The sequence below is a fragment of the Nycticebus coucang genome, chromosome 4, assembly GCF_027406575.1.
Source record: "Nycticebus coucang isolate mNycCou1 chromosome 4, mNycCou1.pri, whole genome shotgun sequence".
Classification (NCBI taxonomy): Eukaryota; Metazoa; Chordata; class Mammalia; order Primates; family Lorisidae; genus Nycticebus; species Nycticebus coucang.
This window is the reverse complement of record NC_069783.1, coordinates 25,615,866-26,626,488: the sequence shown is the minus strand read 5'-3', so window position 1 is coordinate 26,626,488 and position 1,010,623 is coordinate 25,615,866. Positions and strand designations below refer to the sequence as shown.

Sequence of the window (1,010,623 nt, the reverse complement as noted above, 5' to 3'; positions counted from 1 at the left end):
CCAGTACACTGTGCTGGTCTAAGTTCTCTTCCTTCTTCCTAGCACTGGTTTCCTGTCTGATTTTCTTCCAAAACAGGGAATCGCCTCTGCTCACATCCTGGGCTCAAAGCCCTAGTGACACAGATTATTCAGTTGGGGCACTGATGTCCGGTCAGACTTCCCATTCAGGCCCTAGGTCTAAGTGAAGCCAGGCAGTGAGATTGTAATATTTCAATGATCACTGCCACAGAACATCAGCAAAAGGAACAGAGGAAAAATCAAAACATCCCTTTCTGACATCCCTTTCTGACCCAGGGAGAAGGAAACAGGCATTTTAGGGTTTGCTGAATTGGACAGTGGGCATGAACGACTCCAGCCCATTGCCTAATGATGTCTGGATTTAATACAAACCACCAACAGGCTGGGAAGCAAACATAATCAACTCTTCGGATAAGATTTTAAACTCATCCCCTTCTTGCTCATTATGAAGGGTATACTGACTGCACCCACAATGAACAGACTAGGCTCTCTACAGTGGGTGCTTATGGGGCATCAGGGGAGGTAGAGGGAAGACACAGAAGAGCCATTTGGGGCATTCACCAGGTATAGAGAATCACTTTGGAATAAGGTGTGTTTCTCTTGTTTTGTTTTCTCCAAAAGAGCTATGTTTCCATTATATTTTGAAGCTTGGTCTACTCCTCCCTGGAAGGCCACCCCAGCCCTTGCTACAGGTCAAGGCCATTGCTTTAAGGAGCATCTCTTGCTGCAGCCAACTTTGCTAGAGACTCTACAGATGCTGACCAAGGTGGGCTTCATGTTGTTAAGGGAGCCTTGTGCATTAACCCAGCTTCTTCACAAGATGGGGTGGAGGAGCTACTGCAGAGGGCAGGCACCCTACCAGAGCCTTTCTGGTATTTATAAACACAGAGATTGGTGCGTGCACAATCCCTCCACTGCAAACCAGTCTGGCTGCTTTGAAAGCAAGTTGTTTTCTGCTTCCAGAACCACCCAGGAGCTTAAATGATCTCTTGCCCCCACTCTTGTCTGCCAGCCTCCTTGCCCCAGGTACCCCAGACCCTCAGGATGCTCCTTCCCTCTTTGGGGGAAGAGGGAAGCGCAGCAGGCTCCTGCTCCCCTCTCACCCTTACAGGAGTGGGGGCATGAGCCACACAGGCGGCGGCAGGAGCCAATCAAGGCTAGCCTCTTCCTTCTGACCTTCGCACCTGATTCCCAGAGCAGCAACCCTCGTCCTCACTCGGGATTACTTGAAGTATCCTAACGATTTTTCTGAGTCCCCAACCTCTTCGGAAAGGAGCAAAGACTGATGGAGAAGGGGGAATGATTGGGGGAGGGCTTTCGCGCAAGAATAGGATCCCAGGGTGTCAGGACGAGCCAGTGGGTGCAAACGGGAGGAGGGGGCGAGTATTCCTGGAAGGAGGTAAGAGTCTCCCGGTAGGGGTCCTGCACTTCCCTGAGCTTGTCTGGGGATGTAGTGTAAGAAAGGGATATGTTCGCTCTTCAAGCCCACCCACCCCCCTCCAGTTTAAAAAGGGGAGGGAGGAAAGCAGGACAAAAATCCAGAACTTACAACGGTGGCCCCGTAGATATTTTTTCGCCAAACCAAGAAAGGGAAAAGAAAGCAAAAGAAACAGTGGCGGTGAGAGGGCGGGTCCGCCCGTTCTGCCAGGTGCACCCGGGGCCCGCACCTACCTGCTGGCCGCCACCGCCGCTGGAGTAGGACTCGGCGTGCGCAGGAGAGCCGCTGCTGCCCCGGGACGAGGTGTCAAAGTTCCCGGGATAATCCTGGTACATGATCCGCGATGGGGGCCGGAGAGGAAACAGGGTGTTTTTCTGCCCCCGCCCTCGCCGCGGCCGCGCACCGGCTGCTGCGCGCTCGCTGGTCCGCCGGCCGCGCTGCGGGCTCTAGTCTTCACTCTTGTGTTTCTACCCCACCGCAGCGGGCAAGGACAGGGAGACGGCGACACTCCAGGAACTGTCCCCCGAGCGTCTCGCACTGCGCTTCTTTCCTGCTCTGTGAGCGCCGCGGGACCAGTTGTCCACCCAGTCCCTCCCTCTAAAAGTCGGCGCTTCCCTCTGTCCCTCCCCTGCGCGCGCCCTCCCGCCCCCGCGCGCAGCCGGAGCCCAGCAGGGACTGACGGCCCAATCAAAAATTGGAAATTAAAAAATAGGAGCCGGGCGAACCTTGCTTGCCAGCTATAGGCACCTCCGATTTCAGACAGGGCCAAAAAGGAGAAAAGAAAAGCTGCCCGCTTGGAGAAACTTCTATTTCCTCCTTTTAGATAAGGAGCCCGAGAGTAAACTTCCTGTGGCCGACTAGCTGCCGGAGTTTCGGAACGGCTCGGACACTTGACTAGAAGGAGGCAGCGTGCGCCAGTGCCGCGGCCGAGAGCGCCCCAGCGGGACAGCAGCCGGTGGAGTACACGCCGAGACCACGCTGAGGGGAACGCGGCCCCGCTCCCCGCGCCCCTGCTCCGGTGCCCAGACCTGCACCCCTTCCCCTACTCCCGCTCCCGGACTGGCCCGCCTCGCCCTCTCTCTTTCTGTCCCCGCCGAGCGCCGCTCGCTGGCTCGCTCGCTGGATCGCTCGGAGCCCCTGCGCTCTGCCCGAGATGAGTCACTACAATGGCACGAGTTCAACTCCACACTCTTTATTCTCCAGCCCCTGTACCATGTGGATTCACTCACGTCAACCCCAGACTCCACCTTGCAGGGAGGGGCGCGCGAGGAGGCGGGGGGGGAGGAGGAGGAGGAGGAAGAGGCGCGGGAGGGGAGGAGGGCGGCGCAGCGATTCTCTCCCAGCTCTGGCCGCCGGCCGCGCTGACGCCAGCCGCACACCTCGCGCGAGGAAGGCAGCCGGTGGCCCGAGTGGGAGCGCGCGGTCCGCGCAGTCTGGGACAGCCAAGGCAGCCCTGGCCCTCCCTCAACCCCGCTCACCCCCGCGCCCGGCGCCCTTGGTCTGCTCCATTGGCGCACGTTGCCAAAGATGGTCATTTGCGTTAGAGGACGCGAGTGCGGGTTTCCTCGCTTTCGGGTGACGTGGAGGGAGAGGGATTCCCTCGCCCGCTCCCAAGCGCTCCGCGGCCTCTCCCCAGCCCCGGGAAGGGGCGCGGGGCGGGGCCCTAACCGCGTGGGTCTCGGCTCCGAATTCTAGAAAATAATCACAGTCCCGAGGACTAGACGGGCGGTTCAGTGCGGCGCCACCGCGAGGCCAGAAGCCGGGCGAATAGAGCCGCTCGCAGGGAGGGCGCGGCCGTGCGCGGTTGTCTGCGCCCTTCGCGGCGCCGCCGGGTGCAGCGGGCGCCCTGGACGCGCAGGGTACCCGCGCCTCCCTGCGGCCCGGCCTTGGTGGGGCGCGGCGCCGCCGGGCTGGGCTGGCCTGCCTATTTTTCCCTCCGTGTCCGTCTGCCTACTGCTGCCTTTTGAGGGGGGGTTGTTTTAACTTTTTCGGTTCTACAATTAATTTGTAAGGAATAGCCTGGAAGATGAAATTAACCAGTCAAGACATTCCGGCCGCCCTCTATGCGGGGCAATTAGGTTGCGTCTAATGGGAGTAATCAGGTGTTATAAGCAAACGCGACTGTTAAGGAATTAAAAATAAAAGGGGTGGGAGGGAAAGAGGCCAGCGAGAGGGTGTGCCCCAACATTGCCTTCAGCTGTTTTGGAGCGAAGTTCAGGGCGCGGGTAGCCGGACTCTTGAGTCTTCCCGCCTAACTGGGTGGGGTGCGGCGCAGAGTACAAAGCACAGACCTTGGAATAGGAACGCCAGGCTATGCTATTTACAAACTGAGATCTTGGCAATTCCCTTAATCTCTGTGGGCTTCAGTTTACTCCTATACAATGAAGGAGTTGGGACAGATGACCCAAGGCTCTTCTCTGTTTTGGAATTCCGCAGACATGATGTGGTGTGGCTGGCGGAGCACTATACTAAGAAGGAGCTTAGGTTCTGGTCCAGGGGCTGTATGAGCCTCAGTTTACCCAACCCTTCTCCCGGGTTAGAGTGCAGTGGCTTAATCGTAGTTCAATGCAAACTCAAACTCCTGGGGGTCAAGCGATCCTCCTGCCTTAGCCTCCCCAGTAGCTGGGACTACAGGCGCCCACCACAATGTCCAGCTAATTTTTCTATTTTTAGTAGAGAACGGAGTCTCACTCTTGCTCAAGCTCGTCTCCAACTCCTGAGCTCAAGGGATGCTCCCCCTGGGCCTCCCAGAGTAGTAGGATTACAGGCGTGAGCCACCTCTCCTTACCCAACTCTTAAGCAGCGCCATGAGGACCAAATGAGAATGTTTGTTAAGAGGCTATTGCGGACTTTGAGTCCATGTTCACCTTAACACATCACAATTCCAGTCCTCAGTTTCCTTATCTGTAAAGTGGGGGTGCTGCTAGGAAAGAAAAATAGAGCCGGGAACTCGAACCTTTCCTGGGGCTCTATATAAAGCGCTGGCGTTTCCGGAACGGCTGGCGGCATCTGGCCGCCCCAAGGGCCCCAAGATACGGTAATCCCAAACAATACTCGGGGTTATTGTTTACAGTTATAAAACACATTCTGTCCTGAGCTCTATCCCCAAGGACGCACGCGCTCGGGGGCGGCCAAGCCAGGCGGGCCGGACTCCTCACACCTCCGCGGCTGCCCGCCGGGCAGAGTACCCAGCTCCGCGGGCTGGGGCAGGCGGACGCGCACACCAGCCATGGGTGCCTTGCATTTTTTCCCCCCATTCCTGCGTCCTGGCCTGCCTGGGTGTTTACGTGCCTCTCCCAGCAGGACTGAGTAAATGCAGTCCTTTGACGCAAAACCAATCGGTTCTTCCCCAGCGGCAGCAGCAAAACCCAGAAAACCGGAGGTGGAGACGCGAGCGGGGGGGGGGGGGGGGCGTGTGGCGTAGAAGAAATCGTGACACTTTCTCACTCGCCTCCCAGCACCTCCCCGCGCCACGCGGGCCTTGGACCGCCCTAGTGAAGTCTTGTGGGGGCTCTAAAGAGAGGCGCGGCCGGGGCACCCGGGGCCCTCCCAGGAGCAACCGCGTGTCAGAGCAGTGCGAGCAGACGCACTTTTGGTTTTCCTTTGAGCCCCAGACGCTGCCCGGCCCTCCTCCACCCTGCTCTCGAAAATCCGGGTGCTTCTGGGTCTCTCCCACACAGTCCTTCCAGTAACAAGGGGGGAGAAAAGGAGGGGGAAGGGAGCGGGAGCGGCCTCCGCTGTCCCGGGCGCGCCCAGCTCCGGGTAGGCGCCGCTGGGAGCGCGCGGGCGGGCGACTGGGCCCTCGTGCCCTCGCCTGTCCCCCCGCCTTGCCAGCTCCCCCGGTCCTTTCCTTTCTTGTGGGTTCCCGTAAAGCCCAGCAGCCCCGAGACGTCTACAGAGCATCACGGAATCTGTGCTGATGCAACTCACTAGCCTCCCTTTGGTGCGCCCTGGCCTGCCTCAGAGCGCTTTGATCCCGGCCTTCCCCTGCTCCAGAACTTGTGGTGGCTCCCTCTGCCCGCCGGGAGGCCAGCGTTCCGCAGCCTGCCCGCAGCTTTCAGTCCTCCGAGCTCCAGACACAGCTGCGCCCTGGTCCTGCCACGGGACTGACCTCCCCTGGTTTAGTTGTTGCCACGGTGGAACTGTGTCAGCCCGACCAAGAGTTCGGCTTCCCGGTCCGGTTAGTGCCTCCTCCGTGGGAAAGCATTCCAAGGTCACCCAGTGAGAAAGGGTCCTCTGGCTCTCTGGAATGCTAAGAATAGAAGCAAACCTGTATTGAGCACTAAACCAGAGTCAGGCACTACACAGAATACAGGGATTGTCTCATGTAATGCTAACAACAAACGTTTGAGGTTGGGTATTGTTCCCTGGTTGCAGATAAAGAAAGTGAGATTAAGTCACTTGTCCGGGAGAATGTGTTAGTGAGTTAGTGACTAGTTCCCAACAGCTGGGCCTGGGGCCCAGGCTCTTCCTCTCACGCAGGACATGACATTACATGCCTTCTGCTGGAAGGTCTTTCTCTTTTGCCCCCCTCGGGAAAGCACGGGCTTCCTGTGGTGCACAGCTTTATCCTGCACTTAGGGGTGCTTCTTAATTCTCCGCTGTATAAACCGCAGCATCAATCAGATTAGGGAAGAGGCCATGACAAGAGAGGGAAGAAAAGGGACAGTAAAGAGGGGTGGGGAGAAAACGGTAGTGTCTTCTCACTGCCTGTGTGGGTCTCTGGGAGCTCTCCACCTGCCTTTGCCAGTTTCTTTGCTTGTCTCTCTTGCCCAGTGTTTGGCCCCTGAGAAATGGTCTGAATCCCAGAAGGGCTGGGCTGAAGCACTTCCCCATGCATGGCCTCACTCAGCCTTCCACACCTCCCTGCGGAGATGTGAACAGTAATCAGGGTGACTCTGTCCTGCTAAGGAGGACGCTGAGGAACAGAGTGGTAGAGCAGCCTAGGGTATCAGCAACCTCAAAACCATCTCGCCTGACCCAGGGATCTGCCATTTCCCAGGTTTTCAGTCTTGAGAGGTTAGGAGCAAACTCCATTCTTTTTTTTTTTTTTTCGCAAACTCCATTCTTAATAAACTGGCCTCTGTCCACCATGTCTGAATGAATCTTCCATCATTTCTTTAGGGTAAACCATACATTTTGATGATGTTTTAACATTTCTGAAAGCCAGATGCATCTTATAATTGATGACTATTGAATATGGAAGTGTTTCTGCTTGTCTAAAGACCCATGAATCAGTCAGGGGTCCATTAGAAAATAGACTTCAACCCCGTTGGTTCAAACGACGAGGATTTAATGGAGAAGCTCCTTACACAGGTGTGGGCAGGCTTAAGAGAACAACAGGGGAACTTGAGGCACCTAAACTTAGCAATGGCAGGAAATTATGACCACCCGTACAGTTGAAAAGAAGAAATTGTGTTATTAGAGCCTGATGAGCCCTGGGTCTGTGAAAGAGAGGCCATCCAGCAGGCAGGAAGAAGCAGCCCTGCCAGAGATGGTGTGCTGGAATGGGGTGGGAGGGGGTTCCAGACCCATCTCTCCCACCTCCCATCTCTGGTCAAAGGACGGGGTCCTCATCAATGCTGTCCACTGGAGTTGGCCTCCCAGGACACAGACAGTACGAAGAAGGGTAAAGAGGGCAGAGCCTGTGGCTCAGTTGGTAAGGCGCCGGCCCCATATACCGAGGGTGGCGGGTTCAAACCCGGCCCCGGCCAAACTGCAACCAAAAAATAGCCGGGCGTTGTGGCGGGCGCCTGTAGTCCCAGCTACTCGGGAGGCTGAGGCAAGAGAATCGCGTAAGCCCAGGAGTTGGAGGTTGCTGTGAGCTGTGTGAGGCCACGGCAGTCAACTGAGGGCCATAAAGTGAGACTCTGTCTCTACAAAAAAAAAGAAAGAAGGGTAAAGAGTGGGTCTGGTTAGGGGATGGGAGAGGAGCATTCCACAAATGAGGAGTGACCAGTGTCGGTGCTAGCAAAGCCATGAGGTATCTAGCATTTCAGAATGGGGAAATACAGCAAATGGGTCTCACTCCCCATGCAGAGTTGGATGAACATTCAAATGACCTGCACAGCTTTTCACACCACATCTCCCCCCCCTTTAAACTTAATTGATACCCTGAGCCACTAATGCTGAAGGAATGTGTTGGAACCCTCAGGTGTGGAGAACAGCTGACCAGAAGGGGAAAGAGCTGAAATGAGCAAGGATGTCCTTCTCTTCTGTGCCTTACACAACCTTGAAACTCCAAGGGGGGAATCCTCCCAGTTTAAGTGTTTTGAGATGTGGCACATAAATCTTTACCCAACATGATTCCAATTTCATGTGCGGGATCAACAACAATGGAAAAGAAATGAAGACAAGGGAGTCAAGAAATGATCGCTTTAAAAGCAATCATAATAGCAATACTAAAACCGAATGTTCTCCGTATGGGTGGGGTTACACATGTCTGCACATATGTAAAAAATTCATCAATCTCTGGGTGGCGCCTGTGGCTCAGTGGGTAGGGCGCTGGCCCCATATACCAAGGGTGGCAGGTTCAAACCCGGCCCCAGCCAAACTGCAACAATAACAAAAATGACCGGCATTTTGGCGGGCGCCTGTAGTCCCAGCTACTCAGGAGGCCGAGGCAAGAGAATCACTTGGAGGTTGCTGTGAGCTGTGACGTCATAGCACTCAACCGAGGACGATAAAATGAGACTCTATCTCTAAAAAAAAAAAAAAAATCACCAATCTCTTGCCCTAAGATTACAGTATTTTATTCACTCTGCTGAATATATGTTACCCTCAATTTAACCAAAAAATAAAAAATTTTTTTGGCTCAGACCACATTTAGAGTTATAGTGACTTTTCAGAAAGCCTATGCAAATGAGGTCATTCTGGCCCCACCACACAGCCCTGAGAGACTCTGACTAGAGTCTCTGCCCTGGAAGACAGGAAGAGGGTACTTCCCCTATCACCAGTTTTTGTGTTTTTTGTTTTTTTAAAGCCGGACACATTCCAGAGATAAAGTGACCGATGCTTTTATTCAGAAATATTTTTATGAGTCAGGACAGAAGTTACCCTGGGTAGGAATGTGTGTCAAGTTTAGAGTGGAGAAACAGCACAACCTCCCTTGGCTTCTCCTCTCCTTCTGAGACATGCAGGAGGACCTGGGCCAAGCCCCTTGACATCTCCAGATCTCTGCTTCCTCATCTGCCACCAGGTCACTGGACTGAATGTAGAGTCTGTTGTCAAGGAAGCAGGCGCTGAGATCCCGAAGGAAGCAAAGCTTCTCTCCTGTGCTCCTGCATCTGAAAAAGTCCCACTTTGAAACACATCCCAGCCACCCACTCCTTCTCAGGATCTGGGAAATCAAGGGGATGGAGCTATTCAGGCCCCAGGCCAGGAGCCCAGGCAGAGCCTCTCTCTCCTAATGTGGTTGGGGGCCCAGGACCCTACCAGGGTCTCACAGCTGCTATCAGCCTGGCCCCATGGATTTGCTGAGCACTTACTGGGAAAGAGGGCATAAGAGAAACCAAAGCCTACAGACAGGCCCTGCCCTCAGGCAGCTTATAATCTAGCTGAGAAGAATAAAGAGTAATGCAAAAGGGGGGGACGGTAACAATGGTGACACCCATAAAAGCATTTTGTAGGGCTTACCCAGTACCAGGCATGATTTTATTTATTATTATAATTATTATTATCTTGAGACAGAGTTTCAAACTATAGCTCTAAGTAGAGTGCTGTGGCATCACAGCTCACAGCAACCTCAAACTCTTGGGCTTAAGTGATTCTCTTGCCTTAGCCTCCCAAGTAGCTTGGACTACAGGTGCCCGCCACAATGCCTGTCTATTTTTGTTGTTGTTGCTGTTGTCATTGTTTTTTGTTTGTTTGTTTGTTTGTTTGTTTTTAGTTTTTGGCCAGGGCCAGATTTGAACCCACTATCTCTGGTATATGGGGCAGGACCCTACTCCTTTGAGCCACAGGCACCGCCCAGTTGTCATTGCTGTTTTAGCTGGCCCAGGCCGGGTTCAAACCCTCCAGCCTTGGTGTATGTGGCTGGCGCCCTACCCACAGAGCTATGGGCACTGCCCCAGGCATTATTTTAATTGGGTCTTACATACTACATTAACTCAATCAATATTCACAACACCCCTATGATGTAATTACAATTATTATCCCCATCCAACAGTGGGGAAAACTGAAGTCAGAAGAGGTAAACTCGCCCAAGTTTCTGGAGCTAAAAAGCAATAGAGCTGGGATTTCAATGCAAGCATTCTGGCTCCAGAGTCTTGGTACAATGGTATGAATGTACCCTTTTGCTGAGAGCTCCCTGCTTTTTCTTTGGGGTACCTCTATTTCCTCATGCTATGTACCATGGGTTGACCCTGCCCTCAAGCTCTAAAAGTGAACACATGGACACATGATCCAGTCCTGGCCAACCAGAGCATCCTACTCCGCCCCTGCCTACAGTTCCTGATCAGGTCAGGATTGTACAGATGTCCCAAGACTGGCTTCTGAGAGTCAGACATGAGGCTTTAGAAAAGTGGACTCTCAGGCAGTGCCTGTGGCTCAAGGAGTAGGGCGCCAGTCCCATATGCCAGAGGTGGCGGGTTCAAACCCAGCCCTGGCCAAAAAAAAAGAAAAGCGGACTCTCTTTTCAACTGGGAGACTGTACGAGACTGTACTCTTTGCTACTTCTTAGGGACAGACTACCAGGAATAAAGCCAGCACAGAGGGAAGGAGAGCCAAGCTATAGAGAATAAGTTCCTGATGACATCTTTGGTCTCCTGAACTCCTCTGTGCCTCCAGTGGTTGCCCTCCTGGACTTTCCAGGTATACAGCCACAAATCCCCTTTTTTGTTCAAGCCAACTCGAGTTGGGTGTCTGTCATTTGCAGCAAAAGGGTCCTGACCAATGTACCAGTGAATATATAAAGAACACCCACCATGAGTACCTATATTGTCTGCTAGTATTTCCAGAAAAACAAAGATGGGCAAGAAAGTGTCAGTCTTCAAAGAATTTGGAATCTGATGAGGGATAAGAAAGATTCTCAAATAACTTTAGAACAAGTCAGAACACAATTGACACCAGTGCTCTCTAGTTAATGCAGAGGGTGGAAGTATCAGGTGGAACACATCTGAAAAGCCTCATGAAAGTAGTCGCAGTGAAATTGGCCTCAGGAATCTGCCAGGATGTTGACAGGTCACAGGGCAGACAGCATTAGGAGGTGTCCAGGTTCGGGGAAGCTGGGCATGCAGGGGCAAGAGTAATTGGTGCGATTGACCAAGACTAGAAATGGTCTAACATGATAGTCTGGGCTGGGCTGGGCTGGGCTGGGGAATATCTGGAGATATTCCCTATAGAAAAAGATCTGGGCTTATTTGGAATGAGCCTAGAGGATAAGCCTGGGACTGAGAATGGATGCTGGTGTTGGGGGAAGTACATCTGGCCTCAGTGTGAGGAAGACAGCACTGCCTGAAAATGTTGCAGAAAGTCTGGGCCACATGGACAAAAGAGGCTGGGGCTGTACAGTGATGCTGCAAAGGGCGTTCAGAAACCAGATGTGAGTCTGAGCCAGCTGACCCCTACAATCCGGTGTGCTGTGTGCCAGACCTGGGCATCTACTTGGGGAGATTTGGATTGAATTCCAACGGCAATGCTAACATGTGCCCCCTTGAGATGTGAGGAGAGGAGGCAGGAGCAGTGGCAGGTGCTCAGAGCTTCCCTGATATCATGCATTTCTTTCACAAATGTACAATTTTGGAATTGTTAATATGGACTAGATATTAGAGAAGGCCCAGGAATCATTTTTTAGTTCTGTTAGGTGGGATAATGACATTTCAGTTTGTAAAAATAATATCTGTATTGTTTAGAGATGGATACTGGAGGTCTTAGGATGAAATGACATAATGTTCAGGTTTGTTTGTTTTTTTTATTTATTTATTTTTGTGGTTTTTGGCCGGGGCTGGGTTTGAACCCACCACCTCCGGCATATGGGACCGGTGCCCTAGTCCTTGAGCCACAGGCACCACCCAATGTTCAGGTTTTTAAGTTAAACTATTTTGGCAAAAAGGGAGGACAGAAGATATAAACACATACATATATGCATATACATGCGTGTGTGTGTACACACCTGTGTGTATACACGGGCTTATGGTGTGTATATATATATTCTACATGCACACACATAGCTAGTTAGGGAATCGCATGTTAAACACAAAAGAAGCCATATATAAAATAATACATATTGTTCCTGTCTATAATTTTTTTTTATTGTTGGGGATTCATTGAGGGTATAAGACACCAAGTTACACTGATTGCATTTGTTAGGTAAAATCCCTCTTATAATTGTGTTTTGCCTCCAAAAGATGTGTCACACACTGAAACCCCAGCCCCCTCCCTCTTTCTCTCTCTCTCTGCTCTCCTCTTCCCCCACCCCTCACCGTGCACTAGGTCATTATTTGTACTCATACCAAAATTAAGTACATAGGATTCATGTTTCTCCATTCTTGTGATGCTTTAGTAAGAATAATGTGTTCCACTTCCACCCAGGTTAACACAAAGGATGTAAAATCTCCATCTTTGTTAATGGCTAAATAGTATTCCATGGTGTACATATACCACAGCTTGTTAATCCATTCCTGGGGTGGTGGGCATTTAGGCTGTTTCTACGTCTATAATTTTTTTAAAAAAGAGAAAACGAATCTGTGATGATGGAAGTCAGGCCTTGTAGGGTCAAGGTTGAGCAGAGACTGGAGGGGGTCTGAGGGCAACTTTTGCTGGCCAAGATCAGTTCCTTCACTAAGTGATGCTTGCACGGGCATGCTCACTCTGTGAAAACTCATCGAGCTGTGGACATGATTTGTGCACTTTATGTGTGTTTTATACTTCAATACATTTACCCCCCTAAGGCACTCACTCCCGTACACACAGACACACACACACAGAAGCAAGTGGGATATCCCCATCGATACTTTCTTGAGAAAGGGGGAGAAGACATGATCTGGACTGTGCTTTAAGCTTGAGTTTTGAGTGCTACCTCCTGAGTTTTTTTTTTTCTCCATCACCCAAGGGACATATATAATGGGCTGCATCCTGAAGTTAAAAAAATCTAGCTTTAAGCTGGTCACTCTGGTGGCAGGATAGAGAACAGAAGGGAACAGGAAGAACCCAGAGATGACACCGAGAGATTGAGGCTGCTACCACAGCTCAGGAGAGAGGTGAGGAGGGACTGAAGTGGGGTCAGGGGATGGGAAAAGTCCAAGTTCAGCGCCCCACCTGGACAGGTCCCCCACTCCAACTGTCTGGGTTGTGCTCAGATGGACAGAGCAGACCTGCACAGACTCAGTCAGACCTCCAGAATAGCACACAGGCTGGGGCCACGTGCTGCCAGAATCTCTGAGTGGCCCTGTGGGTGTCAGCATACCCTAGCCTGCACCCCATGGATCAGCTGCAATGGGGGCGCTGGACACATGTGCTGCCCCATGGGGCCCACACCCCCTATGCCTCTGAAGACATACAGAGCCTGGGGAGCGGTGGCTCTGTTATCTGCACGAATGAGCACATCATGCGATTTCCTGCCCAGAACATGTAAGCTCTTGAAAGTGGAGAGAATGTTCCTGGAAAGAAGGAAACAAGGGAGGGAGGGAGGAAGGAAGGAAGGAAGGGACTCCACTGGTTATTTTTCTTTTGAGGCAGTTGTGGTGTTTCTAGAAACAGCCCTAGGTTTGCAAGCAAAAAACGTGGGTTGGATTCCTGACTTTTCTACTTGAAGCTGTATAACCTTGACCAAGTGACTTCTTTATACACTCAGTTCACTCATTTGCAAAGTGGAACAAAGGATGTTGCTTCTGTCCTTAGCTTGAAGCAGAAAAAAAGACCATGATCTTACACCAGAGGCCTGGGTTCAAACACTGGTTTTGCTGCCTGTTGACCAAGGGATGCTTGGTAGTTAACACCCAGATCACAGGGCCGTGGTGAGGAGTATGCAATTATGTACTTATTTAAATACCCATCTACCACCTACTTTTTTGTACTCCACCTTATTCCCAAGAGGATTTCTGTTAGCTATGGGAAGACTCCCCAGACAGCACAGGAAGGTCATGGCACACGGCTGATAGAGTGCTGCCTTCCTCTCTCTGCCTACCCCATTATCTTCAAATGGGATAATGTTCCTGAAAATGTCTCACAAACTGGAACTTCCATACACACAAAAATGGGAAAGAAAGGAAGGGTCTGGGGAAGTTGAGGCAGGAGGGACACCCAGCACTTCACAGATAAGGAGGCTGGGTTCTTGGCACTCTGAGCTCTTCCACCCACTAGCCAGGGACCCCTACACTGTGGCACTAGGAGCATAAAGCAGCTCTGGGAGGAGCTGTGTCTATAGGGCCACTGACGTCAGAGCTAGAAGGAAGCAAGTTTGTTTGGTGCAACTCCCCACCATTATACAAAGTAGAAACTGAGGCTCAGAGAAGGAAACAGCTTGCCTCAGGTCACCCTGGGCGGCAGAAGCAGAACTGGGACCAGACTCGTTTGCTGATGCCAAGAGCAGGGCACCATCTCCACTGCCCTGCGGAGACCTCCTTCTCTCTGATGGGGGGCACCAAGAAGCAGGTCTGCAGGAACTTCATTTCCCAGGATGAATTCTGGAAGATTCAAGAAGAAAGGGCTCAGTGCCCTCCCCTGCAAGTGTGCTTGGGCCCTGCCCTCATTGATGTACCCAGGGGCTCCCGAGCAGTGACTTTAGTCAATGAATGTAACCCACAGCCAAGAGCAAACACAGAGCCTTATTGTTAGGAACACCAATTACTGTGCTGGGTTGGGCATTTATTTATTATCACATTTTTTTCTTTTCATTAACAGAAGGCAAACATTCCCCACCCCAGAAACTGGAAGGCTGCTACCAGTACCAGAGGACAGGTGATGCCTCTCAGAGACTTTTGGGAGCAGACCCAACTGCTTCCATGTGCCTTCCATCAGGTCCAACTGCAGCGAGGCTGGGAGAGATTCAGGCCGGACCTAGGGACAACTTCTGCCTCAGCGGGGTGCTGGGGCTGTGTTACTAAATAACATCAAAAGCTCCAGCACGTGACCAGGAGCCAGAGAGATCTAGTACTACTCCTCGCTTTGCCTCTTGACTTTTGGCAAGATACTAAACCTTCCTGAGCCTTGGTGTCTTCACCTGTAAAATGTTGGAGGTTGCGAGGACTGAATAATATGTGTGTGAAAACAGCTAGCAACCCTTCTGTGGGTGAAACTGTGGGATGACAGGCACTCCATAAAAGTTGCTCTGAGGCTACTCGGCCCCTTCTGGAAGTCTTAAACATAGGAGAGGGTAACACCTGAGACTCGGGGGCAGGTGAAGAAACCGTGGGGACCTTTTCAGGACATCCCATCCTCCTAGTTCAGCTTTCCTGTCACGGTCTCCGTGTCTCTGCAGCCCCACCCATCCCCTCCTCACAGGCTCGGTTTCTTCCCTCAGGATGCAGCACTCAGGCCCTTCTCCTCTCCCACCAGCAACGCTCTGGGATCCAGGTATTCTTCGTGCTCCTATTTCACAAGCTGCAACTCCTTCCAGACTTTTTTCCCCTTAGCATAGGGAAGAGGATTTAGTTGAGACCTTCCAAAAAAGCTCCCAGAAGACTGATTCTGAAGCAGCGTTCCCTAGTGAGGAAAGGCTGAGAGGACTTTTTTTTTTTTTTTTTTTGTAGAGACAGAGTCTCACTGTACCGCCCTCGGGTAGAGTGCCATGACGTCACACGGCTCACAGCAACCTCTAACTCTTGGGCTACGCGATTCTCTTGCCTCAGCCTCCCGAGCAGCTGGGACTACAGGCGCCCGCCACAACGCCCGGCTATTTTTTGGTTGCAGTTTGGCCGGAGCTGGGTTTGAACCCGCCACCCTCGGCATATGGGGCTGGCGCCCTACTCACTGAGCCACAGGCGCCGCCCCTAAGAGGACTTTTTTTTGAGACGGAGTCTTACTTTGTCCTCCTCAGTAGAGTGCCGTGGCGTCACACGGCTCACAGCAACCTCTAACTCTTGGGCTACGCGATTCTCTTGCCTCAGCCTCCCGAGCAGCTGGGACTACAGGCGCCCGCCACAACGCCCGGCTATTTTTTGGTTGCAGTTTGGCCGGAGCTGGGTTTGAACCCGCCACCCTCGGCATATGGGGCTGGCGCCCTACTCACTGAGCCACAGGCGCCGCCCCTAAGAGGACTTTTTTTTGAGACGGAGTCTCACTTTGTCCTCCTCAGTAGAGTGCTGTGGCGTCACAGCTCACAGCAACCTCAAACTCTTGGGCTTAAGTGATTCTCTTGCCTCAGCCTCCCAAGTAGCCGGGACTACAGGCGCCCGCCACAACGCCTGGCTGAGGAAAGGCTGAGGGTGAGGTGAGAACTGGTTCTCCAGGGGGCAGGGTGGAGAAAATGTGCAGCTCCCCCCTTTCTTCCTGCAGCCCCTCATCCTCCCCGGAGATCTGCAGTGCCAGCCAGGAGCCAGCGAGGCCCAGGGCCGCTAGGAGAAGGCCGTCACATACGACCTCACCCTGGATGTCTGCGGTTTGGGGGAGGGACAACTAATTCTCTAAACTCTTTTTTTTTTTTTTTTTTTTGGTAGAGATAAGGTCTTGCCCACTCTCAGGCTGGTCTGAAACTCCTGGCCTCAAGCGATCCCCCCACCTCAGCCTCCCAATTTTCCAGATTCTTGACTCTCATTTTCTTTTTTTCTTTTTTTTTTTTTTTGTAGAGACAGAGTCTCACTTTATGGCCCTCGGTAGAGTGCCGTGGCCTCACACAGCTCACAGCAACCTCCAGCTCCTGGGCTTAAGCGATTCTCTTGCCTCAGCCTCCCGGGTAGCTTAACTCTCATTTTCTAATGGAGAAGTTGTTACCTCCAGCAAAATGTTTAGCAACCATGCTGGAGATGGGAACTTAAGACAACAAATTCAACTACTTGGTGGGACCTAAAAAGATTGTGGAAGCTGGAAAAGACCCCTAGGCATCCCTGAGAGAATCATTTCCCAAAGTAGTGAGGACATTTTGCAAAGTGATAAAAGATGATAGTCCATAGAAAACTTTATTTTCAAAGAAGTTTGGGAAATACTGGGTCAGATGGGTTGCTTTGCTCAGGACTTCTCAGCGCCTTTAACATACTGTCGAAGGTGCAAATTGTGAATCTCCAGGATGCATTTCCCCCAGAAGCCTCCTATGGAACTGATTCAGCTGCCCTAGGGCATTAAGGTGAGGAGAATGAGGCACAGGTTCTAGGGACAGAGACGCCAGGGAGACCAGGCTCTGACACCAAAACAAAGCCAGTTCATCCTTTCTCTGATTTTGTGTTTGCCCCTACAACAGCCATAGGAAACCAATCAAGGCGGAAGGAGTGGGATTGGAGAGTTTAGTTATTTAGATGTATTTTATGTGCTCTGAAGGCCAAAACCAGGGCCAAAGGGGGAAGGTTCCTATTGAGTAGAATTTCACCTCCACCCAAGTGGGAACTTTAAAATAATTAGACTTGTTTGGCTGTGGATGGAGTTAACTTATGAAGTAATGAGCTCCTCATCACTGGAGGAGTGTAAGCCACAGCAGACTGACCATAGGGTGGTGAAGCAGCTTAAGTAGATACGTCTACATTCAAATGCCTGGAACCTACAAAATATGACCTTGTTTAGAAAAAGGCCTTTTGCAGATGTAACCAAGCTAAGGATTGTAAGTTGAGGAGATCATCTTGGATTATCCAAATGGGCCTTACATTCAATGGCAAGTGTCCTGGTGAGAGCGGGCCACAGGGGGACAACGCACGCAGAGGAGAAGGCAGAGTGATGACAGCAGAGACCGGAGAGTGCCAACAACCCCCCAGGCGCTGGGGAGATGAGGAACGGCTCCGACACCCCAGAGGGAATATGGCCCTGCCAACACCCGAGTTCAAACTTCTGGTTTCCAGAACTGTCAAAGAGTCAATTGGTGTTGTTTAAACCATTGAGTTTCTGAGCATCTGTTATAGCCTCCACAGTGAATTGATGGAGTGAGGGTGCTGCCCCTGGTCGTCACGCTTGGTGACACCTCAACTCAGTAGTGGGGGACGGTACCAGGAAGTCCCATCTGTCCCAGGAATGGGAAGCTGTGTGGGTACCAGACCCAATAAGGACAAGCAAGTGGCCAGACTCTGTTTTCCATAATTGTGCCATGGCCACCAGCAAAGGTGCCCGCTTTGGACTCTTGAAAAAAAGTCTTCTTTAAAATTGAAGAACCACCAACCAGCTTCCACCTGCCATGGGGTCAAAGCATCTCACTGAGTGATCAATGGGCTGCCAGGCAGGGGCCATCAATGCTGGCTGAGGAGTTAGGACCAGGCAGCTTCCCATCGGTCTGCCAGCACAAGGAGACTCAGCTACAGAGGCCTTGCCGGCACTCCTCTCTGTCCTGGGGCTCCCTGTCTCGGTGGCCCCCCATACCCACACAGACACAGGGGAGGAAGGCTGGGCACCTCCTCTCCCCCACCCCACACTGCCTGCTCCCTATTCCCTCACTGCGCTCCTTGCGTGCACTTTTACACGCACCAGGAGCTCTGTCGCAACAGCCTCTCTGCCTGGAGACAAGCGATAACATGCCTGCCTGCCCGGCTCTTCTTGCCTTTAGTCCCTGGCAAATTAAGACCAAACCCAAGTTGCAGGGCAAAAGAAGATCAATCACCAGGTAAAGGAGGCAGCTATGGTTTCAATGTCTCAGCAGCAGCTTGGGCAGCCACAGGAAACTAACAGGAGATGGGGGGCGAAGCCTGTGCCCCTTCAAAGCTGCCGAGTGCCCAGTTGCCTGCAGCTGTCGGGCCAGCAAGTCTCACTTGCTTTGTCCCTAAATCCAAGAGCCCAGCTAGTTGTGCTGATCAGGGGCTGGCTGCTCCCTTCTTCCTTGGGGGTGGTGGTGATGCAGAATGAGCTTTGCCCGCCTGGGAGAGCCACGCTGGGTGTCCTGGGGAGCAGTCCCAGCCCTGGCCCTTCCGTGTGTGCAGTCTGACTGGCTCGCCTGGAGACCGGCATCCTTGTCCTCCTCTGTCCCTCCCTCTCCGGGTGGGGAGGGCTCCCCCTGCCCAGCTTCCACCCCAGCACACGCCACCCCCAACCTGAGCCTGGGCATCTATCTTCAGAGGTGTCCTCTCTTTACCTCCTGGTTTCCCTCTTTCACTTCAAATTCTTCACAAACCCCAATACCTGTCCCCAGACACAAACTTAGGGGAGAAGGGAACTTGGCGCTCTCTCCTTTCTGGGTCAGAAATGTTTTGTAACCCAGCCCTCGGGCTCTGTAAATGTTTGCTTGCAGGGTTGTTTTGCTTGGCTGGGGCAGGGCTGGGCTGAAGCCCCCCTGTCCTCAACTGCCTTCTCCCCCTCCCTCCACCACCCTAATTTCAGGCTCAACTGTGTGCGTTTAGGGCTTAATTAAACTCTTGTCTTGCTTTCAGAAGAGACACTTTCTGCCCCAGGGAGTTGCTACTGCGCTTTGTGGGGAGGGCAGGTCTGAGCAGGCTCCAGGTGAGGGCCTGCTGGGAGGAGAAAGAACATCCCAGCTGGAAGCTATGAGCAGAGGTGGAGTGGAGCCAGCAGGGAGAGAAGAGTGAAGGCCCTCTGGGGAGCATCCCCCAGGCACAAGGGACCTCCTAACTTCCCCTGCCACCACTGCATGCAGCATCCAATTATCATTATCACAGGTCACCCTGTCCAGGTCACCCTGTTCCCGGTGCCTGCCCCACCCTGCCCTGCCCTGCCAGCCATCAGCCTCCCGCCCACTGCTGGCCACACCCGGGCCTCACCACCCAAGTCCTCCTGCCTGGCCAGGCCCCCCACCCCAAGCGACCTCGCCTACTTCCCAGGGCCCTCAAAAGGAGGAAAACAGCCCAGCAAGTGGGCTCTGTGACCCAGACCCTCCACCCAGGCCTGTGGAGACTACATTCCCAACCCTGGGGACAGACCAGCCACATACTGGTCCTAGGAAGGACTCTGATGCAGGAGTGTCTAGAGAAGCACATCTGAAGGGGATATTCAGCTTGGGGGCCTGGGTTTGCCACTTACCACCTATATGTCCTCCACCAGATTATTTCATCTTCCTGAGCCTCAGTTTCTTTGTCTGTAAATTGGGGGTATTATCCCTCCCTGCCAGGTGTTGGGGTGGGGATTGAAAGATAAAAGAGAAAACATTTTGCCAACTTGAATAAAAGGCCACACAAGTATTAGATATTATTTTTATCAAGACTAAGCAGGCTATAAGCAAAACTGATACTAGAGCATACAGCATTTTCCCCACAAGATCTGCACGTATGCCCCGCACCCCGCCCATTTCGTTCTGTTGTCACTGTGTTCTCTGCACACGCTCCCTGTGGCCAAGGGAAGCTGATTTTACCGCCCCCTGCATTTCTTTCCTAGTGCTTGAAAATCCTCCTCAGAAGTTACTCTATTGGTCTTCCCCACTGCTGTTTTTATAAACAGGGAAACTGAGGCAAGGAACAAGAAGGCCCTTGTCCAGATCACACAGCATGCTTTCAAGATGGCCAGGGGCTAGAGATAGGTCTCCTGAAACCCTTCTCAGTCCCCAAAGTCCTGCCATGGTTCCTGAGATGAATCTGCTTTCTGACATCCTTTAAGCTCATGCATGAACAATCATTAAAAACAGATAATATTTTAAAGAGTGTGGCTCTAAGTTAGGATTGGGGGAGGTCAGTACTGGATCGACCTCGGAGGTCTCCTAGGTCAACCCCCTTGGACCATTGAGCCTAGGAAAGGGGGGTAGCTTCCCAGTGACACGACCCTGACCTCAGACCTCCCCCCTTGCCCACTAGAGGGTTCCAGGGTACATCACTCACCCCTCTGTCCCAGGAAGCATGGTCTTCCCTAGAGCAGCCCACAGGCAGGACATGAGAGGTTGCCCACAGGGCCATTGTCCCCAGGTGATCTGCAGCCTGGGTGACCCTGCTGTTCCCATTCTTCTGAGCACTTCCCTGTGGGATGACACTCAGCCCAGGACACCAGGCTTTTCATCTTCCCCTGGGAAGACCTAGGGGTGCGCCCTCCCCACTTCAAAGCCCTCCCTGACATGATCTAATTTGGCCTCACCTGCCCACTCAAAGTTGGGAGGGAGTCCAGGGCTTGGGGAAGAGTGAGGTCATTGAAGAACAGGGACTTGTCCTCAGTCACACCCTGGAGCCCATCTCTAAAATGATGGCTAATAGCACCCAAAGCCACCTTGATGGCTTGTGGTCTGCACTAGTCACAATGAAGGCAAAAGCAAGTTGCTTGGCCCAAACTAGGTGAGAACAAATGGTGACTTCTTCAATGAGCCAGTTTCGTCATCTGCAAGATGGGAATAATGTGTCTCTCCTCACAGGTGGGATGAGACCAAATAACACAGAGTGGCCCTGACAGGGTCTAGCAGACATTGGAGGCTGAAGGTTATCAGCCCTCACACAAAATGGGACAGCAGGGGGCAGGCTGCGGGCACCATCAAGGGCTTGATGGACAAGGGAATCCCTGGCCTACCTTTTTGTGGGGAGGCCCATTTGCTTCCTGAAGAGACTCAGGAACAAGCCCAGAAGCTCAGTGACTGCCCACCAGCTCCCCGCCCACTGCTGGCCGGGCGGAAGCTCGTGCTGTCTGGGTTTCTCCCAGGGGCCGGGAATTGTGACTTTTAACCCTCATAGGGATGACAGTGTATTGTGTGGCCTCAAGCCAGTCTCCTGGATTCTCTCCGTTTCCCCACCAGTAAAACTGGGCTAATAACTACCAGCCTCCTGCACTGGGGTGTTGTGAGAATTAATTAAAGTTTGTCAAAAGCTTTGAGATCCATGGATGAAAGGGCGTGGAGAAAGACAGAGTGTTATTATCCATTATTAGTACTGTTATATTCCATCCAAAGATCTCAAAGCCTCTTACAGACAGTAATTAGTACCTTGCAGGGATATTTTGAGGGTGATTAGTTCCATTGCACATATGGGAAAACCAAGGCATGGAGAAAAGTTAAGTCACAACAGGGCAGAAGGGGTAATGCTGACCCAGTGTTCCTAGAAGTTATTACTGCCCAGAACCTGTACGCCGACCCCCAGGGTATACTTGAGGCATCTTTGTTTTGACTAGAGTCCACTAGTTGCTGGTGAGAGGCTCACAGCAGGCACCTCACCACCTGGTTTCCTGGTTCTCCCCCAGCACTGCGCTGCCCCCAGGGTGTGTGCACAGGGCAGCCCATTTCCAGTCCTCTGGGCAGGAGAAGCTGGCGCTCAGGGCACTGGAAGGAGGGTAACCACAGTTGACAGAAGCACAGGGCACGAGGGACAGAGAGAGTCAAGACTCAGGGCAACCCCATTACTCTGCAGCTCTGGGCATAGACTCTTCTTCTCTTCACCAAAATTTCTCTGGTCACCTTGTATGTGGGATCACACTGAGCCTTGGATAAACTAAGACCAGACCAGCCTTCTAAGCTGTCTTGACAGGGGGACCCTAGAACAGGAAAATCTTGAGGTTACAAGGTTGACAAGGAGGGGAGCAGGCTGCCAGCCCTACTGAGGGCTCGGTGGACAAGAGAATCCCTACTTCACCTTTTCTAGAGGAGGCCTGTCTGGTTCTGGAGATAGCCAGGAGCCTCTGGTGCTTGGTTCCATGTGCTTTGCCTGGTAGATACTGTGACTATTTAAATAAATTTGTTTCAAAGTGTCCTAGAGCTAGTAATGTGAAGATAGGCTGCACGTTTTTACATAATAAGCCACAGTTCCAACCACATAAAGTAAAATCAAATCTTTAAAGTAGCAAGTTGCAGAAGTATTCAACAGCTAACAGTTAACCCAGTGTCAGAGCATAAACCTCCACCAGGGCTGCCATGTTATACAATTCCAAGCGTTTGTCCTGCTGCTCAACCCCATTCCCTAGGAACCAGAGCACTGGGTAAAGGACACTGGTATTCAAGTGGTGATCTGGTAAATGTTTAATAATCAGCTCTTAAATCAACAACAACAAAACCAAAACAAACAAACAAAACCCCCAAACACACAAAACAACAGCAACCTAAGGTATAGCATTTGTTAGTTTCCATGGTGTAAATAAATACTTCCCCCATGGTTGATTTCAAGATCTGACATTAGCCAGCTCTCCAAACTTTCCCCAAACTTTGACAGTTGGCCCCCTTTGTGTAGGTTATCAAAGAAATAGGCCTAAGATAGGTTCCTCTTGATGAAGGGAAGGGAATATCAGGGGCACAGGTAGTTGGTTAAAGTGCGAGGCCTCAGGATAGAGTCTGCAGCGTAGCAGGCTGCTTCTCCCTCTGACTAATAAGAATGAAAACAAACTATTAAGGAAACACAAGAAACCTTTTAAAAAATGACCCACTATTTGGAAAAATAAGAGATGCTACTGTATCCATGAAATAAGAACAAGATGTTATTAAAAAAGGGGCTGCCATGCGGAAGGATCGCTTGAGTCCAGGAAGGCAAGACCAACCTAGACAACACAGCAAGCTCCATCTCAAAAAAAAACTAAAACCAAAAGGGGTGGGGCATGGAAAATAAGGAAGAGCTCTTTGAAATGAATGTGATCAAAAAACGAAAAAAATTCTATAGAAAAGCTGAAAGATAAAGTTGTCCCTAAAAATTAAATAAAGAGGCAAAAACTTAGAAAAGAGGAAAACATCAAAAGAAAATTACAGAATTAATGAAAGAATTCCAACATCTGATTATGTACTAATAATTCCAGAAAAAGAGAATGGGATAAATTAGAAAAGAGAAAGTAACCCATGAAATAATGTAAGAAAACTTTCATGGGACTGATGACATGGGTGACCTACATGAAAGCACCCACCAAGTGACTTTCAATAATACAATTGCCAAGTGCTAATACAACATATGAAAAAGACATATTCCAAGGAACATCACTGTGTATTTTCAGAATGGGGAGAGAGAGAAGAACCTAAGAACTTTCAGAGTTGAAAGAAAACAGGTCACGCACACAAAGTGTACAGACTTAGAATGAAAAATCAGACTTCTCAACAGCAACCCTGAAAGAAAGACTACGGGGCTATGTTTTTAAAATTATGAGGAAAACTATCTTCAACCTATCCTTAGTCAAAATGATAACTTAGTGAGAATAGAAATCATATATATATATATATAATCTGCAGACACAAAAATCTCAAAAAAAGTTAACCTCCTCTGGACTCTTTCGCTGGACACTGTTATTTGATATACTTCCCCCAAACAAGAAAGAACAAGGGTGATCTAAGAAACCAGGAATCTAAACAGGTGAAGTCTCAGATGACAGCTGGGTAGCAGCCCCAGAGAGCGACCAACCTATCCAGACTGAAACCAGAGGATGGCGGTCTCCACAAGGAACGTCTCTAAGGGTGAAAAAGTCACAGACCAGACCCATGGCCCAGCCTGCCACACTGAGGGGAGTTTTACACTCTATCAGAAGGTTTGGGCTAGAGAGATAAGTTAGGGAAATTCAGGGAGACTCCTCATGAGGACTTACATTTTCTCTGAAAAATAGGAGTCAGGTTGTCTGACCAAAAGGATGGAGAGATAGACAGATGGGGGGCCTGAAGACAGAAGTATTCTGTCTCTGGAATGAAAGGACTCCTAAACATGGGGCATCACGCATGTGCACTGGCACCTGTGGGCAGAGCTGTGCCAAAGCCATTTGCACAGTAATCTGAGGTGTTAGGTTTATTCACTAGTAATTTATTTTGAAATAATTTCAAACCTAAAGAAACATTCAGAGAATAGTACAAAGACCTTCTGCATGTGTATCCTTCATCCAGCTTCTCTGATGGTTAACATTTCACTACATTTGTGCCGTCTCTCTCTCGGTGTCTCTCTGTTGCTCTTTTTCTATAGAAAGAGATGTAGATTATCTTTTTTTTCTACACCATTTGAGAATTTGAGAATAAGTTATAGTCTTGGTGTCCCATGACCTCTAAACACACCAAATTATATTTACTCAACACATCCTTGGAAATCCAAATTCATTTAACCCCATCCTCCAATCCATGGACTCCGGCCGACTTCTCCACTGTCCTGACCGTGCCTCATTTGTCTGTCTTTGTGGTTCTGGATCCAAGTCAGGATTCTGAGTTGACTTTAGTTGTCACGCCTCATTAGTTTCCTTGAATCTAGAACAGATCTTTGATCTGTTCCTGTCTTTCATGACCTTGACAGTTTTAAATAGTAGAGGCCATTCATTCTTCCAAGTGTACCCCAAGTGGGTCTGTAGAGTGCTGCTCTCGGATTGTGTGTTCTTCCGAGGGCACCACGGCAAAGGTGCCATGCTTTTGTCAGGACATCACTTTGGACGTATGATTCCACCCTGTCCCACCCTTAGTGATGTCAATCTTGATATCTGATCAGCTGGTGCCTGCCAGGTTTCTCCACCTTACACTCACCGTCTTTCCGTTTCTATTTGATGAGTATGTGATGAGAAGATACTCCCAGACTACACCGGGGTCTGTTTCTCATCAAATCTCCACCCGCCAGCCTTAATTCCTTTGATGGCTCCAGTCTTGATCAGCCTCCACTACGATGGTTGCCAAACAGTGGCTGTTTACTTCTTTCATTCATTCTACATTTATTAGCTGGCATTCTATAGGAAGAAAGAGTTTTTCTTTCTTTCTCATTTATTTATTCATTTATATCAATATGGATTCATGGATTCTTTCTATTTTAATCACAGGGTTGTGATCTGTTGTTATAATTATTTATTTTGATGTCTACATTGTCCCAGCGTTAGCCAGCAGGAGTCCCTTCAGGCAGACCCCTGTGTCATTTTGCCTCTGTTAATTCTTTGAACATTTCCTTACTTTCTGTTTCAGTGTCATCTTGTACTTTCTCTGTTCCAACCCTGGGATTAGTCCTTTCTCCAAGGAGCTCTGGTTCCTTTTAGTGGAAAATGGCATTTAAACAGTAGGATCTGGGGACTTGATAGTTTACTGCTAATGGAGTATCATTGCCTCTGCAATCGATAGCATTGGTTGTTAGTTCCAGAATAAGGTTAAGTAACAGTGACAATTCTTGGCATCTCTTCTGCTGCCTGACTTACCAGCAATATCTGCGGGGTTTCAGTATCACACATGATGATGCACAATGGTTTGACATAAATACTTTCTACTCACAATTAAGAAGCATCCTCCTATTTCAGTTTACCAAGAGTTTTCTTTTAAGCAGGTATATTTGTTAGATCTTAAAAAATACATTTTCTGGCATTTACCTAAACAATCAAATTGTTTTCCCTTTTTGACCTATTAATGCGAATTATAGTACAAAGTTCAATAGTGTTAAAGCATACTTGCTTTTCCTGAATAAACTCTGTTTGAGCAGGATGTATTTTTTATGATATAATGCTTGATTCGATGTGTTAATATTTCATTTATATGTTATGCACTGACATTCCTAAGTGGAAAGAACTTGACATTCCCTGTTGGATTGTCTTGGTCGGATGCTGAAGTTGTAGGTGCAAGTGAATATATAACAGGAGTGAGGGATCCTGGGCCCCTGAAGGAGGGAAGAAGGAAAGTTGGGGGACAGGTGGGGCTCCCTGTAAGGGGACTTCACAGGGAGTGCAGTCTGAAATGGGGTTTTAAGAACAGATCTCTTCCAGGCGGGGTCAAGGCTCAGAGTTCAACAAGGGGAGAGGCTTGCTCATGGAAAGCTGAAAGTTGCAGGGTTGCGAAGGTCAAGGAACTGTCGGCAAGGTTCTGGGGGGACCACCCACCTGGGTGTTGAAATTTCCCCAGGGAAAGGCAAAGAAGCGGCCAAGTCAGTGCAAAGGTCAGTGCCATGACCTGGCGGCTAGTGCGGGCTGGCAACTTGGAGGGGAGAAGGTAAGCCGACTGGCCTAGGAGACTCCAAAGGGCATGGGGGCTTGTTTTTCTTTAGCCTGACATAGAGCAGTGCGGGGCAGGGAGAAAGCTGCCTATCCTCTCCTCAGCTTAGATGAGGACACGAGAGCTGGGGAAGCTGAAGGCACTGCTACTGGAGGCCAGGGATGGGGGAATGAGGTGACAGGGCTGAGGGAGGGGAGGCTGCTCCAGTCCCAACCTTGGAACCATTCATTAAAGGAGTTCACAGATGTAAAGCACGTGGCACCTGACAGGGGCACATCCAGCACAAGCAGTATTATTGTTATGATTATTTGCATGAAGTAATTAAATGTTTTTCAAATGATGCTAAAAGGCAGTTACAGACACTGCCCAAGAAATGCGATCAACACATTCTTCTTTGGGGCAGAAGAGGTTGTCTGTTCCCCTTTCTTCCCTCTCCCTTTCTTATTTCTGGATCCTTCAGGCAGCTTTTGGTGTCAGCCAGATCCTGGCTCCAATCTCAGTGGCCTCACTGACAAACCACACGGATGTGGGCAAACTCGGGCCTCATCTGTGAAATGAGGAACGACAGACACCTCCCGGAGCTGGAAAAGGGCATCAGGGTTGTGGCCACCAGCCCCCTAAATTCTGCCAGCACCCCGAGCCCAGGGCCACCTGGTACCACAGGGATGATGGCTGCTCAGAGCTGAACAGATCCCAGGGGCAGAAAGGAGAAGACACAGGCCCCGGTCAGGTTGTAGGTTCCCATAGCCCCGACAGCAGAGCAGGAAGGAAAGGAGATGCGGAGGGTTTTTTCGCACACAGAGGCAATAATATGTCGCTTTAAGGTCCAGGAACATAATCCAGACACTGGGAAATCCAGGGCAGAGGCGCACAGAGAGGCTAAGTTCCTGCCTACAGTTAGGTGGGTGGTCTCTGCAGTTCCCCATTTAAACTGGAAACTAAGCAACCAGTCACTACCACAGGCCTCCATCTGGCTCATTTCCACCCATGGTCCTGGTCCAAAGGCCCGTCTCAGGACCCTGTGTGGTCACTGGCCCTTCCCAGGGTCCCTGCTGGGGTTCTCCCTCCCCTGGGTAGAACCCTCACTCCTTAAGGGACAGGGCCTATAGGAAAAGCCAGGGTGAACTTGGAGGCTTGTTCTAAAATTACCTTATCACAGAGCCCGTGAAGGACCGGAAAGGCTGACACGGCTCCCCCAGGAGGACTTCCAGCCCTGGCTCTGGTTAGCAAGTGATAATGATGATGACAATCACATTCCTTCAGCATCTGTCGGTCCTCACTTTACAGATGAGGAAACCGAAGCTCCTAGAGTTTAACTTACCTAATGTCACTGAGTAGTGAGTGTCAGAGGAGGATCAAACCCAAATCTAGGGAGCCCCAGTGCCTGGGCTTTGGTCCCCTCTGCATGAAGCACACAGGATTTAGTGAGCGTCTGGGGTTTGCCCAGCGCTCAGCGGGGAAGGGCAGGCCAGGAAGAGGCAGAGGGGACAAGGCACAATTCAAAGGAGCTGGGTTTGCAGAGCACAGATGGGCCCCTCTAGCCCAGCTCCATCTTGACTGGTTGGGGGCATTATGTGAGTTACTTGCCCTATCTGGCTCAGGCGCCTCCTGGAGAAAGTGGGGATAATAGTAGTTCCCACAAAGAGATGTGTAAGTAGAGAAATCAGAAAATAGAAGGTAACTCAGATGTCAGCTGGGGCCTCCCAGCCCCCAGAGGTTGAGGCAAGATCAATGTGAACCCCCACACAGTGTGAACCCCCGGGGCAGAGGTATCAGGGCCTCCCTTGGGATTTCTGCCAGTTCCCCAGACTAGGGGTGAGGTCGGGGCTCAGTTTCTGGGGGGTCCTCAGCCTCTGGGCCCTGCTTCTGCATTTCTCTGGGCCACCCTGTGATAATACAGGCATGGCCCTTTCTCGGTCTCCACTCTTGGGGTGGGAACACGTGGAGGCCTTTACTGCACAGTCAGTGGAGAAGACAGGCCTAAATAGCACATCCCTCCTCTCCAAATGCCCTTGGTTGCTTCACCGTTGGGGACTTTGCATCTGCCCCACACCTTGCACAGGCAGCCCCAAAGTCCCAGCCGCAGCCTCTCTACCCTCTCCCTCCTCACCCCGTGGGCTATTATGTCCTCTCCAGACTCTTCTGCCCTGTCAGGCACTGGGCTTCCCGTCTTCTCCCGCTGATTCCTTGAGACTCACTTCTGTACATCCAACTGAGTCAGATGCTCACGGAGCAAAGCCGCCTTCATGGAAGCCACTTTCTTAGACAGAGTCCTGTTTGTAGAAAACAGAGGGGAGGGCACAGTGCAGGGATTTGTCCTGGTGCCACCAGCATCCTTCCTCAAAGGCCACCCCCAAAACATTTATGGTCTTGTTGATGTAATAAAACCAATTCTGTATTCTGCTGTAAGATAATTTGGAGATAAGAAAACAAAATAGTTCTGTGAGGCTCTATGTAAACTCAGAGGTGGGAGCAATTTTAGGGAAAACAGGACAATCAACCCGGGTTCTATTCCCATTGACAACTCACCACGTGACCTTCTTGCCTCAAGACCTCGACTTTCCTTTCACCTGTGATCTGGGGAAAGGGGACAGGACAGGACCAGGTGGCCTCTGAGGGCCCTCTGACTGCTCCCTTACTTCCTGCAGAAGCCTTGGGAGGGGTGACAAACCCCATGTCACCAGCTCCAACTCATTGCCCTAAGCCCTGTGGGTCGTGGCAGCTCCTGCCCTTGGGACACTGAGTGAAGGTCAGCCAGGTGCAGGCAAAGCAGCTGGGACTCTTGTCAGACAGCAGGGCATGGCCTGAGCTGCAGGCTTGCACTGCACGCGAGGAAGGCTGAGGAGGGAGGGTTTCCTGGCTCAACCACCAACAGTTTCTCTGCACAGCCAGCTTCCTCTCTGAGTCCCGTTTCTCATCTGATAAGGAGGAGGGCCTGGTTGGGCTAGAGTAAGAGCCAGCACAGATCACTGGGTAGGAGTCCCCTGTTTGGGGCTAGGACTTGGAGGCATCATAGCTTTAGGAAGAGCTGCCTGGGGAGCCAGGAAGACTGAGAAAAGGACCTTGGAAGGGCTGGCCAGCCTCTATACTCCGCCCCACAAAGAAATCAACATTAGAAAGGAAGAGAAGCAGTTGAAATTTCCCGTGCCTCTCCCCACCCCACCCCCATTGCCAGCAGCCCTATTCATTTAGCAACACTCCCTTGGACCCCAGGGCCAGTCACTGGGCAAGACCACACCACCAACCCTGATGTCACCCACCCCAGCCACATCCCCTCCAGCCTTATCCTGGCATTTCCCTCATTCTCTGATTGTTCTCCTAACCTCCTCCAGGACACTACCCTTGAAGGGCTCCATCAACTCAGCCCCCCTGGGCCACCTGAATTTGCCCCTTTGGGTTTTGATAAATGAATGAATGTTTTCAACAGTGAATATGTGTTGGGTTCCAGATCATGAGTTTTACATTGTATGGGGGGAGCACTATGATGCCCCTCCCAGGTTACCCTTTGATGAAGGACCTATTGCATCAGCTGCTGGGACTGTGTCTGTTCAAACTGTTCCTGCAGGCGTGGCCTCAGTGGCACGGGTCCCCTCTCCCAGGATCTTACCTCCTCCCAGGGCAGCCAGGTTCAATGACTGAAGGTATGAGACCAGAAAGGCCTGACACCCTTGGCCCGACGTGCCAGGGCTCTGCAGAGCAGCTCTCGCTCCAGAACTCCCCCAGGGCAGGCTGAGGCTGCCATTGAGCCCATGTCCCAGCTTGGCTTCCCTCTGCACACCCCTGCTTCCTATCGCCTTGTGTCCACAGGAGGCTCCTCCCTGTCACAGCCAGCCTCCTGAGGACCCCAGCCTGAGAGGCACTACCTTTTATGGAGGGCTTTCTGTTGGGCAGACGGGCAGCCCATCACAGTCACTATCTCTGTGACAATCAGGCCTCTCACAGGTGAAAGAGACAGAAACCCAGTTCAAACAGCTTAAGCAAAATAGAGAATGTATGGGTTCAAGTGACTGAAACGTTTGGCTTCAGCTGCTGAAGGATCCAAGTGTTGTCGCAGTGTCAAGAATCCCCGTCTGTGGCGGCTCTGCCAGTGCCGGCTTCAGTCCCAGTACCTCCCAGTGGGGGCGCTATTTGTTCCCAGTGCCGGCTTCAGTCCCAGTACCTCCCAGAGGGGCGCTATTTGTTCCCAGTGCCGGCTTCAGTCCCAGTACCTCCCAGTGGGGGCGCTATTTGTTCCCAGTGCCGGCTTCAGTCCCAGTACCTCCCAGTGGGGGCGCTATTTGTTCCCAGTGCCGGCTTCAGTCCCAGTACCTCCCAGTGGGGCGCTATTTGTTCCCAGTGCCGGCTTCAGTCCCAGTACCTCCCAGTGGGGGCGCTATTTGTTCCCAGTGCCGGCTTCAGTCCCAGTACCTCCCAGAGGGGGCGCTATTTGTTCCCAGTGCCAGCTTCAGTCCCAGTACCTCCCAGAGGGGCGCTATTTGTTCCCAGTGCCGGCTTCAGTCTCAGTACCTCCCAGTGGGGGCGCTATTTGTTCCCAGTGCCGGCTTCAGTCCCAGTACCTCCCAGAGGGGCGCTATTTGTTCCCAGTGCCGGCTTCAGTCCCAGTACCTCCCAGTGGGGCGCTATTTGTTCCCAGTGCCGGCTTCAGTCTCAGTACCTCCCAGTGGGGGCGCTATTTGTTCCCAGTGCCGGCTTCAGTCTCAGTACCTCCCAGTGGGGGCGTTATTTGTTCCCAGTGCCGGCTTCAGTCTCAGTACCTCCCAGTGGGGGCGTTATTTGTTCCCAGTGCCGGCTTCAGTCCCAGTACCTCCCAGTGGGGCGCTATTTGTTCCCAGTGCCGGCTTCAGTCCCAGTACCTCCCAGTGGGGGCGCTATTTGTTCCCAGTGCCGGCTTCAGTCCCAGTACCTCCCAGAGGGGCGCTATTTGTTCCCAGTGTCGGCTTCAGTCTCAGTACCTCCCAGTGGGGGCGCTATTTGTTCCCAGTGCCGGCTTCAGTCCCAGTACCTCCCAGTGGGGGCGCTATTTGTTCCCAGTGCCGGCTTCAGTCCCAGTACCTCCCAGAGGGGGCGCTATTTGTTCCCAGTGCCGGCTTCAGTCCCAGTACCTCCCAGAGGGGGCGCTATTTGTTCCCAGTGCCGGCTTCAGTCCCAGTACCTCCCAGAGGGGCGCTATTTGTTCCCAGTGCCGGCTTCAGTCCCAGTACCTTTCAGTGGGGCGCTATTTGTTCCCAGTGCCGGCTTCAGTCCCAGTACCTCCCAGAGGGGCGCTATTTGTTTCCTCTGATTGCCGTAACAAACTTGGGGGCTTAACACAACAGAAAGTTGTTCTCTCCTGGTTGCTGAGGCTAGAAGTCTAAAGTCAGGGTGTAGGCAGCCTGCTGAGGCTCTGAGAAGGAAACTGTCTGAGGCCTCTGTCCGGGCGTGTGGTGGCTGTCAGCAGTCCTCGGCACTCTTGACTTGCAGATGCGTGGTTCCACTCTCTGCCTCTGTCACCACCTGGCCTATTCCCTGTGAATCTCTGTGTCTAAACTTCTCTTCTTATAAAGACACCAGGCATTGGATTAGAACCCACTCTAACCCAGTATGGCTTCATCTTAACTGATCTATATCTGCAAAGATTCTTTTTCCAAATAAAGTCACATTCCAAGGTCCTGGGGTTAGGACTTGAATGTATCTTTTGGGGGAGACTGTTCATCCCACGACAGTGGCTAAAGGTTCCAGCTTTCCTTCTATCAGTCTAGTGACTTCAGGGCAAAGAAAGTTTTAGTCCCAAATATGCTTCCCACTGGCCTGATTTGAGTCACATGTCCATCTCTAGAAACTTAGAATATTCTCATTGGCCAGGCCTGGGCCATGTGCTCACTCTGGAACCAGGTAGTGAGGACAGCCCCACCTGGACCACATATCCAACAGAAAATCCAGGGGATATCACCAAAAGAAAGGGGCAAGGACAATGGGAAGGCCAAAATAACAGATACCACTCAGCCATCAGTACCCTCAGACACCCGGCAAGGTGGGCCTTATTTCCATTTACTGAAGTTCAGAAAAGTTTGGTGACTTGAAACTAGTTAATGGGATTAGAACTGAGCTGAGGCTCTAGCCCAGGCCTATCCAGCTCCAAAACTGGGCATTTTTCCCAGCAAGAGTTTGGAGAATGCTGTCCCTTGCAACAGGAAAATCAGGCAAAGCCTCATGGAGGAGATGGGACTTGGGCTATGTCTTGAGGGAGAAGGACTGGGGAGACTTCCCCAAAAGGGGATGGGGCCTAGAGCCTACAGAGTACAAGGCCTTTGGCTTGAGCAAAGCGTTCTCTTCAAGGAGGGGTGAGAGCGGGGCTGACTGTGCAGGGCCACAGGTATCTTCCGAGTCCCATGGGCAATGGGGAGTCACTGAAGGTTTAGGAGCCAGGGAGAGATTCTGCCAATGACCAGCTGGGAGGTACAGCCTAATGGTCCTGTAGGAAGCCACACAGCAGGTGTGGAGGACAGATTAGAGGGTGAGATACTGGCAGGGAAGAGGCTGTTCCCTCACTCAGCTAGAGGTGATGAGGCTTGAGTGGGGAAGGAGAGCAGGGCGCAGGCAGCTCCACCCACACCCACCCCATGAGCCCTGACCCCCAATTAATCCCTGCCTCACTCAGTCCCACCCCGCACCCCTGTGATAGCACTTTATAGGACAGGTCCAAGACTAGCTGGGACTTCCCTCACATGTCCAGTATTGCCGCTCAAAAACCCCTCTCAGCACTCTGTTCCTATGACCGCTGCATGAGCCAGCCTTGTGCAGCGAATCATCATGTCCTAGAGGCTCACATTCCGCCACTGCCCCCCTGCAAAGTCATTTCCCCGACCCAGAGGAAGAGCAAGGCCCGCTTCTCTGCTGCCTGTGGCAGAGTCAGGGACTGAGGAAGGGGGACTGGACAGGGTCCCAGTGGATGGTGGCCACAGGGGTTTCTTCCACCACCTGAAGGCCCAGGGCTAGGAAGGAAGCCCAGGGGCTTTGGGGGGACAAGCTGGGAGCCTGGATTAGGTCATGGAGGGGTTGGGGTTGCAGTCTCTGACCTAACAGGTGGGTAAGAACTGGGGGCTCCACAGGTCTTGCAGATGAGGCAGAGCCTCCCAGGACAGGAATGAGATTCCCACTGGGGTGTCCTTGTGAAGTGAGTGTGTATGCACACAGCTGTCGAGGAGGGCTTTGAAGGCTCCCATTTTTTGGTGATACTTATGTCTGTGCAGATGGTCTCAGGCCACACTTAGAACCATGCCCTTCTCCCTATGTCCCCTAACCTTTTGAGTGACTCAATGTGGAGGGCCTTGCTCACCTTTCCTGGCGCCTGCTGTCGCGGAGAAAAGGGGAAACCTGAGGGGAAGTGTGCAGGCAGCCCTGGGATTTCTCAGGGACCATTCCCAGCCCCCCAGGGGACCTTGCTGCCTTAACTGCTGGGAAGTGAAGGGGCTTGCTCTGCCTCACAGGGAAGGTCCTCCCTGTCGCAGTGGCTTGGCTTTTCCCAGAATTTCCACTGGTGAGGAAAGCTGCCAACTCTGGCCCATCTGAGTGTCTTTCTCCTGGGACAAATGAAGGTTCTGTCCTCCATAACTGCTGTGTGGCTTCCTACACGCCAGGGGTCCTCAAACTGCGGCCCACGGGCCACATGAGGCGGTGTGATTGTATTTGTTCCCATTTTGTTTTTTTACTTCAAAATAAGATATGTGCAGTGTGCATAGGAATTTGTTCATAGTTTGTTTTTTTTTTAAACTATAGTCTGGCCCTCCAACAGTCTGAGGGACAGTGAACTGGCTCCCTGTTTAAAAAGTTTGAGGACCCCTGATTTAGGTTGTAAATCTCCAGCTGGTTAGTGGCAGAGTCTCTCCCTGGCTCCTAAACCTTCAGTGACTCCCCACTGCCCATGGGACTCCAAAGATACCCAGGACCCTGCACAGTCAGCCCCGCTCTCACCCCTCCCTGAAGAGAATGCTTTGCTCAAGCCAGAGGGTTCTGCCTAGTGAACAGCAGTTCTCAGGGGCCCCAGTCCTCCAGGCCTCCTCAGGGTCTAGATGTGGGGGTGAAAAGGGATGAAGAGGAGACCCCGCTTCTCAGGAATTGATTAAAAAATGTAGAGAGGGCGAGGGGAGGGGGAGTCTTTAATGCCATCCATGAAGTTTGAACCAGAAAAACCTTCTATCCTCCTGAAAAGCTGATATGCTTCATTTTTTTGGAGAAAAGGAACCCAATACCAGCACCCTTTACCTTTTGGAGGAGACTGCCAGGAAGTTGTGTTCAGGTGCAATAGCTTGCTTGGCTATTGGCGAGGTTCTGGGACAGGTGTCTCCTCTCCCATCCTGGGCTCGTGTACCTTACATGCCTATTATATTGTGTTTCTACTGTGAGTCACCTCAAATCTTTTTGAAAACAGATGGGATAGAATCAATGGGTGAATGATAGCATCTACTGAGTGCTGACTGTGTGGCAGGTCCTGCTCGAAGCGCTTTACAGTATTGGCTTATTTAAGCCTCCCAACAACCTTATGAGGTATTATTAGTGTCCCGTTTTATAGCCAAGGAATAGAACAGAGCAAGAATGAAAGCTTGCCCAAGGTCATGCAGCTGGTGGAGCCAGGCAGTCTGGCTCCCATGTCCTCCCACCCACTGGCCAGTCTATACCACCCTGAGAATGAATGAATGAGAAAAGCCCCTAAGCCTGGAGGAGGAGGATGGGTGAGGGGCAGAGGTGGGGCAGGGTGCTGGTACTGGAGGGTCACAGTTGTGCTGGCAGTGATGAGGCCAGGGCGATGGTGATGGGTCAGTGAGGATCCTGAGAGAAGGTTACTTCAGCGTGGATATGAAGCAGGGGCACAGCAGGAAGGGTCCTGTCCCTGGCTTGCCCTGTGGACTTGGAAGGGCCCCTTCCTTCTCTTGGCCTCACTCTGCTCACTTGGTTACTGGGCTTCTGGGATTTGGGAGGCCTTGCAGGTTAGACACCTACAGCTCTTCTTTCTGTTCAGGGCAAAAGCAAAGGGTGGGTCCTGAGGGCTGGACAACCAGGCCCCAGCAAGACCCAATGGGGTGAGAAGTCAGGGTGGGAGGACTCCATGGTCAGGAACTCTTGGGCTGGGTGGAAAGCACAGGCCTCAAGCCCATGCCCAGCCCAAATCACCCTGTCCTCCACTAGGAAGGACAACTGGGGCCAAACATGATTCTCAGAGCTGGGAAGGGAGCCACACCTGGCCTTCCATCAAACAGACAAGGACACTGAGGCTTAGGGAAGTGAGCAGAGGCTCCCAGTGCCCCAGGACTAACCCAGCCCCTCAGCAGCCCTTCCACTGCCCACTGCTCTTCTCTGAATGCTCAGCAACTGGTCCAGAGGGTGGGTCAGCTCTGGGCTGTGGGGAGGAGGAACCTGCTACATCTGGCTGGCCCAACAGGATCTCCGGCCAGTCCCCCAGGGCTTTGTGTCATGCTGGGCCACGAGTCAGAAAGGGATCATTGAGACACCAACACAATGAACTACAACTTTTGGGGTCACTCACTCACTTATGACTAATCCTCATGAGTGAGGTGCTGAGTCAGCCCTGGGAGATGGCAGAAGTGGCCGTCTTTTTCTGGCAGCCTCCCCTCCCTCCTCGGCCCTCCCCCAGTACCACCCTCTCTCACAAGTGCTCCTGCACCCCATGCTTGCCCTCTACTTGCAGCTGGTGGAATTTTGGAAAGGATCCGATGGGTAAGTTGTGTTAGGACAGTGACAGCAGTGATGGGGAGGAAAACCACACAGCAAGGAAGAGAAGAGCAGGGTCCTTTCTGCACTCACCTTTCTCTCCTGCTGGTGTCTAGATGTCCCTCAGTGCCTCTCCCAGGTGGTCTTTGCATTACAAAGGAAAAGAACTGAAAAGGATGAGCCTTAGCCCAAAAAGCAGTGACTCCAATGAAGAGACGCCAGGTGTCGGAGGCCCATGTAAGGAGGAAAAGGATCTGGGGTATTTCTGTGGGGCAGCCCCCTGTGTTGAGTCCTCCAGTCACCTACCTGGGACAGCAGTCCCTGTAGGCCCTTGGGGGTTGGGGGTGCTGAGGCAGAGGGCCTGGGGCTGGGGGCTGGTCAGGGCATATGGGCAGTCCCAGCTGTAGGATCCCCTGCTCCTACGCTTCCATCCACACACACCCAGACAGGGTAGAACGTCCTGAAGGAACTGCCCCTCTCAATTCATGTAGCCCTGGAGTGGGAGTATAGAAACCCTGAGATTCTTGAGAAAAATGAGGCCCCACCTGTTCTCCCCAGGCAGCTCTCTTTGCTTTCATTCAAGCTGCCCACTGGCCCCCAACGTGCAGAGGGTGGCCCACCCCACCCACCACTTCCATCAGGTGTACTCCTGCCCCCCCTAGCCCACCAAGACCAGTGTTCAGACCTACTCTGCGGACCCAATTTCTCCAGAGAAACCTACTCAAATTGTTACCAAGAGTCATGAAATGCCATTGAAGAACACCGTTCATTGCGTGAAAGCTCCTACCTTTGAGGCAGGGCAGATGAAGAAACCGAGGCTTGCAGAGGGCAGGGGGCTCCCCCGGGGTCGCAGGGAGTAGCTGGGAGTTGGGGCTTGGAACGGGGAGCCACTCACACAGGCCTTGGGCCAGACAGATGGACATCTAGCATGTTGGTGGAGAAGCTTGGTAGTTTGGACTTAAGAGCCGAGGCTGGAGTCCCACCAGCCTGCTCTCTCATCTGATCGGGGAGATTGTACCTACCTTGCAGGGTCCTAGCTCAGGCGGTCGCGCTGAGGAGATAACAGGCGACAGAGCTACATGAAGAGTATCCATTATTCACATTTTTATTACTCTTGTCACTATTATTGTGGCTGCCACAGTCAATGGGAGCAGCCAGCAGCAGTGCCCTGCCCAGCAGGTGACATCCCACCCAGGCTCCCACAGCCCCCCCGGAGGCTGCCCTGCCTGGCCTCTGACGTCTGTCCTCTCCTCCCTTGTGGTTCCATGCTCAAAATCTTCCTCTGCCTTTCCTGCCACCCTGTGACCAGAATGGCCCAAGCTCGCTGTCCCTCTGTGCACATGAGTGAGTTTTACCCAAAAACAAACATCACTGGGGTACCCAGCCTCGTGGTTTCAGTCCGTGCGGTTTACCTCATGACGTCATTTTCCTTCCTCCAGATAAACCAGAAGAGACTTTACTGCTCGAAGTTTCAGCTGGTCCTGGAGGAAACGGTGCCTGCACTGACGGGTTGAAGGTTCAGGGAGGGTATCTGGGACATGGCCAGGCCCAGGAAGAGATCTGCAGGCTGAGCTGGGGCCCAGGGTGACCTGGGGTGGCTGAAGGGGCTTTTCTGGCCGCTGCTTTATTAGCACAGACTCAAGGTTCACTAGATATACAAATCAGGCACAGGCTCAGGGCCAGAAGGGCAGGGAGATAGAGTAGGCTGAGCCCTCTCCTGAGATCCCCAACTGCTACCTATACATACCAGCAAGTGCCTCTGGGCCCTGGTGACAGAGCACCAGGACCTGAGCCATCATTGATACAGGACAGGAAGATAGCAGTAGCCCCTCCCAGGGAGACCACCCCATTCCCAGACCAGGCTCCCCTTCTCCAAGTCTCCTTTGCTGCTGGCCAGGTGAGGGGTGGGGATTGTGGGGTGGGGCAGAGGCAGCACGGCTGCTGAGTGGCTGCCTCTCCAGGCTCTGTGCTTTGCTATCTATCTCCTTTACTGTTCTGATGGCCCTTTGCAACAGGTTTTTTATGGAGAGCTCAGTTTCCAGATGACAGGCCCAGGGCTCAGAGAGGCTTGGGACTTGCCCAAGGTTGCAGTTAGCAATGGACCTGGCATGCAGTTGGTATTCAGGAATGTTTGTTTCCTAGAAAGGAAGCAAGATGCTATCTTCTGTTTGAGATGCAGTCAGGAGTCTCCAGGGCTCACAAGACAAAGTCACTCTGAGTATAAGTGAAGTAATACCAGGCCTCCTCTCTGAGGACACCCTCAAGAGTATGGATGTCAGACTGGGGTCTCCGTTGGCCAAAGCACCACAGTCATCTCAATTCATATCTGCCAACTTCTGGGGAAAGTGACAATCCTCTCACCCTCCCTGTAGGGCCCCCTTCCTTCCATCTGAACCAAATTCTTATGGGGCCTCTGGCTGTGCCAGGCCTGCTCACTCTGCAGGGGGCAGGAGGGCAGAGAATACAGAGACAAAAGACACATTCCTGTCCTCAGGGAACCTATGCTCTTTTCAGGGCTAATGCTGGGGTCAGTGACCACTGCCACCACAGTGGTGAGTAATCGCTGCATTTACTGAGTGTTTTAAGTGCCAAGCCCCAAACAGCATGTCACACCCATGTTTCATTTAATCCTTGTTAAAAAAACAACCTGTGAAGTGGCCATTGTTATTCCCATTTTATGGAGGAAGCTCAGTTTCTTGCCCAAGATCACCTAGTTAGGAAATGGTGGAGCTGGGACTGGAATCTGGGCCAGTCAGGCTGCAGGACCTGTAGTCCATCGTGTGCTAATGACTTGGACACATGTTCCAGAAAGATGTGCTGTGTGTGCAGAGGATGGGATACAGGGAGGCTGGGGGACAGGGGAGGGGCAGGGCCTTGAGGGCAGCAGGATTTAGACTGGCAAGGAGGAGGTGCAGAGCACGCCCAAGAGAGGGGACCAGCCTGGGTCAAGGTTCAGAGGAAGGAATTACAGTGCTTGTGGAGGGCAGCAAATGTTCCATGGGGCCAGAGTCCAGGACCTGGAAGGGAATCGAGGCCAGACCAGGGCAAGGCAGGTGCTGGGTGACAGTCCCCCATCCTTCCTCCCCTGTTCAGGCCTGGGCTCCTCTCAGAGGCCTGTGTCTTCAAGGTCAAAGGGCAGTCTAGATGGGCATTGCCCTAGGACAGTGCCACCCCTCCTATGTCCCAAGAGGTGCTCCTGCGTCTCTCCCTGTGGCCCAGATGTCTGCCAGGGTCAGCTGTTGGGGCTTAGCAGTCCCAGAGCAGAAGGCCTGAGCTCAGAGACAGTGGGTTTGTGGGCTAAACTGGAGATCTGGAGGATAATCCAAGCTGATAGAGTCCGCGTGGGTGGTCTCTGGGAGGACCTGGGAAGGAACCAGGCAGGGCTGGCTCTGTCCTTGGCTGACGCTCCCAAACTTGCTGGAAACAGGCTCATCCCTGCTGTGGGCTGGGCTGGCTGCAGGACCCCCAGGCTCCCCTCGGCCCCCCGACACTGTCTTCAAGTCATCACTCATTATCAGAAGTCACTCCTAGGTGGCCACAGCTGCCTGCACAGAGCCCCAGGCAGCTCTCTCTGTCCTTGGCTGCCCTCTCCTCTCCTCAGCCTGCCTCCATCATCAGGAGTTAGGCCTCAGTTAAATGGCTCTTCAGGACTGCAGAACAGAGACAAGGCCCTGAGCCAGACTGCCAGGCACAAAGGTGACTTGGAGGTGGAGGAGAGGCAGAGCCAAAGGTGTGAGCCTTGAGCCAGAAGCTCTGGGGGCTCGCCTGAGCCCAGCTCCCTCTTCCTCACGCCCCTGGCAGGAGGCCCAGGCCTCACAGGCTGATCATGACTGCAAAGTTGCCTCCTGGGCCCTGCTCCGTGTGGGAGGAATCTGGGAAAATCAAGTTGCTGGGTCTTGTCAGCCTGTGGGGCCTGCCGGGCTGTGTGTAGCTGCTCAGGAGACATGGAAAAGCCGCTTTCTTCATTTAGCATCAGGATGGAGACTGAAGGAATCAATAGGAATGCCTTTCCAATTATCCCAACCGGGGCCAGCAACTGGGCTCCCAGGGAAGCTGGTTTGCCCCATGGTCCTTCAGAATGCTCCTTGCTCTCCTTCTCCGTGGTGCTTAATCTGGAATGCTCTGGATGGGGTAGGGTGGTGTCTTTCCTGCTGTCCAGCTATTTTCCTGGCTCTAGAATGCTAGAGAAACTGAGGCCCTTGGGACACTGTTGCCATCTCTGCAGTAGGCTGGGGCAGGCCTGCTCTGGGCCTACTCCTAGGCCAACCTTGGGTGACACAGGGGCCAGAGATAGCAGCTCCTAGGCAACCTTATCTGTAGTGTCAGCTGTGGCCACAATGGCTGCTCCAGGTGGCCAGGCTGGTGAGGGTCAGCCCCCAGCACCCAGCCTTAACTTCTCTGGCAGTCATCCAGCCAACTCCTGCATCAGGGAGGACCCACCCCTGAGTGTGGCACCGCCTCAACAGCCCAGGCAGGGCATCCAGGGGCATCATCCCTGCTGTGGTCCTCTCACCAGCCTCTGAGTGTCCATTTCTAAGTGTTGCTGTCTGCTAAGTGAGGGCCTTGGATAGACTAGAGCATAGTGGGCCGTGCAAGGAGGACTGCTGGGGACCAGAGGTGGCCTATACCCAGCTGGGAGCTGCCTGGGATAGGCACAGTGAGAGTTTAAACAAGGAGTGGGCAGAGAGGAGGGGAGCAGTGACTGGCTGGATGTGGGGATTAGGGGAAGTGGGGCACTCTCTCTGGGACAGGCCTGAGGCTGCTGACCCTCAGTATGACTGGCCACAGGCTGAGGCCCCTGGGCCTGTGCTATCACCACCCAACTCCTGGGGATCCGTGCTCTAGAAACTCACATCCTCCTGTCTCTGCCATGGAAAAGTGAAAACACACACAAAAGGAGCAAGAGGGAGTCTCGCAGTGCTGTCGGCCAGCACTCAGCTCCAGGCTCATCAACATTCCCTGATCGTTTTCACTGCTTATCCTGGTTTCTTGTTGGGATTTTAAAACAGTGCCAGACATCACATACTATTTTATCTATAAATACTTTAGTTTTTATTTCCAATAGAGTCAGTGTTTTTAAAAAAGAAATACAACTACAATGCCGAGTCTTACCAATTTTTCGTGAAGTTAACAATGATTTCTTAGTATGTAAAACCCAGGTCAGGCTCAAATTTCCCTTTTCGGGCTCAAATTTGCCTGGGGGTCTCGTTCTTCTAGGAGCATCAGGGACTTGATTTCTAGGTCAGGGGAGATTGTCATAGTGAGTCCCTGTGTAGCCCTCAGGTCAGTCCAGCTCAGCAATCTCTTCTGACAGCGCTCAGCCCTATGTCAGAGGCTGGGCGGAATGGGCAGCAGGATAGGACCTGCCCGAGAGAAGACCAACATAGAGTTGCTCAGGTCACCATCACTGGCAACAGCAAGGACAGGAGCCAGCCTCCACCAGCCCAGGAGCCAGGATACAACCCTGTCCTGCCTCCCCAGCTTCCGTACGGGCACCTCCGTGGGGCTAGGAGGCTCTTTAATGGCCTCCTTTTGGCCACTTTCTCATGGTTTGCACCTCTCGATGCACCGTGTACCAGCCAGCCAGAGTGATCAGGCCTGTCCGTCTGCTGGCCCAGCATGCCCCTTCTTCTCCCACCCTCCTGGGTCCTGCTCAAACTCTGTGCAGCCCCCAGGCTACTAGCCAGGGTCACACGTGCATCCCCCATGTCCCTCCACCCCTGTGCTGCTGCGATGACCACGTGGTGTGTCTGGGAGTGTGCCTGCTCACGCACAGCCTCCATGTGGAGGATGTGCTGGGTGCTCGCTGTGATGGTGCGGATAAAGAAGAGCTTGCTCATGAGGGCAAACGACTGGAAAGATGTGAGGACAAATGAGTCCTGTTCCAAAGTTCTCGTCCATCTTCAGAAATTGGACAACAGATAAAGCCAGTGAAAGCATTGGGGACCTATTCTGCTGCAGAGAGAGTGTCTCCTGCCACTTCCTATCAGCAGAGGCCTGCCCCGGTGTCCCCTGTCCTGGGGCTCCCTCCCACTGCCGGCCTCTCAGCACCTCCAGGACAGTTTTCCTCCCTGGGGTAGGCTGGGAACAGACGTGCGGAGCATGGCTCACACCCAGGCCCCACGCCTGCTGGCGGGATCTGTTTGCATAGGGTCATCTGGTTTCAATCCAGTGAAATCTTAAAACTTTCCATGGGAATGTCTTCTGCTTTAAGCTCCTCCTGGATGGGCAGGGTGCACTCAGCTGAGCTGGCTGTGAGCTTCTGGCCTGCTACTGGTGCACTTGCCACCCCAGCAGGCTAGCGCAGCAGCAGAGGGGCACCTAGGACCTCGGCCCAGCTGTGCCTGGGACTTGCCCGAGGATGTTAAACAATCTCTTCTATCTGGGCCTCAGTCTCCCGCTCTGTACAGCCTGGGGTTGTTAGAGGGAGCCTGGGTTCCGATCTGGCACCACCCCTTAGTTAAGTATGTGACTTCAGAAAGGTTCCTCAGCGTGCTGGGCTTTAGTTCCTTCATAGGCAACATGGAATAAGTTGGATTGTTGGCATCACATGAGCTGCTGGCTGGGAAGTGTCTAGCACAGTGTTTGGGATATGGCAAAGGCTGTACTTGGGGCTCGGTTTTACAGATCCATAATTTCTTCTTGGAAATCCATGGTCATATGTATTTTAGAAAGTTAACATCACACACATTCTAATACCATACACAATCCAGTCAGGACTGGGGCAGCCACCCTCATGATCAAACACACTAATATTTCCTCATTGAAAATATGTGAATATTTACCCTAAGTGGGAAAAGTAGGTTACAAATAATCTCATGTGATTAGACAAGGTTTTGCTAAATAAATTATGGGGGAAAAAAACACACTGGATTTTCAGAGCTTTGGAGAGCTAGGAATTGTGGGCAAGAGTCTGGGGACCTGTATTGTTATTATAAATGTGTGTTTAGGAAGGACTGGTGCTCCCCTCTGCCAGAGGGAGCAGGGTAGGCACGCTGCGGAGAGGGGTAGCCTCTCCCTCTAGGCTCAGCACCCATGGGGGTTGGGCTTGGCAAATAGACAGCATCCCTGGGTGAAAAAAAAAAAAAAGGCATCCCTTCCTTTGGGAAGGCAGAGCCACACCAGCAAGCCTCACATCCTAACAGGGTGGCCCTGCAGGTTGACAGGCACTGGTGGGCTGGAATCACCCTCACCCCATGTGGACGCTCTGAAAGCCCGCCTGCATCTAAAGGGTCACAAGGACAGTAGGGTGTCCATAGCGTGGAGCTCTGGAAGGAGCTCCTTCAGGCCAGGCATCTAGCGAGAGTCACTTGAGGCTGAGCAGCTCCCTGGGCCACGATTTCTGAGCTGCTTCCTCCCCTGCCCTCCCCTCTGCTCACTTGAGCCAAGGGGCTCAGGCTCAGGGCTGTGTGGGGAGGATAGAATGAGCTCCTTTCATCTTAGAGTCAGAATCAGAGTGAGAAGTCTGGGCTGGTTGTCCCCTGGGGTCATTTTGTCCTCCCCTGACCCTATAGAGGGGGTGCAGTGCCCCAGACATCACAGCAGAGCTTTAGCATTTACAAAGCACTCCCACAGACTCCCATCTGATGTTCACCTTCACCCTCCGTTGTGATAAAACCAGGGCTCAAAGGTGAAGCCACTTGCTGAGGTGCTCGGCAGAGCCCACCTTCCCGACCGCCTGTTCAGTGCCCTCCTCCCTGCACCTTTCTGCTCTGGGGCAACCACATCTCCCTGGTGGCCTCCTAGGGACACATTCCCTGCTGGCTGCTGACAGTGCTGGGAGCAAACATCTAGCAAAGGCGGGTCCAGAGAAGACGAGAAGGTCCATGAGCCTGGGTGGGACCAGCTGCTGCTGGGGACTGTGTCCTCTGCCTCCTCCACATGTGGCTTGGGGAAGTCCCCCTCTAGGGTGCCTGAGGATTAAATACACCTCAGCTAATAATAAAATACAAAGAGAGACACGAAGACAGCCAGGTGGATGAAGGAGGTTAATGCTTATAAAGTGCTTTGAGCCCCTGGAAGAAAGGAGACGCCAAACAGAGAGCCCCATTCCCGCTCTCAGTCAGCCGTTGGCTGAGCCTCGGCGTGGAAGAAGAGGAGGAGGAGGAGGCGGCCCAGGCCCAGACGGGTGTTGGGATCAGCCATGGATGACGGTCTGGCGGCCTGCACAGACCTGGGAGGCTAGCAGGGATAGCTGCTGCCCACCCGAGCTGCTTGGAAAAACATTCCCATTCTTCAGGGGGCTTGCTGGGCTGGCTGAGGCGGTGCACGGGGTGGGGTATCTCTGGAGGCAGGTCAGTCTTCCTCAAGAGCTACCCTTGGCAGAGGGCAGTCACCTCCACATGTCCATAGCCCATGGCATCAGTGCAGAAGCTGGGCTGGACACTGGCATGGAGTTCAGGTGGGGGGTCTTGCCCTAGAACACACAGCCCACGTGACAAACTGGGGTTCTGGCTTGTGTGTGGTGTAACCTCTCTGGCTTCAGGCACACAGCAGGGTGGGGAAGCCACCAGGCCCACCAGGACTCAGAGCCGGGGCCAGGTACTCTGAGGAGCTGAGTGCTGGACCATTCAGAGGCCCCACGTGGGGCAAGGGCAGGCTCAGGGGACTCAACAGGGCTGGGGACCAAGATTAGGGGTAAGTGGCCATTATAGGAACAAGTACCATGTAAGCAAATAGCCTTGGGAGCTGGACCAGTCTCTGGAAACCAAAGCAGAATCTCCAGCAGCTCCCAGGCCGGTGGGAGGAGAGGAAGTGAGCCCCAGGCCATGCCAACGTGCCCTCCTGCCCCTGAGCTTAGAGTGGCTCTGTGACCCTCCCAGCTGCAGCCACTCTGAGTCAGCCAGGGGTTCTTTCCAGGACAAGGCAAGGAATGCAAGTCAGCCCAGCAGGTAACCTCTGTGGGCTTGTGGGCAAATTGGAAAGGGGGCGCAGGCTGCCGTCCCAGGCCCAGGTTTGCTGAGCTGATGGGTGGCTATGTTTTCACCCCCTTCTGCCTGTCCCATGTACAAGGGTGCCCATGTCCAACTCACCTTCCTCACTGTGCAGGGTGGCCCTGACCTGCCCTCCTCCTAACCCTGACCCCCTGTCCCATGAGGCAAGCCATCCTGCTTGGGTCCTGCCTCACTGAGGTCACAAGGCAGATCGGGTTTCAGTCTCAGTTCTGAGTCCCTGACCCTCTCTGGGCCTCAGTTTATGTACCAGTTTTGCATTGGACTAGACAGTCTTGGTGGCCCTAGATGCTTGGACATTGGGTGATCACTGATAAATGCCAGTGTGAAGGTTACCCACCACCCTGAAGGGCCCCACCTGCCTTTTGCCCAGAGAAGCAGGAACAGAGCCCCAAGGATGGAGCCACAGCCAGGAGGAAGGCAGAGATGGTGTTGAGGGCATGGGGTAAAGAAGGGCCAGACTCGGGGCCCTTCCCCATGGCCTGGGCCTGCTGGGTCCCCAGAGATGCCTCAGGAAGGACAACAGCCCTGGCTGGAATGGGTGTGGCCCCCTCTCATCCACTCGGCCCTACACCCACACATTCCCGTCTTGGGGCCTGCTGAGGTGGCCTGGCCCACGAGGACTGCTGTTAGTCCTAGCAATGCCTGTCAGGAGCCATGGGGCTGCACTATTGAACCTCATTTTCCTCGTCTGGAAAATGGGGACACAGAATTTTACCTTTTAGGGTGGTCACAAGAGCAAGAGATGATGTGGATAAGGATCTTGACCACTTGCTAACACAGTGGACACTCAAGAGTCATTGACATTGTCATCATCTGACTGATGGGCCCAGTTACCCTCCTGGCCCAGCTTACCCCCTGCACTGGGTCAGTCTCTCCCTGTTTCTGCTTGACAGAGCCCATGGTCCTTGGAGAGTTGCCTCTACAGTTTACATGCTCTTATCCCCTAACTGGGGTCTTCTCCAGAGCCCTTTTCACAACATTGCCAGAGGCTCTCCCTCTTCTGGAACTTCCCTGCAACTTAGTTGCTTCTCTCTGTGGGTCCTTGAGTGGCCAGGTCTGATGCCCCTTAGGGGTGGTTTCTCCATGCCCCACATGGTGTCAGGCACAGTAGGAATTCCAGAACAGGGCGGAATGCCCAGGTGGCCCCGTTCAAAGCAGCAGCCCACTGAGGCTGGTGGCTGGAGCCTTCCCAGGAAGGCTCAGAAGCACCTCAGGGACATACCGGGCCCTTGGCTAATGTCTTGGTCCAGAGTGAGCCTGGCTAGTCACTGAGGCTGTGGGCTGCCTCTCGCAGCCTGCCGTACTGGCCAGGTTTGCCTGGGCTAGAGTTAGCGGTAAGCTGAGGGCCCCTTTGTAGCAGTAAGGGTAGTAAGAGCAGCTCCCAGCCTCCGGATATTTACTATATCCCAGGCACGCTATAGCCATTATCTCCCCATCAGCACAACCTGCCTGTGAGGTGGGAGTTATTATCATTCCCATTTTAAAGACAAACTAAGTTCTGAGAGGTGATGGTCAGGTAGTCAGTAAATGGCTTAGCAAGGATTTTATTTCTCTTGTGCTCCAGACCTGGGCTTACAACTTTGACTGTTTGCTGCTTCCCCTCCAGCCCCACGGGTCTGGGCTGTGTTTGGGCCAAGTCCCCAGCCTCCCAGCTGCCCTGGCAGGCAAGAGGCAGGCGAGGAGGGCGGGCGTCCCACCTTCCCTGAGGCTCTGACACTGAAGGCAGCTCCTCCCCACCTCACCCAAGCGTCTGTACTCCCAGAGCCCTGCGTGTCCTCCTAGTTGTGCGGGCTGGCATCCATACTGTGGCTTCCTTGGCACTCCGTGCCTGCTGCTCTCAAGCACGAGGGGCTGCTTCCCAGATGTTTCTTGTTTTCAACTCTTGCCATTCATCCCTTCCTGGTGCCAACTGCCCCCTTCCCAAGGTGCGATTCTTCAAAAGTTGTGAGCCTAAGCCCTCTCTACCCTCTGCTGGCAGACTCTCCACCACCACACTGATGAGCTTCCCTTAACTGCCACCACTATCCCCTGCTCACAGGCCTTCAGGGGCTCCCTATTTCCCCTGCAGCAGATGGCCCTCTCATGGGACAACAGCTGATGGCCTCCCTTCTCATGCCCACCCTCAGCTCAGCCTGGAGGCTCAGCGCCCTCCTCACTGCAGGCACCTACCTCCGTGCTCCTTCCACCACCCCGCGGAATATTCCAGCATGCTCGCTCATTTCCCCGATCTGTAGTCTTTGAGGCATGTGTGAGCTGACAGCCATCATCACACTGGTTTCTTGCTGTTGTTTGCTCACTGAACACCTTATTTTTAGTTTGGTCCATGTGCCTTTCCTACAGAAAATTATAAGTAATTGTTTATAGGCTATTTTTCTAATAGGGAAAATCAAGAAATAATAGCCAAAGCCGAAGGAGGTGGTATTTGAACTATGGAAAAATAGCAGGTAGAGTCCCTAAAGATGGGTGTGAAGACTAGCAAGGTGCCGAACACTAGGAAATAAAGTTGGACAAAGCACCCAACAGGATCCAGAATTGTTTTATATTGTTTTCAAACATGAATAGGAAAGACCGGAAGGAAACCCCTTTATTCCTCAGACTTTGGTGGGGATATAATTTCCTGCCCCAGAATAGGTACAAAATATTTGCTGGACGCTGTTAAACACCTACACACTGGTCATGGTCGGGGGATTGAGGCGGGAGGGGAGTCTGCTCTGCTTGTTCCATGGAAGAAAGGTCCTGTACTAACCATTTGCTGGAAGTGACGTGGGCAGGTTGGAGGCCTGCTGCTGGCTATGACACCTGCTAGGAGCCCACCTTCCAGGAGGTGTCTACCTCTGCTGACCTAGTGCCCAGGTGGCAAAGCTTTCAGGAGGGCTCACTGTGGGCCTTCCCAGGCACCTGGGGGCTCTGCTCGCCTGCCTCAGGCAGATCTGTCCTGAGAGCTGAGTGGGGGGGGACGGTGGCCCCCTGCGTGCACCTCTCCACTGTTCTCCCTTCCACCTCACAGGCCGGAGCCGGGGCAGCTTCCAAGGGCCTGCTGAGGCTGGGAGCGCAGGCAGGATGGGCGTCAGAACCCATTTCCTTTGCAGTTCGTGGTTATTTTCACCATGTCCGCAGGGCACCTGCAATAGGCCGTCACCCTGGTCTGGCAGCAGCGGAGACTCGGTGTTACTCGGTGGCAGTAGCAAACTGCTTACGTTTCTACATGCTGTAACCTTTCAGGTCCCCAGGTATCCCCGAACCTTATCTGCCTTGTTCTCAGCACAGCTCAGAGGCAGGCCCAGCCCTCTGCAGATGAGGAGCTTGGGCTCAGGGAAGGTCCCCTGGGCTAGAGAGCGGCCAGCCGTGACTCAGGCCCAGTCTCCTTGCTTCTCGGTGCTCTCCCTGCCATCTCCTCTGCACGTTCTGGATGCAGGGACACTGTTGAGTGGGTTTTTGAAGGGCCAGCCAGGCCCACAGCCTGGGGGGCGGGGAGGGGGCGGGCTGGGAAGGGGCAGGCGCGGCCCTTCCACTGGCCTCCAAGTCTTGGTTCCGATACCACCCCTCACAGGCCTTCCCTGCCCAGCCTGGCCACCGTGTGTGCCCGGCCTGCCTGCGGTGCTCTCTTCCCTCCTAGGTAGCGTCCAGTGCGGTGTGTATCCTGCCTGTGCTGTCTCCACACGGGAACAGAAGCCCCACGAAAGCAGGGGTTACTGCATTTTATTTGCTATCTCCAGTGTCCAGAGCAGTGCCTGCCCTCCAGTAGGTGCTCAGTATATCACTGGGTGCATAAGAGCTGGGTCCTCAGTGTTCCACAGCCCTGAGGGACGTCACCAGGAAGCTGAACCTCTGCAATGAAGCAAGGGGGCCAAGAGGCAGAAACTATGCCCAGCAGCCCCGCCTCCAGGAAGCCCTCCGATTCGCTTGAGCTGGACGTGACCAGTGGGGTCTGATGCTCTCTAAGGTGGCAGGGCTGTGTACTTGCCTTCTCTTCCTGGCCCTTCAGGGCAGGGCTGGGTTTATGCTCCATACAACCCCAGTGCCAGGATTGGAGTTGGGTGCTTAACACATGGGTCAAGTACATTGATCCCTGCTGCTCCTGGAAGCAACTCCCACCAGCAGCACTTAGCAAAGTCCGTGTGAACGTGTGTGGAATGGAGGACCTGCTGCCTGCTAAGCGCTGCTTTGCTCTTCAACTTCACATTGGTGCCCTGTCCTTTCGGACTTGTCAGAGCCCAGCCTTGGAGGCTCACCTGTGTCTGCTCACACTAGGCCCACCTTACTCAAGGCCTTTTGGCTCCAGGATGCCTTGACTCTTCCTCTTACAGCCTCTGAAGGCCTGGCTGCTCTTCCATGAGTGTGGGACACTCAGCAATGTCTCCAGACCACAGAGACAATACCCTCTCCAGCCCTGGAAACCCTGCTTCTCACTCTGAGCTGCCTGATGGGGCGGTGAGTGGGCCCTGCCTGGGAAAGATGGGCTGCTAGAGGCAGCTGCACCTCTTCCTAGCTGTGGGTGGTCACACTGTGCTCACCCTGCTTCTCCAGACAGCAGGGACGGCCCTAGCCCTGGGCCTGGCCCGAAGCAGGTCAGTAAAGCTGCAGTTTAGGGCCTGTGGCCGACGTCAGGTTTTAAAGAAGCCTGCTGTTTATCGTGTTTACCATAGAGGAAGGCCTGCTGCCCGCTGTCGTACCTCCGGCCTCACTAGGCTCCTGCCCGAGGCTGTTGATCTGTGCACCCCTCCTCTCCTCCTGAGCACCACCCCAGCCAGCATGTCCTGAGCATCTTGACCTGGCGTCCCTAACATCTAACTTCTATTAAGTGCCCAGGACTCCTTATTTCCGAAGGTTTTGTTTATTAGGCCACATTTACTACATAATCACTCCTTTCTTCCTTTTAACCGATGACTCCTATACCTGCCGACTTCATCTCAGTGTCCCCCTCCTTGACCCTTTCTTACTCCTTTCCTTCCATTCCCTGCCCTGAGTGTCAACTGATCTCCCTCCCCCAACCCCTTTTTGCCTCTCATGCTCTGGTACTCTTGTCGGGGTCACTCTCTCCTCCAGGGTCAAGGAGCAACTTGTGTAAAATCTACTAGGCGAGGTGGGGATTTTTGAGCACACACTGTGCTCCGGGCCAGGCCCTGCTGTCAGCACTGCAGGTCTTGTCACTCAATGCCCTAGCTCGCCCCAGCCCTTCTGCCTGCCTGGGAGGCTGTGGGTGCCCCCCGTTGCGGAGGACACTGAGATGAGGTTTCTTGCTCAAGTTCAACACACCTAGGAATGGTGAGCAAGAATTTGACTCAGACAGGCTAGCTCTGGATCCCATGGGGCCCAACTCTGCCAACAAGCCAATTAGCTACGCATTTACCCTTGCAGAAGCAGGGCTCTGGTCTGTTCGGTGAAGGTGTGGAGCCCTGCTGGCCACAGGCTGCTGGCAATAGGAGTGGGTGAGGTTGGGGGTCACTGAACCCGGGTGATTGGGGTAGGAGTGGGCACGGCAGAGAAGCTCCCCAGATGGCAACTGGGGTGTCCCAGGGCTGGCAGAGTGGCGAGAGAACAGACAGAGGCAGCTGTCTGGGCTGTGCTGTCTGCAGCCCACGCACGCGAGAGCCACTGGTGGAGTCAGGATGAATCCTCCTCCCACCTGGTGTGTGTTGGAGCCCAGGTTGGGGGGGCATAGTCAGATTGGGGGATCAGAGTCATGTGCGGCTCTGACTGTGTGTACGTGTGCATGGCAAAGGAATGAACCCTTGTGGAGTCTCCCCTGGGGCGACCTGGCAGTGTGAGACTGACTGACCCTTGCCTCAGACCTCGTGTCCTCAGGCATGACATCAGTGCATGGTTATGCTGCTAAATGAGTCCAAGTCAAATTACTCCAGACGCCTACTTGAACTTCTGGACCCTGTTGACCCCGTCAAAGTTGACCCTGGGTTGGTGGCACTCTTACTCGGCAGACATTGCCTTACTCCAATGGTTCTTGGCCTTCCCAGGAAACGCGCTTATGCCTGCCTTTGGCTCCCTGCAGGAGTGGCCTGTCCTCATGCCCTGAAGGCTCAGAGGATCAAGGAGGCAACATGTGGGAACCATCACCCATAGCGCTTGAGAGGGGAGAGGGTGCTATCACTTGTGACACCCACCCACCACTTTATTTCTAGTTGGCACCTGGAATCCTCCTAACTTCTACCCTCTTGACACCTGTACAAACAGACAAAGGCAGCCAGGAGCTGGAGACTTCTGTTCCAGGGCACACGTGATATCACGGAGTGGAAAGGGACCAATTTTCTTGGGTGGCTGCTAAGCTGGCTCAAAGGACGCTTTCTAAAAAAGACATTTTTGTAATGAGGAGGCTTCTGTGGAGGGACTCTGCTCCATGGGGACTTGAAGAAGGGGTTGTTTCGGAGGAACATGAGTGTCTACCACACCGTCCATACCTGACTGGGCTCATCCTAAGCTGATGAGAAGACAGCTGGCCCAGAGAAGGGAGAGTCACTCCAGTCGCTCCTAGGTTGCTTGCGGGGCCATTTTATTGCCATGATTTATCACGACCCCAAGCAAGCATGACCTCTCAGACCTGTAAAGTGTGGTTCTTCCAAAGGGATCAGAATAGTGAAGGAGTAAATTCCACAACCCCCGTGGAAGGAGTTTTTTTCTTATTTAACCTGGAATCAGTTCACGGACCCTGGTGTCTTTGGTAATACTCTGGTAATTTTCCTTAATTGTAACAACTATTTTCATCTTGTTTTCCTCAGATTTTAGGCTGTTATTTCAACTAAGTGTGTTTTGGACTTTAACCTGAGACTATGAAGTCAGACTTCTTTCTCCAACTGTGGGCTGGCCCTGGTTCACCCATCTGAAAAGTTGTTATTTATATATATTTATATAATCATTTAGATATACCTAATCTTTGCAGCGTCCCTTGATTGGGTACCTGTAGATGCACAGAATTCCCTGGGCCATGTATGGCCTCGGACCCAGCTGACCAGTGCTGACTCCCTCTTCACGTGCTCTCGCCAGGCCCCACCACTCCAAGGAAAATGGCAAAATCAAGTGTACAAATACCTTACACGGGCCTTGTACACAGTAGATGCTCAATAAATCCCTTTTCTCTGGGGAAGCTGGATATCACAATGGAAAAAAAACAAAAAACAAAGGCACCTGGCTCATTGGTTTGTGAAACAAAACAGAGGAAGGGAGAGAAGGCAGGAAAGGAGGGGGAAGGGAATGAAAGTAGGATGTGTGAATGAGTAAGGAAACATGCCAGCTTCCTGTCCGGGTAAGTTATTTAATCTTCGGGGCTCAGTGTTTTTATCTGTAAAACAGACAATAACACTTACCTTTTTAGTTGTTGTGAGGATTGACTAAGGCAATGCACGCACCCAGCACCCTCTCCCACCCTGCTCTTCTAACGTGGACTCTGTCGGCACTGCACTTAAGCACCAGAGATGCACAAACAAAAGGGACTTCGTGTTTTTATTTTTAAAAGCATCCATGAATCAATGACGATGCTATTAATAGAATCAGCCAGATGTCTTATTACCAGTATGTGATGTTCTTAACACTCACGTTAAGAACTGTGGGACGGCCTGGTCCCCATGATGTGGGGCAGGTTCTGGGCTAGTTTTATTTATAGGCCTAGGCAAGAGGCAAACGGAATGAGGCTGTTTCACCGGCAAAGCTGACTCCAAAACAAGAGTCTGTAGCTGTCAGGAACCGAAACCGAGGGGAAGGCAAACGTGAACTCGCTGCTCTGATTTCCTTGACTGTGGGAAGGCAGCGGCCAGGGCGAATAAAGAGGTCACTGGGTTGTTTCTTCTCCTGCCCTGCCTAGAGTCCTGCTGAGAGCTGAAGCAAGACCAGCGTTGGGGGTGGGGATGGGAACTCCCACAAATACCTCTCCTCTCTCATTCGCTAAAACTCAGGATGACTAATCATTTTGTCTTCCTGGCAATCCAGACAGAGTCATTCTTCCAAAGGCCACATTCATTTGTAGGACTTTTTAACAGGAGCATTCTGACGTTTTAGAAAAAGGTCAAAGTCAACATCAGAAAATCCTTCTTCTGGTCTGTAATATAATAACGATGGCCATTATTCATCAGATGGTATCGTATGCCAAAGCACTATGGTATGGTACCATATGCCAAGCACTATTGGTGCCTATGTACTTTTCTTATTTAATTCTCACAATCCTGAGAGGCAGGTATTTATTCCCACTTTATAGATGAGGATCTCAAAACTCAGATCAAGTAAAGACACACAGTGGAGCCAGCTCCACCCAGCAAAAGCTCCCAGGGTGAGCCTCCCTGCTCCTCCCAACTCTGTGTTCAGTGACCTCATTTGGTGTCTTGGAATTGGTCATGGTGAGAGTTTTTACCCCATGGAAATTGGCAAAAAATACAATTCAGGGTTCCTCCCACGTATTTTTAAATTCACAGGGTACCTGGTTGTTAAATATTTACCAGCTACTAAGTGGGCAGTGCCAGGATTCAAATATGTCTTTCTTGTCCTTAAGCCCACACTTTTTCCAGTTCAAGTCTCCAAAAGAAAATGGGCTTTCACAGGGCACCACCTGGCTGTAGAAAGTGGGTGCTCAGGAAGCAGGTGACCACTGACCGATCAGGTCCTCTTGTCTCTCCTCCCTGGGGCCTCACAGGAGAGGCCCAATCATATCCAAGTATTACTAGTAAACACATTTAAGTCCTTTCCTTGTCAGTGCTAAGCTAAAGATTGAACTTAAATTACAAGGGCTGAGTAAGCTGGAGACAGGATTTACGAGGTAATAATAATGTGCTCTCATATACAGCACTTTTCATCTTCAAAGCACTTTATAGCCATTTACTAATTATTCCTGGGCTGCACTCTGTGTGCTATGACAATGCTTGATGATGGACTGAACTAGCAAGAAGTATTTAAAAATACACAGGTGCCTGCCACCATTTTTAAGTGCCACTTGCCCCTGTTGCTGTCAGGGAGTTAAGAGATAAAGCCGCACAAACTCTGGTGTTTGAATCCCTGGCGCTTGAAATATGAAGTGGTTATTGTTACGCTGTGTTGCTGAGTTCCTCCTAAGAAAATCAACCCAAATCCTCCCCCTGAGGCAAGGGAGCTGAAAGCCTTTTAAAAAATTATATAATCTCCATCCTCACAAACCTATACTTAGTACTTCATCCTTTGCTGGGAAAGAAAACCTAAGTTTCAGTCTGTTTACTAGACTGCGGCCTTACATGAGAAGTAGCCCTGGATCAGGAGCCAGGCCCTGGGTTGAGCCCTGGCTCTGGCTCTGGCTGGCTGGTGACCAGGGGTAACTCACTCAGCCTCTCTTGTTCTCTGTGTCCTCATCTGTGGAGCAGGAGCACATCACACCACTTGCTCATGTCACAGCTCTGCTGTAAAGGTGTGACAGTACTTCTGAGTTAGGCTGTGCCTGCTTCACGGATTATCTGGCCTAGGGGAGGACTGGGGGACCCCAAAGGTCAGCAGTGCAGGAGGCAGCATTCCCAGGTCCCATTGCCCACTGCTGTCATCACAGATGAATGGCTATTTGAAATGCTGAGGTCCAGTCCATGTGACCTCACCCCACCCCACAATACCAACCACCCTCTGCTGGGACTGGGGCTGGGAACCCCTGAAGCCAGCCTGGGCTCAATGAACTCCTGGCACTGTAGGCAGCAGAGCCCAACCTGTGCCCTGCTATGGGGGAGGTGGCCACAGTGATCCTAAGTGACTGAGCCATGAACCCTTGGAGAGAGATGGAGCATGGTGCCCAGGGGCCCTGAGCACAGGGCACCTTCCTAGACCGGCGGGGTCAGAGGAGACTCTGGAGTAGTCAGTTGGCTTAGTGGGTCATGATCATTCGCTCAGAGATCACCTGGGAGAGTTTTATCAAAATCCAGATGGTTAAGCCCTAGCTAGTGAAATTCAGATTCAACAGGCCCACAGTTGGGGGGTGGGGGGGAGAGGCCAAAGAAGCAGTTCCTAAAAACAGCTCCCACGGTGATTTTGATGAGCTGACTCCATAATCTAGTCCACCTCCTCTGAGTATTACAGACAGGAAAGGACTTACTCAAGGTCACACAGCTGGTTAATGGCAGGGCCGGGCTGGGCTGTGGACACAGATACTAGACTGTTCTCTGTCCTGGGAATTCCCAAGGTTTCAGGGCAGAGGCAAAGTACTCACTCAATGAAAGAACCCACATTGGGCAGCCCTCTGGCTGGTAACCAAGCAGGGAGGTCTGGCCGAGCTGTTCCCAGCCTCTGAGAACATCTCTGGGTGCCAGAGAATATAGACAGGAGTGGTGCTCCTTTCTGGTCCTCACAAGGGCCAATAGTAAAACTAGGATCCCAGAGCCACAGGGGGGAACTGAGGAACAAGTGAGAGACCCAATTACATGGTGTGTGTGCCCTGCAGGAGGGGCTGAGGTGAGGCCCTCACAATGTGGAGGCTGGCTGGCGACAGAGCCAGCACAGGTTGGCTGTGGCTTCTCTTACCTGTGGGGCCTATTTCCCATAGCTGAAAGCCTTCCAAGTGGGACCATGCTAAACCAAACTGTAAATCTTGTGAAGTGGTCAGGTTGACTGCAGCCAACTTGTGTTTCAGCTAAGGGAAGCTGTGTGTTGGTGGAAAGAGGCCTAGCTCCAATTCCCAGTTTTGCTCCTAACTTGAGAGCTTCTTTAGCTCTTGGGCCTAATTCTGTCCTCTGTGCAGTGAAGGGAGGATAGGGGATGGTGGAGGAAACACGGTAACTTCTGAGGCCCCTTCTGGCTCTGATAATCTTTACATCTAGAAAAGACAGAGCTTCCTCAGTATATCTTCCCCAGCTTTGCTCCAGGCTGGCTACCAAGAACCCCTAACCCCACCCTCACCCTAAGCCCCCGCCGCCAGGCTTGAGCCCGGTTAGCAGATATGCATACCAGTGACAACCCATGATACCCACCTTTGTCTTTCAGGTGTAATTCACACAGGGCTGTACAAACCCAAAGAGCTCTCCTATCAGCCTAGGGACTGGGGGATGGAGAGAGGGAAGAAGAGAACAGTGGCGCATTCGCCAAACTTTAATAACTGCCTACTGTATACAGATGTGCTGGACACATGGTGCCCATATAGGAGCTAAAGGGTAGGGGTGAAGGAGTAAGGATGGTGGTTGTTGGTGGTGAAGGGGCAAGAGTGGTGAAGGGGTAGGAGGTGGGTGGTGGGTGGTATGGTGGTGGTAGTGAAGGGGCAAGGGTGGTGGGTGGTGGTGGGGGTGAGGGTGGTGGATGATGGTGGTGAAGGGGTAAGGGTGGGGGGCTGGGGTGGTGCTAGAACCCATTTGTTCCTAAGCTCCAGCCTTGGGCCAGGCTGGGTAATTGGCTGAAACCCTGCAGATGGTCAGACTCATTCAGGAAACTCCTCTTTTTAATGATGAATGGCTCCAAATGGGAAGATATTGGGGCATAACACACATACACACACACACACACACACACACACACACACACACTCTCTCTCTCTCTCTCTACTAGTTTCAGGGGGAAAAACAAAGCCAAGGGGTATTAAATCTTAAAACTTGGAGTCTCCGAGACAAAGGCGTTGGAAGAAGGGTGTGTACATTTCTGACGTCTTACTTTCCCTGGAAAATTACTGCATCATGATTTATGAGTTTATTTATTTCAATTAGGAAATATAATAAAGGAAAGAAAAAAAGTGAGGGGCTCTAGGATTTTGGTGCTGTCAGCCAGCTCAAGGAGGGGCTCCGGCAGTCGGGGCTGTCTGGGCCATGCAAAGCTGCTGTGTGAATGAAGCGCTGCCAGGAGGACATTCCCAGGGGCTTCCAGGAAGCAGCGTGTGTGCTGACACGCAAGTGGACAGAGCAGTCTGGCTGGCCACCTCTCAAGACTGGTGTTTCCTAGAGCTTTCCATTGGCAAAAGCTGCCTCCTGGAACTGAGGGACAAAGGTTTTGAAATAAGCCCTGGTGGGAAAGAGAGGGAGAAAAAAATTGTGGTTAGCACAAACAACTTGAAAAAGTGCAACTCAGAGCTTTCAACCTAACTCAGAACAGTTGTTATTTATTGTTCATGTATCTTGGGTTGCATTTTCCTTCTCTGCCAATGCAAAAGCCCTCTGGATTTTTCCAAGGGTGGTGCATGCAGCTCACTACCCTGGTGTCTCGTGGATATTTAAAGGGCCTTTACACAGCCCTTCTTGGCTGCCAACTCCTATCAGACTTCAGTACCTAGGTCCTGCTGCCCTTGCCCAGGACAGAGACAAGGGCCTGGTCCAAGCTACAAGACAGAGCATTTCCAAGTCAACCACCTCGTGGTTTTAGTGATCTGAAAAGCCAGGACGGTTGTATTTTCTACTCCACTGGACCTTTGATGTCAAAGACAAAGAGGGTCTAATAAGGATTTCTAAATGATCTATGGTCTCCATTTATTTCCAAACACATATGCAGTCTGGCCTCTTGGAAAGAAAGCCAGGCTGGGTATGAAGAGAGCCTTCCCCGGTCAGCTGAAGACCAGGAGTAGGATCTGCGGAAGACCATTAGCCTTTCCTGCCCCCAGGTTTCTAATCTGTAGAAACAGGGCACATTTTACATCAGGCGATGTGCATTCACTAAGCTTACACTGAGCCTGGCATTCTCTGAGGTGTCCCAGATGTGGGCCCTGCCACACGAGATCAGTTTAGAGGATGAGACAGATGCATGAGTGACACCCAGCTGGGTGGTAAGGGCACCTATGTAGGAACTGCAGGCATCAGTCTGGGCAGCCAGGGAAGGGGCGGTGGCGTGGGCATCACAGGCAGAGGCAGAGGTGTATTGTAAGCTTGGAATCAAAGCCCTGTTGGAACAAAAGGCGAGGTGGAGGGTGGGGATCGGGCTGGAGAAGCAGGGCAAGGCAATTGTGTGCCCTGGTCACTAGGCCCATTCACTACCCAGGTCCCACTCCCAAATAACCAAAGACACACCCTACATATTCAGCAATCTTATCTTCCTAGAATGGTGACAAGAACCAGGACAGGCCACCAAGAAGACCTCTCCTCCTCCACAAAGGCCCCATGTATCTCACCCTAAGGGAGCCTCCTAGCTGGTTTTGTTTAGAACGTGGCTCTTAAGAGCCTGACTCTCCAGGCTCCCAGTAGATCAGCAGCACCAGTTAGGTGTGGAAGAACTAACTCAAAGGCAGGAGGCAGATGTGCCGGTTTAGTGGGAAGCAGCAGTGCAGAACTACCAGCAAGAGGGGACAGAAAAGGGCTCAGGGGTCAGGGTGACATGACCAGGGGCCCTGCAGTATAGGGCAACGAGCCCCACACAACTAAGCAGGCTTTGGAGTCATCTCTGGTCAGAGCAAAGGCAGTGACTAATGACACCCAACTGCCCTTATACCCACCAAGTCAACTGTCACCCTCTTTCCAATTTGGCCATTTTGAAGGCTCTGGCTCTTTCTCAGTCCTAGCCTCTACCTGCCTCACTGCAGCATTTAAATGTCGGCTCCTCTCTCTGGAAGCTCTTTCCCTATAACTTCTGTGACATGCCATGTCATACCTTTCTCTTCCTCTCCTTCCCTCTCCTTCCACACTCCCAGGTGCCACTTTCCTTGGGCTCCTCCCTCTCTACTCTCCACTCCACTCTAGCAGAGCAAGGTCACAGTTACTCTCAGGCCTGCAGCAGAGCACTCCCCAGTCTGGTTGTCCAGCACTCCTTTCCCTCCCAAACTTCTAGCGTCACATTTCCAACCACCTGCAGGACAATCTGACCTGGATGTCATTCTGTAATTCAAACTAGTGTGTTCCAAGTGGATGTCTTCATCACTACTGGGTCTTTGAAAACGCTCTGGCCAGTCTGTGTGTCTATTACAAAACTCTCAGTTTCCCTCTCAACCAGTTTCCACTTCTTCCTAACCCCCTCCAGCTTCTCTGCCCCCTCTCCGTGTCCACCAAACCTCAGGGACACCTCCTGGCTTTCTGTCTTGTTATGTTTCAACAACTGCCACAGGAGTCTGCTTCTACCCTGGACACACGGGCACCTTTGTCTTTCTGTCATATCTATACTGATTTTCATAGAGTGCGAGTCGCTGTCCCTACCCTGACCAAGGTCTTCACATCCCCCAACATCTCAGCCTGGCATTGGATGACTCTCAATATCTGAGAGAAGCTAAAACAGCAAAGGATACTCTCCCCAGAAAAACTGCAGCTAAGACACCCCTCTGCACATGTCACATGCAACTGGGGATGTCACATATCCCCTAAGTCCATCCCTGGTTCAGTGTCTGCCTGCCTCTCCTCCCCCCCATCCACTCTGACCTCCCGCTCCTCCTGGCATGTGCTCGTGTTTAGGTCAAATGCCCTTGCTCCCCTCAGGTCTTCCCTGGTCACCAGGTTCTCTTCCTGCACACACCCCCTCTTTGTGCTTCTTCTGGGGCACCGGTCCCATGAGCATATATCTGGCCTGCTGGGCCACAGTGCTGTCCCCTGAAATGTGGGAGCACGCCCTGCTCTCAGCAACCTCCGCAGCTCAGGACGCTGTCCATACCTAGTGCTCAGCATGAAGCTCTGTGGCTTTAATGAATGTAACCCGACTGTAAGAACCAGTTACAGCATGTCTATTACAGGCTATTTAAGAGAAAAGTAACCCCAGATAGGTAACTAGTGTGATATTTAGGTACGGATGGAAATTTCAAACTATGCCATAATTAGTGAGAAAGAAAGAAAAAGCACTCCCTTGCATCCACTCCTGATCGACCCAGCCCTAAGCGAGCAGAACTGTCACCTTCTCTGGTTCTTAGGACCTTACACCTGTGCCACAATCGTCCTTAAGGGGGACTGTGATGAGGTAGAAAGAGCTATAGACTGAGGGGAGGCCAGGCAGGGCAATAAGCAGGTAAGCAGGGGCAATAAGCCCACCCTGATACGTTGCTTGTGTGGGACAATGTATGGGAAGGGACACTGTCATCTGTTGGCTGGCCCCCGGATGTGAGGGCCATTCATTCATCACATGTTTCAGCTGCTGCTACTTCCCCAGCAGTATGGAGGTGCTTCAGGGGGTCAGAGACAGACAGGCTGCTGCCAGCCTCCACCGCACAGGCCCTGCTGCACAAGGTGTGCTTGGAGCGTGACCCACCCAGTGCCACTTTGGAGGAGGGCAGAGTGGTGCCCCCTTCCCTAAGTTACAGGTTAGAGCATACTGTGGAGAGGCCGCAGTTAATCTGTACACTGCAGGCTCCCCGACTGCCTGATGGGCACGTGGTACAGCTGCTGCACTGACCTGGGGCTAGAATAGGTCCTGGGTGCTCTCCACACCCCCAAACCCCACCAGCCCCCAGCCCCAGAGTCACACTGGTCCTGAAACAAATCTCATTAGCTCAGTTTTTCCTTGGAAACTTCTAGGGGAAGGGGTTGCAATACTGCAAACTCCTTGCACAAAAAGGAGCAAGAGGGAACATGCTTTAAAGGCAAGCTCTTTTCTTTTCAGAAAGTTCTAAAGTTTCCTGTTCTGTCCTGGGCTTTCCCTGCCAGGGCAAGCTGCATGCTGCCAAAGGGAAGCGTGGAGAGGGCTATTTAAAGGCACGAAGATGCTAGCAGCTGTTTCCAGTGAGTGCTTCTCAACTTGGAGCCTCATTAAGTCAGTTAGGGGAGGAGGTGGGGGGAAGGGGGGAAATGACAACTGGCTCCCACCCATTTATAGATTTTTTTAAAGCACTATCTTCATTTATTTCACTTTTTATCAGAGAAAATGAAAAGCTGCCCAGAATACAGATTGCTAATGGCACAAGATATCTGTCATCTTTTAGAAAATCTTTGACCCAAAGACAAAGTATGTGGTAAGCTTTAAAAATGTGTGTTATGGCGGTAGTGAGGTCTCCTCACCTCCCCATTAGCTGGGCAAGTGGGCCCTGCAGTCAAGCTCCTCGTTGCACTCACACTGGAAGGGAGTTTATTTTTAGACCAAATTAGAGCTCAGCATGCCTTCGGACAAAATGAAGTTCTGACCCTCTTCACTCATCTTGGCCCCTTTGCTCAGGGTTTCATAAAGTCATACCTCAGTCCAATCCCAGTATCAGGAGAACGAAACTTAAAGATTGGTAGGTTTTCTATGAATTCAGAGCAGAAGACAACCCTCAGCTCATAGGCATGGCAGGGGAAGGGCTAGACTGTCCTTGGACCAGGAGTCAGGGAACTGGAGTGCACAGTGGGTCTACTTTTCTGGGTTTTGGGCTAGGAATAAATCTCTTCCCTTTTTCTTGGCTTTGGAGCTGGGCTGATGATCCCAAGGCCTGCAGGCAGCAGGACGTGAAGGATGGGTAGTGTAGTACAGGCCAGGCTGGGCTCAGGGCCTGGCCATGCCTCTTTGTAGCTGGATCACTTGGGCAAGTGACTTCAGCTTTCATTTCTTCATCTATAAAGTGGGAATAACTGTGCCGACCTTAAAGGGTTCTTGTGAGGATTAAATGAGATGGTCCACGTAAGCAGGTGGCCTGGTACCTGGCACAGTAGAAGATCAACAGATATCAACTCTTACCATGCGTACCAAGGTGGGCCCCGGGGGGGAGTCTCTGAGTCTGTGGAAATAGCCAGAAGCACATGTGAGTACAGAAGAGGGAAACCCCACGTGGAAGGAGAGGTCCGAGGGTCCTTGTTCAGTTCATCCTTTGCTCTGTGGTGTCCTGGATCAGGCCCTTCTCTCTTATCAGATTGAACTGGCAGTTGGAGGCACAGATATGGCCACTCTCAGGATTGAGCACTTCACCGAGGTTATGATGACACTCTGCATCTTTTGAGACTCAGTTGAGATGTGCTTGTGGGGCACCTGTGGTACTGGGCCTCATTTGTCTTTGCCCAAGCCTGGAGGAATGCTCCTTGGGTGCAGTTTTGGTCAAAGGCTTAATCGTGAATAAGGTCATAGCTGTTGACCAGAGGGGTGTTTAAGAATCACGTGGCTCCGGCTACCACGACAAGGGTGTTAGCTGGCCCAGTTCTCAACCAAATCCCTGTCTGTCCAGGACAACATGGATGGTGAAGGGGAGGCAGTGGGGGGAGTGGAGAGAGCACTGAACCAAGAGGCAGAAGACTCACAGCTCTAATCCAGACTTTGGCTCGTTTTGTCATCTTGAACTGGGACTCAGTTTCCTCACCTATAGCAGGAAGATTTACACTTGATGACCTCTAAGTGTCACCCAGTTAAGGTCTGAGACATCTATGTGACCTTGAGGAAGACACTTAATCTTTTTTGTGTCTTGATTCTTCATCTGAGAGATTCAGACACTAGCGCCTATATTCAAGGAGGCTGTGAGTAGCACAGAAGTGTGTATACGGCAACGAGTCCAGGGCCCAACACATCACAGGTTTTAGTAGGTGGCAGCAGTGCCATAAAGCTGGTGGCAGTAGTAGTTACTATTTGGAAAATTTTCACAAACGGGGCAGGGTTAGTGAACACTGCAGAGCTCCAAGCAGAGGACTGTTCCTCTTGGCCATCCCTCTGCCATCTGCCCTAGGGCTTGGGGAGCTAGAGAGCTCATAACAAGATGACAGGGGCAACAATGCCTGGGACATTATGTAATTGCTGGGTTCTAGGGAAGGGGCTCTAGGGAGGCTGAAGATAGTGGAGAGAAGGAGCCATAGGGGGAATGCTCAGAGGCCTTGGGGTGGAGACTGGGAGGAATCTTTGCTCAACAGGTCTCATCAAAAGGGTTTCAGTCTACTGGAATTTATTAAACAGATCTTTTCAAAAGAATACAAATCCATAGAATTGGTATCTGAGAATATGAATCAATATTGCTTAAAAAAAATGAAAAACAAAAACAGAACATATAGCCCAAAGAGGTTGGGGACTCTGGAGAAACAGAGGGGACCACCTATAGGAGGTTAAGCTTTGCAAACTTGCCACCTGCCACACTGTGGAGTGTGGCGAGGATCGTGCTTCCCATTTTATAGGCCAGAAAACAGAAAACAGAAGCTTAAGTTAAAATACCTGTCCCATGTCACCCCACCCCTGGAGCGACTGGAGCCCAGTCATGTGGCTGAGACCTTGTGGTCCTACCGTCTTTAGTCTTCTTTACTTGGGACTTTTCATTTTGCAAGAGCCTAACACTCGTCTTCTTCCAAAACAGAACTTCAATTATGGAACTTAAAAATCCTTTTTTTTTTTTTTGACAATCATAAGATGAGCCTTACAATGTTTGCTAGAGTCAGGCCAATGTGGTGGTGGGGTGGGACAGGGCGAGAGAAGTGGTTCAGGGCATGACTCTAACTGTCAAGATCAAGGACATAAATCAAGTCAGAGGTCATTTTTGCAAAAAGAGGCAAGTTCCAAACATCTAAGGCTCATTGCTTTTTCTAGTTTTCTTCTGCAGCTGTGACTTCAACTAGCACATGTTTTTAATCAGTCATATGAAAACCGATTGTGGTCTGCAAATCAAAGCCATCCTGTAAATAGTGTAAGACAAGTCCCGCTAATCATGCCTCGTGGTCTTGCCTTGCCCTCACTGTCCTGAACTGCCGCTGTAAATACTGACTCACTCGGGGTTACTCTCCTCATGTCAAGGGTCATCCCTATAATGGGATCTCCACAAAATGACCTGGTCCTATTTCAATGCCCCCCACCCCAAGCTCTCCAGAGGTCCCATCATCTAACTGTGGGTGCCTCCATGGGCAAGCGACTGGCACGCTGGGAGCATGCTTTGTGGTTGTGCCTCAGGCATTGGCAGTCTGGCTCTCGGGTGTGGGCTTTAGGAACAAACAAGCGGTTGTAACTGGCTCACAGACACAGTCTTGCTGAATGTGCCAACCCTGCGCAGGACTGGTTTGTTTTCAGGGGTCCAAGCTTGCAAAACAAGGAAATGAACAGACCTGGGATGTGAGGGCTCGATGTCACACTGAGAACGTATCACATGTTCACAGCTTCAGGCTGAGGCCTTTCCCCCAGCTGGAACTCATCTTGTCTCTGCCCAACTTCACAGCATGCTGGGCCTCCAACCTCGGACCCAGCTAGGGTCTGCCTCGCATTTGAGATGTTTAGATTGGTGTCTAGACTATGTCTCACACACCTTGGCCTCCTCACCTGTGACAAAGCTGAGAACCGGTCTCAGTACATGTTAAATTAAATCAAATGCCATTTTAGGAGGACTTCAACAATGACCAACTGAGATCCATTTCTAGACATCAGAGTATTGGGATAAAATCTGGTTCCTGCTAAATTATAGGGTATTTTTAAATACTTACTAAAGCAATCAAAATTACGGGGTAGTCCTCTCTCCCTCTGAGGCCCTCTGAAACTTGGCCAGTTGCTTTGTGGTGAGAGCAGTCAGTCCCTGCAACTGCAGAAGCATCTCTGCTCTCCTGGCATCCCCTGGAGCAGCACTGGGAGAGGGCAAGGCCAGCTGGTTGGATGATAGGCAGGGACACGGTAGTCCCGGGGGCTCCTGAGCCTCCTCCGTCACAGGCCTGGCTTCCTCTTCTGGGGTCCAACCCAAGTACCGACTATTCTCCTCCACGTGCTGTAAACTCCCCGAGAGCAAGGCCCACTGGCCACATTCATCTGTCTTTGCAAGGCGGCCTTGAGTATAGTGCCCAACACACAGCAGCTCAGTAAACATTCCTCTAACAAATGTAAACGTTTGGCTCATTTAAAGATGTACTTTACAGTGACAGAATTTTGTAACAGAGAGAAACCTTGGAGGTCATACAGCCCAAATATTACAAGGGAGGGAAAACTGAGGGCCTGAAAAATTAAGATGGTCCTTCTGATACATCCATCAATTTCATGCATAAATAAATTAATACCTGCCCCCAAAGGGCTGACCTGAGGCCCTAGAGCTAATAGGTGGAGTTCGAACCAGTCTCTCCTGCCCCCAATCTCCTTCCTCTCAGGCTGATCCTGTTTCCTTCATAACTTCTCATCGGGGAGCAGAGATGCCTGATGAGAGGCAGGCATGGCACTGTGGCCATGAGGCTGCTGAGAAAGGCTGGGCCAGCTAGTGGGCTGGGGGCTAAGGGATGTGGTGTTGCCCCAGGCCTGTGTTCACTTGGTCTCCCCACCTGTGCCTGCCTGGTGTGCGTGGAGGGCAAGTCCTCTGCTTACTCTGCCCAGGTCTGCACAAGCAGGAGCTCAGCACAGGTCATGATGTGACAATGGGTGTCCGCAGAGGGTCCAGGGGTCTTGCCATAGTCTTGGTCAGGAAAAGGATGACTCCTGAAGCTCACCTGCTGGGGAGAAGCAGGTGGCCTGTCTGACTGAAGCCACTGAGTCACCATGAAGACCACAGATTACTCTCCACTTCTTAGTCAGCAAAAGGGGAAAAACCAGGGATGACCAGGCCTCAAGTGACACCCTAGCAGGGTGGCCAGGCCCCAAGAGACACCACAGCTGAGATGGTGCCTCAAGGTTTCCACTTAGTGTTGCTAGGCATCAGCGTTCACAGGAAAGTGCCAGATCCCCAGAGGACTGAGAACACTTAGAAAACCAACTCTTTGGGGACATACAATAATCTCTTCTCCAGAGAATCTGTCTAAGGCTTTGAACAGTCTCTCCCTGTAGATCTCAGCATCTAGAGGTTGCACATTGCTGCTCAGGCCCCTGCCTGCTGGCTTTTCAACACAGCCTTTGGTCACCCTGGAGCTCCAGGTATTCCCTCTCCTGGAGGGATGTTTACAGACAGCTCTTGACAATCTGGGGGGAGGGGCAGCAAGACCGCTATGGCCCCTCCTCTTTCACCCTAATCCCCCTCCCAGCTGAAAGAATGCCCCAGACACCTGGTTCCCAAAGAAGACACCTTTCTAATGCCGATGTCTTTTTATTGTTACAAAGGTTGAGAACCCCTGGCTTAACGGGAGAGGATGTTGAGGTGCAGTGGCCATCTGTAGACAATGGCCTTCAGTGGAGAAAGGAATTCTCACAGGGGAACTCCAGGCTCTGCTGGGGTTGGGATGTGGAAGTTCCATGCAGGCTGGCAGAGGGCAGACCTTGTGCCAGGTAGAGAGCCTGGTGGGTTCTCTGGAAAGTCCAGGGAGGAAACACAGGCACAAGAGACCCACCTGCTCTGTGGTCTGCAGGGTTCACTCCACGCTGGCTTAGGGCCATGCACATGCTGGCAGGAGGTCGTTCTGTAGCCCCAGCTGCCACTTACGGGGATTGGGGAGGAGGAAGAAAAGAAAGGAAGGGCACATACACAACATGGACAAATGACATCCACACACGGTGTAAAGCAAACTTGTTCAACTAGTGGGTTGGGTCCTGACCAGCATTAAAATAAAGTGAAATAAAATCGGAGGGCATCACCTGTGGCACTTTTGTTTTAATTATATACAGCAGATTAAGGAGTAAAATAAATGTATTGCTGTGGATTGTGGTAAACAAAAAAACAAGCAAACAAAAACAACTAAAACTGGTCTGGGAGGCACGGGGTACCAGGAAGGGAGGTGCCTACTTCATGCTGGCCATCATGCTATTTGTTTTCATCTGTAGTACTTTACATTTACTCCTCCTAACAGGCCTACTACTCGGTGAAGAGCTTCTATTTTTGTCAAAGAGAAACCTATGATTCAGAGGTGCCAAGTAACTTTTCTAAGATCACGCAGCTAACAGGTGACAACGCTATGTATGAATCCAAAGCTACTTAAATCTAAAGAGAACATTCTCTCCACGCTACCAGTGGAAAGAGTGATGGCAATTGATTTGGGAGACTTGGGCTCCACCTCCAGCTCCGCTGTATAACACTGAATCATTTTTGTTTTCTCTCCTACAAGACGAGGAAGTAAGATAGATGATTTCTAAAGTGTTTTCATTTGGTGATCTTCCACCCCCCCCAACCCTGTTTTAACTGTATTTTAGTCTCCTTCATTAAACCTTTCCTGGAATTGCCAACATCCCAGTGATGAACTTCAAGAGCTACTTACTGCCAACCCCCATTACCCCTACATTTGTTCTTACAAAACCCCAAATGGCCCACCCTCTGGTAAGTTTGTGTGTCTAGAGTTGTGGACTGGTACCATTAGCCCTCATCTAGGGACCCGCATTGGGTGGCTTTTCAGCAGAATTGTACTGTGATAATAACAGACAAAAGGGATGAACTTGACTTCCTTATTTCCCCATGTGGTTCCTGAAAGTACTAGGGCTACCCCGAGTGCCTGGGAGGAGGAAAAGGAATGTAAGAAGGGCGTGCACAACTCACCCAGGAGACACGAGAGGCACCATCAATGTTCTCTAAACAAAGAGCCCCGGAAGAGCAAAAGGGTACTCAGAAGGTTCCCTTAACGCAAAGGTCATGTGGCATCTTCAAATTCCCTGGGGAAGTTGAGAAGTAATACCTCTGTAAAGTGCTGCGGCACTTCTAAAATGGGTGGCATTAGAATCCTGACATAATGCAACTGTGGACTTGGGATGGGAGTCGAGGGCTGAGATTACTGCCTGCTTCTCACTTGTGATGCCACCTTGGGTAAATTACTTCACCTCTGTGGGCCCCAGATGCCACATTTGTAAAGTGAAGGGATGGTTTCTGAGTTTACTACTAGGTGTGATACACTATTATCCATCATTATTATTATTGCCTTGGTATTAATCCAACCACTTTAGCCAGAGACAGTTTCTTAAGTGGAAGTGGTAATTTAATAAATGACCTGTGCTTTGCTAGAGGGTCCCCTTCAAGAGCCTTAATAAGCATGATCAGAGGTATTGCACGCAGCTGGGGTTTCTATCTATATCCCCTTTGTTTCCAGATCTGACTTGGGACTCTAAGAATGATAGCCAGTATCTATTTGAACATGACCCTTCTGTTCTTCAAACCCGCAGACAACCAAACATGTCCAGATTCATGGATAGCTCCTGTGCAGTAACAGGGTGGTTCCTGCATCTGAACAGGGCCCTGGCCTCAGGCACATATAGACACTTGACTCCTAGAATGGCATGTTAACCCTGAATGGCAGCCGTGGGCTTTTACTTTCAGGATTATGGGCCAACTCCTTCTTACTACTACTGCTCTGGAACAACTGAAGCAGAATTTCTGCCTCAAGTTTGCTTTCTCGTCTACTTAGAACTATGTGGGGGCATCACCCAGCAGGCCAGACGTCTAGCCCCTTTAATGATAATAATAACAATTTACATTTATACAAGGCCTTTCATCGGGGATCTTAAAGTGTATCACAAACAATAATTAATTCCCTTTTGCAAGTCTGGGAGCCAAAATAGTAGGAGCCCCTTTACTTTGCAGGTAAAGGGTACTTTCCTGGGCCACGCAACATGCTGGGGGCCTCCCCACCTTCCCCAAACCTACCCACATTCAGGGCCTGGCCTAAGCCTCTGGCCCTCCAAGGAGCCTGCCGCCACCAAGCCCAGGCTACACCCATTTGTCCCACCTCTGAAGCTCTGTAACACAAGTTGCTGAGCCACTCATCTGTGCTGATCAGACACTCACAAGAAGAGGAGACCATAGGCTCCTGTCAGGGTACTTCCGGGGTGATCCTCAGCGGGAGCACGCTGCCTGCATACTTCTTGTGATAGAAAGGCATCTCTGAGAGTTGTAATGTTCTTCCTGCTCCTAAACTGAAATCTGGGCCCTCTTTCTGCCCTCTGGAGCAAAGCACTCATACATTAACTAAGGTTGCCGGTTGGTGTCTCTGGTATTCAAGTTTTCTACTTCTGTGGTCACCCCTCGGCAGATCCTGGTGGCTCACACCTTACCAAGGTTCAGAGACCTTGTGAACCAAGTGGTAGGGGCAGTGAAGGCGCCACCATTCACTGTGTGCCCCGAGGCTGGCCTGCCTTTCTGAGCACTGCAGGCAGGAGTTGCCTGAGTGTTGCTGGCTCTGGTGTCCTGCCTCTGCCAGTTTTCAATGCAGCTCTTTAGACCCCACCTCTGGGGTATAAACACTGAATTTCATTGATTCATCTCACTGACACAGAAACATGCTGATTTTCTGTTGAGTGACTGACTGAATGAGTATCCTTCCTTCCTAAGGATCTATTCTGAAGTTTATGTAACAACTGTCAACTGCCATCATCTATCTAGCTTTTTCGTTTTTAAACTAGAGAAAAGGATGCATCAATGTTGAGCTGGGAACTGACACAAGGACAAGAACTAAATGGCCATCCCATCCCCAAGGAGTTAGAGGCCAGGGAGACATCAAGACCGGGGTTGAGGGGGGTGAGCAATGAAATCCTTTGTTGAGTTTATTTTTAAAAGCTAGAACTTCTGGGGAAACCAGCAACTCCCTATTATGATTTCTGGGTCCCTGCTGGTTTGCTTTATGCCTAAAAAGATACCAGCCCTCCCTTTGCTAAGAGCACATTGTTTGGGTGAGACTTTTCTCACAGTGGCTTAGCATGGAAGGAATTTGGAGCATGCATTAAAAGCTGTTGTTTTCCTAAAACCTGCACCATACGAACATGAGGTTTGGTTTGTGATGATACAGCCTTACTCTGCTTTGATTTCACATGATTCTTATTCTCTGGCCTCGAATCAGGGGTGATCATTTTGGGGTGGGATTTGGCCTGGGTTATTAATCTAGGGAATGCTTGGGAAAAGAAAAACGGGTTAGAGGTAAAACTTTAAATGTCATTTTGTGACAGAGAGTAATCATTCTGTACCAGATTAAGAGGGAAGAACGTGGATTTTGGAGTCTGAGAGAACTGAATTCAAACATGGATCTATCACTTGTTAGCTGTATGTGTAGAAAAGTCCTTCAGTCTCTGCTTATTTCTCTCCCGTGGGGCCGTGGCGGTGGCTCTGAGGCAACAGTGCCAGGCACATGGTCAGAACCCAAGTTATGTCAGTTTCCTTTCCTCCCCTCCCTAACGCCGTCACGGAGCTATGTAAACACACACTGAAGAGCTCTTGTTTCACTTCAACTCAGCAAACGTTTACTGAATAGCTTCTATTTAGAAGGGTCTGCACCTCCTGCGGCCACTGTCTAATTCAGTGATGTTCAATAGGTGTGCCTCGTGGCACACTGGTGTACTCTGAGAGGATCTTAGGTGTGCCGTGAAAATTTTTAAAGATTATTAATTATTTTTGAAAGATGTTCAAAGCACAGTAAGTATGTTACTTTTTTAACTCTTTTTTTCTTTTGGATCAACATGATTTAAGCGTGCCACAGAATTTTAACTATAGGCTCAAGTGTGCCATGAGATAAAAAATGTGGAAAAACACTGGTCTAACTCGTAGCTGGCACCAAGAGGTTACCAGTATGTGCTGAATAGGTGAATGAACTAACTCTATGCTCAGTGTTTCAGTTTCTAAGATGCTTTTAAAACAGCCTTATTTTAACCCAAGCAACACTCACAGGTATGAAATAGATCCCACGAGTCTCCTCCCGCTGTGTACATGAAGAAGCAGGCTTGGAGAGAGGAAGTAACTTGTCCTACGTCGGGCATGTGGTGAAGGCAGAGTGGGAGCTGAATGCAGGCCAGCACCCTGCCAACAGCCCGCTGCCAGCCCTGCAGGGTCTTCTGTGCCTTCTGAGGCCACTGGCTCAGGCTCGAGCAACAAAATTAACCATAAAAATATAGCAAAAGAAGCCCCCAGCCTTTGTAGAGTTCAAGAATCTCAACCCACACTTGGTGTTGCTAACTACTACAGGGGAAAAAGAGGCCCTTTCAGGGTGCAACCACGTTCCACTAGAAGGGCCCTGCTGAGTGCGGGCCCCCAAGCCCACATCTGGCGTAGCACACTGCAGCTCTACGTGAGCGGCAGCACGACACACCTGGTGACCTGGAGAAGGAAGTTTTGGGGACTGGAGACATTTGCCAGCAGGCAGTCTTCTTCTTCTTAGGCCCTGGGCCTTGGGTCCTGTGCTGATGTACCCAGCTGTCCCTGTGTCGACTTCAGGGGCTCCCCCAGCAGCCCCAGAGAGTGCGACAGCAGTGACGTGTGTGTGCTGCCCTTTGCCTTTCTGATTGCATCTTTCCAGGTGGCGGGGAGAGAAGTGCTATGGCCAGAGGACTCCACCATTCCTTAACATGGCGCTCTGCACATTTTAGGGGCTCAGAGCAGTAACAGTACATTCCCTCGGCTCCCAGTGCTCTTTTAGAACCAAGAAAAAGGGACAGGAAGCAGATGTTAAAAGTCCCCTGCTTCTGTGGGCTGCAGCCTCTTTCTTCCCACTCCTCTTGCCTCTGAGCGGCTGGGAACCCCTGAGTGATGCAGAATGAAGCAGGTAGTTCAGGAACTTTCAAGATCTCCTCACATGGCTGGCCCAAATACAGTTTCCAGCATGAATTGTGGGGTGGAAGTCAGATCTGCCCACAGGGCTCTTTCACCCACAGAGAGCTCATCACAGCCTTCTCAAAACCACTCTGACAACACGCTCTGAGGATGGGTGTCCTGGAGTAATGTCGTCACTGCACACACCTCACAGCATGTAATCCAATGCCTTGAGAGTGAGGTCAGTTGTCCCCACCATGAGCCTGTCTCTTCTGGACCTCTGAGCACATTTCTTTGTATTGCCTTTGAGATTTAACTATGTGGAAAATTATGTACATTCCTTAAGTTGAGCCAGTTTTAGGTCAGCAGTTGGCAAGGAAAAGCCAGGGCCAGGGCGCTCCAAAGTAAGCACCTGAACCAGAGTAGGGCCTGCACTGCTGCCAGAGGACTGTCTCTGCTCCCAGCATGGGTGTCCATCCTCAGGCCTGAGATGGAAGCCACCCTGGCCCTGCGGCACTGCTGAAGAGGACAGGAGCGACGGGGTGTGCCGAGGGCCACAGAGGGCTGTAAGCTTGCCTGGCTGCTTCCTAAGCTGTGTGCTTGCCCAGGGATAGATGCCCAAGAGAAAGGAATGGCTTTCTCCTTATCTAAAGCTATTAGTCAAACTCTGAACCAACCCCAAAGAGGGGGACCTTTCTCTAGTTCACACAAAGGTTCTTTGCAGGCCAAGGTGACCCCACGAAGAGGACCATTGATCTTGTGTTTGGGGTTCCCTGTTATGCATCTGGTGCACTAACATGCATGTGAGGAACTCACTGGGATGTAAATTCTGTAAATTAAAACTTTATTTGAATTGGCTTTGGGGAAGAGAGTGAGAAGGAGTACTTCCTTCCTAGTCTGTATCATTAGAACCCATTTCTGTTTTTCTTACCCACAACCCAGTGAACTGCCCCATGGTGTGGCTATCCCCCATCCCACCGCTCAGACAGATGGGGATTGGGGTGGGCTTTGGGCAGCCAGACAGGTTCTGGAGGGCAGCATCTGGCTCCCTTTCCTGCCATGTTTATCAAGTGGATGAATCAGTACGCTCTTCCAGGTGGATACAGATGAACTGTCCCACTTTGACCCATGCCAGTGAATACAAGTCAGACCTACACAGCTGGGGTAGCTTTTTTTCCAAAACTGGTAGACAGTGCGGGTGCCAGAGTCACCAGACCAATAAACAAATACAGATATATAGCAAAATACACTCTGTAAAAATATAGCAAAATAAACACCTGCCTTTTGTGGAATTCAACAATCTTAAAGCATGCTTTGAAATGCTAGCCTCTATAGGGGAGAAAGAGGCCCTTTCTACTTAGCCACTTGCTAGTTACTTCAGGAGCTCTTTCTGTAAAAGAACTGTCACAAGTTCAAAAGCCTGACTTTAAAAACTCTAGAGATTATCTAGTCCAGGGATCAGCAAATTTTTCCCCTAAAGGCCAAATAATAAATATTTTCAGCTTTGCAAGCCAGATACTCTGTTGCAACAATTCAACTATAGATGATATGTAAACCAATGAGTGTGGCTGTTTTCTGATAAAACTTTATTTATAAAAACAGGCTAGCTGGCTTTGCCCTTTGCGCTGTTGTTTGCCTAGCCTTTATCTAGTCCAACCTTTCTTTAAGCAGAGTAGGAGAGACAAGTGACTCCCTTATAGTCACAGGACCATCTGGCTGTATACCCAAGGCCATGGCCTGAATTCTGTGGCTTGGTGGGAGGAACAGGGTCACTGCTGTGGGCCTGAGGGCCACCAACCCAGAGGCCAAATGGCCTGTTGGATAATAGAAATTTTAACTAACACTTTTAACTTTATCAGAGAGGACTAAAAACCAAGTGTAAATCATGGGTTAAAATCTCTCTGTAGACTAAATCTAAGGTTAAAACCCAAAGGGATTGGGAAAGACAACCTACGCATCAAGTTGGCCTTGCAGAGATGTAACTATCGGTTACGTCCTTCTAAGTATTTGGTGCTAACGTTCATTCATCTTTCAGACTTGGGCACACTCTAAAATGTCTCTGGTGAAGGAAAGGCTGGGAAAAAGGGGAACAGGAGCTAGAAAGCCACTGCACTTGTCAGTGAACAATATGAGAAGAAAACAGCAAATTCATTTTTTCCAGTCAGCAGCTAGTCAAACGTCTAACAGTACATAAGTGGTCAGAGAGGACAAACCCTCTTGTCCAGGGCTGAGAACAGGTTGTTTTGGCTGTCAAAGCATTTTCAAAACAAGTTTTCTTGGTCTCATGACAGGTTGTGGCAAGAACAAGAAAATAAAAAGAGTGGAAGATCCCATGATCGGCTGCTCTCGGCTTCCACGTGGGCTGCCCTGCCTGTACGGTCAGGTTTGCTGTCAGTGTTCAGATAAAGCTGGTCTTAGGGTTAATACCACCCTGCCAGCGACACCATTTAATAAAATGATTCCTCTAAGAACTCTCTGGCAGCCAGATAATTATTCTAGTCTGGGAGTAATAGGTCAAAGTCACTCTTAAACCCAAGGGTGCTATTCTGCTCGACTACGCCCTGCTTTGTTTTAGTTTTCACCTCATGTTACATGGACAAGTTATTCCCCTGAAACTGCGGTAAAAGCTATCTGCTCTGAGGTGGATTTTTCCATCTCAACCACAGAACACTTGGTGGTGAGGGGAGGGCAAAGAAAGCAGCAAGGAGGCACTAACGGGGAGGGAGGTCACAGAAAGTGCCCGTAGCTCTCCACAACGCTGGTGCTGCTCTCAGGGGCTTAGCGGACTCTGCATGAGGACAGGAGGAGTCGGGGCATACAGCTGGGTGCGGCAGTGCTGAAGGACACGCAGCCAGCGGAGGGCTGCAGGGCTACTTAGCAGGTAATCCAGAGAAAAGATACAGACGCCATCCAAACAGGCACACGAAGATGTCTCAGATCCCCTGAACTATTACTGAAGATTCCAAGGTAGAAGACAGAGACCAAGACTTAAGTTCAGACTCCAATTCTGAAGGGCCGTGTGACCTTGGGCATAGCATGTCCCTCTGGGGCCCTCCTTCATTTCATTTCTAAAGTGAGGCAGCTGGATTGTCCTCCCAGCTCTGATTCTGTGGTCCTCAGATGACACGAGCACAGTGTGCTTAGTCCACCACCACCGTGCTCGATGGCTGTCTCAAGTCACTCACACCAAGCATCTCTCCACAGGACAATTAAAGGTCCCACTGTTGGCAACGTTCCTGGAAAAAGCTCTGCAAGAGGGCACTCTACCCAGAGGCTTCTCTTATTCTATGAAACACGTTATCAGATCACAAAGGCTGTCTTCATTCTGCCAACTGTCTGGGAGAATGTTCTGAAGGAAGACAAAAAAAATCTTCCATGGGACCATGTCCGTACCCAGAGGCTGGGAGGGCTGGATACGTGAAGGTTGGTATCAGACCATTCTTCCCTCATTCACCCCTACTTCCTCCAAAACATACACAGTGGGGCCCACTGTATGATCTATCATCTCCAGCCAGGAAGTGATTTGAAGGCACTGCCCAAAGCAGGCAGCGTGGAGCCTTCATTACCCAAGAGAGAGAGAATACCTGAGAGAAAAGACTAGAAGGCGGGTGACCCCTTCCCCAAATGCACACAGAACGATCTGGCTGATTCCTCAGCACAGGATGTTCATCTAAATTTAAATTTCAGACAAAAGTCAGACAAGTGACTTTTTAGTAGAAGTATGTCTTAAATACTGCATGGGGCATGCTTGTACTAAAGTCTCTGTTATTTATTTGATATTTAAATTTAACTGGGTGTCTTCATTTTTAATTCCTAAGCCTGGCAACCCTAACTTGGAAGAACCAGAGTGAGTTTCTGAAAGCTCTGGGCATTGGGATGGCAACAAAGGGGTGGAAGGACGTAAGACAAACATTTCTTCATAGTGTTTCGTGAACATGGCCCTGAGTTTTTGCCACCTTTATTAAAATTTCCAAGGTCAAGAAGACTCTATTATGATTTACGTATTGATACCAAGGCAGATCATTGTGCCAATATGTAATCTGTTAACTAAAGAAAAACTTTACAGAAGAAAAAGATCAAAGTCTTATCATGGCAGTTAACAACCACGGCTATTTTTACTTTTTTTATTTTTTTATGTTTTATTTTTATTTATTTATTTATTTTTTTATTAAATCATAGCTGTGTACATTGATATATTCATGGGGCATCATTCACTAGCTTCATAGACCGTTTACCAAGTTTCACATATACCCTTGTAAGATGCACTGCTGGTGTAATCCCACCAATCCCCTTCCCTCTACCCACCTCCCTCCTCCCCCTTTCCCCCTTCCCCCTATTCTTAGGTTGTAACTGGGTTATAGCTTTCATGTGAAAACCCTAAATTAGTTTCATAGTAGGGCTGAGTACATTGGGTACTTTTTCTTCCATTCTTGAGATACTTTACTAAGAAGAATATGTCCCAGATATGTACACCATGGAATATTATGCAGCCTTAAAGAAAGATGGAGACTTTACCATGGCTATTTTTAAATGAATACCAAGAACATGGCAGGCATTTTACAATCAGACCCCCAACTCTGCAATTATGAATTGAGCTGCAATAAACATTCTGGTGCAAATGTCTTTGTGTTAAAATGATTTTTGTTCTTCTGGGTAGATACCTAGTGATGGGATTGTGGGATCTAAACAGTAAACTTTTTTAGTTCTTTGAGAATTCTTCATACTTCTTTCCATAAAGGTTGCATTAGTTTGCGATCCCACCAGCAGTGTAGAAGTGTTTCCTTTTCTCCACATCCATGTCAGCATCTGCAGTTTTGGGAATTTGTGATGTGGGCTAATGTTACTGGAGTATATCATGGAATCCTATTCATCTTTTATGTCTATCCGGATGGAGGTGAAACACATTCTTCTTAGTAAAGTAACTCAAGAATGAAAAAAAAGTATCCAATGTACTCAGTACTAATATGAAACCAATATATAAACACTTACACACTCATACACATGATAAAACACAAGTAATAGTCTAGCAAGTGAGGAGGGAGAGGAGAGGGAGAGGGGAAAGGGTGACTGGTGGGAGGAGAGAGGACATTTGGTGGGATTTCACCTAATGTGCACAATGTGAGGATATTCAGCATGCTCCCCTGGGTGAGGGGCTCTCCTACAACTTGAACTTTACCGTGGAAGTGAGAACAGTATAACCTAAAAATTTGTTCCCTCATATTTATTTGAGAAAAAAAAAAAGTTAACAATCAGACCCACACTTAACATTCACAATCCCCTGTGAGGGAGAATTGTTACTCTCATGTACAGAAAAGAAAACCAAGGAGGTAAAAACTAACATTTAGACACTAGAAAGTGGTAGGACAAGGATGTGAATTCTAGTTGGTCTGAGTCCAGAGCGCATGTTCTCTCCATCCTGTAAAATGCTGCTGGGCCTCCTTTCCTGTCTCCTCCCTTCCACGGACACTGGTCTACATGGAACCCCCAAGCTCCCCTTCCTCTGAGCCTCTGGGTACTCTGTTCCCTCTGGCGTGAGCGTCCTCTCTCCATCTTCGGACCATCCATCTGAAGAGGCAGAGGGGACAAGAGCAGAGTGCCAGTCTAACAGAAGGGAAACCAGGGGTATGTTCTCAGTTCCTAAGCTAAGTCACCGTGTGACGTCGGACAAATCATTTCACTTTGCACAACCTGAACATCATGATCCATAAAACGGTTGTAACAGCAGTACCTATCACATAGGGTTGTTATGAAAATACAGATGTTAAAATATATAAAGCTTTTAAGAGCTGTGCTGGTACGCTGTGAGTGCTTACTACATATTTACAATTGTTACCTTCTGTAAGATGAGCAGGAAGGAATGGGTGACCCATTATCATTCACTCTGAGAGAAACAGTGTAGTCTTGTCTTTACATATATATTCCCCTAAATTCCACTTCTCTGGACAGCTGGGAGACAGTTTAAGGATTATCCAATCCCTCAAATGATCAATAATGGAAAATTTTGGTTTTCTAAATTTTGATTTTGATTTTTAGAAAAAAGAATATAGCTTCTTGCTTTGCAATTCTAACTTGTTACTCAGTATGCTGAGTAATTAATGCCATAGATGGCCCTGTTGTCATAATGGAATCTCAAGCACTGATGGAGCATTCCAGAAATCAATCAGCAAGCTTTGTGGATGGGGCTCTTCAAAATATGGGTGGATGAGTTTCAGCACCTGCAGAGCAGCAACTCTGCGTGTGTGTGTGTGTACCTGCACGTGTGTATGTGTGTGTTGTAGTCCCCAGTGTTTTGGACATATTTTGTATATAGTGAGCCTTTTTGTGTTTATTGGATGGTTTTAGCAGTAACTGCAGCTACACACAGTGTTGGCACACTGGATGCTTTTTGGATCAACCTTAGGAAAGGGCTGTTCTGCTTTGATTCTTCTAATCACAGCTGCTCTAAAGCCTGTGGCCCGAGCCACCTATGGCACACGAGGAGGCAAACTACCCTTTTTCCCTCAAAAATGACTTCGGATTAAGGACTAACCTAGATGACCCCACCTCACTTCTGCTTTCTTGGCTTCTATTTTCCATTAGGCATGACTAAGTGCCAGAGGGTATGTCAGTCTGGGAAGATAGGAGTCACTGGAATTTTCTGTCTTCTTACTGTGCAGCCTCCCTGCTGGTTTGAAGGCAGCTGTGAAACCATGTCTTTCCTTTGACCTGCCCCATTACAATTCCTTTCTTCTCTTTTGCCCGTTGACCCTAGCACTAAGTTTGGTCACAGGAACATTTTATCTTCTCTTACAGGTACTGAGAGCCAAGTCTTTAGACTCTTGAACTATTTTTGCTTAAGAACACTCTGGGCATAGAGGCTTCAGCCTTTTGCTGAGCCACTGGAAAGAAGGTTCCCAGACTGGGCCATTCCATGGCCATGTGGGTGGGTGTGTGATGCCCGGACACTAACCTCTAGCCCTGACTGCACTGTGCTCTTGTGTAAGCAAGGAGCAGGAAAGGCCAGGAGGTCAGAGGTGGCTTGGGCTGGGCTCTGGACCAATAATCAGAACGCAGGGTTCTAATCTTGGTTCTGTATGTCTTGAACAAGTTCTTCCAGTAAATCAAAATGACTTGAAAGTCAACTCTCGATCAATCACTGTGCTAAGGGTTTTATAGCAAATAGTTTGTTTAATTTCTACCACAGTAACAAAATGCTTATTATACTTAGGTCTGGCTATGCTAGATGATCTCTAATGTTCCTTCCCTATTCCATGTGACTGGCCCAGTGTCATGCTTACCTCCAGAGGATGCATTCCTGCTTGGTCAACAAACTTAGCTCTGTTGTTGGCTATGGATTTGTAGGTCACCGGAGTAGGGGTAACTGCTTCAGTATCTGCTTCCAATTTCTTTTGCTCACCTGTATAAATCCTCTCCTTTCATAAGGCATTAATCTGGTTCATTTTCACAGGTGGCCCTTGTCTGAATGATCTCACAAGAGATAAGACAAAATCTTGTTTCTGCAGAAGCAAGGCCTCTGTTTGTCATTATGACATGCACAGAATGGACAGTCCTTATTGTTCTTTGATGCTTCCCTTTTTTCTAGAATTCAAGCCTTAATGAGAAGTGATAGAAACAAGCAGCGTGGCCTTCCTGCCTTGGCTGGACTCCACATCACACATGACAGCCCTGAGCAGCCCTGGCGGCACCTGTCAGAAACTCACACGCACATCTGAACAGTCAAGCCTAATTCCCAAGAAGCTGTTTTAACTTGACATCTGAAAATGTATTACATCTAGAATTATTTTTCTGGGTGTGTGTTCAGGGCATATGTGTGCACGTTCTGCAAGTGAAGTGTTCTATAAATATCAGATACAGGCTGTACAAAAAAGCATCACGTACATGGTGTACTTAATTCCATTTAGCAATGTTTTCAATTTGTGTCTGACCTCTGGCAATTGAGATGGAAAATTTTTAACATGAATAAAAAGGTATGCGAAGCTACCTTAAACATAATTCTCACTTAAAATTCCAAAAATATATTAGAACTTAGTGATCATCAGGTGGGTTCCAGCCCAGAACTTTCAGATGAGGGTACCAAAGCCCAGAAAGATGATGTGTCTTTTCTGCAATCACACAGGAAATTAATCCTGGTACCTAGATGATACCCAGGTCACCTAACTCCCAGGTGCATTATTTTCACTAACTGGATGTTTCTTCCTTTAACATTTCAAGGAAATTCTAATTCCATTAATAAGCATATGTTCCCACTTTGGCATATTCTAAAACTCCAAAACCAGCTTCTCTAACCTTTCTTTTCTGACTCTACAAGTCATCTACATATTCTTCTAGGAAAGAGAATATGTGATCACAACTCACAAACAAGGCCATAGCTGTAGCTGGTGATCATAACATTCTCCCAATGGCTGGCTGGCTGGGTAACTGGAACCTAAGCCTAAGCATTCAGTAGTTCTCCTAAGAGTACAAGTAAGCTAATTTCTCTGACAAAGATGTGCTGACCTTCCAGTTATTCTTTCCATGTGACTCTCCTGATAAGCCAAGCTCAGTGCAGCTTCTTCTGGCTTCTGTGACTGAGGCCAGAGCTAAGCCTCAACCCTGTTTTCCGCTGAGAAATTAGGATAAACAGGTGGTTCAGTCCTTAAAACAGAGAAGCCCTGAGGGGGATCAAAGAGATGGAGAGCCTGGGACAAGATGGCCTGAGGGGAGCTGAGGAAGGGATTTCCCTGCCCCATTCCCCCTAGAGGAGTGAGGAGGCTGAGCTGGGCTGTAAACACTTCGTGCCTGGTGCAGCCTGGTCCGTGTAGGCTGAAAGGAGGGTGAGCAGCTTGCTCTGGGATGAGGGCTGTGTTAGCAGTAACTGATGGCCAGGCTTTTTAATGCAGCTTATCATTTTACAGCAACAGATGTCAGGTTCTAATAAATAACACGTTCTCTCTGACCTATGCAATTTCAAGAGGATGCCTGGATGTCAGGCAGATTTGGATTGCTCCCATCTCTGTTGCTCTCTCCTGTCAAAGGAAAAACAAACCAAATCCCTTGAAGATACTTTTAAGAATCATTCTCTTTGAGAGTTCAAGGATCCAAAAATTCCATGTTATTTATTTGGTTTACTTTTCTCTTCACAGCTTCTATATTTCTAAATCCTATGAGGAAAAAGCCCAGGAGGGATGGGTGAGCTGGTTTATACAGGAACCCAGTTCATGCAGCCTTGGCCACTCAGCCAGCTGCAATTCCTCTGCCACTCACCAGCACTAGTTCCTTTACTGTCCTCTCAGGGGGCTATGACTGTCCAAGCTATGCTGGCCTGAGCCTGGAAAATTCCCTCCTCCCTCCCAAGGGGAGTTCAGCTATGAGACTGGGATTTTTTTAAAGGGCAAAACAGAAGAAAAAAGAAAACTCATGAATCACAGCAATAGTTGGGTTTCCAGGTTCTGTCATTAAGGTCTGCCCCCAGATGAGCCCCTGGGGCTTGGTCCTCACCTGCCCCAGTGATGTGCCTTCTGCCAATCACCCTTCCTGTCCAGAGTTGCTCAGGTCTGCAGCTGCTCCCCACCCCAGAGGGGACACGGAGAGTGAGCATTTGCAGCTGGCTTGTCATCCCAGGAACATAGACATGAAGGGAAGGGACAGGTTGGGGTGAATAGAGATCCAGGGAAAGGGAAGAGTGTTGAAAAGGTTTCTCCTTAACAGTGAGCAATGTTGGATGAGGAGTAACGAGGAGTGCAGCCCAGGCTCTCTCTGGCTAGCTCCTTAAACCGGGGGAATGCACAGAGAGGCCTGATTCTGGAACAGGAAATCTCAGCAGAAACAAAGCATCATGTGAGCTGCCCCAGGGAGCTACCAACAGGGAGAAAAGTGGCCAGTGATTAATTCCTGGAGAAACAAACACACAAATAAGCACTTTATGAACACCTCTGCCTTAGCCCTGTCTAGTTCCGAAAGAGCCACCAAGCTGTGAGGAGGCACACTGTTAGAACTGGGATGTCTATCCTGTGCTCCATGGGGTTCCAGGGGGCCAGAGGGGCCTCGGAGACCATGTAGGGGGTGGAGATGGAAGGCAAATAGGGTGGGGGCATCTACCTCCTCTTGTGTGGAAGGGAGGAGATCTATTTTTTCTGTTTTCTTTAGAGGATTGAAGCATTTGGCAGCTAATGAGAAGTCAGAAGAAAACTGTCTTTGGGAATACTAGTATATTAACAACAAAAATTAACTGAAACAGCCCAGAATATACAAGTTTTAAAAACATTATTGAAAAAGAAAGTTATTCTGCAAAGACAACTAAATGACAAATAAAAAGAGTACGCATGGTGAAGAGGAACATATGGGCAATATAGATGGTGTTGGGTTTGGATAGGTTTCTAGATAAGAAAATAACATCTCTTTTGACCTTGAGGCAAGAGGGGAAACAGCAAATGGTTTTAGGAGGCTTGTTAAGAATTATTCCTATGTGTTGAATGAGAAACTATTTTTAAAAATATTCTTTAGTGAATCCATTTATATAATGGCTTTAATGTGTGACAAACCACTGCAGTAGGTGGTTTTGGGGTTAAAATTCTAGTCTAAGAACCTACTCAGACCTATAAGATCAACTCGATGCTTTATACAATGAAATTTATGCAAAAATCATCTGTTCAGTTTTTCTGGATAGGTCTAAAGTCATGTACAAGATAGCAAAGTAACTAGTAGGTTTAGCTTTTTAAAAAAATGTGAGGGTTGGTTTTATATAGATGAAGCAACTGAAGGATGGCATTTTCTCACTTTTCAAATTGATTGTGCTGGCACAAAGAAGATGCAACTACAAGTGATAGCAGCCATTAATGGGGCAGCTTTGAACGTCACAATCTCTGGCTGATCCACTGTGGTTGCTGAGGGACTGTTTACTAGGGCACATGTAAAACTATCAATGTTAACTCTGCTATCTTTTAATTAAAAATATCCCTTTTTCCTTCAGGGATGATAATACTGATAGTTAACATTTATTGAATTGTCACCACATGCCAGACCCTGTGCTGGAAATGTCACCTAAATTACCCCATGTGGAATTTTAACATGACCTTCTACCCATTATGAATATGATAGACTTCATTCTGGTAAGTAGATTTAGTTATATGGCACAAATGACTTTCAGGAAGGAAAATTAACTGACATTATCAAATGGGCTAAATGTGAGAAACACAGAAATCAGGTTTGAAACAGAAGGATTTGATGTACAACTGGTGTGTTGAAAATGGAGGAGACCACGTTTTAGGGAATGTGGGCAGCCTCTAGTTGCTGAGAGTGGTCTCCAGTTAACAACCAATAAGGAAACAGGGACCTCACTCCTGCAACCACAAGGAATTGAACTCTGCTACCATGCTAAATGGGTCTGGAAGAGGACCCTGAGCCTCAGGTGAGATTGCAACTCCAGCCAACACTTGACTTTTAGTTGTCTAGCACCTGAATAGAGAACACAGGTATCTTATATGAGATTCTGTATCCCCCCCCCAAACAGTGATTAATAATTTTTGGTATTTTAAGACAGTACATTTGTGAACTTGACCAAAGTCACATAAGCTACTGGGTGGGTGTTAGAGACAAGTTTAAATCTAGCTAGTTATTTCTTCTAGCTAGTCACTTCAGGGTCAGTGCTCTTAATTGCCACATGCATTTCCTCTCTACAGACATTACTCAAGTGCTAGGGAGGCAGACTTAGACAAATGGTAAAGAGAGTGGGGAGCTGTATCTGTCTGGGTATGGGTGTGCAGAAAGGTCAGAGGATCTATGTTGAATCTGACTCCAAAAGAAGCCAGCTGTGTGCCCTTGGGAAGGTCAGTTAATCCCTCTGAGCCTCAGTTTTTTTTTCCTAATCTGTATAAAGTGCAATAAGAATTTCTACATTGCATCCCTCACAGGGCTGCAGTAATGATCACATGAAAGTGTAAAAGTGGGTTATACTCACTCTTGTAATGACAGCACACTATCAATGAAGTCCAAAGGCCGGGATATCATGGAGGTGTAGTTTTTCTTTTTTTTTTTTCTTGATGACTGTGAGTCTCAATGTTCTCTGCATATATGTTAGATGTGATCTCCCTGATGGCTTGTTTTGAGGAAGACATTTGAACATAAGGTTTTTTGTTCTTGAGAGGAAATTATTCTTTACCATCTTTTTTGGAAACTACAGAATAAGATGTAATACATCTTTTTCTTTCTTTTCTTAATTTTTTAAAAGTGAATTGACTTACAAGGAAAGGAAAACATAGGAATATAATAGCGCAAAGGCTAACAGAAGATAGCAAGAGAATTACACTATTTTAGGACTTTACATTACATGTGAAGCAGTACAGTATTAACTCATGGTAGTCTGTATAAGTTAAGCATGTATTTTTTGTGTATAAATGACAAAATATGATACAAAGGCATAATAGCTAAAAAGCCAGTGGAAGAAATAGTATACTAAAAATACCGAATCAATTGAAAGAACAAAGGAAGAAAAGACAAAATAAACAAGAAGATTGTTAAGACTTAAACCCAATGAGCATATTTAATTATAAATAAACCAACAGTCTAATTAAAAGGTAAAGATTATTGGGCTGGATTAAAAAAAAAGATCTATATAAGGTTTCCTTGAAATATAAAGATACAGATTTTTTTTTGTTTTATGAAAGTGAAAAATATATACCATGCAAATAATATACAGGTATGAAGGAAAGCAGATACAACTATTTTAATAACAAGCAAAGCAGACTTCAAGTGAAAGATTACTACCAGAAATAGTCATATTATAATTATAGAAGGGAAAATCTGTCAAGAAGATACAACAATTTGAAATATGTATATATCTAAAACACAAAACTTCAGGATATAAAAAGCAAAAATTTACAGAATTAAAGAGAGAAATAGAAGATCCAAAATTCTAAATGGAAAGTTAATATATCCTTTCAGTAATTGATAAAATAGACACAGAAAAATAACAGTAAGGAGACAGAAGATTTGAATAATTCTAATAAGTAATTTGACTTCATGTGTATATAGAATTATTGTGCTCCTCAACTGCTGGACACACATTCTTTTTAGATTCACATGAAATATTTACCAAGATAGGCCACATGCTAGCCTATAAAATAAGTCTCAAAAAATTTTAAAGATCTGAAATCATATAGATTGTGATTTCTGGCTGAAACAGAATTAAACTAGAAATCAGTAACAACAAGAGATCTAGAAAAATCTTGCAATTCAAGTACTACAATTATAAATAACTCATGGTTAAAAAAGAAATCACAATGGAAACTAGGAAATATTTTCAACAATATAATGAAAAACAAGATAGAAAAATTTGCAGGATGTAGCTAAACCAATCCTTAGAGAGTACTTTTATATTAAAAAAGAAGAAAAGATTAAAATCAATGACAATCAATGACTTAAGCTCCTACTCTAAGAAGTCTGAAAAGGAAGAAAACATTAAGCTAAAAATTAGTAGATAAATGGAAGAAAATAAAAAGTATAAATTAATAAAATAGAAAACAAACCATGGATAAAATCAATAATGTCCAAAGTCACTTCTTTGAAAAGATTAGTAAAATCAGGTGGCACCTGTGGCTCAGTGAGTAGGGCACCAGCCCCATATAATGAGGGTGGCAGGTTCGAACCTGGTCCTGGCCAAACTGCAACAAAAAAAAATAGTCGGGTGTTGTGGTGGGCACCTGTAGTCCCAGCTACTTGGGAAGCTGAGACAAGAGAATCGCTTAAGCCCAAAAGCTGGAGGTTGCTGTGAGCTGTGATGCCACAGCACTCTACCAAGGGCAATAAAGTGAGACTCTGTCTCTACAAAAAAAAAAAAAAGAAAGAAAAGAGTATTTAGATATTCATCATGAGTTTGACAACTTAGACATGACAGATAAATTCCTTATGAAAAAACACAACTTCCTAAAACTAACACAAGAAGAAATTTAAAAATCTGAATATCCCTATAATTAGTAAAGACATTGAATTTCTTCCCAAAAGGAATACTCTTTCAAACATTTGAAAGAAATAATACAAAACCTATATAAACTTTCAGAAAACCAGGGAGGAAGGAATACTTCCTGATTCATTTTATGAAGCCAGCATGTGCTGATACCAAAAACCCAACAAAGGCAACACAAGAAAAAGTTCAGACCAGTATTGCTCATAAACACCGATGTAGTAGGGCTGAGTACATTGGATACTATGAAACTAATTTATAGCTTTTATATGAAAGCTATAACCCAATTATAGCCCAAAAATATGAGGAAAGGGGAAAAGGAGGGAAGGGAAGGGAGGAGGATGGGCGGAGGGAGGGTGATTGGTGGGACCACACCTATGGTGCATCTTACAAGGGTACATGTGAAACTTACTAAATGTAGAATATAAATGTCTTAACACAATAAATAAGAAAATGCCATGAAGGCTATGTTAACCAGTTTGATGAGAATATTTCAAATTGTATATAAAACCAGCACATTGTACCCCATGACTACATTAATGTACACAGCTATGATTTAATAAAAAGAAAAAAACACCAATGTAAAAATCTTAACAGAAGTTTAGCAAATCAAATCTAATTTTGTAAAAAAGAATAAATATCATAATTGAAAATGATTTATCTTTGAAATACAAGGTTGGCTCAACATTCAAAAACTAAAGAAAAAGTATATGATCTTGTCAAAAGATGCAGAAAAAGAAAAAGCTATCTATAGAATTCACATCCATTCATAAGAAAACAATAGCACAATAGAAATATAAAGAAATTTCTTCAATCTGATAAAGACATCTATGTAAAACCTATTGCTAAATCAACCTTAATGGGGAAATACATGACTAGCGGTTTGCTCTCACAACTTGTCTACGTGTACAACATCGTACTGGAGTTCTTAGTCAGTGCAAGTAGTAGGAAAAAGAAAAAACATGATTAAAGATCTATGAAACAAGCTACTAGACCTAAGTAGTAATAAGTGATTTTAGTACTGTCGCAGGACACTGTGTGTCATTATAGAAAAGTCATCTGTATTCTTATACACTAACAACAACTGGAAAATTAAATTTAAAAATATATAATTAATAACAGAAACAAAAACACTAAGAAATATTTAAGATTCCATACTAAAATCTTTAAAAATTTTCTGAGATAAATTAAAAACCTAAATAAAACCATGGTTCATTGATTACAAGATACAATATTGCAAAAATGTCACTTCTTCCCTTGTTGATCAGCAGATTCAATGCCATTCCAATCAAAATCCCCGGAAGGCTGTTTTGGAGGGCTGCGGTTGGAATTGCCAAACTGATTTCATAATATATATGGAAATGCAAATAACCTAAAATAGCTAAAACTATCTTTAAAAAGAACAAAGTTGGAGAATTACCCTTCCTGATTTCAAGAAATATTGGCACTGGTGTATACAAATAGACAAACAGATCAATGAAATAGGATAAAGTATCCAAAAATAGACCCACTCATATGTAGTCAATTAATTTTTGACAAAGAAATGAAGGCAATTTAATGGGTAAAGAAAAATCTTTTCAGCAAAGATTTGAAATGTGCTGCAAAGGTGCTGAAATATCTGGATATATAGTAGAACTTCTGTAAGTTTCCTACCCAAAAGACTATAGTGAACTGGTCAATATACAGAGGTGGTCAACATGAGGAACTAGGCCAACTGTACTGATACGTACACGTGGTGCATGTCCAGTCTATGAAAATTAGGTCAACTCAAGGAGGCAGTCAAAGTAGGGAGGTGGTCAACTATGAAGGTTCCACTCTCTATATAAAAATAACTTCAGCCTCTACCTCATACCATACACAGAAATTATTTGAGAAGGATCATAGACCTAAAAGTCAAAGCAAAAACTAAAGATTCTAGAAGAAAACATAGGATAATTCTTCATGACTTTGTGGTAGGCAAATAATTCTGAGAATAAAAGAGCATTAATATAAAAAGAGAACACTGATAAAATAGATTTCACAATAAATAAAAAGTTTTGGCTCATCAAAGATACCATTAAGAAAATGAAAAGGCAAGCTGCAGACTGGGAGACAATACTCATTACACACGTATCTGACAAATATATTAAAAGCTCAGATATCAATCTCCTTAATAAAAAATTAAAAACGAAATTCAAAATAGGCAAGATTTGAACAAGCTCTTCACAAAAGTACATAAACCATTAAGTACACGAAAGGGTGCTCAACATCATTAGCCCCGAGGAAATGCAAATTAAAAATGTGAGCTATCACTTCATCCCCTCTAGAATGGCTGAAATCACAACGACTGAAAATACCACATGGTGAGAATGCGGAACAGCTAGAACCCTAGCAGACTGCTGGGGGGAGCAGAAACCAATGCAACGACTTTAGGAAAAGTTTGTCACTTTCTTATAAAGTTAAAACATATACATATTCCTACTCCCAGGTATTTACCCAAAGAAAGGAAAACACATCTCTATAAAAAGGCTTGGTCAGAGTAGTTCTTTTCATAAAATCTCTGAACTAGAAACAACCTAAATATATCCATATACAGGTAAATGGGTTAATAAATTATACTATATTCACACACTGGAATATTACTCAGCAGTGAGAAAGGAATGCCATAATAGACAAATCTTCAAAAATCATGTTAAATGAAAGCAGGACACAAAAAGTTTGGAAGTACCTAAAAAGGAAAGACTAAGAAATGATAGAAATCACAACAATAGTTGCGTTGGGAGTGAAAAGACTTATTTGGAAAGGGGTTTAAGCTAACTTTGTTAAAACTCTTCAAAAGGTATATACTTAAAATATGTCCACTCCACTGTTGGTAAATTACACTGCAATAATAAAAAAGATATATATGCAAAGCCTTTGCCTTCAGAGAACTTACAATTTAGTTAAGGAAATAAGATATATATGGAGATGTGAAAAACCAAAAAATAAAAAAAATAAGAGCTCCTAAAGCAGGATGTGCCCACAGTCAGGTGAGACTGACAAGAAGAGGGACACCACCTGTCTGTGAGTGAGAGCAGATGGGAAACCCACAGGGAGGGGGCAGGAAGAGGGAGCGGAGAAAGGCGCTGAGGTTCACAGCTAGTCCATCCAACCAGGAGTCCAGTCCTGTTATGAAGTTCAAAGAGGCTAAGAGCTCTGCCCAAGGCTACACAGCTACAGGATTAGACTTTGTGATAGGAGCTGGGGCACGCTCATAGGCTTGAACCCCAAGCCTATGCTCCCTCAGTAAAGGGTATTTCACTTTATAAGGGACAAAATGTGCCAGACAGCTGTGAGCAAGAAGCACATGTGGCAGGAAAAGCCCTGGCTAGTGCCAGGAAGTATCTTTTCTGAGTTCACATGTTTAGAATTTTGCTCTATAGGAGGGAATAAACAGCTGATTCTACTCAAAGGGCTCTACTGCTGTTCATAAGTCGTGAGAGTGTTTATGTCAGGGGCAGAGCTCCCCAAGTGAATTATAGCCTTTTACACACTGTGTACATATAGCATTTTCACAGAACAAAGAGACAGGGCGTGTAAGGAATGCTACAGTTGACCTTTCTCTCCAAACTTTTCCAACAATCTCAAGCTATATGATGTAGGACAGTTTTTGGGGGGTGGAGTGTGGGGGGGCTGTGTTTATCCATACTGGCCTTCTGACACAGCCCAGAGTACTCAGTTCAATTTAAGAATGGAGGCTTTAAACTATTTCTTCTTGCTAGATTGAGCTGCTGGCTTTCTCTTTTATTACATTTAAAATGGATCCATTTTCACTACAGTAGAAAGCAGATTTTTTAACGTTACTTCAGATGTTTTCTTTAGACTGGTGTTAACATAAAGCAAATGTCTCTTGAAGCTCTGAACCAATCTGTTAAGATAAACAGGCTTCACTTACGATATTCCTATACTGAAATCATGGGCTTGCGGTCTGTAACTTCTTAAAGACTCAATTCATACATGCTAAAATGTCTACTTACGAAAAACGCGCGCACACACACACACACAAACATATCAAGATAACTTTGCCATGGAAACCACAAAGACATGTCTGGTTCAGACTCCATAGCACATACCACAAATCATGGCCTATCTTCAAAGGGCAAATGCTGTATATACACAGGCAAAGTCCAGAAAATTAAACAACTGCAAAACTTCACATATAAAACTTACTTTATAAATCCTTTTTTCCAGTTGCATTTCAAGATATGTAAGTCCTTAATAATTGTTACCAGTTACATTTGCATATGCTTGTTTTTTCCTTAAACAGAATTTCAGACTTGGGTATCATGGATCAAAAGGGAAATCACAGGGAAAGATGGCACCCTAAAGTTTCACAGAACAAATCTCGATTTCCACATATGAATCTGGTACAGTCGGCATTTCTAGGAAAAGCCACTCTCACTGTTTAAAGGAGTCCTGACCCTTCTGTAAATGAAGGTCTAATATTATAGAAAAGTATAGGAGAGGCTAGGGGACACCCTGGAAAGGAATGGGGCCTTGGGGAGGGGGAGGCAAGAGTAAGAAGTCCTACCAATGAAGAACATTCCAGGTATAGACGGTCAGGCTGTTAGCAGGTACTTTAAAACTGTCAGAAGTTTGATATGATAAGGACTCTATCTCCCCTGTTTGGCCCCCAGTCCCATGAAAACATGGACACTTTCCAATTTGTTTATCATCATATCCCTAACATAGAGCACAATGCCTGGAACATAGTAGATGTTTACGAAATATTGGATGAGCAAATGAAGAGGATGCTTAATAGTCTTCATTTGTGGGATTCTTTGGAGCTGATCATCCTTCAGCTGGGATCACAGGTGTGAAGCATATGGCTGTTCCGAGTGATAAAGTAATAACCACATGCCACTCTGTAATTTATTTTTGGAAACAATAATTCTGATAACCTGCTACTTCAATCTAGGAGTCCATGGTTCATGAAGATTGATGCTCCAGACACTAAAGTCTTACCTAAAAAAAAACTTGGCCTATTTCTGAATTTATCTATTCCATATGACTGGGGTGAGAACTTCCCACACTGAGAGGTTTGTAAACAACAGTTGTACCCCTCATCTCTTAACTCTACCTGAGAATGACAGCTTTCCACACTGAGAGGTTTGTGAGTAATACTGGACCTCTAATCTCCAAATTCTCACTAGCTTCGACCTCTATGAAATCTCAAGCTTACTTCCATAGTCACTTTAACAGATCTCAGTTGTTTGCATAGCCATTTATTTAATGGGCAATGGCTGTGGCATATGCAGAGATGCAATGAGGGGCATAATTCAAAGAGACTCAATCCCATATAAAAAAGTAGATACTGGATACATCTAAGGAGTATTAAGCAACAATTCTCTTTGTTTACTGCCGCCTGAAATTTTTCATTTTTTAAAAAAAAATAAAAGTAGTCATTACACCATTTACACCATTTACATACAACTCTAATTCCTATTTAGTACTTCTCCACTGTAAATAGAGATATATATTTCTGATAAATCCTACATTTAATTTTATAAACAAGTAAGCAGTTATGGCCAACTTTAGAGACCAAAAGAAATAGTAAGGAAAGGAAATCCTTTCAGATACAGGTCAGGTTCTTCCTGATTAGAATACAAAGGCCCAAACAGTAAATACTTTCGGCTTTGAAGGCCATATGGTCTTTGTTCTAACTACTCACTCTGCTATTGTAGTGTGAAAATATCCATAGATAAGTAAAGAAATGGCCATTGCTTTATTTCAATAAAACTTTATTTTAAAAAATAGGCATAGGGCAAGATTTAACCTGTGGGTAGTAGCTTGCCACCCCCTGGACTAGATTTAAAAAAAAAACATTCCTATCTGTAAGAAATAATGGATTCACTTACTTTGCTCTTTTGGCCATTTCATTTCCATCCCATCTGGGGCTGTATGGATAATTTTTTTGGGCCTGGGAGTAAAGTTGTCCGCTGTTGGTAAAGTGATAGACGGATTGAAATGTGAGAGTTGGCTGATCTCGAGGAAAAAACAGGGGCAGGTCAACTGCAAAGACAGAAAAAAAAGAAAAGAGTATAAATACATCTTAAGACACTTTTTGGTTAAATCAGAATGTTTGGTACAAAACCACAAAGGCTGGTTGAGTTTTGGAAAAAGGTACAGTATGGTGAGAAAGGCCAAGTAGTACAGGGTATCGTCCCTGCCTTTAAGGAGTATACAATCTAGTTAGAGAGGTAAATCACAAGTGAGAGAAAATGTAATCAATATAAGGCATGATGCTAAAAGGGTGCTAAAAGAACTCTATGAAATGGTCACAAAAACTTAGGGCAGAAGTGTGGCTGGGCACTGGCAGCCGTCTGCCTGTCTCCTCCAGCATCTCTCTCGTACAACGTTCCACAGCAGAGTTAGCAGTTTGTCTATCTGTTTTAAGTGTCTATCGTAGTACAACTCTTCAACGGTTGGATAGTGGCTTCCTCATCTACAAAAGAAGTCAGAGGAAGGCTGTTTTCAAGAATGGATTTGGAAAAGGGATAAAGAAGGCAAGTGAGCATCTTTCTACTTTACAGAATATGGCAACAGGACCACCAGAAAAAAAAAATCACTCTATTTCCAATCAAGCAGTCAATTCTGATACTCAGCAGTTTCAATTTCCATATGTATTACCACATATATTTATATCTCTGAAATCAGTGGGAGTTCCTTAATGGAATGTAACAGGGACTGATCTGTTACACCAAATATGAGCACCAAATATGTCTACTGTGATAGTACGGGCTGATTCTAATCCTATTAACATGTGTTATATGCTTTCTCTTTGCATTTTGGGGTTCTTTGAACTTAATTTTGAAAAATAAAATGACTTGCTATTTTTAGTTGAGACAAAACATCATTAAAAACCCAGATTGTTTCAACAGCACATTCTATAAGGTATATAATGTTTGTTTGAATGTTATCCCTTTCTAGGACAAAGAACAGGGACAGTATAAAAAAATTAACAGGAAAAATGTGTATAGAACTTTCTAGCTTTTAAGAATACTTTCTCTAGGGCGGCGCCTGTGGCTCAGTCGGTAAGGCGCTGGCCCCATATACCGAGGGTGGCGGGTTCAAACCTGGCCCCGGCCAAACTGCAACCAAAAAATAGCCGGGCGTTGTGGCGGGCGCCTGTAGTCCCAGCTGCTCGGGAGGCTGAGGCAAGAGAATCACTTAAGCCCAGGAGTTGGAGGTTGCTGTGAGCTGTGTGAGGCCACGGCACTCTACCGAGGGCCATAAAGTGAGACTCTGTCTCTACAAAAAAAAAGAATACTTTCTCTAATTTGTTACTTATAACTGTGAAAGAGACACTACTTTTTAACATTTGCATTTAACAGGTGAGAGAACCTGAGATTCCAAGGTTAATAACCTGCTCACGTCAAAGCTAGGCAGGGGCAAGACTCAAATCTAGTCCCATGACTCAAATCCTGGACTCCTAGTATGCCACACTGCCTCGTCCTGCTCCAATGGAGGCTGGTACAATCTGCTTAGAACTCACTCACTATGTCATAATGACATAGGCTAAAGTTTTCATTGGGAAGCATGAATGAGGTTCATTTTTTTGTGAAATGAGGCAGGTATATTAAAAATATTTATACACTAAATAGTTATACATCTATCAATATCCCAATCTAGGGTGACATTCAACTTGGATGAGAACCTCTAAGCACCCCATATGATTTCTTGAAGGAAAACTTGTGTTCCTAGCAAATTTTAAAAAGGAAAAAACAACAAAAAACCCTAAGAAATAAAAACCTGTCCAGTTGGTAGGGCCTCTTAGACCTCTGAGAGCACTTGACTCTGATGATATCTGACTCAGTGCTGTGGGGGGATTCTATAGATGAATCACCCTATAACCAAAGGGCAAGATTTTGAATGTCCACTCTTCAGTCATATTTTTCAAGCACACAATAAGGCAGTCTCAATACATGGTTATTTGTGCCAAAGCAGAAATTTCATAACAAACTTCATATAGGAACCATACAAAATGTGAAAAAGACTAATTCAAATTATAAATAATTCAATTCAGGAAACCCTTTTGAATCTATTAATATTACAAACGGTATGATCTATAACATCTTTAGTCACTTTGACAAAATATTGCTTTTTAAAATTAAGTTTATATATTTTCTGATTACTCATTTCATTTCCTGTGATTAATTTTAGAAAAAATTCCTATTCACATACACTTTAATCTGACTTTAATTATTTTCTTTTCGTATTATATACAGGTTTCCAAATAGAAAACAGATTGATTAACCAGCAAAAGAGTATTTAACATACAAGCTCCCACAGCTATGATTTAATAAAAACAAAAAACCCCAAAAATACTCCTCCAAAAACCATGCAAGCTCCTCTACAAAAAAGCAACAATTTTAAATAATAAAACCCAATGGCAATCATTTATAAATGCAAAGTAAGTAAGTCATGGCTTACTTCAAAAGGAATGCAGATAATACCACAGGCCATGTGATGCTCAAGCTACTGGCTTTTTTTGGGCTTTGGAATGCATTATGTTTTCTTTCCTTGTTATTTAGTTTTATAGAAAATGACTTGCTGGTATCAGTATTTTGCTAAGCTGAAAAATGATTTTCCTGTCTATTTTTTAATCATCTTCTTTAACCCCCCTAACTGCCCAATTATCACATGAAACAATTCAAAATGTGAATGCAATTTATTTAGTTAGGCAAATGAGTTGTTCTAATTAAAAAAAAAATGGCAACAAGCAAGCTACACACTGATATGTACCATGATCCCCTCCCCCCAAAGCACTGGTGACATGATTATTTCTCCATGGAGATTTGTCTAACAAACTGGCTTTGAAGCCAATACTAAAATTTGAATACTTTCTCTGTGCACATAATAACTGGATTATCAGGAGAACAGGAATGGTGAAAGTACAGAGACAAAATTGGTAATTCACATGTTGAGTCACACATGAGAAAGTACAATTTAAAAGATACAACGGTCTTACTCAACTAAGTTGTATGATGCCTTGAGCAGTCAACAGTTGACAAAAGGATGGCTTCTTTAAAAATGTCCTACACTTAAGAATGAGTTAATAACTAAAATATTTATAAGAAATACTTTGCACTTTTCTTATAATAATTTGAACGGTACAAATTAGTTAAGATTAAAAAAAAACAAAAACTTGTTTTCCTTATCCCCAAGTGTTACTGTCAGTTAACTTTTGCCTATGGGTTAACTCATGATTTTCTGAGGCATAGTTAAGTAATTGCTTTTAGCTTTCAAACAGCTAGCTTGCTCTGAAGGAACCTCTTGGGTTCTAAAGAATTTGGGTTCATAATTTAAGTTATATTAAAATCAATTTATTTTCTTAGAACCCACTGGCTCAGGATTGATTCCTGGAACAAAATCATTCCATTTGGTTCCCTTATGTATTGTCAGTATTGTTTTGACAACTGCTTCCTATTTCCTTCTTCCTATATACAGAGACTAAATTTTGGTCAGCTTTCTACCCACAGAATGGATGGTCCTCACTTATTAGTGGAACTTCAATAATCATTTCTTTTTTTTTTTTAGCATTTTTTTTATTAAATCATAACTGTATACATTGATATGATCATGGGGCATCATACACTCGCTTCATAGACCATTTAACACATTTTCATCACAATGGTTAACATAGCCTTCCTGGCATTATCTCAGTTACTGTGCCAAAACATTTACATTCTACATTTACCAAGTTTCACAAATACCCTTGTAAGATGCACCACAGGTATGATCCCACCGATCCCCCTCCCTCTACCCACCACCCCTGTCCCTCCCCTCCCTTTCCCACTTCCCCCTATTGTTAGGTTGTAACTGGGTTATAGCTTTCATGTGAGAGCCCCAAATTAGTTTCATAGTAGGGCTGAGTACATTGGGTACTTTTTCTTCCATTCTTGAGATACTTTACTAAGAAGAATATGTTCCAGCTCCATCCATGTAAACATGAAAGAGGTAAAGTCTCCATCTTTCTTTAAGGCTGCATAATATTCCACGGTGTACATATACCACAATTTATAAATCCATTCGTGGATCAATGGGCACTTGGGCTTTTTCCATGACTTAGCAATTATGAATTGGGCTGCAATAAACATTCTGGTACAAATATCTTTGTTATGTTATGATTTTTGGTCTCAATAATCATTTCTGAAGCATTACTTTCTTCACAAACTTGTTGAGGCCGACAATGGTGGCTCATGCTTATAATTGCAACACTTTTGGAGGCTGAGGCCGGAGGATTGAGGCCAGCATTTTGAGACTAGATGGGTAGCACAGAAAGACCCTAACTTTAAAAACAAGTTTATTTATTTATTTATTTTTTAAATTACTTGATGTCGGGCACATGCCTATAGTCCCAGCTACTCAGTAGGCTGAGGTGGGAGGATTACTTGAGTCTAAAGAGTTTGTTTGAGGTTGCAGTGAATTATGATGACACCACTATGCTCTGGCTTGGGTGACAGAGCAAGACCCTGTCTGTTAAAAAACAAACAAACAAACACCCAACTTGTTGAAATAAGTTACATCAAACACTTCCAAAACAGAAAGTGTAAAACTGTCCTATAAAAACCAGACAGTTCACAGGACTCTTTCACAGGGTTCTGAACCTGTGGGAGAAGGCAGGAATAATTAAGTTCCACACTAGTTTGCCTCATTCTAAGACAGTCATTGCAGAGAGGAGTTCTCCTGGGCACAGGCCCAGAGCCAGTGGTATTCTCCATGCAATAGCCAAGCATGCAGCTTTGAGAGGAAGCTAAACATTGGCCCATGCTGCCTCTCTCTAATCCACGCTGAGGTTCCACTGGACGGCCACAGTTTTACTCTCCCTCATAAACAAGCTTACCTATTCCAAATGCTCACCTTTCACCACAAGAAGACTCCAGTAAAGTAGTCTCTAAATTCATAAGATTCTAAAAACCTCAACAATGGAAAAATAACATTGACACAGCCAAAAGGAATACCCCACTGTCTATCCAATTCACAGGATAGCTTATCAGATACTCGGTACATTTCAGGCAGAGTTCTAGGAAATTTAAGGGTATGAATTTTCTAGAAAAAATAAAACATATCTAATTATGGTAAGATGAAGACAAGGCAGATTAACAGCAAGCAGTGCTAAGTGAAGGCAGGAAGGGGAGAGTGTAATAAATAAGAGCAGAATTAAGAGGGCTGAAAGAATCCCACTCTGGGCCTGTTCACTGTAAGAACAAATAGCTCTATGCGTCTGAATCATCCATCCCTCAAGCTATCACCATGTAGTAAGTGATGTTCACCCTGATCTTGCTAGCTGGGGCAGCATTCTTGGTTATGCCTATCTAGCAGCCATTTTCCTCCATTTTGTATTATGGGCAGAACCCTCCACCCATTCTAGAGTTTGAAAGTGCTGGATATTCACTTTCTTAGCCTTCTATAAAACTAAGACATGGAAATGTGACTCAGTCCTGCCATTGGGACCTACCAGAGAGGAAGTTGGCTAGGGGTCTTCTGAGAATTATTTTCCTTTCTGATTAAAGACATGTGTGAGGAGAAGCCCCCATTTCATTCTTGCCTTAGATCTTTTGCATGTATCATGTGAGGCTTGAGGCTTGGAGTGGCAGCACCCATCTTGTGACCATGAGGGAGGGTCAGCCTGACATCACTGAGTTGTACCAATTAACACCTGGAACTTAACAGCTCTGGTTTTCTTTCTTTCTTTCTTTTTTTTTTTTTTGAGACAGAGTCTCACTACGTTACCCTCAGTAGAGTGCCATGGCATCACAGCTCAAGCAATCTCAAACTCTTGGGCTTAAGCAATTCTCTTGCCTCAGCCTCCCAAGTAGCTGGGACTACAGGTGCCCACGACAATGTCTGGCTATTTTTTTGTTTAGCTGGCCAGGGCTGGGTTCGAACCTGCCACCCTCAGTGTGTGTGGCTGGCGCCACAACCACTGTGCTTCAGGTGCCGAGCCATCATCTCTGGTTTTCTTATAGTGTGAGATGATTACGAGTCTCTACTAATTACAAGTCTTTACTATTTAAACTTCTTCTAATCAGGTCTTCTCATACCTGCAGTCAAAGGCATCTAAGGATATGTTATTTTTTAAAGCTTCTGTTCAAGAAGGCAGGATAATTGTATAATCTATTTCAGAATATTTCCATTAAGCATGGTTTAAAAACATTCAAGGCACATAAATAGGAATTTTGGTCGTCTGGAAAATTCAGTTTTGTGGGACAATTCAAGCCTTGAAAATGCCAAACAAATGAGGGGTTAACCATAATTGCTTTCCTAGGAATCACGTCATCAAATATTTTCATCATTATTCACAAGTCGGCCATTATTTCATTCCTCAAACCTTCCAGACTATATACGCGTATTTCTGTGCCTTTCCCCTTGTGCCTTTCGGCTAGCAGGGAAGATAATCATGGATTCACTTTGTGGTGGTTATGGTGAAATTCCCATTTCCAGTCTCTTCAGGCCTTTCCAGTTCCTCAAACCTCATTATGGGATAGTTTTAACCCCTTGTTGACTTGCTGTAAACTTACCCTCCAATTATAATTCCATTTGAGGTTGATTATTCCCAAGAGCCCTGTGTACACATCTCATTCCCAGGCTACCCCCACAACCAATGCAAGGAGACTGCCATTTATTTACTGAGCAATCTACGTCTTACTTACTCTACACTAAACCTTTGAGACATGTGGATTCCAACCACTAGAAAATTAACATCACATATCCAGAATACTCATCTACAAGAAATATAAAAGTCATGTTTTCCAGTTCAGAAGTATCCTATTTAAGGCATTGAAAATCAGATACTATCACCTTTTATCATCACTGCTTTCATTTAAGTGACAGGGGAGACTAAATATTAATCAGATTTTGTTAAATTGGTTTTACTTTTCACTGGATTAAACTGGTTTCAAATTTTCACTATATTTTGTGTGATCTGATGTAAATAGGTTACCTTTGGGGTCTTAACCCAGAAACAGAAGTCTGAAGTTTCTCGACTTTTACTGTATATGCTAAAAAACCTATTATGGAAGGAGATAGCATGTTATGCCATTAAAGTCAGATAAAAATGGGTTCAGGCCAGGTACAGTGGCTCATGCCTATAATCCTAGCACTCTGGGAGGCCATGGCTGGTGGACTGCCTGAGCTCACGAGCTTGAGACCAGCCTGAGCCAGAGCGCGGCCTTGTCTCTAAAAATAGCCAGGCCTGTGGTAAGCACCTGTAGTCCCAGCTACTTGGGAGGCTGAGGGAAGAGAACTGCTTGACCTCAAGAGTTGGAGGTTGCCGTGAGCTATGACACCATGAACTGTGTCTCCAACAACAACAAAAAAAGGTTTGAATCCGGCCCTACCATTAATTAGTGGTGACATCACAGCAGAACAGTTCATTCTTTGAATCTGATTTTCTCATCTACAAAAAGAGAATAATAATTCCTACCTCATAGCATTTGTTGAAATGGTTAAACAAAAAACTGAGCAGGTACTTAGCAAATGCTTATTGCTTTCCTCTACTCCACCTTTTCCTTAGTTTTTCTCTACCTAGCTTTATACACTGCTCCATAGAAAATGTAAAATAACTATAGTATAGGCCAGTGATTTTCAAATGGTGTGCCGTGAGAGGATGTTAAGTGTGCCACAAAAAATTTTAAAGATTATTAATTAAGTTATTTTTGGAAGAAGTTCAAAGCACAGTCAGTATATCCCTTTTCTTACTCTATTTTTTATTAACATAATTTAAGTGTGCTGTGAAAGTTTAACTATAGGCTCAAGTGTGCCATGAGACAAAAAAACTGAAAAAACACTGGCATGGTCTTTCAGGTACTTACATCTTTCTAAACTCTGTACATACCTTCATATCTCAGCAAACAGGACATACTAAATGTAAATTAGCCCTTTCTTGATGTCAGCACATTAAAATCACACATGAAGGCCTCAGGTGTTGAGGAAGACTTCCAGGCTATTTCACAAATGCCTCCTACTTCAGAGCCTCCATTCCCCAAACCTCTGATTTCTAACAATGTACCTCAAAAACTGTATTAAAATTATAATATTCAACATATATGAATAACAAAAGATGACTATAAGTCATGTCGAGAATCTCTTGTAATTGCAGAAGTCAATGTAACTTGACTATTACAAATTTAATACAGTATTTTCCTTTTTTAAAGTTTGTATACTTTTTCTGGACCTTCTATATTCACATAAAGTTCAAACCCATGCATATATTATTACATATCATTCATGAATGTCTGTGGACTGGAACTATAAAAACATGGGAAAGATACCAAATGAAGGCCAGTGGTCACTTCGGCAGGTTAGGGAGAAGGAGAAAAGGTGAGAATGCACCAGTGAGGGGGGCACTCGGAAGGTTTCAACTGACAGTGTGCTCATTCTTTAAAAAAAAAAAAATCAGAAGCAATTGGGTAGGTCCATGAGTACTTGTTTTTGTACTCTTCATATACTGTGTAAGCTTTAAATAGTCATAATTTCAAAAAGTTTTAAAATGCAAGGACATTAATATTCATAGCATCAGAAAACAATCATGTATGATTCCATTTATATAAAGTTAAAAAGTAGAAAAAATAAATGAAATATTGTTTATGAATAATATCGTAGGTGGTAAAGCTATTAAGAAAATCAAGGGGGTGGTTAACATAAAGTTCAAGGTACTTCTGGGAGAGACGCTCAGAGAGTTTCTAAGATACTGGCACTATTCCTATTGCTTAAGTTGGGTGGTGTTTTATTAACCTTTAGAGTATGTGGGTATGTTTTACATGATCTTTTTGTGTGTGTATATATTCAAGCCTTCCTTGCTTGACCCACCCTTGCTTCACTCACCTCTCATGCATCACACATTTAGGGGGCATACTCCCCATTCCAGGCCCCATGCTAGAACCGAGGGCCAACTTTCCTGGGGAGGGACGTCTCTGCACCTCCTGTCTATTTCACTGTCTGGGTTCTGCAGCCCCTGGGTATTCCTGTGTTCCTGTGTGGCTCCTGGCCCCTTGCTGTTCTGACACTCTCATTTTGTCAGGCCTGGCTCCACGTCTAATTCCTCCACCTTGTTATTGCTTCCAATTCCGTGATGCAGTCCCAGCCCCAGTCTCTTCCAGGAAGCCTCCCTTGTGTGCTCTGTCACTTAGTGATTTCTCCATCCTCTCTGTCCACAGAATCCACTTTCCAGCTGGACTGCTACCTATTTGAGTATACTTATGGCGGTGTTATATCCTTCACGTGTGTACCCCTGGGCTAGACACACAGTAGACAGTTAACGCAGATGTAGTGACTGACTGCCAGAGATCATAAGGGCGAGGAAATGGTGACTACACTGGACATTATAAAAAGGAACATAATTTCATGAGATGCAGAAATAAATCTAGTTAAAAAGAACACCATTAATAGAACTTAGAGCTTTTTTAACTTCTATTTTTAAAATCATTTAGTCACAATAAGTAAACTCCTGGCCTGAGAGGATTAAAAAAAGAAATCTGGCTAAATTAGGGAAGAATTTGATTAAAGGATCCTTAAATAAACTAAAAATATTCAAATGTAAAATCCTTGATACTTAAAAACTGGGCAGAGTCTTTAACAAGTCATAAGCTTTTAATTTTAAAAAATTTATGGACAATGTACCAAAACCAGATAATTAGAAGGAAAAGGACAAATGCGGTGTCTTTGGATAAAGCAGAGGGATTGATATTGGTCAGTTTAAATTCTAATCTTGAAAAAGTAGAGCAAACCAGCTAGGTACAAATTTGGAAATCCTGTGACTACTCCAAAGTGAAGGATGACTAATGTGGCTTTATGAAGAAAGAAAACTTCCTCAAACTAATCTAGTTTCTTTCTTTCTTTCTTTTAAAGGAACTGGTTATGACCTTTATATTCCAATTTGACAAATATTCCCTGAGCATCTACCATGTGCTGGCTCTCAGGAAGCCATGCTAAGGCCAGGCCGCAGCACTAGCGCGTGCTTAACCTTCACTGTCTCGGGAAGGGAGAGGGTGGAGAGGGTTTTAATAGAAGTGCTCACCACCACGGAGTACGGGTGGGAGGTCTCTCATCTAGGGCCTCCCGAAGACTGATTAGATGAGACGGCTCGGAACAGAATCTAGCAAGACAAATAAGACTATGACAGGTAGTTGCAGTGGGAAGAGCTGACTGATGAGGGAGGGGAAAAGGGAAGCAAAACCAGGCAGAGAGAATAGTATGGAGCAGTCACAGCAGAGGAAGATAGAGAGGGCGCGGGGGGACGGGGTAGATGGAATACAGGTTGGAGGATAGCATCCTGGTGCAGAAGATGTCCCACTGTTAAGTGTTCTGAACACAAAGCAAAGGAGTGTGGACATTTTTCTATGAACGGTGGCACCCTTGCACATTTCTAGGGAAAATATCCTGTACCACTCATTCCAGTGGGTTAGACGTCTTCCTATGATTTAAACACCCCCAGTACAGAGTACAACCTCTAGACTAAAGAATGCTTTGCAAAGTATAATACACAAATGAAAGAAGTTGTATTTATTAATAGATAGGGATACTCATTTACTTCTCAGAATAGGAACCAGTTCCTCTTTGCAATCTCTTAAGGCTTGCTTATGTGTCCCTTATGTTTAGGGGAGGCTCTGAGTGAACAATTTGATATTGGGCTATTGACAACTCCATTTTCTTTTTTTTGTAGAGACAGAGTCTCACTTTATGGCCCTCGGTAGAGTGCTGTGGCCTCACACAGCTCACAGCAACCTCCAACTCCTGGGCTTAAGCAATTCTCTTGCCTCAGCCTCCCAAGTAGCTGGGACTACAGGCGCCCGCCACAACGCCCGGCTATTTTTTGGTTGCAGTTCAGCCAGGGCCGGGTTTGAACCCGTCACCCTCGGTATATGGGGCCGGCGCCTTACCGACTGAGCCACAGGCGCTGCTCGACAACTCCATTTTCTTTACAACAACTCTGACTGGCTATGTCAACAATTCACGCAGGCAAGCCAGAGGTTTGGTATTGGATGCAAAACTGGGCTGGGACACAGTCTGAGCCAAGTATCTGGCAGATGGTTGTGTTTCCTCATAAGACAGGGTTAGAAGCCCTGGCCCCCACGTCATTCCCCTAGGCAGAAACCTTCATTAGCCTGTTTTTAAGTTGTGCATTATACTCTCCAAGCACTCTCTATTCTCAATATACACTGTGCTGGGGTATTAAAACTATAGAAACATGTCCAACGCACTAAACAGGTGGCATGGAAAACTTGTAGAAATGTTCAAAAGTAAGCCACTCCATCCTCTGGTGGCTTTCGGTTCAGATCCGTCTGTGAAATGGATGGGAACAGCTTGTCCAGGTGTTCTGGCAGGTTAACTGACGTCTGTGCACCTCTTCTCCCATTCCTAAACCTGAAAAAACTCTAACCTCAGGGTTGACCCTGAGCCATGTACAGTGTTTGCCATAGAGACTGTGTTGGATAAAAGTTGCAACCTAAAGGAATGTAAGAATATGATGGTATCCTGGAAAGAATATGGTTTTTGGAATTTGACAGACCTGGGCTTGATTCTATTCTGCTAGGTGCTAGGTTTTCTCATCTCTAAAATGGGATAATATCTACCTTGCAAGGCTGCTGGATGGTTACGTGATATAATGAGCACATGTGGAGAACACTTGGCACATAGCAGGAATTTCTAAGTAATACCTGTTATTACTCACTTTCCTCTTAGAAGCAATTAAAACAAACAAACCTGAGTGTGTATACTTCCTTTTTCCAACTTGACTTTCCACTGAGAATATACAACCCATAGATCAAAAATAACCATGTCCTTTCAATTAAGTTTTCAACTTAGTTTGTTCAGCTTTTTATTTGAGACAAATTCGGGTGTCCTTAGAAACTCTTTTAATTCTACAATTTTCTTTCTTCAAATAAAAAAAAAAATCATGGCTCTAGAGCTGTGGTTCTCAACCTTCCCAATCCTCCTAATGCCACGACCCTTTAATATAGTTCCTCATATTGTGGTGACCCCCAACCATAACATTATTTTCGTTGCTTCTTCACAACTGTAATTTTGCTACTGTTATGAATCGTAATGTAAATATCTGATATGCAGGATGTATTTTCATTGTTACAAAGGGGTTGCAACCCACAGGTTGAGAACTGCTGCTCTAGAGACTATATGGTCAAACTGGGTCCTGCAGCAAAAGCTGACCACAAACCAGAAAACCTGTACACAGGGAGCATGTTGAAATGTGGTCATTCTTTTGTGCTCTGATAATACAGTCTTCTCCCCATCCTCAGAAGAGCTTCCTTTAAGGTAAAGGCTTTTTCTTTTTTTCTAAACTAGTTATTTGTGAGTGGTTTTGTCCTTTGAAATAAGATCAGCAATCTAACTGATCTTTGTCTATTTAAGGATTACCTACTACTTGGCCTGTGAATTACCCAGGTTTTTGTTTTGTCATTATTTTTGGCCAGCTCCATAGTCATTATTTCTTCTATAAAAATGATGGGAGGAGGCCATAGGGGAATGGAAATTAATTAGTGTTCTTCTCTATAGAAATTCCAATTAGAAATTTCATTTGAGATAGAAGCATCATTGCTGTCTAAAACGATGTTTTTACATTGGCACTTTTTTTTTTCACTTCTAACTCAAATGAAAAAGAAAAAACTGCATAAATGTAAGGTGATCACATTGAGGCAAGCCCCTGACCTACACGAGCTGCCAACTCCCACATCCAAATGTAAAGGAGAACGATGATTTTCAATTGAGGGTACTGAACAGTGCTATCCTTAGAAAAGCTTGTTCATTCCCCTCAGTAAACCAGTCCAGATGGTTGTACTTTCCAGATAACTAAGGGTTTATTCATGAAACTCAAAAACTTTTTTCATTTTTACTGTTTTTGAGAAAAACTTTTATGAAACAGACATTCACATTTACTTTTCCCTTATCCTTTTCTAAATGACTCCAAGTCAAAATTATGATTATCTATTCTTATTGTGGGCCATCCAGTCTCATGACACCAAGAGCTAGCGACACATGCCAGTTCCTAAACGGAGTATCTAGCATCTACTGTTTGTAGTTTCTTGGTTCCCCCACCCCGACCCTCCTAGGCCCAGGCTGTGAGGTTATCCTAATGGAATCCTCACAATGGTTAGTGTACACGTGCACCACACACCTTCTCTGGGTGGTCAAGCTGCTGGGAACCTGAAGCAAACAAAACACAGAATGTTCCAAGGGACTTGGGAATGGGTGCCCCAAGCTTATTATTAGATGTAGGGTAAGGCCTGGGGGGCTCCTGGTGAGGACAGCACACAGACTTTGTGACCCTTGAGTCTACTTCTTTCCAGCTGCGTCTGAACAAGTGTGCTCCCAAGCTGCACTGTGGAGAGGTGAGACATTTGCTTAAGAATCTCCATGTTGCATCACAACAGAGAATATACTCAATAATGCACTTCGGCATAGGCCTTGGAAACTGTTTCTCCATTTGACAAATGAGAATATTTGGCACAGAATGGTGGACTGCCTCAACTGCTTCATCAGCCGCAGAGCGATCCCCAGGGACCTGACCCACGTGCAGCCAGCAACGTACACCAGGCCACTTCTATGTAACAGTACATCTCCCTGCAGGAACAAAATGACCGCCCCAACAGCTGTGTGACTTGGGGTTCTTAACCCACATTTGAAAAGTCTCAGCAGAAATAATAGTTGGGCATGATGGTTGTTTTGTTTTTTATTCCAATTAAACATTTTTTTTTTTTTTAATGCTAAGAAAAAGGAAGAAGATCAATCTTTACAGAATACCTACCGTGCGCTCAGTGCTTTCTGCCAAGGACTCCCTCTCGCTCATTTCTATGAGGGAGTGTACCCTCCCGGGGGCAAGCCAGAGAACTTACGGGCGTTCTCTACCACAAATGCTCCAAATTTGATTTATTGCTTGTCTCTGACATTCTGGAAGGAGCTTCTACTTGGGCATTTTGGCTTGTTTACCATCTCAGTCAGTGGTTGCTACAGGCAAGAAAATTGGCTGTTGATCAAAACAGCACAAGTCTGAGAGACTGACATACACAGTCACAACGGACTGGGAGGAGCAGTGGGATGTGCTTGTTTTTCAGCCAAGCTAAGCTCAAGGGTACAATGGTCTCAGCCTTTAAAGAATTTTTATTTTTGATATTTTAGTTTCCGTATTGTCTTTCTTTTGGTTGGGAAAACATTTTATGGGCATTATCTATGGGGTTTTAAGGGCATTTGACACTGTGGCTGACTTCTGTTCTTCTCCACAGTTTCTATAACACTGTATCGATCTGCCACTTCCCTTTTCAAATTTTTACTGCTTCCTTGTCTCCATCTGCTTAACATCCCCTCACTGCCAAAGCTCAGTTGAGGGACTGAATAACCCTGAAGGCCTGGTCAACCCTGAAGGCCTGGTCATTTAGCCTTCTTCCTTCAGAAACTCACAGACACAGTCATAATGGAAAGGGAGGGAGGGAGGAAGAGGATGTGTTTGTCATTCAGTGCCAGTTAACCTCAAGGGTACAATGGTCTCAGACTTGCCAAATCTCCATACCATTCCCTAGCTGCTCACCTGTGCTCCAGTCTGGTTACTTTAGAGGCATGGTGAATGTATAATGTAAATGTTATGATTTAAATGTTTTCACATGTCTTATTTGTAACCTTCAAGGTGGGCATTCTACCCCATTTACAGACAAAAATGCCGAAACTTAAGAACACAAAGTAGCTTGTTTAAAATTGTTATGTGACAGAGTTGGCCTTGAATTCAGGTCTTCGGGTTTTAAGTTCAGTGGTTCTGATGCCACTAGAATATTCTGTTGTCAACTACGAGAGAATAACTGTTTGAAATTAAAGCTATAGCCTGCTCCCCATTCACACTCATCAGACTGGTCTAATATCTGCCAAGGGCAAAAGACTTTTGAGTCACCTGGGACACCCTTCATTTTGTTGTTCCCATCCCTGGAAAGGCACACATCCTGGAGAGGTCACCCACAGGGCACTGCCCTGCTGGGAGTGAACTGGTGGGGCTGCAGGGTCACAGTCACTTCCATCGTGGTTAAACAGAAGGGGTACTATATGTTTTTAAAAATACTAATTTACTTCATATGGCTTCATATACTTTTGATTAAACCACAGAACAACTGGTGAGCCCTCCTACACCCACCATTTTAAGTCAGCTCCAAATACAAATCGGTTTTGCACCGAAGTAGTTCAATTAGCTTTCTTTGCCTCCAGGAACTGCCTTTCTATCTGTCCACACAATGAGGCCAACTTAATTACCTTACTTCCACCCCTTGGTCTAGTCCATAGGGACTAGGCCAAGGTCTCACAGATAAAAATACAATCCTTTTTGAACACTGGAGGGGTAGCTCAGGGAGGCCTAGCTAGTTCTTTCTTTTAAAGAAGGCAAGGTACCACCCATCAAGCTCAGGTTAAAAGACTAAAGCTTGAATACAGATGCTGAAGTTCATGTACACAGCGCATTTAAGGACAGATGAAAAGAATCAGATTAGAAATGAAAAAGAAAGGCAAGTTCCAAGGGGCTTTAAAACAAAGTACTTTAACTTGTTTTCTAGGTACCTTAACCTTGGTTACACCTCAGCAGAGCCTGCTGTGGAGTTAACAGCTAACCCCTTCTCATTCAGCCTGACCTGCTGCTCTTAGAACAAAACAGCTATTCTCAATGCCCCACCTTGCTCCTGACCCCTTACCTATACTCTCCGTGATGGAAATCTCTTTGTTTCTAGAGCCCAAAGGTTCATTTTAGATATATTATTAATTGGTTTCATGGAAAAACAGGTTTGGTTCCTTAAGTGTTCAACTGGCTAAGTCAGCCTTAGCTCATAGAAGAATTAAACTGAAATCTGCAAAGTAGTGCCTGAGCAGGCAGGAACCTGGATCAAGAGGAGAGGTGAATGGGCCCTGAGGCTAGAGGGATGCTTTATTAAAGGGTGCCATATTTTATGCACAGACATCTGTATCCAAATGGGGGGTGTGTGTGCATTCTGTTTTAGGGGCAGAACAGTTTAAGACTTGTACACAAAAAGAAAGTTGTCTGTCTGAATTTCAAAGAAGGTATCCATGAGCATTCTGGGTAGTGGGAATTAAAGCAACTTTTAACACAGTAAAGAATAACCTAAGGCAGTGGTTCTCAACCTTCCTAATGCCACAACCCTTTAATACAGTTCCTCATGTTGTGGTGACCCCCAACCATAAAATTATTTTCATTGCTACTTCATAACTGTAATTTTGCTACTATTATGAATCGTAATGTAAACATCTGATATGCAGGATGGTCTTAGGTGACCCTGTGAAAGGGTCGTTTGACCACCAAAGGGGTTGCGACCCACAGATCGAGAACCTCTGACTTAAGGGATTTTAACTACTTGAAAATCAGTTATGATCTGGCATGACAGTAGGGTCAAATGCAAGTCAAATGAGAAAAAAGTATGTAAGTTTGTACATTCATTTAAAAAGCCTTAGATTGCCCTGTCTGTACCAACCCCTGTGCTAAAGATAGGAGATTTCATAATGAAGCAAAAAAGAACTTTGTCTTGAAGGGCTCATCATTGGGGAAAGTGAGCAGACAAAATGATCTCCAGAAAGTGTGAGAAGTACTAAAGCAGAAGGCTGAATTAAATGCTGCTGGGGTTCTAGGAAGAGACTGACCAGCCACCCCCTCAGGCTAGCTTTCCTTTCCTTTTGTTTCATAGCATACCATCTTTGTTTTCTAGCTAATCGAACTGGAGAGAAGAAAAAAAGAGTGAAGTAACAGCTTTGCTCTCCCGGAGGTTTCCGGCTAACTAAAGCTCAGCTCCAGGGCCACCTCTTCCCTCCTCCTTCCAAGTTGCCTATTCACCTGGTGGTGGCAGAGAAAGCAAAATGCAAACACCTCAGTGGCTCTGAGGGGCCACTAAGGGCAGACCAGGCAGTGGCACCAGCTGTGTGTTCACTCTATTTCATGTTCTTTGCTTAGGGGGTACTGAACTCTATGCCAAGAAATTTTAACCTGTCCTCCACGGGTTCCTTCTCATTGTACTGGAGGTTCTCACCCCAAAGCACCCCTCTTCACATCACCTTGCTATCTACTGCCCATTCCCCAAACTCTTGAAAGAGGATCTGTTCAACATCTTCACTATCAATTAATTCCATAACCCACTGCTACCCACCTTCCACCTATACTGATGCATGGAAGTTTCTTTTATTACTCCATCAACGAGTACCACAACCACCACGAAGCCAATGCCTTCACTCTCCTGTTCCCTGCCGTTTGTGCCTCCGCCAGTCCTGTCCTCTCCTGCCTTCCTGGTGCCCTCTCTCCCAGCTCTCATCTTATCACTCTGCAGTTTCTTGGTCTCCATCAGGAATCTTCTGCCCACCACCAGCTGTCCACCTTCCCCAGAGTTTTCAGTCCCCTCCATCACAGATTCATCCTACGAGAATTCCACCAGCTCTGTGGCTTCAAATGCCACCACCAGGTGGGTCACGAAGCTTCAGTCTCACACTTTTGGCTACTTACTATCTCCACCTGCTTAACCATGTAAACCCCTCAAACTCAATACAGTTTTACTCATTTGCTTTCTTGCAAATTCTGCTACTCGTCTTTAATTCTCAGTCTCTCCTTAGATACTCGAGCTAAGAATTACACAGTAATCTGCAATTCCTCCCTCTCCCTCACTCCCCAAATCTGAGTGTTCAAAGTCCTTTTGATTCTACTCTGAAGTATTTCTAGAATAAGTCCTTCCCTCTCCCTCTCTACTCCCACTGTTTCAGTCCCTCATATTCTCTTGCCTGAACTAGTTTCCCCAAGCAGCTTATCTACCCCTGGGTCCTTCCTACTTGAATTCATCCTCCCCTCTTCCATCCTTATAGTAGAGTTGAGAAAATGCTATACCCTCTTCAAAATCCTTCCAAGCCTCTCCATCAGGAATCAGGTATTATTGTGAACACTGGACATACAAGGCACTTCGTCACTGCCAGGCACATTTCATTCTGGCCTCATCTCCCCATTACTCCTTTAACTCACGTACCCTCAAAAGTCAATTTTATACATGATTCCCAATCTTCAGAATGTATTACACATCAGCCCACAAGTATCTGGTCTTTCTGTCTGGGACATTCTTTCCTCTTTACCTAGAAAACGTCTGTTTGTACTTAAAAGACAAAGCTCTAGGACATTTCTGTACAATCCCTGAGAAGGGGATTTACATGTGTGTATTACAGCATTTTCCACACAGTACTTGTATTTCTGTGCTTGCACGTCTGTCTACCTTACCAAAGTGCAAACTCCTTAGTGAACCTATCCGTTTCTGTGACCACGGGGCCTGATACAGGGCTTGGTCCACAGTAGATACTCAAATGTTTGCTGAGTTGACTTGAAGGTACACAAGACTTTTCTCCTAAACAATAGAACCCAACTTTAACCTCTGCCTGCCCTAATGTTTGTTCTTAGTAATAGTGCTGCAGACATAGCAGGTAAGGAACGAAACTTATTGTCAGCTGGTTACAGAGGCAGCCACCAAGCAAAAGAAGTGGTTAAAAGTGGCTGTCAATGAGCCGCAGGGCAGGGTACTCTCACTTTTCATTATATGTCTTCTGGAGTACCTGCTTTCATAACTATCTTCCTGTTTTTTTGATAAATATAATAAACAATTTTTTTTTTTTTTTGCTGGTTATGAGTAATCTTTTGAAATATCTGCCAACTGCAAGGGACCACTTTCTGTATATTTCAAAGAACAGGTTATGTTGCAAGAGCTCAACTGTGAATAGGCTGTGTAATCAGTGTGTGCCAATGACAAGGGGGCGATCCTAGCGTGAGGCTGCACAGTGAGGGTCACAGAGCCCTGTGTCTGAGAACAGAGCAACAACAGCCCTGCACAAACAACATGTGTTTGCTCTGCCACGCCTGTGTATGTACTACTATGATCGCCATCATCCATATGTGTACTTGGTGTATGTTTTCTAAAAAACCTAAGAAAATATGATTTTACTTGTATTTTTTTTTTTTCCAGTTTTTGGCAGGGGCTAGGTTTGAACCTGCCACCTACGGTATATGGGGCCGGTGCCGTATTCCTTGAGCCACAGGCGCTGCCCTGATTTTACTTCTAATCTCTGACACAGGTCAGAAAGGGAGGATGCCTCTGAAAGCTATTTCCGCCAGCTTATGGAAACCAGAATTGTAACACTATAGGCTGAAGATTTTCATACATACAGACACATACGTGCACATGCATTTGGTTAAAGTACTTTATTAATGCTGGATGTGCTAACACAGGGTGAGGCTGAGATTTCTACTGAAGATGATAGAGCACGTGGGTCATGAGCTGAGCATGGAAAGGTGACACTGCAGCGTGCACCAGCAGACTGAGCGAGCATATGACCAGGCACGACCACAGAGACAGGCTTTCAAAGGCCAGAGATGAAAATAATTCAGCCCTTGCTAAAAACATCTGATGGCTGCGTCGTACAAAGGCATATTTTGGTTTGGTATGTAATTTCCTCACTACTTAAGTGCAAAAAGTATATCAGAATTGAATTCTAGTGCTCTTTCTAAATGGGAGCTGAGTCACAGGTACCTCGATGCTGTGTCTGCAGACTAAAGTGGATGACTCACATCTGTAAAATTCTGAGAGAAAGTACCAACCGACCCTTGCTTAGTCATCTTTTGCGTGGATGCTGGGTTGGTTCATGAGCTCTGTAAACTATAATGAGCGATCTAGCCTTTTACCATCTCTTTATTCTTTTCTAAACAGTACAAATTACATCTCTAAAAATAACTTCATCTACGCAAGTGAGTCACTTTAACCTAACAAGCTTCTACAAGTTACCCAGCTAAATTGTAATATTTACTCATGAAGGTACAAATCATGTTGTCATATTAGCCCCCCCCTTTTTGAGATCAAGATTTGTTAGACATGAGAAAGAGAATTTCATACAATGTTTTAAAGAAAATATGGCTTACTTCTAACCTTTGACATGGGCAGAGGTTGGAATGTGGGTGGAGGAAGGAATTCTTTGAAAACTATTTCTAATAGTTTATGAAAAGTAGAATTTAAATATTTTAGGCTAAAGATTAATCAAAGACTCTGAAGTTTTCTTTTAGTGAGGGGCACTTATGGGTATTGAAAGAGAAGTATCAGTAATTCTTTTTACTTTAAAATCCTGAGCTGTGAATTTATGACAAAAGACTCAGCCATGCTATGTATTACATATATAGTATATATTAAATATTAATCTTTGCTCTCCCAGGGGCTGATCATTCACCACACCCTGAATTCTCTAGACACACAACTAAGCTTTGGTACTCCACCCGTTTACTGTGTAGCTTTCCAAACCTCAGGCCTGCCCGCTGGTCTTTAACTTGCCTTTCTGGGCCTGGCGTTACAGCTCTCACCAGCCCCACCCCAGGCCTGTTCCAGTTAGGCAATAAGTACAATGAACCCAATGGAGGGAAGAGCAGGTTACCTGCACGGGGCTTATACATTCATAAATTAGGCAATATTGAAATATCAAAGCACTGTTAATCTACACTCTGGCTTTAGCTAGAAGAGAAGGATTCCTCATCTGTGTTTGGCCAAGAATGGAATTACTAATACCAGTAGGCCTAGAAAGTTTCCACTGCTGTTTCAGCTTCTCCTTTGAGATCAGACTCCTTGGCTTCATCCAGATGGCCATGTGAACGATCTCTCCCAGTGCATGGGGAGAGAAAGATGAAATCACTGATCCATCTGAAAATTCCCCAGGAAAGGGGCTGCATAGTCTACTTCCTGGCTTCAACCAGGGACAGAGGCTGAGTCACCCAAATCCCTCAAGTGACTCCTGCTCACTTGACTTCTACCAAGTAGGTCAGCTGGAGTCACCTGAGTTCTGCTCTCCGTCCTCGTGGGCAGCTCCTCCTCTAGCGGCACCTACTGCAGCAGCCTGCTGTGTCTGGTCTCTTCTCTGAAGTCTCCACTAACTCAGCCTCAGTCCCAAGCCCCAGCCATGGCCTGGGTACTACCTGCAGCTCTCCTTGATGTCGACATGCCACTGAGGGCTCTGCCACACTCCAGCTCTGCTCTGGGACACACAGTTCCCTTGTTGCTCTTTCATTCTACAAGCTGGACATTATGCCCTCATTTGCAAAATGGTAACACTATCTCTCAAGGTTTATGAGGAAAAGAAACTCTGCTGTCCCACTTCAGTAAGTGGTTGCTGAGCCCCGCTAAGTACCCAACACTGTGCCAGGAACTAGAAAAAATCATTTAAAACATGGGCCAGGCATGGTAATAGTAACATGGGCTCATACTTATAATTCTAGCACTTTGGGAATTCAAGGTAGGAGGATCACTTGAGCCCAGGGGTTGAAATCAAGCTGAGCAACATAGCTAGACCCCTGTCTCTACAAAAACAAACAAACAAACAAACAAAAAAACTAAAAAATTTAGCTGGGTATGGTGGTGTGCACCTGTAGTCCCAGCTACTCAGGAGGCTGAGGTTTGAGGATCACTGGAGCCCAGGAGTTTGAGGTTACAGTGATTTGTGATCATGCTAATGTACCCTAGCCTGGGTTATAGATCATGACCCTGTCTCTCTAAAAAGAAAAAGAAACCCCCAAATTTAGACTTAGCCTTGGACCTTGATTACATGGTAATTAAAGAACCATCCAAGATGATTTATACTAAAGTCCTGCAGTTCATTATTCAGACCAAGTGTTACTGGGGTGGGATTGCTCAGGTTAGAGAGCAAGCAGAGAGGGAGACAGGTTTGGAGAAATAGTGCAAGGACAAGAAGGTTGAGGAGACAGCAAAGAGGGCCAACAAAGAGGCTAAAGCTGAGTGGGAGAAGCCAGACTGGATCCCATCTCATGGACTCAGTCTGCGGTAAGGCTGAACCCAGTTTTCCAGCTGAGTGCTGACTCTGGGTTCTTGACTTCAGTGTGGGTTCTTCTGACTCTAGGTAGTGCTCCAGGCTCACTGTGCTGCTGTGTGTCAGACCTATCTATGGGGCTGTTTTTAAAACACACAAGTTCAGCAATCAAACCTCCCTCTACCCCTTTTTGGTTCACAACGGAGGGTGGGGAGAGGAGAAAGCCTGCGTCAGGATTTTTCAAGGCTCGACAGCTTCTGATGCACAGTCCTGGCAGGAACCTCTGCCCTGCCCTGCTCTGCACAATGTGGGGCTGAAGTGGACGGAGGGCAGAAGAGAGGAAAAATGACCCAGCGTTCCCAGGTGTGGAGCCTCACTTCGCAGGGCCTGGTCCTGCTCCTGCTCCTAAAATCTGGGTGGAGAGATGCTCAGTCCAGTGACTGGGGGAGAACTGCCTCCCCGCAGGGATGTCGTTACCAGCTCCATGAGCCTGTGGTAGCTCTTATCTTCTATCCTTAGTAGCCGCAGAAATAAGTTCCCTGGCCTGCCAGAAGACTGGCTGCGAGCAGTGTGGCCACGGACAACTCCAAGTGAGGACAGGCACTGCTGGGTGACAGAGCACGACCCTGCAGCTCCGTCTCTCCACCTGATGCCCTGGCCTTGTCGGTCCAAAGGTTAGTGACGTCCCGTGAATCCCTCCCCAGCTCTCTCAGGCAGCGAGAGGTGCTTCCTTCCGACTCCCACAAACCTGGATGCCCCCATCCCACTCTGGCTTTCTTGGCCTCACGGACGTTCCTCCCGAGGCCAGCAGGCACCATCTTGCATCACCTTGTACCTCCGACCTGGGAGAGGCTCAATAACTGTTTGTTTACTCTGTGTGGAGCTCCCGAGTCTGCAAACTCTGTTCAATACCTTTCTGTAACATTCCCATGGCCCTCCGAAGCAAAAATACAAACTTCCACCAAACCACACCTTCATTTGGCTGCAAGTTTGAATCCCTGCATTAAGCCAAGTTTGCCTTCCTCTTATCTTTGAGTCTTTACCTAATCAATAGGTTGTCCCTTTTGTTACATGGGGTTACACCCTCACCCCCACTTTCCTCTCCAAAGCTACAAGTTTTAAAGGATTTTTGCCTTAATGTCCATATCTAAATTAACTAAACATAGCTGATACATTTCTAAACCTAAAACAAAAAAACTTGATATTTCATTGAACTTTTATAACTGTATCATGGATAAGTGCTTAATTTCTATTAGTCTTTTGAATTTCAGTTCTGAACACTGTATGGTCACAGACCTCCACTGCTGCTTTTGTGAACAGTAAACTGGTCTAAATACTAGAAAGAATCTGTTGTCTCCTGTTCATGTACGATATCTCACTTCAAAGTTCAACCTTAAGACTGCCCCCTCTTGGATGCTTTGGATGCTTTTCCAAGGGAATTGTCCCAATTCTCAAGCAGCGAATGCAACTCTCTTCCTCAAAATGTAATTGTATCTATCCCATTTGTACTCTCTTCCCCTCTCACACACACCAACTGAAAGTTAATGCCCTTGAAAGTAGGAACCACCTCTGAATCCCACCATGCACCTTGTGCTGACTGAGTGATCATCAGGGATAATACTGATCAGTATAAATGCCATAAGCTCAGGCATAAATACATACATACAATGAAACTTAAAACCCATTAGGGGAGGTGAGAGGGGGCCAGGGGTAATGGTATATGGCACACCTCTCGGGGGGTGGGACACAGGTAGAAGGACTTTAAAAGGCAAAAGATTGTTTCTTGTACCCTCAATGAATTCCCAAAAATAAAACAATTAATTAAAAAAAATTTAAGAAAACTCTCCAATAAAATAAAAAAGCAAAAGATTTGGATGATCTGAAGAGAAACCAGGGTATAAGAGGGATTTTAGCTAACAAACGCAATCAGTGTAACCTAATTCTTTGTACCCTCAATGAATGCCAAACAATAATAAAAAAAAAAGAACCCATTTTAAAGCTACCATTTTGAAATTAATATGCAGTCTTGCAGTATTACATCATACAGTAAACCTGCCTGGTTTGCTGTTTCCCTTTTAATGAATGACTCCATAAAACATGGATTTGAGGTAATATAGGCCTTCTGTATTAATTTAAAGTCCTTTTCAAAACCATGGGATTGCTTCTGGTTGGATATGTCAAGAGAATACTCACTGTAAAGGGCATGGATAGTTAAGAGGCTTGTGTTCTTCACAATTCGCTGACAATTTGATCTCTCAAAATTTCTTTCTTAGAAAACTATTTGAAGTTTCTTAGAAATTATTTGAAGATTGTGACCGAGTCACATCACTGCAGTTGGAAGCATGGCTGTCACTGTGAAGGCCCAGGGAATGAGAAGAGAGCATGTTGGTTCACTGCCTGGGTGGGGAAACTTTGAAGGAACAATCCCTAACGTGGCAGGAAGTTGGCCTGGTGGCAGGTGGTGGCTCTGGTGCAGCTAGAGGCCTAACCAAATCAAACACACTCAACTATCACACATCCATGAAAATCTCTATTTGGAACGATATGTGAAAAATCCTAAGACCTTGAGCCCCTGTTCTTCTGAAGAAGCTCACATATGTGGGCCAGTTGCCTCTTTTTATCTCAATGTAGTGTCAGACAACTTTAGCATTCCCCTGAGCTCTAGCTGTGTTTATGGATAGCCATCTCGGAAACTGGGAGAACCAAGCAAGATACTCCATCTCTCTTTCGCCCCCCCAAGGCTCTGAAACACAATCTGTACATGTCAACTCAGTGTGTCTGCATCCCCTGCAGGCCTGCCTCCAGGGAGAGGTAAGATCTTACCACGGTAATGATAGAGAAATAAGAGCATTACATCACTGTGTAAGATAAAGCAAGGCGAACAGTTTAAATCTAGTTTAAACCAGAGAGTTTAAATCTAGACATTTGAGATCTGGTTTAACTTTAGTTTTGCATTTACCACCTGCTAGATCTTAGGCAAGTTACTAAATTTCTCTGCTTTCTACCTTTGCAGTTGTAGAATGGCACTCCTGATTTTTATCTTGCAGTGTTTCACAAACAAGAGCTATTAGTGGGATTTGGACTGAGGACTTACACTCTTTCTCTTCTGCAGAAACAGCAGAACATAAACAGAATGAAGGAATAGTCATGCCACCTGGGTGAACACCAGGTTGACTCTTGGTTCAGGAAAGACAATATTGGTATCTGGTTTAGGTACAATTAAATATATGAGCAATAGTAGCAGCAGCCAAAGCAGGTCTCTTCAAAGCATAAAGAGCACACAGAGGGTGAACATAGGTGCCAGATACCACCACTTAAAGAGCTCATTCCTAGATCTGGATTCCTAGATTTTAAGAGATAATTTAGATATTACTTTTCTTGTATGATATGATCATTTTCTGATTTTAAGTTTTATGAGGGAGGAATCATATCTTACTCATGTACCGGATACAGTGCCTGGCCCAAGCTAGGTGGATTATTTTATTTCAAGAAAGTAATTTCTAATTAAATTCTAATAGTGAACTTAACAGTTTCCTAGCATACAGTAATGGAAAACAGAACTCATGCTATAAATAATACCAATGCAATATCTCTTCCAGCATTTTCCTAACACGGGTATATAACCAAGCACTACTAGTCCAATATTATTCGAGCCACTGATGTGATTTTTAATGTAAAAAAAAAATACAAGAAAAAAAATCTCAAAATATCTCAAGATTATTTTTACTGAACAGCCTACGTTTGTTTTTAATCTTTCCACAGCCCATGTTCACATCTGTGGCCTCCCTTTTATGGGCTCTGGAGCTATAAATCTGAAAGAAGATAGATAAGGCAGGAACCTTGTTAAACAAGATCCCCACCAAAATGACAAACATTCAAACAGGAGTGGCCTGCCTTTATCTCGTCACCACCCAGTTTTGACAGAGTCTGTTTCCCTTTTACAAAGGGTTTGCTGTCTGAGAAGTGACCATTTCACCCAGGAGACCAAAAGTCACTCCTAAGCTAGGTATTTCCCAAAGGAGTTGTACTGTATGTTCCAGAGTGTGGCTGCTAAGCTATCTGGGTTGCAATAAAATGCCTTGATTTTTATCTCTGGCTGGACAGACTGGACAGATTGTGTTTTTTAATAACCTCAGTCCATTTCCCTGGAAATATGGGTATGTGGCCATATGATGACTCATTCTGGGTGCAGAGAGCACAGAATCCCCTGCAGAAGCAAAGGCTAAAACTTCTGAGATGGAGAAGAGAAGGTGGAAGGGAGAGAGTGAGAGAAAAGAACAACCCAGAGGACTATTCTGGGTTGATTATTTACAGACAGTGTGACAGCAACAGATAAGGGATAGACCACTGTGGCTGGCAACTATTACTGTGGCGATTTTCTTTTTTTGGGGGGCTTTCATTTTAAGATAAAAGAGACTGGACATATTTATTAAGTAACGGGTTACCCTGGAAGTTGTGCATGAACTTCTGGTAATAAATGCATAACAATTATTTGTTTGTTGGAAGTCTCAGGTTTTGTTTGAGGAAATGCTGGATTTTGTTACATTTTTGTAGGCAGAAGGTACTCTCAAAGGGATGGTATTCAGTAGATTTAGATATGTACAACTTGCCATTCCTGGAGAAGGATCACAATATAGCTTTGCAGGATTTCTCTGTAGGGAAATAATCTCCACGGCAGCCATCAAGACACACTGCACACTAAGATTCTGAAGATGATTGAGTCCATGGATGAACACAACTGACTTATATAAACTGCAGAGAAATTTAAGGCAATTGCAGGAGAAGCAGAAAAAATTATGACCAGAGCACTGGGGTTGATCCAAACCAATGGGGGCCAGTATCTGTGATCTTAGGTAGACCTAGCCCCAAAGTGGGTCACTCTCACAGTGTTAGGAAAACCAGTTAATAAAAATTACCTTTGAAAATGATGGGTCTGTTCCTTGTTACGTTCTTATCACTAACAAAGATTCATTTCTATTACTATTAAGTTTCAGTTCATTCTTTGAAAAATGATTAGGCAATGTTTGACACGTGCCAAATAATACTGGTAACACATATTTACATTCAAAAGAAAGGGAACGTGCCTGAATATACACTCCCTCTCTCCCTCCTCTCTCAGCCATACCCACTGTCCTGAAATGCCTATTTACCACTCCGCCTTTTAAAAAAACATGGCTTTAATGCAGATTTCTGCATCTCTACATGATAATTATCTGGTTTTGTTTACTTCTGAGCTTTCTATGTAAAAATTCTATCATATGGTATGTCTCTTGTAACTACCTTTTTTTCAGTCAACATTAGATTTCATCTGTATTGCGGGTATAGTTTGTCATTTTCACAGTTGTATAATAATGTGAATTTAACACTCTTTATCCATTCCCCTGCCAAGGAACATTTGGGTGTACCATGCCACCATGACTACACTTTACATGTGCTCATCAACGGTTCTTCCTTTTCCTCCTCAGCCTAGCCAAACACAGTTCCCAGCCTTCCTGCAGTGAGGTGGAGACAAATGACGGACTTCTGACCAGTGCACTGAGTGCGGGAGGGATAAATGCCACTTCCTGACCTGACCCTTACCACCCTGCCATGCTGCCCTGAAGCAGAGGTATGGGGGAGGATGCCAAGGCCACAGGAAATGGTGGAGCCACTAGACAGAAGGTGGTCCCAGAATGCCCACCTGAAGCACAGTCCTCCTTCACCCCTCATGACCACCAATGAACTGATACCACTGGAAATAAACCTTGGCTGAGTTAGCTGCAGAGATTGCGGTGACCTAGTATAGCCGGTAATCAGCCTTTCCTGATTAATACGAACTCCACTTCACAATACAGTAAGGGTGTATTGTGTTTGTGTGTCTACGTGTGCATGAGACCGGGTTAGGGTTGGGATGGGGAAAGCCTCTACCTCTCACATTTATAAGGGAGGATGAGAGAGTCGTGGTGATAAAATGGCACCACAAGGGATCCTTGCAGTGATGTAGTTGTTCTGCTTTTTGACTGTGGCAGTGTCAATACCCTGGTTGTAGATATGTGACCATCTTGGAGGAAGTGGGTAAAGGGTGCACAGAATCTCTCTACATTATTTCTTACACTTACATGTGAATCTACAACCATCTCAAAATAAAAAGTTTTTAAAAACCACAAAAGACTGTATGGTAAGTATGGAGAAGTGTTAACAAAACCAAGGAAGGCATTTTTCCCCTTGTGTTTGGAAGACAGAGAAATGAAGTACGATCAAGTACAAAGCACAGCTCTTAGACCCAGATGTGAGACTCGGCATCAACCCTTGGTTTCCTCTCCTTAAAAACAAGGACAATTATTGTCCTACCGCTAACTTCATAGAGTTCTGGGAGGTTCAAATTAAATGAGATGGCAAATGGGAAAGTACTTTGAAATAAAAGAAGGGAGGGGTTGGGGAGGGTGAGTGGAGGGAGGGTATTTGGCGGGATCTCACCTAATGTACACAATGCAAGGGTACGTTTCAAATCAAGTAAGAGTATATTATAAATGCTGTACCACAAAAATAAGTAAACGAGGTGATGGTTATGTTAATTAATTCAAGCATTCCACATTACATATCAAATCATCACATCATACCCCATAAAGGTATACAGTTGTGATTCATAACAATTAAGTTCTAAAAAAATTGGGAGATACTAAAAAAACAAAAAGAGACAATTGTAATAATAACTGGGGAGTAACAGGAACATAATCAAATCCCACTTAAATGAATTAATGAAGAGCTGCCAAGCTGCAAGTGCTGCACCTTCATCGTAACTCAGTGGCCAAGACTGAGGGGTGGTTAGGAATTGCACACTTTTGATAAGAAGACATCAAAAGTACTTGCTCCTGGTGCAGACAGGGTGTGCAATATGCTACTTTTCATGTAAGAAAGAAGAAAATTAAGAATATATACTTGTATTTATTTTATTTACATAAAGAAACTGAAAGGCTGCGTTTAAAAAACTAACAAAAGTGACAAAGAGAAAGAATAGGGTGGATTGAGCAGGGGTAAGGAACTTTTCATCTTGTGAATTTAAAAAAATTAGGTGAATATATTGCCTATTCACACAATAAAACAATAGAAATTTAAAAAGAACATTTTTTAGGGAGGGTCCTTATATTTTGCATGTGGGTTGGAGAGGGGAAGCCATTTTTTGTTTTTCTCAAAACTTTAGTTCCAAGATTATGAAGTTAGCTGAGAGCCATCACTAGGGCGTATGCCAACACGCATGTATGTCTGCGTGTGTATGAATGAGCCCGCACATGCCAGAGAATTGTGGCCAAGCCCTACTTCCTTCCTGTCCCCCAAAGCTGGAGATGCCGAGGAGTCATGAACAAAGAGAGACCACTGCAGCAGCCACCCTTGCTTCTCAGTTTTCTGTCCCTTAGGTCACTTATTAAAGAATACCCAACTGATTTAACTGTATTATTACCTTATATGGGGAAGCTGCCGCTGGCCTACTACACTTTACAGGACAAAATAGGCGAAATAGGAGAAATAGGAGCTGCAGTCCTTACTCCCTCTCGTCACTATACCTACTTGTCAGTACAAGTCACATGTAGCTTCACTATCTCTCCAAGTACCAAAGTAAAATCCAGGTTGTGTCAAAAGACTTTCTAGTTTTTACAAGTATTAAACTTTAAAAAGCTGAACTCAAAAAGCAATTCTTTCTGGTTGTATTAGTTTTCTGTAGTCCCATATTCTCCAGAATAATGGAAACAATGAACAATGTTGGAGAAAACTGGCTGTGAACACTGGAGTTCAGAGTCTTTCTGTTTACTCTGTAGAGCCAGTGTTTGATCTTGGGCTATTCATCTTCCAGAAGAGTGATTTTCAAGTGGTGTGCCACAGCACACTAGTGTGTTGTAAGAGGATCTTAGGTGTGCCGTGAACAATTTTAAAGGTCATTAATTAAATTATTTTCAAAAGAACTTCAAAACTCGGTAAGTATATTCATTTTTTTTCTCTTTACTTTTTGGTCAACATAATTTAAGTGTGCCAGGGAAATTAAACTATAGGTTCAAGTGTGCTGTGAGATAAAAAAAAAAAGGTTGAAAAACACTGTTTCAGAAGAATGGGTCTTTTGAAGTATTCTATCCCCTTGGTTAGAGGCAGACTGAGTATGTTTTCAACAGTGTTCAAGTAATATCCCATTGGAATGGGTTCTACCTTCTCACAGATGGTTTGTGGTGGAACAGTTTGAACTGAAGGCTTTGGTCCACTCCATTCTTTCAACATAATACAAAAGCTATGCCATTTGCAGATGGTTTTGTTGAGACCACAATTCATTTCTGAGGTCTCAATCAAACAAGAGCTTAAGAATAAACTACCCAAATTCTTTTAATTTGTTTGACATAAGAGACAGTTTACAATACATATGAGGTTTATGAGCATGCGGCCAAATAAAAAATGAGAAACATTAGCATAGCCAATGAGATTAAAAAAAAAATAAAAGATATCCTAGCACTCTCGGAGGCCGAGGCAGGTAAATTGTCTAAGCTTAGGACTTTGACACCATCCTGAGCCAAAGTGAGACCTCATCTCTAAAATAGCCGGGCATTGTCGCCAGTGCCTGTAGTCCCAGCTACTCAGGAGGCTGAGGCAAGAGAATCACTTGAGCCCAAGAGTTTGAGGTTGCTGTGAGCTATGTTGCCACGGCACTCTACCTAGGGTAACAAAGTGAGACTGTCCCGCCGCCCCCCCCCCCCAAAAAAAAATTCATTGGGAAAAGCCTCAGGTAATGTAAGTACAAAAGCTTTACGAGTTACTCTAGAAAAACTGCTCTATTCATCTCTAGATCTTTGGTATTCAATATGGTAGCTGGCATAAAGGATATGCTCAAATTTTCTTCTCACCTGGGAGTACAAAAAAGATAAACCCTGTCTCCACAAATATCAAGGCCTGTAAAGCTAAGTAAGATTCCTTGTCTAACTTGAAAGACTAGCTGAAAAGATGCACAGAACTAAATTTGTATCTTTACCGGGAAACAAAGCTGAACAGAGACAATGGTTTAGATCAGAGATTGCTGGGTAGATAGCATTTAAAATGTGAATGCAATTGCTAGTGCTCTGCCTTCAATCACATGGACAGATTCCTTTATGTCATTATCCTCACTAGGTTCACCTGTATGCAAAGTTTGCTGATTACTGGAAGATACTATGGTTTCCCTGGAGATGGGGAATCCTTAATCCATCTTTTCAACACAAGGGAGAGTTCAAAAGACTCACAGTACAAAGAGGCAGCTTCATAGCTGGGAGTATCACAGGTAACACTGGGGAACCTGTGCACATTGGCAGAAAGGAAGTAGAAATTTGAGTCCCTACCCATCAAGGGCAGGGAGGGTGGAATCTTCCTGACCATAAACATAGCTAGGGTCCTCTAACTGTTCTAGAAGAGGCAGTATAGTAGTACTGTGCTCCCCAACCCCCTTCAAATCATCACACTTTCTGGAAAATGGTGCTGTTTTATGGTGTACTGGAAAAGGTGGAATTATGAATTATGAATGAATTCATAATGTGAATTCCATATGTGAATGAATTCCATAAATGAATTATGGAATATTATGCAGCCTTAAAGAAAGATGGAGACTTTACCTCTTTCATGTTTACATGGATGGAGCTGGAACATATTCTTCTTAGTAAAGTATCTCAAGAATGAAAGAAAAAGTATCCAATGTACTCAGACCTACTATGAAACTAATTTAGGACTTTCATATGAAAGCTATAACCCAATTATAACCTAAGAATATGGGGAAGGGGGAGAGGGAGGAGAGGGGAGGGGGGAGAATGGGCAGAGGGAGGGTGACTGGTGGGATCACACCTATGGTGCATCTTACAAGGGTACATGTGAAACTTACTGGATGTAGAGTGTAAATGTCTCAACACAATAACTAAGAAAATGCCAAGGAAGGTTATGTTAACCAGTGTGATGAAAATACGTCAAATCGTCTATAAAACCAGTGTATGGTGCCCCCTGATTGCATTAATGTACACAGCTATGATTTAATAATAAATAAATAAAAAATATATATAGAAAAAAAAGTGGGTGAATCTGGCTGAGGTCATTGACTGTGGGCTCTGGCTCCCCTAGGGACAGAGGAGGTCAGTCAGTAGCCTACCTGTAGCCTATCCCTAATCCAGCAGTGTGGATTTGGAAGATTTAGTAAAGTTTCAAGAAGAATAGATCTGAAATCAGAAGGTCTTGGTTCAAATGTGTCACTCAACGACTGGCTACCAGAATCTGGCAAGTTACTTTATCTCTAGGCGTTTTCCTCTTCTATGAAATGAGATAGTAATAGTAAGTAGCCAGACCTCATAAGAGAGCTGTTGATTACATAGAATTATGAATGTAAAGCATTTAGCACAGTATTTTGCACATAGTGAATATTCAATAAATTATATTATTATTATTATTACTACATATATTTGAGGTCACCTCTTACCTCAGCAACATCTGGTAGAGAATGAATTAAATGGAGAAAAAAACATCAGGTTTATTGAGACCGAACAAAACTTGCCAATATGATGCCTGCCTAACAATGAAGTATATATACTTTTTACCTTTCTCATTCTTTTAATTGTGGCAAAATGTATAATATGAATTTTGCCATTTTAACCATTTCTACAGTGTACAGTTCAGTGGCATTAAGTGCATTCACACTGCTCTCCAACTATCACCACCATTCATCTCCAGAAATTATCCATCACCCCAAACTGAAATGCTATATCCATTAAACACAATTTCACATTCTCCCTCCCCACCAGCCCCTGATAACCACCATTCTGCTTTCTATCGCTATGAATTTGACAGTTCTGGTTACCTCAGATAAGTGCAATCATACAGTGTTTCTCCTTTTATGAGATGAATTGTGTTTTGATATCCCTTTCAGTTTGGAATTTAATCCCCAAAGCCTCTTTAAGTATATCCTAGGTCAGACCATCTCAAGAATATGGACCAAATCAGATCCCTTCCAGGGTGAAGTATGACTGGACAAAAGGGACGGGCAGGCCAAAAAGGCCAAATAGTTCAGAATCACCTGGCCTGAGATGGCCCAGGTTGCAGCAGACTCCAGGATAAGCTGCGGAAAGCCTTAAGCACACATCTGTTCTGTGTGAATGTTCACTTGTTCATTCTTCACCTGGATGTCTACAGGCTCCTAAAACTCAACACCCCCAAAGTGGGCTCCACATTTCTAAATCTGCTCCTCCTAATACAATCCTTGCTTCAGCTGATGGCATCATCGGCTACCTTGATGTCTAAACAAGAAACCTGGAAATGACCCTAATCCTTCTTAGTCCCTCATCTTCTGCTCGGGATCCATCACTAAGTTTTGCTAGTTTTACTTCCAAAATATTTCTTGAAACATTTTTCTTCCCCTCCCTCCCTATTATGACTCTTCTAGTTCAAGTCTAATTATCTTTGGTCTGGACTAAGTTTTTGGGTTTCTGGTCCCCATTCCAAATCATCTTTTACGTAATACCAGAAACCCTATTTTTAAAAAGAAGTATATACGGGTGGTGCCTGTGGCTCAAAGGAGTAGGGCGCTGGCCCCATATACCGGAGTTGGTGGGTTCAAACCCGGCCCCCGCCAAAAAGTGCAAAAAAAAAGAGAAAGTATATGCCACTTCTCTACCAATCATTTTTCAAAAATTTCCTATTATTCATAGGATAAAGTCAAATTTGTCAGTGTGCTATGCAACGCTATATGCGTTTTGGCCTCTGTCTCTTTAGCTTAATCTCTCACTGCTCCTTTAAATCCACTAGATATTTGAGGAATCCTAAACCACTTACAGTTCCTCAAATATAGTCTATGGATTTCTTCTCTTCATGCCTTTGTTTATGCTACTCGTTTGTAGCATAAAGGAGCAGTGAGAGATTAAGCTAAAGAGACAGATTTCAAGACTTACTATAAAATGAAAGCACAGAAATATAGATCAATGGAACAGAATAGAGAATACAGAAATAGATCTTCCCAAGGTGTCAGAAATCAACTAACTTTTAACGGGAAAGGACATTTGCTTTTCAACAAATGATGCTGGAACATTTGGATTTTAGTAAGAAAACCAAAAAAAGGAACCATATCTTTCACCTCATACCACACACAAAAATTATCCTGAAATGAAACACAGACCTACATTTAAGACTGAAAATTAGAAACCTTCTAAAAGAAAACAATTTAGAAATTATTTGCAAACCTGATTAGGTAAGAAATTAAAAAGTGATAAAATAGACTTTATAGACTTTATCAAAATTAAAATTTTTGCTCTTTGAAAGGCACATTTGGGTGGCACCTGTGGCTCAGTGCGTAGGGCGCCGGCCCCATATACTGAGGGTGGTTAGTTCAAACCCAGTTCTGGCCAAACTGCAACAAAAAAATAGTTGGGCGTTGTGGTGGGCACCTGTAGTCCCAGCTACTCAGGAGGCTGAGGCAAGAGAATTGCCTGGGCCCAGGAGTTGGTGGTCGCTGTGAGCTGTGTGATGCCACGGCACTCTACCAAGGGCCATAAAGTGAGACTCTGTCTCCTCAAAATAAATAAATAAATAAAAAGAAAGAAAGGCACATTTAAGAAAATGAAAACGCTCTGCAAATATCTGCAGAATATGTGACTGACAAATGGCTTGTATCCAGATGTGTATAAAGTGCTCTTAACTCAAAAATATGATAACCCAATTAAAAATAGGGAAAATACATGAACAGACACTTCAGAAATTAACATATTAGGGAACTGTACATTAAAATAAGATTCTAACGTATTTCCTACAATGGCTAAAATTAAAAAGACTAACAATAGCAAGAGTTAGAAAGGATGTGGAAGACCTGAAAGCCATAGTTAGTAAGAAGTAAAAAGTCACAGCCTTTTGGGAAATAGTTGGGCAGCGTGTAACTGAGTTAAACCTACTTTTACTACATTTCCCACTCCCAGATTCTTACTCAAAAGAAATAAAAACGTATGTCCATATAAAGACTTGCACTTGAATTGTGTTCGAGGAGCATTATTCACTGTTTTTTTTTTTTTTTTTTTGATATAGTCTCACTCAATTGTTCTGTGTAGAGTACCATGGTATCATAGCTCATAGCTACCTCAAACTCTTGGGGTCAAGAGTTCCTCTTGTCTCAGCCTCCCCAGTAGCTGGGACTACAGGCACCCATCACCATGCCTGGTTAGTTTTTTTATTTTTAGTAGAGACGGGATCTTGTTTTGCTCAGGCTGGTATCAAACTCCTGAGATCAAGCAATCCAACCACCCCAGTCTCCCAGAGTACGCCCGACCCTAAGCATTATTCTTAATAGCCCCAAACTGCAAATAAAACAAATGTTCATCATCTATTAAAAGGATAAAACAATGGAATGGAAAAATGGAATACAGGTAGTCCCTGAGTTATAAACATCTGACTTATGTACAACTCACACTTACAAAAGGAGCTGTCATAGGTAGTAAATATATGTATCTGTTTTGATTTACATACAAATTTTACTTAAGAACAAACCTATAGAACCTGTCTGGTTCATAACCCAGGAACTGTGTGTACTACTCAGCAATAAATAAGAAGGAAACATCGACACTCATAGTAACATGGACAGATCTCAAAAACATCACTACGCTAAGTGAAGACTAAATACTGTGTGAGTCCACCTTTAAGAAATTCTATAAATTCTAAAACAGAATAAACTATAGTAACAGAAAGTGGTGTAAGTGCTTACCTAGGGTTGGAAGTCAGGAAGAGGGATTAACTGCAAAGGCACAGGAGTACTCTTTTTAAGGTAATAGAAATGTTGCCTTGACTGTAGTACTGATTCTATGACTGTGTGTGGTTGCCAAAATTGATTAATGTAGCACTTAAAATGGGCAAATTTTACTATATGTAAATTATACCTCAAAGAAGATGGGAAAAGCTGAGTGGGGTGGCTCATGCCTATGATCCTAGCACTCTGGAATCCTACCACTCTAGGGGGTGGATTGCCTGAGCTCAGGAGTTCAAGACCAGCCTGAGTAAAAGTGAGATCCTATCTCTACTAAAAACAGAAAAACTAGCTGGGCATTGCAGCAGGCACCTGTAGTCCCCGCTACTTGGGAGGGTGAGGCAAGAGAATCACTTGAGCCCAAGAGTTTAAGGTTGCTGTGAGCTATGATGCCACAGTACTCTAATGAGGATGACAAAATAAGACTCTGTCTCAAAAAAAAAAGAAAAAAAAAGACAGGAAAAAAATACTCCTCACAGATGCATGAAAGTCGAATTTGTACATTAGGAGGCATAGATATGCAAATGGAAAAGTTATTAAACTTTAAATTTGAGCATTATTTTCTAAAATTTTCTTTATGCTGAACATCAGTCAATACTGTAGGCCGGTATTGAGATGATGACAGTACAATACCGAACACATATTAACAATAATGTGTATAATGACTTAGAATCTTAGAATTGAGTCATGCAAACACAGACAATATTTAATAGGATTTTAAGAAACCTACTTCTTCTTTTTTTTTTTTTTGTGGCAGTTTTTGGCTGGGGCTAGGTTTGAACCCACCACCTCCAGCATATGGGGCCAGTGCCCCACTCCTTTAAGCCACAGGCGCCGCCTGAAACCTACTTTCTTTTAAGAGACCTATTTTGGTCTCTAACTCCTGGCCTCAAGCAGTATTTCCTAAATCAGCCTCCCAAAGTGCTAGGATTACAGGAGTGAGCTACTGCACTTAGCCTAAAAGAGTTTTCAAGATCTTTCTTTGATTAGAAAAACCCACTTTAGCAATCAGTTAACTCAATAATTTCAACTGAAAAGGAAGAAGCATACAACATGTATCACAGGGTACAGGGGGAAAAGAATCATTGTGTGATTGTACATCTGATTTTACAACCTTCCTTACCAGAAATCCTTTAAGGTCATGGAAATCCAAGGTATTCCAACAAAGAGGATATTCCCAATGAAGATTAAATTCGCAAAGTAGTGTTAGAAATTACAAACTGACTTTCTGAAAGTAAACTCTAAAGATAAAACAGAAGTTTCAATTTGAGTCAAAATAGTGACGGTGGTTGGTAAAGGACCAGAGCTCTCTGAGATGTAAATTGTGAGAAGGGTGTGCTGCATATGTAATCAAAAGATGAAAACCACTCTGCCTAGCAGACAGAGCTAACTACTTTCAAAGAAGTCCCAGGATAAAATGTTTAAAGTATCTAAAGGACCCAATAGTTCTCATAATTAAAATAAAAAGACATTTGGAAAGACTTTCCATTTTTTTTTTATCATATTGAACAATATACAGAGAGCAGAGACTGGTTTCACTTTTTATTTAAAAACAATTTTACCCGTTGCTTTGGCAGTTAAGACTAGAAATGGTAAATAAAACCGAGAATCTTTGTATTTGCCTGGCATGAGGTAAAGATGGTAATTCTAAAATAATATTATACTTTTATAGATTGGGTTTGAAACAAGTTATTATAACCATTATGATTTCTGCTTTAAATCACTTTCCTTGATTCTGATTTGTTCTTCAAATACATTCATTTACATAAAATGTGATTTGTATACAAAAAAGCAAGCAAGATTTGAGAAACATCACCGTTTCAGTTTTATAATTCTACAGCTAAATTTGTTTTTTAAAAATGCATACCTGACCTCTTTTCTCATCAACCAAACCAGAGGTTGACAAACTTCCTGTGTAAATGATCAAACAGTAAGTATTTTAGGCTGTATAAGCCCTATACTGTCTCTGTTGCATATTCTTCTGCTTTGTTTTTTTCTAACTTTTCTAATTTTTTTCTTAAAAAATGTAAAAACTATTTTTAGCTTGAGGGCCATACAAAAACAGGTTGAGGGTGGGATCTGGCCCACAGGCTGTAGTTTTCCAGCTTTTGTGGTATACTATTTTAAATGTCTTAAGGTCAAGCCTGAGTTATTTACTTATATTCCCTAATACCTAGCACAGTACTGAGAATGTACTAGGTTCTCAGTAAACTCAGATCTCAGTTAAACTGAATTAAATTAATTGGGGGTGGAGGCAAAGAAGAGAAAAAATGGTCAGGTTCAGTCTGGTAGGCACTGTACCAGGGAGACAAGGCTGACTTAGGGTCTGGGCTGGATGGCTCAAGGGGCCACTTACCAAGGATTATAGGTAATGAGAAGACAGCTTCTCATGTAGTCACAGATTATCTCACATGGCCTTGAAAATCACAGATCTCAGTACTCTCCTCTTCTAAGCAGCAACCCTGCTGCCATAGGCAGCTGCCTCTTGTGTTTACTTACAGTGCAGCTGACTGGGGCCCATGAAATAAGAGCGTATCTTCCCCCAGTGGTTGCTTTGGTCCTGCGTTGATGTGCCTTGCTAACAGGTTCTACTGCCAGCCAAGATTCTGAAAAGCGGCTGACTCAAAACATCTACCCCCAGAGGAAGAACAACTTGGCAAATGTAGAACTACCTACATAACTGCTATGAATAATTCTTCATGATGGACAGGAAGCATTTCCTGAAAACAGTTGCTGGATGGGAGCAAGTTTTGGATCCTATTGTGGTTCCAAGTCCTGAGACATGTTGATGATGAATGAATGAAGGAAGGAATAAATGGATGAAAAAGCTCCATGGGGAAATTTATAGTCATAGTCCCTACCCCAAAACTTTCAGAATGCCAGTATGTTGTAGTATCTCCTGAGAGATCCTAGTGTATGTGCAAGGCTTTCCCCTAAGGCAGCAGTTCTCAACCCACAGGAACTATATTAAAGGGCCACAGCATTAGGAAGGTTGAGAACCACTGCCTAAGGCATTCTTGCTTCTGGACATTCTGGCAAAATCTGAGGCCAGAGCTGTTTGTCTCAAGAGGGAAGTGGCTCTTTTTCCTAGCATCCAAAATGCTGTACTGATAGCTGTCTTCCTATTCCTGGGGAGAACAGAGAGGGAGGGGAGAGCACAGATGCTATTTTATGTCCTGCTAGGCTTCAACCTCCGTGAAGTAGTGGAGCCAGCCACAGGAGACTGGATCTATCTCCAGGCACTTCCTTCCTCCTTTTTCATGACTTGAGATTTCAGAATAATTCACTGCAATGTTCTTTTGTTCAGTCTCTGCAACCCCATATTTACCTCCTCATGATTGTGGAAGGAAAAAAGGGAACAAGTGGTCTCTTGGGCGTTGTAACCAAACAAGCAGATGCTTCCAAAGGAAGGTAAGTGTCAGCTGCTTAACTGCATGACTAAGTAAAACACATTATCTAACCAAGCTTCATTCAGAAGTAGCAAGTCCTACATTTTAGATAAGAAAGAAGCAAAAGGGTGGAAATAATTTATTTAAAGACAGGCTGTGAGTTAGTGACGGAGCAGGAAACAGCATCAAAGTCCCCTGATTCACAGACAAGGTCTTATCTGCCAGAAGAGCCAAGAGTGTGAGCAGTGATGCTAAGACAAGGAGCAAACAGCCTGGAGAAGAAAGGAATATGAGCCTTAGGAAATATTTTGAAAAAAGTAAATTAAGCAAATCCCAAGGTCCTTAGTAGCTGTTCTAATGTGTGCCTGGGGTGTGGTGGGGGTCTGTGTTTCTGAGGAAGGTACTTCAAAATGAAGTGAAAATTTACCTCTGGTACTCAGTTTTCAATGTCTGATGACTGGAGCCATAGAAGAGAGAAAGCAAAGAGGAGACTGTGGGAGGCCCTGACTGGGGTGCTTCCCTCCTCCACCTGCCCTATGCTACATGTCATGATGGTGACACGGTGCGTGACACCTTCACAAGGTGGTGACTGTTGGTCAATACCTAAAGGGCAGAATTTCTTTGCCTCTGGCTTGAAGACTACATTTTGCATACCAAATTACTATAGAATGAAGGTCTCATTTGGCTTGTAACTTAAATCTGAGACCACAGCTCCTTGGTTTTTATATAACCAGGAAATAAACAAAAGAGACTCTAAATTATCCATCAAGAAAAAGCGGGGCCAATGTTTACTGACTGAGTGACATAACACAACCACCATTTACGTGTGCCTGCTCTGTGGGAGAACCTCGAGAAGTGATGTTGTGGGTTCACTGAGGCACCGCCCCACCTTTGAGTTACATATTATGTATTATCAAAGCTGTATACCTTTCACTTAATAAGGATGATAACCAAATGATTGTAGCAGGAATGTTTTGAGTAATTCTGCAAGTTTTGAGGCTTGATAATGTGGGAGATACTTTGAAACAGAAATCTCTTTAGGGTTTCTCTAGCCTGGAAACACTGACATTTTGGATTCAATAATTTTTTTGTGAGGGGCTGTCTTGTGCATTGCAGGATGTTTACCTACGTCACTGACCTCTACTTGCTAGATGTAAGTAGCAACCTCCATGCCTACGGCCGATTGTGACAATCAAAATGTCTCTAGACATTGCCAAACCTCCCCTAAGGGGTAAAAATCACTCCATATACATATGTTAAAGTAAAAGATAATAAGTCAGGACAGTAAAAGTTCTTGGACTGATTATTACATGTGGTTCAGAACATTTTAAAATGTATGCTGACATGCTGATAGCAAAAATATACTCACTGTGTACAAGAAAACAAAAATCTTTCCACATCAGCAGCAGAGTGAGTTTTGTAAAGCCTTCTGCATCATATTCCACGACACCTCTAAGTAACAAAAACATACACACACAAACAAAAAACCCTCATAAAAATAAGGTATAAAAGAGATGACACCAACTAAAGAATATATTCATGAAGTCAAGGTCATTGAATCTCAGATGTTACTGTAGGAAGGGCTGGAGATTTGGAATGAGAGTATCTAGGGTCAAGTCCCAGCTCTGCCATTTACTATCATTATGGTCCCAAGCAAATCACTTAACCTTTGCAGCCTCAGTTTCCTCATCTGCAAAACAAGTATAATAATATTTGCAAACTTCATTACAGGGTTGTGAAAAACAAGTAAGATAAATCATCAAATGCTATACAAACATTAGCTATTAATTGTTAGTAAAAGAACAAATTAAGAAATCAGATCAGCAATGGCACTATAACGTCAAACATCAGCATACGGTCTGTACAGGGACTGCTAAGCCTCACCTTCACTGGCCACTAAACAGTAACAAGCAATGGCAGTATTATTCAATTCAGGATTATAGATTACTTTTCTTCCAGAGTACATGGAATCCTTTCACTTGTGTTGCCTTGTCCTCCCCACTGGGCTCAAGATAAAAGTAGCAACATGAGATAGGTGGATGCTGGCCTCAGATGGAAGATGCATACCTCATGTATCAAGGGGGAACCCTCCTGACCACTGAAGGGGCTGGTAGGATTCATCTCATCCATTTCCCTCAAGAGCTGAGTGTGTAGAGCAGGGGTCCTCAAACTGCGGCCCACGGGCCACATGAGGCTGTGTGATTGTATTTGTTCCCGTTTTGTTTTTTTACTTCAAAATAAGATACGTACAGTGTGCACAGGAATTTGTTTGTAGTTTTTTTTTAAACTATAGTCCGGCCCTCCAACGGTCTCAGGGACAGTGAACTGGCCCGCTGTTTAAAAAGTTTGAGGATACCTGGCCTAGAGGAATGCTGCCAAGATGTGACAACACCAACCACATAATGAGGACAGAAATGATTTTCTTTCTCAATCATACAAGGGGGATTTTGATATCCTTAGACGCCTTTTCCTTGGCTAAACCAGGTCACTGATACTGATGACCTTCCAGATTAAGCAAGGAGCAGTTGTCCTCCTTGTAAAGGCAAAGGAACTAAGATACTAAAGGCTAAGTGATCTGCTCAAAGATGGTTGGTACAGCACACAGATTTTAAGTCAACAATTCTAGTTAACAATATATGTTTCTATGAAATTTATAATTAATCGAATATGTTATAACACTGATATCTAAACTTTTTAGATTCTGTGTCCTATAGGCCAAAACAACCACATAATTGTCTACATACAGTATACATACAGTACGGTAGGATCTGTATACTTAAGTGCTACTGTATTACTATATTATAGACAAAATAAAACACACACAAATGTACATTAAAAATTAGATTGAAAAACAAATGTAAATATAAATTTCATTATTTTTCTTGTATTCCAATGGGATGAGTTGTATAACTCTCTGGAGGTCACTGTGCTAGACTCTTCATTTTTAATTATATAAGACAATCTTACTTGAAGATCAAGACCAGTGGTATCATTGATTGACTACTGTTTGTATCAAAAGTATTTTTAAGTGTTCATAAATAAAACTGAAAAAAATCTTAAGTATTTTTAGTTTTATTGTTTGGATATTAATACTTCTATTTTAGAGGAATGAAAATTCTACTATGGATAATGAGCAAATTTCTTAAAATTGTTTCTTAATGGGGCCTTAGTGTGTGTCACATTTTATGGGGGCAAGACATGATTGCAAGAGGGACTTTACCTAACAATTGCAATCAGTGTAACTGGCTTATTGTACCCTCAATGAATCCCCAACAATAAAAAAAAAAAATAAAAAAAAAAAATTGTTTCTTAAAATAACTGCCAAACTTTGAAGATTATATCCTAGAGAATGGCCAACTTTATTCTGGGTTTCATTTTCTCTTCCTATTCCTAATTTTCTTTTGTCCTAATTTCATTTATTTATTAAAATTTTAATTTTGTATTACTGTATAAATGTTTATATATTTATAAACCTTCTTTGGAATAAGATAGAGTATAACCAAACCATTAAAATCCTTAGTGCCTAGTTTCCCCCATGGATGGCATACCCCTACCTCCTTAAGATCATGAGGAAAACAAACGCGTTCCCTGGGGCTTAGCCCCGTAGACGCTCAGTACAGCTTCTGACGTCATTAAGGAACGGGCTGCAGCGTGGCAGAGGCACTGGCAGCCAGAAGGAAAGGGGAAGTGCACAGGGCCAGAGCAGGAGGAGATGCCCACTCAGTGCCTGCAGTCACATGCTTCCCTTTCCTCTCCTGGTGCCATCTTCCAATTCTGAATTTCAAGTGTGAGTCACTGCTTTGCATCTAATACTAGACTTCCTTCCCAAATCTGGGTGGCACTGTTGTCAGTGGAGTCCCATCAGGAGACCGGCTTCCTGGAGACGTGGGGCTCCAGCCCTGGCTCCAACATTCTAGGTATGTGACCACCACCGGGTTACTGAGCTTGCCACAGTTCCAAGGCTTCTTCATTATAATGTGTCAGTAATGCCTGCCTGGTTTACCTGGGGGCTACCGTGGGGCAGTGAAAGTGCTCTGTAAACTGCAAAGAGCTACAACCAGCAGGAATCGCCACTATTATTAATGCTGTGTCTGGGCAGCCATGCTGCTACTCCAGATAGCTGAGTCTACTGGCTGCCAGAGAATACTAAAAAAAAGTCTTCCCGGGAGCATTCATATAAACAGCAAAAAGAAAGGCATTGAAAAGTTACCTATCTAAGAACCAAGGGCTGTTTTTGTTATCAAGCACTGGTCACCAGCCAGTGAAGGCATAGTTGGTAAATAGTTTGAATAGAGCAGAACTTACGTGCCAAAATGACTGAGGAAAGCAGCAATATACTCTCTTCTTTTGTGATATCCCTGAATCACATACTGCACCTAGAACAGGAACCCACAGCTGCTGAGTAGAGTAGAACATTTAAAAAAAAATTTTTTTTTTTTTTAAAAACAGAGACAGAGTCTCACTTTATCACCCTTGGTAGAGTGCCGTGGCGTCACACAGCTCACAGCAACCTCCAACTCCTGGGCTTAGGCAATTCCCTTGCCTCAGCCCAAGTAGCTGGGACTACAGGCGCCAGCCACAATGCCCGGCTATTTTTTTTGTTGTTGTTGTTGTTGGAGTTTGGCTGGGGCTGAGTTTGAAACACCACCCTCGGCATATGGGACCAGCACCCTATCACTGAGCCACAAGCGCCGCCCAGAAAATTTTAAAATGTTTTTCTTTTTAAATTTGCAGATTCAGAGAAGTAGAAAGATTAATAATAAAATCAACAGCCATATTCCCACCATGTATATTCACCAATTGTGACTATTTTGCCTCGTTGTTTGCTCCAGCCAGCCATCTACCTACCTAATCCAGCAGCATTTCAGAAGAAATTAGAGACATCGTGAGAAGTTTGCCCCTACATACTTTACTGCACAACTCTAGAACATATGACATTATCTTATACAATGACAAGACCATTAACATACCCAACAAATGTAGCAATTAGTCTCTGAATTCTAGTACCCTGTCCATTTTCAAAATTTCCCAGTTCTTCCCAAAATGTTTTTTAAAAAGCAGTATACAATTAAGGATCAGATGTTTTGCTTTTTGTGCCTTTTAAGTCTTTTAATTTACAATAATAGCATCTCCTTGAGTATATATGTGTGTGTGTCTGCACATGCATGTGTGACAGTGACTTTTAGACATTGGGATAACTGTCTTATAGAATGCCTCAAGTCTCTGATTGTTTCTTTTCTTTTTTTCCCTTATCCTCTGTATTTCTTATAAATTGGAAGTTGGCGCAAAAGGTGTGATTGGGCTCAAGTTAAACATTTTTGGTAAGAAAACTTGCCAAAAGTTTTGTATCAACAATAGGTGATACTAGGCTTGATTACTTGGTGAGGGTGATGACAGGCAGACCACTTCACTGTAAAGACATTTTCCTTTGCGACAGTGAGTAATATATGGGGATACCTCTTGAAGTATGTGAAAACCTAGTTCCTCATCAACCCTTCAACTAATGGTTTTATATTTGTTGGATATCCTGGTCTGAATCAATTTTTTGATTAGGGGATGCAAAATGGTGATTTCTGAATTCTTTTTTTTTTTTAGACTATCTCACTTTGTCATTCCCGGTAGAGTGCTGTGGTGTCACAGCTCAGAGCAACCTCAGACTCTTGGGCTCAAGCCATCCTCTTGCCTCAGCCTCTTGAGTAGGTGGGACACAGGCACCCACCACAACGCCTGGCTATTGTTTTTTAGAAATGGGGTCTCGTTCTAGCTTAGGCTGGTCTCGAACTTGTAAGTTTAGGCAATCCCCCCACTTTGGCCTCCCAGAGTGCTGGGATTATAGGCGTGAGGATTACACGGCTCACTACGGCCTGTGATTTCTAAATTCTATCATTCCTTTTGCATATATCAGCTCACATTATCTATAAAGAAAAGTTTTCTCTCACCAAAAGGAGTTATTGAGTTATCCTGAACTCCTTAATTCTTTCTTTTTAAGGTCCTAACATTCAGAATAAAGAGTGTTACAATGGGAGATTTTATTTTGCCTTTTTATATTTCCTCATTACCCAAATAACAGTTTCTGTTAAAAAAAAGGTGAACTCATTAAGCTAGGCATCTGAAAGTTATTCGTTTGCCCATCAACTTCTAACACAAAAACACATTCCTTATAACATCCTCATAATGGTTAAAAGAAACAGTGCGAAGGAGAAACCTCCAAAATTATTTATGTTGGCTACGACCATACTGAGTTTCCATGGCTAACAAAAGCTCAAGATAAAGTGCTTGAAATAACCTTGACACAATTGGTACTGATAGTCATGTTGTACCCTTTCAATGTAAAACAATTCTATTCTTATAGGGGTTTATGTCAATTTATAAAAACAGTGCCTACTTTGCAGGCTTAATGTAGGATCAGAAATGTTATTTTGGGAAAAGAAAAACAGATGATAAGTTTGCTTAAGTGGCTTTGTTTAAACAAGGGATGAAAACAGTTCTGTGTACTTGATTTTAAAAACAGAAAACCATTTTAACAGAAACCCACAACAAAACTGGCTATAAAGATAGATTCCAATGTAATTATGGAAATTCATTTGAAGAGATTGTTTCTAAAAGCAGCCCATACTGTCCTCATTTGTAGCAAACAGAAGAACACCAATTTTAAAAGACAAGTAAAATTAATGAAAGGGAACCAAATAAGAAAAATTGACTGATTCTTATATTTCTGGGAAAACGGTATTATAATTTTTTTGAGGGAAATGTATGACTGAAATTAATCTCAATTGGTGAGCTTTAAAAAGACTTTTCTTCTCAGTTCTGGAAGACCAAATTTGCATTTTTTTTTCTATAATTCTGGGACACAGATTTGAAGGCACTGCAAAGCCCCAGAATGTAAATAAGAATTCTGTCCTCCGATCAGGTCTGTTAGGAGAGCAGAGGCTGGAGGGATTTGGTTTGAAGTGAAATGACCATTCCATGAGAGCTAAGTGCCTGGGAATCTGTGCCAGGCCCATAGACCGCAGTGTTGCCAGATTTTAGTTTCTCTGACAATTGATAAATAATAATGAAGGCTTTGAAATATTATTGCACTTTTAATATATTTTCTATATAGAGATGAGTTATCTTTTGAATGAAAGAGACAAACAAAAGATCTATTTTCCAGCCCAATGTGAGTAAGTCAAAAGGAGCAAAGAAAAGTGAACTTAGGCGATTAAGCAAACTGAGTCACAGTCCACGTGGGAGAGGAAAAGAGAGTCAGTGTGGCTTGTGCATTAATATCTCTAGTTTTTGGCTAAATAAAGTGGCTGGACACTAACAAGTATATTCTTACACTTTTCAGAAATATCCAATGACAATCATTAGAGTAAACTCAGCTACTTGCCAATGTCATAATGGTTTGTCAATGTAGCTAAGAGCCAGTGATCATCTGACATGATCAGCTGACTTGCAAATCTCGCCTCTAGGAGCAGGACTCTAGCAAACTGCTCCCAGAAGTGACAGGAAGAATCAAAAGCTGACTATTAAAAAGTGAGGTATAGAAAAGCAGAAAGAGATAAAGATAGTTTTAACGAATTACCCTGATATCAACTAGTGGCAAACCATGCACGCACACATTAGATTACTGAGAAATAAAGGGGTTTGAAAATTTAAAACTCCTTTAATTAACCTACGACAATAAAAAATAAAAAAAATAAAAATAAAAATGAAAAACTGGTTGGGAGTTGTGGCAGGCGCCTGTAGTCTCAGCTACTAGGAAAGGTGAGGCAAGAGGATTGCTTGAACCTATGAATTTAAGGTTGCTGTGAGCTACAACGGCATAGCAGTCTATTTAGGGCAAGAGAGTGAGACTCTGTCTCCAAAAAATAATAAATATATAAATACCGAGAGATTTTCAAATAACTCAGAAAAAAATTAAAACTATTAAGAAGGTATAAGATCTAGCAAAAACTTAGGGGAAAAGGTAATTCAAGAATGTTTCTTCAAGAAAGACTTAAATTACCTTAGGGTGACTTAGGGTGGCGCCTGTGGCTCAAGGAGTAGGGCGCTGGCCCCATATACCAGAGGTGGTGGGTTCAAACCTGGCCCCGGCCAAAAAAAAAAAAAAAGAAAGAAAGAAAGAGGTGACTTAAAACCACAGATATAAAGTTAAGATATGAAGATAAGAATTGAACAGGAGATCAGAATCCTCAGAAAGGGAAGAAGGAAGGCAAAGAAATGAAAAGAGAAACAGATGAAGTGTGATTCAAAGTAGGAAAGGCAGATGTCAGGTGTAGGCTGGAGCTAAGAAGATAGTCTGAGGAGGACAGTGCAGTGTACCAGAGAAAGGGGTCTTCCAAGATGGAGTCGGGAACTTGCTTTACCTTGTTAGTGAGCAGGTGGCACACTTGAGGAACATAATCAATGAGACATCCTCCGCCTGGAAAAGCTGGGATATGAAGAGCTGAGGAGCCGCCAAGTGCACTGAAAGGATAAGAGTACAACGGACACTTCTCTTAGGTCTCAAGCAACTGAAGAAGTGATACCCTCACACAGACTTGGCTTCTCTTGTCAAAGTCTGGCACCAACTGCCTGGATTAACGATGATGGGAATAGGGCTTTGCTTTATAATTAAATTTCTATATTTTATTTGGTTAAATTAGCCTCATATGTTATTAACAACTAAGGATCTTATCATGTAACAGTACAAATTAGCAGATCTCGATGGGTATGGATAATGTCTTACCAACAGTGGTAGGCTGTGTGTATTATTGAAACATACACTTTTATACTCTTCATTATACTTAAGTCATTGCTGGGCAAAGATAACTTATTCATTAAATACCTGAACAACACTGCAACAGACAACATTATATCTTACTGGCTCTGTTACCTTGAATTTTAAGAGGTATACAAGAAGAAGGTACAGTCTTAATAAGAAGGTATGGTTAATAATCATTGATTCAAGCATTAGTTCAATGTTGGTTCAGAAGTAGTTTTCAGAACTTTTACAGATTCCCTTTTCAGTTGAAATTAACCAGCACACAATTATTAAAAGAAATTGTTTAGAACTTCACAATATGCATTTTATTTATCTGCCTTTTTTTAGTTTTTTTTTTTTTTTTGCTGCTTTTGGCTGGGGGTGGGTTTGAACCTGCCACCTCCAGTATATGGGGCCGGCATCCTACCCCTTTGAGCCACAGGCACCACCCTATTTATCAGTCTTAATCTTGACTTTATCTTTTCTCCAAGTCTCACTTTCCTCTTGCCCTATTTGTTTTTCTTAATTTAGTTTTAATGTATGTTTCGATATGACCCTTAAACCCTCTTTGTAATATGATAGGATATTTTTAAAACCCCTAAAATCCTTAATGTGATGATTATTCATTATCTAAGTCCCCACAGTTACAAGGTTCTAAGTGGAAGACAAAGGTGTCACAATAACTGCGTAGAAAATCATTCCTAAGAAGTTTAGGGCAGACTGACTCACTGTTGGGTTTGTGACACAGGGTGCACATATGCCTTCTAAAAGGACTTCAGCCCCATCCTGCACTCTGTATTGACTATAATTTCTGAAATTAACTTTTTTGGTAAAAAATTTTATATTTGTTTCCTGTGGGAATAAAAAATCTCAATGAACAAAATCCCTGGTCATGTGAGGAAGTCAATGTGGAGTGGACATAACAACTGTGACAACTGAGATCATTTTAAGAGCATTAGGCTAAGCATGGCATTAATGGATCATCTGCACTCTGCAACAGAATCAGCAAGACCATCATTTCCTTTTGCTACTCTTAAGGATAGACATTGGATTAGATTTGGTCTAAACTCTGAAGAAGGCGAGGAAAATTTCTAAGACTTCCTGTGAACTGGAGGAAGGCTTTTTGTGAAGGCATACATATAACAAAATTCTAATAATTTCACTAGGTGGAAAACTGATTAAGAGGAAAATTCTATAGTACATAAAAAAATAAATCCAATATTTATATCCTGTTGTTATTGGTCAAATGTCTGTATAACACAGAGAATGCCAAGATCCAAGTTACTCCTAACTTACTTAGAGGAATAATCCATGGCATGATAAAATACAAAAGAAAATAATTTAGATAGTTCCCTGGAATTGATTTTAGTGGGCTTTGAATTATATAAAATATTACAGAACAGGTTCTTAATCATTCACTAAACTGCATACAAGGAAGGAAAGTAGTTTGTGTGTAATCCTTTAAACTTCAACCTATTTCTCTCTGTTTTAATTGTGTCATTTGAAAGTACAACCATTAAGCAAAAATTACCTATAATGATGTAAAGAAGCAGAGCTGTGAAAAAGTCCAAAGGCCAGCTATTCTGCTGCCAGGCCCATGTCTCTCTACACCGTGTCTGTCATTATCAAGAACTAACACTTGTTGCTAGGTGCTTTATCACAGTATCTAGGTTAATTCTCCCAACAATGCAACAGGTAGGAATTATCATTCTAATTTTACACATGTAGAAATAGAGGCCCAGAGAGTAAAACCTGCCTCAGATTCATACAAATAGATGGAGGTAAAACCAAGATCTGAACGGAGGTCTGCCTGTCACCAGAGTCCAGGCTGTTTCTCCTGAAATATGCTGACTCCCCAAGTAGTCGGGTTTTAATCACGAAGGCTACAGGGATGGGAAGAAAGAGTGGGTCTGGCTACAAGTTAGCTAGGTGAGGTGCCAGTGATGACAAAGGGCTTCTGAAGACACCCAGACCACCACTGAGGCTCAGCTTCCTTTACAATTTTTCACACAGCAACCAGGCAAGCATTCCTCTTCATTATGTTCAAACCTCAGTTGCTCCCCCACTCCAAACATCAAACAATCAGATTCACTTGATCTTGAATGTGATAAACCAACCACTTTGGCATGTCTAATTCTACATGACTCAGTTGCCTGTGTGGGGCAAACCTTCATGTGTGAAATGCTTCAGGTACTATGAAGGATAGTATTAACTAAGAGTTAATTTTTTAAAGGAAGATTATTTCACTCTTTATTTAACACAGTAGTTTCTTAGCTTGTAATACAGGTACAAAACCTAACATCCAGAGTCACACACTGATAAATGTTGCTGATTCATGTATAAAGATCTACCTCACCAGTAAATATTTAACAGGCTGGCTATAGCCTGAATGCTCCCCTGATCACGATTAATAAACAAAGTCAAGTGCCATGAAATAAAAGAGCTATTGTGTTTTTAAAGGGTGCAGGATGGAGGTGAGGTCTTGTGATCTCTAATTATTTAATATTCATGAACCAAAAACTATCAGGCTGAGCATGTACAACAGAAACTCACCCTGTGCAGAAATTCCAGGGCTCTCCTAGATATTCTCAGGAATGCAGGGCTGGCTGAAGAGAAGGCAGGGCCTGACTAACCCACTAAATGGCTGAGGACTGAGTGAGAAGGAGATGAAAGGGATTCCTCGGTGCTGATTCTGATCTCTAGAGCAGCACAGTGAGGAAGCAGGGGTAAAAAGGTGAGTAAAAGTAAATCACTGTGGCAGGGGCTCAGGCTGAACTTGGGAAGAAAAAAGGATGAAAAGGATTTTTCTGGGGATCACACCTATGGTGCATATTGCAAGGGTACATGTCGGATCTATTAAGTATAGAGTATAAATGTCTCAACACAATAATTAAGTTAAGGAGGTGAGGGATATATTAATCACTACAATGTAAGCATTCCAAATTACATATGAAATCGGCACATTGTACCCCATAAATGCATTAATGTACACATGATCTACCTCTTTATGATTTAATAAAAAAAAATAAAGAAAAGGATTTTTCTGATGGAAAGTACCTTCTTATCTCTTCATGGACTAAAAAAGAAACATGAAATTAGCTGATTTAAAATTGAAATTGAATCTGAAGATACAAATTAGAAGGACGAGACCAGAGTTTGAAAAACCTTTCCAGCAATGGAGATAAATAGACCAAAAGGTATCCAGAAAAGCATTCCCGGGTCTCTTTTGTTGGTTCTAACAGTCAAATGTAAGAACTGTTTATACTGAATGTATTAATACTATTTTTTTGCCTACAAATGGAACTAATAGAGCCCTTTGTGAACTCTGCCTGCAAATACTGAGAGTGTCTCTAATACACAGTCATGTGTCACATATAATGTTTTGGTCAATGGTGGTCTCCTAAGATTATAGAATAGTATTTTTATTGTACCTTTCTGTGTTTAGATAAACATAGATACACAAATACTTGCAATTGTGTCACAGATGCCTCCATTATTCAATATAGGTACATGCAGTACTGTTGTGTAACCTGGGAGCAGTAGGCTATACCAGGAAGCCTAGGTGTGTAGTAGGCTATGATATCTAGGTTTGCATAAGTACACTATGACATTTGCACAACAATGAAATCGCATAACAACACATTTCTTGGAAGGGGTCCCTGCAGTTAAGCAGCACCTGACTTCATTGAAGATTTAACCTGGCTTCAGTGTGATAGCATAACGAAATTATTTTTAAGTATTTTGACACAGAAAAATTCAGGGAATTAGCTTAAGTGAAAGCTTGACTTGGGACACTATGTCGCCCTCTGTAGAGTGCAGTGGCGTTACAGCTCACAGCAACCTCAAACTCCTAGGGCTTAAGTGATTCTCTTGCCTCAGCCTCCTGAGTAGCTAGGACTACAGGCGCCCACCACAATGTCCGTCTATTTTTTTGTTGCAGTTGTCATTGCTGATTTTAGCTGGTCCAGGCTGGGTTCAAACCCACCAGCCTTGGTGTACATGGCCAAGGCCCTACCCACTGAGCTACGGAAGCCACCTGGGACAATGAGTTTTTTATTTTGACCTACTATGGAACAGCAACTCCCTTCCCCCCATGTGGAGTTTTACCTGAGTTGTCAACTGAAATGAGCAAAACATAATTTAGCACTGGAGAAAACCAGAAGGTCCAGTGATTCTCAATTACAATTCTCGCTTCTGTCAATTATTTTTCTCTTGGGTTTTACCCAACTTCCTCATCGGTGCAGTGGGGATAACACTACTGTCAAAAAGACCCATCTCTCTTAAAGCATCAAAAGAGTTAAGCTAATCTTAAATTTGCACCAAGCATTTGAAGAGAGATTTCATTCTAAAATGCCTCTAATTTGAGTGTTTTCTGTTCAATGGTCATGACAAGGAACTGTCAAAGACACTAGGTTAGCCTTAGTGTCCTGCTGCTCTGTGCCCTTGAGAGGGATTCTAAGGGAGGGGAAGGTGTCTTGGCTGCCTCCTCCACACTCTGCTTCAGGGGAGTATAAAAGCTGAAGCATGGAAATGGAGAACTAGGACAAAAGATGGAGACAAGCTGCCTTTAGCCCCTAAGCTAAGAGCAATCCTAAGAAAAGGTATGCCCCCTTGAATGCACTTCAACAAGCACTAGTATTGCTAACTTTATAGCTATACTATAAAACAGCAGTTCTCAACCTGTGGGTCGCGACCCACAGGAACTGTATTAAAGGTTGAGAACCACTGCTATAGAACTTGCGGTTTAAGAACTTGTGGTTCCCACTATGAATGTGTGATTAGAGCACCACTGATAAGTCCCTTCAAGACAGAGGAATGCCAGGGACCTCAAGAATCTGGAGCACTTTATTATACCAGATTATGTTTCCTAGTGGCCCACCAGGAGAGCAATTACAATAAAACAAGTCACTGTTCTTTACTGAGTACCCACTTTTGCCAGATCCTCTGCTAGGTACTTACGATCTCTAAACCTCACAGCAACCCTGCCATGTAGACCTAATTGCCCAATTCATAGGTGAGAAAACTAGGGGTGTTTGAATATTAAGTATTTTGTCCAAGATGACCCAGTAAGTAATTTACAGACATGGGCTTACACCAGGTCTTTGTGGTCTCAAAGCCTATGTCCTTTTTCACTAGGAATTCTTTTTTTTTTTTTGGGGGGGTTTTTTTTTTTTTTTTTTTGTAGAGACAAGAGTCTCAATTTATGGGCCTTGGTAGAGTGCCGTGGCCTCACACAGCTCACAGCAACCTCCAACTCCCGGGCTTAAGCGATTCTCCTGCCTCAGCCTCCCGAGTAGCTGGGACTACAGGCGCCCGCCACAACGCCCGGCCATTTTTGGTTGCAGTTTGGCCGGGGAGGGGCTCGAACCCACCACCCTCGGCACATGGGGCTGGCGCCCCACTGACTGAGCCACAGGCGCCGCCCGGAATTCTTTCATTAGGAATTTTAAAAGTCTAATCCTTACCTATATATTGAAACAGTGGTGTAAGTATTGAAATTGTTCTCAAAGCTTTTGTCTATAAAATTCATCACATTGTCATCTCACTTTTTCTCAATTTAAGATATTGCATGGGGCGGCACCTGTGGCTCGGTGGGTAGGGCACCGGCCCCTTATACGGAGGGTGGCGGGTTCAAACCTGGCCCCGACCAAACTGCAACAACAACAAAAAAATAGCCGGGCTTTGTGGCAGGTGCCTGTAGTCCCAGCTACTCGGGAGGCTGAGGCAAGAGAATTGCCTAAGCCTAGGAGTTGGAGGTTGCTGTGAGCTGTGACACCATGGTACTCCACCGAGGACAATAAAATGAGACTCTGTCTCTTCAAAAAAAAAAGACATTGCATGTCACAAATTGACCTGATGGGATTAAAAAATCATTCATAGATTCTGAAAAGTCAGAAGAACATATATATTATTTTGTTGTTTTCTAACTGAAATATTTTTTTTTCCTAGTAAAACATTTTCTACATCTGCTATTATCCCTCATCTCATGTCATATAAGGTTGGACAATTAAGTTCACGAATTCATCCTGGAAAAATTGCTACATCCCTCATTGCTGAATATCACTGCGATCACCTTCAATGTCCTCCTCTGAGGAAGCGATGCACCAAGACCAGTGGTCCCTCCGTCAAAGCAATTTTGGAACTCTTTTTTCTGGAATGGCCATCAAAGCTGTCACCATCTGAGGTCTGACCATCAAGTTAGTGAACTCATCCTAGAAAAAGTGCTACATACCTCATTGCTGAATATCACTATGGTCACCTTCAAAGTACTCCCCTTGGCCATCTGGTGACTTTACTGATATTTAGCAATGAGGTATGTGGCACTTTTTCTAGGGTGAGTTTGCTAACTTAATTGTCCAACCTCGTATTCAATTGAGTTGATTCGATTCAACTCTGAGTCATCTCAAGAGTTTCCCAATCCTCAGTTAAACCAAATCAGGGTGTAATTCAATATGGAAGAATCTAAATGAATACAACAGAACAAGAACATCAAAGATGAGACCAGAAAGATGAGTTAAGTATAGAGATAGAAGAAAATCCGGGGACTCTCACTGAATGAGAGGCCTACTGAGGCCTATAACACATTAGAGAATAATCTAGTATTTCCACTGAACACACTTCGCAGCTTCCTGGGTTCCATTTCTTCTTTCTTATTTTTAGAGCAACAAATAAAAATGGAAATGTTCTGCGACTATGACAGTATGATTAAACTTTAAGAAAAAATTCCTCCTTGGAGAAAAGTCTAAACAAGTTAAAATTGCTAAGTTAAATTACCTAGAAGATTATAAAATTATTAAAGAGTAATTTAAAAATATGAAGGTATTCTTGGCTGTGTAGAAGCTTTTTAGTTTGGGTAATTCAGGTCCCAGTAATGTATTTCTGGTGTTGCTTCAATTGTGTGTGTGGGGGGGATCCTCCTCTCTTCTTAGCAAAGTATCTCAAGAATGGAAGAAAAAGTATCCAATGCACTCAGCCCTACTATTATAGCCCAAGAATATGGGGAAAGGGGATAGGGAGGGGAAGGGGGGGAGGATGGGTAGAGAGAGGGTGATTGGTGGGACCACACCTATGGTTTATCTTACAAGGGTACATGTGAAATTTACTAAATGTAGAATACAAATGTCTTAACACAATAACTAAGAAAACGCAGTGAAGGCTATGTTAATCCGTTTGATGAAAATATTTCAAATTGTATATAAAACTGGCACATCGTACCCCACAATTGCATTAATGTACACAGCTATGATTTAATAAAAAAAATAAAAATATGAAGGTGTACTACTATAAGGGATAATTTTGATCAGCTGATCTCTGCTTAGGGACAGTATAAAAAAAGAGTTTAAAAATTAAAAGATATTTGCTTGGTAAATGAATTCTCCACAGAACAAAGCAGGGAGTAATAACTCCATTTACTAACACTAACTATGCATCAGGTGCTACACCAAGTGCTTTTCCTGTATGATATCTACTCTTCACCCCACCTACAAGAGAAGTGTTATTATCATCCTCTGTTAAAGGTGAGCACACAGGAGCTTCAGGGATGCTAATTAGCCTCCCTAAGGTCACACGGGTGGGGGTGGGGGTGGGGGTGGGGGATCAATAGCAAAGAGGCATCTAATTCCAGGTCTCTGCACTCCAACCTAAATCTACCCCACTCTGGGTCTTCAGTTATCACTTTTGCGACTTCTAAGTCCTTATTTGCTGACTTGACATCGGGTTCCACACATGGCTTGGGTGTTTGAGCCCATGCCTGGGCTGAACAAACTCTTGAGGCTATTTCCAGGAACATTTATGAAACTTATTTAGGTACCTGAACTAAAGTGATTAGCCCTTTGTCATTCTAGGAAAGGAACTCCTGGAAATTTGGATGAAGTCTGACAGCCAGAGGACTTGACAGAAAGAAGGTGGAATGCAAGCAAGAAACTTTACATTTAAAGAAATGCAAAAGACAGGACTAATGTAATTGCAAACAGAATGTCTAATGACATGGACACTAACCAAGTCTTTGTTCAGAAATGTATTTAGGTTTGTTAACATTGCTAAAAAGCCTTTAAGGGGCAGTAATCTTAACAGATGTCCACCATCAGGATTTTGTTAACATGTAGGAAAGCATTTTAAGTAAGCCCTGCAAACAATGATGGACTTAGCAGATGTTTTCCTAGTAAGATTTGGCATGAACTATTTATAACGATACCCAGTCACTCAATACACAAATAGGCTAAGAGAGAGAAAGGCTTTTTTTTCTTTTGTTGTGTCTTAATCCCAGGGCTATTACCTGCAGTTGACACCCTCACAGTTTCTCTAAGAAGTGAAACTATTTTCAAATAACCAGTGGTCAGGAAGGAGTGACTTTAATGTGAACTTGTTATAAATTTACAACTTGGAAACTCCAGTGAAAGGCTTTACTGCTCTGCTATCATGGGTTCAGGTTACTTTTCCTAGCAACTACCTTTATGACATTTTTACTGGGGGTGGGGGGAAATCAATGCATACAATAGCTACCCTAAAACTACAAACATTTTTCTAACTCCCTCTCATTGCACACAGGTTTTTTAAAGTAATTTTTATTTCCAAATATTAGGGGGTATAAGTGTTTTTGTTGTATGAATGAACTGTATCCTGATGAAGTCAGAGCACACAGTTATTGCACACAGGTTTTAATGATGGTCACAGGAAGATGAAGAGAATAAGAAGAAAATCCTTTTGCCTTACCCGGGCATAGGAGGAGTATCCACCTGATTCCTGTTAACTGGTATTTACTAAAGGCTTAGACACATAAACAGGACTAGGTAACTTCGTGTATACATCACTGGTCTCCATCCTCAAAGCGTTAATCTGTACGTAGCTAGAACCTGACATGTGCACAAAAATAAAAAAGATACTACAAGATGGTATTAGCCACCACACTGCTGCATATAGCACTTCACAATTTGTTTCTTAAGTGTTTCTCACTTGAGGTTTTACAACAGCCTTACAAAGTAGGTAGCAGGCGTTAATACGCTCACTGTGGAGAGGTAAAAGAAAACTGAAGCCTAAGACGAACGATTTGCCCAAACTGAAAGCAGTGAAACTGGGACCGTAATCTTTCTCTGTGCCTGGACTTCTCACGTTTGCTTAAGAATATTCTTTGGAACTTGTTAAAAACTCAGATACCCAGGCCATACCCCAGAGAAGCTAATTTATTAGGTTCAGCAGGTCTGAGATGGTGCCAGGGATTATACGTGTTAGCCTGTTCCCTAGTGGCTGCAGAGGCAGGCACAACACATTTTGAAGCATTACTGCTCCACATCATCTCTGATGATACACAGCTGGGATGGGGAATGGCAGGAGACTGGTAAACGCATTTCTGACTCCCATCCCTGAGGCATCATCACTGACAATGTGAAAAGTGTTGTGGACAACAGGAAGGTAGAGAAAACAAGCATGCTTTTAAGGTTTAGTACAGGAGGTAATACATCTATAGGAAAAGCTAGAAAGAAAGAAGGTGATTTTGGTTGAGTGTATACATGGGCAAAATTGTTATCAAAAGCTTGGAGCTCATCCCCAAGGCTGCATCAAAGAACAAGGACAAGTGGTTTGAGGAGGAAAAGAAGTTTATTAATTTGCAGGCAAATGAGAAGGTTGTCAGACTCCCATCTTAAAGTACCAACGTCCTGCTTCTGAGCAGGAGTACAATTAATGCCATCTTCAGCTAAGACAATCTCTTGACCTCTGCCCTAGGATAATTCACTCGAACCATCTTCTGTGGCACAAAGAATAAAGGACACTTGCCTACTCCTCCCAACCACTGGCTGGAAGTAGGGATATTGGTTTTAAAGTCTCCATCTTCTTTAAAAATTTATTTTATTTGCTTTATTGTTTTGAGACAGAGTCTCACTATGTCACCCTTGGTACAGTGCCATGGCATCACAGCTCAACCTCCAATTCTTGGGCATAAGCAATTCTCTTGCCTCAGCCTCCTAAGTAGCTAGGACTATAGGCGCCCACCACAACGTCTGGCTATTTTCTTGTTACAGTTGTCATTGTTGTTTAGCTGCCCAGGCTGGGCTCGAATCCGTCAGCCTTGGTGCATGTAGCTGGTGCCATAACCACTGTGCTATGGGCACTGAGCTGAGATATTGGTTTTAGTTCTCAAAAAGGGTAAGGGGGTTTTGAAAAGACAGAAAACATGTTTTACCCCCTTTCAGGACAATTTCTCTCTTATAAAATGAAGCATGGCTATATTCAAGTAAACAGAAGGCAAGGCAAGGGAGCAAAGAGGACAGAGACCCTACTTAACAAAGCAGGGCTGTGGATCAAAGGCCAGGATCTCCATGTGGACAGAAAAACATGGGTCCAGAAAAACATTGGGAAAAGCCTATTTAGTGCCCAGGCTGCCTGCTGTAAAAGGGCATCTGCCCAGAGAGGGAGGAAGAAGAATGTTGGTAGATGCAGATGCAATGCCTACAGTGAACTAAAAAGAAAATTTGAGATTAAAAAATTTTTGTTTAGTCATCGAGCAAGAGACGTCCTGGAGATAAAAAAAAAAAAAAAAAAAAAAAGTCTGGGCTTTGGAACTGAACCTCAGCCAGTCTCGCTGCTTAAAATTTCTCCGTTACACTGACAACTGCCAAATTTACATCTGTCTCAGACCTTTCCTCAACAACTCAGGACTTGTATGGCCAAATGTCTACTCAACACCACCACTTGGATTTTTGAAACACCTCAAACTTGACCTGCTCATAAGGAAATCTCCCACAAAACTACTGTTCCCACAGTCATCCCATCTCAGCAAATGGCAGCTTCCATCTTTTGGTCCCCAGACCAAAAACTTCAGTCGTCCTTGACTCCTCGGTCTCATGCCCCTGCTCAACCTACTGGGACTTCTTCATTGGATAAGCTGTGGCTGTTCCTGCATAAGGCCACTGGCCCACTTCTCTTGGTGATCCCCCTACATGGAACTCTCTCCCCAGCCACTGGCGGGGCTGCCTTTCTCCCCTGCTTCAGGACTACTCAGTAGTGACCTGTCAGTGAGGCTTCCTGAACAACGCCCTCCATCTCTGCTACCCAGTCGTCTTGGTTGTACTCCCCCCACCCCCGCAAAAGACATTCCCCATATTGTGTCGCTTATCCTCTCCCCCTACGACTCTTCACGAGTGTGTAAACTCCTCCAGAATGAGGATCTCTGTCATTTGTTCACTTTTAAAACCTCATTATTCTTGGCAAGATTAAGGCCAAACATTATGCATTCAACAAACATTTATAGTATTAAAGTCCAGTGAATATAGGAAGAAATATAGAAGTCAAATTTCCAAACTGACATTAAAAGCCAATACATGTATATGTCTTTTCTGAAATAGACACTGTGGAAAGGATGGTTTCAGGGTCTTGGACAGGGATCAGCAAACTTTTTTGATAAAAGGCCAGTTGGTAAATATTGTCCATTTTGCAGCCAGAATGTCTCTGTCACAATACTCACTCAACTCTGTTGTTGTCACACAAAAGCAGCCACAGACCATATGTAAAGGAATGTGCATGCCTGTGTTCCAATAAAGTTTTATTTATGGATGCTGAAATTTGAATTTCATATAATTTTTACGGGTAACAAAACGTTATTCTTTAAATGTTTTTCTAACCATTTAAAAAATGAAAAATCATTCATAATTTGAGGGCCATACAAAACAGGGTGGGGGCTGGATTTAGCCAGTGGCCTTTGTTTGTTGACTGTTGATTTAGGATTATAGGATCACTTAACAGTTCTATAGATGCTGATAATAAGAAAAATATCCTGGAAGAAATACAGGCAAAAAGATCTAGACCAGGTTATTAACAAAAATGAAAAGAGGCCCTTTGGTCAAACCTCTTTAGAGATTGTATTTGAACAGTGGGTAGACCACAAGCATTAGCCTTTTTCAAGCAAGGGAGGGGGAACATTAGGCAGCTCATGGGCCGTGGGAGTTCTCACAATGATACTGGATTGTAACTGTGCAAGAGAGAGCTATTTATATGATTCCAAACGAAGCTTGAGGCATATTCTGGTGCTTTTTACTTCTATGTTAGGTGAAAAAGCTGCCTACAAAAGCCTTCCTCCCACCCAAAATACTAGCTGTTAGTTGGTGACTGATCCTCAGAAATATTAAGATGAATCATATATGCTCTTTTCACAGTGCAAAGAGAGATAATTTTAAAACTCAGAAAATGTCACAAACCACACAATGGAAGAGCTATCCAGCCTTAAAGTTGTAAATAAATAAGATCCTGTTCCTATGTGAAAACCTTTTTCTCCATTTGGATTCCAGTGCTTTCTTAGGACATGTCTCCAAGGCTGGCGGGTGTTTAAGTGTGTTCAGTTTGATGCTGGCCGGCAGCTCTGCTCTGCACCCCTCTTTCCCACGGCCCACCCCTGTTAACCATACTGCCCTTGGTAAGCCACAGCACCAAGGCTTGCCCTTTCTCAAATCCTTGCTCTTCTCACCTACAGACAGCTCGTGGCCTTCCTGTCTCTACTGTGCTGGGTCTGGGTTAGCCCGAGAGGCGCCAGCTGACACAGGGCTCAGCTTTTACCTAAGCATGGAAAAAGGACTCCCATGTTAACTTTCTTTTTCTTGCTTGGAGAAACAGGTATTTTTGTCTTTGATCCTTAAGCTCTGTTTTCTTTCTCTTATTACTTAACAGTTCACTCCCTATCTTCCCCCTCCCTTTTTTTGCAACTTCATCATTTTTCCACATGCACCGTTTGGCACAGGAGGAGGAGGAACCACATCAAATAAAGGAATGCAACCACAAAAGCTGCCTTGAGAAGCAAAGCCCCAGATTTTTTTTTTTTTTTTTGTCAATTTACTGTTTTGGGACTTGTTCTCCCATAATCAAATCCTCCCTATCATGTTAACAATGTGGTGGTGTGTCAAAACATTGGAATTTTGCTATAATCAGCAGCCCAGAGCTTCATAGGAAAATGAAGCAACAAAACGTTGCTCTTACTGTCAACCTTAGGCTAGGGCTGTCCTTATGGTAGGAAGGTTTGCTTCTTTATGGTAAATAGCCCAAACCTTCAAAGTTTTGTCAGCAGAGGCCTATAGTGGTATTTTGAGCATTATTTAGGCACAGTTCTAAAGCAAGGACAGTCACTCTAAGTACCACAAACTGAAGCACAAAGCATCCCAAAATTTAGTTAGCCAGAGAAGTGTTTGGACTGAATTTGCTTGCAAAAACTTTAAAGACACCATCATCTCACTGGCAGCAATTCTGGGGTCTGGCTCTGTGACGCTCATGTCTGCAGTTATCGCTAAAGAGCTTGTGTAAAGTTAAAGCGCTTTTTTTTTTTTTTAAAATTAAAAACATGTGTCCAACAGATAAACCATTTAGGGACAACAATACAATGCTGCAATTCCAAACCAGAAGGTTTCCAAGTCACCATTCTATGTTCTCAGGATATACGTGTTATGGTTAATGGTTAACAACAGTTGGCTAATATTCATCATCAGTGAAAACACCAGGGAGAGGTGGAGCACTTTTGATTTAATGATTTTATCTTTTGTGATTAACTTGGTAAATTAAACTTCATAACAGGAAGGTAAGCATTTTTGTTGTTTTGATTTGGTTTACATGGAATTGCCACATGCCATTTTGGTTAACATTGGAATTGGCTTGTTCTCGACATCACCTATAGCACAAACAAGCACTCACCAGAACTTTATCTGCCTGCACACACCCAGGTATGTGATCTCCCTGTGAGACTTTCTTGGGGAGAGAGAGGGGCAGGAGGAAGATCTCTCTTCTCTCACTCCTCTATGGCATAGCATATTAGAACCTTGGGGGTGGAGAAATGTGTTATTTGAAAGGGAAAAAAACCCTATAACTGGTTCTGTTATGGACTAATAGGACAGATTTTCCTATTAGTGGTGGACATCTCTCCCCTCCCCCCCACATGAGAAACACAGCTTTAAATATACGGAAGGAGGAGTTAAAGACCTGCTCAGCTAATAGTGAATTTAAAGACCTTTAAAGAAGTTAAAGACCTTCTCAGCTAATAGTGAATTTGCTTCTCTTTCAATTTTGGCAACATTCAGCCTGGTCCCTGGCTCACCTTTGAGAGCCAAATCACCCATTATTCCAGCTGCCCACTGATCTCCTGCCTCTTCTTTGGCCCCCACTCTGAGCCCCATAAACACCACAGCTGTCCAAAACGCAAGAGAGTATGACAAAGTCAAAGTGGTAGATACTGCAGGGAAGACGGATGGGCAGAACCAGGGTGAAGACCGCAGGTGGGTCCCTGCTTAGAAGGACCTCCTCTCCTCCACACTCTGCAGTGTGGCTGAGGTGCCGAGGCCAGGTATCTGGCCCCGGTGCCAGCTACTGCCCCAGGCAATGTCCACAAAGGTGAGCACAGGATGTCATCATTCCACAAAGCAGGATACAGATAGGGGATGAGGGTACTGTTCCCCTTTGTTGAGGGCTCCAAAAACCATTTGGATAGCAGGAGGAGCCACTTTTTGAAGAAGACTGGTAAGAAAAGAATTGAGGGGAAAGATAATGAAAAAGGAAATCTGGGAATAGGGAGAGGTGAGGGATTGAGGAGGCTACAAGTGTAGTCAGTAATTTAACAAAAAGAAGATACATATATTCAGCAGATTCCTGTCATTTGGAAAACACTTTATCTTACTAAATAGCTTACTTACTAATGGAGAAAGTGGGAGTTCAGTTCTGTTAATATCCATCTGTGCAAAACTGGGAGACTGTTTCTGAATATCGTAATTCATTTACCTGTATCTTTTTTTTTAAAAATCCATCAGTTTAAATGCTATTTTTATCAATTCAAAACAGCCCCACCAGTAAACAAGGGCCCACGCTCTCCCAAACAGAGGACAGGGTAGCCGGGGAGCAGCAGTGGGGCGGGAGTGATGCACCGAGTGGGCTGCTTAGAGCTCACGGGAACCTACGCTTATGGGGCCCTGATAACTCCAGAAGGTGGACGTATTTGCTTTCTTTTAACCTGTGGCACAAGATGTAACAGAAGGGAAAAGGTTTAGGCAGGAAGGAAATGGGGTCTGGTAAATGAAGACAAGGACAATGCCAATTTAATTGGCCAAATATAATTTAGGTTGGCCTAATCACTGTTTTAGAAACCACTTTCTTAGTTGCTTTACAATTTTTTGTTTGTTTTTGTTTTAAGTTTTACAATTTTGATTACTATTTTCTTTACCCTTCGAAAATAAAACACTAAAAATGTACTAACAGAACAATATTAACAGCAAATGGGAATGTGAACATGGCTTATTAAAAAGGCATATGGCTGACCCGCTGCTATAATATCCTGCCTCTGCAGTATGTGAATGGATCGACAGTGCATCAGTGAGACCAACAGACCTGAAGTAATTTTACCCATATTTGCATGGAAGAAGAATATGTCGAATGGATGTCCTGTGGAAGGATTCTGTTCAGGACACTCTAAACTCTCAGAAGTCCAGATATTCTCCAAAACTAATACTCCTAGACCTCTGTGTGGGCACTTATAGTCTTATAGGAAAAAGACTGGAAGGGATCTACAACTTCTGGACCACCTGGTGACTCCTGAACATCACAGTAGGCAGAGTCTAGCACAGAGCTCCCCGCCATTCAGGAGGGGCCCAGCCTCATGTCAGTACCTCCCTTTCTCAATCAGATGGAGGCTGCTTCTTAAGACAGGCTGAGGTAACTCAGGACAACTCGCTTTTCTGGATGTTTCTTCATTGCACTAGGAATTAACTTGGGCTCAGGTCACTCTGGAGCAAGGGGAGCAAGCTCAAGCTCATCACATCCTGGAACTATCAAGCTGCAGGCACACTCATCACCTGAGCTGCCAACACACCAACATGACTCGACATGCAGACTGGGCATATTCTGAGTGACTCGTTCCTCCTAGGAAGGTGGAAGACTGAAGCCAGAAATTGGAGAGAATAAACGACAAGTTCATATGGGTTGGATCAAATCACAAATGTAAACAACAAATTTCAGACAACTAAGTATCAGTGAGCTGAGGGGCTGAACACAGTGCAGTGATACCTTCCCAGTGGAGAACTGGGTTGTACCAGGAAGAGCAAGGGTGACCCTCAGGCTCTGACTTAGAAAAACGGCCATGATGTACGGTTAAAGGGAAAGAAAAGCAAGTTGTAGAATAATGTGTTATATATCAGACATTTATTTCTGTGGCTCAATGAAAGCAATAACAAAAAGAAATAAACACCCCAAACTGGTTAAACACGAACAGTCTTGTACAAAACACCAAATCTGTGTGTTTTCCCTCTGCCCCTTCACTGAGGCTAAGGCTCGAGGCCCAAGGAGGATGGTACCACCTGAGTCAGAGAGTGCCAGCATGGTGAGCAGGAGCACACAGCACTGGATGAGCAGAACCCAGACAGCAGTGGACAGAAGCAAAGGCCTCAGTGGAGAGGGCTGGGGACGGGGCAAGGGGAGGGGAGGCAGGAGAAGGAGGTTTCATTCTTCTTCCCACTTGGGAATGGAGGAGATCCTCTTGCAGAGTAAGGGAGGGCTACGGTTAAGACACAGCACATTTTGCCTTGTATGCTTGTTCTTTGGTAATGTTGCAAAGTTACAATTGGCACATATTACCTTTGTAATATTCCTTTAAAAGAGGGAAGAGGACGGGGGAGAAGGAGGAAAGGCGGGAAAGACAGACACATAGAGGTATAGAAATAATACAATTTGGTTCTGGAATTGAGCTTTTTTATTCCTAGGACCATGGAAGTCTGTATTATTGATCTGAAATCTACTATTTAGAAGAACAGCAATAGACAGTAATAACAGCTAACATATATTGAGCATTTTCCACGAGCCAGGCATTGCATTCAGAGTTTTCATTTATTATCTTTATTTGATTCTTACAAAAGCCATGTACGGTTGATATTTTTCCCAAATAGCAGTAAGGCTTGGCAAGTTAACTGACTCAACAGAACTCACCCAGTATATGTTGGCCACTGGACTGAACCTGGCCATCCAAGGCTGAACCCACACATTTCCCTGCTGCTCCCACTGACCAGGTGGACTTTGACAATCACTTAGCTTTTCTGATGTCCAGTTTTCTCATCTGCCCAACGAAGATGAGACAACTGACTGTCAAATCTCTTGTACTTCTATCATTTGACTCTGGTCCAGTGGGGTGGATGGGCGGGTAGATATTTGGATGAAGAAAGCTAAGAGTATGTCTTCAGGAAATGAAAAAGAAATTCCATAACAACAAAAGATCCGATTTTAATGTGCAAACTTTCCTGGCACAAATGAAGAAGCTGATGAAAGCACATTGTCAGATGCAGGACCAAGGGCTGTGACAAGTAAGGGACTAAATTCAGGGATCAGGCGCACTGAGCCACAGCTCCTTTGGTATGAGTTTTCTCACTGGCCCTGATTTTCCTCACTGAAGTCCCTGTAGTGGGTAGCTCTGCAGTTTCATTTTTCATCAGGTACACCTGAGCATTAAGCCCTCCTTGCTTGCTTGGCTATGCAACGGTGTGCCCAACCCTCTGTTTTTGAGGCTCTATTACTACTACAGATTCTTCTCAGCCCCCATTTTTGACACAAGCCTATTGCTTTTAACTAAACAGAAAACAATCTGTTAATTGTTTCTTTGCTTGTAATCCTGTGCCTGACATTTCCTCTGATTAAATAGAAAGAAGTAGGTTCCTAGCACAAGCCTTAAACAAAGGTAGACATTTGTGGTAAGAAGAATAATGGCTCCCAAAGCTGTCCAAGCCCTAATCTCTGGGACCTATGAATATGCTATCTTACATGGCAAAAGGGACTATGGTGAGACGTGAGACAGATTAAGAATCTTGACATGAAGAAATTATCCTTGATTATTGGTTGGTGGTCTCAATCTAGACAAATATCATTAAAAATAGAAGGGGAAAACAGTTAAGAGACGTGATGATGGAAGAGGGAGGACAGATCTGAAGCCTGAGAGGGACTAGACCTGCCACAGCTGGCTGTGAACGAAGAGGAAGGGGCCATGAGCCAAGGAAGGTTGGCAGTCTCTAGAGCTCTGCTAACCTCCAGCACGCAACCACAATTGGAGGGGACCAAAATTCTTCCAAAAACCTGAATGAGTAAGGGAGAAGATTCTTCTAGAAAGCATTCCACTAACACCTTGATTGTGGCCCAGTGAGATCTGAATTTGACATGTGACCTACAGAACTGCAAGATAATCAATTTGTGCTGTTTTATGCTTCTAAATTTGTGATAATTTGTTATAGCAACAACAGAAATCTAATGTAGCCTTCAAAATACAACTATTTCTTAAAGGAAACATCAGGGCTATTTAAATTGGTGAGTGAAAGTCTCATAGGCGTATCTGCAGAGTCTCAATGCATCACCCTACAGTTGTCTTATTAATTACAAAGAGAAAATTACTAACATTAAAATAAAGGAACCTCAGGGCCACCACCCTAACTGAGTGATCAAAGTTAATATTACGAATTCTAGGATAAGCTGACATCATGTGCCTATTGATATAGTATACTCAGGACACAACAACATGTCTGTGGGATTGCTGCCAAAAGTTCATAGCAAGAATTTAATCATAAGGAAGCATCGAATGAACTCAAATAGAGGAACAAAATAACTCATCTGTACTCTTCAAAAGCATCAAGGTCAAGACAGATAAAGACTGAAAAATTGTTTCAGATTAAAAAAGTAAAGACACATGACAACTAATGGCAATGTGTGATCCTGGATTGGATTCTGGACCGCGGTAAAAAATAGCTGAAAAGGATATTATTGGAAGAATTGACAAAATTAGGATATGGATTATGGACTGGATAATAGTAGAATGTCAATGATACATTTCCTGATGTAGTAACTGCACCATGGTTATATAAGAGAAGGACTATATTCTTAGGAAAGACATTTTGAAACATTTAAGGGTGAAATGCACTGTGTCCCCAACTTACTTTCAAATAGTTCAATTAAAAAAGCATATATCTAAATATAAATACATATAGAGAGAGAATGACAAGGCAAACGGGGCAAAATCCAAACAATTGGTGAATCTAGGTGAAAGGTACATGGCAGTTCCTCTTTCTAAAATTCTTGCAACTGTTTCTCTTACATTTAAATATCAATATAAAAAGTTATCCAGCAAAACCTTGTAAATTATCCCTTCAATCCTTATGTTTATACTAGATCTACTATTACATGACAAACACAGAGAATTTTAGGGAAAGAAAATATGAGTTCAATGAGCTTAATTTTCTTTAATGCAATGCAATATGTAAATACTGCATTAAGTAGGTGTTTTATCAATTAACGTTAACATGTTATAATACCTTGCAGTATTATACCTGTAGATTAAACACGAAACAATTTGCTTTTAATAGAGAAGTCAAGCATCCCAAATGAAAGTATGAAGATATATAACACAGTATGAATAAAAACTTTCAAAAAATTTGAGTGTGAATGAGTGAGACAAATGAGGTAGGTAAGTACTCTTGGTCTGAAATCAGACCGGCCAAGTGGATCTGAAATCCAATTTGATCACTTAGTACATTGACCTTGGAGCAAGTTGTTTTAAACTTCCTGGGAAGCCAAGGCAGGTGGACTGCTTGAGCTCAGGAGTTCAAGACCAGCCTGAGCAAGACCCTCATCTCACTAAAAATAGAAAAACTAGCTGGGTGTTTGGTCAGGTGCCTGTAGTCCCAGCTACTCAGGAGACTGTGGCAAGAGGATCACTTAGCCCAAGAGTTTGAGGTTGCTGTGAGCTGTGATGATGCCACAGCACTCTACCGGGGCAACAGAATGAGAGTCTCTCTCTCTTTCTCTCAAAAAATCAAACAAACATATCAAAAACCACTTCCTTAAGCCTCAGTTTGCTAATCCATGTAACAGGGATAATAAGGCTCACCGAGGGTTACAAGGAAAATTGAAGAATGATGTAAGGCATTTACCAAGTGCCTCATACATAGTTTTTAATGTTATTTATTACTGTCATTAAATGTTAATACTTCTGTACTTGTATAATTGTTTCTTTTGTAAGAAAGAGAACCAACATTCAAGCCAAATGAAAAACAAATTTATTTTGTGGGTATCTACTGCCAAATGCTTGAAAAATCACACTTTTAATCAACTTTAAAAACCAAACTGCCCTGGAGGAAACTGAAATTAAAAGATTCTTTTAGAATTTTCTAGGTCATTGGTCTCATTGGCAACCCCCAACTACACACCCTGCCGGCTTCCCCCGCCCCAGCCATCCTAAGACTCAACAACTTTAGACATGTTTCTTCACACAGTGAATTGCTTACACATGTTAGACGTTTCTGCTCTTCTACTTTAGGCCCACTGTTTACTTTCTTCAGGCTATGAAGGCTCCCTACATCTCTCTGGTCAAACCTGACCTGCATCCTTATTCTGAATTCCACCTACCCAGAGTCTTTCTTTATTATTATTATTATTATTAAATCATAGCTGTGTACATTAATGCAATCATGGGGTACCATGTGCTGGTTTTATATACAATTTGAAATATTTTCATCACACTGGTTAACATAGCTTTTCTGGCTTTTTCTTAGTTATTGTGTTAAAACATTTATATTCTACATTTAGTAAGTTTCACATGTGCCCTTGTAACATGTGAAGGGTATAAGGGTACATGTGAAACTTAGTAAATGTAGAATATAAATGTTTTAACACAATACCCAGAGTCCTTCTTGTCACTCTCCCTGCCATTCAGCCAGACACTCAAAAATATTCCTGTTCAGCAAAGTGACCTCCACATAGTACTCTATTAGTATAGATCATTCCTCATACATAAAATGCCTTCTGGCCATTATTTCTGCCCAACCATATCAATCGTCTTGTTCAAAACACTTAAATAAGTGCCAATCCATGAAGCCTTCTTGACCATCATGATACTTGATCACTCTACTCCTCATTTATTTATTATGTAAATATTAATAACTATGGCAGTGAAGAAGACACTTCCACATCTTACACTCATAGAAATAATAAAACAATAAAATCAGAAGGAAACAAAGTATTATAATGTTCAAGAGCATGACCACATAGGTGGGAAAGTGGCAAGCATTAGAGTAATCAGGGACAATTACTCTAAAGCTTCTCTGAAGAAATAAATTTCAAATAAGATTCTAATGATAAAGTAGAGCCCAGAAAACCCTCTGGCAGAGGGGCAATTGCCCTAAACCTTCTCGGAAGAAATAAATTAAAACTGAGACCCCAATGACAAAGTAGAGTCCAAAAGACCCTCTGGCAGAGGGGTTACTAAGTACAAAAGCCTTGAAGTGCTAATGAGCACGGAGTGCTTGAAGCTCAGAACAGGCCAATGTGGCCAAAATAGAGGGCCCAGGGGAGGTGGGAGAGCGGTCAAAAGTGCAGGCAGAGGCCAGATTATGAAAGTGAATTTTATTCTATGCCCATGAGAGGGTTTTGTATTGTTTCTTTCTTTCTTTTTTTTTTTGGTGGATATTTCATGGATTCATATTGCTCCATACAAGCAGGTGCTTAATAAATGCTTGTGAAGCACATAAGTTAGAAAAGAAGATAGGAGAGACAAAGAGCCAATATGCTCTCAGATACTGGGTGATGGCTTCTGTCACTAACATGTGCATGTGTTCCATCAATCTTAACTTCAGATCAATAGGTCTGTTACACGGCATGAAAACACAGTTGTCATGGAAACTCTAATTAGATGGTTTTCTATCCAAGGAAGATGAAACAAATACTGCACTCAGAGGCTGCTTTGGTTCTCTAAAATACCTGCAAGGATTGCAATCCTTTACAAGTACAGGGAGTGCCCAATTTACCAATAAAATGGGTCCACAAAGTTAGCTTGTTCATGAGGAATTTGGAAAATATATTTTCTTTTAAAAATAGTGTTGTAAAGAAGGTTAGACTCCTAGGACAGCCCACAGAAGCTTTTTAAAAATTCATAAAGTGGCAGAAATACTGTATATTTGCATTGAGAAATAGAAATGAATTCTTTTGAAATGTAGCAATTAAACAAAAGTTAAGTCAGAGCTTTTAATTTATCTTGAACTTCTTATTTGGAGAAAAGAAAGTTTAATTAGAAGAAAATTAGGGAAGAAGTAGAAAATTTAGTGAAGATGCTATTAAAAAATTCTGCACACCATCAAGTCTTTTAGAGGTTAATGTCACTAATTTTATTATTATTATTACTCTGGGTTCAGGTGTCTTGCAGATGTCTTAGTCATGATTATGGTTATTTTTGGCTCAGAAACAGGAGAGTAAAACATAAGAAAGGGCTGTCCTGTGGTTCCTTCAGGAAGTGGAAAAGATTAAAGAGAAAGCTGGCCTAAAATATAATTAGGGTAACTATGAAATATTGAAAAAGTAAAATGAGGGAGCAAGGGAAAGAGGAAATTCCCACAAGAGTAGGCAAGAGTGCAGAGTTCGAAAATGGTTCACCCAGGAGACCTTGATCATTACAGAAAACAGGAAATAAGAAGGAGAGAGGGAAAGGGAAGATGGAGAGAAAGAGAAGATAAAGGACAAAGGGAAGGCGTGGATGGGTATGCACCAAAGACTGGTCTCAGATGGGTGTAAGAGAAGAAGGTTTTCATTCATTTGTTTAGACATAAGGGATGTTTGAAAATTAAATGGCACATTCTTCTTCTTTTTTTTTTTTTGTAGAGACAGAGTCTCATGGTACCGCCCTTGGGTAGAGTGCCGTGGCGTCACACGGCTCACAGCAACCTCTAACTCTTGGGCTTACACGACTCTTTTGCCTCAGCCTCCCGAACAGCTGGGACTACAGGCGCCCGCCACAACGCCCGGCTATTTTTTTTCGTTGTTGCAGTTTGGCAGGGGCTGGGTTTGAACTCACCACCCTCGGCACATGGGGCTGGCGCCCTACTTACTGAGCCACAGGCGCCGCCCGGCACATTCTTCTTCTAAAACTGAATCTATACTTCAGTTTTATATACTTCTCTGTGTTATCCCAAATACCCAGCACGGTGTTTTGACTGTAAGATGGTTTAATAAATTATAGATAAATCTATGAATGCTACATTAACAACAGCTAACACATTAAATACCCATTATGAATATACATTATTATTATGTAATTACGTGATCACATTTAATAATAATTATATTATCTCATTTAATCCTCACAACATGAGATAGCTGCTAGCCCCATTTTCAGATGAGGAAACTGAGGATTAGACAACTTAAAGAGTTTGTTTAAGGTCCTGCACAGCTAGCTAGTAAATGATGAAGACTGCATTAGACTTTGTTCTGATTCCAAAGGGCATGCTTCTAACACTTAATATGCACTTCAATAAATATCATAGAAATGCTAAGCAAGTGAGGAACTGCCAAAGCCAAATCTTCAACAAGTATCTAATCAATTTCTCTTGACATTCATCAATGTAGACTTAATACTGTGTTCCATCTTAATACTAACATGAATTCATATCATAAACTGCTTTCTCTGTAATCTTCCTCTTTTTATCGGGTTTGAGTACTGGCAATATGGGGTCTGCAATGTGTGCTTGGGAAAGGCAGCAGTTACAGGATAGATTTTAGTTGCCAAATCACATGGGAATTATCAACAGATGCAGAAAAAGCACGCCACAAAATCCAACCATCATTCAATGATTAAAAAAAAAAAAATCCAGCAAGCTAGAAGTAGAGGGGAACTGCCTCAACTTGGTATCAGCAAAAGTCTTACAACAAACATACTTAATGCCAAAAGACTGACTACTTAGCATCAGGAACCGGGGCAAGACTGTACTCTCACCACTCTTACTCAACATACTACCAGAAGGCCTCGCCAATGCAATAAAGCAAGAAAAAAGGTGCGCAGATCAGAAAGGGAAAAATAAAACTGTCCTTATTTGTGTATAATATGACTGTCTATGTAGAAAATCCTAAGGAATCTATAAAAAAAATCCTATGGAACTATTCTCATGAACATGATTTCAGCAAAGTTGTAGGGTACAAGAGTAACATACAAAAATTAATTGTATTATTATATACTAGCAGTAAATAGATAGAAATCAAAATTTAAAATACAATACTACTTTTAATTGTTCTCAAAAAAAAAAAAAAAGAAAGAAATACCTGAACATAAGGAGCATGTGCATTCTATCACGGACTCGCTTACTCTGACTCTGTCTCCTCTTCTGTCTGCAGAATGCCAGCATGGCGTCTCTCTGCTGAAGATTACCAAGCTCAGCTAAAGACTAAGATCTATCTATTCTAAAACTGTTTTACTCTCTCTAAGACACTCTCTCTCTCCAGCTAAAGTAGATAGCCCTCAGGCACCTAACAGACCTGAGCAAGGTAACTTAGTGGTCCACGTCCGGAACCTAGTTAAGCCGGGCCCAAGACCTGGCCAGTCATGGGCCCTGACAAGTGGTGTCAGGAATGAGATGTGACAGTCCTTAATCATCAGAGAAATGCAAATCAAAACTACTTGAGATAACATCTAACTCCAGTAAGATTAGCCCATATCACAAAATCCCAAAACCAGAGATGTTGGCGTGGATGTGGAGAAAAGGGAACAATTCTACATTGCTAGTGGGAATGCAAACTAATATGTTCCTTTTGGAAAGATGTTTGGAGAACACTTAGGGATCTAAAAATAGACCTGCCAATTCCTCTACTATGTATATATCCAGAAGATCAAAAATCACATTATAACAAAGATATTTGTACCAGAATGTTTACTGCAGCCCAATTCATAATTGCTAAGTCATGAAAGGAGCCCAGTTGCCCATCGACCCACAAATGTATCAATAAATTGTGGTATATGTACACCATGGAATATTATGCAGCCTTAAAGAAAGATGGAACCTTTACCTCTTTCATGTTTACATGGATGGAGCTGGAACTTATTCTTCTTAGCAAAGTATCTCAAGAATGGAAGAAAAAGTGTCCAATGTACTCAGCTCTACTATGAAACCAATTTATAGCTTTCGTATGAAAGCTATACCCAATTATAGCCCAAGAAGGAGGGGAATGGGTAGGGGGAGGGTAATTAGTGGGACCACATCTACGGACCATCTTACAAGGGTACATGTGAAATTTACTAAGTGTAGAATATAAATGTCTTAACACAACAACTAAGAAAATGCCGTGAAGGCTATGTTAACCAGTTTGATGAAAATATTTCAAATTGTATATAAAACCAGCACATTGTACCCCATGATTGCATTAATGTACACAGCTATGATTTAATAAAAAATAAATATAACAAGATATTAAAAAGCAAAAAAAAAAAAGAAATACCTGAACATAATGCAAATACAAAGTGGTAGCACCAGAGAGTTCTTTTGTGGTGAAAGACAGTTCTGTATCATTACTGTGATAGTGTTTACATGAATCTATACATTGGATAAAATTGCACAGAGCTGAGCTACACACACACATGTACATACACACAAATGAATGTGGGTTAAAAATATAGCGACAACTGAATAAAGCCTGAATGAAGTCTGATTATTGTACTATACCTAAATAAGATGTCACTGTTGAGAGAAGCCAGGTGTAGGGCACTTGGGATTCTTCCCACTATTTTTGCTAACTTCCTGTGAGTCGTTATTTCAAAATAAAAAGTAGGTTTTTTTAAAAAGCAAATTAAAGTTCTAGCAATGGATATTCTCCATTTCTAGAGTGCTTTTTAAAACTATGGTAAACCAAAAAAATCTCTTCTCCCTGTGTTTCCCTTTGCTTACAGATAAAGAAAGAGGGTCTACACTTAAGTAATCAATGAACCAAACATGAGTTCTGATAAAGGAAGAAACAAAATAACAAAAACTTTATGAAAGTGCTTACATTAGAAATGCAAATAACTAAAAAATGTATTTTAATTCTGCTGGCCCTCGTCTATGGCTATTTTTCTTAATTCTGTAATATGCATCTTATTTAAGTCACTTCAAATCTTTTTTTGGGCGGGGAAGAGATGGGCTATAAAAATAATTTAATGAAGTAAAAAATTAAATTAAGTTAATTAGGTCTGCTTTGGCATGAAATTAGTTATTTATTAATTCTTTATTAATATTAGTTCTTTATTAATATTATGTACTCCCCCTTTCTCAAAACATATAGCCTTTTTCTTGATCTCATTAAATCCTCTATGTTATTAATATATCAAGTCACTGAAATTCCATTTTTTCTGACAATGTTCATATATTTCTCAAAAATAGCAAGCAAACACCTCTATTTCTTATGTAAACTACCTCTGTAGAACAAGAAAATCTCCTAAATACTATCCAGTGAGTCCTTAGTAGTTTCTTTTCTTTTTTTTCAGAGATGAGGTCTCACTATGTTGTCCAGGCTGGACTTATATTCCTGGGCTCAAGTGATCATCCTGCCTCAACCTCCCAAGTAGCTAGAACTATGGTTGCTCTAGTAAATTAAAAGAAGCCTCTTTTTATTTTTTTAAAATTTTTAATTATTATGGACACATGATAGTTGTATATAGAGTACATATGATTTTTTAAAGATACCTTTTTCTAAAATTTCAGATTAATATGAGGGTACAAATGTTTAGGTTACATTGTTTTCATTTCCAAGGTAAAGTTCAATTAAGGGTATGTGAGCAAGGTATCTAATTACACCTAAACCTGTGCTTTCTTTTAGATTTCTCTCTACTCTCTATATCAATTATTTTAAAACACAGATAGCCAGCCTTAGAGATTTAATTCAACGATTTGATTTCCAAAAAGGAAAATGATACTAGAATTTCTGTCCCAGGCGAAACATGTCTTATCTCAATCCCTAGGTATGGATTATGGAGCACGATCAACAAAATCACTGCTTCCTAACAACAGGAAACCCTAAGTGTAGGCCAAACCTCTAATAAAAAATACCTACAGTCCTCAGTACTAGCCCTGAGGAATAAGGAACCCTTAGTGGCTGCACAAGTGACACATGGGTGTTCAGTGAATGCACACTGAATGAGTAACATGACAACACAACAGTATAATTATGGCACATAACATCATAGTTTACTAAACTAGCAGGCCTTCCCTTCTTTCTCTCAGCTGGTACAATGCTTATAATTCAGAGTCTAGAATTTTTAAAATTATTACTGTTCCTTATCAAGGTAACCCTTCTTCCACAGGCCACACCTTCCACAGGGAATCTGAAGATCAGGCTAAAGTCCAAAGTCTCTGTTATTGTCAAAGTCCCCACCTCCAATTTGTGGGGTGCCAATCCTAGCAGATTGCTAGTAGGTAATCACAGCCTTCTCCACCCAGTGCAGCTACTATAGAAAACAACCTTACCTCAGAGATAAACAAAGTAATCATCACCCCAACTCCACCTCCACTCTAGGGAAGAATCAGGAGACTGACAGAGATATGGACTTCTGCTATGGACACACACACCCAGCTTGCCCACAATGTGGCCATAAAACATCTCTGATCCAACGGTAAACAAGCAAGCTGGTCGTGAATATGAAAAGTTTTATTGCAAATCACCCGTCAGAACCCTCAGACCTAACTTAGCCTCATTGTACATTTCAGCATGTAAGGTTCAAACATACTAAAAGACTTGCTTGAGAACAGAGACTGCATGAAGACACTAAAACTTAACCGTGCTTCCAGTTTTCCAGGAGAAATGGTACCAAGGAGCAAAGAAGAAAGAGGGGTAAAACCTACAATCAGCTCATCAGGACCTGATGCAAGTAGACACATTATGTTAAGTAGCTACCCATCTGTCAACTCCAGAGCCCCTGCTCACCTGAGTAGATTGGCTAAACATTATGCTTATACTTAGAGACTAAAACTGTTAGTGGGATATAATTGTTCAGGAACTTCCCTAGTGGTCGGGAGAACAGGAAGAGACTGAGCACTCAAAGTGGAGAGAGAAGGAAGGAAGGAAGAGAGGGAGGAAGGGAGGGTGGAAGGAAGGAAAGTAAGATTGTAGGAAATGTACAATAAAGGAAAACTGTCTACAAGACAGTGCCTCAAGGGGCCTCTTCTGGGCATAGAAAGACTGGGTAAGCAGGCAGTACCACCAGGCTGGGTTCTGATTAAAAAATTTTTTGAAGTTTTTTGAGACCTCAAAACCACTGTCCTACAGTACTTAAAAATTCTTAAAAATTAAACTCAATAATACAGCTTTAAAAAAATTTTATAGCCAATTTTATTTCCTACATCCAAATAGGAGATAAATGCCCTATTATAGACACAATATCTTAAGCTAGGGTCCTCTTTCCTACCCCAGCTATGTTCTGATGGCAGCCAGGCTGTTCTGGATCAGCTTTAACTTTACAAAGCAGTACCAGGAGATAACTACCTGTCCCAAAGTATCTTCTTATTACAGTAGCTCAGTAAAATCTACTGCAGGTGAGCAACCTCATTCTCACAGATGTGTACACACACACACACAGAGTCTTTACCACCTTCCCCCCTCATAACTCTTGAAATGATGACACACTCAGGAAAAATGTATTCCCTCTCTTCCATTTGTGAAGGAAAGAAACAAAACACCACAGGCATGAAAATAATTAACAGCAGAAACCAGAGTCCTAAATCACAAAGAAGCACCCCAATAATTGGCAATGAACTAGACATACTTGTACTGAGGGAAGAGAAGTGAAATTAGAACAATTTAACAGTTAGCCTAATCCATCAAACTTAAAACCAGAAGTATCCAGAAATAACCATCAGAATTTTCACAAAAATCTCTATTTACTTTAACAATGTCCTCTGATTTCACCTTATTTTTCTTTCCCTTAAGCACCAGCATTCAAAATGCTTGTATGCACAAATCAAGTTAAACATTTATCAAGCACCCACCATGACAGGGTTCCAGACTAATGCTATCCCTTGCCCATGACGGCTGCTTTAAACAATTTTTTTTTGTTGTTGTTTTTGTTTCCTAAGATGTTTCATCTGTAAGTATTCAGGGAAATTAGTATAGTTATGTGCTCAGATTTGGAGTCTGTAAGATTTGCTACAATCCCTATTTGTAACTTAGCAATATAGTAACAGTAACTACCTCATAGGGAGATGGTGCAGATTATAGGAAATAATGTGTGTAAATCACAATCCTGTACAATGCCATTCTTTCCCGTTCCTCCTTCATAGTAGTAGTGGGAGTGCTTGTTGTAATAGCATAACAGTGACAAAGAGTATCGTAAGAGTAGTGGCAAATCGTGTTGTATGAGTAGTAAATAGTGACAAAACCACACAGGGTTTGTAATTAGAAAGGACTGCTGTCAAATTCTAGCACTGCCACTTAGTGCAGGCACATAAGGAATCTTTATGCAAACTGTAAAAAGATGCCACCTCTGGAAAAATCAATGACAAGCAGATGCACCTTCCTCTGGATTGAGGAATGTGCCAAAGGAGGGACACCTGGCTTGGCAAGAAAAGCAACCGGGCGAGTAGAGCACAGGTGGGGTTTCAGCCTCCACTCCCCACCTCACCAGTCAGCATCCTCATCATTACCATTAGGAACCTTGAAGAAAAACAAGGCTCCAATTTTTATCCTTCCTTCAACATCTGTCCTATATGAAAACCCTCCTGAGTCCTACTGGTATTTCCATGGAATAATCTGAAACAACTACCCAAGCTGAAAGGAACGTCAACAATAGAATTTTTAATATTTTTTAAATGTTGGTAAAAATATTTATTCCTCCAGAACTAGCCAAACTATTCTAGTGCCCTTTAGGAGGAATACATTTATATTCGTCCATTATCACTGTAAGTCAGATACATATAAACATCATAAATTGAAACAAGCAAAGTTACTTACCTTCACTGCATACTCTATAAAAGGTTTGGAGCCTAGCCAGCTTAAACTCAATAACACATTAATTTCACAGGAAGAAGTGCATGGAAGCTAAGATGGTGGGCTCTGGTATTAACATACATTGTGAAGAACGTGGGCAAATTAATTTCTGTGCCATCATCTGTAAAGTAGGGATAATGACAGTACCTAGTATATTAGTATAGGTTAGGCAATGCTGCAGTAACAAGTGCCCCCCCCCCCAATATCAGTGTTGTATTACAGCAAAAGCTCATGGAAAGTCTGTGCATCCAAGTATGAATGACTATCCTATGCAGCTTGACCGAATGAATTAGGTTGGTTGGAAAAAAAGAGGGACAGTAGAATCTGATTTTAAAAAGAGGCTTTTTACCAGCACAACCTGAAAGGACAATGTCAACTCTGCCTGTGTATCATTGACAAGAACACCAGTGATATACATGATCCAGGCCAACTAATGGGGGGATAGGAAATACAGTTTTCTATGTGCCCAGAATGGAGAAATGTGGCTTTTGGTGAATTCAAAATGCAATGGTCATATCTTCCTTATCAGGTTGATGCACAAACTAAATGAAATAAATATACAGCTCTTGGAACATATCTGATAAATAATAAACACTCAACGAACATAAGGTATGTATATTAAAAAATTTCCCACTGAGTGAAATTTCAGACTGAGAATATAATGACTGATCTCTCTGCACTTACTCTGAGTATTTGAAATGACCCTCTGCCTAGTATGGTGAAAAAGATATTCTAAGAAATGACTCCAGTCTTAGTGAATGCTGTGGGCTAATTATTAAGCCCCCCAAGTTTACACTTCCCCTGAAGATTCTTAGGAAATGCATTCTGCCAACTCTGTTTCAGATACCAGGATGGTTCTGAAATTCTATAAGGGTATGGCCTAAACATCACATTTTCATATCATCTACTGCCAGCCTCTAGCTTAATGAAAATTCTAAATTAATTTTTTTAAAGAAAGCTACACAAATTTAAGTAAAATAAATAATAAGGATTTCTGTTCAAAGATGAACATACTAGATAAAATGAACAGATAAGTAATTTACAGGGAGAAGATAATGACAAAGACTCAAATAAAACACTAGTATCAGAATATACAAGGACCTCTATCAAATAAGAAACAAATGTAAAAGTAGGTGAAAAAGGGACTTTACCTAACAATTGCAATCAGTGTAACCTGGCTTATTGTACCCTCAATGAATCCCCAACAATAAAAAAAAAAAAAAAGTAGGTGAAAAACATGAACAGGCAATTTACAGAAGGGAAAGCAAATGGGTAAAAGCAAATAAAGTGATGATTATCCAACTAGTAACCAGAGAAATATAAATTAAAGCAAGATACTTTCTGGAGAGGCGGCTTATGCCTGAAATCCAAGCACTTTGGGAGGCTGAGACAAGAGGATTGCTTGAGGCCAGGAGTTTGAGACCAGCCTGGGCAACACAGAGACAGACCCCATTTCTAAAAAAATTTAAAAATTAGCTGGGCATGGTAGTGTATCCCAGCTGCTCAGGAGGCTGAGGCAAGAGGACCGATCACTTGAGCTCAGGAGTTTGTGGTTGCAGTGAGCTATGATGATGCCACTGCACACTACCCTAGGTGACAGAGTGAGACTGTCTCAAATTTTACAAAAAGATACCATAATGATTGGCAAAATTAAAAACCTTCCAAGGATGTGGGCTAATGAGCATTTTCAAGTGCTGCTGGTGGGATAAGAACCTGATGCAGCCCTCCCAGGAAATCAATTCGGCAGTGCTGTAAGGATGTTCACACAGCAAACTGAAGCAATTTAGCTGTTTATCACCATGGGAATGAAAAGACAAATGCGGTGGATGCCCGCTATGGAACTCCACATGGCAATCAGGTTCAATAACCACATATAAAAAGGAAAGATCTTAAAAACTTAAAAGTAAGAAACAGAATATCACCTATGTAAGTGGAAAATAGCTCTTATATAAAGTCCACAAAACAACATACTATATCTTAAAGGGCATGTAAATAACAAATAACATAATGGGAACAGGAATAGAGTGGAGATGGGGGGGGATAAAGAAGTAAAAAGACATAAACAAAAGAAGGCCTTGCACAGATTAGTAGTGATGATAATTGCTGTCAACTAACTAGTATGATGAATTCAACTCTCTACCCCAGGTGCCAGAGACATCCACATCCACATCAAAAAGTTGCAAATCATTTGCAGGAATTAGTTAACACTCATCCATGAAGTTCTTTGTAAAATTCCGGACTGATGTAAATGGAATAAAATAGGCTGTGAGATAATGGTGATCTGAACTGAGTTTTTTAACTGCTAGAGATTATCAACACTATTTCTCAGAAGTGAGCCATTTTCTTATGGAATTAAATGATACATGTTTTGAAGTAAGAAACCCAGATCCTAAAATAGAAGGCATCCCAAGCAGAACATATTCACAGAGACTTAAACAAAGTAAATGAGATGAATTCATCATAAATGTTGAGGTATCACCTGTCACCTTAGGTCCCCCAATACTTCATTTTGGTTTTCTTAATTCTAGTACATGTTAATTTTGGCACACCATTACCCTATACATGAGCCGGGCTGTGTCCACAGTAAGAAGGCATTCTTTCTGTGGAGGTGTGTGAGGACACAGGTGAGGTTAAGGTACAAAGTACCTACCAGTGCTTTGCCATAACTAACTGCAGTAAACAAGGGAAGAATCTTTTCCCGTGACGGAAGCACTTACGGCATATATTTGTGTGGTGGCAATCTTTTGCAGGCTTTGTATTACCTGTTGAAAATTATTATATTTGTCTCTTTTTCTTTCATTTCATTCCTTTTTTTTTTGTAAGTCTAAAGAAAAGATGAGGGTTCTGATTATTTCTGTTCATAGTACACTTTTTTTCATATTTAAAGATACATTATGGACCAGTTAAATAGAAAATGCCATTTCCTCCTACAGATCTGTGTAATTAACAAAAGCTGCAACTAAAATGTTCCTGCCACACAAACAAGAGCAACATTACCAAGCCCACTGTTGGTCCAATTTGCCCAGCTGTTCCTGGAGCAACTAGATGCTGGAATTAGAGCAGAATTTTCTATTCTTTGGGGGAGCTTCTTTTTCAACCTTATAAGGATGTAAGTCGCCCTTGAAAAAGCCACTGAGAAAGTTACATTTTAAATGAGAGGAGAGGGGACAGTGGAGGAACAAGAAGGAAGGGGAGACAGCAGTAAAGAGGGACACAGGCGGACATGGGAGGACACAGAGAAGGAGAGAGGTGGGGTCAAGGACTATACATAGAGCAGGGCTGAAATACTCCAGTATTAGGAACATATAAGTACCCCTATTTACATTTTATGCCACTAAGTGGTACTTAACCAAATCTTTCTGGTATTTTCTCTAGGGTTTATTTTCATACTCTGACCCAGTAGTGCTTTTCCATCTGGTCTCACACTCCTTATCAGAGTGGAGGTGTGAATTGCATCCAGAGATTGTTCTGAGCACTCCCAGTTCTTTCAACTTCCTCTGGCAAAGGATAGCCCTGGCCTGTTGCTCCTAATTGCTCCCCTGGCCAGCTGGGCCCAGTGGCTCACCCTACATGACTCCCCAAACAGAGGAACACCTCGCCTCTGCATCTGTACTGTGACCACAGTGATCTTTCACCATTCGGGGCTTCATCTACATTTTATGACCTGGCCTCTATTAATTCTCTCCTGTCTTGCCAGAGAATTTGTTTTCATTTTGCAACCTGTTCCTGCTGATGCACTGCAGTTTCTTGCCAGCATCTTTGTAAGTCTCAAGACTTAAGAAATCTCTGGCAAGAAGCTGTGGAAGATTAGTTGAGGCAACAAAATGAAGAGCCAAATATTAAAGAGTTTCGCCAAACTTGTTCTTGATTTTTTTTCCTTCCCCTCATATTAAAAATCCACCTAAACACAACAGAAGAGCTTTATGCAAAATTAACAACGGTCTCCTGGTGACAACTAGGGCCACATACAAAAGGCTTCTCCTTATGTCTACAGAGTTTTAGAGCACCATTAACACCTAGGCCAACTTCATATCCTCTCTGAGTGGGCACCAGCTTCCTCAAAAATATCATCTCTCTTGGCATCCCACTTGAAACTCCGTATATAAAAAAAGAAATATAAATGAAAATGTGTGCATAAGGCAGCAAACAAATGTTAAGGAGATTGGGTCCACATTAGCCATATGGGATTTTTGTGTAAAAACAATCATTATGTGATATTAGGACCAAAGAATATGAAATTCATATTCATCTCCAAAATCTGACAACTTGTTTATTTCTGCTATCATGTTGCTTACAAGAATCTTTCTTAATAGTTAAATCTTATTTTTTTTTAAAATAAGACATTTTAATCTAAAACAATAGCATACTACTGTTTTAGCATACTACTGAACGGAGTATAGGACACAGATTCTGGGTTATTACTGAAATTTCCTCCTTTCTTCCTCCCTATAACAAACGAACAAACATAAAAACCTGGTAAACTTATAAACAGACTAGAGTTTTTAGTAACAAAAAGACAAACAGTAGTGTTAAGGCTATTTTTGGAAAGGTGAATGATCCTATCTATTGTTTGAATTTGATTGGTTATTTCAGTCAAGTGAGCAATAAGAGGAAGTTATTTAAACTATTATTTATAGATGATGAAGCCGATTAATTGCTCCAGCAAACTCCCAGGCTGCCTACTAACATGCACTTTACCCCTCTGGCTAATTGAGTGTGTGCACAGTATGATTACAAATGGAATGCTCCCAATCTTTTCTTTCCTTTGAAATGATACATTGCTTCTCTTAACAGAAGTGGGGAACAGTGTTGGTATCCGTAGGTAACATTATAATTCATTTGTTTCTTTAAAAGTTAGCCTTTTTAGCCTTCCATTAGTAGAGGGCATGTAAGGGACAAACGTACACGGAGAGACACTTGGACTCAGTGAGATGCAAATGGGGAATGATGATCCGTGAAAAATGAATAAAGCAGACTCAGCCATGACTGATGAGGTAAAGGAATTTAATGGAAAGATCCAATGCCCTGTCCTGCCTTCTTCTTTCAGTGTTGCTCTCTGTCAGTTGCCTAGGAGATGACAGGTTGTTTTGGAAAGTTGACTCTCAATCAACTATGAATGAAGAAGGTGAACAAGAATAAAAATTTGTCCTGTGTTTCCCTAAAAGGCATATTTTACACATTTTAGTAGAAAAGATACAGCATGAACTGTGGTTAGCAGTTCTCTTTCATTAACATACACAAAATGAATAGGGTTTCCTAATATTTACTTTACAAAATAATAGGGTGTTAAGGACTGTCCAGCTCCACCCATACTCTTGCCTTAGTGCTAATCCTAGACAAGGAACACTTCATTTAGGTCTCTTGGTGAAGGGTATTTTGTTCCATACCTGCTGACAATGGCTCCCAAATTTTAGGCAGAAACTCATCAGTCTGTTGGCTCGTCAAACTCCCAACTGCTTCCCACTGTTGCCTTCCTAGAATTCAGTCTATTGGCCTTGACCCAACACATGAGTTGGTATTTGTTTTTCACTTGCTTTCCTGCCAACTAAAGGGAAAACACAACTCCTGAACTCTTCTTAAACCTTAGCTTGTAGGACACTAGTGCCTAGCTAACCTTATCTCTTTAGCTCATATCCAGTCTTGATATCATCTCCTGGGATCTCACTCAGTCCATGCAACATCATAATTTGTTCAAAAAACTTACTGAGTGGTTAGCATTTGCCAAGCACAATTCTAGGACTGGGTGCATAGTACTGAACAAAATCATTTGTCAATTTTTGAAATTTAGGAAAAAAAAACAAAACAAAAAACAACTGTCATCTGCTAGAAAAGCCCATAGCTGCCCCAAACAGCAAATAAAAACTGGGAACAGGAAGAGCTGGGTGACACTTACCTGTGCCACCCCAGCCAAGAAAATGCATGTGAAATATGCAACTTGCTACAAGCACATAATGAAAGAGCAAAGGATGTGTGTTAGCCAAGATGTCAACTCAGCATGTAATGTAACACACACCACCTTGCTTCTGGGATTACACCAACTGGCACAGTGCTTCCAAAATCAATTGTATGCCCTCAATGCTGACCTAGCAAAGGGATTAGCACCGAATTATGTTATAGAAAGGACTCCAAGAAGTACAAAAACAAGGCATTTAAAGATATGCTGGGATAGAACCATGGTAACAAGTATACAAATTGAAGCCAGCAAACCAAAAATTCTACATTTTAATAATCTTACATAAACAATGGGTATTCCTGAGCCTGCATTTCCAGAGCTGTTAGAGGGAGTGACTATTTGGGAATCCTAAAGCCCAGTCACCTACCTTCTCCTCTGGCTGCCCTAGGGTTCACACTGTCCTGGTCAGACTGCTCCCCTTTCCAACCTGCTGCCAAAATTACCATACTCCTAATCCACACCACCTAGCTTCTCTCCCTAAAGTCCACAGTGGGCTGCTTTAGGTTTTTGTGTGCATGTATATTTTGGGTGGGGGTGGGGGGGTGTTATCATTAGAATATATTCTTAAATATAGGCGGGCATTAAAAAGCTCTCTTCTTTTCTCCCTTTCTCCCCCCCCCCCCACTTGTATCCTGCAGGTCTAGGCCTAAGATCATTGATGCCACAGTGAGTCTCTGCTTACTTAGTAGACTGAGGTAAAACTAGTATTAATGAAAAATATTTCAGCCAACTGTAAAATTTAAAATCTGAAGGTCAATGGAGATCTAGTCTTAGGCTTCCCTGGTATTTAGTTACTGGAGCTAAAGGCAAAGAGGGGAAGGAGGGGTCAGGTACTTCAGATGTGAAGCCTGAAGTCACCTTTGGTACCAGTATTCCAAGACTATGTTAAAGAAAATTCTTTGGTTGATGGTTTTCGTAACATTTTGATAGCATAAATGCAGGCTGCCAAACTTGCTTTAACGCTGCCTTGTAGTGATGCACTCTCAGGAGAGACTTTTCCTCCCTTCTACGCAAAGCCAAGGTCAAGGTTAAGTATGTTTCATAGCAGTCCCCTTCTGTAGTACAGATTCCTTTTTTCACGGAGGGTACTGCAATTTCGGGGTCCCAATTCTACATGAATGTTTTGGACTCCCTGCCTTGGACAAAGCCTTGAATTTGGCTCCTATCCTTTATACCTAATAAGTTTCACAACTTAAGTTCAAGGATATCAAGGTTAGGTAGAAGACTTTGGGTTTTCTGAAAACTGCCTGTTAACTCACTCTTCCAAATCCTTAAACATTATTTCTGCCTCTGAGGTATTACTTTCAGTTTTTATTTCATTTCCAGGATTTTTCATCAGAGGATTGTTTAGGTAGTAGTTAATTGTACACAGTGGGAGAAGAGAAGTTGAAACATATATTTTTCAAAAAGTTTCCCAAATACTCTACACAAAGTGAGATTTGGATACTAGTGTGTTCTAGTATGCCCATAGTAGACACAATTCCTTAATTCCTTCTAACAAAAATAGCAATTTATCTATTTCATCCCTTTTACCTCATTTTCACTGCTCATCTAGATTTAAGGGTAGGGCATCTAGACAACTGTAAAGAGAAAATGTTCTAACTTAATGTGCCATACCCATTTTTTTTAGCAAGTATTTTTAGTACTTGTAAAAGGGAGAGAAGCTGACATTTCTGAGCACCTGCAAGGCACAAAGTCCTCCTTTTTATCATTTCACAGATATTATTTCTTCTACTTCTTATATAAACTTAAGTATATAAAGTTAAGTATAATTAGCTGTGTATTTACAAAGAAAAAAGCTCAGAAGCTAAATAGTTGGTCAAAGACATAGATCCACAAGCACTAAAGCTATGCTTTGAATCAAGAGTCATAAAGTGACTCAAAAGAATGTCTTCTCTCTATAGGTAATATTGTTTCTCAGAAGTATAGAACAGCCTTCTGTCCTCTTAGAGATGACATTTTCATTGGTAAAATCTGATGTGCCAGTTCAGAGATGAAGAAACTGAGTGAGGTAGAAAAAAAAGTCAGCGACAAGCTCACAGACACATGTCACGTTAATGGCAGAGTGTGCACTTTAACCAGAGTCCCTGGTTCCATACGTCATGCTTCAGCTGGACCATACAAGCGCAAGCATACATACATGCACAATCTTTTTGGTGAAGAAGTCTTAACTTTGGATTCATTATACAATATAAGAAAAACAAAATGCTCACTATGGATTGCCCATACTTCTTTTCAAAGAGGCTGTTTTGGTTTTGAATCCCACCAACAGTGTGTAAGTGTTCGCTTCTCTCCACATCTCTGCCAGCATCTGCAGCTTTGGAACTTCAAAAGGCTCACTGCGGTGGGAACTGACGCTCGCATGCCTGTCAGTGTACCTTCTCCTACCTGTTGGTGGGAGTGAAAGGTACCAACAGTGTCTCTGGTGTACCGCATGGGGTAATGTGTTTTGCTGAACTAATATTTTATGTGTTAGTTTTGGCCAAAGCTACTTCCAAATAAGGCAGACTTGAATTTTTCACTATTTTATGGAGAAATTGTACTATATTCAACCTAGCACTATCATGCCTGCTGATGGCCTGACTGATAGCTTGTGCCAAATGCACATACTGTCCTATAACAATCGACTTTATACAGACAGGCTGTTCATGTCTGAATGGTGATGTACATATACCGTAACAGACACTGATATTTTGTTCAAAAATGATTCACTGGTGCACCTGAAGACCCTGGCTCTCTTCATAGACTCCTGCACTTCAAAGGATGGAAACTATGCACTCTCTTAGTACAAATCTGCGAGTTTCACACTGGGCCCACACCCTTTACCTCTTGGAACTCTCGTGTCACAGGAATTTCTCTCCCAGATAGAAATATGAATATGAAAACAAACCAACACCTGGGGAAAATTCTGTAAAGACTTTATGTTATTATTATCCATAAGAGACCAAGGAATCTGAAAAATATAGTAAGAGACTTTTTCCAAAAAAACTTAAAGCTGTAAAATAGAAAGATAAAGGATAAGCAAAAATTGCAGAATCATTCTTAATAGTATCCTTGTGGCCTGTGAAAGTTAACACATCTCCCCCAAGGTTTTTGTTTTTTTTAATGTCAAAGTAGCATTAGGACAAATGAAATTAATTATTCTACTGCTAATTTTTTTTTTCATTGCGTTTGACCTCAGAGAGTTTTCTCTGTATTTAAGGCTTTCGATTTTTTTCTGTAAGAGCACGGTTTTCTCTCTAGTATTCCCTTGAATTTCCCAAGGTCTATGTTTCAACCATACAACAAATTGTGAGAGAAATGCTGAGAATTTGTTTCACTAACCAGTACCAAGTAACAGCCACTGTTTATTTGGAGAGGTTTCTATTTTCTTGGCAGAAAACAATGTGAACAAAGTCAGTTTGGTCACCCTAAGCTAAGTTCTATCTAAGAAAACCTTGCCTAGAAAGAGGTCAGCAATCTTCTCAGTTTTGAGGACTACCAACAGGGCTTCGTGTGGAATGTAGAAGCTGATAGGAAGCATCACTGCAGAGACAGTGACTGGCAGGTCAATCATGTCTATTCCCTGATTAAAACTCCCACATGGCAGCCAGGCACTATGGCTCACGCCTATAACCCCAGCACTCTGGGAGGTCAAAGAGGGTTGGAGCGCACGTGTTCCAGACCAGCCTGAGCAAGAGCAAGACCCTGTCTCTAAAAATAGCTGAGTGTTGTGGCAGCTGCCCGTAGTCCCAGCTACTAGGGAGGCTGAAATAAGAGAATCACTTGAGCCCAAGAATTTGAGGTTGCTGTGAGCTATGATGCCATGCCACTGTACCAAGAGTGACAAAGTAAGACTCTATCTTCAAAAATAAATCAAAAAACCTCCCACATGGCTCCCTGCCACTCTTACCATGGTCTACAAGGCCCCACACTATCTGTTGTTGAAAAGCTCCCCACTCTTCTCCGGCTGACCTGCCTTCATACTCTTGTCTCCAGCCACACTGAGCTCTCTGCCATTCTTTTTGCACATGCTGTTCCCTGTGACGGAACACTCCATTCTCCGCTAAACCGTACATATCCTCTTATGTCCTTCCTCCAACTCTCCAAATCTAGGTCGGGGTCCTCACAGGTGCTCCAGAGACTTTCACACTTTTCCTCTCTTAGCACTTATTAAATTGCACCACAACCCCCACTGGACTGTCAGCTTCTCAGAGGTGCTGACTCATCTGTCTTCTTCCTTGTTTTATTTCTATTGCCTACAGGACCTGACACCTGGCAGGTGCTTAGCAAGTATCTGTGGACTAAATGAATGAAGCAAAATGAAAACACAAAGAAGGGAAAAGAAAAGAGAAGGAGAGAGAAAACTGTTTTTGAAAGAGCAGAGTGGTGTGTGTTCGTGGCAATAGTAAGTTTTAGTGACATCATTTGTTTCTACACAGAAGTTACGTTATAACTTCTTTTCTTTCTTGTAAATTGCAAAGATTATGTACCTTTGGTTTTCTTGAGCAATAGATAAGCGGACTCTGAGATCCCAGTTAGGATAACAACAAAATCAGCAACTCCTTAGGTTTTTATGGGTTTACAGCTTTCAAGGAAAAGCTATATGACTCTTGTATCAATTCTGAGAGGCAGGCAAGACAGATATTACTATTATTACTCTCATTTTAGACAAGAGGAAAGTGAGGCTCATTGACGCATGACTTGCCAAGGTCCCACGTGTATTAACTGGCTGAGCCAGAGCCCCAGACCATGCTTTTCAGACCTTTTGGTGAGAGTTGAGTTGGGCCCACTTACCATAGTGTATAAATCCAGCACCTGAGTAACAGGGGCTTGAGAGTGCAAAGGTATTAGCTCTATCCCAAACAAACTGAAATCTAATTACAGTATAATTTATAATATGCCCAACTAGTCTCCATAGGTACCACACACAGAACTACTGCTCAAGAGCAGTTTTCTTTAAACAAATGCAAACACAGGATAAAAACAGGAGCTATAAACCCAGTCAAATTAACAAAGACTGTGTGAGCTTCTCTACCGGGCCCAACAATCTCCTGCCAACATCAATAGGACACTGAGTTCCTATTGAAAACAGCTCTTTGATTTCTGTCATCATGCAAATGAAAATTACCATTTAGGCAATCAGTTATTTTTTCTTTTCTTTATACTTCTGGGAAATAATTTATATGGAGTAAAACGCACGTTTTCAAACAAACAATTTTAATGACTTTTGACATTACGTGTACACCCAAGAAACCTCACCACAATCAGGATAATGAACACATCCAGCATCTCCAAAAGTTTCCTCTTACTCTTCATAATCTCTCTCCAAGTGCATAGCTCCTGTCCCCAGGCAACCAGCGATCTGCTCTCTGTCATTACAGATTAGTTTGCATTCTCTGGAATTTTGTATAAATGGCATCATGCAGCATGCATTCTTTGTCTAGTTTCTTTCACCTGACATAATTAGTTTCAGATTCATCCATTTGGTTATGTATATCAATAGTATATTCATTTTTATTGTTGAGTAGTAGTCCATTGTATGGATATGCCACACTTTATTTATCTATGCCTTTTTGATGGGCATTTGGGCCATTTGGCTATTATAAATAAAGCTGTTATGAGCATTCATATGCAAATTTTTGTATGGACAGATGCTTTCATTTCTCTTGACTAAGCACCTGGAACAGAATGGCTGGGTCACATGACCAGTGTATGCTTAATTTTGTAAGAAACTGTTTTTTAAGGTAGATGTACCATTTTACATTTTCATAAATGTTCTAGTTCTTCTGTAGCCTTATCAACACCTGTTTTGGTCTGTCTTTTTCATTTTAGCCATGCTAGTGGGTATGTAGCATTATTAAAATCTGTGTAGTTTCAGTTTGTATTTCCTTTATGATTAAGTATCTTTTGCCTATATTTTATTGCGCTCTTTGTCTTGTTCATCAGTTGTAAGATGGGGGACTAAGGGGTTTTAAGGTACTACAGATTTGCTTTGTTGTCTGTAGGGAGCTCACGAGGAAGGAAAGCACGGAAGAAACCGTCTCCTGCAAATCTACACAGCACAGCCCAAAGGGCCTTAGGGCCTGTTGTTGGGGAAGCCTCATTCCAAAATGGCTTATATCCACTTTCCATATCAGTCTCTGGCATGTGCAATTCTGACAAATATCTGTCAGCATCTGATTGAGCATGTTTATAACACACGGGCAGCTATTTACAAGACACAAGCCAAATTCTACCCTTCGATAGACAAGAATTATTTTCAGTGATTTTAGGTCCATTATTATTGGATTCTGGCCCTATCCAATTCTCAGTATAGTTTAAGAATATAACCAACTTGTTTTCAAGCCCTTAAAGTGTAGTTTTTATTTTCTCCATCATACATCAGTTTCAAACTTATTCATACCAAAGAATATAAGACAGTTTCCGGAGTCACCAACAGGGCTTTTTACATGATGAGCCAGGTCGAGTGTTGGGATTTTATGCCACAGACATATAGATGAACATGTAGGTAGAATGGAGAAAGTGAAACATGCCCAGAAATGACAGCACGGAGGCATCGGGAGCAAATCTTGGAGGCAGGCAGGAGGTGGCATGGATCACACAGTGGTACACAACTTGGACACTAAAACTTCAAACTTGAGTTCAACCCAGAAGAATTCATACATATCTACTGCTGTCCGGGCTGTGACCAAAAAAGAAAAAAAAGTCATATCCTTTTAAACTACAAAAGTAGTAAAGAAACATCTTAAAGTCATATCCCAAGCGGGGAGGATCAGGGACTGGCCCCACCCATGTTTTGTTTTGTGTATTTGTTTATGAGGGACAACAGGACATACAAAAATGAAACACCAGTGGGGATCAGTCCTGGACTCTCTTTCCCTCATTGGTATGGGACTGTTTAAAAACAATCCCAAAAGTTCTGCTATAGAAGAATAGTCCCAACTATATTGGGTGTGCGAGTGGGCTTCAGTTTGGGTGGTAAAAGCCAGAGGCCAGTACCAAATAGTTTTTGAAGATTTCAGATAGATACATAAATTTTATACTAAAAGACTCAAAGTACAAAGAATCCCATGAACTGTTTCTGTGACTCGGCTTTGTCATTAAAGCATTCTGGTGGCGGCTTGTGAAAAGAGTTCTACAACTAACTCCTACACTTACTCAAGGGAGAGTTTTACAGCTGGAAGAATCCACTCATTAAACAAGATAGGTGCTAGGCACTGCACGCCATCACATTGCCACCCAAAACATTCCTGGCCCCTGCCCTCAACATCCTCAGTAGCTGTTCTCGAATAGTTTCCTAGTGCTTAATACCTTCGCCTCTCCACTGTCATAGAGAAGATTCAGGCCGAGTTGCAGATGTGCTCGTGAGAGACTGGTAAGTACCAGATATGGCAGAAAACAAATCAAGGCTCACGCCGTAGCTGCAGTGACAAGCATAATCAGAAACCTACTCCCTATTATCAAAAGTGTTGAATTCCTTATGGTCCATGAAGTTACAGTAGATAGTCCAGGATAATGGGAAGGGCACACTCTTCCTCAGTGCAGTTTCAATGCCTCTTGTTTGCTTCTCTTCCCCTCCATTTACTCCTTCCTTAGGATATACTTCTTATCTCCCTCAGGCTGTCTATGTGTGGGACCGTAATATCCACTGAAATGTCCCCATAGGACCTGGAAGTGAGTAGGTACAGGACTGACCACAAATAAAAGAAGTGGGGTGATGGGTACCTGAAGTTCATTACACTGCTCTATTTTTATATATTTTTAAAATTACCCATAAAAGGGGAAAGAGAGAGAGAAAGTGAGAGAATACTTTAATGGAAGGAGGGCAGTAACAGCTCTATAAAACAAAAAGGAATAAATGATACTAGCAGAGAAACCTACGTGTTGTCTTGTCTATGATAAAATTTAGTGTGATTGTATCATCAATAACCTGAATAAATAGGTAAAGGTCATAATAAAAAAAATTACCCAGCCAGGCACTGGGGCTCACACTGTAATCCTAGCACTTTGGCTGAGGCAGGTGCATTACTTGAGCTAAAGAGTTCGAGACCAGCCTGAGGAAGAGCAAGACTCAATCTCTAAAAAAAATAGCCAGGCATTGTAGTGGCACCTACAGTCCCAGCTACTTGGGAGGCTGAGGCAAGAGGATCTCTTGAGCCCAAGTGTTTGAGGTTGCTATAAGCTATGATGCCATGGGCGACAAAGTGAGACTGTCTCAAAAAAAAAAAAAAAAAAGATTACCCATAAAAAAGTTAAAATAAAAATAATACATTAGGAAAAAACATTTACCCTGAAAAAAATTTTACCCTGAAAATACAGAGGTAGGAATTAACCATGAATCTGCAATCATGACACAACAGCATTAATTTGCATTCATGAGTCACTGTCTTTTAAAATAAGGAAGCCACATCTTCAACTCTCTTTTAGTCCTTTTACCCTCTCCTAACTAAATCCTACCTAGAAAATTTACAAGTTGGGTATTTATCAGCTTTTCAATAAAACAATCAGTGATATTACACATAAGACCAACTCTAAAGTAAGTTATCACATTTTAAAATAACTTTTATGAAAAAGTGTTTTATTAAATAAATGGGTGAATATTTGTGCAATAAAATAAATGTGATGATCTGTGTAATTTGAACTACTTTTTATAAGTAGTTCTTCCCATTCTCCTTAAAAAATAACTAGGAAGACTTCATGCACTGACTCTTGACCAGGGTATTACTTCTACACCAAAATGCATTCAGATAAAAGTCTCAGGAAAAGAAAACAAACAAACAAACAAACAACAACAACAACAAAAAAAAAAAAAACAAAGAAAAAGACTAGAACCTGAGACCAAATATGTTTTCAATACTAGTAAAGTTTACCATAGTTTATCTAAGTCAGCCTCAAAACTGTGCCCAACAATGTTTTTGGCAGACGTGCATTCTGGATCATCCATAAAGCTATTTAAAATTACTTGGTATGTTGCTGCGACAGATTTTAAAGATCAAAACACAGGTGTGTATCGGTGTTGCACAATTCTGTGGTAAGAGAGATCATGAGATCATTCCACCTAGAAACAAACCCAAACACAAACATCCACCTGAGGTTCAGGTGTATGGCTGTCTGCAGGGAGACGAATTTATAGCTGGAGTTTTGTTCTGATACAAATATGCTCTGATAAGAAACAGAATTTTATAATAATATCTCATATTAACATTCTTCTAACCTGGGTGGGTCTTTTTAGCTGACAAGCATCTTTTACACTTGCCTTTATGCTATTTTTAACCTCTTCAGAGACTTACTTCTCATTATAAACGGGTTACAGTCACCCATAATTTAAATACCCTTATATATTCTTTTTAGCTTTAACAAAGATGGGAGAGTAGCACAGAAGTTTCAGGACAGTAAAGGCACAAATCTTTTCCATTTTGTTATGAACCAAGAAAAAATATTATCAAGATAAAGTCTTAAGAAAATACAGGACTTAATTAAAGTTATCTCACAAAGTAGCATGTGCACTTTACCCAATGATTCATTTAACATTAGAGAGTTCCTATGTATTACACACCAATCATTTCATGAGTTTCAGACCTACGTGGGGAAAAGGTAGGAGAATGAGAGAGAGAGAAACAGATACTCAGAGACAGACACACCTGGAAAATTGAACAATAGAAGGCAATCTTGGTTCCTGATGCCACAATGGCCTGGATCTTTGCTCAAAGTTTTCACAATAAGCCAGAGATTTATTTCACTTACAAAAGCCCAGTAACAAGAGTAAAGGTGTTACTGATCCACCTGAGCAAGTGTACACTTACCTCCTATGCCTAAACATTAGCTCTCCTTGCTCAACAAACTAGGAGTTAGTTCTGTGTGCGTCTCTGTGAGCAGCAACTACACTGTGACTTTCTGGTATCAGGCCTTCCCAAAAGAAACAAAACAATGATGAAAAGGAAAACACATACAAACATAAACAGGAGACACGTTTTGTACACCACCAGCATTTGCTTAACAGATGTTAGTGTCTGCTCTCGGCTCTCACAAACAAATCAAAGTACTTTATTTTTGTGCTATCTTTTTTCCAAAAGTGACATGAAATTCAGCGTGGCTGGCTTAACAGTGTGACTACAGAATTTGTGTAAGAGTTGTAACGGGGTGAGAACCTGTCAGGCCTGTTTAAAAGCCGCCCCTGTGACCCAGTGATTGGCTTTGCGATAAGGTGGCTGCTAGGCTGGGGAAGGGTTCAGTCTTCTGTAAAGTAAACTCGGGCACCACCATTTGTCACACCGTGCAGCTGCTGTTGCTTACTTACTTCATACCACATTATTATATAACCTTCACTTACACTTAGGGAAAAATACATTTTGTAAATTTTCCTAATTCATAGAGGTATTTTAGAATGATTAATGAAAATCGATAATATGACACCTCAAAAAAAAGAGAGAGAACTACTTACTTCTGGATCCAAAAGAATCAGGATCTACTCCCTACTTTATTACTGATGATCTTTACAACCAAAGGTGGTAAGGGAACTTCTCTGGACTTTAGCCTCCTATCCTGCAAAGTGAGAGGGAGGGCTGGACTAGAGCTGCACTTCCCAATCTTTCCAAGCATGAGGGACACTTTGACACACCAAAACCTCTCTTAGACTAATCCAAAAAACAGCAGATATACTTTATGAATCTGGACAATGAGAAAGTATAATGACAAAAAGATAACTTTGGATGCAATGACAGTTGAAAATTAAATTCCAATTTATTAATCTCAGTGGAGTCCAAGTTCATTTTTAGAGTAATGGTACACAGATGTTAGACATTATTTAGTCTACAAACAACAGTTGGTGTACATATGAATTTGCAGACTCCTTGCAATAACCCTGTAGCAGGTCCTCTATGCAAAGGCTGGGAACCCTGAACTACACACAGACTCTTTAAATCTTCTCTGGCACTGACTCTCCAGAGTTCTAGTCCTATTGCCACCATTTACTAGGCCATGTGATTCCGAACACAAGAAAAATGCCTCTGTTCCACAGTTTTTGACCTAAGGGTGGGGTTCCCTAGGGTTATTTCATCATAGCGCTTTGAAGCTCTGATTCTGTTGTGGACACATTTTAGCAGAAACTTTGAGATCCACAGGACAGCACCCGTACTAAAATGCAACACAATCACCCAACTCTTCTCAGTGCCCGGGAAATGCTTCCACACAGACCCTGTCCCTGAGTGGGAAGACATTTCTACACATGCCATCTTCCCTCAAAAGACCGAGATTCCCAAGACAATCTCCTTGAACCTGAGATAACATCTGGGGATACTCATAATTGGCTTTTTCCAGAAAACCTGTAAATGTGTGTGTGAGGGAAAGCTGAATAGAGGAAAAGGGAGGCTGATACACAATCTAAAGCAACTTTACAATGGTTCTTTCTCTAAAAGTGCGGAACAGTGTCTAAGGTTCTAAACACCATTGAATGGTGTTTGAGGTACTAAAACAAGAAGGCCCCAGGTAGAAGCCCGTATTGACACTGTTGGTCTTTACAGTCACTGAGAACTTTAATATTGGCATTAGTGTACCTAGACGCTATCCATTGATAAGATATTTAATTGCCTAGACAATACATGGTAATAAACTCAATTATATTAGAGTCATCTTCAAGGACTAATTTATCACAAATGACATGACGCAAGGCTGCAAAATAGACTTTTTTTTGAAGGATAAAAATCTTGATTTTTAAAAAAATTTTCCCTTAAGTAAACTTTTACTACTCCCCATCTGTAACTATCACTCCACATTTTTAAGACAGTTCTAAGGATCTTCCATGTGTCAGTGACAAGTCTTTGGAAGTACTACTAATCCTGCCCCCTAACCCAACCAAGAGAAAAAGACCTATCAACGATCATTATAATCAAAGGTCAAAAAGAAACTCAGTGCCATATTTTAATGACTTTGTTCTATAAAATGCACATAAATTCCTCCCAAATTATATACATTACCTTTAAAAAGAAAACTAACATATGTTAATACAATTATCCCACGAACTACCTTGGGTAAGTTATTTAACAATCTTTACCATGAAAAAATTATTACTTATATGCAACCCAAATCTCTCCTGCTACTAACTGCTTCTTTTTCTGTAACTGCTTTTGATTATTTATCTTCATATCTTCAGTAATTTTTATGTAATTCTCTTTACACTAGTGAATTAAAAAATATAAGCCACAGAACTTAAAGTAAAATCTTGAAGTTAAGAACTTTTCTCACCAGCCAACCTAGTAGTAAAGTAGAACATTACAGCAATTCTCTATTGCATGCTATGGCTATATAAATAAAAGGGAGTCATGGAATGAAAGTCCTACAGTCTCAGAAAGAAAGAAGGAAGAGTGGCATAAAAACAAGTGGTGGGATGTACCAAAGGTTGATAAATTATGTTGCATGGGCCAAATCTAGTCTGCTCCACCTGCTTTTGTAAGGTTTTATTAGGCACAATCATATTCATTAATTTATGTAACATCAGTTGTTGCTTTTACACTACACTGGCAGAGCTGAACAGGCCCATAAAGAATAAATTATTTACTATCTGGGCCTTTACAGAGAAAGTTTGCTGACCACTGACTGAGACATTCGTTATCACTTCTACTGCCATCACTCTGCTCAATGCTACCACCACCTCACACCTGGATTCTTGTAGAAGCCTCCTAACAGGTCTCCTGGTTCCACACTTGCCCCTCTCATCTTTTTTCTTGACAGCAGTCAGAGTGCTCTTGTTAAAACAATAGTCAGATCACATCACTCCTTTGCTTAAGACACACTCTAATGGCTCCCATAACCATTAGACAAAAAGCCAATGTTCTTAGAGTCTGTAAGGCCCTCCATGGTCACCACTATGGCTGTCTCACCTTCCTCCCTGCCCCCAACTTCCCACACTTTTTGCCACAAACACACTGTTCTGTGATCACGCTCAATATAACCTCCCATCCCAGGCCTTTGGACTTACTGATTCTCCTCCCTGGAGAACAACTCCTCCAGAAATGCTCATGATTTACTCTCACACTTTCTTCTGCTCAAATGTAACTGTCTCAGTGAAGCTTTCTCCTGACCACCCTATCCAAAACAGCAACCTGCACCCCTACCCACCCATTTCTTAACCCTCTTCCCTGTTTTATTTTTCTCCCTGTTTCTTGTTTGTTTTATTGTCTGTCTCCATGAGCTAGAATGGAATCTCCATAAGGACAGACATTTTTGTCTGTTCTATTCACTGCTGTATCCTTTTTGTTTGATGAATGAATGAACAGCCTTACCAAAGGGTTAAAACACAGTCCTATAGAAAACCACATTTCTGATTTTATTATGAAGACTAATGGGAAAATGAAAACTCCCTCGAGAAATGTGTTTCACAGATTTCAATCATTTAAATTGGCCAGAGGTCCCAATTCTAGTCTAAAGCAAAGAATTCTGTCCCTCAATAATTTTTTTTTTGTTATTTTTTTACTTGAATATCTAATCCTAATATCTAGAGGATTTATGGTTAATCTTTATCTTTCACTTCTATCTTTCTAACTCCCTTAACCTCGATAAATTCTACTCAATCTTGTCTTCATTTTTTTGTTTCCATCTGGATTATAGCCAAAGCTTACAAAACCCAAAGGTCATGTACCAACCTGTACTACAGAACACTTTAAGCTGTCAGGTATTTTAGTTGGCAACACAGAGCTGTCCTTGATTTCTTGGCAGTATGTAGTCAAATGATACATTGATAAATCAAACAGAAAGAACAGTATCACGTCAATCCAACATCTAGACCTAGACTGATTAAAAGACCAAAAACAGCCAGGAAAGATCAGGGATGCTGTGGTCCCAGCATGAAGTCAGTCTGTGCACATTAAGGCCACGCTCAGTGTGATCCAGAAGTCATGCTCCTTGCTGCTCGTGAAGTCCTGGGAGCCAGATCGCTGCATTGTGCTGGGTCACCACAGTTGCTTTCAATGACTGTAAGTACCTTCCAGTGCTCTGAACCCTAACATATCCCAGGTACCTAATTAAAAAAAAATTCATTCCCTTCTCCCTCCCCATGCTGGTTGGATCTTGGAGATCTGGCAACCTACCTGATGCTGAGCTCAAGGCCTAAAGGCTTTGACTACACAGTGATAATATGTATCAAAGGGAGGAAAGGTAAACAGAGTCACTTATTTACATGCCATTGGTCAGTTTTTGCTAACTAGCCTCTTGTCAAAAGCAAATGGTAACTGTAACAGGGCAACCCCCAGGAGGTTAACTCAAGGGAGGTATTATATTTATAAAATGACTCTTTGAGGTTCCCTTCACATATACCAAATTTAAATGTTGAAGTCTTAACCTTCAATTACCCTCAATGTGATGATGTTTGGAGGTGGGGTTTTAGGCAGATAATTAGGGTTAGATGAAATTGTGAAGGTAAGTCTCCCATCTAATGGGATTAGTGTCCTTACGAGAATAGATGCAAGACAGCTCCCTCATTCTCTCTCTGCCATGAGAGGACACAGCAAGAAGGTAGCCGTCTGTAAGCCAGGAAGGAAGCCCTCCCCAGAAACTAACCAGGCTGGCACTTAGGACTTCCCAGCCTCCAGAGCTGTGCCAAATAAATTTCTGCTGTTTAAACCACCTAGTCTATGGTACCTTTTATGGTAGCCCAAAACAACTAATATACAAGATTACAGATTTTTAAAGTTGCTTTAAATTTTCAAGTCCCAGAAAGCATATTTGGAATGCTCTATTGATGACACTTTTGACTTGATTTTTACATTATTTTCCTCTACCCAACAGGAGGGAGGATAAGAACACCTGTCTCCATTATGTGTACACATGCACATATACACAGCTACAAGGTGCACAGGTACTCCTACAACAGCCACGCCTTGCTGAGACAAGGTTTTCTTTACAGGCAAGTGTAAGTTGATAGAAAAGGCAGTTTTCTATCAAGGAAAACATAAATGCCTAAGCAAAGTCTCATAGCCCTGGACTTCTAGCCCAGTCACAATGCAGTGCCCTTCTTTTTTTTTTTTTTGTTGAAATTATTATATAAGGTTTTTTAAATTTTTATTATTGTTTTTTATTGTTGGGGATTCATTGAGGGTACAATAAGCCAGGTTACACTGATTGCAATTGTTAGGTAAAGTCCCTCTTGCAATCATGTCTTGCCCCCATAAAGTGTGACACACACCAAGGCCCCACCCCCCTCCCTCCGTCCCTCTTTCTGCTCCCCCCCATAACCTTAATTGTCATTAATTGTCCTCATATCAAAATTGAGTACATAGGATTCATGCTTCTCCATTCTTGTGATGCTTTACTAAGAATAATGTCTTCCACTTCCTATTCAGCCATTAAAAAAAAATGGAGACTTTACATCCTTTGTATTAACCTGGATGGAAGTGCAGTGCTCTTCTTGTCTGAAGGAGCCACACAGGCAGAAGGGAAGCAGGTGCCTGAGGGTGGGAATGCTGCATGTGGGTGGGTGGAGAGTCAGGAAGCCTATGTGTTTATTCCCTGCTCTGTAACCCTTCAGGAAAGACCCTTCAAACCTCCTGAAGAAAATGTTCTTATCTTTTTTGATGAGAAAAATTAACACAGTGAATATGACACAATTAAAAACAGAAAAACAAACCAGGTAGATCACTGTAGTTGCTCTTCAAAACTCTGGATAAATGTGTTCAAGTGATCATACTATAGATCCAGAAAAAAAAGAATAATCAAGTAATAATCAAATAATCAATAATCTACTAAGGATAGTAGCTGCATAAAACACACACACACACACACGCACACACACACACTCTTACCTGAGAACAAAACAAAATAAAACAAAACACAGAAGAGGTAGGCAAAGTTTAGCAGGATTACATTTCCCGATTTCCTTCAACTTCTATTCCCTTTTAATCACATCCCTCAACTACACTCTGATAGTGGTATCTCTGCAATGAGGTACGGTGGTTTTCCAGGATGAGTTCATGAACTTAATTGTTAGACTCCATACATGTATATTCATGGAAGGACGCACAGACATGTAACTGGCTGCCTTTGTGGAAGGAAACTGAAAGATGAGGGGTTTGAGGTTGAAGAAAATGTACTTTGCATTGTATACCCTTTTACAGCATGTTCTTTTACTTAAAAATATATATTTTTAATAAGTATATCCTTTTATCCAATTTGCTTATTTTTACTTTAAAAAAATGCTTTAAGATGTGAGGAAGAATACATTTTTTTTCAAAGTTAAGTTCTTTTCCTTTATAGCTTCTACTCATGAGTCTTTGTTTAATCTCTTAGAATGATAAAATACAAAACAGTAACAACAAAAGCCTTCTAATTCCCCTTTAAAATTCCCAGGAATTCACTTTAGATGAATTCTGTTGTAGTTCATGAACATCTGAAAATAACTTTAAAAAAATCTGATAATATTAATCAAACATAAAGAAATAGAGGATAGCTTTTAGCTATTTTAGGAAGAAATATTTCTTATATTTGAATTGTGCATTAAGAGCTAAATAAATTATTTCAATGACAATTAGTGAATGGGGGTAAGATTCTTAGTTTTTTATATGTACTAGTTGTGATATTCTGGGTATCAGAGTACGTCAAAATATTGGCTCTATTCCTTAAATAACATTTTTCTGAACAGAAAGTAGTACACGTTCATTGTAGAAAATGTGAAAAATAGAGATAAGCAAAGAGGAAAATTAAAACAATTCATAATCCCACCATCCCAGAGAAAACCACTATTAACTCTGATGTATAGCCTTTCTTTTTAATTTCTGAAGCATGTACGTATATGTTATTTACATAATTGGTATCAAGCTATACACACTGTTTTAAAAGTCTGCTTTAATAAATTGCCACTGTGTTATAAATATTGTGTTTAAGATTATAAAATATGGGGAGGCGCCTGTGGCTCAGTGAGTAGGGCACCGACCCCATGTACAGAAGGTGGTGGGTTCAAACCCAGCCTTGGCCAAACTGCAACAAAAAAATAGCCAGGCACTGTGCCAGGCGCCTGCAGTCCCAGCTACTCGGGAGGCTGAGGCAAGAGAATCGCCTAAACCCAGGAGTTGGAGGTTGCTGTGAGCTGTGACGCTACAGCACTCTACTGAGGGTGATAAAATGAGACTCTGTCTCAAAAAAAAAAAAAAAAGATTATAAAATATGGCTCAGCGCCCGTAGCACAGTGGTTCTGGCCTGGCCACATGCATCGAGGCTGGTGGGTTTGAACCTGGCCGGGGCCAACTAAGCTACAATGACAACTGCAACAAAAAATAGCCGGGCGTTGTGGCGGGTGCCTGTAGTCCCAGCTACTTAGGAAGCTGAGGCAAGAGAATCGCTTAAGCCCAAGAGTTTGAGGTTGCTGTGAGCTGTGACACGAGAGCACTCTACCAAGGGCGATAAAGTGAAACTGTCTCAAAAAAAAAAAAAAAAAAAAAAGATTATAAAATATATATTATTTATAAAATTGTCTTATTCTGTTATTCCAGCTAGAGTATAATGGCATCATCATAGCTCACTGCAACCTCAAACTCCTGGGCTCAAGCAATCCTCCTGCTTCAGTCATGCTGAGAAGTTGGGACTATAATCACACACCCCCACACCTCACTAATGTTTTCTACCTTTAATAGAGACAGGTCTCACTCTTGCTCAGACTGGTCTCAAACTCTTGACCTCAACTACCTTCCCATGTCAGCTTCCAGAATGTAGGATTACAGGCATAAACCACCATGCCCAGCTCAAACAGATATTTTTAATTTTAACTTTTTGTGTGTCTCTCTGAAAAATGTTAACTGACAAAAGAATTAAATTTATTGCTCAAAATGGAATAAGCATTAAAAGAATTAAAATAAACTTTCAAATAATGTTTTCTATTTGAATGTTTAAATAAAGCATTTATTCTTCTGCAGTTATTAATGCTTACAACTGCATTAAGTCTTTTTGGAATGCCATATATTATAAACATGTTCCCAGGCCATTGAGTTTTGGTTTTTTTTTTTAAAGCTTTTTTTTTTTTTTATGACTAACAGGATTCTGTTAGGCTGCTATAGAATAATATACTTATCAAACCATCTTATTAATGAAATTTAGATTATTTCTTTTAAGAGATCATAAAGAACATAAAAATAGGCGAATAAATGATTGTCAAGTAAAAACACTCCACCCAGGTTAGAATTACATTAATATACTGAAATCCTGGAACAATAGGTACATACTTTAAAAAAGATTTTAATTCATATTATCAAATTATCTTTCAGAATGGCTAACAAGGAACAATACCATCAAAACTGGCTATAATTAGAATAACATGAAAATTTCTTTAAAAATAAAAGTGATTTTGTTGCTCTTAACCAAAGACATCTACAAGGATAATTAAAGTAATATGCTTCAGGCTTATTTTGTTACTACCACTTGAAATAAATCCCCATTATGTGGTTCAGAAGAGTTCTTTAAAAAACTGGCCTACAATCCTTCCTGGAGTTTGAAAGAAGTTTTGAATAAGCCCCACAGTAAAATACAGCTAGCCAGACAAGAAGTTCTCACGTGTGAGCTGATCTACATCTTTCATTAGATTGCTCAGAAGTCCTCTACAGAAGGAAAAAATGAGACTACAGGCAGCCAATCAATGCATGGCTAACTACTACATATTAAGACTAAGGCCCAACCTATAGTGTTGCTGTTTTTCTGAAGGTTGGGTTGAATTAATGGATATAGGGAGCAGAGGTGAAACTATCCCGGCCTTGGAGGAAATTGCTAGATCTGTGCCCAGATGAAACACAAAGGGGAAAAAACTGTGAAGATATGAATATCTGCTTAACTTTTTCAGGTATGGCTTGAAATCTTTCAGCTTTGAGGCAGGTCCTTCAAATCCATTTAAAATACAAGTTTCAGGAATTAGAAACTTGGACCATAAACCACTTCAGTTTTGCATGCCTCTCGCCTTTCAAAACCTCAAAAGGAAAGAGAATTTAGAATAAATGAAAGGAAAAAATTCATAGCCACAAGGAGTGATCGTTATCCATGCAAAGCAGACTGTGCAAATAATTCTCATGATAACCACAACAAGCTACACGCAGACTTGCAGAAGGACTCAGCCATGGCTTATAAAAATACCAAATGTACTCTAATTACACTACTAGGGCCTGTGAGAGACAAGTCTTCCAAGAAAATCATATTCCAGTGAAATTATTTAATTTGTTCAGAGGATACAATTTTTATACTAGCCAAAGAATAGAAAGGATATACTTTATGCATCTAAACAGGCAATTCTGGCCCTTTATAATAAAATGGTTCAACTATGTGCTGGACTGTCTTTAAAAGTATCTTTTAAGCCTAAACCCAAGAAGACCTTTTAAGTCACAGTGCTTTCCACTAGGCTCCTTAAGCTCTTCTGCAACAAAAAACGTGAGATGGGGTCCAAGAAAGTCTTTCCCAGTATTAGCAAAAACCTCACTTATTCGGATAAATAGAAGAATTTGGCTCTGATGTTTACTAGCTGTGTGGTCTTGAGAAAGTTATTAACATCTCTAAGCCTGCTTCACCATCAGTAACTAGGTACACACTTATTATTAATGGTACCCACCTCATGGGGGTAGAAATGCAGATTAAGTGAGACAATATACAAAAAATAGTTAGCATCTGAACATTATTATTTTCTCAATTTTATAGGTAATATAGGTTAACTACTTCAGAATACACAGACTAAGTCTCAGCCAACAAAGTATTGCTTACCAAAGGGATTTAGCAAATTGCTTTAGTTAAAAATAACCTGTCATTAAATACATAGGTTATTTATAAATAAATACATTTATGAAATCCTTAAGAACTATTAAAAATGTTTTCCTTGGTTAGGCTACTTAAATATTCTGTCTGAAATTGTTCCACTATTCACTGGCTATCAAGTCCCTTCTTGAAGACAAAGGCATACTTCAGTGCCTACATGTACAAAACCAGTGACTAGTACAAATACAGTCAGTCTGAATTACTTATTTGGAATTATTTACACAATCAAAATGAAGATCTGCAAAAATGAGATTCTATTTGCTACAAAAATTGGTCAATTCCTGAAAAGCTTATTTTCTCAGCAGTTTTTTTCTTTTCTCCCTATAATATGGGCAACTCATGGCCTTCACTCCCACCAACATATTAATACTGAATCTGCATCCAGTCTCAACCTCTTTCCAAGCCCCTAATCCTAAATTTCCAACTATCTCCCAGAGATCTCTACTGGATATCTTTAAATTCATCCTTTCTACAAAGATCAGGGTTATGGCAAGAAATAGATGGCATACTCAAAGGGAGACTGAAGAGAGTCTTTCGAAGGCATTCGTCATGAAGTAAACATGTAAACAGGATGGGTAAAACCCAAAATGGCTAGACAAAGAACACCTGCAATAGCAGTAAGACACTGTATCTTACTGGGCTTGAACCCAAGAGAAGAATTACAGCTGCAGGACAGGAGAGGGTCTCCAAATGGAGATGTGGCCATAGGAAGAAGAATGTGACCATGGCCACACCAGCACATAGAAGGGAGGAAACCAGGGGGAAAAATATCCCTCCTTGCTCTCCTTCCACACTCTAATTTCCTGCTATTGAACTCAACCAAAAGCATGAAGGCAAGAAAGCTCATTTTGATGCAGCTAATATATAATAGATCAGCTGGCCAGTGTACAAATTAAAGTGAAGTGGTCCAAAACCAAATTTATTATTTTGGCACCTGTCCCATGCCTCTACTCACTAAAATGTGTCCTTCCTCTGGTATTCACTGCTTTGGTTAACAGGATAATTTACTAGAGTAGTTGGTTGCTCAACTCTTCTATCATTACCTGAGCCTCTGCAGCCTCCTATTACTGTTCCTCCCACCTCAAATTACTCTTCTCTCCTAGCCAGTACCCTCCATGTACTCCAGCTACCATTATAAAATTTAAACCTGAGGCCATGCATGATGGCTCATGCTTGTAATCCTACACTCTCAAAGAAGCCGAGACAGGAAGATTGCTTGAGTCCAGGAGTTTTGGGATCAGCCTGAGCAACTTAGTGAAACTTCATTTCTATAAAAAATTTTTAAATTTTTACATTTTAAAATTAGGTAGGCATGGTGATATGCACCTGTAGTCCTGGCTGTTAGGTAGAGCAGTGTAATTGTTGCAGTGAGCTACGGTTATGCCATTGTACTTTAACTTGGGCAAAAGAGCAAGACCCTGTCTCAAAATAAATAAATGCATAAAACAAAACAAAATTAAATTAAAACCCGAGTATATTTATTTGCTAGGGCTACCATAACAAAGTATCACAGACTGGTGACTGAACCAACAGAAATTTATTTTCTCACATTTCTGGAGGCTGGAAGTCTAGGACCAAGGTATTGACAGAGTTGGTTTCTCTTGTCCTTTTGTCTTCACAGTCTTCTCTCTGTGTGGAGCTGTATCCTAATTTCTTCTTATCACAAGGACAGAGTCATACTGGAGTAGGGCTACCCTAATAATCTCATTCTAACTTAATTACTTCCTAAAGGTCATATCTCCAAATATAGTCTCATTCTGAGGTCCTGCAGATTAGGACTTCAACATATACAGTTTAAGCAAACACATTTCAGCCCATAACACTAAGAAGGCTTACAAGTCTTCAGGACCCAAGTTTTCTATAAGACTGTTATAAGACATACTCCAGATTTTTAAACCCGGCATGCAACATGACCTTATCATATTGCTTGCTGCAGGCTACCCAACCTACTTTTTCAGCTTCATCTTCTGCATCTCCTGTTTTTGCACCCTAGATACTGACCATACTGAAGCAATTACCATTTTCCAAAGATATTCTTCCATACCTCCTTGTCTCTGCATATGCTGGTCCCTCTGTCTGGAATACTCGCGCATGTCCAATGCCCTGTGAATTTATTTTTGATGCCTGAGGCAGAACCTATTGCACCCCCCATTCCTCAAAAAACCCTGAACACCCTGCTATTATAGCATGTCTCACCCTGAATTGTAATTAATTTTTTACATGTCTGTCTCCCTCAGTTTACTGGGAATTCCTTGAAGGCAAAGACCCCATCTGTTTTTGCTTATCACTGATTCCTCTGCACCCAGAGCAGTACCTGGTGCACAGGAGGAGCTAAAAAAAAAAAAAAAAAAAAAAGTTTCTTGAATGAAGGAAATGAAAAAATAAGTGAAAACATGAACAAACCTATGAAAGAGAAAAGGCCTTAATTTCTCTTTTGATACCTAGTTCAGGGGTAGGGTAATAAATGATTGCTTAATAAATGATTGCTGAATAAAATACGGACTGAACCATATGGCAAAATTTGAAACAATGAAAGGATCTGGAGCTATTTACTTTAAGAAAAGTTATGGAAGCTGATTATCTTTGGGGTAAAAAGGAAATGGACTTTAAAAAGCCTATAAACTTCAGGGAAGAAGCGCCAAGATCCATGTGACAAGGCAATCTGAGCTCCACTCAGATCCAAGAACAAAGGGTTCCTGGTTTAAGCTATGGAAATGCCTGTTCCAGAAAGCAGCTGGGCAGAATTTCCTCACAAGAATAGTTTCTAATGTATGGGAAAAGAAGAGAGCAAAACAAAACAAGCAAAGGCAGCAAAAGGGAATAATTAGTGTAAACAGTTTAGTTTTTTTTTTTTTTAATGCATTGGATAACCTCCAAGAATAAAAAAAAATGTTGTGGGATAAACATCTGTTTGTTCGGAACATGACAGAGCCCTTGACAGGCTCTGTGGCCTGTGTGTGTCCTTATGTGCCCGAGGTTTATATTTGTGCTTCCACTGCTCAGACAGCCCAGAAAGTGGCCCAGAAAGAGGCCTATTCCAGCCACAATGCACTCCACTAACTCCAGCTGGGGTGTAGGGGCAACCCTCCCTCAGTTGTTTGACGCAACAAAAACCACACAGAAGGAATGAGCAAATACCAACAGCATGTACAGAAGGGCCTTGCTCTACTTGCACAGGTTTCCACCAATTCTGTATTTTGCTGCTTGCCATGGAAATGACCACACATCACATATTGAAAAGGATTAGAGTTTGCTTTCCACCCCTGTGATCTTTGGCATCAAGATACTAAGTTCAACAGGTTGAAGGCGTCTGTTTTCTTGTGTGAGATATGCCCCTCATGATCACTGAGTCTAGGAGTTTCCCTTTTAAAAGAGATCTCCATGGGTAAACTGGTCTCCAATTTCCAGTATCACTTGTTAGTTTCTGTCTCCCCAACCAGGTAGAGGAGCGTAGGTGTACGCCTAGAGATGAAGCTCAGTGGGCAGTGTCCTGGAGAAACACCCCCCCAGGCATGGGTGGCCTCAATTCCCATGTCACCTTGGAGACTTGGGTGTTGTGAGTCCAGTTCTGAGGCCTCTGACCTCGCTCTCTTGGCCCCAACCAGCTTACACAAGCCTCATTCTTAGGAGTACACCATGTCAAGACGGAGAAAGACTGTCTGCCCCTTATCTTCCTTTCTAGCTGGTTTCACAACTACCATTTAATTCATCTCTTTTCTCTTTCTAAGGCCTGGGTGCTCAGCTTTTCATTATTCGCATGGTGTTCATGTCTAACTCTGGCATTTTATTAAATACCAGGCAGAGGTGACTGCCTTGTGCTTCTTTCCTAGACCTTTGTCCCCAGCACTATGTGATCCACACAGTTTAAGCTTTATGATACCTGTGGTGCCTTAGTTATCTAAGTATTACATGATTTTTTTCAGATAGGCATTTTCCATGATTTGCTTCAAGTCCAAAAAAATGCACCCTTTCCCCCCATAGGCATGTAGCTTTTCTGAGTCTTTAAAGCCCCCCAGACAGCCAGCTATTGATTTATTCTACGTAACACAGGAGCCACATTTAACAAAATTATTTGAGAATGGCCAGTTGGGGCTATTAAGAAAACTAATTCTAAAACTTATCCAGGCCCAACTGCTGAGCTGGTTATCAGAAGCACTTGAACTCTGAGCCTCACACTCAGAAGGCCAAGAAGAAAGCTGAGTAGCTGTAGCTGGGGAAGAACCGGGGAGAGCAAGGACTTCACCAGTTTGACCAAAAAAGACCATTCCCATGTCCTTTCTTTGGAATACTCCATTCTCTCTGTCCATATACCCACAATAAAAAAATGTGGTGGTCTGTTTTTAATTATTCGAACTAATCTTGATTTAATTTTTTCTTTCAAAATATTACATATTTCTTTCAAAATATTACAAATGTTAATATTTTGGATATTATAAATGTTTTTGGTTACATGGATTGCTTTTGTGCTTTTGTAATGCTTGAGTCACGGCTATCATCATGTGCCCATCACCCAAATAGTGTTCACTGTACCCATCAGGTAGGTGTCTGCCCATCCCCTGCTCCTCTTTCTCTCTTGCTTGATTTCCACTGAGTTTCACTTCCCTCTGTGCACATGTGTCCTCACTGGTTAGTTCCAATTTAATAGCAAGTACATATGGCGTTTGTTTTTCTATTCTTTAGATCTCCAATTCCATCCAAATTGTTGTGAATAGAACTGGAGACCATTTATGGGTGAGTAGTACTCCATGGTATACACACACCATATTTCGTTGATCCAGTCATGAATTGATGGGCACTTGGGTTGATTCCATATCTTTGCAATTGTGAATTGTGCTGAAATAAACATTTGAGTGCAGGTGTCTTTTTGATAAAATGACTTCTTTTCCTTTGGGTGGATACCCAATAGTGGGAGTGCTGGATTGAACGGTACGTCTACTGTTAGTTCTTTCAGGAATCTCTATATTGTTTTCCAGAGAGGAGGTCATACTATCAACAGTTTGCAGTCCCAGAACAGCATAAAGGCATTCCTTTCTCTCTGTATCCACACCAGCCTCTATTGTTTTTGGACTTTATAATAAAAGCCCTTCTAACAAGGGTAGGAAGGTGGTGGTTTTAATTTGCATTTCCATGATGATTAGGGATGTTGAGCATTTTTCATGTTTATTGGTCATTTGTTTATCTTCTTTTGAAAAGCTTCTGTTCATGTCTTTTGCCCACTTTTTAATGGGGTTCTTGGCAATTACAGAAACAACACAAACAAATAGGAGGGGCGTCGCCTATGGCTCAAAGGAGTAGGGCGTCGGCCCCATATACGGGAGGTGGCAGGTTCAAACCTTGTCCTGGCCAAAAACTGCAAAAAAAAAAAAAAAAAAAGAAAGAAAGAAATAGGACTTGATCAAATTGAAAAAGCTTCTGCACAGATAAAGAAATATTGACAAGCTATACATCTAATAAAAGGCTAACAACCAGAATCTATAAAGAACTCAAGCAAAGCAAATAAGCAAGAAAAAACTTTTGTAAATAAAGATATTTGGTACCAGTTTTTATTTTCTACAGAATTGTGACTGAAAACCAATTTATTCTTACATTTATGGATTGAATGGTTTCTCCATAGTTTAATTTTATCTGAAGGGGAAAAAAAGCTGACATCTAGCAGTTAAACATGTCTTTGTCACCAGAGGCCTATGACACAAATCTCGATGATATTTTATGAGAACATGTATAGCTTTTCTTCACTTGTGGCTATAATTGCTGTTGGAGAAGCCCCAACATGTAAAGGTTGATGCTTCTGAATGTGCTGAAAGATGCTGGAACTAAACCATGCAATGACAGCTATCAAAATGTCACCAATGCAGTGTCATATTCAGTCAAGATGCTTAAAAATTCGAATGTTCAACTAACAATGTTCTAGCTGAGCAAGGAAGAGGATTACCTGGCTGGCTGGTAGGTAAAATGAAATGAAGTAATGCGCATAAGCGCACTTAGTAAGAAGCCTGGTGCAGAGGCAGCCGAGCCAGGAAGACCTATCATTCACGGGGGCACCTACTCATGCTAACCAGCATTCTAAGGTATATATATTTTAACTCAATTAATCCTCACAACTGTGAAGTAGGTCTATCCTCATGCTGGTTTACAGGTGAACTAGAGGCTAAGAGAGTTTAGGGAACATTCTCACTAACATGCACTGCTAAGTATTAGAGGTGGGATTCAAACCTCGGTCTACCTGACCTTGGAGTCTCTACTTCAACTGTCATGCATGTTCTAGCTTCTCACAAGTGTTCTGCAGAAAGCTGAGTGTAGTTCTTTACGTTTATTGCCCAGGTATGAGGCATGTACTTCAGAGCCCAAACTGTATCTCTCTTCACTGTATCTAAACACCCACTGGCGAGAGCACGAAAAGAGCCCAACTATGACACTTCAAGTTTCTAAATAACTTCTATTTAAACAATTACAAGTCCTACTCACTTGACCATAAATTCAAATGATTGCACTAGAAATAACAAGTATTCGTTCTAGGAATTAATAACTGATTTGAAGAGATGGGTGTAGTTACTGAAATTTAAGTCTACACAAATAAATTAAGGCATAGGAAGCACTATAATATAGTGGATAATGTTTGAAATTAAAAGCAAATAAAAAAATGCCCAAATGGTTTAGTCCTAGATCTATGAGAGTCCATCTCTGGCTCTACATCAAATAATTTAAGATCTCCTCCCTTCATTTACCCCAACTGTTTCACCTAACAGATGAGTGGTTACATTAGCTGCAGCTGTGCCAGCAAGGCAATCACTAACTGCTGTGCAAGACTCTCTGACCACAGAAGAGCAAAGTGGAAGGGGACAGGCACCCCAAAAGACACACTGACCTGCTCATGCTCCTTTCTGTCCCAGGAATTCAGGGCCTTAGCACTCCTCAAGGAGTTTCCAGGTAAGATCCTGGACAGGACCGCCAGAGGACTCTGGCTAACCACCCTTGCTTGAAAAGTGGAAGGAGAATTTGGGCCCTAAGTTGTTCCAGAATAACAGGAAGAAGGATTCTTGAGATAACTTGAGAAGTTGGACCAAACAAGAGACTCTGAAAATGGGGAAAATAAACTAGAATTTCCGTGAGGTCCTAGTTTTAATTTCTGCTTTTCATTTACTCCCAGTCCAACTCTTGCCTCTATCCCACTCCCAAGCAACGGGATCATTTGGATTGAAAATTGGCTCAATCCCTGAGTAAAACATTGGCTTCCTCAGGAACTAGGTCCCTGGACCCTCCCCACCAGAAACTCCTGATGCCATAGAGCAGCCCTGCGGTTCAGGCAACTCAAAACAAGAATGTGCCAACTCCCCCCAAAAAGGGTAATGGTTGGGCATGTGCTCTCTGCTCCACAACAGCATTCTTCAAATGCTTTATAAGGCACTTAAAAAGAAAACTGCCTCCCTTAATTCCCTGAAGATGTCTGGCTGGTTTAAACAACTTCTTAGTTATCTACCTTTCCTCTAAGGTGAATCTGTTGGAAAGCTAGCCCTGCAGAACTGAAAAACCTGGGACCATCACCATTAATCATTAATGAAGTCACAGAGAACCTCACCTTATATATATAAAGCATAGATAGCAGAAATCTTTCGTATACCAGAAAGATTTTGACAACCCTTAAATAGACCACAAGTTTCTGTAGTTTCCAAACTCTCCCATTCATCCATTATCTCTAACACCCACCAAATCACATCCTTTTCTCATTTGCTCACATGATTCTATTACTAAGTCCCACTTACTTATAACTCTTGTTTTTTTTTTTTTTTTGAAAAACAACTTCAGTGTCCCCTTTCCATGTTCACTTACTTTGATTCTCTGGATAATTGTGTATGTAATATTTGTACGTTTTGGACGCTACTGCTTGAACAAAAAAACAAAAGCTCCCCCCAATATTTAGAAAGTACCTCCCATGGGTTCAACTTTTTATTAGGAATAATGGAAGGGAATATATTATTTAAAAAAAAGCATATTTGCATGACTGTGTGCACTGCACAAGTAGAATATGTGGGTGGTGATTATGTACAGGTACGTGTGTGTGGGATCTCTTAAATTATTGCCTCAGTAGTCCAACACTGTGGCTGAATGAATAGGAGAAAATGCTCTCAACACAATGTGTGATGACAGACATTAACACAGCTGGATTGGTGTCTAAGGGATCCAGGCGCTGATCCGAGGGCATCAGCTATTGCCTAAATATATGCTAAGTCCAGCAAAAGAGAACATACTAAAACCCAAACATTTCCTGCATTTCTTTATGTAAAACCATTTTATACATTACTTTTTTTTTTTTTTTTTGTAGAGACAGAGTCTCACTGTACTGCACTCGGGTAGAGTGCCGTGGCGTCACACGGCTCACAGCAACCTCTAACTCTTGGGCTTACGCGATTCTCTTGCCTCAGCCTCCCGAGCAGCTGGGACTACAGGCGCCCACCACAACGCCCGGCTATTTTTTTTTTGTTGTTGTTGTGGTTGTTGCAGTTTGGCCGGGGCTGGGTATGAACCCGCCACCCTCGGCATATGGGGCCGGCGCCCTACTCACTGAGCCACTACATTACTTTTTATACCTAACTAAATTCTGGTAATTGAGTGGCAGCCAGGATTACACATGATTAAACGTCCACTTTGGTCTACTCACAGTGCCCTGAAAATGCTAGGCACACTCTTGCCGCTGTCTAGTTTACATGTTCCTTTTGCCTGGAAGGCCCATCCTCTCCTTCACCTCCTGAAAAACTTACAGTCTTCCTACAAGGTCCTATTCACATACCACCCTTTCTCTTGTCCTTCCTGGACTCTCTGGCAGACAGAGCTTCCAGCTGTCTCTGCTGGGCTCCTATAGTTCCATTACAGAGTTCATCACACTATCCTAGTTAGTTACTTCTGCACATGTCTTTCCCAGTAGACTCAAAGACTGGACATCATTATCCTTATTCCTTAACCTCCCAATGTGGCCCAAACAGTGTTAGCAGAGTGCTTGGTAGGTTAGAGCCACTCAATAAATGTTGGTTAAACTATACATATATACATATTTTTTAAAATGCACACAGAGACCCTTAAAATGCCTTAACATAAATGAAGTCCCTCAAAATATAGGTATTTGAGATCAAATGTTTTTTCCTTTAGCCATTCAAGTGAAAATAGAATTTTGTTGATAATGTTAAAGCTCCAAAAAATGCTTTCCATACCAGTAAAATTTCCAGGCATGAACTAAAGCAGAACTGAGGCTGCCAGACAGCTTAAATCACTGGCGATAACTTCAGAGAAAGGACAAAGGCATTAATGAGAATGAACAAAAATTTCCTACTCTGCCAACTTAAAATCTTTTTCTGATTTAAAAAACCTCCCATAATTCCTGTGTAAAAATTCAAAGTGTAAATCACGAAATAATAAACAATAATGCAGACCAAAGCTGTGTTAGGCAAGTAGAATCAGTAAGTTGAGTAGAAGTCTCAAGCTATATTATTTTATGATGTTGAAAAACTGAGAATTTTTTTTATATTTAATGAGATAGTTTACTTTTTATTTATTTATTTATTTTTTGGGACAGAATCTTACTTTGTCACCCTCAGTAGAGTGCCATGGCATCATAGCTCATAGCAACCTCAAACTCCTGGGCTCAAATGATTTTCTTGCCTCAGTCTTCCATATAGCTGGGACTACAGACTCCGCCACAACACACGGCTATTTTTAGAGATGGTGGTCTCACTCTTGCTCAGGCTGGTCTCAAATCTGTGAGCTCAGGGCTATCCACCCACCTCAGCCTCCCAGAGTGCTAGAATTACAGGCGTGACCCATCAATGCTCAGCCGAGACTAAGAATTTAACTGCCAAATGATGAAGAAGACAGAAAACAGAATGGTCCAAATTTAAACAAGGATATTGCCAATCCTAGGAGATGAACACGCCTAGGAACCCATATATTAGGAAAAAAGCACAGAGACCCAGAAAGATGACAGATAGTTCTACTCTAAAACCACCTTTGCTGCTGGTAGTTTTAGGGCCACTGTGCTATGAAGCATAAAGCGGGGAGCTGCCTTATATTAAGAGATCAGTGTGCACATCACTTTTGAAGTTTCCTATTATTGTGAATGTTAGACAAATGGGCATTTTTGTTTTTTCTTTGAAGCACTCTTCTCCCTATATTAACATCTTTGTCTGGAGTTTATCTGTACAGTTCTACCATCTTGCTGAGTTCCACTTTCATTTGCTGTTTTATTTCTTCTTTTGTAAACTGAATGACATTATTCTTTGTTCTTTTACCCATTGGGATTTTAAGTGTTCTTCTGATAATTTGTACGGAAAGGATGTTAACTGTCTATTTGTGATAGCTTTTTTAACAATTGTTTTCATGTTATTTCTGACACATAAAAGCTGAAGCTTAAATGGATAGATAAATTAATCACAATTATATCATTAGTAAGTGGTATGTTAGGGGTTAGAACCCAACTCTGATCCCATGGCTTGTGTCCTTAAATAATTTCGCCAAACAGAATTAATGAATTTGGGTACAAACTTAATTGATGATATTGGACCATCACTGGGAATTATCAGTTAATACATTTTATTTTTGGTTTTGTTGTAGCTGTCCTTTTTGCTGCTGTCAAAGCACATCTATCCATAGCAGCCTGCCGGCCTTTTATTTGTTGTTTCACATACACTAAGGCTATAAAAATAAGCTAACTAAGTTTGCCACGGAAATATACAACAAAATAGCAGGCTGCATTTTCAGAATATGGTCTTTAGCTATTCAGATTTTTTTTCTCTGAGTCTAAGAAGTAAGGCTCTTTTCCAGGGGGTTGCCAGGAGTTTTACCTCTGGATAAGTGGGTTTTTTCCAAAGGACTGGTAATTTGACCTTCCATAGTAGGCACTTGATAAATGTTTGCTGAAAATGAAGCATTTTTCTTTAGTTTTCTCAACTGCCCAGGACAAACTTTTCCAGTCAAGATTACAGAGATGAAAATTTTCCATACACAGGGAAATACGTGGGATATTACTTTTACAAGGAAAAAAATTCTTACAATTTTCTTTAAGTAAAAGAGCATGCTATTTTCCTTCTCACGGAAGTCTAAAAATTACAGACCAATACATTTGTTTTCTAAAGAGAAATACCCACTTTACTTTAAAGAAAATCTGGCTATGAAACAAATTTCTATCAATTGAATTAAATGGAGTGAATCATATTTTCCCATTAAGCTTCACTGAAACATTTGTAATATAGAATCAAAGTTGGCCTAATGCTCAAAGGATGTCCCTAGACTACCTATACTCGTGTAAGAAAAAGGTCTATTTCTTCAATTTTAACAAAAAAATTGTATTCTAAATAAATCATAACATTAAAATTCCAAACAAGTCTTACAATTCTGCTTCACTGAGAGTAGACCTACAATAAGGAAAGTCTTATATGGTTCCTGTGATTGATCCTATAATCCTTTCCTTTTTAAGGTAAATATTCCTTTCAAAAAGTTTTCTAAGATCCATTATTTTGTAGTACAATTCCTGATAGCTTATTTATAATGCTGAAGAAGAGACTGCTCAGGAACTATTTATAACATATTATTTTTTAAATAGTCTATGAAAAACTATAACTCACAAACACTTATAACTTGATTATTCTGTGACTAATACCTGTCAGGTTTTATAGTCAAAAGAGGATACAGAAATGTAAATAATATATAAATAATACACAGTCTTAAGAATTTCCAGTTAGTGGCAGAGATAGACAGGTGGAAAAATAATTCTAATTCAATATCATGAAAACTATTATTGAGTACATGTAGGAGTACAAAAAAGGAATTATTAATTCTGTCTGGTAGAAGGGTGCTAAGAAATACTTGACAGAGGAGGTGATATTGAGATTAATCTTGAAGGAGGAAGAGAAATTAATTAGGAAGACAAGATTACAGATAGAGAAAATACAAAATAACCTTTCTCACACTAAATCTCTTAACTCTTGGTACACATATTCATAAACATGTATCTGTATTAACTGCCAAAATAATTTTCAAGCATCAGCAAAAGAAGCATTACTAATAACTAGCATTGTATTATTAACACATCTGATTAATTTACTCCAATTTTCTTTTCACATAGAGGGGATAAGTCTAAAATACTAAAATGACCTAGTGAATAGAGGTAAATATTTTTCCTAAAATACAGGTACCCTGTGTTAGGAATTGCACAACAACTAATTTCACACTTCCTACTCATTTCCACCTCCAAAATGGGAAGCCCTCTGGAACAGCAACTCAGCTGCCTATGGCTGGCAGCCCCATCTGGTGGTTAGTATGGGGAACTTTGCAATATTGTAGTGTTTTTGCCCCTCTACTTTTCTTCTTCCCAGGAGTAAAGAAAGTACAGGCTTTTTTTTTTTCTCAACTGTCTATACTTTTCTCCTTATAGCTCAGTACGCAAATATTTTATTTAAGATCTCAATAAAATATTGAGAAAGCTGAGCCATTTTGAGTTAAGAAATTGTTAACCTGGGGCTTTTAGATGGCCCTTTCCAATTTTTCCCAAGAACTTTTTCATTTATTATCTCAGAACCTTTAGCTCAATCATTTTAATATGAAGATGAAGAACAAATCCTGCATCACCAGGATTCACACCTGCTTGCGTTAAAATACAGTATATAAGGAGATGACCCTTTCTATCAATCAATTACTTATTGAATAAATGAATGTATTTCCTATCCCTTTCTCTTCAAATTCCTAATCTGTTATCTTAAGAACTGTTCATTTTATTTGTAAAGCAAAAGCCACTATAAATCACCCATAAGAGCTGAGCTAGTTAAACATATACTAGCAGCTGAACAAATGGAGGGCAAAGATTGTGATAATAAAGAACTATCTACTTCTATAGCTTTTGACATGGAAAAAAAAACCCTCAAACATATCACTAGTCTCCAAGTTTTTTTTACTTTATATTTTAATTTAGCCTGCTTTTTCATTTTAACCTTCATGATTTTTACGACTTCTTCAATTTTTCCTGGAATGCTTAATTGCTTAGGGTGCAACAGTATTGATTTATAAAGGCAAAGAGAGAGAAAGAAGGGAGATGATAGAAGAATACAGATCAAGTGAGGGGGAGAAAATTGAAAAGGAGGAATAGAGGGCGGCACCTGTGGCTCAAAGGAGTAGGGCGCCACCCCCATATGCCAGAGGTAGCAGGTTCAAACCCAGCCCCAGCCAAAAAAAAAAGAAGAAGAAAAAAAGAAAAGAAAAGGAGGAATAGCAACGAAATTCTATAGGATCAAAAGTTGAAGTTAAAAAAAGAATATAAAAGAAAAATAGGAAGATAAAAAGGCATTAACTAACACAGGGACCTCTACGATTTTCAGCTCTATGTTCATTTAATATAAACTTAAGAAAAGACATAAAGCACATAAATATAAAAACTGTTAATAGTTCCATTTTTAATATCTGTCTCATATCATAGATATGGCCCACTTTCTGGGCCATTCTGAGTAAATCTTTTATTTAATGTTTTCTATTCTCAGGTATCCTGTCCTATAAAAGGAAGGGGCCTGATTATATGATTTTTAATGTGCCTTATATGAAGCTAGAAGTTTGTTGTTGATGGTGCTTTGAACATTGTGTGAATCTATAAATTAAAAATAAATAAAGGTGGGCAAAGAGAGGCAAATGAAGGAGCCGAAAGAACATGGGATTTAATATACAGAAATGCTAGTAAGAAAAATGATGGTGTTTTTCAGCCACACACCTCTGGTTATTAAAGGCATTAATTCAAGTAACCCAAAATAGTTGTTTTCACTCAGGATATACCCTGCAACACCAAAATTGCTACCACTATACCACCACTAAAATCATAAGTATTTCTTTTACAATATTCCCATTTCTCCAAGTTGAATGTGTCATCATCCAAGACAGCAGCGGTTCTCAACCCGTGGGTCGCAACCCACAGGAACGATATTAAAGGGCCGCAGCATTAGGAAGGTTGAGAACCACTGGTCTAAACTAAATTTTCCTATTCAGCTTCAGGTTCTGAATCTATACAATGAGGAACTTGACACTGACTTCTCTTGCCAAAGTGTTGCATACTTTAATATGGCCCTTTAAGGCCTTTAGTTTAAAGACACTTACGGAGTACAAAGTATCATTATGTTAATTACTATTATTATAAGGCTCCAGAGCTTAGATGAGCTACATGCTAATGTCTAATGTACTAAATAGTGGATTATGACCCAGGAAGGTGATTTCCAAGCATCACGTGTAGGTCAGTTGCCCTGCTATACTTCCAAAGAGACAAACACAATACAAAGAAGAAGATACAAAGATTTAGGCTTTGATAATATTGCTGAAGTATGTCTCTGTAACTCTGCTGAAAACCAGGGAAAATATGACCCTACTCTTTCCTAGGAACATTTTTTACAGAATTCAAATCAAAGATAGACTGCAGAAAGGCCAAAACTCAATCACGTATGTCCTAGAGAAAACCATATAGTCATAATTTCCCCAAACCACTGAGCCAACTTCATTGCAGAGTTTTTTGTTTCTTTTTTTTTTGAGACAGAGCCTTAAGCTATTGCCCTGGGTAGAGTGCGGTGGCATCACACTCCAACTCCTGGGCTCAAGTGATTGTCTTGCCTCAGCCTCCCAAGTAGCTGGGACTACAGGCGCCCGCCACAATGCCTGGCTATCTTTTGGTTGCAGCCATCATTGTTGTTTAGCAGGCGCGGGCTGGATTCCAACCCACCAGCTCAGGTGTATGTGGCTGGCGCCTTAGCCACTTGAGCCACAGGCACTGAGCCCATTGCAGAATTTTTAAGTTTAGTGTGCATTCAGTTATCTATGAAGCCTATGAATAATGTAGATTTCTGGGCCCCCTGAATTTTGATTTAATAGGTCTGGGACGGTTTCCAGGGACCTAACTATTATTAATCAGTTCCTAAGGCTAACACAGATAGTCTACTAACCACACTTTTGAGAAACTTTGCTTTGAGGTTCCAGAAAGCCATCTAATAAAACAGCAAAATTCTGATTCAATGAATTCAATAAAGATTTAGAGGTCTCAAAGACAGCAATACCAAGTTACATGTATTAGTTTCAACTCACTGGCAACTTAAGAGGCTAAAATTTGGACTACTGATCGAAATCTTGACCAGAAAACAAGTTGAACTGAGAAAGAACTAAGAACTCCACATTTATATGAAAAAAAAATAATGCAGAAGAAAAGCCTTTTAGATAGCAACAGTGTAATTATACATTTTATATTTTCAAATACACCAACTAGCAGCTCAGAAAACAGATGTCGCAAACAATGGACCAATTTAATGCCTATTACAGAGAATGTATGAGGAAAAAAAAAAGCCATTTATGAATAAGTCTCTGTAAGCAGGAGCATCCAAGGAACAGGATCCCAAATCCTAATGTGTCTTTGCATTCGTAAATGCTAAAGTCACAGTGGAAGAAAAAAAAAAACAACTCCAAGTGAAATGTTCAGAGGTGTTAATGTATCAAAGCGTTAACCACTAAGAATACACACAAAACTGCTCAAGTGATTACTGCAAGGTTTTATTCTGAAGACAAACAGAGATACAAGAGATGCAGCTGAATGGAGCAGAGGATGGCTTTGCAGAACAGAACTACCCACCCATTCCCACCCCCGCTAATGTAAAGACTGCACTACTGGCAAGGAAAAGCACATAAACTTTATATAAAACTCCTGGTATAATCAAACACCAGCCAAATGAACTGGATCTGCACTTAGGGCTTGATGTCTAGCAGCTGATGACTGTCCCGTACAACTCAGCTCAAATCAGACCTCTTCTGCAAAGCCTTCTCTTCCATAACTCAGCAGGAGAAATTTACTAGTGACTACTAGTGTTGGTATTCTGGTATCACACTATTTTTACAAACCAAAATATCAATATTTCCACTGGTATAATAGCATGACTTCAGAGTGAGCAAGCAGCTGCATTCATCCTTGGCTCTCACCAGTTCTTCCCCTGTGCCCATTCCTGTCTTCCTAGGCACTCACCCCAGACACCTTCACAGTAAACCCCCATGAAGCCTACTGCTGTTCCTTACTGAAAGAACCAGACCAGCACCATCTTAGGAGTTAAGTTTTGCTCCCCCTCACCATTTCACTCAGTAAGCTTAACTTTCCAGGCAAGCCTAGGCAAGCCCAGGCAATTCCCTGAAATCATGAGACAATTGCCCACCAATCAGGGACCCACCCTACCTGACCAATCCAGAAGCGCCCCCTTTGTTTCAAGCTGTGCAGGACCACCCGCTGCACAGGACCATAAGAAGCCCCTGCTCCAGAGCTCGGGGCTCCTGGCTCAGATCCCTTGTAGCAGAGACCCCAGGAGCCCAAGCTCGAACTTGCAATAAAACAGCTCTTTTGCTTTTGCATCGGACGTGGCTCCTTGGTGGTCTTTGTGGGGGATTTCAAGATCTGGGCACAACATTACCATTGGCTCCTGCAATTTCCCCTTCCTGTACCAAACCAGAAAAGGCGAAGGCTTCCCCTTCCCCTGGGGCAAGGGGAAGATCCCTTGGAATTGAGGGAATGATCCTGGGAAGAGTTGACCTAAAGAGCAATCAAAACTGGTAGGTATTAAGGCCACTGGCCTGAGCTGAGAAGCTGCCCAGAATATGGTAGTGGTCCTGAAAGCTCTAGTCAGGAAAATGTTTTAAATGTGGCAAGAAAGTTTCAAAGTCCTGGTGTATATGCAGGCTCAGGGCACAGAGGCTGTGGTTAAAGCCTTCACAGGTACATGGCCCTTTCATTCTAAAATTGTAAAGCAAGAGTGTGAAACCTTCAAGGGGTGGGTTGCTAAACTTCAAGTGTGGATCTTTTGAGCCCAGTCCACCGGTGCTGTAGACAGACTGCCATAGCTTAAAGTCCTCAGGAAAGCATCCCTACTCAGAAAGTGTGCTCTTATATATTCTAACATGATAGATTTAGGTTACTCCTTTTAAAATAATACTTTTAAAATGAAAACAGCCCTGGGAGGATTGGGTTTATCAGTTATTCACAGTGCTGTGTTAATAATCTGGTCATCACACCAGGCAAACCTGCCCAATCTCTGGTAAAGTGTCAGTGCTTGTGCCAAGTGGGAAAATCTGTGTGTGAAGACCACAGATAGCAAAAGGGGGCTGATGTCCCAAGAAGAGCTGGAAACACTCATCTCCAGGAAAAGATTTACACTGAATTTTCTAAGGAAATCAGAGGTAGATTAAGTTGCAAATGCTAAAAATTTTTATTAAGATATGGACCAAATTTTATCAGTGTTTTTAACTATTCTAATTTATAGTTGTTCTCATGTTTGCTATATAAACATTATTTACTAGTTTCACTATTTCAGAATTACTATAGAAAAAGCTTGAATGTAGAGTGAAAAAAAGATGCCATTATCCTTTTTGTTCACTCAATACTTGACAGTTCTGGAGCAAGGCACTATGTGTTGTCTTGAGTCAGCAAAAAGAGCTGCAGGCACAGTGTTCCAGAGGAATTTTAAAACTTTATATATGTTTACCTACAGCATGAAGCCCCGAATCATAGGTATCATTACAGACCCTCAACTCTCTTCTCCAGTCATTAGCTACTGCCAATAACCACCCTACACACAGATTCTGATCAATCCTTAAATGAGTTAGACCCCTGAGAACTACTTAACTCTAGGATCCCTATCAGAAATCATCATTGACAAGGACATTGAGAAGTGAGAGGTTTTCATCATTCTTGTGTTGTTTCTAAAAGATTCTTTAAAAATATTTAATGCACTGTTTAAAGATAAAGAATGAAACCGTAGTTGCTAGGCTGGTCATCCAGTTCAATTCTCATGTTTTACAGATGAAGGTGACTTAATACCATATGGTCACATGCTTAGAGTGAGAAACCAGGGCCACAGCACAGCAGTCCTGACTTGAGCAGCTGGTGCTCTCTCTCTAGGCCTCAATGCCTTTGCAAGAGAGCAGCACAGCTCTTTCCAAGCCGCCTCTTAACTCTTCGGCAGTGGTTGATGTCCATTAACCTCTCCCTTTAACAGTCACTAAAACACAGATTGCTCTCAACTTACCTTAGTTCAATTTGGTAAATTCAACTTATATCAGAACATTTGTCAACAGTTCCAAGATCTTTAGAGGAAAGAGAAAGGAGTAGGTTCGCTCCTTCCAGGCTGTTGTCAGAAAAAAGAACTCTTTGTATGGCCACGTGGCCAAGGCATTCTTTTATTTGTTACTATAAAATACACTGGAAAGGGCAAGAGGAAGCCACGTGAGAGTCGACAGAACACCACCCTTGGAATCAGAGGAGGCTAGATTTTTATTTCTTCTCTACTTTTCACTTGCAGTATTAGTTACTTACCTTGTCTGACTATAGTTTTTTTTTTTTTTTTTTGCAGTTTTTGGCCGGGGCTGGGCTTGAACCTGCCACCTCTGGCATATGGGGCTGGTGCCCTACTCCTTTGAGCCACAGGCACTGCCCCCTGAACTATAGTTTCTTCACTTGTAAAATATAAAACATTACCTACTGCATAGGGCTTGTGCTAGGATGAAATGAGATCATATATGTAAAGTACCTAGTACCTAGTTAACATGAGCTCTTCAAAGAAATTAGTTCCCTACTCCTTTCCTTGCTGTTATAGTTGACATTTTAGACAAGTAATTTAACAGTTAGCCTCCTCCATAAAATGGAAGATAATTAGTGCTTCTGATGAAAATATTCTACGTAAAACAAAATGTCATTATTAAACATCAAGAAGAATACCTAGTGGCATTTATTCACTTTAATAAGCAAAGGTACCAATTCACTGATAAATATGCTTTGCCAGAAACTTGTGCTATGATGCCAGTTTGCTGATAAGAGGTATGCTAGGGCCAAAGTGCCAAGAACATTCACTAACGCAACCAGAGAGAGAAGGCTAGTTCTTTACTAGAAATGTTCAGCATTGACGAGAATGAACAATCACCAATCAAAGAATAAACAGAAGTAAAGGAAGCAGCCCCAGCACCAGTGTGCAGTATGACGCAGTGGAAAGAGCACGAGCACACTGAGCCCTGGAAGCCCTGTGCTCCAGCGCCAGATCTGCCAGCAGTGGATTTGAGAGGTGGGCAAGTCCTCTAAGTATCTGAGTGTTAATTTTAACTCTGGCAAATGGAGATGATGATACCTTCCCTATCCAGCTTGCAAAGATAATAGCTGAGAATGCACCTTGTAAAGCAGGAAGCACAATATAAATGTAAAGTTAAATTATTGATATTAAAGCAAGCATAAAGATAGGAAATAAAAGACTAAAATAAGGAAGCCCAAGGGGTGATGACAAGACAAGAGAATGGAAGCCGTCACTCTGAGTAGAAGGACACCAAGGAGCTGAGTACTGTGTACCCAGTGCTCAGCATGTTAATTAAAAAAAAAAAAATTCAAGAAAAACACTATAATAATGCTGTTACCATTTCCATTCATTCTCCTTAAAATAGTACAATGGCCTAGAATTCTCTCAATTCCTGTATTTACCCCGATGAGTGTCACATAACAGGGAAATGCCTTGCTATTAATATTCAATAACTTAGATTATTAGGTCATAGGCTTTTATGAATGGGCTCCATGTCCAGTTGAGCTGGCTGGCTTTCTATGGATGATACTCGATTCACACAGACTAATTAGAGAAATGATCAATTATTGCAAAGACACTTAAAAACCTGAGGAAGAAAGGAAAGCAGTTTATCTGCACTGTGCTCACCCTGGCTCCAGTCTTCCCGGCTCTGGAGTTGTGGATTGGATTTCATAGGCAATAAGGTTAAGTTGCTTAGCACTGTTCCAGGTAATGACCCCCATGTGTGTGACAGCACAGCTGCTGTTTGCCCTGCACTTCCCCTTTATAGAGAAAAGATCTGACTGGGCTTTTGGAGCCTCCTACTATGTGGACTTGGATTGGGTGAACTGAGCTGGTCTAATCTACTGTGGCTGGATCAGCACTGGCTCCTGGCCCATCCCCCAATAAGGCAAGCTGTCCAACTGACAGCCACCAAAGAGAAAGAAAAGGGGTTGAGTTCTGTCCTTCAAAATGTGATTATGTATGTGGAAGACACTATGGCTTGATGGACTTCTTCAATACAGCCAGTTTCCCTGGTAACTCAACTATGTACTAAATGGTTTCCATGACAAAACATGTTCCAGAGTCCAAATAACCAACCTACACATGCAATTTGGAACGTAACTTATTAGCGTGTGTGCCTGCCCACACTTGAAAGAATTTGTAAGCTTAAAAAACAGTTCTAGTAACCTTAGTGCTGCACCAAAGCAGCCTCTGGGGAGCCTATTTGGGGGCATGGTACCAGGGAAGGGGCCAGAGAATAGGACAGCCAAATCCAAATGTGCCAGACTAAGCTCTATGACACTGTTTCTGCAGTATTATGCAATATTCCAAGAGATGAGCTCTTGATCTGAAAGGAATGGGCTGGACAACCACAGAGTAAGAGTAAAGTATTTCTGGGATTCCTAGAAGTCTCTTCAAAGAACAGAAATAAGATTCTCAAGTAATCTAACAAGGTGTTCCATTTACAATCTGGAACTCAAAGGAAATAAAGTGATTCTCTTCTTTCTCAACTGGAGTGATAACCCTTCCTTAGGGGGCATATAGAATTGTATGGAGACATATTAGGTGGTCTCAATTACTGAGGGGTTATTTATTCATCTAATAGGCAAGGGCCACAGGACATTATCACAAAATAAGCATAACATCCACATTGAGATGGTGTGTCACATTGCTGAAAGCAATTTCCAATGGGAAAAACTATAAATTTGTCATTTATTTTTGCCACTTGTCCTTTTTTCATCAAAAACAAAAAAATAAAAAGAGGGGGTGATTTTGGAAGAATAGAATGGTCTCAGAGAGGCAACTCTTATGATTCTACAGAAACCACTGGCCTTCTGACAGGGGACCAAGTCTAGGTCAAAGACTGGAACCTTGTCCCCACTCAAACAAAAGTGGAAGGGACCCTATACCTTTTTATCCAAACCATACCCACAGCAGCAAAAGTAGAGGGAATTCCTGCCTGGATATACCACAGCAGACTGAACAAAGTTAAAATATTTTATCAGGTCTCTTCCTGGTGCTCAACGGATATCCGCTCTTTAACTCTTGCAACTCCCGGACAATCCAGATGACTGTGCAACAACCTCTTGTCACCCTGTGAGCTGCAGGTACTTGGAGATCTGTAGGGATGACACCTGGCCCGCCCAGAAGCTGGGAAATGAGGCTCCCATCCAGAAGGAGAGTTAAAGGACAGAAATTGAGCAAGTAACCCGGTGGATTAGAGCTGCACCAAGAGAGGAGGTTGAAGAACACACATCAACCCCGCTAAGGTGAGCTGTGACCCCAAGGATACAAACAAAAGGTACAAAATCCATCACCAAGCGGACGGGAGTCCCCTCCCACATGAGAACGGCTTGGAGTGCCCCACAAACAAACGAGCAGGTCCTCCCACTATACTCCATGGGAGAGATCCTCTAAAAACTGGACCTACCTCCACTACTAGGGTGCCACAGTGTTCTCCTGCCAAGCATAAAACTGTATAAAACTATACATTCTCTACCAGCAATTCTGAGCTCCCAGCACTCCCCTCCACTCTCACTCTGAGGTCTGGAGGCCTGCCCCAGATTCTTGGGTGTTTTCTCAAGAGGTGTGGACAGGGCCTGAACCGCTGCTGGTCAGTGCTGATTCTGCGGCACGAGAGTGAGGAAGAGGATGGTTGGCTGACAGGGAAGCACACTGGAGCGGCGGTGCCCTGAGGTACAGAGCAGCAGCCGTTTTTGGCAACAAAAGGGCTCACCCCCGGATATTTCGAAGCCACACCCCCTGTCTCCCTGGGCAACCAGAGGAGGCTGGGCATCATCTCAGGTGGCAACCACCATGGAACAGATCTGGGACTGAAAGGCAGGCCCCGTGAGTAAAGGGTTTGCCTGAGGTGGTATCGGCCTGGGTGGAGCGAGGAGACTAGAAAATGCATCCGCAGAGCAGGGCAATTCCCAGGGCAGGGCTGACCCAGAGGACCGCTTTACTGAGCATAAGATGCACCTGGCCCTCGGGATCATCAGCCTATAGGCAAAGGAAAGCAGGAGGCTAGAACTGACAGCTAACCCTGCTGCAAATACGAACCTGCAGGAGCAAAGACAGGGCCTGAGGCGCAGGTTCTGGGAACTCAAAACAGCTTCTCTTCTGCAGGGGAATTTAGTAGGGACAGAAACAAATTCCTGCAAAGTTGTTCTGTTCTGTCAGTAACATCAATCAGGGGCGGAGCTGGAACTGAATAAACACCCCCCAGCCTCCATCAAGCGCCCGAGGTTGTCAGGCCTTACCTCCCCCTGCTGGATAGAGACAAAGATCAGTGGCCTGGCCGAGCAGATATAGATTTCCTTGTGATTCAGGCAGGTGTAAACCCCTGGAGTATCCACTCATTGGAGGCAAATGGGTCACACCCCTGCAGGGCTATCAGTGACTGGGTGTGATAGAGGTGCAAGGTGGGGAAGGAGGCATCAACCTTCTCAGACTAATCTATTTGCTCACGAAGCACTGGAGCAAGTCATATTTGAGTTGTCATCAGACCCCTGCAATCCAGTTGCCAGAGACCTTTTAAACTCTCCCACCTGAGACAGGTGCTGACTGAGACAATTGATTTGGACCTTTTGAACTGAGCCAATCGCCTAAGGACTATCCAAGTGGTGCCCTGGGTATGTGGTTGTAGGAAGGTTTGATTTTCCTTTTCCAATTGTTCACTGTGGGGGGCGGGGTGACTTAATTGCTGGTATTTCTCTACAGCTGAGACTTCAACCCAGAGTAACTGTTTCACCAGGGTCCGACAGAGACCAGCTGAAAACAAGACAGAACCACTTAGCCCCACCACACCAAACAGGTCGTCAGTTTCTCAGGCCATAGCACTGTATGGGTCCGTGACAAAGCTCCAGGGGAAAAGTCAAACAGCATAAAATAATCATGGGGCGGAATCAGGGGAAAAACTCTGTTAACAGGGATAACCAGAATAGATCAACCCCCCCCAAGGAAAGATATGGCAGATGCAGCTGAAGATCCCATTCATAAATAGCTGGCCGAGATGTCAGAAATCGAATTCAGAATTTGGATTGCAAACAAGATTAATAGAATGGAGGAAAATTTGGAATTAGACATTCGAGAAGCAATTCAAAAGTCGGAATTAGAAATTCGAGGAGAAATTCAAAAGTTGTCTCAAGAATGTAACGAATTTAAAGACAAAACCACCAAAGATTCTGACGCACTGAAGCAAGAATTTGCAGCCCTCAAAGATCTGAAAAATACAGTAGAATCCCTCAGTAACAGAGTGGAGCAAGCAGAAGAAAGGATTTCTGACATTGAAGACAAAGCTTTTGAACGCTCCCAAACTCTCAAAGAGGAAGAGAAATGGAGAGCAAAAACGGATCACTCTCTCAGAGAGCTCTGGGATAATAATAAGAAGGCTAATATTCACCTCATTGGAATCCCTGAAAGTGATGAAGTGGCCTCGCAAGGCACAGAGGCCCTTCTCCATGAAATTATGAAAGAGAATTTTGCAGAAATGCCTAGAGATTCTGAAATTCAGATAGCAGACAGTTTCAGAACCCCAGCATGACTCAATCCGAATAAGACACCCCCCAGGCATATCATAATTAACTTCACTACACTTAATATAAAGGAGAAAATTCTGAAAGCAGCCAGACGTAAGAAATCCATTACCTACAAAGGGAAGAATATTACCCCGTTTTCCCGAAAATAAGACATCCTCCGAAAATAAGACCTACTTACAGGAAAGAGAAGATTCCCCTGAAAATAAGACCTAGCGCATCTTTGGGAGCATTTGGGGAAACAGGGTAGAATGACTGCAGGTCTCTCTGCTGAAACTTTTCAAGCCAGAAGAGGGTAGTCATCGACTTTTAATCTCCTAAAACAAAATTAACTTTCAACCCCAGATCCTGTATTTAGCTAAACTGATTTTCATTTATGATGGAGAAATTACATACTTTAATGACATTCATATGTTAAAAGAAATTTGCCATATCCAAACGAGCTCTTCAGGATATTCTCAGACCTATTCTCCATAATGACCAGCCCAATCCTCTACCACAAATATAAACTCACTCAGAAACTTTTGATCAAACTCCAACTTCCACAGTGCCAAAAGGATTAAAAACTCGATACCTAAAATTTTACCAGACTTATCAATATTCTCCATTAAAGTGAACCGTTTAAACTGTCCCCTAAAGAGGCACAGGTTAGCTGACTGGGTACAAAAACTCAGGCCAGATATTTGCTGCATACAACAGTCATATCTTACCTTAAAAGATAAATACAGACTCAGGGTGAAAGGATGATCGTCCATATTTCAGGCAAATGGTAATCAGAAAAAAAGCAGGTGTTGAAATTCTATTTGCAGACACAATAGGCTTTAAACCAACAAAAGTAAGCAAGAATAAGAATGGTCACTTCATATTTGTTAAGGGTAATACTCAATATGATGAAATTTCAATTATTAATATTTATGCACCCAACCAGAATGCACCTCAATTTATAAGAGAAACTCTAACAGACATGAGCAACTTGATTTTCTCCAGCTCCATAATAGTCAGAGATTTCAACACTCCTTTGGCAGTGTTGGATAGATCCTCCAATAAGAAGCTGAGCAAAGAAATTTTAGATTTAAACCTAAACATCCAACATTTGGACTTAGCAGACATCTATAGAACATTTCATCCCAACAAAACTGAATACACATACTTCTCATCAGCCCATAGAACATACTCCAAAATCAATCACATCTTAGGTCACAAGTCTAACCTCAGTAAATTTAAAGGAATAGAAATTATTCCTTGCATCTTCTTGGACCACCATGGAATAAAAGTTGAACTCAGTAACAACAGGAATCTGCATACTCATACAAAAACATGGACGTTAAATAACCTTATGCTGAAGGATAGCTGGGTCATAGACGAGATTAAGAAGGAAAGTGCCAAATTTTTGGAACATAACGACAATGAAGACATGAATTATCAGAACCTCTGGTATACCGCAAAGGCAGTCCTAAGAGGGAAATTTATAGCACTGCAAGCCTTCCTCAAGAGCATGGAAAGAGAGGAAGTTAACAACTTAATGGGATATCTCAAGCAACTGGAAAAGGAAGGTTGGAAAACATTCCAACCTCAAACCCAGTAGAAGAAAAGAAATAACCAAAGTTAGAGCAGAATTAAATGAAATTAAAACAAAAGAATTATACAACAGATCAATAAATCAAGAAGTTGGTTTTTTGAAAAGGTCAATAAAATAGATAAACCTTTGGCTAACCTAACCAGGAAAAAAAGAATGAAATCTCTAATTTCATCAATCAGAAACGACAAAGATGAAATAACAACAGACTCCTCAGAAATTCAAAAAATCCTTAATGAATATTATAAGAAACTTTCGTCTCAGAAATATGAAAATCTGAAGGAAATTGACCAATACTTGGAAGCACGTCACCTTCCAAGACTTAGCCAGAATCAAGCGGAAATGTTGAACAGGCCAATATCAAGTTCTGAAATAGCATCAACCATACAAAATCTCCCTTAAAAAAAAAGCCCAGGACCAGATAGCTTCACGTCAGAATTCTACCAAACCTTTAAAGAGGAACTAGTACCTATATTACTCAACCTGTTCCAAAATGTAGAAAAAGAAGGAAGACTACCCAACATGTTCTATGAACCAAACATCACCCTGATCCCCAAACCAGGAAAAGACCCAACAAGAAAAGAAAATTATAGACCAATATCACTAATGAATATAGATGCAAAAATATTCAACAAGATCCTAACAAACAGAATCCAGCAACACATCAAACAAATTATACATCATGACCAACTCAGTTTTATCCCAGGGTCTCAAGGCTGGTGCAATATATGTAAATCTATAAGTATAATTCAGCACATAAACAAATTAAAAAACAAAGACCATATGATTCTCTCAATTGATGCAGAAAAAGCTTTTGATAATATCCAGCATCCCTTCATGATCAGAACACTTAAGAAAATTGGTATAGTAGGGACATTTCTTAAACAGACAGAGGCCATCTACAGCAAACCCACAGCCAATATCGTATTGAATGGAGTTAAATTGAAATCATTTCCACTCAGATCAGGAACCAGACAAGGCTGCCCATTGTCTCCACCGCAATTAGGGAAGAAAAGGTGATCAAGGGTATCCATATAGGGTCAGAAGAGATCAAACTTTCACTCTTCGCAGATGATATGATTATATATCTGGAAAACACCAGGGATTCTACTACAAAACTCTTAGAAGTGATCAAGGAATACAGCAGCATCTCAGGTTACAAAATCAACATTCATAAATCGGTAGCCTTTATATATACCAACAACAGTCAAGGTGAAAAAACAGTTAAGGACTCTATTCCATTCACAGTAGTGCCAAAGAAGATGAAGTATTTGAGAGTTTATCTAACAAAGGACGTGAAAGATCTCTATAAAGAGAATTATGAAACTTTAAGAAAAGAAATAGCTGAAAATGTTAACAAATGGAAAAACATACAATGCTCATGGTTCGGAAGAATCAACATTGTTAAAATGTCCATACTACCCAAAGCAATATACAATTTTAATGCAATCCCTATTAGAGCTCCACTGTCATACTTTAAAGATTTTGAAAAAATAAGACTTCGTTTTATATAGAATCAGAAAAAGCCTCGAATAGCCAAGACATTACTCAGTAATAAAAACAAAGCAGGAGGAATCACGCTACCAGACCTCAGACTATACTATGAATCGATAGTGATCAAAACAGCATGGTACTGGCACAAAAACAGAGAAGTAGATGTCTGGAACAGAATAGAGAACCAAGAGATGAATCCAGCTACTTACCATTATTTGATCTTTGACAAGCCAATTAAAAACATTCAGTGGGGAAAAGATTCCCTATTTAACAAATGGTGCTGGGTGAACTGGCTGGCGACCTGTAGAAGACTGAAACTGGACCCACATCTTTCACCATTAATTAAGATAGACTCTCACTGGATTAAAGATTTAAACTTAAGACATGAAACTATAAACTTACTAGAAGAGAGTGCAGGGAAACCCCTTGAAGAAATCGTTCTGGCCAAGTATTTTATAAGGATGACCCCCCCCCCCCCAGGCAATTGAAGCAGCTTCCAAAATACACTACTGGGACCTGATCAAACTGATAAGCTTCTGCACAGCCAAGAACACAGTAAGCAAAGCAAGCAAACAGCCCTCAGAATGGGAGAAGATATTTGCAGGTTATGTCTCCGACAAAGGTTTATTAACCAGAATCCACAGAGAACTCAAACTTTTAAGCAAGAAAAGAATAAATGATCCCATCGCAGGCTGGGCAAGGGACTTGTAGAGAAACTTCTCTGAAGAAGATAGGCACACGGACTATAGACATATGAATAAATGCTTATCATCCTTAATCATGAGAGAAATGCAAATCAAAACTACTTTGAGATATCATCTAACTCTATTAAGATGAGTCCATAGCACAAAATCCTAAGACCAGAGTCACTGGTGTGGATGTGGAGAAAAGGAAACACTTCTCCACTGCTGGTGGGAATGCAAATTAATACATTCCTTTTGGAAAGACGTTTGGAGAATACTTAGAGATCTAAAAATAGATCTGCCATTCAGTCCTATAATTCCTCTACTAGGCATATACCCAGAAGACCAAAAATCACATCATAACAAAGATATTTGTACCAGAATGTTTATTGCAGCCCTTAATTCATAGGTGCTAAGTCAGGGAAAAAGCCCAAGTGCCCATCGATCCACGAATGGATTAATAAATTGTGGTATATGTACACCATGGAATATTTTATGCAGCCTTAAAGAAAGATGGAGACTTTACCTCTTTCATGTTTACATGGATGGAGCTGGAACATATTCTTCTTAGTAAAGTATCTCAAGAATGGAAGAAAAAGTATCCAATGTACTCAGCCCTACTATGAAACTAATTTATGGCTTTCACATGAAAGCTATAACCCAGTGATAACCTAAGAATATGGGGAAGGGGAAGAGGGAGGGGAGGGAGGGGGGAGGTGGGCAAAGAGAGGGTGATTGGTGGTACTACACCTGCGGTGCATCTTACAAGGGTACGTGTGAAACTTAGTAAATGTAGAATATAAATGTTTCATTATTATTTTTAAATAATAAAAAAAAGAAATCTGTGCATCTTCTAAATAATATGGAAGATTATCTGGGGCACAGGGAACTGAGGGTGTGGATAGCTATCATGAGATTCTCAAGTTTGGAGTGGGTTTGTGACCAAAAAAGTCAAGAGCTGCTCCTTAACAGAAATCTTTCGTCCCTCACTTCAGATATCTGTTTTGACATTTTCCCCAATAGCTTATCCTAAACAAATTCACATGACTGGTATTACCTACAGTCCTATTCTGCATCTAAAAGGAATTTTAAACTTTGGGGTCCCTGGACATTTCAAGAAGAGGAAGATGATGGTGATACTGATGATGATGATGACAGTAATATCAAGAAAAATACTACCATATATTGAATGTTTACAATGTGCCAAGCACTATGGTAAACACTTCCAGAGGTCCTCAGACTTTTTAAACAGGGGGCCAGTTCACCATCCCTCAGACCATTGGAAGGCTGGACTATAGTTTCAAAAAAAAAAAAAACTATGAACAAATTCCTATGCACACTCCACATACCTTATTTTTAAGTAAAAAAACAAAACAGGAACAAATACAATCACACCGCCTCATGTGGCCCGCGGGCCGCAGTTTGAGGACCCCTGAATTTAATCCTGACAAAAGAGTCTGTGAAGGTTATAGTTGAAGAAACAGCGTTATAGACAATTTAAATAAATCACACTAGTTTATACACCTACAAAATGGTTGTCGGAACTCAATCCCAAATCTATCTTACTGCAAACCAGTAAGTGTTTTTAACCAATGTGTGCCTTTGCAATTTACTTGAAGAGTTAATCATGATGGGAAGGGTAGGTCAGCCAGGACAGAAAGTAAAGTGGCTACTGAGGGTAAAGACGAAGATTCTGCTTCTGGCTGAACTACATTTAACTCCAAAGGATTGAGATTATGGGCAAAAAGCAGAATTAGGTTTTGAGCCCTGTTGGTCTTCAAGATGTTAGTCTTTGGAAATAAGATGCTGGGGGGACTCTTCCAATAGGGATATAAAAAACAGCCCCAAAATGTAAACAGGCAAAACTGCTCTGATCAACAAAGTCTGGGAGGAAACTGAGAATCAACTAGGAAATATTTGTCTGTGGAATGTAAAGTATTTTAAAAAAAAGATCAAAAATACAGTGCATGGAGAAACACACTTTAAATACAGCACCAAGTAGAGAGCTGCGGCCTTCCTTCCTGAGATTAAGAGAGGACAGCAGGTAGACAGTAAATTGAAGAGACTCTAAGAGCAAGCTGGACCTTTTAATTTCATAATTAAAATGCCTAGATTCACCCTGAAAAAAATTAAAACATTACAAAAAGGCTATTGTCAATCCTGGTAGAGTAAAACTGCCTCGATTCAAATCATGGTACCGCCACTTGCTAGGTATGTGACTCCAGCAAGTTTCTGACCCTCTCACATCCAGATATATATATATTTCCCTGTGGTTGTGATGTTTGGGTTCTTCCAATGTTTTTGATATACATATATATAGGGAAATAATTACTACAGTGAAGCAAATTAACACATTCATCATCTTCCCTAGTTACTTCTATATGCATGTGTTAAGAGCACCTAAAATCTACTCTACTCTCTTAGCAAATTTCCCGCAATATTGTTAACTATGGTCATCATGTTATACATCAGTATATACATGCTAGTTGGTATCTTTTGACCTACTATTTCTCCCCACTTCCTCCCTCTCTTAACCCCTGGTACCCACAATTTTATTCTCAGAGATCATGCCATAGTTTTCTGTATATATGGATTATTTCACTTACCATGATGTCTTCCAGGTTCATCCATGTTGTTGCAAATGTTAATATTTCTTATTTTTAATGGCTGAATAATAGTCTACATGTACACATACATACATACACACACACAAACACATATGGAGAGTAGCACAAAATGTACATGCATTTAAGAAAGGAAAAAACTGTATTAAATTTGCAATACTTAAGTCATGTTTGACTTCCGCAGTTACAAGAGGTGCTCAAACGTGGTTTGAGGTCATCTTTTGTTATCAGTATATATTGAGTAGTACAACTTCAATACAGTTTTTTCCTTTCTTAAAATGTGCATAAATTTTTGGCACCCTCTGTATACATACACATGTATACACATATACATAAATATAATACAGACATACACACATACCACAATATCTTTATCCATTCATTATCCATTCATCTGTCAATGAATAATTAGTTTCCCTACTGATGACCATTTTGGTTGTTTCTATGGAACAGAACTAGTGAAAAAGCCCAACAGTGGAAATAATAAAGACCAATCACCAAAATATCTAATGTCTACACACAAATGTACAAATGTTCTGAAGAGTTTTTCTACTGTATGAACAGAAAAATCTAAACATTTAAAATATCATACTTTATAATCTTTCTCTTCAAGGAATCAGGTATGATAATAGTTAATGAATCCTTAGAAACTTTCATAATAATTTTCTTTAGCTTTAAAAAACATTAAATTTGTCATTCTAAACTCTGACAAAGTTAAAGTTAGGAAAAAAGTACTAGGTCAGAGGAAGAAATGAAAACATGGAAGTGTTATCACCATTTGGTCATAAACTCCTTTTCTTAGAGAAACATGTCTGTAAAAATCTGTTCCAGGATGAAAACTTGGCACAAAGCCACCCCATCTTACATCATACTTTTTAAGATTGGGGTGGAGTAGGGAAGGGAGGGATTAAAAAGTGGGAGGGAAAGTTCTTTGAATGTAGGGAAAAAAGGTTGTCAGTAAAATTTCCACTGATGTATATACCTTCTTTAAATTAATGGTTTGGTTCTGCTGAAATTTGGCAAGGTAGCAGATTCTAGTCTTTTCGAGAATGACCTCTATTTTGTTGAAGCTGTCCACTAGAGATAATGCTCACAGACAGGACGTTCACTCCCTGTTATGGTCCTATTTACAGTATTGTGTTAGGTCATCACTTGTTCTGCTTTAAACTAAAGGCTTCTCCATTCATTAAGTCATTAGTGCTGCTAGTGAAAGACAGTGTATAAAATTTTAACAAGTACAGAAAAACTCTAATATAATCATTAGCCTTCTATTACAGGAATCAAAGTCAGACATACCAGGATCAAATTGCATGCTCTTTAATAAAACTTCACAGAGTAAAATCTCACAACACCCATGTTAGACCTTTCCTCCTACAACAGTATGAGGAGTTCCATTTTATATAGGAATTTTACACATTAAGAGCCTTAGTCATTACCTAATTATACCAAAAACTTGTAATCAAGAACTATGCTATTACTTTAAGTACTAAATAATTACTCTTTGAAACCATGCTGTGGACATACCATCTATCTTTTTAAGGGAAAAGATGAGATTTTTTTAAACTCAACTGACATATCTCCTATTCACATTCATATTATACCCCCCAAATTAAGTAAATGATACTTTATTAATAAAAAGACCCATTCACAGATTATTGTATAGATAGAAACATATCAACATGATAAGATAGTGGAACACCTGAGAGCCAGGAGCTCTGGAAGGAGAAGTGCTGCGAAACACACAAGCTTCGTGGAGGTCAAGGTCAAACGTAAGAAGACAGTTCCAAAGTGCTGGTTTCAGTACCCTAAACTTGCTCCTTTTGGACTTCTTCTGTCCCCATCATGAACTAAACTAGGAAACCTAGGTGTTTGTGTTGTGTGAGAACGTGGGAGTGCATGGCCTGTCCTGTAAAGAGGCACAAAAGCTGTTAAAGGAAAAGAGTGACATGGATCAAACTCTGCTTTAGAAAGATTAATCTGGCAAAGAATAAGATATGTGTGTACAGAGGCGTGAACCAGGGCTGGGGAAAGGGCAAGGAAGTGACTGTGAGAGACAACGCGGAAGCAAAATCAACCGGCAGCAATGGCAAGGTCAAAACAGCATGCCCGGGGTCGCTAGGAGAAGCCATTCATGAAAATCACAACTGAAAACTAGATTTTGGGCGGTATTACACGATAATCTACATATTAGATATGAGGGCTGAAGATACAATGAGGATTCTGATGTGAGATAGCATAGAAGACATTAAAAATGCAGAACTGAAATCTAGAATAAAGATGCTTAAATAAGGTTTATGAATTAGACTTAGGAGAGGATGTTTTACTCTCAAAACTGTATTTAAACTTTTTATATGTCTATATGTTTTTCTGGAGTTAAGTCTATGGCTGTCATCAGATGTTCAAGGAGATATGTGTGTTGACTTTGGATACTTTTAATCTTTTGGTGTTCTGCAGTTTCATTATAATGTGTCAATTTCTTTTTATTTAGACTGTGAGATTCACTGTACAAAGAAAGTACTTTCTCATTCATAAGGCTGGTATCTTCTATCAGTGCTGGGACATTATGGCATTTCTCTTCACTTTTTGATCTCTTTGCTTCTACCTATAACATGGCTAAAAGTTTTTTGTAACATCTCAGATCTTCCATTGAGGAGTATTTTCCTATTTGTGAATAAACACAAATGAACAGTGACTGCAAAAACGATAATGATCAGTGTGTAGAGCTTTGCTGTTAAGATGTAGTGTTAAGCAAGAGGGACTTTACCTAACAAATGCAATCAGTGTAACCTAGTTTATTGTACCCTCAATGAATCCCAAACAATAAAAAAAAAAAAGATGACCTGGCTTATTGCACCCTCAATGAATCCCCAACAATAAAAAAAAAAAAAAGATGACCTGGCTTATTGCACCCTCAATGAATCCCCAACAATAAATAAAAAAAAAAAAAAGATGTAGTGTTAAACTGGAATTCATGAATTTCTCATCTTCTTGTAGAAAACACTCTTCCCAAAATCCTCGAAATGTTTAGCAGAAAGGTCTCAGGCCTGATTTTTTAAATGAAGACATAGTTTGTTTTATAGTTTTAGGTCAATTCATTATGCTGTAGAAAGGAAAATAACATTTAAGAGAAATAAGGGACGTATCCCAAGACATAAATTTCAGACAGAACTCAAGGGTCAAAAAAGTTTAAGAAACACGTACCAAGTGAGATTTGCGTTATCACAGATTTATATACATCTTCTTTCTAAATGTGAATTTTTCTGCCTAAAAAAGAAGCTAGAGAAAAACACTGAGATATCACTAACTTAAACGGCTGAGGAGGAGAAAGTTCTACACCAGAATGTTTCTAAAAATATATTATTTGGGGGCTGATTGTTTTTCTCTCTCAAATAAATTCTGTTCTGGTTCTGTTTTGCAATGTTTCAAAGCAGAGGCTGAGCTCTTGATCTTTTGGAAGGCACAGGCAAGACAAAGGGCCAAACTTCACTAATGAAAACTTGCTGAACTTAACTTTTCAGAATTCCACTCTAAGTCACGAAGAACCCTTTTGGCCCTGCTCCCAGACTAGTAAAATGAACATTTCAGGTCTCTAGAGGCTAAGACAGCTCTCTCCACCAATACCAAATACACATCTCCTGACAGCTGGTTGTCTTTAGCATACTCAGGATAATGTATTTATCAAAGAGGGGAAAAGAACTCTCCAGGAGCACAATATTTATTAAAGGAATTATCTTAGTGACTCAAGTAAACATGAGTAAAGCTAAATTAAACTATATTTACTATCATGTTCTATTACTTAAATCCTGACATAAATTTACTGTAAGAGCTTTGTGGGTCTCTTTTTAGAGATCACTGATAATAGAACTTTTTTTTAAAGGTAAGACTCATTTTTCTTTCAAATCTATCTATGCTCAGTGATAAAATTTTTCTAATCTAAAAATCTTTTGAGCCTCTAAAATGAAAATTTTCCATTGTTAAGATGCTGAATTCAGTATTTTAAAAAAATCACAATATATTGAACTTGCTTATTTAAAAAAACATTGTATCTGATTTATCTGAAATTAAAATCCTTAATCAACTATAATTCTAAGTAGAATCATTTTAATTTTCCTCTTTACCTTTTCCCTGGGCCTCTTAAGTCAAAGTTTGGTTTATCCTAGCCTTTGTGGATCACACAGAGATCTGGTCTGTTACAGACCCACTGTGGGGTTAAGGCAGTGGAGGGGAGACTGGAGAGGCCACAATAGTAGGAGGTAAGCGGGCACATGAGATCAAAATCATATTCACCACCAGCAGGGTTTAGCTGATAAACCACTCCTAGGAAATAAAGCTCTACATCTCAGACATATGACCATGGGACCATAAAGGACACTAGCTCGCTGGGATAGCCACAAGGCACGACAACTAAGAAATGACTATGGATTCCACTTGCCTTTACACGCACATAGATCCAAGTACCACAGCTTTCTGCCCCTCCAGCAGGTCTTATCAGTTGATACTGCGGCTGAGATCAGTCAGAGACCTGGGCAACACCAGCTTGGCAGGAGATAGGCTGTGGCTCCCAAGCTCTCAACTGATGGAAATAGAGGCCCAACCCTTAAGCATTTTACAGTCCAGGGAGACAATTTGACAACAGAGGCCCAAACACAGCAGGGAAAAAAGTGTAGTCTTATTGAGGAGGCAGGCGACAGTGTCACAAAAAGTTCCATGGAGGAGGTGGTGATTGAGAAGATCTAAGAGGATGGACAGAACTTGAACAGATCCTGCAGGACAAAGAAATAAATCTAATGTTCTGGTATAAGGAGCAGCCTAGGTACAAAAGTATAGAAGTGAAAAAATACAAGGTGTGTTTGGGAAATCACAAAAATCCAAGTTTGTCTGGATAACAGGATACAGGTAGAGTCCAGATAGTGGTGGAAAGGTGATCTGGGACTATAACACAGAATCTCTGAAGACCAGATTGAGAGCTGTGTGCTTAGTTCAGTGTGTAATTGAGAGGCATTGATGGTTTTGAGTAAGGACAATACAAGGATGGATAGACTGAAATGGGAAGAAACCAGAAGTTAAAAGGCCATCAGGAGACATGGAAATTGAAGGACTGGACAAGGTAATTAGAGTAGGAATGACAAAGATGAGTGACATTGTGGAGATCAAATTTCTAGTACAAAATAACTGACTAGCTAATAGGGGCAGGAGGTGTGGTCAATGCCTTTGAGATATGGTGCCCGGGTAGCAAGGGAACAAGAGTGTCATGAATAGAAATAGGATTGTAAAGAAGAAACATTAACTTATTGGGGGTAATGATGAGTTTGGTTTTAAGATACTCTGAATTTGAGGTATCAACTGAACACACAGACATATCTATCCAGTGGCTAGAAAAGCAGATCCGTAAGCAGGGAGAAAAGCTGGGATTAGAATTGGGGATTTGGAGGTCATCCACAAAGGGGCAAGGCCACCAAAGTGGTCCAGGGATATAGTTACAGGAAACACAATTCAGTATAGTTTAACGGGCTGAAAAAAGGAAGTAGAGGCAGTGAAAGAAGAAGGGGCTAAGAACTCCAGGTTATTGAAGTTAGTTAGGAATACTATGTGAGGATCAGATAGGGTAGTAAAATGAAAAGCAGTCTGAAAATTTTAAAGAACTTAACAAGTTCTTTACTTTAACAAGTAAAGTTCTGTTATTGTTACATTATCACATATTTAATCTCTAGAAAAGGCACATTACATTGGAAAAGCCAGACTTTCCAAAATCTTCCAAAGCTCCTATTCTACCAAGTCAAATAAAAATGTGATCTCCACCTCTCTTGAACTCTTAAAGCACTTAGTAAGTATTTTCTTACTCAAGAAGCACTAAGTAACAACCTTGGGTCAATCATTACAGTAGGCTCTTTCATATACATCCCCACCTTGAAGTAAGTGAAACTGAAACTTAGATTTACCCCTCTTTACAGAAGACAAAATGAAGCACAAAAAGATTAACTTGAGCTAAGATTGCCAGCCAATAAGTGAAGGCATCTGATGACAAGTATTAAAGTGCCTTTTCTACTAAAGCACAAGTTGCAACTTGCCACATTTATTTTTACTGTATTATAAGCAAATTAAGAGCATGGGATATCTCATTTATCTTGATAGCCTCTGTAGCACTTAGCAAAGAACCTTACACTTAGTCAATTCTTACTGGGTTTTTATTGCCTGAAAGGATGAACATGCATATTTGAAGGTATAACAGGCCTTACTAAAAGTGAGCATTTGTGGGCTGGTAAGCTTTGAGTACTTATTTCCAAGGCGGACTGTAACTTAACAACAAAAAGTTCTAAAAACAAATTCTGTACTTGTGAAGATGCCACCTGGTCTGCCTCAGGGCTGAAGTCCTCTTTTTATGCACGGAGTGGGAACAGCACTGGGGATGATGAAGCTGGTTTTCTTCAAACCACTCCCACAAAGGGCCTCAAGCCAAGAAAAGGGCCCACACCTCTGGGGAAGAGAACTGAACAGACTGTGATGCCCATTTAACCTTTGGTTTTACTGCTGGAACTGCCTACAGTCTGGGAAGGCGGGAAAGGTAGAGCATGGTTAGTGGTTAGTGCCAGCTCTGATGATGTAACCTTAACATTCATAGCTTTCCTGCCAGGAAAAGAAAAAAGGCAACTGGTTTAGAAACTACTTTTTTTTCCCTTTCCTAATAGTCAACCAAAATCTAATTTGCATCACGGACTAGTAGCTTTTTTTTTTTTTTTTTTTTGCATAACTCACCAATGACATTTTTGTTAAATGAACAGAACTTCGCATCTAATTCAACTGATTAGTTTTGGTTCCTTGGAAAACAAATGTATAGAGCTTGAAATATGTTTATTTCATAAATGTATTTAGTGCAAAAGGAACACAAAATTCTTCTCAAAAGCACTTACTTTGTAGCCATATATTAATATACATGGGGGGGGGCGGGGATCAGGAAACAATATGCATCTAAACACCAGAAGGGCATGCAGTCATGTGCAGCAAGGCTGCCAGAAACATGAAACAACTATTCCAGAACTCTGGGTAAACAGAAAGACTTAAGAAGTGGAATCACATTTCAGGCCTTCATCAAATTATAATACACTTGGGAGTTTTCTACCAATGTATCCGACAGATGTTCTCTTTGATTGGGATTGTCTAATTTGGGGACATTTTGTATTCATGTCTTTAGAGAATTTTAGGGAGCAACAAATCAATCAATTGATCTCTTTTCCTACACGTGATGACAAGACACAAAAGTAGCTTTTTTCTTTTCCTACTTCTGGGACTAGTTAATGTGAGCGTAATACCCTTGCTTGCTAAACGAATAAGCAGGGGTGGACAGATTACTGCCAGAGTGGACTGGGATTTCTCCTAGGCTCAAAAGATCTATGCCCATGGACAGAGATGATAAGAATGCAAGCTTTCTCTCAAAAATTTTGCTCTATGTGGATTGAGTTACTGGTCTTCCCCATGCCTCTGCTGGTCAAATGTACTGCAAAGGCCTAATGATTCATAGAAAGAGCCATAGCAGAAGCCAAAAGGTGTATAAGCCTCACCCAGAGCAAGAGTCTGGCATCAGTTTTGAGTGGGTCCACATGGGATGCTTTTCCCATGACTTCTGAAAGAACTCTCCAAATCTGAGACTATAATCAACGCTTGGATAGCAAAGAGTCAACAGGATAGCATAAAACACAGAAAACGAATGAAAATTTAACATAACATCAAAGATAGTACCAATCCTCTTCAGTAAGTTCTTGGAACCTACCCCAGAGGTGGAGAACCTTTTCATGTTGGAAGGCCACGTTAATCAAGCTGTAATCAAATAAGGCTGCAGTCAAGAAACTTGAGTAAGATAAACTTTAAAATGTACATTCTTTTGTAAAAATCTAATTACTATGTACTTAATAATTTCAAAAAGTAAAAATGATTTGTTAATTTTAAAGTTAACTAAACTTTTAATGACTCTGTTGTGGCTGCTTTTTGTTGGAAAGCATTTGAATATTTGGTTGCAGCATGAAGGTCCAATTTCAGTTGATCTTCTAGATGGGTATCAGTCATTTGTGACCTTAATGATGTCTTAATTTGGGTAATGTAGGAGAATGTAGAGTCATAGCAGTAAGTGGTCAAAAACCAAGAAACCATTTTGGGGGCATGTTGCTGAAGGCATGGGTATTCTACTGCACTTTCCCACGTTTCAATGGGATCTTTCTTAGCATCAAGTAATGACTTTAAAATGTCATCTACTGAGAGCTCAATCAGTTCCATCTGTAGTTTGTTAGGTGCCTTGATGTTATCAACTAGGTCAGGCTGAAATGCTAATTTGAGTGTGGTGTCATGATTTTCAAAGTCAGTGAACCTTTCATTGTACAAGTATTCTCCAATTAGTAAGTCTATAACAGCTGTGAATTCTTCAAATGATTCACGCGTATTATCCTGTTCATCAACAACCTTTGCTAGCTGGAGAAAATGTTCATTCGAATTTTCCTTTTGAAGAAGAAATGTTTTGAAAAAGTTAGCTTTTTTTTGAAATGCTTGGGTTTGTTTTTGTTTTTCTTTTTTTTTGCCACTTATCATATACAGGCTTAGTTTTACCTTGCAAAGAAATATTCAAGTCGTTTTGATTTCACATGATATCACACAGAAATGCTGCACTCCAACAGAAATCTTCTTCAACAATTCACATCAATGATTCTGTTCTTCATAAAATACAACTATCTGTTCTAGCAGAGATAAAATTTTGGCTAACCCTTGTCCCTGCTGTAGCCAATACACTTGAGAATGATGCAGCAAATCCACACCTTGAACGACTTTAGCATGTTACAAAACTGAGGATGCCTGTTGCATTTGCACAAATATTGTTAAAATACTTATAACTTGCTGCAAAGTGTCACTTGAAATAGCAGCTTTAGCACAGAGATTTTGCTGTTTCAAGGTATAGTGAAAAGGAATGAGAGCATGTGAATCTGTTTCTTTTCCTATAAATAAACTCTTTCATGTTTTCAGTCATGCAAGGTGCACCCTCTATACGTACATACACTAAATTTGCCAGTTCAGTTCAACTTCATGCCATTTATCTTAATTGTTGAAGTTATCTATTCCCCATGTTCTGTTTATAAGAGTGCCCAAAGCAAATAACTCTTTGTAGCAAAGAAAATCTTCTTCTAAAACAAATGAAGTACCTGGTGCTGAGTCAGTACTATCAGTTGATTCATCCAAAGCAATTGAATAATATATTTTTTTCTTTTGAAGTAGTGCATGACGTTGTTCTGTTAAATTGAAGGCTAATTCATGCTGCCGATCAGTTATGGTTCTCCTTGAAAGAAGCAGTTGTTTGTACTTTGAAACGTTATTAGGGTCTAAGCATCCTACAATCTCAACAATGAATTCTTTTACAATTCCTACATCACTGAATAGCTTCCCTTTTTTCTCCAGAGTACATAAGCTATTTTATAAGTTGCTTCAGTGGCATTATTTCCAGGTCTTATTGCTGCTTAAAAGAATCATCTTTGCTTTTGCTTTTCATCTTTTAATTTCTGCAATACAAACTTTCATGCCTCTCCCTCCCTCTCATTTAAAGTATTTGTGACCCTTAATGAGCATTGTCATGCTGATGAGCACTGAATTTCGTTAATGTTGATAATGCAGGATCACAAAGCAAGCGAATTATCTTATCTTTAGCAGAAAGAAGATAATATCACAATTCCCAATCCTCATTTAAAAACCTGTTTTCTTCCTTCAGCCTTCTCTAGGTCTTCTTTGACATGATGAGGTGGGGGTTTTTTTGTTTATTTGTTTTTTTTAGAGACAGAGTCTCACTTTATCCCACTTGGTAGAGTGCTGTAGCATCATAGCTCACAGCAACTTCCAACTCCTGGGCTTGGGCGATTTTCTTGCCTTAGTCTCCTGAGTATCTGGGATTATAGGCGCCCGCCACTACGCCCAGCTATTTTTCTTTGTTGTAGTTTGGCCGGGGTGGGATTCAAATCCACCACCCTGGGTATATAGAGCTAGCGCCCTGCCCAGTGAGCCACAAGCGCCACCCAACATGATGGGGAGTTAAGCAGACAGAATTTAAAAATACTGTCTAGTGAGCAGCGCCTGTGGCTCAAAGGAGTAGGGCGCAGGCCCCATATGCAGGAGGTGGCTGAGCCGCAGCCAAAAACTGCAAAAAACAAACAAACAAACAAAAATACTGTCTAGTTATGTGACTATTCACAAATTCCACTTCAAACAGAAGCACAGGGACTGTTATAAAAAGCTGGTAAAAGACCAGCATACTTAACCTGCATGAACTCTTGCCAACCAGCCTCATGTGGTTGTGGCACCAGTTAAGTGGGGAAGCTAAAACTAAGGCATGAGCATAGCACTATCAATTTAGCCCCTATGGCTTACTAAGGTTCTAAGTGTGTCAGTCAATCTGGGAGGATTATTTCATTGAAATTTATTCCATTCTTTGGTAATTTAAATATGTTCATTTAAAAAATGAAATAAAAATATAAAAGATGAACATGAACATATTGATAAAAATAAAAGGAACTGTTCTGTAAAATTTGGATTCAGGATTCAGTAAAAAGCCACACTTAAGGACTTAGAAGGCTACATGTGGCCTTAAGACTGCAGGTTGCCCACCCCGACCTACCATGACTGTGCCTTCTCGAAATGGCATTACTTTTGTTCCACGTGTTGAACTTTGCAAAAATTAACCAAAAGTGTCAATAACTTTAGCAAATATCTGAGCCCTTACAAAGTCACACCTTAAGTTTACTAGTTTCCATATTACCTTATCTCTAAAACTTCTTTTTGAAAACTTCTACTTAAGGATATAAGAACTTTTGGTAGTTTATTTTAGTATTTCAAATATCACTCTACCAAGTGAATTTGTATCAACTAGGAAAAGTTTAATAAGACCTTTTAGTGTAGCATTTCCTAATTTTTAGTGAGAATTATGTATTAACTGAGAAAACTGCCAATCAGGCAACTGATAACTATGCATTGCATTTGTGCAAGGCATTAAAGAAGTTAAAAGACTGCTTACCCTTCAGCAGCCTGCATGCAATTAACTTAGCAAAAGATTTAAAAAATGCATTTCTCCAACTACATGTATGAAAGATAGATTATAATGTTAATATAGACTGTAAGATTAATATAAATTCAGTGTTGCAAAAGCTCTGTGGAAGACTAGACTAATTGTGGTTGGGAAAAAATGATTGCAAAGGTGATATTTGAACAGGGGCTTGAGAATGTAAAATATTTCAACAGGAAGAGAGAGTTAGGAAAAGGTAGTATACATGGAAGGAAAGCTTTAGCAAAGGCATAGAGGGAAGACAGTAAAGGTAAATTAAGAAAACTTCAAGTGGTTGGGTCTGACTGAAGGACAGGCTAGGAAGTATGAAAAAATTGATCTGTAAAGGTGCATTGTGACCAGTTCTTCTTTTTTATTTTTAGAGACAAGAGTCTCACTTTATCGCCCTCAGTAGAGTGCTGTGGCGTCTTAGCTCACAGCAACCTCCAAATCCTAGGCTTAGGTGATTCTCTTGCCTCAGCCTCCTGAGTAGCTGGGACTACAGGCACCCGCCACAGCATCTGCTATTTTTTGTTGCAGTTTGGCCTGGGCAGGTTCGAACCCGCCACCCTCACTATATGGGGCCAGTGCCCTACCCACTGAGCCACAGGCACCGCCCCATTGTGACCAGTTCTTAACATCAAAAAGAAGACATGTAGAAAGCTAGATTTTAGAAATAGAAAAAATGACTATAAAAATATACCCTTCTGTAATCATTTTTCACATCATACCTTAGATTTTTAGAATGAGAATATTTTATTAGCAAGTTTATTTGCAAACTAGATCTAGTAACTTAAAAGAATAATAACCTGGCTGCTGGAAAAAATGTTTTTCTCTGCTGGGAATTCTTACCTGCAGCTTAATTAACATATTCCTATTATCCACATCTTGTGATTGTTCTTCATCACCAAAACACCTTTGTATACACTGAGTGGCTACTCTAGAACTGGTATTTGCTCACTTATTTATCCATCCTCTCCTTTTATGCCCCAACCTGCCCCTGCTAACCGCTCGCTCATTCTTCTCCTGTGAACTGTATCAACACTAACAAGGTTAATAGCTACTACTTGCAGAGAGTCTACTATAGAGCCAGGCACTGCAATTAATGCTTTATGAACAGTATTTAATATAATCCTCAAAACAACACCATGAAATAGGTACTATTATCCCTACTTTATGACTGAGGAAATGAGCTCAGAGATGTTAAATATTTTGCCAGCTGGTAAGGGGCAGTGCCCAGGTTAAACCCAGATCTGCTGACTCCAGAACCCCTATACTGCCTCTCCCACCCTTTGATATCTTAGGAATAGAGTCAGTGTTTTCAATTCGAAAATAAAATAATCATTGAGTACCTGCTACTAAAAGTCTTTTCAGTGACATATAAGCAAACGAGAGAATGCATGTAGATTGTTGGGGCTCATAATCTCCCACATGTGGGTACAAACAGCTGTGTCATACAAGTTTGTAAGAGGTTGTGTCCATGATTCATAAATCAGAGCAACTGAGGTCAGAGGGGGTGAAGATGGCTTAGACCAGAGTATGAATGCTGAATGGTGACCACATCTACTCACAGACTGAAATCAGCCAACCCTGACTAAATGACTCAGAGAGAACTTTAATAATACATTTCAGAGTCTGTAAAAACTCTTTCTGCTGATGAAAAATCTGTGTTGTCAGAAGTTCTCAACCAAATCTGCTTATAATCCATTTTCAATGAACCCCAGCTTCCTTTGAAGTAGAATAAGCTTCTAAAGCATTTTGCCAACAATAAGCACACTGTGAAGTCAGTCCTTACAAAATTCATTACTGATGAGTAAAATTATTTGGTTAGAACACAAATGTGACATCAAACTACTTCTACCAAGTAGCCTGGATGCCGTGTACAATTATATATGGCTATTTAGACACAGACAAATATTTAATCGTACCTTTACCAACTTCTGATTAAACTTTTGTTTAACATTTTAAAGAGACTACTTACATTTTTACTGATCTCTCTAATACTTTAATAGTTACAAATATATAAGAAATTGGGTCAGATGCTGTTCAGCAGTCATTTTTAGGCTACAACCATTCATACCTCAGGGAACATCTGGAGGGAATTATAATTTTGGACTCAGTCTGCCTACCCTTCTCTTTCTACAAAGACACAGTATTCGTATTACAAAGTGCATGACTAATACTCCTCAAAAGATAGCAGTGGCAAATACTGCATTTACTGTGGAACCTAAAATCCTAATAAATTTCTTAAGAAAATGAAAGTCAATAAAGAGGAATAATTTAATTTTAAGAGTTCAATAGAGACAAAACAAAAACTAAAACAAAAAACGTGGAACACATCAGCAAGAAGAGGCATCGGGCTACATAATGGTAATGACATTGATACTTACTGCTCAATTCGGGGTGACAAGTATAGCTTGGGGTATACTTGGGTAGCTTCAGTGTCCTCAAAACTGACTGAAAGGAGGGCCACATCTTCTCCAGGGTCTTCATTTACATCCTTAATCGGGAAGTGAAAACAATGACATCAGCACCTGCTCTCATAACACCTTCTTAGTAATAAGCTGGTAATCCACTAGCATTGAAGCCATGGCTGTGAGTCATCCCTATTCTAACTTAGTGTCTCGGCACATCCTTGGCCACATACCTCATCACTCCTCTAGAGTGACGGCTTTTAAACTTTTTGCACAAAGTCCACCGAGGTGAAGCAAAAGGCGCCCACCTATCTGAGTTGTTCCCAGGTTCTAGGGGAAGATATGCATGAATGTGGTGGTAACAAAGTATTAGACTAAAACATAATTAACAAATTGCAGTAAACTTTGCTATAAACATGTTTATATCCTTAAACACCAGGGAAATATTAAAATACTCAGTAATTTTACTATACCTACCTTGAAAGTATACTGTAACTCATTTAAATAGCAAAATCTCCCAGTAAATACACCATGAAGTGTGTCACCATTACAAGCAAATGGCACGGGGGTTAGGTATACATCTACTTTAGCAAAATGATTACGGACGATTCACATGTGATCTACCAGACCAGACATACATAGCTTACAAGTCTAGTTATAAAAACACTGTAAGATAAAAACATTGTTGATCCAAGTATATACCAATAAACACGGTGAGGTTAACCACACAGTCTCCAATAAATTAAACTGATCATGATAAAGCTAAACTGGAATTTGTAATTAAAAAGAAGAGCAGCAATTGAAGTTCATAACCAACTCAAGCCAACACTGCTGACACACTACGAAAGAGTCCTGAATCAAAACTGGGGAATTTACAACTATGTGCATGTGCCTTGTGATTATTGCCAAGCACCAAGTGTCTGCCAGAATTCTGAATAAAATACTGAATTAAAATAAATCTAGTAGCATGTCAACTTTCATTTGTGACTACCAAATTTTAGTAACTTGATTTCTTTTTGGTTGGTAGTAGCTCTAAATCAAATATAAAAATTTTAAACACTTAATAATTTGTGAACACTTAACATCTTTCACCGGTAGGGACTGGTAAGAACCAACCTATATTTCTGGATCAGTTCAGAGGTCCTCCAAAGGACTCAGGAGACATACCAGGGTAGGGGTCCCAACCTAGACTTTAACACTCCATAAGCTTTAAGAACCTCAGATACAATGTCCTTTCATCTATCTAAAACTATGGTCATCAAGCTGGTTGTCACGCTCATCCTGCTCTGCTCTAACGTCATCAGTCTCCTGGCTCTCACTTCGCTTGTGCCACAAGACATGTATGCATAGGGACAAGGACTGTAAGTTTCTCTCATCTTAAAAAGTAAACATTTTAAAAGGAAAGAAAAGAATCTAACTGGACTCTATAAGAGTCCCTGGATTCTCTCTCATCTCCTTCCTCCCCTTCACAAGCTGAAAGAGTTGTCTACCCTCTCTCTCTACTCTCCCCCGCCCAACCATTTATCCCTTAGCCCATTATAATAGCCAGCTGACCCTACTAGTTCATCAAGATTGCTCCCACCAAAGTCACCCACTAAACACAGCAAATCCTTCTCTGTTGGTTTCTTGCTTATTACTTAGACATTATTTGACATGGATGATCACCTGCCTCTGGAAATGCTCTTTTCTTTTTTCTAAGAAACTATACTCCCCTGGCTCTTCCTCTGTCTCTTGGACTACTTCCTCTTCCATTATCACTCTTTATTTTTTAAAGATCTCAATTTTTTCTTTTTGGTTTTTATATTACAAAATTTAAACTGACTTCATTAAGTCAACCCATATAGAATTTTATAAAGAAAATGTTCTTCTACCCTTTCCACTTCCCAACTTTTCAAGGTTCCTACACATCCTACACTAAATGGGTACATAGCCTCAAATGGCTTTCTCTACCCTCATGAAAACATACACATACTTGCATATAAAGAGCTCTTCAACCTTCTGTTTTGTTTTCTTTTTTTTTTTTGGTAGAGACAGAGTCTCACTTTATCGCCCTTGGTAGAGTGCCGTGGCGTCACACAGCTCACAGCAACCTCCAACTCCTGGGCTTAGGCGATTCTCTTGCCTCAGCCTCCCAAGTAGCTGGGATTACAGGCGCCCGCCACAACACCCGGCTATTTTTTTTTTGTTGTTGTTGCAGTTTGGCCGGGGCCGGGTTTGAACCCACCACCCTCGGCATGTGGGGCCGGCGCCCTACCCGCTGAGCCACAGGCGCCGCCCCTTCTGTTTTGTTTTCATATCACTCTACCAATAATATTCCATGGTATGGACTTATTTTTTTTATTAAACAATTTCCCTAGCAACAGATCTTTAGGTTGTTTGCAATTCTTAGCCACTTGATAGTGCTGTAGTAAATATTCTTGCATATTTACAACCTTTAGTAGTAAGACTTATATTTCTTTGTAAGGGGGGACTTGTATTTCTTAATAGAGAGCACTGAAATTGAGCTTACTGGGCCAAAAATTATGAACATCTTACATTTCAGTATAATTTAATGACTTCCTTTCTTAAAACTTTGCAGCAATTCACATTTGGACCCATGAATTTGCATCAGGATAAGCATGTTTGTTTCCCTTCATCCTGAACAACTGGATAACACTAGCTGTTATCACTATTTAACATTGGCGACCTGATAGTTGGAAAATGGTGTCTTAATTTAGATTCATGAATGAGGCTGAGCAACTTTTCACTTATTCATTGGTCATCTACATTTCTGTTATATTTTTTGATCAAAACCCTTACCTATTTTGCTTTAGGGTTCTTCATCTTTTCTATTGTGGTTTCTTAACTCATTTCTATCACATGTGTTGCAAATATTTTTCTCTTAGCCTAGCTTTTAACTTTTTACTTTGTTTGGGGGCTTGTCTGCCATCACAGGAAATTTGGATTTTTACAGAGTTAAATTTGGTCTCTGAGGTTATATTTTTCTCTAGCTTTTTTTTTTAATCTAACATTATTGTCACTTTTAAAATTTACATAATGATTTATAATATATTTTTAAGTGGCATAATATAAGAAGTATGATGTTTTTGTTTTTTCCCAAATTACAGGAGGGCAGGGAGAATGAGCAAGAAGACAACTGCAGAAGGCGCATGGACACTGCTCAATGTTAGCTGAAGGAATAAATCAGAGAACAAATGCATGTGAATTCCCAATTCTTACTCTCTCCATCTAGCGATTTTTTAGGAACCTACATTACAAAAACTGCTGTCACCAATGATGTCTAGAAAGTAAATTCTGACTCCTCACTCCATCTCCTGATAATACACCAAGTTCTCTACAACCAGTGATTTTAAAAGGAGAACCCAGATTGGGAGTCTGAGCTTACTTGTCACCTCTTGCTCTTTTACAGATGATAAAGTATTCAACCTTGAATTTCTCTTTCTGTAAAATGAGAATGAAGTTGTTAAAAAATACTTTAAAAAACTCATATCTAAAACTAAAGTTGAAGCTGAGCTTAAAGAAATCACATATATAGGAACAATTCATTTTATAATCTAAGTCTAGAAGTCCTCTTTATAGTTAGATTGGCCAACTCAAGAAAAAGTAAACAAAGAAATAACATTGACATTCAGATATCTTCCCCCAATGACTGAGTTTTCTTATGTAAGGTCAAGGATGAAGGCTACAATCATCACAAATCACATAACTCTATAAAAACTACTGCAAAAAACCAGGGGCCATATAAATCCTTTTAATTAGAAGCTTCATTCTATATGCCTATGGATAATTAATAATTATTTTCCTTTTCTACTTTTAAAATTTGTTTCACTACTACTTTTATAAATAACATCAGAGACAATCCCCCAAACAAAAGGAATGACCCTGATTTATATAATCAACATCTATCATCTGGCATCCTGCAAAAAGTACATGAAACATTAGTCTGAATCTCAAAGTAGCTATTTTCCAGGAGTTCATTTTATGAACTACTTTAAAATGTTTTATTCCTCTTGGTGTGCCACATGAGTTTTCCCCGAATCAGTATTTGATTCCTCATGGATACTTAAGTTTGATTTTGAGTGCTTAAATAAGTCCAAAGAGTTCCAAAAATACAAATCTGCACAGTGCCGTTTCCAGTTTCTGCAACTCTAAGAGCCTTGTGCATGTGTTCCCTCCCATCCAAGAAATGAGAAGAAGCTCTTGTACCATGATTCTTAGAAGCTAACATTACAGATGATTATTGTAACCACTAATGGTAGCATTTAGAAAACAGGGGGTGGTTACAGCATAGCAGGGGACATTTAAAAATGTCCAAGTATACATTTTCAGGGCTCTCTATCTGCACCATTTGAAACTGCAACAGGCTAAACTGGGAGGGAAAAGTTCAATCTGCTAACACTAAAGAAGAATATTGACTTTTACCTTTATAATAGTGCGCCAGGCACTGACTTATATACATATGGGGAGGCAATTATGGCTATGATATTTTTCTGAGATTTAATAGCGGATCTGGCTCAGTACTTGATTACATAAAGCATAAAGGGATTCCTATAGTTTATAGGGAATGTTCACTACAGGTGAGTTCCTTGCAGGCTAGGAGCTTTTCCTGTTCACTTTTGCACTCTCCGTGCCTGGAACATAGAATATATATAGCAAATGGCTGGAAAAAAACCTGAACTAATACAGAAATTACTGAAAGAATGAGTAAATGAATGAAATTAACCATTGAACTAGCTTTTCTAAATGGAGGAATATTTTGGTTTCAGGATTTATAGTATAAAACTGATAGAATTAAATAGAAAAATGCTTTCAATTAAGAAGATTTTCAATATTTATGTCTTTAATTCCTTAAGTCTATGGAATTAGGAATCTTAAGTCTATGATTTATTATTATTTCATTAAAGAAAACTCAAATCTGAACCATGTATTAGTCAAGGATACACCTGCTTATAAGAGTCAACATATCTGGTTAGAACATTATGTTCATTTATATAACTATTCTATTGGGACTCTTTGCAAATTATCAAAAGGGTGTAGAAAAAGCCCAACAATTATCTTTGGAAATGAAAGTAAACATGGGTACAATTTACCATTATGCTGTACTCCTTTGATATGCTAATTATTCCAAGTAAAGACAGCAGCCATTAAACAAGTCCCTATATGTTGAGAACATTAGTGTCAATATAGATACAAACTATCAATTAACTAATTGCTGATAGACATTAGCTGAACCATAAATATTACAAATCGCAGGTCACATAAGAAGACTGTAAAAAAGCCATTATATTTCTCAGTTCAAAAAGGCTACCAACAGGCCAGGCAAAGTGGCTCAAGCCTTTAATCAGCACTCTGGGAGGCTGAGGCAAAAGGATCCCTTGAGCTGAGGAATTTGAGACTAGTCTGAGGAAAGTGAGACCCTGTCTCTACTAAAAATAGAAAAATTAGCCAAGTGTTACAGTGGGCACCTGTAGTCCTAGCTACTTGGGAGCCTGAGGCAGGATCACTTGAACCAAGGAGCTTGAGGTTGCTGTGAGGTAAGCTAAGGCCATAGCACTCTAACTAAAGAGTGAGACTCTGTCTCAAAAAAAAAAAAAACAACAAAAAACTCAGGCAGTGCCTGTGGCTCAGAGGATAAGGTGCCAACCCCATATACCGAGGGTGATGGGTTCAAACCCAGCCCCAGCCAAACTGCAACAAAAAAATAGCCAGGCCTTGTGGCAGACACCTGTAGTCCCAGCTACTCGGGAGGCTGAGGCAAGAGAATGGCTTAAGCCCAGGAGTTGGAGGTTGCTGTGAGCTGTGATGCCACCGCACTCTACAGAGGGCGACAGAGTGAGACTGTCTCTAAAAAAACAAAACTAAAAAACAAACAAACAAAAAAAAAACCTCACAACAAAAACTATTACCTATACTAGTAAAACCAGTCTATGAGTACAGATGACTATACAGAAGTTATAATACAGTACGTCAAAAATCAAGTAAGCACCATTTAAGTTACATTTAAAGGATAGTAATAAGCTAGACTCAGGATTAACTCTGATTCTTAGAGTGATTAAAAGCTAGGTCAGGGTAAAGACCTTATTATACAAAAGCTATGAGTTTTCGACAAGCTGTATGCAAATTGGAATTTTTCAAAACAGAATCCTGTTTTAAAATACACTAAGAGAAGTTTATATTTTAGAAACTCCAGTATTCTGATAATACAGATTCCTCACCATCAAATTACATACTTTTCAAGTGGGAGAGTATAAGACTCTCTTATGGTGCTACCACTCATGCATTTAACAAAATAAATAAAATATACAGTATGCTATATGTTACGGAGAAAAATTAAAGCAGATAAGAAGTGAGGAGGGAATCAAAGGTGGTCAAAGATTGCTTTATAGAGAATCAGCATTAGCCTTTCCTTACTTCAGAGAGAGATTTGACATAATATCAACCTTCCTTCAATAATGTACAGTTAGGCATATTCTATGACTAACTAACTATACTCAGTGAAAATAAGAAGTGCTGATTGTCAGGTCAGGAAAGGATAACTGCAGTGTTCTTGAAATAGCGAGCTCTTACAGGGTGATCCCAGGACACGGAGACAGAGCTGTTGCCACCTGCCCATGTATTCCAAAACTGACATCTTAGGTTCACTGCTAGTAGATGTCATGATACGGTATGGGGTTGTGTTTGCTTTTTTTAAAAACTAATTTATATTTTGCGTATTATTTTCATAAACAAAGACCATTTCACTGCTCTCATTTAAGAAGGAATCTGCTTGTGAAGCTGTACTTACCCTTAATATGTTGGTTATAGCTGCTGTTTACAAAGCTAAATTAAAACACATGTTGTACACATAAACTTTGGGAGACAATATCCTGGCTCTTCTAAAAATAATGATGATCAAGATTGTGTTGGTTTAATACTGCCCCAACAGTTATACCTCACAGACAGCCTTGAGAACCACCAGCTTTCTTTGAATAGTCATGACATTTTTGAGAAATGGAGCCTTTAGCTCAGGAGGCTGAAGAAGCTGAGTAAGGGGAAGCCTCTGTAGCACAACCAGTCTCCTCAATGGAAGCAAATGATGTTTTCTTGCTTCTGCCAACTTCTCTAATCACTAGAGTTTTAAGAAAAAGAATCTGGCATGTGGGGTTTTCCCTATCACCCTAATAATTTTGCTCTTAATGAGTTAGACAAGAAGCTTCTTCTGGGTATCCTTAAAGTACCAATTTTTGTGACTGTTTTACAAATCCTTTTGAAGTACATCTTCAGACATGTGTGAGGTGTGATTTTTATGTACATCTATGATGAAAATGCTGTGCCAGACTTTTATCCAAGAACCCAACAAAACAGGTTCAAATAACAGTGAGTTTTTATTTAAGCACACATGGAACAGACACAATTTAACATACATTTAATATGTCTCCATAACTTAAAAAGGGTAAAGTTTTTACCTAAATCATTTATATAGCTCTTTGTAAGGAATCAAAAAATCTAAAGTGACAGTAGAGGCTGAGTGTGGTGGCTCATGCCTAAACTCCAGCACTTAAAGAGATTGAGGCAGAAGGATAGCCTGAGGCTAGGACTTCAAGACCAGCCTGTGCAACATACAGACTTCATCCCTACACAAAATAAAAAATGAATTGGGCATGGTGGTATGTGCCTGTAGTCCCAGCTACTTGGGAGGCTGAGGCAAGAGGATTACTTGAGCCCAGAAGTTCAAGCACACAGTGAGCTTTGATCATACCACTGTACTCTAGCCTAGGCAACAGAGCAAGATCTTGCCTCTGGAAAAAAAAAATGTAAGCTGATCCAGTGGACGTCTGTGATACTGCTTGCCTGACACTCCTTTATTGGGAAGCCCCTCTCTCTTTTAGACCCCACCTCCAAGCCCTAATTCTTATAGCTCCTGAAAGAGCTGCCTGGGAACAGTTGATGGGTCTAGGAAAAGACTGGTCCTTTCTTCAAGATTTGTGACTAAAGTGTAGGCCAGTCTCTCTGCACAGGCAGAATAAACTGTCAGCAACCATATTTCTTATACATGGAAGAGGCCAGGCTGCAGTGAGAGAGAATAAAGCCAACCCACTGAGAGAAGTTGGAGGTGAGAGACAGAGTCTTGGCAGGATCTACACCCTTAATTCCCATGGATCTCAGTCCAGCTGTGTCCCTGCTCTTACTGTGGTTTGGCTATTCAATCTGCTCCTTGCTTTGGAAAGCTAATAAATTGCCCTATATGCCTAAGCTGGTTTGAAGTGGTTTTCTATCACTTAAAACCAACATTTTCTTTAGTAAATTATTAAACTAATATATATAGATGATACCATGGCAAATCAAAATCTACAGAACTAAGTGCTAAAAAAGGCTTTCATCCCTGGGCTGTTTGAATACTTATTACAAACTATGGAATGCTGGGCCCTAATCAGAACCTCAGATGGACTCTGAGGACAGAGGTAAGCTGCATTCCTCCAAACATGCCACAAGAAAGCTTTGCGAGAACAATCTGCCTGCAGCACCAGGCTCTGGCTACAACTAGGCTGCTTCTCTGGACCTACTGCCGTCTCATAAGAAACCCATCCTGAGCCTTAGAATACCTTGTACTCCCTACTCTCCTCTATCAATGAATGAAAAGGTATCAGAGGTGCCAATGCTAAAGACAGCAAATCCATACCAGCATGACATTTGAATATAAGAAATTTTTACAAGTTTGTCATGTAACTTTAGAGTCACACAAATATGATGATCTTTTAGCTATAGAAAAAAATTGTTCTACAAAGAGATTAAATGCTTTTGTTTTTTCCTTATGATTTAATAAATGTGGACATTTGAGGAAGTAACAGATTTGTACAGCTTTTTAAAATATATGTGGAAGTGCTCAGTGAGGCCCAGACATAAAATAGGTGCTCAATTAATGTTAATTGCATTTCTCTTCCTTCTTCTAGACCAGTGGTTTTCAACCAGTGTGCAGCAGTTGACACACAACTGGTGTATCATGAGAAGGTCTGAGGTGGTATGCAGTAAACAATTTTAAAGATGATTAATTAAATTATTTTTGAAAGAAGTTCAAAGCACAGTAAATATACTTTTTTTTTATCAACATAATTTAAGTGTACCATGGACGCTTAACTAGAGGTTCAAGTGTGCCATGAGTTAATAAAGGTTGATAAACACTGTTCTAGACAGTGATCTGATAACCTTTTCAATATCATGCCATTCACCCTACTATTGAAGCTACATTCCATCCTATCTCCAGGTTGCTTTGAATTCTGGGGTTTAGGGATTCTTACCAGATGATTCTATATGTGAAGACAGAAAAGAAAGGCACCCTAGAAGCTAACAGCACCTTTATAACCTCCCATCCACAGAGCAGGCCAAACTGGCCTTGGCTCAAACTGTCTGGTGCCCATGGCAACCAGGCAATTGGTTATTTGCAAGTTATTTCAGCCACCTTGCACCACACCCTCATTAACTGAAGATCATCACAAACCACTAGTGTTAAAACAGAGACTGATGCCTACTAGAGACTCTGTCCTTGAAGTGAGCACAGATCTTTTGATTTGTATATTGAAGTTATCTTCAGAATCTAAAGGGCAGCTTAAAAAACTGAAAAGGAGGCTTAGAGCCATATCCATCTGGAAAAGGATACAGGAAAAGATTCTGTGTATAAAATGAACTCTGAGTGGCAATGTAAATACCGCACCTTTCTCCCAGCCCCCAAAGCCCTCTGCCATCTAGAGTGGCATGGCATTCAAGTTCCTCCAAGGTATCTTTCCACTACCCTGCTGACATACTGTAAGGGCAGCAGGTTCCCATGCTCAGTGTTAGCATTCCATTACGTCTCTACTCTGTCACTTAATTCTGAATGCCTTCTCCCACGCCAGCATTCCCCAGTTCCAAAGCTCCAAACTCGGCCTAGTCCTAAAGTTCAGTTCGGATGCCATATCCTCTCATGAGACTTCCTGGATGCTACCATTTGATGTAATAGTTCTGCCTCTAAAATTCGATAGGTCTTTAGCTACACTCTTTATATAGTAATATTTCATTGTCTCTTTTGTGCTTTAATGTTGTTTACATATGTGTTCTTATCATTTATCCAACTGAGTTCCTCAAGAGCAGTGACTGTGTTTTATTCATTTTTGTATTCTCAGTGCCTAGTATGGTGCCTACCACAAAAATAGACACCCAGTAAATATTTATCAAATGCATGAATGTGTGTATATATGCTTGCCAGTAAATTACTGTTCCAAAATGGGTTTCACAAGTAGACTTCCTTACAAGAAACAGCAGAGATCTATGTAAATTATTAACTTAACTTTCCGATAAAAATCAATGGGTATAAGTTTGGGCAGAATAGGCCATTGCCCCCAGGTTCAGAGCATCCCCTGGAATAAGAAGAAAATGTGAGTTTGTATACTTAACTGAATGATCAAACAAATCCTTGAGAGCAGAAAGAGAAAAACGATCTTTTTGCCATTTCTAACCATAATCTGATCTCTTCAAACTAAAGCTAACAACACACCATGTGGTGTCACTGAGTGAACCCTCATTTATGCTTTGCCAGCCATGTGCAAGACATTGTGATACGCACAATAAAGAAAAAGTGAGGATTGCAAGCATCGGCCTTCTCCCTCAAAGAGTAAGATATAAATACATGAAGTTGAGAAAAAATGTTTTCTTCTCCTTAAGAGATCTTTACAATATAGTACATGATTAATTATCAAAAAGACCTATGATGAAAGGCTGAAGAACTCATTAGTTTTTTTCTCTGTATTGAGAATGAATTCATCAGACTCTTTTTGGCCATTAGGCTTTTACAAGAAAGGAGATAAGGAAAGCAGGAGAGTAACAAGTATCCCAAGAAGAAAAATGCAAGACTTCTAAAAGTGGCAAAAGGTGAGAAAAGAGGCTTTGGCTTTCCCAGACTGTGTAATGTTAAACAGTAAGCTTTGGATGATTCTCTATGAAGATCGTTCTATCTTTTCCATATTTCAGGCTAGACAGGAGCAGTGCCATTGCAGTGACGGTGTGGTATAACATTTGTGAACAGCAGGCAGCTGAAGCCTAAATATAAATATGCAACTTAGAGCCAGCCTACCTAAACTAACAGCATCAGTGGCACCTGGGAGATATTTTATCAATATCTTGTACACATATTAATGCTTAAGCAGCACTGTCTTCAGGGAAAAGAAAATAGGTGCAAAGAGAAAGAAAGAACAGAAAAGCAGTGGACTGAGATATCACCCTATGATTACACAGGAGAACACAGATGAACTGTAATGTTTTACTGGTCTAGCAGAGTGGAAGGTATCTTAGACAAAGTTTACAATTTAAGAATAAGTATGCAAGCAACAAAGGAAAAAACAGACAAAAAACAAACTGAACTTCACAAAAATTTTATGCATAAAAAGAGTAGAAAGGCAAACCACAGAAAAGGAGGAAATATTTGTAGATCATGTATCTGATAAGAGATTAATATCCAGAATATATACAGAACCTCTAAAACTCAGCAACATTAAAAAACCCAAACAACCTGACGAAGAAATGAGCCAGGGATTTGAATAGCCATTTCTCCAAAGAAAATATACAATGTGCCAAGAACCACATGAAAAGATTAATCAAAACTACAATGAAATACCACCTCAAACCCATTAGCATGGCTACTATCAAAAAAAAAAAAACCCCCAAAAAACAAAAAATAGCAAGTGTTGGCCAGGATGTAGAGAAATTGGAACACTTGTGCACTGTTGGTGGGAGTGTAAAACGGTACAGCTGCTATGGAAAACAGTATGGCAGTTCCTCAAAAAATTAAAAATAGAATTACCATATGATCTAGCAATACCACTTCTGGGTATATACTCAAAAGAACTGAAAGCAAAGTCTCAAAGAGATATTTGCACACCTATGTTTATAGCCACATTATTACATTAGCTAAAAAGTAAGGACCCCAAGTGTCTATTAACAGATGACTAGATATGCAAAATGTGGTATATACAAGCAATGGAATATTATCCAGCCTTAAAAAGGAAGAAAATTCTGACATGCTAAAACATGGATGAACCTTGAAGACAGTATGATAAGTGAAATACAGTACTGTATGATTCCACTTTTATGAGGTAGTCAAAAATCACAGTGACCCAAAGTAGAATGGTGGTTGCCAAGTGGAGAATGGGAAGTTATTTTTTAATGGGTATAAAGTTTCAGTTTTACAAAAGGAAAAAAAATTATGAATTTTTAAGTACAACATTATGAATGTACTTAATACTACTTAACTGGTTAATACTACTTAAAAATGGTTAATACTACTTAACTGGTTAATACTACTTAAAAATGGTTAAGATGGTTGAGTTTTTGTTATGTATATTTTACACAATAAAAAAAGAAGAAAATATAGTAAGCACCTATATATAGCATTTTCCAAAATCTCAGGTAAAATGAAGGAGGAATCATAATGGAAACTATAAACTGCAATAAGATACTTCTCAAATATTCTTCTTACTGGTCACATCCATATGCTTTGTAAGAGCCAGAAAAAGGGGCTAGGTAGGCAGAGCTGGCACTTGTGAGATCACCCCCTTTGGGTCAGTGATATCAGTGAAACTGTGCCACTGGTATAATGACAAGGATGAGGAGTAAAGAAAATCAGTCATGTTAAAGGTAAAAAGGACCCTAGAGATCTAGTCCAGGGTTGATATCTTGTGTTCTGAGAACTAGGGATCATATGTACCATAAGAGTATGTTTCTTGACTGGGTGAGGTGGCTCACACCTGTAATCGTAGCACTTTGGGAGGCTGAGGCAGGAGAATTGCTTGAGGCAAGGAGTTTGAGACCAGCCTGAGTGAGCCTGACAGACCCTGTCTCTACAAAAAATACAAAACTTATGGTGGCTACTCCGGAAGCTAAGGCAGGAGGATTACTTGAGCCGGGGGTGTTTGAGGATGGAATGACCTATGATGAGGATAGTGCTCTCAGCCTAGGCAACAGAATGAGACCATGTCTTGGGGTGTGTGTGTGGGGGGGGGGGGGGAGACAGCTGTGGAGAAACCAGGTGGCCAGGGCTCTAAGGCTCTTAGTCCCCTCTTCACCTGGAAAGGCTACTATTCTGTTTTATATAATGCATGCTGGAAGAAAGATTTTACTTGTGAAATATTTCTAGTATGTTAAAAAGTGAAGTGTATAATCATTGATTCTAACACCCACACTTAGCAGATTTACAGATGGAGAAACTGAGATAAGGGAGTGATCTGTCCAACGTGTAGAGCTAATTAGTCACAGAGATGAAAGCAAAACTCATGACTGCTGATTCCTGCATAAGTGCTTTTCTTCTCTATATTATTCTGCTATATACAAATCTGCTTTGAAAACTCACTTACTAAATGAGGTCTGTGTGAATAAAAAAGGAAATGCAAGATCCCAAAGAGGAAGAAAAGATCAGAAGTGTCTCTACAGTGAGTTATGAAGAGTAAAAAAATTCATAAAAGGAAGAACACATTATATTAATAGCTCCATAAATGAAAAAAAAAAAAAAAAGACATTGGACTTAGCATAACTATTGAGTAGGTGGCTTTGTTAGAACTTTGCTAATTATGGAAGTACTGATGACCAGATTTAGAAGAACTATAAATTGAGTTAGAATTTATCACTGGCTTGGGTTAGTGAAGAACGTTTCTTTAATTTCTAAACTAATAACAGGTTTAAGATAGACCAATTAACGAACATTTGCAGTTTTGTGCATATGAACAGAAATTGTGACATTTCACGATGCATAAATGATGAAAGAATCAAGGCATCCTAGCAAGTTACAATTCTCCAAGGAAGCTATTAACAGCTTAACATTTCTAGTTCACATTGCAATGTGGATTCAGTTTACTGAAAAAAATGTTATACTAAATCGTTATGAAAGAATGCAATTAAGATAGCAGACTAGGTTGGGCCCTTAAGCTAGGTTTCTTGGGTCTATTACTAAAACAAATGTTGGTAAACATACAACGAAACCTGTATAACAGTCCAAAGCAGGTTTCACAAACTATGTTAAAAAACGAACAAAACTAGGTGTTAAAAAAAAGGGGGGGGGGTTTTAAAACAAACCCCTCCTAATGCCTCAATAAAACAAACTGGTCTTTGTTCTTGATAAACCATGGCTGGACCCATTATCACCTATGCAGTCTAAGTAATGTATGTTGAAGATTCTTTTTCTTTTCTTCTGTTCAGTCTCCTATACTGAGTATACCATTGGGACTAGTCTCAGGATTCATTAACATTGAATTCATTCATTATACAAACATGTATTAATGCTCCATGTTGGGCAACACCTAGGAGGCAGTAGGGTACATACCCTCAAAACCTTCACAATCTAGTAGAAAAATAAGTAAACTAATCATTAGGTTAACATCATCATAATAAAGATGTGTGTGACAAAGGAAGGGTGATAAAGAGAGGGCAAAACTGGGCATCACATTAGGTTTTTCCAGAAGGTGGTAATGTTCTTGGTTGAAAAGAATCCAAGTGATCTAAGAAAATAAAAAGTACAAGGGACTCAGCGCCTGTAGCACAGTGGTTACAGCACGAGCCACATACATGGAGGGTGGCAGGTTTGAACCCGGCCTGGGACAGATAAACAACAGTGACAACTGCAACCAAAAACAGCCAGGCGTTATGGCAGATGCCTGTAGTCCCAGCTACTTGGGAGGCCGAGACAAGAGAATCACTTAAGCCCAGGAGTTGGAGGTTGCTGTGAGCTGTGATGTAATAGCACGCTACTGAGGGTGACATAGTAAGACTCTGTCTTAAAAACAAACGAACAAACAAACAAAAAACAGTATATGGGAGTGGAAGGAAGAGATATCAGCATATGAAAGACACTCAAGTGGAAAGGCATGTGGCGCAGTCAAAGGACTGTTAAGAACGGGGTAGGGCGCTGGCCCCATATGCCGGAGATGGCTGGTTCAAAGCCAGCCCTGGCCAAAAACTGCAAAAAATTAAAAAAAAATAAAAAAAGATTCCAATACTGGATACCAGTAACAATGATGAAAGACGAAGCTGAACAAGTTTAAGGGCCAGGTCATAAACAATCTTGATGGATTTTAGTTAAGGAATTTGTTTTACTTTAAAGGCAACATGAAAGGGGATTACCAAGTGGGTAGTGACACAATCAGATTATTTTACAGTATTCTAAGAGCTTTGGAAGGCTGGATTGAAGAAGGGTGAGGCTGAATGCAAGTGGAAGAGGGAACTCTGCAGTGGTCTACAGTAGAATAAGAAGGAGGTCTACATCGAAGAGCAACTTGGTGCAGATTGTCAGAGGCCGAGCAGAGTAAGAAGGGCACCCACACAGGGGCGGTGGCAGCAGCAACAGCAGCAGATTGGTTACACACAAGGAGAGGGATAAAGTGTATATGAATAACCTATGTATTATAATACATCAAGGAGAATGTGAACCAGTCTTACCACTTTCTGAGAGAAAAGTTATAAATAAAGCATAAAGAGAAAAATGGAATGAACCCAGTGTATTGACTGGAACTGGAGTTATCAGCATAAAAATACTTGTTCGATATATTTAGCTAAACATAGAGGTAATAACTGAGCATCAAAATGATGATAGTAACTGACTATAATCCATTAAGTAAGCTAGAAAATCATGAGTCTGTTCTAAATAAATCGAAAGTGTGATGAAAAATGGGATATTTATGTGGTTTCAAAGGACCTTCCCACAAAATGCCAGTAACAAAGGGAAAAAAGTTAACTTTACAATGTAGACTCTGACAGTCACCATCTTAAACAATCAATCAGAGTGAAAACATCATCAGCAATGATTCCAACAGACATGGCATGCCCCTTGAGAGAAACCATGAGAAAAATACATTAGCTCTGTGATATTCCTGCCACAGGTGTATACAAAGAATCCCATCATGCCAAAGTATCAGACCAACCCAAACTGAGAGACATTGTACAAAATGAGTGACCTATAATCTTCAAAAATAATCTGAATTTCAAGGAAAAACTGAAGAACTATTACAGATTGAAGAGACAAAACAGAATGTAACGTATGATTCTAAAATGAATTCTGCTACAAAGAAATCATTGGAACAACCAGTGAAATCTGAATGGGGTCTTAGAAGTGGATGGTAGTAATATATTAAATTTACTTTCCTGATTTTTGTAGTTACATAGTAATTATCAAGGAGAATATCCTTAATTGTAAGAAATATACACTGAAATAACCGGGCGTTGTGGCGGGTGCCTGTAGTCCCAGCTACTCGGGAGGCTGAGGCAAGAGAATCGCTTAAGCCCAACAATTTCAGGTTGCTGTGAGCTGTGTGAGGCCACAGCACTCTACCAAAGGCCATAAAGTAAGATTCTGTCTCTACAAAAAAAAAAAAAAAAGAAAAGAAATATACACTGAAGCTGCAGTCCCCACCCCCTGGACCTTGGACTGGTACCAGCCCATGATCTGCTAGAACCAGCCACCCGCAGGTGGTAAGTGGTGGATGAGCAAGCCAGCTTCATCTGTATTTACAACTGCTCTCTGTCAGTCACATTCCTACCTGGCATTCGATTCTCATAGGAGCATGAATCCCACTATAAAGTGCACGTGAGAAATTCAAGTTGTGTACTTCTTATAAGAATCTGATGCCTGATGATCTGAGGTGGAGTTAAGGCGGTAATGCTAATGCTGGGACTGTCAAGTTGCAGGAAAACAAGCAGAAATCAGTTGCACTGATGCTACATTACGGTAAATTGTATAATTATTTCATTATATATTACAACGTAATAATAATAGAAATAAAGCACACGATAAATGTCATGTGCCTGAATCTTCCCCAAACCGAAACTGTATCGCCCAACCCCAGTCTGTAGAAAAACTTTTTTCCATGAAATTGGTCCCTGGTGCCAAAATGTTGGGGACCACTGCACTGGAGTATTTGGCAGTGAGAGCCTCACATTAACAACTTATTCTTTTTTTTTTTTTTTTTGGTTTTTGGCCAGGGCTAGGTTTGAACCTGCCACCTCTGGCATATGGGACCGGCACCCTACTCCTTGAGCCACAGGCGCCGCCCAACAACTTATTCTTAAATGGTTAAAAAAAAATAAAGGCTTTTACTATTCTTACATTTCTATGGTAAATTTTGAGATTGTTTTAAAACTTTTTTAAAAGAATTAAAAGAGGACTAAAAGGAAAGAAAGGAACTGGAATTTAAAGTCACAGACCTATCACTCATCCTTTAAGTTTTATGGTACATATTTATACTTACTTGAATAATGAAATACAAATAAATTCTCAGATCAGACCATGAGGTTGGTAATTCCCCCAAATATGTTGTTTTTCCTAAGTTGAGGAATCTCACCAGACTGGGTCAAAGCAGTCTACCTAGAATGGCTGGTTTCCACCTGATCCCGGAATCAAGATTTGAGGCCCAAAGTGGTCAAACCTTAGCAGTGCTTCGGACATAAATTGCTGGATGAGGCTTATATCAGTCAAGGTGCAACGAACTGCACCATAACATATATCACCAACAACCTTTAAGATAAATACTGTTATTATCTCTATTTTTCAGATTTAAAATTTTCTTGAAGAGATTAAACAAAATGTTCAGAATCTTCAACTAGTAAGTAGAGTATCAGGAAACAAATTCAGTCCTCTAACTCACAGCCCATGCTTTTTCTACCGTAATCCAGTAGCTCCCTATGTACAAAGCACCATGCAATTCATTGTGGAAGAGACAAAGATAAATGTAACAAGTTCCTGGAGAACTACTCTTGTCTTGTTCTCTTTACACTGTGGTCAGAATCTTCTGCCTCTTCTTTCTGGCCATCAATTTCCCACATACTAGTTTTCATCAGTGGTCAAATTCAGGGATATTACCTGAATATTCTCTTTTCTCCCATTGAAGAGATGCTTCAGCAATTCTGAAGCTTTAAAAATGTGTCTTAGAGTGAGAGCAGGATGGAGGCCAAGGAATAGCGTCCCTGCAACTGGGTACTGTGAGTCTGCAGAGATAAGACTCCAGGCATCTCTGCCTGGTGGGATCTGCCTGTAATCACCCTTTTGAGGACACAGGGAGTCAGTGAGAGACTTCTAGACCCCAAGAGAAGGACAAAAAGAGTGGAAAACTGGTAAGTGGTTGCGTGTGTTCGATCAGTCTAATCCCACCGGCAGCTGTAAGTACAGCACCAGTGAGACTGCAAACTGGAAAGGCCTTACTTGTGAACTGTTTTGGTGTTTTTAGAATTGGCACTCAGTTGAACTGCCTTGGGGAGAGCTTGGGCAGGAGTGCAGAGAACTTTGGCGTTGTCTGGGGACCCAGACTGAGACACTGAGCTGGACGGAGTTAATACTGTTCGGCTGTGGGCTGCAGGGAGCCACTATGAGACAACTGCCCAGGCAAGCTCCGCCCTCAGGGTTGCAGAGCAAGGATCAGGCAGGAGCTAGTAATCTAGTGACTGAGCAGCCTAAAGGCGGGGACTGAGCTGCCCTACAGCTGTAACCCTCAGGGACAGAGTGAGACCGGTTTTGGCACACTGGAAAAGTGGATAGCCACTTCAGCAGTGATCCCAGCTATAAGTAGTTTCCTGAGAAAGCTTCTGCTGAGCCAAGTTTAGAAGTTTAAAGTGACTTTCAAGAGGGCTGAAAAGAGATTTAGGGTCTCCATCTTGAGGGGTTGAGAAATCAGCTTCCAGTCATATCAGCATTGTGATTAACATCTCATACCCCAGAAGACCACCTGTGCCCAGACAATATTCAACAATATATATATACTGCTTTGTTTTTGGTTTTTTGTTTGTGTGTTTTCTGTTCTTTTGTTTTTTAATTTCAACCTTTTTCATACAGATTCTTTCATTTCTTTTTTTCCTTACTTTTCTTTCTCTATTTTTCTAGTTTAAATATAATTTCCCATTGCTGCCTATTTCAATAATTAGAACTTCATTTTTGCTAGCATTTCTACCCTTACTATTTGGTTTTTCACCCAATTTTATCCCATAAAACTTCTGTTTCCTTGTTTTGGTTTGATTTATAGAGTTTTTGTCTTTACTTGGTGAAGGTGGGGTACTGTGTCCAATCAGGTTAGCAAAGAGCTGCTGACCTCAAGGGAAACACCCAACCAGACACCCCCAAAGGTTGTTTTTTTTTTAAGGTTCTGTCAAAGTACCCTACTATACACCTATATTGCTCTGTCTCCCTCTTTCTGTACCTCTCTTCTTTTTCTCCCTTTACCCATCCCATCTTGTTTCTCTATTTCCTTCCTTCCTTTCTTTCTTTCCTTCCCTCTTTCTCTCTCTCTTTCTCTCTTCTTTCTCTTATCCCTTCTTGCTCTCCAACCTTCTCATCCTTCTGGTCCTGTACCAAAAGGACTCATCAAAACCCTAGTCCACAGGCACAGGAACTAAAAGAGCAAGAAGAAGTGAAAGGAAAATTGGGGCAAGGAAAACAGATAAAAGAAATCACTCATGAGGAAGAATCAGCAGAAAACTCCTGGCAACAAGAAGAACCAGTCCAGAGCAACCCCTCCAAGGGACCATGAGGTAGCTACTGCAAAGGATTCCACCTATAAAGAAATGTTAGGAATGACAGAAAGGGAATTTAGAATACACATGAGGAAAACAATTAAAGAAATGATGGAAACAATGAAGGAAACTGCTAATAAAGTGGAAAATAACCAAATGGAAATCCAAAAACAGAATCAAATCAGAGATGAACGATATGAAGAATATAAAAAGGATATAGCAGAGCTGAAGGAAATGAAACAGTCAATCAGGGAACTTAAAGATGCAATGGAAAGTATCAGCAACAGGTTAAACCATGCAGAAGAATGAATTTCAGAGGTAGAGGACAAAGTTCTTGAGATAACTCAGATAGTTAAAGAGGCAGAAAAGAAGAGAGAGAAAGCAGAATGTTCACTGACAGAATTATGTGACTTTATGAAGCATTCCAATATATGAGTTATAGGAATCCCAGAAGGGGAAGAAGAATGTCCCGGGGGAATGGAAGCCATACTAGAGAATATTATAAATGAAAATTAACCAAATATCACCAAAGATTCTGACACACTGGGATATCAGAGGGATATCCAGAGGGATATCAGACCCCAGGTCACCTCAACTCCAACTGGGATTCTCCAAGACACATTGTGATGAACCTGTCCAAAGTCAAGACAAAAGAAAAGATTCTGCAAGCTGCCAGGAGTAAGCACCAGCTGACCGACAGGGACAAATCCACCACAGTGACTGCAGACTTCTCTAATGAAAATTTCCAAGCAAGAAGACAATGGTCATCTACCTTTAATCTACTTAAACAGAACAATTTCCAGCCCAGAATTCTGTACCCTGCTAAGCTAAGCTTCAAAATTGACGGAGAAATCAAATCATTTACAAACATTGAGGAAATTCGCCACAAAAAGACCAGCACTACAGGAAATACTTCAACCTGTTCTGCAAACTGACCACCACAACGGATCAGCAGCAAAGTAAGAACTCAGAAATTAAAAGACAGAACCTAACCTCTGCACTGATGCAAAAGATAAAACTAAGCAATGGACTCTCACAAGATAAGACGAATAGAATACTACCACATTTATAAATTATCTCAATAAATGTTAATGGCTTGAATTCCCCACTGAAGAGACATAGATTGGCTGACTGGATTAAAAAACACAAACCATCTATTTGCTGTCTGCAAGAAACACACCTGGCTTCAAAAGACAAATTAAAGCTCCGAGTCAAGGGTTGGAAGACAATTTTTCAGGCAAATGGAATTCAGAAGAAAAGAGGAGTTGCTATCTTATTTTCAGATACATGTGGATTTAAAGCAACTAAAGTCAAAAAAGACAAAGATGGTCACTTTATATTGATCAAAGGAAAAATACAACAAGAAGACATTTCAATTCTAAATATTTATGCACCCAATTTAAATGCTCCCAGATTCTTGAAACAGACCTTACTCAGTCTGAGCAATATGGTATCTGATAAGACCATAATAACAGGGGACTTTAACACTCCTCTTACAGAGCTGGACAGATCCTCTAAACAGAAAATAAACAAAGATATAAGAGATTTAAATGAGGGCGGCGCCTGTGGCTCAGTGAGTAGGGCGCCGGCCCCATATGCCGAGGGTGGCGGGTTCAAGCCCAGCCCCGGCCAAACTGCAAAAAAAAAAAAAATAGCCGGGCGTTGTGGCGGGCGCCTGTAGTCCCAGCTGCTCGGGAGGCTGAGGCAAGAGAATCGCGTAAGCCCAAGAGTTAGAGGTTGCTGTGAGCCGTGTGACGCCACGGCACTCTACCCGAGGGCGGTACAGTGAGACTCTGTCTCTACAAAAAAAAAAAAAAAAAAGAGATTTAAATGAGACCCTAGAACAACTATGCTTGATAGACGCATATAGAACACTCCACCCCAAAGATAAAGAATATACATTCTTCTCATCACCCCATGGAACATTCTCCAAAATTGATCATATCCTGGGACACAAAACAAATATCAACACAATAAAAGGAACTGAAATTTTACCTTGGATCTTCTCAGACCATAAGGCACTAAAGGTGGAACTCAACTCTAACAAAAATGTTCAACCCCACACAAAGGCATGGAAACTAAACAAACTTCTGTTGAATGACAGATGGGTGCAGAAAGAAATTAAACAGGAAATCATTAACTTCCTTGAGCATAACAACAATGAAGACACAAGCTACCAAAACCTGTGGGATACTGCAAAAGCAGTTTTGAGAGGAAAATTTATTGCTTTAGATGCCTACATTTGAAAAACAGAAAGAGAGGGCATCAACAAACTGACAAGCCATGTTACGGAATTAGAAAAAGAAGAACAATCTAAGCCTAAACCCAGTAGAAGATAAGAAGTGTCCAAAATCAAATCGGAGATAAATGAAATTGAAAACAAAGGAATCATTCAGAAAATTAATGATACAAGGAGTTGGTTTTTTGAAAAAATAAATAAAATAGATAAACCTTTGGTCAGACTAACTAGAAAAGTAAAATCTCTAGCAACCTCAATCAGAAATGATAAAGGGGAGATAACAACTGATCCCACAGAGATACAAGAGATCATCTCTGAATACTACCAGAAAATTCTATGCCCAGAAATTTGACAATGTGAAGGAAATGGATCAATTTTTGGAATCACACCCTCTCCCCAGACTCGGCCAGGAAGAAATAGAGCTCCTGAACAGACCAATTTCAAGCACTGAGATCAAAGAAACAATAAAAAATCTTCCAACAAAAGAAATGCCCTGGTCCAGATGGCTTCACACCAGAAGTCTACCAAACCTTCAAGGAAGAACTTATTCCTGTACTGCAGAAATTATTCCAAAAAATTGAGGAGGAAGGTATCTTCCCCAACACATTCTATGAAGCAAACATCACCCTGATACCAAAACCAGGAAAAGACCCAACTAAAAAGAATTTCAGACCAATTTCACTCATGAATATAGATGCGAAAATTCTCAACAAAATCCTAGCCAACAGATTACAGCTTATCATCAAGAAAGTCATTCATCATGATCAAGTAGGCTTCATCCCAGGGATGCAAGGCTGGTTTAACATCTGCAAGTCCATAAATGTTATCCACCATATTAATAGAGGCAAAAATAAAGATCATATGATCCTCTCAATAGATGCAGAATGAGCATTCAATAAAATCCAGTATCCTTTTCTAATTACAACAGTGAAGAGTATAGGCATAGGTGGCACATTTCTGAAAATGATTGAAGCTATCTATAACAAACCCACAGCTAATATTTTACTGCATGGAGTAAAACTGAATGCTTTTCCTCTTAGAACTGGAACCAGACAAGGTTGTCCTCTGTCACCTTTACTATTCAACATAGTGCTGGAAGTTCTAGCCAATACAATTAGGCAAGACAAGGAAATAAAAGGAATCCAAATTGGAGCAGAGGTGGTTAAACTCTTCCATTTTGCTGGTAACATGATTTTATACTTAGAGAATCCCAAAGACTCAACCACAAGACTCCTGGAAGTCATCAAAAAATACAGTAATGTCTCAGGATATAAAAACAATGTTCACAAGTCAGTAGCCTTTGTATACGCCAATAACAGTCAAGATGAGAAGCTAATTAAGGACACAACTCCCTTCACCATAGTCTCAAAGAAAATGAAATACCTAGGAATAAACCTAACGAAGGAGGTGAAAGACCTCTATCAAGAAAATTATGAAATCCTCAGAAAGGAAATAGCAGAGGATATTAACAAATGGAAGAACATACCATGCTCATGGATGGGAAGAATCACCATTGTTAAAATGTCTATACTTCCCAAAGCAATCTACCTATTCAATGCCATTCCTATCAAAATACCAACATCGTACTTTCAAGATTTGGAAAAAATGATTCTGCATTTTGTATGGAACCAGAAAATAACCCGTATAGCTAAGGCAGTTCTTAGTAACAAAAATAAAGCTGGGGGCATCAGCATACCAGATTTTAGTCTGTACTACAAAGCTATAGTGGTCAAGACAGCATGGCACAAAAATAGAGACATAGACACTTGGAATCAAATAGAAAACCAGGAAATGAAACTAACATCTTACAACCACCTAATCTTCGATAAACCAAACAAGAACATATCTCGGGGGAAAGACTCCCTATTCAATAAATGGTGTTGGGAGAACTGGATATCCATATGTAAAAGACTGAAACTGGACCCACACCTTTACCCACTCACAAAAATTGATTCAAGATGGATAAAGGACTTAAATTTAAGGCATGAAACAATACAAATCCTCACAGAAAGCATAGGAAAAACACTGGAAGATATTGGCCTGGGGAAAGACTTCATGAAGACGACTGCCATGGCAATTGCAACAATAACAAATATGAACAAATGGGACTTCATTAAATTGAGAAGCTTCTGTACAGCTAAGGAGACAACAACCTAAGCAAATAGACAACCTCCACATGGGAAAGGATATTTGCATATTTTGAATCAGACAAAAGCTTGATAACTTGGATCTATAGAGAACTCAAATTAATCCATATGAAAAAAGCCAACAGTCCCATATATCAATGGGCAAGAGACACGAATAGAACCTTCTCTAAAGAAGACAGACGAATGGCTAACAAACATATGAAAAAATGTTCATCATCCCTATCTATTAGAGAAATGCAAATCAAAACAACCCTGAGATACCATCTAACCCCAGTGAGAATGGCCCACATCACAAAATCTCAAAACTGCAAATGCTGGCGTGGATGTGGAGAGAAGGGAACACTTTTACACTGCTGGTGGGACTGCAAACTAGTACAACCTCTTTGGAAGGAAGTATGGAGAAACCTCAAAGCACTCAAGCTAGACCTCCCATTTGATCCAGCAATCCCATTACTGGGCATCTACCCAGAAGGAAAAAAATCCTTTTATCATAAGGACACTTGTACTAGACTGTTTATTGCAGCTCAATTTACAATTGCCAAAAATGTGGAAACAGCCTAAATGCCCACCAACCTGGGAATGGATTAACAAGCTGTGGTATATGTACACCTATTCAGCCATTAAAAAAAATGGAGACTTTACATCCTTCATATTAACCTGGACGGAAGTGGAAGACATTATTTATTCTTAGTAAAGCATCATAAGAATGGAGAAGCAGGAATCCTATGTACTCAATTTTGATATGAGGACAATTAATGACAATTAATGTCACGGTGGGGGTGTGGGAAGGGGAGAGCAGAGAGAGAAAGGAGGGAGGGTGGGGAAAGGAAGAGCAGAGAGAGGGAAGGAGGGAGGGTGGTGGGGCCTTGGTGTGTGCCACACCTTTTCGGGGCAAGACACGATTCCAAGAGGGACTTTACCTAACAAATGCAACCAGTGTAACCTGGCTTATTGTACCCTCAATGAATCCCCAACAATAAAAATAAAAAAATGTCTTAGAATAGAAAGATAAAAAAAAAATGTTTTGTTTTGAGACAAGGTCTCTCTCTGTTACTCAGGCTGAAGTGTAGTGGCATCATTATAGCTCACTACAGCCCAAACTCCTGGGCTGAAGCAATCCTCCAGCCTCACCCCTGAGTAGCTCGGAATATAGGCACATAGTACCATGCCTGGTAAGTTTTTTACTTTTTATGGGGACAAGGTCTTGCTATTCCCCAGGCCGGTCTTGAATACCTGGCCTCAAGCAATCCCCCTACCTCAGGCTCCCAAAGTGCTAGGATTACACATGTGAGCCACCATGCTCAGCATAAAATCCTTTCTTCCCTTTTTTTTGGAGACAAAGTCTCACTATGCATGGAGTCACAGCTCACAGCACCCTCGAACTCTTCGGCTTGAGCAATCTTCTTGCCTCAGCCTCCCGAATAGCTGGGACTACAGGCACCTGCCACAATGCCCGGCAAGATGGGGTCTCGCTCTTGCTCAGGCTGGTCTCGAACGCCTGAGTTCAGGGAATCCATCCGCCTTAGCCTTCCATAGTGCTAGCATTACAGGTATGAGTCACCACGTCTGGCCATAAAATCCTTTCTTAAAGTACTGTTTTAAATGAGTTTATTGAGTTTATTAATATTATTTAGCTAAAAAAGGAAAGAACCAACAACACAGAAGTATGAAGATAAATAATACAACTTGTGAATAATTTGATGTTGGATATGGAAAGCCAAAGACCAAATCAGAAAATACGAGGAGTTCTGGACAAGTAAACTGTTGATTCCCAAACCTCTAATGTTTCACTTTGTCAGACAGATCACCTAAGAAGCTCTCAGAAAACAGATTCAAGCCCCTGACTTGAAGAAATGGGACTGTTACTCTATGGAGAAGCAAAGGAATCATAATTCTTCATCTCTGTGAAGATTATGATATTCTTCTCACTTGATTGATGGTTTAAAAAGGAGCTGGCAGAGGCTTGATAAAAGTAGAGAGAGGGCTGGGCACAGTGTTTCATACTGTAATCCCAGCACTGTGGGAGGCTGAGGCGGGAGGATTCCTTGAGCTCATGAGTTTGAGGCTTGTTGGAGCGAGAGTAAGACCCTACCTCACGAAAGAAATGGAAAAACCCAGCCGGGTGCCGGGGCAAGTGCCTATAATCCCAGTGGCTTCGGAGGCTGAGGCAGCAGGATGCCCACAGCCCGAGTCTGAGGTTGCAGTGAGCTACGAAGCCATTGCACTCTGCTAATGGCATAGGGTAGAACTCTGTCTTGACAAAAAAAAAAAAAAACAGTAGAAAGAGAAAAATAAGATGCCACTCTACTAAGTCAATAATGAATTTCCTCAACTAAGCTCACAATACAAAATAGACCACATTTAATTATCACTTTTGCAATTCTGATTTATCTGTTTGAAACACTGGATATTAGGACTTGATAGAATTCTGAGAAGCTTATATGTATTGAGTAGATTGCCCCATAAAAATAAACATTCTAAAACAAAAGATACCATAAATGAACCATAATTACTTCTAAAGTTTTATGGAAAAGGAAAAATAAAACACTGCATAAAAAAATTAAAACGTATAGGCCATTTACAGAGTATTCAAATTATCATGACTGAGGAATGATTTTAACATAGGAACTTGTAGGAAAACGTAATGCAGTTATGTTTCTTGTTAGTACTATGTCAGGGAGAGCAGTGGCTTATGGTTTACCTCCAACGGTCTCGCTGAAAAACACCAACTGACTGAGTCTATTCCTGGAATTGCTCTAACCTCCCCTAGTATTTCATCCTTTCACACACTGTAATGCACAGGGAACAGTGGTAACATGTGAAACAAGTTCAAAGATCCCAAAGTGGAAGACATTGTTTTCCTGCATCCTACCTACTGTAACTGAAAACTGGGAATTTACTGGAATTGAGGATTTATTATGAGTCAGATGGCTGATAGCCTTTCCAACCAAAACATCTGCTCTACAAAGGCACAACTGCTTCAATCCATTTCCTCTTGGATCTGGAGAATAACCAAGTTGTAGCTTAGCCCTCTCCTTAAAGATACAGGGACTTGAAACAAGGAATAAAATGAAAGAGAATCTCTGTATCACCTTCCAACTTCTATTACTGTCTTTAATGGTATATTAAAAAAGCAAAAATGTGAGAAGTAATATAATTTTTGGACATTAAAAATTGCACTCAGTTCAGTGGAATAACCAAGGACTTTATCAGACCAAATTTACAGCGGCAGAGCTAAAACTGATTCTTTCTTTGGTATTAAGGAAAAAAAGAGACATGTATTACTGAAACATAGTGAGAAAAGAGTTTCATTATTCATTCATTCACTCAACAAATATTACTAAGCACTTCTATGTGTCAGGCCCTCATGACCATGCTCATGGAACCTACCTTTCAGCAGAGGAAACAAACATTAAACAAGCCAATTCATAAACAGTGAAACAGTGTCAAAACACTACTGTCTTGTTTCCAATGGTCTATTTGCAACAACTGATACCAAGATTCTTTCCAGCAACTACAAAGTAGTAGAGTGAGATAGGTTTTAAAGACCACATCCTAGTACAGTGAATGGTTCAAGTTCTGGCACTTGTTAAAAAATACACATTGCCAGACCCTACCCCTGGAGATTATGATTCAGTAAGTGTGGGTAAGTCAAGGACATGAAAACTTTTTTAAAACTTACAAGGGGACTGAACTTCCCAGACAGGTTCAATAGACAGGGTCTATTGTCATAGAGCACTGGCCTCCAAACATTCAAAATCACATGAGCAAAAAAAATGTTTTGAGTTTCACATCAATGTTAATCTATATTTATTTATAAACTGTATACATAAACATCTGTACTAGCACATTGTGAACACCACAAAACATGCACTAATAGTAGAAATTCAAAGATAAGATGAAAATAAGTATTTTCCCCCATATCTGGGTCGCTTGCCTGTACATGTAGCTTATTACATACCAAGATGTCTGCGGGTTCCTCATATGAGTCAGGGAATAGGACAACCACAGGTGAGGCCCTGTGATTCACAGCGGGGAAAGAGAGACTCTATCTCAGCCCTCACTATGCTCCATAAACTTTGAAATATCACTTCTAGCTTAGGTGCAGAGAACTAGGCTGAAAAGCATTATAATGATCTCAGTGACAGGAATTTGGAAAGTCCTATCTCATTTTACATGCCAATATATACCTGCCAGTTCTTATTAGTATACACTAAGTATAGAAAAGCCAGACCTGAAAATAAGGCAACCTCTATCCTAGGTTCAACAGCCATAACCCTGTTGTGTCAATTGTTTGAATCATGTATGAATGAGACTATGAATATTAGATGCCAGGCAATGTGGCACAGTAGTAAAATCAGAGACTTTGGAGTTAGACTGGTGAGAATCACGCTTCATTGCTTATGTCTGTGTCAAGATGGCAGGTTAAGTTATTTAAAACCTGGATGAATCTTGTTCCTCAACTGTAAAATAAGAAGAGTTATAAAACTGTTGTATCAGTAACAGAAGCCACAGCTATGCTTACCATCATTGTCACTGTTATTCTAGATCATCTGGACACCTGTTCCCTGCTCTCTGTGGACACTGAGCCAGCCTATTTCCCTGGAAATGATACCTGGCTGTTTGTTGTCTTCTACATGTATAAAACTTATTGTCAACTCCTGTCTATGCAAAATCAATTTCTTCCTCAGGACCATGGTAAATAAGTAGTACCACTACTTCTACCCCCTTAGAAGACACTTCCATCCTAGTCAGACATATATATGTGTGTGTATGTGTGTGTGTGTATATAAATATAGACATACACACACACACACATATATATATCCCCTTGACTTTGAATTCAGCACTAACCTCATGAACCAGCCTTGACTTGGTAATAACTCTCTAGCTATTATCTCTCTGCCTGCACAAAAATCTTAACAGCTAACAGCTTCTTTCTTCTTGTCATGGTCTCCATTTCAGTGCGTTTATGCTTCCTGTTGTTATTATTCAAATAATTACATGTAATGAAATTATTTATTGAGTTTGGAGATTAGAAGGAAATATTTAAAAGAATCTACTCACAACTACAAAAATGGGTATACACATATACTCATAAGAAGAGTATTTCAACTAGAGACTTCTAAAAGGCAGCCATTCTGAAAAAGGTCAGAACTTATAAAGAAAAAACATTTTCCAACTGTTCATATTATTAAGGAAGGAAGTTAAAATAATTAAGAATCTATATAAAATAATTTAGAAAAATATCAGGGAATCAATATCAAATTAAAATTAGAATAGACAAAAAATAAAACTAAGAATAGAAAAAGTAAACAAGCATGTGCATCAATAAAAACTGTAAGTTAGAAAATGTATATTTTTAAAATTAGGACATTATAAAGCTTGGTTATATGCTATTATTAAAGTTAGTAATTAAGTGGAAATGGATAAAAATTTAAAATTACAAGAGGATAAAAGAGAGGTATCAGGAAATAGCAAACCTGAATAGACAAATTACAACAGAAAGAATGTTGTTAGGAATTAATGTTTTAAAAGATGTCTACAGCTAAGTGAGTCTCAACTTTCCAAAAATAGATAAGAATGTTATACTTTTAAATCTACTTCATAAGGCAAATATAGTTTTACTTTCCAAAAATAGATAAGATACGCACAATGGTTTTTTATAAGTATGGCCCTACTAACTAAATGAAAACCTCAGTAATAGAATAAAAGACCACATTAAAATAATTTTCTTATGAACAAACAGTTTTTTCTTGGACTGCATGACTGGGTATAAGGAAAATGATATAATTCATCACATGAACATGGAAAGTATAGGAATTATATCACTAATGCAATAAGTGCTCATATAAAACTAAAACACCCTTCTAAGCCTTTTGGCAATGCAAACCTACTAAAACCAGGTTGTCAGGCTCTCCAAGAGCCCTCAGGGGATGCAGTTTATATTCTTGGTGGACTTAAAAGAGTTTGGCCTGAGCTTTCTAGGCCCAGAAACTTGATTCTGTCTGCACACCAATTACAGAGCCAAGACCCAAGGGTGGGTGACATTCTACAACCAGGCCACTAACTCAGTAGTTTACTATGGAAAATTAAGTAAGTACTAAAAGTTCATATGGTTAGTGCATTATTTCCACATAATAATTCAATTATTACTTTGTATCAATAAATCACAGTCACAAGGAATAGAATGCTACAAGCCCCTAACTGTGGGTGTTATTTTCTTCTCTGTGGAAGACTTAGGTGGGTTTCTTAGTGAGTGAGAGATTAGAACTCTTTGTTAGAGGAACTGCATTTTAATAGAGCCTGCCACACCAATCTCACTCTAGGGATAGCCTTGTCTGTGGGACACCAAAGGGAATACTAGAAGGGCTTAAAGTCTGTGATCTACATTTTCCTCCATTCATCTCTACTTTCAGATTATTCAAAATTCACTAGCAAAACCAAACTGTATTTTAGATAATGCTAGAATAGTTTCTGCCAAATTCTATGACATTCTCCTTTCCTATTCTTTGCCTTGCTTGGTTTGACACATTCTTTCTTCAGATATATGAACACATTCTAACAAGTCTAATATTGCTCATTTGGGATCCATTTCATCTCCCAAAGAGAGTATCAAATGTTTATATCTTAATCCACTTATGTGCTGGCTGCAACTTTTATAGGGTTCCTTTATTTCCCAGTTCTTAGGGAAGCAAGGGTAGTTACTTGACTGAATAGGAAAGGAAAAAGAATTAAAAAGTATAAAAATAGGAAGGAAAGAAAAAATATTTTATATGTGACATACTTCTACATCATTAAGTTACAAAGTTATATGATTATACAACTTAATAAAATCAGCTTAAAATAACTAGTATTAACTATTGTTAACTAAATGTTTTCAGCAAAATTGCAGGATAAAAATCCCATTGAAACTATAACAAGCCTCTGTACTATGGGCCACAGCAAGAAAATGTAGTAGAAATGATGCCATTTATAATACTGACCAAAAATTCAGTAAGTAGGTATTAATTTATATCAGAAAATTAGAGGCTTATTCAAACATGACATAAAATCTGCCAGTAGAATTAAAGAAAGATGGATAAATGAAAAAAAAAAATACGATTTTCTCCATGCGGGGAAAACTAAATATAGTAAAGATGACAACATTCCCTAAATTATTATGTAGATTTAATAAAATACTTATTTTACAGAATTTGATATTAGTACTAAAACACATGAATTGGAAAAGTAAGGCAGAAATACCAAAGGAAAAACACTGAAGTTATGATAGTGGTTTCAAACTGAAATTTTAAAATGTTACAGTAGAAAAATTATTTTTTTTTAAAAGATATGGTATTAGTCAAAATAGAAAAAACCCAAAATAGAATTCAGAAATAAATATGAAGGACAAGACGTGACAAGCCAGAAGCAATCCTATCATAGAGCAAAAAAGTGCTAGAGAGCAACTGGAGAGTAAACAGTAAGACAACCAGTAAGTTAGAGCCTTAAACTCACACCAGACGTGCATGCTAAAGAGTGAAAATATATGTAGAAGAAAACAGAATAGCATGTTCGCTCCAACTGTGAAAGAGAGATAACTTTATAACTGCCAAAAAAAAAAAAACCCTAGAATATTATCACAGACATTTTCAAATATAAAAAAAGAAAATTTCTATATTCCAAAATACTATATCAAATATAGTATTAACTATCAAAAGGACAGAGAGCATAGAACAGTTTATGTCACAAATGTAAATGATATAAGGTTATTATCCATGGCATAGAATTAAAAAGAGTCAACAGATTTACTTGAAAAAGTGGTCCAAAGAGATGAACCTGGAAAAATCTGCAATTTGACTAGGATGAAAGATCATTTGAAGATATCTTTAAATAACTACTGACATAGTAAAAATAAATAAAAACGACAGAAGCCCCGTTGGGTCATGGTTAGAGGACATGGACCTGTCCTTCCTGGCCCCAGATCCCTACTTATCTCCCAGTGAGTCTCAGAGTTTGGTACTGGTTATATTTCTTGCGTCTTGCCTTGGTACTTACAGTCAGGCACTCACTTTCTACATATTCCAGTAAATGAATCTGAGTTTTCTTTTCCCATCCCCAGGTTCTTTGCTGCCAGTCATCACAGTTCCCCTACAATTATGGCCCCATCTGGCTCTTACCCATGCTCTTAGTCAGTTACTGTAACCCATCTCTTTTTCTGCCAGCTTGAACCCCTTGCCATTATCTGGTACTGTTACCTTCCTAGAGTGACCAACCTACCTAATGGATGGGTTTATTTTCCAAGGCAGGGTTTTTGGCCTGACCCATTCCATAGAAAACAATGTCTTGATTAAGCATGGAGATACATTTTCATATTGTTGAGAACAATATAACTTGTTCTAATCTTTCCTGATTATGTAACAAGCTATCCTTATCCTTTGACCCAATAATTCTACTTTAGAAAATTAGTCCAAGGAAATAGTACAAAGGAAACCAAGAGGAATTAGCACAAGATCTTCACAATAGAAGAAGAAAGAGATAAGAGGGAGGGAAAAAGTTGGACACATAGATGGGAGGGAGAGAGGGAGGGAAAGAAAGAAGTGAGAACAGGAAGAATTTAAGGATCTAATGGTATATGAATAGCTGATAAAAACTATGACATATTAATACAACAGAATGTTCTATACTACTGAAAAATGGCAACTATGCAAGCCACATATATAGAAATTGTCATGAAGAGCACTGGGGAGATGGTTTAGTAGTATTAAAAGTAAAAAGATTTGGTAATTACTTGCTTCCCCACACATGCCCACCCCAAAGCCTAGAATACCTGGCCTTCTCTCTGTACCTTCCTACAACCCCACTCCCACCAAGGACAGAAAGTTACCCTTTATTTTTTCTACCATAGCTTAAAGTTTTTTCCAGATTAACAATACCTCAAATTGTTGTAACTTCCCTGTTTCTAAAAGTATGTCAATTGGTTTCCAAGCTTTGCACAACTCAGGCACAATTCACTTTTTTAAAAATGGCATTTTTGACAGATGTGAGCCATTCAACCTTTGTTTTACCTGAAGACTTTCCTGTGAGGCCCCATCTACCCTCTGCTTACCCTGCTGTAAGGGATTTTACCACTAAACTCATCCAGACTCTGAGCCAGTAGGAGCCTGGCCTGGCATATCAGAAGTCCCTTTCCCATTTGTGAACAAAGTAAAGAAAGGCAATGAGTCTAGGGAGTAAAAGGACAGGCTTTGGTCTGAATGCAACCTGGGGTTGAATCCAAACTCTACTACTTAATGTCTGACTCTGAGAAATAATTTAAGTTCCCTAATCCTCAGATTTCTCATCTATAAAAAAAAACAAAAAAAAAACAAAAAACCACTAATGTCTACTTCTAGGACTATTGGGAACATTAAATACCTGACACACAGTAAGTGATATTGTTTCTTAATTACTGCTCTTCTTGTTAGCATCTAGTATTCGACATAGATTTAGCCCTTAAACTCTCTGCATGAGCAGAAGACTGCACCAACCCTACACAGTCTTCAGCATATGTGGCCAGGCACATGACTAGTTTTCCTGCTAGTTATCTCCTGGAACTAACGTCCAATTCTGAACCTCAGGTCACTTGACTGGGGTGCTGAATTCCTCGCTCACAGGACTTGATCCTATTTCCAACATCTTACACATTTCCTCAGGAACTCCTTCCTGACACTGCAACCCCTTGGAATAGACCCTGTGGAAATAAACACCAGTGTGCTTCTAGTGGTCTCTCCTGGAAAAAAAGTCCTCTCTTGGAAGGGCACAGGCTATGTGTTAGCTGGCTGGTTCCTACTTTTCTCAGGTTTTGACTTGCTTTGTCCTCCTCATGAAGAGAGGCATTTCGCAAGGCAGCGTATTCACTTTGGGATTCAATTATATTGAGTTGAAATCTGTACATCTGTAAGTTGATTTAACAGTTCCAGTTCTCCCCTCTGGAATGAAAAAGAATAATCCTCAATTCTGTAGGAGGGGCTTTCATCATCTAAAAATAGAAAATATTCTTTAAATTGCTTTTTTTCCTATATAAACAGTCCTGGTTCTTTAACCATACTTGCTAGAAATGGAGATTTCTCACTAGGCGGATCACCCCCATTGTTAGTCCCCTTAGTTACCTGCACAACTCTCAGGATACAACAACAAGAATTATAGTACTTAAAACCTCACAGACGGCGGAGCTTTCACCTCCTTTGTTCTGGAAATAGCAATTCTATTAATGAACCCTTGTATGACATGAGATTTGGACAGCTGAATCCAAAATCTTTCACATGAACCTTGAATACTTTTAAGTCTTTTACACAGGAACAGCCGAAATACATGTCTCCCCACTCTCTGCATTCATGTGCATGGCTGGTACGTGTGTGTTTATATCGGCTGTAAAGGTGTGAAATGCACTGTAATGAACACTGGACTATTATTAACAGAAGACCTAATTTGTCTCCATTCATTCATTCAGCAAATAGTTACTGAGTGACAATTTTGTGTTAGGTCCTGTGCTAGATATTAGAGCTATGATAGTAAGCACGCAGACGTGGTCCCCACTCTTAATCTGACAATGCACAATCCAGTAGGAAGTTATGATACACATGATGAAGGTTCTGCTAAGGAATGTATAGGCTAGTGGAGAATGGAAGAAAGGTCTATAAAGGCCTCCTGGAAGCATGTCCTCGCTTTACCACTGCTAGTGGTTAACTCTTAACGCCTCAGTTTCCTCACCTATCAAAATGAGGGGACTGCTAGGGAGGAAACTTGCCATCAATTATAAATGTATTTATCCCTTGAGCTGGGAGTCAAAAATACTGTGAATCTGTCTGACAACTATACTAGTGTACATAGGAAACTGCGTATACAAGGTTATTCCACTTGGGCTGCTCTGTTATAATAGCAGAAGAATGGAAAAAACCTCAATATCTACAGAGGATGTGTAATGATTCTATGATACAGACACATAGTAGACTACTAGGCATCTATAAAAAAATGGAAATGAAACAGGGAGTTTTATGGTAGATGAAAAGATCACCAAGCCACACGGTTAAGTAAAAACACCAAGATGTGGAGTAGTGTATACAGTATGCCACCTTCTGTGGAAAGAAGAGAATAAATGAGAATATACACTTGCATTTGCATAAAGAGCTCAAAGAAGGATAGATAAGAAACTAATAAAAGTGATTATCTATGTAGGACTAGAAGAAAATGGAGTAGATGTAGATGGGATGGGAGTGGGATTTATTAAAATGTATACCGTTTCCTATTCAGTAGAACCTCCTTTGTTGACCACTTCCCTACATTGTCCTACATTGTCCTAAGTTGACGTAATTTTCATTGACTGGACATGCACCACATTTATAAATCAAGGTAGTAGGCCTGGTTCCTTAGGTTGACCACCTGTGTGTATTGACAGTTTGTCACAGTCCCTTGGGTTGTCAACTGACAGAAGTTCTTCTGTATTTTTATTTTTGAGTCATATAAACATATTACCTATTTACTCATACACACACACACACACACACACACACACACACACACTCACACAGAGGGTGTCTGTAAATTTCATGTGCAATTTAAAATAGTTTAAAAGAGTTTTCTATTTTAAATTGCACATGAACTTTACAGACAGCCTGTATAAGATTGGACTAGGTAATCTGCAAAGTTTTTTTTTTTTTTTGAGACAGAGTGTCAAGCTGTGGCCTTGGGTAGAGTGCTGTGGCGTCACAGCTCACAGCAACCTCCAACTCTTGGGCTTAAGCAATTCTCTTGCCTTAGCCTCCCAAGTAGCTGGGAATATAGGCACCTGCCACAATGCCCAGCTATTTGGGGGTTGTAGTTGTCATTGTTGTTTGGCGGCCCCAGGCTGGATTCGAACCCGCCAGCTCCAGTGTACGTGGCAGGTGCCTTAGCCACTTGAGCTACAGGTGCCGAGCCAGATAATCTGTAAAACTCTTCTAAACATTCTATGACTACCCTATATTTAACTTGTAGTAATATAGTCAAATATTTATCAGATTCCTTGTTTATTTGAAAGGATTCTTAAGTTCATAATTTTTAAAAATGAGATACTGAGGTCAGGACAACATAAGTATTTTATCCCCCCATCCTGGATCAGAAACCTGTAATTTTTGTTTTCTTTTTAATGTATTACAGATTAATATGAGGGTACAGATGATTAGGCTACATTGTCTGCATTTGTTAGGTAGAGTTCAAGTTGTAGTTGAGCTCTTCACCCAGGAGGTATACTATATACCCTTACCCTTACCTTGTGCCCATTAGGTGAGAGCTTATCAATCTCCCTCCCTCTTCTCTTCTCTAGTGTCCCTCCTCCCCCTCCCTCACTTGAATGTATTGTGTTTTTCTCTTATGTAGGGGTATAGTTGTTTATCTTTTGGTTTCATATTAGTATTGTGCACAACATAAGTTATCTTAAAATACTGTATCCTGTGGCTTACTCAATCATTGACATCCATCCATATTTAATTTTTTTAAATCCCACTAAATTTATTGAAATTCAATAAAGATTTATTGAGTACTCTGGACCAGACATTTCCATCAACAAGACCAAAAAGTCTCTGAATTAATAAAGCATTTATTGTAGTGACCATAAATCATGCTTGTTAGAGATATTAATACTGAATTTAATCATAATCACCTCTTTCTATACAAAGATATTAGTGTTGTTATTACTATTTTATTATTTTTATAGAAAATTTTCTCAAATTTAAATTAAATTTGGGCAGAGCCAGGGCATTGTTCTGATAATCCAACCTGGACCTACCCTGAACAGGCCTGAAAACCCTCCTTTCAGCATGTGCCTCTACCTCGCTCAGGATAGATAAGAATTTGATTATTACTTCAAAAATCAGCCCTCTAACCCCCTGGTTCCCATACATTATTTGTGTTCCCTATCTCTCTCTGCAGAATCTTGCTTGATTCTTATATTTGGTTCAAACATTTCCCAAGGGAGACTGTACTTCTGTCTTAATTATCATTAACACTTGATTCCTTATCTATTTCCTCCACTAAATGTAAGCACTATGAGGGCTCAACCCCAGTCCCCTCATCAAACAAGGGCAATTTTGCAAGCGTTTCGGTGGGAAATCACTAGGCATTCACTTTAAAGTCCCAATTTGGCTTCTTCTGACTCATTTTTGTTTCCTAATCTTAAAAAATCTTTGAAGGGCACCCATTTCTCTTTGGTTAATAATGTAAAAAAGATAGCCCTGATAACGGGTAAGCTCCCAGGACCCTCAGTTCTTTAAGGAATTGCTAGCATCAATGCTTACAAAAGTGTCTTGAATTTGATAGAACTTATGTTGAAAAATATATTTTATATTTTTTATTTTTATCTCTTGATTCTATTTTTTCCATAAACTTTTGAAGTCCTCTCATATATCACTTGAATTCCAGAACTGTCCTCGTTCTAATTACTTAAACCTCCAAAGACAAGGAAGACTTGAATTTCCTTACCCTTTATATCTTTACAGTTCTCTAACTTTCAGAAAGAAAACTACTCCAAGTTTATTATTATTTTCAATTCAATTATAATTCTTCCATATTCCCTTGATAGTCAATCAAAGATTCACCAAAATCTAAAGTGGGAAAGAGCTTTGGAGATCTTCAATTTTAGCATCTTCAGTATTTTAAAGATGGGTGACTAGGTCCAGAGATGAGAAATGACTTGTCCAATGTCATCCAGCTCATTCATATCATGGGTAGAGATGGAACTGGCTGGCAGATGGAACTGTTCTCTACTCTTTCCCAACCTTATAATTCAAATACTCTATTCTCTTCATTCCATTACCTTTTCCTGATATTCTCTATGAAACTACAACAGAAAACATTTTGCAACCCTGGGCCAGTAACACCTACAAGTATGTATCACCTATCCATTTGGTTAAATGACTTTCTATACAAAGGAGCTAGTACTTTTTTCTTATCATATGAAATCAAGACCGGGTCCTGATTGGTATAATGCCCCATTTAAATTGTTTTGGTCTAGGAAACAAGAGGTTCTTATGTATATTAAAGCTAATATGAAAACAAACTGACTTTCCTATCACTGTATGAATTCTGAAATTAAAAATTCAATTTATAAGGGTTAGTTAACATAGGAAATGTATTATTGAGGCTTAGGAATTAGGAAAATAACATTATCATGATAGATTAAAAACCACTGATATCCAATATTTAGATAGCACTTGGCAGTTAAGAAAATGTTTTTCATAGATCTTACTTGATTCTTCTAAAACTCAGGAAAATAGTAAGATAAATGATAGTATCTGCATTTTCACTGTGACAAAAAGCGTTCAGAAAGCGACTCGCTCAAGTTTACACTGAAAGCAAATGGCAAATCTGAGACTTGAACCCTTGTTCTCTAATTACAGAGAACAAAATTACTCTACTCAGCCATGGCCCTATGGTTGGCTGTATGTAAAATTTATACATGAGTATGTCCAGAGGCAAACCAGAAGACATGTCTCCCTCAAAGAATAGAGATTTTAAAGAAGTATAACCCCCTTGGAATGACCCTGAGCTAGAAGCAGACCTATTTATTTCGAGCCCAAAATTAAATATTCTGATAGGTGGTATCTACAGGAAAGACAAGAAGGACATGAAAACAACAGCTAGAATAGAAACACAAGAAGTAATTAACTTTTCTAAAGAACCTAAGTTCTTTGTGTCAAATATAAGCACTCTGTCATTTGGCCATCTTGTGATTACTACCTTTTACTCATGTATTAGGAGTTAAGAAGTTATAATTCCTGTTAACAAAGATAGGTAAAAATTATTCTAAGATTATCTGAACACTGGAGACTGAAAAATCCCACCTAATGTATTATATCTGTGGCTCTGCTGACTCATCTGAGAATACAAAAAGACTGTTATAATATCATTTTAAATCCCTAAATTTTTCCATAAAATAATGCTAACTCATAAAACACACACACAGAGAGAGAAAAAAATACCATAGGGTTTAATAATGATAACTGCTTGGTAATTTCAAAACCAACATTAATAGCATTGAAGGTAATTTATTGTAACTAAATTTTTTAACAGAATTTAACTTTGCTTCACTAAATATAAAATCAGACACATTCTGCCATATGGAATGAGTGGAGTATTAATTAAGCCTTCTTATTCATAAGATTTGAAGTCAGAGGACCTTGACTAAAGTCCAAGACAAGCTACTACTGGTTTATGAGCCTTGGCAAGTTACTTACAGTGTTTCCTCATCTATAAAATGAAGACAATAAAAAATTATCAATTTTATCATATCATAATTTCAAAAGTAATAATGGATTTCATCTATTACAATACCTAGAAATATGTCATTAAAATCTGATTGTGAAGAATGAAAATCAGGCCCTGAAGTTGTATTTCAAAATCCCCTAGCGATATCAGAGAATTTGTTAAACTGACCTCAGGAACTTCAGTTATGTACCAGTGGCTGGTGGAGTGAGGTGGCCAAGACATACTTGTTAAATGGTAAAATGAACCGAGGCATGGTGGCTCACACCTGTAATCCCAGCACTCTGAAAAGCTAAGGCAGGAGGATCACTTGAGGTCAGAAATTTGAGATCAATCTGAGCAAGAGAAAGACACCTGTCCCTATGAAAAATAGAAAAAAAAAAGCCAGACGTGCCATTAGTCCCAGCTATTTGAGAGGCTGAGGCAGAAGGATTGCTTAAGCTATCAAGATGCCACTGTACTCTAGCCAGGAGACAGAACAAGACCCTGTCTCAAAAAAAAATTTTTAAAGGTAAACCAGCTCTTCCCCTAAGCAGCCTGAGGCGATCCGTGAAAAATAGTTCCCTATTCACTTGACCCAGAAAACCCCACAAAGTCCTGCAAGTCAAGAAGGTCAAATCTTCATGTTCACTTTAAGAACAGACATGAAACTGCCCAGGCCATCAAGGGTTTGCATATACGAAAAGCCAGAAGTATCTGGAGTGTGTCACTTTAAAGAAACAATGTGTACCATTCTGACATTATAATGGTGGAGTTGGTAGGTGTGCCCAGTCCAAACGGTGGGGCTGGACACAGGGTTAGTGGCCCCAAGAGGATGCTGAATTCCTGCTGCATATGCTTAAAAATGCAGAGAGTAATGCTGAACCTAAGGGTTTAGAGGTAGATTCTCTGGTCATTGAGAATATCCAAGTGAACAAAGCACCCAAGATGCATCGCTGAACTTACAGAGCTCATGGTCACATTAATGTATACATGAGCTCCCCATGCCACATCAAGATGATCCTTACTGAAAAAGAACAAATTGTTCCCAAACCAGAGGAAGAGCTAGCACAGAAGAAAAAGAATCCCAGAGGAAACTAAACATATGGCATAGGAATGGATGCAACAAAAAATAAATGCAAATAATAGTAAAAACTTTTTTTAAAAAAGATAAAACAAAGGTGGTTCATAGAGAACCTTTATTTCTTTCTAGGTATAATGCCTGAGAATGTTAGTTTGATCACAGCCATCCTAGCCCTGTGCAAATGATGGGTACTCAATACATACATGTCATAGGAATGAAGGAGAGGTCTCTCCTCGGAGAATGATGGGTATTTAGGGCTGGCAGGTTCTTAAAAAATCAAGGAATGTGTAATGTTTTGACCAGTTAATAGTCTTTTCAATAAAAAGAAAAAAATAAATGCACTAATATTATAACGTCTTTTCATAAGTTACTTATTCACCAAGTCTCTAGAACAGTGCCACTAACAGGCCATGCTCACCGCTTCTACATACTTAGAACACAGTGCTAAACAAGAGAGCCTGTCTTCCCTCTTAATGGCTTAAGATTTAAATACACACACACACAAAAAAGCATGGCCTGTTAGTGGCTAAGAGTCTCCATAAAGTGTTGAGATTAGCTTTCCAGGTTGGTCCTGAAGATCCAAAGGAATCCTTAGCAATGAAAACGTTTGTTTCTACTTGGCTTGCAACCTTAGCAGTAGTCTGAAATCACTGGAGAGCAGTAAAAATTAAAAATGTCTGGGTGTCCTCCTCCAGGGATTCTGATTTGATCAATCTGGGGGTATACCCTAGATTGGGAGCTTTTAAAGTTCCCCAGGTATGGCCAAGGTTGAGCGCCACTGGTTTAAGAGCAACTCAGAATTTCCTGGGAGTTAAGTAATCATCTTGTCCTACAAAAGTCTCCTCACTTGGGAGACGAGAATGACTGCAGAAGTATAAACACCATCTTCATCCACACCTACAGCTCCACAGCAGTTTAACGCTAAGCCCTGCGGTTAGGCAGGGGATCCCAGAACTGGAGTCCTGCTGTAAAGAACTACGGCGGTCACCCCCGATGCACCCAAATGGCAAGTGTCAGGAGAACACTAGTTATTTAGGATTCTAAACATCTAGGTGAAACAAGCTGAAAGAAAACAAAGAGAATCTTTTAAGTGCTACTAATTAGTTACAGGTACATATTTCTATTTTCTAAGAATTCTCTGAAACACATTTTTACTCAAATCATTGTAGAAAAATAAGAAAATGCAAATAGAGGGGAAATATCACCCATAATCTACGGTTTATACATATGTAAGTCATACTTTCTTCTCATGTGTGTACATATAAACAAAATTTAGAGATTTATACTGCACATTCTTTTTTGTAATAGGTTACTTTCGGCTAACAGTACATTGTGATGGAGACTTCTGGTTAAGACAACATGCTAAACTGTGGAAAGCCCCGTTAGTAGAAACAAAACATCACAGTGAGAAGGCAAAACAGAGGTAGTAGATTCTGTGGAAGTTGCAGTCAAAGAGGGGTATTGATTTACAGTCGGTATAAGTTTGATAAATGGTGAGTAGCCCTCCTATGACTGTAGGCCCCAGAAGCTTCATGTTCTCATACGCCTTAGCCTCTAGCAACTCATCAAAATTTCTAGTTTAATCTTCCTGTAAACATCCAGGTAAGTGAAATGCATATGTCCTGGGTCTCACTGAAGGCCGCTCTCTCTGCTTACATTTCAAGAGGATCTGTTCTTATGATCTTATGTTTTTGATGGGTTCAAAAAAATCTGTCTAGCCTTTTTCTTGTGATAAGGACAGGTTCTGTGTCATTCCAGTTCTTCATATCATGGAGCTGAAACCAGAATTTCATTCCTAGGATGCTAGTAGCCAGTCCTACATGATACCCCACTGTCATTCTCAGACATGAGACCAAAATTTTATTTTCCTATAGAAAAGATGCTGGCATTTGAGAATTTCCCAATGAAAAAAATAGCTCACTACCTGGTCTTTTCATTTAACAATTAACAAGGATGCTTCTCAATTAACAAGGATGCTTCTCTGCTAATTAAGATCTGCTTAAGCTGATATTAAAATTAATTTTGTATTCTTGGAACAAAAATAGATCATGAGGTTGCTGAAGTATTGTGACAGATTAGAAGAAAACCACAAGATAAATGTTTCTTTTTTTCCTAAGTTAGAAAGTAGCTGATTAAAAGATGACTATACAGAAAAGAAAAAAAAGATGACTATACAGATATTTTGAAGATATGTGAAGGTCTGAAAAACAATACAAAAAACTAAATTAGAATCAGGAAGAGATTCTATCACTAGAGACTTACAAGGGCATTTTCATGCTTATAGTAAGAACTTGGGAAATTATTGACTTGAAGGGAAGGGAAAGCGTATCATAAGTTCTTACTATTGTTATTTCTGTCTAAGTGAAGTTTTACAGTAAATAATGGAATCATGGGACTGGAAAAATAGATAAGGCCTTTGAAAACATACTTCAACATTCTCCTTCTTCTAAAAGAATACCTCCATCAGCCCACAAGTAACTATCTACTGTATTACATTTTAAAAAACCTTTTAAACCCTGAAATAGATGTTCATATGCACAGAACATATTTTTATACGTAAAATTTGTGTATGTATAAGATACCATATACAAATCATCCACCTATAAAGTGAAAACTAAATTCCCATAAGATGGAATTCCCATAATATGTTTACTTTGGGGTCTAAAGTAATTCACTATGGTTAAAAAACAAACAATAAAATTAAGTTAATTACAAAGAAAAAAACCTGTTTTATGAACTCAAATGGGTATTATTTTAAAGCTCAAGTTAAGTTTTCCCTGTACTTGGGGACTGCATGTATGTGTTAGTATACTGGGTCATACACAAACCAGCATATTTTGGGCTATGAGCTTTTCACAAATATATTCAAAATTCATTCTTATTTGTCTAAGCTCTAAATTCTATTTTTTCTACACTTGGGCATATCCTGTCTACAAATTACAGACGGACAAGTTCATCTGAAAATTGACTAATTAAAATATATTGATCATAAAATATGTACTGTTATCTTTTTTCCTTAACACATCCTAAAGCTAATCTTAGCTGAAAATGTGTAAGTGCTTATCCCTGTACAGCATAAGACAAGAATATAATTCAATGAAACCTTTACAAAATGTCAGATTAATTACATTTTTTCAGTGCAGATGGATTTAAGGAAATCATCTCTGAAAACAGTACTTCATTTAAAGTAAAATAGAGATATAATCTTCTCTGATAAGTCAATGTGTAGGAGATGCCAAAATATTAACACTGCTATATATTAAAAGATGCTTCAATATGAATTTTTAAAATAAATAAAAGTGGTCTGTGATAATCCTGAGGCAATACCCTAGAAACAACAAGGTTTTATGGGGAGCATAAGAGGAAGGATCAATAATATGATGCAATAAATAAAGTGAGTCATGTTAAGCTAAAACTCTTGTTTACAAAGGTCCATAATAGGGGGCGGCGCCTGTGGCTCAAGGAGTAGGGCGCCAGTCCCATATGCCAGAGGTGCGGGTTCAAACCCAGCCCCAGCCAAAAAAAAAACCCACAAAGGTCCGAAATATATGTGAAGTAATATATTAAGCGTCTGTTCATTTAATAAGCACTTACTGAGTATCTCTAATACAAAGTATTTAAATATATCTGTAACTCTGAAACTCCAGTTAGTATGAAGTTGACTAGGCAAATCTTACCTCTCCCTCAACACAGGTCAGCATGACATTTCTCTAAGATGACTTCTTTATGAGGTTTTGAAATTCGGTGCCTTTAAAGCCAGATGCATAAATCACTTCTGGAGAATACATTTATAGTGTACCATTCATTGTGCAATGGCTTCACGTTTTGGTGGACTTAAAAGATTTACTATTACTTGAGTTAAACATTAACAGAGAAAATATATTTATCTCTTTATCCAATAAGCTTAATATGCACCTTAAAACAATATACATTTATGTCTTTGTTAACACAATACAAGCAATGCCCTATTCACTCAAACTGAAATTTGGCATTTAAAACATTTCTTACATTATGTTCGACTAAAAGTGGCATTTATAGCAGTATTCAAGTTAGAAAATGCATAAATAGAAAGATTGAAAAATGTAAACTTATATTGGCAATGTTTTCCTTTTATTGTTCTAGTACTGTTACCCTGTTAAGAGTTCTATCTTCTTTTCATTTTCTTTTCTTCTTCTTCTTCTTTTTTTTTTTTTACTATTGGGGATTCATTGAGGGTACAAGAAACCAGGTTACATTGATTGCAATTGTTAGGCAAAGTCCCTCTTGCAATTGTGTCTTGCCCCCAAAAGGTGTGGCACACACCAAGGCCCCACTCTGCTCCCTCCTTCCCCTCTCTCTGCTCTTCCTTTTCCCACCCCTCCCTCCATCTTTCTCTCTCTGCTCTCCACTTCCCCCACCCTCACTGTGTCCTTAATTGTCATTAATTGTCCTCATATCAAAATTGAGTACATAGGATTCATGCTTCTCTACTCTTGTGATGCTTTACTAAGAATAATGTGTTCTACTTCCATCCAGGTTAATATAAAGGATGTAAAGTCTACATTTTTTTTAATGGCTGAATAGTCTTCTTTTCATTTTTTTAAAGCCCAAATAAAGAAGAAATTAGTTTCATTTGCTTTTGATAATTTACTAAGTACAATGACACTGGGAGTGCCTGAAAACATAGTCTGCTTTTAAAATAAATTACACAGGAGAAAGTATCAATAAAATGGGGATACTTAGGTTACCTTAAGTTTCGCTCTTTATCGTAGTTTCCTAACAGATGTAAGAAGGTAGACGGACTCCTCAAGCCATATTTCCATGGCCCCAAAAGTACTGCCTCAGATCTGTCAGGGTTCGCAATTTGGCTCCCTGGATTTCTTCAATGGATCAAATCTCTAGTATTACTTTCTCCAGCAACAGACTACAATACATATATAAAAGGTACCAACACTCTTCAGGTGCCTTCATTCACCCAAAATGAAGGCACCCAAGGATACTTGGAGGATAAACACTTTTTCTTCCACATACCCTTTGGCTCCCTCAATAACCGTAATTATAGAAAGCAGGAAAGTAGGGCGGCGCCTGTGGCTCAGTCGGTAAGGCGCCGGCCCCATATGCTGAGGGTGTCGGGTTCAAGCCCGGCCCCGGCTGAACTGCAACCAAAAAATAGCTGGGCATTGTGGCGGGCGCTTGTAGTCCCAGCTACTCGGGAGGCTGAGGCAAGAGAATCACTTAGGCCCAGGAGTTGGAGGTTGCTGTGAACTGTGTGATGCCACGGCACTCTACCGAGGGCCATAAAGTGAGACTCTGTCTCTACAAAAAAAAAAGAAAGAAAGAAAGGAGGAAAGTAACTGAGTTACTTTCCCATCCAAGTTCCACTTTCCAATTAAACTCAGAACACACAAAAGGTGATGGGAAAATTCTATCTATAAGCTTTTATAATGGTTAATATTTACGTTTTACTCTAGAGAAAGTTTCTCTAGAGGAATGCCCTATCTGCCCTCATCTCACGTCAGAGTCCAGGCCTATTCTCAGTCTGTTTCAGTCAAGATTGCCACTTACCTTTACCTCTCTGAGATGTCCTTTGCCCCTACTTCACCAAATGACACCTCTCTCTTCTAAATCTGGCTCTGATTTCCCTCTTAACACACTCTTTGGAGGTCTTTCTAGACCCATTATTCTAATCAACAGGGTAGTTCCTACTATTTTCCTGCCTTTACCCCCTCTCTAAGTCTTTAATTCAGGTATAGAAATCCTGCATCTCCTGCACAGTTGCTGCTGTGTCTCTATCATCCATGTGTGTAACAACAGCTATCATAACTCTACGATGAGAAGGAAAAGACAGCCATGCTAACTATCAAGTGGCATCTGACTCTACTCTTCATTACAAGAAATGGCAGGACACATCTAAGGTAAACAAATTCATGGTGAGAACCATGTGTATAATAAAGAAGTTTTCCTTAAATTAGGTAGGTTTGTCTCCCTTATTATCAATTCATAGAAAGGAAAGATGGGTTATGTGTTTTACTCTCTAATTTTCTTTAAATAATACACGTTACTGTGCTCAATAAAAACCACTGAATCACCAAGTACACACACACACAAGTAAAGCAGCATCATCTATTTCAAAGATGGCCACTGGCAGGGACGAAGACAAGAGTTAAAGGCTGAATCAGACCTGAGGGATACAAGGCTGCCGTGTAACACTCTGTTCACACATCTCTCAGGGACAATGAGTACACGCACAGCAGCAATAGCATCAATCAGAGGCAAAATCATCCCCCAAGAGGAGAGGAGAGCTAGTAAGGACTGGAAGCATTAGAAGAATAGAAAATATTTAACAGTAATTGAAGAAAATATGCTAAATATTTTTTTTTTCAAGACAGCATCTCATTCTGTTGCCCCAGCTGGAGTATAATGGCATCATCATAGCTCACAACAATCTCAAACTCCTGAGCTCAAACAATCTCCCTGCCTCAGCCTCCTGAGTAGCTGGGACCATAGGCACATACTATTGTGACTAGCTAATTTTTCTGCTCTTAGGAGAGATTAAGTCTCACTCTTGCTAAAGCTGGGCTCAAACTCCAAAGTTCAAGGGATCCTCCCACCTCAGCCTCCCAGAGTGCCAGGAATGTGCTAAAGAATTGATATTAAACTACTGTTAAGCCATAATAAGGACCCAACATAAAATTAGAATCGCAAATTCATAGTGGGCCAAATCTATATAGTTCTGGGGATTCCTTCTAAAATGTTCTATCATCGGAGTGCAAAAAGGGAAAAAGTAAGCAGTGACTATCACAGTGGACTTAAGAGGGCTTAGGAGGTGGTACTGCAGCATCAGGCCTTTAAGACAAGGCCGGGCGGGGAATCAGCAGTATCTAAAAGTAAGTGAAGATACAGTCCCTGTAGAGGAGCAGAAGAAGCCTGTGAAACAGAGAAAGAGAGCCCTGAGATCTCAGAAACAGAGCAGTTACGATGAAGTACAAGGTGAAGCAAAAATGGGAAAGTGGGGAGCAGAGACAGAAGTGGAAAGAATCTAGCAGACTGAAGAATAATGACTCGATGATCATCTTAATGTCAAAATTGGAAACGACTATGGCAGAAGATAGAAGATATGAACCAGGTACTGAGATTATCTAGCAAAGTGGGAATGACTCCTGTGGGTAAGAAAGTCAGCAATGACTACTTACAGAGAGTGGTGCAGGTGGACAAATGATTATGCTTAATACTTTCCACAATGCATCAGGAGAAGTGAAAAAACCTTCACAGCAGAAGATAGAATCAATTTTCATTTAGAATAAGAGGGTGAATCTAACAAAGCAGCAGAAAAATGACTTTAGAAGGAGGGAGTGTGTCTCTAGATAAAAGAACCCAATTTCTAGTTACTGTTATGTTAGCTGGATTAATCAAGCATAGATCCTTACTACTAAATACTCCAAAAGACTTTAAACTATGGTATTACAAAAATAATAACCATCAAATATCTCAATTTTTATCCTTATCTGAGGACATATTATATGCTAAGCACTATGAGAAGTGCTTTACATGCATTATTTCATCTCGTGCTTGCAACCAGATGATAAGACAGGTATTAGACTCATTTTAGAGAAGAGAATACAAAGGCATAAATAAATAACTGGCCTAAAGTCAGAGTCAATGACAAAGCTGGGACAGGGACTCCAGGGTCACTTGATAGCCCTTGCTGTTCTTACGTACTGACAGAATTCAGATAACATAAACTGTTCTCATCCAGTATTTTTGCTTTTCATTCTTTTGTCTTTAAAATATTTCTTTTTAAAGCCATTTAAAACCAATTCTCGGCCACGTCAGAGAACCAACACCACCTACCTATGTGCATTACCCTGGGAATGCACTGTGGTGTCATCCTGGGAATGCAATACTTCTAACCTTAAACTAGAAAAGGGTATTTTGCTAAAAAATAATTGCTTTTGGCTTTCAAATTACTGACATCAGAGTGAAAGGCTTGGGTTTTTGGTGTGTATTTTTCCTCCACCGCAATATGATATGGTCACATCATGAAATCTTAGGGAGTTGCTATCATTTAGTTTTAATTTTTCCTTACCTCTAAAGAAAATAAACAATTCTAAGTTGTCTTCACTTGGTTACTATCAGTTTATTCCTTAAAAAAAACAAAAACAAAAACAAAATGTATCTGCATTATTATCTTGTTACACATAATGCGTAATTGTTTTTAAAAATAAACAATTTACATGTAAAAACATCTTTAGAGCATTTGATAAAACATATTCCTATGTCTTTTGGGTGGCTGCATCATTTCCATACCCAGAGAACGAAGCAAGTTTGGTCTTTGGAAAGGTAATGGGCTGAAACAACTAAAGAAATCATGAGTCTCTTGTACTTAAGCTTAAAAAGGGATTTCTGATCATTTCTGTTCATCAACCTAAATCTTCGTAGGCTAAAATGAAGGACACAGTAGGAAAATAAGTGGGAGTAACATAGCATCAAATTTGAGAGGGGCCCAATGTAAATTGGACTGATAGAAATGTGAGCTCATAACATGTGTTGATTTGTGACAACCACCTTTTAGCTGTTCTCAAATCCACAGTCCAGGAGCACCAATCTTATTTAGTGGTGAATATGCTAAATATGCTAAGCAATATTTTCTGTACTGAGTAATTTTCTTCACAGAAAGCACCTTCTCAACACAATGGATACTTGTTAGGTCAAGCACGGACTGGGAATCAGACAAGTGTAGTTCTAGTCTCCCTGCACCCATCATCTGCAATATAGACTTTGATAAGTTCCTCTTCCAGAAAAAAAGAAGCTACTACTTGCCCTGCCTAGCCTGGAAGGCTATGAGGAGAAGCATATGCAGGCCCTGTGCCCCAGGCTGAGCTCCGTGCAGATACGCAGAAGGGGCCCTGGCTGGAAGCAGGATGATGGGCTCACGAGTCTATGTGGCTGCACTGCGTTCTCCTGCCCTCCTCTCCCCCTGCTATAGGAAGATTGTTTTGTAAGCTCATTATTGCTTCACCAACTGCTAGGAAGGAAATATTTCTATGCAATAAAAATTCTTTTGGTGTTTTTTACTCCCTTCTCATCCATGCAAAACAGGAAAGCATGACACATTGCCTTTTATGGTTACAAAAGATCCAGATGAAGGTTCTTAATGTTCTTAGACAATTGCGTTCACAGTATTACCACAACACTTTCCCAACTTAACACTGTTTGAATAGGAAAAGATGCCTTACATGCTCCAAGCTTAATATATCTCCAGGGAAGACATATCCTGACAAATGTTTACTAAATTGGGTCATTGATTAATCAAATGGAGAGTTCACTAAAATAATGAAATTAATATGCTCACAGATGGCTATTTAACATGAAAATGCCAAGGTAATTTTAACTGGTTTTAAAAGCAATTTTCTTTTGTTTTTTAAATATTTGAATCATACTCTTAACAAAGTGCTCTACAGGGCACTGACAACCTAAGGGCACAGACTGGTCTCTGATAACATGATTACTTTTTTTACTTACATGCTATTCCATAACCATTACTACAAAAGTCATCATCTGACTGGTATCTCATCTAAAGTAGTACCTACCATCACTCCCATTATTTTCAGAGATTTTTTTCCCCCTTAGGTTGAGGCAGATGGTCTATAGATTTTTCTGCCTCATCCAAGTAGTCTGCTCAATAGACAAATTTAGGTACTGAGATCAACTTCCCCTCCCTTCAATGTTCTGATTACTGTTTCCATTTAAGGATGTATGAGTCCTAACATTTTATCTAAAATACTGGATGGTACAGGGGTTGTTTGCTTGTTTTTGAAATGGCAGTCTTACTATGCTGTCCAGGCTAGCCTTGACCTCCTGAACTCAAGATATCCCTCTGCCGCAGCCTCCCAAATAGCTAGGACACCATGCCTGGTTCATACATTTATTTTAAAAATGAGCACCACAGAACTTTAAGGCTGAGCCTCAGAGATTATCTAGTCTAATTCTGAAACTACAGAGATGAAGACAGAAGCTGAGAGGTTTCTTACTTCCCCCAAGTCACATCACTAATTGAAGACAAACATGATAAAGGGGGTACCAAATTTAACTACTTTTGAAGATCTGAATTTACAAAAGATTGTTCATTTTCTAAGACTGGCTGAAGAGTTTCTTAAATAATGAGCTCCTGTAGTTTCTTTTTAATTATTCATTATACATGGCAGCATAATAATTATTCATAATACTGACTCAGTGAGTAGGGCGCCGGCCCCACATGCCAAGGGTGGCGGGTTCGAACCCAAGCCCGGCCAAACTGCAACAAAAAATAGCTGGGCGTTGTGGCGGGTGCCTGTAGTCCCAGCTACTCAAGCAGCTGAGGCAAGAGAATCGCCTAAGCCCAAGAGCTGGAGGTTGCTGTGAGCTGTGATGTCACAGCACTCTACCAAGGGTGACAAAGTGAGACTCCATCTCAAAAAAAAAAAAAAAAAAAGAATTCACTATACAAAATAATGTATACTAAATCTATAGAAATATATCTATAGTATAAAGTTAACTATGAGCCTAGATTTGTGATTGATATATTTAGATACCATTTTTATAAAATGGTATCCCTTTTATTATTAATTCCACTATCAATAAAACATTAAGATAATTCTGGCTTCTTCATAAAGCTCTATAGGAAAACGTAAATGTTGAGCGGCTTACTTTCTAATGTCTATGATACTGTTTCCATCAATAAAATAAAATCTACTCATACTTCAAATTAAAGGTAATGCTTACATGTATAGAGAATTAGATTCTTTAGTAAGCACTATAAATCCAAACAATGTAATTATACTTTGAATTTCCCATGAAAAGAACTATGAATGGATACCTGACCAGACGGAAAGCTGTTTTATTTTTAAAAAATACAATTATCAACAAGTCTAGTAATATGCTTGTTTACTATACAGAAGGTTTACATAAAGAAAAAACTTTTCTTTGGTAAGCTACATTCCCTAATAAAGACCTCTTATTTTACTTTTTTAAATTCCTGCCTTATTTGTATTGTGAAAAAAAATGAATAAACACTGTCATCCACATTGTCAAATTCTGAAGACTTTCTCCAGAAATATGTGCAAGAGTTCAGTTCTTTTCCTAAGATGAAATAGTCCAGACTCTGCCATAATGAATACCAATCAACCCACCATGCATTTAAAGAAATATAATATTAAATAAAAGGAAGTGCCTATGTAGCACCTACCCCTCACATCCCCTTCTCTACTACCCTTCATGAGTATCAACCATCCTGAAATTCTGTTTTGAGGAAACTCTGGAACACTTGGTAGCCTTTTAAGAAGCAATTTTATTGCTATTTTTTCCTCTCTGCAAATTTCTCTATATTAAACTTAGCATATCAGTTGCTAGAGAAGTTAAGATCAATATTCTCCAATTTATTTTAGGATATGTGTTAATTTGTATGTTCAACTGACATAAAAATAAGAGATGAAAAATTATTTCATGCCATGAATATGAATAACTATATGATAAACCTAATTGAGAACCATTTGTTTAATGATTAAAAGAAATGAAAAAATGATTGGACAAAGAACAGGTAAGCTAGCTAGCCACCACATATATACATACAGATATATATGTACTATATATGTGTGTATACACATATATATACAGCGCGTGAGCGCGTGCGACAGAGAGAGAGTGCAACAGAGGAGGTCACTATGTTGCCAAGGCTGGATTCAAACTCCTGGGCTCAAGTCATCCTCCTGCTTTGGTTTCCTGAGTTGCTGGGATGACAAGCACTCACCAATGTTCCCAGCACAGCCACCAAGTTTTTTTTTTTTTTTTTTTTTTTTTTTAAATGTTTTTTTTTTTTTTGTAGAGACAGAGTCTCACTTTATGGCCCTCGGTAGAGTGCCGTGGCATCACACAGCTCACAGCAACCTCCACCTCCTGGGCCTAAGCGATTCTCTTGCCTCAGCCTCCCGAGTAGCTGAGACTACAGGCGCCCGCCACAACGCCCAGCCATTTTTTGGTTGCAGTTCAGCCGGGGCCGGGTTTGAACCCGCCACCCTCGGTATATGGGGCCGGCGCCTTACAGACTGAGCCACAGGCGCCGCCAAAATTGAGAGAACAGAGTACAGAAACCACGTACCGACGAGGATGGGATTCGAACCCACGCGTGCAGAGCACAATGGATTAGCAGTCCATCGCCTTAACCACTCGGCCACCAAGTTTTTAACACTTTTTCTTTCAGTTAGTTCTCAGCAGCATTAGACACAGTTAATCACACTCTTTTCTGGAACATCCTTTCTCTTGGCTTCTGCAATGCTACTATCTCCTGGTTTTCTACCATCTCACCAATCAATCTTGTGAATCTCCCATTTGGTTTCTTCTCCTCTACTTGACCTCTAAATATTCCTCAGGACCTGGGACTCGTCTCTCTGTGCAGTTTCTCTGAGGTGACCTCAGGCTTTCCAACAGATGTAAGTATAGTCTTCATGACAGACACTTCCAAGGTTTTATTTCCACTCCAATTTCTCTTGTGAATGCCACAAGATGTACATCTCCACCTAGATGTCTAAATTAATATTTCCAAACTAGAATTCTTAGTCAATCCCTCAACCTACTCACCCTAACCCAAACCTGTACCACATCCTCATACCTGTCCTCACATCAGTTCAGTAGTTCCCTTGTTATCTACAAGGAATACATTCCAAGGCTCCCAGGACAAGTCTGAAATCTGTGGATAGTTATGAATCCATATATCCTTTCCTTTTTCCTTCACAATTTCATGGAAAGAAGATTCATTCTTACATTAAGCTTAGCAACCTCAGCATACAATTTTTTGTTTCACTATTTAGTCAAGAACTTTCACCTCTCTACTTGAGGGAACCACTTTATGATTTCTCTTTAGTATATGTGAATTGCCTGCATCACTACTCTTGCACTTTGGGGATAATATCAAGTAAAATAAGGGTCACTTGAACTAAAGCACTGTGATCCTGTGACAGGATGATAACCAAGATAGCCACTAAGTGGGTGGCAAATACAGTGTAGCAAAGCTAGACAAAAAGATGATTCACATCCCAGGTGGGATACAGAGAAATGTCACAAGATTTTACCACACTACTTAGAGCAGCTCACAACTTAAGACTTATGAATTATTTATTTCTGGAATTTTCCATTTCAGATTTCAGACTCAGACAAGGGTTGGCCCAGGTATCTGGAACCATAGAAAGTGGAAGAGTGGATAAGGGGGACTAGTATAAATGGCATCACCACCTACTCAGTTACTTAAGTCAGAAACCTGGTGGTCATCCTTGATTCCTCTCTGTTACTATTTAATTTTCTTGACATAATAATGGATTGTATGAAAACTACATTTAACATCTTCCCAAGATATTGGTCCTCTAGAGAACTAAGGAAAGGAAGTCTGAAAACACGATGTGGTGCTTTTGTTGTATTTCCTGAGTATTTTCCTTGGAAGAAGGAAAGTTCTATATTAAACTTAAGAGTACAAGTTGTTACAGAAAGTGAAGAAATGTGATCATTTAATGTATTGCTAGACATTTTGGGTGTTCAAAACAACCCATGCTTATCTGTTCCTCTAAACCAAAGATAACAGTCCCTTAAAACAAGCAAACAAACAAAAATCCATTCCATTTCATCTTTTCCTGAAAGATTTGGGTTTAAATTACCTCAAAAAGAATAGCCTCTATGCTTATATAAGTTCTAGAATCTGATGTGAAGTGTTTTGTTAAATAAATAGCTACTCCATATATTACCACTTCTGAAATCTGTAATCAAGTGTAATTATACTATGGAATAAAATCTGAAAGTTGATACAATTTTAATAGGATCTTATACACACTGTAAAAGTATTTTAAAACCATGAAACATAGGAAAAAAAAACTTTAGTCTGTAAGAGGAGAAACTTTACTTAAATATGGTGTAAGAAGAAGATATTGAAATATAGCAGGTTGGCCTTTATTGTTACAAATATTTATGTACTTTTATAACTAATGAGTCTCTCTATTCTTGTTATTAATAACATTTAATTCTATTGTCAGTAAATAAGCAAAGTTCTGGGCAATTTTAATGTTTGTGTCCAAGACATAAAGACTGAAAGATCTACTCTTCCTCTTAAAATGAAAAGTAATAGAATTTGAGAGAATATTTACATTTTTAAAAGTAATTTACACCTATTGCCCATTTCTAATTAATGAAAGAATATGTCAGGTTCATAAAACCTTGCTAATCACCTAAATTAGGTAATGGTACACAGATAAATAAGATGGCATGAAGTCTGTCCTTAAGGAGTGCCTAGTACAGAGACACTTCTATGCAAAGTTAAAAGAAAAAAATTAAGATGATAAAAATGTGTATCGGGCGGCACCTGTGGCTCAGTTGGTAGGGCGCCGGCCCCATATACCGAGGGTGGCGGGTTCAAGCCCGGCCCCGGCTGAACTGCAACCAAAAAATAGCCGGGCCTTGTGGCGGGCGCCTGTAGTCCCAGCTACTTGGGAGGCTGAGGCAAGAGAATCGCTTAAGCCCAGGAGTTGGAGGTTGCTGTGAGCTGTGTGATGCCATGGCACTCTACAGAGGGCCATAAAGTGAAACTCTGTCTCTACCAAAAAAAAAAAAAAAAAAAAAATGTTAAGTGATCATCTAGTATTTAAATGATCTCAAATGCACTGTATGTTAAATTACTGAAAAAGGAGATAGTAACCACAAAAAATTTCAATCTAAAATTTTACAAAAACAGGAATAAAATTTTCTACCTCAAAAAATTTTAATTCAATCTAATAATCTATAATATCCAATGTATGTGATATAAAATAAACTATACAGAAAAAGGGAAAAATACATGGGATGATGTAGCAGTACAGAGTTTTATTCAAATGAAATAAAATAATAATTTTATTATGGTTTCAGGAATCATAAATCTAAAAAACTTCAATTTGAATTAGCTATCTGCTTAAAGTGACTTCTGAGATACAAGCAGCAAATACTACTTAATACAGTGAACAATTAGCTAAAATGATTTTCCATATCTATCAAGAAACTATAAAATATGAAACTTGTACAATAAGCAAAAATGGGTGATGATTCCTAAAAAGACATGCTACATGTACACACACACACACACAAGCAGCTACATAGTCTTTGTTTTATAGTAGCTATTACTTGAAGTATAATCTTATTTTCATCCTTTCCTACATAAGTACAAATTTTCCTTGCCAAGAAGGGAATGGCATTATGTACTGGGAACCACTGTTTACTACACGGGTGGGGCCCCAAAGTTAATACAGTTCCATTTCTAACTTGTTAGAAGCCTAGACAGTTAAATCTGTCTTTAAAACAAATACACACACACACCCCTACCTTCCAAAACCCAAAACAAAACAGCTTTCAGCTTTCACAAAGAGGTAGGGTCTAATCAAGACACGTGTGTGTCCCAGCACATTCTGCTAGATCCAAACAGTTTCCACTGAGATCAAGGAAAAAGTCCTGCTTGTTAGAACTTGTATTAGCTATATTGGATGCACTTTGTACCAAAAAATGGAAGAAGGCTAGGGTAAATAAGATGTCATGGAGTCTGTCCTTAAGGAGTGCCTGGTATAGAGACACCTCTACACAAAGTTAAAAGAAAAAATTAAGATGATAAAATGTGTATGAAAATGCTGGTTTCCTAAGAGTTTGTAGGATAAAAAACCTTCAAGGTTCAAAGCTGGTATGTTTCCAAGGGTCTTTGAACTGAAAAAATCTGTAATTACCATAGGCACAGCCTTCAAAAATTATCCTTTTTCTTGGCCTTTATTAAACCTCCCATTTCCAAACACCTTTAAGGACATACACACTTCGAGGGCGGCACCTGTGGCTCAAGGAGTAGGGCGCTGGCCCCATATACCAAAGGTGGCTGGCCAGGAAAAAAAAAAAAAAGACATACACACTTCTTTAAGTAAATATCTATTTAGCTAAATGTATACTGTAAGTATGAATAAAACTTACAATTGACAAAGAAAATTTATATCTCAAACAAGTTAGAAAATCCGAATTCACCTAAATTAATGGAGTATCTCTGTGTGGTCATCAGGCATCTTCTGATGGTCCTTGTCTGCTTGAGTGACCATTCCCTTCATAAATACTTCACACTTTCCATCTTCCCTTGCCCCTACTAATGCCATAGAGGTTAGCAGAGAAAAAAGAGATTGAAATAGTGAGTAGAAACAAAAATCAGGCTATTTAAGATTTATTACAGTGTAACATGGCACTATTTCTTAGGTAGTGGGTAGGGAAATGATCCTGGTTTAATCTCACACACACACATACAAATTGAGATTTTGCTCCATAAGTCCTAGTCTTGGTTCTCCTTTTCTAACAATTAACAAACTCTGTGTATCTGTTCAATGAAGAAATATTCAGTGTTTTTCAACAAGGGGTAATTTTATCCCCCGGGGTACAGTTAGCAATGTCTACAGACATTTTTGGTTGTCACGACTGGGAGGTAGGGGGTAGTTCTACTAGCATCTAATGGGATGGGCAGAGGCCAAGAACACTGCTGAACATTCTGCAGTGCATATGACAGCCCCAGACAAGAAAAGAATTATCTAGCCAAAATGTCAATACTGCTAACGTTAAAAAACCCTGAGCAAGGGAAGAGCAATCCATCACAAATAAATCCATGTTTGCTCTCTATGAATTGTCCCCTACCTCAACTCCTAATGGTCCCAGCAATTTGCTTCAAAATAACTAAGCCTTACAGCACCAATTTTAAAAATTAGAGCAAGTGTAAACTGATAGAATCTTCTGAGTAAAAAAAATGTAAATACATAGAAATATATGTCTATTTACACACACACACATATATATATATATATATATATAAACTCTTGGACAGTCTTTGTCTCAGCAATACCACTTCTAAGACTTTATCCCAAATTAGATATATGCATGTGTGTTTATGGATGTTTAGTAGAGCACTTGTTACAAGAGTCCCAACCCACTCCTCAAAAAAAGTTAAAAACAATCTTTATATCTAGCACTAGCAACTATTGGTTAAATTACAGAACATTCATTTAATGGAAACCTATACATTTTTTATGGATGATGTGGGTCCACAATATGTAGTTAACTCAAAGCCAATTATGAAAATTACTGAGAATCTGAATTGATGAATGTCATATTATTATTAATAGTCAATTCTTGGGGGTGGTATTTTGTGAGTTTTTCCCTTCCTATTTTACATACATTTAAACTCAGTACATCTTTTACAATGAGCATGCATTTGTGGGAAAAAAGTAAACATTTCTATTTTTTTAAAAAAAGAAAAAATAACAATTGTTGATGGTGTAAGAAACCTTGGAGATTATCCAGAACATTATTCCCTTGAGAAATGAGAAGATGGAGGATTAGCGCATTTAAGTCACAACTGTTAAGTGGCGGAGCCAGGTCAATACCAGAGGATTCATCCTTGGAGGGGAAAAGAAGGGATCACAGAGAGTGACAATGAAAATTGAACATGAGCAAAAGTATTTATAGATGAAGTTAAATGATATATGCAATTTTCTTCAAAATAATTCAGTTTGAGGGAGAGGAAAGAAGGAAGATAAAGTAAAAACAGAGAGGCCTTGTAATAATTATTGAAATTAGGTAATGAGTTACACGACAGTGCGCTATAGTATTCGCTCTACTTTTGAATGTTATATTTTTCTATAATAAAAAGTTTCTTAAGCATGTTGAATATGTATTTTCTAGCTATGTAATATGAAAAGCCCTGGAATGAGCTGGCAATGAGCATCCCAAGAGCCTAGGGCTGTGACAATTAAATATTTTCCATTAAAGGAACCAAAGGTATTTTTGAAAAATGATTGGCTTCATATTTGGCTCAGAAAATATATAAGAAGAATTTCAAATATCCTGGCATGCCAGACAAAAAAGGACTACTAGAGATCAGCAGCCAACCTGAAGAGGCTACAGCTGGATTAAAACTGGACCATTTGAACTCCAATAAGGGTGGGAATTGCAATAAATTGAAACACATCAATCATATTTTAAATCATGTTTTCAACATGCATTTAAATATATGACAGATTGATTAGTCAACTGTGAAGGATAACAGGTCAATTAATTATCTTGAAAACCGAGCAAATAAAAACAAGAATTACATTACACATTTATCCTGTCTTTCCAATATGAACTGTACCAATAGATAACCAAACAGTAGGTAAGGGGGACATATTTACTTATAAAATTATTCCAGCAAATAAATGCAGTGAGAAACAAAGGATACAATTATGGTATCATCATTTTGCAACCTCTGATGAATTAATGGATCTAGGCAACAAGCACCAATAACTGCTGGCATCACAAAAAGAATGACAACTACACATTATGTGTCTCTGGATAATGTAATCTTACCAAAGGATCTGAACCTAGATCTTATTAAGCCTTTCAATACAGCTGGCAATTTGTAGGAAATACATAGAAACATGATGAGCTGCAGACTATGAGTCTGAAGACTTTACTGACTGCAGGAAACTCTAAGTTAATGACCTGGGTTCTTGACTGAAAAAGAAAGAAATGAAGAGGAACCTAGAGTTTGGAAGGGACTAAAGATGTATCAAATTTTAAAGAATCAGCCTTGAGAAACAATTTATGAAGAAGACCCTACTGGCAGTCACAGCAACTACACAAATAAATCAATGGGACCTGATCAAGTTTAAAAGTTTGTGTACAGACAAAGACACAGCAAAGCAAATAGACAACCTATGGGAGAAGGTATTTGCATGCTACAAATCGGTAAAGGACTGATTAACATTAACTACAAAGAAATCGAGCAACTCAACAAGAAAAGTTTAAACAACTCCATTTGAAAGTGGGCAAGAGACATGAACAGAAACTTCTCTTATGAAGATAAAACTAATGGCCAAAAAACACATAAAAATGCTAATTATTTCTAATTATCAGGAAAATGCAAATTAAAACCACACTGAGATGTCACTAACCCCAGTGAGAATGGCTCACATCTTAAAGTCCCAAAGCAACAAATGCTGGCGTGGATGTAGACAGAAAGGAACACTCATGTATTGTTGTGGGGCTGCAAACTAGTCCCTCTTCTGTAGAAAGTAGTATGGAGATCCCTCAAAGAACTTAAAGTAGACCTACCTTTTGATTCTGGAATTCCTCAAATGAGTATTTACCCAAAGGAAAAAAAGGCATTTTATAAGAAAGACAATTGCACCCTAATGTTCATACCAGCACCATTCACAATTGCAACGATGTAGAAACAACCCAAGTGCCCATCAATACACGAATGGATTAATAAATGATGGTTTATGTACATCTCAGAATAGTATTCAGCCATAAAAGATGGAGATCTAGTATCTTTTGTAACAACCTGGATGGATTTGGAGACCATTCTCCTAAATGAAGTACATAAGAATAGAAAGCAAGTATCACTTGTACTCAATATTAAGTTGGAACTAGTTTGCTCATATAAAAGCAAATCTCAATGAAATCCAAATCTGGGGGAGAGAAAAAAGGGGATAGGTAAATTCCTACCCAAGGAATACAATACATGGGCACACTGCAAACTTTCTGGGTGAAGGACACATCTATCACTATGACTCCAATATACACTAGCAAATTAAACCAAAACATATGTACCTCTATGATATTCTGAAATTTATTAAACAAAACAAATCAATAGGTAGGACTCAACCATAGTTGAGGAATACACACTTAGGTGATAAAAAACATTAAAATTTTCAAAGATTTTTTTCTTCCTAAGAGTCAATGTAGTGGTTATTTTAGGAGGGAGGAAGAAGGTTGTGATTGCAATGGGGCACCTGGAGAGAAGGCAGAACCCCCAAATAGTGCAACATTTGGAACAGATAATATTATTTTCATTTATAATTGAGGAAGGTTAGGGGGTTTGAGCAACTTGTCAAGGTTACATAGAAAGTGGTAGGTGTGCTAAGACCTGGCTAAGAGCTTGAGCTCTTGGCTCAGGACTTAACTTTTTTTAATTGAGACAGAGATAACTTTGTCACCCTCGGTAGTGTGCCACGGAGTCATAGCTCACAGCAATCTCAAACACCTGGGCTCAAGTGATTCTCTTTCCTCAGCCTCCCAAGTAGCTGGGATTATAGTAGATCACCTGAGCTCACAAGTTTGAGACCAGCCTGAGCTAGAGTGAGACCTCGCCTCTAAAAATAGCTGGGCGTTGTGGTAGGTGTCTGTAGTCCTAGCTACTTGGTAGGCTGAGTCAAGGGAATTGCTTAAGCCCAGGAGTTTGAGGTTGCTGTGAGCTATTACACTATGGCACTATATCAAGGGTGACAAAAAAAAAAGGGATGAGGTCCGTCACATAAACTGAGTACACACTATGTGACAGTCACCTGCCAGCCTAGAGCCCTAAGAAAAGATAAGGCCTGAAAGTATAGTTTTGAGTTCTTAAAACATGTATGTTCAACAAGACCCTTTCTCTATTTGTATATGAAAGATGTATTCTCTGCTTGTTAAATATTTACTCACCATTGTGGTTGAGAAAGTCAGCCACGCTATTTTGTATAGCTGTGATTCATTCATTTTTGTTATTTTATTATACTATAACCATTCCATAACAGATTTATCCATTATGATATTGATGAACATTTGGCTTATTTTCAGTGTTTGGTTGTTATAAAAATGTTAAAAACATCCTTGTCAGCTGGGCGTGGTGGCTCATGCCTGTGATCCTAACACTCTGGGAGGCTGAGGCAGGTGGATTGCTTGAGCTCAGGGAGTTCAAAACCAGCTTGAGCAAGAGTGAGATCTTGTCTCTACTAAAAATAGAAAAAAATTAGCCAGGCGTTGTGGTAGATGCCTAATAGTCCCAGCAACTTGGGAGGCTGAGGCAGGAGACTCACTTGAACCCATGAGTTTGAGGTTGCTATGAGCTGGACTGACACTATGGCACTCTAGCCTGGACAATAGTGAGACCCTTAAACTTTATTTTATTTATTTATTTATTTATGAGACAGAGCCTCACTATGTTGCCCTCGGTAGAATGCCGTGGTATTACAGCTCACAGCAACCTCAAACTCTTGGGCTCAAGCAATTAATTCCCTTGCCTCAGCCTCCCTAGTAGCTAGGACTATAGGCGCCCACTACAATGCCCGACTATTTTTTTTTTATTTTGTTTTGTTTAGCAGGCCCAGGCTGGGTCCAAACCCACAAGCCCTGGAGCATGTGGCTAACCACTGAGCACAGCTTTATTTTTAAAGTTATAGCTTACAAAACCTAAAGCACACAAATCCTTCTTCTTTTTTTTTTTTTACTTTTTCATGGTAATATATATATTTTTTATTGTTGGGAATTCATTGAGGGTACAAAGAACCAGGTTACATTGATTGCATTTGTTAGATAAAGACCCTCTTATCACTGTATACCACACCCCCAACCTCCCCGCTCCTCCCTCCTTCCCTCTCTCTGCTCTCCCCATCCTTCACTCCCTATCATGTACTAGGCCATTAATTGTTCTCATATCAGAATTGAGTACACAGGACTCATGCTTCTCCATTCTATATTCTTATGATGCTTTACTAAGAATAATGTGTTCCACTTCCATCCAGGTTAATACGAAGGATGTAAAGTCTCCATTTTTTAATGGCTGAATAGTATTCCATGGTATACATATACCACAGCTTGTTAAACCATTCCTGGGTTGGTGGGCATTTAGGCTGTTTCCACATTTTGGCAATTGTAAATTGAGCTGCAATAAACAGTCTAGTACAAGTGTCCTTATGATAAAAGGATTTTTTTCCTTCTGGGTAGATGCCCAGTAATGGGATTGCAGGATCAAATGGGAGGTCTAGCTTGAGTTCTTTGAGGATTCTCCATACTTCCTTCCAAAAAGGTTGTATTAGAAACACACAAATCTTGAGCATAACTTTACTTGAGAATAAAGTACAATGAACTTTACACATGAAACACTGTTTTGTTCTCCTGGTTTTAAATGTCCATATAAAGAGAGGAACGTATAACCTCTTTAAGGAACTATCTTTCAGCGCAAAGCCACGTTGTTGACACGATTGATAAGGAAGGTATTTCTAAGACTGCAGTAGTAAGACTGCTGGAGCTGGGGATACAAAAGTCAGGAATGATGCTTCTTTGTCTCTGAAAAAATTACAACTTCCAGGATTTCTGAAGAGAGCCTTTGAAGGTGGGAGATGACAAAGTGGGTTCTCTCCATGGAAAAAGAGACTTGCATGGGCATTAGAGGAGGAGCTCTCATGGATAAAAACTTGTCAGGTTAGCTAACAAAAGGAAGAGCTTTCATGGCACCCAGAGTAAGCAGAAACAGACACCAGAAAGCTACTGTGCAAATGGAAAGATTTTTCTCAGCGCAAAAAGGAAAACTAATGTGAAAAAGTAATTTGATTATAGCTAGATTTAATGAAGCTATGTGACACTGTGCTTAAAGTCTAACTCTTTTTAAGTTTATTTCATGTGACAGTTGAGCTTGAATTTATTGTGTATATCATAGTAATCAGTATATGTCCTGTCGATTTAAGCATTCTTATAACAATCATATTAATAGTAACAGAAATAGTAGGATAACAAATTAAGAAGAGTTCTATGGTACTTGCTGAACTAACCAGTTACATATATTAACTTAATCTTACAGCCACTTTTGGAGGAAGGTAGTCATAACCACATGTTTTTTCAGATGAAGAAACCAAGGCACACAAGTAGTAAGCAGCAGAGCTGGGGCACTGACATTACCGTGTGTCTGCATTTATCCACTACTTAAAGTGTAAACGACTACAAGAGATAGCCACAGAACATTCAGACATATTTTACAATCTGCCTAATACCAAGAAACGCACCAGATAGTCTCCAGTGTCCCCTTTCTTTTCATGCAGTTGTTGAAAGAGGGAACTAAAGAAGGGGCTAACAAGAAAGATCTTGTGGAAGAGAATAGAGAGGAAGAACAGAACAAATGCAGGAAGCATGCAGCTGAGGGCCCCCAGTATGAGGATAGTAGATGATGATGGAACTTGGCCCACTAGCATGTAAATTTACATGGATTGCTGTCTTTATTTTTAGTTTGCTTGGAGTCCCTATAATCCCAAAAGGTGAAAATGTAATTAAGATGCACCCCCGCTTCATCTCTCTCATACACAGATGCATACCACTTACTTTCCATTAAAATGTCCTTTGAAATAAGAGTGGAAAAAAATCAGAGCAGAAGTTTTTAAATTCATGCACTCGTTTTTTTTTAGTTTTTATCAAGCCAGTTATTTTGGGTTGCTATTCACTAAAAACTATAAGATATGTCAGTGTCGGGGCCATATGTTGAAAGTCAACGGGATTCTTTTTCTTCTAGCATTCTCTATCTTTCATTGGCAGGTTTTCTTAGTAAGATCTGTCATCTGGAAGAGCTCATTCTGCACAGTTGATGATTTCCATAGGTTATGTTTTCAGGCTGAATCATAATCTTTTGTAGTCATAATCTGCTGAAATTCTCATCACACTCATACAATATTTAAAACATTTTTGGTTTTTTCCAAATTGTAACACAAGGGTTTTTTACCATCTTCACAATTAAACTAATATCAAATTGTCTTGGTAGAATCTTTAATTATGGGGTAGGAGGTAATAAAGTTTTAGAACTTAAAATCTCAAATCTACCACAGAGTTGTAAACATAGTAGTTTATGTATTCTTAACAAAGGTTGTCTGCATCAGCCAAGGCAGTTCACAAATGTTATATTGCGTGACTTGATTCTGATTTATGGGTAAGATTGTTAGAACTTGTATTTTGTGCCTTTGTTACACATGTACATTGTAAATATTGCATAAGAAGATTGGAATGCAATGACCATAAAAATAATTGCAGGCTATTACATAATCAGAAGTCTGTTCCTATTCTTTAATATGCTAGTCTCATCATATGAAGCAAAATATATGTACCGAATAAAAATAGAATGAGTTCTAGAATTATAGCTCCTTTAAGACTTAAGATTTTAATTGCTGTAATTGCGGATCAAGATGTTTCTTTTAAAAAAACAGTAGAAAAAGTAGGGTCTACTCAAATAACATAAGAACTCATCTACATTATCATCAAATCTACACACGTGTACACACTTATTTTCCTTAAAAGAAAATTCTTACAGAGTATATACTATGTTCAGAGCACTGTGCCAGAATATTAAGAAATACAAAGGTGAACTACACCCTTTCTGCCATAAGGAGCTCTTACATACATCAGCCCTTCTTTCCTATTTGTGTTATCTGTGGATCACTTCATGAGTCCTGTGTAGTCTCCATTAACCTGTGCTCCTTCCCTCCATGTGCCCTTCCCCACTGAAATCTTAAGGTATCACTTTGCACCTTAACATTTTAAAACTTCACATGACATTTTGGCATGTACTAATGAAGTCGAAACCCTTCAATGTGGCATTCCACAGAACGGAATCTTTCTTTTCTTTGAACAGAATTCAAACTTATTAACCTATAGGCTCATCCTCAAACTTTCACTCTTCCTGGAGCTGACAGTTGTGTAAAGATACATCTGATAGGTAAGATCTCAACAGGCAGAAATTATAATGTAGAGCATTGGAAATTGAGGAAGACACAAAATGAAGGAAGTATATGATGTGTTCAGATTAATTGTTATGACTGGAGTGTAAAACTGATGTAAGTAAAGAGCTACAGAAATATAACACCCATGGATTTTTGGATTCTAGTATCTATCTATCTTTCTCTCTACCTACCTACCTACTTAATACCTGTGGTAGTTTTAAAATATGTCCACAAATCCTTTGATATTTCTAACTTCAAGAAACTGCTTTTTCTAACTGCTTTTTCCCTTAAGTGTAGACTGGACTTAAATAACTTTAAATGAAGTAAATAAAAGGAAGGGACAGTGTAAAAATCTCAGACACTAGGTCATAAAAAGCACTGTGACTCTTTCTTGGATTGCTTGCTCAGGAGAAAGCCATGTTGTTAGGACACTCAAGCAGTCTAAGGAAAGGCCCACGTGGTGAAGAACTGAGCTCTCGTAACAATAGCCATGTGAATGAGCCATCTAGGTAGTAAGTCTCCAGCCCAATAACTCCTCTGATGACTACAGTCACTGCCAACATCCTGTGAAACTTCAGAGACACTGAGTTGAAATTTATCAGCTAACTCACTCCCAAATTCCTAACCCAGGAAATTTGTGAGATAATGAATATTTATTGTTTTCAGCCACTAAGTTTTAAGTAATGTATTGTGCAGCAATAAATAACAAACATAATAACTATTGATAAATGTCTACCAGGAAGAATGTTATGGTCATGCATGTTGGCTCACACCTGTAATCCTACCTCTCTGAGAGGCCATGGCGGGTGGATTGCTTGAACTCATGAGTTTGAGACCAGCCTGAGCAAGAGTGAGACCCCTGTCTCTAAAAAAAATAGCTGGGCACTGTGGTGAGCACCAATAGTCCCAGCTACTTGGGAAGCTGAAGCAAGAGGATCTCTTGTGCCTAAGAGTTTGAGGTTGCTGTGAGCTAAGACACTATAGCACTCTACCAAGGGTGACAAAGTGAGACTCAAATTAAAAAAAAAAAAAAAGAATGTTAATGAATTCAGGATATAAACTTAAATTTTTATGACAATATTCCAAATAGTAGTCTAAACAATAAATAACTTTTAAACTGCAGTATTACTGATATGAATAATAAGCAACAATGAGGATACAGGCTACATTTATCATACCTACCACCATATACATCCTCAGCATCAAGTGCAATGCCCAACTCAAAGTAACAATTCAATAGAGAGTACTGAATAGATGGACAGATCCTTTTCCAAGGATGGCTCGGAATGAGATTTTCTTATAATATTATAAGAAAATGGCCCTGCATTTCTCAGCAAAAAGCAAATCTAGGCAAGACAAATGAAGAGAAAATATAATGCCCTCAAACTTTCTATATTTAATGTATTACTTTTTAAAATTATTTTACCATTATATTGCAAAATAAAATGCAAACACCAAAAACCAAATACAGCTTAGTAATTATTAAAAGACAAATACCGTTGAAAGAATCACCCAGGTCAAAAATAGCACTTGGTCAGCAACTCCAATAGCCTCTCCAGGCTGGTTGTGTGTGTGGATATAGGTTTACTTTCCTTCATCTAAAAAAGGAAAGAACTAGACTATTTAACTAGACTATCAGAAATACAGAGGCAAGATTAAAGGAGAACCAGACCCAGGGAGGGCAGAGCCTGTCATAGCCAGGATCTCACGAGCACCATTCCTATGGCACTGAGACTTGGCTGCCAGTCATAGCACCCATGAGTGATAAGAAGAGCTGTCTGATAAGATCATGAATAAGAAGACTCTCAATGCAAGTTTAATACCTTTCTTAAAAATTTTAATGCATGGTATAAAAGAGGCATGGATGGAATTTTCAAGTAAGAAAAGGTGGTAGTTATAGTAGCAGGTTCAGACCTAACACTTGTAGTCAGCATTCCCGCTTTGTAGATTTTAATTTGGGGTAGCTTTTTGTTACACTGCCTACTAAAATTAAACTGCCTTGATTTGTTATGTTATAGTCTAATAATGAAACTTCTGATAGTGTGCTAATGAGGTAAATGAACTAAGTTGAACTGTTAGCGGTGTGTCATCAAATATACATTATTTTACTTATGGATTATCTGGATGCACTAGCATAAAAGTTCAACTTCATTGGGCGGCGCCTGTGGCTCAAGGAGTAGGGCGCTGGTCCCATATGCCGTAGGTGGCAGGTTCAAACCCAGCCCCGGCCAAAAACCACACACACACAAAAAAAAAAAAAAAAAAAGTTCAACTTCATTCATGTTAATTCTCAAATATATAGGTCTATGATAGTTTTCTAAAATAGATCAACTATCAATTAAACATTAGAGTATAGCAATCATTCAAAAGGATAATTCTAAAAAACAAAAATAACCTCATGTTGATTTCTAGGTATTTGCAACATTCGTTATGTCAACTAGAAAACACCAAATCATTCTAAACTTACCACAGTAATTTGCCTAACTTTATTCAGTTTGGAAAACAGATCTCACGCAGCCTTAACAAGGCTTCGAAATCTTTCTCTTTAATGATGTAATTGTTTGAAGGTGCTAATAAAATTTCCTGGACAGGCTGATATATTTCAAATGAAAGAAGATTAGATTACTCTACCAGTTTACAAGACTGCATGCAGGTACCCACAAGATATGCAGGACCAAACTAGGTTCCATTCAGTACCAAGTGACCTGCTGAAGTTATTTTTTAGAAAGAGAAGAAGGTAAAATACCACATACGGGTCTCCACCAAAAAGTTCCTGTAAAAAAATAAGTATTTTCACAATTTCTTTGTATCAGAAGCTACAAAGAACTACGTTAGGCATTGAAATTGCATCCCATCATGCAGCAAAAAAGTGACTGCTATACAGGTAGCTTCCATGGCAATCTCTTGGTACAAAGAGTGTGGGCTTTTAAGTGAGACAGATCTGGTCTGAAATTGAGGCCCTGTCAAATATAGTTAGAATAACCTTGGGTAACTCATTTACCTTTTCTCAGCTTGGATTTCCTCATCTTTAAAAATTGAGGATAATAATGTCTTAGTGTATAGGTAAATATTTTTCTGATTATAATGGACAGAAATCAAAATCATAGTCATAAAAAAAGGTCAGAGGAGAGGGGCTCAAAGACTCCAAATTACTGGTTATAGAAGCTTGAGCCAAAATAGTTCCTCAAACCCAAAACCTCACCACTGACAGTACTCTCTCTCTCTAAACCTTTATTTCTCATCTTTGCTTCTTTTTCTGTGTTGCCTTCCTTCACCCCCACTGTATTGAGCTGAATTGTTCAATATGGTAGCCATTAACCCAATGTGGTTATTGAGCATTCGGAACATGACTAATCTGAATTGACACATGGAAAGAGTAAAATACAAACCAGATTTCAAAGACTTAGCACAAAATATACACAAGCATATACATAATACGTATTATTAATAATTATTTCAATTACATGTCAATATAATACTTGAGTATAATAGGTTAAACAAAACATTATTAAAGTTAATTTCATCTGGTTTTTTTTTCATTTCTTTTAATGTGGCTATTAGAAAATGTAAAATTACATATGTGGCTTGCATTCTATTTCTACTGGACAATACTACCTAACGGCTTTTCCCATGTGATGAAAAACATAGGTGCCTGTAGTCCTGGACTCAATTCATTCACTTTATAAACATCTCAGCAAAGAAAAAATATTTTTTCCCTTCCTACATCAGTTTTTCAATGCCCTAGGAAGAACTCTGGCTTGGGAAGCTTGGATCACACATCCAGTTCTCAGACTAATTTCATCCCTGGCAGGCACTAGAGCTGCGGTTCTGAACCTTCCTAATGCCATAGCCCTTTAATACAGTTCCTGTGGGTCGCGACCCACAGGTTGAGAATCGCTGCACTAGAGGAACTATGAACAGCCCTACCAGAATCACATGGGAAAAAGTAGGGAGAAGAACATAGGCATGGGATACTATTACAAGAAAAAGAGGAAGAAAGATGCTGGGCAGACAGAAACAGCTAACATCTACTGCGCTACCCTACCAGGTGACTGTAAGGATTCAACGAAAATGTGTAACACTGCTATTTCTTACACTGCAAGATTCTGACCAAAGTCCCTCTGTAAATGCTAGTGGTGACATTAAACCACACAAGGCTTGAATATGTAGGTGGCTGTGAGTCATAACACAGGAACCCAAGGAACAAGTGCTTCAGATTTCTACATGTGACTATTCATCAAAAGGAACTAAACTGATGATACTTTTCACTAAATGCAAGGTGGGGGCAATTTTTGAGTAGGATTGATTTTTATGAAAATTTCAGCTTTACATTGTTATGAGCTGATAAATACCTTTCAATACAAGGATCATTATTAATAATGTGGAAGAAGTTTTATTAAGCAGGTAACAATCCTGGAAGTGTTTATATATCGCTCTGAATTCGCTAGGAAATACAACTGGCCACAACGTTTTCAGCAACAGTTCTCAAACTGTTCAGGACTCCTTTTTACAAGTCTTAAGAGTCCCAAAGATTCCTGTTTATGTGTGTTACCTCTGTTGATATTTAGTGTATATGAAATTAGAACTCAGATTTTTAAAAAGTAACAATTTTACTGAGGTTTATTCCATGTTTTCTTCTAGGAGTTTTGTAGTTTTACGTTTTACTTTGAGGTCTGTAATCCATTTTGAATTTAATTTTACATGATTCAAGGCATGGATTGAAGCTTTTCTTTCTTTTTTAAAAATATATATCCAATTTTTATAGCACCATTTATTGAAAAGATTATCCTTTCTCCTCTAAATTGCCATTGCACCTTTCTGAAAAATCAATTGTCTGTGTATGCATGGGTCTTTTTCTGAGTACTCTGTTCTCCGTTGATCTATATTGGTACATATTTTCTTCTTCAGACCATCACTGTCTTGATTACTGTAGGTTTATAATAAGTCTTTGAAATTATGGACTGTGAGTCCTCCAATTTTGTTCTTCTTTTTTAGAGTTGTTTTTTGCTATTTTAGGTCCTTGGTATTTCAAAATTTTAGAATCAGATTGCCAATTTCTATAATTTCTGATGAGATTTTGACTAGTTAGAATTGTGTCAGATCTATATACCAATTTAGGAAGAACTGATATCTTACCATCTTAAAATAATGAGTCTTCTAACATAAGAACATGACATATCTATTTGTTTAGGTCTTTAGTTTCTCCCAGAAATGTTTTATAATTTTCAGCATAAAAGTCTTTGACATTGTTTGTTAGATTTATCCCTAAATATTTCGTAGTTTGATGTTAAAGATATATTTTTATTTTTCAATTTTTAAATCCAAGTGGCATTTATTTTCAGTTTCTAATTACTTACTGTCACTTACCAGTTCGAGAAGCTTTTTTGTACATTTCTTAGGCTTTTTGACATAGACAATCATATTAGCTGTGAAAAGACAGTTTTATTTTCTCTTTTCTATACTGAATGCCTTTTGTTGCTTTTTCTTGACTTACAGTACCAGCTAGGACTTCCAATATTAAACAGAACTGGAAAGATTATACATTTTTGCCTTGTTAATCTTAGGGAAAAAGCACTTTGTCTTTCACCATTAATTATGATTTTTTTTTCACAGATGTACTTTATCAGGTTAAGGAAGTTCCTTTCTATGCCTAAATTCTAGAGAGTTTTTATCAGGAATGGATGTTTAATCTTTTCAAATATATTTTCTGTATCTATTGAGACGATCATGATTTTTATTTTTAGTGTGTTAATGTGATTAACTATGTTGTTGCTTTTTCATCCTAGCTTGAACCTCTGGAATAAACTCCATTTGTTCATGATACATCATCTTTTTAGATATTATTATATCGAATTTTCTAAAGTTTCATTTCAAATTTTCCATCTATGTCCATGACAGATTCATCTGGAGTTTTCTTTTCTTATAAATATCTTTGTCTGTTTATTGTTATTAGGTAGGTTAGAATTTGTTAATCATTTCTTCCTTAAGTGACTGGCAGAACCTACCAGTGAAGTCATCTGTGCCTGGAGTTTTCTTTGTAGGAAAGTATTTAACTATAATAGACATAGGCTATTCAGATTATCTATTTCTTCTTAATAAACTCTAGTAAAAACTGAGAAATTTCTAAGAACACACAAGCAAATGTATCACTGGCCATCAGAGTAAAGACTGTTAACACTCCATGTATGTCTGGAAAACTTCACTAGTCACTCATGAGGTAAACAGATTCTTCATTTTATTTTAAAAATAATTTTTACCTCTGGACCCTCTGAAAGGGTCTTGGGAATACCAGGAGTCGCTGGACCACACTTGTGAATTTCTAGTTGAGGGAAAAGGCACTCAGAATACCATTACCATCAATATCCCAGGATTTTATGCTGAAAGTATTTTCATGAAGTACTCATATGTTGAATAGACATTGAAAGTATTATAAATTACTTTTCTAGCGTTATCATAAATCTTGAAAAACCTAAATCATGTCCCATTCTGCTTCAAGAGAACCAAAACCTTTTTTGAGCAATCCTGGAAAAGAGTAACACCAACCTTACTGCTATGTCTCACATATTCCAACTATATGATTACAATGTAAAAACAAATATCCGTGCATGGATCTAAGAAAGAAAATAGATCTTGAGAAAAACAGAGAAAAGAAGGTAGATTTTTTTTTTACCTTATTTTGTCATTAAACCAAATCAAGATATACATGTATTGTTGAAATTTGTTTCAAAATATTTTATAAAAGAAAACAACTTTCTTTTTGTTCTGTATTCAATGTCATTCAAATCAAGGGTTACAGGTTCCTTCTCCTACTTCAAATCCTGGGAAAGTGTTCATAAAAATAAATAAATAAATAAATAAATAAAAAGGAGAGGAGCACTGGGTGACAGTGAACGTAAAACCCAGCAAAACAAAAAGAACAAAACTGAGAACCCTCAGGGGTACATAAAAGACTGCTGTGTTCCAGGATGGAACAGGCAGCAGCAGCTGCGGCCACAGAATGCAAAGGGTAAACAACAACAGTGGTTCTCAAACTATCCACAGTGAAGGAGCAACTTTTGCTTGTTGTTGTTCCTCTCAAATCTAAACCATCAACAACTGATGGATTCATAAATACATTAAAAATAAATTACTAGAAAAATATATTAATAATATAAAATACAAATCCAACATTTTTAACATTAGATTGAACAGACATACGATTTTTCTATTAACTGCTTAAATGTTTCTAAACACTCTGCACTATCTCATTATCAACCAAAACAGATGTGATCTGGGTAGCACTGACCACGAAGTTCTGGTAGCATCCTCACTCTCATTTTTCAGGGTTAATCACTGAGTTACGTAACCAAGCACCACAGCTGATATATACAATTATATAATGTGTGTATATGTGTGTGTGTGTGTGTGTGTGAGATAGAGAGAGAGAGAGACAGAGAGAGAGAGACAGAGAGAGAGAGAAACAGAGAGAGAGAAATTCAGCAAATCTAAAACATGGATCACCTGGAGACTTAATATTAAGTTTTACATCACTTTGAGCCCTCTCATAACAGATCTGGATCTGGAATCCAGCCTCATTTCCTTCTTCCACCTCTCCAACCATTTTACATTTTGTTTTTGGCAGATTTAGCTTCCAAATACAATCCCAATAATAGTATCACCCTACTTAAAAAAAATCACTAAATCCTTGAATCAAGTATTTAAAACCTATATCATTATGTTTTAAAAATGCCTTTTCTTTCTTTACTCCCAGTACTAAGTACAGAGGTTCTATGATTCAGCCAAACTGGACTGTTCTACTATTCTCCAAATGTGCTGCTACTGCTACCTTTAGCTTCTTTTTCTCAAAGGCCCATCTTCTCTCTTTCAAGGGCCCATCCCAGATGTCACCTACTTTATAGAAGTTTTTCCAGCCATATGTAATCATCTCTCACCAATATACTAAAGAGCTTTGTGCTATTCTTATGGTACTTAAAATTATTCTGATTTGTGTTACACTATTACCTGCATAGTCATCTTAAGCTCCTAACCAGATTTTACTTCTATCTGAGTTGGAAGTCTGCTGATTGATGAAAATGGTTTAATGGGAACAGATCACAGAAATAAACTGGGACAACCCTTAACAGGTACCAGATGGTGCCTTTAAGATGTGGGTGAAAAAAATGCCACCATAGAGGAAAGTAGCTCCAGGTTAAAAAAAAAAAAAAATGGTCACCTATAATGATCACATCCCATAATTCCTATTACCCTCACTGTGCTACCTGATCCCAATCCATATTTCCCTCTCTGCAATACCTCTTTTACATACAGGCTAAAAAACATAGCAGATCCAGAAAGTTGAAATATGAAAGGATTAGTCTACACTTTGGCTTTAAAAACCAATTGCATAAAACAAGATTAGTATGAAAAACAGGTTTGGTCTGTACAACCTCAATAAGTACTATTTAATGTTGAAGCTCATAGTCCGAATGAACAGTGACCTGATCAACCCTCTGCAGAGTTCTGTGCTTATTTCTGGGCATCAGCATTTAAGAGAGATCCTGGCAATCTGGAACGCTTCCTGAAGAGAAATATGAGAACGGAGAAGGATTTAAAAACCTATGGCATATATGGAAAGTATAAAGGATTAAAAGTGCCTAACCTGTAAGTTTTAAAATACAAGTATCATTGCTGGGGGATAACATATGTACTCCTTAACAAATGCATTCTAGCAAATTACACACTAACAATAAGAGGATTATGAGGAAAACATGGTTACAAGGGCAGACCATGTAATGGCTGTGCAACTTTGCACAGTACTGATTAAAAATCAAAGGAATACCAGTAAAAATATTAACATACTTAAAATGACATGCTATATTCCTAATAATAAACAATATAATAAATAATGCAATAAATGTGCCTCCATAGCTTTCTGTGGTCATCCACATCAGTGTACTTTGTAATCAAAATATTAACGTACTAGAAAAAATTAACTATACACTATGGCAACTTTTGCATTATACTGATACCCTTCTACTATTTACCAAATGTGTATGGACTAATTCATGTTACTAAAGCATTTTCTGTTGCAGAAAAGACTGTACGTGAAGGACTATTGCTATATATGGGGACAGGGTAACACAGCAGGTCAACCGATGATCATTTAAGATAAACCCACATTTTAAAAATGTAATTTTGAAAAAGAAAATAGAAGTAAACTATAAAAAATGAAAGCAAAATAAATGGTAAAACAACAGAAGAAAACCAAAAGTTTTTTCAAGTAAATTTTATAGTGTATATTTAAGGTACAGCCTGATGTGAGATAACACATAGATAGGAGGAAGATTGTTAGAGAAAAGCCAATTAATATATCCATCATCTCACATAGTTCAATTTTTTTGTTTTGTTTTTATGGCAAAAGCAGCTAAAATCTACTCAGCATGAATCTCGTATACAGCACAATTGTATTATTGTAACTACGGTCTTCATGTTGTACATGAGCTCTCTGGACTTGTTCATCCTACACATCTGCTACTTTATAGCCTCTGTTCCTCCATCCCTGGTAACCACTGTTTTGTTCTCTGCACATGTTTGAATTTTTTTTAAGATTCTACATATAAGTGACATCATGCAGTATTTTTCATTTTGTGTCTGGCTTATTTCATTTAGCATAATGTCCTCTAGCCTGATGCATGTTGCAGCAAATGGCAAGCTCTCATTCTTTTCCAGGAATGAACTATATTTCAAAGTATAAATGTACCCCAGTTCCTTTATCCATCCATCTATCAATGGACATTTAAGTTGTTTCCATTTCTTGGCTATTATGACGAAAGCTGCAATGAACATGGGAGTGCAGATATCTTTGTGAGAAAAATGACTTCATTTCCTTTGGATAGATGCTCACAAGAGGGACTGCTGGGTTACACAGTGGTTCTATTTTTAATTGCCTTAAAAACTCTCATCGTGTTTTCCACAATGGCTACACCAATATATTCTAAGAAGCTAACTATGACTGCTCTTCATTTTTAGTAGGAAAATACACTATTGTTAGAATCACCATGTATCATATTTAGACATTTGGGGCAAGTAAAATTTGAGTTTTTAATTCTATGTAAGGAAAATCAGGAAAGAGGAAAAGTAAAGCAGTAAATATAATTCTATCTTAACTTCAAAGAAATTCTTTCTTCCTAGTCTACAATAAATTCAATAATTTGAAATACAAATTAAATAAATAATAATTAAAACTATTTCTATTCTACATCTAGTCCAAGATCAGTATTTTAAGAACCATCACATGTATTATGTCATTAATATTCCCAACCATTTTGTGTGGTATGCATATCTATCTTAGTTCAGATATCAAAACAGTATAAACATTATAAACTAGCTTATAAAACCCCCCAAAAAACTACTTCTTATGGTTCTGGAGGCTATGCAGTCATGATCAAGGCACCAGCAGATGTGGTGTCTGGCAAAAGCCTGTTTCCTGATTTACAGACAGTACCTTCTCACTATGCCCACTGGGCAGTTAGCTCTCTGGGGTCTCTTACGTAAGAGTACTAATCCTCTTCATGAGGGCTCCACCCTCATGTCTAAGTCACCTCTCAAAAGATCACCATCACTTTGAGGGCTGGGGTTGCAATATATGAATTTGGGAGAAAGGAATACAAACTTTCAGATCACAGCAATAGCTGACCTCTTTTTTTTTTTTTGAGACAAAGTCTCACTATGTCACCCTAGGTAGAGTGCCATGGCATCTTAGCTCACAGCAACCTCAAAACTCTTGGGCTTAAGCGATTCTCTTGCCTCAGCCTCTCAACAAGACCATTTGGACTACAGGCATCCACCAGAACGCCTGGCTATTTTTTTGTTGTAGTTGTCATTGTTTGGCAGGCCTGCGCTGGGTTTGAATCCTCTACCTCCGGTGTATGCGGCTGGTGCCCTAGCTGCTGAGATACAGGAGCTGAGCCTAGCTGACCTCTTTTTGACAGTTGGAGAAACTAAGATTTGGAAGAGAATTCAGTAAATCATATGCTATTAATAGATTATTTATAAGTAAAAGAGAAGATAGAATAAAGGAAGAAAAGTAGAAAAGGAAAAAAAAAAAAGGAGGGAGGAAGAGAGGAGATTCAACAGAACTGAAGGTGCTAACTCTGACATTAAAACCACTCACACCACTGAGCCAAATCTCTTTACTTATCTATCTCTGATACACCAGGTGGCTTTGTGAAGAAATACTTTCCTCCATGATCTAGAAAAAAGGTCAGAAAACTATTGCCCACAGGCCAAATCCAGCCCAACTCCTGTTCTTAAAAATAAAATTGTTTTTATTTTGTTTTTTTAAATTCATATTTTTAAATGACAATAACTGCATATATTCATATGATACATAGTGATGTTTCGATACACATAATGTATAGTGATTGGATCAGGGTAATTAGCATACCCATCATCTCAAACAGGAAAATAAAGCTTTACTGGAACCCAGCCACACTCATTCATTTACATATTGTCTGTAGCTGCTTTCATGCTATGACAGCAGAGCTGAGTAGTTGTGACAGAGACCATATGGCACATAAGCCTAAAATTTTACTATCTTGCCCTTTAGAAAAACTTGGCCCTGAACTGGAGTATATTTTTCTTTAGTCCTGCTTCTCTCTTGAGAAGGGACAAGGACATTGAACTGAAAGCAGTCATGGGTCCCTAGTTAATAAAGAGGCAGAAGAGTTCCCTGCAGAGTACGCATTCAGACTATCTGACTGTTTTCTTTAGGTCTCAATTGCAAATTTTGGCTCAAATTTAATAAGGATAAATTATTACAAATATAAAGAGTACCCTATTTTTATGGTACTTTCTTTCAGGCATACATTGCTACTTTTCTAAAAGTAAGCCCACTCCTATTTGATTAGACAGAAACTATTTCCTTCAAGATAAGAAGATGAACGTTCACTGTGAATTCTTCATGGTTTTCAAGCACTAGATAACTAGTTTGCTTTTTAGGCAGATTTCACAAGAGCAACTTAATGCAGTCTTTCTTTCTAAAAGCTGATCATTAAGTGTGACTTTATTGGATCCAAAATATTTCCTAAACTAACAAGCCCAAATTCTGAGCATCATTTAATTTGTGGTTTAGAGTAAAACTTTTCTGAGATCATCCTTTGAATTTATACTCACTTATAAGCATCAGAGAATTTTTAGTGTTTGCTATCTTGTGCCTGGTCAAAAAGAATTATAATCAATAAATACCATCCTACAAAGTTTGCTAGATTTTAAATAACGAGACCATTTGGGTGAAATTACTAGTTTCCTTTCCAGTAAACTTATAAAATCAAATGGATTTTCAAATAATTCCAAATAATAAAAGACAATGCAGGCATTCATCTAAAACTATTCTAGAGACAGAATCAGCCTAATTCTCTTCTGAGTGCAGAAATTGCAAAATCCTCCCTTGTTCCTAAGGGAAGGTGAGAAGAAAGAGAAATTTCGAAACTCTGAACATTTACTCAATCTTTAATGACAAGGCACAAAATGTGATTGCCATACACACAAGTGGTTTTTAATACTCCTGCCATTACCTATTTCTCCTAACTATATGAAAGAATGATACCACCATTTGAAATAGGTTTTTCACAGCAATATTTCCTTTAAACTTTTCAAAGACAGAATCCGTACCATTATCGATATTCAAGTGTATCATGAATTAAAACCACTTTGTAAAAAAACCTTCCCTATCTTTATTATGGCTAGTATGCTATCATTTCATTTCAGTTATTTCTTCTTAATAATTTCACTTGATCATTTCAGCTCCTCAAGGTGCCATACCATTTCCACAATTCATTTTGTCCTAATCATTTATATTCTCATTAGCACCTCTGTCCTAACAATCTGGCCTTTATCCTAACAATTCTAAAGTGTTCTCCCTACTCTTATAATCTCTATCCTAGCCAAAATAAATGTCTTTTATTGATTTTAATTCATTCAGTGACATTTGAGCATCCCCTTCTTCGTGAACCACAGGCTCATATGATTTATACCACTTTGAGCTCTTGTTATTCTTGTACCCACATGGTAATTCTCTTCCATTAGATCTTCCAGATGCGGCTTTCCCATAGTTGCAAGCTAAACCTCCTCCTTCAAAAGACTCACTTTGGATTCATAATCCTGCTGCCTTTCTACCTGGACCTCTTAGATATTTTATCAACAGCTCCAAATAAACACTTAAGGTCTTGCGCAAGTAACATGAATTTCACTGGACTTCTCTTTATTCTTATGTCAATGAAGTCACTCTCCAGAGAACTTCAGAAATAGGAGGAAAGAGAATGAGCAAAGTGACAGCTGGGAAATCTCACAGCACCAATGGGATAGCAGAGAGGACTGCCTACTTTAGATTAAAAGCACACGTTAGGTGATAAGAGGCTGGTTTCATCTCTAGATTCTCGATTCCGTTCCATAAATCTTTGTCTCTATTTTAATGCTAATACCATGCTGTTTCGATCCCTATAAACTTGCAGTATAACCTGAAGTCTGGTATTGTGATGCCTCTAGATTTATTTTTCTTTTGTAGAATTGCATTGGTTCGACAACAAAACAAAAGCATACACTGGGGGAAAATAAATCCTTATTTAATAAATATTGCTGGGAGAACTGGTTAACCACAGGTGAAAGACTGAAATTGGACCCACACCTCTCACTTACAAAAACTAACTCATGCTGAATAAAAGATTTAAATCTAAAAACCCTAGAACAGTGGTTCTCAACCTTCCTAATGCCATGACCCTTTAATACAGTTCCTGTGGATCGCGACCCACAGGTTGAGAACCACTTCCCTAGAAGAAAGTGTGGGAAAAACTCTTAACAATATTGGCTTTGAAGAAGAATTCATGAAGAAGACCCCACTGACAAATGCAGCAACAACAAAAATAAGTAAATGGAACCTGATCAAATTAAAAAGGTTCTGAACAGCTAAGGACACAAACAACAAAACAGACAAATATTCACATATTACAAATCAGACAAAGGACAACAGAACTTAAGCAAATCAACAAGAAAAGAACAAACAATCCCATCAGTCAATAGGCAAGATACATGAACAGGACCTTTTCCCAAGAAGACAGACAAATGCCCAACAAACAGTATGGAACAATGCTGATGTCCTTAATCGTCAGAGAAATATGCAAACCAAAACCACTTTGAGATATCACCTAACACCAGTGACATTAGCCCAAATCACAAGGTTCCAAAGCTACAGATGCTAGCGTGGGTGTGGAGAGAGGATATATTGTTGGTGGGACTGTAAACTGGTAGAGCCTTTTTGGAAATTAGTATGGAGAATCTTCAAAGAACTAAAAGTAGACCTCCCATTTGAGCCCACAATCCCATTACTAGGTAGTACCTAGAACAGCAGTTCTCAACTTGTGGGTCACGACCCACAGGAACTGTATTAAAGGGTCACGGCATTAGGAAGGATGAGAACCACTGACCTAGAAGAACAAAAATCATTTTGCCATAAGGACATTTGTACCTGAATGTTTGCAGTAGCTCAATTCACAATTGTAAAGATGTGGAAACAACCCAAGTGTCCATCAAACCATAAGTGGATTAATAAACTATAGTGCAAGTATTTCATGGAATACTATTGAGCCATAAAAACAAAAAACAAAAAACAAAGACTTTGTATCTCTTGCATTCACCTGGATGAATTTAGAGAATATCCCCCTAAGTAATGTATCTCAAGAATGGAAAAGCGAGCATCTTATATAATCCAGTCTGAAACTAACAGATCAACAACTACAGGCCCACATAAGAGAAAAACACAATTAAATTCAAGGAGGGGGAGGAGGGTAGAGGAAGGAGGAGCACAATGTAGGAGTATGTGGCACATTTACTGAGTGAAGGATTCTACTCAACTCAGACTTTGGACTTCACCTTACAAATGTTAATATGTAACCTAATCATATGAACCTATGATAAAATTTTTTTTAAAAAAGCACATGGTAGAGAGCAGTGTGAAATAGCTCTGCATGGAAGGGTAGGCTCTAGAAGCAGCATCCAATAAGAAACTATTATTGGTTTCAAGAGAAGATTAAAGCAGACCACTCTAGTAGTAATTTTATAGGACGATTGGGCATGGGAGGGAATGAGACCAAGGAAATAAAATAGGAAGCTATTACCATGATAATCCAGATGTAAGGGGATTAAGACTACCTGCTTAATGAAATCTAAAATCAATCTTCTAGCATTCAAGATCTTTTCCACTTATCTTTCCAGTTTTATCTCATTAGCCTCCTGCAAGAAATACTTCTTGCAGCCTAAATTATTACCTCCTCCCCAAAACAAGTACGTCCACACAGTCCTACCATGACTATGTGATCACCCATACTGGATCTGTTCTGCATCACCCTCTAACTTTGAAAAGCTACACCTCCTTAGAGGTGTCTATTTAATGCCCAAACTTGGTCATAAAGGTTTCCCTAATCATTCCAATCCCTAACAATCTCTAGGGTTTTTTTTTAAAGCCCATTGTACATGTAACATACAAATTAGCACTTAACTATTTTTCCTTTCCTTTTTTTATTTATTTTTATTTTAAGACTGTCTCACTTTGTTGCTCCTACTAGAGTGTAGTGGCATCATCATAGTTCACTCCAACCCCAAACTCCTGGCCTCCTTCCTCAGGCTCCCCAGTAGCTGGGACTACAGATGTGTATCAACATGCCTGGCTAATTTTTTGTTTTCATTTTTGGTAGATGTGAGGTCTCCCTCTTCTTGGTAGGCCTGGTCTCAAATGCCTAAGCTCTGCAATCTTCCTGCCTCCACCTCCCAGAGTGCTAGGATTACAGGAGTGAACCACCATGCCTGGTCTATTTTTCAATTAATGGTTAACTCTGTCATATCAACTATATTTATTATAAGATATTTGGACACAGTGATTATGCTTGAATTTTTTTGTGTGTTGTTTGTCTAATCCTAGTGTTCACTTGAAGTCAAAATCAATATTTACATGTTCCTCAGAGTACTGTATTCAAAAAACAAGGCAAGCCCATTTTGAGTACTCTGTCACAGTTGTGGTAAGTCGCTCAGGATAGTGGGTGAGGCTTGGAATACTAGGTGGGATTCCAGTTCAAGGCTCTCCTTCTGTCAACCGTGGGTCAGTAAGATCTCCCTTATTATCACACTGCACAGTGTAAATCAAGGAACAAGAATAAAAGCCTTCTGCTGCCTACTTGGTTATAAGACTCTTAGATTTCAGAGCAAGGGTCACAAATGAATCCAAAGGGCATGGCCAACACAGAGGTATTGTTTGTTTAGCCTGTACAGTATTCCTGTGGCTCAGTGAGTAGGGCGCCGGCCCCATATGCCAAGGGTGGCGGGTTCAAACCCAGCCCCGGCCAAACTGCAACAAAAAAATAGCCGGGCGTTGTGGCGGGCGCCTGTAGTCCCAGCTGCTCAGGAGGCTGAGACAAGAGAATCGCATAAGCCCAAGAGTTAGAGGTTGCTGTGAGCCGTGTGACGCTATGGCACTCTACCCGAGGGCGGTACAGTGAGACTCTGTCTCTACAAAAAAAAAATATATATATTTATCATTGCCATTACTTAAAAGGCAGTTATTTCTCATATTTAAAAAAAGGAACAGGAGATTCTTGGTTCCTTGAAATAATATCTGCATATCTGGCAACATGAGGCCCAAACTCTCACAGGGAAAACAATTCTGTAGCTGTGTACCAGCTGCTGCCTTTAGATCACGCGTCCTCAAACTGCGGCCCACAGGCCACATGAAGCAGTGTGATTGTATTTGTTCCCATTTTGTTTTTTTACTTCAAAATAAGATATGTGCAGTATGCATAGGAAGTTGTTCATAGTTTGTTTTTTTTAACTATAGTCCGGCCCTCCAGTGGTCTGAGGGACAGTGAATTGGTCCCCTGTTTAAAATGTTTGAGGACGCCTGCTCTAGATGAACCACATACGTGCTAGTTTATCACAGTTCTTACCATTTCCTACTGTACTGTATCAAGTCAGATTCACTTCTTTTCAGTATCTGTCTGACCCTATAACCATTAGCGGTTGCTACCTAGGTTTGATTAGAAAGCAAGCTTACTCTAAGTAGGTAACCTGCTAGCCAACGTCAGGCTGAAGAGGCAAACTCCTACACTGAATATTATCACCACACAAGGACGTTCACTGTCATGTCAATGACCGCTTAGATCATCAAATGGTTACAACCTAGATACTCCCTTCCATTCTCTGTCTATTTTAGGCTCCTGAACAAGTCTTGATAAACTGAACTTAAGTCCAACTTTCTGCCTCTGCTTGGCAGAGTGACCTCTATTCCGCACTGACTGTGCCCTGACTGATCAGTACAGCCACAGTGGCATCAGAAGGATGAGAGCTTCTGACACAAATGACCTATTTAACTTTTCCACCCTCACTTGATTTCTATATAGTATCATGTGGGGTCTCCCTCTTCTTCGCAGGCCTGGTTCCATACTGCAACTAAATTTCGTCAAGCAATCCATCAGGATGAATGAACTAACTATGTGATGGTAAGTGATGCCAATAAAAGTCCATATACTTTTCTGGCCGGGGCTAGGACTCAGTGGTATCTAGTTTAAAGACACTCCAACAGCTACTTAGACTCTGTAAGCAAGGTGGTTTTTTTCTTATCCAACAAAGAAAAGTTAATGTAATTGATTTTCTTTGCAAAAGCCATTGTTAGCAGAAAATAACTGCTATTCAACCTTCCAGTTCAGTGGGATCCATTGACTTTTCTACATATTTCTGTATGATGCTATTGAAAGGATTCCTAGCTCCAGGATTTTAACTTCCCTATATTCTATATAAAACTGACTCATTATTTTAAGAGGATAATTCAAACACACACTTTGTTTACAAGTAAGCTTCAATATTCTTAGTTTCTGAGTAATTCTTGTTCAGGGGATAAAATTTTTAGCGTATAATTTAACCTTTTCTTTGGAACATGATTTTCAAAAAAAAAAAAAAAAAAAAACCCAATGCTTTCTTTTTTGAGAGAGAGAGTCTCACTCTGTGGCCCTGGCTAGAGTACTTTGGTGTCATAGCTCACAGCAACCTCAAACTCCTGGGCTCCATCAATCTTCTTGCCTCAGCCTCCCAAGCAGCTAGGACTACAGGTGCCCACCACCACGCCAGGCTATTTTTTTCCATTCCTTGTTCTTGCTCAGGCTGTTCTTGAACTACTGAGCTCTAGCAATCCACCCACCTCAGCCTCCCAGAGCACTAAGATTACATGCGTGACCCACCACACCCACCCCAGTGCTTTCTTATCTTAGTATCATACCTTTAGGTTCAATAATTCTCAGGACAAAGATAAAGACAGGAATATACACATAAGTCAGTTTTCACTACACCCTACGAAAACTAAGACTGACCCTTCCTTAAGAGAAAGAATATAATTATAAGGCAATCTTCGCTTGGTTTAGTAACTTTAGTGAATACTCATACTTTTATCATTTCTGTAATCTCCCTTCATTTTGAGGACCACTGCTTCTCCCCATAAACACAGAAGTTAAGAAGTTCATGTATATACAACTCAGCTTAAGTGGAACAGACATGGAAAGTTGGTCTATGTCTGATCTATATACTATTCAACATGGACTCTGGTTCCTACTATGGGGACTACAGAAGTGGAGGATTTGTACATTTCCCATCAGGTTTACATGAGTTCGCACTGGATTTCTATAACCTGCAAATAAAGAATCCTAACAAATACTGTTCTACTGACTGAATTTTTATGTTAATGATTTATCTAATCCTTTGATATACCTCAACCAAAAGTAAAATTCAGACTCTGAATTCAGACTTCATTTTCAGAATAAAAATACTATATCCCATGTAAAACTCATATATACGTAGGGTGTAATATTAAGCAAAATCATATCACTGGATATTTAAGGGATTTTTTCATTCTAACATAAAAGAATTTGATTAGTGGGCAAAACAGTTACACCTGGTTACATAAATTTATGGTTTTATCATAGTGTAATGACATTTCACTGCAGCAAAAATCAATAGGGTATGTAGTTAAGTACCACACTAGCTTATTATTTTAAATTTTTACTTTACTTTTTATTTACTTGGAACAATAAGGTAAAATTAAACTGATGCTGGTGAATAGTATCCTACGCCTAGAAATTTGGAACTTTATTTTAATTTTGGACATAAACTATCAAGTATAGGTCTATTGTTTAGGTGAGAAGCATTCAAAGGCAAATATTATGTAAAGCAGTTCCTAATGCAAACATGCTGTAAAGAGCACAGCTAGGGAGGTGCCTGTGGCTCAGTGGGTAGGGCACTGTCCTGATATACCAAGGGTGGCGGGTTCAAACCTGGCCCAGGCTGAACTGCAACCAAAAAATAGCCGGGGGGCAGTGCCTGTGGCTCAAAGGAGTAGGGCGCTAGCCCCATATGCCAGAGGTGGCAGGTTCAAACCCAGCCCCGGCCAAAAAACTGCAAAAAAAAAAAAAAAAAAAAAATATATATATATATATATATATATGTATATATTATGTGTGTGTGTGTATGTATGTGTATATATATATGTGTATATATATATATAGCTGGGTGTCGTGGCAGGCGCCTGTGGTCCCAGCTACTCGAGAGGCTGAGGCAAAAGAATTGCCTAAGCCCAGGAGATGGAGGTTGCTGTGAGCAGTGTGACGCCACACGACTCTACCAAGGGTGATAAAGTGAGACTCTGTCTCTACAAAAAAAAAAAAAAAAAAAGCACAGCCAAATATTTCAAGGTTATGCTACAACAACTTTAGGAATATAATATAGTATATCTTAAAATCCTCAACAGTTACCCAGGATTCTTTCTGGTCTGATGGTAGTTTTTTAATTTTGTTTTGGGGTTTTAGGCTGTTGCTTTGTTTATACAAGAGTTTCTCCTTTAATGACACATAAAAATTCCATGCTTTACTTAGGGAAAAAGAAAATAATTTTCCCCCTTAGATAAAATATACTTTAAGAGGTTCCCTAATCTTTTCTATGGTCTATAGTTTATATTCTATACATCGTACTTCCAATTATTATCAAGATTAATGTCTAATATTATTTATTGATTACAATAATATTCAGGGAAACTTGTACAAGGATTCTGTCTTCTCTTTAGACCATTATAAATGCAAATATCAGAGAAGGAAAGCAGAAATGTGTCTTACATCAGCCTGAAATTAAATCAGCACCAGTTGAAATACTCACAGTGAGAAGCCACTAAATCACAACACAAATCTTTATCTACAGTGAAGCTAGGCCTTTGTCTTAAAGCTTCCTTCTTAGAACAGTTTCCTCCATAGTCCATTTAGTTTCTCTCACACTAACCATGACTCTACTTAGACTCTACCTCTTCCCTGAAAAGCATTTACAGACACATTCCCAAAGTAGCTGTACCCTAAACCACACTTGGCCTATATATTTTAAAGAATGGCATATACACTGATCTAACTAGATTCTGGGTCTCTTCAGGAGAGCCTAAGTTTAAAAGTACCTCATTTCAACTGAAATAAATAAAGAAGATGAAATGCCCTTTAGCACAGTATAGTTCATATGTAATACTTCTTAAAGACAGGATGCATATTGGACAATTTCTTTTTTTTTTTTTTTATTGTTGAGGATTCACTGAGGGTACAAGAAACCAGGTTACACTGATTGCATTTGTTAGGTAAAGTCCCTCTTACAATTGTGTCTTGCCCTCAAAAGGTGTGGCACACACCAAGATCCCACCCCACTCCCTCCTTCCCTCTCTCCACTCTTCCTTTCTTCCACTCCCCTCCCTCCTTCCCTCTCTCTACTCTCCCCTGCCCCAATCCCCCACCATGTCATTAATTGCCATTAAATGTATCAAAACTGAATACATAGGATTCATGCTTCTCCATTCTTATGATGCTTTACTAAGAATAATGCATTCCACTTCCAATCAGGTTAATACAAAGGATGTAAAGTCTCCATCTTTTTTAATGGCTGAATAATATTCCATGGTATACATATACCACAGCTTGTTAATCCATTCCTGGGTTGGGGGCATTTAGGCTATTTCCACATTTTGGTGATTGTAAATTGAGCTGTGATAAACAGTCTAGTGCAAGTGTCCTTAAGGTAAAAGGATTTTTTTTGTTTGTTTGTTTTTCTTTTCTTTTCTTTTTTTTCTTGTTGGGGATTCATTGAGGGTTCAAGAAACCAGGTTACAGTGATTGCATTTGTTAGGTAAAGTCCCTCTGACAATCGTGTCTTGCCCCCAAAAGGTGTGGCACACACCAAGGCCCCACCCTTCTTTTTGCTTCCCTCTCTCTGCTCTTCCTTTCCCCACCCCTCCCTTCTTCCTTCTCTCTCTGCTCTCCCCTTCCCCTATCCCCATGATGTCATTAATTGTCATTAATTGTCCTCATATCAAAATTGAGTACATAGGATTCATGCTTCTCCATTCTTATGATGCTTTACTAAGAATGTGTTCCACTTCCATCCAGGTTAATACAAAGGCTGTAAAGTCTCCATTTTTTAATCACTGAATAGTATTCCATGGTGTACATATACCACAGCTTGTTAATCCATTCCTGGGTTGGTGGGCATTTAGGCTGTTTCCACATTTTGGTGACTGTAAATTGAGCTGCAATTAATAGTCTAGTGCAAGTGTCCTTATGATAAAAGGATTTTTTTCCTTCTGGATAGATATCCAGTAATGGGATTGCAGGATCAAATGGGAGGTCTAGCTTGAGTTCTTTGAGGTTTCTCCATACTTCCTTCCAAAAAGGCCGTATTAGTTTGCAGTCCCACCAGCAGTGTAAAAGTGTTCCTTTCTCTCCATATCCAGGCCAGCATCTGCAGTTCTGAGATTTTGTGATGTGGGTCATTCTCATTGAGGTAAATATCTCAGGGTAGTTTTGATTAGCATTTCTCTAATAATTAGAGATGATGAGAGCTTTTTCGTTATGTTTGCTAGCCATTTGTCTGTCTTCTTTAGAGAAGGTTCTATTCATATCTCTTGCCCATTGATATATGGGATTGTTGGCTTTTTTCATGTGGATTAATTTGAGTTCTCTATAGATCCTAGTTATCAAGCTTTTGTCTGATTCAAAATATGCAAATATCTTTCCTCACTGTGTAGGTTGTCTATTTGCTTTGGTTGTTACCTCCTTAGCTGTACAGAAGCTTTTTTTTTTTTTTGAGATAGAGCCTCAAGCTGTTGCTCTGGGTAGATTGCCATGGCATCACAGCTCACAGAAACCTCAAACTCCTAGGCTCAAGTAATTCTCCTGCCTCCGTCTCCCAAGTAGCTGGGACTACAGGCACCCGCCACTACACCCGGCTATTTTTTAGTTGCAGCCATCACTGTTGTTTGGCGAGCCCGGGCTGGATTCGAACCCACCAGCTCAGGTGTATGTGGCTGGCGCCTTAGCCACTTGAGCCACAGGCGCCGAGCCCCATCTGTTGATTTTTATTGTTGTTGCAATGCCCCAGAAGTCTTCTTCATAAGTCTTTCCCCAGGCTGCTATCTTCCACTGTTTCTCCTATGCTTTCTTTGAGGATTTTTATCGTTTTCATGCCTTAAATTTAGGTCCTTTATCCATACTGAATTAATTTTTGTGAGTGGAGAAGGGTGCAGGTCCAGTTTCAGTCTTTTACATGTGGGACAGTCTTTCATCCCAATAAAAGTGCTTTTTTTCCAAAGTTTAATTTACTTACATTCATCTTATCTTATATTTTTAAAACTCTATTTTAAATGACTAGTAGGGTGGCACCCATAGCTCAGTGAGTTGAGCGCCAGCCACATGCACCAAGGCTGGGGGGTTCGAACTCTGCCCAGGCCTGCTAAAGCAACAATGACAACTGCAACAGAAAACAGCCAGGCATTGTGGTGGGCACCTGTAGTCCCAGCTACTTGGGAGGCTGAGACAAGAGAATCGCTTAAGCCCAAGAGTTTCAGGTTGCTGTGAGCTGTGACGCCACAGCACTCTACTTGAGGGCAACATAGTAAGACTCTGTCTCAAAAATAAATAAATAAATAATAATGACTATTAATGTACTATGTTAGCTTTTACATATCAAAATAATTCAATGAATCCATTTTGCTGTTGTTATTGTTTTAGAGATAGGGTCTCCCTCTATTGCCCAGGCTTGAGTCAAGTGATACAATCATAGCTCACTGCAACCTGAAACTCCTGGGATCAAGCAATCCTTCTGTCTTAGCCTTCCAAGTACCTGGGACTAACAGCATGCTCTACAAAAAACCAGCTAATTTTTTTTGTTTTTTGTAGAGATGGGGTCTTTGCTATGTTGTCCAAGCTGGTCTCAAAATTCTGGCCTCAAGTGATCCTCCCATTTTAGACTTCCAAAGTGTTAGAATTACGTATGTGAGGCACAGTGGTTGGCCTAGAAAATAACTCAATGGATCTTTATCCAATAAGTATTTTTAGCAGAATTTATCATCTAAACAACATGCTGACAAACCTGTCATACAAAGATAGAGTTAAATAATTATTTTAAAAGCTCGCTGATATATACTGATATTTTTTTTACCTTGAGCAGGTATGTGGGAATATTGCTGAAATCCACTGGCAACTTCAAAAGGAAACGAGCTGAAAATTCACCAGTCTGTAGAAAAGAAAGGTATAATATGATTAAAATCAAAAATATTATGTCATTTATGAAATGACAATTATAGCCAAGGCCATAAGTTCAACCTGCTCAAACTGCAGGTGTCTTCAATTTGGTTTCCTACTAACATCAGGCAAGAAAAGGCGGCTTGAAAAGCTGGGGAAGATCAAAAAGAATTCTTAAATTATTAGTTACTAAAAAGCACAATTTGAATTTTTCAAATCTGTAGTTTAAATGTACAACAAAATTATAAAGCAGTAGCATTACTTTTTTTGTTTCTTAAAAAGTATGAAAAGAATACATGAATGTATGATTTTTTTTGAAAAAACAAACAATAGAAATAGACTCACTCCTTTGATTCACCACTTCACTAATATTTATAACCTACAAGGCTGATGACATGTATCACCATTCTTTATACTACAGTGTGTCTGAAGTACATATAAAGATCAAACTTCTACCCAGGAAAAGGAGTACATCAGTAGCTATCACAAATACTAATTTTGGAAATTAATAATTTTCCAATCTTCTAACAGTTCATTAACATCACTATCATCAATTGATATTTTTCAGTGATTCCCTCTGTGAACTCATCTCTATAGGAAAGATGCTTAGAGGTTTGGAGATTTAAAACACCTAACTAAGCTATAAATAACAGCTTCTACTTTTTAAAAGAGAAAACTCATATAAAAGAAAAAGCTTTCTCTCTCGATTTTAATGATGGGAAAGGCTAAGGAATCACATTTTTAAAGACATTATTATGGTCTAGAGGAAAGGCTTTCTAACTGGGCTATGCAGAAACCTAACCAGGGAACATCTGCAAAGGCAACAAAGACATAGGCTGAGCTGTAGAATCCGGGGTCTCCCATTCTGTGTCACTGCAAGTGTACAGCTCAGCTTGGGGTATTAACATGGTGTGTTTTACTTAGACATGTTTGAACAAAGAACTCCAAGGACAATCTCTAGAACTACTCTAAAGAATGGATCTCTATCTTCTCATATTGTAACTACTAACGAGCTCCCAATCTCTTCACTGCCTTACCCCCTTTAAAAAATGAGCAGCACAAACTCCCCAAACACATCTATAAACACAGCAAGCATTTACAAATATTTGTTATGGATGGGAAGATGAATGCACACAATCATGCATGCATCCCTCTTACAGATGACTCGACAAGCCATTCTCCCTTCTATAAATACCCCAGAAACTGGCTTCAAGGTTCTGGCCTTAGTTTTACAACACTGGCCTAAACCTTGACGATGAAGAAATATAAACCTTGAGCTCAGCAGACAACAATGATAGCTAATATCTGCCTCGTTGTTATTTGCTTTACTGATTACAACATCTTTTAACTTTTATCAACCTATGGGTAAGGACAAAGCATTTCTTCATCGCCACAAACCTAACTCTGTAACAAAAAAAGCAGAAATGAGAACTGAATGGAACAGAATCAAAGCTGCAGCAAGCCAGATAGAGTCACAGAAACCACTGTGCCACCAGGAACGCCAATGGTGGGAAACAGTACTGATGCTCAGAGCTGAACTGCACTTCTCCGTACTGAATGCCATTATGGGCTGGATACTCACAACACTTGGAGGAATACTTAAGAGCTACCAAGGATTTATGAATAGCTCATCACGATGGGTGGGAGGTTACTGAGATCCTAATACAAGTCTTGGCTTCTGTTACAGTCCAAGATTACTAAAAAGGTGTGATTTGGGTAATGTGTTAAGCTCCTAGAGGATTCTAAAACTAACATGCCCTATTAAGTGTGGTTCTTTACATTGAGACACAGGTGGACCTAAAAGAGTCTCTTTTTAAGTACAAGGGAGCAGACTCTGAAAGTGGTAAGTACAAAGATAATACATAACAGTACAGAGTTAAATGGGAGCTTATAAAGGCTGATGAGAGCTTGAGGGTGTGGAAAGAAACACAGAAAAGTCTTCCTTTAGAGAAGAAGAAACACTCATCAAACAATACATATTCCTAAGAACCGTTTCAGTCCAGTGTTCCCATACCAACCTCGGCAACATAAAGAGATCATGTCTCTTTAAAAAGAATACATATTCCCCACAACGTAACAGATACTAAGTCAATGTAGGCTTCCTTCAAATGCATTTTCTTCCTTCAAATGCATTTTCTTCCTTCGAATGCTGTCTTCAACTCCCATCTTATTTTCCTGTTCTACTTTACAAAATAATCTCCTATAGTCTCTATTTGAGGTCCACAATTCCTCTTTTATTAGTTTCTCTTAAACCCTCTCTAGTCAGCCTTTCCTCACCACTGCTCCTCCAAATCGGCTCATCAAGATCACCACTGATTTCTCCACTGCCAAATCCAAATCCAAAGGTCATTTTCTCCATCTTCATTTTAGTGTTATGAGCAGCATTTTGACACAACTGATCAATTCTTTCCTAGAACATTCTTCATTTGGTTTCCAGAGTCCGAGTTTCCAGGGCCATTTCTACTTCACTTGGCCTTTGGTTCACCTCAACCTCTGAACACTGGGACACACCCAGGCTTAATTCTAAGACCCCCTTTGCTTTATCTACATTTCCTAGATGATCTCATTCAGGCCCATGACTCTAGACAACATTTATATGCTGATGACTCCCTAATTTTTTATCTTAATCTCAGATCTCTTCCTAATTCAGATTTCATTTCTCCAACTACCATAAACAAAATCAAGTTCCTGATTTTGTGCTCTTCCCTCAGTATTTACTCCTCATTTCAATAAATGCTATTTCTATTCTTTCAGTCTCTCAGGCCAAAAACCTCAGAAGCATCTTTGATTCCTATCTTGCATACCACTTTCAAAGTGACGGCAATCCTATGGACTCTACCTTCAGAATATATCCTGAGTCCAACCACTTTTCACCACCTCCATAATTACTTGGTCTGAATCACCATTACCTCTAGCTGGACAACTACAATTGCTCCTAACTGCTTCAGCCCTTGTGCACTGACAATTTATTCTCATCAGAACGGGTAGAGTGATCCTTTCAACGTATCAGTTAGATTACGATCCTCATTTGCTCAAAGCTCTCAAATAGTGGAAATTTAGCTCCTTTATAAAGTATCAAGACAATAACTGAGTGATGATGGAAAGAGGTGAGGAAACAAACCATGTGGATCTGGAGGAAAAACACCCCATGCCAAGAGAATAGCAAGTGTAAAAAGAGTTGATAAAAGAATGTGAGTAAATGTTCAGGGACTAGCCAGTAACTTGGTGTTGCTGGAGCAAATAAGTGCTAACACTGATCAAAGATCACAAAGAAACATTTTCTTCCATGGTGTGAGCAATTTCTAACCCCCTGGAGGATATCCAACAAGAGGATATGCAACATTCACAGAATTAATGAACACTAAAATGGCTACTATATGTACACATATGGGGAACATTTGTTAAGTCATTCCTGAGAATGTGGAAACAGGTCTTTATAAAGTACGAGGGGATTCAAAGAGTTTAAGGAAGAGAGTTAGAGAGATGATGATAAATCAAACTCAATTCATTCCTTCTTCCTTTGCATCTATAAATTAAAAAATTATAGATGCAAATCACCTGGTCAATAAATAAATTTAAAAAAATTAAAAATTAAATAAATTTAAAAATTTATAGATGCAAATCACCTGGTCAATAACCATTACTACCTACTAGTGTAAAACGTCAATCTATAGGTTAAAGTGACAATTTCATAACTTGTAGTTTGTTAAATTCAATGGTTTTTACTTATATACATATTTTTAAAATAAGAAAAGGAACGAAACATAGAATTTTGAAATTAAAAGAACTCATGGACATATAAGGTAATAGGAAAGATAACTGCATATTTTGTTAGCACTTGGACTCATTTGAACTGCTTATTTTAGACCATGCACTGCATTTAAGCTCTTTTGCCCTATTTTAGTTTGTACAATATATTTTGATTCTACCAGCTATTTTGGACAAACACTCTTTTAAAACTCTCAGATGATCCCTACTTTATCCCTTCTCAAAATGTTGCTTTTAGAATTAATATAAATTTGTGTGTATTGGCAACAGTCTGATTTATATAACTAAAGTCATAATAAAAGACATGCTAGTCCCAGGACTAAAATAAATTTGTATTTATCAGCAACAAGCTGATTTACACAAGCAAATTCATAATAAAAAAAACTTAAAACTTTAAGATAATGATGAGAATTCATTCTATTGGAAACCATAAAAAGCACTTTTATGAGCTCCAATTTTCATGCTGAACATACATTCTTTGTTTTGCCATTGAAAAAAAAAGAAAAGTTAGCACTTCTTTCTGACAACACTGGAAATGCTGAAAAGTAAGACTCGAGAATCCAGTTTTTTCCTAGTATCCAGTTAGCTCATCTTCATTTATGAAACTGAGTAAATGATAATTTAAAACATCCCTTAATGTAAAACTTAAGTTATCACTATTATACAAAGCAAAATACAAATGAAAAATCCTTGTTCTACTTCAGAAAATGACTTTTCATGTGTTTTTATATTTGAGATTTCAACAGTGAATTCAGGCAATTTACGGTCACTGTGTTGTAATGTCAAAGATTGCTTCCACAGCATTCTTTCCTGTAAGCTGAAAATGAGACATTTAGATGCAGCCAAGTGAACAGAATAATTTGATTTTTTGTCAGTCCTTGGTCAAATCGTCTCTTGGATAGATGCAGAAAATTATCTAACCTATGACTGTTAAAATGTCAGCCTTTCTGCCAACTGCCTTAATGGCAATTTCCCCAGCATTAGCAATAAGTATGTGTGCATCCTTCCTTTCTTCAAGTTATAGTACGTTGGCAAGTAACTTAAAGTAACAAAACTCCGAGTTTTGGCAATTTATTAGGTCTAAGCTTTTCTTCTGGTGATAGCAGCTGTGTCACAGTTTTCTTCTCCTTTTGGAAATGACAGGTAGACATCTTGCCTAGAACAGATTCCAAAGTCAGGTTGTTTGGTAAGGGAAAATTTTACTTGCTTTCTCAGAGATACTTCTCTTGTCAATAAATAAGCTTTCATCTAAATTGACTGCTCTTTAGAGTTCTAAGAGCTAAGAAACGCTCAAAAGTGATTATAACTTTAGCTGTGTGACAACTGATGGGTGATTGTTCAAATGGACTCTGGACAACCAGTGAGCCTAAACCTGGAGATTGTGTCTTAGCACATTCATAAATATATACTAATGAGAAAGGAAAGCCAAAATTGGTCTGATTAGAATTTTAAACTTTATAAAATGTTCAGATATATTATTAAATTCCCCAAACTCTGCTCAAGAGAAGCTATTTATTTATACTTATTTTAGAAGTGAGAAAACTAAGGCCTGAAACAGTCAAGAAACTTTCCTATAGTCCCTAAGAGTGCAATAAAGAGCCACAGAACTCAATCTCAAGACTCAAGATTTAGTCATCTACTCATGACTATGTATTAAGAGCCTATAATGTGTCAGGCCCTTTGCTAGTTACTGCAAATGTTATGAGTAAAAGAGATAGCACCACTGCCTTTGTGGATTTTACAGTCTAGTGTATGAGTCGGCTATTAATCAAAATAATCACTATTACAAATTACCTGTGAATGTTATCAAAAACAGAGTGCTCTGCTTTTTCTTCCCTGGCTGTTTAAGGATCAAATGCCATCATGAATGACATACTAACTATCCAAACCAGGAAATTCATAACCAACCTTACTTCAGAGGAAACAAAGGTTCACTGATGTCCTTCACCCCAGGAAAGCAACAGTACCAGAGATAGAAAAGAAGCCGAAATGTACAGGACCACACCCAATGTCATCTTGGTATTTGGATTCAGAACCCAATTTAGTGGTGGCAGGACAACTGGCTTTGGCGTGATTTACGATTCCTTGGATATGCAAAGAAAAATGAACCCAAACATAGACTGGCAAGACATGGCCTGTATGAAGAAAAAGACCTCAAGAAATCAACAAAAGGAATGCAAGAACAGAATGAAGACAGTCAAGAGGACTGCAAAGGTCAACGTTGGTACTGACAAAAAGTCGAAGGAGGAAAGATTCTGTAATGACGTTACCTGCAGCCATTGGGTGGATTTTCCACAAGAGGATTAATAAAGTAAAGACTTTAAAAAAAAAAAAAAAAAAGCAGCATGCTCTGAGAACAAATTTTAGGAAGACGCAACCCTTCTAAAATTTGGGACTCATTTCTTTGAGGGAATCTTTAATGCTAAGCCAAAAGACCATAGGGGAAAATAAACAATCAGTACTGACCAGGAAAAATCTGAAGAAGAGCAATGAGAAAGGACTGTATCTACACCTTTAGTGTATTTTAAAGCATGTTATAAAACACAGTAATTATAGCATGGTGGTACTGATGTTAAATTAACAGACAGACTCATGGAAAAAAGTAAATTCATAAATAAGCACCCTAAAACATAGCCAATATGATTGATGATGCTGAGACAACTAGGTAGCCATCTAAAAATTAAAAAAAAAAACCTTAGATCTATATTTAATATTACATATCAGGATAAAGTCCAGATGAATTAAGAATTTCAGTAGAAAAAGTTCAACTGTAGAGAAGAAAACACTGCTGAATATCCTTATAACCTAGCAGCAGGGAATGCCTTTATAACATAATACATGTAACATAATAGAGCTCCAAATTCTGAAGCCATAAATGAAAAGACTGATTAACTTGACTCTCTGAATGTAAAAATTTTCTGGATGGCAAAAAAACAACATCAGCAAAGCCAAAAGGCAATTGACAAACTGAGAAAAATGTTCTGCAACTCTGTCACAGAGAGTGAATATCTTTAATGAATAAAGCTGAGAAGTCTAAGAGAAAAATGCACACACAAAAGAAATACGAATGACTTTGAAACACATGAAAAGATGTTTAACCTCACCTGTGATAAAAGGAATGCAAGTTAACACTAAACGGAAATACCATTTTTCACCAAAAAGACTGGCAGAGGCACTTTGTTGCACTGTCTTCTCACCTCTAACGTTTTTGGTAAGAAGTCAATGGCGACTCAAATAATGGTTTGAGTTACTTGTCCCTGGCCACTTACGATTTTCTCTTTAGGTTTGGTTTTCAGTATTTGGACTATGACATGCCTTGCTTATTTTTTTCCTTACATTTATCCCAGTTGGAGTTTGTTGGGCTTTTGAATCTGTAAATGTATATCTTTCACCATAATTGGAAATATATGGGTGTCATTTCATCAAATAATTTTCCTGTTCTCTCATTTTTTCTTCTCCTGTCCTTGTAGAACTCCAGTTTCCTATACATGAAGTGTTTTGATATTGTCTCATAATCTCAAGGCTGCTTTTCCTTCTTCCAAGTATCAATGCACATCCAGTATATCCGCCAGCTTTGATTAGTCGCCAGGGCTTTCAAGCAGATGGCTTTACATTTTGTCCAGAGCTCTTAGCTGTTATTTGTGAAGCAGCTACTTGGTCATTATGAGAAGTGCAACTTGACAGAAACCTACAAATACGTTAATACACTGCTGACACTATGGTGGAGAAACAACCACTTTCACACATTGCTTCTGGGTTAAAAACCTGTATGAACTTTTGGAGGACGTTTTGGTAATGAAATTATAAATATAACCAGTCTTTGATCCAGCAATTCCACTTCTAGTTATTTATCTTATAAAGATATTTGAACACATGCAAAGTGATTATTTTTTTAAATACAAGATTATTTATTACGGTATTGCTTATAATACTGGAAAAGATTAGAAAACAAAAATAAGAAACCTTATGTCTAAAATAGACTTCAGATTTAATGTTATGGTTCAATTATACAGTGTAATAATATACAATTGAAAAAAAAGAATGAAGATGTTTTCTATGTGCTTATATGAAAAAAAAAAAAACAATTCTGAGCTATATTCCATTAAAAGCAAGGCCTGAAACAGTGTATATGTTACCACTTGCCTAAAAGGGGTATATAAATTTGTATATTTTGCTTAAATAGGCATAAAGAAACTCTGAAACACTGTACTTAAAACAAGGTATATTAGTACTTATCAGAGGTGAGAGAGAGAAATCAAAGTGGTATGATTTAAGTGGGCATAGGTTCTACTATATGACTTTTCATAGATTTTGATTTCTGAATATGAATGTATTACCCATTCAAAAAATTTTAAAGGAACTTAGAACTTAAAATTTAAAAAATATATAATGAAATGCTCACAATTCGTGCATTCACTCATTCACATATTCAACAAACATTTACTGAACACTGCCAAGTAATGGAGATTTTAAGAAATACAAAATAGGCTCGGCACCTGCAGCTCAAGCATCTAGGGCGCCAGCCACATACACCAGAGCTGGCGGGTTTGAATCCAGTCCGGCTGCCAAAACAACAATGACAACTACAATGACAACTACAATCAAAAAATAGCCAGGCGTTGTGGTGGGCGCCTGTAGTCCCAGCTACTTGGGAGGCTGAGGTAAGAGAATTGCTTACACCCAAGAGTTTGAGGTTGTTGTGAGCTGTGATGCCATGGCACCCTACCCAGGGCAACAGCTTGAGACTCTGTCTCAAAAAAAGAAAAAAAGAAATACAAAATAGTTTGTATTGTCAAGGAGTTTAAAGTCTATTCTGAATAGACAAACAAAAGATAATGATGTGGTAGCATTGTGACAGACATATGCACATGTTTTGAAAGTATTTAGTTAGGACTCTTAGTTTCAGGTGACAGAATTCCAATTTAAACTAACTTGAGCAAAAAATAGAATGTATTATTATCATTATTATTATTACTTCACACAAGGTCTCACTCTGTTGCTAGACTAAAATAAAGTGGCATCATCATAGCTGACTGCAACCTCCAACTCCTGGGCTCAAGCAATCCTCCTGGGTAGTTGGGACTATCAGTGCATGCCGCCACACCTGTCTACTTTTTCTATTTTTTGTAAAGATCTGGAGCATCACTTTTGCTTGGACTGGTTTCAAACTCCTGACCTTAAACAATCCTCCTACCTCAGCCTCACAAAGTGCTAGAATTACAAGGATGAGCCAGAATTTATTAAAAGAATATGAAGGGTCTCAGGGAACCTAAGGATAAAAATATAGCCCCCTCAGTTTCAAGGATTCTGTATATTACTCTTAGAATTTTTTCTTTATCTCTTATTTCCATTGCCTCTGTACTTGATTTTACTTTCTATTTGCTAACTTCTGAGTCTTTTGACTAGTTGATATGAGAAAAAGCTCCCAGATTTACATATCACAGACCAGTTACTCATAAAGAGACCAATCTCATTCCCCTATTACTAACTCCAAATTCCTAGGGAAGAATTCTGCCCAGCTTATGCGCCTCCCTGATCTAATCAACACTATTTCCACAATTCTTTGCAGTAAAGAAGTTAGTGGCACCATAAATTCACTGAAAATAATTGAAAAACTAAAATTCTTTTTTGAGGAAGAAATCAGATTAAATCGTTGGTATGTTTCCAAAAACAATACACAGAAAACTGAAGAATTTTCTTACAGAATAATTCAAATATAGGATTCTTTGTCTTCTGCCTTTTAGTATATGGAAAAAAGACTTTAAAAACCCTACTCAGCTAATCCTTTGACAATCCTTATCCGTTCCCTTCATGCTGAGAACACTGGGCAAACAGGGTATCCTACATCTAAATGATCACTGGGGAAATAGGGCAAAGCATCCAAAATTTCAGAACAAACAACTGGCCTCACAAACACAAGTAAGTGGCGCAGGGCTAGTCCTCCCTCACATGTTGTTCCGTAAGTACAGGCAAAGGAAACTGAAAGGATTTCCTTTGTGTTTCATATGCTTCCGTAAAACAATCGTTTCCACTTGATAAATCCTGCTGCTGAAAGAAACTAAAAACTTCTGATACCTTTATTATTAAAAAAAATAGTAATAAAGTTCTTTTTACATATCAGTAAGACTGAAAAAGTTACCATCTTCACCTATAATGGCTTGAGGCTTAAAGTAATTTAGGAACATACACATACTACTTAATATGAATAAGGCAAAAACCTGAGATATAAACTATCTCAAGATAGTGAATAAGATCTCAAGTATTCCCACTGACATGTAGCTTAAAACTCAGTGTAAAAAATTCCATTACAAAAACAAACTCAAAAAGGAGCGCCTGTCACAGGTTGTTTTTAATAGCCTGCAACTCCCCAAAACTGCAGATGCTGGCTTGAACGTGGAAAGAAACATGTTTGCAATGCTGATGGGACTGCAAACTAATGCAATCTTTTTGGAAGAAGTATTGAGAATTCTTAAAGAAATAAAAGTCAATCTTCCATTTGATTTCATAATCCCGTTACTAGGTGACCACCCAGAAAAACAAAAATCATTTTATCACAAAGTTATTTGCAGCTCAATTCACAGTTGCCAAGATGTAGAAGCAACCCAAGGGCGGCGCCTGTGGCTCAGTGAGTAGGGCGCCGGCCCCACATACCGAGGGTGGCGGGTTCAAACCCAGCCCCGGTCAAACTGCAACAAGAAAATAGCCGGGTGTTGTGGCAGGCGCCTGTGGTCCCAGCTACTCGGGAGGCTGAAGCAGGAGAATCGCCTAAGCCCAGGAGTTGGAGGTTGCAGTGAGCTGTGTGACGCCATGGCACTCTACCGAGAGCAATAAAGTGTAACTCTGCCTCTACAAAAAAAAAAAAAAGAAGCAACCCAAATTCCCATCATCCCTTGAATGAATCAACAAACTATGGCATATGTATACCATGGAATACTATAGAACCATAAGAAAAGCTGAAGACTTTACACCTTTATGTTTACCTGGATGGCATTGAAACACATTCTTATTAGTAAGGTATCTCAAGAATGAGAAAAAAAAGGATCCAATGTACTCAAAACTAATATGAAACCAATATATAAACAACTGCACATCCACACCAACTATAAAACACAAATATTGTCTAGCGAGATGGAAAAAGGGTGGAGGGGGAGGGTGAATAAAGGGAGGAAGGAAGGCAATTGTGGGATCTCACCTAATGTACACAATGTGAGGGTGTTCAGCATGCCACCCGGATGAGGGGCTCAGCTACAACTCGAACTTTACGTTGTAAGTGAGAACAACGTAACCTAAACATTTGTACCCTCATAGCACTTTAAAGTAAAATAAAAAAAAATAAATAAATTCGGGTAGTAAAATGTAAATAAATAAATAAATAAACATGCAACTCCTAATAGTTCCCCATGGTTAAAAACAAAAACAAATACGGTGGTTTCCTTGGAGTATGCTATAGCATATCTGACCATCAAACTACACCCTTTTCAAAGGAGCTACCACATATATTTATCCCTAAACAAAATGCCATCAAGGCACAACTCCCAAGCAGCATAAATTAAAGGGAGATTACGAGAGAAAGCCTGTGCACATCTTGCTACACATCCACTTCCACACCTTCCAGTTATTTTGATCCTTCTCTTAAGTCTCACTCTCCCCTCCCATTGTGCTAAACTAGTTCTCTCCAAAGGAAAAATAATGCAAAGCACAAATGTAAGCCACACAGTAATTTAAGATTAAATAATCTATTTAACATTTTCTAAAAATCACACTTAAAAAAATAAAAGGAAACAGGTTAAATATATATAATACTCTATTAATAATGTATCCCAATATATCTAAAATATTAGCATTTCTACATGTAACCAAAATAAAAATTATTGAGTTTTTTTTTTTTTAACTCATTCCTCAAACTTCCATGTGTCCATGTACATACATCTCAATTTGGACTAGCCACATTTCAAATGCTCAAATAGTCACCTGAATGGCTAGTGCCTCCTGTACTGGACTTATAATTCTTGACATTTTTCCATTAACATTAATCATCAATCCCATTAAGGCAGATACTCCCTGCTACAAATACCTGAAGACCTACTTAAGCTACAAAATACCATGAACCTGAAACATTCCTGACAGCCAGACTGATAAGTGTCACTAGGCTAAGAGATAATTTTAACTGCCTCTTGCAGCTAGTATGTCTGTTATCTCCTTCCTCCAAATTCTGTCTAAATCTACTGCCTTCACTCCCTTCACTTTCCTAATACTCCAAAATCTATCTTTCATCTTCGGAAGTCCATCAAACTGCTCCTGGAAAGATAAGCAAGACCCTCATTCTTAAAAAGTAGCCTTCACGGGGAGGAGAGCAAGATGGCCGCCGAGCAACAGCTTCCTTGCATCTGGGCATCGTGAGTCCGGGGAGATAGGACTCCAGGCATCTCTGGCTGGTGGGATCTGCCTATCATCACCCCTGGGAGGGTACAGGAAGTCAGCAAGAGACTTCTGGACCCCAAGAGGAGGACTAAAACAGTGGAAAACCGACGAGTGGTCACGTGTGTTCAATCTGTCTAAACCCGCACACAACTGTAAGTTCAGTAGCAGTGAGACTGCAAACCGGAAAGGCCTTACCTGTGAACTGATTTGGTGTCTTTTGACTTGGCACTCAGTTGAACTGCCTTGGGGAGAGCCTGGGCGGGAATGCAGAGAACTTTAGCCATTGTCTGGGGCCCCAGTCTGAGCCCCTGAGCCAGACGGAGCTAATAGTGTTTGGCTGTGGGCCACAGGGAGCCATTGTGAGCGATCTGCCCCAGCAAGCTCCGCCCTCAGGGTCGCAGAGCTAGAATCAGGTGGGAGCTGGTAACCCAACACCGAGTAGCCTAAGGGTGGGGTCTGAGCTGCCTTGCAGCCCTAACCCTCAGGGGCAGAGTGAGACCGGTTTTGGCACACTGGGTAAGTGGATAGCCACTTCAGCAGTGATTCCGGCGACAAGCACTTTCCTGGGAAGGCTTCTGCTCAGCAAGTTTACAAGTTCAAAGTGCCTTTTAAGTGGGCTGAAGAGAGATTTAGGGTGTCTGCCTGCTGGGGTTTGAGAAATCAGCAGCCATTGGGCGGAGCAAGATGGCAGCCGAGTAACAGCTTCCTTGCACCTGGGCACTGTGAGTCTGGGGATATAGGACTCCAGGCATCTCTGGCTGGTGGGATCTGCCTATCATCACCCCTGAGAGGATACAGGGAGTCAGCGAGAGACTTCTGGACCCCAAGAGGAGGACTAAAACAGTGGAAAACCAGCAAGTGGTTGCGTGTGTTCAATCCGTCTAAACCCACCCGCAACTGCAAGTTCACTAGCAGCGAGACTGCAAACCAGAAAGGCCTTACCTGTGAACTGTTTTGGTGTCTTTGGACTTGGCACTCAGGTGAACGGCCTTGGGGAGAGCCAGAGCGGGAGTGCGGAGAACTTTGGCCTTTGTCTAGGGCCCCAGTCTGAGCCACTGAGCCAGACGGAGCTAATAGTGTTTGGCTCTGGGTCACAGGCAGACATTGTGAGCGATCTGCCCCGGCAAGCTCCGCCTTCAGGGTCGCAGAGCTGGGAATTGGGTGGGAGCTGGTAACCCAGCGACCAAGTGCCTAAGGGCGGGGTCTGAGCCGCCTTGCAGCCCTAACCCTCGGGGGCAGAGTGAGACCGGTTTTGGCACACAGGGAAAGTGGATAGCCACTTCAGCAGTGATTCCAGCGACAAGCACTACCCTGAGAAAGCTTCTGCTCAGTAAGTGAACAAGTTCAAAGTGCCTTTTAAGTGGGCTGAAGAGAGATTTAGGGTGTCTACCTGCTGGGGTTTGAGAAACTAGCAGCCTCCAGTCATATCAGAACTGTGATTAACATCTCATACCCCAGAAGACCACGTGTTGCCCAGACAATATTCAATAACATATACATACTGCTTTGTTTTTGGTTGTGTTTTTTTTTTTTTTTTTTTGGTTTGGTTGTTTTTTATGTTTATTTTGATATTGTGGATTGTTGTTTTGTTTTTTAAGTTCAATCTTTTCCATACAGATCATTTTTCTTTCTCAATTTTTCTAGTTTAATTATAATTTCCCATTGCTGCCTATTTCAATAATTAGAACTTCATTTTTGTTAGTGTTTCTACCGCTATTATTTGGTTTTTCCAGCCAATTTTATCCCGTAAAGTTTTCTGTTTGCTAGTTTCGGTTTGATTTATAGCATTTTTGTCTTTCCTCTCTACTTGGTGGAGGTGGGGTACTATGTCTGATCAGGTTAGCAAAGAGCTGCTGACCTCAAGGAAACCACCCAACTGGGCACCCCCAGAAGGTGGTTTTTTTTTTTTTAAGTTTGTATCAAAGTACCCTACTGTACACCTATATTGTTCCGTCTCCCTCTTTCTGGGCCTCTATGCTTTTTGTCAATATTCCTTTTACCCACCGCCTCTCGTTTCTCTATTTTTCTTTTTTTTTCCTTATCACTTGGTCCTCCTTTCTTTCATCCCTTTTTCGCTCTTAAACCTTCTCACCCTTCTGGTCCTGTAACCCTTAGTCCACAGGCACGAGAACTTAAAGAGCAAGAGGAAGTGAAAGGAAAATTAGGGCAAGGAAACAGATAAAAGAAATCACCCATGAGGAAGAATCAGCAGAAAACTCCAGGCAACATGAAGAACCAGTCCAGAACAACCCCGCCAAGGGACGATGAGGTAGCTACTGCAGAGGATTCCACCTATAAAGAAATGTTAGGAATGACAGAAAGGGAATTTAGAATACACGTGATGAAAACAATGAAAGAAATGATGGAAACAATGAAGGAAACTCCTAATAAAGTGGAAAATAACCAAAAGGAAATCCAAAAACAGAATCAAATCAGAGATGAACGATATGAAGAATATAAAAAGGATATAGCAGAGCTGAAGGAAATGAAACAGTCAATCAGGGAACTTAAAGATGCAATGGAAAGTATCAGCAACAGGTTAGACCATGCAGAAGAAAGAATTTGAGAGGTAGAAGACAAAGTTTTTGAGATAACTCAGATAGTAAAAGAGGCAGAAGAGAGAGAAAGCAGAACGTTCCCTGTCAGAATTATGGGACTTTATGAAGCGTTCCAACATACGAGTTATAGGAATTCCAGAAGGGGAAGAAGAATGCCCCAGAGGAATGGAAGCCATACTAGAGAATATTATAAAAGAAAATTTCCCAAATATCACCAAAGATTCTGACACACTGCTTTCAGAGGGATATTGGACCCCAGGTCACCTCAACTCTAACTGAGCTTCTCCAAGACACATTGTGATGAACCTGTCCAAAGTCAAGACAAAAGAAAAGATTCTGCAAGCTGCCAGGAGTAAGCGCCGGTTGACCTACAGGGGCAAATCCATCAGAGTGACTGCAGACTTCACTAATGAAACTTTCCAAGCAAGAAGACAATGGTCATCTACCTTTAATCTACTTAAACAGAACAATTTCCAGCCCAGAATTCTGTACCCTGCTAAGCTAAGCTTAAAAATTGAAGGAGAAATCAAATCATTTACGGATATACAAATTGAGGAAATTCGCCACAACAAGACCAGCTCTACAGGAAATACTTCAACCTGTTCTGCACAATGACCACCACAATGGATTACCAGCAAAGTAAGAACTCATAAATTAAAGGACAGAACCTAACCTCCACACTGATGCAAAAGATAAAACTAAGCAATGGACTCTCACAATATAAGATGAATAGAATACTACCACACTTATCAATTATCTTAATAAATGTTAATGGCTTGAATTCCCCACTGAAGAGACATAGATTGGTTGACTGGATTAAAAAACACAAGCCATCTATTTGCTGTCTGCAAGAAACACACCTGGCTTCAAAAGACAAATTAAGCTCTGAGTCAAGGGTTGGAAGACAATTTTCCAGGCAAATGGAATTCAGAAGAAAAGAGGATTTGCAATCTTATTTTCAGATACATGTGGATTTAAAGCAACTAAAGTCAAAAAAGACAAAGATGGTCACTTTATATTGGTCAAGGGAAAAATACAACAAGAAGACGTTTCAATTCTAAATATCTATGCACCCAATTTAAATGCTCCCAGATTCTTGAAACAGACCTTACTCAGTCTGAGCAATATGATATCTGATAATACCATAATAACAGGGGACCTTAACACTCCTCTTACAAAGCTGGACAGATCCTCTAAACAGAAATTAAACAAGGATGTAAGAGACTTAAATGAGACCCTAGAACAACTGTGCTTGATAGACGCATATAGAACACTCCATCCCAAAGATAAAGAATATACATTCTTCTCGTTACCCCATGGAACATTCTCCAAAATTGATCATATCCTGGGACACAAAACAAATATCAACAGAATCAAAAGAATTGAAATTTTACCTTGTATCTTCTCAGACCATAAGGCACTAAAGGTGGAACTCAACTCTAACAAAAATGCTCGACCCCACACAAAGGCATGGAACTAAACAATCTTCTGTTGAATAACAGATGGGTGAAGGAAGAAATCAAACAGGAAATCATTAACTTCCTTGAGCATAACAACAGTGAAGACAAAAGCTACCAAAACCTGTGGGATACTGCAAAAGCAGTTTTGAGAGGAAAATTCATCGCTTTAGATGCCTACATTCGAAAAACAGAAAGAGAGCACATCAACAATCTCACAAGAGATCTTATAGAATTGGAAAAAGAAGAACAATCTAAGCCTAAACTCAGTAGAAGAAAAGAAATATCCAAAATCAAATCAGAGATCAATGAAATTGAAAACAAAAGAATCATTCAGAAAATTAATGAAACAAGGAGTTGGTTTTTTGAAAAAATAAATAAAATACATAACCATTGGCCAGACTAATGAGGAATAGAAAAATAAAATCTCAAGTAACTTCAATCAGAAATGATAAAGGGGAAATAACAACTGATCCCACAGAGATACAAGAGATCATCTCTGAATACTACCAGAAACTCTATGCCCAGAAATTTGACAATGTGAAGGAAATGGATCAATATTTGTAATCACACCCTCTCCCCAGACTCGGCCAGGAAGAATTAGAGCTCCTGAACAGACCAATTTCAAGCACTGAGATCAAAGAAACAATAAAAAATCTTCCAACCAAAAAATGCCCTGGTCCAGATGGCTTCACATCAGAATTCTATCAAACCTTCAAAGAAGAGCTTATTCCTGTACTGCAGAAATTATTCCAAAAAATTGAGGAAGAAGGAATCTTCCCCAACACATTCTATGAAGCAAACATCACCCTGATACCAAAACCAGGAAAAGACCCAAACAAAAAGGAGAATTTCAGACCAATCTCACTCATGAATATAGATGCAAAAATTCTCAACAAAATCCTAGCCAATAGATTACAGCTTATCATCAAAAAAGTCATTCATCATGATCAAGTAGGCTTCATCCCAGGGATGCAAGGCTGGTTTAACATACGCAAGTCCATAAACGTTATCCACCATATTAACAGAGGCAAAAATAAAGATCACATGATCCTCTCAATAGATGCAGAAAAAGCATTTGATAAAATCCAGCATCCTTTTCTAAATAGAACACTGAAGAGTATAGGCATAGGTGGCACATTTCTAAAACTGATTGAAGCTATCTATGACAAACCCACAGCTAATATTTTACTGAATAGAGTAAAACTGAAAGCTTTCCCTCTCAGAACTGTAACCAGACAAGGGTGTCCTCTGTCACCATTACTATTCAACATAGTGCTGGAAGTTCTAGCCAATACAATTAGGCAAGACAAGGAAATAAAGGAAATCCAAATGGGAGCAGAGGTCAAACTCTCCCTCTTTGCTGACGACATGATCTTATACTTAGAGAACCCCAAAGACTCAACCACAAGACTCCTAGAAGTCATCAAAAAATACAGTAATGTTTCAGGATATAAAATCAATGTCCACAAGTCAGTAGCCTTTGTGTACACCAATAACAGTCAAGATGAGAAGCTAATTAAGGACACAACTCCCTTCACCATAGTTTCAAAGAAAATGAAATACCTAGGAATATACCTAACAAAGGAGGTGAAGGACCACTATATAATTATGAAATCCTCAGAAAGGAAATAGCAGAGGATATTAACAAATGGAAGAACATACCATGCTCATGGATGGGAAGAATGAACATTGTTAAAATGTCTATACTTCCCAAAGCAATCTACCTATTCAATGCCATTCCTATCAAAATACCAACATCATACTTTCAAGATTTGGAGAAAATGATTCTGCGTTTTGTATGGAACCGGAAAAAAACCCGTATAGGTAAGGCAGTTCTTAGTAATAAAAATAAAGCTGGGGGCATCAGCATACCAGATTTTAGTCTGTACTACAAAGCTATAGTGGTCAAGACAGCATGGTACTGGCACAAAAACAGGGACATAGACACTTGGAATTGAATTGAAAACCAAGAAATGAAACTAACATCTTACAACCACCTAATCTTCAATAAACCAAACAAGAACATACCTTGGGGGAAAGACTCCCTATTCAATAAATGGTGTTGGGAGAACTGGATGTCTACATGTAAAAGACTGAAACTGGACCCACACCTTTCCCCACTCACAAAAATTGATTCAAGATGGATAAAGGACTTAAATTTAAGGCATGAAACAATAAAAATCCTCCAAGAAAGCATAGGAAAAACACTGGAAGATATTGGCCTGGGGAAAGACTTCATGAAGAAGACTGCCATGGCAATTGCAACAACAACAAAAATAAACAAATGGGACTTCATTAAACTGAAAAGCTTCTGTACAGCTAAGGAGACAATAACCAAAGCAAAGAGACAACCTACACAATGGGAAAGGATATTTGCATATTTTCAATCAGACAAAAGCTTGATAACTAGGATCTATAGAGAACTCAAATTAATCCACATGAAAAAAGCCAACAATCCCTTTTATCAATGGGCAAGAGACATGAATAGAACTTTCTCTAAAGACGACACACGAATGGCTAACAAACGCATGAAAAAATGTTCATCATCTCTATATATTAGAGAAATGCAAATCAAAACCCTGAGATATCATCTAATCCCAGTGAGAATGGCCCACATCACAAAATCTCAAAACTGCAGATGCTGGTGTGGATGTGGAGAGAAGGGAACACTTTTACACTGCTGGTGGGACTGCAAACTAGTGCAACCTTTCTGGAAGGAAGTATGGAGAAACCTCAAAGCACTCAAGCTAGACCTCCCATTTGATCCTGCAATCCCGTTACTGGGCATCTACCCAGAAGGAAAGAAATCCTTTTATCATAAGGACACTTGTACTAGACTGTTTATTGTAGCTCAATTTACAATCGCCAAAATGTGGAAACAGCCTAAATGCCCACCAACCCAGGAATGGATTAACAAGCTGTGGTATATGTATACCATGGAATACTATTCAGCCATTAAAAAAAATGGAGACTTTACATCCTTCGTATTAACCTGGATGGAAGTGGAAGACATTATTCTTAGTAAAGCATCACAAGAATGGAGAAGCATGAATCCTATGTACTCAATTTTGATATGAGGACAATTAATGACAATTAAGGTTATGGGGGGAGGAAAAGCAGAAAGAGGGACGGAGGGGGGGTGGGGCCTTGGTGTGTGTCACACTTTATGGGGGCAAGACATGATTGCAAGAGGGACTTTACCTAACAATTGCAATCAGTGTAACCTGGCTTATTGTACCCTCAATGAATCCCCAACAATAAAAAAAAAAAAAAAAGTAGCCTTCACTTTTACATCGCCTTAATACTTTAACTGCATCTTGGTGATAACAGCTTCTACAGCTCCACATATGGTATTAATAACTTCATGTTTAACTGCATTTTGAGAGAAAATACTGTAGTAATCATTGAACTGCCATTTACTAAACACTTATTATAGTACTTTACTTCAAGGACATGCAAAAGAGAGTTAATAATAACAATAATACTATGTATTACTTATCTCAATATTTGTTGAACTCTGTCTCACACACACCGAATCTAGTTTAATCCTTGTGTCCAGATTGGAACAACATACGTTACAGTTATCTCCATGAAAGTGACACATGGAAAACCTAGAGTCATATAGAAAAAACTAGTGACAGAATTAGAAACCAAAGCTCCTTCCTCCCAGATCACTCTCTCTCTCCAACACATCTTAAGAGTGGCCTACGCTAATACTGCTAGGCTCCTTTCCTTTCTGCCCAATATTTTTAAGATGTTGCCAGAGCTTAATGTATAAGCCATAGATCTAGGATTGGGGTCAAATACAATAAAAAAGGTCATTGGTTCACATTCCATTATATATCTAAGTATAAATCACTATAAGGAAAATATCTGCAAAAGGAAAGAACATGTTGTTTAAAAAGCTGCTTTATCTCACAGGATCACCCATTGATGATCATGAACATATAAAATATGGGGCTTTGGACTATCCCAAAACTTACATTTCATATCAGGAAAACTAATAACTTTGATCAAAAAATTAAGTATGGGGTGGCACCTGTGGCTTAAAGGACTGGAGGTGGCTGGTTCAAACCCAGCCCTGGCCAAAAACTACCAAAAAAAAATTAAGTATGATGTGCCAACTTTCAGTTCTGAGAATCAAACCAAAAGCAAAATAAAAATTCACAAATTTATTTACTATACTTTTTTACAATTAATAAACATAGTGTTATAATTTGAATACATGTCCCCTTAAAACTCGTGTTGAAATTTAGTACCACTGTGTCTGTATTGAGACGCAGGGCCTTTAAGTGGTGACTGGATCACAAGGACTTTGACCTCAGGAATGGATTAGTCACTTGTGGATTAATGGATTATCGTGGGAGGGGAACTGGAAGCTTTGTAAGAAGAAGAGACACCCCAGCACACAGGGTAGCATGCTCAGCCCTCTGGCTGTGTGAGGCCTTGCACAGCCTCACCTAGCAGGAAGGCTCTACCTGGACTTCTCAGCCTTCAAAACTATAAGAAATAAATTCCTTTTCTTTATAAATAATCAGTTTGGGATATTTCTGTTATGAGCAAGAGAAAATAGATTAGGTCATACTGGTTCTTTAGATCAACATATCCCTGTAAAATATGTTCACAGGGCAGTTGATACACATAATAGAAAATGAGACCTCAGGATTTACCCACTGAGAAAATGTTTAATACATTTTTATTTAGGATATATTACATCAAAACAGGATATATGGTTTTAATTGCAGTTGCTTACATTATGGGGATTCATCCCTTTTAAAATTCTGACCTTAAAAATAACTCTGTCCCAAAGGGTAGCAGGAGGGAAATACTTGTGGTAAAAGAAATCTGCATCTTGATTGCAATGGTGGTTATAGGAAATTACTTATGTGGTGAAATGCCACAGAACTACACACATACATTGTATCAATGTCAATTTCCTGGGTTTCCATATTTTATTACAGTTATATAAAATGCAACTGCTGGGGAAAATGAATGAAGGACACCCAGGATCTCTCTGTACTACTCTGCAACTTCCCGTGAATCTATAATTATTTCAAAATAAAAAGGTTTCTCAAAATAAAAAATAAATACACTTAAAAAAAATAAGTGATCACGCAGGCACATAAAAAGTGTTCTTCATTCTGAACCTAGAAAGCTTGTTTCCCAATGTAGTGCCTTTTTTTTAAACCTGTTTAAAAAAACTTAGTGTTTATTAAGAATTATAAAACCAGCATAGATAAGAAATTCAATGTTCAAAATTCATTAAAGGAGATAAAGGCAGAGCAACAAGGAGAATGAGTTAACAAAAAGTCAAAGGTAAAGAATGACATTTTTTGAAATATTTATTTTGAAATGTGCACTTGCTACAATCCTCTAAATCGAAGTTTGGGGAGGGAAAAGAGCGTCTTTGCAGAGGATGGAGAGAACACTGTATTTCACATTCACAGGCTTCTCACAAGGCTGACAACAGATCAGAGAGAGCCCTTTTCCTCTTCTGTGTAGATTTAAATTTTTCCTTGTGCCAAATAATAGTAAAAAGAAGTAGTACATCAGGTTTTTAAGGACTTCATATTACACTTTTAGGCAGAAACAGAAGGTTAAGAGTATAAACATATATGGTAGACAGAAAAATTCAGTGATGACAACAGTGAAGACCATCCTAAGAGATACAGAATTGCACAGTGCAAAGGTATTAAATAATTATGCACAGTCTCAGATTCATTATAGAAAATATTTATCAGATGGATAACTCAAATCAGAAAAACCAAAATACATGGATTTACTTTCAGGCCAGAAAGAGCATATTCATTCTTGTAAGGTTTTATTTAGAGAGTATATTATTTTCATGTTTAAACTAATAAATACCCAATTATTTCATATAAAAATGTCCTGATGCTTCAATATGTCACTAAGACGTCATCCATTTAATTTATCGATCAGTGAACCAGTTGAATATTTGCGTATAATCCTTGTTCCCCACGTATGTCACGCCCCTGTGTTTTCCCAACCACATAACCAGTGACCTCCTCTTCTGGTAGACACTGTCTATATTCACCTTCCTTCAGGGCCTACATCAGTTCCGGTTAACCAATAAAGGCTTTCTGCTGAATGCTTATACAGTCTCTCAATTCCATTTGAGATATAATTTATCCTGTATTATTTCATTTTTTTTTTTTACACATATAGATTGATCCCTCTCAACTGTATTTTAATACCCTGAAGAGCAAAAGCCATGACTGATATACTTCTTTATTTACCCCAAACCTAGCATAGGTTTCCATAGCTGTACATCAATCCTACAATGGCTTAGCCTTATTAAAGTGCATCTTGTTGATTTGGTGTCACATTCTAGCATACGAAAATAATTTTAAATATTAATTTTTAATATTAATTTTTTTAAAAATCTTTAATGATTACAGATATCTTTTCAAGCTCTGTGCTATCAGAAAAATTGAGATACATGCCTTGTATGACTTCATTCAATCCCTTTGAATTGAATGAAGGGATTCATTGAAAAGGACATTGAAAAAGACGGGGTCAAAGGAAGAGTCCTGTGATGTTCCATAAGACACCTAAGGGCTGACAGAGTTATACCCAATCTTTTAGGTGCAGCTTTTCCACAGATTTAAACAAGAAAGGAGTGCGCTCATAGAACACTGAGGGAAAAAAGAGCAAATGCTCTATTGAAAATGAGAACACCTAAACATATATTTACCTTCCTTGATTACCCAACTGTTGTTCTAACTATTGCATTCTTACTCAAATATTTGCAAATTGTCCTTCTTAAAAACCTGAGCTTCATTTCTGTTAAAATCTCCAGAAATGTTTTTACTAACTATACAGTCTTGTAGAATCCATTTCTATAAAATTTCTCAAAAGTAGTTCTGCAGTAGTTCTGCACATTTCTTCATACCTTGAAACCATCTCTGCTAGAGCCTGCACAAGGCACACAGCCATGCCAACAACTAGATTTTAGCCCAGGGAGAGCCATTCAGGACTTCTTAACTCCAAAACTATAAGATCATAAATCTGTGTGGTCTTATGCCACGGAGTTTTTGGCAATTTTTACAGCAACAATAGGCAATGAAATCAGTCCCTAATTCAGACAAATCTTGGCTCAAAATCAAGCTCCTTTCTTTCTCCCAAGGTCCTGTGTTTATCTCCAGATTCTTGGTCTAGATTTTTGATTCCATTAGCAAGCTATCCTTTAACATATTCCTGTATCCCCATGGCAAAGTCTAATTTGTTCATCACTCAAGATTCACATTTACATACTTTTTCTTGACCTACTCCCTTATTCTAACTCATATTTTTACTTCTCAACTCCAATTTTACTAGGGCCTCCCTAGGCCTGGTCTGCTATAAGCTTAAGCTTTAACTATCTACTTTGCCTTGTTATAGTGAGAGAGGATACCCAAGAAAGGTGAGGTCAAGGAGAACAGGTCTTCTCAAGGAGACCACAAGGATACACCTGTAGGGTCCTCTCTATGGTGACTCAGCTCTTAGGAATTTGTAAACTTAACTTCCTGGAACTTGGAAATTTCCAAGTTCTGTGAAATCCTGTAATTCTGTAGGGGCTGGAATAGCATCTCGCACTTGATTCAAACTGGCCAATGAGAAGGGTACCTATGGGTTGGAACTTTTTGACTATCAATAAAAAGGGAAAGACCAAGCCAGTCGGGGAGTGTGGGGGCATTTGGAATTCTTCTATGCCTATGCCAGCTGGCCGTAAACTCCCAGCTGTTGAATAAAGCCCTTCCTTTTACAAATGTGGTTTTTGGGTGCTCTTTCTCTCCACTGGGCCTCATCTTCCTGCAACAATAGGATTTTCAGTTTCTTTACTTCCCTAAATCCATAACCATTGCCCTAAAGTTTACAAATTACTTAATATCAAATTAAAATAGCCCCAGTAAGAAAAGGGGTAGTAGATTTTATTAAGAAAGGAAAATCTGTAACATTAAACATAAAGTTTTTAAAATACTATAAACAAAACCGTCTTTGTGCCTGAAATTAAATTTTACAGCTAGATAAACCACAAATTAAGTATTAGCTGAGCCACTGAATAAAATTTTGAAAATTCTTAGGTGACAAAAGGTGCCATAAAACCAGATTAAATTTAAATTCAGCTTTTTAAAAAGTATTTTTTATTAAATCACAACTTTGTACATTGATGCATTTATGGGGTTCAGGGTACTGCTTCGATATACGATGTGAAATTCTTACATTAAACTAAGTGACACATTCATTACAATTTATACTCATTTCTTAATAGTTTTGAAATGTGCCGCTGCATCATGCACATTAGTTGAGGTCCTCCCAAATACCCTCTAAATTCAGTTTTAATATTAAAAGAGAGAATAGAGTAGGAAAACAAATCCTAAACTAAAGTTAGTTTGATAATGATTCCTATTTTCAAATGAGCCTATTAACACCAAAGACAACATAGGTTCGCCAGAAGAAGCCATACCAAATTAACTTACCAGCCTTTTTTGAGAGGACAATTAAGTTGATGATTTAATAAGGGAATCTTAGAGGCAGAGGATAAACCAAATTCAACAAAGTTGTCATTTCTAGCCATATGAAAGACTACACTTTCAAAATAATCAATAGTTTAAAATTTTGAACTATTAGTGGGAATATAAAATGATCAGCCTTTAAAGAAAACAGTATTGGAAATTCCTCAAAAAATTAAAAATAGAATTACCACACAATCTAGCAACCTCACACTGAGGTTATATATCCAAAAGAACTCAAAACAGGCTCTTGAAGCAATATGCGCACACCCGTATTCATTGCAGCACTATTCACAGCAGCCAAGAGGTGGAAGCAGCCTAATATTCACTAACAGATGTATAAATAAATAAAATGTGGTATATACATACAATGGAACAGTATGCCGCCTTTAAAAGCAAGGAAATCATGTCACCTGCTACAACATGGGTGAATCTCAAAGAGATTATTATGCTAAATGAAATAAGCCAGTCACAAAAGACCAACACTGTATGAAGAAGATAATTCTACTCACACCAAATATCTGAAGGAGTCGAAATCGCAGGGAAAAAAAGTAGAAAACTGGATTGCCAAGGGCTGTAGAGGAGAGGTATTGGTGTTTCATGGGTATAGAGTCTTAGTTTCTAAGACAAAAAGTTCTAGAGATCTGTGCACTATAACATAAATATACTTAACACTACTGAACTGTATACTTCAAAATAGTAAAGAGAGAAATTTTAGTGCTATGTATCTTTACTATCATATAAATAAATTTACCAAAAAGAAAAAAAAGAACCTTGAACTGCAAAAAACAAGATGCTTTATAACAAGAATAAATTTTGGTTGCACTAATGTGTATAAGGTCTGGAAATTACATCCTTTACAAAAAAGCTAAAAAATGAAAGGAGGAGGGTGGCGCCTGTGGCTCAGTGAGTAGGGCGCCGGCCCCATATACCGAGGGTGATGGGTTCAAGCCCAGCCCCGGCCAAACTGCAACAAAAAAATAGCCGGGTGTTGTGGCGGGCGCCTGTAGTCCCAGCTGCTCGGGAGGCTGAGGCAAGAGAATCGCGTAGCCCAAGAGTTAGAGGTTGCTGTGAGCCGTGTGACGCCATGGCACTCTACCCGAGGGCGGTACAGTGAGACTCTGTCTCTACAAAAAAAAAAAAAAAGAAAGAAAGGAGGAGCATATTTAGCCTAAGAAGGAAAATTGAGTGAAACCTAAAAGAATTAGTACAGAAAAAGGCACCTAAACTTACTCTATTGTCTAACTAGAGTTTATTAATTCATTCATTCGATAAATGTTTCTGGAATGCCAATGACGTGGCAGGCACTGTTCCAAGTGTTTGAGATATACTAGTAAACAAAACAAAGATCACTGCCCTCGAGAAATTTTACATCCCAATTACAACAAACATAATAAATAAGTGTGGTAGGCTCCCTCTAAGTGGTTCCCAATGGTTCCTGGTATTCACACTCTTGTAATCCTCCTGTGTGTGTGGGTGTGCCCATGTGTGCATGTGCACATATGTGTCTTTGTGTGCTGGGGATGGCAGAAAGCAGGACCTAACAAAGAGAATATAGCAAAAGTTATATTTATATAGCATATAGCATATATAGAATATAGCAAAAGTCACTTTCAGGATCAGGTTATAAAAGACCATGACTTCTGTCTTTACAATGCTGTCTCTCTTGTGCTCTCTTGCTTGTTTGCTCCAATGAAGCCAGCTGCCATCTTAGCTGCCCTCCAGAGAGGCAAACAGCTGAAGGCAGCTTTCAGACAACAGCTGGCACTGAACTGAGGCCCTCAGTTCAACAGCCCACAAGGACCTGAATCATGCCAACAACCACATGAATGAATTTGTAACAAATCTATCTCCAGTTGAGCCTTGAGATGCCTACCACCTAGACAGCCTCTCCTGTGAGAGAACTCAGAAGCAGATTCCTGATAATCAAAAGGTATGATAATAAATGTTGTTTTAAGCCACTAAGTTTTGGAATGATTATTTTACATAGCAACCTGTAACTGATATATTAATTATAAAATATGTTAAAAAAGATTCCAAAAAGATGTGGAGCAAAGTAAAGGTTGGGGGGAAAGGTGTGGGTACAAGTCACAATTTTAAAAACAGGTATTAAAAAGACTTACACAGGAGTGTTTATAGCAGCATTATCCATAAAAGTCAAAAAATGAAAATAATCCAAATGTTCATCAATCAGTACATGAGTAAACAAAAAATGTGGTATGTCTCTCCAATGAAATATTATTCAGACATAAAGAGAAATGAAGTATTGATAAACACCACAATGTGAATGAACCTTGGAAGTATTATGTAAGTGAAAGAAGTCAGTCATAAAAGGCCAAATTCTGAATGATTCTATTGTAAAAAGTGTTCAGAAAAGAAAATCTACAGACAGCAGGTTTAGTGGTTGCCTGAGGCCAGAGGTGAAAACAGGATTAACTATAAAGGGAATCATACCAGGGTGACAGACCCATTCAAAAACTGGATTATAATCCTAGTTGCTCAAGTTAGCGAATTTACTGCAAGTCATGGAATTCATTTAAAACAGGTGAATTTATGGCGTATAAATTATACTTCAAAAAAATTGCTTAAAACAATTGAGGATGTTAACAAGGCATCACTAAGAACATAACATTAGTAGAAAATTGAAGGAAGCAGGATACATATGTATATTAACCATGTCCCCTATCAGGAGGAAACAGAAAGCTTTAGGCAAAGACCCCAGGACGGGAGATTACCTGGTGTGTCTATAGCACAAGAAGGGTGACAGGGTGGCTGGAGCTCAATTTCAAAGAGGAAGGTACTTCATAGGAGATGAACACAGAGAAGTAAGGATGGATGGAAGATGGTGATGACAGGAATCACTAGGCTTTTTTTTACACCACTAGAAACATTTTGGATTTTACCACAAGACAAAAAAGAGATGTACAAGAAGGTTCTGGGCAGAGAAGTAATATGATCTGACTTGCATTATAAAAGGATCATACAATGTTAAGAAATTATAAAAAGAAAACATAAAAGATGCCACATAAGCTAGCTGCTTCTAGAGTTACTGACCTCTATTATCTTACTGGGATACTGGAGAAATCCCCCATTAAAAGGAAGGGGAAACTTACTAGTATCTCAAAATATGGCCTGTAGACCACATGCATCAGAACCTACGTGGAGGATTGTAACCCATGCAAGTCCTCGGGCTCCATCGCTGACTTCTCAGTATCCAGGGCTAGGATAAGACTCTTAATTTAACAACTTTCAAGGTGTTATCTTTGAGAAAGATAATGAAGCAGATAAACACTAAGTTTCCTTCACATTCTCAATTATGAGAAAGTATAAAGACTGCATCTAAACCATGTTCATCTAAAGGAACAATTAAGATTTACTATAAATGAACATCTGAATTGATTATTTTATTTTATTAAAGATGAAGCGACCTTTTATCCTATTCTCGAAAATCCTTACCCAGTTGTTTTTTTTCCCAGCATATATTTCCATGTTCTCTCCATATTGTGGCTCTTCCAGTAATGTCTGGTATTCAAACATGAGGCGGGAGCTCTCCCGGAGACGGCTACATTGAAATTGATGATACTGTTGCACAAGTTCCTTCACCACAAGTAAGAGACATTCAGGATTTGAAGGATTCCAGGAGGCAAGGTTCTGTAGAAGCCATAAATAAAAGACCAGTTAAAAATAAATTTTCATTCAATCCATTATCACATTCACACATCGATATATACGAAAAGAGTAGTAACAATCTAAGAGGAACAGACTACTCTGAATTTGCGATAAACCCAAAGATGAAGTCAGAAGAGTCTTCTGATCTTAATAGTTTCTCCTGTATTCCAAAAATCCTTGCAGAAAAATCAAGGAGGAATTCCATCATGAATAAACAGAAACAGTAAAGTATAAGGCAGGTTAGTAACAAAACAAGAAACCTAAATATCCTAGAAGACATAATTTTAGCCCTAGAAGACATAATTTGCTTCTTATTCTTTTAAAATTATGTATTTTTTCTATCTCTACCTAAATTCAGCATTATATGCTAAAGTAATTCAGTTCAGAGCCACAGACCATCTGTATCTGTAATACCAGATATAAATAAATGCTCTGTAAACAGTAGAGCTGCAAAGAAATGTACACACAAGGGTGACGGTGCAGCCTGAAAAAACAGGAACAGAGTAGAGACAAGAGAATGTCCGCCAATAAACACAGTTTATCCATCAGTCATTCTTTCAAGTAATAAGAAAGGTTCCAAGAAAAAAACAGCTAGTTCAGCTTGCAATACAATCACACTAACGATTTTCCTTGAGGCAAAAGTAATACTCTGGCATATAGAAGTCCTCCTGTGTATTTCTCATTTTGTCACACAGAACATTAAAAAGATGTGTACTCAAGGGTTGGAACTTTATAAAATTCATAATTTTTATTAAGTCATGAAGGTCATTCTTAAAAAAATGGCATTTTTTTTTTTTTAAAGTAAGAATGTGTGTAGTCCTGGCAGGGTGGCTCACACCTGCAATCCCAGCACTATGGGAGGCCAAGGTGGGTAACTGCCTGAGCTCATGAGTTTGAGACCAGCCTGAGCTAAAGCAAGATCCCGTCTTGAAAAATAGCCGGGCACCATGGCGGGCACCTGTAGTCCTAGCTACTTGGGAGGCTGAGGCAAGAGAATTACATAAGCCCAAGAGTTGAGGTTGCTGTGAGCTATGATGCTACAGCACTGTACGGGGGTGACAAAGTGAGACTCTGTCTCAAAAAAAAAAGAATGTATGGCAGTGGAAAATATAAGTACAGTCTGATGCCTGTCTTAGTTAATGTTAAAGAATCAGTTTTACTCACCACTGCTTCTGCAATGTAAGTGCAAACATCAATACCATAAAAAAAGGGAAATAATATCTTAATAAGATAATGAAAACAATTTTGACTTTGCATTCCCCTGAAAGGGTCTCAGGGACCATCAACATTACTTTATATTGCCTCATGGACAAACCAAGCACAGCTTCTATCAAAAGAAAACAAAGGAAAGGTAAAGGAATACATTATTTAAAAGGAAAGTAATTATTCTAGTGTGTGGCTTGATTTCCAGAGACTAAATGACAATAAGGAAATCACTACTTGCTCTTTCATTTAAAGGAAAAATATGCCTTAAGGGATGGTCAAATAAAGACTTGATGTTCAGAAGGAAAGGTAAGAGTTTTCAGCAGCATACATTGAATAAAAGAGGTATGCTGATACAGAAATGATTTGATAAGAGTATAAAGTCCTCCCTGGCAAACCTTTTGACCTCAAGAGCCTGAAATTCTTTTTGGGGCTACTCAAGACCACATTCAAAGTATCAATAGGATATAACAACATGGTATATAACTTACTATGATCATTATATAGCTTGTTATGCATTTTCTGTAGAGATTCTCATGAAATATTTACAAATGAGAAAAGTATACAATATTCCATTTCTTGGTCAAGTATTCCTTTCCAGTCCTTAATTGAGTACTATACTAGAGAAATAAAGGTATTAGTTGCTTCAATTTATATATAGTGTATATCTTATAAATATCATACATCTATACATACATGATACACACATACTTTCTTAGAGATGGTGTCTCACTCTGTTGCCCAGGCTGGAGCACTATGGTGCTTTCATAACTTACTGCAGCCCAAACTCCTGGGCTCAAGCAATCCTCCTGCCTCGCCTCTCAAGTAGCTGAGACTACAGGCACACAGCACCATGCCCAGCTAATTTTTCTTTTCTTTTTTCCTTTCTTTCTTTTTTTTTTTTTTTCTTTTTTTGATGGAGATTGGTCTCACTGTGTTGCCCAGGCTGATCTCAAAATCCTGGGCTCAAACAACCTTCCCACCTTGGCCTCCCAAAGTTCTGGGATTATAGGCATGAACCACCATGCCCAGCCTCAATTCTTCAATTCATTTTTAAATATATATATATGTAAATATATATATTAAATATATGTGTGTATATATATATATATATATATATATTTTTTTTTTTTTTGAGACAGAGTCTCAAGCTGTCGCCCTGGGTAGAGTGCTGTGGCATCACAGCTCACAGCAACCTCAAACTCTTGGGCTTAAGCGATTCTCTTGCCTCAGCCTCCCAGGTAGCTAGGACTACAGGTGCCTGCCACAACGCCCAGCTATTTTTGTTGTTGTTGTTGTTGTTGTTGTTTCTCTTGTCGTTGTTTAGCTGGCCCAGCCGGGTTCGAACCCGCCAGCCTCAGTGTATGTGGCTGGCGCCGTAACTACTGTGCTATGGGCGCCAAGCCTTAATTTATATTTTTAAAACTCAGTCATTTTTCTTTAGTTGCCTGTCAAGTACAAGCCTATATCCATACACTAAAAAAACATGAAGACATTTAAGTTGGCAAACATGCCTTACCAATTCAAATTCATTTCAAATGATTCAACTTAATTGTTAAATACAAAGTAAAGACATGCTAACCAACCCCTTTTCTGTTAAAATATGATTTCCTAATACATGGAAATGTGCTTGACCTCCTGGCCATTCAAGGCATATTTCACTGGAAAACATTCCCCTTAAGAGAGGTTTAACATAGTTAAGATAGACTAAACAAGATAAAAATTCTTCTACTGTTGCTACATGACTACTTCTACTCCTTAGGTAATTTGAGATTTGAACAACTTTGCCTAGAAGGGAATTAACACCAAAGTTATCCAAGGTTTTAGTCACTCCCTAAGAGTAGGACATACTTTAAAAACAGGTCTAGCAAAACAAGACATTGTAGCTTTCTATTCTCTTGAGTAGGAAGGAGATAAAAGAACATGCCCAAATTTCCTTTAGGGAAAGAAGGGGAGGAGGCATAAACTAGCTGGCTTCTTTACAAAGAAGAGAAAAATAAGGGTTTCTCTATTCATAAAGTTCTTTTTCTATTTACTCTTGGTAATGCATAGGAATAAATGTGACATAATGAGGATGGCTATAAGGAGCAGACACAGGGAATGTAATGTATCAACAACAACAACAACAAAAAGAGAGAGAATAGAAAAAGGATTTCAAAATAGGGAATGAAAAATTCATTAAGAGAAAGTGATAAGATACAGTCAAAATAAGTAATAAGATAAATAAGTGATAAGATACAGGCAAAGGGGCGGCGCCTATGGCTCAGTTGGTAAGGCACCGGCCCCATATACCGAGGGTGATGGGTTCAAACCCAGCTCTGGCCAAATTGCAACCAAAAATAGCTGGGCGTTGTGGCGGGCGCCTGTAGTCCCAGCTACTTGGAAGGCTAAGGCCTCTTAAGAGAATCACTTAAGCCCAGGAGTTGGAGGTTGCTGTGAGCTGTGTGACTCGCCACAGCACTCTACCGAGGGCTCTACAAAAAAAAAAAACAAAAAAAAACGAACAAGATACAGGCAAAAACAAAAAAATCAACTACCATTTTATTATGTAGTGAAAGCTTCAATCATTCTCACAAAAATATCTATAAAGCAGTTCAGAGAAGGTATTATGCCAATTCTTTTCAAAAACTTATTAACTAAAGAGACTGAAGAATTTTGTTGATAGACAACAATTGAGACAGTGTTGAATGTAAATCCTCCAACTCTCCCTCCATTCAGCTCACTAAAATACCAACTTTTAACCAAAGAATTGGCACCCGCCTCTTTGTCATCATGACAGATCTGGTGATCAATCTGATTATTCCCTACTTTGGTTCCTCTGTCAAGGCTGCCTGACATTAGGAATGCCCCCACCTTATGTGACTCTCAACCTTCTCACATTTCTCTCTCATAAATACATTCCACTTACATTACATTATACTCTCAAATCAGTGGTCCTAGACTTGAACAAGCCCAACCAATATTCAGCTCCTTATAGGAGCTTCCTTATGTCAGAAAGATAATGAGGGCCTAGCTCACCCTCAATTTAGGACTCACTTACTTAAAACCAGTTTTTTTAGCCACACTGAAGCAAATTTAGATCCACACAAGGAGACCAGTAAGTGGAAAAAAACTGGGCAGCAATATAGTAGGTGCATGTTTTGGGGAAGATAAAGGAGGACAAAAAACAAATGAACAAGTGAGACCTAGAATCATCACTGCCTAGTAATAGAGGGGTAAAATCTTCCATGGGATAAAAAAAAAGTCTTTGATAAAAATAATCTCATGATAAAAATTTTCAATATATAAAAGGATAAACTACAGACATAAATTAGAAATATAACAAGAAAATTATCTAAAACTTCTTACCAAAAATTTGTGCATTCCTATCTAGGAAAATGATAAAATAAGAGGACATCTAAACTGATTAACCATATATGAAAAGTATGCAATTTTATCAAGGAAACGTAATTCTCCTCATTTCTCCTTTTTTATAAAACAACTTTTCATTGAAAAAATAATAAATGTACATAGTAAGAGAATTTTTCCCCAAAAGCATAACAGAGTGTAGAGAATAGTATTATCTCTCTTAACCTGTATTATCAGATCCTGTCCCTAGAGAAGATTACTCTTACCAACACAGGGACTGCACATGACACAAATGTCTGACCCTTATTGAGTATTACGGCAGATATAAATGGCTTTGCTGGCTCTATGCTTCTTCCTTCACTCTTTGAAGTTCCATACCTGTTCCCATGGTTCAATTAGGCCCCCTTGGATTAGGGTCTTGCTTTGAACTCAGTAGCATGACTATTATTCCAAGACAGGGCTTCAGCTCTACAAATTGTTTCCTGGTCCTATGGGACTCACTGTTTTGGCCTGCCCCTGACCTAGCATTCCCACACAAGAAGATAATTAGACAAAAATTACAAGAATCAAAGCTTATATCTTAAATTATTCAAGTTCTTGTTTTCAGCAAATAGCTAATGTTGGTGAGGATGTAATTTAACACTTTTACACATGAGAGTGTCAATTGGTAGTAGCAGTTTATATATGTATGTGTGTGTGTCTGTATGTGTTGTATGTGTATATGTGTGTATCCCAGTGTATACATAAAGAATCGTAGAAATCTTTATTCTCAATATCACTGGAAATCCTATTTCTGGGAATCCAGCTAGAGAAATCTAAAAATAGGTGGGGGAAAAGTTTCATAGACAAAAATGTAAATAGAACCATTTATAGTATCATGAAGCTGCAAATAATCAAAATGACTAACAATAAGAAATGGTTTTTGGCTCCACACCCGTAGTTCAGTAATTAGGACACCGGCCACATACCCCAGGGCTGGAGGGCTAGAACCCGGTCCAGGCCTGCTACACTACAATGACAATAACAACAACAACAAAAAAAAAAAAAAAAATAGCTGGGCATTGTGGCAGACACCTATAGTCCCAGCTACTTCAGAGGTTGAGGCAAGAGAATCGCTTAAGCTCAAGAGTTTAAGGTTGCTCTGAGCTGTGATGCCAGAGCACTCTACCAAGGGCGATGTAGTGAGACTCTGTCTCAAAAAAAAAAGAAAAAAGAAAAGAAATAGTTTAAAAAACCATTGAAGTCATTCAAAGAAATAATATGCAACCAATATTTCTATGTAATTACTATATATAGTATTTTTATATACTGTATTATATATTATTTATATATATTGTAATAGCATAGAAAATATTTCTGTTAAAATATTAAACGAAGACAGACATAAATCTGCGTATACAGTCTGATCACAATTTTGGCTCATCCTCTCCCAACCTTCCACAGCAAAAACCATCTATGTACAGAAAAACTACTGGGAGAAATATTAATAACTAATGTCTATAGTTAAAGCTATTTAAAAGAGGGTTTTTTCCCCCTATTTTTTTAATGTCTCAAATTTTCTGAGTATATATTATACATGTGTATATATAAGTAAATATGCACATTTCAAAGTGAAATTGAACTTACTATTTTTAAATCCCAAGCTTGACAGAATATTTCCGGAAAGGTAATGCAATATGCTAAAATCTCGTGGTCACAATTGTAGCTGACTTATAATGTTTCTCTTGAACAAAACTCTTGTGTTACACTCAGCTAAATGGGAAGTCTTAGAAAATGACCAATAAAATTTTACATTTCTAGCAGAACTGTAACTTAACAAGAATTAATTTTTTAAATGTCATTCCATCTAGAGAATATTAAAGACAGCAACTAAAATGATTTTGCTATTGACCTATTTGTAAGAGGATCAAGTTTTATCAGCAATAAACATATACACTATATGCTAGTATAAAGTTATATATGTATGACTCCTCCAGTATATTATCTAAAATAATTTAAGTGAAATTATTTTAACCATTTTTTCATAATTTCTTCATGTTTAGCAACTTTCTAATTTTTTAGAGTTAGCACAACATGAATTTGAAGATGGGTAAAAAAGAAATTAGGAAAAACTATCTTTGGGACTACATATAGCAAGTCTACTCCCTCTTCCATATGACTACCCTTCAAATATTTATAGTCATGTGGCTAACAAAAAAAAAACACAGCACTCTTATGATATCCCTTACAGTTACAGTTTTAAATTACAGTTAATGTTTTGGGATTTTATTCTTAAGAAGATTCAACTATTAAGAACAAAATGGAATGGATATAGGGGAGAGAATATCATAGTTGTAGTGCCCTCGCAGAAATAAATATTGATGGGGGGAGGGAGAGGGATTGGTGAGCTCTCCCTTAATGTGCACAACATAAGGGTATGCAGCACACTACCTCAACTGAGGAGCTCAACTGTAACTTGAACTTTACCTTAGAAACACAAACAATGTGACCTAATCATTTGTACCCTCATATTAATCTGAAATTTTAAAAAAGAAAGAAAGAAAGAAAAATAGAAGAGGCCGGGCATGGTGGCTTACGCCTATAATCCCAGCACTTAAGAGGTGGAGGCAGGTGGATTGCCTGAGCTAACAAGTTCAAGACCAGCCTAAGCCAGAGTAAGACCCCGTCTCTAAAAAATAGCCGGGCGTTGTGGCGGGTTCCTATAGTCCCGGTTTCTTGGGGGGCTGAAGCAAAAGGATCACTTGAACCCAGGAGTTTGAGGTGCTGTAAGCTAAGACACCACAGCACTCTACGGAGGTGACCAAGTGAGACTCTGTCTCAACAAACTAAAAGTAAATAAAAATAAAATAAAAAGAAGGAATAAATATTAGTAAGGCAAAAAATAAAACAAGTGGTTTATGATCCTCAGTGGTTTCATTTTCAAATATTCTAATAATTCTCTTCACCCTTGTTAGCAAAGCCTAATGAGTCTGAGATTTGAGATGGTCGCTATGATGTTTAAAGTTGTTAATTATAGTCTTTAAAAACCCAGTGGGTTCTCGGAAGTACAACAGCTAATTAAAAAGAAATGCAAATGTCTAAAGTCCCAATGAATACCTAGGTAGACACCAATATAAGGCCTTTTCTAGGATTAATACGGGCTGGTAAAAATATTCCTAAAAATAAATTTAAGTTAGGTTTCATACCTAGTTAGGAACTGTTTCTGACAAGTAAATCAAATGTTCACTAACGTAAAATGTGATGGTTTGTGATCCTAGAGCCAGGATTAGTCTGAGCAGAAGGCACTACAGATTTCTAAACCTTGCTTCAACCAGAACACGTCTGCTATGCTGTTTTTTGTTTGGGTTTTGTTTGGTTAAAGTTGTACCTAAGATGTTATTTTAAGAATAATAATTTTTGGAAAAATCAATCTAGTCTAATAGGTAGAGAATACTTAGTGAGATCTTATGTTCCTCATCCTTATGTCCCTGTCCTTCCTACTGTGACCATCTTCATCTCAATACCAGAAGCCCTGCCAAGGAATCCAGACTCATAAAATAGCCTGGAGGAATGGCACAGGATCTTCAAGAAGGCAAGCTAAAGAAAAGCCATGCCCTTGCCTGTGGCTCAAGCGAGTAGGGCGCCTGCCCCATATGCCAGAGGTGTCAAGTTCACGGCCAGAAACTGCAAAAAAAAAAAAAAAAAAGAACAGAAAGATTTTTAAGATTATAGTCACAAATCACCAATTTAGTAGACAAATACTAAATACAGCTCATGCTTGCAGTAAAAGGGATCTGTCTCCTTAAATCCTACATATTGATATCTTGCTAAGTGGACTTGGTATCTGCTGCAAAAACAAACAAATGGGGAAAAAACTGAAAACTCTTCTGTTCGGGGCCAGCTATGAAGCCCCTACCTTACTTAGAACTCTCCAAGGTTCTGACCTGTCTCTCAATTAACAAGCAATTTCCCTGAGTGTTGAGTGTGTGTGTGTGTGTTTATCTGTGTCCTAGCCTCCTTCTAAAAGAGCTTTTTAAAAATTTGCTTGCAGGATAAAATCAATTAGTCTACTCCCTGATTCACAATCAATAAAATCTTCTGGCTACTGGTGTTACTACTAGTGCAATAATGTCATCTTGACTCTCATGTCAATACAAAACAGGACAGTTACATATCCTGGAGAAAGACACAGGTAATGTCTCTGGAAAATACACAAATACATTAGCAGTTAAAAAATCACTTTACCAAATGATTTTATGATAGTACTGACAAGACTCATGATAGTAAAAACGCAGAATAATAAATTCTAATCTGAACTTTTTTCAAAATGCCATTCAGTAGGCAGCCTCATCCAGTTGCCAGGTAAGCAAAACTCCCAACTAATGGAAGAATTCTAGAGTATATTCAATTATCTACCAGGAGATGACCTATTGGCACCTTATACCAAAATTTCTCTAGTCGTCCTAATTTTTGTGCTAGGATATCAGAGTCATTGGAGCTGGCACACGTCACTTGTTTTGTTTCTTCCATAGGCAAGCATGTTTTAAATCTAAAATATGTAAAAGTATCCCAAAATTATACCTATGGTCCATTTAGAAAATTCAAAGGGCTGTAATGTCCCTTCTTGCCCATCAGCATGTGCTGTATAGAATACCTCAGTTCCTCTAGAAGAAGATAACCAGCAAGCAGCCCCACTTCCTGTTGGATTCCCACTTCAAATGGATCTTTAGGGTCACCAAGCTCATTTCCAAATTGTAGTTCTCTTTTTAGAATTGGGGTTGCATAAATGGGAGGAAACAAGAGTGGGAGAGAAGAGGGAAAGGAAGAACTCTCAAATCACATCTCCTGATCCAACTTTCCTTGCTTATTAAGAAAAACAATGTAAATACAGACAGTCCCCGGATCATAAACATCCAACTTATGTACAACTTGTGCTTATAAATAGAAGTTATTACAGGTTACTAGGCAAATGTACCTGTTCCAACTTACACGTAAATTCAACTTAAGAACCAACCTACAAAACTTATCTCATTTGTAACCCAGGGACTGCCTGTAGATTCCTTCCCATCTTGGACACTCCCTCAAATGGGAAATGAACGAAAAGAAAGGAAGGGGTAACCTCCAAGAAAAGAACCTCATTAGCCATTTTTCTCTCAACATTATAACCACTTAAAGAATAAAAACAGTATTTTTTCCACAACATATATGAGAACTAATGAAGGTACACTAAAATTACAGCATATTAGCACTTGGAGACTATAAACTGAATAACAATTAAATCTACTCTATTTCTCCTGTAAGTGACATCTTTATCTACACAATTTTAAGGTGATATTTTTTAAATACAAAATCAAATCTACTTGGAGGCCAAAATGCTCAAGTTTTATGTTGTATCTCAAAAAAGTATGAATTAATATTACTATTGATATTATTAAGTTCAATTTGGGACAAAATCCCAGTATAGACTAAAATGGATTATTGAACACTTAACATTACAAATCTTTTTGTAGCCCCCAATTTGCTGTGGCTGTGAAAAGAAAGTCCCAATTTACCTGAGCCACTGATGCCCCCCACACCTTTTTAATCAATGCTACTCAGACCCTGAAAATAGAAGGCAACATTGCAATGGCAGAAAGGAAATTAGCAAATACGATTTCTAACTTAATTCAAATTGTTTTTCCTGGGGATGTATTTAAATTTTCCAGGTTGCTCAAATATCATCCAGGGATGTGATTTTGAAGGAGACAGCTTGTTACTGTTTTTCCTGGCTGTACTACAAGAAACAACAGTGTGAGCTTATTTTAAGATAATGTGTGCTTCTGTGTTTCTTTACAAGAAATTAACTGCAATCATTTAGTTACAGCAAACACTTTGTCAGTATTATACTTTTCATTAGAAAATGTCTTCAGGAGTCTTTGCAATGTAGAAAGATAAGATTCCTAATTTCTGCACATAGATTTCAAACTGAAAGCAAATGATTTAAATCACAATGAAACATCATTCAAGCTTAGTGATCCTTTGCTGGCATTGAGAATTTTATAGCCACAGATGAGTCAGAATATCACAAGACTCCTAACCATTCTCCCTTATCAAGATAATAACTTTTTCCTGCCTCAGTCAGGATCAGACCCCATGGTAGATTTCTCATTTCCTTCTGACTATGATAATCACAAAAAAACCCACAGGAATGGGCAGTATTGAACAAGACAAAGAACAGCTTCAACCGAGTTGTTATTTAGAACTAGAAAAACAACCACAGGCTCTGACCCCAGTTTCTGACCCCTGCCCTAGATGACCTCCCCTAGCTAGAGTGGACCCCTGGGCTACAATGATTTATATTATATAACTATTTCTCTTCACCTTAACTGAGTTCTTTGGACTTCATTTCAGACCTGTAGTATTTGCCAAATCCTCTTCCTCTTAGTCAAAATCCTAACTATAGGCCTTCTCGGCCAGTGGCCTTAATGCTACCAATGTCATAGTAACACAATTCGGGTGTAAATGTAGGCTGCCCCAACTCTTCCTGTTCTAACAGCCCCTTAGAGCTTAAGAACAAGAAAGAAAAGGCAATGCAAAGTAGACAATCAATTAAAGGAAAAGACATCCATAAAGCTTTCAATGTCTTTATCCTTCCTTCTGAAAACTCCACCTCTTATCCCTAGGTCCATATATCCTTCACCCAAACCCACAATTAGTACACATCCAGTGTTTGATGTCCAATATCCATTCTCCCTCTTTCTGATAACATCAACCCAAATTTCCTTTGGGAAACCACCCCTTCTTAAGTAAGATCCTCCAGTTAAAGTTCCATAGGGCCTGACTGCCCAACCCCATCAACATTTCCTATGCACCTAGCTTCAATGATTGATTCAGCTATGGACACGTGCCCAATCAAACAGAATGAGATAAATGAAGACATCCAGGACTGCTGGGAAATAAAGGCTTTCTTTCTTCCCATGGTTAGGATAATATAAAGTCAGAACTGGAGTAACAGCTTTGTATTCATAAGGGAAGAGACAGAGCAGCTGCATAGATATGGAGAGTATAAGTCAACACAATGAGAGGCAGAGCAGAGAAGAAAAGAAACTACCAGGTCCTTAAATGACATAAGTGCAACCAGGGAACCAAGCCTGATCTGACGCTCACCCAAGGACTTTTAAATTCTATAAGCCAATGAATTCTCTTTAGTGTTTAAGCCAGTTGGAATCAGGTTTCTGTTGCTTAAAAAGAAAAAGAAAGGGAGAAGAAGAAAATAAGAGTGCTGATATATTACTATACCATATCAGCATTCTACCTTCTCTAAGGCCATATTAACTATTCAAGAGTGCTTTAATCAAAAGTACAGATGTGGTTTAAGTACTTAGGTTTTCTGCCAGTGACAAAGCTCAGTAGTTTAAGTTTATCTTTAGAAAAAGCTACATAGAGTATTCATCAATTTCCACTAACCCAATGATGATGATAATTTCTCTTAAGGAAAAAATAAATAATAAGGAAGGAAGAAAACAATGGAAAACTACACTTTTGTGTATTACAACTCATCCAATGAATTTATATTAAAGTAGATCTGAAATAGGTCTCTGAGATGTTCTCCATCCCAGAGCTTTTCAAACACCAGTAAGGTATTTGATTCAGTGGTAATAAAGTGAGACTTCTGAAGAAGCTAACAAACAGTCCCACTGAAAAATAAAAAGGTGAAAAATGAACAACTGTTTCAGACTAGATAAGGACACTTTGATTACTGACACATACACAGCAAGCAGTACCCCAGCACTTCATTAACACTGAGTTTAGACAGGAGGTCTTTACTGACTTCACCGTCCCTTAAACAGAAGATATGTTTACCTTTCCTGTACTTGACTGGAACATACTCAGCACATTCAAGCTGTCCTGTAGTACTATATAAATGCTGGCTCCATGCCAGACTGGAAATGTGTGCCTCTGACCAGCAAACCTTGACATCTTTTGCCCACAATCCCTTTCCACATAGACTTTAAACAACCTCTCACAAATCAGTCATGGGGACTGCCTTCAATCCATTTATTAACTTAGCAATGCACAACTACTACTTTTGCAACAACTTTCACTTTCTTAAACCCACCAGCCTTCCCTAGCCTCCAAACCCCTTGCTCACCAATTCTTTCAAAGCTGTGGTGCCTCTCACAGTCAACTAAAGAAAAGCATTTGTTTCAAATGGATCATCCGAATACCTTTCCCTGGATCTCAGGGAACAATCATGAAGACATGTTCTTTTCCAATGAGGTGCTTCACAAAGCATAACAAAGCCCAAGCTTCTGAATTCTACTGCCAAGACCACATTATTGTCAAACAAAATGGTTTGTTTTTTTTTTTTTTCGTATCAATAAGCAGCATTTTGGCTCAGCGCCTATAGTACAGTGGTTATGACACTGGGCACAGGCACTGAGGCTGGTGGGTTCGAACCAGGCCTGGGCCAGTTAAACAACAAGGACAACTACAAAAAAAAAAAAAAATAGCCAGGCGTCGTGGCAGGCTCTTACAGTCCCAGCTACTTGGGAGGCTGAGGCAAGAGAATTGCTTAAGTCCAAGAGTTTGAGGTTGCTGTGAGCTGTGACACCACAGCACTCTACCCAGGGCAACAAAGTGAGACTCTTGTCTCAAAAAAAAAAAAAAAGGCAGTATTTTACTTTTAGAAATCCCTTAATAGAAGGCTGTCCCAGTGGCACCTGTGGCTCAATGGGTAGGGCTCAAAGCCCAAGCTTCTGAATTCTACTGCCAAGAACTCATTATTGTCAAACAAAATGGTTTTTTTTCATGTCAATAAGTAGCATTTTGGCTTAGCGCCTACAGTACAGTGGTAATGACACTGGCCACAGGCACCGAAGCTGGCGGGTTCGAACCTAGCCCAGGACAATTAAACAAGAATGACAACTATAACAAAAAAATAGCTGGGTGCTGTGGCGGGAGCCTATAGTCCCAGCTACTTGGGAGGTTGAGGCAAGAGAATTGCTTAAGCCCAAGCATTTGAGGTTGCTGTGAGGTGTGATGCCACAGCACTCTACCGAGGGCAATGTAATAAGACTCTGTCTCAAATAAAAGAAAAGAAAAGAAAAGAAAAGAAAAGAAAAGAAAAGAAAAGAAAAGAAAAGAAAAGAAAAGAAAAGAAGGCTGTCCCACATGTACTCTTCATTGACCAAGGAAGCCTGATTTTCCCTGACAGCACATAAACTTCTTCTACCTACATCTCTGGTTCCCAGACTGGCTATCCTCAGAATCATTATGGAAGCATCTTAAAATGACAGATTTTCAGGTCCTGCCCTCTGATATCTGATTCAGTAAGCCTAGGGGAAGACCTACTCCTTGGCCTTGGAAAATCTGTTTTATAATTTTGGATTCCCACTCAAGCATTCAGATAGTAAGGCACAAACCCAGATGATTTAATCATCTTTCTGACAAACTGTCTCACTGTAATTAAAACCCAAGTAATTTCACTTAAGTCACAGATCTTCACATAAGATCCACTGACTAAATTGACAGCTGAAATCTCCACCACTGCACCTTTCCTCTAGTTACCGCACATATTTCCCAGGGAGTTACAGATTGTGTTTCCAGACCTCTGATCCACTTCTAACATGATTAACACCTGGAACCCAGAGCTACCCACACCCATGGCGGGGGTGGGGTGGGGTGGGGGAATCTTCAACAATGGAGAGCTAACATCATTCTTACTAACTGCTGTTTCTCCTACAGTAGTAAATTTTATTTTACCAAACAAGACCCCTTCATCTTCCTGGATCTGTAATACCATTCAGGTTCCCTCTGGTATCCTATCACCCCTGATTTAATATCACCTATGCCCCAGGAAGACAAGCACCAAATAGCTTACTAAATGGTATGATCATTCTTAAATTGGACATATTTATTTGCATTTAATTTTAAATCATCATCTTTTTTCTTAAATGTTTTTGTGATGTTTCCATTAAGATTAAGGAATTACAGAGCACTTGCAAATTGGAAGCCTTAGCCTGCAGACATGCTTCCTGTGACCTACAAAAATTTTTTATTTGAAAATCTTTAGACAAAGCATACACACTTCAGTAGGTCACAATCCCCATCAATGCCAACTGTTTTATACCTACCTTTTTCACTCATTTGTGTTACTTGACTGGCTTCTTCAGACATGTGAGTTCGTAACCCCTGAAGTTAAGAATTTAGGGCATTTCCTAAAGGGACTGTTTAGTTCCTTCCATGGTTCCTTCATTTATGTTAGATGCATCAGGTATTTATTGTCATAAATATTGTCATAATGTCATAAATGTCATACAAGCAAAATGCAGCAGAAAGAATAGGTAAAGTTCTTCAGCCATTGAAATTAAAAATAAAAGAAAGCTCTCCTATTCAATGGACCTACCTACCTACCATTGTTCACAAGGAATGGCCCATTGTCTGGGTTATATAATTACTTCATATCATCTTCCTTCTATGTGACTGTAAACTATTCAAGAACAGGGACAGCAATTACAAAATTACAAAGTTTTGTCCATTTTATTTGGACAAAATACCAAAATAATGGTATTTTGGTTACACTTCTAAAATGCTTCCTTATCTTTTTGAATAATACACTGAAATACTCATCTTAGTACAGATACTGCGACATTATTCTTAGTAAAGCATCACAAGAATGGAGAAGCATGAATCCTATGTACTCAATTTTGATATAAGGACAATTAATGACAATTAAGGTCATGGGGGGGTGGAAAAACAGAGAGAGGGAAGGAGGGAGGGGGGTGGGGCCTTGGTGTGTGCCACACCTTCTGGGGGCAAGACATGATTGCAAGAGGGACTTTACCTAACAAATGCAACCAGTGTAACCTGGCTTATTATACCCTCAATGAATCCCCAACAATAAAAAAAAAAAAGAAATTATGGGCTATTCAACCTGGGCAATCAAATTATTTTTCAAGTGAATGAGCACCACTACATAGTTCATTATAAACTAAATTCAGATACAAAAAGTTCTCCAGGGTCAACAAAGATACTTGCTACTAGGAGCCAAGTTAATCTGTGATTATAAACAGAAGAAGACAAAAGAAAACCGGACAGCAATTCTGAAAATACAATATTGGAATATGACTAATTACAGTCATCAATCATTAAAAAAGCTTGAAGAATCTGAAAAATAGTTATCTTAAAGGCACTCTAAAGTATAATTTCATTCTAAAGGCTAGCACACTTTTTAAAAAAAATATGAAAAAAAGTTTTAAAAACAAAACAGAATCATCATGGCTAAAAAGACAAGGTCTAAGGGGTACAAAATAGCACATTAAATCAGTTCCCGCTTCATAAAACCTGCATGAGATGTTGATCTTCCTGTTTTTCATAAACCTTACAATTGTGCTTCCAGAAAACTACCAAGCATCTGCCTCTATGTAGCTAATTCTTTTAATCTTGGAGCTCTCACAAGGAAATAGAAAGTATACTGTGCCAGGATCACTATCTTCTCCAGCCAAAATCATTATGTCTTGGAGCCAATTTCCTCTTGGTAAATTTTGATCAAATTCCTTCCATTTGCAGCTTCCTCAGTACTGGTAGGGGCTGCACATGTCACAAGTTGATATATATGTATATATGTTTAACAATATACATTTTAATTTTAACAGTAATATGTACACCTGTGCACATGAGTAAATATAAATCTATATATAAAGCAGCGCATATAGTATATGCATTCATATTGGTTCCTGTAAGTCTCTTTATGAGATTCTTTGTGACTAACATTCAGGCTCTCTTAATCCAGCGTAAATTCTCTGGTAATGAACATTACTTTGGAACTCTGCTATGCAGCTATAATATAAGGATAATTAAAGTTAATAACAATAATTCTGACATTAGTTTCTTAAATCCTTCTGAATCATCAAACATCAAATTTTGTTTTATTTTTAGTGTAAAGAATATTTTATTGAAACTCAATTATTTTAAAAAGAATTGGTGATCCATATATAGCTTATATAGGAAATTTCAATGAATCTGAATATTTGATTTATCAGAATACCTTATTTCCCAGTTATTCTTGACAAAGAATTTCAGTAAGTTTTACATATGATTCCTACCTTTAAAATGTATACAATAAATATATTATAACAGGGATTACAAATTAACCATACCACATTTTTCAATTATGATATATAATTCTTCAATCCTCCAAATGCTAACCTGTTAACTCTCTAGTTGATGATGTTATTGTTTAAAATAAACCAAATTTAATATAATTCACCTTTCCTGATGAATCAAGGACATTATAATGAGAACACAGTATATTTCCACTTTTTAAAAATAGTGATACAACTGAGGGGGGTGTTAAGTACATAGAATTATCTGCCCTTAAAATAAATGACTTCAGGATACTTTACATTTAGAATCTTTCTGTTGTTTTTGATAGTTCTTTTCTATTTCCTATACACATATTTGTCTCATTTTTTTAATAATGAAAGTCACTACAAATTCTAATTTTCAGTCATGTGTTATACATAATTACCTAAATAAAAACATATGTGTATATAAAATAAAACACATAGTCCTTATGACAGCTATTTCACATAATTAACCTCTTTTTTCTGAGGTGGGTGGCAGGGATTATTTTGGTTTGTGACTATGTGCCCGGTGAATGATGGTGTAAGAAATTTGGGACATACAATACAGCTATGAATTTATATGAAATGCAAAGGAACAAAGGAACACGTTAAACTATGCCAGGGAGATACAATCAGCAAAATCCAGTCTGTGGTAATTTTATAGGACAAATGGCCCGGCTTCTGAAACCATAAATTACAAAAAGCAAAAAAGAAGATGGAAAGAAACAATAAGTTAAAAGAGACTTAAAAGGCATAATGATTAATCACACTATAATCACAATGCGCAGAACTTAATTCAGACAATTAGGAACTTAAACAATGACTAGTTATTTGATGATGTTAGGGGATTATTGTTAACTTTTTCAGACAAGATAATGGTATTTTGGTTACACTTTAAAATGCTTCCTTATCTTTTTGAATAATACACTGAAATATTTATAGAAAAATAGTATGATATGAGGGATTTGTCTCAAAATAATATGCTAGCCATAAGTGGATAGAAATTTAGATGAAACAAGATTATCCCTTAGTAATTATTAAAAACTAGAGGTAGATTCATGAGGATTCATTATATAATATTTTCTACTCTTGTATATGCTTGGAATCTCTATAATAGAATTTTTTTTTCCTTGAGACAGAGTCTCACTATGTCACACTGGGTAGAGTGCCGTGGCATCACAGCTCACAGCAATCTCAAACTCTTGGACTTAAGTGATTCTCTTGCCTCAGCCTCCCATATAGCTGAGACTACAGGTGCACCATAATGCCCAGCTATTTTTTTGTTGTGTTGTCATTGTTGTTCTAGCAAGCCCGGTTCAAACCCGCCAGCCCTAGTGTATGTGGCTGGTGCCCTAACCACTGAGCTACGAGCACTGAGGCAACAGACAGTATTACAATTAACTATTTTTTGTCTTAGAAGTTTAAAAAATTACTATTACAGCTCTTCAGATTCAGCAACATTTTAAGCTTACCTATGATGTATTCACTATCAACTAGAAAAGATATATACATAACATAAATCTGTAATTCCAAAATTATTTCTATCTATTCAGTTCTATTCATATTATCAATGCAAATATCTAAAATAGTTATTTCATCTTTTCCTGACTCTAAAATGTTTTCAATTTAATCTGAGTAGATTTAGTGAATCTGTGTTTAACAGTAGTACTTAGGTAGGAGTTGAAATACAGTAAGAGATTAATAAGAAATTGGTTTTAAATTCAAATCAAATCTCGTTGGGACAAATTTTGCTTTTTAAAATTAATTCACATAAAGGGGCGGCACCTGTGGCTCAGTCAGTGGGGCGCTAGCCCCATATACCGAGGGTGGCGGGTTCAAACCTGGCCCCGGCCAAACTGCAACCAAAAGATAGCCGGGCGTTGTGGCGGGCGCCTGTAGTCCCAGCTACTTGGGAGGCTGAGGCAAGAGAATCGCTTAAGCCCAGGAGTTGGAGGTTGCTGTGAGCTGTGTGAGGCCACAGCACGCTACCGAGGGCCATAAAGTGAGACTCTGTCTCTACCAAAAAAAAAAAAATTAATTCACATAGGGACTAAGCAAAAATTCATGTTAATCACTCCAACATCTCCAAGTTAATAAAATAAACACCCTTTTAAATGTATTTTTAAAAATAAAAATATGTAAATTATCAATTAATATTCTTGGAAAATTAATTTTTTAATCTCTTCAAGGACCCCTCTGATATAAAAAAGTGACTGATAATCTCTGGTAGACAATTTTAGATATTATAAGTAATTAGCTGTCCTTTTAAAAATTCTATAATAATCCAGACTTTACTCTTCAATCTGGCTTCTTTATAAATGTTCTTGAAATATATTCAAGAAACTGCATTAAATGTGATGAATGTTTTGTTTATTATACTATTGTACTTCTATTTTCATAATCGCAACAAGTTAAAAACATTTTTTAAATGTATACAAGGTCTATTGACTCACTGCCAATTCAAGGCTAGAAACCATTCTGTGATTAAAGGATTACATCAGACCAGTTTAAGGGTTGAGCTGGCACTTTACTTCACCGGCTTAAATATCTTGGCTCCTCAAAGGCTTGTGTGGGGGCTGCAGTTTGGCATAAAATTCTCAGCCGGATGCAGATAATTTCTCTGAAAAATGTTTTTTAATGGCTATGGTTTTTTTTTTTTTTTTGCTTTTTAACAATGTTGGAGAAAGCATACATTAAAATGAGGTTCAAAATAGATGCGACTCTTCCTTTTTAATGTGCCCGTCCCTATAGATAACCCTAGCACAGTAAAATAATTCCAAACCTAAAGACTTTCAGTAAGTACAAAGCTTCAATTCTATATAAGCTCAAAAATCAAAATAAATTGTTTCAACTATAAAGACAAATATACAACTTCTTTGAAAATATAATCATTTGCTAATCTTTCTCTGGCTAAGACTGTAGGTTGCTCTTGGTCATTCTGGCCTCAGCACCTGTGGTTTTGTTTCAATTTTTACATTAAAGTGTTACTTTCTTTATTCCTTACAATGCCTTGTAAGATATTATCAGTTTTTCAATAAATAAATGCATGGATATTATGTACCTTAGCCAGGATATTCCACTTAGTAATCAACAGACTTGGGACTAAAATTCAGATCTGTCTCAGTCAAATTCATTTTCACTACCAATAGTTCTCAACTCTGCGGCTCAAAGGGGTCGGGGGCCGGCCCCATATGCCGGAGGTGGCGGATTCAAACCCAACCCCAGCCAAAAACCGCAAAAAAAAAAAAAAAAAAAACCTCTGGTTAACACTAGAACTGACTTTCTAAAACTACCAACAGTCAGGCTCCATCCCAGACTAAATAACTTAATTCAAATCTTGGGAGACAGGATCCAACCATCAGTATATTCCAGATCTTCCCATGAAATAATCAGAGCACTATACATAGCAATAGAAAAAACAGCATCCCCGCACTTTTGGAGGTTGAAGCAGGAGGATCACATGAGGCCAGGAGTTCAAGACCAGCACAAACAATAGAGCAAGACCCTGTCTCTACAAAAAATTATAAATTAGTCGGGCATTATGGCACACGCCTGTAGTCCCCACTACTCAGTAAGCTAAGGCAGAAGGATCACTTGAGCCCAGGAAGTCAAGACTACAGTGAGATACAATGGCACTACTATACTCCAGCCTGGGCAACAGAGTGAGAATCTGTCTCTTTATTTATTTTTTTTGGGACGGGGGCTGGGTTTGAACCCGCCACATCCAGCTTATGGGACCAGCGCCCTACTCCTTGAGCCACAGGCACCACCCGAATCTGTCTCTTTAAAAAACAAAAACAAAAAAAGTAGAAAGGACAAAAGACATGATCAATTTTAAAAATTACTTGCAAAGATAAACTTGCAATGTTACTTTCTTGTTCCATCACTTGTTCCAAGTGTAGGATTTATTTTTTACCCTACACTTTCCCACTTTCCCACTCCAAAATCAGTAAACACCAAGAAAAAAATTACTTAATTTTAATATTTACCTATATGAAGTATATTGGGAACCTAAATTCCAATGCCCACCAAAATGTATAAAGGAATTCTAGTTAAAATATCTTCTACATGATATATAATTTTATACCCTCTTTAACTTCTGTCTTAAAAAATATAAAAAATTAAAATTATATTTTGTTACTCTTAATCACTTCTGTATCTCCAGCCTTCCAACTCAGATTTTCTATTATTCTCCCTAAAGAACTAGTAAAGTTTTCCTGCTGGTGAACTCTGTTCTTGTTTACTTGAAAATATGTATTTTTCCCTCAAATTCTTGAAGGACATTTTTGCTAGACACAGAATTATAAGTGGTACTAGTTGTTTTCTTTTACCACATCAAAGACATCAGTAACTGTCTTCTATCTTCCATTGTTGCTATTAGAAAGTCTGCTGACAGTCTAAAGGTTGTTCTTTTTTCTCTGGCTGTTTTTAGATTTTGCTCAGTGCGTAATTTTCTGTAATTTTGCCATGATGTATCTAAGAGTAAATTCCTTTGTAAACAGCCTGCTCAAGATTAACCGGACATCCTAAGCCTAATTTTGGTTAAGTATATTCAGTTATTTTTTTAAATAAAACTTCTTATTACATAATATATAGACAAGTTCACAAAACAAAAATGAATATCTCCATTAATAATCACAAAACCAACACCCATGAAAAGGATGGAACATGAGTATGATGTTAAAATTATCATCGCATTCTATCCACCAGAGAAACAATATTCATGGATACAATGACTCAAGAGACAAGAACCAAGACAAACAAGTCTCAATGCTAAGACTTTTGTTTATCAGGCTTTCTCTTCTTCAGGACTTGGTATTGTGATGATGGCCTGAAACAGCGGTCCCTGCCTTTTTGGCACCAGGGACTGGTTTCATGCAAACCAATTTTTCCACAGATGAGGGTAGGAGCTGGGATCTGACAGGAGGGAGACAGAACTCAGTAAGTGCTAATGCAAGTGATGTGTAGCAGCTGCAAATACAGATGAAGCTTCACTCACTCCATGGCCACTAACCTCCTGGTGTGTGGCCCACTTCCTAACAGGCCACAGAATGTACCCATCCAGTCCATGGCCAGGTGTTTGGTAACCACAGACCTAGAGGTACCAGGAGATGCTATGAAGAATCTAAAAACAATGTCGCTATAAGCAGAAGGCAGAGAAAAGCCCTAGTGACATTGTTCAAGCCCTAAAACTAGTCATTCTTTAAACTAGTTCCACCCCTGGACTTTTTCTTTTCTTTTTTTTTTTTATTGTTAAATCATAGCCGTATACATTAGTGCAATCAAGGGGTACAATGTGCTGGTTTCATATACAATCTAAAATATTCTCATCAAACTGTTCGATGTAGACTTCACGGCATTTTCTTAGTTATGGTATGAAGACATTTCTATTCTGCCTTTAGTAAGTTTCGCCTGTACCCATCCTTCCTCCACCCTAACCTCCCCCCTCCCCACCCCTCCCTTTGGCCCTTTTCCTCATAGTCTTATGCTATAGTGGGATTATAGCCTTCATGTGAAACCTATAATTTAGCTTCATAGTAGGGCTGAGTACATTGGATACTTTTTCTTCCATTCCTGAGATACTTTGCTAAGAAGAATATGTTCCAGCTCCATCCATGTAAACAAGAAAGAGGTAAAGTCTCCATCTTTCTTTAAGGCTGCATAATATTCCATGGTATACATGTACCACAATTTGCTGGTCCATTCCTGGGTCGATGGGCACTTGGGCTTCTTCCATGACTTAGCAATTATGAATTGGGCTCCAATAAACATTCTGGTACAGATGTCTTGGTTATATTGTGATTTTTGGTCTTCTGGGTATAAACCTAGTAAAGGAATTATAGGATCAAATAGCAGGTCTATTTTTAGGTCTCTAAGTATTCTCCAAACATCCTTCCAGAAGGAACGTATTAGTGTGCATTCCCACCAGCAGTGTAGAAGTGTGCCCTTTTCTCCACATCCACGCCAACATGTCTGGTTTTGGGATTTTGTTATGTGGGATACCCTTACTGGGGTTAGGTGATATCTCAAAGTAGTTTTGATTTGCATTTCTCTGATGATTAAGGATGATGAGCTTTTTTTCATGTGTTTGTAGATCGTGCATCTGTCTTCTTTAGAGAAGTTTCTCTTCAAGTCCCTTGCCCACCCTGAGATGGGATCACCTGTTCTTTTCCTGCTAATACATTTGAGTACTCTGTGGATTCTGGTTATTAGACCTTTATCGAAGGTGTACCCTGCAAATATTTTCTCCCACTCTGAGGGCTGTCTGCTAGCTTTACTTACTATGTTCTTGGCTGTGCAGAAGCTTTTTAGTTTGATCAGGTCCCAGTAGTGTATTTGTGATACTGCTTCAATTGCATGGGGAGTCCTCCTCATAAAATATTCACCCAGGCCGATTCCTTCAAGAGTTTTCCCTGCACTTTCTTCAAGTATTTTTATAGTTTCCTGTCTTAAGATTAATTCTTTTATCCAGTGAGAGTCTATCTTAGTTAATGGTGAAAGGTGTGGGTCCAGTTTCAATCTTCTACAGGTTGCCAGCCAGTTCACCCAGCACCATTTGTTAAATAGGGAATCTTTTCCCCACTGAATGTTTTTAATTGGCTTGTCAAAGATCAAATAATGATAAGTAGCTGGATTCATTTCTTGGTTGTCTAGTCTATTCCAGACATGTACTTCTCTGTTTTTGTGCCAGTACCATGCTGTTTTGATCACTATCGATTTATAATACAGACTCAGGTCTGGTAGCGTGATTCCTCTTGCTTTGTTTTTATTGCTGAGTAATGTTTTGGCTATTCGAGGTTTTTTCTGATTCCATATAAAACAAAGTATTATTTTTTCAAGATCTTTAAAGTATGACAATGGAGCTTTAATAGGAATTGCATTAAAATTATATATTGCTTTGGGTAGTATAGACATTTTAACAATATTGATTCTTCCCAGCCATGAGCATGGTATGTTTTTCCATTTGTTAATCTCTTCAGCTATTTCTTTTCTTAAAGTTTCATAGTTCTCTTTGTAGAGATCTTTCATGTCCTTTGTTAGGTATACTCCCAAATATTTCATCTTTCTTCGTCCTACTGTGAAAGGAATAGAGTCCTTGACTGTTTTTTCAGCTTGGTTATTGTGGGTATATATAAAGGCTACAGATTTATGGGTGTTGATTTTGTAGCCTGAGACATTGCTGTATTCCTTGATCACTTCTAAAAGTTTTGTAGTAGAATCCCTAGTGTTTTCCAGATATATGATCATATCATCTGCGAAAAGTGATAGATTAATCTCTTCTGACCTTATGTGGATACCCTTGATCGCCTTTTCTTCCCTAATTGCAATGGCTAAAACTTCCATTACAATGTTAAAGAGCAATGAAGACAATGGGCAACCTTGCCTGGGTCCTGATCTAAGTGGAAATGATTTCAATTTAACTCCATTCAGTACGATATTGGCTGTGGGCTTGCTGTAGATGGCCTCTATTAGTTTAAGAAATGTCCCTTCTATACCAATTTTCTTAAGTGTTCTGATCATGAAGGGATGTTGGATATTATCAAAAGCTTTTTCTGCATCAATTGAAAGAATCATATGGTATTTATTTTTTAGTTTGTTTATGTGCTGAATTACATTTATAGATTTACGTATATTGAACCAGCCTTGTGACCCGGGGATAACTCCCACTTTGTCGTAGTATATTTTTTTAGATGTGTTGTTGGACTCTGTTTGTTAGGATCTTATTGAGTATTTTTGCATCAATATTCATTAGTGATATTGATCTATAATTTTCTTTTCTTGTTGGGTCTTTCCCTGGTTTGGGGATCAAGATGATGTTTGCTTCGTAGAATGTGTTGGGTAATATTCCTTCTTTTTCTATATTTTGGAAGAGGTTTAGTAACATAGGTACTAGTTCTTCTTTAAAGTTTGGTAGAATTCTGACATAAAGCCATCTGGTCCTGGGCTTTTCTTTTTAGGGAGATTTTGTATAGTTGATGCTATTTCAGAACTTGATATAGGCCTGTTCAACATTTCCACTTCATTCTAAGTCTTGGTAGGTGGCATACTTTCAGGTATTGGTTGATTTCTTTCAGATTTTCATATTTCTGAGAATAGAGTTTCTTATAGTATGTGTTAAGCATTTTTTGAATTTCTGAGGGATCTGTTGTTATTTCATCATTACCATTTCTGATTGATGAAATTAGAGATTTTACTCTTTTTTTCCTGGTTAGTTTGGCCAAAGGATTATCTATTTTATTGATCTTTTCCAAAAACCAACTTTTGGATTTATTGATCTGTTGTATAATTCTTTTGTTTTCAATTTCATTTAATTCTGGTCTGATTTTGGTTATTTATTTTCTTCTGCTGGGTTTGGGATTGGAGTGTTCTTCCTTCTCCGGTTGCTTGAGATGTCCCATTAAGTTATTAACTTCCTCTCTTTCCGTTTTCTTGAGGAAGGCTTGCAGTGCTATAAATTTCCCTCTTAGGACTGCCTTCGCAGTATCCCAAAAGTTCTGATAGTTCGTGTCTTGAATGTTGTGCTGTTCTAAAAATTTGGTGATTTCCTTCTTAATCTCGTCTATAACCCATTTATCCTTCAGCATAAGGTTGTTTAGCTTCCATGTTTTTGTATGGGTATACAGGTTCCTGTTTTATTGAGTTCAACTTTTATTCCATGATGGTCTGAGAAGATGCAAGGAATAATTTCTATTTTTTTAAATTTGGTGAGGTTAGATTTGTGGCCCAGGATGTGGTCGATTTTGGAGTATGTTCCATGGGCTGATGAGAAGAATGTGTATTCAGTTTTGTTGGGATGAAATGTTCTGTAGATGTCTGTTAAGTCCACATGTTGAATGGTTAAGTTTAAATATAACATTTCTTTGCTTAGCTTCTTTTTGGAGGATCTATCCAGCACTTCTAAAGGGGTATTCAAATCTCCAACTACTATGGAACTAGAGGAAATCAAGTTGCTCATGTCTGTTAGAGTTTCTCTTATAAATTGAGGTGCATTCTGGTTGGGTGCATAAATATTAATAATGAAATCTCATCATATTGAGTATTACCTTTAACAAATATGAAGTGTTCATCCTTATCCTTCCTTATTTCGGTTGGTTTAAAGCCTATTGTGTCTGCGAATAGGATTGAAACGCCTGCTTTTTTCTGCTTTCCATTTGCCAAGAGTATAAATGACCATCCCTTCACCTTGAGTCTATATTTGTCTTTTAATGTAAGATGCGATTCTTATATGCAGCAGATATCTGGCTTGAGTTTTTGTATCCAGTCAGCCAACCTGTGCCTCTTTAGAGGACAATTTAAACCATTCACATTAATTGAGAATATTGATATACCTTTCGAGAGTCCGGTGGACATTTTTAATCCTTTTGCGACTGTGGAAGTTGGAATTTGATCAAAATTTTCTGGTGGGTTTACTTTTGTGGTGGAGGATTATGCTGGTCTTTATGGAGAATAGGTCTGAGAACACCCTGGAGAGCTGGATTAGTTATGGCAAATTTGTTCACATGTGAATGTCATTGAAGTATTTAATTTCTCCATCATAAATGAAACTCAGTTTATCTGGGTACAGGATCCTGGGTTGAAAGTTATTTTGTTTTAGGAGATTAAAAGTCGATGACCATCCTCTTGTACCTTGAAAGATTTCAGCAGAGAGATCTGCAGTTATTCTAATATTCTTCCCCTTGTAGGTGATGGTTTTCTTTCGTCTGGCTGCTTTCAGAATTTTCTCCTTCATATTAACTTTAGTGAAATTGATTATGATGTGTCTGGGGCATGTCTTATTTGGGTTGAGTTGTGCTGGAGTTCTGAAACTGTCTGCTGTCTGAATTTCAGAATCTCTTGGCATGTCTGGAAAGTTCTCCTTCATAATCTCATGGAGAAGAGACTCTGTGCCTTGTGAAGCCACTTCGTCGCTTTCAGGGGTCCCTATAAGATGAATATTGGTTTTCTTCGAATTATTCCAGAGCTCTCTGAGAGAGTGATCTGTTTTGCCCTCCATTTCTCTTCGTCTTTGAGAGTTTGGAAGCGTTCAAAAGCTTTGTCTTCAGTGTCAGAAATCCTTTCTTCTGCTTGCTCCATTCTGTTAGAATCTGAGGGATTCTACTGTGTTTCTCAGATCTTTGAGGGCTCTAACTTCTTGTCTCAATGTGTCAAAATCTTTGGTCATTTGGTCTTTGAATTCATTGAATTCTTGAGATATCTTTTGGGTTACTGCTTGGAATTCTAATTTGATCTTATTTGCTATCCAGATTCTGAATTCGATTTCTGACATCTCAGCTATTTGTTTGTGCATGGGATCTTGTGCTATGTCTGCCCCATTGATCCTTGGGGGAGTTGATCTACTCTGATTATTCATATTGCCAGAGTTTTTCTGTTGATTTCGCCTCATGATTGTTTTTCACCATTGCCTCTGGCCATCCTCACAGTTGGGGACATGCCTCTCCAAGATTAGACCCTAGCGGATCACTCTCTTGTTGCTGGATCTTTGTAGGGAGTGACCCTGTGTAGCTCGTCTGGGGATGCCCCAGCCAGGGAGTTCTGCTTGTGGAAGCAGCTCTGGAGTGTGACACACCCGGATCCAGCAACAGGGCGTGAGATGGTACACATGGTTCTGGGAGTGCCTCGCGCCCAGTGACTTTGGCACAGAGAGCCCAGGGTCCAGCAGTCTCTGGCCAGGAGAAGGGCTCTGCACAGAGGCAGGAAGGGCTCCAGAGGACACGTGGCTACCAGAGTCCCTGGCCAGACAAGCGGGCCAGTGTGGAGGCAGGGAGGGTACCAGAGGGAGGACGGGTTAAAGGTGTAAGGCAACTCAGTCCCCACCTTTAGGCTGCTCAGTCTCTAGGTTACTAGCTCCCGCCCGATCCTTCCTCTGCGACCCTGAGGGCGGAGCATGCCAGGGCAGTTCTCTCACAATGGCTCCCTGCGGCCCACAGCTGAACACTATTAGCTCCGTCCGGCTCAGCGGCTCAGTCTGGGGCCCTAGACAATGCCCAAAGTTCTCTGCACTACTGCTCAAGCTCTCCCCAAGGCAGTTCAACTGAGTGCCAATTCCAAAAATACCAAAACAGTTCACAGGTAAGGCCTTTCCGGTTTGCAGTCTCACCACTGCTTGTACTTACGGCTGCCGGCGGGATTAGGTCGATCGAACACACGCAACCACTTGCCAGTTTTCCACTGTTTTTGTCCTCCTCTTGGGGTCCATAAGTCCCTTGCTGACTCCCTGTATCCTCAAAGGGATGATTATAGGTAGATCCCACCAGCCAGAGATGCCTGGAGTCTTATCTCCCCCGACTCACCGTGCCCAGTTGCAGGGATGCTGTTACTCGGCCGCCATCTTGCTCCACCTCTCCCCCTGGACTTTTTTGTTATGTGAACCAATAAATTCTTTTATTGCTTAGGACAGTTTTATCACATTGCTTAGGTGTTTTATCACATCCTACCAGGTTCTAACTGCTACAATTCATTATGTAATTGCCCTTCCTGAAGTAATTTCCTCTCCATCTGAACTTTGCTATTACCTTTCTTTTCTATATTATACCACACATAAATTCTGCCTTATAATGTAACTCTCTGTAGCCATATTTTCTCCATTACTAAACTGTGAGCGTGGAGCAGAAGTGCCAACAATATGAAGGATTCAATAAGTAGATATTGAAGAACAGTGACTACATCAATGAATCGTTCATCTTTATGTCCTTAGCACCTAGCACAGGTCAGTTCAAATATATGTCTGCAGAAGGAATTAACTAATAAATAAGAAGATAGAAATAATATCACAAAAAAGCAGAGATCAGTACATATACAAATGGTATCTTAAAATAATCCTTCACAGTGACTAGAATGATCCATGTGGTAGTGGATAAGAGTTGGAGACACCAGTATGAAATAATGTGTCCCTTAATATAGATATGAATGGTTACATATACAAATATTTATAGATATATGAGTGTATTTCTTTGCTCTGTTAACTGAGTACCTACAAGCAACAACACTCCAGTAGCAACAGGCACATCTTGCACTCATATCTTGGTTTCTAATATCTCCTTAGAGAAATGGCTGATTCTAGGACTAGAGCAGGAAATTTTCAATATGAATCAAGAGCATCTTATAGTGTCAGATAGGAAGAACATGTTCCAGAAAACAAACAAAAACACCTACAATGACAGGGGCACCTCAAAGAGCTTCCAACGGCCAAAGCTAGAACGATTTGAGTAACAAAATAAGTAACATGGTATAGATTATAACACAAAGTATAAAATAAATGTCGCTAAATCCATACTGAAATAAACTATTAAATAAACAATGAATGGGGAAGAACAGATAATTCTCTCATGCAGAATTTCAAATGATTTATTAGATATCCTGCCCTCAAAGAGGTGGAGATAACTCCCCATTTCTGTATTATACACAGTGACTGCCTTCCAAAGAGTAAACTACCAAGGGAGGAAGAATAAAGTAACATTACAATGAAGCAAACACTCCCTCAAAAGGTTATCAACAAAAATGAAAAATTACATTGATGCGATGTAATGAAAATGGATTTGTACCTCTGAGGTCTTCCTATTAAAATCCCATAAACACAGCCTAATCATGAGAAAAACATCAGACAAATCCCAATTGAGGGACATTTTATAAAATACTTTACTAGTTATTCCTCAAAACCACCAACGTAATCAAAAACAAGGGAAATACAAGAAACCATGACAACCAAGAGGAGCCCAAACAGATGTGGTTTCCTAGATGGGATCCTGGACCGGAAGAAGAACATTAAGTAAAATATTTTTTTAAATTCTGAATAAAGTATAAACTTTATAATAATACATCAATATTGGTTCATCAATTGTCACAAAAGTATCACAATAACTTAAAATATCAGCAACAAGAGAAACTAAATGTGGAGTACATAGAACTATCTCTGCAATAATTTTATAAATATAAAACAAAGTTCTAAAATTAAAAGTTGTAAAATGCCCCTTCCCCATAAGACCCTGTATGCCAAAAGCATACAAAGCAAGCTTGTTGTAAGATCAGCCTTGAAGCAAGTGAAGAATATCAAGTAATTAATTTAGAGATCATGAGGGAATATAATCAATAATCGACAGCATTCTCTAAAAAACTAATGTATACACTTTAAGTTCGTAACTATTTCCAGAAGTATACTTAACAGTAGGTAGCTAAAAAGTAAAGGCATAACTAATTTCTGGAATCCTCAATGCCAGAAGAAAAAATATACCCTCAAATCATGAACATCTCACAAACCTTTCAATGTCCTGGTAAACCATTTTATGAAGAAAAAAGAGAAAGGAAAACAAAACCTAGGAGTATGGTAGTTTTTAAAAATCACAGCATAAACTAGCAATTAATAATCCTTACTTCTGCGCTCTAAACCTCCTACAATTTCGCCTCAACCTCCTTCTGTAAATGTACATTGTAATATTTGCCTATGCAAACTCTACTCCAAGAAAACTGACTTGCTCAGTGGTTCATAGGTCGTTCTTGATATATGATGCTTCTCTGTGGCTTTGTCCCCTGCCTATAGTGCCACCACCTCCTCTATTCATGTTCTAAATCCTATCCCTGAAATCCACCTAAAGCCCTTCTGTTCCATAAACTCTCAGATCACCTTTGGTTCAATAATCACACTTTATCAGAATTCCATTATTATTTAATGTGGTATTCAGCATATGTGTATTTATTCATTAAAATACAATAATATTAAGTTCAACTTTAAAAACTTAGTGTGTACTTAATTAGGTACCTAATACTACAAATAGATATTAGGAAAACTAAAGGATGATTGAGGTATTATTCTCTGCCTTTGAGACGCTCTCAGAATTGTAGAGAAGGTGAAAGGTAAGCAAACAATGCCTAGACAGAATGTGATGCCACAGAGGTTTGTACAAATTTGTATGACAATACACTGCATGGTAATTTGTTACAATACTTCCTTTTTAATGTTTAAGTTTTGGTTCTCCAATTAAAGTCCTCTTGAAAGATGGGTTCTTTATCTCCTACTCAAAGCTATACATATGTTAGCCAAAACCAATTTTGATGTTGGTTTACTAAAACCTTCATATCTCCTTTATCTTAAGAGAAAGTAAAGCAGAATCCCCGTTTGCAGACATTAGACTTAAAATGATAAAGAATTTTTTTTAGGTAAGCTATTACCATAACCAACTATTAGTTATTCACAGACAGGGAAAAGAAGGCAAGAATTCACAAGTAATCACCATTTTACTTAGCCTGAAGTAGAACTCCTTTTCTATGAAAAACAAACCTAAAAATAAAGAAAAAGACTGGTTTGAGATACATCTTTTACTTTCCTGGGAAAATACTAACCATCGAAACAGTTCAAAAGAATAGAAGTCAATTTTAATAGATACTTCAGATGAATTTCTAATGCCATAGGAGAAATTCTTAACAATAACATATAAAGTGGAAAAAAAACTGAAAAAATGTAAAGGGCATATATGCACGTGGCACAGACACACAAAAGAGGGAAAAGTAAGATTCCACTGAAATGGGAAAACACATCTCTAGTTTATGCGCAATTATGAACTGGTTTTTCTTGGTACTTATCTGTATTTCATATGCTATTATTAATAAAAATGCTTATTATAATTTTAAAACCCAACTCTTTGAAAAGCTAATCTATACGCATGAAGTTCAAAATTAATTCCCAAAAGTATACCTGACAGCAGGTGGCTAAAAAGTGAAGGCAGTGGTAGAGAGAACAGGAGTGCTGGGGAGAATAAGATGTGACAAAGAGAGGGTAACAAAGAGAGATGACCAACCAAAGACCACGGGTAATCACTAAAACTGACCACTGAATAATTCCTCTGGATAAGCACATTCTTGAGCTACAATGGTCTATACTCAACTCACTACCTCGTTTTTCTTAGAAGCATTTTTACAAATTTAATAGAGTAAATCAAAACTAGCAACATCTGCTCGATGTTATATTCACCATTGGATTACAAAAAATAACTTGGTTTGCCTTTTCTTCACTTGTGTTATGAGAATAAACATAAAATGTACCTTGTTTGTACTTTCAAGATGTTCTGTTTTTCTACAACTATGTTTTGAAAGCCTTGGTTATAACAGATGCTTCCAAAATTATGTGTCTACATCTCTATATATGTTAATAATCATCCCCTTAATCCTTAATTGGCTATAATAGCAACACCTCTGGGAAAACAGACAAAAGTATAATAGAGTTTCTAGTTTATCAGGATATAAGCCAGTTTTCCATCAAAATTTCTAGAAATTTTCTCATATTCCCTTAGGTTATTTATTGATGCATCCAAAGATATAGCTGCATACAACTCAAGAGAACCAGAGATGCCATTCTAAATAATGTTCTTATTTTTACCACCTTAGGAATATCTATTGAAATTTAAAACCTAGGTTTTCATAAAAAGAAAGAAGTATATGTTTATCAAACATTTTACTGACTTTTATTAATTTTTTTTTTTTTTTTTTTGCAGTTTTTGGCTGAGGCTGGGTTTGAACCCACCACCTCCGGTATACGGGGCCAGCGCCCTACTCCTTTGAGTCACAGGTGCTGCCCAGACTTTTATTAATTTTTAATAATTAACTTTATTAATTCCATATTCTTACCAAAGCTTTATGGTCTCCTAAAGTTTTTTACACTTTTGCTTTGAAAATAAAGGTAAAATTCCGTGTTCTCAAAACATACAACTGGTTTATACTTCTAGGTAGGACACAATAGCTCGATACAGACCAGCACTCTCAATAAAAACTAGAGGGCTCGGCACCTGTGGCTCAAGCAGTGAAGGCGCCAGCCACATACACCTGAGCTGGCGGGTTCGAATCCAGCCCAGGCCCACCGAACAACAACGGCTGCAACCAAACAATAGCCGGGCGTAGTGGCAGGCACCTGTAGTCCCAGCTACTTGAGAGTTGGAGGCAGGAGAATCGCTTCAGCCCAGGAGTTGGCAGTTGCTGTGAGCTGCGATGTCACCGCACTCTACCCAGGGTGACAGCTTGAGACTCTGTCTCAAAAAAAAACAAAAGGAAACAACTAGAAAGTCAGATAAAATATATGTATCTATTTGGAGGCATTTGCTTTCCATGGCAGCAGTGGGAATTGGAGGGGCTGAGAATTCAAAGAGGAGGAGCTTGTTTCTACAGCTGCTTTCACCCTGTGCAAAGTCAGGTCACAGGAGGGAAGCTAAGACTCCAGGCTATGCTGATGATGATGCTTAAAAACCATCAGAAGGTTTTTGGCAGGATGTTGAGATACCTCAAACATGCAGGCAGTTCCACTCAAGACTTTGACAAATTCTGGGAAGCCCAAATTAAGAAGTTCAAAATTAAGAAAATGCCTCTGGAAAGCATAGCAGAGTTATCAGCAGTCTTGCATAAAAAAATTAGAATTTAGGATTCCATTAGGGCAAAGATCCACACTGCTTGTGTGTTTAAGTATTTGATAAACAATAGAACATTCTGTTTTAAAATATGTTATGCTTCAAGGCACTTACAATTGTTCAGGAACATAGGCCATTCTGACTTCCCAGGTAAACCTGTGAAGAGCTCTACCTCAAACAGCAAGGAGTATAATCTCACAGTAAACGCCAGGCTTATCATGTTTCTTCACTCTGGTATACTTACATCTTAGAAGGGGTACAGGCGAAACTTACTAAAGGCAGAATATAAATGTCTACATACAATAACTAAGAAAATGCCATGAAGGCTATGTTGAACAGTTTGATGAGAATATTTCAGATTGTATATGAAACCAGCACATTGTACCCCTTGATTGCACTAATGTACACTGCTATGATTTAACAATAAAAAAAATAATAAATTTTTTTTAATAATAAATAAATAAAAAGAATAGGAGTGAACCAGAAGTAAATACTTCTAGCAAAGCCATAAACCAACCTCAACTCACCAAAGTCCTTGGCTGGATTAAGGTGATCTGCCTATCAGGCCAGCCCATCTGCCTATCAGAGGGGACAGTAAATTCTCTCTCTAGAAGAGGATAGCATCATCTGGAACCACTATTTTTTTTAACTGGAATGTCTAACATCCGCTCAAAATTACTAGAAACACCAAATATAGAACCTCATGATTTATAACCAAAGAAAAAGTGGGCAAAACAAACAGATCCAAAGATATTCCAGACATTACAATTAGTTCATATGGAGAAAATAACAATGATTAATATGTGCAAGAAAATGAAGAAAATTAAATAGAAAATAGAAGAAAACATAAAGAACTGTAATTTATAGTAAAGAATGAAACAGAATTGAATAATCTATTAACTAAAAACTCATTAGATGGGTTTAATAGGAAAAAATAATAGACTGGAACAGGCATACTCAAACTTTTTAAACAGGGGGTCAATTCACTGTCCCTCAGACCGTTGGAGGGCCAGACTATAGTTTTAAAAAAAAAAACTATGAACAAATTTCTATGCACACTGCACATATCTTATTTTTAAGTAAAAAAACAAAACGGGAACAAATATAATCACACGGCCTCATGTGGCCCGCGGGCCGCAGTTTGAGACCCCTGGACGCTGGCATCATCTAGTTGTACCACCTATTCACTTATTGCCTCTCATCTCCCAAATCCACTCTTTACGCCATCTATGAAACTGGGGCTGGACCTTATAAACATTTTTCCTTTGCCAGTGGCTGCATTGTTCAGCTTGTCAACAGAGATGGAGGGACAGCACAAGGCACAACAGAGAGAAAAATTTCTTTTTTTTGCAGTTTTTGGCCGGGGCCAAGTTTGAACCCGCCACCTCCCTACGCCTTTGAGCCACAGGCACTGCCCAAGAGAAAAGTTTCTTATCCTTTTCTGGTGTACCTTTTTTTTCAAAGACAATTTCCATTTACCTGCGGATGAGATTCTTAATAAACATACTTCAAACACAGCAGAAGTTGAAGAGTTTGTTTGTTAGGTAAAGCCGCTTCTTGCCAACAGCTAAAGGTGATCCATGAAAAGTAACTTGAACATGACCTTCAAGCTGCGGCCCCAGTGCTAGGCAAACACCTTGTAGGTGAACCTGGTGCTTCTGGCCTGAAGGAGGGCCTCTGCGGAAGGACTCCTTGTTCTCGTACTTGTCCTTGATGTGCTTCCATGGCTTCCTTTTGTTCCTGTGCTCATAAGATCATGTCCGCCCCTTGATTGAAGGCACAGTCACAGAATAGGGAGCCTACAGTGATGGTAAGGGCAAACAGCAAGGAGTATAACCTCACAGTAAACGCCAGGCTTATCATGTTTCTTCACTCTGGTATACTTTTCTTCTTGTTCCTGTGCAAAAAGACCTTGTGGTGCCTTTTCCCACAGTCTGTTTCACCGGACTCAGCCCATTTCTACTCACTAGCACCAGCCTACCAGCACCCAGCTGGCCACCAGCACCAGTTCTGGACCACAGTATCCCCAGTGAAGATCTTCAGCCTCCAGCGGGCTGCAGCCACCTCCTCTCCAACAAGGAGATGGGATCTCAGCTATAAGGGGACACGATGGGAGGAAAGAGAAAGGGTCTTTCCAAGTTCGTTCTTTCTTGAATACTCTCCCTCAGTCCTATAATAGCTGCTTTCTACAACTGCTAGCCTTACATTCTTTAGAGTTCTCTTTTACTCCTTTAAGTAAATAATTCTTTCAGTTAAATTTCTTGTATTCAAATCACTGGATGGTTTCTGTCTCCTAACTGGACCCTGACTGATAAACCAATAAAGTTGAGAGACTTCAAACTGTCCTATTCTCTACACCACATTGTCCTAGCAAATCCAACCTTTAATATATACACATTAAGAATAATACACATATTCACCATGACATGTAAAGGAATGTTCACAGCAGCATTATTCACAATAGAAAAAAACTAAAAGTAACCCACATGTCAATCAATAGTAGAATGGATAAAGTGTGGTATGCTCATATAGTACAGTCATCAATGAGCATGAACAACCACCAAAATAACTACGTAAGGGAAGCTCACAAACAAATGCTGAATGAAAGAAACCAGACATACAAGTATGCAGTTTGATTTTATTTCTATAAAGATCAAAAAGAGGCAAAAGTAATAATGGTGACAGGAATCAGCAGTGTTTACTCTTAGGCAAGGTGGGCACAGTGATAAAAGGGGATATGAATAAGGTTTCTGGATGCTGGAAATGTTCTCTTTGTGGTGTTAGTTACATGGTTGTGCTTACTTTTTGCATATTCACCATGCCATACACTTATGATTTGTACACTCTTGTAAATGTATGTTATTTGACAATAGTTACATAAAAACATGTGCATAAACAATAAATAATATGTTTTTAAATCCGACACTTAACCAGGCATACATGGATCTGACAAAATACCCTGTGTATACATCTCTAAATCTACACTTACAGCCCTCTACTGCAATTTTGCTTAGTTATCTGTCTTGAGAACTATGTCCAACTTGAGGGCTAAAGATGAGTGTGTCTTAGGTCTCAAATAAGACATTAAACAAAGATCTGAGTGAAAAGGATTCTGTTTTAAAATACGTTATACGCCAAAGAATTTGCAGTGTCTGGCACCAGGAGTACTCACACCTGGGTGGCATTTTCCAATAGTGTGGCACACAGTCTCTTTCAGCTTAAAGCATTCTTTTCATATTTTTCATGTCCACAGGGGATGGAAACTGTTCTGCAAGAACATGTTCAAAAACTGTCTTTCTGTAGGAAGCACAGTGAAGACAAGAGGAAGAAATGTGACAAGGGTCCATGCAAGCAGAACAGTCAATGAAGGACTCATACAATAATTGGGTAGTACCTGCAGTGGCATTAGGTTCACTGCCCTGAAGAAGCTTATCCCAAACACCAAGTCACTCATCTTCACCTTCCTCAAACCATGAAGTCAGCAGCGGTAACCAGTCTCACTATGATTGCAACATGCTCTCATTTAAATTTAGGATCCACCCTTCCTCCTTTATGCAACTTTATTTTAAATTAAAGTGGATAATCATTATTACTTTGGGGGAAAGAATTTCACAACACTCTTTGAGGTAGCTGAACATACCACAGGGTGTTGCAAAACTGAAGCAGAAAATCACTACTTCAGAGGTTCTGTTAACCGATTTATCCCCACGAATTTCCCTGAAACTAAAATTTTTCAGCTATTTTGAAATTTTAATCTACAGCATATTTTCTAGTTTTGAAAACTAGCAAGTCCTCTAAGGAAAACAGAACCTTAAAGGAAAACTGTTCATCTAACAAATATGTCCTGTCCACCTCTACATACCAGGCACTTTTCTAGTTACTACAAGTCAACATAACAATGTGTTTTTCACTCCCTGACACTTACCATACATACATAGTAACAGTGAACAAAATCAAATTCCATTCTCTCCTGAAGCTCCATTCTCTCTTGCAGTGAAGCAACAAGGGTGACCCATTGTCCCAGTTTGCCTGGGACTGTCTTAACACTGAATTCCACATGCTGGAAAACCCCTCAGTCTTAGGCAAATCAGGGTAGTTGGTCACACTGGCACAGATAGACACCAAACAAACGACTCAAATCACTAAATGGTGGTAAGAGCTGCAAAGAAAATAAAGCATGATGAAGATAAGAGCAAGAGCATGATGAAGTTAAGAGCATGCTGGGGAGAGTGTTACTATGTTGTACAGGAATGTCAGCGAAGTCCTCTCTGACACAATGACATTGGGAGGAAAAAAAGGAACAAGCCATCAAATAACTGAAGCAAAAGTTCCAGGAAGGGCGGCCCCTGTGGCTCAGTGCATAGGGCGCTGGCCCCATATACCAAGGGTGGCGGGTTCGAACCCGGCCCCAGCCAAACTGCAACAACAACAACAAAAATAGCTGGGCACTGTGGTGTGTGCCCGTAGTCCCAGCTACTCGGGAGGCTGAGGAAAAAGAATCGCCTAAGCCCAGGACTTGGAGGTTGCTGTGAGCTGTAACACCACAGCACTCTACCCAGGGCGATAAAGTGAGACTCTGTCTCTAAAAAAAAAAAAAAAAAAAAAAAAGAGTTCCAGGAAAAGTGAGTGAAAATGATGAAAGGAAATGAAAAGGTCCTATGGTGGAAGCATCCATCACTTAGAGCCCAGAACAAGTTCCATCTTCTTCATGATGATTTTAATCCCACAATTGCAACCTATATAATTTTCCTTTTCTTTGTAATAGAACCTCTGTCTTAATTTATTGATCATCCTCTCTTCCTACATTATATAAATGTTTTTTTATGTGAAAAACACTATTCAACTATCCCATGGCACTAGTTTTGTTTCAATTATTCCAACATTTAATTATATATTACTTACGTCTTTTTGTTTTCATATAGCTATGTCTTTTACTCCCCCCCAATAAATTTAGCCTCCTTAAGGTCAAGTTCCATACTACAGTGTTGGACATATAGTACGCAATTAATAAATGCTAATACATAGGATTTTCTTCCATTTGTCTTTTTAGTATTATAGTAGTAAAGAGGGTACAGGTGGGTCAACATCTTATTCATAATATGATACATGAGACAGTATGACAAACAGATGTAAACGAATACAGTAAAAGAGTGGTATTTGCATGATGCTGTCTATTAAGTAAAGCTGTGTATCTCCCTACTAGCCACATCTACAACAGAACTCAGGCCTTACCTCAGGAGCACATCTAGAGCCAAGCTCTACTGCCTAGGAAACTAAGATCCATATTTAGTTAGTTTTGAGTTAAACAGTTTGATGGATGAATTATTAGCATATAGAATATAAAGCAATGAATTAACTTTTAACAAATCTACTAGGATTTACAAGTATTGACCTTAAAAGTAGCTCCCAGAAATACTAAGAGTTAATTATAATCTAGCTGCTTCCATTTCTATCTGAGAAAATGCTTTAAGCTCAGTTTATAAATTCAAAGGAATAGCAATGTCACTATTTTATAATCACATCTCAGTATCTAAATATATAATAATCCAGCTTCCTCAACAAATTGATTCACCTCAAAAAAGCAAAAAAAGAAAGAATGTATGTCTGTAAAGATATTTTTTATTCAACAGAGAGAAAAACTCTATTAAAAAGTTAGAGCTGTAAGGTTACAGGATAAAATGCAAAAATCAATTGTATTTCTATACAGCAAGAATATAAAAGTGAGAATGAAATTAAGAAAAAATTCCATGTATAAAAACATCAAAAAATAACAGGAATAAATGTGACAAAAGAAGCACAAAACTACACAAGTACTCTGAAAATTACAAAACATTGCTGAAAGAAATTTTAAAAGGCCTAGCTAAATGGAAAGCCACCTCATGTTCCTGGTTTGGAAGACTTAAGCTAAAATGGCAATATTGATCTATACTGACCTACAGATTCAACACAATCTCTATCAAAATCCCATATGGACAATTTACAGAAATTGGTAAACTGACCTCAAAATTCATAAGGAAATGCAAGGTACCCACAATAGTCAAAACAATCTTGAAAACAGAAACCAAAGTTAAACTCACACTTCCCAATTTCAAAATTTATTACAAAGTCACAAAGCCAAGACAGTGTGGTACTGGTATAAGGATAGACATATGCATGATAGAATCCAAAATAAATCTTCACATTTATAATCAATTGAGTTTTGACAAGAATGTCAAGAAAATTCAATGAGTTTTTCCAATAAATTGTGCTAGGATATCTAAAAATCCACTTGCAAAACAACGAGGGTCGCCAACCTAAACCAAAAATAAGAGTGAACTCGAAATGGATCAAAGACCTAAACATAACATCAAAAATTATAAACTCTTTACACAAATCTAAGAGTAAATGTTCATAACCTTGGACTAGGCAAGGGTTTCTAAGACACAAAACCGAAATCACAAGCAACAAAAGACAAGATAAGTGGACTTCATCAAAATTTAAAACTTTCATCCTGTTTATGATTAAAGAAACATGAAAAATTAAAAAAAAAAAAAACTTTCATCCTCCAGAGATTACCTAGAAAGTGTAAAGATAACTCACATAATGGAGGGCAACCTGGCAAATAATATAGCTGATAAGGAACTTTGCCCAGCGTATGTAAAGAATTCTTACAACTCAGAAATACCAAAATCACAGTGAGATATCACTTCATACCCACTAGGATGACTACAATCAAGAAGACATATAATGACAAGTTCTGGTGAGTACATGGAGAAATTGGAACACTTACACAGTGAGTAGGAATATAAAATGATGCAGCCACTTTTGAAAGTAGTCTGGTGTTTTGTCAAAAAATTAAACATATAGTTACCATTTGATGCTGTAATTCCACTCTTAGGGATATGTCTAAGAGAAATAAAAGTATGTCCACATACATTGAAACAACACAAATATCTATAAACTGACTAATGGATAAATAAAATACGGTATGTGCACATACATACTATTTGGTAATAAAAAAATGAAATAGTGATAGATGCCACATTAAAAACATTATGCTAAGTCAAAGAAGTCAATCACAAAGGACAACATATCATATGATTCTGTTTATATGCAATGTCTGGAATAGGCAAATCCATAGAAGCAGAATGAAAAACCACTGAATTATATATTTTATTTATGTCCTTATTTATTTATTGAGACAAAGTCTGACTCTGTCATCCTAGGTAGAATGCCATAGCTCATAGCAACCTCAAACTTTTGAGTTCAAGCAGTCCTCTTGCCTCAGCCTTCCAAGTAGCAGGGACTATACAGGCATGTACCAAGATGCCCAGAGAGTATTTCTATTCTTTAGTAGAGATGGGGTCTTGTTCTTGCTCAGGCTGGCCTTGAACTCCTGAGGTCAAGAAATCCACCTACTTTGGCCTTACAGAGTACAGGTGTGAGCTACTGGGCCTGGCCATGAATTGCATACTTTAAATGGGTGAACTGCCTGGGATATAAACTATCTCAATAAAGCTGTTATTTTTTTTTAATTGAGCTGTCCCCAAAATGGAAAATGATACGTGTACCTAACTAGAAATAATGTTAAGTAAAGGCAAATGGCCGTTGTTGGAGTTGTTACTATAAAAGATGGATTCAATCCATGTTTCCCAATAACAGTTCACAGATTAATACATAAAAACAGCCCAGATAATTTAATAGTTCTTGGGCTTCCAAAACCATCTAATTCAGTGCTTTCCGGGAATCCATTTTTTCCAAAATATTAAGGGACTATAAATGTTTCTGTAACATGGATACCTTTTATAATGTTTCAGTCAGGCCTTTTAGTATGCCCATCACTGGAATATTGTTCACTGTACTCAACGGCTAGTTTGAGTGTCCAGTGACCTTTACATCTCTTTGTGCCCATGTGTGCCTATTGATTAGCTCTCAATTACTAGAGAGTGTGTGATGGTTATTTTTCCATTCCTGAGATACTTCACTTTAGGAAAATGATCTCCAGTTCCATCCAAGTTGCTGCAAAAGAAATTATTCAACTCCCTTTTATGGCTGAGTGCTACTCCATGGTGAATATATTTTTTCTTAATCCATTCATGAATTGATAACCATTTAGGTTGATTCTACATCTTTGTGGTGTGAATTTTGCTATAATAAGACATTTGAGTACAGGTGTCTTTTCAATAAAATGACTTCTTTTCCTTTACTTGGAACTACTGGGTTGAATGGTACATCCACATTTATTTCATTGAGAAATCTCCATACTGTTTTCCATAGAATTGTACTAATTTGTAGCCCCACCAACAGTATATTAAGTGTTCTTTTCTCTATGCATCCACATCAGCATCCATTGTTTTTTGCTTTTTAATAATGGCCATTCTGACAAAGGTAAGGAGGTATCTCACTGGTTTTAATTTGTATTTCTCTGATGATTAGTAACGTTGAGCATTTCTTCATGCTTCTTGGCTATTTGTCTATCTTCTTTTGAAAAACTTCTGCTTATGTCTTTTGCTCACTTTTTAATGTGTTTATTTTTTTCTTGATGATTTGAGTTCTTTGTATTCACTCTATTTAATTGGGTGTATGGTTTTTGGATATTTTCTCCCATTTGGTAGGTTGTCTACTTGCTCTGTTGATTATTTTCATTGTTAAAATGTCCACAACACCCAAAGCAACTTACAGATTCAACCCAATCCCTTCAAAATACCAACATCACATTTCACAGATCTAAAACAAAAGATAATGCTACACTTCATTTAGAACCAAAAAAGAACCTGAATAGCCAAAACAATCTTAAATAAAAAGAACAAATACGGAGGCATTACACTACCTAATGTCAAATTATACTACAAGATTATATATAGTAACCCCAACAGCATGGTATAACACAGAGCAATGGAAAAGAAAAGAGAACCCAGAAATAAAATCAGCTATCTGATCTTCGACAAAGTAAACAACATCACTGGGGAAAGGAAGTCCTATTCAACAAATGCTATGGAGAAAACAGGACAGCCACACACAGAAGAAAGAAACAGGATCCCTATCTCTCACCATATTAAAAATCAATTCAAGATGGATAAAGGACTTAAAAATAAGGCATGAAACCAAAATAAATAAATAAACAAAATAAAATAATAAAAAAAAATTCCAGAAGAAAATGTATGAAAAACTCTTCTAGTCACCAGCCGAGGCAAAGAATTTACGACTAAGACCCTGAAAGCAAATATAGCAACAAAGAAAACAAATAAACAAGACTTGATTAAATTAAAAAGATTTGCACAGCAAAGGAAATAATCAACAAAGGAATTTATATTTTTAATAAGCTTCCCAAGTTATTTTTATGTCTATCTAGAACTGGAACTACTGGACCACTAAGGCCCTCAATGATTTTTATGATTCTCTAATATCCATGAGATATCTATCTAGTATTTTAAGTCAACTAAAAATCTCAAGTTCCTTAATAGAACTCACCTCTTTGCAGAAAGAATCTGAATATAGAAAGAGATGGCTTTGTCTGATGGATTAAGGCACCCCACATATTTCTATTAACCTTGTATGTGTCCTGTACTTAAGCTACTTCAAATCTTTTTTTTTTTTTTTTTTTTGTAGAGACAGAGTCTTACTTTATTGCCCTCGGTAGAGTGCCATGGCCTCACACAGCTCACAGCAACCTCCAACTCCTGGGCTTAAGCGATTCTCTTGTCTCAGCCTCCCAAGTAGCTGGGACTACAGGCGCCCGCCACAACGCCCAGCTATTTTTTTTTTTTTGGTTGCAGTTTGGCCGGGGCCGGGTTTGAACCCGCCACCCTCGGTATATGGGGCCAGCGCCTTACCGACTGAGCCACAGGCGCCGCCCACTACTTCAAATCTTTTTTTGGACAAGGGTACATGTGAAACTTAGTAAATGTACAATATAAATGTCTTAGCACAATAACTAAGAAAATGCCAGAAAGGCTATGTTAACCAGTGTGATGAAAATATGTCAAATGGTCTATAAAACCAGTGTATGGTGCCCCATGATCGCATTAATGTACACAGCTATGATTTAATAATAAAATAAAAATTTTTAAAAAACCTTTTTCTAGAAAGGAGTAGGTTTAACTAAATTGAATGAATAAAAAAGACTGCACATATTCTCTAAAATTATAATTCTCAAAATGGGACATGTTGGAGAGTCCAATTTTTTCTCAAGTATTTATAATATTTTTGTATTAAAAATACAGTTATATTAAAGAATCAAATATAAAACTGAAATAAATGTTTAAGATAAAGCACAGAAATGTCAAAGAAATTCCATATTTGCCACAGGAACTATTTTGGACTACACTCTCAGATTCTAAGAGTACATATTCACTCTCTTCTGTAACTAGTACTTCAGCAGAAAAATCCAAGAAATCTAGGCATTCTGTTGGGTAATGAAAGAGGTAATCCCCTTCATTCAAAACCATATGTAGAATGGTCAGATTATTAGTGACTGTGATCGGAGCACATAAAGAAGGGATGAAACAGTCTGAACTGAATCTAAGAACTAAACCATCATCTGTTAAGTTGAATGAAAAGTCCCTCAGAGGTAAGCTGTGCTCAGGGAAATGTCTGCTAAGGTTAAGGCCTTATTGTTTATCCTATACTAGTATTTTAACCAAATGACAATGAACATCAAGTACAACCTCCAGGGATATTTGGACATCACCCAGCTAGTGGAAGGTATACTCTGGTTGCTTATCTGGGCATACCCTGCCCTTGGGTCCATGAAGAAGAGAGACCTGTGTAGTCACCTTAGATGAACTATCGTTAAAGAGAAGGTATGTCCCTAGATTTGTAATCTTTTTCTTAGATCTAATGCTTTGAATTTTTGGTTGCTCTTTTGCAACTAATTTCTCAAAACCATTTGTGATAACTTCACTCAAGGACTAAACATCAGAAGAGTAACATTATAATATTGGCCCTGACACAGAATTATATAAATCTAGGTGAATTTCCTCGGTACTAAAACAGAAGAGTGAAATAAAATGGATCTTAAAGTTTTGTTAGCCTTTAAAATCTATACTCTTATAATTCTTGCCAATATTGCAGATATTTTAAAGTAACTTCCAAAAAAAATGAAGTTGTAAATACATCTCTCTCCTTCTTTCATCATATTTTTCCCTTTTGCTTCCCAGGTCAAAGCCCCTTTTCATCACTATATATATATATATATATTTTTTTTTTTTTTTTTGTAGAGACAAAGTCTCACTGTACCGCCCTTGGGTAGAGTGCCGTGGCGTCACACGGCTCACAGCAACCTCCAACTCCTGGGCTTACGTGATTCTCTTGCCTCAGCCTCCCGAGCAGCTGGGACTACAGGCACCCGCCACAACGCCCGGCTATTTTTTGGTTGCAGTTTGGCCGGGGCTGGGTTTGAACCCGCCACCCTCGGCATATGGGGCCGGCACCCTACTCACTGAGCCATAGGCACCGCCCTCATCACTATATTTTTACAACCAACCTCAATCCCAGTCTTCAATCTCTCTTTAATTCAATTCCTTGAACATATTGCTAGTAGATGACCCTCCCTTCCTCATTACCTTTAAAGGCTCTCAGCTCAGCACTTCATGCACTCTACAATCGTCTCCCAACTTAACTGTCTTTTTCTAGCCCTTCCTTATATTAACTTATATTTCAAGAAATCTATCAGCGCCAGGGTGACAGCTTGAGACTGTCTCAAAAAAAAATTTTTTTAATCAAATAAAATAACACACTTTCTTATGTAAGATAGTTCACAACTATAGCCTAGGATGAAGGAGAGAAATGGAGTGGGAAGAGAGGGGAGGGAGGAGGTTTGATAGAGGGGGGGTAAACGGTAGGACAACACCTATGGAGCACATTGCAAGGGTACAAGTCAAATCTATCGAGTATAGAACATAAATGTATTAACACAATAATCAAGTAAATGAGGTGAAAGCTATATTAATTAGTCTGATATAAGCACTCCAAATTGTATTAAAAAATCAACATTGTACCCCCCATATGCATAAATGTATTCATGATCTATGTGTATATGACTTAATAAAAGGAAAAAAATAAATAAATAAAAATAAAATAACACCAGATTGCATTATTAAAAATTTTATAACAGGCCAGGCAAGGTGGCTCATGCCTGTAAGCCCTCTCCTCTGGGAGGCTAAGGCAGGTGGATTGCTTAAGCTCTGGAGTTCAAGACCAGCCTAAGCAAGAGCGAGACCCTGTCTCTAATAAAAATAGAAAACTAGCAAGATGTGGTGGCGCATGCCTGTAGTCCCAGTTATTCAGAAGGCTGAGGCTGAGAAGGATAGCTCACTGTGAGGTTGCTGTGAGCTATGATGCCATGGTACTCTACCCTGGGCAACAGAGGGAGACTCTGTCTCAAGAATACATACATACATACATACATACATAAATAAATAAATAAATAAATAAATAAATAAATAACAAATCTATCCTCCTCTTGCCAACAGTATTTTTACAGCTCTATTCTAAAGTTTAAAATAATTCTTTAGATTTTGTTTAATACTTCCCCTTTAAAAGCAGGGGCAAGATTTCAAAGTAAATCATGAAAACTTTTAATTACAAAACTTTAACAAAACAAAACATTTCCAGAAAACAAAACTAAAAAGGTAGTTTTGAACAAAAATAAACTATAAAGTTTTTGGTACTGCTTAATAAAGAACACTTAATCTGGACTTTACCCTTCTGATAATCATGCTGAGATAATGTGGATACAAGTCCAAATTTACCACTTTCACTCCTATACAAAAAGGCCTCTTGAAAAGCCAAGAAATACTCTCCTAATAAGTCCTGTGATGAAGTGTTAGTAAACATTAGAAAATTGATTGCAGGCATGAAATATTAAGTTGAAATAAAGAAAATGTTTTCAACATGTTTCTTTAAAGTAAAAATATTTCAACCAATATGGTACAGACTTTCATTAATTCAAAGAAGCCTGACAGTAAAACTCCAATGAATAAAATCTCTTATTTAACTATTTTGGCACACAAAGAGTTGTACTTATTTTACAGGACAGAGAAAAGATGGGTAGGGAAAACCCCATGTTTGACAAATCTGTTTCGCAACTGTCAAAAACCAATTTTGTTTTCCTTACAACAAATAAAGATCCATTTGAGTGAGCCTGTAGTACTCACCTGCAGAGCCGCAGGGTCTGGCAGGAATTCAGCATCCTCTCCAAAGATAAAATCAGGGGGCAGCTCTGGGTACTGGGCATTGAAAATGATATCCCCTGGAAAGAAAGAAAAGAATAGGCTCTTCTTATTTCTTTGCTAATATAATATATAAACAGTCTAAAGCATGTATCAGAAAAACTCCAAAAGACATTTATATTAGCTTAAGAAAAAAATATTGACAAGATTTTTCTGATTGATTAATTCTTAAAATAAAAGAACTGATACCCTCTGTTAAATTAACTTCCACAACAAGCAATCAAAAAAGGTTTTTGTTTTTTTTTTGCAGTTTTTGGCCGGAGCTGGGTTTGAACCCGCAACTTCTGGCATGTGGGGTGGGCACCCTACTCCTTTGAGCCACAGGTGCCACCCAAAAAGCACATAATATATTATGAATGTAATTTTATCTCTTAATACATGATGAATGTAAATATCCAAGTAGAAAAACAGAAGCAGCTATATCCAGTTTACTTTTTCTTTTTTTCAGACCAAGTCTCACTATGTCGCCCTTAGTAGAGTGCTGTGGTGTCACAACTCACAGCCAGCCTCTAATTCTTGGGCTCAGGCGATTCTCCTGCTTTAGCTTCCCAAGTAGCTGGGACTACAGGCACCCACCAGAAAGCCTGAAAGCAGCTACATCCAAAGTACATACTGATTATTTTTATAGGAAATATTACTGTCCAGTCACTGCCTGGTAATTAATAAGCTTTCACTGAAGACTGATTCTGTGTAGATATAATCCTTGCCTTGCAGAAATTAAACATATATAAATTTGGTATAATGGAAAGAATATTTGGCTTGGAGCCAAAAAGTTAATTTTTATCCACAGGGTCTCTCAATTATTTGTTAACTCAAGTAATCTTGGGCAAATTTTAACTTCTTTAGCCTTCAGTTTGTTCTTCAGAAAAAGGAAGATACACTAGTACTGACATCACAGATCAACTGGAAGGATAAAAAGAACCGCAGTGCCTAGCATAGTGTCTGGCATACAGTAAGCACTCAACAAGTGATACAGGAATACTACTGTTGCTGTTAGTAGTATAGCAGTCTAAAACATAAGACAAGTAACAAAGTTTCATGAGCAAATTTATGATGTAAAGCAGGGGTCCTCAAACTACGGCCCGCGGGCCACATGCGGCGGTGTGAATTATATTTGTTCCCATTTTGTTTCTTACTTCAAAATAAGATATGTGCAGTGTGCATAGGAATTTGTTCACAGTTGTTTTTTTTTTAAACTATAGTCCGGCCCTCCAACAGTCTGAGGGACAGTGAATTGGCCCCCTGTTTAAAACATTTGAGGATGCCTGATGTAAAGTCTACCTATTTCTGACTCCTTTTGTAGCTCTCTTTTTTTCCTCTGCTCATTCCAAGAATCAAATTTCATCATTTGCCTATACTAAAAAGCTGATTGGTTTACCAACAATCTAACACACATGTTGGACTATAGTGTACAAGAGTGTTCATACTTGCATATATGCACACAACCTCTGCATAAATACATACAATATAATTTTATCAATCATTTGCATAATGATATCCAAATTTAAACAGACTTTGGGCCTCATTTGACCCCTTAAATCTCTACATATAAGGCAAAACTCAGCAAGTCCAAAAAATGTGATCATGACTGCCCCTTCTCTTACTCCCCTCATTACCTACCTGTCTTCCCTATGACTAGAAATAGCACTGCTATTCCTTAACAACCCATGGTGAAATTTTACTGTCATCTTTGACCTTACACATATCCTTTATACTCTTAGAAAAAAAATCATCTCAATTTTTCCTCCAAAATGTCACCCACATGGATGTTTCCTACTGTTAACAGTCCTATCTAGGCCCAGATCACCTAGGCCATAGATTCATGCATCCATTGAATAAATAAATATCTAAACTCTGCTTAGAGCTCTATGCTAGGCACTAAAGTTCAAACAAAAACCCGTTCTATTAAAGAGCTGGCAGACTACAGAAACTCAATCACTACCAATCATTACTCTAGTTTCCTAGTACCAATTGCCCTCCAGCCCATAATATAAATTATCACCAAGTAAATCTTCTTCAGGTTTTGCCCCCAAACTTCATAATTCAAGAAACTTCAATGATTCTCTGATATCAAATGGAGTAATGGCACACTTTTCAAACTGGTACTTAAGGTCTCCAAAATGTAACGTTCCTACCTATTTATCCACCACTTTCCTTATCTATGAGCCAATACCCATCCTTTATTACTATTGATGTGATCTGCTCAATGCCCTCCAAATACAGTGATAGCCAGTTAAACTGTTCTCTCTCCTTGCTCAATTCTTACCAAGGCTTCCCTAACAAATGTGGTACACACTGATTGTTGTTACTTCTAAAATTCAACAATACTGACTAGTTCTGCCATTCACTTGAGTATTTAATTATAGTTTCATGTTTTCTTACTGTTCCATTCACTTTTAAAAATCATAATAAACACAATCTATATGTGAGGCACTGCAATATACACTGTGTCAATACAAAGATACTTATCCTCAAGTAGTTTATGTTCAGTGAGAAAGACAAGACATACATACCCAACCACAAATATACAGCAGTACAAGGTAAGCACATAAACTTAGTATTCCTAAATACCTTCTAAGCAACAGAATAGGCATGTTCTTATACTTATTTCATGTCTGTAACAGGGCAAAGTGCAGCACAAACAGAACATATTCAAGAAATGCTCAACAAATGAAAGAAATGCCATTCTCTGAATTAAATATTTAAATACTAAGAAAATCTTTAGTAAAAAATAAAGCATAGCAAAGTTAGTCCTGGAGCTTTTTGTGGAAAATAACTTTAAGCAAGAAAATATACCCTTCAGAAGTTGGGTATAGAGTTAAATTATCAAAAGTAGTACAATCACCCCCTCCACTATCATCTCAGATTATCGACTATATCTATTAAATAATACATGGCAAAGAAGCACTAATAGAGACCATGTGATTGTCCTGATTAGTCATTCTATTAAATATACCTAGTAAGCACAATTCATTACCAGGATATATATACTTCAGAGATGTGTTTTTACTTACAAATCTCATAGTTGGTTTAATTTAGTTGTTTCTAAGGAAAATAAATTCATAAACTCTAAATAGAGCACAGACATCAAAGTTTTAAAAAACATCAAGCTGGGGCGGCACCTGTGGCTCAGTCGGTGGGGCGCCGGCCCCATATACCGAGGGTGGTGGGTTCAGGCCCGGCCCTGACCAAACTGCAACCAAAAAATAGCCGGGCGTTGTGGTGGGCGCCTGTGGTCCCAGCTACTTGGGAGGCTGAGGCAAGAGAATCGCTTAGGCCCGGGAGTTGGAGGTTGCTGTGAGCTGTGTGAGGCCATGGCACTCTACCAAGGGCCATAAAGTGAGACTCTGTCTCTACAAAAAAAAAAAAAAAACATCAAGCTGCAATCTATTGTGCTTTGGTGTTGGAAAAATCAATAACATGCTAAATTCCAAAAAAAGAAATTTTATTACTTTTGTTACTGTAGAGGATAAGAAACTGGATTTTCAAGTTCACAAAGAATCATTGTTAGAAATAAGTATTTCCGAACCAGTAAACATTAAAAATCTGATTCAAGGATATCCACTCTTGCCAATTCTATTCAGCATTGTACTGGAGGTGGTACTGAAGGCTCTGGCCAAGGCAGTTACTGGGACCTGATCAAACTAAAAAGCTTCTGCACAGCCAAGAACACGGAAGAACATAGTAAGTAAAGCAAGCAGACAGCCCTCAGAATGGGAGAAAATATTTGCAGGTTATACCTCCGATAAAGGTCTAATAACCAGAATCCACAGAGAACTCAAACGTATTAGCAAGAAAAGAACATGTGATCCTATCTCAGGGTGGGCAAGGGACTTGAAGAGAAACTTCTCTAAAGAAGACAGACGCACGATCTATAAACACATGAAAAAAAGCTCATCATCCTTAATCATCAGAGAAATGCAAATGAAAACTACTTCAAGTTATCACCTAACCCTAGTAAGAGTAGCCCACATAACAAAATCCCAAAACCAGACATGTTGGCGTGGATGTGGAGAAAAGGGAACACTTTTACACTGCTGGTGGGAATGTACACTAATACGTTCCTTCTGGAAGGATGTTTGGAGAATATTTAGAGACCTAAAAATAGACCTGCCATTCGATCCTGTAATTCCTTTACTAGGTTTATACCCAGAAGACGAAAAATCACAATATAACAAAGACATCTGTACCAGAATGTTTATTGCAGCCCAATTCATAATTGCTAAGTCATGGAAGAAGTCCAAGTGCCCATCGACCCAGGAATGGACTAGCAAATTGTGGTACATGTATACCATGGAATATTACGCAGCCTTAAAGAAAGATGGAGACTTTACCTCTTTCATGTTTACATGGATGGAGCTGGAACATATTCTTCTTAGCAAAGTATCTCAGGAATGGAAGAAAAAGTATCCAATGTACTCAGCTCTACTATGAAGCTGAGCAACCAACTATAGCACAAGACTATGGGGAAAGGGCCTAGGAAGGGGAAAGGAGAGGGGAGGGTAGGATGTAGGGAGGGTTATGGGTGGCGCCACCCCTAGGGTGCATCTTAGAATGAGTACAGGAGAAATTTACTAAAGGCAGAACACAAATGTCTACATATAATAACTAAGAAAATGCCATGAAGGTTATGTTAAACAGTTTGATGAGAATATTTTAGATTGTATATGAAACCAGCACATTGCACCCCTTGATTGCACTAATGTACATAGCTATGATTTAACAATAAAAAAAAAAACTAATGCTAAAATTTGTCCCACTTTAAACAAATCTGATCTTAAATACAAATAAATTACAAAGTGTTTACTGAATGGATGTAGATAAGTTTATTTATTTATTTATTTATTTATTTTGCAGTTTCTGGCCAGGGCTGGGTTTAAACCCACTACCTCTGGCATATGGGGCCGTGCCCTACTCCTTTGAGCCACAGGTGCCACGGGGTAAGTTTACTTTTTATAAATAAAATCATATTGAAAATGCAATTTGGGGAGTTATCCATTTAAAAGAACTCTGCAGTAAGCCACTTTTAAAAGTAACGAATGAATATTTGCAAACATCTTTATTTTTTAGGCAATTTCCCAAATATGTCCTTTTAAAAACATAGTACTGGGTAATGTTAAAGATATTTTTAAATTTTTTAAAGATTTTTTTCTTTTAATTATTATGGGTACATAATACAGTACAATCTCTCTAAGTTGACCATCTAAGAGATTATAACAAACTGTTCAACATATGGAGATAGTCAACATAAGGAATTAGGCCTTAGAACATGCGGTGCATATTTGGTCTACGAAAATTAGGTCAACTTAAGGAGGTGATCAATATACAGGGGTGGTCAACTATGGAGGTTCTACTGAAGATTTAGTTATTTATGGATTACATGTGATATTGTGATATTAAGCATACAATGTGTAATGACCAAATCAGGGTAATTGGTACATCTTTCACCTCAAATGTTTATCATTTCTCTAGGTTAGGACCATTCCAATTTCATTCTTTTAATTAATTTGAAATCTACAATAAAGTATCGCTAACTGTAGTCATGCAATCATGCTTCCAAAACACCAGACATCTCCTTCCTTATACAGTTCATTTTTCAAAAAATTTTAAGGAAGCTACAAGTATTTGAATATACAATAAAGTTTTTGGAAAAAAAAAAAGAAAGAAATAATGTGTACCAAAGGATCTTTCAAGAGACTGCTGGGAGGAGAGCTTACTATATTATATATAGTAAAAATATTTCTGAGTAATTTTCAAAACAAAGAAATGAGTTAAAATATTTTTCAGAATGTCACACTCTAACCTTTCAGAATTTCTCAAACACCTACCTTACACCTCAAAGAATTCTGAAACACTTTACCTCAATATTCTACAGCCTCTTTGAAGTAAACTATAGCATTGTTTTCTTGCTATGGAGAACAGTCAATAAATCAGTCAAGAACATTTATTAAAAACCCTCCATTCACAGATGCACATACTGGACACCTTGGGGGTTATACAGGAAGTAGAAACATAGTGCCTGACCCCAAGGCAGACATGGTGGAGAAAAGACCAACACAAATCATAAAAGAACAATAATATCACATTTCCTTTATTTCACTCTGGAGAAGATGATGTGAACACAGATTACTTGGATACTGCTTACTTCAACTTTTCATTAAAAAAGAAAAGTGGACAGGAGAACAAAGAAATAAAAATAGGAACAGAGGTGATATACGGTGAAGTTAAAAAAAAAAACAGCAAAGAAATAAAGACACCCAGGATGCCAAGAAGTCTTATGACCACCTAACAACAAAATGATAGTCTCAGGTCTTATTTTTCATCGCTCCCTGAAAACTGCCAGACTATAATAGAGGGACCAATGGGGACAGAAGCTCCTTCCTTTTAAAATCTCCATCTACAATGCTTCATAATAAGACACATACGTGAAATTCCAGAAATTTGGAGGTACGAAGCATTTTATTTACATACTGTGGGGTGGCCACTGAAAATTTTTAGAAGGTACAGTGCCATCTTCAGAAGGCCCAGTTACCAATCTGCAGAGTGGACCATATTCCTATTCCCCAACTACAGAAGGAACATAGCCTTTCCATAGGCTCTTTTACTCATGCTCTACCAGTGAAGTATCATGTCATTTATCTATCTGTTGTAATAACTGCCAGGAAAACAGTTTGAAACAAACAATTCAAATGATAAATAACCAGAATTTTGTGAATCAGAGTATTAGTCTCTTCAGTTGCTGCATTAAATGATTACTTACTAAAACATCAAGTGTGGGAAGTGATGCTTCTAGCACTTTATGGAAATGCCAATTTGAAAGAGATTCTCAACAAAAGGTAGGTTTCAAGCAATAGAGTTTTACAAAAGACTGGAGAGGTGACTCATTTCTAAGAGTCACTTTGATAGTGCTTCTTTACACTAAAATTTAATATCTCTGAAAATTGTATTCACTGGTTCTTAGGGCCTTATGGAACAAGTTTAATTTCTTTTCAAAATCATAGCTCTTCAATTATATGTATTTGAAGGAGTCCTCATGACCTCTCAAATCCACCATAAATCACCTTGTGGCTAGGCTGAATGTCCCACCTTCCTTCACTATTCCTTGTCTAATTTGGTCACAATTTCTTTTATCATTTGGTTCTCTCCTCTCTGAATTTTTACCACTTTTTCCATTGCCCTCTGAAAGGATAATACCTAGAACTAAACATGAGATTCCAGGTGTACTCTAAGAGCACAGAAATAAGAACATTCATGCTTCTGTTTTAGAGACTAAACTTGTATTGATAAATACCACTGCAAATTGAGATACTTTTTTGGCAGCCTCATCACCAGTGACTCTTATTACGCCTCTTAAATAACAAAGCCCAATACTTTTATGTACACACTACTGCTAAGCTATATATCCCACATTCTTAAACCAGGATAACAAATTTCAAAATCCATTTCAGGATTTTTTAATTAATAATATTTTAATTTTGTTAGATTTCCCTATTTACAGCCTATGATAATATTCTTAGATTCTATTCCAATTGGGGGGGGGCTCCTAACTTTAAGACATAAACAGATTGGTTAGGCATGCTCCTCAAAACCTCCCTTTATGGCAGCCAAAGTTCAATTAATCAGGGTATATTCACTATCTACCCAATAACAATATGAACCAGAACTTTCACCACAGGTTTGTCAAGGAATTTGTCAATTGCCTCAATGATGCACTGTTTTGCCTACAAATTCAACCATACTATTTAATGATCCCATTGTACAGCATACTTTTTATCTTGAGAAGTAGAATTTCTTTTTCAATAGCAAGGAAAAAAGACTCCATGGAATTATTATGTCTGAGAGTTGGCATAATTTGCATGACTTAGGCTCTCAAAAACAATCTTTGGAAGGAAGAAGGAAGTAGAAGGTGGTACTCAAGTCATTTATCACCTCTCCTTATAAGACTTGGATTCAATTTGTTAATTTTTCCGAGAGTTTTGCTTCTTTCTTCCAATGAGGGATATTAATCAATTGTTCATTTGTTGGTGTATTTTCTTGTACTTTTTTTGACTGGATTTGTTATCCAGACAATATTTGCCTCATAAAATAAGTTGGAAACTGTTATGTCCTCTTTAATTTCTGGAAGAGACCACACAGAACTGGTGATATTTCCTCCTTAAATGTTTGGTGGAATTCACCTGAGATAATCTGAATCCAAACTTTTATTTTTTTTTTAAATGTTTATTTTTTAAATGATAAATTCAATTTTTTAAACAGATATAGAATTATTGAAACTTACTTCTATATGGGCCAATCTTTCAGTTTTTAATTCTTCTTCGTTGTGCCTCCTAATTACTTTTCAGACTCTCCAGGCAATTGCTTATATGTATTCTATAGTTAAAAAACTATCTTTCAAGTTTTAATTATAATCAGTGAGAACAATCTTAAGGTTTTCAATTATAAAGAGAAAGGAGTATTTACTCCTTCCTACCTGTAACTCATATGATTCTTAATAATTAAATTAATAATTAACAAATGAAAACTAATTAACCTTGATATTTATTTATCCCATACATACAAGATAGTACCATTTCAACATGGGATCAATATAAAAATTATTAGTGAGGTTTTTTTTTTTAATATGGAACACCTCACGAATTTGCATGTCATCCTTGGGCAGGGGCCCTGCTAATCTTCTCTGTATCGTTCCAATTTTAGTATATGTGCTGCCAAAGCAAGCACTATTAGTGAGATATTTTACATTCTTTTTAATACTAACACCTTAGAATCTGATGAGTATTTTCACACTTAGAGCATATCTCAGTTCAGATTAACCACACTGCAAGTACTCCCCTGCCACATGTTAGCAGCAACTCCACTGACAGCACAGAGCTAGAGGAAACACCAGCTAGGAAAGAGAACAAAGAGAACGAAGGGAAAATAAGAACGCAGTGTCATCGCCTTTCCATGACCACCTCCTTGAAAATACCCTCACTACTTCACAAGGCAGCAGTGATGTTACAATATATATATTGGTTTTCATCCACAGTTCAGGCCCAGACTTCCGACCGTTATCTGAAAGGGAGGAGGACAGTTTGGGGCCCTCAGATCTGACACTACCTCCAGGAAGATGGTGTCACAATTGAAGTAGAGGATGCACAGTGGCTATCTACAGCTTCATGTAGGGGGAAAACGCCTCCATTTGGTCACAGAACTCTTCTGTGACTGTTGTGGTGTGAGATAGAGGGAAAAGGAAAAACAGGGTTTGGATGTTCTTTCTACACAGCAGCACATTCTGATGTTGGGCAGTTACCAGGTGCTGGAAAAAGTTCTTTCTTACTTTGAAAAATCACTTCTGTCCACTAACACTATTTTTACCCTAAGCATTTCTTCTACATGACAGTCCCTAAGTCATCCACAAATGACTATCACATCCTTTTAATCTTCTCTTCTCCAAGTTAAACATGCCTAGTTCTTTCTGTGGTTTAGAGTAAGAGAATATTCAGGAAATAAACCTACATGATTCTTAGATATTTCAGGGAATCTGTGTTGCCGATTCTTAGAAACTTACACTAATTAAGAAAAGGGTATAATGTCCTATCTTTATGTTTTAAATGAACTTGTAACCTGATGTTTTTATATACTTATTTCAGTGCATAAAATAACAATATTTTAAGCCAAATGCTATAAATTAGCATTACTTTATTGAGCAATAAATATTCTACTGCAGAAACTTTCAGTCTTAGTAATTTTCTAATGCATATTCACAAACTGTTTCATTAGTGCAATTTATTAACCATTCGTTTTTAATGACCACAATGCATCCGACACCATAAAAAGAAAGTAAACTTTCTTAACCTTCCATGATTACTGTTGCAGTTTTAAAAGTAGTGAGAAATTAAATATAATTTTTAAACAAATCAGTAACGATTGCTGTCATGAAATAGAAAAAAAAAAAAAAAAGGGAAAATTTACTAAATAAGTTTGATTTTATACATACACATACACCCCGATTTAGGTGTAACCAATAGAATGCTATATATATTTCTTATTCTATGAACTAAATATCATGATGAGATGGATTAAAAAGTTGGTTTAAATGTACAGAGTAAGTAACTGTGCATATACAGAGAAGAGAAAGAGACACTGCCATTTGGAAGTAACTATGAAAAAACCCTGAGAAGTGAAACAATAGGAAAAATGGTAATTCATTATACTATACAGGAAGAAGCTTAAGAACATAAAGATCTGGGTTAAACTGGCAGGATAAAAAGACTTTTTCTGGGGGCCTAGTGTGGTGGTTCACGCCTGTATTCCTAACACTCTGGGAAGCTGAGGTGGGTGGATGGCCTGAGGTCACGGGTTTGAGATCAGCCTGAGCAAAAGCAAGACCCCCATCTCTAAAAATAGCTGGTATTGGTGGTGGGTGCCTGTAGTCCCAGCTACTTGGGAGGCTGAGGCAAGAGACGGCTTGAGCCCAAGAATCTGAGGTTGCTGTGAGCTATGCCACTGCACTCTACCGAGGGCAACAAAGGGAGACTCTATCTCAAAAAAAAAAAAAAGACTTTTTCTCATTTGCTAAAGATAAAATTTTCATTTATTAATTCACCCAGTCTCTCAACAAATATTAGTATATATACTATGTTAAGTAGTGTTAGTGATTCAAAATAAGATCACAAATGGATTTAAAATCATTACATAAAATGTTTTTGGAGAAGAGGATACAGTCTCAAAGTATCACCCCTAAAGATTACTAATTAATTATAGTAAAAATGATATTTTTATAATGAAAAAATCTGGCAGACACCACCTTAATTTAACCAAGTGGCGAAACTTAGCAGCACTAACAACAAAACAAACCAATATTGTGGACCTTATTATGACTAGACTAGAAAAATTGAGTAAATGTGAATATGGACCACGTATAAAGTACTATTGTATCAATATTAAATTTCTTGAGTATGACAGTACCATTGAGATTTTATAGAGGAAAAATGCCCCTTTCCTGGGAGATAATATCATTTACTTTAAAATGGTTCAGGAAAAAGATTAAAATCTAGATAGATATCGTGTAACTATATATCTTTCTCTGCGCATGTCAATAGAGAAAGAGATTAGAAAAATATGGCAAAATGTTAAGATGTGATGAATTAAAGGGATTAAAGATGTTCATAGTATAATTCTTTCAAAAATTTTATAGGTAGATGTTATCTTTTAAAATACCAATTTGAGAGAACAAAATAGAACAAGGTAAACATTGATTAGTAATAGATAAATAGGCTTGGTGCCTATATACAGTGGTTACGGCATCAGCCACTTACACAGAGGCTGGTGGGTTCGAACCCAGCCCAGGCCAGCTAAACAACAACAACTGCAACAAACAATAGCTGGGCATTGTGGCAGGCACCCATAGTCCCAGCTACCTGGGAGGCTGAGGCAAAAGAATCACTTAAGCCCAAGAGTTGGAAGTTGCTGTGAGCTGTGACACCAGAGCACTCTACCGAGGGCGACAAAAAAAAAAAAAAGAAATCCAACTATCCAGAACAAGAAATATCCATGCCATGGAAATTCTGGAGGAATTAGTAAGGAATCTAAGAGATGAGTGACTTCACTGAAGTAGAAGCACTTGAGTTGGGTGTTAGACAACAAAAACATCTCTGAAAGGAAAAAAGTTACAAAATACATTAAAATATTCCTTTAGAAAAGGTGAAGCAATATAGAACATATACTAAGAAATAAGGAAAGACAGAGGTAGAGAGAGAGAGAAGGATTTGAAAAATGAGGATCCAAAGGAAACATCATGAGAAAAGTAGAGTGGCAGAAAACCCAGGGGCATATCTATCTAGGGAAATTGGTTACCCGCTACACCCTTTTGGTCCTCCCACCCCAGAGATCACCTGCAGCTATGAATTCCGGTACACCACAGTTTCTCAATCTTGGTGCTATTGACATTTGAGGATGGATAATTCTTTGCTGTAGGGGCTACCTATGAATTGTAGTCTGTTTAGCAGCATCCCTAGCCTCCACCAACTATATGCCAGCCAGTAGCACTCTTTCCTTCCCCTAGTTGGGACAACCAAAAAGTCTCAAGGTATTGCCAAATGGTCCCTAGAGAGCAAAATAACCTCCTCCTCGCCCCAAACCCCCCCCCTCAGTTAGAAAAGAAACACTGCTATAAACCAGTGGCTGGCCAGCGCAAGTAACAGCATCTGTCTGCCTACAGGCATTCTCTGGCTTAGAAAGTACAGCCTGTGCAAAAAAAAAAAAGTCTTTAGTAGTTGAAAGTGAATGAGACCGGGAAGGAAGGATGAGAGTAGATGTACAAGCCATTTCCATGCTCCTTTCTGGGACAATACTGAAGTGAGTTTTATATCTGAGGGGTTGTAAACAGGATTCAACTCTACCTGCCCACTGCGATTGCCTACTCATTAATGCATCCTATTTTGGCGTTTCTCCCTCCCTCATCTCTCTTTCCTACTCCTATAGTGCTTCCAGGAATCACCCCCCACACCCAGTGAACTACTCATACCCAAATCCTTGTCTCAGGGTTTGCTATTTTAGGAACCGAACTAAGGCGGGAAATTTGGCTAGTCAAGGAAGGTATGTATGTTCTTCTTGAAGAAATGAAATGCTTGACTCTAACCACTGCTGCATGTGATTTTTCAAAATCACATCTCTGACAGTTCTGCTCATTCAATGACAACTCCTCAAGAAGGCACAATTTAGTTTGGGCCACTAAAGATCAGTGCCGTGACACAGGGCTTCAGTACTTCTATTTCTAATCCACAACTAGTAAAGGAAAGCAGCATTACTTGTACCCAAGAGGCAAACAAGGGAACAAAACACCGAACAAACAAAACTACTTAAAACAGAGGAGAATTTGCCTGTCCGAATTTAATAGTGAGTACATGTGGGGCTTGTTTTTCCATTCTTGTGATACTTTGCTTAGAAGAATGGTCTCCAGTTCCATTTAGGTTGTTAAAAAGGCTGAGTAGGACAACATAGTATACATATGCCACAGTTTTATTAATCCATTCACGTATTGATGGGCCCTTGGGTTGATTCCACATCTTTGTGAATAATGTTGTAATAAATATTCAAGTGCACCTGTCTTTTTGATAAAATGCCTTTTTTTCCTGTGGGTAAATACCCAATAAATTAATTAATAAAATAAAACAAAGAATGGCTCAAACTATTAAAGCTGCCTAATGTGCCACCTTGTACAAAGTTACAGCCTGAGCCCTAAGTCGGGCTCAGCAACTCACTGCAGACAGCCTGACATTTTTATGAAATGTAACAACTTCTTACAACAGTTATAGCTAGTGGAAGGTAAGGGGAGAAAGTGTAAAAAGACTAGCCAGAGGCCTGAGTGAAAAATGAGCTTGAAACATCTGGCTATGCCGAGTATCAAAGCCTTTGGAAGCCATCATGAAGAGGGTCTCACAAGACAAATGTGGGTCAAGGGTCAAGTTAAGCATTAATAAGCATAATAGAATAACTCACAAAATGATTTTACCCCCATGAATTAATGATACTTTAAAAAGTCAACAGACACCTTCAGAAGATACAAAGGTACCTATACATTCTTTCAAAAACCAGGGGGGAAAAAAGAATTTATCCTATCCTTCCTAAAGGAATTGTATGCAGGATTACCAGTTGATCATGAAAAACCTCCCTTTATAGAAGTATTCCAGAATAAATAACAAAGAGATGATAGAATGTCATCATTTTGCAACTCTTAACAAATTAATGGATCTAAGCAAAGTTCACTAAAGCCTGCTACCTCAAAAAACAACCAGACGTTACTGGCCTCCTAATGAAAGAATGTTACATTCTAGAATACTCTTGCCAAAAATAAAAACATGAACATAAGTAAGCCTCTAGATCAAACTACCAATTCATACAAGAGATACAGAAGCAAAAAACACATTAAATGATACTACAGGGGTGAAATCATCAAAATTCACACAGCAGAAAACTGTGGAACAAATGGCCTAGTCTCTTCACAGTTACATTTCAAAAAAAAAGAAAGAAAGAAAAGGACAAAGAAAAAATTGCAAGGAGGAGAAGAAAAAGAAACAGACAGATGAAGAAAATGAGGAAAAATAGGAAGAAAAGAAAAAAATTGGAAAAAATGAAAAAGAAAACAAGAAAAGGAGTATCAATCTATTACAAGGGAGCAAAACACCGAACAAACGAAACTACTTAAAACAGAGGAGAATTTACCTGTCCCAATTTAATAGTCAGTACATGTGGCGCTTGTTTTTCCATTCTTGTGATACTTTGCTTTGAAGAATGGTCTCCAGTTCCATTTAGGTTGTTTAAGCTATCAGTTTAAGCTATCAGTATCCAAACTATGAAAAACACACACAAACATTTCACAAATTTATGTGTGTCCATATACATCTTGTCTGTGTATATATGTCAAGCAGGAAAATTTGAATACTGACTTGTAATGAAATCTGTAAGAATTAACACTGATTTTTTTTTAGAGTGTATCAATGATATTAAGTTACATTTAAAAAGAAAGTCCTGGGCAGGCGCAGTGGCTCACACCTGTAATCCCAGCACTCTGGGAGGCTGAGGCAGATGGATAGCCTGAGCTCATAAGTTCAAGACCAGCCTGAGCAAGAGTGAGACACCGTCTCTAAAAATAGCTGGGCACTATGGCAAGTGTTTATAGTCCCAGCTACTCTGGAGGCTAAGGGAAGAGAATTGAGAATTGCTTAAGCCCAAGAGTTAGAGGTTGCTGTGAGCTATGATGCCAGAGAACTCTAATGGGGGCAACAGAGTGAGACTCTGTCTCAAAATTAATGAATGAATGAATTGAGAGTCCTTATCTTGTAAAAACACATACTGTATATTTATGAATGATATTAATATGACACTTGGAATTTGCTTCAAAATTTATCTGGGAAAAAGTTGATGGAGGATACTGTGAAACATGATTGACCATGAGTTAATAATAAGAGCGTGAATGACAGATACATTGTCTTTACTTTTCTGAGCATTTGAAATTTTCCATTTAAAAAAATATTTTTAACTCATTTTATCATAAGGACATTTGCACTTGACTGTTTCTCACAGCTCAATTAACAATCACCAAAATGCGGAAACAACCTAAATGCCCACCAACCTAGGAATGGATTAACAAACTGTGGTATATGTATACCATGGAATACTAATCAGCCATTAAAAAAGATAGACACTTTACATCTTTCATATTAACCTGGATGGAATCAAAACACATTCTTCTTAGTAAAGTATCAGAAGAATGTTAAAAAGCAAGAAAACCAATGTACTCAATAATAGTAGCCAAGAAGACATGCCCACATAAGAGAAAAACTCAAATCAATCCAAGGTGGGGTCAGGGAAGAAGGGAGCAGGGAGAAGGGAGGCAGGAAAGGGATGGCTGTGCTCCCACTTACTGAGCACAATGTTAAGATGTTATGGCACACCTCTTGGGGGCAGGACACAATTATAAGAGGGACTCTACCTAGCAAATGCAAACATTGTCAACTAATTCTTTGTACTCTCAAATTAACCTGAAACAATAATAAAATTTAAAAAAGGAGTTCAAATATATTTTTAAATGCATTTAAGTAATATTCTTGAAGATTCCAAATATTACCACCAACACTTGATTTCAGATGATAATATATGTTGAAATAATTTTCACTCAGCTCACAGAATTGGGAGAGAACTTATAAAAAGGCAACCAAACAATTTATCATCCAAAATGGGACATCAATAGTGGCAAAGGGTGCATTATTAAGGCTTAACCGGGACAAGACATGTAATAAGACATGTAGTTAATTAACTGCCCTCCACATATTTTAATCATCTCAGTTTCTGACATAGCTCAGAAATATCCCTTAAAACATTCAATATCGCCAATAAAGAAGTTATACTTTATGGTGTCTATTTCAATTTCTCTAGTAATAAAATCCTCATTGTTTCCCAAAGTAGCTCCTTATATTATTAAAAACTTGTACACAATCAAAATCTGGTAGTATTGGTCTTACTTTCTAGAAAAATAAAATGTGATGACTAGAAGGATCCCTGAACTAAGTAAGAGGAGAAAACTAGATCTACCATTATGTAATGGACAATTGATCCTTTCTAAGCCTCCATTTGCACTGTATTACCTTTAAAAACTAGCACTTCTAGTTTCTTAAAGCATTGCCTAATGTGTCGTGATTTCTGTCAGGCACACATTAATTTAATAATGTCCCAACACTGCAGTGCCCAAATGTCAATACAACACTCAGACATGGTCTGCTATGTCACAGGCATGGAAAAACTTCATTCCATGGCTATGGCCCCAATTTTTCTGTTAATCCAGCATAAGTTTGTGTAGTTTTTTCACAGTCATAACACACTATTGGCTCATACTATAGTGCACGATATATCCCAGATCTTCTTGTATGTAACTGTTTTTCCTAAATCTATACAACTAATTTTTGAAAACTAAATAATGATATGATTTAATTAAAAAAAAAAAGAAAACTAAATAATGAAATATCTTCATCTGTTTTGTGTTGCAGACAAGTGAAACTGAGTAATTTATGGAAAAAAAATAGGGGAGGAGACAAGATGGCTGACTGAAGCCAGCTTTCCACAGAGGCTCCCATCTAGAAGGAGAGTTAAAGGACAAAACTTCAGCAAGTAACCTGGTGGATTTGAGCTGCACTAAGAGAAAAGGTTGTAGAACGCACATCAACCCCACTGAGGCGAGCTGCGACCACAAGGATACAAACAAAAGGTACAAAATCCATTGCCAAGCGGACGGGAGTCCCCTCCCCCATGAGAACGGCTCAGAGTGCCCCACAAACAACCAGGCAGAGTTCAAAGGTCCTCCCACTACACTCCACCGGAGAGACCCTCTAAAAACTGGACCTACCTCCCCTACTAGGGTGCCACGGCGTACTCCTGCCAGGCACAAAACTGTATAAACTGTATAAACAGTTTTATTTTCTACCTGGAATTCTGAGCTCCCAGCGCTCCCCTTTGCTCACACTGGGATCTGGAGGCCAGTCCCGGTCGGTGGGTGGAGAGGGGACCGCACCAGAGTGGCAGTTCCCTGAGGCACGTGCGACAGCCATCTTTTGGTGACAATATGGCCAGGCATAAAACTGTGTAAAGCTCTGTGTGTTCTCTGCCCGCAACCCCAGGCTCCCAGCGCACCCCGCACTCCCCTCTGCTGTCGCTCCAAGGTCTGGAGGCCTGTCCCCAAGGGTCCAGACTCTTGGGCGATTGCTCGAGGGGTGTAGACAGTGCTGGGCTACAGCCTATTGGTGCAGAATCTGGGGTACAGGAGTGGAGGAGGGGAGCTACACCGGAGCAGCTGTTGCCTGAGCCATAAAGCAGCAGCCCTCTTTTGCTAGAAATACCGAATATTCTGAAGCCACACCCCCTGTCTCCCTGGGCAACCAGACTCTGAGTTTGCCTGAGGCAACTCCAACTTGCAAACCAGGGAAACTCCCAGGGTGGGGCTGACCCAGAGGTCCGCTTTACTAAACCTAAGACGCACCTGGCCCTCAGGGGATTGTCAGCCTATAGACAATACAAGAGCAAAGACAAGCTGATTTGGAACTCAATTCAGCTTCTCTTCTACAGGGGAATGGCAGAGTTGTTCTGTTCTATTCTGTCAGTAACATTAATCAGGGGCGAGACTGGACATGAGTGAAAACCCCTCAACCTTCATCAAGTGCCCGAGGTTGTCAAGCCTCACCTCCTCCTGCTAGAGAGAGGCAGAGCGCAGCGGCCTGGCAGACTTCCTTGCGATTCAGGCAGGTACAAACTCTTGGAGCATGGATTCACTACAGGCAACTGCGTCAGCCAACTGCAGGGCTATCAGTGACTGGATGTGAAGTGGTGCATGGTGGGGAAGGAGGCAGCAACCTTCCCAGACTGATTTATTGGCTGGGTGGCTTCTCCTGACTCCACGCAGCACTGGAGCAAGCCACACCAGACTAGTCACCAGACCCCTGTGATCCAGTTCCCAGAGGCCTCTTAAACTCTCTCACCCGAGACAGGTGCAGACTGAGACAATTGATTTGGACCTTTTTGAACTGAACCAATCACCTGAGGACAAATCAGGTGGTGCCCTGGGTGCACGGTGGTAGGAAGGTTTGATTTTTCTTTTCCAATTGTTTGCCGGTGCGGGGTGGGGTGACTTAATTGCTGATATTTCTCCACAGCTGAGACTTCAATCCAAAGTATCTGTTTCACTAGGGTGGAACAGGAACCAGCTGAAAACAAGACAGAACCACTTAGCCCCACTACACCAGACAGGGTCCCAGTTTCTCAGGCCATAACAACTGTACAGGCCCTCAACAAAGCCCCAGGGGAAAAAATAAGAGGGAGTAAAACAACCATGGGGCGGAATCAGTGGAAAAACTCTGGTAACATGAATAACCAGAATAGATCAACCCCCCAAGGAAAGATAAGACACATGCAATTGACAATCCCATTCATAAACAACTGGCTGAGATGTCAGAAATCGAATTCAGAATTTGGATTGCAGACAAGATTAACAAAGTGGAATTAGGAATTCGAGGAGAAATTCAAAAGTTGTCTCAAGAATTTAACGAATTTAAAGACAAAACCACCAAAGACTTAGACACACGGAAGCAAGAATTTACAGCCCTCAAAGATATGAAAAATGCATTAGAATCCCTCAGCAACAGAATGGAGCAAGCAGAAGAAAGGATTTCTGACATCGAAGATAAAGCCTTTGAATGCTCCCAAACTCTCACAGAGGAAGAGAAATGGAGAGCAAAAACAGATCATTCTCTCCGAGAGCTCTGGGATAATTCGAAGAAGGCGAATATCCGAATCATAGGGGTTCCAGAAACAGATGAAGTGGCCTCGCTGGACACAGAGGCCCTTCTGCATGAAATTATGAAAGAGAATTTTCCAGACATGCCTAGAGATTCTGAAATTCAGATAGCGGACAGCTTCAGAACCCCAGCACAACTCAACCCAAATAAGACGTCCCCCAGGCATATCATAGTTAACTTCACTAAAGTTAATATGAAGGACAAAATCCTCAAAGCTGCCAGGAGAAAGAAAACCATTACCTTCAAAGGCAAGAATATTAGAATGACTGCAGATCTCTCCGCTAAAACTTTTCAAGCCAGAAGAGGGTGGTCACCGACTTTTAATCTCCTAAAGCAAAATAACTTTCAACCCCGGATCTTGTATCCAGCTAAACTGAGTTTCATTTATGATGGAGAAATTAAATACTTTAATGACACTCATATGTTGAAGAAATTTGCCCTAACAAAACCAGCTCTTCAGGATATTCTCTGACCTATCCTCCATAATGACCAACCCAATCCTATACCACAAAAGTAAATTCACTCAGAAACTTCAGATCAAACTCCAATTTCCACACTGGCGAAAGGATTAAAAATGCCCACTGGACTTTTGAAAAACTCGATATCCAAAACTTCACCAGACTTATCAATATTCTCCATTAATGTGAACGGCTTGAACTGTCCTCTAAAGAAGCATAGGTTAGCTGATTGGATACAAAAACTCAGGCCAGATATTTGTTGCATACAAGAGTCACATCTTAACTTAAAAGACAAATACAGACTCAGGGTGAAAGGATGGTCGTCCATATTTCAGGCAAATGGTAATCAGAAAAAAGCAGGTGTTGCAATTCTATTTGCAGACACAATAGGCTTTAAACCAACAAAAGTAAGGAAGGACAAGAATGGTCACTTCATATTTGTTAAGGGTAATACTCAATATGATGAGATCTCAATTATTAATATCTATGCACCCAACCAGAATGCACCTCAATTTATAAGAGAAACTCTAACAGACATGAGCAACTTGATTTCCTCCAGCTCCATAATCGTAGGAGATTTCAACACTCCTTTGGCAGTGTTGGATCAATCCTCCAACAAGAAGCTGAGCAAAGAAATCTTAGATTTAAAACTAACCATCCAACATTTGGATTTAGCAGACATCTACAGAACATTTCATCCCAGCAAAACTGAATATACATACTTCTCATCAGCCCATGGAACTTACTCCAAAATCGATCACATCTTAGGTCACAAGTCTAACCTCAGTAAATTTAAAGGAATAGAAATTATTCCTTGCATCTTCTCGGACCATCATGGAATAAAACTTGAACTGAGTAACAACAGGAATCTGCATACTCATACAAAAACATGGAAGTTAAATAACCTTATGCTGAATGATAGCTGGGTCAGAGATGAGATTAAGAAAGAAATCGCCAACTTTTTGGAACAAAACAACAATGAAGACACGAACTATCAGAACCTCTGGGACACTGCAAAGGCAGTTCTAAGAGGGAAATTTATAGCACTGCAAGCCTTCCTCAAGAGAACAGAAAGAGAGGAAGTTAACAACTTAATGGGACATCTCAAGCAACTGGAAAAGGAAGAATATTCCAACCCCAAACCCAGTAGAAGAAAAGAAATAACCAAAATTAGAGCAGAATTAAATGAAATTGAAAACAAAAGAATAATACAACAGATCAATAAATCAAAAAGCTGGTTTTTCAAAAAGCTCAATAAAATAGATAAACCTTTGGCCAACCTAATCAGGAAAAAAAGAGTAAAATCTCTAATCTCATCAATCAGAAACAACAAAGATGAAATAACAACAGACTCCTCAGAAATAAAAAAAAACCTTAATGAATATTACAAGAAACTTTATTCTCAGAAATATGAAAATCTGAAGGAAATTGACCAATACTTGGAAGCACATCACCTTCCAAGACTTAGCCAGAATCAAGTGGAAATGTTGAACAGGCCCATATCAAGTTAGGAAATAGCATCAACCATACAAAACCTCCCTAAAAAGAAAAGCCCAGGACCAGATGGTTTCACGTCTGAATTCTACCAAACCTTTAAAGAGGAATTAGTACCTTATTACTCAACCTGTTCCAAAAGGTAGAAAAAGAAGGAAGACTACCCAACACGTTCTATGAAGCAAACATCACCCTGATCCCCAAACCAGGAAAAGACCCAACAAGAAAAGAAAATTATAGACCAATATCACTAATGAATATAGATGCAAAAATATTCAACAAGATGCTAACAAACACAATCCAGCAACACATCAAACAAATTATACATCATGACCAAGTCGGTTTTATCCCAGGATCTCAAGGCTGGTTCAATATACGTAAATCTATAAATGTAATCCAGCACATAAACAAATTAAAAAACAAAGACCATATGATTCTCTCAATCGATGCAGAAAAAGCTTTTGATAATACCCAGCATCCCTTCATGATCAGAACACTTAAGAAAATCGGTATAGAAGGGACAATTCTTAAACTGATAGAGGCCATCTACAGCAAATCCACAGCCAATATCACATTGAATGGAGTTAAATTGGAATCATTTCCACTCAGATCAGGAACCAGACAAGGCTGCCCATTGTCTCCATTGCTTTTAACATTGTAATGGAAGTTTTAGCCACTGCAATTAGGGAAGAAAAGGCGATCAAGGGTATCCATATAGGGTCAGAAGAGATCAAACTTTCACTCTTCGCAGATGATATGATAATATATCTGGAAAACACTAGGGACTCTACTACAAAACTCTTAGAAGTGATCAAGGAATACAGCAGCGTCTCAGGTTACAAAATCAACATTCATAAATCTGTAGCCTTTATATATACCAACAACAGTCAAGTTGAAAAAACAGTTAAGGACTCTATCCCATTCACAGTAGTGCCAAAGAAGATGAAATATTTGGGAATTTATCTAACAAAGGACGTGAAAGATCTCTATAAAGAGAACTATGAAACTCTAAGAAAAGAAATAGCTGAAAATATTAACAAATGGAAAAACATACCATGCTCATGGCTGGGAAGAATCAATATTGTTAAAATGTCTATACTACCCAAAGCAATATATAATTTCAATGCAATCACTATTAAAGCTCCACTGTCATACTTTAAAGATCTTGAAAAAACAATACTTCGTTTTATATGGAATCAGAAAAAACCTCGAATAGCCAAGACATTACTCAGAAATAAAAACAAAGCAGGAGGAATTACGCTATCAGACCTCAGACTATACTACAAATCAATAGTGATCAAAACAGCATGGTATTGGCACAAAAACAGAGAAGTAGATGTCTGGAACAGAATAGAGAACCAAGAGATGAATCCAGCTACTTACCGTTATTTAATCTTTGATAAGCCAATTAAAAACATTCAGTGTGGAAAAGATTCCCTATTTAACAAATGGTGCTGGGTGAACTGGCTGGCAACCTATAGAAGACTGAAACTGGACCCACACCTTTCACCATTAACTAAGATAGACTCTCACTGGATCAAAGATTTAAACTTAAGACACGAAACTATAAAAATACTAGAGGAGAGTGCAGGGAAAACCCTTGAAGAAATCGGGCTGGGCGAGTATTTTATGAGGAGGACCCCCCCCCCGGGCAATTAAAGCAGCTTCAAAAATACACTACTGGGACTTGATCAAACTAAAAAGCTTCTGCACAGCCAAGAACACAGTAAGCAAAGCAAGCAAACAGCCCTCAGAATGGAAGATATTTGCAGGTTATGTCTCTGACAAAGGTTTAATAACCAGATTCCACAGAGAACTCAAACACATTAGCAAGAATAGAACAAGGGATCCCATCGCAGGCTGGGCAAGGCATTTGAAGAGAAACTTCTCTGAAGAAGACAGGCGTGTGGCCTTCAGACATATGAAAAAATGCTCATCATCTTTAATCATCAGAGAAATGCAAATCAAAACTACTTTGAGATACCATCTAACTCCAGTGAGAGTAGCCTATATCACAAAATCCCAAGACCAGAGATGTTGGCACGGATGTGGAGAAAAGGGAACACTTTTGCACTGCTGGTAGGAATGCAAAATAATACATTCCTTTTGGAAAGAGATATGGAGAACACTTAGAGATCTAAAAATAGATCTGTCATTCAATCCTGTAATCTCTCTACTGAGCATATACCCAGAAGACCAAAAATCACATCATAACAAAGATATTTGTACCAGAATGTTTATTGCAGTTCAATTCATAATTGCTAAGTCATGGAAGAAGCCCAAGTGCCCATCGATCCACGAATGGATTAATAAATTGTGGTACATGTACACCATGGAATATTATGGAGCCTTAAAGAAATATGGAGACTTTACCTCTTTCATGTTTACATGGATGGAGCTGGAACATATTCTTCTTAGTAAAGTATCTCAAGAATGGAAGAGAAAGTACCCAATGTACTCAGCCCTGCTATGAAACTAATTTAGGGTTTTCACATGAAAGCTATAACCCAGTTACAACCTAAGAATAGGAGGAAGGGGGAAAGGGAGGGGAGGGAGGGGAAAGGTGGGTAGAGGGAGGGGGATTGGTGGGATTACACCAGGGGTGCATCTTGCAAGGGTATATGTGAAACTTGGTAAATGGTCTGTAAAGCTAGTGAATGATGCCCCATGATCATATCAATGTACACAGCTATGATTTAATAAAATTAAATTAAAAAAAAGAAAAAAAATAGGTTTATTTAGCTCATTCATCTGCAGTCTGGGCAGTTCAAGATTGGGTGGGCCACATATGGCAGCTTCTGCTGAGGGCCTTGTGCTATGTCAATATATGCCAAAGAAATGGAAGGGGAACAAGATCCCACAGGGGAGAAAGGAAGGCAAAATATTAAATACAAAAGGCAACCTCACTTTCTAACAACCCATTCTCCGGAGAACTAATCCAGCCACGTTAACCCACCTATCATAATGAGCTAATCACCTCTTAAAGGTACCACCTTCCAACACTGACACATTAGGGTCAAAGCCTCAACATTGAGTTTTGGGGGGGGGACAAACCATATTCAAACCATATCAATGGACTTCACACATTACATCCTATTGTTTTCGATCCAACATACTTACCTAACTGAGATAGACTTAACTTTTGTTTGCTATATATTTATGGTAGTTATCTCTTTAAACATGAGTCATCCATAAGTTGAATAAGTATGTTAATATCCTTCACAGAAGTGTTGAACAAAACATAGTCAAAATATGACACCGGAGTATTTTATTAGAGATCTTCCAATGATTGTTCAATTCACTACAAATCTACTTAATAATTTTTTTGTACAGTAACATAGGAAATATTCAAAAGACATCAAAGAGATATTGTTAAATTTTCTGCTGAAATGATTTGCTATGTCAGCTGATCACCATGAAAAAAGAATAAGGTTAACTTTTGGCTACTAAAGATATTGATAAACATACAGTATGTTTTAAATGATCTCAAACAATTTAATGATCAACCCTTAAATATTATCCAACATCAATATAAAAACTAAACAGTAATTTTAAATCTAAATCTCTCCTTCCTCTCTTTAAATATTGGGACTATGACTGCTTCCTCTATAGTCTGCTGTCATTATCCACAATTTCTTTACACAGATGATTATTCTGGTAATTCTAGTAATTCCATTTGGCAAAAAGATCACCACTATAAAAGGAATTTTGGTAGCCTAATTTAATTCAAACAAGAATTCTGCTGAGAACTCTTTAAGGTACCATGAAACTATCATGCAGATGAGGAAATAAAGTTGTTTTGTCCTTAGGACAAAAAATATTTTTGAATAAGCATTGTAATGTCTTGCAGATAATAAGATTCCTTTTAATGATAGTAGCTATATGCACTTACCAAGGACACTCCTAAAGAAATCGCTATGATAGTAGATTAGATGACATAAAAGAATCTCTAGCTCTAAATATATATATAGTTCTTTCACTTTAGTTAATTATTACGATGACATTAAGTTCTGACAAATCCACATCTCTTAAGAGATGTTACACAAAACTAGTAGGTTGAGGGGAGAATATTCTATTTTAATTAAATTGCTTTCAATCATATCTGATTTCTTCCAGATCCCTTGCTTTATAAAATACAACTGAGTACTTAACTAAAGCACATGCTAAAGTTAAAATTTTTTAACAATTTCACTTCTAAATAAATTTCAAATTCCATATATTTGTAATTTCTCCTTTATAATAATACATTTTCTCCAACTTTAATATCAGGTGTACCCAGATCAAGTAGAATGGTTTTGATGTATTTCTTCTTTTTCTACTGTCTATAAGATTTAGCATGATCTGTTTTTTTTGAAATTATCTTTTATTTTTATTTATAAATATTTGTTGTCTCTTTTTTGATACTTAAAAAAATAATAAGAAGTTAACTGATGACTCTATACTGATTGTCTCAGTCAAAGCATTCTATAATAGACATACTCTTAATTTGACAATGTGAATGTTACTTTCTTTGCATTATTATTATAATTGCTTAATATTTCGATGAAGCAATTGTCTGATTCCTTTTCTCAATGTATTTATGTTCGTTCATTCTTTACAAGGTTTTTGTTTCTAATCCTTATCTTAAACACTGTTATTGTTATAAAATTTTAAGTCTTTTTAATTTTGTGAAGGCAAAAGAATGGAAACCTAATTAACACATGTATATGTAAAAATTAAAATTAAAATTAAAAAAGAAATAAATTTCAAGTACATGTAAAAACAACAACCCAATTTTTTTCACTAACAAATGCTCAAAAAGTTCAGGTATACATATCAGGTCCATCTCATTATCTTGACCTTTAAGTTTTCTTCCCTCATCTTTCACACATTAAAGAAAAAAACGTCCAAATGGTATCAAAAGCATTGTAGTCCAAAACTGTTGTTTAATTTATGACTCAAAAGACATAATTAAGACAATTTAAGATGTATCAGGCCAGATAAAGAACAGAATTATAAATGCATATTACTGAGTCAGAGCCTAGAAGATCAGATACTCCTCAAAGTATGATGGGGTTAATTCCCAATAAACACATAATAAGATGAAAATATTGTAAGACGGCTCTGTGCGTGTAGCTCAGCGGCTAGGGCACTAGCTACATACACTGGAGCTGGTGGGTTCAAACCCAGCCCATGCCTACCAAACAACAATGACAACTACAACAACAACAACAAAAATAGCTGGGCACTGTGGCGGGCGCCTGTAGTCCCAGCTACTTGGGAGGCTGTGGCAAGAGAATCGCTTAAGCTCACAAGTTGGAGGTTGCTGTGAGCTGTGACACCACAGCACTCTACCAAGGGGTGAAGTGAGACTCTGTCTCAAAAAAAAAAGAAAAGAAAAGGAAATATTGTAAGACAAAAGTGCATTTAATACACATAACCTACTGAACATCATAGATTGACCTACTTTAAACATGCTCAGAACACTTACCTTAGCCTACAGTTGGGCAAAATCATCTAACATGAAGTCATAATAAAATGTTTAATAACTAGGGCAGCGCCTGTGGCTCAGTAAGTAGGGTGCCAGCCCCATAAACCGAGGTTGGCGGGTTCAAACCTGACCCCAGCCAAACTGCAACAAAAAATAGCCGAGCGTGTGGCAGGCGCCTGTAGTCCCACCCACTTGGGAGGCTGAGGCAAGAGAATCGTCTAAGCCCCAGAGCTGGAGGTTGCTATGAGCTGTGACACCACAGCACTCTACCAAGGGTGACAAAGTGAGACTCTGCCTCTAAAAAAAAAAAAGTTTGTGGCTCATGCCTGTTGTCCCAGCGCTGTGGGAGGCCGAGGCGGGTGGATTGTCTGAGCTCAGAGGTTCGAGACCAGTATGAGCAGCAGTGAGCTAAAGTAAGACCCCATCTCTACTAACAACACCAAAAACAGCTGGACATTGTGGTGGGCGTCTGTAATCCCAGCTACTGGGGAGGCAATGGGAAACAGCATCATCAGAGGAAGAAGAAAATGAACAAAAAAAACAACAAAAAAGAGTACTTCAAACTAAGAAGAATGAACAAGCAAGCTGAAATTAAAAATAAAAAAATAAAAGTTTAATATCTCATGTAATTTACTGAATACCGAAAGTGAAAAACAGAAGGTATGGGAACTCAAAGTACACTTTCTACTTGAATGAGTATCACCTTTTCATACCATTGTGAAGTCAAAAAATCCTAAGATGAACCACCTTAAGTTCAGGACTATTTCTTATCTTAAAAACACATACAGTAAAATACAGCATTTTAGACTATTCTCTACATCTCAAAGTTGAAATTGAGCTTTTATCTCTCATAAACCTGACTAACTTCTCACTATTTCACCAACTTCTGCTTGTGATTTCTATCCTCAGAAATAAACAAAAGTAGCCAACTACAAGTTGTTATTCCTCAAGTGTCTAAAAGATGTCTACATCATAATGAAAGTTTTTCAGTTAACTCCTCAATCTGATAATAGTCATCTGACCACCACCTTTCCCAGATGCTATGTAGCAGAAAGCAATACCATTTGATGTCCTATTCATGTCCTATTTAGCAATGCTGTTGCTTGTTCTTACCCCTGTATAACCTCTGACTGTGAGCAGCCAACTATCACACTGAATTGTTCTTATATACCACTACTGAGAAGCAGATTGTTATTGTATGGTAATAAAGAAGATATTTAGTTCCTAACTTGTTATCGTGGAAAAAACACTGGGCTTTGGACTTGAGTTCCCCGTTGAGTACTCACAAACATAGAGTCCAAATCCCTAAATTCCTCCCAGTTATGTGACTTCAGGCTAGTCACTTAAATATAAAGCAAGAAAGCTGCTGGAAGATTAGAACGAGATCATTTAAGTAAAACTACTTTGGAAAATATGGAGTGCTATAAAATTGTAAATACTTTAGCTGAATTATACAAAGCCGAAGTTTAAGGCTGATATGGCACAACTTGACACAGACAAGTAACTCTTGCCAAAAAATCAGAAGAAATAACCACAGAATGCTAGCTGGGGAGAAAAAAAACCACACCAATCTTTCTTTGAATTCTGAGCTCATTGTTTAACAATGAAGTCTTTTGCTGACTGCACGCACAGGCACAAACCAGAGCACCAGCAGCAAAATTAAGCTTGCACACAAAGGACAATCTTAGACTGGGCCTTGTACTTTAGCTCCCATAAAACACTGTTAGAAGATCATGCAAGTCTACTCGCTTTCCCAAAAGCTGTGAAAATCAAGCATTAGCCTGTGTAATCACGAAAAAAAAAAGAACTAAATAGTAGTTTACTGCAAATAACTCTAAAAGGCCTACTACTGGATCAAGAAAGATGAAAAAGCATTGGTATGAAGGATTCTTTGAGTTCACACATGAAAGAGTAAATATTAAGTCTAACAATGAACAAAAGCCAAGTCCAATAGTAATCCATAGAAGCTTAAGTTGGAAAAAATCAATTGAAATGAATAAAAAAGTTATGATGCTAAAAAATAAGGATGAATAAATTAAAATTCTCCAAAAGTAGATACAAGAAAATGCTTTTCAGAAGTAATAAATGAAAAATTAAAAACTAAAACTATGGCCACAATAAAACCAGTGAAAGGCATATAAGCTACAAAAACAAAAAGAAAGAAAAACAAGCATGAGAAAGTGAGCAGTTTTAAAAAGCAATGGGATCACAATGGCAATTATTCTGATAAATTTAAGTTGATGATAACAAGGACAAAGAAGGAATGCCTCTGCCAGAAAAATTATGCAAGTCAAAGAGAAAAATCAAGCAGAGTCTGTAATAGCAAGTTATCCAATGTGCCGTAATTATCAGGAAAGGAGTGGGAAAAGAAGCAAAACTCAAGTCACAACATCTGGGAAGGACCAAGGTCACACCAACGCAGCAGGAAAAAAAACTGAATATCAAGAAATGGTAAAATAGAAGCATCTAACAGATCAAAACTGAAATACAATAAGCAAACTCCCTTTGTAATCCAAAGGCAAATTCCATCTTCTGTCTAGAATACATGAAGTAAAGATTTGATACATCATGGTTATCCTATTACGAAAATACCTTTCTTATATGTAGCATTTAATAAGGCTGTCCAGTATCACTCTTTATAAAACACTAATTACACAATTTTAACAGTAAATTTGATAAATTCGATATCTTATTTCACTGAATGGAAAACTGTCTTAAAATGTACAGGATTCCGGGCAGCGCCTGTGGCTCAGTGAGTAGGGCACCGGCCCCATATGCCGAGGGTGGCGGGTTCGGACCCAGCCCCAGCCAAACTGCAACAGAAAAATAGCCGGGCGTTGTGGTGGGCGCCTGTAGTCCCAGCCGCTCAGGAGGCTGAGGCAAGAGAATCGCGTAAGCCCAAGAGTTAGAGGTTGCTGTGAGCCGTGTGATGCCACGGCACTCTACCGAGGGGGGTACAGTGAGACTCTGTCTCTACAAAAAAAAAAAAAAAAAAAAAAATGTGCAGGATTCCTAGGCTCTTTAGACATAGTTCTTGTACTCCATCACAGAAACAATGAACTGACTTGCATGTGGCTGATGACCAGCTTGCTAGATGCTAGAGAAAATAATTCTTACTTCTATAGAAGCAATTCTTCCATTCAATTAGCAACAATCACTGAGTCCTCAATTTGGACAAAAGCCCTCTGAAGCTTCATTAACTGATACCATAGATCTGTTCTCCTCTCCTCTCAAGCTGCTATTTAAAATAAAAGTTCCCACTCTGAAGGTGGAATCCTTCCATTTCACAAAACCACAAGTGGCTTTGGGTTATTCAGATTCCTTAAAAGTCACCTTGAGGTTCAGTACTCACAAACACAGAGTCACAGTGAGTCCAAGGCTCTCCTCTGGAAAGAACGACCTCTACGGGCGGCGCCTGTGGCTCAAGGAGTAGGGCGCTGGTCCCATATGCCGGAGGTGGCGGGTTCAAACCTAGCCCGGGCCAAAAACCACAAAAAAAAAAAAAAAGAACGACCTCTACTTCTTCTGAAGGGTTCAAAGTATTTCACACTGAGAGTATATACTCTGCACAAAATTCTCTTGAGGAAGGCAGGCTAATCACACCTAATGACAAAATGCCAAGCCTCTGTCTTTCCTCACAAGAATATTTAAAGGCAAGGGGCTAAAATACCGTCTTAAATACTCTCCACTAAGCAGCCAGGCCCTTTGTAGACTTTCCACCTGTTGGCAGGTAACCTCAACTCCAACTTCATCCAAATATATATGTATTTAATGGTAATAAATCATCACATGTGAATTCCCCACCCTTTCTCCTAAAAATGCAGCCATTCCTCCCCTAATCCTTCTGTAACTTTCCTGCTCCCTCGGGAGAATGAACCTCTGTACCTCTGCCCCTAGTCCCATTTCTTCCACCTTTGTAAACACTCCTATTCCACTCTTATTTTTCAGCATCTATGTTCAAATTACTATTGGTACCTACAAAACTAGCTCAAAACTCAGAAGCTTAAAACCACCACCACTTTGTTATACTCACAGATCTGGTGGGTTAGAATCCCACCCAGAAGGCAGATGGATGATTCCTTTGCTCCTCACAGTACTGAGATCACTCAGTATTCAGGAGGTCAGTTACTTTGAAGGGATCAATACAATTTCACTCACACACCTGGGGCCTGGCCTAGGATACCTCCAAGGCAAGAACTGCCAAGTGCAGCACCTACAAGTGGCCTCTTCATGTGGCTTGACTACCTGACAGCATGGCAACCTCACAGTAGTCAGACTTCTTAGGTAGCAGTGCAGGCATCAAAGTACAAGAATTTCCACCAGTAAGATGAAAGCTACATTGCCTTTTATGATCTAGCATTGGAAGTCATGCAGTGTCATACTCTATGGGTCAAAACAGTCACAAGTCCACCTCGATTCAAGGGGAGGTAAATTATACTCCGACCCTTCAGGGAGGAATGGCAAGATCACAGTACAGACGAGCATGTGGAACAGGAGATACTGTCACGGCCATCTTTGGAAAATATAATCTGCCACAGGCTTTTACTTTACTGCTTCCCTTCAGTCTAAAATCATGCTCAGCTTACTCAATCCGTTTTTAAAATTTTGAAGTTTAATGCTGCCTACAGTGGGCTTAGATAAACAAAGAAATGATGACAAGGTAAGTATAGGCAGGGGGGAAAGACTTAGCAAATTTAAGAGATAAAAAGTAGACTATGTGACCAAGGAATGATGAGTAGACTACAATGGTAAGAACAAAGTGTTCAGAAGGGAGAGCAGCAGACAGAGTTGCAAAAGAAGGTTAGGGATAGACTGAACAAGTAATCTGGTTTAGTGGAAAACAGTATAAAGAGAAAAAAGAATGCTGGAAATGTTAGGATGGTGCCAAATGATGAAGACTGTCAAAATAGTGTCCTTCAAAATTCAGACTGAGTAGGTTCTCAATGACTGAGTGGATAGATGAGTGAAGGAATTCAGGTGCTTTAGGATTTCTGGATTCTTTTCTTCTATAGGAGATGGTCACCCTTGAAATTGCTTGGAATTGTTGGTATCCAAGTGTGGTAAGATTACACTTAGAAAAACAGAAAAAAGGAGAAATAGTCAAATAAGAAAAATGTAAAAAGAGGTGGAGAAGAAACAATTTTGCAATTTGCTCTACACTAACATGATCAAATGGTCTGATTTCAACATTAAGTAGCATTCACTGTTTCATCATGACCTACTTCAGATATACCATCAAACAACACATTTTATGTCCAAATAATCATTTTATGATCTGCCTATCAGATCCAAGCCAAGGACAGAATCAAAAGCCTTGCTTATACTTAGGATACTCATCATTCTATAATAAGAGATTATACTATTAAAAATTGTTCTCCCCCAAGTAAAATTGGTTAGTCCTATTCTAGCCCAAATGTTGGCAAACTACTTTTGTAATTTTTTTCTGATTCTTTCTAAATATGCATGTTGACCTTGTAGATCTCTATAACCTTCATAATTCTCTTTGCCTTTCATTAATGCTAAAACTATGCTGTTCCTTTTCAAGTCTTTAGATATCTCCTGGGTCCCAATAAATGGTCACCAATATTGCTTAGTTTTACTTAGTTCAATTAAGACTTTCCATATACCACTCTTCTTTTAGTGCCCTGTTATATTCATTTAATACACAAATCCTGATTGCCTACCGTGTGGGTCATATACTACAACAGACATTTGAGTTGACAGGGGATTCTTGACCTTAGAATTTAACAAAATACTATTTTAGAGACTACAGATTTGGTTTGGTAGCAATAATCTACATATCAAATTCTCCCATGTCTAAAATCCAAATTTATTCCTTCATGCCATTCTTTCTGCCTTATTAGGACCACTTCTATAATGCTATTGCTTAATGACATAAATCTGACATAAAATCAATCTTCAGAAAGTTCACTTATTTTCCTACAAATATAAAGCACACAACTTTCCTTCCTCTTCATTCATATTAGAAACCAGAACATACACACATGGGAACAAAAGTTACAGGAATGATGCTATTTAACACTATGAAGACAGAAGATGAAAAGAAGAATCGGAAGTATAAAAGACCTGTGCCCTAATAGAATATTAAGTATGACATTTAAAACAGAAGCATGGGGGAGGAGACAAGATGGCTGACTGAAGCCAGCTTTCCACAGAGGCTCCCATCCAGGAGAGTTAAAGGACGGAAATTTAGCAAGTAACCTGGTGGACAGCTGCACCAAGAGAGATGGTTAAAGAACACACATCAACCACGCTGAGGTGAGCTGCGACCGCAAGGATACAAACAAAAGGTACAAAATCCATCACCAAGCGGATGGGAGTCCCCTCCCCGATGAGAATGGGTTGGAGTGCCCTACAAACAAACGAGCAGAGTTCAAAGGTCCTCCCACCACACTCCACAGGAGAGACCCTCTAAAAACTGGACCTACCTCCCCTACTAGGGTGCCACGGTGTTCTCCTGCCAGGCATACAACTGTATAAAACTGTATATATTCCCTACCTGCAATTCTGAGCTCCCAGCACTCCCCTCCACTCTCACTATGTGGTCTGGAGGCCTGTCCCCCACGAGTCCAGATTATTGGGTGATTTCTCGAGGGGTGTGCACAGGGCATAAACTGCAGCTGGTCAGTGCTGACTCTGTAGCACGGGAGTGAGGAGAGGAGAGTCGGCTGAGAGGGAACCAAACCTTGCAGTGCCCCAAGGCACAGAGCAGCAGCCATATTTTGGCAACAATAGGGCTCACTCCCAGATATTCTAAAGCTACACCCCCTGTCTCCCTAGGCAACCAGAGGAGGCCGGGCATCTTCTCAGGTGGCAACCACCGCAGAACAGATCTGGGATGGAAACGCAGGCCCCCTGAGTAAAGGGTTTGCCTGAGGCTGTACCGGACTAGGTGGAGTGCGGGGACTAGCAACACACGCACAGAGCTGGAAAGTTCCCAGGGTGGAGCTGACCCAGAGGATGGCTTTACTGAGCCTAAGACACTCCCGGCCCTCAGGGGAAAGTCAGCATATTGACAAAGTAAGGCAGGAGGGTAGAACTGATAGCTAACCGAACACAAACCTGCAGGAGAAAAGACAGGGCCTCAGGCGCAGGCTCTGGGAACTCAAAACAGCTTCTCTTCTGCAGGGGAATTTAACAGGGACAGAAGACAATTCCCACAAAGTTGTTCTGTTCTGTTCTGTTCTGTCAGTAGCATCAATCAGGGGTGGGGCTAGAACTCAGTGAACAACCCCCAGCCTCCATCAAGCTCCCAAGGTTGTCAGGCCTCACCTCTCCCTGCTGGTTAGAGGCAGAGTGCAGTGGCCTGGCTGAGCAGAAATAGATTGCCTTGTGATTCAGGCAGATGCAAACTCCTGGAGTATCTGATCACTAGATGAAACTGGGTCAAAGTCCTGCAGGGCTATCAGTGACTGGGTGTGACAGAGGTGTAAGGTGGGTAAGGAGGCATCAACCTTCCCAGACTAATATATTTCCTGGGTGGGTCATCCTGACTCCACGGAGCACCGGAGCAAACCGTATCTGAGTTGACACCAGACCCCCGTGATTCAGTTGCCAGAGACCTTTTAAACTCTCCCACCTGAGACAGGTGCTCACTGAGAAAATTGATTTGGACCGTTTGAATTGAGCCAATCGCCTGAGGACAATACAAGCGGTGCCCTGGGTGTGTGGTTGTACGAAGGTTTGATTTTCCTTTTCCAATTGTTGACTGTGGGGGGCAGGGTAACTTAATTGCTGTTATTTCTCCACAGCTGAGACTTCAACCCAGAGTAACTGTTTCGCTAGGATCGGACAGAGACGAGCTGAAAACAAGACAGAACCACTTAGCCCCACCACACTAAACAGGTCCACAGTTTCTCAGGCCATACCACTGTACGGGTCTTTGACAAACCTCCAGGGGAAAAATTAAACGGTGAAAAACAATAATGGGGCGGAATCAGCAGAAAAACTCTGGCAACATGGATAACCAGAATAGATCAACCCCCCCAAGGAAAGATATGGCAGATGTAACTGAAGATACCATTCATAAACAGCTGGCCGAGATGTCAGAAATCAAATTCAGAATTTGGATTGCAAACAAGATTAATAGAATGGAGGAGAATTTGGAATTAGAAATTCAAGGAGCAATTCAAAAGTCAGAATTACAAATTTGAGGAGAAATTCAAAAGTTGTCTCAAGAATTTAACGAATTTAAAGACAAAACCACCAAAGATTTTGATGCACTCAAGCAATAATTTGCAGCCCTCAAAGGTCTGAAAAATACAGTAGAATCCCTCAGTAACAGAGTGGAACAAGCACAAGAAAGGATTTCTGACATTGAAGACAAAGCCTTTGAACACTCCCAAATTCACAAAGAGGAAGAGAAATGGAGAGCAAAAATGGATCATTCTCTCAGAGAGCTCTGGGATAATTCAACGAAGGCTAATATCCAACTCCTTGGAATCCCTGAAAGTGATGTAGTGGCCTCGCAAGGCACAGAGGCCCATCGCCATGAAATTATGAAAGAGAATTTTCCAGACATGCCAAGAGATTCTGAAATTCAGATAGCAGACAGTTTTCAGAACCCCAGCACGACTCAATCCGAATAAGACATCCCCCAGGCATATCATAATTAACTTCACTAAAGTTAATATGAAGGAGAAAATTCTGAAAGCAACCACACGTAATAAATCCATTACCTACAAAGGAAAGAATATTAGAATGACTGCAGATCTCTCTGCTGAAACGTTTCAAGCCAGAAGAGGGTGGTCACTGACTTTTAATCTCCTAAAGCAAACTAACTTTCAACACCGGATCCTGTATACAGCTAAACTGAGTTTCATTTATGATGGAGAAATTAAATACTTTAATGACATTCGTATGTTGAAGAAATTTGTCATATCAAAACAAGCGCCTCAGGATATTCTTAGAACTACACTCCATAACGACCAGCCCAATCCTCTACCACAAAAGTAAACTCACTCAGAAACTTTTCATCAAACTCCAACTTCCACAGTGGCGAACGGATTAAAAATGTCCACTGGACATTTGAAAAACTCGATACCCAAAATTTTACCAGACCTATCAATATTCTCCATTAATGAGAACAGCTTAAACTGTCCTCTAAAGAGGCACAGGTTAGCTAACTGGATACAAAAACTCAGGCCAGATATTTGCTGCATACAACAGTCACATCTTACCTTAAAAGATAAATATAGACTCAGGGTGAAAGGATGATCGTCCATATTTCAGGCAAATGGTAATCAGAAAAAAGCAGGTGTTGCAATTCTATTTGCAGACACAATAGGCTTTAAACCAACAAAAGTAAGGAAGGACAAGAATGGTCACTTCATATTTGTTAAGGGTAATACTCAATATGATGAGATCTCAATTATTAATATCTATGCACCCAACCAGAATGCACCTCAATTTATAACAGAAACTCTAACAGACATGAGCAACTTGATTTCCTCCAGCTCCATAATAGTTGGAGATTTCAACACTCCTTTGGCAGTGTTGGATCGATCCTCCAACAAGAAGCTGAGCAAAGAAATCTTAGATTTAAAACTAACCATCCAACATTTGGATTTAGCAGACATCTACAGAACATTTCATCCCAGCAAAACTGAATATACATACTTCTCACAGCCCATGGAACTTACTCCAAAATCAATCACATCTTAGGTCACAAGTCTAACCTCAGTAAATTTAAAGGAATAGAAATTATTCCTTGCATCTTCTCAGACCACAATGGGATAAATGTTGAACTCATTAACAACAGGAATCTGCATACTCATACAAAAACATAGAAGTTAAATAACCTTATGCTGAATGATAGCTGGGTCAGAGATGAGATTAAGAAGGAAATTGCCAAATTTTTGGAACAAAACGACAATGAAGACACAAATTATCAGAACCTCTGGAAAACCACAAAGGCAGTCCTAAGAAGGAAATTTATAGCATAGCAAGCCTTCCTCAAGAGAACTGAAAGAGAGGAAGTTAACAACTTAATGGGACATCTCAAGCAACTGGAAAAGGAAGAACATTCCAACCCCAAACCCAGTAGAAGAAAAGAAATAACCAAAATGAGAGCAGAATTGAATGAAATTGAAAACAAAAGAATCATACAACAGATCAATAAATCAAAAAGTTGGGTTTTTGAAAAGGTCAATAAAATAGATAAACCTTTGGCTAACCTAACCAGGAAAAAAAGAGTGAAATCTATAATCTCATCAATCAGAAACAACAAAGACGAGTTAACAACAGACTCCTCAGAAATTCAAAAAAATCCTTAATGAATATTACTAGAAACTTTAGTCTCAGAAATATGAAAACCTGAGGGAAACTGACCAACACTTGAAAGCACGTCACCTTCCAAGACTTAGCCAGAATCAAGTGGAAATGTTGAACAGGCCCATATCAAGTTAGGAAATAGCATCAACCATACAAAATCTCCCTAAAAAGAAAAGCCCAGGACCAGATAGCTTCACGTCAGAATTCTACCAAACCTTTAAAGAGGAACTAGTACCTATATTACTCAACCTGTTCCAAAATATAGAAAAAGAAGGAAGACTACTCAACACGTTCTATGAAGCAAACATCACCCTGATCCCCAAACCAGGAAAAGACCCAACAAGAAAAGAAAATTATACACCAATATCACTAATGAATATAGATGCAAAAATATTCAACAAGATCCTAACAAACAGAATCCAGCAACACATCAAACAAATTATACATCATGACCAAGTCGGTTTTATCCCAGGGTCTCAAGGCTGGTTCAATATACATAAATCTTAAGTATAATTCAGCACATAAACAAATTAAAAAACAAAGACTATATGATTCTCTCAATTGATGCAGAAAAAGCTTTTGATAATATCCAGCATCTCTTCATGATCAGAACACTTAAGAAAATTGGTATAGAAGGGACATTTCTTAAACTAATAGAGGCCATCTACAGCAAATCCACAGCCAATATCGTACTAAATGGAGTTAAATTGAAATCATTTCCACTCAGATCAGGAACCAGACAAGGCTGCCCATTGTGTCCACTGCTCTTTAACATTGTAATGGAAGTTTTAGCCATCACAATTAGGGAAGAAAAGGCGATCAAGGGTATCCATACACGGTCGGAAGAGATCAAACTTTCGCTCTTCACAGATGATATGATTGTATAACTGGAAAACACCAGGAATTCTACTACAAAACTCTTAGAAGCAATCAAGGAATACAGCAGCGTCTCAGGTTACAAAATCAACATTCATAAATCGGTAGCCTTTATATATACCAACAATAGTCAAGCTGAAAAAACAGTTAAGGACTCTATTCCATTCACAGTAGTGCCAAAGAAGATGAAATATTTGGGAGTTTATCTAACAAAGGACGTGAAAGATCTCTATAAAGAGAACTATGAAACTCTAAGAAAAGAAATAGCTGAAAATGTTAACAAATGGAAAAACATACCACGCTCATGGCTGGGAAGAATCAACATTGTTAAAATGTCCATACTACCCGGACACAATAACCAAAGCAAAGAGACAACCTACACAATGGGAAAGGATATTTGCATATTTTCAATCAGACAAAAGCTTGATAACCAGGATCTATAGAGAACTCAAATTAATCCACATGAAAAAAGCCAACAATCCCTTATATCAATGGGCAAGAGACATGAATAGAACTTTCTCTAAAGATGACAGACGAATGGCTAACAAACACATGAAAAAATGTTCATCATCTTTATATATTAGAGAAATGCAAATCAAAACAACCCTGAGATATCATCTAACCCCAGTGAGAATGGCCCACATCACAAAATCTCAAAACTGCAGATGCTGGCGTGGATGTGGAGAGAAGGGAACACTTTTACACTGCTGGTGGGACTGCAAACTAGTACAACCTTTCTGGAAGGAAGTATGGAGAAACCTCAAAGCACTCAACCTAGACCTCCCATTCGATCCTGCAATCCCATTACTGGGCATCTACCCAGAAGGAAAAAAATCCTTTTATCATAAGGACACTTGTACTAGACTGTTTATTGCAGCTCAATTTACAATCGCCAAAATGTGGAAACAGCCTAAATGCCCACCAACCCAGGAATGGATTAACAAGCTGTGGTATATGTATACCATGGAATACTATTCAGCTATTAAAAAAAATGGAGACTTTACATCCTTCGTATTAACCTGAATGGAAGTGGAAGACATTATTCTTAGTAAAGCATCACAAAAATGGAGAAGCATGAATCCTATGTACTCAATCTTGATATGAGGACAATTAATGACAATTAAGTTTATGGGGGGGAAGCAGAAAGAGGGATGGAGGGAGGAGGGTGGGGCCTTAGTGTGTGTCACACTTTATGGGGGCAAGACATGATTGCAAGAGGGACTTTACCTAACAATTGCAATCAGTGTAACTGGCTTATTGTACCCTCAATGAATCCCCAACAATAAAAAAAAAAAAAAAAAAAAAAAAGAAAAAAAAAATGTCCATACTACCCAAAGCAATCTACAGATTTAATGCAATCCCTATTAAAGCTCCACTGTCATACTTTAAAGATCTTGAAAAAATAATACTTTGTTTTATATGGAATCAGAAAAAAACCTCGAATAGCCAAGACATTACTCAGAAATAAAAACAAAGCAGGAGGAATCACACTACCAGACCTCAGACTATACTATAAATCAATAGTGATCAAAACAGCATGGTACTGGCACAAAAACAGAGAAGTACATGTCTGGAACAGAATAGAGAACCAAGAGATGAATCCAGCTACCTACCGTTATTTGATCTTTGACAAGCCAATTAAAAACATTCAGTGTGGAAAAGATTCCCTATTTAACAAATGGTGCTGGGTGAACTGGCTGGCAACCTGTAGAAGACTGAAACTGGACCCACACCTTTCACCATTAATTAAGATAGACTCTCACTGGATTAAAGATTTAAACTTAAGACATGAAACTATAAAAATACTAGAAGAGAGTGCAGGGAAAACTCTTGAAGAAATCGGTCTAGCCGAGTATTTTATGAGGAGGTCCCCCGGGGCAATTGAAGCAGCTTCAAAAATACACTACTGGGACCTGATCAAACTATAAAGCTTCTGCACAGCCAAGAACACAGTAAGTAAAGCAAGCATACAGCCTTCAGAATGGGAGAAGATATTTGCAGGTTATGTCTCCGACAAAAGTTTAATAACCAGAATCCACAGAGAACTCAAACGTATAAGCAAGAAAAGAACAAGTGATCCCATTGCAGGCTGGGCAAGGGACTTGAAGAGAAACTTCTCTGAAGAAGACAGGCGCACGGCCTACAGACATATGAAAAATGCTCATCATCTTTAATCATTAGAGAAACGCAAATCAAAACTACTTTTGAGACATCACCGAACTCCAGTAAAATTAGCCCATATCACAAAATCCCAAGACCAGAGATGTTGGGGTGGATGTGGAGAAAAGGGAACACTTCTACACTGCTGGTAGGAATGCAAATTAATACATTCCTTTTGGAAAGATGTGTGGAGAACACTTAGAGATCTAAAAATAGATCTGCCATTCAATCCTATAATTCCTCTACTAGGCATAAACCCAGAAGACCAAAAATCACATCATAACAAAGATATTTGTACCAGAATGTTTATTGCAGCCCAATTCATAAGTGCTAAGTCATGGAAAAAGCCCAAGTGCCCATCGATCCACGAATGGATTAATAAATTGTGGTATATGTACACCATGGAATATTTTATGCAGCCTTAAAGAAAGATGGAGACTTTACCTCTTTCATGTTTACATGGATGGAGCTGGAACATATTCTTCTTAGTAAAGTATCTCAAGAATGGAAGAAAAAGTATCCAATGTACTCAGCCCTACTATGAAACTAATTTATGGCTTTCACATGAAAGCTGTAACCCAGTTATAACCTAAGAATAGGTGGAAAGGGGAGAGGGAGGGTAGGGAGGGGCAAGGATGGGCAGAGGGAGGGTGATTGGTGGAATTACACCTGTGGTACATCTTACAAGGGTACATGTGAAACTTAGTAAATGTAGAATATAAATGTCTTAACACAATAACTAAGAAAATGCCAGGAAGGCTATGTTAACCAGTGTGATGAAAATATGTGAAACGGTCTATAAAACCAGTGTATGGTGCCCCATGATCACATTAATGTACACAGCTATAATTTAATAATAAAAAAATAAAAATAAAATAAAACACACCCATGAGTTTACATCCTCTTTATAAAGCAGTTCATCTCTTAGATGAAATGGGCTAAATATAATTCCTATTCTATTGAAAGAAAATAAAGTTGCCAAAATTTGACCTCTGAGTCATAAGAATGAAGGGAAATTGCACTTTTTTAAAATCTCACAATACAGTTCACCCACTACACTATGGCATGATAAATCAAAACAACTAAAATGATAATTCTATTTTAATAACAGTGACAAAATGTGCTTTAACTATCTCTGTATTCCATATAATTTGAAAATCTCAAGTCATATCTGAGTTGAATAGTGTTAATGGATACTGGTATCAGGAAGAGAAAAATACCACTGTTGAGGGAATGAAACCTAGAGAAGAGATTAGGCCCTGTTACTACCCTTAACAATCAGAGTCAGAAACAGAACAAAAAAAAAAAAATTCTGCTGACTCTGAAGACATAAGCATGACTTCATTTGCAACTGGGATGAAACTTTCACTAAGGTACCTATCTGTTTTATGGAAAAACAAGACAATATTTGCAAATGGTATTTAAAGGTCACTTAAGTTTTTGCCCTAGATTCAACAAAATGGTCAGGATAATTTCAAACTGCTACAGAGTACCTTTAGAATTTGCCAAAGTTTGAAGTTTTTTGTTCTTTCAAAGGAAGAAAGCTGCAATGAGTAACTATAGTGTTCTTCCTGGCCTTAAAAAGAATGAGAGAGGAGCTCTCCAGCTGCACTTCCTAGTGAAGTATGCCAGCTGCCTTCTGCAAACTGACATCAAATTGCCAAGAATTTACAGGAGAGGAGTTATGATGGATGGCCTAAAATACTGATCGATTGCAAAGAGGATGTAGGGCAAACCACACAGCAACTACCAGGAAATCAGCCTTTGGGCTGGCAACCACACATTCAAGAAGGTTAGGAATCCTGGACTTCTGACAGCCAAATTTCATCATCTTCCTCTGTAAGCAGAATTATCTTTTTGAGAGAGCAGTCAGAAAAATCTTGTACAAAGCTTTTTGGTGTCTATTCCTATTTAATAACACTGCCCCCTGCCTGAACCAGTAGTTTCTTCACATATTAAAAGCCCATCGAAGGTCCTAGAGCAATAGTTAGCCAAAAATCACATGTTTATAGGCACACACCTTCATTCTCTTAGCCATGGGCCTATGTGAATGCAATAAATGATTCACAGGCTGTCATAGTGGTAAAAAGAAAAACTAATATTTGGAGTTCACCAAATAGTGAGTCATAATCCTGGAAGAAAAGAAATCCTTACAATTGGCAGCCCTTTGGTATGAAATTTTAAAAATTGTTTTTAACATTAATATTAATTCCATGAAAGTTGGCAAAAAGAAAATGATTGAGAAGCATGATATTTGGTTGGCTTATGCCATATAAAAGTCCAGTTCATGCTCCAAGAAAAAAAATGAGTAGGATATCTACTACCTATTCCTAGACTTGCCTTCTGTACTCACGGCTGCCAAGTTACTCATTCTCCCACACAGCACTTTCCATACTAATTTTGACCCATAAGAATCAAAAAGAAGTCTTGCCTTCTTTGCACCCAAATGCCAAAATGGAATCTTTTAGTATTTCACCTTTATAAAAGGAATGTTTGAAAACAGGCCTGTTTGGCTGTGACATCAGTGAGTTGCTGAGGCCTCCAGGGGCCGGAGGAAGCATTCCCAGTCCCTCGCGGTGCTGCTGCACTCCTACGGTGCAATCTGGCAATGGCCAGCGACCAAATCTTTAAAGCTGTTTTATGGTATTTAACATATGGTCATAAATTGCTCAGTGCTCTAAAGAGGGGCTAAATTTGCCACCCCTATTGATGAGACATGTTCTTATTTATTTAAATTTAGTGGCAAGCTGGCATTTCTCCAGATGGAGAGGTTTAGGCTTAAGTACAAAGGAAGAACTAACTAGAAATGAGTTGTAACTTTTCCATACACCGAATGCAACCACCCAAACTTAGGCATATGTGCCTATGCTTGAGCGTCACTATCAAATAGGGTTTTCCATACCGAAAGACAATAATATGAAAAGGTTCTAATTTCTAAGAGCCCAGGAGGACAAAAACATAAATTTTATTCAGACAGGATAAAAAAGAAGAATTTTAAATCACACTCTTGATCTTTTTAGACCAGCCCTATTCCCCACCCATCACTCTGCCTTGCTGCTTTATTCCCCCCACAAATTAGATATATCTGGTCTTCATCTGAAATCCCACACATACAAAATGCCCTAAACTTACTAAATCTTCTAGCATCTATTTTCCTATTTTGTCATATTTTTGGTCTTTTTTTTAACTAATTTTAATTCTCCATCACTAAAAACAGGATATGCCAAAACATTTTATTCCCTTCTTTTTACAAGCTAACCCTACAGCCAAAGGTGAGGGGGCAGAGGGGAGACTGTTACCAATGACATTAATGTGAAAGGTACCAAAAGAGAAATGTGAAGGGTAAAGACCCTAGAGGGGTTTTTTGTTTTGTTTTGTTTTGTTTTCGAGACAGAGTCTCACTTTTGTTGCCCTCAGTAGAAAGCTGTTGCATCATAGCAACCTCAAAATCTTGGGCTCTAGTGATCCTTCTGCTTCAGCCTCCCGAATAGCTGGGACTACAGGTGACTGCCACAATGCCCAACTATTTTTTAGAGACACGGTGCCACTCTTGCTCAGGCTGGGGGTTTTTTGTTTTGTTTTTTGAGACAGAATGTCATTCTGTTGCCCTGGGTAGAGTGCCATGGTGTCATAGCTCACAGAAACCTCAAACTCTTGGGCTTGAGCAATCCTCCTGCCTCAGCCTCTTGAATAGCCAGACTACATTGAGTCACACCACAATGCCCAACTAGTTTTTCTATTTTAGTAGAGACATGGTCTCACTCTTGTTCAGGCTGGTCTCAAATTCCTGAGCTCAGGTAATCCACCCACCTCAGCCTCCCAGAGTGCTAGGATCACAGGGGTGAGCCACTACACCAGCTGACACCATGGGTTTTCCTTTTCATGCACTGATACAGAACTAACTAAAAAATCAAAAGATGATTATCTTGCCTAATTCTGGAATGTGAAGGAGGATTTCAATATATTAGAGGTTTGACAGCAAGCCCAGAAACAGTATAAAAGAACTGGTCTATGAAGAATTAGGTTCTTTGTATCAGACAAAAGTCTCACTTTTTAAATTTCAACATACAAAAGAATCATATCTGACGTATCTTTTGGGAGAATGAAAATTGAATGAAATCTCATATTTCCCCCAAATCAGACTAATCTGAAAAGCAAGGGAGATTAGTAATTAGACATTGCTACATAAAGCCTTCTGCATACCTTGAATTTTTCCAACTTGGAGTGGCTATGAAATGTCCCAAAAGGTCTTACGCAAACTTCTGTCTGAAATATTCCAGAGATGAGAACAGTTCAATGTCTTTAAGGAACATAATAATAAAGGACTAATTTAAAAAAAAAAACAGAAGTACGTTTGGGGTCACTGGATACTTCCATTAAGGACCTAGTTTCCAAAACATTCTTTATTCTAAGGTCATACCAGAATTTCTGCTTTACCTACTCTGAAAAAGTCTAGAGCAGCCTCTTTTCTGATGAAAACACTATTGTTAGTGCTAAAAACTGCAAAAAAAAAAAAAAGGAATTACCCCAAAATACAAAGATAATTCATAGAAATATAACCATTTATTGATAGTAACTATGTACCCTCCCAAGATGCTCTATAAACTCATTCACTGATCAACCTGATATATCAAAAATCAAATTCAATGCAAATAATCTAAACATTGCAACTAAGAGGCAAAACTGTCAGATTTAACTTATCAGACTGGGGAAAGACTTTAGGAAGAAGACTTCAGTGGCAATTTTAACAATAAACAAATGGGACTTAATTAAATTGAATAGCTTCTGTACAGCTAAGGAGACAACAACCAAAGCAAATAGACAACCATTAGAATGGAAAAAGATATCTGCATATTACCAATCCGATAAAAGCTTAATAACTAGGATCTACAGAGAATTCAAATTAATCAACATAAAAAAAGCCAACAATCCCTTATATCAATGGGCAATAGAGATAAATAGAACCTTCTCTAAAGACAGACAAATGGGGCGGTGCCTATACCTCAAAGGAGTAGGGCACCAGCCCCATATGCTGGAGGTGGTGGGTTCAAACCCAGCCCCAGCCAGAAACTGCAAAAAAAAAAAAAAGACAGACAAATGGATAACAAACATATGAAAAAATGCTCAACGTCACTAATTATCAGAGAAATGCAAATCAAAATCACCCTGAGGTATCACCTAAACCCCAGTGAGAATGGCCCACTTCACAAAGTCTCAAAGCTGCAGATGCTGGCATGAATGTGGAGAGAAGAGAACACTTTTACACTGCTGATGGGACTGTAAACTAATACAACCTTTTTGGAAGGAAGAATGGAGAATGCTCAAAGAACTCAAACTAGACCTCCCATTTGATCCTGCAATCCCATTACTGGGCATCTACTCAGAAAAAAAATAAACACACGCACACACACATTTTATCATTAGGACATTTGCACTAGACTATTTATCTCAGCTCAATTTACAATTGCCAAACTATGGAAACAACCTACATGCCCACCAATCCAGGAAAGGGTTAACAAGCTATGGTATATGTATACCATGGAATACTATTCAGCCCCTAAAAAAGATGGGAGACTTTGTATCTTTTGTATTAACCTGAATGGAGTTGAAATACATTCTTTTTAGTAAAGTATCACAAGAATTTAGAAGCAAGAATCCTGTGTACTCAATTTGATATGAGGAGGACGGAGGAATGGGGGAGCAGAGAGAGGGAAGGAGGGAGGTGGGTGGGAGGTTATAGTATGTGACACACCTCTTGGATTATAAGAGGGAATTTACCTAAAAAATGCAATCAGTATAACCTGGTTCTGTATACCCTCAATGAATCCTCAATAACAACAACAAAAAAAATAGATCCAATTATATGCTGCCTAAAAAAAAAAATACACTTTAATTATAAAGACACAAATAGTTAAAAATAAAAAGAATGGAAACACAGTTACCACCTTATATTGATATCAAAGTTGATTTCAAATGAATTAATGCTTCTAAGGACAAAGAATAACAATTCAAAAGATATAACAATCCTAAATGTTTATGTATTTAAAAACAGAGGACAGGGCCAGATGCAGTGACTCACACCTATAATTCTATAATTCTGGGAAGCAAGGGGGGAAGGATCACTTGAGCTCAGGAGTTCAAGACCAGCCTGGGAAGAGCAAGACCCCGTCTCTACTAAAAATAGAAAAATTAGCTGAGTGGCAGGCAGGCAGTCCCAGCTCCTCAGAAAGCTGAGGCAGGAGGGTCAGTTGAGCCTAGGAGTTTGAGGTTGCAGTAGACGATGATGATGCCACAGCACTCTAGCTCAGGCAACAGAGCAAGACTGTTCAGAAGAGGAGGGCAGGTGAGAGGAGGGAAAAAGAAGAGACAAGAGATGACAACATGAGAAAAGAAAATCAGTAACGATATGTTACATTTAAACAACTCTATTTACCTCCATTTATCTCACCCAACCTAATTGTTATTCACATAACACTCCACATAAAAATTGAGCAAACATTCTTTTCAGTGTATAGGGAACTATATCCTGGGCCATAAAACAAGTCTCAATAACTTTAAAAGAATTTAAGTAAATACAAAGTATGTTCTCTGACCACAATAAAGATAAATTCAAAATCAATAAAAAAAGAAAACTGAAAAATCCAGAAAATATGGGATGGTGCGTGACACATCTCTAAATGAACCACAGGTCCCCCCCCAACCCAAAAAAAAAAAAAAGTAAAGGAAATTTGGAAAGTATGAAGAATGAAAATAAAAATTCAACACAGCAGGCTCCACACCCGTAGCAGTGGTTACAGTGCAGGCCACATGCACCAAGGCTGGCGGGTTCCAACTCGGCCCAGGCCAGCTAAACAACAATGATAACTGCAACAAAAAAATAGCTGGGCATTGTGGCAGGCGCCTGTAGTCTCAGCTACTTGGGAGGTTGAGGCAAGAGAATCACTTAAGCCCAAGAGTTTGAGGTTGCTGTGAGCTGTGACGCCACAGCACTCTACTGAGGGCAACATAGTGACACTCTGTCTCAAAAAAAAAAAAAAATCAACACAGCAAAATTTATAGGTTACAGCTAAAGTAGCACTTAGATAGAAATTTATAGCATTAACCCCAACATATAAAAAAAAAAAAAGAAAGCTCTCAGATCAATGACCACGTTAATAAACCAGAAAAAGAGAGAGTAAAACCCTTGACTCAGTGCCTGTAGCAGTGGTTACAGCACTAGCCACGTACAATGAGGCTGGCAGGTTTGAACCCAGCCTGGACCAGCTAAACAAGGGCAACACACACACAAAAAAATAGCTGGGCATTGTGGCAGGCTCCTGTAGTCCCAGTTTCTTGGGAGGCTGAGGCAAGAGAATTGCTTAAGCCCAAAAGTTTGAGGTTGCTGTGAACTGTGATGCCACATCACTCTACCAAGGGTGACAAAGTGAGACTCCGTCTCTACAAAAAAAAACCAAGAGAGAGTAAAACCCAAAGTTAGAGGAAGAAAGGAATATTAAAAATCAAAGTGGAAATCAAAAATATAGAAAGCAGACATACGACAGAGAAGATGGATGAAAACAAAAGCCAGTTCTCTGAGAACATGAATAAAATTAATAAACCACTGATCAGGCTTGTAAAAATAAAAGAGAGGAAGAAATAAATACCAAAATCAGGAAAAATAGAGATGGCATCACTATAGATTTTAGATATATATTTTGAAATAATAAGAGAAAATTTGTGAAAAACATTATGCCAATGAATTCAGCAATTTACATGAAATGGACATATTGCTTTAAAGATACAAACTAATAACATTCACTCAAAAAGAAGTAGATAACCTGAAAAGTTCTAATCTATTAAGGAAATTTAATTTGTATTTTAAAACCCTCCCACAAAAAAGAAAAAAAAAAAGCCAAGCCCAGATGGTTTCACTGGCAAATTCCACCAACATTTAAGGAAAAATAATATAAATTCTTTATGAAACTTCAAAAAAAATGAAAAATGAAAAGGTTCACTTAGCAACTCATTCTATTCTGAAGCTAACTTCACTGTGATGGTGTTGGGGGAAAGTAAAAAGCATTAAAAAAAAAAAACACAAACCAATATTATTCATAAATGTAAATGCAAAATTGAAAAAAAAAAATTAGCAAATAAAATCCAACAATATATAAGAAGGATAATACATTATGGCAACTACAGTTAATCCTAAGATGCCCAGTAGGTAGAATATTCAAATTCAATCAATATGCAATCTACTACATTAATAACATTTTAAAAAGAAAACCACATCTCTATATATGAAGGCAAGTATTTGGAAAAATTCAACATCTATTCCTGATTTTTAAAAAACTAAACAGGCTCAGTGCCTGTGGCTCAAGCGGCTAAGGCACCAGCCACATACACCTGAGCTGGCAGGTTCGAATCCAGCCTGGGCCCATCAAACAACAATGATGGCTGCAACCAAAAAACAGCCAGGCATTGTGGCAGGCACCTGTATTCCCAGTTACTTGGGAGGCAGAGGCAGGAGAATCGCTTGAGCCCAGGAGTTAGAGGTTGCTGTGAGCTGTGATGCTACAGCACTCTACCCAGGGTGAAAACTTGAGGCCCTGTCTCAAAAAAAAAAAACTAAACAAAAAAATCTCAAATAACTAGTATTAGAAGAACTTCCCTACTCTGATAGAGTATCTCTGAAAACTATACAGCCAACATTATACTTAAAGGTGAAAGACATAATTCTTTTCCCCTAAAATCTGCAACAAGACAAAAACGTTTTACTTTCAACATGTCTAGTTGAACAATATATCTAGTCTAGTCAACAATATATCAGAGATTATAGTTGATGCACTACAACAAGAAATAAATAAATGGCATTAAAATTGGACAGGAAGAAAAACTATCATTTGTAGAAGACATTCTATTTAGAAAATCCTATGAAAAAAAACTACCATAACTCGTATATGAGTTTACCAAAGTTCTAATATCCAACATCAATAGATTAAAAAAATCAAATGTATCTCCATATACTAGCAATAAACAATCATAAATTAAGATTTAAACAAATATCATTTACAACTCTAAGGAATAAACATGTAAAAAGTGTAAGCTATACACGGAATACTACAAAACAAAGGAAACTTTAAAAATGACTTGATGATTCCAAATTATATATGTAAGTGCAAAGAACCTAGAATTTCCAAAGTCACTTAAAAAAAAGAAACAAAAAGTAAAGAATTTATAGTATCTGATTACCAGCCTTATTATGAAACTATAATAATCAAAACATCAAAAGTCAAACATATAGATCAACCGAACAGACTACAAAATCCAGAAAGAGATCTACGCATATATGAACAATTAATTTTGACAAAGGGGCAAAGGTTATTTAGAAGAAGAAGGGCATTCTTTTTCAACATACGGTACTAGAACACTTGGATATGCATTTATTTAAATCTTATATCATACACAAAAATTAACTCAAAATGGATCACAGACCTAAATGTAAAACCTAAGGGTAAAAAACATTTAAAAGAAAACACAGCATTCTGGGAGGCTGATGTGGGTAGATTGCTTGAGCTGAGGAGTTAAAGACCAGCCTGAGCAAAAGTGAGACCCCTTCTCTACTAAAAATAGAAAAACTGAGGCCAGAGGATTGCTTGAGCCCAAGAGTTGGAGATTGCTGTAAGCTATGATGCCACAACACTCTACTCAGGGTGACAGCTTGACACTCTGTCTCTAAAAACAAAAAAAAAAAAAAGAAAGAAAAGAAAACACAATACAAAAATCCTTGTGATGTGGAAATGAGAGCACATAAAATCCTTGTGATGTGGAAATGAGAGCACATGTAGTAAGAATAAGATGGAGTCAGTCAGGCTATGGCTGAGATGACACAGCTGGTCTGGCAGGTTTAGTTTTGTGACCTTCACCTCAAGTCTCCCATTCTGGCTGTTTTGTTAATTCAGCTATAATCTAAAAGTGTGTATCTTTAGTAGTTTAGGGCTATTGATTTAGGAGATTAACTTTTGAGTTAGAAATGTTTGAATCATGGGTTATGTCAATCATTATTAAGATAAGGGTTAATTATTGTTATTTAAGGTGAGTGTTAACACATTTTTGCTTTGAACTTTTATGTATAAAAACTGTGGTTTTGAAAATGGATGAACCAAACAGTCTTGGAGAGGCTACTCTCACTGTTCTCCAGAATTGCTGGCCTTCTGACAAATAAAGTTTGGTGGACCTATTCCCATCTCGGCATATTGGCTAACAGGCACCGGACCCTCTTCATCTGGTAACAGATTTAGGTAGTTTTGTTGAAACAATACAAAAAAAAAAAAAAAGACAAGCCACCATCAGGAAGAAAATATTTGCAAATCAAACACCTAATAGAGAACTTGTATCCAAAACATATGAATTCTCAAAACTCAATGGTAAGAAAAAAAATCCAGTTAAAAAATAGGTACTCTATGATGCAAAGGCTAAAAATAGAAAAGTCTAGCTGGGCCTAGTGGTATACGCCTGTAGTTCCAGCTACTCAGGAGGCTGAGGCAAGAGATTTGCTCAAACTCAAGAGTTGAAAGTTGCTGTGAGCTACAATGACACCATGGCACTCTACCCAGGGCAACAAAGTGAGAATCAGTCTCAAAAAAAAAAAGCAAAAGAGTTCAATATGTTGTCAAAACAATTAATAACATATAAAGAAAGAAAATGCAAGATAACAATAGCACAAAGAATATGAGGGTTGGCTCAGGGGAAAAAGAAATACAGAAAATTTTACATGATAAAGGGAAACATTACAGTATTTTTAATGGTAGACTATGAAAAGTTAAAGATACATATAAGCCATGGAAAAGAAATAAAACAACAGTGATAGCTAAGAGTAGGCATGGTGGCTCATACTTATAATCCAAGCATTTTGGGAGGCTGAGGAGGAAGGATCACTTGAGGCCAGAAGTTTGAGACCAGCCTAAACAACATGCTTATAGTCCCTAGGAAACTGAGGAAGACAGATCACTTGAGCCCAAGAGTTCAAGGCTGTAGTGAGCTATCATGACACCACTGCACTCCAGCCGGGGTGACAGACCTAAAAAAACCCTTCCCACACACTCACATAAAAACCAACTCCAGGTCCAGATGGCCTCACTGTTGCCCTGATGAATTCTCTCAAACATTTAAGGAAGAAGTAAAAGCAATCCTTCATAAACTCTCAAAAACAAAAAAAAACTCAACATTTCCCAATTCATTTTATGAGGCAAACATTACAAAAACCAACAAAAATATAGCATCATATACAGATGTAAGGTTCCTCAAAAGGATACGAGTGAACAGAATCCAGCAATACATAAAAAGGGTAACACGTAATGATCAATTGCGATTAACTGCCAGTATGCAGCACTGGTTCAACATTTGAAAATCAGTTTATTCATCACATCAACTAAATAAAAAAGATCCTCCTATTAGACAGAGAAAAAACACTTAACATAATAGCATTCTTTTCATAATAAAAGCTCTCAGCAAACTAAAATAGATGAGAACTCCCTAAGAATGATAAAAGGGCACCTATACTTGACTCTTGATAAAAGACTGAATATTTCCTCTAAACATTAGAAATAATGCAGGAATGCCTCACTTTATCACTTCTTCTCAACACTGTTCTGGGGGAATCTACAAACTTTACTACAAGTAATGAATAAATTACGGACAGGGGAGCAAATAAGGCCAATATACAGAAATGAATTGTATTTCAATGAACTAGCAAGAAAGAATTAGAAGAATAAAGTTTCAAAACTTTATACTGGGCGGCGCCTGTGGCTCAGTCGGTAAGGCGCCGGCCCCATATACTGAGGGTGGTGGGTTCAAACCCGGCCCCGGCCAAACTGCAACCAAAAAATAGCTGGGCGTTGTGGCGGGCGCCTGTAGTCCCAGCTACTCGGGAGGCTGAGGCAAGACTATGGCTTAAGCCCAGGAGTTGGAGGTTGCTGTGAGCTGTGTGATGCCACGGCACTCTACCGAGGGCCATAAAGTGAGACTCTGTCTCTACAAAAAAAAAAAAAAAAAAAACTTTATACTATAGGCTTGGCACCCATAGCTCAGTAATTAAGGCGGCGACCACAAACACCAGGACTGGCAGGTTCAAACCCAGCCCTGGCCTGCAAATTAACAATGACAACTACAACAACAAAAACAAAAAAATAGCCAGACGTTGTGGTGGGCACCTGTAGTCCCAGCTACGTGGAAGGCCGAGGCAAGAGAATTGCTGAAGCCCACAAGTTTGAGATTGCTGTGAGCTGTGAGGCCAAAACACTCTACCAAGGGCGACATAATGAGACTCTGTCTCAAAAAAAAAATTTTATACTACAAATTGACATCAAAAATATGAAATATTTAGATGTAAATTTAATGAAATTTGTTTAAGACTTGCTCACTGAAAATTACAAATACTACTAAAAGCAATTAAAAACTTTGTAAAACAGTTTAGCACTTATAAAGTTAAACATACACTTAGCTTATAAGACAATAATACCACTCCTAGATACTTACTCGACAAAGATAAAAACATATCTCCACAAAAAGACGTGCACAAAAAAGTAATGGCAAATTTTATTCATAATAGCCCCAAACTGGAAACAATACAAATGTCTTTCCATAGATGAATTAATAAAAAACTGTAATGTACCTATACATTACACTATTCAGCAATTAAAGGGACAAAGTATTGATACAAGTAATAATATGGATGAATCTCAAAAACATTACAGTAAATAAAAGAAGCCATACACCAAATACATCTTAGGAATCCATTTATATAAAAATTTACAACAAACAAAACTGTTTCACAGCTTCTGAGAAAATAGAAGGCTCGGGGGTTGAGAGGATGGCAGTGGAGAGGAATGATTCAGGTGGGGAAGGAAATGTTCTATATCTTTAAGGAATGAAAATGTTCTATATCGTGACTGTGGTATGTTACAAATCTTTACAATTACCAAAACACATGGAACTGTACAACTTAAAGTGAATACATCTTATTATACGTAAAGTTGATATAAAAAAGAATGGGATACAAATTTCTACCTCAGAGTTATTGTGCTAATAAAATGAAATATTGTACAAAAATCAACATAACTATAAATAAATGCTCACCAAGTTAGTAATTTCTCAGGGAGACCAAGGCGGGCCTGAGGCCTGAGCTCACAAGTTCAAGACCAGCCTATACTAGAGCAAGATTTTATCTCTAAAAAAATACCAGGATTCTGGGAGGATGACTGACTGGTAGCAACCCTCAGCAGAAGCTCCTGAGCAGAGGGAGAAAAACTGGACAGAATTGGACTCTAGGAAGCCAAAGGTGGGGGGCTGAGCCAGGAAAGAAGTTTGACAAGCTGTTAACTCCAAGGAAGAGCATTCAAGAAAACAAATTACAGATACACAGCCTATCAACTAGAGGATGGAGACCCCTCCCCCAAGCAGGAGGCCCACAGCAGGCTATCTGTGAGCAAGCAGGGAACAAAAGACCTCTCATTGTACCTCCGTGGAGAGAGCTGCTAAACACCAGGTCTCTTTCTCCAGGGAAGTCCCACTTATGAACCTAGATACCACCCCACCAGGCATAAAATTGAACATATATTTTCCCCCACAAGTCCAAACTCTCAGTCCACCCTTCCCCCCTCGCATGGCAGTCTGAAGTTCTGTCCCCTGCAGAGACCACTGTTTGGTCTTTTCCTGAGAGATCTGGGCATAGTGTGGACCGCCACCCATCAGGTTGGAATCTGTGACAAAGGGTGTAGAAAGAAAGGGACATTTGGCGGGAGGAGGAATAGTCCCCTAGTTATGACTATGCCCAGCCAGTGGTGGTGTTGACCCTCGGTTTGGGCTGTGTCTGGCGAGATGGGATGCAGAATCCCTGGCTCTGATGGCACCCACAGTGGGAGAGTGGTTGCTTCATGTGGACTGAGTTCAGCAGGCAGGACTGGTCCCCAGCCTCTGCTGGGCCTGTGAGCAGAGGCTTGCCAGGGTGGACTGAGACCTGAGGGCAAGGGCGTGGTCCCCTATCTCCAGCAGGAAGGTGAACAGAGGCTTACCGGGTGAGGACTGACACCTGTGGGCAGGATGGGGTGCCCTGACTCCAACAGAGCCTGTGAACAGAGGCTTGCCAGGCAGTGGACAGAGACTGGCAGATGGGGGTGTGGATCCCTGGCTCCAGTTGTGCTTTTGGAGACTCCTGAATCATCCCTGGCCACAAATGAACTTTACAGACCTCTACAGAACATTTCATCCTAATAAAACTGAATATACATTATTTTCATAAGCCCAAGGATCACCCTCCAAAGTAGATCATATCCTAGGACACAAGTCTAACCTCAGCAAAATTAAAAGTATACAAATTATTCCTTGTATCTTCTCAGAACATGGAATAAAAGTTGAACTCAACCACAACAGTAACTTTACACTCAAACAAAGTCATGGAAACTAAATAATCTTAGGCTGAATGATAGCTGGGTCAAAGATGAGATTAAGAAAGAAATCACCAAATTTTTGGAACAAAATGATAATGAAGACACAAATTATCAAAACCTGTGGGATACTGCAAAGGCAGTCCTAAGAGGGAAATTTATAGCATTGGAAGCCTTCATCAAGAAACCAGAAAGAAAAAAAAAAAAAAAAAGGAACCAGAAAGAGAGGAAGCCAACCACTTAATGGATTATCTCGAGCAACTGGAAAAGGAAGAACATTCCAACCCCAAAGGCAGCAGAAGAAAAGAAATAACCAAAATTGGGGCAGAATTAAATGAAATTGAAAACAAAAGAATCATTCACAAGATCAACAAAACAAAAAGTTGGCTTTTTGAAAAGTTTAATAAAATTGATAAACCTTTGGCCAACCTAACCAGAAATAGAAAAGTAAAATCTCTAATATTGTCTATCAGAAAGGATAAAGGAGAAATAACAACAGACATCTCAGAAATTCAAAAAATCCTCAATGATTCCTATAAAAATCTCTATTCCCAGAAATATAAAAAATCTGAAGGAAACGGACCACTACCTGGAAGCTCACCACCTTCCTAAACTCAACAACAAAGAATTAGAAATCTTGAATGGACCTATACCAATCACTGAAACAGCATTAACAATACAAAATCTCCCAAAAAGAAAAGTCCAGGAACAGATGGCTTCACATCCGAATTCTATCAAACCTTTCAAGAGGAACTAGTACCTATATTATACGTTTTCCAAAGCACAGAAAAAGAAGGAATACTTCCCAACACATTCTATGAAGCAAATATCGCCCTGATACCCAAACCAGGAAAGGATCCAACATACAAAGAAAATTATAGACCAATATTACTAATGAATATTGATACAAAAATATTCAATAAGATCTTAGCAAACAGAATTCAACAACACATCAAAAAATTATACGGAGGAGGAGACAAGCCAGCTTTCCACAGAGGCTCCCGTCCAGTAGGAGAGTTAAAGCACAAAAATTCAGCAAGTAACCTGCTGGATTTGAGCTGCACTAAGAGAGAAGGATGAAGTATGTACGTCAACCCCGCTGAGGTGAGCTGCAACCACGAGGATACAAACAAAAGGTACAAAATCCATCACCAAGCGGACGGGAGTCCCCTCCCCCATGAGAACGGCTCAGAGCGCCCCACAAACAACCAGTCAGAGTTCAAAGGTCCTCCCACTACACTCAACAGGAGAGACCCTCTAAAAACTGGACCTACCTCCCCTACTAGGATGCCACAGCGTCCTCCTGTCAGGCATATAACTGTATAAACTGTATATAGTCTCTACCTGGAATTGTGAGCTCCCAGCGCTCCCCTTTACTCACACTGAGGTCACTAGGCCAGTCCCAGTCGACGTAGAGGGGACCGCACCGGAGTGGCAGTTCCCTGAGGCACAGTGCAACAGCCATCTTTCGGTGACAATACGGCCAGGCATAAAACCGTATAAAGGTGTGTGTGTTCTTTGCCCGCAACCCCAAGCTCCCAGCGCTCCCCACACTCCCCTCTGCTCTCACTCCAAGGTCGGGAAGCCTGTCCCCCAGGGGACCAGAGTCTTGGGCGATTGCTCAAGGGGTGTAGACAGTGCTCGGCTGCAGCCAGTTGGTGCAGACTTTGGAGTACAGGAATGGAGAGAGGACAGTTGTCTGGAGGGGAGCTACACCAGAGCGGCGGTTGCCTGAGCCATAAAACAGCAGCCCTATTTTGCTAGCAATACGGCTTACTACCGAATATTCTAAACCCACACCCCATGTCTCCCTGGGCAACCAGAGACTTTGACTATAGGATTTGCCTGAGGCTACTCCAACTTGCAAACCGGGGAAACTCCCAGGGCGGGGCTGACCCAGAGGTCCGCTTTACTAAACCTAAGACGTACCTGGCCCGCAGGGGATCGTCAGCCTATAGACAATACAAAAGCAAAGACAAGCTGATTTGGAACTCAATTCAGCTTCTCTTCTGCAGGGGAACCACAGAGTTGTTCTGTTCTGTTCTGTCACTAACATTAATCAGGGGCGAGACTGGACCTGAGTGAAAAACCCCAAACCGTCATCAAGCGCCCGAGGTTGTCAGGCCTCACCTCCTCCTGCTAGAGAGAGGAAGAGTGCAGTGGCCTGGCAGACTTCCTTGTGATTCAGGCAGGTGCAAACTCCTGGAGTACCGATTCACTACAGGCAAATGCGTCAGCCAAAAGCAGGGCTATCAGTGACTGGGTGTGACAGCGATGCAAGGTGGGGAAGGAGGCGGAAACCTTCCCAGACTGATCAATTGGCTGAGTGGCTCCTCCTGATTCCACGCAGCACTGGAGCAAGCCACACCAGACTAGTCACCAGACCCCTGTGATCCAGTTCCCAGAGGCCTCTTAAACTCTCTCACCCGAGACAGGTGCAGACTGAGACAATTGATTTGGACCTTTTTGAACTGAACCAATCACCTGAGGACAAATCAGGTGGTGCCCTGGGTGCACGGTGGTAGGAAGGTTTGATTTTTCTTTTCCAATTATTTGCCGGTGCGGGGTGGGGTGACTTAATTGCTGATATTTCTCCACAGCTGAGACTTCAATCCAGAGTATCTGTTTCAATAGGGCGGAACATAAACCAGCTGAAAACAAGACAGAACCACTTAGCCCCACAACACCAGACAGAGCCCCAGTTTCTCAGGCCACAACACTGTACAGGCCCTCGACAAAGCACCAGGGGAAAAACTCAAAGGGAGTAAAACAACGATGGGGCAGAATCAGCGGAAAAACTCTGGTAACATGAATAACCAGAATAGATCAATCCCCCAAGGAAAGATAAGACACATGCAATTGACAATCCCATTCATAAACAACTGGCTGAGATGTCAGAAATCGAATTCAGAATTTGGATTGCAGACAAGATTAACAAAGTGGAATTAGGAATTCGAGGAGAAATTCAAAAGTTGTCTCAAGAATTTAACGAATTTAAAGACAAAACCACCAAAGACTTAGACACACGGAAGCAAGAATTTGCAGCCCTCAAACATATGAAAAATACAGTAGAATCCCTCAGCAACAGAATGGAGCAAGCAGAAGAAAGGATTTCTGACATCGAAGATAAAGCCTTTGAATGCTCCCAAACTCTCAAAGAGGAAGAGAAATGGAGAGCAAAAGCAGATCATTCTCTCCGAGAGCTCTGGGATAATTCGAAGAAGGCGAATACCCGAATCATAGGGGTTCCAGAAACAGATGAAGTGGCCTTGCTGGACACAGAGGCCCTTCTGCATGAAATTATGAAAGAGAATTTTCCAGACATGCCTAGAGATTCTGAAATTCGGATAGCGGACAGCTTCAGAACCCCAGCACGACTCAAACCCAATAAGACATTCCACAGGCATATCATAATTAACTTCACTAAAGTTAATATGAAGGAGAAAATCCTCAAAGCTGCCAGGAGAAAGAAAACCATTACCTTCAAAGGGAAGAATATTAGAATGACTGCAGATCTCTCTGCTGAAACTTTTCAAGCCAGAAGAGGGTAGTCACCGACTTTTAATATCCTAAAGCAAAATAACTTTCAACCCCGGATCTTGTATCCAGCTAAACTGAGTTTCATATATGATGGAGAAATTAAATACTTTTATGACATATATATGTTGAAAAAATTTGCCATAACCAAACCAGCTCTTCAAGATATTCTCAGACCTATCCTCCATAATGACCAACCCAATCCTATACCACAAAAGTAAATTCACTCAGAAACTTCAGATCAAACTCAATTTCCACACTGGCGAAAGGATTAAAAATGCCCACTGGACTTTTGAAAAACTCGATACCCAAAACTTCACCAGACTTATCAATATTCTCCATTAATGAGAACGGCTGAAACTGTCCTCTAAAGAGGCATAGGTTAGCTGACTGGATATAAAAACTCAGGCCAGATATCTGTTGCATACAAGAGTCACATCTTAACTTAAAAGACAAATACAGACTCAGGGTGAAAGAATGGTCGTCCATATTTCAGGCAAATGGTAATCAGAAAAAAGCAGGTGTTGCAATTCTATTTGCAGATACAATAGGCCTAAACCAACAAAAGTAAGGAAGGATAAGAATGGTCACTTCATATTTGTTAAGGGTAATACTCAATATGATGAGATCTCAATTATTAATATCTATGCACCCAACCAGAATGCACCTCAATTTATAAGAGAAACTCTAACAGACATGAGCAACTTGATTTCCTCCAGCTCCATAATAGTCGGAGATTTCAACACTCCTTTGGCAGTGTTGGATCAATCCTCCAACAAGAAACTGAGCAAAGAAATCTTAGATTTAAACTTAACCATCCAACATTTGGATTTAGGAGACAAATACAGAACATTTCATCCCAAGAAAACTGAATATACATACTTCTCATCAGCCCATGGAACTTACTCCAAAATCAATCACATCTTAGGTCAAAAGTCTAACCTCAGTAAACTTAAAAGAATAGAAATTATTCCATGCATCTTCTCGGACAACCATGGAATAAAACTTGAACTGAGTAACAACAGGAATCTGCATACTCATACAAAAACATGGAAGTTAAATAACCTTATGCTGAATGATAGCTGGGTCAGAGATGAGATTAAGAAAGAAATCGCCAACTTTTTGGAACAAAACAACAATGAAGACACGAACTATCAGAACCTCTGGGACACCACAAAGGCAGTTCTAAGAGGGAAATTTATAGCACTGCAAGCCTTCCTCAAGAGAACGGAAAGAGAGGAAGTTAACAACTTAATGGGACATCTCAAGCAACGGGAAAAGGAAGAACATTCCAACCCCAAACCCAGTAGAAGAAAAGAAATAACCAAAATTAGAGCAGAATTAAATGAAATTGAAAACAAAAGAATAATACAACAGATCAATAAATCAAAAAGCTGGTTTTTCAAAAAGCTCAATAAAAGAGATAAACCTTTGGCCAACCTAATCAGGAAAAAAAGAGTAAAATCTCTAATCTCATCAATCAGAAACAACAAAGACGAAATAACAACACACTCCTCAGAAATCCAAAAAATCCTTAATGAATTTTACAAGAAACTGTATTCTCAGAAATATGAAAATCTGAAGGAAATTGACCAATACTTGGAAGCACGTCACCTTCCAAGACTTAGCCAGAATCAAGTGGAAATGTTGAACAGGCCCATATCAAGTTCTGAAATAGCATCAACCATACAAAACCTCCCTAAAAAGAAAAGCCCGGGACCAGATGGTTTCACATCAGAATTCTACCAACCTTTTAAAGAGGAATTAGTACCTATATTACTCAACCTGTTCCAAAAGGTAGAAAAAGAAGGAAGACTACCCAACACATTTTATGAAGCAAACATCACCCTGATCCCCAAACCAGGAAAAGACCCAACAAGAAAAGAAAATTATAGACCAGTATCACTAATGAATATAGATGCAAAAATATTCAACAAGATCCTAACAAACAGAATCCAGCAACACATCAAACAAATTATACATCATGACCAAGTCGGTTTTATCCCCGGATCTCAAGGCTGGTTCAATATATGTAAATCTATAAATGTAATCCAGCACATAAACAAATTAAAAACAAAGACCATATGATTCTCTCAATCGATGCAGAAAAAGCTTTTAATAATATCCAGCATCCCTTCATGATCAGAACACTTAAGAAAATCGGTATAGAAGAGACATTTCTTAAACTGATAGAGAACATCTACAGCAAACCCACAGCCAATATCATATTGAATGGAGTTAAACTGGAATCATTTCCACTCAGATCAGGAACCAGACAAGGATGCCTATTGTCTCCACTGCTCTTTAACACTGTAATGGAAGTTTTAGCCACCGCAATTAGGGAAGAAAAGGCGATCAAGGGTATCCATATAGAGTCAGAAGAGATCAAACTTTCGCTCTTCGCAGATGATATGATTGTATATCTGGAAAACACTAGGGACTCTACTACAAAACTCTTAGAAGTGATCAAGGAATACAGCAGCGTCTTAGGTTACAAAATCAACATACATAAATCGGTAGCCTTTATATATACCAACAATAGTCAAGTTGAAAAAACAGTTAAGGACTCTATCCCATTCACAGTAGTGCCAAAGAAGATAAAATATTTGGGAATTTATCTAACAAAGGACGTGAAAGATCTCTATAAAGAGAACTATGAAACTCTAAGAAAAGAAATAGCTGAAAATATTAACAAATGGAAAAACATACCATGCTCATGGCTGGGAAGAATCAATATTGTTAAAATGTCTATACTACCCAAAGCAATATATAACTTCAATGCAATCACTATTAAAGCTCCACTGTCATACTTTAAAGATCTTGAAAAAACACTACTTCGTTTTATATGGAATCAGAGAAAACCTCGAATAGCCAAGACATTACTCAGAAATAAAAACAAAGCAGGAGGAATTACGCTACCAGACCTCAGACTATACTACAAATCAATAGTGATCAAAACAGCATGGTATTGGCACAAAAACAGAGAAGTAGATGTCTGGAACAGAATAGAGAACCAAGAGATGAACCTAGCTACTTACCGTTATTTAATCTTTGACAAGCCAATTAAAAACATTCAGTGGGGGGGTGGCACCTGTGGCTCAGTCGGTAAGGCGCCAGCCCCATATACCAAGGGTGACAGGTTCAAACCCGGCCCCGGCCAAACTGCAACCAAAAAATAGCCGGGCGTTGTGGCGGGCGCCTGTGGTCCCAGCTACTCAGGAGGCTGAGGCAAGAGAATTGCTTAAGCCCAGGAGTTGGAGGTTGCTGTGAGCTGTGTGAGGACATGGCACTCTACCAAGGGCCATAAAGTGAGACTCTGTCTCTACAAAAAAAAAAAAAAAAACATTCAGTGGGGAAAAGATTCCCTATTTAACAAATGGTGCTGGGTGAACTGGCTGGCTACCTGTAGAAGACTGAAACTGGACCCACACCTTTCACCATTAACTAAGATAGACTCTCACTGGATCGAAGATTTAAACTTAAGACATGAAACTATAAAGATACTAGAGGAGAGTGCAGGGAAAACCTTTGAAGAAATCGGTCTGGGCGAGTATTTTATGAGGTGGTCCCCCCGGGCAATTGAAGCAGCTTCAAAAGTACACTACTGGGACTTGATCAAACTAAAAAGCTTCTGCACAGCCAAGAACACAGTAAGCAAAGCAAGCAAACAGCCCTCAGAATGGGAGAAGATATTTGCAGGTTATGTCTCCAACAAAGGTTTAATAACCAGAATCCACAGAGAACTCAAACACCATTAGGAAGAAGAACAAGGGATGCCATCGCAGGCTGGGCAAGGCATTTGAAGAGAAACTTCTCTGAAGAAGACAGGCACGCAGCCTTCAGACATATGAAAAAATGCTCATCATCTTTAATCATCAGAGAAATGCAAATCAAAACTACTTTGAGATACCATCTAACTCCAGTGAGACTAGCCTAATATCACAAAATCCCAAGACCAGAGATGTTGGCGTGGATGTGGAGAAAAGGGAACACTTTTGCACTGCTGGTAGGAATGCAAATTAATACATTCCTTTTGGAAAGAGATACGGAGAACACTTAGAGATCTAAAAATAGATCTGCCATTCAATCCTGTAACCCCTCTACTGGGCATATACCCAGAAGACCAAAAATCACATCATAACAAAGATATTTGTACCAGAATGTTTATTGCAGCCCAATTCATAATTGCTAAGTCATGGAAAAAGCCCAAGTGCCCATCGATCCACAAATGGATTAATAAATTGTGGTATATGTACACCATGGAATATTATGGAGCCTTAAAGAAAGATGGAGACTTTACCTCTTTCATGTTTACATGGATGGAGCTGGAACATATTCTTCTTAGTAAAGTATCTCAAGAATGTTAGAAAAAGTATCCAATGTACTCAGCCCTACTATGAAACTAATTTAGGGTTTTCACATGAAAGCTATAACCCAGTTACAACCTAAGAATGGGGGAAGGGGGAAAGGGAGGGGAGGGAGCAGAGAGGTGGGTAGAGGGAAGGGGATTGGTGGGATTACACCAGTGGTGCATCTTACAAGGGTATATGTGAAACTTCGTAAATGGTCTGTGAAGCTAGTGAATGATGCCCCATGAATATATCAATGTACACAGCTATGATTTAATAAAAATAAAAAAAAAATTATATACCATGATCAAGTTGGTTTTATTCCAGGGTTACAGGGTTGGTTCAACATACACAAATCTATAAATATAATGCATCACATCAATAAAATAAAGAACAAAGACCATATGATTCTCTTAATTGACACAGAAAAAGCCTTTGATAATATCCAGCATCCTTTCATGATCAGAACTTAACAAAATAAGCATAGAAGGGACATTTCTTAAACTGATAGAAGCTATCTACAGCAAACCCACAGCCAATATCATATAATTGGTGTAAAACTGAAAACATTTCCACTCAGATCAGGAATGAGGCAAGGATGCCCACTGTCTCCACTGCTATTCAACATAGTAATGGAAGTCTTAGCATGGCAATCAGGCAAGAGAAGGTGATCAAGGGTATCCAAATACGGTCAGAGAGATTAAACTCTCACTCTTTGCTGATGATCAGGAACTCAACTTCAAAACTCTTAGAAGTGATCAAATCAACACTCATAAATAAGTAGCCTTTACATATACAAACAAGAGTCAAGCTGAAAAAACAGTCAAGGACTATTCCTTTCACAGTAGTGCTAAAGAAGATGAAATATTTGGGAGTTTACCTAACAAAGGACATGAAAGATCTCTATAAAAAGAACTATAAAACTCTGCAAAAAGAAATAGCTGAAGATCTTAACAAATGGAAAACATACCATGCTCATGGCTGGGAAGAATCAACATTGTTAAAATGTCCATACTACCCAAAGCAATCTACAGATTTAATGCAATCCCCATTAAAGCACCACTGTCATACTTTAAAGAACTTGAAAAAAATAGTAGTTCGTTTTACATGGAATCAGAGAAAACCTCAAATAGCAAATACATTACTCAGAAAGAAGAACAAATCAGGAGGTATCATGTTACCAGACTTCAGGCTATACTATAAATCTATGATGATCAAAACATCATGGTACTGGCACAAAACAGAGAGGTAGATTTATGGAACAGAATAGAGAATCAAAAGATGAACCCAGCTACTTACCATCATTTGATCTTCAACAAGCCTATCAAAAATATTCAGTGGGAGAAAGACTCCCCATATAACAAATGGTGGTGGGTGAACTGGCTGGCGACCTGTATAAGACTGAAACTGGACCCCCAACCTTCACCATTAACAAAAATTGATTCTCACTGGATAAAAGATTTAAACTTAAGACATGAAACTATAAAAATACTAGAAGAGAGTGCAGGGAAAACACTTGAAGAAATCTGCCTAGGAGATTATTTTATAAGTAGGACACCCCCCCCCCACCGGCAATTGAAGCAACACCAAAAATACATTACTGGGATCTGATCAAACTAAAAAGGTTTTGTACAGCCAAGAACACAGTAAGCAGAGCAAACAACCTTCAGAATGGGAGAAGACTTTTGCAGGTTATGCTTCCGACAAAGGCCTGATAATTAGAATCCACAGAGAACTTAAACTAATCGATAAGAAAAGAACAAATAACCCTATTTCTATGTGGGCAAGAGACTTGAACAGAAACTTCTCTGATGAAGACAGGAGCATCACCTACAAACACATGAAAAAATGCTCATCAGCCTTAATCATCAGAGAAATGCAAATCAAAACCACTTTAAGATATCATCTAACTCCAGTAAGATTAGCCCATATTACAAAATCCCAAAACTACAGATGTTGGCATGGATGCGGAGAGAAGGGAACACTTCTTTCTACACTGCTGGTGGGAATGCAAGCTAATACAACCTTTTTGGAAAGAAGTTTGGAGAACACTCAAGGAACTAAAAGTAGATCTACCATTTGATCCTGCAATTCCTCTATTAGTTACATACCCAGATGATCAAAAAGTATTTTACAACAAAGACATTTGCATCAGAATGTTTATTGCAGCCCAATTCATAATTGCCAAGACGTGAAAACAGCCTAAGTGCCCACTGACCCATGAACAGATTAACAAATTGTGGTATATGTACACCATGGAATATTATGCAGCCATAAAAAAGATGGAGACTTCACATCTTTTATGTTTACCTGGATGGAGCTGGAACATATTCTTCTCAGTAAAGTATCTCAAGAATGGAACAAAAAGTATCTAATGTACTCAATACTATTATGAAATCAATATATAATCACCTACACATTCATATGAATGGCAAAACATAACTATAGTCCAGAAAGTAGAAGGGAAGAGCGGGGGGGAAGAGGGGTGATATGGGAAGAGGAAGGGTATGTGTGGGGATCCCACCTAATGTGCATGATGCAATGGTACATTTCAAAACTATTAAGAAATGAGTATAATTGCAATGGATGTGTTATTTAGTTCAAAGTAAGCATTTCACATTGTATATCAAAGCAGTACCCTGAACCCCATAAATGCATCAATGTACAAAGTTATGATTTAATAAAAAAATAATAATAAAATAAAAATAGCCAGACATTATAGATGGCACCATGGGAGGCTACCCGGGAGGCTGAGGCAAGAGAATTGCTTGAGCCCAAGAGTTTGAGGTTGCTGTGACCTATGACGCCACAACACTCCTCTGCTGGGGGTGACAAAGTAAGACTCTGTCTCAAAAAAAAAAAAGTTAGTAATTGTATATCAATTAGTTTTTAATAAACTATAATTAGCATTAAAGACAGATATCATATACTGTTAGCAATAATTAAAGTGACCTTACATATTTAAATTAATATTAGTTGCTATCTTTAAGATATTTCTAATATTCCATGAATTCCATAAACAAAAAATTCTGAAATAAGACAAAGGAATCCTAAAAATCTAAGAGAAAGATAATGTCTAATCCACAAAATTAGCACTTCTTACTTGCCTTTCAATGAGCATTTTTTAGAACATTCACTAAATCAAAGGTGACCTGCCTTCTTAATTAGCCTCTAAAAATACCTTGAATGCTAGATGATAATAATCTTTAATTAAATCTTTTTAAGAGATAAAAATAAAAGTAAAATGGGCAATGCTACCAAGGAAATTATAATGCCTTTCAGTGTGATGCAAAATACTAAGTCCCTAGACAGCACCCAACTTTTTACTTAGCTCAACTACTGCAAGTTACAGTGAAAATGGTTACCTTCTATTCTCCTTGCAAGTGATCTTGGAGACTAGAAGAGAACCAATCTAAGGATCATCCTAAATAGAGAGCACATCCATTAGAGTGGCATATTTATGAATGTAAATGAAAAATCAAATATGTCACAAGGCAGGCTATTTTATTATTTCCTGGGTTTGTCCTACTAAAGCCAAAACAGTGTGCGCAAAAGCAGAAGCAGGAAAGACAGGGTATTCAGGAAGTACAATGAACAAATCATTGTGCTGGGCCACCGCTGACATGGATTGTTGTTAGGTGAGCTCCCAGTGGGGAGAACTGGGAGGCTGGAATGTCAGACTATAACTGGCCTTGAATGCCAGGCTAAGGGATTCAGTCTACCAAAATGCTGAAGAGGAGGCTGGAAGGGGTTAAAGCAGAAAGATTACTCAGTTAACACTGCCCACACAGGTTATTTATTTGAAATAATGGTACAAGAAATTTGTCATAAAGTAACAATGCCATCCCCAAAAAACGCTATAACCACAGCTTTTGAACCTATTGGTCAAGGTTCAGATTGTTAAGTTATGGTAACAAAGGAAACAAAGTACGAAATTCTTATAGATGACATTCAGTCAATAGAGTCTCAACATGTCTTTCACTAGATGCCATAAACTTCACAACACCACTGGCTCTTTAGGTGCCCTCAGTTTGGTCATTAGTTTCTGTTTCATAGCCGTCAGTGCCAAGCCCCTTCATGTCTCTACACTGTGCTGTGTAAATAAGTTTTTAGAGGACAATGAGCAGAAAAACAAACAAACAAAAAGAGCATTCTGAGCCTACTACACTGATTGGCTAGAACAAATAAATACATATTAGATCAGAGATGGAAAAGCATTGTGTTGAAACACACGCACCTTCATGTGTACACACAAAAAGTAGGCAAACCATTCAAGGAAACACAATCAAAAATGAAGCTGAATTTCAAGTACATTAAGTAGAATACTATTTACAATGTTTCTGTAACAATCTTTGCATATGATTGGTCACTATTTAATCAAACGGTGCATTCCATTTAAATAGTAGTTCTGAGATTCATTTACGTTATAATCATCCTCCAAAATACATATGTATATTTAAGTAGTGATGTAATATTGAATCCTTGGAAATGAACAGTAATTTTACATTCCTCCTCTGAGGACATGGCAGGGAATGTATGATCCAAACCATTAATCTATTTTTTTTTTCAGTCTTTTTCCTCTAAAAGGGAAGTATTTCAACTTCAAAACCTTTAGAGATAATTTCTTGGCATGACTTGCTCACTCTGTTCCAAATAGTTTTGAAATATTCATCATTCCCCTCAGATGATAAACAACTGCACTGCTCTATTGTTAAAGACAAAGGGAAAATGTCTATAGTTGCATATGTAAGCTCTTTATAAAGATCTACTGAAACAGGGTAACAAACATCTCTCTGGATACCTGCACAGCCCATGTTTACTTAGATTAAAACTAGCCTCTGATAACCATGCAAGACCCAGTACTCTTGGCCATAAGTACCACAAGTGGACACTCCGCCCAAGCTGACAAACAGACCCTTTCTCCCAGGAATTTAGACTCACTGACTTTCTATAGGGTAGCCTTGAGTCACCATGTAGAAGGCTTAGGAAGTCACTTCTAAGACCCAATGTGAAGAGAAAGAAATCACCAGTGTGGGGTAAAGTGACAATAGAATATGTTGCAGAAGAAAGACACAGACAAACCTGAACACAAGTGCTGACTGGCTACCACTGTGTTTACCAGCCTTCTATTCCCTGGTTCCAGCTCTACAAAACCTGGCTATCCTTCCTGCCCTTGGGCATCATGGAATTTACTTGATTCCTTGTAAAGACAAATAAATGAATTCTTTAATTTGTGTTAGTAACAATGGGTTTCCAATAACCAAATAGTCCCTCGTTAAAATAAACTGTTAACTATGAAATATAAAATTATTAAATAAAACATAATTTCAAATTTAAAACCGATGTTAGAAAACTGACTTACTAGCTACAGACTTGCTCAATATACTTACTATTTCAATAATCTCTGTTCATAGTTGCATAAACAGTGTTATTCAAAGAACTTGCAGAATGAAATTTTGTTACTTCCTCATCAAACCTCATCATTGCCAGATCCAAAGAATGAATACAGTTAATTCATTCCACCCTTATTAGGCCTCTCTGAATGCCAAGCACTGAGCTAGAGATTGGAAATAAAGTATGTACAAAATAGCCTCACTCCCTGCCCTATTTAAATACGGTACAAAAAAAAAAAAAAAAAACAAACAAAAAAAAACAGCAATTTCTTCTAGAATTAAAAGTGCTATAGAGAGTTACTAGGGTGGCTATCTTTACAAATGCGTGTTTATAAAGGCTCATGAGTCTTCCTATGTGGATCTTGCTATAACTTATAAATTTTCACCACCTCACGGCACCATCCTAAACCTTAGCATGTATTTCATCCAAGGCAATCTTGATCACTGAAGATTCATATTTCTAACCCTGTTTAAATAAGTACAAGTTATTATCTTCTGTGACTGCAAAATTCAAGGACATCTCTTTACTTTACACATCCTTTGACATTTTTCATTATCATCTTACACAAACTGACAACTCTTTCATTGGCCAACTCTTTTAATGTCTCCTCACATTAAAAGAGTTGAAGAAACAACAGCATCATTACTAATGTACTGTAATCTTCTGGTCTTTTTTCTTTCAATTATTAAATTTGAATGTGGGTAATTTCGTGAATTCATGAATTCACAGGTAGTAATATGCCCCACAACGTTTCCCTTATTCATACATGAAATAGAGTTATAGAATACTGTTTTCTAATTTAAAAAATATTTTAAAATACAAATTTTAGTAACATGCTATTTTCATTAATCTGCTATCAGAGGCAGAGTAAAATAAATAAAAACAAAATTGATTCAGACTCCAAATCTGCAAAGTACTGTACGTTCTTCTTGTTTTCTGAATTGTTAAGAGCAATGTTCCAATTACAAATTCCTTGCATAATAAATAAGTTGCAAAGACTGCATCTCTGTTGGCAAAAGCTGATATATGAAACGAATGCCACGTTTTATAACACTATACTTCAACCAACAAATATCTAAACAGTACGATTCATTAATTGATGTATGCATGCATTCATTCCATTCCTTCCAAAAATATTTAACTAAATATCTTTCCTGTACTAGGAACTGAAGATTCAATTTCAGGAACAAAACCGTCTCCATCTCTGACTTCACTGTGTTTAAGTTATGAAATAAAATGACTGTAAATTAAAAATACTTTGATTCAGCCTTGGTTAAAATTACAGTTTAAACAATACACCACAAGTTTTCAACAGGATTTAATGAAAAACTTTAGATAAAGGAGTTGGTTACATGAAAGTTTTAAGACTACAAAGCGCTGAGTTAGCCATTATCATTTGCTTCAAGAAAAGGAGAAAGAGAATATTTATCTATTATTTACCATAGAATATAATTTAAATCTGTACTTACTTGTTTTCTTCTAGCCATAAAATTAGGTTTCACTCTAACTTTGTCTCTTTAAAAAGGCAAAGAGCTTATCTGTTTGCTGTGATAGTTTTCTTCCAAGAGCTGTAAAACTATACAACCCTGTGATTAGTTTGTTTTAGAAAACTACATTTGTTAAAACATTTGTCATTGAGAACTGTATCTTCTAAAGATTAATATTATTTTGGTTGTATGGGAGGCTGAATTCAATCACAAATATTGTGATATTTAACAACTATGACCTTACTGATATTTGATATATTTAAAATTATAAAAATTAAAGGACAGCCCAGAAATAAATTCACATATCCACAGCCAAATGATGACACTGAGTGAATACATTGGGGGAAGGACAGTCTCTTCAATAAACAGTGCTGGAACACTGTAATACCCAGGGATTTCAACACTTCATTGGCAGAGCTAGACAGATCATCAAGGCAGAAAATCAACAACAGAAAAAAACATTGGACTTACATGGGACTCTAAAACAAATGGCTCTAACAGACATTCACTGAACATTCTATTCCTAAACTGCAGAATATAGTCTTCTCATTGGCACATGGAACATTTTCCAAGATAGATTATAAATTAGGCCACAAAATAAGTCTCAGAAAATTTTTAAGAATCAAAATCAACTACATACCTTCTCGGACCACAGTGGAATAAAATTACAACTAAATTCCAAGAGGAACTCTTTTTTTTTTTTTTTTTGTAGAGGCAGAGTCTCACTTTATGGCCCTTGGTAGAGTGACGTGGTGTCACACAGCTCACAGCAACCTCCAACTCCTGGGCTTAAGCGATTCTCTTGCCTTAGCCTCCCGAGTAGCTGGGACTACAGGCGCCCGCCACAACGCCCGGCTATTTTTTGGTTGCAGTTTGGCCAGGGCCGGGTTTGAACCCGCCACCCTCGGTACATGAGGCCGGCGCCCCACTGACTGAGCCACAGGCGCCGCCCCAAGAGGAACTCTTAAAAGTACACAAGTGCATGGAAATAAAACAACATGCTGCTGAACGATCTTTAGCACAATAAGGAAATCAAAACACTTTTCAAACTGAATGATAAAAGAAACACAAATTATCAAAATCCCTGGGATATAGCAAAAGCAGAGCTAAGAAGGAAGTTCATAGCACTAAATGCTTACATCAAAAAGACAGAAAGATCACAAATTAACAACCTCAACCTCATGTTACCCCTCAAAGAACTAGAAAAAGAAGAACAAACCAAACCCAAAGCTAGTAGAAGAAATAACAAAGATCAGGGCAGAACTAAACCAAAAACAAAAAAGAAAATACAAAGGACCAACAAAACAAAAACTCAGTTCTTTGAAAAGGAACCAAATGACAGACCACAAGATACATTAACAAGGAATAGAAGAGACAAAGAGACAGGATTCAAAAACAATTGGAAATAAAAAGGGGACATTACAACTGATACCACAATATATAATATAAAATACCATCTGAGAATACTATGAAAACTTCTACACACACAAACTAGAAAATCTAGAGGAAATGAATAAATTGTTGGAAACACACAACCTCCCAAACTTGAATTAGGAAGAAAAATCCTGAATAGAATAATAAATAGTGAAATTGAAACAGTAATAAAAAATCTCCCAACAAAAAGAAATCCAGGACCAGATGGATTCACAGTCCAATACTACCAGACCTACCAAGAAATTGGCACCTATCCTACTGAAACTGTTCCACAACCTCAAGAAGGAGGGAATCCTCCCTAACTGGTTCTACAAAGCCAGTATAACCCTATTACCAAAATCAGGAAAGAACACACACAAAAAAGAAAGCTACAGACCAATATCCCTCCTGAATATAGATGTAAAAATCCTCAACAAAATACAAGCAAACCAAATCCAACAGCACATCAAAAACATAATTCCCATGATCCAGTAGGTTTCATCCCATGGATGTAAGGATAGTTCAATATACACAAATGAATAAAAGTGATTCAACACATAAACAGAATTAAAAATAAAACCATATGATCATCTCAATAGATGCAGAAAACGTATTAGATAAAATCCAGCACCATTCATGACAAAAATCTTCAACAAACTAGGCATACAAGGAATATATCTCAAAATAATAAAGCCATATGTGACAAACCCATGGCCAACATCACACCAAATAGGGAGAAGTTGAAAGCTTTCCCCCTAAGACCTAGAACAACACCAGGATGCCCACTGTCAACAATTTCTATTCATACTAGCAGAAGTCTCAGGCAGAGCAATCAGATAAGAAATAAAGGGCATCCAAATTGGAAAAGAGGAGGTCAAACTATTGCTGATGATAATGATTTTATATCTTGAAAACCCTAAGGACTCCTCCAAAAGACTACAGAATTGATCAATTCAGTAAGGTCTCAGTTTACAAAATTAACATACATAAATCAATAGCATTTCTATACACTAGTAACAGTTAAACTGAGAGTCAAATCAAGAACTCAGTATCACTTATAATAGCTACAAAGAAAATAAAATGCCTGGGAATATATACATACTTAACCTAAGAGGTGAAAAATCTCTACAAGAAGAACTATAAAACACTGAGGAGAAAAATCACAGATGACATAAAGAAATAGAAAAACATCCCATGCTCATGGATTGGAAGAATCAGTGTTGTTAAAATGTACATATTTCCTGGCTGGGCACCTGTAGCTCAAGCAGCTAAGCCAGCCACATACACCAGAGCTGGCGGGTTCAACTCCAGCCTGGGCCTGCCAAACAACAATGACAACTACAACCAAAAAATAGCCAGGTGCGTTGTGGCAGGCACCGGTAGTCCCAGCTACTTGGGAGGCTGAGTCAAGAGAATTGCTTAAGCCCAGGAGTTTGAGGTTGCTATGAGCTGTGATGCCACAGCACTCTACCCAGGGCAACAGCCTGAGGGTCCGTCTCAAAAAAAAAAAAAGTACATACTTCCCAAAGCGATTTACAGATTCAATGCAATTTTCATCAAAATATCAATGTCATTTTTCACAGAACTAGATAAAGCAATCCTAAATTTCATATGGAAACAAGAAAAAGACCCCAAAAGCCAAAGCAATCCTAAGCAAAAAAAAAACAAAAAACTAAAGGTATCAATACATTGCTAGATGTCAAATTATACTACAAAGCTGTAATTTACACAGTATATACATACAGAGGGTGTCAAAAAAATGTATATACATTTTAAGAAAGGAAAAATCTATTGAATTTGTAATACTCAAGTCATAGTTGACTTCTGCCATTGTAAAAAGTGTTCAAACGTGACTTCCATTCTTCTTTTGTTATTGGTATACACAGGATATTACAGTTTTAATAGGTTTTTCCCTTTCTTAAAATGCATGTAAATTTTGTAGCACCCTCTGTATATCTTTACATATATATATATGTATAGACCTATACATATATACACACTATACACACACACATATACACACCAGGGAATATTGCTTAGCTATAAAAAGGGATGAAATAAGGCCTTTTTTAGCAACTTGTATGGATTTGGAGACCATTATCCTTACTGAAGTATCTCAGGAATTTAGAAATGAAAAAACAAATACCATATGTTCTCAGTTTTTTGTTTTTGTTTTTTTTTTTTTGTTCTCAGTTTTAAGTAGGAGCTAAATGATGGGTATATGTGAACATAAACTGGTGTAACTAAGAAAGGAGGAGGGTGGAAAGGGGGGTAAGAGATCATAAATTATCTGTTTGGTACAATGTATGTTATCCTGGTGATAGTACAATAAAAGCCCTGACTTCACCACTATACATTTCCTCCGTGTGACAAAAGTACTTGTTACCTCCTAAATCTATTGAAATGATAAAAAGATAATAAATAAATTAATTAAAAACAATAAATAAATAGTGCTGGAAAAGCTGGATATTCACATGCAGAGGACTAACACCAGACCCCTAGCTCTTGACATACACAAAAATCAACTCAAAATGGATGGAAGACTTAACTATACATCTGGAAACTATGAAACTATTAAAAGAAAACATAGGGAAAATAATCCATGACATTAGTTTGGACAAGGATTTTTTGGATAAGCTCTCAAAATCATAGGCAACAAAAGCAAAAAGATACAAATGAGATTACATAGAACTAAAAAGGAAAGAAAGTTTCCTTTCTGCATAGCAAAAGAAACAATCAACAAAGTGAAGATACATACAGAATGGGAGAAAATATCTGTAAACTACAAATATATCCAGAGGTTAATATCTAGAATATATAAAGAACTCATCTAACTCAATAGAAAAAAAAAAAATTTGATTTAAAAATGGACAAAAGGGGCGGCGCCTGTGGCTCAGTGAGTAGGGCGCAGGCCCCATATGCCGAGGGTGGCGGGTTCAGACCCAGCCCCGGCCAAACTGCAACCAAAAAATAGCCGGGCGTTGTGGCGGGCGCCTGTAGTCCCAGCTGCTCGGGAGGCTGAGGCAAGAGAATCGCGGAAGCCCAAGAGTTAAGAGGTTGCTGTGAGCCGTGTGACGCCACGGCACTCTACCGGAGGGCGGTACAGTGACACTCTGTCTCTACAAAAAAAAAAAAAAAAATGGACAAAAGACCTGAATAGACATCCTCTTCTCAAAAGAAGACATAGAAATAGCCTACATATATAAGAAAAATGTTCTAACATCACAAATTATCAGAGAAATCAAAATCACAATGAGGTATCATTCCAGTTAGAATGGCTACAATTAGAAAAAGAATTATTTTTAGAAAAGATAGCTACAACTGGCTCTCCATATCTATGGGTTTTAGCATCTGAGATTCAACCAACAGACTGAAAATATTTTTTTAAATGCATCTATAGGGCAGTGCCTGTGGCTCAAAGGAGTAGGGTGCTGGCCCCATATGCCAGAGGTGGCGGGTTCAATCCCAGCCCCAGCCAAAAACTGAAAGGAAAAAAAAAAAAAGACTTAAAATGCATCTATACCGAACATGCACAGTTTTTGTTGTCATTATTCCCTAAATAATACAACCTAACAACTATTTACACAGCACTTACATGGTATCAGGTAATATAAGCAATCTATACATGATTTAAAGTACATGTATATGTCAGAGATGTTGCAGGTCAGTTCCAGATCACTGCAATAATGTGAATACCACAATAAAGCAAGTCACAGGAGTTTGTGGTTTCCCAATGCATAGAAAAGTTGTGTTTACACCATACTCTGCTCCAGTGATTTTCAACCAGTGTCCTGTGGCACACCGGGGGGCCATGAGAGGATTTTAGGGGTGCTGTGAACATTTTTAAAGATAATTAATCAAATTATTTTTGAAAAAAGTTCAAAGCACAGTAAATATGTTCTTTTTTTACTCTTTTTTTTTATCAACATAATTTAAGTGTGCCACAGAACATTAACTACAGGTTCAACTGTGCCATGAGATAAAAAAGGCTGAATAACACTGCTGTAATCTATTAAATGTATGACAGCATTATGTCTCAAAAGAACAATGTATTTATCTTAATTAAAAATACCTTATTGCTAAAAAATGCTAACAATCATCTGAGCCTTCAGCAAGTTGTAATCTCTTTTCCTGGCAGAGGCTCTTGCCTTACTGTTGTTGATAGCTGTTGACTGAACAAGGTGGTGGCTGCTGAATGCTCAGGTGGCTATTAAAATTGCTTAAAATAAGAAGATAATGAAGTTTGCAGCACTGATTGACTCTTCCTTTCAGGAAAGATTTCTCTGTAGCATGAGATGCTATTTGATAGCATTTTGTCCACAGTAAAACATCTTTCAAAACTGGATTCAATCCTCTCAAACACTGCCACTGCTTTATCAACTAAGTGGGAACAAGGAGCAAGGAAAACTCAGATACCAAACTGTGACAATGGTAATTTAAAAAAAATTACACACACACACATCAGAAAGGATACAGGAAAGGCAGAAGGGTAGAGAGAGGAATAGAATCTAAATCTAGTTATTTGAGACTATGTTCCAATAGGATAAGTTGGGATAAAGTGTGGATCAAGAAATAATTCTATAAAATACATAATCTATAAAATATAGATTCTTCAACCAAGGTCAAATCCAAGAGAATAATGAAGGTAAATCCCACTGTGATAATTATGTAGGAACAGGCCCACAGCATAATCATTCAAGCCATTTATAGACAAAGAACAGAAGACAACCATAGATTTAGAACCCACAGATTTCAAGCTTTTAATCTTGAAAATACAAAAGGAAAATAACAGAAGACAAAAGTTGGGAGGTGAAGGAAGAGGAAAGGAAGAAAAGGCAAGGGCTAATACCTTCACCTGGTAAAGCGCAGAGCCAAAAGACACTATCCACAGTTAATGGGAAACTAAATAAAAGCAAACTGTACTAAATGTTCATTATGATTGTATAGAAAGCATCCTTAAGTAATAACAGTGCTAACTGTCTGACAGGCACTTATTAAGAATTTTTAGGAGTTGTTCATTTAACTGTAACATACAATGGTTAAAATGATCCTTAAAAAAGAAAAAGTAAATTTTTTTAAGCTACAGGGTAACCAATATAGGAACCAATAATGGTGAGATAATTACATTAAAAAGGAAGAGCAGGCAGAGAAAGGGATAGTGAGAATAGCCTACGACCTCATGTATCAGAGCAGGAAGTCAGAAGATAACAATTTCTAAAATTGATAGGTCAAGAAACAGAGGCAAAAGAGATGGAGATCATCCCCAGAAGAACTTCAGGAAACAGGATTAAAAAAGAGAAGTGAGAAATGACTACTATTTCCATATATTAAAAAATTTGAGTACTAATTACACTTTTAACCATGTGAATAACTTACTTTGATCACTTATTTTAAATTTAATTAATAGTTAATTTTTTCTACCACCTCAGGCAGTTATAAATCTTTTGTATCTCAATGGTTTCCAGAAAATGGTCTAAAATGCAAGGCTGACAAGTCAGCATGCCCTGAATTTCTTATTTAAGGTATTTGTTAAACTAATGGGAAGTGAGTTTACAGAATACAGTACTGAGAACTCAGTATATTGTACTGAGAAGTGGCCCCTCCTGGCATGTAATAGTAAAACACAGTCCATAGACCAAAAAGCACTATTTACCCACCTGTCCCATCTTTATACCCATATTCTTTATTCCTCTTTTTAAAAATCGAGAGACTTTAACAAACTGTTCACCACAGTACAGATTCAAGACAGAAAATTACTGGTGAGATTACCAATACTAACAAACCAAAGTTATCATTATTCCCATACTTAGGCTAGAACTTAAATACTGGTATTCTGGTGGCAGAGAAGGGTTGATGTAGCCTAAACAGCAGCTGTCAATGGTGGCTAATGTCAATTGTAAGTTTTGCATAATATCTATCTAGCTGAAGTCACAAACCTGTGATCTAGGAACTCCAGCCAGGCTACAAACACATTTGGTTTAGCCTGAATAATGCTGGCTAAAACTTCATATAAAAATTCAGAATTCTACCTTCTCTCCATATATCAGTAGAGTCAGTCCATCTCGAGACAGGGTTTGCCAATTTGTGACACCTAGCTTGCTTTCCTCATTTATGTTAACCCTTGTAGGTCATTGCCCTTGTAGGTCATTTGCATATCTGCCCATTACTATAAAGAAAATAACATGTTGACACAGCATACCAAGAATCTTTGAGGTAAGACTCTTATACGTAGATGGCAATGGGAAATACATCACTGACAATGATTCTCAGCAACAGCAGTTCCAGAAGGTAGCATTAGTGGGTGGACAGCAGTCATTCCTACCTAAAAATTGTTTCTAAAAAGCAGGTATTCTAAAGCAGTGAATTTTTTTTTTTTTGAGACAATTTCTGTTGCCCCAGGCTACAGTGCTGTAGCATCATAGCTCGTAACAATCTCAAATTGCCCAGCTCAAGTGATCCTCTTGCCTCAGCCTCCTCAGTAGCTGGGACGACAGGTGACTGCCATAAAACCCAGCTAGTTTTTCTATTTTTAGTAGAGATAAGGTCTCACTCTTACTCAGGTTGGTTTCAAACTCCTGAGCTCAAGCAATCCACCTGCCTTGGCTTTCAAGAGTGCTAGGATTACAAATGTGAGTCATGCACCCGGCCCAGTGAATTATCTTTATTGGGGTATCACATTAAGAGCTGCCTATATGAAACATATAAGAATTACTGTACCCACCTAAAGATTTAGAATTTCTATGCATGCCGATTTGAATACAACGTATTTTCTGCCAACTGCCTTACTATTAATAGAAGAACTAGGATTGAATGACAGATAACAAAAGTGGTAAATGCAAGTGATCAATATCTTTGGAGGTAACTAACAGCCAGAAATAAAAACTAAAACACAACAGGTTGAGAGCAAGATGGCAGCCGAGTAACAGCTTCATTGCATCTGGGCACCGTGGGTCTGGGGAGATAGGACTCCAGGCATCTCTGGCTGGTGGGATGTGCCTATCATCACCCCTGTGAGGATACCGGGATTCAGCGAGAGACCTCTGGACCCCAAGAGGAGGACTAAAACAGTGAAAAAACGGCAAGTGGTAGCATGTATTCAATTGGTCTAAACCCACCCACACCTGTAAGTTTGGTAGCAGCGAGACTGCAAACCGGAAAGGCCTTACCTATGAACTGTTTTGGTGTCTTTGGACTTGGCACTCAGTTGAACTGCCTTGGGGAGAGCCTGAGCGGGAGTGCAGAGAACTTTGGCCGTTATCTAGGGCCCCAGTCTGAGCCGCTGAGCCAGACGGAGCTAATAGTGTTTGGCTCTGGGCCGCAGGGAGCCATTGTGAGCGATCTGCCCAGGCAAGCTCCACCCTCAGGGTCCCAGAGCTAGAATCCGGGTGGGTGCTGCTAACCTAGCAACTGAGTAGCCTAAGGGTTGGGTCTGGGCCGCCTTGCAGCCCTAACCCTCAGGGGCAGAGTGAGACCGGTTTTGGCACACTGGGTAAGTGGATAGCCACTTCAGCAGTGATTCCAGCGACAAGCACTTTCCTGGGAGAGCTTCTGCTCAGCAAGTTTACAAGTTCAAAAGGGCCTTTTAAGTGGGCTGAAGAGAGATTTAGGGTGTCTACCTGCTGGGGTTTGAGAAATCAGCAACCACCACTCGCATCAGAACTGTGATTAACATCTCATACCCTAGAAGACCACGTGTTGCCCAGACAATATTCAACAACATATATATACTGCTTTGTTTTTGGTTATGTTTTTTTTGGTTTGGTTGTTTTTTTGTTTATTTTGATGTTGTTGATGCTGTTTTGTTTTTTAATTTCAACCTTTTCCGTACAGATCTTTTTTGTATCTCAATTTTTCTAGCTTAATTATAATTTCCCATTGCTCCCTTTCTCAATAACTAGAACTTCATTTTTGCTAGTGTTTCTACCGCTATTATTTGGTTTTTCACCCAATTTTACCCTGCAAAGTTTTCTGTTTGCTTGTTTTGGTTTGATTTATAGCATTTTTGTCTTTCCTCTCTACTTGGTGGAGGTGGGGTACCGTGTCAGATGAGGTTAGCAAAGAGCTGCTGACCTCAAGGGAACCACCCAACTGGGCACGCCCAGAAGGTGGGTTTTTTTAAAGGTGGTGTCAAAGTACCCTACTGTACACCTATATTGCTCGGTCTCCCTCTATCTGTGCCTCTCTTCTTTTTGTCAATATTCCTTTAACCCACCCCCTCTCCTTTCTCTATTTTTTTTTTTTTTCTTATCACTCGGTCCTCCTTTCTTTCATCCCTTTCTTGCTCTTCAACCTTCTCACCCTTCTGGTCCTGTACCAAAAGGACTCATTGAACCCTTAGTCCACAGGCATGAAAACTTAAAGAGCAAGAGGAAGTGAAAGGAAAATTAGGGCAAGTAAACAGATAAAAGAAATCACTCATGAGGAAGAATCAGCAGAAAACTCCAGGCAACATGAAGAACCAGTCCAGAACAACCCTGCCAAGGGACCATGAGGTAGCTACTGCAGAGGATTCCACCTATAAAGAAATGTTAGGAATGACAGAAAGGGAATTTAGAATACATACGTTGAAAACAATGAAAGAAATGATGGAAACAATGAAGGAAACTGCTAATAAAGTGGAAAATAACCAAAAGGAAATCCAAAAACAGAATCAAATCAGAGATGAACGATATGAAGAATATAAAAAGGATATAGCAGAGCTGAAGGAAATGAAACAGTCAATTAGGGAACTTAAAGATGCAATGGAAAGTATCAGCAACAGGTTAGATTATGCAGAACAAAGAATTTCAGAGGTAGAAGACAAAGTTCTTGAGATAACTCAGATAGTAAAAGAGGCAGAAAAGAACAGAGAGAAAGCAGAACGTTCACTGTCAGAATTAAGGGACTTTATAAAGCGTTCCAACATACGAGTTATAGGAATCCCAGAAGGGGAAGAAGAATGCCCCAGAGGAATGGAAGCCATACTAGAGAATGTTATAAAAGAAAATTTCCCAAATATCACCAAAGATTCTGACACACTGCTTTCAGAGAGATATTGGACAACAGGTCGCCACAACTCTAATCGAGCTTCTCCAAGACAAATTGTGATGAACCTGTCCAAAGTCAAGACAAAAGAAAAGATTCTGCAAGATGCCAGGAGTAAGCGCCAGTTGACCTACAGGGGAAAATCCATCAGAGTAACCGCAGACTTCTCTAATGAAACTTTCCAAGCAAGAAGACAATGGTCATCTACCTTTAATCTTAATGAAACTTTCCAAGCAAGAAGACAATGGTCATCTACCTTAAACAGAACAATTTCCAGCCCAGAATACTGTATCCTGCTAAGCTAAGCTTAAAAATTGACGAAGAAATCAAAACATTTACGGATATACAAACATTGAGGAAATTCGCCACAACAAGACCAGCTCTACAGGAAATACTTCAACCTGTCCTGCACACTGACCACCACAATGGATCAGCAGCAAAGTAAGAACTCAGAAATTAAAGGACAGAACCTAACCTCCACACTGATGCAAAAGATAAAACTAAGCAATGGACTCTCACAAAATAAGACGAATACAATACTACCACACTTATCAATTATCTCAATAAATGTTAATGGGTTGTATTCCCCATTGAAGAGACATAGATTGGCTGACTGGATTAAAAAACACAAGCCATCCATTTGATGTCTGCAAGAAACACAGCTGGCTTCAAAAGACAAATTAAAGCTCTGAGTCAAGGGTTGGTAGACAATTTTTCAGGCAAATGGAATTCAGAAGAAAAGAGAAGTTGCAATCTTACTTTCAGATACATGTGGATTTAAAGCAACTAAAGTCAAAAAAGACAAAGATGGTCACTTTATATTGGTCAAGGGAAAAATACAACAAGAAGATGTTTCCATTCTAAATATTTATGCACCCAATTTAAATGCTCCCAGATTCTTGAAACAGACCTTACTCAGTCTGAGCAATATGATATCTGATAATACCATAATGACAGGGCACTTTAACACTCCTCTTACAGAGCTGGACAGATCCTCTAAACAGAAATTAAACAAAGATATAAGAGACTTAAATGAGACCCTAGAACAACTGTGCTTGATAGACGCATATAGAACACTCCATCCCAAAGATAAAGAATACACATTCTTCTCATCACCCCATGGAACATTCTCCAAAATTGATCATATCCTGGGACACAAAACAAATATCAACAGAATAAAAAGAATTGAAATTTTATCTTGTATCTTCTCAGACCATAAGGCAGTAAAGGTGGAACTCAACTCTAACAAAAACGCTCGACCCCACACAAAGGCATGGAAATTAAACAATCTTTTGTTGAATGACAGATGGGTGCAGGAAGAAATAAAACAGAAAATCATTAACTTCCTTGAGCATAACAACAATGAAGACACAACCTACCAAAACCTGTGGGATACTGCAAAAGCAGTTTTGAGAGGAAAATTCATCGCTTTAGATGCCTACATTCGAAAAACAGAAAGAGAGCACATCAACAATCTCACAAGAGATCTTATGGAATTGGAAAAAGAAGAACAATCTAAGCCTAAACCCAGTAGAAGAAAAGAAATATCCAAAATCAAATCAGAGATCAATGAAATTGAAAACAAAAGAATCATTCAGAAAATTAATGAAACAAGGAGTTGGTTTTTTGAAAAAATAAATAAAATACATAAACCATTGGCCAGACTTACGAGGAACAGAAAAGTAAAATCTCTAGTAACCTCAATCAGAAATGATAAAGGGGAAATAACAACTGATCCCACAGAGATACAAGAGATCATCTCTGAATACTACCAGAAACTCTATGCCCAGAAATTTGACAATGTGAAGGAAATGGATCAATATCTGGAATCACATCCTCTCCCTAGACTTACCCAGGAAGAAATAGAGCTCCTGAACAGACCAATTTCAAGCACTGAGATCAAAGAAACAATAAAAATCTTCCAACCAAAAAATGCCCTGGTCCAGATGGCTTCACTCCAGAATTCTATCAAACCTTCAAGGAAGAGCTTATTCCTGTATTGCAGAAATTATTCCAAAAAATTGAGGAAGATGGAATCTTCCCCAACACATTCTATGAAGCAAACATCACCCTGATAACAAAACCAGGAAAAGACCCAAACAAAAAGGAGAATTTCAGACCAATCTCACTCATGAATATAGATGCAAAAATTCTCAACAAAATCCTAGCCAACAGATTACAGCTTATCATCAAAAAAGTCATTCATCATGATCAAGTAGGCTTCATCCCAGGGATGCAAGGCTGGTTTAACATACACAAGTCCATAAACGTTATCCACTATATTAACAGAGGCAAAAATAAAGATCACATGATCCTCTCAATAGATGCAGAAAAAGCATTTGATAAAATCCAGCATCCTTTTCTAATTAGAACACTGAAGAGTATAGGCATAGGTGGCACATTTCTTTTTTTTTTTTTTTTTTTTGTAGAGACAGAGTCTCACTTTATGGCCCTCGGTAGAGTGCCGTGGCCTCACACAACTCACAGCAACCTCCAACTCCTGGGCTTAAGCCATTCTCTTGCCTCAGCCTCCCGAGTAGCTGGGACTACAGGCGCCCGCCACAACGCCCGGCTATTTTTTGGTTGCAGTTTGGCCGGGGCCAGGCTTGAACCCGCCACCCTCGGTATATGGGGCCGGCGCCCTACCGACTGAGCCACACGCGCCGCCCAGGTGGCACATTTCTAAAACTGATTGCAGCTATCTGTGACAAACCCACAGCTAATATTTTACTGAATGGAGTAAAACTGAAAGATTTCCCTCTCAGAACTGTAACCAGACAAGGTTCTCCTCTGTCACCTTTACTATTCAACATAGTGTTCGAAGTTCTAGCCAATACAATTAGGCAAGACAAGGAAATAAAGGGAATCCAAATGGGAGCAGAGGAGGTCAAACTCTCCCTCTTTGCTGACAACATGATCTTATACTTGGAGAACCCCAAAGACTCAACCACAAGACTCCTAGAAGTCATCAAAAAATACAGTAATGTTTCAGGATATAAAATCAATGTCCACAAGTCAGTAGCCTTTGTGTACACCAATAACAGTCAAGATGAGAAGCTAATTAAGGACACAACTCCCTTCACCATAGTTTCAAAGAAAATGAAATACCTAGGCATATACCTAATGAAGGAGGTGAAGGACCTCTATCAAGAAAACTATGAAATCCTCAGAAAGGAAATAGCAGAGGATATTAACAAATGGAAGAACATACCATGTTCGTGGATGGGAAGAATCAACATTGTTAAAATGTCTATACTTCCCAAAGCAATCTACCTATTCAATGCCATTCCTATCAAAATACCAACATCGTACTTTCAAGATTTGGAAAAAATGATTCTGCATTTTGTATGGAACCAGAAAAAACCCCGTATAGCTAAGGCAGTTCTTAGTAATAAAAATAAAGCTGAGGGCATCAGCATACCAGACTTTAGTCTGTACTACAAAGCCATACTGGTCAAGACGGATTGGTACTGGCACAAAAACAGAGACATAGACACTTGGAATTGAATTGAAAATCAAGAAATGAAACTAACATCTTACAACCACCTGATCTTCGATAAACCAAACAAGAACATACCTTGGGGGAAAGACTCCCTATTCAATAAATGGTGTTGGGAGAACTGGATGTCTACATGACTGGACCCACACCTTTCCCCACTCACAAAAATTGATTCAAGATGGATAAAGGACTTAAATTTAAGGCATGAAACAATAAAAATCCTCAAAGAAAGCAAAGGAAAAACACTGGAAGATATTGGCCTGGGGAAAGACTTCATGAAGAAGACTGCCATGGCAATTGCAACAACAACAAAAATAAACAAATGGGACTTCATTAAACTGAAAAGCTTCTGTACAGCTAAGGAGACAACAACCAAAGCAAAGAGACAACGTACACAATGGGAAAGGATATCTGCATATTTTCAATCAGACAAAAGCTTGATAACTAGGATCTATAGAGAACTCAAATTAATCCACATGAAAAAAGCTAACAATCCCATATATCAATGGGCAAGAGAAATGAATAGAACCTTCTCTAAAGATGACAGACGAATGGCTAACACATGAAAAAATGTTCATCATCTCTATATATTAGAGAAATGCAAATCAAAACAACCCTGAGATATCATCTAACCCCAGTGAGAATGGCCCACATCACAAAATCTCAAAACTGCAGATGCTGGCATGGATGTGGAGAGAAGGGAACACTTTTACACTGCTGGTGGGACTGCAAACCAGTACAATCTTTCTGGAAGGAAGTATGGAGAAACCTCAAAGCACTCAAGCTAGACCTCCCATTTGATCCTGCAATCCCATTACTGGGCATCTACCCAGAAGGAAAAAAAATCCTTTTATCATAAGGACACTTGTACTAGACTGTTTATTGCAGCTCAATTTACAATCGCCAAAATGTGGAAACAGCCTAAATGCCCACCAACCCAGGAATGGATTAACAAGCTGTGGTATATGTATACCATGGAATACTATTCAGCTATTAAAAAAATGGAGACTTTACATCCTTCGTATTAACCTGGATGGAAGTGGAAGACATTATTCTTAGTAAAGTATCACAAGAATGGAAAAGCGTGAATCCTATGTACTCAATTTTGATATGAGGACAATTAATGACAATTAATGTTATGGGGGGGGAGGAAAAGCAGAAAGAGGGATGGAGGGAGGGGGGTGGGGCCTTGGTGTGTGTCACACTTTATGGGGGCAAGACATGATTGCAAGAGGGACTTTACCTAACAATTGCAATCAGTGTAACCTGGCTTATTGTACCCTCAATGAATCCCCAACAATAAAAAAAAAAAAAAAACTAAAACACAAAGTCCAATAACAAACACTGTAGTCTATATTTTGAGTAAATTATCATCATTTACTTACATTTTAATGTCTCTCCAGCATATGGTATGTGTAATTTAAATCGATCACAATTGGGTCCAGGAGTCAATGATGTGCAGCTTTAAAAAACAGAAAGATAAGAAAAAGATATTTTTAAAAACTAACTTTAAAAAACCCACAAATTCATAACATTTTAAAAAGTAAATAAAAAGTGATCCTTATAGATAAAAGATTAAAATACTGGCTTACAAAACAAAAGTCTACAGTGGTCACAGAGGCCAAGAAAATAACACTTTCCTTAAAACAAATAATTCATCTATCTCACAATAAAACTTACATGCCTACCAACAACAAATGCCAATAGTGCTTCAAGTACTTCTCTCAAAAAAGTTTATCTCAAAGCAATACTATTTTATAAACTAAACAATAAACCTGCACCATCAATTCAATAGTAATTTTATTTTCATACAAGTTTTAAGAACACATTCATCTTTTCCTTTTAATATAAGAAATCCTTTAAGAATATTTTATACAAGATACTAAAATACTTCCCTTGTAGTAAAATCTTTTTTAGCCCACAGCACTGTAGTTATTTTTAAAGATTTATGGCTGGGAGTAGTGGCTTATTCCTGTAATTCCAGCACTTTGAGAGGCCAATGAAGGAAGATTACTTGAGGCCAGGAGTTCAAGACCAGCTTGGGCAACACAGTGAAACCAATCTCTATAAAAAATAAAAAAATTAGCTGGGCATGGTGGCACATGCCTGTAGTCCTATGAAAGTGAGGCAGGAAGATCACTTAAGCCGAAGAGTTCAAGGCTGCAGTGAGGTATAATTGCACTACTGTACGCCAGCCTGGGTGACAGAAAGAAACTCTGTCTCAAATAAATAAATTAAATAAATAAACAAATAAATAAAAATTTTAAAAGGACTTATGGAAAACACATAAATTTTGGCACTATAAAGTTTAATCTAATGACAGTAGTGACCCTATAAGCAACACTAAGAATTTTTTCTTTTCCATTATATTCAGTCTTTAATGCTTTAAAATGGTTAAAAGTACTATTCACAAACAAGTGTCTTTTGGGGGCTTAGAGATCAAATTATCTATCTACATACTTAAAGACTGAAGTTAGTAGCAGTACAGGAAATCATGAGGAGTGATCTGACTTTGATTTGTCTGAATAACTTAATTCTTCCTCAATGGAAAATTGTTTTTTTCTGAATGTTTATATTTACTGTTGGGGTACACTTCATACATCTTTTCTAAAACTTTTTTTAGAGACTGTGTCTTGGTGGGTTGCCCAGGCTGAAGAGCACTGGCTATTCCAACTGCAGTAACTCAAGCAATCCTCCTGTCCAGCCTCCCAAGCAGCTGGGACCACAGGTGTGTGCCACAGCAGCCAGCTATTTTGTTTATGCTTTAACCAGGATTGGGAAAGTGTTTTTGTGCCCTACACTTTACTTTTCTCCCTTACCACATCAATGACTGGTTCTAGCACCCTTAGGGTGTTAAAAAGTAAGTGCCCATCAACCCATGAATGGATCAACAAACTGTGGTATATGTATACATGGAGTATTATTCAGCAATTTAAAAAGATGGAGACTTTACATCTTTTACATTTACCTGGATGGAGTTGAAATATATTCTTCTTAGTAAAGTATCACAAGAATGGAAAAATAAATATCCAATGTACTCCATACTAATATGAAATCAACACATAAACAATTACATGTTAATAAGAACAATAAAACACTAATATAGTAGTTTGGGAGTAGAAGGAAGTGGGACGGGGGGGACGTTTGGCAGAAAGAGGGAGGGCATGAGGTGGGATCTCACCTAAAGTGTACATTTGAGGGTGTATAACACACCCCCTGGGTGAGGGGCTTTTCTTCAAATGGAACTTGACTCTGGAAGTAAGAACAATGTAACCTAAAAATTGTACCTTCATATTAATTTGAAAAACATTTTAAAAACTCAAAAAAAAAAGTATATTTCTCCATGTGAGTGATTCATTCACTGATTTTTTTTTTTAATTTAGCTAAGATTTATTGAGCATTGTTCTAGGTTTCAAGAATGCAAGATGGACAAGACAGATGAGCTACAGTCTCCTGGTACTTATATTCTAGAGAAGGAAGAGGGAATAACAAACAAGAGACAGACATGTAAGATGGATTAAGATTGCTAAATGCTATGAAGAAAACAGAGTGCTGTAATAAAACAGGAGCTACTTTACATTGGCAGATCAGGAGGAGATGAAATCTGAAAACTGAGTAACACAAAGGGGCCAACCATGCAAAGTTCTGGGAAAGAGCATTCCAGGCAGAGGAAACAGCTGGTGCAAAGGCGTGAAAGCAGGAACAAGCTTGATATATCTGGGAAAGAAATCTTGATATATCTGGGCAATGCAGCTGGAGCAGAATGAATGAGGGAGAGAAAAGCAAAAGATTAGGACAAGGGGTGAGTAAGGGACAGATCACGGGGGGCTTTGTAGGCAGTGGCAATTAATTTAGCTTTTATGCCAAACATTAAGGAGAGTTTTGAGCAGAAGAATATTATTATATGAGTTTATGTTTTTAAAATATCACTTTGTCTATTACATAGAAAAAGAGACTGTAAGAAGTAAAATGGAAACAGGGAGACAAGACAGGAGACCATCTCATGCAAGAAAGATGATGGATCCTTGAATTAAATTAGTAGCAGAGAAGGAGACAAATGGATTTACTGGACAGGGACAATTAGGACAAGGAAAAGAGAAATCAAGAGTGTGAACAGTGTGATAATACAGCCAAATCTTCTGTGGAAACAGAGTCAGGTTAATCAATAGGCTAATCAACTACAGGGGCCACTAGAACACTGCAAAAAAACATAGAAGACAAATTTACAAAACTCACCTTCAAGAAAGTGCTATAGAATGTTGGACAGATTACATCCTTGAAGTGGAATGGGACGGAGAGAAGGAATACTCCCCAAAAGCACACTCAAGTCAAAATGGATAATCTCTGTTTAGCTGCAGGCCTTTGCTTTGCTTTAAGGCTAAGAGTTGAACTGCTCAATGCAACAGAGTAAAGCGCCACCAATAGGTCTCTTTTTCCTAAGCAGAACTCAGCTTCTCCAAGGAAATGTTGAGCAAATTATTCAAAATATCTGCTACGCTCTATCTTCCCTATTACACAGGAAAAATAGGTTTATGGGAAACATGCCAATGCCATGTACCTAAAGTTAAACTGAAATGTTTCCTCTTCTTAAATTACCTCTAAAATTGATTTTGGTCATGTTTATTTAATTTACTATGAAAATTCAAAGTGCACCCAATGAGGGCATCGGTTTTTCTGTTAATTTAAAAAGAACATGGGTTTAAAAAATATTAGAAAACATATGAAAAGTATGATTTCGCTTACGAAAAAAGAGAGATCTTGGTATGAATTTATCTACGCACATAAACAGATTTCAAAAAGGAGTCACCAAAATGTAGTACGATTTAGAGTAATTTTTAAAAACCTTTCTTCTCATTACCTTTCTGCATTTTTTTACAATGAACATGAACTATGTTACAATTTTAAAAATATTTTAAGGCTTCATACATCCTTTTTACATTTGACTACAGAAGCTTGGTTATGATGATCTTTTTCTTCTAAAATACTTCACTACTTTTCAGAAGGAAAGAATGCAGAGTTACATACTGATAAACAGTCTTCAAATAAAGTATATGGCAGTCTTTGTATTGTGATATCACAAAACTTCACATTACTAACAGTATCTCTCACAGTTTCTTTGGTTCCAAATTTTGGGAATGGCTTGGCTGAGCAGTTCTGTCTTTAATCAAATTTGCAGTTAGAAATCAGTAACAGATAACTAATATAGCAAGGAAATTCATTCATCTCGAAAGCCATTTCCTTACACAACTATGAAAAAGTTACTAAAGAAAAAGCTACTGGCTTCATTAAAATTATATCTGTTTGTTTGCTATTTTTTTGCAGTTTTTGGCCGGAGCCAGGTTTGAACCCACCACCTCCAGTATATGGGGCTGGCGCCCTACTTTTTTGAGCCATAGGTGCCGCCCCTTAAAATTATATTTGTATAACAGCAACCTGTCTTAGCACATAGATCCAAGGTTTACAAAGCCAATATTCCAAACTAAATAAATACTAATTAAAAATTATCTTTAAATGGTTTAAAAATTGCTGACAGTTACAGTGTAATCTCACATTTGTTGCTCAACTCTACTTTACACAGTGACCACTATATGCTCAGGGCCAAGCTAAATGCAAGGAAGACAGCAGTGACAAGAACAATAAATATATTGACAGTATAGAAAGTGTTTATGGATGAAAAACTATGCTGTAAAAATGCATCTTTTACCAAGTTGAAATTACCTCAATGTACTAGGAATGAACAAAGGGGGTTAAACTCGCATTCTACAGATTATGCAAATGGAATTTACCAAGTGAGAATTCTTGATAACTACTCTGGTAGTTTATTACAGAAACTGAAGTTAACCATTCATACAATAAAATGTTAAGCATAATAACCTTCATGTACTCTCATCTCTATAGCCTCTTATTTTAAATTTAATCACATGACTCTTAGCATTATTCTTTACCTATTTTCTAATTGTGGTTTGTTTTCCCAAGTATATCAAGATTCTGTGTCAAGAGCCATTTTATACTTCTTAAAAAAAAAAAATGTCCTAGGATAACACCTAGCACAGTGCTAAGCATCCAGCACTGATAAATTACAGCATACTGTAAACATCATAAACTACACTCCAAAACTGTCATGTAACAGATGATGACACTGATGCCCAAAGAGTCTCATGCGTATTCGGCAGGAGCACTGAGATTAGAAACCACTTCGAAGGCACTCTGGCCACATCTTAGTCCCCCTGACCTAGGCATCCCTGACCTCCAACAACCATGTTTGGGAATAAAGGTTTGCTGAATTAATGCAAAAACCTTGATTCCTAGTCTTGTGCTCTTTTTACAACAAAAACTGCTGATTTAACTAGAACTGGGATGATGCTCTTATCATCACCTCTCAGGAAAGTCAAAGTGTGATGACGTATAGAAGGTTCTCCCTTTCAAGAGCTATATCTACAATACAGAATTTAAACTTTAAGTCATCACCTAAAATTATATTTTCACAATAAATAACAACAATGGCTAACTTCTGTTGGGCATTTACTGTGTGGCAGGCACTATTCTAAGTTATTTAACTATATTAAACAATTTAAACACCCAGCAAGATAGTACGTATCTTCCAAGATAGGTACTATTACTGCCTCCATTTTACTGAGAAGGTAACTGAGGCACATAGATGATAAGTAACTTGCTAGTAAACGACAGAGCTAGGATCTAAACCAGGATGTCTGGCTCCAAGCCCCATTTTCTTACTCCCTATACTAAAACATCTCTCAATAATTAAAGGGAAAACCATCAGAATTAGTACAAAATATGAATCATAAATTTTCTTAACAAATGTTATTTTACTAACGTACCTATAATAATGAAAAGGAAAAGTGACAAAACATTGCCAAAAAGAAATTCTACTATATTTGCTTTAATGAACAGAAAATTATTTATCAGTAACAAGTATAAGAACTACATACGTATAAATCAATAATACAAAAGAGGGAATAAGGTTCTTATAATTTGATTACATAGGCTCAACAGTGTTGAGATACTGATTGACTTAACAAACTGTTTAAGTAAACTCTAAATAGTGAAAGGAAATTTGGATTTGACACCTCTTTATTACTTGTTCCTAGTTACTGAGATCGGACTCAATTTATTAAGGCTTCACTATAAAAAGCAAAAGTTGGCAATTTTACTGCACTTTATAGGATTTTAGTGATAAGCAAAAATTGATCTTAATTAACAAAGCTATAGGAAGATATCCCACTAGCTTTAAAACATTAGCATTTTTAAAACAATGCAAAACGTAAGAAAATATATTCTTTCTGGCTTTAATATTAAACTTATTTTTTGATATACTGTCTGGAAAACATAATGACTTAGACCATTCTTATTCTTCAAGCCACCTGAAAAGAACAAAATAGTTCAGGGTTCCTTTCCTGAGTCTACGTCAGTTTCCTTTACCCTGACTATTAATTTGCCATTTGGCATGTTCTCCTACATAGCTTCCTGTTTTCTTGATAGTGACGTTTGTGCTTAACCAACAATATTTAATATCACCTGAGAAGGAAGTCTTCAGCTTTGGCAAACTAAAATAACAGGTGATTGTGAAATAAAATAGGTTCAAAGTCCAATAATCCCCTTTTAAATAACTATTAAGTCACATATTACAGTGACTTGCTACAACCCAATATTCACATTTTCATGTTATAGAATTAATTTATTTTCTCTGAATTAAATCTAAAAAAATCAATAAGTCTACTCAGACTAAATCAGTATCAAAAATTATCTTGGTTTCTAGACTAGATGGTATAGGAAAGAAACTAGAAAACTAACATAGGGTATCTTAAAGCTATCTAAATGATCTACAAAATGGGTATTTTATCTGTAAAGTCATTCAGACCTCTGCTTCACAGAATCTTATATACTCAGCCTTGGAAGCTAAGTATGGTCCATCTAATTGACTAAATCAAAACCCACAAGGTCAAGTCTTAGGGCCTTCAAGAAGAAAACACATGAATTAAAATTGGTTAAAAAAAAAAAAAGGGCAGTGAATTTACCTTGAGGTAGATTTTAAACACTTTTCCAGGGGAATGAGAATGTCTACCTGATGACACATGATATTCCTGATACACCAAGCATAGCCCTATCTCTAAAGCCTAAAAACTATTTCTATTACCCTACTAGAAAATGATAGATTTAATTCTTATCAAAGGATTCCAGAATGCCATTACCAAAATAAGTGACTCAGGCATGAATGTTTTAAAAATTACAAAATTTAATTATTCAAGAAAATGTGTTTGCCAATTCATGTGGCGTCAACTGTTCTTCTCAGCTTCTGTGCCATATCTCCATTTATAAATGATAAACTTCAACTCTACTTTAGAGTAGGGAGTATTTTTAAGTGTTGGTAGGTGTCCCTATTAAGAAAAATGTGGTTTAAATTACAAAATGGTTTCAGTAGGAATGATGGGCTCAAACTTTATTTTTAACAGCTAACTAGGGAAGGGAAAAATCCTTTAACTTTTCCAGACGGATGCTTAGCTCATTCCTTTTTAACCTTTATTCTTTACTAGTATGTACATTTAATTTACTCCATTAACTGAATAAAATAAAAATTAATAGGATTACCTTAATAAGTATGGGATAAGTATTTGATAAAATTAAACATCTACTCATGATTTTTAAACTCTCTGTAAGCTAGGATAAAAGAGAACTTCCTTAACCTTATAAAGGCCATTTCCAAAAACTCACAACATTATACCTAAAAACAAAATGTTAAATTTTTCCCTTTGAGATACAGAACAGACAAGAATCCCCACTTTCACCATTCTGATACAATACTGTACGGGAGATCCTAGCCATTACAGAGGAGCATGGAGAAATCAAGGGTATAAATATTGGAAGGAGGTCAGGCTCAGTGTTTCACACCTGTAAGCCCAGCACTCTGGGGCCACTGAGGCAGAAGGACTGCTTAAGGCCAGGAGTCCAAGACCAGCCTGAGCAACAGTAAGACCCTCGCCCATCTCCACAAAAAATAGAAACAATAGCTGCGCTAGGTTTGGCGTGCCTGTAGTACCAGGTACTCAGGAGGCTGTGTCAAGAGATTTGCTTGAGGAGGACAGGAGAGAAGAAGGAAGGGGAGAGAAGAGGGGAGGGGAGGAGAGGAAAGTGGCCAGGTACAGTGTCTCATGCCTGCAATCCTATCACTCTGGAGGGCCCAAGTGGATAGATAGCTTGAACTCATGAGTTCAAGACCAGCCTAAGCAAAAGCAAGAGTTTGTCTCTATTATAAATTTAAAAAATTTAAAAAAGGCTTGGCGCCTATAGCTCAGCGGCTAGGGTACCAGCCACATACACCGGAGCTGGCGGGTTCAAATCCAGCCCAGTGACAATACAACCCAAAATATGACAACTACAACAATGACAACTACAACCAAAAAAATAGCCAGGCACTGTGGTGAGCACCTGTAATCCCAGCTACTTGGGAGGCTGAGGCAAGAGAATCGCTTAAACCCAAGACTTGGAGGTTTCTGTGAGCTGTGATGCCACAGCACTCTACCCAGGGTGACACTTTGAGACTGTGTCTCAAAAAAAAAAAAAAAAAAAACTGAGGCAAGAGGAACATTTGAGCCCAAGAGTTTGAGGTTGTTGTGAGCTATGACGCCAAGGCACCCTACCCAGGGAACAACTAGGGACTCTGTCTCAAAAAAAGAAAAGAAAGGGCGTAGTGGCTCTGGCCTGTAATCCTAGAACTTTGGAGAGGACAAGGTGGGAAGATTACTTGAGGCTACCATTTGAGATCAGCCTAAGCAACAAAGCAAGATTCCATCTCTGCAAAAAAGAAAGAAAAATAAGGAGCTTACAGGCTTGAGGCAGGTGAATTGCTCAGGCCCAGGACTTTAAAGTTTCAATAAGCTATGATGCCACCCCTGCATTCTAGCTCAGGCAACGGAGCAAAACCTTGTCTCAAAACATAAAAAAATAAAAAAGATGGGAAGGAAAAAATAAAACGATACTTGCAGAAAATATGACTGTGCCTATAGAAAATTTATTAAATGTTGATATAAACTATTGGAATTAATATATGAGCTTAGCAAAGTAGCTGGACAAGGAGCATACACAAAAGTCAACTGTATCGGGAGGCTGAGGCAAGAGAATCACCTAAGCCTAAGAGCTAGAGGTTGCTGTAAGCTGTGACGCCATAGCACTCTACCAAGGGCGACAAAGTGAGACTCTGTCTCTAAAAAAAAAAAAAAGTCAACTGTATGTCTATGTACCATCAACAATCAGTGAGAAAATAAAACTTTTAGAAAGATGCCATCTAAAATAACATCAGCCAGGTACAGTGGCTCATGCCTGTAATCCTAGCATTCTGGGAGGCCTAGGCGGGCAGACTGCCATGAGCTCACAGGTTTGAGACCAGCCTAAGCCAGAGCAAGATCCCATCTCTAAAAATAACCAGGAGTTGTGGCAGGTGCCTGTAGTCCCAGCTACTTGGGAGGCTGAGAGGTAAGAGAATTGCTTATGCCGAAGAGTTGGAGGTTGTTGTGAACTATGACGCCATGGCACCCTACTGGAAGCAACAAAGTGAGACTCTGTCTCAAAAAAAAAAAAATAAAATGAAATAACATCAAATGATCAAATACAGAAATATATGTCACAAAAGATATGCAAGATCTCTATGCAGAAAGCTATTGTTAAGTAGAAAATAAACAAACGAACAGAGATACATGTTCATTGATCCAAAGACTCATAATGAAAAGATGTCAGTTCTCCCTAAATTGATCTAGAACCTGGAATGTGTATTCTAAAATGTAAATGGCATGCCAAGAACCAAGAGATCAGATTCTCTTTAATAAGAAAAAACTTAGTAAGATTATTCACTATAACCCAAAGGTAGACGCAACCCAAGTGTCCATATATGGATGAATAGATAAACAAAATGTGGTACTGTATAAACACACAATAAAATATTATTCTGTCTCTAAAAGGGAGGAAATTTTGACATATGCTGCAATATGAAAAAACCTTGAGGACATTATGCTCAGTAAAAAACAAGAGTCACAAAAGGACAAATACTATGTTATTCTACTTATATAAAAATAGTCAAATTCACTGAAACAGAAAGTAGATGGTGATTGCAAAGGGTTGAGGGGAGGGGGAAATAGAGAGTTATTGTTTAGTGGGTAGAAAGTTTCAACTAGAGAAAACAAGAGTTTTGGAGACAGATGGTGGTAATGATTGCACAACAATGTGTATATACTTAATGCCACAGTATGCTTAAAAATAATTAAAATAGTAAATTTTATGTTACATATATGTTACCACGATAAAAACTTGGTGGGAGAATTGGCTATACTGAATATCAGAAATTATTATAAATATTAATAATTAAACTATTTATATTGGAACAAAGATAGACAAATAAACCTATGGAACAGAATAAAGAGTACACAAACAGATCTTCACATAGCTGGGCACTTAATTTAAGACAAAAGAAGGTCTGCACAGCAACAAGGAAAGGAAATTGTTTTCAATAAATGGCGTTGGGTCAACTGGATGTCCTTATAGAGAAAAATGTACACTTGTCCTCTACACCTCATGTCATCTACAAAAATCGTCTCCATGTAGGTTGAAGCTCTGCATGTGAAAAGTAAAAGAGAAATATTTTAAGGTGGTTAACAAGGGTAGTAAATAGAAGAATATCTTCAAGAACTTCGAGTGTACAAATATTCCCCAAAAGAAAAGATGGATAAATTAATTGGGTTATATTACCCTTAGAACTTCTATTCACCAAAAAAACATTAAAAGACCAACAGAAAGCCAAAGATTGGAAGAAGATATTTATAATACATAAAGTTGATAAAAAGCTCATATCCAAAATATATGTTAGTAGAGAACTTCTACAAATCAGTAAGAAAAAAGACAACTAAGTTATTACACCAGAAAGAGCATCTCATAAAAAGAGATTTAAGGGGCCAATAAACATATGAAAACGTGCTTAATCTAATGAATCATTAAGGAAATGAAATTTAAATCTACAATTAGGTACCACAACATACCTACTAAGATGGTTAAAATTAAGCTGATAATACCAGTATTGACAAGGATATAGAGAACTGGAAATTCATGCATGCTGTTGGTATATGTATAAATCGGTATAACCATTAGAGAAACTATCAGGCAGTATTTATTAAAACTGAATATATGCATACCTCTGACTAGCAATTTTACTCCTAAAATGACACCAATCGATACACATACAAATGGCACCAAAGATACATACAAAAATAAAATAGCAGCAGCATTTTTTGAAATAGCCCTAAATTGAACAATTAAAATGTAATTACAAAATGAATACTCAAATGCCCATCAGCTACTCAGGGAATAAATTAGGGTTTAATCATAATATGAAATATTATACAGTAATGAAATAAACTACACCTACACGTAACAACATGGGCGAATCTCACAAATACACTATGAAATGAAAGAATACATTCTATTCCCCATTCCACTCTAGCTGAGTTTCATAATCAGAAAAGAAAACTACAGCGTCTTGTGTACTAAGTCATAAAAGTACAGAGAAACAAGAAAGCAATTACTATAATTGTCAGAACAGTGGTTTACCTATGAAGAAAGAAGGAAGTGGCGACTGGGAAGAGGCACATAGGAGGCTTCTAGAGGGTTCTAACTTTTTCTCTTGACCTGGGTGGTAGTGACGCCAAAACTCACGTTTTAGTATTTATTAAGATGTAAATATATGTTTTACATTATCCATGTTTTAACAAGCCCCCCAGGTGACTCTGATGTACACTCAAGTTTGAGAACCACTGCTTTAAATGTGTACTATGACTGGGCTTGGTTATGATCATAGTAACTTGAGCCAAATTTTCTATTGTCATTGATCCAGCACAACCTCATGCATGTACAATTTTGTATTTTTCTTTCCAATGATAATAAATCATTTTGAAACACCTTGTTTTCATACTCTTTGTTTCTTTTCTTTTTTTGAAACAGAGTCTCACTAAGTCACCCTCAGTAGAGTGCTGTAATGTCACAGCTCATAGCAACCTCAAACTCTTTGGGCTTAAGCGATTATCTTGACTCAGCCTCCCTAGTAGCTGGAACTACAGGTGCCCAACACAACGCCCAGCTATTTTTTGTGCAGTTGTCGTTGTTTAGCTGGCTCAGGTCGGGTTCAAACCCGCCAGCCTCGGTGCACGTGGCCAGCGTTGTAACTACTGTCCTATGGCGCTGAGCCTCATCATCTCTTCTTTAACAATTTTGTTTGTTTGTTTGTTTGTTTAAGAGAGAGAGTCAGGAGAAAGTGCCTTTGGCATCTTAGCTCACAGCAACCTCAAACTCCCAGGCCTCTGAGTAGCTAGGACAATAGGCATGTGCTATCACACCAGGATATTTTTTTTTTCTATTTTTAGTAGAGACAGCTCTTGCTCAGGCTGTTCTCAAACTCCTGAGCTTAAGCCTCCACCCACCTTGGCCTCCCGGAGTGCTAGAATTACAGGCATGAGCCATTACACCTCGCCTAACAGAATCCTTTGTAATTGTTAGTAAACTAGAAATTCATAAATTTCTGGAAATACACAGTTTTCAGCTCAGTGCCCATAGCACAGCGGTTACAGCACTGGCCACATACACCGAGGCTAGTGGGTTTGAGCCCAGCCTGGACTTGCTAAAACAATCATGACAACTGCAACAAAGGATGGCCAGGCATTGTCGCCAGCACCTGTGGTCCCAGCTTCTTGAGAGGCTAAGGCAGAAGGATTGCTTAAGCCCAAGAGTTTGAGTTTGCTGTCAGCTGTGACGCCACATCACTCTACCAAGGGCATCAGAGTGAGACTCTGTCTCAAAAGAAAAAAAAAAAGAAAGAAAAGAAATACACACTTTTCCATCAAATCAAATTTACAAATATTTGTTGAATATTTATGGGTGCTACATACTACAGGTCAGTGGTCTATCTTCAAATAAGCATGTATGAAAATCCATTGGGGTACAGAAAAAATATCACAGAGGGGATATAAAATATCTATGTATATTAAAGAAATTAATTCTTACCAATATGCAACATATAGACTCACCCTGGCACCTTTAGCAGATTCCCACACAGTTGTTCAACTGTCCTCAGAGAAGAGTGGGAGTTCCACTACCCCAAGGGATTGAAGGCAACACTTCAATTACTCAGATGCCTTCAGCATACTGTGATATGGCTCTTGGATGAAATCCATTGTCTAGTTTTCAATATAATAAAACCCTTGCAAGAGGAGTGAACTGATTCTTGCAAGGAATCTGTGGTTAGAAAATAAAACCAATAGCTGGGTGTGGTAACTCACCCTATAATCCCAGCATTTTGGCAGGCTAAAGCAGGTGGATTATTGGAGCCCAGGAGTATGAGGTTGTAATGAGATCTGATTGTGCCACTGCACTCTAGTCTGGGTAACAGACAGAGACTCTGTCTGAAAAACAATTAAACAATAAAAAAAGGAATACCATAATGCAAGCACAGGCAAATTTTCAAAAATATCTTTCATATACTTGGTGGTGGGGCTGAAAACTAGTCTTTCAGCATAGTGTAAGCAATCAACCTTGTATTTCTCCCATTAATATCTATATATTTTTTCAGATTATTTTTCAAGTATTATAGAAGAAAATACCATATTATAAATAATATAAATTATTTCATAGTATTATTTATTTCATCATTATACCATAATTTATATTTTATGTATGTTTTATAACATACACATGTATTTTTATAATTAAATAAATATTCATTATTAGAGGTTCATAATCAAAATGATTTGAAGTCTGCTATGGTCTGAATGTTTTAAGCCTCCAAAATTCCTATTTTTGGTATTAAGAGGTGTGGCCTTTGGGAAATGACTAGGTCACGAGGGCTTTGGACTAATGCCCTTATTCAGGAGGACTGAGGGATCCTTTTTGTTCCTTTGCCCTTTTGCTACAGAAGGCACCATCTATGAACAGGCCCTCACCAGATGCTGAATCTGCTAGAGCTATGATCTCAAACTTTGCAGCCCCCAGAACTGTGAGCAATAAATTTCTGTTGTTTATAAATTACCCAGGCTTAAGAGAAAATTTGTGTCGTGAGAATAAGATGGAGTCATTTCAGGCTAGGGCTGAGACAACACAGCTGGACTAGTCTGTTTAGGGCCTACATGACCTTCACCTCATATCTCCCATTCTTGCTGTTTTGTAAATTCAGCTTTAACCTAAAAGCATATATCTTATGTAGTTTAAGGCAATTGATTCTGAAGATTAACTTTTGCATTGGAATGTTGTTTTGGGTCTTGGGTTATATTGGTTATTGTTTGTTATGGGTCATGGTTTATAGTTGTTTAAGATAAAAGTTAATGTGGTTTTTTGCTTTGAACTTTCATATATGAAACTTTCATACATAAAACTTCTTGGAAATGAAAGAACAGAACAGTTTTGGAGAGACTACTCTTACTGTGCTATAGAATTGATGGCCTTCTGACAAAGTTTGGTGGACCTATCTCCATCTGTGCATATTGATTTTGTTATAGCAGCCCAAACAGGCTAAGACAGAACACATAATAAAAAATAAAAAATAAAAAAAGTTTGGAAATCACTGCTATTACGGAATCGAAGAAAGGAGTATCTATTCTCAAGACGTTGCACCGTAATCAGAAGATAAAAATCAAACCATGACATAATTTAAATAACAATTTAAGACAACAATAATACAAGACACAAAGCAATTAACATGATTAATTGCCAAATTAGTGATTAAAGAAAATAAGCACAATAAGGAGTTGAGAGAGCAGAGAAACCACTTTTAGCTTAGGCAGTCAAAAAAAGGTTCGCTTCAGGGTGGCGCCTGTGGCTCAGTCGGTAGGGCGCCGGCCCCATATACCGAGGGTGGCGGGTTCAAACCCGCCCCGGCCAAACTGCAACCAAAAAATAGCCGGGCGTTGTGGCGGGCGCCTGTAGTCCCAGCTACTTGGGAGGCTGAGGCAAGAGAATCGCTTTAAGCCCAGGAGTTGGAGGTTGCTGTGAGTTGTGTGAGGCCACGGCACTCTACCGAGGGCCATAAAGTGAGACTCTGTCTCTACAAAAAAAAAAGGTTCGTTTCAATATGACTGGCCTCTAAAAATGAGTTGAACCTGGTCAAGCAAGGGGAAGGAGAAAGGAGAAGGAAAAATGATAGTACAACTGTGGGGATGCCATTATTCACACTGTTACCCACATTAATAAATGTTATACAGCACAACTAAGTATACAACAATAAAACCGAAAAGACAACCTTCAGAATGGGAAAAGATATTTGCATATTACAAATCTAACAAAGGTTTGATAACTAGGATCTATAGAGAACTCAAATTAGTCAACCAAAAAAGAACAATCCCATCTATCACTGGGCAAGAGACATGAACAGAACCTTCTCTGAGGAAAACAGATGAATGGCTAACATATGAAAAAATGCTCATAGTACCAAATCATCAGAGAAATGCAAATCAAAACCACCCTAAAATATCACCTACCCCCAGCAAGATTAGCCCACATCACAAAATTCCAAAGTTGCAGATGCTGGCGCAGATGTGAAGAAAGCGGAACACTTTATGCTGTTGGTGGGACTGCAAACTAATATAGCCTCTTTGGAAAGATATATGGAGAATCCTCAAAGAACTCAAATTAGATCTCCCATTTGATCCTGTAATCCCACTCCAAGGCATCCACAAAGAAGGAAAAAAATCATTTTATCATAAGGACATATGCACTAGATTGTTTATTACACCTCAATTTATAACTGCCAAGATGCGCAGACAAGCTAAATGCCATCAACTCAGGAATGGATTAACAAACTGTCCTATATGCATACCATGGAATACTATTCAGCCAAAAAAGATGGTGACTTCACACCTTTTGTATTAACCTGAATGGAATTGAAACACATTCTTCGGGCGGCGCCTGTGGCTCAGTCGGTAAGGCGCCGGCCCCATATACCGAGGGTGACGGGTTCAAACCTGGCCCCGGCCACACTGCAACCAAAAAATAGCCAGGCGTTGTGGCGGGCGCCTGTAGTCCCAGCTACTTGGAAGGCTAAGGCAAGAGAATCGCTTAAGCCCACGAGTTGGAAGTTGCTGTGAGCTGTGTGAGGCCACGGCACTCTACCGAGGGCCATAAAGTGAAACTGTGTCTCTACAAAAAAAAAAAAAAAGAAACACATTCTTCTCAGTAAAGTACCACAAGAATGGAAAAGCTAATATCAAATGTACTCAACACTAATGTGAAGCCAGTAGACCATCTAATTCATGCCCATATAGGAGAAAAACTCATTTCAATTCAAGTTGGGGGGGGGGGAAGAAAGGGGAGGAGAGGATAGGGAGTTTGGGATACTCCCACTGAATGGGCACAATGTAGGGGTGCATGGCACACCTTTTGGGTGCAGGACATAACCACAAAAGGGACTGTACCTAATAAATTCAAATATTGTGATTTGGTTGTTTGTGCCCTCACATTAACCTGAAATTAAAATATAAACTAAAATAGGGTGGTGCCTGTGGCTCAAAGGAGTAAAGCGCCGGCCCCATATGCCGGAGGTGGCAGGTTCAAACCCAGCCCCAGCCAAAAACTGAAAAAAAAATAAAAATAAACATAAAATAAGATAAAATAAATGTTATAAGAAATCCCAAGGGACAAGACCAACTAACATACTATTTTTACACAATAAATGTACAATGTAATTTCATAAAAAGTAACTTTTATAATAAACTATCAATTTTTTCAATAAAAATATTCCTATAACATTTTTAGGCCATCATTTTTATCCTTGAACTAAATTATGTCCTAAATGGATGTATACCCTATTCTCTGAACTCCAAAGGTTTTATATTTTATATCATTTGCATACCATTTACCTAAATCCCACCAAAATTACTGCTCCATACAGGGAAGGACTGGAGAGTATTCACCTTGGCATGCTCCAGTAGTAGCTCAGATTCTCAAGGGAATTCCTGGCAGAGTTTTAATCTCTTACCCTGATTAGCTTTCATGCTACATGTTTTATTTATGTTTGTATCTCCAGCCTCACACTTACCTGGGGCTCAATATATATGTTCCTTCTAAAAAATATATATATTAAGTGAATATGGGCAGTACAAAGGCAAAAGTTAATAAAAAAAAAATGGAAAGCCAGCAGGGATTGGGGAGTAACAAAGACCGAGAGAAGAAAATAACAAGAAAAAGGAAGGAGAGAGAACTAGTGGGAAACAGATGACAAAGTGAAGGTAAAAATAGAGAATGAGATAGAATGGAAGAGTGGAGAAGAAAGTAAGAGGGAGAATTAATAGATTGGAGACTGGGCATGGTGGCTCACATCTGTAATACTAGTGTTTTGGGAGGCCAGTATGGGAGGGAGGGATTGCTTGAGGCCAGGAGTTTGAGACCAGCCAGAGCAACAACAAAAAATAAAAAAATTAGCCAGGTATAGTGGCGTACCTGTAATCCCCGCTACTAAGGAGGCTAAAGTAGGAAGATCTCTTGAGCCCAGGAGTTTAAGGTTAGAGTGAGCTATGATGATGCCACTACACTCTACTCAGGTGACACAGCAAGACTCTCAAAAAAAAAAGACACAAATTGCATGATATAAGAAAAGGCTACATACATGTTAGCCTATAGAAAAGAAAAATAGCAAGCATGATAGCTATCTTCATTTATTTGAAGTGACATCACATGGAGGATCAAATAAGCTTGTGCAAGAGGTAGCAGTGGCAGGAAAAAAGGTTTCAGGGCAACATAGGAAAGCAGTCCCTTGTGACTGATACTTAGGTACAGCCTGGATAGTCAGTTGGCAGAGAGGCATTACAAGGGGCTCATATATCACATGGTGGCCATTAGGGTCTAATACTTTCCAATCCTGAAATCCTATAATTCTACAATAGATTAAGATAATATTGTTCTTTAATGTGACTTCTAGAGCCAACACTAGTTCCTAATTAAGTTTTTAAAAAGAAATGAATTCTATCATGAACCACATAAATAAAACAAAGCTAAAATGGCAAATGCTATTTTCTTTTACCAAAACAATGGAATAAAAATTGGCAATGTGCCTAAGCACAGTCATTAAAAAAATCTTCAGTTAAACAATTAGAAAAAACTGAAATGTCACCCAAGTCAGCTTGGAAAAATGTGAGTCCAGATATAGCTTTAATAAGCAAATAGCAAACATAGTCAATCTTTTAAATGTAAAGAAAAGAGAGTATATTATAAATATTCCCTCCTTCCTCAAAAAACATGGAAAATAGGTAGACAAAGTAACAATGTTATCTCTGAGTTCTGATCTAATTTTGATCTAGTTTTCAGTTAGTTGATTCAACCAAAAATTTTAGTATTCTGAGACAAGTATTTTTATAACTATAACTATACTTTTGATCCAATTTTCAATTAGTACAACTAACTGAAAATTTTAATAATTTTAAGAAAAGCATTTTTATAAACATCTACTATATTTTTTGTTTTAAAAAATAGTACCTCAGATTATCCAATATGTAGTTAAGAATTACTTATCAATAATGTTCTATGTTTTTCTTCTCTGAGCTGGAATTCTAATAAAGGCGAACTCCTAAACTGTTATAATGCAGAAAGCTTTCTAGAATAGTCTAACTCAAAGAGGACTGGTTCATGAACCAGTGTTGGTCAGTAAACTATTACTAATCCATAATGAGAAATGTACAGAAATTAAGGGCAAGAATATTAAAACTTTTATAGCAAATTGTGAAAGTAATTTTAAGTCAATGAACTACTAATAAAAAAGCTAAGCCTTGCATTTCGTGCCTTTTATTTCATTTTTCTAGCAATTCATTTTTATTATATTTTACAAAATTATCAGTTGATGACTGACTGGAAATTTTTTAAAACTCAGATCTCCCATCAAAGTTGAAAAACACTTCTCTAAAGATTCTTTAGATGCTGAACGACCTTGGATATGAAGATAAACGCTTTACTTTGATGTCCTCCAATCTCCTTATTCATCTTACTTTTCCCACAACACTAACAAACTATGAATTTCTTTCCAAGTGTTCTTTTGATATCTCTACTAAGTTGACAGTAATATAAATACAGTTCACTGCCTAAAATTTATCATCAAATTACCTTGACTACTCAGTACCTCAAACACTACTTTATTTTCATCCAGATGCAGCCCCACCTTATTATTTTTAAGAAGATATTAACCAGCTTAGCTGACCATTTTGGAAGGATCACCCAATCTTATAATGTATGTACTGGCATATCCATGGCAATCATTCATAATATGGGGGACATTCTAAAGCGAGTACAGCTCAGTTTTAAATCCCAAGCCTCCAAATGTAGGTCATTACACATATCTAAAGTAATGACCTGTTGGCATACTGAATACACGAATTCTCTTCAATTCTGCCAATCTACAGATACTACCAATCTTCAATTTCAACTATATATATATTGGTTCCCAGAATCTTTTTCTCACTTATACATTCTTTTAATTTCTTCCATAAATACCATACAAAGATGGATATAATATGTCCATAAAAACCTGCCAATAACAATTCCAAAAGACATTTTTATTACATAAAAATATGAATAAGTACCATGCTAAAAAATTATAAATAAATACATTATGCTGTAAGAAATTATTCTATAAATTGAATTGAATTTTGACCAAAGTACGTTATGTGAGCAATAATTTTTAATTCAACTTGTTAATATGTTGTTTAGGATATTACATCCTCATTTATAAGTGAAACATGTTTTTAATTTCCCTTTATAATAATATATTTTTTCCAATTTTAGTATCAGGTATATCCAGATGAAATAGAATGATTTTGAAATATTTCTTCTTTCTCTATTGTCTATAAGATTTGGCATGATCTGTTTTTTGAAATTATCTTCTATTTTTATTTATAAATATTAGTTGTCTATTTTTTGAGACTTTGGAGGGAAAAAAAGATAACTAATGACTCCATACTAAAGCACAGAGTCAAAGCATCCTATGATCGACATACTTTTATCTGACAATGTGAATGTTACTTTTTTTGCATTATTATTATTATTGCTCAATATTTCATTGCAGCAATCATCTGATTTCTTTTCCTAATGTATTTATCTTCGTTCATTCTTTACAAAGATTTTGTTTCTAGGCCTTATCTTAAACATTGTTATTGTTATTAAATTTTAAGCCTCTTTAATTTTGTGAAGCCAAAAAGTGGAAACCAAACAAACACAGGTATATGTATAGAGAAAATTTTTTTAAAAAAAGAAATTATTCTATATCAATAATTACAGCGTTACCTTTTTTTTGAGACAGAGTTGTTGTTATCAAGTTATAGGATTTCTTTATGGATTTTGGATATCAATTCCTTATTAGATAGATACATGATTTGTAAATATCCTGTCCATAGGTTGCTTTTTTTTTTTTTTGAGAGAGAGAGTCTCACTTTGTTGCCCTCCATAGAGTACCATAATGTCATAGCTCACAGCAATTTTAAACTCTTGGGCTCAAGTGATTCTCTTGCCTCAGCCTCCCAAGTAGATGAGACTATAGGCACCCACCACAATGCTTGGCTATTTTTAGAGATAGGTCTCGCTCTGGCTCAGGCTGGTCTCCAACATGTCAGCTCAGACAATCCACCTGCTTCAGCCTCCCAGAGTGCTAGGATTAGGCGTGAGCCACTGTGCCCAGCCCAGGAGTTGCTATTTTGCTCTGTTAATAGTGTGTCCTTTGATACACCAAAGTTTCACTTAGATGAAGTTCAAAGTAATTCATATATATTCTTCAATTGGTTAAATTTCTCTAACCTATCCCTCTCTAAGTCCCATTTTTCTATGCTTTCTTCATTTTAAAAGCTAGAGAAGGCTGTGCTGAAATTGAGCCACACTTCTGTACCACAAACATCTCCTACCTAGGGAGAGGAGAGCAATTTACTGACACACCTACTTCTCCCAGAGTGGAAGGCTTTTAACTGAGAATTAGTGACCCATAAAATATTATTCATAGATAAACAAATGCCATATATACATACAGTGGAGTATTATCAGGCCCTAACATGGAAGGAAATTCTGACACCTTCTACAACATGGATGACCCTTGAAGACATTAAGTGAAGTAAACCAGTCACAAAAGTGCAAATACTGCATGACCCTGCTTATACACAAGTACCTACAAGTACTTAAAGTCAGAGACAGAAAGTAAAATAGTATCAGCTGGGTAAAGGAGATGTAGAAAGTTCTTTCTTAACGGGTACAGAGTTTCAGTTTGCAAGAAGAAAAATGTTTTAGAGATGTACAACATCTCCAAGTACCATTCATGAATGTACTTAATGCCAGAGAACTATACACTCAAAAATGGTTAAAATGTTAAATTTTATGGTATGTTTTATCACATGAAAAAAAGTATGTGCTAAGATAAAAATTAAACTTACATGTTAATAAATAACTGAACCACAAAAATGTAAAATGAATGCTTTTTAAATGAAAAAGTCTTAGGAGTCCATACCTGAACTCCTAAGGACATTACACCTACTTAAAAGGGGAATAACAAAATATTCTTCAAAACTTCCACTTGATTGAAGATTTGTTATCAATAAGTTGGCAAGAGCAAAGGTTGAGATAAAAACGTTTCAGAAAACAAAAAAGATATATTTTTCAAAAAGTTAAGAGAAGCAAGGTCAGCAGGATAAGCTTAACTTTCATAACATGCCATTAGAAAGATAACCAAATTAGTCAGGAAATGTGGCCTTGAGAAGCAAGATTACAAAATTAATTCTCAAGTAACATGACACCAAAAAGCAAGATTATTCAAGCAACATGGAGGCTTAAGAGGGGACTGTTCTACGTTTTATGTGAGCATAGGGAACCTTCTAACATATAAGTGAATCCATAAAAATAATTTAATTTGGGACCCTAAAACAAATTTAGGTGTTCTTTACCAGGTACTATAAAAAAACCTCATCTACCTTCTAAAGTCAAGGAACTTTGCAAATTTCTCATTTTAATGAACAAAAACTAATACCTTGAAATTGTACACAGTAGAGGGGACAAAAGACAACAGTAGGAGTGATTTTTTTGGTTCCCTTGAACAATGTGAAGAAGAGCCAGGAATATACTAGATGACTTCTCTACTCATTTCCTTTACACATTAGACTGGCTACTTCTCTTCACCTCTTCCACAACCCCAACCTTTATAGCAAAGAAAGTCACCCTAATATGAAGGCATGAAAAGCCAAACATTCAGAGCCCCCTAAAATCACAGATCTAGACTTATTCTATGGCACTTAGTACCACAGAGTCTGGAATCCTACAAACAGTTCCTAAAGTGATTTCATAGTTCGCTTGGTCAAGACCAAACACTACCACTTAACATCCTACGTACAAAATGTACAAGATATCAAACAAAAGATCATATGTAACAAGTACTTTGAAATGTTAAAAGGCCTATACACTGTTTAATTTAAATTATTATATTACTGTAGAAGAACCCTAGAGAGGCAGATACACAGAGTAAAGATCTAGGGAAGAGAAGCATATTCACTGGAACATGAGTGGTAAGCCCAAGGCATAATTCCTGAAAGACAATCTGCACTTAGTAAGATATTCAAAATAGCAACACCTGTCCTGTTCACTGAGCTTCCAGATGCTCTGGTACCTAGATAAGTACTCTGAACACCAGCCAAAATTCTGCCTTGTACCATCTATGACCCCACTGCCCACACTAGCAACAGTCCATCACTGTGCCCTTCACCTTCAAATAGAACTCCCTACTCTCATTTGCGTACTATTTTAAGAGGCACCTTCAACCCTCTGTTAAAAATTGTTGCAGATAGGGTGGCACCTGTGGCCCAGTGGGTAGAGCGTCAGCCCCATATACGGAGGGTAGTGGGTTCAAACCCGGCCCCAGCCAAACCACATCAAAAAAAATAGCTGGGCATTGTGGCAGGTGCCTGTAGTCCCAGCTACTTGGTAGGCTGAGGCAAGAGAATCGCCTGGGCCCAGGAGTTGGAGCTTGCTGTGAACTGAGATGCCACAGCATTCTACAGAGGGTGACAAATGAGACTCTGTCTCTACAAAAAAAAAAAAAAAATGGTTGCAGATATCTGCTCAGAACAACCAATGTCCAATTTTTCATGACTATTAAAAGTTGTTAGGTTCTATCAGCTTAAAAAGTTGGAATTTCCATTCCCTTTCTTCAACTTAATCAAAGATTCTAAACTATATTCACCTGCAGCATCTAAATTACCCACACTGATGTTTTTCCTGCTTCTGCAGATCACCAAAAACCAGTGAAAAATGATAGAAAGGAAACCCCTGGAGTATCTATTCACTAGAGACAACAGGGTCACAGCCCTGCGGGGCGATCAGTGACTGGGTGTGACAGAGGTGCAAGGTGAGGAAGGACGCATCAACCTTCCCAGACTAATATATTTGCTGGGTGGGTCCTCCTGACTTCACACAGCACCGGAGCAAGTCATATCTGAGTTGTCACCATACCCCTGCGATCCAGTTGCCAGAGACCTTTTAAACCCTCCCACCTAAGACAGGTGCTGACTGAGACAATTGATTTGGATATTTTGAACTGAGCCAATCGCCTGAGGACTATTCAAGTGGTGCACTAGGTGTGTGGTTGTAGGAAGGTTTGATTTTCCTTTTCCAATTGTCATCTGTGGGGGGCGGGGTGACTTAATTGCTGGTATTTCTCCACAGCTGAGACTTCAACCCAGAGTAACTGTTTCACTAGGGTCAGACAGAGACCAGCTGAAAACAAGACAGAACCACTTAGCTCCACCACACCAAACAGGTCCCCAGTTTCTCAGGCCATAGCACCGTACGGGTCCTCAACAAAGCTCCAGGGGAAAAATCAAACGGTGTAAAATAATCATGGGGCGGAATCAGAAGAAAAACTCTGGCAACATGAATAACCAGTATAGATCAATCCCCACAAGGAAAGATATGGCAAATGTAACTGAAGATCCCATTCATAAACAGCTGGCCGAGATATCAGAAAACGAATTCAGAATTTGGATTGCAAACAAAATTAATAGAATGGAGGAAAATTTAGAATGAGAAATTCGAGGAGCAATTCAAAAGTCAGAATTAGAAATTCGAGGAGAAATAAAAAGTTGTCTCAAGAATTCAATGAATTTAAAGACAAAACCACCAAAGATTTTGATGCACTCAAGCAAAAATTGGCAGCCCTCAAAGATCTGAAAAATACAGTAGAATCCCTCAGTAACAGAGTGGAGCAAGCAGAAGAAAGGATTTCTGACATTGAAGACAAAGCTTTTGAACACTCCCAAACTGTCAGAGAGGAAGAGAAACGGAGAGCAAAAACAGATCATTCTCTCAGAGAGCTCAGGGATAATAAGAATAAGGCTAATATCTGCCTCATTGGAATCCCTGAAAGTGATGTAGTGGCCTTGCAAGGCACAGAGGCCCTTCTCCATGAAATTATGAAAGAGAATTCTCCAGACATACCGAGAGATTCTGAAATTCAGATAGCAGACAGTTTCAGAAACCCAGCATGACTCAATCCAAATAAGACATCCCCCAGGCATATAATAATTAACTTCACTAAAGTTAATATGAAGGAGAAAATTCTGAAAGCAGCCAGACAAAAGAAATCCATTACCTACAAAGGGAAGAATATTGGAATGACTGTAGATCTCCCTGCTGAAACTTCTCAAGCCAGAAGAGGGTGGTCATTGACTTTTAATCGCCTAAAGCAAAATAACTTCCAACTCTGGATCCTGTAGCTGTCTAAATTGAGTTTCATTTATGATGGAGAAATTAAATACTTTAATGACATTCATATGTTGAAGAAATTAGCCATAACAAAACCAGCTCTTCAGGATATTCTCAGACCTATCCTCCATAATGACCAGCCCAATCCTCTACCACAAAATTAAACTCACTCAGAAACTTTTGATCAAACTCCAACTTCCACAAGGGCGAAAGAATTAAAAATGTCCACGGGACTTTCGAAAAACACAATACCCAAAATTTTACCAGACTTATCAATATTCTCCTTTAATGAGAATGGCTTAAACTGTCCTCTAAAGAGGCACAGGTTAGCTGACTGGATACAAAAACTCAGGCCAGATATTTGCGGCATACAAGAGTCACATCTTACCTTAAAAGATAAATATAGACTCAGGGTGAAAAGGTGGTTGTCCATATTTCAGGCAAATGGTAATCAGAAAAAAGCACGTGTTGAAATTCTATTTACAGATACAATAGGCTTTAAACTAACAAAAGTAAGGAAGGACAGAATGGTCACTTCATATTTGTTAAGGGTAATACTCAATATGATGAGATTTCAATTATTAATATTTATGCACCCAACCAGAACGCACCTCAATTTATAAGAGAAACTCTAACAGACATGAGCAACTTGATTTCCTCCAGCTCCATAATAGTCAGAGATACCAACACTCCTTTGGCAGTGTTGGATAGATCCTCCAATAAGAAGCTGAGCAAAGAAATTTTAGATTTAAACCCAACCATCCAACATTTGGATTTAGCAGACATCTATAGAACATTTTATCGCAACAAAAGTGAATACACATACTTTTCATCAGCCCACGGAACATACTCCAAAATCGATCACATCTTAGGTCACAAGTCTAACCTCAGTAAATTTAAAAGAATAGAAATTATTCCTTGCAGGAGAGAGAGCAAGATGGCGGCTGAGTAACAGCTTCCTTCCATCTGGGCATCGTGAGTCTGGGGAGATAGGACTGCAGGCATCTCTGGCTGGTGGGATCTGCCTATCATCACCACTGTCAGAACACAGGGAGTCAGCGAGAGACATCTGGACCCAAGAGGAGGACTAAAACAGTGGAAAAATGGACTCACCTAACCCTTAGTCCACAGGCACGAGAACATAAACAGCAAGAGGAAGTGAAAGGAAAATTAGGGCAAGAAAACAGATAAAAGAAATCACTCATGAGGAAGAATCAGCAGAAAACTCCAGGCAACATGAAGAACCAGTCCAGAACAACCCCGCCAAGGGACCATGAGGTAGCTACTGCAGAGGATTCCACCTATACAGAAATGTTAGGAATGACAGAAAGGGAATTTAGAATACACATGATAAAAAACGATGAAAGAAACGATGGAAACAATGAAGAAACTGCTAATTAAGTGGAAAATAACCAAAAGGAAATCCAAAAACAGAATCAAATCAGAGATGAATGCTATGAAGAATATGAAAAGGACATAGCAGAGATGAAGGAACTGAAACAATCAATTAGGGAACTTAAAGATGCAATGGAAAGTATCAGCAACAGGTTAGACCATGCAGAAGAAAGAATTTCAGAGGTAGAAGACAAAGTTCTTGAGATAACTCAGATAGTAAAAGAGGCAGAAAAGAACAGAGAGAAAGCAGAACATTCACTGTCAGAATTATGGGACTTTATGAAGCGTTCCAACATACGAGTTATAGGAATCCCAGAAGGGGAAGAAGAATGCCCCAGAGGAATAGAAGCCATACTAGAGAATATTATAAAAGAAAATTTCCCAAATATCACCAAAGATTCTGACACACTGCTTTCAGAGGGATATCGGACCCCAGGTCACTCAACTCTAACCAAGCTTCTCCAAGACACATTGTGATGAACCTGTCCAAAGTCAAGACAAAAGAAAAGATTCTGCAAGCTGCCAGGAGTAAGCGCCAGCTGACCTACAGTGGCAAATCCATCAGTGACTGCAGACTTCTCTAATGAAACTTTCCAAGCAAGAAGACAATGGTCATCTACTTTTAATCTACTTAAACAGAACAATTTCCAGCCCAGAATTCTGTACCCTGCTAAGCTAAGCTTAAAAATTGACAGAGAAATCAAATCGTTTACGGATATACAAACATTGAGGAAATTCGGCACAAGACGACCAGCTCTACAGGAAATACTGCAACCTGTCCTGCACACTGACCACCACAAAGGATCAGCAGCAAAGTAAGAACTCAGAAATTAAAGGACAGAACCTAACCTCCACACTGATGCAAAAGATAAAACTAAGCAATGGACTCTCACAAAATAAGACGAATACAATACTACCACACTTATCAATTATCTCAATAAATGTTAATGGGTTGTATTCCCCATTGAAGAGACATAGATTGGCTGACTGGATTAAAAAACACAAACCATCCATTTGCTGTCTGCAAGAAACACAACTGGCTTCAAAACACAAATTAAAGCTCCGAGTCAAGGGTTGGAAGACAATTTTTCAGGCAAATGGAATTCAGAAGAAAAGAGGAGTTGCAATCTTATTTTCAGATACATGTGGATTTAAAGCAACTAAAGTCAAAAAAGACAAAGATGGTTACTTTATATTGGTCAAGGGAAAAATACAACAAGAAGACGTTTCAATTCTAAATATTTATGCACCCAATTTAAATGCTCCCAGATTCTTGAAGCAGACCTTACTCAGTCTGAGCAATATGATATCTGATAATACCATAATGACAGGGCACTTTAACACTCCTCTTACAGAGCTGGACAGATCCTCTAAACAGAAATTAAACAAAGATATAAGAGATTTAAATGAGACCCTAAAACAACTGTGCTTGATAGACGCATATAGAACACTCCATCCCAAAGATAAAGAATACACATTCTTCTCATCACCCCATGGAACATTCTCCAAAATTGATCATATCCTGGGACACAAAACAAATATCAACAGAATAAAAAGAATTGAAATTTTACCTTGTATCTTCTCAGACCATAATGCACTAAAGGTGGAACTCAACTCTAACAAAAGCGCTCGACCCCACACAAAGGCATGGAAATTAAACAATCTTCTGTTGAATGACAGATGGGTAAAAGAAGAAATAAAACATGACATCATTAACTTCCTTGAGCATAACAACAATGAAGACACAACCTACCAAAACCTGTGGGATACTGCAAAAGCAGTTTTGAGAGGAAAATTCATCACTTTAGATGCCTACATTCGAAAAAAAGACAGAGAACACATCAACAAACTCACAAGCCGTCTTATGGAATTGGAAAAAGAAGAACAATCTAAGCCTAAACTCAGTAGAAGAAAAGAAATATCCAAAATCAAATCAGAGATCAATGAAATTGAAAACAAAAGAATCATTCAGAAAATTAATGAAACAAGGAGTTGGTTTTTTGAAAAACTAAAATACATAAACCATTGGCCAGACTTACGAGAAATAGAGAAGTAAAATCTCTAGTAACCTCAATCAGAAATGATAAAGGGGAAATAACAACTGATCCCACAGAGATACAAGAGATCATCTCTGAATACTACCAGAAACTCTATGCCCAGAAATTTGACAATGTGAATGAAATGGATCAACATTTGCAATCACACCCTCTCCCTAGACTTACCCAGGAAGAAATAGAGCTCCTGAACAGACCAATTTCAAGCACTGAGATCAAAGAAACAATAAAAAATCTTCCAACCAAAAAATGCCCTGGTCCAGATGGCTTCACACCAGAATTCTATCAAACCTTCAAGGAAGAGCTTATTCCTGTACTGCAGAAATTATTCCAAAAAATTGAGGAAGAAGGAATCTTCCCCAACACATTATATGAAGCAAACATCACCCTGATACCAAAACCAGGAAAAGACCCAAACAAAAAGGAGAATTTCAGACCAATCTCACTCATGAATATAGATGCAAAAATTCTCAACAAAATCCGAGCCAATAGATTACAGCTTATCATCAAAAAAGTCATTCATCATGATCAAGTAGGCTTCATCCCAGGGATGCAAGGCTGGTTTAACATACACAAGTCCATAAACGTTATCCACCATATTAACAGAGGCAAATATAAAGATCATATGATCCTCTCAATAGATGCAGAAAAAGCATTCGATAAAATCCAGCATCCTTTTCTAATTAGAACACTGAAGAGTATAGGCACAGGTGGCACATTTCTAAAACTGATTGAAGCTATCTATGACAAACCCACAGCTAATATTTTACTGAATGGAGTAAAACTGAAAGCTTTCCCTCTCAGAACTGTAACCAGACAAGGCTGTCCTCTGTCACCGTTACTATTCAACATAGTGCTGGAAGTTCTAGCCAATACAATTAGGCAAGACAAGGAAATAAAGGGAATCCAAATGGGAGCAGAGGAGGTCAAATTCTCCCTCTTTGCTGACAACATGATCTTATACTTAGAGAACCCCAAAGACTCAACCACAAGACTCCTAGAAGTCATCAAAAAATACAGTAATGTTTCAGGATATAAAATCAATGTCCACAAGTCAGTAGCCTTTGTATACACCAATAACAGTCAAGATGAGAAGCTAATTAAGGACACAACTCCCTTCACCATAGTTTCAAAGAAAATGAAATACCCAGGCATATACCTAATGAAGGAGGTGAAGGACTTCTATCAAGAAAATTATGAAATCCTCAGAAAGGAAATAGCAGAGGATATTTACAAATGGAAGAACATACCATGCTCCTGGTCGGGAAGAATCAACATTATTAAAATGTCTATACTTCCCAAAGCAATCTACCTATTCAATGCCATTCCTATCAAAATACCAACATCGTACTTTCAAGATTTGGAGAAAATGATTCTGCGTTTTGTATGGAACCGGAAAAAAAACCGTACAGCTAAGGCCGTTCTTAGTAATAAAAATAAAGCTGGGGGCATCAGCATACCAGATTTTAGTCTGTACTACAAAGCCATAGTGGTCAAGACAGCATGGTACTGGCACAAAAACAGAGACATAGACACTTGGAATCGAATTGAAAACCAAGAAATGAAACTAACATCTTACAACCACCTAATCTTCGATAAACCAAACAAGAACATACCTTCGGGGAAAGACTCCCTATTCAATAAATGGTGTTGGGAGAACTGGATGTCTACATGTAAAAGACTGAAACTGGACCCACACCTTTCCCCACTCACAAAAATTGATTCAAGATGGATAAAGGACTTAAATTTAAGGCAGGAAACAATAAAAATCCTCAAAGAAAGCATAGGAAAAATACTGGAAGATATTGGCCTGGGGAAAGACTTCATGAAGAAGACTGCCGTGGCAATTGCAACAACAAATAAACAAATGGGACTTCATTAAACTGAAAAGCTTCTGTACAGCTAAGGAGACAATAACCAAAGCAAAGAGACAACCTACACAATGGGAAAGGATTTTGCATATTTTCCATCAGACAAAAGCTTGATAACTAGGATCTATAGAGAACTCAAGTTAATCCACATGAAAAAAGCCAACAATCCCTTATATCAATGGGCAAGAGACATGAATAGAACCTTCTCTAAAGATGACAGACAAATGGCTAACAAACACATGAAAAAATGTTCATCATCTCTATATATTAGAGAAATGCAAATCAAAACAACCCTGAGATATCATCTAACCCCAGTGAGAATGACCCATATCACAAAATCTCAAAACTGCAGATGCTGGCGTAGATGTGGAGAGAAGGGAACACTTTTACACTGCTGGTGGGACTGCAATCTAGTACAACCTTTCTGGAAGGAAGTATGGAGAAATCTGAAAGCACTCAAGCTAGACCTCCCATTTGATCCTGCAATCCCATTACTGGGCATCTACCCAGAAGGAAAAAAATCCTTTTATAAAAATCCTTTTATCATAAGGACATTTGTACTAGACTGTTTATTGCAGCTCAACTTACAATCGCCAAAATGTGGAATCAGCCTAAATGCCCATCAACCCAGGAATGGATTAACAAGCTGTGGTATATGTATACCATGGAATACTATTCAGCTATTTAAAAAAATGGAGACTTTACATCCTTCGTATTAACCTGGATGGACGTGGAAGACATTATTCTTAGTAAAGCATCACAAGAATGGAGAAGCATGAATCCTATGTACTCAATCTTGATATGAGGACAATTAATGACAGTTAAGGTTATGGGGGGGGGAAGAAGAAAGAGGGATGGAGGGAGGGGGGTGGGGCCTTGGTGTGTGTCACACTTTATGGGGGCAGGACATGATTGCAAGAGGGACTTTGCCTAACAATTGCAATCAGTGTAACTGGCTTATTGTACCCTCAATGAATCCCCAACAATAAAAAAAAAAAAAAAAAATGGAGACTTTACATCCTTCGTATTAACCTGGATGGAAGTGGAAGACATTATTCTTAGTAAAGCATCACAAGAATGGAGAAGCATGAATCCTATGTACTCAATTTTGATATGAGGACAATTAATGACAATTAAGGTTGTGGGGGGGGAGCAGAAAGAGGGACGGAGGCAGGGGGGTGGGGCCTTGGTGTGTGTCACACTTTATGGGGGCAAGACATGATTGCAAGAGGGACTTTACCTAACAACTGCAATCAGTGTAACCTGGCTTATTGTACCCTCAATGAATGCCCAACAATAAAAAAAAAAATTATATCAAATATAAAAAAAAAGAAATTATTCCTTGCACCTTGTCGGACCTCCATGGAATAAAAGTTGAACTCAGTAACAACAGAAATCTGCATACTCATACAAAAACATGGAAGCTAAATAACCTTATGCTGAATGATAGCTGGGTCAGAGACGAGATTAAGAAGGAAATTGCCAAATTTTTGGAACAAAACGACAATGAAGACACGAATTATCAGAACCTCTGGGAAACTGCAAAGGCAGTCCTAAGAGGGAAATTTATAGCACTGCAAGCCTTCCTCAAGAGAATGGAAAGAGAGGAAGTTAACAACTTAATGGGACATCTCAAGCAACTGGAAAAGGAAGAACATTCCAACCCCAAAGCCAGTAGAAGAAAAGAAATAACCAAAATTAGAGCAGAATTAAATGAAATTGAAAACAAAAGAATTATACAACAGATCAATAAATCAAAAAGTTGGTTTTTTGAAACGGTCAGTAAAATAGATAAACCTTTGCCTAACCTAACCAGGAAAAAAACGTGTAAAATCTCTAATCTCATCAATCAAAAATGACAAAGACGAAATAACAGACTCCTCAGAAATTCAAAAATCCTTAATGAATATTACAAGAAACTTTATTCTCAGAAATATGAAAATCTGAAGGAAATTGACCAATACTTGGAAGCACGTCACCTTCCAAGACTTAGCCAGAATCAAGTGGAAATGTTGAACAGGCCAATATCAAGTTCTGAAATAGCATCAACCATACAAAATCTCCCTAAAAAGAAAAGCCCGGGACCAGATGGCTTCACGTCAGAATTCTACCAAACCTTTAAAAAGGAACTAGTACCTATATTACTCAACCTGTTAAAAAAAAAAAAAAAAGAAAGAAAATTGATAGAAAGTTATCCTAGAAACAAAAATCTCTCCATGTCCATTTAACTACTTGATTTTTCTGACTTGTGTTATATATGTATGAGCTCAGTGTGTGAGCTCCTATTTGACTGTGCTTCTCTGGGTCTTACTAAACAACTCCTGTTATACTGTTTGCACAGACACTCACTAGAGTCCCTGATTCTGACAGGCACAATGTGATCCTAACTGCCTAACAACAAGATAATAAAATAATGTTATACCTAATATTATGTATCATATATGTGTATAATAATATAATAGCAGCTACTATTATTGAGAACTATGACTAACCACTAATATTCTTTTTTTTGAGACAGAGCCTGTAGCTATTGTCCTGGGTAGAGTGCCATGGCATCACAGCTCACAGCAGCCTCCAACTCCTGGGCTTAAGCGATTCTCCAGCCTCCCTAGTACCTGGGACTACAGGAGCCTGCCACAACACCCGGCTATTTTTTGGTTGTAGTTGTCATTGTTGTTTGGCAGGCCCGGGCTGGATTCAAACCTGCCACCTCTAGTGTATGTGGCTGGCGCCTTAGCCACTTGAGAAACAGGCGCCGAGCCTAAGCACTAATATTCTAAGTGCTTTGTATAAGTTATCTCAATTCATCCCTGTAACTACTCAGTAAATGTCATTAATATCATTCCCATTTCTGTGCTTCCCAACTGAAGTGCTGAAGCACAGAAAGGTTATATGACTCATCAAAGGTCACTAAGGTATTAAGAGTTAAAACTGGGATTTAAATTCAGACCTCAATGACTGAAGAACTCACATGCTTACCACGACATTATGCTGCCACACAACACTCTAAAGATGGTGCATTGTGTTCCAGGCTCTGTCCAATTTGACTTCCAGATTATGTCTACCCTTTCTCTCCCCTAAATCTTCCTATAGCTCTTTTGGTGCTGGCCAGTTTTTCCTTTCTCCAAACTCATCTACAGTACCCTTAAGTATTCTGAGAAAAGACTGTCTGAACTACTGGCCAGGCACAATGGCTCATGTTTGCATTCCTAGCACTCTGAGAAGCCAAGGCAGAAGGATCCCATGATCTCAACACCAGCCTGAGCAAGAGTGAGGTCTCAGCTCTACTAAAAATAGAAAAATTAGCCAGGTGTTGTTGTAGGCACTTGTACTTCCAACCACTGGGGAGGCTGAGGCATGAAGATTGAACCCAGGGCGTATAGTTACTTTGAGCTAGACTGAGGCACTGGCACTCAAGCACAGGCAATAAGGTAAGACTCTGTCTCAAAAAAGAAAATAAATTATTAAATTTTCCAATTATCTTCTGATTCTACTTCAATATGACATCTGCATTAGCTTTCATAATAAACAACTTTTTGTCTAATAGCAGCCAAAAAAATAAAACACCTAGTAATGAAGTTAACAGTAAACACATAGAAACAAAATGAAGAAAAAACAAACCTTTATTTATATTCATAACTGTGAACATCAATAATAAAGACTGATCATATTCCTAAAGAGGTATACTCTACGTTATAAAGCAAGTATATATTCAATACTGTAAAACTAAAACACACAGACCAGTCATTAGTTTTAGTAAAGTTTTGTTGGAACATAGCCAGTCATTCATTTGTGTACTGTCATATATTTTGTGCTAATCTGACAGAGCTGGTACTTGCAACATAGACTATAAGGCTAGCACGACTAAAATATTTATTATCTGACCATTTACAGAAGGTTTGTTCACCATTTACAGAAAATTGTAAAGATGTTCATTACCTCCAAATAAATATAAAATTTTTACCAATGCCAAACTCTTAGCACCTAAGACCACAAATAGTTAAACATATTACAAAGCTACAATAATTAAAATGCTGTGTAAATGCACAAGACAAATGCATAAAGATCACTGAAAAGAAAGCTGAAAAGTGGGCGGTGCCTGTGGCTCAGTGAGCAGGGCGCCATCCCCATATACCGAGGGTGGCGGGTTCAAACCCAGCCCCTGCCAAACTGCAACAAAAAAATAGCTGGGCGTTGTGGCGGGCGCCTATAGTCCCAGCTACTTGGGAGGCTGAGGCAGGAGAATCGCCTAGGCCCAGGAGTTGGAGGTTGCTGTGAGCTGTGTGATGCCACGGCACTCTACAAGGGCAATAAAGTGAAACTCTGTCTCTATTAAAAAAAAAAAAAAAGAAAGAAAGCTGAAAAGCATAGAAGATGGCATTTCAAAAGAGTGAATAAGTAAAGAATTTATATTATAAGTGGTGGTGGGACAACTATGTGATTATTTACAAAAATAATAAAATCCCATTTCTATATCGTATCATATGTCAAAAAAAAATCCAGATTAATTAATCTCAAGTAAAAATGAAGCAATAACAGAATAAATTCAGGTCATCTCAAAGTGGAAAAACATTTTAGTTATGCAAAAAGTTAAAGGAATACATGAAGGAAATAGATTTGACAACATAAAAAGTAAAAATTTTTACTATTAAAAATAAATGTAGGGCCAGACACAGTGGCTCATGTCTCTAGCACTTTGGGAGGCCAAGGCAAGAGGATCACTTGAGGACAGGAGCCTGAGACCAGACTAGGCAAAAGGGAGACTTCATCTGTATAAAAATTTAAAAATGAGCCAGGTGTGATGGTGCATGCCTGTAGTCCTAGCTACTTGGGAGGCTGAGGCAGGAGGATGGCAAGAGTCCATGGTGGAAACTGTGATCACACCACTGTACTCCAGCCTGGGAAACAAAGCAAGATCCCAAGTCTCTACTAACTAAATAAGTTAAGGAAAAGAAGATTCTGTACAACTCTATCTTACAGCAAAACAGTACAAATTAATAATAACTGAGTATAGTATACACTGGAATATTATGCAGTCATGAAAATGAGAGGCAGCCATTCTATACATACTAATGTGGAACATTCTTCAAAATAAACAATTAACATAAATATATAATATGCTACTACAGCAAATGTCTATTTCTGGATACCAAACCATCCCAAAACTCAGTGGCTTAAGAAAATTATCATTTCTCATCAATCTGTGATGAGAATGGTTGGTCAATTCTGCTGGTATCCCGTTGGTTCAACCATGTAGGTGCGTTCAGCTGATAGGCTAGCTACGGGATTGAGCGCAGATAGAATGTACGCATGGGATTGAGCGCAGATAGAATGTACGCACGGGATTGAGCGCAGATAGAATGTACGCGCCATTCGCTCTCAATGAGACTATGCCAGGAAACCCCTGAACAGGGTATTACATGCAGTGAAAATGGAACTGGTAGGCCTCCAAAGGCCTAGACTCACAAGTCATACCTCACTTTTACTACATCCTGGTAAAATCACAGTGCCAGTCCTTACTCAACAGGTGAGAAAATAGATTCTGCCTCCTAATCAAAATTAATGACAGAATTATGTCCAAAGGAGAATAAAGGGAAGCATGATTATAGCAATCTACCATGTATCATGGTTACTGCTTAAATACTGTATAAATGAAAAAAGAAGGCTTACATATACAAAGAACACCTTTAGAAGGAAATAAAAGAAACTTATTAACACCAGTTGCACCTAGAGAGGAAAATTAGGGAAAGGAATAGATAGGAGACTTACTGTCTACTTATCACTCCTTCATATATGATTTTAAATGCTGTACATGTATTACTCGTTCAAAAATGAAGAATATTTAGGAGATTCTGCATATTAAGTACATTAATTGATTTAATTGAAAGACATTGAAAACCTGGGGGAAAAACTCTGCAATACATTATGACAAAAGGGTAATTTTCGTAAGATATAAAGAGCTTTATAAGTCAATAAGAAAAAGACAAATACCTCACCAGAAAAATGGACACATGGCATGAATTGGTAAGACATATGCACATGCACACCAACAAGGCAAAATAAAAGAGCAATTAAATACCATTTTCATCTATTGAATTAGCAAGTAATCTTATAAAATTTATAATGCTGATGTGACATTATCAAGACTGTAGAGGAACTGGCATCCTCACATACTGCTCATGGGAGTATAAATTAATAACGCATTTCTGAAGAGAATATGTAATTATATGTACATTTATATATCCTTACATACAAATATATATTATACTAATATGTTAAATACATCAAAAATCTTAAAATTTGCATACTCTTTGGCTCAATTCTTGAAATTTTGCTGATACACTAGAATGTACCCATCCATATGGGCACATTTATTTTATAGCCCCAGAGAAAGATCTCAAGATGATGAATCACTCAATAAAACAGCCAGGTTGCTGCCTGAACACACAATAGTGAAGCTCAGTAGTTGACAATCCCATCCATGCACAAAGGGCTTCAAATTCACATTTTTTGAGCTTCAGTCTTTAATAGACACAGGTAACCAAGAATCATCAGTTCGAGAAACACCATCAACATAAAAGATCGCAAAATAGAGAGAATGTGAGGTACAGAACAATCATAGACGCTATAATTAATGCCCTTACAAAAATAAGAGAAGATAATGCACCCATAAAACTATAACAATGTGTATAGTAGGGATCTCTAATATTTCAGATTAAGGCCTCCAAAATTCAAAGGGAAGATAATTGGCAACCTAAACTTTAGTACCTGCCTGAATTATCAATCAAATTTAAAAATAGAATAAAGACATTTTCACATTTTCAAGAATTCTAGAAATTTATCATTTTCTCCCTTTCTTAAGACTCTACTGGAGTAAATGCTCCAGCAAAGCAAGAAGGTAAAACAAGAGCTTAAGAGAGTCAATACAAGAAGAGGCAAAGGAAGACCTAAAGTGATAGCTGTATGGCCAACCTATAGAGCAATCAATACAATTAAGACAGTCTGTCCACCAATCTTCCCCATCACAGCAAATGGCATGACTATCTACTCACTTACTCCAACTTCAAATAGAAAGTCATTCTTGATTCATTTTCAAACCTCAAATTCAACATCCTCATTATTTTACCTTCTTAATAGCTTATTAAACTATTAATTTATTTCCATCTCCCTTGTCACCACCATTTCTAAGACTCCATCATTTCTCACTTGGTCCACTGTAACAGATAGTTAACTAGTATACCCTACTCTGCCTAAGCCATTGTCTCTATAACAACCAGTGATTCTACTTTTACATATAAATAAGATCACGTCACTTCTACTTAAAATTCTTCAATAGCTTTTCAGTCCATCCAGAATAAAACACAAGCTTCCAAATATAGCCCACCAGGCTATGCATAATCTGACCTCTGACTACCCTTAGAATCTCACTACATTTCCTTCTTACACTCTCTCACTACATTCCAAGCACAGTAGCAATGCAGATCCATGAAGATGGGAAGTTTTCTCCTGCTGCACACATAGTATTTATTTCCTTTTTACATCAAATCCCCTAGCTCTTCTCATGGAAGTACAATAATCCCCCCCCCCCTTATTCATTGCTTTGCTTTCCAGTTTCAGCTACCCTGGGTCAACTGCAATCCACAAATACACAATGGAAAATTCCAGAAGCAATTCATAAATTTTAAATTGTATTCAGGGTGATGAAATCTCACACCATCTCATTCTGTCCTGCAGAGCATTCCCTTTGCTGAGTGTAGCTGTCGACACTATCCACCTATGAATCACTAGGTAATCAGATCCACTGTCACTGTACATCAGTGTCTGAGTTCAAGTAACCCTTATTTTACTTAACAATAATCCAAAGCACAAGGACCCGTCTCTAAAAAAAATAGCTGGGCATTGTGGCAGGTACCTGTAGTCCCAGCTACTCGGGAGGCTGAGGCAAGAGAATCACTTGAGCCTAAGAGTTTGAGGTTGCTGTGAGCTGTGACTCCACGGCACTCTACTAGTGGCAACAACGTGAGACTTTGTCTCAAAAAACTAAAATAATATAAAATAAAAAGGGTTTTCTTTAACTGAATTATGTTGTATTTCCTGATGGAATAGTATGTAACTATTTAAATGAGATTTTTAAAAATTATTTAGAATATATGGGTAGCAAGATAATTTTTAAAAATGAGAACAAATTGGATGGAGAGAATCTGTCCTACTAGTTACGACATTCCACAAAGTTATAATATAGGGTGATCCAAAAGTCTCCATACACAGGAAAAATTGAATAGCAGCAGGTATCTTGGAACGTGTTCACCATGAGTGGGAGATAAGACTTTGTGTGTGTACATGTGTGTAAAAAGAGACGGCCAACATATACAGAATATTTTCTTAGTATTTTGTAAAATTTTTTAATGAGTATTTTATAAACAAAGGGACATCTAGCTACAATATCCCACCTACGTATGGCAACTTCTGGGACATCCTGTACTTGAGGCAATGTAGAACTGGCACATGGACAACGAGGCTACTTATCAGAACAAAAAGCCTAGAAACAGACATGTAATATAAACTTGACATAAATACAGAGATAGCACTAAAGATCCATAGCAAAGGATGGACTTCTCCATAAATGATGCTAAGTCAACCAGCAGGGGGGGCGGGGGGGGTGTGAAGAAACCTTATTGCTATCTCACCCCATATAGAAAAAATAAATTTTCACTTAAAGACTTAAAGTAGAAAAAAATAAATTTCTACTTAAAGACCAAAAATGGGAGGAAAAAGGGAAAACTTTAAAATTCTTAAAAGGGGGTGGCGCCTGTGGCTCAAGGAGTAGGGCGCCGGTCCCATATGCTGGAGGTGGCGGGTGTTGCCCTGCTAGAGTGCTGTGGCATCACAGCTCACAGCAACCTCAAACTCTTGGGCTTGAGGAATCCTTTTACTGCAACCTCCCGAGTAGCTGGGACTGCAAGCACCCACCACCATATCCAGCAAGTTTTTATATTTTGAGTTGCGACAGGGTCTCATGTTTGCTCAGGCTGGTCTCAAACTCATCAGCTCAAGATATCCACCAGCCTTGGCCTCCCAGAGTGCTAGGATTACAGGCATGAGTCACTGCACCCAGCCAACAAAGATTTTTTTTTAAATATCAGGGAAGGAAAGAAACACAAAAAGTATGCCAAAACCTGAAGAGTTACTCTGAAATACCCTGTGATCCATTTGAAAATCTCTTTATTATCAGACCTAGAAGAAAATTAATTGACTTAAAGGTCACAGAAAGATGAAATCAAAATCAAAGCAACAAAATGACAAGAAATGAGCACGGTAAAGGCCAAAAATTACTGTAAGGGCAAACTGGAAAATACACTCGAGATGTGATCCTAATGAGTTCAATCAGAGATGGAGTTCATCTAAAGAAAGTATTTTGTAATTTAGGAGGCCCCAATCAGTATCTAACTTGTCTATAATAATTTGAGAAATTCAGACTGAAGAATGAATCCTACCATAATCTCCATTTCATAATCTCCACCTCCTATCACCATTTACAAGCTGAGGAAGCCTGCCTAAGCACCTGGCCTGCTGCTTGACTAAATGGTACAAATTTCTAAACCAGTAAAAGAAATTCAAAAGTCAATTTCCAATCCCTGACCACTCTAAGGATGACAATGTATTTCTAAATCCCCCAACACATACAGTTAACTTTTAGATTCAAAGGGGGGGAAAAAAAGTTAAATCCTTCCTATGAACTCCACCAGAGTTCTTTCTACCACATTCGTTTTCCTAAACAAAAAAAAGGACACTAGCAAAATGACTAGCAAACAGTAATAGTACATGATAAATTAAGTATTTGATTATTGAAGATGATACCAGGTCTTTTAAACAGCATTCTACTATTCCAGAGAAGTGTCCAACTTGGATGTAAAGTCACACACCAGCAAGATTTGTAAAAGGCAAAAGTCTAACAAGGACAGCAAAAAGAGAATCAAGAATACGACCTTTCTGCTTTTACCACTGTGACTGCCACCACCACCACCCCTCCAAACCCAACACCACATGTTTGGCCCAGAGGCCATCCTACTCTCTAAATAGCCCTGCAGCAACTTCATGGCACTGCCTCAAATAGGGACACACAAAGGTACCTTCCACTGCAACAAGGTGCTAGCCGGCACATTGCTTTGTCACCTGCCAGAGCACCAGGATGCAGATATGGTGTGGATCTGGGACTCAAAAACCTGGCTTCATGTGATCATCATATGACCTCATCATGGATATGTATAGCACATACCACCCTCAAAGACATCAAGTAGCCCATCATCAGACATTTTTCACAAAGACCACAAGCTCCCTATCCCCTGGGAAGCTGTGGCAGACCAAGTTGAGCAGTATGGATTCATCTATCTGTACTTTAGGCACAGATTGCTGGCCCAGTTGCATTATTGAAGAGGACAGCATATGGGGGCACCCTCTATGACAAGATATACAAGAGCTTGATAGAGGAGGTGGACACAGTGGACAATGGGACCTCAGGAAGGGAGGAAGGGGAGCTTCAATATGCACCAACCACTTCCCTGAGTGCCTGGGTCACTCAACTTAATCCCATCTACAATCAACCTAAGCAAGATACTTGAGGCAAGGTACAAACATACAAAGGGTTTAATTCTTAGAGAAGAGTTTCTACAAGGACTACGCTTCCACCACCCTATCTAGCTGCCTGCCTGGGGCTTTGGTGGAAAAGGGCCCAAGTGATTCCAGGTGGACCCAAGTAGGGAAATAGCAAAATTGGAAAAAGGTGGATGCCCCTGAAAGGAGTATCTCTACCACATGGAATCTGGGCTGGCTGCCCCCCAGCCACCAAACTTACGTGGCTAAACAGTGGTAGGTATGGTGTGTGCTCAAGGAGTCCCACTCATCCCAAAGCTGGCTGCCTCTGCCAGAGTCACAGCAAGATCATCAGGAGGAGGTCCCACTGGACCGGATCTATGGGATCCCTGGCTGCTAGGGTTTTCATCAGTGGGCACCACGTCAGAGAAGGTACTTTGAGCATAACACATGCCACCTTGGCCCAGCACCTAGAGCCTATGTGTCCCACAAATCCCCTAAAATAATAAAACTTCTTCCACATTAAAAAAAAAAAAAAGGAATGCAACATTTCTAGTAAGAAAACGCTCAAAGATGAAGGGAATGCATCAAAAGCCACTTGATAGAGCTCCCAATGACAGATGCTGGAACAAATGGACAACAAATAAATGATGATAATATCTGAATTATAACACACAGTACAAAATAAATCCCTAAAATTTATACTGACATAAATAAATAAATGAGTAATTTAGGGAGAAGGGACAGTGCTTCCTTATAGTAGTAATTAAATTAATAAATGTAGGAAGAAAGAGGGAAATAGAAAAATCACTCTAGACAACCACCAGAGTAATAATAATGGTTGGCAGACAAGGACTTTCAAAGGATGCTGAAATTAATGGACAAAACTATAATCAGAAACAGGGTATTTGCAAAGTCTCAAAGCATCATTACACCAGATACAGTACTTAATAATTAAAAGGGAAAATAAGTTAACTTTACAGTGGAGAAATCTGGTAGACAAAATCTTAACCAAGTGATCCAAGCCAATATACCAGGAAAAAGCCATATCGCCATCATATATTCCCTGACCCGATGCACTGAGAATAGTACAACACAACTATAGTATTCTCGGGAAAAAACACATTTCCCACGCTAATGAAAAGAAAATATTAAACGAGCCCATGTGGAAGGAAGGACATTTTACAAAATAATTGACCACTACTCTTTAAAAAGTGTCAAGGTCTTGATAGACAAAGAAAAACTAAGGAACTTTCACAGGTTGGGGAGACTAAAGACACTTGTCAACAAAATGGAATTTGTATACTGGACTAGAGATCCTGAACCAAAAAAAGGACATTAATGGGAAAAGTGGCAAAAATCAAGTAAAACTACGGAACAATTAATAATACTATAATAATGTTAATTTCCTGCATTTTTATAACTCTTTTGTAAATCTAAATTTATTTCAAAATAAAATGTTTTTTTTTAATGCAATATTTGTAGGTGTGGTATCTTGCTATTTCAATCCCATTGTGAGGAATGACTCATTTGGGTTAGTTATTATAATTTTCATATAAAGACAGATTACAAAACGATGTAAAATTCAGAATATATTCATTGTTGGATTGCAGCAAACACAAGAAAACATGCCAATGAATGAAAAACCACACTTCCTAAAATTCCCATGGCATACTGTTTACACAGTGATCAACCACAAAAAAGACACGTACATCCTTATCGTAAAGCAATGGCCTACCCCACACACACACACAAATTACTTGAAACATAAAATATCAAGAATTGTACAAAACCAACTGAATGAACATGTGATACCATGATTTACAAACTTCTGCGCTGTTCACTTTCTATGAGTCTGATTAGGAAAGTTTATTATTAGGCAAAGGTTGAATTGGTTCTGGTACATTCACTGAATTAGTTCCGATACATACCCAGATTTCAAGTCAGTTATCCTCAAACAGTTTGTAGCATCCAGTCCCACTTTTCCATTCCGGACCACACTAGATATAAATGGGGAGAGCATTGGAGAAATTCTGTTCAAGGCCACTTCCGGGGACATTTTAACTTGATTTGTAAATCACCAACTGAAAGCAGAACAAAAGAAAAATAATCAGAGTTTACAAAGGAACTAGATGCAACAAGATTCCTGAAAACTTACACAGCGAACACTTTCTCTTGCATGAATAAAATACCACATTTCCCATCTTCAGGGCAACCACTTCCAAAGAATCCCTAGAAGAAACCACCTCCCTGTTGCTCAGCTACTTAGGCCATGGACTACACCACTACTTTTCAGGAACAGAAAGAACTCTTGAAACACAATTTCCTCCTCCTTCCCCAAAATGATTTCTATACTGTCACAATCAAAGCTGTCCTACTCTACCTTACCATTGGCTTATTCTACTTCAGTTGAGGCCAAGGAGCCTGATTAAGAATCTCTCCCTCTGTGCCCCACAAGGAGTAGGAACTTCACAATTAAATCATGAAAACATACACCTATCCAGATATTAAGCAACACAGACTAACATGTATCATAAAGTCTTTGACTTTAAGGCTCTAAGAAGTCCCTACCCTTGAAAATACAAAAGTAGAACTAATAAATCATATCTAAATTACTTGGAAATTCATGGAGCTGAGAGAGGAAGTGCATTAATTCGTCTTAATAGATTTCTAAATGAAAGCCTCTACTTTTAGATGTAAGCCAATTCAAATCGTCATTTTCTTCCTCAGTCCTACCGAATCCCACATCAAAAGCAAGTTAATTTCCAGCAAGTTACAAGTAAATGATGTTCTGGTTCTAGTTTTCATATATTACATGTATACTACATGAGAACTTAGAACTACCTGCTAAATAAATATTGAAAAGTAGCACCTGTTTTTAATTTATCATTTCCGACAGTACACACGCAAGTAAGAAAGGGAAAAGACTACAGTGATCTTCAAAAAAAATGTGTGCCAGGCGGTGCCTGTGGCTCACTGGGCAGGGCGCCGGCCCCATATACTGAGGGTGGCAGGTTCAAACCCAGCCCTGGCCACCTATTTTTTGTTGTGACAGGTGCCTGTAGTCCCAGCTATTCGGGAGGCTGAGGCAAGAGAATTGCCTAAGCCCTGTGAGCTGTGAGGCCACAGCACTCTACCAAGGGCAACAAAGAGAGACTGTCTCCTAAAAAAAAAAAAAAATGTTGTGTGCCTATTTAGTGATGACACCAGAAGTACCTTTAAGATGATAAAAGCTTTATATTTTATACTTCAATTCCAAATCATCCTTTCTACAAATATAAAACAAGCTCCTTTTCTGACCATGTGTAACAGATGAACCTCCTACTGTCATTACAAAGTAAAAATAAACATCTAACACACTATACCACCAATCATAAACAGCATGTACATTTTTTTTTTTTATTGTTGGGGATTCATTGAGGGTACAATAAGCCAGGTTACACTGATTGCAATTGTTAGGTAAAGTCCCTCTTGCAATCATGTCTTGCCCCCATAAAGTGTGACACACACCAAGGCCCCACCCCCCTCCCTCCGTCCCTCTGTCTGCCTCTCCCCCCCATAACCTTAATTGTCATTAATTGTCCTCATATCAAAATTGAGTACATAGGATTCATGCTTCTCCATTCTTAGCATGTACATTTTTAAAACACTTTATCACTAATAAGGAGCTTTCTATACATAAGTACAACTGACCTTCACAAGCCAAGATAGTAAGGAAAGTATTTTAATTTCCATTTTGCAGATAATATGAATAACTACCATAATTTGACTTTGAACAGTATACTAATATATATCACCATTTATTTTGAAGCCTATTTTTTCTTTTCTGCAACATTTCCACCTTTATTTCTATCCACTGATGTCACAGTTCTTGAAGGGTTTATGTAGATCATATGCAAAACACAAAAATACTTATCTTGGAAAAAAGCAAAAGGGTCTCACCTACATTACAAAATACTGTGGTTTTTTTCCCCCATAGTGTCTTCTCTTATTTACCTCTCATTTCTATGAAAAAAGGAAACAGAACCAACACATTCTAAACATCTACTTACTATGTGGCACTATATTACTCACCTCTACCTGTAATTTCACCTACGTCCCTCCAAACCTGTTCCTAAGAATAGTGATTGTTCCCATTTTATGGAGGAGAAAACTAAAGCTTAGCAGAACAACCACTTGTTCAAAGTCATAAACCTACCAAGCAGAAGGTTCAGAATTCAAATTGAGATCTTTCTCAAAATCCACTATACTCATCCTCATATTAAATAAACATGATAAATTTGATCACTAAAGAGAAAATGACCAAGGTGATTTTTTTAAAGCATACATCTTGTAAAATCTGAACAGAAAAAAGTCATGAATGTAAATAAATAATTGATTTACAATGAGAAACATCTAGCCTACTGCTGGCCTATGGGGGAAGCTGGTCTGAATGAGTCCCTAGTCAAATGCTAAAGAGAACAAACCTGCTCCTAAAGCCAAACCATGCTAAAGGTGACAACAACCCTTTCCCACTTAGCAACTGCCACGATTTTAGGATGACGCCTGAGGGAATAAATTATGTCTTTTTTCCAGAACAAGTATGAAAACTATTTTTTTGACAGTGCAAGATTTCCTGCAGCATTATAATGTTTCGACCATCAGGTGTGACTTCTCTAAGAAAGAGGAACAAATATATTGACTCCAAAATTATGAGTCACTTAAAAGTCAAAGATAGTGATCCCTTGGTGAGGCAAGACCCCATGGGCTGGGGTCACTCCCCAGTAGTAACTTTTACTCAAGGTAGCACTGTAATAGATCCAGATACGCACGCAAACGTTAGTTCTGCATTTGATTTTGACGTACTATAGAAGGAAAATGCAAAATTACAATTTTTACAATAGTCTGCTGTCCCAAAATAAGGTCACATAAGGTCCTCTGATGGGAGGCCTGGGGAATAACAAAGACGTCTTAAGGACCGTCCACATTCTCGCAATTAAAATGAGATGACAAACAACGGAGGAAACGTGTGCCCTGCTGACGTCATGGAACGGAAAGGGGTGGCATCCTGCTGCGTCACATCGATGTCACACAGCGCACGAGGGAAGTTACCCTGGAGAAGTGATTTCTCCGAAGGGCAACTTTCAAGGAAAGCAAATCAGGTCAGACCCAAAGAATGACGACCACTCCATTCTAGGGGACATCTAAAACGGGACACTCTTCCCTCTCCTGTTGTATGATCCACTCATCAAGCGACAAGGGAGGAGGGTTGATTGATCCTCTGAGTTTAATCAGGGACCAAGGACAGGCCAAATACGGAAATAGAGAAGCCTCGGGGGCTTGTTCTTGAGGAGACTAGCGTGAGGGCGGGGTGAGAAGGGCATCTTTGGCACGGGGGCCTTCTCCCTCAGAAGAGAAGGGGACCCCTCTGGCCATATTTAAACCACAGTTCTTAGCGCCACCTGTGCGACTCGGGATCCAACCTCCCCGCACCAGCCCCAGTCCAGGTACCTGGAACTTAGTCCGATCGGTAACCGGCGACTACGTGGGGTACAGGTTACCCGAGCGCGCCCCCGACCGACGCACCCACCTGCGCGCGCGCCGCGGGCCGGATGCGTGCGCGCACCCCGGACGTCCCGCCCCATCCCCTCGGCGGCCCAGGAGCCGGGCGCCGTGCGCGCCCCCGCGCCGCGCCAAAACAGTCGCTCGGAAAGGCGTCCCCGCAGTGCCTGACGGTTCCTACCTCAGTGCTGCCTCCTGAGTAGCCGCAGAGCAGAGTCTCGCAATAGCAGGAGGGCTGTAGCGTGAGGCTGCGCAGGGAGACGATTCCGGGAAGAACAGGGGCCAGTTGATGAGCAGGGTGATTTCGGGCATTCAGGTGGGCGACCGCGAAGGCGTCTGAAAGGCCCGCGTTGTTAGGGAGTGTAGGAGCGGCGTCTCTGGTTACGGGGTTAGGCCAAGGGCAAAGGGCAAAGGGCAGCGTCCCAAAGAGCAGCACCCCTTCTGAGCAATGGCGGCGTCAGGGGAACCCGGGAGGCAGTGGCAGGAGGAGGCGGCGGCGCTGGTAGTGGTGGGCTCCTGCATGACCGACCTAGTCAGGTTAGTTCGGGGCCAGTACGCAGTCTGAGGCTCGGGGGAGGAAGCGGACTGTGCTCTCTGCGCTCCCTTGACACTAGGTTTGGGGGATGGACAGTGGTAGCCTTTGGTGTGAACTACAGGTTTCCCCAGTCCGTATCCTGAATTCTTGGCATAGAAGAATTTGAATTTGTAAAAATAAGTGTCAGGCCAATGTACACAGGAGGCCAGGGTTTAGTGAAAGCTCCAATATTACTAGGAGTGCCTCCGAAGACCTGTTGCTCTTTTCTTGGTCAAGACCGCTGAGTCTTACTAGTCTGGTGACTTGCCCACGTTATACTACCTGGCAAGATTGTTGTGAAGACTAAATGAAGTAAAGTGTTTTGTCAACCACAACACTATCCAAATTGGATTTTATTCATTTAATCTTGTATAACGAATCAAGCAGAGGTCAAAAAGACGATTAGTCAGTCACCTTTCACAATATTGTTGGCATTCTTTGAGTATTTTGTATATACAGCTTATTTTTCAGTAATGTAACCATGACCGACCCAATATTTACAGCCATTAGAACACTATGATAAAATAATGATAGAAAATATGTTAAATGAAAATAATTGAGTGAGATGGGTAGAGAGATCCTTCTGATTTTTTTTTTTTTTTTTTTAATGAAAACAGTTTTTGTAAGTATAAAAGTAAGCAGGGGCCGTGGCTAACACTTATATTCCCAGTAGCTGGGACTACTGGCCCAGTTCAAACCTGTCAGCCTTGGTGTATTTTATTTTTTCATGAAGTTGGAGGTGGGATGATTGCTTGAGGCTAGGAACTGAAGACCAGCCTGAGGGATATAATTAGACCTCTACCCACCCAGGCCTATAGTCCCAGCTACCATGGAGACCGAGACAAAAGGATCCCTTGAGCCAGGAGTTTAGGGTGAGACCATGCCTCCTAAATAAACTGTAAAAAAAAAAAAAAGTAATAATACTAAGTTCAGACATTCCAAGAAAATCCTATCACTCAGATTGCTTCAGTTTAATATTGGTGACTAGCTTATAATGCTATTTTATATTATAAAAATTAAAAACGGGCCAGGCACAGTGTCACATACCTGTAATCTAAGCATTATGAAGGCCAAGACAAGAGGATCACTTGAGGCCAGGGGTCTGATGAAATCCTGGGCAATACAGCAACAGCCCATCTCTAAAAAAACTAAAATCAGTCAAACATGGTAGTGCACATCTGTAGTCCTGCCTACTCAGGATACTGAGGCAGCATGATTGCTTAAGCCCAGGAGATTGAGGCTGCAATGAGGTATGATCATACCACTGCATGCCAGCCTGGCAACAGAATGAGACCTGGCTCTTAAAAAATAAAAAAATATTAGGTGGCGCCTGTGGCTCAAGGGGTAGGGCGCCGGTCCCATATGCCCGAGGTGGCAGGTTCAAACCCAGCCCTGGCCAAAAACCAAAAAAAAAAAAAAGAAAAAAAATTAGGTATAATAGGAGCTTGTCTTTCCTAAAATTTTGCTTTTCCAAAGAGTAACAGAGAACAAGAAAATAAAAAAGTCTTTGGGCAATCAAAATAAGTCACCAAATCCCTGCACTAAACCACCTATAGTCTACTCAGAAAATAGTTCCAGGGTCTGCAAGTAAACAATTTAATCTTACCTTGCTTAAAATGTTTAGAAACTATGTCACCAAATTTTCAAACAGATTAGGTGAAGAGTAGCAAGGAGAGACTGCCAGGGGCAGGCATATTTATTGAAGAAAACCTGTGAATGAGTAAGAGTATGTAACCTGAAGAAGCAACAAAAGAATTTTAAATACCTTTGGCCATTATTTTTCCACAAATATTTGAGCTGCTGCCTTGTCAAATATTGTGCCAAGATAGATATACTTCCTTTATTGACAGAGCATGAATCTAGTTTTAGACATTTGATGAAGAGGCTTATGCATCTTTTTCTAGAACAAGAGTCAACCAACCTTTCTGTAAAGGGCTAGATAGTAATTAGTGTGCAAGTGTGTGCAAAGCCATATCTAGGCTTTGCAGACCAGATATGGTCTAGGTCACTTTTTTTTTTTTGAGACGGAGTCTCACTATGTCACCCTTGGTAGAGTACCGTGGCATCACAGGTCACACCAACCTCAAACTTTTAGGCTTAAGCAATTCTCTTGCTTCAGCCTCCCAAGTAGCTGGGACTACAGGTGCCTGCCACAATGCTCAGCTATTTTTATATTGTTCTTGCAGTTGTCATTGTTTAGCAACCCTGGGCCAGGTTTTATGTGGCCGGCGCCCTCACCAACTGAGCAATGGGCACCGAGCCAAGGTCACATTTTTTAAAACAATCTTTTAAAAATGTAAAAAATCATTCTTCCACGCTTTACAAAAACAGGCCATATTTTGCAGATCATCATATTACACACCAGTATAATAATTGATTTTATAGATGATGACTTTTCAAGAAAAGGTAATATAGTACTTATTACATTTTATATAAAAATAGGGCATGTGTTTCACTTTAGAAATAGTTTGATCAAAAATATGTAAAGTTTTGGCTTGGTGCCCATAGCACAGTGGTTACCGTGCCAGCCACGTACGCCCAGGCTGGCGGTTCGAACCCGGCCTGGGCCAGCTAAGCAACAATGACAACTGCTACAAAAAAATAGCTGGGCACTGTGGCAGGCACCTGTAGCCCCAGCTACTTGGGAGGCTGAGGCAAGAGAAATCGCTTAAGCCCAAGAGTTTGAGGTTGCTGTGAGCTGTGACACTACAGCACTCTACCAAGGGTGACATAATGAAACTTTGTCTCAAAATATGTACATATATATATAGTTTAATTACATAAAGGAATAAACCTTCAATAAACTTTCATCTAAAATAATTCATTCCTTGGGAAATTCATCTAACTAAATGTTAATCATGCTTTTATATGTGAAGTGGCCAAAGAAAGAAAGCTGAACAATTTCCCATGCACTCTACTTGAATAAAAGTGTCAGTTAAAATTCAGAGCCACTTCCTTGTTAGCAAACTAAGCTTTCTGTGAAGCTTGTCCTTCAGATACTAAAGATAACTATAATACTTTCAGAATGATTACTTTGGGAACTGTGGGGTGGAAGAGGGTGGAGCAGTGGTGTCAAAGACCCATTTTAGCATGTCAAGATTTTTAGATCTTATTTCAGAGCTAGAGAAATTTAGAGATCATTTATCCTAGCACGTCAGGTAAGTAAAATGAGGCCCAGAGAAGTAGCAAATTCCTGCATTGTGTATAACCTTTCTAATTTCACTTCTTTTACTATTGTCTTTCCTTTATGAAATAAATATCCACATTTCTACTCTTCACATGAATTGCTATTAAAATTTTTTTTTTTTTTTTTGTAGAGACAGAGTCTCACTTTATGGCCCTCGGTAGAGTGCCATGGCATCACACAGCTCACAGCAACCTCCAACTCCTGGGCTTAAGCAATTCTCTTGCCTCAGCCTCCCAAGTAGCTAGGACTACAGGCGCCCGCCACAACCCAGCTATTTTTTGGTTGCAGTTAAGCCGGGGCCGGGTTTGAACCGGCCACCCTCAGTATATGGGGCCGGCGCCCTACCGACTAAGCCACAGGCACCGCCCTGCTGTTAAAAATTTTATTACCAGCTTGGCGCCTATGGCTCAAGCACCTAAGGCGCCAGCCACATACACCTGAGCTGGCGGGTTCAAATCCTGCCCAGGCCTGCCAAACAACAAAGACAGCTGCAACCCAAAAATAGCTGGGCGTTGTGGCAGGCGCCTGTAGTCCCAGCTACTTGGGAGGCAGAGACAGGACAATCGCTTAAGCCCAGGAGTTGGAGGTTGCTGTGAGCTGTGATGCTACAGCACCCTACCCAGGGTGACAGCTTGAGGCTCTGTCTCAAAAAAAAAAAATTTTTTTAATGTTATTCCCCTATAGATTCTCTCTACTTATTCCCACAGCTTTTCTACAAACTTTTCATGGTCTCTGATTACTTATGGCTCTGAAGAGTTTTACAAAACAACAGAATTTTTTAAGCAAAAATCCTACATCTGTTATAAACTTAAGTGTACCTTTGCTAGTTATAGTACATATCATGGCTATTAGTTTCCTACTCTTACTGTAACAAATTACGACACACTTAATGTAATAAATTTATTACTTATGCCCTAGAGGTCAGAAGTCTGACACAAGTCTTACTGGGCTAAAATCAAGTTCTCAGAGCTGTACCCCTTTCTGGAGGCTCTAGGAGATAATCTTTTTTTTTTTTTTGCAGTTTTTGGCGGGGGCTGTGTTTGAACCCACCACCTCCAACATATGGGGCCGGCGTCCTACCCCTTTGAGCCACAGGCGCTGCCCGGAGAGAATCTTTTTTTTTCCTTTCAGCTTCTAGAGCAGTTTTTCAGTATTTTTTAATCTCACAGCACACTTGAACCTATAGTTAAATTTCCACAGCACACTTAATTTATGTTGATCAAAAAAAGTAAAAAAAAAAACAAAACAAAACAAAACACTGTCCTTTGAACTTCTTTGGAAAATCATTTAATTAATGATCTTTAAAATTTCCATGGCACACCTAAGAGCCTCTCGTTGCACACCAGTTGAAAGTCACTGTTCTAGGGGCTATCCACATTCCTTGCCTCATTATGGAGCCTTCATCTTTAAAGCCAGCATGGTTGGTCAAGTTTTCCTCTCATTCTTCTCAGTCTTCTGCCTCCCTTGCCTACATTCTAAGAATCTTTCTGATTACATTGGGCCCAATGACATAATTTAGGATAATCTTATTTTGTGGTAGTTTATTAGCAACCTTAATTTCCCTTTGCCATGTAGCAACATATTCACAAGTTCTGGGGTGGACATCTTTCCTACACAGTGATTTAAAAAAAAAAAATCTCATGATACTTATTAGATCTTTGTCTATCAGTCCATCCTCACATTTGACAGATGAGGTAACTAAGAGTTTAAATGACTCATCCCAAATCATACAGCCAGTTAGTGACATACTGAAGACTGAACCCAGATCTTCCAACCCTTATTTCCATTATATCATTCTTCCTAACTCTAGCTAATATTTATTGCTCTTTTCATCAATAGTTCATTTGAGAGCTGGTAGTCTGTACTTTCATTGTGTGCTTTATAAGATGATAAGGAATAACAACTAAACATTTGTAATTTTTAGGTGTAAAGATAGTATTTTCATTTCTCTTCCTTATTTTATTCCTGTGTTTAACTGTAACCAGCCTGGATCCCCCGTACCTATTCTTCAGTATCATTTTAGAAGTAAAACTGCTTCAATAACTCAGCCCTTTTGGATGGCCTTCAAGTCTAGCTTTATATATTACGTTATTGTGTGCCAGACACTGCTAATTCAATCAATGAGCAACTTTTTTTTCATTTCTAATTTCAGTTGGCTATGAATAGTAAGCTCTATGTAGTAATAATGCTTAAAAATCATTAGCTCATCTAGCATGGCAAACAATGGACGTCATTTAACACTCACTTTTATTTTTATTATCCTCTTCATTCTTGAACACTCATTTCTAAAGTTACACATTGCAAATATGGGACATTAAGCCTGATCTTGTGGGAAATAAGGTCAAAGCTCCTCCAAAGACAGACTTCCTCAAAAACTCAATAACAGAAGAACATTTCTAGGTTAGGCTCACAGACCTTGGGCAATTATGCTTTCATTAATCCTTATTTTTATGACATGTATCACTGATTTTTTCAATTCAACAAACATTTACTGAGTTTATACTGTGTGCCATGTACTTCCCTAGGTGCAAAGAATATAGCGATGAAAACTATATTTAATTTCCCTGTCTTACTGAGTTTATATCCTAGTAGGAGAGACAGACTATATCACTAGAAATAAGAAAAATATATTCTGAGTTAGATAAAAGCTAAGGAGAAAAATAAAGCTTAAAAGGGGGGTGGGAGTAGTAAGTTTAGATCCCTGGCCACAGAAAGCCTCACCGAGAAGGTGATGTAAAAATCTGAAGAAGGAAAGGAAACAAGTCATAACCTGGGGGCAGAGCATTCTGGGCAGAGGGAATGATGTATAAAAAGACACTATTCAAGGAACAACTTGGAGTCCAGTGTGGCTAAAGAAGAAAAGGGTTGAGTAGAGGACATGGGGTCATACTCTAGATGATGAAAACAACTGGAGGATTTGAGCAGAAAAATGACATAATAGGATTGTAATAGGATCTTTTGGGGAGCTATAAGAAGTAGAATGAAGGAAGGCAAATGCAAAAACAGAAGACAAGTTCAGAGTCAATGGTGATTTCAATCCAATGGTGGATTTCAATCCAATGGTGATTTCAATCTAATGGTGGATTTCTTGCCTGGATTACTGTGATTAAAAGGGGTGTATGTAGCCTGAAATGAGCATTTTTGGATTATATTTTGGAGGTAGAGCTGACAAGATTTGCTGAGGTGAAAGGTCAAAGATTACCCCAAGTTCTACGGCCTCTGCAAGTGAAAAGGGAGTTGACCCTTGCTGAAATGCTCTGCAAGGAGAAAGAGAATTGACCCTTGCTGAAATGCGGAAGATTATGAACAGAGAAAGTTGGGTGACAAGGGGCTATATTAGGAGCTCAGGGTGGACACGTAAGGGTTGAGGAACCTATTAGACATGCAATTGAAGAAAGAGGTCAAAGAAATAGATACATGAGTTTGGAGTTCAGGGGGAAGTCCATCCTAAAGATAATCAATTTGAGAACCATCAGTGTATACATATGGTATTTAAAGCCATGAGGCAGGACAAGATCACTAAGGGTCTTAGCTCCTAGAGCATCCCAACATTTAAAGGGTACATTTTCCACATAATTTATTTCCAGTCTCTTTGTACCCCTAAAACTTGCCTTGAGACAAGCTTATACAAATCCATGTTTATATTTCTATGGCAATAGACTATAATGTCAACTAAAACCCTATGTTATCCTTTTACTTGCTGCCAATTAAAAGTGATAGCTTGAGAAATAAGGATCACAATCACCCAAGCATCTAAATTTAATCCTGGCAAATGAGGAAATGATTGCCTAATCTCGGAAGATTTTAATTGGATAGTAGAATAAGTAAATTTAGAAACCTTTAGATCCAAATGGATGAAGCACTGGATGTAGATTATTAAAAAAAAAAAAAAAACAAAAAACTCAAATTTGTATATTGTACCTAGAAAGTTATATATGTTTGACATTTTACAGAACCCTCTAACCTGTGTCCTACCACAAGCCTCTTGCCTTGTCATATTTGGAACAGAAAAATCTCTTTAACAGTCACATTTTTAGGAAACTAAAAGCCACAGGAATTTTGATCCAAAAAGTATGATGTTTTCCCAGTATTAGAAAAATAGAATGCCATCCTTCATTCTTTTCCTTAAATTATTCTTGAAAGTTGCTTATCAATTACCAATCACTTTTTAAATTAGTTTTTTTAAAACATGTTTCTTTCAACTGTATCCCCTAATACCAAAAGAAATATTCATGGAAAATTTGCTATGTCCCTTTAATGAAAATATATGTTTAAAAAAATCATATAGAGTATATGACAAAGGACAACTACTGTGTACTATTATATAGCAGTCTGTTCCTTTGCCAGCCTTCTGTTCCTTAGGCCCATCATGTCTCTATTTTAAGGGAAACAAAACAAGGTAGACTTTGATAAATTTTGCTCTAGTATCTTTTTTAGAGATGAAGTCTCGACTCCGTGCCTGTGGCTCAGGGGCTAGGGCACCAGCCACATACACCGGAGCTGGCAGGTTCAAACCTAACCCGAGCCTGCAAACAATGACAACTACAACCAAAAAATAACCTGGTGTTGTGGCAGGCACCTGTAGTCCCAGCTACTTGTGAGGCTGAAGCAAGAGGATCGCTTAAGCTCAAGAGTTTGAGGTTGTTGTGAGCTACGTGTCTACCAAAACTGACATAGTAAGACTCTGTCTCAAAAAAAAATAGAGATGAAGGCTGTGTTGCCCAGACTGGCCTCCTGGGCTCAAGAAATCCTCCCACCTCAGACTTTTTTTTGTAGAGACAGAGTCTCACTTGATCGCCCTTGGTAGGTCTCAGCTCACAGCAACCTCCAAGTCCTGGGCCTAAGCAATTCTCTTGCCTCAGCCTCCTGAGCAGCTGGGACTACCGGCACCCAGGGAATAACAACCAGTGCCCAGTAGCCACAATGCCCGGCTACTTTTTGTTGCAGTTTGGCTGGGGCTGGGTTCGAAACTGCCACACTCGGTATATGGGGCTGGCACCCTATCCACTGAGCCACAGACTTCTTAGTAACTATGACTACAGATGTAAGCCACTGTGCCCTGCTTTGCTCATAATATTGACATACTGGAAGTGTGCTAAACGCTAGGCATATTGCAATTAGTAAAACTTGGTCACTGCTTTTCTTGGTCCATTTTCGGCTGCTATAACAGAATACCTTAGTAGGTAATTTATAGTGAACAGAAATGTATTGGCTCACTGTTCTGGAGGCTGAGAGGTCCGAGATAAAGGGCATCTAGTGAGGGCCTTCTCACTGCATGACCCCGTGATATGAAGGCAGAAAGAAAGGGACTAAATATATCCTTTTATTAGAAACTCACTGTCAGGATAACGAATGCACTCCTGTAATAATGGCATTAATGCATTCATAAGGGCAGGGACCTAAACACCTCTTAAAAGTCCTATCTCTTAATAGTGTTACACTGGCAATTAAATTTCAACATAAGTTTGGGAGGGAACAAACATTCAGACTGCTTTTGAGGAATTTGGACTCCACACAGGAATGCAAACAAGAGGTCATTACAGCATGATGTGGTCAAGTACCTACAGATTCTGCGGGAACACAGCGAAAACTTCCTGGAGGAAATACATTCTGAGCCAAGTCATAAAAACTAAGCAAGTAGCCAAGGTACAGTGGTGCCTGCCTTAGTCCCAGCTGCTTGAGAGGCTAAGGTGGAAAGACTGCTTGAGCCCAGGAATTAGAGATTAGTTTGGGCAACATAGTGAGAATCTGTCTCTAAAAAAAACCTTTTTTAAGTAAAAATAAGCAGGCACTAACCCTGCAAGAAAGGGGAAGGACATTCTACCAGTGAGGATAACAGGAGTGAAGTCACAGATATTAGGGGCGGGGGACAGCAACCACTGGCTCCACAGAGCATCAGGTGTAAGGTGGCAAGGAAAGGCTCCATCAGCCATGCTCACGTGCTTGAGTTTTATTCTGTAGGCCATGGGAGCTACTCAAGGGCTAAAAGTACAAGAATGACAGATTTATTTCACATGGCTCAGTTGGTGCCAAAGGCAGATTTTTAAAAAGCCAGTGTTTTGAAGGCAGCAAAGACATTCTCCTTGGAGACAGGAAGACCCATTTGGAAGGTAAAGCAATAGTCCTCATAAAGAATTGATGAGAGCCTGAACTAGGACAGTAGTGATATGGATAAAGAAAAGGAAAAGACTTAAAGAAATATTTAGGAGGTAAAATAGTTGGAAACATCTGTTTAGTAAAATGGATGTGATTCAAGCATTTATTCTCTGGTCTTTTATAAGCAAATTCTGATGTTGAATAGTTTTCCCTCATCAGCAAGACTTAGAAAATGGTGCCCTTAGAAAGAACCCTCTAATGAACATAAGAATTCTAGGCTTCATGCTTTTTAGGGAAAAGAAATGTTTTATTCCTTACAAATAAAAACAAATGATATTAAATAATTAAAAGATGTCTAAAAATAAATAAAAGATGTCAAGTCTTCTCTAGGAGAAAAAAATCCTAAATTTGGTTTTGAGATTTAAGAGAAATTATTAAAATGCTTTTGTAATTGTAATGGGGAAACTAATGTTAAATTTGGCTCAAAAAAATTAATAGCTATAGGTTTAAGAAATAAGATTACAGGCAGTGGCCGTAGCTCAGTGGGTAGGGTGCTGGCCACATCCACCGAGGCTGGTGGGTTTGAACCCAGCCCAGGCCAGCTAAAACAACAATGACAACCACAATGAAAAAATAGCTGGGCGTTGTGTTGGGTGCCTGTAGTCCCAGCTACTTGGGAGGCTGAGGGAAGAGAATCACTTAAGCCCAAGAGTTTGAGGTTGCTGTGAGCTGTGATGCCATGACACTCTATCGAGGCTGACACAGTAAGACTCTGTCTCAAAAAAAAAAAAAAAAAAGAAAGAAATTAAGATTACAAGATATAAAGTAGAACCTTGAAACACAAAACAGAAGCTTTCATAGGGCAATACTGTACTCTTACAAAAAAAAATTGATTAGTCTTGTTAATTAAAAAAAGAAAAAGCTATTCAAAACTTACCACCCATATAACAAAGATATTTTAATGTATTAAAAGTGTTGTGGGAGGAACTTAAATAGTTTGGGACTAGAGAGTATTAGAGTAGGAAAGAATCTTGAGTTCATTTTTGTATCTCATCCTGCTCATTTTAGATATAGGAAACAAGTCTAGAAAGAATTAATTTTCCTTTCAGCAAATTCCTAAATTTAGAGCTAAAATTAAAATTTACGTCCCTCAGCCCTCAAATGCTAAAACATTATTGTGAAATTTTGAGTAGCAATTCAGAAGTTTGACATACACATACTGTAATTCTCAAGAGAAAGTGCTACTAAGGATTGCTTTCTTTGAAAAAAAGTAGCTAATAATGCAATTATCTGTAGGAGAGAACTTAATGTTGTCCTTGAGAATTATTTATGGATCTTTCTTAAATTGTCATTAAAATATACATGTTACCATTTTTAATTTGCAATTCAGTGGCATTAAGTATATTCAGATTGTTGTACAAACATCACCACCATCCATCTCCAGAACTTTTTTCAAACTGAAATTGTGTCCCATTAAATAACTCCCTATTCCCTTCTCCCCCCAGCCCTTGGCAACCACCATTCTACTTTCTATCACTATGAATCTGACTACTTGAAGTATATCATGTAAGTGGAATCATGCAGTATTTTTCCTTTTCTGACTGACTCATTCAATTTAGCATTATGTCCTCACAAAAGGAAAAGTGAACTTGGAAACATAGTAATAGAGATTATCTAAATTGAAGCATAGAGAAAAGAATGCACAGAGTCTGTGACCTGTGGAACAAATGGCCTACCCTATATGTAATTGAAGTCTAAGTACCTCATGTAAGTGGAATCCAATCATTGTGACTACTTCACTTAGTATAATGTCTTCAAAGTGTATCCCTGTTGTACCATGTGTCCAAATGTCCTTCTTTTTAAGGCTGAATAAATTCCATTATACGTATACATTATATTTATCTACTTATCAAGGGACACTGGGTTGCTTCTACCTTTTGGCCATTCTGAATAATGCTGCTGTTAATGTGAACATGCAATTATCGGCTCGAACACCTGTTTTCGCTTCTTTTAGGTATATGCTCAGAAGTGGAAATGCTAGATCATGTGATAATTCTATGTTTAATTTTTTGAAGAATTGCCACATTGTTTTTCTTTTTTTTTTTTTTTTAACGTTCTTTTTTCTTTTTTTTTTTTATTATTTTTTTTTTTTGGCCAGGGCTGGGTTTGAACTCGCCACCTCCGGCATATGGGACCGGCGCCCTACTCCTTGAGCCACAGCTGCTGCCCCACCACATTGTTTTTCATAGCAGCTGTACCATTTTTCCTTTAGTTTCTTGTATACGTGTGTATGTATATATATATATGTATATATATGTGTATATATACATATATATATATATATATTTTTTTTTTTTTTTGGTCACCCTGGGTAGAGTGCAATGGCATCACAACTCACAGCAACCTCAAACTCTTGGGCTCAAGCAATTCTCTTGCCTCACCCTCTGAAGTAGCCAGGACTACAGGCACCCGCCACAGTGCCCAGCTATTTTTTAGAGACGAGGTCTCACTCTGGCTCTTGCTCCAGCTGGTCTAGAACCTTGAGCTCAGGCAATCCACCCACCTCCCAGGGTGCTAGGATTATAGGCGTGAGCCACCATACCCGCCCTTTATATTTTATTTTTAAAGAGCCTATTCTTCTTAACCACTCAAGCTTCCTTTCCTACTTCAGTTTCTTCTATGAGGTTTTTGTTTTGTCTTATTTTTAGCTCCTGTTCATAGCCCTCTTTTATGTCCTCTTATGCAAATGTGCATCGCCATGTGCATGCATATGTGACATGTCTAAGTGTGTGTTTGTGCCAGGGGAGAAGGTCTGTGCAGGGAAAGAACTCAATAAACCTTATATCGTCTCCACTACCCCCAATCTCAGCAGCAGCACTATTGTAACTACTTACTACTCTGTTACTTGGAGATACCAAAATGTATTGATTCATTACCCTAAGTATATACCTTTAAGTTGTTTCTGTTGGCCATGATGAACTTCTTTTTTTTTTTTTTTTTTGTAGAGACAGAGTCTCACTGTACCGCCCTCGGGTAGAGTGCCGTGGCGTCACACAGCTCACAGCAACCTCTAACTCCTGGGCTTACGCGATTCTCTTGCCTCAGCCTCCCGAGCAGCCATGATGAACTTCTTAGAACACTTTTGTGCTCATGTCTGTTTCCTGAGGTAAATTCCTAGAGATGGAATTTCCAGGTGAAAGGAAATAACATTTTTTAACTTTTATTTGCCATCATAAAAATTGTTCACAAATATATTTGATTGTTCAGAATCATATGAAATTGTTTATACGCTACTGACAGTGTACAAAAAGGCCTCTTTCTTATATTCCTAACCAATGTATTGTTAATTGGGAGGTGATAAATATTATATTTCATTAAAGAGACATTGAATTTTTTTTAAATGTTAATTAGTTATTTGTATTTCTTTTCTGAATTGTTCATGAGTCCTTTGTCCTTTTCTTCTGTAAGATTTAAAATGCCAGCATTAAGAGAAAAAAAAATTGTGAAGAGATGGGTTTTTTTTACTAATTTATTTATTTTTATTGTTAAATCATAGCTGTGTACATTAGTGCAATCAAGGGGTACAATGTGCTGGTTTCATATACAATCTGAAATATTCTCATCAAACTGTTCAATGTAGCCTTCATGGCATTTTCTTAGTTACTGTATGTAGGCATTTGTATTCTGCCTTTAGTAAGTTTCTCCTGTACCCATTCTAAGATGCACCGTAGGTGTGGCCCAACCCATTACCCTCCCTTCACCATAACCTCCCCCCTCCCTTCCCCTTCCTTGGTCCTTTCCCCATAGTCTTGTGCTATAGTTGGGTTATACCTTCATGTGAAAGCTATAATTTAGCTTCATAGTAGAGCTGAGTACATTAGATACTTTTTCTTCCATTCCTGAGATACTTTGCTAAGAAGAACATGTTCCAGCTCCATCCGTATAAACATGAAAGAGGTAAAGTCTCCATCTTTCTTTGAGGCTGCATAATATTCCATGGTATACATGTACCACAATTTGCTAGTCCATTCGTGGGTCGATGGGCACTTGGGCTTCTTCCATGACTTAGCAATTATGAATTGGGCTGCAATAAACATTCTGGTACAGATGTCTTGGTTATATTGTGATTTTTGGTCTTCTGGGTATATACCTAGTAAAGGAATTAATTATAGGATCGAACGGCAGGTCTATTTTTAGGACTCTAAGTATTCTCCAAACATCATTCCAGAAGGAAGGTATTAGTGTGCATTCCCACCAGCAGTGTACAAGTGTGCCCTATTCTCCACATCCACAGCAACATCTCTGGTTTTGGGATTTTGTTATGTCGGCTACTCTTACTGGGGTTAGGTGATATCTCAAAGTAGTTTTGATTTGCATTTCTCTGATGATTAAGGATGATGAGCTTTTTTTCATGTGTTTGTAGATCGTGCGTCTGTCTTCTTTAGAGAAGTTTCTCTTCAAGTCCCTTGCCCAACCTGAGATGGGGTCACATGTTCTTTTCCTGCTAATACGTTTGAGTTCTCTGTGGATTCTGGTTATTAGACCTTTATCAGAGGTATAACCTGCAAATATTTTCTCCCATTCTGAGGGCTGTCTGCTTGCTTTACTCACTATGTTCTTGGCTGTGCAGAAGCTTTTTAGTTTGATCAGGTCCCAGTAGTGTATTTTTGATACTGCTTCAATTGCCTGGGGAGTCCTCCCCATAAAACATTCACCCAGGCCGATTACTTCAAGAGTTTTCCCTGCACTTTCTTCAAGTATTTTTATAGTTTCCTGTCTAAAGTTTAAATCTTTTATCCATTGAGAGTCTATCTTAGTTAATGGTGAAAGGTGTGGGTCCAGTTTCAATCTTCTACAGGTTGTCAGCCAGTTCACCCAGCACCATTTATTAAATAGAGAATCTTTTCCCCTGAATGTTTTTAATTGGCTTGTCAAAGATCAAATAACGGTAAGTAGCTGGATTCATTTCTTGGTTCTTTATTCTGTTCCAGACATCTACTTCTCTGTTTTTATGCCAGTACCATGCTGTTTTGATCACTATTGATTTATAGTACAGTCTCAGTTCTGGTAGCGTGATTCCTCCAGCTGTGTTTTTATTGCTGAGTAATGTTTTGGCTATTTGAGGTTTTTTCTGATTCCATATAAAATGAAGTATTATTTTTTCAAGATCTTTAAAATATGACAATGGAGCTTTAATAGGAATTGCATTAAAATTATATATTGCTTTGGGTAGAATAGACATTTTAACAATGTTAATTCTTCCCAGCCATGAGCATGGTATATTTTTCCATTTGTTAATCTCTTCAGCTATTTCTTTTCTTAAAGTTTCATAGTTCTCTTTGAAGAGATCTTTCACATCCTTTGTTAGATAAACTCCCAAATATTTCATCTTTTTTGGCACTACGGTGAAAGGAATAGAGTCCTTGACTGTTTTTTCATCTTGGTTATTATTGGTATATATAAAGGCTACAGATTTAGGGCTGTTGATTTTGTAGCCTGAGACATTGCTGTATTCCTTGATCACTTCTAAAAGTTTTGTACTCGAACCCCTAGTGTTTTCCAGATATACGATCATATCATCTGCGAAGAGTGAAAGTTTGATCTCTCTGACCCTATGTGGATACCCTTGATCGCCTTTTCTTCCCTAATTGCAATGGCTAAAACTTCCATTACAATGTTAAAGAGCAATGGAGACAATGGGCAACCTTGCCTGGTTCCTGATCTAAGTGGAAATGATTTCAATTTAACTCCATTCAATACGATATTGGCTGTGGGTTTGCTGTGGATGTCCTCTGTTAGTTTAAGAAATATCTTTTCTATATCAATTTTCTTAAGTGTTCTGATCATGAAGGGATGCTGGATATTATCAAAAGGTTTTTTTCCATCAATTGAAAGAATCATATGGTCCTTATTTTTCAGTTTGTTTATGTGCTGAATTACATTTATAGATTTACGTAATTGAACCAGCCTTGAGACCCTGGGATAAATCCCACTTGGTCATGGTGTGTAATTTTTTTGATGTGTTGTTGGATTCTGTTTGTTAGGATCTTATTGACTATTTTAGCATCAATATTCATTAGTGATACTGGTCTATAATTTTCTTTTCTTATTGGGTCTTTCCCTGGTTTGGGGATTAAGGTGATGTTTGCTTTGTAGAATGTGTTGGGTAATATTCCTTCTTTTTCTCTATTTTGGAAGAGGTTTAGTAGTATAGGTACTAGTTCTTCTTTAAAGGTTTGGTAGAATTCTGACGTAAAGCCTTCTGGTCCTGGGCTTTTCTTTTTAGGGAGATTTTGTATAGTTGATGCTATTTCAGAACTTGATATAGGCCTGTTCAACATTTCTACTTCATTCTTGCTAAGTCTTGGTAGGTGGCATACTTCCAGGTATGGTCAATTTCTTTCAGATTTTCATATTTCTGAGAGTAGAGTTTCTTGTAGTATTCGTTAAGGATTTTTTGAATTTCTGAAGGGTCTGTTGTTATTTCATCTTTACCATTTCTGATTGATGAAATTATAGAGATTTTACTCTTTTTTTCCTGGTTAGGTTGGCCAAAGGTTTATCTATTTTATGGATCTTTTCAAAAAACCAACTTTTTGGATTTATTGATCTGTTGTATAATTCTTTTGTTTTCAATTTCATTTAGTTCTGCTCTGATTTTGGTTATTTCTTTTCTTCTGCTGGGTTTGGGATTGGAGTGTTCTTCCTTCTCCAGTTGCTTAAGATGTCCCATTAAGTTATTAACTTCCTCTCTTTCCGTTTTCTTGAGGAAGGCTTGCAGTGCTATAAATTTCCCTCTTCGGACTGCCTTTGCAGTATCCCAGAGGTTCTGGTAATTCGTGTCTTGATTGTTGTTTTGTTCCAAAAATTTGGTGATTTCCCTCTTCATCTTGTCCATAACCCATCTATCCTTCAGCATAAGGTTGTTTAGCTTCCACGTTTTTGTATGAGTATACAGGTTCCTGTTGTTATTGAGTTCAACTTTTATTCCAATATGGTCTGAGAAGATGCAAGGAATAATTTCTATTTTTTTAAATTTGCTGAGGTTAGATTTGTGGCCTAGGATGTGGTCAATTTTGGAGTATGTTCCATGGGCTGATGAGAAGAATGTGTATTCCGTTTTGTTGGGATGAAATGTTCTGTAGATGTCTGTTATGTCCAGATGTTGAATGGTTGAGTTTAAATCTAAAATTTCTTTGCTTAGCTTCTTTTTTGGAGGGTCTATCCAACACTGCTAAAGGGGTGTTAAAATCTCCAACTACTATGAAACTGGAGGAAATTGAGTTGCTCATGTCAGAGTTTCTCTTATAAATTGAGGTGCATTCTGGTTGGGTGCATAAATATAAATAAATGAGATCTCATCATATTGAGTATTACCTTTAACAAATATGAAGTGTCCATCCTTATCCTTGCTTATTTTGGTTGGTTTAAAGCCTATTGTGTCTGCAAAAAGGATTGCAAAGCCTGCTTTTTTCTGCTTTCCATTTGCCTGGAATATAGATGACCATCCCTTCACCTTGAGTCTATATTTGTCTTTTAATGTAAAATGTGATTCTTGTATGCAGCAGATATCTGGCTTGAGTTTTTGTATCTAGTCAGCCAACCTGTGCCTCTTTGGAGGACAGTTTAAACCATTCACATTAATTGAGAATATTGATAAGCCTTTCGAGAGTCCGGTGGACATTTTTAATCATTTTGCGACTGTGGAAGTTGAAATTTGATCAAAATTTTCTGGGTGAGTTTACTTTTGTGGTGGAGGATTACGCTGGTCTTTATGGAAGATAGGTCTGAGAATATCCTGGAGAGCTGGTTTAGTTATGGCAAACTTCTTCAACATGTGAATGTCATTGAAGTATTTAATTTCTTCATCATAAATGAGCTCAGTTTAGCTGGGTACAGGATCCTGGGTTGAAAGTTATTTTGTTTTAGGAGATTAAAAGTCAATGACCATCCTCTTCTAGCTTGAAAGGTTTTAGCAGAGATATCTGCAGTTATTTTAATACTCTTCCCCTTGTAAGTGATGGTTTTCTTTTGTCTGGCAGCTTTCAGAATTTTCTCCTTCAGATTAACTTTAGTGAAATTGATTATAATGTGTCTGGGGGATGTCTTATTTGGGTTGAGTCATGCTGGAATTCTGAAACTGTCTGCTAACTGAATTTCAGAATCTCTTGGCATATCTGGAAAGTTCTCCTTCATAATCTCATGGAGAAGAGACTCTGTGCCTTGTGAAGCCACTTCATTGCTTTCGGGGATCCTTATAAGACAAATATTGATTTTCTTCGAATTATCCCAGAGCTCTCTGAGAGAGTGATCTGTTTTTGCCCTCCAGTTCTCTTCCTCTTTGAGAGTTTGGGAGAGTTCAAAAGCTTTGTCTTCAATAAATCCTGTTTTCTGCTTGGTCCATTCTGTTACTGAGGGATTCTACTGTGTTTCTCAGATCTTTGAGGGATACAACTTCTTGTCTAAATGTGTCAAAATTTTTGGTCATTTGGTCTTTGAATTCGTTGAATTCTTGAGATATCTTTTGGGTTACTGCTTGGAATTCAAATTCGATCTTATTTGCTATCCAGATTCTGAATTCGATTTCTGACATCTCAGCTATTTGTTTGTGCATGGGATCTTGTGCTGGGTCTGCCCCATTGATCCTCGGGGGAGTTAATCTACTCTGATTATTCATATTGCCAGAGTTTTTCTGTTGATTTCGCCTCATGATTTTTTTTCACCATTGCCTCTGGCCATCCTCAGAGTTGGGGAGGTGTCTCTCCAAGATTAGACCCCAGCGGGTTCACTCTGTTGTTGCTGGATTTTTGTAGGGAGTGACTCTGTGTAGTTCCTCTGGGGCTGACCCAGCTAGGGAGTTCTGCTTGTGGAAGCAGCTCTGGAGTGTGACACACCCGGATCTAGCAACAGGGCGGGAGGTGGTGTGCACGGTTCTGGGAGTGTCTGGCGCTCAGTGAGTTTGGAACAGAGCACCCAAGGCTTCAGCAGTCTCTGACCAGGAGAAGGGCTTTGCACAGAGGCAGGGAGTGCTCCAGAGGGCACGCAGCTACCAATATCCCTGGCCAGACGAACGGGCCAGTGTAGAGGCAGGGAGGATACAGGAGAGAGGATGCAGTGTTGTGCAGCTCCCGCAGTTCCTGGTCAGGGCATGTGGAGGCCTGGCAGACGCAAGTCACAGGTCAGGGGTCGCGGCGCAGCTCTGATGGAGGTCTGGGCGGCGCCAAGCCCAGGAGTTTGAGCTGTGACGTCTGTGAGTTTGAGTTTTTGCTATGAGCTGTGACGCCATGGCACTCTACCCAGAGCAACAGTCCGAGGCTCCAGTGTGCCAAAACCATTCTCACTCTACCCCTAAGGGTTAAGGCTGTAAGGCAGCTCAGTCCCCGCCTTTAGGCTGCTCAGTCACTAGGTTACTAGCTCCCACCTGATCCTTGCTCTGGGACCCTGAGGGCGGAGCTTGCTGGGGCAGTTCTCTCACAATGCAGCCCAGCTCAGCGGCTCAGTCTGGAGCCCCAGACAATGCCCAAAGTTCTCCGCACTCCTGCTCAAGCTCTCCCCAAGTCAGTTCAACTGAGTGCCAAGTCCAAAAACACCAAAACAGTTCACAGGTAAGGCCTTTCCGGTTTGCAATCTCACTGCTGCTTGTACTTACGGTTGCTGGCAGGATTAGCTTGATCGAACACACGCAACCACTTGCCAGTTTTCCACTGTTTTTGTCCTCCTCTTGGGATCCAGAAGTCCCTTGCTGACTCCCTGTATCCTCAGGCAGATACAGGCAGATCCCCCCAGCCAGAGATGCCTGGAGTCTTATCTCCCCAGACTCACCGTGCCCAGTTGCAGGGAAGCTATTACTCAGCCGCCATCTTCCTCCACCCCAACCCCCCACCAAGAGATGGGTTTTGAAAGAGTTCTGGCCGGGCATAGTAACTACCACTTGTAATTCTAGCACTTTAGGATCCTGAGGTGGGAGGATCCCTTGAGGCCAGGAATTCGAGACCAGCCTGAGCAACATAGCAACACCCCACCTCTGTAAAAATACAAAAATTAGGGCGGTGCTTGTGGCTTAGTGAGTAGGGTGCCAGCCCCATATACTGAGGGTGGCGGCTTCAAATCCACCTCAGCCAGACTATAACAAAAAGTAGCTGGGCGTTGTGGTGGGTGCGTGTAGTCCCAGCTGCTCAGGAGGCTGAGGCAAGAGAATCTCCTAAACCCAAGAGTTGGGGGGGGGGGGTGGCAGGGGCAGGGGTGGTGGTGTGTTGCTGTGAGCTGTGACAGCACGACACTCTACCGAGGGTGACAAAGTAAGACTGTCTCTAAAAAAATAAAAATTAGCCAGTCATGATGGCGTGTGCCTATAGTCCCTACTACTTGGGAAGTTGAGGTTCACTTAAGCCCAGGAACTTGAGGTCACAGTGAGCTATGATATCAGCACTATACCTTAGCCCATGAAACAGAGGGAAACCCTGTCTCAAAAAAATTAATTAATTTAAAAAAATTAAAGTTCTCCAGGAAAGAAACTAACACTGGAACAGTGATAGGAGGGTTTTAAGGTGGTAGTGAAGGGGAAAAAAAATGGTTTCCATTTAGAATCAGTTAAACCCAGAGTCTGGGGATAGGGCCCAGGCATCACCAATGTTCGTGTTTTTAATTCCCCTATAAGGGCTCAGTACCTATACCTCAGTGGGTAGGATGCCGGCCACATACACCGGGACTGGTGGGTTCGAACTTGGCCCGGGCCTGCTAAACAACAATGATAACTACAACAACAACAACGAAATAGCCAGGCATTGTGGAGGACACCTGTAGTCCCAGCTACTTGGGAGGCTGAGGCAAGAGAATCGCTTAAGCCTGAGGTTGCTGGGAGCTGTGACGCCACGGCACTCTACCAAGGGCAACATAGTGAGATTGTCTCAAAAATAAATAAATAAATTCCCCTATAAGGCCAGGTATGGTGGCTCACGCCTGTAATCCTAGCACTCTGGGAGGCTGAGGCAGGTGGATTGCCTGAACTCAGATTGGAGACTGTCAGAGCCAGAGCACCTCCTTGTCTCTAAAACATAGCCAGGCGTTGTGGCAGACACCTGTAGTCCCAGCTACTTGGGAGGCTGTGGCAAGAGAATGACTTAAGCCCAAGAGTTTCAGGTTGCTGTGATACCATGGCACTCTACCAAGGACAACAACGTGAGATTCTGTCTCAGAAAAAAAAAAAAAAAATCCCCTGTAAACTTTAATATGCCACAAGGGTAAAGAGAAGGCGATTTATCTGAAAAAGCAGAAACTATAAAGTAGTGTGAATGTAGCAAAATACTGTAGCAATTAGAAAAAATTAACTGCGTTATGGCAGGCGCCTGTAGTCCCAACTAGTTGGGAGGCTAAGGCAAGGGAATCACTTACGCCCAGGAGTTTGAGGTTGTTGTGAGTTGCAATGCAATGCACTCTACCCAGGGCTACAGCTTGAGACTCTGTCTCCAAAAAAAAAAAAAAAAAAAACATGAATAGAGTTATTCCGGGCCTTGGGAAATCATGACTGACACAAAGGAACACATCAGTATATAAGTGACACCTTACCTGGTTATACTGTCTCTCAGCTGTGTTAATAGGAAGTTTTTGCTCTTTACAAATTATGGCATATGATATTGTCCAATGGATATCAACTCTTCAATTATATGAGTACTGCTTGGGACATGTTGACAGTGATTGTACTGTGTTAATACTATACTCAAAGCTCAATGAGGACAGAGTCTGGATATCCCCAGAATCTGGCAGAGTCTGGAACATAGTAAGTGTAATTAATGTATGCTGACAATGGACTGAGTATCCCCAAAAGGACCTTAGATGATCCTAATGTGTGTCTTCCATAGTTATACTAAATCAAAATTTGCCTCATTGAATACACTTTTTAATCACTTTTTGGTACTTGTATACATAGCCATGAATTACCAGTTATATGATCTACAAGGATATCATTTTCTGAATTGTATTAAGTTTGTCTCATGATAGCTGATTGAAGATACTTCTTTAAGATCTTAAAATCTTTTTTTTTTATTAAATCATAGCTGTGTACATTAATGTGATCATGGGGCACCATACACTGGTTTTATAGACCGTTTGACACATTTTCATCACACTGGTTAACATAGCCTTCCCGGCATTTTCTTAGTTATTATGTTAAGACATTTACATTCTACATTTACTAAGTTTCACATATACCCTTATAAGATACACCACAGGTGTAATCCTACCAATCACCCTCCCTCTGCCCACTTTCCCCTCCCTCCCCTCCCTTTCACCCTTCCCCCTATTCTTAGGTTATGACTGGGTTACAGCTTTCATGTGAAAGCCATAAATTAGTTTCATAGTAGGGCTGAGTACATTGGATACTTTTTCTTCCATTCTTGAGATACTTTACTAAGAAGAATATGTTCCAGCTCCACCCATGTAAACATGAAAGAGGTAAAGTCTCCATCTTTCTTTAATAAATTGTGGTATATGTACACCATGGAATATTATGCAGCCTTAAAGATCTTAAAATCTTCATATGAACATTTTAAATATTTCCATCCACCTTGCTTTACTTTCTTCACAATTTTTATTTTGCTAGCCTAACTTGGGGTGTTTCTTGTATATCTGCAGAAAGCTGTTATAAACTAACTTGGTGTCTCTATGGTTGGCATTTTTCTAAATAAAACTTAAAAGTTTGTTTTGGGATGTTTTGGTTTGGTTTGTCAGTTTGTTTCCCAAATACATCCAATACTAGGCTTCCTCCTTACTGGCCCCCCCACCCCCCCGGGGTTCAAAAATATCTTCAAATGCAGTTCTTCTGTAGTATTGCAGAAAGTAATTTGTGCAGCAGTTTTAAGTGTGCTTTACAAATTATATTTCACATTTTGGTTTTTATCAGCGATGTAAAAAGTTATAGTCTATATACTACAATACAAATAATGTTGGGGGTTTTTTCTGAATTAGAAGTCTTTATTTCCAAATGAGAAATACAGATCCTAAATTTTCAGTTACTTAATTTTCAACCAAATACTCTACCAAAAATCTTTTAGAAACTCCATTTTATAGTCCTTTAGGCTGTCTTGATTGAAATCATAAGCACTTCTCTGGGTTTATGTCAAGACCGTAAAGAAAACAGAGTATTATCTACAGTAGTTATGATAATTAGAAAATTAGTATTCTGTATTGTCAGGATTAAGCATTTGTTATTTTAAGCCATTTCCAAATATCACAGTACCTTGCTCGAAATAGCTACTCGGTGAGCATTTGTAGAGTGAACAAGAGAATGTTTGCATGCCACAGTTGCCCAAGAATAGAAACTATAAAGAATGTGTGTGTTAATATGTCAAATGTATATAAAACCGGTGTATGGTGCCCCATGATTGCATTAATGTACACAGCTATGATTTAATAAGTAAATAAACAAACAAATAAATAAATAAAAAGAATGTGTGTGTTGTGGACCTTGGTTGGAGCAGAACTTTAACCCTACAGAAAACTGCAGCCAAGAAACAGTGCCTTATTTAACAGGTTAGCTCTTTTGTGACAGAACCTCAAGCTGTCGCCTTGGGTATAGTGCCGTGGCATCGCAGCTCACAGCAACCTCCAGCTCCTGGGCTTAAGCGATTCTCTTGTCTCGGCCTCCCAAGTAGCTGGCATCCGCCACAACACCCGTCTATTTTTTGGTTGTAGTTGTTGTTTGCAGGCCCGGGCTGGATTCAAACCTGCCAACTCAGGTGTATGTGGCTGGCACTGTAGCCACTTGAGCTACAAGCGCCGAGCCGGGTTAGCTCTTTTTTAATGAGCAAACAATCATTTAAGTTACCTCAAGTAATGGGTACTATTTTGCAAGGTGGCCCAGAATTCCCTTAACAGCCTGTCTCATGATGAAGAGCAGAAATTAAGGAAAAGTTGCCTGGCAAATCAATAGTTCTTGAATTTTCACTCTAAAAAAAGTCACTCCATACCCACTCTTCCCTGTATCTGAAGGCTTTCTCTGAAAGTACAGTACCTGCTCCCTCCCCATCCTGCCAGACTTTTGCCCTTATTGGCCTCCTCTATACCCCTGTGGTCTACTCAATGTCAGCTTTAACTTCCACGCAAACTGCCTTCTCACCTTGTTTCTTATTTGATGGGTGTTAAGCTGTAGTGTTTTATATATGCTCTTTATGCTGGGCTGGGTTTCATCTGCTTGATCTGTTGATGACTCAGGGAATTGTTTTAAAATGACTTGATGGTAGATTTGTCAGTTTCTTATTGTGGTTTTGCTTATTTTTATACTTTATTTGGAGACTATTTTATTACTTGTATTCAGTCTAGAGTTGTTATTTTTCCTGCTGAATTTAACCTCTTGGTTAAAGGTAATGATCATCTTTTACCTTTATTTACCCCAAGATTTTTTTCCTTTTCAACCGATATTGATAAAGCTATCCAGGTTTTATTAGTTAGTATTTGCTTGTATATGTCTTTTTCATTTTAACTCTTGGGTGCCATTTATAAACAGCACATACCTGGAGTTTAGGGGGTTTGTTGATTGTTTCATTAATTTTTTATAACTGATATTTTTTGTCTTTTCACTGGAGAATGTAATCCCTTCACATTTATTGTGAGTTCTGATTTATTTGGATTCATTTCAATATGTTATTTAAGAAAAACCTGCTTTTTAGAACACTTTTTCAAATTTGTTAAGGCTGTAGAGCAGAGGTCCTCAAACTGCAGCCTGCGGGCCACATGAAGCAGTGTGATTGTATTTGTTCCCGTTTTGTTTTTTTACTTCAAAATAAGATATGTGCGGTGTGCATAGGAATTTGTTCATAGTTTGTTTGTACTTTTTAAACTATAGTACGGCCCTCCAATGGTCTGAGGGACAGTGAGTTGGCCCTCTGTTTAAAAAGTTTGAGGACGCCTGCTGTAGAGCATATGTAAGTCATGATGCCTTTTTTGGAATATCATAGAATATTAACCTTAGGTTAACTACATTCATATTTCACATGAAATTGTACGCACTCTTCTACTAGAATGTAGTTTACCTAAGGAGTAGGTAGAACACTAAGGGGTTTAAGAAGAAAAGGCTAAATTTGAGAACATTCTACCTATTGACCTAATTTCCTTCTGAACTATAGGAAAGGATCTCCATTTTTGGCCTTTCCATCTCAGCATCTTGGTTCAGTTTGCTGAAAACTACTAGAAATTACACAAGAAATCATAAATACCTGAAATATAAATAGGTCCAAGGGGCTTTACACCTCTGTAGATGGTATTGCATAATGAGTTTTGGAGTCAGATCTTGCTTTAAATCCTGGCTCTGCCATTTTCTACTGGTTGAACATGAGTATGTTTTTTAATCTCTCTGATCCTCATTCTCCTCATCTATGAAATGGGATAAAAACAATAACTTTCTTGTGGGGTTATGTAATGATTAAGTGACTTGATGGTCATAAAATGCTTAATGTAGTTATTTATCATATGATTAGCACAGGAGAAATTGTTCTCTCACTAATAATGTATTATTTCAGTAAATGTCTATTGGGTACATGGTATATATACACACAACGTTATCACTATGATACATACAAAGGGAGGGTGTTCGTGCCATGAGAGAAACATTGCCAGAGATCAGAGGCAAGGAACCTAACCCTGTTGGACTTGTTACTTTAGGGCTTCCAGAGGACGTGATTATCTAATCTTAAAGGATGTAAATTGATTAGCTCAGTGGAGAAGCAAGCAAAACGGCTCTTAGAAAACAGAATCTGCAAAGATACTTGAAATCTGGGCGGCGCCTGTGGCTCAAGGAGTAGGGCACTGGTCCCATATGCCAGAGGTGGCGGGTTCAAACCCAGCCCTGGCCAAAAAACACACAAACAAAAAAAAAAAGATATTTGAAATCTTACCCAAATATGACTTTAAGAATGAGCACTATTATGAGCCTATAGGAGAAGCCACCGTTCTTTTCCCTATAACATCACTTAATGCCGTAGTCAAAAGTAGTATTGGAAATGGATGAACTAACTATGGGTCTTTTTTAGTATACAATTTATTTATGTTCTTCTATAAATGATTCTTTGTTTCCTTTATCTATTTAATATCTAGTATTACAGCCAAAATTCAAAGAATGCTGGTTGTCAAAGAAAGAAGCATAGTATGGTTAATGAGTAATAGCAATGGAGTCGGAAGACCTGAAGTAAATTCATTCTTAACCCCCCCTAACATCTATGTGATTATTGATAAGCCAATACTTTTTGGAATTCTCACTTTCTCCATAAAACAGAAATGATAATGCTTCCCCTAACGCATCTAAAATATGTGTTAAGTTCAAATATAATCAGTTTTTGATTATTCGTGATAGGAATATGAAAGGACTATGGTCACCAAAACACATAATAGTAGGTAAGTTAAAATTTAATAATTGATTCTAGAATACATTCTTTTTTCTTATGCTGATTTATCCTTCTAATTATATTTTGCTTAGGATAAAACTAAAATCTGTTTTTATTTCTTCAAATTACACCAGCAGCTGGCAGGAAGATGTAGCCCAGATAATTATAATGTGGTGACAGAAGTCATTTGGAATTAAAATTTTACTATAATTAATTGGCAAAATATAAAATAAAATGCTGGTTTTATAGCTATTTGTTGCTGTCATTTATATTGTTTTGGAAATCTTTATTGTCTTCAAAAAATTTAAAAGTTATTCATCAGGAAGTTTGACAACTGCTTTTGCCTCACCAATTCACTTTCTGCTGTTTTCTGCATTCTGATTTCCTCACTATCCAGCTCCCTTACACATGCTTTTAGCTATCTTATAGTTGTCCAGTCCCCACTTTCTAATACCCCATACATACCTTTTGCCAGGCCTCTCCTTTGCAGCTTCTAATGCCAAAATCAGCTCATTCCTTACCTCCCTATCCAACCTCTATTATTTCTTCAGGGCTAATCCCAAATGCTATTGAAGTGTGTATATATATGTGTGTGTGTGTATAATTAGGTTTGCAAACTCATCCTAGAAGAAGTGCTACGTACCTCACTGCTGAATATCACTACGGTCACATTCAAAGTATTCCCCTTGGGAAGCTATGCACTGACTCCAGCAGCTACTCCACCCTTCAAAGCAATTTTGGAATTCTTGTTCTGGATAACCATCAGAGCAGTCATCATACAATACACAAAAACATGCCACAACAATAAACATCACTTATCAAGACACTGCCACACATTGACACAAACACAACTGTGAGACCCTGATATACCAAGGTTATGAAACCTTGCTGAGTTATAATTTCAGTGCTGCCAAAGTAAACACATGGTGGCAAGGTCATGAACTTAATCATCAAACCTCATAAGACAGTTCTGACATATACACACACACATCATTTACATATATATGGTTATCTAAAAATATTTGTTGATATTAGGTAGTATTTTAAATATATTTTCAATATCTTGAGCCATATTTCTCTTCCAGCACCTTGTATAGTCAGTCCTCCATGCCACACAGTAAGAATAAAAAGATTGTACCCTTTTTGTCCCCATTATTCTGACCATATCCCTGGGCTATGATTATAGGGACTCTTATCATGTAATCACTGTTCCAGTTTAGAAATTTAACAACTGGTTTACTTTTCCCCTTGGGCTATCATCACGCACAGCACTTTTGCCCTGATCTCACCCCATTGTATTATTTATTAACGTAGCTAGACTTCTGTCATCTCAACTTTCTATGTAAGGTTCTTTTGAGGTATAGAACATTTATTCAAAAATATTTACTTCTGCCTTTGTTGTAGTAACTAGTACTAGACTTACCTTCCCAGCATAACAACTAGAAAATGGGACAAAACATATGAAAGAGCCATTTCAAATACTGGACAACAGGTAGCAATGGAGTGTTATCCAGAAGAGAAAGGAAATAAAGCATAATAATAAAGCGTAACTCTGACACAGAGAGAAGGAACTCAAGGAAAGTAATAATCAATGAACTGAGTTCATACCTTAGGGAGGCTAAGGAGGCTAGAATTTGTGGGAAAGTGTGTTGGACAAGAAGAAACTAATCAGGGAAAGCCCCAGAAATCTACAGAGGAGTCCTCTGGAGTCTATTGCTAAGTACTAAATGGCCACACATTGAGAGAAACTCCACAAAGCAACTACTAGAGACCTATAAGCAGAGAATTTCCCAGAAATTACATAGGAATGGAAGGTGTTGCGTTCTATTTAACAGAGACACTGTTGATCCTCTGGAGCAGTGGTTCTCAACCTTCCTAATGCCACAAACCTTTAATACAGTCCAAAGGGGTTGCAACCCACAGGTTGAGAACCACTGCTCTGGAGCATCCTGTACATCCCAGAAGGACCATAACTTAGTAGAAGAGATAAACTTGCCCTATAGTAAAGGCTACTCTGTACCCACCCTAGCAAATCTCAAGAACAATCCTTAAAAGGGATCAGGCTAATCCTCATGAATTTAACTGCCTGGGAAAACAAACTTCAAAACCCCTTTAAATACACAACAAAATTAAGACATTTAACAGTGTAACACTGCAATACTCAGCATCCGATTAAAGATCACTAGACATGCAAAGATATAGTCTATTTTGACTATTTTTCCTCTTGGTTATGGAAGTATCATGTAGAAGTAAATACAGTAGAACCTTCATAGTTGACTACCTCCCTACATTAACCACCTCCCTACATTGACCACTTCCTCAAGTTAACCTAATTTCATACCCCAGATGTGTACCACATGTACATATCAGTACAGTAGGCCTCGTTCCTTATGTTGACCACCTCCATATGTTGACCAGTTGCAGTTCCTGTATACAGTGGGGTGGATCAACTTATGTATATGACAGTGTTAGCACATAGGTCAGAAAGGGGGGGAGTGGAAGAATATGTACTATTGTAAAGTAAATTATATTTTTATTTAAAGTGGTATATAGGGCGTGGCGCCTGTAGCTCAGACAGCTAAGGTGCCAGCTACACACACCAGAGCTGGTGGGTTCAAATCCAGCCCGGGCCTGCCAAACAATAATGACAACTACAACCAAAAAATAGCTGGGCGTTGTGGGGGGCACCTGTAGTCCCAGCTACTTGGGAGGCTGAGGCAAGAGAATTGCTTAAGCCCAAGAGTTGGAGGTTGCTGTGAGCTGTGATGCCACAGCACTCTACCCAGTGTGACAGCTTGAGACTCTGTCTCAAAACACTAACAAACAAAAAAAGAGATATCTCTGTAAGGTAGCCTGGGAAGTCTCTCTGAGGAGGTAACATATAAGCAGAGATGTGATTGAAGTAACCGTGGTAAGGCTATAATGGGGAGAAGACCATAAGGTATTCTTCTTTATTGTCTCTCCCGTTGCCTAGTCACTTTTTCATACATAGGTAAATTTTAAATAAGCTGAGGTCAGGGGTCTATCATGCTGAAAGGCTAGCCACTTCTGGCTAGAGTATTGTTCATAAATTCAAAAGTTAGCTGCATTTTCAAACAAGATGACATTTTAGCCACAGACTTTTAACTAGGAAAATAAATGGGTTAAAAATCAAAATCAGCTAAGAACTGTTAAAAGCATCATTCATGTTCCATTGCTTTAAATAAATCATATGTCTGCAAATTCAGGGCTAGGGACCATAGAATGAATTTTTAAGTGGGAGGTTTTTACAAAGGTAGAAATAGATGTCACTAACTTGATTTTAAAATTACTCCCAACCTTTTAAATGTGACATACACAGATGCTGAGAAGAGCAGATATGGTTGAAGAATACAGGCAGTAAGAATAATAAATTAGTGTAACTGAATTTTAATTGAGTAATAACTAATAGTACAATCTCCCGTTATAGAGTCTTCTGTTGTTAAAAGCTTGCAGTCAGAAGAAAGGAATGATGCAAAAACCAAAAAGTACCATTTTCCTTGACTTTGGTTGAAGCCAGTACTACTATGACCTCTTTGGCCAAAAGACTGCTCATCCCCATATCAACAGGTCATTCTTTCCTTTGGTTTGAATAATCTCTGAGAATCTGTAAAAACCACACCATTGTCAAGAAGTTAAAAGCAATTGATAAATTGTTCTGGTAACACCTGTCAGTGAATTAACTCTGAGCACAAAACCCAGGCATTTAAGGAGTTGACAAGTATTATTAAACCTGTTTTGCAAGAGAAGCTGGTTCAAAGAGGGGAAAGCTGTCAAAGATAATACCATCAGTAAGTTGCTCAGACCTCCTGCCTGGCACTCCCAGGCTCTCACCATGTGACCTTTCATGGCAGGGAAGACTGGGCCACCTATGAACATTTATCACTGTTCCCCTTCTGTCCAACTTTAAAATGTTGTGAAATTTTTAAAGCTATGAATTTGTTTTAAATTAAAATATACTTCTTTCTGTTTGGGTTTCCCCCCTTATTTAAAAATTTACACTTTTAGCTCTGAAACGGTAGCAACAGTGCATATTTACTAGTATTGCTTCCTGATTTTTTTTTCCTTTGAGCACTTTAATTTGTCTGTCTTTGGCATGCTGCTAATCCTCATGCTTGAATTAAGGGGAATCAGAGCATTGCTTTCATCCAGGGGATGGTACTCTATGCAGGTTCTTCCTTGAACCTAAACATAATTTCATGATATAAATAAGGAAAAAAATAAAGGAATTTCTAATTAAAAGTAAATTAGGATTTACTGTTTGTTACTTTCTACTTTCTCTCACCACACCATTCTCCATCTTCAGTTTGTTTGCTTTAAAAAAATAAACAGGGCGGCACCTGTGGCTCAAAGGAGTAGGGCACCAGCCCCATGTACCAGAGGTGGCGGGTTCAAATCCAGCCCCGGCCAAAAACTGCAAAAAATAATAATAATAATAATTAATAAATAAACAAGCAATAAGTTATCTCAGTCTGGGCTTAACAGCAGAATACAAGACAAAGGCTTAATACTCTATTAAGCACGATACTCTGTTCAGCACTATAATTCAGGAAGCAAGAGCAAGGGACAGGAAAGAAGGAAGAGCCTATGCAAAGATATGTAACCTTTTCAAGTTGGCCACTCGAGCAGCCAAGTGGCTGCTCAGTCCTTCAGGACAGCCCAAAGAAACATAGCAAAGAGGCCTATAATCCTAGAACTCTGAGAGGCCAAGGCAAGTGGACTGCCTGAGCTCACAGGTTCAAGAGCAAGACACTGCCTCAAAAAAAAAAAAAAAAAAAAACTAGCCAGGCATTGTGGCAGGCACCTGTAGTACCAGCTCCTTGGGAGGCTGAATCAAGAAAATCACTTGAGCCCAAGAGTTTAAGGTTGCTGTGAGCTATGATGCCACAGCACCTAATGAGGGCAAAAATGTAAGACTGTCTAAAAAGAAAGAAAGAAAAATGAATAAAAAAGAAACAAAAAGCCATGGAGTAGGAAGAGAGTGGCATTGGGACTCCTTTAGGCTGTGCCTGTTAAGAATTCAGCTGGTGCCCACAAAGAACTGATGGCTACAAAATGAGACATGGAAGCCAAATGAATCTGAAGTAGTTTTAAGTGGTAATCCTTAATACACTTTGATATTTTTGTTGCATATACTTATGTCCATATACATATAAAGTAAAAGAAACATTTACTCCCCACCCTTCTCCATGCATACCTGCCATTTAACATTTCACTTTCCACACGTATACATATCATATGGGAACATCAGATATCTTTTTCCTTTCAAAAGACGCTAATCAAACCATACTAATCGCCTATCCTGCAACATGTTTGTTTTTTTTTTTGCATCAGGGTTAGCTTTAGTTTATGTCATTAGCAATAAGTTGATTATGCCCTACAGAAAGTACATCAGAAACCCCTGAGTTAATATTTATTGGATCCGTATATGAATAAAGGAATGACAATATGACTTATAGTTACAGTTCTTGCTTATGGAAGAGGAATGTTGCTAATATTAGGAGTGCAGTGGACAAAATCCGGTAAAACATGGAGTTGTTATTGCCACACAACTGACCAGTCATCCCTGTCTCTTTGACATAGAAAAGATACAAACTGTTACAAAGATCCCATCAGTCAACAACTATCTGTGAACCTCAAGTTAAGTGGGAGGCACTTTGCCTAAAATGGAGAATGTGACAGACTTGGTCCCTGTCCTCATGCAGGGCAAGTCTACAATTGAGGAAAGAAAGAGCCAAGAGTAGGGGAAAGATAACAGAAGGAAGAGAAAACAAAATAGTAAAATACTAAAGGAGTGAAGAATTTCAATCATCACTGAATTAATACAGTGCTTGTGTTAATTAAATTGTGAGAAATGAGTTTAAATCCCAGCCATCTGCTCCCACATCACGTATATACTGTCCCCTTGATTTTAACCCTCCTCCACATACATATACATCCCAATAATCTTCAGTCATTAATAAAAAATACATTTGATTCAAGGCAGCAAATTGTGACCCAGATCTAAGGATAGATATAGTGGAAGTTATAAGTTTCTTTAGTGACAGTCTTACTAATTAAGTTATTTGGGCTGTTTTTAGCCACATTGGATATTTTTTCTTTTTAAGGTTTTGAGTGTTGTTTGTAGCAGCCTCAGTAAGCCAAGAATTCATATAGTTACCCAATCACACAGATTACTCATCATTGCCTGCTCATAACAGAATCCTAAAATGTTTAAGATTTCTGATGCAAATCAAAATCTCATCATCACTGTCATTGCTAAATTAAATGACAGGATAATAACATTACATTAAAACCATTTTTCTCTTGATTGAGTACCTTTTTCAGAAGTGAACCTTCTACATGTATTTTTTTTTCATCAGTACTATAAATGCATTTAGAATCCAAGGTAAAAATAGAATTTAAAAGGGGAGGAGTGGGATGTTTTCAAATTATTGATGAGTGTCTTTTGAATCTCAACCATATTTGACAGGGCACTGCTAGGGAATGGAGTATTTTCAGCCCAATTTATTGACACTTTGAGAACTACATAAAGGAGGTTCACAGGTTAAGTTTAGTATTTATTGAAACAGTCATGTGTTTTTGGCATCAGTTCTATGTTATACCATTGCTAACAAGCTGATTGTGACCTGTAGAAACTGGCATTGTTCAGTTACTCTGATATAGTAAGACAGCAGTTTCAGATAGATCACAGTCGATGTGGGAAATTAATATGAATCTCTAATCTGCTAAAGCAGGGTAGGTCTCAGACCTTGATCTCTTGGCCTTTCATTCCTATCTAAAGCTAATTAACTTTTTTGGTCACACTTACCCTCTTTCCATCTGCCTCCTTTGGTCTTCGGCTCTCTTCTTTGTGGCCACCCAGCCAATGCCACTGGAGCCCATCTTCTTCACTTGCCTCTAATGCTCAGAGCTCCTCTTCCACTTTCAAGTCAGCCATCTCCTTCCATCCTTTAAAGATTTTATTTCTTCACATCTTCCATCTTTTCTAATATGAACTTCGTACACTACAGCAAACCTTTTACCGATTTTGACTCATTTAATACTATCATCATTAGGCAATAACATTATAGTAAAAGTCCTTAGTTCTTGAAGAAGTCAGTGATGGTATAGACTGAAACAAAAGCAGCTATGAAGTGATAATTATTGAATCTTGGTGTTGAGTTAATGGGAAGAAGGGAAGTCAATATACTACTTTCTCTACTTTTACATGTTTGAAATTTTCTGTCATAAAAATTAAAAACTCAATGTAGCTGTTTAGGATGCATTTTTTTTAAATTGCTATTCTTTTCGAGTGAGCACATTAACTGATGTGGTATGCAGGATGTACTAGAACTGAAACCTGATCCTGCCTTCTAAATACCCTACTCCCACCCACCCCCAGGTAAACAAATAAGATCTTTTAGTACCTAGAAATGCAACTTCCCTCTTCTCTTTAGGTCTTGTGCTGGAATATCATAATCCTGGTACACGCTCTACTTGTAGTTAAAGTGACCTGAGAAACCTGTACAGAAACACAAGTTAACTTCATCCAATTTATGAAATCCCACTAGGAATAAAGCTCTGTGCTGGGCATTGGGAAGGGAAATATGAAACAAAGTTGCCCATGAATAACCCTGATGCAGCGCAGACACTAGGAACTGACATCTGAGGTATAATAGTGGTGGGAAAGGGGGGAGGCCTCTGTCAAGAAGATATAGTCTCAATGATACAAACTACTGAACGTCATCTTAAGAACATCATCTTAAATCATCTCTGCTTCTGCTAATAGTTCTAACTGTTAGGACTAATTAGGACATCATATAACCTTTCCTCTCTTGTAAAGAAATTGAATCAATTCACTTACCAATGTGCTTTTTTTCTTCTCTTTTTATTAAAATAGTCTTACTTCTCGTTTACCAAAAACTGGAGAAACCATCCATGGACATAAGTTTTTTATTGGTTTTGGAGGGAAAGGTGCCAACCAGTGTGTCCAAGCTACTAGACTTGGAGCAAAGACATCCATGGTGTGCAAGGTAAGTGTAAAGTATAGCAGAGAGGATTCAAGAAGCAAAAATCTGGTTTCAAAGCTTGAATTCAGTCTGGGTATGGTTGGATCCACCTGTAATCCCAGCACTTTGGGAGGCCAAGGCAGGAGAATCACTTGAGATCAGGGGTTCCCCATCTCTACCAAAATAAATAAATAAACTAAGCCAAGCATGGTGGTATATGCCTATAGTCTCAGCTACTTGGGAGGCTGAGGCAGAAGGATCACCTGAGCCCAGGAGTTTGAGGCTGCAGTGAACTATGATACCACTGTACTCAGCCTGGTCAACAGAGCAAAACCTTGTCCAAAAAAAAAAAAAAAGATTTTTTTTTTTTTTAAACACACTTTTTTTTTTGAGACAGAGTCTATTTTTTTTTTATTGTTGGGGATTCATTGAGGGTACAATAAGCCAGGTTGCAATTGCAACACTGATTGCAATTGTTAGGTAAAGTCCCTCTTGCAATCATGTCTTGCCCCCATAAAGTGTGACACACACCAAGGCCCCACTATTTTTTTTTTTTTTTTTCAGACAGAGACTCAAGCTGTCGTCCTGAGTTGAGTGCTGTTGCATCACAGCTCACAGCAACCTCAGACTCTTGGGCTTAAGTGATTCTCTTGCCTCAGCCTCCCAAGTAGCTAGGACTACTGATGCCCACCATAACACCTGGCTATTTTTTTGTTGCAGTCATCATTGTTTTAGCAGGCCTAGGCCAGTTCAAACCCTCCAGCCTAGGTGTATGTGGCCAGCGCCCTACCCACTGAGCTATGGACACTGCCAGAGAGTCTATTTTATTTATTTTTTGAGACAGAGTTTCACTCAGTTGCCCTGGGTAGAGGGGTATCATCATAGCTCACAACAACCTCAGATTCCTGGGCTTAAGCAATCCTCTTGCCTCAGCCTCCCAGGTAGTTTGGGCCCCCACCACACCTGGCTTGTTTTTTCTATTTTTCATAGAGATGAGTCACATTCTTGCTTAGGCTGGTCTTAAACTCCTGAGCTCAAGCAATCCACCTGCCTCGGCCTCCCAAAGTACTAGTATTACAGGAGTAAGCCAGTGCACTTGGCTTTTTACCCATTTTAAAGTAAACAATTCAGTGACATTTAATACATTCAGTGTTCTACAACCATCACTTCTATCCAGTTCCCGAACACTACCTTCATTCCTGTGTGAAACCCCTTACCCTATAAACAGTTACTCTCCATTTCCCTCTCCCCCCAGGCCCTACCAGCCACCTATCTGTCTGGATTTATCTATTCTGGACATTTCATATAAGTGGAACATATGTTATGAGACACTGTGTGTTTAGCTTCTTTCACTCAGCATGCCATTTTTGAGATTGATCTACCCTGTAGCATCTATCAGTATTTCATTCCTACTTATTGCTGAATAATATTCCATTGCATGGATATACCACGATTTGTTTATTGTTGATGAATGGACGGATGAACAGTTGGGCTCTTTCCACCTTTTGGCTGTTTAGAATAGTGCTGGTATGAACATACATGTACATGTACTTGTTTGAGTACCTATTTTTAATTCTTGTGGAAATTCATTGTTTTTTAATGATCTAATTTAGGAAACAGTTATTCTTCTTTGTCCTTTATATTAGTTTCTACTTCATTGAATGCTCTGAGTAGAAGTCCTCAAATAACTTAATGCTGCATTCCCTAATGTAATGAGTTTATAACTGGAATGGGAGAAGGGAGGGGAATTAGCCTACCCCAGTGGGTTTCTGGAGGCCATCTTCTAAACAATAGCAGGAGTCATCCTCTTTTTAGCAGCTTTCACTGCAGCTATACAGCTTTTCAAAATATAGTGTAGGAACTGGTGATTTACTCACCTCTAAGTGATTTTCTTCTAATGTTGTATCTTAGGTCAGAAAGGAATCTGGGCTTTAAAGAACTATACGTACACATAACATATCTTTGGGCATAGTTCTGTTTTCAGATACACAGAGAAATGACATGTAACATACAGTGGACCCAATTTTATCCATCCTATTGAAATAATTTGAAAATAAAATTGGCTGCTAAAGGTTCAAATTTTGCATTTTTTATGAAATTTTAAAGCTAGCTTTATAGTGCTAGTATAACATGGCAGATTATGGGGTTTAGGGGTGTCTTTTTAGAGAAAGCTAGATCAAGCCTGCAAAGTAGACGATAAGAAAAATATGAGCAACTTAAAAGAATGAGCCTTCTCCTATGAACTGTATAGAGTTTACCAAAATTTCTCTGAAATGTCATTTTTCATTGCATTTAGCACTTTTCTCTCCATAGAAGTCTTTAAATGATGTATAAACTATATAATTATCACCTCATCTGCTAATGAACTGTAGCTTTATTTCTAACTTGTGATTAATGTCATATAATTCTCGTGGCTTCCAGTCAAAAATATCACATGAAACATAGGATTCAAAGTAAAAAAAAAAAACAAACCATATTTGCTAAAGGTTGAGCTCTGGATAGATTTAAAATATCAATGTAACTAATCAACAATTAATTATATTCCAGGAATTACAGGGCTATGAAAGGGGGCTGATTAAAAATTTTAGGCACAGTCCATCCCATACTTGATTAGATATGAAGCGTTTGGGGAGTAATCAGATGGTACTGTCTGCCTTAAGAGGACCTGGGAACTGGAAAAGGAATGATGTAATTTTCTGGCCAGGAAAATCTGAACACAGAATTGGTGTTGGAAGGTAGGTCCCAAAATGTCTGCCCTGGTAAGATGAGCGTTCCCTAGAGCTGGAGATGTTAAAGGAGAGATTAGAGAACCTCTCCCTATTGGAAGCTATTCAAGTAGTCATCAAAGTAAGAATTGGATGTCCCTTGGATCTTATCCAACCCTAAGATTTTGAGATTGGTTTTAATTTTAGGTCTGTTGAATTTGAGGCAGAGAGAAATGCAGAATAGAAATATTTGAATTGTGGAATTGAACTTGGGAAATGGCTCATGAAACCATACAAGTGGATACGGGAGGAATAGAAAGCAGGAGGCTACATTTTGGGAAATGCTCCAGTTAGGAGGTTGATTAAAGCAAAAGTGCGATTTGTTTTATTCTGGTCTGTGTGTGATGGTTTATGTTAACATCTGTACAATTTTGAAAATTCTGCACTTATACTGTGCCCTGATTTAGTCATCTAAAGTTTAGCCTCACAGTGGAATTTAGCCTGGGTTTAGTCTGTACCGTAGATAAGAAAACGTGACTTCAGCTAAAACCTATCCAGCGTAACTTTGCTTAGATAACCTTGGACCTTTAGAGAGATTTACTTAAAAGCTTATGCAAATTGCATAATATTCTTAGACTTCTGAAAAGTAATGTATCTTTTGATAATAGAAGTTATCATTATCAATATATAATATTTTTCCATTATGAAGTATATTTCTATTAAGCATATTAGCCCAACTTGCCATATAGTTTTTTAAGATGACAAATTCCAGGTAGTAACCAAAATCATAATATTAATCAATATAAAATGAACAAATAGAACAAAAGAAAAATAGGTAAAAATTTTCCTAAAGTTTTGCTAGCAACATTCTTTTGTCTACTATTACCCTACCCCATACTAGAATTCAAGCTCTTATGAAGTAAGATTAATTGGTGGCACAAGCAAAACCTCTTATATGGGAAAATATTTGTCAAGATATTGTGATGAAGAACATTAAGCTAGAGTTTTATCAGTATTTGTAGAGTGATACATATAATGAAATACTTCTGGTAGATAAGAGTTATGTAGTCAGTATTTAACTGAGTTGTTAGCCAAGCTACAGTCCAGTAGCCTACAGAAATATGAGATTGAAAATTCAGAAAGATACTGTAGAAAATTAAAGTCTTCTTCCCAGGGCCAAAAGCTTATTAGGACATCTTTCATAGGACTTCACCAGACTTTTCCTCCTCCTCTAGTCCATTGAAGCCAAATGTTTAAAGAGGGGAAGAGGTTATTTAAACATCAGAAATTGGCAGTTCAGGAGGACCACATTAAGGTGAACTTTCCAAAGTGCATTGAGTTGCCTAGTATGAGCCCAGAAGCCATCAGCAGGCACAGACACAAGGGACCCACAGCAGGAATCAGAAAATAGGGAAGACCTTCAAGAAATTACCTGATCTTGCTTCCTTCAAACATAATTGAGACAACTCTTTAATACAGGAAGACATCCGTTTTCCTGTCATAATGGACAGACATAAAAGTTCTGTGACAGCAGCAGTACATTAGGGCAGTGCTACTCAAAGTCTAGTCCTCAGCCAGTGCCAGGCTGCAAACTGGTTCAGATAGTACAGGAATAGAGAGAGTAAGCAGTTAAATCATTTATAGCAATTTGACAGAATGTATAGCTGTTGAATAGTAATAATAACCCTCCAAAAAAAGGTGGAACTAGAAGCAAACTGCCAGCATGCCTCTCTTAAGGAAGGAGGTGAAAATTGTAGGCAGTTGCCTACATAGGGGTTGCTCTTCTCTGAAGTAACATTATGAACTCGCAGAGAAGCAACAGGATACTCAGTGTAGAAGACAAGGTGGCAGGTGATATTTAACAAGATGAAAGTATGGACAAAGAAGAATAGGAAGATAGAGCACGGAGGTGCCACTCTCACCCCACAGGCACTGTGCAAGATCTCCCTCCACCACCACAGACCTGGGACCTGCTGGTGTCGGTGCAGAGTCCGACAGGGTGGGGATTGGGCAGCAGCTAAAGCCATCCTGAGCTCAGGTGCACTGTGCCAGGTTAGAACTGGGCTGGGGAGTTCTGGGGAGATGGCAAATGGAGGCTCCCCTGAGCTGTATCCTGTGACTGCAAGCTAAGAGCTCCTCCCCTACAGCACAATTGGATCTAAGCATAAGAATTAACTGGAATACAGAAGACTCTGACCTGGGAGGTTTAGTGTGACTGCTTTGGCAGGTCCTAGGGTGTGGGGAGAACTCTGTAGTCCCCCATCTGCTGGAACCAGCCTCCATCCCTGAGACTTGTCATCTTCATGATACCCAGCCTGCAGAACAGCCTCCTACTGACTTGATCCTGACTCCGACCTACAGGCCCCAACTACCTCCTATGTGCTTAGCCCTGACCCTACCCTCTACCTCAGATCAGCCCTGCTACCTGCACAGCCCTGCTTCTGACTCCGAGACCCTGCTCAGAAGCTTAGCTTTGGATTCCTCCCCAGTCCTGGCTTCTGGGGCCTGAGGCTCCACCTCTGCTCCTCCAAAGCTCCCACCAGGCCCGGGACACCACCCACAAGACTCCAGCACTCCACCTAGTCACCAAGACTGGAGCCTCCACCAATGCCACAGAGCTGGAAGAACTGCTCTAAAGTCCAACACCATGCTAGACTCTCCCGCACAGCCTCCAGCTGCTACTACACAGTGACCTGGTTTGAGCAAATATCCATAGCGTGGGAACCCATGACCACTGACTAGATAGTCTCACCGAACTGCTACTGTCACCTTTGTGGGAAGAACCTGGGTAGAGCAAACCCCCACACCACCAGCGTCAGTGAAGAAGGTCTCACCCAGCTCCCAATTCCAAAGTCCTGTAATTATCTAGGGAACAACCTAACCAAACAACATCAAGCACAGGATTGAACAGAGGCAGTCACAGGTGAACAAATCAGCACATCTGCATTACAGGCTTGTAGTGCATATGCCCCTCCTCCACCACATCAACATTACATAATGGGGGGAAAAGGGGACAATCCAGGGACCTCCCCTTATGTAATCAAGCAGAAAAGGTCCCAGCAAACAACAGGTGCCCTGCAAACCTACCCTGTTTCCCCGAAAATAAGACATCCTCCGAAAATAAGACCTACTTATAGGAAAGATAAGATGTCCTCTGAAAATAAGACCTAGCGCATCTTTGGGAGCACACCCTAAAATAAGACACTGTCTTATTTTTGGGGAAACAGGGTATTAGCTCTGAGTCAAGAAAAGTGGTTGCACATGAGAAGAAACCAGCAAACAAACCCTGGCAACATGAAAAATCACAACAGATCAACACCCTCAAGGTACCACAGTGGAGCTATGGTAATAAACTCTAACTAAAAGGAAATCGTCAAAATAAGAAAAGTGGAATTCAGAATATCATGGCAAATAAGATGAATGGAATTGAAGAGAAAGTTGAAAATCAACAGAAAGAAGCCCAGAAATATTTTAGGAAACTAATGAAAGAGCTAGACAACATAAGGAAAGATATAATAGACAAAAATGAAGAGTCACGTAGGAAATTTCAAAACACAATAGAAAGCTTCAGCAACAGATTAAACCAAGGAGAAGAAAGAATATCAGAGCTTAAAGTTGAGTCTTTCAAGCTAACCCGTCATTCAAACATGCAGAAAAGAAAAAATTCAGAACAATTGCTCAGAGAAATACGGGACTGTGCAAAGCGAACATACAAATTATAGGTATTTATATACCTATAATCATAATTTGTATCCCTGGGGGAGAAGAAACAAGAGCTAACAGCATGGCAAATCTATTCCAGGGAATTACTGAGGAAAACTTGCCTGGTATCACCAAATATTGAGATACAAGATGGTCATCAAACACCGGGAAAGTTCATAGCAAATAGGACATCTCCAAGACACGTATTAATCAACCTGGCCAAAGTCAAAATGAAAGAGAAAGTTCAACATGCAGCTAGGTGTAAGCAGCAATTGACCTACAAGGGTTAAGCTATCAGGCTAACAGGAAACTTCTGAGCAGAAATCTTATAAGCCGAAAGGGAGAGGGGCCCCATCTTCAATCTTATTAAGCAGAACACCCACCAGCCTATAATTTTGTATCCTGCAATACTAAGTTGCATAATTGATAGAGATATTAAGTCCTTTCCAAACAAGCAAACACTGAGGGAATTTGTCATGACCAGAACTTCCCTGCAGGAAATACTCAGATCTGCATTATACACAAATGAGCGTAATAGATACCCACCAGCATAAAATCACCCAAAATAGCTAGCTCTCACAACTCCTATAAAACAATAGCACAAGAAGAAAAACAAAACAACAGCATACTATCCAATACGATAAACAGAACAGCATGCCACACGCATTCTCTCTCTCAACATTTATGGTTTAAATGAACTACTCAAAAGACATAGGTTGGATGAATGAAAAAAACACAACACAACTATCTGCTGTCTCCAGGAGACACATCTGAAATACAAGGTCACAAGCAGGCTCAAAGAAGAAGCATGAAAAAAATAGAAACCAAAAGAGAACAGGTATAGCCATTCTTATATCAGACAAAATTGACTTTAAATCAACAATGGTAAAGACTAAGATGGTCATTATTTAATGGTTAAAGGAGCAGTTCAACAAGAAGACATAGCAATGCTAAATACATATAGACCTAACACAGGAGCTCCCAGATACATAAATTCTGCTAGAGCTAAGCAAGGAAATAAGTAACAGCATTGTAATTGCCAGGAACTTCAGTACCCCACTGGCAGCTGGACAGATTATCAAAGCAGAAAATAAATGGGACCCTAGACAAAATAGGGCCTAACAGATATTTACAGAACATTCTATCCCCAAACTACTAAATATACATTCTTCTCATCAGCACATGGGACATTCTCCATGACTGGTATGTTAGGCCATAAAACATGTCTAAACAAATTTTTAAAAGCTGAAATCACCCCTGTAATCCTAGCACAAGGAGGATGGATAGCCTGAGCTCTCACGAGTTTGAGACCAGCCTGAGCAAGAGCAAAACCCCCATCTCTAAAATAAACAGCCAGGTGTTGTGGTGGGCACCTCAGGACGCTGAGGCAAGAGAATTGCTTGAGCCCAGGAGTCTGAGGTTGCAGTGAGCTATGAGATCATGACACTCTACCAGGGTCTATAAAGTGAGACTCTGTCTCACAAAAGTAAAAAAATAAAAAAACTGAATTCATACCATACAAATCATGTAAAACATCATGCAAGGGAATACTATGAAAATCTCTACACACATAAACTGGAAAACAGAAGAAATGGAAAAATTCCTTGAAACACACAACTTTCCAAGATTCAACGAGGAAGAAATAGAATTCGTGAACAGACCAATAATGAACAGTGAGATTGAAGCACTAATAAAATGTCTTCTAACAAACAAAAAAAAATCCCTGGGCTCAGTGCCTATAGCTCAGCGGCTAGGGTACCAGCCACATACACCAGGGCTGATGAGTTTAAACCCAGGCTGGGCCTCCCAAACAACAATAACTACAACAACAACAACAAAAAAAAATAGCCAGGCATTGTGGCAGGCATCTCTAGTCCCAGCTACTTGGGAACCAAGGCAAGGGAATCACTTAAGTGCCAGAGTTTGACATTGCTGTGAGCTGTGATGCAACGGCACTCTACCAAGACTGTGTCTCAAAAAAAAAGAAAAATCCCTGCACCAGATGGATTTACAGCCAAATTCTACCAGACCTACAAGCAAGAATGGGTACCCTTAGCTAGGCATTGTGGCGGGAGCCTGTAGTCCCAGCTACTTGGGAGGCTGAGACAAGAGAATCATTTAAGCCCAAGAGTTTGAGGTTGCTGTGAGCTGTGACGCCATGGCACTCTACCAAGAGCAACATAGTGAGACTCTCTCAAAAAAAAAAAAAAAGAAAAGAAAAGAAAAAGAAAGAAAGAATGGGTACCCATACTGCAGAAATTATTCCATAACAATAAGAAGGAGGGAATCCTCCCCAACTCATTCTACAAAGCCAGCATAACCTTGATACCAAAGCCAGGCAAAAAGAAAACTACAGACCAATATCCCTTATGAATATAGATGCAGAAATCCTCAATAAAATATTTGCAAACCAAATTCAACCAATACATCAGCAAAATAATCCACCAAGACCAAGTGGCTTCATCTCAGGGTTGCAGGGATGGTTCAACATAAGTGAATCAACAAAGGTGATTCACCACATAAACAGAAGCCAAAACAAAGACCATATGATCATCTCAGATGCAGAAAAGGCATTCAGCAAAATCCAGGACCCTTTCTTGATAAAAATCCTCAACAACTAGGCATAGAAGGAACATATCTCAAAATTATAAAAGCTATATAATGACAAACCCACAGCCAACTTCATACTTCACAGGGAAAAGTTGAAAGCATTCCCAGTAAGAACTGGAATAAGAGAAGGGTGCCCACTATCACCATTTCCATGCAATCTAGTGCTGTAAGTCTTAGGGCAATCAGGCAAGAGGAAGAAATAAAGGGTATTGAAATCAGGGAAGAAGAGGTCAAACTACCACTTTCTGCTGATAATATGATTTTTTATCTAGAAAATCCCAAAGACTTCATTAAGAGAATCCTGGAAAATAAATTCAGCAAAATCCAAACAAAAATATAAAATTAGTGCACACAAATCAATAGTACTTATATTTACAATAACAGTCAAGCTGAGAGTCAAAGACTCAAGATCATTCACAATAGCTACAGAGAAAGTAAAATTCCTAGGAATATTCTTAACCAAGGAGGTGGACTATCTCTACAAGGAGAATTATGAAATACTGGGGAAAGAAATTGCAGATGACACAAACAAATACTCAACATTGTTAAATGTACACACTGAGCAGCACCTGTGGCTCAGTGAGTAGGGCGCTGGCCCCATATACTGAGGGTGGTGGGTTTGAACCCAGCCCTAGCCAAACTGCAACAAAAAATAGCCAGGTGTTGTGGTTGGCACCTGTGGTCCCAGCTACTCCAAAGGCTGAGGCAAGAGAATCCCCTAAGCCCAAGAGCTGGAGGTTACTGTGAGCTGTGAGGTCACTGCACTCTACCAAGGGCAATAAAGTGAAACTCTGTCTCAAAATAAAATAAAATGTACACACTACATGAAGTGGTTTACAGATTCAATGAAATCCCCATCAAAATACCAATGGCATATTTCACAGATCTAGAAATTTCTATGCTTTGTAATCAGAAAATAGCCAAAATAGCCAAAGCAATCCTAAGCAAAAAGAGCAACACTGGAAGCATCACATTACCAGACTTAAAACTATACTACAAGATTTTAGTAACCAAAACAGTATGGTATTGGTCCAAACATAGAGACCTAGACCAATAGAAGAGAATAGAGAACCCAGATGTAAAACCATCTATCAGCAACCAACTGATCGTTGACCAAGCAGACAACAATGCTCACTGGGGAAAAGAAGACCTGTTCGATAAATGGTGCTGAGAAAATTGGATAGCCACTTGCAGAAGAATGAAACAGGACCCTGTCTCTCACCACACAAAAATTCATAATGGATAAAAAAAAAAGTAAGGAATGCAACCATAAGAATTTTAGAAGAATGCTCAACCAATGTCATTAATCATCAGGAAAATGCAAATTAAAAATCATAACGTATCACCTTACTCCTGTTAGAATGGCTTTTATTAAAATGTCCAAAAACAATAGATGCTGGCCAGGATAGAGGGAGAAAGCAACATTTCTGCACTGTTGGTGGGACTGCAAATTAGTATCAACCCTGTGAAAAACAGTATGCAGATTCTCAGAAAACTACAAGTAGACCTACCACTTGATCCAGCATCCCACTACTAGGTATCTACCCAAAGGAAAAGACATCATTTTATCAAAAAGGCATGTGCACTTGAATGTTATTTGCAGCACAATTCACAACTGTAAAGATGTGCCCATCAATTTATGAGTGGATTAACAAGATGTGGTATATGTATGCCATGGAGTACTAGTTAGCCATAAAAAAGATGAATTAATAATACCTTTTGTAAAAACTTGAAAGGAACCGAGACTGTTATCCTAAGGGAAGTATCTCAAGAATTGAAAAACAAACACCGCATGGATTCACTAATAAATTGGTATTAACTTATTAGCATAAAAGTGCACAGAGGAAAGTAAAAGTCATTGGAAATCAGGCAGAGTGTGCAGGGGAGGGGAAGGTCAAAAACCCACCTGATGGGTACAATGAACACTCTTTGGGTGATGGGCATATTTATAGTCCTGACTCAAGCCATGTATCAAAACCATGTGTACTCCTGCAATATTCTGAAATGCAAAAAATAAATAATTCTTGGAGGTCCAAAACTAATAGTAATAATAAATTAGGCCTTATATTTTGCATAACTCTTTTTTGTTCCCATTTCATTATTGCTGTATTTTACAAAATTATTTAGTCCATGATGAATTAAAGCAAGAACAGGAAAAACAAAAACAGGCATTCACCACAGATAGCTTGAAAGGCAGTGTGTCAGAGTACCCAAAAAGGTAGTTTCTGGGCTAAATTACTGTGGAAGAGTTTAGTGATCATGCACTGAGATTTCCAACAATCAAAAATTAGTCACCAGGGCTCGGCACCCGTAACACAGTGGTTACAGCGCCAGCCACATACTCTGCAACAAAAAACAGCCGGGTGTTGTGGCAGGCACCTGTAGTCCCACCTACTTGGGAGGCTGAGGCAAGAGAATCTCTTGAACCCAAGCGTTTGAGGTTGCTGTGATCTGTGATGCCATGGCACTCTACCAAGGGCAACGTAATGAAATGCTGTCTCAAAAAAAAAAAAAAAAAAAAGTTAGTCACCAGGTCTTTACAGGTAATGTATAATGAAGTGAAATCTGTCCTCTCCTGATCTCTGTTAAAAGAGTTGGCTATGTTGATTTGAATGCCTGGCCATATGTCAAAACATTTGACTCTGTAACCAAACAAATATTAATAAAGTATACATTTTATATAGGAAAATATTGTAGAAATGAGACAGATTACCAAAAAATATGCCCTAGTCTCAGATAACCAAGCCTGATAATGGTTACCATAGCATTAACTTTGCATATCAAAGGCCATTATTAAGGTAAACACCTTAGTATCTTGGATTTTAAACACCAACAAGCTTAAATAAACTATATAAAATTCCAGTTATCTTTTATTATAAAGCCACAAATGACAAATTACAAGTTAATATGAAGGATTTATTTTAAAAAGCAACTGCTGGCTTTTGTGGTATGGCTAAAAATTCAACATCGCTTTCTCAACCAACTGTTCATTATAACCCTTGGGCACTGAAAAGTCACAAAATATCTTGAATCACAAAGATTACATTATATACATCTTAGTTTTAGCATTAATCACATTTCATGTAATCTAATCTAATGCTTTGAAAATCAGTAGCCTGTATTAATTAATGTAGGTGATAACTCTTTCACCAGAATATTAAATTTCATGTAATCTTGGGTAAGATATCTTAGTCCTCTTGTGTTTTATTTACCTCAAATATACTATATATGTTGAAGGGTAGAATTACTAGATGGTCTGCCATTCAAGGATTCCAAGGAGCCTAAACAATCATCCTCAATTGTTTTGAAATATAGAAGCTTGGGCGGCACCCGGTTTCTAGAAATAAGCTCAGTGGGGCACCACTCACATACACCCAGGCTGGATGGTTTGAACCCGGCCCTGGCCAGCTAAACAACAATGAGAACTGCAACAAAAAAATAGCCAGGCGTTGTGGTGGGCACCTGTAGTCCCAGCTACTTGGGAGTTTGAGGCAAAAGAATCACTTAAGCCGAGAGTTTAAGGTTGCTGTGAGTTGTGATGCCACAGCACTCTACCCAGGGCCACAGCTTGAGACTGTCTCAAAAAAAAAAAAAAAAGAATTAAAACACTGAATTCCTCAATCATACAGGTGGCACTTAAGTGTCTGTGTTGGGTAGGACAGATAGAGAACATTTTCTGTGTTTGTTGGACACCACAGATAGAGAAAATTTTATCATTGCAGAAAGTTTTATTGGGTGCCACTGCTCTACAATATTCAGGCCAGAGCTAAGCCTGGGATTTTCTGAAGGGCATCTTGGTTCTGTGTGTTGCCTTGGCTTAAGTACGGTGGTTGTCCATCACTGCTCTTCTTCACATGGCTGCTTCCACCTGGAACAGGCTCACACTGACAGGCTACCTCAAATATGCAGATTTCCAAGAATCTTTCTGCTCAAAAATATTTCACTGCTGTAGTCAAAAGATTATGAAAGTGCTTTCAAGATGGTTTCTAGAAATAAGACCTCATATAGAGCCATTCTTCAGCCACAACTACAATTGTTTGAATACTTATAGTCATGTTTCTTCCAAGGAAAATGAATGGAAAGAGTGGCAACTAAGACGATCCAGTCCTCATGGAACACCTTTAATGTCTAGGACTTGGGAAGGGATAAATATATTCCAAGCTAGTGCCTCCAATAAGCTTTTAAGAAGACTAGACTAAGGCTGGGTACGGTGGCTCACACCTGTAATCCTAGCACTCTGGGAGGCCACGGCGGGTAAACTGAGCTCAGGTTCGACGCAAGTCTGAGCAATAGCGAGACCTCATCTCTAAAAATGGCTGGGTGTTGTGGCAGGTGCCTGTAGGCCCAGCTACTTGGGAGGCTGAGGCCAGGGGATACTTGAGCCCAAGAGTTTTTGGATTGCTATGAGCTATGACACTACAGCACTCTACCAAGGGTAACAAAGTGAGACTGTGTCTCAAAAAAAAAAAAGAAAAAGACTAGACTAACAAATACGAAATTGCACACAATATAATACTGATTCAGATATCCATTAGGCATGCTGTAGGAATTCTGGAGATGAGACGATCATCAAGGACCAGAAGAAGGCAGATAGATCTTAAGTTGATGCTTGAAAAACACCTGAGGTTTGGTTAGGTAGAGAGGGGACAGAACTTCTAAGTTATCAAAAGCGAAGGCAAGGAAATAGATATGAACATGTTATACTCACAGACGGTCAAGTGACAAGATCAGGTTAACATCCCTTTCTACTGACCACTTTGAAAAACAGAGAAATCTGGGGCAGCACCTGGGACTCAAGGAGTAGGGCACCGGCCCCATATACCAGGGGTGGTGAGTTCAAGCCCAGCCTCGGCCAAAATTGCAAGAAAAAAAAAAAGAAAAACAGAGAAATTATTTTTGCCAAATGAGTTTTAGAAAGAGAGAAGCAGGGTGGCGCCTGTGGCTCAGTGAGTAGGGCACCGGCCCCATATGCTGAGGGTGGCGGGTTCAAACCCAGCCCCGGCCAAACTGCAACAACAACAAAAAAAAATAGCCGGGTGCTGTGGCGGGCGCCTGTAGTCCCAGCTACTCGGGAGGCTGAGGCAAGAGAATCGCTTAAGCCCAGGAGCTGGAGGTTGCTGTGAGCTGTGTGATGCCACGGCACTCTACCAAGGGCTATAAAGTGAGACTCTGTCTCTACAAAAAAAAAAAAAAAGAAAGAAAGAGAGAAGCAAAAGAAGCAAACCTGGGCCACTTCAAACTGAGAATGGGTTCAGCAAACACAAGCCAAGGAAATGCTTCCAGCTTCACGATCTGTTGATTCCAATGTTGGAGGCTTATGGGCCCGTCACCCTCAGCAGACTCTGAGGGACACATTTCTCTCCGACTTGACTTACCAACATAGCACAAACTATCACTGTGCTCTCCCATCTTCATTTCCTCCAAACATACAGCCTTTACAGACACTCTCCCAATTCTTACTCCCATAACTCAGTGCTCCTTAATCTGGGCCAAAGGTGATCACATGAGGAGCCTGCTGCAGTCCCACCTGCAGAGAGTTTAATTTAACTGGTCTAGGGTATATTCTAGTGAATCCAGATTTTTATACATGTAAGCTCCTTCCGAGATGCTACTGTGCAGCCCAGGTTGATAATTATTGATTTCCAACCTGCCAGAGAGGATTCACACCAGTCCTGACCTACAGCCTGGCTCAGGTGGAAACATTTAAGGCAAAATGTAAAGAATTTTAATTAGCTTAATAATGGCAGAACTGAATTAGAATCTATTTTCTGATTTCCATATGCACCATTTGCCCCATTTAGTTTTCTAGAAATAAGATAATGTGATAGCCAATATGTGATCAGGAAAGCAGGGAAGTCTCCAGAGGTAGCTGTGAAGATTCTTTTATTACAGTCCTTATGATTGCAGTAATCTTCCATTTGTATTGTTTTTCAAAGTACTTTCCCTTAACTTTCAATGGCAAGAAATAAAAAGAGCTTTTGCTTGTATTCTGCTCTAACTTCTGGTTATCAATTTCTAATAACTGAGAAAGCAGCTTAAATTTGTCTCATATGTAAACAAAGGGGATTGAGTGTTCACTTCTCTCAACTTTTTAAAAAGTAAATCCAGGGAAGCATCCGTAGCTCAATGGTTAGAACACTGGCCCCGTGCACTCAGGCTGGTAGGTTTGAACCCGGCGCAGGCCTGCCAAACAAACAAACAAAAAAAGTAAATCCAGAGGTTTTAGCAAACATATATGAGGTTTTGAGGGTGGGGAAGTAGAGATGGCATTCTTTTAGTATAACATTACATGTGAACACAGAATGAAAAAGAGGACATTTTAACTAGGACTCTGATCTCCACTGTTTTTTTGTCCACATTTTGATAAGTGAGTTAGATACATTCACTTAAAATATAAAGATTATTCCCCAAACCCAATACTCAGACAAGCTCCTGGTTGGCAATTTAGTCTCACAAAAGAAATTGGGTAAATAATTATGTTGAACAGTATTGATTACACCAAACCATTAATGGAAATATGAGGTTTTTATTAGAATACTGTCAGTAATACAATCTCAAAAATAACCTAACCACACACTTCTTTCATGATCAAATACTGTCTTGTTTGGAGATAAGGAGGAATTGAAACCAGATGAATGAGAAAGTAGTTCGTAAGATTGAATCCGAGCAACAATAGCCCTGCCCTGGCGATCCAAAGGAGAGACAGCCAGAGTCACCATGTCATTGCCATGAGGAGGAGGAGAATGGGTGTGAGCACTGAACCCTTAATTCCCACAGTTTTAAATGTGCTTTCATGAATATGATTTTATTTATCCTTATAGCAAACTTGCTATGACTTTCCAGACAAGGAAACAGAAAACATAAAGCTAGTGGGCAGAGGCTTCTGACTTCCAAAACACAATTGAAAATATTGTCTTCCTAATCTTGGGCTTTTTATTGTTTCTCTTTTTTTTTTTTTTTTTTTGTAGAGACAGAGTCTCACTTTATGGCCCTCGGTAGAGTGCCGTGGCCTCACACAGCTCACAGCAACCTCCAACTCCTGGGCTTAAGCGATTCTCTTGCCTCAGCCTCCCGAGTAGCTGGGACTACAGGCGCCCGCCACAACGCCCGGCTATTTTTTGGTTGCAGTTTGGCCGGGGCCGGGTTTGAACCCACCACCCTCGGTATATGGGGCCGGTGCCCTACCGACTGAGCCACAGGCGCTGCCCTTTATTGTTTCTCTTACTCTCATCATGACCTATGTACAAAATTCATGGAGCTAACAAAGTGACTTCTTGTAATCCTCAGCAATGTGATTACTTTTTCGTTTTGGTTTTTTTTTTTTTTAGTACCAGATTTTTATTTTTAACAAAAGAATATAAAAGAATGGAAATGCAAGGTATTTTGTTCCACCTCTCACATAGGATTAGAAAACCGCCAACAGATTTTCAGGAACTCCCTATTGGAATAAATCTGGAACTATAACCATCACCAGAGGATATAGCAAATCAGCCTGAAATCTCTTCCCAATTATGCCTTTGATGCACGTGATATTCCATCTGATGTTAGAGTGGTCTCTGTATGTCTTACTATGCCCCCAATGTTATAGTTTCTTGAAGGCAAAGCTGCATGGTTTAGGTTTCGTTCTCCCTTGCAACAATTCTTCTTCCCTGCACTTCTTAATGTTTATAGTATCACCTCTATTTATCAAATGTTATGTTAACCTTTTAACAGATTTTCCTGCATAAATCTGTTAAGAAAGGAAGAGAAGTTTCTATCCTCTAATTTGTATCATGACTCATACATCTAGGGATGGCCTTGTCATAATCTCTACAATACTTTCCCAGCTATTTAACACCTTGACTGCCCATGGGAGAGAGTTAAGTAACATAAAAGAAGATGGGAAATGAAAGAATTTGTTTCTGTATGAATCTCAACCTAAGATATTGGCCCTTATCTGGCAGATAAATGGCCAACCTTCCATGAGGGAAACCTTTGGTACATGAGCTCCTTCCAACAGGAAACTATCCTACAAGGAACAGTGCTTTATGTTGGGCACTCTTCATTGTAAAGATAGAAATTCTGCTATTAAAAATAATTACACATTGTTCAAGATTACTGCCCATCAGCATTTCAGCCAGAAAAGGAACCAATGGAAAAGTATTCTTTGAGGAAGCAGGTATGAAATATAACATTTAAATCAGGGCCTTAAGGAAAACCCTACCTACAGCCTATTTTTGTTAATAAAATTTTATTGGAACACAGCCATACACATTCAATTACAGATTATCTTTGGCTACTCTCGCACTATAAGGGCAGAGATGAATAGTTGCAAAAGATATCATATGGCCTGCAAAGCCTAGAATATTTAAATATCTGGCCCTTTATAGGAAAATATTTTTCAACCCCTGGGCTAGATAGTCCAAAAGCTACTAGGCAATTTTATCTTTGTTCATTGAGGATCTTGACCTAATTAAAGCTTTAGGTTTCTTTGTACTGATATATCCAGAAAGTAACAGTGTTTTATGGAAGAACAGAACACACCTAGGGACTGAGTGAAACCTGGATAGAGGCAGTGAAGTAGAACTGACCTACAGGCTGGAAAAATAGAAGTGTATTTCAGAGGGAACAAGCCTCAGGGCCTACAGGAGCCAAGCAGGTGAGGGAAGTTGAAGGGCCACGTGGGATCTGTGATAAAATAGAAAACCTGTGCCCATGTTGAGGCACTCACCTCTCAGTTCCAGCTGAGTTGCCTGGCAGTGGACCCAGTGTTATCACAACCTCTGAATTTTCAGGATCTCCTGGAAATCTGCTTGTTTTTGTCAAGTCTCCTAATATTTAAATACTGAGAGCTAATTAAAATTAAACATAAAAACTGTGAGACATATACACAAAAACCTGCATGTTTATAACAGCTTTATTCCTAATTGCCAAAGCTTAGAAGCAACCAAGATATCCTTCAGTAGGTGAATGGATAGTAGACTGTGGTACATCCAGATGGTGGAATACTATTCAGCACTAAAAACAAATAAGCTATCAAGGTGCAGAAACACAGGGAGGAAGGTTAGGTGCATTTTACTAAGTGAAAGAAGCCAATCCGAAAAGGCTGCATATGATTCCAACTGTATGATATTCTGCAAAAGGCAGAGCACAGAGGATATTGAGGGCAGCATGTGATTTTATAATGGTGGAGACATGTCAGACACTTGTCAAAGCCCGTAGACTATACAGGACCAAGAGTGAACCCTAGTAAACTACAGAGTTAGAATGATAATGATACGTCAGTGCAGCTTCATTGATGGTAACAAATGTACTGCTCTGATGCAAAATGTTGATAGTGAGGGGTTCTTGGTGGGGCGGGACGGGGCATATGGGAACTCTCTGTATTTTCCTCTCACTGATGCTGAGAACCTCAATCTTCTTTTAAAAATAAAGTATATTTTTTAGGAAAAAAATAGAGCATATGAAACACATCCAGGAGTCAGATTTGACTCAACCCACCAATTGACGATCTCAGGTTCAACCAAGGTGGCAGTCAAATGGTATGGTTTGGCAGAAGACACTAGGGGTGTCCTGACTAACACAATGATCACAACACCAGGAAGGCCAGGAACGGGCTGGAGGAGATGGAGGTGACTATGCCAGCAGTTACTATTATCAGAGGCCTTGTGATAATAGTCTTCTGGCTTTGACTCACAGACCTAAAGGCCTACAGATGGCGAACCAGGCAGAAAGAAGAGTCCCGTTCTGAAAGAGCTAGAGAACTAGATGATTAAGATACACCCTCATTCTAACAGAAACAGAGAGAGACCTGCTGACCCAAGTGGACCACAAAGCAGGAACTTGGTCTCCGGATCCTGGCACAAACACAGCTGCTTAATTATGGTTCAGGGTGAGACTAGGCTCACTAGCTTTTGTTTTGCTTTGTTTACCAAGATTTATATCTCTAGGTTAGTTCTTGAGGCTAGTCAGGACTTTTTCAGTAGCAGATAATGGACAATTCCAAATAGCTTAAGCAAAAAGAACCCCTACACACACACACACACAGAGCAAAATCAAAAGGAGGAACATGTTGGCTTGTGTAACTGAAAAGCCCACTGGTGGAGCTGGCCACAGACAGCGTAGGTATACATTAGGCTCTTAGAAGTCTGTCTGTCTGCATCTGCCATACTCCTGCTTTCTGTTATGTTACTCTGTTTTCATTCAGGCTCTCTCCACATGGTGACTCCCAATAGCTCTTGGCTTATATTATCTTAGAGCCATCAATCTCACTGGGAAGAAAACTTGTCTTCCCCAATAGTTTCAATAAAATTTCCAGTATTGAATGTATTTTTTTTTTGAGATAGAGTCTCAAGCTGTCGCCATGGCATCACAGCTCAGAGCAACCTCCAACTCCTGGGCTCAAGTGAGTCTCCTGCCTCCGCCTCCCAAGTAGCTGGGACTACAGGTGCCCGCCACAACGCCCAGCTATTTTTTGGTTGCAGCCGTCATTGTTGTTTGGCAGGCCTGGGCTGGATTCGAACCCACCAGCTCAGGTGTATGTGGCTGGCGCCTTAGCCTCTAGAGCCACAGGTGCCGAGCCTCAGTATTGAATCTTGTTGGACTTATTTAAGTCACATTCCCATTCCTGAACCCATCACTATGACCAGACCAGGGTAATGAAACAAGCTTTTTTTTTTTTTTTTTTTTTTTTGAGATAGAGTCTCACTTTGTTGCCCTTGGTAGAGTGCTGTGGAATCATAGCTCACAGCAACCTCAGAGATGATCTTGGCTCAGCCTTCCAAGGAGCTGAGGCGCCCGCCACAACCCCTAGGTAGTTTTTAGAGACGGGGTCTCACTCTTGCTCAGGCTGGTCTCGAACTCGGCTCAAGCAATCCACCCACCTCAGCTTGCCAGTGTGCTAGGATTCCAAGCATGAGCCACCACCTCCAGCCCCTAAAACAAACTTTTTAATCAGACTTAGTTTCCTTGGCCAACCTAATCATGTTGTCTATGAATGGAAAAGGAATGGGTGGCCAAAGAAAAAATTGAAATAGCTTTAGCAGAATGGATACTAGGATGCATAAACAATGGAATTTTACTACCACATTACCAAGTTAGCTAGGGCTTTTAAAATTCCCTCTTCTTTGCCTTCTATGCCATGGTCAGCAGAGAAGATAAGATTCCAAGTAATATCAGGCAAAGATGACCCCATTTATAGTGAACTACAAACAGCTGAGATTCTTCATAAATATTGGGAGTGAAGGAGGGTAGACAGCTCTGTCTTGGTGGAAATTATCAAGGAATAGATCAAAGGGAGAGTAAAGCTAAAGAACTTGGAATAGTCGTTAAATGCTTCACATTTGGGGTAGGATATGATGAAACAATATATAACAATTCTTTGGGCTGCAATCAAGTCTAGCATCTTATATTAAGAAGATTAATTAGTTAATGTTTGTAAAGTACTGTGCAGATATGCCCTTTTAAAATGCTAAGTATTCTTAAAAAACTACGCAGTAGCATTTTACTAAATGTAAAAGATCTAATGTTCATCATTTCTTTGGTACAGGTTGGCAAAGATTCTTTTGGCAATGACTATATAGAAAACTTAAAACAGAATGGTATTTCTACAGGTAAGATTTTATCTTTTTTAAAGTTAGTGTTTATATAACTTTCTTCTGTAATCTTGTCCCAGGAATAATTAAATATAGATCAGAATTATTAGATCTTCTCTTGGTGGCCAGAGAATTTTTGTGCACAGCTTGGTCTTCTCTTGCTTTATGTCTTTTGGTTGATTCTTTTATATACATTCCTCCAGATGGAAGTAAAATAATAGGAGATTACAAACCTTCATCTTATGTAACAAGTGACAAGGAAAAACAGGTGCTGTATTCAAAAAGACACTTTAAGAAAAGTTTCTGAATGATATAGCTGGAAATTATCATGGAAACCAGCAAGATTGATACCATAATTTCACAGAAGAGAAAACCAAAGACCAGAAATGTTCTGTTATTATTATTTTTTTTTTCCTAAGAGCACACAGTTTATGAGAGCTAGAGCTAGAATGTAGGTCTTCTGACTTCAGTTCAGGGCTCTTTGCTGCTATCAGAAGCTGCCTGGTCAACATTGCTGTTTACATGCCAAACCATGAATCTTGATGAAATGCCAAGCTTATGAGAATGAAGAAAATCAAAAAAGTTCATTTTATAGGTTCGACCTGTGTACTTACCTCAACTCTGTCATTTCTTTCGGTGAAGAAAATAAAGGTGTTGGTCTAGAAAAATGCGTATTTGTACAATTATGAATAATTTGAGAGAATTGGAAGTAGGAACCGTTTGATGGGTTGTTACTAATATAGAGAAAAGGTGCAACTAAATGTAAAGCTGTCTGTTTTCCTCATTGTATAAGTGATGGGTATAAATTAGCACTAATTACTTTTTTTTTTTATCATCCCAGATGGTTAAAGGTTAAAAAGATTTTTCAAGGATTAGTGTTATAGGAAATTGTTAAAATAAATCATCCTTGCTAGGCTGTATGTACATAATTATAATTTTCCTTTTTCTTTTAGAATTCACATATCAGACTGAAAATGCTGCTACAGGAACTGCTTCTGTAATTGTCAATAATGAAGTTAAGTGTTTCACATATCAGAGTGTCATTTTATAAAATAGACAGTTGATTTCCAGAACTACACTAAAAGTATCATTTTTATTCTAATACTATGGTCCTCTTATCATACCCACCATTCCAAGCCCTAAAGTATTGTTTTTTTCCCAAACCAAATATAAATGTGTTCCATTTTATTTACATTTACCACATTGATCATCCAAATGTAAAACTGTCTCTCTAATATATATGAAGTTGCCTCAAAATAATATTTATATCCTGTAATGTCCCCATTACCCTTTATGTGAACTCAGAATTGACATTGGTTTTTAAAAACAAATAGTCATCTGTCATTTCAGTTACACTTAGGTACATAAGTAAATAGGTACTAAGAAAAGTTTGATGAATCATATTTATAGAATATTCACTTTATGGGGGCAAGACATGATTGCAAGAGAGACTTTACCTAACAATTGCAATCAGTGTAACCTGGCTTATTGTACCCTCAATGAATCCCCAACAATAAAAAATTAAAAAAAAAAAAGAATATTCACTGAGAAAATGGAATCCACTAATACTTTTAACTTATTGTAGCAAATTTTGTCTGCTTTTTAAAAAGCAGTCAAATCTCCAATGTCTGTATATACAACTAAGTCTGTCACAAGGCTTTGCCATAGGTAAAACATTTACCTTTAAAAATATTGGGCAGCACCTATGGCTCAGTGAGTAGGGTGCTGGCCCACATACCGAGGGTAGCGGGTTTAAACCCAGCCCCAGCCAAACCGCAACAAAAAATAGCCAGGTGTCATGGTGGGCACCTGTAGTCCCAGCTACTCGAGAGGCTGAGGCAAGAGAATCGCCTAAGCCCAAGAGCTGGAGGTTGCTGTGAGCTGTGACACCACGACACTCTACCGAGGGTGACAAAGTGAGAATCTGTCTCTAAAAAAACAAAATAGTAACTAATACACAACTACAACAGGATCTATATCTAATATTGGAACCTAATTCTTTGCACCCTCAAATTAACCTGAAATAAAAAAATAAAAATAGTAACTACCTTCAAGGTAAGTTGTAATTTTTTTTCACCAGCTGTTTTAAGTAGAGAAACACCAATATAAGATATTTTTTGATTAAAATTAATATTCAGAAGGACCAAGCATTTCACACAGGACCTAGGACAGAACCTAGTACATTGGAGCTAGTGTACCTTGTGTTAAATTAGGACTTGTCACAATATGTCTTTTATTTATAGTCCAGTGTTGCAAGATCATTTTTTTTCTTTGAGATAGAGTCTAACTATGTCACCCTATCAGGGGTCCTCAAACTACGGCCTGCGGGCCACATGAGGCACTGTGATTGTATTTGTTCCCGTTTTGTTTTTTTACTTCAAAATAAGATATATGCAGTGTGCATAGGAATTTGTTCATAGGTTTTTTTTTTTAAACTATAGTCCGGCCCTCCAACGATCTGAGGGACCGTAAACTGGCCCCCTGTTTACAAAGTTTGAGGACCCCTGCAAGGTAGAGTGCTGTGCATCACAGCTCACAGCAACCTCAAACTCCTAGTCTCAAGTGATTCTCCTGCCTCAGCCTCCTGAGTAACTGGGACCACACGCCCAGCTTTTTTTTGGTTGCAGTTGTCATTGTTGTTTAGCAGGCCCAGGCCAGGCTCAAACCTGCCAGCTTCAGTGTATGTGGCCGGCGCCCTACTCACTGAGCTATGCATACTGAGCCACAAGATCATTTTTCATACAAGATGACTTCAGTGATCCCTAAGTTGCAATAATAAAAAGATACATTCCATTTAACAGTAGATAAAGAGTTTTCATTCTAACAAAAAAAAAAGGTTATGTTCATTACTTCAAACTACATCTTAAATAATTATTGGGGTCAACAGCAGCTCATTCCTTGTCTTAAACTTCTTTTTTTGTTGTTGTTCTAGGGATATCTTCAAGTAGTCTTTCTAAAAGAATCACATTTTAGGGGCGGCGCCTCTGGCTCAGTGAGTAGGGCGCCAGCCTCATATACTGAGGGTGGTGTGTTCGAACCTGGCTCCCGCCAAACTGCAACAAAAAAATAGCTGGGCATTGTGGTGGGGACCTGTAGTCCCAGCTACTTGGGAGACTGAGGCAAAAGAATCGCCTAAGACCAAGAGCTGGAGGTTGCTGTGAGCTGTGATGTCACAGCACTTTACCTAGGGCAACAAAGTGAAACTCTGTCTCTAAATAAATAAATAAAAGAATCACATTTTAAAATACCATAGGGCATTATGATGCATTTTACAAGAGTACATGAAATCTACTAAGTGTAGAGTATAAATGTCATAACACAATAATTAAAAAAGTACAGCGAAGGCTACGTTAACCAGTTTGTTGTATTTCAAATTATATATAAAACTAGCACATTGTACCCCATAAATGCATTAATGTACACAGCTATTATTTTTATAAAAAAAACTACCATAGGACACACACATGAACTGCTTGCATACTACAGAGCATTTCTTTGGCATGTTACACATATTTATTCCTATTTCTACTCATCTATGTGGCATCTGTCATTTAGGGTCAGAAGCTTTACCATATACATATACCACCCATTTTCTAGAAAAGAAATTCTTAAAATATCATTTCTCAACTAATATTCTTTTGTTTTTTGAGACAGAGTCTCACTAGGTCACCCTCAGTAAAGTGCTGTGGTGTCACAGCTCACAGCAACCTCAAACTCTTGGGCTTAAGCAATTCTCTTGCCTCAGCCTCCCAAGTAGCTGGGACTACAGGCGCCAACCACAATGCCCAGCTATTTTTTGTTGCAGTTGTCATTGTTGTTTAGCTGCCCCGGCCAGGTTTGAGCCCTCGAACCTCTGTGTATGTGGCTGGCGCCATAACCACTGTGCTACGGGCACCCAGCCTCAACTAATATTCTTGTTTACAAGTACATCGATAAGGGAAAAGAAATTTTGTTAAGATTTTGCTCAAGATGATCAGAATATGAATCTTACAGAGAGATTGCTGAAGATATTTTTGGAACACAAAATTTAACCTGTCTAGCCTGGAACACATTTTGTATAATGACTTTACAGGGGTGATAGCACCCTGCAGATCACATCATTGCTTGACTTTGTTGGGTTTTAATATAAATATGTAGAATTTCTTAATAGGCCAGAATATCATCATCATAGTGGCTGGAGCAAATTTACTTTTGAATTCTGAAGACCTAAGGGAAGCAGCCAGTGTCATTAGCAGAGCCAAAGTAATGATCTGCCAACTAGAAATAACTCCAGCAACTTCTTTGGAAGCCCTGAAAATAGCCCGCAGCAATGGAGGTAATTTTACATATTTGTCATTATTTCTGTAAAAGCTTTTATCACTGTCTTAATTAAAGTTAGCCTTTTAAGTTAAGCAAAACAACACTTTTTCTGTAGTAAAATATCCTTTTTTCCATCTGTGAGATTCACTGTTTTATGGTTCTTGAGATTGTTAGAAAACCTTACGGATAGAGTAAAAAAAACCTGAGTAGCATTTCCAATATCCCTTCAATATAAATCTTCCGTCTAGTTAGTAGAAATGATACAAATAGTAATTAGAATCTCCGAAGCAGCCTATTGTCCAACATACACTCTATGGAGTGAAAGGTTTTCCCTTCTGAGAAACAGGTTGTCATTTATAATGCTTGCCCAGTTATGTTTTGATAAATATCTCTAGGAATTGAAGATTTGTTTTCTCCTTTTTGTAAAACTTATTCACCTCAATAAGTAAAAACGGATTATTTATATGTATTTTTTTTTATGTTGTCAATGTCTATCAACTGGCTCTTTTGTTTGACCTTTGATTTTGGAAATTTTCAAAAGTTAAAAGCAGGCAGAATTCTGTAATAAAACCCATCACCCAGCTTCAACAATTATCAACTTATGGCTGATCTTGATTCATCTGTTCTACCCTCCACTCCCCTTCTCTCAGCCGCAGAAAATAACAGACTTTTTAAACATCCAGATAGTTTATTTCTGTTTGCTTCTTTTCACTATTAACTAATGGGGAAAGCATCTTCTGAGTGAGTATCCCATTTCTGTCCCTTGTTAACCTTCATGGTTTTAGCAGAATTATCTGATTTTCCTTAAACTTATCTGTAAAATGACTTGACTATATATAGGCCAGGGGTGGTGGCTCATGCCTGTAATCCCAGCACTCTGGGAGGCCGAGGTGGGTGGATTGCCTGAGCTGACAGGTTCAACACCAGCCTGAGCAAGAGCAAGACCTCGTCTATAAAAATAGGCAGGCATTGTGGTGGTGCCTGTAGTCCCAGCTACTTGAGAAGCTGAGGCAAGGGAATTGCTTGAGCCCAAGAATTTGAGGTTGCTGTGAGCTGTGATGCCATGGGACTCTACCAAGGGCAACAAAGGGAGACTCTGTCTCAAAGAGAATCAATCAATCAATCAATCAAAAAAGAAAATGACTTAACTGTAAAAATACTCTCCCTACAAAGTTGTCCTACAAATAGATGAAATAAAATATGATGCCAGTAATGGTGTAGTACATGTCATTAAATCTCAATTTTCTTCTCCATCCACTTCTCTCTTTAAGTTAAAATTAGGATAGTATCCTGATCTAGCACAGTTTGTTTTAAAAAAATAAAATAAAATAAGATATTGGCTTCTTCTTGATATTGTGGCAGTAGTTCTGTGATTTATATTAAAGAGAAAGTAGAGAACCATATTGAATTTCTAGATAACACTTTCTCGTCAAGATAGAAAACTAAAAAAAAAAAAAATGAAAAGAAAAAGAACAGTAGATATGCAAAGGGTATGTGTGTGTGTTTATAAAAGTGATTTCTCTCAAAGTGTGTAGTGTTCCACATAGTAATAAATGGAAAATAGACCACTAAAATGATCTTGTGGAGAATTTTTAAATGCATGTCATGATTTAACAAATTTTCCTCTTGGCAAAATAACATGCCATGGCAAATTTTCACTGACATTTAGTGTATTTTTAATAGACTCAAAGCTATCAGAAAGAATTCTAAGCCAAAACCCATTTGGTTACATTTTCTTGGAGTGTCACAGTGAAGTCGAATGCTTATGGCAAGCATTCTCTGCACCCGTCTCTGTCAAGTGGCATGCAGAGTGTTTCTCTCCACTCCCGCTTCTGTCTTCCTTTGTCTAGATCAACACTTACTCTCATCTAACTTCTTTTTTCCCACTATCCCTAGCTTCTCAGGGATCACTGTTTCCTCTCTCCTAGTCTAGTTACCTGTTACCTACCCAGCTTGTGGAGGAGAGAACGTTATAGCAACTACAGTTGAGGATCTAGCCTTTCACAGGTGAGGCCAGAGTAATCCGGATGGGCAGGCAGCATACTCTCAGGCCATGATTTGGGTAGACTCAAGAAATGCTTCCTCCATCACCTTCCATGAAACTCTTCTAGTTGAGGAGTTAAAGGACCTGGGACATTGGGAAAGGGGGTGGGAGGTGATGGTAAGCCAGAGACCACCCGGCTTACTTCACATTTTTACTAAGAGGCAGCATGCCTAAGTATTAATTCTGCGCAACCTTTCTTTCTTATATAATATTGGAAGTAGTAATACCTTGCACTTATGTGAACTTTACAGCTTATAATGTACTTTTATACACATCTGATCCTCAGAAATACCTCATGCAAAAGTACAGTAGGCATTGTTCTCTCAGACTGAAAGTGAGGAGACTGAAGGTCTCTTAACCACAGAGAGGTTAAGCAGTGTACTCCCCTAACATCACACTTTAAGTAAGTGGTGGGAACCAGGATTTCAGACTCCAAGGCCCAATTTCTGTCTCCTGGACCATAATTTTAAAAGAAATGGCCCATGACTGGGCATGGTAGCTCATATACCTGTAATCCCAGCATTTGGGGAGGCCAAGGTGTAAGGATTGCTTGAGGCTAGGTGTTCGAGACCAGCATGGGCAACATAGCAAGACTCTGTCTCTACAAAAACTTTAAAAAGTTAAAATCAGTCAGGTGTGGTGGTACCTGATAGTTTGTTCAGGCTACTCAGGAGGCTGAGGCAGGAGGACTGCTTGAGTCTAGGAATTCAAGGTTATAGTGAGGTATGATAGGGCCACTGCACTCCAGCCTGGGTAACAAACCAAGGCCCTATGAGGAAGGAAAGGAGGGAAGGAAAGTGGGAGGGATGGTGGGAGGGGAAAAGAGAAGAGAAGAGATGAGAGAAGAAAGAAGAGGAAAAAAAGAAAGAAATTGCCATATCCCATTGATCTTTAGAAAAGTAAAATCCATAAATTTTAATACTGACCACTATGGGACCTAAGCTTTTAGGGTTTTATGCTGCTCAAAAAACAGAGAAGATGCTCTAGAGTGTTTTTTCAGCAATGTGTTCTCATTCCCCCAATGCAAAACACACACACACAGATGCACACACACTTCTCTGCCCAGAACCCCTCCAGTCAAGCAACATTTTCTGGCCAAGTCAGCTGGTCCTTGTTTGGTGGGCATTAGCCAGACAGATTCTGTATCATGAGTGTGCTGTGGGCGGGAGGAGGGATATATTTAATGCATGTTTATTTTCATGTGAAGGAAAAGTGGTGTAATGAAAGGGGATCACTGGTTTGGGAATCCTGAAATATGGCTTTGAATTCAGAATCAATCAGCAAATGAGGGACCTCAGTCAGGGAGCCCAGTTCCTTCCTCGGGGGCCTTAATGTCTTCTTTTGTGAAACAAGAGAATTGGGCTGAGAGTTCTCACAGTTCTTTAATTGTCACTTTAGACTAATCACAGAGCAGAATGGGCAAAGCTTAATGATCTGTTAAGCACTAAGCATCCTGCACATGTGCTGATCAGCATTATCCATCTTCAAGAGAGATGGTAAAGTCATTGTCATCATCATCATCTGCAGGTTTATTGTCGGGTCCCTTATCTTTACTGCTTATAAGTAGTGAAAGTTGAATTAAAGACATTGTATATCCAGATTATATATTAATGATTAAAATCCAGAGGAAAAGATTCCTCAGTCTTTGAATATACTATATCAAAACTCTCTTCCTGTCTTTAACAAAAGTAAAAGCATTGGTTTTAAAGAGAGAGCACCTACAAAGTCCAAATTAGTCTAGCCCCTGTCCTAGCCAGGTCACTCTGCTGTGAGATAGGCCCACTGCAGAGCTCATGCATGTTGGTTCTGGTCTTTATATCCATTTCGAAACAAAAGGAACATTACAGGGACAATTATAAATAATTGAGATTATAAATTCTAGGTATGATACAAAGTATCTTTTAACGCCACTTTAGTTCTTGTTTGGCAAACAAAACTTCTTCACAAGCCACCTAGACTTTCACAATAACATATCCAGTACATAGCTTAAGCTTTTTGTGTTTTTGCTGCCCAAGTCACAGAAAAGAGCCACTAGATCAGTGTTTTTTTAACTTTTTTAATCTCATGGCCCGCTTGAACATGTAGTTAAACTTTTGCAGCACACTTAAATTATGTTGCTCAGAAAAAAAAGAGTAAGAAGAAGAATATACTTATTGTGCTTTGAACTTCTTTTGAAAATAATTTCATTAATGATCTATGAAAATTTTCGTGGTGTACCTAAGATCCTTTCCTAGCACACAGGTTAAAAATCACTGCTGTAGATTAAGAGACAGCCAGCATTTTGAGCATTCCAACCTTTTCACAGTTTCTTTCCTTAGGGTGATTTTCTTCCCCAGTTTCTCTGAACTAATTATTAGGGTCTTCTTAATGTCAAGCCTCTGCCCTCCATGGCAGCACCTCATTTTCCTGTATTTTAGCCTACATAGCTACTCCCCCAGGCCTTGCCACTTCCTCATTGATATCATAGTGCCAGCCATTGACATGCAGTTAAGATAACTGGAGTTTAGTCCATCTGACACTATAATTAATAATAATTACTGTGGGTACTGTCAGTCACCTCTGCAACTCCAGGTCACTTTCTCTAGATCTGCCTGGTGCCAGGATGACATTATCTTTTCCAGCTCATCTATTACAAATTTGCCTTCTTTTTTGATTAACTATATCTGCTAATTCTTCATTTTTCCTTCATCATGGTAAAGTATTTATGTAAATTTGTGGTAACGTGGGCTAAGAAGAGTCCTTTCTTTATGGGATTTTCACTTTTCCTCTAAATTTAGTTACTAGCCATACTATGCACCTACTCTTACTATTGGTAAGAATGCTATCCCGCAGCAAAGTACAGCTAAATAAGACTCAATTGACTTTCATACAATATTTAGGGTAAAATTAAATTATGGAATTCCTATTCCAGCATTTGATATTTCAAATTCAGTGCAATTGTTTCTTTAAACTTTGTTTTTATTGGCACCTGTGGCTCAGTGAACGGGGCACCGGCCCCATATACCAAGGGTGGCAGGTTCGAAGCAGGCCCCAGCCAAACTGCAACAAAAAAAATAGCTGGGCATTTTGGCAGGCGCCCGTAGTCTAGCTACTCGGGAGGCTGAGGCAAGAGAATCGCCTAAGCTGAAGAGCTGGAGGTTACTGTGAGCTGTGACGCCACAGCACTCTACCAAGGGTGACAAAATAAAACTGTCTCTTAAAAAAAAATTTTGTTTTTATTGTGTAAAATTTCAAAAGTATATGGACATACAGAGAATAGTATAGGAAGCCCCTATATCCTACCATTTACTTTCAACAGTTCTCAACACGTGGCCAATCTTGTTTCCTCTGTGCCCAACTCATGACTCTCTAGCACCCCCTCCACACTGCAACCTTAATAATGTTGAAGCAAAACCCAGATATTATATCGTTTCATTCATAGTATACCTAGACTTTGATGATTTAAGAATGTTGTCTTTCCATGATGCATAGTATTTAATCTATAGGCAAATTTAGTCCCATCATCTCTTGTAACTAATCACTCGTTAGTGTGTAACTTTACGGGCTTTTTTCCTTCTGTGTAAGCATGTAAATCTAAATACACATATAGTTATGTGTGTTCATACTTAATAAGGAAGGGTAATACAAAACCACCATTTTCACTTGTAAATAAATCATAGAAATCTTTCTCTGACAAAACAGAGATCTACTTCATTCTTTTTAACAGCTACAGAGTGTTATATCAGACATGTGTTTGATGTTTTTAACTAATCCCCTTTGCTAGGTTTGTAGATTTCTTTGTTTTTTCTCTTACATACAGAGCTGCATGAGAGTCACTATATATCAGCTTTGCATGCTGTGAATTTTGGTAGCATCAGTTTAGAAAAGGAATTGCAGGATCAGAAGTCTTTTGAGAAAAAATAGAACTTTTGTAAGAAGTTCTTGCTCCCGGGCGGCGCCTGTGGCTCAGTGAGTAGGGCGCCGGCCCCATATGCCGAGGGTGGTGGGTTCAAACCCAGCCCCGGCCAAATTGCAACAAAAAAATAGCCGGGTGCTGTGGCGGGCGCCTGTAGTCCCAGCTGCTCGGGAGGCTGAGGCAAGAGTATCGCGTAAGCCCAAGAGTTAGAGGTTGCTGTGAGCCGTGTGACGTCATGGCACTCTACCCGAGGGCGGTACAGTGAGACTCTGTCTCTACAAAAAAAAAAAAAAAAAAGAAGTTCTTGCTCCGTACTGGTAGCTTGCTCTGAGCTGTGCTCAAATGCTGATGAATGCAGATTTGAGGATCATATTAGGTGAGCAGTGAGTGGTGTTTCAGTTTAATTCTTAAGAAAAATCAGGAACTCGGGCGGCGCCTGTGGCTCAGTGAGTAGGGCGCTGGCCCCATATGCCGAGGGTGGCAGGTTCAAACCCAGCCCCGGCCAAACTGCAACAAAAAAAAAAAAAAAGAAAAATCAGGAACAATATATTGATTGGAAAACCTAAAACCAAGTGTGTGTCAGAACTCTGAACAGTGAGGGCCTTTATGCATAATTGACATCTGCGAGACCTTGCAGAAGTGGAAGAACCAATGAAAGAGCCTGTTGCCAGGCTACAAACTCCAGCAGAAGCAGAAGAGATGGGTGGACAGGCACGGGTGTCTGGCTGTGTGTAAAGGACAATATAATAACAGTAATAATCTTTCACATTTATTCCACACTGTACAGTTTACACTGGGCTTTACATTCGTTTTCTAATTTAAGCTGTACAATAACCTTGTATAAAAATATGAAGAGCCAAAAATGTACCAGAGAATTTCTGTGGGTGGACATTCTGGATTCTAAAATAACAAAAATGTGGGAATAGTGTTAGCCTACACTGGACAAGACCCACTGACTGAGCCAAAATGTTAAGTGAGACCAAGGAGGGTACTGAAGTAGACTAGATGGCCTCACCAGGCTGAGCGTGGACAGTTTCCATTAGCCACCTACTGATTACCTTCTCCCCAAGAATGTGGAATGGATCAGAGCCAAGCTAGCTACGTCAGAGCCACCTGGAGAACTTATGAATGTGCAGATTCCCTGGGCTTACCCCCCAGAGATTCTAACTCAGTGGGTTTGAAGTAGACCCCAGAAATCAAGCATTTAAACAAGCTCCCCTGGTGATGATGATGTGCAACCAAGTTTGCAAACCCCTGCCCTGGAAGTCTCTGAGAACTGCAGCTGGAGAATTTTACCCTGTGGATCCACAGTCAAGTGGGATGAGAAAAAGATCAATCAATCTGGTTGAGTAGTCTAGTGAATAAGTGTTTTGACAAAGAGGGATCTTCCTATGAATGTAAATTTTTTAAGATTTTAAATACATACACACACATATTTACAAAGTTCCACTCCAAAAGTTGTTTTACAGTATTCTAAATTGGGATTTGGGGCATGTGTTGCTATGGACAGAGTCTAGGCATGGAGAGGAACAAATCCTGAACTTAAAGCCAGAGGACCCTAGGTAGGGGCCCCGCTCAATGACGTCCCAGGATATGACCTTAAACATATGATCTCATTTCTCCGAGCTTCACTTTTCCTCCTTCTGAAAAATGGCTGTGACATTGTCATTTCTCTATTTCTGCTATCCGCTTTTATCCTTCTCTTACAGTCTTTTAGTCTGAACTGGCACTCAGCCTGTAATGGCATTTCTTTTCTCAATCTTTCTTTATGTTCCCAGATTGCTCACAGAAGCCAAGAATTTATAAGCTTGTATGCACATGTGTATGTTTGCAGGAATAATTATGACATATTTGGGAGACATATAGGTGTACAAAATTTGGCTATTTCCATGAGCTTTCTACTTATTATTATTATCTGGAAATTTTTGAAGTCTAATTTGTCTCTTTTCTATCATCTCTTTTTTTCTTCCCTAGAAAATGGATTTATGAACTCACCTTCCAGCTAAGCACATAAGTAACCCGCAAAAATGTTCACCAGCCTGTTTGTTCATATTCAGACATGACCTTTCTTGCCACAACATTTTTACCTTTTTTACTGTTCTTGTTCCCTTGGCTTAACTCTATAATCACCTTGGTTGTAAATATTGATGCTTACCCTTGAAGCTGAAATGTTGTAAAGTAAAAAGTAGAAAAAAATGAAAATAAGAAGGCTGGCTATCATGGAGATTGAAATTATACACTTTTCTACATTTATAACCAAGTGGATATTTAATCCAATGAGAACAAAAATGGTCGCACTGGAGATTTCCCCTACTGAATGTCTGGAAATGCACCATGTTAAAAATGATAACCACTGAACCCTTTTTCCATTCCTTTGTAGTGAAAACATTGTTCAACCCAGCTCCTGCCATTGCTGACCTGGATCCTCAGTTCTACACCCTCTCAGATGTGTTCTGTTGCAATGAAAGTGAGGTAAGGATGAATTGCTTTGGTTATTCTATGAGAATATGAAGGACTTTCAGGCAAGTGGATAAAGCACAGAGGCAGAACTAACCACATCAATCTTATGACATGATGAGGCTCATGTGAAAACAGATTTTTCATTTTACTAGGATGTGTTACTGAGTCACCCCCATAATCTGGCACTTACCAAACCTCATTTCTTTTAGTCTCTTGCTGCCCTCACACTATTGGTCTTTTGTTTTCTTTTCTAATTATTTCATATTCTGTAGACTAATAGCTGAGTCACCAGGTTTAGCAAATTAAAATATAGGATGCTCAGTTAAATTTGAATTTGAGATAGATAATGAATAATATACCTAACATACTTATACTATAAAATTATTTATTGTTCATCTGAAGTCCAAACTTAACTAAGCTTCCCATTTTTTAATTTGGCAATCCTAATTAGTATACAACCCCTGGAGCATTTGCTACTTCCTACAATGATGGTCCTAAGACAGCAATGGTGAATAGATGTGGGTTCTCCATTGATGCCATGGAAAAGACCTTGCTGGCCACTCCATTAAAGGCACATCTCAGTCCATCTGAGTGTCTTAATACATACTCTGCACAAGATATCTATCAACATACTGATATTGTACCACTCAAGCATTTTGGGGGATAAAATTCCAATATTTCTCTCTTTTTATGAGCCAGACAGCATTAGACCAGAGTTCTCTCCCATAATTATGACACAGGTGTACACATTGGTGAATATAACATGCAGAGAAACTAATTAATGAACTATAATAGGCCATTTTCCATTTGGTTTAAGGGATGAATGAAGATTTCTAGGATTTCTTGACCTGCTTTCTTGATAATTTCAACTCTCAGAACATAGAGGAAACAAGAAAGAAGACTGCTACAGGAAACTAATTTTAACCACAATAATTATGCAATATTTCTGAGCAAACTACCATGTTAGGAAAAAGGAATTGTGAGAAATAGTGACCATTTCACAATAAGGGCTTAGATCACCCTCAACTGCCACACTGGCTTAAATTTCCCTGTTAGTTACTTAAAGAGCACTCTATTTCTCAAATATTCATCACAGCTCAAATACATAATTTCTTCTCTCTTCTCCATTAAATTGCAAGTTCCATGAGAACAGAGACATCTTATTCACTATTCCATCCCCAGTGGCTATCTCTGTATATATATAGTTATCTATTGCTGCATAATAGATTACTCTCCAAATGCAGTGGCCTATAATAACAATAATTATTTATTGTTACTAGTGGTTTCTGTGCATCAGAAATTCAGATAGGGCACAACAAGGCTTGACTCTGCTTTGCAATGCCTGGAGCCTTAGTAGGAAGACTCAAAGGCTGAGGCCTAGAACCATCTGACGTCTTCTTCACTGACAAGCTTTACAGTTGATGCTGGTTGTTGGCTTAGGGCATAATGGGTCTGTTGGCTAGGATACTTACACATGGCCTCTGCCTGTGACCTAGGTTCCTCACAGCATGGTATCTAGCTAGGTTCCATGATCCAGCATCCCAACAGAGAGCACCAGGTGGAAGCTATGTTAGGTTTTATGACGTAGCTTCAGAAGTCACACAGCATCCCTTCTGCCCCTTTCTTTTGACTGAAGCAGGAAGGTCCACCCCACCTCCCAATAAAAGATTGTCATTTCACAGTGTAAAAATAGTATGTACTGTATGATGTAATACAGTTACCTTTGGAAAAGTTACATAGTTGGCACCTAGGAAATGCTTATTAAATAAGTGAATGCATGAACGAGTGGATGAGCTCTAGTCTTTAAGGAAATCAGTCTCAAAAACTTAATGGAAAAAAGAAAAACATGAAAAACTTAATGTTGACCAGGCATGGTGGCTCACATCTGTAATCCTAGCACTCTGGAAGGCCAAAGTGTGTGGATTGCCTAAGCTCACAGGTTCAAGACCAGCCTGAGCAAGAGGGAGAACCTGTCACTAAAAATAGCCAGGCGTTGTGGTGGGTGCCTATAGTGTGCTTTTGTGAGGCTGAGGCATGAGAATCGCTTTAGCCCAAGAGTTTGAGGTTGCTGTGAGCTGTGATGCCACAGCATTCTACCAAGGGCAACAAAGTGAGACTCTGTGTCGAAAAAAAAAAAAGAAAGAAAGAAAAACTTAATGTTCTTATGAATGAATTCAAATCATGATAAAAATTAATACTTATGATACTCACTGTGTTCTAAACACAAACTATTGATAAATATAAAAAGAGACAATGAAAAATACTCACAAGCTCAAAAATAAGACAAATAACTCCACAAACCAAAACGGAACAGCCTCACAGTGCATGCAGCCCTTGATATGCTGTTCACCAGCCTCAGAAGTAGGCAGAGGTGGTAGGAAATTTGCCTTGTATGGGTCATGGGCACTAGAGTGTGCCACCCTTGGGAGACTGGAATAGGGCCCACTGTTAGAAACCATACATGCTGGGCTGGGGTCCCCTGCTGACAATAACAGGTAGAGGAATCTGCTACCCCTGCTGCCTGAGTCTACAACCTAGTAAAGGCTTCCAAAAGGAAGAGATAGGAGGATGGAAACAGCAGGAAATAAGCCAGGCCAACCACTGCTTAGGGACTGGATTGGCAGTACCCCAATAACAGCAGAACAAGCACTCCATATTGCCAATATAACCTGACTCTGGTTTAGAGACCCTCATGTGCCTGGTGGATGCAACTTACAAATCCACCAGAAAGGCAGGGATAAGCCAGGTGAGAGCTGCAGTGTGAAGACTTTCCCAGTCAGAGTGAGCAAAGTGAGCCTGCAAACAAGGAACCATAATGCGACAGAACTTGCCCAACAAAATCAACAGTCTAAAGATGAATTCACCCAAGATGAAACTCAAATAATAAAACAATGAAAAAAGACTTTAAAATAAGTATGATTGTGATCAGCATTCATTAACAAAGAAGACATTATGAAAGAAAAACAAAACTGAAGCAACACTATATGAATATGAGGTATAACCAATTAGAAATCTTGAAAACACAAGCAGTTATTAAATTTTTTAAAAATCACTCATTGGAAAAATAAACATGAGATTGGTATGAAGAATTAGTAAATTGAAAGAGGATCTTTACCAATTCACCTAAAGTTAGAAAACCCAAATGACCTCGAAAGGAGCACAGAAAGAAAAATACTTTTAGATATTAAAGGAAATTTTAGAGGAAGAAAGCTTGAGAGCCTTCACTGCCTCAGAGTGGAGTGAAAGAAGGAAACGGAGGGAACTGAAGAGAGTATCAATATTAGAGGAAAAACTGCTAGATGTTTTCTATATTTGAAAAAAGGCGGGCGGCACCTGTGGCTCAAGGAGTAGGGCGCCGGTCCCATATGCCAGAGGTGGCAGGTTCAAACCTAGCCCCGGCCAAAAAAAAAGAAAAAAGGCGTGGGCCCTCAGGTCAAAATATTACAAAACTCATGTAAGATAAATATAACTCTGTACTTACATATATTTTAGTCAAACTGTATAAATTCAAAGATAAAGACAAAAATTTTTTTTTTTTTGCAGTTTTTTGGCCAGGGCTGGATATGAACCGCCACCTCCGGCATATGGGGCCAGCGCCCTACTCCTTTGAGCCCCAGGTGCCGCCCTACAAAAAATGTTTTAAAAGACAGATTCCATATAAATGACAAGAATATCCAGCACTTCATTGCTTATAAAAGAGGGAAATGGATAAAACCTAAGTGTCCACTAAAAGGAAAATAGATTTTATTTAAACTCTAGTGTAGGGTGGCGCCTGTGGCTCAGTGAGCAGGGCGCTGGCCCCATATGCTGAGGGTGGCCGGTTCAAACCCAGCCCTGGCCAAACTGCAACAAAAAAATAGCCAGGCGTTGTGGCGGGCACCTGTAGTCCCAGCTACTCTGGAGGCTGAGGCAGGAGAATCGCCTAAGCCCAGGAGTTGGAGGTTGCTGTGAGCTGTGTGATGCCACGGCACTCTACCGAGGGCAATAAAGTGAAACTCTGTCTCTACAAAAAAAAAAAAAAAAAAACTCTAGTGTATCTGCAGTGTGGCTTTTTATAAGGAAAGAAAGAGAGATACTTATATGAACATGAAATAAGTAATGTTAAGAGAAAAAGCACATTGCTTAATAATATAGATGGAAGATACCATTTAATTTATTTCAAGAAAAATACCTGAAGCAAATAAGGTAAAATGTTAAGACTTAGTAAAGGTGGATGGTTGGTATGTGGTTGGTTGTTGTATTTGCTTACGTTAACGATTTTTATAGTAAAGAATATTTTTAGGCTGGACGCAGTGGCTCACACCTATAATCCTAGCACTCTGGGAAGCCAAGGCAGGTGAATCGCTTGAGCTCAGGAGTTTGAAAGCAGCCTGAGCATGAGTGAGACCCGTCTCTACTAAAAACAGAAAAATTAGCTGGGCATTGTGGCACATGCCTGTAGTCCCAACTACTCTGGAGGCTGAGGCATGAGGATCATTTGAACCCAAGAGTTTAAGGTTGCTGTGAGCCATGATGATGCCATGGCACTCAACACCAGGGCAACAGTGAGACTTTGTCTTAAAAAAAAAAAGGCTCAGCGCCTGTGGCTCAAGCAGGTAAGGCACCAGCCACATACACCTGAGCTGGCGGGTTCAAATCCAGTCCAGGCCTGCCAAACAATAATGACGGCTGCAACCAAAAAATAGCCGGGCATTGTGGTGGGTTCCTGTAGTCCCAGCTACTTGGGAGGCTGAGGCAGGAGAATCACTTGAGCCCAGAAGTTGGAGGTTGCTGTGAGCTGTGATGCCGCAGCACTCTACCCAGGGTGACAGCCTGAGGCTCTGTCTCAAGAAAAAAAAAATATATTTTTAAAAGGTTTTTAGAAGACTCAATGTTTCTGAAAAATAGACCATCCAACTCAACAGACATAAGTGATCCCAGTAATGAAGATCAAGGCAAAACTTATTATTTTCTTTTTTTTTAAGTGTGGCCACACAGTATAACCAGTTCAGACTGATAAGGTCTATGCAAAAGATGGTAAGAAGGGCATGTGGTTAGGGTTGCGAAACTTGTGCATTCTGGGAAAGCAGAAGCCTGGAGTGAGTAGGCACTTGTAGTATGATTTATACACAACAGAAAGGGTTAACTTCAAAGACAAACACAAGGAGGCCTAGAACCATTCTTAGGAAAAGATAGTATATGGTTAAAGTGTCATGCAGAAAAGACAAAATTTAGTTATACATTTTTTTGATCAAAAAGTATCATATAATTTTTCTATACAGTGATTTTTAAACTGCCTGTCTCAGAACCACAGAGGTTAACAGAGATGCAGAAGGTTCCTGGGAGTCAAGGGAGCAGAGTTGGAGCCTTTCTCCAGCAAAAGACCTGTTTTTTTTTTTTTTTTTTTTTGCAGTTTTTGGCCGGGACTGGGTTTGAACCCACCACCTCCAGCATATGGGGCTGGTGCCCTACTCCTTTGAGCCACAGGTGCCACCTCAGCAAAAGACCTTTTTATATATTCTGGGAGAGAAAGACTGATTCTGTTGAGCCTCCCCTCATTTTACAAATTGTAAGTGAGTTGGAGAAGGCACAGAATTAGTGAATAGTAGAAGTCTCCTGAATGCCAGTACATTGCTTTTTCTGCTACATAACTGCCTCTTCTATACTGCTTCCATTTTCTCTGTCAAAAACAAAGGAAATGAGTAGCCTGCAAACATGGAAAGCTACAACTATCAATAGTAATATGAGAAAGGCCGTGTAGCCGAAGAGAGGCCTGGGAGAATTAAGTGCTGAAATTTATAGATGCAATTTATACCAAAATCATTGACAATGGCCCTGTCCTTCCTCCTCCACAATGTTCTTTTCTTTCTTTTGTAGAATTCTCTTTGTTCCCCCTAACTCTTCATTATGAAAATTATAATATGTACAGGACAGTTGAAAAAGCAATACAGTGAACACTCTACTTTCCCCTAAATAGTTAACTTTTTGTTATATTTGCTTCTCTCCTTCCCTGTATGTATTTTTTTTGTTTTTGTTGAAAACTAAGGAAAAGCAAATACATTTTGTTTTTGTTAAGAGTAAACTACAGACAGTACGATACCTCACCCCTAAATACTTCAGGGTACATCTCCTAGGAGGAACCACAATACCATTGTCATCACACCTAGGAAGACTGTCAGTAATTCCGTAGTATCATTTGATATCCAAGCCATATTCAGATTTCCCCAGTTGCCCCAAGAACGTCTTTTATAGCGAGCTTTCGTTGTCATTGTTATTGTGCCGCACCCCCGGCATCTGGCCATGGTGGGATGGCTCTGTCCGCGTTGTAAAGTACGTGGTTAGGCGGTCTGTGCTCCCCGGAGCGTTACCCCCAGTCCCCCTGGCTTGCAACAGCAGCGCATAAGTTGCCTAGCATGCCTTTTAGTGAACGTAGGAACTCATGAGGTGCGGCATAAAAGCCTAAAACCTGTCTAAAACCTGTTTGTCAAGTTTAAATGCCTGATTGTTTTAAGGAACTGAGGATAAACACAATGACTTACTTGTCCATAATCTCATATAACCAAAGGAGACTTAATGTCTCCAAGGGAGCACGCTCCCACCATGAATGTCAGTGAATTGAGACAATGTATTGAGAGAATGCAGAAAACGGCAAACAAAATGTTCCATCACGATATGCACACCCACCATCCACGGTACCTCTCACAGAAAAACTTTTCTCTAACACAACATGCATTATCACCATCTGCAATAAAACTTTACTTAGAAAAACATCTTACTTCACTAATTTTCATATGTAACACAAATCAATAGAGTAGTTTAATGTTTAACAAGCAATTAACTATGAATCAAAATATAGTTACTAATTAGAGTAAAAATATATAGAAGTAGTCAAGCATTATACATAAAAGAATATGTTCAGCTGTTTTTAAAAGAGATCATAAGAAACTGAGAACAATTACAGAACTAAGAGAAGTTACAAGCCTTGACATTCCTAGATAAGGGGAAGCAACCAGGTGTTACTAATGAAACCACTTCCCTAGAACAAAAACCTTGAAAAAATAAACCACCTCCCTCCAAAGAGCAAAACCTTGAAAACATATAATGCATGATAAACCACATATGGAGACACAAAGATAATTGGAGACACAAAGATAATTTGTAAGCATAAGCAAAATAATGATTACATTGTTTTAACCCTGGAAAGAAAATGTATAAATACCAGACTTAAAAATCAATAAAGTGCAGCTACTTTCTTCATCACCCGTGGTGTGTAGTAGTCTGTCAATTCACCCTGCGTCGACCTTTCAATCCACCTGTAACGTTCACCCTGAACACCCTCGGACTGAGGCCCAACGACTGGCGGTCCGCGACATTATTGCTGTGTTTTATTTCTTTTCCTGTGCCGATATCCATCAGGATTCCCATTGGTTTGGTTCTTAAAAGAACCAAAAAGAAATGGGAGACATTTTCCAAAATATAAATACAATCTGAAAGTGCATCCAGGTTACTTATTTTCATTGCTGTGTCTTTTCCCTTTTGTGTGCTTCAGGCTGAGATTTTAACCGGCCTCATGGTGGGCAGCGCTGCGGATGCTGGAGAGGCTGCATCAGTGCTCCTGGAAAGGGGCTGCCAGGTGGTAATCATCACCTTAGGAGCTGAAGGATGTGTGATGCTCTCACAGACAGAACCTGTCCCCAAGCACATTCCCACAGAGAAAGTCAAGGCTGTGGATACCACGGTAGGGTTTAAAATTTAAGAATCATTTTTAAGCCCTTGAAAATCATTATTTAGTAATCTGATTAGACACTGCACCTAAATATTTGGATGAGATAAAGGCCTATGTCACAGAGGTGTCCAATCTTTTTTCTTTACCATACATTGAAAGAATAAGAGTTGCCTTGGGCCATACACTAAATACGCAAACACTAACTTAAGCTAAGGAGCGGACTCGGCACCTGTAGCTCAGTGGCTAGAGTGCCAGCCACATACTGGGGCTGGCGGGTTCAAACCCAGCCCAGGCCTGCCAAACAACAATGACAACTACAACAACAACAATAACAAAAATAGCTGGGTGTTGTGGCGGGCACCTGTAGTCCCAGCTACTTGGGAGGCTGAGGCAAGAGAATCACTTAAGCCCAAGAGTTTGAGATTGCTGTGAGGTGTGACACCATGGCCCTCTATTGAGGGTGACATAGTGAAACTCTGTCTCAAAAAAAAAAGCTAAGGAGCGAAAGGAAAGGTCTGTGCATACTTTTCACAATATCCACCACAGATAAGCAAAACAGTCCTTAAATAATCTACATGTGGCCGATAGGCTGTGGGGTGAACACTCCTGATCGGAGGTGATATGTTAGAAAAGAACAATCAATCAGGCAAGAGGACCGTATCTCAATCCCTCTCTAACTCACTGTGGGACTTTACACAAGGAATTTAACTTCTGTGAGCCTCAGTTTCCTCATCCATAAAATCAGAATATTAGTAAAATTATACCTGTTCTGCTTATGTTTATTCATTTATTCATTCTTTTAATAAATAGGTATTTATTGAATGTGTATCAGTCATATGCTAGGTGCTAGGGAGATAATAATGAATAAGACAAAGTCTCTGCCCTTATGGGGCTTAGATTCCAGGGGTCATCAAACTACGGCCCGCAGGCCACATGAGGAGGTGTGATTGTATTTGTTCCCGTTTTGTTTTTTTACTTCAAAATAAGATACGTGCAGTGTGCACAGGAACTTGTTCATAGGTTTTTGTTTTTAAACTATAGTCTGGCCCTCCAATGGTCTGAGGGACAGTGAACTGGTCCCCTGTTTAAAAAGTTTGAGGACCCCTGTTCTAGACAGTAAACAGGTAGTCACATCTTACAAGTTTCTCATGTGGAATGAATGGCAAGGAGCACTGGTTAGCAGCGTTCATTCTTTTAGCCAACAAATAGTAATAGCTAACATTAACTGTGTGCTTGCTATGTCTCTTTCGCCAAACTCATGTAATCTTTACAATGATTATATGAGGCAGGTACTATTATAATCCTCACGTTACTAAAGAAATTTGCTCAGGATCACATTGCCAGTAACAGAGCGGGGGTTCAAAACAAGGTCTGTCCACAGACATTTTTTACGTAAGGTACTGTGTTAAGGACAAGTGTGTTAAATAGACAAGTCACGGTACAGAGTAGAAAGGAAACAGGTTAGAAAAAAGGTACATCCTCCCCTTAAAGCTAGAGAAATAAAAATGATTTATTTATTGTTACAGTAACAAATTCTAACAAGAGCTCACCAGGTGCCACAGCTCTCACCTATAATTGCACTAACTTTGGGAGGCCAAAGTAGAAGAATAACTTAAGACCCCATCTCTGCAAAAAAAATTTAAAAATTAGCCAGGTGTGGTGGCACACGTCTGTAGACTGAGGCAGGAGGGTCGCCTGAGCCCAAGAGCTTGAGGTGGTAGTCAACTATGATGACGCTACTTACTATACTTTAGCCTGGGCAACAGAGAGAGACCCTGTTGCAAAAAAAAAAAAGAATTCTGAAAGGTAACTAGAAAAGTAAATAAACTTCAGGGATAAGAAGCCAGATTTGAAGAAAAGAAGTTGAGGGTTTTATTTATAAGAAACTGATAAAAAATTATTGATAAAATATATTTTGATTTGCTTTTATGCTGAGCTATGACTTTAAGATATGGGTTATTTATTAGAAAAGACTGATCTGAAGTTACAATGAAGTTATGGATATAAATATGTTTTGAAAAATATGTAAGTGCCAGAAATGCTTATATAATATGAAATTAATATCCTGGTTGCCTTTCAAAATGTGTTTTATTGAGTATTTGATAAATTGTCCTTGGTGGTGTTATTCTTTTCATATTTAGTCATTGCTGAAACCATTATCCTTTTTTTCTGTTTCATCAAGATGGACAGAAACCTGAATTTGAGAGGTTTTTTATTATTTCTGAAATCAACTCTCCATTAGACTAAAACTACTCTAAGTCTGAACTAAAGTGAGAAGACTTTATTCTTCTCTTGCTAAAAGTGAAATGAGAGGTCCTCAAAGATGTCAGACCTACATGGACACACAAAGTGGCTCAGCCTCTAGGTTCAGTGTTTGTGGTCGTCACTGCCCTTTTTGCTTGTAAGCACCAGAAGCACAACTCTAACAGGCTTATGCAGGAAGAGGGATTTATTAGGTGCACATAATTTGAAAACTGGAAGATACAGCAGAATGCAAAGGCTAAACGGGTCATTGAGACTTGCTTACTCACTCTTAGTCCCTGTCAGCTCTCCTGATAGTGGGCTAATAGCTCGGGCAGATCCTCTCTAGTCCATGGTCTCTGGCAGTCCCCTGTCCCACACTGTGCCCCATATCATGTCCTCATCCCTGGTGTCAAATAAAAATCAAAGAACTCTTACCAGAGGATGAGGAAGTAGACGTTGGTCAGACAAAAACAGCTTGTGCCTGCCACAAAACAGTCATGTGGAAATGCACTACTTGGCCATGTAATTAAATTAGGGAAAAACTAGCCTTGGAAATGTTCAAATTAGTAGTGATGATCCTCAAGGTAATTTCATCTGAGGATTGAATTTCATAGATCCTAGCTGATCACAATTTTGAGAATATTAAATACAGCAACGTATACTGAGAAAGTTTTCACGTTTTGATGATACATTTTGTGCCCTTTCATTTGTATTCATAGCACTCGCAGTTAGTTTTTAAGTTTCAGGAAATTAAATACATTTGGAGGGTAAAAGATCTGGAGTCCTCATCCCCTTTGTTATTCTGTGGAAGCAACCTGACAGAGTGGAAGGACTCTGAGACCCAGGGGACCAGAGGTCTAGTCCCTCATCTCCTTAAAATTTGCTGTCATTTAGGCAAGTTGCATCACTTCACAGGGCCTCTGACACCTCACCAGTAAAAAGAACTCATTGCATTAATACTGTGAACCAGCCAGGGTCATGGTGGGGAAGCCCCAGCCATGGGGCCACATGTGGCCTTCTGGATCTTGGAATACAGCCTTTTGACTGAATCCAAATGTTCCTTTTTAAAAAAGGAATTTGTTATGTGAAGTTTAGTTTCAGTCTAGGGGCCACTCAGGGACCTAGAGGACCACAAGTTCCCAATCCCTAGAAGAAATAGTGGAATATCCAGCATGTTTAAATATATCTAGAGATTTTTAATTTTCCTATAGAATATGAAGAGGAATTATTGGTACATAGAAAACTAAGGAAACTTTTTAAATAAGGCAGATTTTTTTCCCTCTAGGTCATTAGAAATCTAAGGAGAACAAAGTATTATTAAGTAAATATAATCTTTGTACATCACAGGCTGTAAATGCATAGTCATAACAATGAAAATGTCAATTTTTGATTAACCAACAATGAAGATTATAATCATATTGTAAAGATGGAAGGATAAAGTGAGTGTGTATTTCTGTGCACAGGAGACAGAAGAAAACTAAATGTTCATCTTCTACAGTTGGAAGTTAAGAAATAATACCTAAAACTGATTTTTTTAAAGAGTAGTTAAACATATTACCATAAACATAAGATAAATTTGAAAAAATTGCTAAAAAAATTTAAAGTATTCACCTTGTGGAAATGGGAATAAAAGGGATTAGACATTTATACTTCAAGCCCTTATTTTTTGTTTGTTTGTTTGTTTGTTTGTTTTTTGAGACAGAGTTTCACTCCGTTGCCCTCTGTAGAGTGCTTTGACATCACAGCTCACAGCAACCTCCAGCTCTGGGTTTAGGCGATTCTCTTGCCTCAGCCTCCCAGTAGCTGGGACTCCAGGCGCCCACCACAATGCCCGACTATTTTTGTTGTTGTTGTTGTTGCAGTTTGGACGGGGCCAGGTTTGAACCCACCACCCTCGGTATATGGGGTATGCACCCTACTTGCTGAGCCACAGGCACTGCCCTCAAACCTTGTTTTTTTAAACTATGTCTATGAATGACTTTGATTTTAAAACAAAGAATATTAACATACCCACTTAAGTGGGCTATAATAAAAGAAATAGATAATAAATATTATCAAGGATGTAGAGAAATTAGAATTCATACATTGCTGACAGGATTGTAAGATGGTGCAGCCACTTTGGAAAACAGTCTGGAAGTGCCTGAAAAAGTTAAATATAAAGTTACCATATGACCTAGCAATTCTACTTCTAGGTATATACCCAAGAGAAATCAAAAACATGTGTCCATACAAAAACTTGTACTTGAATGTTCGTAGCAGCATCATTTCTAATAGCCAAAAATTAGGGGAAAAAACAATGTTTATCAGCACATGAACAGATAAACAAACCGTGGTGTATCCATACAATGGAATATTATTCAGCCATTAAAAGGAATATTGGCACAATGTTTCAACCCTGGGAGGCTAAGGCAAGAGGATAACTTGAGTTCAGGAGCTTGAGACCAGCCTAAGCAAGAGTAAGACCCCCAACCTCTATCAAAAATAGAAAAGATAGGCTCGGCGCCTGTGGCTCAAGCGGCTAAGGCGCCAGCCACATACACCTGAGCTGGCGGGTTCAAATCCAGCCCGGGCCCACCAAACAACAATGACAGCTGCAACCAAAAAATAGCTGGGTGTTGTGGCGGGCACCTGTAATCCCAGCTACTTGGGAGGCGGAGGCAGAAGAATCGCTTGAGCCCAGGAGTGGAAGTTGCTGTGAGCTGTATTGCCACGGCACTCTACTTAGGGTGACAGCTTGAGGCCTGTCTCAAACAAACAAAAAAAAAATAGTAAAGATAAATTAGCCAGGCATGGCAGAGCACACCGGTAGTCCCAGCTACTCCGGACGTTGAGGCAGGAGGATTGCTTGAACCCAGGAGTTTGAGGTTGCAGCAAACTATGATGATATCACTTCACTCTACCGGGGGTGACAGAATGAGACTCTGTCTCAAAAAAAAAGGAACAGTGAGACATGCTATGATGTGTATGAACCTTGAAAACATTGTGTGAGAAAAGCTGGACACAAAAGGTCACATAATGAGTGAATCTACTTTTATGACATATCCAGAATAGACAAATCCATAGACACAGACTATTGATTGGTGGTGGCCAGGGGCTGGGGGAGAGGGAATAGGGAGAAACTGCTTCATGGAAAAGAGGTTCTACTTTGGAGTCGTAGAAACATTTTGAAAATAGACAGAGGTGTTGGTTGTACAACATTGAGAGTATACTAAATGCCACTGAATCATATATGTTAAAGTGGTTAAATTATTAAGTAATAATTTTTTAAAGGAATTGAGTACTAATCAATGCTATGACCATAAAAACACAGTGAGTGAAAGAAGCTGCCATAAAAGACCACACACCTCTGATTCTCTTTATATGAAATATCCAAAACAGGCAAATCTGTAGAGACGGAAAGTTAACTGATGATTGCTAGGGGTGGGGGGCGAGATGGGGAGTGACTGATAATGGGAATGGGGTTTCTATCGAGAGTGATAAAAACACTCTGGAATTAGTGGTTATTGTTGAACAACCTTGTGGATATGCCAGTAACCACTGCAGGGGATACCTTTGTAGAGTAAATGTTATTTGTGAATTATATCTCAAACAACAACAAAGCCCCATCAAGGCACTTCACTAAAGAACAGATATTCTTGTGATAAAGACTCTGACCCTGAATTGCTCTGCTGAATCTACTGAATGGGTAAGCATTCTAGTACAGCAAAGGTGACACGGACTGGAGACCAGGGGAGTTATTTTCTGAGCCCAGAATTTCCTTCATCTTTTCTATACTGTCTTTGTCCTCTTATCCAGCACTCTCATTATTAAAATTCTTGGCTGTTCTGCACACAACCATTCAGCCTCTTTGTAAGTCCAGTAATGGGGAGATAATTCTCACAGTGAGGTGAGGAACTCCCAGGGAGGCATTTTCTTCTGAACAAATGGGCTCCTTCGCATTTCTGTATGGAGAAATACTTGCTCTCAGTGGGTTTGTAGCCTTCTCGCTTTTCTCCTCCTCCCAACCCCTTATTAAGAAGTCAGGGATGACATGAATGGTGGAAACATCCTGAGTTAGTTGGCATGTTGTCCACTTGAGATAGACAGCCTGCCTAGGAGAAACCATTTCCTGTTCTACGTCAGCGCTCCTTCAGACTGCTATATTCAGTTTTGCCTCACTGTTAATAGTTGGATATATCACTTCTATTTTTACATCTGTTTCCCTGTTGTACTAGAGTGAGATGATGGCAGTGGCTGCAGATGTCCTCAGCTCAGTTTGGAAGGCATGACAGATGTGTCTCTATCCTCATTTCTATATGTTTTCTGAATCTCTGCCTCGAAATGACAGGCATGCACATCGGCCCCACCTCCGTTCCTTTCAACCTTCAGGTTAAGGGCTTCTTCACCTGCTTGTGTTCAGAATTGCACTAAGGAAGCACTCCATTATCAGACACACAGTTAAACATGGTTTATTTCAGGGTTATTGTGCTAGTGTGATATAATATATCGTAACAGTAGTTATCCCTGCCCTATCAGCTTTAAATTCTTAATATATGTTACTTTTCTTTATATAAATGCTTAAGTCCTAGAATCTCTAATAACACTTATTTCAAGAATCCAGCCCCATAGGCTAAATCTGTCTTCACAAGAATCATTCACTGTATAATAATGCATCATAATTCAGGGTACATAAATATGCCAAGAATCAGCAAAAGCCAGGAATATGGGAACTCATCTTTCCTATTTTCTTTTTGTTTTGTTTTTGTTTTTTAATGTTAGAGACAGAGTTTCACTCTGTTCCCCAGGATAGAGTACAGTAGCTTCATCATAACTCACTGCAACCTCAAACTCCTGGGCTTGGGGGATGCTCCTACCTCAGAGCCCCCACCTCCTAAGTAGTTAGGATTACACATATGCACCAACATGCCTGGCGGATTTTTTGTAGAGACAGAATGTTGCCCAGGCTGGTCTTAAACTATGAGCCTCAAGGAATGCTCAGCCTCCCAAAGTGCTGGGATTACAAGCATGAGCCACCATGCATGGCCAATATCAGTTTTTTATCTAATAAATAACTATTGTTTCCTCCAAATTTTTGACCTTTCTCTGTTGATTCTGCCAGCCACTCTGCAACACACCTTTGGAAATCATCTTTTAGAATTGCCTGACAGCCCTCATCATCACCTTTATCATACTGATTACTTTATTGGGTTTTTTCTATTTATGAAATTAATATATGCTTAATGTTCAAGAGGAGAAAGAGAGCAGACAACACAGAAAGGTACAGAGAACAAAGTCAAGTATCCAAGCTCGGTGCCTGTAGCTCACACAGCTAGAGCGCCAGCCACAAACACCAGAGCTGGCGGGTTCGAATCCAGCCCGGGCCTGCCAAACAACAATGACAACCACAACTAAAAAATAGCTGAGTGTTGTGGCAGGCACCTGTAGTCCCAGCTGCTTGGGAGGCTGAGGCAAGAGAATCGCTTGAGCCCAAGAGTTTGAGGTTGCTGTGAGCTATGATGTCATGGTACTCTACCCAGGGTGATAGCTTGAGACACTGTCTCAAAAAAAAAAAAAAAAAAAGTCAAGTGTTCAGAATCCTCCCACTCAGATGTAACTGTTAACATTTTGGTGCAAACCCTTTCCAGATTTTTTTCTGTGCACATTCATGTACTTTTGAATACCTACTGACAGCAAATTCTAACATTTGTAACATCAGAAAATACTATATGTAATTATGAGAAGCCTCTACAACTCAAAAAAAAAATCAAATATTTCTCTAGAGTAATGTAAACAGGCAATTCACTGAAGAAGAAATACAAAAAGCAGAAAGAAATGAAGTAATCCTTAACATCATTAGAAATCAGAAATACATAAGTTAAAATAACAATGATGTGGGCGGCACCTGTGGCTCAGCAGGTAGGGCGCCGGTCCCACATGCCGGAGGTGGTGGGTTCAAACCCAGCCCTGGCCAAATTAAAAAAAAAATAAATAAATAACAATGATGTGCTCTTTATTGTCCATAAGGTTGGCAAAAATGAAAAATGATATCAAAGTCCAAATAGATTTAAAAACATATACTTTTATACGATTCTGGTGAGAAGGTAAATGTATGCAATGTTTCCAGAGGGCAATTTGACAGTACCAATTTTTAAAATATACTTTCCTTTTCATCTAGAAAATCTTTCTAAGAATCTATCTTGGCCAGGCACAGTGGTTCATGCCTGATTGGAAGGCCAAGGCAGGAAGATCACTTGAGGCTTGGAGTTCTAGGCTGCAATGAGCTATGATCAGGCCACTACACTTCAGCCTGGGCAAGGTCTTACTTGACGGAGCAGGACCCTGGCTCAAAAATAAAGAGTCTATTCTGCAGAAATGTTTACATATACAAATATTTGTACAAGAATATTTCTTTCAACTTTGCTTACAATAACCAAAAATTGAAAAGACAGAGCTACAAAATCATCACTAGGAGAAAGTTAAGTAATAATAATACAGACCAGGCAAGGTGTCTCCCACCTATAATCCTAGCAGTCTGTGAGGCCAAAGGAGGATTTCTGGAGCTCAGGAGTTTAAGACCAGCCTCAGCAAGAGGGAAACCCCATCTCTACTAAAAATAGAAACATTAGCTGGGTGTTATGGCAGGTGCCTGTAGTCTCAGCTCCTTCTGAGGCAGGAGGATCACTTAAGCCAGGAGATTGAGGTTGCAGTGTGCCATGATGATGCCACTGCACTCTACCTGATCCAACAGGCAAGACTCTGTCTCAAAAACAAACAAATAAAAATAATAAAATAATAATGTAAGGTACACCTGATGTGCATGATGCAGTGGTACATTTCAAAACTATTAAGAAATGAGTGTAATTGTGATGGATGTCTTACCTAGTTCAATGAAAGCATTTCACATTGTATATCAAAGCAGTACACTGAACTGCATAAATGCATCAATGTACAAAGTTATGATTTAATAAAAAAAATAATAGTGTAGTGCTATTTACTTAAAAGTAACTTTGTAGCTATCTATAAGTAAATGCATATTTTAAATCTAAAAAAAACTCACTAAACTGTTATGATCATTACCGAAGGAAGTGAGGGGAAGGTGCTCTAAAGGGGGACTTCTACATCCTGCTCCATATTTTTCTGAATGATTTGAGTTTTTCCAACAGCCTGTATTTTTCATGTATTATTTTGCGATTTGAAGTACATGTGACTTTGGGGCATGGCCAAAAGCTCCTTGGAGCCACATCTAGCAAATAAGATAAGTGCTATCATTTCTCTTATTCTACTGGGAGTCATCCTAACAAAAGAGCCAGTGATTGGTCACAGTTCATTCTTGGTCTCACAAAAAAAAAAAACGCAAGCATCCCAAAATCTATAAATGGGCTGAGTAGCCCCTTGACTTAGGATAACTTGTGACTGGATGGATTCCTGATGCCAAAGAAATAGGTCTACATTAACTTCATGTTCAGTTCACTTGGGGATCTTTAAGTTTGACAAGTATTTTTTTTTCTTCATCTTTCTAAAGAAATAATTTTTCTCAAAAATATGTTATATTATACACTTCCCCTTGGAAATATCAGAATAAATGTCAAAGCTTCACTGTTTCTGTTTGTCATTCAAATGTATAGCAGATCTTCAGAGAAACTTTCCTCATGTTCAAGTTTTCTTTCTGAATGAATCTGTTATATGTCTCAATTTAACTCTTCAACCCTCATTATCACAATTAACTTTGATATTAACTTTGCTTTTGCCACACTTCTTGGTCTTTGGCTAATGGATTACCTAGAGGATTTGTAAAAAAGGATAAAGGGGCCAGGCGTGGTGACTCACACCTGTCATCTAACACTCTGGGGAGCCAAGCTGGGAGGATCATTTGAGCTCAGGAGTTCAAGACCAGCCTCAGGCAAGAGGATCTCTTGAGCCCAAGAGTTTGAGGTTGCTGTGAGCTGTGACACCATGGCACTCTATCCAGGGTACAGAGTAAGACTCTGTCTTCATTACAAAAAAAAAAAGAAAAAGAAATAGGTAATGCCTCGTGTTCAGGTATGTGTAAAAGGACCAGGGAACAGGTACGCCTTGTGTTTAAGGATGTAATGGTCTGCATACTTCATTGTTCATGTACCTCCTGTTTGAAACAGTCTTGGATAGAATGGCTCGTGAGAGAGAGAAGAGTGTGTAGCACAGTGCTATGGACTAAATTGTGTCCTGCTAAAATTCCTGTAGTGAAGCCCTAACCCACAATGTGACTGTATTTGGAGATCAGGCATTCAGAGGTAATTAGGGTAAAATGAGGTCATGAGGGTTGGGCTCTAATCCGATAAGATTAATGTCTGTATAGGAAGCAACATCAGAGAGTTCGCTTGCTCTCTGCATGCACCCAATGAGATGGTAGCCTCCTACAAAGCAAGAAAAGTGCCCTCAGAACAAACCCTACATTGCCAGCACCTTGATCTTGGCCTTCCCTGCTTCCAGAAGTGTGAGAAATAAATTTCTGGGCAATTGGCGCCTGCACCGACCTCCAGAAGAGCTGCGCCATGACCCACGATTGGCGCTCGCCAGACCTCCAGAAGAGCTGCACTGCCACCTGAGACCCGCGCCTGCCCGGCCTTCTGTACAAGCGCTGCGACCCATTGGGCCTCCGCACGCCCTGACCAGGAACTGCGGGAGCAGCAACCAGGAGTCCTCCCTCCTGTACCCTCCATGCCTCCACACTGGCCCACTCAACAGACCAGGGACCCTGGCAGCCATGTGCCCTCTGGAGCCCTTCTCTTGCCCAGAGACTGCTGGAGCCTTGGGCGCTGTGTTCCAAACTCACTGCGCTCCAGGCACTCCCAGAACCGTGCGCACCACCTCCTGCCCTGTTGCTGGATCCAGGTGTGTCACACGCCGGAGCTGCTTCCACAACCAGAACTCCCTAGCTGGGTCAGCCCCAGAGGAACTAAACAGGGTCACTCTCTACAAAGATCCAGCAACAACAGAGTGATCCCCCTGGGGCCTAATCTTGGAAAGACACCTCCCCAACTCTGAGGACGGCCAGAGGCAACTGTGAAAAACAATCATAACACGAAATCAACGGAAATACTCTGGCAATATGAATAATCAAAGTAGATCAACTCCCCCAAGAAACAATGGGGCAGACACAGAACAAGATCCCATGCACAAACAAATAGCTGAGATGTCAGAAATCGAATTCAGAATCTGGATAGTAAATAAGATCAAATTAGAATTCCAAGCAGTAACCCAGAAGATATCTCAAGAATTCAACTAATTCAAAGACCAAATGACCAAAGATTTTGACACATTGAGACAAGAAGTTGCAGCCCTCAAAGATCTGAGAATCACAGTAGAATCCCTCAGTAATAGAATGGAGCAAGCAGAAGAAAGGATTTCTGACACTGAAGACAAACCTTTCGAACGCTCCCAAATTCTCAAAGAGGAAGAGAAATTGGGGGCAAAAACAGATCACTCTCTCAGAGAGCTCTGGGATAATCTGAAGAAAATCAATATTCGTGTTATAGGGATCCCTGAAAGCGATGAAGTGGCTTCACAAGGCACAGAGTCTCTTCTCCATGAGATTATAAAAGAGAACTTTTCAGACATGCCAAGAGATTCTGAAATTCAGATAGCAGACAGTTTCAGAACTCCAGCACAACTCAACCCAAATAAGACATCCCCCAGACACATCATAATCAATTTCACTAAAGTTAATATGAAGGAGAAAATTCTGAAAGCTCCAGACGAAAGAAAACCATCACCTACAAGGGCAAGAATATTAGAATAACTGCAGATCTCTCTGCTGAAACCTTTCAAGCTAGAAGAGGATGGTCATCGACTTTTAATCTCCTAAAACAAAATAACTTTCAACCCAGGATCCTGTACCCAGCTAAACTGAGTTTTATTTATGATGGAGAAATTAAATACTTTAAGGACATTCACATGTTGAAGAAATTTGCCATAAGTAAACCAGCTCTCCAGGATATTCTCAGACCTATCCTCCATAAAGACCAGCGTAATTCTCCACCACAAAAGTAAACCCACCCAGAAAATGTTGATCAAATTCCAACTTCCACAGTTGCAAAAGGATTAAAAATGTCCACCAGACTCTCGAAAGGCTTATCAATATTCTCAATTAATGTGAATGGTTTAAACTGTCCTCTAAAGAGTCACAGGTTGGCTGACCTGATACAAAAACTCAAGCCAGATATCTGCTGCATATAAGAATCGCAACTTACATTAAAAGACAAATATAGACTTAAGGTGAAGGGATGGTCATCTATACTCCACGCAAACAGAAAACAGAAAAAAGCAGGTGTTGCAATCCTATTCACAGATGCAATAGGCTTTAAACCAACCAAAATAAGAAAGGATAAGGATGGACACTTCATATTTGTTAAAGGTAATACTCAATATGATGAGATTTCAATTATTAATATTTATGTACCCAACCAGAATGCACCTCAATATATAAGAGAAACTCTAACAGACATGAGCAACTTGATTTCCTCCAGTTCCATAGTAGTTGGAGATTTTAACACCCCTTTAGCAGTGCTGGATAGATCCTCCAAAAAGAAGCTGAGCAAAGAAATTTTAGATTTAAACTTAACCATTCAACACCTGGACTTAACAGACATCTACAGAACATTTCATCCCAACAAAACTGAATACACATTCTTCTCATCAGCCCACGGAACATACTCCAAAATCGACCACATCCTGGGCCACAAATAACCTCAACAAATTTTTAAAAATACAAATTATTCCTTGTATCTTCTCAGACCATCATGGAATAAAAGTTGAACTCAATACAACAGGAATCTGCATACCCATACAAAAACATGGAAGCTAAATAACCTGAAGGATAGATGGGTTATAGACGAGATTAAGAAGGAAATCACCAAATTTTTGGAACAAAACAATAATCAAGACATGAATTACCAGAACCTCTGGGATACTGCAAAGGCAGTCCTAAGAGGGAAATTTATAGCACTGCAAGCCTTCCTCAAGAAAACGGAAAGAGAGGAAGTTAATAACTTAATGGGATCTCTCAAGCAACTGGACAAGGAAGAACATTCCAACCCTAAACCCAGCAGAAGAAAATAAATAACCAAAATCAGACCAGAATTAAATGAAATTGAAAACAAAAGAATTATAAACAGATCAATAAATCCAAAAGTTGGTTTTTTGAAAAGATCAACAAAATAGATAAACTTTTGGCCAACCTAACCAGGAAAAAAAAAGTAAAATTTCTAATTTCATCAATCAGAAATGGTAAAGATGAAATAACAACAGACCCCTCAGAAATTCAAAAAATCCTTAATGAATATTACAAGAACTTTACTCTCAGAAATATGAAAATCTGAAAGAAATTGACTAATACTTGGAAGTACGCCACCTACCAAGACTTAGCCAGAACGAAGTGGAAATGTTGAACAGGCCTATATCAAGTTCTGAAATAGCATCAACTATACAAAATCTCCCTAAAAAGAAAAGCCCAGGACCAGATGGCTTTACGTTAGAATTCTACCAAACTTTTAAAGAAGAACTAGTATCTATGTTACTAAACCTCTTCCAAAATATAGGAAAAAAAGGACTACTACCCAACACATTCTACAAAGCAAACATCACCTTGATCCCTAAACCAGGGAAAGACCCAACAAGAAAAGAAAATTATAGACCGATATCACTAATGAATATTGATGCAAAAATACTCAATAATATCCTAACAAACAGAATCCAACAACACATCAAAAAAATTACTCACCATGACCAAGTGGGATTTATCCCAGGGTCTCAAGGCTGGTTCAATATACATAAATCTATAAATGTAATTCAGCACATAAACAAACTAAAAAATAAAGACCATATGATTCTCTCAATTGATGCAGAAAAAGCTTTTGATAATATCCAGCATCCCTTCATGATCAGAACACTTAAGAAAATTGGTATAGAAGGGACATTCTTAAACTAATAGAGGCCATCTACAGCCAAACCACAGCCAATATTGTATTGAATGGAGTTAAATTGAAATCATTTCCACTTAGATCAGGACCCAAGCAAGCTTGCCCATTGTCTCCATTGCTCTTTAACATTGTAATGGAAATTTTAGCCATTGCAATTAGGGAAGAAAAGGAGATCAAGAGTATCCATATAGGGTCAGAAGAGATCAAACTTTCACTCTTCCCAGATGACATGATCATATTTCTGGAAAACACTAGGGGTTCAAGTACAAAACTTTTAGAAGTGATCAAGGAATACAACAATGTCTCAGGCTACAAAATCAACACCCATAACTCTGTAGCCTTTATATATACCAACAATAGCCAAGCTGAAAAAACAGTCAAGGACTCTATTCCTTTCACAGTAGTGCCAAAGAAGATGAAATATTTGGGAGTTTACCTAACAAAGGACATGAAAGATCTCTATAAAGAGAACTATGAAACTTTAAGAAAAGAAATAGCTGAAGATGTTAACAAATGGAAAAACATACCATGCTCATGGCTGGGAAGAATCAACATTGTTAAAATGTCTATACTACCCAGAGCAATATATAATTTTAATGCAATTCCTATTAAAGCTCCATTGTCATATTTTAAAGATCTTGAAAAAATAATACTTTGTTTTATATGGAATCAGAAAAAACCTTGAATAGCCAAAACATTACTCAGCAATAAAAACACAGCAGGAGGAATCAAGCTACCAGACCTGAGACTGTACTATAAATTGATAGTGATCAAAATAGCATGGTACTGGCACAAAAACAGAGAAGTAGATGTCTGGAACAGAATAGAGAACCAAGAGATGAATCCAGCTACTTACTGTTATTTGATCTTTGACAAGCCAATTAAAAACATTCAGTGGGGAAAAGATTCCCTATTTAACAAATGGTGCTGGGTGAACTGGCTGGTGATCTGTTAAAGACTGAAACTGGACCCATACCTTTCACCATTAACTAAGATAGACTCTCACTGGATAAAAGATTTAAACTTTAGACAGGAAACTATAAAAATACTTGAAGAAAGTGCAGGGAAAACTCTTGAAGGAATCGGCCTGGGTGAATATTTTATGAGGAGGAGTCCCTAGGCAATTGAAGCAATATCAAAAATACATTACTGGGACCTGATCAAACTAAAAAGCTTCTGCACAGCCAAGAACATAGGAAATAAAGCAAGCAGACAGCCCTCAGAATGGGAGAAAATATTTGCAGGTTATACCTCTGATAAAGGTCTAATAACCAGAATCCACAGAGAACTCAAACGTATTAGCATGGAAAGAACAAGTGATCCCATCTCAGGGTGGGCAAAGGACTTGAGGAGAAACTTCTCTAAAGAAGACAGATGCACGATCTACAAACACATGAAAAAAGCTCATCATCCTTAATCATCAGAGAAATGCAAATCAAAACTACTCTGAGATATCACCTAACCCCAGTAAGAGTAGCCCACATAACAAAATCCCAAAACCAGAGATGTTGGCGTGGATGTGGAGAAAAGGGCACACTTCTACACTGCTGGTGCGAATGCACACTAATACGTTCCTTCTGGAAGGAGGTTTGGAGAATACTTAGAGACCTAAAAATAGACCTGCCATTCGATCCTATAATTCCTTTACTAGGTATATACCCAGAAGACAAAAAATCACAATATAACCAAGACATCTGTACCAGAATGTTTATTGCAGCCCAGTTCATAACTGCTAAGTCATGGAAGAAGCCCAAGTGTCCATTGACCCACGAATGGACTAGCAAATTGTGGTACATATATACCATGGAATAGTATGCAGCCTTAAAGAAAGATGGAGACTTTACCTCTTTCATGTTTACATGGATGAAGCTGGAACATATTCTTCTTAGCAAAGTATCTCAGGAATGGAAGAAAAAGTATCCAATGTACTCAGCCCTACTGTGAAGCTAATTTATAGCTTTCATATGAAGGCTATAACCCAACTATAGCAGAAGAATATGAGGAATGGGCCAACAGAGGGGAAGGGAGGGGGGAGGTTAGGGTGTAGGGAGGGTAATGGGTGGGGCCACACCTACGATGCATCTTGGAATGGGTACAGGCGAAACCTACTAAATGCAGAATACAAATGCCTACATACAGTAACTAAGAAAATGCCACGAAGGCTACATTGAACAGTTTGATGAGAATATTTCAGATTGTATATGAAACCAGCACATTGTACGCCTTGATTGCACTAATGTACATAGCTATGATTTAACAATAAAAAAAAAAAAAGAAAGAAATTTCTGTTGTTTAAGCCACTCAGTCTGTGATGTCATATTATGGAGACCCTAGCAGACTAACACACGCAGGGAGTAAGAGAACACGCTTCAAAAGTGACCTAATCAGGGGTTCTGTAAGGAAAAGACAATCAGCAGCAAGCTAACAGAATCAGCCTAAATCACCTATTGGTGAATTGCCTCAGGATTTTACATATGGCTCAGCTGTAATCATTAGTTCTGGTGGCAAAGGGCAGGTGAGTTCTAAGTTCAAACCCTAATTTAGCTATTAACTAGTTGTGTTGATTTGGACAGATTATTTATTATGTTTTTGGGCACAGGTGTATATCCAAACACGGTATGTCTGGAGTAGATGACCTGTGAGGAACCTCTGACCTCTGAAATTCCTTGATTACTTGGTCTCTGAAATTAGATTCTTGGGAACATGAGGATACTTTGGGCTGGTAAGAAAAGTTGGGCACTACTCTGTATTGAGCATGGTGCTGGACCTTGTCTACATTACCTTATGTTCTCAGAACCACGCTGCAAAATGGGTTTTTGCCTGTTTGAGAGAGAAGGAAACTATGGCTCCCAAAGGTAACCTGCTTAGGGCATACAACTGGTAAGCTAACACAGCCAGGATGATTCTAGGTTGGCCAGTTGGTTGGTGTGTCCATCTGTCTGTTTCCAACACCCAAATGCTTTCTACCTCAGCACCCTGCCTCTTCATTTGGTGTCTGCCTATAGCCTTCACTCTCCTATTTGACATTATGGCACTGACTTTCATTGTCACTTGTCATGATAAGGCTTCCATATTGTTCCTTTTCTCTAGATCTTCAGAAGCTGCCAGATAGTCAAAAGGCCTTGCTTACTTTGCACAGTGCACTACAGACTCAGTTAAATGAAATAACCTACATATAGCCTGAGAACAGAGGCTGGCACATGTATGCACTCGCTGTTATCTCTGGTTAGTACATCCTTATATATCTAATTGTTCACTGTACCACTTTATGAATCATTTGGGGTATCAGATAGCATGTGCCAACAGTTTACATCACCCACTGTTAAGCAGAACAGATATTAACTTGGCTCTGGACATTCCTGGAGAACTCCCATGTCCCACTGCCATGCAACTCTAGCTGCTTCCTATAAGGGTAAGGAGCTGGACTACATGGACAGTGGTGCGGCAGGATCACGTCCATTCCAGATAGCAAAGGTTCTGCCACAACCAATGTCCATGCATTCCCATCATTGAATGATCAAACCTGGAGAAGACATGTATTACTCTTAAAGACTAACAAATCATCCTTTCATTAAACTTTTTTTTTATTAAATCATAGCTGTGTACATTGATATATTCATGGGGCATCATTCACTAGCTTCACCTTTCATTAAACTTTAGATAGGAGCCTGAACTGCTACTCTTAAGGCTAGTGAAAGTCTGAGTCCTCCTTGTTGACATTCCCAAACTAGTTTTCTAGTTGAAGAGGAGAAAAACACTCCTTCTGCCTGCCTACCAACCTCCTATTTATCCTCAATGTCCAGCTCCAAGAGTTCTCTTTGGGCAACCCCAATGCTTCATATGATGCTTGGCATATAATAACAAGCCCTCTAAATAATACAAGAGTTCTAGTTCCTTCTGGGACTGTAACTAGATTGAATGTAAGAGTCACTTAGCCTCCCTGGACCTCAGTTTCCTCGGGGAACTAGAGGATCTACAGGATTCCTTACATTCTTAAATTCTACATTTAAGATGCCTAGAGAAAGAATAAATGTTAGATACAAATGCTCTTTATAAATGATTTGGAAACAAAATAATTACCCAATTTTCCATTTAAAAACATATCCTTAGATTGTTTTACTTACAGTCACGCAAAAGTCAGGCCCAAAAATAGTAACAAAAGTTACTGAGAGTGAATGACATCTCTGAAACTGGCATCATAGAATTTTTAAAAAACCCAAATGAGGGTTTAAATGCCCCTCTTAACCTTTGGAATGACATCAGTAAAACTCTTTGTGTAAACTTACCAGCTCCGTGTTGCAAAAACAATGAAGAAGTCCACTGACTGTAAAGAAAGGACAGAGGACAAGATAATTGCTGAAGAGCCTAATAGACAAGGCACAAGACATCTGTCATGCCCAGGGGGCCACATTAACTCTATTACATTACTTCCACACCAACAGATCACCTCATTTATTAGCTAATCAGGCAGAATTCAATATTTTAAATTATCTTTCTTAATCCTGCATGTGATTAGTTGAAAACCCAGGGCTCTAAAAATCTAATTGTAACTGCTTACCAGAAATGTCATCTTCACTTTGAGGAATTGAACCAGAGCCAAATGCATGGCTATTTTTTCCATTTCCCCAAGGTACTACCCATGGCCAGGACTGGACATGCACGTACGTGTGCTGGTACCTGGCATCTTAGGGGCTCCCTGAGGGAACCTGGGGCCTGGGTGCTGCTTCAGAACTCAAATATAGCCAAATATGACTAAAAGAAGAATATGGTAGTGGAAAAGAGGGGCATGGAGGTAGAGGCTGAGCATAGAGAAGAAACAATTATTTCAGCCTTAGTAAAATCCAAGAGAGAAGAATGTAAATCCAGATTTAGAATTTTCTGTGGGCCTAGACAGGAAATAATCCTTTTGCCTAGTAAGAAGCCATGGTATAAGGATGTGGGAGCTTGCTTACCCATCTATGATTAGAACTCCATTTCCTCTTAACTTCCTACACCTAAGTCCCACTCCTGCCCCCTCCTTAACTAGACATCGGTGTGATAACCTAGCAGGGAGCTAGTGGCCTGCTCCTTGTCCATTGTCCTCAGGTGCTGGAGTGCTACTCTTGGGAGAAGACCTCCCAGGACTGTACTGTAGGTCTTCTCAGTGGCTTCCATTAAGTAGCAATATTTCTTGGGTAGACCTGAAATTATGAGGTAAAAAAAACTTCTGGCGCCTACAGAGCCCAGCGTGTTAGAGTCATGCCCATTGCTCTCAAGGCCATTGCTGCTGATGGAGGTGGGCCAGGAAAAGGAAGAAGAGGTGTGTGGTTCACATCTTGCCAAACATCTGTCTGCCCTTTGTACGAAAGAACGTGCATGTGTGTGTTGTAGGTTAGTGGTGTGTACATTTTGTGTGTTTTCTATGTTGAGGGCATACATTCTTTGTGAATAATCTACTAGTGGTATGAATGTCATGTGTATATGTGTACATGTGCATGTGAACAGAGCGTGCTATGGTGGGATAGAGTTTAAAGGGGCAACTCTTTAAAGCAAGCCATGCCTGCTTTCCTCTTCCTACTTGTAGTCTTTTAAAAAAATACAGAAGTGCTCTGTAGCATAGGACAACCCCTGAGTAAGGTATGTGATTTGGAGATAGAAAGATTCCTGGGGTTAGGTGAAGTATCTCTCTCCTGATAGAGTCTCTTAAAAACTGAAAGTTTTAAATCTTTTTCTTTTGTGGGTCAAAACAAACCAAAATAGGGAAAAGATAGAGCATAGTTATATCTGCTGGATGACTTCCCCATGATGGTCCTGTTCCCAATTAGGAAATCCTTTTTTTTTATTGTCTTTCTGTTTTTCAGAACAGAATGTCAAGCAAAGTCTCTTTGCTTTTAGTTCTAGCATGTAGGAATCTGATTGTTTAGACCAAGTTGTGAGTGACCATAATTTGCATCAAACACGTACATTTACTACTTCCCTCCGTAGTCCCAAGGTGAATCAGGTTGCCTGTCTTTCCTTTCTTCCTTATTTCCTTGTTTTTTCCTTCTTCCCTTCCTTCCATCCTTAAAATTATGAAATAGTTCAATTATACTGAAAAGTATAGAAAATATGAAAATACACTGATCCACCACGCAGCTTTATTAATTCTTAACATTTTCCTCTATTTGCTTCTAGTTTTTAAGAAACGAAATATTGCAAACACAACGTGACTTCTTTGCTTAAGATGTTAAGTGTTATGAAGATTCAGCCTACCTCAGAACTCAGCTTGTAGGAACACATTTGAAGAACGTGATAATATTACTTTGCCGTTCTGCAGTTTAAGGACAAAGTCCACATCTGAATTTATTTTTATTTATACCGCGCGTGACTCTGTTCTTCCTGAATCTCATCACTTGTTTTTCATCACTTCTGAAAAATTCTCACCCATTTTCTCTTTTGTTATTGCTTCTCCCCTATTTTCTCTGGGAACCTCATTAGATATATGTCAGACCTTCTATTTCTAGTGTTCATGTCTCTTAAAATTTAAACACTTCTTGCATTTCTATCTCCTGGTCTTTCTGTGCTATGTTCGGGAGTATTTTTTCAGGTCCCTTACCCAGCCCATTAATTCTTAGCCGTGTCTAATTTGCTTTTTGTAGTTTAGTAACCATATTTTTCACTTCTAAAAAATCTATTTAATATTTGGTTCTATCTCAAAACTGCTCATTCATTTTTCATATATTATTTTCTTGTTTTTAAATTCCTTGTTTTATCTTTAATCATTTTAAACATGTATCTATAATAATCTGAAATAGTGAGGGACTAATTCTAGTATTGCTAACTACTCTCTTTCGTGGTAAGATTGTTTTTTCACGTTTTGTAATTTTGGGCTGTGAACTTATCTTCAGAAATACTTTATCTCCTACGTGGTCTAGGTTGAAGGTGTTTCTTACCAGAGAACTTTTGCCTTTGCTTCTTCCAGCTGCTCCAGGAGTATCCGCACTAAGGACACCTTTATGTTGATCTCCTACCTTGTGGTGTCTGTGAATCTGTGATTACACGGATAGTATAAATTTCAAAACCTACACTTTTTTTTTTTTTTTTTTTTTTTTGAGACAGAATGTCAGTATGTCACCCTTGGTAGAGTACCGTGGCGTCTCAGCTCACAGCAACCTCAAACCTTCGGGCTTAAGCAGTTCTTTTGCTTTAGCCTCCCAAGTAGCTGGGACTACAGGGAGCTGCCATAATGCCCAGCTATTTTTTTGTTATAGCTGTCATAGTTATTTAGCAGGCCCAGGTCAAGTTCGAACCCGCCAGCCCCAATGCATGTGGCCAGCACCCTAACCACTGAGCTATGGGCACCGAGCCACTAAACCTAAACTTATTAAACTTATTAAGAACAAGGCCAGTGGCTCAACACCCATAGCACAGTGGTTAGGGTGCTGGCCACATGCATTGGGGCTGGCGGGTTCGAACTTGACCTGGGCCTGCTAAATAACTATGACAGCTATAACAAAAAAATAGCTGGGCATTATGGCAGCTCCCTGTAGTCCCAGCTACTTGGGAGGCTAAAGCAAAACAACTGCTTAAGCCCGAAGGTTTGAGGTTGCTGTGAGCTGTGACGCCATAGCACTCTACACAGGGCAACATAGTGGGACTTTGTCATAAATAAATAAACAAACAAAAAAGATCAGTGTTACAAAGTCTCAATGGAGACAGGATTCCTTACTGTTTACCTGAGGTGGTGGCTCAATATCCCTCCACTCCAGTCCATCCTTTTTGTACTAGTCTTCGTTCTACCACCTCACTTTGCTTGAAATCCACCTTTTGTCCAAACATAAGCATTAAAACTCAAGATCACCAAGACCAGCAAAACTCCCAGAGGGCCATAGTTCATATATACTTAGCACTCTGGTTTTTAGTTCCCTCTTTGTTTTTGGACTCTGGGAAATCCTCTTTCTATTTTTTAGATACACTTATAGTAATGAAATTTCTGTTTTATTCTGGACTTGTAATTGTCTTGTAGGAGGGTTTTCAGATCTCTAGGTTATAACATTGCTACAAAGAGAAGCCTAAATCAAGTTTCTTCACAGCCAGTGATCACTGTCATCTTATTCTCATCACATCCTGCTAGTTCCAAGGTGAATGAAACAGAAGTGGCCTATAGAATTGAAAACAGTTCTTTAAGAAATGGAAAATATCCCTGCAGGAAAGTCTAGAAAAATGGGGCAAGGAGCACCCTACGGTATGAACACTGAGTTTTCTGCATACCATGCAGCAGGCTTACACTAGTATGACAGGGACACACTGGCATAATAATATTGTTTTGGACAAAAGAGCTTGAGAGTTAGAAGAGTACATAGTACATACGGTCAGAATGAGAAATACCACAGTGAGATGTCCCTGAGGTGCTGTGGGGGTACAGTAAAGGGGCCCACCCAGCCCGAGAAGCCCAGGGACCCTGTTGGAAAGGATTAGAGAAGGAGGTGAGCTGGAGGGTAAGACAGAGGTGGCAGCTTCTGAAACGGCCAGGAAGCCAGAGGGAACATGGCGTGCTTGTGCTTCTTCAAGTAATTTTATTTAGAAAGAGCTTATATTATGAGAAAAAGTAAGAAATGGTGAGGTGGAGAGATGATAGGAATGGGTTGTGAAGGGCTTCATTTGCCACATCTGAATATTTGCACTTTGATCTGAGAGCAATGTGTAGCCACTAAAGATTTTAAGCAGGGGATAGATTTGATCAGATTTACACTTTATAAAAAGATTAATGTGGCTGACAAGACTGAAGGCATGGAGAACAGTCCAGATGGTTGTATTGATCTGGGTGAGGGATAATGGCAGCCTGGAATAAGGAGGGTACTATGGGGGTGTTGAGAAGCGGGCTTGAGAATTCAGAAGGACATAACGGTAGATCATTCCTTTTGCTTTCTTTTTCTTTTTAATATAAAAGGACTAAACCAAGTAAGATGGTTATTTTATTGTGGTCAAAATAAGTAGATCATTCTGTTAGTCTTAGTGGTTTTCAGCACTTCTTTCTCTTTCACACTATTATGGGCCAGTCACAGTGGCTCACGCCTGTACTCTCAGCACTGTGGGAGGCCAAGGTGGGAGGATTGCTTGAGCTCAGGAGATTGAGACCAACCTGAGCAAGAGCGAGACCGCATCTTTACTAAAAGAGAGTAACAACAGAGGGAGACTATGTCTCAAAAAACAATAAAGGAAAAAGAATAGTACAAACGTTTTGGTTACATACTTTGCTTTTGTACCATTTGGGTCAAAGTTATAGGCATGCCCATCAGCCAGATAGTGTGTATTGTACCCATTAGGTGTGAATTTACCTGTCCCCTCTTCTACCCTTCCACCTACTTGATTTTTGATTAATGTTATTTGTATATGTGCGTATAAGTATTGATTGATTAGTTCCAATGTAATAATTAGTACATGTGGTGGTTTTTTTGGGGGGGGATCATTAAGGGTACAAAGAACCAGGTTACACTAATTGCATTTGTCAGGCAAAGTCCCTCTTATAAATGTGTTCCTCCCCCAAGAGGTGTGCCAAACACCGCGACCCCCTGAGCCCCTCCCTCTTTTTTTTTTTTTTTTTTGAGACAGAGTCTGTTGCCTTGGACTAGAGTGTCATAGCATCTTAGCAACCTCAGTCTCTTGGGCTCAAGTGATCCTCCTGCCTCAGCCTCCTAAGGCCCCCACCACAATGCCTGGCTATTTTTTTCTTTTAGTAGAGACAGGGTCTCACTTTTGCTCAGGCTTGTCTTGAATTCAGTGAGCTCAAGCAATCCACTTGTCTTGGCCTCCCAGAATGCTAGGATTATAGGCGTGAGCCACCACACCTGGCCAGTTTTTCCATTCTTGTGATACTTCATTAGAAGAATGGTCTCCAGTTCCATCCATGTTAATACAAGAGGTATTAGTTCACCAATTTTTTTATGGCTAAGTAGTACTTCGTGGTATAAATATGCCACATTTTGCTAACCCATTCACGTATTGATAGGCACTTGGGTTGTTTCCGTATCTTGGCAACTATAAATTGTGCTGCTATAAATATGGGAGTGCAAGGGTCTTTTTTATAGAATGTCTTTTTCCTTTGGATAAATACTCAGTAGTGGGATTGCTGGGTTGAATGGCAGGTCTACTTTTAGTTCTTTGAAGTATCTCCATACTGCTTTCCATAGAGGTTGTACTAGTTTGCAGTCCCACCTCACCAACAGGGTATGAATGTTCCTATCTCTCCACATCCACACCAGCATCTGTTGTTGTGGGACTTTTTAATAAAAGTCATTCTCACCAGAGTTAAGTGATATCTCATTATTGTTTTGATTTGCATTTCCCTGATGTAGAAATGTTGAGCATTTTTTCATGTTTGTTGGCCAATTGGTCTCTTTTTGAAGTTTATGTTCATTGTCTTTTGCCCACTTTTTAATGGGGTTGGGTTTTTTTTCTTGCTGATTTGCTTGAGTTCTTTGTAGATTCTGGTTATCAGCCCTTTGTTGGCTATATAGCATGCAAATATTTCCTCCCATTCTATAGGTTGTCTGTTTGCTGTAACAATTGTTTCCTTGGCTATGTAGAAGCTTTTTAATTTGATCAAGTCCCATTTATTTATTTTTTTTGTTGCAGTGATTGCTTTTGGGATCATCTTCATAAATTGTTTTCCTGGGCCAATGTCTCTAAAAGTTTTTCCCACTTTTTCTTCTAGAATTCTGATAGTTCCATGCCTTAGTGTTTAGGTCTATTATCAGCTTTTCTTTATCTTTTCTTTTTCTTTTTCTTTTTCTTTTTTTTTTTTTTGATGGCTGACTCGCCTAAGAGCTAAAATCTATTCTCCTTAGAAAGAGTTCCTGCCAGCAGTGATTCTCTGCAGATAACAAGAAAGTTCCCTATATAATTTACAAAAAATAAAATAAAAATCTTGGGTGATTCCTATGTGCCTTTCCATTGGGCACCTGTCTATCACCCTTGTTTTAGGGAATTACTAGTCTATACAGTGGATAAACATTTGGCATATAATATATCTTTCATTTAAAGTAAATAACAAAGGAAATTCTTTTGCAGCATACTAGTTCAGATATCCAGCCCTGCCACCTCTGCCTTAGACACTAGCTTATTCCTGGTAGGAAAAAAAGCCATCACATAACTATGCATCCTTCCCGAGCAAAGTGACAAATCAGCCAGTATATGATAAATTTGGGTTGTGTAGACAAAAATACCAGGTGCACCAGCCAAGGCATCTGCAGTGTTGGGAATCGTGCACACCAGCCTTCAGTACGGTTAGCGTCACAGAACAATTGCTCAGTTCCTTCCTTCATTTTCACAGTGTAGACCTGGCTAAAGCCCCAAGAGTGAGGCGCAACTGTTAAGGAAACAGAAATATAAATAACCCAAAGAACCTTTTATAACAGCAACTGCCTGCTGACTTTGTGGCCTAACAGCTCAAGCGACAAAGAATATAAATACAATATTGTGCAATGACTAATTACTCAAAATTTTGTGCATCAGCAGAAGTGGAACCTGTGGTTGGTGCTAATATTATCAAATGCCTTTGCTGTTTAATAATCTGATAGTTCTATATTATTTAGCGTGCATTTTTCATGGAGAACAATGATTTTATTTCAAGTACCTCTCACTGAAATAAAAAAGCAGCTGTTAGAAGATGAACATTTGGCAGAAAATGTTTTAGTGACTCTTTTGTAAGATACTAAATCATATTGGATTAACTCTTTTCTGTCTAGAACAGTGAAGTCACAAAGAGAAAAGATGGCTGACCACAAAAGGCAAGGCCAATCTTTAGTACCCAGTGAATCACTCACAGGCGTTTTAGTTTTAAGTGCCATTTATTCACCAATATATATATACATACAAAGCTTTCATTAATATTGCCTGAAGAATAGGCCCTTTTAAATTTCATTTTTAGCTTGCACTTAGGATTCCACTTCTCTTTCACTGATGTGGAATTCTTTAAATTATAGAATAAATTACTCCACCACAGACATTTTGGCCAGAATGGAATTTTTAGCCAGTTTTCAGTCTCCACAGGCCACTCTCATCTGCAGGTCCCCAGACAGCAGAGTGGCAGGGGCCATGGCTGGGAGCAGCACCTGCCCCTGAGCCGGAAGAGAGGCTGGATGGAGCAGCCCTCTGGTCTCCTGGCCTGTGGCCCACTTCTAGGTTGACAGTGTACGTTACATGTTCTTTAGGTACACCTAGGGGTGTACCAGTGGGTAAGTGACATCATGACATGGCTCCTGGGCTCCTGGGCACAGCCAGTTTTAGCCCAAGAACATGATTGAGCTGCTTTAATGTGACCATATTGATTCAGGGATGATGTTTACATTGTTTACATGTTAAGTAAGTAACATATAAAATTCTCTTCTTTTGGCTCAGCACCTGTAGCTCAGTGGTTAGGGTGCCGGCCATATACCCTGGGGCTGGCAGATTCGAACCCAGCCCAGGCCTGCCAAACAACAATGACAACTACAACGGAAGAATAGTCGGGCATTGTGGCAGGTGCCAGTAGTCCCAGCTATGTAGGAGGCTGAGGTAAGAGATCTCTTGAGTCCAAGAGTTTGAGGTTGCTGTGAGCTGTGATGCTACAGCACTCTACTGAGGGCGACATAGTGAAACTCTGTCTCAAAAAAAAAAAGTTTCTTCTTTTTTAAACTATGGAGCAATGTGCAAAACAAACATTTTCACCTTATCCTCAATTCCCATCACTTGTGGTGGGTAAAGATTAAAATCTTCAGAAGTGTTTTCAGTGATGACTAATGACTGCTTATGGAGTGAGGCTCAGTCTTGGGCTGAGGATGGAACGAAGTGCAGAAAAGGTGGAGATTGGAATGTCTGTTCTGTGCATTTGGTAATATAAGGCAGCACATGTTATCCCAGAACAGCCTCCTCAAAACCTGTTGTAAGTGGTCAGCCCTGAGCCCGTCACAAACTGAGGAAGCTGAGCCAGCAAACAGCCTTTGTCAATATGAACCATTGGCTGACTCGGACCAGGAGCCATTTGTCACCAGTAGTGGGACCAGATCTGTCCATAGTGCCAACCCCCGAGGGAGCCTGAGCGCCACAACCAAGTCCATTGCTGTGTGAAAGTTGAGGTGGCCAAAACACACTGCATCAGGCAGGGAGAAATTGTTTGTCTTTAACTCAGTTTTTGGTGGAACCCAAGGGACGCCACTATTATGATCATCTGTACACTTACAAATGGTTACTAAATATTTGTAGGGTACTAATAAATGAAGAATCTGGCAGTCTGGGATAAGGTTTTTCTTGTTCTATAGTAGTTGAAGTTTAATCAATATATGTATTAAAAAGTGAAAGACCAGTGTCATTTTTAATACCACTTATAGTCTTCTTTGGGCAGTGAAATGCTGCCCTGAACATATCTTAGCCCCACCTTACTTTGATTTTACACTCAACCTCCCATTGATCCTTCTGTGTTCTCATCTGTCTAAATGAAAGAAAGCTTTAGCCTCTTAAACCTCATTCCAGAAGAAATACATAATTCACGAGAAATACTGATGTCAAAGAAGAGAAGGCACACCAATTTGTGTCAGCATCTGCTGTAAATTAAAGAGAGAACAAGGAGAGTTTAATGTAATGTAGAATTGAAATTAAAATAGAACCAATATTTAGGCAGTCCTCCGCCTCTTTTTTCCCTGCTGTGACACAAAAGATTGACTTTCCCTCAGCTTGAGTACATAGTTCATTTATTTCTTTTCTACTAGGATCCCCCCTCCCAAAAAACAATGTTGCATGTTTTCCTCTGGCATCCAAAGGTACATCTTTTCACTTTTTCCATTCCATTCGCAACAGAAAATTGAGGGTAAGAAGAGTCCGTTTCCCCCTCACTTTCTGCATCATGTTTGCAGCCTAGAAAAGACCTCTGCCGTGCCAGTGTGACTAGCGCAGCCGTTGTTAATAACTCTTCATTCTTCCTCAACACTGTACTGATCCTCTCTCGTGTGGGTGTCACCCCGATGGCTTTTTTTTTAACTAGAAAATAAAAGGTTGACAATGAACACCTCACAAAGCAGTGTGTGAGGTGTTCTATATACTCAGAATTCTTTAGCACACATCCAAGAACCTCGCTCTCCCCTGCACAGCAGACACATTGGGAAACTTCACATTTAGTCCAAACTGCTGTTGTTCAGAACCTTTTTGGAGCTCTTCATTTGAATTTCCACCAGAGCGGGTGTTGTTCTTTACAATTGCCCATGGCTTTTGGCCAATGGTGGAGTTCCCTAGTTTGATCCCCCACTTTAATTACTAGTCTTGGTTTTACATGATTCACTCTTCCAGAAATAAATTCCTCAGGATAGTGGTTCCCAACATGTGGCCTCAAACTAGCAGCATTGGGCATCACCTGGGAACTGACAGGAAACGCAAATCCTGGGCCCCCACTCTAGGTTTAATAGATTAGACATTTTAGGGGTGGAGCCCAGCAATCCGTGTTGTAGCAGGCCCTGTAGGCAATTCTCAAGTTTGAGAACCATGGGCTTAGATGAAAATTGTGCTTCCTCTGAGGATATTCAGAGATGTGCTACAGATCTTGAGGGCATTCTGAAAGAGAAGTTTCAATATTTTTGAACACAGTTGGAATATCTGTATGGTTTTCCCAGAGGACTACTTTTAAGGGGCACTTGGCTTCTCATCTGGAAAGTGAAAGACCAACTCTATTTACCTAACTGAATCCCAGTGAAATTCAAATTGAATCACATCTGCACACATGCTCTGTAAACCAGAAAGTGCTGTGAAAAAGTGAAGGTCAAGTCACCCTGTAGGCAAGATTCTGGTAGTCCAAGAACTATGTCAGGGAAATGTGTGGGGAAAAGGCCTGTATTTATCATTTCCCTGGCCAGAGGTCACACAGCTAGTAAGTGGTGAAATCGGGACTTAAACCCATGACTGTCTGGCCCCAGACTATTTACTGCACTGACCCAGTTAAGAAAAATATTTTATCCAGTTGTGTGAATAGAAATAAAAATGACAAAGGGGCTTCACCCAAAGGGTGGGGCCGGAATGTAAAACCTGGTGGTTTGTTTTTTCTGTGCTGCTTGTCCACGGTTCATGAAACCCACATTTCCTGCCCAGGCTTTTACGCTCCTGGGCCTGGTCAGGACTCAGTCTCCTGCAAACAGGAACAAGGCTGAGCTCTACTGTTAGAACTTGGAAGCAGAGCAGAGCAGAACCCCCAGGCGAACCGAAGGGTGAGCCATCTCAGCAACTGGCACAGACTTCTTTGAACCTCACTCCCCTGAAGAAATTCTGACCTGAACCTAGTGCAGCCAGCAAGGCCGACTGTCCAGGTGGAATCTGGCCACCCGAGCATGATAGGACTTAGCAGGAACCCTGGTGGTTTACATTTACTCTCTCCCTTTTCTGAACCCCTTGCAATATTCTTTTTTTAAGAAGAAGAAATAATCGTTGACTTACGATTTAGTCATGTTTCATCCCCTTTGCTTCTAAAACCACAAGCATGGCTGAGGAATTCACATCCACAGTGTAGGCTCTGAAGAGCTTTGTGTAGGGAGAGGTTTTGAAAAGAAAAGACAATGGTATCTGCTTGTCAGATGGAATGCGTTAAGACATTGAGGAGGAATGCGAGGGCTTTAACTCTTAGGGTCCCTCAGCAGTTGGTAATGAGTCAGCCAGTGTGGGTACGGATTCCTAACAAATGAAGCCTCAGTGATGACATCATTCTTACAAGATCGGCTGGGGTCTGTTGTGGCCACCTAAGAAGCTCTTACTTTGGGAGTTTTCATCACATGAGATTGTTTCTCAACTACACTTAATACTCATCTTTCCTTCCAACTCATCCATTTCTTTGTCAGCTAGAATTTAGCAAACTAAGATTTTCACAAGTCTGTTTCATTGTCATCCCTCCCACAGGGCATTCTTGGGACACCCTGTGCTCCTTGCCTGATCACTCAGTACCCCTCCTGAGGTGGCACTGCACTAGGTCCCAAGATATGAGGTGATGAAGACTGTCCTCCTGCCCTCACAGGAGAGGGCAGGGAAGACCTAGCAGGGTGCCTAACCCAAGCACAGTGCTCTAGACGTAGTGCCAGGCAATAAATACGTGATGACTAAGTTAATTCCTGAGATGAGTCTTAGAAAATGAGGAGTTAGTCTAGGGAAGAGTCCAAGCCAAGAAGTTGTCATGTGTGAAGACCCATAAGTGAATAGGAAGTAAGTTCCTTAAGTAACAGGAGGAAGTGAGAGATGAAACTGGGAAAGTAGCTTTGGAAGCCTCATGTGCCTTTTTAAGGAGCTAAAATTTTATTCTAAGGAAGATAAGAGCTATTCCAAGGGCTCTCGGCATGGAAGTCAGGTGGCCAGGTTTGCAGCAGTCAAGAGAACAGCCGCCTGGAAGGGTCCAGACCAGAGGCAGGCAGTTGATATAGTCCCCTAGAGGTGAACGTGAAGTGGGCAGTGGGAGAAAGGGTAGAGATGAGAGGACAGATTTGAGAAGTATTAAGGATTTAAACTTGGCAATGGATGATCAGTTAATTATATAGGTGGGAGATATCCAGGAGACGCCCAGGTGTTCAATGTGGAGGTGCCACAAATTGAAAAGATAAGAGGCCCGTGTTCAGGTAGAGCAATGAATTCAGTTTGGTTATGATGAGTTAGATTTGCTTGCTCAACCAGGCTCACAGGTCCAAAGATAGGGGAGAGATATTGATTCAGGACTCATATTCATAGCAGTTAAAACTATATCAGTATTTGAGACACTCAGGAAATTATGGGGAATGAGAAGGACAGTGGGCCCAGGACAGAGCACAAGGAAAGACCAACATCAATGGTGTGAGAGAAATAAGAGGGACCCATGACAGAGAAGGAAGAATCAGATACAAGGGACTGAGCAAAGTCCCTTCCTGCTCTGTGCTTCTCCCCCCTCCTAAACTTTCTGCCTAAGCCCCCTGGCTGTTCTGTTCCTCCTAAGCAAGCTCTTGTGCATCCTTTACTCCCCGTACAGCCCTCACAGGTGAAAGCCACATTGTGGCTTCCGGCCATCTCCCCTACACCCCCCTGTAAAGTTGCCTGCCTCTTCAAAGCCAGCATAATTCAGTTCTAGCACCTCAACCTTCTTTCCTGATCCTTGTCTGTTTATCTAAGACTTTGGCATCTATGTCACAATTTTTCCCTCTGCCTCAATGCTGTCATCACGTAGATGACTGCAGTGCCATCCAAGTTCCCAGATGTTTTCAACTCTGGTGACTCTTCACCTCCACACCACTCCTCTCTGCTCCCATGACTTTGAGGACACTGTTGGGACCTGGAGCCACTTCAGGTCTGTGGTAACAAACCTCCCTCTTTTTCCTGACCACAACCAGCTCTCTCACCCCTCTCCTACACCATTCTCACTTGGCTTGGGTTCCCTGCATTTTCTCCTGGCCTGTTGACCCCTCCTGACCTCTGTTCCTTATCTAGGTTAGACTCTGGCTGTTCATCTGAAGTATTCTTTCCTTCTTTCCTGAAAACCTTGATTCCTCTGTACCCTTATTCTTCCTCCACACCTGACCAGGACAACTCTAGTTCCCCTTCTCTTTGTTCCTGCCCTAAGCACATAGGGGAACATCACTAGGGACATACATGGTCTTTGCTCTCGCCTCCCTGTCGTTTGTCACTACAGCATACATATATAAGCTCTTCCCATGGGGAAATGAGACAATGTGAGCAGCAGCCAAAAGCCCAGTCTCTTTCCCTCAAAAGAGCTTCTCCACCTGTTCTGCTGCTGGACTCCCACACAGGTGACCTGGGTGCAAGTTCTGACTGCCATTTTCTGCCTTTCCTGTACACTGGGCAAGTTACTTAGCTTCCTTCACTCCCAATTCCCTCACCTTACATTAGGGATCACCCAGAGTTGCTGCTGGTCTCTGTGGCACTTTGTGCATATTAGAAGCCCCTCTGGACAGGCACTCAGCCTGGTAAGCTGAGCGTGGCCAGAAGGACTACACTCGCCCCCATCTGGGTGCTCCTTGGCCTAACTGTACCCCACAGGGTTCTCAAGAAAAACAAAAGCTGTCACAAAGCACCCAGGACAGCCTGACTCAGCAGAACCCCAGAAAAAAGAGCTAATGCTGACAACTTGGACTCAGGTTAAGATGTAGCTGTGCTCGCTGGACGGCAGATTTCACCATTGTCATGTGTTTATTGCCAGCTCCACGGGATGTCTCTCAGCTGAGAGCAGAGCCCTGAAACTAGGACATGGGCTGAGTGAGTTCAGTGAGGAAGCAGAGCCACAGTCACAGGCAAGGGCCCAGGCAAGCAAGGGGCAATGTCAGGAAGGGAGAAGGGGGCAGTTGGACAGAGGGGATGGGACGTGAGACCGCCTCAGGTCTTAGCAGCAGCAGCTGCCCACCCCAACCCATGCCCCAGCTGGGGGTGCTGTCCTGAGGGGCTCCTCCCCTCGGGGTCCTGAGTGTTATCCCCACCCCACCCCACGAGAAGGCTCAGGGGTTCTATTGGGCATGTGTTGCTGGTCTTTCACTTCACTGGTACTCCACCAGCCTCCACGGGTACCACAGCCCAAAACTTCTCAGAATCCAGGAGGGCACAGGTCCTCAAGAAGGCAGGATAACCCTCATTATTAATCTGAATAAAATAAAAATAAATATACAAAATTTTTTTAAAGAAGGCAGGGATTTCAGAATGCTACATCTATTCTGCAAGAGCTGCTCTTCCTTAAGAGGAAATCATTGTGAGAAAGGCAATGAATAGTAGCCACATGGGTATTTTATTGAGGGAAGATGAATTATGCCATCACCCCTTTTGGCACAAAAATAATTTTCAGTAAAAGGTTAAAGCCATCATGTTGTATCAATGAGAACTATTCCATTATTCCAAGAATGATTGATTGGAAAGTACTTTACTTACAGGAAAATCACAGTGATACAATACAGCTTCCACTTTTAAAGCACTTTCCATTAAAAAAAAAATCATAGCCGTGTATAAAAATAGTTATACTGAAGATGTGAATCAAGCCAAGTAATTTATTGGCACTTGAAAGCTTTGTGGTATAAATAGATTCAACAATGAGAAAGATTATCAAGTCACTCTGGGCCGCAGCAACCTAAGCTCCATTTTCACTAGTACATAAGAAAGCCACGTGTAGTTCACCAAGGGCCATCTGGCCACCTTGGAAGAGATCACAGGAAGGGAAGGACATGATGAAACTGGGACTAATAGGTCAGGTCACCTCAGAGCTTGCGGTGAAGCAGTGGGTGAGACAGAGGGGAGAGAGAAGTGGTCTCTGCCCTGAAGAGTTCGCAGACTGTCCCATACAGCGGGCCTATCCTCAGTGGTCTTAAGTACAGACAGTATGACATCTCTGTCGAAAGAGAAAGGGAAAGATTCTTTTCAGCCTGCCGATTTCCCTCCTTTTGCCTCCCTCCTTGCCTGCTGCCTCCCATGAATACTCACTGGGTGGTGTAATGGGAACACAGCATGGATGGGAAGTGCGCCTCTGCCATTTACCAGCTCTGTGACCCTGGACAAATTACTGAATATCTCTGAAACCCAATACCCGCAAGTTTCCAGGGTGAGATATGGGGGCCGTGCTAAACATGAAATGAGGTCAGGGGACTTTGTGAGCACCCAGCTGGCTGCCTCCTGATGCACAGCAAACAATGCAAGTTCACTCCCTTCCTTACCCTTCCACCCTCTGGAAGGAGAAGCCATTTCCACCCCTTGCATGCTTAAATTTCAAAGAACTTTTCCACTGTTGGATGTAACGTGATTTCAGACCGGCTGTCATGTCTTTGAGCTGGTGGCCCCTGTCGGCCAGGAGCTGCCTCGTTTCTTTGTGTTTTTGGACTCAGTGGTCCGACTGCTGCCCTTTGTGAAGAAAAACATGGAACCCACTGCATCCCACATCTAAGAGAGACGTCAGCAAGCATTAACGGGCTACTCCTAAGGGAGCATATAACACAGGGGAGTCACCGGGGAAAGATTTCTGACCTCTCGTAAGTGTGTGACATGTGGGGGCTGCCTCAGAGTTCTTGGTTGAAAACAAAAGAAACCAGCTGTGGTCTGGCATGGGGACACTGGATACCACCCCAGAGATGCTGCCACTAACATCCCAGGCCTCAGTTGTCTGCAGTCACCATCACAGTCAGGAAGTGTTCCTCTCAGTCCCCTCAACCTCCAGGAGTGTCACTGCCTTGGTAGGACTACAGGCTTGAGCCACCGAATCTCGATGAGAGATGGTATTCCTAAATGTAGGGAAGAGCTCTCAATTTATTCACCCCAACTTGAAGCAGATGCCCACTTAATTAAAAAGAAAAATCATTCAGAAGCAGAAATTGGCCCATTAGTAAATCCATGAGTGACTGATGTTGATTTTTTTTTGACACAGTGTTTCACTTTGTCGACCTGGGTAGAATGCTATGGTGTTATCACAGCTCACAGCAACCTCAAGTCTTGGGCTCAAGTGATCCTCTTGCCTCAGTCTCCTGAGTAGCTGGGACTACAGTCGTGCACATCGTGCTCAGCTCGTTTTTCTATTTTTAGTAGAGATGGGGGTCTCACTTTTGCTCAAGCTGGTCTCGAACTCCCTACCTCAAGCAATCCACCCAGCTCAGCCTTCCAGAGTTCTAGGATTACAGGTTTGTGCCCCAGCCCCAACTTACTTTTTTAAAAAGTTAAGATTTTTACTTCTATATTATTAAAGAATATTGATCTGTTTTTTTTTTTAATTTTCTTGTACTGTCATTGATCTGATTTTGGTATCATGGGATGCTGGCCTCATGAAATGATTTGGGAAATGTTCCCTTGCCTCTTCTATTCTCTGAAAGAGTTTGTGTAGCATTAGGATTATTTCTTACTTAAATGCTTGCAAGAATTCTCCAGTGAAGACTTTCTTTGAGGGAAGCTCCCTATTTTTAATACAAGAGTCGCTATCAACACAGTGTGTAGCACTAAGAATGAAGGGAAATCATGTTGTGAAGGTCACTGCTGCTGAGTAACATTCCCCGCACACAAAATTCTACCAAGCACTGTGTTGCCCTGGCTTTGGCCAGAGAGGAAATCAACTTAAGTAATTTCAATAGTGTGTTTTCACATATAGGTACAATATTTTTTAAACTTTCTTTAAAATCTTGCCTGCAGCCAAATAAATATCACACTTGCTAACAAAGGGATATGTGAAACTGATTTCTGTCTGTGATGCTAGAATGTCTCCCCTCAGCTTTGTACCTTTGCTTCAGACATGCCACAGGTAAAGGTGAGGGAAGACAGAGGCCTGGCGTACCTATTCATTACACATTTTTATTATCTTAATTTTTTGAAGAAATATTACAAGCTTGTAACAAATCAAATATAGAAGTATATGAAGGAAGTTGGGCACAGTGGCTGTAATCCTAGCACTCTGAGAGGCCGAGGCAGGTCAATCACTCAAGAATCTCTACTAAAAATTAAAAACTGGCTCAGTGCCTGTAGCTCAAGTGGCTAGGGTGCCAGCCACATACACCAGAGCTGGTGGGTTCGAATCCAGCCTGGGCCTACCAAACAACAATGACAACTACAACCAAAACATAGCCGGGCATTGTGGCAGGCGCCTGTAGTCCCAGCTACTTGGGAGGCTGAGGCAAGAGAATCGCTTAAGCCCAAAAGTTGGAGGTTGCTGTGAGCTGTGACACCATGGCACTCTACCCAAGGTGACAGCTTGAGATTGTCTCAAAAATAATAATAATAAAATAAAATAAAAATGAAAAACTGAGGCCAGAGGATCGCTTGAGCCCAATAGTTTGAGATTACAGTAAGCCATGACACCACAGCACTCTACCAACAGGCGACAAAGTGAGAAAGTATATAAAGGGAAAAAAGGTATATAAAGGGAAAAAAGAATATTGGCCCTACACCTTACACATGAAATGAATATTAACAATTTGGTACATATCTTTACTCTCTTTTCTCTATTTTTCCTAAGAAAACAACCAAGTGCAGTAGTTTGTGCCTATAAGCCCCACTATTTGGGAGGTTGAGGCAGGAGAATTGCTTGAGGCCTGGAGTTCAAAACCAGTGTGGGCAACACAGTGAGACACCTTCCCCCAAAGTTTTAAAAAACCAAATTAGCTGGGCACAATGGGGTGTGCCTAGAGTTCCAGCTACTCAGGAAGCTGAAGCAGAAGGATTGCTCAAGCCAAGGAGTTCAGGACCAACCTAGTGATACAGAAAGACTTTGTCTCTCCCACCCACCCCCCAAAAAACCGTTTATTCACATACATAAATAAGCATTTTTCTTTTTTCCTTCTTTTGTTTTTTCCTCCAAAATGGGATTATGTTGAAACATTTTTTAACTTAACTAATGGACATTTCTCCAGGCATATATATACATTGCTAACCTTTTCTTATAGCTGCATGATTTTCTGTAATAAGAACATGCCAAAGTTTATTCATCCATTCTCCTATTTGATAGACAATGAGATTGTTCCCAGTGTTTTGCCTTTGGAAACCATGCAACAGTAAGCATCCTTGTGCGGTATCTCTACCTTACAGGTGCTTTTATTTGTGTAGGAAGCTTCTCGGGAGGACTGCGGAGTCAAAGTGCATACACATTTCTGGTCATTAAGCATATTTTCATATGTGTAGTGTTCATTGAAGGTCTATATCTTTATCCATTTTTTCCCAGCAGTTTGAAGATGTTCTTTGAATATTAAAGATATGTCGTATGTACTATGAGAATTTTCATCAGTCTATGCTTTCTCTTTTGGTTTTTCTTATAGTGTCTTTGGTCATATAATTTTTTTAAATGTTTATAAAATTAAAATCTTTTTTTCATTATGAATTTTTGTATTTACTGACTTGTGTCTTCCTTGCCTGGGGTTATACATCTAAATTTTCAACTTACTATTTTAGTATTTTTATATTTTAAGCCTCTACCTGGAACTTAATTTTGTATATAATATCAAAAGGAATCAAGACTTAGAATCTTAAGAGTTTGCCATAACCCTTCCTATCTTGTGGCATTTCCCATAGTTTCATAAACACCATCTACCCAGCTCACAGTTGCCCTAGTTTCGGACCTTTCTCATGTCACGCTGCAAACCAAGGGAGGAAAGGAACCATGTGTGTCTCTTTCTCCGCTGCATCCTCCGGGAAAAATGGATAAACATTGCAAAGCACCTACCATAGTGCCTGACACATTTTAGGCCCTCGGAAAACATTTATGGGAGGAAGGAAAAGTGTTGAATCCACATCTTATTTACTATGACTCTTTGGCAAGTTTAATATTGATTGCTTTATCTGTGTAAGCAGGGGGAAATGTCATTCTCCTTAAAGCCATTCACTGTGTCATGAGCTCACTCTGTTCCTTCCTGCTCTTGTGTTTTTGTTCTTTGAGACCTGCTTTCTCTCTATAAATCTGGCTCATTTTTTAAGGACTCCCTCCTTCAAGGAAGCTTTCTTCAAACCTCTTCTCAAAAGCATTTACAAACTCTGCCACACTATTTAGCATTTTATCCACAATGGATTTTAATCATTTTCCAGAACCATCACTGTGCTTGGCACACATAGCCCATTATACATCAAGATTTATTATGAAAGCTCTTAGGTATGAGGAACCAGCAAATGGGGAAAAATTGGAAAATGACCCTGAAAGGTTCTGAATACCAGAGTGATTTTTCAAGTGAGACTGTATGATCATATTTAAATTGAACACAATTTTTAGATAACACATGAATAAGCATTGCCCTGTCCAAAGGCAGAGGTCCACAGCTTTTCTTACGGTGTTTTCTATTTCCATGGTCCCTCCATGGCCTTCACCAACTTGGACCTTTGGAGTTTCACAGATGCAAAGATAGCTGATGTGCCCCTATATTTAGTTGGAAAATAACATCAAATGGCTTTTCCCTCTTTCTGCATGCATTTCTAATGGAGAAATGGCTAATTCTAGGGCTTGGGCAGGGAATATACAACATGAGCCTGGAGCATCTTGTAATGCCAGAAAGTACTTAAAAACAAAACAATGGGGATATTTCAAAGGAACGCAGAGCGAACTGAAAAATGGCCAAAGCTGGAACAATTTGAGCAACAAAACAATATTGGCTTATGGCCCAAAGAATCCAAAGATCCACAGTTCATACTGATAAAAGTGATTCAGTAAATAAATGGTGGAGGAAACAAATCTATAAAGAGGAATTATAATTTTTTTTCTGTGAGACAGAGTCTCACTATGTCACCCTTGGTAGAGTGCTGTAGTATCACAGTTCACAGCAACCTCAAACTCTTGGGCTTAAGCAATTCTCTTGTGTCAGCCTCCCAAGTACCTGAGACTACAGGTGCCCGCTACTATGCCCAGCTATTTTTTTGTTGCACTTGTCATGGTGCTGGATTCGAACCCACCTGCCTCGGTGTATGTGGCCAGTGCCCTAACCACTGAGCACAAGAGCTGAGCCAAATTACAAATAATTTATGTAGATATTCCACCCTCAAGAAGATAGAGTATATGATAACTTCAGAGCATAATTCACCACCCCTCACGAGTAGAATACACTTGGTGACTTGGTTCTAAAGAGTTCAATATGAAAAGAGGGAACAAAGTAACTTCCCAGTGGAGAAAGGGACTCCTTCCCTGGCAAGGACTACGATAGCCAGGTGATCAAGGCTGAGCTGACATCCTCAGTGGTAAGTCACTTACATCAAGTAGTAAGTATAGTATTATGATAGTAAAATCCAATAAAGTATGGCATTAACAATACATCAGTATTATTTTATTAGTTGTGATAAGTGTACCACAGTAGTATAGTAACAGAACTGGGCACAGGATATATGGAAACTATGTACTATTCTTGTACCTTTTCTGTAAATCTAAAACTAACCTAAAATAAAAAGTTTATTTAAATATTTTAACTTGGCTCGGCACCTGTGGCTTAAGTGGCTAAGGCGCCAGCCACATACACCTGAGCTGGCGGGTGCCTGTAGTCCGCCTGTGATAAAGTATGGAGTTAACTTAATATTTCAATATTATTAGTTGTGATAAATGTGTAACAGAATTGGGCACAGGATATATGGAAACTATGATACTATTCTTGTACATTTTCTGTAAATCTAAAACTATCCTAAAATGAAAGTTTAAATATTTTTAAAATATAAAGTTTAGGCAACAGATTGACTACACGCTTATTTCCACAACTGTGTTTTTAACTGCAGGGTGCTGGTGACAGCTTCGTGGGAGCTTTGGCCTTCTACCTGGCTTACTACCCCAATCTGCCAATGGAAGAAATGCTCAAGAGATCCAATTTCATTGCAGCAGTCAGTGTCCAGGCTACAGGAACACAGTCATCTTATCCATACAAAAAAGACCTTCCAGTTTCTCTGTTTTGACTGCTATTAGCCCCAAAATTAGACTTGGTACTTGGGAGTGGCCATTCCTGGCTAACACTAGAAAATGTCCTCTTCTCCTTTCTTTGCAGATTTTGTTCATTTACTTAAAGTCATGCTCAGCTTTCGTTTGTTTACAATGATGATTCCTTTGCTTTATATGCATTTGCAAGAGCCAATTAAAGATCCCACAACCAAGATCTGTACAAATATTACCACTATCGGGGACCAGCAAACTTAATCACCAATTAATAATGTACTAGGTACTCCATATAGCAGGACTGTAGACAACATTGTCTAGAGCCAGAACAGAGAATATTAAATAAGGGAAGGGAACATATATATTGAATGTCTCAAGCACTTTTTAAAGAGAGGCAGCTGATACTCAGCATTAGCTTAGTGTTGTCAAACTCTTTTTTTGTAAGTGAAGCCAGAAGTCTGGCTATTTATTGAAATCTTTCAATATTAGCAACTGATTGTTTAAAAAGGTAGCCACCACCTGTGGACTACACTCAGCGCATAGGCTGAATAAACAAGTCACTTGTTAAACCAGCTTTCATAGGAAAGCAATCCATACATGTCACAGACCCTTTACATTGGCTTAGGTAGGGATCACATGAAATATTTCGCTTGTAACCCAAAACCATTTGGTACTTTTTCAGCCTAAAAATAGCCAAGATCTCACCTACCAGAACTTTTAACAAGATGCCATAAAATAGCTGATTGACTTTAATGCCACAAGGCCCAAGGCTGAACAACCATCTGTATCTTTTTTTTTTTTTTTTTAGAGACAGAGTCTCACTTTATGGCCCTTGGTAGAGTGCCGTGGCATCACACAGCTCACAGCAACCTCCAGCTCCTGGGCTTAAGCGATTCTCTTACCTCAGCCTCCCGAGTAGCTGGGACTACAGGTGCCCGCCATAGCACCTGGCTATTTTTTTTTGTTGCAGTTTGGCCGGGGCTGGGTTTGAACCCGCCACCCTCGGCATATGGGGCCAACGCCCTACTCACTGAGCCACAGGCGCTGCCCAACCATCTGTATCTTATTCTATAGCCAGAGAGTTGCCTCTTCTATTTCCTCCAGAGACACAGACTGGGCCGAGGGAAGGAAACACCATTATTTTGGGATAGCACTGGTTTCTCAATGCTTTTGGCCAGGGTGGGCACTCTATCATTCTTTCAAACACATACTCTAAATGGGATAGGCAGTGAACCAGCAGAGCTTAAAATATGAACTGATCCTTCTTACTTTCAACTAGAAATTTGACCAAAAAAAAACAACAATTTTCCTGTAGGAAACAACAGTCTGAATGAGAACGTAGAAGTATGAATCTGGGTAGGGAAAAGGGGGTGGTGCCTGTGGCTCAAGGAGTAGGGCGCCGGCCCCATATACCAGAGGTGGTGGGTTCAAAGCTGGCCCTGGCCAAAAACTGAAAAAAAAAGAAAGAAAGAATGGGTAGGAAAAAGGTCCTTATCTGAACATTAGGAATTATCCATGGAATTTCCAAGCTAGCTAGCTATGTAGCGCCATTGTGCCTCTGTGGCAGTGCCTTTATGGAAATACGCTATAGTTCCTCTAATTTTAAAAGAAAAGAAAAATCTAGGGGATAAAGGAAACCAAACTGTACTAGAAAATCCTAGATACTGCTTTGGTGACATGAGACTGAGGGTATGGACCCAGGGACATTTTCCCTAATTATAAAGGCACAAATCAAAAATAGAAGTTCTATTGGTTTCTTTTTTGTTACTAGGCTCACCTCTTATCATTCCTACTGATGCTTCTGTCATTACACAGGAGTTTCTTCAAGATCATTCTGGAGTGTTACTCTGCCTTTTTCCATATATGAAGTATAAAGAGGAATAGGCTGGAAACTCTTGCATAGGTGTCATTATGGAAAACTTTCTTTTAATACATGAAACAATGATTATTTTTTAGTAATGTGGTTGATTTTTAAAAATTCAGATAGTGGATAAAAACATCATTAAGAGACAATAGCATAGGCTATTTTAAATTTTTTTATTAAGGCCTATAAAAATAGCCAGAAAGATAAATAAGTGTGATGCAATGATATCTGTCCTAATATGAAGAACTTTCTTTGACTACATTGTTTTCCTTCACAATGGCCTTCAAATCACAAGAGGCAGTGACTCTGTGCCATTTCCTCTTCTTTTATTACATACTGCAGGATTTCTGAATCAGTATCCCCGCCCTCAGTCTTCTCATTTATAAATCAAATTCATTTTCAATCCATTGTTTAAAGGGAGCGTATTTTTTTCTCTTCCACGAAGAGGACTCTTTTTCTCACTATAGGGGTAGAAAAAAAGAACTGTAGCAGAATATTTTAACATATCATCACCATTTTTATTGAAAATACCAGACCATAAGCCCTTTCCTTTCTCTTAGTTTACTATTCCTTTCACATGAGAAGGTAGCTTGTTTGCAAACTCAGTTTCTCCATCCCAGAGGCCAGAGAAGACTAGAGAAAATGGTTAGGGCCTCTGCTCATCAAATTTGACCTTGGTACCCCCACAAGGTCAAATTTCCAGCAATGTGAAATATTCATACTTAAAAGGGGGGGAGTGCTGCCCATAGTTCAGTGGGTAGGGCGCCAGCGACATACACCGAGGCTGGTGGGTTTGAACCCAGCCCAGGCCAGCTAAACAACAATGACAACTACAACAAAAAAATAGCCAGGCATTCTGGTAGGTGCCTGTAGTCCCAGCTACTTGGGAGGCTGAGGCAAGAGAATCGCTTAAGCCCCAAGACTTTGAGGTTGCTGTGAGCTGTAACATCACAGCACTCTACCCAGGGTGACAGCTTGAGACTCTGTCTCAAAAAAAAAAAAAAAAAAAAATTTTTTTTGAGGACAAAAATGGAAATACTGAATGCCTTCACCCAGGTAATGTCCACTCATAAGAGTTAAGCAAGGACATACTAGGTAGAAGCTGGACTCCAGAAAAAGAACAGCAAAACCTGAGCAGACCACATGAGAAAAGGCAGCTTGATTGAAAGAGTAAATAAATACACATTAAATCTCTACTTCCCAGAGATGGTTTCATATACTCAAATACAGATTTTTTTATAGTTTAGTTATAGAATATTATAACAAAAATATCATTGTTGCAAATATAACAGAGCACAGTTCTCGGAAACAAAACCAAACCCAAAAGTACTATCTGCCTAGATGAAAGATTGGAGACTTGACGCTGGGTAATAAGGCTTTTACAATTCCTACAATGCCCTACAGCACTCCATTAACTTCCAACATCTCTCTCTGTCTCACACACTCACAAACCCCCACCCCAACTAATTCTTCTTTGCTAAAACACACATCCACACGAATGCATCCAAGGAAGATCCAGGAACTCCAATACTATGACATAACAACTCCTCACTGGTCCCTACCACACAAAGAGATTTTAGCTTTGTTTTTCTCTTCTTCTACAATCAATATGGATACTCACATGATATTCCCAAATTTAGAGTGAAATAAGCTATTTTAGAGTTAAACAAGCTAATTCTCACATCCATCCCTAACAGAACTAGAGTTGGACTGGAATTCTATATTTTTTTAAACTCCTCAGACAATTCTGATGGGCACCTTGATTTAAGAATCATTAACCACTGAACAGAATTTTTCATACAATATTAGTAAAAACATAATATATATATCATATATTTGGGATATTTTTAACATTCTTCAAATCATCTAAAAAGTAGCCCCAACCCTCCTAAGATTCCAAGGAAGACTATAATGCATTACAAGACAGTAGTAAAGAACCAAACAATGTTATTAATTACAAGAAATATTCCCCCCATGGCTTTCTACAGAGAATGAAAAAGTAAGTAAAAAAGGGAACCTGTCTCACTGATAAGTAATCAGGAGACTGCTTAAATAACCCCAAACAGGAGTAACTGATTAAGATTCAAAGAGCATTCTGAAGCTAAGATGTGCTAAAAGTAAAATAATAAAATAAAAATAAAAAGATTCATAGAGCAAGGCCTTATTTAATAAAATTATCTTAATAGGCCGGGCAAGGTAGCTCATGCCTATAATCCTCACACTCTGGGAAGCTGCGGTGGGTGGATCGCCTGAGCTCAGTAGTTCAAGACTAGCCTAACAAGAGTGAAACCCTGTCTTTACTAAAAACAGAAAAACTAGCAGGACATTGTAGAGGGTGTCTGTTGTCCCAGCTACAGGGGAACTAAAACAAGAGGATCACTTGAGCCCAAGAGTTTGAGGTTGATGCCATGGCCCTCAAAGTGACTATTAGAGACTCTGTCTCAAAAAAAATTTTTTTTAATTAATTCACTGCATTAATTCATTTAATTCAAAGAATCTTTTAAGTCCATAGAACTGTGCTAGGCAATATAGAGTTGACAAAAGGGTAAGAGTCCCCGATTTAATACATCAACACATTATGAGGTGCCCATAAAAATGTCCAGTAAAACCCCACAGGAATCCAAAGATTAAAAGGGACAGGAATGGTGACAGATGTCATAGGATAAAAAGTATGGCCCCTGGGGCGGCACCTCTGGCTCAGTGGGTAGGGCACTGGCCCCATATACCGAGGGTGGCGGGTTCAAACCCAGCCCCGGCCAAACTGCAACAAAAAAATTGCTGGGTGTTGTGGCGGGCGCCTGTAGTCCCAGCTACTCTGGAGGCTGAGACAAGTGAATTGCCTAAGCCCAGGAGTTGGAGGTTGCTGTGAGCTGTGTGACGCCACAGCACTCTACCAAGGGTGATAAAGTGAGACTCTGTCTCTACAAAAAAAAAAAGTATGGCCCCTGAAGAAGGAATAACATTTGAATAAACAGGAATGGGCATCTGGTTTAGAGGAGTGGTGGTTGGAGGCAGGAATGACATTATGGGAGTCCATGGCCTTGAATGCTAGGCTTACCACAGAAATAGGTTCTGATTTTTAAAAAAAAAAGTTTTAGGAAGATTAAGCCCATGTAACAGAAAAAGAGACTTGGAGTGAGAAATGCTGGGTTCAAACCTTAACTCCACCATCTGTCAGCTGTGTCCCTGGGCAAATTTCTCAAAATACTCCACCCTCAGTGTCCTTTCCTGTGAAAGAGAGAACTCCATCTCCCTCCCAGGGTTGTTGCCAGATACACAGTGAGCACTCCATACATGTTAGTTGAGTTGAAACTACACACTGCTACCCATGATCATAAACAGAAATTAATTTTATGTCAAAACATTTGCTGCTTCATTCATAGAAGAATGAATCTGTCAAGTTCTTTCCCTACATCTAAATAAAATCTTATCTGCTTTAATTAAAGTCTATATTATCTTGCTTAGTCATCCAAGGAATTAAAACTGACAAGTTTTCATTCTCTTTATGATAAACCTTTACATATTTAGCAAACTTTAATAAGCTTATGCCTAGCCTTTAATCCTTCCTCCTTGGAAATTAGCATCAAGTTTCATATGAGGAAAAGGAGTTTGAAAAGACAAACTGGCTCTTGCTATAGACTGTACTATGACATAGTTTCAAATAAGGCAGTTTTCCCACATTTCCTTACCTATTTCCTTCATAAAGCAGACCAACAATAGAATGTCCTCAAACTAACAATTTACTCACTGCAATAAAATATGGTGGGAGAACTGCCAAGTTATTTGGTACCCTGGGCATTGGGGGCAGGCCCCCAAGCAAACATCTTCACCATGAAAGACTACAGGCATTCAGTAGGTGGGCAGAAAGCCAGGCAGTCTGCTATCCCAGAACATTCTCTTCTTCAGAAAAGACAAAGTTGTGCTGTGAAAGCTCAGACCGTTCATCAGAAAAGTTCTAATCTTCAGTTTGAAATTTATATATGAATCTTTTCTCCGACTCTGAACTTAATGAGCAGAACTATTTATGCCTATATTCCTTCCTAATCTCAAATTTTAAAATCCAACTGACATATTAAGTTCCTAATACTTCCATAGTAAGGATGAAAATTTAAATATATTTTCATACTTAACACATTAACTGTCATATGAGCTATATTTAACTTATTCTAGTTTTGAGCCCATGAACCATGTATGTAGCATAACTCACACATGTCTTGATCTATCTTAACACTGTGGCCCCAAGCAAAAAAACATTTTTTCTAATTTGGCAGTCAATGTGTTAAAATATCCTAAAAGGTTATTCAATCAACATTTATTAATGTTCTACAAATTTCTAAACGTAAACTCTAAAAGAGTTAAAAAAACATTCGTTGTGAAGTTCATCTCTGAATTTTCACTAGCTGACACAAAGAGATCAGGAGAGAAACATACCAATCCAGTATCTTATTTCAATATCAAACATAATAATTTTTCCACCATATGGTTATCCTGAAATTTAGACTCCTAATCATCAGGTACAAACCCAGGAATCCCTTTTCATTACAACAAATAACTGTTAAGTCTGAACGCCATAAAAAAAGCAGAGAATTTTATTTCTGTTAAATGGAACTCAAGAAATTTTAAGCTTAGGGGCGCCTGTACCTCAGTGGTAGAGTGCCAGCCATATGCTCTGGGGCTGGTGGGTTCAAACCTGGTCCAGGCCTGCTAAACTAAGAAAAAAAAAGAAAAAACATTTGAAGCTGACAACTGTGTATCTCACAGCCATTTATGAATAAAAATGCCTGCTCAGCTAATCACATTGGCTCATGCCTTGTAACCCTAACGCTCTGGGAGGCCAAGATGGGCAGACTGTTTAAGCTCAGGAGTTCACCACTGGCCTGAACAAGAGTAAGACCCCTGTCTCTACTAAAAATAGAAAAATTAGCTTGGTGGTATGGCAGGTGCCTATCATTCCAGCTACTCGGGAGGCTGAGGCAGGAGAATCACTTGAATCCAAGAGTTTGAGGTTGCTGTGAGTTATGACATCACGGGACTCTATCGGGGGCCAAAGAGAGAGACTCTGTCTCAGGGAGGGGGTGGGTGGGGAAAAAGCCTGCTCATGTTATTACAGCCCTATTTTATTTATTTGTGTATTTATTTTTTAGAGACAGAGTCTCACTTTGTTGCCCTCGGCAGAGTGCCGTGGCATCACAGCTCACAGCAACCTCCAGGAGATTCTCTTGCCTCAGCCTCCCAAGTAGCTGGGACTACAGGCACCCACCACAATGCCCAGCTATTTTGTTGTTGTTGCAGTTTGGCTGGGGCCGGGTTCGAACCTGCCACCCTTTGTATATGGGGCTGGCGCCCTACTCACTGAACCACAGGCACCACCCTTTATTTTTATTTTTAATATTACAGCCCAATTTTTAAATTTTTTAATAGAGGCAGGGTCTCTGTCACCCAGGCTAGAAAGCAGTGGCATCATCATAGCCCACTGTAGCCTTAATCTGGGCTCAAGCAATCCTCCTACCTTAGCTCCTAAGTAGCTGAGATTACAGGCACCTTGCACCATGCCTGGCGGTCCTTATCTTATTAAGAAGCAATTAATATAAACAACACAAAAATAAAATGAACAAATAAAAAAACAATATCATATGTTTGATGAATTAAGACTACACTGTCAAAGAGGCTAAAAAACTACCAGAGATATTCAGATGTTCAGTCTGGAAAGGGGGCAAGAGGCCTTGAAAGCATTTGAATCTACTGTAGACTTACCAACTGGATCATAACGCAAAACAGTCAACTTCTCTCGTAAGCGGCTTCTCTTGACGTTAAAGAAATAGCCTGTTCCAGCTTGGCTCAACATTTTCACCAGAATATGTCTAAGACAAAAAAGTAAGCTGTTAGCTTGTATAACATAGAGAAACCATGTCTCTACAAAAAAATCAGCCAAGCACTGGTGGCACACGCCTGTAGTCCCAGTTACTCAGGAAGCTGAGGCAGGAGGACCACTTGAGCCTGGGAGATTGAAGTTGCAATGAACTACATTAGCACCACTGCACTCCAGACTGGGTGACAGAGACTGTACCTCAAAAAAGAAAAATAAAGTAAGCTGTTACATGTACAAGCTTAGGAAAGAGACTAAAATCACTCATAGGAGAGTAACACACTCTTGAGAAATCTGTGGAGTTAATAGTAGTTGTGGGACATGATGTGGCCCTAAGAAGGTTCAGTTTTAAGACAGACGTTTTCCATAAAACACAATTTCAATGCTTCTGAATCTCAAGGGTTTGTTCCACTACACAGAGTTGCTTGGTAATGACCCAGCCAAAACAATAAGAACAACCAAGCCACACTATAGGAGTAACCTCAGATACCCACCTCTCTTGAGAAGCAGAAGTCAGAAGGAGGAAAATACAAAAAGTATTGGTAATCACAGCTGGCTAGTCAGGAGACTGTAAAGATGGCTGTCTCAGAAGAGCCCCCCTTTTCCAAGGTACAAATGGTAAGAGTATAATCAGGAAGGGGAAAAAAGGAGGCTGAAACTTTGATTGCAAATGTGCAAAACCATGTATCACTTCATATGTTATTTAAGTAAGAATCACCCAAAGCAGAAAATCCACATTTGCCTCACTAGACCTTTTAACACCCTTACTGTTTTTACTTCTTCACATGTTTTGCCTCCCCACGAAGACCGTGTTGTTTTATTCCTCAGGTAATCCCAAAACAAATCTGAAGCAACTAAATTACACATCATCCCATTACCTTCAATGTTCAACACAGGGCCTCATAAGAAACATAAAGTATTTGTCAATTAAGACAGGCAATACTAATATATTCAACAAACATCTGACAAGTATCTATTAAGTGCTTAATCTGTAGAAAGCACCATGTATTTCCCAATACACTATAAAGCTGTGTCTGTGTCCTCCAGGACAGATGAGGTGAGTTGATATATGAGGTCTATAAGACAAGACATACATAACAAATGTCACAAGAAGGGTACAAAGTACATGAGAGGCCAAGAATACCTCTATATAAACCAAAGGCATGGAATTTCTACGAACCTGAGGGTGAAGTATTCTGACATAAATAACTAGATTGTAGGGAAAGTTACATGAATCACTACCAGATACTGGGGGAGAAGCACTAACATACATGTTTTCATTAATTTTAATCCAAAAGAAATTCTAGTTTTAAAAGGTTTTTTGGGGTGGCGCCTGTGGCTCAGTCGGTAGGGCGCCAGCCCCATATACCGAGGGTGGTGGGTTCAAACCCGGCCCTGGCCAAACTGCAACCAAAAAATAGCCAGGCGTTGTGGCGGGCGCCTGTAGTCGCAGCTACTCGGGAGACTGAGGCAAGAGAATCGCTTAAGCCCAGGAGTTGGAGGTTGCTATGAGCTGTGTGAGGCCACGGCCCTCTACCGAGGGCCATAAAGTGAGACTCTGTCTCTACAAAAAGAAAAAAAAGAAAGGTTTTTTGACGTCTTGGGTTGTAAGCCAAGGCTGCTTTAGAATTTTCCTATTTTAAACATCTAAAATCTTCAGTAATTGTCTACAAAATTTATTTTGAATACCAATTTGGTATTTTTAGTCTCTCTGGTATAACAGGGAATCTTTAATCTTTGCTATTTTTGAAATGCTTATACCATGAATGCAAAGGATTACAAAACTCATTAAAAATGTCTTCTATGATTTAATCACATCACAGCTTGTTTTGCTAGATCCCTGTAGTGAGTTTCAGACAAATGGCTCCTGGTCCTCAATATGAGGAAAAAGAAATGTGGTAGTCTAAATAGACTTTTGTTTATTTAGGAACAAGACAGTAAGCTCAAAAATTCTGGGACAAGGAACAACAGGACGGGCTCATTTAAGTGAAGTATTTGGATGCTCACTGAAATAGCTCAGTTGAGGGCAGCACCTGTGGCTATGAGTAGGGCACCAGCCCCATATACCGAGGGTCAGGGGGGTTCAAACCCGGCCTGGCCAAACTGCAACAAAAAATAGCTGGGCATTGTGGCCAGGGCCTGTGGTCCCAGCTCCTGGGAGGCTGAGGCAAGAGAATCGCCTAAGCCCAAGAGCTGGAGGTTGCTGTGAGCTGTGTCGCCACTGCACTCTACAGTGGGCTACCGAGTGAAACAGTCTCAAAAAACAAATTCCAAGCCTTTAGACAAAGCTTCATTTCCTTAACCAATTACATACTAAAGAATAAACAAAAAAAAAAAATAGCTCAGTTGAGTAAGAAGAAATATATTTTTTGAAAGAGTTCATACAGACAAAATAATTAGCTAAGTCATCTTCAAACCAACTTTTAAGAAATCAAGGCCAAATGCTTAGTTTAATATAAGGATGTATTGGGAGCAGACTAACAAATCTAAAACAAGTTTTAAAAAAGAAAAATACTCACTTTGACTTGCTCTTGGCAACTTTTTTGCAGACAGGAAAGGTCGGAAGAGAAAATAAAAATATAAATTGATTATTTTTTTATGGAAAGTTCATATAAATGTTAGTAACATCCAAAAACATTTAACCAATTAAGTATGCCATGCGTTGTCAGGTAACTATTCCCTCGATGTCATTAGGATTAAACAAAAGATAAAAAGAACCAATCAGACCAACACAATTCTGGAAGTAATAACTTGCCCAATCTCATTTCAGTTAGACTGACTACCTTTTAAATCATTTTAAAGTAATATCTCTCCATTCTTTCCTCTTCTAAGGTGCAAATATTTGCATCGGAACAAACTTCATGTGGTAAGTTAATTTTTGCAAAAGCAACCATCACTTCAAGTGGACAAAGGTAAACTAAATCTAACCGGGAGATCGGCCAAGTTCAAGGAAGAGCCCTGACTCGGGAGCGAGAAGGCGTCTTTAACCGCCCAGCTGAATCTCGGGCAATTCACTGCCCCTCTCGGGATCAGTTTCCTCATCTTTAGAGTGAGAAATAGGAGGGCTAGAAATTCTGAGGTCCTTCCCAGTTCGAACGTCCAGTAATTCAGATGACACATCCCTATGCAGGGCTGGACGAAAGCGCCCCACAACTCCCGACCAATCCCCAAGAACCTGGAAACCCCAACAGAAGCCCAACACCGCAGACCCGCAGGAGTCTACAGCCGGCGCAGGAGGCGCACCGCGGGGCATGCCGGGCGCTGTAGTCCTGGAGGCCTAGGAAGTCCACAGAGCAAATTCCCGGCCGCTTCGCACTTTCCGCAACATCCCGGGGCCCGCCTGCCACGGCTCCCCGCCCTTGCTATGGCTCCTGCCGCCGCCTTTAGCCACACTTACAGAAGACCGAGGAGAGGAACATGGAGATTGCACCTGTGAAACTTCCGTAATAAGTCCCAATCTTCCCCAACAAACAACTGCTTCCGGGGCATGGGTCGGTTCCGGAAGAGGACGGCTGGACGTTGCCCGAAGCCACGCCCTCCACCTGGAACCAGCAAATCGCCTGGCTTTTGTCTTGGTGGAGGTTGAAATACCCTGTTAGCTTTCAGGTTTTATGCCCCAGTCCCCGTCTCTTGTTTCTACTTCAGTTTTAGGTGCTTCCAAACTTATTTCATTAAGTAATCGTAAACACCTGCGTTTAGAGTCGCAGGAACTATATGTTGTACAATGGCCCCTGTGGCCTATCAGGCCCCCACGTAGTGTCTTAAAATGTTGCCCCCACGGACCCAATTCCATCTGGGCCTGGTTAAGGCCTACTTTAAGTCTCTTTGGAGTTAGGAACTCCACCTGAGTATCCCCATTTCTTAATTATCTGTTGGGTTTCTAGGAGACTAGGACGCTGTGCATCTCGTTCCAGTGCCTGACTGGGAGCTGAATAATTGAGATTTGGAGCACTCATGTAGCTTCCCTAATATTACAAAACTAGAAAGTGACAGAGTCAGAATTCAAACCTCGATTTTGCTTTTCCCTGTAAACATTTAGACCTACCACTTGCCATTGGTAATTCTTAAGGTCTCAAAGGAGCCTGGACTCCTGCAACACCAGGAACCTAATTGATGACTTCATTTCTCAAATAATGATCAAGACTTTTGAATTTTTTCTAATCTGTGGTTTGATCTATATAATAACTCTTACAGACATGAGGAATAAGATTCGATTGCATGGATTGTCTTCACTGAAAGTAAATAAAATTACTTTTTAAAAAATACTAGGGCCGGGCGGAGTAGCTCATGCCTGTCATCCCAGCACTTCTGAGATCAGGAGTTCCAGACCAGCCTGAGCAAGAGCGAGACCCAGTCTCTTAAAATAGCTGGGCATAGTGGCAGGCGCCTGTAGTCCCAGCTACTTCGGAGGCTGAGGCAAGAGGATTGCTTGAGCCCAAGTTTGAGGTTGCTGTGAGCTGTGACGCCACAGTGTTCTACCCAGGGTAACAAAGTGAGATTCTGTCTCAAAAAAAAAAAAAAGAAAGAAAGAAAAGAAAAGAAAAAGAAAATTCAGCTGTCTAGTACAATTCAACTTTTAAAATTAGGACTGTCCTTTTCCCTTTAGGGAAAATTAATAGATTTCTCACCTCTAATAATTACTGATACTTACCATCCCATAACCTGAATCCAACAACTGAGCACCTTTCCAGTGCCCAAACCCTTCTTTAAGCAATTCGGCTGCTGGCAAAAAAAGAGCTTCAGGTATTCAAGAGGGGAAGGTCCTTTATCTGGGAAATTCCTTTAAGAGATTTATAAGTGAAGAACACAAGACTGGAAGCCAAGGAACATGAATTTAGTTCTTGTTCTATTCCTTAGAAAGTCACTTTACCTACGGTGCATCTTACAAGGGTACATGTGAAACTTAGTAAATGTAGAATATAAATGTCTTAACACAATAACTAAGAAAATGCCAGGAAGGCTATGTTAACCAGTGTGATGAAAATATGTCAAACGGTCTATAAAACCAGTATATGGTGCCCCATGATCGCATTAATGTACACAGCTATGATTTAATAAAAAAAAAAAAGTCACTTTCACTTTTCGGGCCTTAATTTCATACTCAGTGTGGGCGTTGGATCAACAAACTTTTACCTTATGGTTCTCATCCCTGACGGTGCATCAGCCACTTATGATCTTCAAAAGCTACAAATGACAAGGGTTAGGCCCAGAGCCTGTACAGTACATTTCCCCTCAATCTTCTATAAAGAAACATTCCAAACATATTAAAAAGTTGAAAGGATAGTGCTATAAACAAACCATATACCTAATTCAGCAAGCGTTATTCTGGTATGTATATTGATGTGTATGTACATGTGTTCATGTGTGTACAAAATACATAAAGTTAGCTTTTTGCTGAGCTGTATGAAAGTTGTAGACATCATGACCTTTTACTCCTAAGATACATTATACCTCTCAAGAATCAGATCATTATAACTGCAATACTATTGTCTTTTTTGTTTGTCTGTTGTTGTTGAGACAGTGTCTTAGGCTGTTGCCCTGGCTGGATGATAGTGACATCATCATAGCTCATAGCAGCCTCAAACTCCTGGGCTCAAGTGATCCTCTTATCTCAGCCTTCCACATATCTGAGGCTACAGGCGCACATTACCGTGCTCAGCTGATTTATTTTATTTTTTGTAGAGGTGGAGTCTTGTCGTGTTGCTCAGACTAATCTCAAACTCCTGGGCTGAAGGGATCCTCCCAAAATGTTGGGATTATGGGAGTAAGCAACCACACCTAGCCTACAATACTTTTTTCATTCCTTAAAATAATAATAATAATTTCGTAATATCTAATCCATATTTGAATTGTCTTTTATAGCTGGTGTCTTCAAAACAATATCCAAACATGACTTACATATTACCTTTAGTTGTTATAAATCTTTAATCTCTTTCCAATAGAAAACAAGGGCCCTCACTTATTATTCTTCGTGACACTAAATTTTCAAAGACTGAACTGGTTTCATCTGAAGTACCCCATATTCTGGATTTGTCTGATTATTTTCGTCTGTCTCCTGTATTTTCATGTAAATAGGAAGGTAATTATTATTATTTTTTTTTTTTTGTAGAGACAGAGTCTCACTTTATGGTCCTTGGTAGAGTGCCGTGGCATCACACAGCTCACAGCAACCTCCAACTCCTGGGCTTAAGCGATTCTCTTGCCTCAGCCTCCTGAGTAGCTGGGACTACGGGTGCCCGCCACAACGCCCGGCTATTTTTGTTGTTGTTTCAGTTCAGCAGGGGCCGTGTTTGAACCTGCCACCCTTGGTATATGGGGCCAGCGCCTTACCAACTGAGCCACAGGCGCCGCCCAGGAAGGTAATTTTTTACAATAACCTTTTAATAAATGGAAGATAGATTAAAGGCTCAGGTAGATTACACTTAAAACATCTTTGACCAGAGGATGTCATAAGTGATGCTTTAAATTTCCTATTGTACCGTATCCAGAGCTTCAGAAGGTTTAGTTGTCCCACCACTGGTGCTAAGTTAGATGCTCTCTAGATTTCTCCATTGTAAAGGTATTTTTTTTCTCTGCAGTTTATGTGGAGTACTATTTTGGTCTATGAGAATATCCTGTTCCAAAACAAATTTTCACTTCATGGTTTTAGCATCCATTTACATTTGGGGGGTGCCCAATGGTGATTTTCTAATTTCTGTCATTCCTTCTTTGTTTATTAGCAAGATTTCTTCTGCAGAGAAGAAATCCAACTCTTCAACTGAGGCTTTATAGTTCCTCCTAAGAAGACAGGGTAAATGTTATTTTTTTCTCTTAAATTACCAATTATCAGAGAAAGAATTTGGCAGGAGTCATTTTCAAAGATGGCCTAGAGGTTTTTCCCCTTTCTTTAATTTTCGTTAACTTTTTAGTATCCCTCTAATGGATTTTTACTTGTTGCTTTATAATTATCCATAGTCATTATTCTTCATGTTCAGATTTCCCCAAATTTGGCCATTGGGAGTCACCTCAAGCTACTCCAATGTTCTTTTGACACCTTTCCTTCCTTGTTCTCTGTCATAAGCTTTCTTAGGTTAACCTTGTACATTCCATGGTTCAACCCTGAAATCAGCTATTTCTCCGAGGTACTCTGGTGCTTTTTTGTGGGGGGCGATATGTGGAAGCCACAATCTGATGCACAGCCACTGGATTAGATTAGTGGATTTATGTTTTATTTCAAACCATGGAATATTCATTCAAATAAAATCTGTCTCAGAAGTTCATAATATAAAATAAAATCATACCTCTTGAGAGATGTCCTTAGAACTCTGGACTCTAGGGGGTCACAGAAACTCTCAATTATAGAATGCCACATTCTCCTCCAGCTCCATGGCTCCAGATTCTAGTTCAAGGTTTCAAACCCTATCCATGGGGCCTTAAAACCTATGCCCTATTTCCCACTATGGGCAGTTTCCAACTAACCTAGATGGGAGAGAAGTCTGTAATCACTATTTTAACAGTATCAGGAACAGCCTAGAATAGAAGACTACTCAGGACCTGGACTGAGTCAGAGACAGGAAATAGGACTAAAGGATAATTTGGGACCAAGATCATAAGAGGGTATATCTCTTCCCCGCTAAAGTCTGTCCTCAAGGTTTTGCCTCCTCCTCTCCATAGAAACCATCTCCCAGTGACCTCTATACTGCCAAATCTTGTGGTCAATTCTTGGGCCTCAGTTTATTTGGCATCTATCAGCATCATTTTATATAGTTGCTCACTGTCCTCTTGGAAACACCCTCTTCACTTGGTGTTAAGACATCCACTCTCTTGGTTCTCCTCGTACCTCATCAACAGTTCTTTCTTCAGCTTCCTTCACCCACCTCTCAGTGGAAGCCCACCCGAGACTCAGCCTTGGACCTCTTTTCTCTTCTGTCCGCCTTCATTCCCTCAGAGATCACACTGGGCTCCTAATTTTAAAAAGTCTACGGGTGACACTTCCACATTTTTTATCTCCAGCTTCAACTTCATCTTTGCATGTCCATTGAACTCACCATTGCATGTCCATAATCAAATTCCCAACCTTACTCTGCAACCTCCACCCCCAGGCTTCTCTCATCACAGTATGTGGTAATTCCATTTTCCTAGTTGCTCAAGTTGGCCATGTGTGGTAGCTCCCAGCCTGTAATTCTAAGACTCTGGGAGGCCAAGCTAGAAAGATCCCTTGAGCTCATGAGTTCAGGACCAGCCTGAGCAAGAGCAAGACACCCCCCCCCAACCCCCATCTCTACCAAAAATAGAAAACGTAGCCAGGTGTAGTGGCAGGTACTTGTAGTTCTAGCTATTTGGGAAGAGGAGGCAGGAGGGTCACTTGAATCCAAGAGTCTGAGGTTGCTGTGAGCTATGCTGATGCCATGGCACGCTAGCCTGGGCAACAGAATGAGATTCTGTCTTAAAAAATATATATATAGTTGCTCAAGCCAAAAACCTCAGAATCAGCTTGCTGCCTCTTTTACACCCATCAATAAATCTCATCACTCAACTGTCACCTGTCAGGGTAAAATAGCACTTCTTGAACTCCACACACCCCTTCAACTCCCTATTCTACTTACCTCACTTTACACTTTCCTGTAGCGCTCATTCCTATTTAACATCATTCGTGTACTTGTTGGTTTCCCTACTGTCGGTCTTTGTCCACCGATATGTTACCTCTTAAGATGAGGAACTTTGAATAGCCGGGCGTTGTGGCGGGCGCCTGTAGTCCCAGCTACTCGGGAGGCTGAGGCAGGAGAATCACCTAAGCCCAGGAGTTGGAGGTTGCTATGAGCTGTGACACCACAGCACTCTACTATGGGTGATAAAGTGAGACTCTGTCTCAAAAAAAAAGATACAAATGTCTTATTCACTTGCTGCTATATCCCTGGCTCCTAGAACAACACCTGCCTGCCACATCCATGAAATATCCATTAAATGAAAGAGTGAATGAATCTGAAGTGGGAGCCACCATTGTTAATATTTACATTTAAATGGCAAAAAATGAGTGTCTGTGTATTTTCCATAGTTTCAGGATCCAGGAGAATGTATAAACTTGTTTCTATAAAGAGATAGCATGTGAACTGTTTCCTGAAATCCCAGAATGGAGTATAATGGAGTGATGATTTTCTAGCCCCATTAGTGCATGCTGTATCCACCTGTTATTTATACCTAAGCATATTGTTGGCAGTCAGTGTTAATTAAAGTTTACTAATACAAGCTATTTGTATTAGGCTAAGGCAAGAGAATCACTTAAGCCCAAGAGTTTGAGGGTGCTGTGAGCTGTGATGGCATAGCACTCTACTGAGGGCGACTTAGTGAGTCTCTCTCTCAAAAAAAAAAAAAAAGTTTACTAATACAGATAAAATTCATGATTTGGAGGTTTTTTCACACTTGTATTTACATAATGAGCCCTCTGCCCTATTAAAGTGGAGGGCAATTAAGAGCATCCTGACAGCCCAAATGCAAAAGGTATAGTCCTCAGAGAAGGGGCACCCTCCTTGGGAGGTGGGGGTGCTGAAGGGAGGAGAAGATCCAGCTTTAACCCATCCTACCCCATACTGCCCTTCACAGATATTAGGCTTCCTTGCACTCCTCAGATCACACATCTGCCTCCCCCTTGGGATCTAAGGCCCTTGAGGGCCAGGGTTTCAGAATCTCTGTATATCACTCCCTAGTCCCCAAAGTAGGAACTCTGGGGACAAGGTGCCTGTCCCACTCACATTTTTGACAGTTCTGGCCCAAGCACGTCTACATTCAGGGACTGTGCCTCCAGTCTTTCTGTGTCTCTTCCATCCGACCTCCCCTCCCAGGTCCTCCTGGGACAGGCAGAGAGGAAGGAACTGCAGGAAGGATAGATGCCAACATGCAGAAGTCCGTAAAAAATGGACAGTGAGCATCCTCCTGGGGCTAGGGTGTGGGACACAGTGAGCGAGATGAACTGGAAAGGACAACTGGGGCTGGGCAATGAAAACCCAGGATGCTATAGCTGAGAGTCAGGCTTAGTTCTGCCGGCAGCAGGAAGCCTCAAGATCAAGTGAGGAGATCTAATTTTCATAGCAGCAGCACCTTGAAACCATGCCATTTTCCCAGCTAACTAGGGGAAAGGTCATGACTCTCCCATCCCACCCAAAGGCCCCCAAAGGTCCCCTTGGGAACAGTAGGCACTTTTCCTAATCTGCATGTTAATACCTATTTAATTAACACATTTATTTGTATTTCCTTAACAAATGGCAAGTTCTTGGGGCTTATTTATTATCTTAGACCAGTCACTGAGCCTTTTTTGAGGAGGGCAGAGGGAAGGGAGAGAGTGTCAGACTCCTTGGAGAATCTCCTAAAAGCAATGGCTTAGTCCTTCCAGAAAAAATGTACATATGCCTGCCTGCAAGCAATTTTACATGCACTTTCCAGTGGTCCTCAACTTTGGCTGCACAATGGATCACCTGGAGAGAGCTTTATAAACCATTCTTAGAGTTTATAGACCACCCTTAGAGTTTCTGGTTTATCTGGGAGCAGTCTGGACATCAGACTTTCTAAACTCCCCAGGAGGTTGTAATGGACACCAAGATAGAAAAGTACTGGGCTAGGGACGCAAGGACTCCAGGTTAAGACCCCTGTCACTCACCCTAAGTTCCAGGTATGTCCATTTAACTCATTTTGCAACGTAAAGGGAGAGGAGGCGAGAAAGCAGCCAATTTGCAAGAATGAGGAAGCCTTGAAGCTGTAAGCAAAGAGAGGAGGTGTACGTTCCAGAACATTGTACACCTCCTCTGTACATTCCAGAAGGCTGTAGAACACTTAGCGAAAGAGGAGGTTCTGAAAGAGAATAAAGAAAAAGAAGGAAATGTAATTGCCGCCCTGAAAGATGTATGGAAGCCCAGTAGACAACACCCTTCCCACCACACACTACCCCGGACTGAGGAAGAACTGAAAACACCGTCAAAAAGCTGACAGGCTCAGTCTTCGGGGAAAATCAGGCAATTAAATAAATGCCCTGCCTGCTGAGTCCGTGACGTGCACAGGGAGGGCGGCATCCGCGAGCGCCAAGTGAAAGCACTTGAGAGGGTGGGGGATTTAGTGGTAATGGATTGAAATTCTTGGCTGGAGGAGGAAAAGCTTTGGGTCTTGGTGAAGGAGAAGCATTCCTGATTTGGAGGTGCGGGTTGGGGGGCGCTGGGCTGCATCGGAGCCGCAGCCGGAGAGGCGAGCAGGGTGGGGAGAACTGCGCCTGCGCACTGGAGGCCTGCTGCCACCTTTTGCTGTGAACTTGACCTTGGCAAATTCGTGGCCCTCTGTTTATTCTTTGGGTGGTGTGTGACGATAACTTCTGAGGAGCCCACAAGCACAGTGATGCTTATCAGGTCATTTCCAAGGCTTTTTTCTTTTGCCTTTTTTTTTCTTTTTTCTTTTGAATTTAGGAAAGTGCCTTCCTCAAATGCTCTCTGATGTTTTCAAACCTGGGACCCGTAAGAATCACTCGGGGTGTTTCTCCGTGGGTGGAGATTGGAGGGTCCAGGGGCCTTTGTAATGCTTGCCCAGCAATCCTGATTTGCACGTGCTGGGAATCTTTGTTGTAGGTCAGTGTTTGTAAACACCCCTGGATGGTGTTAAAGGGCAGATTATGAGCCAGTGAGTCTGAAATGAGACCTGAAATTCTGTATTTCTAATAAGCTCGCTCATGCTGCTGGCTATACCCTCTTACTACCGAAGGGCAATCCTGGCAACATCCCTAGCAGTAACATCAGTATTATTTGATAGCTTATTAGAAATGCAGAATTTGGGGCGGCGCCTGTGGCTCAAAGGAGTAGCACCGGCTTCATATACAGGAGGTGGTGGGAACCGGTCCCGGCCAAAAACTGAAAAGAAAAAAAAAAAAGAAAGAAAGAAATGCAGAATTTGGGGTCCCACCCCGACACCTACTGAATCAGGATCTTCATTTTACCAAGATTTACAGATGATTTGTAGGCACATTAAAGCTTGAGAAACATTGTTCTGCAAGAAGTGACTTCCTAATGGGGAAACAAAGATCGAAACTTCTTTGGGAATGGGAGAACAAGACTCAGTTCCTTAAAATGGAGTAGATATTAAAGAAGGGCAGAGGGGTTTTCGTGGGTTTTTTTTGTTTTTTTTTTTTGTAGAGACAGAGTCTCACTGTACCGCCCTCGGGTAGAGTGCCGTGGCGTCACACGGCTCACAGCAACCTCTAACTCTTGGGCTTACGCGATTCTCTTGCCTCAACCTCCCGAGCAGCTGGGACTACAGGCGCCCGTCACAACGCCCGGCTATTTTTTTGTTGCAGTTTGGCCGGGGCTGGGTTTGAACCCGCCACCCTCGGCATATGGGGCTGGCGCCCTACTCACTGAGCCACAGGCGCCGCCCGGGGTTTTCATGTTTTAATCACTGCTATATTCTTGGGCCTAATACAGTGTCTGGCACATTAATAGGTGCTCAATATTTGTCAAATGAATGGGCAAAGTAAGAAAAAGTCCAGTTCCTGAAACCAGCAACTACCATCATGACTTGACATTAACTACTAGGGCAAAGGTTAACTTTCTAGGCCCCTGCCCAGGACAAGATTGTGAAGAGCAGAACTCATTACCATAGGGGCAGGAGTATGTCAAGTTGCCTGGTCTGTGAAGATTAAAAGGCTATGGGAAAATGCAACTAAAAGGATACACTGCCCTTCTCAGGCAGGTCTGCTATAAGGAACAGGGACTGAGCCAACCAGTGGGGAAGTGGGTAGCAGAGAAGCCTCAGGCCCAGAAATAACTCATCTGGTCTGAGAAGTGATTTGATGAAGCTGCCTCAAATGTGCTTATCATGGGTCAAATTTAATACACTAAGCATCAATTCTAGTACTCCACTCTTTGGTCCATTCAAAATAGATGTCAGATCCCAGGGTCAAAGGCAACTGGTATGGCTCTGTGGGTTCAGTTCAAATTCCATGTGATACAAGCAGGTTGGGCAAATGTTGACTCCAACAAAGAAAAAACAATGTTTGTTATTAACTAGCCTTAGGGGAATGGATCAATAACTCATATTTGAAATGATCATTATTCCCTGGCCTCGGGGGTTCCAGTCTAAAAAAGAAAACATTTCTGTTTGTTTTTCCTATGTGTAGCATTATTCAGACTTTCTGTGTAACCCTGAGAGTAGCTGTTAGGATTTAGCCTAAATATATCCATTTCATCATGTCCTAGGAACAAATTAGGCTGCAGATTTCTGACAGATTCTTCAAAATGCCAGGCCCTTTTTCCTAATCATTGTTTTAAATACACTGTGAAATGAGAAAATGCTTTTTAAAGCAGCATTTTTTTCTCATCAGGCAATTTCATTTGTTTTATTTCCAAAGTGAACCCAGTGAAGAATAATTGTACATTCCCAAGGATTCATCTACCTCTGCCTTGGGCTAGATCCCATGTTTAAGGTAAAATTAAATGACCACATTAAAGGCCACAGAAGCCGTGGCAAAGTTCCCAGGAATAACTCTTTTCAGAGGAATAATAATTTTCCATTACTCTCTCTCTCCACTGAGCTGATCCTCAGGCTCAGTTCTAACTGTTCCAGAGGACCTGGTCCCACAGAGGAGGCGCCCTGTCAGTGTCTCTGTGACTTCTCCGGGGACTTTGAAAGATGGTTCCTGCCCAGTGTGCAGTTCCTCCAAGTTGCCAAGTGCATGTGAGGAAAGAAAAAGAAATCTGGCATTGTACTCATTGGCTTTTGGACAAGTGATTTAAACTCCTTGTACTCAACTTTCTTTCTTTTTTTTTTTTTTTTTTGAGACAGAGCCTCAAGCTTTCACCCTGGGTAGAGTGCCGTGGCATTACAGCTCACAGCAATCTCCAACTCCTGGGCTTAAGCAATTGTCTTGCCTCAGCCTCCCAAGTAGCTGGAACTACAGGTGCCTGCCACAGTTTGGCCGGGGCTATTTCAAAGTTCATGAAATGCCAGGCTATTTTCTGGTTATAGTTATCATTGTTGTTTGGTAGGCCCAGGCTGGTTTTGAACCCGCCAGCTCTGGTGTATGGGGCTGGCGCCTTAGCTGCTTGAGCTACAGGCGCCGAGTCTGTACTCAACTTTCTTGTTATAGATGGGCACAAATGTCCTCTAGCACCTCTGTTGGCTTGTGAAAAGGAATGACTAACTTTGTCAGTTGTTTTAGAATAGCAGTCAATGGCGAGTCACCATAATCATGCATTTTTCTCAATCTTTTAAAGCCATTTTCAAATAGGTCTATTTTTTTCTTGTTGTTGAGACAGTGAGTTGCCATGTTCACAAGAATGACCTAACTTGAGCTTCTGTGGTTTGGGATCCGGGCTGCCTGTCTTTCACTCTGTTTGGCCTCCAAGGCAGGAGCCTGGTCTCACAGCCAAGAGATTGTGGTTAGCTTTCTGGCCTCCAGTTGAGGAGGGACACACCTGCAGCCCTGAGGGAAGGAGAGCCTGTGGAGGGCCCATGAGGCCAGGGCTGAGTCATTCAGCCAGGAGACATGTCAAAAGGCATTAGAACATCAGTTTGGCATTTAAGGAGCAAGAACTCACACACAAATTCTTTTGTATGTTAACAATCTAGTCCGTTTTCAGACTAAACCAAGGAAAGAATTGAAGTTTGGTGTCCCCTGACTCCAGCATTGGGATTTCTTCCTCGTGTGACATCACACCAAAAGAAGCCTCAGCCTCAGCTGCATCACAGGGAACGGCCCCCATCTGGTCCCACTGCATCCCTCAGGCCTCTGCACTCTACTTTCATTCTCTAGTCCTATTGTAAGACTGTAGAAAATCAGAAAACTTCACTGTAAGTCATCATCTTAGGGTTTCCTACTCAAATCACCTTCCTCTCTTAGAAATTATGTGAAATGTAACTTGAATAAACCCAAGCCGCCTTCCCTTTTGAAGGTTCATCTTCATGTGGTTTCCTATTTAAATGAAACATAAATTTAACTCCAAAAAGCCTAAAAATAATATAGGTCTTTACTAAATGTCTTGAAGAGGTGGCCATTTTTCTTACCCAAAGTTCCATTCAGCAGCTGTACCCAGCTCCTTCTCTCTCTCTCTTTTTTTTTTTTTATTGAGACAGAGTCTCACTTTGTGGCCTTTGGTAGAGTGCTTGGCATCATAGCTCACAGCAACCTCCAACTCTTGGGCTGAAGCAATTCTCTTGCCTCAGCTTCCCAAGTAGCTGGGACTACAGGCGCCTGCCATAACGCCCGGCTTTTTTTTTTTTTTTTTGGTAGAGATGGAGGTCTCACTGTGGCTCAGGCTGGTCTCAAACCTCTGAGCTCAGGACAGTCCACCCACCTCAGCCTCCCAGAGCACTAAGATTACAGGCGTGAGCCACCATGCCCGGCCACCCAGCCCCTTCTCGATCCTGAGAGTAGCTTCATGCCTTTTCTTCAGTTAATTTGGCCTGTTAATTTCTCCCATCACCTTAATTCAGCCACAAGAAATCGGATCCAAGCAACTGAAAATCCTCCCTTAGAAGGCCGACTGTATCTATCTATGTTTCAGGATCTTGGTCCCTGTTGCAGTTTTGTGAGGCTTGTGTCCCAGAAATGAGAACAGAGAAAGGGAAACAAAATGACGCCTATAACTCTGTTAGTGCCTAAGGGACGGGCTCTGCCTCAGGATGGCAGCCTCCTGAACGGCATGGCTGCCCTGATCCACAGCTGTAGGTGGAAGGCAGGGAGTCGTAGCCAGCGTAACATTCTCCATTGGGTTCTGGGACAACTTTACCCAGATAGGAATAATCACAACAATCTGAATGTATGTGTCTTTTTCAGAAGCAAGAGCTTTTGAAGCATTCAAATGGTTTTGATGCAATATGACAAGCAGCTAGAAAAGAACATCAGCGTCCACTTCAGGTTTGAGTCTCACCCCATTCCATTTAAAATTAAAGTGGAAAATTCTTTCAAGAGACATCTATGACTCAGAATAATTGAGTCCAGTTTAATTTGGTGCATGGTGAAGTTAAAGAGCTCTATGATTTCTTTGAGTGTGTTTTGCAGTTCCCAGAGTCACTAATTAGCTCTACAACCTAAAGGTTAATGAGATAAAACATCTATAAATCAAGTTGATGGCTGATGTAAGAAGAATGCCCCCAACTCCTGCTGTACCACGCTCACGCTATAATCTCACTCTGTCAGGCTATCCATTTGGCTAAATTTGATTATGCCCAAATGTATATGAACAAATGAATAATAATTATAAGAGTCATGTTTAAATTACAAACTAGCTTGCCCAAGGCTCCTTTCTAAATTTAGTTATTCAATCCCAATAAGAAAATAAGTCATTCGTAAATTAATTAAGAGAATCAATCATAAGAATTAACTGACTTGGTGAAAGGTTTACGAGTAAGCTTTCCCTCAGAGCAAAAATGTGTCCTATTCAAAAATTATGATTCTTAAAATTAAGATGTAAAACAAACTGCAGGAAATAAAATTACGGGTCTTTTTCTAATTGAAGTTATAGGGGAATTGGGTTTTTTGGTTTTTTTTTTTTAGACAGTCTCAAGCTGTCACCCTGGGTAGAGTGCCGTAGCATCACAGCTCAAAGCAACCTGCATCTCCTAGGCTTAAGCGATTCTCTTGCCTCAGCCTCTCAAGTAGCTGGGACTACAGGCACCCACGATAACGCCCAACTATTCTTTGGTTGTAATTGTCATTGTTTGGCAGGCCTAGGCTGGATTCGAACCTACCAGCTCTGGTGTATGTGGCTGGCGCCTTAACCGCTTGAGCTACAGGCACCACCGGGAATTTGGGATTTAAAGAACATTCTGGTGATTCATTTTGTAATTTGAAGGATTCTACCCCACTTAAATTCTCTATTTGTTTATGTGGGTGTTTCAGATGATTATGAGCACAGGCCCCAAAGTCAGAGGAACCAGGCAGTACCTTGACTATGCCTCTATGTCCTTGGTCAAGTTATATAAACCTTTGTGCCTCAGTTTCTGTACCTGTAAACTGGGGATGATAATAAGCTGTCTCATAGGGTTTTGTGAGAATGAAATATGATAATTAATGTAAATCACCGCGCCAAGGGCCTGGCACATACTAAGTGTTCAGTAAATAATGATGATTATGGGGGCTGTGGGGCCTAACTGTACTTGGACTCTTCTTCTTCTCTTTTTTTTTTTTTTTGAGACACAATCTCACTTGGTCACCCTGAGTAGAGTGCTATGGCATCATGGTTCACAGCAACCTCAAACTCTTGGGCTTGAACAATCTTCTTGCCTCAAGCCTCCCAAGTAGCTGGGACTATAGATGTGTACCACAACACCTGGCTAGTTTTTCTATTTCTAGAGATGGAGGTCTCACTCTTGCTCAGGCTGGTCATGAACTCCTGAGGTCATGCTATCTACCGCCTCAGCCTGCCAGAGTGCTAGGATTATAGGCCTGAGCCACCACGCCAGGTCTGGACTCTTCTTCTTGAGCCTTTTGCAGGAAATGTGCAGTCTTGAAGTTTGGATTTAGTAAGACAAAGTTCTTTGCAATATATGAAGAAGATACGGTAAGAAATAAGCTTACTGTATCTAGCTTGACTGCAGTATTTAACAATTTTCCTTTTGTCAAGGACTTGATGTGCCTCTTCTCCCCCTTACAGAATCTTTTTTTTTTTACTTATAAGATTAAAGAAGTTACTGTGTTCTAGGCATTCAGATCCCTGGGAGATAGGAACATAGACTAGGTGTCATTTTTATTCCATGGGGGGGCTGGGGGGGGCCTGAATGTAAATGACATTCCCCAGGGCATATTTTGAGGCTTTGGCCACACAGAGGAAATTTCTGGCTCTTCTGACACTCTTTGATCCTTCTAGCTGGATCTGTTTGCTCCTGGAAGAGCTCAGGGGAAAGGAGAGGTGGCCAGCTTCCCTAGGTCACCCACAGCTGAGAAATGCAGCCTCAGTGAGCTGCGGCTGATGAGTCATCACTGGCTCCTGCTTCTCCCGGGGCCCTTGTTTAAGAACCACCTTCTTTGGCTTTTTCTGGATTCTGGGAACCTTGTGCTGAAATTCTCTGTGAGCATGACAGATTTGACAAACACTCAGGCCATCTGGCACATGTAGTTTTGCTGAAAGCAGTAAGTTCATCAGCTAACTGCTGAAACTCTCCCTAGTCCCTCCAACCAGAGGACTCATCCGTCTTCTCATGCTGATGCCAGCTGCTTTCCAGCTGAATTCTGGGTCCCACCAGTGCAGCGGGGTAGGCTCCAGGAAGAGCCCTCCAGTCTACATAAAGCAGTCGGGTCAGGCTTCAGTCTGTCTGAGGAACTCCCCATTAGGCCACCAAGCTGCTGTTGAACCTAGTATGTCACCTGGCATCCCCTACTTACTGTTTCTCAGAAGAATGGTGAATAAACAGGAGCATCTGAATTGGGCAACCCCAGGTAGAAGTGCCGGGAAAGTGCTCAGTCGAGCTCACAGGGGGGACAGGGAGAGGAGCTGGTGAGCAGGTGAGCAAAAGGGTCTGGCAGAGTCACCGTGGGGAACACATGGCAGGAGAGGGATCAGTGAGGGACTGCAGGGAGTGGAGGAAGGTCAAACCAATATCATCAAATCATTTACTGGTTTTTGCCTAATAAAGTTTCACGAGTCAACTTGAATGTTTGCTTGCTTTCATTGTCTACCCCTAAGAAAGAAGGTGGAGGGAAAGAAGTATGGGAAAAATCCAGAAAAAAATGAGCTGTCATACTGTCTTCATTCCATTTTTTTTTTTTTTTTCATATACAGGGTCTCACTTTATTGCCCTGGGTAAGGTGCAGTGGCATCATCACAACTCACTGCACCCTCAGATTCCTGGACTCAAGCAATCCTCCTAAGTAGCTGAGGTACTGGGACTACAGAAGCATGCCACCACACCCAGCTAATTTTTCTATTTTTAGTATTTTAGAAGAGATGGGGTTTTGCTTTTTCTCAGGCTGGTCTTGAATTCCTGAGCTCAAGCAATCTGTCCACCTCAGCTTCCCAGAGTGCTAGAATGACAGACCTCGCCTGGCCACCTTCATTCTGTTCTTGTCACAAACAATATATTCCAAAGAAGGACAGCCAAATAAGAGAATTTAAAGGGAAATTAGAAGTGAGAATATTTAGTCAACATCCTCATTCTATAGATGAGAAAATTTAATCTCCCATTGCGATTAAACATAAATAATGTGTTCCCAATCACTCAACCAATCATTGCAGAACTGGTGGGGCTAGAATGCTGGCTCCTAATTCTCAGGCCATGCATTTTCTCGCCTTCTGTGGTGCCTGACAGGTTTCCAGGGGTGAAAGTTGGCCTTGGAGCGCCCTCCCATGGCTCAACTGTGGTGTAGGCCAAGGTTCACAAACGAGGAGTCATAGAATCACCTGCAGGGCTGGTTAAAACAGATTTCTGGGCCCCACCCTTGGAATTTGAATTTGGTAGGTCTGGGATGGGACTCAGGAATTTGCATTTCTAACAAGTTTCCAGGTGATGCTGATCTACTAATTCAAAACCACTTACTGAGAATCTCTGGTTCAAGCAAACAAGTGCTGATCTTGCAGCCAGAATACCTGGGTTAACGTCCCAGCTTTGCTGTCCAAGTGCTGTTACCTGGAACATGATGCTTAATCTCTTAGCATTCTATCTCCTTATAATAGTAACAACTACCCATAGGGTTAATGTCTAAAATAAATAAATCAGATGGAAAGTTACCTAAGGAGTTCCATACTGTTGCCATGTGAACATATAGACTCATGTATACGTGACCCTTGTCTGGAGAGATGGCACTCTCCAGGCCAGGGCACGTAGGCCAGGGAATGTCCACAGTTACAGAGCATTCTCTTGATCCTACTCAAAAATACCACAAATCCAAAAGAAATAGTGTTTATCCTTCCACAAATATTGCCTGAGGAAATATAAGGGCCTGGCTCTGTGCAAACACCACATTTACAATGGCAAATGACAGCAGTCCCTGCCCTGAAGGAGCAACTAGCAGGATGATGAACATGCAAATCCTAATAATTGCCCTGCTTGTGATGAGCCAGGAAAGGAACCGTGTGCCTTGGAGCACAGAGCAGCCAGCCCTGTCTGGGGAGTCAAGCAAGGCTTTGAAGAAGCACCTGACTTCCAAGTAGAGTCTTAAAGGATGAATAGGAGTTCTTTAAGAAGAGAAGTGGCAGGGGGCACTCCAGGCAGAGGAAACAGCTGTGTAAATTAGTCACAGAGGCATGAAAATGTGTCACAAGTTCATGGAAATAGTAGGTAGGCCGTTCTAATTGGCAAGGAAGGCTGGGGTAAGATTCCACAGAATCTTGGGATGCCATGCTAAGAAGTTTGGGCCTATTGTGATCTGGTGGGAAGCCACTGGAAGATACCCAACACCTTGCTGGAAGACTCCTTGGAAAAAGTCCCTAATGAATCCCCAAGATGAAGATTTATGAGCTAAGAGCCTTCACCACATACCCTCAGTTACCCCAGTGTCTGAGAGCCTTCCCTGCCAGGAAGCCAAGCCTAGAAATGCCTCCTGAACTGGGCCATGGCCCTTGGGAACAAGCTCCCCTGGAAGGCACAAGCAACATAGGGGCAGCCTCTTACCTTCATCAGATATAGGCACCCTCCTGGTAGATTTCCTCATCCCCCCCAACCCCCAACCTCACCCCTGTGGGTGTGGAGTCACAAGGAGAACAAAGGGATGTTATCTAGAACTAATAAGTTATGGGAGGGGGAGGGAGGTGTGGGCACCTGTGGGGGTGGGGGAAAGAGTCCTGAGCAGGCTGAGGCTGACATAATCCAGGAAGAGGCAGGTAGAAACCTGCACCTGGGATGCAAACCCCACCTCAAAGAACTCTGTAGTTTTCAGGCTGGAAGAGGCCTGAAAAGTCATCTACTCCAGCCACCTCCGTGACAACTAGCTTACACCTGGCCTGCTCTCCCCACATCTGACTTCAAGATGGGAAGTCCCAGTCTCGAAAAACAGTTGGTTTCTGTGGCCACCAACCTCACTCCCTCTCCTGAGGCTCTCCCACAATCTCCCCCTCCCAGCCCAGTCCCTGACCCTCTTTCAGACCTAGTCTTTGGTTTCCAAATAATTATATAACAGGGTATGCAATACATGGCTTTTGCAATGTCTGAAAAAAAGCAACTATGAAAAAAGAGTATAAACTGCTATTCTAAGCAACATGGGTTTGTGGGGGTTATTATGATTTCTCTGTCTCCTGTGGAGGTGGAAGCAACTTGCTTTTGTGGGCATAATCCCTTTTGTTTTCAGGAAAATATTAACAATAGGTCTATGAGTTACGGAAGGACAAAACATGAACCTCTTCTGGGAAGAAGACAGTGCAAGGCAGAACAATGGGAGGCTGCAGGCTCACCCTGCACGGGCCTCATGAGGGGGGTTCTCTGAGAGGGAGTGGTGGCTGTGCAGCGTCTATGGGAGTTTTGTGAAAGTGTGCCTTGGGAAGTCGAGGGAGGGACCCTGTTTCCACAGTGGGAGCCAGCAGATTGAGCTGGTGACTGGCATGGAGTCCTAGCAAACACGGGAGAGGGAATCCAGGAAGGGGCCAGCGGGGGCTGCTCTTGTTTTGTAACTGAAGGAATGGTGACTGTGAAGATAAGTGACAGGAGGAACAGTCACTGTGAAGGCAGGGGTCTTGCTCTCTTGCTCAGGCTGGTCTTGAACTCCTAACTTCCTCTCTTTGGCAGGGCTACCAAGGGTAGCCAGGAACTCACTGAGTTCTTTCAGAAAGGACTACAAAGTCAGGTAAAACTGGAATAGCCACCATCGGCTCAGGAGCAGGAGTAAGAGCCACTCCATGGCAGCAGGTCTCACCTTTCCGCTCTCTGGGCTGTGAGGCCGCCTGGGGCCTCATGGGATGTGCACAACAGCACAGCCTCTTGGTTCCTAAATGTTTTACTTTGAAACATTTCTTTGTCCTAAATATTGACTTTGCAAAAGTAAATTACCTCCTTTTTAAATTTTAACTTCATTTAATTTTATTTTATAGTTTTATTTATTTTGAGACAGAGTCTCACTTTGTCACCTGGAGGTTGAGCGTCATGGCGCCATCATAGCTCACAGCAACCTCAAACTCTTGGGCTCAAGTAATCCTCTGGCCTCAGCCTTCCAAGTAGCTGGGACTAGAGGTGCCTGCCACAACACCCAGTTAATTTTTCTATTTTTAGTAGAGACAGGGTCTCCCTCTTGCTCCGGTTGGTCCAAAACTCCTGAGCTCAAGCATTACACCTGCCTTGGCCTCCCAGAGTGCTAGGATTACAGGCATGAGCCACAGCACCCAGCCAAATTACTTTATTTTGTATTTTGAAAAAGTTGTTATAGGAAACTAGGTCACTCTGGGATTAAAGATATATGGCCTGACAGGTGTAGGGAGCTGGGTTTAAGACTGGACCCAAAGAAGGAATAAATGGGCATTTAAGAGTTGAAGCACTTTTGTCTGATGTGAATATAAAAATTATACCAATATATTATTCACATAATACATTATAAACATAGGGCCAGGCATAGTGGTACACATCTACAGTCCCAGCTACTTGGAAGGCTGAGGCAGGAGGATCACTTGAGCCCAGGAATTTGAGGCTACAGTGAGCTCTGATCCCATCACTGCTCTGTAGCCTGGGTAACAAAACAATTCCCTGTCTCAAAAAGCAATAATAATAATAACAACTCATGAACAAATATAATACATAATCCTAAGATTTATAACAGCAAAATCCATTCTAATAGAAATTTAATAAACAATCTTACAGAAAATATAAATAATACTTAAATGTCTAAAAACCATAAATGTCACCAATTATCCTTCCACCCGAAATTAATTCATGTCAATATTTTAGGCTACTTGTTTCAGATCTTACTCTATGTATATAAACAAACAAATAAGCAAAAAAATAGATAAATCCACTCACACTTATGTGACAATCCCAAATTCTAGCAAAAGTCCCCCAGCCAACTGTCACTGGCCCAGTGTGTTCACGTGCCTACTCCCGAGTGAATCTCTCTGATGAATTGTCAACCCAGGTTGGACAATTCACCCCTCAAATCATGTGAAAGTAGCATATGGAGATGGCTCCCCTGAGGAAAATAAATGTATTGATACCCAAGAAAAGCAGAACTCTTTGCTGAACAGCAACAATTCCCATATCCGCTACAGGGATGTCACTCTGAGTCTGTCCATACCAAAGTATTAACTGTGTCTTTTTTTTTTGCAGTTTCTAGCCTGGCCTGGGTTTGAACTGGCATATGGGGCCAGTGCTCTACCCCACTGAGCCACAGGCACCGCCCATCTGTGTCTTTAGGTATTTGCACAAAACATCCTACCTTACCTTCTCTGCTGGGCAGATGCCACATCAAAGGTCTCTTCCTGTGCATTCCCCCAATAGCACTGGGCACTCTCTTCTTAGATCTGCTCATTATGGACAGGGACCATCCTCATACTGTTCCTCCTCACCTTTGCCTCAGCATTCAGCACCACAGCTGGCCCAGAGGACACTCAGCACCACCACCTGTGGGAGAGGTCCCCTTTTTCCGAGAAGTCATGGTATACCCTCATCTACTCAGGCAGCCCTGAATTCCTACATGGACTAGAAATTGTTGTCTGAAACTTGGAGTTTCTCCACACCAAAGTGGCAGACAATAATTAAGCTACAAAAGCCAATTGAACACGTAAGATGGTTTTAAAAAACTAAATGCATACTTTTTTGAGTTGTTAGGCTTAATGAATGAGTTCATGCATGTGGAAGTTCTTTGCAAATGTAAATAATTATTATAATCATTAATTACAAGCCTTATTATTAATATAGTATCACCACTCTTGCCCCATGATCTTCCCCTCCTCTTCCCACCAACTCTCCTTCTCATCTGGGTTTACTAGAGTGTAGTGGACTGGTGAGGAGATTGAGTGCTAATTATAGCAGTGTTCCCTTGGGCAATGTGCTGCCTGGTGATGTGGGAACACACCATTTAAGGGATACTTCAATCTCCCCTCACAGCCCAAGTGGCTTCTGAGAACTTTGTCTGCAGTGAGGGAGAACTGGAGAACACCCTCTTCTCTCCTACCAAAAGCGAGCCCTGCTTTTTACTCTGCTGGTCAACCACTCAGGCTATAGATGTTTGTAGAAGAGGGCTTTGTTTCTCATAGAGCATCTGGAATGGATGCATTTCTTGTCAGTGGACCTGCAGAAAGACAGCTGGAGACAGGCCAGAGAAAAACAACCAAGATAACCCAGAGTCTAGAGAGAACATTGATATGAGAAATGATTTTCAGTTTAGCAAACTGAAGGTGGGAAAGAGATCAGGGCCTGTAAAGAGAGAATGACTAAAACTTGGTCATGAACTCTTGGACACTTGAAATAAGTGTTTTAGGAACAATTAAAATAAATTCCTACTTTAGAGAGTAGAATGGTGGTCACTGGAGGCTGACAAGGTAAGGCATGGGGAGATGTTGAACAAAGGGTACAAAGTTTTAATTAGACAGGGGAAATGGATTTTCCAGATCTATTGCCCAGCATGGTGACCATAGTTAATAATTACGTGGTATATATTTCAAAATTGATCAAAGAATAGATTTTAGGTCCGACACAGTGGATCCTGCTATGCTAGCACTTTGAGAGGGCAAGGTAGGAGGACTGCTTGAGGCCAGCAGTTTGAGACTAGCATGAGCAAGAGTGAGACCCCATCTCCACCAAAAATAGAAAAATTAGCCAGTCATGGTGGCATGTGTCTATAGTGACAGCTATGTGGGAGGCTGAAGCAGCAGGATCACTTGAATCCAGGAGTTTGAGGTTACTGTGAGCTATGAGGATACCATTGCACTCTAGCCCAGGTGACAGAGTGAAACCTTGTCTCAAAAAAAAGGACAGATTTTAATGTTCTCATTACAAAAAATAAGTGTGTGAGGTGATGGATGTTTACCTTGATACAATCATTCCACAATGTATACATACATTAAAAAATCATGTCAAACCACTTAAATATATGTAATTATTCGCCAATTAAAAATAAAAATTTAAGATCTTTTTGTAGTTCATAGCATGATGGTTGGATGTTCACACACATGCATGAGATGTGCCTTCCCCAAACCTTGTTACAAAGTCAGTACATTACCCTTCTGACTTGGAAAAAACAACATTTAAATGAAAAAGTAAATAAATAAATTCTACATTTAAAGTGGGTGGTGGTGGACAATAAATGTATATCAAAATGGAATGATTAGAGATGGCAAATTGATCATATGCTTTTATCTCTTTTCTCACCCAAGACCCCAGAAAAGTGTTTTAAAAGTATAGACCCGTGAAAATACAGAAAATTGTAGTGAGGACATCAGTGAACTAAAGAATTCAACATGTTTTTAGATGATTGGAAGTGGCTGCCAGAGTGGCAACTGAATGAGAACAGTGGAGAAAAGGAAGACACAAAAGGGCCTGGGGAGGGCACTGAGGGTGAAGACCCCCCAGATTCTCTCCACGGAACCCCAAGAGGCTGCAGCTTCTGAAGGGAATGAGTTTGAAGCTTGGGCTTCAGGGGTGTACAAACTGCAGCCCATGGGCCTCATGCTGATTTCATGAGGACTTTTTTTGCTTATCTGTAGTATTTGATATCATGAAAAGTATGCACAGAGTTTTTGCTCATCAGCTTTCGTTAGTGTCTGTGTATTTAATGGGTGGCCCAAGACAACTCTTACTCTTCCAATGTGTGGCAGAGAAGAAAAAAGGTTGAACACCTGTTGGCTAAACCCTAGGGATCCACTTGAAAGAGATATATGAAGAAATTACAACTCTAAATCTTTTTCCAATCCCATAGTCGGGCAACTATGTCCCTACATAAACTGAAGTTTTTCTTTAGAGAAATTGAACCAGAACCCTCCCCCCTAAGTTCAGGCTTCCCAGCAACAGTAGGGAATGTGGTTGAAACAGGGAGATTACATGTAAATCCACATGTTAATAGTACAGCCTTCTGCCAGGCTTCTCCCCTTACACTATTCCCAGAAAGGGACTATCAGGTATATGTCCCCTGAGTCAAAGAGGATTCTTCACTCGAAAAAATTTGCAAGCCCCAGAGAAAAGTCCCCTTTTTATTTTCTTTTTATTTTTTTTTTTGTAGAGACAGAGTTTCACTTCATGGCCCTCAGTAGAGTGCTGTGGCGTCATAGCTCACAGCAACCTCCAACTCTTGGGCTTAGGCGATTCCCTTGCTTCAGCCTCCCCAGTAGCTGGGACTACAGGTGCCCGCCACAAGGCCCGGCTATTTTTTTGTTGCAGTTTGGCTGGGCCAGGTTTGAACCCGCCACCCTCGGTATATGGGGCCGGCACCCTACCCACTGAGCCACAGGTGAAAAGTCCCCTTTTTCATAGTCTCCCAGTGAAATAGCCTGAGAGTGAGGTCCACCACTAAATCCCATGCACACAGAGTTGCCAGTCATTTTTATGCCTCACAGTTGCATATGACGGACAGGATAGGCCACCATCACCAGGAATTTCCAAAAAGCATCCCACATGAAAGACAGAGTCCAAAATAAATAGAAAAAAAATGGACTCAAAGGAGACAGAAATGATGTAAGAAGAAAATGTTTCTTAAGTTCTATGTATACTTGTGACTAATAGCTGTCAGAGATTTAAAGGAAGATGCACATCCATGACAAAGAACAGAATGGTGTGAAAAAGCAATGATCACAGGATGATAAAGAGCTCGAAAACCTCAAATTAAAAACATCATAGCTAAAACAAAAGATCTGACTGAATAGGAGGAAAATAAAATTAAAAAAAAAAATCCCTGGGTGCAGTGGCTCAAGCCTGTAATCCTAGCACTCTGGGAGGCCAACGTGGGAGGATTGAGCTCAAGAGTTTGAGACCAGCCTGAGCAAGAGCAAGACCCAGTCTCTACTAAAAAGAGAAAAAAATCAGCCGAGTGTTGTGATGGGCACCTGTATGTAGCCCCAGCTACTTGGGAGGTTGAGGCAGGAGGATCACTTGAACTCAGAAGTTTGAGGTTGTTGTGAGCTAGGCTGATGCCACAGCACTCTACCCTGGGGTGACAGAGGGAGACTCTGTCTCAATAGCAACAACAACAACAACACTGCAGAAAGCGGGATAAAAAGATAAAAGAATGAAAAGTGGGAGATAAAAGAGTGTTAGAATATTATTCAAAGAGTTCCCACATCTGTATTCAGCTTCAGAAAACAGAGAAAACAAAGACTAGAAAAGGATGGATGGATAGATGGAACATTTTCCAGAAGTGAAATCTCCAAATTCAAAGTGCCCCACTACAAGTCCAAAAGGGTGAGGGATAATACCGAGGCAATAATTTTGAATCTCAAAATTCCAGGAAAATGGGAACAACCTAATAACTCCTAGTGAGAAAATTATACCATGCATGAAGGAGCAAGAATCCGTGTGGCATCAAACATCTCAACAGCAGCACAGGATGCTGGAGGAGAGTAATGTTGGGCACCCAAAGTTCTGAGTGAAATTATTTTTATCCTAGAATTCTAAACTTAGCCAAATAAAGGATAAGTGCAGAATAAAGATATTTTCAGATATGTAAGAACTCAAAATTTTTACCTCCCACACATCTTTTCTTAGGAAGCTATTGAAGGATGTGATTCAGCAAAATGAAAGACTAAGCCAAGAACAAGTAATAAAGAAACTCTAGAAAACAAAGGAGCAATCTAAAGGACACTGATGATCAGAAGTCCTAAGATGCCACCTGACCCGTAGATGTAGAAAGTAATACATCCAAATTGGAACAAGATGACAGAAGGCATAGAGGGAAGCCACTGGCAGCTGGGAGCGTGTAATGATCGATTATCTGGTACATTTGGACAGTTGAAAAAAAATATTGCTAGATATTTAATAGATACACATAGAGAATTTAGAAAATATTAGCAATACCTATTTTTTCAACTAAGCAAAAGAGAAAAAAAAGACTAGAACAAAAAGTTGGAAGGAATGTCATTATGCAATACCATTGATTATTGAACAATATTTACAGAATCATAATAATATAAGCATTGACTATTCATTTAATTGAAGAAATAATACTATACTTGTATGTATATATGATATACAAGAATATAAGAAAGCTAAAACTCCATTTATCACACAGGAAATCAATAGGTAGTATTGATCAAGCTCATGCACACAACACAAGGCAAGGCCAATCAATGCTTGACTAATTCAACCGGCAAGGATACAATGAGCCACTTTTAGTTTTGACAGCTTAATATTAACATAGACAGGAAAAATAAGAGTAAGCCAAAAATGCCAGTTCCCTGTGGCCCTTTTCTCATACATCAAAAAGGATGACACTGAAGCAAGGCCGGATGACTGAAACATGAGTTGTGGGATACCCTTGCTAAGGAGCTAACTTTAGACCCCAGCTAAGCAGTTTTATACTCTTCAGCTCTATTCTGAGGGATGGGGCTTTGGTGATTTGAACAAGTAAAGCAAGAAAGTCGCCTAGATCATAGCCAGTAAGATGAAAGAGATGGGATAAATGTGAAGTGTTGATTCCTATAGTAGGAGTTCTGAGAGAAAGAGAGGATGACAAAAAGTCATTTTTCTCCAGAGATAATGGTTGAAAATTTTCCAGAAATGATAAAATATAAAAACATTATAGTAAAACTAGAAAACATCAAGAATAAATTTAAAATTCTTAAAGCCCAGAGAAAAAGAAATGGTTACCTAAAGTGGGGAAGGGGTAAGATGGAAAGCCCCATACCTGCCCAGAACCCAGGGGCCGTAAGAAATTGTCTCGTGACACATGGCCTTCAGGGGAGATAGGGATGTGGGGTGAAAATGGTTTCTTGGCAGCTCCTTACAAGTCTCTCACACTCTTGTGCTCTGGGAGAATCACAAGGCATTCCACCAAGGCTCAGGTTAGCTGTGGTTCAACTCTTTGCCTTTGTGACCTTTGAAAGGTCACCAGTTACCAGGTGCCATGGCAGAGCTGTGCCCAGCATCAAGACGTATCATTATAAGCATGTCACTTAAAAACAAGGAGACATGACCGGGGGGGAAAACCATCTCAAAGTGTAATAACTACCTCTAGGGAGGGAGACTGCAAGTAGGAAAGGGAGGATAGGGGGACCTTAGGCTCATTCCACATCTTGGCTACTGTGAACAATGCTGCGATTAATTACCATTCTACTGATGCCGAATTATCTCACATTTGGCCAGTGGCAGCTTCTTCAAGTTGATGCAGCAGTTCTATTCTCAAGACACTAATAGTCTCTGACAAGTTCTCTTTATCTATATTAACCCACTTTTCACATTAATGTCCTGTAACACCGAGGATAGGATAATGTACAAGACAAGCAAGGGGAATTTCCCCCAGGAGCCCTGGTCCATTTCATGTGACATGGGATTTAGAAATCACGATCTGAGGTCTAGAGGGACTCATTATTACTGGTTTGATTATTATTTCTAGGTCATCTTAGCTGGAGACAGGTTATTTTAAACTGACAGGTTTAATAACAGGAGACAGGTTATTTTAAACTGACCATAAGTTCATATTTATATTTCCTATTCAAAGCTAGGATTTTTGCTTAACTTATTTGATTTTTATATTTGTATCTCTTTTCTGTTATACTGAAAATCTTGGTTCCTAACATTAACACAATATTTGCTTCATCCTACCTATATATAATAGTTTCAGAATAATATCAATAATATTGCTAACAATATGTTTACCAAAGAGTTTCTTATTGAAAGGTGTTTTGCTGATGTTCTGCAGAATGTGTTCCTCATTAATCATACCACCAATAACTGGGTTGTAGAGTCTCTTGAAATAATTCCATAGGTCTTACTACAACTTTGATACATAATTGTTATTTTTCTTCTTTTTAAGAATTTCTTTTTCTATTTTAATTTCGTTTTATGATTGCATATAATACTTATGTAGTTCCAAAGTCAAATCTATAAAATTGTCTCTTTGGAGATGTCCAGCTCCATTCACAACCTCTCTGCCCAATCTCTCTTTTTTCCAAAGGGAATCTTTTAATGTACTTAATTATTTATTTTATTTTATTTTATTTTTATGAGGATTTTTTTCTTTTCTCTTTTCTTCCCCCCAAAAAGCTATATTTGAGGTATAATTCACAAATAAAAATTACATGCACTCAAGGTATACAATGTGATGATTTGATATATGCATACACTGTGAAATGATCACCACAATCAAGTTAAATAACACATTTATCACTTCGTATAGTTAGAATTTTTTGCATGTGTGGTGAGAATACTTGAGGTCTACTATCTTAGCAAATTTCAAATATTCAATACAATATTATTAACTATAGTCAGCACACTGTATGCATATGTATTACAACAGATCTCCAAAATGTATTCATCTTATAACTAAAAGTTTGCATCCTTTGATCAATATCTCCCTATTTTACCCAGGCCCCACTGTATTAATTTATTCACTTTTTTTTTTTAATGGCAGAGTCTCACTTGGAAGAGTGCCATGGCATCTTAGCTCACAGCAACCTCAAACTCTTGGGTTCAAGTGATTTTCTCGCCTCAGCCTCACAAGTAACTGGGACTACAGGCATCTGTCACAATGCCCAGCTGTTTTTTTAGAGATCGGGGTCTTGCTCTGGCTGGGGTTGGTCTGGAACTCATGAGCTCAGGCATCCACCCACCTCAGCTTCCCAAGTGCTGGGATTACAGGCATGAGTCACCAAACCCAGCTAATTTATTTACTTTTGAGGTTATAATTTATTCTGTTTTTTTGATATATAAGGAAATACATACATACTTGGACGAATACTTCTCTTTCTCAAATAAATAGGAGCATCCAATACACATTTACTCCATCCTACTTTTTCATCTTAACAATATATGTTGGAAATCACTCCACAGCATCAAATGCAGATGGCCTTAGTTCTTTTTCACAACTGCATAGTACTCCAGTGTGTGGCTATACCATACTTGATCTTAGCCAAAAGGCCAAGAAGTGATGAGGCTATATCATAATGGACTTAACCAGTCTCTTTGCATGTGTGGTGAGAATACTTGAGGTCTACTATCTTAGCAAATTTCAAATATTCAATACAATATTATTAACTATAGTCAGCACACTGTATGCATATGTATTACAACAGATCTCCAAAATGTATTCATTGTTGAGGGGCAAAGTAAAATACAGGATGTCCCAAAAGTCACCCCCGAAAAAAGCCATACATAAGGAAGATGGGAAAATTGTAGCTAAATTGTACCTTTATTTATAAAATATTCTCTACATGTTGGCCACCTCTTTATAAAGTTTTAGGTAAAAAGCATTATAGGGGTCAAAATGGAACATTTCATACAGACAAAAATCAACAATTCACTAAGAAGATATGATAACTATGAATTTCAATGTAGTTAACACACCCTTGAAATAGATGAAGCAAAATCCAACAGCTACAGAGAGACACCTGCTGGCCCTAGGCCTTTTCTTTCCCCCTTCTAGACCAGGATTGAAGGCAAGAATTGTGGATCTTTTGATTTTTTTTTTAACCACCGGACTCCCAGTGCCTAGCATATGTCTGGCTTAATAAATGTCTATTAAACAAATGAACAGGTCACGGAGGTAGGAAATAAACAACCTCTATGTTACTGGGATAGAACACAAGGTTAGTCAGTATCAAATAAAGACAGACTTCCTAAACTTCTGGCCTTTGAGCCAGAACCCTGGCCTCAAGGTCTCATGGACCCATAATGAGCTGTCAAAAGCAAACTGATGGTGTCCCTCACATGTAAAAAACAGCACAAATGGGGAGCTGCTTCGGGTTCTTTCCCTGGGGGTGTCAGTCGTCCTGGGCAGGGAGGCCAGAGAGGGTAAGAGGTGAGGAATAACTGTGCCCCTGGCTCCAGCCCTTCCCTCCTGAGCTTCCACCTGAAGCTCCACACTCAGCTTGTGCTTAGGTGAGCCTGGAGAGGGTCTTTGCTGCCCACTCCTCTCCACGGTGCCTTGCAGAGTGAAAGCCAGCTTTGTGGAGCAGAAAGCTCCTTGGGGTGGGCGTAGGAAAGAGGGTGCTGGGGAGATAGGACAGTGCAGAAGGGCAGGGAGATAACAGATGAGGCTAAATTAATTTTGGAAACCATTAAATCTTTGAAAAGAGAGCATGTTTTCAGCAGGGACAGTGAATCACTGTGATTTTCAGAAACAGGCACAAAGCAATTAGCCATCTGGATGCTATGGCTTCCAGCCCCCTAACGGAAACTTCAAGCGAGCGGAAGGCTGGTCATCATACAGCCCAGGCCCTGCACTCCCGGCCCCACAGATAACTCTGTGCCTTCAGCCCACTGGGAGCCCAGAGGCCTAAGGACAAAGAGCAACTTGGCAAGAGACACAGAAGTCAGCAGGAAAGGCAACATGAGCCTCAGGGAGCCAGTTACTGCTTCCTTCTTCCTATAAGCTTTCTTCAGAATCCATCATGATTGCTCGAGCAGTTTACTCACTTGATAAACATTTGTTAATCACCTACTATCTCCTAGACCAGGGGTCCTCAAACTGCGGCCCACGGGCCACATGAAGTGGTGTGATTGTATTTGTTCCTGTTTTGTTTTTTTACTTCAAAGTAAGATATGTGCAGTGTGCATAGGAATTTGTTCATAGTATTTTTTTTTTTAAACTATAGTCCGGCCCTCCAACGGTCTGAGGGACAGTGAATTGGCCCCCTGTTTAAAAAGTTTGAGGATGCCTGTCCTAGACCTTGTGCTAGAACATAAATTATGTCATTAATCTTCACAGCATGTGTATGGGCTGTTCCGCCCGATGCATAGGTCCAAGGTAACCTGTCACGTGGTATGCAATGTGATTAGACTCCTTTTTTTTTTTTTTTATCAATGAGGAAATACAAGCAAAGAAAGATGAAGAGAATTTTCTCATGGTAAGTTTGCAAATTGTTCCTCTGTCCAGCTCATAAAGTTGTGAGAAGCAAATATTACACATGAATGAGTAAAGTTTTCTAAAACTGTAGAATGCCATCTACAGCTGAGCTATTCTTAGAAAGCAGTTACCCCAGCTTCCTCCAACCCCTTAAAGTGCTGCCCTTTGATTCATTTTCAGAACTTGCTAAGGAGTATTAGACAAAGCCATCAGGAAAAGAGTTAGCAAGCCTTTCCAGGAGAAGAATGCAGGACGGGCCAGAAAGAGAGCTTTACTCAAGGAAGCCTAACTGCATTGTCCTATGATTTATAGACTGAGAAGGTGTTCTTCATCAGTTTCCACCACATAGGGCAGGAAGGCTGTGCAGAACACCCCTCTGGCAGAGGGAACAAGGAAGGCAGAATATCTCCCAAGTGACTAGAGGTCAATGTCCCCATGCAGAGGTGCCGTGTTCTCTTGCCTGCCTGAGTTTATTGTGGGCCACTGACCAACCCTTCCTGCTTCATGCTTTGGTAAAGTCCCCTCTAGAACCTCAGCTAAGAGCTGTTAGCCCAACTAAGGACTTCTGCAGTTGCCTAAAAGGCCCCAGATTTTGATGACCAACAGTTTTTCATTTGCTGTCTACATCTGCAGTCCACCCAGCTGCTGATGGGAGCACCAGATCTCAGACAAGAAGTAGCAGAGCAGAGTGCATGGATCACAGAGGCAGATCATCTGGGAGAGAATCCCAGCCCTACCTCCCTTGGCTGTGACCTCAAGCAAGGTGGCAGACCTCTCCCCTTGCTTTCTTCCTATATAAAATGGGGTTTTCAGCCTCACAGGGTGGTGGTAAGGACAGACTGAGCTCACAGGTGCCCTAGGAGAAGAGGCAGGTAATGGAGCTAGATCAGAGAGTTTTTTTGTTTGTTTTTTGATTTTATAATTTTATTTGATGTGTCTGACAATCACCAGTAAGTTATCATCCACGTTGACTGTCTGTAGATTTTTGAAAGTGGCAGCAGGTACATAAGTAACCAAACTATAGAGCTTGTTTGGTGAATCTTCATCTTCATTGCATTTTCTGGATAACCGCACACAGATACAGTATGGGACATTCCTTATGCCTTTGGCCCAGACAACTTTGTTAATCCTGATATCAATGCGCACATCTGGAGTTTCCATCTCTTTCATGGCAAATTTCCGGATCTCTTTGAGTGCCCGAGGGGCACGCTTCTTGAAGCCCACTCCATGGATAGGCTTGTGAATATTGATAGTATTCTCGAGTCACCACCTCGTTGAAGGCAGACCGGACCTTCTCCTCGCCACCCTTCTTTGTGGGAGCCATTCTGCAGGGCCCAAGTTGGAAAGAAAGAGCGCGCGGGATTGTGGAGGAGGAAAGGGCTAGATCAGAGAGTGTTAACAATAAGGAGAGGTGTGTGGAACTACAGCTGTTGCTAGGGCCAGGGAGGCTCCTGACTCAGCCATGGCTGCCATGAGGAACGCAAGGTCAGTGTTGCCAGATCTCTTTATTTGTTAAGAAAAATCAGATATCTGGACTTTTATGTGAACTTTTCCAACGTTCCATTCCTGTGAGGACAGAACAAACCACGTCTGTAGATTGTCCGGGTACGAGCTCATGTGACAATGACCTGCTGCAGGTCCCTCCGCACACTGCGCGGTCACCGTGTTAGTTTCCTCGCCCCTCTCCCAGTTCCACATCTCCCTGTCCGGCTCCTTCAGGCCCTGCCCTTCCCCTGGTGGCATCTGTCATTTCAGGCTGAGGACGGGCAGGTCCTCCGGGCACTCAAGGGACAGATGCTCTCAGCAGAAGCAGGTTCGGTGCAGGACCTGGAAGCTCTACTGAGCCTCTGCCCCAAGAAGGAGAGGGAAAGATGAGGAGCAGAGACCTGCAGCTACAAAATGAAAGAACGAATGAACCAAAGAGCAAACAGCACCCGGGGGGCAGGATGTGCGAGTCCCCTGGGCTCCTCTCACAGTGCTGAGGGAGCGGCCAGGAGCTCTCGCAGAAGTTGAGGGGTGAGAGGCTTTGCCTGGGCATCCTGGCGCTGCCCATCGGCTCAGGGCCAGCGCCCAGGGGAGCCAGCCGCCTCCAGGCCCTCCGTCTCCAGCTGGTGCCTCTGATCAGAATCAGGGCGGCCACGGCCCCCACGTCTTCCCGAGGGCCAGGCTGGAGCTGCCGGAAACGGGGGCGCTAGGCGCGGGGCGGGCGTGGGCTCTGGCAGCAAAGCCCTTCCCAGAAGGGGCAGCGCCTTCCCAGCACCCGGCCGACCGGCCTCCCCGCCCGCTCCCCCTTCCCGGACGTCCCGGCGCTCTCGCTGCGGCCCTGCCCAGGACGCGCCGGCAGCAGAGGCTGCGCAAATCCCCACTGACAATTCGGGAAACGTTTGCCTCCTGCGCTCAGCCCCGGGGACGCGCTCCTCCCGCTCTGCAGACCAGCTCCTCCTAGCTGGCCCTGGGAAGGGGAGGGAAGAAGCCGCACACTACTTCTTTCTTTGTCTTAGCAGTTCCCAGGAAATCTCCCAGGGTGGGGATTTTCCGCCTCCCGTGCCCCCCTCCCTGGGTCCAGCCCCTGCAGCTGCCCTCAGCCCCTCCGCGATTGGCAGGGCCCCAGACTCGCGCCCAGCCAAGTCCCTTCAGCTACACGACTTGACCTCAGTGCACACCAAGTGGATAAGCCTTGAAACCCATCCATCCAAACATCAGATAAACCTGAACCGAGGGGCATTTCACAAAGCTACAGAAAGATGAAGAAGGGCTGAGGACTGTACCTGAGTGGAAGGACTAAAGAGACGTGATGACTAAACGCCGCCTGATGCCAGATTGCATCTTGGGTCATGGGGAGAAATTGCTGTTAAGGACATAACTGGCAAAAATTTGAATATGACTGTATAATAGATAGTAATATTGCCTCAATATTAAATTTCCTGAATTTGATCATTGAAATGTAAAAGAATGTCCTTGGTTTGGTTTCTCTGAGTATTTAGAGATAAAGAGATATGTTTGAAACTTACTCTCAAAACGGTTGAAAAATAATAGTAATTTGTACATTATTCTTCCTCAAATGATTAAGCATACAGTTCTTGTATGACCAGAGATTCTGCTCCTAGGTATATGCCCCAAGAGAATTGAAACATATGTCCACACAAAATATGGATGAATCTTGAAGACATTATGCTATGTGAAAGAAGTAAGCCAGTAAAGATTACTGATCATATGATTCCATTTAGGTGCAATGTCCAGAATAGACAAACCTACCAATGTATATAATCTACAGAGAGTAGATTAGTGGTTGCTTAGGGCAGAGGTGAATGGGACATAGAAAGGGGATAGTTAAGGGCAGCGCCTGTGGCTCAGTGAGTAGGGCGCTGGCCCCATATGCCGAGGGTGGCGGGTTCAAACCCAGCCCAGGCCAAACTGTAACAAAAAAATAGCCGGGTGTTGTGGTGGGTGCCTGTAGTCCCACTGCACTCTACAGCGAGGGCGGTAGAGTGAGACTCTGTCTCTACAAAAAAAAAAAAAAAAGAAAGGGGATAGCTAAAAGGTATGGGTCCTTTTTCTTTTAGAGGTGATGAGCATGTTCTAAAATTGATTGTAATATATATATAAAACCAGCACATTGTACCTCATGATTGCATTATTGTATACAGCTATGATTTAATTAAAAAAAAGGAAAAAGAAAATAATAAAGTCTGTGTACTACTATTTAAAAAATAAAATAATGATTGCAAGAGGGACTTTACCTAACAATTGCAATCAGTGTAACCTGGCTTATTGTACCCTCAATGAATCCCCAACAATAAAAAATAAATAAATAAATAAAATAAAATAAAGAAAAAAAAGAAAGAAACTTGCATAGGTGAATCAGAAAAAAATAATAGAATAAAAAATAAAATAAAATTGATTGTGATAATGGTTGCACATATCAATGAATATACTAAAAACCATTGAATTGTACACTTTCAGTGGGAGAATTGTATGGCATGTGACTTATACTTCAATAAAGCTATTATAGCAACAATAAAATCTGTGTATGGATAGAGAGAGTGAAAGAGAAAATGAGTGATAAAGCAAATGTGGCAAAATGTTAGTTACTGTTAAACCTGGGGAAAGATATTCAGAAATTTGTTGTACTATGCTTGTATTTGTCCTAGATTTGAATTCAAAATTAAAAATTGATCTAAAGGAGATAGAAACTTGCCCATCTACAGGCTGGTTACAGAGAGGTTGCTGTGAAGTCTCTAGACTCTGACAAGCTGGGCTCCGACCTCACCTCCATTATTTATTAACCATGTCACCTTGAGGAAGTTACTTAAACTCTCTGAGCTTCAGGTTCCTCATCCGTAAAATGGCAGTGATGCTGGGCGGTGCCTGTGGCTCAATGAGTAGGGTGCCGGACCCATATGCCAAGGGTGGTGGGTTCAAACCCAGCCCCGGCCAAACTGCAACAAAAAAAATAGCCCGGCGTTGTGGCGGGCACCTGTAGTCCCGGCTGCTCTGGAGGCTGAGGCAAGAGAATCACATAAGCCCAAGAGCTGGAGGTTGCTGTGAGCCGTGTGACATCATAGCACTCTACTGAGGGCAGTAAAGTGAGACTCTGTCTCTACAAAAAAAAAAAAGGCAGTGATGCCAACAATACTAAACAAAAGAGAACTTTTGTGAAGATTAGAGACACACCAAGCTCTTTTTTTTTCTTTTCTTTTCTTTTTTTTTGAGACCCAGTCTCACTCTATCACCTGGGCTAGAGTGCTGTAGCATCAACCTAGCTCACAGCTACCTCAAATTACTAGGTTCAAGCAATCCTCCTGCCTCAGCCTCCCCAGTAGCTGAGACTACAGGCACCTGCCACAACACCAAGCTAATCTTTCTATTTTTAAGAGAGATGGGGTCTCACTCTTGCTTAGGCTGGTTTCGAACTCCCGAGCTCAAATGATCCTCCCATCTTGGCCCCCCAGAGTGCTAGGATTATTGGTGTGAGCCACCTCTCCTGCCCACACATCAAGTTCTTAATTTTTTATGTGGCAAGTGCTCAGTAAATGTTAGCTATTATTATTTATTCAAAAACAATTTCAAAATAATTTGTTGTTTCCTTTCTTATTACAAAAGTAATATGATCATTATGGAAATTTCTGGAAAATGCAGATATACAAATAAATAAAAATCATCTGCCCCCCCTAAATTCTGTGAAAAATATTGTTAGCATTTTGGGGTATATTTTTCTGGGGTGTGATCTATTTACAGTATGCATAACGCAATATTTAGCATATACATATTATTTTGTAACATGCTTTGTTCACTGTACATAGCAGACATATTCACCACTTATCAGGTATGGGCTTAGTAGTAAGGATTCTGACATGTGTAAGACAGACACTCAGCTCTTGGGAGGGAGTGAACTCTAGAAGTGGGAGAGATGTATTAGCCAGTTATTTGAAGGGACAGTTTGGTGAAATCCACATCGAAAAATAAAGAAGAGGCCTGCCCAACTTAGCCTAGAGAAGTTGAAAGAGCTTTTCACAGATTCTCAGTGAGTAAAAAGACATTTCAGATAAACAGGGAAGTGCTGTCGGGACAGAAGAAATTATGTGTAGACAGGTGGATCATGGTAGGAGGTAAGGTAGGATAGTGTACGGCTGGGACCAGACCATTAAGAGCTTTAAATGCCACACCACTGTTTCTGGAGTACAGCACAGCCTTCAAGAGTTAGAACAGACCTCTAACCTTCTACATCTCCCTCTTACACACGTAATATATTAATAGTATTTAGAGTTCCAGACCTTGGAGTCAGAATGGCTGAGTCCAAACCCTGCCTGTGCTCCTGACCAGCTGTGTGATCTTAGGCAAGTTATTTAACCTCTTTGAACCTTGATTTCTTATATGGAAAAAAAAATAATAGAACCAATCTCTCTAGATTTATGAAGATTAAATGAATTTATAACACATGTAACATGCCTTCAAGCAATGTCTGGCACATGGAAAGCACTAAATACCTGTTGTTATGTTTCACCTCCCATCACCTCAACACTCTCTTCTAGCAGCTGAATCTTCAGTAATTTAACCTCACGAAAGTGTAATAAAGAGCAAGGTGGGATTTCCAGGACACTGGGGTTCACGAGACGAAATTGTTTGCCTGAGCTGGAGGCAGAAGCCCCCTTCCAACTAAACATTGAAGTGGAGAGAGGTCAGGAACAGAGCCTCCTTACTGGTCACTCCTGGGGGCCCTGACTAGCATCTGATCCTCCTACCCAACTGTCAAGAAGGCATCTCCCAGGGCTGTGGCTGGGCTCACACAATTGCCTTCCCTCTTAGGAGAAAACTGTAATGGGAACCCTTTTCTCTAGGGAGGAAATGGGCAGGGAATGACATTTGTGTCCTCACCAGTATGCAAATTATCTTATGAAACAAATGATCTTGCATGAAAACACATCCTGTTTTTTCCAGAACATGTCCCTTAATGTCTAGGGGATCCAATTGGAGTGGTCAGGGTCAGAGCAACTATTCAGGGAGCACCTAATCACCAGCCCCCATCCCTGAGGAGTCAGAGGGGTGGTGGAGAAGGGAAGCAGTAGCCCCAGGTTTGGCAGCTGAAAAAGGAAGGGAGAAGCCTTGTCATTGGAGCAGCATCTGGAGAGCCAGGAGTCCTGGCTTCTAGGGCTGGCTCAGACCCTAACTCACAGCCTGACGTTGAAAAGTCATTTCCCTCTCTAGTTGCCTGATATGTAAAATGAGAAGGTTAAATTAAATCAAGTGTTTATAACTTAGGGTACATATGCCCTTAAATCATAAATGGACTTAGAGAATTGGTGCTGCTCCTCATTGCAAGCAAAATTGCGTACATGTATGTATTTTTCTGTTAAGGTGTGCAAAACTTGTATCAGTTCACAGAGGGATCTATTACCTAGACAAAAGTTTAGGTGATCTCTGCTGTTCCTTGAACTGGGTGCTGGGCAGATGGAAGCTTCTCAAGGACAAGGATGCACCTTTAACATCAGCATGGCATCTCATACCCAAGAGATACTCAATAAATATTTGTTAAATGAATGAATGACACTCATCAAATGCTGAATAATGACCACGGCAAGAGGTGGAGGTGGATGTTGGTACAGGGTGTCAGCTGTGGGGGTGAAGTAGGCTGGTGATGACAGGGCTAGTGAGGGGTCAGGACAGTTGGGAGTAAATGTCTGAGATGCATCCTGGAATCTGCTCAGTTCAGGAGCTCTCTGGCTTGGGTTTCTAGTTTAGACCAAGCACACACACCTCTGGCTCCCCTTGGTTCCTCATAGAAGACTCAGCTGAGCTAAACCCAGACCAAGATTCAGTAACCATATCAGTTTGAGTATAACAATTAAAATTCTCGAGTTTCTCCAACCAGAAAATCCATCAAATGTGAAGAATGTGGCCTAGGCCCTGAGGGCATTGGAATTAGCACTGGAGTGAGAGTAAAAGCAGGGAGCTGGTCTGCCTCCTGAACCTCCCTCCGTGTGCTGGCCCCTTGGACTCCTGGCTGAACTCTGCCACACTTTATCTTTGAGCTCCCCCACTTCGACCATATTTCTCCTTTGCTGACAAATATGCATGAGTTTCTCTACACTGTTCTCACTTGTCCTTAAAATGGCTTCACACATTTTTTATGACCTGGGAAAATGCTGGTGATTTGGCGATTAGGCAAAACACACACACACAGGTTGCCAAAAAAGTATACACATTTAAAGAAAAAACTGTATTAAAATTGTAATGCTCAATATATATATCAATAATGTGTTATCTCATATATAGTATCTTGTATAACTTGTAATTGCAAAAGTCAAATGTGACTTGAATATTACAATTTTAATACAGTTTTTATTCCTTTCTTAAAATGTGTATACTTTCTCCCCCTCCCCCAGGAAAGAATGCACCAAAGACGTTCAAATTTATTTATTTTTTAAAGCAAATGACAAAGACCTAGTATGCCTAGACTTAGCTTTACTTTTTAAACCTAAGCTTAGAATTACATATTTAAACAACTGTCAAAACTTACTAAGATGCCAGCATTCATGCACAGCTAGAAAACATCCTTATTTTATAAACCAGAAACTTATTTTATAAACCAGAAATGTGTTACCATTAATGTGTTAGTATCTTTCACTACTAAATACTGAAAAAAACTGAAATTATTTCTGTAGAAGGTTCATCCTGCAGTGTTAACTTCACAGCAGGCTGACGCTATTTGGTTCACGTTTCAGACACAATGGAAAAGCAGGTCCATGCTGGTGTTAGTGCACACTCTGTTGTACCACTCCTGAGGAGTCGGGGCTCACCTGGAGTACGTTTAATAAAAAAGCAAAGTGTGTACAGAAATTTACAACAATTTTAAAGATGAATAAATGGTCCTATTATGTGGTCCCCCCCTAAACTCAAAGGTCTATGACAAATATGGCTCCGATGAGCAGTTTATAAATACTCAGATTAGGTACAATGATACTGAAAGTCGAGTTCATTTGAAATCTTCAAGAAAAGTTCCTGTTAATCTTCAAATGGTGCTTGTTACAGTTAACATTTCTGTTAAACTCGTGCGTTGAGTCACTTGTTATCCAAGCGTAGCTGCTCCTTACCATTTATTGACAGACTTGAGCTGGCTGTCTTCCTCAACTTCCACTCTTTCTTAACCATTCTCCACGATTCTCTTTGTCATGATCTTTCTGCCATTAACTATTTTTGTAGAAGTTGATATAGACTTGAAGTTTCCCATCCCACTACCACCAAATGATGTGGAAGAGAATGAAGTGAGCCCCCACCCCCACCCCATCCCCGTGATCTGGCCACCTGAATAAAGAAAATCCTGCAGGAAATCCCACAGAAAATCCTGTATAAAAAGAAGAAAATCCACTTCCAAAAGGTGGAAATCCAGTGAAGGCAGAGAAAAACAACCCTGTTCCTCTGTTTCTGCTTCCTTGGAGACCCCTCCAATTCCCAATAAGTCCTCAAATGGGTCTTCAAAGAAGTCAAATGAAAACAGGCCCCTTCCACCAAAGAATTCCCTGAAGACATCCTCTGGGTTACAGAATGGGAAGCCAAATTCAAACGGATTGTCAAAATGACTTCCACCTTCTCCACCATTTAATCGTTCTTTGCCACATTTGTCATGGATGTCCCACTTTTTAGGATCTGACAACACCTCATACGCCTCAGCTACTTGTTTGAATGTTCTCTCTGCTGCTTCTTTATTCTCAGGGTATTTATCTGGGTACCACTTTAGTGCCAGTCTTCAGTACGCCTTTTTAATATCCTTGGCTGAGGCATGTCTCTGCACGCCTAGAACTTCATAGTAATCCACCATGTTTTAAATGATTATTGGAACAGATCTGAGGATGCAGATGGCCAACCACAGAAAGAAGGGAGAGGGCAGTGGCCTGGGGCACCTCTGGGCTCCTTGCAGCTCTGGCATGGCTGCGCTGGTGGTGGTGGATCAAAATGTGTATACTTTCTTTGGCACCCTCTGTATAGACACACACACACATACACACATATGTGTGTGCATATATTCTACTATATACATACATATATGTATGAGGTGGTCAATGTAGGGAGGTGGCCATATACATATATATGTATGTATTCAGTAGAACCTCCATATATACATGTATATATACACACATATATATTATATATATGAGGTGGTCAATGTAGGGAGGTGGCCCTCCATAGTTGGCCACCTCCCTACATTGACCACCTCCTTAAGTTGACCTAATTTTCATAGAGGGGCCATGCACCTCATCTACTTATCAGTACAGTAGGCCTAGTTCCTTATGTTGACCATCTCCATATGGTCACCAGTTTGCTACAGTCCCTTGGGTGATCAACTTACGGAGGTTCTGATGTGTGTTCATGTGTGTATACTACACACACAAAATTGCATATCTACAGTACATTCACAACCCCCAAATATAAATAGTTTACACAAACATATCTTAATGTTTTCTCTAAGTCCATTCTATTTCCCCCCCTTCTTCTTTCACTGTGCCCTCTACAAACCTTCTTTCCCTGCCTTGGGAACTCCTCAATGCTCAGGCCCTGGGTTTCTGCTCTTCCTTTTCTATGGTGGGCTCACTCAGAAAAATTAGCTCTCTTGGGGCTTTGATTAATACTTCTATATCCACAACATAATGGATAGTAGAGAGAAAAAGTCATCACTGGGTAAGGCATAGATTTTTAAAAAAATATCATTCTCACTTTTCGGATGAAGAAAGGATTCAGATGAGTTAGGTGACTCACCCATGGGTCACCCAGCCTAGGTAATCCATCCTTTTTACCCCCTTCTCTTCCACTGTGGCCCCATCTCCCACAGTTGATCTTCACAGCTACAACATCACAAAAAAAATCATCAATCACCAGCAAGTGGGCCAAAGACACTTCTGCCCAACCCCATGCCATGTCCAGGTCATTATCAAGCTGTCATGGGCATGTGTTATGGCCATTCCCTGATGTGACTTGAGGGTTGGCCTTGGGAGGAATCCCAAGCTCCCCATTTGACTTCCTCTTCCTTTCTCTCCTCCACCTCTGCTGAAGGGCATTGATTATTGGCTTTGTCAGCTCTTTGCATTTATACAATATATTAAAATAATGATAGATTATAGCAGTGGTGTGTCCATTTAACCAATATATTAAACTGATCTACTATATACCCAGAACTTTCCTGGGTTCTAGTGATATGGCAGTGAGCAGAATGAATCCTTACCGCATGTTGTAATAGAAATATTGAACAAAGTGTTTCAGCCTTGGATAGGACTTAATTAAATCCATGAAGACAATACGGCCCACATGCTTTCACTGCAGAGGAGACTTATCGTTTTTGTCTGCCCAGAGCAGCATCCCCCTTCTTTGGGGGACCTATTCCTTCATCAAGCCAGCATGTAATTATGAAGAAAGTGCCCATTATATGTGTTGCTCCAGTGTTCACAGCAGTGAGCATGTAACCTGAGTTAGGCTATCATAGAAAAACAGAGGCCCGTTGGCCACTGTGGTTGGTCTAGGAAGTCATATGACCCAGTTGACGCAGTTGAACCAATCAGAATGCTTCCATAGCTTTTTCCTTTTAAATGTTTAAAATTAATTTTGAACATGAAAATTATTCATGAGTATGTTGTCATTGATGAAAATTCAAAACTAACAATCTCCTTCAATCTCAACCCCTAATGTTAGCCTCCAGAAGTAACCGAGGTAGTTTAGTATGAATCCAGACCTTTCTTTATTTGCATACATTTAGATACATCTATTACTATTTTTTTTAATTTTTTTTTGAGACAGAATCTTATTTTATTGCCCTCAATAGAGTGATATAGTGTCACAACTCACAGCAAATTCCACTGTGAGACAGAGACAGTGGGCTTAGGCGATTCTCTTGCCTCAGCCTACCGAGTAGCTGGGACTATAGGCACCCACCACAACACCTGGCTATTTTTTTTGTTGCAGTTTGCCTGGGGCCAGGTTTGAACCAGCCACCCTTGTTATATGGAGCCGGCGCCCTACTCACTGAGCCACAGGCACCGCCCATCTATTACTATTTTGATATTTGTTTGGTTTTTTTGTTTATGTTTGAGTGATCCCATATTATATGTATCATTCTGCAGCTACTTTTTTCATTTACCAGGACATCTTAGGGGCTTTTGCATTTCAGAGTATAAAATACACCATAGTTCAAAGATGGACATTTAGGTTATTCCTAATTTATCCCACATTTAAAATTATAACACACACTGCCAAATTTCCCTCCAAACTGGTTGGGATGATTTATGTTTCCTCCGATAAGGAACATCAGAGCAGCAGGGTCTCCATTTTCCCATTCCCTCACCAATAATCCAGGGGAACAAAGTTGAACATTTTTGAAATCTGTTGATTGAACAATGGTATGTTACAATTTGCTGGATCCTCCCTCGGAGCTGGTGGGGAAGAGTTTGCCCCTTTCTGCTGGTGAGACTGGGGGCAACAGGAGCTCTCAGAACTCACAGCTTTGAGAGCTGATAGATAAATCAACACCCAAATCCTTGAACCTAGCTCTTTTATCCCTGCTATCTCCACAGTCTGGTTTTATGAGCTAACCCCTTCACCTTTAGGGCCCAAGCTAATTAAAGTTGGGTTTCTGTTACTTGCAGCCAAAAGACTAAACTCAAGATTGAAACATAAAAATAATCTTTTTTTTTTTTTTTGAGACAGAGTCTCACTTTGTCAACCTCTGGAGAGTGCTATGGCATCATAGCTCACAGCAACCTCCAACTCCTGGGGTTAAGCAATTCATTTGCCTCAGGCTCCCAAGTAGCTGGTACTACAGGTGTCTGCCACAACACCAGGCTATTTGTAGAGACGAGGGGTCTCACTCTTGCTCGGCTAGTCCTGAACCTGTGAGCTCAGGGCAATCCACCCGCCTCAGCCTCCCAGAGTGCTATGATTACAGGCATGAGCCACCACGCCCAGCCAATAATCATTATTTCCATCATCCTTGGCCTTGAGTTCCCTAAGTTCACATCAATCCTCCACTCTGTCAATGTTCCATTTCTCTTCTCTTCTCTTTCCTTACTCTCCTTCTTCACACATTCCTTGCCCCACGTATCCAGTGGGTTCAGTTCAATCATCAGGTCCTTCACAATGAGCAGAGGGACAGAGCAGGGAACAAAGCCCTTGGGAACTCAGCTGGAAGCAGTATCTGCCTGACTCTCTAGTGGGATCTTCCCGGAGTGAACACAGACACTCTTAGAAGCCAGTTCCTCTGCCTTGGCCTTGTCAGTGATGACCTGGTCTGCATCTCTGTTTCAAAAAAGAAAGGAGAAGAAAAAGAAGGGAAGGAAGAAGAGCAAGAAGAGGAGGAAGAAGGAGAAGGAGAAGAAGAAGGAAGAATTAAGAAACACAGTGGAAGAATCTGCCCTCCCTTTTTGTTTTTAATTATTATACCCACAACACTGAGTGAACACTCATTTTGTTAAAAATCTACATAGCAGTTGTAGCTTCTTAGAGACAGACACAACATAAACACATAAACACAGGCTGTCAGTGTTCTCTTGATGGTAGTATGTGTTTATTGTTTTATTTTATTAACAAAAGAGTGAGAACAGTGTGCTAAATTACAGTCAATCCAAAATAAAAGGGGAGCAGCTCAACATTCACTCCCTGGTGACATCATCTCCACCATTTGTAAAACAGAGCAAGATACTGTCAAGTAACATCTCTGGTTGATGTGACCCATGCTGCTAGGGAGTTCAGATAGGATCTCATTTCACCCTGGCATAATTCTGAGAAGTAGAAATGAGACAGGGACAAGATCACCATCCCAGAAAGGAAGATCACCCTGGAGAAAGAGACCAAGCAGCGAGAGAGGAATGAGACAAAAGCCTCCCCTCCCAAAACTGGGTATCTGTGAGACACTGCCAGAAAACTGGTCTGTCTGGGAGCTTGGGGACAGGTGAGAGGAGGGCACCGAGCCCGCAAGATAGCTGCGCATCCAGTATTTCTCTGGGAGAAGTATCACGTACACTGAGATTCACAGAGAGGCTTGAGAGGAACAACGGGGGCCTCTTGCTATGACCCAGCACATCTTCAATAAAATTAACCCTCTGCCCCCATGTTTTATGGGAAAGGACTTTTTCCTGGAAGCTGGTAAAGGGGTTGAATTTTGCATTACATTGGCTGGGGTCAAAATAGTCACCTCACAAACAGGAGTGTCGTCTGCGAGACATCTATACGTGCATATTTGTTTTCTTCCCTGCTGTACTCCTGTGTCTAGAATAGTGTCTGGCATGTAGTAGATGCTCAGAAAGTATTTGTGGAATAAACGAACACAGCTCTTTTCATTTGCAGTTTCTTCCCAACACACCTCTGTTTCCCTTCTTCCAAGTGTAGCTTAATGGTCAGAGGCTCTGTGTGGCTGACCCACTCTGGTGACCAGTACTACAAGCCTTGGCTCCCCTGGGGAGCTGAGAGGTCCCTGGGATCTTGGTTACGGCAGGCTCCTTCCTCAGCCCCAGCATTCACAGCTCCCTGTCCTGCTGCTCCCAGCAGGGCCTCATCAAGATTCCACTGCACACTCCCTGTCTGGGATGGGTAGAGATAAGAAGCATGGAGAGAAAGCTCTCTTTGCTTAGCCACTGAGAGGCTCCAGCCTGCTGTGTCCGCCCGCGGCTAGGGAAGTGCTATGGACTTTTCAGCCTGCTTTTTTTTTTTCAGCCTGCTTTTTAAAGGCTCTCCCTCTCCCCCCACGCCTTGCTGGAGATGTGGGGGAACTTCACCCAGAGCTCTTGGGAGTCACAGCATGTATGGCTTTTCTTTGAGCTAGGCTTGAAGTCTTAACTCCCACAGGGGTTAGGATATGTGACTACTGTGAAGACTTAATCACTCTCAGCCTCAGTTCATTCATTATAAAGGGAGTGGGCAAAGAGCTGAAAATACCATCTCTGCTCACCTGACAACGGGGGATCAAATGAGGGCAGCTTGACTCTGGAAAGCTCTGGAAAGCCATGGCACTGCTGTTTCTTAACAGCAGGGCTCTGAACAAATACCAAACACAAAACACCCCCTTACCTTCATTGCCTAGATCCAAGGGATAGCTCAGGTCTCCCTTTTCCTCCAGCCTGGAACCCTCAGGGCAAGCTCTGGCTGACTGAGGGCTACAGGCCCCTGAGCTGCCTGAAGTGCCTGGATATGATGCCCTGACAGATGCCACTGGCCATAGGGGAAGAGCCCGGTTTCCTCCTTTATTAAGTCATAGGATCAGAGGCAACAGCTATCCCTCCATCCAGGTGGGAAGGCCACAGGGAGCTTGGTTTAAATGCCTGCTGAGCTGAGCCAGAAGCTGGAAGGCCACCAGGGACACGTGAGGTGCTAGGGCAGGTATGGGTGCAGAGGCTGGTTCTTACTGTGGTCTCAGACAAAGAAAAATCCCCAAGGCCCTGGTATGCAGGGTAGTGAGGCATCTCCTATGGGTTACCAAATTTAGCAAATAAAAATACAGAACAGGCTCGGCTTAGGGTACCAGCCACATACACCGGAGCTGGCGGGTTCGAATCCAGCCTGGGCCTGCCAAACAACAACCACTACAACAAAAAAATAGCCAGGCATTGTGGTGGGCGCCTGTCCTAGCTACTCGGGAGGCTGAGGCAAGATAATCGCTTAAGCCCAAGAGTTTGAGGTTGCTGTGAGCTGTGATGCCACACCAGTCTACGAAGGGTAACATAGTGAGACTCTGTCTCAAAAAACAAACAAACAAAAAACAGAACAGATACCCAGCTAGATTTGAATTTCATTTTTATTTTATTTTTTATTTATTTATTTATTTTTTTTGTAGAGACAGAATTTCACTTTATTGCCCTCGGTAGAGTGCCATGGCCTCACACAGCTCACAGCAACCTCCAACTCCTGGGCTTAAGTGATTCTCTTGCCTCAGCCTCCCGAGTAGCTGGGACTACAGGCGCCCGCCACAACGCCCGGCTATTTTTTGGTTGCAGTTTGGCCGGGGCCAGGTTTGAACCCGCCACCCTCGGTATATGGGGCCGGTGCGCTACCGACTGAGCCACAGGCGCCACCCTAGATTTGAATTTCATATACATATCAGATAGTTTTAAAATATGTCCCATAGAACATTTGGGATATACTTAAACTAAAAATTATTCATTGTTCATCTGAAATTAAAATTTAACTGGGCATCCCATATTTTATCTGGAAAGCCTATTCCCTCTGCAACCCTCCAGGGACAAAAGGGCTCATGTGGCCTGTCCCCTTTCCAGAGCCTGTAGCCACACCCCACTGTAGGTTCCAGGAACTCACCTGAGAGGCTGTTTGCTGGTTGCTTGCCAAGGCTGTGCCCTCGTTTCCTGGGTGGTGACCCAGGGAACCCAGCATTGAGTAGAAAGAAGAGAGTGAACATGACCGAGGGAAAAACCAAGGGTCTTCTCAGATCATTTCACCCTGAGCCAGAGCTTGCACTGAGGGGCCCACCTTCCATGTCCATCCCTGTAGAATAGTGATATTCACTGCCCTGCCAGGCTTCTTAGGGTCTCAGAGAGAATCAAATGAGAAAAGGAATGTAAAACTATTTTGTAAACTGAAAAACTTTTGTGAGAGGTGAAGAATAGAATAAGAGAGCCCTATAATCCTCTGTATAAGCTGATCTCAGATGCCCCCAAGAAGCACAGGGGACAACTATGTGAAAGGACCAGGGAAATTAAGACATTGAGCAGAGACGTGTGGATGGGCAGGTAATGCCTTTTGTGGGGGGTGAGGGTGTCATTACTGGAGCAGTCATAACCTTCTCATGAGGTCTGGGTCTGCATGACAACCCCTGGGAGATGGGAGGTGTGTGTGCAGGACTGTGGGGCTTTGGCTCCCTCCTTTCAGCCCAGCCAGGTGACTCATCCGGAGGTGCTGGACCAGATCTCATCTCCTCCACTTGAGGCTGAACTGAAATGGTTTAGAGGATGTGCCTGGAGGATGGAGACAGCAACACAGTGAGTGAGTCATGGAGCTGAGTCAGAACCCACTCAGCCCCTTTCAGGGCTCTGACGAAGGCTGTGCCAGCAGAATGGCATTCTTCCAGTCTTGCCCCTTCCCTGCACATGTGCATGCGCGCACACACACACACAGTAACTCCTCCAGATCAACGAGCTCACAACGTGTTTCACCTGACTTCCAGCTTCACTTATTTCATAGGTTCAGTGAAATCCTTCTGGGTCTTCCATGTTATGGGCTTTCTTCACTCTCACACTCAGTCACTTGAGTCACTTGTTCATTCATTTGTTCACTGTTAAGATACTGGAATAAAAACCCAGTCTCTGCCTTCAGAGTTCTCCACCCACCAGAGGAAACACATTCTCCATCCAATCCTTGTCACTGCAGAAGAGTGAACAATGTACAGCTGTGGAAAAGCCTCACACACCATCAGTATCCTGGTTGAAAAAGGGGGAATGACGGAGTCCAGCTAGGACACAGCCCATCAAAGTTGGGATGAATGAAGAAGTCACTGCTCTAAACATTTCATCCCAGCACTTCCAAGCCTTAAGACCCTCTACTTCACAGTGGGAACATTGCTTTCTTCTTCAAATTAATGTTGATATTTTGACAGATGTAAGAACAGCCTAAACCAATAATGGTCACAAAACAAGTTCTTTGGGCGGCGCCTGTGGCTCAGTGAGTAGGGCGCCGGCCCCATATGCCGAGGGTGGCGGGTTCAAGCCCAGCCCTGGCCAAACTGCAACAAAAAAATAGCCGGGCGTTGTGGCGGGCGCCTGTAGTCCCAGCTGCTCGGGAGGCTGAGGCAAGAGAATCATGTAAGCCCAAGAGCTGGAGGTTGCTGTGAGCCGTGTGACGCCACGGCACTCTACCAAGGGCAGTAAAGTGAGACTCTGTCTCTACAAAAAAAACAAGTTCTTTTTTTTTTTTTTTTTTTAGTTTTTTTGGCTGGGGCTGGGTTTGAACCCACCATATCCGGCATATGGGGCCAGCGCCCTACTCCTTTGAGCCACAGGCACCACCCACAAAACAAGTTCTAATCTGATCTACTTTTAGTGTGAAGACTGAAATTTAGCTTTGAATCAACAGCAGAAAAAAACACCTGATTGTATAAGAAAACATAGACTATCAGAACTGGGATAACTTAGAAGTCATCTAATTCTAGTCTCACTGCTTCATTTTATAGACGTAGAAACTCAAATCCAGAGAGGAAAAAGGAAGCAGAATCTTTTGATAAATTTCCATCTATTTCTGGGTCTTTAAGTAAATATAATTTTTACTACAAAAATAAACCACAATAGAGAATGAAAAAGAAAGACCACATTTATCTCAACATGTTTGCATTACCATTGATATCATTTTGCTACTATTTCTTTTTGCTTTCTTTTCATACAATTGTGATCATATAATACATTTAATTTTCTGTTACTTTTTAACATTTTGACTTTATGTTCTAAGCATTTCCACCACATTATTAGAGTCCTTATAACCATCATTTTTAATGCGCTCATAATATTCCAGCAAGGAGATGTTCTCAGTTTTTTTCATGATTTACTTAACTATTCCCTTATTAAAGCACATGTAGGTTATGCCTCAAATTATAAAATAAAAACTTGTCCATTTCAACATGTGACCAAATGTAAATGTTTATGCCCTCTGACGCACTAATTCCACTGCTAGAATTATGGAAATAACTGACAGATGTGCCCGGACATGCGCCAGCATATCCACTGAAGAATATGATGGTACGATGCCAGGCAGCTTAAAATGTTATGTGTTTCCATGTCTTGGCTATTATGAATTGGGCTGCAATAAACATTCTGGTGCATCAATGTACAAAGTTATGATTTAACAAAAAATTATAATAAAAAATAAGTTTTAATTTAAAAAAAGTTATGTGTATTAAAGTCCATGAAGAGGGGGCTGATAGGAAAAGACTTCCAGATTTTTCTTTTATTTATTTATTTATTGTATTAAATCATAGCTGTGTACATTAATGCAATCATATACAATGTGCCGGTTTTATATACAATTCGAAAGATTTTTATCAAACTAGTTAGCATAGCCTTCACAGCATTCTCTTAGTTATTGTGTTAAAACGTTTATATTCTACATTTAGTAAATTTCACATGTACCTTTGTAAATGCACCATAGGTGTGGTCCCACCAATTACCCTCCCTTCACCATTCCTCCCCACCTCCTCTCCCTTTTCTCTCCCCTTTCCCCATATTCTTGTGCTGTACTTGGGTAACAGCTTTCATATGAAAGTTATAAATTAGTTTCATAGTAGGGCTGAGTACATTGGATACTTTTTCTTCCATTCTTGGGATACTTTGCTAAGAAGAATATGTTCCCAAATGTTTCCTTATACACTTCTGTTGTTTAAGTTCTTCACAGTAAGCACCTATTACTTTTGTAATTCGCAAAAATTATAAAGATATTTCCATCTTGGAGGGAAAAAGATATCTTGCAGAAACCAGCACCCCATTCTCCTTTGCAGTTAGCACGCTGGTTAAGTGCATCAGAATCTCAGCTCTAAACCTTACATGACCTTGAGTTTTCTGTCAAATGGTAATGATACTAATGTCATAGGGTTATTATGTCACTTAAATAAAATAATTCCTCGAAAAAGCACAAAGCCTTGCATTTAGTAAGTATTAATGAATATTAGCTATATATTTTTCTGACATTTCTTTTAGTCCATGGTGGCCTCTACTCACTATTCCTTACCGCTTGTCCCAACAATATTCAGCCTCCAGGGAACAAAGCCTTCGTGACACCACATCAGCCACATACTCTTCCTACAATTCTGGTAGGAAATCATAAGCCATTAACCCCAGGAGGGGTTAACACAAGAGGAGAAGCAGGAGGGAACAAGTGGCACACGCACGTGTGTAGGCAGTACACTTGAGCATGAACGAATGCCCATCGCATTCCAGAAGGCGATGAGGATGCAAAGCCTTGGAAACTGGCAACAATGAGAGAGCTTGTTTTCAGCAGAGCAACGGCTGGTGGGGGAAGCACCCAGAGAAGTAAAAATAAGAAAGTCAGATTTTTTAAAAAACTGAAATCTCCAAGCACCTGTAATGCTTTGTGCTTATTTTCAGCAAAAAAAAAAAAAGGCAAAACTCGTTTTTGAGAAATAAAAACCAAGTGGAAGAGCACTAAGCTTAGAGGCAGTGGCCTAATAAAGTAAGGGTAAGTGATAGGTCATTGAAGTCAGAGTGCCTGGGCCTGACTTTGGCTTTTCCACAGAGCGGCTCTGTGAACATGGCCAAATTCATGTTTATTGCTTTGTTTGTTTGTTTGGTTGGTTTTGTTTCTTTCTTTTCTTTTTTTTTTTTGAGACACGTCTCTCTCAGTTGCCTTGGGTTGAGTGCTATGATATCACAGCTCACAGCAACCTCAAACTCTTAGGCAAGATCCTCTTGCCTTAGCCTCCCAAGTGGCTGGGACTACAGGCACCCTATGCTAGTTTTTCTATTTTTAGTAGAGAAAAGAGTTTTTTGCTCTTGCTCAGGCTGGTCTCCAACCCCTGAGCTCAGGTGATCCACTCACCTCAGCCTCCCAGAGTGCCAGGATTACAGGATCACAGGCTTGAGCCACCTTGCCCGTCCAAGTTCATCTTTTCCTGTCTCCATTTTGCCATCTGTAACAAGGAAATAATTAGAGTCCCTAGCTTCTGGAGTTGTGAGGACTGAATGATTCTAAATGATGCACATATTATATAAATGTTCTGTTAAGTGCATTTTTTTTTTTTTTGAGACAGAGTCTCACTATGTCGCCCTTGGTACAGTGCTGTGCCATCACAGCTCACAGCAACCTCCAGCCCTTGGGCTGAAGCGATTTTCTTGCCCCAGCCTCCCAAGTAGTTGGGACTACAGGAGCCCACCACAACGCCCAGCTATTTTTTTGTTGTTGCAGTTGTCATTGTTTAGCTGGCCCCGGCCAGGTTGGAATGCCACTCCCCATGCAGTGTCCAGCAGCCCGCTAACCACTGTGCTATGGTCGCCAAGCCTGTAAGTCCATTATTTTTATAATTTTTGTACATGGCCCGTTTGCCCTTGGCCAGTCAGGGAACCCTTTTGAGAGTCCTCCCTGTGGATGTGGTTTTCAGGTTCTCAGGCAAGGCTTCTGCTTCCTCTCTACCCCTCCTGAAGCAGGGGCCCAGGGACAGGAATCCAGGGCCTGCTGGCTTTTCCACAGAAGGGCAGAAGTGGTGAAGGGGTGGGGCGAGCCAGGGCCAGTGGTGACCAGAAGAAGGTTACTGCAGACAGGCAGAAGGAGGCTGACCTTGGGGGCTGCTGCTGCTCGAATGACCTTTGGTTGGAGGCCTAGGAAGGCATCAACGGCCTCCAGGCAGCTCTGGCTATGGAGGAAAGCAGAGGGGTGGGGGGCGGGGGGCAGTGGGGAAGGTAGGCGGCTGTGAGGGAGGCCGCAGGTGGGAGACACAGGGAGGGGTGAAGGGGAAGGGAGAGGGAGGGAGAGGGAGGAGAAAGATGAGGGGGGACGGCAGGGACAGGCAGGAGGGGCGTGAGGACCCTTGGGGAGGGAGGGGCAGGGAGGAGGAGTTGAGGGGGTGGTGAGGGGGACAGTGAGCAAGGGAAGCAGGGGCGGGGGACGAGGGAAGTGGGGGGACCGCGGACAGCCCCGCCGCCCTCGCGGTAGAAGCGCAGCCCGGGCCTCGCGCGCCCTCTCCGGCCGGGTTACAGCTACACGCCTCCGACGACGCGCCAGGAGCCTCAAATGCCACCTACTCCCCGGCCTCTCTCCCAGTTGATGCTTCTATTTTAGGCACCACATTATTTCCTGCTGTGATTTTTTCAGCCTTCTAATTCGGGCTCTGAGGTAAGCCGTGACATCCGCCGCGCGCCGCAGCCCCTCCCGCCCCGCCGCGGCGCTGTCCTCCCCGCGCCGCCCCCTGCGGCCCCGCGCGCTCCCGCCACCTCGGGGAGCCGCCGGCCCGGCCCGCCCCAAAATACGCTCCGGGAGGAGGGCTTCCCCTCCCTGTGCAGGGTGGAGGAGTCTGGGCGAGGATCTGGAATTCAAGGACAGGGACCGGGAATACGTTGCACTGTCGTGTCCCAGACCCAGGCAGGGGACTGCAGATACTTGCATATCAGTGGTTTTCAACTGTTTATTTTTGTTGTTTGTTTTGGACAAGAACCGCTTTGAGAATCTGATGAAGGCCTTGCTCCCTGTGGTTTCAAGTTGGTGCCCCTCCTTGTCGCTGGACCACCGGCCCTGGGGCCCAGAACCTGGGGCAAAAGCCCCAGCTCAGAAGTCGTCAGTACAGCCGGGTCTGCCTCCTCCTGTTTCATCCCTATCCCCCAGACTCAGTACCCCTACTTCCTCTCCTCCTCTCTCCTGCCATCGGCCTCATTGGACTTAACCTACGTATGTTCTTAAAAACGCCTTTGTGGGGTGGCACCTGTGGCTCAAAGGAGTAGAGCGCCAGCCCCACATGCCGGAGGTGGCGGGTTCAAACCCAGCCCCGGCCAAAAACTGCAAAAAAACCCCAAAAAAACCGTCTTTGTGTGTGTTAGGATTTCACCCCCAAATGGGCAGATGGAGGTTCGTTGGAAACTGCTTCCTGAGGCATGCCCCATTCTGCTTCAGTACCTGGATCCTGCTGGCATTCGGTAATGGAAAGGATATTGCACTTGGATTCCAGGAGACAGGTTCAACTCTTTTTTTTTTTTTTTTGAGACAGAACCTCTCTGTCACCCTCAGAGGAGCACGGTGGCATCATAGCTCACAGCAACCTCAAACTCTTGGGCCTAAGCAATCCTCTTGCCTCAGCCTCCTGAATACCTGGGACTACAGACACTGCCTACAATGCCTCTCTAGTTTTTCTGTTTTTAGTAGAGATCAGTCTTTCTCAGGCTGGTATTGGACTCCTGAGCTCAGGAGACCCACCCACCTCAGCCTCCCTGAGTGGTAGGATTACCTTGGAGATAGGTTCCAATTTCAACTACACTTAGTTAGGTTTGTTATCTTGACTTTCCCCAGCCTCCATTTGGTTTGTACAATGGAAACTCTAATAATAATAGAGCTTCTCAGCTAGGTGCCTGTAGCACAGTGGTTGCAGCGCCAGCCATATACACCGAGCCTGGTGGGTTCAAACCAGCCTGGGCCTGTTAAGCAACAATGCCAACTGCAACAAAAGAATAGCCGGATGTTGTGGTGGGCACCAGTAGTCCCAGTTACTTGGGAGTCTGAGGCAAGAGAATCACTTCAGCCCAACATTTTGATGTTGCTGTGAGCTGTGATGCCACGGCACTCTACCGAGGGTGACATAGTGAAACTCTATCTCAAAAATATAAAAAATAATAATAGAGCTTCCCTCCCATGACTAAATGAGACATGCATAGGGAGGTACCTTTCAAATGTGCTTCTCTGTCAAGGGCGAGGCTGAGCTTACTTCATTTGAATAACCCCCACCTTGTCTCTTGACCCCTCAGAGTGGGCAGCTTCCAAAGTTTTGTTGTTGTTGTTTTCTTACTAAAGATAGGTAAGCTGAGTCCAAAATAAGAAAGTGATAGGAGATGAAAGCTCCAGAATGAATGAGAAGTCATTCATTCAGGTTGAGAACCGCTGTCTAGATCTTTTTCCCAGCCCATGACCTGAGCTTGCCCAGGGCCAGCTGGAGCCCCTGGTGCTGCAATGTGTTATCAACTCAGGTGCTTCTAATTCCTCATTGTCTCTCCTATTTGTCAGCTGGCTCACTTCAGCCCTCTTTTTATTAACCAAGGAACACCTTTCACCAGAAAGCAGAAGCCCCAATTCCAACAGGGGCTACAGGGGCCCAGGTAGGTCATGAAATGTGTGAGGCAGCCAGGTGTGCGATGACAGGGAATGGTGGGACGTGGCATCTAAATCCCAGACACCCAGTCTGGGTGGGTTGCTGGTACTCAGGCTCCCTTCATGGCCATCAGCCCTGGGTTTGCCCAGATTTTCCAGTTTTCCAAAGAAATACCAAATTTGACTTTTAGATGAAATTTCCTAACTTTTATTGTTTTTTTTTTTTTTTTTTTGTAGAGACAGAGTCTCACTTTATGGCCCTAGGTAGAGTGCCATGGCCTCACACAGCTCACAGCAACCTCCAACTCCTGGGCTTAAGCGATTCTCTTGCCTCAGCCTCCCAAGTAGCTGGGACTACAGGCGCCCGCCACAACGCCCGGCTAGAAATTTCCTAACTTTTAAAATATTGCAAGTCAAACAAAACACGGCTATAGGCTAAGTTCAATTCGCAGGTAGCCCTGAACATAAGTTTCCTCTTTTGTAATAACTCTTGATATGGCAGAAAGCACTCTGAACTAAAACTTTCTAGTTCTGGTTATGCCAGTAATGAACAATGCTACCTTGAGTAACATCCCCTCTCTGGGTCTCAGTTTCCTCCTCTGTACAGTGAAGAGCCTATTAAATGATCCCCAAGGCCTTTTTAACTTGGTAAATCTGTGGTTCTATGGCTTCTAAATGGTGGGGAAATCCTGTTTAATTGTCTGGTGAATGAGAATTACCATAAATATACACTGTACAGGGATTACCACATTTCAATGAACTAGAATACAATAAACCTTTGGTTAACTGAAATTCTCCAGGGCTAACTGGAAACCCCCCCTTTTAATCAAGGATATTGTTGAAAGACTTTCTAAAGTACCAGAGTTCAGTTTCCTGCCTTTCTAAGCACAGAAGATGCAGTAATACTGGCCAGGGGAACTGATGAGTCAAAGTCTGGTGATGGCTCTGCCACCTGGGCTGAAGGAAGCTCCCAGGGGGGCTGGGAGATCCTCTCAGGCTGCTCCCAGCCAGGCTGTGCTCACACGGCAGCAGCATCTATAAATAAATCAAGAACCACCTGGCTGGTGCCGTAAGATGACTATACTGAGGACCTCAGCAGCCTCTTTGCAGGACTTGGACCCCCGGTTCAACATCATAAGTTGATAAATAGTTGAAAACTGGCACTGCCTGGCATGTGTATTAAGGTTGGCTGCCATGACACAGCCATGAGCTCCTTCCCACTGAAAAGAGCCAGAGCTTTGGAGTTCAGTAGAGTTTGGTTCCTAGTTGTAAGACTTTAGGCGTGTGCCATAGCCTTTCTGAGTCTTAGTTTCCCCCTCTATAACTTGGAGACAACAATATGCTCTCATAGAGTTGTTATGAAGGCTAAATAAAGCAATGTATGCTAAATGGCTGATATGTATTTGGGATTTAGTAAGTGCTGGGTAAATGGAAATCATTATTCCATTAGGAATTAACATCTTCGATCATATAAAATCCCATCTGATACTCTCCAGCTTTTTACTTAGTAAGGTTAGAAAGTCAATACCAGTCCCTTTCCACTTGGATAAACAGAATTAGAGCTCCCTTCCATTCCACCCTGTCATCCTGGAATAGAGATACCAGCCTTAAAATCAGAGCCAAGATCCTTGATGTTGCATTATTTGTACTAAGATTATAATTAATTCAGTCAGGAATCATCAATGAATGAAAAGTTTGAGAATGGAATATTCACAGCTTTAAAGTACCCCCTCGATCACTTATTAATCACAAAGGGAAAAAAAGCATTTAACTTCTCAGCAGAGAAAACCTGGCAGATACCTCCTTAACCGAATGATGGAAATTAACATTACCAGTTCTGGGACAAGTGGACATCATGTGGCTTCTGATACAATTTACCAAGGACACAGCATCATTTCTGTGAGATTCCTGCCAGCACAGGTCTAACCTGAATCTAACTGAGCACATATCAGACTAACCCAAATTGAGGAACATTCTACAAAACATCTGGCCTATACTCTTGAAAAATATCAGTGTCAGCTGGGCGCGTGTGGCTCGAGCGGCCAAGGTGCCAGCCATGTACACCTGAGCTGGAGGGTTCGAATCCAGCCCTGGGCCCGCCAAACAACAATGACGGCTGCAACCAAAAAATAGCCGGGCATTGTGGCGGTTGCCTATGGTCCCAGCTACTTGGGAGGAAGAGGCAGGAGAATCACTTGAGCCCAGGAGTTTGAGGTTGCTGTGAGCTGTGATGCTACGGCACTCTACCCAGGGTGACAGCTTGAGGCTCTGTCTCAAAAAATAAATAAAATAATAAAATAGAAGAAAAAAGAAGAAAAATATCAGTGTCATGAATGACAAAGAAAGGCCAAGGAACTGTTCTAAATTAAAATCTAAAGAGATAAGACAACTAAATGGAAGATAAGCTATGGATGGGATCCTGGACCAGGAAAAAAAAACAACTCTTTTTTTTTTTATTTCAGATTAATATGAGGGTACAAGTGATTAGGTTGCATTGTTTGTGTTTGTTAGGTAAGGTCCAATTGTAGTTGAGCCCTTCATCCCAGTGTGCCATATACCCTTACATTGTGCCCATTAGGTGAGAGCACACCAGTGCTCTTCCCTCTCCTCCCCTCTACTTCCCCTTTCTTTCCCCTCCCCCCTCGAATTAAACTGTTTGTCTCTTGTGTGGGGGGTGTAGTTGTTCATCTATTGGTTTCATATTAGTACCGAGTACATTGGATACTTGCTTTTCTATTCTTGTGATATTTTATTAAGAATGTTCTTCAACTCCATCCAGGTTAATACAAAAGATGTAAAGCCTCCATCTTTTTAATGGCTGAATAGTATTCCATAGTATACATATACCACAGTTTATTAATCCATTCATGGGGTGATGGGCACTTGGGTTGATTCCACATTTGGTGATTATAGATAGAGGAGCAATAAACATTCTAGTGCAAATGTCCTTATGGTAAAACGATTTTTTAAAAATCTCTATTAAGGAGCAGCACCTGTGGCCCAAGGAGTAGGGTGCCGGCCCCATATACAGGAGGTGGCAGGTTTAAGCCCAGCCTGGCCAAAACTGCAAAAAAAAAAACCAAAACAAAACTCTAGTAAAGGACATTATTAGGAGAATTGGATAAACTTTAATATAGATTATATTTTAAATAATAGTACTATATCGGTTTGGTGCCTATAGCTCAAGCGGCTAAGGCGCCACATACACCAGAGATGGCGGGTTTGAATCCAGCCCAGGTCCACCAAACAACAATGACAACTATAACCAAAAAATAGCTGAGTGTTGTGGTGGGTGCCTGTAGTCCCTGGTACTTGGGAGGCTGAGGCAAAAGGATCACTTAAGGGCAGCGCCTGTGGCTCAAAGGAGTAGGGCACTGGCCCCATATACCAGAAGTGGCGGGTTCAAACCCGGCCCTGGCCACAAAACTGCAAAAAATAAAAAAGAGGATTGCTTAAGCCCAAGAGTTTGAGGTTGCAGCGAGCTGTGACACCACGGCACTCTACCCAGGGTGACAGCTTGAGACTCTTGTCTCCAAAAGAAAAAAAAAAAAAAAGTACTATATCAATGTTAAATTTCTTGATTTATATAAAAGAATGTTATGTTCTTGAAAAACTGACACTGAAATATTTAATGGTAAAAAGGTATAATGTCTGCAACGTACTCTGAAATAGTTCTGAAAAAGAAAATGAGTGGATCTATACACACATCAGAAGGAGAGAATCTTAAAATATAGCAAAGTTTACATTTAATGAACCTAAGTGAAGAGTACACAGGATTTCTTTGTACTAGTCTTGCAACTTTTCAGAAAATTGAAATTATTTCAAAATAAAAAGTAAAAAAGAGAGCTGGGAGTGCCATGGACAGAGCCTCCTGTTGTCTGCCCTGCAGCGTGGTCAAGTAGAAAGAGCCCTGACTTGTAGACAGGGCTCAAACCCAAACTCCCAACAGCAAGACACTTCCATGCCTAGCCTTTTGTCTCCTTACCCCAAAGTATAAATAATATAACGCCTCTCTCTTAGGGCTGCTAAGAGGAGTCAATGTAGTAGTCTATGTAAAGAACTTGGCACCTGCCAAAAATTATTCACATGCTCTACAAGTATATGCTGCAAATGGCCCAGAAGTGATAACTACAAACAGGAGTCTTACTCTCACATAGCTGTATTCTAGTCAGAAGAAATGGAAAATAAATGACTAAACAGACATGTAATTAAAAACAGCTGTAAATCTTACGAGGGTAATAGAGTGTGGCAGTAGAGAGGGGGAGAGATGGAGGGCCCTACCGTGTACCCATATAATACAGTGGTCAGAGAAAGTCTTCCTGAGGAAATACCGCTTACACTGAGACTAAAGAACAAAGAGAAAGGAGTTGGCAGTCTAGGTGGGAGGAACAGCAGACACAAAGGGCCTGGGGTAGGCAAGAGCTTGGAGTTTGAAAGAAACTCTCTCCTCTGGTACATTCTGCTAGACTACCTTTTAACTGCTTGTACACTTCTTGAGGGAAGGGGCAGGGCAGCACCCAGCACGGGTTGGACATGTGGTGTTCAATGAGTAAACAAGCAAGTGGCTGACCTCTGGTTTCATTGTTTGCCCACAAGGAGATCTCCCCATTCCCTGCTCTTAGCCTCATGTGGTGGAAAGGAAGAAGGCTTCTGAACTGGCAGCTCTAGAGTTTTCCCCTCTGTGTGCAACTTGCTTAGATCACAGAGTTGGAAGGGATCCCAAAAATCCCATGTCCTCACGCTGCCTGTTAGGAAGAAGCAGAGGCCCAGGTCAGGACAGACTTGCTGAAACCCCCGGCCCTGATTGGGGGCCTGTGTCTAGCACTTTCCCCAGGCCCGCAGCCTGCCTTGTTTATTTGTTCAACAGGTTTGTTTCAGCCATGGCACAGCTTGTTCTGACTCTGGAACATTTGTGAGATGAGCCAATTTTTAAAATCAGAAAATAAATGGTTTGCTCTTGGAACTAAGGGGTGGGGCAGCCAGGGTGGGAGACAGGTTTCAAGCCAGCTCTGGGGCAGAATTTTGGCTTACCCTTTGCTGTGTTCCTGTCTCCTCCTGCCCTTGGGAACCACAGAGACTTCAATGGGATTTCCTGACTCCATTTCTTCAGGACTATGATATGGAAAGACTGGAACATTCAACTATACGATTTCTGGCTCTTATCTCTACTCTCATAAGTTCCATTCCAAAACCCTGGCTTCTACCTACTAAATTCAAGCCACAGCCTGATTCAGTTGGTTGGCCTGGGGATGGAGGTGTTGGGACTAGCACCTGGATTGTTCTGCCCATCTGCCCACCTCAGTCTTTCTTTGTCTCTGCGTGTGAACTCTTCCTTATCCTTCAAAACCCAGCTGTTACATCACCATCTCTAAAACCTTGAACTGACTCCCCAGATAGCCTGCTAGTTACTTTTAAAATTTTTACAAAGCCCAACCAGGATAAACAGGATAGCCAAAATGCTGAATTTCTTTGCTTTTATCTGACTGGATTATCTCATCTTGATCAGAAGTATTTATAGTTAGATAAATACTTGATTACCAGTAACTTGGAAATGAACAATTAATAAATTCTAATTTTTTTGGCCGACAAAATAATTTATTTAAACCTTAATTAAGAGGCCAGGTGCGGTGGCTCACGCCTGTAATCCTAACACTCTGAGAGCTGAGGCGGGTGGATAGCCGAGCTCATGGGTTCAAGTCCAGCCTGAGCAAGAGCGAGACCCTGTCTCTAAAAATAGCTGGGCATTGTGGTGGGCGCCTGTAGTCCCAGCTACTCAGAAGGCTGAGGCAAGAGAATCACTTGAGTCCAAGATTTGGGGGTTGCTGTGAGCTTTGATGCCACAGCATTCTACCAAGGGCAACAAAGTGAGACTCTGTCTCAATAAAATAAAATAAAATAAACCTTAATTAAGTTCAGGATGGTAGAGGGAGTGGGATAAGGATAGAAGATGTTTTTCAACCTTTTTAGTCTCATGGCACACTTGAGCCTATAGTTAAACTTCTGCGGCACACTTATGTTGATCAAAATAAAAGGGTAAAAAAAGAACTGTGCTTTGAACTTCTTTCAAAAACAATTTAATTAACAATCTTTTAAAAATTTTACAACACACCCAAGATCCTCTCACAGCACACCACACTGGTTGAAAATCACTGCTCCAAGGTCTTATCTGGCCTTTGATACCCACAGCTACCTCATTTCTCCAAAAGGCGTGGTACTGTGTAGTAGGTGCTCAGAAAGTATTCATTGAATGGATAAGCATGTGAGGAGGATTATTCTCTGGCCCCTGTGGTCGTCGAAGCCTCTGTCAACTCCAGTTGGATGTCCCATGAGAGCTAGGCTAGTTCAGGAGCTGTCTTAGCCTTAGGCTCTTTCTCCCTAACTGGGCAGCATGCCCATTTTTAGCATTCTTAGCACTAAGATTAGTGAGGTCTTGAGGATAGGGCTATGTGTCCGGAGCCCCTCCAAGGAGCAAGGGCAGCAGCCTGGATTCTGATGCCCATTCCAGCCCCCTCTGTCCCTTGGGTCAAGGCAGCTCCTCAAGAAGTGAAGTCTGGCCAGCTGTAGGAGGTTCTGTTCTCCTTCACTTCCAAGATTAGCTCAGACCTTAAAAATCACAGCCCAGTGCCTGCTCTTCTCGTGCCAAGGAAAACAGTAGATGTCAGAAGCCTCCTTAGGTATCTGGAAGAGAACAGCTCCTTCTGCTCCCTCCCTTCCTTGTATGAGGTCATTGAATTAGGATGACAAAGCAAACAGTGACATATGTTGGGACATGTTCCCAGACTGATTTCAGGATTTCTCCAGCTCCCCACCCCCACCTCCCTACCCTCAAAATGGCCGGCTCAGGTGTGGGCAATAAACTGAATTGGATTCAGTCCTTGGGATCCTGGGAAATAGAGGCTAAATAGGAGACATTCTCAGTGGTAGTAAAGAGGAGGTTCTGGACAGACCTTGGTAAAAGAGGGAATTGGGATGTTAGCACCAGCAGACATTTGCATGGTGTGTTCCAGGCTTCAACATGCTTCACATAGTCTGAGTTGAGGAGGGCAGGAATTCTTTTCTGACTTCCCAGATGAAGAAACAGGCTCATTTACAGTTAGTAGCTTCATCAGGGTTAAATGGCTTAAGAGTGACAGGACCAGACATGACATTAGTTTTGTGACTAATTAGTTTTGTTACATTTTCCTCCCTCAGTTGAACTTGTCATTGGTACACCTGCTTCATGCTTTTTGCTGTGTTGAATACCGCCACACGATTGTTTATTTTTTCCTTAAACTCACTTTAAAAGTTGGCCTCATTTTAAACAATACATGTGTAAGTATGAGTAAATATTTTAGTATATATTTACTACACACATAATATTTATATGTATTTATATGGATAGCTACTACAATTAAGCATTTTTATCCTCATCCCCCAAGTCAACTCTCACGACGCCAAGGGATACAAGTGCACACTTTGGAAAACTGTCTTACACCCTCCTTGAATTACTAAGGATGCATCATCTCCCTGAAGTGCTCATCTGGTAGGATCCCTCCCAGCTACCACTGTCTTTGTTAGGGCTATGCCTCAAGTTCACTGAATTACTGAATCATGGAGAATAAGAGCTAGATCATGGGATTCAACTCTTAAGGGACAGGACCTTAAACAACACACTCACCCACAGTCCTAAAAATTAATGGGTACCACCTGAGGGTACAAAAATGAATCAGATATAGTCTTTGCTCTTAACTCACTAAGCTTACAAACATAAACAACTGAAAACTGGAAGGAATAAGCAAAAGTTCTGAAATCAAACTCAGAGATGGTCTTAGTTCCTTCCACCACAGTATGGCTTTGAACAAGTCACTTCATGTTTCCAGCCTCAGTTACCTTGTAAGTTGATTGCCTGTAATCCTAACACCCTGGGAGGCCAAGGCAAGTGGATCACTTGAGCTCAGGAGTTTGAGACCAGCCTAAGCAAGAGCGAGAACCCCGTCTCTACTAAAAATAGAAAGAAAAAAAAGAACTAGACAGGCATTATGGCAAAAACCTGTAGTCCCAGCTACTCGGGAGACCGAGGCCATAGGATCACTCAAGCCCAAGAGTTTGAGGTTGCTCTGAGATATGACACCCGGGCACTCTACCCAGGGTGAGAAGAGCGAGAGTCTTGTCTCAAAAAAAAAAAAAGATTGACAGGAGATTCAGATAAAAAAATGGGTGTGAAAAATCCTCTGTAAACTGTAAGGCTGTAATATAATAAATTCCTCCATAGAATATCTGCATGGTAATAGAGAATGACTTTCTCAGGGTCAGAAACTTGAGAGGAAAGAGGTAGCACCCTGGGGGCTTATCCAGTGTCCCCACTAACTTGCTGCTTCCAGATCCAGGGCCCAGGAATGTTGGTGAGCTAAACCAATTTGCTGCTCTCAACTTTTTCACAGTATTGCTTTTTATCTGATTCTTTCTCTTTTTTTTCTGCAGTAAAAACTATTTTCTTTCTGCCTACGGGCAAGTCGACTGCACTGTAACGGATTCTTACTGCCCCCTTGTGGTCACTCCCTGCCAGGGTTGCACTGATCTCTCATGGGTGTGCGTGACAAAGGAAGACAGATCTGAGGAAACTGGAGCCAGTCCTCAAGATCAGGATTTTCCAGGGCCAGCAGAAAATTTAACAGCAAATTAAAGCCAGCTGCTGGAATGCAGAGCTCCCTGATGGGAAGGGGTCGTTCTTGCCTGATTTTGCCCCAATTAGGACAGGAGTTCAGGCCTCCTTCTGTCTAGATTAGCCATGCTAAAATGGCCAGTGCCTAGATTGTCCAGCTGGTATGGAATAAGGTCCTAGAATTGAAGGCAGATATGCAGTGTTCCTTTTCTGACAGAAAAACATGAAGATAGGGCGGCGCCTGTGGCTCAAAGGGGTAGAGTGCCGGTCCCATATGCCAAAGGTGGCGGGTTCAAACCCAGCCCCGGCCAAAAAAAAAAAAAAAGAAAAGAAAAACATGAAGATAGGAAGAGCTGGGACTAGACCTGTCCTCCAAACTCTCATACATTGAAACCAACAATTAACCGAGCACCTGTTTTGTGAACTAGTAGGTGCCATGGACAGGCCACAAAATAAGATATATAGTTCCGGGTGGCACCTGTGGCTCAGTCAGTAAGGCGCTGGCCCCATATACCGAGGGTCGCTGGTTCAAACCCGGCCCCGGCCAAACTGCAACCAAAAAATAGCCAGGCGTTGTGGCAGGCGCCTGTAGTCCCAGCTACTCGGGAGGCTGAGGCAAGAGAATAGCTTAAGCCCAGGAGTTGGAGGTTGCTGTGAGCTATGTGAGGCTACAGCACTTTACCGAGGGCCATAAAGTGAGACTCTGTCTCCACAAAAAAAAAAAAAAAAAAAAGATATATAGTTCTTATCCTTAAGAACTCATAAAACTTACAAACATAAATAACCCAAGTGGTGGGTCGTCACACCACTGGAGTAAGGGCTCTAATGGAAGTTGAAATAAAGTGCTACAGGATGGTGGAGAAAAAGGAATTAGTGACAACACAAGGGTCACTAAAGGTAGTGAGATGCAAGCTGAATGTCTTAAAAACGAGAAGGACCTAAGAGAGGAAGGGACGAGTAGATGGAACACAGGATTTTTAGGGCAGTGAAACTACCTTTACCTGCATGATACTACAATAATAGATACATGACATTAAACATCTGTCCAAACCCATGGCATGTACGCCACCAGGAGGGAACCCTAAGGTAAGCTGTGGGTTTAGTGATGGTGTCTGCATATGTTCATCAATAATGACAAAGGTACCATTTGGTGAGGGAAGGTGATAATAGAGCAGATTATACACGTGAGAGGGGGCAGGGAATAATGAAAAATCTCTGTGCCCTCCACTCAACCTTGATGTGAACCTAAAACTGCTCTAAAATATAGTCTATTCAAAAAAGAGAGAAAGTAAGACCTTACCTAGCAAACATAAGGGAGACCATGATGATACTAATAACAACTATAATTTTGGGGAGGGGGTCAATTATGTGTTGAGTAGAGCTAAAGGTTTTGTAGATATTTGAGTTATTTAATCTCTACAACGATACCACTGGGGAGGTATTATTTTCTCTATTTAATAATAAGGAAATTGAGGCTCAAGGCCTATACAGCAAGGCTTGATCAAGAAGAGAGGGAGGAGAAAAAACAAAAGGTATGTTTGGGGCAAATAATGGAGTAACAAGTATTCTTCATCAGGTGGCAGAAAAGGAGGGACAAGGACATTCATGGAGTCATCTTGATGGAAAAGTAAGGGAACCCTATGGTAAGGAGTTTAAAGCCTCAAAGGAATTTAGACCTCACCTTGTGGATATTACAGAACATCCTGAGATTTCCGGGCAAGGGATTCTGCTCAGGGACACGTTAGACATGTGAGGAGGAGCACTGATACAGCAGACCAGGGGAGGCCTGTGAGCAGTCAGGGGCAGTGGGCAATGCAGGGGCACAGATCCTAAAACCTCTACACGGGGAAATTAAAATATTGGGGACTGAAGGAGCCCGAGCTACCCTTGATGGGAACCTCTGCCCCCTCACATGCTGAGTCCTCCAACTGGCTTCAGCAATGCCAGGTCCTAGTAGAGATGGGGGAAGACGTCCAATCTCCTGTTGGATAGAAGTCTCAGTTCCACCCTGGACTGTGGTGTGCCAAACCTCTAATACCAAATCAGGGCAAGGCCTTTCAGAGACCAGAGAAGAAATCTGGAAAACTGTCCTCAATACCTACATCAAGTGAGGAGTCTCGGGATCAAAGAGCGGCCTGTCACAAGATGAGACGGTATTAGTTTGATGCTGGGACCTATTCCTTAAAGGTCAAGAAACATTTTATGTCATTTCCCAGCAGTCCAGCATCTGGTTGGACCAAACCCTGTATGGGAACTCAACTCCCCTTTCCCGCTGGAGCCTTTGATTCCTGCTTTTGCTTGTCGCAGGGCTGGCAGGCTTCCGTCTGGCTCCCACACTCTCAGGAAGCCATCCACAGCTGCTGGCCACTTGTCACACTCTATCTGGGAGGTGGCAACATTTCAATGGCAAAGCAACAGATCTCAGGCTGTGGCTACCAGTTTCAAAGTCTGTGGGAAACTGTGTCATATATCCCAAAAGAGCGAGCTCCCTTCAGTTCCAGTGAAGCAGTAATGGGCAAGGGCTTGAACTTTAAGGATATAGCTGGGCTTTATAATTCCTACCCTGGATTGGGATGATTCCAGTAAAAATATTTATAGCAGGCACTCAATAAACAGTAGAAAGTGCCAGGCACTGTAGCTAGAACAGTCCCTGTTCTCAAGGAGTTTTGATTCTAGGAAGGGAAGGAGATGAGAGTCTTAAATTAATATCTCTTTGCTCTCATTTTGACTTTGCAAAGTTTTGGTGATGCCGGTCACTTTCATTTGTTTGTTGCTGTTACTGTTGTTGCCATTAGATACTATTGCCCAGAAGTCACCCATGCCAGTCTGTCTGGTGAATTCTGTTCCAAGAAAACAAAACAAAACAAAATTTAAGTATCCCTCCTCAAAAAAAAAAAAAAAACTACACAAAATAATGACCTTTTTAAGGGAATATGTATATTTGAATATACTCCCCAAAAAATGCAATGTAAGAAATACATCTTCTATCTCTAAAAAGAAGTTGACAGTGTAGTCTAATTAGGAGCCAAGCTATATACAACAACTCTAGGAGAGGAGTGTGGGATACTTATAGTAACCCCAACTCCACACTTGTAGGAGAGAGGCTGGAGAAGGCACTGGGAAAACCACCTCTACCCCTGAGGAAAAGGCATAAGGAAAGACAAGGAAAAAATTAACAGGGAATAGACAATACATTAACAATTGCATAGCAAATTATGGTATTCAAAATGTTTTTGTATGCATTATTTTATCCTTTCCACCATCCTTGATGATGGCCAAAGCAAGTATTTAACCTCCATTTTCCAGTTAAGGGAAAGCCTGTGTACCAGCAGTCACTATACTGGGGCTCCAGAGAGTAAGTGGTGACTGGAACTGGCAGGGCCTTGGTTTCTTCGCCTTTAGACCAAGGGTTAGACTGATTCTGAAGGTGCCCTCTAGTCATCCAATTACTCTCATGACTTGCTCAGGGTTATGAAGCGACTAAGGGTAAGAGACACATGGCACGGATCTTTGAATTTGGGGCTAATGTTCTTTTCTTTACAATACAATGACAAAGTCTGGACTTAATGGAGATTGGACTTTAGCTGATGAAGTTTCAAAATGAAGTTCTAATGTCCAACTAAAAATGATCAGAATCTTGACAGTAGTCATGTTATGGTGATGCTAAGTTTTATGCATGTAATTTTTTTTTTGCCCGTGCTTCATTCCTTCTTGTTCTGTAAATATCCTTAAAGTGACTGTAATGCTCTTTATATATTTTTCTCAATAGCTTTAATTTTAGGAATAAAAGGTGTTTTTAATAATAAAAAGTTAAAGAATGTTCTCTGAAGTCTGTTTAATTCTGCAGGGAATTCTTAAAAATCAAGGCAGTATCCAACTACATGACATTTTGGAAAAAGCAAAACTACAGATATATTAAAAAGATCAGTGCCTGCTGGGGGCTAGAGAGGAGGGAAGGGTGAAGAGGCAGAGCACACAGAATTTTTAGGGCAGTAAAACTATATTTTGTATGCTATAAATGGTGAATACGTGTCCTTAGACATTCGGCAAAACCCATTGAATGTACAACAGGAAGAGTGAATCCTAATGTGAACTGTGGAGGTTGGGTGACAATGTGTCACTGTAGGTTTGACTGTAACTCTGGTGGGACTTTGATAGTGGAAAACATTTGGTATAAGAAGTTTCCGTGGCGCCTGTGCCTCAGTCGGTAAGGCGCCGGCCCCATATACCGAGGGTGGCGGGTTCAAACCCGGCCCCGGCCAAACTGCAACCAAAAAATAGCCGGGCGTTGTGGCGGGCACCTGTAATCCCAGCTACTCGGGAGGCTGAGGCAAGAGAATCGCTTAAGCCCAGGAGTTGGAGGTTGCTGTGAGCCGTGTGAGGCTATGGCACTCCACTGAGGGCCATAAAGTGAGACTCTGTCTCTACAAAAAAATAAAAAGTTTCCCACTAATACCAGTTGTACTTTCTGCTCAATTTTGCTGTGAACTTAAAACTGCTAAAACTATTTTTTAAAATAAAGTCTATTAACAAAAATTAAAGCAGGCTGGGCACAGTGGCTCACACCTGTAATCCTAGCACCTGGGAGGCTGAGGCAGAGGGATCCCCTGAGCTCAGGAGTTCCAGACCAGCCTGAGCAAGAGCGAGATGCTGTCTCCATGTCCCCTCTAGTCCCAGGCACTTAAGAAACTGAGGCAAGAGGATTGCTTGAGCCCAGGAGTGTGAGGTTGCTGTGAGCTAGGCTGATGCCACAACAGTCTGGCCTAGGCAACAGAGACCCTGTCTCTAAAAAAAAAAGCCCAAGAGGTGGCTCATGCCTATGATCCTAACACTCTGGGAGGTCAAGGTGGGTGGACTGCCTGAGCACAGGAGTTCAAGAGCAGCCTGAGCAAAAATAGTCTACTAAAAATAGAAAAACTAGTTGGGTGATGTGGCAGACACCTACATTCCCAGCTACTCAGGAGGCTGGGGCAAAAGGATCTCTTGAGCGCAAGAGTTTGAGGTTGCTGTGAGCTATGATGCCATGGCATTCTACCTAGGGTGATAAGTGAGACTGTGGCAAAAAAAAAAAAGGGAATATACTAGGGGATTAAGAGAAGACACAGAAATTAGACTGCTGTGGTCCACTCTAATTCACAGACTACTGAATGGCTTCAAACAGAATTTTAACCTCCACTGCTTCAGTTTCCTCAAATGTGTAACAGAAGGAAATTATAGTAGCTACCTCACTGAACTGTTTTGAATATTAAGTGCGAATCTATACAAAGTAGTTAGCACAGTGCCAGGCACTAAATAAGTCTTAGCTGATATTATTATGGAAATTTTAAATAAAAAATAGTTGAGATATACCACAATTTATTAATCCATTCATGGGTCGATGGGAACTTGGGCTTCTTCCATGACTTAGCAATTATGACTTGGGTTGCAATGAACATTCTGGTACAAATATCTTTGTTATAATGTGATTTTTGGTCTTCTGGATATATACCTAGTAGAGGAATTGTAGGCTCGAATGGCAGGTCTATTTTTAGATCCCTAAGTGTTCTCCAAACATCTTTCCAAAAGGAAAGTATTAGTTTGCATTCCCACCAGCAGTGTAGAAGTGTGTAGAAGTGTTCCCTTTTCTCTACATCCACGCCAACATAGTGGTATATGTACACCATGGAATATTGTGCAGCTTTAAAGAAAGATGGAGACTTTACCTCTTTCATGTTTACATGGATGGAGCTGGAACATATTCTTCTTAGCAAAGTATCTCAAGAATGGAAGAAAAAGTATCCAATGTACTCAGCCCTACTATGAAACCAATTTATAGCTTTCGTATGAAAGCTATAACCCAATTATAGCCCAAGAATATGGGGAAAGGGGAGAGGGAGGGGAGGGGAGGAGGGAGGATGAGGGGAGAGAGGGAATCGGTGGGACCACACCTACAGGTACATGCGAAATTTACTGAATGTAGAATATAAATTTCTTTTTTTTTTTATTTATTTATTTATTTATTTTTTTTTGTAGAGACAGAGTCTCACTTTATGGCCCTCAGTAGAGTGCCGTGGCCTCACACAGCTCACAGCAACCTCCAACTCATGGGCTTAAGCGATTCTCTTGCCTCAGCCTCCCGAGCAGCTGGGAAGAATATAAATTTCTTAACACAATAACTAAGAAAATACTGTGAAGGCTATGTTAAGCAGTTTGATGAAAATACTTCAAATTGTATATAAAGCCAGCACATTGTACCCCATGATTGCATTTATGTACACAGCTATGATTTAATAAAAAAAAATAAAAATTTTAAAAAAAGAATAATTAAGAAAGTTTTGGCTTTCTAGGTAAGTTTTGAGCTCCTGGAAAATTCCCAAAATGTACAAAGAAACTGGTTTTAATCTTAAATACATACCCTTGATGGTTTTTCTCTAAAATGTTCCTCACTGTGGTACATCTATTTCACTTCTTTGCCTCTAATATATGAGTATCATAGCCAGGAAAATTTTTGCTCCCTGTACCAAAGACAGGGTGATCAGCTTTCCAAGACTGGGGTCTGTCTGCAAAATTCCTGTGTGTCACTTGGTTTCAACCTCATCTAATGGTACCCAGCAACACTCCTTCCCCTGGCCCCCAGGAACTGTTCTCCAGCCCTCTTTTTTTTTTTTTTTGTAGAGACAGAGTCTCACTTTATGGCCCCTGGTAGAGTGCCGTGGCCTCACACAGCTCACAGCAACCTCCAACTCCTTGGCTTAAGCGATTCTCTTACCTCAGCCTCCCGAGTAGCTGGGACTACAGGCGCCCGCCACAACGCGCGGCTATTTTTTTGTTGTTGCAGTATGGCCGGGGCCGGGTTTGAACACGCCACCCTCGGTATATGGGGCCGGCGCCTTACCGACTGAGCCACAGGCACTGCCCTCTCCAGCCCTCTTTTCCAAGATCCAGACCTATATATCCAAACTGCTTTCGTGACATCTTTAATTAGATGTCTCAAAGGGACATCAAGTTCAACTTGTCCAAAATTGAACTTAGAACTTCTCCATCTCCACCCCTGTCCTCCTCCAGTGCTTCCTTTACCTCAGTGACCTATCATCCATTCAGACCCACAAGCTAGCAATCTAGGAATCAAGTCAGATTCCTTCTCCTTCACCCTCAAACAACCCATCACCCAGTCTTAGACAATTCCACTTTTACAAATTGTGTTGGATTCCATTCACCTCTCTCCCTTTCAACCTCCACTTCATTCAAGCCACCACAATCTCTCACCAGTTAGCTGCAGACTGCTAACTGGTCTTCCTGCATCCTCTAGCCTTCTTCTATCCTTCTTCCACACTACAGTTTGAGCATTCTTTTAAAAATCCAAACCCAGGCTCAGTGCCGACAGCACAGTGGCTACAGCACCAGCCACATACACTGGGGGTGGCAGGTTCAAACCTGGCCTGGGCCAGCTAGACAACAATGACAACTGCAACCAAAAAAAATAGCCCAGCATTGTGGTGGGCACCTGTAGTCCCAGCTACTTGGAAGGCTGAGGCAAGAGAATTGCTTAAGCCCAAGAGTTTGAGGTTGCTGGGAGCTGTGACACCATAGCACTCTACCAAGGGCGACATAGTGAGACTCAGTCTCAAAAAAAAATCCAAACCCAAGCTGGACAGTGGCTCACAACTGTAATCCTAGCACTTTAAGAAGTCATGACAGGAGGACTCCTTGAGGTCAGGAGTTTGAGACCAGCCCGAACAACGTATTGAGACCACGTCTCCACAAAAAAATAGAAAAATTAGCTGGGCATGGTGGCACATTTTTGTATTCTCAGCTACTCAGCAGGCTGAGGCAGGAGGATCACTGCAGCGTGGGAGTTTGAGGTTACAGTGAGCTATGTTATGATGACACTGCCCTAGTACCTGGGCAACAAAGTGAGACCCTGTCTCCAAAAACAAACAAACAAAAACCCAAAGTCAATCATTTCACCATCATTGACACCCCTGTGGCTACCCATTTGTCTTTAAATATACAAGCAGGGGGTGGTGCCCGTAGCTCAGTGGATGGGCGCCAGCCACATGCACCAGGGCTAGCAGGTTCAAACTCAGCCAGGGCCTGCTAAACAACAATAATAACAAAAAAAATAGCCGGGCATTGTGGTGGGTGCCTGTAGTCCCAGCTAGTTGGGAGGCTGAGGCAAGAAAATCACTTAAGCCCAAGAGTTTGAGGTTGCTGTGAGCTGTGACACCACAGCACTCTACCAAGGGCGACAAAGTGAGACTCTGTCTCAAATAAATAAACAAACAGGCAGATGTAATACAGAACTCTTGCAGAGGCCACGAGGGCCGACCAGGGTCAGCTTGCTTACAGTTAACACATTATATTCCCATAGTAACAAAACATTTTTTCCCCACAACTAATAACCTTACTTTAGTTTCTGATAAAAAGAAAATGGATTTACCTTAATTTCTGATAACCATAAAATTGCAAACCATGTAGTTGCAGGAGATTAGTTTTGAATAGTCTTCAAATATCCATGAATAAGGATAAACATTATTTTTCAAAGATGTTATAAAGCACATTGTGAGCCAGATGAGACCTTGAAGATGAATTGTTCTAGAGCACGGGTTGGCCAACTATAGCCTGTGGGCCAAATTTGGCCTGCCACTTGTTTTTCTAAATAAATACTTATAGGAACACAGTCACACTCACTCATTTGTATACTGTCAACTCCATTGGTACTACAACAGCAAGCTGGGTGGTTTCAAAAGACTGCATGGCTTGCAAAGCCTAAAATATATGGCCCTTACCAGAAAAAGTTTACTAAATAAAAAATGCTCAAGAGGTTTTCCACCATGAGGTAGACAATTGTGATCACCTGGAATGCAAAAAAAACTCAGAAATTCTTATTACATTGGTCTGAGCTGAGATCCAAGTATTAGAATTCAATATTTTAAAAAATTCTCTTCTAGCTGTGCATAGTGGCTCATGCCTGCAATCCTAACAATCTGGGAGGCCGAGGTGGATGGATTGCCTGAGCTCACAGGTTCAAGTCCAGCCTGAGTAAGAAAGAGACCCCCATTTACATAAAAAAAAAAAAATAGCCAGGCGTTTGTGGCAGGCGCTATAGTCCCAGCTACCTGGGAGGCTGAGACAAAAGAATCACTTGAGCCCGAGAGTTTGAGGTTGCTGTGAGCTATGATGCCACAGTACTCTACTGAGGATGACAAACTGAGACTCTCGTCTCCAAAAAAAAAAAAACTTCTCTAGGCAATTCTAATATGCAGCCAGCTGAGAATCATTGATCTAATCCTACCTCTTTTTCATAGATGAGGAAAATCAGGCTCAGATGTTATGATCTATCCCTTTTGTGTGTGTGTGTGTGTGTGTGTGTGTGTGTGTGGTTTTTTGCCAGGGCTGGGTTTGAACCCTCCACCTCCGGCATATGGGACCGGCACCCTACTCCTTGAGCCACAGGCACCGCCCTCTATCCCTTTTTTTGTACTAACAACTACTAACAACTGTAAAGCCCTGTAAACCACATTCACCTACACCAGTGGTTCTCAACCTTCCTAATGCCGCGAACCTTTAATAGTCCAAGGCATCACGATTCACAAGTTGAGAACTGCTGACCTACACTGTCTCATCTGATCCTTACAACAAATCTGAGGGTTGCAAGAGCAGGAATCTTTACTGTCCCTGCTTCACAGATGACAGAACAGAAACTCAAGGAATTTAAGTGATGTGCCCAATCTCGTATTTAGTAAAAGCGGGCTAATATTCATATGCAGATATCTTAAACCAAGTCCACTGACCACTGATGTCAACTTTACAAGCTACATATTTAGGTTTTATTTTGGCATATGGAGTACTATTTGCTTTCAGCACCTCTAGACCTGGGACCACACCTACCTCCCCCCAAATATTTACGAATCTGCCCTCCTCTAGCTGACTATATTCTGTGGAGCCCCCAGGGTTCCTCAGGTACACTGTGAGGACTGTGAGGGTAGAATGAGGGGTGGGGGGGATTGTGTAGAGCTCCAATCTCTTTGCTTCACTTCAACCACCAGCAAGTATATTTTTACCTGATCAAGTATTAGGGTCCCATGTATTAGCTTGGTGCAGAATAAGTGCAGTTTTTGCATTATTGAAATCTGCCATTTGACACTACATTCTTACATTAATGTGGTTATGTTAGTACATAATTTTAATGAGCATTTCTCATTTTATTTATTTTTTGTTGTTGTTGCAGTTTTTGGCTGGGGCTGGGTTCGAACCCGCCACCTCTGGCATATGGGGCTGGCACCCTACTCCTTGAGGCACAGGTGCTGCCTCCTAATTTTGTTTTTTTGATAATGACTTATTACCTGCTGTTTATATTTATTTCGGACTATGAGAATGATGTTAGACAAGAAGCAAACTCAAGCAATCTTTTTTTTTTTTGGTTTTTGGCCAGGGCTAGGTTTGAACCCGCCACCTCTGGCATATGGGACTGGCGCCCTACTCCTTGAGCCACAGGCGCCGCCCGCAAACTCAAGCAATCTTATTCAAGTTCAAGAGGGCGACAACTCAGGACATCAACAACACATTTGGTTCAAGAACTGCTAATGAACCTACAGTACGGTGGTGGCTCAGGAAGTTTTGCAAAGGAGACGAGAGAGCCGTGAAAATGAGGAGCAGAGCGGCTGGCCATTGAGCAACCATCAAAGCTGATCCTCTAACAGCTCCAGAAGTTGCTAAAGAACTCAACATTGACCCTTCTATGGTCATTCAGCATTTGAAGCAAATTGGAAAGGTGAAAAAGCTTGATAAGTGGGTACCTCATGAACTGACAGAAAATTAGAGCAATCGTTATTTATTTGAGAGTATCTGTGTCAAAAAAAAAAAAATTGCCCTGGGTAGAGTGCCATGGTATCATAGCTCACAGCAACCTCAAACTCTTGGGCTCAAGCGATCCTCTTGCCTCAGCATCCCAGGTAGCTAGAATTACAGATGCCCACCACAAAGCCTGGCTATTTTTGAGCTCAAGCAATCCACCCACCTCGGCCTCCCAGAGTGCTAGCAGTACAGACATGAGCCACTGTGCTGGGAAATTGTCATTTTCAAGCCTAGTCTTCTCTGATTCTATGCAACAAAGTGAACCATTTCTTGATCAGATTGTGGTATGTAATGAAAAGTGGGTTTTATAGGACAACCAATGATGACTCCTTCAGTGAATGGACTGAGAGAAACCTTGAAAGCACATCACAAAGCCAAACTTGCTCCAAAAAAAGGTCATGGTCACTGGTGGTCTGCTGCTGGTTTGAACCACTACAGCTTTCTGAATCCCACTAAAAACATTACGTCTGAAAAGTCTGCTCAGGAAATTGATGTGATGCACTGAAAACTGCAATGCCTGCAGCTAACATTGGTCAGCAGAAAGGCCCCAATTTTTCTCCATGTCACACAACCAATGCTTCAAAAGTTGAACGAATTGGGCTACGAAGTTCAGCCTCATGCAGCATATTCACTGACCTTGTCAACTGACGCCTACCTTCTTTAAGCATCATGGCAACTTTTTGCAGGGAAAACGCTTCCATAACCATGAACATGCAGAAAATACTTTCCAAGGGTTTGTTGAATCCCAAAGCACATATTCTTCCACTAAAGAAAGAAACAAACTCATTTCTCTTTTTTTTTTTTTTTTTTTGAGACAGTCTCACTATGTCGGCCTTGGTAGAGTACCATGGCATCACAGCTCACAGCAATCTCAAACTCTTGGGCTTAAGCAATTCTCTTGCCTCAGCCTCCCAAGTAACAAACTCATTTCTCAATGGCAACAGTGTGTTGCTTGTAATGGCTCCTATTTTGATTAACAAAGATGTGTTTTAGTTATGATTTAAAATTCATGGTTCTCAACCACAATTTTGTACACCAAAATACAATCAGGAAACCGACAGCCTTAAGGCCGCAAGTGGCTTTCTAGGTCCTCTAGTGCAGCCTTTTGAATGCATCTAAATTTTATAGAACAAACCCTAGATTTGTTTCAAAAATAAAAACACCACCAGGCATGGTGGTTTATGCCTATAGGTTCACACCTATAATCCTAGCACTCAGGGAGGCTGAGAAGGAAGGATCACTTGAGCTCAGAGTTTGAGATCAGCCTGAGCAAGAACAAGATCCTATCTCTACTAAAAATGGAAAAATTAGCTAGGCGTGGTGGCAGACACTGTAATCCCAGCTACTCAAGAGGCTGAGGTAGGAGGATTGATTAAACCCAGGAGTTTGAGGTTGTGAGTTCCAATGACACCACTGCACTCTACCCAATGCAACAGAGTGAGGCTCTGTCTCAAAAAAAAAAAAAAAAAAAGTGGGCGGCGCCTGTGGCTCAAAGGAGTAGGGTGCTGGCCCCATAGAGGTGGTGGGTTCAAACCCAGCCCCGGTCATAAATTGCAAAAAAAAAAAAAAAAAAAAAAACACAAGAAAAGACAAAAACGTATTAATAAAAACAAAATGATTTTGTCAAAATAGAAGGCCACAGGTTCCTGACCCCCATACGAGTTTCATCTCTGAAGCCCAATGATCTGGCTCAGACCTTTCTCTACTGTTTTAATCAAAGATGGCATGGTCACTCTGCATCCAAATTCCTGTCACTTCTTTTATCATCAGCCAGTTCTTCCCTGTTGGTCTAAAATCAGGGGTCCTCAAACTGCAGCCCACGGGCCACATGAGGCGGTATGATTGTATTTGTTCCCGTTTTGTTTTTTTACTTCAAAATAAGATATGTGCAGTGTGCATAGGAATTTGTTCATAGTTTTTCTTTTTTAAACTATAGTCCGGCCCTCCAATGGTCTGAGGGACAGTGAACTGGCCCTTGTTTAAAAAGTTTGAGGACGCCTGGTCTAAATGAAATCCATCATTATAAAGCCTCATAACATAAACATTCCTTTTTGAGAGATGAAGGGTTTATCACTTTTAGCAGACCAGACTTCCTACATCCGTCAGGATAACTGAAGTTGCTCATTGCTGCTTCCTGCCTACCTCTGTGTATATGTGTAATCCACTTTAGGAACACGTCCACCCCATCCACTCTCAAGCTGAGACACGGCATTTCTCCTGCCTGCTGATTAGTCTAACCCAACTGCTCTCCACATCATTTCACTCAGGCTTTCCATTCTATGGAAATGTAATGGGGAGGGAATAAAACATCTCTTAGCATTTCTTCCTGTTTCCAGAGAGAAAGGAATTTTTATTCCCCTCTCCAGAGATGAGGCCCCGATGTGGGCAGAACAAATCCAGGTTTTCATTCTACAACTTTATTTGTATCCTTCCACAAGAGAAATTTGACTAACTGACTAGTCAAGTTGTGGACATTCATCTGGCTCAGTTTTTATCAGGACTGATGGCTGAGGGCATGAGGTGGTACAATGGTTAATTATACCCCGATTAGTCAGGGTCTGTTCTCACACCTGCCAGGAAGATTACAGTTGGAGGCAGTAGGAATCTACTTTTAGTCCCAAGAATGACAGGGACACCCAAAGGCACACTGATAGTATAACCCCATATTTCGACAGTTGATTGACAAAGTTAACTCAGTGACTCTTACGACCTAACCACCAGAAGCACCTGATTACTCAGGAAAAGCAGTATGTCTCATTGAAAGAGGCTGTGACTTTTCATCAACATTGGAAACATCTTTGTCTTTTCACTTTTATGGACTCATGTTCCTCACTTTACTCATTCTCAAAATATATGGTTCTCTTTTTACATACATACACAAATACTTTTAAATATAAATATCAAATTCAGAAGAATCAGATGGATAGATAGATTAGATAGATTTAGAAAGCCAAGAGTACAAGTGAAAAGCCAGTCAGGAGATTTACAAATGATCATCTGAATTTCTCTGGCTGTTCACTTTGATATATTATCCCAAACATCATGTCAGATAGTCCACAAGGTCTTCCTTTGGGATTTTGAAGCAATCAATAGCCATACTTGTCATTAAGGTGGGTTCTGCCATCTCCACTTTGGCCTGGATCAGAGCATAAAAAAAAGAATGAAATACATTTACTCTTCCAATGTCAGGAGGGACAAGAGATGTAGACATCAGCAGGCCAAAAAGAAAACAGATAAAGAGGTTTCTTCCATGACAGCAATTTTATTTTTTATTTACAATTCCAAAATACAGTTCTCTTTTCACTTTTACCCAACATTTATTAGCATAGAAAAAGAAAACATTTCTAGTAATTAAGTTTCTAAGTATATTAGAAACTCCATCCATAGAAAAGGCAAGCTGTGATGAGCATACTGGGACATAAGCCTTACTGGGATATGTAATCAGCATAAAACTGTTATAATTGCTATAAAATGCAACTTATAATACGTTAAAAATGTTCATACCTTTGATACAGCAGGTTAACTTTTACAAAAATTTTCTATAGATGTACCCCTATACTTTATATATTATATATATTATAAAATTACACACGAGAAATACTTATTGCAGAGTTGTTTACAATGAGAAAAGACTGGAAATATAGCAAATACCCTTGAGGGAACTGTTTAAATAAGTACAACCATACTATAAAAAAAGAATGATGCCTGGCGTGGTGCCTGTGGCTCAAGCAGCTAAGGCACCATGGGTTCGAATCCAGCCTGGGCCCGCTAAACAACAATGATACTGCAACCAAAAAATAGCCAGGTGTTGTGGCGGGTGCCTGTAAGTCCCAGCTACTTGGGAGGCGGAGGCAGAAGAATCACTTGAGCCTAGGAGTTGGAGGTTGCTGTGAGCTGTAATGCCACAGCACTCTACCCAGGGCAACAGCTTGAGGCTCTGTCTCAAAAAAAAGGAATCTATAAATAGCTATGAAAGAATCTCCATGTATTGCTAATATTTTTTTGTATAAAAAGTGGTGAAATATGTATTTTATAAAATATATATACAGGGTGGACATAAAGTTCATGTGTAATTTACTATATTAAACTATTATTTATATATATACATATATAAGAATTGGTAAGAAACTGATAATATCTATTCGTTTGTTTTTGAGACAGAGTCTCACTTTGTCGCCTGGGGGTTGAGTGTCAATGGCGTCATCATAGCTCACAGCAACCTTAAATTCTTGGGCTTAAGTGACCCTCATGCCTCAGCCTCCCAGGCAGCCGGGGCTGTAAGCGCCTACCAGAATGCCTAGCTAATTTTTCTATTTTAGTAGAGACAGGTCTCACTCTTGCTCTGGCTGATCTCAAACTCCTAAGCTAAAGTGATCCATCCGCCCGACCTCCAGAGTGATAGGGTTACAGGTGTGAGCCACCAAGCCCCGCCTATCTGGTTGTTTTCTGAGGGAAAAAAAGAGTAGTTGAGGCACAGCAAGAATTTTTTTTTTCTTTCTTTTAATAAAGAAAATGTAAGCCAGGAGCAGTGGCTCATGATTATAATCATAGCACTCTGGGAGGCCAAGGCAGGAGGATCCCTTGAGCTCAGTAGTTTTGAGACTAGCTTAGAAAGAGCAAGCTCCCATCTCTACTAAAAATAGAAAAAAATAGCTTGGCATTGTAGTAGGCACCTGTAGTCATAGCTACTCAGGAGGAGCCTGAGGCAGGAGGACCACTTGAACCCAGGAGTTTGAGGTTGCTGTGAGCTAGGCTGATGCCATATCTTTCTAGCCTGGGTGAGATTCTGTCTCAAAAAAAAAAAAAAAAAGGAAAGAACAAAGAAAACTTAAAACACATGTAAGAGTAAATAGAAAAATACAATGAATGCCATGTAGCCATCACTCAGCTTTAATAATTATCAGAATGTGGCCAATCCTGTTTTATCTATTATTACCCTTCCCCTATCTTTCCTTATCTTTACCACTGAATTATTTTAAGATAAGTCCCCGATATCATTCCATATGTGAACACTTTTGTATATATTCCAGTAGCCAAGGACTTTTCCAAAAAATACAACTCAGCATCATTCATATTTTTTTAAATTAACAATAATTTCTTAGAACCATCAACTATCTAGGTAGTATTCAAAATTAATCTGACTGGCTAATGATTTTTTTAAAATAATTGCTTATTTGAATTAGAGGCTAAACAGTGTATACAAATTATATTTGATTGATATATCTCTTTAGAGCTACCTGTTCCACTAAAAGGAAGACTTTTCAATATATACTCTTATAATTTTCTTGTTTTGAATCTTAAATATATATTACCTATTCAAAAATATAAATAAATAAATCCTACAGAGAAAAGTAAAAATAATTTACCTTCAGGTGGGACCCATACACAGTAGTCTGGGTCATCATCAGGATATTTGGAAGAAAGTGTTACTGGAAGCTGCGAAGGAAAAAATGGGTTATTTCATATTTTTTAATGGATTTTTGTGTTTTTTATTGATAGGATCTTGCTCTGTCACCCAGGCTGGAGTGCCATAGCATAATCACAGCTCACTATAGTCTCAAACTCCTAAGCTCAAGTGATTCTCCTGTTTTAGCCTCTTGAGTAGTCAGTATTTACAAGTGTGCAAAAATTGTAGCAAAAATGGACTATTTCCTTCAAAAGAATTTTAACTATAAGAATTGCTATCCCTATGCCTGCCAGCAGTCAAAACCAAGAGAGAACTCCCCTAGTGATTTCAACATAAGTCATCTATGTAGGGGATCATTCTCTCTCTGAACTTGATTTTTTTTTTTTTTCCACAAAGCTACAACAAGCTGGTTTTCAGCCAATGAAAGGGAAGCCCTTTAAAAAGGGTAGCTATTGGGCAGCACCTGTGGCTGGAAGGAGTAGGGCGCTGGCCCCTGGTGGTGGGTTCAAACCCAGCCCCGGCCAAAAACTAAAAAAAAAAAAAAAAAAAGCATAGCTATTATACTGAAAGTATGAGTGCTAAATGATATAACCTACAGAGAGGGAAATGTGACATTTGCTTTTTTTTTTTCTTTCGGAGACAGAGCCTCAAGCTGTCACCCTGGGTAGAGTGCCGTAACATCACAGCTCACAGCAACTTCTAATTCCTGGGCTTGAGCAATTCTCCTGCCTCCACCTCCCAAGTAGCTGGGACTACAGGCACCCACCACAAGGCCCGGCTATTATTTTGGTTGCAAACATCATTGTTGTTTGGCGGGACCGGGCTGGATTCGAGCCAGCCAGCTCAGGTGTATGTGGCTGGCGCCTTAGCTGCTTGAGGCACAGGGGCTGAGCCGACATTTGCCTTTTGAACAACTTGCAGAAAAGAGTTAACAAGGCAAGCCTGATTACTATCCTTTGATAGTCTGTTTAGAAGGTGAGCCCTTGTCTGGCAGCTGGGACTTAGATGTGGGGAGGATTACTACTACCCTAACTGGTAAGTGTGGCTCACTGTGCCTCAGCTGTACAAACAATGTGGTTTATGCTGAATACCAGCTTTCTTTCTGAAAATCTGGAATTAGATATATGATAGGCAGGAAATGTCTATGTGATCAGTCCCTAGTAAAAATCCTGGTCATTGAGTCTCCAAAGAACTTCCCTAGTTAGCAACATTTCACACATATTGTCACAACTCATGGCTAGGAAAATTGAGCATATCCAATATAACTCTACTGAACAAGGACCCTTGGAAGCTTGTGCCTGGTTTCCTACATACTTCACTCAAGGTACCTTTTCCTTCGTTGATTTTGACCAGTATTCTTCTACTGCAATAAATCACAGTTCAAGTACAATCAAAACCATATGCTGAGACCTTTGAGTTCTCGGTGTGAAAACACCCAACCTAACCATGATCTTGGGAACCTCCTGACACAAGCTAGCAATCCACATAAAATTATGTATATAGAAAATTATTCATTATAGCCCTGTTGTAGTATAACAACTAGAAAGAATCAAAGTATCCATCTATGGGGAACTGGCTAAATATATAGATCCATCTAGTAGGACACTCTCAATACACTTAATAGAATGATTTCCACAATAGGTTAAAAAAATTAAGATAAACAATATATTACATTATACTTTTTGTGTAACAAAAGGAGGAAAATAAGAATATGTTACTCAAATGTCTTTGTACAGTGAAAGATTAATCAGCTAATTAAAGAGGTACCTTGTATGTAAGTGGTTATAGGGAACAGGGTGAATAAAGACATTAGAGAATTCAAAACTAAAAATAAAAGACCTAGCACTCTGACTTAGGCTCAGGCAGGTAGACAGCTTCAGCTCAGGAGTTTGAGATCAGCTGAGCAGGAATAAGACCCCATCTCTAAAACCAGCCAGGTGTGGTAGCAAGCATCTGTAGTCCCAGCTACTTGGGAGGCTGAGGCAAGAGGATTACTTAAGCCCAAGAGTTTGAGGTTATTGTGAGCCTTGACACCACAGCAACTATAGAGGATGACAAAGTGAGACTCTGCCTCAAAAAAAAAATAAATAAAAAAATGAAAGAAAACCTGGATTTCTCAGAGTAGGAGATAAGGCTGTTGAGAACTCTATTAAGTTAATCTCCAAAGAAAGATGCTTCTGGATATAGTCTGTGACAAAGGGGTTCATTTTTAACCCCAGAAAAGTAAAATACTTACTTTACTTGGACCACAAAATTTCTTTTTCTTCAATTCATCTCTGCTTCCCTCATATTCATTCTTTGATGCTATATAAGAAAGAAAAAAGTGGCAATAGTTGTTTTCAGTATAAGTAAAACAGAAAGGCAATTCCTCCTATGAGAACATTATATAAGTACTGAAGAAAAGATGTCCAGCATAATCCTCCAATTCTCAAAAATTCATTTACTACTGTAAAAACTATTATCAAGAAGACAGAATTCTTCCTTCACTTATAACTCTAGTTTTTGAATCCTAAGGCTATTCTATAAGCTTGAATATAATCACACCATGTGAAAAAGTAAAGGAAAATGAGGCTGATTTTACTAGTCCACAGTTTAACCATTACAAGTAAAACCAGAGAAAAGCAGTTCTTTTACTAGGCCAACCTTTCAACCAATTTCTTTTCATAGTTTTGGAATCACTCCCATGATATCACATACTCGATGCTGGGAGATGTAAAATTGCAAAGGACTTTGAACAGCTAGAGGGAAGAATCAAGGCTTCATGCCTTGTAGGGCAGGGGGAAGGAACTTTAGGAGGTAGAAGAGTACAAGAAAGGCAAATGTGACAGCCAAACACAAACTTCTTACACATTTTCCAATTTTGTTTAGGGGCTTGGAGGTAGCATCTACCCAACACCTATAAGGCCATCCTTTATGCTGCCTCCTGGTTAGCTGCCAACCCCTCCTCTTTGAAACCAGTCAGCCACCTATGTACAGAGCAGCAAGCTGTACTACTTGCCTGAGGGTTCCTCAAGTGATGAAGATGTTTTGTTAATCTCTTGATAATCTTTTTTCTGTTCCCCCTGGCTGAGTTGAGACATGTTTTCTATAAAAAGCAATACCAAATAATGTTATTATTATATAATTCATAGTAGAAAGCAAAGCAAGAAAAGCTAAATACATACATAATCATCTAGTTTACTACCATCAGCTTCAATTAATCTTAATAAAATTTTCAATAAATGTGCCTCTAGGTATATAATAGAGAAGCACCAGTTTTCCACTTAAATTAGCCAAATTCACAAAAAATGTTTTGGCAATACCTACCAAAAGTCTTAAAAAGGCTAGAAATTTGGCCTATAAATTCTACTTTCAGGAAACCTAAAAAAAAATCCAACAATGAACACAAAGATTTATTATATACAATCATGTTTGTAACAACAAAAATTAAGAAATAACCTACATGTTTAACAACTGGGAATTAAATAAATTATGACGAAGGGATGTGATGGATCACTGTGCCCCTTATTAGAAACCACATTTTAAAAAGAATAGTTTAAGATACAGGAAAAAACAAGTTATAAAATAGCATGTATAATAAAAATCCCAACATTGTAAAAAAATCAATAAAAAGGCATAAATTAAAAAAGGTCTTGGCTCACATCTGTAATCCTAGTACTCTGGGAGTCTGAGGCAGGAGATTGCTTGAGACCCAGAGTTCGAGACCAAGCTCCACAAAAAAATAGAAAAATTAGCCAGGCATGGTGGTGTGTGTCTGTAGTACCAGCTACTTGGAGGGCTGAGGCAAAAGAATCACTTGAGCCTAGGAGTTTGAGGGTGCAGTGAGCTGTGGCAATGCCACTGAACTCTAGGTGGGGCAACAGAATAAGACTCCAAAAAAAGAAAAGAAAAAGAATCAACCAAAAAAAGACTCTGAGTAATCCCTCATCAGCTGCAGATTTACTAGTTATTTAATCTCATAAACCAACTTTTAAAATTTGTGCTATTTTTACACACACATACTTACTTTGGTCCCTTAAACAAGAAAATATAGTATTTATTGCTCCCCTTATTGACATGTTATATCCACCCTCAAAATGCATGGACCATAGACCAAACTCAGAAAGACATATAAGGCTTGGCACCCATAGTTCAGTGGTTAGGGCCCCGGCCACATACACAGGGGCTGGTGGGTTCAAACCTGGCCCAGGCCTATTAAATGATGATGATGATGATGACGACAACAACAACAAAACAGCTGGGCATTGTGGTGGCGCCTATAAATCCAGCTATTTGGGAGGCTGACGCAAGAGAATCACTTAAGCCCAAGAGTTTGAGGTTGCTGTGAGCTGTGATGCAACAGCATTCGACCAAGGGTGACATAGTGAGACACTGTCTCAAAAAAAAAAAAGTAAAAAGAAGGAGGTATATGTTAATAAGTACCTTTTGAAAAAACCAGGCATTTTGCCAATAACTAAACAAAGTAGAATGTAAATATAAAAGATTTATTTCTTACAGCTGAAGAAACAAGACACTTTTCTTTCTGTTTTTTTTTTTTTTTTCAAAACAGAATCTCACTCTGTTGCTCAGGCTAGAGTGTAATGGCATAAGCCTAGCTCGTAGCAACCTGAAATTCTGGGGTTCAAGCGATCTTCCTGCCTCAGCCTCCTGAGTAGCTGGGACTACAGGGACCCACAATATCCAGCTAATTTTTCTGTTTTTAGTAGAGACTGGTCTCAGGGTCTCATTCTTGCTCAAACTGGTCTCCAATGCCTGAACTTAAGGGATCCTCCTACCTCAGCCCCACAGAGTGCTAGGATTATAGGCATCAGATACCATGTCCAGCTCAGAGTGATTTTTCAAAGTATTTTTTTTCTGATTATAAAAGAAATAATAGATCATATATAAAAGTCCAAAGAAGAAAAGAGAAACTCCCCACAAACTCACCCATAAAGGTCACAGAGTAAGACTCTGTCTTAAAAGAAAAAAAAACTTCATCAATTCCATCTTTCAATATTTTTCATCAGATATTTGCTAAACTGAGTGGATACTTATGAGGCCAGATTTTTTGCTAGGTTCTATTGATAAAAAGATAATGAGGTAAGATCCTTAAGAACTTTACTCCAATGAGTATAATCATGCTTAACTTCTGCTCCAAGGATGGGGAAAAATGATCAAAGGGTGACTTATCCTGAGATTGCCTGTTTAGGCCCTACCATCCACCCTAATCCTACCAATTCCACTGTCTTCCAACTCATACAGTGGCAGCAGATCAGAATTCTTCCACAGCTTTCAATTTTCTGTAATTCTGGAACAGATTAGAAATACTCACCCTCAATTTTCAATGGGAGTAAATCATGATTGGCAGTCAAAGGAAGACCAAGAAAGGTGCTTACTATACAGTCAGTGTATCGTATATGCAAAGTCAAGATGCACGGACAAGAACCGGCCTTGCTTTTAAAAATCTACCCACAATCAATGCAACTGCCCACTGAATAACACGAGATGGAGAAGATAGTACCGTGGGTTTGCTTTTCTTTAGAATGTGTGACCTCCGAGGGAGGCTTCGTTTCCTGTGCGGCTTCTGGCTCTATCTCAAGCTGTGGCCTACTACTTCCATCCTCTGCTTTTTTCTTTTCAACCTCTTCCTGTTCTTTCTCTTCTTCTTCTTCCTCTTCCTCCTCCTCTTCTACTTCAGGCTCATCCTTCATTCTCAACAGAGCTGGAGGGAGTTCTGGACGCTTGGGGGGTAATTTCTATGAGGGAAACAAAACCATGACCAATTACTTCTACCTAATGATAAATCTCTTCAGGAAGGTTAAGCTGTCTGTGCAGACTGTCTAGCCTCTCTAGATTGATACACCCCAAAAGTCTTTTGGAAGCAGGATTTTCGCATGAAATTTTATCCATCTTTGGACCCTAAACAAGTACCTTTATAGTTTCTAGGGTGAAAGGATTATACCTGAAAACAGCCCGTAGGGAACTAAAACGTTTATTCCAGGTGAGTACCAGCTATCCTGTCCTCATGATATTAAAGTATCTTAATTTTTTACAACTTGTAAGGAATAAATCAAACACACATTCCTAATAAATGAATCATTTGTACTGCATTTCCATTTTAGACTGAACATAATTTCAAGGAAACAAGACATGTAAATCAGTAAAAGCAAGTCATTTCTTCTTTCTTTTTTTTTTTTTTTTTGTAGAGACAGAGTCTCACTGTACCGCCCTCGGTAGAGTGCGTGGCGTCACATGGCTCACACCTCTAACTCTTGGGCTTATGCGATTCTCTTACCTCAGCCTCCCAAGCAGCTGGGACTACAGGCACCCACCACAATGCCCGGCTATTTTTAGAGATGAGGTCTCGCTCTGGCTCAGGCTGGTCTTGAACTCATGAGCTCAGGCAGTCCACCCACCTCAGCCTCCCAGAGTGCTAGGATTACAGGTGTGAGCCACCGTGCTGGGCCTTTATATCATCTTTTTAATACAGGATTTAGTGCAGCAGCAATTCTCTAAGGAGGGCTTGTTAGTAAAAAAGCCTCCATCTTGTGGCTCAAAGGAGTAAGGCACCAGTCCCGTATATACACCGGAGGTGGTGGGTTCAAACCCAGCCCCAGCCAAAAACTGCAAAAAAAAAAAAAAAAGAAAAAAGAAAGTATGGGTGGCGCCTGTGGCTCAGTGAGTAGGGCTCACCGCCCCGTATACCAAGGGTGGTAAGTTCAAACCAGGCCCCAGCCAAACTGCAATAAAAAATAGCGGGCATTGTGGCGGGCACATGTAGTCCCAGCTACTCGGGAGGCTGAGGCAAGAGACTCACCTAAGCCCAAGAGCTGGAGGTTGCTGTGAGCTGTGACATCACAGCACTCTACTGAGGGTGAGAAAGTGACTGTCTAAAAAAAAGCCTCCATCTTAGGTAAATGATGTACTCATTTGGAATGCATAGCTGGGACTTCAAGCCTCTACCACCAGAGGTCAGTTTACCCTAACGCAAGGTAGTTGGGCTGAATTTATGTTTGAAGTCCTAAACTATAGTCCCTCAGAACATGAATATATTTAGATATAAAGTCTTTAAAAGTGATTCAATTAAAACGACTCTGTTAGAGTGGAGTCCTAATCTAATAATGCTAGTGTCCTTATAGGAAGAGGAAGAGACACCATGGGTCTAAGTGCACGGAGAGTCGACCCCGTGAAGTGGCAGCAAGGGAAGGGCCACCAGCAAGCCAAGGAGAGAGGCTTCAGAGATGCCAAACCTGCTGGCATCTTGATCTTAGATTTCCAACCTCCACAACTGTGAGTTTGAGGTTGCTGTGAGCTATGCTGAGCATGGCATTCTAGCCTGGGCGACAGAGTGAGACCTGTCTCAAAAAGAAAGAAAAAAGAAAAAATATACATCAGTGAAGTAATTATAGGACAGTGGAAAGAACGTAAAACTCAAGAGAGAGAAGACCTGATCTGCCAGCTTAGTTACATAATGCTAGTATGAACTGGAATTTAACCTCTCTGACTCTATTTCCTCACCTGTAAGAGATAAACATTTCCATACATCATAAGGTGCCGGAAGGATTAAATGAAGTGAGAAAAACAACATGGCAGAGACAGGTATTAGAGTTAACATGTTATTAACAATTAACACTATGTTATTAACAATACAGTCTGAATATTATTATCTATCCACCAGGAAAAAAGCATTTAATGCACGAAACCTGCTTTCAGGATCCTGTTCTATCACCCAGGTTGGAATGCATTGATTGCCATGATCATAACTCACTGCAGGCTCAAACACCTGGGATCAAATGATTGCTCCTAAGTAGCTGGGACCACAAGTGCATACCACCATGCCCGTTTAATTTTTTTTTACTGTTTGTAGAGACAGGGTCTTGCTATGTTGCCCAAGCTGGTCTTGAACTCCTGGCCTCAAGCAATCTTCCACCTTAGGCTTCCAAAGTGCTGGGATTTGGTCAGGCATAGTGGCTCACACCTGTAATCTTAGCACTCTGGGAGGCCGAGGCAGGTGGATTGCTAGAGCTTACAAGTTGGAGACCAGCCTGTCTTGACTAAAAATAGAAAAACTGAGGCAAGAGAATCTCTTGAGCCCAAGAGTTTGAGGCTGCTGTGAGCTGTGACACCACAGCACTCTACCTAGGGCGACAGCTTGAGACTCTGTCTCAAAAACAAAAACAAAAGTGCTGGGATTACAGACATGAGCCAGTGCACCCTGCTCAAGATTCATTCTTACATGCAACATTCATTAGAAATTAATAAACTGGGGCAGAACCTGTGGCTCAGTGAGTAGGGCGCCGGCCCCATATGCCGAGGGTGGCGGGTTCAAATACAGCCCCGGCCAAACTGCAACAATAAAAGAAATAGCCGGGCGTTGTGGCAGGCGCCTATAGTCCCAGCTCCTCAGGAGGCTGAGGCAAGAGAATCGCGTAAGCCCAAGAGTTAGAGGTTGCTGTGAGCCGTGTGATGCCACGGCACTCTACCTGAGGGCGGTACAGTGAGACTCTGTCTCTACAAAAAAAAAAAAAAAAGAAATTAATAAACTGGTATTCTAATTTACAGATCATTTACTTGCAAATTGACTAGCATGAATTAATTCACCAGTTCTTTCTTTTTCTTTCTTTTTTTTTTTTTGTAGAAACAGAGTCTCACTTTATCGCCCTCGGTAGAGTGCCATGGTGTCACACAGCTCACAGCAACCTCCAACTCCTGGGCTTAAGTGATTCTCTTGCCTCAGCATCTGGAGTAGCTGGGACGACAGGCGCCCTTCACGACGCCCGGCTATTTTTTTGCTGCAAACTGGCCGGGGCCGGGTTTGAACCCACCTGGTGCCCTACCCACTGAGCCACAGGTGCTGCCCGATTCACCAGTTCTTGATAACCCTAAACCAACCAGAAAAATCCAAGAACAAAATTCTGGGAAAGATGTGATTAGGATAAACCCTAGCCATTTCTCACATTATTATGGAATGAATCATGTGCACTCTCAAAGAAAAGGAGAGAAAAACTAGCTTAGGGATAACTGAAGAGCTGAAAGTTTAATATCGTGACTCACAACTCACCCCTACTGTTCCAGTTTTTAATTTGAATTTGCTTCCTCCTTTCATGGCACCAAAGAGAGGCAAAGTAAGCTTTTTAGCTTTATTTTCTGCATCTGTAGTCTGACTTTCAGTCCTAGGAAAAAAGAATGATTATACATCTCTATTCTAGTGAGTTTTGGAAAATCAAAAATTACCACAAAATGGATATCTAAGCATGCAACAATAGAAAGAGATATTTAGGCCAGCAGAGTTTGAATGAACAATAATGCTGAATGTCAAAGACATAGACTATTAAGGACAAGATGAGGCTTCTCTCTGAGTCTAGTAATTTGTAACATGCTATATGCCTTCAAATCTGTGCAAAGACTATAGTACAAAGATCACTGGCAAGGGGAACATATAAGTATGACCATGTCTTTACTGGGATGGCTCTAGGGTGAAAAGGCCTATTTCCTGCCAACTTATGAAGAATACCTTAGGGAGGATATACCCTGTGTAGTACTAACAAAGACACAGTGAGAGACTACAACTGGTGAGCTTGTCAACATTCTCATTGGCTAATGATAGTCATAAACGCAAAGCCCACTAGGACAAAGCTGAGAAAGAGAAAAAAGAAAAAGTAAAAATTAGAAAGGGAGCAGAGAAAACAAGAGTAAAACAAAAGGGATGGCAGCTGAGTTGATGAGACCCTCAGAGTAGAGAGATGGCAATGAGAAGATGGCATGAGGAGACAGAGGAAAACTTTGAATAGCCATACTAGACTAAAGAAGAAAAAACTACGCTTTATGTTGACCATGGGACAGCCTGTAAACTACATTGTACGAACAGTACTGCCACTTCTGACTCATAGTGACCCCTACCAAAAAGTGGTTACCCTGGTCCACCCTGAAGCCCCACTTGCCACTTCTGCCTTCTTTTACCTAAGCCTGATCCCCTCAGTGGCACTCTTTGGGCCCTGCCTTACTCTCTTTCTCCCTACTCGGGATAAATCCCATTCCCTTGCTAAGGGCACCAGAAGAATCTTGCCTACCTGGCCCTGAAAGACCTCTTGCCAAATCATTATCCTTTGCACTCTTCCCCACAGGCCTCAGGAAGGCTCTGGTATAGAAAGAGAAAACCAACAGCAACACAGGTGTTTCTCAGTTACATCAAATAGCTGGGCTGGCCTGGAGGATGTGCAAAGACTGGTCCAAAGGAGATGAAAAAGCAGAAGATGGGGGCGGCGCTTGTGGCCTCAAAGGAGTAGGGCACCTGCCCCATATGCCAGAGATGGTGGGTTCAAACCCAGCCCTGGCCAAAAACGGCAAAAAAAAAAAAAAAAAAGGTAGAAGATGGGACTCACTATTAAGAGTTGCTTTGAAAGTGAATGTGGGAGGCAGAAAGTGTGGAAGTTCAATCCTCAAGTAAGAAGTGGAAGGCGAAGATACACAGCCTCTAGGCCAATATCAAAGTAGGAAAGGGAGGGTAAACCAGACAAACACAAAGACTGACAGTAGGAGAGGAGGCTCCGAGCAGCGGTTCTCAACCTGTGGGTCGTGACCCACAGGAACTGTATTAAAGGGCCACGGCATTAGGAAGGTTGAGAACCACTGCGTCTGGAGGAAGCTGATACAAAGTTCTGGGCTTGATGTCTTCTAACCCAGAATATCCCACTACGGCTGATACATGAAATTAAAGGATTATAGAATTGGAATTAAAACTTAACTGATAATTTGTTTACCCCAGACATGCCTGCAGAATTTTTACCTTTTCTCCTCAAAAACTGTTACAAATGATGATGGTATGCCATGAGCATATGCCATGTATGCCAGCACTTTTAGTATTATTAAGTTTTGCAACATCCTTACCTCCAATTTACAGATGAGGAACATGGAGATCACATAAGTTATATAACTTGCCTCTCCCCCCCCCAAAAAAAATGCCTAAAATGTAACTGATAGAGCTGAAAATTAAACCCAGGAATTCTAACTCTACTACTAATCTATCTCCTTACTAGCAGTAAGCCAACTCAAATATCATGAGTCAAATTGACTTCTGTGAACTGATCTAGTAATCACTGCATTAAATAGCCAAACTACACATAAATCTTTAAACAAACCTGCTAGCAATTTGGGGATGAATTTTCTTTCTTTTTTTTTTTTTTAATATATATATATTTTTAAGTCTTCTTTTTTTTTCTTTTGTAGAGACAGAGTCTCACTTTATGGCCCTCAGTAGAGTGCCGTGGCCTCACACAGCTCACAGCAACCTCCAACTCCTGGGCTTAAGCGATTCTCTTGCCTCAGCCTCCAGAGTAGCTGGGACTACAGGCGCCCGCCACAATGCCCGTCTATTTTTTGGTTGCAGTTTGGCCGGGGCCGAGTTTGAACCCACCACCCTCAGTATATGGGGCCGGTGCCCTACCGACTGAGCCACAGGCGCCACCCGATGAATTTTCTTTTCTTTCTTTTTTTTTTTTTTGAGACAGAGTCTCCCTTTGTCACCCTCGGTAGAATGCCATGGCATCATAGCTCACAGCAACCTCTAACTCTTGAGCTCAAGTGATTATCTTGCCTCAGCCTCCCAAGGAGCTGGGACTACAGGCACCTGCTACAACACCCAGCTATTTTCAGAGGCGGGGTGTCACTCTAACTCAGGCTGGTCTTGAACTTGTGAGCTCAGGCAATCCATCCGCCTTGGCCTCCCAGAGTCTGGCCCTGGGGATGAATTTTCTATACAGATAAAGGGCTCCAGAAAAATTTTACTTCTACACCTATGTAACAATATCTAGATACTCTTCTATGTAATGCTCCCAGCATCAAGTTGTAGGTTTTATACACATGCGTGAGGGACTTTATAAATGCTTACTGACAATCTAAAGCATCACTATCCAGCAGAACTGGGGCGGCGCCTGTGGCTCAAAGGAGTAGGGTGCCGGCCCCATATACCAGAGGTGGCGGGTTCAAACTGGGCCTCAGCCAAAAACTATCCAGCAGAACTTCTGCAATGATGAAAATGTTCTATACAGTAGCCACATGTGGTTAGTGATCACTTGAAACGTAGCTAATGTGAGTAAATATCTGAATTTTTAATTTTATTTAATTTTCGAAATTTTAACAGCAGGAGTCTACTGAGTGCTACGCTGGACAGCACAGAACTAAAGAAAATAAGAAACTTTCCAAACTTCCTAAGTGGGTGAATTATCTAGACGGCATCACTTTTTTTTTTCTTTTTAAAGAAACAGAGTCTTGCCCTGTTGCCCAGGCTTGAGAGCAGTTGGTAACTGCTGGGCTAGTCACTGTAACTCCTGGGCTAGTCAGTATTAGATTTTGAGATGCTCACCTGATCATCAGAGTGAGCATCTCAAAAAGCTCATCAGAGTTGCTTTATTTCTATACTAACCTACTCTACATTTTCAAAATTTGTTAACAAAATTTTTGTTAAACATTTTAACATACTGTCGGGTTGAAAGATTAGATCTCTCTCTCATACACACACACTCAAAATATTAGCCCACTCTGGGAAGAATTAGTACCAAAATCTGGTTTATAAATTACTCAATAATCTTTTAGGTGCTTGCAAATGGATTTGGGTGCATCTGTTCCAGTAATTTCCCCAAAATTAAAGTTAACAAGAAAATTATCTTCGAAGAGATTACATTTTCTCTACTTTCACAGAAGAAATTATACTTTTAAAAAAAAGTGTTTAACTATGCTAAATAGTTGTCAACTATTCTCAGGTTCTCAGGAATGACAGATACATGCTTTAAAAGACAATCTATGCTCTTATCTTTGGATCTGTGGTTTTAAAACCACCCAAGATTTACCATTCCTGAGAAAATACAGTAAAAAATGACTAGGTATAGATTAAACTTGAAACCAAGTTGAGAAATCCTACTATTCAAGATTGTCATTCCTGATTTTGAAACGTGGCTGTGCCAAAATCTTGTCCAAGCTGATGTAGTAGTATGCTCTAATCTAGCTTCACTGTCTTAACCCCAGGTTTATTACTAGAAGAAAAGAAAGGAGAGAAAGACACCAATCTAAGCCCTACTTCACAACCTGTAGCCACTTGTTTCTGAAGAAAAGAAAAAAAGATCTACCTCAGAGCTTTTCCTTTCAGGGATCTCCCTCTTCTCGCTGTACTTTCATTGTGGGAACTGGGGCTTTCCTAGTAAGAAAGGCCCTAATACCCCTTCCTTCTATATGCCTAACGCATCAGATCTTAACCTTTACATACCCAGACTCCAAGAGGTGTCCCAGAGAAATTTACTTTAACTAACATATATATATATATTTTTTTTTTTTTTGGAGATGGAGCCTCAAGCTGTTGCCCTGGGTAGAGTGCTGTGGCATCACAGCTCACAGCAACCTCCAACTCCTGTGGCATCACAGCTCACAGCAACCTCCAACTCCTGGGCTCAAGCGATTCTCCTGCCTCTACCTCCCAAGTAGCTGGGACTACAGGCACCCACCACAACGCCCGGCTATTTTTTGGTTGCAGCCATCATTGTTGTTTGGCGGGCCCAGGCTGGATTCAAACCCACCAGCTTAGGTGTATGTGGCTGGCGCCTTAGCCACTTGAGCCACAGGTGCCGAGGCTAACAAATATTTTTATTGGAACAAAATTATTAATATAATTTTTATTTTTCTACTTATTTGGCATTCAAAACTAGAACTGTAATCACATTATAGTAAATTTAGAACTAAAGCAGTATGTACAGGTTTTTCAAATTAAGTATATTTGAATAGAAAATATATTCATATGTTCAAAACTCATGAAATATAAAGAGTATATACTATGAAAAGTTTTCCTCCCATTTCTGTCCCCCAGCCACTCAGTTCCCCTCCCCATTGGCAATCAATGTTATCAGTTTTTAGAAATCTTTCCAGAGATCCAGTAGCAGACACTGTTGGTACCCCTCCCAACAAGCCAACCTGCTACTACAGATGTCGTCTGTTAAGGCTCACACCTGCTCCCTTCTCAGGAGAACTGCTGTGTGTCTCCAATCCCTAATCCCCCACCTATGCCATGGACAGCCTATGGCCACAGAAGGATTAAGCAAAATATAAAACATTTGTGATGCCATTCAGGCTCTCCTAAAACTGCATCTTTGACCAGGTTCTTCCTTGGCACCATCCTGCTACTCTCAATCCCATGAAGATTTCTCCTGACAGCACTCTCAATAAATCACTTGCAGACAAATCCCGGGTTCAGAGTCTATTTTTAGGGAACCTGACCTAAATGGACCTTATGTCTATACAAGTAATGGCCTACTTACCTGTGAATTCTTCCCTTACCACCACTTTTTTTTTTTAATTGTTGGGGATACATTGAGGGTACAAGATACCAGGCCTTACCACCATTTTAAAACAGATAATGCCTATTAGACACTTTGTTCTGTACCTTTTGTTACTTATCTTGAGAGTGTTTCCATATCTTACATAGTTTCCTCAGTTTTTTTTACAGCTAGTGGTGTTCTATTGTCTATCTGTATTATAATTTATTTAACCCATCCCTCTTTTTTTAACATTTATAGGATTTCTAATCTTTTACCATTATAATGTTGCAATATGTATTCATCACTTTCTATGTATGTGAGGCACAAATTTCTAGAAATGGAACAAATCAAACAAACAGGATAGATACCACCAATTTGTCCTACATAGGGAACCCACCAATTTGCTCCTAAGAAAGTGCCCCTTGGGAAAGAAGAAACTTTCACCTAAGCTCAGATTTCAGTTTCAGAAAGGTACAATTTTTATACAGTCATTGTTTATTTCATGAAAACTGAAGTTATTCTGAGAACTGAGTAGCACTGGCATTGAAAAAATATATAATCATCATAAAAAAAAAGAAAATGCCTTCTTGTCAGAGCTTCATCAGCACAGTATATTTTCTTTTTTTTTTTTCTCCGTGTTTTTTTTTTTTGGTGTGTGTGGTTTTTGGCCGGGGCTGGGTTTGAACCTGCCACCTCCAGCATATGGGACCGGCACCCTACTCCTTGAGCCACAGGAGCCGCCCCAGCACAGTGTATTTTCATCAAATCCACAGATAAATAATAATGTTACACTGAAGTATTTGTATTTTTCTTATAAGTGAGGTTGAGCATCTACTTTTATATAGTTAAGAGATATTCGCATTTCTTCTTCTGCAGCCTGTCAGTTGATATCCTTTGGTTGTCTACTTATCATTCACGAGAGTAAAATCCTTCAGAGCCGTCTAATGAATCAGGAATCAATATAGTTTTCTCTAAAATTCCTCTAGCACTCTATAATTCACAAATGAAACAGGTTTTTGGTTGCTCTAGGAAACGACTGCCTTCTGTGCTTTAAAGGGTTAATTGTATAATGTTTCCATTATATAATAATTTTGTAAGAAAATAAAGGAATAATTAAAAATGTTAACTATGCTAGAATGCTTACTTAAAATTCCATATTTAACTAAGACTTACTTACTTTTTCAGTTCCGGAATCTCTGCTGGCTTTACAATTTTTATTAACCCTTTAAGTCTTTGTTGTTCTTTCCTTAGTTCAAAAGTTCTCAGGTGAAGTTTCTTCCGGGACACACCATCTAATGCACTCCCTGATTTCATTTCTGACATGAATGCATCTAAAGAATCCTGAGATTGTGACTCTGATAGAGCTGTCCAAGATAGGAATAACAAAGTTTAGAAAATACGGCCTCAAATATTTTAAAATTCAGCTAAAGGTTCCATAGAAAAGTCATTAACAAAAGCTGTACAGATGACACCACTAATATTAGGAGTAAGGACAAAGGTTATAACTCTGAGACACTAGCAAGTCATTTTGTCTCATGGGCTTTTTCCCCTCAACTATTAAAGAGGCTAAACCAAATTATTTATGATGTTCTTTCTAACTCTAAAATGCTATGTTGCTCCTTAGAAAAGCTTAATATTCTGTACAATATATTAATATCTTACTAACCAATGTAAAGCCAGTACCTAGCATAGTGCACTATATATGGTATATAAATAAATATTTGATGAACGACTTACATTTGCTTGAGGCTTTCAGCTTCTCAGAAATTTCAGAGAGTTCCCTCTCAGCATCGTTTAACTTTGCAACCTGTAAAAAACCCAAATCAATAGGGTCAACTTTTCTTCTTTTGAACTACGTTCCTTATCATCTTCCTCTTTTTTTTACATATTACTACAAGTTTTAAGACGATAATTCAGAAATCCATTTAAATCTGCTCTTTACAGTTAACATTTTTCATTTGTTTATCTAATTCTAATTCAATTAAGTTCTGAATTAACTCAGAATGAATAACTTAGACTTAATTTTACTCAGAAGAAAGAGCTCAAGGCATCTGTTTTCATTAATGAATAAAAAGAATCAATGATAAGTAATGTTTTAAGCTCTGAAGACTACTATAAATGAATTATCAATGGGATAAATCCCTAAAAAAGAAATTTCTGTATCAACGCATTTTTAATGTTGATAGAGTGGTAGGACTTACCACAAAAAGGTTGTATTATACATTCCTCCTGATTTTGTTTTAGAGTCCATTTCCTCATTCCCTTGTCATACTCTGCAATATTTATCTTCTCATGTTTTTTTCTAGTCAAATAGGTAGTCTATTACCTACCTATTGGGTAATAGATAAGTAATTAATCTACATACTAACTGTGCCACCTTATATTTTATGAAGGATATACTGTTTCAGACTACATACTACACTCCTCAAAATTCCTTCCATTCTTGACTGCCAGAAGCTTAAAATCAATTTCACCTTAGATTGTCCTAACTTGGAAGTTTTTCTTTTCCTTTTTTTTTTTTTTTTTTTACTGTAGAGACAGTTTCACTTTATGGCCCTAGGTAGAGTGCCGTGGCATCACACAGCTCACAGCAACCTCCAATTCTTGAGCTTGAGTGATTCTCCTGCCTCAGCCTCCCAAGTAGCTGGGACTACAGGTGCCCGCCACAACACCCGGCTATTTTTTTTTTGTTTTTTTGTTTTTGCAGTTCTGCCGGGGCAGGGTTTGAACCTGCCACCCTCGGTATATGGGGCCAGCACCCTACCAACTGAGCCACAGATGCCACCCAGGAAGATTTTCTTTTCTTTTGTGAGGGATAATATATCCAAAGAATGTTAATTAATGGATCAATGTCATCATGGAGGAAAGTCTCTAGCAGGAAGCCAATTTTTTCCCCCAACAACTTGGGGGAAAAAAACCAAGCTGTTTGTTACCATTAAATTTACAGATCACAAAAGTTTTTTTTTTTTTTTTTTTTTTTTCTTTTGGCCGGGGCTGGGTTTGAACCCGCCACCTCCGGCATATGGGACCAGCGCCCTACTCCTTGAGCCATAGGCGCTGCCCCACAGATCACAAAAGTTATACTTCGGTACCAGATTTCCATGCTACCACTTTAAAAATTGTCATTATCACATAACATATTTAAATAATACATTATTTTATTTGAAAATTAATCTACCACAGCTACTTTTATAAATAAAACTTGCCAATGATTCAAAGGTCTCTGGCTTCTCATCAATCTTGCCAGCCTTCTTCATTCGGTTCAGTCGTTTCTTCTCAACCAGGCCAGTTCGATCAAGAAATGTGTCGTCATCACTATCATAAAAGTCTTCGTCCTCCCAGTTCTTGGCTTTCCTTTTCCGAGATACTAGAAGAGGATAAAATAATTGATAAAGAAACACGTTTTTAAAAAAGAAACCAACAAGACAGATAAATAGCAAAAAAAAAAAAACCCATAAAAAATGTTCAACATCCCTAATCATCAGAGAAATCCAAATCAAAACTACTTTGAGGCCAGGCACAGTGGCTCATGCCTGTAATCCTATGGCTCTGGGAGGCCCAGGCAGGTGAACTGCCTGAGCTCACAGGCTCAAGACCAGCCTGAGCCAGAGCAAGACCTCGTCTCTAAAAATAGCCAGGCGTTATGACGGGCGCCTGTAGTCCCAGCTACTTGGGAGGCTGAGGCAAGAGAATGGCTTAAGCCCAACAATTTCAGGTTGCCGTGAGCTATGACACCATAGCACTCTACCGAGGGCGACATAGTGAGACTCTGTCTCAAAAAAAAAAACTCTTCCATTTCTTCTGGTTTAGGAGTAATCATGTGACCAAAGCCAATAAAATCAGTAAGAATCTTTACCTCATAGGGGCAAAGAGGCTCTCTTTTCAAGAAGTGATTGAAGTGAGAGAATATGGATCTTAAACTCAGTGATTTAATTTTGTAATTTTACATTTTTATTTTTGTTTTTGTTTTTTTTTGAGACAGAGTCTCACTATGTCACTCTCGGTAGAGTGCTGAGGCGTCACAGCTCACAGCAACCTCAGACTCTTGGGCTTAAGTGATTGTCTTGCCTCTCTGGCTGGCACTACAGGCACCCACCACAATGCCTGGCTATTTTGTGGTTGTAGTTGGCCTGGGCTGGATTCGAACCTGCTAGCTCCAGCATATATGGCTGGTGCCCTGGCCGCTGAGCTACCGGCGCCAAGCCACACCTGTCCTTGTTTTAGCATGTCCGGGCCGGTGTAAGTAGCCAGTGCCCTAATCACTGTGTGCTGGACACCTAGCCTTTATTTTTGTTTTTGACACACAGTCTCACTTCTGTCACCCAGAGTAGAGTGCAGTGACATCATCATAACTCACTGCAACTTCAAACTCCTGTGCTCAAGCAATCATTTTGCTTCATCCTCCTGAGGAGCTGGGACATACAGATGCCAGCCACCACACCTGGCTAACTTTTTCAATTTTTGATAGAGACAGGGTCTTGCTCTTGCTCAGGCTGGTCTCAAACTCCTAAGTCCAACCAATCCTCCAGTCTTAGCCTCCCAAAGTGCTGGAATTATTGGCATGAGCCAACATGCCCAACCAAGTCAGCATATTTTAAAAAGACAAAGAAAGGGAGCGGCGCCTATGCTCAGTGAGTAGGGCGCCGGCCCCATATGCTGAGGGTGGCGGGTTCAAACCCAGCCCCGGCCAAACTGCAACCAAAAAACAGCCAGGCGTTGTAGCAGGCACCTGTAGTCCCAGCTGCTTGGGAGGCTGAGGCAAGAGAATCGCGTAAGCCCAAGAGTTAGAGGTTGCTATGAGCCGTGTGACGCCACGGCACTCTACCCGAGGGTGGTACAGTGAGACTCTGTCTCTACAAAAAAAAAAGACAAAGAAAGGCTTGGCACCCGTGGTTCAAGCAGCTAAGGTGCCAGCCACATACACCTGAGCTGGCGGGTTCGAATCCAGCCCAGGCCCTCCAAACAATGACGGCTACAACCAAAAAATAGCCGGGCGTTGTGACAGGCGCCTGTAGTCCCAGCTATGTGGGAGGCTAAGGCAAGAGAATCGCTTAAGCCCAACAGGTGGATAGTGAGACTCTGTCTCAAGAAAAAAAAAAAAGAATTTGTCTACAAAATTTAAAAATGCACTCATAAGACCAGGCGTCCTCAAACTGCAGCCCGCGGGCCACATGAAGTGGTGTGAATTGTATTTGTTCCCGTTTTGTTTTTTACTTCAAAATAAGATATATGCAGTGTGCACAGGAATTTGTTCATTTTTTTTTTTTTAAACTATAGTCTGGCCCTCCAACCGTCTGAGGGACAGTGAATTGGCCCCGTTTAAAAAGTTTGAGGATGTCTGCATAAGACAGATTCACGCACAAGTCACATTCTCCAGTGTTGTACCAGCTTTTTAATCTGCTAAAACTACAGAAGGATACACTGCACTAAAACAAGGGAATAAACTGAGAAGTAGCAAAATATAAGAATCAAGAAACAGAAAATCCAACCCTGGAGAAAGGCTAAGGATATATTAAGGATGACAGCAAAGTCATCAGATAGATAACAATTCTGCAGCAGGTCTGGAGAGCAAAAAGGAGAATAATGCTCTTCAGAAAAAAACGTCTCCTAAAAAAAAATCACAACCGAAAAATTGCTTACTGTGATTGATCACGTGAACAAACATACTGAAAAGATATTGGAAGGTGTAGAAGAGTGAGTTAGAGGTACCAAAAAAGGCCCCAAACAGCTAAAAACCAAACATAATTATTACCCTTAAGAAAAATGAAAATAGGGAGCAAGCTCCAAGGCAACTTAATGTTGCAAAAAGAAAATAAAAGAAATAAAATGCTTAGCTGTGATTCATATTTGCATAAGTGTAATCATGTTAATACTAAGTTACAGAGTTAACAGGTAATTTCTAAATCACTTGGCCTAGGTACAATGGTTCACTCCTGTAATCCCAGCAATTTGGGAGGTCAAGGTGGGAGTATTGCTTGAGGCCAGAGTTTGAGGCTAGCCTGGCCAACATATCAAGATCTCAAGAAAAATAAGTAAATAAAATAAAAGACACAAACTATAACGAGATATTCTTGTTTCTCAGAAATTTGGTTATTTTTAAATGGCAGAAGAAATAACTCAAAGAGAGGAAAGCCTCTGTGGAAGAGGACTGAGGTAGGGCAAAAAACACAGGTATTTTGTTATAATCCTTTTGGTAGTTTTAAACCAGACATAAGTTCCTTTCCAATCATAAAAATTAATTTTAGGAAATAAAAATAGGCCTTGGTAATAAGGCCTAAATAATATAGGCTTTAGTAATAAGCGATGCTATGTTTTTTTTGGCCGGGGCGCCTATGGCTCAAAGGAGTAGGGCGTCAACCCCATATGCCAGAGGTGGCAAGTTCAAACCCAGCCCCGGCCAAAAAAAACAAAAGTAAACCAACTGTATTGATACAGATATCTATAATATACATGATAACCTTATGTTAAAAAAGTGAGTCACTGGGGCCAAGCATGGTGGCTCATACCTGTAATCCTAGCACTCTGGGAGGCTAAGGCAGGTAGATCCCTTGAGCTCACAAGTTCAAGACCAGCCTGAGCAAGAATGAGACTCCTATCTCTAAAAAATAGCCAGGCATCGTGGCAGGCGCTGTAGTTCTAGCTACTTAGGAGGCTGAGGTAAGAAGACTGCTTGAGCCCAAAGAGTTTGGGGTTGCTGTGGGCTATGCTGTCACAGCACTCTACCAGGGCAAAATAGTGAGACTCTGTCTCAAAACAAACAAACAAAAAAAAAAAAGTGAGTCACAAAAGAGTATGAGTAACATGACTTTGTTAAGAGGGTTTTTTTTTTTTTTTGAGACAGAGTTTCACTATGCCGCTGTCAGTAGAGTGCTGTACTGTCACAGCTCACAGCTCACAGCAAACTCAAACTCTTGGGCCTACATGATTCTCTTCCCTCAGCCTCCCAAGTAGGTGAAACTACAGGCGCCCACCATAACGCCTGGCTATTTTTTGGTTGCATTTGTCATTGTTGTTTAGGTGGCCTGGGCCAGGCTCAAACCCTCCAGCCTTGGTGAATATGGCCAGCGCTCTACTCACTGAGTTACAGGCGCCAAGCCGGGTTTGTTTTTTGTTAAAGGATCTAGTTCTAAACACGTTTGTATATACATAGAAAAAGTCCGGGAGAATATAAATAATGGCTACCTTAGGGTATTATGATGAACATTTTTTCTTTGCACTTTAAAATATTCTGCAGTTTACATTTTCCGCTATAAGGAGATTTAATTACCTTTTATGTTAAATTTTCCTTCTTCTTTTCTTTTTAAAGAAAAAGGGGCTCCTAGATACTGACCTGCTTCCTGCCGCAGCAATCCCAAAGTATCGAGGATCCGACAAGCTTCCAGTGAGCACTGGATCATTGCTTCTTTTTTCTTTCCTGAGTGAATAGCCTCAGCCACCAGTTGTTTTCCAGTTGAATCATCCACAGGTAATCTGCATTCGTTTGGTGGGAATTGTGGCATAACACTAAGCTCCAATCTCATGAAAACAACTAACATGGGTTTTTTTAGATAGTTTTTCAATCTGTCAATTCATCTTGTTCTATCTTGCCAAGGTTGAACTACAAACCTTTGCCTTCTACCTCTATCCCTCCCACCTAACCCCCAATAACATAAATGTTACTAACCTATTCAGGGCCAAATTTACGAAAAGCCTAAAATTACTCTTTGGGTTGTTGTCTATAACCATAAAGTAAGCCTGAAATTGGCCACTTTCAAAAAAATGGACATTAATAAAAAAGAACATACCTCACCCTGCAGAGCCAAGTGCTATGTCCTTGTTCATCAAATTCATATTCTAATTCTTCTCCTGTGGAGAAAAAAGGCAAAACAATTTTAATAGGATCTGAAAATTACTAGTTGGTATGAGAAATGAGAAAATAAATCTCAATACGTTTACTTTCTCATTCCTAGGGATTGTCATCTGATAATAAAATTAGAATGAATTTGAGGCAGAGAAAAAAGCAAATTCAGATTAAAACAGACAACTCTCCAAATATAGCTTTGTTCACCATATAGTGGTTTTTACACTTTTTATAAGTTGTGAACTTAGTGGTTATTTTATCAGCATAAGTATTAAGGGTAGAAAGCAGCCAGTTCATATATATACAATATACACATATACACATACATAATGATACTGGACTTTTGTCTTCAAGGGGTCTTGGTCTTGGTGATTCGAAGAATGACTCCATGGGCCACAGATCAGTGGTAAGACAGGACTTATTTACAGAAAAGAATACAAAAACACCAAAGCTCCTGGCAGAGAGAAGCCACATCCAAATACAAGCTTTCTCGCTCCCTCTGTCTCTTCTGGGCTCTTTGTCCAGGGGTATATATAGTCACATGGGGTCATTGGGACTCAGTCATTACATTTAGAGGCATGGGGCTGGAACTCAGTTGTTACATGTAGCTAGCAAGGGTCCTCTAAAGTTACATTTAGCCCAACTCAGATAATGAATGGCTACAATCCCTTTCTTTCACAGGCCTAGGAAACTTACATGAAATTGACCAAGACTAGGAAAGGTGGGGTTCCCTGTGCAACAGGAAGTGCAAGAGGAGGGAAAGCTAAGGTGCTGCTCTCTGTGTAGCAGTTGCCTCAACCCTCCAGCTACTGGAGCCACCCACGGGACCCCCTGCCTACCCTTCAGCACGCTGGTTCTTCTGCCAGCTGTGGTGCCACCTGTCCTGTATCACATACCTGTACATACACATAAATGTTCTCTCAAAGTATCTATGCTGAAACAATCCTTGGGAAATATTTTTTTTTTTTTTGTAGAGACAAGAGTCTCACTTTATGGCCCTTGGTAGAGTGCCATGGCATCACACAGCTCACAGCATCCTCCAACTCCTGGGCTTAAGCGATTCGCTTGCCTCAGCCTCCCAAGTAGCTGGGACTACAGGCGCCCGCCACAACGCCCAGCTATTTTTTTTTTGGTTGCAGTTCAGCCGGGGCCGGGTTTGAACCTGCCACCCTTGGTATATGGGGCCGGCGCCTTACCGACTGAGCCACAGGCACCGCCCGGTAGAAATATTTTTAAAAATCATTTAAAGTCAAAATCCAGGGCGGCGCCTGTGGCTCAGTGAGTAGGGGACCAGCCCCATATGCCAACGGTGACGGGTTTGAACCAGGCCTCGGCCAAACTGCAACAAAAAATAGACTGGCGTTGCAGTGGGCACCTGTAGTCCTAGCTACCCGGGAGGCTGAGGCAAGAGAATTGCCTAAGCCCAGGAGTTGGAGGTTGCTGTGAGCTGTGATGCCACAGCACTCTACCCAGGGCAATAAAGTGAGACCCTGTTTCTTAAAAAATAAATAAATAAATAAAAGAAAATAAAGTCAAAATCCATATTGGGAATTACAAAAGATCAGGTGAATCAGGAACAACAAATTATAAGAAATTGCCTCAATTTTCCCACCACCAAAGTCCGATCTTTTGAGAAGAATGAAATCAGTCAGGAAAAAAATAGTTCCTTTTTTCCAGGATGAGAAGAAAAGCTAAAAGAATTTTTGTGATTTTCTTTTTTTTTTTTCTACCACTACAATAATGAGGAACAATTTTTTTTTTTCTGTTTTTGGCCGGGGCTAGGTTTGAACCCACCACCTCCGGCATATGGGACCGGCGCCTTACTCCTTGAGCCACAGGCGCCGCCCGAGGAACAATTTTTTAAATAAACCTGAAGCAACTAGCCACAGGGCAAGAACTAAACAAAAAGGTCAGCAAATAAAATATAGCATTTCTAAGTATACAGCTCTACCTAAAGCTGTAGAAAACAACATTGCTATGATCCAATTCACTGGCAGGGTCAGAATCTGTTTACATACCTTCTCGGTCAAAAAAACCTTGCAGAGCCTTTTTTGGATCCTTTATATAAAAGGCCTCCCTTTCCTGCTGAAACTCTAAGACAATGGGGTTCTCTTCAGCCTCATCCTCTACAGCATCTTCTCCTACAGTACATGGGAAAGAAAGGAAAGATAATCATATGTGAGAAGAGACTATCTGAATGACACCCACTACTCTTTCAGGCTGCATAAAGATACAGTTACCTGGAATGAAAAGAAAAATACATATTTGGGGAAAGGGAGTTGAAATAACCAAAAAAACACTGGTATGACCATCTTCAGGTTTTCTAAATTGTATGACAAGTCAGAACTTGTCTTCATGGCATCTTAATTTTTTTTTCTCCATCACTATTTTTTAAAAGCAAAATTACCATGCTTGTTTCAGCAGCATATACTAAAATTGGAACGATACAGAGAAAAGTAAAATGGCCCCTCACAATGATGACATGCAAATTCATGAAGCGTTCCATACTTTATCAAACATGTTTGTGTTGAAAAAAATAAAATAAAATAAAAGCAAAATTACCAAACACACTGTGGGAAAAAATCTGAGCTCCTGAGCCTGGCATTCCCCTTCTCTCACACTCAAGTATAATACTTTGTTTCCAATACAATTTCCTCATAAGTTTCAGATCTGCCAAGTAGACTGGTCTGCTCATTTCACCCTTAATATCAATTCCTATCCTGAACACCAGTCCAAATGCTCAACTTCATAACAGCTTTTTCCTTTCTTCAAGTTCCAGCTCTAAATCCTTCTGCTTATAAAGTTTCCCAATGATTTTTTTTTTTTTTTTGTAGAGACAGAGTCTCACCGTACCACCCTCGGGTAGAGTGCCGTGGTGTCACACGGCTCACAGCAACCTCCAACTCTTGGGCTTACACAATTCTCTTGCCTCAGCCTCCTGAGCAGCTGGGACTATAGGCGCCCGCCACAATGCCCGGCTATTTTTTTTGTTGCAGTTTGGCCAGGGCTGGGTTTGAACCCGCCACCCTCGGCATATGGGGCCGGCGCCCTACTCACTGAGCCACAGGTGCCGCCCAGTTTCCCAATGATTTAACTCAGTGCTGTCCAATGGAACTATAATGAAAGACATAGATGTAATCTTAAATTTTCTATTAGCCACATTAAAAAATTATTAAGAAACAAAATTATTGTCATTTCAACATGTAATCAATATAAAAATATTGAACTGGCTGCAGTGGCTCATGCCTATAATCTTAGCACTTTGGGAGGCAGAGGCAGGATGATTGCTTGAGGCCAGGATTTGCAGAATAGCCTGAACAATATAACAAGACCCCAACTCTACAAAAAAATCAGCCAGGTAGACGGTGCACACCTATAGTCCCAGGTAGTTAAGAGGCTGAAGCAGGAGGATCTCTTGAACCCAGAAGTTCAAGGTTGCAGTGAGCTATGATGATGCCATTGAACTCTAGCCCGGGCAATGGACCTCAAAAAATACATACAGGGTGGGAGCGGTGACTCATGCCTATAATCCTAGCACTCCAGGAGGCCAAGGCGGGTGGATTGCTTGAACTCACAAGTTCGAGATCAGCCTGAGCAACAGTGAGATCCCATCTCTAAAAAACAGAGGGACGTTGTGGTGGGTACCTGTGGTCTCAGCTAATCGGGAGGCTGAGGCAAGAGTTTTACTTGAGTCCAAGAGTTTGTAATACTAAAATTATAACACTAAAGCCATGTTGAGCTCTGCAACTAAAAGAGGTACTCAGGCTCTGTGACCATAGCATAGTGGTTTCGGTGTCAGCCACATACATGGAGGCTTGCAGGTTCGAAACCAGCCTGAGCCTGCTAAACAACAACTGCAACAAAAAATAGCTGGGCATTGTGGCGGGCACCTGTAGTCCCAGCTACTTGGGAAGCTGAGGCAAGAAAATTGCTTAAGCCCAAGAGTTTGAGATTGCTGTGAGCTATGACGCCATGACACTCTACCAAGGGCGACATAGTAAGACTGTCTCAACAAAAAAAAATAAAAATAAAAGAGGTGCTCAAACGTAAGTCATATTCATCTTTTCTTTCTTTCTTTTTTTTTTCTTTTTAGAGACAGAGTTTCACTTTATTGCCCTTGGTAGAGTGCTGTAAAATCACAGCTCACAGCAACTTCCAGCTGTTGGGCTTAGGCAATTCTCTTGCCTTCGCCTCCCGAGTAGTTGGGACTACAGGCGCCTGCCACCACACATGGCTATTCTTTTGTTGCAGTTTGGCCCAGGCCGGGTTCAAACCCGCCACCCTCTGTTTATGGGGCCCCGCCCTACTCACTGAGCCACAGGCACTGCCCATATTCATCTTTTCTTATTGGTGTATATTGAGTATTATAACTTTAATACAGTTTTTTGCTTTCTTAAAATGTCTATACATTTTTGGCACGCTCTGTATTATATCATGAATGAGACGCTTTACATTCTTTTTGCAGACTGAATCTTTGAAGTTCAGTGTGTCTTTTGCACATACAGCACGTGTCAATGTGGACTAGCGTTTTTGCAAGTGCTCAGTAACCACATGTGGATAGCAGCTACCATATTAGACAACACAAGTCCTCAGTGATTGCTCCCTTCTCTGAATCTTGTAGTCTAGCATACTTATGGTTTCTAGCTTTTGTTTAGTACTTACGAATAATTTCATATTTATTTTCTCTTCATATTAAGGCCATCTTCTATCTTTTCATACTCCTATCTCCTGAATATCTATCCTCCAAAATGTTTGGTGTTATAGAGAATTCAATTTATTGTTTTTGCTAAGGGATCAGCTTTCTCTGATCAGAAGATATTCCACATTCAGAATATTTTCACAAAATACAAACAAACCAAGAGACTATCCTACATTGATTAACTGCCATTTATCTGACTGAATGTAGTTCCACCCCCTCCAGTGATAGTCATACATATAGCACAAGATCAGTACTTAGTAACAAATATTCATAAATATTTTTACAATTAAATAGTAAAAATAAGTTAATTGTATACTGAGGTTAAGTGGGTTTTTCTCTTTTTTTTTGAGACAGCGTCTCACTGAGTAGAGTGCTGTGGCCTCAAGAGATCCTCCTGCCTCAACCTCGAGAAGACTCAGGCCTTTGCCACAAAAAAAATCGTCCCCCCCCCCCCTTTTTTTTTAGAGGTGGGATTTCGCTCTTGCTCAGGCCGGTCTCAAACTCATAAGCTCAAGCAATCCACTCCCTCAGCCTCCCGAAGTGCTAAGATTACCAGTGTGAGCCACCGCACCCTCCTTGAGGTTAAGTTTTGAACTAGAGTGCATGAAGAACAAGCTAGAAGACACCCACGTCAGTGAAGTGCAAATTATGTTTGCCCTATTTACCTCAATGAATCAAGAAAATATGAAAAAAACACTCAAGGGTCGTACCAGTAATGAACTCTATATTAACCTCTGTCAGCAATTTTAATGTCTTACCCATTCCCCAGGTGCAACCCATCTCATCATCTTGGCCACTAACACTTCTCTTCCCTTCACTGGTATCCATTTCCTCCTCTTCATCTGAGTCTTCTCCTAGCATCTTCTTCTCCAACAACGTTTGCTGCTGTTTACGCAATTTCTTCAACTGCGTTACCGTTAACTCGGATTCTGCCTCTTGGTCATCCTCTGGTCCCTTATGAACCAAGCAAAAAAGTTCTTTCAGACTTCAGTATTGTGAAAGTTACTTTCAGAAATACGGCAATGTGTAGAGAGGTCTGGAGATGAGGGGCCAGACTGATTCCTCCACTTGGGTAATCGCTGTCCGGGAGAATTTCTTTCCGCCACAAAAACTTAAGCAGCTTAGGAACGCAGCCCGGTGAGCTCCTGAGATTTCAATTCTAGGTTTTTCTACTTACCTGCAGGATAAAGAGACGGGTGCTGCCTCCAAAGCGAAGAACATGTCCGACGCGGACCCGACAATAGGTGCGGGGTGGGATTCTAGTTTTGTTGAGAAAAGTGCCATGAGTGCTTCCCAGGTCGTAGAGATAGAAGCCTGGCCCGTGGCCGTCGCGTTCCCCGTCTGGGCCCGGCGCCCTGTGCTGCAGCACGGCGTGGTACCGAGACACAGAAGGGTGCTCTAGGCACACGTCGCAGCTGGACAGCCTCCCGAAAAGGCAGTAACTCGTCCCTTTCAAGCCGCGGGTGCCGAGGATGGTGCCGCCCTTGAGGGTCTCCAGGCTGTAAGGGGCCGTGGTGGGGCCGCCCCAGGGCGGCTCTTGGTAGGGGGGAGGCCGGGCCGGACCGCCAGGGCAAGAAGACGCTGCGGGGGGACGCGGCTGCTCCTCCTGTGGACTCCTTGCGTCCCCGCTGTCCGGCTGAAGTGACGGGACGTCGGACTCCCCGGGATCCGGGTCCCGCAGTTCCGCGGGCCTTTCTTTCTTCCCCTCCTCAGAATCTGAGGGACTAGGAGCCGGGGCTTTCTCCTGCACGGCCGGAGGCGCGGGCAGAGACGGCTTCTTGAAGGCTCCACTGAGTTCTTGCGGGGCCGCTGGCTCCGACTGAGGAGGACGATCAGCCATCCTCACTCAACCGGGTGCAGTCTCGAAATCTTTTCCCAGAAACCTCAGCCTTCGGCCTCTTCGTTCCTCCCCTCGCCTCCCTCTCCCACCTCTCGGTGACTTCTCCGGGCAGCAGTGATGAATTGCTTCTTCGCGACCCAGAGCGTTGTGAAGTAACACAACGTAATACTAGAAAGTCAAAATAAGAGAAAACAAGAAAAAGGCTGTCGCGGTGTTGAGCAGAATGGGGACGTCTTTAGAGGTTGCTACAGGATTGTAATGACTTCCTGTGGCAGAGCCTAATTGAGAAGAAACGCTTCCGGCAGTCTTGGACCACTTATTAACAGAACAGCTTTCCGGGCCTGACGCGACCCTTGCCTCGGGCCACTCGGGGTCCGACAGCCGCCCGGGAGCTTCTTCGACGCTTCAGTGAATAGTGGCACCTCCTCGGGTCGATTCCGAGCCAGACCTCTCCATCTTCTGGCTGCCCTGGGTGTCCGGCAAGCTCAGGACCCAGTGATTGGCGCCTGCGCCTGCTGACCCAGACCGAGAACGCCACCCTCTTCCCCCGGGGAATTTGGACATTCCTTAGGTATGGTGCTTGTCTTTCGTGTGCATGTCAATGAAAGTAGGAAGAGGGAAATTTTTCCTTTATTTCGTTCATTCATTTATACGTCCGGAGACTAATTATTGAAGCAGCACAGTTTAGTGGCACCTGTGGCTCAGTGAGCAGGGCGCCGGCCCCATATGTCGAGGGTGGCGGGTTCAAACCCAGCCCCGGCCAAACTGCAGCAAAAAAATAGCCGGGTGTTGTGGCGGGCGCCTGTAGTCCCAGCTACTCGGGAGGCTGAGACAAGAGAATCGCTTAAGCCCAGGAGCTGGAGGTTGCTGTGAGCTGTGTGATGCCAAGGCACTCTACCGAGAGCCATAAAGTGAGACTCTGTCTCTACAAAAAAAAAAAAAAGAGTGCAGACCCTGGAGAGTGTCATCATGTGACATTGTGCAAGACCCTGGGCCTCAGGTATTACATCTGAAAAATGGGTAGAATAATGATATCGGTTTCATAGGATTGTTAGGAAAATTGAATTAAACAATAAAAGTGAAGCTTGGCATAGAGTAAGCATTCGCTAAAATGCCAGATACTACGGTGTGCTGAGATGGTGATCGTAGCAGGTAGAAGAATAAATGAATAAATGAGATAAGTGCTAGTTAAAAATCCAAGGATAAATGCCGTGACAGAGACATGCAAAGTGCTATGACAATATAGAAAGGGAGATGTACCAGGGAAGTGATGGAGGGTGATGACTTAAGCTATACTTAAGAATGAATATCAGGGTACGTCCGATAGCACACTGATTATGGCACCAGCCACATACATGGAAGCTGGCAGGTTCAAACCCAGCCCAGTTAAACAACAATGACAACTGCAACAAAAAACAGCCTGGCCTTGTGGCAGGCGTCTGTAGGACCAGCTACTTGGGAGGCTGAGGCAAGAGAATCACTTAAGCCCAAGAGTTTGAGGTTGCTGTAAGCAGTGACACCCTGGCACTCTACTGAGGGTAACATAGTGAGACTCTGTCTCATTAAAAAAAAAAAAGAATGAATATCAGACTGCCAGGGATGTGGATCTTGACAAGCCATTTCTGGCAGAGATCACAGCTTTAGAGGGTCAACTGTGGAATGCGTGTTGTCCTCAAGAAACTTGAATAGTATGATAATGTTAAAACTAAAGTGGTTATTTTCTGTCAGGAAGCTCCTCCTCTGTGCTTCCACTGTACAGGTTTATATGCCTCTAGAATGGCATCACATACTTTCATATTGAAATAATCTGGTTCTGTTTCTCTCATCTCAGGACAGGGATGTTGTATTATTGGTCTTTGTCTCCTCACATAACGCCTGGCATTCAATAAATGTTTGTTGAACTTGAAGAAACATGTGGACAATGAATATGCAACAGTAAGTTGAAGCCGTATTGTGAATGTTACTGAATGGTAAGCCAAAGAATTCTGACTTTTTCCAAAAGGCAATGGAAGCCATTAGATTTGAGTTTTTAAAAAAGTTCCAGAAGGCAGGGCAATAAAATAAAAAAGAATAAGCCGGGCAGCGCCTGTGGCTCAGTGAGCAGGGCGCCGGCCCCATATACCAAGGGTGGCGGGTTCAAACCCAGCCCCGGCCAAACTGCAACAACCCGGGCATTGTGGCGGGTGCTACTTGGGAGGCTGAGGCAGGAGAATCACCTAAGCCCAGGAGTTGGAGGTTGCTGTGAGCTGTGTGATGCCACAGCACTCTACCGAAGGCAATAAAGTGAAACTCTGTCTCTACAAAAAAAAAAAAAAAAAAAAGAATAAGCCTAGCAGCAATATTGACAACAGATCGGAAACAAAGGGAGACTAGAGAAAAGAATACCAATAGAAAGCAGCAGAAATCTCTGATTTTTCCCTATATATGTCAGAAGTTTAAAGCATAATACCATTTAGATTAGTGGCTCATAAATTTTTCTACCAGGACCATGCCTGAGAGACAGAATATGAACTACCTCTTACTGCCTTTAACTTCACTCCCATTTCTCATATTGATCCAGCACAGATATATCAAGATAGCTGAGAAATGCTTACACCACATATTTATGTCACATCTTGCAGATTGCTCAGGATTGGGCATGCTGGTTGTTGGGTAATGAGTTAGATGAGATAGAAAACATGGATCCTGGGCGGCGCCTGTGGCTCAGTGAGTAGGGCGCCGGCCCCATATGCCGAGGGTGGCGGGTTCAAACCCAGCCTCGGCCAAACTGCAACAAAAAAAAATTAGCCGGGCGTTGTGGCGGGCGCCTGTAGTCCCAGCTACTCGGGAGGCTGAGGCAAGAGAATTGCCTAAGCCCAAGAGTTAGAGGTTGCTGTGAGCCATGTGACGCCACGGCACTCTACTGAGGGCAGTACAGTGAGACTCTGTCTGTACAAAAAAAAAAGGAAACATGGATACTAACGCCCCAGATAATTTTTTAGCTATTAGTCTACTAATCACCCAAATTCTACCTTGTGATTCAGTCCAGTAAGAATTGTCATTGAGTGGCAATGACCTACATGTAATAGTTATATTTCTCTCTTAATTTCTTTAGGGAGAACATCTTTGGTCCTACAGTTTTGCTGACACTGACATTTTTCTAAGTGGTCTTGAATAGCGTCTTTTTTACATAAACAACTGGCTAGACCTTATATTTTTCTCTACAGAAGCCTATAACCTACAGTTGCCAGATATTTAAACATACTGCTTTTACGATTTCATCTACATTTAACTGGAGACCTCTTCTCTTCTTATCCCAAAATGTTGAGATACTGGGGAGAGATACCAATGTCATCAAGCCAGACCAACAGAAGTTCCTTTGATCTGCTTCCACGGGAGTTCCGTCTAGTAGAAGTTCATGACCCACCCCTGCACCAACCCTCAGCCAATAAGCCCAAGCCCCCCACTATGCTGGACATCCCCTCAGAGCCATGCAGCCTCACCATCCATACCATTCAGTTGATCCAACACAACCGACGTCTTCGCAACCTTATTGCCACAGCTCAGGCCCAGAATCAGCAGCAGACAGAAGGTGTAAAGACTGAAGAGAGTGAACCTCTTCCTTCCTGCCCTGGGTCACCTCCTCTCCCTGACGATCTCCTACCTTTAGATTGTAAGAATCCTAATGCACTGTTCCAGATCCGGCACAGTGACCCAGAGAGTGACTTTTATCGGTAAGGCAAAGCTTTGCTATACCTTACTTTTCTCAGATAATCTTCCCAACATCCTTGTTAAGACTGTAATACAATTTCCATTTCCACATGAGATAACTGAGGATAAGAGCAATTGACTTGCTAAGATTTCTCAGGTAATTAGTGGGAAGTTTAAGTTTTTAACCTTAATCTTTTTATTTATTTATTTATTTGGAGACAGAGTCTCTGTTGCCCAGGCTAGGGTGCTGTGGTGTCATCATAGCTCACAGCAACCTCAGACTCCTGGGTTTAGGTGATCCTCCTGCCTCAGCCTCCTGAGTGGCTGGGAGTATAGGCATCCACCACTATACCAGCTAATGTTTTCTGTTTTTGGTAGAGATGAGGTCTTGCTACTACTGTTCAGGCTTTCAAACTCTTGAGCTCCAGTAATCTTCCACCTCTGCCTCCCAGATTATGGGTGTGGTGCTAGGTTTGTGTGCTAGGATTATAGGTGTGAAGTCACACTGTGGCTGGCTGAACGTTAATCTTTAGAATCCAGAGTGTAGGCCAGGCACTGTGGCTCATGCCTGTAATCCCAGCACTTGGGAGGCCAAGGCAGGTGGATTGCCCTGAGTTCATAGGTTCAAGACCAGCTTGAGCCAGAGCAAGACCTGGTCTCTAAAAAAAAAGAAAGAAAGAAAGAAAAATAGCCAGGTTTTGTGGCGGAAGCCTTTAGTCCCTTGGGAGGCTGAAGCAAAATAATTGCTGAAGTCCAGGAGTCTGAGGTTGCTGTGAGCTATGACATTACCGCACTCTACTGAGGGTGACAAAGTGAGACACTGTCTCAAAAAAAAAAAAAAAAATAGCACTGTGTTGCCAAGGCCGGTCTTGAACTCCCTGGCCTCAAGGGATCCTCCCACCTTGGCTTCTCAAAAGTGCTGGGATTGGCTGGGTATGGTGGCTCACACCTGTAATCCTAGCACTCTGGGAGGCCTGGGTGGGTGAATTGCCTGAGCTCACAGGTTCAAGACCAGCCTGAGCCAGAGTGAGACCTCGTCTCTAAAAATATCTAGGCTTTGTGACAGGTACTTGTAGTCCCAGCTACTTGGGAGGCTAAGGCAAGAGAATTGCTTGAGCCCAGGAGTCTGAGGTTGCTATGAGCTGTGACTTAACAGCACTAGACCAAGGGTGATATAGTGTGACTGTCTTCCCCCCAAAAAATAAACAAATAGTTAAGTGGGTAGATAGCTCCGTAGGCACTTCTGTACAGTACATGATGACACATGCCAGACACAAACCAAGGAAATGTGATTTTCTGTTATCTATTTTATTTTTATCTATAAAATAAATTCTTTTTTTTATTAAATCATAGCTGTGTACATTGATATGATCATGGGGCATCATTCACTAGCTTCACAGTAAAATAAATTCTTTTGTCTGGGAAGGCAGATGGGAAATTTCAGGAGACAAATTATTAAAAGCTTGTTAAAAGTTAATTTAGGAGATCAAACAGCTTTCTGAAGTTTTCTCTTGGAAAGATTAAGATTTTTGCAGTAGCAATTAGGGGTGAAAAAATGGTGTACTATGAAAAATATAGGAACTGGAGTCAGAAGTTCCACCACTTGCTAACAATACCTAAACTTTTGGCAAGTCAGTCCCTCTGAACTTCATTTTCCTCTCCTGGAAAATAGGAATAATAATATGAAACCTTTTACAGCCTAGGGTAGGATGGAAATGTTTTGTAAGCTATGTATGCTTTTATGAAATTGAGTTGCCTTTCCAGGTATTTTGTAATTATGTAAGACTCTCCTGACTAGAAGTGTGAATTTCTGAAAGTCCATGTATTGCCCAGCATGTATGGAAACTATGTGGTGGTGAAATAACTGGGGCATCATTGAGCCGTATCTGAGCTATACTGTTAAAACTTAATCCTAAAAGTGATCAAAATTGAGCATTGCTAGAAGGAAACTTCCTTTTCACTAGATAACTTTTGTATTGCTTATCATAGATATGTATTGCCTGTTCAAACTATGAAATTGGAGGAACTCAAAGGTATGGCTGCAAGTTGCTGAGACATGCCCTGATAGCAGCAGGATGAAACTGAGCTATGTAACCTGGGTAGAATTTCCTTGAAAGCTGGGCCAGTGGTTTGACTGGATTGTAAAACTCCTAGGGAGACAGAACTGTTGGTCACTCCTTTGTAAGAGCACTAATAACACTACCATGTCTCCACTTTTAGTGGAAAAGGGGAACCTGTGACTGAACTCAGCTGGCACTCCTGTCGGCAACTCCTCTACCAGGCAGTAGCCACAATCCTGGCCCACGCGGGCTTCGAATGTGCTAATGAAAGTGTTCTGGAGACCCTAACTGATGTGGCACATGAGTATTGCCTTAAGTTCACCAAGTTGCTGCGCTTTGCTGTGGATCGGGAGGCCCAGCTGGGACAGACTCCTTTCCCTGATGTTATGGAGCAGGTATTCCATGAAGTGGGTATTGGCAGTGTGCTCTCCCTCCAGAAGTTCTGGCAGCACCGCATCAAAGACTATCACAGTTACATGCTACAGGTGAGGTGATGCTGTGGAAAATGGGAATAGATGTCCATCCAGTCTGGGGGGTGTTCATCAGGATCCTGCAACACTGGCTGTCAAGTGCAGAACCAAGTGAACTTAACATACTTTTCTCCCAGCCCTAGTTGTTTCTGGCCAGATACAAAGGACCTCCTTTAGTCAATGAACAGCCCCATTTATTAATAATTCCTCTGGAAGAAATTATCCATAGGTATATGGAATCTGAGAGATGCAAGTAGTATCCTTTTATTCAACAAGTATTTATTGAGTGCCTATTATGAGTCAGGCGTTGTATGTATGCAGTTAATAAGATAGGTTCTTTCCTTCTGATTGGGGGAAAACAAAAGGAAGCAAATATTGATGCATGTACCTATAAACCCAGCTACTATACAACTTTTAATACTTTCTTGGAAAATTAACTTTTGCTTGCCAACAGATTAGTAAGCAGCTTTCCGAAGAATATGAAAGGATTGTCAATCCTGAGAAAGCCACAGAGGACACTAAACCTGTGAAGATAAAGGAGGAACCTGTGAGTGACATCACCTTTCCTGTCAGTGAAGAACTGGAGGCTGACCTTGCTTCTGGGGACCAGTCACTACCGATGGGAGTCCTTGGGGTTCAGAGTGAGCGCTTTCCGTCTAACCTGGAGGTTGAAGCTTCACCACAGGCTTCAAGTAAGAGAAATAAACTTACTCTGATTCTGGGACATCTGCTGAACTCCATGCTTTTTGCTTTTTGGAATCAAACTCTGGAGGTAGGAGAACAAAAATAGGACTGGGCAGAATGGAAGTCCTAAAACAAATATAGCTTCACTGATCTAGTGATATCAACATTCTTTTCTTTCTTTTTTTTTTTTTTTTTTTTTTTTTTTTTTGTAGAGACAGAGTCTCACTTTATGGCCCTCGGTAGAGTGCCGTGGCCTCACACAGCTCACAGCAACCTCTAACTCCTGGGCTTAAGCGATTCTCTTGCCTCAGCCTCCCGAGTAGCTGGGACTACAGGCGTCCACCACAACGCCCGGCTATTTTTTTGTTGCAGTTTGGCCGGGGCCGGGTTTGAACCCGCCACCCTCGGTATATGGGGCCAGCGCCTTACCGACTGAGCCACAGGCGCCGCCCAACATTCTTTTCTTTCTAATTAGTGAAAAGACGACTAGCACAGCTTTATAGGCATTCTTTAAAATAATCCCTCGTTAAGATACAGATACAATATATGTGGTTAATTACCAGGTTGATTCAGCTGGTCCAGTTGGGTAGGCAGATAACCTTCTTCCTTTAGTTTTCTGTATTGGTCTTTCCTGATGCTTGTGCTTAAATGAATAAGACAGCTACCAGATAGATGGAGAAGTGTTTTTTTGTTTTTTAATTTTTTCCCAAATTTTAATTTGAATTTTTTATTTATTTATTTTTATTATTAAATCATAGCTGTGTACATTAATGCGATCATGGGTACATGATACACTGGTTTTATAGACCATTTGACATATTTTCATCACACTGGTTAACATAGCCTTCCTGGCATTTTCTTAGTTATTGTGTTAAGACATTTACATTCTGGGCGGCGCCTGTGGCTCAAGGAGTAGGGCGCTGGTCCCATATGCTGGAGGTGGCGGGTTCATACCCTGCCCTGGCCAAAAAAAAAAAAAGAGACATTTACATTGTATATTTATTAAGTTTCACATATACCCTTGTAAGATGCACCACAGGTGTAATCCCACCAAACACCCTCCCTCCACCCACCTCACCCCTCCCTCCCGATGGAGAAGTGTTAATTGCTGAAGGATATTTGAACAGTTGGATTTTCTTGCTAAAGTACTCCTAACAAATCAGAAGTGAGATATTGAAATAGGGCTTCTCAGTTAGAAGCAGATAAAACTTTAGAAGCTGACTCATTTACTTGAGTCAGTTAGGTTGCACATTAGTCTGAGCACTCAGTTGTTCACAACTATAAATTGTCATTTCATCCATACACAAATAACTCAAATAGCAAATCTTCAGATGTGGTCTGATTGAAATTAGGCCATACTTTTAAAAGTGCTGGGCAAGGTCAGTTTACATGAAGGACACCTGAACTCAAATGTTTATAGCAGCTCAATTCACAATTGCAAAGACAAGGAAACAATCCAAGAGCCCACCAATATGTGAGTGGATTGATAATGTAGAATATGCATACCATAGAGTACTACTCAGTAACAAAAAAGGTGATCTAGTATCTTGTGACATCTTTTTGGATGGAACTGGAAACCATTCTTCTAAGTGAAACATCAGAAGAAAGGAGAAACAATGTGTACTCAATAGCAAATTGGAACTCATCAACCAATACTTAAGTGCATGTATGGAAGTAATTCTCAAAATCAAGTGAGGGAGGGGGGATGAGGGGATGGGTAAATTCACACTTATTGGTTATGCTACCTGAGTAAATGGCATACTTAATAACTTTGACTCAATCTATACAAAAATAAAAGTATGTAAACAAAACATGTGTACCCCCTAATAGTCTGAAAAAAAAAATGTTGGGCAGAAAGCCTTTCACCATGGAAGAATGAATAAACAGAACAGGGTTGCTAGAATACACAGAGATGGGAAGGCCAAAAAGCAAACAACTGTTGCACTTATAGATCATGTCTCTTTTCAGTGGAGATCATACAGGAACGTTACATAGTGGTCATTAACTTGTCATGTAAGAGGACAACAGACCCAGACAAAAGACAGGAAGACAAGATGGCCCCATAAAGGAAGGAAGCACAGGCAAACTAAACAACTGAACAAGAAAGGGTTGTGTCTGCTTTGGGGCCATGAGAGAGGGAATCTTTCCACTTGCAGTTTTACTTCCCTGGTTTAGGAAAAATGGGGTTTGATGAAAATGTGTCAAACTGTTTATAAAACCAGTGTATGGTGCCCCATGATCACATTACTGTACACAGCTATGATCTAATACTAATAAAAAAATGAAAAAAATGGGGGTGAGTGGAGTAGAGGAAAGAGGTGGAAGAATTGGAAGGGAAGATACTCAGAATTGGTAATTTTTTTGATGTTAACTTTTTGAGTAAGAATAATCACCATATTCTCCAGCCACATGTAAATTCAGTGACAAGTGAATTCAAAGAACACTCGTCAGGCCTGGGTGGTATATTTATTCTACTTTGTCCTACACTTAGGTTACTACTATGTTCTTCTTTCCTCTATTTCTAGGTGCAGAGGTAAATGCTTCTCCTCTTTGGAATCTGGCCCACGTGAAAATGGAGCCTCAAGAGAGTGAAGAAGGCAATGTTTCTGGGCATGGTGTGCTGGGCAGTGATGTCTTCGAGGAGCCCATGTCAGGCATGAGTGAAGCTGGGATCCCTCAGAGCCCTGATGAGTCAGACAGCAGCTATGGTTCCCACTCCACTGATAGCCTCATGGGGTCCTCCCCTGTTTTCAACCAGCGCTGCAAGAAAAGGATGAGGAAGATATAAAAAGGAAAAAAGGAGATTTCCTATCTAGAAGTACTACATACAGAAAACCTTGGTGTATTAGAATTTGTTTCCATAAGCAGTGATTTAATTATTATTCCTAATAATACAAGGGACTTTCCTAATTTCAGAGGAACTGGATTTAACTAAACAAGGTTGCATTTTACATTTGCAGCCAATTTTTATAATTTTTCACAACCAAGCCACTATTCATATAAAATATGCTGGCATAGTTATCAGAAGATCAAAGGACCATCCCTGACTATTGTCTTTTCTATGACTAGACGTGTCCCTTAGCTTCTCTACAGCCATTTCTCTTGCACAGAGAAGAATCATACCTCTGACCTCCGTTATAGTGATGTGAAGATTGAGGTGTTTATTGAACTTCAAAACTGTATTTGAAAAGACAAGTAAATATATGCCAATTATCAGCTGTCAGTTTTTTCATTTAACTTGATTCATTTTTGGTTCACATCACTGGGAATCTAGTACTAATACCTAACAGGAAATAGCTAAACACAACCCAGCCTATCTGTCGGTTATCTTCTTTAAACTCCTTTTGCTGCTTATGAAGTCTCCTAAAATCAGAAACTGGTGGTGACCACAGCCTTCCTGCTTTATTCAGACAGCCCTCTCCTATATCTCATTCATAGATTTTTCTTTCTTTTCTAGACTTATTCCATGTATCCTTACCCCTTTTGCTTTTTGTTATTTCTGCTGACTCAGACTTTAAATATTTTCATTGTGTACACTTTTTCAATTGTTTCTTCCATTTTTTCCTTTGGGAATGAAGCAAACAAGTCCTGTCCAAAGATAGGCTGGTGCTTATTTCATTTGTTCCATCTGTTTGGTCATAGGAGGACAGTTCATTCTTCTGCTAGAATTCTATAATGCTTCTGCCGCGTATTTTTTTCAAAGGATAAAAATACATACCTTTCAACTGTATGACATGTCCTGAGCAACATTACTGTTGTTAGTCATCCATCCCCCTATCTGCCTTGCTTGGCATCCAGTCTCAATCAGTATTTATTAAGTAAATGATGTAGCACTGTCGCTATCAGGAGTAATTAGCAAATGTGTGCTTCATGGCTTGGTAACAGATGCTGCCAACATGCTAAGCTGCTTAAGTTTGGTTTTCTGATGAACAATACAAATCTCATAAAATTTAAATGACTAGGGCGGCACCTGTGGCTCAAAGGAGTAGGGTGCTGGCCCCGTATACCAAAGGTGGTGGGTTCAAATCCAGCCCTGGCCAAAAAAAAAAAAAAAAAAATTTAGACGACTACTTTAGTAGAAAACAAAAATAAGGCACAATTTTAATTATATTATTGAGTGCCTTAGTGCACTGAGAATAAAGACAAACACAATAGTAAAATGAGGTTATAATTTAACTGTTAACATAATTTGTAATTGTGAAGGCTTAGCACACTTATCTCAACCCTTTCTGTTCCAGGCTTAGATTCATTTTTCCTTGTTTATTAATGAAAGTGACCATCTGGGTATTTAATTCATTCGTTTAGCAAACGCTTATTGAGTACCATTATTTTCTAGGTCCTGTGCAAAGGATAGAAAGACGACTAAGACTTAGTCCTTGCCCTTATGGAGCTTGCAGCATAGCAGAGACAAGTTATTCTTTAAGGAAGATAAAGTGTACAAAGGCACAACAGGGAAAAAACAAGTATGTTCAGAGTTCTGCTTTGTAATGGTTTCCTCTTAAAGAACAGGCTCAAGTTTTTAGGCCAGTGGTTCCCCTTATGTATACAATATTGAAATTAATACTCCATGGTAAAATACTTCTGCTTTAGAATGTTAAATTTGGTACATGATATTCACCTGGCCTGGAATTAGACTATAAGCTGTTTGAGTTAGAGCAGTGGTTCTCAAATAAGTATGCCCCAGAATCACATGAAGGACTTAACTAAAACAGATTGCTGGGCCCTAACCCCAGTGATGTGATGTTTCTGGTCCAGAGACCACACTCTGAGAACCACTAAGTTATAGACTACAGTGGGATCAAATTCTTTGAGAGAAATGTACTATGTTTTAGGATACTGCAAAGAATGTGGAGGCAGGACAAACCCTTACAATGGCTATTATGTATGAAATGTGCACCAGACCCAAACCCATGCCCTTTGAGTAAATCACCAAGGAGGCTTTGTAAACTATACAATACCAACAAGGCTTGGCTGTATACCTTGTTACTAGGTATGTGTACATGGGAAGTTAGCAGTATCATTTTTTTTACCGAGACAAGTCTAGAGAGCTGGCTTTAACCTCTGTTGAATAGAAGTGAATCTATTTGTGATTATGTAATTTTCTAATTTAAAATCATAATAGGCAGGCTTCCAACAACATTAAAATAAAAACTCTTTATCAAAGTCACCAATGAAAAAGGATTCTTATTCATTAATCATATGTTTTGCCTTCTTCCATTAGTAAACCCAGTGTCTTAGAATGAACTAACCAGTGTGAGGCAGATTCATACCAACACTGACTGGTTGCCAAGGAGACACCACTGCCACTATGGACAAGTTCACATCTCCCCACTCCCTTTGTGCTTGCTAAACTGGCAATTTCTGGTATAGAGTTGAGGGCAAGATGCTAGGGAAGTAGAGGCTACAGATCTACACTAATAATAGATTTGAAGTGGTCACCAGGAAACTAAGTTCTTTCTCTTCCACCCATCAGCAGCAAAATACTTCAGTTCAAATAAAACTTGAAGTTTTAGGCTTGAAAGGACATCAGCTTCCAAGAACAGTCAATATATCCTTCCTTGTGTAAATACAAGGGAAAAGCCAAGGAAGAATCAGCATCTACCTGCCATGTCCAAGGGTCTTCTATCCCTGACTTCTTAGTCATGAAGTTACTCTAATAAGTGAAACTGCTACTCTGAAGAAAAGGGTCCTTTGTAGTAGGCCAAGTAGAGCAAGGATGGTAGCTCCTTTATATGGTGTCCCCAAATTTTGAACTTCTAAGAACAAGTGAAGTGTTCTAAAGTCTCCTATTTGTTGTTTCTCTTCCAGTACTGTGCCATTGATTCTTGCATAAAATTCTGGAATGCTGGCTCTTCATGACTTTCCTCTGTAGCTGCAAGGAAAAAAGAAAGGCAATTTTTTTAAAACTCTCACATTAGAAAAGTAGATTAGAGCTCCTGACACCCATCTACAAGAAACAGCATTTTATTTCTAAGAAACTAAATACTCTTCCCAATAAGGAAACGTTTCCCAGAAGCACACATTTATTATGTTGCCAAAAATGTATGATTTCTATATAAGCAGGAAGAATAATTCCCTTATAAAGTAATCACTCCTAAGCATTTCTTTTTTCTTTTGAGACAGAGTCTCACTCTGTTGCCTTGGGTAACGTGCCATGGCATCATCATAGTTCACAGCAACCTCAATCTCTTGGGCTCAGACATTCCTCTTACCTTAGCCTCCCCAGTAGCTGAGACTACAGGTGACTGCTACAATGCCCGGCTAATTTTTCTACTTTAGTAGAGATGGGGACTCACTCTTCCTCAGGCTCATCTGTACTTCTGAGCTCAGGCAATCCACCTGCCTCAGTGTCCCAGAGTGCTAGGCTTATAGGCATAAGCCACTGTGCCCAGCCACTCCTGGGTTTTTTTTTTTTTTTTTGAGACAGAGCCTCAAGCTGTTGCCCTGGGTAGAGTGCCATGGCATCACAGCTCACAGCAACCTCCAACTCCTGGGCTTAAGCGATTCTCTTGCCTCAGCCTCCCCACTAGCTGGGACTATAGGTGCCTGCCACAAGGCCCGGCTATTTTTTGGTTGTAGTTGTCATTGTTGTTTGGCAGGGCCGGCTGGGTTGGAATCCATCGGCTCTGGTGTATGTGGCTGGTGCCTTAGCCACTTGAGCTACAGGTGCCTAGCCCACTCCTAGGTATTTTTAACTAAAAGAAATTAACACACACGAAGACCTATTTGCATATATTTATAGTGACTTTGCCTTAGCTAAAATCAAGCTAAATGTCAATCTGCTGAGTAATAAACAAATTATGAAGCATCCACATAAAGGAATATCACTCAGCAATAAAAAAGAACATACTATGATAAACACACCAACATGGTAGATTACAAGATCTTCACTGAGTGGGAAAAAGTCAAATGTAAAAGGCTAAACATGGTGATCCCATTTATATGGCATTCTAGAAAAAGTAAAATTACAATAGAAATTACTCATTTCCAGAACAAGGTATTTGGAAAGAGGAATGAATAAAAAGGGGCATGAGGGGCTTGATGCCCGTAGCTCAGTGATTAGGACACTGGCCACATACACAGGGGCTGGCAGATTCAAACCCAGCCCAGGCCTGCTAAACAACGACAACTACAACAAAAAATAGCTAGGCATTGTGGCGGGCACCAGTAGTCCCAGTTATTTGGCAGGCTGAGGCAAGAGAATCTCTTGAGCCCAAGAGTTCAAGGTTGCTGTGAGCTGTGACACCACAGCACCCTACCAAGGGTGACCTAGTGAGACTCCGTCTCAAAAAAAAAGGGAGGGGAGCATGAGGAACCTTTTGGGGGTGATGGAAATGTGGAAATGTTCTACATTTTGATTGTGATAGTGGTTACAAGAACTCTATACTTAAAAGGGTAAGCTTGCCAGGCACGGTGGCTCATGCCTGTAATCCCAGCACTTGGGAGGTGGAGGTGGGTGGATTGCCTGAGCTCACACATTCAAGACCAGCCTGAGCCAACGCAAGACCCCATCTCTAAAAAAAAATAGCCGGGTGTTGTGGCGGGCACCTGTAATCCCAACTACTCAAGAGGCTGAGGCAAGAGGATCACTTGAATCCAAGAGTTTGTGGTTGCTGTGAGCCAAGATGCCACAGTACTCTATCAAGTGACCAAGTGAGACTGTCTAAAAAAAAGATAAGCTTTACTGTTTGTAAATTACATTTCCATAAATTTGATTAAATGAGGTAATTTACACATTAGCACTCTGCTAAAGAGGGAAAAGAGTTTTGTTTTTGATCATAGGTCAGACATAAATCCTGGGATTAATTCACGAATTAAATTCTGAGCCAGGTACATAGTTCAGCCTATAATCCTAGCACTCCGGCAGGCTGAGGCAGGAGGATCACTTGAGCTCAGGAGTTCAAGACCAGCATGAACAAGAGTGAGCCCCATCTCTACTAAAAAAAAAAAAAAAAAGAAAAAAGAAAAATTATCTGGGCATTGTGGCAGATACCTATAGTCCCAGCTACTTGGAAGACAGAGGCAGGCAGGAAGATAGCCTCAGTCCCGGAGTTTGAGGTTGCTGTGAGCTCAGCTGATGCCATGGTGCTCTAGCCTCAGCAACAGTGAAAAACTTTGTCTAAAAAAAAAAAAAAAAAAAACACTAATAAAGACAAAAATCCTGATTCCCCAAACCAAATCTGGAGATATGATAAGACACAAGACCAACAGAAGGCCTATAATCAGCTTAATATTAGCCATTCAGTAGAAAAGCTAGGAACTCTCTCAACATAGGAAACACTTTTCTGGCACCATTTCCTCTACCATCTTCCCTCTCACATATCACTGGCTGCATGTTCAACAGTAAAAAAGTCCTAAGCAAACAATATGAGAACCAGCAGCTGTTCTGCTTTCATCAGCCACCTCTGCCACCTCTCACCTCTGTGGTCAATGTCATCAGTATCACTGTCTGCTTCCTCATCCGCTTCATCCAAGGTTCCTCGAGTCAGGATCAAATCAGAAGGGTCCAGTACAGAAGATAAGCTATCTGCAGTGAAAACACCTATCAGCACATAGGCCTCCTCAAAAAATGATTTTGAACCAATAAGCAACTACAATTATAAATTGGCAGAATGAACGTGTTCATGATAAATATAAATATAGCATTTTACTTCTTCTAAATGTGCAGCTAATACTATTAGTATGTCTACGGTAGTTTGATTCACCAAGTATTTTCATGAGCCCAATAGCCCAAGAAGTCCTATTTTGTAAGCTGAAGCCTGTGTTTTCTTTTTTATTTGAGACAGAGTCTCCCTATGTCGCCCTGGATAGGGTGCCGTGGCATGACAGCTCACAGCAACCTCTAACTCTTGGGCTCAAGTGATTCTCTCCCCTAGCCTCCCAAGTAGCTGGGACTACAGAAGCCCACACGATGCCAGGTAGTTTTTAGTCATATTTGTCATTGTTGTTTAGCAGGCCCAGGCTGGGCTCGAAGCCGCCAGCTCCAGTGTATGTGGCTGGCACCTTAGCCGCTGAGAGGTACCAAGCCTGAAACTTGTTTTAGTTGTAGCATTGTTCTTTTTTACTAGCTCACAGCTTAGAACATACAGTTTTTCGTAAGAAAGCTAAAGACATCTGAGTAGATCCAGTGTCCTGATGAATCAGAGTAAAAGTGTGGACTGCTAAGGAAGGTTCATGGTAGAAATATAAATTCAGAGAGGGTCTGCAGAAAATAAAAGGGGAAATGATAGAGCAGAGAAACTCCTTCCAAAGAAGGAGGGGGGAAAAACGGAAAATTAGATACACTGATAGGAATAAAATTCCCTACTCAGGAAAACCAATAAAGGACTAAGCTCTAGTAATAAGAAACTCTTGGGTGGCACCTGTGGCTCAGTAGGTAGGGTGCCGGCCTCATATACCAAGGGTGATGGGTTGGAACTGGGCCCCGGTCAAAGTGCAACAAAAAAAAAAAGCTGGGCATTGAGGCGGGCGCCTGTAGTCCCAGTTACTCGGGAGGCGGAGGCAAGAGAATCGCCTAAGTCCAGGAGTTGGAGGTTGCTTTGAGCTGTGACGCCACAGCACTCTACCGAGGGTGAAAAAGCAAGACTGTCTCTAAAAAAAAAAAAGTCAATGTCATAAAACACAAAGACTAAGGAACTGTTCAAGCTTAAGGACTAAGATGCAGAAGAATTAAATACAATGCACACCTAGGATTTTCTCCAGCTACAAAGGACAAATGGCTGTATCTAAATAAGGTCTCCAAATTAGATAATGGTATTGTGTCGATGTTAATTTTCTAATTTTTCTTTCTTTTTGAGACAGTCTCACTATGTTGCCCTGGGTATAGTGCCATGGCGTCACAGCTCACAGCAACCTCAAACTTTTGGGTTTAAGCGCTGTGGCTGGCACCCTAGCCACTGAGCTACAGGTGCCAAGCCAATGTTCTAATTTTTAATAACTGCACTGAGATTATATAAAATAATATCCTTAGTGTTAGGAAATAGACATTAAAGTATTCAAAGTAAAGGAGCATCATATCTATAACTTACTCTTAAATGAATCAGGGAAAAAAAATACATATTTATGTAATATGTGAAGTCACACATAGAAAAAATAAAGTAAATGTAAAATCCAACATTTTATGGATCTGATTGAAGAATTACGGAAATTACTTATATTATTCATGCAACTTTTCCATAAATCTGAAATAAGGTCAAACTATAAAAAAGGGGGGGAGGTAAATAGTTTAAAAATATTAAAAAATATATTACAGAGCAGGCTCAGCGCCTGTAGCTCAGAGACTAGGACACCAGCCACATACACGGGAGCCAGCGGGTTCAAATCCAGCCCAGGCCTGCCAAACAACAACAACTACAATAACAAAATAGTCAGGCATTCTGGGGGGCACCTGTAGTCCCAGCTACTTGGGAGGCGGAAGCAAGAGAATCGCTTAAGCCCAAGAGTTTGAGGTTGCTATGAGCTGTGACACCACAGCACTCTACTCAGGGTGACAGTTTGAGACTCTGTCTCAAAAAAAAAAAAATAATAAAATAAAATAAAATAAATATATATACACACATTTATTAACAGAGCAGACATCAAGTACCTTTCCAAAATAAAGCAACAACTTCCTGAAGGATGATCCCCCAAGTGGTACAGCTGTATACAATTTTCAATTGTTTGCCTTTCCAAATTTTTTTTTAAATGTATGTTGTGTGTGTATGTGGATAAACCACAATTTATTTATCCTTTTCTCTGTCATATATAAACATATCCCTGCTGAGCAGAAATAAACACAGTCTCTTTTTAGTTCCTAACATCAGAGATCCTCCAATACCTTTGGCAGTCCCAGTCCCTGTGTCCAAGGCTACAGAGCCCAAATCTTTCCGAAGTCGTTCCAGTTGTTCTTTCTGCTGTTGGCTCTGTGCACTAGCCTGTAAATAGAGAGAAAAATGTCATCATACTTAAAAAGGAGCCCAAATTAGATGCCACACTTCTCAGGGGAGATAAGGAATTATGAAATTACTAGCTACTTAAACTCTGAGGCAGATAAGGGATAGCTGACATGGGGACAGAAACTCTGAGTACTGTAGACCCAGATTATAGCAGAAGCTCAGACTGAATTAGAGGATTCCAAAACAAAAGCATATCAAAAGAACTCTCACGTAGACATAGTAGGAAAGCTCAGTAATAAAGAACCTAGTGCAGCCTATGGGAACAGGACACTGGGATTATTTGGAGTAAGAGTTGTGAACCACTTCTCTATTCTGAAATAGAATTTTACAACTAGCCGTTAAATTGACCATGGAGTAGGGATGAAAGAGGGGCACAGGACTCAGCATACATAACAAGAAAACTCTCGTTTTAAAAAATTCAAATACAAAGAGAAGAAAAATAAATAAGGAGCATTTCTGTATCCAAACAACATACATACAAATTTAAATTAAGAATTTAAAGTATACAATAAAATTTTATTAGTCAATTATACCCAGTAAAGCTAGAAACTTTTTTTTTAATTAAGATATAGTGATAGCATTTATGCTATCAGGATTGAGGTTGTTTTTGTTTGGGGCTTTCTTTTTAAAATAGACACAAGGTCTTAATCAGTCACTCAGGCTACAGTGTACTGGCACCATCATAGCTCACTATAACCTCAAACTCCTGGGTCCAAGCCAACCTCCCACCATAGCAGTCCAAGTAGCTGGGACTCCAGATGCACTGGCAAGGATGTTTTTTTTTCCCAATGACCCTAAAATATATTAACAGCTTCCTTTCTTACCAATGATTTCTTCAGACGTTCATATTCAGGACGATATTCCCTGGAAAGAGAAACACTTTCTAAATTCCTTTGCTTAATAATCTATCCTGACCAAAAAAAAAATAATAATAATAATCTATCCTGACCACTCCCCACCTCATCACTTACTTCATCCTAAGATTCTGACAATAATGAAAGATCTTTATTCACTGAACATTAGATGTAATAAGTCACTGAGAGAGTCTACCCCCATAAAATTAAAAGCTAAGGTGATTGCCTCTACCCTGAAACCAAGAGAGAAAAATCCAACTGAGGGGCTAAAAAGATTAACACTAGAGAGATGGAGAATGATGAACTCACTATTCATTTGAGATAAACAGCTACAATATAGAAAAGAAGATAAACCTACTGAGCTCACAAAGTCCAATATATCATGATATGGTTCACCTGAGCAACAACAGTGAAAGGATACAGAAAAGAGTCTATCTTGAGGCTTTTATTTTTTCTGATTTGTTTTTTCAGACAGGGTCTTACTTTGTCACCTTGGATGCAGGGAAGTGGCATCATCATAGCTCACTGCAACCTCCAACTCCTGGGCTCAAGCAATCTCCCTGCTTCAGCATCTCCAGTAGCTGGGACTATAGGTACCCACACCAGGCCTGGCGAATTTTTTCAATTTTTCTTAGAGCAGGCTCTTGCTCAGGCTGGTCTTGAACTCCTGACCTCACACTTGAGGACCACATCACTTCCTCCGGTCTTAGCCTCCCGGAGTGCTAGGGTTACAGGCATGAGCCACCATGCCCAGTCTATCCTGAGGTTTTGCTAACACCCTTATCTGATGAATCAAAATCAAAATCCTGTGTCTGAAAACCAAAATGTAGTTGTTATGATCTTGCAAAATATGAAGCCAAAGCAGCATGTTAATAAATGGCCTATGCAGCCATGGGCCTAAGTAAAGTTTATAGGTATTCTGACTCTACTCTCTTTTAGGCAAATGGAATTTCAGTATTAACAATGGCAATAGTTGGCTAGGGCACAGTGGCTCATGCTAGTAATCCTAGCACTCTGAGAGGCCAAAGCAGGTGCTTGAGCTCAGGAGTTCAAGACTCTGTCTCTACTAAAAATAGAAAAACTAGCTGGGCTTGGTGCCTCATACATGTAATCCCACCTACTCAGGAGGCTGAGGCACAAAGACTACTCAAGCCCAAGAGTTTGAGGTTACTGTGAGATATGATGCCATGGCACTGTACCCAGTGTGACAGAGTGAGAATCTGTCTCAAAAAATAAATAATGACAATCATTATAACATCACTTATTATAAAATATGCTTCCTATATGTCAGCAACTGTGCTACATGCTTTACACTTATTTTCTTAAATAACCTTCACAATGACCTTAACGCCAATGTTTTACTGGAACACAGCCATGCCCATTCATTCACAAATGGTCTATGGATGCTTTTGTCCTACCAGGTCAGAGGTAATAGTTGCAACAGAGGTTGTATTGGCCCACAATGCCTAAAATATTTACTATCTGACTCTTTATAGATGAAGTCTGGTGACCCCTGCTCTTAAACACCTAATACAGTGAAGAAGTGAAGATTTACACCTTTATTTATTTTTTACACCTTTTTAAAAAGACTTTATTGACAGGGAAAAAGTTGGACAAGCATGGTAAGTGAAAGAGGGGGAAGAAAAAGAGGGCGAATAGGCCCTCCAGCAATGGAGGGGGAAATCCAAGTGGGCAGTCCCCACACCTTTATATTTTAAAAAAGTTAATGGGGATTTGTTACTCCTAAGAGCGATCAGATCCAGCACATGTTTAAGTATGCAAGACAGATATAATAGGGTGGCACCTGTGGCTCAAAGGAGTAGGGCGCTGGCCCCATATGCCAGAGGTGGCGGGTTCAAGCCCAGCCCCGGCCAAAAAACTGCAAAAAAAAAAAAAGACAGATATAATACATACATACATGATGAAAACCTAAATGCTTTGCCTAGAAAAAGTGCTATCTTACCCAAATTGCAGGTGGCCAATAATGTCATCCACAGACTTTCCCTTTATCCTCACCTTTCATATTCTTCTGCAGCACTGGTGACTTGCACAAAGAATTCATCTAAGCCGGTACCCAGAACTGCGGAGACACCCACTACCTGCCAAAAAGCATCATAAATGCTTTTGAGGAAACTACTGTATATTTTTAAAGGGTATACATTATTTTATTCAAATGTCATAAAATCTTCATAAAAGATGTATAGATACTTTGAGAAGTCTCTAGCAAAAAGCTAAGCTACAACAGAACAAAACAGCACATTGAGTCAAAAGTCATGGAAATAAGCCTATGGAAAATAAAGAATTGAAACATACAATTATTAATAGGACCAAAAAAAGTACAGGATTTATTATCTACTCCCTAACTAACCACTTTCTGCTCTCTCATTGCATTTGCTTGGGCAATTAACACACTTCCTGCAACTTGCACCTGCTTTAGCTTACATAAATCTGACAAAAAAAAAAGCTTACCTCTATCTAATAATGCACCCTCCAAAATCCCTATTATGATATAACCCTTGACAACCATCAGGCCCAATGTCCAATCTTTCTTAAGGTACTCACCACAACATAGCTTATGTTTCTATTCTGTGTATAGACTTATATCCTAAGTAGACCATAAACTCTCTGAAGGTAGGATCCCTTGTTCATCTTGTAAACTCTAGAGTTTTTCTATTTCTTTTCTTTTTTTTAGAGACAGAGTCTCACTTTCTCACCCTCGGTAGAGTGCCGTAGTGTCACAGCTCACAGCAACCTCCAGCTTTTGGGCTTAGGTGATTCTCTTGTCTCAGCCTCCGAAGTAGCTGAGACTACAGGCGCCTGCCACAACACCCGGCCATTGTTTTGTTGCAGTTTGGCCAGGGGCGAGCCTAAACCCACAACCCTCAGTACATGGGGTCAGAACCCTATTCACTGAGCCACAGGTGCTGCCCCATTTTTATTTTTTTTAGAGACAGGGTCTTGCTATGTCACCTAGAAAGGAGTGCAGGGAAGCAATTATAGTTCACTGCAGCCTACAACTCCTGTATTATAGGGATCTTCTCATATCAGCCTCCCCCAGTAATTAGGACCTTGGGCACACAGTCGGCTAATTTTTAAATTTTTTTGTGAGACAAGGGTATTGCTATATTTCCCAGATTGGTCTTGAATTCTGGGCTCAAGTGATCCTTCAACTCTAGTTTCCCAAAGTGCTGGGATTACAGGTGTGAGCCATCATGCCTAGCCACCATAGTTTTCAATAAGCAATGCTTTACACCTTTTTTTTTTTGAGACAGAGCCTCGAGCTATTGCCCTAGGTAGAGTGCTGTGGCATCATAGCTCACAGCAACCTCCAACTCCTGGGCTTAAGTGCGATTCTCTTGCCTCAGCCTCCCAAGTAGCTGGGACTTCAGGTGCCTGCCACAACACCCAGGTTTTTAGGTTGTAGTTGTCATTTTTGTTTGGCAGCCCAGGCTGGATTCGAACCTGCCAACTCTGGTGTATGTGGCTGGTTCCTTAGCGCTCGAGCTACAGGTGCTGAGCCTAAAAGTTACTTTTTAGAAGGTAATGAACCTCCTTTCTAAGCTAGGTTCATAACAAGTCTTAGGGGTTAAAAGGTTATCTGGAGAGGATGTCACAGTGAACAGGAGAGAAAATTTACCCTGAGTGAGCTATAAAACTCATCTAACACCAGGCTCATTGAACGGGTCAGGTTACTAACGTATGTAGTCTCTTGATTCAAGGCATCTTGGAAAGCCTCAAAATCTTGCATCCATTCCACTGCAAAGCTGTGATCAATGATGTCAGTCTGTATTAAAAAGAAGTCAACTATTAGTAACCAGAGATGAGGTTAGACACTAAACAATGGCAAAATAGATTTTTTAGTTAAGTGGTGACAGCAAAGAGCATGCATACATTTTCTTTCTCTGCTTCCCCCATTTCCTCCTTCATTGCAACAAGCCACAAAGAACCAAGTTTGCTGTGTAGTATATATAATTAAATGAAGATGTCTTCTCTTGGTCAAAGCAGACCTTTCACTATCCACTACCAAATAACCAGGACCACAGTGGATGCATGTTCCAGGCTCTGAAGTAAGCAGTCCCCTGTATTGTAGACATCACTCAACAACAGGAAATTTTGGAGACAGAGTCTCACTTTGTCGCCCTTGGTAGAGTGTCACGGCATCACGGCTCACAGCAACCTCAAATTCTTGGGCTCAAGTGGTCCTCTTGCCTCAGCCTCCCAAGTAGCTGGAACTATAGGTGCCAGCCACAATGCCTGGCTATTTTTAGAGAAAAGGTCTCACTCTGGCTCAGACTGGTCTCGAAACTGTGAGTTCAGGCAATCCACCCATCTTGGCCTCCCAGAGTGCTAGGATTACAGGCGTGAGGCACTATGCCCAGCCTGTTTTTTGTTTTTTTTTTTAATTGTCACTTCCAATAGACTGGATGTCCCTCCTCTATTCACACAGCCCTGATTCTGAGGGATAACCTACAAACCATGGTTAAGGGGCTAGTCTACCTGACCTACAATGATTTTGGATGAGACTCAGGAACAAAAATTCATTCAATTTGAATTCATTTCCCAAAAATGCCTATGACCATATCTGTGTAAAGGCTCAATTTGCTCTCTAGCATCTGAGATAATCCTTCTCACTCACCCAAACCTTCCAACAACCACAAGATTCTGATGAAAAATAGTGAATCATAACACAGAGGATCCACTTACTTTATTCATGACCACAATGAAAGGCAACTTGGTTTTGTACAAGATGCTGAAAATTAAACATTGAGATGTTATTAGTAAAAGCACTTAAGCTCTTGTTTGCCCTGTGTCAGTCTTTTAGGGCTAAGTAAAGAAAAGAAGAATGAGTTCAGAATCTAAAAAGCAGTTATCCATTTTACATGGCAATCACATATTCCCTTCTCCCAAGAAGAAAATGGGAGAAGCAAAGCAAATAACACACACACATATTCACTCTAACTTAATACTGCTTAGATATTAATCCTGGTTTTTGTTGGTTTTCACTAAATAATTACTTTTTTCTCAAAGGAGGCAAAAAAGCATTTAGTTGTTGGAGTAACTTTATTTATATATTTATTTTTGAGACACAGTCTCACTTTATCACCCTTGGTAGAGGAGTGCCATGGATCATAGCTCATAGCAACCTCAAACTCTTGGGCTCCAGTGATTCTCTTGCCTCAGCCTTCTGAGTAGCTGGGACTAGAAGCGCCCAGCACAACACCTGGCTATTTTTTTAGAGACAAGGTCTCACTCTGGCTCAGGCTGGTCTCAAACTTGCGAGCTCAGGCAATTCACCCGCCTCGGCCCCCCAGAATGCTAGGATTATAGGCGTGAGCCACCTTGCCTGGACGATAGGCAGATTTTTGATGGCAGGATTGGCACCCCAAGTCCTACATCATTCAAGGGTCATCTTCATGTTTACATTGTAAAATGATTACTAGAACCAAGCCAACAAAATAATTATCTTCTAAATAATTGACATAAAAATGAAATAATGCTATCAGTCACGTTTCTACTTAGATCAAGATTTCTTGTGTCCAACAAGAAGACACATCTGGGCTCGGTGCCTGTAGCTCAAGCAGCTAGGACGCCAGTCACATACACTGGAGCTGGCAGGTTCGAATCCAGCCTGGCTCAAAAAACAGTGACAAATACAACCAAAAAATAGCTGGGTGTTGTGGCAGGCACCTGTAGTCCTAGCTACTTAGGAAGCTGAGGCAAGAGAATCACTGGAGCCCAGGAGTTTGAGGTTGCTGTGATCTGTGACGTCGCAGCACTCTACCCAGGGCGATGGCTTGAGACTCTGTCTCAAAAAAAAGAAGACACATCTGGCTCAGAGCCCACAGCTCAGTGAGTAGGGTGCTGGCTACATACAAGAAGGATGGCAGGTTTGAGACCAGCCCGGGCCTGCTAAACAACAATGACAACTGCAACAGCAACAAAAAATAGCCGGGCATTGTGGTGGGCACCTGTAATCCCAGCTACTTGGGAGGCTGAGGCAAAAGAATCACTTAAGCCCAAGAGTCAGAGGGTGCTGTGAGCTGTGACACCAAGTCACTCTACTGAGGGTGACATAGTGAGACTCCGTATCAAAAAAAAAAAAGAAGATGACATAACCTTCGTCATAGTAAAAGGTACAAATGTTGGTAATGGTATTTGTATACCCCTAAAATTAAATTTTGACATAAATAATGGTATACCTTACTCCTCAGGCTTAATACACTAACATAATGAAGTGACACATGTCCTATCTTTGGTAATGGCACCACATTTGGGGCAAACCTGTGAATTTTCGAATTACAGATAAATCTTTTTATTTACACCATCTCTTCATGTAACAATTTAATTCTACCCATCATCACACACGAAAGCAGAATTTAGACCAGAGGCTCTACTCTATTTAGATGTGGGGTTCATTCAACTGGGAGCAACTGCCAGAAGGTTCACATTCACATACCACCTATTTCTGTGACAAGCAAGGGAGGAAAATCAGAAAATTCTGAGAGTGAATGCCAGCAGCATGTGGGCCTGTTTTCTCTTCTGCCACTCCCTCAACTTACAGCCACTCACCTGAATAGGAAATCTGAATGAGCACAAAACTAGAGATAGCAACCAGGACTCAAATGTCAAGGGGAGGAAGAAAAAAGAAGGAGGCTATATGCCTTGACAGAATACTGTACCCATCAATAACCAATTACCTGCAGGCATAGAGCATGTTGGACATAAAGGTCACTGGGTTGGTACTTCGTGATGTGTCCATTACATAGACGACAACAGTTGGAAATGAGGATGCCTAAAGCCAAAAAATAATCAAAGTTTTGGTAAGAGGGCTCATGACCTGTCCCAAAACTCATTCCCTACCTTCCTTAGCAAGGGTAAACCACTTTAGGAAGGATGAGCAGAGCTTCTACAACTCCCTCCCATATAAAGTCCAAGGCAACAAAACAGATGCTGATCCAATCCAGCACTCTAGCTACTCTCAGTAACAAGTGCTAGGAATACTCACCAGGGCCTCAGTGATGATTGTTCCAGAAGCTGACCAGGTGAATACCTCAATCTGTCCAGGTGTGTCAATCAAGACATATCTGTGCCAAGAAAGATCATTAAAGAAATGTTACACTTGCACAATGCTAAAAGACATTCTAGTGTTATAAAACACTAAATATCTGGGTGGCGCCTGTGGCTCAAGGAGTAGGGCGCCGGTCCCATATGCCAGAGGTGGCGGGTTCAAACCCAGCCCCGGCCAAAAAAATAGAAAAAAAAAAAAAAAAAACCATTATTCAAGATTGGAATAACATCTGTACACTGCTAGGTCTAAATTCCTTCCCATTAGGCTGGATGCAACAGCTCACACCTATAATCCTAGTAATCTGGGAGGCCTAGACGGGTGGATTGCCTGAACTCACAGGCTTGAGACCAGCTTGAGGCAGAGTGAGACCTTGCATCTAAAAATAGCTGGGCGTTGTGGCGGGAGTGTGTAGTTCCAGCTATTCGGGATGCTGAGAAACGTGGAATACTATTCACTGAATAATGATACTAATAGTTATTGCTAGTGGGAATCAGTGTGATGGTTTCACCTTTCAATTATTATGTATTGTTTGTTAATCCTTTATATGACAATATGTCCTTTATTGTAAAATAAATTATCTTTCTTTATTAAAAAGGAAAACCTATTAAAAAATTAACAGTTTAAGCAATGCCTGTGGCTCAGTGAGTAGGGTGCCGGCCCCATACACTGAGGGTGGCGGGTTCAATCCCGGCCCCTGCCCAACTGCAACAAAAAATAGTCGGGTGTTGTGGCGGGCACCTGTAGTCCCAGCTACTCGGGAGGCTGAGGCAAAAGAATCACCTAAGCCCAAGAGCTAGAGGTTGCTGTGAGCTGTGACGCTACGGCACTCTACCAAGGGCAATAAAGTAAGACTCTGTCTATTAAAAAAAAACAGTTAATAGTAATAAACATTTTATATTTTGATACTTTTAAAGTTTAAAAATCTTCTCTGAATTTCATAGATTATATTCATTAAATATAAATTAGAAAGGTATTTCAGAGGCTTTAATGTCAGCAAGCATGATTTCCCAAGAGAAGGAAAGCAGACAACTGAATTTGAACGCAGTGTCAAATACGTCCTCTAAGAAGCCATGTCAATTAGAAGCCAAAGTAGGGCGGCACCTGTGGCTCAGTCAGTAAGGCGCTGGCCCCATATACAGAGGGTGGTGGGTTCAAACCCGGCCCCGGCCAAACTGCAACCAAAAAAAATAGCCGGGCGTTGTGGCGGGCGCCTGTAGTCCCAGCTACTTGGGAGGCTGAGGCAAGAGAATCGCTTAAGCCCAGGAGTTGGAAGTTGCTGTGAGCTGTGTGAGGCCACGGCACTCTACCGAGGGCCATAAAGTGAGACTCTGTCTCTACAAAAAAAAAAAAATAGAAAGCCAAAGTAATTGGGAGTATGATATTAAATTTAGCTCTGTACTCCACACCGTGTTAATGATTTTATTGCCTACTTTCTTTCACTTCTAATGGTTTTGTCTCAATTTATACACCTTTCAGAGCTTGATGGTATCCCAGATCCTCCCCCAAATTCTAGAAATATGTTGACGGAGTAATAAATGTTAAAATGAAATCACATACTTAGACATGTTCTGGGCCTTCTCAATAAATTTCATCACCTGAAAGAAAAGGAAGCCAATTACAATAGGATTTTATTTCAGTACAAGTTCAAGACAGGGTCCTCTCCAGAGTGGCATGCCCCATAGGCACCATTACCTACTCAATCTTTATGTTCTCAATCTTAGGACTCCAAAGAATAAACTCATTGAACTGAAGAAGCACGGCCATGTCAGCAGCACTGTAGCACATTCCAGGGCACAGTGCAAGGACCTGAGAAGCTAAAGACCTGACTGATGACCATCAAGTCTTACCTCTCTTGGCACTTTGGAAAAATGTTAATAGCCTGACCCACAGAGTGTCTTCAGAGTAAAAAACTTCCATAACACTGATAATAAAACACTCTTATGGAAGGAGGAAACAGATAAAAACCTAATGGGCAACAAATATTTGTCAAAAGTAAAATGTCCCATTATTTTTCTATTCCATGACTACTAGACCAACCCGCACTCCTGTCTACCCACTTTGGTACTTTTAAAATTCAAAAGTCCTCAGGGAAGTACCACAAGCAAGACTAGGTCAAAAAATGTAGCCAGGTCTCTTGGATTTTTGTTTTATTGGATGTTACAAATATTAAATATATAGTGTTTCATAACATTAATCATCCTCTCCTAGTCTGTTTCCCTGTCTACCAAAATGTCTGCTTATTTTCTATATTTATGTTCAGTTTTGCCACTCTTCTTACCAATGTGATCAAGCTAAGACATGTAAGAGTCATAGATTTTTACTCAGCTATGTCTATAAATATGAAGACAGATGTACCTGATCAAACCTGGTAGCAAAAAGATTGAGTGAGGTCACTATGCCACCGTTGGGCCCAAGTCCATATCTAGACACTACGTTGAGGATTTAAATTGTCTGTAGAGTTGATTATAAAATTCATACCTAGGGTATCATTCACACAAATAACATTATGACACTAGCATTCTATTAATGGATATCTGCAAACTAATCCTTGACTACCATGCAACCTTAAGCAACACAGAAACATTCATTATCAAGGTCTTGTTCACTAATTTATAATTTTAGGGATGGCCAGGCAAAATAAGGAAAGCAAAGTAGGTAGAGCACAATGGTTTATGCCTATAATCCCTAGGTGGGAAGATGACTTGAGGCCAAGAATTCAAGACCAGCCTTGGGCAACACCGTGAGATTCTGTCTCTATGGAAAAAAAGTTTAGCCAGACATGGTGGCATGCAGCCATAGTCCTAGCCACTAAGGAAACTAAGACAGGATTACTTGAGCCTAGGAGTTTGAGGCTGCAGTGAGTATGATTGCAGCACTGTACTCAACCTGAGCAACAAGAGTGAGACACTGTCTCTTAAAAAATAAAAAATAGAGGGCAGCACCTGTGGCTCAGTGAGTGGGGTGCTGGCCCCATATGCTGAGAGTGGCAGGTTCAAACCCAGCCCCGGCCAAACCGCGACAAAAAAATAGCCGGGCGTTATGGTGGGCGCCTGTAGTCCCAGCTGCTCAGGAGGCTGAGGCAAGAGAATCGCGTAAGCCCAGGAGTTGGAGGTTGCTGTGAGCCGTGTGACGTCATGGCACTCTACTGAGGGCGGTACAGTGAGACTCTGTCTCTACCAAAAATAAATAAATAAATAAATAAAATAAAAAATAGGTTTGAAGCCCATAACATGGTGGTTATGGTGCCAGCCACATACACCAAGACTTGTGGGTTCAAACCCGGCCTGGTCCAGCTAAACAACGACAACAGCAACAAAAAATAGGGCAGTTGTGGCGGATACCTGGAGTCCCAGCTACTTGGGAGGCTAAAGCAAGAGAATCTGAGGGTGACATAGTGAGACTGTCTCAAAAATAAATAAATAAATAAAAAGAAAGCAAAGTAACCAAAATGTAATAGACACATGCAGTGATTGCCTGTGGCTTTAGCCATTAAGATTATCTATATATGGGTGGTGCCTGTGGCTCAAAGGAGTAGGGCGCCGGCCCCATATGCTGGATGTGGTGGGTTCAAACCCAGCCCTGGCCCAAAACCGCAAAAAAAAAAAAAGAAAGATTATCTATATATGGCTGGATGCCTGTAGCTCAGTGGTTAGGGCACTGGCCAATGTTCCAGGGCTGGTGGGTTTTGCCCTAGGCCTGCTAAACAAACAAACAAAAAGAACAGCCAGGCATTGTGGCAGGCGCCTGTAGTCCCACCTAGTAGGGCTGAGGCAAAAAAATCCGCTTAAGTCCAAGAGTTTGAGGTTGCTGTGAGCTATGACACCACAGCACTCAACCAAGGGTGACAAAGTGAGACTCTTGCCTCAATTTAAAAAAAAAAATTATCTCTATAAGGCTGGGCACGGTGGCTCATACCTGTACCCTAGCACTCTGGGAGGCCAAGGCAAGTGGATTGCCTGAGCTCAGGAGTTCCAGACCAGCCTGAGCCAGAGCAAGACCCTCTCTCTTAAAATAGCCAGGTGTTGGGCGGCGCCTGTGGCTCAGTCGGTAAGGCGCCGGCTCCATATACCGAGGGTGGCGGGTTCAAGCCCGGCCCCGGCCAAACTGCAACCAAAAAATAGCCGGGCGTTGTGGCGGGCACCTGTAGTCCCAGCTACTCGGGAGGCTGAGGCAAGAGAATCGCTTAAGCCCAGGAGTTGGAGGTTGCTGTGAGCTGTGTGAGGCCACGGCACTCTACCAAGGGTCATAAAGTGAGACTCTGTCTCTACAAAAAAAAAAAAAAATAGCCAGGTGTTGTGGCAGGTGCTTATAGTCCCAGCTACTTGGAGGCTGAGGCAAGATAATCACTTAAGCCCAAGAGTTTGAGGTTGCTGTGAGCTGTGACATCACAGCACTCTACCAAGCACTAGGAAGTGAAACTCTGTCTCAAAAGAAAAAAAAAAAAGATTATCTATATAACAGGCCGGGCACAGTGAATCACACCTGTAATCCTAGGACTCCAGAGGCCAAAGCAGGTAGATTACTTGAGCTCAGGAGTTCAAGACCAGCCTGAGGAAGAGTGAGACCTTATTCTACTAAAAACAGAAAAACTTGGCTCGGAGCCCGTAGCACAGCAGTTACGGCACCAGCCACATACACCAAGGGTGGCGGGTTTGAATCTGGCCTGAGTCAAATAAACCACAATGACAACTATAACAAAAAAAATAGCCAGGCATTGTGGTGGGCGCCTGTAGTCCCAGCTACTTGGGAGGCTGAGGCAGGAGAATCCCTTAAGAGCAAGAGTTTGAGGTTGCTGTGAGCTGTGAATGCCACAGCACTCTACTGAGGGTGACATAGTGAAACTCTGTCTCAAAAAAGAAAAGAAAAAACTTTATATATAACACTTTTTTCACTGATCCTTAGTAATCACAACCTGCTGATTATAATTAATCCTACTACCTAGACTTACCTATAGGGAGAGTACACACTTTACACAGCAAAGTACTGAGAATTAATCCAATTAAAGACATGCATTTCTGAGTTTCCCAGTCTAAAGAAGTGGTTACCAGTGGATGATCCTCCAAGGCAATACTACATTGCAAGACCCCAGCAACTATCAGTTATCCTCTCACTCACTCTGCTCTTTAGTCTGTAGCAATGCTCTTGTTTGTATATTTCACAAGAGAAGGGCAAAAACTCTTTCAAAGCTGTAAAATATAAATAACTAGGGCTGGCGCCTGTGGCTTAGTGAGTAGGGCGGCGACCCCATATACCAAGGGTGGCAGGTTCAAATCCATCCCCAGCCAAACTGCAACAAAAAGAAAAATAGCCGGGTGTTGTAGCAGGCGCCTGTAGTCCCAGCTATTCAGGAGGCTGAGGGAAAAGAATTGCCTAAGCCCAGGAGATGGAGGTTGCTGTGAGCTGTGAAGCCACAGCACTCTACCAAGGGTGACGAAGTGAGACTCTGTCTCTAAAAAAAAAAAGAAATATATATATATGTACATATATATATAACTAGCCAAGAGACAACACCAAAGTAGATTCAGAAAAGGATACTGTTTCATGACTTCTTTATACTTCACAGTGTCACGAATATCTGAGGAGGGAATGAAATAAAATTTAACACACACACCTTTAATTGCCTACTGGTGACAAAGCCAAGTGCAGAATGATTTTTAAAAATGAATTAATCTGTCCAGTAATTGCTACCTAAACCTATCCACCAATCTGTACACTTCTCCCATCAACTATTAAAATTATATTCTTTAAGTGAGAAAATGTGAAACTGTTCCCAAATTATTCTCTAAATGATCCCTCCTTCTTAATACAAGATCTTCCTTTTTACTAGTATGTTTGGAATATAAGAAACTCATTAGGATTAAGAAGAAACAAGGAGGGGGCAGCACCTGTGGCTCAAGGAGTAGGGCGCCAGCCCCATATGCCGAGGGTGGTGGGTTCAAGCCCAGCCCTGGCCAAAAACTGCAACCAAAAAAAAGAAAAAGAAGAAAAAGAAAGAAAGAAGGAGCAAGAGGATTAGCGCATAGTGATGGCCTAGAAATTAGGAAGCCTAAATCCTTATCAAGAATCATGAAGCTGGGGCGGCGCCTGTGGCTCAGTGAGTAGGGCGCCGGCCCCATATGCCGAGGGTGGCGGGTTCAAACCCAGCCCCGGCCAAACTGCAACAACAAAAAAAAAATAGCCGGGCATTGTGGCGGGCGCCTGTAGTCCCAGCTGCTCGGGAGGCTGAGGCAAGAGAATCGCGTAAGCCCAAGAGTTAGAGGTTGCTGTGAGCCGTGTAACGCCACGGCTCTCTACCGGAGGGCGGTACAGTGAGACTCTGTCTCCACAAAAAAAAAAAAAAAAAAAGAATCATGATGCTGGATCATATCCACTCTTCATCTTTTTTACAATCACAGACTAATTCTTAAAATCTGATGAAAATTGGAAACCTCAGGGCGGCGCCTGTGGCTCAAAGGGGTAGGGCGCCGGTCCCATATGCCAGAGGTGGTGGGTTCAAACCCAGCCCTGGCCAAAAAAAAAAAAGAAAATTGGAAACCTCTCATCAGAACAATGCATATATGCATTATACACACATTTTCTCATGTAAATGGAAGTAAAGCTCCTATATATCAATGAGTGAACTACAACACAAGAACCCTTACACATTGACTAACTTTAAGAAAAGAAACTAAATGAAAAAGTTTATGTATCAGAATTTGCTGAAAAGTTTATGGCGTAGAGAAGGGGTTTCTGTCACTTCACTTGCCCAAATAACAATAGCCTGACACATTAGGGTCAGAAAGAGAAGGGAGATAAAGGCGAATGGGAAAGAAAGAAATTTAGGAAAGAGGAAGGAATAAATAAGAGAATATGAATGAGATATCTGTTTAGGGACTCAAGCAAATCCCAGAGAAAAGAAAGTAGTTAGGAAAAAAATGCAAAATGAAAGCACTAAAAACTGGTAAGCTGGAGGCTTCACATTCTCTTTGAAGCATTTCATACAAGTTATGGTATGGTTTGCTCACCAATATTGGCAGGAAAAGGAACTTCATGTACAGCTGGGTCCAGGTTGATCACATAAGGGGTAGTGCTTTGGCTATGCAGGTGTCCCGTGAGCCTCTGCAAAGATGGGGCGAAAGAGTTGGAAAGACTCAAAGAGTGGATGATAAGAGAGCAAGAATGAATTTCCATTCCTTTATTGATCATCCTAAAGACTTCACACTTAGATTTCCTTCTACCTGAAATATCCACCACCCCCATGTCCTCCTGTAACATTCAACTCTCAGTTCACCATTTCACAGATCTGCCCCTACTCTTGTCTACTCCTTTACTTGTGTGTTCCTATGTGTTTTTTCTTTCTCCTCCACTAATTTATTTAGCTCCACGAATGTGAGAACCTCTTTAACCTCACATTCGCTGTATCTCAGTGCCTGGAAAACGGTAGGCGTGCAAAAAATAATTATTTGGCAAATCTTCTTTGAAAACCTGTGCGCTAGTACCATATAAATCTCTAGAGTTAATTGTAAGCCCCTGACTCCCAAGAAGCTAACACAACTTTATCAGCAAGACAATCACTGAACGAGGCAAGCTGTACGAAGTATGCACTGAAGGCGTACAGAAGCGAGCCTTAATTAACCTAGCGAGGGTCCGAGGATTCGCCAGGGAGGGAACTGGAGTGAAGGGAAGTCCTCGAAACCCACGCGCCGGAACCCTCCAACTCCCCAAAGAGACCCCCATCCCTTTCTCTCTGGCCTTCCAGCAGCCACAACTTATCACGCGCCCCTACTACGCCCGCCCCGTGTACATCACCTGGACAAAGGTGGTCTTCCCAGATCCTGCCATTCCCAATACCAACAGGCACACTGGGGGTCGAAGACCACCCGAAGCCCGTGGTTCAGCTTCAACTGCGGGCGCCGCCATCTTTCTCCTGGCACCGCCCACCTACCATGGAGACGACGCCTGGCTAGAGATACTTCCGCGACGCTCTGGGCTGAGGATGAAAATAGAACTTCGTCGGCGGGCGAAAGAGCAGACTGGGCTCCGCGTCATCTTCTTAGCGTATGACCTGGTTTTGGGTCTGACCAGTGACGGTAGTGGAGAAGTGAGGCTGCTGGGCTAGTGAGAGGAAGGCCGGAGAGAGCAGGAAGAAGGACTCTGACCCCGGTAAAGTAATTCATAGTTAAACCGTGGTCCCCAGGAAGGCAAGATGAAATGAGATCCCAAGGGCAGGGCTCACACAGCAAGAAAACCGGGAGTGTTCCAAGACCGAGGAGCGGAGCCACTGGAAAATCGGCTACTAGGGGTTATTCGGTAGCCGAGGCGCTCAGGGCAGGGACTGGGGCAAGGTGCCACCCCCAGAGTTGCTGGGCAGCACCGAGACACCTTGAGCACCGACCAGAAAAACTACGAGAACTGTCCGCACTTGAACGCTGTTCCTCAGAGTCGCGGACCTCTTACGCTAACTCGCATTCCTTGGCAATCACCCCCAGAGAACTAGACAGTCGCGTAGACGTTGGGGATGAACGCTTAGATTCCAGGTGCAAGTAAGTACTGAAGAGTTTGTTGCCATCTCACTTCAGGGCTCTCACAAACTAGAGGAAGATGATGAAAGAGTCGAAAAAACTGTACCTACTCTCCATCACCCAGTCGGTTTCTATGGCCCCTTGTAACCGCTACAGTGTTCCTGTAAGTCATAAAATCCGGGTTTCATACCCAGGCTCTGGCACTTGCTAGCGGCGTTAAATCGTAGGCAAGTCACTTAAACTCTCTGAACTGGTCCCCCCCTCTCTTTTTTCTTAATTGAAATAGTACCTCAAAGGGTTGTAGTCAATTATAGTAATTTTTTTTTCCCCCGAGTTAGAGTCTCATTCTGTTGTGGGGCCAAAGTGCTATGGCCATAACCTAGCTCACAGGCTAAATTGCTGTGAGCCTCAAACTCAATCATCTTGCCTCAGCCTCCCTAGTAGTTGGGACTACTGGCACCGGGCACCATGCCCGCTAATTTTTGTTTTTAGTAGAGACTGGGTGTCCCCTTGCTAAGTGATCCTCCTGCCTTGGCCTCCCAGAGTGTTAGGATTACAGGCGTGAGACACCACGTGCCCAGCGGCATATTGTAAATTGTAAGCTTACATACCCTGTCTTTACCGCCAGCTGTATTCCCCCCCACCTTGCAGGGTGTCTGGCATATGGGTGCTCAAAAATATTTTCTCATGAATACAGGACAATTGTGTATTTTTTATTTCCTAAATTTCCACTAAAAACTGATAAAGGAATGTCTCATTTCTTCTTCTTTCAGGTTTGCTGAGGGCCTTAGAAGGCCCCCTCCACCATATTGTAGTCTAATAAACAATTTTTTTGAGCCACAGAACCTAACAAAGGTGAAGAACTTTAAAGAAAAGACATTGGTGGAAATGAGGACACTGAACAAGCAAATAAAACAAGCTCAAATCCAGCAGAAACTGCTGCAGGATGACAATGAGCACCTACACACAGAAAAGTTACTTGTCCAGGCTGAAAACAAGTTGTATCTGGAATACCTGAATAACAAAGCTGAGGATTATAGAAATATAGACGAGAAGCTGTGGAACACCTATTTACAAAAATGTGGGGAGATTCAACAAAGAAGACAAGAAGTAGCCTCCAGATATGAACAACAAACTTCAGCACTTAAAACAAAGCTCTTGGAAAAGGAAAAGATTCAATCATATTTGAAACAGCAATTACAGGACATGAGGAACATTTCTACGTTAAAAGAGATGCAGGAGCTAGAAATACAGACATTACAGGAGAAGGAGAGAAAAGTCCGAGCTGAGATAGTTGCAGAGAAACAAGAAGTACAGGTCCAGTTAGCCGAGGAATTCTTTTTCCTGGGGAAACAACTGAGTGAGCTAGACTTGCGGCAGTTAGGAAAGAGAAAATTGGAGCACAAGAGTAAGATTCAGGCCTTGGAGTTGGCAGCAAAGGAATCTCTTTTTGAGTTCTCTTGTGGCCTAATCAGAGAGAACCAGCAGTTACGGAAGAAATTGCTGCAGCTAATCCGTCAACCTCTGATGTTGGAGGCTTCTCAAAGCCACTTAAAAAGTTGGAAGCAGCAGCTACAGCAGGAACAGTGGTATCTGGAGTACTTAACCCGGGGGAGGCAGCGACTGCAAGGAAGTCGTAATTGGTGCCTGAAAGAACAGGATGCTCCACAGACTGCATCTAGCCCTCCCCTAGGCACCAAGTCAAGGATTGATCCACAGTAATTCCTAAAATAACAATGATTAAATAAAAGGTGGAGCATTTTTCTTCGGTACATTAAGCTGGTTAGGAAGGCTTTTGGATTGCAGATTGTTTCTGTAAAATATCCATCCTGAGTTCCTGTAAGAGATTAGATGCTTTTTTCCATCAGTCCTTCTAGATATTTGTGTAACTAGCTTCCCTTAAGTAGCTTTTTCTTTAATTAGCCCTCGTTCATAAGACGGTCCACAGATCTCCAGTTAACCTAATACATGACCCTAATACCTACCCATTTCCCAAACACCCATACATCAAACTAGCTCAAGAAAACCAACTTGAGAAGTGAAACAGTTATGTGATTACAGTTAGTTAATTATGTAGTTAAATTAGATTTCTCTATAGAGGAAGTACCTTTAAGGATAGCATTTCAGATTGATAGGGCTTTCTGCTCAGTAAACAGCCAATTATCAGTTTATCTTCATTCCTTTTGGCCAACTCAGCAAACTAAAGTAAAATGTTCATAAGCTCTTTTTAAAGTTTGTGGCAGTGACTAGATAGCCCCTTCTATAGTTTTCTCACAAATGAAAAAGTACTTTGGTAACACCAAGTCCAGTCAGTTAGGCAGAATGGCCTTTCATCTGATGCTAAGCCCCTACAGTTTTAGCTTTGACTATACTGAAAAGGTAAACAAAGTACCAGGTCAATTCTTTTGAAAATGTTTTCTTTGACCAAATACCACTAGCACTACTGAGATGATTGATTGCCCTTCCTCATTTCAGGAAAATGTACCAAGAGAATTTTAAAATATTTGGGCAACTTTTTGGAGTCCTGTGCCATTGATTTCTCTAGCAGTGTTCTAAATTTTTTTTTTTTTTTTTTTTTTTTTTTGTGGTTTTTGGCTGGGGCTGGGTTTGAACCCGCCACCTCTGGCATATGGGACCGATGCCCTACTCCTTGAGCCACAGGCGCCGCCCGAGCAGCGTTCTAAATTCTAAGATGATAAGTAAAATTATTTACCACTTAGTTGATAGTTTTAGATCACTTATTACATTTTCTTAGATGTATATCTGTAGCACTTTTGTAATTAATATGTCCCATGTATTATATGCCCATTTAATAGAACTAGGAATATTTTAAATTAGTATACTGATTGGTAGGGTAGTTATATTTTTTTGCATTTATGACATTTAATTTAGACCAGTGATTTACTTGAATGCTGAGTCCTAGGATATTCCATATTTTAAATTAACTGTTTTCCAGAAATCAGTGATGAACTTCAAAATAATTTTCCTCAATTTCCAACTTTATATGTAAAGTGAATTCATTTAAAATTAGATTATAAAAGGATTCCCTTTAATGTGCCTTTACCTTCAACCTTTAACAATTTTTATGTTAAATGTTTTATGTAGTCCTTAGTTATTAAACAAATTTTATCAAAAATAAATATACAAATAGTTCTTTTGGCCTGAAAAAATAAGAACATGATCTATCCATTGATCCTATCAATGCTCCAATATAATGAATTTTCCCTTACCTCACTCTTCTTCATCTTATTACTCCTTTAAGTTTTATTCATACTAGTGTGCAAGTAATGATCTAGTTTTAATGCAAGTTAGAATTTTAGATAGCATATAGGTACCTTAACCTAAATAGCTCAATTCATAAACTCAAAATACAGACTCAACTTGGAAAGCATGGTAATCATGACAGATTGAAAGTCCTGCTGTGAGTGCAAAAGCCCTAGGGGAAAATATACCTAATGCTGATAGAGTCAGAGGGTAGAAAAGATCTTAGACTCTTACCCTTCTATTAATTCCCTTCCTGCCATTGCTGTCTTGTCTAATTCAAGTGTGGGTAACTTTCAACTGATCTGTTTTTTACTTGCTGTCATCACAGATACTGGATGTGGTGTACATTGCTTATGGCTGCTGTCATCACAGATGATGTGGTGTATGCTGCTTGGGTGAAACATACCTGACAAGGTACTTGGAAATCATCCATACCCCCGAGCAAGCATTATGTTAGCTAACTAAGATCTCAATCTAATTTTTGTCTGCTTCATTACTAAGAAAATTAAGCGGGGTTGTTGTAGGAAGTGAAATTAAATGGAAAAGACTTCTGAGGTGAAATTTAAGACATTAATGATAAAATGAAGCCAACAGTACAAAAACTGAGGAAGACGACCATTCGAGATAGAGGCAACAGTGAATGCAAAGTCCCTAAGATAGGAATAAGCTTGGTAGGTTCAAGAAACAGAAACATGCATGTAGCTAAAGTATACTTGGGGACTGGGGAGAGAACAGATGAAGATGATGAGGCTAGTAAGTTTGGCAGGAATGTGAGCACAGAGGCCTTGTAGATGGTGAATGAGGTCTGACTTTAAATTAAAAATCACTACAGCTGTTACATGGTGCATAGCCAACCAAACCAGAAAAAAGTAGAAGGAAATTAAACTAAGAAGCTATTACAGTCCAGGCAGGAGGTGATGATGATTTGAATTAGGTGGCAGAAGCAAACAGATTAGAGATTTATTTGGTAGTAGACAAGACCTGTTAACTAATTTGCTGTGATGAGAAAAGAATTAACTACATTTTGGCCCAAGCATCTGGATGCACAGTGGCATGTCTGCTCACGTGGGGAGGAACTGTAGGATGAGTGAGGGAAAATCAAAGGTTAAGATGAAGTGCAATTTCTAGTCTTGCCTTTTCTAGGTTTTTTTTTTTTAATCTATTCCGTTTTAAGAAGGTGAGCAGAATGTTTTTGTGTTTAAAAATATTTAAGACATACAAAATAGAAACCACAACAAATTCACCTTAGTAAACAACAAATTCAATTGAAATCCCACTGAATCTCAGAAACACTATCCTAAATTTGGTGTTTATTATCCTTTGTTTGGGTTTTTTTTTGAGACAGAGTCTCACTATGTTGCTCTTGGTAGAGTGCTGTAGTGTCACTGTTCACAGCAAACTCAAACTTGGGCTCAAGTGATTCTCTTGCCTCAACCTTCCAAGTAGCTGGGACTACAGGCACAATGACCTGGCTATTTTTAGAGAAAAGGTCTTGCTCTGGCTCAGGCTGGTCTTGAATTCCTGAGCTCAAACAATCCACCCACCTTGGCCTCCCAAGTGCTGGGATTATAGATGTGAGCCACGGCGCCTGGCCCTATTTTCATATTTTTATAAATACAGGCAAATTTGTAAACATATCCACAGAGACGACTGTTTTTGCATGTTTTTAAACCTAACATAAGTAGTATATATGATGTATTCTGTAATTTGCTTTCTCAGAAAAAAAAATTTTTTTTTTTTTGAGACAGAGCCTCAAGCTGTGGCCCTGGGTAGAGTGCCATGGCTTCACAGCTCACAGCAACCTCCAACTCTTGGGCTCAAGCAATTCTCCTGCCTCCGTCTCCCAAGTAGCTGGGACTACAGGCACCCGCCACAACACCCGGCTATTTTTTGGTTGCAGCAGTCATTGTTGTTTGGCAGGCCCGGGCTGGATTCAAACCCGCCAGCTCAGGTGTATGTGGCTGGCGCCTTAGTCGCTTGAGCCACAGGTGCAGAGCCAGAAATTTTTGATATATTCATGATGATGATACAGGAACCCCTAGCTAATTGTATAGCTTATGTAGTAATCTACTGTATGACTATATCACAATTTACCCACTCTTCTGATGCTGGGGTCCTTAAACTACAGCCCAGGGGCCACCTGATGGTATTTGTTCCTGTTTTGTTTTTTTACTTCAAAATAATATATGTGCAGTGTGCATAGGAATTTGTTCATAGTTTTGTTTTGTTTTTTTAAACTATAGTCCGACCCTCCAACGGTCTGAGGGACAGTGAACTGGGTCCCTGTTTAAAAAGTTTGAGGGGCCGGGCGTGGTGGCTCACGCCTGTAGTCCCAGCACTGTGAGAGGCCGAGGCAGGTGGATTGCCTGAGCTCAGAGGTTCAAAACCCATATGAGCAGCAGTCAGCCAGAGTAAGACCCCATCTCTACCAACAACATCAAAAACAGCCAGCACCGCAGGAGAAAGAAGAAAATCAACAAAAAAGGAGTACTTCAAACAAACATGAACAAGCACACTGAAATTAAAAATTAAAAAAAAAAAAAGTTTGAGGACCCGTTACAGTAAGAACGAAGAGACCCAATAAAGTATAACATCTCAAATAACAGACATTTGTTGCTTATTCACATTAATTTCAGATATTCCTGTTGGCAAGTTGGCTCTCCTTCATGGTGCAATTCAGAGAGTCAACTTTATCTTCCATTTTGTGCTCTCCCATTACCTAAGGCCCCATCATCTGTATCTAGCCAGATGCAGGGAAAGCAAGCATGGAGGAATACTCACTCTCTTGAAAGTTCCAACCTGGAAATGATACACATCACTTCTACTCACAGTCCATGGGAGAGAAGTGAGCTTCTACCTCTTCACTATGGAGATGGGGGCAGGATGAGAGGACAAGTGGAAAAGGTAGTCTAACCATTTGTCCTACAGTCCTATAACTTTCACAGGTGAAAGCAGATTTTGGTGGACAGCTACCAGTCTCTCATACACATTTCCAGTATCTCTGTTGTAAACGACACTGGGATAATCATTCTGTATGTCTCTTAGTACATCTAGCTGATGGGAGTTTCTAGGAATGTAACTGCTGAGTCTTAAGGTATATACCATGTATCTTCAACTTTACTAGATATGCAAAATCATTTTCAAAGTGATTATACTAATTTATACTCCAAACCATGTATGAAATTTTACACTGTTTCATAATCTAGATATACCTGATATTGTCCAACTTTTGAAGATAGTCTATACTGTGTTCTGCTGATCTTGGGCCTCAGTGAGGAAAAAGAAAAGGAATGCCTACAAGGAAGGGCCCTGGATGAGACTGGAGCAAGCTTCCTACGGTGATTCATTTTAAACTCAAAATTACTTATTTCAACCATCTGATCACAGGAGCTAAAGAACTACTGAGAACAGCTACATTTGGGACTTCTTTTTCTATTTTGAGACAGAGTCTCCCTCTGTTGCCCTGGATAGAGGGCCATGGCATCATAGCTCACAGCAATCTCAAAGTCCTGGGTTCAAGTGATCCTCCTACTTCAGCCTCCCAAGTAGCTGAGACTACAGGTGCCTGCCACCACACCCGGCTAATTTTTCTATTTTTAATAGACTTGGGAGTCTCACTTTTGCTCAGGCTGGTCTTGAACTCCTGAGCTCAAGCAATCCTGCCTCAGCCTCATAGAGTAGTGCTAGGATTACAGGCATGAGCCACTGTGCCCAGCCTGGAACTTGAACTCATCCCCAGTTCTAGCCATCTTTTTACCCCATACAGTGTCAGTAAAGAGTCATGCAGCAGGTCGAAAGTCAAAGAACAACTGGAAACATCATTCTAACTGAGAGTCATTTATTTCGTCATTGCCAAACATTCCCCAGGTCTTACTCACCAGAAATTAACATAGCTTCTTCCGTTTCTCCTCCCTAACAACCCTCATCTATTGGAAGGGCTTTAAGGGTGCACTCCCAATGAAAATGCAGAGTGGATATGCCAAGTCCTTTGCTACCTATCCTGGCAGTATCCAATTCAGGTTTCAGTGCTCCCTTGTTTGCAAGTGGTCTTCACAATAGCCCGCATTTTAAAGCTATTTGGAGGAGAACAGAGAAAAGAGAATTAAAGAGTGGTAATAGCCTTTCAGAATTTGAAAAGGTAGTATTTGTCCATATTAGAGTTAATTTTTATATGGCATATGCCACGAAAAAGACAAGAATATATAAGACCAATATTTATGGAAAAGGGGGAAAGGAATCCAGAAACATGACAACAATGCTGCTCTAACCAATCCTCCAGAGAAAGCCACCCTCAAAGAGAAACGGCTCCGTTACACATTACCAGGTAGGCATGAGGTACAGAAAAGGAATTTTTCTTTCCAGCTCCAGATAAATATCTACACCTGATGTCAAGGTCTCAGGATATAAAGAGGATAGAACTCCATATATAAAAGATAGAAGAACAACATTCTCAGAAAATTCAGAGACAGAGATTGGCTGCTAAAGGGATGCATGAGGATTTAGTAGAGTGTATACCAACAAGTGAGGTAAAGTCCAGGGTAGAAGGAATGTGCATCTTGGTTTCCAATCTTAGTGGCATTACCAATTAGGAGCTTAGCAGCACTAGACCATGTCACAGCATCGGGGCAATATATTTCTCAATCCTTAAAACCAAGGGAACAAAAGTAAGCTTCAGGAGGGTACTAATCATAGCAACAGATGAGGCCTCAGGAAAGTTGGGGTAGTATTTATTGCTACTTCTACTCTTCCTTTCCAGTCATTTAATGTTGGGACACATTATTACTAAGGTTACTTGTTTTTCATGTCTGTGGGTCTAGTCACTGCTACTTGGTATAAGCAAAGCATTTCTCAGTATAACCAGTGTAGGGAGGTTCTAGCTTTTTCATTCATCTTAAGCCCATTTTCTTACTTTCAATCCTAAAACCATATTGAAAGGATAAACAACCTCCATAAAGTTTGTCTCCAAGGAGACACAGGAACTTTATTACATGGGTGACAACAGTTCTAGCTTCTAGGCTTGTTATATCACAAATACAAAAATGATCAATCAGTTATGGTTTTAAAAAATTAGTTTGGAATAGTTTTATAAGCTAGATGATGGAGTGGCTACTAAATCGATGGATCTTCCAAGAACATTCTATACCCCAGAAAGGAAACAACAACCAAACAGATTTCTTAGTCTTATACAGGGTAAGAGGGGCCTATAGTTCGCCTTAAGAGGGAACTCTTTGGGCAAGACAAGAGGAAAAATAAGAGGACTCCAATGAGGAATAGCAGGAAAACCTACTTAAAGGTGACAGGGGAATAAAAGTGATTAAGTAGGGAAGACAGTGAAATTTACACAGGAGAAGAAGCTGAGAAAGTCCCAGCCTGATTACACAAACAGCTGAAAGAATTTTCACATAGCCCCATGACTCAGTTCCCCCAGCACAGGTCCCCGTGACAACAGCATCATATCAGCTCTCCTAGGAGCACTTTCAGGCTGACTGCCTATTTCCTTCCTCGTTTATGATTAGTCTTTGGGGGCTTTACTTTCTGGAGTGGTGTTGGCACTGGCTCCTGCTCTGGTTCCTTACAGGAGGACACTACCAGTTCCTCATTATTCCTCCTCTGATCCCTCCCTATTCTAAGACTCAGCTCTGTCTCAGGAAGCTCAATGCCAGGCTGCTGATGCCGTCTTAGAGACCTTCTGCTCCTGTGCTGCTGCCTCCGCTTTTCTTCTTCTTGCTGCCGCTGCTTTATCTTCATCAGCTTTTCAAAGCTTTTGGTTGTTGTTGGGTTTACAACAAACCAATCCTAGAGAGGCAAAATAGAAATGATATCTAGTCAAAAACATAGTGAAGGACATAAAGAGGTACAGGAGAAACAAAAGATAAGGGGACATAATTAGGGCAGAACACAGTAAAAAGGGTTCTCATATGGGAATTCTAGAGTTTAGAATTCTATATTTTAAATTGGAGAAATTGAATATAGAGCAGTTATTAGAAGCATGTAAGGCATAACTGAGTATATTAATAAATGATCTACAAAGTCTGTTTATTTAGCACTGTCCTGCTCACTTACCTGCTTCACGGAGCCATAGGGTTTTATTTCATGATATAATAATTAAGAGCATGAATTTTACAGCCAGACCTCCTAAATGCAAATCCCAGCTCTGTTTATAGCTACGTGACCACGGGCAAATTAGTAAACCTCTCTGTGCATTAATTTAAAAAATTAAGGGGTAGGGGACAAAAATCCAATTATTAAGTATTCTTCACATCCCCACCCTGACAAATCTTGAACCTAATCAAGTGGTCTGATCAATCTTCCAGATCAACATATAGGAAATAGCCATGATAGAGGAATACTACCACAGAATTATCTTAATAATGCCCTTTATAGTTGTTTTATGCAATATTCTAAAGAACATTAAAAACAGGTTCTTAGAAGACATTAGAATGCTAGAAAGCATAGCAATACAGAGATCAATGTGAAACAAGAATTTCAAACATGGAAAGTCGACCTTGCTCCTAAATTCCTGAATTGAATTTAAGAAAATTAGAAGAGCTCAAGACTGATTTCAAATGCTTTCACAGAAAAACATAATTATACATCTAATTCAGAGAGTATTTTAATGCCAACGTCTCTGGTAACTACTTTGTAGTCATTTTCAGTGACAGCCCTAGCCTACAAAAACAGGGACAAAATCTACCTCTCTTGTGGTTTATATATCAGGTCCACAAGATTACAAAAACACTATGGAAAAGGAGAGACCTCACCTCAGCATGGACAGAGTTGATGTGATACTTGACACCACTCTCTGACACAAATTCTTTCTGACACAGAAGACACTTGTATTTTCCAGCCACAAAGTTTCCCTATTTCCAAGAAAGAAACAAAAGAGAATTATTGGTAAATTCAGGGAACCCATAGCAGGGCCATCTATAAGTAAGGATTATGAGAGATGAAAAAAGGGAATTCTACTGCACCAAAGATAAGAAGGGGAAAGATCCAAAAGAGCAATATATTTAGGAAAACCAGCTTGGACAGACGATCACCAATATCTATCTCTCCTAATATGATTCTATGCCAAATACTCACCTATCCCCTTCAACACAACCTGATATTCTCCTATTTTTATTACATACTACAGCACAGTTTTCTACCTTCTCATGTTCTTTTCACTTCACTTTCAAATTCTTTTGGTTCCTCCCCCAAAATGATCAAAGTTCATCAGAGGCACCGATGTGCAATTTTCTCACTATAATCCTGTTTCAAAGAGTACCTTGGAAATCCAGAATTATAAGAGTACCATCCATAATACCTAGTTTAAGAACTCAGAAAGTAAGATCAAGATGTAAAACACCTAAGCATTCCTGGACAGATCTGATTTAGATGCCCCTTGTTGCCTTGAAGTGAGACTTCTCTCACCCCCCACCCCCACCACCGGAAGCTTCAGGTTTCCATGATGCTCATTTTGTGGGAGGAGATACCTCTTAATGGAATTAGAAATGGCAGGAATTCCCATGGCTGGTGAGTTGTAGGCTCAACATGGAAAAGATAGATTCAGGGAGGTGAATGGCTGTTAGCCTGATATCCTATCCCACCTCCCATCCCCAGAGACCAGTATAGTTCATATGGGTTTTTCAGAGAATCTTCACCAATCTAGATAAGCACATCTAAGTTTATTTTAGAAAGTTTAACGACCAATAAAACAGGGCAGGTCCAGTGTAGTAGAGGTTCAGGTAGAAGAATCTAAATTCCCAGTAAGAACACAGAAATATTTTACTTTTCTCTGAAATTCTTTAATTGATACAACTTAACAACAGCGTTGGTCTTAATCTGAGTCTTGGACATACCCTGATATCACACCCAATAATGGACCAAGAATCTTTGGGACTTAATAAACTAAAAAGGCCTCTGAAACTAACAGCGAACAGGACAACTAGCTATTCACCTAAACTGAATTCTCTTCCATGTCAGACTAGTTTAGAGGACAAATTATTAAGATATTAAGTTCAAAAGATTACAAACCAATGTACAAGAACCCAGATGAGCTTTAAGGCCGGATACACTACTGTAGACAGCCTCACAACCCTGAAAAAGAGAAGAAACAATGTGAAGACAATGCCAAATGCCTCCCTTCTCATAGTAATCTGGCCACTTACACTGAATATCTAGGAGGAAGATGACCAATAAACAGTGCCACAAACCACAAAAGCCACCAAAGCAAGAAGGAAAATCAAGGAAAGGTAAAAGGATATAAAAGGTAAACAACATGTTTAAAAAAATCTTAAGACATTCCCTTCCCTAGTACTTCTCTGACACAGAAAATTACACTTTTTTGTTGTTGTTGTTTTTGACACACACTAAGCCCTGGACTAAGTGCTGTAACATCATCATAGCTTACAGCAACCTCAAACTCATGAACTTGAGAAATCCTATTGCCCCCACCTCCTGAGTAGCTGGGACTTTTACTATTTTTAGTAGAGATGGGGACAAACTCTTGCTCAGGCTGGTCTCGAACTCGACCTCAAGCAATCCACTCACCTTGGCCTCTCAAGAGTGTTAGAATTGGGTAGGGCACTGGACACATATACCAAGGCTGGGAAGTTTGAACCCAAGCAACTCAGGAATTGCTTGAGCCCAGGAGTCTGAGGTTGCTATGAGCTGTGACGCCATGGCACTCTACCCAGGGCGACATAGTGAGACTTTGTCTCATAAAAAAAAACCTGCTAGAATTACAGATATGAGCCTCCACACTCAGCCATGGTCATATTTTTGCTTTCTTTCTTTCTTTTTTTGAGACAGACTCTATGTTTACATTTTTTTCTTTCTTTCTTTTTTTTTTTTAGACAGACAGAGTCTCACTTTATTGCCCTGGGAAGAGTGCCGTAGCGTCACAGCTCACGGCAACCTCCAGCTCTTGGGCTTAGGTGATTCTCTTGCCTCAGCCTTCTGAGTAGCTGGGACTACAGGCGCCAGCCACAATGCCCGGCTATTTTTTTGTTGCAGTTTGGCCAGGGCTGGGTTTGAACCTGCCACCCTCAGCATATGGGGCCCGCGCCCTACCCACTGAACCATAGGTGCTGCCCATTTTCTTTCTTTTTTTATTAGCTGCCCATTTTCTTTCTTTTTTTACTTATTTACTTATTTATTTGAGACAGAGTCTCACTTCGTCACCCTAGGTAGAGTGCCATAGTGTCACAGCTCACAGCAACTTCAAACTCTTGGGCTTAAGCGATTCTCTTACCTCAGCCTCCCATATAGCTAAGACTACAAGTGACCGCCACAACATCCAGTTATTTTTTGTTGCAGTTGTCATCACTGTTTTAGCTGGCCCAGGCAAGGTTCAAACCCGCCACCCTCAGTGTATGTGGCTGGTGCCATAACCACTGTGCTACAGGTGCGGAGCATATATATATCTTTTTTTTCAGACAGTCTGTCTATGTTACCCTCAGTAGAATACTGTGGTATCACAGCTCACAGAAACCTCAGCAATTCTCTTGCCTCAGCCTCCCAAGTAGCTGGGACTACAGGCGTTCAAAACAATGCCCGGCTATTTTCTTGTTGCAGATGTCACTGTTGTTTAGCTGGCCTGGGCTGGGCTCAGAACAGGCCAGCCTCGGTGCATGTGGCTGGTGCCATAACCATTGTGCTATGGGCACGGAACCGGTTACATTTTTTTAAATCTACTTTATTTAACACAAAGAAATCTCCCACTTTTTTGCATTTCCTACTCCCTCAAAATACAGCATATAGCTGTATGTACTATAGCTGTGATAGTTAAAGACAACTGCAATGGCTTGGTGCCTGCATAATGGTTATGACGCCAGCCACATACATCAAGGCTGGCGGGTTTGAAACCGGCCTGGGCCAGCTAAACAACAATGACAAACACAATAAAAAATATCCAGGTGCCCATTGTCCCAGCTACTTGGGCGGCTAAAGCAGGAGAATCACTTAAGCCCAAGAGCTTGAGGTTGCTGTGAGCTGTGACGTCACAACACTCTACTAAGGGCAACATAGTGAGACTCTGTCTCAAAAAAAAAAAAAAAAAAAAGACAGCTGGAAATGCTCTGCCACTCTTCTCATCAAGAAATGAAATCGTGGGGAGGCCAAGGTGGGTGGATTGCCAGAGCTCACAGATTCAAGATCACCCCAAGAGAGAGTGATATCCCGTCTCTCTAAAAACAGCCAAACATTGTGGTGGGCACCTATAGTCCCAGCTACTCAGGAGGCTGAGGCAAGAGAATCACTTGAGCCCAAGAATTTAAGGTTACTGTGAGTTATGACACCACAGCACCCTGCCAAGTATGACAAAGTGAGACTCTGTCTCAAAAAAAAAAAAAAAAGGAAAGTGAAATCGTGGGCCAAGCACGGTAGCTCACACCTAATCTTAGCACTCTGGGGGGCTGAAGTGGGAGGATTGCTTTATCTCAGGAGTTCAAGACCAGCCTGAGCAAGAGTAGACCCCACCTCTACTAAAAATAGAAAATTTAGCTGCACGTGGTGGTGCACACCCGTAGTCCTAGGTATTCCAGAAGCTGAGGCAAGAGGATTACCTGTGCCTAGAATTTTGAGATGGCAGTTAAGCTATGATGATGCCATGCACTCTACCCAGGGTAACAGTGCAAGACTATCTCAATTAAAAAAAGTGGATGTGGAATCTAATTACCTCGTTTTGAATCTTGATTAGCCCTGTGATTCCTGATTCCTTTGATCAACAGAATGCCATGGAAGTGACGCTGTATAAATTCTGAAGCTAGGCCTTGAGATCTGCAGCTTCTGCTTTTATGTTCTTAGAATACTCTCTGAGAAGTCACTCACTATGTACCCTGATGGTAGGGCAACTACCCTGGCTAGAGGATAAAGCCATAAGGAAAGCCAAGCTCCGAGATAAAGGCAGCTGCAGAGATGCCATCTTGAACATTCCAGTACCATCTGAGTGTCAAGCTAAATATACCTCATGAGTCATCCCAGTTGATTTCATGTTACTATAGATCTGCCCTGCCCCAAGAAAATTACTGATCCACAGAACTGTGAACAAATGTAATTATTGTTTTAAGCCACTAAGGTTCAGGTGCTTTGTCAATAAGGAGTAAATAACAGAAACAACAGCAGATGCTTGATAAACATTTACAGAAACAATGAGAAAGAACCACCTGGTTAGGACACTGAATGCGATGATACTTCTTGATATCTGACTTCCATTTGTGTAGTACTTCTGGGCTGAAAGTAGGTAGCCTAGGGCGAGTATATTTTAACTGTAAGACAAAAAATATTTTATTATAGGAATCAAATTCCCAACCAAAATACCCCAAAGTTTCACACCCAATTCTGCAGGTTATGTAATTCTACAGTCCACAAGTATATTTCCATATATATATCAAAACAACTGTAAAGATGTTAAGACTCTCTAAAGCTCTTAAAACTGGTTAAGTATAATTACCTATAGTTCAGTCTTAGAAAGTTTGATTTTTGGCCTGGCAAAGTGGCTCACAGCTATAATCCTAGAACTCTGGCAAGCCAAAGCGGGTGAATTGCTGAAGCTCAAGAGTTTGAGACCAGCCTGACCAAAAGGGAGAACCTCATCTCTAACAAAAAAAAAAACAGCTGGGCGGTGCCTGTGGCTCAGTGAGTAGGGTACCAGCCCCACATACCAAGGGTGTTAGGTTTGAACCCGGCCCCGGCCAAACTGCAACAAAAAAATAGCCGGGCATTGTGGCAGGCGCCTGTAGTCCCAGCTACTTGGGAGGCTGAAGCAAGAGAATGGCTTAAGCGCAAGAGTTGGAAGTTGCTGTGAGCTATGACACCACAACACTCTACCAAGGGTGACATACTGAGATTCCCTCTCAAAAAAAAAAAAAAGAGAGAGAGAGACTGAAAGAGAGATGGGGAAGTATGCTTTCATATGCAAATTCAATAGTAAAATACAGAGCTGGCTAAAAGGTTAGGAGGAGATACACAAAATGTTAATGGCAATATTCTCTGAGAGGTAGAATTCTGAATAGTTTTAATATTTTTTCTCCAGCTTATGGGAATTTCTTGCTGTTTTTTCTTCAAAGATAGTGATAATAACATGATAATTTTTGATATTTTTTTAAATCCTAAAACAAAAAGAGTTCAATCCAAAACAAGGATGAGAGTAAAATCAGGAACATAACGCCTAAATTGTTGCTTTTATTGCAAAAATAGAATTGTTCCTAGAACCTCCTTTCACATGCTTTGATATAGTCTCTTCTTACAACTAAAAGTGGGGTTTCCAGAGAAGAGAGCATCTGGAGACAGTTCTGCGAAGTTCACCATGGGCAACATCTGTATTTCTGGTGAATACACAGTCTTTCTGATTCAACAGTGGAAGTGTCTGAAACAAAGTTGATTTTCTGAGACAGAAAAACAAACCAAAGCCCATTGAGACAATGGGGCAAATAAGGAAGAAGGAAGAATCTCTGGTAAACTTCCAAAAGATATCTGAGAGTATGCAGCTGGTTTTGCTTCCAAGCATTCATTCTCCTCTGAAGCTAGTGTAATGAGTCCATCTAACATTCTTTTATCAGAGAATATTTGTATGAACTACTATTTTTATATAATATACTGTATTTATATATGTAATATGCAGCTATAATAAATGAATGAAGGCCAGGCATGGTAGCTTACGACTGTAATCCCAGCACGGGAGAGGAGGCAAGGTGGAAGGATCACTTAAGCCCAGGAGTTTGAGATAAAGCATAAGCAACACAGAGAGATCCATTTCTACAAAAAAAATTTATTCATTTATTTATTTACTTATCTCTCTTTATTTTTTTTTTTTATGAAACAGTCTCACTTTGTCACCCTCAGTAGAGCGCTATGGTGTCATAGCTCACAGCAACCTCCAACTCTTGGGCTCAACCAATTCTTTTGCCTCAGCCTCCCAAGTAGCTGGGACTATAGGTGCCCGCCACAACATCTAGCTTTTTTTTTTTTTTTTTGAGACAGAGTCTCACTTTGTTACTCTCAGTAGAGTGCCGTTGTGTCACAGCTCACAGTAATCTCCAGCTCTTGGGCTTAGGTGATTCTCTTGCCTCAGCCTCCCAAGTAGCTGGGACTACAGGTGCCCGCTACAACATCTGGCTATATTTTTTGTTGCAGTTTGGCTGGGGCTGGGTTTGAACCCTCCACCCTCAGTATATGGGGCCGGTGCCCTACTCACTGAACCACAGGCCACAACCACACCTGGCTATTTTTAGAGACGAGGTCTCGCTCTGGCTCTGGCTGGTCTCAAAATCGTGAGCTCTGGCAATCCACCTGCCTCGGCTTCTCAAGTGCTGGGACTGCAGGCATGAACCACCATGCCCAGCCTCTGGAAAAAAAATTAAGGTCCCAGCTACTCAGGAGGCTAAGGCAGGAGGATCACTTAAGCCTGGGAGTTGAAGGTTGCAGTGAGCTGTGACGACACCACTGAACTCCAGTCTGGTTGACAAAGTGAGACGCTATCTCACCCCAAAAAAAAAATAAAAAGGAGGGCAGCGCCTGTGGCTCAAACACTGGCCCCATATGCCGGAGGTGGTGGTTTCAAACCCAGCCCCAGCCAGAAACTGCAAATAAATAAATAAATAAATAAAAAGGAAAAGAATGATGATTTCTATGAACATGCTTAGAGTGCTTTCCAGGAGATAACAGTTCACCCTACAACAACTCAAGTTTGAATTGCAGAAGTCCACTTAAACATGGATATTTTTCTTTTTCTTTTTTTTTTTTTGAGACAGAGTCTCACTTTGTCACCTTTGGTAGAGTGCCATAGCATCACAGCTCACAACAACCTCAAAATCTTGGGCTCAAGCAATTCTCTCGCCTTAGCCTCCTAAGTAGCTGGGACTACGGGCGCCCACTACAACACGTGGCTATTTTTAGAGACAAGGTCTCACTCTGGCTCAGGCTGGTCTGGAACCCATGAGCTCTGGTAATCCACCCGCCTTGGCCTGCCAGAGTACTTGGATTACAGACGTGAACCACTGCGCTTGGCCAGACGTGGATATTTTCAACCGAACACAAATCAAAAATACAGTATTCACACTAGGCAAAATCCATATATACAGAAAATCAACTTTCCATATATGCAAGTTTTCCAGAGCCATCTGTAGGACTTGAGTATGCACGAAGGTCCTAGAACCAATCCTTTGCATATGAAGGGATAACTCCTAAATGAAATAAAGCAGAATACAAAATGTATCTACAATAAGGAAGAAAAGGATAGGCCCCGCACCCATAGCACAGTGATTACAGCATCAGCCACATACACCAAGGCTGCCATAGAACCCGGCCCAGGTCTGCTAAACAACAATGACAACTGCAACAAAAAATAGCCAGGCACTGTCGCAGGTGGCTGTCGTCCCAGCTACTTGGGAGGCTGAGGCAAGAGAATCGCTTAAGCCCAAGAGTTTGAGGTTGCTGTGAGCTGTGAAACCACAGCACTCTACCTAGTCTACATAGTGAGACTCTGTCTCAAAATAAATAAATAAATAAATAAATGATAGAGCACAGGGTAACTGTACTAATTTTGCAACTATTCTGTAAGTCTAAAATCATTTCCAAATTTTAAATTTTAAAAAGAGAATGTATATTGCTTATGTGTACATCAAGAAACAGTGGAAAGATACACAAGAAATAATAAGAATGGTTAACCATGGGGACAGGATACAATAGGACAGGGTGGGAGCTGGATCTCTCGATGTTTATCAACATTTTGACTTTTGAACCACAAGAATATATCTATTCAAAAAATTAACTTTTCATATTTAAAAAATAATGCCTTTTACCCACACTATCAAAATAGATAACTGATGATTTTAAGGAAAGTATCTACTGAGAAAAGACTACCAACCGTTATCAAAGAGTTAACAAATACTTATTTCTAATTCTCTACCACATACTATGCACAGTGAAACCTGACTACAATATCACAATACAGTATCACTACGTGAAACCCATATTTAAACTGAATTTACACAGCCATGTACTTTATTCTGTAACAGGAAAAAGAAAATGTAGAAATTAAGTCTGAAAAAAGGTAGGATGCTCTGGTGTTCAAAACATGATCCTTGGTTATCAATAAGATGGATTTTTACACCAAAAAAAAAGATACATGTTAGAAACTAGGATTTGACTTTACTTTCTTTATATGGGTCAAAGCTCTATGCCAAATCTAAACTATTCTTCTCAATACCATGCAGAGTAATAGGTCCTTAGCTCTGATCTTACCTCTTATTATATCCTCTCAACCCGTTTGTTCCCAACACCACACTGTAGACAAATGCTCCTATTTCCTTTTGGCTAAATAATGCTCCTCCCTGAATGATCTATTTTAATCCAGTGATTTCCAAATAGGTTGTGCACCTTTCAGAAGCATGCTTAGGGGCATGCAGGGGAAGGATAAACTTATCAAGGAGAAGGCCAACTAGACAAGGCCAAATAACCCCCACTCCCATTATTCAGAGCAAATCCGTTTTAAAGTTATTTTATATAGTGATGTCTTTTATAAGCTTTTTTTTTTTTTTTTGTAGAGACAGAGTCTCACTTTATGGCCCTCGGTAGAGTGCCGTGGCCTCACATAGCTCACAGCAACCTCCAACTCCTGGGCTTAGGCGATTCTCTTGCCTCAGCCTCCCGAGTAGCTGGGACTACAGGCACCCGCCACAACACCCGGCTATTTTTTGGTTGCAGTTTGGCCGGGGCCGGGTTTGAACCCACCGCCCTCGGTATATGGGGCCGGCGCCTTACCAACTGAGCCACAGGCGCCGCCCTTGTATAAGCTTTTATTTTAGAAAAAAGGGGGGAGAGAGTTCCATTGGTACAAACCGAATTGAAGCCACTTACCTAAACTAAATATGAACTATTATATATGAACTAACAAAATGGAAACCTACTGGAAAACAACTAAGCAAAAATCTAATCTGAGAATTCAGGTTTCCTCTGGAAATACTCCAAAGCTAAGAGACCTTCCATAAAGTAGTTATGAAATAGACTGTCCCTCTAGGACCTTAATCCAAACCCTGAAGCTGGATGAGAAGTATCTCTAAGGATAAACAAGTAAAATATTGCTTATCACGTACTCAAGCGCATTTACTGTTTTGTGTACAGTAAGCATAATATTTGACATAATGGCTCCAAATTTAATACAAGTTTCTACCTTACCTTCCGATCATCAGGTACCAGATCCTGAAGCACCTTCCTCTTAGGCCATTCCTTGGCCAATTCAGCAGAGGCCAGCTCCTGCAGGTGGTATACAGCTATCTTGGCAGAACGTCTCTGAACTCGGCCCCCACTCTTAGACTCCAGGCTCATCTCCTTTAAGCACTCTGGCTGTCCTGACTCTGGAAAGAAGGAGATCTGCAAGAATGAGACATAGCAAAACAAAGGCCTGAGAAGTGGCATCCATCAGAGGCAGCGATCAAAGCCTGTCCTTCCTGCTCTATCAAAACAGTTACTTAAACCAGGGATAGTGGCTCACACCTGTAATCCTAGCACTCTAGGAGGCCAAGGCAGGTGAATTGCCTAAGCTCACGAGTTCAAGACCAGCCTGAGCCAGAGCGAGACCCCATCTCTAAAAATAGCCAGGCGTTGTGGTGGGCGCCTGTAGTCCCAGCTACATGGGAGGTTGAGGCAAGAGAATTACTTAAGCCTAGGAGTTTGAGGTTGCTGTGAGCTGTGACGCCATGGCACTCTACCAAGGGTGACAAAGTGAGACTCTGTCAAAAAAAAAAAAAAAAAAGGGCTCGGCGCCCATAGCACAGTGGTTACAGTGCCAGCCACATACACCAAAGTTGGAGGGTTCAAACCCAGCCCAGACCAGCTAAAATGACAACTGCAACAAAAATAGCTGGGCATTGTGGTGGGTGCCTGTAGTCCCAGCTACTCAGGAGGCTGAGGCAAGAGAATTGCATAAGCCCAGGAGTTTGAGGTTGCTGTGAGATGTAACGCCATGGCACTCTACTGAGGGCGACAAGGTGGGACTCTGTCTCCAAAAAAATAAAATAAAATAAATAAACTTTTTTAAAAAAGACCAATTTAGTATGGCTAGCTAATTGCTAACATCAAGTCCTATCACATTAATGCATATTTTACTGGTAAAAGCCTCTGAGCAGAATAAAATCTGTTCTGTTGTAATAACTAAAAGTGGTTAAAAGTCAAGACACAAGGCTCAGCACCTATAGCTCAGGAGCTAAGGTGCCAGCCACATACACGGGAGCTGGCAGGTTCCAACCTGGCCCAAGCCTGCCAAACAACAATGAAAACTACAAGAAGAAAATAGCTGGGCAGTAGCAGGAACCTATAGTCCCAGCTAGTTGAGAGGCTAAGGCAAGAGAATTGCTTAAGCCCAAAGAGTTTGAGGTTGCTGTGATGCCACAGCACTCTACCAAGGGTAATATAGTGAGACTCTGTCTCAAAAAAAAAAAAAAAAAAACGGTCAAGATACAATCATATGCCCCAAAAATGCACTTCAACACATACTTCATAGTACATACAAAAATTAACTCAAAATGGAATATAGCCCTAAATGTAAAATATAAAACTTCTAGAAGAAATCCGGAGAGAAGATTTTTATGATCCTGGGTGTGAATGTTTTTCCATATGTCATCGTAGATAGATTATAGTCATTATTCAATCAAACATTAAGCTAGATGTTGATGTGAAGGGATTTTGCAGATGTAACTTAAGTCTATAGTCAAGTTAAGATGCTACGAAAGAGGAAGGAGAGATTGAAAGCATGACACACATCTTTGATACGTATGCTCTCTCTGACTTGAAGATGAAGGGGGTCATAAGCCAGGAAATACAGGTGGCTTTGAAAACTGAGAATGACTCTCAGCCTACAGATTTCGTGAGGAAAGGAGCTCCTTCAACTACATGGAATTGAATCTATTTTTCTGTAAGAGTCTTGCTCTGTCACCCCAGCTAGAGTGCAGTGGCATTATCATAGCTCACAGCAACCTCAAACTCTTAGGCTTAAGTGATCCTCCTGTCTGAGCACGCACTACCACATCCAGCTACTTTTTTCTATTTTTAGTAGAAATGAGGTCTTACTCTTGTGCTCTTGCTCAGGCTGGGCTCCAACTTCTGACCTCAAGCAATCCTCCCACTTTGGCCTACCAGAATGATAGGATTACAGGTATGAGCCACCATGACCAACCTGGAACTGAATCCTTGAACTATCTGAATAACTCTGGAAATGGATTCTCCTCCTGATCCTTCAAAAAGGAACAACCCTACTGACACTTTGATTCCAGCCTGGTGAGACTCTAACCAAAGGAAGCAGATGAGAGAAATGCAGTATCCGGACTTCTGACCTAAAGAACTATGAGATAATAAATTTGTACTGCTTTAAGCCTGTTAAGTCTGTGGTGACTTTACAGCAGCAATAACAATTTATACATTGGGTGAAGCAAATATTTCTTAAGTAAAACAAAAGCATTATCCATAAAATAAATAAATAAATTATATATATATATATATATATATATATATATATATACACTGAACTTTATCCAAGTTTAAAACTCCTGGGCTCGGCACCTATAGCTTAGCAACTAGGGCACTGGCGATGTACATCAGGGCTGGCAGGTTCAAACCCGGCCCAGGCCTGCCAAACAACGAGAACTACAAAAAAATAGCCAGGCGTTGTGGTGGGCACCTGTAGTCCCAGCTACTTGGGAGGCTGAGGCAAGAGAATTGCTTAAGCCCAAGAGTTTGAGGCTGCTATGAGCTGTGATGTCACTGCACTCTACCGAGGGCGACACAATGAGATTCTGTCTTTAAAAAAAAAAAAAAAGTTTGGGTGGTGCCTGTGGCTCAAAGGGGTAGGGCACTGGCCCCGTATGCCAGAGGTGGCGGGTTCAAACCCAGCCCCAGCCAAAAACCGCAAAAAAGAGAAAAAAAAAAAAAACCCTAAAAAAAAAAAAAGTTTAAAACTCTTGACAAATCACTGTAAAAAGGCCAGCCACGGTCGCTCACACCTGTAATTCTACCACTCTGGGTCGCTGAGGCAGATAGATTGCTTGAGGTCAGGAGTTCGAGACCAGCCCCAACAGGAGTGAGAAAAACTGGCTGGGCCTTGTGGCAGGCAGACACCTGTAGTCCCAGTTACTCAGGAGCCTGAGGCAAGAGGATCTCTTAAGCCCAAGAGTTTGAGGTTGCTGTGAGTTCTGACACAACAGCACTCATCCCCAGGCAACTGAGTGAGACTCTGTCTCTAAAAAAAAAAAAAAAAAAAATCACTGTAAAAAATATTTCTGGGTGGAGGGAGGTTAATGGGTGGGGCCACATCTACGGTGCATCTTAGAATGGGTACAGGCGAAACTTACTAAATGCAGAATACAAATGCCTACATACAGTAACTAAGAAAATGCCATGAAGGCTACGTTGAACAGTTTGATGAGAACATTTCAGATTGTATATGAAACCTGCACTAATGTACACAGCTATGATTTAACAATAAAAATAAATTAATGAAAATAAATAAATAAATAACCAAGAAAAAAAATAAAAAATTTAAAAAAATATTTCTGATAAAGAATTTGTATCCAGAATAATGAAAAACTCAGAATACATTCAAAACTTAATAAAATAAGAGCCCCAAAACCACTCCAAAAAATAAACAAAAGATTTGAACAAACATTTCACTAAGACAGATAGTGAATAAGCACATCCAAAGATGGTCAACATCAGTCATAGTTTGTCATTAAAGAATACAAATTTAGGGCAGCGCCTGTGGCTCAAGGAGTAGGGCGCTGGTCCCATATGCTGGAGGTGGTGGGTTCAAACCTAGCCCCGGCCAAAAAAAAAAAAAGAATACAAATTTAAACCACAATAAAGTACTACTACATACCTATTAGAATGGATTCAAAAACTGTACCTGACAACAGCCAAGTACAGACAAGGACACAAAGCAACTAGAATGCTCAGACTTTGCTGTCAGGAGTACAAAACAGCACAGCCCACTTTGGAAAACAGTTTGGGAGTTTCTTATAAACTTAAACATATATTGCCAGGTGCAGTGGCTCACGCCTGTAATCCTAACACTCTGGGGGGCCGAGGCAGGTGGATTGCTTGAGCTCAAGAGTTTGAGACCAGGAGTGAGACCCTGGAAAGCTGAGGCAAGAGGATCATTTCAGTCCAAGAATTTGAGGTTGCTGTGAGCTATGACACCATTGCACTCTACCAAGGACAACAAAGTGAGACTTTCAAAAAAAAATAAAAAATAAAAAACCAAGTTGGCCAGGTTCAGTGGCTCACACCTGGAATCCCAGCACTTTGAGAAGCTGAGGTGGGAGAATCATTTGAGGCCAGGAGTTTGAGACCAGCCAGGACAACATGGAGAGACTCTGTCTCTACAAAAAAACAAAAAGTAACTTAAAAACTAAATTAAGAAGTCAAGACCAAAAAAATGGTAATAGAGGAATCAGCTGTTCAGATTCCCACAAAATTTCTAGCTAAGGGAGAATGCCTTTAGCTTTAAAAATATAATATAACTTAAATGGAACTTTACCCTGGAAGTGAGAACAATGTAACCTAAAAATTGTACCCTCACATTAATTTGATTTAATTTCTGTACATATATATAATTTACTTCCACTGGACTATACTTTGAATTTTGATTTCTCTAATAATATTCAAAAGGCAGAAATAAGAAAACAACAAAGAACAAGGAAGAGTGAACACAAGTATTCAAAGATAAAAAGGGAACACAAATGAGGGACCCAGGATATACGGGACAATGTATGGTAAGCACTCACCACAAAATAACTCCCAAACAGGGTCTAAAAAAGAATCAGTACTCACAGGCCCATGCTCTGACCTCAGGTGATACGCAAGTCCAGCCTTCGATCTATACGGTTTTCCACAATGGTGACATTTCAGGGTCATCTTCTCCAGCTCTGCAGCCCCTTTGCCACATTTTCTGACATGGTACAGATATCCCATGATGCTGGTAAAGCTACTGGAGCAACTCTGAACACAGGAGAGGCCCGAACTACAATCTTACATCATTTAACATGATCCCTAAGTTTCTAAACAGCCACAAAGCACTCACCACAACAAAATACAAATAGATCCTCTGATATTACAAGTCTCTCTCCAACATCTCCCATCAGCATGACCTTTCCTTATCCCTGGTCATCCTACTATAACCAAGCATGATATTTAATCAGTTTAACCAGCATGCAATCAACTATAAGCATACATCCATTTTTTGCCAGAGCTTCCTCCTTGGTCTGTGATCCAAATCTATCCTAGTATCAAATACCCAGCAATATCAAAGTTTATCACAGAAAGCTCATTGGAATTCTCTTCATCGCACTAAAGAAAGGATGATAAACTACCCTCTTTGAACAAAGGGAAGGGGAGAAAAATAATTTTCTGGAGATGGAAAGAAAAATAAAGAATTATCAATGAGTTCAAGTGCCCGGAAAAGGGAGGAACCACCCATATGCCATAAGATAGCACAGAACTAAAAGGTCAACAAGGGAGGAGAAGAAAAGAAAAAGAAGAACAGAAAGAAAAGTTTCATTGACCTGAGACTCCGAGGAGGAGCTGCTGATCTTTGACTCTTACCTCACGCATACACCTGAGCTTTCCCAGTCTCTTTAGAACAGTTCGGAGCCGTTCTCTTTCACTTGGCTCATCTATTTCATCTCCAGCTTTCAAAATGGGCTAGCAATCAAGAGAAGTAAACAAGCAGATGAGTCATGAAGGAAAAAAAAAATAGGAGAATCAGGATTTAGAATAGCAAACAGCTATTCAAACTGATACACATGAAGCCCAAGTTATTTGACTTCTGGCTTTCTCCATCTTCTCCTGGACAAAGAAAGTAAATAAAATGGAAATAAGAGCTCCAAGTCTCTGCCTCCCAGAATATGAACCTTTGAAGCTAAACTAAACACACAAATATCTATGGATCAACTGCAAAGGTTTCACAGTGTATAACTCTTTTATCAAAAGGGTCTTCTTACACCCTTATAAAGTCCCACAACCATCTACTTACACTCACATAAGTAAAAGACAAACACCACACAGGCTCACAAAGGACAGAGGTACTCTTACCAAACTATTATGGTTTGCCATGACATGATACTTCATTCCTGCCATTGAACGAAGTTGTTTCCCACAATGATGACAAGTAAACATTTCCTAAAAGGAAAAAATACTACTCAGTACTAGGCTGTTCAACAGAGAAAAGAATGTCAGAAAGTCTTTTTTTTTTCTTTTTAGAGACAGAGTTTCACTTTGTTGCCCTTGGTAGAGTGCTGTGGTGTCACAGTTTACAGCAACCTCCAGCTCTTGGGCTTAGGCAATTCTTTTGCCTCAGTCTCCCGAGTAGGTAGGACTACAGGCGCCCGCCACAATGCCCGGCTATTTTTTTGTTGCAGTTTGGCTAGGGCCGGGTTCAAACCCGCCACCCTCGGTATATGGGGCCGGCACCCTACTGACTAAGCCATAGGCACCACCCAGAATGTCTTAAATCAGTGGCTCTCAACTTTCCTAATGCCACGACCCTTTAATACAGTTCCTCATGTGTGGTGACCCCCAACCATAAAATTATTTTCATTGCTACTTCACAACTGTAATTTTGCTACTGTTATGAATCATAATGTAAATATCTGATAATGCAGGATAGTCTTAGGCGACCCCTGCGAAAGGATTGTTCGACCCCAAAAGGGGTCACAACCTACAGGTTGAGAACTGCTGTAAGTGCTCTCATCAATGTTTCCTTTACTTCCCAAGCTTAATAATCAATGATTCAGAAATCCCACAAGCTCAGTGTCAAGACATCAAGAACAAGGAGGTAAAGGCAACACATTTTTAAAATAATAATAACTACCATTTACTAAATGCCAATATTTGCTAAGGAATGGGCATTCAGCAAATATGATTATTTCTTTCTGATCTTACATGGACTACACAAGGTAGTTATTATTTTTTCTCCATTTTACAAGTGAGGAAACCAAGCTGTACACATAAAAAGCTAAGTGCCACACTAGCATGTAGCTAGAGAGGATTCAAATCCAAATCAGATCCAATGCCTATGCTTCCTATATTACCCAAAGCTGCCTCTTATCCATTGTAATCAGTATATCCAACACAGTACTAGAGGTTTAAAGTTTGAGTAAAAAAATCCTAAAAATCGGCTTGGCACCTGTAACTCAGTGGTTAGGGTACCGGCCACATATACCGGTGTTAGCTGGCAGGTTTGAACCTGGCCCAGGCCTGCTGAACAACAATGACAACAACAACAACAAAAATAGCCGGGCGTTGTGGCAGGCACCTGTAGTCCCAGCTATTTGAGAGATTTAGGCAAGAAAATTGCTTAAGCCCAAGAGTTTGAGGTTGCTGTGAGGCCACAGCACCCTACTGAGGGTGACATAGTGAGACTCTGTCTCAAAAAAAAAAAAAAAATACATATATATATATATTCCTAATAATCAAAAAACACCACAAAATATCTAACCTGTTTGCAGTTTTCCATATGTTTCTTTAAACCCTCTATGGTCTTCCTCCCCACTGCCTGGCAGGTAGGGCAGGAAACACTGCCTTTTTCCACGATTTCTAAGTACCACTGCTCCTCCAAACTGCCTATGAAGGAGAGAAAAGAAAATTTCGTAATCTGCAGTATTCTCCAGCAACAAAAAGCATAATCCCACAACTTAGGAAAAGTATTATAAAACTGTATTTCCCTTTCCTGGTAGACAGTAACACAGAGACAACTGTTGGATATAACTCTGAAAGTGATTTATGTTTAGACTATGAGGTGTTTCTGAAATTCTTATTTCCCCATGATAAAAACCATCTGAGAATCCCCCCAAAGCCCAGTGACTTAACAAACTAGGCAACAATTTTCATACCAGGATATAACAAAGGGATACTGAGATACGTAATAGCCAATTTTCTGAGTGTTTCTTATGTCTGAGATTTTGCTAATGTTTTTATCCCATTTAATTTGCATAATAATTCTGACTGCCTTTATTATCCCTATTTATAGATAGGAAAACTGAGGCTTGGGGATGTTAAATAAACTGAGGTAGGTCAGAAAGGTAATGAAGAGCCAAATTTGGTCTCCAAACCTAAGCCCTTAATAACTATCTCCTTTAAAAAATGCTTTAGTACATCATTCCTACATTGATAACAAAAAAATCAGTCTGAGAATTAAATCCCACAAAGCTTCCAACAGAGAGCATACCTGCTGCATAAACTGGTGGTTCCTTCCGAACACGACGAGCCTGGGATTTGGAACTGGGCTGAGTTTTAGGTCGCTGCTTCCTCCCTGAGCAAGATACAAACTTGAAGCCCAGCAGAACACCTTTGCTGACCCCTTTCCTAACCAAAATCTCTTCCCTCCCTTTCTTAACACCCTATGTCCCACTCCCTTAACCAACTGACTCCCTTAATCCTCGAGAGAAAGAAAGAGTTATATAAGGAAGGATGGAGGCCAATTCCACCCCTCAAAATTCCAAGGGCTCTAGCTTGGTGCCTATAGCACAGTGGTTACAGTGCCAGCCACATACACTAAGGCTGGCAGGTTTGAACCCGGCCCAAGGCCAGCCAAACAACCATGACAACTGCAACAAAAAATAACTGGGCACTGTGGCAGGCACCTATAGTCCCAGCTACTTGGGAGGCTGAGGCAAGAGAATCGCTTAAGCCCAAGGGTTTGGGATTGCTATGAGCTATGATGCTACAGCACTCTACTGAGGGCGACATAGTGAGACTCTATGTCTCAAAAAAAAAAAAAAAAAATTCCAAGAGTTCTTGGCTCCCCAGCTAGGGCACCAGCCACATACACAGGAGCTGGCGGGTTCAAATCCAGCCCAGGCCTGCCAAACAATGACAATTACAACAACAAAATAGCCGGTGTTATGGCGGGCTAGCAACTTGTAGTCCTAGCAACTTGGGAGGCTGAGGCAAGAGAACTGCTTAAGCCCAAGAGTTTGAGGTTGCTGTGAGCTGTGACACTACAGCACTCTACCCAGGGTGACAGCTTTAGACTCTGTCTCAAAAAAAAAAAAAAAAATTCCAAGAATATTTACCCTCAAAGAATAAAGCCCAGTCACCCAAGGAAAAAAGAAATAGAGTTACTGCCTTACCATAAAGCTTATGCTTCTTCTGAGGAAATTCTCGATAGTCTTCATCTTCTTCCTGCCTGGGTTTCCTTTTTCCCTTGGTTGACACTACACCTGACCCTGAAATACCATACAAAAACAGAACAAAATCTCAGTACTGCTTGTAAATGAACATCTAGGCTTGCCTTCAAAATATCATTCACAAAAACATCAAGGTAAAAGATTATCAATGTAGATAAGCCTCAGAGATGTGTTCCTGAAATTTTTAGGGAAGCTGGTGTAACTTCTCATTAACTAATCCAATCTCCCCTTTTCCTTTAAGTATTAATTGCCATCCTGAATCATCAATTGCTCCCCATGAATAATAAATACATTCAGGCAGTGTGGTTTGGTTGATCAAGATTTGAGGCTAACACTCAAACAGATTTGCCCAAAGATACAAGGACCCTTGAAACTATGACCATCTAGAATATTCTACCCTGAAATAATCTTTACAGCAAACCCCTAACTCTGCAACAGAAAACTGAACTAGAACAAGGGGAAAGAAGTTCAAATCCTATGAAAAGGATGCTGAGTATAACCTAGAGGAGTCACTCTATTAGTAAGGCAAGGGATACGCAATAAGCTCCCGCCTTAAAGATTTTTAATCACTAATAAGAAACACATACGTGGCATTTAATGTTCTAACAGCATTTACAACATTACCTCAAATATAACTTTAGAGAGTTCTTGTTCTGTCTTTGAAATAGATACTGATATCGATACCTTCAACATGAGAAGCAGCAGCTGGCTTGATCCTTCTCATCTTCATCCAGTAGGTAGATTTTCGGAAAGATGTTGGAAAATTACTCTCTGGTTCACATGAAGAGGCAGATGATGAACCACTTAAGGAGTCATCGTGAGGGATAGTGTACTGGAAACTATTATCCTTTATGGAGCACTGGGTCCTGCTACTAATATAACGCAAAGATATATACCACAAAGGAGAGTCTAGAGCAAAATTCCTATTAATTCTTTTATATCATAAGAAGATACCCAAGTTGGTTACCTGTGCAAAAAACTAAGAATCTTGTTATAAAAACACAATGTAGGTTGTAGTCTCCCAATGATGATAACTGTTGCTCTAACAACACGTACAAATATTATACTTCACTGTAATCAGAAGGAATAAGCAGTCCACATAAATGATCACTTCACAGCCCAAGCAGGTATTCCTTTCTAGATTTATTTAAGAAAAAAGTAAGCAAAGTAATAGGGTATTCTATGATCCTTCAAAAGATCCTATGAATTTGTAACCAGGTATGTCCAAGCCTCCATATTTTGCTGACAGAGGGATATTAACTAAAGGGTTTCTCTGAGAATAGAAAGGAAAAGAACAGTTTATACACTCTAATTTGACCCATCTTCTTTCTCTCTAAACCCTTACATCAGGGCTGCCATATCTTACTCAGGCAACATACTTAGCTTCCATCGCTAAAGGAAGGATGCTAGCTTGTCTGAGTTAAGCTTGGCCAAGGAATTCTGACAGACAGCTAGATCCAGATTCCAAACTCTAAGACCAGTTAACAAAGGATCAGACATTCTTCTAGATGGCTATGACGCAGCAAAACAGCAATTCTCAAAATGTGGGCAAAAGACTCCTCAGGATCCCCTTTTTCCTAATTATCTAATTAGGAATTATCTATATGAGGCCTACTTTATACTTTAGAAACATCACTCTGGCTGCTGTATGGATAATGGCCCACAGGAGAAAGAGTAGACAAGAGAAGAGTTGGCTTGTTGCAACAGTATGGACAAAAATGATGTGGACATGGCTTGGAGCCTGTAGCTCAGTGGCTAGGGCACCAACCACATACACTGGAGCTGGCGGGTTCAAATCTAACCCTGGCCTGCCAAACAGCAATAACTACAACCAAAAAATAGCCAGGCATTGTGGCAGGCACCTATAGTCCCACTACTTGGGAAGCTGAGGCAAGAGAATTGCTTAAGCACAAGAGTTTGAGGTTGCTGTGAGCTGTGATGTCACAGCACTCTACCAAGGGTGACATAGTGAAACTGTCTCAAAAAAAAAAAAAAAAATGATGTGGGCATGATGTTAAGGTTTTATTGTAGAGATGGCAAATTGACAGATTCAAGACTAACACTATAGAGCAGTGGTTCCCAACCTTCCTAATGCAATGACCCTTTAATACAGTTCCTCAAGTTGTGGTGACCCCCAACCATTAAATTATTTTTGTTGCTACTTCATAACTATAATTTTGCTACTGTTATGAATTGTAATGTAAATATCTGATATGCAGGAGACCCCCAAAGGGGTCACAACCCACGGGTTGAGAACTGCTGCTATAGAGGTAGAGGTGATAAAAATTATACACAGAGAGCTCAGCACCCATACCTCAGCGGCTAGGGTGCCAGCCACATACACCAGAGCTGGGGGATTCAAACTCAGCCTGGGCCTGCCAAACAAAATGACAACTACAACCAAAAAATAGTTAGGCATTGTGGCGGGTGCCTGTAGTCCCAGCTACTTGGGAGGCTGAGGCAAGAGAATCACTTAAGCCCAAAAGTTGGAGGTTGTTGTGAGCTGTGACGCCACAGCACTCTACGGAGGGCAATAAAGTGAGACTCTGTCTCAAAAAGAAAAAAAAAAACAAATTACTTAGCACTGAGTTTTATTTGTGACAATAGAGAGTTGAAAGTAACACAGGTGACCACTAATAGGAAAATACATAAACTATGTTAAGGGTATATGCCTACATATAAAATACTATGAAGTTGTCAGAAGTGAGCTAATGTCACATACAGACATGAATATAACTAAAAAGCATACTATTGAATGAAAAAGAAACAGGATAGGATCTCTAGTACACGATCATTTCAACAAACTAAAAACAAATACAAATGTAAAGCAGGTATTTTACTTATTTAAAAATGATTCAAATGTATGTTTTTTATTGCAAAATATTAAGGGACTACAAATGTTTTTGTTACATGGCTAGCTTTTATAATGCTCAGCCAGGGCAGTAAATGTGCCCATCACCCAAATAGTGCTCACTATACCCGCCAGGTAGTTTCACCCCTCGCCTTCTCTACCCCACTTCTTGATTTCCAATGATTTTTACTTCTTGACCTCATCAATTAGTTCCAAATTATTAGAGAATACGTGTAGTGTTTGCTTTTCTACTCCTGAGATACTCACTTACGATAATCGTCTCCAGTTCCATCCAAATTGCTGCAAAAGACATTAATTTGTTTCTTTTTAGGCTGAAGGATTCATATATATTTAAGGATACATATCACACGTATTAATATGGTTTCCTCTGGGAGGGAGGGGATGGAACTGGGATAGCATAAACATAAAAGAGACTAATGATCAAGGAAAAATGATTTTCAGCTCTTTGAACAAGAGGTCTAATATTACAAATTTAATGCAGAGAACTCCTGATTCTGTTATAAGCCCCACAACAGCTCATCCCGCCTGCTGATTATTACTAAAAACTCTAGACTCTATAACCAAAAGCAGGTAGATTATGTAAGGAAGTCAAAATTGGGAGAAGTGACCACACAAGGGGTGAGTTTCCCAGCTACATTTTTCCGCCTCAGTAGTGGCTTTTCAACAAGGGTGAGCTCCACTCGCAGGGCAGCATGGGTGGCTTACATTCTGGTAGAAATCCCCTCTTTCTGGCCAAAGAAATTAAGAAAGAGGGTCCCTCTGGGCCAGAGAATATGGAAAATCCTAGAGAGGAGACAAGCAAAGAAGGGGATGCCATAATTCAGTGTATGAATTCACACAAGTCACAGCTTAAACTTGAGCTGTGTGGCACATACCCAACCTGCCTAGCAAAAACTTTCAAAAGTATGAGATTTGAATTAATGTGACCCAAGCAATGTAGCAAAAGTTTGGAGATCTGAAGCAAGACTTTGTTTTTTTTTCTTTTTTCTTGAGACAGAGTCTCATTATGTCACCCTCAGTAAACTGCCATGGTATCACAGCTCACAGCAATCTCAAACTCGGGCTTAAGTGATTCTCTTGACTCAGCTTCCCAAGTAGCTGAGGGCACTCGCCACAACACCCAGCTATTTTTTTGTTGCATTTGTTTAGCTGGCCTGGGCCGGGTTCGAACCTGCCACCCTCGGCGTATGTGGCTGGCGCTGTAACCACTGTGCTATGAGCACCGAGCCTGAAGTAAGACTTTTTTAAAGACAGTCTTGCTCTGTCACCTAGGCTAGAATGTAGTAGCATCATCACAGCTCACTATAATTTCCAACTCCTGGGTTCAAGTGATCCTCCTGCCTCAGCCTCCTGAGCAGCTGTGACCACAGCCATATGCCACCACACCTGGCTAATTTTTCCTACTTTTAGTGAAGATGGGTTCTTGCTCTTGCTCAGGTTTGTCCTGAACTCCTGACCTCAAGTGGTCCTCCCACCTTGGCCTCCCAGACTGCTAGCATTACAGGTGTGAGCCACTGAGCCCAGCCCTGAAGCATGATTTGAAACACCTGCAGAAGTATCAGATTAGCCCCTCAGCTATTCAGGTCTGAGACCACCCAAACCATCAATGCAGACATAAAGAACAAAACTGAAATTTGAGGCAAGACAGAACTTACAGTCTAAACCTTAAGCAAGGATACCAGCCAAAACAAAAATAGCAGCATTCCACATAAGATTATAAGAGGACCCATCAGGGGTCCTCAAATTACAGCCCGCGGGCCACATGAGGCGGTGTAATTGTATTTGTCCCCGTTTTGTTTTTTTACTTCAAAATAAGATATGTGCAGTATGCATAGAAATTTGTTCATAGTTTTTTTTTTTTTTTTTGGCCGGGGCTGTTTGAACCTGCCACCTCCGGCATATGGGGCCGGCGCCCTACCCACTTGACCACAGGTGCCGCCCATAGTTTTTTTTTAACTATAGTCCAGCCCTCCAACAGTCTGAGGGACAGTGAACTGGCCCCCTGTTTAAAAAGTTTTGAGGACCCCTGGAATATTCACAATGTTGAGGACAAATTCCAAAATTATAAAACATACAAACAACCAGGAAAATGTGACAATTCTCAAAGGAACATATGATTAAAATATGATCAATTCCTAAATGACCCAGATGTTGGAACTACAAAAAACTTTCAATATATAAAGGAAATAGTTTCTTGTAAAGGAAAACATACATGAAATGAAAGAAAGGTTAGGAATTATCTACAGAGAAACAGAAACTAGTAAAAAAAATCAAACGAGGGCAGCGCCTGTGGCTCAGTGAGTAGGGCACCAGCCCCAAATACCGAGGTAGCAGGTTCAAACCCCACCCTGGCCAAACAACGACAACAAAAAATAGCCGGGTGTTGTGGCGGGCACCTGTAATCCCAGCTACTCGGGAGGCAAGAGAATCACCTAAGCCCAAGAGCAGGAGGTTGCTGTGAGCTGTGATGTCACAGCACTCTACCAAGGGCAACAAAGTGAGACCCTGTCCCCCCCCCAAAAAAAGAATCAAATGAAATTTTAGAACTGAAAAATACAATATCTGAAATTAAAAACTCGTTGGATGAATTCAGCACTAAAATGGAAATAAGAGAGCAAAGATTTTGCAAACTTTGGCTCAGCGCCCGTAGTTCAGTGGTTAGGGTGCTGGCTACATACACCAAGGCTGGCAGGTTCAAACCTGGCCCGGGCCTGCTGAACAACAATGACAACAACAACAACAAAAAACAGCCAGGTGTTGTGGCAGGTGCTATAGTCCCAGCTATTTAGGAGGCTGAGGCAAGAGAATCGTTTAAGCCCATGAGTTGGAGGTTGCTGTGAACTATGATGCCATGGCACTCTACCCAGGGAGACATAGTGAGACTCTTGTCTCAAAAAAAAGATTTTGCAAACTTGAACACAGATCAACAGAAATTAACCAATCTGAAAAACAAAGAGGAAAAAAAGATTAAAAAAGAGTCAACAGAGACCCAATTTTGGGTTAATATCAAAAGTTCTAACTAAGTATATTTACAACCACAGAGGAAGATACTGAGGCAGAAAAATATATTTGAAAAAAAAATGGAGGAAAATCTCCCAAATTTGGTAAAAGATATAGATTTACATATTGAAGGAGCTCAACAAACACTAAATAGGATAACTCAAAGAAAAACACACCTGGACACATCTTAATGAAAGTATTCAAGGAGAAGAATTTTTTTTTTTTAAATCTAGAAAGCTTCAGAAAAGTGACATGTCACGTTACAGGGAATAATCATTGAATGATCATGGATTTCCCAACAGAAACCAAGGAGGCCAGAAGACAATACAACAGTATCTTTAAAATCCTGAAAGAAAAGATTTGTCACTTTATAATTCTATTTTCAGTGAAAATATCTTCAGGAATATTTCCTCGAATGAAGAAAAACTAAGAGAACTCATTGTCAACAGATCTACTCTATAAGAAATGCAAAAGATTGCTTGAACCCAAGAGTTTGAGGTTGCTGTGAGCTGTGACACCACAGTACTCTACCCAGGGTGACAGCTTGAGACTCTGTCTAAAAAAAAAGAAAGAAATGCAAAAGGAAACTATTCTAGCTGAAGAAAAAAGGTACCAGAGAGAAACCTGGATTTTTAAGAATGAAGAAAGAGCAATAGCTAAACACCGGTATTAAAAAAATTAAGTAAAATTTTAATATTATATGAATACTATTTTCAATGTGGATATATGTGACAACTATAACAATGTCAAAGGGCAAGAAATTAAAAGAATGGTTGGGTGTGACAGAATATTAATTCTAAGTGGACTATGAAAGGATAGATGTACATATTGTAATTCTTAGAGCAAACATTAAAAAAAAAAATTACTAAGAGATACATCCCCAAACCCAACAAATAAATTAAAATGGAACACTCAGCATTCAAATTATCCAAGAGGAGAAACAAAAACCAGGATAAACAGAACAAGTAATGAAAGGGTCGACCTAAATCCAACCATATCAATATTTATTTATGGTCTAATGCTACAGTTTAAAGTTAGAGAGTAACCAAGTAAATTAAAAAATAATAATAATAAGGGGCTCGGCTTGGGGCGTGGCGGCCACCCAGCTCCGTGTGGGGTGACCCCCGGCGCAGCCATGGCGGAGTTCCATGGAAAATGGGAGACTGCCGAATCCTGCAGACTGGGCCGTGATGGATGTCGTCAATTATTTCCGGACAGCGGGATTTGAGGAGCAAGCTAGTGCTTTTCAGGAACAGGAAATTGATGGGAAATCCCTGCTACTGATGACGAGAAACGATGTGTTGACAGGACTTCAGTTGAAATTGGGACCTGCTCTGAAAATCTACGAGTATCACGTAAAACCTCTGCAGACAAAGCATTTGAAGAACAACTCTTCGTAGTACAATCCAGTTGGGGTCTTAGATCTCAAAAAATACATAATGACATAATTTGGTTCATGTGATGAAACTTTGTAAACAGACTACATACATGTGTATATGTAAAGAATTTCAATCAAACGTTATCCAATGGATAGACTAGGCAATTCATTGGCTGACCTGAATTCAGCCGGGAGGGGCAAGGACAAGACAGGCCTGGGGTGGTTTTCCTTTAGGAGTCTGTCAAATAGAATGTTCTTTGACACAACTAGACACTCCTCCCCACAAAGGCTTTGAAACCATAAGGATTCTCTTTCTTCCTTCATAGATTACATTCCAAAAATCCTTTAAAAAAAAGGAATTAAATGAGCATCTTTTGGTTCAGACTTTTGGTTTCAGAACTTTGGTTCAGACTAGGAAGAGCAAAAACAAGAAAGCGTGGGGAGGTAGAGAAGAGACCAAGGGCTCACCGTCTTCCTTGAATTCCTCTGCTCCTTGGAGCTGGTGGTACTTGGAAAGAATTGCCGACACCCTTTTTATAGAGGGTCCTCCACTTGACCTTATTAAGGTTTTATTGGGATTTGCTATAATGTTTGAAATGAACGTGTGCCATGGCCCATTCAGAAGCAGAATCGTGACTCAGAAAAGAGAAACTCGGTTGTGTACTGGGGCTGTCCATCCATCCTCCACTCGCTTTCACGGGGTGGGGGGCGGGGGAGAATGGTATTTTCTGCATAGATTGGTTCTTTGTTTCTGGAGAAAATATTTTTTCTTTTTTACTTTATGGTTTGTATTTACAATAGTTTGTTTCTGAAGAAATTTGTTGAGAGTTATAAATCAAAAAGCCTTGTTACTAGTACTGAATATTTTTATATATATTCCCTCACGATGATGTAATATTTTTTTAATTGTCCCATGCTTTCTTTGATTCTTGGTTTGAGTACCTGTTTTTAAGAACTTTGAAACAGGGTGGTGTGGCTCAGGGAGTAGAGCACCAGTCCCATATACCAAGGGTGGCAGGTTCGAACCCGACCCTGGCCCAAAACCGCAACAAAAGAAATTAATTAATTAAAAAAAAAAAAAAAAAGAACTTTGAAACAGTGGGCTTGCTACATCTCTGTTCAAAGAGACATTTGTTGAATCCCTGTGTGTCAACGCCTCGTTGAATTGGTGCTTTGTGGCTGCAATAAAGCATTGCTTCAGTTTAAAAAAAAAAAAAAAAAAGCAATACCCTGGCTCGGTGCCCATAGCTCGGTGGTTAGAGCACTGGCCACATACACTGAGGCTGGAGGGTTCAAACCTGGCCTGGGCCTGCTGAACAACAATGACTGACAACTGCCACAAAAACATAGCCAGCCATTGTGGCGGGCACCTACAGTCTCAGCTGCTTGGGAGGCTGAGGCAAGAGATTCACTTAAACCCAAGAGTTTGAGGTTGCTGTGAGCTGTGACACCATGGTACTGTACTGAGGGTGACCATGTGAGACTCTGTGTCAAAAAAAAAAAAGCAATACCCTATATGACAACTATAAGAGGCAAACTCTAAATTAAAGACAGATTACAGGTAAATGAATGATATAATCAGAAAACGTAAGAAGGATGAAGTGACTATTTTACTATCAGATAAGAGACTTCAGGCTTGGCAGCTGTAGCTCAGCAGCTAGGGCACCAGGCACATACACCTGAGCCTGGGCCTAACAAACAATAACAACTACAACCAAAAAATAGCCAGGCGTTGTGGTGGACATCTGTAGTCCCAGGTACTTGAAAGGCTAAGGCAAGAGAATTGCTTAAGCCCAAGAGTTTGAGGTTGCTATGAGAGCTGTGACGCCATAACATTCTACTCAGGGTGATATAGTGAGACTCTGTCTCAAAAAAAAAAAAAAGACAGACTTCAAAACAAAAGAGAGAAACTTCAAGACAAAGAGTATACAGCCAGAGACAAAGACACACTTCATGGCTCGGCACTCATAGCTCAGTGGTTAGGACGCTAGCCACATACACCAAGGCAGGCGGGTTCAAACCTGGCCAAGGTCTGCTAAAAATAAGAATGACAAGTAGGAAAAAAAAAATAGTCAGGCTTCATGGAGGGCATCTGTAGACCCAGCTACTTGGAAGGCTAAGGCAAGAGACTTGCTTAAGCCCAAGAGTTTAAGGTTGCTGTGACCTGTGATGCCAAGGCACTCTACCAAGGGCAACATAGTAAGACTCTTAAAAAAAAAAAAGGACACTTCATAATGACAAAAATGTCAAATCATAAGGCATTATTACCCTTTGTCTATACCTAATAATAAAGACTCAAAAGCAAAAACTGACTGAATAAAAGGAGAAAACAATTTCATGAACTTAGAAGAATATTTTAAGACCTCCCCCTCTCAACAACTGATAAAACAACTAAAATTCAATAAAGGGTGGCACCTGTGGCTCAGTGAGTAGGATGCCAGCACCATATACCAGAGGTGGCGGGTTCAAATCCGGCCCCAGCCAAACTGTAACAAAAAATAACCGGGCTTTGTGGCAGGTGCCTGTAGGCAAGAGAATCGCCTAAGGCAAGAGCTAGAGGTTGCTGTGAGCTGTGATGCCACAGCACTCTACCAAGGACAACAACGTGAGACTGTCTCTAAAAATAAATAAATAAAATTCAATAAAGGCATAAACACTCTGTACCACAGAACAAATAATAAAAGGGTAGACCTAAATCCAACCATATCAATATTTATTGCTTTAACCCCCTTGCTTTCGTTAACATTTATAGAACACTGGGCGGCACCTGTGGCTCAGTGAGTAGGGCACCGGCGCCATATGCCGAGGGTGGCGGGTTCAAACCTAGCCCCAGTCAAAATGCAACAACAACAAAAAATAGCCGGGCATTGTGGCGGGCGCCTGTAGTCCCAGCTGCTCGGGAGACTGAGGCAAGAGAATCGCGTAAGCCCAAGAGTTAGAGGTTGCTGTGAGCTGTTTGGCACTCTACCCGACGGCAGTACAGTGAGACTCTGTCTCTACAAAAAAAAAAAAAAAAAAACATTTATAGAACACTACACCCAACAACTGCAAGGTATATTTAATACATTCTTTTCAAGCACACATTGTGTATTTAACAAGACATCAGATGCTGGGCCATAAACTTATTGAAAGGATGAAACTCTTACAGTAAATATTCTCTGACCACATCTGAATCAAATTAGAAATCAACAATAGTAAGATATCTAAAAACAAAAACAAATTCCCAATTATCTACAAATTAAATAATCTACTTTTGGCGGCACCTGTAGCTCAGTGGGTGGGGCACTGGCCATATAACACCCAGGCTGGAGGGTTCCAACTACAAAAAAAAAAAAAAAAAACTTAGCGGTGTTGTGGCAGGCCCCTGCAGTCCCAGCTACTTGGGAGGCTAAGGCAAGAGAATCGCTTAAGCCCAAAAATTTGAGGTTTCTGTGATCTGTGATGCCACAACACTCTACCCAGGGCGACAAAGTGAGACTCTCTCTCAAAAAATAAAATAAAATAAAATGCTTATATTACAAAAGATCTAAAATCAATGACTTAAGATTTTATTATAAAATATTTTAAAAAGAACAGTAAACCAAAGGAAAGAGGAGAAATCCATGAACTAGAAAACAGAATAAAGGAAATGTGGGTCTTTGAAATAATTAAAAATTTGAAAAAAAAAGTGATAGCTCTGTAGTTAGAGTAATAAAGAAAAAAAAAAGATACCACAAATAACCGCGTCAGAAATTTAAGAAAGATTATCACAGAGCATATAGATATCAGATCAATAAGAGAATACTTTAAATATCATTATGCCACCTGTAGCTAAGCGGTTAGGGCGCCAGCCACATACATCAGAGGGGGCAGGTTAGAACCCAGCCCAGGCCTGCCAAACAAGGACAACTACAACAAAAACATAAGCCAGGCATTGCGGGTGTCACCTGTGGCTCAGTGAGTAGGGTGCCGGCCCCATATACCAACGGTGACAGGTTTGAACCCAGCCCCGGCCAAACTGCAACAAAACCGGGCGTTGTGGCAAGAGCCTGTAGTCCCAGCTACTCAGGAGGCTGAGGCAAGAGAATTGCATAAGCGAAGGAGTTGGAAGTTGCTGTGAGCTGTGTGATGCCGGCATTCTACCAAGGGCGACAAAGTAAGCCTCTGCCTCAAAAAAAAAAAAAAAAAAAAAAAAAAATAGCCGGGCATTGTAGCAGGCACCAGTAATGCCAGCAACTTGGGAGGCTCAGGCAAGAGAGTCACTTAAGTCCAACAGTTTGAGGTCTCTGTGAGCTATGATGCCAAGGCACTATACCGAGGGCGACATAGGGAGACTGTCACAAAAAAATAAATAAAAATACATATATATGTATTTATATACATACATATGGTTAAATACATTTATATACATATATATATATGGTTACACCAGTAAATTGATAAACTAAAATGAGCAAATGTCTTTAGAAATAAAATTTACCAAAACTGACACAAGATGGCGGTGGCCTGTGCCCTGTGGCTTATACCGAGGGTGGCGGGTTTGAGCCTGGCCACAGCCAAACTGCAACAACAACAACAAACTGACACAAGAAACTGGAAATCTAAATAACCCTACACTGATTAAAGAAATTGAATTTACCAAATCCTCCCCAAAAAGACAACTCCAGGCTCAATACTTTGTTGAATGCCATTGCAACAAGGCTTTTTGTTTGTTTGTTTTAGAGACAGAGTCTCACTCTGTCACCCTCAGTAGAGCGCAGTGGCATCACAGCTCACAGCAACCTCCAGCTCTCAGGCTTAGGTGATTCTCTTGCCTCAGCCTCCCGAGTAGCTGCAACTACAGGCGCCCGCCACAACACCCAGCTATTTTTTTCTGTTGCAGTTTGGTGGGGCCAGGTTCGAACATGCCACCCTCGGTATACGGGGCTGGTGCCCTACTCACTAAGCCACAGGCACTGCCCACCTAGGAACAAATCTAACAAAGACATTCAAGACTCTTATAATGAAAGGTACAACACAATGCTGAAAGAAATTAAGATGTAAATAAATGGAAAAGTACAGCATGTTCATAAATCAGAAAATTCAATACTATAAAAAAAGAAACTCTCCCCAAATGGTTCTATACATGCAATCCTATACCAAACAATATACAGCATACTTCTTTTTATAAATTTTGTCAACATGATTCTAGAATGTATATAAAAATCAGAAGATCTTTTGTTCTTTTTCAAAGAACAACAAAGTTAGAAGACTTAATCTCTTTTTTTTTTTTTCTTTTTTAAGACAAGAGTCTCAGGGCAGCACCTGTGGCTCAAAGGAGTTGGGCACTGGCCCCATATACTGGAGGTGGCAGGTTCAAACCACCTCCCCAGCCAGAAAAAAAAGACAGAGTCTCACTATGTCACCCTCAGTAGAGTACGGGGGTGTCACAGCTCACAGCAACCTCAAATTTGGGCTTAAGGGATTCTCTTGCCTCAGCCTCCCAAGTAGCTGGGACTACTGGCACCCACCACAAAGCCTGGCCATTTTTATTTGTTGCAATTGTCATTGTTGTTTAGGAAGCCCGGGCCAGGTTTGAACCCGCCTACCTCGTGTCTGTGACCAGCACCCTAACCACTGCACCATGGGTGCCGAGCCTGATGTTAATACCCTTAACAGAAGGCTCAGCACCTGTGGCTCAAACGGCTAAGGCTCCAGCCACATACACCTGAGCTGGCAGGTTCGAATCCAGCCCAAGCCCACCAAACAACAATGACAGCTACAACCAAAAAATAGCCGGGCATTGTGGCAGGCACCTATAGTCCCAGCTACTTGGGAGGCGGAGGCAGGAGAATCACTTGAGCCCAGGAGCTGGAGGTTGCTGTGAGCTGTGATGCCACCGCACTCTACCCAGGGTGACAGCTTGAGGCTCTGTCTCAAAAAAAAAATATATGTATATATGTGTATGTATATATATATATATAAATAAAATTTAATACCCTTAACATCAAATGAAACAGAATGAGTCCACTATGTTCACCTGCCTTTAGACAAAGGTCCCAAGGCAATTCAATAGGGAAAAGAAAGTCTTTTCAACAAATGGATACACAAATAGAAATATTATTTTTGTGAATGGTGTGTGGTAAGAATTGTGAATGGTGTGTGGTAAGAATTGGCAATTCTCTAGGGCCAAAACTCATAATCCCATTCACAAAAATAAACTCTAAATGAATCATATACCTAAATGTTAAACCTATACTACTTCTAGAAGAAAATACAGAAAAAAAAATCTTTGCAATTCGGGGAGGCAAAGTTTTCTTAAACAGGAGACAAAAAGCATGGAACATAAAAGAAAATGATAAATTAAAAACTTTTGCTCTCCGAAAAACATCATTAAGAAAATGAAAATCAGGGGCGGTTCCTGTGGCTCAAAGGGGTAGGGCGCTGGCCCCATATGCCAGAGGTGGTGGGTTCAAACCCAGCCCTGGCCAAAAAATGCATAAAAAAGAAAGAAAGAAAATGAAAAGCAGGGCAGTGCCTGTGGCTCAGTGGATAGGGCGCCAGCCCCATATACCAAGGGTGGTGGGTTCAAACCCAGCCTCCCCAAACTGCAACAACAACAAAAAACAGCCAGGTGTTGTGGCAGGCGCCTGCAGTCCCAGTTACTCGGGAGGCTGAGGCAAGAGAATCGCCTAAGCCCAGGAGTTGGAGATTGCTGTGAGCCATGATACCACGGTACTCTACCCAGGGAGATGAAGTGAGACTCTATCTTAAAAAAAAAAAGAGAGAGAGAGAGAAAAAAGAAAATGAAAAGCAAAACACAGACTAGGGGGAAATATTCAAGAAAAAGGAATTTTATTTAAAATACATTTTTTAAAAATACTTGATACATGGGCAGTGCCTGTGGCTCAAAGGAGTAAGGCACCGGCCCCATATGCTGGAGGTTGTGGGTTCAAACCCAGCCACGACCAAAAACTGCAAAAAAAAAAAACCAACTTGATACTAAAACAAACAAATTTTTCTTAATGGACAAAAGGTACAAACGGACACTTTGCAAAAGATGTATGAATGGCCAATAAGCACATGAACAGATGCTCAGCATTATTCATAAATAATCAATACAAACCATAATGAAACACCACTTACACACCCATTAAATTATGCAAAATTCAAGAAGACCTATCCTTGCACATTACTGTTGTGAATGTAAAATGATATCACTTTGGAAAACAGCTCCTTAAAAAGTTAAACATATTCCTGCTACTTTAGTCAACCAACCTCTGATGGTAAATACATGAGTCACAATTAAAGTTTTGAGACAGACTGTGTTATGGGCCATTATTTCACTTCCAAGAAACATAGTCAACAAACAGCATCCTTTCTAATTCGCTTGTACAAGTTTCAATTTGCTTAACTTAAGATGTTGCTGAGAGGGATTCATCTGTTTCTGTCTGATTTTACATTTCTTGATTTTTGTATATCTTAAAACTTTCACAATGAACCCCATACCATCTTAAGTATCCAGAGAAATGAAAAACATCTATCCACATGACTTGTACATGAATGTTCATAGCAGCCTTATTATAACATCTCAAACCTAAAAACAACCCAAATGTCTATCAAGGTAGATGGCTAAACAAATTATGGTGTATTTATATTGGAATTGTACTCAGCAATAAAAACTGTTTTTCTTCTCAAAATCATTATTCTGGGTGAAAGAAATCATACAAAAAATAAGCTATATTGTGTGATTTCATTTATATAAAATCTCAAAATATGCAAACCACTGTACAGTGACAAAATATAAGTCAGCAGGAGGAATGGATTGCAAAGAGACATGAAAAATCTTTTAGAAGAGATGAAAATATTCATCTTGATTGTGGTGATGGTTTCACAGCTGCATACATATGTCAAAGCTGATCATAGTGTATTTTTAAAATATGTGCAGTCTGTCTTGGCGCCTGTGACTCAAGTGGCTAAGGCGCCAGCCACATACACCTGAGCTGGCAGGTTCGCATTCAGCCCAGGCCCGCCAAACAACAATGACAGCTGCAGCCAAAAAAATAGCTGGGTGTTGTGGCGGAAGCCTATACTCCCAGCTACTTGGGAGGCAGAGGCAGGAGAATCACTTGAGCCCAGAAGTTAGAGGTTGCTGTGAGCTGTGATGCCACAGCACTCTACCCAGGGCGACAGCTTGAGACTCTGTCTCAAAAAAAAAAAAACTAAAATATGTGCAGTCTATCATACTTGAATTATACCTTAATAAAGGTATAAAAATATTTAATGGGAATTGGCAGTCCAAAACTCATAATCCCAAACAATGGCAGAAAGACTCTGATATACCAACAGATAAGACCCAAGTCCTATGTTATGACTCTTAGGAAACTCTCCACATAGGAATTTCTTTACTATGAATGTAGGACTCTGAAATATAGTACCCAGATATCCTCTTATGAATAAACATAAGCATACTAAAAAACAATAGTTCATATGATCAGTATGATTAACATCTTAGTTGGTTAAGGAATCCTTCCCTCCAGGTCTTTTATTCTTAACTCAATACAAACAGTTCATAAGTATTTTACCTATCAACGCAGGGCATTTGATTATTTGTTAAAAACCAGATTAATCTCAAACTTCCCCTTCCATAAATATACCAAGAAAAAGCATTGTTATGATACAATGACCATCATTACTGTAGTGACTTTGTAATTTGTTGTCACCAGTATGACAAGTGTCAGCATCTGATCACAAAGATAAAAAGTTTAGCCTATTACCAAGAATTTTTAAGAGCCCTTAGTTCTTTCTTCTATGTGCACTGGTTTCATTAGAAAAGTATTTTAGTTTATCGTGTTATCCTTTGCAGATTTATTTAATTCCATCTAATCTTTGAAAGATTTGTGTTTGCCATGGTTTCCTCCTTTACTTGTCATCATCAGTTCTCAAACTTCACAATCTTTTAGGAAGCTAGTTAAAAATATGAATTCCCACATCCTAACTGCAGTGATTCTGATTAATGGGGGAGGGACATTAATCTTCATATTTTGTAACAATTATCCCTAGGTGACCAAGGTACATACTGAGAAATTTTCTCTCATGATCTCATGAATACTTTTTTTTTTTTAGTCAGAGTCTCAAGCTGTAACCCTGGATAGAGTGTCATGACATCATAGCTCACAGCAATCTCCAACTCCTGGGCTCAGGCAATCCTCTTGCCTCAGTTTTTCTACTTTTAGTAGAGCTGGGGTCTCATTTTTTGCTCAGGCTGGTCTTGAACTTGTTAGCTCAAGCAATCCACCCACCTCAGCCTCCCAGAATGCTAGGATTATAGATGTGAGCCACGGCGCCCAGCCTAATACTTTCATCTTGTGGAAGAAAACATGTTTCCAATTATTTTTAAGTTGATGATCCCTAATTCTATATTTCAGACCAGCCCTCCAACGTAGGTCCAAACCCACTTAAGTTTGTTCCAAATGTTGCTCCTCATCCACAAATTCCTAGTTCAGTGAAAAAGACTCCAATATCCACCTGATTGCGAAAGGCAGAGACTCAAACATTCTATCTTCCTCTTACCTCTCATTACCACAACTTGTATATTTCCTAAATATTATTACCACCATAGGCTATCTTTATTCATCCCTTAGGTACCCTTCCTAAAGCTGCCAGAGTAACGTTTCTAAGAACAATACCTGGTATGTCATTCCCTCATTTAAAACCTTTCCAGGATAAAATTCAAACACCTATCATACCATAAAAGGTCCTTCATGATCTGGCCCCTTCTAACCTCCCCAAATGATCTCCCTGCAATCCCCCATCCTCCATGGCAGTCATATAAAATTACCTGCTATCCCATTTACTTCTTTTACATAGTCACATGCTCTCTCCTGAAATATGCTTTCTCCTCCCAGCTAACTCCATTGGTCCTCAATTTAAATCTCTTCTTAGGAGTGATCTGTTCTGATAACCCTTCCCTTCCAAATTATCACTCCTTTTCCCCCAAGGCTACGTTAAATTCTCATTCTAAAATATTTAATTATTACATGGTATTGTGTTGATCTATTTGCCTATCTCTTTGAGATTGCTAGTTGTTTCTTCTGTCTGTATAGTTTTTCATGTCTATGTAGGTAGGTACTACATAGCTGGCACACAGCAGACATTTGGTAAATGTCATCTGAATGAACAATTCCATCTAATGAGAGTTTCTAGTTAATGAAAATCTTCTCTTTTGTATTAACTATGGAAGAACTTAGAACACCCAGTGCCCCAAACAATAAACCAGTCTTGCAGCCAAGTAGTTTGAAAATACAAGGACTTCGTAGTTTGGAAACACAAAGACTTCTTACAGCCATTTTTATCGTCCTTCACAAGTTCATTAATATATTCATGAGCATAAATTTGATGTCTATAGAGAAATGCAGAACTACCACTGAGTCATAACGTTCCACTTTTACTATAATTTGAATTTTTTTTTTTGCAAGCTACGTTTTTCTCCCCCACGTTAGATTTAGACATGCACTAGATTTAGACTTGCACTGTCCAATCCAGTAGCCACTAGCTACAGGTGGTTATTTTAAATTAGTTAAAACTAAAATTTAAAAATCAGTTCCTCAGTTGCACTAGCCACAATTCAAGTGCTCAAAAATCATAGAGGGGGTAGTGGCCATGATATTGCACAGGGCAGATACAGAACGTTTTCTTTATCACAGCAAGTCCTACTGGACAGCGCTGGCGACACATAAGGACTTGAGAAAAACCTACTTACTTCTTAGCTCCCACGATCCTCGTCCTCCTCTGCTGCTTAAAGGATGTGGGTCCCGGAGTCTAGCAAATCACAAGCACACAAGTGAGTGCTAAGAACCCCTGAACCTCGACCACAAAAAGACGAATTCCCTATCCCCAGAAGAAACGAAGCTCTACTGAGGCAACTGCCTCAAACGGAAAAAAGCAGTACTTCTTAGTAAAGGCGTGCCGTCCTATCTTCCTACGTTGCAAAGGCGGGTAACAATCCAAGAGCTTTCATCTTCCTCCATTCTCAAAGCCCTGTCCCAGACAGAGATTCTTGGAGGTTAAAAGACAAAACGGCATTGGGGATGTAGAAAGAATACAAACTAATAGCAATATGGAGAGGAACTAAGTCCAGGGAGGTGGGAAACAGGCAGCAAAAAGTAGGATAAGAAAAAGGAGGCAAGTGGTCTGATCTAGAAGGGTGGGGCCTATGATGGGCTCTGATAAAACCAACTCTGAGGAAGAGACAAAAGCGAGGGACCGCGTGTTCTGGGCTCGACAGCGCTACCTCTAAAGCATAACGGTCAAACCAAGAAACTCACAGCGGGTACTGCACCGAGTCTGGAAGACATCACTCCCTCTCCACGCCTAACAATTTCACCCAAAAGCTCCGGCCAGATCAACGCCACTTCCGCTCTCTTCGCTTCTCCCGGATGTGCGCACGGCGCCACCTAGCTCTCTTCACAACATCTACTTCCGCCTAGCAGCCTCCAAGGGGGCTGAGGAAGTCACGTGACGATTCCCCCTCTGATTCCTCTGAGACCCCGCCCCCCTGGGGGCTGTGCAGAACTTGAGCGCCTGCGGGTGAGCTCTGGGGGGAAGGGGCGGAGTTGGAGCCTTAGCCGGGCCTTGAAACCTCTGCCTCTAGCTTCAGACCTTTGTACCACATCTTGCGTCCCTTCCACACACCCAACCGGTGGTCTTTCTAGATGCACATGGAGATCAGTTTGCCCCTTTATTGATCTTAGAGAAATTACAGACCCATTTTGCCAGCCCTCCCACTACCCGCCCCACCTCACAAGTAGACGTAGATGCCCTTTCATTGCAGAGGGCACAGTAACTGGAAGCAGTGGCTGAGCAGGGACTTATCCAGGAAAGGGCAGCTAGGTGAAGACTTGTGGGAAACAACAGGGGGCCCATCTCGCCTCATCTAGCTGCAGACTTCCAAACTTGCTCTGCTTTTGGATCTTTTTGTGTGGTCTCTAGGAGACATGTTTGAGTAACTCATGAAATGTTTAGATAAACTATGTCTGGGCCTCTCTTTAGGGGAACTATGCTTGAGTCTCTCCTTCAGGGGACAGCGTTGGCTCCTTTCAGAGGGACTGTGAAGGGTTGTCTCAGTGGGACTGTGATGGTTTCTCTCAGAGTGACTGCGGCGGTTCCTCTCAGGGTTACTCCGGTGGCTCCTCTCAGAGTGACTGAGTCGGCTCCTCACCACAGAAGTCTGACTTCTCCTCTCAGAGGATCTGTGCCGTCTCCTTTTAGAGGGACTGTGATGGCTCCCCTCAGAGGGACTGTGGCAGCTCCTCTCCAGGGGACTGTGATGTCTCCTTTCAGAAGGACTGAGATGGTTTCCACTAGATGGACTTTGCCGTTTCCTCTCAGAGGGACTGCGATGGTTTCTTCCAGAAGGACTAGGTGGGCTCCTCTCAGAAGGACTGAGATGGTTTCTTCCAGAAGAACTAGGCGGGCTCCTCTCAGAGGGCCTGGGATGGTTTCTTCCAGAAAGACTAGAAGGTCTCCTCTCAGCTGGACTGTGATGGTTTCTTCTAGAAGGACTAAGTAGTCTCTCAGCAGGACTGCGATGGTTTCTTCCAGAAGGACTAGGAGAGCTCCTCTCAGCAGGACTGGGATGGTTTCTTCCAGAAGGACTAGGAGGTCTCCTCTCAGCTGGACTGTGATGGTTTTTTCCAGAAGGACTAGGAGGGCTCCTCTCAGAGGAACTGTGATGGTTTCTTCGACTAGGTAGTCGCCTCTCAGTAGGACTGGGATGGTTTCTTCCAGAAGGACTAGGAGGTCTCCTCTCAGCAGGACTGCGATGGTTTCTTCCAGAAGGACTAGGAGGGCTCCTCTCAGAGGGACTGGGATGGTTTCTTCCAGAAGGACTAGGAGGTCTCCTCTCAGCTGGACTGCGATGGTTTCTTCCAGAAGGACTAGGAGGGCTCCTCTCAGAGGGACTGGGATGGTTTCTTCCAGAAGGACTAGGAGGTCTCCTCTCAGAGGGACTGGGATGGTTTCTTCCAGAAGGACTAGGAGGTCTCCTCTCAGCAGGACTGCGATGGTTTCTTCCAGAAGGACTAGGAGGGCTCCTCTCAGAGGGACTGGGATGGTTTCTTCCAGAAGGACTAGGAGGTCTCCTCTCAGAGGGACTGGGATGGTTTCTTCCAGAAGGACTAGGAGGTCTCCTCTCAGGAGGACTGCAATGGTTTCTTCCAGAAGGACTAGGAGGGCTCCTCTCAGAGGAACTGGGATGGTTTCTTCCAAAAGGACTAGGAGGTCTCCTCTCAGAGGGACTGCGATGGTTTCCCCCAGAGGGACTTTGATGGGTTCTTCCAGAGGGATTGCGAGAGCTCCTCTCAGAAAGACTATGAATGGTTCTCTCTGAGGGACTTCGGTGGTTTCTCCTGGAGGGACTGTGAGAGCTCCTCTCAGAAAGACTATGAATGGTTCTTTCAGAGGGACTGCGGTGGTTTCTCCTAGAGGGACTGTGAGGACTCCTCTCAAAGAGACTGTTAATGGTTCTCTCAGAGAGACTGTGATGGTTTCTCCCAGAGGGTCTGTGAAGATTGCTCTCAGAGGGACTGTGAAGGGCTCTCCCAGAGGGTCTGCGAGAATTCCTCTCAGAGGGACTGTGAAGGGTTCTCCCAGAGGGTCTGCGAGGACTGCTCTCAGAGGGACTGTGAAGGGCTCTCCCAGAGGGTCTGCGAGGACTGCTCTCAGAGGGACTGTGAAGGGCTCTCCCAGAGGGTCTGCGAGGACTGCTCTCAGAGGGACTGTGAAGGGCTCTCCCAGAGGGTCTGCGAGAATTCCTCTCATAGGGACTGTGAAGGGTTCTCCCAGAGGGTATGCGAGGACTGCTCTCAGAGGGACTGTGAAGGACTCTCCCAGAGGGTCTGCGAGGACTGCTCTCAGAGGGACTGTGAAGGGTTCTCCCAGAGGGTCTGCGAGAATTCCTCTCAGAGGGACTGTGAAAGGCTCTCCCAGAGGGTCTGCGAGGACTGCTCTCAGAGGGACTGTGAAGGGCTCTCCCAGAGGGTCTGCGAGGACTGCTCTCAGAGGGACTGTGAAGGGTTCTCCCAGAGGGTCTGCGAGAATTCCTCTCAGAGGGACTGTGAAGGGCTCTCCCAGAGGGTCTGCCAGGACTGGTCTCAGAGGGACTGTGAAGGGCTCTCCCAGAGGGTCTGCGAGGACTGCTCTCAGAGGGACTGTGAAGGGCTCTCCCAGAGGGTCTGCGAGGACTGGTCTCAGAGGGACTGTGAAGGGCTCTCCCAGAGGGTCTGCGAGGACTGCTCTCAGAGGGACTGTGAAGGGCTCTCCCAGAGGGTCTTTGAGGACTCCTCTCAGAGGGACTGTGAGGGGTTCTCTCCCAATAGAAGCTATGGTATTTCCACACGTTGTGGGCAAGTGTCTCATTAAAGCGACTGTGCCAGGTTTTCTTCGTAGGGGAACCAAGTAGGATTCTCCTTCGGGGCTGAACTCTGGTTCTTGGCTTGGCCAAGGTCTTAGACTCCTCACTGGAGATTTCATTTCTATAAAAGCTTTTCTTTGCTTTGCAGCTGCTGTCCTTTTGAACTGTACTCAAAGCCTGCCTGACCGAGCTAGTTTGGGATCCTGTGGGCTTGGGCAGTTGGAGAGGTCTGGGTTGGAAAGAATTCTCTCTTTTTGGACAACGAGCTGATCTATATTGTTCTGTTCCTGTTCCTCCCCACAATATATCCTCCTGCTTAGTGGTTGAACCTTTTGGCCTTAGCTTGGCAGCAGGCATCTTGTCTCTTTTGATATGTCTTGGTGAGTAATAATTTGAGGCTCTTTGTTTTAGATGGTAGTTTTTGCATGAGCTCAAATTGTCTGGCCTTATCCTGTCCTCAGGCTTCTGCCCAACAAAAGCCATAACTCTGTGTGCTGTTTGGAATGCCTGCTTTAGGGCCTGTAAAAGCAGTTGTATGAATTTGGGTTGGGAAGATTTCTTAGGTTGTCTTTTTAAAGAGGCAGTACTTCCAACTCTCTTCCTTCTTAAATGAGATGGCAATTCTTTAGACGAATTCTCTATTGTGCTTCTACTGTTTGTGTAGAATTTTGAGTTTCGTTTTCTAAGTCCCTTGGTGATTCTCTTCTTTGGATATTTTGAATCAGAGGTCTTTTTGGTTCTCACTTTAGCCCATTGTTCATTCTTATTGCTTTCAGAGTCACTCTCTGGGAGAGTGTGATCTTGAGTGAATTCATAGTGCCCAGACTTTCTAATTTCTGTCTTTTCTACTAAGTTGGGGCTACCATATTGCCTTCGCCTGATGTGAACTTGTACAGGAGTATGAGACTGGGAAGACCCAGACTGAAAATATTTTGTGGTAGTAGGTTTCTTGGAAGCTTGAGTATAGATTTTAGCTTTCCTTTGTGATGGTGATATAGGGCTCCTTGGAATGATATGTCTGTCTCTTCCACGATACTTTGTGATTTGGGGTCTTTTCCCAGTTCTCAACCTAAAGCCAAGATGCAACCGAATCTCACCATGGCCTTCTGGAGTGCTTACAAGGTGGAGCTGTGGATAGATAAGAAGATAAGGCCCAAAAGTGGCCTGTACTTTGTGACAGCAATTAAATCCTGAACATCTGCCACACTGTAGGCAGATCGGGTATTTGAGGACCAGACCTGAACCTAGAGGTGGAGGCACATTGGGGGGTATTTGACTCCTTAAGAGCTTTGCTGCTATTTTTAGCTGCAGATCTTGTAGCAATTGGAACTGTTCTGAGTAGTCAGTCTTGTCCTGGGAAAGATAACTTGGCTTGAGGGAGTACTGAGACTCAAAAATCCTTGCCTGTGAATCACTCTGTGAATTCTCACTCTCTTCCACTAGAACAGGATCTTCCCTATTATAAAGTATCCCCAGTGAAGACTCTGACTTTACTAGGGGGGAAAGCTGGCCCCTTTCACATGAGATAGGCATGTGCTGAATGACTTCCTGGGATATATCACTGAGCATTGAGTTTGTTTTCCTTATTCCTACTTTAGTCCCAGAGTATCGCTGTATTATGGAAGATGTGGAGCCACGTGTCCACATCCTTAAGGTTATTCTTTTCTCAGGACCATGATATAAAGTATGTCTTTGAATGTAGTTTTTGATTACTGAAGACTGAGAAATAGTATATGAGCCTTTTTCTAACAGGCTCTGGGAAAATTCCATCAGTTCAGCTGGAATCCCAAATAAATGCTGAACAGATTGACAGGTATCTGCAGTAGTTCTTTCTGCTAGAGATGTTTGAGAACAAAGCTTCTTTTCCATAGTCCCTAAGACATTGCCCAGCATTAGCATTGTGGAGAGATATTTTCTAGGTAATCTCTGCCTCCAGGCATGACTCTCCCAGACATTCTGTTGTCTGCCCAGGAAAGACCTGATAAGGCCTCGTCTTCGAGACCCTGATTCTGCCAGGAATGTCCTAGATGGTAATCTCCAGCTTTGTGGTAACTGACCCTGGAATGAGTTCTCTAGCTCCTCTCTCTGCTTCCTCTTAGTTTTCTCTTTACATGGGGTTTCCACAGCATTATCTGCTTTATCAGAGGATTGATTATGAAGGCCCAAGGAAAGAGTTGAAGACTGTATCACAGTAGAGTCTTTGGACAGCAAAATCTCTGTTCTAAAGTTTTTTATATCCAAACTTCTTGATGCTTCTGGCATGTCAGAATCCCAAAGGCCCCCTAATTCAGATGTAGTTTTGACAGAGCTTGAAATAAGTGGGGTTGAAGAGCTATATAGGAACCTAGGTAAGGTAGTCCCTACTTGTGACTCTTCTGATGTTAACTCCTCAGGTTCATTATTGTGACAAATTTGTCCTTGATTCAAATCCTCAGATTTCATGACTTTGGGAGGCTCTGTTTTTATGTCTATAGATTTTACAGTCCGAAGCCCTTGTTTATGAGTTAATACTGTAGGTTCCTCAAATGAAGATGTTTGCCGTGAGGTTAATTCTTCTGATATAACTTGACTGCTTGGCCTTGGAGTTAATTCTATAGGTTCTACCAGTCCTTGAAAATACGGCCTTGGGAATAAATCCAAACAATCTATTACTTCAATTCCTGAACTAAGGGCTACTCCTATTGGTTTTACAACCTGAGGAATTGGTCCTGGTGCTAATTCCTCAGATTTTGAGATTTGAAAGGATGGCCCTGGGATTAGCACAGTCTTTACAATTTGACACCCTGACAACTCCATTGTTTCCAAAATCCAGTGTATTGGCTCTGTGATTAAATTATTAGATTCTACATTTTGTGGCCATAGCCTTGAGGTAAACTCTGAAGCTCTCACATCTTGCAGTTGTGGAGTCAACTCAACATATTCTACCACTGGAGAGGTTGATCCTGGTGTTGTCACTGACTTTACAACTTGAAGTGGTGTCCCAGGGGTCATTTTCACAGATTCAACAACTTTCGGGGGTTCTACTGGGGTTACCCCTACTAATAGAGCATCTTGAAGTTGTGTCCTTGCAGATTCTGTAACTTGATCTAGTGGCTTTGGACTAATACTCTTAAATTCTATAATTTGGCCCAGTGGTCCTGGGGCCATCTCTGAATATTTCATACTTTGATTCTTTGTTTGTGTTAGCCCCATTGATAGCTCCTCTTGCCAAGTCTCAGAGGTGGGCTGTACTAATTCTGCATGTCCCCAAACTTGACTTGTTTGTTTTGGGGACAACTCTAAAGATTCTTCCATTGGTAGCCATTGCACAGAGGTCAAACTTACAGATTCTGGGACTTGGTGTTTTAACCCTAATATTATTCCTGATGATCCCGCGTGATGTTGTGATTTCAGGGTCAATTCTATAGGTTCCTCCGCATGTAGCCCTGTCTCATAAGTCAATTCCACAGATTCAGGAACTTGATGTCCTAGCCCTAGTGTCATCCCTGAAGTAGAGTTTGGGATGTGAAGTAATGACTGTGGAATTGATACTACAGATTCTTCCCTTTGCAGTCTTTTCTCAGCGAAAACCTCCATAGGTTCGAAATCTCCGGGATAGGGCCTTGGAGATCTCTCTGCAAATCCAGTGGCTTGACTTACTGCCTTTGGGGTCATTCCAAGGAATTCTTCCCCTTGCAGCCTTGCTTCAGAGATCAGACCTACAGTTTCTGTAATGTGATGTTTGAGCTTCAGGGCAATCCCTTCAGATTCCATAGTTTTCTGCAGTGGACTTGTATATAACTCCCCCAAATCCTTAACTTGAGGCCATGACTGAGAGAGCAATTCTAGGGTTTCTGGGGTTTGGTAGGTTTTCTGTGGAATTAATTCTACAGATTTTGAGCCTTGATCCTTTAATACTGGAGTCAGATCAACAAATTTGGGGACTTGAAGGTCTAGCTTCAGAGGCATCCCTAAAGATTCCATAACCTTACAAATGCGGCCTGGGGTTGTACCTAGTAACTTTGGGGCCAACCCCACAGATTTCTCTACAGTTTCTGTGCCTTTCTGTGCCAACCCTTGTGCCATTTCGGGAGATTCTATGGCTTGATAAATTGGTACTGAAATCAAATTCACAGATTCAGGAACTTCATGTCTTGGCTTTGGGATCATCTCAGCATATTTTATAAGCTGATGCTCTGATCTAGGGATAATTTCAGAGGGTCCTGTGATTTGATAACTTGTTCTTGGATTTTGCTCTTCACATTTTATTCTTTGAAACAATGACCCTGATGATAAATCCACAGATTTTATGGTTTGCTGCATAGACACTGAAGGCAATTTCACGGGTTTTATACTTTGTAACTTTGGCTTTGAAACAAACTCCATAGATTTCACACCTTGTTGCTGTGATTCTGGAGACAGATTTGACAAATTTTCTTGTAGAAACATCCTCGTTGGCTCTGATGCCAACACCACTGATTTCACACCTTCCCATCCTGAATTCAATTCTTGGTAATTCATACCTTGCTGTTTGGACCCTGGCGTTAGCTCTACAGGTTTTACATCTTGAAAAGATGACTTTGGTGGAAAGGCCACAGATTTAACACATTGCGACCCGAGGTATGATGTCAGCCCTAAAGAATTCATACTTTGAGGTTGTGGCCATGCATTTGATTTCACATATCTCAGATCTTGAGAATATGGCTCTGATACAAATACTGCAGATCCCTCAAAATTCATACCTTGAGGAGGTGGTTCTGGATTTAACTCCACAGATTTCACTTTTTGAAAACATGGCTCTAATGTATATGCCTCCCTTTTTAAGTCCTGCAGGGCAGCACCTGAAGTCAGTTTCACAGAATTTGCATCACAAAGCAATGGCTGTTGTTTCATCTCCACAGAGTTTACATCTTTAAGTGGTGGCTCTGGTAGAAATACTACAGATTTTACATCATTTAACTGAGGACACAAAGCAAACACAGGTTGCACAACTTGTTGCTGTGACCCAAGGTAGTTCCCCCCAAATTGGACTCCTTGAAACTCAGGCCCAGGAGTTAATTCAGACGATTTCACACCTTGCAAGTGTGATCCAGGTTGGAAAAGAATAGATTCTGTACCTTGAGATTCTGACCCAGTGTTCAATTGAGATGGTTTCATGCTTAGTATCTGTGGCCCTGAATTAAACTTTATAGAATTTATGCATTGAAGTTTTGACTCTGAATTCAATTCAGAAGAATTCATACCTTGCATCTGTGGGCCAGAGTTGAACTCCATTGACGTTATGCCTTGAAACTTTGTCCCTGCAGTCAGTTCAGATTTTACATGTTGCACAGATTCGATACCTCGAAGCTCTAGCCCTGGATGCAACTCAGAAGATCTCATACCTTGAAATTTTGTCCCTGAAGTCAATTCGAAAGATTTTACACCTTGCAAATGTGGCCTAGAGTTGTACCCAAGAGAATTTACACACTGAAGTTGTGGTCCTGGAACAGACACAGAATTCTCACCTTGAAAATGTGGCCCAAGGTTGTACCCAAGAGAACCTACATACTGAAGTTGTGGCCCTGAAATAGATGTAGAATTCACACCTTGCAAATGTAGCCCAGTGTTGCACCCAGTAGAATTTACACATTCAAGTTGTGGCTCTGAAATGAAGGTAGAAGAATTCACACCTTGCAAATGTGGCCCAAGGTGGCACCCAATAGAATTTACATACTGCAGCTGTGGCTCTGCAGTGGGTACAGAAGAATTTACACCTTGTGAATGCAGCCCAGAATTGTACCTGAGATGATTTGCGCACTGAAGTTGTGGTCTTGGAATGGATGCAGAAGTCACACCTTGCAAAAGTGGCTCAAGGTTGCACCCTAGAGAATTTGCACCCTGAAGGTGTGGCTCCGGAATAGATGCAGAATTCACACCTTGCAAATGCAGCCCAGAGTTGCACCCAGTAGAATTTACACACCGAACCTGTGGTCCCGGAGTGGATATAGAAGAATACACATCTTGCAAATGTGGCGCAGGGTGGCACCCAAGAGAATTTACACACTGAAGTTGTGGCCCTGGGATGGATGCAGAATTCACACCTTGCAAATGCAGCCCAGGATTGCACCCAGTAGAATTTAGATGCTGAGTTTGTAGCCCTAGAGTGGATGCAGAAGAATTCACATCTTGCAAATGTGGCCCAGGATGGTACCCAAGAGAATTTACACACTGAAGTTGTGGCCCTGGGATGGATGCAGAATTCCCACCTTGCAAGTGCAGCTCAGGGTTGCACACAGTAGAGTTTAAAGACTGAAGTTGTGGTCCTGGAATGGATGCAGAACAATTCATAATTCTCTCAGGTGTAGGGTTGCACCTGAGAGAATTTACACACTGAAAATGTGGCTCCAGAATGGATGCAGAATTCCCACCTTGCAAATGTGGTCCAAGGCAGAACACTTTAGAATTTATACTTTGAAGCTCAGGCAGAAGATTCAACTCAGAATATTTTATACCTTGTAACTGTGGCCCTGTATTTAATGCCATAAAACTTTTATGCTGAGTCTGTGGCCCCAGGTTCAGTTCAGAGGATTTCCCACTTTGCAGTTTAGGCTCATGCTTTAATTCTAGCATTTGCTCATCTGGAAGCTTTGTCCTTGTGCACAACTCAGAAGATTTTATTCCTTGTAACTGTGGCCCAGAGTGCATATCTTGAAGCCTTGTTCTCAGGCACAGCTCAGATTTCACGTTGGACAACTGTTGCTCAGAATTGAATTCCATAGATTTCTCATCTTCTTGCACCTTTGTTCCTGTGCATAATTTTGGAGATTTTCTATGTTGCAAATGTGGCCTGGGACTGAACACCATAAATTTTACACTTTCAAGCTCTGGCCATGGATTCAACTTAAGAGGTTTCTCATCTTGCTGCCGATTTTCAGCACTAAACTCAGAAGGTGCCATACTGTGAATCTTTGATTCCAAGGCCAACCCAGAGAGTTTTGCAACCTGCCGTTCTGGGTCATGGTTGTTCTCTGTAGAGTTCATTGTTTGAAGCTTTATCAAATCAGATTTCATATCTTGCAACTTTGTCCCAGGGTTGAATTTCATAGATTTTATACCTTGAAGGTGTCCTGTAGGTGTCAACATAGATAATTTCCTATCTTCTATCTGTGGGGATGAGTTGGACTCCAAAGATGTCCTATCTTGTACCTTTGTATCTTGAGTCACTTCAAAAGAGTTCACATTTTGCCACATTGATCCAGGCATAAACTCCATAGATTTCATTTTTTGAAGTTTCGTTCTTGGTATCACTTCAGATTTCAAACCCTGCAAATGTGATCCAGAATTGAGCTCCATAGATTTTACGTCTTTAAGCTTTGTTCCCAGGATCAAATTAGATGTCACATCTTGCAATGGTGGGTTTGAATTGAACTCCACAGATGCCCCAACTTGAAGTTTTGTCTGTTGTCTTAACTTAGATGTCACACCTTGTAACTCTGGACCATAGTTAAACTCTACAGATTTTACATCTTGAAGTTTTGTTCCTTCAATAAACTCAGAAGATTTTTCCCTTTGTATCTGTGATCCAGAATTGAAGTCCATTGACTTCACACCTTGAAACTTTGTCCCTGCTGAGATTAGTTCAGAAGATTTTCTACCTTGTAAGTATGGTCTGGAACTAAACTTCATAGATTTTATATTTTGAAGTTTTATACCCATGATCAAATCAGAAGGTTTTATATCTTGTAACTGTGGGCCTGAGTCCAGCTCTACAGATTTCATGCCTAGAAACTTCTTTCTCAGGGTCAAATCAGATTTTTTTCCTTGTAACTTTGGACTAGGTTTAAATCCCATGCATTTCACAGCTTGAAGTTTTTCCTCTGGGATCACTTCAGAAGATTTTACCCCCTGTAAGTGTGGTCCAGAACTTAAACCCAGAGACTTTATATCTTGAAACTTTATATCCATAACCAACTTAGAAGATTTCACATCTTGCAGCTGTGGGCCTGTGTTGAGTTCTGCCATCTTAACTTCTTGAAGTTTTGTTCTCTGTATTGACTCAGAAGATTTCGCACCTTGCAACCGTGACCCAGGTTTGAAGCCTGTAGATTTCACACCTTGAATCTTGGTCCTCTTGATCAAGTCAGAAAATGGTATTCCTTTCGATTGCGAACTGTGGTTTAACTCAATAAATTTCATATCTTGGGATTCTGTCTTAGCTCCTGACTTAGAAGATCTAACATTTTGCCACTGTGGCCTAGAGTTGAACTCCTCAGATTTCACACCTTGAAGCTCTGTCTGAAGAGCCAATTCAGATGACTTCATACTTTTCAAGTGTAGGAGGAAGTTCAACTCTACAGTTTTATCACTTTGTAATTGTTGCCCTTGGTTTAATACTCCAGATTTCAACCCTGAAATCTGTGGCTCTTGTGTAAACATTAGAGACTTTACACCTTGTGTTCCAGGGGATAACTCTAAGGGTTTCACTTTTTGCAGCTGTGGTCCTGGGGTCAAATCAGAAGATTTTACACCTTGTAAATGAAGCCCAGATTTGAATCCCATAGATTTTATATCACAGAGCTTTGTCCATGATTTCATACTTCTCAATTGTACCCCAGGTTTCAAATCGGTAGGTTTGAACCTTTGAAACTGATTTTCCTGGGGTGATGCCACAGGTTGTAACCTTGACCTTGAAGTGAACTCAGATGACTTTATATCTCTCAACTGTATTATAGAGGGTTTAGATTCTACAGAAGTGACACCTTGAGATTGTAAACCAAGATTTAATACAGAGTTCGTACCTTGGCACTCTGGTCTTGGCATCCACTGGACAGATTTTATACTTCCAAGCTGTGGCTCTTGGTTTAACCCTACAGTTCTCATGCCTTGAAGCTGTGGTTCTGAGACTGATGCCAAAATTTTCTCTTTCTGCAGCTGTGCTTCTGGGGACAACACAGGAGTTTTCACACACTGCAACTGTGGCCCAAGTTTAAACTCCATAGATTTTGCCCCTTGAAATTTTGGCCCTAGAGTCAATTCAAATGACTTCACACCCCTAAATTGCATTGAAGATTTCAATTCTGCAGGTTTGAAACCTCGAGATTGTAGCCCAAGATTTAACCCTATAGATTTTATACCCTGGAACTCAGGCCCTGGTATCCACTGTATGGATTTCATACTTCTAAGCTTTGACTCTTGGTTTAAATCCACAGTTTTCATGCCTTGAAGCTGTGACTCTGATGTTGACACCAGAATTTTCCCTCTTTGCAGTTGTGGTCCTGGGGATAACTCACGGGTTTTCACAGACTGCAACTGTGGCCCAAGGTTAAACTCCTTAGATTTTGCACTTTGAGATTTTGGCCCTAGAGTCAATTCAAATGACTTCATACTCACAGACTGCATTGAAGTTTTCAACTCTGTAGGTTTGAAACCTTGAGATTGTAGCCCAAGATTTAACCCTTCAGATTTCATGCCTTGGAGCTCAGGTCTTGATATCCACTGTATGGATTTTGTACTTCCAAGTTTTGACTCTTGGTTTAAGTCCTCAGTTTTCGCACCTTGAAGTTGTGGTTCAGAGGTAGACACCAGAATTTTCCCTCTTTGCAGCTGTGGTCCTGGGGACAACTCAAGCATTTTCACAGATTGCAACTGTGGCCCAAGGTTAAACTCCATAGATTTTGTACTACGAAGTTCTGGCCCTGAAGTCAATTCAAATGACTTCATACCTCCAGATTGCATAGAAGGTTTCGACTCTGCAGGTTTTAAACCTGGAGATTGTGGCCCAAGATTTAACCCTATGGATTTCATACCTTGGAACTCAGGTCCCGGTATCCATGGAAGAGATTTCATTCTTCCAAACTCTGGCTCTTTGTTGGACTCCACAGTTTTCATACTTGGAAGCTGTGGCTTTGAGGTTGATGTCAAGGGTTTTACTTCATGTAACTGTGATCCTGGAGTCAACTTAGGAGATTCCATACTTTGCAACTGTAATTTACCTTTGAACTCTTCAGATTTTACATCTTGTATACTTGGTTCTGGAGTTGGTTCAAATGTTTTCAGACCTTTCAACTGTACCTCAGAGTTGAGGTCTATAGATTTTATATCTTCAGATTTAGACTCTGGAATTAATTCCAAAGATGTTGTTACATCTTCTGACTCAGACCTACTCTTCACTTGCCCTAAATTCATACATTGCTGCTCTGGTATGTTTACAAATATCTGACCATTCTGTTCAGGCCCAGGAGTTAAATCCACAGATGCCATCCCTTGAAACTGTTGCTTTGTGGCTAAATCCACATATTTTACTCCTTCAAACTCTTGTATTCTAATTACATTTGCAGATTTTACTGATGGCCTCTTTAGCCTTGGGATCATCTTCACAGATTTTACATATTGCAGCTGTGGATCTGGAGTCTCCTCTATAGATTTTAAACTTTGAAGCTTTAAACATGGGATAGTATCTACAAATTTCGTATCTTGCATTTGTGGCTCTAAAGTCAATTCCTCAGGTTCCTCACCTTGTATCTGAGGCCCTTGAAGCACCACCATAGATTGAACACCTTGAAGCAAAGGACCTGGTGCAACAGCTGTAGACTTTGCACTTTGCATCTTTACCCCAAATTTTAATTCCACATCTTTCAAATCTGGCAGCTGTGTACCTGGAACAAACTGCCCAGTTTTTAAATCTTGAATTATTAAACTTGGAGTCAACTCCACAGGTTTCACAGCTTCAAGCTTGGAATCAGGGATAAATTCCATAGATTTGACATCTTCTATCTGTGACCCCGAAGTTTTTGCCACAGATTTCCCATATTCCAGCTGTGGACTTGGGGTTATCTCCATATATTTCACACCTTCCAGGGATGGTCTTCGAGTTAGGGGCACAGATTTTATATCTTCCAACTGTGATCCTGAGGTCAGCAACTCAGATTTTAAACCTTGAAGATTTGAGCCTGAGGTTAGCTTCCCAGGTTTTGCACCTTCTGTCTGTGGCTCTGGGATTAACACCATAGATTTGACTTCTCCTGATTCTGGCTTTGGTGTTAATTGCATAGACTTCATACCTTCCAAAAGTGACCATGGAGTTAATGCCACAGATTTCATATCTTGTAACTGTGGCTCTGGGGTCAGCTTCTCAGATTTTAAATGTTGAACGTTTGAGACTGGGGTCCACTCCATCAGATTCACATCTTGCGATTGTGGTCCTTGGATCAATTCAGAAGATTTCACACTTTGTAACTGTAGTTTTCTGTTCAATTCAGAATGGTTTACACTTGTTAACTGTGACCCAAGAGTCAACTCCATAGATTCTGCATCTGTTATCTGTGGCTCTGAGACTAATTTACAAGAAATTTCAACTGCTAACCTTGGCACTTGGTTTCCTGCTACATATTTTACACCTTGAAACAGTGGCTCTGGTGCTAACAACTCAGGCTTAATCCCTTCCCTCTCTGGCCCTGGGGCCATTTCCACAGATATTACCTCTCCTGTCTTTGGCCCTGGGATCAACTCCGAAAATTTCACACATTGTAGCTGAGGCCCTGAGTTTAACTGTAGCCATGGTTCTAGATTAAGCTCTACCTGTTTAACATCCTGAAGCCCTGGAAATATCTTTGCTGATTTGGAATCTTGCAGCCCTAACTCTGGAGCCACCTCCATAGAATTTACACCATTAAATAATGATCTTGGAATTGGATCCCCAAATTTGACACCCTGAAGCTTTGGCGTTGAAGTCAATTCAGAAAATTTGATATCCTGCTGATGTATCCCTTCCTCAGATTTCACATCTTGAAATTGTAGTTCTGAGGTCAAATTCATAGCTTTCTTGCTGTGCAATTGTGATCCTTCAGTAGAGGGAACAGATTTCATAACTTCAACATGTGGCCCTTGGCTTAACTGCAAAAATGACTCTGGTACAAACTCTAGAGAATTCATATCTTCAAGCTGAACTCCTGGAATCAACTGCACATGTTCGAAACCTTGATGCTTTGGCTCTGGAATCAAAGCAGAAAACTTGACATCTTGCAAGCTCGGTCTTGGGTTTACTTCCATAAGTTTCACACTTTGAGGTTGTGGTTCTGGAGTCAACAGTACAGATTTGACACTTTGATGTTTTGGCCCTGGAATAGGATATGAGAATTTGATCTCCTGCACTGGGGAATCTGAAGTTAATTCATCAGATTTCACACCATAATATGGGGCTTCTGGTGTTTCTTCATGGAGAAGTGACTCTAGAGATAATTTTGAAAACCTGACACTTTCCAACTGTGGCCCTGGGGTCAAGTTCATAACACATGGTTTTGGTCCTGTAATTAACTTTTTAGATCCTACTACTAATGGGGATGACTCCCTGGTTAACTCTGTAGATTTCAAACTTTGCAGTAGTGGCTCTGATTTCTCCTGTTGTATCTCTGGTCCTAGAGTCAACTCCAAAGATCCTGTTCCTGAATATGGTGGTACCAGGATGACCCTCTGGGTCTTCTCAACTTGAGGCAATGCCAATCCCGCAGCTTCTGTGTCTTCATATTGTGACCTGAGGGATATCTCAGAAATTTCTGAACATGGTCCACAAGTCAGGTGAACAAACTTTATGCCTTGGGGCTGTGGCTCTGTAGCTGATACCTCTGATTTCATACTTTGCATCTCTGATCCTTGTTTAAAACCCAGAGATTCTTTCATTGTATGTTGTGACACTGGAGTTTCCCTCATTACTTTTACAAGGTGATGGATTATCTCAGGAGCATTTTGGAAAGACATTGAGCTCATCTCCATAGATTCTGAAGTTTGGCTCAATGGCCCTGGAGTAACTTCTAAAGATGGCTTTGTCAACCCAATAGATTCTTCCACTTGGTGATGAGTGTCAGAGGTCAACTTTGCTTCTGTTTCTTGATATCCTTGCCCTGACTTCAACCCTAAAGATTCTGAGGCTTGATGCCATGGGGTTAATCCTTCAGACACTGTGGTTTGATGATTTGGTTTGGGCTTCATCTCCACAGATTTTATTGCTTGAAGTTGTTCTTCTTTGCTTGACTCCTCATATTTCATACTCTGTACATGTGTCTCAGGAATTAACCTCCTACATTCTACTATTTGAGGAATATTTACATCTTCAACCAATAATCCTGGGGCTATCTTTTTAGATCTAATATCTTCTAACCATGGTCTTGGGGCCAACTCTACAGATATTGGATCTTCTAGTAGTGGTCTTAAGGTCAAATCCTTATTGTTTACATCTTGAAACTCTGGTGGCAGGGCCAAATGAACAGATTCCATATCTTGCAACTGTGAACCTGGGGTCAAACCCCCATGTTCTATAACATGTGACTGTGCTGGTGGAATTATCCCCATGAAATCCATGGCTTGTAATAGTGCCACTGGAGTTACTTTCATGTAATCCATAACTTGATGCAATGGTGCTGAGATCATTTCTATTGATTTTTTATTTTGATGTATTGGCCCTGGAGTAATCTTCACCTGTTCCATGATGTGACTTTGTGACCCTGGTGTCATGGCCATTGATTCCATGACTTTATGCTGTAGCCCTGGAGTAATTTCCATAGTTTCCATTACTGCACTTTGTGGCCTTGGACTCATCTTTTCTGGTCTTTTGGCTTCGTGGTCCAACAATGTGTTCATCTTCATTGACTCCATGACTTGATATTGTGGTGTTGGAGTCATTCCCGTTGATTCTCTATATGGATATGATTTGTTATTCATTCCCATAGAATTCATGACTTGAAGTAGTGCTATAGGAGTTACCTTCATATTATCTGTGACTTGATTCAGTAATCCTGAGGCAATCCTCTTGGATTCTATAACTTGGTGCTGAGGCCTTGGGGTTACCTCCACTGATTCAATTACATGATTTGGTGGTTTTTGGGTTACCCTCACTGTTTCCGTGGCATCCACTGGTTTCACATCTTGATTTGGTGGTTCTGGGAACAAACCCACAGATTCTATCACTTCTGAATGTGATTCTGGGATCAACCCCATTGAATCCATGACCTGAAGTAATGCCAATGGAGTTACCTTTATACTATCTGTGACTTGATATGGTAGCACTGGGGTCAACTCCACATTAGTTACTTCTGTCTTATGCTGTTGCATCCTTTTTTCTGGAAGACCTATGACCCTTTGCTCTATACTAAGTTCTAGCACGTGCTTTGGGTCTTTTTTCAGTAAAGTGGTTTCCTCTTGATTTATGTTCATTCCTAAACTTCTGGGAGCTGGAGTGTCCATTGACGTAACTAAAGGCTCAGATCCAAGGACTTGAGGGCCATCCACAGATTGTAACTGCTTATCTGAGGTAAGTGACTGTAAAAGTTTTGTTTCTGTCCTACTTAATTCAAATTCCACTCCAGTGTTCACATGGAACTGAAATGATGGAAGGTCTGGAGATTTATTGTTGATACGCTGTTCGGTACTTTGATAAATGGGCATAGATAACTGGCTTTGGGGTCTCTCTGGTTCAGGGGCTCCTCCTTGTACTTTAATTAAATAATTCAACATTGCCCATGATTCCCTCACAGGCAGAGGCACCTTTTGTTTCCGCAAAGTACAAACCTTCCAAGACATATGTCCTTCCAGCTCCCCCCTAGCCAAAGGAGAGAGTTGGATTGGAGTTGACCTCAAGAGTTGTGGTGTCTGCTTGGAAACAGAATTTGGCCCATCATCTGATGTCGAATGCCTCTCATTTTTTGTTTTCTCTTGTTGTTTGAAGACATTTAGGGGTTCGAAAATAGAGTTGCTAAAAGGGCTTTGAGGTTGTAAGGGTGAATGATCTATCAAATTCCGAAAAAGTTTTGATTTCTCAGGCTCTGACAGCTGAAAAGGAGGCAGAGAAGTACCTTGGTTCCTGAACAGAGATTTTTGTTTTTGGGGGGAAACAGGTAAACTATGGCTCCGGAATTGCCAATTTGTTCCTTCAGAAAAGACAGGAAAGTGAGACAGTCTAGAATTATTACATGATGATCCAGAGATGCTGTGGTCAGTAGAATGTTTTGCCTTCTTACAGTCACAATAGGGTAGAGCAGCCTTCTCAGCCACAAAAACAGAAGAGGTGGAGGAAGAAATCATATCCTGTGGTTCAGACAAACCAAATTCCAGAAGAGTTGATCTAAGAAATAAAAAGTTTCCATTATAAATAGGAAATGGAAAGAGAGTGGCCATTTCAAATGCAAAATATTTTTGACCCGAGAGAAAGTTGGGGAAAAAAAGTTGCTGCTTTCCAACTTCAGTTACTTATGGAAAAAAGTCCACCACCGAGACAAAGGAAGGCAACTATTCTTATCCTATTCAGAAATGATCCTTAGGCCGATTTGAACCCAGAACTTCCCCCACTTACAAAGCTAATTCTTCTCTCCCTTTCCTCCCTCTCTCCTTTATTCCTTTCCTTCCCCTCTACCACCTTAAGTCCTCCACTGAGAAACTATATTCCCTGACCTTGCACTTTCCAGGTGCCGGAAGATCTGTTGAAGACTCCTGTCCATTGACCAGAGTATATATTCTTGGGTCCAGCCCACAGGGAGTCCTGAAAGACTGGATGCAATAGAGTATGTCAGTGTAATTGAAGTGATATTAAAGTACTTCTTCAATAAGAAGAGAGAGACTTAGCAAGGAAAAAGCTGTCATGGTGAAGAAAGTAAAACAACCAGATATTGTATTTTACTTCTAACTTTTTTTTTTTTGGAGGCAGTGTCTCACTTTGTTGCCTTTAATAGAGCACAGCAACCTCAAACTCTTGGCCTCAAGTGACCCTCTTGACTTAGCCTTCCAAGTACCTGGGACAACAAGTGCCCACCACAATACTGGGCTATTTTTAGAGACAGGGTCTTACTCTAGCTCAGTCTGGTCTCGAACTCCCGAGCTCAGGCAGTCTACCCACCTCGGCCTTCCAGAGTGCTAGGATTACAGGCGTGAGCCATCGCACTCAGCCTACTTCTAGCTTTTATTTATATATTTTTATTTTATTTTACTTTTTCTTTCTTTTTTTTTTTTTTTTGTAGAGACAGAGTCTCACTTTACCGCCCTCAGTAGAGTGCCATGACGTCACACGGCTCATAGCAACCTCCAAGCTTTTGGGCTTATGCGATTTTCTTGCCTCAGCCTCCCGAGCAGCTGGGACTACAGGTGCCCGCCACAACACCCGGCTATTTTTCTTTGGTTGCAGTTTGGCCGAGGCCTGGTTTGAACCCGCCACCCTTCGTACATGGGGCCGGCGCCCCACTCACTGAGCCACAGGCGCCACCCTACTTTTTCTTTTTTTGAGACAGAGTCTCATTATGTTGCCTTTGGCATTTTAAAGGATGTTGTATTTATTTATTTATTTTGTTGTTGTTATTGAGACAGAGTTTCAGTATGTGGCCCTCGGTAGAATGCTGTGGCATCACAGCTCATGGCAACCTCAAACTCTTGGGCTTAAGCTATTCTATAGTATCAGCGTCCAAGTGGCTGGACTACAGGTGCCCGCCACAACACCTGGCTGTTTTTGTTGTTGTCATTGTTGTTTAGCAGGCCTGGGCTGGGTTGAAACCTGCCAGTCTCGGTGTATGTGGCTGGCACCCTAACCACTGAGCTATAGGTGTCGAGCCCTACTTGTAACTTTTAAAAGTTTATCAGTAGTATAGGGAGAAGAGAGACAATGTTGGCTGAAGACAGGCTTTACTCACCATGTCAAGTTAGGGTCAATGCAGCCCATTCTGAGGTTTTCTTCCCAATTTGGAGCTATAAGAAAGGATAGAGAATCTATTAGCATCATTACTATTGACATCATTTAGTCCAACCTTCTCATTTTCCAAACAGTGAAACAAAGATGAAGTTTTTTCTTGTTTTTTTGAGACAGAGTCTCACCATGTTGCCCTGGGTAGAGTGCCATGGTGTTATAGCTCACAGCAACCACAAACTCTTGGGCTTAAGCAATTCTCTTGCCTCAGCCTCCCAAGTAGCTGGGACTACAGGTGCCCACCACAATGCCCGGCTATTCTTTTGTTGCAGTTGTTTAGCTGGTCCAGGTCGGGTTCAAATCCACCACCCTTGGTGTATGTGGCTGGCGCTGTAACCACTGTGCTATGAGCACCGAGCCTATTATTATTATTTTTTTTTTTTTGGAGACAGAGTCTCCCTTTGTTGCCCTCGGTAGAATCCCATGCTGTCACAGCAACCTCAAACTCTTGGGCTTAAGGGACTCTCTTGCCTCAGCCTCCCAAGTAGCTGGGACTATAGGCACCCCACAACACCTGGCTATTTTTAGAGACAAGGTCTCGAACTCCTGAGTTAGGCAATCCACCCGCCCCCACCTCCCAGAGTGCTAGGATTACAGGCATAAGCCACGGTGCCCAGCCACAAATATCAAGTTTTGCTCAAGATCATAAAGCTAATTAATTAGTGGTAGAGCTCAGACTGAAGCTAGGTCTCAAGTTTTTTCAAAAAGCTATACTATGCTGCCTTCATCATGTAGTAGATATAAACTACTACATACATTAGGAAGAGTAATAAGCAGCTAGAGTGGGGAAAACATAGGTCATGATAATATCCTTTCCTCCAAAGGAGTCTATCTAGCATCTATGGTGAGGAAATAAAAATACTGAAACTTCCCTCACCAAACTCTTGGTACTTAATCTTTGTTCATTCACCAATCTCATTAAGTTTCTTTCTCAATACTTCAGGCTTTGCACAAAAGGAAATGAGGAAAGGAACTATGGAAAGAATTACGGAGGTGTATACATCTCTTTGGAAGTGGAAATGCTGGAAAGTGTAGGCATACTTGAGCGGTGGCTCAAAGGAGAAGGGCACCGGCCCCATATGCTGGAGGTGGTGGGTTCAAACCAAGCCCTGGCCAAAAACTGCAAAAAAAAAAAAAAACAAAAAAGGAATAGGCATACTTTTTCTTCCATCTATATCCTCTTTTCAACCTCCCTCCACTTGCTATTTAAGAATAGAGTCTTAGAACAGACCCACCACTGATCTGTCATTAACCTTGAACTGTAGCATAAAAGATAGGGTCTTTCTGACCTGTAAACTTGTGGATCTTTTTCAATTTATGCTGTTTTGAAGCCTGGAGAAGTACACAAAGAACAAAGAAAATCAGATTATGTTCTAGGTTAGAGCCTTTATTGATAGCACATCTCATCTCATAGAAATCATACATTAATACACATCATGTATCAGATACCTATACAGTTGACATCCATAACCACATCATTAATTACAACCTCATTCATTTATTCGTGTTTTTTTTTAGAGACAGTTTCATTTTGTCACCCTCGGGCGAGTGCTGTGGCATCACAGCTCACAGCAACCTCCAGCTCTTGGGTTTAGGCGATTCTCTTGCCTCAGCCTCCCAAGTAGTTAGGATTACAGGCTTCAACCACAATGCCCAGCTATTTTTTTAGAGACAAAGTCTCACTCTGGCTCAGGTTGGTCTCAAACCTGTGAACTCAGGCAATCCACTGCCTCAGCCTCCCAAGTTCTGGGATTACAGGAGTGAGCCACCCTGCCCAGCCTTTTCTCAGGTCATTTTAAAGGTGGTAGTGGCATTTGTGTTTTGTTTGTTTGGTTGCTTGCTTTTTGAGACAGAGTCTCACTTGTTGCCCTAGGTAGAGTGCTCTGGTATCACAGATCACAGCAACCTCAAACTCTTGGGCTCAAACAATTATTTTGTGTTAGCCTCCCAAGTAGCTGGGACTACAAGCACCTGCCACAACACCCAGCTGTTTTTAGAGACAGGGTCGCTCTCTGGCTCAGACTGGTCTCGAATCTGTGAGCTCAGCAATCCACCTGCCTTGGCCTCCCAGAGTGCCAGGATTATAGGCATGAGCCACTATGCCCAGCCAGTGACATTTATTACCGTTTCAAATAAAACTGATAGTTATTTCTTCTCTTTGAATCAGGACAGCAGTCTCTGGGAATGTATCAAAACAGCCTACACAACAATTAGTGGGGACTTTATGAATATGCTCACAGCTCAGTAACTCAGTTTACTACTCAGCTGAATACCCCTAGCTGCAGTGGTAGTTTTGACCTTTAACAGTTTATAATTGATTTTATGCTTATTCATTTATTATTTAATAATTTATGTCCTTAATGGACCATTAATTAAAAACAAGAAGCAAAAGGAAAACTGATGGTAAAATATAAGTTAATATAAAAAAAGCAACGAAGAAAAATAATAATAAACTAAAAACAAAAAGAAGGGAAATACAAGTGAATAGGTTTATATATGATCTTTCTTTTCTTTTTCTTTCCTCTCTTTTTTTTTGAGACAGAGTCTCAAGCTGTCACCCTGGGTAGAGTGCTATGATGTCATAGCTCACAGCAACCTCAAACGCTTGGGCTTAAACGATTCTCTTGCTTCAGCCTCCCAAGTAGCTGGGACTACAGTCACCTGCCACAACACCTGTCTAGTTTTTCTTGTTGTTGATGTTGTCGTCATTGTTGTTTGGCAGGCCTGGTCCAGGTTTGAACCCTGGAGACCTAGTGTATGTGGCCGGTGCTCTATCCGCTGAGCTACAGGCACTGAGCCTACACGTGCTCTTTCTATATAGTCAATCTCAAAATGATCTGTTCATATCACAGACCCTAATAATCTAAAAACATTTGCATCGCAAAAAACCTTGAGATGGCGCCTGTGGCTCAGTCGGCAGGGCGCCATCCACATACACCTAGGGTGGCGGGTTTGAACCCAGCCTGGGCCTGCTAAGCAACAATGACAACTGCAACCAAAAATATGTATATATATAGCCAGTGGTTGTGGCGGGCGCCTGTAGTCCCAGCTACTTGGGAGGCTGTGGCAAGAGAATCTCTTAAGCCCAAGAGTTTGAGGTTGCTGTGAGCTGTGATATCACCACACTCTACTGAGGGTGACATAGTGAGACTCAAAAACAACAACAAAAAAAACCTTGAATGCTGAATTAAATACAACATCCTTGACTTGGCACCTGTAGCTTAGCAACTAGGGCACCATCCACATACACTGGAGCTGGCGGGTTCGAACCCGGCCCAGGCCTACCAAACAACAACAACTACAACCAAAAAATAGCCAGGTGTTGTGGTGGGCACCTGTAGTCCTAGCTACTTGGGAGGCTAAGGCAAGAGAATCTCTTAAGCCCAAGAATTTAAGGTGCTGTGAGCTGTGATGCTACAGTATTCTACCAAGGGCGACATACTGAGACTCTGTCTTAAAAAATAAATAAATAAATAAATAAATAAATAAATAAAATAAAACACAACATCCTTTTCTTTTTTTTTTTTTTTTTTTTTTTTGTAGAGACAGAGTCTCACTTTATGGCCCTCGGTAGAGTGCCATGGCCTCACACAGCTCACAGCAACCTCCAACTCCTGGGCTTAAGCGATTCTTTTGCCTCAGCCTCCCAAGCAGCTGGGACTACAGGCGCCCGCCAGTTCAACGCCCGGCTATTTTTTGGTTGCAGTTTGGCCGGGGCCGGGTTTGAACCCACCACCCTCGGTATATGGGGCCGGCGCCTTACTGACTGAGCCACAGGCGCCACCCACAACATCCTTTTCAATGCAGAATATGGCTCCTCAAAAGAGAGTAAGGGAAATCCCTACAGGCCAAAAACAAGGAGAAAACTGAAAAATGAAAGCACATGTAGTAAGAATAAGATGGAGTCAGGCAGATTAGGGCCAACATGATACAGTGAGTGATCTTCACCTCCAGTTTCTCATTCTTTTTTTTTTTTTTGTAGAGACAGAGTCTCTACTTTATGGCCCCTGGTAGAGTGCCGTGGCCTCACACAGCTCACAGCAACCTCCAACTCCTGGGCTTAAGCGATTCTCTTGCTTCAGCCTCCTGAGTAGCTGGGACTACAGGTGCCCGCCACAACACCCAGCTATTTTTTGGTTACAGTTTGGCCGGGGCCGGGTTTGAACCCGTCACCCTCGGTATATGGGGCCGGCGCCTTACCGACTGAGCCACAGGCGCCGCCCCAGTTTCTCATTCTTATTGTGTTGTAAATTTAGTCCCAACCCTAAAGATGTCCTTCTTGAATAGTTTAGGAGGATTGATTTAGGAAATTGACTTTTGAATCAGAAATGTTGTAGTAGGTCACTGAGGTATGCTGATTATTATTTAAAATAAGAGTTAATTTGGTTTTTGCTTTAGGAAGGTTGATTTAGGAAAGTAACTCTTTTTTTTTTTTGAGACAGAGTCTCACTCAGTCGCCCTGGGGTTGAGTGCCGAGGCATTATTGCTCACATCACAGCAACCTCAAACTCTTGGGCTCAAGCGATCCTCTTGCCTCAGCCTCCCAAGTAGCTGGATCTACAGGTGCCTGCCACAATGCCTGGCAATTTTTTGTTGCAGTTGCCACTGCTGTTTCAGCTGGCCAGAACCAGGTTTGAACCCGCCACCCTCGGTGCCCTACCCTCTGAGCCACGGGCGCTGTCCCAACTTTTGAATTGAAAATGGTGTAATGGGGCAGCGCCTGTGGCTCAAGGAGTAGGGCGCTGGTCCCATATGCTGGAGGTGGTGGGTTCAAACCCAGCCCCGGCCAAAAAGAAAAAAGAAAATGGTGTAATGGATTGTCACTGAGTTGTGCTCATTATTAAAATAAGAGTTAATGTGGTCTTTGAATTTTTATGTAAAAAACTGTGAATTTGGGGCATCCCCTAAAGATCAAGTTTTTTTTTTTTTTGAGACAGAGCCTCAAGCTGTCACCCTGGGTAGAGTGCTGTCGCATCACAGCTCACAGCAACCTCCAACTCCTGGGCTCAAGAGAGTCTCCTGCCTCGGCCTCCCAAGTAGCTGGGACTACAGGCACCTGCCACAACTGAAAGGGTGGCACTCGACCAGCAGAGATCTCACAGACCACCAAGGCTTGTAGGAAAGGTCTTTATTGGCGAAGGATGCTGCAGAGCAGCACCAAGGAGGAGAGGAGAGAGAGAGAGAGAAACCAAAAGAAAAGCACACCTTTATATAGGTTCAGTTAGGGGAAGTCTCAGAATGGTGATGGGACGGTAGAAGAGACGATAAGGAGTTATTGCTCTGGCGGCAAGAGCCCTTAGGGGCAGGCCATTAAGTTTGAAATTTTCAGCGGGTAATTGGCACAAGGAGATGAGGTAAATTTTGTGACTGGGAGATAAGGAGATGTCTAGTAGGCAACTCCCTGTTGTTCAGAGGGCAACTCCCTGTGCTTGGAAAGGAGCTGTAACTTTAAGAGTGAGACAGCTAGTCTTGATCTGTTGAAAGCAGGAAGGAGGTTTCTGGGGAAGGGGCTTTTCTGGGGCAATTACCTAACAATAACGCTGGGATATTTTTTGGTTGCAGCGGCCATTGTTGTTTGGTGGAACTGGGCTAGATTTGAACGAGTATGTGGCTGGCGCCTTAGCTGCTTGAGCCACAGGCGCCGAGCCAAGATCAAGGTTTTAAGTAAAACAAAAATACAGAAGATATTAATGTAGGAAACTATAAAATTCTAGTAAGAGGCTCGGCGCCTGTAGCTCAAGCGGCTAAGACGCCAGCCATATACACTAGAGCTGGCGGGTTGGAATCTAGCCAGGGCCTACCAAACAACGACAGCTACAACCAAAAAATGGCCGGGTGTTGTGGCAGGCGCCTGTAGTTCCAGCTACTTGGGAGGCTGAGGCAAGAGCATCACTTGAGGGGGAGTGCCTATGGCTCAAGGGATAGGGCACAAGCCCCATATACCCGGGGTGGTGGGTTTGAACAGGCCCTACAAAAAAAAAAAGAGAATCGCTTGAGCCCAGGAGTTGGAGGTTGCTGTGAGCTGTGACTTCACAGCACTGTACCCAGAGTGACAGCTTGAGGCTCTGTGTCAAAAAATAATGATAATAATTCTAGTAAGAGACATAGACAATACCTGTATAAATGGAGAGATAGTATAGGATGTTTGTTGGAATAATTTAAAATTATGAAGATGTAGTCCAGCCGCAGTGGCTCACGCCTGTGGTCCTAACATTCTGGAAGGGTGAGGCAGGTGGATTGCTTTTGCTTACGCTCACAAGTTTGAGACCAGCCTGAGCAAAAACGAAACCCCATCTCTACTAAAAATAGAAAAACTGAAGCAAGAGGATTGTTTGAGCCCAAGTTGGAGGTTTCTGTGAGCTATGATGCCACAGCACTCTACCCAGAGTGCTTGAGACTCTGTCTCTAAAAATAAAATTATCCTACAGGCTGTCACCAGATGCCTAACTTTCTTTATTTTTAGTAGAGATGCGATCTCATTCTTGCTCATACTGGTCTTAAACTCCTGAGCTGAACCAATGGTCCCTCTTTGGCCTCCCAGAGTACTAAGATTGTAGGTGTGAGCCACCTCACCCAGCCAAACGTGTATACTTTTTTGAACACCCCCCTGTGTAAATTAAAATATATTAATTTCTGCTTATATACATACAAAACCTGTGAACTTCAGTTATATATATATTTATGTAAAATTACATGGGACATATAAGTTCTATATAGGCAGTTTTTAAATAAACAAATAATTGAAAGAAAAAAATAAAATTGTGGGCTTAGTGCCTATAGCACAGTGGTTATGGCACCAGCCACATATACCTAAGATGGCAGGTTCAAACCTGGCCTGGGCCAGCTAAACAACAGTGACAACTGCAACAAAAAAATAGCCAGGGTGGTGTGGCAGGCACCTGTAGTCCCAGCTATTTGAGAGGCTGAGGCAAGAGAATCGCTTAAACCCAAGAGTTTGAGGTTGCTGTGAGCAGTGATGCTACAGCACTCTACTGAGGGCGACATAGTGAGACTCTTTCCAAATAAATAAATAAATAAAATAGTGAAGATGTAAATACTCCCCACATTAAATTATATTTTAATGCATTCCCAATCCATGTTTCAGTTGGAATGTTTTAAGAATTGTTAAATTCTCTAAAATTTATATGGCAATGGCAGGGCATGATGGCTCATGCCTGAAATCCTAGCACTCTGGGAGCCCGAGACCAGCAGATTACTTGATCTCAGGAATTTAAGACCAGCCTGAGCAAAAGGGAGACCCTATCTCTACTAAAAATAGAAAAACTAGGGCAGCACCTGTGGCTCAGTGGGTAGGGCGTCCGCCGCATATACCGAGGGTGGCGGGTTCAAACCCAGCCCTGGCCAAACTGCAACAACAACAACAACAAAATAGCCAGGCATTGTGCAGGCACCTGTAGTCCCTGCTACTTGAGAAGCTGAGGCAAGAGAATCGCCTAAGCCCAGGAGTTGGAGGTTGCTGTGCGCTGTGATGCCATGGCACTTTACTGAGGACTATAAATTGAGACTCTGTCTCAAAAAAAAAAAAAAAACCTAAAATGTGTGGGGGCAACATCTGTGGCTCAGTAGGTAAGGTGCCATCCGCATATACCATGGGTGGTGGGTTCAAACCCAGCCCCAGCCAAACTGCAACAAAAAAATAGCAGGGCGTTGTGGCGGGTGCCTGTAGTCCCAGCTACTCGGGAGGCTGAGGCAAGAGAATCACCTAAGCCCAGGAGTTGGAGGTTGCTGTGAGCTCTAATGCTACAGCACTCTACTGCGGGTGATAAAGTGAGACTCTGTCTCTACAAAAAAAAAAAAAAAAACTAAAATGTGGGCTTGGTGCCTGTAGCTCAGCAGGCAGGCCACAGGTGGGCGCCTGTGGTCCCAGCTGCTCGGGAGGCTGAGACAAGAGAATCGCATAAGCCCAAGAGCTAGAGGTTGCTGTGAGCTGTGTGACGCCACAGCACTCTACCTGAGGGCAGTACAGTGAGACTCTGTCTCTACAAAAAAAAAAAAAAAAGACTGTGTCTCAAAAAAATAAATAAATAAAAATAACAAAATGTGAGAAGTAAGGCTGGAACATAAAAAAAAAGTAGGAGAAAATCTTTGTTAGGATAGATAAAAACTCTTAAAAGGAAAACACAAACCATAGACATAATTGCTAAAAGAGATTGTATTTTTTTTAAGTTTTTATTTATTTATTTATTTATTTATTTTTTGAGACAGAGTCTCACTTTGTCTACCTGGTAATAGCTGACAGCAACCTTAAACTCTTGTGCTCAAGTGATTCTCTTGCCTCCAGTCTCCCGAGTAGCTGGGACTACAGGCACTGCCATAATGCCCAGCTATTTTTAGTGGGGGGGTGGGGTTCTCTCTGGCTCAGGCTGGTCTTGAACTTGTGAGCTCAGGCAATCCACCAGCCTGGGCCTCCCAGAGTGCTATGATTATAGGCGTGAGCCACTGCACAGGCTGATCACTAATCTAAATGACTGTCAGAAGCTAAAATAACCCTACTCTCTAGAGGAAAGTAACTTTATTTATTTAGAGACAGAATCTCGCTTTATCACCCTCAGTAGAGTGCTGCTGTATCACAGCTCACAGCAACCTCCAACTCCTGGGCTTTAGGCGATTCTCTTGCCTCAGCCTCCTGAGTAGCTGGGACTACAGGCGCCCGCCACAATGCTGGGCTACTTTTTTGTTGCAATTTGGCGTGGGCCAGGTTCGAACCTGCCACCCTCCGTATTTGGGGCCAGGGCCCTACCCACTGACCCACAGGTGCTGCTCAGCAAAGTAACTTTAAATAGAGCCTTGAATTATCTCTCCAAGAATAAAAGCTCTAGTATTCAATAAAAATTTCCCATGTGTATTAGAAAATAAGACTAGGGCGGCGCCTGTGGCTCAAGGAGTAGGGCGCCGGTCCCATATGCCGGAGGTGGTGGGTTCAAACCCAGCCCCGGCCAAAAAAAAGAAAAAAAAAGAAAAGAAGACTAAATGACTGAAAACTATAAGATGAACATGGGCAATAAAACCAAACGCACAGGCAATCCAAATATTGTAGTTATAAGACATGAACTTTAAAATACATACCTGTAATCCTAGCACTATGGGACACCGAGGCGGGTGGATTCCCAGAGTTCATAGGATGGAGACCAGCCTGAATGCGAGAACCCAACACTAAAAAATAGCTGGGGTTGTGCAGGCGCCTGTAACCCCAGCTACTCCAGAGGCTGAGACAACAGAATCCATTAAGTGCAAGAGTTTGAGGTTGCTGTGAGCTATGACCCCAGGGCACTCTACTGAGGGCAGATAAAATAAGACTATCTCGAAAAAATTTCTCCAAAAATATGGATTTTTTTTTTGGTACAGGGATGGCAACATCAACTCAAGTATTTTTTTGAGTGGCAATCCTAGCACTCTGGGAGGCCGAGGTGGGTGGATTGCCTGAGCTCACGGATTGGAGACCAGCCTGAGCCAGAGGGAGACCTCGCCTCTAAAAAAGCTGGGTGTTATGGTGGACGGCTGTAGACCAGCTACTGGGGGGGCTAAGGGAAGAGAATCGCTTAAGCCCAGGAGTTTGAGGTTGCTGTGAGCTATGATGGCACAGCACTCTACTGAGTAAAACTTTGTCTCAAAAAAATTTATTTCCCCCTTTTTCTGTTTTTCTCACCTTCTTTTCTTTTTTTTTGAAACAGAGTATGACTTTGTAGCCCTCCACAGAGTGCTGTGGCATCACAGCTCACAGCAACCTCAAACTGTTGGGATTAAAGGATTATCTTCCCTCAGCTTCTCATGTTACTGGGACTACAGGTGCCTGCCACAGCAGCTGGCAATTTTTTGTGGGATGGAGGGGGGGGTGTCTTGCTCTTGCTCGGGTTGGTCTTGAACTCCTGAGCTCAGGCAATCCACCCCTCCCCATGCTCCCAAATGCTGGGTTTATAGGCGTGAGCCACATTGCCCGGCCTCATTGGTCTGATTTCAATACCTCATTTGCATTAGAGGGGTGTCAGCTGGTGGAGGTGTTGAGATGATGCAATGCTGATTAGTTGGTTTTCAATACCTAATTTGCATTGACATGGACCAATCAATTCTCAGCACCCCCCTTTCTGGCTCACCAAAGACCCATTAAAACAACAGTATCAGGGCTCGGTGTCTGTGGCTCCAGCAGCTAAGGTGCCAGCCACATACACCTGAGATAGTGGGTTAGAATCCAGCCCAGGGCCCACCGAACAACAATGACGGCTGCAACCGAAAAATAGCCGGGCCTTGTGGCGGGCGCCTGTAGTCCCAGCTACTTGGGAGGTGGAGGCAGGAGACTCGCTTGAGCCCAGGAGTTGGAGATTGCTGTGAGCTGTAATGCCGCAGCGCTCTACCCAGGGTGGCAGCTTGAACTTCTGTCTCAAAAAACAAAATACAACCAGTATCAGAACTCTAAAGCTAACTTAAGGTCTGCTTGGGGTGGTGGTTTCTTATTTTGGCCTTGTGCTTGTCTCTTTTTATTTTTTTTTTTTATTTTTTTTGATATGAGCCACAGATTTTTCACCTCTGAGACTGGTTGGTTACAGATATATCAAAATATCTGGGTCATTGATCTGGTTTTGTGCTTTCTAAGCAATCACATAAAGGTAAAAACTCGGTAAAGGTGTTGCCTACATCTTCTAACTATGGTTTGCACTTTTTCAGTGTATTTTTTTCTCTTTCAGTCACCAGACATCAAGTACTTAGAAATCTGGCATTCCAACTGCTTCCCATTTGGTTCCATTTTTTTTTTTTTTTTTTAGGCAAAGCCTCAAGCTGTTGCCCTGGGTAGAGAGTGCAGTGGCATCACAGCTCACAGCAATCTCCAACTCCTGGGCTCAAGCAATTCTCTTGACTCAGCCTCCCAAGTAGCTGGGACTACAGGCCCCCACCACAACGCCTGGCTAGTTTTTGGTTGTAGTTGTCATTGTTTAGCAGGCCCAGCTGGATTTGAACCCTCCAGGTCTGGTGTATGTGGCTGGAACCTTAGCCGCTTAAGCTACAGGCAAAGAGCCTGGTTCTAATTATTTATAAGCTAATCCATCTTGTCTGGTGTATGTGGCTGGAACCTTAGCCGCTTAAGCTACAGGCAAAGAGCCTGGTTCTAATTATTTATAAGCTAATCCATCTTATATTTAAATCTTCTCAAATTTTGAACTTACATATGTACTTAAATATGAAGAACTTTTCGTAATTTGTATGTGGTCCTTACTGGAATGAACTAAAAACTAAAACAAACAAACAAAAAAAAAACACGCTTCAACCTCAACCAAGTGATTGCCTATGGAGCCCTAGGACTCTTCAGAGAATATCTGAATCAGAATCCCAATGGCCTTTTTTTACATACATGAATAAGCTGTTCCAAAATCCATATGGAATTACAAAGGTCCCTGAATAGCCAAAAGAATTTTGAAAAACAAAAAGAAAAACGAAACCCAAAGCTGCAGGACCCATACTTTATGATTTAAAAATTTTCTACAAACCTATAGTAATCAAAATTGGTACTGGCTCAGCGCCCGTGGCACAGGGGTTAGGGCGCTGGCCACATGCACCTGGGGCTAGCGGTTTGAACCCGGCCCAGGCCAGCTGAACAACTTGCAACAACAACAAAAAACAGGCATGGGCGGTGCCTGTGGCTCAGTGAGTAGGGCGCCGGCCCCATGTACCGAGGATGGTGGGTTCAAACCCGGCCTCGACCAAACTGCAACCAAAAAATAGCCAGGCTACTTTTTGTGGCGGGTGCCTGTGGTCTCAGCTACTTGGGAGGCTGGGGCAAGAGAATCGCCTAAGCCCAAGAGCTGGAGGTTGCTGTGAGCTGTGATGCTACAGTTTACGGAGGGTGACAAAATGAAACTCTGTCTCTAAAAAAAAAAAAAAAAAAAAAACTGTCTCAAAAAAAAAGCAATTGCTATTGGCATAAGAGTAGACATAAAAATCAAAGGGCTAGAACTCGTATTCCAGAAATAAATTCTTTCTTTTTTTTTTTTGAAACAGAGTCTCACTTTATTGCCCTTGGTAGAGTGCTGTGGCATCACAGCTCACAGCAACCTCCAACTCCTGGGCTTAGGCGATTCTCTTGCCTCAGCCTCCTGAGTAGCTGGGACTACAGGCGTCTGCCACAATGCCCGGCTATTTTTTTGTTGCAGAAATAAATTCTTATATTTATAAATCAGTTTCTTTTTTTTTTTTTTTTTTTTTTTTGAGACAGAGTTTCACTATGTTGCCCTCAGTAGAGCTCACAGTAACCTCAAACTCTTGGGCTTAAGTGATTCCCTTGCCTCAGCGTCCCAAGTAGCTAGGACTACAGGCGCCCACTACAACTCCCCGCAATTTTGTTGTTGTTGTTGTTGTTGCAGTTGTCATGGTTGTTTAGCTGGCCTGGGCCGGGTTCGAACCCGCCAACCCTGGTGTGGTTTATGTGGCCAGCGCCCTAACTGCTGAGTTACAGAGGCCGCCCTACAACTTCAATCTTAGTTTTTAGCCTGCCCTATAGATTTCAGACTTCTCAGCCCCCCCAATTGTGTGAGCCAATTTCTTAAAATCTCTCTTTTTCATGTAGTATATGTGTATATCTTCATGTACATGTGTGTATGTATTATAATAAAGAATATTCTGGTTTTTAATCCCAGGTTCCTAGCTCACAGCATCAAAAACCCTTGGAATTAGCCAGATGTGGTGGCTCATACCTGTAATCCTAGCACTCCTGAGAGGCTGAGGTGGGTGGATTGCCTGAGCTCACGGGTTCAAGACCAGCCTGAGCAAAAAGTGAGACACCATCTCTACTAAAAGTAGAAATAGTGGCTTGATGCCTGTAGCTCAGCAGCTAGAGCACCAGCCACAACACCAGGGCTGACAGATTCGAATCCAGCCTGGGCCTGCCAAACAACGATAATAACTACCAAAAAAAAAAAAAAATAGGTAGGCATTGTGGTTGGTACCTGTAGTCCCAACTACTCAGGAGACTGAGGCAAGAGACCTGTTCAAGCCCAAGAGTTTTAGGTTGCTGTGAGCTGTGACACAACGGCAATCTAATGAGGGTGACATAGTAAGACTCTGTCTCAAAAAAAAAAAAAAAAGGCTCAGTGCCAGCCACATGCACCAAAGCTGGCAGGTTCGAACCCAGCGGGGACGGGCTAAACAACAATGACAACGGTAACAAAAAAAATAGCCGGATGTTGTGACGAGCACCTGTAGTCCCAGGTACTTGGGAGGCTGAGGCAAGATAATTGCTTAAGTCCAAGAGTTTGAAGTTGCTGTGAGCTGTGATGTCACAGCACTCTACCGAGGGCAACATAGTGAGACTCTGTCTCATAAATAAATAAATAAATACAATAAAATAGAATAAATACAAATAAAAATAGAAAAACTGAGGCAAGAGGATCACTTGAGCCCAAGAGTTGAAGGTTTCTGTGAGCTATGACATCAGAGCACTCTACCCAAGGCAACAGCTTCAGACTCTGTCTCAAAAACAAAACACAAACAAAACCTTGTTTCACTAATTTCATTAGTTTTTAGGTGCTAATGAGGTGAAAAAGGATTACTTCTCATACTTTAGCAGGCTTGGATAACCTTATTTCTAAAATCTGATAAAGACAATACTAGAAATGAAGATTATGAGTCAATCCTTTTCATGGACATAGATGCGAACATCCTAAACAAAATATCAGCAAACCGAATCCAAAAATATAAAAAAAACATGAACATTATTATGAACCTGTCATATTTATTCCATGAATTCACAATAGGTTTATTTTGGCTGTCCTATACATCTGTGGTTTATTATTTTTAAAACCACTATACTTCATCACATTAATAGAATAAGAAAAATCTATTGAGAAATAGAGGCAGGAAAATCACTTGATAAAATTTAATACCCACTGATGCTAAATCTATTAGCAAACCAGAAATAAAGGGGAACTTTGATAAACAGTGCTTGCAAAAAATTATATAGCAAACACTACACATAAATGGTGAATTATTGGCCAGCCACCATGGCTCACACCTGTAATCCTAACACTTTGGGAGGCAGAGGCAGGTGGATTGCTTGAGCTCATGAGTTGGAGATAAGCCTGAGTGAGCGAGACCCCCATCTCTACTAAAAATAGAAAAACTGAGGCAAGAGGATCGCTTGAGCCCAAGAGTTGGAGGTTGCTGTGAGCTATGAAGCCATGGCACTCTACCCAGGGCATCAGAGTGAGGCTCTGTCTTAAAAAAAAAAAAAGAGTAAATTATTGAAAACTTTCTTCTGGGTTGGGTGTAGTGGCTCACACCTGTAGTCTAGCATTGTGAGAGGTGGAGGCAGGAAAGTCACTTAAGCCCAGGAGTTCTAAAAACAGCCTGAGCGAGAGTTAGACCCTTCTCTACTGAAAATATAAAAATTAGCTGTTTGTGGTGGCTGCTGCCTGTAGTCCTAGCTACTTGAGAGGCTGCAGGAGGATTGCTTGAACCCAGGAATATGAGGTTGCTGTGAGCTAGACTGACACCACAGCACTCTAGCCTGGGCAGAGTGAGAGTCTGTTTCTAAATAAATAAATAAATGAAAACTTTCTTCTGCATAAAAAAAGAAGGCAAGGGTCCTCACTATACAATTTCCACTAAACATTGTAGTGGAAGACCTAATCAATCCAATAAAGCAAGAAAAAGAAAAGGTATAAAAATTGGAAAGGAAAAAATTATCATTATTTGCGGACATGAAAATTGTGCAGAATATCCAAGAACATCTATAAATAAATTAAAATTGAAAAGCAAATTTAGCAAGGTCTCTAGCTAGAAGGTAGTATAGTATAGAAATAGTACAGAAATATCTATTGTAGCTGGGTGTAGTAGCTCACACCTGTAATCCCAACACTTTGGTAAACAGAAGGATCGATTAAGTACAGGAATTCTAGACTAGCCTGGGCAACACAGCAAGACCTTGTCACTACAAAGAAAAAAAAAGCCAGGCATTGTGGCACGCACCTATAGTCCCTGCTATTTGGGAGGCTAAGGCAGAAGGATTGTTTGATTCCAGGAGTTTGAAGCTGCAATGAACTAGGATCATACCACTGCACTCTAGCCTGGGCAACAAAGTGAGACCCTGTCTCTAAAAAAACAGAAAAAGAGAGACAGAGAAATATCTATTATTCTATTATATTTCTTTTTCTTTTTTTTTTTTTTTGAGACAGAGTCTCAAACTGTCGCCCTGGGTAGAGCACCATGGTGTGTCATAGCTCACAGCAACCTCCAACTCTAGGGCTGAAGCGATCCTCTTGTCTCAGTTTTTCTTTTTCTTTTTTTTTTTGTAGTTTTTGGCCGGGGCTGGGTTTGAACCTGCCACCTCCGGCATATGGGGCCCGCGCCCTACTCCTTTGAGCCACAGGCGCCGCCCAGTTTCTATTTTTAGTAGAGATGGGGTCTCCCTCTTGCTTAGGCTGGTGTCCAACTCGTGAACTCAAGCAATCTACCAGCCTCAGCCTACCAGAGTGCTAGGATTTTTCAGCCATGAGCCACTGTGCCTGGCCCATTGTGTATTTCTTGATGATCATCATCACCTATGAAAATCTACTCCCACCAAATAAAAAACTAATTCTGGTAAGTCTTAGATCTAATTTCCTCATTTACAGGAAATAAAGAAGACAATGGAATATGTTAAATGACAACATCAACATTTTATCAGCAAAATGTTGGCTGCAAAATTTAAAGAACAAAGGACCCATTTCTTCAACACATAAATAGACAGACTAAAAGAAAGAAAAGAAAGAGGCCAGGTGAGGTGGCTCACGTGTGTAATCCCAGCACTCTGGGAGGCCAAGGCGGGTGGATTGTCCAAGCTCACAAGTTCAAGACCAGCCTGAGCTAGAGCCTGACCTCATCTCTAAAAATAGCCGGATGGGTGGTGCCTGTAACTCAGTGGAGGTTGCTGGGAGCTGTGTGACGCCTTGGCACTCTACTGAGGGTGATAAAGTGAGATTTTGTCTCTACAAAAAAAAAAAAGAATGTAGCAAGTAGAACTCTCATACTCTACTCATGGAGTGCAAATTGGTACAATCACTTTAGGAAACTAGCATCATCTACTAAAATTAAACGTGAATACAACATGGCCAACTAATTCCTCTCCTAATAAGGAATAAAGAGTCTACCAATGTGTTATTTGTAATTAACATCCTGAAACCTTTATCTTGTCATATTGGTATAATTTTTTTAATTATAAAAAATAAACAATTGATTTTATGAAATGCAGTGTGCGAGAATGCCAGACAGCCAGACATTGGATCATGAAAGAATTTTTTCTCTCTCTTTTTTTTTTTTTAAGAGACTGAGTCTCACTTTGTCACCCTCGGTAGAGTCCTATGGCATAACAGCTCACAGCAACCTCCAATTCCTGGGTTTAGTTGATTATCTGAGCCTCCCAAGTCGCTGAAACTACAGGCACCTGCCACAACGCCTCGCTATTGTCTATTTTTTTTTTTTTTTGCCACAATAGGTAGTTAAATTTCATAGTGCATTTCAATATACACTAGGTTCCCAAACTAACAAGCATGATTTAATGTCAGTTTAAAAATCTTCAACAATCTTGAAAACATTATGTGTAGCAAAAGAAACCAGACACACGAGACTATATACTGTATGATTCTTCTTTTTTTTTTCTTTTGAGACAGAGTCTCAAGCTGTTGCCCTCAGTAGAGTGCCAAGGCGTCATAGCTCACCGCAACCTCTTCCAACTCCTGGGCTCAAGCCATCCTCTTGCTTCAATTTTTCATTTTTAGTAGAGAGGGGGTCTTGCTTTTTGCTCAGGCTGGTCTTGAGCTCGTGAGCTCAAGCTATCCACTCCCCTGGCCTAGGTCTCTGATTCTATTTTTTTATTGCATTTTGGCTGGGGCCGGGTTTTTTGTAAGGTTCAAAATTGGCCAGTAAAATTGTTGGCTCTCACCTGTAAACCTAGCAGTCCAGGAGGATTGCTTGATCTCAGGAATTCAAGACCAGCTTGAGCAAGAGTGAGATCGCATCTCTACTAAAAATAGAAAAAAATTATCTGGGCATCATGGCAGGTACCTGTAGTCCCAGCTACTTGGGAGACTAAAGCAGAATTGCTTGAGTCCAGGAGTTTGAGGTTAATGTGTGTGCTAGGCTGATGCCATGGCACTGTAGCCTGAGGCAACAGTGAGACTTTGTCTCAAAAAAAAAAAAAAAAAAAAAAGTTGGCCAGGCTTGATGGCTCATGCCTGTAATCCAAGCACTCTGGGAGACCGAGGCGGGTGGACCCCTTGAGTTCAACAGTTCAAGATCAGCCTGAGCAAGAGTGAGACCCCATCTCTACTAAAAATAGAAAATAAAAAATAGGCAAAACTAATTCATGATCATAGAACTCAAAATAGAGGTTGCCTCTGAGTAGGGAAGAGGATAAGGTTGCCTCTGAGAAGGGAAGAGGATAGACTAGAAAACAACAAAAAGTGGGCGGCGCCTGTGGCTCAGTCGGTGAGGCGCCGGCCCCATATACCGAGGGTGGCGGGTTCAAACGGGGGGGCCGAACTGCAACCAAAGAGATGGCCGGGCGTTGTGGCGGGCGCCTGTAGTCTCAGCTGCTCGGGAGGCTGGGGCAAGAGAATCACTTAGGCCCAGGAGTTGGAGGTTGCTGTGAGCTGTGTGATGCCATGGCACTCTACCGAGGGCCATAGGGTGAGACTCTGTCTCTACAAAAAAAAAAAAAGAAAACAACAAAAAGTAACTTTTCAAGGTTATTGCTGTGCTATACTTGATTGGGGTGTTACATGGGTCTATAAATTTAACAAAATTTATCATACTACACACTTAAGATCTGTGCTTTTTTTTTTTTTTTGAGACAGAGTCTCAAGCTGTAGCCCTCGCCCACAACTCACAGCAACCTCCAACTCCTGGGCTTAAGTGATTCTCTTGCCTCAGCCTCCCAAGTAGCTGGGACTACAGGCACCTGCCACAACGCCCAACTTTTTTTTGTTGTTTTGTTTTAGCTGGCTTGGGGCCCCGGTTCAAACCCACCAGCCTTGGTGTATGTGGCCATCTCCCTACCCACTGAGGTATGGGGGTGCTGCCCAAGATCTGTGTATTTTTTTTTTTTTGCAATTATAATGGCTTTAATGTCTAAATGTTAAGGAAATGGGGAATAATTGAGGCATTTTAAATTTTTCCAAGGCTTAAGAGAAAATATTTATTTCTTTCTTCCTTTTTTTTTTATTGTTTGGGATTTGAGGGTACAAAGAATTAGGTTACAGTGATTGCATTGTTAGGTAAATTCCCTCTTACAAGTGAGTCCCATCCCCAAGAGGTGTGTCATTCGCTGTGACCCCCAACCCACCCCATCTGTGCATTTTATTGTACATAAGTATACCACATTGAAAAATGTATTTGTTGACAAAAAAACTTTTCTTACAAAAACACATAATAAGAAATGTTCTTTTGTGCAGCATCTGTGGCTCAGTCAGTAGGGCACCAGCCCCATATACTGAGGGTGGCGGGTTTGAACCCAGCCCCAGCCAAACTGCAAGAATAAAATAGCCAGGCATTGTGGCGGGCACCTGTAGTCCCAGCTACTCATGCGGCTGAGGCATGAGAATCCCCTAAGCCCAGGAGGTGGAAGTTGCTGTGAGCTGTGACGCCACAGCACTCTACTGAGGGTGACAAAGTGAGACTCTGTCGGGTGGCGCCTGAGGTTCAGAGAGTAGTGTGCTGGCCCCATATATCGAGGGTGGTGGGTTCAAACACGGCCCCGGCCAAACTGCAACAGAAAAATAGCCGGGTGTTGTGGCGGGCACCTGTAATCCCAGCTACTCGGGAGGCTGAGGCAAGAGAATCACCTAAGCCCGGGAGCTGGAGGTTGCTGTGAGCTGTGACACCATGGCACTCTACCGAGGGCAACAAAGTGAGACTCTGTCTCTAAAAAAAAAAAAAAAAAAAGGAAAAGAAATGTTGTTTTTCAGAAGCAGAATGACCTTTTAAAGAATTTATACCATACTGTGTTTTTATTGCCTCATCCTACTGATAAAGAAACTAGATTCTTCTTTCCCCTTACCAAACAAGGTAGCCAGGCCTTTGTTTTCAGTTCTTAGCTCTTCTAATACACAGCAGGGGGTTAGTTTTTCAGGGCTGAAAAAATTGTCAGGAATCTAAAATACAGCCCTCATATAAGTCTAGATCTGAGTTGGATTTTAAGCTGAAGTGTGCTAGGGGTTTCCTGTTTAGTGCTTTAGGGACTGAAGCTGTCTCCCTGGAACCAGGAAAACACACTAAAGCTGAGCCTGATGGATTTAGGCCTCCTGGTGTTGAAAGTTCAGGTGCAGCAGTTTGGGGGCCTTGGCAAAGGTCTCTGTAGCCAAGGTTGGCACAGAATTATTGAGCCACAGTTTTTGCCTTCAGATGGCAAAGAAGAAAAGCAACAGCTATTCCCTAAGGCTTAAAAGTCTGAGCTGACCCTCTGCTATTATGGATAAACTTTACAAAGTCTGGAATTCCTTTTTTTTTCTTTTTATGAGACAGAGTCACCCTAGTTAGAGTGCCCTGTGGCCTCGTAGCTCAAAGCAACCTCCAACTCGGGCTCAAGCGATCTTCTTGCCTCAGCCTCCCTACTAGTGGGGACTACAGCCGCTCATCACAATGCCTGGCTAGTTTTTCTATTTTCAGTAGAGAGAGAGTCTCACTCTTGCTCAGGCTGGTCTCAAACTCATGACCTCAAGTAATCCACCTGCCTCGGCGCCCCAGAATGCTAGGATTATAGGCGTGAGCCAACGTGCCTGGCCTGGAATTCCTATATAACACAAAGGCTGGGGAGGAAAAACCGACATTTGACTTTTTTTTTTTTAATCAATCTAGGTCATGGGAGGCTTGAGCAAGGTTGTATTTGATGCAGGTAAGAAATACATATATTTCTTGTACTTGCCCTTTCTTGTATCCAAGTTTGAAAATTTTTACACCTATTATAGTTAAAATCAAATAAATATCATGCATCCCTTGTTACATAGGAAAAAGCAGACATTTGTCTTTTCTCTTAAAGATTATATTAAAATCAACTTTGTAATTTTCTTTTTTTTTTGAGACAGAGCCTCAACCTATCACCCTGGGTAGAGTGCTGGGGCGTCACAGCTCACAACAACCTCCAACTCCTGGGCTTAAACAATTCTCTTGCCTCAGCCTCTCAAGTAGCTGGGACTATAGGCACCCACCTCAACACCTAGCTATTGTTTGGTTGTAGTTGTCATTGTTGTTTGGCAGGCCCGGGCTGGATTTGAACACTCCAGCTCTGGTGTATGTGGCTGGTGCCTTAACCACTTGAGCTATAGGCACCGAGCCTCAACTTTGTATTTTAAAAAATACACTTTTTCTTTGTTTGAGACAGAGTCTCACTATGTCACCCTTGGTAGAGTGCTGTAGCATCATCGCTCACAGCAACCTCAAACTCGTGGGCTTAAGCGATTGTCTTGCCTCAGCCTCCCAAGTAGCTGGGACTATAGGCAGCCACCACAACACCGAGCTATTTTTTTTTGTTGCTGTTGTTGTAGTTGTCACTGTTGTTTAGCAGGTTTGACCTGACAGCCCTAGTGTATGTGGCCAGCGCCCTAACCACAGACCTACAGGCGCACAGCCAAATATACCTTTTTTTTTGAGACAGAGTCTCATTCTGTCACTCTGGTTTAGAATGCAGTGGTGTGAGCTGGGTGTTGTGGCTCACGCCAATAATCCCAGCACTTGGGATTGCCTTGAGCTCATGAGTTCGAGACCAGCCTAAGCCAGAGCGAGACCCTCGTTTCTAAAAACTAGCTGGGCACTGTGGCCAGTGCCTGTAGTCCCATCTACCTGGGAAGCTGAGGCAAGAGAATTGCTTGAACTCAAGAGTTGAGGTTGCTGTGAGCTAAGATGCCATAGCACTCTACCAATGGTGATCAAATCAGACTCTGTCTCAAAAAAAAAAAAATGGACTGGCACCTGCAAGTGGCTAAGGCATCAGCCACATACACCAGAGCTGTCGGGTTTGAATCCAGCCTTAGCTTGCCAAACAACAGTGACAACTATAATCAAAGAATAGCTGGGCGTCTGTACTCCTAGCTACTCAGGAGGCTGAGGCAAGAGAATCGCTTAAGCCCAGGAGTTGGAGCACTCTACCCAGGGCGATAGCTTGAGGCTCTCTCTCGAAAAAAAAAATGCAGTGGTGTGATAATAACTTACTGCAACCTCAAACTCCTAGGCTCAAGCCTCCTGAGTAGTTGGGACTACTTGGCACCCATCACAACACCCAGCTAACTTTTCTTTCTTTCTTTTTTTTGAGACAGTCTCACTTGGCGTCACAGCTCGCAGCAATCTCAAACTCTTGGGCTTAAGTGATTCTCTTGCCTCAATCTCCCGACTACAGGCTCCCACCACAACACCCAGCTATTTTTTTGTTGCAGTTGTCATTGTTGTTTAGCAGGCCTGGGCCAGGTTCCAATCCACCAGCCCCGGGTGTATGTGGCCGGTGCCCTAGCTGCTGAGCTACAAGCACCGAGCCTAAATTTTCTATTTTTAGTAGGGATAGGGTTTCACTCTTACTTAGGCTGTACACAAACTCCGGACCTCAGCTATTCTCCCACTTCATCCTCCAAGAGTGCTAGGATTACAGGCACGAGCCACTGCACCCAGCCAAAACATACTATTTTAAAGTAAAATATTATTGGGCGGCGCCTGTGGTTCAGTCGGTAAGGCGCCGGCCCCATATACCAAGGATGGCGGGTTCAAACCCAGCCCCGGCCAAACTGCAACCAAAAAATAGCCGGGCGTTGTGGCGGGCGCCTGTAGTCCCAGCTACTTGGGAGGCTGAGACAAGAGAATCGCTTAAGCCCAGGAGTTGGAGGTTGCTGTGAGCTGTGTGAGGCCATGGCACTCTACCGAGGGCCATAAAGTGAGACTCTGTCTCTACAAAAAAAATGAAATAAAAAAAAAAAAGTAAAGGGCAGCGCCTATGGGTCAGTCGGTAGGGCGCCAGCCCCATATACCGAGGGTGGCGGGTTCAAACCCGCCCCGGCCAAACTGAAACCAAAAAATAGCCGGGCGTTGTGGCAGGCGCCTATAGTCCCAGCTACTTGGGAGGCTGAGACAAGAGAATCGCTTAAGCCCACGAGTTGGAGGTTGCTGTGAGCTGTGTGAGGCCACGGCACTCTACTGAGGGCCATAAAGTGAGACTCTGTCTCTACCACAAAAAAAAAAAAAAAAGTAAAATATTATTTATCTGAAATAACTTATATGTTATAAAAACTGGACAAAATAGTTTTTAAATTCCTAAGGAGGTTGAAAAACTATGACAGTGAAAGAAGTCTGAGAATCAAAAATGTTTGGGAAATGTTGCTACAGTCAGTAGGGCCCTGAGATAGTGTGTTTAGTTACTTTTAGCAGAGTGACACATTTGGCTTTGGGGGGTTTATGTGTGTGTTGTCTTTTTGTTTTGTAGAGGCAGATTCTATGTTCCAGGCTAGAAAATTTTGTAGACCAGTTAAGAGACTGTGTTTCAAGAGATGAAGTTCTAGTTACGATAATAACATTGGATCTAGATTGCTGAATTTGAAAGACGATTCTAAAGTAAATAGACAACCTTCAGAATGGGAAAAGATATTAGCATATTACAAATCTGACAAAAGGTTGATAACTAGAATCTACAGAGAACTCAAATTAATCAACAAAAAAGGTACAAACAGGGCAGCACCTGTGGCTCAGTGAGTAGGGCGCCAGTGTCTGTAGCTCAGTGAGTAGAGTGCCAGCCACATACGCTGAAGCTGGTGGGTTCAAGCCTGGCTTGGGCCTACTAAACAACAATGACAACTGCAACCAAAAAATAACCAGGCATTGTGGTGGGCCCCTGTAGTCTCAGCTACCTGGTGGGGGAGCTGAGGCAAGAGAATCGCTTAAGCCCAAGAATTAGAGGTTGCTGTGAGCTGTGATGCCACGGCACTCTACCCAGGGTGACAGCTTGAGGCTCTGTCTCAAAAAAAAAAAAAATACAAACAATCCCATCTTTCACTGGATATGAGACATGAACAGAACCTTCTCTGAGGAAGATAGACAAATGGCTAACAAACATATGAAAAAATGCCCATCATCCCTAATCATCAGAGAAATGCAAATCAAAACCACCCTGAGATATAACCTAACCCCAGTGAGAATAGCCCACATAACAAAGTCACAAAGTTGCAGATGCCGGTGTGGATGTGGAGAAAAGGGAACACGTTTACACTGTTGGTGGAACTGCAAACTAATACAGCCTCTTTGGAAAGAAGTATAGAGAACCTTCAAAGAACTCAAATTAGACTTCCCATTTGACCCTGAAATCCCACTACTACATATCTACCCAGAAGAAAAAAAAAATCATTTTATTATAGGGACATCTGCATTAGATTGTCTACCACAGCTCAGCTTACAATTGCCAAGATATGGCAACAACCTCAATGCCCATTAACCCAGGAATAGATTAATAAACTGTGATACATGTGTACTGTGGACTACTATTCAGCCATAAAAAAGGTGGGGACTTTATATCTTATGTATTAACCTGGACGGAGTTGAAATACATTCTTTGCTCTTGTTGAGACAGGGTCATATTATGTCACCCTTGGTAAAGTGCTGTAGTGTCACAGCTCCCAGCAACCTCCAACTTATGGGCTAAAGCGATTCTCTTGCCTCAGCCTCCCAAGTAGCTGGGACTACTGGCACCCGCCACAATGCCTGGTTACTTTTTTTTTTATTTTTTTGTTTGTTTAGCAGGTTCGGGCTGGGTTTTAACCCTCTGTGGGCGCCAAGCCTTGAAATACATTCTTCTTAGTAAAGTATCACAAGAATGGAAAAGCAAGTATCCAATGTACTCAAAATAAAGGCAAGAGACGATCTAATACTCACATAAGAGAAAAACTCAATTCAATTCAAGTTAGAGGGAAGGGGAAGGAGAGATTGGTGTGCTTCCACTTAATGGGTACAATGTAAAGGTATATGGCACACCTTTTGGGTGCACAGCACAACTACAATAGAACTCTACCTAACAAATGCAAACATTGCAACCTAATTGTTTATACCCTCACATTAATCTGAAATTAAAAAAAATAGAAACAAAAGAAAGATAATTCTGAAAAAACAATTGAAAAGACTTTGGTGGCCCAACCTGTCTATATCAATAGTCATACCTATTTTCAAGACCTACAGTCTAGGCTAGCACTGACCAATAGATTTTTCTATGATCATGGAAATATTCTATATTTGTCCTGCTTTTAGCCACATGTGAGCATTTGAAATGGATCTAGTGTGGTGTGGTGCCTGTGGCTCAAAGGAGCAAGGTGCCGGCCCCATATGCTGGAGGTGGTGGGTTCAAACCCAGACCCAGCCAAAAACTGCAAAAAAAAAAAAAAAATGAAATGGAGCTAGTGCAAAAGAGAAACTGAATTTAAAATTTTATTTAATTAATTTACATTTAAATGGCCACATGTGGCTAGTGGATACCAGATTGGACAGCACAAGTCTAGGCCATTAATTTGAGCTGCTTAATAAATATTTCCACATAACATTTATAAGCATTTCCAATGCAACATTCATTTTCTGCCTCCCACCACACTCACTACCTTTCTTTTTTTTTGTAGAGGCAGAGTCTCATCCTATCACCCAGCCTGGCCTCACACAGCTTACAGCAACCTCCAACTCCTGGGCCTAGGCAGTTCTCTTCCCTCAGCCTCCCAAGTAGCTGGGACTACAGGCACCTGCCACAATGCCCGGCTATTTTTTTGTTGCAGTTTGGTCAAGGCAAGGTTTGAATCCACCACCCTTGGTTTATGGGGCTGGCGCCCTACCCACTGAGCCACAGGCGCCAGCCCATATGCACTACTTTTTCTGTCTGATGTTTCCTGTGTTGTTTAAAATACCATGATCGTTCGGGGTTAAAACTGAGAAGTCATTTATTCATTTCACAGACATATATGGAGCACTTACTATATTCCAGGAAGTTTCCTAGACCCTGAGGATAGAAAGATGAATGTATTCCTCATAGGAAATGATAATTCTCAAACTCTTTACATCAGGAAAAACAGACTCAATCCCGTCCTCTTCCTCCCACATACAAACTTTCACCCCAGTATACCCACTTCACATCCCAAAGAGTGGAGATCTTTGCCTCTTCTATTTACTGCTGTATCCGTAGTACACAGAGAAATGCATATGGAGGTGGCGGTAGATGATAAACATTTGGGGGAATGAATCCATGTTCACTTTTCCATCTTATTGCTTCAATTATTTTATTTCCTCCCTGCTTCCCATCAAGCCATTAACTTAGCTTAGCTATGCAAAAGAACTACCAAATTTACTGAAGTTATTTAAAGCCTCACTCAGAGTATGGTTCTCTACCCAACAGCAGCAGCATTACCCAGGATCTTGTTAGAAATGCAAAATCTCAATTCCTATCCCAGATCTGCTCTTTAACAAGATCCTCAGGTGATTTATGCACATTAAAGTTTGAGACATTGCTTTAAAGCACAAATGTAAGCACATTTTATCTGGCCTTAAAATCTTTGATGTCTTTCTGTTGCGCACAGAATCATATTCATACAAGTGTGCAGCCCAGTATTCAAAATTCTCCATGATGTGAACTCTGTCAACTATCCAACCTTTTTTCTCTCTGAGTTCCCTACACTTCCACTCTTCATCCAGATTGGTGTCCTTGAACACATCCAATACTCTTCTCCTTTTTATGCCCTTTCCTGATAGATTCCCTCTTTTCAGAAGGTCTTCCACCACCCTCCTCCATCCATTCTATCCACCTTCCAGATCCTACCCTTCTTCTAAAGTAAAACTCAAACCTGAGCTCGCCCAGAGGCATTTTATAGATCTCCCTAGTTCAAAACACTCCACTTCCTGAGCCTTTAGCAAGAGCTCTATGAACTCTTACCACTTTCTCTTTCCTCGAAGTTAGGTATTTATCTGTCTGTCTCCACCACTTCACTGTGAGCTCCTAGATAAGGGGGATAGTGTTTCATTCTTCCTCAGTATCTAGTAGGTGCTCAAGCTTTGATGAAACGGATTGAAGGTAAAAGCATTTAAAGTGACCTATAGGAAGGCAGCCATGGGCTTTTGTCTCAACTCTCCTTCCAAATTCTTCCTCCAACCTTTTCCTCCCATAGCCCAAAGTGAAGAAGTTTCTATGGCCTTCAGAGGCAGGGAGCAGGGAGCTTCAAGGGAGGGTTGCATCACATACCTCTGAGTCTGTCTTGGCTGCCTCTTGCTTCCAGTCCCGATTTCCAGAAAACAACACCCAAAGCCCAAAAACGAGGAATCCAAATAATAGTAGAAGGCTGACATATGATGGCAATGGGATGGCCAGCCCCCAAATTGGTGCCATCACTAAAACCCATGCCTCTCTCAGTCAGAATTTTCTGCCTCAAGGCTGTGACTCCATCTGACATCACAATGGGCATTCCAAGGCAAACCCGACAGGATCCAGCCAATGTGCATGCTGCTTAAGTCTCCTCTCTACTGCACCAACAGCCAGAGCTCAGGGAAGAGCTCCTTCATATCTCTTCTAGGATTGAGCTGGACAGCTTGTCACTGAGTAGGGGGTATAGAGGCAAAGTTTTAAAGGGGTAGGCTTTTCAAGTGGCCTGTTTGCTCTACAAGTGTTGTCTCTGGAGCCTTATTCCCTAGAGGTCCAACTATGGTGTCATATGTCCCAAACCAACGAATTTAAGAGCACTAGGATATTTTAAGTAGGTACTTTCAGAGAATTTGAGACATATTGTTTTCTGAGTCCAAGGCTTGGCTCTCCTTAGCTGCTGGTGCATCAAGACAGGGATGAGATGTTATAGAGGGAGATTAAATGGCCTTAGAGGATCTCTGTATCCCAGAATCTACAGTCTGATTTTTTAAGTCTAGAACATTTATTCTGTCATTACATCCAGAATTGAATGGGTTTTCCAGGGTTAATTCACAGTAAACAAAAATTTATAAGGAATCAATTAATGCTCTAACAAAGATTAGTGAAACTACCCAGGGCATTATTTTTTCTTACAGGGATGTTAATCTGGAAAAGCAATTTGATGAGTTAGCAGCACTGTCTTAGAAGGCAGACTTGGTCTCTCACCTCATAGAATTTTCAGTTTATAGGGGCAGACTAAATAATCTAGAAAACCCATCAAAAAGGAAGATTAAAGAAATATGATATAACCCATATTAGAAATACTCTGTAAATGCTATAAAGATGAGATCTGTCACATATGCCTGTAATCCTAGCACTTGGGAGGCCAAGGCAGGTGGATTGTGCTGAGCTCTCATAGGTTTGAGACCAGCCTGAGCCAGAGTGAGAACCCACCTCTAAAAATAGCCGGGTGTTGTGGTGGGAGCCTGTAGTCTCAGCCACTTGGGAGGCTGAGGCAAGGGAATTGCTTAAGCCCAGGAGTTTGAGGTTGCCGTGAGCTATGACGCTACAGCACTCTACCAAGGGTGACAAAGTGAGACTCTGTCTCACAAAAAAGGATGAGGTCTGTCATATAAACTGAATACACACTATGTGACAGTTACATGCCAGCCTTGAGCCCTAATAAAAGATAAGGCCTGAAAGTACAGTCTTAGGTTCTTAAAACATATGTACAGTTCAACAAGACCCTTTCTCTATTTGTATATATATATATATATATATATATATTTTTTTTTTTTTTTTTTTTGTAGAGACAGAGTCTCACTTTACTGCCCTCAGTAGAGTGCCGTGGCCTCACACGGCTCACAGCAACCTCCAGCTCCTGGGCTTATGTGATTCTCCTGCCTCAGCCTCCCAAGCAGCTGGGACTACAGGCGCCCGCCACAACGCCCAGCTATTTTTTTGTTGCAGTTCGGCCAGGGCTGGGCTTGAACCCACCACCCTCGGTATATGGGGCCGGCGCCCTACTCACTGAGCCACAGGCGCCACCCTCTCTATTTGTATATTAAAGATGTATTCTCTGCTTGTTAAATATTTACTCACCATTGTGGTTGAGAAAGTCAGCCATGCTATTTTGTATAGCTGTGATTCATTCATTTTTGTTATTTTATTATACTATAACCATTCCATAACAGATTTATCCATTATGATATTAATGAACATTTGGCTTATTTTCAGTATTTGGCTATTATAAAAAATGTTAAAAACATCCTTGTCAGCTAGGCATGGTGGTTCATGCCTGTGATCCAAACACTGGGAGGCCGAAGTGTGTGGATCCCTTGAATTCAGGAGTTCAAAATCAGCCTGAGCAAGAGTGAGATCCTGTCTCTACTAAAAATAGAAAAAAATTAGCCAGGCATTGTGATGGACGGCTGTAGTCCCAGCTACTTGGGAGGCTGAAGCAGGAGGAACACTTGAACCCAGGAGTTTGAGGTTGCTATGAGCTGTACTGACAACATGGCACTCTAGCCTGGACAATAGAGTGAGACTCTTAAACTTTATTTTATTTATTTATTTATTTATTTTTGAGACAGAGTCTCACTATGTCACCCTCAGTAGAGTACCCTAGCGTCACAGCTCACAGCAACCTCAAACTCTGGGGCTTAAAGTGAGTCTCTTGCCTCAGCCTCCCAAGTAGCTGGTACTACAGGTGTCTGCCACAACACCTGGCTATTTTGTTGTTGTTGTAGTTGTCATTGTTGTTTGACAGGCCCGGGCCAGGTTCGAAGCTGCCAGCCCCGGTGTATATCGACAGCAGCCTAGCTGCTGAGCTACAGGCACTGAACCTTAAACTTTAGCATGCATCAGAATTATGTGGAATGTTTGTTGAAACCCAGATTGCTGGCCATTACCCTGTAATTGTTGGTTGAGTAGGTTTGAGGTGGAGCCCAAGATTTGGTATTTCTAAGTTTCCAGGTGATGCTGGTGCTATTAGTACAGGAATCACTTTGAGAATCCCAGTTCTAGGGTGACTATCTGGAAATGGAATTGCTAATATAGGTTATGTGTAACAAACCTTAGCAGACAGTGCCAAACTGTCTTCCAAAGTGCTTAGGTCAGTGTTTTTTTCCTACTGGTAAATGGTAGTTCTTGCTCTATTTTCCTGCCAACACGTAGCATTTTCATGCTGTTTAATTTTAGCCAATTTGGTCTGTGTGGTAGTGGTATTTCATTGTGGTTTTACTTTTTTTTTTTTAGAGACCAAGTCTCACTTTATCGTCTTCGGTAGAGTGCTGTGGCGTCACATCTCACAGCAACCTCCAACTCCTGGGCTTAGGTGATTCTCTTGCTTTAACCTCCCAAGTAGCTGGGACTACAGGCACCTGCCCCAGTGCCTGGCTATCTTTTTGGTTGTAGTTGTCGTTGTTTGGCAGGCCTGGGCTAGATTCAAACCCACCAGCTCTGGTGTATGTGGCTGGCACCCTCGCCGCTAAGCTATACGTGCCAAGCGCTTTTCTTTGTTTCTTTTTTTTTTTTTTTGAGACAGTCTCACTTTGTCACCCTCAATAAAATGTTGTGCTGTCATAGCTCACAGCAACCTCAGACTCTTGGGCTCAAGCAATTCTCTTGCCTCAGCCTCCCAAGTAGCTGGGACTACAGGTGCCTGCCACAACACCCAGCTATTTTTAGAGATGGGGTCTCATTCTTGCTCAGACTGGTCTCAAACTCCTGAGCTCAGACAATCCACCCACCTGGGCCTCCCAGAGTGCTAGGATTACAATCACGAGTCACTGCCTGGCCCTTATTAACCTTTTAAACAAACTTTTTCCGTTTGTTTTCCATTTCAATCGCTTCTGTCTTTGTCTTTATTATTTCCATACTTTCTTTGGATTTATTTTGCTGCTATTTTTCCAACTTCTTGCATTGAATGTCTGCATCATTCATTGTCAGCCCTTTCCTCTGAATATGTACATTTGAGGATGCAAGTTTCCTCCTCAGTATTTCTTTCACTGCTTTCCACAATGGCTATGTGTAGAATTTTTATCATTCAGTTACAACTATTTTCTAATTTCCATAATGATTTCTTCTTTGATCCATACATTATTTAGAAGTTCATTTTTAAATTTCTAGATATATGGGGATTTTCTAGTATCTAACAAAGTGGCTTTGTGGTCAGGATGTACATCTTAAATGCTTCTAATTTATTGAAATGTTTGAGACTTTATTTCCAGTTTATGGTCAATTAAAAAAATTCTATGTGTGCTTAAAAATAAGATGTATTCTGCATGTGCTAGAACTAGTTTCTCCATATGACCATTTAGATAATTTTGTTAATCTTAGTATTCAAATCTATATTATTCCTAACGTTTTGTCTGATTTTCCATCAATTATTAAGATAGTCATGTTCATGGATGGAGTTGAAACACATTCTTTTTAGTAAAGGATCACAAGAATGGATAAGCAAGTATCCAAGATACTCAATACTAATATGAAGCCAGTAGACAATCTAATACATACCCACACAAGAGAAAAATTCAATTCAATTCAAAATGAGGGGGGAGGAGGGATGGAGAAAAGGGAAGGAGGAAGGGGGATTGGTGTGTTCCACTTAATGGGCACGATGTAAGAGTATATGACACATCTCCCGGGTAAGGGACACAACTACAACAGGGACTTTACCTAACAAATGCAACCATGTAGCCTAATTCTTTATACTCTCACATTAATCTGAAATAAAAAATAAAATAAAGATAATGTATTTTTTTTTTTTTTTTGTAGAGACAGAGTCTCATTGTACCGCCCTCAGGTAGAGTGCCGTGGCGTCACACGGCTCACAGCAACCCCTTAACTCCTGGGCTTACACGATTCTCTTGCCTCAGCCTCCCGAGCAGCCGGGACTACAGGCGCCCGCCACAACGCCCGGCTATTTTTTGGTTGCAGTTTGGCCGGGGCTGGGTTTGAACCCGCCACCCTCGGCATATGGGGCTGGCGCCCTACTCACTGAGCCACAGGCGCCGCCCAAGATAATGTATTTTTAAAAAGACGGTCATGTACAATCACCTACTATGATTATGGATTTATTTATATCTCCTCTGAGGTCTGTGAATTTATATATTCTTGTTATTTAAAATCATAATCATTCCTGGTAAATTAAACAATATTACCACTATGCAGACCCTCTTTGTCTCTAGTAATACTTTTCCCTTCAGTTATTTTGTCTGACATTAATATTGCCATAGCAATTTTTCTTTGGTTGGTATTGGCACAGTTTATCTTTTCCTTTCCTTTTTTTTTTTTTTTTGTAGAGACAGAGTCTCACTTTATGGCCCTTGGTAGAGTGCCGTGGCCTCACACAGCTCACAGCAACCTCCAACTCCTGGGGCTTAAGCGATTCTCTTGCCTCAGCCTCCCGAGCAAATGGGACTACAGGCGCCCGCCACAACGCCCAGCTACTTTTTGGTTACAGTTTGGCCGGGGCCGGGTTTGAACCCGCCACCCTCGGTATATGGGGCCGGCGCCCTACCGACTGAGCCACAGGCACAGCCCCTTTTCCTTTCCTTTATTTTCAACATTTGTATATCCTTTTGTTTTAATACGGAAAACAGAATAACAAAATCCGTATGTGTGCTACTTGCAAGTGATGCATCTAAAACAAAAAGATTGGGGCATGTATTCCATTTCCATTTAATGTAATTACCAAATAGTTGGGCCAAAATCTACCCTTATTTTGTACTTCCCATTTTGTACAGTTTTATGTTTTCTTTCTCTCACCTTTCTTGCCTTTTATTTAGATGACTAAGTGTTTTTTAATTATTCCTTTTTCCCCTTTACTAGTTGGAAGTTATATATTCTCTTTTTGTTCCTTTGGTGCAGAGGTTGACAAACTATGGCCTATAGGTCAAATCTAGCCTGCTGCCTGTAATTCCAAATAAAGATTTTTTTTTGAGACAGAGTCTCACTTTGTCACCCCTGATAAGAGTGCTATGGTGTCACAGCTCACAGCAACCTCAGACTCAAGGTTGACCTCAAGTAATTCTCTTGCCTCAGTCTCCCAAGTAGCTGGGACTACAGACACCAGCCACAATGCCTGGCTATTTTTTATAGACAGGGTCTCGCTCTTTCTTAGACTGGTCTTGAACCTGTGAGCTCAGGCAAGCTGCCTGCCTTGGCCTCCCAGAGTGCTAGGATTATAGGTATAAGACACCATGCCCAGCCTCTTAATTTTTCTGTTTTTACTAGAGATGGGGTCTTGTTCTTGCTCAGGCTGGTCTCAAACTCCTGAGCTCAAGTGATCCTCCTACCTCAGCCTTCCCAAGTGCTAGAATTATAGGCATGAGCCACCATACCCACCTGAAGCTATCCTTGATTACTTGGTTAGGGTAGGATAGTACTTGCCACGTTCTCCACTGTGAAGTCACTATTTTCCTCTTTCCATACTACATCCTTTGCAAGTGAGCCCCTAAATCACATTGGAGGTATGGGGGATTGTGGGGTAATTAAAGTCCATTTCCTAGAGGAGGGAATATATTCATATATTATTTAGAATTCTTGTGTAGGGAAGATTTGTCTTTCCTCCCTGCTTTATTTATCCAATCACTTATTTCTATTGGTATGAATTCGTGTATATTTGGGGGTTTTTTTTGGGGGGGTGATACAAAGTCTCACTTTGTCACCCTAGGTAGAATGCTGTGGTATCACAGCTCACAGCAACCTCAAACTCTTGGGTTTAAGCGATTCTCTTGCCTCAGCCTCCCAAGTAGCTGGGACTACAGGCACCTGCCACAACACCCAGCTATTTTCTTGTTGGAGTTGTCATTGTTATTTAGCTGGCCTGGGCCGGGTTCGGACCCTCCAGCTTCGGTGTATGTGGCTTGGCGCCACAACCACTGTGCTATGGGTGCCGAGCCTATATTTGTTTTGTGTTACAGTCCAATACGATGTTATTTATACTGTTGCTCATACTGTTTTTACTTCAGATATCAGGAGCTCCTTCATATTGGCACCTGTGTCCCTTTGACGTAGCCTCTATTACTGGGGAGTTTTTGAGCAATTCCTTACTTTCTGGTACTAGGAGATGCTCCAGGGCTTCTCTTCCTTTCTCTTTTTCCCACTCCATAGCACCCCAGTCACCAGCTTAAAAATGACCCAATTCTTCTCTCTCCCAGGATGGAAGCATTTTGTGCCACCTAGATGCAGTGTCTGTCTTCTCAGCCCCAGGATTTGACCTACCTCTCCAAAATGGGCCTGAGTTTAGACGGGATCTTGAGCATTTTGCTGTGTTTTATACAGCCCATCCCTGGAGCCCATCCCAGGTTGAGACCCCTCCATCCCCTACTTGATCCTAACATCAACATTTTCCTTCACCCTTACAGGCTATCTAATATTCAAGATCTGGCTCCTATTCTACCATTCAAGACCATTAAGTTATCAAAAGAATAGCTAGGCTGGGCACGGTGGCTCTGTGGGACTGCACTGTGTGTGTGTACATGTGTGTATGTCCTTGTGCACTGGAGATGTGGGATATAGGGATGCAGGAATAAGATTTGTGTCAGGAGCCAATGAAATAGAGGAGAGGGGAATTAAAGAACAAATTTGCTGGCTCGGCGCCTGTGGCTCAAGCATCTAAGGCGCCAGCCACATACACCTGAACTGGCGGGTTCGAATCCTGCCTGGGCCCACCAAACAACAAGGATGGCTGCAACCAAAAAATAGCTGGGCGTTGTGGCGGGTGCCTGTAGTCAAAGCTACTTGGGAGGTGGAGGCAGGAGAATCGCTTAAGCCCAGGAGTTGGAGGGTGCTGTGAGCTATGATGCCACAGCACTCTGCCCAAGGTAACAGCTTGAGACTCTGTCTCAAAATAAATAAATAAGTAAAATAAATAAAAAATAAAGAATAAATCTGCTGTTGGGACCAACTCATGCCACCCATCCTGTCCCACCTCTGATCTATTGAGTTTGATTTACTGACTATACAAGGTTAACTTTCCAAAATAAGAACATGTAGTTTTATTTCTGAAATGAAAATAAGCCAGTGAAAGTAGAAAACCCTGGGTCAAGAATAAGAATTCTCTCCCAAAGAAGAGAGAATCTTTCTCCCCACCCTGGGCTTGCCGGTGCCTCTGGAAACTGGGCCTCTTGACAAGTCCTCTTGAGCTGGGCTGGGCTCGGCTCCTTCTACACACCCAGAAACACTGGTTCACTGTACAGTGGCCTCTAAGATCTCTGGGGGTCCGCACTGCGCTTCTGACCTGGCCCAGCCAGGGCACTCCTGACAGCCTCGCAGACAGAAGGTGCTGCAGCCAGGTGTGCCTGAGCCTCAGAGATGGAGCACCGGAACAAGAGGCTCAGCAAGGCTACAGGGATCACCTGTGGGGAAAAGGCAAGGATTGAAGCCTGAGAGAGTGAGATCATCTGAGGAAGAACCCAGAAGCACTAAAGCACTCCCATGTGAGACTTAGGAGCCATTGCACTAGATGCAATAACAGAAAGACATTGTCAAGACTAAAGAGTAGGGCGCCGCCTGTGGCTCAAGGAGTAGGGCGCCAGTCCCATATACTGAAGGTGGCGGGTTCAAACCTAGCCCTGGCCAAAAAACACACACAAAAAAAAGACTAAAGAGTAGTAATGAAGTGGGTCAAAAGCAAAGAGAAACTTTCCCTCCAGCCCAGATAACTCCTATTCATCCTTCAAAACCTAATCCAAAGACTCCTTTCTCCCTGACTTGCCTCTTAGGTTGAATAGAAGGCCTCATTTCCTGGATACCTACAGAACCTTTTCACACCACTGTCACCACTTGTCACAGCTGTGTCTTCCCCATGAATGAGGAATTCACTGTGGGAGGAATGTCACTGAATTTTTTTTTTTTTTTTGAGACAGAGTCTCAAGCTGTTGCCTCATGTAGAGTACTGTGGCATCACAGCTCACAGCAATCTCCAACTCAGGCTCAAGCAATCCTCTGGCCTCAGTTATTTTTTTCTTTCTATTTTTAGTAGAGATGGGAGTCTCACTTTTTTGCTCAGGCTGGTCTTGAACTTGTAAGCTCAAGCAATCCACCCACCTCAGTCTCCCAGACTACTAGGATTATAGGCATGAGCCACTGCGTCCGGCCTAATGTCGCTGAATTTTTTTTGCAGTTTTTGGCTGGGGCTGGGTTTGAACCCGCCACCTCCGGCATAGGGGGCTGGTGCCCTACTCCTTTGAGCCACAGGCGCACCCTGTGACTGAATTTTGTAAACCCAATGCCAAGCAAAGTTCCTGACACATTGAAAGTACTAGGGAAGTGTTGAATGGCCAGCAGAGGGCAGAATACCTGATCCTTCTCATGTGCAACCTGGACATGGCAGGAAATGGGAGCAGCCCGAATATCATCTGACAGTGGTTGAGGAAAGTGGATGGCTTGGAGGAGGCTCTCGATGCACTGAGCCTTGGACTGTCCAGAGAACCGCTGTGGAGGAAGTGACAAGGTCAGTGTCAGGCTAGAAGGCTGGGGGAACTGAGAAGAAGGTCAAGGAAGAAGAAAGAACAAGGAGATTTGCAGGCTGAGATCCTGAAGCCTGGTTGTAGAGGCTGTAGAGAATTTGTCCTGCAGTGAATCCCAAACTCATAATCCTCAGATGTAGAGAAAAGTTGGGTTAAATGAGTTGGTGGCGGACCTTGATGGACTGGGTTAAATTAATTGCAAATTGATCAAATTTTCAGCTGTGTCTCACCAATCTCAATGATTAGTAATCTTTTTTTGTTTGTTTTTAGACAGAGTCTATGTTGCCCTCTGTAGAGTGCTATAGCATCACAGCTTACAGCAACCTCAAATGCTTGGAGTTAAGTGATTCTCTTGCCTCAGCCTCCCAAGTAGCTGGGACTTCAGGCACCTGCCACAATGCCTGGCTATTTTTTTTTTCTTTTGGTTCTATGAATTTTAAGACATACAGTTTTTCATAGCCGCCATAATGGGACACAAAACAGTTCTATCCTCCCTCAAAGCACCCTCAGGCGGCCCCTTTATGGTCATGCCCTCACCCTACCCACTAACGAACACCGATTTGTTCCCTGTCACTACAATTTTATCCAAAACCCAGGAAGCCTTTTTTTTTTTTTTTTTTTTTGCTTCTGCTGAAATTATCCTTCTTTGAGACCACAGGGGCTGCATGCTCCATGCCCTGACAGGTGCATGTAAACAAGGCATCAGGAAACAAGTGGAAGGACACACTGCTATCATTTTAAGATTGTTTTCCCACACTAGGAATGTCAATGCTGTTTCCGTGTGAATTTCAGAAAATAGGCAGTGCCCTTTGCTTCCCACAGTGGAGGAATGCCCGGCTATTCTTTTGTTGCAGTTGTCATTGTCGTTTAGCTGGCCCAGGCCGGGTTCAAACCCTCCAGCCTTGGTGCATGGGGCTGGTGCCATAACCACTATACTACATGTGCTGAGCCTAGATTAGTAATCTTTTTTTTTTTTTTTGTAGAGACAGAGTTTCACTTTATGGCCCTCGGTAGAGTGCCATGGCATCACATAGCTCACAGCAACCTCCAACTCTTGGGCTTGAGCGATTCTCTTGCCTCAGCCTCCCAAGTAGCTGGGACTACAGGTGCCTGCCACAACACCCGGCTATTTTTTTTGTTTGTTTTATTTTGTTTTTGCAGTTCGGCCGGGGCCGGGTTTGAACCCGCCACCCTTGGTATATGGGGCCGGCACCCTACTGACTGAGCCACAGATGCTGCCCTAGATTAGTAATCTTAAACTGAACTATCTCCCCTCACTTTCCTCCCTACAAAATCCATTTTGAACGATGTTGTCAAGATTGTTCATCTGTCCTGGCGCAATGGCTCATGCCTATAATCCCAGCCCCTGGGAGGCTGTGGCAGGTAGATTGCCTGAGGTCACAGGTTCAACACCAGCCTGAGCCAGAGTGAGACCTCGTCCCTAAAAATAGCCAGGTATTGTGGTGGGCTCCTGTAGTCCCAGGTACTTGGGAAGCTGAGGCAAGAGAATCAATTAAGCCCAGGAGTTTGAGGTTGCTGTGAGCTATGATGCCATGGCACCCTACCGAGGGTGACAAAGTGAGACTCTGTCTCAAAAAAAAAAAAAAAAAAAGGCTCAGCACCTGTAGCTCACTGGTTAAGGTGCCAGCCACATACCCGGGGTCTGGTGGGTTTGAACCCAGCCCAGGTCTGCTAAACAACAATGACAACTACAACCAAAAAATAGCCAGGCATTTTGGTGGGTACCTGTAGTCCCAGGTACTAGGGAGCCAGCCACATAGAGCTGGAGGGTTCGAATCCAGCCCAGGCCTACTAAACAACAACAGCTCAGTGGTTAAGGTGCCAGCCACATATACCGGGGCTGACAACTACAATGAAAAATTAGCCAGGCATTGTGGTGGGTGCCTGTAGTCCCAGCTACTTGGGAGGCTGAAGCAAGAGAATTGCTTAAACCAAAGAGTTTGAGGTTGCTATGAGCTGTGATGCCACAGCACTCTACCCAGTCTACCAAGGGCAAGGGTGACATAAAAAGACTGTTCATCTGCATACACTCTTTCCATTTTGTTACTACCCTCTTCTCTATTTAGCTTAGCACTGTCCAATAGAAACATAATGGAAGCCACATTTGTAATTTTAAGTTCTCTGGTAGTGGCATAAAAAAGAAACAGGTAAATCCTGAGCATGGTGGTTCACACCTGTAATCCCAGTACTTTGAGAGGCTAAGATGGGAGGATTGCTTGGGGCCAGGAGTCTGAGACCAGCCTGGGCAATATAGCAAGACCCCGTCTACACAAAACTTTAAAAAAGCAAAATAATTAGCTGGATTTGGTGGTGCATGCCTATAGTTCCAGCTGCTTGGGAGGCTGAGGTTGGAGGATTCCATGAGATCAGGAGTTTAAGGCTACAGTGAGCTATCATCACGCCACTGCACTCCAGCCTGAGTGACAAAGTAAAATTTTGTCTCTAGGCTTGGCGTCTGTAGCTCAGAGGCTAGGGAGCCAGCTACATAGAGCTGGAGGGTTCGAATCCAGCCCAGGCCTACTAAACAACAATAGCTCAGTGGTTAAGGTGCCAGCCACATATACTGGGGCTGACAACTACAATGAAAAATTAGCCAGGCATTGCGGCGGGCGCCTGTAGTCCCAGCTACTTGGGAGGCTGAGGCAAGAGAATTGCTTAAGCCTAAGAGTTGGAGGTTGCTGTGAGCTGTGATGCCATAGCACTCTACTGAGGGTGACATTGTGAGACACTGTCTCAAAAAAAATTGTCTCTAAAAGACAAAGCAAAACAAACAAAAAAAGAGATGACATCAACTTAAATAATATATTTCATTTAACACAATAAGCCCAAAATATCTCAATATGTAACCAATATTAAAAATTATTAAGAAGGTTAAAAAAAAAACAAAAAAAATTATTAAGAAGGGGCAGCACCTGTGGCTCAGTGGGTAGGGCGCTGGCCCCATATACCGAGGGTGGTGGGTTCAAACCTGGCCCTGGACAAACTGCAACAAAAATATAGGTGTTGTGGCAGGCGCCTATAGTCCCAGCTACTCAGGAGGCCGGGGCAAGAGAATCGCCTAAGCCCAGGAGTTGGAGGTTGCTACGAGCTGTGTGACGTCACGGCACTCTACTGAGGGTGATAAAGTGAGACTCTGTCTCTACAAACAAAAAATAAAAAAAAAAAAGAAAATTATTAAGAAGATATTTTATAACATTTTTGTATTAAATCTTTGAAATCACCTGTGGCTCAGTGAGTAGGGCGCTTGCCCCATATATCGAGTGTGGTGGGTTCAAAGCCGGCCCTGGCCAAACTGCAACAAAAAATAGCTGGGCGTTGTGGCAGGCGCCAGTTGTCCCAGATACCCAGGAGGCTGAGGCAAGAGAATTACCTAAGCTGTGATGCCACAGCACTCTACCGAGGGTGACCAAGTGAAACTCCGTCTCTAAAAAAAAAATCTTTGAAATCTAGTGTGTATTTTATGATTACATTGCACCTCAATTTGGACACTAAATTTTCAATGCTAAAAAGTGATATGTAGTCCTATCAAAACAATAAAGTTGCATTTAATATCAGTTTTTTTGTTTGTTTGTTTGTTTTTGTAGAGACAGAGTTTCATTTTATTGCCCTCCGTAGAGGGCCGTGGCGTCACACAGCTCACAGCAACCTCCAACTCCTGGGCTTAAGCGATCCTCCTGCCTCAGCCTCCCGAGTAGCTGGGACTACAGGCGCCCGCCACAAGGCCCGGCTATTTTTTGGTTGCAGTTCAGCTGGGCCGAGTTTGAACCCGCCACCCGCGGTATATGGGGCCGGCGCCCTACCGACTGAGCCACAGGTGCCGCCCTTAATATCAGTTTTTAAATAAAACGTAAAATTCAGTTCTTTAGTCACATTAGCTATGCTTCAAGTGCTCAATAGCCACATGTGGCAGGTGGCCATGGTTTTGGATAGCACGGGTATAGCCACATTTCACAAGTCCAAATTCCTGTCTGGCTTTACCCTTCAACATTTCCTCACCTTCCTGCCCCTCACAATCCTTCATTGCTCTGTAAAGTGACTCTCCACTCTGGTCAGACCTCTGTCCCTCACATATCATGCCCAGTCCCACTCTGGCATGCTGGCTAATGCTCTTTCTAACAGGAATGTCCTTCTGTCCTTCATCTATCAAGCCATACCATCAGGCCCAGCTCAAACATCACCTCTTGCATGAAGTCTTGTTTGTTTTTTTAAGACAGTCTCACTATGTCCCCCTCAGTAGAGTGCCATGGCGTCACAGCTCACAGCAGACTCCAACTCTTGGGCTCAAGTGATTCTCTTGCCTCAGCCTCCTAAGTAGCTGGGACTACAGGTTCCTGCCACAACGCCTGGCCATTTTTTGTTGTAATTGTCACTGTTGTTTTAGCTGGCCTGGTTGGACCCACCAGCTCAGCGTATGTGGCTGGCACCATAACTGTGCTACAGGCTCCAAGCCCATGAAGCCTTGTTTTGCTATAGTGCAAACTGATCCCACCTTCTTTATAGTTCTATTAGATTCCATTAAGGACCATGGGTTGTTTTAGGGACCTGGTGAATTCTCGTTAAATGTTCATTGATTAATTCCTTTCACGAAGAGTTGCCAGATTTAGCAAATAATAAAAATAGAAGACACCCAGTTAACTTTCTTTTTAGAGAAGGTGTCTCCTTATGTTGTCCAGGCTGGTCTCTTAACTCCTGGCCTCAAGCGATCCTCCCACTTCAGCCTCCCAAAGTGCTGGGATTACAGGTGCATGAGCCATCAAACCCAACCTAAATTTAAATTTCAGATAAATATGGAATTTTTTTTTGGTAAAGTATGTCCCATGCAATATTTGGGACATATATGAATTTTGTTTATCTGAAATTCAAATTTAACTGGATGTCCTGTATTTTTATTTGCTAAATTTGGCAACCCCACTTTCATGACCATCTGTTGTGCTATCTGCTCAGCATCCATTCCTCCTCTTTCTGGAATCAGCACCTTGATTTTCTTTTGGAGAACAACTGCTCCCTCATGCTCAGGCCAGGAGGCCTGACTGAAGCTCACCTCCCACCCCCTCCTCCTCCATCATCTTGAAGGGAAGACACATGAACAGGCTGGGCACAGCACTTCTTCCCCAAGAGAACAACAGTTGGTTTAGGAACATGCAAAGCCAAGCCAATCAAAACTCTCCCCTAGGTAATTGCATAAATCACAGAGACATTTTTTTTTTAGAGACAGTCTCACTTTATCACTCTTGGTAGAGTGCCGTGGTGTCACAGCTCACAGCAACCTCCAACTCCTGGGCTTAGGCGATTCTCGTCTCAGCCTCCTGAGTAGCTGGGGACTACAGGCACCTGCCACAACACCTGGCTATTTTTTTTTTTTTTTTTTTTGGCCAGGGCTGAGTTTAAGCCCACCACCTCCAGTATATAAGGCCAGCACCGCCCACATCTGGCTATTTTTTGTTGCAGTTTGGCAGGGGCTGGGTTTGAACCTGCTACCCTCGATCCCACTGAGCCACAGGCACTATACCCACAGACACATTTCTTAACAAATCAGTTAATTTTTTTTTTTAAAGGAGAAGAAAAAAGATACAAGGACAAATTCTTTTCCCAGTAGAGTTGCTACATTAGTAGGATGTAAGGCTGACACTATTGGTGGCCAATTTGCCACCGAATAGACAAAACCTGCCTGGGAACAAGAGCAACATGGAGGAAAACAGATCTGAGGCTGAAGGTTCTGGAGCACATTGTTAGAGTATCTGGATCCACGTGCCCTAGGACTATTCAGTTATATGAGCTGTAATTTTCCTTGTTTATTTTTTTTAGAGATAGAGTCTCACTTTATAGCCCTCGGTAGAGTGCCACAGCATCACAGCTCACAGCAACTTCCAACACCTAGGCTTAGGTGATTCTCTTGCCTCAGCCTCCCGAGTAGCTGGAACTACAGGTGCCCACCACAACACCCAGCTATTTTTTGTTGTTGTTGTTGCAGTTTGACTGGGGCTGGGTTCGAACCTGCCACCCTTGGTATATGGGGCCGGTGCCCTACCCACTGAGCCACAGGTGCCGCCCAATTTGCCTTGTTTAGCTTAAACCAGCATGAACTAGGTTTCCGTCACGTTTCTAACTGTAAAAATCTTGCCTAACAGTTACAGTTTCACAAACATATGCCCATTTATGCACACATACCCCTTAGAGCAGTGGTTCTCAACCTGTGGGTCGCGACCCCTTTGTAACAATGAAAATACATCCTGCATATCAGATATTTACATTACGATTCATAACAGTAGCAAAATTACAGTTATGAAATAGCAACGAAAATAATTTTATGGTTGGGGGTCACCACAACCTATATTAAAGGGTCATAGCATTAGGAGGCATTAGGAAGGTTGGCAACCACTGCCTTAGAGGAAAAAGTGGACTTTGAAGGAGAGAAGGCAGCCCATGCCCCTACACATCTCCACACCTCACCAAAATGTCCTCCTATGGCAGCCCAGACCCTGAGGCCAGCTGCTACCCAGCCCTGAGCCACCAGGTTCCTACCTGCAGCATGGCCAGTGCCCGCCAGAAGAGCTTGGAGTTGCTAATGCGGAGGTCCAACATGTGGTTTTGTAGAATCTTCCCGAGAAGTACATGAGCCCCTGTACTCACAGTATTCAACACCCACTTGGTGCTTAGTTCACGCTGGAACTTCTAAACAGGGCAGACATATGGGCATTGAAAATTAGAGGACAGGAGAGCAGCAAAGTGGACAGACAGTGTCCTATTATCAAACAGAAAACCAAAAGTTGAAAACCAGGGACCAAAATGTGCATATCATTTGTGTGAGCAGCTGATGCTTAAATGTTAGAACATTAGGTGTGAACTGGGACTGTGCCAGGCAAATCTGGTGGCCTCATCTGCATGTGGTTTTCTTTGTTTGTTAGTTTTCATAGTTTGGGTTTGTTTTTGTTTTTTTGAGACAGGGTCTTGCTCTGTCACCTGGCCTAGAATGCAGTGGCATCTTCTTTGTTCACTGTAACGTTAAACTCCCAGGCTCAAGAGATCCTCCTGCCTCAGCTTCCCAAGTAGCTGGGACTACAGATGTGCACCACCACACTCAACTAATTTTTCTATTTTTGTTGTTGTTGTTGAGACAGAGTCTCACTATGTCACCCTTGGTACAGTGCTGTGGCGTCATAGCTCACAGCAACCTCAAACTCTTGGGCTTAAGTAATTCTCTTGCCTGAGCCTCCCAAGTAGCTGGGACTACAGGCGCTTGCCACAATAACCAGCTATTTTTTGCTGCAGTTGTGGTCATTTAGCTAGCTGGGCAGAGTTCGAACACCCAGAGGCTGGCACCATAACTACTGTGCTATGAGTGCCAAGCCTAATTTTTCTATTTTTAGTAGAGACAGAGTTTCACTATGTTGCCCAGGCTGGTCTTGAACTGCTGGCCTTAGTGACCGTGCCATCTCAGTTTCCTAAAGTGCTAGGATTATATGTGTCAGCCCTATCTATGGTTTTCACCACTGGGTACACAGATATCTTTTCTGAGTCCTTCCATAGTAGGGTTTTTATCTTGCTAAAACTTTTGGTGGTACTCATAGCTCAGTGGGTAGGGCGCTGGCCAAATATACTGAGGCTGGCAGGTTCAAAGTTGGCCCGGGCCAGCTAAAACAACAATGACAGCTGCAACCAAAAAATAGCCAGGCATTGTGGTGGGCACCTGTAGTCCCAGCTACTTGGGAGGCTGAGGCAGAAGAATTGCTTAAGCCCAAGAGTTTGAAGGTGCTGTGAGCTATGATGCCATAGTACTCTACACAGGGTGACAGCTTGAGACTCTGTCTCAAAAAAAAAAAAAAAAAAGAAAGAAAGAAACTTTCATTTTGCCCTTTGGGTACTAGATGGAGGAATAGAAGTCCTAGGATTCATTCTACTGAATTACAGGCTCCTTAAGGGCAGAGATTTGTCTTATTTTGATCCAGAACCCCAATCCCTTTACCAATAGCTGACACATGGTTGGTGATCATTGAAAAATAGAATTTCAAGACTGGGCGCAATGGTTCATGCCTGTAATCCTAGCACTCCGGGAGGCTGAAGCAGATGGATTGCTTGAGTTCAGGACTTTGAGACCAGCCTGAACAAGAGTATGATCCTGTCTCAAAAATAGAAAAATTAGCCAAACATTGTGGCAGGCGCCTGTAGTCCCAGCTACTTGGGAGGCTGAGGCAAGAGAATTGCCTAAGCCCAAGAGCTGGAGGTTGCTGAGCTGGGACATCCCGGCACTCTACCAAGGGTGATAAAGTTAGATTCTGTCTCTAAAAAAAAAAAAAAAAAAGGATGTGGTATTGATACTACAGGCTACATGCCATGCCTTATGGGAGAGATAAAGTAAACCTGGCCATTCATACCACTATCATTGACACAAATATATTTCAAACGTTACATAGTTTGGAGCTTGACATGTTTATTTTAAAGCTCATATGGAAAAATCACCCAGCAATAATATCCAGGAAAATCTTTAAAAAGAGGAGGCTGAGCTCAGTGCTGGTAGCTCAGTGGCTAGGGCGCCAGCCAAATACACCAGAGCTGGAAGGTTCAAATACAGGCCAGGCCTGCCAAACAACAACAACTACAAGCAAAAAACAGCTTGGTGTTGTGGCGGGTGCCTGTAGTCCCAGCTACTCGGGAGGTTGAGGCAAGAGGATCGTCTAAGCCCAAGAGCTGGAGATTGCTGTGAGCTGTGATGCCATGGCACTCTACCAAGGGCAACGGAGTGAGACTCTGTCTCAAAAAAAAAAAAAAACCAAAACCCCTGCAGAATTATGGGCAGCGCCTATGGCTTAGTGAGTAGGGCACCGGCCCCACATACCGAGGGTGGTGGGTTCAAGCCTAGACCCAGCGAAACTGCAACAAAAAATAGCTGGACATTATGGCGGGTGGCTGTAGTCCCAGCTACTTGGGAGGCTGAGGCAAGAGAATCACCTAAGCCCAGGAGTTGGAGGTTGGTGTGAGCTGTGACGTCACGGCACTCTACCGAGGGCGACAAACTTAAGACTTTGTCTCTAAAAAAAAAAAAAAAAAAAACCCTGAAGATTTCATCTAAATAAAGGAAACCAAAGAGACATGATAACAAATGCAATGCATTATTCTTGATTGATCCTGGATCTGGGAAATAAAAACAATACAGGGATAACTGGAGAAGTTTGAATACTATCTGGATATTAGATAATAATATTGTATTAATTATAATTTTTATGGATGGATAATTATATTTACATAGGCAAATACCCTTGTTCTTAGGAGACACATGACAAGATAATTAGTATGACATGTCATGATATCTCCAGTTCTCTTTAAAATGATTAGGGGAAAAGAGACAGATGAAGAAAATGTGGCAAAATGTTAATGACTAGTGTGAATCTAGGGAAGAGCATATGGTGTTCATTGTACTATTCTTGCAATTTTTCTGTAGGTTTGAATTTTTTCAAAATAAAAGTGTGGGGGCAGTTTATATCAAAAATATTTCTACAACTAAAGATTTACAAACCCTAATCGAAGTGTCCTTATACTTTTTTTTTTAGAGACAGAGTCTCACTTTGTCACCCTCGGTAGAGTACTGTGGCATCACAGCTCACAGCAACCTCCAGCTCTTGGGCTTAGGTGATTCTCTTGCCTCAGCCTCCTGAGTAGCTGGGACTACAGCACCCACCACAACACCTGGCTATTTTTCTGTTGCAGTTTGGCCGGGGCCCGGTTTGAACCCACCACCCTCAGTACATGGGGCCGGTGCCCTACTCACTGAGCCACAGGTGCCGCCCTTTTTTTTTTTAAAGACAGAGTCTCAGTCGCCCTCAAGTTGAGTGCTGTGGAGTTATTACTCACAGCAACCTCAAACTCTTAGGCTCAAGCGATTCTCTTACCTTAGCCTCCCAAGTAGCTGGGTCTATAGGTGCCTGCCCTAACACCCAGCTGTTTTTAGAGATGGGGCCTTGCTTTTGCTCATTATGGTCTTGAACTCATAAGCTCAGGCAATCCACCTGCCTCAGCCTCCCAGGGTGCTAGAATTATAGGTTTGAGCCACCACGCCTAGATTTTTCTTTTGAGACAGAGTTTCACTTTGTTGCCTTGGGTAGTGTACTGTGGCATCATAGCTCACAACATCTAACTCTTGGGAACAAGCAATTCTCTTGCCTCACCCTCCCAAGTAGTTCGGACTGTAGGCGCCTGCCACAACGCCCAGCTGGTTTTAGAGACGGGGTCTTGCTCAGGCTGGTCTCAAACCTGTGAGCTCAGGGCAATCCACCAGAGTGCTAAGATTACAGGCACGAGCCACCGTTACCAGACTTATTTATTTATTTATTTTAAGACAGAGCCTCAAGCTATAGCCCTGGGGAGAGTGCCACGGCATCACCTCACTGCAACCTCAAACTCCTGGGCTTAAGCGATTCTCTTGCCTCAGCCTCACAAGTAGCTGGGACTATAGGTGCCGGCCACAACACCCGGCTATTTTTTGGTTGTAGTTGTCATTATTGTTTGGCAAGCCGGGGCTGGATTCAAACCCTCCAGCTCTATTGTATGTGGCTGGTGCCTTAGCCGCTTGAGCTACAGGCGCCACATTTTTTTTTTTTTTTTTTTTGAGACCAAGTCTCACTCTGTCACCCTGGGGTAGAGTGCCATGGCATCATTGTAGCTAACAACAGCAACCTCAAAGTTCCTGGATCCAAGTGATCCTCTTGCCTCAGCCTCCCGAGTAGCTGGGACTACAAGTGCCCACCACAATGCCCAGCTAGTTTTTCTTTTTTTTTTTTTTTTGAGACAAGTCTCACTCTGTCACCCTGGGTAGAGTGTCATGACGTCACAGCTCACAGCAACCTCAAACTCTTGGGCTTAAGCGATTCTCTTGCCTCAGCCTCCCAAGTAGCTGGGACTACCAGCCACAACACCCGGCTATTTTTTGTTGATGTAGTTGTCATTGTTTAGCAGGCCTACCAGCCTACATACATGTGGCCAGCGCCCTACCCACTGAGCTATAGGCTCCGCCCTAGTTTTTCTATGTTTAGTAGAGAGCGGGTCTTGCTCTTGCTCAAGCTTTTCTCAAACTCCTTAGCTCAGTTGACCTACCCTCTATGGCCTCCCAGAGTGCTAGGATTACAGGCATGAGCCACTTTGCCGGGCCAAAAGCCTCCTTATTTCAAACAAGTCCCATCCATTTAGAAAGATAAAACCAGCATCAAGCAAAAGACAAAAATCACAAAGTAAAAGATTAATATATTTGACTATGCAAAAAAATTAAATGTCTTTATATCAAAAACAATGTAAGAAAATAAACCAAGGAAAGCATAGAACAGAAAAAAAAGGCTGCTGTCCTTGTTATATACATCCTCTCTTGCAAATCAGTAAGAAAAATATACTACCTGTAAAAGAATGGGGGTGAACATACCCAAAAGACATGAAAAAATAGTATATGAAAAAAAATCAAATGGCCTACGCATCTTTAAGTAGTCAACTTCCATAGTAATTAAAAAATGTCAACAAATGACACTGAAATGCCTTTTCGTTTTGTTCCTTTGCTGATTAGCAAAGTTTGTTTTCTGTGTTTGTGGGGACTTTTTTTGTTGTTTTTGTTCTTTTGTTTTTTAAGAGACAGTCTCACTGTCGGTCTGCCACCCAGATTGGAGTGCAGTGACAAGATCGCAGCTCGCTGCAACCTCCAAGTCCTGGGTGCCAACTCCTAGGCTCAATATCCTCCCTTATAGTTAGGTATGTGTGCATACCTTATAGTGTGGTATGTGTGCATACCACCATGCCTGGCTAGGCTTGGCGCCTGTGGCTCAAGCGGCTAAGGCGCCAGCCACATATACCTGAGCTGGCGGGTTCAAATCCAGCCTGGGCTGGCCAAACAACAATGATGGCTGCAACCAAAAAAATAGCTGAGTGTTGTGGCAGGTGCCTGTAGTCCCAGCTGCTTGGGAAGCTGAGGCAAGAGAATCGCTTGAGCCCAGGAGTTGGAGGTTGCTGTGAGCTGTAACGCCACAGCACTCTACCGAGGGCTACATAGTGACACTGTCTCAAAAAAAAAAAAAAACAAAGGTGTATATGTAAGGATATTCAGTACAGCATTTTAATAAAAATCATAATATTGGAACTGTCTCCATGTCTGATAACAGGAGTTAGAGAAAAGAAATTATAGTACATCCATTGGTGGAATACTATACATCAACAATAAAAATGATGCTATAGATTTATTAGCACAGAAAGGTGTTCACAATTTTAAATGAAATAAAGTAACTTAAAAACAGCATGTCATATATGGTCTCATTTTTATACAAATATTATTTACATGTGAATAGAAAAGAAGTCTAGGAAGACATTCTCCAAAAATTGTCAGAGTGGTTTTCTTAGAAGATGGTGGATTTTGGTGATTTTCTTCCTTTGCATTTCTATATTTTCTAAAGTTTTTATAATAAAAATTTATTTAATAATATAGTTGTATTTTGTTTTGTTTTTGAGACAGATTCTCACTATGTTGCCCTCAGTAGAGTGCTATGGCGTCACAGCTCACAGCAACCTCAAACTCTTGGGCTTAAGCAATTCTCTTGCCTCAGCCTCCCAAGTAGCTGGGACTACAGGTGCCCACCACAATGCCAGGCTATTTTTTTGTTGTAGTTGTCATTGTTGGTTTTTTTTTAGCAGGCCCAGGCTGGGTTCGAACCCACCAGCCCCAGTGTATGTGGCCAGTGCCCTAGCCACTGAGCTACAGGCACTGACCCAATAATACAGTTTTTTAAAAAGATCAGAGATTAGGCTGGGTGTGGTGGCTTCTATCTGTAATCCTAGCACTTTGGGGGACTGAGGTGGGAGGATCACTTGAGGCCAAGAGTTTGAGACCAGCTTGAGCAACATAGAGAGATCCCTATCTCTACAAAAAAAAAAAAAAAAAAAAAAAATAGCCGGGCATTGGGACATGCACTTGTAGTCCTAGCTACTCAGGAGGCTGAGGCAGGAGAATTACTTGACCCTAGGAGTTTGAAGTTGAGCTGTGTCAACACCACTGCACTCTAACCTGGGCAATAGAGTGAGACACTGTCTTTAAAAAAAAAAAAAATCACAGAATACCATTACTGACAGTAGCCCCTCTCCCTGGAATATAATTAAGTGCTTTAAAAATATTTGTTGAGGGCAGTGCCTGTGGCTCAGTGGGTAAGGCACCAGCCCCATATACCAAGGGTGGTGGGTTCAAACCCAGCCCCAGCCAAACTGCAACCAAAAAATAGCTAGGCGTTGTAGTCCCAGCTACTTGGGAGGCTGAAGCAAGAGAATCACCTAAGCCAGGGGTTCTCAAACTTTTTAAACAGGGGGCCAATTCACTGTCCCTCAGACCTTTGGAGGGCCGGACTATAGTTAAAAAAAACCTATGAAAAAATTCCTATGCACACTGCACATATCTTATTTTTAAGTAAAAAAAAAAACCAAAACGGGAACAAATATAATCACACCGCCTCATGTGGTCCACAGGCCGTAGTTTGAGGACCCCTGACCTAAGCCCAGGAGTTGGAGGTTGCTGTGAGCTGTGTGATGCCATGACACTCTACCGAGGGCGATAAAGTGAGACTCTGGCTCTACAAAAATAAAAATTAAAAAAAAAGTTGTTGAATGAACAAATAAAAGAATCTGGCTTCACTCATGGTTTAAATTTATTTCATATAGGGAAAATAGACCATACACTTAAAGTCACAAGACTTGAGTTCAAGTCCTTACTCTTTTCTTAGGTTTACAGCTGTGATCACAATTCCTTAATCTCTTTGTTTCACCTTCCTCATCTGTGAAAGGGTGACATCAAACATACATTTATCATTTCTTAAGAGACTGTTATAAGTACCAAGATGGTATGAGACAGTCTGTAAAGTGCAAAGGGCTCTAGGTATCAGGTATTATCACTATATAGTGGACCCTCTAAGGATGGAGGGAAGGATCAAGATGATGTGAGGTAAATTAAAGAAGATTTCTTAGAAGATGAGGAGTCAATAAATGCGGACAGCATGCCAAGAAGTAGAAATGTGACGAATGAACATGGTTTGGAAAGGAAGACAAAGTACACTTTAGAAGGAAAGTAGATCTCCTGCTCAGAAGTTTCTACAAAGTTCTGAGTGCAGGTGAGTCAGCATGCCAGCTCTGTATGAACAAGTTGGGAAGCTTCCTGAAGGAGGTGGTTTGGATAATGGATGAGAGACCACATTTGTCCAGGGAAACCCTTTCAGGCCTTGGTTCTGCCTCATGGAGAGTGTAGGCAGGTGACATGCGAGAAAACGAAAGACCAGAGACATACAAAGCTGCTTTCTTTCTTAGGCCACACTGCAGAGTTGGACTGGTATCCAGAGCTCTCCTCCAAACTCTAAATTGCAAAGTGCACATAAACTGATTATTATTTCTATGAATATTATCAGTACGAGTACTGGCTGGATTATATTTTCATCAGCAAGCAGGGACTACATCAGCATGACATTATCTGCAGTGAATTCAGCATGTTGTATGTTTCAGGTGTTCAAGACCAGCCTGAACAAGAGCAAGACCCTATCTCTACTAAAAATAGAAAAATTAGCTGGGCATTCATTGTGGTGGGCACCTGTAGTCTCAGCTACTTGGGAGGCTGAGGCAAGAAGTGAGCCTAAGAGTTTGAGTTTGCTGTGATGATGCCACAGCACTCTACCCAGGGTGACATGTAAAACTAGGCCTCAAAGAAAAAAAAAAATTTGCAAAAAAAAAAAAAAAATGTGCCTTAAGGGCTTCTGGATAATGATGATAACTATAGATAGTATGGACACCTGACCTATCCAAAAGGGCCAGTGAACATCTGTCAGGTGATTGGTGGCATTCTTCACTTTTTGCTTATTCTTCAAAAGAGCTAGTGACCTGGTAACCCAAGTACTCGCCCTGCTGGCTTGGTAGAGGACAGACAATTCTTCATGCTTTCTTTCCTCTAGCCTTGGGTTTTCTGATTTCTGGAATCCCTCCCTCTCTGAGCCCTTCCCTACAGATATTACCTCCTCGTTCCCCATACCTGGATAAAGTTCCCTTCATATTCAAAGAAAAGCAGTGGCCATGTGATGCTGATGATGGAAGGAAAGAGCTTCTTCAGAGAGGCCTAAAGAGAAAGAGAAGAGCAAGAGAGGCATCTCTAGGAAGGCCTGGCTGTAACTGCCACCCATGGTCCCCCTTTCAAGTCTGGACCCTCACCGGCAAGGACTGCCCCACAGTGCTGTGTGCCAGGGCCTGGATGTTGGTGGTCTTCTCTTTCACCTGCTCCACCAGGGTCTGCACTTCTCTGAGGTTGTCTAGGAGAGAGGGAGAGCATCAGAGTAGAAAGGCTGGCTGTACAAACTATTCTTCCTACTCTCCTGGGCTTCAGTCAGGACATTTGCCCCGTCCCTCCCTCTGAGCAGGTGACCTAAGACCCAGGAAAACAACATCCCCTCTACATCACTCTTCTGCTTCCATCCCCTCCTTCCACTGATCCGATCCCATCTTCCCTCTCACCATCCAGGGTGAAAATGAAGACCACAGTATCAATTTCTGTGAGGGTTGGCAGGATGGAAGTCAGGAAGTCCTCTTGGGAGAAGGAGAACTGGGGACCCTGGGGCAGAAGATAGGAAATTCTCTCCCATGAAAACACACTAGAGCATAGGCTGGAGGACTAAAGAGGACATGGTGGACATCTATCACAGCCCTTCTATCTACAGACAAAAAAGGTAACATTCAAAAAGGTAAGGAGTATTGCCCAAGATTATGTATCAAGTCAGTGGAGTAGAGCCAGGTTTGGAGGGTATATCCAGAGCTTTCCACACTCCCTGTGGAAAGCCTCACAACCTCTAACCCATTCCATTTCTAGACCAGATTCTATCCCATCGTGGTCCCCACCTTTCTCCACTTTCCCCTTGTCCTCCACCCTCTGCACACCAGTGATCTTCCCCATGTCCTATTCTCCAACCTGGTTTGTGAGCTCAGCCTTCTGGTTAAACATGTCACTGTGATCACCAATAAGAAAACCACGGATATCTTGAAAATCTGGGAAGTTTAAGGACAAAAAGAGAGGAATGATGGGCTTTATAGAACAGGAAGGTTCTAGGCTTGGGGGAGCAGGTGTTGATGGGGCTGGGATGAAAATGCATGGTGGGGTATAGAGTGAGAAAGAACCCATGTGGGAGACCATAGCTAAGCACAGGGCTGGGAGCTGAGGGATCAAGGACTGAGTTGGGGTTCAAAGGAAGAAGCATATGATAGAAATGCCTATTTAGACAGGGCAGGATGGACACTGAGGAATGCTGTTGGGTTGGGAGCAGGGGAGTGTCTGCAGGGCAGACTGGTCAGGATCAGGAGGAATGAGAAAAACTGTCCTCATGGGGTCCCACCAGCGCCAAAAGTGTGGATGCACTCGACTCCATCCATGATAGCAATGATGCCGAGGGTCTGCCAGCCCACCAGGTATGTTCGGCCTTTCTTCTCCAGGCTAAGGGTGGGCAAGAGCACAGGATATGAGCTGAGAGGTTACAGTGAAAATATATCAGAGAGGTATACAGAAGAGAATGGAGATAAACCAAAAACCAGCCTGCCGTGACCCGCCAACATGCAATCCCACCACCTTCACCATGTGAACGTGTCACCATCTCCCTGCTCTCAGGATGTTCCCCCTCCAAACACACATCCACACACCTGGTGCTGACTTGCTTCATCAGGGTGGCAATCTTGAGGCTTTGGCTATAGGTCACCTGATGGGCCCGCTCAAATGTCCTCAGGATTTCCAGGAGGCATCTGGGAGAAAAGCCATCAGCTCCCAGGAAGGCCTTGTGCGCTCTCAGAAAGCCTGTGCACTCTTCTCCCCACCCCACACCTATCTGTGGTAGAGGAGGCATAATTCCCTCAAAACTAAGTTCTGCTGATCCTGGTGGAGGTGCAGAGAGGAACCAGACTGTATCAGGCTGGGCAGTGAGGGCTTCAGTGGGCAGAAGACAAGGGAGCAGAAGGAGGGATGGGGTATCAAGACAGCACTGGGCAAGGAGGCTCTGAGTGCTGAGGAGGAAAGCAACAGTCTACAGGCGAGGCTAGAAACACCGTCAGGGAAGCAGGCCACAGCAGGATGAGCTCCGTGATCATCAAAGGAACCCTCAGGAGCTAGGCCAGCTTTGGAGGCCCCATGCAGGCTCAGGGATTAGGTCCTTACTTGAGGAATCCAGGATGTATTAGGAACAATCCAGACTCTGAGATTACTTGGTGGGAGCAACAGCATGCCTTTGCTAGCTCCTTCCCCAGAGGGAAGTGGTAGGGCCTCAGTCTTGCTGCCACTAGCCAGCCTCCATATCAGGGCCTGCCACCCCCCATCCGTACCATCCCACCCCTGCCTGACTTTGAGCTGTCTCTTATCCAGATCCTTCCTACCTTTGAGAGGCTGCAATGCCCCGATCCACAGTCTTATGGGCTGCTAATAACAGGGTTTCCAGCAGGACCTTGGTGGCGCTTCCACCTTTCATGCGGGAAGAACCGCTGAGACCCTCAGGCTGAGAAGCAATGACATCGGGGAGGAATTGAGAGAGAAAGGAAGACCTGGAGACTCTGAGAGGAAGAAGTCCCAGCTATTGGGGCCCCTTGTCAGCTGGGCCAAGGATTTTTCAGAGAGTGCCTTTCTTTCTGAGAATTTTCTCTCCCCACATCCTCTCAACCACCTTTTTTGTGGAAGTCTACAAATCCAAATACCACATTTCATATGCTTTGGAGAGATCAATGAAGCAGTGATTGGAATAGGGCAGATATGGAACACAGCACAGCAAATAGGCAAAGAGATGACAGCAAAGAGAATAATTAAAAAAAAAAAAAAAAAACATATAACTGGGCGGCACCTGTGGCTCAGTCGGTAAGGCGCCGGCCCCATATGCCGAGGGTGGCGGGTTCAAACCCAGCCCCGGCCAAACTGCAACAAAAAAATAGCCGGGCGTTGTGGCGGGCGCCTGTAGTCCCAACTACTTGGGAGGCTGAGTCAAGAGAATCGCCTAAGCCCAAGGATTTGGAGGTTGCTGTGAGCTGTGTGACGCCACGGCACTCTACCGAGGGCGATCGGTGAGACTCTGTCTCTACAAAAAAAAAAATAAATAAATAAAATCTGAGAAAAGAAGACTGAAAGTCAACAATAGCAAAGAGAAGGAAAGAAATAAGCATCTAGGAGGTGGAAGTAGGTAACGCTTGATGAATAAATATCTTTCTCACCAAAGGCAGATCAAGGAGCATGTCACGATGGGCGCATCACAGATGAGGGAGAAGCATGGGCAGGGTCTTGGCTAAGGCCCTTGCAGGTAGATGGCCTTAGATAGATGGAGCTAGTGAAATGTACTCACAGCTCAAGAGGTAAAAAGGGACAGAAGCACTGCAACCAATCCTCTTCCACCAGGTTTTGGAGAGAATTTAGAAAGACAGAAGAATGAAAGTACATCCCAATTTTTTTGTGTGTGTGTGTGTGTTTTGGCCGGGGCTGGGTTTGAACCCGCCACCTCAGGCATATGGGACCGGCACCCTACTCCTTGAGCCACAGGCGCCGCCCATCCCAATTTTTTTTTTAAAGCCCATGTTTCAAACTTAAATATATATAAGAGACAGAATAAGACAGAACAATGATTATTCAGTGCTGTCTGTACACAGATGAAAAACAGAAACTGCCCTGGGTCACTGAGGTGTTTCATGATTATTGACTTGAGAAGGGGTCAGAATGAAGATGAAATATTGTAAGGTAAAAAATTAATTGAGAAAATAGGATTTGATTTATGACATTTTCTTTTTTTTTTTGAGACAGAATCTCACTATGTCACCTTGGGTAGAGTGCTGTGACGTCACAGCTCACAGCAACCTTGAACTCTTGGGCTTAAGCGATTTTTTTGCCTCAACCTCCCAAGTAGCTGGGACTACAGGTACCCACCACAATGCCCAGCTATTTTTTTGTTGCAGTTGTCATTGTTGTTTAGCAGGCCCGGGCTGGGTTTGAACCCGCCAGCCTCGGTGTATGTGACTGGTGTTGTAACCACTGTGCTATGGGTGCTGAGCTGATTTATAACATTTTCATTGACACAAAATGCCCAAGGAATTTATACAAGATGCAACAGAACCAAAAATCAGAGGTTCAAAGAAATTTCCAGATGCTGGGGGGGAGGGGTGGCATAGAAAAAGGAGCCATAGGCCCTACCCCGACTGCAGGGTTGAGCACGAAAGCTTTCTGGTTTTCTTGCATCTTCTGCATCCGCTCTGCCACCTGTCGGAATGTCGAACTCCAGTCTTCAATGGGATCATTTCTAGGGTCCAGAGAGACACAAAGATGGGGAGATTGTGAGGATCTAAAGGGAAAGTCTCAGCTGGAAATCAGGATCAAAGAACACATTGGTATTGGGGTCAGAGGTCAGTAACTTCAGAGAGAGAGATGCTTTGGAGTGCACAGGGGCACTATGTCCTAATCCCTAAGGAGAGAGGTTAATCAGGCATTCAGCAACTTAAACCCAGAGCAAAGCCAGTATTCAAGTTTGAAGTTCCAGCCTGAGACAAGAACCGTCTTCTATCTTGGTCCTTTCATAAAGTCTCACTGTCATGGCCACACTAATCTCATCTCCTGTAGGCCCCTGGGGGGAAGGCCTGAAATCCAAATGTAAAAATTGCCACTTTATTTTCCATCATAGGATGCATCAGGAGAAGCCCCTCCCATTGCTGATAACATATTCTGGAAATCCTTTCAGAGAGTGAGTCCTCACTACCTGAGAGAGGGATAACAGACCCTAGTGAGGGAACCAAGCTGCCAAGTAAGAAGTTTAGCACAGATGGTGAACTGTGAATTAATCAGGAGCACATCAACATATTAATGAGCCAACAGAGCTATAAGCATGTTATCTGCTGAGTCACAAATCACAGAATCTCTGTGTACAACATCCCTTAACTTCCCCTATCGTCCCATCGCTGAAAACTTTGCAGAAGTTCCATCCTTTCTTTTTTTTGAGACAGAGTCACCCCAGATAGAGTACAGTGGCATCATCATAACTCACTGCAACTTCAAACTCAAGCAATCCTCCTGTCTCAGCCTCCAGAGTAGCTGGGACTACAGACCTGGCTAATTTTCTATTTTTGATAGTGACAGGGTCTACTTTTGCTCAGGCCAGTCCTGAACTTCTGACCTCAAGTGTTCCTCCTGCTTCAGCCTCCCAGAGTGCTAGGATTACAGGCATGAGCCACTGCACCCAGCCAGCCTTCCTAAACATTTTTTTTTTTTTTGAGACAAGAGTCTCACTCTGTTGCCTAGGCTAGAGTGCTGTGGCATCAGCCTAGCTAACAGCAACTTCAAACTCCTCAGTTTAAGTGATCCTCTTTCTTAGCCTCTGCATAGCTGGGACTATAGGTATCCTAGCTAATTTTTCTAATTTAGTAGAGATGGGGTCTTGCTTTTACTCAGAATAGTCTTGAACTCCTGAGCTCAAACGATCCTCCCACCTCAGCCTCCCAGAGTGCTAGGATTACTGGCATAAGCCACTGTGCCTGACTTGAACTATTTTTTTTTTTCTTCTGTGTTTCTTCTAGGGAAGACAAGTTTCACGTATTTCATGCACATTGTATAAAGTGCCTCCTGTCATTTGTCCTCAGACTAGTTTTAAAGCCTCCTAAAGACCTAAGGAAAATGAGGCTTAAACAAAGATGTCCATATTGCATGGTTTAAAACCAAGATTCCCAAACTTGGCTGGGCATCAAAATCACCTGGGGAGGGTTTTTTTTTTTTTTTTTTTTGCAGTTTTTGGCCAGGCCTGGTTTGAACCTGCCACCTCCGGCATATGGGGCCAGCACCCTACTCTGTTGAGCCACAGGCGCTGCCCCTGGGAGGGTTTTTTTGTTTGTTTGTTTTTTGTAATAACTACCCATTTCTGGGTACCATGTCCACTCTGAGAGTCAGATTCAATAGTTCTGGAGTGGAGCCTAAAAATCCATATTTTTAAAAAGCTTCGCAGATGACTCTGAAAATCAGCCAAGTTTGGGAGCCACTGATTTAGGGAACAACTGGAAGATCTCCACGCCTACATTGTTTGAAATTCTTCATTTCACTTAGTCACAGGGCCTGAAATTAGCATCCACTGCAGCAGATACATTTTTGGCAAAAGAGAGTCTTCCATGAAAAGGATCAGGGTTAAGAGTATTTCAGAGTCATTTACACCTTTGCATGAATTATACTACAAACCTGGGAGTTGGAAAACCACCTCAGAAAGAACCCAGGTCCCTCTCCCAAACCACCACTAAATACAAAAGGCTTATTAAAATAATCAACACGCCTTTGCTGGAATCCCTCCAGTGACAGGAAGCCCTCTGCTTCATCAGGTGACCAACTCCAATGGTTTATTTAGCAGAGTTCCCCAAACCTGGCTGTGTATCAGAATCTCCAGGGATGCTTTAAAAAAAAAGATCTCCCAGGGCCTTACTCCAAACCTACAAAACCAGACCTCTTACACAAGGGGATAAGAGTCTTCTTTCTTCCTTATTTGTTTTTAACACTTCCCAGGCAGCTCACACACAGAACCATATCTCAGCACCACTGATTCAATATGTTGATTTTCTCTGAGTTCAGATGAGGTGGTCACTTACAGAATAGGAGACAGTGACTTGATAATGAAGGGATCCCAGGGAAGGGAACAGGTGAGAGTAGCTAGAGAAGGTAGAGGGGTGCCTGGAATGATGAGAGAGAATGGGCAATAAAATAAGGGAACCAGACAAAAAGGAGGCCACTTGGCACCCACTAACACTACTTTGAAAAGATGCTTAGGGCAGCGCCTGTGGTTCAGTGGGTAGGGTGCCGGCCCCATATACCGAGGATGGCAGGTTCGAACCCGGCCACAGCCAAACTGTAATAAAAAAAATCGCTGGGTGTTGTGGTGGGTTCCTGTAGTCCCAGCTACTTGGGAGGCTGAGGCAAGAGAATCACCTAAGCCCAAGAGCTGCAGGTTGCTGTGAGCTGTGATGCCACAGCACTCTACTGAGAGCAACAAAGTGAAACTCTGTCTCTAAAAAAAAAAAAAAGAAAGGGGGCGCCGGCCCCATATGCTGAAGGTGGTGGATTCAAACCCAGACCCGGCCAAAAACTGCAAAAAAAAAAAAAAGAAAGAAAGAAAGAAAGGAAAGATGCTTGGGGTTGCTCCCAAATGAAAGAACAGATCATTGTGGTATGCATTTTCCTGACCCCATTTTATCCTCCAGCCCCTGTCTTTCTTGCCTCTTCAATTCCTGTTTTGAATGTATGCCGTCCTGTATTTTACATATCCTTTATAAGTTGCCTTTAATCCTTTCTGTAACGAGAATAATTAGGTAAACCAACCAACAACAAAAATTTTTAAAACCTCATAAATTTAGGGCCTCCTAATATTTTCTTTAATATTCTGAGATTTGATAAATAAGACTCTATTCATCTATCCTGTCCTTCGTGATTGTACTATAGACTTTGACATGTTCTCTTCCAGCCTGTGCCAGGGCTGGCCAGTCATTATAGAAGACTCACCTGGCCATGCTCACTGGATTGAAACCAACCAGGACTGGCAAGAACACAGCTGTGTTATTCATGCAGTAATCCATCTGACCTGCCACAAAGGGAGCCTGATTATATGGAAAGAGAAATAAGAGGTTAATTTGAGTGGTGCCCATGGCATTGGAATCCTCCAGAATGCTTCATCTAAGTGTAATTCCTAAACTCACTTAAATTTACTGGATCCAAATTTGAAGGAAGAGGGCCCACATTTTTAACAAGTGCCTCGAGGGTATTACATTTCTTTTTCTTTCTTTCTTTTTTTTTCTTTTTTGAGACACAGTCTTACTATGTTGCCCTCAGTAGAGTCCTGTAGCATCACAGCTCACAGCAACCTCAAACTCTTGGGCTTAAGCAATTGTCTTGCCTCAGCCTCCCAAGTAGCTGAGACACAGGAACCCACCACAACACCCAGCTATTTTTTGGTTGCAGTTTTCATTGTTCTTCAGAAGGCCTGGGCCAGGGTCGAACCTGCCAGCTTTGGTATATGTGGCCGCAACCTACTCACTGAGCTACAGGCGCCGAGCCAGATATTACATTTCAAGGAAATCTTTTGCCTGGTAAAGTCTGAAAACTATTGACCTAAATTATAAGCTCCTTGAAGTCAATATCCTGTTCTCCATGTGTCCATCCTTTCATGTCTAACACTTCTGGGATCTAGTTTTTGTCTACTGAATTCTTAGAATCAGATTGCTGCAGAGTTGAGAGGAAACTTGGGGTCCTATTGCTTCTCAAACTACCTGGGCATCTTGGGGGTATGAAGGGGTGGGCACTGAGATTGTACATTTCTTTTTTCTTTTTTTGCAGTTTTTTTTTTTTTTTTTTTTGGCTAGGGCCGGGTTTGAACCCACCACCTCCAGTATGTGGGGCTGGCACCCTACTCCTTGAGCCACAGGCACCGCCCTGAGATTGTACATTTCTAACAAGTCCCAGGTAATGCTGATGTTGCTGGTGTAGGGACCATACTTTAAGTAGCAGGGGACTAGTCCAAGGGCCAACTTTGCCTATAAAGGGCCAGAGAGTAAATACTCTGGGCTTTTGGCCCCTGTGATCTCTGTCCAACTGCTCAACCCAATGGTTATAGCACGTAAGAGGCCACAGATCATATGTAAATGCAAATGGCTCTGTTCCAGTAAAACTTTATTTATAAAAATAGGCAGCTGGCTCGATTCACCTGCCAGTGTAGTTTGCTGACCTCTGGACTAGTCCACCTATCTTGGTTGTTGAGAGATTGATACACAGTTATTCTGAGATAGAAGCCCTTCTCATAGTCATATACTTAGATCCAAATTAATAAAACTAAAACCAACTTTCTTGAGTAAACTTTCTGTGTTCTAGTAGCCCCCTTACTGACCTATCTTCCATGCTATTCCATTTCCACCCACTTCCTCCCTATAAAATTGATCCACTCACAGAAAGTCCCACCGAAATACCAATGACAATCACCTTCTTCTTCCCAGCAGCCACCTAGGAGAGGAGGATAGGCCAAGGTAGTCAACTGGGAGTTCCCCAGGACATAAACCTGTTCTATGAGGATATAAGAGCCAGGACCAGAGGAAAGAATAGGCTTTGGTTGAATTCTGGGGCTTTTATGTCCCCATCAGAAGGAATAATCAGAGGCCTCTGGTTGAGTACCAGTGGAAAGCACAGACCTTCTTCAGTTCTTTAATCCCATGCAAGGCACTATCTTCTGTACCCTCCCTAGAGGCCACCACAGACCTATGAGAACAAACTCAAATTAAGTGACACTGATTGGGAAGCAGTTTATTAGGGCAGACTACATTAAGAGAAGGGAAAAAAAGGGGAAATTGTCACTGAATGAGCTTCACTGTTTTTTGGACAACATGATAGATGCTCCATAGAATTGAAAAACTCTAATATCTAAAAGGGACAGTCAGACAACATAGCTACGGGAAGTGGGCCAAGTGTAAAGCAAAACAGAATGGTGAGGACCAACGCAGACTAGATGCAATGTCTGTCTGAAGGCATTTGAATCCAATTTCTAAAAACCACTATTCTGACTAAATGAAATCTTCCTAGGCCAGCTTGGCTTACCTGTCACCCCCTGCAATGAGGTAGGTGTAAAGAGGTTTTTGTCCAAGGCCTTTCATCAGCTGGTTAAAGGAGACCTGTCAAAGGGGAGAGGATATGAAGAGGTAATAATAGTGAGGGAATAATTATCATGGAGTTTCAGCTCCTAATAGGCAGAGGAGGTATAATGATTCTCTTGGACCAGTTCTTAACTCTGCCCTACATGGAATCTGGCACTGAAAAATGGTACTTGCAGACAATCAACTGGAGGTACATGGATATAGAGATGTTGGCAATAGACTGGTGGAACTCAGATGGGCTCAGAAGAAATGGAACTTCATGGTGAGATCTTCGCTAGCCAGGCCTGGAGCCCAGGTCTAGTGATGGATCCACCTGGGAGCTTAGCTGTGATGAGCTTTAAGGGCCGGAGAGGTCACTTGCAGAAGGAGGAGGAAGGAAAACTGAGAATCAGGGTACTCACTGACATGAGGAATGCCATGCGGCCTGAGGTGCCCCCTCCACTCAGCACCACCAGCCCCCCATCAGGCTCCTGTGGAAGGAAAAATGCCTAGTCACCAGGGACCAGCTCAGGTTGGGGAAAACATATTTTTTCTTTGTTAGTAGTGGAAGGGGAATTGGAGACAACCCTTAAGCCTCCTCTCATCACAAAACTAAACACAACATGGGCAGTGTGGTGTAGGTAAAAGAACACTTGACTGGAAAAAGAAACTTCAGTCTGTGGTTTGCTACTTATTCAAAGTCTTAATTATTCCAGAAAGTACTGAAAGCAGCTTTGTCATCTAAATAACAAGGAATAATAAAAGTAGCCTTATCCAGCTAATGCTGGGTGTGTTTGAGCAAGCTATTGTGATTATCTTCTCTAAGTCTTTATTTTCTCATCTATAAAGAAAAACCAGACAATAAACTCAATTTCACAGGTTTTTGTAAGGGTAATGAGTGTGAAATTACATTGTCTATTTTTAAGTATTAAGCAGTAATGATATCCATAATTATTATTGATTATTAAGATGACAATAAGGATCCAAAAAGAGGAAGGGGAAAGGAGAACTGAGATCTATAAAATAAGAAATAGAGACCAGGGTGGCGCCTGTGGCTCAACAGAGTAGGCGCTGGCCCCATATGCCGGAGGTGGTGGGTTCAAACCCAGCCCCAGCCAAAAAAAAAAAAAAAAAAAAGAAATAGAAACCAAAATAAGAAAAAGTTAAAGAGAAATAGAAAAGTTTAGGGAGGGAGCAGACAGAGGGTTAATACCTTAAGTACTTCCTGAACTTTCCCAGCCACTTGTACCATGGTAGTCAGAATTGATTCACTGTAGAGTCGCTGTAGGGAACAGGTAGGAATCAGAAGCCAAGGAAAGGAGGACAGTGGATTGGGAGGATGGGGGAGGAGTCACAGGGTTTCCAAAACAGGAGGCATGGTCTGGAAGGGCAGAGGTCGAGGTGGGGTTAGGGTTGGGGGTGGTATCTTTATTCTCAGCGTCCAAAGGATGGGTCTGGGTTACCTGGTATGTGGGCATGGCTTGTCCCTCCTCCTGGAAGATCTCAGCATCACATTGCCCCAGCAATTGAACAATTTTTTCAGCATTTGCTTTGTCCAGGTCCTGGGTAAGTGGGTTTGATTTCTCTGTGATTGGCACAGCTGCCTCATACCCAGACAACTAGAGAAAGGAGGGGACAAGGATGGAGGCAGAAAGTCAAATCCTCATTCGTGCCTGCTGAACTGGAGGTCAAAATGGCAGCAGGTCACAGTGTTTGGGCTCATACACACCCCACCACATGCCAGAAACTCAGCCTGCACTTGGTATTCTGGGCCTATCAGGGAAAGATTAGGAAGAAAAATAAGAAGAAAGAAGGGCTGAACAGAAACTCAGAGTGGAAATAAGTCCAGATTAAAAAAATGATTCTAGAAATCAGTGCAGAAAGGCAACAAGGAGAAGTGGTCTCACCTCCCACTTGCCAGGCTCCGGAGTCTCAATCACATGTTGAAACCGTTTCGTGCCCGGCATGGTCCTGCACTATGGACACGCTGCCTCTTTAGCCCCATAAACCCTCTGTCACACTGACTTTGCTTCCAGCTGGCAGGGCCTTATCTGAGGCACAGTGATGATTAACCCAAAAACACCAGCCTCCCTGAGCACCACCCTTTCCTGGTCACTAGGCTCCTAAGCCTCTGGTAACCCCAGGGAAGCTTCTGGGGTTCCTCTTCACATATACCCTTTACTTGCCAGCCTCTGAAGAGGAAGACCTGAGGTTCATTACTCCTGCCCTTCAGGCACAATGTCCTCTTCTCTGGAGGACCTGGAGCCTGGGAGCACAAGACAACACCCAGGGCAGCAAGAAACCCTGGGACCAGGATGCCTCAGGAAGCCAGAGGTCAGGGTCCTTGGGTGAGCAGAAGTTAGAGGACCTGGTTCATGGCTTGATCACATGTTCAACACACACAGTCCTCCTGTGTCCCATTGGTCCCATTTTTCCCTCTCAGAAAGGAAAGCAACAGAAGCTTCTGAGCCCCAGGTGTGCCACATTGAACTGGATCTACAGGGAAAAAAATGCCATAGAAATAGAAATACTGCACTGAGAATTAAAAAGTAAAGAATCTGCCCTAACTACAATGTTAGCCAATTTGTATTTACAGGGAACACTTTCATATACAGTATCTCTTTGGATACAGCACTAACAGGTCAATATTGATGATTTTTTAGAAGATGAAAGTGAAGTTCAGAGAGGTTGAGTTGGTTGCCCCAGATCGCACAGCTGGCCAAACTGGGAGTCACACCCAGGTTCTCACTTCAGATTTCAATCTTCCCCACAGCATGAAATAACTTAAAGACTTACATGTTTATTGATTGATCAAAGTAATTAACAAATTGATGCAAATTAATAATATTCATATAGTGTAGTAAGATTTATAAAGATCTTTCCCCAACATTGTTTCATATGAACCTTACAACAGACCTATGAGGTTTCTATGCTCTGCTTTATTAGTGGGAAACTTGAGGTGTAGATTAATCAATTTTTCCCAAACCATAAAGTAGCAGAGCTTACCCCCCACCAAAAAAGCATCATAAGTCTTTAGTCTGTAATTCCTGCTAGTTCTCCCTGTAAGCCCAACACTTTAACACTCGTAACTCCAGCTTTTATCGTAATGCCAGACACATAGGAGATGCTCAATTAATATTTGCTTAATAAATGAAAAAAAACGAAAGAACGAATGAGAAAGCGAACGGAATTTAGTCATATTATGAATGGAAAAGAGTCTTAGAAACTGACGCAGTCTACTAGTCAGAGATTGTTAAAACAATTACTCCATCACTCTGTCTCCTGTCCTCTTAGCCTCTCCCGCACCGAAGGTGGAATTCCTCCTCGGAACTTGGTTAATTCCCTCCGAAGGAGGAGGGGAGTTCCCAGATGCCCGAGACCCTCGCGCCTGCGCCCAGCCCCCTGCCCCGGCCGGCACAGCTGCGGGATCCGGGAGGCAGCAGAGCGGGGGCCCGGGAGGCCGCCATAAGGAGGGTCGTGGGAGGAGCCCCGAGAGCACGAGGGGGGGCGGGGGATGACGGCGGCGAGAACCCCGCGGGGCGGGGCGGGCCGCGCGTCCCGGCCGGGCTGCGGCGGAGAGAGCGGGGCCAGCTCTGCAGAAGGCGGCGGCTGGCTGCCCGGAACAGTCACATCCCGCTGCAGGGGCTGGAGAAGGCAGCCGCACTGTCTCCCGCACCCGGGACCTGGGCGAGCCGCCAGGCCGCACCGGCAACGCCCCCTGCTCTCAGACGGACTACGCTGCCAGTCGGAGCTCTGGGGGCTCCGCAGACCCGCGGCCGGCACCCGCTCTGCCTCTGCCCTCTGCCTGGCAGCTCGGCCCCGCGCTGCCTGCCTCGCTGGGCCCGCGCCGGGATGGGGTAGGAGCAGCGCAACAGAGTCGGGCGATGGGCCGCCCTCTGGGCACCGAGCAGCCCCCCGAGGCCTGACCCACCGCGAGGACAGGCGGAGGTGGGTGTGGGCAGGGCAGACCGCGCACTGGGGGCGCCCGGCTACTGCGGGGGCGGGGAGGGCGCGCGGGGTGGGTAGGGGTGGATGGGTGGAAGATGGGGCTTTGTGGGCCTTCGAGGACCTGGGAGAGCTGCTGACCATCTTTGACACCCCCCACTCCTGCCGTCTTCAGGAACCCCGCCTGGATGTCAAGCAGATGCCCCAGTTCCCCCCAGCGGACTCGGTGGGGACTATGGCTTCGCTGATGCCCCTCTCCCCATATCTAAGCCCCACGGTCCTCCTGCTGGTCAGCTGTGACCTGGGCTTTGTGCGAGCAGGTGAGTAGAGAGGCTCTGGTGGGGGTGGAGGTCAACCGAACTAGTCTGTGGGTGAAACCTGTTAACACCCCGGCACCCACAGACCGGCCTCCCTCTCCTGTGAATGTGACAGTCACTCACCTCAGAGCCAACTCAGCCACTGTGTCCTGGGACGTCCCAGAAGGCAACATCGTCATTGGCTACTCGATTTCCCAGCAAGTATGAATCACTCTTTTGCTCCCCCAACCTGTGTCCTTGGATCTCAGGACCTTCCTTCAGCTACCTCCCCCCAAACTCCTCTCTGGACAGTGGGGGAATCTGGGAGTTGATGTTTGGGGGCTTAAGCTGCTCTTTTCACCCTATATCCTTGGAGTGCTTGGATGTTCAGAAGTCCAGGGTTAAACCTTCCAGCCTGGCACTGGGGTGAGGCTGTCCTCCTTTCCCATCACCTCCCTGCAGAGACAGAATGGCCCAGGACAGCGTGTCATCCGGGAGGTGAACACCACCACTCGAGCCTGTGCCCTCTGGGGCCTGGCTGAAGACAGTGACTACACAGTGCAGGTCAGGAGCATCGGCCTTCGGGGAGAGAGTCCCCCAGGGCCCCGGGTGCACTTCCGAACTCTCAAGGGTTCTGACCGGCTACCCTCAAACAGCTCAAGCCCAGGTGAGGGTCTATGCAATAGATTATCTGGCTTCTTACCTGACTTTTAGCCTGTTATTTACTTCCCTAAGGCAAGCCACAGTCTAGTTTAGAGGAACAGACGAGTGATTTAATTCATTGTACTGCCAGGAAAGGAAGGAAAAGCAGGTGGGCAGGAGACAGGGATAGACAGGCTGGTATTGAATTGTTTGGAGGAAGGGCTTTTAAGCTTCCTTTTACCCAATCCCATTTCACATCAGCTGCAGCCTGCATGAGTGAGTACCTAACCTGCAGCCCTCTTGCCTTTTTTTTTTTTTTTTTTTTTTTATTGGCCGGGGCTGGGTTTGAACCCGCCACCTCTGGCATATGGGACCGGCACCCTACTCCTTGAGCCACAGGCACCGCCCGCCTTTTTTTTTTTTTTGTAGAGACAGAGTCTCACTTTATGGCCCTCGGTAGAGTGCCGTGGCATCACACAGCTCACAGCAACCTCCAGCTCCTGGGCTTAAGCAATTCTCTTGCCTCAGCCTCCCGAGTAGCTGGGACTACAGGCGCCCGCCACAGCACCCGTCTATTTTTTTGTTGCAGTTTGGCCAGGGCTGGGTTTGAACCTGCCACCCTCGGCATATGAGGCCAGTGCCCTACTCACTGAGCTACAGGCGCTGCCCCCTTGCCTTTTGGTTTTTAACCACCTGTCTACCAAAGGCTGCCTCCTAGAGAGGGGCTACCCTACAACTCAAGGGGCAACACTGTGATGTATCTACTCTGACTAATCCCCAGCATTCCAGCCTGCATGTGTCTGCATAGATATAGCTGTTCCCCAGTAACCCAGAGTCTGGCTTCTCCCCTCTCAGGTGACATCACAGTGGAGGGTCTGGATGGAGAGCGACCACTGCAAACTGGGGAAGTGGTCATCATTGTGGTGGTGTTGCTCATGTGGGCTGGTGAGTAAGGAGCTGGATGGGGGAGCAGGGACTTAGAAAGTGGGAATTGGTGAACATAGGAGGTAGCAAAGATTGTTAGGAGAAAAGGGAGTGAGAGAAGTAGGAGTGAGGGGAGATGTTTAGTTGAGGGGATGATGATCAGGGAAGTTTAAAGAGAGGAAGAGGAGGCTGTCTAGAGCCAAAAGATAAGATTTCATAGGTGATAGGAATTTAAGGATTTTTCTTCTTGGATTTTGTAGAAGCTGTGTGGGTATCTCACTCCCTTAAAAACTGTGAGTGAGGGCGGCGCCTGTGGCTCAAGTAGTAGGGCGCCGGTCCCATATGCCGGAGGTGGCGTGTTCAAAACCCAGCCCCGGCCAAAAAATCACACACACACACACACACAAAAAAAACCAAACAAACAAACAAACAAAAAAAACCAAACAAACAAAAAAACTGTGAGTGAGGAAGTCAAGATGAAGGCTCGAATTGTATTGTTGTGTTTCAGCTGTAATTGGGCTGTTCTGCCGTCAGTATGACATCATCAAGGACAATGACTCCAACAACAACCCCAAGGAGAAAGGGAAGGGGCCAGAACAGAGTCCTCAGGGAAGGCCGGTGGGGACAAGACAGGTGATGTGGGGTCCAGCCAATGAGGGTGGGAAGGGTGATTCTGCTCCTGAGGAGCAGCCAGAGAAAGGAAGGCCAAAGAGGGGCAGGAAAAAATGAAGAATGAAAGGCCTGGGGTGGAGGATGCTGGAGAGGAAAAGTGGCACCTATTGCTTTCCTGAAGTTAGAGACTTAGGCCATTTTCTTTCACAGAAAAAGTCACCATCCATCAACACCATCGATGTTTGAACGAAGAAACAGAACCAAAAGGGAGATGCATTAACAACCTGGGGATGGGGATGGGGTCAGGGAGAGTCTAAGATGGAACTGCCCAAGACTCCCAGAATAATGACACTCCCACAGTCTCAGGCCTGGTAGCCATCCTCTTTCCACTGTGAGCAGAGCCAGAAGGTAGGTCTGTTAGAGTGTGTGTCCCTGGACCTGGGGAGTGATTATCAGATAGAATATCTTCTCCTGTCCCCCAGTTCCAGGGAAGAGTCACTTGTTTTACCCTATCCCATTAGGTCCCAAATGGGGGCCCCATTTCACCTGTATCAGGACTCTTGGCATCCCCAGCTGCCCCTATGTCTTGCCTCTAGGGGTGTTTCTATGGGTACTTCTCTTCCGTCAGAAAATAAAAGGAATCTTTTGGGCCTAGAGGCAGATGCTGCACTGCACTACTCCAATGTCTTCCATGGAGCCTCAGGTGCTCCCCTTCACGTGGCAGCCCCTACAGCTGCTGGTGATCTCACTTATTGGACATTTTTCCAATAAAGGTTCTTGGACAAACTGGAGCTGACTGTATGGTATGCTGAAAACATTTCTCTCCTGACTCACCAAGGGCCTCTCATACCACCACCACCAATTTGACAGTCACAGACTCTCACTATAAAGTGCTTCAATTTGCCAGCCTGGAATAGGTGGAGAGGGACCAGGAAGAAGGAGTGTAGAAAACTAGAGCCCTAGTTTCTTATGTTAGGTGAGAAGGGGGTGGGGGGGAGAAAGAAGTGTGGAAACAAAGTTATGTGAGAGGGCCAGTAGCCTTTTTCTTGTCACTGCTCACAACAACTGCCCAGTTCCTCACTATTTATTCTGACTTCTCCATCAACCCTGAATGAATGGTTAGAAAAGGACTGAGCAATGTCTTAGGGACTTAAAAAAAAAAACAGCTTACACTAATGGATCCCTCGGTGGCATGTGTCCCTATCCTATGTGTTCCAGCTTCTATTCTTCCCTCCTTTGCTTTCCCTTTCATCTCTGTCTCTGTTCAGTTGGTCAAAGTCAATAATAATTGTAAAGCATAAATGAGTTTATATTCATGATCTGCTACCATATCAAGAGGAGGATTCTGGAAATAAAACTGAGGAGTTAGAACTCCCCTGTCAAAAAAATTACAATTTGAGCTCTGGGCCTACTGTTTCTTGTGAAAATAGGGGCTGTGCTCTATTCTTTCCCAATTTCCAAAGGGTGGGGACTGGCCATGAAAGAAATCTGTTGACATTTGCAACCACTGTGGGAGAAGTCACAGGCTGTTGTCTAGAGAGCATATGCTACAGATTTTGGAGGGTTACAGGGCTTCTAAACTTTGATTCATTCCAGAGGAGGCTTATGAATCACTCTTTTTTCTGCATTTCAATCTCGCTAGTATGTTGCAAGAAATTAGATGGGCACAGTAGCTCACACCTGTAATCCTAGCACTCAGGGAGCGGAGGCAGGTGGAGACACCTTTACAGACACTGAAGTTTAGGAGATCTAGTCCAGCCTGAGCAAGGGTGAGACCCTGTCTCTACTAAAATTAGAAAAACTAGCTGGGCATAGTGAAACATGCTACTCAAGAGGCTGAGGCAAGTGGATTGCTCAAGCACAACAGTTTGAGGTTGCTGTGAGCTATGATGCCATAGCACTCTACCCAAGGTGACAGAGTGAGACGCTTGTCTTAAAAAAAAGGCAAAAATTGCACCAAAAATTTGGAAAGGAACCCAATCCAAACAAAGATCAAGAAGTCAGTATCTTTTCTACTTAGCCAAGCTCCAACCCCAGATATCACAAAACTTAATCAGATGGGCCTTCCCCTCAGAACCATAAAAGCATTCTGATCTAAGCAACAATCTTTAACCCACCATTATCCAATTTGGAAGTAGGGTACCTTACCTTTCCCTGGCTGCTGGTTCCAAAACATTCATTTCTTAGACTCTGAGAACATTTTTTGGAAGTTCACAGGGTATAGTAGCATGGCGCTGAGATAGCAAACTCATAGATGAGAAGAAATATAAAAGGTGTTTAAATTTACCAGCTCTGGTTTGAATACCAGTTCTGTCCCTTACTGGCTTAAGCAAGTGACCTCTTTAATCCTGAGTCTCCTGTTATGTAAAATGAGACTAATAATAACGCTACACTCTTTAAAATGTGGTTTTGCGATTACATGGTATAGTGAACGTGCAACACTTTTCACAATACCTGGCAGACACATACTGAATATCCACTGTTGGCTATCATTATTAGCCTTGTGATCCCGTGCCAGTTATGCAATCTATTTGGGTTAATTCCGTCAACTGCAAAAGGCCTATCCTAGCAACTGCCTGCTTTCCTCCAGGGTTGTGAAGATGTAAAGCGCACTCAGCAACGCTCACATACATATTTCAAAGAACAAGAAAGACTTCATTTAGGTCATGCAGGATCCAGAGCTGGAAGAGGATTGTGGGCGGGGCTTGAGTTGGGTTTGCATGTAGCGACGGGATTGGTCGAGGAGGAGGTTTATCAAGCCCTCTCAAGGTCCCGCCCCCCGGCTCTCACTGCGCTTGCGCACGCTCTGTATGCTTTGCCGCAAAGCTACGTGTGACCTTGCGGCGCGTGTTGCGCTGCGGTCGCGTAAGCGTCGGCAGCTATCAATGCTGCGGCGGCGGCGTGGCGGGTTGTCCGGGTAACCACCAGAGGTGTAGCTGTCCGGTAGTGTCTGAGAGACAGACGTGCGTCATGCAGTTAAAGCACCTGAGGACCCTGCTGAGCCCTCAGGTGAGGAGTTGCGTGCCTCTATCCTCCCTCTCCTGCCTTACATGCCAAGAAAAATGGGAAAACGGAAGTTTAATAATGTTGAGCTCCAGCTGTGTACAGAAGACTGTCACGGATATAGCGATGATCCGGACTCTCCCCGGTCGATACGGTATTCAGTAGGCGAGATGGACCGCTAACGGCTATAGCTTTCATTTTATTTTTAATTAATTAATTTTTTGAGACAGAGTCTCATTATGTCGCCCTTGGTAGAGCGCTGTGGCGTTACAGCTCACACAGCAACCTCTAACGCTTGGGCTTACGTGATTCTCTTGCCTCAGTCTCCCAAGTAGCTGGGACTACAGGTACCTGTCACAAGGCCTGGCTATTTTTATTGTTGTTGTTGTCATTGTTTTAGCAGGCCCAGGCCTTGTTCGAACCGCCAGCCTCCGTGTATGTGGCCGGCTCGCCCTAACCACTGAGCTACGGGCGCCGAGCCCGCTTTCATTTTATTAACATCAGTTATGTGCCAGGTCCAATGCTGGGGTTCTAAGGAATGCAAAACCATCCGACTTACTGCCCCTGCCTTCAAGAGGGAAAGGTGGACATGTAAACAACGAACATCTACACAGAATTACATAAGCTCATTAGGTGCAAGCCCTCACAACTGAAGCATTTGTGCTGATGGTGAAGATGCATTGCCTCAGATTCAGGAAGGGTTAGGCAGTAAGGAAGAAGCCCCAAAATGTGAAGAAAGAGTGGGCTTTCGAGTTAGGAGACTAGAATTGAAGGCCTAGCAGCTCCACCACTACTTTAAACAAGTGAAGTAACATCTCTGACTTCAGCCCTTGTCACGCAATCATCTCTGAGTTTTCACCAGCTTCTTCATTGGGAAAGTGGGAGTACTAGAGCAACTTTAGGGAATTTAGGGAAGAGTTAAATGTAGTAATATACACAAAAGAGCATTGTAAACTTAAAAAGCAGTGTGAAAATTGATAGACAAGAGGGAAGGACATTCAAAATTCAAAGGACTGAATAATACAAAGCTAATAATATATTCCATAATTGATTACACATACATGGATTTGAATCTTGGTTTGGGCCCCTTGCAAACTATGTGTGTAAACTCAGGCAAATCACTTAACCTTTTCGTGCTTGAGTTTCCCCATCTGAAAACAGAGGATACACATAATAGCATCTACCTCAGTGGTAAGAGGTGAAATGAGGTATGCATGCCAAGAATATAACAAAATGCCTAGGCTACAGTAAGTACTTGTTAAGCCTAGCTATTATTTTTCTATTCCCTACTTCATTCCGTCCTCAAAACAATCCAGTGTGGTACATATTGTAGAGAAAGCAGAAATAATTGATTATGGGATTCAGGAAGGCTTCACAGAGGATGTGGTATTTGGAAAATAGAAGGAAATTAGAACAAAAGAGTGTTGTGCTCATTGCTCAGTAAGCTAACCTCTGAATCTGTAATTTAAAAATTCTTCTGCCCTGGGGTAGCGCCTGTGGCTCAGTCGGTTAGGGTGCTGGCCCCACATACCGAGGGTGGCAGGTTCGAACCCGACCTCAGCGAACTACAATAAAAAAAATAGCCGGGTGTTGTGGCAGGTGCCTGTAGTCCCAGCTACTCCAGAGGCTGAGGCAAGGGAATCACTTAAGCCCGGGAGTTGGAGGTTGCTGTGAGCTGTGTGATGCCACGGCATTCTACTGAGGGCCGTAAAGTGAGACTCTGTCTCTACAAAAAAAAAAAAAAAAATTCTTCTGCCCTAATGGAAAAATTGGAAATAAAATCTTTCATCAATCTCAAAATGAGATGATATCATGATGCAGGTAGGGATGAATGCCCAAGATTGGAAAAAGCAATGAAGCAGAATGATCAACAAAGGTTGATGAGGATCTCTCAGCCCTTCTAACCTAATGTAATGAAGAGTTGGGAGGATGATAGTGGTGGTAGTGTGACTATTTTCTGGCTCTAGTTTGAGGATTTGGAGGAAAAGAGCCTTTTCACTTCTGACTTTGGAGATGGGTAGGTTAGGAGTGAAAAGTGACAATGTTTTAAGCCAGGGCTTTAGTGCCCAAGAAATTCAACAATCTGAGCAGAAGCATTTTTATTTCAAGGAAGGAAACCCTTAGTAGCAGAACCATAACAGATCAGAGCTAGTATTGGAAGGGACAGATCTGGTAAGAATAATTCACTTAGACCTCTGTAAAGTAGGTAGTTAAGAAGAAAAAAAGAGTAGCTTTGGCCGGGAAATGTGGGCTTATTACTGTAATCCTAGCATGCTGGGAGGCCGAGGCAGGGGAATTGCTTGAGCTCAGCAGTTGGAGACCAGCTTGAGCAAGAGCAAGACCCATTCTCTAAAAACAGCTGGGGGTTATGGTTGGTGCCTGCAGTCCCAGCTACTTGGGAGGGTCAGGCAAGAAGATCATTTAAGCCCAAGAGTTTGAGGTTGCTATGATCTATGGCCTCACAGCACTCTATCAAGGACAACAGAGTGAGACTTTTGTCTCAAAAAAAAAAAAAAAAAAAAAAGCCAGACGGTGCCTGTGGCTCAATGGAGTAGGGCACCGGCCCCATATGCCAGAGGTGGTGGCAGGTTCAAACCCAGCCCCAGCCAAAAACTACAAAAAAAAAAAAAAAAGATTGGCTTGGCACCCATAGCACAGTGGTTACTGCACCAGCCACATACACCGAGGGTGGCGGGTTCAAACCCTGCTCTGGCATAAACAACTACAACAAAAAAAATAGCCAGGCATTGTGGCAGGTGCCTGTAGTCCCAGCTACTTGGGAAGCTAAGGCAAGAGAATTGCTTAAGGCCAAGAGTTTGAGGTTGCTGTGAGCTGTGACACCACAGCACTCTACTGAGGGTGACATGAGGGTCTTGTCTCAAAGAAAAAGCATCGTTTATCCTAAGTCTCCTTATTTTACTCCCAATTCCAGAACTTTCACTTTCTTTCCCTTTCCTGCCAATAAGACCAAGTATTTAGCATCAAAGACCCTTTTTTTTTTTTTTTTGAGATAGAATCTCACTTTGTCACCCTTGGTAGAGTGCTATGGCATCATAACTCACAGTAACCTCCAACTCTTGGGCTTAAGCTATTCTCTTGCCTCAACCTCCCAAGTAGCTGGGACTACAGGTGCCTGCTATAATGCCTGGCTATTTTTTTGTTGCAGTTGTCACTATTTTTTAGCTGGGTTTGAACCCGCCAGCCCCGGTGTATATGGATGGCGCCCTAACCACTGAGCTACATACAGGTGCCCAGTCCAAATACCCTTCTAAGTTGGCCCCTCCTCTATTCTATTTTCAGAGTGGCTTCAGCTAAACTAAATTACTGTTTCTTGACCCAAACTTCCCTCTTCTTGTGCCATTCCTTCCATCTCAAATAATTTACCACTCAACTGCATCCATTCTTCAAAGCTTAATTTTGATCATTTTAGCATAAAATTATCTCAGATTTCCCCCAAACTATTACAGCACTTTGTACATACTTTTCTTATGGGGCTCTTTCAATTTTGCACCATCTTATTAGATCTGGAACAGCATCTGTGTTTTGCTCTTTGTCTCTCTTTCAGCCTCTAGCCAAGTGCCTTTCTTAGGTGCTCAAAAAAATTAATTGAATGAATGGCTAAAGACCAAAACTTATCAGACCAATTGAATTTATTTTAGTAGCAAACCTGGGATATGAGGGAACAAAGAGGCCATTGCAGGGATTTGGTGCATTGCCTCTTAGTGCATTTGCATAATGGGTCTCTAGAAGTGTGTTGTTCTCACATTCACATAGCCATCTCTGCTTTGAAGATAGGACCATGACTGGAGGAAAATTGACCAAAATCACACTAGAAATAATGGAACTAGAAATGTTTTTGGTACTCTAGACCAGCACTTGGCTTTATTTTTACTCCTTTGCCTCTGCAGGATGGAGCTGCAAAGGTGACCTGTATGGCTTGGTCCCAGAACAATGCCAAGTTTGCTGTCTGCACAGTAGATCGAGTAGTACTGCTGTATGATGAACATGGAGAACGGAGAGATAAATTTTCCACCAAACCAGCAGACATGAAGGTGAAGAGAGTATTCATGTCTACCATGTTGATAGGGCTTTATGAACCTGGGAGCCTGCCTCCTAGCTATTAATGTAGGAAATTGCATATCTCCACTTTTTATCAATTCCTCTAGCTCATTAGAACACACATGTACCTTTTCTCTATTTTCTTTTTCATGTGTACTCATTACTTGTTTTTCTTTTCTTTTTTTTTTTAACTCTTAGTATGGCAGGAAGAGCTATATGGTGAAGGGAATGGCTTTTTCTCCTGATTCCACTAAAATTGCTATAGGACAGACTGACAACATCATCTATGTCTACAAGATTGGAGAAGATTGGTGAGGATAGAGATTGGGAGATGGGATGGCCTAGAGAAAAGGGGAAGGCAAGGGAAATGTCTTACTGGGGAGGGAAAATAGGAAGAAGAGCCAAGTATGGGCATGGAAGACAAGAGTTTCTGGAGACTGCTTTTGTTACTTCTTTACCTTTGCCTATCTTATGTGTTCTGCAGTCCTATTCCTGGAAGAAACAGTCTAAGGTCAACAAGAGGCCCAGAATGATATTGCATCTTTGCTTTGTTCCAAAGCTACTCAGGCTCCCTTGTATGCCTCCTTTCAGGGCTCTTGCAGAGTTGTAGGAAACACTAGTGGGCCAGGGAAGATGTCTGCTCTTGTTTCCCTTCCCTCAGCATCATTTTAAGTAATTAATTTATATAAGTGGTTTTTAATATGCTTTCCCTCCTTTTATTTGGCAGGGGTGACAAGAAAGTCATCTGTAACAAGTTCATCCAGACGGTAAAGTTCAGACCAGTCCCTGGGAGTTTAAGATGAGCAAACATGTATCAATGTGTCTTCTTATAAATGCAACTAGGAGTTGTATTTTCTTTTTTTTTAATTAATTAATTAATTTAATTTTAGATTAATATGAGAGTATAAGGGATTAGGTTACATTGTTTGCATTTGTTAGGTAAAGTCCACATTGTAGTTGAGCTCTTCACCAGGAGGGATTCCATATACCTATATCCTTATTTTGTGCCTGTGAGGTGAGAACTTACCAAACCCCCTCCCTGCCTTCTCCCTTCCCTGCTCCCCCCACACTTGAATTTAATTGTGTTTTTCTCTCATGTGGGTATGTGGTTGTTCATCTACTGGTTTCATATTAGTATTTAGAACATTAGATGCTTGCTTTTCCATTCTTGTGTTACTTAACTAAGGAGAACCTTCTATTTTCTAACATCTGAATCTGACCTTTCCCACTGCAAGGATGGAGCTGCCTGGCTGTTCTTTGTCATCTTTCCTCCTTAGAGCCCAGTTGTATCTCCTCCTATCCTTCCCTAGAGGAGACTGGGGTGGGAAGTATTCAGGTTGTTATAAACATGCTACCCCACACAGATGGGGTTAATCCTTTTCATCATTTCTTTCATACAGAGTGCTGTTACTTGCCTGCAGTGGCCCGCAGAGTACATCATTGTCTTTGGATTGGCTGAAGGGAAGGTAAAAGAGAGAAGGGAAACACAGGAGAGCTATTGGATGGGGATGATGGTTCTGAAGAGAGGAATATGGTTCCTCTTCTCTTTTAGGATCTAGTTGTATACCAGTTTTATGAGGGGGGGTTTCTGTTTTTCTTTGGACCTGGATAAAATTTAAAATAGCCTAACCACAGATTTGTATTCACTCTCCCATTTTCAGGTTCGTTTAGCAAACACCAAAACTAATAAATCATCTACCATCTATGGGACTGATTCTTACGTGGTATCACTGACAACAAAGTGAGTAAGGAAGAGTAGTATCACAAGAGCTTAGAAATAGGCTGGACATTGTGGCTCACACCTGTAATCCCAGCACTTGAGAGGCCAAGGCGGGGGGATTGCCTGAACTCACAGGTTTGAGACCAGCCTGAGCCAGAGCTAGATCCCACCTCTAATAAAATAGCCAGGCGTTGTGGCTGGTGCCTATAGTCCCAGCTACTTGGGAAGCTGAGGCAAGAGGATCACTTGAGCCTAAGAGTTTGAAGTTGCTGTGAGCTAAGATACCACATTACTCTAACGAGGGTGACCAACTAAGACTCTGTCTCAAAAAAAAAAAAAAAAAGAAATAAAAAGCTTAGAAATATAAGGAAAAGGCTGTGGGACCAGGCATTATGGTGGCTCACACCTGTAACCCTAACACTCTGGGAGGCCAAGGGTGGGGGTGTGTGGGTTGCTTGAGCTCAGGAGTTGAAGACCAATCTGACCAAGAGTGAGACCCCATACTAAAAAATAGAAAAGTCTAGCCGGGGCTCGGCACCTGTAGCTGAGTGGTTAGGGTGCCAGCCTTGTAATGCTGGGGCTGGTAGGTTCAAACCCAGCCCAGGCCTGCTAAACAATGACAACAACAACAAAAAAAATAGCCAGGCATTATGGCAGAAGCCTATAGTCCCAGCCATTTGGGAGGCTGAGGCAAGAGAATTGCTTAAGCCCAAAAGTTTGAGGTTACTGTGAGATGTGATGCCAGAGTACTTTACCAAGGGTGACATAATGAGACTTTGTCTCAAAAAAAAAAAAAAAAACTAGATGGGTGTCGTGGCAGGTGCCTATAGTCCCAGCTACTCTGAAGGCTGAGGCAGGAGGATCGCTTGAGCCCAAAAGTTTGAAGTTGCTGTAAGCAGTGATGCCACAGCACTCCCAGGGTGACACAGTGAGATTCTGTCTCAAAACAAAAACAAAAACTAACAGCAATAACAACACAACAGAAATGGAAAAAGCTGGGGGAAAGTCTGAACTGGAAGACTGTAGTATGAAAGATTGGGAGGACTATTAGCAGGAAACACAGACAGTTGTGTTTGACAGTATTCTATTCTTGGTGAGATAGAATACTTTTATTTCTTCCTGTATTTCTCGTCTTTTCTCCTTTTCCCCTATTTTTAGTTGCTCTGGGAAAGGAATTCTCTCCGGTCATGCAGATGGTACCATTGTTAGGTATTTCTTCGATGATGAAGGCTCTGGAGAGTCACAGGTATGAATAAGGGACACTGTGGGATAGGGGATAAGGAAATTCCAGGAGGCCTCCTACAGGAGATTGGACATCTAAGACTTTAGATGTAGTCCTAGGGGAGGAGGCCAGAGGAGTGAGACACCAGGGGGAGAGAATGCTGGAAGAAGCCACAGAGAGAACTTGTGTTTAGGAGGCTGGAGCTTTCTATATGTGGTTTTTAGGGAAGGGGTGAAAGCACCTTGAGACAAAGAGAAATAAAGATTCTGAGAGGAATGCAAAGTGGAAATTATTCCCATTTATGTAAAATAATATATAAATTCATAGAAAAAAAGGAGTTTACTCTGGAGTGGGGAAAGGGAAAAGATGGGGGAATAAAAGGAAACTTTCAGTGGCGCCTGTGGCTCAAGGAGTAGGGCGCCGGTCCCACATGCTGGAGGTGGCAGGTTCAAACCTAGCCCTGGCCAAAAACCAAAAAAAAAAAAAAAAAAGGAAACTTTCATGTTTTACTCTATATAATTCTATATTGTTTGAATCATTTTACATTAAGAATTACTTGTATAGTAATTAAATTTAGTCCTCCTGGGAAAAAAAAAAAAAAAACAATAATAAAGGACCTCTGTGCTCTCTGTGGGCCTAGACAGTATTGGTTGTTTTGTAGGACATCTCTTTTTGGGGAGTCTTACTAGGTGCATATTAAAGATGTCCAACACATAAATATTTTGAGGTTTTTCTAGAGCACAAGGTCAATGTGTGCTTTTGGCATGTGTGAGTGTGAGACAGAAAGATAATTTGTGAAAGCTTCAGGATTAGTATATGTGTTAGGATGAGAAAATGTTGGGGGAAAGATTTCTGAATGGTAGAATGGTCAGGGGGGTGTATCGGGTGTTGGAAATGAGGAATTTCTAGGGTAAAGTCTTCAGTCAGTGATTGAAACCTTCTACTTTTGTCTTAGGGGAAGTTGGTTAACCACCCATGCCCACCATATGCTTTGGCTTGGGCAGCCACCAGCATCGTGGCTGCAGGCTGTGATAGGAGGATTATAGCCTATGGAAAGGAAGGCCATGTGCTACAAACTTTTGATTATAGTCGTGACCCTCAGGAGCGGGAGTTCACCACAGCTGCAGCAAGTCCTGGGGGCCAGTCTGTCGTGCTGGGAAGTTATGACAGGTGGGTCCCTTTCCAGTTGCATCTTCTGACTACTTTCCCTATGAACATCCTGTGCTTTAGCCAAATTATTCTGAGCCAGAGTGGGAGACTGGACCAGAAGCAAGTGTATTTCGAAAAAGTTTATCAGGGGCAGTGCCTGTGGCTAGTGAGTAGGGCGCCAACTCCATAAGGATGGCGGGTTCAAACCCAGCTCCGGCCAAACTGCAACAACAAGAAAAAAAAACACCTGGGCATTGTGGCAGGTGCCTGTGATCCCAGCTGGAGGTTGCTGTGAGCTGTGACGCCACAGCCCTCTACTGAGGGTGACAAAGTGAGACTCTGTCTCAAAAAAAAAAAGAAAGAAAGAAAAGAAAAAGTTTCTCAGATTATAATTCATGCACTTTCTTCTTCCTGCTTCCACTATCCATTAGTACTCTGGCAGTTCTAGAATGTACTATGCCTTTCTGTCTCTCCCTGGGCTTCTGCAGAATTCCTCTCCACTTTGTGTTCCCATTGCCCTTTGAGACCACTGGTTTAGAGTATATCACTTTATATTATAGTTTGTTGTCTTTATCTATCTGACTAAATTGAAGAGTCCTTGAAAAGTGGGCTTATGGCTCAGCGCCGTAGCACAGTGGTTAAGGCACCAGCCACATACACTGAGGCTGGCAGGTTTGAACCCAGCCAGAACCAGCTAAAAAACAACCATCACAACTGCAACAAAAAATAGCCGGGTGTTGTGGTGGGTGCCTGTAGTCCAGCTACATTGGAGGCTGAAGCAAGAGAATCGCTTAAGCCCAAGAGTTGGAGGTTGCTGTGAGCTGTGATGCCATGACACTCTATTGAGAGCGACATAGTGAGACTCTGTCCAAAAAAAAAAAAAGAAAGAAAAGTGGGCTTATTATTCATCTTTTTATCTCCAGTGCCTAGATTAATTAGCAGCTGGTGCATAATATATGCTGTAATGTTAGGGTCTGGGTCCTATCTCTTCTTTGGAAAGTGTTTAATCCCAAATTGGTCAGTTCTGTCTTTCTGTCCCCTTCAATCTTATGTGTCTCCTCATGTCCCTTTCTTTCTTCGCTGATGCCTACCATTTCTCTTTTCTTTTTCCATATTTCAGTGCTCTTCGCAGCTCATTTTTAATCACTTGTCTTTTTTCTTTTTTGAGACAGAGTCTCAAGCTATTGCCCTAGGTAGAGTGCCGTAGTGTCACAGCTCACAGCAACCTCAAACTCATGGGTGTAAGCGATTCTCTTGCCTCAGCCTCCCAAGTAGCTGGGACTACAGGTGCCTGCCATACGCCCAGCTATTTTTTTGTTGTTGTTGTTGCAGTTGTCATTGTTGTTTAGCTGGCCTCGGTGCATGTGGCCACGCCGTAACCACTGTGCTACTGGCTCTGAGCCTTTTCACTTGTCTTTATCTTTTGTTTTCTCTACTCCCATCACTCTTTTTTATCCAGCTGAAAATAGTAAATCCTATTAATTTTCATGCATTTTACTTTTGCATTGATTTTCCCAACTTACTTCCTTGGCATCTTTTGGCTTCTCCTGCTAGACTACCTAGCTTGTCTGTTCTCTTTTATTTCCCTTCTTCTCTAATATAGCAAAACTAATTTTCTTCAGTTACTAGCTTGTTTTCACTCTTTTCCTCAGCCTCTATCTTTTCTAAAAGCCACATATTTTATTTCAGACTTCGGGTGCTCAACTGGAGCCCTCGAAGAAGCATCTGGGAAGAAGCAAAGCCCAAGGAAATTGCCAACTTATACACTATCACTGCCTTGGCCTGGAAGCGAGATGGCTCACGACTCTGTGCAGTATGTTAATAGTAATCTCTTTCTGAATTGCTTAAACTAGAAAACAATCTTGCTTTTCCAAAGGCACTCTCCCCTGACACTAAAGAATCACCTATTTCATTTTGACCCCAACCTAAAATCTGCGGTTAAAGGCTGGAAAGAAAAATACATACTTTATTGGATGCCCAGAGGAACCAAGAGTTGTATGGCAGGGCTGATTTCTCCCTTCTTATACCATCATTATGTGCTGTATATTGAGTTCTATGGTTGTACCCTTTCTCTTTCTGATACTTCCAAAAACTTCTAGCCCTTTTACTGCCAACTTTTCTGTAGATTCTAGAGATTATCTCATGCCAGTGTACCGTGTGTGTTACCTGTTATGCTGTCACTTTCCCATCTAGGGCACACTTTGTGGTGGCGTGGAACAGTTTGACTGCTGCCTCCGAAGGAGCATTTATAAGAACAAATTTGAGCTGACATATGTGGGACCTAGCCAGGTAAGCAAATTATACTTGACTGCACTGAAACCTCGCGCGGCTCACTCATCCTCGTTATACTTCCCTGTCTTTGGCCACAAAGCATCAAATTTAACCTTCATCCCTCTGGTAGAGCTGTTCTGGGGAACAGAATGTGTTAGGGCAACTCCCTGGCAACTTCCTGTTTAGTTCTTCCAGATTGTTGTAAGAAAAGAGTTTTTTGTTTTTGTTGTTTTTTTCTTAGACTAGTCAAGTTTTGAGTACCAGGCTTAAGAGGTACAGCAATTCCCACTTAGGCCTTCCGGGTTTAAGACTTTATTTCTATACACTGTCAACTAGGGAATTTCATGAATAGGATTAGAAACGTGAACTCTTGTTTTATGGCCTCTGAGCTCACTGTATATGATATTGCAAGCTAATTTCTCAGTTCTTGAGCCCATTTTTCTCTTTTCTCTACCTCTCTCTTTGCTTCCATTTATTACTCATTGGTTTCTTCATTCTTATTTTTTGTTCGTCTTTGTGGGGAAGGGTTGTGACAGAAATTCATTCTGTTGTCTAGGCTGGAATGTAGTAACATCATCATAGCTTACTGCAAACTTAAACTCCTGGGCTCAGGTGATCTCCCTGCTTAAGTCTATTGAGTAGCTGGCACTATAGCATTCTTTTATTCTCTCCAGAAACATTTCTCCATTCTTTTTTTTTTAGAGAGACAGAGTCTCACTTTATTGCCCTGGGTAGAGTGCCATGGTGTCACAACTCACACCAACCTATAACTCCTGGGCTTAGACGATTCTCTTGCCTCAGCCTCCCGAGTAGCTGGGACTACAGGTGCCCGCAACAACACCCGGCTATTTTTTTGTTGCAGTTTGGCCAGGGCCAGGTTCGAACCTGCCACCCTTGGTATATGGAGCTGGCGCCCTACCCACTGAACCATGGGCACCGCCCACATTTCTCCATTCTTGCCTATGGGTTAGCCTTGTTAGGCATTGAGAATACAAAAATGATTATGTTGGCTCAGCGCCTGTGGCTCAAGTGACTAAGTGGCTAAGGTGCCAGCCATATACACCAGAGCTGGCAGGTTCGAATCCAGCCTGGGCCTGCCAAAGAACAATGACAGCTACAACCAAGAAAAAAAAATGATTATGTAAGACATTGTCTCTTAGTCAAGGAGGTCATTATAATAGAGAACACAGACATATCAAAAAATTAGCTTCGATAACCTGAGAGACAGGTATTTAAAAAAGACCAAAAAAGGCAGCACCTGTGGCTCAAGAAGTAGGGCGCTGGCCCCATATGCTGGGGGTGGTGGGTTCAAACCCGGCCCTGACCACAAACTGGAAAAGAAAAAGACAAAAAATTCCTGTGAGGCTTGGCGCCCATAGCTCAGTGAGTAGGGCACTGGCCACATGCACCGAGGCTGGCATGTTACAGCCTGGCCCAGGCCTGCTGAACAATAATGACAATTGCAACCAAAAAATAGCCGAGAGTTGTGGCGGGCACCTGTAGTCCCAGCTACTTGGGAGACTGAGGCAAGAGAATCGCTTAAGCCCAAGAGTTTGAGGTTGCTGTGAGCTGTGACACTACAGCACTCTACCAAGGGCAACATAGTGAAACTCAAAAAAAAAAAAAATCGTATGAGAATCTGATGAAAAAAAAAGAAAAAAAGAAAGAAAAGAAAATTAGCTTAAATCAGCAGCAAAGAAAAAATGATATCAACATTAGCCACAGCATGCTCTTGGAGTCCTAGCTACTTGTGTAGGCTGAGGTGGGAGGATTGCTTAAGCCCAGAAATTGGAAGCCAGCCTGAGCAACACAGGGAAACCTCGTCTCTAATAAATAAATGGGGCGGTGCCTGTGGCTTAGTGGGTAGGGCGCTAGCCCCATATACCAAGGGTGGCAGGTTCAAACTCGGCCCAGCCAAACAACAACAAAATAGTTGGGCTTTGTGGCGGGCACCTGTAGTCCCAGCTACTCGGGAGGCTGAGGCAAGAGAATCGCCTAAGCTCAAGAGTGGAGGTTGCGGCGGTGCCTGTGGCTCAATGGGGTAGGGCGCCGGCCCCATATGCCAGAGGTGGCAGGTTCAAACCCAGCCCTGGCTAAAAACGTCAAAGAAAAAAAAAAAAAAAAAGAGTGGAGGTTGCTGTGAGCTGTGACACCATGACACTCTATCGAGAGTGCTAAAGTGAGACTATCCAAAAAAAAATAAATGAATGAATGAGTGATGCAGATAAATGGCATAAAGATTTGTACAAAGAGCTGTAGGAACAAGGAGTGGTTTTTACCCAGGGCACTTTCAGAATTATAGCACTTTCAGGAGGCTGAGGCAAGAGAAGCGCCTAAGCCCATGAGTTGTAGGTTGGTGTGAGCTGTGATGCCACAGCACTCTACCGAGGGCAATAAAGTGAGACTTTGTCTCTAAAAGAACAAACAAAAAAAAAACACTGGGGTGGCGCCTGTAGCTCAGTAGATAGAGCACTGGCCCCATATACTGAGGGTGGCGGGTTCGAACCTGAGCCTAGCCAAACTGCAACAAAAAAATCACCAGGCTTTGTGGTGGGCACCTGTAGTCCCTGCTACTCGGGAGGCTGAGGCAAGAGAATTGCCTAAGCCCAAGGGTTGGAGGTTGGTGTGAGCTGTGACGGCATGGCACTCTACCAAGGGCAATAAAGTGAGACTCTGTCTCTATAAAAAGAAAAAAAAAAGTATTTCATAAATAGTAAATCCTATGTAAGTGTAAGGTTTTACCATTATCAACAATATCCTAGGCCAGGTGAGGAAACAAGGTATTAGCTTTATCTAGCACTGTTAAGATGGTGAGGCCAAGCATGGTGCTTGTGTCTGTAATCCTAGCACTCCGGGAGGCCAAGGCAGGAGAATCACTTGAGCTCAGGAGTTTAAGACCAGCCTGAGCAAGAGTGACCCCCTCTCAATTAAAAGTAGAAAAATTAGCCAGGTGTTATGGTAGGTACCTGTAGTTCCAGCTACTCTGGAGGCTGAGGCAGGAGGATCACTTGAACCCAGGAGTTTGAAGTTCCTGTGAATATGGCTGAGGCCATGGCACTCTAGCCTAAGGCAAAAGAATTGAAACTCTGTCTCTAAATAAATAAGTAAGGCCAAGGGACACAGCACACTTATCTCCCTTTTGAGCTGGCAAACCAAAGGGGCTCAGACTTGTTCCTTACCAAGGTGATTGTGAAGAACCTATCATCAGGCACCCGAGTAGTACTGAAGTCTCACTATGGCTATGAAGTAGAAGAGGTGAAAATCCTGGGAAAGGAACGTTACTTGGTGGCCCACACATCAGACACGCTGCTGCTGGGAGACCTGAATACTAATCGCCTTAGTGAGGTAGGAACCAAAGATGGAGGTAGAGGAAGTAGTTTCTTTGCTTGCTAATTCTTGGGATCAGTAGTCCCTAGGGGTAAGATCTCCATGGGAAGTGCTAATATTCTGTTGTAAGGGCCCTGGTTTCAGGGAAGGAAACCTAGGAGGTTTAGAATCCTGGAGTTTGAATCACCATAATTGGACTGTTTTTATGCTCTCTCTCTCAAAAACATAGGGAATAGGGCAGATCCTGACATAGCACCTCTTTTTTACAGTGCCAAAGCCTCCCTAAATATTATTTTTCTGACTCCCACTCTGTCATTCTTTTAAGTGTTATCTTAAAAAATGATACACGTTGCGTCTTCTGTCTCCCTCCCCCTTTATAGGTAGCCTGGCAAGGATCTGGCAATGAGAAATATTTTTTTGAAAATGAAAATGTGAGTAGAGCTTCATTCACCATCACCATCTTGCTTAGCCACCTCCTAGTTTCTGTGTCAGAAGGATGGCAAGTGGAAAGAGATGGGGAGACAGCAGATAAAGAAAGGGGAAGGATGTAATAGGCAGGGGAGCAGAACAAGAAGAAATGTGGGTGTCTCCTACAACTGACAATATACCTCCTCTGCTGTTTTTCTTACTCTTCATGCAACCTTCCCACCATATAACAGCCCCATTCTTTCCTAGGTATGCATGATCTTCAATGCTGGAGAGCTAACTCTGGTAGAATATGGGAGTAATGATACCTTGGGTTCTGTACGCACTGAATTCATGAACCCTCACCTCATCAGGTAACCTCACAAGATTCTCTAAACCATTAAAACCCCAAAAAATTCCATTTTGAATTCTAAAGTCTGTGTCCTTGGGTTAATCTAAAAACTTCATACTAGGGCCGGGTGTGGTGGCTCTTGCCCGTAATCCTAACACTGTGGGAGGCCGAGGCAGGTGGATTGCCTGAGCTCACAGGTTTAAGACCAGCCTGATTGAGAGCGAGACCCTATCTCTAAAAATAGCCTGGCGTTGTGGCAGGCACCTAAAGTCCCAGCTACTTGGGAGGCTGGGACAAGAGAATCGCTTGAGCCCAAGAGTTTGAGGTTGCTGTGAGCTATGATGCTACAGCACTCTACCAAGAGTGACAAAGTGAGACTCTCTCACAAAAAAATATAAAATAAAATAAAAGACTTTATCCTGTATGGTACTTCACAGTCCTTGATAAACATCCTAACTACCTAAGACCATTTTGCCTTACTTTATACTTCATGTTTCAGCGTCCGTATTAATGAGAGGTGTCAGCGAGGAATGGAAGATAATAAGAAATTGGCTTACCTTGTTGATATTAAAACTATTGCTATAGGTGAGTAAGACTCTCATAATTTTAATAACAGATAGATGTTGCCAGGCATGATGGCTCATATCTGTAATCAAAGCACTTTGGGAAGCCAAGGCAGGAGGATCACTTGAGGCCAGGAGTTTGAGACTAGACTGGGCAATGTAGTGAGACCCAGCTCTACAAAAAAATTTTTTTTAATTAGCCAGGTGGGGTAGTGTGCACCTGTAGTCCCAACTACTTGGGAGGCCGAGGCAGGATCACTTGAGTTTAAGGTTGCAGTTAGCTATGATCATCCTGCTATACTCTAGCCTGGGCAATGGAGCAAAGAACAAGACTATCTCAAAAAAATTAAAAAGAAAAAGAGAATGGAACTCTGGAGTCAAACCATCTCACCTCTCTACTTCTTATGTGCTCTTAGGTAAGTTATTTAACTTTCCTATATCTCAATTTTCTCATAAAAAAATGAGGATACAGCATTAATGTACACAGCTATGATTTAATAAAAAAAATTAGGATACAGGTAGTACCTCATTTGAAATACATTTATGCCTAGTACATATTAAGCACTTAATAAATGTTAGCTGTAAATAATTATGATATTGTTAACTGATACCCAGTTCTGTCATATTCTAACATTTTGTTATATTTACCTTGAATCTTTCATTTCTTACTGATGGACATTTGAATTGCTGATTTTTCACTATTATAGTAATCAGTTCGGTAAGTTCTATACCTAGAATAGAATTGCTAAATTGTAGAGGAGGTATATCTTCAACTTTGCTAAAAATTTCCAAATTGCTCTTCAAAGAGGTTGTACCAGTTTATATTCCCGCCAGCAGTTAGAGTTCTCATTGTTCAGTGTCTTCTCTAACACTTAAAATTGCCTGACTTCATAATTTGGCTCATGATGAATGTGAAATGGTATCTCATTGTGTTAATTTCATTTATTTATTGACCATTTATATTTCTTCTGTGACTTGCCAGTTCCTATCCCTTACTTATTTTTAAAATCAGGTTTTCTCTTCCTTATGATTTGAAGGAGTTCTTTTGCTTATGCGTGGGTAGCCTTTAATGGTTATTTGCATTGTGTATCTGTTGTCTCAACCTGTGGCTTGTTTGTTGTCTCTTCTTGGGCGTCTTTTCGTGTTCAGACATTTTATTTTAATACAGTTCTTCTTCTTTTTTTTTTGAGACAGAGTTTCACTATGTTGCCCTTGGTAGAGTGCTGTGGCATCACAGCTCACAGCAACCTCAAACTCCTGGGCTTAAGTGATTCTCTTGCCTCAGCCTCCCAAGTAGCTGGGACTACAGGCACCCGCCACAATGACTGGCTATTTTTTTGTTGTAGTTGTTGTTGTAGTTGTCATTGTTGTTTAGCAGGCCCAGGCTGGGTTTAAACCTGCCAGCCTTGGTATATATGGCTGGGGCCCTAGGCACTGAGCTACAGGTGCTGAGCCTAATACAGTTCATTTTATCATCAAAAAAATAGTTTGTGATTCTTGAGGTCCTATTCAAGAAATCCTTCTCTAGTCCCTCCTATATTTGAACATTTTTATATTTTGCTTTTCACTTGCAATTTTTTGTATAATGCAAAATAGGGATCTAATTTTATTTTTTTCCATATGTTTAATCATTTATTGGAAGTTCATACTCCACTCACCAATTTGTAATGCCATCTTTGTCATAAATCATGTTTCCAGGGTTGGCGCCTGTGGCTCAAGGAGTAGGGCGCCGGTCCCATATGCCAGAGGTGGTGGGTTCAAACCCAGCCCTGGCCAAAAACCAAAATAAATAAATAAATAAATAAATCATGTTTCCATATCCATAGCGTTCTGTTCATAAGATAGTTTTATATTTCATGAACATTGTATTTCACATTGGGTTGCTGAGCTAAGAAATGTAGATATCTGGGTTTGGCGCCTGTAGCTCAGCAGCTAGGGCACCAGCCACATACACCGTAGCTAGCAGGTTTGAACCCTGCCTGGGCCTGCTAAACAACAATGACAACTATAATAACAAAATAGCCAGGCGTGGCTTGGCACCTGTAGCTCAAGCAGCTAAGGCGCCAGCCACATACACCAGAGCTGGCAGGTTCAAATCCAGCCTGGGCCTGCCAAACAACAATGACAACTACAACTGAAAAATAGCCATGCATTGTGGTAGGTGCCTGTAGTCCCAGCTACTTGGGAGGCTGAGGCAAGAGAATCACTTAAGCCTAGGAGTTTGAGGTTACTGTGAGCTGTGATGTCACAGCACTCTACTGAGGGGCGACATAGTAAAACCATCTCAAAAAAAAAAAAAGAAAGAAAGAAATAGGTGTCTGTAATGGAAATAATAATGTAGACCAGAAGGCTACAATTCTAGTGGCAATAATGAGCTGTTAAGACTTTGGACAAGTTAGTTCACTCTCTTGGTCTCATTTTCAGTGTATGTAAAATGACAGTTTTTTAAATCTTTTTGGCTCACCAACTCCTTTGAGTAATGAAAATCATAGACCACTGGCAGAAAAATATATACGGTACAAACATAACTTTGTATATAATTTCAGGATTCAAAGGAACAGAGTTAGGGTCCTTGCAACTCTAGAATTCTATGATTCCACTTATAATTGGTACATTAGAACATGGCTTTATTATTTTACTTTTTAGTTAAAGGAAGATTCATTTTAAAATTGGTCTTTTCAGTTGACATTAGCTGACCTTTGGTCTTTAGCTTAAGCATATATAACAAAGGCAGCACATTGCTCATTAATAATGTATCATCAGTAAGAATTATAACTAGGCAAAAAAAAAAAAAAAAAGAATTATAAATAGGCTTTAAGCAAGAAACTCCCCAGAAGCATCTCAGCCAACCCTAAAGGGTCTGCTCTAAATGTGATAGTTTCTTATGTCATCTATAAGATTCAGACCAAACTAAAATATTCATTCTCTGCACTGACCAGGCAGAGGTTTTCTCTATTTTTTCTGTGTGCCTTCCCCACTGTTCACTCTTCAGTGCTTTTACAGCATAGCCACTCAAACCTGCAGGTAACTCCTTAGAGCAAATATTATCATCAAAGTAATTTGTTTTTCTTTCTCTCTCTTTTTTTTTTAGAGATAGAGTCTCACTTTATCACCCTCGGTAGAATGCTATGGTATTATAGCTCACAGCAACCTCAAACTCTTGGGCTTAAGTGATTCTCCTGCCTCAGCTTCTCAAATGCTCGGGACCACAGGCACCCACAACAATGCCCAGCTATTTTTTGTTGCAGTTGTCACTGTTGTTTAGCTGGCCCAGGCCAGGTTCAAACCTGCCAGCCTTGGTATATGTAGCTAGTGCTATAACCACTGTGTTATGAGCACCAAGCCTGGAGATAAATAATTTTTTTTTTTTTTTTGCTATGAGCACCAAGCCTGGAGATAAATAATTTTTTTTTTTTTTTTTGAGACAGTTTCTCACTACATCACCCTCGGTAGAATGCCCTGGCTTCACAGCTCACAGCAACCTCAAACTCTTGGGCTTACGTGATTCTCTTGCCTCAGCCTCCCAAGTAGCTGGGACTGCAGGCATCCGCCACAACGCCTGGCTGTTTTTTTGTTGCAGTTGTTTTTAACTGTTGTTTAGCTAGCCCAGGCCGGGTTCAAACCCACCACCCTCAGTGTATGTAGCTGGCACCGTAGGTAACCACTGTGCTAGCCGTGCCAAGCCTGGAGTTAAATAATTCTGAAACAGACTTGAGTTTCGTAGGCATTCTAGCAAAATTACATATGTTAGCCATTCACATTCCCCAATGACACACACTAGATCAATGTAATATTCTTAAACCCCACCATAAGATTATAAAACGTAGGGCTGGGTACAGTGGCTTACGCCTGTAATCCGGGCACTCTTGGAGGCCGAGGCAGGTGGATCACCTAAGCTCACGAGTTTGAGACCAGCCTAAGCTATAGCAAGACCCTGTCTCTAAAAATAGTGAGGCATTGTGGCAGGTGCCTATAGTCCCAGCTACATGGGAGGCTGAGGCAAGAGAATCACTTGAGCCCAGGATTCTGAGATTGCTATGAGCTATGACACCATGGCACTCTACTGGGGCCAACAAAGTGAGACTCTGTCTCAAAAAACAAAAAAAAGATTATAAGACCAGATTTTATACATTATGTACAGAAGCATGTGAATCTCTCTCTATTTACTTTTTTTTTATTAAATTATAGCTGTGTATATTGATATAATCATGGGGCATCATTCACTAGCCTCACAGACCGTTTGAGACAGAGATTCACTATGTTGTCCTCAGTAGAATGCTATGGCATCACAGCTCACAGCAACCTCAAATTCTTGGGCTTAAATAGTTCTCTTGCCTCAGCCTCTTAAGCAGTTGGGAATAGGCACCCGCCACAATGCCTAGCTATTTTTTTTATTGTAGTTGTCATTGTTGTTTAGCAGGCCTGGGCTGGGTTCAAACCCGCCAGATCCAGTGTGTGTGGCTAGCGCCCTAATCACTGAGCTATGGGTGCCGAGCTGCACGCACAATCTCTCTCTCTCTCTCTTTTTTTTTTTTTTTATTTTGAGACACTCAAGCTGTCACCCTGCCTGGGCGTCATCGCTCAAACAGCAACCTCAAACTCCTGGACTTAAGCGATTCTCTTGCCTCAGCCTCCCAAGTAGCTGGAACTACAGGCGCCTGCCATAATGCCCGGCTATTTTTTTGTTGCAGTTTTCGTTGTTGTTTTAGCTGGCCCTTGCTGGGTTCAAACCCGCCAGCCTCGGTGTATGTGGCCAGCGCCCTACCCACTGAGCTATGAGCGCCACCCTCTCTTTTGTTTTGAGACAGAGTCTGGCTCTGGCACCCTGACTAGAGTGCTGTGGCATTGTATCTCACAGCAACCTCAAGTTCTTGAGCTCAAGCAATCCTCTTGCCTCAGTTTTTCTATTTTTAGTAGAGATGGAGTCTTATTATTGCTCGGGATGGTCTCAAACTCCTGAACTCAGGCAGTCCATCCACCTTGGCCTCCCAGAGTGCTAGGATAACAAGTGTGAGCCACTGAGCCTGACCTTGAATCTCTCTTCTAAACCCTTTCTTCTTTGTTCTATAGTGGATCTGATTGGTGGTTACAACATTGGCACCATCAGTCATGAGAGCCGTGTGGATTGGCTGGAACTTAATGAGACTGGACACAAGCTCCTCTTCAGGGACCGGAAACTTCGTGTAAGAAGGGTTACTAGGGCCTTAGGTATTGGCTGGCCCATAGCAGGTGTGAGACAACCTGCTGCCAGGGTTTATAGGGGAGCAGGATGAGGCATAATTCCTTTACCATTCCATTAGCATAGCAGAAGGCACAGGAGAATGAACATTTCTGCAGCCAACATCACAACCCATCCTATATTACTCTTGAGGAGATTGTATTATGATAACAATAACGTCAAGAGAAGGGTTTGGAAGTTGGTTACTCGCTTACTATTCACAAGTGTATGCCCTCGTGAAATGTTCTTAGCCCTGCATTGCTCCTCTCCATGCCTAGCTGACCTTTACCCAGTCCTGCTGCTTCGGTGCTTTTCAGCCAAGAAGATCTGGCAGCATCCAAGCTGGCTGGAGGACCTTGTCCTACTAGTCTCTCGTTAATTCTCATCCCTGTATGGTAGCACCAAAGAGACAATCTGGTAATTTTTCATTTTGGTGAAAGCCACATCACAGATTTCTAGATCATTTAGTTTGTCTAGTGGGCTTACTTTTATAATCCAAATTGGCAACTGGCCCAGAGTTATTCCAAGTGTGAAAGTCTGACCTTCACCTAACTTACATTCCCAGGATGTAGATCTTTGCATTATTTGTAGATCTTTGCTTTATTTCACCAGAGTCGAGACATACCAACTGAGCATTAAGGGCTGGAGGTCAGTAAGCTTTAAACTTCACGTACCTGACTGGAGGGTTAACTTACCACATTTCATCATTAGGAAATGGTCAAATCAGGGAACAATCATACATCCCCTTCTAAATCTGTTATCTGCTTCTTCTTTCTTCAGTTGCATCTGTATGATATTGAAAGCTGCTCTAAGACAATGATCCTCAACTTCTGCTCCTACGTGCAATGGGTTCCAGGAAGTGATGTGCTAGTAGCTCAGAACCGAAGCAATCTGTGTGTGTGGTACAACATTGAGGCACCTGAGAGGGTCACCATGTCCTCTATTAGGGTATGTTAACACCAGGGTATCAGGCTGATTGATTAGACCCACGAGGAGACTCTGAAGATTACTTGGTTTTCTCTGCCTGCCATTCATAATCTCTATGATGAAGTTGGCAAGTAAAGCTTAGACTTGTGGATCAACCCCTGGAACCATCCTCATTCAGATTCCTGACTTTGTATTAGACCTTTGGAGTATGGTTCTATTATAATGGCCCTGGGAATTCACCAAGTCCTAATGTAGAGTTCCCCCAAGACTGGCAAATTCCTGATAAGAAGGATGGTTCTAGTATCTCCTTGGGTGTCAATTTTCTGTTATAGGCTGTACAGAGTTCCTTTTTCTCAAATTGCAGATCAGACCCTCTCTCTTACCCTGCTATATAACATCACACACACCGAGTAATCTTTCAGAATCTGGAAGAAGCCTATGAAAGCAGAGAAGAGAGGCAGGCCTAAGCTAGGATAGGATGACTGGTGTGGGTGTGGCCAGAACATTGATGTTTTCTTGTTGTCCTTTTTCCATAACTTTTTTTTTCCTCCTTTCTTGCCTTTAGACTGACTGAGGTCTAAAATTTGTTTCATTGTTTTCTTAATACCATTTTTTCCAACTTTTTTGCTTTAGATGTTATATATCCTATTTCTATAGAGTTAACCTTGAAAGTTTAATATAAATTAGCAAAGTCTAAAGTTAATCAGCATCTAATATCCCTTTCCCCTGCAGACATTACAAAGACCTTAAAAGGCCATAACTTTGGGGCGGCGCCTGTGGCTCGGTTGGTAGGGTACCGGCCCCATATACCGAGGGTGACGGGTTCAAACCCGGCCCCGGCCAAACTGCAACCAAAAACTAGCCGGGCGTTATGGCGGGCGCCTGTAGTCCCAGCTACTCAGGAGGCTGAGGCAAGAGAATCGCTTAAGCCCAGGAGTTGGAGGTTGCTGTGAGCTGTGTGATGCCACGGCACTCTACCGAGGGCCATAAAGTGAGACTCTGTCTCTACAAAAAAAAAAAAAAAGGCCATAACTTTGGGTGGCGCCTGTGGCTCAAGGAGTAGGGCGCCGGTCCCATATGCCGGAGGTGGCAGGTTCAAACCTAGCCCCGGCCAAAAAACAAAAAAACTAAATAATAAAAAGTTTAAAAAAAAAAAAAGGCCATAACTTTGATTACTTCATCTTTGCCATTGTCAAGTATTTTAGTTCTAATGTTTTTTCCCCAAATTAGACATGATTATTTTATACAGACAGAATTCATTTAGATTTACTATCTTGTTTCTATTTTTTTGCTCACCTTTTCTTCTTGTGCTGGCAATCTTCCCTCTGGAATTTTTTTGTTTTTTTTTTTTTTTTTTGGAGATAGAGTCTCATTCTGTTGCCCCAGGCTAGAGTACCATGATATCAGTCTAGCTCACACCAACATCAAACTCCTGGGTTTAAGTAATCCTCCTGACTCAGCCTTCCAAGTAGCTGGGACTACAGGCACCCACCACAATGTCCAGCTAATTTTTCTATTTTTAGTAGAAATAGCTCAGGACTCCTAAGTTCAAGGGATCCTCCCACCTCGGCCTCCCAGAGTGCTGGGATTATAGGTGGGAGCTACTATACCTGGCTCCCTCCAAAATTATTATTATTATTATCTTTTTTTCTTTTTTTTTTTTTTTGGAGACGGAGTCTTTATCACCCTTGGTACCATGCCGTGGCGTCACAGCTCACAGCAACCTCAGACTGTTGGACTTAAGTGATTCTCTTGCCTCAGCCTCCTCAGTAACTGGGACTACAGGCACCCGCCACAATACCCGGCTATTTTTTGTTGCAGTTGTTATTGTTGTTTAGTAGGTCCGGCCCAGGTTCAAACCCACCAGCTTCGGTGTATGTGGCCGGCACCCTACTCACTGAGCTACAGGCTCTGAGCCCAAAATTATTTTTTTCTTGCTGAAGAATATTATTTAGAAATTTCTTTAGTAAAAGTCTCTTTATTGAAAGATGATAAACTCAATTTTTGATTATCTGAAAATGTTTTTATTTAGCCATTCTGAAAAGATACTTGGAGTCAGTATCCAATTCTAGATTGACAGTTAATTTTTCTTAACCTTTTCTAAATGTTGTCCCATTGATTGACTTCTTTTGCTGTTCTGAGGAATTTATCAACAGCCCTTTCTGTATAGTGGATCTCTTTGGTGGGATTTATTTTGTTTATTTATTTATTTATCTTTTTCTTTTTTTTGGAGACAGAGTTTTGCTTTTTTGCCCTCGGTAATGTGCCGTGGCATCACAGCTCACAGCAACCTCTAATTCTTGGGCTTAAGCAATTCTCTTGCCTCAGCCTCCTGAGTAGCTGAGACTACAGGTGCCCACTGCAATGCCTGGCTATTTTGTTGTTGTTGCAGTAGTTGTCATTGTTGTTTAGCTGGCCTGGGCCAGGTTTGAACCCACCAGCCTCCGTGTATATGGCCAGCGCCATAACCACTGTGCTACAGGCACCGAATCATAAATAATTATTTTATATTTTATAACTGTTAGTTTGAATATATGACATTGAAGTCCTAAAATTATTGCTCATAGTTATTATTCTTTCATGTAGTTTGTTTCCTTATATTATATTTTGGTATTTTTATTATTGTGAGTTTATGTTAATTTGAATGTAATCTTTTGAAATCTTGAGGACCTGTAATGGTCACATTTTCCTCCAGAGATGATTCATGTTTGCTTCTGCAGGAATCAGGCGTATTAATGATCTGTAATGATTGCTTTTGTTCACTGCAATAAAGAGTGGACCCCAAGTTTAATGAGGGATTCTCAGATTCAGCCTCATGCTGCTGACAGGCCCAAGGTTTATTCTCCTAATACTGTCTTCGGAGCAACTGAACCTCTCCCATTTCCTCACTTTCCTTTTTTCTTGCTCAGGTTTTAGCTTACTGATCTTTTTCTTTTTGTCTTTCTGCTTTTTTTGAGGAGGAAGGGTGGGCTAGAGGTGGGAAAATTTTTATTCTTCAGGTAAGCCTAGCAATGCATTAAAAATAATATTCCCTTGGCAGCACCCATAGCTCAGTGGGTCGGGCTCTGGCCACATACAACGAGGCTGGCGGGTTTGAACCTAGCCTGGGCCAGCTAAAACAACAATGACAATTGGAACAAATAAAATAGCTGGGCATTGTGGCAGGTGTCTGTAGTCCCAGCTACTTGAGAAGCTGAGGCAAGAGAATCACTTAAGCCCAAGAGTTTGAGGTTGCTGTGAGCAGTGACGCCATGGCACTCTACCTAGGGCAACAGCTTGAGACTCTGTCTCAAAAAAAAAAATAATAATAATAATGTTCCCCCAGGCAGGAGAATCTTTCAAAGCCAGGAGTTTGAGACCAATCTGGCAACATATTGAGACCCTATCTCTACAAAATATTAAGAAAAAAATTATTTGGGTGTGGTGGCACCCCCTGTAGTCCTACCGACTTAAGAGGCTGGGGCGGAGGATTTGATTCATGCCCTGAGCCTCGGCATTTGAGTCTGCAGGGAGCTATGATTGCACTACTGGATTCTAGCCTGAGCAACAAGGCAAGAATCTGTCTCTCAAAAAAAGAGAAAGATCTCTAGTCAAACACCTAGCCATCTTAGGAAACCAGAAAGGGAAGAACAAACTAAAAGTAAGCAGAAGGAAGTAAATAGTGAAGATTAGAGCAGAAATAAATGAAATAGAAAATAGAAAAAATAGTAGAGAAAAATTAACAAAACAGGATTCAAGTCATATTTTAACTAGAGCACCCATAAAAATATCTCCTCTATAAACTAGAAGCAGGAGTGGATGCCATACTTTCTCATTGTAACTCCAGGTATTGGTGCTGTTATAGCTATGAGTATACTTTGACCCAAGGATGTTGCTATAAATAAAGTATTTTTATCTGCTTGACAGAAGGTAAAATGTTAGGAAATCAAAGGCCACTGTGATTCCCTCAGTATGTGAGCACTAGGTTTGGATGAGGGTGGGACTGTTCTGCAATTGATTCAGTGGAAACACTAATCTAGAGTTTGGGTGGGGTGGGGTAATGAACTTTTACAGGGTGATGTTGTAGGTCTGGAGCGGGGCGGAGGAAAGACAGAGGTGATGGTGACAGAAGGTGTGACTGCTGTTGCCTACACACTGGATGAAGGCCTTATCGAGTTTGGAACAGCCATTGATGATGGCAACTACTCCCGGTGAGAGTCTAGCTGATAATCAGTGGGGCGATGGGAGACAAGAACCTGGGGTGGATTGTAAAACTGGCCAGATCTAATAAGGACCTAGTGATCCAGGAAGGAGATTAGAGGAAAAGGGCAAACGGTTGCCGGGCGCCTCCTCCCCTGCCTCCTTACCATTATTCCTCTGTGTCTTCCTATCCCTGCCCTCATCCCTTATGCTTTTGTTTCCTTCTCTTTCCAGCGCAACAGCCTTCTTGGAGACTCTGGAAATGACCCCAGAAACAGAAGCAATGTGGAAAACCTTGAGTAAACTGGCACTAGAGGCAAGGCAGCTACACATTGCTGAGAGGTAAGGTAGACGTGTAGCACTGAGGTGCCAGGCAGCTAGGAGGACGACCACATGATTATCTCCCCTGTGAGCTGCTGCTACCCAGAGTTAAGGCACTATATCCCTTCCCACTGCCACAAATAGCATAGAGCCCTTCCACAGTCTTTATTCCCAACACCCTCTCACCCTGGATTATAAGATTATGTCTTCTTATTTTTGCCTCCCCTTGTCGTAACGAGGTACCACTTGAAATATTTTTTTTTTTTTTTTTTTTTGCAGTTTTTGGCCGGGGACTGGGTCTGAACCTGCTACCTCTGGCACATGGGGTCGGCGCCCTACCCCTTTGAGCCATAGGCACCACCCCCACTTGAAATTTTTTAACATTCATACCTTTCAGTCCCTGCATTGATTTGTATATTCTAGGTTTGATGTAGGAGTATAGTTAGTAGGACAAACTTGAGACTCTAAACCCCCTGAGTTCAAATCTTGGTTCCAGGTCTGGGTGCTGTACCTCACGCCTGTAATCCCAGCACTCCAGGAGGCCGAGGCTGGCAGATTGCCTGAGCTCAGGAGTTTGAGACCAGCCTGAGCTAGAGTGAGACCCTATCTCTAAAAAATAGTTGGGCATGGGCAGCGCCTGTGGCTCAAAGGGGTAGGACGCTGGTCCCATATGCCGGAGGTGGCGGGTTCAAACCCAGCCCTGGCCATAAAAAAAAAAAAAAAAAAATAGTTGGGCATTGTGGCAGGTTCCTGTAGTCCCAGCTACTCGGGAGGCTGAGGTAAGAGAATTGCTTGAGCCCAACAGTACGAGGTTGCTGTGAGCTATGATGCCGTGGCACTCTACCAGGGGTGACAAAGTAAGATTCTGTCTAAAAAAAATTTTTTTAATTCTTGGTTTCAGTTACCAACCTGTGTGACATTAGAGAGGTTATTTAATCTTTCTAAAGTTTGGTTTCTGAGTTTTCTCTGTGTAAAACGGGGATAATAATAGTATTTACCTCATGGGATGGTAAAGAAGAATGGTAATGGTACATAATAATGATACTGAATGAATGAGAGAATCTATACAAAGAGTTTATGGTACTTGTTAAGTGTCACTGCTGCTATTTTGACTAGGAATCATCCTTTCCCCTCTTTTCCCATGTTTCTCAGCATAGACTATGAGCAAGTCCTAAGGACTCTCTTCAAAACTTACCCTGAATTTGATATTTAGGTTAACTGTACTATCTATCCTAGGGCAGACTACCGCCACCTCCCTAAACCCTGCAGTATTGCAGAGCTTCTTAATTAGTCTCACTGATACTGTTCTTGTATCCTTGTCATCCACAGTTGCTGAGATAATTTATTTAAAATGTGAATTAGGGCTCGGCACCTATAGCTCAGGGGCTAGGGCACCGGCTACATACATTGGGGCTGGTGGGTTTGAACCTGGCCAGGGCCTGCCAAACAGCAACAAAAAAATATATAGTCGGGTGTTGTGGCAGACACCTGTAGTCCCAGGTACTTGGGAGGCTGAGGCAACAGAATCCCTTAAGCCCAAGAGTTTGAGGTTGCTGTGAGCTGTGACGCCATAGCACCCTACCGGGAGTAACATAATGAGACTCTGTCTCACAAAAATGAAATGGTGTCAGTTTTATCATCAGAACTTTTCAGCATCTTACTGTTATTTTATTTATTTATTTGAGATAGTCTCACTTCGTCACCCTGAGTAGAGTACTGTGGCGTCATAGCTCACAGCAACCTCAAACTCCTGGGCTGAAGTGATTCTCTTGCCTTAGCCTCCCAAGTATCTGGGACTACAGGCGCCTGCTACAACGCCTGCTATTTTTTTTTTTTTTGTAGAGACAGAGTCTCACTTTGTTGCTTTTGGTAGAGTGCCGTGGCATCAACACAGCTCACAGCAACCTCCAACTCCTAGGCTTAGGCGATTCTCTTGCCTCAGCCTCCCAAGTAGCTGGGATTACAGGCACTCGCCACAATACCCAGCTATTTTTTGGTTGCAGTTTGGCTAAGGCTGGATTTGAACCCTCCACCCTTAGTATATGGGGCTGGCACGCTACCCACTGAGCCACAGGCACTGCCCAATGCCTGCTATTTTTCCCAGCTATTTTTTTTTTTTTTAAAGAGACAGAGTCTCACTTTGTCACCTTAGTAGAGTAGTGTGGTGTCACAGCTCACAGCAACCTCCAGCTCTTGGGCTTAGGCGATTCTCTTGCCTCAAACTCCCAAGTAGCTGGGACTGCAGGCACCTGCCACAACACCCAGCTATTTTTTTGTTGCAGTTTGGCTGGGACTGGGTTCGAACCCGCCACCCTCAGTGTATGGGGCGGGCACCCTATTCAGTAAGCCACAGGCGCCACCCTCTCAGATACTTTTTGAGACAAGGTCTCACTCTAGCTCAGGCTTTTCTCAAACTTGTGAACTCAGGCAATCTACTTGCCTCAGCCTTCCAGAATACTGGGATTATAGGTGTGAGCCACCACGCCTGGCCCTCACAGTTATATTTAGTATAAAACCAGGGCGGTGCCTGTGGCTCAGTCGGTAAGGCACCGGCCCCATATGCCGAGGGTGGCAGGTTCAAACCCAGCCCCGGCCAAACTGCAACCAAAAAATAGCTGGGCGTTGTGGCGGGCGCCTGTAGTCCCAGCTACTCGGAAGGCTGAGGCAAGAGAATCGCTTAAGCCCAGGAGTTGGAGGTTGCTGTGAGCTGTGTGAGGCCACGGCACTCTACCAAGGGCCATAAAGTGAGACTCTGTCTCTACAAAAAAAAAAAAAAAAAGAAAGAAAAGAAAAAGGGCAGCGTCTGTGGCTCAGTGGGTAGGGCGCCAGCCCCATATACCGAGGGTGATGGGTTTGAACCTGGCCCCAGCCAGCTAAAACAGCAACAACAACAATAAAAAGCTAGGCATAAGTGGTGGGCGCCTGTAGTCCCAGCTACTCAGGAGGCTGAGGCAAGAGAATCGCCTAAGCCCAGGAGTTGGAGGTTGCTGTGACCTGTGATGTCATGGCACTCTACTGAGGGCAACAAAATGAGACTCAGTCTCAAAAAAAAAAAAAGAATGAAAGTTTCTCAAGAGCAAATCCCTCATCTTCCTTATTCTGCCATGTGTCTCTCGTGACAAGAACAGTGCCTCCACAAAATAGATGCTCAGTACATATTTGCTGAACCCATGAATTAGTGATGATCCTCTATTAACATTGCTATTAATATTATTGCTAACACACTGTAGGTGCTTTTCTGCATTGGGCCATGTAGCAAAAGCTCGATTCCTGCATGAGACTAATGAGATTGCAGATCAAGTATCCCAGGAATATGTAAGTATTATGCTCCTGATTCATTCAGTCTCCCAAGCTGAGATTTCTTTTAATATTCATGATTCCTAACTCTCTAGTCATCCCCAGTTCCCTGTACTCTGCCCCCCACCCCCAAGTCAGACCATTGTAGAACTGCTTGCTAATCCTCAAGCCTCTAAACTCCATGAAGTTTTTTTTCTCTCAAGTATTTTAGTTTCTACGTCCTTCTGGCTTTCCTCTCTTGGTCTACACAGATAAAGGGACTCCTTCATCTCCAACAGAATGACCAAGAACCTCTTTTTTCCCTCCAGGGTGGAGAAGGAACAGACTTTTATCAGGTCCGAGCTCGTCTAGCCATGCTGGAGAAAAACTACAAACTGGCTGAAATGATCTTTTTGGAACAGGTAACAGGAGAAGAGAGTCAAGATGGGAGAGGGAAGCTTACAGGGGAAAAAGGGGGAGACAAACTCAAGGGGGGAAAGCACACTGATCTTAGGCTTCCAGAAGTTTGGGAAGAACTTTCAGGATGGTTTATGTAGTTAATTTCACTCCTTCCTAATTTCCTCCTCTGATGTTAGTCTTTACTTTAGGCAACCTAAACTGACCAAACTTCCTCCTTTGATCTTAAATTAATTCTCTTCTTTCATAAACAGTCTGCTACCTCCCTTGTAGTCTGGAGCCTATCTTTGCAATTCTTATGCATGGGAGTAGCCAGGTTTTGTGGGATGTGCAACTCAACAGTTGCCTTCAAAGAGGCATGTGCCAAGAAGGAATCCTGAAGCTTAAGCTGCTTTTAGTTTCCCAATAAGTATACCTCTGCTGGTGCAGTAAGTAAAGGGTGAGGCTGTTGGTTTTCATTGGCTGGTATCTTACTCTTAGCTAGGCTGAGGAAGGCTTGTCGTTTTTGTGATCCTCATATCTTTCTGGAGTTCCTCTTTCCTCTGTGCTGTTCCCCTAGAATGCTGTTGAAGAGGCCATGGACATGTACCAGGAGCTACACCGTTGGGACGAGTGTATTGCTGTGGCTGAGGCAAAGGTATCCATTTTTTCTTCTCCACACTTGTTCAGAATTTGATTCCACCAATTTCAGAAACCTCCTTTTGTCAAGGAGGCCATAGGCAGCAGAACAGGATTGGAGCTTGGACCTGCTATGGTAGGGGTGGGGATATTGGTGACCTAGGAGATTTCCATTGTTACAGAGGGATTGGAGAAGCTTAGGAAACAGAAGGGCAAGATGGGGAGATGTAACTCCTGGTACTACTCGTGTGTGTCCAGGGGCACCCAGCCCTGGAGAAGCTGCGCCGGGGTTACTACCAGTGGCTGATGGACACACAGCAAGAGGAGCGAGCAGGTGAACTACAGGAAAGCCAAGGGGATGGGCTGGCAGCCATCAGCCTCTACCTCAAAGCTGGGCTTCCTGCCAAAGCTGCCCGGCTGGTGCTGACCCGAGAAGAACTGCTAGCCAACACGGAACTGGTAGAACACATCACTGCAGCCCTTATCAAGGGGGAGCTCTATGAAAGGGTATGGCTGACTTCCTTTTCCTAGTCCTTATCTCCAGGGCTCAGGACCTCTTTCCCACCCAGAGGAGTAACGGAGTGCATAACCCTCCCCAACTGTTGGCATTCCCTTCTTTTTAGAGCTGATACTTAATTCTTTGTGTTATAGGGGTATCATTGTAGTGATATAGTATGTGTTAACAGGCAGGTGATCTCTTTGAGAAGATTCGCAATCCACAGCGGGCCCTTGAGTGTTACTGTAAAGGCAATGCATTCATGAAAGGTACTGGCCACCTACAAGCCATCCTTTACTGTTGTGAACTCTTGCACGTCCCATCCCATCTCCCAACACTTCTTTTGGTGCATCTATTCAGGCTGACTGGTTTAATTTCTCCTCCATCCCTCCCTTTCTCACCTATTACCCTTGCTTCATTTCCCTGTCCTACTTCTCCTGCGTCCCATCCTGGGAGTCTGAGCTGAGTACCTTTCTCCCTGGCAGCTGTGGAGCTAGCTCGGTTGGCCTTCCCAGTGGAAGTGATAAAACTAGAGGAGGCATGGGGGGACCACCTGGTACAACAGAAGCAGCTTGATGCAGCCATTAATCACTACATTGAAGCCAGGTATGGTGGCATGGGGGTGTGTAGGAGGTTTGGGCATGAAGTAAGTGGTAGTAGAGCAAGTAAGGACACCAAGGTCCAAAAAAAGAGATCTCAAAATGTAGATTGGAGTGTGTCCAGGGAGTCTTTTTGCCCTCATTCATCTTTCTCTTTCTTCTTACACCCACACATACATACATACACACACACACACATGCATATAAATATTTATATATCTTTCCCAACTGTACCAGGTGCTCCATTAAGGCAATTGAGGCTGCCCTGGGTGCCCGCCAGTGGAAGAAGGCAATTTATATATTAGATCTACAGGACCGGAACATTGCATCCAAATACTATCCTCGTGTGGCCCAACACTATGCATCTCTGCAGGAGTATGAGGTAAGGAAGAATTGCTTTCTGTAGTATCAGGCAATGCAGTCCAGGGTGACAAGGAGAACCCAAAACAGGAAATGGAGGCCAGCTTACCAGATTCTTCTCTCTGGGGCTCAAATAGCATCACCACCCTGAAGAAGAGAGCAATTCACTTTTCCAATTTCATTTTGGCAGGCCACTTAACACTCCTAACCCAACACCCAGGTGTATAAAGTGAGTCTCTAGCTCTCCTCCTTGTCAGCATGAGTGATTCTTCATGAATAACTCCCAACACACAGTATAGAATTGCCATGTATTCCAGAAATGGGAGGCCCTTTAGAATTCCACTGTATTGTCCTCATACTATTTGGAGTTGGTCTTTTTTTTTTTTTTTGCAGTTTTTGGCCGGGGCTGGGTTTGAACCTGCCACCTCAAGCATATGGGGCTGGCACCCTTCTCCTTTGAGCTACAGGGGCTGCCTTTTTTTTTTTTTTTTGGTGAGAGAGAGTCTCAAGCTGTTACCCTGCTTAGGGTGCCGTGGCATCACAGATCACAGCGACCTCAAACTCTTGGGCTTAAGCGATTCTCTTGCCTCAGCCTCCCAAGTAGCTGGGACTACAGGCGCCCACCATAACACCTGGCTATTTTGGGGTTGTAGTTGTCATTGTTGTTTGGCAGGCCCGGGTTGGATTCTAACCTACCAGCTCTGGTGTATGTAGCTGGTGCCCTAGCCACTGAGCTACAGGCGCTGAGCCTAGAGCTGGTCTTTCTTTTTAAGCAGAAGAAATTACAAGACACTTTACCCATCTCTTCTTCTCTATTATTATAAAGTAGTATCCCAGGCTTTCTACCATCCCAGCTGAGGTGTGTTCTTTTCTCCTACAAGCTGCTTTAAGTCTTTTGTTCTGACCTTTTGCATCTACCTTTCAACTGCAGATTGCCGAGGAGCTTTATACAAAGGGAGACCGGACAAAAGATGCCATAGACATGTACACCCAGGCTGGCCGCTGGGAGCAAGCCCACAAGGTAGAGCACACTGCCTTAGGGGTAGTGTTGCCTTGTCTCTTAGTCTCTGGTCATCCCCCTTCACTGAGTTCCCAAAAAGCTGACAGAGAGTACCAAAATACAGTCTTGGCAACTTTGATCCTGAGCCTCAGGGAAGGGAAAGGATGAAGAGAGATCCTTGTTCCCAAACCTGTAATTCTGAAAGAGAATATGAGCTTGGGAGCTAAGCAATGTGCAATGCTGCTTCTGAAGCCTCTGGTCACATTTATAACTTTGTTCTCACCCCAACATTCCAGAGCCCTGTGGGTATGGACATGGGCTCCTGCCTTAGCTTCTTATGGAACTGGAATTCCCCAAACTGACTAGTAGAGTACTAAACTCCTGTAATTGTTGGGAGAGTTCAGAGTTTTAAGCAAACAGGTTCCCTTGAAGCCATGCCTTCCATGGGAATTGTCCCCTGAGGCTGCCCTCACCCCGCATGTCTGCATAGCTGGCAATGAAGTGCATGAGACCAGAAGATGTGTCAGTACTGTACATCACCCAAGCCCAGGAAATGGAGAAGCAGGGCAAATACCGAGAGGCTGAAAGGTGAGCTGTGGCCTCAGTGGAGGTGAGGAGAAAGATGTGGCTTCAGGGCTGGAAAGCGGGGTGGAGTCTGAAGATGTGTGCCATCTGCCTAGAAGGCAGTGACAGCAGAGATCTGAGTCTAGGAGACCCCAGGTGTATCTCCTATTCCCAGGCTATACGTGACAGTAGAAGAGCCTGACCTTGCCATCACTATGTTCAAAAAGCACAAGTTATATGATGATATGATCCGCTTGGTAGGGAAGCACCACCCAGATCTACTCAGTGACACCCATCTACATCTGGGCAAGGTAAGCCCCTTTCCTGACCCCGCCCATATCTTCCCCAACCAGGCTCCTTCTCTCTATCTCTCCATCCTAACCCACCTTCCCGCAGGAGCTAGAGGCTGAAGGCCAGCTCCAGGAAGCTGAGTATCACTACCTTGAGGCCCAGGAATGGAAGGCAACAGTGAACATGTACTGTTCCAGTGGACTTTGGGAAGATGCCTACCGGGTAAGGAGTTCAGGGCATGCTGAGGGGATTATCTGTCTGTCTTTCCCACTTTAAAGTGACTAATTCTAAACTGGCCATAGCATCTTTGAAAATGTAATGAAGACCAGAGTGTCTTTTGCCAGAAAGACAACTGCATCTTTTGCAAAAGATGTCTATGGCATCTTTTGTCTGGTCTCCCTTTGTATAAAGCTCCTTGGCAATCTGCAATTGAAATCAATATACACAAAAATTTTACTTAGAATTTTAAGAGTTTGACCCTGAGCACTTCAATCTAAGTTAAGATTGAAGACACTGAAATTTAGCCCTCTTCTAGTTAATTTAGAACATTTTCCTGATCCTTGTCAAAGATGACGTTAGGAAGTCTGAGATAAGAAAGAGCTACTCTGCACTGGAGGATTGTTGAGTGACTTTGCTTTACAGGTGGCCAAGGCTCATGGAGGAGCTAATGCCCATAAACATGTGGCCTGTCTGTGGGCCAAGAGCCTGGGAGGAGAGGCTGCAGTCAGACTGCTTAACAAGCTAGGACTCCTGGAAGCTGCTATTGACCATGCTGCTGACAACTGGTGAGGCCCTAAGCCTTTACTCTACTGGCCCTACCCCACCTAAGGACCCTATATAGAGAAAGAAAATTGATGTATAAGTAAAGGCAAGAGTAAAGAAATGTGCTAAGGATAGATCCTTTGAAAGACATGATAGAATGGCAAGAATAAATTACCAACTTTCCTCCTATTCCCTAGGGGCTCAAGGTGTTTAATCTTTGGCTACTCTAAGGAGACGGGTGGAGAGTGAGCAATTTTTTTTTTTTTTGAGACAGAGGCTCACTTTGTCACCCTTGGTAGAGTGCTGTGGTATAACAGCTCACAGCAACCTCAAACTCTTGGGCTTAGCAATCCTCCTGCCTCAGCCTCCCTAATAGCTGGGACTATAGGCACCCGCCACAACGCCCAGCTATTTTTTTGTTGTAGTTGTCATTGTTGTTTAGCTGGCCCGCTGGGTTCGAACCCGCCAGCCTCAGGGTATGTGGCTGGTGCCCTACCCACTGAACTATAGGCACTGCCAAGAGAGTGAGCAATTTTTAAAGATGCTAAGGACTGCATTAACCCAGTAACTTCTGGAACTGATGAGTAATGAAAATGTGATTCTATTAAATGCAAAATTAGATTTTCTTTTTTCTTTTTCTTTCTTTTTTTTTTTTTTTTTTTTTTTTAAACAGAATCTCATTTTGTTGCCCTCCATAGAGTGCTGTGGCATCATGGCTCACAATAAGCTCAAACTCTTGGGCTCAAGCAATTCTCTTGCTTCAGCCTCCCAAGTAGCTGGGACTACAGGCCCCTGCCACAACGCCCCGGCTATTTTTGGAGATGAGGTCTCACTCTGGCTCAGGCTGGTCTCGAACCTATGAGCTCAGGCAATCCACCCATGTAGGCCTCCCAGAGTGCTAGGGTTATAGATCTGGGCCACCACACCTGGCCTTAGATTTTCTTTTTCTTTTTTCTTTTTAGGGACAGAGGCTCACTCTATTTAATGTCCAGGCTAGAGTGCCATGGTCATGATGTCAGCCTAGCTCACAGCACCCTCACATTCCTGGGCTGAAGTGATCCTTTTGACTCAGCCTTTGTAGTAGCTGAGACTTCATGCATCTGTGGCACAGTCCAGCTAGGTTTTCTATTTTTAGTAGAAATGGGGTCTTGCTCTTGCTCATGCTGATCTTGAACTCTTGAGCTCAAGCAATCCACCCACCTTGGCCTCCCAGAGTGCTAGGATTATAGATGTGAACCTCTGCACCTGGCCAAAATAAGCTTTTTTATTTTTTTTTTTTTGTAGAGACAGAGTCTCACTTTATGGCCCTCGGTAGAGTGCCGTGGCCTCACACAGCTCACAGCAACCTCCAACTCCTGGGCTTAAGCGATTCTCTTGCCTCAGCCTCCCGAGTAGCTGCAAAATAAGCTTTTTTAAAGCAAGTGTTATGAATACCAGTAGTAGAGTCAGATTGCTGTCGGTAGTCTCCCTTACTTTCTGGAAAGACTACTTCTGCTCATGTGACTGGGGCTTAGGTGGCAGTGGTGGGAGCACCAGGAGCCCCCCTCTTCCTTTCCCCTTCACCACGCCCATCCTTCTTCCTTACGACCAGCTGCTCAGGGAAACAGGTTTTTTCCAGACACTCTTATCCGTGGTGGCAGGGACATGATCATGACAGGACTGCCTGCCTGTCTTCCTTTGCATCTCTGTGTGCTTTTCTGTCACTTACTAGCTATTATCTTTAAGTCTTTCCCTTTTTGCCCCTCAGTCCTTGCCCTTTCTCATTTTCTCATTCCTTCAGTTTCTCTTTTTTTCTTATAAAGTAAGTATTAAGTAGACAAACCTTACTTGCACCTTCCATTTCAGCTCCTTTGAATTTGCTTTTGAACTCTCTCGGCTGGCCCTCAAGCACAAAACCCCTGAGATTCATCTCAGATATGCCATGTACCTGGAGGATGAGGTATGACCCCAACCACAGAGCCCTCCTTTTCTGTCCTCTAGCGCTGCTGCCAGGTGTTCACCCTCCTGTCACATGGCTGTGATGCTGATCTCATTCTCACCATGCATGGTTGCCTTTCTATGTGTATAGGGTAAATTCGAAGAGGCTGAAGCTGAATTCATCAGAGCCGGTAAACCCAAGGAAGCAGTCCTCATGTGAGTTATCTTATAAGTTCCACCGATTAATCCTGTCCTCCCAGTCACAGCACCAGTATTTTTCATGATCTTCTTTACCTTCTTTCAAACCTAGTACCAGTAACTCTTATACCCTTCAGTGACATGCCTGTTTGTCTCCTGGTATTGAAGCCTCAGTTCTATATTCAGCCTTTCCTGTTTTCCTGTCTGGGGGCAGGTTTGTTCATAACCAGGATTGGGAGGCAGCTCAGCGTGTGGCAGAGGCCCACAATCCTGACAGTGTTGCTGAGGTGCTTGTGGGACAGGCCCGGGAAGCCTTGGAAGAGAAGGACTTCCAAAAAGCAGAAGGGCTGCTGCTTCGGGCCCAGAAGCCAGGCCTTGCCCTCAATTTTTATAAGGTGAGGCACTAGATTCAGCACTATGAGGGGAGAGTGAATGAGTATGAGAGCCCAGAGAAAGCCACACTGACCCCTGGGTACTGAGACAGATCAGGGAGATTAGCACTGGGGAGGGGGAAGGACAGGAAAGAAGACAGAAAACTTAGGTCCAAGGACCCAGGAATCAGTGGGCTAGAGTACCTGGGGGGAAATGGGCTCTCATGGCCATCTGCGCTCCCGTGATAACCTGGAAATCTGAACAGGAGGCTGGACTGTGGAGTGATGCTCTGCGGATCTGCAAGGACTATGTGCCTGGCCAGCTGGAGGCTCTGCAGGAAGAATATGAGCGGGAAGCTACCAAGAAGGGGGGCAGGTATGAAGCCTGAGGGCCAGGCAGTGTTGGCAGGGCTGTGGCAGGGGGTCATGAAATATGCACAGGATTCCATGCTGTCCTTCCCCAATCCTGGTCATGGGCACTCTTATATCCACAGGGGCATGGAGGGGCTTGTGGAACAAGCTCGACAGTGGGAGCAGGCTGGAGAGTACAGCCGTGCAGTCGACTGCTACCTGAAAGTGTGGGACTCTGGAAACAGCAGCCTAGTGGAGAAGTGTTGGATGAAGGTGAGGGTGGTAGCCAGACCATCTGTGGCCCTCCTTCCCCCACGTCTCCATTCACACCCAGTTTTCCTTCTCAAACATACTTCTGCTCCTGTGTCCTTTTGTTTTTAGTCAAATAGCAGATACCTATTGAGTGCCTGCTGTATGCTAGAGCCAGAAGCTATAAGTTATAAAAGATTTATTAAACCAGAACCCTGATAACCAGAGGTTAGGAGAAGTTAGGCCAACCATGGTTCAATTAATTAATACTGTGTCTAAGTAAAGACTAAAGTGCATGACTTAAGAGTTCAGAGAGTGGAAGATCTCTGTTGGCTAGAGGGGTCAGAAAGGCTCTGTGAAGAAGGAAGGAGGACTTGGACAGGAGTTGGAAGAGCAACTCCAAACCCAGGAACTAACCAGATGGGGGCTATGACAAAAGCATGGACTCCTCCTCTATCCAGCAGTTCCTAAAAAGAAGCCTTCAGCAGATAAAGCCAGCCCAGTATGTTTTGCTATTTTTTTTTTTAAGAGATAAGAGTCTTACTCTGTCACCCAGGCTGGATTGCAGTGTCATGATCATAGCTCATGGCAGCCTCAAATGCCTAGGCTCAAGCAGTCCTCCCACCTGCCTCCTGAGTAGCTAGGAACATAGATACTCACCATCATGACCAATTGATTTTTAAAATTTTTGTGGCTGGATGCAGTGGCTCATGCCTGTAATCCTGGTACTCTGAGAGGCCAAGGCGAGTGGATTGCCTAAGCTCTGGAGTTCAAGACCAGCCTGAGCAAGAGTGAGACCCCCATCTCTGTTAAAAAATAGAAAATCTAGCTGGATGTTGTGGGGGGCACCTGTAGTCCCAGGTACTTGGGAGACTAAGTCAAGAGGATTGCTTGAGCCCAAGGGTTTGAGGTTGCTGTGAGCTATGGTGCCACAGCACTCTACCCAAGGTGACAGAGTGAGACTCTGCCTCAAAAAAATAAAATAAAATTTTTGAAAGGATAGAGTCTTACTACATTGCCCAGTCTCAAACTGGTCTCAAACTCTGGCCTCTACTGGTCCTCCTACCTCAGCCTCCCAAGTGCTAAGATTATAGGCAAGAGCCACCAAGCTTAACCCGTTTCACTAATTCTGACATTCTATATTAGAGAAACAGAATCAAAAGGATATATATAGTCACACACCGCATAATGATATTTTTGTCAGTGACTGTATATATAACAGTGGTCCCACAAGATTAAATATATTTCTACTGTACCTTTTCTTTTCTTTTTTTTTTTGAAACAGAGTCTTAAGCTGTCGCTCTAGGTAGAGTGTCGTGGCATCTTAGCTCACAGCAACCTCCAACTCTTGGGTTCAAGCGATCCTCTTGCCTCAGTTTTTCTATTTTTAGTAGAGACGGGGTCTCACTTTTTACTCAGGCTGGTCTTGAATCCATGAGCTCCACCTATCCACCCACCTCAGCCTCCCAGAGTGCTGGTATTAGAGGCGTGAGCCACCACACCCAGCCCGACCTCTACTGCACCTTTTCTATGTTCAGATACACCAATACTTATTGTACTACAGTATACAGTACAGTAACCTACTGTACAGGTTTGTAGCCTAGGAGCAATGGGCTATGCCATACAATCTAGGTGTGCTTTCAGGGTCATGTAAGTGCACTCTGTGATGTTCACACAATGATAAAATTGCCTAACAGCAAATTTTTCAGAACGTATCCCCATCCTTAGGTGACGAATTGACTGTATATGTGTGTGTGTGTATGTAGAAAGTCAGTAGAAAGGAATTAGCTCATGCAGTTATAGAGACAGGCAATTTCCCAGATCTGCTGGTTGAGTTAGCAAACTTTGAAACCTAGAATTAATGGCGTGTAGTTCCTGTGTGAAGGCCAGCCAGCTTGAGACCCAGGAAGAGCTTATGTTTCAGTTCAAGTTTCAGAAGGCAGGAAAAAGCCAGTGTCCCAGTTTGAAGGCAAGCAGGCAGGAAGAATTCTCCTACTTGGGGAAGGGTCAGCCTTTTTTATTCTATTCAGGCCTTCAATTGATTAGAGGAAGCCTGTCCACATTAGAGAGGACAGTCTGCCTTACTCAATCTACCAATTTAAATTATTTTTTTATTCTTTGAGACTCTTGTTCTGTCTCCCCAGGTAGAGTGCAGTGGCATCATCATAGCTAACTACAACCTCAAACTCCTGGGCTCCAGCAATACTCCTGCCTCAGCCTCCCACATAGCTGAGACTACAAGCATGCACAACACCACCCAGCTAACTTTTCTATTTTTAGTGGAGACAGGGTCTTGCTTTTGCTCAGGCTGGTCTTCCTGAGCTCAAGGAATCCTCCTTTCTTAGCCTCCCAGAGAGCTATGATTACAGGTGTGAACCACTCCACCTAGCCTTAAATGTCATCCAAAACACCTACAGAACAGAGAGGCTGGGTTCGGTGGCTTACATCTGTAATCCTAGCACTCTGGGAGGTCAAGGCAAGTGGATAGCTTGAACTCATGACCAGCCTGAGCAAAAATGAGACCCCATCTTTAATAAAAATAGAAAAACTGAGGCAGGAGAATCGCTTGAGTCCAGGAGTTTGAGGTTGCTGTGAGCTATGACGCCACGGCATTCTACCAAGGGCGACATAGTGAGACTCTTTCTCAAAAAAAAAAAAAAAAAGAAAAGAAAAGAAAAAAATGCTTAGGTTTGTAGAATTTCTGAATTTTAAGGGTTAAAAGTTATCAAAACTGTCTAGACCAGTGGTTCTCAACTTTCCTAATGCTACAGCCCATTAATACAGTTCCTGTGGGTCACAACCCACACGTTGAAAACCGCTGATCTAGACTCTTATTATCCACTAAAAATATAATGCAAGCCACACATGGAATTTAAATTTTCTAGTAACCATGATTTTTTAAAATATATTTTCTTGTTGTTTAAAAAAGGAAAAAGGGGGCTCGGTGCCTGTTGCTCAAAGACTAGGGCGCCAGCCACATACACCAGGGCTGGCGGTTTTGAACCCAGCCCGGGCCTACCAAACAATGACAACTACAACAAAAAAATAGCTGGGCATTGTTACAGTGCCTATAGTCCCAGCTACTTGGGAGGCTGAGGCAAGAGAATCGCTTAAGCCCCAAGAATTTGAGGTTGCTGTGAGCTTCGACACTATGGTACTCTACCTAGGGCGACAATTTGAGACTCTGTCTCAAAGAAAAAAAGAAGGGCTCGGCGCTTGTAGCTCAAGCTACTAAGGCGCTAGCCATATAGACCTGAGCCAGCAGGTTTAAATCCAGCCGCAGCCTGCCAAAACAACAATGACAGCTGCAACCAAAAAATAGCCTGGTGTTGTGGCAGGTGCCTATAGTCCCAGCTACTCGGGAGGGTGAGGCAAGAGAATCACCTAAGTCTAGGATTTGGAGGTTGCTGTGAGCTGTGACTTCACAGCACTCTACCCAGGGCGACAGCTTAAGGCTCTGTCTCAAAAAAAAAAAAAAAAGGGTGGCGCTTGTGGCTCAGTGAGTAGGGCTGGCAGTGAGTAGGGTGCCAGCTCCATATACCGAGGGTGGCGGTTTCAAACCCAGCCCCTGCCGAACTGCAACAAAAAAATAGCCGGGCGTTGTGGCGGGTGCCTGTAATCCCGGCTGCTCAGGAGGCTGAGGCAGGAGAATCGTGGAAGCCCAAGAGCTGGAGGTTGCTGTGAGTCCTGTGACGTCAGGGCACTCTACCGAGGGCGGTAAAGTGAGCCTCTGTCTCTACAAACAAACAAACAAAAAAGAAACAAGTCCAGATAGAAGAGCAATTAATTTGGGGGGGGCGCCTGTGGTTCAGTGGGTAGGACACCGACCCCATATACCGAGGATGGTGGATTAAAACCCAGCCCCAGCCAAACTGCAAACAAAAAATAGCTGGGTGTTGTGGCAGGCACCTATAGTCCCAGCTACTCAGGAGGCTGAGGCAAGAGACTTGCCTAAGCCCAGGAGTTGGAGGTTACTGTGAGCTATGACGCCACAGCACTCTACCAAGGGTGATAAAGTGAGACTGTCTAAAAAAGAAGGCTTGGTGTCCGAAGCTCAGTGGTTAGGGCACGCTGGTCACATACACCAGGGCTGGCAGGTTCAAACCTCGCCTGGACCTACTGAACAACAATGACAACTACAACAACAAAAATAACTGGGCATCGTGGCAGGCACCTGTAGTCCCAGCTACTTGGGAGGCTGAGGCAAGAGATTGCTTAAGCCCAAGAGTCTGAGGTTGCTGTGAGTGATAATGCCACAGCACTCTACTGAGGGCAACATAGTGAGACTCTTGTCTCAAAAAAAAAAAAAAAAAAAAGGAAAAAGGCCGAGTGCAGTGGCTCATGCCTATATTCCTAGCACTCTGGGAGGCCAAGGCAAGTGGATTGCTTGAGCTCACAAGTTCGAGACCAGCCTAAGCAAAAAGTGAGACCCATCTCTACTAAAAATGGAAAAGCTATATACCAGAGCTGGTGGGTTCGAATCCAGCCCGGGCCCACCAGATAACAATGACTACAACCAAAAAATAGTCAGGGACTTGGGAGGCTGAGGTAAGAGCATTGCTTAAGCCCAAGAATTTGAGTCACTATGAGCTGTGACACCACAGCACTCTACCAAGGGCGACAAAGTGAGCCTCTGCCTCAAAAATAAATAAATATATAAAAATAAAGAAAGAAAGAAAAGCTGAAGCAAGAGGATTGTTTGAGCCCCTGAGTTGGAGGTTGCTGTGAGCTATGATGCCACAGCACTTTACCCAGGGTGACAGCTTGAGACTCTGTCTCAAAAAAAATTGGCTCTGCGCCTGTGGCTCAAGTGGCTAAGGCTCCAGCCACATACACCTGAGGTGGTGGGTTCGAATCCAGCCAAACAATGATGGCTGCAACCAAAAAATAGCCTGGCATTGTGGTGGGCGCCTGTAGTCCCAGCTACTTGGAAGGTGGAGGCAGGAGACTCCCTTGAGCCCAGGAGTTGGAGGTTGCTGTGAGCTGTGATGCCACGGCACTCTACCTAGGGCAACAGCTTGAAGTTCTGTCTCAAAAAATAAATAAATAAATAAAATAAAAAAGGAAAAAGAAACAGATGAAAATAATTGTATTTTATTTAACCCAGTATGTCTAAAATGTTGTCATTTCTTGATGTACTCATATATATTACTGAGATATTTTTTATTCTTTTTTTGTACTAAGTCTTTGAAATATAGTGTGTGTGGATGAAGAAGCTGGGCTCATAAAAGCCCAAATAGTCGTAGAATGTCTTGGACTTTTTATTTTTTTTTATTTATTTATTTTGTTTTTGAGACAGAGTCTCACTACGTCGCCCTTGGTAGACTGCTGTGGTGTCACAGCTCATAGCAGCCTCAAACTCTTGGGCTTAAGCAACTCTCTTGCCTCAGCCTCCCAAGTACCTGGGGCTACAGGCGCCTGCCACAGTGCTCGGCTATTTTTTGTTGTCTAGCTGGCCTGGGCCAGGTTCAAACCTGCCACCCTCGGTGTATGTGACTGGTACCATAACCACAGTTATTGGCGCCTAGCTGGACTTTTCATTTTAGAAATTCTTTTTCTATGCTATGCTACCAAGATTCTATTTGTGACAAAGAACTTGAGAGACAAATTTGTCAAAGGTGGCAAAACAAAATGCAGTGACCTAACATAGCAAAGAAGGTGTCTGAGGAGTTAAAATTTGTTGAGAGGAACAGATAGGTCACTGATGGTCTTTTAAAGGATTATGGATAATGAGCCAGGCTTTCCCCAGGAGTGTAGAAGGTGAAGGAGAGCACAAGAAAGTTGGTGTCTTAGAGGGGAAAATGTATGAAACGGGTCAGGCTTAAAACCCCTAGTGGTGTTTGTCAGGCTTAAAACCCCTAGTGGTGTTTGTCAGGCTTAAAACACCTAGTGGTGTTTGTCTCACCCATTCCCATCTTTTGTTCACCCATGAAGGCAGCTGAGCTTGCTATCAAGTTTCTGCCTCCCCAACGCAGTCTGGAAGTAGTTCGGGCCGTAGGACCTCAGCTGATTGGAATTGGAAAGCACAGTGCAGTAAGTAGAGTGCTGGGACTGAACAGAAGTCAATCCACAGAGGTGGGTGTAATGGAGACATCTATACACAGGAAGGTGTGTGAGGTGGGCAGGCAATTCTGGGGAAATGGAGGCTCACAAAGGGAAGACTGGGAGCCGAGGAGAAAGGTGGTCTCCACTCTGATTTCCCATCATGCAGGCTGCAGAGCTTTATCTGAACCTGGACCTTGTCAAGGAAGCAATCGATGCTTTCATTGAGGGTGAGGAGTGGAACAAAGCCAAGCGTGTGGCCAAGGAGTTAGATCCTCGGTAAACTCATGATCCCTTCTCACTGGGAAATGCTCTTTTACTTCCTTTTGTGAAGACTGAGAGAATGTGCTTATGGGGAGGGTATGACATCATGTGACTGTGAAGGCAGAGATTTCTGTACGTCTAACAGGTATGAAGACTATGTGGACCAGCATTATAAAGAATTCCTCAAGAACCAGGGCAAAGTGGACTCGGTGAGACTTCTAGAGTTAACACGCGGTAGAATGCAAGGAGAGGCCCAAGAGATTCTCTTCCATTTCTCTCCCTCGTGTCATCTCTGGCCTCTTGTAACTGTCTTTTCCATTGACCCACAGCTGGTGGGTGTGGATGTGGTAGCCGCTTTGGACCTGTATGTGGAGCAGGGCCAGTGGGACAAGTGCATTGAAACTGCTACCAAGCAGGTACTGCTCTTTCCACTCCCAGCTCTTTACGTTTTTTTCTTCATTCCCCCACCTGCCTCAGAGTTGCACCTGTCTTACCTCCAACAAAGCCCAAACCCCAAAGATCCCTAATGGACATCAGAGAGCTCAGCCTTCCATACTCTAAACTTGAGGTCAGAGGTTTGCACATGCCCTCTGACTCCTACTAAACAAATCCATAACCTCAAGTCAACACCCTGTACACACTGCTTGGTCCTGCTGATCCCAACCTTACCCATGCTTTTCCCCTACCCTCGGACAGAACTACAAGATTCTGCACAAGTATGTGGCTTTGTATGCAACTCACCTGATCCGGGAGGGTGGCTTTGCCCAGGCACTGGCCCTGTATGTGCAACATGGAGCCCCTGCTAACCCACAGGTACCAGTCTTCTCTTTGGGCTGAATGATTCCACAAGAAAATTCTTTCTTTCTCCTCTAGAAACACCTTTCCCCTTAGGAACTATCTTCTCAAAAGATTGTATCTTTAAAGAACATCATCATGCCCAGAGCCCCCATTCAGTCTCTTGAGAAATGTACATCCTTTCTGGAGGATTCTCCCTTTGTAAGAAACACACAAGGAGCCCCCCATCCTCTTAGCAAATACACTGGGACCTGTCCTTCAGCAGTGAGTCCTGCACACAGCACTAGGGCCTTTATTGCCTTCTTCCAGAGAATAATCCTGCTGCCCTACCTGCGAATCACAGCTGTCTGAGATACTAGCCCCATTAACATTGTGATTCTGCATTCGCATTTGTACGCTTGCCCACCTCGCAGAAGATTAGCTAATAAATAATTGTCAGGTGGCACCTGTGGTTCAGTTGGTAAGGCACCGGCCCCATATACCGAGGGTGGCGGGTTCAAACCTAGCCCCAGCCAAAAACCAAAAAAAAAAAAAGTCAACACTTTCTCCATCACTGTCCTCTAGCTCCTCCTCACCTACATTCATAGCCTGCTTCTCCTCCCTTTGGCCCCATTTCTACTGACTTTGTCTTCTAGTTACATCTTCCTCAAATACTTTCCCCCCTCTACTCTAGAACTTCAATATCTACAAAAGGATCTTTGCTGACATGGTGAGCTCCCCCGGGACCAACAATGCTGAAGCCTATCATAGCTGGGCTGATCTTCGAGATGTCCTCTTCAACCTGGTGAGGAAATTGGGTCAACAACAGAGTGAAAGGGCTACTCTGCCTTTCTTTGTCCTGGTCTCTTCTTTCACCTAACCTTTGTCTTCAGATGTATTTTACCTTCCTCTGTCCAAGGTCCTCAGTGACCACTCACGCTATGGCCATGGCACTCCTCTGAGTCCTGAGCCAGGCTATGCTGTCTTCCTTCTCTAGTGTGAAAACCTGGTGAAGTCCAGTGAGGCAAACTCTCCAGCCCATGAGGAGTTTGAGACAATGCTGCTGATAGCTCATTACTATGCCACTCGCTCCGCAGCCCAGAGCATCAAGCAGCTGGTGAGATGAGAAGGGTGGCGAAGCCCCCAGTCACACAGATGCATCTGCAGATGCATGAAGCCAGATGCATTCAAGTTCTGCATTCTCAGTCTTGGGCTCTTGAACCTCCCAGTTCTCTTTTAGCTACTCTTCTGTTCAAATATGTAACCCTTGCTCAGATGGTTTTCTTCTTATACTGCTTTGACCTTCTTATGGCTTTGTGCCCATACAGCTCCAGCCTCGTTATGTTTAAATACTGAAATCCCACAGTTTCTTTATTCATCTCTTATACACATATCTTTGGCTTTTTTGTGATTGTTTACTATATATTTATTTCATATTCTTGGATGATAGAATTCTAGAAGTGGAAAGAACCTTAGCAAGAATCTAGGCACAGGACTCTTGTGCAGATAAAAACTAAGACCCAGAATGGCTTGAGATCCAGAGCAGTTTAATAATGATTGTTGGTTTTGTAGTTCTGTGGCTGCCTTAGTTCCAGAATCATTGGTCTAGTAGCTCGGTCACTCTAATACCACGATCATAATGCTTTAATCCACAGGAAACTGTGGCCGCCAAGCTTTCTGTGTCACTCTTGCGTCACACCCAGCTACTACCTGCAGACAAGGCCTTCTATGAAGCAGGCATTGCTGCCAAAGTAAGCTGGGACAAGGAAGGGTGGGGCTGAAGAGAGGAAATCAAAGACTGGAATATAGGGAATATCCCTTCTGCTCAGGTGGGGAAAAGCTGAGTGTGGGGCTGATGTTATGGAGGATATAGGCCTCCTGTATATTGCTGGATTTTCCTCTCTACATATTAGAGATCCAAGCCCCGCTTGTCTCTCCCATTTGCAACTTTTCTGTACTACAGGCAGTTGGCTGGGAAAACATGGCATTCATCTTCCTCAATCGCTTTTTGGATCTGACTGATGTGAGTAGAGAAGCTGGGTCCAGCAGTTGGAAGGTTTTGCCTGTCATGAGCTGTGCCTATCTCAAGGTCATCCACTGTATTTCAGGCAATTGAAGAAGGGACTCTGGATGCCCTTGATCACTCTGATTTTCAGGATACAGACATTCCCTTTGAGGTGCCACTCCCAGCCAAGCAGCATGTACCGGTAAGAGGTTGGAAAAGAAGCCCTCACTAGTGAGTGCCATTTTGGAAGGACTTCAGCCCTCACTGTTCCTTCAGTGCAAGCATAAGAAGAGTAGAAACATAAGGCTGTGGCTCCCCAGTCCAAGAGGATCATTTATGGCTGAAAGCTGGTATATAGGATGAGGGCTTAGCACATCTCCTCCTTGCTACCCCCACCTGCCCTGTGTGAAATGCTGCTCTGTCCTTCCTAGGAAGCTCAGAGAGAAGAAGTTCGAGACTGGGTGCTCACAGTCTCAATGGACCAGCGGCTGGAGCAGGTTCTGCCTCGTGATGAACGTGGTGCCTATGAGGCCTCCTTGGTGGCAGCAAGCACTGGAGTCAGGGCCCTGCCCTGCCTCATTACAGGTGCAGACACCATATCCTGTGGTAGGTAGGAAGAAGTAGGATCCCTAAGCTTTTTATTACTACAGTTCAGTAAGGGGTGCAAAAGACAAGAAAATGCTACTTTCTAACTCCAAGTTACTCTTTATTTTTCCCTTCTCAATCTCCCTCAAACCCTAGTTCATCTTTTTTTCTTGCCCCCACAGGATACCCCATTTTGAGGAACAAAATTGAATTTAAGCGGCCAGGGAAAGCTGCCAACAAGGATAACTGGAATAAATTCCTTATGGCCATCAAGGTTAGAGAGGGGAACTTGAAGAATGAGGACAGAGAGAGCAGCACTGGAAAAAGACCACTAGAAGTGTGGGTGGGATTGTTAAGAAGGCATTGAAGACCCTAAACCTTGCTCCCTGTAACACTATCATGGAGCTGATTTGGGTGTGTTTTTTTTTTTCTTTTTTTTGAGACAGAGTCTCACTGTGTTGCCCTTGGTAGAGTGCTATGACATCACAGCAAGCTCAAACTCTTGGGCTTAAGTGATTCTCTTGCCTCAGCCTCCCAGGTAGCTGAGATTACAGGCGCTCACAACGCCCGGCTTTTTTTGTTGCATTTGTCATTGTCGTTGAGCTGGCCTGTGCCGGGTTCCCTTGGTGTATGTGGCTGGCACTGTAACCACTGTGCTACAGGTGCCGAGCCTGAGATAAAGCCTTATGCTGTTGCTCTGGATAGAGTGCTGTGGTCCCATAGCTCACAGCAACCTCAACCTCTTGGGCTCAAGCAATTTTCTTTTTTTTTGTAGAGACAGAGTCTCACTTTATGGCCCTCAGTAGAGTGCCGTGGCCTCACACAGCTCACAGTAACCTCCAACTCATGGGCTTAAGCGATTCTCTTGCCTCAGCCTCCCAAGTAGCTGGGACTACAGGCGCCCGCCACAACGCCCGGCTATTTTCTGGTTGTTTTGCATTTTGGCCAGGGCCGGGTTTGAACCCGCCACCCTCGGTATATGGGGCCGGCACCTTACCGACTGAGCCACAGGCGCCGCCCTCAAGCAATTTTCTTGTCCCAGCCTCCCAAGTAGGTGGGGCTAGAGGACCCACAACACCCCACTATTTTTTTTTTTTTCCTAGTAGAGATGGGGTCTTGCTGTTGCTCAGGCTGGTTTCAAACTCCTGAGCTCAGGCAATTCACCTGCCTCAGCCTCCCAGAGTGCTAGGTTATAGGTGTGAGCCACCATGTCCAGCCTGGTTTTCTTTTTCTTTCTTTTTTGTAGAGACAAAGTCTCACTTTATCGCCCTTGGTAGAGTGCCGTAGCATCAAGCAGCTCACAACAACCTGCAACTTCTGGGCTTAGGCGATCCTCTTGCCTTACCCTCCCGAGTAGCTGGGACTACAGGCGCCCGCCATAACGCCCGGCTATATTTTTTTGTTGCAGTTTGGCGGGGGCTGGGCCTGAACCCACCACCCTTGGTATATTGGGGCTGGCGCCCTACCCACTGATCCACAGGCACTGTCCCTCTGGTTTTCTTTGAATCAGGAATGTTTTCTCAGCACTAATGAGTTCCTATCATATTCCTTCCATTTGGTCACAGACTTCCCACAGTCCAGTGTGCCAGGATGTGCTAAAATTCATCAGTCAGTGGTGTGGAGGACTCCCCAGCACCAGCTTTTCTTTTCAGTAACTGGTGGAGCTTAGGAGCAGCCCCTTTATTGAAGACCTCTCAATAAAGTTTTATAAAGTTATTGAGACCACTGTGTTCTCTGATCAGAGTCAGCCCCAATACCGGCACAGTGCCCTTTTCTACCCCAAAATAATCACACATCTTAATCAAGGAGAAGAAAAGAAAACTTCTTTTATTACAGTTGTTTATATCATCCCAATGTCAGGGCCCCTTGCTTCATGAAAAGCCTTGTGGACAAAACTGTGGAACAGCACCTGCTTGATAGAGGGAGAACCATCTGGGGTCAGAAGAGAAGCAGCATAGAAGACCTAGACCCTGTTTTTTGTTGTTTTTTTTTTTTTAAGAGACAGAGTCTCACTTTATCGCCCTCAGTAGAATACGGTGGTGTCACAGCTCACAACAACCTCTATCTTCTGGGCTTAGGCAATTCTCTTGCCTCTGCCTCCCAAGTAGCTGGGACTATAGGTGTCCTCCACAACGCCTAGCTATTTTTTGTTGCAGTTTGGCTGGGGCCAGGTTCGAACCCGCCACCCTTGGTATATTTGGGGCTGGCGCCCTATCTACTGAGCTACAGGTGCTGCCCCAGGCCTAGACCCAGTTTTTTTTTTATTTTTATTTTTTTTTTGTAGAGACAGAGTCTCACTGTACGGCCCTCGGTAGAGTGCCATGGCGTCACACGGCTCACAGCAACCTCTAACTCTTGGGCTTACGCGATTCTCCTGCCTCAGCCTCCCAAGCAACTGGGACCACAGGCGCCCGCCACAGCGCCCGGCTATTTTTTTGTTGCAGTTTGGCCGGGGCTGGGTTTGAACCCGCCACCCTCGGTATATGGGGCCGGCGCCCTACTCACTGAGCCACAGGCGCCGCCCCCTAGACCCAGTTTTAAGAGCACTTCCCTGTACCCATTGTTACCCAGGCCACCACCCTCCTGACCCATTACCTGTTTTAAACCCAACTTTTCTGTTGTACTTGGATTTCTCGATTTTGATCTAGTAGCTGCTCATTTTCCTGCTTTTTACATTTAGGAGGTTCAAGCTCTAGCAGTTCCTCCAGCTGCAGAAGAAGGGAGTTAGACATCCCATCCCTAAAGATCAGCATCTTTTGACACAGCCAAGGGTTGTTGAATCAACCCTTACTGTTCATCTTCCTTACCTGTCCCTGAAGCCCTTTCTTCCTGCAGGGCCCAACTCCACGTAGGGTGAGTGCAGCCACACAACAGTAACCAGACAGAGCAGCCTCGCCTGCAGACATGAGCAAAGAAGGGATCCAGAGAGCCAAGGCTGTTTCCTGAAAAGCAAGGAAGGACAGGGACTAAGGGAGTGGGGCAGGGGTGTGCAAATAGGTGAAACAAAAGGGCTTTGTGGATGGGAAGAAGGAAGAGTATATGCTTACATAAATTCTTGTGGGGTCAAAGGAACAGTCAGTGTGTCCAGGCCCCTGGTCCAATGGTACCAAAGGATCCAGCAGTCCTGGATGGCAGTCAGCGATAAGACGGCGGCCACCGTTGGCCACAGTGAGGGACACAGCAAGGAGAAGGCCCAAAGAGCAGGCAGTAGACAAGAGCAGGTTCACCAGAGCTAGTGCCAGTAGGGCCCAGTGCTGGCAGAGACAGAAGACTGTCTGAGCAGCTAACGCTCCCAATGACTAGACACCCGTTTCTCTATTTGAAGCTCTTCCGGGTCCACTGACCAAGCTCAGGCAGACCCCATTTCCCTGACTAAAGGTCGCCTCCCTTTAAGCTCCGGAAGTCCCCTCTCACCAGTGGTGGGCGAAGAAGGTTCCTGGATGCCAGGAGGGCCACAAGGCCCACGGAAACGCTCTGTTGAAGATACAAAGCCTTTGGCCCGCTGGGCTCTAAGTGCGCCGCAACCTGGGCCCCACCCCCACTCTGCCGCTCACCAGCAGCCCGGAGCCAACAGAGATGACATTGGCCGTGGTGTACTCCGGTGTGACAGCGCCTCGGGGGTTGGCCACGTGCCGCAGAACGGTGCCGTGCAGCACGGCCCCCAGAAGCAGGTTCACGTGGCCCACCAAGATCAGCGCGAGGCCCACGCTCATCAGACGCCGGGGCCCCTGCGCAGCGTCTGCAAAGCACGGGTTGTGGGGTTAGGCATGAGCAAGGAGGGGAGCAGGGGAGGGGACATCCCCAGGGGCATCAAGGCCTGAGGGTGGTCGCAAAGGAAGAAAGAAGGGCCCGGAAGTTACCGAATGCGCAGAGACCGCGGCACCTCATTGCTTCCCGCTGCGCCGCAGCCGCAGGGCAGCTCCACCTGGGCCCGGCCCCGCCCCGCGGCCGTCCCGCCCAGCGCTACCTGGACAACCCTCCTCCCGCTGCAGGCGCCCAGCCCGCGCCCCCTAGCGGGGACGGCGCGCGCGCGCGCGCACACACACACACGCAAACGACGCTTTTAGCAAAAAGTAGACTTTTATTACAGCAGCAACTGAGGCGAATCGAATGGCCCCCTAGGACCACCACTGCAGCACCACCTTTCTCTCCCGCCCCGGCCGCCCAGCGGGATTGTAGAATTCAGCTCCCCCAGTGCTTGTGGGCCTCCTTTCCACACAGGCTGGGCGGGAGCCGGCAGATCAGCTACTAGCCCCCAACTAGAAGGCGGCTGCTGAGAAGGCCCAGGCCCACTTCTGTGCAAAACAAGTAAACAAAGTGCAGAGGGGAGGAAGAGAAAGGGGAGGGGAGGATGATGCTCAGAACCAGGGAGCCCCCAATCCCTCCTGAATAATACAGGAGAGAAGGGGCTTCACAGGGTAATACTGACTGGGGGGAAAGGACAGGAGGGCTGCAGCATGTCCAGCAACAGCCACAGCTCAGAGAGGGGCCTGGCCCAAGTGAGCTCTAAGAGGAGACAGTGACAGCGGCTGAGTTGAGGGTACTGTTCCTGGCAAAATTGAACTTGTTCAGGGTCTCCTCTAGCAGAGAAGTCAGCCGGCTCTGATCAGCCTGGGGAAGAAGAGCTCAATGAGATGGGCTGAGACGACACAGCATGGAGGCAGCCAGGGCAGATGAAGGCGGCAACCTCACCTCACTAATGAAGCCCAGCTGCACCAGCTCAGCTGCCAACTCCGGGATGTTCTCATCTGACAGAGAGAGGAGTAAGTATACTATGGAAGCGAAGCACCAGTCCAGCAACTCCCACCAATTTCAGGGGCTGACAGTCATTCTATGTGAGTCACTGTGTTACTGCCTTTGTTACCTTCCCCTTCCCTGAACATGTCCCTCAGAGTTAAGACTCAGACTCTCCATCCACTGAGGGAAAGGAGAGACTCACTTGGCATCAGATCACAGCTCAGGTGCCGGTTCAGTTTGTCCTCCAGCTTCAGCAGAAGCGTCAGCTGGAGAATAGGACATTCATAAAATGAGGCTCTTCTTTTCCCCACCTTCTGGCCAACCAGCCCCATGCAGCCCTGGCCCTGATCCTTACATGGTGCTTGACTCCCTCCTCCACTGACTCAATGTTGCACTGCATCAGTACCACCTAGGGAGAGAGGTCACAGGGTCACTAGAACTACAGATCAATAACCTGGAAGCCTTTCCAGCCCACAGAACATGGCTGCCACAAAGCAGAAAATGCATTCTTTTCTCTAAAAAACAAAGCCTTATTTGAGATGTCCTTCCTCCCTTCCACTATTGGATACAGAGACATCTACAGCCCTATAGCCCCCACCTTGCGGGTCTCCACTTCAGCTGGTTCAGGTGTTGGAGTCTTAACAGAGGGGGGCACAACAGGTGATGTCACCTCCTCCTGTTGTGGCTGCTGGGGCCGAGGTAGCCCAAAGGCTGTCAAAGGGTAGATACCATTCCTGGAAGGAGATGAAGACAGGTCACATGGGCTCTATGATGCCTTAGGACAGACACCCCTACTTTCTAAAGAAAGCTTGCTTCTCACTCCACTCTTACCTGACATCTTCTAGGAATTTATCTAATTCCAGAGCTGGTGACTGCGAGTACCTAGAGAAAAAAAGAGAGAATGAAGATGGAAGGAAGGAAACAAGCAAAATAGCAGATTTAACCATTCCCAGAGAAAGGACAGCATACACAGCCTCAGGGTGATAGTGACCAATATGTCCCTTTCAAGCCCTCTCAGTTACTCACAAAGTCTGAACTGGTTCTCTTCCTGGTCCTGCAGGGATTTCAGCCAGAACAGCACTGGTATCCATGTTTTTGGTGATCTCCTCCAGAGCATTTTCTGGGATCATGTCTGGAAGGCATGATGGAGTAGCATGTCATGGAGGGATAGTCAGGTTAATGTCATAGAAGGCACAGAAGCAAAGAGGTAAAAAAATCCCTTTGCAAGCAGAAGAGGAAAGAGCATGCTGTTGAGAGTTATAAGATTCCCCAGACTGGAAGAAAATTCCTGGCAGGGCCAAGGAGACTTACGCTGGTGTCCCACAATACAGTGGGCAGCAAGAAGTTTCAGCGAGGGCACTTCAAACAGTGCTGGGTGGAACAGAAGTTCTCTGGCTGTTGGTCTGCGAGCTGGCTCAGACTGCAGGCACTTTTGAATAAACTCCTAGAAAAGAGAACAAGGAAGTAGAACAGGCATCTGGCAAAGTCTCCCATTGTATTCACCTTCATAGTTCTCACTCTACCTAGCACAAGGATTTGCACATACTGTTGGCACTTGCTGAGGGGGAAAACTATAAGGTACTATGTGAAAGATAGTATTCACTATCTTTCTGGTTTTAATTTTCTGCTTTTTAACCACAGCTTTTTTTTCTTTAATGTTCATACTTACCTGTATCTTCCTCCTTATAGTCTACCTCTCTGCTTTATTAGTCTACTCACTGCCTACTTTCTTCTCCAATCCTCACCAAATTTAGCTTCTTTTTTCTGAACTTAACTGATTACAATCAATAATATTCAACATCTCTTTTATTTTCCAAGCCTAGTATTGCAATTTCCTTTGCCCACTACAATCTTAAATTCACCAGATTTCCCATGCTTCCTATAACTATTTCGCCTCCTTTTCTAACTCCTATGGTCCCATGATAATAACCTGCTTACCTACTTTGTCTTAAAGGCCAACAAGGTCATACACCTAATTTTTCACTTGAATACCCCACTCTAATGTTGAACTAGAAACTCACTCTATTATTTCCTTCAAGACTTCCCACTACTCTTCCTTTTCTCTCCTATTCCCTATTACACTTCTCTAATATTAGAGTTACAAACTATTCTTGTGTAGACCTTCCTTTCTAGCCTCACTACCTATCGTCTATCTACTGATTCTGCTGATATTATTTCAGGGGACCTTCCCTAACTACATACAATAGAACCTCTATAGCTGACCTAGTCCCTACAATGACCACCTCCTGAAGGAAACCTAATTTTCATAGACTGTACATGCACCACATGTACATATCGGTACAGCAGGCCTAGTTCCTTATATTGACCAGTTTGTTACAATCCCTTGGGCGGTCAATTTACAGTTCTACTTTAAATATAAAATCCCAAGTAACTGGGCGGCGCCTGTGGCTCAGTGAGTAGGGCGCCGGCCCCATATGCCGAGGGTGGCGGGTTCAAACCCAGCCCCAGCCAAACTGCAACAAAAAAATAGCCGGGCGTTGTGGCGGGCGCCTGTAGTCCCAGCTGCTCGGGAGGCTGAGGCAGGAGAATCGCGTAAGCCCAAGAGTTAGAGGTTGCTGTGAGCCGTGTGACGCCACAGCACTCTACCCGAGGGCGGTACAGTGACACTCTGTCTCTACAAAAAAAAAAAAAAAAAAAAATCCCAAGTAACTGATTTAATTCAAACTAATTTTTTCTTTTTTTTGAGACAGTTTCACTATGTCACTCTCGGCAGAGTACTGTGGTGTCACAGCTCACAGCAACCTCAAATGCTTGGGCTTAAGCGATTCTCTTGCCTCAGCCTCCAGAGTAGCTGGGCCTACAGGCGCCCAACACAATGCCCAGCTATTTTTTGGTTGCAATTGTCGTTGTTTAGCAGGCCTGGGCCAGGCTCGAACCCGCCACCTTCAGTGTATGTGGCCAGCACCCTACTCACTGAGCTATGGGCGCCGAGCCAAACTAATTTCTTATAAATAAAAGATGGTAAAAATAAATAAATAAATAAATAATAAAAGATAGCTGTTTTAGAGTGTATAGCAATTGCCTAAGGTAACCATCAAATTAGTTTACCTCTCACTCTTAAAACACAACATTTTTTTCAAGGCAGGGTCTCGCTCCATCGGCCAGGCTGGAGTGCAGTGGCATGATCATAGCTCACTGTAAGCTCAAACTTCTACTCTCAAGCACTACTCCTGCCTCACTGAGTAGCTGAGACTACAGGCATGTGCCACCATGCCCAGCTAATTTCTAAATTTGTTTACAGAGATTAAGTCTCAATATTACCAAGGTTAGTCACAACTCCTGGCCTCAGACAATCCTCCTACCTTGGCCTCCCAAAATACTGAGATAATAAGCATGAGCCACTGTGCCCAGCCAACACATAACTTTTAACTCCAATATTATCCATCTTAACCTAATTTATGTTTATATATATACAAAATCATGGTAGGCACTTCCAGAGGAATGATTATAGGTTTTGTCTTTTCTGCTTTGTCACCTTGCTGTTAGAAGAAAGCATACTCCCAGTAGGTAGAAAGGAAGAAAAAGCCTGAAGACATCTGAAAGTCAGCTAAGGAAGGAGTGATTCTGATGATCCTTACCCTCTGTAATGGGTCTTCTAGAAGTTGGATGGCACTGCTGATGGCTTCCTGTGGCACGTATGAGGACTCTCCATTGCCCTGAATCTCCAGCACTGCCATCTGCAGTGAGGAGGAATAAAAAGGAGAATTAGAGACCTAAGAACCTCAGAGCTCCCATAACCACTCTCTCAAGACTAGCACCTTAACTTGTCCTCCCTCCTCTATTTCCTCTTCCATCTTCTAATTTGCCTCTTTTCCCCTTCTCCTTTCTGGTCTCCTCACCTCCAGTGCACACATGCCAAAGGAGTAGATGTCCACTGCTGTTGTCACATTAGTGACTTCTAGAAAAATAGAGAAGGCTTTAGTTAATTAGAGGATCAGGAGCTGGGCCTGGCATAAATGCCAGAGAGGAAGGGGGTGGGAGGGGGAGAGCAGAAAAGCAAAGGAAGAGAAAGGAAAAGAGAAAAACATTTTGTATGCTAGTAGAGAAGGACCAAATATTTCAGTTATACTATTTCTGTACCTCAAGTCATAAGGTGCCCAACCAGGGGAAATGAGGACAGGGCAGAGAAACCAGAAGCCTCACCTCCATACTCTGGTGCAAAGAAGTGTAGATTCTTCTGCTCTTCCCGACAAGTCTTCACATGATTGTTGATAGTGTCAGGAGCCACTGGGAGTAGGGGAGATACTCACAATATGACCACCATCAACAAAGCATAGTCTCACTCCAGACAGAAGCCCCCAAAAGCCAAATTCTCTCCCGAAGTCTCCTTTTAACCCTCAGCAAGCACAACCTTATCCCCTTTCCCATCCTGAACTACAGACTACACATGGACACCACCTACCTCCGCCTTTCTCAGCCCTACTGTTTCTTATTTAAGGTCCCCGACTCAGTAGCAACAAAGGTGCCACACAAAATTAACATATACACAGGGGCATTTGGCTGGTCAAAGAACAACACAACCTAAGGAAAAACTTTCATTTGTGGCCTGTTCATCTTCCCCAATCCCTAATCACATGAAATATCTGGTTTTAGTTCTTTCATCCACCCTGCAAGGAACATAAAAACACAGCAGCCCTTCCTATCTGTGACAATTGGAGATCTCAGAAACTTGGATAAAGACGGTAAGAAGCGTTAACATATGATCAAGGAGGTGGCGCCTGTGGCTCAAGGAGTAGGGCATCCGTCCCATATACCGGACGTGGCGGGTTCAAACCCGGCCCCGGCCAAAAACTGCAACCAAAAAAACAAAACAAAACAAAAATATGATCAAGGAGATAACCTCCTTCTTACCCACCTTTGCTGAGGGTAACTCAAACACACCTCAGAACTGAACCAAAACCCTTGAAGCAATTCCACTTAATTCAAAACTTTTTAGACCTTGTTCTATCTACCCCTTATTCCTTAACCTGCCTGACACAGGGCTGAATGAGGAACCAGGGCCAGGCCCAATCTGGACTCACTCGAATCATAAACAATGACTACGAGTCACAGAGAATCTGGGAGCACAGTATGACTTAGGGAACCAACTTGATGATGAGGGGGGAATATGAATCTAGAAGGTTAAGTGGCCAGCCGGGCAAAATCCACAGGAAACAAGCAGGTATGAAGGGGCAAGCAGGTGGAGGGCTGGCAGGGCAGAAGCTAAGCAGGCATAATTAGGCAGGAGAGATAGGGGAATAGGACTTGCTCCCACGACTGCATGCACTGGGCAGCCGCCAAGGGAGCAGAGGGAGCACAAACAGAGCCCCAAGTGGGGCAGAGGGAGCTCTCACCATTAGCAAAAATCCTATGAAAGACTGTTGGGAACAGAGCAGCCCGTAAGCGGGAGGGAGGAAAACAGAGAAAAGTTGTGAGCGATGGAGCAGCCAAGCCCCAGACAAATGGACACACAAACAACACACAAACATAGCACACAGAAATGTTGTACACTGCACACAAATACACAGCAAATGAAAGCACTCACAGCAGGCACAGCCTGGAACCTCCTCTGGCAAGGTCTGGCCTCAAGGGCTCAAATCAGACCTCACACCCATCTCTTGCTCTTTGCCAACCTCCTATCAATGTCTCTGTATTGACCCCCGTTTCCCTTCAAAGGGTACAAGATTATTCACTCTGCTCCCTCTCTGTTAATTGACTACCTGTTAATTACCCCCTAGCAAGGTCCTTTCCTCTATCACCCATAACTTAGAATTCTGCTGTGTTCTCCCTCATTCATCTTACCCCCACGGTTCCCAAATTCCCGAGGCTCCCTTGCCCAGAACCTCTCCCTCCCTCACCAGAGCCAATCTTGATGAGTCCGTTGTGCTGGATGAAGATGGTGTCACAGGTCAGGTTCCCATGGATGATGGGGGGGTCACAGGAGTGCAGGTAGCTGTGGGGGCACTGGGCTGTTAGAGGGGCCACTGGGAAATTAAGGGCAAGGGGAACCCAAGGGTTAAGAGGACCAAGGGCCAGGACTCCTGCTGGTCACCATAAAGATAATCCCCACACACTGAATCTTCATTATGCCTGATGATTTAAATAGCTGGATAAACACCAGGAGAAAGAGGTAGGAGATAGTGTCATGGTTAGGGCATTAGGATGAAGCCTTTAAAAGACCTGGGCAGGAGTCCCAATCTTTTATAATATATGACTACGAGAAAGTGGGGAGAGGCAGAATACAACAGCAGAGTCATGCCCTGAAATCTGTCTGAAGGAACTAAATCAGGAAATATAGGAAAGAAGCTAACCAGATACTACTTACCTTAGGGCAGAAAGGATTTGTGTACACCAGCGCTTCCATGCCTGGAGTAGAATTTGGTCCAAGAGTCAGTAGTAATTCCCTCTCTTAACTGTCCCACTATTTCCCTTCATCCCTTTCTGATCAGCCTCATAATCTCTTCTAAAACCCCCCAAACCAGCCTAGAACTTTGCTCTCCCTCCATACCTTTTCATTCATAGTCTTATGGTTCTTTTTGGTCTTCTTCAGAAATTGCTTTAGACTCCCAGATGACATATATTCTGTGATAAAAATGACCTGGGGAGGAAAAGCACTTACTAAAAAGCCTTATAGTAGAAATGATCCCTTACCTTGTAACTTAAAGACACCAGATAGTATGTTAAATTTAGAAGGTTCTTTTTGTTCCTCTCCTTCTGTTCTTAGCATCACTTCCTTAGACTAAATAGGACAGTGAAAACTACTGAACAATAAAAGTTATGTTAAGAAGGAAGCAAAAGTTCACTGATTACTGCCCTATCTACCACCAGACAAAAAGCACAGGTGTAGCCAAAGCCCTACTCTCATACCACCAAAGCAGCTGATTTCAATTGTTTCAAAACCATCTTGTTTTAATCTTTGAAGTATGAAAAGAATAATGTAACTAGCTTCTTTGTAGTAATCTCAGGAAAAAAAAGGAAAAAATTCTTACCCTAGCCTTGTTCTCTTTAATGTCAGCCCAATATTTGTGAAACTTAACAATGTTGAGATGTTCCAACTGAATCAAATTATCAAACACAGCACGGACCTTTTCCTGCGAGCAAAGGGACAGTGGAATAATAGAGTTCACAAATCACTGTAATAATCCTGAGAAACTAGTCTCTATATTTCCCCAGAAATACTTTAACCCTAAAATACTCCCCTGGTAATCAGCTTCCTTTCACCATTACCTACCTCTTGTAGCTTGTAGTTCTTGCGCTCAGAGAACTGTACCTCATTCCATACAACCTCTACACCTTCCTCTGTATCCATGGCAAGGTATGCACTATCAATACCTGGTACATTCCGCTGATTCACCTAAGAAGAAAGTCAAACGAAAGGGAATTAAAGTTACCTCACAAGCCCTCCATTTTTTTTTTTTATTGTTGCAGTTTGGCCAGGTTTGGGCTTGAATTCACCACCCTCAGTATATGGGGCCAGCACCCCACTCACTGAGCCACAGGCACTACCCACAAGCCCTCCATTTTAATACTCTATATGTTCCTCTTCTCCTAGCCCCCAACATGTTGGAAATTTGTGAGACTTTGCTCCTCCAGTTTTTACCTCTTAGAATTCACTCTCCCAAGAGTGACAGTAACATCACTTTACCTCTTCTCGCCTCTTCTGCCAGCGCCCACAGGGTGACTCTTCCAAAATCTCAGACTCATCTTCACTTTCTTCTTCTTCCTCAGGGGAAGCAGCTGAGGTTGTGGAGGTGACAGGAGGTGACACCGATGTTAGGCCAGGAGCAGAAGATGAGGATTCTACCTTTGGGTCTGAGCCACTGCTGAGTACTGTCTGGGACTCCCCCTCCGACATGCTGGAATGAACACTCAGGCCTGCAATGGTTGGTGCAAGAACAGAGAGATAAGGCAGAGAGGGTGAGGATAGATCTATAAAGATTTAATAATACTAAGAAACTCATCTGAGGACTCAAAAGAAAATAAAACACGTAATACCCCTTTTGTTTCCTTCAAATCTAAAACCAGATTGTCCTAACTATATACTAAAACATTAATACTCTCCTAACTCTAGTCTAAAGAATAGGAGCCATCTTAGTTGAATATGACCCACTGAGGAGTGACAAACATAAAATCTATGGCAATATAAGCCAGGGGCAGTGGCTCAAACCTGTAATCCTAGCACTTTAGGAGGCTGAGAGGGGTGGATTGCTTGAGCTCAGGAGTTTAAGACGGCCCGGAGGAACAGTCAGACTCCCATCTCTACTAAAATTAGAAAAAACTAGCCAGGTGTTATGGCAGGCACCAGTAATCCCAGCTACTTGGAAGGCTGAGGCAAGAGGATCATTTGAGCCAAGAGTCTAAAGTTGCTGTGAGCTTTGATGTTGCTGCAGCACTCTACCCAGGGTGACAGAGTGACACTGTCTCCAAAAAAAAATTTATGGCAACATAACCCCACTTATTAAGGTCCAAATGAACAACAAAATCAGATGTCCCATTCCTTGATGGCGAATGCTCATCCAATAGGCTTCCCTTTGAATCTCCAAGTACCCACATTTGCACTGTGCTCAAGAATTAAACTACATGAGTTGTCTTCAGAACAGGTGACTCCAGACTCCAAAATGTTCCACTGAGTTAGCCCTAAGGCTGGACCCTCAGCCAACTTATCCAGCTAAAACCCTTAGCTGATTTATCCTGCTAGAACTAACCTGGACATTCACTCTCCATTCCTCCTATACACAGAATGAGCCTGCTAGTCCATGTTTGAGGGTACCCTGGGATGCAGTGACTGACAGTGGTTAGTGACTTCATTCCTGATGACCTCACTTCTCTGTGATGTGAGTATGGCACATGGGTATTGGTTAACAACATATCTTTTTCATTCACTCATTAAACAAATGTTTCAAGCGCTTATTGTGGGCCAAGCCCTGAGCTAGGTGCTTGAAATACTATAGTGAAAAAATAAATGAGATGCTCACACCCAAGGAACCACAAATCTAAGACTTTTAAGCCTCCAGCTTTCACTTCATTCACATTGTTCAAAGACTATGAAGTTTCTATTCTCTGGAGCACTGGATCTGATATAGGTATTTCAGTAACTTCAAGTACAGATAACTCAAGATACACTTAGGGATTTTATAGGAAAAAGCATTATACAATTAACATTTCTTCAGAGGCATGGCTAACTGAAGAAAAAGAATTTTCAAAGCTAAATGTCATTAAGTTAAAAGTCACAAGACAAGCGATGAATGTTATTCTGTACCTCTAAGAATAAAGGCTATGAAGGGGTTGGAACCTGTGGGTGCTAGGCTCAAGGGAGTACTCTTCAGTACAAAAGTCATATCCTGGAAAGTAAATTTGCTCCTCTAGTTCAGTTCAGAATGCCAGATGCCTCCAATCCACACCAATCTTTTGAGACCAGGTGTGTTAGCTCACACCTGTAATCCTAGCACTCTGGGAGGCCGAGGCAGGAGGACTGCTTGAGCTCCGGAGCTAGAGACTAGCCTGAGCAACAGTGAGACCCCATCTCTACTAAAAGTAGAAAATTTATCCAGGCATTGTGGGTGCGTGTAGTCCCAGCTACTAGGGAGGCTGAGGCAGGAGGATCACTTGAACCCAGGAGTTTAAGATTGCTGTGAGCTAGGCTGGCAGTGCCATGAGGCAACAGAGTGAGACTCTGTCTCAAAAACAGTCCAGGCGTGGTGGCTCACACCTGTAATCCTAGCACTCTGGGAGGCCGAGGGTGGTGGATTGCCTGAACTCACAGGTTTGAAACCAGCCTGAGCCAGAAAGAGACCCTGTCCCTAAAAATAGTCATGCATTGTGGCCAGCGCCTGTAACCCCAGCTACTCAGGAGGCTGAGACAAGAGAATCGCTTGAACCCAAGAGTCTGAGGTTGCTGTGAGCTATGACACTAAGGCACTCTACCAAGGGCAACAAAGTGAGACTCTGTCTCAAAAAAAAAAAAAACACACATGCCAACCTTAGAACTCTGTAATACTATTATTACCCATTTCTGCCCCTAGCATACATTGTTGAGCTCAAGTCAGGAAATTTTTATTAAATGACATTCTAGTGAATACCAAAGAGCAATAAGGCACTGCAAAGAGTATGTTACATACTGGTAAGATACTCTTTCATGTTATTTTCTAGGTCCTTGCCTATTCTAGAAACTTAACTCAGATGACTGGAAAGACTACTACTGGTATGTTGTAGTAAGCTACCAGAAAATGAGAGATCCTTTTCCTTTTTCTTCTCCTGAAAAGTAGCTAAGACAATGATAAGAAAATCCATATTAATTACTTTCTATATTCACTGAATGCGTCTAGAATCTGTATAGCTAAGTAAAACTCTCAGCTTGACTACAATAGGAAATACCAGTGGAATTCTAGTACAGGAAGGCTGTAGCCAATGGGCTCTAAAAAAACTTCTGGACCCAGGGCACAGACAACTACTCCACAGTCAGGCATCACAGGAGAATACAAACTTTCGTCAGTCACAGAGACAGATGCCCTTGGAATGCGCTTGTGCCCTGCTTCCCCAATCTTTTCTGCCTAGGCAAATGAGGCAGGGCCCAAGATCCTCCAGCCCTCCTCCTACTGAAGAAACCTTTGCAACATTAAGTTCTGCCTCAGAGTCGTTTAGAAATTTGGATCACAGGGGCGGCGCCTGTGGCTCAGTCGGTAAGGCGCCGGCCCCATATACCGAGGGTGGCGGGTTCAAACCCGGCCCCGGCTGAACTGCAACCAAAAAATAGCTGGGCGTTGTGGCGGGCGCCTGTAGTCCCAGCTACTCGGGAGGCTGAGGCAAGAGAATCGCTTAAGCCCAGGAGTTGAAGGTTGCTGTGAGCTGTGCGATGCCACGGCACTCTACCGAGGGCCATAAAGTGAGACTCTGTCTCTACAAAAAAAAAAAAAAAAAGAAATTTAGATCACATATGGAAAAGCCCATTTCCGCTCCCAAAGGGAATCTCCTCGCCGCCTCCAGCCACGCTGAGTAGCGTAGTATGTTCACTTTGGAGCAAAGTGCGTCGTCCTACAAAGTTTTTCTCCAAGACTTCATTTGCTGGACTGCAACCCCTACGCAGGTCAACTCCTCCGCAACATTTCGCAGGCCATAGGCCTCTAGGCGATCCTCACCCTGAGCGGATCACAGGGACCTCTGAAACCCGCAAGGCCGTCGGAACTAAAACCAGCCCGGAGAAGGTGGAAGGCCCTTGAATTTCTCACTCCAACAGGTCGCCCTGTCCGGCGTCCGGATGGGAGCCGCGCGACTCGCGCGGGCGCCCAGCCTGCCTGTGTGGCCCGGCCTGGGCAGCAAGCAGCGGCCACCTCATCAAAGGCCGGCCCGCGGCGCCATCAGGGCGCAGGCCACGCCCCCGCGCAGTCGGCGCGCCGCCCCGCGAGCAGGCCCGGCCCGGCTACCGCGCTTCCGCAGGCCGCCGGGCCGCGACCGCCGCCCCCGCCCCCGCCCCCGCCCGCCGAGCCCCGCCTCTCGCAGCGGGAGTTCCAAGCGAACGCCAGGGCCTCCCGACCCGCGCCCGCAGAATTCTGGGCCGCCACCGCCACGCTGGGGAGGGCAGGGCCGGGCAGAGAGTGCGGGGCCGAAGCGGTCCCTCGGCTCAGGCGGGCTGGGCCCCAGTCTGCCGAGTGAGCAGGGCCGCCTTCAGCACCCGCCTGCCAGGTCCCACCGGCCTCGGAGGCCGATCTTTCCGTCGTCTCGTGAGCCCTTCCCTCCCCACGGACCTCAGTCTCCTGGGCGCTTACCTCCCGACTCCGCGCCCCGCAGCCTGCGCTTCAGCTCCAGCTCGGGTTCCGGGGCTCCGGATCACAGCGACTCCCTCACAGCTGCGCTCCGCGGCGCAACCGAACTGCGGGCCCCGCCCTCGCGGCGTCCGGACCAACAGATGGGCGGTGCCGCACTGCCGTCAGGTTTCCATTGGTCAGGGCGGCCGGGTGGGCGGTGCCTGGCTGGCCGGGCACTCGCTGGGATAGTCTTCCACTGTTCTCCCCCTGGAGCCTGTCGCCCGAGATCTCTGGGAGCGTTCTGTCTTTTTGGTCCCAACTGGAGCTTGTCTCTGTCCACCCCACCCGCCCCGTCCAGGTGCCCCCGATGATTCTGCTGGACTAAGGGAAAGCCTCCTCCCTCTTCTTGAAGGCGCCATGACAGTTCTAAACCCACGAAAAGACAAAAGGAGCGAAAAGACGTGGCCACAGACCGAGAGGATCGCACACCCACCTTTATTATTTTGGGACGAAACTGCGCAGGACACCAGTTCTTCAGAAAGCTTTTTAAAATTACTTAACGAAGATTAATAGCTAACACTTTGTGATTGCACAGCACTCCTGTTTGTTAAAACTTTGCAAGAGGTTTTCACAGATGTTACCTTATTTGATCTTCCTGAGAAAATAATCATTGAAATTATTATGCAGTGGTAGTTTACAAATGTAAAAAAAAAATGAATCAGAGGCATTATTTATCTGGAGTTGAGTTGGTAAGAGTCAAACCTAGTAAACGAAACAGGAAATTTCGGAAAAGAAAACTACCTTTAAAAGCTGTTTGGGGGCGGTGCCTGTGGCTCAAAGGAGTAGGGTGCCGGCCCCATATGCTGGAGGTGACAGGTTCAAAGCCAGCCCCGGCCAAAAACTGCAAAAAAAAAAAAAAAAAGCTGTTTGGAAAGAATTTAGATTGGCTTGGGTGGGAGGATGATAAATTCTGGGTGAGCTATTGATCTATGAAAACAAAACGCGGAACCTGAAGGATGGAAGTTCACTCTGCCATTAGACATGTATGTGGAAGGAGAAAGATGAATCAATCATCAGAATTTGGTGTTGTCATAATCACTAAATTTCACTATCCTTAAAGGGAATCTAATCCTACTTCACTGTGAGAAAGAAGGGCATCTGGTCCAAGTCCTCTTTTTTTTCTTCACTTCAAAATATTTATTTTTAAAACCAAACTTTCATCCCTCCTCGATTCTTTTTAATCTTTGAAAGAGAGGGTTCAAACACTATTTTTAGAAATCTAATGAAATTTATGGACCTTTTGGATTAAAAAAATGAATTTACCGGGCGGCGCCTGTGGCTCAAGGAGTAGGGCGCCGGTCCCATATGCCGGAGGTCGGGTTCAAACCCAGCCCCGGCCAAAAACCAAAAAAAAAAAAAAAAAAAAAATGAATTTACCAAAAATAATAATAATAAAATTCAATTAAAAAAATGAATTTGGGGCGGCGCCTCTGGCTCAGTGAGTAGGGTGCCGACCCCATATGCCGAGGGTGGCCGGTTCAAACCCAGCCCCGGCCAAACTGCAACAAAAAAATAGCCGGGCGTTGTGGCGGGCGCCTGTAGTCCCAGCTACTTGGGAGGCTGAGGCAAGAGAATCGCTTAAGCCCAGGAGTTGGAGGTTGCTGTGAGCTGTGTGACGCCACGGCACTCTACCTAGGGCCATAAAGTGAGACTCTGTCTCTACAAAAAAAAAAAAAATGAATTTACCCACCACATTTATCATATAACTTCAGGAATTTAGAATGTCCTAATCTCGAAAGGATGTTCCTCCTACACTTCAGATTAATTTTTGGAACACCTGGCCCACAGTAAACATTCATGGTATCATTACAGTTTCCCATTCTCTTCTGGCTGGGACCTTACCATAATTAATTTTTTTTTTTTTTGTTTTTTGTAGAGACAGAGTCTCACTTTATGGCCCTCAGTAGAGTGCCGTGGCCTCACACAGCTCACAGCAACCTTCAACTCTTGGGCTGAAGCGATTCTCTTGCCTCAGCCTCCCGAGTAGCTGGGACTACAGGCGCCCGCCACAACGCCCGGCTATTTTTTGGTTGCAGTTTGGCCGGGGCCGGGTTTGAACCCGCCACCCTAGGTATATGGGGCCTGCGCCTTACCGACTGAGCCACAGGAGCCGCCCATTAATTCTTTTTTAACTAGCTCCTTCTTTCAAGTATGCATAAAGGACTCTTTGGTATCCTCAAGATACTAACTTATTTCTCTGCATTTTTACTACACCTCATTTATTTTTTTTTCTTTCTTTTTTTTTTTTTAGGGACAGTCTCACTTTATCGCCCTCGGTAGGGTGCTGTGCCATCACAGCTCACAGCAACCTCCAACTCCTGGGCTAGGCGATCCCCTTGCCTAAGCTTCCGGAGTAGCTGGGACTACAGGCGCCCATCACAGAACCCGGCTATTTTTTTGTTGCAGTTGGCAGGGGCCAGGTTTGAACCCACCACCCTCGGTATATGGGGCTGGCGCCCTGCCCACTGAGCCACAGGCGCCGCCCCCAAATGTGCCAACATTTAATTAATAACAACCAGCAGATATTGGGGTTATTTTCATTTTCTTTTTTTTTTTGGCCAGGGCTGGGTTTGAACCCACCACCCTTGGCATATGGAGCTAGTGCCCTACTCCCTGAGCCACAGGCACCGCCCCCAATTTCTTTTTTTTTTTGAGACAAGTTCTCACTCTGTTGTGTGGGTTAGATTGCTCTGATGCAATAATAGCACACTACAACCTCAAACTCCTGGCTCAAACGGTCCTCTCACCTTAGCCTCCCAAGTAACCATGTCTGTGGGTCCCTACCACTATGCCCTGTTAATTTTTGTTTTTTTTGTTGTTGTTGTTGTAAAGACAGGATCTCACCATGTTGCCCAGACTGGCCTCAAACTCACAGGCTCAAGTAATCCTTCCACCTCAGTCCCCCATAGTGCTGGGATTATAGGTGAAAGCAGCCATACCCAACCTTACTTAATTTACATATTTATTTATTTTTATTTGAGATGGGGTCTATGTTGCTCAGGGTGGTCTCCAGCTCTGGGTCTCACCTTGACCTCCTAAAAGGACTATAGGCATGGCTTGGCACCTGTGGCTCAAGTGGCTAAAGTGGCAGCCACATACATTTGAGCTGGCGGGTTCAAATCCAGCCCGCCAAACAACAATGATGGCTGCAACCAAAAAATAGCTGGGCATTATGGCAGGCACCTGTAGTCCCAGCTACTTAGGAGGCAGAGGCAAGAGAATCACTTGAGCCCAGGAGTTGGAGGTTGCTGTGAGCTGTGATGCCACAGCACTCTACCTGGGGCAACAGCTTGAGGCTCTGTCTCAAAAAAAAGGCTAAGAATGGTCAGGCACAGTGGCTCACACCTATAATCCTAGCACTCTGGGAGACTGATACAGGTGGATTGCTTGAGCTCACGGGTTGGAGACCAGCCTCAGCAAAAGCGAAACCCCCTGTCTCTACTCAAAATAGAAAAACTGAGGCAAGAGGCCAGGTGTGGTGGCTCACGCCTGTAATTCTAGCACTGGTAGGCCTAGGTGGGTGAATTGCCTGAGCTCACAGTTTCAAGACCAGCTTGAACAAGAGCAAGACCTCATCTAGAAAAATGGCTGGGCCTTCTGGTGGGTACTGTAGTCCCAGCTATTTGGGAGGCTAAGGCAAGAGAATCACTTGAGCCCAAGAATTTGAGGTTGCTGTGAGCTATGATGCCAAGGCACTCTACTCAGGGCAACAAAGTAGACTTTGTCTCAAAAAACAAAAAAAAGGAAAAGAAAAGAAAAACTGAGGCAAGAAGATTGTTTGAGCCCGAGTTGGACGTTGCTGTGAGCTCTGACATAACTGCACTCTACACAGGATGACAGCTTGAGACTCTGTCTCAAAAAAAAAGGCTAAGAACATCTTGAATTTGAATAGATATTTGCCAAGTTGCTGTTCAAAAAATTATCAACTCCAGGTCTAGTTCTTATGATTAAAAAAAAGTTAGGGCCAGGCATGAGTAGCTCATGCCTGTAATCCTAACAACTTGGGAAGCCCATGCTGGAAGATTGCTCAAGGCCAGGAGTTTGAGGCCAGCCTGAGCAAGACCAAGACCCTGTCTCTTCAAAAATAGAAAACTTAGTGGGGCATGGTAGTGTGTACCTGTAGTCCCAGCTACTTGGGAGCCTGAGGCAGAAGGATCACTTAAGTATAGGAGTTTGAGGTTTCGGTGAGCTATGATGACGCCCCTATGTTCTAACCTGGACAACAGAGGGAGACCTAACTCAAAAAAATAAAAAAGAAAACATGTTGGCCGAGCGCAGTGGCTCACACCTATAATCCTAGCATACTGAGAAGCCGAGGCAAGTGGATTGCTTGAGCTCACAGGTTCAAGACCAGCCTGAGCAAGAGCGAGACCCCATCTCTATTAAAAATTAAAAATCTTGGGTTTGGTGCCTGTAGCACAGTGGTTATGGTGCCAGCCACATGCACCAAAGTTGCGGGGTTCGAACCCAGGGCTAGCTAACCAACAATGACAACTGCAACAAAAAATAGCGAGACATTGTGGCAGGTACCTGTAGTCCCAGCTATTTGGGAGGCTGAGGCAGGAGAATCACTTAAGCCCAAGAGTTTGAGATTGTGTGAGCATGACATCACAGCACTCTACCCAGGGCAATGTAGTGAGACTGTCTCAAAAAAAAAAAAAAAGGAAAGAAAATCTGAGGGGCAACTCTTGGGATCACTTGAGCCCAAGAGTTGGAGGCTGCTGTGAGCTATGATGCCACTGCACTCTACCCAGGGTGACAGCTTGAGATGCTGTCTCAAAAAAAAAAAAGTAATTGAGTGGCGCCTGTGGCTCAGTGAGTAGGGCGCCAGCCCCATATACCAAGGGTGGCAGGTTCAAACCCAGCCCCGGTCAAACTGCAACAAAAAATAGCTGGGTGGGGTGGCGCCTGTGGTTCAGTGAGTAGGGCGCCGACCCCATATACCAAGGGTGGCGGGTTCAAACCCAGCCCCGGCTGAACTGCAACCAAAAAATAGCCGGGCATTGTGGCGGGCGCCTGTAGTCCCAGCTGCTTGGGAGGCTGAGGCAGGAGAATCGCTGAAGCCCAAAAGCTAGAGGTTGCTGTGAGTCCTGTGACATCATGGCACTCTACTGAAGGCGGTAAAGTGAGACTCTGTCTCTACAAAAAAAAAAAAAAAAATAGCTGGATGTTGTGGTGGGCGCCTGTAGTCCCAGCCATTTGGAAGGCTGAGGCAAGAGAACCACCTAAGCCCAGGAGTTGGAGGTTGCTATGAGCTGTGTGACACCACAGCACTCTAGCCAGGGTGAAAAAGTGAGACTTTGTCTCTCCAAAAAAAAAATAATAATAATAATTGTTATCAAATAATACCACCAAGAGTATTTTAGTGTTCCTATTCCCCAACATCCTTATCATCACTGAGTAATATCAATCTTCTTAACCTTGATGATATGTTAATTTTTTTTTTTTTTTGAGACAGACTCTCAAGCTGTCACCCTGGGTAGAGTGCTGTGGCATCACAGCTCACGTGGCATCACAGCTCACAGCAACCTCAAACTCTTGAGCTTAGCAATTTTCTTGCCTCAGCCTCCCAAGTAGCTGGGACCACAGGCACCCGCCACAATGCCCAGCTATTTTTTGGTTGGAGTTGTCATTGTTGTTTGGCAGGCCCAGGCTGGAGTCGAACCCACCAGCTCAGAAGTATGTGGCTGGCACCCTAGCCACTGAGCTACAGGTGCCAGGCCAATATGTTTATTTTTTAAAAGTACATTCTGCTGGCTCAGTGCCCGTAGCACAATGGTTACAGCGTCAGCCACATACACCAAGGCTGGCGGGTTTGAACCCAGCCTAGGCCAGCTAAACAACAATGACAACTGCAATGAAAAATAGCTGGGTGTTGTAGCCATTGTAGCAGCTATTTTACTGTGTCTCAAAAAAAAACAAAATACATTCTGCTTTTTAAATTTGCATTTATTTAATTAAAAGTGAAGTTAAACATCTTTTTAGACATTCATTGCCCAACTGTATTTCCTCTTCAATTTCTTACCTGTTCAAGTTCTTTGTGTATATATATATATGTATATATATATAATTTTTTTTGGGGGGGAACAGTCTCACTCTTTCACCCTGGGCAGAGTGCCATGGTGGGCTCACAGCAACCTCAAACTCTTGGGCTCAAGTTATCCTCTTGCCTCAGCCTCCCGAGTAGCTGGGACTACAGGCACCTATCACCATGCCTGGCTAGTTTTTCTATTTTTATTTATTTATTTATTTATTTTTGTAGAGACAGAGTCTCACTTTATGGCCCTCAGTAGAGTGCCATGACATCATACAGCTCACGGCAACCTCCAACTCCTGGGCTTAAGCGATTCTCTTGCCTCAGCTTCCCGAGTAGCTGGGACTACAGGCGCCCGCCAAAACGCCCAGCTATTTTTTGGTTGCAGTTCAGCTGGGGCTGGGTTTGAACCCACCACCCTCGGTATATGGGGCTGGCGCCTTACCGACTGAGCCACAGGCACCGCCCATAGTTTTTCTATTTTTAATAGAGATGGGAGAGTGATCAAGGCCAGAAGTTTGAGACCAGCCTGAGCAAGACTGATCAGGCTGGTCTAGAACTCCTTCAAGTCCACCGGTCTCAGCTTCCCAAAGGTCTAGGATTACAGGCATGAGCCACAGTGCCCAGCCAAAGTTCTGTTCTCAAAAAGCTCTATAAATGAAATGTTACAACTTGACAAGTGCAAAAGCAGAAGTATGTATTAATATATAGTACATAGGCAAGACAAAGAAGGGCTTGATTGACTTCATGGAATAAAGATGACCTAGGAAGATACATTAGGCTGAATTGGGCACCCTCAAAAGATTCATGCCCTAATCCCTAGAATTTGTAAATGTTATCTTACATGGCAAAAGGGATTTTGTACATGTTTAAATGAAGGATTCTTTTAAATGGAGCAGACTGTCCTGGCTTGTCAGGATAAGCTTTAAATGTAATCATAAGTTTTCGTGTAAGAGGAAGGTAGAAGGAGGTATGATTACAGAAGAGATGGAAATATGACCACTGAAGCAAGAGGTTGGAGTGATGCCAAGGAACACAGACAGCCTCCAGGAGCTAGAAAAGGCAAGGAAACAGATTCTCCCCTAGAGCCTCCAGAAAGAACCAGCGCTGCTAATACCTTAACTTTAGGCCAGCGAAACATCTGGCCTCTAGGACTGTAAAAGAGTAAATCTGTGGTGTTTTAAGTCACTAAGTTTGCAGCAATTCATTTCAGCAGCTGTAGGCAACTAATGCATAAGATTTCTCAAAGAACAGGTTGACCTGTCCAACCTGGATTTTTTTTTTTTTTTGAGACAGAGCCTCAAGCTATCGCCCTGAGTAGAGTGTGGTGGCATCACAGCTCACAGCAACCTCAAAATCCTGGGCTTAAGTGTTTTTCTTGCCTCAGCCTCCCAAGTAGCTGGGACTACAGGTGCCCCCCACAATGCTTGGCTCTTTTTTGGTTGTAGTCATCATTGTTTGGCAGGCCCAGGCTGGATTCGAATCCGACAGCTCTGGTGTATGTGACTGGTGCCCTAGCTGCTTGAGCTAAAGGCCACTTCCAACCTGGATTTTAAAGGATGAATAGGAATTCAATGAGCAGTTTAAGAAGGGAAGAACAGTCCAAGGAAGATTGAACTCACCTTTTCTCTGACTCTCCAATATCAGAAGACAGGAACATGGACCATAAAACCTCTAATTTTTGTGAAGATCCCTCACTGTTTAGTAGTAACAGCTGAAGATTTCCAACATGGGTGTTAGTTTTCTTCACTTTGCCTCCACCTTAGTTTGAAATTTAATCTTCGTTTTTATAGCATTTCTTACATTTTGGAGCAAAGAGAGGAGACTCTCCAGGGAGGACATTCTTAAGAAAGTAAATGAGAAAACTAGAGAATCTGGTGCTTGTTCGTGATTGAAACAAACATGAGGAGCCAGTGACAAAAACCTGGACAAAAAGTAATAGAGCAATTCCTTGCCCAATTTGTTTCGAACTAAGACAAACAAAATAGTAAGAATAAAAAAATCAGTAAGATTGTGGCGGGCGCCTGTAGTCCCAGCTACTTGGGAGGCTGAGGCAAGAGAATCGCTTAAGCCCAGGAGTTGGAGGTTGCTGTGACCTGTGTGAGGCCACGGCACGCTACCAAGAGCCATAAAGTGAGACTCTGTCTCTACAAAAAAAAAAAAAAAAAAAAATCAGTAAGAGCTCTAAACTGAGTATAACTAATGAGAAAATAAACTAATTCACCCAGAATTCAGCATGAAGACAGAGGATAAATGATATATAGGTAAGAGAGAGCCCCAACATCTATCAGGACAATTCTAGAATAAAATAAAGAGAATGGGGTGGCGCCTGTGGCTCAGTGGGTAGGGCACTGGCCCCATATACGGAGGGTGGCAGATTTGAACCCTGCCCCGGCTAAACTGCAATAACAACAAAAAATAGCCAATAGCCAGTCCTTGTGGCAGGTGCCTGAAGTCCCAGCTACTCGGGAGGCTGAGGCAAGAGAATCGCCTAAGCCCAGGAGTTGGAGGTTGCTGTGAGCTGTGACTCTACTGAGGGCGATAAAGTGAGACTCTGTCTCTACAAAAATAAATAAATAAATAAAAATAAAGAGAATGATGGCAAAGCAATGTTGGAAAACATATAGATGGCTTAGCATGGTGGCTCATGCTTATAATCCTAGCGCTCTGGGAGACCAAGGTGGGAGGATCACTTGAGCTCAGGAATTTGAGAACAGCTTGAGCAAGAGCGAGACACTGTCCTTACAAAAAATAGAAAAATTGGGCGGCGCCTGTGGCTCAGTGAGTAGGGCACCGGCCCCATATGCCGAGGGTGGCGGGTTTGGACCCAGCCCCGGCCAAACTGCAACAGAAAAATAGCCGGGTGTTGTGGCGGGCACCTGTAGTCCCAGCTGCTCGGGAGGCTGAGGCAAGAGAATCGCGTAAGCCCAAGAGTTAGAGGTTGCTGTGAGCCGTGTGACGCCATGGCACTCTACCCGAGGGCAGTACAGTGAGACTCTGTCTCTACAAAAAAAATAAAATAAAATAGAAAAATTAGCAAGGCATTGAGATGGATGCCTGTAGTCCCAGCTATACTCTAGAGGCTGAGAAGGATTGCTTGAACCCAGGAGTTTGAGGTTCCTGTGAGCTAGTGACTCCACTAGCCTCTCTCCCAGGCGTCCTCAAACTTTTTAAACATGGGGCCAGTTCACTGTCCCTCAGACGTTGGAGGGCCGGACTATAGTTTAAAAAAAAAACTATGAACAAATTCCTATGCACACTGCACATATCTTATTTGAAGTAAAAAAACAAAATGGGAACAAATACAATCACGCCACCTCAGGTGGCCCGTGGGCCATAGTTTGAGGACCCCTGCTCTAGTCTATGGTAATAGAGTTTGATTGTCTCAAAAAAAAAAAGAAGAAAAAAGTAAAAGGTGGCTTGGTGCCTGTTGCTCAGTGGTTAGGGCACCAGCCACATGCACCAGGGTTGGTGGGTTCAAATCTGGCCTGGACCTGCTAAACAAACAAACAAAAATAGTCAGGTGTTGTGACAGGCGCCTATAGTCCCAGCTACTAGGGAGGCTAAGGCAAGAGAATTGCTTGATCCCAAGAGTTTGAGTTTGCTGTGAGCTCTGATGCCACAACACTTACTAAGGGCAACAAAGTGAGACTCTGTCTCAAAAAAAAAAAAAAGCAAAGTTAAAAAAACAAAGTAAAAAAGTAAAAAGGAACATAAGAAACATAAGAGATAAGAATTCTTTTTGTTTGTTTGTTTGTTTGAGACAGAGTCTCACTTGGTCACCCTTGGTAGAGTGTTGTGTCATCTTAGCTCACAGCAACCTCAAACTCTTGGGATCAAGCAATCCTCTTGCCTCAGCCTCCCACGTAGCTGGGACTACAGACTCATGCCACAACACCCAGCTATTTTTTAGAGACAGGGTCTAGCTCTGGCTCAGGCTGGTCTTGAACCATTCAGTTCAGGTAATCTACCTGCCTCGGCCTCCCAAGTGCTGGGAGTACAGGCATGAGCCACCGTGCCTGGCTGAACCTACTATTTTATCCCTAGTCACTATCATCTATGAGTGAAGGAAAAACACATTTATATATTCCAGAAACAATCAAGGGTTTAAAAAAAAAAGCCACATAAAATCTCACTAAATTTATTTATAAATAATAATTTATAAAACTGGGCGGTGCCTGTGGCTCAGTGAGTAGGGCGCCGGCCCCATATGCCGAGGGTGGCGGGTTCAAACCCAGCCCCAGCCAAACTGCAACAGAAAAATAGCTGGGCGTTGTGGCGGGCGCCTGTAGTCCCAGCTGCTCGGGAGGCTGAGGCAAGAGAATCGCGTAAGCCCAAGAGTTAGAGGTTGCTGTGAGCCGTGTGACGCCACGGCACTCTACCTGAGGGCGGTACAGTGAGACTCTGTCTCTACAAAAAAAAAAAAAAAAAAAAGAAAAGAAAAAAAAGAATAATTTATAAAATGTTTAGGAAAATTTCCTTGTGGCCACGATGGTATAACTTGGACCAGCTTATCTTTCTATCTTAAACACGTGAAAACTGGACAAAATACATGAAGCAATGGTTCTCAGACATCGGGTAATAGGAAGCTCAGGGTAGTAAGGCCTGAGATAAGAGAAACAGATGAAGCGAATTTATGAGTACCCCAGATTACTGCCTGGAGAGAATTTTCAGGCCACTTTGTAGAGACAGGAAGCCCTTGGAGTTCATCAAGGCCAAAGTGCCTAAAATTTTCAGGGCAGAGTATTAGAGAGGATAGAGCTACACAGAGATAGAACTATGCAGATTTGAGGTCGGGCGGGTGGCTCACACCAGTAGTCCCAGCTACTTGGGAGGCAGAGGCAAGAGGATAGCTCTAACCCAAGAGTTAGAGGTTTCTGTGAGCTATGATGATGCCCCAACACTCTACCCAGGGGTCCAGAGTGAAACTCTGTCTCAAAATGAAAAAAAATAATAATAATAAATACAAAAACCAAACCAAACAACAATAACAAAACCCAGGGAGAGGCTTGGCACCTGTGGCTCAAGCGGCTAAGGCACCAGCCACATACACCTGAGCAGGTGGGTTCGATTCCAGCCCCAGCCCATCAAACCACAATGACAGCTGCAACCAAAAAAATAGCCGGGCGTTTTGGCCGGCGCCTGTAGTCCCAGCTACTTGGGAGGCAGAGGCAGGAGAATCGCTTGAGCCCAGGAGTTTGAGGTTGCTGTGAGCTATGATGCCATAGCACTCTACTGAGGGTGACAGCTTGAGGCTCTGTCTCAAAAAAAACAAAACAAAACAGGGAAAAGATATGCCAGACATCATTGACAGAAGCCAGGAGACAGACAGACATTTGGGAGGAAAGGGTAGCAGGATTCCACCTGGCTGATTTCCTACTGCTGCTGTTATTTTTTTGTAGACATTAGTTTTTCACTATGTTGTTCAGGCTGATACCAAACTCCTATGCTTAAGTGATCCTCCCACTTTACCTCCCAAAGTACTAGGATTACAGGTGTGAGCCATCATGCCCGACCTACTGATGTTATTTAATCTCTAGCAAATTGCAGAGCCAAGCTATTGGCTTGTTAGGTTATTTGGTACTTTGACTATGAGCCACAGTTTAAAAACAAATTTAAATTTTTTCTGGGCGTGGTGGCTCACGACTGTAATCCCAGCACTCTGGAAGGCTGAGGCAGGTAGATTGCCTGAGCTCACAGGTTGGAGACCAGCCTGAGCCAGAGTGAGACCCCCATCTCTAAAAAATAGCTAGGCGTTGTGGTGGGTGCCTATAGTCCCAGCTACCTGGGAGGCTGAGATAAGAGAATCGCTTGAGCCCAAGACTTAGAGAGGTTGCTATGAGCTATGATGCCACAGCACTCAACAGAGGGTAACAAAGTGAGACTCTCTCTGGAAAAAAAAATTGTTTTTCCTAGTGATGAGTACAAGAAGCAGCAGAACTTCTAAAAGTAATATGCTGTGGTTCTCTTGGCCCAATCTATCAGACTCAGCCTACATGTCCTCAGTTCTCATCACTCTATATATCAAGGGAATTCTCTTACTCAAGGATTTTGGGAAATCCCTAAGGAATGGTTTAGTGTGCCACAGATCCTCCCTAGAAATTATTCTCACAGGGTGGCGCCTGTGGCTCAAGGAGTAGGGCGCTGGTCCCATATGCCGGAGGTGGCGGGTTCAAACCCAGCCCCGGCCCAAAAAAAAAAAAAAAGAAATTATTCTCACTTTTACCAGCTGTCCTTGCTCCAAACCACTGGTGTTCTTGAGTTTTGCCACTACCTCTTCTAGGCTGTCCACATGATCTCACCCCAACAGACACAGATGTTATCCCCCAAAGCTCAGCCCAGGCCGGGCTGTTCAGTTAACAAATGCAGAGGCCACAGACATTAAAAACAAAGAGTAGCCCATGACCACCACTAGAAGTGACTACTTTTCAGATTATTGGTAATACAGAACTGGATTACTCTGTCCCTTTCCTCTCACTAGGAATCTCCAGACTGTCACACTTTGGAATCCTAATGTCAGTGCCAGATGGGGTGGGGTGTGTGGGGGGTAGTAGTGGGCAAAAAGATCTCTTCTTTTTCAGCCTAAGACCTACTTGTTTCCCTTTTAGAATGTTTGACAGGGGACTATCCTTTTCCTTAGGGGAAAACATACATCTTCACCTTGATCTGATCAAGGCAATCTCAGGAGTCACCAATACTTTTCAGAGCTGGATAACCTAGCATTTCATGGCACCATTTGGGAGACACCAGTGATTCACACCAGTGTTTCTTCGTATATGAAATTTGGGGATCTCCAAAAAAGAAAAAAGAAATTTGAGGATCTAGTTGGCACATACTCAGGTGGCTCCAGTTTTGTGATCTCCTATGAGCAAAAACTTGGATAAAAACATGTTAGGTCTCCTAAAAACAAATAAGGATTTTTGTGTGTGTGTGTTTTTTTTTTTTTTGGCTGGGGCTGGGTTTGAACCCACCACCTCCGGCATATGGGACCAGCACCCTACTCCTTGAGCCACAGGCGCTGCCCAACAACTAAGGATTTTAAGAGATAGCTTAGTCTATACTTAGGAGGAAAAAAAAAAAATGATCCCTTAATAGGGCATACTTCTGGGCGGCGCCTGTGGCTCAGTGAGTAGGGCGCCAGACCCATATGCCGAGGGTGGCGGGTTCAAACCCAGCCCCGGCCAAACTGCAACAAAAAAATAGCCGGGCGTTGTGGCAGGCGCCTGTAGTCCCAGCTGCTCGGGAGGCTGAGGCAAGAGAATCGCATAAGCCCAAGAGTTAGAGGTTGCTGTGAGCTGTGTGACACTACGGCACTCTACCTGAGGGCAGTACAGTGAGACAATGTCTCAACAAAAAAAAAAAAAAAAAAAGTAGGGCATACTTCTGCTAAAGACACAATTTATATTATTATTTTTTAAAAAATTTATTTATGTATTATTATTATTATTTTGTTGTTGTTGTTGGAGAGACAGAATCTCACTTTATGGCCCTCGGTAGAGTGCCGTGGCATCACACAGCTCACAGCAACCTCCAACTCCTGGACTTAAGCGATTCTCCTGGCTTCAGCCTCTCAAGTAGCTGGGGCTACAGGCGTCTGCCACAATGCCCAGCTATTTTTTTGTTTCAGTTCAGCTGGGGCTGGGTTTGAACCTGCCACCCTCGGTATATGGGGCCGGTGCCTTACCGACTGAGCCACAGGCGCCGCCCACAATTTATATTATTAATAAATAAACAACATATCTGTCTGAAAAATATGAATTTTGGTTAATGGTCATTTCATGACTTCTTTATAATGAAGTTGGGTATTTCTTTTATATGTGTATAGAGGACCCAATTCTAGTGATTTTCCTGAGTAAAGGCAGACTGCTTCAAAATTAATTGATGGCTTGGCTTCTGGAAATATGAAAGTAAAACTGTAAAATATAAGACTATAAATATAAAATATAATACTTAAATGTTTGTTAAATGTAATAGTACCACCAGGGTTTTGTCCCTGAATGACAAAATTTGGCGGAGCTGGCTGGGCACCCTTAGCTCAGTGGTTAGGGTGTCAGCGACATATACTTTGGGCTGGCGGGTTGGAAACCGACCCAGGCCTACTAAACAACAATGATGTTGCTGTGAGCTGTGTGAGGCCACGGCACTCTACCGAGGGCCATAAAGTGAAACTCTGTCTCTACAAAAAAAAAAAAAAAAAAAGAGAGAGAAAAAAAAAACCAACAATGATAACTACAACAACAAAAAAATAGGTGGGTGTTGTGGTGGGCACCTGTAG

The 1,010,623-nt window shown here is 41.3% G+C and overlaps 15 protein-coding genes, 2 long non-coding RNA genes, 4 other non-coding genes and 1 pseudogene across 41 annotated transcripts in view; 7 read left to right on the top strand and 15 right to left on the bottom strand.

Annotated features, from left to right (window-relative positions):
* The window catches only part of FOSL2 (FOS like 2, AP-1 transcription factor subunit), a 20,131-nt gene extending 17,094 nt beyond the window's left edge, over nt 1–3,037 (bottom strand). The window contains exon 1 of the mRNA XM_053588137.1: nt 1,690–3,037. Within this exon, the coding sequence (XP_053444112.1) occupies nt 1,690–1,791 (102 nt within the window). The 5' untranslated portion in view covers nt 1,792–3,037. The remainder of the gene's footprint in view (nt 1–1,689) is intronic.
* A 13,530-nt stretch (nt 3,038–16,567) lies between these two features.
* On the bottom strand, nt 16,568–34,587 carry LOC128584551 (uncharacterized). The gene is made up of 4 exons (XR_008379689.1): nt 34,518–34,587; nt 28,387–28,549; nt 19,496–19,576; nt 16,568–16,660 (listed from the first exon to the last, which is right to left on the bottom strand). It is a non-coding gene; the product is annotated as an uncharacterized LOC128584551 (long non-coding RNA).
* Nucleotides 34,588–56,424: 21,837 nt separating this feature from the next.
* On the bottom strand, nt 56,425–530,567 carry BABAM2 (BRISC and BRCA1 A complex member 2). 3 transcript variants are annotated; one of them, XM_053587206.1, is made up of 12 exons: nt 530,464–530,567; nt 526,826–526,978; nt 484,618–484,694; nt 400,460–400,554; nt 354,089–354,283; nt 325,830–325,904; nt 237,552–237,661; nt 138,276–138,375; nt 134,230–134,300; nt 131,294–131,376; nt 90,834–90,987; nt 56,425–56,863 (listed from the first exon to the last, which is right to left on the bottom strand). In XM_053587206.1, exons 2-12 carry the CDS (start codon nt 526,951–526,953, stop codon nt 56,800–56,802), a joined length of 1,152 nt encoding a protein of 383 aa, XP_053443181.1. In that variant the 5' UTR covers nt 526,954–526,978; nt 530,464–530,567; the 3' UTR covers nt 56,425–56,799. The 3 variants fall into 3 exon arrangements, with proteins under 3 accessions (XP_053443181.1, XP_053443180.1, XP_053443182.1); XM_053587205.1 differs by having other exon boundaries at nt 530,385–530,529; XM_053587207.1 differs by lacking the exons at nt 56,425–56,863; nt 131,294–131,376 and having other exon boundaries at nt 90,884–90,987; nt 530,385–530,529.
* TRNAS-GCU (transfer RNA serine (anticodon GCU)) lies at nt 289,883–289,964 on the bottom strand. Its single transcript has one exon. It is a non-coding gene; the product is annotated as a tRNA-Ser (tRNA).
* Nucleotides 409,149–409,255, bottom strand: LOC128585099 (U6 spliceosomal RNA). Its single transcript, XR_008379846.1, has one exon. It is a non-coding gene; the product is annotated as a U6 spliceosomal RNA (small nuclear RNA).
* A 134-nt stretch (nt 530,568–530,701) lies between the features above and the next one.
* Nucleotides 530,702–645,265, top strand: RBKS (ribokinase). Of its 3 annotated transcripts, none has more exons than XM_053587210.1 (9): nt 530,702–530,751; nt 541,798–541,858; nt 564,566–564,698; nt 585,219–585,282; nt 586,218–586,280; nt 589,415–589,579; nt 597,883–597,974; nt 605,491–605,679; nt 644,979–645,265. In XM_053587210.1, exons 3-9 carry the CDS (start codon nt 564,687–564,689, stop codon nt 645,150–645,152), a joined length of 759 nt encoding a protein of 252 aa, XP_053443185.1. In that variant the 5' UTR covers nt 530,702–530,751; nt 541,798–541,858; nt 564,566–564,686; the 3' UTR covers nt 645,153–645,265. The 3 variants fall into 3 exon arrangements, with proteins under 3 accessions (XP_053443185.1, XP_053443183.1, XP_053443184.1); XM_053587209.1 differs by lacking the exon at nt 530,702–530,751 and adding an exon at nt 530,872–530,972; XM_053587208.1 differs by lacking the exons at nt 530,702–530,751; nt 541,798–541,858 and adding an exon at nt 530,840–530,972.
* Nucleotides 645,266–647,152: 1,887 nt separating this feature from the next.
* Nucleotides 647,153–656,374, bottom strand: MRPL33 (mitochondrial ribosomal protein L33). Its single transcript, XM_053587211.1, has 4 exons — nt 656,257–656,374; nt 655,379–655,397; nt 652,748–652,854; nt 647,153–647,454 (listed from the first exon to the last, which is right to left on the bottom strand). The coding sequence occupies exons 1-4, from the start codon at nt 656,276–656,278 to the stop codon at nt 647,405–647,407; spliced, it is 198 nt and encodes a 65-aa protein (XP_053443186.1). The 5' UTR covers nt 656,279–656,374; the 3' UTR covers nt 647,153–647,404.
* A 21,473-nt stretch (nt 656,375–677,847) lies between these two features.
* LOC128585288 (small nucleolar RNA U13) lies at nt 677,848–677,950 on the top strand. Its single transcript, XR_008380005.1, has one exon. It is a non-coding gene; the product is annotated as a small nucleolar RNA U13 (small nucleolar RNA).
* A 9,817-nt stretch (nt 677,951–687,767) lies between these two features.
* Nucleotides 687,768–695,033, bottom strand: LOC128584276 (dnaJ homolog subfamily B member 6-like; annotated as a pseudogene).
* A 6,079-nt stretch (nt 695,034–701,112) lies between these two features.
* Nucleotides 701,113–706,996, bottom strand: LOC128583981 (uncharacterized). Its single transcript, XR_008379605.1, has 3 exons — nt 706,471–706,996; nt 705,736–705,826; nt 701,113–705,185 (listed from the first exon to the last, which is right to left on the bottom strand). It is a non-coding gene; the product is annotated as an uncharacterized LOC128583981 (long non-coding RNA).
* Nucleotides 706,997–731,250: 24,254 nt separating this feature from the next.
* SLC4A1AP (solute carrier family 4 member 1 adaptor protein) lies at nt 731,251–762,728 on the bottom strand. Of its 3 annotated transcripts, XM_053588438.1 has the most exons (14): nt 761,861–762,523; nt 761,442–761,637; nt 758,003–758,125; nt 755,929–755,989; nt 755,475–755,614; nt 751,351–751,511; nt 749,882–749,951; nt 749,322–749,508; nt 742,906–743,017; nt 739,366–739,600; nt 736,864–736,950; nt 736,102–736,169; nt 733,825–733,894; nt 731,251–731,594 (listed from the first exon to the last, which is right to left on the bottom strand). In XM_053588438.1, exons 1-14 carry the CDS (start codon nt 762,521–762,523, stop codon nt 731,545–731,547), a joined length of 2,223 nt encoding a protein of 740 aa, XP_053444413.1. In that variant the 3' UTR covers nt 731,251–731,544. The 3 variants fall into 3 exon arrangements, 1 of the variants encoding a protein (XP_053444413.1); XR_008379563.1 differs by lacking the exons at nt 731,251–731,594; nt 733,825–733,894; nt 736,102–736,169 and having other exon boundaries at nt 738,792–739,600; nt 761,861–762,728; XR_008379562.1 differs by lacking the exons at nt 731,251–731,594; nt 733,825–733,894; nt 736,102–736,169; nt 736,864–736,950 and adding an exon at nt 737,185–737,225 and having other exon boundaries at nt 738,792–739,600; nt 761,861–762,728.
* Nucleotides 758,395–758,496, top strand: LOC128585175 (U6 spliceosomal RNA). The gene has a single exon (XR_008379911.1). It is a non-coding gene; the product is annotated as a U6 spliceosomal RNA (small nuclear RNA).
* Nucleotides 762,729–762,965: 237 nt separating the features above from the next.
* SUPT7L (SPT7 like, STAGA complex subunit gamma) lies at nt 762,966–772,443 on the top strand. Of its 2 annotated transcripts, none has more exons than XM_053588452.1 (6): nt 762,966–763,094; nt 764,355–764,458; nt 765,618–766,236; nt 768,434–768,758; nt 769,198–769,435; nt 771,953–772,443. In XM_053588452.1, the coding sequence occupies exons 3-6, from the start codon at nt 765,824–765,826 to the stop codon at nt 772,213–772,215; spliced, it is 1,239 nt and encodes a 412-aa protein (XP_053444427.1). In that variant the 5' UTR covers nt 762,966–763,094; nt 764,355–764,458; nt 765,618–765,823; the 3' UTR covers nt 772,216–772,443. The 2 variants fall into 2 exon arrangements, with proteins under 2 accessions (XP_053444427.1, XP_053444428.1); XM_053588453.1 differs by having other exon boundaries at nt 764,355–764,493.
* A 2,118-nt stretch (nt 772,444–774,561) lies between these two features.
* GPN1 (GPN-loop GTPase 1) lies at nt 774,562–796,237 on the bottom strand. Of its 2 annotated transcripts, XM_053588456.1 has the most exons (14): nt 796,073–796,237; nt 795,289–795,382; nt 793,820–793,859; nt 790,640–790,706; nt 789,842–789,879; nt 788,222–788,300; nt 787,914–788,008; nt 785,920–785,965; nt 784,853–784,999; nt 783,232–783,314; nt 781,186–781,225; nt 780,244–780,340; nt 777,847–777,954; nt 774,562–775,299 (listed from the first exon to the last, which is right to left on the bottom strand). In XM_053588456.1, exons 1-14 carry the CDS (start codon nt 796,181–796,183, stop codon nt 775,214–775,216), a joined length of 1,131 nt encoding a protein of 376 aa, XP_053444431.1. In that variant the 5' UTR covers nt 796,184–796,237; the 3' UTR covers nt 774,562–775,213. The 2 variants fall into 2 exon arrangements, with proteins under 2 accessions (XP_053444431.1, XP_053444430.1); XM_053588455.1 differs by lacking the exon at nt 796,073–796,237 and having other exon boundaries at nt 795,289–796,042.
* A 24-nt stretch (nt 796,238–796,261) lies between these two features.
* CCDC121 (coiled-coil domain containing 121) lies at nt 796,262–801,214 on the top strand. 2 transcript variants are annotated; one of them, XM_053588451.1, is made up of 2 exons: nt 796,262–796,426; nt 797,559–801,214. In XM_053588451.1, exon 2 carries the CDS (start codon nt 797,674–797,676, stop codon nt 798,505–798,507), a length of 834 nt encoding a protein of 277 aa, XP_053444426.1. In that variant the 5' UTR covers nt 796,262–796,426; nt 797,559–797,673; the 3' UTR covers nt 798,508–801,214. The 2 variants fall into 2 exon arrangements, with proteins under 2 accessions (XP_053444426.1, XP_053444425.1); XM_053588450.1 differs by having other exon boundaries at nt 796,263–796,806.
* Nucleotides 801,215–803,876: 2,662 nt separating this feature from the next.
* ZNF512 (zinc finger protein 512) lies at nt 803,877–843,920 on the bottom strand. Of its 4 annotated transcripts, none has more exons than XM_053588443.1 (15): nt 843,742–843,920; nt 843,177–843,235; nt 828,325–828,357; nt 825,891–826,078; nt 825,150–825,245; nt 824,246–824,329; nt 823,517–823,641; nt 822,112–822,198; nt 821,623–821,721; nt 820,852–821,019; nt 816,208–816,402; nt 811,194–811,298; nt 808,066–808,128; nt 806,811–806,909; nt 803,877–805,845 (listed from the first exon to the last, which is right to left on the bottom strand). In XM_053588443.1, exons 1-15 carry the CDS (start codon nt 843,769–843,771, stop codon nt 805,540–805,542), a joined length of 1,737 nt encoding a protein of 578 aa, XP_053444418.1. In that variant the 5' UTR covers nt 843,772–843,920; the 3' UTR covers nt 803,877–805,539. The 4 variants fall into 4 exon arrangements, with proteins under 4 accessions (XP_053444418.1, XP_053444419.1, XP_053444421.1 ...); XM_053588444.1 differs by having other exon boundaries at nt 811,197–811,298; nt 843,742–843,832; XM_053588446.1 differs by lacking the exon at nt 828,325–828,357 and having other exon boundaries at nt 825,891–825,977; nt 843,742–843,828.
* A 53,434-nt stretch (nt 843,921–897,354) lies between these two features.
* On the bottom strand, nt 897,355–925,676 carry GCKR (glucokinase regulator). 4 transcript variants are annotated; one of them, XM_053588439.1, is made up of 19 exons: nt 925,410–925,675; nt 924,966–925,121; nt 924,716–924,784; nt 923,925–923,993; nt 923,468–923,541; nt 923,065–923,131; nt 922,826–922,879; nt 921,389–921,483; nt 918,059–918,164; nt 916,270–916,388; nt 915,547–915,903; nt 915,246–915,343; nt 914,825–914,901; nt 914,374–914,470; nt 914,074–914,171; nt 913,898–913,981; nt 905,398–905,547; nt 898,685–898,819; nt 897,356–897,741 (listed from the first exon to the last, which is right to left on the bottom strand). In XM_053588439.1, exons 1-19 carry the CDS (start codon nt 925,467–925,469, stop codon nt 897,589–897,591), a joined length of 2,118 nt encoding a protein of 705 aa, XP_053444414.1. In that variant the 5' UTR covers nt 925,470–925,675; the 3' UTR covers nt 897,356–897,588. The 4 variants fall into 4 exon arrangements, with proteins under 4 accessions (XP_053444415.1, XP_053444416.1, XP_053444414.1 ...); XM_053588442.1 differs by having other exon boundaries at nt 897,357–897,741; nt 915,547–915,645; nt 925,410–925,672; XM_053588440.1 differs by lacking the exon at nt 913,898–913,981 and having other exon boundaries at nt 897,355–897,741; nt 925,410–925,676.
* Nucleotides 925,677–925,689: 13 nt separating this feature from the next.
* LOC128584275 (nascent polypeptide-associated complex subunit alpha, muscle-specific form-like) lies at nt 925,690–927,591 on the bottom strand. Its single transcript, XM_053589320.1, has 2 exons — nt 926,809–927,591; nt 925,690–925,998 (listed from the first exon to the last, which is right to left on the bottom strand). The coding sequence occupies exons 1-2, from the start codon at nt 927,589–927,591 to the stop codon at nt 925,942–925,944; spliced, it is 840 nt and encodes a 279-aa protein (XP_053445295.1). The 3' UTR covers nt 925,690–925,941.
* Nucleotides 927,055–930,712, top strand: FNDC4 (fibronectin type III domain containing 4). Of its 2 annotated transcripts, none has more exons than XM_053588460.1 (7): nt 927,055–927,450; nt 927,623–927,767; nt 927,850–927,965; nt 928,206–928,410; nt 929,241–929,330; nt 929,818–929,942; nt 930,132–930,712. In XM_053588460.1, exons 2-7 carry the CDS (start codon nt 927,647–927,649, stop codon nt 930,165–930,167), a joined length of 693 nt encoding a protein of 230 aa, XP_053444435.1. In that variant the 5' UTR covers nt 927,055–927,450; nt 927,623–927,646; the 3' UTR covers nt 930,168–930,712. The 2 variants fall into 2 exon arrangements, with proteins under 2 accessions (XP_053444435.1, XP_053444434.1); XM_053588459.1 differs by having other exon boundaries at nt 927,075–927,450; nt 927,880–927,965.
* A 2,026-nt stretch (nt 930,713–932,738) lies between these two features.
* On the top strand, nt 932,739–981,488 carry IFT172 (intraflagellar transport 172). Of its 3 annotated transcripts, none has more exons than XM_053588435.1 (48): nt 932,739–932,930; nt 936,833–936,976; nt 937,182–937,294; nt 937,711–937,750; nt 938,384–938,449; nt 938,645–938,724; nt 939,862–939,949; nt 940,881–941,095; nt 942,764–942,887; nt 943,268–943,363; nt 946,529–946,690; nt 947,053–947,103; nt 947,348–947,451; nt 947,929–948,014; nt 953,063–953,175; nt 953,991–954,158; nt 958,191–958,327; nt 958,551–958,658; nt 961,868–961,952; nt 962,243–962,335; nt 962,890–962,967; nt 963,207–963,455; nt 963,635–963,713; nt 963,930–964,050; nt 964,281–964,425; nt 965,335–965,424; nt 965,894–965,991; nt 966,143–966,278; nt 966,364–966,480; nt 966,901–967,043; nt 968,866–968,959; nt 969,089–969,153; nt 969,350–969,530; nt 969,773–969,882; nt 970,001–970,130; nt 976,041–976,139; nt 976,318–976,427; nt 976,558–976,621; nt 976,742–976,828; nt 977,109–977,225; nt 977,881–977,991; nt 978,184–978,303; nt 978,842–978,937; nt 979,150–979,209; nt 979,295–979,393; nt 979,623–979,797; nt 979,959–980,050; nt 981,342–981,488. In XM_053588435.1, exons 1-48 carry the CDS (start codon nt 932,892–932,894, stop codon nt 981,429–981,431), a joined length of 5,268 nt encoding a protein of 1,755 aa, XP_053444410.1. In that variant the 5' UTR covers nt 932,739–932,891; the 3' UTR covers nt 981,432–981,488. The 3 variants fall into 3 exon arrangements, 2 of the variants coding, with proteins under 2 accessions (XP_053444410.1, XP_053444411.1); XR_008379561.1 differs by having other exon boundaries at nt 932,756–932,930; nt 979,623–979,801; XM_053588436.1 differs by having other exon boundaries at nt 932,756–932,930; nt 979,623–979,776.
* Nucleotides 981,489–981,584: 96 nt separating this feature from the next.
* Nucleotides 981,585–983,805, bottom strand: KRTCAP3 (keratinocyte associated protein 3). 2 transcript variants are annotated; one of them, XM_053588458.1, is made up of 7 exons: nt 983,637–983,805; nt 983,331–983,515; nt 983,191–983,250; nt 982,824–983,030; nt 982,584–982,718; nt 982,372–982,484; nt 981,585–981,688 (listed from the first exon to the last, which is right to left on the bottom strand). In XM_053588458.1, exons 1-6 carry the CDS (start codon nt 983,662–983,664, stop codon nt 982,377–982,379), a joined length of 723 nt encoding a protein of 240 aa, XP_053444433.1. In that variant the 5' UTR covers nt 983,665–983,805; the 3' UTR covers nt 981,585–981,688; nt 982,372–982,376. The 2 variants fall into 2 exon arrangements, with proteins under 2 accessions (XP_053444433.1, XP_053444432.1); XM_053588457.1 differs by having other exon boundaries at nt 981,585–981,685.
* Nucleotides 983,806–983,837: 32 nt separating this feature from the next.
* Nucleotides 983,838–996,408, bottom strand: NRBP1 (nuclear receptor binding protein 1). Of its 2 annotated transcripts, none has more exons than XM_053588448.1 (18): nt 996,276–996,408; nt 992,159–992,388; nt 991,745–991,867; nt 991,503–991,604; nt 991,022–991,111; nt 990,839–990,879; nt 990,372–990,466; nt 988,678–988,761; nt 988,374–988,432; nt 988,113–988,211; nt 985,825–985,957; nt 985,540–985,645; nt 985,345–985,395; nt 985,112–985,247; nt 984,869–984,922; nt 984,716–984,779; nt 984,469–984,524; nt 983,838–984,387 (listed from the first exon to the last, which is right to left on the bottom strand). In XM_053588448.1, the coding sequence occupies exons 2-18, from the start codon at nt 992,366–992,368 to the stop codon at nt 984,283–984,285; spliced, it is 1,608 nt and encodes a 535-aa protein (XP_053444423.1). In that variant the 5' UTR covers nt 992,369–992,388; nt 996,276–996,408; the 3' UTR covers nt 983,838–984,282. The 2 variants fall into 2 exon arrangements, with proteins under 2 accessions (XP_053444423.1, XP_053444424.1); XM_053588449.1 differs by lacking the exon at nt 996,276–996,408 and adding an exon at nt 995,649–995,786.
* Between the last annotated feature and the right edge of the window lie 14,215 nt (nt 996,409–1,010,623).

Bases quoted from the DNA above. Each gene is read 5' to 3' on its own strand.
- KRTCAP3 (XM_053588458.1), bottom strand. From the start codon at position 983,664: ATGAGGTGCCGCGGTCTCTGCGCATTCG. The intron at 983,031-983,190 runs GTGAGAGGGGAC...TGTCTCTGCCAG, and splicing joins ACCTTCTTCGCCCACCACTG to CACTGGGCCCTACTGGCACT. The intron at 982,485-982,583 runs GTAAGGAAGATG...CTTCTTCTGCAG, and splicing joins AGAAAGGGCTTCAGGGACAG to CTGGAGGAACTGCTAGAGCT.
- NRBP1 (XM_053588448.1), bottom strand. From the start codon at position 992,368: ATGTCGGAGGGGGAGTCCCAGACAGTACTCAGCAGTGGCTCAGACCCA. The intron at 990,880-991,021 runs GTATGGAGGGAG...ATTCTACTCCAG, and splicing joins ATAAGACTATGAATGAAAAG to GCATGGAAGCGCTGGTGTAC. The intron at 985,958-988,112 runs GTAAGGATCATC...TCTCTTTTCTAG, and splicing joins TAGAAGACCCATTACAGAGG to GAGTTTATTCAAAAGTGCCT.
- GCKR (XM_053588439.1), bottom strand. From the start codon at position 925,469: ATGCCGGGCACGAAACGGTTTCAACATGTGATTGAGACTCCGGAGCCT. The intron at 921,484-922,825 runs GTGAGTGGATCA...CCATATAATCAG, and splicing joins GTATTTCGGTGGGACTTTCT to GCTCCCTTTGTGGCAGGTCA. The intron at 914,902-915,245 runs GTGGGACCCCAT...TAAACTTCCCAG, and splicing joins CATCCACACTTTTGGCGCTG to ATTTTCAAGATATCCGTGGT.
- FNDC4 (XM_053588460.1), top strand. From the start codon at position 927,647: ATGCCCCAGTTCCCCCCAGCGGACTCGGTGGGGACTATGGCTTCGCTG. The intron at 927,768-927,849 runs GTGAGTAGAGAG...CGGCACCCACAG, and splicing joins CCTGGGCTTTGTGCGAGCAG to ACCGGCCTCCCTCTCCTGTG. The intron at 929,331-929,817 runs GTGAGTAAGGAG...GTTGTGTTTCAG, and splicing joins GGTGTTGCTCATGTGGGCTG to CTGTAATTGGGCTGTTCTGC.
- RBKS (XM_053587208.1), top strand. From the start codon at position 530,884: ATGGCGGCGTCAGGGGAACCCGGGAGGCAGTGGCAGGAGGAGGCGGCG. The intron at 585,283-586,217 runs GTAAGATTTTAT...TTTTTCTTTTAG, and splicing joins ACAGAATGGTATTTCTACAG to AATTCACATATCAGACTGAA. The intron at 589,580-597,882 runs GTAATTTTACAT...ATTCCTTTGTAG, and splicing joins AATAGCCCGCAGCAATGGAG to TGAAAACATTGTTCAACCCA.
- MRPL33 (XM_053587211.1), bottom strand. From the start codon at position 656,278: ATGTTCCTCTCCTCGGTCTTCT. The intron at 647,455-652,747 runs GTAAGTCTACAG...CTACCCCTATAG, and splicing joins TTTGCGTTATGATCCAGTTG to TGAGAAAAAGAGTCCTCTTC.
- IFT172 (XM_053588435.1), top strand. From the start codon at position 932,892: ATGCAGTTAAAGCACCTGAGGACCCTGCTGAGCCCTCAG. The intron at 966,279-966,363 runs GTAAGCCCCTTT...ACCTTCCCGCAG, and splicing joins CCCATCTACATCTGGGCAAG to GAGCTAGAGGCTGAAGGCCA. The intron at 980,051-981,341 runs GTTAGAGAGGGG...ATTTGGTCACAG, and splicing joins AATTCCTTATGGCCATCAAG to ACTTCCCACAGTCCAGTGTG.
- BABAM2 (XM_053587206.1), bottom strand. From the start codon at position 526,953: ATGTCCCCGGAAGTGGCCTTGAACAGAATTTCTCCAATGCTCTCCCCA. The intron at 354,284-400,459 runs GTGAGTACTACA...TGGCTTCTACAG, and splicing joins CAGACCCTGCGGCTCTGCAG to AACCTTGCCTCCTGGAATCC. The intron at 237,662-325,829 runs GTAAAAAAAATA...TTCCCGATTAAG, and splicing joins TTCCCACATACCTGCTCAAG to GATGTAAATGAAGACCCTGG.
- LOC128584275 (XM_053589320.1), bottom strand. From the start codon at position 927,591: ATGGTCAGCAGCTCTCCCAGGTCCTCGAAGGCCCACAAAGCCCCATCT. The intron at 925,999-926,808 runs GTGCGGGAGAGG...TTTTCCCTGTAG, and splicing joins GAGGAGGAATTCCACCTTCG to ATCCAGTTCAATGTGGCACA.
- SUPT7L (XM_053588452.1), top strand. From the start codon at position 765,824: ATGTTGAGATACTGGGGAGAGATACCAATGTCATCAAGCCAGACCAAC. The intron at 766,237-768,433 runs GTAAGGCAAAGC...CTCCACTTTTAG, and splicing joins CCAGAGAGTGACTTTTATCG to TGGAAAAGGGGAACCTGTGA. The intron at 768,759-769,197 runs GTGAGGTGATGC...GCTTGCCAACAG, and splicing joins ATCACAGTTACATGCTACAG to ATTAGTAAGCAGCTTTCCGA.
- ZNF512 (XM_053588443.1), bottom strand. From the start codon at position 843,771: ATGTCTTCCAGACTCGGTGCAGTACCCGCT. The intron at 808,129-811,193 runs GTTCTTTCTCAT...TCTCTTTTTCAG, and splicing joins TTCAGTGTCCTAACCAGGTG to GGTTGTGAGGCTGTCTACAG. The intron at 805,846-806,810 runs GTGAGGTCTCTC...TTGCCTCTCTAG, and splicing joins TCAACTCTGTCCATGCTGAG to GATTGGTTTGTTGTAAACCC.
- CCDC121 (XM_053588450.1), top strand. From the start codon at position 796,475: ATGAGATCCCAAGGGCAGGGCTCACACAGCAAGAAAACCGGGAGTGTT. The intron at 796,807-797,558 runs GTAAGTACTGAA...TTCTTCTTTCAG, and splicing joins CGCTTAGATTCCAGGTGCAA to GTTTGCTGAGGGCCTTAGAA.
- SLC4A1AP (XM_053588438.1), bottom strand. From the start codon at position 762,523: ATGGCTGATCGTCCTCCTCAGTCGGAGCCAGCGGCCCCGCAAGAACTC. The intron at 755,990-758,002 runs GTATGTAAACAG...TTTTCTCCACAG, and splicing joins AGGTTTTTTTGACCGAGAAG to GAGAAGAATTAGAATATGAA. The intron at 733,895-736,101 runs GTAAGTATTTTA...TTTCCTTCGCAG, and splicing joins AATTTTGTGGTCCAAGTAAA to CTTCCAGTAACACTTTCTTC.
- GPN1 (XM_053588455.1), bottom strand. From the start codon at position 795,538: ATGTTACAGGAGGACATGGGGGTGGTGGATATTTCAGGTAGAAGGAAA. The intron at 785,966-787,913 runs GTAATTGGTTAT...TTTAATTTTCAG, and splicing joins AACATGCTCTATGCCTGCAG to CATCTTGTACAAAACCAAGT. The intron at 780,341-781,185 runs GTAAGAAAGGAA...CTCTATTTACAG, and splicing joins AACGTCTGAAGAAATCATTG to GCTAGTGCACAGAGCCAACA.